The sequence below is a fragment of the Acinonyx jubatus genome, chromosome E2, assembly GCF_027475565.1.
Source record: "Acinonyx jubatus isolate Ajub_Pintada_27869175 chromosome E2, VMU_Ajub_asm_v1.0, whole genome shotgun sequence".
Classification (NCBI taxonomy): Eukaryota; Metazoa; Chordata; class Mammalia; order Carnivora; family Felidae; genus Acinonyx; species Acinonyx jubatus.
Genome location: NC_069396.1, coordinates 19,511,119 through 20,602,052, shown reverse-complemented (window position 1 = coordinate 20,602,052; position 1,090,934 = coordinate 19,511,119). Strand labels below are relative to the sequence as shown.

The 1,090,934-nt window shown below is 45.2% G+C and overlaps 3 protein-coding genes, 5 long non-coding RNA genes and 1 other non-coding gene across 13 annotated transcripts; 5 read left to right on the top strand and 4 right to left on the bottom strand.

The window, feature by feature from the left end:
* Positions 1 to 285,765: 285,765 nt before the first annotated feature.
* LOC113604322 (uncharacterized) lies at positions 285,766 to 1,018,189 on the bottom strand. 2 transcript variants are annotated; one of them, XR_008293730.1, is made up of 9 exons: positions 1,015,770 to 1,018,189; positions 1,011,704 to 1,011,872; positions 883,780 to 883,913; positions 796,231 to 796,385; positions 756,149 to 756,239; positions 608,222 to 608,303; positions 494,721 to 494,764; positions 479,956 to 480,056; positions 384,622 to 391,278 (listed from the first exon to the last, which is right to left on the bottom strand). It is a non-coding gene; the product is annotated as an uncharacterized LOC113604322 (long non-coding RNA). The 2 variants fall into 2 exon arrangements; XR_003426185.2 differs by lacking the exons at positions 384,622 to 391,278; positions 756,149 to 756,239 and adding an exon at positions 285,766 to 289,065 and having other exon boundaries at positions 1,015,770 to 1,018,181.
* On the top strand, positions 371,335 to 391,053 carry LOC113604321 (uncharacterized). Its single transcript, XR_003426182.2, has 5 exons — positions 371,335 to 371,509; positions 383,964 to 384,165; positions 385,366 to 385,427; positions 385,905 to 386,095; positions 390,288 to 391,053. It is a non-coding gene; the product is annotated as an uncharacterized LOC113604321 (long non-coding RNA).
* LOC113604438 (U6 spliceosomal RNA) lies at positions 397,838 to 397,943 on the bottom strand. The gene has a single exon (XR_003426381.1). It is a non-coding gene; the product is annotated as a U6 spliceosomal RNA (small nuclear RNA).
* On the top strand, positions 778,251 to 799,048 carry LOC113604323 (uncharacterized). Its single transcript, XR_003426186.2, has 3 exons — positions 778,251 to 780,140; positions 786,470 to 786,683; positions 795,593 to 799,048. It is a non-coding gene; the product is annotated as an uncharacterized LOC113604323 (long non-coding RNA).
* Positions 984,157 to 1,018,053, top strand: CDH5 (cadherin 5). Of its 2 annotated transcripts, XM_027075903.2 has the most exons (12): positions 984,157 to 984,320; positions 993,905 to 994,106; positions 999,030 to 999,318; positions 1,000,388 to 1,000,504; positions 1,001,464 to 1,001,628; positions 1,002,537 to 1,002,724; positions 1,004,339 to 1,004,589; positions 1,008,511 to 1,008,653; positions 1,010,675 to 1,010,799; positions 1,011,155 to 1,011,263; positions 1,013,590 to 1,013,835; positions 1,015,897 to 1,018,053. In XM_027075903.2, exons 2-12 carry the CDS (start codon positions 993,924 to 993,926, stop codon positions 1,016,409 to 1,016,411), a joined length of 2,331 nt encoding a protein of 776 aa, XP_026931704.1. In that variant the 5' UTR covers positions 984,157 to 984,320; positions 993,905 to 993,923; the 3' UTR covers positions 1,016,412 to 1,018,053. The 2 variants fall into 2 exon arrangements, with proteins under 2 accessions (XP_026931704.1, XP_053066808.1); XM_053210833.1 differs by lacking the exon at positions 984,157 to 984,320 and having other exon boundaries at positions 993,482 to 994,106.
* Positions 1,018,190 to 1,040,450: 22,261 nt separating the features above from the next.
* Positions 1,040,451 to 1,076,917, top strand: BEAN1 (brain expressed associated with NEDD4 1). 2 transcript variants are annotated; one of them, XM_027075905.2, is made up of 5 exons: positions 1,040,451 to 1,040,769; positions 1,050,499 to 1,050,605; positions 1,067,452 to 1,067,715; positions 1,074,132 to 1,074,279; positions 1,075,237 to 1,076,917. In XM_027075905.2, the coding sequence occupies exons 2-5, from the start codon at positions 1,050,581 to 1,050,583 to the stop codon at positions 1,075,562 to 1,075,564; spliced, it is 765 nt and encodes a 254-aa protein (XP_026931706.1). In that variant the 5' UTR covers positions 1,040,451 to 1,040,769; positions 1,050,499 to 1,050,580; the 3' UTR covers positions 1,075,565 to 1,076,917. The 2 variants fall into 2 exon arrangements, with proteins under 2 accessions (XP_026931706.1, XP_026931708.1); XM_027075907.2 differs by having other exon boundaries at positions 1,040,454 to 1,040,769; positions 1,067,455 to 1,067,715.
* LOC128313251 (uncharacterized) lies at positions 1,048,435 to 1,052,248 on the bottom strand. 2 transcript variants are annotated; one of them, XR_008293692.1, is made up of 3 exons: positions 1,050,477 to 1,052,222; positions 1,050,084 to 1,050,175; positions 1,048,435 to 1,049,222 (listed from the first exon to the last, which is right to left on the bottom strand). It is a non-coding gene; the product is annotated as an uncharacterized LOC128313251 (long non-coding RNA). The 2 variants fall into 2 exon arrangements; XR_008293691.1 differs by lacking the exon at positions 1,050,084 to 1,050,175 and having other exon boundaries at positions 1,052,137 to 1,052,248.
* LOC113604324 (uncharacterized) lies at positions 1,057,296 to 1,064,931 on the bottom strand. The gene is made up of 3 exons (XR_003426189.2): positions 1,064,720 to 1,064,931; positions 1,059,233 to 1,059,427; positions 1,057,296 to 1,057,427 (listed from the first exon to the last, which is right to left on the bottom strand). It is a non-coding gene; the product is annotated as an uncharacterized LOC113604324 (long non-coding RNA).
* Positions 1,076,918 to 1,083,660: 6,743 nt separating the features above from the next.
* LOC128310935 (spermatogenesis-associated protein 2-like) lies at positions 1,083,661 to 1,088,539 on the top strand. Its single transcript, XM_027075904.2, has 2 exons — positions 1,083,661 to 1,084,116; positions 1,084,730 to 1,088,539. Exons 1-2 carry the CDS (start codon positions 1,083,775 to 1,083,777, stop codon positions 1,085,828 to 1,085,830), a joined length of 1,443 nt encoding a protein of 480 aa, XP_026931705.2. The 5' UTR covers positions 1,083,661 to 1,083,774; the 3' UTR covers positions 1,085,831 to 1,088,539.
* The last annotated feature ends 2,395 nt before the right edge of the window (positions 1,088,540 to 1,090,934 follow it).

Genomic DNA, 1,090,934 nt, shown 5'->3' with positions numbered 1-1,090,934 from the left:
TACACACTATGTTATTTGACCATGATGGCAACTCTGTGAAGTTGGGATTACTATCTCAGGCTTTCCCAATGAGGATACTAAGGCTCAGGAAGATTGTGTAATGTTTCCAAAGTAACAAAGCTGGTAATTAGCAGAGCTGAAATAAGAACAGAAGTGTCCCTGCTTTTAAAAACTACACTGATAGAAGCAGCTGAGCCAGTCTTACATTTAGTGACTATATCTTCCTGATGGAACAGGCAGATGTCATAGGATTAAGAGACAGAGTACCTTTGATGACTTCCTAACTATAATTCAGACAAGATCTCATCATCTATCAAGGTCTTAAGGGGAGATTTTGCTTCCAAAGCCCTAGCAAGTACAACCTCAGACAACTGGGACTGTTTTCCATCATCATAAGCAAAATATTGACACAAGTTAGTACACATATGGCTCAGTCAACACTGGGTACTAACTGGACTGCACACTTTGGGATAGTTTCAAAGACCATTAGGCACACACTCACATCAGACATATAGCAATAGTATAACTGTCAGAAAATTGCCTCATTTAACACAAACAGCAAGTTACCAAGTATTTCTGGCAACAGTCGCATAGTTCTCTCTGACGTAGTCAGGATACTTTTATTTTTTGCATCCCTTTCTTCTTCTGTAAAAATAGGTATGCAGTTTAAGGAGGTCCTTGGAACATGTAGGTTTTTGGATTTTTTGTTTTATACCTTTTATCTAAAATAAGGGTTGCACTTGGGTGGCTTAGTCAGTTGAGCATCTGACTCTTGATTTAGGCTCAGGTCATGATCTCACAGTTGGTATGATCAAGCCCTGCATGGGGCTTTCTCTGTGCTGACAGCACGGAGCCTGCTTGGGATTCTCTCTCTTTCATGCTCTCTCCCCAAAAAATAAAGAAAAAAAATATATATATATATAATTTAATATAATTAAGATAAAAATATATATATTAAATAAGATTTATTCCCCTCACAATTTTAAAATATAAAACCAGTTGTAAAATTGTGTGTGGGTAAGTGTAGTTAAATTGAGGATATGAAGAAGAAATGTTAGAGGATTCTCAAAACCTGAAATATTTATAATAGTCATGTGCTGAGAGCTGAACACATTGTGTAAAGCATTTTGTATACATTATTTCTAATAAAAATGTGATAGGATTATATCCCCACTTTATAGTTGAGCAGACTGAGGCTTAGTGAGGCTGAGTAACTTGCTCAGATCCCCCTCTCTCAGAAGTCCACATTGGTCTGATGCTGAATGATTCCCTTTCCCCCTGGTGCACTGCAGTCCACCCTGCAGAGCATACATGTAGCTCACATGGTATGTCACTGTCTTTTGGTGATGTGATCCAATATCAAGCACATGTTCCCTCCAGCCTGAAGAAGCTGCTCTGAGTAGATAACCCTTACTTTCCAGTGAGGGGCATGAAGGAACTGCTCCTACTCTCAGAACCAGAGAAAGGGGCATGCTGGCATGCACTGAGTCCTTATACACATTAAATACATCTCAGAGCAGCTTAATACCACAAAAAGTCTCCCCATTTTACAGATGAGCAAAGTGAGGATTTTAGAGGTGGTAATGCTTCCATATGGTTCTAGGCTACATCTAATATTCTGAAGCTGCTCTGTCTGATTCCAAAGCCGGTATTCTCCCAACACCGTTCCTCACTGTTTCCTCTAAGCACTTAGTATCTTTTTGTTGTCTCAAACCAGTACAGAGTGGCTCTCCTCTGGCTAGGTAACCGTAAACTCAGAAGAGGTTATTTTTGCCCTCTGGGAGGAGTCCTGTCTTGGATCTCAGATGCAGAGTTTAGTTGCAAAGCTGGATCCATGTGTGACGAAGGCAATAACACTGCTGGGAGTGGTGGGGAGCTCACTGGTCAGACGCCAGCTGGCTCAGGAGACCGTCTCTGTTCCCTTTCCTGGAGCAAGCAACGATCCGTCTGGCCATGCTTGTCTGCTGTGGTGCCCAATTCCACAGCCATTTCAAGTTTTTCCTCTCCCCAAAATGAGCATTTACACTCCCATGGATCACCCCTTTGATATTTCTAACCACGTAGCTCCAGCTCAGAAAACAAATCAGGAGTGACATTCTGTTACAGTATTTTCAGCTATAGCTCATAATTTGGTGTAAGGCTTGTCATTGTCTAAGAAACATATCCCTGTGCAGAGAACCCATTGGACACCAGAATGAAATTGACTAAATAAAAGCAGTTTCACTGAACGATTCGCAAATATCACTGCTTCTTGCCAAGCCTTTTTGGCAAAACCATCTACAGTGACTTGAGAGCTTTTCCAGCCAGAAAGAGATTTGGGTTACCTTATGCTTTCCTCTCTCATTTTTCTGATATAAATACTTTCATTAAAGCCACATAAGTCACAGACAATAGAAATGTCATTCAGGGAAACATTTGCATTTATTTTTCAGGAAACATTATTCAGTTTTTCCTTTTTACAGGGAGGGGAGGGACCTTATTTTAGAGCCCAAAGTAATATTTGCTAGAGACAGTTCTGAATTATATGTTGAAGGAGTGTTGGGGGTGGGGGGTAAGGGGCAGGAAGCTGTTACTGGAGCTGTATTTCTTAGGGGGAAATGTATCAGGTTCTCTGTCTCTCATGAGCTTAAAATTGAGGAAAGGATGACTTTGGGATAGGAAAGAAGTATGGTCTGAGGGATAATTGTGAAAACCCTGGTGTAGACATCAATGGCTAACATGGATTCTAGTCCAAATCTAACCAGCAACTGGTAGCATGTTCTTATAAATTAAGTAAGTGTGTATATATACATATTTATATTATTTATATAATATATATATCGCATGCTTATATATATTATATATGTAATATATATTATATATATGGCAAAAATAAGGGGTTTTTTTTGCAAAATCAAGTTTAAAGATTGATTTAAGTTTAAAGATTCCTTTTAAAAAGAAAAGGAAAAATAGGCAAAATCACAACCCACTTTGATGCTTAGACATGTGATGTAGCTTCTTTAAGCCTTAGAGTTTTTGTCTATAAAATTGGGTAAAAAAAAAAAAAAAAGCAGCAACCCAAATTGATACTTATGCAATCATGTGCCAGACTCCACATGAAACTTAAGATAACATGTCATTAGCCCAATTTTCCACTTGGCAAAATCAATGCTATTCCAGTTAATCATTTTTTGAGACATATTTTAGGGGCACTTTCTAAAGGAAGATGTCATTATGAGTAGAACAAGCCCTTCCCCTTTCTTCATGGAGCTTATAGTCTAGTGACCAAGGTCACACAACCAAAATGTGAGTATCTGGACTAGGAAGCCAGGACCCCTGGACTGAAGCCTGGGTTCTTTCCAGTGTCCAGCTGCTCCCAGGATAACCCCCAGTGGATGGCTGATCTTCAAACATAATTATTAATGGCCAGTGTACTAGTTTGAATGTTAAATTAAATTATATGCTTGCACTATCAATGATGCCCAGGGTTCCTCTTAAGACTTCTAGCTGGACAATTTTTTTTTTTTCCCTGAAGATACACAGGTGAAACTAGGGCAGAGCAGCAGCCAAAAGTGTCAGTCCAACAGAGCCTCCAGAAGTTTCTGGAATAAGCAATTTGCTGAGACATGGAAGCTTTGAGCTTTTAAAGGGCTCTTAAGAGAAGATCTAAGCCAGGACAGTTTACAGAGAAGCAAGGCCCAGAAATGGAGACTGACTTAGAGAAGGTTCAACTCAACGTGAACAAAAACAGATCAAGGACAATAACCAAGTTTTCTGGACTCTGGTCCATTTTTCTCTCAGTCTCCGTACTGTCTCTGAGTATGGCCCTCAAAGCGATGTGATTGCATAATAAAGAAAGGAAGGAGAAGCCAGAGTAAGAGAGGCACTCTCCCCAGATGGAGCTGCTGGTGCCTTAAAGGTATCTGCAGGGACAGTAGAAACCAAACCTGCAGAGGAATAGGACACAGGACAGTTTGGCCTGTTTTTCTTCATTCTTTCAGGTGACTTTTAAATTTGTATTCTTTTTTCCCTTTTCAAAAGCACAGTAGGACATTTTGATAGTATGATATGTACAAAATGTAATTATATAAATATATAATACATAGCAAAGCCCTAATTCCACCACTAACAGATAAGCCTGATTAACTCCCAGGGATATATCCTTCGGACATTATCTATGCATATAATTATGTTACAATAATAAGATCATACTGTTCATGTTAGCTGGTGGTTTGTCTTATGGGGTTTTTTTGTTTTGTTTTGTTTTTTGTTTTTTAACCCACATAACCATATCTCTAACCTTGTTTTGGTAAAAGCCTTTGAGTCTTGAGAGGTCAGAAAAGCCTTTCTTCCCACCTCCATCCCTGGAATATCCCTCCCCAGTCTCCTATGATGCCAGGAACTTCATTAGAGAGCCACTGTGTTAGTGTTGATGCATGGATTACCATGTAGATACCCACAGGACAGGCATGGCATGAGGCGCATAGCAGTAATTGAAATCATAGCCCGAGCCAGCTGATTGCATCCTTCTCAGCCTGCTTCCAGAGTGGAGATTTCTGTCAGAGAAGAGAAAGGATTGGGGATGGTGAGTTGCAGGATCTGTGTCACAGGGAGGGAGGTGAGGAGCACAGAGCTCCAGACACCACTCCCCAGAAGGCCAAGCAGGGAAAGGCGAATGACTTGTAGGAAAGACTTGAGTTCAGAGATCTGAGAGGAGAGAAAACAGAAGACTGACCCTGCCAAAAATGCTACCTTCTAGAGAGTCCTTATCCTCAGTATTAAAGTATAGTGATAATATTGCCTCCCTCCCCTCCTCCCTCCCTTTCTTCCTTCCCTCCTTCCTCCCTTCTTTCCTCCCTCCCTTCCATCCTCTTTTTCTCCCTTCCTCCCATCCTCCTTTCCTTCCTTCCTCTCTCCCTTCCCTCCTTCCTTCCTTTCTCCCCTCTTTCCATCCTCCCCTCCTTCCTTTCTCCCTTCCTGCCTCCCTTCATTCCTCCCTCCCTTTCTTCTTTTTGCTTCCTTCCCTCCTCCCTCCCCCCTTCCCTCTCTCCTCCCTCCCCCCTTCCCTCCCTCCTCCCTCCCCCCTTCCCTCCCTCCTCCCTCCCCCCTTCCCTCCCTCCACCCTCTTTTCCTTTTCTCCCCTTCCTCCCTCCTTCCTCCCTCCTTTTCTCCCCTTCCTCCCTCCTTCCTCCCTCCTTTCCTTCCTTCCTCCCTCCCTCCCTTCCATAAAATCATTCTTTTTCCAGTATTTATCCAAAAGCCTGCCATGTGCCAGGCACTTCCCTGTGTGCTGGGTTGTGATGATGAGCACAACAGACATGGTCTTGCCCCCATGAAGTTGACAAACCAGTGGCAGAGTCAGGCTGTTAACACACGGATAATTACATAATTAAATCTTGTTATAAGTGCTAAGTGTAAAGGAGGAAAATGACAGTGTTCTATAAGAGAGAATAACAGAGCAGGATGAAAATTGGTCTACAGGGTCAGGGATGGCCCACTGACACTGTGGTATTTAAAGGAAATCTGAAGAATGAATAGGAATCTGGCAGTCAAGAGACAAGGAAAAGGCTCTCCAGGGGGGCAGGGGTGGGGGACAGCAGGAACAAAGGCCTGGAGGTTAGAAAGAGTAGAGTACTTTGGAAGATCAGAAAGTCTGGTCACTGTGGCTGCAGTTCCTCCCACAATTAGAGGGGTCTGCAGAGGTGAAGGCCCTTTACTATCTGCTAGGGATTTTAGATGTTCAAAGAATTTTATGCAGAAAAGTGACATTTTCATATTTATTTTTCAAATTATTCTGGCTACTCTGTGGAGAATGTTATTCAATATATTTTTAAACTTGTTTTCTTTATTACCATTCTGTAAGCAAGATAAGAAAATAAACACCCATTAAAAAAAAAAAAAGCCGAGACTATGAGTGTTGTCTCTCTGAGGTGAGAGGAGTCTGTGCTCATTGGAAATTTTCCTGAAGTTCTGAAAAGCTAGATCCATTCTTAGTTAGCCCAAAGCTGTGTTTCTGTCTAATAATGGCTCATGGTTTTTTGAGTACTTATTATGTTATGCATTTCATTAAGAAATTTGTATTAATATCTCTTTTTGCTAATAAAAAATCCTTATAGCAACTTTATGCAGGAAATGTTATTATTCCTACTCGAGACTCACTCGAAACCCCCAAATAAACTAGAATTGGATCTTTTTGCCTGGAATCTCTCCTGGTGCTGACTTCGTCGTCTAGGCCACTGCCCCAAGGGGTCTGTTGGCTATATAAGTCTCCTTCATTCCGTAAAATGGCTTACATATGGACCAAAATTTGTATTTGAGGATACAGATCAAATTGTGGACATTTAAATACAGCTTTTCTCTTATATTTAGAAAAAGTACTTCACTGTTGTAGGAGAAATTTTTGAGTGTCTAGAAAACATTATCAGGCTGAGGGGGAAAAAAAGGAACTCTTATCAGCTGCTTCTGACTACTGCTACCTGGGCTCTGGTGACAAGTGATGTCTTAAAAAGGGATAATGTCTGTTGGTGATTCTTACTGACAGCATCAAGATTGGCTGAGCTTGATCTCAACCCTTGAGCTGAAGAGCCCCTCGCAGAGTGTCTGGTCCAGCCCTTTGCCTTCACACTGGGGCAAACCTAATCAATCAACCCATCCATCAGTGTATGGGTCCCCTCTTAAGACTTGCAGGATTCCATTGTGAGGTAACATTTAAGTTCAAGAAACAATGTGAGAATGCTCTACCGTTTATTCAGTTGCAAACCAAAACATTCTTCTGAGTCCCCCAAGCACAAGAAACATAAATTTACCATTTTAAACTTTAGAATAATTAGGGAAAAAAAATATGGACTGCAAACAGTGAATTAAAAAGCAACATAAGAACTTACAGAAAGACAATTTTTAAGAAATAACTTTTTTTTTATGGCTCCCACAAGATCTTTTTCTATTCATTGTGTGTGTTCATGCTGATTTAAAGATGCGCTAACTGGATTTCAAGCTGACAGATGGCCATTTCTTTTCACTTCCATAAACTTTTCCCTTTTTTGTACACATCCGGGCTGGTGGACACATTAACCATATCAGTCCTTCAGGTGCTAACTTTTATGGATAATATTTCAATTATAGTGTAATATCTACTCACTAAAGAAAATAGGGAAACTGTAGATAAGCAGAATGAAACATCTCAAAGCCCTATGTGCCAAATACAACAGATTTTGCCACTATGGGAAATTGCAATTTCTTCTTTTAAGAAACAAAAATTTAACGGGTAAATTTGAAGATCCAATTGGCTTTATTTAATGCTTCATGAATCAGGCAGCATCCCATGTAGCCAGTAGAAAGGAACAATGCTTCAAGGAAACTTGGAAGACTTTTGTAGGCAAAAACGTGGTGGGACAAGGAAGTTATTAGTAAAAGAAAAGAAAGGATTATTTTGGGCATGGTCACCTTCCTTTGAGGGAACTCAGGGGGTCAATTATGCCAGTTATCTCAAGAGTGCTAATAGGAAAATTCCAGATTGACAGGGAAAATTCACATTGCTACAATTAAGTCTTGGTTTGCTGTTTGGAGGCAAGTGACTCCATTTTGGCCCTGTTGCTTCTTCTTTTCATTTCTTTTAACATTTCCTTATTTTTCTTTGTAATCTTTGTTTTGTTGTTCAAATAAAATACTTGTTCATAAACTGAAATTTAGGACAGTTAAAAATAAAAGCAGCAACTGGGTTCTAAAATGCAAATAAAGCTATGGTAAGTATTGATACATTTATCCTCTATGGCTGTGCATTGTTTAATGTAAGCATTAAAATACTTTATAGATAAACTTAATATTTGGCCACTTAACTTCTTTTTTTTTTCTTTTTTTTTTTTTTTTACAGAGACACTATTCTATCTCATTACATTGCTTTTTTAAATGTCATTTTAATTACCTCCTGTCTTTCCATCAGGCAGATGAAACTAAGGACTATTTAACCACTCTTATTGCTGAGAGTTAAGGCAGTTTCTAAGTTTGCATCTTTATAAATAATTCTGTAATGGTGATCTTGTAATGGCAAATATGCTACACATACATTACTTTCCAAGAGAAGTTAGCTGAAATGAGATTACCATGACAAAAAGAATAAGCATATTTATATTATGGAAAAAGTTTTTCAGATTAATTTGCAAGTAGATGTTACACCTTTGTGAAAGAGTGACTCATTAGACTTCCTAATAAGCACATGATATTATCATTTTTTTTAACGTTTATTTATTTTTGAGACAGAGAGAGACAGAGCATGAACAGGGGAGGGTCAGAGAGAGAGAGAGACACAGAATCCGAAACAGGCTCCAGGCTCTGAGCTGTCAGCACAGAGCCCGGCGCGGGGCTCGAACTCACAGACCACGAGATCATGACCTGAGCCAAAGTCGGCCGCCCAACCGACTGAGCCACCCAGGTGCCCCGATATTATCATTTTTAAAATAGTTTTTAGAAGGTTTAAAATGATTCACATTTCATTAACTATTTTTGATTGTTAGTTGTTAAACTTTGCTTTTCTTGTGCCTCTTTACTGTCATAAATTATCTGTGTTCCTTGCCCATTTGTGTATTAGGGTCCTATTGTTTACTATATCAGCTTGCTTTAAGATCTTTTTGTGCTAAAAATAATCAGCTTTTTGTCTTCTATCTCTATAGAAAAGGTTTACTAGCCTGTTTCTTGCTTTTTAAAAAATTATTAGTAAACCTTTTTCACAATAGTTTTAGATTTACAGAAAAATTACAAAAATTGTATGGAGTTTTTGTATTCAGAAGTCCCCCCTTATGTGTGGGAGATATATTCAAAGACCCCCAGTGGGTGCCTGAAACTGCAGATGGTACCGAACCATGGATAGACTACATTTTTTCCTACACATTACATACCTCTTATAAAGTTTAATCCATAAATTCATCAGAGTAAGAGATTAACAACAATAACTAGGGGCACCTGGGTGGCTCAGTGAAGCGTCCAACTTCAGCTCAGGTCATGATCTCACTGTTTGTGAGTTTGAGCCGTGTGCTGGGCTCTGAGCTGACAGCTCGGAGCCTGGAGCCTACTTCGGATTCTGTGTCTCCCTCTTTCTCTGCCCCTCCCCAACTTGTGCTCTCTCTATGTCTCTCAAAAAATAAGTAAACGTAAAAAAAAAAAAACACAATAACTAATAATAAACTAAAGTTATAACAATATGCTGTAATAAAATTTATGTGAATGTGGTTTTTCTCTCAAAATATCTTACTGGACTATACTCTCCCTTCTTCTTGTGATGATATGAAACGACAAAATGCCCGTGTGATTGTGAGGTGAGCTGAACGTGTAGGCGCTGTGACATAGCGTTAGGCTCCTATTGACCTTCTGACAGTACATCACAAGGGGAGGATCATCTGCTTCTGGACTGTGGTTGACGAAGAGTAACTGAAACAGTGGAAAGTGAAGTGCAGGCGATGGGGAACTATGGTATCCTTAAATAGGTTTTTAGCCCAATTCTAGTGTGTGGTGTGGCTTTGGGGATTTCCAAGCAATTCTCTGACCTGCTGAGTATCCTCTAGTTCAGCTCAATTCTGACGCTGTCTACCCAGAGATAGCATCAGATGCTGCAAGTTAAGTGCTGAATCCTATAGGAGTGCCCCCCTTCCCCTTAAGATGCCAATCATAAGACCAGGTTATCACCTGTGCTTCTGAATCTCCAGTTATAAATCAGAGGTTCTGACAGCCTTCCCCTTGGGTTGGAATTGCTAGAGCAGCTCATAGAGCTCAGAGAAATATTTTATTTAGTGGATCATTGGTTTGTGATAAAAAGATACAATTCAAGGAAAGCCAGATGGAAGCCATACATAGAGCAAGGTATAGGGAAGGGGCATAGACCTACCATGCTGTGTCTCTGAGTGGCTACTCTCCCCAGATCTCTTTGGGTCCATTAACGCAGAAGCTTTTTGAACCCTGTCCTTTGGGTTTTTGTGGAAGCTTCATTACATAGGCACAGTTAACTAAATCATTGGTCATTAGTGATTCATTCAACCTCCAGCCACTTTCCCCAAACCAGAAATCAGGGTGGGAATAAAAGTCCCCTGCTCTATTCAGGGTTGATTCCCCTGGTCACCAGTGCCCATCCTTAGGTATTTTCCAAATGTCACCTCATTAACATACGCCTAGTTGTGGTGGAAAGAGGTTTATTGTAAGTAACAAGACACCTATTTCACCTTAATGGCTCAAGTGATTTCCATAACTGAGGACAAGACCAAATATTATGTCAAAAGATGTTCCTATTGCTCTTTTTTGCTTAGGAAATTTCAAGGACTCTGGGAGATGTGATCCGGGAACTGTGGATAAATATATATATATATATATATGAGAACTATATTGTGGTCACCTGAATGACCAAATATATATTTCTTATAAATTATAATATCTATTATCTAGGGTTTCCTATAATTAATATCTTACATTAGTATGGTATACTTATTACACATAATGAATCAATATTGATATATTATTATTAACCAATGTCCATATTTTATTCAGAGTCCCTAAGTGTTTACTTAGGGAAAGACTAATGTTCTTTCTGTCTTCCACAGTCCCATCCAGGATACCACATTGCTGTAGGTCATGGTGGCTTCTTAGGTTCCTCTTGGCTATGATAATTGCTCAGACTTTCCTAGATTCTGATGAATTTGAGAATATTGAGAAGTACTTTCAGATATTTTTAACAATGTTACTCAATTGGGATTTGCCTGAGTTTTTTCCCATTATCCAACTGGAGTTATGGGTTGGGGAGGAAGAACACAGAGGAAAAGTGCCATTTTCATCATATCCTATTAAGGATACATACTGTTAACATGACAACTTATCACTGTTGATGCTAATCTTGGCATCGAACGAGGTGGTATTTGTCAGGTTTCTCCCTTACCCCTTTTATACTCCTTACAGTGAAGTCACTACTCAGCCCACACTTAAGATTTGGGGAGTTATGCTTCATTCATTGCCTTGAGAGTGGAGTATCTATATAAATCTATTTGGAATTTGTAAGCATGGGATATTTATCTCTTCTTTCCCACTTATTTGTGTATTCAATCATTTATTTATGTAAGTATGGACTCATGGATATTTATTTCATACTTTAGGTTATAATTTTTTTTTCTTCCAAATTCTCATTTAAATTATAGTTAGTTACATACAGTGCAATACTGGTTTTAGGAGTGGAATTCAGTGATTCATCAATAACATACAACACCCAGTGTTCATCATAACAAGTGACCTCCTTGATACTCATCACCCATCTAGCCCATCCTCCACTGACTTCCCTCCATCAACCTTCAGTTTGTTCTCTATCTTTGAGTGTCTCTCATGATTTGGGGCACATGGGTGGCTCTGTCAGTTAAGCATTCAACTTCAGCCCAGGTCATGATCTCTCAGTTTGCAGTTTGAGCTTCTTGTTGGGCTCTGCTTCAGATTCTCTCTCTCTCTGCCCCTCCCCTGATTGTACTCTCCCTCTCTCAAATATAAATAAACTTTAAAAAAAAGAGTCTGGGGCACCTGGGTGGCTCAGTCGGTTAAGCGCCCGACTTCGGCTTAGGTCATGATCTCACAGTTTGTGAGTTCGAGCCCCGCATCGGGCTCTGCGCTGACAGCTCAGAGCCTGCAGCCTGCTTCTGATTCTGTGTCTCATTCTGTCTCTGCTCCTCCCCACTTGTGCTCTGTCTCTCAAAAATAAATAAAAATGTAAAAAAAGTTATTAAAAAAAATTAAAAACAAGAGTCTCTCATGGTTCGTTTTCCTCTCCCCCCCATATGTTCATCTGTTTTGTTTCTTAAATTCCACATTTGGGTGAAATTATATGGTATTTGTCTTTATCTGAGTGAATTATTTCACCTAGCATAATATACTCTAGCTCGATCTACATCATTGCAAATGGCAAGATTCTTTTTGATGCCTGAGTAATATTCCATTGTATATATACGCTTTGGGTTATAATCTAATACTACTTTGTTTGTTTTGTTGATGAGATTCTTCCAGCTTTGGTAATTGGTAGCTCTTTCAGTTGGCTTCTGTATCCTTTTGACACATTCCCATTATTGTGAGTTTTCTTGCTTTTTAACTCTGGCTGTCTGTACATGCTTATGAATGCAACTGTTGTATATGGAAATTTTGTGTGTGGGTGTGTGGGTGTTTCAAGTTGTCATCCAACTAATGTTGATGATGGTTTAGACAGAAAAATCATATAAGAAAACTTGAAGCAATAAGTCCTCAACTTTATTTTATGGGCAGAGTCCTTCCCTGGAATCGGACAGACCTAGGTTTCAAAATCGCTATGAGAGATTATTACATGAACAGCCCTCAACAAATCTTGTTTCCTAAAATCTCTGCATTCTGATGATCACTCTTCTGCACAGATTGACTCTAGGATTGACAGCTGATTTTCTTTGGCTAATGGGGTATAAGCTAATTCGACACAAGAGAGGCTGGATAAGCACTTGCATACAAGCGTGCACTCTTGCAATTCTGTGACCATTACATAAGAAATGAGGGCCATCCTGCTATAAAGGACATATGGAAGACACCACCACCCCAGCTGACAGCCCTAACTAGGCATGTAAATGCACCCACCTTGCCACAGCTCCCCTCCCTTAGGCCACCTGATAACTGCACACATGTGCATGACCTGGGGAGAGTATCACAAGAACTGCTCAGCTAAGCTCACCCCAGAATGTAAAACCATGAACAAATAATCTGCTGTTTATAATCTAACATATTCTGGGTAGTTTTTTATGTTGTAAATAACAGATACAACATCTATACCAGAAGTGGGCTTCAAACTCACGTGGACAGTATTAAGGTTTATTTTTTTCCTAATTTTTTCTAGTTTTATTGAGAAATAATTGACATATATCATTGTATAAATTTAAGGTATACAACATGATAGTTTGATTTACATGATTACCACGATAGGTTCAGCTAACATGTATAATTTCATCTGGTACAGTAAAAAGAAAAGAAAAAAGAAAAAAAGTTTTTCTTATGATGAGATAAGGATTTACTCTCTTGACAACTTCCCCGTATATCACATAGCATCCCCATATATCACACAACAGTGTTAGCTTTAGTCATCATGTCATGTGTTACATCCCAACTACTTATTTATCTTATAAGTGGAAGTTTGACCTTTTGACCACCTGCATCCAGTTTTCCTCCCCTACCTTCTGTCTCTGGTAAACACAAATCAGATCTCATTTTCTATGAGTTTGTTTTCTGTTGTTGTTTGTTATTGGGTGTTTGTTTGTTTGTTTGTTTGTTTGTTTTAGACTCCACATATAAGTGAGATCATATAGTATTTGTGTTTCTTTTTTTTATTTTTTTAATGTTTTTATTTTTGAGAGACAGACAGAAGGTGAGTGGGGGAGGGGAAGAGAGAGAGGAGACACAGAATCTGAAGCAGACTCCAGGCTCCAACCTGTCAGCCCAGAGTCCAATGCTGGGCTTGAACTCGTAAACTGTGAGATCATGACCTGAGCCGAAGTTGGACACTTCACCAACTGAGCCATCAAGGTTCCCCTAGTATTTGTCTTTCTTTATCTTATTAATTTCATTCAGCATAATGCCTTCCAGGTCCATCTGTTTCCAAAAATGGTATGATTTACTCACTGTTTTAAGTTTATTATTTATTTTGAGAGTTTGGGTGAGGGACAGAGAGAAAGGAAATGAATCCTAAGCAGGCTCTGCACTATTAGTGCACGGCCCGACCTGGGGCTCGATCTCACAAATTGTGAGATCTAAAATCAAGAGTGTGTGAGCTAAAATCAAGAGTCAGACACTTAACCAACTGAGTCACCCAAGTGCCCCTGGATTTATTCATTTTTAACGGCTGAATAATATTCCACTTTGTGTGTATGCATGTGTGTGCATGTGTACATACATATGTGTGTGTTTGTATGTGTGTGTATACGTATCCTAACTTTTTTGTCTATTTATCCATTGATGGATGTTTAGGTTGTTCAGACAACCTAAGGTCTTGGATATTATAGGTAATACTGCTATGAACATGGGGGTGTAGGTGTTGATTCAAGTTAATGTTTTCATTTCCTTTGGATATACTTCCAGAAATGGAATGTTGGATCATATGGCGGTTCTACTTTTAATTTTTGGAGGATTCTCCATAGTCTTGTCGGTTCCCTTTTCTCCATATCCATGTCAACACTTATTACCTCTTGTCTCTTTGATAATATAACAGGTGTGAGGTGATATCTCATAGTGATTTAAATTTGCCTTTTCTAAAAACCAGTGGTGTTGAACAACTTTTTATGTTGGCTTTTGGAATATCTTCTTTGGAAAAAGGTCTATTCCAGTCCTTTGCCCATTTTTTAATTGGATTATTTATTTATTTATTTATTTATTTATTTATTTATTTATTTTGCTGTTGAGTTGTATGAGTTCTTTATATATTTTGGATATCAATCCTTTGCCAGATATATGGGTTAAAAATATTTTTTCCTGTTCTGTAGGCTGTCTTTTCACTATGTTTGATGGTTTCTTTTGCTGTGCAGAAATTTTTAGTTTGATAGAGTATCACCTATATATTTTTTATTTTGTTGCTACTCTTTCTGTGTCACATTCAAAATATCATTAACAAGGAGCTTTATTTCTCTGTTTTCTAGGAGTTTCATGGTTTCAGGCTTTACATTTAAGTCTGAATCCACTTTGAGTTAATTTTGTGAGTGGTGTAAGATAGGGGTCTTGTTTCATGAATATTAGTTTTTGTAATTTAAGCTTATTGTTTTAAGAGCCTGAACTTCAGTTATCCATCCCCAGATGGAAATAATAATAACACCTACACTCCTGCTCCCCAAATTGAGCATACACCAAATGAAATCCTGCTTATTGAATGTCCCATCCAGGGCTGGAATATAGAACTGGCTCTTGCCGAAGCTTCCTCTGCTGCAGCCATTTTACTAAAGCAGAGTCATTAGAATAGTCCTTCCTTTCTCAAACACAGTGTTATCTAAGTCAGAGTCTCTTTGCAATAAGGAACATTGCAAATCAGGCTCATTCAATGCAGCAAAATGGGGATTTTGAACTAATGCCTCATCCATAAAAACTGCAGCCTGAAGGTGAGCTCCCTGAGTGGTAGTTGGGACATTTTGACATAGTTTTCCAATGCCATTTATATTTGGACTAATAAAAGTATTTGATTCCAAAGATCTATATGAAGCCAAACACAGGTTTTCCTTCTTATTCCCCAGTACTTAGAAGAAATCCTGAGTGCTAGGCTGTGTTTTGTAGATTTAATGCCAGAATATAAGTATGTGCCTTGGAAACAGGGATCTGTGAGCATGGCATGGGAAGATCAGACATTCCAGAAGAGCACATATGGCTGGTAAATACAGACAGGACAGCACTCCTTTCTTTCTGGGGGGAGGACAAGTTGTGCAGAAACTGTCTGGTTTTGTTGTGGTTGAGTAAGAGCATTTAAGACTGGAGTGGTACACCGTCGTCATTGATTTACCTTAAATCCTTTCTCTCTATCACCTTGTTAGATGTAATTGTCTCTAAATTTATTAAGTGACTGCAATTGGTTATATATCATAACATGTTGGGAAAATGGCATTCAAGTTCTGACCCATTAACAAAGTGATTATGAATTATCTGCATTTCACTGTTTCTTCATCTGCCAAGTTGGGTTTAGGCAACTTCATTTCCATTCAAGGTCTTTTTTTTTTTTGGCTCAAACACTCACTTTATGGCTAATAAGCAATTACTAATACACAGGAGAATGGGCTGAAGTGCACATGAACTTGGGTGAAGTCTTGCAGACAAGCAGAATCGTTATCAGTATGCTTAATATACTTTAAGCAAGAGAAGAATTCTAAGTTCCAAAGTATGTGCCCATCTGCCCCATGCCCCATGACATCTGTCAGTGATGTTTACTGCCCAACAGAAATGACAAAATTGAAATGAAGTCTAGCAGGGATCACAAAGAACAAGTCAGTTTTAACCAAGCTCCATGTCTTGTCTAACAGACTGGTCTGCTGTGACAAGGATTCAATAGACAGTGCTGAATTCCAGTGAGGCTGTGTAGTAGTCCCTTGTGACAGTCTTATCTGTAACTGAAAGGTGGTTAGGTAGAATAGAATCCAATCCAATAACCATTCAAATGGTACTGGTTAACAGAACACTGTCAATCTGAGTGATATTTCTGAACTTTTGTCTCAGGGTTGCAACCTCCACCCTATCTTGTCCACGTCAATGATTTATTTATTTATTTGTGGGGGCATAATAGTATTTATTTATTTTTTAATATGAAATTTATTTTCAAATTGGTTTCCATACAACATCCCAACAGGTGCCCTCCTCAATGCCCATCACCCACTTTCCCCTCTGTCCCACCCCCCATCAACCCTCAGTTTATTCTCAGTTTTTTAAGAGTCTCTTATGGTTTGTCTCCCTCCCTCTCTAACTTTTTTTTTCCTTCCCCTCCTCCATGGTCTTCTGTTAAGTTTCTCAGGATCCACATAAGAGTGAAAACATATGGTATCTGCCTCTCTCTGTATGACTCATTTCACTTAGCATAACACTCTCCACTTCCATCCACGTAGCTACAAAAGGCCATATTTCATTCTTTCTCATTGCCACATAGTACTCCATTATGTATATAAACCACAATTTCTTTATCCGTTCATCACTTGATGGACATTTAGGCTCTTTCCATACTTTGGCTATTGTTGAAAGTGCTGCTATAAACATTGGGGTACAAGTGCCCCTATGCATCAGCACTCCTGTATCCCTTGAGTAAATTCCTAGCAGTGCTATTGCTGGGTCATAGGGTAGATCTATTTTTAGTTTTTTGAGGACCCTCCACACTATTTTCCAGAGTGGCTGCACCAGTTTGCATTCCCACCAACAGTGCAAGAGGGTTCCTGTTTCTCCACATCCTCGCCAGCATCTATAGTCTCCTGATTTGTTCATTTTAGCTACTCTGACCGGTGTGAGGTGGTATCTCAGTGTGGTTTTGATTTGTATTTCCCTGATGATGAGTGATGTTGAGCATTTTTTTCATGTGTCGGTTGGCCATCTGGATGTCTTCTTTAGAGAAATGTCTATTCATGTTTTCTGCCCATTTCTTCACTGGATTATTTGTTTTTCAGGTGTGGAGTCTGGTGAGTTCTTTATAGATTTTGGATACTAGCCCTCTGTCTGATACGTCATTTGCAAATATCTTTTCCCATTCTGTCGGTTGCCTTTTAGTTTTGCTGATTGTTTCCTTTGCAGTGCAGAAGCTTTTTATCTTCATGAGGTCCCAATAGTTCATTTTGCTTTTGATTCCCTTGCCTTTGGAGATGTGTCAAGTAAGAAATTGCTGCAGCTGAGGTCAGAGAGGTTTTTTCCTGTTTTCTCCTCTAGGGTTTTGATAGTTTCCTGTCTCACATTCAGGTCCTTTATCCATTTTGAGTTTATTTTTTGTGAATGGTGTAAGAAAATCGTCTAGTTTCATTCTTCTGCATGTTGCTGTCCAGTTCTCCCAGCACCATTTTTTAAAGAGACTGTCTTTTTTTCCATTGGGTATTCTTTCCTGCTTTGTCAAAGATTAGTTGGACCCCGAATAGCCAAAGTAATATTGAAGAAGAAGACCAAGGTGGGAGGCATCATAATTCCAGACTTTAACCTCTACTACAGAGCTGTAATCATCAAGACAGCATGGTATTGGCACAAAAACAGACACATAGATTGATGGAATAGAATAGAGACTCCAGAATTGGACCCACAAAATTATGGCCATTCAGGGTCTTTACATACACATGTGGCACACACACATATAAAGAAACATAAACGTGTATGTATAGATAACCACATACAAATATACACCCAGATACACATATAAACATGTATACATACATGCCCTTACATTTACAAACGCTTGTTCTCCACTATCAATATCAGTACTGTTATTGACTGAATGGGTGAGTTTTTATCTAACCTTCTCATATCATTTTTAGCAGGACTTAGCCCAGGGGTAAGGAAAGCTAATATGGTGCTGTCAGAGCACCCAGTGGGTACCCAGAATTAAGAGTGAGGGTGGGGAGCATCATAGGAAATCTTTGAGGAGGTGAGTTCCATATGCATTGAGACCCACATGTCTTTGCATTTTTCCTAAGTAAGCATTGCTACATTTACTCTCAGAAGGGGGTGTTCAAAAAGATTCAGAAGTGCTAGGTTCTGCTTCTGTGTCTTCCACTGTCTTCCTTTGTGACCTTGTGTGAATCACTTTCCTTCCTGGACTGGGTAGAAACTTCCAGTCTTAGCCAAGATGAAGTAAGCTCATTATATCCCCTCCAACTGATTATAACTGAAATTCAAAACCTGAATGCAAAAAGCAACTGCCTGAAGTCTCCGAAAAGTAAAACCTTGTAGGTTGATTGGGGAGGGAAGTGAGAATTTGAAGAATGAGCAGTATGGAAGAGGGATTCTCTTCTTCTTTTATCTCCCAGCATTGACCTAAGGACAGAAGAGTACAGCCAAGTATGGACAGCAAAAACTCAGATAAATTCTCTCTAGTTAGAAGAGAGACCACTATAAACCAGAGAGTATGGGGTCACACTGTAAGTCAGAGAGCCACCTTTTTTTTCTTTCTTATTGTAGTGGACATACAATGTTACATTAGTTTCAGATGTACAGTTCAGTGATTTGATGAGTCTTTATGTTATGAAGGCCACATTTTGCCCATCCTTTTTTCCTCAGTTTTTCAGAGATATCATTGACATATAATATAAATAAGTTTAAGGTATATACATTATATATATATATATATATATATATGTAATGTGATGATTCGATACATATATGTGTATGTATATATATATATAATATAAATAAGTTTAAGGTATATACATTATATATATATATATGTAATGTGATGATTCGATACATATGTGTGTATACATATATGTATACATACACACACACACACACACACACACACACACACATATATATATATGTATTGCAAAATAATAATTACCACAGTAAGGTTAAACACCTCCATCCCCTCACACAATTACCATTGTTATTGTGATGATACTATGTAAGATTTACTCTCTTAAAACTTGCAAGTATATACTTTTTCTCCCCCTTTTCTCTCTCCTAGCTGTGCCCAGAGGCCAGCTTGTGTGGCTACATGGTAGTAGCAGAAGTACAGAGGTGCGGGCAGTTAAACCCTGTGAGGAAAACCCATCTCTGTGGTCAGACAATGTGAGCTGTGAAGAGCATATGTGTGAGGGGAAGCCAAACTGTTTATTATTTTTCTCTCACTACTTTGTTGAAAGGGTACCCCCGGCTATGTGAAAATGGCCAAGAACAAATAAACTCTGAGAAAAAGCACTTGTTTTTTTCTTGGTCAGAGCATAGGAACAGGGAAAGGGGCTCTTGAGAGCTGGAGGGCATAGGGGAATCATGGAGAAAAGAGGGCTGGAAAAGGAGATCCCCTAACTCTGTGTATGTGCATCAGAAATTCCGAGCTCACCCTGAAAGGCACACGTACAGAAGAGACCCAAGAAAGCCTAGAAGAGGCTTTGAGAATTGAACTAGAATATCAACTACAATCCACATTTGGTGAGGGTATATGGCCACACTTACTTCTTAGTGGTGCATGTGTAGATGACATACATCCAAAGACCATAGCAAAGCCTGGAACCTCTGCACGCAGAAGACAGCACTTGTGACCTGTACCCCAGCCAAGTCTGCCACAAGCAAAATAACATCAATGTTCTCCAGAAGATTATAATTTCAGAGTCTCACAACATATTTAACTTGTCCAGAAAGGAACCAGAAAATTGTGACTACTTCTCAAAGTAGGCATTGGCGCACTATAGTCCATGGGCCAAATCTGCCCTGACACCCATTCTAGTATGACTTATAAAGTCAGAAGAGATTTTATATATATGTAAACATTTGAAAAAAGAATCAGAAGAATATTTGAAAACGTGAACATAGTATGTAATTCACATTTTAGTGTCCATCAATAAAGTTTTATTGGAATATAGCTGTACTAATTTCTCTATTGTCTATGCTGGCTTTCATGCTGCAGTGTTAGATGAGCCATTGCAACAGAAATCATATGGCTAAGCCACAAAAGCCTGAAATAATTAGTATCTGATCCTTACAGGAAAAAAAAAAAAAGTTGGCTCCTGCTAAGGGAAAACACAATCGAAACAAGTAGCATTTAAATTTTTTTTTAAATTTTTATTTATTTTTGAGAGAAGGAGACAGAGTATGGGCAGGGGAGGAGCAGAGAGAGACGGGGACACACAGTCTGAATCAGGTTCCAGGCTCTGAGCACAGAGCTAGACACGGGGCTTGAACTCACAAATCGCAAGATCATGACATGAACTGAAGTTTGATGCTTAACCAACTGAGCCACTGAGGTGCCCCCAATTTTTGATATAGTCTACATATTGGAATTATCAGGCAAAGGCTTTAATGAAGATATTACTATGGTCAAAAAGGTAAGGATTAGTACTCTCGAAATGAATTGAAAGAGAGAGAGAAGAGAGAGAAACTATAAAAACAAAACCAAATGGAAATCTTAGAACTGAAAAAAATACATCTGACATTAGAAATTCACTAGATGGACTCAATAGCACAACTGAGACAACAGAGGAAATGTCAGTGAACCTAAGGATATGTCAATAAAATTATGCAAATTGAAAAACATGGAGGAAAAGATTGGGAAGGGGGAAAACAGAGTTCCTGAAACCTATGAGACAATACAGAAAGATCTGATACTTATGCCATTGATGTCCCTGAAAAAAAGGAGAAAGAGATTGGGTACAGGAAAAAAATATTTGAGGGGCACCTGGGTTTCTCAGTCGGTTAAGTGTCCACCTCTTGATCTAGCTCAGGTCATGATCTCATGGTTTGTGAGATCGAGCCCCGCATCTGTCTCTAAACTGACAAGGTGGATGGAACCGTTTGGGATCCTCTGTCTCCCTCTCTCTCTACCCCTCCTGTGCTCTCTCTCCTTCTCTTTCTCTATTTTTCTCTGTCAAAATCTATAAATAAACTAAAAAATATTTGAAGATATAATGCTGAAAATTTCCCAATTTTGGTGAAAGATATAAATTTATAGGTTCAAGAAGCTCAGGAAAGTCCAAATGAGATAAAGTCAAAATTATGCCCAGATACATCATAATAAAACCCATGAAAACAAAAAGAAAAGGAAGGGGTAGTAGCAAATAGTTATAAAAAACCTCAGTAGAGTCTACATTAAACTGATAAAGAGGTCAGTTACAGAAAGATAAATATGAAATAAACATGGAACTTTGTGGTTATAAGAAACAGTAAGTACTGTGGCACTCTCAATGTTTTCTCACACATGCTGTTTTTATCTGATTAAAATGAAGGCCAAAGGATTGAACAACATGGCCAAAGTAACTCTTAAGCAAGTGTTTTCAAAAAAGTAAGACCAAAAGACCAAAATAAAGGAAGGAAAGAAGGGAGAGAGGGAGGGAGGGAGGGAAGGAGGAAGTAAATAAAGAAAAGAAAGAAAAAAATAGTGATCTGTGCTGAGTGGGTGGAGTTAATAAGGATCATAACAGTAACTCTGATTACCATATGTTTTTCCTTAGGGAAGAAAACAAAATGATGATTTTTTATGAAATGAAGTATTTTAGGGCACCTAGGTGGCTCAATAATTAAGCATCTGACTTTGGCTTATGTCATGATCTCACTGTTCATGAGTTCTAGTCCCTCATTGGGTAAGCTAGAGCCCTGCCTCAGGTGAACATGAGCCCTGCTTCTCTCTCTCTCTCTTTTCCTGTCTCTCTCTCTCTCTCTCTCTCTCTCTCTCTCTCACACACACACACACACACACACACACACACAAATGAAGTATTTTAGGAGACAGCAATGCTCACTGAAGAATCTCAGTTGGGAGTTTGGGACATCCAGGTTTCTATTGGGTGGTGGTAGAGATTACAGAGATGCAGCAAATGCTTGAACGTGAAGGTGGAAAGGAGCCAGGGAGATATTTTGCTTACTTGGAGATATTTGCTGAAGTCATGTTTAAAAGGTCAGGGGAGCAGGGGCAGTGCTTTATTTTACACAGGGCAAAACCTTGGAAAACTCAATCACAAAAGATAACTCATTTCTGTGCCAAAAAAAATTAGATGAATTATCTGTTGATATTATGTAGACAGAAAAAGAAAAGTGACACAGTAGATTCTTGGCTACACTCACAAATGCTTTGGCAGAGTGTAGACATGGCTTCTCTTTCTCCTGCTTCACTTCTTCCTTCTTCTCCTTCTCCTCTTCCTCCTCCTCATCTCTGTCCTACTTTCTTATGTCTCTTTCAAACCCCCACACACACACTCCTGAATGAGGATCCAAATTCCAACAGGACCTACTCCCTCATCTTGAAGATATATTGAAGAAGCTCTTAAAAGTACTGTTTAGGACCTAAACCTTTGAGCTTAAGATAATGAAACAAACAGAGAGGAGAAATTCTATTTGGAAAAAGTGTTCTGAGACCCTCAGATTCATTCTAACATGTAGAGGGTTGAAATCTTGTCAAAGTTTCTGGCTATGGGTCAAGATACAGAGACTCAATTAACTTCCAAATAACACCCAGAGTAATTTATCTAATTTCTAAGACATATCCAACAATACTGGCACTTATTGATAAGACGACCCTCCAATGCTAGTGAGGAACACTAGCAGCCAGATCAGCATTAAAAACCATGGGTGCAACAAGATGGGCATCATCAGCCACCAGAATCACATCTTCCACCTGAGATGTCAGGTGACCAACACCACTCTGAGCAGGGAGAGCAAAGGTAGAATGAATGGTAGCTAGAGGACATCTTTGAATTCGGCCTAATAGAGTGCCCCAGGATTCTGAGAATTCTTCCGGGACAGTGGACGAGACTTGAGATCCTTGAGACCCCTGAGATGGACGTCACACAAACTACCATTTGTAGCCCTGTTGTAAATCATAGACATATCCTTTATGCTGCTGGGGTCTAGAAAAGGAAGGATCATATCTATGTCAGTGTTCCTTGCGAAGAATAACTAAAACAATATACTTTATGGAACATGAAGATATTTTGCACAAGACCAGCATTTCAGAATAACCCCTGCAACCTCTGCTGCTTTCTGAGCCTAGGCTGATCTGGTCTAATCTTTCTGCATCTGACATTTTCCTTTGTTCTGTCTTTTTTGTCTGCAGACTCAATATTAAAAAAAATGTTGTTTTAAAAAATGAAATGGATGGCTGACATCTAAAGGAAAGACTCCAGGGGTTTTCTTGCAAAGGACGATAGAGGCCCAAGGATTGTTTTGAAAGCTCCGCTGCTTGGGCCCTTCAGGACACCAGTTGGGAAGGGGAGAGGTGATATAAACTGATTAGAATTCGGCAAGAGGAAAAAATTCCTGGCAGATAGTCAGATACATTCTATTTGTATAGACTTGGCTAAAAAGTACTGTTTCTCCAGTTTCATTCACATCTCCAATTTTGTTTTATTTATTATTATTATTACCTTTATTATTATTATTATTATTATTATTATCATCATTATCATTATTGCTGCAGAGAGTTGAGCTGCAAAGACTTGCCTTGAGTAATAGTTATAAGCCTATAACAAGACACTCCTCCAGGTGACTTCTAGTGAGAAGAGCCTGTATAATTGTTCTATTGACAGTATTTTGAGAGATGTGACTCTGAAAAATAAACAAATCTAAAAATTATTGGGCATGATTGCTTGCCAATTAGATGTTAATTCGTTCTAAATGGGGCGATCAGCTTCCAAGGAAGTTTGCACATGCACAGTGCCATTTCCTTGGCTTTGTGCTCAGTATTGATTAAGGAGGGCGGAGCTCTATGCCCTTAAGTGAAGACAGATTCAGGACTCTTGCAGCAGCAGTTGGGAATGAAGAGGTCCCAGTGGGAAGGGGAAAGGGAGGATTCTAGGAACCCATCGGTGAATCTGCAACATGTCCACAGGCGGCAAGGCTGGTGATGAGTGGAGGGGAAATAGGAATCCTGTGTTAAGTCCCAACTCATAAAAATGTGAACAGCAGTTCTTTTTGTAAAATAAATGAGGTGCCAGGGCTCTCATCTTAATAAATTATGAAATGCTTCCCTCTGTCCACCTCTCCTCATACCCTCCTTCCATTCTTTATTCCTGTTAACTTGCAAGCTTGTTTCTGCCAGAGGAATCAGGAGAGATGGGAATGTTAATTTGCAAAAGGCCACTCCGTGCACATTGTTTGTAAGCTCTGGTGTGTTGGTGAGCTGAACGGGTGTGCATAGCACAAGTAACCTTCTAGAGCCTGGTGGGCATCACTGGTGGGAATATTTCAGAGGCTTAATTCATCTCAGTAGCAGGTTTTTGTTTTTGTTTTTTTTACATTAATAATTGGAGTCACAAATCCTGACTTCTTTCTTTTCAATTTAAACCAATCTACTGAGTATTAATTAGCTACTACTCTGTGTCAAGTAATAGTTGCTGCTAAAAGACAAGCAAATAAAGCAGAGTGTGCTCTCAAGAAATGTAGTCTAAGAGAGAAGACAAACATACAGACAGATATTGTCAGACCAAGTGATAAGTATAGACCTGAAAGCATTGCTAGTCACAGAAAAGAGAAAAATTAACTATATAGAGTGATGAGATTACTCAGGGAAGGCTTTTTTAAATGTTTAAATTTGGGGGCTTCTGGGTGGCTAAGTCAGTTGAGCATCCAGCTTCAGCTCAGGTCATGATCTCCCAGTTCGTGGGTTCGAGCCCTGCATTGGGCTCTGTGACAGCTCAGAGCCTGGAGCCTGCTTTGGATTCTGTGTCTCCCTCTCTCTGCCCCTCCCCTGCTCATTTTCTCTCTCTCTGTCTCTCTCTCTCTGTCTCTCTCTCTCTCTCTTTCAAAAATAAATAGAACTTTAAAAATTTTTAAATGCTTAAATTTTGAGCTCATTTTTGAAGAAGCTAATAAAATGAGTTTACGTTTTGAACAAGGAGAACGGTATGGCATTCTAGGAAGCCACATTTGCAAGGCATGGTAGGAAATGTTTGGTGTTATAAAAATCTAAGTCATTTGGTATTGATGGAGCATCCTAGTTGTGTGTAAGCAAGTGAGGAAGCGCAGCTCCGCAGAAAGCCAGCAGCCAGCAGTGTCTTCTCCAAAGAGAGAAGAAACAGTGGTGGCGTTTGGTGAACTGCATCCTCAGCTAGCAGTGGGGGCAGAAGCTCAACACAGCCTCCAGCTCCATCTCGGAGATTATCAAAGGCTAAGAACCAAGGTGGGTAAAGAAATTGTCAAATGCCAGAACTTCTGTTACTTTCCCATGTATGTCAGTCCCTGTTTGTTTCCTTAAAACAGTCATCAGTGAAACCTTCAAAAGAATATGGGTCTTGGGGCACTTGGGTGGCTCAGACTTTAAGCGGCCAACTCTTGATTTCAGCTCAGGTCATGATCTCACGGTTGTGAGCCTTGCGGGAGGCTCCATGCTGAGTATGAAGCCTGCTTAAGATTCTCTCTCTCCCTCTCCTCCTGCCCCTCCTCCACTTGCTCTCTTTCTCTCAGTAAATAAATAAATAAATAAATAAAAGTAAAGTAAAGTAAAATAAAATAAAAAGAATATAGATCTCCAACCTTTTTTTTTCTTCAAAAGAAGGAAACAATAAAGGAATTGGGGAGAGACTACACAGATTGAGGTATAGATGTCCCTAGGGAAGAGTGGGTCAGTGCAGCTACAGAAAACAGTCTGCAGGCAGGCTCTAATGGTGAAACTAAATCAGAGAGAGAATAAAGGTTGGAGTGTAGGAAACATTTTATGAATCTGAGAAAAGGCCCGGTGTTGAGGGACTGAAGTGTTCTCAAGGAAGGGTATTTTCTCTCATATATAATTGGGCCAAAGCATGCCTCTTTTAGTTGGAAGAAGAGGTCTCCTACCCCCAGGAAAGGACATGAGGATGGAGCCAGTATTCCATCTCAAGGTCTGGAAGCATTAATGGGCATGTGATTCTCTGCTCTTGGTGATAAACATTCCTGACTTGGGAATCTTAGATTGTGTGCATCTGTTCATTTTGATAGCTAGGAAAATTAGCCATTTTGGAAGCAAAGTAAAATATACAACTTATTTTTTGGAAGGCAAAGTGAATCTCTCAGAAATGGAAAAAAAGGAACACCAAATACAACACCAAAACATATACTCAGAATCGCTGGATTGGATCCTGGAGACAAGATACAGTGCAGAAGTCAAAATCTAAATGATGCTCAAGGAATTGAATCCTCTCCAGCATCTCCCTCAAAAATGGAGTCAATAGAGTATGGCAGGTTCATGTAGAGGATGGAGAGATGGAATGCTTTGTCTGCAAATGGAGATAACAATACTGTATCACATGGGAATCTATTTACTGAAAATGTCTTCCTTCTCAAATACCTGACATCCAGTAACTTCTCCATATGTATACCCTCTGAGTAACAGCTGAACAATGTACAATGGCTAATGGGCTCCCTAGGGGTGTGAGATGGGAGTATCAGATTCATGAAATCGGTCTCTATTTAAACTCACAGTGTTGGAACTAATTATTTGATTTCAGTAACATGTTGTGGAGGTGTGGGATGTTGGATGTATGTTTAATGGTGACTACATGTAGGAGATTGTACAAAGGACCCAATATGGAGATTCAGATTCTTATCTCTTCTTCACATTAACATCGACATGTAGGCACATTACTAGACTGATAGATGAAGAAACAGGTTGAGCAATTTGTTCAAGTTCCCACTGCTGCTAAGTGGGAAAAGAAAAATAATAGTCAGTACTATGTCTTCTCAAAAATCATGCTCTTTTCAACAAATGGTGCTGGGGCAACTGGATATCCATATGCAAAAGAATCAAGTGAGACCCCTGCTTCACACCATGCACAAAAGTTAACCTAAAATGGATCATAGCTTTAATGTAAGAGCTAAAAGTATAAACATCTTAGAAGAAAACATAAAAGTTTCATTACCTTGAGTTTAGCCATGGTTTCCTAGATATGATACTAAAACACAAGTGACAAAAGAATAAAAAGTAAATAAATAGGATGACATCAAAGTAAATATTTTTTTGTACTGCAAAAGATACCATTGAGTGAAAAGACAACTATGACTCAATAATAAAAAGACAGCCCAATGAAAAGTTGGACAAAGGATTTGAATAGACATTTGTCCAAAAAGGTATATAAGTGACAAGCAAGCACATGAAAAGATGTTCCACATTCTTATTTATGAGGGAAATGGAAATCAAAATCACACTGAAACACCATTTTAGACCGCTAGGCTAGCTAAAACCATAAGGATAGACAGTAATAAGTTGGCAAAAATGTGGAAAAATTAGAACCCTCATAAAATCTTGGTGGGAATGCAAAATGGTGCAGTCACTTTGGGAAATAGTTTGAAAGTTCCTCAAAGTACCACACATAGAGTTGCCATATGACCCAGCAATTCCACTTTTAGGTGTATACCTAAAAGAACTGAGAACATATATCCGTACAATATAAGTAAAACCTTATGCATAGAGCAGTGTTATTTATAATTGTCAAAAAGTGTAAATAACTCCAATGTCTATCAATGGATGATGAAATAAATAAAATGTGGTATATCCATACAATGGACTATTATTTGACAATAAAAAGTAATGGAATACTGACACACGTGACAACAAGGATTAATCTTAAAAACATCCTAAGACCCCGTCACAGAATACCAAACATTGCATGATCCCATTTATCTGAAGTGTCTAGAATAGGCTACTCAATAGAGACAGAAAGTAGACTAGTGCTTGTCTAGCAATGGGGATTAGGAGCAGAATGGGGAGTACTGCTAATGGGTATGGGGTTTCCTTTCAGAGAATACAAATGCTTTAAGATTAGATTGTGGTCATTCACAGGATTGCACAACCCTTTGAATTTACTAAGAACATTAAATTTTATACTTTAAATGGTTCATGTATGACAAGCGAATTATACTTCAATAAAACTGTTTAAAAGTATAAGTAAGCAAAAATAAGCAAATAATAAAAAAAGGAAAACAAACACATAACACTCATGCTGTTTTGCTCTATAGCATTTAAACAGTACAGTGTGCTCCTGGAGGTGCTCAGGATTCACACACCTAGATCTTAGTTCTATTACTCATTATCTCTGTGGCTTTTGGAAGTTCATCTCTCTGCAAGCCTCAGTTTTTTTTTTTTCATGTGTAAAGTATAAATAGCAGTGACCATCTCATGAGATTGTCATGAGGATTACATGAGATAATGTATGTTAAGATGCTTAACACAGTGCCTGATATGCCTAAATTCTTTGTTACTTTTTTTTCCTGCATTCTTCTTCCATTTTGCAAAAGAGATCCAGGCTTAGTCACTAGGGCCATTTTCTAACACCTACCAACAAGGCTCCTACCTAAACGGCAGCCCGGGTGTTTTATGACTGTTTATTGGTACTTTGTATTGGCACAAGTGTGACCCTCGGTGAAACAGCTGAAAATAGTGGGAAGAGCATGGATCTACTCAGGATACAAATAGGTTCAAGATCTGATTCTACCCTGATAGCCCATCAACTGATCTCTTCAAGCTTCAGTTTTATTTGTTGATAAATGACTCAATAGTGTCTGCCTGGACAGGTTTTTGTGAGGGTTAAATGTCATGACCTGTGGTAATGCAGAGAACACCAAGCACAGTACCTGTCACTGAACAGATGCTCAAGCGATATGAGCTCCCTTCTCTTCCCTTTGCTTTCTTGCATTCAGCCTCAATAAAATGAAATGATCTAATAAGAGAACAAGAATGCACTTGATATGAAGGAGTGAAAAACACACCTTGGCTGATGGTTTTCTCTGCCAAAAAAGATCTTACCTGGAGCTTCCTAAATGACTCCAATTAAGAGGTATTTTTGAAGGCACACACATGTATGCTGTTTTTATTCCCTTTCTCTTCAGTGATCAGGTTAGAGAGAAAGAAATAGACAGACTACTTCAATTTCACATAGAATTTCATGAAAAATTTAAAACTCTAACCACTCCTGCTCCCCAAATTGGCATTTATTAGAGTTATGAAGAGAGTTTGCAAGCAAGAACTACATCAAAAAATATGCACAGGGCTCTTGGAGAGTTACTTTCTGCAAGTGATGATGTCTTACTGTCAGTCTTTGAAAGAAATATCAAAAAGGTAATGTGAGCTGAAGCTTAAGATTTCTCAATATGTCCATTTGAGTTACAAAGGATTTTTATGCTCCATTTCAGACATTATTTAAACATTGTTATTCCTGCAAACATGCCACACAGAGATAAGGTTTTGCTCTGAACCACATCGAAATGCAGATTGGTCTAGAAAGTCAGTTTCAAAGTGCCTTCTTGGAGGTAACTGTTTATTAAGCCTTGGAGGAATTTCAATTGCAAACCCTTAGTGGAAGAAGGGGGAGTAGTAAGATTTGTAATATTCTCCTTAATCATGTGATTTGCACAACACTGGTACAGTTATAATCTAAATAAAGTTCCTGGAGCCATCAGGGCATTATGCTGTAGCTGCTTCATTTAATCTAATGGTCCACATTTAGGTAATTTCCATGCATTTTAATCTATTTAATGATCACCTTTCTTGGGTGATTTACAGCAGCTGGATGTCTGGGGCTCTGGTACCCAGGAGCCATGCACTGCACAATAGACTGGGAGAAGTACTACTGGAAAATGCATGTTTTGTGTAAATCTGCCTTCACTAAACACCACGATAATATTTGCTGAGGATGTCTCCCTGCCTCTCAAGATTTGGCAATGGGCATTATATAGACACCCAAAGGACAGAGTTGGCTGTAGGTTACTTTGCCCAATAATATAGAATATATTGAAATACTGGACCTTTTAGTGGAACAGATGGACAAGTACTTACTGATCATTTCCCTAGAACTCAGTCTCCTAGGATGTCTTATGGAAGATGATTATGTATAGTAGCTCCCACACTGTGCCAGACTTGGGGTGTGCTGTATTTGCTTATTCAAGACTGAGAGAAGTCCATCCAAAGGAGGATATATTTTTATTTGTTTGTATAATCAATGGTTCCCAAACTGAACTACTCATAGAAATTATTGTACCTTGTTACCCCTTTTAACATCATGCAGAACATACTTCAGGAGAGAGAACCTCAGTCTATACTCAATATCCATTTTTCTTGGGAAAAATAAAACATAAATTTGCAGACAGAAACATCTGGGCTTTCATCTGGCCTGTACAAGCACTGAGATCTCACATCATAAGCTGTTTCAGCAATCAGAGCCTTTTGAAAAGTGAGGATGATAACAGCTACCTTGTAGGAGAACTGTGGAGTTTAAGTGGGAAGGTATATGGAAAATGATTAGAGAAGAATCCGGCGCATAGTAGGCCATAGTAGCTCCTTTCTTCTCTTCACTGTAGGTCTTGTAGTCTCTAAGAAGCTGAAATACAACCATTGGTTCCTGTTTTGTAGCATCTTAGAATTTTTTTCAAATGAAAGTCTGGTCTTTGTTTTAAATGACCCTCTGCACAGATATTTCAGGAAACCAATAATGGAGATTTTACCTTACATTAGCACTTACTACATGTTAAATATTGCACATTGTCATACATCATTTAATCATTGGAGCACTCCCATGAAGGGAGCATTTCAAATGAGAAAACTAAGTCTGCTGGATGATTGTGACTGTCTGAAATCAATCAGTGCTGGAGAAGAGGGAAATAAACCCAGTATTATTATCTCATTCAAAAGAACTTGTTATTGATAACCACTAGATTGTTAGTTATCACAAAGAACTTGTTCTTTGTCTTGCCATTAGGGAATCAATGACCGGTCATGAGGGTCTTGAAGAGAGAGAAGGAGGAAAGAAGACAAGTAGGTAGATAATTAAAAGGCACAATTCACAGAGCCAGAATGTGAATGAGACTCAGGATGGTTGGGCTGTGTTTGACAGCCAGAGAGGCCCTCAGGTGGTTCTGTTATGTCATTGGCAGAATTCTGCAAAATATCGTGAATTTGTCAGAGCCTGGCAGATGACATGCCTCATTAGCCCATGTAAAGTTCAAAGTGATTAATATAGATTAAAATACTGTTCCATTTGCCAAGATTTTGTCTATCAAGTATGTACAAGAAATGGTAGAGATTCCCCTAGACTTCCATCCCAATGACCTCAAATGGCCTTGTCATTTCTCTAGGAGTTCGTGGGCCATAGTTTAGACTTCTGGGAAGCACTATCAGTAAAGGTAAGAGAGTTACAAGAGCTTAATTAACTCTGAAGCTGTTGAAGGTGATGAAGACATAATGTTTTGGTGGCATAAGTTTGAAATTGAGAATGATTTTGAGTAGATAAAGAAAACCTTTCAGGACCCTGAGTTCAAATAATTTTGAAAAGTGATGAAGTAGTTATCTTTGAATATTTAGAGTTGTGTCTTATTAAATGGGCAAGAAATTTATACTTCTGAACATCTTTATCCATGTCTGTAACAGTTAGGAAACAATCTGGAGAACTTCTTTGCACAAATATAACTATGTTTATTTTATTTATTTAATTAATTAACTTATGTTCATTAAAGTTTTATCTGTCATGTACTTAATAATGCATGGAACTGGGATGGAAAAGGAGATATTGAGATGAAGGAGACCTGGACTTCTATGATCTAGAGCTCACTGAAAGAAAGAGATGAGCTCTAAGTATAGACTATTTGTGTTGGGAGACTAGAGAGGGCAAGAATTAATTTTCATAGAGGAAGACACTTTCGATTAAAAGAGTATTTCCTAAAGGAGGGGAAATTTAAGTTAAATGTTGAGGAAGGGTGGGGTTTTGACTGGGAGATGGTGGGCAAAAAGAACCCAAAGCAGAGGGAGCCTTGACAGCGAAGCCAAGAAGGTGTGAGGTAGCTTGATGTGCTCCTTGAAGTATAGCCAGCTTGGGATGCTCAAAGCCATACTCCAGATGGGCGCATAATGTGAGCTGAAACTGCTGGGTGAGGAGGGACCTGGTCCTCGAAGGCTTTGATGGCCATGTCTAGAACTTCAGACATTATCCAAGTGAGGACCAGAAAGCCACAGAACAACTTCAGCAAGGCAAGAAGGAATGCACAGTACACAGAAAACCACCTCAGTATCTCTATGGGGAAGCCTCTGTGATTAAGTAAACCATCTCATGAGGTTGATAGACATCACAGAATTGTCACAAAGCTTCCCTCAGGCATCCAGATAGATATGCAGCCATCCTCTCTGAAAACCTGTCCTGTAGGAAGGGCTTAGTCCCTCCATTCAGTAAGGGACAAAATCCTCCTGTGTAAGCTTCACTCAACATCTCATGTCCTTTAGTAGAGTTTTGAATCCCACTGCATAAAATAGCATGGTTTAGGCAAACTTTGATTTCTTCATATTTTACATGGTATATTTTATATAGTCAGAAGTTAAAGATTAAAAGAAGCATCAAAGATAATTTAATTTGTTCTTTCAGCTGATGCTTGAATCACTCTTGTCACAGGTTGTTCAGGCTCTGAATATGTATAGTGATAAGGAACTGACTATTGGACCCAGTAAAAGAACTAATCAGGCCAGTGGGGACAAAGGGAAGACTGGAACAGAGCAGGGGGCAAGTGGGTATTCAGCTCTTAGGTGGCTGGATGCAGGGCAAGTATGCCCAGGTAGTGAGTGACTATTGCACTTGGAGCTTGGGAAACTTGTGGAAATCTCAGTGTATCAGGGAGGGTTGTGTCTACACCACAGGAGACGCATTCTGAGAAGTCAGCGTCCACATCCCTGGGATTCAGGTGCAGAAGCTGGAAAGTAATGAAGTCAGATTAAGTATTAGGACAAATAGGCTGGTTGAATCAAGATATCTGAAGGTCCAGACTGAGAGTGGAGGACTATGGCTGCATGTTGATGGCAGGTGGAGATCGCAAGCACAGGATTGGTTTAGCAAAAGCCTAGGAGAAAGACCATCAAGTGTGAGAATCTGCAAGCCTGGTTTATGACAGAAGTCTGTAGAGTGAAGGTGTAAGACTTAAAGAAGCAGGTGAGCCTAGACAGAGCTTAGAGGAATCCAGCACAGGAAGGAGTATTTGGGACCAGGTAGAACTTCATTCCCATTTTCATATGTGGCCGATTGTGATGAGTGGCCAATTGTGCAATGCCGTGTGCCAGGTACTGCTGCCACAGCAGTGAGCAGGACCAGGCTTCACCTCCACGAGCTTGGGTGGGGGAGTACCTTGCCTACTAACAGCACCTATGGATGATATTGGCAACATGCAGTCTTGGTTTCACTTTAACCCCCCCTGGAGAATTCTTTCAATGTGGAGGGTCCCCTCATTTCCTGCTGCTGCTTCACTTTTGAACGTATTATATATGCTGGCCAAAACTAAGTTGTCTGACAACACGAAGAAATGGCATTTTAGCGGGGGTGGGCAGGTAGGCTTATGTGCGCTGCAGCGAGGGTAAGGGGCAAAGGATGTCCTTGAACTGATCTTTGTAGGAAATTGCAAAATGAAAAACAAAGGACAGATTTTCAAACTAGATTTCCTCTCTGAGAGAACATCCTGAGACATCGCTATTAGTCATAGATACATAATTTAAGGGTTCAAAAGAAGTGTCAGAAAACAATTTTCATGCCAATTTTTCAAACTCAAAATGGAGGGATGAAAAATATGGAAGGCACTGAGGTCGTGGACATGCATATTTTTCAGGCTTAATGCCCTGATGTAGCAATTATAAAAATCTGGTAATTGGGCAGTTACTTTGTCAAGATACCTGACTGGTTAAATCAATTTGGCAGGTGAGGGTCTGTGAGCTTGGTGTTGAGCATTAACTCATTAAATAAGATTTTTTAAGGCATATTTAACACAGGAACACCAGATTCTTGTGTCGCTTATAGGAAAACTTCATGAAAGAAAACCTCAGAGAAAACCAAGATTAATTTAAATCAACTTAAATTCTCTCTCTCTTCCCCCTCCTCTCCCCACCTCCACCCCCCACACGCACAATACATGAACACACATACTATTAGGAGAACTATTTTAGCTTTACTGGAATAGCTAGTCATTGAAATCAGGACCACGATGAAACACAAAGTGTAATAGCTTATTTGTAGGTAGAAGGAATCTAAAAAGACAATGAATATCCAGCTGTAGGTATCCACTTGAATAGTGAGCACTTTACCCTCAACACCTTTCAAACTAAGCCCACATTCTCCTAACACAACTCTTGTCACTTCATGTTTTCCCAAACTTGTAAATAGTACTAACATCCACATAGCAGATCAGAGATCTGGGTATCATCCTTTATACCTTTCCCTTTCTCCTCTCTTTTCAAAGCAATGTCTATGTTCTGTACAGTCCAGTTCCTGACATGGACTTCTGAGTCTGTCTACACCTGTCACCACTCATGACCAAGGTACCATTATCACTCAATCAGACTGTCACTACAATTATCAGCTACTGCGTTTCCTTCTTGTTCTCCCTTATTTTCAAATCCTCACACTATAGCTGCCCAATGAGCCTTCTTTTTTTTTAAATTTTTTTCAACATTTATTTATTTTTGGGACAGAGAGAGACAGAGCATGAACGGGGGAGGGGCAGAGAGAGAGGGAGACACAGAATCGGAAACAGGCTCCAGGCTCTGAGCTATCAGCCCAGAGGCCGACGCGGGGCTCGAACTCACGGACCGCGAGATCCTGACCTGGCTGAAGTCGGATGCTTAACCGACTGCGCCACCCAGGCGCCCCACCAATGAGCCTTTTTAAATGTAAACTTGATCATGTCCCCCACCTGGCCCTATTGCTTAAGAACACTTAGTAACTTCCCATTACTCTTAAGAAAACAACCAAAATACTTAATGGACCTACATATCCCTTCATAATAAGACATTAACTTATCTCTAGACTTAGTGAGGCCTCTCTTTTCTTCCTACCCGCATTAGTATCCATTCTCCCTGTAAATCCTTTGATTTCCGTGGTCCTCTGTCTTTAAGGCCGCCCCACGTGTCTTTCCCATTGCATGGAATGCTCCTATTCATTCCTTAAAGTTCAAAGTGATTTCTGTATACTTAGAAATCAAAACTATGTCTATAGGAAGTTTTCCCAGAAGCCCTAGTCTAAAGCAAGCTCCTATTATAAGCCTCCTTTTATCATTTTTGTTGAAATTATTTAATGACTGTTTACCATGCTATGACTGTAAGTTCCATTCATTCAAGAAAAGATGTGTCCTCTTAACCAGTGCATCCTCAGAGCCTGAAGCAGCATCTCAAACTGAGTACTAAAAAGGCATTTGTAAAATGGGCCAATGAATTCTTTGTGTGGCCTTTGATCTCTTGGAATCACAATGGATTGTACCCATAAATCAGATGGACTCAAGGTAAATGTGAGTTTCTGAGCCTGGATCCTAAAGATCAACTTTCCAATTGTAGATAGAAGAAAAGAAACTGAAGATTCTGGCTGAATATAGACATAATTAAAATGAATTGTTGCTGGTATAGCTGCTAAAGAAGTGATTTTTGTTCTTGGCATTTGTAAAGAGAAGTAGGCTATCCAGAACAAGAAATGTGGCACTTCTGTTCCATTCTGCACTGACTGAAATATTTCAGTCATATCTGAGATCTTACACATTTGAACAGTCCAGAGGTTGGAGAAGAGGATGCTGAGGGGGGCTGGAAACCATGGAAACCATGAGGTATTGTTGAAGTTGATGGGGAAATACTTGGGAACTCTGTTCAAAAATCTGGAGAATTCTCATGCTTGTAATGAAAGTGTCCTTAGTGTCCTAAAAGAGAAAAGGAGGCATGAGCCTCTGGGTGAATTTTGGATGGAGCCAGATGATGACTCTCTCTATAGGAGAAAAGTTTTGAGTAAACTTCCTGAAATGTTAAAATGGGCTGTGCCCAAAACCAAAAGAACACTCTAGGAATCAGTATTGTCAGGTGGTAGAGTGGGCAAACCTAGAAATTTGTGAGGTTTCTGCCACTTGGTCTAACCAATGTAGACTGCCTGTCCACATAATGCTCACATTCCAGGCTTGTTGGGGATCAGCAGTATGGGGGCACTAGTGTCCTATTTCACTGGCATTTATTTGGGAAGACAGTATGTTTCTGGACTTTTGCTGGACTCGTTCACAAATGTGGACTGATCTGTACCACACCACAGCTCCATAAAGTAGATATCTATCTCTATAGTCCCTATGTAGTAGAGGATGAAAGGGAGATTTAGCAAAGTTAGGGGACATCTTCAGAATAGCAGGGATGGCAAATGAGCATTCTCAGGTCCATTTTTTCTTTTTATTTCACGATCCTATGCCACTTTTTCAGAATGATACTTCAAGGCCCTTAGGACTTATCTTCTCCAATTCTACATACTGGGCTTGACAGCAAACATGGCCAGCACAACTGAGAAACCTAACCGCAGTGAAAATCCATTTTCACAATTGCACCAAAAAACAAGGGTCTTCAGACTGGGCCATTTCTAATCACCAAATGTAGCTGATATTGCAGAGAATGAAAAATAAGTAATAGTGGCAGAATATTTGTGATATACAGGATGACATTCTAATTTAATATTGTATTCATGTTTCTAAGAGGTAAAGGTACCAGATTTGGCAACTAGGGAGGTTGTGACTCAAGTCATTGAAGGGGAAACCTGGAAAATCATGATCAAACCTTCATTATGCTCATAATTAGGCTAAAAATAAGAGCATACGGCAGCTATGGGAACACGTGCACTGCAGATATTGGATTTCCAGTAGATAAAGTTGAAGCAGAATGAGTATGTGAAGTCATATTATTGTAGGTGGAAACAGGGAAGAAATAGATGGAGTTAATAACTTAATGCATCTGAAAAAGTAGGGAAGCTTTGCAGTGATAAATAGAAGTAGAAGTAGAAGAAAATAAATGAATAAATAAAGCAAAGAATAAATGGCCAATAATGCCAGATACTAAAATCCTAACCCGCCATCAAACATAATAAAAATACAGGAATGTATATGTAAGAAATAAAAAAGGCAGGAATGGAATGCATATGGCAAAAATGAGGATAAGAAATATCTCGGAACTGTGTAAGAAATCTCTAATTATTTGGTGAGAGACATGTAGCTCATAAAACCCTATGAAATTAGAGTGCAATAGGGTAGCCCCCAAGGCATTGATTAGACATTCAGAGCAACCTGAGAGAGTGCCATAATATAGCAGAAAAAGAATGGAGATGTTATAGTATAGAGAATTTTTTTCTTCCTGCAGGATGAGAAATGGAGAGGGGTATTTGAAAGAACAGAGATGGATTTTGGGACCATGCTATTGGGGTTAGAATCCTGGCACTCTGATGTGAGGAAGGTGTGTGCCTTTTGCCAATTTTCCTAACCTCTGTAACCTCAGGATTTCCTCTGCTGAGTGGGAATACTAATGCTCACTGTGGTGTCCTGTTGTGAGCATCAGATATGAAAACTGTGTCTAAATGGCCTGCCAAACAGCTCCCCACACGAAAGCTATTTTGATTGCAAAGTAGGGTGGTGTAATGGAAAGAGTCATTACAAAAGTGAACTTAAAGGGAAGGGAGGAAATTCACTTTGGTTGAGCCCTTGTGGTGTTCTGGACACAGGTACAAATGAATTCTTTTAAGCCTCGCAATAACTCTATGACAGTGACACTAATGTCCCCAAATTTCAGAAGAGCAGAAGGAAGTGTAGAACGCTTAAGTGAAATGTCTTTGGTCTCTCCACTAATAATTGGTAAATCTGGAAATCAAGCCCCAGTACCTGAACATGAAAGTCCTGTTCTTTGCGTCATGCCAGCCAATTAAAATGGACGAACCATTTTCATCTGTCTGGTTCAGATGTCTGAAGGCTGTGACCCAACTTTAACTATTTGGAGTCCCATGTTCTTCTCTTAAATTTGAAGAGCTTTGTTTTTACCTCCAGTCCGTTCAGTGGGGAAAGACCTTCAATTCATAAGGTGTCTTGGGGGTCTATGAAGTTGAAAAACGACCCCAGCTCCAGCTTCTCCATCCCACTAAATATGCCAGGGGCAGAAGGTACCAGGAGGAGTTATCAAGACTTCAGACACCATGTCAGCAGAGGAGGGAAGCAAAAGACTAGAATAAAGAGCCCTGAGCAGGCTCCAGTGCCCCGTAGTCTATCCCGTTCAGTGAAGAGATCTTTAATTTAGCTAGAGGACTTCTGCCCCAGAAGGACATGGGCGGCCCTTAGAAATGTATTCTCAGCAAGGGAGGTGTCAGAATGGATTCACGAGAGGCATTCATGCCTCACAAATCACCCTGAATATTTCATGTACATTAAAAAATTAGTAGACAAAACTGGAGCGGTGGTGTATAATTTACCTAGGCTTGTGAGATGTTTTGATATGGAGCAGGGCGGAAGATTTATCTGTGGGCGCATGAAGCTGCACTTGGAACAAAATGCATGGGTCCTGCGTTAGTGCCCATCAGAGAGGGTAGCAGAAAGAGCCGCATTGTGGTGAAGCAGTAAATACAGGCTCAGCAAAGGGAAATATTATCTTCATTTTTCTTTATTTTCTGCAGAGTGGATTGGTGAGTTTCTGCTCTCTGAAGGACGAGATAGCATTGCCCCTGTATGAATGAGTTTAAAAGGCATAAACAAGGGAGTCTGATGGCCTAATTTGGAGGGGTCCAGCGGGAATCTGCCTCCTTGTAGATAATGAGATCGTATTTGGAATAGATATGCCACCAAGTGAGAAAATGAATTTAATAGAAATATCACTGCAATTTACAACTAAAGGAACATTGGTGAAATATGCTGAAAGAGAATGAATTCGTGGCCTGGGACCTTTTTTATGTTTGGAAAAGCACATAATATGTGACCCTCATCCTTTGGATAAATGTAACATGAGTTTATAGTAATTCAAACCTCTGAGTTATATTTAGCTAAGGTTGAAAGAGTTTGAAAATTCAGCCTTGAGCTACATTTACTGGCAGTAGAATCAGTGTCTTGAGTTCACTTTCTACCTTTCTAGGTTCTAAAATTCTCAGAACTTGGCACCAGTCTCTTTTTCTCAACAGAGGATGTGCCCTAGAGTTGGTGCTACAAGGACACTGGTTTGTCTGCAACTCTAAACAGTGACTGTGTCTTGATCAGTGATGAACAGAAGTACTTTACTATGCCTTCTGCTAACAGAAAATCACACAACTATGTAGAACTTTAGTTTTTTTCTTCCTTTTGGCCCTTTGGCTTTCCTACACACGGCAGAGTCTTCCTGAGAGACCTCACGTTGATGATGAATTAAGAATTTATTGGCATATACTTGCAGCACACACAGATAAATGTCTACTCATGAACACTAAAGTAGGCGTGTTTATGGAACAGCGCTGAACTGGAGACTGTGTGCTCCCAGCTAAGTGAATGCTGGTCTCCCTGGAATCTATTTACTTTGTAAACTTTAGGAACCAGAATATATAGTAGCCAGTTATTTCTTATGATTGTAGATAGTAGAGAAAATAGACATAGTGGACCAGAAAGAAAAGTTGGATGGGAAAGACTGAAGATGGTCATTTGGGGCATGTAATGATCAATGCTCAAGAAATAGTCTGTGTTTTTGAGCTACCCACCTTCCTAGGGCACATTCCCTGCTGCTCCATTTGAGTCAAACAACATACCTATAACACTTATTTCCATCTTGCAGGTGAGCAAATGATTCTTGGTGTTTTAATGATTTCTCGAGGTCACAGTGTCATCAAAAAGTGGAATTAGGTTACGCATATAGAATTGACTAGCCCCAAGCCCAGAATGCTGAGGCTCAGCAGCCTCAAAGAGGTGGTACCCTAGGAAGAGTCACAACCAACCAACCAAACAGGCTTAGGAATTTGCCCCTCCATTTGAGGTACCTGATTTCCTCTCTCTTCCCCAGTGAGAACCCCAGCCTCCTTTTATGGATATAGGAAATAAAATGAGATGAATGAGCTGGAGATTTAAATTGTTATAAAACTATTAAAGAGAAATCTGTCTTAAGTTATCACCTAAGGGGCCCGTAAAAATTGGTCGTCATAGAGGTGGATTTTTAAATAAAGTTTGAACAAAATTACCCTCAGATCCCTAGGGATGCTGCTAAATAATCTTTTCAAACAGAGGGTTACACAGCGAGGTGACCTTCTTGCCTCACTGCCTGCAAGTTTTATACCAAGATATCCTGTGTCGAGCAAGGCTCTGAAGAATTCTCATTCCCTCTGTGGATACTTACGTCTCCTGGGTCTTCTATTATTTTGCCCAAAGCAACACATTAATCTTTGGGGAGGAGGAGTCAGTGCTTCCTGCAAATCTGGGGACTCACCTGAAATTTCCATCCTTGAAAATCCAGTATCCTTTGAAGAATCTTTACCTCAGCACATGTCTGCATAATAATCTCTTAACCTCACATCTCTAATATATCAGTCCCTTGCGTGAAAACCTGTCATGCTGGCCCTGGCATTCATACTACCCTGTCCTGTCTTCTGCACCATTTCCTGACTGTCTGTATTATTTTGTACTGGCCCCCCACGTACACCCATGGTAGAAACCGCCTCAAAATTTACCTCCTATGGTAAGATTTTCTTTTATTTTTTTTTTTATTTTCAGGGAGAGAGAGAGAGAGAGAGACAGGAGTATAAGTGGGGGGGGGGGGCTGTCAGAGAGAGGGGAAGAGAGAGAATCCCAAGCATGCTCTGGAATGCCAGCACGGAGCCCGATGTGGGGCCTCGATCTCACAAACTGTGAGATCATGACCTGAATGGAAATCAAGAGTTGAATGCTCAACCGCCTGAGCCACCCAGGTGCCCTTCTATGTTAAGATTTTCTAAACCTAGTGCAGAGACAGATTTTTGCCTCCTTAGGCCCTGTACCTGCCCTACCATCTACACAACGTGCAGGTCTGTAATTGCCCATGACTGAGTGTTTAAGTCTGGGAGAATCTTGAAGGCAGGCTGTGGCTGAAATATCATTCCCCCCTCCCATGCTTAGAGGAGCTTTGACGCACCATAAGGAGAAAGTAAATGTTTACTGAACAAAAAACAAAGGAGTGGCAGAATGGAAGGAAGGTTTATTCTGGAAAGGCACTTGGAGGCTTCCCTATCCCCAGAGCACACCTGGCAGTTCCCACTTTGCCAGGCTGTGGGACACACTTCTCCAGTGGTCCCAATCTTCCCAGCCCATCAAGACTCATCTGCAGTGTGCTTCCCTTCTGAGCCCATCTCGTCTATCGACTCTACCTTAGAGCATCTCAGTCACTGAGTCAACATGTATGGACTGTTGATGGGCGTGGACACTGACAGGAAAGAGAAGCTTCAGGAAGATTTGCATTAGGTGAGGCAGTTTAAATGGAAAACATCTCTCCTTCTTGACCTAATTTTTAGTCATCCTGAGCACAGTTATAAGATGGAATAGAGTGGGGATCTAATGATGTCAGCAAGAAAGTGCAGATTGGCAAGCATCATCTCCCAGGTGTGGCATGGGGTGGAATTGGTGGGTCCCAGCTAACTCCATAACAAATGTGTTTCCCTACTGAGGGGCCTGGAGCAGTAACCCCATGCGCCCATTTCAGAGAGTGCCTATTCTCAAGTATGTCTTTTTTCAAAGTGAGACATTCGAGATTTACCTGAAAGGTGAGATTTACATCCTCAGAGACAACCAGAGACAACCACAGAGATTAGCCCATCATCTGCCATTGTCCTTCTGGAAGGAGATATTTCACATCCTAGAGAGTTCACGCTGGATGAAAACCACTTTCCAAAGTAGTCAGTCCAGGTATGCAAAGATGAAGAATACCCAATGCATCATTCTGTCTACACTTGCCTAAGAAGAAAATTGTTTCTAGGCTGCAGGAAGCATAATTGTTCTTAGTCTCGATACCACATTCTATCAGGATGGGGCTTTTGTCAAGAGCTCTTTATGACCGTGATTCCATTAAGCTTCCCTCACACCCTGTTATAGAGGAAATATCTTGCTTCCGTCACAGATGGGCAAAATGAGGCTTAGAGAAATGTGATGCTTCTACAGAGGAAGTAGGGGGTGGGGGTTGATCATGACCTCTGATTACTAGCTTACCTGGCAACCCGAGCTCAGCTTCTCTCCCTGCATCGTTTAAAAATCTCCACAATCAGCCAAAAGATTTATATTTTCTTATTACCTTAGCAGCTTCTTCTGAATAAATCTTTTTTTCCCGGCACAAGGAATGAATTTAAAGGAATATATTAAATATAAAAAAAAAGGGCTTGCAAAGCAAGGTTCTACTTTGACCCTAATATCTCCCTCAGATTTCCTCTTGCACACACACGTCCTTATCAAACACAATTCACCCCTCTGGAAACAGGCTGAGATTGGAGTCATGGCCAAAGGCAGGAACAGAGGTGTGAGCATTATCATAGCAAATAACAAGCAACTGGATGATGGCTGTGAGGGATTTCAGATGCCAGACCACTAATTGCTGAGAGTTTTCCAAGAGTAGAGGAATTTGGGTAAATTATAATTTTTAATACAATTACATTAAGAAATACGTTTTGAAGAATGAATTTTAAAAATTGAGGTCACTGATGTTTTTGCATTTCTCTCCCATTAGAGGGAATAAAAACAAGCTTATTAATATCATAGCCTCATGCCAGATCATCCTCTTGGCTCCTGAGATTTCACACATAAGCTCATTGGACATCTGGAAATCAGCTCCATGAACAACTTTAAAATAAGTACCTACATATTTAAACACACACTTGTGATGGGCACACTGCTTTTCCTAAAAAGTGGAACACATTTCTTACACGAACTTAATCTCAAAAGAATGACATAGAAAAGCTAAAATAGTAGGCTTTTTTTTGTGTGTGTGATATTCTAATTTGATTTAAAATCACTTCCAATTCAAATGAAAAATAACTTCTTTGAAAAAAGTGCTTTTGTCCCCCTGATGAGAATACACAATCACTTTGAGGAATTTGAGAGCTGCTGCAAAAGTAAAGAAAACAAAAAGCACACATCATCTCACATCTTAGAAGTAGGTGTTAATCGTGTGGTAAATTCTCTCTTTCTGTCTTGACTTCATTTATCATTTTTCCCACTTAACAGGTATCATAGCGCACATAGAACTTCATATATTTTCTTATATTCCTTTTAAGATTCTCTGATACTGATTTCCCCATGTTGATAGAAATCTTCAAAAACGTTTCTAATAGCTAGTCAAAGCTTTATCATATAGATACTTCTGTTCCCTTACATTATCAGTTTAGGCTCTTAAAGAACATTTAAAATGCATTTCTTAATGACAGAAGGGTATGAGCAAAGTGGGTTTGAATTCCATTTGGAAGAAGAGCATATGGAATCACAGAATTTTCAAGCCAGAAGACGACCACCTGGCCTCATTCAGAGATCTGAAAATCCCAGCCTAGGGGAAGGAGACTTTTGTAGGGTTACACTGTGAAGGAGCAATGGAAGAATTGGAACTGGAAATCTGTTGATCTTTTTCCCAGCTCCTCATCCTCCCTGTGCAAGACATTTTCCTTCAAGAAGGATGATGGCTCATTCTGCTCTTTGAGAAAAATTGCTTATGAAACCAGCACCTGGGGCCCCACAGGACATAAAGAGACTGAATAACGAGTCTATATAGGAAGGACACCTGTTGTTATTTCAGGCTTAAACAAGGTCTTCCGCCAAACCAAATCGGAATGATGCTCAGAGAACACCTGGACTGATGGGCTTCAAAAAGTTTCCGGTGCCAGGAAAAAAAAAAAAGTTTCAGGTATCAACATCAGCAAGATTACTGACGATGCGATGTTCTGAAACTCCCCAAATCTCACATGCTTCATACCTAAATGTCTTCGTTACGATGTTTGGGCACACGTACTTAACAATCTTAGAACCTTTGTTGAGAGAGTAAGTGTGTATCTGTTGTACCTCGCAATTAGGTAAGCGGCGGACAGAAAGACCTATGGTCCTATGGTCCATCCTCCTGGTGCTATGGAATCAGAGAACAGGTAGGAGAGAGCTGCAAAGACCCTTCCCACTCAGAAGCCTGGGACAGGGAGAGGAAACACAAGAGCTGCAGGTTTGTGTTTTTCTTAAAGTTAATCGCTAAACACCCAAGAAAGAGATGGAATGGATGGAGTGAGGGAAAGAGAGAGGGGTGGATGAGAAAGAGAAAAGAAGGAAAGAGCCATGGAGGGGGAAAAGGATGAGAGGAAAAAAGATGGAATGTCTTTGTATGCTGATCATGCTAAGTACGTCAAATATACGTGCAAAGGAATGCTGGCTTTCTTAGCCTGTCGTTCCCTACGTTCCCTATGGGGCTTCCTGAAAGATCAGTTCAGAGCTTAGTCTACCACCAACCCCCGACCCAGCCCTATTCTCCCTGATTGTAGGAAAGGAAAACTAAATGCAGGTTTGAGGGGTAGGGGCTAGGTGGAGTGCAGTGTTCTTGGATGTTATTCTGTCCTCTTCGGTGGAAAAAGGGGAGAGGGTTCTACCTCTCTGTGAAGCCAGAGAAAAGATGGGGTGGACCAAGACAGTCACCTGTGAAGACTGGGAAGGCTGCAACAAAAATCTCCGTATTGAAGTCTTAGTAGATTTGCCGACCTGCCCTTCAGTTACCAAGGGAGGAAGGCAGGCAAACACAGAGGGTCCATGATGTGCTGATACTTTCAGGTAGATGAGTATGGATACCCATAAACCTCCTCCTAAGTTCTTTTGTCCTGAAAGTTTTAGCAGGTAGATTCTACATTTGGTTGCAGCCTGAGGGTTAATTGAAGTAGTTGAGACGGATGAGTGGCCAGGCACCGGGGGAATGTACCAAAAACATGTCAGTTTCCGCATCTGTAAAATAGGAATATTTTAGCCTTCTCTTAATGTGATTTAAGTATTCAATTGAGCTAAATAAAATATTTAGTTTAAATTTAATATTATGATAAGTGTATGTATTAGGCAGTGTTCTAAAGAGATTTATTATAGGGGACTGGCTAACATGATTATGGAGGAGGGCAGGTCCTAAGATCTGCAGGGTGATTCAGCAAGCTGGAGACCAAGGAGAGCTGATCGTTTAGTTCTAGTCCCAGTCTTAAGACCAAGACCAAGGAGAACCGATGGTGTAGTTCCCATTTAAGCCAGCAGACTTGAGATCTAGAAAGAGCTGATGTTTCAGCTCAAATCCCAGGCAAGAAAAAAAACCAGTGTCCCAGTACAAATCCAGTGAAGCATAAAGATTTTTCTTATTAAAGAGAGGGTCAACCTTTGCTTTAGGTGGCCTTCAACTGATTGGATAAGGCCCATCCTCATTAGGGAAAGTATCTGCTTTACTCAGTCAACTGATTTAAGTGTTAATTTTATTGAAAAGCATCCTCACAGACGCTGCCAGAATAATGTTTGATCAAATACTTGGGCACCTGGTAGCCCAGTCAAGCTGACATAAAATTAACCCTCACAATATAGTACCTGGCATATAATAAGAATTCCAAAATGGCAAATACTGATTATTTTTATTATTTTTAATATTTTGGATCATTTCATTTTGTCTTATACTTCCTTTAATGAAAATGCAAATATATACTAAGCAAATGGATGACGATAGAAAGGCATGGTTTTAATAGCACCTTAATTATAACCTACAGTCCGGCTAGATCAAGTTTTGCAGGTTACAACCATGAAAGTTTAAGCATTTTGTCTACTAAAATATCATACATGAAAGATTTAGAGAACTTTTATAATAAGTTTCATCCATGAGTCAGTCACCTGCAAAACATACTTTGGAAGGTGTTGGTGAACAACCTCTATGCATCTCTACTTACAGGTATATGAGTGTACATCTGGGTCTGCATAGATACTCATACACACATAATCCTAAAAGTTTTTGGTAAGTTTGGAATAATTCAACCAACTTATGAATGTAATTAAGCGTTTCTCCACATAGTGTGTTGGAAGAGACAGCGGTTTATACAAAGACCATAATCTAGAAAAAAAAATTATTTTTCAGAATGGAAACCAGGTCCTCAGGGCAAATGGGACATTTTGCTTGTCAGCAAAATAAATTTATTCTGAATTTATGAATCGATAATAAGCCACCTTCTCATAATGATTAATGGTAATTAACCTTTTAAGGTTCCATCACTTCCTGGCCATCTCTGGCTGACAGGCCTTGGAGACAGGACAGAATGCTGATGGTGGAAGAGACCTTTCTCTGGACTTCCAAGGTCCTGTGAGGTAGAAAACACCATTTCTATGTGGATTTGTGACAAAAGTAATGCAGCCTCAGAGAATTTCAAACATGGGGAAAATATACGCATGACCCATAAGGGTCAGTTGCTTTCTCCTGGAAGGGCTTGGAAGTTACAGTCAGCTGTACTGCTGAAACCTGTGTGTGAGACGTTGGTAAAGTATTTTCACCTGTGTGCAACCAACTTCATCTGTAAAGTGGATGAATACTGAATTCATTAACAATCAACCTCTGCTTTTTTTAAGAAAAAAAAGGTTTTATTTTGAGAGAAATAGAGATTGAGGGGCAGAGTGAGGGGGGGGGGAGAGAGAGAGAGAGAGAGAGAGAGAGAGAGAGAAAGAGAAAAAATCCCTAGCAAGCTCTGTGCCGTCAGCACAGAGCCCGATGCAGGGCTCAAAATCATGAACCGTGAGATCATGACCTGAGCTGAAATTAAGAGTTAGACGCTCAACCAACTGAGCCGCCCACGCACCCGACAGTTAACTTTTTAAATGAAGAGTCCAGGGGGCTCGCACGGGACCAAAGGCCAGCCCTCTTCTCAAGCAGGCAGCACCACATGAAATCTGTCTTCCAGCAAGTGAGCACTTGTCATACATGCAGACACTAACCTAGATCCACGACATGCTCCACATCTTTGCCTGTTCTAGGCTTTCCCACCGCGGACATTGGCAGTATGAACATCAAAGATAGCTGGGAAGTAGATTCTGGATTGGGGTTTAGCAGGTAAGAGGTTTATCAAGGGGAGCCCTGGAGAAGAGTGGAGAAGGAAGCAGGGTTCAGCAGAGTGAGAAAATCTGAGGCACGATGATAGATGTGGTTGAGTCCTGGAGCTTGAATGGCCCCATTGGAATTGTTATTATTTTTTACATTGAGGGATAACTAACATAGAGCATTATATTAGTTTTAGGTGTGCAATATAATGATTCGGTATTTGTGTCCAGCAGAGTCATTCTGAAACAGCATCAGTGGCCAAGACTGTATAGCCCTGCAACAATCAGTCATTGGATGCAGTCTGCCCCAGAAAGAGTTATGACCTTGATCAAGGTGGCACGCTCTACCTGACTGAATCCCTTTCGAGGGGCTGAGGGTTGAAGGTGATTTGCAGATAGCACTCCAAGCTTCTGCAGCCACCAGCCCTTCGTGGAAGGGGACACTGGGTGGCCTAGCACATTGCTCTCCACACCAGTATTCAATAAGCATTTACTATATCCCAGACAGACTCTTCTGGGCTGGTACCTGCTGTATCATATTTCACTCTTGCTGTAACCCTTTGAGGTAGGTATTAATGTGCACATTTGCCACATGATGAAATTGAGGCTAAAGGTCTAAGAGCCAGTAACTTTTGTGCACCTAGAATTCAAACCAGGTCATTAACTCTACTTAATATTAATTTGCATGAGTCCAAAGGTTTGCAGTAAGTTGAGAGTCACCTCACACTAATCACCAATTCTTACTAGTACTTCTGATTTTTACTTGGGGACTGGTTTCACTCCCCGCCCCTCCTTTTCAATTCCATATCTCTGTATAATTCATTCCAGACCATGATTCCATCTTTCCCAGTTAGCCAGAAAATCATTACCTGCTCTTTGTCCTCCAAGTATTTGGCTAGCTCTGTGAACTTGCAGAAGGTACTTGTCTCTCTGAGCCTGTTTTCCTCATCTGTAGTATGGGAATCATCATGGCCCTATCACGTCAAATTTCCAAGAAGATATTAAAAATAAATGCATAGGTATGACACTGACAAACATGCCTGGTGTAGTAAGGGCTATCTTAAGTATTTACTAGTGTTTTTATTTGCATTTTCCTCTAATAATGTATGTCGGTAATATCATCATTAATGGTCATGTGTTTATGGATTTTCTTGTTTATCAGCTTCTTTTTTATAAGGATAAAGTAGTGTGATATTTACCATTATATACTTAGGTCTTAGCATAATGCCTCCTAGCAGTAGGTGCCCAGTAAAAGGCTATTGCATTGAACTACATTTTAACAAAACACAACCAAGTTTTATCAATTATAAACCTTATCATCTTTCAAAACCGTCTACTTGGCTCCATGCATCACCCTGCCCAAGTCTGTATCATTTCTTCCTTCTGATTTGAAGTCAGTCAGATTTGGGGGATCAAAGTCTAGCTGAACATTTGTTACTTAGCCAGTTTAATCCTGTATTTCTACACTGTAAAATGGAAATGGAGTGCCGAGTCACGGGGTTTGTAAAGAGAATTAAATGAGATATGTAAACAGAGTGGTTAGTCCAGGACATGGCACATAGCAAACCCTCAGCAAATGCTTGTTCACTAACAGTAACAGCTCCAATTACCACGACAGTCTTTTGAACTCACTTAGTGCTTCTTAGCCTTCTGTGGGATAAAAGCACCAAATTAGAAGTACAGTAGAAAGAACATATCCATTGGAGTCTGGTTGCATCAGAAAGCATGTCTTTTTTTAATTTTTTTAATGGTTTTTTTTTTTTGAGAGAGAGAGAGAGAGAGACAGAGTATGATTGGGGAAGGGGCAGAGAGAGAGAGGGAGACAACAGAATCCAAAACAGGCTCTAGGCTCTAGGCTCTAAGCTCTCAGCACAGAGCCTGACACGGGGCTTGAACTTACAAACTGGGAGATCATGACCTGAGCCAAAGTCAGCCACCTAACCAACTGAGCCACCCAGGCGCCCCCAAAAAGTATTTCTTAACCTTTGAACAAATTAATTAGTCTGCCTTAGTCTTGGCCTGGTTTTTTTGGTTGTTTTTTTGTTTGTTTGTTTTATTTTGTTTTGTTTTGCTTTGTTTTTGTTTGTTTTTGTTTTTGCAGTTGGGAACAGTATAATGCCTATATCATAGAGTTTTTGGGGTTAAGTGGGGAAATACATCTGAAGCATTTTATTTAGCTACTGAGACCCAGTAAGCACACATGAAATGTTAGCTTTGTGTGTGACGTGACACACAGTAAATACTGCGGAGTTGCTCGGAGAGCACGGGAGATGCTGGCACAGAGTGGGTCCTCCACACACACGGAAGCCTTTCTGTTACAGATACCATTCTACGCCAGGGGAGACTGGCCACTCCCAGCCCGACATCCTGCACAGTGCCCAGGAGAATGTTAAATGGTGGGGAAATGTGACAAAGTCTGTTCTAATGAGATGTCCCGTTGACTCTGGCTGCTCCTAGGTCAAGCTGCCTGTGTCAGAGCAAGAACACTAATAGACTAGGTGGTCGTGTCTCTCCATCTGACTGAGCTCTGGGTTTTTAATGAAGCAAGTGGCCCACATGCCCAGACGGTTTTGGTATGTGTGTGTGTGCCTGTGTCTCCAATGACAAATGATTTTTGTCCTAAAAAGAGAATGGAGAAAAACGACAGGACATGAAGGCTCAGAATGTCCTCTTATTTGCATCCATCAGAGAAAAGCTGACCAAGACCTTCCCACACATGCAGATGACCCTTGCACCAGGCAGAAAGAAATAAAAAACACAGTGCTTTTCCAGAGGGGCCATAATACCTTCAATAGCTTTAACAAAGGCTAGTGTCAGCCGCTTGACTTCTTAATGATGAATAATTCATATACATCAAAGCAGCCCTCACAAAGTTTTTTTTTTTCTACAGGCTCAAAGACAATGAAACAACAGCAAAAAGGCCAGAAGGGGAAAGGTTTTTTTTTTTGAAATCACAGCATCTCTACTATCTGTCCTCCCTACTTTATACTATCCATGCTCTGGTCTTGATTGAAATCAACTGCAATATAATTTTACAAAAACATTTTTTAATACTCTGATGTGCTTCTTAGCTCACATAATGGCAAACTCCTCTGCAGCCTTCAAAGCCCAGTTTAAAAGTCACCATGTTTTGAGGTCAACTCTGCTACCCACCTTCCCAACAGGGTCCGTCTAACCTTTTCCAATTATATGAAACACAGTCCTACTGCAAGCATTATTAAGCTCTCATTCCTTTAAATCTCTGACTCAGACTTCGAAATTCTTAAGCTTAGACACCCAGTCTTAGGCATTTCAGAATCACAGCAACCAACACGGAGCTTAAGACACAACAGGAACTGAATGAATGCTCATGGATTTGAAATGATTGAATTCTTGAAATAAACAAAGAACATACTTCAAGTGTAGAATTGGAATGCTAATATACATTAAGTGTATAAAAACCAAAAGTAGATGGAAAAGTATTTTCAGAACCTCAAAAACATCATCGAGCATTATTTTTATCATTTAGAATTTACTAAGAACCCAGATCAAATGCTTAGAAAGGCAAGGAGTTGGGGGATCCATTTGGAAGGCTTATCAGCACTCTTTAAGGGGCAAGCATTTTAAAGTGAAATATTTGTCAGAGCTAAGATAAAATTAAAATGGCAGGCTCGCAATCTAGGTTATTTTTATAGTCTGTCTTAAAACATAAACTCCTTAAACTCCCTTTCTTTTTGATCATCGTAAATGAAAATTTACTACAGACGTACACACATCAAAATGCAGACATTACCCACTTTTCGTATTTCTCAAGTGGCTGCTGCTTCAACAAAATACCACTTCAATGTCAAGGGAGAACACATTTTTTTTTTTTGTGGGGTAAATGCTTGTTATCAAAGGGAAAAGATATATTTTTAAACTGAACTATTTATTCACTGAATGTATGATAATGCTTATTGTGTGCCAGATATTGGGCTAATCACCAAGGGGACATTCGGATGAGAAAATGTCATCTTCTCCTCATGGACATCATAATGTAGCAAAGGACAAAGATGCAATGAGATGATTGTTTTAAAATATGTTTTCCTACTTAATGTATGAACAGAGTTATGGATTTGCAGAAGGTGCAGTGACTGATTCTTTCTGGAGAGTTAGAAACGGTTTCAGAAAGAAGAGATGATTTTTAATCTAATTCTTCAGGGGTGAGTGAAGGGATATTTTCCAGTGGAAGAAAGGCAGCTGGAGCTTGTCAGAAGAAGCGAGCAGTGCTTTCAAAGATCTGGGGTTATGGAAGGTATTGATGGAAAGTTCCATATGGCTGGGTGCCTAATTTATGGCAAGAGATGAAGCAGACAAAGCTGGAGAAGCCAGAAGACACCTCTTGCTAAGAGCCTTAATTCTAGGTTCCTAAGCACAGTGTTTATGATTAAAGACGACCCTATCTGCCTCTTGGGTGGTAGAATGGGGAGAAAAGAGGATGGGAGCACCAATTAGCCGCTTCTTGGCAATGAGTAAAGTGATGACAGTTTGACCTGAAACTATGGAAGAGGATACAGAAAGAAAGCCTAGGCTATTAAAGGTTACTGAGATTTTCTGAAGATGCCAAATACATAAGAAGATCAGACATGCAAGTGAAGGTGAGGAGGAACAGAGAAGGACTGAGTGGGGGGAGGTTTACAGTCTGTCATGAAATTAGTTGAATGAAAGAAAGAAAGAGAAAGAGAAAATGAGAAAGAAAGAAAGAAAGAAAGAAAGAAAGAAAGAAAGAAAGAAAGAAAGAAAGAAAGAAAAAAGAAAAAGAAGAAAGAAAGAAAGGGGGAGGAAGGAAGGAAGAAAGGAAAGAAAGAGGCAGGGGGAAGGAGGAAAGAAAGAAAAAAAGAAAAGAAAAAGGAAGAAGGAAAGAGAAAGAAAGAAAAGTAAAAGAAGGAGGAAGGGAGGAAGGAGGAAAGAAAAAAGGAAGGAAGGAAGGAAGGAAGGAAGGAAGTTGTGTAACTTCCAGAAAGCTGGGAACGTAGCCCAGTTCATTTTAAATCGTTGGAACCAAAGATAAAATGACAATTGCAAATTGAGGCACACTGAGTTTTGGGTGAGGGGGTGATGGCTGGAGCTGCAGGGCCTGGGACCAAGAATTGAGGTGGTATTAGGAAAGGTTGCACTATGGCAGGACTGTCACCTGTTATGAGCTTCAGGATCATGCGTCTGGGTTTTCAGGGATGGTCCTTACAGGATCGTGGGTGCAGGTGTGAAGCAACCATCTCAGGTCTACTGGTGAAGACAGTAGGAGAGCACATCCTACTTCTCTTCTCCCGCCCTCCCCTGCAAACCTTGCTTCCTTACTCAGTACTGAAGATTTTGCCACTCATGATTCTTTTGTGACTGTCTAAGGTGTCCAAAGGATGACTCCAGGACCTGGGTCTCACCAGTCTGGATATCCCTTAAAATCAGGAAACATATGCCATTGTAAGCGGACAGCAGAGTGGGTATGGAAGGACAGATAGATTAGTATCATGCGTGGAGGAACCAGGGCTATGACCAGAAAAAAGACACAGACATAGTCAAACTATGATGCCTTACACCAAGGCATATCAGGAGAACCAACAAGCAATAAGTGGCCAAAAAGTTGTTGTTGTTGTTGTTGTTGTTGTTGTTGTTTAAAGAAAAAACAATAGATAAAATGCAAGGTGAAGTGGGCAGCTCAGAAACCAGTTTTCCATTAATCTGTATTTCTCTTAGGTAAAGGTTGGTCTGTCTCTGTTGCTAATTTAAGTCTTTCCCAGCGTTTGCAGGAAAGGTACAATACAGCTTCTTAATCCTTGAATGATGAGGAAGATAAAGCCCCGCCTTTTAATAGACATATATGAAAGGCAGCCATTTGGTTCAACCTAATTAATAAATAATTCTAGTTCCTTATCAGGCAACTAAAATTGTTTTGCATGTACTTCTGAAATGCAGGTTGCCAGATCTTCACTCATTGTTAGCCGATCTTTACTGAGTACCTCCTGTGAGGCCCTGTCTGTGAATGAGACAGTGCATGAATACGTGACAGAGAGCAAAATCGGGCATGATCCCTGTTCCCATGGAATTTTCAGTCTACTGAGGAGTGATAGACATTAATTACATAGTCACAAAACTAAATAATTGTAATTGAGATTAAATCTCAAAAGGGATAGAATAAATTTTTATAAGTGCAGGCATGACCTTGATTCAGGGGTAGGTTAAGAGTTCCCCAAAAGATGAGACTTGAGCAGTGATCTTAAGGATGAGTATGGTATACAAGCAGTTTAAACAGAGGGAGCAAGCAGCCTGTGCAAAGGTCCTGTGTCTAGGTTCTGAAAGATTTCTATTGTGGCTTGGGGTACAGAGAACCGGTAGAAGGGAAGAGGGTAAAGCATTCTGGAAAACAGCTAAAAGTCAAGGGAGGGCCACACAGATGCTTCACTAAGGTTTTGGATTCTTTTCTTACTGTTCTAAGAGCAGTGAGTTTCTGTGCACCAGTAAGTTCCATAATTTTGTTGCTTCAATATGCATGTGGCTTTCATTTCCTTCACTCTTCACAATAGTATAATCAGAGCTATGTACCTTGATGTAAGAAATAAACCAGAGATGAACCAAATTAGACAGGTTTGCAACTCTCAAGAAACCCACGGTTTACAAGAGAGAAAAGCAAACATAATTATGAACAGTGTAAACAGTGGTAGGAAAAGGATGAGCTGGGGGGGGGGGGCGGCTAATAGGGGTGGGCTCCTCACTAAACTTCCAGAGTAAGGACAGATTTCAGGTGGGTAACATTTGAGCCCAAAGAACAAGTAGAATTTTCCTAAAATATTTAGAGCAACAGCTAATATACATTAAATGCTTACTATGTGCCAGGCACTAAGTGGTTTTCACCTGTATTTAAGGTAGGAAAGACCATATGACATATGTTCTATTATTATCCTCCTTTTAAAGACGCAGAAACCGAGGATCAGAAACGCTAAGCAATTTGTTCAAGATCACACAGCTAGGACATGGGAGAGCCATGCTTTGAACAAAGATTATGTGTGCTTAACATAAGGGCCAGAGTGCAGGGAGATTAAATTGAAGATCTCACATCAAAATATTGAAAATTGAGATGTGTTGATTTAGAATGATTACAGCTTCTTTGAGATTGTAAGTGCAGCATCTTTGCCCAAATTTGTGAATAACAGCTTGAGCCAAAATAACACTAATCTCCACCCTTAAAATAGTGCAATCTTTTGTGCGATGGGCATATTAAAAACGAATAATGCATATGCATCAGAGAACACATCAGTACTTAGACAATCCAAAAGGACCTGTTTTTATTTCATTTGACTTTTCTTCTCTCCCCCTATAATTACTTCATTTCAGATAAATCACGCTGTATTATGATTTAACAATTGGAACAGTCACTTTAGCATTAATGTTTTGCAAGCACCTTTCCAGCATTCCCAGCAGCTATCCGGGTTTAAAAGGGACAACAACAAGGGATCAATCTCTTAGTGGCCCAGATAAACCATGTAGATGTGCCCAGTGTTCAGTTTTGCTGCTTGAATGCTGCCCTGCCTGGCCAACAGCTGCCAGAATTCTTATTATTAAACTCTCAGGTAGAATAATCATGGAGTAAAGCAGGAAAAAGATTGCAGCTCTTAGAGCAAAGTGAAGTTGGCAATGGGCGGGGAAAGGCAGGGATATTCTGACTATAGGTTGCAACTTTACCTACCTTTTCAAAATTCACCCCTCCCCTCTGTAGCCCACTCTAAAACACTGTAAATTTCTTTCTTTACCCAGTCACCTCCAAATGAAGAGGCAATATGCGTCCTGTAGCTCTAAGATGAAATGCAGAACCCTAATTGTTCCCATGCTTCCTGCAGATTTGAAATTCCAGCCTGTTTCATTCCCATGCATTTCTTGGTAACTCCACACATATGTGAATAATCAGACACATCTAGTGGTCAGGGGTTGTTTTCTCTGTAAAATGTGTATGGAGTAGGAGTAGGCAGAGCCCTCAGTACAAATAGTGACTTGTACTTGCAGATTTACGGACTTTTAGTCCTGAAAAGAATCTTGAAGACTGCCTTCCAGGCCTTGTGTGATAAATAAATAAGGGGCCTCGGGCACAGATGGGGAATGTGAACTGCCCAAGTTTGCAGGATGAAAACATTGGCTTCCTGATCTTAAGCGGCTGTTTTTCCAACTACCCTGCATGGACCTAAAATAGCTTTGCATTTCGTGCTAAGCTCTATGTCCCCTTACTTCCTAATCAAAGGCATAATCAATCATCATTTGTAAGGCACTCGTTTTAAAAAGTAGGAAATGAAATTTCCCAATGTAGTTACCTTTTAATTTGCAGAGAACCACCAACTCCGGAAGCAGAAGCTCTTAAGGGGAAGGTCACCAAAATGCATGCTGGTATCAGCCTTGCTACTCGGACTCATGTGAGTCACAAGCAGTGGTCGGCAAACTTTTTCTTGTACAGGTCCAGCTAGTCAATGTCTTTAGGCTTTGTGGGCCAGTATAGCAACTACTCAACTCTGCTCTTGTATCAAGAAAGAGGCCACAGATGATACATAAAGGAATAGGTTTGATTTAATTCCAATAAAATCTTAGTTATGGATGCTGAAATTGGAATTTGATATACATTTCACACAAACCAAAATCTTATTCTTATTTTTTTTTTATTTTTTGAAAACAATTTTAAAATGTAAGAACTATCCTTAGCTCACAGTTATACAAAACCAGATGGCAGGCTGGATGTGTCCCTCATGCCATAGCTTGCTGTTCCCTGGTGCAGAGTACAATACTTGTAGCTGCTTCTCAGTGTGGTTTGTACTATTAGCAAATATTCATTTGGCCGCAGAATTATTTTTCAGCACAGGTCCTATTTTCCATTGTATTCCAAAACACAGCTAGATATTTCCCTATAGAGAAGTCTGCAAAATACTTAAAGGTATATAAAGTAAATCTTCTTTCTCCCCTAGATTATAATCTTCTCCAAAAGAGACACACTATATTTTATTTGCCTTGAAATTATGGATATGTAGCAAACCACTAAGCCCATATAATAACACTTAATAAAGAATTATTTGGGTAGAATTAACCATATTAATGCCCTCATTAGAACGCTTCAAGGTTTCACTCTCACTGTAGACATCATGATTCCTAGTTTCAAGTTGTTTTTTTTTTTAACTTTATTTCATTCATTCGTTTTTGAGTATCTCATGAGCACCTACATGGTGGCATTCAAGTCTCCCTATGATGTGACACGGATGGAATTCTGACATCATCTCATGATAAGCCTCCATGCACATTCATTCATTTATTCAACCCATAGATGCTGACTATCGGTGTCCCAGCTACTGTTCGAGCTCTTGAGAGTAAGCAGTGACCAAGCCAGTCATAATTCTTGTTCTCACAGAGCTTTCAGTCTGGTAAGGGTCTTCAGCAGATAAGGGATACTGAACTGTATGAATAAATGATTAGAAACACGGATACATCATGGCGGCAGGCCAGGTTTGTGATGCATGGAGAGTTACTCGTGGGGACGGTTATCTGGCACTGAAAACAAGTCAGCCCTTTTCAGATACTTTCTGGTCCTCTGCCTCACCTCCACCCCCAACACACACACCTGAATTTCAAAGCAACATCATTTGCAATTGCTCTTTATTCCCCCCCCCCCAAAATCACCATTGGGGAGGAAGGTCATGTTGCTTTGCTGTTGTTTTTTTAAGGAATCTGTCACCCCACCCCCTTTCTTCAGTCTGACTCTGCATTCAGCAGTTCCAGAAGATAAGTCCCTTCTTGTTTGAATGGGGCTTGGAAAGCAGCCACATTTTACAGAGTCCAGTAGAAACAGCCAAAAACATTACTCTTCATCAAGAGGTGACACCATTTAATCCCAATTAACTCACATCTTACGTTCAAGGCTTCTGGTTTACTAACATGAATCAATACCTTACTTTATCAGTTATGTAAATGCAAACCAGTAACATTCCTTGGCAGTTTTTTGGAATTAGTATCAAAGTCCTGCCAAATGGGGCATCGCTGCAAGCCAGATTATGCTCCTGTCTGGAAGTGTTGCAAGTCAATCTTATTTTGCATTTTTGTTGTTGAACAAAATAACAAGAAGTATATGGGGGTAAACTTGGTGCCAGGAGCATAGTAAGTACTCAATAAATATTAGTTAACATTACTGTCACATCCCCAACTAGATATTCCAATGTTTCATAATTCTCAGTCCAATTTCAATGTTCTTTTGAATTTTCTTTTGTTCATTCATTCTTTTGTTCAGTAAATATCTATTAGGCATCTATGAGGTGTTTGTAGCTGTGTTACGTCTCTGGGGAGGAAATAATGAATGGGCAAGACACAGACCCGCTTCTCACGAAGCACATGGTGTTCCCTAACCTACCACAAATATGTCGCTTTTCTATCTAGACAGTGAATCAATGTCAAGCTTTCTCTTGCAGAAAGAGTTAGTCTGCCAAGAACTATCCTTCTGTGCTTGGCACATAGTAGTTGCTCAGTAAATCCCAGTGGAATGAATAAATGTGAGCTGAATGAATAGATGGCTAATGGCAATGAATGTCTCATATTCTTGAATACTGAGGCATGAGTGAGAGGATGTAGACTCTTTTTCAGTGTTTTCAGTCAGAGAGACTATGTTGTGTGTGCATGCACGTGGTTTGCTTAATTTACTCTCAAAGAGAGTATCCTGTGGAGGTTTTAGCATGTTTACATTAAAATTCTGGTATTAACTTTATATCCAGTTGTCATGACAACCGTGTTATTGAGATAATTAGATACTAACTTGAGTGTCTGGAAGGGCCAGTCATTTTTGGCATGGAATTTGGTTGGAGAAAGACAGCCCTGTTGAACTTCGGGTCCTGCCCTCACAGTCACTTCTCTCAGAAGACCTAGGATCTATCAGCCCTACTGTGTCAGTGTGTTAGCTCTGCCTTAACAAACTATCACCAACTGGGTTTATTAAGCAACAGAAATTCATCGTCTCCTTATTCTGGAGGCTCCATGTCTAAAATCAGGATATTGACAGGATTCCTTACCTTCAAGAGCTGTGAGGGAAGTTCTGTTCCAGGCCTCTTTCCTTGGTTTGTGGATGCTGTCTTCATATTCACATGGTGCTCTCCCTGTATCTTGATGTCTTCCCTCTATATGTCTCTGTCCAAATCTCCCCTTTTTATAAGGACACCCTAAGGACCTCCTCATAACTTGATGGCATCTGTAAAGATCCTGCCTCCAAATAAGATCACATTTCGAGGTACTGGCAGTTAGGACGTCAACATATGAATTTTAGGGGGACACAATCCAATCCGTAACACCTTCTCACTGGCAGTGACATTGGATCATGCTCTCTGTGACCTCCCAAGGTATTACAAAGATGCAGTTAACAGTCCCGTTTCATTTAGAGGAAAAGGGAGACCCAGGAGGGTGCAGCTACATGCATCAGATTATAGAGCTAAGAGAACTGGGACAGTTGCCTCATATATGATACTCCCAAATGCTAATACCCATTTTTTATCTGGTCATGTCCAGAAGTTTTATGTTTCCTTTATTAAACAGTCAGAAGCAGAAGGAGAGCTATTGTGATTTTTAGTGCTCAGCTCCATCAGAGGAAGGGCAGAGTCTTCTGGATCCTCCAATATTAACTCCTAATCAGTTTTGTGTGGCTCTGGCAGGCCTGGCAATTAAAGAGATCCAAGGTGCATTTACCTTCCAGGCAGTGAACCTAGATGGCCACCGAAGCTGTCATATTTTTGCCTTCCCCAAAATGAAATGTTAATTTACCCACTAGACCCTCCACAGATTTAGTTTGTAGGCTAGTAACACTTCACATAAAAACAAGGGAAATGCCACCCTTGCTTTGATGTATAGTCACAAAAAGGAATGATCTTTAAAATTCCCTTCAAAAGGGGCAATGTTTATGCATCCACTTTCAGTGGAGGATATAAAGGGATCTGTCTAGCCCTGGTGTGATTTTACTCATGCAGAACAGCAGCCCCGTTCACTGAGCCCGCCCAAGTAGGAGCTCACAAATGGGGCCAACTTTCTTCCACAACACCAGCCCCGGGGCTTGAAGCTGCCTCAGCCTCCTGGACCACTCAGGGCCTCTGGGGCATTATTTCTTTTTCTTCTTGCTTATTAATTAATGTGTTTCTTTTTCTTCCTGCTTATTAATTAATTTGTTTCTTTTTCTTCTTGCTTATTATTTATATTAATTTGTTTTTCCCTTGTGCTCTTGATGTGAGAAGTGAAGAATATAATGGAAGACTTTTTTTTTCTCTTAATGTTTATTTACTTTTTTATTTTGAGAGAGAGAGAGGCAGAGAGAGAGGGGGAGAGAGAGAATCCTAAGCAGTCTCCACGCCCCATGGAGAGTCTCAGTGTGGGATTCAATCCCACGACCATGAAATCATGACCTAAGCCAAAATCAACAGTTGGATGCTTAACCAACTGAGCCACCCAGGTGCCCCTATCATAGGAGACTTTTTACCCACACTGCCGAACACAGCCCTGGCTGGGCCTTGATAACAAAAATGCCAAAGATGTTGAGTCTCTTTGGTTGCTTTCCTTTCCAAGTTTATGCACCAAAGGTTGTGAGCAATGGATTTCCTAGTGAGATCATTCAAAGGCAGGAAGGTAATAAAATGTCTTTATTTTTATGTGCTGGTAACTGGTTACCTGATATGTAATGCCCATTGTTTCATATTGCATCCAAATTTTAAACTAAGTTTTATATACCCATTTTGCTGATGAGGAAAGTGAGGCCGAGGCAACTCAACTAATTTTGCCAAATTTATGCAGCTCATTTAGATTCCATAGGAGGTTGACCTGACTCTTCCTACTACACTATGATCCCATAAGCTTTAAAATGTCCATATTAACCATACATCTGCTCATTCATAGGCATGCTGGCTTGTTGCTGCCTTTATGGCTCTAAAAAAATTAATTTCATAAATGATGAAATAGATCAGTTCTCTCAAGAACACCATAAGAGATGTAGTCCTAGAAGTTTGTTAGATTGACCCTTGTTTAAGATGACTGTTATTCACTTTAGACTCTTCAGGAAGTTCTTGAAGACTCTTCAAGAAGGTAATTGTCTCATTGAAGAAAACTAGAAGAGCCAACATCCAGATTGTCATGGCCTTAGCTGCCATTTAGTTTCTGGAGGAGGGGACTAGGGTGGGAAAGCATAGTCCTGTCAGTCATGAACCTTAGCTCTTTGTTCTTATTCTGTCTCTGGCTGCTTGCATGACCTTTGTTAAATCACCCAAACCATAAGATGTCATCTGTGAAATGACTAAAAATGGGTATGTTGTTTAAATACACATACGTCTGTGCACACATAAACACACACACATGCGCACTGTATACATATGTTTAATTATAAATGCTCAATAATTATCGGAACCCTACCAAAAATCAGCTTTTGTACTAGAGCTCTTATATGCTCTTTAAGTATTAAAGTTATTCCTGTTTATCGGATGAGGTGATTGAGGGTCACAGAGATTGAAAGAATTTCTGTAGTCACACGGTGATGGAGTTGCAAGTCAAACTCAGGACTGTCTGGCTTCAAACCCATGTCTTTCTACAATATATATTTCCCTATCTAGGATTATCTGAAAGAGTTTACTGTAGTTTATATAGATGCAACTTTGAACATGATGTTGAATCTAAAGAAAGCTCAGTATATGATCTGACATTCTAATGGGGTGTCCGACAAGGACAACTAAATTTCAGAGGTGTTTCTCTGGGCTGCAGGAAACCATCGGTGTGCACAGCCAGGCAAATAACAGAGGGCTTAATCTACCAGAGATTCCCTGACCTTGAAGGTGCCCAAAGACAGGGGTGCAGGCAAATGCTAGATTCATGTATAGTATTTGTGTCTATTCTCATGAATACAAGATATTTCATCCCTAACCACCCCACCTGCTTTGAAAATTTGGCTTGTTAGCCATACACCTGCTACACAAATTTTCCAGTGCTCGTTTGACTACAGTTCCACTTTTCTGGCTATGATTTCCTGCCAAAGGAAATTTATGACCTGACCTAAACAAACAACTGCGACCACAGCCTACCTTTCCTCTGCAGCTGGGGAGAACCCATCTTTAAAGTGAGGAGGGGGCTGTTTTTGGCATCGTCACTCATTATCATTTTCTATTTCTGCTCCATTTTAGGCATGTCGTTTGTTGTAAAACAAAACCAAAACACCTCACATCCTTTCTGGCAAGAGAGGGGTTCAAATTGTTTAGGCCCACAAAAAATGTGGGTTAAAGATGGAGGGAGGTCCCATCACTAGACTGGAATTGCCAACACAAACCTCTTCAAATGGTATATTTCCACAATTCCAAGATTATTTCTCTATGAAATATTTCCAATGAAAATTTGTTCTAGACTTTGCCAGATGTATAGGCTCTCCTCACTTCACATGGCAACTGGAGTATTTATTCAATAATCATAAATTCAGCACCTATAAAGGGCTGGATAGAGTCATAAGGAGAATAGGGACCCTGCTAACCTCAGCTCATGGTGTGAGAGACAGACAGGAAAAAAGGGCGAATGCAATATATTATGAGTCCTGACCCCTTCTCTTGGTGGGATGGAGATATGAATCTTAGAAGTGCTTCATTTCACTTAATTTAACATTTTCTCATTTTTTTTATGTCACACTTAACATTTCAATTCATTCTGCAACTTAGACCATCACTCTTAAATACTATACCAAATATTTATTTTCTCCAACCTCTCCCAATCTACTAATTTGCAGTTGTCAAGGGCTTTCTTTTATTACCTATAGAATCAAGAGTAAATTCTAAACATGCCATTGATGCTACAGGCCCATGTTACACATCAAGACTTATCCTCTGGAATCCCCTCCGTGAACTTCACACTCCACACAAGCTGCTTTCATCCCCCTCCTTATGCTCATATGAAAACCCATTTGTAATGATAACCTTTTCTTTTCCTGCTCCTCTCACCTCTCATGTCCTCTACCTGTAAATCTCAAATCATCACAGAAGCCCCAGATCTGAACTCCACTCTCTCTCCAGATCTTCCCCAGCTAGGGCCATGGAATCTTTGAATTGACTGAATCATCTGTGGTCACACTTAAACCAAGTCAGTAATTCCTACTCAGTAGGAGTAGGTAACTCCTACCTCCAAGATGATGGCTGACACCATCCCTGCTCGACATTCAGTAAATAGAGTGATCCCAAGATTTTAAGGAAGATGTACTCATCATCGAATTGTTCTTATCTCTAGGAATTTCTTTTGATGCAGCCAGAATTTACTTCTCCGGAACAATCTTGACCTGGTTTCTGCTCTGCCTTTTGAAAGAAAAGAACAAGTCTGTCATCTTTTTCACATGCCTGCCCTTCACATGAGTGAAGGCCGTCATGTTTCTGACTTCATCATCCTGCTTAGATCTCTTCTGCTGCAGTCCAAATATCCTAATGGCCTCCCCTCTCCTGGGGGAATGCTGTGTTCTCTCAATGCCCCATTCAAATGCAGTACCCCAATGCAGCATATACCTCAGCTGCAGTCTTTTATAGAAGAAGATGGTTCACCTATTTCTTCTCTTCTCCATTGATTTTATTACTCAAAACTAAGTTCATAATTGTTTTTTTCCAGCACCTATTTCATGCTGGTAGTCATCGTGAGAACAAGGTCAACTGAAACAACCCACTTTGTCTGCAGACACTGCTATTTAGACAGGCCCTCTCCATCTGGTGCTTGGAGAGTGCAATTTAAAACTTGGTCTAGACAAGCCCATGCAGTTTCCACCCACCATGCTCTGCATCCACAGAACAGTTTGCCTGCCTCACCAGGGTTCTAAAGCTTGAAACCTTCAAAAGCATGAGCACAGTATCACGGGTATTGAGAGCTGGACTGAAATATTTCAACGTCCTCTCATTCCAGCAGACCAAACTGTCAGGAGTAATAGTTATGTTTTACATGTCAATGTAATAATAGTTAATAATGATGCTTTGTATTTATCCACTGCCTTTCCTCTGGAGACATTGGCAGAGTAAAGCAAATCTAACATCGATATTAAAAAATAAACCCCTGAATTAACACCAGCATGACACCCCCCCCCCCCATAAAAAAAACCAGAATGCATAATATATGGTTCTCTGACAGACTGGAAATGAATGGTTTTTCAAAGCCTGAAAATCTGGCCTGTAGGGTGACAAGAAAGTAACGTGTCACCTGTGACTAGTCCTAACTCCTACCTTTGGAGTGGGTGTTGGTTTAATTTCCACTCTGGAGAACAGCAGAGAGGTGAAAGGCAAAGAAAATGCAGCGAGGTTGGGGCAAGGCTACTACCTCGGAGAGAAGAAGCTGAACATAAAAGCTTGGCTGCCTGGACGGTGGAGAAGCGACCCATTGAGAGGGAAGTTTTGAAAGCTGCTCTGTGAGGGGCATGAAGCGGTCTCACACCCCTCCCTTCTAAGGGATGCTAAGTAAAACAGACATTAGTCTCCGAGGCTTTGAACATAAAGTAATGACTTCTGGGAAATGTAAACAGATGCCAAGTCCTCTAGGTATCAGTGGACTCACAGCAAAGACTGAGAGAAGGAGCAGGATTAAGAGAAGAGCTGACATCTGCATAAGAGAGTTATTAGGCATAAATTAGTATATGTAAACACCTCCTCGGAAACACTGCATCAATTATCATGAAAGTAATTTATACATGAGCCATTTTAAGCAGTAATAATGCCTTAAGCATAAGGAAGAAAGTTCTAATGGTAGAAACCTAAACATAAACTGTAGACCAAAAGGAGGGAAAATAAAGTATAGAAGTTAATTATAAGTCTTTCTATATCTGCAAGTAAGCCATGGAGTTATCAGTGCAAAAAATATTTAATAGATTAGCCAATACTCCTTAAACCAGGAAGTAAAATACAATTTAATTTTCTCTCTCACCCTCTCTTCCTGATCCCAGCTCCCAAATACCCATATTTATTGAGTATTTAGGTGTGGAGGGAAATAGAACATGATTCCTAAACATCCCTTTTTCTCAAGGAGCCTGTACAACCATCAGGGAGATGATGTATCAAAACAAATAGCCAAAATCTAAGGAAGAAGGTGCCAATTAACATACATGAAGATAAAGGGCTCTGTAGGGTCATTGGGAAGGTGATCTCACTGGGGAGTGGGAACAATCTGGAACAACACCTTAAAGTTGCAGAAAGGGCATCCTAAGCTATGTAAACACTCATAGCAAAGACATCTGAAAAGAACAAAAGATATAGTATTGATGGTCTAGAACACAGGGGCTATCAACTGCCATTATTTAATATGAACCTGTTCCATGGTAGATAATGTCAGTGTTCTCATGGTCATCTTTTGGGATTTTTAAGTAGTGAAACTATTGGGCAATATCCAATCTGTCATGACAGCTAACTTTTATTAAGCAGTTACTATATGACCAACTTTATGGTCAGTGCTTTGCATTTGGTGCTTGATTGATTGTACTGTTGGCCCTAATTATTGGCCTCCATGTACTCATGTCCCTGTCCCTTTTTGAAACTTTGAAACTCCTTTCTTTCTGGCTTTGAGTTTGCTTTGTGGCAGAACTGATGATATACTAGATCTGAGCCTAAGCCCCAATAGGGTTTAGGATCTCTCTCTCTCCCTCTCTCTCTCTCTCTCTCTCTCTCTCTCTCTCATTCTGTGTGTGTGTGTGTGTGTGTCTTTGTCTCAGTCTCTCTCTTTCTCAACTCTGCCCAAACCACAAGAACAAGTCCAGGATAGCCTGCTAGAGAATAAAACACCATCTAGTAGAGAATCTAGTTATTGTGGCCAAGACCATTTTAGACTAATGCTGAGCTATCCACCTCCCAAACATTTCAGAGAACACAGCCAAGATCAGCAAAGCTTTCTACCCATATTATAGTTAATCATACATACGTGAGTCCAGCTAAGACAGAACTGTCCAGCTAATACATAGATTCATGAGCAATAATAAATGTGTTTTTTATTTTGAGACATTGACTTAAACAATTGAGTTTTGTTAGTATGTCGTGCATGCTCGCTGATACATATATACTCCTCATAACAAACTGTGAAGTAGGCACTGCTATTCATCCCCATCTTACAGATAAGATAATTGAAGCTGAGAATATTACATCACTTTTGCTGTGTCACACGTAACAAGAAAGTATTAGAGCCAGTGTTTTAATTCAGACAGTCTTTTTCTAGAGCCAGAGCTCTTAGCCACTTTGCTGTACTGACCGCCCATTATGGTCCAAATATCGCGGTTAAATTTGAAATAGGCAGAGTCAGGCACGTACTAAGTAGCAGAATTGAGCTGCCAAACCAGGTCTACGCGACTTCAAACCCTCATGTGTTTTCTGCTGCTCTAGCCCCTCCCCCCCCACCCCCCGAAAGGAAGCACTAAGAACTGAATGCCATGGTAAAGCCACGTTGAGGTCAGAACATGTGGGCTTCTGGACACCAGGCTGAAAGAGCTGTGCCCATGTTTGTAGATGTCAGGCAGCCCTAAAATTATCTGAACAGGGGCAGTGAAAGAACAGGGATCTTCTCAGGAAGTTTACGAAGCAGCAGGGCACTTTGAAACAAGCCTTAACCCAAGACTGAATTTGGTACTTGTGTTTCCTGCCAAGAAAAATATCTCTCTGTAGAAAGTGTTCCTCTGTTTAGCTTAAAAATAAATTCAGGATGGATAAACCTCCAAAACTTCAGGGGCTGGGTCAGAAAGGTCTCTTCCACGCAGAACATAAACGCCAACTTTGTGGAAACTTGAAGTGTCCGTATTTTCTTAAATCATAAAATATGTTGGCAAACTTTACTTCCACAAGAACCCCTACCATGAGGATAATCTTAATCCAGCACAAAAGAAAAATAGTTACAGGAACTGAAGCCGGCAAGTTTCTCTCCCCTGTGCCATATGATATACTGACTACCCTGATTATGTGACAGTTTGATAGGCATGGTAGGGAAAAAAAATGCTCCAGAGTATAAATATTAATGCTTAGGCAGTGATTTGTGTAAACTGCATAGCAAAAACAAAAGTACAGATATAAGTTTTTTCACATATTTTGCCTTGTCCACAGCATGTACTATTCACCCCACATGCTTTCCATCTTTACAGCTCGTCTGTGTGACTGGGGGCCACATTTCTCAAATACTGAATTCTCATATAAGTTTTATTTTAATCAGAACAGAATCGAAGCCGGTTTGCAAACTGACATTTCAGACATTAAAATTGAGCTTTAAAAGTCTTCTGTGAGTATTATGTGGTATCAAAAGGAATTCGGTGTGGCAATATTACGCAGCATCAGTGTATTTCTAAAAATATTTTTAAATACCATTCCAGATGATGCAGTCTTCAAAGAAGAAAAATGTCCAAATACCCTGCTGGGCATCATCTGTCAGGGGACCAGGGGCCTTATTCTACTCTTTGAATCCTACAAAATGGCCCTCAGTGGTGACAGGAGAAAAGAAATTCCTTGATTCTTTGCTAGAGGTAGAAAAGAAGCTGAATTCTTCTGTACCCTGCATGCCACACTCTTCACTAATACTACCACAGCTCATACTTTTTGTTCTTGAGCAACACTGATGTACACATTCTCTCTGTCTTTCTACCAACTATTTATTCCTAAACTGCAACATGTAGCCAAACTGAGGACAAACGTACTGTGGCTCAATAGAGCCATCCCTTATCTGGATGGTTCTAGTTATCCCCTTAGGTCAGGTGGGAACACCTGACCAGGCTACAGCATTGACCTTGTAGGGTTAATGGCAAGTGAGGTCAGGGATGTCATGTTCTACCCTTAGAGTCTTCAGCCAACTAGTCAGCAGATAATTCTGGAGTACCTACTTACTGCCAGACCTTGTGCTTGGTGCTAGGCACGTAGCATTGTGGAGGGCAGCAAGATAGACATGCTCCTGGTGACCATGGGAAAGAGATCACAAACTGTAAAGAAATATGCAAACAAAGAGGTTTGGGGTTGTAATATGTGCTCTGAAGGGAATAAATGTGGTGATATAGTAGAGGATAAGTCTATAGTGGAGGGCATCTGTAAGGCGAAGGTGGAGTTCAGATCTGAGGGAGAAAGCAAAGCCAGTCATATGGGGATGCACAGAGGTACCTTCCAGTGAAAAGAAAAAAGGGAGTGCAAAGGCACCAAGGTGAGAGAGAGCTGGCATGTTTGAGGAACTGGAGCAGGTGGGAGAAGATAGGGCTGGGGAGTAGGCAGGATTCATATGATTTAGGCATTTACCAACTGTAGCAAGGAGTTGGGATTTCATATACATGCAGTGGAATGTTTTTGGAGTGTTTCAGTCAGAGGTGAAATATGCAAGCAGAGATTCATAAAGAATCTCATTCCGTACTCAAGATTGGGGTTTCCCTCCAACCTCTACTTTGTAGAGAAGTTCCCCATGGAGTAGACTTGTCTGCCTCCTTGCTGGAGCCGGAGTCTCATCCTGACCCCAGGGATTCTGCTTGCTGCCTGGCTCCCTAATTGGCTGCCGTCCTTCCCCTGATGACCATCACTGTCTAGATATCCCTTCTCCATTACCCTCCCATCCGTTTAACAAACTTACATAATTACCCTGGCTATGCCTGAATTTAGTGTTCTGTCTCTTTGTAACTAGTGGTTGAAGTACTGTGAGAGTCAGCCCCAGGATCTGTATGGGTCTCTATGCTCTTCTGACCTGTGCTACTAGCATGCCTTCTCAGAGGGAGACCCATGAGAGATATTCTGAAGCTTAAAATCCCCGAATAGAAAGAGCCCAAAGTAGAAAACTACACAAGAGATAGCTTGTATGCTTTGCCTTGTCAGGTCATCCAAATCTTAATTGGTAAATATTGACAGGATTGAATCCCAATCCTAATTAGATCATTAGTTCATTAGTTCCTTTCTCTCATTTCCTTCCATCTTTCTTCTTTTCCTTCCTTCCTCTCTTCTTTCCTTCCTTCCTTCTTTCCAGTTTTCCTTCTGTCCTTCCTTCCTTCTCTCCCACCATCACTCTTTCCATCCTTTCTAACTCAACATCTAGAAGAATGATAGAGTCCTTTAAGGTATTTATGAATATGATAATCCTGGTGATAATACTAATAATGATTATGATGATAATAAAATAATCATGGCTAGCATTTACTGAACATTTAAATGCTGCAGGAATGGAACCAACGCCCTTACATACATATAATCTCATAAATCTTCACAACTCTAATGGATAGTGTTACTATCTCTATTTTAAATGTGAAGAACTCAAAACCTTTTAAAGTGACAAGTGAAGACACTTGTCAAAGTTACGCAGAGGGCACACGACAGAACTGGATGGTCCAAATGCAGAGGCCATATTCTTCACCACACTATTTTGGATGGCTTGTGTTAAGCATGACTGAATCTATATTCTTTACTGAGAACTCTGTAAAATATACACATGTAGAGACAAAGCAACTTTAACTCTCATCTGGAACAAGATAGCTATACTTAAATAAAGGGAAATTGGATCCAGCAGACAAATTGTTCTAATCTTGGCCCTCTCGTAACTTTTCCCGGAAGTGCAGGTAGAAAGTCTTGACCATTGTGTCTGATGGGAAAGGTCTGGTCCATCTGGAAAGAGCCATAGTTGTGTATGTGTGTGTGTGTGTGTGTGTGTGTGTGTGTGTGTGTGTGAGAGAGAGAGAGAGAGAGAGAGAGAGAGAGAGACAAAGAGAGACAGAGAGAGACAGAGACAAAGAGAGACAGAGAGAGAGAGAGAGACATCTCTAGATGCCATGAGTACTGAACCAGCCCAGATTCTCAATCCCTCAGTCTGAAGTCAGTTTACATCAGTAAGGATGTATCTCCATCAATTTCTGCATCCCCTCAAGGTGTCTACCTACTGAGGGCTGTACTTGTTTGATAGTTCAGAGATTGCTGTCTTTTCTGCTAACCTGAACCCTCCATTGATGGTGGTGGTGGTGGTATAGGTGTCGGGGGGCGGGGGCCCTTTCATTCTGACCACTGTGGCTTATGTAGGAGTATTTTAGATTCTCTTCTGAGGGAAGAGTTAATCCAATGTGAGGCTTGTGCCAAAACCAGATTATCCATTGGACAAATACAGCCACCGTAACCCTTCTTTCCTCTTCAACCCCGTTAAATAACCCCTGTCATCAGGCTCAGCAGTACGTTGGGGGGTGTGACAGTATAATCACCGTATGCCCATTAGGGGGTTGGCTCAGCAGCAGCATTTACTTTCAGAGTAAGTACACCTTTGAGATGACTTCTTTATAAAAGAATGTAATTTAAAATAAAAAATCCAGCAGGTTTTGTATTTTAAGCTGTTGATCATTGAAGAAACCGGTCCTATTATCATTTACTTTGCTCTATCAAATAAGACATCATTGCACAGAGCTATTTATTTGACTAGGCAAAGTACACAGAAGCATACATACAAAATCATTATGCACAATGGTCTCTAGGAAATTAGGGTCTGTGATGAAATGTTATTATGCTTTAGGAAGCCTCTGTAGCCTAGAGAATTATTTCTAAAGATACCACACTAAATAGCTACCAAGTCATTTTAGGTTGTCCTGTGAGTTGTTATTTTTTGAATATATTTTTAATATGGAGATATCAATATGTTTGGCCACATATTTTCCACATAATTGAACTTTCCAGATAACTGAGACTCAGCATCCTCCCTGCTGAAAATTGCTTATTTTAACTATTCTAAAAAGGAAACCATTTTTTAATGTATCACATACATCTTAGCTTTTGGAATCAGAAAATACAGAAACCAGGTTAACCTTTTCTCAATGTCACAGGCTACCATTAACAACAGTTGTGGCAGATGGAAAGTACTGTATTTGAAGTTATTTGATACTATGTACATATTTATACTTTGCTTCTCTTCACCAAGAATTTGAAGCAGTTTACAAAATTATATGTAATGTAAAGGAAAAGGACAAATAATTGAAGGAATCAAGATAAGGCGAAAATACAAACTTGCAAATACAAAGGCCAGGGAAAATATCCATGAGCAGGGAACCTGCCTTAGTGTTCTGGCTGCAAGCGAAGGAAATCCAGCTTGGAATTGTCCAAGGACAACATGAGGAATTCATTGCTGTATCTAAAATAATGCATTAGTGAGGGATGGTGAAAATGGCCTTGTGGTTGACCAGGATTAGCTCCTGAACACTGTCAGGATCCTCTCTATAGGTTTCTTTTCTTTAAACATTTTTTAAAAGTTTATTTATTTTTGAGAAAGAAAGAGAGCATGAGCAGGGGAGGGGCAGAGAGAGAGAGAGAGAGAGAGAGAGAGAATCCCAAGCAGGCTTTGCACTGACAGCATGGAGCCCCATGTGGGGCTCAAACTCATGAACCACAAGATCATGAAACCAAGAGTCAGACACTTAACCCACTGAACCACCCAGGCGCCCTCTCTATAGGTTTCTAATCTCTGTTTCTTTGTGCCCTGGTTCCTTTTTCTTCCACTACATAAAGGGGGTGAGGTGGTTTGGCTCACAGGAAAGTGCATTTCTCTACCAGGTCTGGGGTGGGAATCTTGGAGTAGGATTCTAATTGGCCCAGCTTGGATCACATGGACATCCTTGGACAAATATTTCTTGGTAGAGAGGGATTTTTATTAGGATCAAACCAGTCTCATTCCCATGCTATCTCCAGAGCTGGGTAAGTGATTCTCTCATCCGAACAGGAGAAGGGATGAGAGTCACTCAAAAGCAATAACCATTATAAAAACATTCCACATGACCTTATAAAATACTCAGTGTTGGCTAGATTTTCATTTAAGCTTCCCAGTGGGCAAAACAAAATAGGAAACATGATTGCTAACATGATTCTCAATTTCTGTAATATGCCAGGAAAGAGGGTGGGGGGTGGGGAGACAGTAGCAAAGAAGGACCAGTTTTTTCAAGGGAAGCTCAGTATCCCTTGCGTTGATTCCAGAAGTACCTCTCACATGGTGGTGTCTGAGCTAGGGAACCATGGAAACCCAGAATTCAGAATGTAGGATAAGGAGCTCCAATCCCAAACTCTGGGGCTGGAATTGCATTCCCCTTTGCTGAGTGGTGACAAACAGTTGTGTTCCCTCACTTCTTGGTCTTCAGGATCCTGCTAGGGTCTGGACAGCCTGCCTTTGCCAGCATTCCCAACGATCCCTGTTGCAAATGGCAACCAAAATAAACAAATGCAACATCCTGGATCCCTTACCCATAGCAGGAAATAGACATCCACATCCTGGACACAGAAATTTGCACAGAAGGAGCCACTCTGGAATGCTCAGATGTACAATAAAGGCCCAAGTACCCAGAGATGTGAGTAACCCCAAGGAAGCCCTGGTCCCCGCCTCAAGGTGCTATTTTTAGATGTAACAAAACAGTTGCTATCAATCCAAGTGCAAGGATACTCTCCCATGTTCATGATCATGGAGATGTAGGTTAATTTGCATTCTTCTGCCAGGGAAAACTTTAAGTGGCCTTTTGTGAAGCCCACCTTTATTGTGCATGGAAGGCAGTCTGCACTTCTGTTCTTTAGTGGCTCATCTTCTCTCCTGGTAGTTCCATGCCAAGCCACAGCCTCACAGGAAGTAGATCTGAGTTAGAAATAATGCCCCAAGGTCCTGAGGGTACTGACTCAGCCAGGCTTGCATCCACTTAGCCCTCAGCCTGCCAGTTCTCTCTATTGCCAATACTAACACCAATTAGAGTTTTCCTACCCCAGACTGCCATTTGCTTGTTTCTTTATTGCTGGTCATTTCTGTGATTGTTTTGGAGGACAGGGGTTCCTAGTTCTCTGTATTTGGATTCTTCTTTCAACTGGTAGGTAATCTGTTTTATCACCTTCAGTGTGCCAAGCAGTAAATAGCAGTTTCTAATTGTTTTATAGGTTGGAAACCACATAAGAAGGTTTATTAGAATCACGTATAAAGTTACAGCCCATGAGTACTGAGTGAGTTCTAAAGTGTGTGTGTGTGTGTGTGTGTGTGTGTGTGTGTGTGTGTGTGCATTTAAAGGCTTTTGGAAAGCCATTATTTCTGCCTATCTCAGTCCCTTCTCACTTATTTCTAATTTCAAGAATTAATTTGGTTAAGCTACTACAAGTCTGACATCTAAGTAAGTGACACATAACTGTTCTTACACAGATATCAAATAGCCTATGAACCATACGTTCCACACCTCTTAGAATGACTAGTCGATGTGTTTTTGTGAATAGATTGGGGACCCAAATAAACTGTTCCTGTGTCCACAGTGAAGAACATCATTGCTCTTGTACAATATTATTTGCAAAAAGAAATATACCTGGAGCTTCTCTTTCAGAGGGCCAAGTGTGTTCTGCGTGGATTTAGATTTCCTTACATATTATTGCTTAGATGAGCCGCCAGAACGCTCACATTTTCTGAAGGAAGTAGAGAAGCAGGAGTGGTTGCAAAGGGAGATTCATGCCCCAACTGGGCTGGGACTCATCAAAGGGCAAAGCTTTCCTGGGGCTCCAGACAGCTTCTCATCAAGATGCCCTGGAACTCTCCCAGCTTTGCTTCAGATGTTCCAAGCTCATTTTGGTATGTGCATTTACATCTTCTCTGTCTTCCTCAGGGGACGTGGTTTAAAGTAAGGAGATTGTGAATTTGAAGTTTTGGAGCTCAGCTTGCCGACATTCCTCTAGAGGAAATCGTGGGGCAGAATGACAGGATCACTCCCTAGGGTTTAAGTACAAGGAAACAAACCTTCCTTCCCGCCCCACTTCCACCTCCAGTATCCATGCACTACGCGCGTGCACAAACACACACACACACACACACACACACACACACACACAACTTCAGGCAAATCGCTGAAATCATCCCAGACTTATTTATTCACTGTCAAAGGCGAATAGCAATGCCCAGACTCTATTGGGATGGGGGCGGGGGGGCACGACAATTAAGCACAAAATACCAAACGTGGTACCTGAGACATACTCAGCATTCAGTCCCTTTTTATTTTATTTTTTTATTTTTTTTTCAACGTTTATTTATTTTTGGGACAGAGAGAGACAGAGCATGAACGGGGGAGGGGCAGAGAGAGAGGGAGACACAGAATCGGAAACAGGCTCCAGGCTCTGAGCCATCAGCCCAGAGCCTGACACGGGGCTCGAACTCCCGGACCGCGAGATCGTGACCTGGCTGAAGTCGGACGCTTAACCGACTGCGCCACCCAGGCACCCCTCAATCCCTTTTTAAAAAAATAAGAACTATAATTGCATGACTGGGTACTTTAGGAACCTGCTGAGATTGTCCTCTCTCCATGAAGGTCTCTGTAATTTCTCCAGCTGAAAGTTTGTGTCCATTCTCCAAGGCTCACTTAGGACTCTGTTGGTTTCTGAGCAGACACAGTCACTTATTTATTTCACTATGTATTTGGGGTGTGTGTGTGTGTGTGTGTGTGTGTGTGTGTGTGTTTATGTCCCAGTGTCTGTGTGTGCATTGTATTTATGTCTGTGTTTCTTGTTGGACATTTCAGTCCTTAAATTTGCTAGTCCCAGACAGGAAATGTGGCTTTGTCTCTTGATCTCTGTGCTTGTCCACAGGAAGGATTAATAATGTCGTGACAAGTTTATTTATTTATCACCATGTGAGAGCTATTATTGTGTTCCAGGCTACTTACTGAGTTACTTTATACATAGTATTTTATTTAGTCTCCATAACATCTCTAGGAGATAGGTTTCATTAACTGCATCCTTGTAACCATGATTTATATAGTCAATCAGACTGTAATGACTTCCACCCCCCTACTGAGCAGATGAGGAAACCAAGGTTCCGAGGTCTTAAGTGGCTTACTGGGTTTCACACACCTGTGGAAGTGATGGATCTGGGACTTAAACCAGCTGTCTTGTAACTAACTCAGGCTCTGAAATCTAATTAACCAATTGCTCCCATGGTGAGGCCTCCAAACCAGCAGTATCAGCATCACAAGGGAAGGTGTTAGAAATGCAAATCCTTGGGCCCCTGGCCCCAGACCTGTGGAATCAGAAATTCTGGGGGTAGGTTCCAATAGTCTTTATGTAACAAGCCTTTCAGCTTAGGTTTGGGAAGTCCTGCCCTAAAGCATCAAACCAGGCCCAGGCCTAGAAGTCAGGGCCAGGAGGGTGCCACGGTGGGTCACAGCAGCTCTGGTTCTGGTTTGAATTCCAAGCCAAGCTTCTCTGCTTTCTAACTATGTGCCTCCAACTATGTTTTTCATCATTCCTGTGTTCCAGTTCCCTCCTGTGTAAAGTGCCATGATGACAACAAACCCAGGTCACTGTGAAGATGAAAAATGTTGGTAAAACATTTAACCCAATACCTGACACATAGTAGGGACTTGGTAAGCGCTATTTGTCGTGATTATAATTTAAAGACCTAAGATTACTTTTCCAACATAGTTCTTCAGGATCCAACTCAGAGTCTGAATTGTTTTGTTTGCTTTTTATTTTTTATTTTTGATAGAAGACAAAATGACTTGGGGTTCGCCTTGCTTGAGCTCCTAAATTTTCCTTCTTGTGCTGTGTCAGTCTTCTAAGGATTTCCAGTTGTTTACCCCTCTCCTGAATTGCCTACCCTTTCTTGAAGGGTGTGACTTAAGTGCTTTTCCTAGAGAAAGGTCTGCTGTAATATGATCTCAAAGTCAGCCTGGAATCTGTCTGCAAATTTGAGTCATGAACCTTAGGCATGCTTAACATGTGGAATCTTCTTTTACCTTATATGCAGAAAGAGGGGGAAATTATCATGGGAGGAGATGCTAACATTTATTGAGCACTTACTGTGTCCCAGACATTCTTCCAAATATTTTCTATGTTATCTCATGCAAGCCTCAGTTTACCTGTGAGGTAGGTAGTAATAATGTCTCCTGTCACAGAGAAGTCACACAAATAAGAGTGGAATCCACAAAGTCTGACTACCAAGTAAGAATTCTTTTTTTTTTTAAAGAGATCCCAGTATAATTAACATACAGTGTTATGTTAGTTTTGGATGTACATTAATTAAACAATTCTATACATTACTCAGTGCTCAACATGAGAAGTGCACTCTTGATCCCCATCACCTATTTCACCCATTCCCCCACCCACCTCCTCTCTGGTCTGGTAACCATCAGTTTGTTCTCTCTACTTAAGAGTATGTTTTGAGGTTTATCTCTTTTCTTCTTTGTTTGTTTTGTTTCTTAAATTCCACATATGAGTGAAATCATATAGTATTTGTCTTTCTCTCACTGACTTGTTTTACTTAGCATAATACCCTCTAGATCTATTAGTGTTATTGCAAATGGCAGGATTTCATGCTTTTTTAAAAAAGTTTATTTATTTATTTTGAGAGAGAGAGAGCACGCAAGCATGAGCAGGGGAGGGGCAGAGAGAGGGAGAAAGAGAGAATCCCAAGCAGGCTCTGCACCATCAGCACAGAGCCAAAAATGGGACTTGAATTCACAAACCATGAGATCATGACCTGAACAGAAACCAAGAGTCAGATATTTAACAAGCTGAGCCACCTTATCCTTTTTTATGACTGAGTAACATTCCATTGTGGGGTGTGTGTGTGTGTGTGTGTGTGTGTGTGTGTGTGTATGTGTGTGTGTGTCACATCTTCTTTATCCATTCATCTATTAATGGACACTTGAGTTGCTTCCATTTCTTGGCTGTTGTCAACAGTGCTGCAATAAACAACTCAATGAGTTGTTGAGTGAAATAAGTAAAACACAAAATGGTGCCTGGCACATGAAAGTGCTTACTAAATATTAGTTGAAGCAATGAATAATGATAATAGTAATAATATTAAAGACAATCATCAACAATGCTAGAGATTTTATCATTTGTTACAGGTGGGATTGAATCTCCTGAGAACCAGGTAAAGAGATCTCTGTCTTGCCTGTGAGTTCAGCCAGCACTTAGAGAAGACTTCTCTCTCTTCCCCCCTGGTGAACCACTGGTGTCATTAGGAAACAGTTAACACACATCATCTTTCTTAGCTATTTTTGCTGCCTGCCATCTGGAGTGCCTCAGCTCTCTTGGATGTGTTCACACTAAATCAGCAGATGAAAGCATTAACTAATTTCTTCATTTCAGATCTGCTCATTTGGGTTACGATGACCTTTAAAACTAGTGTCATCCACCTCATAACCATGTGCCATATGTTGGATGTCAGATAATAAAGCATATTTAAACTTAGCAGGCTCCATAACACCTTATGGCTGACTGACAAGTAATTAATGACTTCCTTACCAGCATCTTCTGGGCTAAGGCTGACAAGGCGTTTTGTTTGCCACTTAGTGTCCGTTTGCATTGGAACCTTTTCAAACATACTCCAGGGAGATTTCATTGTATACTGAGCTTCCCCATTCACTCTTGGCATTTGAGGCCAGGACACTTCCTCCCAAGACACTTATTGCCATGCAGAAGAATATACTAGATGTAGATCCCTAAGTGCTACATGTTTTACATGGGTTCTCATTCATTGCTTATGGTCATCTCACAGGACAAGGGTTTCTGTACCCATTTACACCCACTTAGCAGACAAAAAGAGTGAGGATCAAAGAGGCTGAGCAGTTTCCCCAGTTCATGGAAGGGCTTTGATATGAACCTACATTGCTGACTCCTAATGCTATGACTTCATTTTCATTTATTTTCCTTTTCACTGAAATGCAAGATATTATGTTGACTGTCTTCTTGTCCTGCTCAGAGAGTCAAGCTCTGCTCACATCCATTTCTGAATCCCAGTATCTCCAGCCTCCTTCCAGTTCAACACTTCCATCACCCCGAGGGTCCACGTAGAGACAAATGAGCAGGGATCCTAACAGTTATCTTGCCCAGGACTCATGTTTCTTCCAACAGCCATTCATTCGCAGCCTCAACCAGTAAGCCATGGCTAGACTCCTCTGTGCACCAGGAGATTTATCAGAAATCTTAAATCACACTATTTTATTAACTACATACGAGGAACAAATATTAATCAATTTACCCTTTGTGAACCTTAGATTTCTAGGGACTATCCTTGGTCCCAATGAAAGTAACTTCCAGTCTTTAGAAGAGGTATTTTGAAGTGATTACCTGGGAATGAAGGGGAACCAAGGGAAACCATGCATATACCCAACTGCCCAGATATTCAGATACTCCATAATGCAGGTGAGACCAATAGAATTTGAATGGGAGAAGAACTGAACAGCACCGTGTTCCCAGAACCTCCTACAAGTCCATGTCTTTAACTATAGAGTTAAGCAGGGTTAAAGGTAACAACCCAGGCCTCTAAGAGTCATAACTTATCTGAGTTCAGTTGTAACATAGTGGAGACCTCTCAAGATAAGAGAGCCAGTGGGGAGGCTAGGGATGAGCACACTAGCCAAGCAATAATGTGAGTAAGGTAGGTCCAGCAATCCAAGTCACCATATCCAAGGAGGTGGGACAACCTGGGATGTGGTTCCATTATTGTTAATGCTCCATAGATTCCCTCATTGGGGAGGGTGACACAGTACTAGTCTCAAATTTGTTCTCAGGTTAGAGCACATTATATGCCCACAGACACAAAGTAGTAGGGAAAATATGGCACATAGCCCTCTGTTCTGAACTTTCCTTGACCACTTTTAAAATAAATTATATGTTGAAATTAACAGGAATATAGAAAAGGAACAGTAACTGTGTGTGTGTGTGTGTGTGTGTGTGTGTGTGTGTGTGTGTATACACGTATATATATTTTAACCAAAAGTCTTCAAAATACTTTGGTCATTTCAATGGACTTTCAGGCTATGCCTCCAGACCTCCCAGGGTATGATTTTTCATTTAATCTGTAAGAGTGATAGAGAACTTTGATGAACCATGATGTTGCTTACCTGCCCTTACAAACCCACTTGAAATTCTGTACAAAAAAACCCTGTAGGGTTTTTTTTTTGTTTTAGAACTTCTCACAATTTTCATTTTTCTACCATACTGATCTCTTTAGTTGATGAGTTTTTTCCATCTAAAGTGTAAGCTACAGGTAAGCAGAGATCTTGTCTATCTTGTGCGTGGGAACACAAAGAGACCATTTTACCCAGAGTGTCAGCCGCATCCACCCATCCTGGAGTCCAGATAAAAAGGGTCTTCTGTAGGTAATCTTTTCACTCTAAAAGTGACATGGCCATGGCATGGTCAGCAGCAAAGACATTTGGTGAGCATCAGCCAGTGGCTGGGAGTAAAAAATAAAGATGAACTACCTATGGCAAAATGAAGACTCCCAGACTGTGGTGTATCAAGTTCACTTGCTTATAGTTCTTGATTGGCTTCTCTGAAGTTTGACATAGAGACTCAGTGGAGCAAGACTTACTTTAGAGAAGCTCCCTAATACCTTTAGGGAGTACCTGGGGACAGAAACAGACTGACACTAAGCATTAACCTAAGAACCTGCTGAGATGTGATAGGGTGTAGGGGAAGGGAACCTTGGTCCACAGGATTTGCCTATTCCACCCTAGACCACTTCATAAAAGAAAATGCCTACCCCACTTCCAGGGAGATCTTGCTTCCTCCTCCTAGTTCATATAAGTATTTAATTAAATCCAATCACATTGAAATGTTGCATTTCAGTTTCCACTTTTCACTTCTTCATTTACTTTCTGGTATAAAGACGCTCTGGGTTTTATTTAGTCAGACGTCTAACTAGAAATTGCACTTTTCAGAAAAGATAAAAAATAATGATCATCTAATTCCCTATTTTCTACAGAGCCACTTAACTTTCAAGTACTCAGTACTAATCAATAAAAGCCTTTCATCACAAAACCCAATAAGCAAGATCAAATTCAAGGGAAATGCTCAAAAGAGAGCATGGTTGGCACCCAAACCATTTTGTGAGGTCAGAATCACTTTTCCACAAGAAGCTATTTCCTACTTATGGCCCGAAGCCATGCCACCTCCTGCTCTCTGATCTCTCGCTTTCAGAAGCTGAGTCCACTGGGTGTCCTGCTGAGAACACAGGGTCTACTGTGATCAGCATCTGGTGAAAATCTAAAACTGGAACTGACACCAGATACATTGTGTTACCTGCTTGATGCCCAATTTAAGGGCTGCTTCTCATCCAGGAGAACTTGCACCCATTGGTTTAGAGAAGAAAGCAGATATGAAAAACGATGTTAAGATTCAGTCTCCGATGACGTTAAGGTGGCATTTGGACCAAGATTTTCTGAGCTCGTTCCCTATACCTCCTTCCTTTTCTCTACCCCCTCCAGGGAAGATGAAAATATGGGGAATAGGAGAAACAAAAGTGGAAGAGCCCTAATATTCAGCTGGGCTTGAACCCCAGATCTCAGTACAGAAAACTCTGGTAAGCTGGATTGCAGTTCAGGGTCAATATTAGCCTTTCCTCCCACCTTAAAATCTAGCCTTTGAATATTACCATCTACCATTCAGTCACATGGAAAGAAAGGACAGAAGAGTGAGAGAAAAATCTGCCAACAAATGTAGACCAATTAGTTAACTGAAATTTGCTCATTGATAGTAGGATTCAACTATTACCTCTATGAAATAGTAAACTGAAGTTTGGATTCAAGTCTTCTATGAAGAAAACTTTCCTGTAATATAGGTGAAACTTAATGAATACTTGTTAATTTATGTGTGAATATGTGAGAAAAAGAAAGAAATTATAGATATACAGATATATTCCTCTCATAAACTATTTTAACCCAAATTGGAAACACATTACCACAACTAAAACATTAATAATTCCTTGAAACATAGCCAAAGCACAATTTATTGTTAAATAGATTTTTTCTTTATTTACTTTCTGTGTTGTATTTAAAAAATACTAGCAAAGGTTGTAGAATTTTGCTCTAAGTAAAAATCCATGGGTATCAGCAAAAATATACATAGGTAGAAAACTGTTAAAATATAAGTAGTATCACCAAATGAACAACAGTCCACAGTTAAAGGTCAGATGTCAGTATAATATTAATAGCAATATAAATGCTTGCAGAATTGTTTTAATGTTTATTCCAAGAGAACTCAGAAATGGGTTATTGTAAATTGCAATACAAAATTCCTAAAAATTATTAGCTTCCAGGCTACTTGGAACATTTTTTTTTCTTCAGATCAAGTCTGGAAGTCAAAGTAAAAGAAATCACTCATGTCCAAAGACCTCAATCCCAAAGTCACTGCTTGTTTAAGAGAACAGGAACAACCAATGGCTTTGGATTGGACTTATCCATGTGAATCCACCCACCACTGAGTATCACAGCCCATGCCAAGTAGGCTGTGGGCAGTATTTCAGTGCACTTTGAAGATGACCAATATACTCCTGATTGAAATCTAATACAATAACTTCACTGCTTTCCTTCTAGAACCTGAATTTATGAAGCAAATAACCAACTTTTCTCTCCAAAATTGATACTTCATGAAGGAGAACTCTAGGAATCCCACCCACAAGAAGTCAAAATACTGATCCTTCTTACCTTATTAGCCTATTTACAATAGCGAGGTTATAAATTCTTTAATTATAAAACTTCACCTTGCCAGCCATCCTGCATCAACCCCAGAGGTCAACCAGAGGTTGCTCTTCCAAAAAATGGCCATTAAATTTGATCCACTTATTTGGAAAGAGCATCACTGTTGTCTAGATTTGGGGACGTTGCCTTGTTTGTTGAGTAGCCTCCAGGTCTTCCATGCGTCAAATGTTTATTAGTGAAAAATAAGTGAATGAACAAGTAAATTACCTTAAGTTTGGTGGGAAGGGTAGAAATCATGGAAACAAACAAAAAAGAACCTGTCCCTTTCTAAGAAAGATTTTGGCATTTTATTTTGAACAAGTTTAGAGCTGGATGCTTGGTTTTGTAACTGTGGGCTACATTTTCCATCATCCACTGTAGAGAACTCTCGTTTTACCAGATCTTATTTTGACTTGAAATGTTTCATGACAGGTTTATGGCATTCATTTCCTCCTCTTGGGTGCCTGGTCCTTATATGTGTTTTCTTCAGAGGGTAAATCAACTTGCTAGGGCCAGATAGAGTATCGGATACGTGACCATAAGAAATGGTCTTAAGCAAACAGACTATGAGGGATTGTGGCCCACCAGGAATACCCCCTCTGCCAGGTTTTAATGCTAAAAGCCACCAGAACACATAAGTAATCAGCTTTTAAAAATAAAGGAGTTTTAATTAAATGATTTCTCAGAGCCTGATTGCTGACACCGTCACTTCTATTTCTAATGGATTTTGAGACTTGTTGTTCAGAAGTTAATCCTGTTAATAAGATTCGATTTTCTTTTTGCCTTAATAGTGTACTTTGAAATACTTATGAGGAAGCCAGGGCATATGTGGTGTGCTGGACTGACGGGGCTCTGTGTGTAATCTTAGCAAATGAGACTAAGAGGAGAATGGAGATAAAAAGGGGAAAGATTGACTTCTTTGCAATTTAGAAAAGAAAATAGGCTGTTGTTTCCTTCTATGGGTCCAGTGAAATTCTGTTCAATCTGGGATGCAAGTGTTACAGTCAATGGCCTTTAACCTGAAAGGAACCAGCCAACTCCCTTCTAACAATCTAACTGCTTAATAACTGCATAAATGATTGTACATTTGATTAAAAAGAAAAAATTTCCTGGTGCAAAGCAGACCTGCCCGTTCTCCAGATTTTCTTCTGATGAGATTTCCCTGATGAGCTTTAATAGTCCTTTATGTTTAAAACCTTTTTTGACTACCTTAGAGATATAAAATCTATGACTGTAACATAGAATCCAGAAACACTTTTGTTTTATGTACCTCTTATTCATCATAGATATAGTATTATGAACCTGCTATGTGCAGGGTGCCTGGATGGCTCAGTTGGTTAAGCAACTGACTTTGACTCAGGTCATGATCTCATGGCTCATGAGTTCAAGCCCCATGTCAGGCTCAGTGCTGATAGCTCAGAGCCTGGAACCTGCTTCAGATTTTGTGTCTCCCCTCTTTCTGTCCCTCTCCCACTTGCTTGCTCTCTGTCTCAAAAAATAAACATTAATTTTTTTTTAAATAAAAGAACCTGCTATATGCAAGATAGTGGATGAAGAGTTCAAAAACCAACCAGAATTTCATTTGGATATTTGAGGATAATAGTGGAAAGGGAGGGCATGTCAGGTGAGGGCCTGCTCTAAGTAAGGACATTGTACTGTCATAGGGGAGGCAGGCTTTGAGGATGAGTCTGCATCCAGACTCCGTGTTCATGAAGGAGAGTATCTGGAAAGCAATCTGAAAGTTAATCTAGAGCAAGAAGGTAAAGATCTTGAATGCCAGGCTAAGAAAACATGGGCTTTATTCTGTAGACAGTGAGAAATGCTGCATTTTGGTAGGGAGGGGAGCAGGGGAAATTTATTGTTCAGGCTAGTGCTTGAAAACGCAGTGAAAGTTTTGAATTAGGGAATATTTTCTCACGCTTTAAAAACATTGTTTCCTAACTTTCCCAGAATTATAATATATCTGGTTATTGTTGATGCTCTACTGAACTGAAAACTTTTATTAGTATTTGTGTTTTCATTTTATGAAATTATCATAACTGATGGATTTACGGTTCTGAAACAGTAACCAAATTTTAATAATGAAGCCATTAATACATACCTTGGCTTGAGGGTATGATATTTGTGACAATGTAATATTTGCTCTGAAAGTAGGAATCCCCAAACTAATATATTTATATCTCCATGTAAGTTGCACAAATGTCTCCCCAGCTAGCAGCACATTGTGTTGTCTTGACAGAGTTCTTCCACTGATGTTGGTGCTTTCTCCCTCTTTGCAGGAAGAAAAAAGGGATGTTTAAAATATAAAAGAAATTAATTATCAAGGTAATCTTGAGAGACTTAAAAAATAATTTAAGAAGGAATTTCAATTTGAAAAGCTCACTGTTCCTGGTGCTTCTCTGCAAAGGCTTCAGAGTGTGTATGTGGGTTTCCTAAAACTCACTGCTGCATTTACATTTAAATGAAAATACAGACATACATGTTTGACAAAGACCATGTACTTATGCACCTTAAAACCATTCTTTCATAAAAGGAACAGAAAACATCCTGCTATGCCAATACACCAAGATACCAATTTATTCTTTGTGGAAAAAGATAGCATATTATACATCAGTCTGGAATATTTATTGTTTACTTTCCATGTATTTGTCTATATATCTATTTATATTTAGTTTATTCATTATTTTGCTGGACAGACATATATGTTAAGAATCAGCCTCCTGAAGAAACAAATGGCTGAGGTGTGTATTCTTTTAATTACTGATGGTGAAAACTGAGAAAACTTTGAGGTTTGTTTTGACTGCACTCTGCTCTCCTGACTGCCACCGTTCTTGTTTTCATGAAACTGAGACCCACGTGGTCACATGACTTACCCTGACTTGTGCCCCATGTGACGGTGCTGGGATTTGGAATTATGTCTCTTGACTCCTCACCAGTGCTCATTTTTGACATGTTTCTTGCACGCTCACCTAAGATACTTATTGGGAGAATGTCAATAGCATCTGAAAAGGATCTTCTTCAGAAAAGGATCTTACCCATCCAAGATCTTTCTGCTTGTCGTAAGCCAACCAGTGTCCTAGGTTGGGGATGACATGGACCGGGGGATGTGAGCAATTAGTACTGATAAAAGAGCTAATTCTGAAAAAGTCAGGGTGTGTAATTACTTCCCTAGCATGTGTTCTTTTGTTCTAAGTCTAATTATTCAATACAGGCAATACCATAGTATCTGTGTTACTGTCTGTATTTATACCATGTGAAACTTGGAGACATGAATTGCTTGTCTAATAGCACACAGCTAGTAAGGTTCCATGCCCAACTTTGAACCCAAGTAATTCTGAAATCGAAGTCCATCGTTATCTCTATGATGCTAGCTCTCACTGCCCAAAGGACTACAGCCAGAATCCATCTTAACAATTCTGCTAACCGCCTATCCCTTTGCACAGCTTGTCCTTTTGGCTTCTAAACTGCATATTGATAAAGTATAACAACTGATCAAAGTATAAGGACCACCTGTGATAGTTGAGATACTTATTTCCACATGGAGCCTCTGGGGTCTTCAATTTTAAGTATCAAAGCAAGACTTCCAGGCATGACACAATGATCTTCCTGAAATGACTAATGCTGCAATGTTGGTATAAACCACTTTGGGAAACTCCCAAAGCTAAATTACTCTCCTGAGTCAAAGGCCTAACTGCTCTTCTGGAGAGCCTTAATTATAGTCGAGCAACTACTTATTTTCAGTCCTTTGGGACCAAGTTCACCCAAACCCCTTATTTTTCTAAGATGCAGAAATGTTTCTATGAATGTCATTTTCTCAGTTTGGCTTATTTATTAAATTTAGTATTGTTTATTATTTCTCTATTTATTAAAAGAAATATAGCTGTGTACAAACCTGGTGAGGTAGTCATGTGGATGGGAGAAAGCTGTTGTTTGTACAGTATCTAGAACTGAGGTCGATGGGTAACTGTAAATTTGCTTCCTGCTCGATGTCCTAGGGAAGGCGCAGGACAGACATGGATTCCAAGGAACTGAGCTGGAATTCCAGTCCAGATGCTCATCAGCTGCTGAGTGTCCTCAAACCGAAACTAGAGACTTGGCAGAAGTTAGCTTCAAAGGAACAGATATCAAATGTTGCACCCCATGCACACTTAGGGATAGATACCTGATTGGCCCTTGGAGGTCAAGTTTTCCGTAGAAGAGGGGAAGCATATAATGTGAGTTCTGGGCAAATCCATGACGGGTTGAGGCCAAACAGGGAGAAGAAACGGTCCCACTCACAAAGTGGGGCCCCTGGTCCCACTCACAAAGTTTTCGCAAGCAGGTTCATCGTCACTGGTTCTGTTTCCTTTTGATCTGTCTTAAAGGCACCATTAAGCATTTAAAATTTACTAACTGGCAGCCATTTTTCAGCACTATTTCCCCCAAGGCTGTAAGCTCCACAGGGACAGAGAGTAAATCTGCTTTGTTCCTTGCCATACCCCAAACTTACTTCATGCTTGGCAGCTGGCAGGTATGTCCTAGAGGTAATGGTTATGGTTATTACTGAAGGCATTTCTATTTTCCATATTCATATTTCTATAATGGACTCAGATAATTTTCCAGAATCACTGCACTCTACCATCTTGGCTCCTTTGTTTGCATTTGTTTGCATCTTATTGCTGCTTTTCAGTTTTTACTCATTTTTGTCTCACGGTTCTTAATTTCTATGAGCACCTGATTCTCTTTTCCTATCCCATACTTCACATCACCCTCCTTGACTACCTTTATGTCCTTGCACAAGAAACACCATGTCTGAGCCTCATTTTCCGGATGCTGGGTTTCTGGGTGGCTGTCTAAGAAAATGCGTGTAAATTATCCAGCACGCTATTCGAGATGTGTTTATTCACTGCCGCACTAAAAACCTTCTGACTAATTGTGTGTTTGGTAAACTCTTCTGATGGGATAAGAGCTGTAGTTACCCTTCCCTCAGCCTGGAGAAATGGAGCTGGGAGAAATAAACCTGTGGGTTACGACTCGCTGTAGAATTTTCCTGGGCTGTTTATAATGGTGATTTCTAGAAATGAGGAGTTGCTCTGAGCACAAAGCAAAGTAGCGATGTGTACATCCTGAAGTCCACCTGTACTCATTTACAACTGAGCAATAAATGTCATTTGCACTTAAGAACATAAGAACAGTGCAAAGCTGAAATTTATTTCACTGAGAAAGAGTAAAAAAAAAAAAAAAAGATACTTGGACAGACGCAGGCATAAGCAAAACCTCATGTTCCCAGTGGCCATGACGCGATGTGATTCATAAGGTCAAATTTTACAATTACAAATTTTGCATAGGTCACTCCTTTGGCTTGGAAGATAATTCTTTCTGAGGTGTGTTCTCTCTTCTACCCTAGCTCTAGGTGGCCTGTCACACTCTTTAGGTGCAACATTGCAATTCAGCAGTGTAAGAGATTCTAAATTTGACCTAAGCTTTGGCAGAATTAAATGTGCCCTAGCTAACTCCAAATCAAAGTTGGTTTTCCATTGCCCCTTTCTGATATTTGCCACTTTATAGGGAAATGAATGTGTGAATGACTAAACTCATCTATATACTGCAAAATGGGCTAACCTCACCTACCTACGTATCTGAACATAAAAATAGATACCCTTAAGAGTCCATAACAACAAAAAAAGTAAGTGATATAAAAAGAAATGTATGGAATCAAATTATATGCGATATGCATGTATCAATTCAATCCATAGTTGAATAGCTGAATGTGCTTTCTGTAAAGTAGGATTTAGTCAAGCAATACAAACTTTCACTCTCAAAAGATTAGACTAGCCATATTGTTGAAACAGGGTCTGGCCCTGACGCTGAAAAGGAAGGAGAGAGATTAAGAAAAATAGGAGTAAGAGAAGATCCTAGTGGGGAGAAAAGGCAAGAGTATTCACAGGCAGTGGCTTATCAGTTTATTCTTAGTTCTGTGCTCGGAGTGACCTTCCATAGTACCTGGTGTCATCTCTTAAGGCTCCTGTTTAGTAACCTTCATTATTTCCCTATAGCCCAGAGGGAAAGGGCAACCTAATGACTTGGCAGTCAAGATGCTCCCCAGCCTGTCCCAGGCTCCCTGTCCGTGTTTTATTATTCCTCCTTTCCCTGTAAAATCCAGTACACATCCATTCTTTATCGTAGCTTAACTCCTATGGAGTTGAGTTATGGGTGTCCATTCAGCTTCCCCTTCTCATCCTGGTGCCTATCTTAGCCCCTCCTTAACCATCTAAATCCCACTCAACCTTCCTTGAATGTTCAGAATGGGTCCTCTCTTGAGACCTGTCTTGCCCTGGACCCTCCCATGTGAAAGCCTGGAACACCATAGGCTTTGCATGTTTAGGGAGGCATAATGGCTAAAAGTTTGACATGTGGAGTCAGCCACATCTTGATGAGTCTCCCTTTCTGAGTGACTTTAGAGTGCTGACTTATCCAGCTTAACCTCAGTTAGCACTGCTTGAATACAGAATGATAGTACTGTAAGTCTTACAACATATTTGTGAAAATTAAAAGATAGTGTAAACAAAGACTCATGGCATATGATCAATAACAAGGTTCATAACTCCTTATCCCAGCCTTACATACTGGTTCTAAACTGAGCCTCCTTGAAATCCACTGATAACTCTGATGAGCCCATCAGTGTTAGCAGGAAATACATTAGCAGTTCATGGAGCACTCTTTTAAATTACACTTTAGCAAGGATTTCTTTTTGGAGATAGGATCACATGGGAGGTTTAGCAAAAAGACAGATTTCTCCATCCTCCATTTCCACTAATCGTGTGTGTGTGTGTGTGAGGTCGACTAGGGGAAGTCCAGGAATCTGTACTTTTAACAAATAATCTTGCTGATTCTGATGCAGAAGTGTAGGGAACACATTCTAACAAACAGGACCTTGCAGAGGTAATCCTTATTCTAAGATTGGAAACTCAAGACACTATATTTAGGATTGTTTGACATTTATACTTTTTATTGGCGTACCAAACCTTTGCATGTGTGTCATTGTATTGATGTGTAATTCATATAGAGAGACACAAATGTAATATTTTACTTATGTATTCAATTATGTATGTGTACCTGTGTCTAACCACTATTCAGATCAAGACGTAGACCATTTCCATTCATCCAAGAATTTTCCATATGTGTCTTGCCAGCAATACCCACCTTAGAGCTAACCACTGTCTTTACATTTATCATCATAGCCTAGTTTTACCTGTTATTTAAGTTCATATAAGTGGAATAATACATTCTTTATTCTCAACATTTATCAGATTCACCCCTGATGTTGTGACATGATATACATTAAATCTCTCAAACATGCTCTCTCGCTTTACCCAATGAAAGCTACCTTCCTCAGCAGTATTGCAGTTGCCTAGAGGGACCGACCTTTCTGAGACTTGAAAACCACAGCACACAGCCCCCAAGTTCCAAGCTGACTCACTGAACAAGTTTCAGATGTGACCTTTTGGAAATGATGCCTCTTCTGACACAAGCACATGTTTTCCAATCCAGGCCAATACTTTACATTCAATCCTGAGAGTAGGCACGAAGGGGGATACATGTCCTGGGCACCATCTATAATTAAAGATGACATTTTTCTGAACTTGGAAAATAAACAAAAACCTGCTGAATGAATCAGGGCAGAGAGCACCACGGAAGAAATCAGCAAAAAAGGAGCAACTCCTTTTCAAATCATATACCCCTTGAATTACATTGGTAATTTAGTGTGTCATCTGTTATTCAGCCAATTTTATAGAAATTATAGAGAGGTTCATTCCTAATTAAGAATAATCTGATGGCTGGGCTTGACCCAGTTAAATTCTTATCTTTATGACATCAATCTTTTATAATGCTTCCAGAAGCCTTGGCAAAGACTCCAATTTTATAAGTAAAAATTAATTAATTGGGACATTAAATTTGAAAGATGCTTTTATCTTTTCCCTGGTTCATGCCTTCACAACAGAATGCAATAATTAACAGTTTTATTCAAATATATAAAATGATTCCTTGAAGATTTCTAACCACTTCAAGTACTCCAAATATCAAGTGTTTTAATGTCGAGATATCAAGAGACAAAGGAAAGTGAATCTTTTGGAGATATTTTATCAAGAGCGTTCTCTGTAGTAATCACTTACACTGGGGAAAAGACTGGGTGACCTGATGTGAAGTTGACTTGGGACCAAATTATACTGCCGAAAGAAAAACAAATCCAACATGATTTTTGGTTTTAAAAAAGTGATTTTTTTTTTAATTTTCTTTTAAAAAAAAGTTTTTACTTATAGAGAGAGAGAGAGAGAGAGAGCTAGGAGCAGAGAGAGAGGGAAAGAGAGAGTCCCAAGCAGGCTCTGTACTTTAAGAACAGAGCCTGACGTGGGGCTTGAACTCAAGAATCCTGAGATCATGACCTAAGCTGAAATCAGGAGTCGGATGCTTAACTGACTGTGCCACCCAGGTGCCCCTATTGTTTTTGTTTAGGATTTCAAAGCTTTGTCTCTGGAAAGTCTTCCTAGCTAAACTCACCTAATATGAGTACCCATAAAATAAAGTCTCAGCCTGCATGTTGAAATTATGATTTGAATCCATTGTCACAAAACTAGTATTTGCTTATCCACATAGGTGCCATGTGTTTATTTGCCTGCCATTCATCACTACTTCCTCAAGCATGGCACATTCGGAAGAGAACATTTAAGAAGACTATACAAACTCCAAAAGGCCAACAAGGACTCCTAGCAGGCCGAGTACTGCCTCTCAAGAGTTTGGTTGGCCAGCCTGAAAAGAAGCCTCAGGTGGTGTGCCCCAGCACTTTGACCTGGCTGAAAGTTTTATTACAAACTTGGGAGAAGCTGGAGAAAATGAACTGATCCTTTCAAATGAACTGACTTATTCTGATAACATGAAATGAATAAAAACAAGAAATTGAGTGGACCGGAGAGAACCAGCTTGCAAGTCTGAGAAGGGATGGTGGCAGGCACTGCAATACACTCGTTCACAGATTCTACTCCTTTTCTCACCCCAAAAAGGATTAAAAGTGGGGTGTGAGTAGGAAGATTACTTGCTCCAGATCACACAACAGTACATATTAGAGTTGATGGCTTTTTGAGGTAGGTCTGTGGGCCACAAATTCCTTGACGCACCTCTTATTGGGAAGTGGGATCTATGTCCTTGTCCCTTGAGTCTGAGTCAAGCTTTGTGACCTGTCATCGATGGAGAATCGTGGAAGTGGTGCAGACCTGGTTAGGAAAGGCCATGCAGCTTCTGGCTGGTTCCTGTGGGTTACTTGCTCTTGGAAGCCAACCACCACGTTGTGATGAAGTTAAAGCCCATGGAGAGACACATGTTGAGAGAAACCAGAGCCCCTGGCCTGACCCACAGTCCTAGCTGGCTTCTCAGCTAACAACACCATGTGAGCAAGCTATTTTGAAAGCAGACCCTCCAATCCCTCATTGAATGTACCCTGCTGAAGAAACTTAGAAATCCTTAATGTTCACTATCAACTGCATGAGGCTAAACTCTAGGCAAACAGGGTTTGGGCCATTAGCTTGTATTTGTCAGTTGAATCCACATTGTGATGGGTTAACTTGGGGGACCCAGTTTCTGCAGAGCATTTGTGACTGACATCAACTGAAGAACAAGCTCAGTAGAAAGTACATGTGGGTCTTTAAATGCAAAGAGGGCAAACCCCATTCCATCCTGACCACAGCCAGAAGGGTATGCTCAGCTTGGGGAGCTGTGGTCAGGAAAACCACTGAAGAAGCTGACCAGTATCCTGGAGAAGTCAATTAAATGATGAATGGTGTGCCGATTATGTCCTGTGTGGAAGAGATGGTGGTGCCATTGCCATCTAGCCAGCCAGAACAAGTGAAGTATGGAGCAAGAACCAGGACAAGGATGCAGTGACCATGCAAGGAAAGAACATTCACTTTGAAGCCAGATGGCCTGGCTAATCATCCTAGCTGTGTGGTTTCTGGAGAGTCCTACATACCCAACCATGAAATCAGTTACAAAAGGAAAGGATGGGGTGCCTGAGTGACTCAGTGGGTTGAGAATCTGACTTCAGCTCAGATCATGATCTCTTGGTTCATGAGTTCAAGCCCCACATTGGGCTCTGTGCTGAAAATTCGGAGTCTGGAGCCTGCTTCAAATTCTGTGTCTCCCTCTCTCTCTCTGCCCCTCCCCCACTCACACTCGGTCTCTCTCTCTCTCTCAAAAAAAATCTATTAAAATATACATATATATTATATGTAAATATAATACATATATAAATATATATATAAAGGAATGATCTCTACCTCTCTCATAGGCTTAGAGGTACAACATTAGGATTATTGAAGATAATGTATAGAAAGGCACCATGCATGGAAAACAGCAAGCCTCCTATGTTAATCTTCCTTTAAGGGCTGGATGCTTACTCATAAGGGGTATCAGAGAACATTTGGCTATGTGTGGGAGGCTGGCCATAGTGTCCTCTAACTTCCCTTTGGTCCCTCAGGGATTGCACTCACAGATGCCTTCAGAAGCTCCGACACTGTCTCCCGTACTTGCCCCTCCACCCATCCTAGAAGCCTGGAGTGGCCTAACTCTCAACAGGCATTAGCATTGCTTTAGCATGGGATGAGTCCTCCAGAGTTCCAAGTTCTGTGGCCAGCAGGCCACGCACATTCAGACTTTGAAGTCGTGCATTCAGCTCTCCTCTCCCCCTCCACCACGAGTATAGAGCATCTTGGTTGAGATTTAAAATATTTTCAGAATTCATGTATGCAGAAAATGTTGTCTATCAGACAAGTGTCTGTACTTGAAAGGAACTATGAACATTTAATATTCTACACCTAATGTTGAAACCAAAATTCAAGGGCATTTTGTTCTTTGAATCGGAGATGTTGTCATGCCTCTTCTTCCCTCTTCTACTTTTGTGTTGAGAGTTGCTATTAAACAGGGAGCAGCAGCTATTTGTAAGGGGATTCAGTTTAAATTTCAGCTTCATGACTTACCAGCTCTGCAACCTACAGCAAGTTATTTAACCTCTCGGAACTTGAGCCTCCATATACAAAATGAAAGTAATAGTATTTACCTCTGGGGGATGTTGCGAGAATTTAAATAAGATGAAATGTGTGCTGGTGCCTGCAGCAAGTAGGAAATTAATACATATTAATGTGTTAATTTTTTCTTGTTGATTTCGTTGGGCTGTCTCCATGAAACTGAAAAGGAGGCATCATTTTTTCCCATCTTTGTCTCTCTCCCCAAGACAGACATCTGAATTGTGCTTTGTCAGGAGAAATAGCTTTTAGGGTTTGAGTCTTCATAGAGGAGGGAAATGTAACTCCCTTCACTTGCATTGTTTTGTTTGTTTGTGTGTTTGTCTTAAATTTTTATCCTGGATGCTGTGGCTGTTAGTTGCCCAGCTCAAGGCACATTCTCTCCGAACTGCTTAATATCAGAACCCCAATTTTTGGCAGGGCACTTTGCCTTCTTAGGGAAAAAACGGGGCAGCCAAATGCTGCCATGCACTTAACGTTCTGGCCCAAGAGGTGTATACAGGAATGGTGTAGACTGATTCATACTTAAAGAAAGCCAACTTAGCTGAGGCGTGCCTCCAGTTTGCTCTTCTCGACTGTCCTCCTTCTTCCAGCTTGAACCTTGTCCTTGCCACCTACAGCACCAGTACGAATCCTGGATCATAAAGTAACCTTGAAGACATGATAGAGAATAAAGATAGGACCCTGAGTCTCTGTGGCCCCAAAGAAAGGAGCCACCATGACATTTTGACTGCTCAGTCTGACACTTCTTTCACTTGGGAGAGAAATAAGTCTGTATCTTGGGTTTAGCCACTGCTATTGATTTTCCTTCTTGTTTGTAGTCAACTCTAATGCTAACCAAGAAGCACAGTGTGTGGGGAGGTGGGGGGGAGGTGGGTGTTCCAGGGAGAAGAGTGTTGGAAACAAAGTTTCCTGATCCACTTTCCCTAAAAGGAGTCAGTCAGCTTTTCTCTTAGGAGGTGGCACAGGTGGTGACAGTATAGTTCTGTGTCATAGAGCAGAACAGTCTGGGAGAGGCATACAACTCATACATTCATCAAGAATTGTCACAGGGTATGGAGATCACTGTGGATGCCATCAGTATATAGATCTAGAGCAATTACTCTAGCTTGAGTTGAGGAAAGGAGGGTTCAGGAAGGCTTTGCCAGGAAGGTGTCTGTGCTCAGTAAGGCAGGATAATAGGCTTCAGCCACGTTGAAGAAAGGACCTGCATTCCAAGGTCTGCAGCCCTGACTGACACATCCCACACCCCATGGCGGAGCACTGTGTCATCACTAATAACTTCTCCCTAGTCTTGATGTTTGTTCACATCTGCCACAATTTAAATCTGGCTCAAAGGCCACTCAAAATCCCAGTCACTCAGTCAGTGTTGGATACAGACAAGTGAACACTCAGGGAAGTCTGCATGTGGTAATTACCAGTTTAATCTCAACAATTTGTGATTTGGGAAACACTCTTCCATGTAACTGTCAAATTAGCTGGAGAATTGCTCCCATACCTCCCATGGTGGGTAGGGGCAAATGCTTGGGGCATAGTGACCCAGCAGAGGATCCAAGAGCCCTCCCAAGATGGCAGCCCAGTGCTCAGCAGGCAAAGAACGTCTGAACCTCATTGCCAAGAGGGCCAGGGCCCTGAGAGGTGCAATAATGTAGGTAATCAGGCAAGATTGATCAGCTCTTTAAGACATAATAGATATATTTTTTTACTGCTTGCCTTTAGGGACGAACAGGAACATCAGAGGAAGAAAGAATTGAGGTTGACATTTATCCAGCATCTACTATATGTCAGACCATTATTTTATGCATTTAACATATATTGTCGTATTGAATCATCACATTAACACTTTAAAGGATATATTCGAACCCACATTATGTAAATGAGAATTACAATTACAAAAAGATTATGAGAATCCACGATTATGAAGGCTTCCCCGGGGTCACACAGGCAATCAAGGATTTGGGAATCCACTCCAGTCTACCTGCTTCCCCTACCCAAATCCCACACTGTCCCCTCACACCAAAGCACATTCCATACCAGGCTCCAATTCGAACTGACTCCATGAGGCAGAGAGACCACACTTTTATGAATGAAGACAGGATGGAGGGAAGGCTAATAATGATGATGGACTAGCTATGCTTCTTGGTGTTTGTGTACCAGGAGCTGTGGAGATTTTCCCTGGTGGAGAACAGCTACCTGACAAGATATATTTACTGGAGATGTTTTATATTCCTTTCCCAAGGGGATAAATGTAGCTTCTCGTCTCTAACTAGGAGAAATAATTATGTGTGTTTCCTGTTTGTCCTCTGCCCAATAACGTTTGCCAAGCTGTTTGCTAATTACCCCAGAAACAACAGGTCCCCAACAGAAACAAAAAAGTGATCTATTATCTAGGTACCTTTTCACTCTGGGTTAGAGAAGAAAAGAGAAACACACCGTATATCCTCAGTTAATGGGCAACCAAACAGATGACTTGGCAGAGAACAGGAGAAAGGACAAAAAATATCCTCTGTCTGCCACAGGAAATACATAAAGCAAAACAAAACTCAATATCACTGTCAAGTGCTCCTGGGTGCTCCCCTGAGGGGACAAACTCACAGTCCTGGTTTGGCTATGTTATAAACTTGAAAGCTATCTTTCCTTTGCCCCTAAATTATCCAGAGCTATTTCATCTCTCTTCCTCAGAAGAATCTTGACAACCCCTTTGGCACCTGGGAGATGGCCAGGTACAGCAGGAAGAACACGGAATTTGAAATCATTAGACCGGAGATTAGATCTGGCCCCACCACTTACTACCTGTGTAACCTCAGGCGACTCATCCTTAGGAGTCTTACCAGACTGTTGAGAGGAGCAAACAAGAAATAGGTATGTGTAAGCATTTTGCAAACTCACAGGCGCTCTATAATTTAAAAGGAAAAAAGTAAACATTGATGGGTCATACCATTAAGATATAGAAAGTACAAGTCACAGTCACAGGAGAATGTTAATGCTAAATAGAATCACATTCCCCTTTCAGTGAGCACCTACTAATTGCCAGGTATTATCTCCTTCCAGGGAGGTACTATTTGCATGCCCATTTCACAGATGAAGAGGCTGCCACTCAGATAAGGTGATTTATTCATGGTTACAGAGCTGGTAAATGGCAGTTTGAATTCAGATACTAGTTGGTCTGACCCCAAGGCCCACGTATGTTTCCAGGGTACCACCTTAGCATTTTCATCAAAATTCAAATAAAAACTTTGTGTCACCTGACACCAGTGACGTATCATGAAATACATATAGCTGGGTGCCACTGGCAATGCTCAACAGCTGGCTCATCTCCTGACTGGCACAACACCCAGATGGAGGTTGGGACTGATTGATTGATTGCTCTCAGTTTGTCTGTCTCCTATGTCAGTGCCACTCTTTGGAGTGAGGTCACCTCTGCTCAGTGGACACAGAAGGAAACTAATGAGCATATTGGAGAAAGAAGGCAACTTGTGATTGAATTCTGAACTTGTTTTCTTCCCACATGCCCTCCAAGTTGCTCCGTTAAAATTCTCGGGTTTAAAATCTATTCGTTTTAGGGCCGCCTGGGAGGCTCAGTTGGTTAGGTGTCCAACTTCGGCTCAGGTTATGATCTCGTGGTTTGTGAGTTCCAGCCCCGTGTCGGGATCTGTGCTGACAGCTCAGAGCCCGTAGCATCTGCTTCGGATTCTGTGTCTCCCTGTCTCTCTGCCCCTTCCCTATTCGCACTCTGTCCCTCCCTCTGAAAAAAATAAATAAACATCAAAAAATTTTTAAATCCATTCATTTTATACAAAGATAAAATGAGTGCATGTGAAAATTGGTGACTTTTGAGTCACGTCTGTGGACTTGTTATTGTAATGTGCCAATATCAATTTCCTGGTTTTGACAATGTAGAGTGGTTCTATAACATGCCACCATTGGAGGGGATTTGAGGGATGTGTACATGGGATCTTCTGTACTATTGTTGGAACCTAATACGTACTCTTTCAATTCATGTTACTTTCCCCCCTTGTTCTTTTTTTTTTTTTTAATGTCTGTTTTTGAGAGAGAGACATACAGACAGAGCTCCAGCAGGGGAGGGGCAGAGAGGGAGACACAGTCTGAAGCAGGCTTTAGGCTCTGAGCTGTCAGCACAGAGCCCAATGTGGGGCTCGAACTCACAAACCACGAGATCATGACTTGAGCTGAAGTCAAAGGCTTAACTGACTGAGCCACCCAGGCGCCCCTCCCCACCTTGTTCTTATGGGAGTGACCCAGCCCGGAGCGACCCAGCCCCCTTCACTACTCTCATAATACCCAACACTTACCTTGATCTTGGCACTTAAAGCCTGTTCCGATTTCTTCCATTATCTTTTATATCTTATTGCTAGACTCTGAACTCATAGAAGGCAGGGATATTTCCTGTATGCACTGTATCTCAGGTAACTGTATGGAGTCTGGTCCATAAATTTTTGCTGAATATATAGAAGAATAGATGAGTAAGCTATAATAAATATAGTGAGCTTGCTAGTAAGAAACCTGTGGATAACTCACCAGGGAGACCCAGGGTAATGTTGCTATAGTTTCAGGGGCTGCCGTACGATGCCCAGTCTGTTCCCAGAGGCCCTCTTCCGCAGGTCATTTCACTTACCTGGTATGTCAGGTGCATAATGGGAAGTACAAATGGTAGGAACTGAAAGTAAGTAAAAAGCCTTTCTCACACACATAGTTCCACCAGAGATTTGTGCAGCAATTTTCGAAGTGAAATAGAAAGGGAAAATTGATGAGATAAAATATAAAATCAGAGGGAAAAAAAGAAACTTTTCTTTTGTATCATATGAACTCTTGCAGTTACTGTTATTGGGAAATGAATGTTCCTATTTTCTTGGAAGAGTCATATGGCACTGGGCATGTCACCAAGGTGCAATTTGATCAGCATTAAGTGATGCTGTAGACTTTGGGGTTCAGAATGGAATTTTAACAGAAACAATAAAACAGTTGTGATGGACCTTTTCTAACTTCATGAAGTGAAATATTGGTCCTGGAGTTGAAAATGGGACTCCCGGCTTATCAGTGCACATTATACAGATGCCTAGTGAGCAAAATAAGCACCAGACCAGTTGGTGAGCCTCAGGTACATTCTACACCATACTTTTACTGTTTTTCAGGCATATTTGACTTACCTTTCTTTATTTCACATATTAACTTTAAAATTAGAATGCTGTTGGTTTGGTAGGTAGAAAGCTTGATGTAGTTGTCATTGCCTATCCATAGGTATTAAAAGTTGCAGAATGATGGGGGCGCTTGGGTGGCTCAGTTGGTTAAGCATCTGACTCTTGATTTCGGCTCAGGTCATGATCTCACGGTCCGTGAGTTCAAGCCCTGCATTAGGCTCTGCACTGAGAGCCTACAGCCTGCTTGAGATTCTGTCTCCCCATCTCTGCCCCTCCACTGCTGTCTCTTTCTATCTTTCTCTCTCAAAATAAATAAACATTAAAAAAATTTTGTTAAAAATTTGCAGAATTAGGATCAGTACCTCAGGAGATACCCGTTGCAATAATGCTCCCCTCTTTCAAGAAACGCTGTATCACCAGTGGCCTTGGTATGGGAAAGACCAGATATCAATAGCTTTGAATTGAATAGTGAACCTGAAAAGTTTTACTTTGAATGTGAAGAAGTTTTATTAGCACCTTAATCAATTAATTTCACTTTTAAAAAATAAATGCACAAGAATTACATGTGGCAAAAGCTTATGTCTAAATAAGTCTAAAGGAGCTCTTTTCGATGAGTTTTTTAAAGACTCAGAGTGATAAGAAATTACTGTGCCATAGTTTAATTGGAAGCAGTTTTTCTTTTCTAGTTGTCTATATAATAATGATACACCTTAAAATTGACGGTTCCTGGATACAATGAAATAAATTGTGTTCTGGGTACAAGTGTCAGAATTCAAGTTTATAAAACATATTCCCAAATCAATTATGTAAAACCAGTTAGAGGAGTGACCTAAAACCACTTTCTGCAAGCAATTACTGTCAATATCCAATAGTTGGAGAGAGAAAAGTTTTTAAAGTTTAATTTCATTGAAAATAGAAATTCAAATGATATATAGCAAAAATGGAAATTACCCATATTACATTGAAGAGCCCCCCCAAAAGTTAATAATAACATAGTAAATGTATCTCTTGAGTCCCCTGAGCATAGGGACACAGCCCTCCCCTGGAGGGAGTAGCACATGGCTCCATTAACTAGGATTGTCTTTGTTTTTTAATTACTGTTAGGTTTTTTATTTTAATTCCAGTATAGTTAACATACAGTGTTATATTAGTTTCAGGTGTAGAATATAGTGATTCAACAACTCCTTACGCTACTCGGTGCTTATAATTAGGATTGTCTTTGAATCAAAATCTTCAGGTTTCAAAAGTAGAAGGGTAGGGCACCTGGGTGGCTGAGTCAGTTAAACATCCAACTCTTGGTTTTGGCTCAGGTCATGATCACGCGGTTGATGAGTTTGAGCCCCACGTCAGGCTCTGTGCTGACAGCATGGAGCCTGCTTGGGATTCCCTGCCTCCTTCTCTCTCTGCCCCTCCCCAGCTTGCTCTCTCTCTCTCCCTCACTCCCTCAAAAACTAAATAAACATTTAACAAAATTCAAAAGTAAAAGAGCACCTAAACAGAGCTCTTCACTGTACAGATGAAGGAATTGTCACAGGGTTGATTCTGATGCTTAAGTCACTCACAAGGTTGTTCTCAATCTAAGACTGTACTTACACACCAGAAACATGAAAGAAAAATATACATTCAAAAATAACATAAATATCAGCTGAATCATGGATCATCAAAAGACTTTGGTCCACTTAGGGGAGCCTGGGTGGCTCAGTTGCTTAAGCGTCCGACTTCAGCTCAGGTCATGATCTCACGGTCCGTGAGTTCGAGCCCCACATTGGGTTCTGTGTTGTCAGTTCAGAGCCTGAGGCCTGCTTCGGATTCTGTGTTTCCCTCTCTCTGCGCCTCCCCCGCTTACGCTCTGGGTCTCTCTATCAAAAAATGAATAAATGTTTTAAAAAAATTAAAAGAAAAGACCTCAGTCTACTTCAACATCCATTGAATGTCTTGTTGTTGCTGCCTTACCTAGAGGATCTCATGTAAGAGAACACTCACAAACCCTATTGCCCAGCCTAAAATATGAGGAATCTGAAGCCTAAAGGTTACAGTGCTTTGTCCTAGGTCACATGGCTATTGGGAGCAGTGAGAAGCAAATCAAGTTCTGTGATATCCATGTCATTGCTCTCTTTCTGTCACGTGACACTGCCTCAAGGTACAACCATGGAAGAAATGCTGCACTCTTCTGAAACTGACACTCTCAAGGGAAAGAACAAATATGAAGATACATAGTTAAATGCATTTGATCTAGTGCCTCATAGAGGTCTGGACACCAGCGGTCTGTTCCTCTCTACCTTTGCTTATAGCTGGAGTGGTCCCCTCCCTCTCTATCTACCACAACATTTTCTGCGGTTAACTCCTACTCATGAATTAAGCTTTAACACAAACATCAGTTTTTAAAGAAGAACTCTTAATACCAATTACTGGCTTCTTACTCTCTGCTCCCCTAGACCCCATGTTTCCCTTTATCGTTGCATTTATGCCGTTACATATCAATATCACATAGGCCATTAGATAATGAGCTCCCCAAGGACAGGTAATAGCCTTTTCATCTTTAGATCCTCAAGGCTAGCCCTGATAACAGGACTGTTGAATGAATCCCATGCCCCATGTGGACTGCTAAAATTTACTTGTCCCTTCTATAAGCAGAGACCCTTTGCTTCTCTACACTAGTAACCGCAATCAAAATATTTTAAGTGGTGGGGCATATGAGGAAGAAAGCAGTCTAGCTCACTTTATTAAAAATTGGATGACTAATTCCCCCAAACACATAATAGAAACAAGGTTGGGGATAGTCTGTGGAAGGTGCTGACCGTGTGTCATGCAGCTTAGAGAAAAAAAGAAATCAGGATTTGATAAATCATTACACGTTCTTTTTCTAAGATGTCATATTCCTCTATCGTTTGGTCAGTGCCTGTACTTCTGTGCATCACACTTTCTTATAGAATGTTTTAGGATGGCAGCATCGAGGCAGCCTGAAGAGAAGTTAAGGCATGTCTAGGAATTGGTGAATGAATGGATGAGAGTGGGTTCAGGAATCCAGGATCCTCTCACATTCCTCTCCTGCTTCTTTCTTGTTTTCCTCAGTAGCCCAAGATGTCTTTTCAAAACAAGTCCCTCAGGAAACCTGGGTGGCTCAGTCAGTTAAGTGTCTGACAGTTGGATTTTGCTCAAGTTACAAGCTCACCGTTCATGGGCTCTGTGCTGTCAGCACAGAGCCTGCTTGGGATTCTCTCTCTCCTCTCTCTCTCTCTCTCTCTCTTTGCCCTTCCCCATTCACTCTCTCTCTCTCTCAAAAATAAATAAAATTTAAAAAAAATAAAAATTAAGGGGTGCCTGGGTGACTCAGTCAGTTAAGCGTCTGACTTCAGCTCAGGTCATGACCTCACAGTTCATGGGTTCAAGCCCCACTTCGAGCCCTGTGCTGACAGCTCAGATCCTGGATCCTGCTTCGGATTCTGCGTCCCCCTCTCTCTCTCTGCTCCTCCCCCACTCACGCTCTGTCTCTGTCTCATTCAAAAATTAATAAACATTAAAAAAATGAAAAAATAAATGAAAAAATAAATACAAATCCCTCAACATGTCACTCCTAATTATTAGAACCTATTAAATTAAATTATTAAACATCCCACCGGAAAATACCTACCAGGCCTTGCAAGATTGCCCCCAACCTATTGCTCTGACGTCTTCCCCCACAACTCACCTCTTCTCTCACTACACAACAGCTACATTGACTCTCTCCCCTCCGTGAACATGCCTAGAACCGTCGTGACCCACACTCCTCCTTCTGGAGCTTTACCCTTCTCTCTTCATCTGGCCAGCTCCTCCTCCTTCAAATCACTGCTAGATATCACTTCCTCTAGGAAGTCTCACCTGATCCCGTAAGCCTAAGTGGGATCTGTTATCTGTTATCTGTTGCATTCCATAGTTCTCCACTGGAGCACCTATTACAGATGAAATTAAATCATTATGAATACAATAATTAGTTGGATAACTCTCTCCCCTATTTGGCCTCCTCCCAGGGGCAGAGACTGCCTGTCTTTTTCACTACTCCCTCCTCAGCGCACAACACGGTGTCATTAATGTTCAATGCTATGTGTTGGAAAAAAATGTATATTTTTGGACAAAAGAAAAGGAATAAGTGAATGAATGAATAAATAACGATTCCTTTGGGGATGAAATGGGTACCATGTAATACAAAATAACATGTTCCTCCTTCTACCCTTCCCATCCTGCGAACCACTTTCCCACCCTGCAGCTGCCTTCTCAAAGAATCTCAGAATCTCTGCTCTTTAAATCGTGAAAGCTTGCTGCTGGGAACACCCACAGACGCTCTCTACAAACACACACAACTCACTCTGAGTAATCGTATTGATTCGGAATTAACGGCCATTCAGATACCTCATTGAAGATGCCATCTGGGATGTTATTGCTCTTCAGAGGTAGATCATATTCTGAGAAAATCTGTCAAAATGTAGAAATAACTCATCAAAATGGCCATTGCAGAACGTAGCCGCGCTTCAAAGAGAAGCAGACTCTGATGATTCAGGTTTCATTCCCCCTAAGGAAGACGCAGGAGGAGGAGAGGCTGTTTCTTTCCTCTGTTTCTAAGAGTCAAGAGAAATGGAAAGTTGAGACGTGCAGAAAATGATCTTGGACTCCTTTGCTCATTCAGAGACATCTCCCTGAAAAGAAATGTTTCTCAAGAGTATCGCTGATCCTGAGGGTATGTGTTTAGGCAGAACTCAGTTTCAGTTCTTTCCTGGCCACTTTACTGTAGAGTTTGCCTATTTTCCTCGTATAAGTACCCCCACCATGTTCTGATTCAAGCAATGACAGTTCATCAGCTAGCTCCCCAAAGCATAAAAATTAAACATTGCAAGCCAATACAAGCCAGCTTCGAAAAACCACAGGAGGATCATGTTCGTGTCCTACCTGCCCTCCTTCTGGGTTGCTGCCAGGCCTTGATTGTGCCTGGAGAAACCCAAAATACAGGCGTCTCAGTAGATGCCTGCCTCCTCCACCACTCATGGGGAGCACCTGGTGGTAGCCCAGGTGCTCCTGGCTTCCGCATCATCTTTTTCATCTCCACAGAAGACCCACCCTCCGTGGGCAGCACACCATTGTCATACTTGGGAAATCCAGTATTATTCACCAGGCACCTTTGAATTGAAAATAACATTTGAAAAGGATTATCGGGGGCAAAGTCATCAACTGCTGTGTACTCATTGAACTCAAAACAATACAAGATTGATTACTTTTGTAGTGTATGCAAATTACAGATGGCATTGGTATTACTAAACCCTTAGTATTTGACTTCACCTCCAAGTGCTTCACAATTATTGTTTTTAAATCAAGAAGCTGGATTTTTTTGTGTTTTGGATTTTTTTTTGTTTTGTTTTGTTTTTCTTTTTACAAAATCAGTTTATATATGTATGTATACCCTTCTTCAGAAAACAAAAGTGAGGAAACAAATCACATCTAAAGTATACTAATTAACCTTAAATGCTCATAGGAAAAAAGCACTTTATCAAAATGACCTCAATCCTCTGAGGTTTCTGACCTCCCGCATGGCACCTATAATAAAATGTCATGCCTTTGCGTGGGTGGTTCCTTTGACTCTAATTGAAGGTTTTACCTTTTCCCTTTACCTTTTCACAGCTTGGCCTAGTAGATTTATCATCTTCACTTCCAACATATCATGGGTATTAGCATTAATTTACCTAAGTGTCTTCCATATGCACAAACACTCTTTAAGGAGATTGAGCTGTAGGACCTTGGACACAGATAGGGGTATAAGAGGGAAGAATTCTTTAACATGGTCTAGGGGGGGTGGCAGGGAACAGGTGTGCTAATATTTGCATAGCACTTACTGAATACCCACACAAGATTCTGAGCATTACATAAATTATCACACTGTATTATCACAACATTTTAAGAAGACATATATTATTCCCCTCATTTAAAAAAATGCAAAAACAGATGCTGAGCACTTAAAGAAACTTTCCCAAAGTGGTACATCTGAAACTGGACAAGGCAGGATTGGAAACTAGGTCCTTCTAGTTGCAAAAACCATTGCTTTCTCTGTGGCATCACTCTGCCTTATAAATCTGTGCCCCAACAGCTGTCTGGAAGCTTGTCTCATTCCTTCCATCTATTTCAAGTCAAAAACAAAGGCACCTTCTGTTTCCACCTTGTCTAAAACTTGAACTTGAGATGATGTCATGGGATAGTCAAATTAAATCAGTACAGATTGATCAAGGTCTTACTTCATTGGAAATGCTATGCTGGGTGTAAAATAACTGCAGAGTCCTTCCCAGTGGGAAAGTTGGCTCTTCTGCAGAGAGAGATGTTGAGTATGATGAGACAGAACCTGATTACAGCCAGACCTGAGCTCTTCCCCTCATCCCTTGAACCCTGCTTGCTCTGCTCACATCAGAACCTTCTGGTTCTCCTCCCCCTCAGTTTCCAAGCCACCTAGAGCCTACCTGTGCCTCAGCTCTAAATCCGTATGTACCCCTGCCCCATGTAACCATAACCACTGCCATTACCCCAGCACTTGGTTGTATTATCTCTTTCCTGGACTATTTAAACAACTTTGAAGCTGACATCCTTCTTTGTTTCATACTACACGTACACCCAGATTAATCTTGTGTTTATAAATTCAGCCTTTATCATGACACTGCCTGTCTCCAAATGATTCACACACTTAAAAAGAATGTAAATAATATTTTCTCAAAACAAAGAATCTTGCTTAGAAGCTTAGAAACAAAACAGGTGAGAACAGATCATCTTTAGTTTAGACCTGAGAATTGGGGGCCCTTGCCCTTTGGCTTCCCCCTTCCTTAGGCCCCGAGCACATCCAAGGCACCTCCATGTAAACACTCAAACACGTTGCAGTTTGAGATCACTGGCCTGAAAAAAAAATCCCAGGTCATTAATACAATATTCACGGACTTTCAGCCCTTCTGTATAGTGGGCTTAAGAGCCACCCCATAGGGTTGCCGTAAGATTCGGAGTCAATACACTCAAGGACTTAGAACACTTCCAGTACATGGTAAGTGCTCAGTTAATCGAGTTTGCTTGTTTCCAATCCTTCACCCATTTCTGAACCCTAAGCTTCAGTTTACATGAGCTTCTCTGCCCAGTGTTTTCCTTCCTCATTTATCTGTCTCTAGTCATGCCCTTAAAACTATTTCCTCAGCCTAAAATCCCTTTGCCATCTCATTTCTGCATGTTCAACCAGGTCCCTCTTCCAGGACTCATGGCCTCCTGAATTATCATCTCAGTCAAGAGCCATCCCTCCTACCTCTGAGCATTTGTAGACTTGTACCTGGGCCTTTCCCAGAACCTGGTTGCAGCATTAATTGTGCTATTCTGTTCCATCTCTCCCACCCTAATGGGCATGCTGAATCTGAGCCATTTTTTTCCCTTGCCTCTATCCCTATGTACCATGGTAGGTTCCCAGTAAATGTTGAATAAGTTACAACTCACTTCATCCCTTGAAATGATGATGTGATGCCACCACTTTGGCATTGCCACTGCTGAGTTAATCAAGGATACCTATGACTGTGAGATACCAACAAATGTTATTTGAAAGCTAAAATGTCATGAAAGGTGAACAGGCCTTTCTCAAAATATTTTTGATTGAATCATACAGTGCTTGCATGTCAACCTCATTTTATTCCAGGTTATATTTCATTCCTGTTGTTGACCTGGAGTTTTTCTCCAGCAGGTTGTTGGCCGTCATGCTGCTCTGGCCCCAGCCTGTGGGTCACGAGTCTACTGAATGAAGAATCCCAGACACAGTAAGCTGCCCATAGCTCTGAGCTTGCCTCTGTGGTACCTCCCCCTCCTCAGCTCTGCCTAGGTTGGACCACTTGGCTCTCATACCTGGATTACTGGGGTCAGCCTTCTAAGCTAACCCTGCCTCATCTCTTCTCTACTTGGCCATCCTTCAAAGCCCCCTGAGTGGGGTTTTATAAAGCAGGGATGTGACCACATTATTTATTTTATCCTTTCTTAAAAGCCATCATTAGCCACATTTCCCAAAATTTGATCCACAGAATTATCAGAAGCACTTGGAGAGCTTGGTAAAACGCTGATTCCTGAGCTCTGTCCTGGACCCAATAAGTCCTGGCAGACAGCATTTTTCAATAGCTTCAAAGGTGATTTCTGTGCACACAAAGGGTTTTTTTTTTAACTTTATTTAATTTTGAGAGACAGAGAGACAGAGCATGAATGGGGGAGGGGCAGAGAGAGAGGGAGACACAGAATCTGAAGCAGGCTCCAGGCTTCCAGGTCCCAGCTGTCAACACAGAGTGCGACGCGGGGCCTGGACCCACAAACCTTGAGATCATGACCTGAGCCTAATTCAGATGCCCAGCCAGCTGAGCCGCCCAGGCACCCCTATGCACACAAAAGTTTAAGCAACCACAACTTAAATACGGGCCAGTTGTCCATGTCAGCATCCCCTGGAAGCAGCAGCGTCTTTCTCATCTTGGTCCCGTGGAACCTCCTCATTTCCCCCATGGGCACACTCTTGCCCTATGAAATACTTTTGCTTCCCTCTTGCTGTCTAGGAGATGTCACTGCTTCTAGAAAACTTAGTTTCCTATAGGCATGTTCAGTTTCCCCCACTCAAGGTGCCTTACCTTACCTCCTAAAGCACTGTTCTGTGAATGTTGATTTACATGCTTTTCCTCCAACCCCCATAAGTCACCCCCATAAGTCCACCATAAGTTGGAACCATGTGTGAATTTAAAGTCAGTATAATACTGTGGGTTTTGAGCCATGGGCTCATGTAGTATGCTTCTTCTCTGTGGCTTTCTCACTGAGTGACAATGGATATATCCATGTATCTCCCTGGGCCTTGGTTTTGTTATCTAAGATGACTACATCACTAATCACTACCCAACTTTCCTTTTTTGGGACTAAATGTGATAATACATGTGAAGGGCTTAGAAGGGTACTCAATAAATACTAGTCACACTTTTGTTGTTATCAATATTATCATTCCCTTATCTTGTTATCTCAAGGGTGAAACAAAATGCCTGCCACAAAGGGACATTAAATCACTATAGACCTTACCTCCTTGTAAGGCTCTTCGGGTAAGGTCTACATCCTTGGTAGAAAAAAAAATAAAGTAGCATTACTTTTCTTTTCTCCCTCTTACTTTATATAAGATAAATGTCCAGACTTTGCTGGCTTGTAAACCAGAACTCAATTCCATGTGAGGTTCCTGTGACTGCTGATGGTTCTCTCATGGTACAGGCAGAAGAGAGCCACAGGAGAGGTATCAGCACATTGTGCCTCAACCATGAAAAAGATTGCTCTGTATTGACCACTGAATACCAGAGACCAGGCTCAAATGTAAAAGACTTTAGTGGACATTCTGGGTGAGAAAGGAGAATAAAGAGCAATGATTATAACCATTTACATTGATTGAACAGCCTTCTACACTCTTTATCCAGTCAAGAAATATTTATTAAGCACCTACTGTGGGGAAGGCATCTACTATACATGATACAAAAAATGTTATACTAATGATTAGTCAAAAATCCCTGTACTTAGGTAGTTTACATTCCCATAGGGAGAAAGAGTAAATAAAAACAATAATAAGCAGGGCGCCTGGGTGGCTCAGTTGGTTGAGCTTCTGACTCTTGACTTAGGCTCAGGTCATGATCCCAGGGTTGTGGGATTGAGCCCTGCATTGTGCTCTGTGCTGAGCTTGGAGCCTGCTCAAGATTCTGTCTGTCTCTCCCTCTGCTCCTCTCCCGCCCATTCTCTCTCTAAAAAATAATTTAAAATAAAAACAATAAAAAGCATAAAAACCTACAGATTATGATATGTGCTAAAGAGCATAAAAGGAAATAGAGCACCATAAGGAGGGTGTTTTGTATTACCTCAGTAGCCCATCATTGAGTAGACAGATTCTATAGTGTTCTTAACTGAAAAAACTGAAGCACAGAGAGGGGAAGTAATTTGCCCAACTAGCAAAGAATCAAGTTAGAATTTGAATTCAGGCCATCTGACTTCAGAGTCCGTGCTGTCAACCACAGTGTACCCCCACAACCAATGTCAGTGGTCCGGGCAGGAGTGACAACTTGCCTTGTTTGTGGCTACCGTGTGCAGTTGGACAGTGGGACAGCTGGCCTCCTACATAAACAGCATCCTGAGCATGTCTGCTCTTCAGGGATCCAGGCCCTAAATGCAGTGAGGACCAGAGAGATGAAAATGATTTTCCTTCACTCCAGCCTAATGCCCTTATTCATTGGCTGTGGTCATACCTTCAGCCTCCTTCCAGGATGACTGACAATGTCCATGTCCAGTTCTTTCAGGGAAACCCAGTCCCTCCCTGCAATTAAAATACATTAGAAAAGAATTGTGCAACCTCAGTGTGATTTACTCTCTGCCTAAATCACCTGCACTCAAGTGGCTCAAGGTTTCCATTTTCTTTAGGGTCTTTGGGTGGGACGTTGTTTAATATTCTAGTGTAGTGTCTAAGAGACCCTTGCAGTGATTTCCATGGAAAAAGAGACAATCTGCTACAATGATAAATGCAAAGTTCAGACTGAGAGACAGAAAACAATTTAAAGGTTTGAAATGGCAATTTTCACGTTTCAGAACTCTTAGACACTGTCATATCCAGAGCTGTCTGTGATAAGTACTACAACTAGGACATCCCAGAACTGCTGAGATTGAGAGAATCTAAATGGCTGACCCATCCATCAATCCATGCCAGAACAGAGCGAGCTCTTCAGCAGTGGTGAAGCCCCCTCTGAGCAATGCTGTGGAGTAGTCCTATTGTCGTACATCTCTTTCCATCCACACTCTGCTTGCACCCACTTCTCTGTGTCCGCTCCTACTTATTCCTGCCGGACAAAGTTATCCTGATTCTTTTCTACTTCCTAAAAGCCCTCTCATTTTATCATGGTATCTGGTTCCCACCTCCTCTGTGAAGCCCTTCAATGAGAGCTTTGACCACCTCTGCATCTCCAAAATTGAGATGCCCCCAGATTGACATGAGCGGTTCTCACAGTGTTTTTGTGAATCTACCTTCTCCCTACTATTGTCACATACGCTTCATGCTCATACACATTCACTCTCTGCCCATATTTATTGAGCAGAAACTGCTTTCCATACCTGAGAACTATAGACATAGAACCAGACTGGTAACTGTTCCCATAGAACTTTTAATAGAATAATAAAGCATCTATATATTTCCCTTCTGTTCCACACACATGTGCATTATATGCACGCAGTAAATACCTGATGATTGACTGAATTATTGATTAATTAATGTTTTTCCTTACTCAAAAGCTATGATCCTGTGCTACACCAGGCAGTGTGCTAAGCACTGCGGTTTCTGGGCGGGCATAAAAGAAATAGTGTCCATGCTCCTGAAGCTTTGAACCAAGGTACCTATGTAAAGCCTAGGATTAAGTCATTAATTTTTAAAGAAATATAGTTTGTAGAAAGACTTCTAGACAAATGCATCCTTTCACCAAGAGCATCCATACTAACTTAACATCCAACTAACTGCTTTTACTTCAAAGATGTTACTTAATCCACACAATTGTATGTGGTTGGTACAGCTCTGAAGGTAAGAACACTGATGATCAGAGAGGTTAAGTGACTTCAGCCTGTGCCTGAGTGGTAGAGCTGGGAACCCCATGCGGGTCCCCTGAGTCCAAACTCCAAACACTGTGCCCAAACATCTGGGAATGATTCTCTTACTTTTAAGGATCAGAACTGTGCCACAGTCCCTTACACAATCAAATAATAGAGAGATGGAGTTGAGATTCTCATGCAGACTGTTAAGTATTATGGAAAAATAAATGAGAAATAATGATAGTTATGTCAGGAAGCAGGATTTTCAGTATGAAAGAAAGAACATGAAGATGTAAGACTGAAGGGATCAAGTAAAAACCTTGCAGTCAAATGAGATTTATTTTTATTTTTATCCCTGAAAAAATTATACCTCAGATTTTATCTTGAAAATATCTAGAAACATGGAGGATTACTCAGTTTTAATGTTCAAAATATTTTATTAGTTTAATCTGTATCCAAAGATTTTTTAAACATTGGATAAGATCGTTTGTTAGAGAATAGATGGAGACGGGATTTCGTTCAATTCTTAAATAATTCAGTTACTGTTCACAAAATACTTTGAGTAATGTAGGAGACTTTACAACATAATGGAGTATCCTCAACTTACATCTTCATTTTACAATAATATTAAGATCATATTTCCAAGATCCCTATAGAGTCATGATAAGGTAATCCAAGTAATTTTTCTTACAAACAAAAGAGATCTGTCTCTTACAGGCTAATTATGTACTATTCCAATAAAAGATCCAAGACTTCTCCAGGCTCTGCCTCCACACCATAAATAAGAGCATCAATAGTAAGTAATCCTTGTATTCTTGCTTCGGCCAAAAGAATATCTAGTTATTAGTTGTGGCTCCGTTAGGTTTTTCCTTGGATTTCTAACTCATTCCTGAGAAGAAGGGTGCATTGTATTTTACGTTAGCAATATTTCTTGTTGATTCTCATAACTCCACTTAATGAAAAATAGAACTTGGTCTGGATTCTTAGTGTCTTGTGGCTCTTTGTTGAGAACTAATGGATTTGAGACACAAATCCATTGCAGTAGTGTGGGAAACCATCAATATATTTTAAAGTCAGCTGGTCTGGTGGAAAAAAAATAATGAAAGGCTGGAGACTCAGCTTTGGGTTCTAGCTTCCTGACCTCTTGTGAGTAAACTTTGGAAAGTTATTTAACTGCGTGGAGTCTTTGTTTCATCAGCTATAAAATGGGCTAACCCTTATAGGATCTTTAGAAGGACGGAAATAAGATCATGTAAAATATTTTGCATAAGGTAGTATCCAATACATAGTATTTATTCCTTTATCTTCTGAGCTCGAATATTATAACTTTCTACTAGATTTTTAAAGAGTAATTCACCACATTTATGTATTTATTTACATACTAAATGTGTATTCATATCTATCTATATGTCTTATAAATGAAGATTTCTACTTTATATGGAATTTATAAGTCTGTCTCTTTCAAATTTAATGTTCTTTAAAATTCATCTCTTTCTGTCCACTTATAGCAGTTCAACCTGTGTAATATTCTTCTATAACTCACATGAGCAAAGATTCGATGAATCATTGGTTGTCCTCCCTTTCACCTTCCCAGGCTCGGCAAGGTCCTTCTCATAATTAATCCACTGCCAGAATCCTTGACAGACAAAGGGAGACAAACTTTCTCAAGAACAGATGGCTGTGTCCAATCTCAAATCCATATCCACTCCAATTTAAAAAGCAGTGATTCCTCCCTATGTTCTGTACTTCTGGACACCACCAGCATAAATATTTACCTTGATATAGTGTCTTATTAGGAATATCTTCACCGTGGACTTTCTTTGATGCTTTTTTCTTAGGGAAAGGATTCAGAGAGTTAGAAAATAAAATTCCTCTTTGCTACAGGCATCTTGGTGGAAAATGTCATGTTACATGAGAAAATGGGCCTGACTCTCTAGTTACTGTTCACTCCCCATTTATTTAGTCTTTCTCTTTTTCCTCTTTATTTTTCCCTTTTATGCTCTGCCTTTAAACATTTTTGAAGTATTGTGATGTGCCAAGACCTTTGAAACACATGGGCAAATAGACTATTCATTTTTAAAAGGTTAATTACCAAAAGTCAGTTTCCAGGTGTTTTAAATGTTAATGATTAAAAGACCTGAAAATAACGTATGGATTGTAAATCACTATATTTTTGATGGTATCCAAGCAAAATAGTGGTTGGGGAATCATAAAATTCTGCTTTCTCTATGCTCTTTGTCTTAGAAATACCTTGCAAATGGTAGAAAACTTAAATAATGTTTGAAATAATTTATCTGGCTTCAGGTGATGCAATAACCTCTATAGGAACCTCTTATTTTTCAAGGATTTAAGACGACTATGTTGTAGCCTTTCAACACATCAATATGAAATCTGTAACATAAACTTGGCTTAGAAATTGCAAGTGCCTGTATAGATTTGTTTTAAAAGATAGTCACAAATCAAATGACCAATTAGAAAAAAATATTTGCACCTGAAATCACACAAGCAGGATTGATGTCCCTTATAGAGAAACAATATTTTAAAAATAGAGAATAAAAATAGCAATTCTTTAGAAATATGGGCAAGAAATATAATGAGGCAGTTCACAAAGAAAAAAAAAAAGAAAAAGAAATGGAAAGTTCCATAAATATGTGAAAAGATGCTTAACCTTGATCACAGAAATGCAAATTAAAACTACAATGAGATACAATCTCTCACCTATCTGTTGGCAGAGTTCCGAATGATAACATTGTCTATTGGCATCTCTGTGGAGAAATAGGCATTCTTCTGTGTTGTTGGAGGAAATGCAGCAGTGTGTAACTGGTATGGAGGAGAACTTGGCAATGTCTGGCAGAATTACTAACCATTTAACATTAACCCAGCAACTCCGCTCCTGAGCATCTGTCTCCAAGATACACAGACAAAAATATAAGCCAAAAAATATGCAAAAGACCGATTATTTTAAGTTTATTTATTTATTTGGAGAGAGAGTGCACAAACAGGGGAAGGGCTGGGGGAGAGGGAGAGAGAGAGAATCTCAAGCAGGCTCCACAATGTCAGCACAGAGCCCAATGTGGGGCTCAAACTCACAAACTGTGAGATCATGACCTGAGCTGAAATCAAGAGTTGGACGCTTAACTGACTAAGCCACCCAGGTGCCTTAAAAAAATAACAATTTTTGCAGCATTATTTATAATAGAAAAGGATGGGGGTAAATCACAGTAAAAGTTGGACTTTGAACACTAATATGTATCCATATAATGCAGGTGTAATGCCAGTATAAGAAATATATGATATATAAAATGTACTTTAAACTGAAAAAGCAAGGTAACAAAAAGGTGCATAGTATATAAGAAAAGAAAGAGATACAAATACAGATACACACATAGTTTGATCAGATTTTTTGAAAAAGCTACACAAGGGGATAAAGAGGAGAGAAGACCCAGCAATAAATCTAAACTCTCTCTGGATTGAACATGCCTTGCTGTATAGCCTGACTCTTGAAGCATATCATTATCTTAATAATTATAAAACAAAATTAACTCTTAGAAAGGCCTTTCTAAAAGTGATATGAAAAGTAAAACAAATTAAAGTAAGACAACTTAATACTATTGGTGTATTAAGTTGTTAACATTAGCATAGACAGGAGTAATTTCAGTAACTTTAAAACACAGTGATTTAACTGTACATCTCTAATAAGACATATGAGGTTAACTCCAAAACATCTTTGGTTCTTTTTGGTAATCTTATTTTGTGGTAATGTTGGTAACCATATTATGAGACTCTTGCATATGGTGGGGAAATTAAGGATATAATGATACTTGGAACCAGGAGTTTCAACATAAAAGTAAGAAGATAAAGATGTATTGTTGAAGAAATTAAGTAAAAACTTTGCAGTCCTAAATTAAAATTCATGGTGTATTTCACCTATAAAGCAACATATATCTTAGTTATGTTATTTTCAAAGAAGTTGAAACAATGGTCAGCTACATACAATGATGTCGTTAGGTATACTGAGTGTGGTCTCTAAATACTATTTTCCATTAAAAAAAAAAAAAACAAGAAAGATTCTTGGTAAAAGATGAAGTCTGAATCACCTTATCATACCACAAAACAAGGTAGCTTTCAAAGACTTCTAGTCAGCCTGTCATGGCAAAACAACTCAGGAGTCAAATTGACTCCACTAGTCAAAGACAATAAGGATAATAACTGCAGTGGAGTGAAATATACCAAATACACTTAAGTTCGTCCTTGAGGTTGTAATTATATTTAAGATACACAACACTTTGATTACTTTTGGATGATGTTAGGGAGCCTATTGATTTATTCTGCATATTGGTAAATGAAGGAAAGGAATAAAGCCTTTCCTGTATAAACTGTATCTCAGTAGTCTATAAGGAACAATTTCTCTTTGTAGAATATTCCCTGTGAAGTTGTCTTGTAAAAAATATATATTTATATTATATATATAAAATAAGTAAAAACCAAATCTGAATCTCATCAAGCTTCTGGATCTAACTTCCAACTTAGAGAAATGTAGAAAATGTTCAATGACATCATAGAGATAAAATCAACAAAATCTAGAATGTGGCAAATTCTGTATGACAAAAGGATTTGGTTTCTTCATCAAAGAAATTGAAGAATTGGAGAAAGAGACAGAAATAGAAGAAGAAAGAAGGTAGTGAATGATGGAGGGAGAAAGAAAGAGGGAGGAGGGGAGAAGAGTTTGATAATGGTATTATGGTTGTGCTGAAGTCATAGTTCTTTACTTTTAGAGATACATAATAAGATATTTATACATGAAATAAATTGTCTGGAACCTGCTTCAAAGTTAATTAGGGTAGGGAAGGTGGGTAGGGATATAAATGAGGTAAAGATTGCTATGAGCTAATGTATTTTGAAACTAAGTGATGGATACGTGGGGGTTCATTATATTATTCCTCCTACTCTTATATATGCTTGATCTTTTCTATATTTAAAAACTCTTTATAAAAAAATAATCAGAGACTGCATGGTAGCATTTATGAATTTGAGAGTGACAGTTCTACGTTAAACCTCTCAGCGAGTTCTTCTGGTTGGTTTTCAGGTTGAATTCCAAACCATTTAACATGGGACGCAGACTTTCCACACTCAGACCATTGCATGTACTTTCTGTTGCCTGGAACATTCTTCATATTTTGTTCTGCCTGAAGAAATTCTGCTCATCTTTAAAGACACAACACAAATGTAGCCTTTTTCTTGACTGCATTTTCTGCCCCTTATTTAGCAGAATTAATTACTCTCGCCTCTCTTCTTTTTGCCATAACCTGTACATTCAACAGTTATGTCTTCACTTGATTATTCTAATTCTTTTTTTTTAAGTTTATTTATTTATTTTGAGACAGAGAGAGAGGGAGGGGGACAGAGAGAGAGAGACAGAGACAGAGAGAGAAAGACACAGAGAGAGAGAATCCCAAGCAGGCTCCGCACTGCCAGCGCAGAGCCCTTCGCGGGGCTTGATCCCACAGACCGTGAGATCATGACCTGAATGACCTGAGCTGAAATCAAGAGTCAGACATGCAACTGACTGAGCCACCCAGGTGCCCCATCACTTGATTATTCTAAAAAAATTTTTTTCAGTGCCTAATGTAAGCCAGACTTAGTGCCAGATACTAGAGATGTTGCAACAAGAGTCCTTGCCCTTGAAACCTCGAGTCTTGATGGAAAGTCACTTAAACTATTATGAGTGTAATGCTGAGAGAGGTACTGGGAGCTAGCTAAGGAAACATCTGCTGGGAAAAGGTAACCTAATCTGAAGCAGGGAAATCCTCAGACCCTCTCACCCAGAACGGCCTTTATGTTTATATATCTCTGTGTCCTTCCCATTCCACCTTGTAAACTCATTGGGATTACCCTAAAATTTCTTAAGGATTTTGCATACTTTGTTTTCTAATCCTATAATCCATCAAAGTTGCTATTTTTATTCTCATTTTGAGATGATAAAATTGAGGTTCAAAGAAGACTACTTCCACCTAGTAAATGCAAAAACATGGTTCACCTGATGCCAGGTTCCAAGTGCTGTGTAGTGTGCCATACTGTCTCTGAAGAATGAACCTAAAAGTGAGAAATTCCCATTAGGCTAAATGATCCATATAAATGTCAGGTGGTCAACTTTCATTAAGAAACAGAAATATCCTTGTTCTAAGGGTTATCTTTGTGTTAACTGATTGGATGTCCTCTTTTCAATAGGAAAACCACTCTAGTTAACTATACTGATATCAAAAGTCCATGTGGAGACCATAGAGGCTAAGTGAAAGGTAATGAATACCTAGGGCAGTGCTTCTCAGTCAGGGACAGTTTTGCCCCCAAGGAGACATTTGGCAAAGTCTGGAGGTATTTTTTGGTTGTTACAAATTGGAGGGAGCGTGCTACTGATATTTAATGGATAGAGGCTTGTGTGCTACTAGACATCCTACAAGTCACAGGCTAGGACACCCCCACAAATTGGAATTTTCCAATTCAAAATTTCATAATGTTGGGGTGCCTGGGTGGCTCAGTTTGTTAAGCATCCAACTTCAGTTCACTTAATGATCTTGCGATTCATGGGTTCAAGCCCCACATTGGGCTCTGTGCTGACAGCTCAGAGCCTGGAGCCTGCTTTGGATTCTGTGTCTCCCTCTCTCTCTGCCCTTCCCCCAGTCCCTTTCTTTCTTCCTTCCTTCCTTCCTTCCTTCCTTCCTTCCTTCCTTCCTTCCTTCCTTCCTTTCTCTCTCTCTCTCTCTCTCTCTCTCTCTCTCTCTCTCTCTCTCTCTCAAAAATGAATAAACTGTTTTTAAAACAAGGTCATAGTGCTGAAATTGAGATCCCTGCAGTAGGGTAGCTAGCTGCACATCCCTCTGCACTGTAACATATGGTTGAAACTGACTGCTAGAGTTTCTTTTCCCCCAACACTTGGGGAAGAATGAATGAGACCAAGATGCCATTTCCCTTCCTAATGTCCATTTAGTGCAATCATTTGGTTCCATCTTCTTTTCATCAGAAATATGGATTTTAAAGAATGATGTGTATTGCTAGAATGAAGATCTAATACCTAGGAAATTTGGGTGACAGTTCCACCAGTTGAATATAGTTATTTTAATTTTTTCATGTTCTTGTACGGTTCTTTCTTCTTTTCTCACAGAAAGTGATATGGAGTATTGGTTAAGAACTCCAGAGCTAAGACTAGAATACCTAAGTCTCCTTTCTCCCTCTGTCACCTTAGGCAAATTACTTAATCCCTCCAAGTCAAAGTTGGCTCCTCTGTAAATGGGATGCTAACAAACCTCATGGGGCTGTTATGAAGATTCAGTAGGATAGTCAATGCAAAGTGCTCAATAAAGTGGCTGGCAATAAAGAATACTGTATAAATCTTAGCTATTATTTTTTAAGTCTGTAATCACAGTATAGTTCCTATTAAATATTTTTATTTATTTTCTACCTAATTAGATATTATGAATACTTTTCATGTTGCTACAAAGTTGTCAGCATTAGAATGTTCAGTAATTTGTCTAGGCAATGGATATGTCACCATTTATTTAACCTGTTCTATGTTGGATATTAAGGCTGCCTCCAACTTTAAACTTTAAAAACAATAAACACACACATAAATTAGCAATTTTCATTCATGCACCTCCTCCTGCATTTTGGATTATTAAATCCAGGAAGGACTCCCAGATGTTGATTACCACATAGGAATGTATTTATAGCTCTTGACAAATTCCTCCCAAAAAGAGATTTATAAAAAGTAATTGCCATCAGCAATACAAAAGCATGGCCATTCCAACACACATTTTGTGTTATCATTTTCTATCAAAATAAAAGATGCAAACTGATAGCTCATGGTTGTTCTACTTAGCAGTCTTTGTTTATTACTCAGGCCAAACCTTTTAAATGTTTATTTAGTGGTGGATTTCCTCTTATATAGTGTTCGGTATTTCTGTCATTTCTTTATGTATCATTAGGATGTTTTCTTAATTATTTGTAAACACTCTTTACATGTAAATTATATTGACACTTTTTAATTAATTCCTCAGGTGTACTGTCTCCCTTTGAAACCATGGAACAGTTATTTCTCCTCTTACTATTAAAGGCAGATACATGTTGTCACATTCATGCCTGTGACCATGTGGAAAGTATCGTAGCTGACTTTTGTTTCTCATTTCTGAGGAATCTGTCACATCATTTCTGATCTTCTTTCAGAGTCAAAACCTTTTCATCTGAGTTCATTCTCTTCCAAACTCCATTCCCCTGAAATTGCACCAGAAACCCATGATCACATCATACCACCACCGATAAACCCTGTGCTGAGCGTTATTGTTCCTCCAGGCATCTGAAATGGTTCTAATGTTCAAGTTCCGAATGTCACTGGGGACTGCGCACCCTTCACTCTCAGTAGATGCTGAGTTTTATGCCCACCCATTACTTTCCGTTCACTGCCGCCAGTTCATATAGTGCATCAATTTTCTTTCATTTTTGTTTCTCAACTCCTACGGCAAAGTTTAGCACCGTAAAATATGTGACATGACTCGAAGCAGCAACTTCCTGCTAAAACTTCAGAACAAGAGGCACTTTTTTCATTTTAAAGAAAGAAAGCCATCGAGCTACCAGCTGTTCTCCTAAAAACAGATGTGGCAGCATTAGCCATGCAGATATTCTGCAGTTGTTCCCTGGCCACAATGAAAAGGGATCTTTTCTCTTTGTTTAAGGCTCAATTGCATGTGGCTTCCAGAAACTGGCCACAGTAAAGATCTGTTATCTTTGTGATGGCTAAACTGAGTCCAGGTGCCATACTCAGCCATCGTTAAGGTCAGTGTCTTCATTTCTTGATTCCATCTGCAATTACTGAAAGACGTATAAAAATATAGAAAATGGTGTTTTTAAAAGGTTACATGACATTAAAATGTGTCTCATTCTACTGTCAAATACCAGTAAATGCCACTTAAAAGAAGTGTTGCCCAGATTAAGGCAAGCAAGAATTCACTTGATCTTTCTCCCTCCCTGTGCCCTTCAACAATATTATCCAAGAGGAACTATCCACAACACGGATGGAGAAGTATACTGGGGGCAGGTTTGATGCTAGGGTGAGTTGTTATTCTCCAAATGACTTGAAGAGCAAAGACAAATGGAATCATTGCTCCAGATAGCACATAGTAGGAATGGCTACTTTGCACAGATAAAGCCATAATTTTGCATTTACGTGTCCAGTAAAGCTCCTACCACCTGGTTTAAGAGCACTTCATCCAAAATGATAGTCTACTCTCTCTCTCCCTACTCTCTCCTTAAAACCCACCCCTGCTATGGAGCTTGGAGTAGAGGCAGGATGGGGAAATGATTACAGAGGCAGGCTTTTTCTACTTCCTTTCCAAAGAGTTGAGCTACCAGGGTTTATCACAAAAATGTTGCGACAATTGGGGCGCCTGGGTGGCGCAGTCGGTTAAGCGTCCGACTTCAGCCAGGTCACGATCTCGCAGTCCGGGAGTCCGAGCCCCGCGTCAGGCTCTGGGCCGATGGCTCGGAGCCTGGAGCCTGTTTCCGATTCTGTGTCTCCCTCTCTCTCTGCCCCTCCCCCGTTCATGCTCTGTCTCTCTCTGTCCCAAAAATAAATAAACGTTGAAAAAAAATTTTAAAAAAATGTTGAGACAATTAAAATAATTAGGGGGAAGGAGAGAGAAAAAGGGAGAGACCATACAGAAGTCATCCAGTGCTCTGGGGATTGTCCTTGACTTACTCCTCTCTATTCCTCCTCTGCAACCAATCACTTACAAAGGCCTGTGATTTCTGTCTCCCAAAAAATACCTCCCCAGTGCTTCCCTATCCAAAGGACCTCTTACCCAGTTTTCACAAGTTGGCTGTTTTCCCTTCCTTCTGGGTCCACCTCACCTTCCAACCTTTCACCCCAGGCACCGGGTGCTGGCTCTAAAAGGCAAACATACTCATTTACTTTATAAGTTCATATATTTTATAAGGTTCCTTATTTTACACAGAAGACCCTTTGCTTTGTATTCTATAGAGAATAAAACTCAAATCTTATGCTGTCATGTAGGAGAGAAAGTTGACCAGCAGGGTGGGGGAAGCAATCTGGAAATCCAACTGTTTCTCAAGCACACGTTTAACAGTGGTCCTACTCCTTAAAAGCACTGTCTTCACCTTTACTTTCAAACATGTTGTCTAATCCTGATCCATTAGCTTGGTCTACTTGGTCGAACTTGGGTTGCCTCTCAATTTTCCCTATTACCAGCTTGATACTTTTCTCAGTACTACCAAGCCTATTGGTATTTATCCACCTGCTTTCCACCTTCCAAAATTTTGTGGAGGTTGTCACATATTTCTTTCTCTGTTTCTTATTTATGCCTTTTAAAGAAACCCCTTATTGTCATTTTAATTGGATTTGGAGAAGGAAAGAAAATCTATGTAAATCTTCAATCTCCCATCTTTATTGGAATCCACCTGTAACTTCTTATTCTTTATGTAAATACAATAAACTAGTCATAGTCACACAGATTCATAACCACATACATACAGTATTTATGTGAGGAGGTGAAAGGGATATTTTCAAAATTAAAAAACTGTGTTGAGTCACAGTACCATGCAAAAATGAAATTGTTAGAGATCATTTGTAGTTTAATATGGAACTTTAGAACATAGCCCTAAAAGAGATGATCAATTTTTATGCTCTTAAAGCAGTACAACACAATAATAAACATAAAACATATTAAAAATTCACCCATAGTGTGATATCCAAAATCAAACTGTTTCTGTCTTCTTTACCACTCTTGTGTATTATGAAATATACAGTTTCATAAACAGTTTCATGTGAGAATAGTCTTCATAACTATCATTTGTAATTGTTGTGGAGTTTTCTATTGAATTGATACACCACAATTCACTAATTCATTTCCAACTGCTTCCCTAGCATAAATAAAACTCTATACACATCATCATGCTACTGCAGTGGTGATCCACCCCAGTTTTACCACGAGTTCTACAGCATTTGGCATTTCCATTTTAGACCATGTTTATTTAGTAGTGATAAGTGTGTTTCCATTACAATTTTTATTAATAACTTTAAATATTGTATTTCCAATGTTTGCCATGATATTGTGTTATATATTGTGGGGAGTATTGATATCTTCTCTTCTTTTACAACTTAGTTATTAGTTTTCTAACCAAGCGGCGTGAAATCTTTCTTCATTAGACACACACCTACAGCAAGCATGTTGTGGGACAGAGAGCAGGGAAGGACCTGACCATTGCCTGTTTTGAATTCACAAGATATTACAGTGCAGGCTATAATGAGCTTGAGAAGACTGGTGTGGACATGGTGGGGGATGAGCTGAGGATGCCATGTGCCTGCCTCAGAAACAGTGTGGAGAGAGCAGTCTCGGTAGATGAAACAGGAGAATCAAAGTTAGGGAGGCAAATATTTAGAAAATATAAGAAATAAATATACTGTCTCATCTCTCACATTTGCTGTAAACAGCTTTTCTCATTTTTGCCTTGCAAAAACTTATTTAATATTTTGAAGTGCATATACATGACCAAATTTGTCAATCATATTTTTGCATTCTTTCTCTAAATATGATTCCAGCAGGATCTGGGTCATCACGGTTGACTTGGACAAAAGCATAATCAAGCTAACGGTGTTTGCCACGGCTAACACCTCACCTTAGGGGCAGTTATACAAACATCATTTTTTTTTAACCATAAGTAATCGATAAAGAAGTATTTGATTAAGACAACACTGCATTAAGGCAGTATTCTCAAAGTGCCTCTCAGAATGGTTTTGGCTGTCATGTGTTAGGATGGCAATCAACATCGCTGCTCATTATTCTGAGTAAAGAGTGTAGTTATTTGGCTATTAATGACAGATATGGAATGGGCCTGAAGGGACTGAGTCTGGCTCCATTCTTGATGCAGAAATACTTCTAAAATGCAGGACCTTATAAAATGCTATGGTCTTTGCTACATCTTGTTGCATTTAGACACAAAGGGAGTCACAGTTCTTACCACAAGCCCCTGAGGGTTTGATTATTATTTGGGCAACACTTCTTCACTAAGATATACATAAGTAAGAGAGATGTCAAAGATATGAGTGAGTTTTTTCTTCTAGGGTTTATAGAAAATTTGGGCTGATCGTAATACTTCGAAGACTATGTTCGGTTACTACTTGCCTATCTATTGCTTGCTAAAGTGTAAGCCCCTTGAGGGCAGGAATTATGTGCATCTTTCCTTATATCCATAGTGCCTGCTATATAATAGAAGCTCTAGAAGCTCAGTGAACATGTATTAACTGGCTGGAAGATGTGCATGAATGAGACGTGTGCATGTTACAGCTCTAATCCTGCTGCCCTGTGTGAGTGGTGGAGAGAGATGTGAGAATTTGTGGGCTGGAAAGAGGATGACCAACTGGGGAAGATGAAAACAGACTACTAGCAGAGTCGGTTTGTGGGCTCAGCCTATGGGTAAGCCAGGGGCATGCAGAGCGGGGAAGAAAGGTAACTAAGGCAGCAAAGGGAAAGGTGAGATTGAGAGGTACAGCATCAAATCCCAGCAACAGTGACCAGCTCAGACTGGCCACAATTATGGGTATATGGAGGAGAAAGGAGGACAGTCAGGTAGGCAATGCTATCAATGAAGCCAAGGGATATTAGGATACTCTCGGTAGGTGATGGGAAACCATACCCAATATATGCATAGTAGCATCATCAGATTTTTGCATTTGAGAGTGCATTCTAGTGGCACTGTGGGGAGAGAGAGAGAGAGAGAGAGAGAGAGAGAGAGAGAGAGAGAGAGAGAAGCCTGTGCAAAAGGAAGCAAATTACTAAGCTTCTGCAGTACTATATATATGCAATAATATATGTGAAGGTGAAATCGGGCAACTTTAGTTGAAACTATAGATTTCATGCATCTATTACGCAAACAATACATAGTAACACAGATGTGAGGGCCTCTGCCTGCCACACCTGTATTATGTACAGAAGATACAATCCTAAGCAGACAGATTGCCTCACCCGCATGAGAACACAATCACAGACTGCATGAAGGACAACAAAATCTGATCCTGCTTAGGGGTTTGAAGAAAGACTTCAATAAGACTTTCCAGATATCAAAACCTGAAGGACAAAGTTGTGCCCCTTAGATAAAGAGGGTTGGCAGAGGATGAGGGTCGTGGAGGAGGACGTTAGACAGAGGTGCGCAAACAGCTTCTCTTAGCAGGGACACGGGGCATTCTGTGAGCTACACACCACATTCTGTATGGCTGAAGGCATTGAATGAAGGGATGCTCGCTGAAGGTGACTCCAGGGCATGCCCAGATCAAGCATGGCCAGCCAACATGAAGAGGTATTGAATTTTGTTTTTAATCAGAGGAGATGACACAACTAGATTGTTATTTTGAAAAAAAAAAATCATTCTGGATTTTTTCTGGAAAATGGGTTGACAAGAGTGAGAGGTAGTGTGGAGGCACCATTTAGGTGGCCACCAAAGGTAACAGGTGAGGATTGCTGCTCAGACCAGGAGGGTGCTGAATAAGTGGAAGAATTCCACAATTATGTAGGAGGCAGATGGCCTATGAGAGATAAACATAACTGCCAGTGCCATTAACTGTGATAGGAGTCTTAGTAGGTCCCAGAAGGAGACCAGGTTGGGCAGGTAGTTTGGGAAGAATCATGAGTTTGATTTTGGACATGGCAATTTTGAGATTTTGGATAGGCAGAAGCCTAAATAAACCTTGATTTCAGGGTATGTGCAGATTTGAGTCATTGCGTCAGGGTAATCTAAATCCTCAATGTTATCCCTTCTCCAGGAAATTAGGGAGGGCATAAGGGTATATGCAGAAGTGTAGCGTCAGACTGGCCTATAGTCCAGGGAAGTTCACAGGAGAATGGAAGTCTCTTGACTGAGTGAGGAACTGCTTCATATTTTCTAGACTCCTTCTATACTAGGAGTTTTCCATAAGCAGGCTTATTACCCCACTCTAAGGAGGACTGGAGTGGTGCCATTCTTTGAGGTGTCACTCATGGAGTTGGGGCCATTCTTCTAAGGCCACACAGAAAGGAGTTTCAGATTTAAATCAAGTCCCTAATTTTTCTTCTATATAATTTAGTACTCCAGTGCATGAGATCTTAGGAGATCATGAGTCTTGCTCAGGTCTAAAACTTGATGACCTTACACCACGAATCTACCTTAAATATAGAATGCCTCTTTTTTCCTTCTTAATGGACTTCACCTCCTGTGGTAGTGTTACAGACTGAATGTTTGTGTCTCTCCAAAATTCACACATTGAAACCACACCCCACAATGTGATGGTATTGGGAGCTAGGGCTTTGGGGAGGTACTTAGGATTGGATGAAGTAATGGGGGTGGAACCCTCATGAATGGGATTAGTGCCCTCTAAAGGATCACTTGGAGCTTGCTGCTCCTCTCTCTCTGCTCTCTGTCATGTGAGGGTCTAAGGAGAAGTCAGCAATCTGCAACCCAGAAGAGGACCCTCAACAAAACCTGACCATACTGGCACCCTGATCTCGGACTTTCAGCCTCCAGAACTGTGAGAAGTAAATTTCCATTGTTTATAAGCCACCCAGTCTGTGGCATTTTGCCTGAACTAAGACCAGTAGGCAGAACAAAACATTCCTGCCCCACAAGATGTCCACATCCCAATTCCAGGAAACCGTGAATATGTTACGTTACATAGCAAAAGGGACTATGCAGATGTGGTTAAGGACTTCGAGAGAGCGAGATCATCCAATGTCATGCATGTGGGTCCAAACTATCACATGAGCTCTTATAAGTGGAAAGCCTTTGCTGGCTGTGCTCAGGGGGAGATGAGACTATGGAATTGTCAGAGGGATGTAACATAGCTGTCTTTGAAGATGCAGGAAGAGAGCCATGAGCCAAAGAATGTGAGAAGCTTCTAGAAGCTGGAAAAGTCAAATGAAACAAATTCTTTCTTACAGCCTCCAGAAGGACACTGCCTTGCTGACACCTTGCTTTTATACCAGCTAGATCTCTGTCAGACGTCTACCCTACAAAACTCTAGAATAATAAATTTGTGTTGTTTGAAGCCATCATGTTTGTCATAGTGTCTTACAGCAATAATAGAAAACTGTTACACCTTACAGGAAGAACTCTACATTTAAGTTGTATGGTGGGCATAGTAGGAATCATGTGACTCAGGGTAACATGAGTTTAGGTGGCTGTGTTCAGTGGCCCCAGCCTGCCACACTGCAACAGCCAATTACCCTCACAAGGGTCAGGATTCACTCCGTGGAAATATTGCAAAAATGTCATTTTGTTTCATCTAAATGATACCACACCTGGAGCATAAACACTCAAAGCACATACCTTCATAAATAGATCATGAACAAAACAGAATGACCTGTCCATAGCAGTCTGGGTCTGAAGGCCTGAGATCTAGGAGACCTGATGGTGTAAATTATAACTGAAGGGTTGAAGAAGGCCAATGTCCCAGCTTGAAGATAGGCTGAGAGAGCAAGTTCTCCCTTACTCAGACTTTTTGTTCTATTTAGGCCTTCAGGGATTGGATGAGACCCATCCATATTAGGGAGATCAACTTGGTTTACTCTGTCTACTTAATCAAATGGTAATCCCTTCTAGAAACCCCCTCAGAGACATATCCAGAACGATGTTTAAGCAGATATCTGGACCACATGGCCCAGTCAAGTTAGCACATAAAATTAGCTATCAAAGATAAACCAACAGATATATTGATAGGTTGACAGATAGACAGACAGACAGATAGGTATATAAAGGAAACCAGAGGAATCCTGACAACTGAGTTTACCTGTTAGTTAGACTCAGCTAAAGCCAACATTTCTGGAGATAGAAAGAAAAAAAGCAATCTACACTCAATGTTGTTCGCTTGATTTTGGACAAAAAGGAACCTGTATGGGCACCAAGGTTGGAAGGATAGTCTAGCTTTGCCTATTCCTGGAAAAAACACTGACTGCTGGTGGCTAGTCATTAAATGACTTAGTCTTTAAAAGACATGTTAATAGCTCTTAGATTATGTGTGTGTGTGTGTGTGTGTTTTGTTGACTATGTTTGCTTATTTGAATTCTTACTGCTTTTCATTGGTTTCGGAGAGGTACAGTTCCTGAGGCCATATTCTCTGGATCCTTGCAAGCCCTGGCCTCAACCCTAATAGTGCCCTCCAGATACCGGAGAGTGGGGGGAGTTCTTGGTGCTTGAGTCATTAACCACCAGCAGGTACCAGGTTCTTGACTTTGCCCAAGGAAGCATTCAAAGATGAGTCAGAGTAAAGTACAGCAGAGGGAGCTTTATTCCCAAGTGCAAAGTGCACACTCCAGAAGAGGAAGTGCACTCAGAGGTTCTGAGTCACCCAGGGCAGATGTGGGGGCTCCAGTTCTTAAGGGTGGTTATAATTTGGGCACAAAATATTCATGTGGGGTTCTGGGAATAAGTGGTGTTTCCTGTGAACTCTGCATGATATTATGCATGCTTGATGTTAGCTACTGTGCACAGGCGCAGTCTGATTTTCCTCTTGCGGATACTCCATATACAATCCAGATCTGCTGAGAGTCCTCTAGCACCCCCAGTGGAGGGGTCATTCTCAGTCATTTGCAAGCTAACTGGGTCATTGTGCACATACATGCCAAAATTAAGCAACAGCATCAGGATGCTTAGGAACCACAGGTATATCACAAGATCATTTAATCTCCAGAAACTCTGTGTCAGGTGTCAAACTCAGTTGCCTGGTTTTGTTCCTCCTGCAAATATCCGGTGCTTGTGTATTCCACCTGCCTCCCTCCATCGTCAGCGACGGAGAGGGTGTGCCCCAGAGCAGTGCAGTGTCGTCCTGGATCCCATCCTGGGATCCATGTCACATTACTGCATGTGCTTCCCTCCTGTTCTTGGTGGGATAGACTTTTAACTTTCAGAGTTTTTTAAAGAGTAGATTAATTTATTGAAAAAAATAAAACTTTCTCTTGCTTACATTGATCATTGTTATAGATATCAATGTGCCAGGGCATTTAAACATACTCCTCTTCACCAGGGGTGAGGCTAGGAAGGAAAAAGCCGGTAAATGAGAAAAGAACTCTGTGATGCCACATATATAAAGATTTCATATAAATAAATAAGGAAAGAAAAACTAAAACTAAGCCCCTAATAGAGAAGTAAAGGACATAAAGAAAACAATTCACAAAAGAGGAATTTGAAATCATTAACAGGCAATTGCGGGGTGAGGGGAGGATTTTCAAACTCTCTAATAAAAATTAAAAAAGGAGGCAATTGCAAAAATGAGAGGCGATTTTTCACCCATCTAATTAACACACATGAAAAATTTAAAAGACAGGAGAGAAGAGAAAATGATGCTTGAAAGTGTTTGGCTTAACTTCCTTTCTCCATTTCACTAGGGAGTGTTAATTAGCACAACCCTTTTAGGAACATTTTAGCAATATGTATCATGTGCCTTTAAAATACTCCCACCTTTTGACCCATTAATTCTACTTCCAGGATACACGTAAAAATGAACATAAGAAGTTCATGAATAAAGACGTTATGGAAATTATACTTATGATAGTGATCCACTGAAAAGACCTTACACTTCCAGAGAATTAAAGTTGTATCTATGAAAGATATCTTAAAAACAAATTTTGTTATTGTTAGATTCAAACTGATTTTTTTTAGAATCAAAACTTCCTTGCGCATATAAAGAATGCATCAGAATTCTAAAACTATTTTACAAAACCTTGATTGGGATCATAAGTGATCACGCTTCTTTTCAGTTTTTTTTTTAATTTTCTAGATTTTATATAGGCAGTCCATATCACTGAATTAATTAGGAAGAAACTATTTAAAACAAAAATGTAGAATCCATTGTGAAGTCCTTATATGATAGATCATCAGTGAGGCCCCAAATGAAGAGTCTTATGTGTGGCTTTAGCAGTTTGGGGGGGGAAGTGGAAGTTATTTGATGGTACCTCCCCAATCACACTCATAGAGGTGACCCTAACCTAGTAATCATTTGTAATATGACAGTGCCACATAAGCCTCTGAAATCCTCCCTCTACCTGCAAGAGAGAAGCAGTCATTTTGGAGGAAACTAAATTCATATTGGATGAGAGCAAGTCACAATCGTTGCCAAAGCCAATTGTGTCAGAATTGTAGCTGATGAAAGTTCTATACTCCAAAAACCAGTTCCTGAATGACTGGAAAGAGAAGGAATTCTTTGCAATTAGCCTATCAACTCCCCACTCAAGGGACATTAGCTCTGTAAGAACATGACACATTTGCTGTCAGGTCCACCTTCCTAATAGCCAACATGTGGCTTATCCTAAGTGCTCAAGGAATATGTGTTAAGTGAACAAATCAAGTCAGTTGCTCAAGCCAGATCCTAGGAGCCTTCTTGAGTCTTCTCTAGCCTCAGCCCCATATCTAGTCCATCCTTTTACTTCTCCTTAATGTGTCTCCAGTTGTCTCCTCCCCCCCCCCCCCCCACTTCCACGACCCATCCCTCACTCCAGGCTAGCATCTCTCTTGTCTGGAGAACTCAAACAACCTCCTGTCTGCTTCACCATCTCTGGCCCTCTTCCTGTGCATTCTCCACTGACATTTCAAGTCATTCTGTTGTTTAACTTCGAATTTCTCCAGCGATCCACCTCCTTTCATGCTCCCCAGTCACCTGTGTTGTCTGCCACTTTCTGTTTCCTCCCAATTCTCGACTGGTCCACCTTGCCCTTTCTCACCATGCCACCATCACCTTGTTCTTCCAGTTGACTGAGGTTTCTTCAAAAACCAAGCTCCTTTCTACCCCGAGGCCTCTGAACCATGTTCCTCCTGCCCCCCAGCACACTTTCTTCAACTTAAATCACCTGTCTTCAAACACCCCTTTCTTATCCACCTAATTAAAGAAGACCTCCTTGTTATTTTTCATATAGCTCTCACTTCTGGCCTTGTGTAGCACTTATGACAATTTATAATGACATATATTTATCCTTTCAGTCTGTTTCTCCCGCTCGGATGGCACCCCATGAGTACAGGAATGGTGATCAGCCTTATCTACTTCTGTATTCCAGTGTCTAGATGAACAGCTGAGCAGGGTAGTGACTTCATGTCTGTTTGCTAAATGAATGAATGAGCTCTGCAAGGGAGAAGTGAATGAAAACACAGATCCATTGAATGAGTGCAGGAGGGGGTAGACCAATATATAGTTGGGAAGCAGGTAAGAGCAAAGTACTAACAATAAAAGCAGCACTGATGTGTAATAGTCCATCCTGCCCAGAATTTCACCAGTGCCCCTGGAAGAAGTGAATGGCAGGGTGTCCTTATGAGGTCGTGAGTACTAATGGACAATGATGTACTCCTCAGTACCTCTGTATAAACTGTATGCAACTCATTAGTGTGAATTCTCTTTCTTTTTAAAATATATATAAAATAAAATATATAGAGTTTATACTTTTTGTTTTCAGTAATTCTCACCAATCTTTGTTTATTTATTGATCTTCATGTTATTGTTATTAACATAATATCCTGAGTTTAAGAAAACTGTTGGACCAACAAAATCAAAGTGAAGCCTGGTACCCAGAGTGATCAGAGCAGCCGACGTTCCTTATTACGGATTGGATCTGAAGAGAGCCTACTTACATGTACGGGGCAGAACCATCCCTTAAAAGAACACAGATGGTGGAGGACACACTTTGAAACTATGCGCCGAACATGTTGGGAAAGCAATTATGAAGGGATTTAAGTAGATGGCAAAAATTGAGAGGTTAAGTCTTGATCTCTTCTGTGGTATATTAAATGGTAAAATGAAAAAGCTTTGGAACATCAAACTAAACTCATCTGGCAAATTGTTTTGGGAAAGAGATGAGCTTGTGCATTTGGACTCCTGTCAGCTGTGTAAACACCCCATTATCTAGCTGGTTATCTCCGCGGTCCTGAAAGCCCCGTGCAGGCTCGCTGTACCTGCCCACGGATGCAGCCCCCCACCCTGAAAGCAAAACAAAACAAAAATGCCTGTTATGGTAAAGGTGCCTGTCTGGGTGGCCTTGGCAGTTGCTGTCTCTATGTTGGAACTCTTTGCCGCTGTTCACTTTAGGGTCACAATGACCCTTTTTGGTGGGAAGCCAGCTCTGGGAAGCACAATTTTCCGAAAGAACGAGGGGTTGGTTGACATCCCTGACTGAATGGCAGGATGCAAAAAAGATGGTCTGCTGGCTGGATAGTCATTTTGTTTTCTTTTTAGGTCCCCCAATTATGTTAATTTGGAAACTGTATCTATTAATTGCCCAATTAGACATCTGGTAATCGCTCTCTACAGAAATATCCCAAATCATAGTGGCAAGGGCTGGGTGCACTATTTTATTGTATCGCAAATAAAAATCTAATTTAGATTTAATAAAAACTAATTCCAGCTAATTTAATACCAATTGATCATTAACAGCTTGCATTTTGTGGTTTATCAAGAATATAAGAAGGGTATATAATTAACTGGAAATGGCGTCCGCAAGGTTATAATTAAATTCTTGGTAACTTTTAACTGTCAGCAAATGTTTTACCACTTAATTAACATTTCAGAAGATGATTTATAATATGACTTGTTAAACACCCATTGCAGAGTGCTGGACAAGCTAATCAGTGCAGTGATGGAGCTTCCTATTTACAAAGTGTTTTCTCTTTTCAAACTGTGTAAATATCCTGTTGCAGAATAAATCAGATATCTACATACCCTTTTAATAAAAATTAATAATCACTCATGGGCTAAAGTGATCGCATTTTGAAAACATTATGGTCATAGTGTTTAAGTCACACCTATTTAATTTCTATTCAGCGGAGACCCGGAGACTCAGATGGAATAACCAAGAGTAATGGTTTCTTTGCTTGATTTTTGTTCACCTCCTTCCCCAGAAGCTAGACACCATCTCTGTTAGCTTGTGAGGGGCAAGAGGGCCGGGACCAGTCAAGCAGTGGGAGGTCGCATCCCCAGCAACACATAGTCAGAATCAGCGAATCATGATTTGCACGTAGTGAGATTTGCTGCTGAGATACAGAGCAACTGTGAGGAGCACAGGAATGAAAGGCAACAATGTCTATGATGTCTGCAACACCTAGGTTGAAAGGTTGGCTGCAATGAATTCTGCATTTTGTACGGACTTACGGTGTGTATGAACACATCAAATGCAAGTGTCTTTGTGAGATTTAAGTAAGATGATGCCTATTAAGAGCGTGATGGAGTAAATACTAAACAAATGTTGGCCGCAATCCTCCTTATCTCTTTATCACAGTTGTAATGTCGCACTGAGTTGGATGATCACCTGATCACTCACTTTCTTCCCCACCGGACCACAAGGCCTGTGAAGGCAGCACCAGAGCTGGGTTTGCTCACCATCGGGTCTCCAGCACATGGTAGTAAAAGCAACCACAGTATTGGCTTTCGGTCAATATTTGTTTAAGCAATGAATGGATGAACGGAGTCGTTATTGTTCTTCCTTATTCAAAATGGCCAACATATTTGGCCCTCTAATTCTATGTTCTTCAAAAGAAGGAAAGAAAAGCAGAAACTCAGATGATGGTGTGTTACTCGTAAAGTGAACTGTGGTGTTGTAAAACCTGTGGCAGTTTGTTCTCTGTGGCAGGACAGGTCTTCACAGGACTCCAGCCACAGGATTTGTCTTTAACCTTCCAGCTGGCCTCCAGTGACTCTGACGTTATGAGCTGCCTGCATTCTGTGCCATCTTTGTTCTCCCAGGATGGCCATCGGAGCTTATTAGAGAATCATTTCCCCACAATATCTCAATATGCTCTTACACCAAGCCTGGTTCTGCAGGGGCTGTCTCATTTGCATCTGAAGGTATCAAAATCTTGCTGAGCTAGTCCCTTCCATCCCAGGCATCTTTTGAGATGTGAGCTCAGCGCCATTTTAACGTGATGCTTCTCGCTTTCCCTGAGGCCTGTTCCAGGAAGGTAAGCTATATTAAACTTGCTGCTGTAATGTTTGGGCTTATTGATTTTTTTTTTAACTTGGCACCAAACATCCAACAGGCAGTTTAAAAAAAAAAAATCAAAAGGGGAGAGAAACAAGAAGGGAAAAAAATGTACCCAACTGCAGCATTTAGCATTGTCCATCGTGCAAGGCATTTAAGGGCTTATGCTCCAAAATGTATCAAAGCCAGGGCTCTTCCCTTGACGGCCTTCATAAATGGAGGAGGCAGTTTAAGGCTAGAAGCAACACCAAAGGACAGGGATCTGAATCCATAGTTTTATACTGTCAGTGTTTGGCTCACTCCCAGAAGGTAGAAAACACTTAGGTGAGGCTCCTTGCAAGTGAGGATTCTCTTCTCCCATTAGTTCTGGCAACCTCTAAAATTTGACAGCCAGATTCATTATGGGAATCTTGAGGTCTGTAGTATTACCACAAATTCAAAGGCACTCTTCACACAGTTGCCTCTTGAGGGTTGTAGGATCAAGTTTGCTCATTGATTATATGTGGCCCTTTTGAGCAAAGTGCAGGAAGCCTTAGGAAGGGATGTTTAACCCAGTCTGAGGTACAAAAAAGTCATCTCAGATTTGTCTCCAGTAACCATCAATGAAAAGGAGGCTGAGGCCAGTGTAAAGTTCATCTATCCATCCATCCATCCATCCATCCATCCATCCCCCATTCATCTCTTCCTCCATCCCTCCACCTGCCCTTCCCTTCCCTCCATCTGTCCCTCCCTCCATCCATCCATTCATCCATCCAACAACTATATGTCAGACACTGGGCTACGCACCATGGATTAGTAAGATTATAAAATTATTTCAAATCATCAAGTGTCTGTATCTTCCAAATCTTTCATGATCTATCCTTCATTTTTTTGTTCCTGCTTATAACCAACCCCGAAATACCCTTTCCCATCAGGAAAATTGCTTCTCGTTGTTAAAATCCCAGTCCAAAGATACCATTACCTGAGAAATATTTCTCAAATGTTTGAGCCTGAATCAATTGTTTCTGCCTGTTAATTTGCTTGATTCTTTATGCATATGTATTCACTAGCTCTTGTCACATTTTATTTTAGTCATTTAGGATAATGATAGCAAAGAATAATAGCACTAATAAATAGATTTGATGTAACAAATACTCACTATGGGCACCTTTGCCAGGCACCTCACATGTATTACATATTTAGCCTTCACAATAATTTCAGGAAGAATCTACTATTATGACCCTTACTTTTGAAGAAACTGAGGCACAGACAAGTCATTTATGGGTCATTATAACTTGGCAGTGAGCTCTGCTTGGGAAGTATGAGGGACACTGTACCAAAAAGATGAGTTAATGCCTATCACAGAGGAACAAAAGAGATACTCAAAAAATGATTGGACGAACCAGGGAATAAAAGAGTAAGTATAATTCAGAAATTCCAGGTCTAATCTCACCTTCCTACAAGATTGGACCAATTATAATAATAACCGCAAAAAAAAAGCGCAAAATGTTATAGTGGTTCCTACTTGGCCACCTGCACTTGTCACGCATGTGTGGTTTTACTGTGAATTTTGGTGCAGTTCAAGGGACCGTCACTGGGTCCTGAATTTATGTCAGGCAAACCAATATACATTTTTAAATTTTTTTTAATGTTTATTTATTTTTGAGAGAGAGAGAGAAAGAGCATGAGTGGGGCAGAGAGAGAGGGGGAGACACAGAATCCGAAGCAGGCTCCAAGCTGTCAGCACAGAGCCTGACACGGGGCTTGAACTCACGAATCGTGAGATTATTACTTGAGCCAAAATCAGACGCTCAACCAATGAGCCATCCAGGTGCCCCAAACTTTTATGTACATTGTACATAGATTTAGTCCTTTAGGAGCTTACAACACCCTATGAGGTAAGAACACTTGTTATTTTATTTCACAGGTGCAGAAAAACCAAGGCTTAGAGGTATTAGAAGCTTACCCAATGTTACCTGGCTAGGAAGTAGTGAACTTGGTGTTCAGGGCCATGCAAGCTATCTCCAGGGCCTTCAGACTTCAACTGTGTGTCTTTGCTAAGAGGCACACAGAGAGAGATAAAGTGATGAATGGGAAGAGAAAAAGACCAGTACAGAAAAAATAAGACAGGGACATCATTACCTGAACAGTATACTTAAGCTGTTCTATCCATACTTTTCTTTCAAGCTCATTGTTTTCAATAATATCTATTCAAAGTGCCTTGAAATGCTAAGCACTTGATTAAAATTCCCCTGAGAAAAGGCTGGACTTCTCCTCAATGAGAAATTATGTATAATTTGTGGGGTTTTGTGTGTGTGTGCTTTTAGGTTCAAAATGATATTATTAATTGCATAGCCATGATGGCATGGCTGACCATTATGTCTCTTTCATCTCTATGGGATGTTTTCTGTTCAGGTTTATGAATAGATCCATATATACCACAGGCCTTGGCATTCAAAGTAGCCCTACTAATGCAATTATTTCTTACCCTACGAGGAGTTCAGCAAAGCTATGAGTACAGATGGTATGCAATCTTTCTGCAATCACTTGCAATTGTTTATCTTTTCCTACCACAACCTTGAAATACCTTTCTCAAAGATCACAGATGACCCTTTGCTCACCAAAATCAATGGCCTCTTCTCAGCCATCATGTTCCTGGAACTTGCTGAACCATTTGATATCCGTCATCACTCTCTCTGTGAAGCTTGTTACTGCCTTGAACTTCTTTGTCTTTGAATACTGGGCACCTTTTAATTTCACCATCTATTTATAATTTCACTTTATAACTTGCAGAGATCACCACATTATCTAGCCTTCAGGGTCAGCTTTTCTATTGATATCTCAAATAAAAATTGGCTCGAAGCCTGTTCCTGTGATATAATGGGAAAACAACATTTTACCGTCATCCCATAGATTTGGGCCATCCATTTAAGAACTCCTATTTTAAGATTGTCACCTGCCAGAGCCAGTGTCCAAAATTCATGTTTAAATAGCTCTACATAGAAAGGGGGCATAAACTGAGTTTTATGTAGGTGTGGACAACTTCATTTCTAATCATCAGACTCTTGTACTTGTGATTTATTTGGCTTCTACCTGTTGAGTATGACAAACCACAATTCATCACAACCCCAGACTTTGGGGCCTGAGAAATATGACAGACGGTAAGTGAGAAATGGAAATAACATGTGAGCCCTCTTTAACTTATAAGAAGTAAGCATTCTTTCAGACCCTGTCTACTAAACAATAGAGAGGAATGGATGTTTACAACTGGAAACCAACAAACACCTATAATTAATATATAATTGTAGAAAAGAGTAAAGGAACAAAAATTATGTTTTTCGAGAGGTCCATTTAGTCTTTGGGTTTTCAAGGAGTAAAAATTGAAGCAGAGCACACACACGTACACACAATTAATATTTGTACTGCTTCAGCACAACAAACCACCTGCTGTGATTTTGGTTGAACTGACATGAAAACACTATTAGAAATATCTTCACTCACTTTTGAGCTATTCACAAATATTTTGTGAAGATTCTTTCTAATTCTCCCTTAGGCATTTGGAAGGTAAGGGCAGCATGGAGCACCAAGTCTAAGCTTAACCTGGGCATCTGTTATACAGCTACACGTGGTATTCTAAGGGAGGTGTTCACGGGTCCAGGACTGGGCTAATTTTTTTTTGACCAGTCATGGCCAGAAAGGCCTAAGGTGTTTTCCCTGTCAAAAGGAACATCAGTTGTAAAATCAGATAACTCAAATGTAGACTTTGGTTGCAAGGAGATTCAGTGAGTAGTGAGTAATGAAAACAAGGCAAGGACTCAGGAGTTGCCTGGTTGTAGAAATCAGTAAGGGCTAGAGAAGTTGGGGACAGGGAATAAATAAAACACATGTGTCTTGGATGTGCACTTAGATGTCCTTAAGGGCCCATGTGCCATTGCACTGATGCTGACTGAGTGGGACGTGGGTGGGTTGGTCTTGTTTCAAACCACAGTGTTGGCAAGGACAGGAGCCAGCAGGGCAATAACACATACATATTTCTCAAAAAATATTGAATGAAAGACTGAAATGTCATTGGAAGGTTGTTAGGACCATTTCTTTGCGTAGGAGAGGATAAGTTCTACACAAATATATTTTTTTTCTTTTTATACTTTTTTAAGAGGAGATGTTATTACAAATATTTTATGTAATGTCTTGATAAACTAAAAACTATTTCTCCTACCCCTGTTTTCTTTGTGGATTTTTTACGTCCATTTACTTTGAGAGGGAGAGAGAGAGAGGAAGAGAGAGAGTGAGAGCATGCACATTCATTCGTGTGCGTGTGTGAGCATGGGGAGGGACAGAGAGAGAGGGAGAGAGAGAGGGAGAGGAGAGGAGAGGGAGAGAGAGAGAGAGAGAGAGAGAGAATGAATCCCAAGCAGAGACAGAATCCATACTATCAGTTTAGACCACGACACTGTTCTCCATCTCAGGAAGTGTGAGATCATGACCTGAGCTGAAATTAAAAGTCAGATGCTCAGACCAACTGAGCCACCCAGGTGCCCCTCTTTGTGGATTTTTAAATACTATTTACAGTGATATGACCACCTATTTTCCCTGTCAGTTGAACCAGTCGATATGGAAATATTTAATTTCTTGAAGAAGTACCTGTCAACCTTATGGTGACAAAAGTAATACTGGTACAACCAATATGAATCATCACCACCTTCAACAACAGCAATAATAATTATTACAATATTGATAATAATAGTATAAACCAACAACACTGACAGTACAATATTTGAAGTAGATAAAGCAGAGACTTGGCAGTCAAATATCTCAAGACTCAAATTTCTAACTCAGTAACTTTGGGTAAGAAACCCTTTAAGTGACAATTTCTTATTTAGAAAAGGAAGCTAATTATACATAACCAGTAGGGTTATATACAACTCACAGGGTTGGGGGAAAGTGAGTATGTTATAAAATTTAAAGAAAACATATATTCTAATGCATATTTGGCTTCTAATACATGATAGTTCTCACATGTATTTTCATGATCCCAAAGCCAGTTGAGTAACTTTTGCAGAGTTTGGAGGAGAGAAAGGTGGCATTACAGACAGATGAGCAAAGGTCGTCCAAGTTGTTTTTTCCCCCACCCAAAACAGCATTATCCCTGGAGTCATTTGGATATTATTACCCATAAATTATTGTTAACTCCACAGTGCCTACTTAAAAACCTCTCTCTCTCTCTCCAACCTTACACAAATTCTTTTATACCCATAAAGTGAGATACTTTGACAAGTCAAAGCTGAGAGTAAAAGACAATCTTTATCCAGAAAGATAATGGTCAAAACAATTATCAAAAAAGAGAGTAAGAATGAGTCTATAGACAGTAACATATACAAATTCAGTTCTTACGTGAGAAGCAGTGCACTAAGAATTTCACATATGAATCTTATTTAATCCTCAAAACATTGGAGGCAAGGAATATCTGACCTCCACTTTACAAGTGAGAAAACAGAGATTTTTATCAGCCATTAAACCAACTGTTCAAGGTCAAACAGCACCAGGTAGCTAGCTAAAATTCAAATATAAACAGGCTTTCTCCAGCCTATATGTTCCATGTTAAATTTATCCTACCCAGAAGAAAGGAAAAATATACTATAAACAAAGACAGGGAGAAAGGCAGGAAGGGACAGACAGAGGCATAATTTTTAAAAAGTGGGGTTTTTGGGGGGGTTTTTTGTTTGTTTTTAAGAACGGTACATAAAGTTTCCTATGGAACTCAAACAATTGAGTTGGTTCCAAAAAAAAAAAAAAAAATTCCCATGACCCTAACACTATGTTCTCACTAATAACCCATTTTGAAGCACATTGTAATGTTAAGACCTTGAATTAAAGGCTCAGAGGAAAAGTTAAACCTCAGAGCAGAGGCAGTGCATTTGTACACGTGAAGAGCACAATTTGTTTACATGTCTTCTAGAACTTTATTCTCAAAAGAATGGTCTTATTTCTATTCTTCAGCTTATTATTCAGTCTGGTTTGGCTGGACCTTATTTTTCTCCTCTGAGTCCCAGTGGTACAATGTTGTTTTCAGTTTGCATCTATGAATAGACCTACGAACACCACTGACCTTGGTGGAGGAAGCCCATGCCACTAATGGAATTATTTTCAGACTAGAATTACCCCCAGGAATTCAGCAAAATGTGGGGTAGTGATAGCACGTTATCACTCAACAACCGTTTCAATCTAGTGTGTGCTCTCTCTGTAATCTTTAAATTCTTTATCTCAAGGATTGCAAGTCACTGTCTCTTCCAAACGTAATGGTTTCTTCTCAGCCTTCAGTTATTTCACGATTTTTTTAACCATTTGATCCCACCTATCTCCTTGCAATGGGTCTTCTGAACTTTTATAATTTGTTGACTCTATGGCATGTTTTTAGCAGTAAAACTCTTTATAACATCCGAAAGACTGAATTCCCAGCTTTAAAAAGTCGACAACTTTCCTTTGAAACCACGCTACATCCCCATTGTGTTAAAGGCCGAAGTCTACGTGCTTTGGTTGACATTATCTACATCTCATCTCCAGTGTCACATGTGAACCCAGGTCTCCAGGATCAACCCAGGTGGACTCCTAGGCCACAGTGATGAATTCAAAAGTCAGCATGTAACTTTCTTTTCAATCCCAGGATTTCTAGGGTGAGATGTCCTCTTTAAGAACTTGAAAAGCACCAGTCAGAATGGCCAAAATGAACAAATCAGGAGACTATAGATGCTGGAGAGGATGCGGAGAAATGGGAACCCTCTTGCACTGTTGGTGGGAATGCAAATTGGTGCAGCCGCTCTGGAAAACAGTGTGGAGGTTCCTCAAAAAATTAAAAATAGACCTACCCTATGACCCAGCAATAGCACTGCTAGGAATTTACCCAAGGGATACAGGAGTACTGATGCATAGGGGCACTTGTACCCCAATGTTTATAACAGCACTCTCAACAATAGCCAAATTATGGAAAGAGCCTAAATGTCCATCAACTGATGAATGGATAAAAAACATTGTGGTTGATATACACAATGGAGTACTACGTGGCAATGAGAAAGAATGAAATATGGCCCTTTGTAGCAACATGGATGGAACTGGAGAGTGTGATGCTAAGTGAAATAAGCCATACAGAGAAAGACAGATACCATATGGTTTCACTCTTATGTGGATCCTGAGAAACTTAACAGAAACCCATGGGGGAGGGGAAGGAAAAAAAAAAGAGGTTAGAGTGGGAGAGAGCCAAAGCATAAGAAGAGACTCTTAAAAACTGAGAACAAACTGAGGGTTGATGGGGGGTGGGAGGGAGGGGAGGGTGGGTGATGGGTATTGAGGAGGGCACCTGTTGGGATGAGCACTGGGTGTTGTATGGAAACCAATTTGACAATAAATTAAAAAAAAAAAAGAACTTGAAAAGATGTGAGGCTTAAAGTGCTGGCAGCCATTCTGCCACCAGGTGTTGTATGAGAATAATCCATCATGGAGGAGAGCAGAATTAGATTTTCTATCAGAGACCTAATGGACACTCCAGTGTTTTCTGCTCAATCCTGCATCAGCTGACACTTTTCAGTCTCTTGTTTTGCTGTTTGCCTCAGCACTCCTGGACATCTGTTCTGTCCTGAGAGATCACCTGTTACCCACTTCTCACTGTTCCTTCATTCTGTGCTGCTCTGCCCATTCCTGTGAGCCTAAGGAGTAGATGTTGACTCTCTCTTAATCTGCTAAAGCACAGTTGAAACCAGACTGTTTGAAAATAAGCCTGTGACCTCAGGTCATAATGCAGACAATATCATAAAGGCATATAAAACTCAAAACTAGATTGTGTACTCTGGACTCCTTTAATTGAATTACTGGTCCCATGCTTCTACAGGGGAATACCCCCTCCCCATCTTTCCACCCAGCCTCTGGCCTGATGCCATATTGCAGAGGCCAGATTAGGGAATCACCCCCCCCCCACCCTGCCAACACCACTGGAAGAAACTATTTAATTATTTCCTTATCCCTCTCAGAATCTGTACCCACATTTTCCTGAAGCCCTTACAAAGGGAAATCTTGTCAGACTTACTTCTCCAGAGCAATAGAGAAAAAATTAAAAATTATGGTACTGATTTTTAACTTCAAGTCTGACCCCATTTTTAGCCATAAAAATTTTAGAAATACATCAGCAGTTTAGTCACAGGGCACCTAGTTACATGATACACCTTTTATTTCATATTTGTAATAACATTAAAGACACATACATTTCTGTTTCCAGTAATTCAATTAAAGGAGAAATGATAGGCTGATCTTACTCAATAATATAGGTGTAAAAATACTACATAACACGTTAACAGAAGGAATACAAGATTGTTATGACCAAATAGTATGTATTGAAGGATTAAACAATGGTTAAATGTTAGACAAGCTAATGTAATTCTCCATATTACATGATTCATGGAGAAAAATTATGTAATCTTTCCAAGAGATACAGAAAAAAATTAAATAAAATTTAACACCTATTCATGATTTAAACAATAAAAAATACTTTTAGGAAATTAGCAGTGGAAGGGGACTCCTTTAACCCAATAAAAAGTAAATGAAAATTTAGAAACTTTTCCGTTACACTCAACGCCAAGATGTGAATTCCCATTTTTACATCAACCTTGTTCTGCATATTTTAGCCAGCAAAAGAAGGAAGGAAGGAAGGAAAGAAAGGGAGGAATGGAAGTCACTGAAAGGGAAGAATCAAAAGTGTTCACAAATGATATTGCCTTTGTTGAAAATATGAATATTTACAGGCAATTTACTGGAACTAATGAGAGTGTTTATCAGTACTGTTAAGTAATCAATGTAAAAATGCACATTAAAAAACTAGTTTCTTATAACTAATAGAAACAAATTAGAAAATGTAATTTTTAAAGATTCACAGTAGAAGCAAAAATATAAAACACTATGTGAAATTTGTAAAAATTTATAGAAGGAGGTGAAGTAAGACCTAAGTAAAAGGTGAAACATACCATGGTAATATATGAAAAGATTTGATATTTTAAATATACCAATTTTTCTTAAATTAACCTGATGTGAGTCTTATGCTAAAACATATTCTTTACCCCCATCAAATACTACCAAAGGGTTTCTCTTGAGAAACTGGATAAGCTTAACCCAAAATAACCTACATATATATATATATATATATATATATATATATATATACACACATACACATACACAAACACACACATATATGTATATATATAGAGGACAGAGAAACAAAAAGAGGATTAAAAATTAACAACATTTAGTATGAATCTGTAATAATTATTTCATAGTGGCTGGTGCAGCAATGGACAAATAGATCAGTCTACCTATGTACGAATAATATACTGTTGTAATTACAGAGTCCCAAAGCATGGCCATGTATAAATGGGTATGTGCTATATTTCATATTTGGCTTTATAATGAGTGAGCATGGATATACAGTCTAATAAATGGTGTTGAGTTAGGGAGGGGAGTTCCAGATTGTCATCCATATACAAAATCAAATACATTTAGATACTTGCCTCACACTGAACACGCAAAAATAACTTCCAGAGGTACACAACGTCAAAGACTGATGGCACTACTCTCCATGTTAAAACAATCCTAAATATAGTTGTAAGGACATATATATGAAGTTGAAGTGTGAGAGCATTCATGGGAGGATTTTTCATCAATTTTAGGGCTGTGGAAGGAGAATGAAATGAGAGTGGGTAGGTCTTTAGCTGTATCTCTAATATTTTATCTCTTTTTAGAAAAGGTAAGGTAAACATGGCAGAATATTAACAGTTTAAAATGTGGCCCAGCGCCTGGGTGGCTCAGTTGGTTAAGTGCCCGACTCTTGATTTGGCTCAGGTCATGATCTCATGGTTGTGAGATCAAACCCCGTGTCAGGCTCTGCACTGAGCATGGAGTCTGCTTAAGATTCTCTTCCTCTGTGTGCGCTCGCTCTCTCTCTCTCTCTCTCTCTCTCTCTCAAAAAATAAATAAAAATAAATACTGCAAAAAAATTTTTAAAAGTGTGGTCAATAGGCATAGTAATATCTGATTGCTTTTTTAAATATTTGTATCTATGTTCAAATACCCTATAATTTAGAAGGAAAAATAAGCAATTATAATAGGTCAGTCACCATGTATTCAGTCAATTAAATTCACCATTTTAACAGAATAAAAGAAGAAAAAATAAACGAACATTTCAATAAATGCATAAAATACTTCTGTTAAAGTCAATACTCATTCATTATAAGGGAAAAAAATCTCTCAGAAGACTAGGAATGAGGTAAATCACTTAATCTGATAAAAGGCATTAGACAAACTACAGCTAACATAATACTTAATAGTAAATATTGAATGCTTTCTCCTCTACACAAGAAATAAAGCAAATATGTTCGCTGTTAACTCAACATTGTACTGGAGGCTCCAGTCAGTGAAAATAAGGTAAGAAAAATAAATATAAAACATACCATTATAAAAATAAGAGGTTGATCTTTTTATTTACAGATGACATGATTAGGTACACAGAAAAATCAAAAGGCAACAAATAAACTACTAGACTATAATAAGTGAAATTAGTAAGGTCACTGCATGGAAGGTCAAAATATAAAAACAAATTGTGTTCCTATGTAACAGGAACAAAAAATTGGGAAATTAAAATCTAAATTTATTGAGACACATTAAAGGAGACATAATTAAATGGACAGAGATATATCATGTTCAAGGATAGAATAACCTGATATTGAAAATATCATTTTCCCCAAATTGCTCTATAATTAATTGTTTCACTCAAAATTCAGTACATTTTTTATAGAAATTAACTATATACAAATGCAAAGAAATGCAAAGAACCTGGAATAGCCAATACAGTATTTAAAGTGAACACAATTAAGGATGCCTGGGTGGTTCAGTCAGTTGAACATCCGACTCTTGCTTTCAGCTCAGGTCCAGGTCATCATCCCAGGATCGTGAGATTGAGTCCCACATCAGGCTCCATGCTGAGCGTGGAGCCTGCCTAAGATTCTCTCTCTCTCTCCCTCTGCCCCTCTTCCCTGCTGTCTTTTTCTTTCTCTCTTAAAAAAGAAAAGGAACAAATTACTCTTTTAAATGTTAAAATGTACTGTTGACACTAAAATAATTAAGACAGTGCTCACTTAGTGTGAGAACAGACAAATGAATTAAGCTGGGAAGGAAGTTTAGAAATAAACCCACATACATGTAGGTTTACATATACAAATATACCAACCTGATTCAATATAGAAAGGAGATATTTTCAGTAAATGGTGCTGGAGTAACTGGGTATTCACATAGGAAAAAAATGTCTTAACCCTTACTTAACACCATACATATTTTTTTTTTTTGAGATAGAGAAGAGGCCTAAATGTAAAAGGAAAAAAAGAGAGAGAGAGATTGAGAGAGAAAAAGAATCAATAAGGATAGGAAAAGCAGTTCAATGCCATTAATCATCAGGGAAATATAAAATTAAACAATTAAATTAAGTTAAATTAATATTCAGAAATAAAACCAAAAGACAAAAGAAAATATTCAGCATTAAACCCACTATGGGGCAATAATACATGGTACCCCACAGCATGGCTAAAATTTTGAAGTCTGATAATACCAGGTATTGGTGAGGATGCAAACCAGCTAGAACTCTCATACATTGCTAATGGATGTACCACTTTGGAAACTGGCAGTTTCTGGCAAAATAACCTATGAGTCAGTCATTCCACTTCTAGGTAGTTAAGAGAAAAGAGTACATACGCCCTTAAAGAGACGTGTACAAGCATGCTCTATGGAATCTTTATTCATATTAGCCAAAAACTATAAACAACCAAGTGTTTCCATTAGTAGAAAGATGAATAAATAAATTTTGATATATTCATACAGTGGAAATCCTGGAATACTAGTTAGTCATGACAAAGAACAAGCTCTCTAATATGCTTAACAAGATGGGCAAATCTTTAAAATGTTATGTTAAGTGAAATAAACCCGACAGGCCAGTAAATACTGTATGGTTCTATTTGTGCCCAGATAAGGGAAGGGGAAGTCTAATAGGGTAGGAATGAGTCAGTCCATTAGGATAGGCTATGCTGTGTTGTGGTAATTAATAACCTCATAATCTCGGTGGCTTAGACAAGAATTTATTTCTTGCTCGTGTCGTGTGTCCATCATGAGTTAACAGGAGGGTTTTGCTTATAGTCAGGCTGTAGGAACAGCCACTATCAAGCAGGATAATTAGGAGGATCTCATACTGACATTTAAATGTTCAAGTCTGAGGGCACCTGGCTGGCTCAGTTGGAAGAGCATGCGACTCCTGATCCCAGGGTCATGAGTTCCAGCCCCACATTGGGCGTAGAATTTACTTAAAAAATACATACATACATACTCAGGTCTGGAAATGTCACAAGATACTTGGCCATTAAAACTCATTGGTAGGAACTTGCTCAAAGGAAGCTAAGAAGCATAGTCCTTTTATTTGCTCAGAAAGCAGAGTTAGAAATACATGTCCGGCAGCATGAATGACTACTGCAGCAAGATGAGGATGAGGAGCTGGAAAAGAGACATTAATAATCTAGGGAAAGGTCTTAGAAATACCAAGATGCTGTAGCCCATGGGAATTCTCTTGTAATGGCTATCCAAAAGGCTTTTGTAACAGGAATCTCTAACATTCAATTATAACTTGTTGGCTTTGGTTGGTTTTATATACTCCTCATCAAAACCTGCTACAGAAACACACATGTACCATTTTCTTGAATTTAGGTTTTGTTTTGCGAAAATCAAAGTATGCAATGACACAGTGTGTAACAAAGAATAGACCCAATATCAGTGCTCTGAGTCAAAGTTGGCAATGAAAGCATAGCTCTCAAGGAATCTATGAAAATCGTGAAGAGGCAATTGGGCTGTCCTAGAATCATGGATTGGGGTCACACCCGAATTTATCTAACTCTTTTTAAATGATTTATTTACTTATTTATTTTGACAGAGACAGATAGAGTGTGAGTGGGGGAGGGGCAGAGAGAGCAAATCCCCATCAGGCTCCATGCTGTCAGCACAGAGCCCAATGCGGAGCTCAAACTCAGGAACCATGAGATCCTGACCTGAGCCAAAATCAGGAGTCAGACACTTAACCAACTGAGACACCCAGCCACCACTGAATTTATCTAACTCTTAAGAAGAAGACACGCCTCAGTTAATGATGTTATCAGAAAGAAAAGCAATCAGCATTTTGTGAAATGGTCTCAGAGAGTGCTTAGCGCTGGGGCATTGCTCTGTAAATACTAGTTTTAATGTAAGGCCTGAGAGAATTATATAACTTCTGATAAGAAATGGTGTGTTAAAGAGTTACAGTGTGACAAAAATATGACACAGCAGCCTCAGTACAGTCCAGGGATCCATGGCTGGGTCTCTGGTCTTCATTGCAGAAGGACAGTGGCTTCTGTTACACTAATGGGAACTCTGCCTAGGTTGTGTTTCCTGCCTATTTGCAAGGGAGACCAAAAACCTAGAAGAAAATTTTTTCACTGCCTAGTAGGGTTAGAGCCACACTTTTTTTTTTCCCTCACAAATGTGGAAGCTGGAACTCGAGGCTATAAGCCAGACAGGGGCCCAGGGTGAGGTCAGCAGTTAAGAAATGTTCCATCCATTGAGGAGATGTCTTACGCCTGATCCCCAACCCTAATGAAACTTCAATGGGACTTCCTAATTTGGAATTTCCACTTGTCTTTCGTTTGTCAATTCCATTTTTGTGTCTTTCTACTTCTCAGAAACAAATGTTTTAATAAGAAAAAAAATCAGGGAGCAAGGCACGATGCATCTCCTCATCCCCTCAGCTCTGCTGACAAAGTGCTGCTAATTCTGGCTCAGAATGCACTCTTCTGCCAACACTCGCTGGCCTGCCTTAATTCTATCCCTAGACATCTCTACCCTGGATGTGCAAAGCAGCCTTCCTTGGGGTCACACTGCCTTCATTCTAATCCATTTCCGGGCTGTTCTTTGCACTGTCCACAATCAAAGCTCCAAAATGGAGTTGAGCTTGACATACTTGTTTGTAAAATCTTTAGTAGTCTCCATTATCTGAAGCAGAGTTTACAAGCAGGGTGCCTACAGGGGAGCTGATGGTACTCCCCTCAGGTTTTTGCATGTCTTTTTGCAGTTTCTGCTTGACCCTGTCTTGTCTTCCCTGTGCTTTTGCCCCTACAGCTGGGACTGGAGCCCCTTCACCTAGTAGCACAGGGAGCACCTAGAGGTTTCCATCCTGTGGGACAGCTCTAAGCCAGTAACTAATGGGCATGGAGTATGAAAGCCTAAAAGTGAGCCCCCTTGCCTCAGGTCAGGGCAACTCTGAAGTACCACTTCCACTCAGAGCTCCCCTGCAGGAACAGCCTGAAACTCCTGTTCACAGGCCTTCCCTGCAAACACACTCCTGCCTTTCCCACCCTGGCCTGTCCCACATCGTCCCCCATTCCCAGACTGGCTTCTCCTGGGAACACCTTCTTAATAACCCACTTGCATACGAATCCTCACCTCAGAATCCACCTCTAGAGCCCGACCTAAAGACACTCCACTTCTCATGGGCCAAATTTAGATTTTAAAACATTGTTTGTCATATTTAATTTTCAAGCTGAGTATTTTTAAACTTCATTCACTAACCGAGTTTACTTCTTACCTTCTATTTTATTTCAGTCCTATTGTTTACTGATCTTCTTTGCCCAGACTGTGAAGGCATTTGAGTTTTTAACCCCTGACTTACGGGCTTTTGACCAAGGTAGAGTGGTTTAAAGTCCTTAACAGTCTGACTGTATTATACTGTCTGGCTTCATCTCCACCTCCCTGCCCCAGGCATCCTGATTTCCTGCCACCACTGAATGCCTTTGTATCCCCCAGCCATGCAGACACTTGCTCAACTGTGTTCCTCTTTACACATGATTCTTGATCTGAATGAAAGACTCTCCCCTGCTTTAGGTTCATCTCACAAAATTCTATTCATCAAGGTGCTCATCAAATGTCTCTTCCTCTGGGAAAGCTACTTCTGCAATTTCCTATAGTTTCCCCTGAGACATTTTACACATGTCTGTGATTTGACATACCATACCAAAGTGAAATCTGAAGGACATCTGGGACTAACTTACTGGAAGGAGATGATGTAAATGTGTTTTAGGCAGAGAAACAGCAGAGGAAAGACCTCATGGTGGACTGGAAAAGGAAGGATGGGCTGGAGCATCATATGCTGGAAGAACTGAGTAAAGACCAGTGCTGGGGGCAGCTAGAAAGGCAGGGGCAAAGAGTGGACAGTAGTGGACAGTGGCAAAGAGTGACTGGGAGTCACAGCAGTTTCCAGTCTGGAATTCATGGATGAATGCTACAGGATGGGAAAACACCCTCAACTTTATATAATGTTGGCGTATTTCCATTTGTTTCTGGAGAGAGAGATTGTAGTTTTCATCTCATATCTCTACTAAGAGACAGGAAGGGAGGAGAAAGAGAGGGATGGAGAGAGAGAGAAAAGAGAAAGAGAGAAGGGAATAGGAATTTTTGAACATTCTACATGTCAGAACTCCACTCAGGCTCCTACTCTCCATAACAACATAATGAGGTCTATAGCTACCATTGTTCCCATTTTGCAGGTGGTAGAGCTGAGGTTCAGAAGGGCAAAAGATCTCCAAGGACACAGCCTGTCCATGTCAGAGCCAAGATGCCAACCCAATTTTAGGACATGCAAGATTATGCTCTCTGTTCTACTGGCTTCTGGACAAGAGAGATCAAGTTGAGGTATCTCCAGAAGGAAGGCTTTTGTGTGACATCATGGGGCTAGGACAGGGCAAGTTGCAGGCAGAGGCTGGCTGGTATTGTTCTATTATATGCTTCTCTGGCCTGTTAGCTTATAAAACTGAGATTGCTTGGGAACTGTGCTCACTGGGGCCAGAGCTTGCCTTGAAACTTCATTTGGAAAAAAAAAAAAGTCCCTAATAATCAAAAGCCAGAAAATATGAGGAAAGAGAGATAGAAAATTAAAGAGCCATCTGTTCTCTCATGACCCTGTAGCCTCCTTTAATTTAACATGTGTTCTTTATAATTATCTACACTTTAAATCTGTGTTTCTCAAAGCATGGTCTCGGGACTGGCAACATCAGCATCATGTGAGAACTTGTTAAAAATACAAGTTCTTAGGCTCCACTTCAACCTACCTGATCAGAAACACTGGGGGTGGGGCCCAGCAATCTGTTTTTTTTTTTCAACGTTTATTTATTTTTGGGACAGAGTAAGACAGAGCATGAACGGGGGAGGGGCAGAGAGAGAGGGAGACACAGAATCGGAAACAGGCTCCAGGCTCTGAGCCATCAGCCCAGAGCCTGACGCGGGGCTCGAACTACAGACCGCGAGATCGTGACCTGGCTGAAGTTGGGCACTTAACCGACTGCGCCACCCAGGCGCCCCCCAGCAATCTGTTTTTAACAAGCCTGCCAGTTGATTCAAATGCACGTCTAAGTCTGGGGACCCCTGATGTAATGTGTGCAAAGCCCTGTCAGATTTGTGATCTCAGTGGTTCTTCCTGGAAATGTTGAATACATTTTTCTTAGTTGCACTGTACATTTGAAGACACTGAGGATAAAAAGGGATGTGGTTTCCTGATCATAAATCCAGTTTGTTGGCTTTGTAGGATAGCCCACTTCTTTGAGTATAGTGTATCTCCCACCACATTCTCAAGGTATCCCTGTGAGACTCACAGCTCACCAGAAGTTAAGAAGGCAGCTTTGCCACCTTTCTCCTGAGTATTCATGTGCTTCATGACAAGCCGGTGGACAAATATCCAATTTGTATGCCTTGTAGAACCCTAACTGATGTTGGAAGATATACTCAGACCAATCCACTTGACTTATTTTCTAGGAAAATAATTTGGATGTCCAAGACTTTTGATCCATGAGAGATATATGTTTCCCCATAAAAAAAATTCTACAGACATCTGAAATAGCCAAGTTTTTAAAACAAAGTGCTATAAAAATTTTAAGAGTCATCACCCTTTTGATGAGCATATACTAAGCGACGTTACTTTCCACATGTCATCTTTTTCAGTCCTTATAACAAGGGTGCAGAGTTGGTCTCTTCTTGCTCATTTTATTAAAAGAGAAAAATTAAGTTCCTAATGTAATTGTGATCACTATCACTCTTCCTGCTCCAAACCTTTCAGTTAATTTCCATCCACCTACGGCAGTGGCTCTCAACTGTGGTTGCAGACTAGAACACCCGGGGAATTTAAAGTCTTGATATCCAGCCTTTATTCCAGACCGATTAAATTAGAACCCCTGAGAGAAGGACCTGGTATTTTTCAAAGTCTTCCAGAGGGTTCCAGTGCATAGCACAGCTTGAGAATCACAGATCTAGAAACCTCAGTCTCTTCAGTGTGGTCTACAAATGCCTAGATGCTCAGGCTCCTAGCTACCTATTTAAATTGCATCTTATCTCTTCTCCCCAGAGCTCAGCATCCTGGCTTTTTCTGTGCCTCAGCTGTATTTCAATGGCTTCTCAGGGTCTTGCATCTGTTCTTCCTTCTGCCAGGATGTTTGTTCTAGAAGCTCTTCATGTGTTTGACTCACTAGCATTCTTCAGGTCTCAGCACAAATGTCTCCTCTTCTTAGAGCACTACTTTGGCCACTTCATCTAAAGTCATGCTCAGTGTTGCCTACCTCCTGGTTCATTTCTTTGGAAACATGTTTTACAAAGTCTTGGTTATGTATTATTGACTTGTGTGTTGTTGGTCTTACCCACTTTAATAGAGGATCTAGAGAGCCCAGAGACCATTCTCTTCTTCTTCACTACCATATTCCCAGTGGCTGGAAGGGTGCCTGGTTCAATAAATATTGCTTGAATAAACAAATGAAGGAGAATGAATGAATTCAGAGCATTTAAGCGATTAATCTTCAGCCCTATAATTGTATTCAGTATTTGGACTCCAATGTTCTGAGTCCAGGTTCATTGATTTTTTTTCCCAACACAGTCTAACCATTTCTGCTTTCACTCTATTCACACATATTTAAACCAACAAGGTTAGAAAGACATACTGTAGCTAATAAGGAACCTGGGACGTGGTGACTTGGAGTTCACCTTCTGGGACGCAGCAAGGAGTAGGCGACCGGGTATGGCACAAAACCAGCTGTGTAAATAGCGTCACCTCCAGTCCAATTTAAATGAAGTCAGTAAATTATGCTTCCAGACCTTAAACCATTTATTTCACCATGCTGGAGAAAGAAGAAGGAGTGTTCAGAGAAGTAATTTCTCTGCCCAGGTATTTCATTAAAAACGGAATAGAAGGGGCTCCTGTGGGAGAACATGGCACCTGATATGATGATGGGCGACACTTTCTAACAAAATGGAATAATCAAATGGCAGTTCGCCTACCCCAGTCAGTTCTCACCATTATCAATAATGGAGGGCCACAAGCTGGAATGAACTCCAGCCCACAGTGTGCCCTGGCAGAGACACAGAGGTCCAGATCAGCCCTCCACCAGCAGAAGCAATAACACCAGTGTTAATAACAAGTCTCACCTTTGTCAGTTCTTTGGGGGATAGCTGTGTGTGTGTGTGTGTGTGTGTGTGTGTGTGTGTGTGTGTTGTGTAGGGAGGTGATCTTAATATTTTTCTCCCTCTCCATTGTTTCTGACAATGGAAATGCACCTGCAGATAATATTTTGTTGGCTTAACATGCACAATAGAGTCAGCTTTCGCTCCTTTGCCACCACAATAAAACAACCTCATTCAGTATCAGAGAAGGCTAAGTCTGGGCAGCTATGGCTGAGAGTTGGCTATCAATATTTACCTAACTAGCATTTGTTCTTAAAGGATGATTGAGGGACAAGTGTACAGAGATTTCAATAATTCATTTTCAAGAACTGTCATTTTCTTTGAGCCTTGTTATAGTTCCAAGAACAAAGCAAGAGTTCTTGTTCCCATTTGGGAGAAGAGGAACCTGAAAGGAAGGCCATGCAACTTGCTTGCAATCCTTTAGTTACTAAGCCACAGAGCTGGGATTCAAACCCAGACAGAACACATTTTGTAACACACTACAGACTTGAGGGGCCTCTGTGGGTGCTAATAATAATAAATATACTAATATGATTAATATTAACACTAACATTTATTATTAATATTAGCACCTAATAAATGTTAAGTACATGCCAACACTGTGAGTGTATTAGGCATCTAATTTTACTTAAATTTCATACACAATGTGATTTAATTCTTATCACAACCTTATCAAGTGAGACCTATTACTTTCTCTTTATAGATAAAAATACCAAGGCTCAGAAAGTTTAATGGCTTGCCTAGAATAGTCTAAAGGTGGCAGAGATTTAATTCAAACATACATCTTTGAACCTCTTTTTGCTCTTCCCTGGTACCCCATGCGGACCACACCAGATATCACCAGGCTTCTCACAGCAACAATAATGAACCCAGAGGTATGAAACCTGCTTTGGCCTTTAAGTCATGGTGCGAACTTTGGATGAGTCCTCTCTCCTCTCCAGTGGACCGCAGGGCTGGCCAGCATCTGTTGCATTTGTTGCCTCTTCCCATGTTCATTCCCGTAATGTAAAGACGAGGATAGAACACACAAAGCCACCATCTGGTAAGCATTCCAGTTGGACACTTTCAGATGCAAAATCACCAGGTTTAAACATTAACGGTAAAAGAAACTTTCCTCTCTGGACACGAGTCTCAGGAAGACAGAGGAGCAGGGGCTGCTGGTAGAGGATGGGCAGGAGACACTCCCATGTCCTTTTGCTGTCGCTCCAGGAAAAGGAGCAAGTGCCTCATGGCCTCACCTCATGCACTCTTCACAGGAGCTTTGGAAAAAAAAGAAAAAAACATACACACACAATCTGGAGCTGAGAACATAATTACATGAACTTGAAAATGAGGTAAAAACCAAATTAAAGCAGTAAGCCTTAGGCATAAATACAAATGGATGAAAATTGGCAAATCCCTTGTGGCAGCAAGTTAAAAAAAATGAGAGAGATCCTCTTGCTATTAAAGTATAAGTTGAAAGAAAGAAAATGTGGGAGGTAGCACAGAGGTGGAATCCAGCGGTTTTGCCTTCCTCACAGGGCTCCAAAGAGATATCATTGTCATAGCAATAGAGGCATCAGGCCCTGTGTTCAGCTTCATCTCTCTGAGTGTTCACACAGTCCCATGAGACAGGTGTCATCACTACTCCCAATCTCACAGACGGGCAAATGGACTCCAATGCTAAAATCTTGTCCAAAACATACAGCCAGTTAGTGATACCGCCAGGATTCAGAATCAAAATGTCCTCATCCTGAGATTTTCTCTTAACCAGTGTGATAGACTGGTTTGGGGCAGAGTTTAAGAGCAGCTCCCGTCACTGGCTCTATTCCTGACTAGGGAAACCCTCTTCATTCAAGGGATAAGACAATGTGTTCAATCCCAGCGGCCAAGTTTGCCACCAGGGCTCTCGGCTTCTTTTCTCAGCCCCATGCAATGTGCTGCTGTTGTCAGTTGCTTAATCTCCACACTCCCCCCTCAGCCCACTAAGTCATTGTTCTCTCTCCTCATATGTATGACATTCATTTCTTCTGCTGTACTTAAAACTTCTTTATTTGGTTACTGATAGCTTATTGATTGAATATTGGTTGATTCATGAGTCTTCAAATATCTCCAAGGTGTGTACTTCAGTGCCAAGCTCTGTCTGAGGTGCTGAGCACATAGAGAGATAAGGGTGTGAAGTGGGGTGCAGGAAAACTCCTCAGGGAGTGCACAGTGCAGTGAAGACAATGTTAGGCAAATGTACCCCCAGCTGACAGTGGAGGGGGTGCCACTGTGCTATGTGCAGGGTCTGAGAAAATGCACAGAAGGAGCCCAAAGCCCACCCAGGTGAGGACAGTAGGTTCCCTAGAAGTGACGCTGGAGGGAGGAGCTGTTCAGCCTTGCCTAGGATGGTGTGCACGGGAGGTCCGTGACACTCCAACTCTAGTGCATGAAAATCGCCAGAGGACTGGTAGGGAAAACAGAACATGGGCCTCATAACCTCATGAGCCACAGAGTCTTATATAGCCATCTGGGTGGTGTCAGGAACCTAAGTTGTTAACAAGTGATTTCATTTCAGGTGGTCTGAGCTACAGCAGGCAGTCAATTAGTATTTGCTAATGAATACATACAAACACACATACATGTATGCCACTGAAATAGACAAATACATGTTTATTAGGTACTCCTCGCGGACAACATTTCATAACACTTCCCCCCCTCCTCCACAATGTAGTTATTGCACAAAGTGTCATTGGACGAGAGAGTCCACTTTTCTGGAAGTCCTGGAATAGCTGAAATGAAGGATAAACACACTTAGGTCAAAATCATAGCACAAAGCTTAATGAACAACACCACCACAATAAATGTTCACTGTCAGGGAATGTGAAGTCATAGTCTTCACTCAGACTCAGTCGATAGAGCCAGTCCCTTCCTCTGCCCCACAGAGCTTCATTTCCCTCCCAGTGGCAAGGCCAGTGCCCACCTCTACCTTTATACCTCTGATGCTTCACTAGAATTCAGTCCACACTAAGTCTTAACGTGCCACAGTTTGAGCTTTCATTGCCCCTCAACACAGATGCTGGCTTTGCCTTCCCAGCTAACTAACCAGCCTCAAATCTCTTGATTTTTGATATCCTAGATGTCTACACATCACATAGTAGCTGTTGCCTAACTACTCACTCATCATCCAACAAAAAGTTACCTAAATTAATTATTCATGCATGCGGCGGGCATTTCTTGAGCACATACTAGGCACCTAGCTCTGTTCCAAGCACCATGTGCCCTGCAACGGAAAGGCAGACATAAATCTCCTGCTCAGAGGATCTTGGGAAGTCCATCATTAAAAAAAAAAAAATAAGCAAATGCTTAACCCTATTGAGTGTTTTAAGAAGAAACTTGCAGGTCATGAAAATAGGGAAACAACAGAGGTGATAGTGTACATGAGTCTGAAGAACTAGAAAATTCAGGACATAACATCTTCAAAAGGCTGAGTCAAGAAAGGGCTTGGCATCTTCATCAAGGTGAGGTGGTGAGAAAGAAGAGAAATAATATAAGACTAAGTTGGAAAGGCAAGATGGGCTGGATGTCCAAGCACCTTGTAGCCACAGATGGCGCCTTCAGTAGAATATGAAATGAAATGGAAAGCCATTTAAGGGTTTAAGCAAGAAGTGACATGATTTGTTAATAAGGATGCCTATTGTGTAGCTATAACACATTTTTTATGTATGTATTAGTATGTATTTGGTTGTATCTACCTGTTGGCCATTGTGAAATAGTGCTACTATGAATGTTCGTAGACAAGCTTTTGTTTGAATACCTATTTTCAGTTATTTTGGGTATACACCCAAGAGTGGCATTGCTGGGTTAACTAAATACTTAGCTTCTTGAAGAACTGACACAGTGCCTATAGCATTTTACATTCCCACAACTATGTGAGTGGGTTCAAAATTTTCCACACCTTCTCCATGTTACAAAATGGACAAAACTTGAACACACTATGCAAAGTGAAAAAAAGTCGGACACAAAATGCCGTGTGTTGTACAGCTCAGTTGATGTGAAATGTCTGTGACAGGCAAATCTATGGAGTCAGAAGGCAAATTAATACTTGCCAGGGGTGGAGGAGAGAAGAAATGGGGAGTGACTGGTGGCCGGTGCAACGTTTCCTTTTGGAGTGATGAACTTCTAAGTTCTAGAATTAGACAGAGGTGATAGTGGTTGCACAACACTGTGGATGCATCTAATGCCATTAAATTGTACACTTCAAAATGGTGAAAATGGTACATTTTATACTGTATGTATTTTACTGCAATTAAAAAAAATGGCTGCCTACCAATTGCATGGAGCATTAATTAGGAAGAGGACATGAGCAAGGCTGTGTCAAGATGGCTTCAGTAGTCTGCATAAGGGACAACAGAGGCTCTGAGTAGGAGGGAGGCCGTGGGACCTGCAAAGACAAATGGAATTCCTTTCACTTGATGCCTTGTTATTCCTTCTTAATGCAACCTCTTTTTCTGTTTCCCATCAATTTACTCCTTGTACCCACTGATTCATCCCTATGTCTCTCCTCCCATTGAATCCTCTGTTGTACCAGAGGCATCCGTGTCTTATTACATTTGTTAAATAAATAAAATAAATCAGTAGCATCAGATAGCTTGAGGTTGTGTGTGCAAACCTGCTGAGTGCCTCTCCTCATTACACCTTCCTCCCCATCTTCCTACCCCAGCCAACCTGGGGTCCTGGGTTGCATGGAAGGAAAAAGGCCCTGAAATCAATACAGTATTTAACGGGAAGGCGCTGAAGCGTGGCCAGCCCAGAAGCAATCTGCTGAGTCGAAGCATCGGGAGGGCTTCTCAGGCCTGGCTGCCACCTGCCCAAGCAGTGGTGGAAGCCCCAGAAAGACAAATTGCAGTCATCAATCCCAGGGAAGAAAGACTTGCATCCTACCTCCTGTATCAGCAGGAGGGAGAAAGAGTTGCAACCTGGTAGCTCTGTTTCTGAGATAGTAATGAGGATCCTTCCGACACTGGATGACAGTAGACTTGAAAGCAAGTCGGAAATCACCCGGTTTCCTGTTAGCAGTCTGACTTTATATGCTGCGGGGTCAGCATGGGCCAGTCCTGTTGGCGTGACTTTGAGAAGGTGCTCTGATCCCATTAATATGGACTCTGCCTCCTTCGACCCTAACACGAATAAGCATGCTGCCATCCCCTGTGCACAAAGATCAGGTACAAGGAAGAATGCTCAGAGCTTTGAAAAGTAAACACAACAGACTTATGCGAACATTGTTAACTATACTCTCTTCTCCTATAAAACAATCCTGTGTATCAATTATAATGGAGCCTAGTGCTGGGCATCATTACATTTCATTGTTGAAAAAAATAATAATTTTATAGGCATCCCTCGGTAGAAAGCAGAGTAACAAGGAGGGTAAGACAACATCCTCTGAATTCACACAAACCCAAGTTTAACTGTTGGCTGTACCACTTACAAGCTGAATGACCTTGGTGGGAAGATTACTTAGAGTCTTAAAGCCTCAGGCTCCTTCTCTGCAAAATGGACATAAAATGGAGATAATTATATTAACTTCACAAAGCTACTGGGGAGTATAGGACATGATAAATGCATGTTAAGATCTATGACGTGGCTTGGGTGCTGGTGAAGGACTCATATGATGATACATAATCTACGTAAAGCCAATGTTCAGGACTTTTCAGTGTCACTATTACTGGAATCACCATTTTATGCAAAAGCAGAAAATTCCTTTGCTATCCCGACCTCACTTAGGATGAGGACAGCAAATGTCCACAACTATAAATGACTAACTTACTTTTTCTTAACCTTCTCCTCACCAGAAGCTGTTTTCAATACCGATCAGGAGTCCTGGTTTGAATCTACACTATATTTACCCCAAGCTAGGGGGAAAGTATCTCCCTGAGCCCTGGAGAAAAACACCACCCAGGGGAGAGAGAAGGGAGGTCCACCTATGGAGCACTGTGGGAGCAGACAGGGGTGAGAATTTGGAGGGAAGCTCACTGCCCATCAGTCTGGGTGCCCTCTAGTATGAGTCCCTGGAGTTTTTGATCCATTACATATGTCTCCACCAAAGGGGGAAGGTGCTTTCCCAGGACTCTCCCCAAGGATGTGCCTAGTGAGATGTTCTCCCTCTCTTTGGAACTCTTTGCTCTAGAAACTCTGATGACTGCCACTGGGGTGATAACCTGTGGGTGGGTGCAGGGCTAGCAAGAGTTTGAAGACCACTTTACTAAGGTGAGGGGCTTTAAGGAAAGTGTTCACAGTTAGTAAAACCTAAAGGCTGGAAGAAGTGAAAGAATGTTTATACCAACCTGATTCATAACGAAATATCTGAATGTCCATCAACAGTAAAATGATTAATGTGTTCTAGGTTTCATTTTTTCAAGGTTCAAAAATAAGCCAAATGAGTTGATGGGTTTCAATAGGAGAATAGTGGTTGCTTTGTGAGGGGAGTGACAATAAAAGGATACTAGAACATTCTATGTCTTGACGCAAGGGTTGGTTACACAGGTGCTTTCATTTTGCAAAACTTCTTTGAGCTCTAAATGTATGATTCATGCACTTTTCTGTATATATGTGATTCCACTAAGAAAATAAAGTTCACTTAAGTAGAAAGCACTAGCTTCCCGAAGTCTCCAGGAGGCATTGGGTCAGTTCAGAACCCATGGCTTCAGCATACATGAGCAAAGGTGCCTCAGGACCAGGATCAACACCCTCAGCACCACCCACCTTTGCAGAGCAGGGCAGCAGCAGCAACCTAGGTCACAGAAACCAGGACACTGGAAGCTATTACATGCACTGAATACATCACTTGTTGGAGTCCACATATGTAGACATCCTTCATTTAAAGATTCTCAGGAAATATCTAGGGAGGGCTTGGAACATCCTGACTTTCCTACACAGGGGGTTAGTACATATAGAAAAAAAATACCATTTTAGAAAGTTGCTATGACTCTGCTTTCACCCTCAAGCAGGTGACAACTAAGAAACATATTTTGAAATGTTTTGTGAAGACTTCATCACCAAATGGATGGAAGGAACTCATGGGGAAAAAAATGCAGGCAATGTTCCTTCCCCTTTCCAAATATTTTTTAAAGTTTATTTATTTATTTGGGGGGGGGAGTAGGGGAGGGGCAGAGAGAGAGGGAGAGAGAGAATCTCAAGCAGACTGCACTGTCAGCAGGGAGCCCGACATGGGGCTCAAACCCACCAACCATGAGATCGTGACCTAAGCTGAAATCTGATGCTTAACCAACTGAGCCACCCAGGCACCCCATCCCCTTTCTATATTATGCAAATTGAAGTCATTTAAAAACAATAAAATAATTCCTCAACTTTAATATAATTAAATAATCTAAATTTCTGAACTATGGACACTTTTGCTTCTGTGAAAATTATGCAAGTTAAAATGTCCTCCCCTGCTCCAACAATATTAATATAATATTAATGAGAATGAAAAATTATTCACTCATGCACCACTGTGCCAATGAATAAACTATTGTCTTTAAACATCAATCAATGGGCAGATGTTAAATTTTGTAACCACTCCTACTTCACTGAATATGGATATTTTCCCCAACCTTTGATGTTATAAATATCACTACAAAGAAATGTTTGTGCATAGTTTGTTTTTTCCTCTCTGTTTGGATTATCTCCAATAAGTTATTGGAATTCATGCTATAAATAGCATTACTAGGTCTATAGACTTGGGCATGTTTATAAGGCCTATGACAAATACTTCCCAAGCTTTTTCTTATAAAAATTGTAAATTTTACTTCCTCAGTTTATTGTTTTATTTGTTTGTTTATTTTGTATTTGTATTGCAAGATTATTTGGGAAGAGGTCAGACGACTCTGGCCCTCATGTCCAACTCTGGCGTAACTGAGCACTTAAGATTCACAGAGAGAAGCAGTTCTATGGAAGGAAAACTTTATGGTTTTGAGCTTAGCCAGGCTCTTGAAATGAGAACAGCCACATGCAGGATCCTCTCAATATTTCTAAACCAACTGAAATCAGACTTCATATTCAAATCCTATCTGGCTGAATTACTTCCAATCTAAAGTGGCTTTGAAATTTTTCATATTAATGGATTTAGATATAAAAAGTAATAAGAGAAATCTATAGACCTATATAATTTTAAAGTTTTATGTGTGTGAACCTGGAAAATATTAGAAACGTATCTCAGGCTGGTGAATAATATTCGCAATCTAAGAAGATCTATGATGTGGTCTGGGTGCTGGGGAAGGATTTGTCCAATAGCACAACCATTTTTTTTTTGAAGGGCACAAGGAGTTTAAGGCAGGGAACATATTGCAGCAGAAAAAAAGAGAGGAAGAAAGGATACAATCATCTAATTGTCCCTATTTACCTCTAGTACAGTGCTTCAGACCTGTACTCTTCTTCCCACAGACATTGTACTGTGCCCTCTAACCCTCAGATTTTCATGTTTGGTTCCCCCAAAAGTTTTCAAATGGTTGCTTAAAATGACATTGAAAAATTGGAATTTAAAAAGAAAATAATTAAGAGTAAAAAGGGGGGAGGGAAGAGAGCAGCTGTAAGGGTTCCAATGTTTCTATGATTAAGTATAAAGTAGGGCTCTGAGCTCCCTGGTGTCCAAGATAAAGAAGGAAACATGGTCTCTTTCTAATGGCATAAGACATCCTCCCAGTTCTCTGAGTCAGAAAGAAACTTGGTTTCTGAGTGAAACTTCTTCTCTGGGCCATTTATGCAAGGGGCAGAGGGTAATGTGAAGGTCAATATTATCTGCCAAAATTTTACTGCAAATGCAGAAGTTGAATTCATTTTTTGAGCTTTTAGCACAACCTTCAATTAAAGTTAGAGGAGCTGGCTGCTGTCCAAGTCAGCGATGGCAATTGTGTGAGGACAAGGATGATATATTTCAGGTTTGTAATAGAAGTACCGCAAAGACCTAGATCACATTTGGGTTTCCAGAGAATGACCCTGTAGCTCAGAGTCCATCTAGACAAAGGTCGGGTGTCAACAGACAAGGTCAGCTTGACATTTAAGAAATCAGCGTTTCACAAAACGGATTAAACATCAGAATCACTTGGTGGGTTTTTGGGTGTTTTTTTTTTGCCTTTTCTATACATTGAATCAGAGGCAGTGGGGATAGCATTCAGGAATGTGCATGCGTTTTTATTTTTCTGTTTTTGTTTTTTCTTAATTCATTCTCCGGAGGAGTCAACATAAGACAGTTTGGGTCAAATTTGAAAACAAATGGTTTTGAAATGGCTTTTCCCAAAGGCTTCTTCTGCCTTCTGGCCTTTGGCAGGAGCCAAAGAGGAGCCAGGAGGCAAAGGACAGGAGACTGGGACCCCTGAAGAGCTTCTGCCGAGGGGGCCGCATCATGTGGAAGATTAAAGGTGAAGCCTGCATCTTAAAACTGCTTAGAGACCGTGGTGGTTTGGGGAAGAAAGAACAGGAGCCCAGACCATGAGTCCACCCTGGCGTGTCCACTTCTTGCATTCAGGGGGCCCAGATATTCCCTTCAAGGCACAAGGGCCCATTACAATCATTCTTCTAGCATGGCAATGCCTGTCTGCTCTGGCAAATTTTGATAAATGCAATGCCAAGTTGAGCAGTGTGCAACCACCGCAAGCATTATTAATCAAAGAAGGGGCTGGTAGATCTCTCGGGTACTTCTGTAGCAAGGGAAAAATAATCATATGTCTGATTTCTTCAAATGACCACATTCTTTGGTTCATTTTTTTTTAACCTAACGATCAGGCTGTCTGCCGTTTAATAGTTAGAATGGTATCACCAGCTAGTGTGTAAAAAGCTATCCCCTGGAGGCCCATTCCTGATTTGTACTCTCTCCAGGTCCCTGAAACACTAAATAAATAAAAGCGAATGGCTTTTAATGAAAGCCTTAGCCTCCTTGGTTTAGCTTTTAATTGTGTGACAGTCAAAGACACACATACACATCACATCCTGAGCTGTTTATTGGAATTACAAACCCTCAGCCTAAATGTCAAGCTATGCCACAGAGAAATGTGAACAGCTCAGTTTATTAATGGCAAGTTCGGTGGTTGGTCCCATCATTCACTGCGATGGGGACTCCAGCTTGCTCAAGCTCTTAGCTTCCAATACAGATCAACAGGATCACAGTGTTGACTTAGAGCAGACTAGAAACCCAAGGCAAAAGAAGAGATTGATGAGACCCCTTTGCCGGCTCTGAGTCATCTGCATACAGAAACTTGAAACATAAAGATAAGAGGCACTGGTGTTGGCTTGGATTAAAAGGCTTTCCGGGTTTGCCCAGTGTGAATCTGTTCACTACAGATTGAATAGTTATTGAGCAATGTGTAAGTCTTCTTTTTCTCATTGGAAATTGGCCATCGTATCACCTGCCTCGGTAGGGTTGCTGTGAGGTTTCCAGGCCATATATTTTAATATCTACTAAACATATAGTTGGTTGTCAAAACAATAGCTGCTAGTTCAATTGATAGAAAAAAAATTTAATGTATAGGGTATGGTCTAATTTCAGGTGAATAGTTACTTCTTTCAATTTGGAAATTCAAGACAGACATTTATAATAAAGATACATGCAGATGAAGACATGTGGTGTACATAACAATACAGTTGAAAGTTCAATACCAAGTCAGATGGGACACCTTATAGTGCTGACTCATTCTCCAACTGGTACCCTCAAGTCAGAACAGGTCTGCCGGGATCAAAAGCAGGAATCACTTTTCCAATTCTTGTTGTCATGTCATTAAGGTGACAAAATGCCAAAGGGACAGGAAGCCAGTGAAAGAACAGTGCCAGAAGCCAACAATGGGCCTTGCAATATCTTACCCTAATGCTACTACACTAGATATTATTAGTTTGTGACATGTTCTTCTCCAGATAAAGACAACAAAGAAAAAATCATCTAAGAAATCGTCTTAGGTCAATAAACAGTTCAACACTATAGGCATCTCAGTGCTTATAAATCCCTTAATATTTTCATCCCAAGGAATGGAATAATTAATACTGGAAAAACAAGCAGCTAGGTAAAGACGGGTAACTTCATGTTTTCTTAAGAAACTCCTCAAGGACAATTCATTTTCATTGATCTGGTATTTACAGACCCCAAAGCTTTGCTTTATATGGTTCTAGCACACATTGCCTATAGAGGTCATCTCCCCTTGAGTGCCACAGGGTGGGAACCCATTTATCATACTTGGCTGTTACTAGTAAATTAACAGCAGCTACTAAAAATGACTCAGTTAATGTCCTTGTCCAATAAATTTTATCAGTTTTGAAGCGGAAGCAGTGAAGGGTTATTTGGAAGCCTTGGGGTTCCAAATGTACTTTGGTGACCGACCTAAAGTTGACTTTCCTCTTATTATGGCAGGTGGGGGATAGGAAGTTCTTAAATTAAAGCATCATGTGCTAATATACCACCAAGAATGGTCCATCAGCTCTCAACCACAAATGCTTGCCCCAGACCTGGGCGTCACACCCTTGAGGGCCCAAAGACACATCTGTGAGCTACCATGTACTGGAAGCATAGCATCAGCCAGCTCTGTGTGTACTGCATGCATAGTTCAGGCCTCACAACGTTCTTCTCGCACCTTACAGATGAAAACACAGATTTAGACAAATTGAGTATTTTGCCTAAAGGCACACAGCCAGTGAGTGGCAAAACCAAGGCTCGAACCTAACTAAATCCCAACTTCGTTCTGCCTCCGTATGCACGACAAAACTTACATAAATGCCATTCAGGGAATGAGAAGTCTTCTCTATTCATTCCTATAACCTCATCCAGCACTGGACCTGGTTCAAAGCCTGTGTTCAGTAAATAGTATTCAATAAATATCAAATGAGGGGCTACTGTCAAGGACAGCTGATGTTGAGAAGATTGGCATCCTTCAACCCCACATCTCCTTGCCTCCATTTATTTTTTTTTAAGTGTTTATTTATTTACTTTGGGAGAGAAAATGGAAGCTGGGAAGGGGCAGAGAGAGAAGGAGAAAGAGACAATCCCAAGCAGGTTCTGCATTGTCAGGGCAGAGCCCTATGAGCAGCCCCATCTCACCAACTGTGAGATCATGACTTGAGCCAAAATCAAGAGTCAGATAGGGGGCACCTGGGTGGCTCAGTCGATTAAGCTTTTGACTCTGAGTTCAGCTCAGGCCATGTTTTCATGGTTTCTGAGATCGAGCCCCATGTTGGGCTGACAATGTGGAGCCTGCTTGGGATTCTCTCTCTGCCCCTACCCTGCTCGTGCACTTGCACCCTCTCTCTCTAAATAAACACTTTAAAAAAGGGGGGCAGTGGATGCTGGACTGACTGAGCCACCCAGGCACCTTGCCTTGCCTCTATTTATACCCAACACCGGACTGGGCGTTCTTCATACATTTTGTTTCCTTTGGTGCTTGTCACTATTTTACTGTATGATTTTGGCTTGGTTTACCCTCTGCCCCCAGGGTCTCTCATTTCTTGTAGGAACGTTCCTTGTTCTCATTCCCAGCATCATGCATTTTACAACCCTGCCTCCCACTTCTGTACCGCCAGCTCTGGCCCTTGACTGATGCTTGATCATGAACTCCATCTCCCCATGCATGAGAGGAAGAAGGAGTTCATTTAGCCCAGAAGAAAGATTTGATACGTCTAGGATAGGAGAATATACCAAGCATTCAAGACAAGCCTCTAATTGGCAAAATCTTTTGCCTTGTGCTTTTATACCAAGCATTAGTGTTAATAAGGCATTTCCAAAACAAAACTTACTTATTTTCATAAACCTGCAAAGCTCCAATATCTTGTGAGAGGGTTCACGTTGTCCTTTCTCAGTTTGTCTTCAGTGACCTCAGAAAAGGAGACAGAAGAGTCATCTAAGGGACACACAGCAACATATTAAATGCCTCATGTAATACTGAGTTATGACTTAGGCGTTCTTCATATATAGGCAAATATTTTATTATAAGTATATATCACCATGAAATACAATTGAATTGAATTCTAAATAAAGCTAAGTAGAGTAGGTGAGTTTGTAATTATATCAAGGCTGTTTAGATGCTGAGGGTTTCTTTTAGAACAGGAAGGTGCTTTTCAAGATGTTCCCAATGCCTTGTCCATGAAGAATCTATTTGGGGGTTGTGTAATATGCAGTGACCCTGTCTTCTTAAATTCAGTCTGGAAAGGGCATAAGACAAGAGCAGTCAATCTAAGTCAAACCATGGGCAAGGCTTCTTGTATACTCTTAGCTGCTCTGGACCCCCTGCAGCCTTTCTGTGATTGCTCTGTGCCTATTGATTGCTTTTCCTGGGAACCTGACTAATGGTTGCAAGTAAAATGTGACTTAGGAGAGCTTTCTGTTCCATCCGGATCTGGCTTGATGGTGATCAACCTTGACCTCACTGCGACCCAGGCAGTATAGGTAGAGAAGAGGAGTGTATGTGTGTGTGTGTGTGTGTGTGTGTGCGCGCGTGGGGAGGGTGGTGGTGGTGGTGGTGGTGGTGGTGATGGTGGTGTAAGGTGAGACTCAAAAACACAATAACTGGGGCCATTTGGTCTTGGCTGGCGCATACTACCAAGGAAAGATGGGGCCAGAAAAGCAAACTGAATGGGTTTCCTATGGGGTAGCTCCAGAGGACAGCCTCTTCCTGAAGTTAGACCTAACCACTCACCTGCATCCTGGCCCCAACATCTTAGCTCCATACCTCAGCTTCAGTTCCTTCCTTTAGCCTCTTCGGATTTGGACACTTCTCTGTCCTCTCCTCCTGGTCATCTGGAATTTGGGCAGATATTCCAACTGAAAAATCGACTTCTGCCCCCAAAATGTCCAAAGACTCCAACTAATCTCTATTTGCTTTTAAGCCTACAACAGCTAAAATCAAGCTGAAATGAGTCTGCACTAGTGAATTTGTAGGCAGCCCTAGGGACAGAGGTGACAGCCACATCCCTCCAGCACCTGTGGCCCCTGCCGGCTCCATTCGCTTCTCTGTCTTATGTCTCAGCAGCAGCTCAGTTATGTTTTCTGTTCACTCAGCTCCGACACTATTTTTACATCTTCGTCAAAGCTCTCCCTGATCCCCCTCCTTTGAAAAGGACCCTTCTAAATCCCATCATAATGGCAGGAATGCAAGAAAGTGCAAGGGTGGGTAGGGAATGGGCAGTGCATGGTCCTACAGCTGTTACCATTTTGGGATCAGAAAGCTGGTGACATTTTTTTAAAAGGCAGCCACACTGCTATATATCATACCATGTCTGTCTTTCACACATTTTAACTGTCTGTCTTCACAAGGCCTTCCATGGCTTTTACCTTAATAAATATATAAGTAAAATTTTTAAAATTCACTTCATTCTTTTTTAACCAAGCTCCACGACTTGAAATAAGCCAACTAGAATGCCTCATTTATTTACATGAGTCCTGTCCTCATGAGTTCACAGCTCATTTATGGGTATATGATGAGGGGAAGGGTGAGGTAGACTGCAGATAAGTAACCCATCAGTGACTTACAGGGTGACACATATCCTCGTTGATGAAGAACCAAAAGCTGGAGGAGTCCAGTGCCAGGGTCCTAACTCAAGTTTGCTGAATCTGATAGTACCTTCTGGAGGAAGTAGTGTCTAAGCTGAAACCTGAAAGATGAGTGAAGAGCCAGATATAGAAGGAACAGAGGGTATTACAATCACATGCTCCAGAATGTGCAAAGGCCCAGGGTCCAAAAATGGTGCAGTGAAAGAAATCTGGCACTGTTTTTGCTTGGACTCCAGAGAGACAATGGTGAGGAATAAAGCTATAGAGGTTACCAGGACCAAACCATGAAGACTATTGATATCAGCTTCTAAAGCCTTCCTAGTCCACTCCAGCCTTGAATCTAGAAGCCAGAGCCACAACATCTCCTGTCTTTCTGGGCAGTGCGGTGCTTGGCTACTTCTGGATGTTCTGGGCTCCCCATTACCTAGACAATAAAGTCTACCTTCTAAGACTTTTGTTAAATGTCTCTCACCCACTCATTCCAACTCTCCATTATCATTTTCCCATACAACTTGATACCGCCATCCCAAATTTCCCCTCATTTCATGACACTCCATACTCTTCCTAACACCATGTGTCTGCCCATGGCACCCCCTCTTCCCAGAACGGCCCCCTTGCACTTACTTTCTGCTTACACATCTCTGCCCAATCTTTTAAGGTCCACCTCCAGGTGCCCAATCTTTCAATGCCACCTCCAGGAAATCCCCTCAGAGATGATTAGCCATGCCTTTATTAACACTTTGCAGTGCAATCAGCTTTCTTCTCTAGACCTTTGTTCCTAAGACTCTATCACAAGCTGTCGATCTCTTTACATAAGGTCTTCTCGCACGTGCCTAGATAAATAGTGCAAAGTACTTTTTTAATATCGGAAATAACACGAGTAGTCATTTGATAAACTGTAAAGGACAATTCATAGTTACAGTCTATAATTATTTTATGTATATTCATGTTGGCTTATTTGTATAGTTCTGTGTCTCCAACTAGACTATAAGCTCTTTCAAAAAAGGAAACATAGTTTTCTTGTTTCTATATTCCCAGTGTTTAATTCCAGCACATGGGACATATTAAGTGCTCTCGTAAATATTTGTTGAGTAAAGAAATGGGAAAAATAATACAAGAAATGGACTCCCTTTATCCTCCCTGCTCCCCACTCCCCACCCCCAATACACACTGAAAAAAACCTTAATCCTCTTTAATTCTTTGCTAAGAATTTCTGGGTCAGTGACTGAGGACAGCAGTTAAGTGCCCAAAATGCCTTTTTTGGGATGTCCAAGAAAAATTTAAACTTTCTGTGCTGGATTATTCAGCCTACTGGAATTCAACAAGACAGAGAGCCACTGAGGTTTTACTCTTGACTTTATCACTGACCTTTGAAAGGCACTCAACATACCAATTAGAAACTGTACATTTGTACAACTCAGTAAATTAACAGATGACCAAAATCAAAAAAGAAAAAAGAAAAATTAAAGAAACTTTCCTTCAGTTCACCGTGAATTTTCCAATCTAGTACCCAAATTGCTACATACACCTTCCCTAGAAAAACAATGAAAGTCCATTTTTCATCATCAGCTACCGTCTGCTGTCTTCATTTTTTTTAACCCCAAGGTGTATGCAAAATTAACTGCCCTGAAGAAAGAAAATGGTTTCCACATAAGTCAACCAGCGAGCTCCTGCTTCAGCAACCCTGTGACATCTGAGACCGCATGCACTCACTCCCATGTTTGTTGAATTTGGGGCCTGTTCCACAGACTCTGCATCTGTTTCTAATCTGGCCATGGGTCTTGGGAGTTCTAATCTGAAGCTTGTTTGAGAGTAATTCCTGAAATCATCACTGGAGTAGACTCCTAAGAATAGAGGCCTCTCTGAAGGTAAAAGCTTAAAAGCTCAATCTGGGAGACCCTGTTCCTCTGCACAGTGGAGAAGGCCAGCAGGACAGCAGTAAGCTTTCTCCTAGTTACAGGAAATAGAAAATGAACTCACGATTTCATTCAGTTGAGTATCTGGTCATATTGACTTTAAAAAAAGTTACTTATACAAGGATATTAACATTACACCTGCTGGAAGCTTCCTTTTTCAGAGGCCTATTTGTAAACAGAAAACATTGCAGATTGATGGTAATTGTCACATTAAAATTATCCTGGTGGTTTATACAAATCTTGTAGCCAGTGCTGCTTACTCAATTCCAATTGCATTGTGCAAATTGGCCTAATAATGAAAAGCCATACATTTTCATTAGTGCAGTTGTCCTGTCTGCTGATGGCTGACATTCTAACTTTTGATAAACAGCAGGAGTCTCTAAACTGCTGATGTCGCAACTCAGAACTCTCTGCTAAGACAAAATGAAATTTGACTTCTGAATCTCACTGGTAAAAACTCCTCCTCAAAGATGTTCTGAAATTATAGGCATGTTTTTTAAGACCACCTGAAATGGTGACTTCTTATTTATAAGCTGTCTTCTCTCGTTTGTAAAATGTACACAGTAAGGCATTTTGGAGGCTCATTCATTCATTTCTTCATTTTTTGACAGATATTTGCTGATTGTCTACCAGATAACTCGTCCTACACTAGGGATTGTGTGCTTGAAATAATGTGAATACGCAGTGGCTGAGGGCAGGGCCTTCTCCCCTTTCTACAAGAGTCTAGGTAATAGGAATAATAATGAGAGATTTGTATCATAGTCATTTTGACCAAAGAATTGTCATCTGTCATGGGAAAGACTTAGATTTTGAGAATTAGAAACACTCTCTGATACCAAAAAGCTCTCTCCCTAACTCATGCTGGGATTCCCCCACCCCCACTGCACTGTTCATGTTTACATAATTTCAGCAAAAGTAACCTCGGAGCCACTAAGGCAGCCCATTCTATGAGTAGACAGTTTGAGCAACTGGATCTTAAAATATGCCTCAAATAGTGGCCCACCCATTCTTGGGCTTCTCTCAGAGGTAGAAAAAGTAAGTCATCTCAATTTTCTATATTTGAAGATAGTTGTTTTTTTTTTTAACTCCTAAGCCTTCTTTCAAAGCTGATCACCCATGTTTTTTCTAACATTTAAGTTGTTGATGTAGATTTTAGCCTCTTCTCCCTATTGTTCACTTACCTCTAGATGTCCGTCAGTCAGTGACCCTCTTAAAATAAAATATTTATATAGTTTTAACTCAAAGTAAATGAGAAGTAACATCAGCAGAATTTCCTATGGGCACAGTGCTCACGGACCACTCTGTATTCAACTACTTGGGTCTTCACAAGCAGCCCTACAAGGTTTCAGTTTTAGGGTAATGATTGGCCTGTGGTCTTACAAGACACTAAAGGGCAAAGTCAATGCTCAAAGCCTGGGGGCTCACTCCCCAAGTCATGTGATCTTTTCCCCTTGTTCCACAGATTCATTATAACTGGAGTCAGTTTATGAGTGATTCTCATCTACATTATTTACAGAAAATATTATCTTGCTAACACGGACCTAAAGAGAGAATACAGAGGCAAGATTTGTTAGGAGCAGCCGTTCTATATAACCCTCTGAATGAAACTGTGAAGTGAGAGACAAGGAAGCAGACAAAAGAGAATTATGTAGAATCAAGAAGGCTTTAGATGATATATGAAGGCATTAATAGAAAAGTGGCTATTCACAGGGTTATGATTGATTATGTATTTAAAGTAAACACAGTTGCCTTTCTTTACTTTGGCTCTGAGAGGGGCTGAACTTTAGCACCATAATGGCCCACTGTTGTCTACATGGCAGGTGGCTGGTACATAAATCCCCACAAGTGGCAGACTGAGGGGCCAATGTATGGATTCGATCTATGAATATTGCATACCCTGCATTTTTGCAGAGAAAGAAACCAGCTGTGTCTGTGTTCCCCAGTCTCTGCCTCAGCTTCATGGGAGAAGCAATGAGGACCTACCTCCCCTTTAGCTTAAAAATGGAAATTACTAACTGCAATTAAAAGTTAATTGTTGCAATCCCTCATGTAAAATATCTTTCCAGAGTATGGAAGGAGCATTTTCATGCACTCTGAGGTTATAAAAAGTCCTCTAGGGTTATCAAGTCCAATCCCTGAAGGGATACTTTAGACATCTGTACAAGAACTCAAAGGTATTATAATGCCTAGTGGAATATTTGGGGGGGGGAATGCAAACTAATTATTTCCCGAAGTAACCTACTTTTTCATATATAAATACACGTTACTTCAATATGGCAACTCAGTGGAACATCAAATACAGGACAGTAGTCCCCTTTAATAACTTATATTCACTGGGGTATAGAAGACAGGAGGGAAAATTTTAAAAAAACAAAAAACATCTTCATTGACAATCCATCCATGTGCCAAGGGAAGATTTGGGGGAAAAGAAGGAATTCTTAGGACTGGAATTATCTCTACAGGTCACCTGGCCCACCATCCTGATGTACAGATGAGAAAAACAAAGCCCATATAGAACCATGACCCACCATTGGAGAGCCATTTCTGTTCTACCAAACCAACAATAGTCTCTGGCTTGATGTCATGACCATCCCATTGCCCTCATCATCAGACACCTATTTAGGCAGTGTCTTACAGTGGTTAAAAATTTGTGTGTGTTTCTCTCTGATTTCACACACACGCGCGCGCACACACACACACACACACACACACACTGTCCTCTAATCGAATGACCAGACATTTGTTCAATTATTTTTAGAAACACGGGTCTTTTAACTGTGCCATCTTCTCCTTTTATCCTCCCGCAAACAAAGGACAACTAAAAAACACATTATGGAGGGGCTGACCTGATTTTACAGGGAATGAACATGAGATTTTGTTGTAAATTGCCATTTTCCTCTACTCGTAATAATGGCAATAATAAGATAGTTAACATTTACTGATACATTAGTATGTTCTGAGCATTACTCTTACAGTCTTCCACAATCATATTTTAAAAAATTGTAATAACACTAATATTTATCAAATACTAGTATCATACCCATTTTATAAAGGAAACTGAGGTTTCAGGAGGTTAAGTAACTTCGCTAACGCCACAGATCTGGAAAGTGATGGATCTGGGATTTTAACACAGATGGTTGAATACCAAAAACCTACATTTGGACATATGGCCCCATTCTTTGAGAAGGCAAGTGTGAAAAATATATAGCAACAAGACACTCACTCATACAGTGGAGAGGGTAACACAAGCATTTATCTTAAAACTTAAAAGAGCTAGGCGAAGTGAAAAATCAATAAATGATTTAAAAAGTGAGAAAAGCAAAATGTCTGATTGTGTGAGACTTGCCACCATAGTTATGAAAGAATGTACGTCTGTGCAGACAGGCACTGGAAAGATAAAATCATTAGTTTTTGGGTAGTGAGACTTGGAGCAGTTTATTTTTCTATTTAAAACATCCTTCAGCTGATTACTATTTTTATCAATATCAATTTTTAAAAATCAAATGGTAAGAATATGGACTTCTCCATGTTGTCCTTTGGTACATTCTCTAACGCACCCTAAAGGTTGGATGATAATACTGATGAAATGACCCACAGAATTCCCCATTCTGGCCCCAGCACATCCTCTCTGCAGCAGAGTGCAGCCATCTGCCTCGGTTTATATTGCATTCAGCAGATATTGTGGGGCAACCACTACATGCCAGCTGGCCAAGCCAAGACTTGCTCTGCTCTCAAAATATTCTAGGGAAGGTGAAATGACCCCCACACAGAGACCATAACAGAGCAGGAGAAGGGGACACATTACCTGAGTTCAGGGCTTCACAAAACAGGTTTTATCTGAGGGGAGCCTGTGAGGATGATTAAGAGTTTGCCAGAAGAGGAAGGCAATAACTGAGGGTAGGGGGGACTGTTTGTGCAAAGGCATGGAGCTGTAAAACCAACATAAGCAGATGGGTGTGGTTGGATGTGAATCGCAAGCGGGGTGGCCAGGAATGGAGGTAGGTAGGCACTGGGGACCATTTCTTAGAGGGTTTCCTGAGACGTGCTGAGAGTCTGGAGGATCCCTAGATTCATTTTGAGTAGACAAGTGCCAGAACAGAGTATAGACCTTCCTGTTCATAAAATTATAATGGCTCCCATCCCCTCATGCTACCACCTATGGATGTGGAGGAAAACTCAAAATAGAGAGCCACAGTGGAAATAGGCTGGCTGGCTGGAGGCTTAGGTCTCCAGTTTAGAGCCCCTTGGGGGTACCTCCTCCTCAGGTGACATGCTGTGCTCACATCAATAAACCACCTCACAGACAGATCAACTAACACACAATGTCTAGAGCCCGTGTATTCCTCTGTGGACCTCAAAAGCCCCTTAGTGCACAATCTTGTGTAACTAGCCCTTGGGACAGATGAAAACACATACAAGCCCCTATGTACAGGAGTTTTTTTTCTCCAGTTTGTGTTTTTCATTTTGTTTGTAAGAATAAGGAGCAAGGACCGTTCACAAATAATCAATTGAATGGTGTCCCAGTCTCCTGCTATGTTCTGCTTTCGTGTTTTAATAAGCTTAACAGTGAACACAACTCAATGTTATTAAAAAAGAAACAGCGTATGGCTGTTTCTTCCCAGTCATCCTATAAATGTGCTTCCCTCTGTTACTTCAAAAGTATTAAAAGGTAATTGTTTTATTTTTCAATTAAGACCCGCATTTGCGAGAGTTTGTGTCCATATGCATTCCCAGCACAATTGTGTTTTCACGGTGCCATGGCTCTCCCTTGGGTGACTGTTTTTCCATTTGGTGGTGAATGATGGCAACTCCAGCCCAGCTCTGGTGAGCGGTTGGCAGAGTCTGAGCTAAAACTCACCCAAGGATCGCACTGCCTGGGTTTTTGTCAGCAAAGGAATATGAATAATTGAAAGCAAGAAGAAGCAAGGATGCTGTTTCTGGAGCCTGGTTCGACTAACGGAGATAAAATGGCTTTGATTTAAGGGGAGAGAAAACCACACCATAATGAACTCCAGGATTTCATAGGCGAATTTTGCCATTTTATCAAGGGAACAGGCAAAACCGATGTAACTCAAAGTGCTGATTACCTTGCTCCCTGGATTATGCAAGGTAGTAACTTCTGGGAGCAGGAGACAAATTGGAGCAAGTTTTAGGAGAAAATGATTGGGCTGTTCTCATTTCGAACCATCTCCCTTTCCCCAGTCCTACCCCGGCAAAAATGCAAATGGAAATTGCCTGGCAGTTCTTTCTAATCAATCTGCCTCCAGAGGTAGTAAATTCTCCCTGGCCTTCTCTTAACTGAGCTCTGCTCCATCTAGAGCATGATAGATCCTCTGCCTTTTGCCGCCTCCATCTGTGACACTTCTGGGAATTAGAATCCGCAAATTTGCCACTAGGAGAGTGTGGGGTGCCCAAATACAATCTCACCAATCTTCAACTGGATTATTTCTCAGTGAAAAAGCAGCTGATTAAGAGCTATAGTATTTCATTCAATTGCAGCTCATCAGAAATTATTTAATAAAGGTATCCTATTCACCAACAGCTGCAGAAAGTCTCTGGCATTTAAGGACAGCCAAAGATGACATAGATTGTGAGGTCTGGGTTTCTTTCCCGAAGACAACATTATTATACTTTATCATATTTACCTGTTTGATATCAGCCTCACCTGTAGGATTATAAGTCACACACTGACAGAGTCCAAGTCAAACTTGTTCATCCCTCTCTTCCCCATGCCAGGTTAATGACAGGCATTGAGAGCGACCCAATCAGTGCTTCATTGATTCATTCATTCATTCATTCAACAAACCAAGTGGGGACCTTCTCTGAATGAGCAGGCACTGTGTTAAGCCCTTGGATTACAACAATAAACAAAACAGGCATGGCTTTTGGACTCACAGAGCTCACACTATATGGGGGAGGCTTGAATTAGCAGATAACTGTGGAGAGTGAGAAAGGAAACGGACAGACTCTGTGAGACACTAATGAGAGAAAGGAGCTTCATTCACTTTGGGGTCCGGGAAAGCGTTTATAGAAAGGTGACATTTCTGTTGACACTGGAGGAGGGAGAAGGACCCAGGCATACAGGGAGAGAGGGGAGAGAAAACTCCTGACATCAGAGAGGCCCTGCTGTGTCAAAACTTGGCATGTTTGGGAAACCCATGTGTTAGTCCGTTAGGGCCACCATAACAAAGTACCACAAACTGGACAGCTCAAACAACAGAAATTTGTTTTCTCGCAGTTCTGGAGGCTGCAAGTCTGAGATCAGGGTGTCAGCATGGTTAGTTTCTTCCGACACCTCCCTCTTTGGCTTCCAGATGGCTATGTCTTTCCCTTGTGTCTTCACATGGTCTTTCCTCTAGACCCATCTGTGTCCAAATTTCCTCTTTTTAGAAAGACACCAGTCGTGTTGGATTAGGACCTACTCAAATGAATGACCTCGTTCTAGCTGAATCACCTCTTTAAAGACCACATTTCCAAATACAGTCACATTCTAAGATCCTGGGGTTAAGGACTTTAACATAGGAATTTTGGGGGACACTGTTCAGCCCACAACTTGATGAAGGCCAGTTGGGTTGGCTCTTTCCATCTAACTGTGAAAGATCTATGAAAGGGTGATAAACAAAGAGTCCCAGGGCTGATTTGCTTTTATAGTCACTGCTTTGAGAGAAGTATGGAGAAATAATCATGGTGTGACAAAAGTAGATGTGGGTAAAACAGTAGCTATCACAGGTGCTCAGCAAGAGAGGATGATGGAAGTGAGGTTAGGGAGAGGAGAGGGCTTCAAGATGAAGCTGGGAAACAGAAAGTCATGTTTTGAATGAGTGAATGAATGAATGAATGAATGCATCATTTAATGAAATATACAGAATGAATAAATCAACCCCCATAGACATTATGAAAACCCTGTTTTTTCCTGTTGTCAATGAAATGAGACCTCTTGTCTTTCTGTGTCTGTCCCCCATATGGGGACTTCTCTGCATTGTGTGGTGCGTTTGTGTTGGGGAGCCTCTTATTCTGCATGCAAAAGGGTCAATTCTCTGTTCTTCCTCTCCCTGTCACACAGCAGGCATTGCACATGCATTGTTTGAGCGAGCAGAATGCAAAGAAAGGGCAACATCCACCTCACTAACACTTACTGGGGACACTGGTATTGGTAATTGTCATTCATCAGCCTTTCTGCTTTTTAGACAAGACCCTGTCTTTGAGAATGTCTTTCCAATGTCAATTGCAAAGCAGCTTTTTTTAAAGGAAAGTGGTTTTACTCAGTTGGGTTTGTGACATTAGCCAAGCACCATTTTCCACAGTATTTATAATGTGGGTTTTCTTCCTTCACCTCACATGTGCACACACAGAGCGAGGGAGCCATTCCTTGCAAGAGAGGTCCAAATGATTGATTAATTAGTGCAATCAGGGATTCACAGATCTGTTCAGTTGCAGCTCTGAACGGGCCCTCATGGCATGTGAGTCCACTAGCCCCTCCCACCTCCATCCTGACCAGAATTTCCTCTAGAAAAGTTGTGACAGGTACCCCAGCCTCTTCTTGTACCACCCATGGAACAAGCAGCTCACCATCTTACAACACTCTCTTCCATGCTACTGCCAATCTACTGTTCATTTTGACCTAAAGAAGAAAAATCAGGTAGTCTTTCCCATATTCACACAGCTCCACCCCTCCTTTCCTGTAGCAGCCATTCATGGGTTTGCAGCTCCTTGTTTAATGGCTCCATTTCCCTTAGTAGATGCACAGGGCAGATGATTTCAGTGCCTTCATCAACCTGATCGTTTATCTAACTGAGGCCCAGTTGGGTCATTGTCTCTCTTAAAATGAGGTGCAGACATTGAATAGTGTTCCAGGCATCTATTGGCAAAGAGTCTCCATCTTGGTTGATGGAAACACCATCCTCCCAGGCACTACTTTTCCTTACGTTCTTTTGTTTTAAAAAAAATGTTTATTTTTTATTTTGTGAGAGACCACATACGAGCAGGGGGAGGGCAGAGGGAGGAGACAAAGAATCCCAGGCAGGCCTCTGTGCTGTCAGCACAGAGCCCGATGGGGGGCTCAAACCCATGAATGTGAAATCATGCCCTGAGCAGAAACGATAAGTCGTACACTTAACTGACTGAGCCACTCAGGCACCCTTCCTTTTCTTTCTTATTAAAGACTGAATGTTTGTGTCTCCCCACCACACACAGCAAATTCCTGTGTTGAAATCCTAACCCCTGCTGTGATGGTATTAGAAGGCGGAGCATTTAGTAAGTGATTATGTCAAAGGGACAGAGCTCTCATGAATAGAATTGGTACCCTTATTTAAAAAAAAAAAAAAGACCCTAGAGAGCTCTCTCACTCTCCCTCTGCCATATGAGGCTACAATGAGAAGTTGGCAATCTGCATTCCAGAAGAAGGGCCCCACCAGATCACACCCACACTGGTGCCCAGATCCCAGACTGTCAGCCCCCAGAACTGAGAGAAATAATTGTCTGTTTTTTATAAGTCACCGGTCTATGGTATTCTGTGGTATTGTGTTACAGAGGCCTTAACTGACTAAGACCATTCTTTTTCTACATGCAAATCATGTAACCTTGTGATATTTGTCTCTTAATTTTTCCTTGTTTTTTTTTCTCTAATCTACTAACTGCTCTTCCTCTTGCCTAAAGAGTACAAAAATCTCCAATTAAACTATAATCCTGTCTCCAGTCTTTTTACTCTTGCCTTAATGTTATAACACTTCCCCAAGGACTACAAATTGTGCAATCTGAGCTTGCCCTCTCCTTCTTTAAAAGCTCTTTGATTTGTGTGTGTGTGTGTGTGTGTGTGTGTGTGTGTGTGCGTGTGTGTGCGTGTTTGCATGGTGAGGCAATAGGTTTCCGATGGCTTTAAAACACCTGAAAGTTCAAGTTCAAACTTCAAATTCATACACTGCCTTTCACAATCTACCCATCACCTGATTCCCTAGCTAGCCCCATCCCCCTTCCCCATCTCCATACTGTGCTTTTTGAATGCCACTTTAATCCTTGTCCTCATCATATTTGTCCACCTACTGCCAATAATGACCTTCCCCACTGCTTCGCTGGGCAACACCTACTTGTCTGTCAAGAATTAGAGTTCCATCCCTCAGGGGACCAGTCCCGGCTGCCCAGGTCAGGCTAGAGAACCACCCTTCTCTCACGAGGTTTTTTCCTGGCCCTGAAGGACAGACATATCACAGTGTGGTGACCTGTGTATCTCTCCCATTAAACCACAGACCCCAGTTCATCTGTATCCTTGGTGTCTGGGACTATACCTAGAATGGAGGAGACACTCAGTGCATGTTTACTGAGCTAAATTTTATCCCCAGTGAATGGAGGCCTGAAGATCAGGACTGCCTCAGTCTAACTGGGAGGCCATATCATGGTTCACATATTCATTTCCTGGTAGTATTGGGCACAGAGAATATACAATACCACCCCTACAGAGTCAGCCTGAAGCCCAAGAGTACGAGGGCTTGGCAGAAACCCTACATCTAAGCAGTTATATTTACACTGCAACTGGGAAACCAGATCAAAAACAGCTCAACAATGCCTCGCCTCAAGAGGTGGGAATGTTTCATGGACCAAACACAGCTCCAGCCATAGTCACTAGTAACCACTTATTACCTCAGCCCAACATGAAACATATATTAAATTGATTTGATAACTGCCCCACCCAAGTATTAAGGAAGAAAAATGCATTCACATTCTAATTAGTAATTTTAAAAAGTAATTTTATACATACTTTTATGATCAAACAATGCAATATAAAACAAATATTTAAAACTTATCTTAAAACATAGCTACCCCGATAAGCATAATTTAGAAAGCTTTAATGAATTCACCTCAATTAGCCTTTAATTAAATAGCTCATTAAAAGCTGATTTGAATACTGCTCATGGAGAAATCCTTGTTCAACTGTTGTGACAGAACAGGAAGTTAATGAAGTTAAAATTAAGTGCAATTTTGGGGGAACAGCCTGAAAGTCATAAAGCTCAAGAGGAAATAAAATCTCTGAACTTTGCCTGACACCTGAGACTTTTCATCATCACCAGAGGCTCAAGTAAAGGGTAGATTTGAGGCCCCAGGCAGGAAACGTGTCTTTCTACCCTTTGTTCTCCTCTTGGGGCTTAGGGCGTTGGAGGCAAACATAGTGTTTGATGAATGAACATATGAGTGAATGAATAGTCAAAACTGATCTGTACACATTCTAAATTCAAGCAAAAGAGAAAGTAATATAAAATAAAGTCATATTTTTGAAGCACCTACAGTGTGTCAAACATTTTGCAGGAATTTTTAAATATGTATTTCTCCTTATAGCTCTTCATGCTGGGGGGGCTAAAATATTTTTTACTTTTAGGTGAAAATATAGAACAAATTGGTTAACTAACATAGGTAGCAAATATCTGAGCTGAAGAGAACCCCAGCATTTTAAACCTTTCAAGGCCTCTTTATAGACTTACCTGGAAAAATATGTCTGCCATCAGCCTTCAACTTCTCATGACCCTCCCCACTGCCAACTCCTTCCAAAGAATATATCCCCAAGTTGCTGACTTTTGTTGCCATAGCTCTGACATTCTTGGGATGTCATCTATCAATTGATTATTCCTGTAAATGCTGCTCGATTGCCTCCCTCTGGGAAACCTGAGGTTTTCTAGCAGCTCCAGGTGGGCTACAGTGAAAAGACCGAGAATTTACGTTGAGGGGTATGGGATGCTGAGGTGCAGAGATCTGGTTCCCCACACCAGTATGGCCAGAACAGCTCTGTTGTTCTCTTTTATGTATCAGGTTGTTGCAAGGAAAGTCTTTAGGACACAAGTTTTCCTGGCTTAAGGATAAAGGACATTTAGAAGATGCTGATATGACCCAACTCCTTATGCCTACAAACCCCACTGATGCCTTTGCAATTTCTGTTCGATTACTTTCGGGCTGGGCTAGAAGTATCTCTGACCTCCAGGAGCTGCGTTTTCCATTCTCAGATAGGTATGACCTTGAGAACAACCTTCCTTGCCTCACACCAAGAGACCATTCTGAAGCTTATAGCCTCTAACCCTGTTTATTTATATTCTTTGTAGTCTCAAGGAAAATCCATTATCTACATAGACATTAATTAACATTTACTGAGCGCCAGCTATTGGGCCAGACAATCTCTTTCGTACAACTCCCCCCGCCCACCGCCGCCACACACAGTTTATGTCAGGTAGGGATTATCAATATTCCCATTTTGTAGAAATCAGTAAGGCTCCGTGGGTTAGGATAACTAGGTCACATTGATGGGGTATAGCAGGGATGAGATTCAAACTGTGTCTCTGAGTCAATATCCCATGTTGGCAAACATACAGAATAAAGAGGGTGGAGAAAACATGGCCTCTCTGATGGGCAAGTTCCCCTAAAAGCTCAGTCTGGGACACAAGAACCTCTGTGCTCTGTGGCCTCTGGACTCCGCATTCACCAGGCCATGCATCCTCTTCTTACCTCTGTCCCACCCAGGACCTAGTACATAAGGGGTACTCAGGAAATGTGTGCCACCGAAATAAATGAATGCAGAGGGCAAGGAGCTCCTTGAGGTGCCTTCAAGTTCTTTAAAACAAGTGTTTTCTGGACCTTGGTTGGTTAATCTAGAAAATCTATTTAATTCCTGCCCATGAGTAAGTTTTGAAATATGTAAAGCACTGTGTACAGGAAGCACTATGTATCCGTCCTCTGCCCACTTCTCCCGCCTTGCCTCCGGCCTAGTTCTCTCTGCCTTTCTGGATTCCTGTCTCCCCAGCATTTTTAATGGGCCATGATCCTTCACTTTGTCGTAGTGTTGGCATGGGCTCCTCCCCCTGGCTCCTGTTTTGTTCCACCTTTACATGCTACTCATCCTCCCTTTCTTCAAGGAGCCTGTCTTTTTCTTTCTGGTATCTATTAAGCGACCATATGTGTCATCCCATAGGACTCTCTATTTTCCCTCTTTAAAATATCATGATTCTATATACTGAACATCCCCAGTCCCCAGTAGGGACATCTCTGAGGAGGAGAGATGGTGCCTCCTGCTCACCATGAGATTGCCACCACCTGGTACCTAGTAGATGTTCATTAAGTATGTACTAAATGAATGAATAAGTGAATGCAGGGCTCTGTAGTATATGCATACAAACAATTGTAAGATGTCAAACAAATATTTAAATGCCCACATCTGTGTAAATAGCTCACCCTTCTGCCCTATCCAGAAAGACTCACTGCATTCCTCTCCCTACTTGCCAAGGTGCCTCTATCTATCTACAGGACTGGCCAGGCCATGTCAGCACTTCTGGGACTTCTAGGAAGGTTGAGTTAGAACCACAAATTCTGTCTCCAGACCATGAAGAGCATATGGGACACAGCATCATTAAACTGAAGGTAATTGGTTGTGAATAAGTTTGAAATTTTTTCAAAGGTCCACCTATGTGCATGAGAACACTCAGGCTGGGTTTGCATCTCCTTCCAGATGTTAGCACATGAATGAGCACATGCAGCTTTCAGTGCAGTGATACAGCGCAGGTGACAATCAGGCATTCCCTTGCATAGACCACTGAATTTCATCATGCACCCACCATTCCTTCCTTCCTCATTCAGTCCTTATTTGTTCATTGCCACCTTCAGTTCTTCATTTAGACCCTAGCATGCAGAATCCATCCATCCATCCATCCATCCATCCATCCATCCATCCATCTCCATTTCTAAGCACCTGATCTTTGGCTAAGATTGCTGTCTGGCCCACAGTGGCAATTCTCAGGCATGTAGCATACAGTCTCTCAGAGGCCCCCAGCAGAGCTGAGATGCAGTTGCCCACGGCATTAATCTGCTCCTTGCAATCACCTGTATTTGCTTTCTTCAATTCCTTATCTCATTTCTCCACTCTCTCACTGAACTCTCTAAAATCACTTCCCTAAATAAACATTTTGTGCCCAAATTGTTGTCTAAGGATCTGTTTGAGGGGAGACAAATTAACAGATCATCACAGAAACATGTTCCTTTCTTCCAGATCACCTAACTCATTGGTGATTATGCATGCATTAGAGCCAGTCTTTGCCAACTGTCAGTCTCCCTCTTCAGACTGTTAGCTCCTTGAGAAATGGCACCTTGCTAGCTCTTAGTTCTCCATTGACTACCTAGTGCCTGGCACAGAGCAGGTCCTCAATGAATCTTTCTTAAATGAATAAAAGGGCATGCCAGGCTGGAAATTAAACTATATTGACTCAATCCCTGATCACAGGCTGGGAGAAGCAAATTGGAATATTTATAATATACTCTCATTGAAATGATTGCCATTCATTAGCATCAGATGTTATGAGGTCTTAGGAAAGGATACTGAACCCAGCTAAAGAGTAATCCATGAAGCCTTTCCAGGGAAGTGATCCTGAAGCCTAATCATGCAGGACACATAACCCAAGGGAAGAAGGGCACATACACCAAGGATCTGTGGGATTATTGAGAAGAAGCAGAATACAACTTCATGGGCTTGATAGTTGGGAGAGTTATAATACCTGTAACTCAAAGGCTTAGAACCAGACTAATCATATTATAGTAAATATTAATAATGAAAATGAATACTGAAGACATCCATAACAACAGGCGCATCCAGTGTGTGCACTCAGATGTGGCTTTTTCTAGAAATTAGGCTGATCTAAAAATACTCTTGTGGAGGTGATCTCACTTTTTGGAAGTAGTGATTAGGGCAGCAGGGGGCTTGGCCCAGGGATGTTTCCTGTCTGCCAAAGCTTTTCACTCCCCAGGGACCAGGAGTCTTGTTCAGGGAGCAGATGCCTCCCCAGCAGAGCTTCTGAGTTCTTAACTCCAGTTCTGTCTTTAAAGAGCCATACCTGCAATTGTCAGCAACTCTGTTTTCATTTGCAAATGTACTTACTCTGGGAGGGATTTGCCAGATTGTCTATCAACTGTGATCATTGAGTAGGATCCAAATTTGTCTTCTGTATTATGGTGAGGCTGATTGCTGTAACGAACAATCCTAGAACCTCAGCTTAATATACTAAAAGTATATTTCTTGCTCACATGAAGTAGAATTGGGCATTAGGTGGGTGGTCTTCCAATACTGCTATGTAGAGACCTAAACCTCATTAGCTGCTGGTTCTGCCATCTCCTCTGGTCTCAGTGTTCACTCTGGATGCTCTACACCCTACCAGCAGCCTGGACAAGTGCCTCTCGGGTTGCACAGGAGGTTGTATTTCCTGAGCCTGGCGAGGTTTGCCATTTCTGCTCACATGTCATTGGTCATAACTCAGCTCCAAACTCCACTGAAATGCAAGGGAGCGTGAGAGTCATGGTCCAGCTGTGTTCCCAGGCAGAAAAGATAACAGGATTTTGTGGACCTAGAGTTCTCTCCCATACTTTCCAAGGTATATTTTGAAAAGATGAGGCCATGAGAAAATAACCAAATATGGCATTCCCTATCTGGTTAATGGAATGCAGTCTGCCCCTCTTTCTTGATAAGATCATTTTTTCTTCTTTTTAACTGATAATAAGGATGAAGAGCTGAGTCAGTTGGACCCACTGATCTAAAATCTTACTGATGATTGTGTTGATATGAAGACTTACTGGAGAATGTGTCCAAATCACCTTTTTCACTTTAGGAAATGCAAGGTCCAAAAATTAGTGATGTTCAAAGAATGGACTGCCTCTTGGCCAGATAAATGACTTTAGTTTTAGCTAAAAGTTTATAAGAACTGTGTGTGTGCATGTGTGTGTGTGCACGTGCGCACATGGATAGGTGCACATGTGCAGGTGTGCCCAAAAGGCCTTGGGAGAGGTGATGTAAAGATATACCAAGTGAGAATGTATCCCAAATATATGTGTCTTTGAAAAATCTCTCAATTAGAGCTGGAGGATCTGAAATTATTTTCTCCATATTAAGAACGGAGTTGAGGGGTGTCTGGGAGGCTCAGTTGGTTGAGTGACTGGGATTGAGCCCTGTGTCTGGCTCCATGCTGACAGTGTGGAGCCTACTTGGGATCCTCTTTCTCCCTTTCTCTCTGCCTCTCCCCTGCTCAAGCTCACTCTCTCTCTCTCTCTCTCTCTCTCTCTCTCTCAAAATAAATCAATAAAATAAAATTAAAAAAAGAATTGACTCTATAACATCTGCAACCATATTAGATTGTTATAATCATCTCCATTTAAAAGGTGAGTAAACCAAGGCTGAGAGGCATTAACAATTTGGCCTCCAAGGCTATACAGCTAGTAGAAGGTGGAGGTAGGATTAAAACCTCAAAAATCCTTTGTGAAAGCCCATCGTTAACAGTATGTTTTCCTAAGCCTCTTGGAGGTATCTACCCTCCAAGAGGGCAATATCTGCCCAATATTTTTGCAGGAAAAATATTGCTTTCTAACATGCATGTAACTCATTTGTGACTATTGTGTACTACAGTCTAAAAATTTGGACTGAAGTGGAATAAACAAAATTCCATAGTTCCTCTACCCAAACTGCAACCATGGCTAAAATTTTAGCAAAAATGAGAGCAAATATTTATTAACTACCCCACTCACCACATCTCACCTTCAGAAATCTTCTTTACTAAGTTATTAATTCTGTCCAGTCCTTCTTTATGCTTTTCATCACCCTTAATATCTTCCCCTCTAACCATGGACTTGGAGAAGCCAAAAAACCTCAGGGTCTTTTACTGAGAAGTCTGTTTTCCAAATCAAAGTAGGAATTGTGGCAATTCCAAACTCAGAGATGATGTTGTTCATAACAGATCCATTTCGGAAAAAAAGTGGTGTGGCCCATGACTGTGTCCTAATGACATTGCAGTTCCCAGGAATGCAATAAGTCATGATGACTGGATGCTGACTTCACGGTTTCTCACATGTGTGCATTGTCCCCAAGTATCGTGACATCTCTCCTTTCCATCTTACATGGAATAATAGAAATAATTGAAGAACATTGAAGTAGAGTTCAATGCACATAGCCATTCATTCTTCCGCTATTAATTGGGGTGTTCTTTGCACAAAGTGCCATGTCAGGTATGAAGGATACAACAAAGATAAAATTTTATATTATGGCACGTTTTCTACCTAGTCTGGGAAAAAAGCAATGAGAACTCAGCCCTGGGCCACCAGTGTGGTGTTTGTTCCTCTGAAGTATGGGAGGTAGAAGAGACACTTCAATATCACCATTTTGCTGAGGAGGAAACAGAGACCCATAAAGTGGGGGTCTTTATTTAGTGATTTACTGAGGGGGAAGCACAGGTAGATCATAGTCCATCCAGAGCTCAAACCTGTGTTGGTGATTTGTAATGTAAATGAGGACATCGTTGTGTGTAAATGAGGGCATTGTTAGGAGTTACAGGTCACCACTTAGACACATCTTATGTAAAAATCCACAAGACCCGTCCTACCCAATATTGCTTTCCTAACCACTTAATTTGGAGGATCATGATAGTAACCTGTCAGGATGTTCTAGTTACAAGTCCAGAAAAGAAAAGAAAGGAAAGGAAAGGAAAGGAAAGGAAAGGAAAGGAAAGGAAAAGAAGAAAGAGAAGAGAAAAGAAAAAAGAGAAGGGAAGGGAAGGGAAGGGAAGGGAAGGGAAGGGAAGGGAAGGGAAGGGAAAGGAAAAGAAAAGAAAAGAAAAGAAAAGAAAAGAAAAGAAAAGAAAAGAAAAGAAAAGAAAAGAAAAGAAAAGAAAAAAGAAAAGAAAAAGCCCATGTTTCCTGACTCTGAAATTGTGCATGGAAAGCCCTAGCACAGTACTCGGTGCTTGACAAGTGTTTGGCATGCATCATACATTCCTGCACTTGTCACATTTGAGATGATGAACACATTATTCCCAACTTACTTACTTTTCAAATGTGCACCTACTTCCCGGTCCCCCCCAAAATCAGGACTATGCTTTTTTTGGTCCCCGAGACATTTCCATAAATTACTGAGGAAAAAGTACCAATTTACTAGCAAAATAAAATTTAAATCTTAGCACAAATCTGCTATAACCTCAGCATGTTTAAAAAGGTGCCTTTGTCCATTGTTTCACGCCCTGAAGTCCTGGGCTGATGTTTTTTACAAGGAATTGATTTGAACTGGGTAGGAGTAGGCAACATGGCAAACAAGGTAAGCATTCAAAGGAGCTTTTCATTTGGGCCATATCATATGTGTATAAATTACCTTCAGCAGGGAGGTTTTATTATTAATCATTTGTGCCAATAAATGTCTCATTAAATCTAACTTTCACTTACGGAGTATGCAATTGCCATTATATAAATATTATTTAATTACATAATGGCTCAACTATTAAGAAATCTGTATTTAACTAATATTCAAACCATGTTCTTAAAATGCTCTATCCTAGTGACTATTTGAGAATTCCATAATCTTTTGATTAAAGACTGTAGTACTTTACTGATTGTATTTGGATAAGCCATGTTGTCTTTATAATAAGGTGTGTTGATATTAAAAATGATTAAACATTTTCCAGGGAAGAGCCACTTCATGTTCACCCAACTTTCATCTCCATATTATGAATTATATATTATTCTTTCACTTCTATATCCTAAATACTTTTTTTTCTCTTCCTTTGTAGGCAGTTATACAGTGACCCATCCATATAGCTCATGAGATTTCTCAATTTTTTATGAATGTCTGTAAATATGGAGGAAATGAGTACAAAATTTATGACCAGTTGGACCATATTAATTTTTTTTGGAGGGATATAGTCATCACACTGTCCTGTTTGAATGTAAGAGGAAATTATTATAGAATAGTAGAGGAAAGATGGATATTTAAATCCAGAAATTTCTTTTAGCCTAGGATGTGACCAAGTTCCACGTAAGCTGAAGCTTTGGGAGAGCTAACTTGGATGCTACTTTGATGCATTTTCTGGGACATGGCAGGAGATTCAGAGCGCAAGGCATGATGAGTGAGTTTTAGCTGCCTGCTACCTAGAAGAGGATGAATGGAGGTGGGACTGGATTGGGTCAAGTTTAGGGAACTAGTCTATGAACAGTGTCCATGTCCAAGGAGGCATGATAGACTTAAATTTGATCTTGGCCCAATGCTAATACTCACAATAACATAACAGAATGCTTCAGATGCACTTGAAATGTGGTTAGTGCCAAAGTGGCTTAAAGCCTAACCCAGAGAGGACAGGAGGGAGAGCATGCATCCCTCCCAGGAATTATGGCAGAGAATAACCCATGATATGGGGTAATCTCTATGAGGACAAGGCCCATAGCTTTTTCATTCATGGTTATATCCATAGCATCCGGTATATGGTCAGCACACTAGTTTTCTAGAAATATTTGCTGAATTATAGATAGAAGGAGAACGTGGCCATTGTCAAGGCTCAGACAGAATATCAGACTTGTGGGCTGGGATTTAGTACATGGTTGGACACCTAGGGCAGAGCCCTAAGAAAAAATCCAGGTGTGTGGACTAGTCCTAGAGTAAAAGGCCTCCTAGGATGGGGAAAGTACATGATGCTCAGATCTCACTCAAGGAGCAATGGGTACCCATCTGAAGTAGAATTTGTTTCTCTCCTTCTCACTTATTCATCCAACAGATATTTTTGGACACTGGCTTTAGTCCAAATATCATGTGAAACTTTGGGACACAGTAGTAAAATGTCATGATATCTGGCTTGGAAGAACTTGCGCCCTAGTGGGGGAAAGGCATTCAAACATCGTTACATGGTGAGCCAACATAGGCTATAAGAATGGTGTTTGCAGAGTTTCAGCTTGACTGCCTCCAGGGTGGTGCTCTGGATATCACATTTTGAGGAGGGGTTCAGAGAGCCCAAGTTCTCCTCCACAGCAGGACTTGAACATTCGAGACACCCCAAATTATGCTTAAGGTATCGGTTACTTCATTTCAGTAAGCACTTAGATAGGGTCAGGCACTATGCAAAGGGCTTCACAAAGTTTAATACACTTGATCGTCACAGTGATTCTGAGGAATAGGTACTAGCATTACTATTGTAGAGGTATTCAGGGGTTAAGTCATTTGCCCAAGATCCCACAAATAGTATTTGGGGAATCCTGGATTTGAAAATCCATAATCCATAATGGTAAACTCTACCTAACTCAACTCCGAGTGATGTACTATTTCTAGATCCGTGTGGGGTGAGGCTGGTAGAGCTGGGTGTGTGGAGGTGTCTGGTGGTGTCTCATGGAAAGTAGGGACTTGAGTTAAGTCCACACGTGGAGGAGAAAGGCCAGCCATTCTAGAATGAGTCTCCAGTAAAAGTGAAGGTGTGAGTGTATAAATCCTTTCATTTATTTGAGAGATATTTATTTAGGATCTGCAAAGGATTTGGGGCCTTATGCCAGGTGCTGGGCACACATTGGTAAGCAGGGTGGGCAAGCCTTCTTCCTCAAGGAGCTCCCAAGCTACTAAGGGAATCAGCAAGTCAACAGGTGATTCTAATAGCGGGGCAAGTTCAGCCTTGGGTGGGGACCCAGAAGAGGGGCTCCCGACTTATGAGAGGAGCCTGGTCAAGGGAAGATTTCTGGAAGAAGTGCAACATGGAGAGAACGGCATTGGAAGAGTCTAAATGAGATTTGAGGAGTATGCTGAGCAACTTAGCCAGGGGAGCCGAGGCAAGAGGCAGCAATGCCAGGTTCAGAGAGACCAGCTCTCTGCAGTCTCTGCTTCTGCTTCCCAGAATGGAGCCAATGAGGCCTCACCAAGGACAGTGTCTCAGTATCTCCGAGGAAAATATTATCGATCACCCTCGGTTCCTCAAACCCAAAACAACTTTTCCCCTGCATCAGCAATCCGGTAGATTTAACTAAATTATAAGACATTCCTGTTCCAATCTGCTTTGTGAAGCACTTGTGAAAAGGCCCTTTATAAATCTTTAAAATAATGAACTATGAACAACAAAAAACATGCTGCAGCATCCCCCTCCCCACCACCCTCCTTCTCCTCCGAAGGGGAAAGCTGAGTCTGATTCATATATCCTGCTTCGTCTGGCCTTGTTGTCTTTTGAAGACAAGAGAACATCATAACCTTGAGCTATCTGGTAGAAATAAAAGATTGATGCTAACTTTACTGTGTAAAATTTGGGGTCTTTTCATCCAGATGTAAAGACAGTTGAATATTACAAAAATGCACAACCCACTCGAGGAAAACTTATTTTATCCAAACACCGAGAACCTTCACCTTGAGAGAAACCTTTTTCTGTGAAAATAAATAAATACATGCCTCCATACATGTATCTGGCAATTTCAAATCTTGAAGCTAGAAAGTCCAACCACCTCATTTTAACAGTGCAGAAACTGATGACCCGGAAGGAGACATGACTCACTCAAGGTCACCAAACACAAATGGGCAAATTAAAATCCAGAGAGTTTGACCCCAGAGTTTCCTTTCACATCCACAACATGGTGTTAACCATCACCTTCCAGGCCATGACGCAAAGTCGGCTCTGCATGCTCAAAGCACATTAGAAAAGAGGAACCAGGAGAACCCTCACTGGCTGAGCCCACACCAAAGAGGGGGCCAGAAGGAGTTGGGAAGAACACCTGATATGAGGTTGTCCCGGGAACACCTTGTGCGAGTTGACATCTAATTGTCATGCTCATTATAAATGAGCACTGGTGTGTCTGACGAAGATGGCACGGGCAGGTGACTAGGCAGCCAACCTCCTGGGGCAGCATTAGTTCCAGCACCCAGTGTGGTCCAGTCTAGCCCTGCACCCCTGGCATGTAGACCCCAGTCCTGGCGCTGTTCACACATTCACTGAGAAAGCAGGAAGCAGAGGAGAGCTGATCCAGCAGGAGTTCATATGATAAAGACCTGATTTGACTCCACCTGAAAACAAATCAGTGGCATGATCCATGGGGGGAGACATGCATAATCATATTATAATTAAAATTGTTAAAATTTGAAAGGGCAAATCCACAAACAAGTAATACCCTAACATAATTTTAAAGTACATTAAGAAAAGCAGAATATCCAAAGTGTGGATATGTGGATAAACTATCAGCAGCAACATTATCATTAATATTAATAATAACATTATTATTATAATCATCTGCCATTTTTTTAGTGTCAAGCACTCTGCTAAGCATTTCAGATGGTTTAATTCATAATTCATCAATCTCCACAGCAACACTATGAGATGGGTGATTTTATCTTCACTTTATAAAGAAAGAAAAGGAGACTTAGTCGATATGCCCAAAGCCACTTGGCTACTGAGTGAAGTAGGGGGGTTCAGAGTTGGTTAATAGGGGTTTACCGACATCCTCAGTGACCCAGGTTCTTTCCACCTTTTTTTTTCCACCGTCTCCATTAAGTCAGTTGGTCTGCAGTTGGCTACTGAAGTCCCAGCCATTCAAAGCTGACAGCGTCTCTTGAGGCAGAAAGGGGCTTTGTCTTCACTCCATGGGTCTCTTATTAAGAATGAGAAAGCCCTTCAGTACATCTGCCATCATAGCTTATTGACCAAAAGTGGAACTCAAACAAATAATCCCAGTGGGGACATATTGTAAAAGCTCCTCAAATGATTTCCAAGAGTGGATGGTCAAGACTATGGTAGATTCACTCGTTCAGTCTCAAAGGGGTACAGACTCCCCTGAGACACAAGCTACCATACACTGACCAACTGGGATCATGTAGAAAAAAGAAGGGAGTGGGTATTAACAGTGTCTCCCCCAGTCTCCCACAGCCAGCCTGGGGAGGGGCAGTAATCTACATGCAGTGAGGTTGAACTTGAACTGAGGATTCCCAGTGGCTACCTGCTCTTGGCAAAAGTCCTCTTTCCATCACAAACCTCAGGATTCTGGGTTCTGTGCTAGCAAGGAGGTGCTTGTGAATGCTTTTATGAATCATAGGAAATCCTGTTGTATTGTAGAGAAATTTGCTGGGTGGCATGAGAATGATGGATTTTCCATCAAAGAAGAGTCACCAACTGGCTTTGCTTCTGAACCCTTTCTGAGGTGTTGATTTAAGGCAAATGTAAAAGATATTGATAAATTCTTTTAGGAACCAAAGTTTAGCCGTTTAGCCAAGTGTTTTCCTTCCTTCCTTCCTCCCTTCTTTCCTCCCTCCCTCCCTCTTTCCTTCCTCTCTTCCTTCCTTTCCTCCATCCCCCCTTCCTCCCTTCCTTCTTCCCTCCCTCCCTCTTTCCCATTCTCTCCCTTTCCTCTATATAAGGTGAACTGCCTCATGGTGAGCTAAGTCAGGTCTGGTCTTGTTGCTGTGCAGTCACCTTGCTCCCTCTCCTCCTCCATTAAGATGACAGCCTCACATAGCACAGGTTTACTATCTATCACTTTCAATAATATCTATTATTCCGGCCAGGCGCTTAGTTCCACAAAGGTGGGCACTACTGTCTTTCCTCTACTTCTCTAGAGGTTTAACACAATGCCTGGCCCATACAAGGGACTCGGTGTCCAGTTAACGATGGATCCTTGGGTCTTCTATATCAGAGCCTTGACAGGAGGGGTAACCCCCGCAGGCTGAGGGAGCTGAGGCTCAGCACTTCAGTGATGAGGTGAGCCTTGTGCAAATAGGATTGTGTGAGGCTCAGGTGGCCCTGCCTGTCTGAGGGGACCGCAGTGCAGGCAGGGGGTGCAGCAGAGTGCCTCCCCCCTGTTCACACCTTTCTGTAGCAGCAGTTCTGAAACACCAGAATCGCCTGGAAGGCTTGTTAAGACAGACTGCCCCTCTCTCCTGATGAAGCAGGTCCAGGATGGGGGCCTGAGAACTTGCATCTCTAACAAGTTCCCAGGTGAGGCTGATGGCTGTTGATCAGACACTGTGACAAGCACTCCACAGCCTGTCCTGGAGGAGTTCGTTCCTTATCTCGGGAATTCACAGACACTTCATGGGGTTGTTGTGGAGGACGGAGTCGGCCCACATTTGTGTCTGAAAGGAGGCAGTAGCTTTGCCGAGTCCCCGGGGTAGACATCGGAGTCTAGGGACAGAGGGGGACTCTCGGGGCCAGTGCTCCCCCAGGAGTGGGGCTGGCGAGAAAACCCTGACCTATGAGGCAGTGAGCCCTCTGTGAGCCCAGGGCTGCAGTGCGCCCACATAGGGGCCAGGGGACACTCAGAACTGGCGATGCTCACTTCCAACCCGGGGACTTCCGCAAAAGGTCCTTGTTGCCACAGTCACTCCACACGGAATCTTTATCAGTAAGAGCTTTTCAACACAATTCAGCTTCTCTGGCGTAATCTAGGGACCTGCTCACCACAGGGCCCCTTTCTCCGTCCTGGGCTGTCCGTGTTTGTGTTTGAGCTCTCCTTGGCCAGGTCAGGGTTTTCCTCTGTGTGTGGTAAAGGGGCATGCATGTGAAAAAAAAATTTTTTGGCAGGAATAATCACACCCTGCTTGATTTCCTAACTAAAAATAGTTTCTCTGTGTTGTGGAGAAACTTAGAGGCCAAAAAAGTACAAGGCGACATCAACCCTCTCTCCAGAAGCAGCAACACCTGGAATGGCTGCTTAATTATTTCCGAAGCAACGACAGGCAATTTAGAGGTTTCAGGAACCTCACGTGTGGTCTTGGCAGCTGCCAATCACAGCAGGATCCAGCCCCAGAGCTGGGGGTGCTTTCGGTCCATCATTTAAGAGTGATGTGACTTTGGGCATGTCGTCTCCTCACTGGGCCCCAGCTTCCTCACCAGTAAGTTGGGGGAAATTGAGCTTTGTTCTCAGGACCAATGTGGCGACACCGCAAGAGCATTTCTGAGAAGAGTCCTCCCTTCAGAGACAAGTACCACTGAGGGCTGAGGAGGACATCCCAGGGGGGAGACAGGAGCAATGCTGGCAAGCATGCGCCAAGAGGCGGGCACCCAGAAAGGAGGGGTGAGTGGGTTTTGCCGACCTAAACAAAGCAAGAGGCTGGGGAAAATGAGGCATACCCAGAGCTGGTGCAGGGCGGAGGGAAACAGAGATAAAATGCAGCTTGGGATCCGATAGAAACAGTTTTCTGTGGCTGATGGGGTGTCACTGGAAGCTTTTAAACAAGGAGGGACATCAGAGTTGTATTTTAGAAAGTGTGGGGAAGATAGGAATAGCCTGGAAGTGGAGTCCAGGGAGGAGGCTCTGGCCAAAAAAAAAAAAAAAAAAAAAGTCAAAACAGTACAGAGGCAGCGGGGATAGAAAGTAGGGACACACAAGATTTTTTGGAAGGCTGAAAAAACAGGCCTATTGACTGATTAGAAATAGCTTGAAATTAGCATATGCAAATGAAGACCTGCCTCCCATTCAAGCCACGCTGTGCCCCTGGCAAATCCCAGGGCTTTCACATCACACTGGCCTTCTCTCGCCACGTCCCCACTGTCCCCAGCTTGTCCTGCCCCAAGGTTTGGCCTATGGTCTCCTTCCAGGCCCGAGCTCCAAGTTCACCCTGCCGACTGCAGCCAAGGAAAAAGGACATCCAAATGGGAGGAAACCGCAGAGTTTTCTGTTTTCTTCTGCAGGAGAAAGCAAGGTTATTTTTGGCCCCTTTCAGTACAAATCAGATTTTTTTTTCTTTCTCAAAGCCTTGTGTCTGGCAGGCTTCAGGCAGGGGAGTGGAAATTAGCGCTTGCATTTTGAATACCTCTGCATTTTTTCTGGGTGTCGGTTTTGTTTGTCTTCCTCTGCCTGGCTGTCTCCCCTGTCTCCGGATTGTTGACTTCACTCAAACGCTGCTCTCAAGCCAAAGAAAGTAAAACTAAGTCCTCGTGCTCAAGGATGGGGCGCTTCGGTTGGAAAGAAAGGACAAGAGGGAAATGTCTACAGTCTGGATCTGGCTGTGCACCCGCCACTTGCACACTTGAGGCCAAGACCTTTAGGGTCCTTGAGTTAACTCTCCTGCGGGGAACCTGTGACTCCCCCTGGTTGTTGCACAGCTGGTGGGGCTCGGCCAGAATTGAAGCCGGGCTTTCAGACACGCGGGCCACCTTTGCTCCTATGTTTCACCTCTGCCTCCTTCGTGGATTGTAGTTGCTGCCGTTCCCCCCCCGCCCCCCCGGCCCACCTGATGGCGTCGGAACCAGGCGCCGTGAGCCCCAGCTTGCCCCAAACTGCTGGAAGGGTTGGAGCCCTGACTGAGCAAACCTCCATTTTCCTGGTTTGCGAAATGGGGATGTTAGCAGTGCATGTTGAGTTGATGTGAGGGTTAAATGGGATGAATCATATAGAGAACTTTGGGAGCCACCCGGGACACGTTTAGTGCTGACCAAGTGATTGTGCGTGAGTGTGTGAGTACTGTGTGCACGTGCGAAAACCACATGGCCATTTTCACCCAGCGGCCGCGCGATTTTGTTAAAACCCTGCTCGTGGTGTTCAGCAGAAGTTGCCAATGAGTTTTTGATCCTTTTCTGAGAAGATTCTTTTAATTTTTTCCTTCTTTCCCAATGGAATCTTACACTCAAGGCAGTGCAGGTTAATGTAAAGCTGTAAGGATGTGACAAACAAATTGGAAGGCATCGCTTTGTGCATTTTTAGCCTGTGCATTTTTAGCTCTTTTTTCTTCCATAAACAACACTGGCATGTGCACCATCACACACATCTACGCCATCCTGATGGCACTTTGTAAGCATCACCTTTTCTCATATCCAGTCCTTGCTCATCTTGAAAAGAGATTCCTCCACTTGCTAGACGTGAGGCCCTCCAAAAGTTCCTACCCTGGTTAATGCTAAATGACAGCCAAGACAATAATGCTGAATGCACCCCATTGAATGAGCACGTGTTATGTTTTGGCAACTTTGCTTATGTTAAGCCAATCTTTTGAACAGCCCTGAAATTTGTTCCCATTTTTTAGTTGAGTCACAGGGAGGATGTTGGATCAGGGATCCAGAGTTGTGAAGGATCAGCGTTGTTCAGGAAGGTAATGAAACAAGGCTGATAATGGAAAGCAGGCCCATCTGATTTCAACTTTTTAATGTTTATGTATTTTCAGAGAGAGACAGACAGGCACAGCCTGAGTGGGGGAGGGGCAGAGAGAGAGGAGAGGGGAAATCTCAGGCAGGCTCCTCACTGCCAGCACAGAGCCCGATGTGGGGCTCGAACCCACAAAACCGTGAGACCATGACCCAAGCTGAGATCAAGAGTGGGACGCGTAAGCAAAGGACTCACCCAGGCGCCCCATATCTGGTTTCAAACCCTGTGTTGTGGTTTATTAGCTTTGTACCAAGATGCCTCTCCTTAAGGACAAGAGGGGTGTTGGCCTTGCTCTCTCTTGTATTTCCAGTCTCTGGCACATATTTGTTCAGCATTTGCAAACATTTGTTGGATGCCTACAGAAACAAACAGGCACAAGCACGCACACACACACACTCACAAACACACAGATTGTGTTGTTGTTTTATTGTAACAAGATACATATGGCTTCAAACCAGGCTTCAGTGGCCATGGAGAAGAGAAGTGGAGGGTCCCCGTGGTTTTGGCAACTGCCAATCACAATGGGATCTCGCCCCAAAGCAGGAGGTACATCAGTCCATCACTGAGGAGTGACGTGACCTTGGGCATGTTATCTGTCCTCTCTGGGTCCCCTGTTCCTCATCGGTAAGTTGAGGAGAGATCTCAAAGAGCATGAGAGGGGGCAGTTCTCTGAGGGACCTGGCAGCACAGAGACCTCCTCATCCTGCCTGGTTTTCCAAATGTTGCAGAGACCACTGAGCATCCTGGAGCTGGTCTCCGTCTCTGAAAGGTAACCAGTTAATTCCTACTGATATGAACGCAGAGCTGGCACCTGGTCACCGGTGCCCCCAAGTCAAATATTCTCAATTTACCAGGTCTACAGAACAGCATGCCTCACGCCCCAGCTTTTCTCACCATCGCTGACACTCACCACGTTAATCCCATTAGCACTCAGGGTGCTGTTTGTCAGAAAAAGCATGGGAATCCAGCTCTTTGGGTTCAATTTAAGGGCTTCCCACCCTGACTAGTGGTGGTCATGTGAAGGCTTTTGACACCAACCCTGGGAAACCAGGTTAGGCTTCTCTGCAGAGGCAGCAAACACGGGGACATGCGAGGCTGTGTGTACATATCGAAGGGGCATTGCTATGAGCTGTTTGATTCATTCGTTCATTGACTGACGGACTATTCCTCCCAGGATAGAGTTCCGGCGTTTCTTCTGAGGAACGTTGTTTCTGTGTTCTGCTATTAAGTTAGACTTAATAGAGACCCAAAGAGGGAGGGAGGGCAAAGAAAGAGATGGAACATACCTTAGTCAAATAATTTTGGGAAATTTGGATTAAGCAAACTTAAGCATACTTTTTTTTTTAATGCAGGATTTCTCAGCATCTTTAGGAGGTTAATATGCATTATGAGTGCACAAGAGAAATATGGTGTCTTATAATTAACATGCTCTTCTGACAACAGAATCATTTCCTCCCTAAAAACATCCCAGGAAACTAATGTTCTGGACCACACTTTGGGAAAAAGAACTTCCACAGAAAAAGGAATTGGAGCCTGGCCTTTTACGCAATTTTTACACAGATGGAAGCAATTCCAGGTGATTCAAGTCAGGTCAGCATAAAAGGCCTCAGGCTGGGGAGAGTCTCCTTTTCAATGGCAGCTCCGTTTTCGATTTCCTCCTCAGCAGGCTTGTGGCCTCACATGCTCCGTGCAGGTAGGTCTGTGCTGAGCCTTGAGGGCGGGCCTTCCAGGCTTTGCAGAGCAGACGGTAGGACATCCTGAGCAAGATGGAGAAGGGAGCGGTAACACCGGGGACACATTCTGGCTTCCTTTCCTGGTCTTTTCTTCCGCACCCACATCAACTACACACACCATTCTCTGGGAGAGCCTTAGAAAAGGGATTTTCAAGTGTGTGAGCAGAGGTGTTACCTAGTAGGGGGGGGTAGCATGTGAAGCCCAGGTTCCTAGGCTGAACCTAAAGTGATTGTACCCCAAAAGGTCACCATTTGGGAAACCCTTGTGGAAGCTCTGTGGAAGCTGTGGTGGCACAGAGCTGTTGGCAGGGGATGGCTTTCTCTGGGTGGACAGTGGCCACTGATTTGGGTATGGCTGGGATGGTCCTCATGGATTTGGTGGTCTAGGTCATTTCCCTAAGAGGGGTGGTTGGTCACAGATCCATACAAGTGTCCCTATATTCGTGATTATTCTCAGTATCTTAATGCACAGGCTCATTTTTAACTTCAAGCAACCATCTAAAGTTGAGGTAAGATCAAATATTGACTTTAGGGGCGTCTGGAGTAGCTGGGTTCTGTGTCTCGCATGAGGTCTGCACACAGAGGTGCCCTGCCCCCACCCGAGAGGCTCTCTGTTAGAGGAGGTTCTCATTCAACACCCGCCCTGACACAGACTGGCTCTGGGCTGAGCTGATAAAGGGATTGTGATAAGAAGGAAGGGCAGGAATTTCAGAAATGCCATTGCCTCACTTCCAAAGATGAGCTTCCAAAGATCAAACCCTGAGCTCATACTACCCTTGCTTTTAGTGAGTGGAGAGTCGGGGAGCTTGCCTCGGATTGCAGCCTTGGTGCCTCCTTGACTGGCATTATGTGCCGGTGGTTTCTCAAAAAAGCATTTGGAGACACAAATTTTCTCTAGGATTTAGGGAAGAGGAGGCAGGTATTAGCATTCACTGAGTGATGACTATGCCTGGGGAAGACACTGGGTTAAATCTCCGGTTCACAGACTTGGCTACACATTGGGATCCTTGGGTGGTTGGCTGGTTTATAAATAGTGATTCCCAGGTCCCATTCCTGGATATTCGGATTTAATTGATCTGGAATGTAGCCTGGGCATCTGAGTTTGTGAAGCCCCTAGGTGAGTCAAATGTGCGATGAAGCTTGAGAACCACTGGTCTGGAAGCTTCTATCACTCCCATTTACTCACCAACAATCCTCCGAGGGGGACACTCATGACAGCTTCTTTTGGCAGTTGAAGAAACAGAGGCTCAGGGAGTTAAGGGCGTTCCCAAGCCCACACAGCTGTAGAGACTAGAACATGCTTCCACCGCCAGTGTTGTATCACACTGACTCACATGAGGCCAGTACTGGGCTTGAAGGAGTTGGCGTCTTACTGCAGCCGTAATGCTCACTCAGTGTGCTCTTCTGGGCTCCTTTCAAAGGGCAGGAAGTTGTAACCAGGCCCATGAGCTAAGTGACTTGAACCCCACAGCTATTAGGCCCACCCAGGAATCAAGACGGGCTAACACTAGGCAAAGTTTATTTTTCTTTTCCCTTCGAGAGTGGTAGCCAGAGGAGAAGACTGCAGGGGAAGTAATGCAGACACATGTGGGCCCCTGGGGGTGTGGGGTTCACAGTCCATCAGGAGCCAGCCAGGCTTGACGCATCATCCCTCCCTCTGCACTTCCTCAGACACAAGGATGTCTGCACTCCCACTGGTATTCAGGAACAGAGACTTGACTTGGAAAAGAAAAATGTGGCCAGAAAGGATGCTAGGGCTGGAAACCAAAAGGGTGTGGTTTGTACCAAGTTGTTGAAAGAAGGTGTAAAAAAGAGAAAAGGGGGGGGGGGGGGATAAAGGATAAAGGACTTCGAGTATCACTTCCCTAGATTTTGCATAAATCTCATCACCTCCAGGAACTTTAATTTCCTTATCTTCCTATCAGAGATTAAAAATTCAGGTCCTTCTCTACAAAGTAAGGATTACAATCACTCAGAGTTGTGATAATGAAATGTGATTATATATTACATATATGTGTTATATATAGGTATTACATGTTATATAATGTGTTGTTAAATGTATAAATAGTATTATAGATAACTGTTATATTATTTATATGTGTATTTGCTCTAGGCACAGCCACAGGGAACAGCATGTCGCGCTAAATCAGTGCTGATTCCGTCAGTAGCCAGTTGGCATGGTTATACAAATGATGGTACATCCATTGAACGGAGTTCTTTGTAGGTGTTGAAAATAAGATCTGTCCATATATCCCAGTAAGGAGAGCTGTGCAAGAAGGTCAGGAGGAGGAAAAAGCAGTGTGCAAGGCCTTCGGAAAGGATACTCATTTTCCTTGATGAAAGGCGTTTACGTATATATGTGTGCTTGTATAAAAATGTAAAACAAAACCACCAACAGATTCTTGTTGTGCTTATAAATGTGCATCTCCTCGAGAGGATGGGTGTGTTTTCTGGAGAAAGTACCTGTAAGAGTAGACTTTGGCAAAGGGAAAAGAGAAAGGGAATTCTCCATTTGATTTTATACTTTGCACCTTATTTCATGCTCACATGAATGGTTTGTATGTTTACAGTGTGTGTGTCTGTGTCTGTTTCAGTAACAGAAACAAAAGGGATTTGCATTAAAACATGAAAGAAAACAAAGACAGGTCTAACCCTGGGCCTTGAGCTCCTTCCCTGTGTTCTGGGCCAGCCCGGCAGACCTGGTTATTTTTCCAGCCGGGAATCGTTTCATTTTCTTGCCTCAAATCCTGGATGAGCCCGGGTCTAGCAGGAGGCTGACAGAGGCCTGGGCTGAGGGAGGCCAGCCACCCCCTCCCGCGGCAGGTGCTGTTGTTCGTATGTGTGAGCGTGCAGGGGGTGTAGGGGTGGGCATGTTTGGGGAGGGGTGGGGAGGAGCTGGACAAGCCTTCAGAGCAGTGCCGAATAAGGAAAGCCATGTGGTGTGGCACCAAAGTTTTAAATGCTTTAAAATAAAACTGGAAGTAAATTTAATTCAGAGGAAAATGCTGATAATCCATGCATGGATGCTGGAATCCTCTGGGTGAACAGATACCAGCTTTGGGGTTGGTCCTTCCCCTCACCGGCTCTATTTTTGACTGGTGACCCCAAAAAGTCCTGTCCATACCCCACGTGTCTGGTTTATCCCAGAATCTGTGAACACAAACGTACTTGGGAAGAGGTCTTTGCAGAGGTAATAAGTTAAGGATCCTGAGAGGAGATAATCCGGGAGTATTTAGATGGGCCTTAAATCCAATGACAAGTGTTCTTGTTAGGCACTTGGACGAGACAGAAGAAAAGACACGAGGACATGGGGAGAAAGCCATATGAAAGTGAAGGCAGAGATTGAAATGATGCAGACTAGCTAAGGCACACCCAGAGCCACCAGGAGCTGGGGAGGCTTGGAACGTTTTTCCCTGGGGCCTTCAGAGGGAGCAGGACTCTGCCGACACCTTGATTTCAGACTTCTGGCCTCTCAAACTGTGAAAGAATAAATTTCCATTCTGTAGCCACTGATATGGTAATAATTTAGTATAGCAGCCCTTAGGGGACTAATATACTTGCTGAAGAGACAAGGGTGGCCTTGGATCGACTTCCCAGCACAAGGGGCAGACTCCGAGGTTTGGGAAGAGAACAGGCAGCCCTCTGTACCTCACCCAGGACACCATGTCAAGCCCCTAATACCCTCTGTGGCCCTGCCCCTTCTTCTGACTCTATTGGCTTCTTCAGCCAAATTTTTTCTGCTTAGGGCCTCTCATGACCTGTTACTCTTATCTATTTGTTTGATTTAATTTTGCATAGTAACTGTCTCCCCCGGGAATGTGTGCTTCCTGAGGGCGGGGCTGTCATTTGGCTTCCCTCGGAATCTACCCCTGGAAGAGTGCTGGGCATATAAGGGTGCCCAGGTGACAAGGTGATCTTTGAGGAATGAGGAGAGGAGAAGGGAGGGCACTCTGACCAGGACCCTGGGATTAGCAGGGCATAGAGCTCAGAGGGAGGTGGAGAGCTCTGTCACTGAGCTCACAGTTGAGGAAGGTTAGGGCCAGCAAATGGGGGGGGGGGGGGTAGGGGGCGCTATATCCCAAGGACAGAGGGGAAAGAAGGAAACAGAAGTTGTAAGAAGGGGGCAGACAGTGCTGCGGGAGGAAGACAGGGATGGTGAGACTCAGCATCTGGGGAGTCTCACAGCTGTGACAGAATCCCCTGAACCCAAGAGACAAGGCCTTCTCCATGCCACCACCTTTGCGACAGGCAGTGAGGGAAAACAGAGATGAGGGGGCAGTCAGGAGAGGCCCTGCAGAGAAGGCCTGGTGGGACCAGGAAGACATGGTGTTGTGTGTCCAGGGATGAAAGGCCCAGAGGGGCTTCAAACCAGGAGCCTGCCCTCCTGCCCCTATCCCTGGACACCAGCTCCCCCACCTCCAGGAGGTTAGTCTGTCTGTCTTCCGTCCTTCCCAAAGCTCACAGTTGTTACGTTAGGAACTGCAACTGCTCCTTGAGTCCAGAAGCTTCCATAGGTAGAGTTTTAATCCTTTCGAAACATTCATATGATAGCATGATTATGCCCTTTCTGCAGATGGGCAACATTGAGGCCTGGAGTGGTAAAATGGCCTTGGAGCTGGAAATTTTGGGGTTCAACATTCAACCCCGTGTCTCCTGCCTCCTGGTGACAGGCATGTGCGTTCACCGGGGCCTGTACTCCTCCCTTACTGCAAATGGTGCCAGGATTTCTGGAGGAGTTCACACACGGGGCTCTCCTTTGACCTGAAAGCAGAAGTTTGGGACAGCCTAGGGCAGGGATTATTCACCCCATTTTACAGAAGAGAAAGCTGAAAATTCAAGGAATGGAGGGGTCTTTGCCAGTGAGCTGCATCAGAGGAGCTGCAGACCCAGGACGAAGGACATCAGTGTCTCGTGCTTAAAGTCCGTTGCTGGGGTGGCTTGTGATCAGTTGTGTTGATACAAAAATGCAAGATGCGTGCAGTGGAGACAAGAGTAGGGCAGGAAGTAGGTGAGGTTTGCTCCAGACCTCATGCCTGCTGAGAAGGACTGTTGTCCACGAGCCCGGATCAGTGGGCAGTGAGGCTGCCCATCCATCTCCGAAGGCCCTTCCAGGGAAAATAGTACTCCCTGGAAGGGGCTGGATGCATTCATCTTGTAGGACAATATGCTATTTTCATGAGAAAGCCACAAGGCATAAATATAGATTTCAGAACCTTTTTTATGAGCTGACATCATGGCCTCTGGTCATCTCTTCACTAAACCAGAGAAAGCCAGACAGCCCTTTCCAGAAACTGCACATCTACCTGTGTCCCAGGTAGAGCTGGGAGCCTACAGCCACATGGCAGAAAGGGACCCCCTTTGTGGGGAAAAAAAAAATCAGTGGCTGTTTGTGTCAGTACCTTACAGATGAATGAAGTAGTCACCAGAGGGCTCCCTCTGTCTCTCCTGCTGTGACATCTCTTTCCTCCTGCCCTATAACAAGGTCAAATCCTGGGATGCAGAACCAATCCTGAGTCCTGTGCTCAACCTCCCTCAGCCTCTATCTGCCTTCCCATGTTCCCAGTGCTGCTCCCGCGCTCGCTCGCGCTCTCTCTCTCTCTCTCTCTCTCTCTCTTTTGCTACCACAGGGCCTTTGCAGGTGCTCTTATTCTACCTGGAATGCTCATCTGTGCCTACTACCCTTTAGTTCTGACCTCCAGTCATACCTCCCCGAGCCTACCATCGGGGTTACACCCCTTTATGGTAACAATGCCTGGAACCATAGTCCTTTTATTCTGAGCACGTACCCCAGTTTGTAAGGCTGTGTATGAATATTTTATTAGAGTCTGTGTTCCCCACTCCACTGTAGTGCTTCTGTTGCATTCCCAGAGCCTAAAAAGATACCTGGTCCACACTCAGTTCTAAGTAAATAGGTCCTGAGTGTAAACAAATGGACCAGTGAATCAATACTTAGATGAATAAATACATGAGTGAACAAGTGAGCAACCTGTTTGTCCCAACTGGGCACGGTGGTGGTTCTACGGGGACAGGGTAGAAGCTAGGGGTGCTGTCAGCATCCAACAGTGCACAGAATAGTCCTTCCCACCTCCCAGCAAAGAACTGGTCTTGCCCTACATGTCAACAGTCCTGAGGGTGAGGAACCCTGAGATTTTATTCCCTAGGGCTACGTAACAAAACTGCACACATTGGGTGGCTTCAAACAGCAGAAATGTATTTGATTTTAGTTCTAGAAGCCAGAAGTCCAAAATCAGGGTGTTGGTAAGGTTGGTTCTTCGTGGAAGCTCTGAGGAAAGACGCCCCACGCCTCTCTGCTGGCATGTGTTGGTTGTTGGCCATCCTCCATCTTCCTGGCTCCCTCCCAGCTACCTCCCTCCAGTCTCTGCCCCTGTCACCTTCCCTATGTATCTGTTTGCATCTTCTCCACTTCTTATAAGGACATCAGTCATTGGATTTAGGTCCCACCCTAATGACCTCAACTAATTACACCACAAAGACCCTATTTCCAAATAAGGTTACATTCAGAAAGAGAGAGAGAGAGAGAGAGAGAGAGAGAGAGAGAGAGAGAATGAGCTGGGGAGGGGCAGAGAGAGAGGGAGACAGAGGATCTGAAGCGGGCTCTGCACTGACAGCAGCAAGCCCGATGCAGGGCTCGAACTCAGAGATCCTGAGCTGAAGTCAGACACTCAACTGACTGAGCCACCTAGGCGCCCCCATGAACATCTCTTTTTAGAAGATGCAATTCAACCCACGACACCTTGGTTTAACAGAAAGTTAATCTTTCTTACCCCTCTCCCCTCAAAAAAGAAACAGGAGGGAAAGGAAACCTGTCTTCTTCCTCCTCCTCTCCCCTACTCCCCTGAGGGTTTGCACTCACTCAGCCAGATGCCTGGTGGGCTTCTTGGCCTTCTCTCCCTAGCCCCCGCCCCCAACCACCACTCTGTCACTTGTATGTTGTCAGTTCTTTACCTGAGGAAACTGCCTCTGTGTTAGAAATGTCCTCTACACGAGGAGCACCAATCCTATAAGCAAGGCATTCCTACTGCCCCTGTTTACAGAAAAGGCAACCAGGGTTCAGAAGGATAAACTAGGTGCCCAAGATGACAGAGCTGGTAAGTGACAGAGTTTGGGCATCTGATTCGACAGCCCACACGTAACCCCTGTTCTAGGGAGTTTTGGCCTCCCTTCTCTTGGGCACTTTCCTGGCTGGAGCTCCTCCCTGTCCCCTTCTGATGTAAGAAATTTGCTTCTGCGACAGCCCTGTTCTCTTAGCTTCCTTCTTGTTTGTTTATATTCCTCTCTCCCTGCCAGACAATGAGAGCTTTCAGGGTGGATACAATGTTTATTTCATCTCAGTACCTACCCCAGGGCGGGGCACACACAACCAGGCCATGCTGGCTGAATCAATGAATGCATTCACGCTTCAACAGTCAAGTCTGAAGACATTCCCTTTGTTTCTACCAGAAATCCCCAAGTTACACTGCCATGAAGACACTACAACACTGCGGCTTTCTTAGAAGCCACCAGAAAGTGAATCAAATTATAACTAAAACAGAAAGGTTGTTCTGTAATCAAATTAGCCTGGGTAACTCTAGAGAAACCAACACTATACATGTTTCCTTACTGCTTGACATCACAATCCTCTCAGGTGCTTTTGGAATTTCAGATAGTCTTCTAGATATTGAGGATTCTTTTTTAACCAATAAAACTGGTTTTTATTTTTTGAAAAGTCTCACAGAATACTAACCATCCTACAAAACCCAGGAGGGCACGTTCGCCTTCCTGGAGAAAGACTCTTATTCCTCAGGATCTGGGAGCAGAATACTTCCTTCAGTACTGGAGATGCCATCACCTGAGGACTGGGATGATTCTTCTTTCCCTCTGGCCTCAGGTCTGCACCCACATTCTCTTGTGACCCTTTTCAGTCTTGTTTTGGGTTGATTTTTCTCCAACTCATCAGAGCCTGAGTTCCCAGAGCTGGAGATGAATGTGGGTGGCCCAAAGCTCCCTGTACCTCATTAACCTCTACATTATCTCAGGGAAATTACGGCCATTATCACACTGGGGCTCAGGATCGAAAAGCCACCAAGGCTGGGCAGACAGAGATGGATGCTACCAATTTAAGGAGAGGAGAGGCAGCTCCTTAGGTGGTGAGAGAATCCTTTGTTTTGCCAGAAGAAGCTTTGCCATGGCAGACCCCAAGTATGGCTCTCCCGGCACCTTTCTGTAGGCTGCACATTTCTGGAGGGGACTTTGTTTTAATAGCATGTACTGGTTAATCTTGTTTCCTCATTGACTTAATAGAAGTAAAGAGGAAAAAAAAAAACCCAAACATATAAGAAGGGCCCATAATCCACCTACCCAGTGATATCTATTGACCTTTAAAACCAATCAAAATGAAAGTAATAGAATATAGGTAGGTCTAGACAATTCAAGGACTTCAGTAAGTAACAAAGTTAAAGTGAAGGTCTTCGGCCACCTTTCCAAGTTCAGCCTCTCAACAGCTAATAGACTTTTGTGGTTCCTTTAGAAATAACATGAACTGGTGGAGTATCCCGGCTTACAGAGCGGTGGCTCTCTGACCTGCGTGGACATTGAATCACCTGGAAAGCTCATTCTGTCATAGGTTGCTGGACCCCAACCTTAGAGAGACTCTAGGCCCAGCAGGTCTGGGGAGGGGCCCCCAGACTTCCTTATTTAAAGTTGTTACAGGATGATGATATGTCTTGGGCCATTTCCAGCTGTGATTTTATTTTTTTTTTTTTTAATTTTTTTTTCAGCGTTTTTTATTTTATTTTTGGGACAGAGAGAGACAGAGCATGAACGGGGGAGGGGCAGAGAGAGAGGGAGACACAGAATTGGAAACAGGCTCCAGGCTCCGAGCTATCAGCCCAGAGCCTGACGCGGGGCTCAAACTCACGGACCGCGAGATCGTGACCTGGCTGAAGTCGGACGCTTAACCGACTGCGCCACCCAGGCGCCCCCAGCTGTGATTTTAAAGATCGCCTCTTTTTGCCTCAGGTTCTCCTTCTGTAAAATGGGGCTCATAGAGCTGATACGAGGATTAAATGGATCAAACTATTAAAAAGCTCCTCTATATTAAGAATGATGTAATTTTGCTACTATTCTGCATATACCAGCCTGTAAATGTGTCCCACTATCATCTATGGCTTTGTAATGTTAACAAAAGGAATAATTCTATATACACCTCAGTGCTGTGCTTTATTCATAATATTTTTCACATACTTATATACAGATATGTTTAGTTCTTTTGAATTATCTTCACATAAAATCATAGATGTACATTCTAGAGGATCTACTAGTCCCCTGGAAGTGACCACACCAGTTGTTTCCGGGTACCAGCTAATATCAACCTTGCAGCAAGGGACATTCTTGTACATGTCATGGCACACATTTTGTGAGCATGTTCATGGAGTCGATTCCTAGAAGGGGTTTCCTAGGCCAAAGTGAATGTGCACTTCACCTTTTGGTAGTTGGAAATAAAAATACACATTCTTGGCAAGGCTACATTTGTTTCTAAGCATAGGTCTGCCAGAAGCCCTGATGGAACCGGATGGTAAGTGGTGTTAACACCTCTCTACGGACTGTGTGGTGTTCATCTTCAACACGAGAATGGGAAACCAAGTGATGTTGCATATGGAGAGTCGGTTCACTCTGAGCTCTTTGTCTAGCACAGATCAAGAAGCTTAGGGTCCAGAATTGGTTAAAGCATATCTCTATGTTCTAGGAGTCCTGCTCCGGAAGGGTGAACCCTTAACAAAACAGTTGCATCATAGACTGGCATGAGAAATGCATTGAAAGCATAATGTGTACAGATCAAAGATTGCATGACCAGTGAATCAGGTAGGCTAAAGGGATCAGGAAAAGGTTCAGGAGGATAAGGCAGAGTTTTTTCAAAATGAGAGAGAGTGGGCAGGAGGGAAAGGCAGTTCCAAGATTAAACTTGGTATGTGTGAGAGCCCAGAGGTTGGGTAGCACCTTACCTGAGGTACACTAGGTGCTCAAGGACTGTTAGTTGAACACAGTCTCAGCCCTCCTGGGGTATACAGTGTACAGATCTGCTACATTCTAAATGTAATTTTAGCTTCGTGACTAGCTTAGTGAATTCCTAATGAATTCTCCTGATCGAGACAATATCTGCCCTTTTATACCTCTAATGACCAGGTTGGAATATAAGTATTTAAATAATCTTCAGATGAGCCCCGACCTTGCCGGCAATACCTACACCCTGGCTCGAAGTCCTAGGACTGAGTGTTGACTGGTCCTCGTCCCTCCCTTCCACAGAGATTCCATTCCCTGGTAGATGACCAGTGGACATTGCTCTGGCTCTATTGCCAGCCGAGACAGTCTCCTGACACAATCGGCTGAAACAGTGGACATACAAGCAACCTTGTAGTTACAACACTTTGGATTTTGCAAACTCTTAACCCAAGTGGTAAAGGGAACAAGGACATGAATCAGAACTGTAGGAGACATTTGCTATCGTTGCTTCAAGGGACAGTGTTCTGGTCCAGGCTGCTCTTCAAATATGTCCCAAGATGAATTGGAAAGCATACATCAGAAAGGTGCATTTCATTTTTACAGTCTGCAGGTGGTGCTGGACAAGGACACTGTGACTGCAGTGGGTAAGACAACATGGTCCACTGTCATGGAATAAAAGCAGCCGATGCAGTCTTCAAGTTGACCCCCAAATATTCTAAAGCCATCATCTCTTCCAAAAAGGTAGAAGAAGATCTTTGAGGTGCTCTGATTAACCTGCCCCATTATCAGACCCCTGATTGACAAGTAAGGTCTTCACCCCTGGTCCCTGCTCACTTCACCAGCTCTATGTCTGCCATGCTTCCCTGCCAGCCAGCCCTGCATAGGCGTTAAGTCTGACAGACTGACTTGAATCAAGCAACGCTGCTTTGCAGCTACACAAGCCAAAGAAAGTCTGCTAACCACTCTGAACTCCACAGTGTCCCTATCTGTATCATGGCGATAATGTTGGGAGGATTAAACAGTAACCATTTTTGGAAGGGTCCAGCTCAAAGCTTCAATCACACGCATTCGTTTTTTGCAGTGCCCTCTATGGCACTGAAAAAGAGGATTGCTATCACATATGGATATTCCTTATCCCCCTTTTAAGTTGGATGGCCTATTAGCGCATCCCTTAACTATAGGTTTCGTTGGTGATCTCACATGTGTGCTAATAAGAGTTAGGGAAAATGAAATGAATTAGTTAGGACTTTTTGTGCTTGCCAAGACTAAACCCAACTTGAGCCGGCTTAAGAAAAACACAGACGGCATATTAGCAATAGCGACGTTTCATGAAATGGTGGGATGGAAATGGCAACGGAGACTGACTAGGGAAGGGTCTCAAAACCGGGACTGGAAGATGTAAGTAAATCTGATAATTAGCTCCTTCCATTTGCTATTCCCGCTTCCCTTCAGGTGCTTGATTCATTGTTTCTTCTGTTTACTTATAGCCTCTCTCTGCTCCCAGTTCCATGGTAGAAATATATGGCCCCACAGATCCTCTGTTTACCTGAGGACTGATCAGGAACAGAGACCATCAATACTATTCCTGGTCTCAGTTTCAAATTGCTACAAGACAGAATCTGATTCTGCCTGTAGCCTACACTTGCTCTAATTAGCTCTGGGTGGTGAGTCATGAAATAACTAACGGCTATGGGAGCTCTTGGACATCATGGATAGAAGATGGGAGGCGTCTATCATAGAGGGACAAATCGATGGTTCTAGCAAGAGAGGAAAAGGAGAGAGGTTTAGAAAAAAGTAGTAGATTAAATGTTGCTCAGTCCTCACTTGCTATAAAGTACTATTGAATACCCAGGTGTGTATATCCGGCTTTGGAGAAGTATCTATTTTTCCATGAGAAAGTTGAAATAGATCGATGGGTTATCAGCCCTGGCTCATCATATGAATACCATGGGAGGTTTTAAAAATCTCAATATTTAGGCAGCATTCCCAGACCAAATAAATCGGATCTCTATGGGATCTGAATATCAATTGTTTTAAATGTTCTTTAGATAATTCCAATTTCAGCTAAGGTTCATAACCATTGGACAAGAAAAGTAACTCTCAAATGAGAATCTAGTGAAAATGAATATTGTGATCTAATGGGCTCAAAGTGAGGCAGTGGGGTTCTGCAGGGCTAAAAAGCTTCCCGGTATTGTCAGTAAAGACTGTCCATAGATTGTACTTAGAGCTGCAAAGCACTAAATTATCCCTGAGTTCTAGCGCAGCCCCAAGACTTTAAGAAAGAATATTTACTCCACAAATATTTATTTTCTGCTCTGTACTGGACCCTTGTGCTCAATGCTAGGGCACAGAAATATAAGTTCTAGCCCAGAGGGGGGGGGGGGTCACATGTAGCCCCATAGCTTGAGAGTGGCTAGAGAAAACATACTATGTATACCACTTTGTCTTTGTTGGAAGTCTGATTATCAGGGATTTTTGTTCGCTTTGTTTTAGTTTTCAAGAAAATGACCTCGTTGAAAAGTCAACTGGCTTCCCTGAAAGAGAAAAGCCAGTTCAAGTCTGGGGCTAAGATTATTTGATACAGAAGGAAGAGAGGTGTTAACATCGAGTAGTTGAGGGTAATATGAGCAAACCATGGAGTCTGTGATGGAGAGAGAAGCTTGGCCCTGGGCAACAATGGAAAATATAGAAGCTAATGCTGGGGAGTAAGAAAATGATCTGTGTGATGGGTACATACATAAATGCTCCATTAAAGAATCTTCTTGTTTTCCAGTGGATTCAATGATTAATGAGCCAAGGCCACTCTAAGAGATCATTAGAGGGATAAACATAAGATGTTGTAGGGCATAGTGAGAGTTCCTAGTAACAACAGAACTAAAGTCGTTCCAAGGCTTATGGTGTAAGTCTACTCACTTCTCAGTAAGCTACTTTGTGCCAGAAAGCCCAGAATGACACGAGTTGTGATGCCTCGTTTCCATATCATAGAGTGGGCATCTAAATAGTAGATGGAGAAAGGCCATAATAAATAGCCTGATTTTCATTCAGCAAATATTCCCAGAGTGCCTCCTGTGCGCCAGGCACTAAATTTGATCAAAGTTTCATGCATTTTGAAGGTTATTCCAATGCTATTAGCCTTTAATGGCAAGTGCAAGCTGTTTGTCTATACATGATTACATTTAATCCTTACTAAGACCAGGATGGAGGGGTCAGGCTGATGATGCTGTTGATATTGCTGCTGATGGTGATGGTAGTGATCAGGTGATAGTGGTGGTGTTACGATGCATTTCCTGTTTAAAGAAAATTTTTAATTGAGCTCCAAAATGGCAAAGGATTATAGAAAGCCCCACAGCTGGTGCATAGATAGCCAGGCTGGGGTAAGAATCCAGATGTCCAAACTCCAACTGTGGCTTGCTGTCCATTCAGCCATGCTGAGGAACTAGAACATGAGTCAGTTGCTGAAGTTTCGCTTTAGGGAGGGCCAGGCAAGAAGCACGAGGAAAGATGAACTAAAACTCCAGGATCCTCACAATATTATGGCTTCATGTACAAGAGAAGGAGAGTTTCACAAAGGCCACTCCGGAAGTCTCACTGATTTTTCATTTCCAGCTCACATTCTTCTCTCCTGGCAAGGAAGTCTGGAACAAACATCGGTCGTAAAGGAAACGTTTCTCTCTGCCTCACAGATGCATTTCTGTGCCAAAGTTAGCTTCCACCTTTACAGCTAATACACATAAAAAGAGAATATTTAGACAGGCACTTCACAAAAGTGCGGTTAGCTCAGGAAGTCAGAGGGCTATAACTGCCCCCAAGAAAATGCCGTGCTTTTCAAAGGGCTTCAATCTTGCCGGCCTTGCAGCACACACACCGTCTGGTTGTGTTCCAGTCCCACCCACCCCACAGCCAGAGCCAGTCTATCCAAAATGCAAATGTGATTGCCTCTCTGGGGGGCTAAACATTCTCAATGGCTCCCTCATCTGCGGAAGAAACTCAGGCTCCTCAGCTTAACACGCAATGCCTTTTGTGACGTGGCCACTGCTGACCGCTCCAGCCTTTTTTTCCTTGCCACCTTCCAGCCTTCTGTAATGTGCTTCAGCAAAAGCAAATCGCATGTAGCTGCGGCCCTGCTTATTAAACTCACAGCGTGATGTTCCTATGCCTTTGATTATGCTGGTTCCACGGCAGGAAGGCTGTCTCTGCTTTCCTCACCCGGCACACTGGCTCTCATCCTTAAGGACTCACCTTCTCCAAAAACCCATCTTGGACCAGTCTCAGCAGAGGGGCCACCTCGGGCATAATTCTGTCAGACTATGCCATATCTGTGAGTTGTTTTTTTTTTTTTGTTTTGTTTTGTTTCGTTTTGTTTTTACAGCAAACCCATTCACCATCGTGGTCGCCCCTCCTCCCAGCAATCATTGAGGTTCTACTAGGTTGTAATCACTTTACATGTATTCTTATTTTAAATATTCATCCAGCTCTACGGGATTTGAAAGTAACCAAAAACAAACAAACAAAAACAAAACCTGGAGCTTCCCAAATGCAACAGTGCCTGGAATACAGTAAGCATAGTATTGCGCAGTAATTTGTACAGCTGAACGGATAACTACTTATTCATTTTTAAAAATAGGCTTTATTTTTAGAGCAGTCTTGGATTTACAAAAACACTGAAAATACAGTGCAGAAAGCTACCATATACTCTGTATCCAGTTTTCCCTATTATTGACATCATACATTACTACAATAAATGAACCAATATTTGTATATGAATATTAACTAAAGTTTATAGCCTATTCAGATTACCTTAGTTTTTACCTATTGTCCTTTCTTCTCCAGGATCCTGTGCAAGACACCACAGTACATTTTGTTCTCACGTCTCCTTGGGCTCCTCTCAGCTGTGACAGTTTGTCAGACTTGCCTTGTTTTTTGATGACCTGGGCAGCTTTGAGGAGTACTACTCAAGTATTTCGTAGGATGCCCCTCTATAGGAATTTGATGTTTTACTCATGACTAGTCTAGAGTTGTGGGTTTTTTTTTTTAAGTTTTTATTTTAATTCCACTTAGGTAACTTCCAGTGTAATATTAGTTTCAGGTATACAATATAGTGATTCAACAATTCCGTACAACACCCACTGCTCATCACGGTAAGCGCACTCCTTAATCCTCATCACTTGTTCAACCCATCCCCCTCTCCTTGTTACCATCAGTTCTCTATAGTTAAGAGTCTCTTTCTTGCTTTGTCTCTTTTTCCCTTTTGTTTCTTAAATTCCACATATGAGTGAAATCATATAGTATTTATCTTTCTCTGACTGACTTCACTTAGCAATATACTCTCTAGCTCCATCCGTGTTGTTGCAAATGGCAAGATTTCATTTTTTATGGCTGAGTAATATTCCAATGCATATGTATATATGTACCACATCATCGTTACCCATTCATCTATCAATAGACACATGTGCAGCTTCCATATCTTGGCTGTTGTAAACAATGCTGCTATAAACATGTACCCTTTGAATTGTGTCTTTGGTTTCTTTTTTAATTTATTTATTTTGAGAGAGAGAGCGTGCGCACACACCCACGTGTGGGAGAGGGGCAGAGAAAGGGGAGAGAGAGAGAATCCCAAGCAGGTTCCAGGCTGTCAGCACTGAGCCTGACATGGGGCTCAACCTCATGAACTGGGAGATCATGACCTGAGGTGAAACCAAGAGTCAGATGCTTAACTGACTGAGCCCCTTGTATTCTTTGGGTAAATACCTAGTAGTGCAATTATTGGGTCATAGGGTAGTTCTATTTTTAACTTTTGGAGGAAGCTCCATACTGTTTTCCACAGTGGCTGCATCAATGTGCTTTCCCACCAACAGTGCAAGAGGGTTCCTTTTTCTCCATATCCTCACCAACACGTGTTGCTTCTTGTGTTGTTGATTTTAGACATTCTGGTAAGTGTGATATCTCATTGTAGTTCCAATTTGCATTTCCCTGATGATGAGTGATGTTGAGCATCTTTTCATGTGTCTGTTGCCCATCTGTATATCTTCTTTGAAGAAATGTCTGTTCTGGCTTCTACCTTTTTTTAATTGGATTTTTTTTAATTTTATAAGTTCTTTATATATTTTGGATACTAATCCTTTATCAGAGTTATGTCATTTGCAAATATCCTCCCCCCTTCTGTAGGTTGCCTTTTATTTTTGTTGATTGTTGGCTCCATTATTGTTTTGATGTAGTCCCAATAGTTCATTTCTGCTTTTGTCTCCCTTGTCTCAGGAGACCTATCTAGGAAAAAGTTGCTACTGCTGATGTCAGAGAAGTTACTGCCTGTGCTCTCTTCTAGGATTTTCATGGTTTCAGGTCTCATATTTAGGTTTTTAATCCATTTTGAATTTATTTTTGTATATGATATGAGAAAGTGGTCCAGTTTCATTCTTTTACATGTCGCTATTCAGTTTTCCCACACTATTTGTTGAAGAGACCGTCTTTTTTCCATTGGACATTCTTTCCTGCTTTGTCAAAGATTAATTGACCATATAATTATGGATTCATTTCTGGGTTTTCTGTTCTGTTCTATTGATCTATGTGTCTATTTTTGTGCCAGCACCATACTCTTGATTACTACAGCTTTGTAATATAACTTGAAGCCTGGAATTGTGATGCTTCCAGCTTTGCTTTTCTTTTTCAAGGTTTCTCTGCTTATGTGGGGTCTTTTGTGGTTCTATATAAATTTTAGGATTTTTTGTTGTAGCTCTGGGAAGGATGCTGGTGGTACTTTGATAGGGATTGCATTACATGTGTAGATTGCTTTGGGGAGTATAGACATTTTCACAATATTTGTCCTTATAATCCATGAGCATGGAATATCTTTCCATTTCTTTGTGTCATCTTTAATTTCTTTCATCATTGTTGTATAGTTTTCAGAGTTAATGTTGTGGAGTTTTGAGAGTAAGACCACAGTGGTCAAGTTTCACTTCTCTCCTATCATATCAAGGATTCTTAGTATCCACATGACTTACGTCTATGGATGTTTGACTTTCATCCCCTGGCTGAGGTAGTGTTGGTCAAGTTTCTCTACTGTTAAATTACTCATGTTTCTCCCTTTTTCATATTTTTTTGGAACAAAGTCACTGTGCAGAGACCAAACTTGAGGAGTCTGGAGTTATGCCTCCCCCTTCTTAAGGGCAAAGTGTCTACATAATTATTTGGAACTCCACACAGGATATATGTCTCTTTTCTCAATTACATTTATTTAATCACTTATTTAGACAAGTATAGACTCATAAATATTTATTCTCTATTTTGGTTTTAATACAGTACTACTTAATTTTGTTGTTTAAATTATACCAGCTTTGGCCATTGAAAAAGTTCTTTCAGCTGATTTCTGTGCCTCTTTGACTCCCCCCACTCCAATCAATGTAAGCCCTTTAATTTTTTGAGTACTTTCTTCCTTTTCTTTTAAAGTTTATATTTACTTTGAGAGAGAGAGTGGGATGAGAGCTGGGAAAGGGCAGAGAGAGAGAGAGGGAGAGAGAGAATCCCAAGTAGGCTGCATGCTATAACTGCAGTGCCTGACGTGGGGCTTGATCTCACAACCCATGGGATCGTGACCTGAGCTGAAACCAAGAGTCTGATGAGTCTTTCTGATCCAGGCTCATCTTGCTTACTTCCTACTGTGGCACTGAAGTCAGCAATTTCTTCTAGAAGCCCAGTTCACAAACCAAGATCTTGGTTCTAGCTGTGCACATTGCTATTGGGGTGTTGTTTCTTCTTGGTCTTCTCAGCTGAGAAAAAAAATTATAAGTATTATGTATGTATCTGTATACCAACTCCTGTATATATGCATCTATCTATCTATCTATCTACACACACACTCATGTATATACACACATGAATATTTCTGCCGTAACCATCTGTATCTATATCCAGCTAAACACGAGTTCATACTCCTATCTCCAGCTTTAATCCATTACATTAATCACTCTAGCCTCCTTACCTTGCTTATCTGTAAATTCCTGCTTAAACAGTGAGAAACCCAGCTCCCATCACCTGCCATCCATTTACTGAATCGTTTAGTTCCAGTATGCATGTCTAACTGCATCAGAATTATTAACCTGTAGCCCTCGGGGAAACAGCATTATCAGCCTGAGTACAGTGCTTATGTGTGGTTCTTTTTGCCGTTAATCTTACAGACTCCACTTACTTCCAAAGTTACCGCTATCAGCACCTTCTCCCGCTGCCTGCTTCAGTGAGATTGTCTTACACATTTGTAATACAGTTGGAGTCTCTTGTCACAGTCTACATTTCTTTCTGGGGTTCCCCTGATTTCCTAAATGATTTTTTTATGTGCATGCATTAAGGTGTATCCTTTTGTGCTGTACAGTTCAATTATTCATTCACTCTTCATTATCTATTCATTCCCTAGTCATTCATTGTTTACAGCACTCCTATCACATGCTCAAAAATAAGTTGAATTAACTGACATTTAGAAAATGTCTCTACTGGCCTTTAAAGTAGAAGAGAAAGATTAGAATCTACAGAGAGGAATAGAATAAACTCTACCAGAGCGTAGCATGAAAAAATTCCTGCAGTAGAGAATTAAAGCTGGCTAGGAGTCTCCTGGCCGCCACGCTGATGAAAAGAAACATAGCAGGGTCCGAGGACAGACAGATCCTCTCCTGGTCCGGAACACTGATGGTAGCTGTAAGGGGTCACTTTACAGTGCTGTGATACAACATCTGGGCCTGGCATGCCTGTGGGGAGTTGTAAAGTCCGTATATATGGACTAGTGGACTAGGGTTCACTTTCGATCTGCATGCAGACTCCCAGGTGGCAAGAGTTCAAATTCACCCTAAGGCCAGAGAAGCTTGCGTTTCAAATTCCTTCTGGTTGCTCCAGGGATCTCTCCCCTAGAAGCTCAGGAGAGCACGTGAGATTTGCTGCCACCACTGGTTAAGAGCCTTCATCATCACCATCATCAGGAGGAACATTTGAAGAGACATGTTACCCCTGTCTTTACAAAATGCTTGTACTTGTTCTTCCTCTTCGTATGTTCATGCCCACCTCGGAAGTCTTACCTGGTACCTGGTTATCCCCATCTTACAGATAAGTGCAAGGTCAGAGAGGGCTTGATTTCCTGGTGGGCCACAGTGAGGACAAGGTACTCAGCCCCAGGATCCAGCTTTCTCCTGACTCCCCAGAGTGTTTCTATTTCCATCACCCTTAATGACTTGGGGACAGAACCCCAAATAAAGGTCATCTGACCCTGAGACTGCATCCTCATTTGTGATTCCTGTGAGAATCTATATTAGAGGGACTGAGATTTCATATATACAGACTTTACAACTCCCCACAGGCATGCCAGGCCCAGATGTTGTATCACAGCACTGTAAAGTGGTCCATGGCCTTCTTTGACAAAGAAAGCAGATGTTCCCTTTTGTCTTTCCAGGTCCTTCTTAGGTACCAATATTTTCTCATACCTCACATCATTTTTTTAAATACTCAGAAACAAAGAAGAATGAAAACTTGTGAACAGTCGGAGAAGGTTGTGTTCATTCCATTCCCATTCTGTTTGCACACACATATTCAGAGATTTTTCACTCTGATTTTACACACAGAGTTCAAATGTCAGTAATTACTTGATACCTAGGCTTACAGAATATTCAAAACAGAAACTGGAAGAGAGGCAAGCAGGTATTAGAAGGATTAGGCATGAAGTATTTAAAATAGGAAACTGTCAGGGAATGCTTAGTTTGGGGTCACAGTGTCTCTGGGCACCTCCATTTCCCCTGAGAGCACTGGTTCATTGAAGCACAGTGCTATAATCTGTGCTCAGAAAAATGTTTCCAAAATATTTTTTTAGGTACAAATATTTTAAGTGGTGACAATTTAAAAAATTATTCAAAATGATTAAAATAAGTAAACATTTCTGTATTTAAACTAGGTAAGCCTTAAATCTGTGGAAATCAAGATTACCCAGTATTACACATAAACTCAATCAACATTTACTGTGTATAAACTGTGCAACAGGAATTGGGGATAGAGAAATAAATAATATTGATCCCTGTCTTCAGGAAGCTCAACATCTAATTTGAGAATCTGTCCCCAGGGGTCTGGATTGCTGATGTTTTGGGGCATAAAAGGCTGATGGCTAAACCTTTCCACTCTATGAGTCTTGAGGACTCCTGGAGGTGAGAACCACTGAATCAAACACTTAAAGTTTGAGAAGAAGCAACAAGGAAGGATGGAAAGAGGGAAAGAACCCTGTTACCTTATTTAATTTGGGCAGATGGAAAAAAAAGTCTTATCCAAAAATTTCCACTCTGTGGATCCATATCAATTTAGCCAAATGCCATAAGTAAAAGGGTAATTTTACAAACACCGTCCCCTCCATGATTTGTAAGTTAGCAATGTAGGTGTTATTATCCCGCTTTCATGGGGGTGCAAAACTGAGGCCTCAAGAGTCGGACCATCCTACCCAAGCTTAGGCTAGGGTAGCCAGGCATGGTTAGGGCTGGATGCGAATCCAGGCCTGTCCCATTTGGTGTGAAATCTCGGCCCTCTTCACGAGGCAACATCGCCTTCAGCCATCGGAGGTTGGACTGACAAGAGAAATGTCTACAATGATGTGCTACGAAAAGAAAAAAAGAAAAGAAAATGCATCCTTAGGATTCCCTTCACAAGAGAGGCAAGTGCTAACTCCTCATTCATGCGTGACTGAGTATCTAATCCATCCCCTTGTAACATGGCCACTTCACCAGTGAGGGTTATAGTGCATTCCAGTTGTGTGGCTTGAGAGTTTAATAAAAAGAATATTTACTAAAGACATAGTGCCATGTAGCAAACCCACAGGACATGTGTATAGTAGCCCAAGCTGAGTCAAGAAGCAAGGGGAGGGAAACAGTGACTGGGATCTGGAGAGGGAGACCTGAGAGCAGAAGGACTTCTAACAGGAGCTGTGCCCTTCCTTTTGAGGGGGATGAAGTCATCCATGGTACCCACAGTGAGGGAACCAGGGGAATAAATGATACCCTCTCAGTCTTTTTTTTTCCTCCCTCCTTTCAATCTCCTGATGGATTCCCCATTGGCCCAATCCATCTGGAAGCTGGGAGGTGAGGGACCCCATGAAGCCGAGCACAGAGCGGAACAAAAAGGGGAAAGTTCATCTGGGGAAGGAAATAATACACCCCTGCCCACCCCACCGATGCTTTCCAACACGGAATAAACTTAGCATCAAAAGATGTTTTTCCATTGGGATCAGAAGAAATCTCATGATCTGTGCTTGCTTTGGGAGCATATATACTTATGGTCTTTTTTAGTACAGCTTTCCAGGAGCTAAGAGTAATTGATTGGAAGTGGCATAGAGGTTGGGATACACTTGCCTAATCCCAGCCTTAACTTGTCCCTTATTTTTCTTTGATTGGTTTGATCATTTTGATACCAGTAATGGCTTATAATTTTTTTTGTGTGATTAGCTAGAAACCCAGCATAGGTAACACTTTATGGATTTAAAATATCCAGGGAGGAGTGCCTGAGTGGCTCAGTTGGTTAAGTGTCCAACTCCTGATTTTGGCTCAGATTATGATTTTGGCTCAGGTCATGAGATCAAGCCTGGTACTGGGTTCCATGCTGTGCGTGGAGCCTGCTGAAGATTCTCCCTCTCCCTCTTCCCCTCCCTGCCCCCCCCCCCCCGACTCTTACTCTCTCACTCTCTGACTCTTACTCTCAAAAAAAAAAAAAATCCAGGAGACAGTAATGTTGTCACGAAAGTAGCAATGGACTTGGTTTTAGAAATTTTCATATCTTACAAACTGGGTGACCTTGGGCAAGCCATGTGCCTTATCAGAGTCTCAGATCTTCTCAGGGAATGTCACCAAAAAGATGTGACTGTCACTTGACCCGTGAGCTAGACCTGGGCACTCAGAGGTCCCTCACCCCTTTCCTTGTCCTTGGAATGTGCCTTTTCTGTTCCCAGAGGCTGCTCCAAGGACATAGCCTTGAGATTGTGACATGGTATTGAAAACACTTGCATGGTATACGTGACTGAGGACATTGAAGGCCTCTTTATAAACTTTTAAGATTTGGCAGGTAAGGTGCAGGGATCCATTCATCTTGCTGCTGCCTAAGACAAGCTTGCATGTAAGTTCTCATTGCCTATTAAGTCCACCATCTACCAACTTGAAGCGTCCTCTTTCTTTGGCCTCTCCCTGCACTCCAATAGTCGGGGCTGGTTTCAGATTACACCTGGGAAGTTCTGGGAGGCTTACAAACCAACAGATCTCACTGGTGTGAAATAGGAATATGAAGTTATTTCTCAGGATGGTACAATTCTGAACAACAAAAATGTGGTTATATTACACACAAGAGGGATATGATTTTTCATATTACATTTTAGTGAGACATTATAGTAGTTTAAAAAATCAACCTCTAGGTTGATAAAGACTTCAAACCTGGGCTCGGGAACTTCCTAGCTGGGTGACAATGAGCAAATTCCATAATGTTTCTAAACCTTAGTTTTCTAATTTATAAAACAGTACTAACCAGAGCACCCAGCTCACGGGCCATTCTTTACCTGTTCATAATAAACAGTAACAGTAACCATGGGTGTTAGTTATTACTGCCTCATCCTAGATGCAAAGGATGCCTTCAAAGCAATGGTCAAGTCCATAGTCCAGGTCATTCTTTAATGAAACAGCACTCACGGTGCCCTGGTATTCTTTAGGATGCCTTATCTCTCTGGAGACAAACATCAACAGTTAACATCTACCACTCTTGAGACCATAGGTCATAAACAGAATTAAACTCCTGAGTGCTGCCTGCTTCTAGTGTTCCTCCTGGATTTTGTTTATCAAAGATATTTTTGCTTTAGTCTCGTGATTTGCCATATAAGCTGATTGAACTCACTCGCTTGGCAGTCAGATAGGCACATCTCCTGTTTCTGCTAATTTGCTAGTTGACCCTGTATAAACCACCTAATTTTCTAGGTCTCATCAAACTCGATAGATAGATAAGATATGTAGATAGATATACAGATAGATCGAATTCACACTAGTAAACCCACTCAATTTCCATTTCAAAAATTTTGTGATTCCATCAACCATTCTCTGAAAGTAAGTTCACTTATTCCTGAAGTTCCTTTATCACTCTTCACACGTAGAAAGTGTTCAACAGACTCAAAAGAACACACAAATATCAAGCACCTACTATGTGCCTGACACCAGATATGTACTTAATAAAGTCTGGATGTTTTCTGAAACAAACAGTGTCTTCCATATCAATTTCCCAAACCAAGACTTTCATCTGTCTCCAACGCAGTAGAAGCAACTCACATGAATCTCACCTTTGTTAAATTCTGCAGTGGACATAAAGGCTCCGAAATTCCATATGGATGCACGTTGCTGAGCTTTGATTCATACTTAATTTCCTAAAATGAGAAGGGAGGATTAGTTGAATAAAGGGCTGTGGTATAAAGAGCAATACATATGTCTTCTTGGCTAATGTCTGCTTTTTTTCCAGTTATTAGAGTTAATGCCATCACAGGAAGGGAGCAGAGTTGTTTTTCCCCAGTAGAACAACAGGGGGAATGTACTGCAGATAAGAAACATTTCTGGAAACGGAAACAGAATAGCTGTATACATGACAGCTTGATCTGGGAAGCCTGACAATCTTCCCCCTTTCCTCATCTTTTAATTCTGATTACTGCCAGACTGAGATCTATCTATCAGTTCTCAATGCTCTTTGCAAGAAAGGTTTCATTGTGAAGGAGGGGGGCTGGCCTTATTTTACCAGTAGAAGGCTATTATCTTGCAACAGCTGTTTATAGTTAACTGCAGCCCATACTTAAAGCCTGAATGCTAGAGCCTTATTTAGTGCCTGTGGATTTGCAGTGAACAGAGTCAGGCTTAACTCTTTGTTCTCCCTGGAGTTGATGGCTTCACTGGGGATTCGAGATGGAGAGGGTCTTTAACAAAGAGGGTGGAAATAGATGGAGGGTTGCAGCTCACAAGTGGAGCAAACAGTTCCACATAACGATGGTAAATATTGAGGTATTATGATCTCTTACGGATGTGCTGAGCACTTCGTAGGTATTATTTCAGTGAATTTTGACCAAAAGTGCTCTGATGTTGATATAGTTGTGCCCATTGCACAGGTGAATAAATGGAGGCTCAGGCAATGAATGCTGGGATTCAAATCCACATGAATCCAGTTACAGAGCCAGAGTGCTTAATTCCTACGTTATATTGTATTAAGTCTCCCATTATTCCAGAGGTGTTAGCTGAAGATACTCAGTGCTTTGCACTGTGGTGCTGTACTATCTATTAGAGAAAGAAAGTTTCCACCCAGAGGACTCTCAGGCTGGCCAGAAAGGTGAGTGAATACAGCTGATGCACTGCAAACAAAGAAAATCAGTAAAAAGTACAGAGACTTTTCAGGGTGGAGAGAGTAGATGAGGACCCAGAGGAATTTAGGGAAGGGGCAGAGTTTACTATATAACAAAACAAAACAAAACAACAAAAAAACCCCACTAATTTCAAGAAGGAAACCCAGCTGCAAAAAAAAAAAAAAAGGAACAGTGCAGACAGGCTGATTTAACCAGAGGATTATTGAGGGGGCCGAGGGATACAACCAGAATCCCGGAAGCATCTTGGCTGCCCAGCCAGGAACTTAGACTTGATTCTCCAGGATAGGAGCAACGAGGTGGTCAGATGCGCATTTCAGAAGGACCACTCCAGCTGCGGTAGGAAGATGTTTTGGAGGGAGTAAAGCAGAGGAGGTGAGAAGAGTTAGGATGTACTGTGATGATCCAGGAAGAGGAGAATGGTGCCAGGACAGTGGAAATGGGCAGCGGGAACTGGATCAAACAGATGCATCGCAGGTAAGAACAAATAAAATGGTGTTCAGCCTCCTTGCCTCACTCAAGACTAAAAAGAGGTTAAATTTTCCAGCAGGAAGTTGGAAGGAACATTGCTCTAACCACTAACTCAACCCCAAATGACATACATTCCTGAGGGTTACAATGCTAATCAGTGGCATTTGGCGGTGGTGGGTGAGACCATGCCAACAACACACACACACACACATACACACACACACACACACACACACACAGAGTTTCATTTTCTCAGCACGTCTGGAATTTTTGTTCTTTGTTTGACTCCAACATCTTTCCAGATGACAAAGAAAACCAAAGATCTCTCAGCCCATTGTTAAGCACAAAGAGAGGCGAAGTCAGGGGTTGTGGGGGAAAAGTTGGCGGACTCCGAATTTTTATTCTCTGCGAGGAGGTTCGCAACAATTCACAGTGGGAGAGAGAGTGGCTTGCCAGAGGGCTCCATGTGACTGGGCTAAACTAGAAGAATATGTCAAGTTCAAGATGAAAAGACAGCCCTTGCAGTTGAAAAAGGAGCTGGGAGCTAATGGAGCTGGGGAAGGGGGCCTTTACAAAGGAAAGTGCTTATTTGCAAACTTGCTTCTCTCTAGCAAATGCTCCCAGGACCTCTGGCAAAAGGAATTCCTGGACACAGGCCTTCCCGTTGAGCCGTTAGTGATCTGCGGTTAATTACCTCTCGCCAGGCTCCCCTTCTGCAGCCAGTCTGTGGGGTGGCTGCAGAGGTTTGGGGTGGAGGTTTTGCCCTTTTAATTCCAACATTCAACAAAGTTAAACTCCTACAACTGCAGAGCTAGAAGAAACCTTACTTCTTCTGCTCTAAGTTCCTAATTTTTATAGTGGCAGGAGTCCTGGGTCAGACAAAGCAGGGAGAAAGGCAAAGCCAGCATGGGAGGCCTGGGGGTCTGTGGGTGGTCCATGAGCAAGGTGGGGCCCTCATGCTGGGAGGGTATTCTAGGAGATCCTGACTGTCACTCAGCAAGAAGATCTGCCTTCATTGTAGGAAGTGGAGCGTTCCCATCATTTAGGCCCAGATTTGCTTACACTGGCCAGATGGGCTAAGGCCACTTCTACTGCCCTTTCATGCTCCCACTCTTTTACAGCAAAATAAAACCAGTCTTTCCTGAGAAGAAAGTGCATTAGATTAGTCAGGACTCTGCAAAGATAGATAAATAGGTAAGTGGAGATTTATTTTGAGGAATTAGCTGATGGGATTGTAGGCGCTGGCAAACCTGAAATAGAGCAGGCTCAAGGGCTAGAGGTTCAGGTCAGAGTTGATGTTGTGGTCTTGAGGAGAATTCTTTCATCATCAGGAAACCTCTCTTTGGTCTTCAGGTCTTCAACTGATTGGATGGGGCCCACTTACATTAGGGATGGTGATTTGCTTTATGCGAACCCCACTGATTTAAATGTTACGCTTTAAAAACATACCTGGGGCACCTGGGGGCTTAGGTTAAGTGTCAATCCAACTCTTGATCTCTGTCTCACAGTTTTGTGAATTCGAGCGCCACATTGGGCTCTGTGTGGACAGCTCAGAGCCCGCCTGGGATTCTCTCTCTCCCCTCTGTCTCTGTCCCTCCCCTGCTCACACGTACTCTCCCTCTCTCAAAGTAAAGAAATAAACATTAAAAAAAATAAAAAACAAAACAAAACAATATATTTGTGTTTGACAAAACAACTGAGGACCACAGCCTAGCTAAGTTGACCCATAAAATTAACCATCACAGAAGGAATTCCAACAGTGTCCAAAATGTGTCAGTAGTCTCTATTGGGAGATCCTGGGGATGAAGCCCTGTCTAGGGATTTTCATCCTTCCTCCCCTGACAAGAGTTTAACACATGCCATTTTAGATCTACCAGCACCCGACCCATCTCTTCATCCCTAATCGTAGCATTTCCTCATTCCAAAAGTAAACGTAAATCATAAGATGAGCAAAGCCAGGACTCTGCTTCTAGATCATAGATCTCATAACTGGCATGAGCCCTTGGCAGGGGTCTGTTGAGGAATCTAGAAACCCTAAGGTTATTTGGTGCCTTTTATCTCCATGATTTACTCATTCCATAACTGGAAGCTTTTTATCTCCCACTCCCGTTCACCCATTGTATGCAGCCTTCCCCACCCCTCCCCTGTAGCGGCCATCAGTTTGTTCTCTGCATTTATGGGTCTGTTTCTGCTTTTTGTTTGTTTATTCATTTGTTTTTTAGATTCCACGTATAAGTGAAATCATATGGCATTTGTCTTTGGCTTATTTCATGTAGCATAATACCTTCTGGGTCCATCCATGTTGTTGCAAATGGCAAGATCTCATCCTTTTTATGGCTAACACTTCATTGTGTATATACATCATCACATCTTCTTTATTCATTTATCAGTGGACACTTGGGTTGCTTCCATATCTTGACTGGTATGGTCTTCCATATCTTGACTTGACTGGTAAATGCCCAGTACTGGAATTACTGGGTCATATGGTATTTCTATTTCTAATTTTTCGAGAAAACCAACATTCTGTTTTCCATAGTGGCTACACCAGCTTGCATTCCCACCAAAAGTGCATGAGTGTTCCTTTTTCTCCACATCTTCATTAATGCCTGTTATTTCACGTCTTTTTAATTTTAGCCACTTTGATGGGTGTAACCTGATAATTCATTGTGATTTAGATTTAGGATTCCCTGATGATTAGTAATGTTGAGCATCTTTTCATATGTGTTAAACATCTACATGTCTTTTTTTGGGGGAAAAATGTCTGTTCAGGTCCTCTGCCCATTTTTAAATTAGATTGTTTGGAGTTTTTGGTGTTGAGTTGTGTAAGTTCTTTACGTATTTTGGATATTAACCCCTTGTTGAATATATAATTTATGACTATTTCTTCCATTCATCAGAATGCCTTTCATTTTGTTGATGGTTTCTTTTACTATGAAAAAGCTTTATATTTTCATGTAGTTCCATAGTTTATTTTTGCTTTCATTTCCCTTGCCTGGAGAGACGAATCTGGAAAAAATGTTGCTGAGGTCAGTGTCAAATAAGTTATTGCCTGTGTTTTCTTCTAGGAGTTTTATTATTTCATGTTTCACATTTAGGTCCTTAACCCATTTTGAATTTATTTTTGTGTATGCTGTAAGAAAGTGGTCTGGTTTTCCCAGCACCACTTATTGAAGAGACTGTCTTTTCCCCATTGTATATTCTTGCCTCCGTTGTCATAGATTAACTGACCATATAAACACGGTTTTATTTCTGCTGTCTACTCTGTCTGTTTTTGTACCAGTACCATACTATTTTGATTGCCACAGCTTTGTAGTGTATCTTGAAATTTGGGATTGTGAAACCTCCAGATTTGTTGTTCTTTCTCAAGATTACTTTTGCTTTCTGGGCTCTTTTGTAGTTCAATACAAATTTTAGTATTATTTTGTTCTAGGTCTCTGAAAAATGCTGTTGGAATTTTCATCAGGATTGCATTGGCTATGTAGAGTGCTTTTGGGTAGTGTGGACATTTTAACAATATTTTTCCAATTCATGAGAATGGACTATCTTTCTGTTTGTGTCATCTTCAATTTCTTTCAACAATGGTTTATAGTTTTCAGAGTACAGGTCTTTCACCTCCTAGGTTAAGTGTATTCCTAGATATTTTATTCTTTTTGGTGCAATTGTAAGTGGGACTGTTTTCTTAATTTGTCTTTCTGCTAATGTTTATTAGTGTATGAAAATTCAACAAATTTCTGTGTGTTAATTTTGTATCCTGAAACTTTACTGAATTCATTTATTACTTCTAATCGTTTTGGGTGGAGTCGTTAGGGTTTTCTATATATAGTGTCATGTTATCTGCAAATAATAATAGTTTTAATTCTTCCTTACCAATTTGGATGCATTTTATTTCTTTTTCTTGTCTGATTGTTGTGGCTACAACTTCCAGTACCATGTTGAATAAAAGCAGTGAGAGTGGACATTCTTGTCTTATTCCAGATCGTAATGGAAAAGTTCTCACTTTTTCACCATTGAGTAAGATGCTAGCTGTGGGCTTTTCATATATAGTCTTTTTTATTGTGTTGAGGTATGTTGTTTCTAAACCCACTTAGTAGAGAATTTTTATTCTGAATGTGTGTTGAATTTTGCATCTATTCTGCATCTATTTGAGATGTTCATATAGTTTTTATTCTTTTTTGATGTGGTGTATCACAATGATTGATTTGTGAATATTGAACCACCCTTGTATCCCCAGGATAAATCCCACTTGATTGTGGTGAGTGATCCTTTTAATGTATCATTACATTTGGTTTGCTTGTATTTGCTGAGGTATTTTGCATCTGTGCTCAGCAGGGAAATTGACCATAATTTTCCTTTTTTTGTAGTGTCCTTGTTTGGTTTTGCTGTCAAAGTAATGCTGGTCTTGTAGAATGTATTTGGAAACTTTTCTTCCTCCTCTATTTTTTGGAATAGTATGAGGAGAATAGGTGTAAACTCTTTAAATTTTTGGCAGAATTCACTTGTGAAGCCATCTGGTCCTGACTTTTGTTTGTTGGGAGTTTCTTTTTAATGAACTTAACATTTTTCTTGAGATTTTTTGCTCTTTATGTTCTTTGTTCTTTAAAAAAAAAAACACAAGAGACAACACAAGGGGAGAAACGGTCTGGGAGACACAAATTTAAAATAAAAATCAAAAAGTTAGAGCTAAAATATTACTCTCTTATTCTAAAAAAAAAAATGTATCACTGTCTCATATTGTTTCTTTATACTGCTTTTGGCCTGAAGGTCAGTTTATGTACAAGGAGGGGAAACCGACTCCTTAGATTGGGAATAAAGATTTATACTGGGGTTTTCCAGACTTTAAGTGAACATATTCTGAGAAGCCCCACTATTTTTCTCTCTGCATAAGAAGAGGTCATATTTATAAATACAGGTGGAAAGTCGTGGTATAGGTCTTTGATTTAGGTAAGGGGTATATCCTAAGAAGCTCCTTCAAAAAGTCCTTCATGAATGCCTCAGTAGCACCAATTAACCCCCACATAATCCAGTAAAACATAGCTAAAAACTTGGAGTGATACAACTCAATCTTTAATAAGAATCACTAATTATTATATGATGATAAATAAAAACAAGACCACCTGAAGTTTTGGGGGTGCCTGGGCAGCTCAGTTGGTGAAGCGTCTGACTTTGGCTCAGGTCATGATCTCACAGTTTGTGTGTTCAAGCCCTGCATCAGGCTCTGTGTTGACAGCGTGGAGCCTGCTTCAGATTCTTTGTCTCCCTTTCTCTCTGCCCCTCTCCCACTCATACTCTGTCTTTTTCTCTCTCAAAAATAAATAAACATTAACAAAAAACAAAGACCACTTGAAGTTTTGGGTGCTCGTAGGCAGGTTAAGGACCTTTGCAGGTTGAAGGGGGTCATATGATTATCCTGGTGTCACAGTAAATTTTTATGCACAGGCCTCACAGGAATGACATACTATAGACCTATGAGGCCTTAAAAGTATGACCAAATTCTAACTTTCCTTAGCCAATGCCAAAAACATGAGACTTTTCAGATGCCTTCTGATAGGCGTGACTGGCCAAGGCCCTCAAGTCTGTGCTTCTCCCTTTGTAGCACTCCTTGCCATCATGGTGAATAAATTGCTGGGTCGGTTGTTTATTTGATGGTCTTTCTCCTCTGCTGGATGGTGAATTCTGTAAGGGCAAGGATCTGAGCCTAGTGTAATGATTGACATAACACTGGGTAAACTATAGCTTGAGGAACACTCATCAAATGAATAAATATATTGACCAACTAACCAGTAGCCAAAGTACTACATTCTTCAAGTGTGATTAAGCAGATATTTTTATTCACATGGTCCTATCTACTTCCAGTTACCATAGACACAAAACTTTAGTTTTCCCTCTCTTTTTCCTTTCTTCTCTTGGGGTATAGACATGGATAACTCCATACTTGCAAGGATATTTAGAGGCTACCACATATTTGAGGCTGCCCCCATTTTCTGCTACCACCACTCCCATGGATTAATTCTTGGAAAACCAATATCAGTGTGTCAGTGTTTGCCAGCTACCCATCTTTTATCTTCCTTCTCTACAAGTTACTTCAAAGCTTGAAGAAAATCTGGTGTGTTTGTTACTTCCACATTGGCTTTTGGTTTTTCAAAATGAAGATGTCTGGGAGCATATATCAATTAAAGACGTTACTCAAGGCGCTCTATAATTTTATCTACATCTTTTAATTTGTTCTCATTCCTAGCCACTTTCCACCATGCCCTGAGTGCCCCAGCCCACCACAGCATAGGGATGCATATAGAGAAATGGTAACTAGGTATCAGGTCGTGAGGAAGGTACTGAGAATACATGGAGAACCAGACAGACATGGTCTCAGCCCTCATGAATTTACACTTGTTAAAAGACAGACTGAGGCATATTAGAAATTTCAAGAGTTTATTTGAGCAAAAACCATTTCAAGTCAGGCAGCCTCAAACTAGAAGAGTTTAGGAGCCCTGTGCTGACAGGAGTCAGGGCAAAGACTTATACAGAGAAAGTACAGAAGCAAAGAAAGGAAATTATGTCATTGGCCACACCGTAAAGCCTAGTTGGCTGTTTGTGATTGGTTGTCCTTAGCATTTCAATTTTGTAAATTTGAGGCATTTACAGGCTTAAATTTTGGTTTGCTTACTTAGTCCTCCATGGATTAGGGACTCGTCAGTTTCATGGCCTCATCGTTTAATTAATTTAACACACTGGATTGGGGAAAGTAGGCATTAAGCAAGTATGCTGAGAATAATGCAAGTTAACAGAGAGGATTTAAGAAGTGTGATGAGAGCATAAATCTAAGAATTTAACTGAGTCTCGTGTGTCAGGACAGGCCAACTTGAGAACGTGACATTTAAGAGGAGAATTGAAGGAATGGGTAGGATTTAATCAGGGACCAGAACTGGGCCTGGGACTCTGTTACAGGCAGAAGAAAGAGTGGTTAAGAAGACCCAGGTTTGAGAAAGAATATGCTGTGTTCAAGAAAATGAAAGAAGCCAGAACACTGGCATGAGAGGGAGAGTTCTTCTACTACAACATACATATAATTTGGTGTCCCTCTCTCTTCCTCACTCTTGCATTCCCTTCGTCTTGAATGTTATCCCCCTTCTCAACCTTGTGCATACTTGGTTCAATATTAATGTTCTAAAAGTTTGCCAAATATCTCCCCTGATGGAATCACTTCTTCCCTGACAACTCTGTATTCAAACTTCTTCCATGGTGCTCATTTATTCACGATTCTGCCATGCCATGTCACTATATCCTCCTCTACCTGGTGGTGGCCTCTATACACCTTATTCCCGGGACTTACACTGTAGCCAGTGCAGAGAGAAACCCAGTGCCTTTCCCAAAATGAATTATATTGTTTGATTCAGCCACATTCAGCGGAGAGAATACACCCCCCCCCCAGAAAGCATCTAGTTCATGGTTCCACCTAATACTGAAACACTTTCTTCAGCATTTCTAACTGACAACAGGCTTTCTAGCTAATTATTGCTTCAAGAAAGCCCACAGAGGGCAATGAATATAAGCTTCTGAGTTTGGAAATATCTATAAAAGAACAGATTGGGAGAAAGGTTTAATTTGGGTAAGAAGATTAATACTCTGAGCTTAAAAATCATTAAGGAGAGGTGAGGGAGGAGTGAACTTTGAATAAACAAAGCCCTATCTAATGAAACATTTCTTTGATATTAAAGGCAACTTAGGAGCCAAGGGACTAACACTGGGTTTATAAACATCATAGAGTCATGGATATTGTGAGCAGGAAAACCTGTCACAGTAAGATGTGGCCACGAAAATCAGGTCAGCACCAGAAGGTCTGAGAATATTCTAAGTGTTTCTGAGTGGAGGACTCAGGATCATTGAACTCCCTGCTTGGTCCTCAGACCCAGCTTGTACCTCTTCAGCTGTCCTGGTCTCTGAGGCCCTGTGTTCTTCTTTCAGTAGGTAGCCCACCCCCACAGTCCCTTCCGCACTTGTTTTTCTTTGGGCTTATAGTCCCTAGCATGTGACAAGTGCACATGCGTGCATGTGTGGCATCATTATGATAACAATAAAAGCAACAACAGCAACAACAATAATGATGTTGTAATATACGAAAACTCTCTTCACCTCTGTGAGCTGCCCTTTTTCCCTTTCTGAAATGCAGATCATAACATTCATCCTTAAGTCTGAGGGCGTCATCAGGAAGGGGCTTAAACTGTAGTGAGTACACATAAAGTCACTGGAAGTAAAAGCATCATGTCATGATAGGAAAGCATCCGTTTTTACATAGATCAATTTGGCAGACTTCCCTTCATGTGTATCCATTCATATATTCAATCATGTGTTCCTTCATCAGCAAATGTTTATTCCATGACTTAGAAAATCTGTCAATAATATACCATATTTGCTACTTACCACTAAACATACTATCTAGAGTTGGCAAGATGAGAAACTTTGATTGCAAGTCAAAGCATAGTCTTTTGATTTAGAGCTTGTATTTGAAATTGCAGTTTATTTGCTATTTCATAGGACCTTGCATGAAGGAATTTTCTTTTTCCATTTGGCTGTCCTGGGGCATCTTGTCGTATCTCAGTGTCTTCAACTCAGAAATGCAGCTGTCTATTTTTTTTTTTTTTTTACGTTGCCTCCTGGAGCCACCCAGTGGGAATTTTAACTTTGACAAATAGTTTATATTTTATCTTAGACCATCCCAAATATACCTTCTAAATTGTTGGTATTACATCCACAAATATTTGTGGAATGTGGTAAGAAACAATCAGAAATGTGGTTTTATTTATATGGACACCATACTAGACCTTAAGCGTGTAATCCTAAACAAGGAAGGCCCAGCACCTGCCCTCCTCGGGCTTAAACTCTGTAAGGGAAGACAAATGTTGTGCAAAAAAACACAGTAAAATCTGATGAGTGTTAAAGTAGGGAAAGAATAGAGGAACATGTAGACAAATGGCAGAGACCTAACTCAGTGTAGGGGTCCATGACATTTAATAAATATTTATGAGTGTGTAATCTTAAGTAATTCAAAGGCACAAGTAGGGTTAGGCTAGGAGGTAGTAGGGACAGAGAACCATGCTCTAGTTAGCACAACAAGTTGGTATTTGAAGTCTGGCAATGAAAGGATAGCGGTGAATACAGGATACTAGGGTTCAAATCCTACCTCTGTAACTTACTATGTGACTCTGGGTAGGTTACACAACCTTACTATGCCTCAATTTCCTTATTGTAAAGTGTAAAAATGCAATGCTCAATCTTGTGGCATTGTTTTGATACTCAAATTGATATATAAAAAGCTGTTAAAAGACTGCAAGGCTCATAGTGAGAGCTACATAAGTGTTAACGATTATGATTATGATTATTCTACTGTTACAAACTCTGCAATTTCAAAAGAGGCAAATAAGCACTCGGAACCTCATGCCCTGGATCCACAAAATGGGGATATTAATATCTTCACTGCAGGGGGCATTATTAACTGAAATGTTAAATGCAGAGCATATGTATCTGCTAGACATCCTGTAGATGTTTAGCAGATGCCCTTTGGTTTCATAGTAATAGCCCAAACTTCGTGGAATGCCTTGGCCTTGACCTTGGCCCTGGCTGCTGTTGACAGGCTGTCTTCCTGTGTATATCCTTATAGGTCTTCCTCCTCCAGGTTTTCCTAAAGCAATGAAGCTCATGCAGAGGACAGGTCAGGTGTCCCTCACCCAGACATAAAGATGGACCACCCATGCTTGGCAAGGACCATGTTAGTGAGCCCAACACTACCTGATGACCGCATGCTTCCTTTGTAAGTTGTTTAATGATGGTGCTTCAGACATCCTGGACCCTTGACAATTTTCCGTGTCTTGCTCTGAGTGTCACACTCAGTGGGGGAAAGGTCAGCAACAAAGAGGAGGTGGACACAATGGGGAAACTCTTGTGCCAACACCTGTCAAAGAGAGATGCAATGACCTTTCAATGGCTCCCCTTGGGCTCTCCTTGATGCAAATCTGGGAGGCATAAGACGGGGCTGCTCTCTGTAAAAAGAATCCATCACCCAGCCATTTCCCCAGGTCCCATTAAAATGCTGACACCATTAATCTGCACTACTTTACTCCTCATTATGCAGAAATGTGCTCCTGATCAAAAGTCCCCTTGTGTAGCAGCCTGATTCATCACCAATAGCTATGGGCCACACACCAGAAATTCATAATCGGTTGACATTATCCACCCAAATCATTCCCAGGATTTGAAAGCCTAAAATGATGTCTGTCATTGGGAAGAGGCAACCACACAGGATGCAATCTGTAAACATCTACAGATAGCACTGGTGGCTAATACAATGGATTCCCTTTTGAACATGGTTAAATTAAGGAATGAGCGATCTCCCTTGTACATGTTTGGGTCGTCTGTTTTCTGAGAACTCACCCACATTCCCATGTGGGAACTAAACAGTTTGGAGACTAAAGGGGTACCTAGGATAGGGAGATGCAGACTCCATGATACAAAAGTCCTAGCTTGGGGACACAAAGCCAGAGACATTTCTACTATGAGCTTACATACTTCTGAGTGCAGTGCCCTTTCCCCAACACCCACATTTGATGGTTGCCACTGAGTCTTTTGTGAGCTTGTTTCAGTCACTTGCATTCTGCCCTCGCTTCTTCATTCTGTCTTTCAGTGCCTCACACAGGAGTGACTTGGATTAAATAATGAACTGTGAGTTGTAAATGTGTTTTGACTCTGAGTCTGTTCTCTGGGTGATAACCTCTCAGTTGACTAGAACATTTTTTTGTAAGAAATGGAGCCCTAAATCAAGCTTGTTAATAAAACTAATAGCTACCTAATTCCCTGAGAGATGATCAGGTACCAGAGACTGTGGCATGTGCTTTGCAAGCATCATAGTAATTATTTTTACAAACTGCCACAACTTCATAGGATTGTTACGGGAATTTAAAAATTAATACACATAAAATACTTAAAGCATGGTAAGTACTCAGGAAATGATATTCATTAGTATTATGGATCCCTACTAAACATTCCACAAACAGGGCTGCTTTATCTCCATTTGAACATCTTCTGACAAGAAAATTGCTTCTGAACACTCTATCTCAATTCTAGACCCTTCTGGCCATTGGGTTGAACTGTCGTGACTTGGGCTAGACAGAATCTGCCTCTTCCCAGATCCCATCTACTGTTTCTATATTTGCCTCCTACCTAAATAGAAGAAGTCCAGTTCTTTCCCTTAAGAAAATATCCCTGGAATAATTTAAAAAGTAATCCTAATCTTGTTAAGTCTTATATTAGCTAGGCCTAAAAAAAAAGTCATTTCTTTCCACTGGCCCTTCTATGACTCGAGCTTCACTTCTTAACATTTAAAACCAACCATCCTCCACCTCATGGTGCTTCATGCTGAAGAACAGTGGTCAACGAGCCAAATGACTTCTCTACTTAAGCAAGAGAGGAAATAGGTACTAAACAGGCACCCAGCGACTTTCCTCAAGGATTAAACAGATGCTATCATTTTGCCATATTCACTTCAACTTTCTTTTAAGGAAGAAATAATACAGTATGGCTAAAACCTCACTACACATTCCTCCACCTATCTCTCCCTCCCTGGAGGTGACCAAGTTGGAAGTTGATTTGTAACTTTTTCTATGTGGATACAATTGGATGTTTCCACAAATAATATGTAGTGTTGTGAAAATTTTAAATTTAAATAAATGCTTCCATGCTGTGCCTATCATTTGATACCTTACTGTTTGTACTCCAGTTATACACATTTTTTAAATATTTGGGTTTTTTTTAAGTTTATGTATTTATTTTGAGGGAGAGAGAGAGAGAGGGAGAGAGCAGGGGAGGGGCAGGGAGACAGGGAGAGACAGAATCCCAGGCAGGCTCTGTGCTCATATAGTACCAAGCCCAACGTGGAGCTCAATCTCACAAACTGTGAGATCATGACCTGAGCCAAGATCAAGAGTCAGACACTTAACCAAGGTGGAGGCTCCTTACCAGTGGTATAGAATGTAGGCAACGCTTCCATATTACAATTTTTCATTTTAATTCTTTCTTGCTGTTGTATAGTGATCTACTGTGTGAGTTAGCCACAGTTTATTCAATCCCATTATATAGGACAATTACCTGTAGGTTAATTAGGTTGATTTCATTTTTTTAAAAAATACACACACACACACACATATATGTATATATACATGTATCTAAATATATACATAGATATGCACATATATACATACGCAATCTCCTCATATATATATATATATATATATATATATATATATATATATACCCGTGTGTGTGTGTGTGTGTGTGTGTGTGTGTGTGTAAGCACAGAGACCCACACACATACTCTCCCCTTGTATATGTGCCTGGGTGTATGTGTATGAATTTCATATAAATTACCAGTGGCATAGAATAGGCTGTCATAGAACATGCACACCTAACAGCATTATTGGATATTGAAAACTTGTTCCCCCAAATTGCTATGCCAATTTATTAACACCATTAATATATGGAATCATACACTTGATCTCAAAAACATAAAATTAGGAGAGATTATATAGGTCACATTTCCTACTCACCAATCTAATAAAATTAGAAATAATCACAGTAAAAGGCAAAAGCCAAAATCACTTGAAAATTGAAAAAAGTACAGGATAATTGAATTATGAACCTTGGAAGCAAGTGATGAGGTAAATTGTTGCATACGAAAACCTACAGAAGGTAACACAAAACTGTACTCAGTGGGAAATATAGAGCCACATATTAAATTCATAAATTTTAAAATGCATTCTTTTCAGAACCAAAGAATAAGAACAAATAAAGAAATGTGGTACTCAGTAAACCAGAAAGTAAGAAACAAAAGGAAGGAAGAATTAATAAAGTCTATAGTTAATAAAATTTTAGAAGTAGCAATGACAAGGAAACCCAAAATCTGTGTCCTTAAAAGACCAATGAAACATATCAGGAGTTTTGTTGAGGAGAGGGAGAGAGAGAGAGAAGAAATAGGCAAGATTATAAAAAAGAAGATATGACTGCAAACAGCAGATTAAAATAATGAAAAGGAATCATACCTATAATTTTATGGAATCAGTTGGAAAACTTACTGGAAATTCATGATTTCTTAGAAAAATATACATTGACTCAGGAAGGGAAAAATAGAATACTATATTACTCTAATATTAAATAATTAAAATTTATCACTGAAAAAGGCAACAAGACAGACTAGTTCAATGTTGACTTTTATCCATCATGTTTAAAGTCGCCAACTCAAATGTTATAGAAGCTAGTTCTGACCATAGAAAAAAAAATGAGAAATTGGTCAGTTTTACATGCAGCCAGAAAAACACTAAAATCTGATGAAGATAGTATAAAAAATACCAATCACTTTCACTTAGGAATATATAAACACAAATATTATATAAAATGTCAACAAATTGAAACAGTGATACACCAAAGAGTAACCCCTGTGAGAAGCAGCAAAGGTGCAAAGTCTCATTTCAACTCCTAGGGAAAGGATGGATTATTTCAAAATGGCACTGGCAAAAGTGACTGTCCATCTGGAAGAAAAACATCCAAGACCATATACAAAAATATATACTTAAAGTCTTAAAAGTAAAAATAAAATCCTCTATAAAAACCAATAAACATACATACAAAATATGCACTTCTTGACGAAATCTGGGAATCCAAATGTCTTTGCATTACATGACACAATTGCATACAACACATATAATATTAATTATTATAGTATTTAAAGTAACCATACATATTGACAAAGAAAAGAAACTGTAAAGGAAAAATCTGTGAGGATATGAATAATAACACACGAGAAAAATTAGAATGGCTCACAAACATTTAAACATGTCCAAGGTCAGAATCAGAGGCATACAAATTAAAGTAACAGTCAAATAATAATTTATACCCACAAAAGGTAACTTTTTAAATTTAAAAACAGCCATTGTTGTCAGGGATATAGGAAAATGGGTACTCCCATAGATTAATCATAGAAATCAGAATTTTTAACCTCTATTATGAACAACCTGACAACATTTGTTAAACCTAGAAATACACCTAACCCACAACCCAGCAATACCAATCTTGGGACTCTGTTCCATAGAAATAGAGCTCCAGTGTGGGAGGCTATTTGGGTACTGTTTTGAATATTATATCTGTATTTTTGGAATCAAAATGAATCAATTAATATATTTGAAATAAAAGTGAATAGATGGACACACTTATATATAAATGCATACACACATATTAAAATTATATGATTATCTCCAGAAAGGCAATCATATAGTACATATTTTTCTGCAATGTGCTTTTCTAGTTCAACAGTACCTCATGGATATCCTGTCAAGTCAAAAGGTATGCCTCTAACTAATTCTGTTAATTATGCAGATTATTTTTTGATGTGGTAAGATAATTTAGTCAAACATTCCTACAGACTTGGGTGGCTTCACTGGTAAACATTTAAAGAAGAATGAAGGTTAATCTGCATCAACTCTTCAAAAAAATGGAAAAGGAGTGAATGCTTCCCAAAAAATTCTGAGTCCAGTATTACCCTGATACCAAAATCAGGCAAAGACTTCATAAAAAATTATAGACCAATATCTCTGGTGAACATAGGTGAAAAACTCCTCAACAAAACACTAGCAGACCAAACCTACCAACATATATAAAGAATTATACACCATGACCAAGTGGAATTTATCCCCAAGTTTGATTTAACATTTGAACACAAATTAATGCAATACACTATATTAATGGAATAAAGGATAAAAAATATGATCATCACAACAGATGCAGAGAAAGCACTTAAAATCTTACATGCTTTAATGATGAAAACCCTGAACAAACTAGGAACAGGAGATAATTTCCTCAACCTTATCAGGCTAAATATTTACAAAAGAACACACAGCTAACATTTATACTTCATGGTGAAAGACAGGATGCTTTGTCTCCTAAGACCAAAAAGAAGGCAAGGATGACTCCTCTCATCACTTCTGTTCAACATTTCTAGTTCTAGTCAGAGTTCTAGCTAGGGTATTTACATAAGAAAAAGAAATAAAAAGCATCAGGATTGGGTAGGAAGAAGTAAAAGTACTTATTTTTGAAGGTATCATGACCTTGTACATAGAAAATCCTGAGGAATTCACTTTAGGTAAAAACCTGTTAGAACTAATAAGAGTTTAGCAAGGTTACAGGACACAAGAGCAATAGACAAAAGATCAATTATATATATATATATATATATATATATATATATATATATATATACACACACACACACACACACATACACACACACATATATATAAATTATTTCCATATATATATAAATAAATGTTTATTTTTGAGAGAGAACATGAGTGGGGGAGGGGCAGAGTGAGGACGACAGAGGATCTGAAGCAGGCTCTGCACTAATAGCAGCCTGGTGTGGGGCTTGAATTTATGAGATCATCACCTGAGCTGAAGTCAGACACTTAACCTACTGAGCCACCCAGGCGCCAAGATCAATTATATTTCTATACACTAGGAATGAAACATCTAAAAATGAAGTTAAGACAACAATTCCAATTATAGCATTATAAGGAATAAAATAGGAACAAATTTAACCAGAAAAAAGTACAAAGCTTATACTCTGAAAATTACAAACATTATGGATAGAAATAGAAAAACACACCAAAATAAATGGAGACTTATCCCATGATTATGAATGGGAAACCCTTAGTATTGTTAAGATGGCAGTACTCTCCAAATTGATCTATAAATTCAACAAAGTCTCTATCCAAATTTTAGCTGGCTTTTGTTGTTGTTGTTGTTGCAGAAATTGTCAAGGTAATCTCAAAATGTATACAGAATGCAAGGGACACAAAATAACCAAAACAATCTTGAGATGGGGGGAGAACCAAGTTGGAGGACTCAACACTTGTCCAATTTCAATACTTACTACAAAGGAACAGAAACCAAGACAGTATGGTATTGGTAGTAAAATAGCCATCTGTGGTATAGAATTGAGAATCCATACCTAAACCCTTACATTTACAATCAATTGATTTTTGGCAAGGTTGTCAAGACAATAAGGGGGGAAGGAAGAGTCTTTTCTATAAATAGTGCTGGGACAACTGGATAGCCACAGACCAGGGAATGAAGTTGGGCCACTTCCTTACACCATACAAGACAACCACAGTGGATCATGGACCTAGCCTTAGAAGCTAAGTTATAAAATTCTCACAAGAAAATGTAGGAGTAAAAATTCATGACCTCAGGCTAAGCCATGGTCTTCGTGATATAGGACCAAAAGCATAAGCAATAAAAGAACAACTACATAGATTGGACTTCATCAAAATTTAAAAACTTTTGTGTATCAGGGGCGCCTGGGTAGCTCAGCTGGTTAAGCGTCTGACTACGGCTCAAGTCATGATCTTATGGTTTTTGAATTCGAGCCCCATCTCAGGCTCTGTGCTGACAGCTCAGAGACTGGAGCCTTCTTCCGGATTTTGTGCCTCCCTCTGTCTGCCCCACCCTGCCCACACTCTGTGTGTCTCTCAAAAATAAATATCAAAAGAAAAAAAATTTTTTAAATAATAAAATTTAAAAAATTAAGAAAATCTCTTGTGTATCAAAGGATACTATCAAGAAAGTAAAATGACAAATGCAGAATGTGAGAAAATATTTGCAAATCATATATTTGATAAAGGACTTGTAGCCGGAATATTTAAATAACTCTTACAATTCAACAATAAAAAGATAACCCAAAGAAAAAAATGTGCCAAGTGTCTGAAGATATAGGTCTCCAGAGGAGATGCAGAAATGATCGATAATCACATGAAAAGGTATGCAATATTGTTAGTCACTAGGGAAATGCAAATCAAAACCACAATGAGATTCTGCTTCCTACCCAGTAGAATGATTATCATAGAAAAGCTCATAAGAAGTGTTGGCACAAAGGTGGAGAAATTGGAACTCTTATCCAATGCTGGTGGAGGGTGAAGTGATGCGGCTGCTTTAGAAAACAGTTTTGCCATATCCCTTACACCGGTAAACGTAGAGTTGTCCTATGACCCAACAAATTCATCCCTAGATGTACACGTAGGTGAATACATATACCCAGACAAAAATGTGCACACAAATGTTCATAATAACATATTCACAAAGCCAATAAGTGGAAACAATCAAAGGTTCAAACACGAATGAATAAATAAAATGTGATCAACTCATTTGATAAAAAAGCAGTAACAAGGAAGTTCTGATGCGTGCTACAGTCTGGATGAACATAAAAACATTATGCTAAGAGTAAACTCAGAATAGCCCACCCATTGTATGGTTCCGTTTATACAAAATGTCCACAATGGTGAACCCACGGAGACAGAAAATAGATGAATGGTGGTCGTAGGCTTGGAGAGATAATGGGGAGAGACTGCTAATGGCCATGGGGTTTCTTTAGGAAGGTGATAACTATGTTCTAAAATTAGACTGTACTAATGGTGCGCAGTTCTGTACTAAAACTTATTGAATTGTGCACTTTAAATGGGTGAACTACATAGTATGTAAATTATGTCTAAATAAAGCCTTAAAAAATGAAAGAATGGATCGAGAGTCCAGAGATGAATCAGACTGGCCTACATTTGGGGCCTTGTATTATGAAATGTCTCTTATCACCTGGGAGACTCCAGGTTCTTTACCTATTCCAATGTCTATTTTAAAATGAAATAAAGTATTAAGCCTTTTATTCTTCCGTGGAAATTTATATTACATGAAAATTGCCATTCTGTTCCAGAATGTAAAGAAATATCTCATTGTAAATGGTATGCCTATCCCAAATGGATAGCTAGAAGCAGCTGAAAAGCATGTTGTGAAATTTTGGAGACAGTGAAGTTAATGAAAAGACATATTTATAACATCAACAACTTTAATGCCAAACTGGGCAAATTAATTATAAAGTGATTTGAAGGGGTTGGACCAATGAAAGAATCTTAAAACCATCAATATAATATATGCTATAAAACCATAAATATAATTTTCATCTCTTAGTTTCTTCACATATCAAAACTGCAAGTTTTTATTCTGGAATGTGCTAGTTGCAAAGATGAATGTCAACTCATAGTATTTTTTTCAATAGCACTCATTTGGGAACAAATTATTGACTCAAACTTAACATATATAGACATTTCTAGAAGTATTCTAGGAAAGTTAACTAATAATTAAGTATGACTAATACCGGAAAAAAAAGGCATGTATCAGGGCTGGTTCACAAGTAAGATCTTTCTGGAGTTCATGATGGTCTGCATGTGTAGTCATCTAGAGTCTTCGCAGCCTCCACAAAACTTGTGGTTACCCTCCTTTAGCCTCTTTAAATGGGCACAATAGGCCACCCAAAATCTCGTAAAAGGCTGCTAGAATTTCTTGCTTTTGAAGAGTTTTCTCACCATCCTCTGTCAGTGTGTCCTGATCCTCGTCTTCAGCTTTACTAAGTTAGAAGCTCCATTCCAGGTCCATGTCTTGGTTTTTTAACATTTTGAGGGGAGACTCAGAACCCCATGCATTTCTGCTGTTACAGAGTATGGGAGTTTCCAAACGGTCAATGAGCATCATCTATACCCCACCTCCACCCTTCTCACTGAAGTGGAGGTGATAAAAGTAATTATTATGAAGCACACAATATAAATCAAGTTTGACACAGGTGGTTTATACCTTTCAATCTTCATGGCCATTGTCCGCCATTGGATTTCAATGGGAAATGCGTTAAGTGTTTCAGGAACTTTAATACAGTTAAGCAACTATTTAACAGGGTCAGAATCTGAGTATTTAGTCCAGCGCCAGTGTTTCCCTCAGCTTGGCCTAAGAACAGGTGTTAAGGTCACCTGGTTGTTTGTTAAGCACACTGATTCTCTGGGCCCAGCCCAACCCCCTGAATCAGACTGGGTGGATAGGAGGGATGGGTGGACATGTTAATACTTCACAATTTCCATTGGAGACTGTGATACACGCAAATGTGAAAAGGGACTACATTCTTCCTTGAGCGTTTAGTGCAACATTTCAGCAATTTCCTATGAAGACTCAGTCCCCTCATGGCTGAAGTACACATGAGCACCATCATTTCTACAGTGTATAGAAAAGGATTTTCTTCTCTTTACGATCCCCATTTGTTATACTGTTCATGATTCAGTATGTACCAGAAAATCCAAAAGGAAAAAAAACCACACACAACAAATTATTCATTGTGTCTGTGGCACCCCTTGACTAAAAAGATAAGCTCATGAACCTGATTTTTACTGTCATTGTTCAAACATATGTAGAGGACCCCCACCACACAATTCTCACGGCTCAGCTGCAGGCTTGTTCCAGAGCTACTAAACCCTCTTGCTTATGACTTAAAGTTGAGTTTCCAAACACAGTCAGTCTGCTCCTATTTCAGACACAAGATCACAGGCATGGAGAGATGTTAATAGACTTCATACTCTTGAGAACATGGCCCTCACAATGGCAGGGGGAAGGGTTTTTATTGGATGCTTGGTAGAAAAGTTTTGTTTAGGATTTAGACAACTGGTTCTATGCATTGTCCACAAATTTAAATAGAAATCCTCTCCAACACCCAACACAATGCCTCATTAATGGCAAATTGCATCACAAAGTTGGACCAGATGAATGTGTCAAGGTACTAACTGTGGGTGAATATCAGAACCTGAAGAGACCCTTCATGGGGCTGCTTTGGATGTGTGCATCTCTTTTCACAATTAAGAAAACATGATCATTGGGGCGCTTGGGTGGCTCAGTAGATTAGGTGTCTCACTTCAGCTCAGGTCATGATCTCGCCGTTCCCGAGTTTGAGCCTTGCATTGGGCTTTGTGCTGACAGCTTCCAGCCTGGAGTTTGTTTCAGATTCTGTCTCTCTTTCTCTGCCCCTCCCCCACTCACGCGAGCTCACTCTCTCTCAAAATTAACATTAAAAAAATGAAAGAAAAAGAAAAGAAAAGAAAAAAACCCATGATCCCTGGTCAAGACTCAGATCCTTTCCCCAGAGGATCAGGTCCCTCCATCTCCATCTGTTTCTCCAGAGTGTGGGGCACTTGGTTTAGAGTAGATTGTGCCATCTATGTGCCAGGCTCTGTGAGTCTCTGACTTTTATAGATTTCTCTGTTGTATTTTGTTTGCCCAAACCACTGTGACTTCAGACAGTGTTATTTTCCCACTCCTTCTTTATGTAATACCGATACCTGCCCTCTGCCTGACAAAGAGAAATAAAAGGCACACTTATTGAGAGAATAAAATGAACAAGAAAGAGAAGATGATGCTCCGAAGATGCTACTCATTACCAGACACAAGAAAAGGAGAGGAAGGTGCAGAAGATAATTTCAAAAACACAATCCCACTGAGCTGGCAGCGCTGAGGCCTTAGAATACCCCCTTTTAGGGTAAAGTTTCATTCGTGCTGACATGACAGCCATTTTCCCAGCAAAGGAAGTTTAACACATTATATAAATACCCCAACACACATACGCAGTGGTAGTAATAATTAGTTTTCTCCCTTTTCATCTCCATTGTGCCTGCCCACACATATTTCCTATTTCGAGCTTTGGTGTAACAAATGCATCTTTCAAACTGGAAGCCCACGCCTTGTTTGCACAAACACAGGTCTCTTTATCGCCCGGCGCAGTCTCTCCAGCTCGCAGAACTGAACAATGAGGCATTTTCTTTCCTCCCCGGCCCCGGGGCTCTGACAGAATTCGTTTAATTTCCTTGTAAAATGTAATCTGCAGATAATAATAGGTCACTCACAGCAATATCACTCCACTCGCCCCAATCGCCCATCACTGTGCTAATTGTGGGATAATGGAAGAGACAGCTAAGGCACGAGAATGGAATGGGACTTGGGCATTCTGTTTTTGTGATGCTGTGAAGGACGATGGAAGAGAAAGTGGGAGGGAATGCCATAGACACTGCCCCCCTCTCAACTGACTCATGAGAGAAACAAAGGTAAGGCTCCTCGTGTGCAGGACAGCCTTGATATGCTTGATGTCACCTGCAAAGCCCACAGGATTTTGGTGTTTTACTGGGCACAGGTGTTCTACTGGGCACAGGCTCTCCCACACCTGATGGAGAAGCTTCCTGGGAAGAAGCAGAGTAGCCACGTGATTGCTGGGCAGGTGACGATCACCCATTTAGTAGTTAATCTTGCTTTAACATATTTCTAATATGTTGGTCACAAACCTCTAAGCCCAAAAGAGAGGCACAGCCTGTTTCTGTATAGTGCGGCTTTCCTCGGGGTGACAGCCTTCATCCGCCCGCCAGGTGCTGCGTTCTCTTGTTTCTGAGTTGGCCAAATCAGGAACTAGCATGAAAGGTGGGTCCCAGGAGGACTATGCTCAACCCACTCACTTAACTGGTATTATAACACGGTTTCTTATTACACAGACAACACACAGTCGTTGTAAATTATTTGGAAAGAGGGAAGACAGCAGAAACAGGGCCCCTTCCAGAGAAGCCCTGGGTGCAGGCCGTGAGGGTGAAGCAAGCCGTTCTGTGTCAGGAGAGACAGCAGCAAAGGTGGGGCTTGTGCTTACAGTGAGGTTCGGAAAGCCATACCTGAAAAGAGCCTGCGTCTGTCCCTCTCAGCTGTCGATGTCACCCATGGGCTCCGTCTCACCCTCGCTTTCCGCCTGCTGGGTGAGGCAGAGGGGTGCTGCTCGGCAGGGCCTCGGGTGCCTCTCCTGCCAAAAAAGCAGAGGCTGCTGCGTCAGCTCGGCAGGCCGGCTCCAGGGCGTAGGGCCAGATGGTCAGGCTCTGAAAGAGGGAAGGAGCGGCCCATTTCCCGCACTCACTCTCCAGCCTGGTTTGGGTACGGGCAGCTGGGAAGTATGCCACACCCTGGAGACAGAGGGGAAAGTCAGAACGAGACAGAGTGAGCCTGAGGAAAAAAGTCTAGAAAGTGAAGGGAGTGAAGAGGACAGCACAGAGGAGGGAACAGGGGATGGGAGAGACAGGCACAGGGGACAGGGGCGAGCTGGGACCCAGGGGAAGAACATGGGGACAGGGGGATGGAGAGAGAGACAGAAACATACAGGCAAGAAGGACTGGATTGCAAGGAAGAAGCCTGAATACAATAGAAACCAACAGGAGCTCTGTGGAGCTCCCCAGGGCCTGAGGGGGCTGTGAAGCCACTGACCTGTGCCGGGCACTGGGGGCCAAGCGTGTGCCCAGTGTGCCCATGGTGGATGGATGTGTGTGAGGATGTGAGTGTGTGGTGGGGCAGTCAGAGCCCGAGGGGCCTTGACAGGCCTGGGTTTGAAAGCTTTCTCGGACTTTTCCAGTTCTCTCTGCCACATCTACCCCTAGATCCTTCCAGCACCTCTGTGAGTTTCAGAACTCTTCTTTTTGTTCTTCCTCTCTTCCTTAGAAAGAGTCAGTTCTTCCCCCATTCCAGTCATTCTGTGGACAACCTGGTGACTGGTTTGTAACTGCACACCCTGAGTTGTAGGAGGGGGTCACTTGGAGGGGGAGTCTTGGGGTCTGAAAGTGGTGTGGGGAAGGGAGCTGGGCCCCACAGGTGTGAGAGCTGTCCGATGGAGGGGTGAGACCCGCTTCTTGCGGGGCACTGAGGGCTAAGCCACATGCTAGCTCAAAGGTCTGATGCAGGAAGGCAGGCACAAGGGTCATTCCTGAGCAGTCAGGCGGGTGACTACTCTCTGTCCAGGAGGCCGGCTGTGGGTGCATTAATGGAGTGTTGCAGGCACCCGGATGGATGGACACCCGCTCCAGGGCACAAAGACCAGGATGGAATTCTGGAGGCCAATATGGGCTGGTGGGGGGGGGGGGGGGCGGGTGAAGAGAAAGCTCAGTCTGCAGGCAAGGAGAATGATTGGAAGTGGAGGAGATCCAAGGTAGAAAGTGGGGTTTCCCAGCAAATGCAGCTGGGCCTCTCTCTCCCAGGTCACAGCAGGTGACTTGATTCAAAGCCTCTCGAGGTGGAAGGAGGGAAGCAGCTAGAACCTTCTGCCTGCGAAAGTTGTTTCCAGTTCTGGACAAGGTGGATCCATTTGTGGGGAACGAGAAGAAGAGAGTCAGATGTGATGCCTGTCTTATAGGTATGCGCAGGTACACAGGACGGGCAAACACACATACATCCCCCACCCACCCCCCAGAAAGGAATGTTAACTTTATATCCTTGCTGCTCAAAGTGCAGGCTCTCGTGCCCCATTAAGGACATACTGAATCAGAATCTGTGCTTTAAGGAGAGCACACCAAAGTCTGGGAAGCAGTCCTGTACCAGGCAGGGGATCAGGGAAGGCTTCTCAAAGGGCTGGCAATTTCATGAGTTGGGCATTACTCTTTTTGTCATGCAAGTGAGGAAATGAAGTTTGAAAGATTCTGTATTAGTAGCCCAAGGTAGCATAGCTATTAAATAAAAGCTGGTCCTCAAACTTGGGTGTAATGACTCAAAATTAAATTTGTTAAACTAAGAGTACCACTTACTCATGGCTACTCTGTGCCAAGCCCAGAGCTGAGTATGATGAGGGAGTGTGGGGCAAGCTGAGGACAGAGTGCAAGCTAGCACAACCCTCCACCCCTCCAGGTGGGATGTGTGTGATATTCCTCAGGCTCTCCTGGCTGCCCAAGGACAAAGGGAAGGAAAGAAAACAGACGGCTGATAGAGATCACAGCCATACAGGACATAGGTCTCCATCAGTTTACAAATATCTTAGTAAATTACAAGAAAACGCCAATCTTTTTTTTTAATATTTATTTTTGAGAGAGAGAGAGGCAGAGTGTGAGTGGGGGAAGGGCAGAATGAGAGGGAGACACGGAATCCGAAGCAGGCTCCAGGCTCTGAGCTGTCAGCACAGAGCCCAACGCGGGGCTCAAACTCAAGAACCACGAGATCATGACCTGAGCCGAAGTCGGACGCTTAACCGACTGAGCCACCCAGGCGCCCCAAGAAAAAGTCAATCTTATCAATAGCCGACTCTCCAGAAACCTATGGACTCAGTTTCCTGGAGCCCTAACATCACCCCTCCACAGTGATATGGGGAACAAGGGCAAGACAGAAATGGCAGGTAAAATTAAGTTTCCTCATAACCTGTAGCTCATTGGCAAATACTTGAGGCAAATACAGAGTATACCATTTCTCCAGGAACCCCCTACAGTCCTAAGGTTAATGCCTTACTAGAGGGAAACAATCTTAGCTTGACAATAGCAAGGCCTCACGTGTCATAGGAGTCTTCTTTAGCATATCAAAGTCCCTCTGGAGGCCTCCCTTTGACTTTACCTCCCCCAAGTCCATACTATATAAGAAGCCACTCTTTACAACCCCAGTGCAGCTTTTTCTGCCCATAGGACCTGTCCTGTGCTTTAATAAAATCATCTTTTTGCACTAATGATGACTTCAAGAACACTTTCTTGGTTGTCAGCTCCAGACCCCCCACCATCACCCCAAAACCTCATCGAGTACTTTATTATATCCATTATCTACTTGGATTCTCACAACCACCAAGATATACTTTCTCCAATTCGCAGGGCAAGAACTAGTTGACTCAGAGAGGTCAACAATGTTTCTCACAGCTAGCAAGAAGCAGAGCTGGGATTCAGATGCACACCGTCTAACCTCTACACCTGCACTTTACTTTTGATATTGTTCTGTATTGCCCAATGGCTGGCCACAATGACTTCACGCTGCAATTCTGTAGATGGAAAATCTGTTCCCCTATTCTTTTCCCCTCTCTGGTTACAACCAGCCATGGCAGTGAGGCCTGTGGCCAGCAGGCAAGAACCACCAAAGCCACATGTTGAGGACAGGTCTGTGCACATGCTGGTCAATGACACTGAGCACAAGAACTACAGACCAGCTGAGCATTTGGAACTTGACTGTGGGGGCAGAAATAGCAATTTGTGTTCTTTATGCCTGAGCTACACAGTTAACGTCTTCCCGTGGCCACAGGCTGGACCCCCTGGAGCTGCCAGCCTGGGAAAAGTTCAAGGAAATCAGGTTCCCAGAATGTCTCTGGGTTTCCTGGTAGCAGAATGTCTGGGGGACACGTCTGCTCCACTGTTTCTCTAATTATAACAAGACATCTTTCAACTCCCCCTGCTCACTGTTCTTCCCATGCAAACTCCAGGTGGCATTTCCTGTCCTCACAACTCTTGCTTCAAATGCAGGCAGCTGCGAATCCCTGCCCTCTACACTGTTCTGCAGAGCTGACAAAGGGGATGCCAGTGGACCTTCTCACAACTTTGTTTTCTGAGTTCCCCACTCCCCCAGCCTATGCGTGAATGCATCTGCCTGTAGGAGGGAGCTCTCCAAAATGCAAACCACATGTGCCTGAAGCAAGACAGCTCCTTATATTCTATTATACAAAAACTAGCAAAATCCAAAAATACAATCAAATCAGGTGACTGAAAATATATATGGATCATAACGTACCCCTCAGGGACACAACCATTCAGAAGTCCCAGAGTCTCAATTCTGATTTTCTGAACTGCCTCTCTGAATGATCACTCTCTTGGGTTCAGATCGCCCCCAGGCAGGCTGGAGGCCATGGGCCCTGCTCAGGTGAGGCTGCTTAGTGGAGCAGGTTCTTAATAAGGCAGGTGTCAGTCGAGAGAGAAAATATCATTAGTGATTGTTTGTGAAGGAGGAAACGCTCACGGAGTGGCTGGGAAGGCAAGTGACTGCCTTAGCGGTCTATGATCAAAATATAGAGTCCTCATATCCACAGCGGGGCGGATCCCATCTCTGTGTTGGAAAGCAACGACCTCAGGACGACAAAGCCATCCTGTTACTAAGACTCCAGACCACTTAACAGGTACAGAAATATTTAAGGAAAATGGTGCCTGTTTGACTGTACTTATTGTAAAAGGATGTTGAGGCAGGCTTAGTGATTGTGGGAAAGTTACCTGGGAATAAAAACACAGCTTTTAGCTCTACAAATGCTTTTGAGATTAGAGGAGCCCCTTGGTGGCTTTGACTTTAAGTGAAGATTGTTCCCCTGAGAGAAATCAGCCTCAAATTTTCCGAGCGCTCATGGGCATAAGGAAGGAAATTGTTCCAGCAGGGAGGCTTTTATCAAAGAACCGGGTGTAAAGTCAGAAGTAGAGAAAGGCACTCACTACATGTCAGTGGGATAGGCTGCTGGAGCCCTCCAGTTAGAGAAAGGGCGGAGAAGATACGGGTACAAAGCCAAAGGTGACCCCTTCCCAAGGTGAGAGCTTCTCAGGAGACCACAGACGGGCAGCGGTTGCGGGGGGGGGTGGGGGGGGGGTGGGGGGAGGATATGAGCTTGGGCTATCGAACCAAGACTCCTGGCTTGGAGAACCTGACCCATCTTATCTCTTAGCCAGTCTGACCCCAGAGGGATAAACATGGCTTTTGGTTTTTAGCTTTTCTAATTAAGTTATCATTTATACGCAACAGGATTCTCAGATTTTAAGTGTGCAGCTGAGTTTTGATAAACGTATTACCCGCGCTCCTACCAAGCCAGTTAAAATATAAAACATTTCCATCACCCCAAAATGTTTCTTCCTTCTCTTTTCAGCCAATACGTACCCCACCCCACCTCCTTTCCTTCCATGGGCAATCACTGTTCTGAACTCTGTCATCACAGGTTTAGTTTTGCTTGTTTTAGAGCTTCATATAAATAAAAGTCACTAGTACGTATCCTTTTAGGTTTGGCTTATTTCACCCCAAAGAATGCTTTTAAGATTTGTCTCTGCTGTTGTGTGTAGAAGTTGGTTCTGGGGTGTCTGGGTGGCTCAGTCGGTGAAGCGTCTTTTTTTTTTTTCTCATGTGGCAAATTTCAGTTTATTTTTATTTTTTTTAAATATAATTTACTGTCAAACTGGTTTCCATACAACACCCAGTGCTCATCCCAACAAGTGGAAGCGTCTGACTCTTAATTTCAGCTCAAGTCATGATCTTGGATTCTGTGGCACAGGGCCCTGTGTCGGGCTCCATGCTGACAGCATGGAGCCTGCTTGGGATCCTTGCTCTGTCCCTCTACTGCTCGTGCTCTCTCCTTCTCTCTTTCTCAAAATAAATAAATAAACTATTAAAAAAAAAAAGAAGTTGGTTCCATTTTATTGCCTAGCAGTATTCAATTATAAGATTATATCACTGTCTGTTTACCTGTTCACCTGTAGATGGACTTTGAGGGTGATAACAGTTTTGGCTATTAAGAATAAAGCTATGAAGAACATTCCTGCACAGGAATTTTTCTGGAGATAGGTACTCATTTACTTGGATAAATACCCAAGAGTGGGATTTCTGAGTTGCAGGGTAGATGTATTTTTAGCTTTATAAGAATCTATCAAATTGTTTCTCAACATAGTTGAACCGTTTTACATTTCCAAAAGCAATGTAAGAGCATTCCAGCATGTTCCACATCCTTACTAACCCTTAATATTGTCTGTCTTTTAAAATTTAGCTGTACTGATGTCTGTCTGTAAAGTGGTGTCTCCTGTGATTTGATTTCCCTTCTCTGAGGACTGTGTGATGCCACTTCTTACAAACTTGTTGGCTGAGTATATCTCTTTTGCCAGTGATTTCTCCATTTTCTTCTTGGATTATTTGTTTTATTATTGAACTGTATGAGTTCTTTGCAGATTCTAGATAAAAGTCCTTTGCAAATTTTTTTTTCCAGTCTGCCGCTTTTCTGAAGGTGATTTTCTTCAAGAGCAGAAGATGTTAAAGTCTATTTTTTTGTATTTTATTATTAGTGCTATTGGAGTCTCATCTAAGAAATTTTCATCTATGTTATTGGCATGAAGATATTCTTTCATATTTTTATAGGAGTTGTCTAGTTTTAGCTTTTATGCTGAGCTATATGATCCATTTAAAATTAACTTTTGTGAATGATATGAGTAAGGATTGAGGTCTTTCCTGATTTTTTAATCTACCTGTCCAGTTGATCCAACACTATTTCTTAAGGACTTTCCTTTCCCCACTGAATTGCCTTGATACCTATAGATGTGAGTTTATTTATGGACTCTGATTTTTGTTGTAATTGAATTATTTGTCCTCACAATACAGCTGCACAAAATTTTCATTTGCTGAAGCTTTTCAAAATCAGGCACTGTAAGTCTTGTATTGTTTTTATTAAGATAGGTTTTGACTATTCTAGGTCCTTTGAATTTGCACATACATTTTAGAATGCACGTATCTATTAGCACAAATGGACCTGCTGGGAGTTTAATTAGAAACACAATGAATCTGTAGAACAATTTGAGGAGGAATTATATCTTAACAGTATTGAATTTTCCAATCCCTGAACATGGTAAACCTTTTGTTTATGTCTTTTTAATTTTCATCAGGACAGTGTTTTATAGTTTGCCGTGTAGAAGCCTGGCTTATATTTAAAAAAAAAAAAAAACTATCCTCAAATATTTTGTTGATGTTTGTTAATGTCGTTGTAGATGATAGTACTTTAAAGTTCATTTCCCAATCACTGTATTAGTTATCAACTGCTGTATAATAAACCACTCAACAATTCAGTGGCTTAATATAACAGTATTTTATATTCCTTCTGTATTGTTCCTTCTCTGTTTGGAGCCAATTAGATGGCAAATTCCAGGTCTCCTAAGGCTGCAGTGAAATATCAAACAAAACTGCAACCATCTGAAGGTTTGACCTGAGACTAGATGATCCCATCAAAATTAGCTCTCATGGGGTTGACAATTTGGTGTTGATCATATTCACTCTATGAGCCTCCCCATGGGGTTGCTTGAATATCTTTATATCAGGGTCACTGGCTTCCACCACACATCCAAAAGACCTAAGGAAAAGCTGAAATGCCTTTTATGTAATGCCTTGTTCCTTTTGACTTATTCTATTGGTCATTTAATGCAGCCCTGATTCAGTGTCTGGGGGGGAATAAATAGTGGGAGGCAAGGATCACTGGGGACCATTTTGGAGACTGACTACTAATCTAGTCTATAGAAATAGAATTGATTTCTGTAAGTTGATTTGTATGCCATGCAAATTGACAATAATTTTAGTAGGTTTTATTAGGTGCATTAATCCTATGTAAACAATCATGTCATCTGTGAATACAGTTATCTCTTCCTAATCTCATGCCTTCTACTTGAATGTATTGGCTAAAATGTGCAGTACAATGTTGAATAGAAATGGTAAGAGTAGACATCCTTGTATTCTCCGTCTCAGAACACATTTAATACTTAACCTAAAGCGAAATGTTGTCTGTATTTTTTTTCATGGATGTCCTTTATTAGCTTGAAAAACTTTCCTTCTATTCCTAGATTCCTGAGAGCTTTTCCCCCCTCTAGAATACCATGAGACTGAATTTTGTCAAATGCTTTTTTCCTGCATCTATTAAAGTAATTACATAATTTTTTTCTGTTTTATTTTGTTAATGTGGTAAATTACACTAGGTTAGCATGCCCAAATCAATCAATTTTGTGTTTTGGAATAAATCCCAATGATGCATTACCCCTTTTTTGTATTTCTGGATTAATTTTCCTAACACACTTTTAAGGACTTTTGCATTTGGACTATGAATTTATTTACTAATAATATGCTTGTTACGTTTTGATTATCAGAGTAATATTGACCTTAAACAGGTCAGAAGTGTTACCCAATTTTCTGTTTTCTAAAAGAAATTTTGTGAGATTAGTGTTCTCTCTTTCTTAAATGTTTCTTATAAGATTTTTTCCCTAAGTCAATTTCTCTAAAGATATATTACTATTCCATTTGTATATATCTTATTTATTCATCTGTTGATGGATACTTAGGTTGTTTCCATGTCTTAGATATTGTGAATAATGCTGCAACCAACATGGGAGTGTAGATATCTCTGGAAGATTCTGATTTCAATTTCTTTGGATATATACCCAGAAGTGGGATTGATGGATTATATGGTAGTTCTGTTTTTATTTTTTTATCAACAGTTGTGTACATTACTCAGTGCTTTGATAAGTGTAGTCACCATCTGTCACCAAACATCATTATTAGAATATTACTATGTTCTCTATGCTGTATCTTCCAACTGCATAACCTATTTATTTTACAACTGTAAATTTGTACCCCTTAATCCCCTTTATGTATTTCACCTATCCTTACACTCACTTCCCCTCTGGCAAACATCAGTTTGTTCTCTGTATTTAAAAGTCTATTATTTGCTCATTTGTTTTAGTGTATGTACTAAAACACACACACATATGTTTCATATATGTGTTTCACATATGTGTGTGTTTCACATATGTGTGTGTTTCACATATGTGTGTGTTTCATATGTATATATATGAAATGATATAGTCTTTCTTTCTGATTTATTTCACTGAGCATAATATCCTCTAGGTCCATCTGTGTTGTTACAAAGTGCAAGATGCCATTCTTTTTTTTTTTTTTTTTTTTTTTTACAGATGAGCAATATTCCATTGTGTGTGTGTGTGTGTGTGTGTGTGTGTGTATCTTCTTTATCCCTTTATCTATCACTGGACATTTGACTTGTTTCCATATCTTGGCCAATGTAAATAATGCTGCAATGAATATAGAAGTGTAAATATCTTTTTAAGTTAGTATTTTCACTTTCTCTGGGTGACCCAGTAGTGGAACTACTGGCTTATATGGCACTTTATTTTTAATTTTTTGAGGAACCTCCATACTGTTTTCCACAGGAGCTACACCAATTTACATTCCCACCAACAGTGCAGGAGAGTTCCTTTTACTCTACATCTTGCCAATGTTTATTTCTTGTTGTTGTTGTTGTTGTTGTTGTTGTTTGAGTCTAGCAATCCTGAGAGGTGTAAGGTGATAAGTCATTGTGGTTTGGATTTGCATTTCCCTAATGATGAGTGATGTTGAGCATCTTTTCATGTGTCTGTTTGCCATCTGTATGTATTCTTTGGAAAAATGTCTATTTATGTATTCTCATTCTGCTCCTTGTTTTGTTGATAGTTTCCTTCCTTGTGCAAAAGTTTATCGCAGTATAGTCTCAATATTTTTGCTTTTGTTTCCTTTGCTTCAGGAGACATATCTAGAAAAATGTTGCTAAGGTCAATGTCAAAGATATTACTGCCTATGTTTTCTTCTAGTTTTATGTTTTAATGTCTCACATTTAGATCTTTAACCCATTTTGAGTTTATTTTTCTGTGCCACGTAAGAAAGTGGTTCAGATTCATTCTTTTGCACATGGCTGTCTAGTTTTGCCAACATCATTTTTTAAAGAGTGTGTCTTTTCCCCATTGTATATTCTTGCCTCCTTTGTCATAGATTAATTGACCACATAAGCATGGGTTTATTTCCAGGTCATCTATTCTGTCCTATTGCTCTGTGTCCATTTTTGTACCAATACCATACTGTTTGACTGATATAGCTTTGTAATGTATCTTTTAATCTGGAATTGTGATACTTCTGGCTTTGTTCTTCTTTATCAAGATTCTTTTGGCATTTGGTGGTCTTTTGTAGTTCCATACAAATTTTAGGATCGCTTGTTCTAGTTTTGTAAAAAATGTTGGTATTTTGATAGGGATTGCATTGAGTCTCTAGAATGCTTTGGGTACTATGGACATTTTAACAATATTCTTCTGACCCATAAGCATTGATTATCTTTCCATTTCTGTCATCTTTAATGTCTTTCATCACTGTTTTATGGTTTCCAGAAGACAGGTCTTTTACCTCCTTGGTTACATTTATTCTTAGGTATTTTATTATCTTGGGTATAATTATATAAAAGGGATTGTTTGTTTTTTAAAAGTTTTTATTTAAATTCCAGTTAGCATACAGTGTTATATTATTTTCAGGGGTACAATATAGTAATTCAAAACTTCCATATATAACCCAGTTCTAATCAAAAGTGTACTCTTTAATCTCTTCCACCAATTTACCCATCCCTGCCCCCCCTCCCCCCGCTCTCTTCCCCTCTGGTAAATATCAGTTTGTTCTCTGTAGTTAAGAGTCTGTTTCTTGGTTTGCCTCTCTTTTTTTTGTCCCTTTACTCATTTGTTTCTTAAATTCCACGTATGAGTGAAATCATATGGTATTTCTCTTTTTCTTTCTTACTTTCCTTAGCATAATACTCTCTAATTTCATCCATGTCATTGCAAATGTCAAGATTTCATTCTTTATTTTATGGCTAAGTAACCTATTTTATGGCTAAGTTATGTGTATATGTACCACATCTTTATCCATCAGTTAAGGGACACTTGGGCTGCTTCCATATCTTGGCTATTGTAAACAATGCTGCTATAAACATCAGGATGCATGTATCCCTTTGAATGAGCATTTTTGTATTCTTTGGGTAAATACCTGGTAGTACAATGGGTGGATCATAGTGAGTTCTATTTTTAACTTTTTGAGGAAACTCCATGCTGTTTTTTAGAGTAGCTGCACCAGTTGGGATTCCCATCAACAATGCACGAGGGTTCCCCTTCCTCTACATCTTTGCCAACACCTGATGTTTCTTGTGTTATTTTTGTCATTCTGATAGGTGTTAAAATGATACCACATTATAGTTTTGATTTGCATTTCCCTGATAAGTGATGCTGAGAATCTTTTCATGTGTCAACCATCTGGGTGTCTTTTTTGGAAAATTGTCTATTGATGTCTTCAAATTTTTTAACTGGATTATTCATGTTTTGGGTGTTGAGTTTCATAAGTTCTTTATATACTGTGGATACTAACCCTTTATCAGATAAGTCACTTGCAAATACTTTGTCCCAATCAGTAGGTTGCCTTTTAGTTTTGTTGTTTCCTTTGCTGTACTTTGCCTCAGGAGACCAATCTACAAATAGGTCGCTTTGGCCTATGTCAAAGAAGTTACTGGCTGCGTTCTCTTCTAGGATTTTTATGGTTTCAGGTCTCACATTTAGGTCTTTAATCCATTTTTTAATTCATTTTTGCGTATGGTGTAAGAAAGTGGTCCAGTTTCTTCTTATTTGCATGCTACTGTCCAGTGTTACCAACACTATTTGTTGGAGAGACCCTCTTTTCCACATTGGATATTCCTTTCTACATTGTCAAAGATTAATTGACCACATAATTGTGGGTTAATTTCTGGGTTTTCTTTTCTTTTTTTTTTAAATTTACACTCAAATTAGCATATAGTGGAACAATGATTTCAGGAGTAGATTCCTTAATTCCCCTTACCCATTTATCCCATCCCCCTCCCACAACCCCTCCAATAACCCTCTGTTTGTTCTCCATATTTAAGAGTCTCTTATGTTTTGTCCCCCTCCCTGTTTTCATACTATTTTTGTTTCCCTTCCTGTAGGTTCATCTGTTTTGTATCTTAAAGTCCTCATATGAGTGAAGTCATATGATATTTGTCTTTCTGTGACTGGCCAATTTCGCTTGGCATAATACCCTCTATATTGTTAAGGTGTCAGTACTACCCGAAGCAATCTACATATTCAATGCAATCCCTATCAAAATAACACCAGCATTCTCCACAGAGCTAGAACAAATAATCCTAAAACTTGTATGGAACCAGAAAAGAGCCTGAATAGCCAAAGCAATCTTGAAAAAGAAAACCAAAGCAGGAGGCATCACATTTCTGGGTTTTCTATTCTGTTCTATTCATCTATGTGTCTGTTTTTGTGCCAGTACCATACTCTTTTGATTACGACAGCTTTCTAATATAACTTGAAGTCTAGAACTGTGATAATTCCAGCTTTGTTTTGCTTTGCCTTGCTTTTCCAAGATTGCTTTGGCTATTTGGGGTCTTTTGCGGTTCCATATAAATTTTAGGATTGTTTGTTCTAGCTCTATGAAAAATGCTGTTGGTATTTTGATAGCTTGCTTTGGATAGTATAGACATTTAGCAATATTTGTTCTTTTGATCCATGAACATGGAATGTTTCTTCTGTTTCTTTGTGTCACTTTTAATTTCTTTCATCAATGGTTTTATAGTTTTCATAGTACAGGTCTTTCACGTCTTTAGTTAGGTTTATCCTAAGGTATCTTATTGTTTTTGGTGCAATTATAAATGGGATTCATTCTAAAAGGAATTTTCTTCTTAATTTCTCTTACTTTGATATTAGTGTATAGAAATGCAGTGGATTTTTTGTATATTAATCTTGTATCGTGCAACCCCACTGAATTCATTTATCAGTTTTGATAGGTTTTGGTGGAGTCTTTAGGGTTTTCTATGTAGAATATCATGTCATCTGCAAATAATGATACTTTAACTTCTTCCTTACCAGTGTGGATGCTTTTTATTTCTTTTGTCTGATTGCTGTGGTTAGAACTTGCAGGACTATATTGAATAAAAATGGTCAGAGTGGAAATGCTTGGCTTATTCTTGACCTTAGAGGAAAAGCTCTCAATTTTTCACCATTGAGTTTGTTGTTAGCTGTGGGTTTTTCATAGATGGCATTTATTTTGTTGAGATATATTCCTTCTAAGCCCACTTTGTTGAGAATTTTGATCATGAATGGATGTTGTATTTATCCAAATTATTTTTCTGCATCTACTGAGATGACCATGTGCCTTTTATCCTTTCTCTTGTTAACATGATATATCTATCATGTTGTTGATTTTGCAACTGTTGTATCACTTACATTCCTCTAATAAATCCTGCTAGATTGAATTTTTTTTCTGTATTTTTGAATTTGTTTTGGTAATATTTCATCATGGATTTCTGCATCTATGTTCATTAGGGACATTGGCCTGTAGTTTTCATTTTGTTTGGTAGCATCTTTATCTGGTTTTGGTACCAGGATAATGCTGGCCTCATAGAATGAATTTAGAAGCTTTTCTTCCTTTTCTATTTCTTTGGAATGTTTTGAAAAGAATAGGTATTAAGTCATCTTTAACTGTTTCCACCTGTTCCACCTGTGAATCCATCTGGTCCTAGACTTTGAGAGGTTGTTTTTGGTTGTTCTTGTTGTTGTGTTGCTTTGGGTTGGCTTTGGGTTTGTTGTTGTTGTTGTTGTTGTTGTTGTTTTTAATATTACTGATTCAACTTCATTACTAGTAACTGGTCTCTTCACATTTTGTATTTCCTCCTGATTCACTTTTGAAAGAATATATGTTTCTAGGAATTTATCCATTTCTTGTTCTCCAATTTTGTATGAAATTTTTCCATGATATTCTCTTAAAATCCATTGTATTTCTGTGCTGTTATTTGTTAATCTCCTTTCAGGCTTTGAGTCTTCTCTCCTTTTCTTGATGTCTTACTAAAGGTTTATCATTTTTTTTTATTGTATCTTTTCTAAAAACCATCTTTTGGCTTCATTAATCTCTTCTATTAGGTTTTTAAGTCTATTTCACTATTTCTGCGTTAATCTTTATTATTTCCTTCCTTCTACTAGCTTTTGGGCTTTGATTATTTTTCTTTTTGTAGCCCCTTTAGATGTAAAGTTAGGTCATTTCTGTGAGATTTTTCTTGCTTCTTGAAGTATGCCTGTATTGCTGTAAACTTCCAAAAGTACGTTTGCTGCATCCCAAAGATTTTGGGCCAGTGTGTTTTCATTTTCACTTGTCTCCATATATTTATTTCCTCTTTGATGTCTTGTTTGACCCATTCTTTAGTAGCATGCTATTTCACTTCCATGTATTTGTATTCTTTCCAGATTTTTTTTCTCATAGATGATATCTAGGTTTACACCATTGCGGTTGGAAATGATGCTTGATAGAATTTCAGTCTTCTTGAATTCATCAAGATTTATTTATTTATTTTGTTTTTTGGGTTTTTTTTGTTTTTTTGTTTTTTTGGGTTTTTTTTGTTTGTTTTTTGTTTTTTTTTTTTTTTGCAGCTTAGTGTGGGAGGGCAGATATCTCTAGAGGATCCTCACTTCAATTTGTTTTGATAAATACCCAGAAGTAGGATTGCTGGATCATACGGTAGTTTTTAAATTTTTTTAACTTCATAATGTTTTCTATACTGGCTGTATCAGTTTGTATTCCCACCAACAGTACATAAGGATTCCCTTTTCTCCACAGCCTTGCCAATACTTACCTCTTGTCATTTTGATGACAGCCATTTTAACCTGTGTGGAGTGATGTTTTATTGTGGTTTTGATTTGCATTTTCCTGATGATGAGTGATGTTGAGCACTTTTTCATATACCTGTTGACCATGTATATGTTTTCTCTGGAAAACTGTCTATTTAGTTCCTCTGCCCATTTTTTAATTGAGTTTGTAGCTTTTTCTGCTATTGAATTGTAAGACTTCTTTATATATTTTGGATATTAACCTTTCATCAGATACAGAATTTACAAATACTTCTCCCATTCCTTATGTTGTCTTTTCATCTTGTTGATTCCTTTGCTGTGCACAGCCTTTTGTTTGATAGGATTCTATTTTTGCTTTTGTTGCCTGTGCTTTTGCTCCCACATGCAAGAAATCATTGTCAAGCAGTTTGTTTCCTATGTTTTCTTCTAGGAGTTTTATGGTTTCAGGTCTTCCGTTTCAAGTTCTTTTTTTTTTCTTTTTTTAGTGTTTTATTCTTCTGCATGTGACTCTATAGTTTTCCCACCAACATTTATTGAAGAGAAGATCATTTGAGTATCCCCAATGAGTATTACTGGATTCTTTGTCAAATATTAACTGACCATATATGTGAGAGTTTATTTCTGGACTCTCAGTCCTGTTTCATAGGTCTGTATGTTTATTTGTAAGCCAGTACCACACTATTTACATTACTACAGCTTTGTATTACACTTTGACATCTGGAAATGTGGTGCCTCTGGCTTTGTTCTTCTTTCTCAGGATTGCTTTTGGCTACTTGGGATCTTTAAAAGTAGGCCCCATAGGAATTCTAGCATGGCTTTTTCTATTTCTGTGAAAAATACAGTTGTGATTTTGATGGGGACTGCATTTAATCAATAGATGGATTTGGGTAATATGAGCATTCTTAACAGTATTAATTTTTCTAGTACATGAACACAGGCTATATTCTCATTTGTATCCTCATGTTTTTCATCCAAATCTTGTAGGGTTTTTTTTTTTGAACTTTTAAAAGTATTTACTAGCAATTGTTTTATTGACTGAAAAATTGGTTTCCTGGTACTAGTGGGCCTGAGTTACAGCTGTATTGAAAATATATTTTTTACTTTTATTTTTTATTTTTTAAGATTTACATCCAAATTAGTTAGCATATAGTGAAACAATGATTTCAGGAGTAGATTCCTTAATGCCCCTTACCCATTTAGACCATCCCCCCTCCACAACCCCTCCAGCAACCCTCAGTTTATTCTCCATATGTATGAGTCTCTTCTGTTTTGTCCCCATCTCTGTTTTTATATTATTTTTGTTTCCCTTCCCTTATGTTCATCTGTTTTGTCTCTTAAAGTCCTCAGATGAGTGAAGTCATATGATTTTTGTCTTTCTCTGACTAATTTCACTTTCATTGCCGAATAATACTCCATTGTATATATATGCCACTTCTTCTTTATCCATTCATCCATCGGTGGACATTTGGGCTCTTTCCATACTTTGGCTATTGTTGATAGTGCTGCTATAAACATGGGGGTGCATGTGTCTCTTCGAAACAGCACACCTGTATCCCATGGATAAATGCCTAGTAGTGCAATTGCTGGGTCGTAGGGTAGTTCTATTTTTAGTTTTTTGAGGAACCTCCATACTGTTTTCCAGAGTGACTGCACCAGCTTGCATTGCCACCAACAATGCAAAAGAGATCCTCTTTCTCCACATCCTCACCAACATCTGTTGTTACCTGAGTTGTTAATGTTAGTCATTCTGATAGGTGTGAGGTGGTATCTCATTGTGGTTTTGATCTGTATTTCCCTGATGATGAGTGATGTTGAGCATTTTTCATGTGTCAGTCGGCCATCTGGATGTCTTCCTTGGCAAAGATTCTTTCATGTCTTTCACCCATTTATTCACTGGATTATTTGTTTTTTGGGTGTTGAGTTTGATAAGTTCTTTGTAGATTTTGGATACTAACCCTTTATCTGATATGTCATTTGCAAATATCTTCTCCCATTCTGTTGGTTGCCTTTATTTTTGCTGATTGTTTCCTTCGCTGTGCAGAAGCTTTTTATTTTGATGAGGTCCCAATAGTTCATTTTTGCTTTTGTTTCCCTTGCCTCTGGAGATGTGTTGAGTAAGAAGTTGCTGTGGCCAGCACCAAAGAGGTTTTTGCCTGCTTTCTCCTCGAGGATTTTGATGGCTTCCTGACCTCAATGTAAGACCATGTAAAATCTTGTAGTTTTAAGTGTACAGAACTTTCGCCTTCTTGGTTAACTTATTACGTATTTTATTACTTTTGATACTATTGTGAATGGGATTGTTTTATTTCTTTAAGATGTTTTGTTATACTATAGAAGTGCAACTGTTTTCTGTATTTTGATTTTTGTATCCTGCAACTTTACTGAATTGGTTCGTTGGTTCTAGCAGTTTTTGTGGCGTTTTTAGGATTTTCTGTATACAATCATGTCATCTGCAAATAGACACGATTTTACTTCTTCCTTTTTTATTTGGATACCTTTTATTTTTTTGTCTTCTCTGATTGCTCTGCCTAGGATTTCGTCTTGTCTGATTGCTCTGCCTAGGATTTCCATTACTATGTGGAGTAGAAGTGGTGAGAATGGGCCTCTTTGTCTAGCTCCTGATATTAGAAAGCTTTTGATCTTTGAGCAAGTATGATATCTGTGAACTTGTATGGTCCTTATTGTGTTAGTTATGTTCCTCTTATACCCAATTCATTATGTATTTGAGCATCATAAAAGAATGTTGTACTTTGTCACGAGCTTTTTATGCATTTATTGGGATGAATATAGGATTTTTATTTTTCATTCTATTATGGTTATCACATTCCTTGATTTTTTTTTTTTCACATTTCTTGATTTGTATATGTTGAGCCTTCTTTGCATCCCAGGGATAAATCTCACTTGATCATAGTAAATGATCCTTGTAAGTTGTTGTTGGATTCAGTTTGCTAATATTTTGTTGAGAATTTTTTAATGTATATACATCAGGAATATTGGCCTGTAGTTTTTCTTTTCTTGTAGTATCCTTATCTGGCTTTGCCATCAGGGTATTCCCTTATAAAATGAGTTGGAGAGTGTTCCCTAGCCCCTTCAGTTTTGGGGAGAGTTTGAAAAGGATTGGCATTAATTCTTCAAGTGTTTGGCAGAATTCCCCAGTGAAATTAACTGGTTTTGATCTTTTCCATTTTGTGAGTTTTTTGATTATTGCCTCCATTTCCTTACTCCAATATTTGCCTTTTCAGATGTTCTATGTCTTCATCATCCAATCTTGGCAGGTTGGATGTTCTTAAGAGTTTATTTATTTCTTCTATGGTTATCCAGTTTGTTGGCATATAATTGCTCATATTAGTCTCACACAAACCTTTTGTATTGCTTTGATATCAGTTGCAATGTCTTTATTTTCTGATTTATATTTTGAGTCCTCTGTTTTTCTCAGTCTAGCTAAAGGTTTCTCTTTTTTTCACCCAAATAAACAGCTCTTAGTTTCATTGCTCTTTGCTATTATGTTAGGGTTTTTTTTTTTTTTGGTGTTTTTTTTTTTGTTTGTTTGTTTTTTCTAGTTTCTTGAGATGCAATAAGAGGTTGAGATCTTATTTTTTAACATAGGATTTATTGCTATAAATATGCCTATTGGAACTGCTTTTGCAGCATCCCATAGGTTTTGATATGTTGTGCTTCCATTTTCATTTCAGAAGATTTCTTGCTTGCTCTTTTGATTTCTTCTTTGACTAATTGGTTATTCTTGAGAATGTTGTTTAATCCCCACACATTTTTGAATTTTATTGCTTTCCTCATGTTACTGATTTCTACTTTCATAACCTTGTGATTGGAAAAGATACTTGGTATGACTTCAACCTTCTTAAATTTACTGAGACTTGTTTTGTGACCTAGCATGTGCTCTATCCTGGAGAACAGTTTTGTGCACATGAAGAGAATGCATTTTGCTGTTATTGGAGGAAGTGTTCTTGATGTTTGTTAGGTCCTTTTGGTCTAAACTATGGTACAAGTCTAACGTTGCAATGTTGAGTTTTTCTGTCTGAATAATCTGTCCATTGTTAAAAGTGGGACATCAAAGTTCCCTATTCTTATTGGTGTCTGTTTCTCCTTTCAGATCTGTTAATATTTACTTAATATAGTAAGATGCTGCATATATATTTATTTTCTATCTTCTTGATGATTTGACCACCTTATTATATAACAACCATTTTTTGTCTCTTGTTACCATTTTTGATTTAAGATTATTTTATCTGATATTAATGTAGCCACTCCTGCTTTTGTTTATGTGTTTGTTTGGTGTCCACTTGTATGGAATATTTTTTGCCATCCACTCACTTTAAATCTGCTCTGGTAGGTGGCATACAGTTGTGTTTTCCATTGTTGTTTTTGTTTTTTATATATATCCAGCCACTCTTTGTCTTTTGAGTGGAAAATTAAATCCAATGACATTGAGAGTAATTATCCATAGCTAAGGACTTATCAGTGCCCTCCTATTGTTTTTTGGCTATTTTGTAGTCGCATTTTTCTTCCTTTTCTATTAACTTCCTTTGTATATTGATAATTTCCCTTCTCTTTATTTTTGTGTACCTAAAGTTGATTTTTGCTTTGTGGCTCCCATGAAGTTTACATAAAACACTGTAAAGATATAAAAGTCTATTTTACACCAATCACAATTTAACTTTGATCATATACCTCTCTTTATCCCCTCATTATGTTTTTAATGTGCATTTACATTTTTGTGTGTATTATTAAAAATTTGTTGGGGTGCCTGGGTGGCTTATTGATTAAGTGTCTGACTTTGGCTCAGGTCATGATCTCACAACTTATGAGTTGCAGCCCCATGTCTGTGTTGATAGCTCAGAGCCAGGAGCCTACTTCAGATTCTGTGTCTCGGTCTCTCTCTGCCCCTTGCCATCTCAGGCACACATACATACATGCGCGCTCTCTCTCTCTCTCTTTCAAAAATAAACATTGATTTTTTTTTTTATATTGTTGAAGTTATATGGGGCGCCTGGGTGGCTAGTCGGTTGAGTGTCTGGCTTCAGCTCAGGTCATGATCTCCACAGTTTGTGGGCTCGAGTCCCACATCGGGCTCTGTGCTGACAGCTTGGAGCCTAGAGCCTGCTTTGGATTCTGGTCTGCCTCTCTCTCTGCCATTCCGTCGCTCACACACACTCTCTGTCTCTGTCTCTCTCTAAAATATAAATAAACATTAAAAAGTTTAAAAATAAATTGTTGAAGTTATAACCTTTTTCATTAGTGCTTTCATCCTTTGACCTTTATTCTAGAGTTTACTTAACACATCTTAGAGCATTAGGGTACCCTAACTATGTGTTTACCTATCAGACTTACGTTTACTTTTACTGGTATGGTGTATATTTTCATATGTTTTCATGTTACTAATTAGCATCTTTTTATTTCAGCTTGAAGGACTCCTTTCAGCTTTCCTTGTAAGGTGGGCTTAGTGGTGATGAATTTGCTCAGCTTTTGTTTATTAGGGAAAGTTGTTACTTTGCCTTCAGTCTGAGGAATACTTTTGCTAGGTAAGGTGTTCTGGCTGGCAGTTTCTTTTAGCACTTTGAATATATTCTCCCATTTTCTCCTGGCCTGTAAGATCTCTGCTGAAAGATCTGCTGATGGCCTTAGGGAGGTTCCCTTATAGAGGTTTTTTTGGTTTTTGTTTTTGTTTTTGTTTTTCTCTTTTACTTTTACAATTCATCTTTGGTTTTATACAATTTTATTATTCTGTGTCATGGAGAATAAGATTTCAGATTGAAATTTTCAGGTGACCTATTAGCTTCATGAACTTGGATGCCCAAAGCTCTCCTCATCTTTAGGAAGTTTTCTGTGGTTACTTATTTTAATAAGGTTTCTATTTTCTCCTTCTTTTCTCCTTCTGTGACTCCAGTAATGCAGACATTATTTTTGCTGATGGTGTCCCATACCTCCTGTGGGCTATCCTCATACCCTTTCATTCTTTTTTCTTTTTGTTCTTCTAATTTTCTAATTTCAATTGATCTGTCTTCCAGCTTATGGATTCTCTCTTCTCCTTCTTCAAGTCTGCTCCTGAAATCATCTATTGAATTCTTCAGTTCAGTCATTGTATCTTCAGCTTCAAATTTTCTGTTTTGGTTTTTTTCAATGTTTTTTTAATCTTAGAACTTCTCATTTTGTTTTAGTATTGTTTTCCTTGTATTGTTAAATTGCTTTTCTGTGTTTTATTTTAGCTATCTGAGATTCTGTAGAAAAATTATTTTGAAATCTTTATCAGGTAATTACTGGATATCCATTTCTGGCTAGGTCCTGGAGTTTACTTAATTTATATATATATATATAATTTATATTTATAGTTATATTCATATTCATACTTTTTTTGCTGCAGACATATTTCCTTGATTCTTCATGATCCATACAGCCTCGAATAGTTATGCATTTGAAGAAACACAGACTTTATGTACTAATTTTAGGGAAACCCTTCATCTCAGATGGGGCACACTGGATTGTGCTATGACCCTGGGTCTAGCGTTGTATGGTGGCAAGTGCTGGGGCACTTGGTAGTACCATCTCCAACTGGGGTGTGATGTTTCATTGGCCCAGGCCAGTGAGGTCTACAATATTGACAACTACATGGTCCTTGGCAAGCACTGCAAGGGTGTCCGCAGTGCTGCATGGGCTATTGGGCTCCTAAGCAGCACCCTCCATGACTGGTAACTAAGGACCAGTGCAGGCAGTGGTGGTGGTTGGAGCCAGTGGTATGCACACATTCAGCTGCAGGTGCCTATATAGTGGTAGAGGTAACCACAGACATACTTGAAGTGAAGGAGACCAGGGCCAATAATAGGCTCATTGGTGTCTGCAGAGGGCCTAGGTATCAACGTGCCCTTTTATGATTTTACACTGTGCTCCCAGGTATGCATACTGTCTTGGAGGCCAGTGACAGGGATGGACCCGGGGGACATATAGCCCCAAACTGGAGGGACTTGCTCTAGGTGGGCATGATGGTGCTGGCCATTGACAAAAGGCAAGATCTGACATGGATTTTCAAGCAGCTGTGGGGAGCCTGGATATTCACATGCTCACCTAATGGCTACAGTCTCTTTCCCTAGGTATGCACACTGTAGTAAGAATCAGTGACAGGGGTAGGGCTAAGGGTGAGGGGCATGCCAGAACAAAGCTATCTTACAGCTAGGAATGGTGTTGCTGACTGGTGACAGAAGGCAAAACTTGATCCATACCCACAAGTATCTGTGGGAAACCCTGTATATTAGTGTGTTTATTGGTGGCTGCACATTCTCCCCCCCATGCATAAGTGCTGCAGTAGGAGTCAATGATGGGCATCATGCCAGTAGCATGCAGATGCATTTCTGGAAGGGCTAACCACAAGTGCAAGCATGCTAGTGGGGGTCAGTCCAGGTTGCCTCCACTGGTATCCTGAACTCACATAGCTGTAGAAGCCTGGGCTGGCAGTGAGCATAGATCCCAGGCCCTGGTGGAGTTGGGAAGGGACCAAGGTGCTGATTTATTATACTTGCACTGCCACAAAGATCTTGAATGGCTACCGGTGTGGATCCAGGCTTTCGCAGAAGGGGCTTTTAAGGGAGGTAACAAGAAGGGAGAAGGGAGGGACTGAAGAATAGCTAATATTAGCAATAGTAAATACCTGTGGCAAAGCTGCTGAGTTTTTCTGCGGAGCATGTCTCTGTGAACCACAATCACTCCTGCTATGTGTTTGCTAATAATAGCCTCTGTTTTTCTTCCTGTTCCTACCTAGCTCTCTTTGCCAGTTTTGGTGGGGTAAAAACTGAAGCTTGACCTTCACATAGTGCCTGAAGAGGCTAGAGAAGCTCATCATTCACTCACACTGTTCTCTCTTTCCCAGTGAGAGGAATTCTCACTAGCTGTGAAGCTTCTTCTTGGACTGAACAATGCTGGCTTGGGAGATGGGATGATGTGATGAAAATAAAGTTGTCTTCTCTTCTTGTGTGATTTTTCTCAGGTTTTTTGTTCCATGTTGTTACTAAAATTTCCAAAGTGGAATCTAGAGCTTTCCTGGAGCTGTGTTTGTTCATGGATAGCTAATTATTGGTTTTTGTGAGGGTATAAGGAAGCTGGAATCTTCTATATCACCATTTTTTCCTAAAATGCTTTGGTCATCTTAAAGTGATTGCCTGCTAATGCCAACTCATGGTCATTTGGGAGGGGGAGTTACTTTTACTGACTGGTTTCCCCAAGAACAAGGGTCACATTGTCTTGTTCTTGCATATACCTATTTTTTATTGTGTGTTGGGCATCTTTGGTAATGTGTTGTAGAGACTGAATCTTGCTAGCTCATTTGGAAATGGGATGATTTTTTCTTCTATCAGTTGAGTATATTATTTACAGTTCACCTTGATCCTGTCGCTGCTTAGTTTTAGGCTTTGTTAGGCCAATTGGTATGTTAGCTTTGCCCTTAGTCCTAGGACAAATCGCTTAGTTCTTAGAGTCTTTACTTCCAAGATAGGGAAGTGAAAGCCCAGAGACTCACCAAGCACCTCTCCCATAGAGGGATTCTAACTCCAAACTCTTCCTCCTTTATGGTAGGTGGCAGATTAAATCTCTCTGCTTAGCTCTTTCATCTTTCAAGTTTCTAATATCGCCCCAGACTGTGTCATCTGAACATGCATAGTTAAGGATTCAGGATAAAACTTCTCAAAACTTTTCTTCTCAATATTCAAGGATTTCTGGAAATCCAAAAATTGTATTCTGATTCCATGGGGCCAAAAGACTTATTGTCAGCTCTCCCTATCATATGCCATGACTATTAGAGTATCCTCAAGAGAAAAATAAATGTGGCTATCCTGCAGTGTGGCTCCTTTTTGTTTTCCCAAGGATCAAGTCCTTACTGGTTTAAGCCTACATTTGGTCACTCTATGAGTACTCTAGTTTTGTTGTTGTTGTTGTTGTTGTTTAATTGTATCCATAACTTTTCAGTCCTTTCCTCTGGAATAATTGGTTCATTGCAAGCAGCCCTATTGCCTAAATTAAACTCTTTGAGTAATCTTAACCTATTCATTAATTCAGTAAGTGTTTGCTGAACCCCTACCATGTGACTTACACTGGGGTTAGACATGGGAGATATAATGGTGAATAAAAACATAAAGGGAGTGAGTAAGATAATTAAAAAGGCTATAATTCCCATCTTTATGAAACTTACAGTTTGACAGCAACACACACAAAGAAATCACACAAATATATGTATAATGATAGTATGTGATTATGAGAGCCTATAATAGGGCAATTTGAATTCATCAAGGAGATTCAGGAAGATGTCTCTGGGGAAGTAATAATGGAGCTACCATCTAAATTTGCTGTTGGCACCTGAGAAGTATTCATGTGATTATAGAAGCTGAATTCCCTTTGCTGAGATGGGTAGCCATAAGCTTGATATCAGTTGTCCAGTCAACCATGCATTACCAGCAGAGGAGTCCATGATGTGCTGGATACTAGATGCATGGATTTATCCTGGATACCACTTGTCTGAGAAAGCATCTGTGATAGACCCATGGATCAGGAAATGTGTGATGGGAGTAGGAAGAGAAAAAGGAAGCCCCAGCAGACCTATCGCTCCAGTGGAGGGACATAGGTGAAAATAAATGGCCACTTCCAGCACTTCTGGATAACTGTGAATAGATTTCAGTGACACAGATGGGGTAGGATCTGAGAATTGCTTTCTTTACTGAATTATAAAAGAACCAGAAAAGAAAATTTTCTTCATGGAATAAAAATTCTGTTGGTGGAAGGGAACTGGGAGACAGCCAGGATTTTGTCACTTCATTGGAAGCCTGGGAATCTACCCCTATGGATTCATGTTGTCACGACCTGAGGAATGGAAGGCAGGGGGCTACAGAATGAGCCTTGGGGAGCAGAGGGTGAGCACTTCCCCCATAAAGCAAGAAAGGGGGAAGGCACTCCTTCACTCCTGTCATAGCAACTGCTTAAAGTTCTTTTATTAAGATTTATTCTGAGTCCTGTCAGCCTTATGGTAATGTTTTCTCAACTTATTTTATAATTATGAAGTAATTATAAATGGGTGACACAAGATACTTAATTCTTCTCTTTCTTTCTGTGCAGTGGTGGACATTCTGCCTGAAATTCTATTCTGATTAGCCAACCCTTGTAAATCTTTGTAAATTTTCCTAGTTCTAGTTATTTTTAAACATTAAAAATAACTGTTACAAGGCATTCATTCTTTGAGTATCAATTGAATTTTCATTAATAGAGGTTCTGATGCTATGAAGAATATGTAAGAAAGCAAAACAGAATGGTAGGAAGAAAGACTTAAAAATATGCATATCCTATTACCTAGCCTTGGATGTTGGCAGCAATGAGCTTTAAGTGCTTTGTGCCTGTTAACAGAAACATCTGAACCAAAAGCAGGACTCTCTGTGGGCCCCAAAGTGGCTGCATAGATAAGGCAAAAATGATGAGGCAGGAAAGGTTTCCTTTGACCAAATCATATATATAGCCTTTTGAGATACATTAAACATTTTAGTACTTATTCTTGAATGAAAAGTCATTGAAGGGTTTTAAGAAAATTCTATATCAATATTCATATATCCCTCTGACTGCAGTGTAGAGAATGTATCGGATTGAAGCAAAGGTGCATGAGGAGAGGCTGCTAGGAGGTTGTTGATCTCATCCTGATGAGAGTCGCCAGTGGCCAGGAGGAAGATGGTAGTGATGGAGAAGTAGCGGTGTTCATAGATTTAGATCTTTAGGAAGACCAAATGAACAGGCTTGGTGATTGGACATGGAATTTGTTCCAAGCTTTTCTTTCTCATATACATGTTTCCCCTTAATAGTGTTGTCTTCTGTACAGAAATATTATACTCTGATTCTCTCATTAATGTCGTTATTACATACTGTCATTAGTGATATATAATAACCCATTGAGTTTACGCACCATAATTGAATCCCCTGGTCCCCACTGTGGGATGCACATGCTGTCCTCCAAGCTTTGCTAATCTATATAATTCTGGTTGATATCTTCGGGCATAAATAACATTCTCTATCGCTGATTATTTATTTAGAATAAATTCCCACCAAAGAATTCATTGGGCTAAGATATATGATCCTACTAAGATTCAGATGGCAACAAATGGATATACCATAACATTATAATTATATCATTTCTTTAGGGAAACAGTCTTATGTCAGGTTGATTACATCAGGATTCTTTGATCATGTAAGAGATAGTGATTTGTCTTCACTGTAATAGATACATATTCTGGATGTAGATCTTGCTTTCCTACCCACATTATATGTTATATCAGAACCACCATCCATAGAATAGCAGAACATTTTATTTTTCATCATGAAAGAACACACAAAATTGCTTCTGAATACAGAACTTATTTTACACTAAAATAACTGTGGTGATTGTTTTGTACTAATGGAATTAAATGGTCTTATAATATGCTGCATTTCCTTCAAAAGCATCTAGTATCCTGGAATGGTGGAATGACCTACTGAAAAGTTGGTTATAGTGCCTATTAGGAAACAGTACCCTGAGAGTTTGGAGTTAGAGCTTAAAATATGCAGTATCTGCTTTAAACAAGCAACTGATACATGGTTTATTTTGCCCACAGTCAGAAATATCGGTGTGAGAATCAAGAGGTACAAGCAGGAACAACTCTCCTGTCTATACCCATTAATAGGATATTTGTTCCTTGTCCCTACAACTCTGAGCTCTTGTGTTCTGAATGTTTTAGTTTTGATGGGGAAATGTTTTTTCCAGGAGACACAATGTTCCACTCAATTGGCAGTCTCAATGGCCATCTGCCCATTTCAGGCTTGTTACACCACTAAACGAGTAAGAGGAGAAGTTACTATCCTAACTACATGTTTGTTCTTAATCACAAAGAAGAAATTTGAGCTGCTGATGCACAATGGGTCAGAAAGGACTATGTCTGGAACCTAGTGGATTCTCTTGGGCAGGTTTTAGAATCCCCATGTACAATACTAAAAGTACCCAGAAAGCTGAAATAATCTAAATAGAAGGCAAAAAAAAACCCCACAAAAAACAAAGGATTTAGACCATATAGGAATGAATCCATAAAGAAGTAGAGATAGTGGATAAGGGGGAAGTTAACAATAGCAGCCACTACCTTATGAGAAGCTACATGCACACATACACACCATGATTTTCTTTTTTTTTTACTTTTTAATAAATCCTCTTCCTTTTCCTTTATTTTATATAAAACTTAGTAGCAGTGGTTGAGAGCATAGGTGGCATTCAGTGCTGTCGTTAGATTTAAAGAAAAATGTTCTTAACATGGTTTCACCACGTGTACCAGGGCAAAGAAAATGAAATGAAAATGTTCAGATAGTATACGGGTACACTGCCTTCTTGTAGGATTGGCATAGCCAGAAGGATATCCCTGTCATTAATGACCAATGGAGGACTGAGTTCAGCTTAGCATAAGAAATAAGTTTCTAATAACACTATGCAAGAATGAAACAAGCCTCTTTGTCAATGTAGTAAGTTCCCTGTCACTGGGAGCCTAAATGATCCTCAATGGGATTTATGTACTAAGTACAAGATTGTGAAACCAAATCGAGCACTATTGTTTTTGTTTTGCATTTGAGGAAAATAATTGTCAGAGAGGTGATAAAACTTGCTTATCCTCACACAGCTAACAGTGGCGCTGTCTAATTGCATCTAATAACAAAAAGTTGCTCTGCAGTTTGCTGGTAACCCAACAGAACAACGAGTAAAACTATTAGATTTTTTTCTTTGTTTCTAAGAGTTTCAGCTCTTCTTGGGAGCCAAGTTCTTTCTGTATATCAGCTTATGTGAGCCTTACTTATATATATTCGAAGTGCATCATTACATGATATTCAGACCAATTATTTATCCCATTAACCTCTAAAAAATGTATAGAAAACTGGCATAACAATACATAACCCAAAGGCAGTAACTGTTGTCAGTATATTTCTTATGCTCCTCTTACCTTACCACCCCCAGCCACATACAACATACAGGTATACAATATGCTTATACACACACACACATACACATATAACACACTGCACATATTTTCGTAAGCATGTGTGTTTGATTTTAAACATTTCTCATCGTGTGTACTGATGCATTTTTAAAAACTTAAGTCCAAGTTACTTAACATATCATGTAATGGTTTCAGGAGTAGAACTTAGTGATTCATCACTTACATATAACACCCAATGCTCATCCCAACAAGCACCCTCCTTAATTCCCATCACCCATTTAGCACACCCACCCCCCTCATACCCCTCCAGCAACCCTCAGTTTGTTCTCTGTATTAAGTGTCTTTCATGGTTTGCCTCCTTCTTTTTTTATCTTCTTTTTCCTTCCTTTCTCCTATGTTCATCTATTGTGTTTCTTAAATTACATATATGAGTGAAATCATATGATATTTATCTTTCTCTGTCTGACTTATTCACTTAGCATAATACACTCTAGTTCCATCCACATTGTTGCAAATGGCAAGATTTCATTCTTTTTGGTCGCTGAATGATATTACATTATATAATATGTTCTTTATCCATTCAACTGATGCATTTTTTTAAAGTAGAAGGTAGCTACATTGTTTATATACTTCGCTATCTATGTACAAAACAAAATGTTTTTTCCCAGTATTGAGATATACTTGACATACAGCACTGTATAATTTTAAGGTATACAACATGACTTACATATATTGTGAAACAGTAAGTTTAGTTAATATCCATCCATCTGATATAGATACAAAAAAATGGTTTTTCCTTGTAATGAGAACTTTGAGGATCTACTATCTTAGCAACCTTTAAACATACTATACAGCAGTGTTAACCATAGTCGTCATGTTTTACATTATATTCCCAGTCTTACTTACTCTTGTAACTGGAAGTTTGTACCTTTTTGAACAACTTCATCTAATTCCCCTAACTTCAGCCCTCACCTCTGGTAACAATTCTGACCCCTTTTTCTATGAATTTTTATTAGGATTCTACCTGTAAGTGAGATCATACAAAATTTGTCTTTCTCTATGAACTTAATTCACTGGCCATAATGCCCTCAACAATTCATTCTTGTTACAAATGGCAGTGTTTCCATTTTTATGGCTGAATAGTATTCTTGGGTGTGTATGTATAATACATATATGACATTTTTTTTATTCTTTGTTCATCCATCAGTGGACACTTAGGTTGTTTCCATGCCTTGGCTATTATAAATAATGCTGTAGTAAACATGGATGGGGATGCAGACATCTTTTAGACACAGTAATAACATTTCCTACGAATATATACCGAGAATTCGAATTCCTGGATCATAAGGTAATTCTAGTTTTAATTTTTGAAGGAACTCCCATACTGTCTTCCATGTGACTGCCCCAATTTATAATTCCACAACACAAGGGTTCCCTTTTCTCCACATCCTTATGGGCATTTGTAATCTCTTGCCTCTTTGATGATATCGATGCTAACAGGCATGAGGTCATGTCTCACTGAGATTTTGATTTGCATTTACCTAACAATGAGTGGTGATGAGTACCTTTTCAGGTAGCTGTTGGCTATTTGAAAATCTTCTTTGGGAAAATGTCTATTAGGCCCTTTGTCCATTTTAATTGTATAATTTGTTGTATTGCTATTGAATTACGACTTTATAAATTTTGCATATTAACTCTTTATCGGATATATGATTAGCAAATATTTTCTCCCATATTGTCGGTTGTCTTTTTAGTTTCTTGATTGCTTCTTTTGCTGTACAAAAGCTATTTAGTGTATGTATACTCATTTTTATTTTTATTTTGTTGCTTATGCAATGATCCAAAAGTCCATTGCAAAGATCCATCTCAAGGAGCTTATTTTCTGTTTCTTCCAAGAGTTTTGTGTTTTCAGGTCTTACATTTAAGTCTTTGCTCCATTTTGAGTTTAATTTGTGAGTGGTATTAGGTAAGGGTCTAGTTTTGTTCTTTTATGTGTCAAAATCCATTTTTCCAGCACTATTTATTGAAGAAACAGTCTTTTCTCCATTTGAGTATTCTTGACTCCCTTGTCAAATATCTGTATACCATATAAGCATGGGTTTACTTCTGGGCTCTCCATTCTGTTCCACTTGTAAATGTGTCTGTCTTTTTGAACATCTTTTTAAGTTTAATTATTTTGAGAGAGGGGGAGAGAAAGCATGAGGGGGTAGGGGCAGAGAGAGAAGGAGAGAGTATTGCAAGCAGACTCTGCTCTGTCAGTGCAGAGCCCTACATGGGGCTTGAATTCATGAACCGTGAGATCATGATCTGAGCGAAGATCAAGAGTCAGTTACTTAACCCACCAGCCCACACAGGCACCCCAATGTGTCTGTTTTGATTGCCATAGCATTATAATATTGCTTGGAATCAGGAGGTGTGATGCCTCCAGCTTTTTCTTTCTCATAATTGTTTTGGTTATTTGGGGTCTTTTGTAGTTCCATGTAAATTTTAGGCTTGTTTTTTCTACTTCTGTAAAAAAAAAAAAAATGCTAGTGGAATCTTGATAGGGATTACATTGAATCCATAGATGGCTCTTGCTAAGGATATTTTAACAGTAAACTATTCCAGTCCAGAACATAGGATATCTTTGCATTTATTTGTGATCTCCTCAATTTCTTTCATCAAAGTCTTATAGTTTTCTGTGTAGAGACTTTGACTCTCTTGGTTAAATTTATTCCTAAGCATTGTATTGGTTTTGATACTGTTGTAAATGGAATTGTTCTCTTCATTTCTCTTATAATCTTTGTATGTAGAAAAGCTACATACAAATTTCTGAATGTTTCTGAATGTTATTTTTGTATCCTGCAAATTTACTGAATTTGATCTAACAGATTAAACAGTATTTTGTTGAGTTCTTTGGATTTTCTATATATAAAATCATGTCATCTACAAATAAGGACAATTTTATTTCTTCCTTTCTAATTCCATTGCCCTTTATTTCTTGCCTGGTTGCTTTGGCTAGAAATTCTAGTATTATGTTGAACTGAGGGTTGATGGGGGGGGCGGGGGGGGGGTGATGGGTATTGAGGAGGGCACCTGTTGGGATGAGCACTGGGTGTTGTGTTGTATGGAAACCAATTTGACAATAAATTTCATATTAAAAAAAAAGGAGTAGTGAGAATGGGGACCCTTGTCTTGTTCATGATCTTAGAAGAAAAGGTTTCAACCTTTCACCACTGAGTATGTTAGATGTGGGCTCATCATATATGGCCTTTGTTATGTTGAGGTACAGTCCTTCTATACCTAGCTTGTTAGCAGTTATTTTTTTCGTGAATGGATATTGAATTTTATCAAATGCATTTTCTGTATCTGTTGAGATGATGATATGATTTTTATCTTTTATTCTGTTAATATGGTATATCACATTTATTTGCATATATTGAACCATCCTTGCATCCTAGGGATGAATCTTACTTGATCATGGTAAATGATCCTTTTAATGTGCTGGTGAATTTGGTTTATTAGTATTTTATTGATAATGTTTGCATGTATATATTTCAGAGATGTTGACCTATAGTTTTCTCTTCTTGCAGTATCCTTTTCTGGCTTTGGTATGAGGGTATTGCTCAAGTGAATTTCAGAGAGTTCCCTCCTGTTCAAATTTTTGGGAAGAGTTTGAAAAGGCTTGGCATGAATTCTTCTTTAAATGTTTGGTAAAACAAATGAAGCCACTGGTAAGCCACTGAACTTTTCTTCCTTAGAAGATTTTTGATAACGAATCATATCTCCTTACTAATAATTGGTCTGTTTAGATTTTCTGCATCTTTCTGAGTCAGTCTTGGTAAGTTGTATGTTTCTAAGACTTTATTCATGTCTTCTAGATGATCCATTTCTTTTAGTTCATCCAATGTGATGGCATATAGTTATTCATTGTAGCCTCCTATGGTTCTTGGTATTACTGTGGTATCAGTTGTACTGTTTCTCTTTCATGTGCACTTTTGATATGGGTCCTATCTCATTTTCCCTTGACTAGGCTAGCCAAAGGTTTGTCAGCTTTGTTCTTTTCAATGAACCAATTTTTTTTTGATTAATCTTTACTATTTTCTTGTTTTCTATTTCACTTATTTCTTTACTAATCTTTATTATTTCTTTCCATTTGGTAACATTTGGCTTAGTCTGTTCCTCTTTTTCCAGTTTGTTGAGCTATAGAGTTAGGTTGCTTATCTGATCTTGTTTCTTAATGTAGGCATTTATTGCTATGAGCTTCCCTCTTAGAACTGCTGTTGCTGCATCCCATGATTTATGGTAAGTTGTGTCTCCCTTTTCATTCATTTTGACAAGCTGTTTAATTTTCCCTTTAATTTCTTCTTTGGTTGTTCAGAAGTATATGCCTTAATTTCCACTTATTCATGAGTTTTCCAGTTTTTCTCCTGTTAATTATTTCTCTCTTCATATCATTGTGGTCAGAGAAAACACCTGGTATGATTTTGATCTTCTTCAATTTGCTTACCCTTGTTTTATGGACTAACATATTGTCTATCCTAGAAAATGTTTTACGTGTGCATGAAAAGACTGTATATTTTGCTGTTGTTTAGATACAGTACTCTATATATTTGTGTCAGGTCCCTTTGGTCTATGATATTGTTCAAATCCTGTTTCCTTACTGATTCTCTGTCTGGAATACATCCATTATTGAGACTACAGTAATTAAAGTCTTCAACCATAGTATTTTGCTATTTATTTCACCTTTTTTAGTTCTGTTTTGCTGTTGTTGTTGTTTATATATTTGGGTGCCTCAATGCTGGGTTTATAAGTATTTACAACTGTTATATCTTCTTGGTGGATTGGATTGACCCCTTCATTATTATATAATGACCTTCCTTCTCTCTTTTTACCGTTTTTAACTTCTGTTTTGTATGATATATGTATCTCCTGGTTTTGGGTGGGAGGAGTTACTCTTTGCATGAAATACGTTTTCCATATCTTCACTCAGTATATGTGTCTTTTAAAGTTAAAATAAGTCTCTGGTAGGCGGCATATCATTGTATCTTATTTCTTATCCATCAGGCATTCTATATCTTTAATCAGACTAGAGAGTTTAATCCACCTACATTTAAAGTTACTATTGATAAAGACTATTGCCATTAAAAAATATTTTCTGTTTTATAGATCCATTGTACTTATCCTTCTGTCTTATTTGTGTGATTTGATGATGTCTTTCAGTATCCGTATGTTTGGGCATCTTATTCTGTCTTTTTGTATATTTACCACTGGGTTTTCCCTTGTGGTTACCATTAGGCTTACATAAAATATCTTGAATTAAAACACCTAATTTCAAAAATTAGAACACTCTGTTTCAAACTGATAACACTTCACTTCATAGCATTCCTAAACTTTATGCTATTTTATTTCTCCTCTTCCTCCTCCTCACATATTAGGTTACTGACATTACAGTTTATGTATTTTTATATTGTGTATCCAATAGCAGATTATTGTAGTCATGGTTAATTTTACTTGATTTGTTTGGATTATAACTATAGTTTAAAAGTAAATCACACATCAGTATTACCATGCTGCAGAATCAAACTTTGATTATATGTTTACCATTACCAGTGAGTTTAATGAAACCATCCTGGTTTTTATGTCAATTAGCATCCTTTCCTTCACTGAAAGAACTCCCTCTAGTATTGCTTATAAAGTAGGTTTAATAGTAATGAACTGCCTCAGTTTGTTCAGGGAAGTTGTTATCTCTTCTTTTTTCATGAGCTTTGGCAGATATAGAATTCTTGGTTAACATTTTCTTGCTTTCAATATTTTGCATTTATCACCCCATTCTCTCTTGGACTATAAAGTTTCTGTTGAGAAACTGCACATAGCCTTACTAGGTTTCCTTGTATGTAACCTGTTTTCTCTTGCTGGTTTCAAAATTCTTTTGAGTTTTGATAATTTAATTATAATGTGTCTCAGTGTTTCCCTATTCAGATTCAGCCTATGTTGGGTCTTTTGAGCCTCATGCGTCTGGATGTCCATTTCTCTCCCTAGGCTTGGGAAGTTTTTTGTCCATTACTGTTTTGAATATACTTACTGTCCCTTTCCCTTTCTCTTCCCCTTAGGCCATTCTCATATGATGGTGTTCTATATTTACTTTAGCTTTCTTTACTCTTGTTTTCTTCCTTTTGTCCCTCTGGATAATTTCAAATGGACTGTCTTCTTTTTGAGTGGTTCTTTGTTTTGCAGGGTCAAAACTGATGTTGAAGCTCTCTTAAATTCAGTTCAATTAGTGTATTCTTCAGGTCTAGGAATTGTGTTTTGTGTTTTTGATGGTTTGTGTTTCTTTTAACTTTTTTTTGTTTATGCATTGTTGTCCTAATTTTATTGTCTGTCCGTATGTTCTTAAAGTTCACCAAACTTCTTTAAAAGAAATTATTCTGAACTTTTGTCTGAAAGTTCATAAATCTACATGTCTTAGGGTCATTTATTGGGGCTTTATTAGTTCCTTTGGGTAATGTCATGTTAACCTCGTGTGTGTGTGTGTGTGTGTGTGTGTGTGTGTGTGTGTGAGAGAGAGAGAGAGAGAGAGAGAGAGAGAGAGAGAGGGAGAGATCCTTGATTCCTTACATTGGTATCTGTGCATTTCAGTGAGTGGTCTCCTCTCTTCCAGTTTCTTCAGGTTCACATTGGCAGAAATGCTTCTTCACTAGTCAGCTTAGTTTTGGTTTCTCGATGTGTCAGTGATAATGTCCGGAGGGTGGACTCCTAAGTTGCCTGGAATCTCTGGTTAGGTTCCTGAGACAGTTGGAATTAGATACCATACTCAGCAGGTGGTGGGGCTATGAAATAGTGTCCTTGCCCTAGAAGGGCAGCAGAACAGGCCCCAAGTCCTCAGCTCATTCCATGAGGACCCTCAAATCAGGCCAGACTGTACTGAATAACTTGGCCAGATGGAGCCACTGGTTTTCTTTGCAGATGGGGAAAGCCATGAGCTGTGCTCTCCATTCAATTGACACTCTAAGCAGGGCTGAAGGATGGGCTATGCAGCTTCCCATCTACTCTGGTTAGATTTACCATTCAGGAGAGCTGAAAGCTGCATTCAACAGAGGGCGGGCTATGAATTAATGTTCCTACACAGGCCAGCCCCTAAGGTTGGCAAGCCTCCTATTTGGGGATCAAATTAGACCAACGTATACAGTAAATTTCCTGTCTTAGCTCTGTAGGTGAATAGATCCACCTACCTAGCTCTACTCATGTGTCTCTGTAATCTGAGTTTCAGGATGAGCTACACAGATCCCTGGGGATTCTCGTTAGATTTCTGCTTAGGCTTGGTTATATAGGCTGTATTCAGCAGCATCTGTGACTATAAATTAGCTTCCCAGCCTGGTTGGGTTGCAGAATGGGCCCCATTTCTGGAAAGTTTCTTTTTTGTGTGTGGACCAAATTAGAAATGTGTGCTAAAGTCTCTGAACAGAAGGGGCCACTGTCTTGGCTCTCCAGATACTGAATCACTGGCCAGGATTCCCATTCAAGTGCTGCTGTAACCAGGACTAGAGGGTGGACTACCAAGATTCCCAGGAGCTTTGGTTCCTGGTTGGCAGTGTGGAAGGCTGGATTTAGCAGCGGATGGGACTACAGATTACCTTTCCTGCTGTGGGGGGGAGAGCCACAGAGAAGGCCCCAAGTTTGGCAAGAATCTTGTTTGGGAAGCAAGTTAGGCAGAGCTGTGTATCAGGCTCTCTGGCCAGACTGGTCACTGGGTTGGTGTGCAGACAGGCAGACCTCCTGGCCAAGGTGATAGCTCGAGTGTTACTGGACCAAGCAGTTTCCCAGGTCTCAGGTCAGGCTTTCTGGCCAGGCAGGGTCAGGAGCTATACCCAGCAGGGAGTGGGACTATAAAATAGCTCCCCTGCCTAGGCAGACTGGCAGAACCTCCTCCAAAGCTGGCAGTGCTCTTTAGGGACTTAAGCTGAGCCATGCCTCAAGTTCCCTGTCAAACAGGGTCACTGACTTTGCTCTACAGATGGTCAGTGCTTCTTGCCAAGCTCTTAGCTCTAGTGTTGCTGGGCTAAGTAGCTTCCTAATTGCTCGAGCCAGACTTCCTGGTTGGGTGGGTCTAGGAGCTATACTCAACAATAGATAGGGTTATGACTTAGCTCCCCTGCCTGGGCAGAGGGATAGACCAGGCTGCAGTGATGGCAAAGATCTTTGTTGCAGATCCCAAACCTGTGCCCTGCCAAGTTCCCTGGTCAGTCTATGCCACCAGCTTGGCTCTGTAGATAAGCAAAATGACTAATTAGAATTTCTACTTGGGTGCTGCGAGTAGGAACTCATTCTGCCAACATGTGAACACTGGTTGCTACAAGCCCCTCCCTCCTCTTCCTCACAATCCAATTCTCAGTGGTCAGACCCTTGATATTTCCTCCATAATACCCATGGAGACCCAAGTAGGCCTACCAAAAAGCAACTCATAATGTTGGGGGTGGGGCTGGATGTCTACCTGGGCTCTCTTTCTCCTCCTGAAGAAAGTGTAGAGTCAGGGGGAGTCCTTGACCCTTCCAATGCAGTTCATCTCAGTTCATCTCAGTGTCAGTGGAACAGGAGATCTGCTTCTGCCTCACCCTGTGTTCTAGAGTTTTCACAGTGGTGCCTTGTCCATGAATAGTTGTTACTCTTATTGTGAATGAGAAGGAAGCCAGTGATGGTGACGTCACTCCTCACACACCAGAGTTTCTAGTTCTCCTATCCATCCAAAGACATGTAAGGATTATACTTGCCCATACCTTTGAAGTTCAATATGGCCATGTGACTTGCTTTATCTAATGAAATGGGACTATGAATTAAGAGTCATCCTGAAGCCTGGTATTGAGATGTTAATATCCTAAGATGGTGGAGTCCCCACTGGATCAGATCCTTGCAGGACTACAGATAGCAGAGCCCCCTCTCACACTTAATTAGCCATGTAGCATGCACAAGAAATAGTTCTTTGTTGTTTTAAGCCACTGAGAAGCAGGATTTGATTGTTACTACAGCAGATCCTAATCTTTTACATGTGACTGCCAGGCCCTATATTGGGGATTGAATCTGCAAACATGTCTGCAAGATAGACATTATTCCATTTCCTAAATGAGTAAATTTTGGTTCAGTTATTAACATGCTCTAAATCACATAGTGAGAGTCCAAAGAGTTGGGAGAGACAGTGGCCCATATTTCTAAGGTAAGATAAGGCTTTGGGTTTGACGCTGGAAAGAATCATTTGGTTTCTCCAAAGGGAAACCTTTCCATAAGCTTTGACAGTCCCTTCTCTTAACAACATTAATTTTTGTAAAGATAAGACCAGAAGAATATGGAACTAACTCCACACCGAACATCCCCAAGATGGGTTCTTGGATGAGGTCAAATGAAAGTGACTATGGTAGAGGCAGGTGGCTGGGAAGGGATTATATAGAAAAATGACAATGAATTGTACATTCAAAAGAAAGGTCTTCTCTGGAATCAAGACCCACAGGAAGATGCAAATATACTCCAGTAAGCTACAGCTGTTTCTAATCTGTCTGAAACAATACCTGTTCAAAGTGTAGGTGATAAAACATCACAGTAGTGGATGAAGTCATGCAGGTAAGTGTGCATGAGGTTGGGGGGAGGGGGGCGGGAAAAGAAAGGAAAAGGAAAGAATTCAAGGTATCAATTCTGGTAAGTTAGGTGTTGAAAAGCCACATCATAATATTGTGGGTTCCAACCAAGATATTATTGCACATTATCTGAATTGTCCAATGTGGAATCCAGTGAGGAATGACAAAATTTTTACTGTAGTAAGTGTACAAGCTTTCAGGCTGACTGGCCCATTAAAACCCTTTTTTATTTGACTGGCTGTGATCTACATAAGATGATGGAAATGCTTGCTTCTGTACATAGAAAGCAAGAAAAGGAAGATACCCAAGTTCATCTTCTTAAAATGTCTCATCTGTAAAAACAAACCAACAAACTAATTATCCCTTTACCTGGAATGTTCTCCCACAGATGGAGACATATGGTCCCTAAACAAAATTGCTGTCTAAAGTGAACTGCGTAAACATGTTGTTTTCTACTTTAGCAAAATAATGTTAAAAGAGGCAGAATGATTTGCTTGAGGTCAAAGCTTGATGTAGAGCAGAACAAAGAAGCCCTCTGCTCTCCCTTGACCCTGTATATAGCCCTTCATTTGGTCTTGTCTAATGTGCCACCACTGAAGCACTCAGATGCCCTCTGTCTCTTTCCTCCCTTTCTTGGTCTGCATCTTGGCCAGTGACCTTCACTAAGGACATTGCAACAGCCCCCAAATTGCTCTTCCTGCCTCTAGTCTCTCCCTTCCTATCCTATCTCCAGTAGATGACAGAATGATTTTTCAAATCAAAATAACAATTGAATCACATCACTACCCTGATTTTAAGGTCTTGTGTGGTTCCTTAGAATGAAATCAAAACACCTCATGACTGGGAAAACCCTTCCAAATGAGGCATCTCTCTCTGTATTCTTTGTCTTATTTACTAGCAGATGCTTACAAACACTTTTCCCTTTAATTTTATGGAAACATGAGAGGTTTTGTTGGCCTGAATTCTCACCCTTTCTTTCCTCCAAAATTCCTACTTACCCTTTAAAATCAAAAGTAGGCATTTCTTTCTCCAAGAAGCCTCCCTAGACATCTCACTTCACCCCAGCATCTTGGGGATGTATTTGATACTCTGTTTCAATTCCATTTCATCTTGATGACTTTGACCACCAGTAAATTGTGAAGTCCTTGACATGAGGGAATCAGTCTTATTTACTTTGTATCATGAGACATACCTTGGCCATGTAAACAGAAAGAAAGGAAGTGAGGGAGAGAGAAAAAAGTGAAGGGGAAAAAAAAGAAGAAGAAAAAAAGAATATGTCAATTCTCATGTTCCCTCTCTCTTGGTCCATAGCCTTTTCACCCATTTCGTTGCTATTTTGACTATAGCTATAAATGAAACATTACCATATAGATATTTTGATAGTTAATGAAAATTTTATTACTGTATAATTTTATTCAAATTCAAGAAGTTAATAGAAAAGTGACAGGATTTCTATAGTGAGGTATTATAGCAGAGATACTTTGCAAGCTCAAAAGCTGTTGGTTGTTGGATGTTGAAATAAGCATAAAAAGAAGACAATAAAATAGTTTATAGAGTTCTATAATCCTTAAATAGCATTCATGGGTAATCTCTTATGTGGTATTCAAAAATGTTATGTTAGGCAGATAGTACCATTTCCATTCTGCAGAAGAGGAAATGGAGGTTCAGAGAGGAAGTCATTCCTCAAGGCCACCTTCCAAGTCATTGGCAGAACAGGAGAACATATGCAAACCTCTGAACCTCACATCATTCAACTTCACTTTCCATACATCCTGCTGAGCCACTTTGCCTTAAATAAAAAGGGAAGGAAATTTCCTTGCCTTAAATGCTGCCCTGGGTTTGACTGCCCTTTGTTTAGGATTTTATATTCAGCTTTCTATGCAAGTTGTTACAACTCAGCACTTACCCAGTAATCTTCTCCAAGGGAAAGAATAGTTTTCTTGGGTTTGGGCTGTTTTTTCCTAAGATCTCAAAATTACTGTTTCCCAAATATCTTCCCTGAAGTTTAAAGTGTATAAAACAAGAGTATATAAAAGAGATGAAAGAAAGGCCATTGGTCCCGTGAAGCCAAGGACTCTTTTTATGACCAAAGACCAACTTAAAATGAAGATTTGATCCTTAACTTAAATCCATGGAAGAATCTTTGCATTAGTATAGGGAATTTATGCTTAACCATCAAGTATCCCTGGGCCTGGGGACTACAAAATTATTCTTTCATTGGTCCCTTTAATTAATTGATCATTTGGTAAACATTAAGCTCCTATACTCTACCAGGCATTGTTTATACATAGGATTTGTTTGTTTATAAGCTTAAAACCCCAATCTTGAAAGCACCTTAAATCTAGTGGAATCCTCTTCTCTCTTTCTGAATTTCATTCTTGAATTCTGTATTTCCATGCCAACAGGCTTTCTACCTGCCCGGGTTGAATTGCTCTGCTGATGTGAGTCTCATTACCTCTAGAGGTTCCTACAGTTGAATAGGTTGCTTTGGTCAGTTTTGGGACAGATAATTCTCTCACCCTCGGGGAACGACAGAAACACAGGGAGGCCAACTCATTAGGAGACTTTGTAAAGCTTCCCCTTGGTACTGCATTAGACTAGCAGACTGTAGTCTGCTTTAAGACAAAAGAGACCCAACCATAATTAAATAGTCACAGAAATTCTTCGTGGGTTTCTTTCTTTACACATTTAGAAGGACACTAATTAGGTAGGGGATCCTTGTATGCCAAGCTCTCCTGAGGCATGGAGGGGGTCTATCTTGGGGGAATCCTCTTTGACCAGCAGCAGTGTTTGGCCTCCTCATTGATTCTCTAAATTTTGTTTGCCCTGCTAATAAAGCCCTAACAGTGGGAGCCAGAAGGCTGCCTGCCTTTCTCCATCCAGGGGACTCAGCTTTCCTCCAGTGTGGGCTGCTAGCCATGAATGACCCCTTTGTCTTTATCGCAAATGTTTTGGCAGTGCTTCTGAAAACAGTGGTGAATGAAAAACCACATGGTTCTAATTGTTTTCTCTGGGATCAGACTGATTTCCTTAGGGTGTCTACCACACACACACACACACACACACACACACACACACACTCACACACAAACTCACACATGGTGCTTTGGGATCAACACTATCCTTACACTTCCCAACTAACACCCCAAACTGTAATGTATTTTAAAGTACCAACATATACACAATTATTTTCAGAGAGAACATCATCTCTTCCTGTTGGTTATCAACCAGGTGAAAACAACGGGGTGTGATTTTTTTTCTTTCCAATTTGAAGGTACACTAAGCCAAGAAGAGCCACCTGTTTGTATCAGAGAAGGTATTAAAACCTTGAGGAGAGGGTTACAATTTCTTGAATGAGGAAACAAATGAATAAACACTGAATGAAGAAAGGAAGGGATTGGAATAAACTCTTTTCATTCCAAAACTGTGTACATATTGTTGGGATATTTATCTTGCCCCAGTCACGGGGTCAGGGTATCTCAACTATTGAATTTTAGGCTGAATAATTCTTTCTTTTAGGGGCTGTTCTGTGCATTGTAAGGCGCTGAGTAGCATCACTGCCTCTACCTACTAGACAGCAGTAGCAACACCCGTCCCCTAGTTGTGGCAATCAAAAATGTCTCTGATCTTTCCAAATTTCCACTGTTGGGAAGGGGGGTGGGGGGCAGCGTGAAAAATCGTCACTGGTTGAAAACCACTGAGTTAGATGAATCAAAAGAACAAGAGTTGTGGAAAAGTTCATGAGAGTGAGTGCTAGAACTGGCAGCTGGGTAAGAACCCTAGCTCTGTCTATCCCTGACCTATTCCCCATCCTCCCTGAACCCACCTTATGAAGTCGTGGCAACTTAATGAGAAATCACATATAAAGTGCTTAGCACAATGCCACGTACATAGCAAAAGGGGAATATATATTAGCTGGTGTCAATATCATCCCTCGTGGTTACCTCTGCCATTTAACATGGATGACAGACCTCTTGTCTGAGAACATGATGCTCTCTCTGTTCATGCATCTGCTGTGCTCATTTCATGCTGTTTGTGTTCATCAGTTCTAGAGTTTCCCACCTCCATATTTCAGACTCAGGAACAACAAGGACTCTGGCATCACCATGACCCTTGGGCTCCCTCCTGGGGTACGCACATGCCAGGGGCTGAGAAAGAAAGATGTTTCCCATGGACGAAATGGCTGCTGACATTTTAACAAACACATTCTGCAGGCCTCTGACCAGCCAGGGCCATAGGTCAGATTCCTGGCTCTCCCATTTTCCTTCCTCCAAAAGAAAAGGTCCATGGTGCTAATAGATACCTTCAGCCTCTGATTACAGCCTGGGAAGGAGAAGGAATCCCTGCAATGTGGCTGTTACAGAGGTTTCCACACCTCACATAAATGCTGATACCAACAGTCCCCTACCCAGCATGGCCCAAATCCTGCTCTGTGGACCTGCCTCTTCTCTCGTCCTCAGGACTTCGCTTGATTTCCATCTCCCTGTCACTCCCTGAATTGGAGATTTACAGCAGCCTCTTCACCACCCCCTATCTCCAGTGCATCCTCCAAGCCACCAACCAGTATTATTTTTCTAAACTGCAACTATAGTTATCGCTCTCTGCTTCAAAAATCTTCCATGGCTGTTCTTTTCTTTTGGACCAAAGGTCTCAGTTTGACATACAATCCCCTGACTGTCCTGATCCTTGCCTACCTCCCTTCATCTTTCAAGAAATCGCCTTTTCCTTACCTTCACTAGCTGTCTCTTCTTTAGGCAAAGAACTCCATGCAACTCTCTGAAAATGTCCTATTTCTCTCTAGAGCAGATGTGTCCTCTCAGCACTATAGACAGGATGCTCAGGACCAATGATATTGTCAAGAGCCAGCAAAAGTGTTTGAGGTCTGGAAAACAGATGTATCAGATTGTATTTTTGAAAAGAAAAGTGAGAATGCAAAATGAATAAACACTTAATTAAAATCCACAAACTCAATCCATAAAACACAATCCATAACTCAATTCATACAATCTTATATAAATATGGATTAAATTACACAAATAAGTTATTGTGCCAAAACTGAAAATTAGATGTATAATGTGAACTGTGCATATGTATTTATGTCTGATACAAAAAAGGTTGGGGCTCCCGCCATCAGGAGAGGCTTGAATGTGAAAAGGTTTGAAAATGTTTCTTTCAACCAGGGATATTTGCATGTATCCCCCCCCACACCGTTTTATTGATATAATTTACATTCAGTACCATGTAAGTTAAAGGTGCATAGCCTAATGACTTGACATACATACGTATTGTGAAGTGATTACCAGAATAAGTTAACATTTATTACCTCATATACTTACAAAATCATTTTTTTCATTGTGATGAGAACTTTAAGGATTATTCTTAGTAACTTTCAAATAGACCATACAGCTTTGTGAACTATAGTTATTATATGGTACATCACCAACACTTACTCATCTTGTAAGTAGAAATTTCTATGTTTTGAACATATGTACCCTATTCCTCCATCCTGACCCCCTGCCTCTAACCACAAATGTGATTTTTTTCTATGATTTTTTTAACATTCCACTTATAATGAGGCCATACAGTATGTTTTTCTCTGTGTGACTTATGTAACTTAACACAATGCCCTCAAAATCTATCCAGATTGGACTGGATTGATTTGGATTCGATTCAATTTGATTTGATCAGCAGGATTTCCTTTTTTATGGCTGAATGGTATTCTATTGCATATATATGCCATATATATTTTATCCATTCACCTGTCAGTGGACACTTAGGTTATTTCCATGTCTTGACTATTGTAAATAATGTTGCAATAGATACAGCAGTGCAAATATCTCTTCAACATTGTGATTTTGTTCCCTTTGGCTATATACCCAGGAGTGGAATTGCTGACACTATTTTTATATTTTTAACTATTGGAGGAGCCTCCATACTATTTTCCATAGTGGCTATATCAATTTACATTCTCACCAACAGTGCACAATGGTTTCCTTTTCTCCAGAGCCTCACCAGTATTTGTTACTTGTTGTCTTTTTAATGATAGCCATTCTAACAGCCATGAGGTGGTATCTCATTGAGGTTTTGTTTTGCCTTTCCCTAATGATGACTGGTAACTTTTCAGGTACCTTTTGGCGATTCAAATATCTTCATTGGAAAAAGATCTGTTCAGATCCCTTGCCTGGTTTTAAATTGGATTTTGTTATTGTTGTTGCTGCTGATGTTTTTACTACTAAACTGTAGTTCTTTATATATTTTGGATACTAACCTCTTACCATGACAGATGATTGCAAATATTTTATCACATTGCCTTTTCATTTTGTTGACTCTTTCTTTTGCTGGGGAGAAGCTTTCAAGTTTGATGCAGTCCAACTTATTTTCTGTTGTTTCTTGTGCTTTTAGTAATCTATCCAAAAATCGTTGCCAAGATCCATGTCAAGAATTTTCCCCTACATTTTCTTTTAAGAGTTTTATGGTTTCACTTCTTACATTTAAGTCTTCACTCTATTTTGAGCTACTGTTTGTGAGTGGTGGAAGATGAGGATATAGTTTCATTATTCTACATGTGAATATCCAACTTTCCCAGCACCATTTAATGCAGAGATGGTCTTTTCTATTTAGAATACTTGTGACTCCCTTGTCCAATAGTAACTAACTGTATATGCAAAGGTTTATATCTAGGCTCTTGATTCTGGTCCATTGGTCTATGTGTTGATTTTTATGCCAGCACCATGCTATTTTGATTGCTTAGCTTTATAATATAGCTCTAAATCAAAAGTGTGATGCCTCCAGCATCCACAATTTTGACTTCTTTCTCAAGATGGATGTGGTTATTAAAGGTCCTTTGTGTGGTGGTTCAAATTTTTATTTTTTCCACTTCTGTGGGAAAAATAACAAACAGTGGAATCTTGTTAAGGATTACACTGAATCTATAGATGGATTTGGGTAGTATGGACATTTTAACAATATAATTTTTCCAATCCATGAACACCATATCTTTGCATGTATTCATGTCATTTTCAATTTCATTAATCACTGGTTCATAGTTTTCAGTGTAGAGATCTTTCGCTTCAAGATAATTTCTAAGTATTTTACTGTTTTAGATACTATTGTAAAAGAGATGTATTTCTCCTTCAGGTAGTTCACTATAAATGTGTAAAAACACTGATTTCTGTATGTTAACTTTGTATCCTGAAAATTTACTGAATTTGTTCATTACATTTAACAGTGGTCAGTATTTTCTATATATAAAACTATATAATGGAGACAATTTTACTTCTTTTTAATTCTGATGTCATTATTTCTTCAGTACTGTGTTGAATAGAAGTGTGCACCCTTGTTTTGTTTCTTTGGTTGTCATTGTTTTGTTTTTTAGTGTAGTCTTGTTCTTGATAATAGAGGAAAAACTCTAAAACTTTCACCACTGAGGTGTGCCTGAGTGGCTCATCAGTTGGTTGAGTGTCCGACTTGGGCTCAGATCATGATCTTGCTGTCCGTGAGTTTGAGCCCCACATTGAGCTCTGTGTTGGCATCTTGTAGCCTGGAGCCTGCTTTGAATTCTGTGTCTCCCTCTCTCTCTGCCCCTCCCCCACTCATGCACACACTCTCTCTCTCCTCTTTATCTCTCTCAAAAATAAATACAGATTAAAACAAATGAAATATAAAATTTTCAACACTGAGTAAATAAAGGAAAGGCTTTAAAACTTTGACCACTGAGTAGATTTTAGTTGTGGGCTTGTCATGTATGGCCTTTATTATGTAGAAGTATGTTATTTCTATGCCTAATTTGTTTAGAGTTTATCAGGAAAGAATGTTGTATTTTGTGAAATGCTTTTTCTTCACCTATTGACTTGATCCTATGATTTTTTGTCTTCAATTCCATTAATGTTAGTTATTCCATTTATTCCCATATGTTGAAACATCCTTTATTCCCAGGGATGAATCCTACTTGATCATGGGGTGTAATCCTTTTACTTATTTTTAAGTTTTATTTTACTTCCAGTATAGTTATCATACAATGTTTTATTGGTTTGGGGTGGACAATATAATGATTCAACATTTCTATATATTACCCAGCGCTCATCATATTAATTGTATGCTTAATCCCCTTCACTTACTTTACCCATGCCCCCACCCACCTCGCTGCTGGTAACCATCAGTCTGTTTTTTGGTTTGTCTCTTTTTTTATTCATTTGTTTTGTTCCTTACATTGCACCGATAAGTGAAATCATATGGTATTTGTCTTTCTCTAATTGACTTATTTCAGTTAGCATATTCTCTAAGTCCATCTATGTTGTTGTAAATGGCAAGATGTCATCCCTTATGGCTGAATAATCCATTGTGTGTGTGTGTGTGTGTGTGTACACATATACACACCATATCTTCTTTATCCATTCATCTATTGATGGACACTTGGGCTGCTTTCATAATTTGGCTATTGTAAATAATGCTGCAATCAACATAGGGATGTATATATCTTTTTGAACTGGTGTTTGTGTATTCTTTGGATAAATGCCCAGTAGTGAAATTACTGGATATGGTAATTCTATTTTAACTTGTTGGGGAACTTCCATACTGTTTACCACAGTGACTGCACCAGTTTGCTTTCTCACCAACAGTGCATAAGGTTTCCTTTTTCTCCACATCCTCACCAACACTTGTTTATCATTTTTAATTTTAGCCATTCTGACAGATGTGAGGTGATACCTCCACTGTAGTTTTTATTTGCATTTCCCTGATGATGAATGATATTGAGCATCTTTTCAGGTATCTGTTGGCCATCTGAATGTCTTTTTTTTTTTTTTTTGAGAAATGTCTGTTCATATCTTCTGCCCATTTTTTATTGGATTATTTGGGGGGGTTTTGTGTTGAGTTTTATAAGTTCTTTATGTATTTTGGATACTAACCGTTTACCAGATATGTCATTTACAAATATCTTCTCCTATTCAATAGGTTGTCTTTTGGATCTGTTGATTTTTCCTTTGCTGTACAGAATTCTATTTTGATTTAGTGCCAATAGTTTCTTTTGGCTTTTGTTTCACTTGCTTCTGGAGACACATCTAGAAAAACATTCCTATTGCTGATGTCAGAGAAATTACTGCCTGTGCTTTTTTTCAGGATTTATATAGTTTCAGGTCTCACATTTAGGTCCTTCATACATTTTGAATTTATTATTGTGTATGGTATGAGAAAGTGGTCCAATTTCATTCTTTTGCATGTTGCTGTCTAGTCTTCCCAACACCATTTGTTGAGCCAACTGTTTTTTTCCTATTGCATATTCTTGCTGCTTTTGTTGAAGATTAATTGACCATATAATGGTGGGTTTATTTGTGGGCTCTCTATTATGTTCCATTGATCTATGTGTCTATTTCTATACTAGGATCATACTGTTTTGATTAATACAGCTCTGTAGTATATCTTGTAATCTAAGATTATGATTACCTCCAGTTTTATTCTTTATCAATATTGCTTTGGCATTTGGGGGTCTTTTGTGGTTCCAAGCAAAATTCACCTATGAAGCCATCTAGTCCTAAAATTTTGTTAAGCTTTTTTTTAATGTTTATTTTGAGAAGAAGAAGAAGAGCATGAACAGGGGAGGGGCAGAAATGGAGAGAAAGAATCCCAAGCAGGCTCCACATGTCAGCACAGAGCCTGATACGGGGCTTGATCTCATGAACTGTGAGACGGTGACCTGAGCCAAACTCAAGAGTTGGATGCTTAACTGACTGAACAACCCAGGCACCCAAAGTATTTATAATCTCACTGATTCAATCTCCTTGATACTAATGGGTCTGTTAAGCTTCGTTATTTCTTTCTGATTCAGTCTTCATTATTTTGTAATCTCTAGGAATTGATGCATTTTTTTCTAGGATGTCTAGTTTGTTGTATAGATGTTCATAGTAGCCTCTTAGGATGTTTTGTGTTTGTGAGGTATCATTTGTAATGGCTCCTCTTATCATTTACAATTTTTTTTGCTATTAATTTTGTCCTCATTCTTTTTTCCTTGGTAAGTCTAGTTAAATATTTGTCAATTTTATTTATCTTCTCAAAGAACCAACTCTTAGTTTTGTTAGTCTTACCTATTATTTTCCTGTTCTCTCCATTTATTTCTGCTTTAATCTTTATATATATTTTTTCCTTCTGCTTGGATTTACTTTGTTCTTTTCTAGTTCCTGGATACGTAAAGTTAGGTTATTTGAAATCTATTCATTTGACAGTAGTATTTAGAGCTAAAAATATCTTTCTTAGAATGTTTTGCTGCATCCCATAAGTTTTGGTATGTTGTATTCCTATTTTCATTTGTCTTAAAATACTTTTTAATTTCTCTTTTAATTCTTTGATGTGTTGGTTCAGAAACAATATAGTTTAACTGCCATGTATTTATAAATTTTCCAGTTTCCCTCCTGTTACTGATTTCTAGTTTCTTGCCATTGTGTTCAGAGAAGATGGTATGGTTGGTATGGTTTCTATTGTCTTTCATTTGCTATGACTTGTTTGTAGTCTAACATATGATCTACCCTAGAAAATGTTCTGTGTATGCTTAAGAATGTATATTCTGCACTTGTTAGATAAAAGGGACCTAACAATTACACAGAGAAAATTCTGGCCATAGTGTTGTCCAAATTTACTGTTTCATTACTGATTTTTTTCTAGATGATTTATCCATTTTTGAGAGTAGGATACTAACATATCCAACTATTACTGTATTGGTGTTTATTTCATCTAGTTTTATTAGTACTTCATATACTTTGGTACTTGAATGTTGGATTCATGAAGATAAAACAATAGTACTTTTTTTAATGTTCATTATTTAGATAGAGCACAAGAGTGCATAAGCAGGCGAGAGACAGAGAGAGAGGGAGACAGAGGATCCAAACAGACTCTGTGCTGACAGCAGAGAGCCCAATGCAGGGCTTGAACCCACAAATTGGGAGATCATGACCTTAGCCAAAGTCTGACCCTTCACCAACTGCGCCACACAGGTGCCCAACAATAATAAATATTTTTGAAGGATTGACCATTTTATCATTAAATAGTGACCCACTTTGTCTCTTTTTTACCATTTTAGCTTAAAGTCTATTATGTCTGATACAAGGATAGCCATCGCTGCTTGTTTTTTGGTTACCCTTTGCTTGAAATGTCTTTTTGATTCCTTCACTGTTTATATGTGTCTTTAAAGTAAGTCTCTTGTTGGCAGCATATAATCACATCTTGTTTTTTAATCCATTAACCCATTCTGTATCTTTTGATGGAGAATTTAATCCATTTGTGTTTAAAGTAATTATTGATAGGCAAGGACTCACTATTAGCATTTTGTTAAGTGTTTTCTGTTTCTACATCCTTTTCTTCCTTGCTTCTTATCCTGTTTTGTTTTGTGATTTGATCATTTTTGTAATTGGTGTGCTTTGCCTTCTTGATCACAATCTTTTATGTGACTACTACAGGTTTCTGCTTTGAGGTTATCACGAGGATATATACAATATCTTAAATTGTAACACCCCATTTTAAACTGATAACAACTTTAACAGTGTTGTGAAATTTATATTTCACTCCCTCCCACATATTTAAATTTACTGATACTGCAATTAACATATTTTTATATTGTGTATCCAATAACAGATTGTAGTTATGGTTATTTTTAGTGTATTTTTTTAACTTTTAAAGTGAATTATGCACCAATATTACCATAACAAAGATTCTCAGTTTGACTATATATTTACCATTATCAGTGACTTTTATACTACCTTCATGTTTTTACTATGTTAGTTAGCATCCTTTTGACTCAAAGTACTCCCTTCAGCATTTCTTCTAAGGCTGGTCTAGTGGTGATGAATTCCCTCTGCTTTTGTTTGTCCAGGATTTTCTGTCCTCCATTTTTGAAGGACAGCTTTGCCAGATATATAATTTCGGTTGACAACTTGTTTTCTTTCAATATATTCACTATGTCATCCCATTGGCTTCTGGCATGAAAAATTCTATTGAGAAATATGATGATCTTCTGAGGTTACCTTCTATCTAACTTGTCTTTTTTTCTTGTGGCTTTCAAAATTCTTTCCTTGTCTTTGACTTTTGGCACTTTAATTATAGTGTGTCTCAGTGTTGCCCTATTCAGATTAAACCTATTTGGGATCTCTTGGGCCTCATGGATCTGCAGGTCTATTTCTCTCTCTGTGCTCTGAAAATTTTTAGTCATTATTGCTTTAAATATACATTCTGTTCATTTTTTCTTTAACTTCTGGAAGTCCCATTGTTTTGTCTTGTTTTTGTTTTTTTGTAAGTCTGTAGTTTTTCTTCTCTCGCATGTGCTTTTTTTATATACTATTTTCTTTTTGTGCCTCTGAAAAATTTCAAATGCCCTGTCTTCTAGATCTTTGATTTTCTTCTTCTATATAGTTAAGTCTGATGTTGAAGCTCTCCGATGAATTCTTCAGTTCAACCATTGCATTCTGCAGCTCTAGGGATTTGGTTTTTTTCTAATGGTTTCTATCTCTTTGTTGAGCTTCTTGTTCATTCATTGTTTTCCTCAATTCTTTTAGGAATTGTTTCTTAGACCTAAACTTCTTGAGGTCTGTGTTTTCTTAGACCTTAAACTTCTTAAAGAGGTTTTCAAAGAGATTTTCAAAATTCTTTGACAATTCACAGAGCTTCATTTTTTTTTTAGGGTCCGTTATTGCAGTTTTATTAATTTCCTTTGGTGGTATCATGCTAACCTGGTTTTTCACAATGCTTGATTCCCTACATTGGTATCTGCTCATTTGAGTAAGTTTTCTTCCCCTCCAAACTTCACAGGTTTGCTTTGACAGAGATAGCCCTTTGCTACTCAGCTCAGCTTGGGCTTCTGGACATGTAATCTGGTAGCATCCTTAATCAGTGGAGTTGCTATTGGGTCTTTCTGGGCAAGGCACTGCTGAAGATCTAGGTTGAGATGGGGGTGCCACTGGCAAAGAACATTTGGATAGGGCTATTGGCATAGTTCCACGTCCTAGTGCAGCTAGAGCATAGGTTCCACAGTTGCCCAGATTCTGCTGTCAGGCTTTCTAGATGGTCAGGATTGGGCATTATACCTGGCAGGAAGCAGAGCTATGAATTAGCTTTGATGCTTGGGTAGGGCAGCAGAAGGGGAACTAAGGTTAGAATAGCTTGTGTCAGGCAGGACTATGCACCTAATTCCCTGGTCCTAATGGGCCACTGGCTTTGATCTGCAGACAGGGGCAACTACTGGCTGTGTTCTTTGTTCAAGTGCTATTGGGTAGAGGGCTGAGGATTGGCTATACCACTTCCCACAGGTTCTGGTTAGGTTTACTGATTGGGAAGACTGAATGTTTTACTCTGCAATGTTGGGGCTTCAGATTAGTCTGCCTGGATCATTCAAACACCAAAGCTCTTATCTGGGGACAAAACTGGGCAGAAATACGCGCCACATTACCTGGGCAGACAGCTGGATTCTCTATTCAGGTGCCACTATAATCAGCATTGCAGGACAGACTACATGGATTCCCTGGAACTCTGAATAGACTTCCTGGTCAGGCAGGGTGGAGGCAGTACTCAAGAGTGGGAAAGGCTATAAACTAGATTTCCTACCCTAGTGGGGCCTCAGAATAGGCCCCTGCACTGGCAAGGCTCTTTGGAAACAAAATCAGGCCAAACTGTGTACCAAGCTCCCTGGGCAGATAGGGGCACTGGCAGAGCTCTACATATGGGCAGATGTTTCCTGGTAAGGCAGGGAAGGGATCTAAACTCAGAAGTAGCTGCAGCTATGAATTAGCCTCCCTGCCCAGGCAGAATCAACTGGCTTCAAGGCCAGCATTGCTTGTTAACTGGGGTCCTCAATCTGGCAGACCTGTGCCCTGCTGAGTTCTTTCATCTGACTGGGCCACTGTTGGCCCTGTAGATGAGCAATGCCTTAGGCTGGGATTTACAGTCGGGTGCCACTGCAGTTGGGGCTCAGTCAGCCAGGATCTGAGCATGGTTGCTGTAAGCCTTACCATCCTTTTCCAGTGCACGCTGATACCCAGTGCTCAAGTCCTACAGATTACCCCACAGTTCATATAAAGTGAGACCACAGTGGGCTTCCTGAAAAGCAACCCACAATGCTTGGGGAGCTGGATGTCCAGCTTAGGCTGTCTTGTCACTGGAGGAGCTGTAGGCTCAGAGGGGCCCTCTCAGTGGGGAAGGGCAGTGCTGTCAGTGTAGCCTCTTCTCTTATTCTTTTAATGGTGTCTGTCTCAGTCTCTGTGTTCCTGGTGAGTGCTTCAGTCTTACCCTGTGTTCTAAGATCTTTGCAGTAGGGTCTTGGCCATGGATAGTTGTCTCATGAGGGGGCCTAAAGTCAGGAACAACCTATGTCACCATCTTGATACTACTCTCTACAGGTATTCTCTTTCTGCAGAACATGTCCTCTAGTCTAGTAAACGAGTCTAGTCTAGTAAAGCATTATTTCTCATTAAGACTTAGTTATCTCCTTCTTGCTGTGTGCCCTGTGTTCTGAGCACTTCTCACACTAAGGGTCTATCTCTTCCCAATTTTGTTTTGGGAGGGGGGCGTATATGAGACCCAGGGCTACATTTTGTTGATGTTTAAGCTGTTCTCTAGTGCCCGGAAATTGCTGTGTAATGGGTAAGTGTTAACAATGATAGGATCTATGGTGATAGTTATCTAGATGCACTTAACTGGTAGACCCAGAAATTTAACTCTCAGACTATATGCAAAGTGGTCTTTCTGCTGTTGCTGTCGGCTGCATCAGAACACCCTGTGCTCTGAGCATGGGTTAGGTCATGTTACAACAAGTAGCTATTAGCTGGGCAGGTAAATCACTATTCATCAGCATGACCGGCTTTCTCTCTCCAGCCCACAACATGGTTATAAATGAGACTGGCACATCTCAAATCTGCTGCTCTCCATCATTAGTACCTCCAGGGCCTGGCATGGCCCTTCTCCCTGAGAAATAAGATACCGAGAGAATTTCTCAGGCTTAGAACAAGGGACCAGCTATATTGGGCCCGTGGTGGCAATGAATGGCTTTTGTGGCTGAGGAAATGAAATTCTGAGTACTTGAGGCATTGTGCATCTAGCCATGAAGCATTCCTGGCTGCTGTCCCTAAGGGAACTGTGGAAATTTCACAAGTCCCTGTTTCTCCCCTTTTAAGGGTTGGGGGTAAGGGTAAGGAGGGAGGTCCATAGAGGCATGTTCTTGGTTCATGAACCAGATGCTTTGTTTCTTTATCGTTGCTCAGAAAAACTAGAAAAGCAAGCAGAAGTAGCCTTGGGCAGTATTAAAAAGTGGCTTTTGGTGTAAGTCATGCTTGAATTTGGATCCTAGCTCTGCTACTTACAAGCTGTGTGATTGAGGAAAAGATCACATAACTCCACCAACCTTCAACATCCTCCTTTGTAACCAGGCATAACATACCTTGAGTTCATATATTAAATACCAAGCATGGGAGTATCCATGGTTCATGAGTAGTGACTGGTGCTATTGTAGCTCACATGCTGGGTGAGACTGATCCTGGCTCCAACACCACTATACCCTGCATTCCTTCTCCTAAAATGAATTTTCCATCCTTAGAAACAAAATCCTAAAAGCTAAAAATGCTTTCCTGAAGAATCCTGCTCTTAAGGACTCTAAGCCATGGCAATGGACCACACTGCAAACTGTGGGTATAAATTTCATTTTGAATCTTCCTCCCATTAACTGGGGACAATTATTCATGTGAGAGAGCCTTCCGGAGAGAGAGTGGGACATCAGAGAAAACTCTGGAGTAGGAATTTGAACACTTGAGTTACGATCTCAAATTTGCCACCTATCCATTGTATGGCCCTGGATAAAAAAATAGTAAAAATGAGTCTGTACAGTTTTAGGGAATAGTACTGTTTGTAAAGTGCTTTAACAGCACAGAAAGTTACTTTAACAGATGTGGCACTTGTATTATGCTCTGAGAGGTGTACTAAGAATATTGGCCTATGTTATTTCACCCTACCTTTTTAGTGACTCTGAGTGTCTTCATCTGTAATTATCCTGGTTAACATAAGGACTTTTTACCTCAGAGTGAAAGGTTATACAACCAATAAGTGACCGAATGAGGATTTGAACCCCCATATCTGATTTTAAAACTGATATTCCACCCCTAAGGAGCTCCCTGAACCTTAAGAGTAGGGCTATCAGACATAGCAAATGATAATATGATACCCAGTTATATTTGCATTACAGATAAACAACTAATGTTGGAAGTATATCCAACATATGTTATTTATACTTAACATGCAAGATGCCCAGTTACATATGCATTTAATACATATGCATTTATCTAGCAACTCTACTGGGGTGCCTCATGTCACATAAGCAGGTGAGAAGTGGTATCGTAGAGCCTTTCCAAAGGTACCTAAAGGCAGTTCTCATGAAAATGTGCCCTTCCAAAAAACTAAACACACTCTTCCATGATAGGAATTGTAAGAATTTTAGACAAACAGAGATAAAGGAAATCTCCAAAGGTAATGTAGGATGTGTCTTCTAGATGAACTTAACATGGGTCTAGATACTTACAAGCTGTGCAGAGCAAGAATTGCAAATCATGATTGATAGTGGCATGCATTATGGGCAGACCTTCTTGGCTGGGTAAACTCAGGTCTCACTTGTAACCCAAGGCACAGACCTTTTCTGGCAGCCAACACTTACTGAAACCCTCCTATAGACAGTCACTATGTTGTCACGTTATTTATGGCATCTCATTTAGAATCAAGGCAACACCGTGAGGTAGGATAACTGCATTTACTGACTGACTGCCTGTCAGAGAAGTGGAATCCACAGCTCATGAGCAGCAGAGCTGAACTTGAGGCAGATCCATCTGAACTCTACACCAGCATCATGCTGTGTGGTTGATGGGAAGTCAGGTTGGCCACAACCCAATGATTGAGAGGTTACTCAACAAATATCTGTAATAGAGTTTATTCTTTTTATAGGCCTGTTACCTGAATGTTTCCCTGTCTTTTCCCCTGTACCCATCTTAAACCCTACATCTAAAAACTGTGCTTGATGCTTTCATTGGGATGCAGGCCCTCCTGTATGCCCCAAAGCATTCCCTGGCTTGGCTTCCAGTGGCTTCCAGATTTGGACTCTCACTGTGGAACTGGGCACTTCCTCTCCCACTGTGGTCTTCTGTAACTACTAGAGGGTCCATACAGCATAGTAGTTATGATTATGGGCTGTGGAGTCCTACCACTGGATCCACCCTTAATGGCTGTGAGACCATCTGCGTACCTCCATTACTTCACCCTCACGCAAGAGATGATAATACCTACACCTCAAGGGGTGAGAGTGAGGACTGAATGAATTAATGTGCATAAGTCACTTAGGACAATTCCTGGAACATAAGTATTCAATACATAACACAATATAGGGATTACTGTTACACCTATTGTGATTTGACCTCTGGTAGGCACCAAGCACAGAGCTGAGCAGCTCACACACATAATGTCATTCTATTCTCACAGTCCTCTTACAAGTAGATGAAATTATCATTCAAACAGAAATCAAGGAGGAAAGAGGCAAACCCTGATTGACCATAGAGCCTATAATTGCAATCTCAACCCTTCTATTCTCATATTTCCCTCTTTATTTCTCATAGCTTCCTGAAGTTACTCCAAAATGGTGATTGACATGAAGTGTTATTTTCTCTATTTACATAACACGTGAAGAAATAGCATTGAATGCTACTGAGTCAAAACCTTCTTTGTAATATGTGCAACTAGAAGAACTTCTAACAGAAAGGGTTTAATGAGGCCATTTAAGTATAGATTTAACAGTTAGCCTGACCTAGTTTTCAATATGTGAGCTGCTTTTCATGGACCATGGCATGACCACTCCAGACCTCATATTCTCCCTTGGGCCATGAGGGTAATACAAGTTAGTTGTGAACGTATCTTAAATATTCAGATGCCTCATCTTTCCTTCATTCCTTAAAATGATACTTTTTTTTTTTTAACTTAGTATACCATTTTACTAACCCCACGCTGGGGTGGACTCGGGGGCAAAATCAAAGAAAATCTTGATCACCTAAATCATTCAGTGTATTATCCATGAATGTCCACATTTCTGCCATAACAACATACTACACCAAGCAAATCATTTGTCTTGAGCAAACAACTCTTCTGTTGATTGTTTAACCTCTAGAGAGATCTGCTTCCATCCCTAGCAAACAAAAGACTCTAGACAGATAACTTTGCTAATGAATAAGAAGGATTCTTTTCTAAAAGACCTGAGCAGGATTTTCACAGCCACAGTGACCAAATGAAACATTCCAGTCTAAAAGCCACAGTGGCAACTTCAGAAAGACACTGAATCTTCACAGATGAGTGAAGTTTGTGAAAATTTTCACATGGCATCGGCAGACATGAGGCTTACAATCCACCTTGGGATCGATCCAGGGATACCCTGTCTCAACTGTGGGACCATGGGCAAATGTGTCAGCTCTTGTGAACCTCAGCGTTCACATCTATGAATTTGTGGAAACCATCCTTCTCAGAATTGTGATAGGTACACAATGAAGTCACAGATGTCACAGCACTTGGTATGGTAGCTTCCTACCAATTACATTATTTTGTTAAAGAAGTTGATTTCCCAAGTATCAATCTTAACTTTATTCATAGTATACATATTTCTGGTTTCAGGAAACTGATTATTTTATCAAACTCATAATGGGCATGGCCACTGAAATTCAAAGGCTCTCTTCTTTTGCTACTTAACGGCATTGATTTGCTGGGTTTTCCCTTCTCACCCACTCATAGTTCAGTTATCTGAGTGAAAAGACCACGCTAGAGCTATAAAAATATGATTACATTGCGGTTCCAAGTTTCCAAACTCAGATGGTTATAACCTGATGCAGGGCATTCCAATTTTAACTATCTACTGCTGTTTTTATTTCATAAAGCCACTAAAAACATCCTGCACTGCTTTTATATACATCACTACTTTTATGGCTTTTGTGTCATAATAAAAGGCAGTTCATTGGAAGCTGATGGGGTTTTTTTCCAGCAGAAAAATAGCGAACTTAGAATGAGACATCTCTGTCTAGTTTCTTTCTTCTAACTCTGTCCCATGCAATCAGTCCATGTTCCTCCAGGCTTTCAGGCTTTTTTTTCCAAAAAGCTATTTGTAAAGCATTGCTCTGTTCAACCTTCAACCCCCCCCCCCCCCCCCCCGCAGTATGTTGATTGGGAGGCCCTACATCCTGAACCTGGCACTTTAAAGATGTCTAGTATCTTTGAGGCTCCTGGGTGGCTTGGTCAGTTAAGTGTACGACTTCAGCTGGGGTCATGATCTCGTGGTCTGTGCTGACAGCTCAGAGCCTGTTTGGAATTCTGGGTCTCCCTCTCTCTCTGCCCCTCCCCCACTTGTGCTCTGTCTCTGTCTCTCTCTCTCGAAGATGAAAAAAATCATTTTTAAAGGGTTTGAAAATGTCTAGTATCTTTATAACTTTTGTTTATATAAAATAAAACACCTATTTGCTCTTTACCTTCGTGCATACTCATGGCTTTATACACAGTATGCTGCCTCCACCATTTTGGGGAAACCCTCTGCCTTGATTCTTTCTGTCAATTTAACTGTTATCACTAGGAAGCCTGTTTTTTTACACAACTTTTCCAGGAACTCCTCCCTGTGACTCCTCCCTCTCATAACCCTTAGCAGAACTTACTGCCCCCTTTTCTTTCAACACAATCATATTCTGCCTAGTCATGTCACTTTGGTTGTTGCCTTATCACTTGTGTGACTCTCCAAATCCAGATCTAATGTTCCCTTGAATTAGAAAATAGGTTTTATATGTTCACTTTTCCTGTGCTGTGCCTATGATGCAAATGTTACATTTGGAATGGAAAGGACTCCAGGTGGAAACTCATCAGACCTTTGTTTTACAGAGGTTAAATGACTTGGCCACAGCCACATGGAATTTATGGGAGATCACCTGAAGCCCACTATAATGCACTTTCAAGGAACGAGGGAGAAAGGGATACATGGACAAGCAGGTAGGTGGATATATACGTGTGTGTAGTGTAAGTAGATACCTATTCAACTCTCGATTCAAGGAAGGAAAAAAGCCTGATGAGAGAAATGACAACTATCATGTCTAGTTGGTGGAGATGGGAGTCCTTCAGTCCTACCAGACTCAGTGAAAGATAACCCACCAAGACCTTGGCTGAGTAGCCAAACAGGTCCTGCGGGGGGCTGGGGCGGGGGGAAGATATCAAGTCTCTGGGAAATATTAGAACCAACTTGTTATAAAGCTACATTTTTTCATCAGGGATCTAGACTTCCCTACTATGTCCTCCCCAGCCAATGTTTTCCTTCATTCTTCAGGGTCCTTGCTACTCAGATACTAAACTTTCTTCAATAATATAATCAGCTTCAAGGATGATATACAATGAGTGATTTATACTCTGATGTATCCGTTAGTTACTAACAATATCACTGTGGAAACTCAGAAAAGTACCTATCTAGGCATCTTTCATGTGGACAGATCACCTGACAGGTGGCTATCCAGACTCTGATAATAAATATCTAGTGACATAAGGACTTCTTCGGTTGGTTATCAGCTCTAATTTTCAGACAATTCTGATTCCTATTAAGTCTCTTGCCTAATAGTCACTTTGTATAGTTCCTGTCAACAAACACTTGTTGACGTTGGATGAAATAGTTGCCATAATGCTACACGTGGCAATTATGACAAAGACATGGCTCTTTGTCCTCAAATCACTTTCAATCTAGGTAAAATCTCCATTTAATCCGCTTCTCCCATTAATCTTGTGTCAAGCTGAACATTTTAATTAGTGAATAATCAGCTCTGTAGGAATATTAAAAATAATTGTTTGAATCTGAAAAATAATTATTTTCTTCCCCATCAGTATCTCTCCTTCTAGCTAACCATCACAGTGCCTTCTAATTCTTGCCAATATGTCATTATCTGAGTTCGTCACATTCCTGGTCACCCCACCTGTGACCACCTCTCCCTCTTGATAATGAGTTATAAATGAAAAAAGCCATATGAACTCAACTCTTAATGTTGATGGAAACTCTTCAGTCCAATACTTCCTTATTATAGATCATATGGTAGGTTCGATGAATAGAACCAGAGCCAGATCAATAATCGCCAGCACTGGACTACCAATAAAGTCATCATTAACCTCTGAAATCCCACTTCCATAGTGGGTGGCTAACCATATTCAAGATAGCCTGTTGCTGAGAGCAACCTTCAGTCATTCTTGACCTGAAACCTAAGTCTCCCATATGCATCCTCAACATGAGTTTCACACATGCTCATCTGGCTTGGGCTGTTTAAAACATGTTCACAGTGCCCCACAAGGCCTCTGATAAATCAGAACTTTCTGGAGGGGATCTCGTTTTCGTCCAAATACAGGCTCTTCCTCAGCCACACACCTTAAGTTACAGTCTTCTTGTAATAGGTTACTGTAACCTTTAATGAGAAAATGTAATACTTAACCTCTCATCCATCCTCTTGAATTCTGCACATACAATACATCAATGATGCTTAGAGGAGATAAGCACATACAGACTGTTCTTCGGCCTTTATCTTATCTAATAGCAATATTAGGAGTCGGAATAATTCAGCATCCCACAAGTTCTATTCTTTCTGGTTGTGAGTTTGATTATGTATTACCACAAAGGATAAGGTGCATTCTATCAGATGGGATCTAGTAAGAGTGTAATGCAGTTATCTGTCCCCTGTTTAAGAAAAGCCATAGCATTTCAATGTTAACATCAGAGAAGAAATATCTAGGAGAGGTTGGTATGGTTGAGGCTCACATCACCTTGAGCTATCTCATGCCAGTGTTTTTGTCACCATTACATTAATCCCCTAGGAGTCCTATGATATGCCCATTGTGGACACTGGCTCCTTTTATGTATGCAGTGCCAGTAAAACAAGGTGAATCATTATGGTGAAATTTTATTAAAGATTCATAATTCACATGGAAGAAATCATCGCTTAGAACTTGAGCTGTACAGTCAGGCAGATCTTGGCCAACTTCTGTGATTGTGCACAAGTCAGTCAACCTTTATCAAGACTTCGTATTGAAACTAAGAATTTTAGTATTAACCCCATTGGCCTGTGGTAAGGATTTAGTGAGAATAGAACATACTAGATGCCAAAAGAATCGGCTATAATTAAACATAGAACAGTAATCTGGCTTACCTTTAAGGCACATTCTCTAGATCTCCCCATAATTTTTAGTCCATTTTTATATTACAAGCTTCATTCCAAGCACAGAACTTTGAAGAACACACCTCAAAATCCAGACCCAACAAAGAGTGATACCCTTGCTCTTCTCCTCTCTTAAAATGAGAACTTTATTTGCTTCACATTTTTTCTCCAAAGTATTAAAATATATGGTATTTCTTCTGTGTCCATAAAATTTTAAAACAGATACAGATGTTCTTCTCGACTAAGAGTCAAATTCAGAGTCAGAAGACCGGGTTGTGAATTCTGCCTCCTCTGCATATTAACAGTGGGATCTGAATCAACTGACTTCACCTCTGATTCTTGGTATCTCTAAATGCTAAGGAATAGCAGTAATGTCCTGATGGTGACAGTAAGGGCATCTACCTCACAAACTTGTTGAGAAGATTGGATGAGATATTATGTGATAATAGTTACAATGTTGAAATTAAAAAGCTCCCCCCGCCTTATGATTGGGGGGAACCAAAGCTCATGTTGTGGAAAAAAAACGCTCAAGGTTATGCACCATGTGAGGTACTTCCACCTATGTAAGTAGCCCTGTGACATGTTAAGTAGAGAGTTATTCCACCTTTACTTCCTACTTTGGGGGAATACCCATGGAGAAGAATAGGTCCAGAATCTTCACATCTGTATGGTTTTAATGTGATGGACAGAACTCCCTCTACAAAAGAACAGTATTTAAGCTTTCCATTAATGTAATCTCTTAATTAGGGCTCCTTTGGCTAGTTGAAATAAATTGGGGATTTATCAAAAAGCTCCTGGGGTATCTCATAAAATTGATGCAACAGCTAAAGAACCCTAAGTTGACAAAGGAGATACCCAAAGAGGCTCTGGAGATTTCCTTGGAAGCCAAAGGCCATAAAATTGAACTCTAGTGCTATGCTGTCCAATACAATGTATATATTATATTTTTTATTTTTTTTAATTTTTGTAAATGTTTGTTTATATTTTGAGAGAGAGGGAGACACAGAATCTGAAGCAGGCTCCAGGCTCTGAGCTATCAGCACAGAGCCCCATACACTATATTTAATTTTAAATGTAATTTTAAATTTAAATTTAATTGCTAATTTAAATTAAAATTAAGTAAAATTAAAAATTCCGTTTCTCAGTCATTGTAGCTGCCTTTCATATACTCATTATCCACGTGGCACTACTCTATTGGATAATACAAGGTATGGAACATTTCTATTACCTGAGAAGTTTCGATAGCAGAGCGCTGCTCTACACTGATGTCATTTAAGTACCTTTAAAACTCCCAGACTTTGTGTCCCCTTATTCCAATTTTCTAATTTTTCGGAGAGGGAATTAGCCAGGTTTATATGGTATCTACATTGTGAAACAACTATGACCAAGTTGGACAGTATCCTTTAATATAGTCCTTGCTTTGCTGGCCTCCTTGACTAGGGTGGGGGATGGTTCCCAGAAAAAAGGGTATGGTTTTGCCTCCCAGAGCTTTTTTCCTGCTGAACCCTTATAACCCTCACTGCAGCCTAGAAAGCAGAGAAAAAGCTCCACCCAAGACCTCAGAACAAGTGATTCAGGGTTACAGCCCACTTCCTGTGTCTTGTTTGGAAGACTTCTTTAAAATCTTATTAGGAGAGGTATTTATATTTATTTTCTCATTGTTCATTTTGGATAGCATTCTTGCAACATCCTAATAAATATCAACCTCTTAAAGAAGTCCCACTGGGCATGTTAATAGGAAAAAAAGACAAAACAAAACAGCACTTTTATGTCTCTTCATTCTCAAGGTATAACCCAACATATCTGGAGCTGTGTATGCTGAAAGGATGATTTATTTTAAATCTAGACAACCTTCTGAATGCATGATGCCCTTTTTTAGAACACAAGTTCAGAGGAGGGACAGAGCAGCCAAAAGAGGTTTAATTTACGATCTTTTGTCCCTTCTATGAAAAGCGCCTGAGCTAATAACAAAGAAACTAAACACACGAAACTAATTATCGGAGTCATTTTTAATTAACCTGGCCGGCTAACGTAATCCCTGAAACATTTTATCTTCAGGACAAAACATCACTGGTTTTTGGATTCCTGGATCTGCATCGAGTGAGCATCATCAAATCCTGATACCAAGTGGATGGGTTTGTGCATCTAGGGTGGGTAAGCAAGTGGAGGGTTTTGACTTCCCCCACAGCTTCTAGCTTCTTGAGTTTGCTTTCCTGTAGCCTTCATTTTCTGGGTGTTCTCAAAAAACACTCAGGTCTTGTGTCTCACGGTGCCTAAACCATAGGAATACCCTGGCCCGAACATGCCTTCAGACCAGGAATCAGAATGCCTCTCACCTGCCGCAGGCAGTGACACTCTGAAGAGGCACGTGCTGTTCCTGGAAGGCAGCAGTTCTCAGCCTCGCCTGCACATGAGCATCGCCAGAGGAGCTTTTCAAAGGACTCAGTCCAGCTGTACTCCAGACCAATTAAATTAGAATGTGGAAGGGCAGCACCAGCATCAGTACATTTTATAGCTCCCCAGATGACAGCAAAGATTCTTGGCAAGCCAGTGGATAGCAGCACGAGCGCCACCTGGAGTTCGTGAGAAATGGAGGCTCCCTGACCCCCAGCCACCCCTCCTGAACAAGAATCTGCATTCTGAGAAGACACCCCAGGTGACTTAATTGTGTATTGAAGATTGAGATACAGAGCCCAACCAGTTTGAACAGGTATCAGAAGCACCTGGAGAGTCGTAAAATGCAGACTGCTGGGCCTCACCCCCAGTGTTCCTGGTTCATAAGGTCTAGGGTAAGGCTTTGCCTTTCTAAGAATGATGAAATGCTCGTGATCCCCATTGATGCTGACACCATGCAGGAACCACAGTTTCAGACACACTCCTCCCTAATTCATTTATTAACTCTCTCCCCCAGTTCATTTATTCTGCCAATAATCTTGAGGCACAGGGGATTTTGCAGTGAACAAAGAATCCGTGCCTCATGGAACTTTAATTCTAGAGGAGGTTCAGACAATAAATAAGCAAACGAAATATAGAAACAAGTGTTACAGATTATGTTAAGTTTTTTATGAAAAAAATATACTGAATAAGATCCGGGGTGACTAGAAGATGCCAGTTTAGATTAAATGGTCAGGGAAGGACTTGCATTTGAGCAAAGACCGATGGATGAAGGTTTTAAAAGCACGTTATCGAACAGGAGAAGCTGGCTTCTAGGCAGAAGGAAAAGGAACCCTAAGTGCCCTGCGCCAAGGTGGGTTTAGTAAACTCCAAGACCAAAAAAGTGAGATTTTCCTCTTTATTTCTCAGATCTACAACCTTCCTGCTGAATGATGTTGGGAATGCTACCCTCCTTTCATGGCCTGTTTACTCATCAAGCTTCCCTGGTAACATTCTTTGGAAGATTAAAACTTCAGTGTGAACAGAGCATTAACTAAGTTTTTAATGAAGTTACACTTGCTTACTGGCACCTGGTCTCTGAGGGAGAAAGAAAACAACTTTCTAACAACAGTGAGTGAGCCATCTATCTTTCCAGAACCTTGTAATAGGAGACATGAAGAATGAGAAGACTGGACTGCCATCAGGAAACTCCCAGCCACACAGGATGGTAAACGGCAGGAAGAAATAGTGAATATGTAAAAAGAGCAGAAATGGCTGCATAGGTATGAATTACGGGGTAGGAGTGATGTCACCAGGAAGGTGACATAGGTAGCTCCTGACTGTACAAGAACTGAAAACCATTCATGATGAGACACCAATGAAAACATTCTAGAATGTGAAGCACCTCTGCACCAAAGACCTGGAGACAGACCTCACTGGAAGGATAAGAGGAGCAGTTACACACTGGTGTTATGCCAGCCGAGGGAGGGACACATAGGGAGGTCTCCCCAAAGCCTACAGCCGTCCAGTAGGAAAAGAGAGCCCATCACGGACAGTGGGTCCCTTTTGGGGAGTTTATACTTTGGTCTCACCTCAAGGAGATCATGGGAGAATCTGCAGGGCTTGCAACAACCAGCGTTCAGATCTTGGCCAAATGGCTCCTACCAGCAATGCCCAGGTGGAAGTCCCAAGGAGCAGCCTCACTCATCTGCACGGCCAAGACAGTGGCGCAGTTTGACCAGGAAATGAGGCAGGATGCAGGTCTGCCTGATCTGGGAACTCAGATGAAGATCCTTGCTGTACTCTGAGTCTGGTCTCCTCACCCTGGCAAGGAAGCTAATTCTTAGCCCAGACCAATACTGAATGCAGTTCCTGGCCCTGCCCAACCAGCAAGCCTGTTCTGATAACTGGGAAATGTCTCAGCACGGCAGCGCTCAAACAGCCCAGCCAGTGGCTCTGCCCATCTGTGGAGACAGACTAGTGAGCTTATCTGGCCAGAGAGTTTGAGGCACAGGTATGTCTGGTAAGACTCTCACTTGGGGAGCTAAGCAGACTTGGGACCTTTTCTTTGGCTGCCTACACCTCCTTATGCAGGAAAGCTCAGCTGCAGCTCTGCCCACTGCTGAATAGAGCCTCCAGTCCTGCTAGCTGAAACCCCTAATCTTGGTAGCGTGCCTGCCAGCCCTGATTATAATGGTACTTGAACAGAGAACATCACCAGCCACTTTGTATCTGTGGAGCCATTTGTCCAGACAGCTGAGTGTGCAGGTCTGACTTGATTCCTCCCACCCTCAAAAGACTAGTCCGCAGCCTGCCCAGGCAAAGGAATATAGAGCGGCCTCCAGACTGACACAACCCTAACCAGAGCTCTTTCCAACTTGTGACCTGTGAAGGGCCTCATCTAAGCAGAAACACTAATTCGAAGCCTCACCTAAACAGACCCTGATAGCAAGTGCCACCTGCTCAAAGATGTTACAAACTGATAAATGCAGAAAATCAAGTCAAGTGGTCTGGCCCAGTCTAGAAGAGGAGACCACTTACTCAAATGTGCAGATACTGACATAAATCACTAAAAAATGTAAACACGATACCACTGGGGCAACTAATGAAGCGCTAATAAATGACACTAAAAAATGGAGATCTTGTAGTTCACTAAACTTAAGAGGATTATTCTGAAGTGTCTGACAGTTAACAGAACACAGAAGACAACAAAATTAGGAAAACAATGCATGAACAAGTTCAACAAATAAAAATCATAAAAAATTAAATCCTAGAAGTGAAAAATATACTGAATGAACTGAACAATTAAATAGCTTCACCAGCAGACTTGACTATGCAAAAAAAAAAAAAAAAAAAGTATACAGGGCCAATAGGGCACAATCAAAAGAAAAATACCCACATAGGAATCCCAGGAGGAAGAAAGGGATAAAGTATATTTAAGGCACTAATGGCTGAAAATTCCCAAATTTTGGGAGAGATATGGACATCCAAATCCATGAGGCTGAAAGGATCCAAAATTGACTGAAGCCAACTAGGGCGCCAATAAGTCACATTCTAATTAAGTTGGCAAAAGTCAAAGACCAAGAAAGAATTTTGGAAGCAGCAAAAGAGAATTTACCTAAAGGGAACCCCCATAAGACTACTCAACAGAAAGTTTCAGGCTAAGAGAGAATGGAATAATATATTCAAAATCTCGAAAGAAATTATAAACCAGGAATTCTATACCAGGCCAAGAAATTACTCAAAAATGAAGGAGAGAGAGCTTTCTTAAACAAAAGCTGAGAGAGTTCTCAGACTAGACAGGTCTTAAATGTTAAAGGGAATTTTTTCACTGAAGAAAAAGGATGGTTTATATCATAAAAGCATAAGGTAGTATAAAACTCCCTGGTAATGGTAAATATATGATCAAATATATATTATGTAATATGGTAACTGTACATAATTTACTTACAACACTAGTTTAAAACTTAAAAACAAAGGCAATGAAAATAAGTATAATATTTTGAATTATTTTGGATAGATTAAAAATATATAAATTATAACATCAATAACCTACATGTGGTGAAAAGTATAATTTGAAAACATAGGGAGTGCTCTCAAAATTAAAATGAGAATAAATTGAAAACAACTTAAGATATTTCATATAAGCCTCATAGTAACCCCAAGAAAAAGCCTGTAGTGATTACAAAAAACATAATCAAGTCAAAGCAAACTGATACCAAAAGGCATCAAACACACAAAATTGGGTAGGATAAGAAGCAAGGAACAATGGATCTACAAAAAAGAAAACTATTAACAAAACAGCAATACTAAGTCCTTACCTATTAATAATTACTTTAAATGTAAATGGATTAAGTTCTCCAAAAAACATACAATGGCTGAATGTATAAAAAAAAAAAAATCAAGATTTAACGGTATTCTGCCTACAAAGACTCACTGTAACCTTAAAGACATGCAGACTGAGTGAAAGGATGGAAAAAGATATTTCAAGCAAAAGATAATTTTTTTAAAAAGCAGGGGTAGCTATAAATCTATGAGACAAGAAAGACTTTCTCTTTTGCCATTTTTAAAGAATGTCATTATATAAAGGCATCAGTCCTACAGGAGGATGTTACAATTGTAATGTGTATTTACCCTATATTAGAGCATCTCAATATATAAGGCAAAAGCAGAACTGAAAGAATCAAATAATATAAAAATTATTAATATCTTGTTCTTAATAATTAGATAATCCAGAGAATCAATAAGGAAAGAGTCAATGTGGGCAACACTATAGACCAAATGGACCTAACAGACATATGCAGAACATTTTCTCTGACAATAGTAGAATATACATTCTTCTCAATTATACATAGAACATCTTCTGAGACAGATTATATGTTAGGCAATAGAAACAAAGTCTTAGCAACTTCAGGAAGATAGAAATCACACTGAGTATCTCTCTGATCAAAATGGTATGCTTGTTAAAAAAAACAAAAAATAAATTTGAAAAATGGTATACATGCTAGAAATTAACAATAGGAGAACAAGTGGAGTATTTCCATGTATTTGTAAGTTAAACAGCACTCTCCTGAACCACCAATGGATCAAAGAAGAAATTAAAAGGGAAATAGAAAAGTATACTGAGAAACACAAAACAGGAAGCACAACATAGCAAAACTTAGGGGATGCAGCCAAACTAAGAACTTCTAAGAAGTTCATAACAATAAATGCCCACATTAATAAACAAAGACATCAACTACACAAGCTAACTCTATACCTCAATGAATTAGAAAATGTAAAATAAACTAAGCCCAAAGTTAGCAGAAGGAAAAAATGAAATAAATGAAATAGAAAACAGGAAAACAATTGAAAAGATTACCTTTTCAAAGAACCAACTCTTAGTTTTATTAAACAAAAAGGTAAACCTTTAGCTAGACTAAGGAAGGGAACAAAAGGAGTGAAGTCAAAATTGTGAATGGAAAAGGAGACAAACTATCTGCCGACAAACTGGACAAACTAAAATAAATTATTAGAATCATAACCTACCAAGACTGAATCAGGAAGAGATAGAAAATAAGAACAGACCCATTATTACTAAGGAGATTGAGTTAGTAATAAAAAATCTCCCAACAAAGAAAAGCTGGTAAATTTTGCCTCCCATTAAAGAAGGATTGTAAGAGTTACAATCAAGATAGCAGAGGAAGAATTATCCTGATCTCCCTTTACCCATTGGACACACCAAAACTATACATAGAGCACAACTCTCTTTGAGAATTAACTGAAAGCTAGCAGAACAGCTCTTCCACAACTAAAGATATAAAGAAAAGCCACATCAAGGGGTGGGGGAGGGTAGAGATGCGATCTAGGCAGGACCTTACACCCCTAGTGCAGCAGCCCATGAGTAGGACAGATATAAAAAATGCAGTGATCCTGCCTGAGGAGCAGATCATTCAAGATTCACATGAGGAACCCCTTCCCTGGGAAAACAAACTCCCATAATGCCTGGCTTTGAAAATCTGTTAGACTTAAACTCTAGGAGAGTCACAGGGCTATAGGATATCAAGATTTTGCTCTTTTTTTTTTTTTTTTTTTACATATTTATATTTGAGAGAGAGACATAGTGCCAGTAGGAGAGGGGCAGAGAGAGAGAGAGGGAGACACAGAATCCAAAGCAGGGGTCAGGCTCTGAGCTGTCAGCACAGAGCCAACGTGAGGCTCAAACTCAGACTGTGAGATGGTGACCTGAGTCAAAGATGGAGGCTTGACCAACTGAGCCACCCAGGTGCCCACAAGATTTTTCTCTTAAAGAGCCCAAAGTCACTCTGAGACCCAGCACAGAGGCAGCAGTTTGGAAATCACCTGAGTAGTATGTGAAGGAAATGTCTCCAGGGAGGGAAGGCCTGCTGGGTGCCTTTTTTCCTACTTCCCTTCTTATCTAGCCCAGCACTAGGGGGTGCTGTTTCTGACATTATCCATCTACTTTGCTAGCACCACTTGACCTACCCTCCCTGGCAGTTGCCTCTCCAAAGCAGGTCCTGTTGACCACTCCTACTGAGTGACCTCAGCCAGGACTGGTGCCCCCATAGCCATAGCAGAGGCCAGCTCTGTCCACCAGGGTGCCTGCAGCAGTCGTGGCTGAGCCACACAGGGACCAGCCCTGGAGTGCCTAGTTCTGATGGCTGGGTGAGGAAGGGATCGTGCTTCTTTGCCCCACAGGACACTCTTCCAAGACTAAGAGATGTAGCTGATCTACCTAATACATAGAAACACACACAGAGAGTCAGGCAAACTGAGGAGAGAGAGGAAAGTGTCCCAAACAAAAGAACGAAGAAAAAGGACTAAATCAAAGAGACATGTGCAATCTACCTGATAAAAATTTCAAAGTAATGATCGTAAAGATGCTCACCAAACCCAAAAGAAGAGTGGGTGAACACAGTGACAACTTTGAAAAAGAGATAGAAAATATAAAGAACCAATCAGAACTAAAGATTAAATAAAACGAAAAATACACTAAAGGGAATCAGATTAGAGGATGCAGAACAACAGATCAGCTATCTGGAAGATGGTAGTGGAGATCACTCAAGCTGATCAACAAAAACAAAAAAGAATTTAATATAGTAAGGATAGTTTAAGGGACTTCTGGGATAACATCTAGCATACTAACATTCATATTACAGGAGTACTAGAAGCAGAAGAGACTGAAAAGGAGGCAGAAAATTTATTTGAAGAAATAGCTGAAAATTTCCCTAACCTGGGGAAGGAAACATTCAGGTCCAGAAAGCACAGAGAACCACAAAGAGGTCTGCACCAAGATATATAATTAAAACGTGAAAACTAAGAGATAAAGAGAGAATCTTAAAATCAGCAAGAAGAAAGCAACTAGTCACATTTCTCCTAGAACCAACCCCACCCCCCCCCCCCGCCCCATCCCATGCACTGAGACTATCAGCTAAGTTTTCAGCAGAAACCTATAGGCCAGAGGTAATGACACAATAGATTCAAAGTGCTGACAGAGGGGTGCCTGGGTGGCTCTGTTGGTTAGGCGTCTGACTTTCTCTAAAGTCCTGATCTCATGGTCTGTGGGTTTGAGCCCCGCGTTGGACTCTGTGTTGACAGCATGGAGCCTGGAGCTCGCTTCTGTGTGTGTGTGTGTGTCTCTCTCTCTGCCTCTCCCCTCCTCACACTCTGTCTTTCTCTCTCAGAATATTAAAAAAAAAAAATCAAAATGCTGATAAGAAAAATCCTACAATTAAAAACATTCTACCCAGAAAGGTTATCCTTCAAAATTGAAGGAAAGATAAGTTGTTTTCCATATAAACAGGAGTTAAAGGAGCTCATCCCCACTAACCCGGCCTTAAAAGAGGTCCCTTTAGCATTTCTTTTAAGTGGAAAATAAAAGACCACAAGTAGAAGAAAATTATGAAAGAAAAAAAATCACTGGTAAAAACAAACCTATAATAAAGGCAGTGAATCAGCCACTTGCCAAGCTAGTATGAAGGTTAAAAGACAAAACTGGTAAAAATCAACTATATTTGCAGTAATTAAGGGATACACAAAATAAAAATATAGAAAATAGGACATCAAAAACAAAACATGGAGCTAAGGAATAAAAATATAATGCTTTTACAATGTATTTTAAGTCACCATTAACTTAAAATAGACTGTTCTATGCATAGGATGATCTATATGAACCTGATGGTAACCACAAACCAAAAACCTATAATAGATTCACTCAAATCCAAACAAAACACTACAAGTCTAACCCTAATCTAATCACAAGAGAAGAGAGGAACAGAGAATTACCAAAGCAACGAGAAAACAATTCACAAAATGGCAGTAATTTTATACCTGTCAATAATTACTTAAAACGTAATGGACTAAATGCTCCAATCAAAAGACAAAGGGTGGCTAGATCAATTAAGAAAGGAAAGAGACCCATTTAGAGGCTGCGACAAGAGACTGACTTCAGACATAAAGACACATACAGACTGAAAGTGAAGGGACAGAAGAAGGTACTCCATGCAAATGGAAACAGAAAGCTGAGGTAGCAATACTTAAGTAAGACAAAACAGATGTATTATAAAAATCTGAACAGGAGACAAAGGCATTACATAATTATGAAGAAATCAAGAAGAAAATCTAACTGCAAATATCTATGTGCCAAACGTAAAAGCACCTAAGCATATAAAGTAAACATTAACTGACATAAAAGGAGGAATTGACAGTAACACACTAATAGTAGGCAACTTTAACACCCTACTTACATCAATGAGTAGGTCATCCAGATAGAAAATCATGAAGAAAACAGTGGCACTAAATGACACATTAGACCCACTGAAGTTAATAGATATTTATAAAACATCCCATCCCCAAACAGTAGAATAAACATTCCTGACAAGGGCACATTGAACATTCTCCAGGATAGGTCACATGTTAGGCCACAAAACAAATCTCAGTAATTTAAGAAGACTGACATTAAGCATTTTTTTTTTGCCCATAATGGTATGAAACTAGAAATCAATAAGAAAAAATAAACTGGAGAAAAACTTGAACACATGGGAGCTAAACAACATGCTAACTAAACAAGTTGCTGAATAAATCACAAAGCAAGTAAAAAAATACCTGGGGACAAATGAAAGTGAAAGCACAACAATCCAAAAATATATGGGAAGCAGCCAAGGCAGCTCTAAAAGAGAAGTCTATAGCAATACAGTTTTATCTCAAGAAAAAAATAGGGGCGCCTGGGTGGCTCAGTCGGTTAAGCGGCCGACTTCGGCTCAGGTCATGATCTCGCGGTCCATGAATTCAAGCTCCGTGTCAGGCTCTGTGCTGACAGCTCAGAGCCTGGAGCCTCTTTCAGATTCTCTGTCTCCCTCTGTCTCTGACCCTCCCCCGTTCATGCTCTGTCTCTGTCTCAAAAATAAATAAACATTAAAAAAAAAAAAGAAACAAAAAATCAAACTATTTAACCTTGCACCTAAGTGGACTAGAAAAAGAAAAGGTCCAAAATTAGTAGAAGTAAAGAAATAATAAAGATGAGAGTGGAAATAAATGAAAGAGCCTTAAAAAAAATAAGCAATAGAGAAGATCAATGAAACATAGAACTGTTTCTTTGAAAGATAAACAAAATTGATAAACTTGATCCTGACTCACCAAGGAAAAAAAAAAAAAAACAGGGCCCAAATAAAATCACAAAGGGAAGTTACAACCAAGCACACACAAATACAAAGGCTTTTGTATTTGGGCATTATGAACATTATGAACATTATGAACAATTATGCACTAACAAATTGGCTAGAAGAAATAAATTCCTAGAAACCCATAATCTTCCAAGACTGAATCAGAAAGAAATACAAAATCCAAATAGACTGATCGCTAGTAACTAAACTGAATCATTAATAAAAACTACCAATAAACAAAGGTCCAAGACTAGATGCTTCCTAGGTGAATCCCACCAAATATTTTAAGGGTTAATACCTATTCTCCTCAAGTCATTCCAAAAAACTGAAGAGGAATGAATACTTCCAAATCCATTCTCTGAGGTCAGCATTACCCTGATACCAAAATCACAGACCCTACCAACATCCCTCCCGACGGGCGGCCTCCCTCCTGGTGCTGCAGGGCCCCTCCCGCAAGGGACCACCAACACAAAGCTAGCTAAGCCTGCGCCTCCCGCCCCTGTGCACCTTGTGGATCCACCCCATTTAATACGCCCTTGGCCAGATCCCACTGAAGCAGCACCACAAGCCTGGCATAGTGCAAGTAGCCCAGACAGGGGCCACACCACTCCACAGTGAGTCCTGCTTCTGGGAGAGGGGAAGATAAGGTACACACCAGTCTGACTGTGGCCCCAGTAGTGAACTGGGGGCAGACATCTGGTCTGATTGTGGCCCCACCCACCAACACAAGTTTCTCCGGACAGCACAGGGGAAGTGACCTGCAGTTTGGAGCTACCGCAGGGACTGGCCAAAAAGACGAAATGGAACAATTCTCCTCGAAAGAAACACAGATGCAAAAATCCTCAACAAAATATTAGCAAACCAAATTCAACCATACATTCACAATATCCCAGACCATGATAAAGTTGGATTTGTTCCAAGGATGCAAGGATGGCTCAATATCCACAAATTAATCAGTATGATATACCACATTAACAAAATGAAGGATAAGAATCCTATGATCATTTCAAACAGATGCAAAAAAACATTGGATAAAACTAAACATTCATTTATATTAAAAAAACTCTCAAGTGGGTAGAGACAGCATACCTCAACATAATAAAGGCCATTTTTGACGAACTCACAGCTAACATACTTAATGGTGAAAAACTTAAAGCTTTTCCTCTAAGGAACAAGACAAGGATGCATACTCTCCCCACTTTTATTCAGCATAGTACTGGAAGTTCTAACCACAGAATCAGACAAGATAAAAGGCATAGAAATTGGTAAAAAAGTAAAACTGCCACTATTTGCAGATGACATGACACCATACAGAGAAAATCCTAAAGACTCCACCAGAAGACTATTAGAATAAATTAATTCCATTCAGCTGTAGGATATAAAATCAATATATAGAAATTGGTTGTGTAAACTATACAAACTAGACAAATTTCTCAGAAAAATTAAGAAAGCAATCCCATTTACATTCTCATTAAAGACCTGTAGTCTGAAACCTATAAGACATTGGTGAAAGAAATTGAAGATAACACAAATAAATGGAAAGATATACAGTGCTCAGGATTGGAAGAATTAATACTATTAATATGTCCATATTAATGGACAAGATTGTCCAAAGAAATCTTGAGAAAGAAAAACAAATCTGGAGGTGTTATAATCCCTGATTTCAAACTATAATACAAATATACAGTAATCAAAACAGTATAATACTTGCATAGAAACAGACACAGATGAATGGTAAAAATGTAGAGCACAAAATAAACCCATATTTATAATAAACCCATATTTATATGGTCAGCTAATCTATGACAAAGGAGGCAAGAGAACACAATGATTTAAAGACATTTTTCAATAAATGGTGCTGGGAAACTGGACCATTTTGTTATACCATACACAAATAAAAACCCAAAATGGATTAAAGACCTAAATGTAATACCTGAAACCATACAACTCCTAAAAGAAGACATCGACTGTAAACTCTTGGACATCAGCCTTAGCATTATTTTTTTTATCCTTCTTCTCAGTCAAGGACAACTAAAGCAAAATAAACAAACGGAATACACCAAACAGCTTTTGCACAGCTAAGGAGATCATTAATAAAGCAAAAAAGGCAACCTGCTGAATGGGAGAAAATATTTGCAAACGATAGATCCAATAAGTAGTTATTATCATATATATATATATCTCCTATACAACTCAATTCAATTAAAAATTAAATTAAAAAGCAATTCAATTAAAAAGTGTACAGAGGACCTGATAAGACATTTTTTTCCAAAGAACACATATGGATAACCACTTGAAAGATACTCAACATTACTACTCATTAGGGAATTGCAAATCAAAATCACAATCAGATGTCACCTTACACCAGTCAGAATGGCTAGTATCAAAAAGACAAGAAAAAACAGGTTTTGGCAAGGATGTGGAGAAAAGGGAACCCCTTGTGCTATTGGTGGGAATGTAAATTGGTGCAGCCACTGTGGACAACAGTACGGAGGTTCTTCAAAATATTAAAAATAAAAATATCACATGATCCAGCAAATCCACTTCTAGGTTTTTATCCGAAGGAAATTAAAACATTAATTTGAAAAAATATATGCACCTCTCTGTTCACTGCAACTTTACAATAGCCAAGATAGGTAAGCAACCTATCTATTGACAGATAAATTGATAAAGAAGATGTGGTGTGTGTATGTGTGTGTGTTGTGTGTATGTATGTATGTATATATATGCAATAAAATATTACTCAGCCATAAATAAGAAAGAAATCTTGCCATTTGTAACAACATGGATGGACCTAAAGGGTATTATGGTAAGAAAATAAGTCAGAGGGGCGCCTGGGTGGCTCAGTAGGTTAAGTGGCTGACTTCGGCTCAGGTCATGATTTCGCGGTCCGTGGGTTCGAGCCCCACGTCGGGCTCTGTGCTGACAGCTCAGAGCCTAGAGCCTGTTTCGGATTCTGTGTCTCCCTCTCTGACCCTCCCCTACTCATGTTCTGTCTCTCTCTGTCTCAAAAATAAATAAACGTTAAAAAAAGAAAAGAAGTCAGAGAAAAACAAATACCATGTAATTTCATTTGTATGTGGAATCTACAGGGAAAAAAAAGAACAAAACAGAAACAAACTCATAAACACAAATAATAAGCTGATGGTTGCCAGTGGGGAGGACAGAAGGGAGGGACAAAATAGGTAAAAGGAATCAAGAGGTACGAACTTCCAGTTATAAAGTAAATAAGTCATGGGAATATAAAGTACAACCTAGGGAATATAGTCAATAATATTCTATTTACTTTGTATGCTGACAGATGATAGCTATACTTACTGAGGTAATCTTTTCAAAATGTATCTAAATGTAGAATCACTATCTTATACACCCAAAACTAATATAATGTTATAGGCCAACTTAAATTTTAAAAAATTAATGCTACATGTTCTACTTTTCAAACAAATTGAATAGGAGGGGACCCTCCCAAACTCATTTTACAAGTCCAGCTGTATTCTGCTATGAAAGCCAGTAAAGGTACCACAAGAAAACTGCAGGCCAATATCCCTTATAAATATAGATGGAAAATTCTCAATAAAATACTAGAGGAGTGAATTCAGCAGCACATAATAGGATCCTTTACCATGATCAAGTGGGACTTATCCCTGGGAGGCAAGGATGGTTCAACACATGCACATGAGTAATTGTGATATGTCACATTAATATAATGAAAGATAAAAATCATATTATCACCTTAATAGATACAGAAAAAGCATTTGACAGAATACAATATTCTTTAATAAAAACTCAACAAATTAAGTATAGAAGGAATGTAATGCAACATAATAAAGGCCATACATGACAAGCCCACAGTTAACATCACACTCAGTGGTGAAGGATTTAAAACGTTTCCTCTGAGATCAGGAAAAAGACAGTGTGTCTGGTCTTACCACCCCTATTCAACATTGCTCTAGGTAGGACTTCCACCACTGTCAGGCAAGTGAAAGAAATTAAAAGCATCAAAATTGGAAACAAAGAGAGAAAACTGTCCCCAAATACAATCAGATCTAATCAAGGAATTCAGTTAAGTTTGCAGGATTTACAAAATTAACATAGAAACCTCAGTAGTGTTTCTATGCACTGACAACAAAGTATCTAAAAAATAAACATTCTCACTTATAATATCATCAAAAACAATAAGATACTAAGGAAGTGAAAGATCTCTACACTAAAACCTATAAGACATTAACGTAAGAAATTGAAGAGAACACAAATAGAAAGGTACTGTGCATTCATGGATTGGAAAAAATTAGTATTGTTAAAATGTCCTTAGTACCCAAACCTATCTATACAGCTAAAGCAACCCCTAACAGTATTCCAAGTGACATTTCATACAGAAGTAGAAAAAACAGCCCTAAGATAAATGAAACCACAAAGGACAATGAATAGTCAAAGCAATCCTAAAAAAGAACAAAGTGGAAGGTATCATTTTCTGGTTTTAAGCTGTATTATCAATCTGTATAATCAGAACAGTATGGTGCATGAATAAAAACAGACACACAGAACAATGGAATAAATATGAGAGCCCAGAAATAAACTCATGTCTATATGGTCAACTAATATTGACCAGTGAGCCAGGGATACTCAACAGAGAAAAGACAGTTTCTTCAATAAAAGGTTCTAGGGAAATTGACCACTCACAAAAATCAACTTAAAATGGATTAAGATCTTAAATGTAAGACCTGAAATCATAAAACTCCTAGAAGAAAAAAGAAAAAGCTCCTGGAGATGGGTCTTAAAATTGATTTTCTTGCGTATTCAAAAATAAACAAATTGGACTATATCAAACTTAAAACGTCTGCACAGGAAAACAACCAACAATATGAAAGGATAACTTACAGAATGGGAAAGAGTATTTGCAAATTATGCATCTGATAATGAGTTAATACCCAAAATATGTAAAGAACTACTACAAATCAATAGCAAAAAACCCAACCCAAATAAAAAATGAGTGAAGGACCAAAATAGTCATTTTTCCAAAGAAAATAATTGGATGGCCGAGAGGTACATGAAAAGGTGCTCACCCTCTCAAGAATCATTAGGGACGTGTACATCAAAGCACAATGAGATATCACCTCACCCCTGTTAGAATGGCTATCATAAAAAGACAAGAGCTAACAATGCTGGCAAGGCTATGGAAAAAGGGGAACTATTTTGTACTGTTGGTGGGAATGTAAATTGGTACAGTCACAATGGACCAGAGTATGGATGTCCTTCAAAAAGTAAAAAATAGAACTACCATATGACCCTGAAATCCCACTTCTGGATATATATCCAAAGGAAATAAAAACATTATATCAAAGATACATCTGCAACCCCATGCTTTTTGCAGCTATACAATAGCCAGCACATGGGAAAAATGTAAGTTCCCATTGAAGGATGAATGGATAAAGAGTGTGTGTGTGTGTGTGTTCACGATTTAAAAATAAGGAAATCCTGCTATTTGCAACAACGATGGATGGAATCCGAGGGTATTAAACCAAGTGAAGTAAGTGAGAGAAAGAAAATTCCATATGATCTCACATACGGAATCTTAAAATTCATAGAAACAGAGATCAGAATTCTGGTTACCAGAACAGGGAGTGGGATGGGAATTGGATACAAGTGGTCAAAAGATACAAACTCCATTTATAAGATAAATAAGTACTGGGGATGTTATGTGTAACATGATTACTGTAGTTAACACTGCTGTATGTTATATTTTGAAGTTGCTAAGAGTATATCCTAAAAGTTCTCATCACAAGGAAAAACAAATTTTTATGTATCCATATGAGGTGACAGATGTTGACTAAACTTTTATGGTAATCATTTCACAAGGTATGTAAGTCAAGTCCTTATGCTGTACACCTTAAACATACACAGTGCTGTATGTCAATTATATCTTGATAAAACTGGAAAAAAGTTGTGAGGTGCATGACTAGGGGATAGTCCAAAGTCTTAAGCAATCAAAGAAAGCTACCTGGAAGAGGAGGAGTTTCAGGTAGCCCTTAAAGGAGGATTAGGGCTGGGGTAATTTTGTGTATATATATATATATATATATATATATATATATATATATACACACACACACACACGCAACACACACACACACACACACATATACACACACTATATATTAAATTATATGTTATATATAATATATATTATATATAGAATTATATATATTTAGAATTATATATTATATATCGAATTCTATATATAATATATATAGTTCTATATATAATATATATAATTCGATATATAATATATATACTATATATAATTTTGTCAGTTTGTTTTTTTAGAAGAGCTAGATGCACAAAGTATGATGATGATAATACTGGACCAGCTTTAAACACCTTGTCTTGGAGTTTATATACTTCCTTAATTCTTTAAAATATTTTCACTTCTCATTTCCCTCCTTGACTTCCCTTCTAGAAAACACAGGGCCAGAATTAATAGCCACTTAGAGAAAACATATTTGCATAAGTTTCAGATGTAATGATTTGCCTCCTTTATCCACAGCTTAATATTATAATGACAACATTTTAAAAATTATCCCCAATGGGAAGTTCTTGATCTTGGGTTCAACCAGGCCTAGATATGGAAGTTCCAGCACTTTGAAGCTTTGAAAGAATAAGTAAGTCTTAAGGTTACTGAGCACCCATTTCTTCATATAAAATAGAATGTTTGAAAAAATGACTTTTAGGAATTTGTTTCATCACACTAGGAAAAACAATATGTGGAAGTAAAGGGGGTTAGTTCCTGGCATATGTTCTGTAAATGCTGGTTCCCTTCCCTCCTACAATATGTGAGCTGCCATCACTCTTTTCCACCCTGTCTGAACAACACAGATCCTGTCCAATGTATGATTGGGAAATATTCCCAAATGCTTAGGCCTGACTGATGTTCTACCTTCGGCTCTCTTCCATCCCCAATCCTAGTTAAATGCTCCATAAACGATCCCCAGCCCACACACATTTCCCCTCTAACTTCCCCCTAGGTAAATAACAGATGCTATTGTCTTCCATTAGGTTCATTACAGATGTTTAATCATCCGAGCCCCTATGGTTGCTTGCCCACAAACAAGATAGCCTTACCAAAGTGTGGGGAATGCCAGAGCTCTCACATTATGAGTCCTAAAATTGATAAGGGAGTTGGCAGTGCCTGAGCCCCACAGCCCCGTGTCAGGGGAACCCCCCTTCCTGATTTGGATGTTCTTTGTTACTTATATTTGGAATGTCAAAGAATATTTCATAACCCTACTTCCTTTCCTTTTACTGTCTGTGATCCCAAAAGGGATATCTTTGGTCAACAGCTGTTCATAAATGAATAATGAAAAAAGATGCCTTTAGAGTGTTCCTTTAACAGCCTAAAAGATAGCAAGGCAGCCCCGAAGCTGGGATTATGCTTGAAACCCTGGCCAGTTAGCTCAATGTATAGGAATGAGGGTTATTTCAATACAATTCCATGAGGAGTCCTGAGTTTGCAAAATCCACCACTCCCACGCTCCAGCTCCACGTTGACCTTGTAGGTAAAAGCCCGTGCACATGCAGATGACTCAGTGACAAGGGTACAGACACCAAACCAACACCCGGTGCTGCTCTGAACACCTTCACTGGTCATCTTTACCCAGCTTTCATGGTGTCTACTTCTAAGCATCTGTTCATGGGTTTAATTTCTGGAGCTAGATCTTTTTCAAGGGATAGGTCCATGGATTCTTGATGCATCCAAAAGTTAACATTCATGTCTAGCCACTGTGGATGCCGTCTCCTCACACTCCTGTGTCCTAATGCAGTAAATGCTTTTGGTGCCTGACCTACCTCTGATTTGAGCCACAGCTGTGGTGGAAAGTTCCATTCCCACAGAGCAGAGGGTCTCTGCTGATGGGTAAGAATAGCTCAGCATAGCCCTAGCATTACACAGCAGCATAGTTCTTACTCTATCTGTGTATCTCCTTCTCCTTTCTTTCCTTCCTGTCCCTCCTCCCATGTAGACAGAGAAATATACACATGGCCATACAGAGAACTGAACGTGGGTAAGCAGCCTCATAAGTTTAACCTGAGAGATTGAAAGGTAGGATCTCAGAACTCATCCTAGACCTACTGGCTCATATTCTGCATTTTAAAGAAGATCTTCAGATTATTCAAATGAACACTACAATTTGAGAAGCACTGGTCTAGATTATTTTACGCATAGGAAAAATGACCCAAAGAAGCCCACCGACCCTCTGATCACCCTTCATTTCAGATATTGATGGCCGCTCTAATATCTAATGGAGAAGACCAGAGTCGTCTTTCAATAAAAGGGAAAACTGCCTCATGCTGTCCGTTATATTTCATTGTCAAATATCAAGAATCATTCAATTAATTAACTTGGAAAACAAAGCTACTTTAAATTACCGAATGCAGGTTCATTCTGGTGCTTAAACACCAGCAGTGCCAGAAAGAATAATTTCCTGAAAGCTTCCTATTGCCACACAAAGGAAGTCATTCTTGAGGGAAAAAAAATAAATAAATAACAGTCCTAATATAATCGCTTTTCATTTGTGCTCATGCAGGAAGTTGCCAAATGTTTGCACTCACCCATTCTATCAAAAAGTTGCTTTCTTGCCATAATTAAAATATATGAACTCTGCTCCAGCAACCATGTCATGACACTGGCACAGGCACAGAGAATCTCCCAGCTCACCCCCTGCCCCCCACCGTGTCATGAGTAGATCTGAGGTTGTTGAAGCTGTGCTAAGCCTTACACATGAATCTGGAGCAACTCCTTTATTTTACAGAAGACGCACACGCATGTGCACTAACAGGCCTGAGCACGCACACAGAGGCTTCAAGGAATTGTCCAAGCTGGAATTCTATTACAAACTCCTCAGCCCTGGCCACAAGGATCTTCTGATGTCTTTTCAAAAAATATTTGAGCATTCATTTGATCCAAAGGAAGACTGGAAGTTGAGAAAAACAGTTGCATTCTAGTCCTATTCACCTCTCCCCGCCTCTACCATATCTGCCTACCTACCTATCTAATCAGCGACCGTTTAAAACCAAAAAATATTCATTTGAGCAAACTCAGATACACTCAGCAAGGGACAGGTCTATTACTATGACTCTACATGTAAGTCCTGTAACAGCTAGTGGACGTTTGGCTCCGCACATCACAGCCCTGGGGATTATTCATTCCCTTGAGTTTTAACCAGCGTTGCTTCTTTGAATCACCTGGAATCATATATGAAGACCACTGGGCAACATTTGGTAGCTTTTCTCTGAATCCTGAGTGACTTCTGTTTCTGACCCAGAGTTCCTTTGGGTTCAGCGAGGGGAGAACCTCTAGTTCAGTCTGCAGAGGCCCCGGGAATTATCCTATAGACTTCTGGAGTTGGTTTGCCCTGACTCTTCTAAGTCACCCTTTGTTTCTGAAACAGAAACCTCTCTCTTGCTGTTTGCCAGGTTACAAGGGAAGAAGGAAATGCCTGGGATCACACAGAGAAAAAGTCTACAAATCAAAGGAGAAGTGAAGTCACACATCCTAATAAAAGTGACACCTCCTTGTAACAACCCAAATGTTCAGTTTTTACAGTACATGCATTGCCCAATTTGACCACCACAACTCCAGGAGGTGGCCAGGTCCAACACCTTTTATTTCATTTTACATGGGTGCAGAGAGACAGAGACTTTTTGCCCATATGGCACACTCTCAGTGCCTACTGAGAAGCTCCAGTTTGAATGTTCTATGGTTGGAAAAATGTCTGACCCTAAGAAGCATATCAAGCCCCTATGAACCTGTGTTCCAGCTCATTCCAGACTGGCCTTACTGGAGAAATGAGATGCTGTGTGTATACATATGGGCCAAGAAGGCAGATGTCAGTAAATGGTGTTTCTTGTGCTATCAACACCATACATGGAACATGACTGTTTATACTACTCAACTTTATTTTTTTGCCTGTGGGTTTCTCTCTTGCCTTTTAAGCTCACTCGCTCTCTCTCTCTCTCTCACACACACACACAGCCTTCTTGACCACTAACACACTGTGATAGTTTCAAAGCAAGCCCCCACAATTGGAAATTGCTCTTTAATTATTCATAAAGATGATCATCAATCCCCAGGTCTGAGTCACCCTGGGACCCCAGCAGTGGCTCAGGCATTTACTTCCAAACCATAGCCACTTGGACAAGAATAGCAGCAAATGCCCAGGCTTCCTTAGCCCCCGACCCAGGGCAAAACTCACCCCTCAGGTGTGTGTCCCTCTGTCTGTTGCATGTTGCAAAGACCAGGGTTTTCTTTCAATTAGTGCTATGAGGCAAAGGGAACACCCCCGACACAGACACACTCATCCTGATAGCGCAAATCCATCTGTTTAAGAAGCAGACTAGGGGTGCCTGGTGGCTCAGTCAGTTAAGTGTCTGACTTCAGCTCAGGTCATGATCTCACAGTTTGTGGGTTTGAGCCCCGTGTCAGGCTCTGTGCTGACAGCTCAGAGCCTGCAGCCTGCTTCGGATTCTGTGTCTCCCTCTCTCTCTGCCCCTCTCCCAGTCATACACACACACACACACACACACACACACACACACTCTCTCTCTCTTTAATCTTTACATAAAGATTAAAAAAAAGAAAGAAGCAGACTAAGAATGAAGATCCTTAAGCTACTATTCATACCAATACTATATAACTAAAAAGATAGGGGTCTGGGTGGCTCGGTTGGTTAAGCATCCAACTTCAGCTCAGATCATGATCTCACAGTTCATGAGTTTAAGCCCCACATCAGGCTCTGTGCTGACAGCTCAGAGCTTGGAGCCTACTTCGGATTCTGTGTCTCCCTCTCTCTCTGCCCCTCCCCTGCTTGTACTCTCTCTCAAAAATAAACATTTAAAAAAATTAAAAATATAAACCGGTTTGCCCCACTGCTTTCAGCCAATTACTGTAATTTTCATAGTGGTGGTTAGAGACCTTATGCCTCCTTACTGTCCCCTTCTTTATTCATGTCCTTTGCTTTGAGCACTTAGTTTCCACTAAGCCCTGTACTGGCCACTGGGGTTATAGAGATGAGCATGACCAGCCCCTTCTCTGAAATACAGACAAACTAATTTTTTGTAGAAGATGCAAAAAATAATATCTGGGGGTGGGTGGTCCAGCTTATTGGGGGTTGGGTACCATGTCAAGCCCATCTATCATTCACGTGCCTCACCTAGTCAAGGCCACACCCCCACCAAGAAATAGGCTGATGTCATCTTTGCCTCACAGATGAAGAAACGGGCTCTTCAAGGTGTTTATGGACTTTGCTCAAGCATAGCTAGAATGGCTGCTATGGACTCTCTATGTCCTCATAAAATTAATACATTGAAATCCCAATGCCAATATGATGGTATGGGAAGGTGGGGCTTTTGGGAAATGCTTAAGTCATGAGGATAGAGTCTGCATGAATGGGATTATAAAGGAGGCTCCAGAGAGATCCCTAGTCCCTTTCATCACACGAGCAAGAAGGCACCGGTTATGGGCCAGGAAGAGGACAGCCACCACAAGGTGACCATGCTAGAACCTTAGACTTCTCAGCCTCCAGAACTATGAGCATTAAATTTCAGTTGTTTATAAGCTACCCCGTCAGTGGAGATTTTTAAAGTTGTCTGAAAGGACGAAAACAGTGGCCCATGTTCTGTGAAGCCCATCCCAAATCTTACTATACGTAGACATCACCCCAGAGTTTATAGGACACGAGGAGGTCCCCAAACCGAGATGGGTAGAGGTGAAGCAGACCCTAAGTAGGCTCTTCCCCAAAGGTGATGCCTGAGGTCAGCAGTGAAAAGCGAGCAGGAATTACTCAAGGAAAGGACGGTGCAAACAGCATCACAGTACAGAAAGGAGCAGAGGCTGGACTACGGCATGGCAAGGTAGCGACGGGATACATCTTCAGGGTTTTACTGTGGCTGGAGAGACAGTGGATGGGAAGGGAAGGGAAGGGAAGGAGGGGAGCAAGAGAAGACGCAGCAGTCTCAGGGATTTTCTCAGCTATAGAAGGCAGGGATACGGGACAAGCTCCCTCAGGAGAGAAATGTGGGGCCACTTCCAGTATTCTGATGTAACATGACCCCACTACCCTGCCACACACACAGTACATACCCTGAGCAGGCAGTCATGGAGGGCTGGAGACCCAAGCAGAGCCACATGGTCGCAGGACAGGCCATGAGAGAGATGGTGCACAGGGCATAGTTTCAAGGGGAACTTCACAGGGTGGGAGAATTTTTCATTTTAAAGGAGCTAAAAGGCTCAGAAAGAACAGTTCAGGGAGGCATGAGGACCAAGAGGAAGAAACTCCTCTGCGGTATCAGGCTGAATCCGAGCTCTCAATGTCCGCTGGGTGTGGGAGCACGGGGGGATGATGAGGAGGTATTAAACAGGTGGATCCTGCCACCTGGTCCTGAGAGGGGACTTGGCTCCAGCAGTCATGAGTGGGGCACACACCTCATGGGGTTCAGCACGCAGCATTCTGTGGAGCTAGGGGACATCTGAAGCCTGCCTTCTCCTGGTCAATAAAAGACAGGAGTGCACTTTTCTCTCACAGACCAAACACTGCGCACTGAGCCTTCCGTAAATGGAAGCTCTTTGCACAATATGTCTGTAACATGCTCTGAGTGAGCGTGAAAGAGTAAGCTGACAGTTTTGGGTCACAGGTGCCATCCCCGAGGGTAGACGCAGGCAGTGTTACACAGGAAGACTGAGAAGGAAGTAGGGTCCTGAGGAGGGCTGGGGAAGAGGGGTGGTTCATCCCACAGGGACGAAGACCAGACCTTTCCCTTCGGGATGCAGGGAAGATGGTGACGAGAGAGAGGCAATAATGGGAGAGCAGGGAACTCAGCCTCCTCCTCTCTGCCGGGAAGGCTTTGGGTAAGTAAGCCAGCACCCACCATACCTGGAGTGAACCCCCTCCTACTCTTGCTGGGGGCTCCCCACATTTGTGCATTTGCACTTAGGGAACCTGGAGCCCAGAGGTGGGCTCTGACAACACTGAACCCTGTCAACCCCACCTCTTCCAGGATAGCAAGACTGTACTCTGCATCCCAGTATCCTGAGTCTCGTGCTGGTCCAGGGTGAGAGGGATAAAGAAACATGACAGGGCAATATCAATGTGCACCTGAAGCCATTTTGTGCTGACTCAACTCCCCTGATGCTGAGCCCACCCTGTATGTGAATGCTGGTCTAGATGGAGCCAATCTCTCCCACGGTCAGCAGGATGTATACCGTGGTGGCCGCCCCCATATCCTACCTGGGACCCCAAACTAGCACCCAGTCATACCATTGAGGGGGGAGAGAGCTTCCCCAGATCCTAGTCCTGACCAAACCTCCTCCCCTTTTTCCCCCACCAGCCTCTGTGGAGGCCCCCAGAGGCCCTCACAGTGATGTACAAGGTGTGAATAGTCCAAATCTGTCCACCACCCCACCTGGGCTCTCCCACTTCTGTCAATGGTATGTCACTCATAGACGAGAGCTTGCACCTTCTGTGTTCTCATCCTCACCACCCTTAGAACTATTAATCTGTCCATGCTAACACAGGTCAGGTTCACTTTCCATGTGGCCATTTTAGAGATGGCGTCCATCTCACACACTGTGGTTCTCTGCATAGAAGGTACTTCATGAGACCTGGAGACCAACACTATGCAGCTGTTTCACAAAGCTTGATGTGAAGAGAAGGAGCTAACAGAGGGGAGGAGAAAAGAGAATGGAAAGTACCCCACCCCTCTTCAGAGCAAGACACTGGTTTGAATTCTGCCTCTAACAGGTACTGTTGTAAGAGTGAACGGTTTTCCTAGGGATGATAACCTCAGGAGAGCTACTTAAACAAGTCCTTGTGATACGCAGTGACTTACTGTGCATATAGCCTGATGTGAACACTGTATAGACTTGACTCCCCCTCTATCCTTGTGTCATCCCTGAGGACTAGGGATTATTTCCATTTCAAAGATGAGGGGAGTCAGATTCTGAGGAAGAAGACCTGAGCAAGATCACATGGTAACTCAACACCAGAGCCAGTATTTGGACCTTGGGCTGGACATCCATCTTCAAAGCCCACATTCTTTCACTACCCTACATAGTGCCCTCCCCCTTTGCCTCTCTTGTCCATATTGGGAGGAAATGTCAAGTATAATTCCTGAATCTTGAGCTTGGAAAGTCAGGCCAAGAAGTGCAGCAAATATAGTACACATGACATATCTGGTGGGAAGCTAAAAAATGTCAAGTTTTGAAACCATGAATTATTTTCCTTCTGTTTCCTCAAATCAGCACAAGCCCATCTGCATGTGGTTTTCCTAAGGCAATATGTTGAGAACAAGTTCCATCCAGGTCTGTTCCACACCCTTAAACCTCCCATGACACTATCTGAAGAAGCATAGAGAACACAAGGGTTGGAAAAATGGTGACTGCCTTGTGGTGGATTTCATAAGCCCTGGCAAGACCTTGAGCTTCACCACTAAATACCCAGCCTGATTGCAGATATCTCTGCTTCATTTAATAAGAAAACATGCTTTCATTCTTTAATGAGAAAAAATGGAACTTGTTCAAACAAATTCCCCAGGACGACACTCTAAATTTCCTACAAAGGTACATATGGCTGACATTAGGAAGAAGAGGATGATGCATGTTTAGCATTTTATATACATTTCCCCATTAATCTTCATACTAACCATTAAGGAGACAGGCTGTTCTTGCTCCCACTTTACAGATGAGGCTCAACCAAACACAGACACATTAGTGGGAGAGCTAGAGTTTGAACTAAGGCACTTGAACTCCAGAGTCTGTGAATGTTGGAGCAATGAAATAGAAAATGTATCCAATTTTTCCACTTCACAGATACAGAAACTGAGTCACAGACAAACATATGTGCCCTATAATAGTTTACATAGTATGTTAAGAGTCTTTGCACTTAGACAGTTAGGCTCTTATTTACTCATACTTCCAATTACACATCTCTTCTCAAGCACTCTGAAAACCACCTACCTGTAGCAGACTCCTTCAGTATTCTGCCTCATCCTTCTTTCCAAGAGGGTGTACCCATTCCCTACCTGCAATGTATGTTGGTTGCTAATAGCCCACAGATGCAACTTTCTCTGGAGAATTGCCCTCGAATGACCAGAGTAGGCTAAGAGGTTATTTCCATGCTGGGACTCCCCACAGGAACAGCACAGAGTCAATGAATGACTGATTTATTGGACCCCCAAAATCACGACAGGATAACTTTCCAGAGCTCCCCATGAGATCAAGCTAAAACAAGTCTCCAGGTGAGAAAACATCCTTCCTTAGCTTATTTTCTTTTGCCTTATTCTACTTCCCTCAGTCTTCTTTTATAAACACTCCTTCAATAAGTCACTTGCATAAGAATCATTCCTGTCTCAGGCTCCACTTCTAGAGAACACATCCCAAGATACCATCTAAGGAAGGAGGGGGTACAGCACATAGGCTAAAGCCATTAAGAGTAGACACCGAAGTCTTTGCCTTGTACTCATTCCCTGGATACTACTGGAACTTTTTATAGGTTCCCAAAATAAAAGCTAAATATTTTTTAAACTCAAATGGGCTTTAGTAACATCTGGTCAACCCCTCCTTTTTAGTGGTGGGATGGCCAATGCCCACTGAGAGGAAGCAACTGACCCAGCTCACACAGAATTAGAACCCAGATCTATTCCTACAAATTATACATTGAGACCAAAGATAAAGCACATTCCCATTCCTACTGTGGAATGTTTATGATCTGCTCCAGTATAGGTGGGAGGACTTCTCTGTGGTGAAACAAGACAGAGTTTGTACTCAGACCTTGACTCAAAACTTGACAAGTTTTGATCTGACCACTCTCCTACTTATAAACCACTGCTCATAGAATTAGTACCATGCTCCCCAGCCCAACACTTAGGTACTTTCACATGGCAATGCCCTGGAGCCTTAGCACTTGACATCCATGCTCCCCAAGACACCCCAAATTCCATGTACCTCTCATCTTTCCCTAAGCCTAAGCATGCTGTGCTCTTACTGGTCCATGCTAGATATCTGTAGAGTTACTAGATCAAATACATTTCAATTAAATATGAAATTCAAGTAAACAACAAATACATTTAAGCATAGTAAGCATGTCCCACATACTACACGGAACATATTTATGCCTAAAAAGTATTTCTCGTTTACCTAATCTGGCATATTATTCATTCTCTCTGCCTGTAATTCTCACCCTAACAGTCTTAGCAAACTCCTCCTCATCCTCCAAAACAGCTCAACTTGAATTATTGATAAATAGCTTTCTCTAAATTCTGAAATAATCCCTCTTATCTCAGGGGCAGAGTGCCCTGGGCTTTGCTCAACTAGGGTAGCACTGTTACAACGTTATAATATGTTATCAGCAATGGCTTTAGCACTGGGTTCCTGGGAACCACATGGGACAGCAGGAGGGCTCTGTGCCCCATTCACACAGTTATTCATGCACACATACATATATTTATTCATTCAATATGTACTCAGCATCTTCACTGTGTCTATCCTATGTGGGGCGTAGGGTCTACATATCATTAAATAAAACAGGCATGTTGCCTGCCACAATAGGGCTTACCACTTAGGTGTTGGAATAAATAAATGATTTTAAATTATGTTCAGTTCTATAGAAGAAAGAAACAAGGTACTTTAATGAAACTAATATAATATTATGTGTCAATTATATTTTTATAAAAAAGATTTTAAAAAAATATAGATGAGTAATAGCTAGAGTGGTCGTGGAAGATCTTTTGTAGAGGTAGCCTTTTTAACTAGAAACTGAAGGATAAAAGTAACCAGTTGTATAAGAAAGAACAGCCTGTGAGGAGGGCCTGAGACCAGAAAAACTTGTCATGTTTGAACCCATTAGAAGAAAGGAGTAGACAAGAGGAACAGGAAGCCGAAAGAAGTATGATGCCATATGTAGGCGACAGATCATACAGGACCTTACCAACCATGTGAAGGAGCTTATCTGAAGTAAAGTGGGAAATTGTTGAAGTGTCACCATCTGATTAATGTGTTAGAAAGATCACACTTCCTGCTGTGAGCCTCTTACATCTCTGAACCCCCAATGTTCACACTGAGTGCACTCAATAAATATGTTTTGAATCAATTAGTCTGTTCCCTTATTTGACCCTTGCTTTTCTCATCTGTAACAGGACCAGTGGAACATCCATCCTGACAGTTTTTCATCCAGGCAAGATGGCATCCCATTATTTACATGTCCCAACTGTTAGGAAAGTTATCAGAAATGTATTTCAAATACTCAGACACCCATCTTTTTTGGAAGGAGCTTTGGTCTACAAGAGCTGAGATATAAGTTCGCAAACTTTACCAAGTAGCATCTTAGCTTTTAAATTAAATGTCAGCACTGGATTTCCACTGGGAAACTGGCCCAAGCTTCTGAAAGGCAAAATATGATCAACAACACAGGCCCAACCTCAGGATGGGACACAAAGAGAAACTGAGATGTGGGGGGATGACAGAGTACCCCTCCCAGTATGCTGATCCTGGGGCATAGTGACCCATTCCAGGAAAGTGTGCATGTCTACGTGTGTGTGTGTGTGTGTGTGTATGTGTGTGTGTGTCTGTGTCTGTGTGTGTCCAACAGGAAACAGAGGGAGACGTTTCTACTGTCTAGAAGAAAGGGAGGGAGGGGAGAATGATGCCTTCCTCAGTCCACTCTCTTCATCCAGTGAAGACCCACCATTGAAGATCTTACAGGCATCTTCTGTTGAAGATCTAACCCACAGTTACCAAGAAAATGGCTAACCCATAGTTACCCATATTCTCAAGACTAGAAGGAAAAAAAAACAGAAGGGATTCGGGGAGTCTCCTCCTTTTTCTTTCTTGGCTGGGATTTTTCCGGACCTCAGTCAAGTTTTTATCCCTTATCTCGGGACTCTAGGGTCCCCAAAATTACCCTCAATATCCTTGGAGTTTTATAGCCTACTGTTTCCCTTCTCTTCCCCAATCCACTTCACCTCCAAAATACCCTACACTGTAGTCAGACTTGAATACATTTTGCTCAAAAAGTTCCTTCCCTTTTTTTTTTGTTTTCAGCTCCCAAAAGTCAAAAGTCTTAGTACCCCCTCAAAACCCCAAGGTCTTCTGGCCCTGCCTCACCCTTCTATGCATGAGTGGGAATGTTGGACAGCGCCCTCCCCCCACACCAAGTACCCAACTGCCCTGTACCTAAACCTTCTTCACACTTTGGTTGTTACCCACCTAATGATACAGTCAATTACATACCACCAAGGAGATCAGCTCTTTTAAGAGGAAGGAATAGCAACTCTCCCTCTCTGAATGCCCCAAGGGTCAAGCCCCATTATTGAAGAATGGAGGGAAAAGAGTCATAGAGTAAGACCCAGTAACATCTCAGTTTACTTTCACACTGACTCTATATGATTCTATCAGATGAGAAAAAAGGCTTGTAGAAGTTAAGCAAAACCCCCAATCACCTAGGTATTAAGTAACAAAGTCTGAATTTAAGTCCAAGCCCATCTATCTCTAATACTGATTCCACTCAGCCCCCACTCAAGGCTACCCCAAACAAAACTACGTAACTTTTTAAGAATATTTGCCTCCTTTTCCCTTCTGCAACCAACTCTTCTCCTGCATTTACTGCAAAGATCATTTGTACCCACACCTCTCTCCTCCAGCCCTTCACTGAAATCTGGCATTTAATGGGAGTGAGCTCGCTAAGCCTCCTGCAAACACGATGGGAACGCAGGGACTGTTTGGATTCCAAGCGACCAGATTGGACCAGAGGCACCAGAACAGACTACATCTGCCACGCGTGTGAGGAGACATTTTAGTCTTCACTTGCTCGAAGATCTCATCTGGAACAGTTATAGTCTCAGAGAAACATCACAGCCAGCAGTGAGGATTTTTATTTTTTTATACTTTTCCACAGGTCAAAAGTGGTTAACTATAGCAAGAAGTCTCCTTCTGGTTGCCCACTGCCAAAAAGTAAAGTCTCCTTTGCAAGGTTAAGGGACTTAATTCCCACTGGGGATACAGCAGTGGACCAAAGGAACTAAATGCCTTCCTTCACGGGATTTATGTTTTGGTACATGGACTGCCCAGTCATGTGAGGCTAGGTGAAAATGCTTGGCCCCTCCAGCATTGTTTGTGCCTCCAGCAAAGAACACTTAAGTCTCATCTTTGTTTCTCCAGGACAAATTGAGTAGATTTGATAGCAGACACTCCATCATTTTTTTATATTAAATTGGGGAAGACATATGTCAAGACTGAGTGACACTCACCAGGAGTCCAGGATACCTGGCTCTGCACAAACAACCTATATGATCTAAGACCAAAGCCAGTTCCCATTCTCAGACGTAGCTTCCATATGCTTCAAATGAACTATGTAATTCACAGTATATTTTTCACAGGAGGAAAAAAAAATTAAAAGCTCTGGGTAGATCCTAACTGGATTTGGACTCAGTTACCAGGAAGTCCCTATGTCTCAGCCAGTTCCTTCTGATCCTAAGCCCAGGGCCCACCGGCAACCTGATAGCCCATCTTCAGATCAATCCCATTGATCTTGCTCTGTAACAAAGCCACTTCCCGACAGACTACAGCTTGGCAGAGGGGCTTGCTGGGATTTCTCGCCATCCTGTGTGGCCATGACTTTATTTCTATGCAGAGACCGAGGATGTATGAGGCATGCCTTAGTCACAAAGGTTTGACCCTTTTTGTGTTCATGTTGAGATAGTGGCCTTTCTTCCTGCCACAAAGTAATTCTATCCAGGGTGTGAAGGAAAACCTGAAATCTCACCAATACATCCTCCAGATGCATGGCCATCTCTCTCATGAATTAGGGGAGACAAGGGCATCTTGGAGGATATTATGAACAGGATGGGAGAACCCCTGAGGATTCTTTTTTCATCACCTAGATATGTTGATGGATTATAACCTAAAGATGGTTAATGACCAGAGGAATAGAATTATTTCATCAAACACCACCATCCCTTAGGTATTTGAATAGAAAACTTCTTTAAACGTTGAAAAGAGGAAGAGGCCCGCATGGGGAGAGAGTCTGGACCACCCAACCCAAATTTAAGCCCCTGATACCCACCTTCCTCAAGAGACTTCTAACCAACTCCCCCGACCCACTCTTCAGTGGCCTCAGGAGGTGCTGTTTCCCCTGTCAACTTGCTGTTTCTCTTAATCCTTTGGGGCACAACTGAAATAGAGCTGGGAACTCCAACTGAGATGGATTAAAAACCTAGGAATAACAAGAGGGAAATAATTGCAGAGTATCATGTTAAAGCTGAAAATCAGATCACCCGACTTAGAAAATTTGACTTGATCTCTGGACTTTTTACTACATCTCCATTCTAGCTCTGGGTTTGCCTCCATGAAATCACACCCCCAGGGGCCCACGGTTTGATGCTTGCCCACTCAGGAGTCCAGATGCCGGGAGTGAGTCTCTGAAAAAGACAAGAGTTTCCCTTCCCTGTGCTATTAAAGGCTCACTTTGTAAGATCCAGTTTCTTTTTTTTTTTTTTTTTTTTTTTCCGAGGGACACAATTTCCCACTGGGGATCAGTCTCCTCTAGAAGGGACCTCGATCGTACTTTATGGACTCAAAAGCTTGATTAGATGAAAATTTAGTCCAATAAAGCCAATACCCCCCTTTGTGACAAGTGATAGATTAGTGTAGTATCAGAAGACTTGTGTTTTGCAGTTTTGCACATGTGACTGCTTAATGGACGGATGTTTCTTCCAGATCCCCAAACTCAACTCACGATCACCCTCCTCCCAGACGCCACACCTGGAATCCTCTCTAGCATGCCTCGTTTCTTTTTTGTAACGTTTATTTCTAAGAGAGAGAGAACACGCAAGCGGGGAGGGACAAGAGAGAAGGAGTCACACAATCTGAAGCAGGCTCCAGGCTCTGAGCTGTCAGCACAGAGCCTGACTTGAGGCTCAAACCCACGAACCATGAGACCATGACCTGAGCCAAAGTTGGGTGCAAAACTGACTGAGCCACCCAGATGCCCCTAGCATGCCTCATTTCAAAGCAGCACCAGGTACCCCATAGCCAAACATACAAGCTCTTTGCATCCTTTTCCTCAATCTTTCTTTGCTCCCTCTTTTGCCAAGCCCTGGTAATATTATCCTTGTAAGTTACAGCCATCTTTGCTCTCTACCTCCCCAGTTTTGTCCTTTCAGACACTCCCACCTGTTCCCTGAACTTCTGGAACATCTTCCTAGCTGTTTCTCTTTGCCGCAGATCACTCCTTTCCCCACCATCAGGCTCTTGCTACACAGTTCCCTGAAAAATCACCTCAGGTCTTATTGCCTTAAAACTGCTAGAAGCTTCTCATTGACATAAAAAAAAATCAAGTATTTTATTCTCAAGGGTTTTACTAAGTGTCCCATGGGCTACATGTAATACAAAAAGAGATTTTCTGAAAAATATACCTGGGAAACTAGATTAATACTTTGAAAAAAATTTTAACTTCAGGACTTCTCAGTGCCTTTGATAAGATATAGATAAGCAAGTGTATTGAAGTCCCATGGTGTAATATATTAGGCAGAATTCCAAAAATTATTTTTTTCCAAAAATTATTTTATCAAAAAACTATTTTAACAGTATGATATGGTACTCATGTCACATGGAAAGTGCCTTTAAAAATTTGGTTTTGTAATATAAAACCCAAAGTCTATATTCTCCTATTTAATGTACTCCATAATTTAACTCCACTTTTGTTTCCTCCTCCAATTTTATCCATGAACAATGCTTAGTTTATTGGGTTCCAATTATAAAATGCATAATTTTTACGAAGTTAACTAAGAGTCTTTATAAAGAATTTAACATTTATTTTCCTTTAAGCCACTGCCCAAAGATGACAAATTCTACCATTTTTATCATTCGATTTCTCTCTTGCTATGCTTATAGTTACACAAAATGCAAATACAGGCTTCCTTATTCTTTCTCATCTTCCTCTTCTTTTCTCTCTCTCTCTCTCTCTCTCTCTCTCTCTCTCACACACACACACACACACACACACACACACACACACACAGAGAGACAATCAGAACACTACATACTTTAGTCTGCAGCTTTTTATTTTACTGACAGTATTTTGGACATCTCTCCATATTAATTCACACTGATCTTTCTCATTCACTTAAGTAGCTTCCTGATGTGTTACAGGGCAGATGCACCAAAATACCACAATTTATTCAATCATTTCTCCTATTGATGGATTGATGGCATTCTAGTTGAATGTGTGTGTGTGTGTGTGTGTGTGTGTGTGTGTTTAATACATGCAATGCTATAATAACCATTTATAGCGAAATCCATTCATTTTTAATTTCTGAAGTCTAGTCTCAAAAGTTGACCAAGCCAATTTTTACCAGAAACTCAGATTATTTACTTTTACTAGCTCTTGGGTGAGACAAACACCTACTGAATGGTCAAGTGTAGATGCCAACCCCCTGGCAGGAATTCTAAACAAATAGGTTAAAATGACGTTCTGCCCTTTTGAAGTCAACCCTTAGGATGCCTCTCTTGTCTCTAGCCATCCCCTTCCTGCCTTTACTCCTGCTGCATGCTGATGATCCCTCCTGAGGTGGTTCTCAATGACATCTTCATTTAAAGAAAAGCAAAAAGTAGCAGCCATGTGACAGAAGCAGGAAATAATGCAAAGAACATGTGACTCAGAGACTACTATGACCACAGAGGCTCATGATAAAGACACAGGAGCAGGGCTGACATAGGGACAGGAGATACCCCACTCTCTCTCATCCTGTAGAGTGACTACTCAGTGCACAAGCGGACTCTGCCCACAAACTGGCTCCCAGTAGGCTCTACTCATGGACACAGTCCGTTCTGGGAGATATCAAACTTTCCTTCCCTGCTCCTTTACTGCCTCTCCCCTTTGAAACCCATTCTGTTGAACAAGCTGCAAGTGATCCTACAGATTTAACTTTCATCAGAATCAAAATAACAGAGAGAATGTAAGCCCAGACTCTGGAACTAAACCGCCAGGCTCAAAGCAAGTTACTTAAACATTTTGTTCTTTTGGCCTCAGTTTCATTATCCATAAAATGGGAATAATAGTAACAACACATAGGGATTGAAGATTTAATAAGTATAAAATTATTTCCATTCAAATCATTGCCCAGATATATAGGTACATTATATATATGTATATATAATATATATATTAAATATATGTATATGTATATATGTATACATATGTATATGTATATACATAATGTGTAATATATATTATATATACGTATATAATATATGTAATATATGCAATACATTATATATATTTATATTTATATTACATATGTATATATATTACATTACATGTACATATTTATAGTTATACTTATATGTATATTTATATTTATATATACATATAAATTGCTTAGAACAGTGGCCCACAGTAATCTCCCAGGAACATTACTTAGCTTTTACTCTTGGACACATACCCAGTGTGAGGCCAGGTCTTCCTGTATCACACCAACTCTGTTCCCTGCACAGGGTATGAGGCCAAACCCCTACACCTTTGCCCATGCCCCTCCCTCCCTCAGATGGACTTCTCCCTAATCCAGGGTCTGCTTTCCCAAGTCCTTATCTTCAAAAGCTCAGTTCAATGGTACCCCCTTATAAAGCCTTCCAAGATTCCCACCTATCCTCCGCCACCTCCAAAGCTCTCTCTCTCACCTTGTTTTATAGCACCCCTGCTCTCCTTAGTTCAGTCCTTCCTTCCTTGCATTACAGTCAGGTATGCCCTTGACTTTCTCTCATTCAGACCACAAGCTCCTTGACAACATGGATAAATTCCTTCTGTCCCCTTCACTATCTACAGTGACTGACACATAGTGATACTAAATACTTACTGCCCAAGAGTATCATCTTAAGAATGCTCTGCAGTGACAATGTCTCTGCCCATCTTTGAATTCCATTCCATCCCTGCATAAAAATCAAGGCTTCCTCTCAATGGGCAGGTGGATGGACAGACTCACTGCAGTCTGGGGTCCACCACAGCGCCCGGGTGAAGACAGAATGGCCACGGTATCATGCAAAGTGTGGGGGTCAGGCTGGGTTGTGGTGCGAGCACAGGGATTGACCATGCTGGCTCAGGGCACCTGAAGCTCCAGCTTCAGTCATGTGCCCACACACCTTACCAGCTCATCACCTGTCTCAGAGCCCAAGTTTTAATTTAAAGTGCAGTGTCTGACCCAACTGAAATGGAATCTAGGGAAGGTCGAATCCTATTAAGTCACCAGACCATAAAGCAGAAAGGTATAAAGTTGACAAATTGCTTCTCCCCGAGGCAGCAGCTGTGAGGCACTCAGCAAGGCTGGGCTCTGACCCAGGAAAGGGCCAACAGATATTCCCTCCTTTTTCCCAGGGAGTGATCTAAACATCCTTTCCCAGTCAAGGGGGCCTAAGTGTTTTACAAGTAAGTGTTTAACATGGTTCCTTGTATTTTATTTTCCAATTTAAACAGAACCTGGGTGTACCAGGGTCATGCTAACCTGCAGAATAATAAGTCCACAGTAACCCTTTAAAAAGGGATTTCTGCTGGGTGTGCAGCAAGTTAAAATTGCCCAAGTCCCGGAACCCTGCCCTTTACCTCCCAGATGGCCCTGGGAGGAGCTGAGGGTGTCACTCATGCATTCCTGAAAAGAGTTCTCTTGGCTCCACTGGAGTATGCACTATGCTCCTTGTTAATGCTCTGTCAGCCAAGATGACTGCATCCAGAAGAGGGGAAGATGAGGAGGGAGGCAAATATTGTGTCCATTTTATCTGCATTATCCCACAGAAGTCTCCCTACAACCATGTAACGTCAGCATTATGATCCCCATTGTACAAATGGACAAAGAGAGGGCCTGCAAGGACAGTTACTTATCCAAGGTCAAATTGCTAATACAAGGTCAAGTTGGGACACAAGGTTTAGTCTTCCTGATTAAAATAATTTTTAATCCATCACACAACACCCATATTCTCGCTGCCTCCAAAGCCCTCTTCTGGTCCACGAGTGCCTCCCTGAAACGTAAAAAGCAGCATCCTTCATCTAACGTGTGCATTCTTTATTCTCACAATGAAATTATGCATTCCATGCTAGGACCTTTCAACAGACTTTACGGCTTCCCAGAAACACCTGCTAAGATTTTTGTAAACACGGCTATGATGTTGGTCTCTGGTTTCAGTATTTCTCCAGAGCACTTCCCATTAGACCTGGACAGTTCGTGGTCTTTGCCTTACGCTATGCTGGTCGCCCTTCCCCTACCCACCTTAGCTCCTAAACCTGGCCCCCAGAGCCCTTGTTCTGATGAGCTATTGGGGAAAAAAAGCTTCATCTTCTGAGCTTCAAATATTATTGCTCAAGTAAAACTTTTAAATGGGATCCATACACCCTAGCTAAGGGACACTTCTACTTAAGCACAGTAGTGAACCTCCGTTTCCTCGCATGTCAAAGGAATAATATTTATGCCTCTCTCCTTGGCAGATAAAATGTTGGTCCTGTCCTGTGTATATCAGGTGCTTAAAGTGGTAGCCAGCACAGAATGAAAGCCCAATACATGTTAGCCCCATCCTCTTCATCAGCCACTCTACCTAGTCCCAAGTCACCAATGTTGACAGGACCAGCATGCCCCAACCCTTGTTACTGCGGACACTAAAGGGTTGGTTGAGGAGGGGGGGGGGGGCTTACATGGAACAGAGTAGCCCAGGGTTTTCCACGTCTCTCTCAGAAGTTGTGATTTCCTTCTCGCCTGGACCAAAGAAAGGACTCAACATCAGCTGGCTAACTCACTGCTGCTCTCAGAAGTGCCCTATCAACTGACTTCAATCCATTTACCCTGAAGATTAATGTACCCAAAGCTCTTCCTTTGGGGTTTAAATCTTTCTGGGGAATGCCCACTTCTCATGTAGACGCTCTCAGGATGATCCATCCCTCTGGTCCTGCAGATGTTTGGATTCACTGGGAAAACCTTTTTGCTCAAAGAAAGTAGAGACAGAATTAGGGCCACTGCTCTACTGACCAGGTCTTCCTCCTTTCCTACTTCCTCGACCATGGCCAGCTGCATCCATTCTTTCATCCATACTTATCAACAGATTATTTAGCTCTGTCCAGAAGATCCAAATTCTGAGGTATGTTAGGACTCTTACTTTTTAAAGCAAAAACTTCAGAATAAAGAGTAATGTTACCAGTCTGATAGATATTTTGATAAAAGCTGATTTTTCTATCTTGTCTGCATTCTTTTTATTTCTTTAGGCCATAAAAATCTACCAAGGTCCTACTATATGCCAGGCACTCTGCTAGGTGCCAGGGATACAAACATTGGTACAAATAAATCCAGTGCAGATCCCAGAATTGTAATAGAAATATTTTCAGGGTGCAGTGGAAGCACGGGGAAGGGTGAGCTCAGTTCGACCTGAAAGAAGAGTAACCTGATGCCATTCTACTCTCGGAAAATGCCTTCTTCCTTCAAGTTATTGTTCAAACTTTACCTCCTTAGGAAAGCCTTTCCAATGAGCAACTTAAAGTTTCAGCAAAGTTCAGTGAATTTCAAAGACCGAAAACAGGGTTACGAGGTTCCATTCGGACTTCCCCTCGATAGGTCTGGGAACACAGTTTGACCTGGGAAGTAACTGGATTTGGAATCTGGCGAGCCATGCAAATACAGGTGTTTCCCCGAAGTTCTTCAGAGGATGAAGAAAAGGAGGAATCTAGGAAACTCTTCCAAAGGAATGTAAATGAGAAACTTCTCCACCCTGTGGGGATTTTAGCCCAATAATTTTGGGAATTTCCAAGCATATAACACTGTGACACACCCCCACTTCTACATTGGGTGTCTTCAGGTTGTATGTGGGAGGTGGGGAGGGCAGTGGGGTTCTTCAGCTCAAAAAAGGCTTGTCATTTGTAAGGTATGAAGTCAATTATCACATTCAACTCATGAGTGGATGTAAGAATCATTAGCGACCATTTGGCCCAAGGGGCTACTTTTCTTCTGTGAGCAACAAGTGCTTCTTAACTTTCCTATATGTTTCGCTATTCGTGTTTCATTTAATGCCAGAAGGCATCAAGAACAATCCCATTCCTGGGGCGCCTGGGTGGCTCAGTCGGTTGGGCATCTGACTTCGGCTCAGGTCGTGATCTCGCGGTCCATGAGTTCAAGCCCCGCGTCGGGCTCTGTGCTGACAGCTCAGAGCCTGGAGCCTGTTTCAGATTCTGTGTCTCCCTCTCTCTCTGACCCTCCCCCATTTGTGCTGTGTCTCTCTCTGTCTCAAAAATAAATAAAAACATTAAGAAAAAAAATTAAAAAAAAAAAAAAGAACAATCCCATTCCTATTCTCACCTACACCATTCCCATGACTGCACAGGCATAAGAATTCAGACCGGGATGAAGCAAGACACTGATCTTTGCTTAGTCAAGCTTCGGACAGTCCTAATTGGATTTAGGAAGACATGATTATTTTCATTCAGTGTTCTCTCTACTGAATGTAAAAGGAGAGAATTAGGACTCGTGCCAGAGTTTGAGCTTCTCATATGATAGATCTAAAGAATGTTTCCTCTTATGGGCATGTCCAGTTCTATAATGCAAGCTCTATTATGAACTCATGATGACTCCTTCCAACAGCAAGACAGTGGGCTCCAAGATTTGCCTGTCCAACCAAAATCTGTATCCCGAGATCTGATTGTCACTGAACATGCACCAAAGCCCAAGTGTATTGTCTCTCCTCTCCCTGTATCTCCCTCTCTGGGTTTTCCTATATTGGTGAAGGATGCCACGCATTCACTTGAGAAACCTGTGTGCCATCTTGCTGTTCTCCTCCCTTGTACCACCAAGTCTTATAGAGTTTATCTTCCATATTACCTACTATTCTTTCCCCACCCCACTATACAACGTGGTCCAGCTTCACGTCACCTCATGCATGAAGACAAATATCTCCTCAGTGCCGCCCACACACACTTGAGCTGTCTCCCAAGCTTTCCCAGCTGCCATAGTAATCTTTCTCCAGGGCAAATGTCACTAAGTCACTAAATTCTTTACATTACTGCTCATTTCCCTTCAGGATAAATTCCAAGCTTCTTACACTCCCTGAAGAGCCCTCCATAATCTGCGTGTGGTCCTACTCTCAGCCCCTTCTCTACATGCACTCTATTCTCTATCTGTGGGAACATTTATATCCCTTCATCATCAACTTCTTTTATAATGATTTAGTGTTCCTGTGGCAAATGGCATAGAGGATGATTGGGTTTTATCTCTCAATCTGGAATCACTGTCTTTTAACAAGTGACACTAATTCATTCATAGTGTTGTGATTACTAATGATTACTAATATACTTGGACATAAGTATATTAGTAATCACAATACTATGAATGAATTAATTTGTTCCCATTTGCTGCTCTTTCTGGTTTTTGTTATTTTCCTTACCTTTTGTTACTTCTCTGATGTCTGTTGGGTTGAGTTTCCTCTGCTCTGTTTCCCCTGACCTGAATATTTAGTGCTTTGAAGGATTGTACTCCAGGTCTATTTTTTGAATTGTTACCTCATGCTTTAGATAAACATACTTGAACATGGGTTACTCTGAACAATTTTAGAGATAATCAGCATCTATATTCTCCACATAACAAGAATCCCAGCATGCTCTAAATTCCATCTGCCTCCTCTCTCTACAGCCCAAGTACATTGCATTTGAAATTAGGCGAAATATTTTAGTTGGAAAATTAATTTTTAAACATCAAAATTAGTTTTTTTCTGGTTTATTTGCTCATAACTGTTTCTTTCATCCTACTTCATCTTGGATTTATTTTCCCCTGGCTTATAACTCTTTTCAAGGGATCTGCATATGGCAAATTTTCCCAGTTCTTTGCCTATCAGAAAATCTATGGATTTTATCCTCAAACTTGAATTAAACTTTATTGGATATAGCTATCCAGATTCAAAGTTAATTGTCTCCCTGACATTTGAAAATATCGCTCTATTATCTATTGCACCCATTGCTGCTAAGAATTCTGGTGTCAACCCTGATTCACACCCCTTTATGAGTAATCAGTTCACCCAAGCCCAGTGTACCTCACTCCAGATGCTTTTGGAATTTCTTTTAATGATCTAACATTTCACCACAGAGTGTCTTGTATGGATTTAATTTTTCATTTATTTATTCTGTTTGACATCTAAGAATGCCTTTCAATCTAAGAACTTATTGGATTCTTTAATCCTATGAAATCACCTTTTATTGTGTTTGAATTATTGCTGGGTTCATTCTGCCATTCAACTCTTTGTTCTTTCAACAATCTTTAATATCTGATTCTTCTCTAATATCTACTTCTTCTATCTGGAATTATTAAGACCTTACTAAACTGAGCTCAAAAAGTATTCTCATTAAGTAGGATAATTATGCTAAACTGAGCTGTTATCTGGAGTGAGTCAGTTTGAAACAAAAATGCCCAATTTAAAAATATATAGTTTTCATTACAGAAGTTTGTGAAAGGCCTGGACAATTTAGGATTTTACGTCCTCAGAGCAGGAAAAGATGAGGAAATCATAGCTCCGGATGAATGTCTGACCATGTCCTCATTGCTGGTCTTTCAAAGACTCTGCCCTAATCACATCTTTGAAGTCAAGGCACCCATGCCCCACCAGCCCTGCATCGGTACAGAAACCTCTGAGACAAGTGAATGACTTCAACACACCCTAACAAGCCAAAAAAGACAATGTCCCTATAGCAACCTTAATGCATCCACACTACATACATCTACCTGGAAACAGCACTTCCTACGGCCATGTGATGCATATGAACCAGGGAGAACACAAATAAATACATCTTCGCTTTTGCTATTCTGTGACCTTGGAGTATTTACATTCTCAACTAAACTGTTATATTGCCCTAGGGTTTGCATTTAATACCTAGTCTCATACTGAAGACATGTCGCTGGTGAATGACTTTGAACTGGTTGAAAAAGCAATGAGCTCCAAATAATAAAAGCAATGTGTTGAAGATGTTATTATTAACTCCCCAGCCATCCTTCAGAGTGTCAAAAATCACCCTCTCAAGGAGCAGGAAGTCTAATATTGGTACAAATTCCCTGAGTCTTGACATTCAGTTTCAGAGTTTTAATCGACTACAGACTCACACACCATGTGTCCCATGAAAGACAATACTCTTCAAGATCTCATCCCCACCCTCCCCACAAACTGTCTGAAACTCCAGATTCTTAAGGAAAGGTGGGGATATTGTCACATCATTAGCACCCTATTTTCAGAGGCCCTCTCTGCACCTGGTAGTGGCAGTATTTTCCTGAGTCTGTGATCAAGTCCCTCAGCTATCAAAAACATGCATCATGGAAAGTTTAGTCTTCAAAAAAATTTCCATGCGTTATAGTTCTGGCCTTCATAATCCTTTCCAGTCAAGGCATTACTCTTCCACTGACAAAACAGAGAAATGTAACAACAACAACAACAACAACAACAACAACAACAAAAAAGCACCAACAGACATAGTTTCCTAACATAGAAGAAAGGGAAAGGAACTGGTATTAATTTAGAAAATGAAATGTTTACCAGGGGATTTACCCACACAATATAGTAATAGACAGATATACAAAGACATAGACAAAGGCATAGATATGGATATACATTTCCCCCTCAACATAATCCTTTGAGATAGACTGAGTTACATCATTACTAGCTAGATGTGCAAACTCAGGTACAGAGTGATTAAACCCTAAAACTCCCTGCATTCATCCTTAGCCCTTGGCTAGGTAGCAATGTATTCTCAATTGTTATTTCTCCCATTTGATGGTCAGGACCTCTGTTACATTCATCCCAGGATCCCTCTGCCAGAGTCTGGAACATGGTAGGCAGTCAGTGAACTCTGACCCCCTGTCTACAAAGTCTGTCATTCTTCATTACAACTTGTATTATTGTCATATCAGCACCAACTCTTTTTTTTTTAAGTTTATTTATTTATTGAGAGAGAGAGCACGTGCATACATATGGGGGAGGGGCAGAGATAGAGGGAGAGAGAATCCCAAGTAGGCTCCACGCTGTCAGTGCAGAGCACAGCATCAGGTTCGATCCCACAAACCATGAAATTGTGACCTGAGTCGAAATCAAGAGTCTGAAGCTCAGCCGAATGAGCCACCCAGGTGCCCCAGCACAAATTGTTCATTTACTTGATGAAAATTCATTGGCCACCTACTATGTGCCACACCCTTTGTTAGGCAGAGTAATAAAGGAACGAATGGAACAGAAATAGTTCCTGACCATCTACTGGGATGAGTAACAACTAAGAATACATTATTACTTAGTGGAAGGCTAAGGAAGAATGGAAAAGATGATTGTGAAGGAGATGAATTCAGGAATGGGAAAAGAGGTGGGTACCCTCGCATCAGATATCAGGGTAGTGAAATCCTCTCTCTCAGAAGGTCATCATGACCTCTGTAACCCCCACATACCTCAAATGCTATGATCAAGATTCTGTTGCTTCGGAACACACACATACTTCAAATATTGAATTTCCTAGGACCTAGGGTTGTCACATTTAGTAAATTAAAACACAGGATTCCCAGTTGAATTTGAATTTCAGATGATCCATTTTTCTAACATAAGTATGGCTCAACTGTTAACTGGAACATACTAATACTAAAATACTAAAATGGTTCTCTTTGTTTATGTGAAATTCAAAATTAAGTAGGTGTCCTGTAGTTTCTCTCTCCAACTTACTAAAAAAAATATTCAACAACTTCAAAGTTAAATTGAAAACAATGTAGATTTTATTGAAATAGAGGTAGGAGACCTAAATTCCACTGATTATCAAAAACACACACACACACACACACACACACACACACACACACACACACACGAGTTAACTTTCAAAGAAGAAAGCGGTATCTGTGCAACCCGTTTTTCTGTCACGGTAAATGTAGCTCATGAAGACCACAGAACAGCAAGAGTCTGGTACACAGCAAAGAGTCAGTGCCAACTATGGTTGTTAGATTATTTTCATTGTTGCTGGTGGTGTGCTCATTATTACATCGTGATCATGTCTATTGAACCTTGTTATTTTCCAGGCACCTTACTGGGGTTTTTCACTAACACAATCTCATTCAACATTTCCAGCACACATATGAGAAAAAATATAATTAACTCGAGATTACAGATGGGGAAACTGAGGCTGAGTGATACAGTATCTTGCCCAAGGTGAGACAATCTGGGTTTCAACCTAATTCATCTTGATTCCAAGCCTTCAGCTTCTCCATCACAGAAAGTGAAAACATAGAGTGTTTGGGTTTTAATTTTAAACTTCACCATAAAGAAAGGAAAATGAATCCAAAATAGCTAATTCTAATTAAGCAGTGCTAAATATATCTAGTATGTTTTTGCAGCAAGGCTCTCTCTGCTCTGTGTGGTTACTTGTGACAGGTCACCCACCTGTTTCTCTGCAGACATAAATAACTCCAAGGAAGGAGTGTGTGGAAGGAGATGTGGAAAGACAAAGAACAAAAGAACTTTGGTGTAAAAATGTCACATTTGGTAGAATAAACATGGTCGACAATGAGTTGCAGGCCTTAGACTCTGCGCTAGTGACCCAAAACAAAGAGAGGCTCAGACAAGGGGAATGAGGGACAGTTTTTGTCCAATACCATACTCCTTAGGTATAATGAGTAGGCACCACTCTGAGGTGGAAACGGACTCAAGTCCTCTAGGACACTCTAAAGCTCTTGCCCTCCAGGATACTGTTGGTGCATCAGATAAACATTAAGGTACTGTAATGGGGGGCAAAGTCTGTGAAGTCCTGAGCTGTTCATTCAGTATCTGAAAGTCCCCAGACAGGGAGAAAGGGTTGCACAGAGTAGGGGACAGAGCTGCAGCAGCCTGCAAAGCTGTTCTCATGGCTCAATGTTAATAAAAATAACAACACAACATACATCCCTAGTGTATAATTTCCAAAGCTCCCTGTAGTGTAAGTATGATATCCATAATTATGCTCATTTTACAGCAGAGGTCCCAGAAGACCCGAGGGGTTGGTGATGCTACTCTCCCAGAGTTTCACAGCACATTCACAGGAGAGCTGGAAACAGAAGGCAGGTCCAGAGTGAGTGCTGGAGGTGCTGGATCTCACGCTATTAAAGGACATTCTCATGCATCAAATTGTCCATATTTTTTAACCAGCCTTTCATTACTGTAATGAACCCACCCATTGGTACATGTGATGCCCCAAAGCCCATACTCCTTTGCCTACCCAAATACATCATTCTATATATTAACTCCTCTAGCATCATCAGTTGTGACTTTGATCCTCGATCATCCTCATCAGCATAAGAATATATGCTGCATTGTGTACAATCGCTCACGTGTGTACACACATACAATTTCTGACCCCATCTCACTCCAATTCTGCATCATTTCTCTATCCCTTTGACATAAAAAAAGGCGGATTGCTAAATGGATGTAGGGTTAGAGAGATGGATAGACATGAGAAGGCAAATCTATAACAGGTTGATTATGAATCTGGGGGGTTTATATGGGCACCCACTGTACACTTCTTTCAACTCTTCTGCATATTTGAGAATTTTCAAAGTACAATATTGGGGGGGAAGTTGTCTCTATTTCCCTTCACCTCCTCTTCTGCTCCTCCTAAGGTCACTCCAATAAGGCTTTCACCACCACTGTCCACCAGTTCTTGTCAAAGTCACCAATGACATTTACATGCCTAAATGTGGTGGTTCCTCCCAATCCACTTACTTGATCTATGTACAGCACTTGACTCCTTCCTTCTTCCGATTCTCTTCCCTCAACTCGGCTTCTAGGAGATCAGTCTTCCCTAGTTTTCCTCATAGGTCACTGGCTTCCTCTTGTCAGTTTCTTCACATTTTCTTCTCACCTCCCCAACATCTGAGCAACAGTGAGCCGAAGAATTTATTCCTTAGGTATCTTTTCTGTTCACACTCGCATGCTGAGCTCGTATCTAGTCTCATGGCTGTAAATAATATCTTTACAGATGACTTCCAAATACATATCTTTAGCCTAGACCATGCCCCTGAACTCTGGACTCCAACTGTATATCTGTACTTGAAGGTCTAATAGACATTCCAATCATACAACATCCAAAGTCACACTCCTGGCTGTACCAACACCCCCAGTCTCACCAAAACTTGCTTACACCTTGTGAACAAGCCCAAGTTGGTCAGCTAGGGGATGAGAGGCTGTGGAGAAGAGAACCAAGGCCCTGCAGGTGACATCCCATCAACTGCAAGACATCTGAGTAAGGCCATCCTAGATCATCAGCAAGTCACCAGGCAACAAACCAGCTAATGACAGATACACGTGTGGGCTGAGCAGATCAGGTGAGTTGGCCCAGTCAACCCACAGAATTATGAGACCAGTAAAAGGTCATTTTCTTAAGCCATTAAGATTTAAGATGTTTTCTCTTTTCTTGATGAAAAACTTCAGAATACCTTGTTCTAGAAAGTATGTGTGATTTTAAGCAGAAAGAGTCACTCTTGAAGAAAAATAATTACCTAATTCTTTAAATACATGAATTGGGAGCTGGTCCGGTCATTTGCCCTTATTTCCTTGAATATTGTTTCTTAAACTTCATCAATTTCCTCACTGAGGAAAGTTTTCACTTTAGGACAGCTTCTTCCAACTATCTCTGAGATTTTTACACACTGTCTCCAGTTTGAGACCCCTGAGTCAATACACACTCCCTTCTCTCTGAACTGCAGACAAGGGAGAGACAGGTCTACACAATGTGTCCTCTGTTTCTTTTTATTTAATGCCAAGTGATATCCCCTGGATTTTAAATCTAATTAGTGTGGTTTACATGGTGAACACACCTCCATTTTGTATTGATTACCTTGTGAAATTGAATCAACCTATCTTGAATTATTAAAACCTTAATTTTTGACTCGCAGTCGAATGCAAATATGGTTTCAAAATTTGTTATATTTTTCAAATTCCTCCATAAACTGTCTTAGGAAGCTAGTGGGGTCTACCAGTTTTGGATTTGGTCTGTGAGAAAGATGCTCCAACAACTTAGCAACTACATAGGTCCCAAATCCTGACCCCGAGCAGTTGCATTTGACTTCACAAAATATTACTAATGAATCAGCAGTCTGATCAGATTGCTGTAGTAAAATAAAAGATTCCACAGGACCCAGTAACCCCTAAAGTTAACTACTTCTACTCCTTTTCTGTCTTCTCATTTGCTTGGCTCTATTCTAGTACACTCTGATCACACATTGGGAGCCAGGCCCATGAGATCCCCTGCCTGAGCTCCTCCCACCCAGCCTCATTTACACTGTTCTCAACTAGGGCCTCACACTTTACTTTATTACATCTGGTTAGCTCTTAATGCATGGCATCACCATTATGAGTTGGTTAGCCATCTGCCCTACTAGACTAGATAGTCCTTGAGCTCAAACACTGTCTTATTTATATCTGGATGCCTTGTGCCCAGCATGGGATTTGGGACTATGTTGGTGCCCCAAATAGGTTTATTGATTTAATGAAGTAAATAGCCTCACATCTTGTTGTCAAGTACAGATCTCCCCCAAGAAGGCTGGGAGCTGATGAAAACTATCCCAGTGTTCATTACCATCATCATCATCATCATCATCATCATCACTCATTTCATTTCAGTAGCTGTGTTCCCTAGACTTCATTTGTTTCCCCAAACTTTATTATCTAGTAAGCAGTGGGAGACTGGGCAAAACTCCAGGCCTCCTGGCTCTGAGTCAGTCCATCTTTCCTCACAACATGATTATCATTAGTCTGATGGAGACCCAGAGAGGTCAACATAGCAAGAGTGGCAGAGAGAAGTCTGGAACAGCACATTGGAGCCAATGGCCCAACAAACGAGAAGGAAGAAAGTTACCATTCAGAAAATAATAACTGTGCCCTGTCACTGTGCTTGTCATTCTATGTTTCACCTCTTATTTAAAAAAAACACACACAAAAACTCCACAAAAGACACATCTTCTCAGTACCAGTATATACAATGGAATACTACTTGGCAATGAGAAAGAATGGAATCTGGCCATTTGTAGCAACGTGGATGGAACTGGAGAGTATTATGTTAAGTGAAATAAGTCAGGCAGACAAAGACAGATACCATATGTTTTCACACTTATGGGGACCCTGAGAAACTTAACAGAAGACCAGGGGGGAGGGGAAAGGGAAAAAAAGTTACAGAGAGGGAGGGAGGCAAATCATAAGAGACTCTTAAATACTGAGAACAAACTGAGGGTTGATGGGGGGTGGGGGAGAGAGGAAAGTGGGTGATAAGCATTGAGGATGAGCACTGGGTGTTATATGGAAACCAATTTGACAATAAATTATATATATACATATATATATATATATATATACATATATATATATATATGTAATGAACATTACAAAAAATAAGAATAAATAAAAAAACAGACTTGGGTTTTTTGAGAAGTTTTAAGTTCATGGCAAAATTAAGAGGAAGGTACAGAGATTTCCCATATATCCCGTGGCCCCATATATGACTAACCTCCCCCACTATTAACATCCCCCACCACAATGGTCCACTTGTTATAACTGACAGATCTACAATGACACATCATCATCACCCAAAGTCCATAGTTTACATTAGGGTTTACTCTTGGCATTTTACATCCTGGGGGTTGATCAAATGTGTGATGACATGTATCTACCATTATAGCATCATACAGAGTTGTGTCATTGCCCTAAAAATCCACTATGCTCTGCCTACTCATCCCCTCCCTCCCTACCCATTGGAACCACTCATCTTTTCACTGTTCCGAGTTTTGCCTCTCCCAGAATGTCCTTTGTTGGAATCCTACAGCATGTAGCCTTTTCAGATCCCCTTCCTTTACTTCAGAACATGCATTTAAGGATCCTCCATGCCTTTTCATGGACTCATAGCTCATTTCTTTTTAGCACTGAATAGTAGCCCAGTGTCTAGATATATGACAGTTTACTTATCCATGCATGTATTGAAGAACATCTTGGTTGCTCCCGAGTTTTGGCAATTATGAATAAAGTAACTGTAAACATCTGTGCTCAGGTTTTGGATGGATCTAAGTTCTTTACTCCTTTGGGTAAATACCAAGAGTGCAATTGTTGATCATATGGTAAGAGTATTCTTAGTTTTGTAAGAAACTGTCTCACTGTCTTCCAAAGTGGCTGCACTGATTTGCATGTTTCCCCTCTTCTTAATTCTCATGACAAGGCTGTGAGGTCAGTAATAATATTACAGATGAGGAAGCTGAGTGACAGTTAATTTTCTAGGCAAGGCAGTGATTAAGTAACTGACCACTCACCACCCTTCAAGCCAACTTGCCATCCCAGATGTTCTACAAATGTTTCTACGTAGCTCCAAAAGGTTGCTCACAGCCCTACCCGAAGGTAAAATAAAAATCTATGACATCTATTAACATGGCCAACTTTACTGGAGGCTGGAAAAAGAGGAGAATGCTATTAGAAAAAACAAACCAACACACACACACACACACACACACACACACACACACACACACACACACTATGGTTCTTGAAGACCAAACAGCTCTTCAAGATAGAAGGGGCACTGAACCAAGCCTGTTTCATGAACAGGACTCTGTCATTTTCCAAAATGTCTGAGCCCCAGGAAGTATGAATCTGTTGTCTGTGACTCTGCTCCAAGATCATACATCTCATTAGCAAATATTCTGAGACCGTGGATGATTTTGGAGGAAGATACCTCACGAATGTCTCATGGGCATCTAAATATTGCATGGAACATACTTTCACTAAAAAAAAAAAAAAAAAAACTGTCATTTGTCTGAAATTCAGATGTAACTAGGTGTGCCGTATTTTTATTTGCCAAATCTGGCAACCCGACATGGGTCTCTTTTTGATAGTGAGGACACTACCAGAACACTGGTCCTGCCTGTGTCATTGGCCAGAATGATGACCCATGTCCATGTTTACATGGACTCGTAGCAAGGGGGTAGAACCTCCATACAGGATTTCAATCATTATGGATAATTCCAATGGGCCTCCAGCAACACACCGCCGTGGGTACTGAGTGGGGCCTCTGAGCCATAGGGAAGGGAGATGGGAGGTGGAGGAGCAACCCGCACTGTCAGCTCCATTACTATCATTATGGCACAGTCGCACGGCTGACACCCCCTTTTCTAGTCCCAGTCAAGCACACACGTTCTTAGGACCCAGTCTGCCACAGCTATGGAGGATGGAGGGAGCTGGATGCATAAAGGGAGGCAACCTGCAGCCTGCTTTACTCTTTACCTGCTTTACTCTTTACTTTTGCCATGTCCTTCAGTAGCTACTACTTCATGTTCATCACTTCCTTCAAGACCACGCCTCAGAGGTCATGCTGTGGAAAGAAAACTACCCTGCATGAGTAAGGAGACGCGCTGTAGTGCTGAGGCATAGACCCAGCTCTGTATCATGAGTGCTGCCCTCGGACAGGCAATGTCCTCCGCTGTAAAAGGGGCGGGGTATATACTGTAAAGAAGGAAAAGTCCTTTCTCATGGTATTGTTTTATTTTTTTTTATTTTATCTTCTTTTATCTTCTTTTATCTTATTTATTTTTTAGCAGAAATCTCCCCTGGCTTCTCTCACCCTAAACCAGCTTTGGCATCTCTTAGAGATCACTATTTTTTTTTTTCATTTGTTTCCCCATCAGAGTTCAAATGAGTGTCAAATATTTCCCGGACACTATCAGGCAGATACTGACAAAAGATGAATAAAATGTGCCCCCAACCCCAAGCTACCCTTGAGCTCACAGTCCTGGAAACAGACAAGCTAACAGCTAACTGCCATTCAGTGTGGGAAGTGCCACTGTCGAGTGATAAAGAAAGTACCAGAGGATGTCTGAGGACGAGGGGGCAAGAAGCCCTATGTGAGGGAATCTGGGAAAAGTTAGAGATGAAGGGACTTCCGAACCAGGTCTTGAAAGATGGGTAGGGTTTCACCATTCAGGTGAAGCGCCTAGTGTGTTTAGGGAGCAGTGAGAGGCTCCATTTGGACAAGAGAAAGTTCCAGGATGGTAAATGATAATGACAAGAGGTAGAAGGACCGCTTCCACAGCAATGGGGATAAAAGAACAGGAGGAATCCATCACGTTTGTGAGCACCGAGAAGACAATTATTTCTAATGCATCAATTCTCAAAATGCCTTTCCTGGCAACATTAATTCACTTAGGTGATATTGAAGCCTCTTTAAAAATAGGGTTGCTAGCAATGCATTTCAAGGCGATGTGATGCAGGATCCTAGAGCACTGCTTAAATGAGAATGTGTCACCCCACGAGGTATTTGCTTCATTCCCAACACGGATCCCATGAGAATGGACACATCCCACAAGCAGCATTTATACTGCCTTTCCATCTCATGGTATTTTATAACATCCTCAACCTAAATGAGGCTCCTAGAGAAGGACAAGTGGTGGTTTTCGGGTTGAAAATCAGTGTCTGTTCCTTTCAGCGGGAAGCTGACATCTCATTTTTTAAGGGTGACATGCCATTACAAAGATGCATTGAAAGGTTAAAATTCTAACACACTCTTGAACATTCTAAGTGGCACGCTGGCTAGAAAGGAGCTCTCATTAGGTGTAATGGCTCTTCTACCTTGAAATGCAGGAGAAGGACGTACGCTACAAGAAAATATAACAACACAGGTTGGGTAAATAAACACTCTCTCGAAGAAATCAGAACAGAACAGGTTTTCTCCAGTTTCAAAATGGCACAGCCCATTATGCTAAAGGGGGCCTAGCCCAAATACGTATTGTTAGAAGCCTCCTTTTACAAGAGCCCGTTGCGCTCTGCAAAGCACTGGGAGGGCGCCCTGATATTCAGCAAGCACTAGTCATCCCTATCATCATCGTGGGCATTTTCTGGAATGACATTCACCTGCCTTGAGTGAACTAAGAGCTGTCTTCCAAAAGTCTCCCCAGAGTGAGGGAGGCTCTCGCAATCTCCACTTTGAGATAAAGAGAGAGAGAAAGAGATGGCTAAACAGCATCCCAGAGGCTCCACAGCTAAAGAGCGATAGCACCTTGATAAATTCAGGCTTCCCTGAAACCCAATGGAACGTTGTTCTGCTAAAGCCCAGAGACAGGACACGATTTGCTCAAGTTCACTGAAAGGTCCTGAAGGAGGGTTGGAGTTTGAACCAAAAACCTTATTTTTCTGAGTTCAGATTATGCCCTTTCAGAGAAAGTCTTCCTCTCCCAAACCTCCTGACCAACTGAAAACTTTCAGTCAAGTTCCCTTCAACAACTGTAGTCTCCGGTATTTCTGCCCTCTATTTGAAAGGGAATAACTTGATAACCTTTAAAAATCCTTCTTTGGAGGAAAAAAAAAAATACCCATTTATATTCCTGCTGCAATCCTCATGGCTCTACCTGCCTCTGAGCTGGCTTTCTTGGCCTCTTCTGCACCTTAGGCTTTGTTAACAAACCCTCTTTGAGGTTAGGGTGAGAAATGGTAATTCAACTACTCACAGGGGCTACTGGGAGGCAAGCCTGAAAGGTTTCCAGATAGCCAGCAGGCACAGGTCACGTTTTCAATGGACAAGGGCAAAAGAGCAGGAGTCATTTTCCCTATGTGGCACATATGTGAGTATGTGCCTGAGAGAGGGCAGGGGGGAAGGAGGAAGAGAGTTACAGAGAAGGAGTGGGAGGGAGATAAGGGGAGAACAGAGAATGAGAGATTATACCAGTGGCAAGGAAAATCAGTCTAGATTCTTTCAAAATAAATTTAACTTTTGGGCAGAATCTTGGTTTCCAAATAGGCTTACAGAATCTCCATTTTTCTCATTTCAAAGCCCCCTATTGCATCCAGAATTTCTACAAATATTCCTTTGTAGAAAAGTAGCACTGTAAGAACAAAGAGGCATTATAAAATAGAAATTGGGACACAACACATTCTCTTCCAAACAGCAAGCTATCAAAGGCACGGTTCTGATCTAGGTGGAAAAGGGATCCCAAGGTAAGGTTTGCTTTGCGTTTCCCTTCCCACCTACATGCCCTGAGTGGAGCAGTGTCCAGCACTCTGCACGTGAAAGGAAGACCAAGCTATAACTACCAGAGTCGTCCCTGTGGGTGGGTGGGATGTTGGGGGCCTTGGCCCCATGCTCTGACTCCATTTTTCCATTTTTCCCTTGGGGTAACTGAAATTGTTTCCCATCACAGCAGACCCTGGGCATGTATCCTGCTTTGAACCCAAGACCTTAGTGAGTTCAGCACCCATCCCTTCCTTTGTTCCCTTTAGCATAATTAAAAGAGAAGACTTTCCTGAACCAAAAGGGAAAAAGAATTGAAAATCAACTCAGGCAACATAAAGGCTATAAAGATGGGTGTGGGTTTTTTGAGGGGGAAATCTACTCAAACCCACATGTTCCCTCCTGTAAAACTCCTTGAAGAGGTGGCACTCCCATTTAGAACACAAAAGAAGCCTCAAACCAATCCCTGCTTGAAGCTCATCAGTAAACTCCTGGGTGCCGGGTATACGTGTATCATGGACTATTAATCAGCCTAAAGAGGAAAGAGATTCCAACACGTGCTACAGCACAGATAAACCTTGAGGGCATTATGCTAAGTGAAAACGCCAATCGTAAAAAGACAAATACTGCCTGATTCCACTTCTCGGGAGTTACCTAGAGTGGTCAGATTCATAGGCACAGAAGGTAGACTGGCGGATGCCAGGGGCTGGGGGAAGGAAGCGCGGGAAGTTGGTGGATACAGAATTCCAGCTTTGCAAGATGAAAGATTTCTGGAGATGGATGGTAGTGTTTGTTACACAACCTGAACGCACTTAATCCAATGAAGTTTACATTTAAAAATGGTTAAGATAGTAAATTTTATATGTACTTTACCACAATGAAACATTTTTTGAACATGTTAAAACCTGGGGGCACTTCCACAATGATTGTGCCTTTTCGGCCTGGTTCTGCGACCTTCACAAACCTTGGAATCGTTAGACTCCGCCAATTGTGCTAATAAGCTGCAAGAAATGTTCTTGACTTTGTTGGAAACAAATGGGATTCTATATTAAACAGATTTTTTTTCCCAACTAACTGTAAAGTTCCAACATAACACACTTACAGATCCCATGACCTCAATTCCTCTCTGCTAATTACCTCATCCATTTCTTCACCTCATCATTTAATATATAATATTTTGCTCATCAACCTTTTTCAAAATCTTAGGACAGTTAGAGCTGTGCTCTCATCCCTTCCTCTAGGATTCAGGCAAATACCTCTAGGAAGTAGGCAAATAAAATTGTATGGCCACGAGGTTCTAATTTAATCCTGCTTCCTATCTAAACCGAATCACAAGGCTATTGTTTTGCCTACACTCTGAGCAACTCATTGAATTCCTGTGTCAATCTATCTTCCGGAAGCATCGCAATGGATGGTCCCTAATCCTGGCTCACCAAGACCTTACTCCTGCTTCTTTGCAGCCGCACATCATTGTGAAGTTCCATGTGGAGCTCCAGAGTAAGGTTCTGGGGTCATCAGCAGGTAAGTAGATGGTGGGTGAAGCCACGAGACTTCACGAGATGACTCAAGCAGAACTTAGACGGCGAGACAAGAGGAGTGAAGAAGAAATCTTGGAGACCATCAACATCCAAGTGATGAGTAGAGAAGTAAAATGACTGGAACAGAGAGGTGTCACCAAATCCAAAGGAAGAGGAGTCTTCAGCAGAAAGTAATGGTCAACAGAATCTTGTCAAATAGGATGGGAAGTGAGGGGTCATTAGGATGTGACACTTAGGAGGTTCCTGGTATTTTTAGAAAATCCTTTCCACAGACTTGGGGTGGCAAAAGCAATGGTAAAATGTAACACAACAGGGCAAATAATTGCAGATAGTTCTTATACAGTCATTGACCAGGAAGTTAAGGAAGCATCAGAGAGGAGTCTCAAAGGGAGGCAGGTGGACCCAAGGCTGGGAGGTGGTGGTATCTGTTGTTGAGTGCTTTTGCAGGTTGTACTGGAAATGATTTTGAGAGAGAGAGAGAGAGGGGGGGGGGGAGGGAGATTGATTCAAGACTCAAGAAGTAGAAGGGTGGGCAGGGTCAGTGGAGGAAAATCCTAGAGTGGTGATAGATAGGAGCCTGAATCAGGCAACAGGGCATGCCCTAGAGGGAAGGGAAAACACTTTTACAAAAGAAAAGCCAATGAGGTTCAATGGTACCTCTTCCACAGAGCCTCTCATACAGACCCCCGACTCACCTAATGCCAACCTCCCTTGCTGACCACGGCAGGGCCATGTGTGGGTTGGGCACAGAGCAATTATTTGTAGTGAATGAGGACAGAGACGTGGCTCAGAAATAGATTCAATGTGGAACCCTGGGTGTTGAGCAGCCCCTATGGCGTGGGCAGCAGGCGCTCTGGCTCCATCAATATCCGCCACTCACTTCCCTTCTTCTTCCCTGCGTCTCTCCTTCTCGTTTAACCCTCAATGTGTTTATTTCGGGTGCATTTCTCTTCCTAATGACAGAGACACTGGGTCATGCTGTAATGTGCTGGGGAAATCCAGAGCCTTTTATGAAAAGGCAGGCAGAGGCTTTCTTGTTCACAGCAGGAAATCTGAGCAGTGCTCAGCCCTGCATCCACAGGGAAGGGGAAGGGCTAGCTCATCCTGCCCCTTCCCTCCTCCCGTGGGGCGCTTACCTAGAAGCACTAATGGTGCTAAGTTCATGCAGTGCCTAACAGTGAAGTGAGGGCTGCGTCTACAAAGAAGTCGGCAGCCACCTGCTCTGCAGGAGAGGGGAAGACATCGAACTCTCCATAGAGAGATGGTGGGCGGCACTGCCCGCCACCCCTCCCCACTGCTGGGCTGAAGGACCCAACAGAGAGGCTCGGCCCAGCCCACAGAAGAAGAGCTGGCTGCTCACAGAGGGTCGACTTTCCTACTTATCCACACTTGGCTTCACTTCCTGCGGGTGGGCCCTGACCCCAGGCCTCCTCCTAAGAACACAGCGCCTTCCTCCTTCCCAAGGCAGCCCCACCCTGTGTCCCAGCCTGAGGCCTTGGATAACTGGTACCCGGAGCTGCAGCTGGCACTTCCTCCCCATCACTGTGCCCTTTGTAGGAAGTACATTCCGCTCCCACACACCAGCCAAGTCCCGGGTCCCATCCAACTCGCGACCCCATCCAACTCGCAGAGGGCAGTTGCCGCCTGCATTTGCCTCGCCCTGCAACCTGCCAGGACACCGTGGGGGAGTCCCCCCAGCACAGACTGCTCGCCTGAACCCCACCACCCATTACTCACTGACCAGCCTGTCTCATTCCATGCTGGCCTCAGTCTCCTGCTTTGTAAAACGGATGGGATGATAGCACCCCCTGCCCAGGGTCGGGGGGAGGCTTCAGTGAGACAGGGAGGGACGGCATGCCTCAGACCCCCCATGCGTGATCACTGGTGGGAACTACTGCTGAGCTCTATCCCTAGCCCGCAGTGACCGCTTCAATCCCAGCACACACAACGTGCCCACTAAGAAGTTACCCAGCTGGAACCAGGCAGACCGAGGTTTGAATCTAGACCCCTGTACTTACTACCTGTGCAGCTCAGAGCAAAATCATCAACACCCCTCCCCCCCTCCCCCCAAGCAGCTTGTTCATCTCTAAACCCTCCCTCGAAGCTTTTGGGAAAGACGAAGCGTGGTGGCCCGGAACACACCTGGTTATCCAGGGACCTGAAATAGATACCACATTCCTGCCTGGCATCCCATCTTTGGAAAATGCAGGGAGGGCCTCCCAGACTTTGATCCTGAACACCTTGGGATTTCCCTCGGAAGAGCCCTGGATCCTTTCCCTGAAGGACCAGTGTCACTTCCCCTGCAAGCATGAGATGTGTTTGATGTAACCAACGACCGCCCCTGCCTGTCTGCTGCGTCCCGGGGAGGCCTGTATCCCAGGTGCCCACATAGATTCCACCAAAGTAAATGCAAGCCTGGGGAGAGAGTGACTTTGTCAGGATGAGGGGTCAAGAAGGATTCCCGTTCTCCTACAATGGTTATCGTACACACCTGTGTGTTTCTCCCAGCACGACCTTTCAGCTGATAACAGCATCCTGTAACAGGACTGGGAGGTGCAGGAACAGGCCACGATCACCCCTGCCACTGAGCCAGCTGAGGAGGTCCTGGGCCCTGCAGGGAGGTGTCCAGAAGCAAGCACATTGGGGTCAAACTGCCAGGGTTGAAACCCAGCTTACTAGCTTAGGAATGTGGGCAAGTAACATCACCTCTTTGAGCATCTGTCTCTTCACCTGTGAAATGGGCATTATAACACAGCCAGAGGATGCAGTGCGGCAAACTCAAGGGCACAGTGCTGATGTTCTCTAAGTGTTGGTACTATAATTAGCTGGAGCTGAATGAGCAGCGTCTGAGTTCTAGGTTCTGTAATGGAAAGGAAGGGAAAGCAATGGCGGTGCAAAGTACCTACTATGTGCTCCTAGTACATAGGTGTTTAATCCTCAAAACAAGCCTAGGAAGGGGGTACACTATTCCCATTCTAAGGCAGAAGCTGGAAAGCCTGGAGAGGTTAAGTGACAGACTGACGTCTGCATCACTAGCTCGGGGATGCTCAGCCACATGTGCCTGCTTCTTAAGCACCCCACAGTGCCGGGATGCCTGGGGGGTCCAGGAGGGTTAGCAATTCACAGGTGCTCTGGGCTGCTGTCTGGACCACACTGGAGGAGGAGACAGGGAACGGGCAAGTGGGCCTGACTGAGTAGGATGGCCATCCCTCCAGGATACCCCGAAGCTGCATGAGCAGGCAGGCAGAGTGCTGACTGTGGTCAGCACCCCATCCCCCAGAGCAGATGGGCTTCCACTGGCTCTTTGGCACCAGACTAAGGCAACAGAAGGCTTCTGGAGGAAGAGCAGGTGCACCCAGGTCTGCTGTAACCATCCAGCTCAAAGGACCCTACACCCTCCAGCTGTGGCCTCCTCCAGAGTCACACCCAGGGTTCCATCCTTCCTGCATATGATCCGAAGCATGCAACAAACTTCTGCGAGAACTGTGTCTCACTACCCTGCTGCACACAGTTCCAAACCCCACCACACACAGGAGGGCACATGCATGTCATTACCAATGATGGCCTTACTGAAAGGACGTAGGTGGAATTCTGACTTCACCCCACAGGGATGCACCCGGGGGCAAGGGGCGCCAGTCGCCGTGGGCCGGCTACAGTCTGGACCGTGCAGGAGGCTCAGGGTTATTCATGGCAATGCTTCCAAGCCGATTCATTCATGTGCTCATTCATTCAGCATGTGTTTTGGGTGGCAGATAATACCACAAATGGAAGATCCCAAAGCTGATAAGACAGAAGGCGATGACAGCATCCGGCAGGTGAACAAGGGGCAGGTGCCGTGCTGGGGGATCAAAGACAGGGGGCAGAAAATTCTACCTGAGACCAGCAGGAAAAGCTTGTTTGGCAAACAAGAAGGCAAGACCTGCTGAGCAGCCAGTTAAAAGCAGTTCAGTTCAGAACCATGGAGCGTTGGGACATTTTACAAAATCCCCAAGAATACAGGCATGCTGACCACGGAGAGAGAGAGCGGAACAAGGATTCAAGGCTTCAGCTGGATGAACCAGCTGGCTCTATTTCCTTCTTGACTGGGTGTCTAGGCTGCACTGCACAGTAGCCTCTGCCTAATATTTGAGTCCTGAGCCCTGGGGACAGTCGATATTGTTATTAAACAATAACAGTCAATATTAACAATAATAGTTGCTGAGACATTGTGGGCTGCAGCCCTCAACTTCCAGACGTGGCTGAAATATGACAAATAGAGACTTTAGCCGGGAGGGGGTGACTTTACAGGACCCCTTCCAGGCTGCAACTGTCCTCATCGAACGACCCACCTCCCCACTCGCCCAAATGCCCTTCCTTCTAACTCAGGTGTGATTAGAAAAATGACCAGGCTTGAGCTAAAAATACAAATGCTTTATGTTCCTCCACAGGGGGAAAAAATAAGACAAGAGAATCTATGAAAGTAACAAGGAATTTCATCCTTCAGTGGGCTTTAGAATGGATATTTTAGACTCAGCCATCCATAAACATTGGGTAATATCATAGTCTTGTAGTGCAGAATGAATTCCAGGGAACGAGCCACAAATCTGCATTAGGCCCAGCAAGGGGAGGGGGGTGGTCCACCAGCATTTAAAAATCCTGTGGCTGGCAATGGCTGGCATCCTGTGTGTCCAGGTAAATAGATGCCCAGTCAAGGGTCAACCAACCAAATAGCAATGTGCTGCTGAGATGTGAAAAGAGGACACCTCGGGCCCCGGGCTTAGGCAGCAGGTCAGCTGAGACAGGGGCCTTCAGGCCTGAATCCCAATCACATCGGCCCCTGTGACTAGCTGGGCATCCCAGCGACTTCGGGGCTTACAAGGCACCGAGTGGTGTGGCCCCAACTTCTGGCCACACATTATCTCCCATCGTTCCCCACTTCCAGCATAATCCTTGACACGCAACTGAAAGAGTCAAGGCTGGCTGTCTGTCTGTCCTCCTCCCTGCCTCCTGCAATCCCCGGGGTTCTGTCCCCACTCTTCTTTCCACGTGGGGCAGCCATTCCCCAAGACTTCAGCTCCCAGCTTAAACATCACACACTCTGGAAGCCCTCCAGACCCCAGAGTGGATTAGCCAGCTGCCTCTTCTGCAGTGACTTGTTGATTTGAGGCAGTAAATACCAAGCCTGGCACATGCTTAATGCCACCTCGCCCAAGCCCCAGCCCCACCCAGGCTTCCTCCTCATCTTGCTGCATTAGCCAAGCTGTACACATGCGTGCACACACAGTACTTTGAGTCCCTGCCTTCCCTGAGCCTGCGAAGATCCTGCTCACATCTGAGCCACCGTCCATGCAATTTCCCCAGGGATTTTCCCATGGTTGTCAAACTGAATTAAAACCTCAGAACCTCCTCCTCATCCTTCAAGGATCAACTCAAATGTTACCTCCTCTCTGAAGCCCCTTACTCCAACCAGAACCTATAGACCTGCCCTCAGAGGGGTGCCCCTCAGCCCCAGGTACCATCCACATCCTCCCCTGCTCCCAGCAGTTTGCCCACACGTGTGGAAAAGGAGCATTCGTCTCAGCTGAGTCCAGAGCTTAATGCGCAGGTCTAAGCCACCTTCCATATCCCTGGGATCCACACAGCTCCTGACTCACAAGAACCTACCTCACCATGAAACCTGGAATAGGAAAAATAAAATACAGGGGTTTGCTTCCCTCATTGTATGAGCTAGTAACCTGAGTTGTAAGACGAAGGGGCAATCTGGGAGGAAAGGTGCATAGTCTCCACTCTCACCCCCAGCTCTGCTCAGAAGGACATGTCTGTGAGTATCCCACAGCAAAGCAAATGCTGTCCCAGGACCATGGTACAACCAGTTCTGTCCACTCTGGACTTGGAAAAAGAAAGTACAGTATTTGTAATAAAAGCCGGCATTATGGAGGACTCAGCGCATTTGCCTGGCCCCATGCTAAGTGTTTTCTATTCCTGATCTCCTCCTACCCTCTCAACCACCTGATGAGTTAAGTCCAACCACCCCCATTGCACAGAACTGGAAACCGAGACACGTAAGTATTTAAGTCTCCACCTGGCCGGGTCACGCAGAAATCCATGGTCAAACTGGCATTCAGGGTTTCGGCGCCAGTGGCTTGGCTCCAGAGCCAGAGCCGCCATGCTGTGTCCCTATCTTTGCATGTGGATTTCTTCAGCACATACTTGGATTCTGCCTGGTGCTGGGAGAGGCTGTACAGCTTGCGCACATTTAGATCAACTTGTCAACGGCAGGCTTGCTCACGACAGATCTTTTTCATCCCTCCTCCCCTGGCTCATGAGGCTGACAGAGTGGTGTATTGGATTTCCAAAGGAGTCTTTCATTAGAAAAATACATTCTTTTGATCACCCTCTGTCTCCCCAAAGTTGCAAAGGCTGAAGATCAAGTTGCCGACTGGAATCCCATTCATCATGGAGATAAACATCAGCCGCCTACCCCTCCACACACAGGCTGCCACCTTCAAAGAGCATATGTCAGCTGGTTGACAGCTGGTGGCAGGACCAGAAGACCTGGTCCTGGGAAGATCCTAGCTGGAACCCAAGCTCTGTTACTATGCATGCACCAGTGTGACCTTGGGCAACTCACTTCTTTCTGCATCTGTCCAGCAAGTCTGGACCCCTGTAGACTAGTAAATGACTGAATAAATGAACTGACGAATTAATGAATTAGGTAAGATACCCACCATCTTCCTGCTCAAAGATACTAGACTCTAAAGCATTTTTCTAAAGAACAGCCCAGCTTGGTTATTGGCCAAACCAGAATCCAGGCAATCAGAGACAGAAGCACCTCACATGTCCAAGTGAGCCTTATACTCATAGTCCCTAAAGCAACAGGGCTTTAAGCTGGCCCCGAAGCATGATGCGGGGCTTCTGAATGCAGGGCCTCTCCTTTGTGCCCACGGTTAAGCCCAGCCATCCATCCACAGGCAGCCAGCACAGGGCGAGGGACTGTACAGATTCGGGGGCAGCTGAGCTGAGCATGAGCTGACCTCTCAAGGTCGCTCCTAGCTCCAGATTCTCTGATTCAGTAATAGTCCCTGTGAATAATAGATCTGGTCTCTGACACTGTGCATGATAAAGTGACCCGGTGCAAAGTCCTATTAAGATAAATCACATTTAAGTTTAGGAAATTATATGTTTGAATCCTGTAATTTAATGTCACCGTGACGCCCGAGAGGAAGGAGAGGAAACTCAATTAGAGGCTAATTAGACCAGACTACTCACCAGGCCTGGGTTGCCTTTCTGCCTCTGCTCAAGGCAGTGAAGCAGAGCAACCCGTAACCCCAGCCCCTGTGCCTTAGTTTCCCCACCTGTAAAATGGGGACAGTCCTTGTGAAAAAGAGGGGGCAGAGGGCATTGGGTAAGCAGAGAAAGAGGTGAGGGCTCCCTAGCACCTGCCCTGACCCCTTTGGCTTCTGGGGCAGGGGAGGGGGGTCCTGGATAGGCTTCAGAGGATCTGTGAACTCTGTTCCATGAGCTGTATGTAGCCCCTGCACGTGGGTCAAGTTTGCAGAAGAGTGGGTCTCTTGTGGCTTCCAATGAATCTTCCAAAGGTGTGTGGAGGCCAAACCACCACAAATTACTCCTCTCACCATCCTTGCATCCACTGCTCCAACACTTTCCCATCTCACCAGCACCTTCACGCTTTACTGTGCCCTGCTATGACCCATCTTGCTGCAACAGTGGGCCATGGCTACCATGCTACTTCCCCACTCCTCAATGTCCTGCTGTCACCCCCGTTCCCTGAAACCGCTCTTCCAGGGTCTCCATGGTCTCCTAGAGAGCCACCCCATTAGTCCCTGTCCCTCCTGCCATCTCTCAAGCATCGTCCACTCTTTGCCCCTTCACTGAATCTCTGTCCCCTTCTGGCATCTGTGACCCCAGATGCTGTGCTTCTAGAATCTTTGCCAGGCAAGCACATCAGTTATTTCTCCTGGGCTCCAACCTCATTCCTTCTCCAACCGTGCTGCACAGCCTGCCAGAGAGTACCCCCCACCCCATCAGCACTTCTACACTGGGATGCCCAGATCTAATGCCACCTGAACTTCTTCTTGAAGATTCAGACCCCTGTATCCTCTCCTGGATTCCAGAGACTCCGGACATTCAACATTCAAGAACAAACTCATTCATTTCCCACACATTTCACAGAGATGAGATCATGACAAACTCAGTTGCTATAAGCAGAAAAATTTCTCCTCAACTTCCTGCATCTTCCAAACCTGATGTTCTGTGGACACCAAATTCTGGGACGTGTAAGATGTCCTGCTGACTGGAGGTCTTTGGTGGGGACGGGGGACATTCCACCAGGGGGATTGTGAGGGTCAAGGTTCCCAAGGAGAGGCTAATGCTTTGAGGGGGGCTCTACCTTGGAGTGGAAGTTCCAGAATGCCACCTCAGAATAAGCAGGTGTGAGAAGATGGGCAGGGCTGAGCTCGGGATGTAGAGGCCATAAGAAAGAAGGTGACAACATTCAGTCCAAGATGATGTGCCCTTTAAGTGGTAAGTAGGGTCAAAGGCAGAGTGGGATTCAGGGGAAGGCTATGGATGGAGGGAAGGAACATTTAGGTTCAAAATGGACTATGGGCACAAGTTTTCTGTAGCTCTGCTCTCACCCCATTTCCTGCCAGAGTCTGGGGTCCGGCATGTTTCACCTGCTCTTGGTAGGGGAGCTAGTTTGAGGTGAGGAGAAGAAACTTGGTAAGGGATACAAGCCCATAGGAGCAAGCTCCGTGGAGGGCAGGTGGAACATGGGCAGGGAGGCCTCTGGCCCCGGACCAGCACCAAAGGAGTGACAGAAACCAGGCTTGATTTCCTGGCCTCCCATAATGAATATCAGAGAACTTCCTCTATGACTACTTTGACCAAACGATGATGGGGAGAATGAGGACTATGTAGGAATAATGAAAGGAGAGCCTCTCTCTGTGCAGCACTTAAGTACCATTTAAGCTTTAATAACTTCAGATATAAATATATAAATACACACTCACTTGCAAATTTGTCTAAATGTCTTTTGCATTCATTCACTTCTGTACATTTAAAAAAAAAAAGTCTCTAAGTTTTTTTTTTTTTTCTTTCCAGCCCCTCTGGCTGAACATGGCAAATATTGACCGAAACAAAAAATTAAAATTAAACACATATAAATTCATAAAATTAGTATCTTAAAAAAATGGAAATACATCAACTTTTGAATGATGTGTTTCCTAAGCTTATAGCATCTATGCCTCTGAAGTTATTAAAGCTTAAAATTACGCTAAAGCTTTTGGACACTTTTTATTTAAGAGTCACCATCTTATAAAACAAAAAAATCACCATCTCAGCCAATCCTCATAATAATTCCCTGAAGGTAGGTACTGTTATCACCCCCATCTTTACAGACAAAAAGCAGAGGGTCAGGGAGGTTGAGAGACTCACCTGAGGTTACTCGGGGAGGGATTCTGGAGCTCAGGTTCCTGCCTCTTGTGACCAAAAGGAAATTTAACCTAAGGAGAGGTCTGAGGAGCAAACCCCCAGCTCAGGCAGCGGCATCTCTCGGCGGACCTGCCAGGCAAGTAGCCTTATAAAGTAGCAAGGAGCGGCTCCAAAAGACCACCGCGTGGACAGAATGCAAAGCAAGGAGAAGCAGAGAGTGAGCCTGAGGCCAGCTTATCTCAGGAGGAACACTCCAGAGTGCAATCAGAATCAGTGAGGGTCACGCCTGCAGGGGATAAGCTGGACACCGTTTCATCTCCATTCATCCTGGCCTTGAGGTTTATACAGACTGTGGGGAGCAATCTGGGCCTCCTTTTAACTGGGGGTATGGGGACCAGACGGGGAAAGATGAAGAGCAGGTAAAAAGAAATCCAGAGGGAGACTGGAGAGCAGCAGGGGGCAAAAATGGAAGAGACACATGGGATTTGGTGAATACAGGCTATGTATGTGCATGGATGCTCAAATATGAATCAACTATATTTTAATGGCGTAAAACACCAGTGAGCTTTGGAAGGATCATAAAGAACGTCGATATCCCGAATAACGGTATTGTCACTCTGAGTCCTTATAGCCTCACCTTTGGCAGGAAGCTCAGCAAAACCCTAAGCAAACAGTCCAGGTGTCGGACACCGGCTTTGCCACACGCGTCAGCCACGGGTCACCAGCACCCACACGTTGGTATCATGACCAAAGCTCTCCATTAGCCGCCCCTTCACCATCGAGCCACGTCTGCAAATCCCAAGGCTACACAGCTTTTCCTACCGAGAAAGCCTCATCCAGGAGCCACTGTGTGACCCAACACACAGGATGGACCTTCTGGAATTTGACTGTGACGGCACCAGGGGGACTTGAGGGTGGCGGTGAAGGTCAACAGGCACACCGTGTGACGGGACCAGCACGGGCCCAGGTGTGTGGTATGTGGGGACAAGCCAGCCCCAGACCCTCGTCTGGGGGCTCCTCGTCTTGGCTGCTTGGGGTCAAGGATACCAGAAGAGCAGCGAGGTATCCACCCTCACGCAGCGCGGCGAGCTGGGCCCTCGGCGCGGGGCTCCGAACTCCCGTTGCCTGCTGTCCTGGGCCGCACGCGGGCCTCTCCAGCAGGGCGAGGCCGCTGGTCGACAGGGAACTGCACTTACTCCTTGCACCTCCTTGCACCGTCTGGGGAGACCATCCCCCACCTTGTAAAGTTGCAAAGGCACGGAAGGCCGATTTTCTTAGACCCGCGGTGTAACCCACTCTGAACACTGACGTGAACAGCAAGAGGACTCAGCAGCGGTCTCTAAAAGCCGTGGCAGTCTGCCCGTTCCGGAGGGAGACACGAGATGGCAAGCACGGCCACCGACACGGGAAGCAAGAGAGAAACCACCCACATCCACCCAACACCTGCTCTCCTGAGGCCTTTCGCCTACAATGGCTCCGCCCTTCAGAGACAAAGCGGGTTGAGAAAGCCGAAGCCCGTCGTCGGGGTCACTCGGCTCCTGAGTGACACTAGTGAGCCAGAGTCCCACGCACCGGGCTCCAAAGACCCCTTAGGTGTTCTATGGAGCCACCTGTCCAAGGCAGCCGGCAGCTCAGGGAGATCAAAAGACCCCAACCTGGGACACCAGACAGCTCTTCACCGTCTACCCTTCCTGCTGGCACAAAGTGAGCAAGTGGGGAGCGCACCTGGGAGGAAAAGGCGGGCACCTGGGGAGGCTCCGGAGGACAACCTATCCGGAACAGGACGAAGGGAAGGGCAGGCTGAGGAGTCAGGCCCACCTGGCTGGGAATCCCGACTGCTCCTTCTGCCTCACCTTCTCAAGCCCAAGATGGGAGCCACAGTCCTACCCATCCACGTCACAGGACTCGGAGGATCAAAATGCCAAAACGCTTGTGATGTAGCAAATGGTGTACAAATGTTGTTCTCCTCTTTCCCTCCCTTACACAAGTTCAGGATCACTCTCCCCAACAGACCTTGGGGTTTCCCTCTTCTCAAAAGCTTCTGGCCTCAGTGTCTTGGCGTGCGTGTGATTTTTTTTTAATGTTTTATTTATTTCTGAGAGAGAGAGAGAGAGAGATCGTGGGCAGGGGAGGGGCAGAGAGAGAACGAGAATCCCAGGCAGGCTCAGCACTGTCAGCCCAGCGCCCGCTGTAGGTGCTCGAGCTCACAAAACAGTGAGATCATGACCTGAACTGAAACCAAGAGTGGGATGCTCAACCAACTAAGCCACCCAGGGGTCCCTGTGTGATTTTTTATAATTGAAGTACCATAGACACACAATGTTGCATTAGTTTCAGGTGTAGAACAGAGTAATTCCAACTTCTCTATCATTTTGCTGTGTTCACAAGTGCAGCTGCCATCTGTTACCATATATCGCTATTATAATAACATTGACTATATTCCATATGCTGTACCGTTTATCCCCCTGACGTATTCATTCCATGACTGGAAACCTAGACCTCCCACTCCTCTTCACCCATGTTGCCCAATGCCCCCTCACCTCTGGCAACCATCAGTCTGTTTCTATGTTTATGGGTTGTTCCTGCTTTTTTGTGTTTTTAGATTCCACATATCTGTGAAATCATATGGCACTTGTCTTCCTCTCTTTTCACTTAGTATGATACCCTCTAGGTCCATCCATGTTGTTGCAAATGGCAAGGTCTCATCCTTTTCTATGACCAAGTAATATTCCATTTACATATATACCACATCTTTACCATTCACCTGTTGATGGACACTTGTCTTGCTTCAGTATCTTACCTATTGTAAATAATGCTGCAATAAACTTAGGGTACATCTATCTTTGTGAATTCGTGTTTTGTTTTCTTTGGGTAAATACCTAATAGTGGGATTACTGGATCATGGGGTATTTTTAATTTTTTGAAGGACCTCCATACTGTGTTTCACAGTGGCTGCACCAATTTACATTCCCACCGACAGTGCATGGGGGTTCCTTTTTGTCCACATCCTGATCAACATCTGTTATTTGTCTTCTGAATTCTATCCATTCTGACAGGTGTAAGGAGGTATCTCATTGTGGTTTGGGTTTGCGCTTCCCTGATTAGTGATTTTCATGTGTCTGTCTGCTTCTGGTCTCAGTTTCCACATCACAAAACCTGAGACAGCAGATCTGCCTTCCAGGCAGGGCTGCTGTGGACAAATGCTCAGGCAGTGCACTGTACAATTCCAGGACACGCTTCCTGCAGAGCTGTAATCTTCACATAGAGAGGTTTGTGAGAATTTCATGAAATTTTGTGAGATCAGTTTGGAAAATGCCAAAGACTGTGTGAAGATTAGCCATCATGAAAACTGTTGCCACAATTAGGTTTACAGTTATCCTCTCTTCACTGATTCTCTGCAGACTCTAAACTTTTGTGGTACAGTAAAACCTTGAATTGCAAGAAACTTGTTCCGTGGGTCCTCTGCAAGACGAGCAGACATTTCTAATAGATTTTAACTTGATAGATGAGCAATGTCTTGCAACATGAGTAGGTCACGTGACCACAACTGAGCCAATGGTTCCTGACATTTGCTTGGAGAAGCAAGTGCTTTGGATTACAAGCATGTTTCCAGAACGAATTATGCCCACAAAACAAGGTTTTACTGAACTTTTTGTCCCTCAACTTTACTATCAGCGTGACAGCAGCAGCAATATGCCCACTATTTAAACACAAGTGTCCATCACTACCCCCAAGATCATGCTCTCTCCTAACACAGTACTTTGCAAACTTGAAATGTGTAGGTCAATCATTTGGAAAATTCTGTTAAAAGGCAGATTCTGATGGGGGAGGTAGGAGGTTTAGGGGGAAGAAGGGGAGGAGGTACTCAGCTTCTGTATTTCCGACAGTCCAAGGGGACCTCGTTGTGGTGAAGCTGATGCTGTTTCGCTGACCACCCTTCGAGGAGCACCTGGCCTTAGTGTAAATAGTGTAAGGGATGGACTTTTCTTGAAGACTAGCTAAAAAATGAAGGGGCATCCAACCAACACCTATAGGTCAAATCCAGCCCAGGTGCCTCTTTTGTAAATAAAATAGTAACCACATCCACTTATTTACCTATTGCCTACACTATGTATAACACAGCTACACCTATTTATTCGCAGATTGTAGAAGGCTGTTTTTGCAGGAAAGCAACAGAGTAGTTGTGGCAAAGACCACATAGCCCACCGTACTGGAAAAGAGATACACTCAACTTAAAATCAAACACATTTCTTTACGCGGGATATTTTGCCCTGGGGCCAGGCCCGCTGAATTACTTGAAGAAAGTTTTTGCCAATCCCTCTCCACAGGAGGACTGTAGATCAGGTCTCCCTGGGTTTCCCTGCTGGGGGAAGAGACCCCCTGGGCCCCATCCCTGAGGCCTCATGCAGCTGGCAGAAGCTGACAAGTGTGCAGGGTCCAAGGTATTCTAGAGTAACTCAGCTGGCCCAGGCTGTGTCCCGAGACGTGGCCAACCATCCCTCAGGGGGCCAGTTCATCTGAAGCTGGGCCACCAAGCAGAGGATCCACTGTTACAAGGCTGACCATAAGTAACTGAGTCAGCCCCTGTTCCTGAAACATTTTATGGTCCCATAGACTCTTAGAGCCAAGCTGTGTCTCAAGGTCCTCTGCTCTGATCCCACACAGGAGTTCAAGGTTCTGACCAGGGGACTCCAGCCTCTGCTTGAACACTTCTGATGGTGGAGAGCTCACTACCGCACATTTTCAGGAGAGTTATGTTAGCCAAGTTCACACCTGCTTCCACGTAGAACCCACCCACTGACTATTGTTAAGTCTTCTCCTAGATGATCTCCAAGAAGTCCCTTTGCCACAGCGAGCCTCAGTCCCTTGCGTTTCAAAAGGGGAGGACCTAACCGAACAGGCAGAATGGGTGTGAGGGTCGGTGGGCCAGTGCTTGTGAGGCCTTCATCTGCATTATGTCTTGATGTTCACACCAGCCGTGTGACAGGGAGATTCCTCACGCTCATTTTGAAAATAAGAAAGCAGGGGAGCCTGGGTGGCTCAGTCCCTCAAGTGTCTGACTGTGGCTTAGGTCATGATCTCATGGTTTGGGAGTTCAAGCCCCATGTTGGGCTCTGTGCTAACAGTGCAGAGCCTGCTTCAGATTCTCTCTCTCCCTCGCTCTCTGCCCCTCCCCCACTCATGCTGGCTCTCAAAAATAAATAAATATTTAAGAAATAAATAAAAATAAGGAAGTTGAAGCTCAGAAGGGTGCACTAAGGGGTGTGGAGGCGGGGGAGGGCTTCAAATCCAAGCACACCTGCCATAAACTCGGGGTTCTGTGGGGCTCCTCACTTGCCTCTCAGGAATGTAAGAAACACACTGGGGACAAGGACACCCTCAGGCCTCCCAGTTCTGGACTCAAGGATCCCTAAATGGGCCCCCAAAGGCTTGAAATCTATCAGGTCCATCTCAAACTCCCTTCGTTAAGAGAAATGAAATGTTTTATCAACTTCTTCGACAGACAATCTGATTTCCTTCCCTGTCGCCACTTATCATTTCCTCCCAGCTACTATTGAGGTCACAGCTTCAGAGACCGTTAGATGTCTGTCACGTGGAGTATTATTGCCCCCATTTTTCACCCAAGAGAAGCGGACTGACGCTTGCTGCAATCGCGGGGATGGAGTCACAGCTGTCTGTGCAACCGCGTGTGAGGGGGCAGCGTGCACACCGCCCACACTGTGGGGTGACGGAGCACGGGGCCGACTGACCCACTGGGCACCGCAGCGAGGCTGGGAAGCCAGGGAGAGCGACAGGAGGGAGGGGCGAGTCCTCAGGTGCGTCCATGCCCCCATGGTGCGCACAGCTGGCTGGCCGCCCTGCCCCCGCCCACCTCTTTTGAGGCAACAGCACCTACCTCTCACCGGAGTTCTGCAGTCCTTCCTTCCTGCCGGTGTCCGTGGCTCCAACCAGGTCCTCTGCAAGCCTTTTCCCACAGTGAGATTTTTCTCAGCTGCCCATCTGATGTCACACCCCTGCTCCAAATCCTTCAGTGCCTTCCCACTGGTCCAGGATAAAGTCCAGACTCTGCGACGTGTGGCAACAAGGTCTGTTCCACCGGACTTCTGCCTGTGGGGGATCCCCGCCCATGACCGTGGCCCTGGTGTGCTCAGGTCCGGCAGTCAGGGGTCCTGTTCGCTTCCCCCAGGTGGTCAGGCTCCCTCTGCTGGAACCCTCCTTCCAGCTCACCAAGATGACAGATTAAAGACGGCCACATATTCTTGGATGCTTCTTCATCAGCAAGTGGAGGGGGAGATCTTTGTCCTCTTCCCCTGAAGCTGGGGAGCCTTTGTGACCACCTTGACCAGTGGGGCTCAGGGGAAGCGACACCTTGCCAGCTCATGGCCCCCGGCCTTCAGAGACTGGCACTTGCCAAGTCCTCTCTTGTGGAGCCCTGAGGTGCCTTGTAAGAAGACTAACTACTTTTCTAGAGACACAAGACAGGACATGTGGACAGTCCTTGAGACCATATAGAGAGGCCGGCTCCCTCCTGTCCCCACCAAGGCACTAAGCACGTAAGGGAAGCCCTCTCAGACTCACCAAACCTGACTAATTTCCAGCTGAGTGTTATCAAACGGCCTCAGGACCCCATGGAGAACAACCACCCAAACAAGCCTTCTCCAAACTCTTGACTCACAGAATGGGGAAACAGAGGAAAATGGTGGTTGTGTGAAGCCACTGAGGTGTTGGGGCAGTTCATCATGCAGTAACGGCCCAGACATTTTCTCTCCCTTCCTTTTGTTGACTAATCTGCATGTATCCTCTAGCTCAGATGTCCCTTCCTCGGGAAAGCTTTCTCTGATGATGAATCTGTTTTAGGTGCCTCTACTTTGGGTGGGTGTTCCCATAGAAACCCACCCCCATCAGAACACACAGAGTTGCTGGCTTCCCACTCCCCCTACCTTACGAGGCCCCAGGAGGCAAGGATCCCCTGCTTGCCTGCCTCAGCACTCTATCTCCAGCAGGGAGCCCAGTAGCTGCTCAATAAAGATTTCACGAGTGAGTTAATGACCAAATAAATGGAGTCACCTGAGATAGCTACGAAGTTCCTAATTAGTGGTGAGAGGTGAGCTACAGACAGAACCAATTTTTTTAATTTTTTTGAAATGTTTCTTCATTCATGTTTTTTTCCTTTTGGGGGGGAGGGGAGAGAGAGAGAGAAAGAGCATGAACAGACAAGGGAGGGGCAGAGAGAGAGGAGGAGAGAATCCCAAGCAGGCTCCTTGCTGTCAGCACAAAGCCCGACATAGGGCTCGAACTTACAAACCGTGAGATCATGACCTGAGCTGAAAGCAAGAGTTGGATGCTTAACCAACTGCGCCACCCAGGCACCCCAAACCAAACTTGTCAAGTAGTCCCAGCAAGCAGGGTTAAATGACTCTATCAAGACTGTGAAGGAAGTAATGTATAAATTATGTCCAGCCCCAGGCAGTTGGGTAGATAGATATTCCAACAAAAATATAATGAGCTACTATGTGGCCATTAAATGTCTCCATATGTGAAAAGCAATTGCTAACAATATTATGTGATAAGACAGTTGACAAGTCCCCACCCAGACCCTTGCACTCAGCTGAATCCCAGACCTAGTTTATGCGTTCATTCATTCCCACGCATTCATTTGTTCAAGAAGCATTTATCAAGGGTCTCCTGTATATGGGACGCTCTGCCAGTCACTGGAGCTGTAAAACAGCAAAAAGCACAGGTTGTGGGACCATGAGAGCCCCGCACAGACTCGGCGCTGATCGGGGAAGGCTGTCTGTCCCCTTGCAAGCACCTGGAGGGAGGAAAGCGCGCCAGGGAGAAAAACCCCTTCTGCCCTTGCTCTGGAGTCGCCAAGGATTATATATTGCTCGTGGCTGTAATCATGAAATTAAAAGCAGCTGGGGAGTGGGGATTAAAAAGGGACGTATCCTCAGTGGTGGGGCAGGAGCAGATGCTTCTTAGGAGGGAGAGAAAGCCCCTGGGCAAAACCCAAGGCCTGCAGTGAGGGCGGAAAGCTGGGACCTGTTAACGAGGAAAAAATGAAAAGCTTGAGGCAAAACCCAGAGTTAAGGCTTAATTAAGAAAGCAGGCGTTTTAGGTTCACACAAATAAGCAAACAGAATCCCCTCAGCCCTTCCTGATCATCACCAAGTAATTGCTTTAAAGCTGTGGTTTGCTCTGCTTGGGCAATCCTTAAATACATGTGGATAAAAGTAAGGAAGGTAGAGTGAGTGGAGAGCAGGCTGCCTGTCCCTTGACGGCCGGGTCCTGGCGTGGCCCTCGCTGTGCGGGACCTGGACGCTGCCAGCCCGCGCGGGGCCTCTGTCTGCCTCCCCGCCCCGCACCGCCAGGGCACGGAGGGAATGAATAAAGGGATCCCGAGTCCTCTCTCGTTCTGGAAGTAGGCGGTGCGGTTTGATATAGGGGCACAAACTCTCGCTTTGAGAGCCCTCTGGGGTTCCCGTGGAATCTCCATCATGTACCACCTACGTGATGTTAGGCACAGCAGGTTAGGACTTGGAATGGTGTGTCTTTTCACCCTAAAATTGGGGTTTTTACTGCCTGCCTCCGACTTCTGGGAGAATTATGGGAACAAGGTCCACAGCATCAGTGCCCAGGGACACCTTGTTACTGCACGGGACGGCTGATGTCTGCCACGGGGTACTGCCCAAACCAACCACTACCAACGATGCTTGCTCAGAGGCAGAGTGGTGCCTTGCAGAAAGGGTGGGCATGGGACCGCCAGGTGTGGGTACTTGTGGTCCTGTGCGGAACTCTCTTCCTCCGAGCACTAAGCTTGTCTTAGGAGCAACCCCTTCTTCCTCTTCCGGCCCCGCTGTGGTGGAGCCTTCCTCTTGGATGCTGCCCCAGAGCCCCAACTTCAAGGTTGATTGTCCTGCTACCATCAGAGCCTTCAGGGTGCATCACAAGCACCTACCTCTTTGTCCCTCCACTGGCCCTCTCCTCTGTGAAGACAAGGTCCAAATATGTTTCAACGGACATCGTCTGGCACTTTGTCACAACTCCATGACTGTTACTTAAATCAATTTTTGAGTCAATCCAACCCACCTCCAGGACCGCCACTGGCTAACTGTGTGATTTTATGCCAAGCAAACCACATTACCTTTCTAGGCTCACCTGTGAAATGGCCCCACCTGTACCCAGTGCCCACGTATTGAATCACCATCAGGCACCATCAATTGTAGGATGCGTGTTGTCTTCTACGTCACTGAGAAAGAAAGGATACTTCCAAATCACTTGGACCTGATGTTTTAAGTCTCTTAAAAGTTATTTCTTGTTGCTAGTTTAAATGCTCTTCTCTATTTAATTGGCAGGTATTTTATCACTCTTGGGCTTATGTATAAAGGGAAAATTATGAGTGGATTAAATGGGTGAAAGTATCCCTAAACCTTCTTCAGATTCAGAGTCACTTTGTGATTCAAAATCATCAGGTAGGTAATGTTCCAAAAAGCGCTGCCCTCCGTGTCATCAAGATTATAGGTGATTCAGCAGTTCTTAAAAGAATCCTTAAAAAGAACCGAGACATGTTTGCTGAATGTTCCTTCTGCCTTTGCGGTGATGCAGCGCTGGCCTCCTGTTGATGCCTGCTTTCAGAGTATTGCTAAATACCTCTGATTTGGCAATTCTGTCACCCTTTCTGCACAACCATTTGATTCCTGGGGACTCAAAAAAATGATCTCCGCTTCTAGGATTTTCTTCCCAGCCACTGACACCCATCCTGGGAGTTGTGATGCTGGTACGTGCAAAGGCAACACTGTGTATGTCACGATGCTACATGGCCAACAGCAGTGATAAGGTGACATCAGTTATAAGGCACAGCCCAATTTTGAGTTATTAATGAATGAAAACCACATGCATCTTGAAACTGGTGAATTATAGTACTTCGTGGGATTGATCTCACAATGAAAGCATGACCTTTCTGAAAAGCCTCTAGCATAGAGCCTTGCACATGGTGGGACTGAACACCATGTTCCTTTCTTCACTCTTTCCAGCCCAGAGATGTTTCCTGTGACTATAGGTCTCCGGACTACGATGAGGGGTTGATGGATGGGGAACTAGTTTTAATACACAGAATGAACATCTGATGGGGGGTGGGGAAAATATGAGAGGCAATATGGGGTGTTTCTAAGCCTACATCTGTAGCGACCATATAATTTATCATCTAAACGAAGACACTTCTGAGAGTGGAAGAGGTCATTCGTGATAATTTCACTGAGACCATAAGCATAAACTGGGGCTGACCCAGAAGTGCTGGGATGTATAACAACCCACTATATCCCATCTTCCATCCAGAAAGGAAGGCGAAAATCAGATGCAAATTTCTCCGTGCTTGGGCTTTGGATGCCTTTGTCCAAAACCAGGAAGGCCGTGAGGTAATTGATGGGCATGCAAGTACTTTTGGCTCCCATCCCAAGAAGGCTTAACAATAAATTCCAAAACTGGTAAAAATCCGATGCTGCTGCGTTGTGGGAGAGGCTCCCCTTCCCCAACTGTTATTTATGGTGCAGAGAAAAGGCACCGCATTGATGATGGATCTGCTTTTATCGGATAAAAATGGGAGGAACAGTGAAAGATCATGGTGAGATATTGTGCAGAATTTCAGCAGGACACTTTAAAAACGTATATTAGAGAAAATGAATTTTTCACTGGCGAAAACGTATCCATTTACAGTCGGAGCATCCATATATTTATGAGTGTTTTTTAGCCCTTAAAATAGTAACCCAGGACAGAATAACAAAGAGTCTCTTAATAGCCCTAATTTATCAGGCTCAGCGGTTTAAGAAAAATAAATAAAAAGAAATAGAAATGAGAGAAAGACAGAGAGAGAATCTGAAATACTGGAAATGGTACCACTCAAAAGGTGACACCATGTCTGTCTTCTTAAGAGAATGAGTCTGAACCTGAGCAAGCCAAGAGTGGCTTTAAAAGTACCCAAGGTCGGGTCCCCAGGGGGTGAGGGAAGGTGGGGACGAGGACAGTGGTTTGGCCATGTAACCCCATCTCTTTTTGAATGGGCACCTTTGCCCTTGCTTCTTTGAATGCATTTATTTGAGGACTCCAATCGCAATTTCTTACTAGTTTTCTCCATTCTCCTGCCTCTTTCCTTGTCTGATGTTTTCTCTGGACTGTGACCCATTTATATCTGCAACATTGCTTTGGATGCTACGATGCCACACAGTAGACAGAACACAGAAGTTGGGTTCAAATCTCATTTCTGAGACTTTCTGCTGCATGACCTGTGGCAAGTTACTGGACCTCTCTGAGTCTTGATTTACCCCTTCATGAAATGGGGTTGTCACAAAGCCACCAATCCCTTCTTTGCATAACTTTCATCATCACTAGAAACTGTTTCTTAACCCTGGACTGAAGTCTGTCCCCTGCCCCCAAAAAAGGTTCCCTCATCAATTAAAAACACGACTCACAGGGACGCCTGGGTGACTCAGTCGGCTAAACATTGGACTCTTGATTTCGGCTCAGGTCATGATCTCACATAAGATCAAGCCCCACATCATGCAGTCAGCACAGAACCTGCTGGAGATTCTCTCCCTCTCTGTCTCTGTCTCTGTCTCTCTCTCTGCCTCTCCCCCACTCACACATGCATGCACTCTCACTCTCTCTCTCTCAAAATAAATAAACTTTAAAAACATGGCTCCTTGTGTTCAACTCTCTGTGACTTCAACCTAGGGAAAAAACATTTGCAACATAAATGTTAGTTCCCTTAATATATAAACATTTCTAAGAAATTAATAATAAAAGCATAACCCAGGTAAAACAAAAGTAGAAATAACAGGAAAAGGACATGCGCAGGAAATTTGCCAAAAAAAAAATTAAATAAAAATCATCCAAACTGGTAATTAAGGAAATAGAAATCAAAACAATACCTGTGAATTTTTAAAAGGTCAAAAAGAATTATAATACTAAGTGTTGAAAAACAGTTGCTCAGGGAGCTGTGGAACTAGTGAAACTTTTCTAGGTGGAAGTTAGAAATATCTAGCAAAGGTATAAAATATCTGGAACCCTTTTGACTCTAAAATTTCAGGAAATTCATCTCAAGGACAAAAGTTTTTGGGTTTTTTTTTTTTAAGTTTATTTCTTTTGAGAGTGAGAGAGCACAAGCAGGGAAGGGGCAGAGAGAGAGGGAGAGACAGAATCCCAAGCAGGCTCCTCACTGCCAGCACAGCCCCAGGCAGGGCTCGAGCTCACAAACCATGAGATCCTGACCTGAGCCGAAACCAAGAATCAGATGCCCCACCGACTGAGCCACCCAGGTGCCCCTCAAGGACAATAGTTTTTCATGTGTAGCGATATTTAGCACATTATTTAAATTATAGAAAATGTGAAAACATTCTATATTTCCAACAACAAAAGATGGGCTATGTAAAACTAAGATAAAGTGTAATTCTTTGCAGACATTTAAAATTATGCTTTGGAGAAAATTAAATAAGAGAAAATGTGCAGAAAACAATTACCAGAAGCAAATACACGGTGGTTATCTCTGGATGGTAGGATAAAGGATGATGGTTCTCTTTAAGTATTTCTGTATTTTGAAATTTTCATTTTGAAGGAAGGAGGAAAGAACAGAGTGGGAAGGAGGAAAGGAAGAGCAAGAGAAAGCTTTGTTTCTGCCATGTTCTCTATCGGATGTCAATCCGAATGTTAGAAATAGTCGGGAGAGAGGAGGTAGCATTGGATCACTGTCTTGCTGCTGACATGCTGTGTGAGTTTTTACTCTATCCTTAACCTCTCTCTGCACTGCTGCTTTCTTCCGTGTCAGATGAGGAAAAATGGCCAGGCTCGCTTATGCATCGGGTAGCTGCGATGATCAGAAAGGACGCCAAGCATGAAGGGGCTCATAAAATGGCCAAGTGCTGTACAAGTCCTGGATAGGGTAATTATTGCCTTTGTTAGTGCGATCATTCTCTCCTGTTCCATTATCCTTTGCTGGAGAGCTGCTTGTCGGGCTGTGAAGTGCACTCAGCATTTCCGCATTACACAAAGTGAAGTGCATGCGGCTGCCTGGACCTATTTCGACAGATCTGGCATCCAGAGATAACCAAGCAGACCCCAAAGGCCTCCGTGGCTGCCCGGTGGGAGTATGTGTGGTTCTAAGAGGACCAACTTGGCACCGGCAGACCTAGACTGGAGTCCAACTTGTCCATTGTAAGCCACGCGAACTGAGACACCTCGCTCCACCTGCCTGAGTCCCAGTCACCCACCTGTGAAATGGAGACAGTAATACCAGTCCTAATTCTATCACGTGATCATCGGGAGGCTGCCTCCCAAGCATGTGTGTGATTCTCCATGACCACCAACGCATGCAAGTGGATGTAACACCGAGAGTGCTCTGTAATCTGGGCCATCGTGTGTCAAGTTCACACGCTACAGACATAGTTCCTCTTGAAGTTAACAAGCAATACGTGAAACACAGGCTCTGTGAGCAAAGTTTGCAGAATCACTGGATTTTAAACAGTAATGACACTTATAATAGAACAGGTTTTTGTAAGACTTCTCAAAGGCTTTAATATGCTCTTGTCTGTGTGAATCTCCAAGAGCAGGTTAAATTTCCTAAAGACCTTTGACCATGGAATTCTGATTTTATGCAGCATCTAGCTTATGCTCCCTGACACAAACCTGGCAGAGGTTGACCTGAGACAAAATGAACTACAAAGGCCCCAGCTGGGTTCTAACCTTGTATCTTGGCTGCTTTTTACTCCTGAGTCCTTTCATCCCGACCCTAAGATGTAGCAGCATCTCAACTCTGGAAAGGAAATCTCTCTCTTACCCATTTATACACGTTAATGCCAACACAGCCTACCCTCTCACCCATCACCTTCTTATTAATTATTTGTTCTGGATTAACCAATCCATTGATTCCTCCATTCTTTCAACCACCCATCAATCCATGTCTGTCTGTATATTCATTCCCATTTAACAGACTGAAAATCAGAAACTCAGAAAGATGACGTAATTTGTCTCAGATATGTAGCGTTTAGATTCAAATCTAAATATATGTGTTTCTGAGGTCGACTAGAAAGTATGGCAGCCCCCCAGCTCCCCACTACTCCCAGAGGCCCCACAGCCCAGATAGTCAGGAAGCCCCATCAAGACTGACATCCAAGAGCACCAATGAGTCGTGGAGTAGTAGAGAGGAATCTGGTGAGGGGAAGGGAGTTGGAATGGGTGAGAAATGGTCTTCATCATTCTGGTGTACTGGGGTAATAATCAGATTGTGGACTTGGGGGCCAATGACATTTCAGTTAGAATCCATGATCCAAGTTTACTAGCAATATACCCTCACTGAGCCTTGGCTTTCTTCTCAATAGAGTATGATGCTACCTGTCTTGTGGGAAGGCTACAAGAAGCCAATGAGCTAATGTGTATAAAGGCACTGAAGCTCTTGGCCAAGTACATGGTGAGTAGCACCTGGCCTCATTTTATCCCCAGTTGATATGGCCTGGGTACCACTCATGGAGTCACCATTTACTGGATGCCAACCATATGTCAAGTGCAAAGGATAAGGGCAAGGACAAAACCCAGATTCATCCCTTGGAGGAGACCAGAGCCCGTTTGACCTCCTTCACATCTCTGCTTTTCTGGGCAGGGAGGGTTTGGTACATCAAGAGACTTCTTTACAAGCTCTGCAAAATCAGCTAAAATTTCCAAGTGTTTGTGTTTGATGAAAAGATTGTCAGAGAGAAGTTCATAAACCCCGAGGAAAGAACAACCAAGTTCTAAGAAAGTGTTACTATTATTAATAATAATAACAAGGGCAGCAACAACAACCTGACCAAAGCCATGTTATGTGCTTTTTAATGGTATCTTCCCCCAAATTCAGTTTTTATTCGGTAACCAATACCAAATAGGCAGCCTTTCTGAGGCATCCCTAAAAGACCCTGCATACGTTGTCCTTTTCTCTCTTTGTTCATTAAAAGAAAAGGAAGAAGAACGTGTTCCTTGTCGAGGACTGTCCTGTGCTGCAAAGGGCACTGGATACAAGGATTGTTCTAGTTGAGGACATGAGGAGCAGAAAAGCTTGACTAATTATGTTGCTAATTACTTGAAGCATCTTCCATTTGACAATATAATTATGCCAGTGTAAGGTGAGATGTCTCAATTACTGAATAAAAAGAAAGGAATGCCCCCTCCCCACTACTCTTCCCTTTTCTGTTATTCAGGGTGGATTTTAAAAACTCTCTCAACTCAGAGGTGATTTACCAAAAAATGAGGCCCCACCCCTTTCTCTTAAGCCATCACAGGACATGTAAGGTCTGATGAGCCGCCCCACACGCACAGCAGGACTTCTATAAATAAATGAGGTTCGCTCAAAGGAAATAGACCTTTCAGTGACTACCCAACCACTCCATTGCTCTAGGTTAAGGTTCAATTCTCAGCAGGGTGTGGCTTCCTGCAGGATCTTTAAGAGTGTTCCAGAAGGATCAGAAATGTGAAGACAAACAGTGCTTTCTTGTGGTCAGGGTCTGAACACACCACAGTGGAGGTGGACATCAGTTCTGAGATGCCCCCAGTGGACCAGGTTGGTAACCGCAAGATGGGTGCAGGGGTAGAGAGATAGAAAAAAGTCAGTAGAAATACAGAATGATGAGCAAAAGGTTATTGGAATTCCTGCACCAAGCAACTTGTCACGTTGATGGTGAAGCAGGCTTGACTCCTCTCTTCAGCCTCTTGAATCGGTTTCCTAAGTGGTAAAATAACCCATTGGGCGAACAGCTTGCTATTCAATGTGTGGTCTGTGGACCAGCTGCATCGGCATCACCTGGGGGCTTGTTAGAGCTGCAGAAATCCCAGGACTCTCCCCAGGTTTAACTGCATTTTAGAAAGATATCCTAGGTAATTCATGTACACAGTGAAGTTCGAGAAGCCCTGGAATAGCAAATACTTCTGACGTACTTCCTTTGATCATTTCTCAAAAAGACAATCCCAAATGAACACATATCCACAGGTCCTTGCTTCCACATACAGTCAACCCTTGAACAACACTGAGCTAGGGGTTCTGACACCCTCCTGCAGTCAAAAATCAGTGTATAACTTTTGATTCTCCAAAACTTAACTACTATATATATTTTTTTAAGGTTTATTCATTTATTTATTTTGAGAGGAAGAAATAGAGTGTGCATGCACAAGTGGGGGGGGGGGCGGGAGAGAGAGAGGGAGAGACAGAGAGAGAGACAGAGAGAGAGAGAATCCCAAGCAGTTTCCACACAGTCAGAGCAGAGCCCGGCGCAGGGCTCATACCCATGAACCACAAGATCATGACCTGAGCTGAAATCAAGAGTCAGAGGCTTAACCCACTGACTCACTCAGGCCCCCCCTTCAAAACTTAACTACTAATAGCTGGCTATGACCAGAAGCCATATTGATAACATAACAGTTCATTAACTGATATTTTATACTATATTCTTACAATAAAGTAAGCTAGAGATAAGAATACATTATTTTTTTTAATGTTTATTTTTGAGAGAGAGAGTCGGGGAAGGGCAGAGAGAGAGGGAGACACAGAATCAGAAGCAGACTCCAGGCTTTGAGCTGTCAGCACAGAGCCCGACACAGAGCTCGAACCCACGAACTGTGAGATCATGACCTGAGCCGAAGTCGAACGTTTAACTGACTGAGCCACCCAGGTGCCCCAGAGGAAAAAAAAAAACATAATTAAGGAAATTATGAGAAGAAAACACATTTGCAGTACTCTGCTGTATCTATGGAAAAAAATGGTCATATAAGAGGACCGGAGTAGTTCAAGGGTCAACTGTATCTCTAAAAAGACCCTGACAGACCAAATCACTGACAAATATGTCGTCTCTGATTGGTACTAGCTACCTAGACTGTGGTGTAGATAAAAGATCATGAGGTAGGATTAAGACCCAGGAAGAAAGAGTTCTGTGATCAGTTAGTAATGTCTGCCATAGGCACAGGCCACAAATGGCAGGTGTAGTCAGTTATATTTTAATGAGTTACGTCTTAAAAGAGGACTTGAGGTTTGGGTGTTTATGGGTAAAGACCATGGGAATTAACTGACCTGGATTCTATTTTTTGATTTCAGACCTCAGATGGAGATGCTGAACTCAGATCAGTGAAGGACCTTATTGCCCTGATGTTCTTTAATCCCAGTGATCTATGATCACATGTATAGAGTCCTATCACATATGCTCATGCTCTCACGAAAACAGATTTCATTCCTGTGTCACACAAACATAGCTTCCCTTAAAACCAGAGCCCTCCTCTTAAATAATCACCTGGTGGTGCCTGTGGGGGTGGGGGGGGAAGACAGCGGGGGTTGAGGGATATGGGGAGGAGAGCTGCCAAGCACGCTGGTCTGGAGCAGGCCCCAGCCCTCCACCTCCGCTAGGCATCTGTTTCCAATGAAGCTAAGGAAATGCCTAACCCCACTCCTGCATTCTCTCATCATTGCCCTGGTCTCGCCTCCACACCAGCCTCTCCCCTGTGCGGGCTCTGAGCCAAGCCCCAAATCCGCATGGGCTCTCAGGGGCCAGGAAGCAGAACAAGGCCTCACTCCCTGACTCCTCTGGAAGCAGAGGAGGGGCTGTGCTAAAGGTCCCTATGGGAAACACCCACCCTTCAGGGTGTCTGAGGTCTGCTGGAGGTGAGCCAGACCTCTCAACATGGTTGTGTGTCAGGGCAAGAGTTTTAAATTGAACTCTCAGTGATGTGGCTTTTCTAGAGATACCTGCCCACATGTATCAGAAAAACCACATGCTACTTTCCAACACTGCAAATGGGGGGGTGAAAGTGCACCTAGAAAGTCTTAGGAGAAATGCAGTGGCTTTCAACTAGGGGCAATCTTGCTCCTCTGGGGGCATCTGGCAACATCTGGAGACTTGGGGTTGTCATAAGGGGAGAGGGCAGTGTTACTGTCCGGGGGTGCTGGTAAACATTCTGTGATGCACACAAAGACATTATCCAGCGCAAAATGTCAATAGGGTTGAGAAATCCTGCTGTAAGACAACTTGGGGACTACCAAGCCTATCCCTCTGGTTCACAGATGGGACAACTGCAGGCCACAGAGGAATGCATACTTGCTCTGGATGGCAAGCTAGTAGTGGAACGAAAACAGGGGCTCTGATCCCCTTGTCTGCCCAGCTGCAAACTCAGGGAACCTGGAGAGTGAAGCAGAAAACTGGCCCTGAGGATAGGCCCTGCCCAGACTTGTAGAGAAGGAAGAAGAAAAAGAATAGTTATGGGAATGATGATCCTTAACATATGATCACCACACCCAGCAGCAAAACGTCAGTGGCTCTCCTGGACTTATTCAGATTAGCCAATCCTTCCTCCTTATTGGGAATTAAAAAGGAATGGAAAGAGGGCATGAGTGTGGTGGAAGGGAGCCAAGGAAACCACATCTAATCGATGCACACTGTGGGCCACAAAATACCCAAACAATAGGTAATTTGTTGTCTTAGTTATTTGCAGAGGAAGCCTCCAACTTTTCCCTCTAGAAAGTGGTTCGTAGGGCACTGTTGAGATGCATTCAGGTATATCACTAGTCTCAGGGAGTAAGTTCCACTATCATTCTGTGCCTCCAATGTAAAATCCCCATCGTGAATCAGGTAAGAGGAGAGCCATCCCATACCCATGATCCTGATTCAATATTGAAGTCTGAGTCAGACTATGTCAGAGCAACTGCTTGGTTGTCTTGCTTCAGAGTTATTCTAATTACTCCCCTATTGTGACAGCAGTGCCTTGAGAAGGAGTTGAAGCAGATGGGAGCATTGACATGAGCCCCCATCCCGTGAACTCCATCTGGTTAAGACTCTCCATTGTCAGTCTGTCCAACCCAACCAACTATCCCATGTCATCCAGAGATCTGTTTATTACAACTACCCTCAGTCTTACATACACAGATGTGCTTGGAATGTCCATTTTCAAGTGGCCCATTTCCAAATGTCAAAGTTGGAGTTCATTCTGGAAGGGGCTTTTTGAAGCCTGTAGACTCAAAATCTCTCCAGTGGCTCTGACAGCTAGCCCCCACTAATTGTCCTGGCTTCAGCATATCTGGAAACCAGTCCCATTTTTTTTAATCAACACATTTTCTGATTTTAAAAGCAATCCACAGACATTACAGCATACATGCACAAAACAAAATGTCACTTCACATAGCCTCATCAAGAAATAACCACTGTTAAGTAGTATGCATACCCTTCTACATTTCTTCCAATATGTGTGTGTGCCTACATCTATATCTATCACTATATTACATACACAAACACGTGCATATATTTAAATTTAATCTCACTGCCTGCAGAATTTCATCACCTGCTATGTTATCAAATTATGTATCATAAATTTCTTGCCCTGCCATTAAGTCCTTTTCTACATCACCACTGCATGGCATTCTATCATATCACCCTATCATAATTGACTGAAGTCACACTTTATAATCAGGTGGTATTTTTCTCCTGTGGCTACTGCAAATAATTCTGTAATGAACATACAATACACATTTGAGAGCATCTATAGCTTCCTAGGGTGTGTTCCTTTAAGAGAAAGTGTTGGCACGAGATCCATGTACCACTTTTATGACTTTTGAGGCACACCTTCAAATTGACAGGTCATACTTTTGAATATATTGGAAACTTTTGTTTCAAACATGCAGGTATATAAACTCCCATATTGGAAAAATGATTAGAATAACTCTTTTTGCCAAGATTTGGGAAGTTAGGGGGCACCCAGATGGCTCAGTCGGTTGAGTATCTGACTCTTCATTTCGGCTCAGGTCATGATTCCGGGGTCGTGGGATTGAGTCCTGTATCGGGCTCTGTGCTAAGCATACAGCCTGCTTAAGATTCTCTCTCTCTCTCTCTCTCTCTCTCTCTCTCTCTCCCCCCCTCTGCCCCTCTCCCCTACTCATGTGCATGCAGCTCTCACTTAAATAAGAAAAAAAGAAAAAAAGATTTAGCAAATTAAGATCTAATTCTAGTCCTGACGCCTTATAACTCACTCAGTGGTTCTACACCGGCCATTCAGTAATTGGCCACTAGTGGCCACTCTTTGGCTTTGGAGGATGAGGGTAAAACTTGCAAGATGACAGAGGTATCCAATACTATAAATCCACCAATATTATAGCATATATTATTCACAATTCTGTTTCTCCCCGTCAGATTTGACATCCTGAATGGAAGGGGCCACGTGTCTTTAATCTCAGAAATCCCCAACATAAGCAGTGTTTGCCACAGACTACACATGTATGTTATGGGTTGGAAAGCTGCCATCAACATCTAAACAAACACCTCCATACAATTTACATAGCAAGGACGCCAAGGTCCCCATGAGAGATTCTGCTTAATGAAAAAGGAGACACCATCTCCAGCATGGACCTTAGTGCCAGTCAAGGAAGAAGTGCATTTTTCCACTCTCCCAGACAGAGAAATATGTTTAAATAAAGATATTTCTAGAAAAGCATGATAATTTAAAATACAGAAAAGATAAGAAAATAAAAAGAAGGTAGCTTGTGGTATCTTAGGGTAACCAGCCAAAGGATGACATTTCTCTCCTGGTTTCTAGTACATATTTCTGGGAACAGATTAGGCTGCAAATGGAAATAAGAGTGTGTATCATTCCAGGTCCTACAAAACAGACGGTGAGAGGCAAGTTGGTTCATTTCAAAAACAGAGGGTCTGACTTTGAACTACTTTGTGGTGAATGAACCAACCTTCCTTGCAATGTCTGGCTAAGGCTTCTGTCTACACTGAGTGCCAAGGACATTTAAATGTGTGATATTTGATTTGCTGGGTGCAAAGCTCAGATGGGGCCTGGAAAATCCATCTGTACTCTCATAGCTTTTCAAAGGGAAACAAGGTTATTAGCATTTATGCAGGCTTTAATATCACGGATCAGTCACTGAGAGCGTGAGAAGTCATCAAGTCAATGGGATGGATCCCATGATAAGCTCTCAGGACAGTAGAGAGTATGGTGAATTTTGGCCAAGACTGGAAGGCACATTAGGATCATATTCTTTAAGATGGAGAAAGTAAGCCCCAAAGAAGGAAAGTGACTCACCTGAGATCACCCAGGTAGTTAGACACTTAGCCAAAGCAAACAAGTAAGCAGAAATACCTGGTCTATTAACTTGTAGGTTAATGCTTTGTCTCTCTTCTCATTTCTGTTTTAGTCTTTTGTTCTCCTTGTCTGTTTCATTTCATGGAAACGTGAAAACTGGTGATAAATTAAAGCACCCATGCCTGACCAAGCATCATTCTTTACTGGCAGAGTTACATAACAAAGGGGTCTTAAAAGACCAATGCTATTTGAGATCTAGGGGACAGTATCCCAAATGGTGGAATGTCATAATAGGAAAGGATACTTGTTTTTTAACGTTTCTTTTAATTGTTGTTAATGTGTATTTATTTCTGAGAGGGGAGAGACAGAAAGAGAGAGAGAATGAGCGTAGGAGGGGCAGAGAGTGAGGGAGACACAGAGTCCAAAGCAGGCTCCAGGCTCCGAGCTGTCAGCACAGAGCCCTATGCGGGGCTTGAACCCATGAACTGCTGGATCATGACCTGAGCTGAAGTCAGACGCTCAACCAACTGAGCCACCCAGGCGCGCCCCACAAAGGATACTCTTTAGGTAAAGAAGACAAAGAATTACAACTCTATGTAGGATTTTAATTAAGGCCATCTCTAAACCTTCCCCTCTCCTCCAGCCACTCTTATTTAGGCCTTCACATATTTACATGTATGACTTCAGTAGCCTGCTATCTCGGGGTCCAGACAGAAAAACCGAAACCACAGAAAGTATCTGAACAAGAGGAACTAAAAGCAGGAATTTGGTTATACCAGTGTTGGAAGAGCTGAGAATCCACAGAGGTGACAGAGATTCCCAGCAGCAGGAAGTTGCTACCTTCCTTAGATTTCAGGGGCAAATGGGGGGAGATAACATCATTCCGGGTCTGGAATCATGCGGGGGAAGCTGAAATCATGGAAGGCCTATATAGAAAGGAGAGAGAGAGAGAGACAGGAACAGAGGGAGACTGAGGGAGAGAGAGAGCGCGAAGGAGGAGAAGGAAAGGAACAAAGACACAGAGTATCCCGGCTTCCCTCTGAAGCTAGGGAACAGGAATAAAAAGACAGGTAAGGGATGGGTTTAGTACCAACAGACCCAACCAAGCCTGATTCAACTCCTAAATTATTTCACTGCCTCTCATCTCTCCCTTGCAGAATCTGTCCACCACAACACTGCCTGAGTGATCGAACACGCAAGCCTGATATTGTCAACCCCACTTTAAATTCTTCTTTGGCTTCTACTGCATTTTGGGGAAATGACCCTCACCTCCAGCCCAGCATACAAGGTTCATCTCCACCTGGATGCATTTAATAAAAGCAGACCAAAGCTACTGAAGTTCTCACTCTGCAAAGGCAGGTATGTTGGGCTGCAGGAAGGAGGTGGCAGGCCGTGAGCCACATGGGCCTGAAGTGATGACAGACGACATGAATGGAGGCCATTCTGGAAGAAGATGATCATGGGCAGAGAGGGAGGGCACACGAGGTTGGGGCTGGACTTCAAACCACAGTCCCCCGGGTTCTAGCACCCTTCAATAAGAAAATGGATGGAGAGGAAAAATATTCCTTCTTCACATCTCCCACGTGAATGTGCCCAGCCCCTCTCACATTCCCGGCCTGTGATAGATACAGTACGAGGACAAAGACAGAAGTACAACTTAGGTCAAAGAACTAGGCCTTGAGTGCCATACCCAACAGCCTAGACTTCATTCAGGGGGCAGGTGACATGAGCCCCGCTGTGGGAGGGAAAACCTCCCCTGATTTGGAAGCTTGGTCTGCGCGGGGAGACAGGAGCGTCCTGTGGCACAGGCTGCCCCCCCCCCACCAGCCTGATGGAGCAGGGCCTCTACCAGCCCCGATCCAAACCCCCTACCCCCACCCCCCGTACTGCTCTCTCAAGGCTGAAGAGTCAATAAACTCAGTTTCTCCCAGAAAGAGTATGTCTTCGGGAAGGCCCTGGGGAATACGTCTGCAAAGTTTAATTTCTGTTGAAGGATCCTGAGTAGGCAAAGAATATGGAAGGAGGGGGAGCGTGAAGAGGAGCAGAAGGAGCAGACATCTGTTTGCCGAGAATTTAACTTATACCAGGACTTTCTGGGTGCATGGTAACCTCATTCGATGCTTGCAACAGCCTTCTGAGGTGGGGAGATAATGAGGGCATGGGTGGAACTCAGAAGAGATCAAGGAGGCCCTGTGATCTCCGATATTTGATTCGTTCAGCAAATAATTATCAAGTGACTCTGGGTGCTGGGCATCGACCGAGGTGCTAGGGACCCAGCAGTGCACATGACATCATCCCTTTCCTCAAAGATCTTTCTGTCTCGTGTTGGAAACAGGCATATTGACAGGACTTTAGAGCGCTTTTTCCAGTGCGTTAACCTCCATTCATGTTTCTGCCTGATCACCTCCAGGAATCAAGAGACTTTACCTCTCAAGAAACTTATCAAACATCCTTAAGCATATGATAAATATTTCTTTTCCTTTTTCATTATGTCTTAAAAATACGAATGCATCTTACAAGTGACACAGGAATTCACGTAGCTGATTTTTTCATTAACAGCAAAAACAAAGAATACAATGTTATTCAATCAATGATGTGGATCGATAGAGCCTTAAATCTGGGTAAGCATGGAAAATGTTTATAACTGAGATGTGTTTGGGGTGGGGGAAGTTTTGGGGGATAAAATTTACAACCCCTCTCTCTGATGATGCATTGATGCATGACTGTTTTCATAAACATGATCTTAATCACTGTCCCATGTGAGTTAATTAAGGTCATCATGAAAAACAAGCAAAAAAGAAAATCTGCTCCTTAATGTTCTTTAATATGAACACGTAACTCTTGGAGGAGGAAGGTTGTAGATCAATCTAGACTCAAGTCTCTGACCAAAGGCCCAGTAAAGATGGGAATGTGGATACCCATGAGGAATTGCGACCATGGCATTTTCAACAAGAGAACAATGTAGACCATCACAAAATATCCTGTTTTTCCTTTTTCATTTGTTAAGCCACAATCACACTGAAAACATTTCAACTTCTTCCTTTGTTAAACCAAAAGTCAAATCCGTGTAACTTACACAAATTTCCCTAACTTCCTAGAGTCTGAAGACCGAGAACAATATCTAGGTTTCAAAAGGACACAGAATGTGTTCCAACTTCCCTCTGATACAGTTCTAAATTAAGCGCCGTGGAAGGAAATTTAGATGAAACTTCTTGGGTGCTTTTGCAAAAAAGTTACCCACAAGGCTGTATGCATGACTGGAAATGAGGTGGCTTCAGAAATGCAGCAGGTAGGTCCATCAGAAGGTAGAAACCCCCAGGTCAGGGAAACAGGGGAGACCTGAGCCAAGCAAGGTCATGACAGGCCTCCTCTCTCCTCTTCTAAATGGGAAAAGAGGGAATGTGATTTAAAAAAAAAAAAAAAAAAAATCTCAGCCCTGGGGATCTCCAGGGGACATTTGTTTTGATGAGATTTCAGGCCTGATTTTCAAGAATAAGGAGGTGCTAACTATTTGTAAAAGCTCCTAAAACAGCATGATCTCTGGCCCTTAGGAGATTTATCTTTTATTTATACAGAGTATTTTTAAAAACCTGTTACTGTAACAAAGAAGCAACTGAGAGGCTTCATGTAAAAGGCAACACAATGTTTCTAGAGCCTACATCTGAAGCAAATATGTGCATAATATTATAAAACAAATGAGCTGAAGGATAGGTAGAAGGTTTCAGGCAGTCACTTCAATACACATGTAATCTGGCGCTCTTAGGCCACAGGGAAGAAGAATCTGAACACAAGCCATTGTCACTGAGGAACGAGAGCGGTCTGGAGAAGGAAACTGACTTGTAAACATACATAGTTCAGCTCTGAGTGACATGAGATGGGGTAAAGGAACCATGACTCAGAGGAAAGAAAAGTAGGTACTTCCCTGATGGGATCAGTTAAGGCTCTCCTGAGAAGGTGGTTGGAGTTTGGGCTAGGAAAAAAAATGCATCCTCTTAACCTCCCATCTATACTAATATATTAGCTATTTATAGCTGCATAACAAATTACCATGAAATTTAGTGGCATAAAATAAAAAGAAACATTTATTATCTCACATATTTTCCATGAGGCAAGGGATCTGGGTGCAGCTTTACTGATTGATTCTGGTGCAGGAAGTTTGAGGACGTTACACTCGGGATCGGGCCAGGGTGCAGCTCTCCACGGGCTTGTCTGAGACCGCAGGATCTGCTTCCAAGGCGGTGCACTCACACGGCTGGCCAGCTAGTGCTGGGTGCTGTTGGAAGGCCTCAGTTCCTTATCATGTGGACCTCTCCATAAGGCTGCTAGAGTGTCCTCCAGCATGATGCTGGCTTCCCCAGAGCTAGGGATCCAAGAAAGAGCTAAGCAGAAAGTTCAGTATCTTTGGGGACTTAGCCTCCTCAAAAGGTATTGTCGATGATATCCATGATATTCTGTTGACCACACAGGCTGGCCCCATTCTTGTGAGAGGGAACTACGCAAGGGCATGGATACCACAGGTAGGAATGATTGGAAGCCATCTTGCAGGCTGGCTACCACAACCAACCATGATGCCTTAGATGGTGGCACTTGGTTGTTATATTTGGTCTGTAATGATTGGGGATGGAAGTAATGGAGGAAGTTGGGAGTTTTGTTTTGTTTTGTTTTTAGTTTAGTTTTGAGAGAGAGAGAGAGAGAGAGAGAGTGAGAGAGAGAGCGAACATGAGCTGGGGAGGGGCAGAGAGAGAGAGGGAGACACAGAATCCAAAGCAGGCTCCAGGTTCCAAGCTGTCAGTAAAGAGCCTGACACGGGGCTCAAACCCACAAACTGTGAGATCATGACCTGAGCTGAAGTGGGACATTCAACTGACTGAGCCACCCAGGTGCCCCAGTAACGTGGGAAGTTTGTCCAGTGGTCAGTTAACACCAGCCTTTCAAATCACATAAGCCTTGGTTCAAATCTGGGCCCCATCATTTACTGGCTATATGGCTTCTCTGATGTTGCGGAGGTGAAAGGATCTGGTAAAGCCATATTAGATACAGAGATAGAAGCCATAGTTTGGAATGAGCCCAGCCACACCCAGCTGCCCTGGGTCACTTTCCTGTGAACTATCATGTGAGGAAGAAGTAAATTCTACTGTACTTAAGACACTGTGTTTTAGGGTCTCTTTGTCATAAGAGCTTCACCCCTACCTTAATACATTAGTTGATACAAAAAGTTTAACCTCTGAATCTAATTTTCTTCATCTGTAAAGTAGGAATAGAAAAACAAACCTCACATTTTTCTTGTGAAGAAAAATAAAATAAGGCATGAAAGAGTTTGTCCAGTGTCTGGCCCGGAATCCACAGACTCATCGTTGTCACACTTGTCCTGTTTGAATTTATGATCAGTGTCAACACACTGATTCAACAACTGTGTGTCTCCATCCACAACAGTATCTCCCAGGGAATTTAGAACCATTTTCTTTGGAGACTCCTTTAATGGGAACTCAGCGGGATTTAAATAAACAAGGCAGTGGCTTCACAGAAAGATTATTCAGTGACTGGTTTGGGGCCAAGATCTGCCATGAACATCTTGTCCTCCCTCATCCTCCATTTCCAACTCTGGAAAATGAAAGGGAGAGAAGAAGGAAGAGAAGGGAGGGAGGGAGGGAAGGTATAAGATCAATAGTTCTCGAATCCCAAGGGTTCCAGAAAGCAACCACAGGAGCTATGCTATTTCCTGTGTTACGTATTTGGTTCTGCATAGCATTTTGCTGAGGAAAGTGTTTTACTCTAACGAATAAGTCTGGAAACCACAGATGGACACGATGATCTACAAGGTACTGCCGGGCTCTATGAATCTTTCCTAATCCAGTAGCAGGCACTTCTCCAGCAATAACTCCTGCTTCGAGAATCAAAGAATCCCCCGACTTCTTATACTCTTAGGGGCATGCTGTTTGTCCCAAATGAAATTAACAGAAATTTGACAGGAGTCCAGTGATGGCTTCCTGAGCCAGCTGAATCCGGGCAACGCAGAAAAGTAGTCTGAGCCACGCCACCTAGTGAACAAACCCGGGCAGCAAAACCTCCGCCACTTCCTGCAAGTTCAGGATGGGCTGAAAAGCCTCCTTCCAGATGCAGTGGCAATTTAAATAAAGAATGAAAATGAGGAAATGAATTAGAATGCTGAAATGTCGTCTCCATCCAATGCCCTGGGCCTGAAATGATCAAAACTGTCATTTTATTTTTCTCCTCTCTTAAAATTACTACTTTTCATTTAATTTCTCTGCTGAAGTTTCTCTGGCCAACTCATCAAATTTTCTATCAGAATTACCCACAGAATTAATTTGTATGCATGGGCATAAAAGAATGGGCTGACAAGATGGGTCACATCCAAATGAAAAGTAAAAAAAATAATAATAAAATAAAATACTATAAAATAAAACCTCCCTCCACCCACACAGTAGATAGAACAGAGGAGTGATGGATATGATGTCCCAAGAGTCCTGCACACGTTGGCTGAATCCTTGGCTTCCCTCTTGATGGTGAGTGTCTCATAGCCTCAGCATCAAGCCACGTCCAGTTTTCCTTGCAGAAGCTTTTCATTGGAGGACCAGAGTCTGATGCCAACACTTCTGTGTCCCCTGAACCCTCCTCTGCAGGTAGAATCTGCCTTATGAATGAACACCTAGGGAAGTTTTGAATGCATCTGGAAGTCCCAGAGTGCGTCATAAAAAAGAAGTATGGCATAAAAAATAGAGTTGAACCTGATGATGCCCTTTCACCAACAAGATATACATAGTTATGCACCTGTAGGGTCAATTAAATATGTTTGTTTATTATAAGGAACTTTGTTTGAGGCAGAGGTGGGAGTAGTAAACACAAGGTCGTCAGGGATCAGTGAAAGAAGTCTAGGCTTCAAAGTCGAGTTCTGGGTCTTTAGAGATTTCTAGACATATAATCAGTAGATGAATGATCTTAGGCCAATGACAATTTCTCTAAGCTTCCATTTCTTCATATGTAAAACAGAACTTATAACAGTCTCCTTCTTTGGATTCTTTCTGGAACGGTATGAGGTTTAAGAATGAAGTGACTGAGGCATGGGACCTTGTCCATGGTAATCATGTAATAAAACACTGGTCACCTTGCCCCTGGGGCTGACAGTCCCAGCCCTGTGAAATCTTTCCCCAGTGTGGCTCACTGGGCATGCTCAGGAGTCAGGAAGGAGCTGAGGAAAATGTCACGGAGAAGAGAGGAACCGGTGGATCCCAGCTATGGTGATGTCTGCACCTGTGTTATGGCAACATAAAACACCAACCCACGCTGTGCCCTGATAGCAGAAGCTGTCACCCAATGCCTGGATGTGCAGACGCTCAAAAAATGCTTGTAGAGTTCATTAGAAATTACTGTTATTTGTAAACTGGATCTTTATATAAAGTTTTATATTTATTAAGTGCTCCAATTCAATCAGAAAACATTTATTTTGCATTTACTTTGTGCAGGCATTGGGCAAGGACTGTGAGAAACAGAGATGAACCAGGGCGCCTAGCCTCAACAGGCTCACAAAATGGGATCCTCTTACAATGGGCCCAATGTCATATTCGCAGTGAGAAATAACAGGAAATCATTGTACGTGAAACCACTGAGAAGGCTTTCCAGGGAGCATGTGCTTTCAAGGGCGGATGGAGTGAGGGCACATGAGGAAACTCTCGCAGCCAGAGGGAACAGAGCATGCAAAGGGATTAAGAACTTGTCTGGTACGTTTGGGGAAGAGCCACAGAATCAGGGGGACTGGAATCAACCATGCAGGAAGAGAGTCTGTGGTAACCAAGATGAGAAAGTTGGCTGAGTCCGGAGCTGAAGGAAGGCCCTCAGGAACCAGGCTCAGTAGGAGAGCCCAGGTGAGCAGGGACCTGTCAACGCTTCCAAATGGTGAAGGTGGTTTGTTCTGACTGGAGGTTTGGTTTCCATAACCTGCCACATACACTGTCTCCAAACAATTGTACGGCCGTAAATTTCCAGGGTGGCCCAGTGAATGGAGTCCATGAAATAAACAATAGGAAATCTTTGTCAGCTGATTTGCACAAATTTACACAAATACGTTGTTGTGCTTTAGTTGAGTAGATGCTAGGAAACACGCAGAACAAAAATATGAGTTCCTGGGGCATTTTCTCATCACGTACAAAAAGAATCACCTGAAAGCTTATTTTCAGAGAAACCAAATGTGGGACCCAGGGCTCTGAATTTCTGGCTCCTAGAGAATCAGGAGAAACTTGAGGACTTTTAGCTCTCTCCCCGAATCCTGTGGGCCGCAGGCGCCAGGGCTCCATCCCCGGTGATGGATGGAGAGGTCACCCCTCGTGGCCAGCACACAGACATCCATCCCCAGGCAATAGACAGAGCTGCTTCCTGGATTCTGTCCATTTTCTACCATGTTAGGAAATTCATCTTGAGAAAGCACATTCCTTCTGAGTTCACCCCGTGATTAGCATTCTGAACAAAAAAAAAAAAAAAAGAAAGAAAAAATAACCTCGAAGATGAAATTTCTTCTTGTGCCTCTGCCCATTGCAACTCCAGTTGGTTTTCATTTATTTCAATGTGTACTTTGGAACCCGAGCCCCAAGCTTTCCCAGTTAACTCCCGCCACCTGGGGTACATTAAGTGTGGGGGGGCAGGGACTCTGGCTCGTCCCCTGCTCCCACCTCTTTCTCCACATTGTAAAAACAGATTGTTAAAAAGGTGGCCCCCGTGTGCACAGAGTGAGAGGGGAAGAGAGTGAGCCCTTGCTGCTGGGCTGTGTTAAGCAAAAGGCTTGGGGACCATGACCACCTTCAGCCAGGAATTGCAAACCCCAGGGCCAGGCAGGGTGATGGGTCCCTGAAACAACCCCCCTCTGTTTGGATCACTTTTGGGGGCGAGTCTAATCAAGATGGGATGTGTGACTCCAAAACAGCTGGGAAGCATTACAGGTCAAAAGTTTAAATCAAGTTAAGAACCGTCGGAATGTGCAAACCCTGCCGTTTCTAATCTCTGCCTCCTCCTCTAATCTGCACAATTGTGGATAAAATGTCTTGGTCGGGCTGGTGTTGACACATGGGCTCAGGGCTCAGTCCTCGTGAAGGAAGGACTGGGGAGGATGTCCGAGAGGTAGCTTATTTCCTTGCAAAGTGAAGATGGGCCAATCCCAGGTGCGAATGTAAACAAGGGACATGCAGAGTCAAGATACCGAAGCTGAAAAGATCATTGCAATTCACTCAAACCCATTTACTACTAGTGTGAAAATAGGCCCAGACAGGTTAATGTCCAGCTCAAAGTCACACAGCACTTTGTAGCTATGCACTGAAAAGGTGAACATTGTTAGATCACGCTACACCCCCTGCCCAAAACCCAGTGGCTTCTGCTTGCCAGGGAGATAAAATGAAATTTCTCTGGTCTATGAAGCTTTGGGTGGTCTGGCTCCTACCCACTGCTCTGTTTGCTGGGACCACACCCCACCTTTTCCACCATCCTTCTGGCATATTAGTTTCTTCTTGGTTCCATAGATTCACGAAGTCCTTTCCTACTTGAGAGTTTGGGGACTTGCTATTTCTTCTTTCTAGAGGATGAGCCCTCTGTTCCTCTGTCAACTGGTAGGTGAAACCCCACCTGTCAGCAAGGCCTCCCTGAAGAAGCTGTCCAGAGTCACCCCCCTAGAAGTCCTCAGCTGGCTCATGTCCATCCTGGCACCTGATGCCCCACGATCTTCCCTGTTTGTTACTCAGTGACGATTAGCCACTTTGTTCGAGTCTAAGTGCCTGAGGGTGGACACCTCGTCTGTTGTTTTGTTATATCCTGGTGTCGGACACATGATAGTTGTCCAATGTGCGTTTGATTAACAGATTAATCAATCAGCCAGCTAGACAATCCAGCAATTCAGACAGGCTCTCACTGTCTCCTCAGTGATTAAGTATTGAGATGTGCGGAGATTAAGGATGGCCACAGATGGTGTTGAAGAGCGATGATCTATGTCCGTCCCCTTGATTCCAGGTGGATTGTGACTGTTTGGTCAATAGAAGAATGTCAGCAGTGGCCTGTGCCACTTTCCAAGCTTTAAGACATCGGAAGCTTTTTATTTTTTTTTTTAAGTTTATGTATGCATTTTGAGAGAGAGATTGAGAACACAAGTGGGGGTGGGGGTGCAGAAAGAGACGGAGAAAGAGAGAATCCCAAGCAGGCTCTGCACTCAAAGTGCAGAGCCTGATGCAGGGCTGAAACCCACAAACTGCGAGATCATCACCTGAGCTGCAGTTGGAGGCTTAACCGACTGAGCCACCCAGGCACCCCGAAGGCAGCTTCTATTTGCGAGTGCCTTGGGGAGCCCTGAACTGCCATGTAAGTAGTCCAGATACCCTGAGATGACCACCATCCTGAAGAGGCCATTGCTTCAGTCAATAGTCCCAGCTACACCGGCCCTCCCAGCGATCCCGGACAAGGCACAAAGTAAGTGAGTGAAGTCATTTCGGACCTCCCTCCCCCCAAAAAGCCCAGCCACCAGGTGAATATCAGTAGGTGACCTTAGCCAGTGCCATAAGGAGAAGAAACACCCAGCCAAGCTGAGCCCTGCCTGGATTTCCAACTGCGATAAAATGGGTGTGGCTTTTGGCTGCTAAATTTCAGCTTGGTTTGTTAGACAACAATAGATAATTGCAGTGGGACTCTTGTAGCCAGATGGTTTGGGTTCAAATCCTAATCGCATCAATTGTGAGCTAGCTGGCTGACCTCCTGCATATGGATTTTCCTGAAGCATCAGTAGCTGAATCCTCTGCCAAAGGGGCACGGTGGGATCTCCCACCCAAAGCGTTGTTAGGGGAGGAAGTGAAATCCATGTCAAGCACTTAGCACAGAGCCTGGCTAGGGACACCAAATATTGTTTGTATCTTCTTTGACACACCCTTCCAGCCAGGTAGAGCTCCTCTTTCCTATAGGAGGCAGGAGAAAAGAGATTCCAGGCATTTAAAGTGCACCACTCCCTTGCCATTAATTCATCCATCTGTCCCATCACCAAAGGGAAAAGTCCAAACTCATTAGAAGTTGCAAAGCTCTCGCCCTGCTTTCATTTGGTTCGGTGTCTCCACCCCCCGCCCCACCTCAAACCCTGTTTTCAGCCAGCCCTGTACACGTGCCTGCACCACTCCCAGAAGTAACAGGAAGGAAATGGATAAACATTCCCACAGTGAATCCTTCTGAGTATGGAGATTTCAGGCCTATTTCTTCCTTCCTTGTGATTCCTTTTGTATTTACTAAATCTTTTACAGCAAACACTTTATTTTCATAAAACGTAGTCAATATCACCAAAAACAGGAAGTGACAATTCCTTCTACTTGAAGATTAAGACACTATTTTATTTCTGTCTTCCTCATGCGATCTGCCTGAATATCTCTTATGTGATTGAATGAACGAATGCATGAATGAGCTCAAAGTAGTGCAAAGTTCATTGCGTATATATTTAGGTGGAGTAACCTACATTTATATACTGAATATATTTGTAAGAATATAAAGTTGGAAAGTTTTCTCTTTTTTTTTTGATTTGGGTTTCTTTTTTTTTTTTTCAAAGATACTCATTGGTGAAGCTTTTTTTTTTTAAATGAAGAAACCCTTTTTGAAGTGACTAATCATACTGTAATTTATTCTTTTTAAGGCCAGAATGCCAGAGTTTCTTAAAAGGAGTTTCTTCTTCTGTACCTATGTTTATCAACTAATGACAGGCTCTTAAACATTCATTTAGCAGTGAGAAATTTCCAAGACAGCGTGCTATATTCTAGTTAGAAGAATTCAGCTTAGCCAAATATATATAAACTGCTCGCACGCCAAAGGGAGAGGACATCTCCGGGAACACTAAACTACAGAGTGCAGATTTGTAGCCACAAACATTTCTTCTCTTGGGACAGCCAGTGAGCTGACTCCCCGTGGCAACAGCCACAGGCAGGCAGGGCAGATAAGCACCCATTTTTCCAGAAGTCCTTCTCTCCCTCAGTGTTTCTTTCCGGTGGCTAACTGGATGGATTCAAAGTGTTCCGTTTCCAATTCTTTCACGAATTTTCTAAATAGGTTACTAGTTCATGCGCTGGTTTTTTGTGCAGTCTTCGATTTACAAGCTCAGTATAAACCAAATCAGGCCAGTCTGTGTGAGATGAATTCAATGAAGGTGGAAATTGCCTCCAAGTCCCTCCTGCCTCCAGTGCATACACAGCCTCTCCCAGAGCTCCTGTTTTGGATTCCTCATGCATTAGCCAGCTTCTTCCAACACGATAGCACAGCCGCCTTCCCCCTTCCTGAGCCTGTATGATCTCAGGAGATTTTTCGAATCTTTAAGTCAACCCAACAGGCTTCTTTTCTGGTCATTTCTCATCACTTAGAGCTATAAATATTAATCACAAGCCTCATATTTTAAAACCTCTTTGAGCATATTAACTATTTAGCCACATAAATCAATCCTCAACTAATCTTAGTGGTCCTTCATACTTTTTCGAGTTCCAGAACTTTCTATTTTAGCTGTCACTCTTCACTGCTTTGGCCACCACAGTTATTTCTTACATTTTCAATCTAGCATGCCCTTCTTTAAATAAAAAGGAAGTGAAAGGCAAGGAGGGAGAGAGAGAGAAGGAAATGGGGGAAGAAGGAGAAAGGACAGAGGACAAAGAGGTGAACCAGTGAGCGACATAAACCTCTCGTGGGTCTGAAAGGTCAGGGCCTTGCTTCTGATTCTCCAAGCAGCCTCAGGCATGCCAAGCAAGCCGCTTAACCTCTCTGGGGTTGGCTTGGTTTAGAAAGTATCTCTAGCATCCTCCCACTGCAGACCCTATCCTCCCCACAGTAAAATCGAGAGTTTTCTCTCTTCATAGCAGAACATCTTTCTAAAGGGACTGCCAGGTAATACAAAGGTTGCTTTGTACCTTTTTCTAAGTGCTCACCAGAGCAGGTCAAGGACTGCAAGAATACTGATCAAGATGGGCCCCAGTCCTTGTCCCAAGATTCACTAGTGGACACGAGCTCTGCGGGTGTAGTCTCTGCAGTGTGTTTCTGGGGAGCCCATTTACACACAAATTACCTTTCAGGGGTACCTCCTCGTTACACAGAAACCACATAGACAACCTAGGAGTACTTGGGGAAATCCTAATAGCATTGATCGCTTTGCACCAAGTATTTCCAAAAGGGATCGGCGGCAGGGGGAGGGAATAACACTGGCAACTAAGACAGCAGAGTCAGGTATGCCCGGTTCAAATACTGGCCCCTGCAGATGTTCGCCATTAAGCCAGGTGCCTCACATCCCTGAGAGGCATTTCTCTCACCTGTAAAGCACAGGGGCTTCTACATGACTCATCTGGTTGTTATCCAGAATAAAAGAGACAATGCTGCAGCATGTCCCGCTCTGCACCTGACTCATAGTTAGTGTTCAATAAATGTGAGCTTTTATCATTACCATATTTCGTCCATTCTGAGACACCATCGATCGGAAGTCAAAGCATCAATTTAATAACTTCTCAGGGGGAAAAACAATATATTAAACCCACATTCCCATTTTAAGACATCACAATTTCAACAATATTAAAAGGTGAAAAGAAATGTGTCTTAAAAATCAATGAAATGTGGCCTTATTATTGTCACATTCTGGAACCATTTTACGTCATTTGCTTGTTTACTTGCCTTTTTCCTGTTTGGTCTGGCTTCCCCTCAGGAGACACAGAAGTTTCATGAGAAAGAAGAAATAAATCCATGTTCGACACTGTGCTCCCAGTGTCCAGCACAGGTGTCGAAAAAATATTTGTTTGACGCGATGATTTAATGTTACCTTAATATGAGGGGCTATGGATTAAGGCCCCACTAAATGTCATTGCTTCATATAATGAAACTTTTCCTCATATCTTTGAGATCCATTCAACTTAGTTCCTTGGGAGAAAGGTTTGTTTGTCTGAACGTATATTTGTTAAAAACTGGCATTTTCCTTGAACTATACATGCAAAGAATGAGGATGAAAACAGACAAGTGCACAGTGTCCACCGTCACCCCTGACACAGAGGTGGGAGTCACAACTCGTACTTGAAATTGAATACAAAGTTGGGGCACCTGGGTGGCTCAGTCCAGTTAAGTGACCAACACTTGATTTCAACTCAGGTCATGATCTAATGGTCTTGAGATCGGGCTCAGTGCCAGGCATAGCGTCTGCTTAAGATTCATTCTCTCTCTCCCTCTCCCTCTCTCTCCCTCTCTCTCTCCGCTCCTGGGTGTCTCAGTCGGTTAAGTGACAGACTCTTGATTTCGCCTCAGGTTATGATCTCAAGGTTCGTGAGATCATGGGCTCTGAGCTGGCGCCACAGAGCTTGCTTGGGATTCTCTCTCTCCCTCTCTCTCTGTGCTCCTCCCCAACTGGCGCGCGCGCTCTCTCTCTCTCTCAAAAAATAAATTTAAAAAAAGGATCCTCCTCCTGCCCTTCCCCGCTTTCATGTGTACATGCTTGCTCTGTCTCTCTCAAAAGAAAAAAAATTAAATTAAAATAAATTAATTAATTGAAGAAATTCAACACAAAGCAATGGTAGGGTATAGGTTCCAGTCAGCCTAAAATACGCTGCCAGTTTGAATGTCTTTAGTTTCTGCAGATATGCATTAGACATTAATAAATATCAATTTATGGAATCAACTAAAATTTCCCCTTTCAATTTCCAAAAAAGAATAATAAACATTGAAGTAATCTCCCCAGGGCAAGTGACTTTTAATTGCACATTCAGAAATAAAAACATTCATTCAGTCAATCAGCAAGTTGTTTATTGAGGCCCTTCTATGTGCTGGGTGTGCCACGTGCTGGGGGTGAGAAGCCTTCTGGGATAGTATGGACAGAGAAGACAAATGAAGGTGACACCCGCATATACAGGCCATTGTTCCATGTCAGGGAGAAAGCAGCACTGTCTCAGGGCTGTAGGGCCCAGGGTAAGGGGCAGGAGTGATTCTTTTTTTTTTTTTTTTTTTTAATTCTCAAATTAGCTAACATACAGAGTAGTCTTGGCTTCCGGAGTAGATTAAAAATATGGAATGCTCAGGAATTTGCGTGTTATCCTCACACAGGGGCCGTGCTAATCTTCTCTGTGTCATTCCTATTTTAGTATATGTGCTGCCGTAGTGAGAACAGGAATGATTTTGAAGAGGAGAGAATGTCAGTCCCATCAGATGGCCTGGAAGTAGAAGGAACTTCCATCACCGATTCTGCATCCTTCCATCCCTTTCAGATTCCCTGCTGAAACCAAATCCCAGGTCCGGGGACCTGCCAGACTCCAAGGGATATTCTAGGGTCTTATTGAAAATGAAATGGTTTCTTACTGAGAGGAAGTAAAGTTTTCTCACTTGCCTTGCAAATGAGGTAATTACACAAAGAAAAGTTACTTTTAACTTACCATGAAACCGTAATTCTCTAATAATTAATATAAACAGGAAATTGGGTCCTCTTACCCCAATCATGAGGAACTTGTTTGACAAGAGCCTGTTCCAGGGTGGTTCTCTTCTTTAATGAGGATGAGGACAATTCCTTAGAGAGCCCAGGGAATAGCCACACTATCTGAACAAGGAAACAAAAGGAACTGACTGATGGAAAAAGCTGTAAGCCCAGCCCTCAATAGATCAGGGCTGGATTGATCAGATGGACAGGATGAGTTCTAGGATGTCAGACTAGAACATGTCTCTTCATGGAGACTGGGGCAGGAAGCGTTGTTGGAACACGATGGCACTGCATTAGTCTTTGACCATGAGAAGAAATTCAACATTGGCAGAAAGGAAGAAAGGCCTTGCCAGCCTGAGATAGCACTGGAGCAGCAAAGGAGCTAATCCAATATGGCATCCGTACACAGAGATGAAGGTGATGAAGAGGGAGATGCAGGCAGGAGCTCATTCAAAGTGGATCCTGATTCTACAAGGAGCTCAGAGTTGTGTTGTTTTGCTTTGCTTTGTTTCAATTGTATTGAGGATGAAAATTTTGAGGACAGTGACACAATCGGTTGTGCATTTCAGGAAGACTATTCTGGCAGTGTGGAAGTTCAGCTGGGAGAGATGGGAAAACATTGGAAGGAAACACAGTTATTGCAGTAATTCAGGCAATGGGTGGCAGGGTCAGACCTCAGAGACTGGGGAGATGGATGCCTGGGCCTCGGAGATCAACTGGATAAAGAGGAAGAGGTTGAGGAAAACCACCCCAGCCTGCTAGATTATTAGCATGAAGACCGTTACCCTCCTATGTTCACCAGAAGGAATGTCCTGGAACACTCACAGCAGCACTCTCCATGGTGGCCACTTGGAAGTTACCCAACACCCATGAAACACCGTACTACGTGGCTGTGAGACAGAAAGATCTCCAACAGAATGATCAACATGGGTGAATGCACAAACCAGACTGCGCATACGCTCACCAAACAGAAGAACCAGAGTGTATGCTGTATAATTCCATTGGTGATAAGTTCAAAACCAGGCAAAATGACTGTATGGTGTCCAAAGTTATGATATGCCTTATACTTTGGTAGGAGTTCATGGCAGGTACTAATCGAGGGAACATGGGTATCCATTGGGTGAGTTCTGGTGTTCTAGTTCCAAGTTCTGGTTATATAGGTGTGTTTGCCATGTGAATATCCACCCAATTGTATACATATTATCTGTGTGTACTTTTATGCAAATATATTATACTCAAATTAAAAATGTACACAAAAATGAAATGATTTTTATTTGCAGTGCCTCCCGTACAAGATTCAATTTCAGTACAACATGACAGCAATTTCAGTTACAACAACAGCACCTTCGATTTGGGAATGTTAATCCTATGTGCTAGAGACTGGTAGGTGCTGACAGCAACCTGGGGAGATCAGTTTTAAACTCCTATTTAAAGATAAGAAAATGGAGGCACTGAGATGCTAAATAATGCCTAAATCCACCATCTTTCTCTAGAGATAGCCCCTTACCTTGGGCTGTCATGATTCCACAAGTGTTTCTAGAAATGTGGCTGTGATTATTCTATTTTAGGCATTGGATCTGCTATGTCTACATGGCTTTACTTTTCCAGCATAAGCTAGATCTGTCACCCACGTACTTCCAAATATTTGGGTTATCAATGAACTATTTCAGTGCTCTGCATTGTGCTTACTTCCACAACCTCAGCCCTCTCCAGCATACACCTTCTTTTTGAAATTTTCAATCAAACAAATGAATTCAACCCAGAAAAGCAAACACATTTTGGATAGAACAGTCATCATTTTTAATCAGTTTTTGTGTTTCCCATATAAACCAGCAGCCCAGAGGTACTATTTCTGAAAGCATTTTGTAACAGAAGATTTTACCTGAGTGCTATTTAGTATTATCATTATTATCCCTGTTATTAATAATAATGATTTATAGAGCAGTTTGAGGAGGCATTGCTATTTATAAACCAGGAACACCAAGCCTGATTTGATACTTAAGTCAGCAAATAGGAAGAAAAGAGGCAAGAGGAGAAATTAAAACAGACGGCTGTATCTTGAGACATCTACCTTCCTTCAGGAACCAAGAAGCAGGTAATATGAAAGAAAAATTCAGCAGAAATGGAACCCAAGGACAAATATTTTCTCCACTAGGTCACCACCACAAGAGATGCTTTCTGTTGAAATTCACAGAGCCTAGCCAAAAGCCATAGTACCTTGAATGAATCAGCTTCACATGTCAATGACCCTGGAGAGTTTTCAAAGCAGTTCTACAAACAAGATTGCATGTGACCTTTGCAAGAATGCTGCGAAGTAGACAGGGGTGGCCTAACTTCACATCTCCACCCTGACCACACTAGTAAAAGCACTGAAATACAGGAGCACAACACCGTGTGGCAACATCACAAAAAAACACACTGGCCACGCTATCAGGTAAAAGCACCAGGACAGAAAGTAATCCCAAGGGCCATCTTATTGGGTGGTTCACAGACATTACTGACTAATAAAGCTTTGGGGGAATTTTGTGAAGGATCACAAAACTCCTGAGCCCTGTTCCAGAACTGAGGGGAACCCAAGAACTTATAATTCAAAGAATAAACTGTCCCAAAGAAATCATCATAGGAACAAAAGAACTTGGGTCTTCCGAATGATAGATTCCTTTGGACTATTGCCAAGAAGACAAAAAAACCATAAAGTCTCACATCGCATCCCTGTGAGTATCCAAACTAGCAAAGATAAAGAGAAAATCCTGAAAGCTCAAAGAGAAGAAAAGCGTTATCTTCAATGGGACAGTAATCAGATTCACATCAGTTCTCACCCTTCGAGGGAAAACGGATTTCAATTATACACCCAGACAACATACATACAAAGATACTAACATTTCTGCAAAGAATATTTTCTACAAAACAAGAATGAAATTGAGAATATACTTCAGCCAAATGAAAAAGAAATCCAAGAAAAATAGAAAGAGTCCAGGAAATCCAAGGAAAAATAGAAACTAATCCCAGAGGGGAATAAAATGAAATCTCAGAATGACAAGTGCACAGCAAAAAGCAATCAGTGCAAATGGAAACAGGAAGTTGGCAGGTGCCGGAAACAACATCTGCAAGAGGGAAGTAGATTCTGTCCTTTCATTGGTATAACAAAGAAGCTGCGAGTCCTTCATGGGAACACGAAGGCAGAGTTTTCTCTGTCAATAAGAAAAACTAAAGGAACCCCCGGAAAAACAAGAACATACAGTTGGCCCTTGAACAACATGGGGATTAGGAGCGCCAACAATGCACCATGCAGATGAAAGTCCCCATAAAACTTTTGACTCCCCCAAAGCATAATCTCTAATAGCTTACTGTTGACCGGAAGCCCTACCAATAATATAAACAGTCCATTAACACATACTCTGTATGTTATATGTATTATATACTGTATTCTTAATAAAGTAAGTTAGAGGAAAGGAAAGGTTATTAAGAAAACCTTAAGGAAGAGAGAATATATATCTAGTACTGTTCGGTACTTAATAAAAAATGTCTGCATAGAAGTGGACCCAACCCGCGCAGTTCAAACCCATGTTGTTCAAGGTCCAATTGTACACAAAAAGCCTGGGATGACTGTGAAAAACTAAAATGCAGGATGTCATTTTGAGGAATTCACTTGGTATAAGCAAAGAAAGAAAGTTACGTTTTCCCACATCCCTTCAAGTGGTGTGAGTTTACAGGCACAGTCTTGCGCTCCCTTCCTGAGCCCAGCTGGCCCACAGGATCATGGTGAGAGTACTGAGAGGCCACAGAACATACTGGCCCTGAGCAAGAGGTCTGAGGTGACAGCCTGGGATCAAACTCTTGCCTCTGCCACTTACTAGTTCTGTGACCTTAGAAAAGTTACTTAACCTCTCTGTGTCTTAGTTCTCTCATCTATCAATGTCACCTACCTCATAGGGCTGATATAGAGGCAAAATAAGCTAATATATGTAATCTATTTGGCATGGTAATTCCCTTCTAATAAACATGCAAATAGTAGCTGTCATTATTATTCTCACAGTATTAAAATATAGAGGGGTGCCTGGTGGCTCAGTCATTTAAACGTCCAACTCTTGGTTTTGGCTCAGGTCGCAATCTCATAGTTTGTGGGTTCGAGCCCCATGTCAGGCTCTGCGCTGGCAGTGTAGAGCCTGCTTGGGATTCTCTCACTCTACTTCTCTCTCCACCCGTTCCCCACTCTCTCTCTCAAAATAAACAAATAAACTTAAAAACATTTATAAAGAATGTTGGGTTTTGATGTAAAAGCTATTATTAAAATTAGCCTCAACAAAACATAGAAAACAAAAACAGAATTAAATATCACAAAACAAATATAAAAATTGAGAAGGGAGAATAAAGATATAGTTGACACAGCAGGAGGCAAGAGACAGAAGTTGCAGGAGGAGGAAGGGTGTTGTTAATTCCTTTACTTAAGATGGAAGGATCTAGACTGTACAAACTGAGCAGATGAATCCATAAAGAGTTTTAAGCATAAATATATAATTTAAAATCATTTAATTAATAAGTTAATTTTAATTCTCATAAATTTATTAATTCCTCATTGATTATAATTATACATTTTATCTACATGTTATATATTTTATATAATTTATATCATACTTATGGCTAATTATAATAAATTAATCCATTAATTTAAATGAAATTTAAAGTAACAAAGCAAACACTAAACGTGATGTTTAGAAATTCAGAAAAGCAGGTGGTAGAGAAGGAAGGTGAAGTGAGAGGTAAGTAATGACTGTTGACCTTTGCAGAGTGCTTACCATGTGCCAGGCACTGTGCTAATTGCTCTACATATATTATTTCAATTAATCCTCTAACAACCCTACAAGTTAAATACCATTCTTATGATGATGACTGTTTCACAGGAATTTGAGGCAGAGAGAGACTAGGTACCTTGCCGGGATCTCACGACTAGTAAGAGAAGAGTAGTCCTTAGCCTCTGCCTTTTACCACTTCTAACAGAGCAAATCCTCCTCCACAGTGGGGAGGGAGTAAGAGTGGTTTACAGATAGGATTGAGTGTTAGGGTGGCAAAGAAAAAATTAACCACTGCGGCGGCATGAATAGTGTACCAGGAAAATGTCATGTCTACCCAAGACCTCCTAGAGAGGCCTTATTTGGAAGTAGGGTCTCTGCAGAGGTAATTAAGATGAGGTGATACTAGAAATGGGCAGGTCCTAAATCCAAGGACTGGTTTGCTTGTAAGAAGGGGACAAGAAAACACAGGGAAGAAGTTCATGTGACAACACAGGCAGAGACTGGAGTGGAACAGCCAAAGACCGAGGAACAGAGATTGTCAAGAGCCACCAGAAGCTAGGAAGAGGCAAGGAAGTATTCTTCCCTAGAGCCTCAGAGAGAGTCAGGCCCTGCTGACACCTTGGTTTCATACTCACAGCCCCCAGAACTGTGAAAGAGTAAATTGCTGTTGTTTCATGGCCACCTGGTTTATGATAATCTGTTATGGCAGCCTTGGGAGACTGAGACAACCAACCAAAACCTTAAAGTACAAACGGTCAAAATCGATGGAAAAAAGGAGAATTGGACCCTACAGCTTTCTTTACTTTTTGCTTTTTAAAGAACTCTCACGTGCTACTCTTTGTGGCAGGCAGACTCGAAGGTGGACTCCACGACCCAGGTTCCCGGTAGTCACATGACTGTGTAACCCCCTTCTCCTGAGTGTAAGTGGAAACTGTGACTTGCTTCTAACCACTAGAATACAGCAAATACAGGATGCCACCTCCATGATAGTACTATTTAAGACTGTCATGTCAGTCTTGTAGAGTCTCTCCCTTGCTGGCTTTGATGGAGCAGATGGTTGTGTTGAGGAGACCCATGTAAAAAGGAACAGGGGCAAATCTCCAGCCAACAACTATCTAGGAACTGAGAGTGCTGGCCTCTCACCCACAGCCAGCAAGAAACTGAGGTCTCCAGTCCAATGGGCTGAAAGAAACTGAATTCTGCCAACAATCACATGAGTTTGGAACCGTAGCCTTCCCCAGTCCAGCCTCAGCAGAGACCACTGCCCTGTCGAACCCCTCCATTGTTGCCTTGTGAGGCTGGGGACTCAACCAAGCTGTGTGTAAACTCCTTACCCACAGAAACTGATATCGTAAAGGTAATAAAGGCATTTTTTTTAAGCCATTAGATTTGTGGTGATATTGTTATGCATCAATAGATAACTAATATTCTCCTATAAATAAAAATAGTAATACTAATACGCTAAGGTTTTTTAAACTAGCAATGGTTTGCTACAATTAAAAATAAACTTAAGACAAATTATTTGGATGATCAGTCAGGTTTGGGAACAATGCCCTCATGAAACAAAAAAGGAAACCAAAGCACAGAAAGATGGAGTGGCAGGGACAGATTCACCCAGGCCATTAATAAACTGAGATGTCACTGAAGCACATGTGTCCCCACCGATTCTGCACGTGCCATCTTGCTTCTGCCTGCAGAACGACAGCTAGAATACAGTCGGAGGATGGCGAAGGAGCAAAGAGTAAGATAATTGCTCAAATCAAGGGCAAAGCTTCAGTTTTGCCTTCGATTATATTCATGATGAGCTCTGTTCCCAACATTACCCCCAGTTCCTGGAAGGGTAAATGTGTGAAACAGGCCCTTATTAGACAATTTTTTGACAGTTGCTGCCTTTGCAATTACTGTGGTATAATTTTTTTTCTTCTGAATGGCTCCAGATTTGTTTTTGTCTGAGCCGAGGTGGAAAATTGGGAAATAACAGATTCAACAATAATTGACTTTATTAGGAATATGAATGTATTACACATGCTGTATATTAAAAACTCATTGCTTTTATATTGGCCTCGCACACTGTATGCTACTTTTATGGTTCCCTAGTCTCCGGTGTTCCCCCTTCTTTACTGTTCCCATCAGCTTTATGTTCCTCATTCCCTGTCATGCAGAGGAAATAAATGGTTAAAAATCTAAGTGCTCATCAGACACAAGCCAGAGTTCATAAATGAAAGCGGGCAGGCTTGGGTAATTTAAGATATTGCTGTGAGCTGGTGTTGCCAAAAAAGAGATGCACTTATTGAACCATAAACAAAAGCAATTAAGATGAGATGTTGATTAGTGTGGAGAAAAGCTCCCCAATAGCACAGAGAAGTGGACCACAGAGGGAACCTCATTTGCATAAGCATCTCTGGACTCCTGGGATGTCTAAGGAGGGGCTGCAGAGGTCCCTTTTGCAAAAGGTTTCTGATGTCTCATGGGAAGAATCCTGAAAAAGCCCCTGGAACATTCAGCATAAGGAATCACAATTCCTAGGCAAAGAAGGGAGAGGAAGGTTGACTACTTCCTTACAGCAGTGACAGGGAGGAAGGAAGTCCCTTGGAGGCAGTTTGAAGGCATAAGACACTGGGCTAAACACAGCTGGAATGTAATACTGTTGAATTCTACCTGGCAAAGCATTGCCTCCGTCCAACACTCCACATCTCCTTGGAGAAGGCTACCAGCTCAGGGAGAGGAAGAAGGCCTCCTGGTGCTACCTCTAATGGCTGGACACTCCCGGGTTGAATGAAATGCAGTTCTGGTGTGAAAGGCTGAGCAACGAGAGCCTGGATCAGTATTTGGCAGAGCACCTGCCGATGCCTGGCTGCAGAAGCTGCAAGAACCACAGAAGCAAGAATATATATGAGCTGTCACAAAGGAGGGGAAGATGCAGGAGTGGTTAGAAACCTGGAGACAAAACTAGGTAACTGGTCTGGACAAACCCGTAGCCATGGCCAGCCCACGACCCACCCGGCTCCAAGCCCTCAGCCATCCCCCACCACTGGGGCAGACTGCACAAGATCGCATTAGACATCCGTGGACACTCTGGTCGTGCTATCCTCTCTCTGAAGTAGAAAGACACTGATCATGGGGAATTGTGCCTAAAAATCCCCGAGAGCAAGGCACATGGTAGGTACTTGACAATTGTTGAAAGGGGAAAAAAGAGAAAGGGAACGAATGGATGAATGGATGGCATGCATGCATCCCTGGGATAGAAGTTAAGGCCAGGACTGACATTTAGAGTCGCCTTGAGGAGGCAGGGTGGGTGGAAGGAGCACACCAGGGCAAAGCGCCCCGAGACACATCTTAAGCAATGAGCAGGAGCTAGACAGGCAGGAGAAGAAAAATGAGCATCCAGCCAGACAGATGATGTTGGGTCAACTCAACCCTTCCCCTGCTGTCTGGAGAAACTCCGCAGGCACACAGTACGGCATGCCAATCAGTCACAGCGAGCGGTGATTGGCATCTGTGGGCCCGGCACCTATGAGAAGATTGACATTCAGGCAGACAGGTCCAAATGTCACCAGCCAAAGGCCAGAGCACCTGGCAGGCTGGCTGGGGCCACTCAGACAGGGGAGGTGACAGTCAGACCAATGCAATCACCCTGAGTAGTGGTTTGAAATTCACCTCCAGTGGCCGGTTCATTCGACCAGGAGACATATGTGCATGGGTGTATATGAGGTTATAAAGGTGCGGGAACCCAGGGAAAGGCAACTAATATGTGGAGACCACTTACTTAGTGCCAGTCTTTCCACTAAGGGCTTAACACCAGCTCGCTGAATGGTGGTGGTCATTAGCTCTATTTTTCTGATAAAGAACCTCAGGCTCCAATAAAGGCAGTGGTCTTTAAAAATTCCCACAGGTGATCAGAGACAGACCCAGGATCAGATCTCGATTGTCTGAGCCATGGAAGTCTTGTTCTTTCTACTAACTACACTTTTGACATTGGCACCGAGAGGCACGGATATCTGCAAGGTGAAATGTTTTCCAAGGCAAAGAGGCAGAGGTAGAGGAATTTTAAAAATGTTTTTCTGCATATTGCTGTTGCCATTCTGCAACTGCAAGAGAAATAATTCATGAGGCAGATGGAGAATAAGATGGTATGCAAAAGTAGCAAGAAGAGAAAGAAGTATTATTTCTGCATCGGGCTTGTATTCCAGCCCTGAATGCCATGAGAGATAAGACGGAGGCTGAGAGGGAGGCATCATTTCTGGCAGAAACAGGTTCCCAGAGCACACTCTACAGTGTCGCTGGGAAGGTAAAATAGGTTATGTACAGGAACATGGAAAACTGACACAATGTGCTGAGTGAGGAGAAAAATGGTAAAGGACTCAGTTACCCAGGATTCATTCAACAAACATTGCTGAGTGTTGCATTAGCTGCCTTCATCCCAGGCTACAAAAGCCCATGGGGGGGGGGGGGAAGTCCTGCCCATACAGCTGTCCGAATCCAGGAGGAGGGCGGACACAAGGTCATACGGTGATGCTCTCTTTAGGGAAATGTACTTCCCAGACTAAGTTGGTACGATTTTGTGAATTAATTCATTCAGTCGATAAACATCTATTGAATGGCTCCCTTGGGACAGACCATTGTTGGTTCTAGGGGTGGATGAGTGAAAAAAACAGACGAGAAAGTCTCTGGTCTCCTTTGCCTGTATTCTAGGAAAGTGTATTCTGTCTATATCCAGTCTTACCACATTTCTTCTCCATGGGTCTATTAGAACAGTCCTTGTACTTCCCTCCTCAGATAAGTGGGTGTTGGGGATTGAGAGTAGGATTATCATACACAGGAAGCCTTCAATTTTAGTCCCGGATTGTCACATCCTAACTAAGAGATCCTCTAAAACAACACGTTGCAAAGGCTTTTTCTCCCTTGTAATACTGGTGACAATAATCTTTTCCTTGAAGGGATTTTAGGAGACTTGATTTGAGTATGCTCACATCATCTAGCCTGATGCATAGACACTGAAAACAGAAGTTTCTATTCCCAAGTCGAGACCTCTCTCTCCCCAGGCCTGAGTTGTTGTATCAAACTGTTAACCACACATCCCTGCTTGTGGTTATAACTTTTAGTTATATACTTTTAGTTATAACTGTCCGCATAGCAGCTCCTGTGTACTGTGGACATCTGCGTAAGTTGGAAGCGTTACTTATGTTATACTATCACAGCATATAGAAAACCCCAAATAGTTAAGTGTGGAAAACAGGGACAAAGGAAGAGGGGAGGCAGAGGCAAAGAGACCAAAATAAGGTATTTCTCCAGTCAGAGACAATGATGAGCATCCTTCCCTTCACTGGGTGTATGATCCAGTAGAGCAGGAGGAAATGCTTTGGGGAGAACTTTAGGAAGTTCTTACCTATAAGTCATGTCGAGACATTAGGGCTCAGAAACAGGGAAGCCCCAACATTGTCCAGTTTCTGATCTGGGCTACAGGGTAGAGAACAGTGCTACCTAGAAAGACCCAACAGAAGGGAGGCAGAGTTACGAGCCGCGGCTTTGTTCAATTTGACGTGTCTAACGGGCAGTTGGGTGATAGCAACTAGGAGCTACCTAGAAGACTCTGCACTTTATGGACGCCTGGGCAGGAGATGCAGATGTGGGAGTCATCGGAATGTGGGCAATGTCTGTTGCCATGAGAGTAAATGAGATGATTTGAGGGGAGTTAGAGTGAGAGGACGGCATTGAGGGAAGAAGCACAGGGAGGTTGCTGTATAAACTCGAACGTGGAAGTAAAGTCAAGGAAGTGAATACAGAGAGGGAAGCAGAGCCGGAGGCTGAGTAACTCTGGAACCGAACTGGTCCGCCAAACGTGAATCGTTGTCCGCATCAGGACCAAGGGCAGAGACCCAGGACACATCCTCTTCCTTTCACCCACAATAGGCAGGGTGGGCACACCAGTAGCTCCCTGGAACACACCCTTCTCCAGGGCTGGAGAGAGAGGGCTCTGCACAATTACAAAAGCAGCCACTGGCTTTGCCAGAAGAAATGTTCCACTGGGGGGAGTCCCAGCCCCAGAAAGGCAGGTGACTAGGGCAGCAGTGACCAAAAGTGTACCTGAGATGGATGGCCCTGGAGAGTGTTCACTGGGTTTCCTGGGACCTTCTGGAGAGTTTGTCCTTCCCCTCCTCTGTGAGGTGGAAATGCTTTAGAAAGAAATCTACAGTTATAAATTCTCTGGGTTCCTTCTTACCCAGTCAGGCAAGATTGATGGGCTGAGCTTGTTGACACCGAAGCAATTGGGAATATCATTATTCGCCTTGTATTTATCTGCATTTATGTTAATGGTTTTGTTCTTGATCAGAGCGGCTACTAAACTAGGGGAAATGTTTATTGCACTCAAAGTTTTGCTATGATAAATTATGTGGGAGTCACAGAATAGCCAATGCACATAATGTGTAGAAGAATTTTCCTTTCTTTTCTTTTTTTTTTTTTTTTCCTGCTTCTGATCCCAACAGCACAGGCCTCCTGCATACTTGGGACCAAACCAACTCAATTTTTCATATTCTGCTTTGTCATCTGATTGATTTAATGCTTCTTGTGGTCAGACTTTGCAGAGAAAAAGAACACGCATACAATTTCTTTCTCTGGCATGCGCTCTTTCTTGCTCTTTTTTTGACGGGCAATTTCATAAAATCACAGGGCCGGGAAGGACCTTTATGTGCATTTTTTCCTAACTCCTCACTGTACAGAAGCATTTGGGAGAAAATAAGAGACAGAAAGAAGTAACTTTTTTGAGATCTTTCACAGGTCAGGCTGTATGCACAGATGCTTCACTTATATTAGCCTATTTTATCTTCCTGAATCTTTTTTTTTTCCCTCATGCTGAAGATGAGTACATTGAGGCTTGGAGAATTAGACCACAGGTAGGCAAACTACTGCCTGTGGCCCGAATCAAGTCCACCTTCTGTTTTTGCAAATAAAGTTTTCTTGGAACACAACCATAATCGTTCATTGATTTATGTATTGTCTATGGCTGGTTTCAAGCCACAATGTCAGAGGGGAGTGGTTGTAACCAAGACCATTCAGCCCACAAAGCCTAAAATATTTACCGTCTGGCCATTTACAGGAAAAGTTTGCTAATACCTGGTGCAGATAATGGCTCCGGTCACAGATAAACCACCTGTTTCTGTCTGACTCCAAACACTCTTTCTTCCATGTCACTGCTTTCCTGTTCACAATGTCTACCACATGGAGGACAGACCAATTTAGGCGGCCTCATCCGAAACCACACCCACCCACCCACTCACAAACCAGTAAGGCTTCCTGCAGCAAATTCAGGCAGCAGTAAGGGTATACACGTTTGGAAGGCATTTGATAAATAGGGATTTAGTTCTTCCTTACCCTTCATCCCATAGTGGGTTTCCTTTCCTGTTTTGCAAAGGAAAGCAGAACGGATATTACTTTAATGTCACTTAATGAGAATATTGCTATCCTTCATAACCGTGTTTATTAGGGAAGGCTTCCTGGAAGAGGTAGAATTTGATACAAGTTTTTCATGTCACAGTTCTTGTAAGTTTCTCAAGCAGCTTCCTGTAAGTTTCTCAAGCACCAGGAAGTGAGAAGAGGTAAAAAATAATTTTGAAGACTACCAGCCATTCAGAAAGGTGGTGCTGAGGCAGGTGGACGAAGATGAAACTGTCAGGAGCAGCCATGTCCTGAACATATATCACAGGGCATGGCATTTATGTCAAGTTCTTCCAGTCTGCACCACCCTTGAAAAACAACATAAATTTTTTTGAGATGAGGAAAGGGGTAATCCTAAAATGTGAAGGGACTCACCTAGGATCACATGGTTAGCAAGACAGGATTTGAATTTGGGTCTGGATGCAAAGCCCACTTGGGTTTCCCACGTACCACTTCTTAAATGAAGCTAGCCAGTCAAAGAAGCAACTTCCAGAATTGATCCCAAAGGTAGTGTTCACATTTTCTCAGGGTTAACTTTTCTTAAAGATGAAGTGAACTTAAGTGAACAGAAACCAACCAAAGTAGATATTTCTGGTCCTGGTGGCAACTAGAAATCTGGAGATGAGAGAAAAGAGGGGTGTAGCAGAGACAGGGTCTGGGGAGGGAAGTATGGAGGGGAAAGAAAATGGAAAAAGAAAACTTTAAGTGGAGGCTCTCTGGACTGGGAGACCTGTAGGATCCAGTCAAATCTAGGAGGAGACTCAAGAGAGACCAAATGAGCTCTACCCATGGAGGCCAAGTCTACAAGGCTTTGAAAGAGCAACACATATGACCTTGGGGATCTCATGTGAGATGTGATCCCTCTAGATAAAGGGTCTGATTAATCAGGGAATTTTAAAACATCAGGCAAAGAAAGGAGTTATGGGTCATCCGGTTGGTTCTTCCACCCATCCTGACACCTCTCTGCAACACCCGCTAGTGTGGATGCCCAGACCCCACGTGATTATCCCTAGTGACAAGGAACCTAATACCCACAGCACCAGAGAAACCTAGTAAGACAAATGATTTCCCTGCCAATCAATTTACATATGCCAATCAATCCCAACTCTCCCCTCAGGAGATGATCAGGACACATGTAACATCTTTCTCATGTAAAATTACTTAAAAAAATTTTTTTTAATAATTATTTTTAGAGATGGGGCACATAGGTGACTCATTCAGTTAAGCATCCGACTCTTGGTTTCGGCTCGGTCATGATCTCATGGTTCATGGGTTTGAGGAGCCCCACATCAGGCTCTGCACTGATGGTGAGCAGCCTACTTGGGATTCTCTCTCTCTCTCTCTCTCTCTCTCTCTCCCTCTGCCCCTTTTCCTTTTCCTCTCTCTCTCTCTCTCTTTCAAAATAAAAAATAAACTTAAAAAATATCTTGAGAGAGAGAGAGACAGAGAGAGAGAGAGAGAGAGAGAGAATATGCATGGGAAAGGGGCAAGGGGAGAGAGAATCTTAAGTAGGCTCCACACTCAGCGTGGAGCCTGATGTGAGGCTCAGTCCCACGACCCTGGGATCATGACCTGAGCTGAAATCAAGAGTTGGAACCTCAACTGACTGATCTACCCAGGTATGCCTGTCATGTAAAACTTCTTAAAGTATACAAACACAGCAGGTACCCTTATGGTTGTCTTCCCAAGATAAACACAAAAATCATCATATATGGATGCCTTCTATGTAGATACACATGCCTTCTATGTAGAGGCCTTCTATGTATAGATCCCTCACCAGAAGCTTTATATGTTACATCCAAAAGAAGTTTTTATGTCTACTTTTATAGGAGAGAAAACAGAGGCTCAGACCACAGAAGTAAGTTCCCCACGATAACGTCACTAGGGGGTACGAGAGACAGATTTCCAACACAAGTCATTCTTTAAATCCCACGCACTTCCTAACATGATGATTTTGAGCTCTCTCAGCATTATGGTAACTTCACTCAGGACTTTAAAAAGTAGAATAGTATAGGTGGGTATGTTTTTGTCTATTTTTTTTCTTCATTATATTGACATGGAGGAGAAAAAGTAGGTGATAAGTAGAATACAGTCAGAGCTCTAGAAGAAAGACAATTGACCAGTTGAAGAATATCTTCTTATAAAATACCGTTTTAGGTTGCTTCTGACTTTTAAAATAAAAACCAGTGGTACGTGTCTCTGTAAATTCAAGTCAGAAAATCACCAGTTTCCTAGGAAGAGTCAATAAAGTCATATTTTCTTACATTTATCAAACAGTTGGGAATATATATTTCATAATTAGATAAACTTCTTCTCTTTGTCATTTGAAAATCAATAACATCTTTAAAATGTATTTTCATGATAATCTCCTTTAATAAAAAGTGTCAGAAGAGGCTGTTTCATGGACTATAACTTCACAGACAAGGAGATTAATCAAGATGGATATGTTTGCACAAATGGCTAGGAGTTCTCAAGCCTCCAAGGTCGAAAGACAGACACCAACTCTATACAATTTTGGTTTTAAATGGTACCATAAATGCCAATGCCAGTTACAATTTCCAGGTTTTCTCTCTTCAATTATTTTGCCCCAACACCCTTCCAAATTAGGAACTGGCTTTCTGTGAGCACATTAATGAAGTTGTAGCTCCTGTGAATTCTGTGTCTGGAACAACTTCCTTACGTTGCAGATGAAACCATCCATAGCCACAGGGGCTGAAGTTTGATTCCAAAGGCCCAGGGCACCCACTGTCTGACACACACTTACTTTTTGAATATTTTAAAGACAAAGGGATTAGGCACTTCAAAAATAACAGATTCTGCTTTGCATGAAAATATAATATGTTTCCATCTTAATGATGTAAAAGAATAGCTTGTTATCACCGAGCTTCTGAAGAAAAAACAAATTACACATGCAAATGTTTTTTGGCTAATTAATTCAATTCTGAAGATAAAATTGGGACAGTACAGAATTTCAAGCAGATTCCTGATAAGTTCTAGAATCGAGCAATTTTCAACTAAGATACCAGATCATCTATTTCCAGGAGATGAGGCTTCTTGCAAACCCTTGCGTCGACATCGACTCACTCGAATTTTGCAAAAAAACTTTAATATATTGCTTGGTTATTGTCCCATCACTCCTGCACTGTCAAAATTTCAGGGTCAAAATTTAGACTAAAGGGATGGAAATTCTAGCTGTCTTGTACAAATTAAACTACGTCCCAGAAAAGGACTTCATGGATAGCAGTGATATAAAGATGACATTATAAAACCTATGTCAATTATACAATTAAACTGGTCTTTCAATCTGAAAGCCTGATTCCACTTGAAATTAGTGGGTAGAACATGGTGTTGGAGGCATACAGACCTGGATTTGAATAATGAATCTGCCAGCTATTTGCTACTTGAGAGAAGAAAACATAGTTATAATCCCTAATATGTTATTCAATTTTTTAATGTGTAATCTGGGATTAAAAATGTCCACCCTCAGGGCTTTTTTTTTTCTTTTAATGAGAATTAGAACCAAAAATGTATTTGCATTGGAGAAAAAACATCTTTATGATCCTTTATTTATTATTATTTTTAACTATTTTTTTAATGTTTATTTATTTTTGAGAAAGAGACAGAGCACAAGCAGGGGAGGGGCAGAGAGAGAGAGACACACAGAACCCGAAGCAGGCTCCAGGCTCAGAGTTGTGAGCACAGAACTTGACGCGGGGCTCAAACCCACGAACTGTGAAATCATGACATGAGCCAAAGTCAGACACTCAACTGACAGAGCCACCCCGGCGTCCCTACAACTTTTTTTTTCTTTTTTTAAATAAAAACTGCCTTTTGTATTTGTTTGCTCCTAATTTAAAAAAAAAATCTTTTTGCTCTGCTATGAGACCAAAATCTCTTGAAAACCACAGAAATCTTGCAGAACTCTTTGGATTTCCACAAGGCATAGATAAAGGAGGTGAGTAAGTTTGTCAAATCCAGAATTTAGGAATCAAGAAAGACTCTAGATTATACAGACTGTACAGAAATCATCTCAGAGCTTGGTATGTCATAGATGATCAAGAAACATTTCTTTCTTTCTCTTGTATAGGCATTGTTTCTGTGCGGTGACATCCCAGTTTTCTAGAAGTACCAAGAAATTCCCTATCTTCTTTTGGAGTACCAAATCTCTGCAGTCCAGCAGCAAAGAGAAAATCTTTACTCCCCACTTAATGGTGGGCTCCAGACAAGTGACTAGAATTCTAGAAGGAAGAGCATACATCCAAATGGGACAAAACGTATGTGACACACAGTTATGACACCCTACCCTGTGGCCAGGAAAGACATTGCTGGCCAAAGACAAAACTGCCCACAACTCCGGAACTTCACATGGCCAAAGAACTGGACTTGGCATGAGAGATTAAACAAATTTCCCATTATTCATGTGTTTCAGTAGAAGGGGGACTTCCTTGGTATCTTGCCTGAGGTTGACCACTCTGATCGACCCTGCCAGTGAGAAGAGGAAAATACCGAGGGTCACTGGGCAGGGAGACTTCTATGAAAAATCTTGTCCAGACCATAAAAATCAGAAATTTAGTCTAGAGTTGTAGGAGATAAGGACCACCTGTGCTGAGATCCAAGAGATGAGCTGACAACAAGAAAAAGAGATCACAGAGCCAAGTAATGGGTCAGGTCAAGAAGAACGAATGGAGTGAAACAGAATAGTGAGCCCAGAAAGGGCCTGGTAGGGGCACCAGGCCAGGACATGGAACATTTCTCATGTCTTGAGGACTTAGCCCAGGAAGGGGTTTGAGAGGAAGACATCCAGTGTAGGACAAGTAAGGGAAAGATGGGAATCTAAAATCTGTGAAGCAACCATAGGCATGAACAGCCAGCACTGGGAGCCCACCTAGGGGTAAGGGCCCATGGGACTCATGAAATAGCTGCACCTCCGAGTAGTTTCCATTTTCAAAGAATGTCTTAGATTGTGTACCTACCCAGGAACATCACAAGGACAAGTAAGAGCCATACTTCTAAATCAAATGCGTGGAGGTCCCTTTGATCTTTCTGTTGGTGGGAATGAACCACAAATTCTTGCAAGCCCAATGAATAAATCCAATGCAAGTACATTTTTTTCTCTTGCTAAAATACACCAGTATCTCTTCCCTGAATTGCTTCTGAAGTCCTCCGACCAACACTGATTTCTCAGACCTTCAGTTTTCCATCTACCAAGTGGTGTGAATAATGTTGACGTGGCGGCATGTCTTGAGATAGAATTTCAGCAGGAATGGGGAATTGTCCCGGCTCTCTGGTTAAGCATCTCTGAATTCTGGAGTTAAATTGGACTCCCTATTTTGGCCCCTGTTTCAGGACCTCTGAAATTCAACTCTGAAGCAGTCTTGTCTAGAAAATAAGGCCACCTTGGATGATCTGAGTCCTCTCTTGGACTTGAGCATTTCCTATATGGTAGGCATGGTAAAAAAAAAAAAAAAAAAAAAAAGTGCTAGATAAATTATCTCCTTATAACAACCCTATGATATGAGTACTACTGCTTAGCCTCATTTAACAATAAGGATACTGAGAGATGGCAGTAAAGTAACTTGGCCAAAGTCACCGAACTATAAAGTGGTAAAGCCAGTACAGAGGTTCCCTGACTTACAATAGTTTCAACTTAGGACTTTTTTTTTTTTTTTTTTTTTTACTTTACAATGGTGTGACAGAAACATGCATTCAGTAGAAACCATACTTCGTATTTTGATCTTTTCCTGGGCTAACAACATGTGGGACAATACTCTGTCGTGACACTGGGCAGTGGCAGTGAGCCAGAGCTCCGAGTCAGCCACACAATCACGAAGGTAAACAACTGAGACACTCACAACCGTTCTGTACCCACACAGCCATTCTGCTTCTCACCTTTGGTACAGTATTCAATAAAGTTCATGAGATATTCAACACTTCGTTATAAAACAGGCTTTATGTTAGATGATTTGCTCAACTGTAAGCTAACCTAAGTGTTCTGAGCACGTTTAAGGTAGGTGAGGCTAACCTATGATGTTCAATAGGTTAGGTGTATCAAATTAATTTCCAACTTAAGATATTTTCAACTTTACAGGATGTAACCCCATCTTAAGTCAAGTAAGATCTGTATCCGAATTCAGGCAGTGACTCCAGAACCAAAGCTTTAAGTCTCAGTGTATACCATATTCAGAGTTACGATAAGTGAATGATTTTGAGCTTTCCAGTAGAGAAGGGGAGAGCTGATTTCTATAAACACTGGTCACAGTGTTCTCCTTGATGCTGAGATTTCGGCACCGTCATGCAGGGGACACCATGAATTGATAGTGTGGACTATATGTGAGTCAGACCTGTTGTTGTCTTCTCCATAGGATTCCATCCCCTAAGTTACAGGAGAAGGGAAGGCCATATGACCAAGTCAGCACAGAACAGTTCAGGCTTTGGCCCATCTGATCTGCTCGCCTTGATTTGCAAATGCCCAAAGCCCCACCCATGCAGGATTGTGGGGGAAAGACAAACACGTCATCCTTGCTTTTTAATTCCTCTTTTCATCTTCTTATCTCAAGTTCTTTGGTAATTTTCCGATTTCAAAGGAAATATTTGGAAAGATATCTGAGGACCACGTTTTACACCAAATGCTTTCAACATGAGAAGCCGCCCAGTCGTATCTAATAAAAATATCCTTCCAGAGCTGGTACCAGGAGGTTTCATTAAAATAGCAGTCGATAAGCAGAACTGATTTGGCACCAAGAGGAAAAAAAATCATAGGCCTATCAGGCCTTTGGAATTCAAGAATACAGCTGAATCTAGGCCCTTTTTAATTGTCTTAGGACCATATCCTAAGTCTTGCCTCATCAGATATGGAGGAATGTACTAATCCAAACAATCCTGAACTGTCAGCATGAAAGAAGAATTGGATATCTTTTCTCTATCCATCATGCCTGAGGCAGAGAAACCGGAAATGCTTTCGCTGGGGTCCTGGGATATGGGACCCCTCCGGCCCATGAGTTAAAAGTTTCTGTGAGCTCCCAGAGAGGTTTCTTCCCAGGGCTTCATTTTCTTGGACTCAAATGCCTGATCAACAAAAAAGTCAGAATAGGGTCCAAATAAGTAACTCCAAATATGTGCATTATTATATTTTTAACTGCTTCTTGCATAACATCATGGGTTAGGTCTGCTAGGTGCTGGGGACTCTGAATTAAACAGAGATCTCAGCTGCAAGGGGCTTGCCACATAATGGGGAGATTAGGAAGCCATCATTGCCACAAGGAAATTGAAAAGAGGAAGGAATTATTCACAGCTAGTGGAAGCATGGAATGCTTCCTGGAGGAAGCAACATCAAAACCAGGCTTTGAGTATAGGTGAGACCTGGGAATCAGAGATAGGATAGAGTTTGGAGGGGCAAGTTAAGAGGATGAAAGACCAGGGCTGTGGCTGGACAAGGGGTATACTTACAAGTCCAGGTAAGGTAAAGGTACGTAGAGGCCCGAAGGTAAAGGTATGTAGAGGCCACGAATGGCAAAAAAGGTCAAACCCCAGTAACGGGCCTCTATTATCTGGATGTAAGTTTACTCATTAACCTGGTGCATATGCATGTGGAGGTCCCTGCCAGCAGTGATCATTTCTAACACCACCTTCCTGAAACAGCAGAAACCTTGGGGTTTCTATAAAGGTAAGGGGAATGCAGAGAGGCACGAGCTAAAACCCAGGCAAGCAAGAGCATCCTTAAATCTCACAAATATTTCTAGTCTAATCCTGGGCCTTTGCACATGGTGTTTCCCAGTCTGACATGACTTTCTCCTTTCTCCACCTGAAGTGGTTCTAGACACTCAGCTCAAATACTGCCTCTTCTGTGACTAAAGGCCGCTCTCTTCCCAGTCACCTGGCAACTCTGAACTTCAGGCTCTCTTCTGCTTTCCCAGGACCCTCTGCCCATCCATTGAGCCCTTGTCCCACTGTGCTGAGTTTATCTGTGTAAGCAACAACAGCCGGGGTGAGGACAGATTGTCACATCACTTACTCCGATGGACTGGAATTCACCACAAGGACAGGGACCTTATCCTACAGTAAAGAGCAGGGATGCTGGAGCCAGACTGCCAGGGTTAATACATCCTGGTTCTGCCACTTAAGTAGCTGTGTGACCTTGGGTGAGCTACCAGCCTCTATGTGCCTTGGTTTTCCTCATCTGAAATATGGGGATAACAAGAATACCAGCTCATAAGCACTATGAAAATCGCCATGAGTCGCATAAGAAAAACCATGGCCCTGGAGGCTGTGGCAGAGGTTCAGTGAGTCAGGATGTGTAACGTACCTAGTGCTGAGTGCACAGGAGGAGCTCTGTTTAGGAATGTTTATTTTATTATGTGTATTTTTAAACTCAGCCTTCTCTACATCTAGCAACTCTGCTGAACACATGAGCAAATTTTCTAAAGTCCCTCCCAGTCCCAGCTGCCACTTATTGGTGTTAGGGTAGAGCATAACCCCTGGGAAGACCATCTTATCCCAACACATCACGGTGCAGGAGGTGGGGGGAAGCCACCGCAGGGCTACAGCATCCAAGCCTGAGAGGGGCACCCAGGACACAGATGTCCTGGGTTGTACCTGAGACTTATAGTGCTATGGAAATATATCCTTCAAAACATTTTACTTTTTTGTTTCCAGTACATGAATTAGGTCTTTAAAAAAATAGAAAAAAAAAAAAAAAGAAAAAAGAAAGAAAGAAAAGTAAAGAAAGGAAAAGTAACTGATCTGTTTTGTGCCAGAGCTGTCTGGTCTCTCCAAACACTTAATCCAGTGGCTCTCATTGTCTGGGATCAAAGCGCCTTCCCCACACGCTGGCTTTGTTCTGTTTGGAGCAGAGGAACAGGCTGAAAGGAAAACTCCTCCAGGCTTCCTGTCCCTCCCTTCCCCTGAACTTTGAGAGAACAAAGAGATTTACAAGGCAAGAATCCCAACTACAAGGTGCTAATGATCTGAATCACATGCGTCCAGATCTGGACCAGTTTTCCTAAATCAGAAGGCTTCCGGGAGGGGGAGGAGCCACAGGGAGCAGGGAGGAGCCAGGAGCTGGGAGTCTGCAACCAAAAGCACTCTGGATTTGCCTATTGGAATGCACAGCACTCCCAGGCAAAAGTGTGGCTCCTCCAGGAAGCCTGCCCTCCCCTGGGGTTGCTCACTTGGGCCCTCAGCCCTCCAGAAATCAGGCTGGCTCCATCCCGTAATTAGGTCCTTTAGGGCACAGCACCTGAAAGTGCTGTTTAGTCTCAGTCTGTGCATACAATGGCAAAGGGTTTGCGGAGAATGACAAAGCATAAACTCTGGAAAGAGAGCTGTTTAGCATGAATCAGAACCACCTCTAGGGCTTGTTAAAATATAGATCACTGGGCCCCAGGCTCATAGTTTCTGATTCTGTAGATCTGGGCAGGGCAGGACATGAGAATTTGCATTTCTAACAGGTCCCAGATGCTGCTGGTTCAGGGATCTGCCTTTGAGAGTGCTGCCCTGTACAACTCCCTCCTGGCTGATACACAGTAAAGTGTATGGGGGCTGCTATGGTCCCTGCTCATGGTTTCTGGTTGCTTCTCCCTAAGGGTCTGGAGACCTCATAAGCCACCAAGCTGAATGCACAGTCACCTCCCAGGTTGGGCCTCTGTTCTCTTGTGTTTGCCCTGGGGTGGTTTGGTCAAGGTGGAAGCCTGTGTGTCCTGCTCTAAAACCCTTGATGCAAATCACAGAGATGCATTAACGCTGTTGTGAAAAGCCAACTGGGGTGCATGGTGGCAGAGCAGTGGGAGAGGAGGTTGCTAAGGCAGACTCTCTGGGTTCTGCAAATCTACTTAGTAGCTGGGTGATCATGGATAAGTCACCTAAACTCCATTAGCCTCTCTCTGCCCCCTGGAGAATGAGGTAAATAGACCGCTCCTCACTGAGTTGTTGGAAATAATATTACACAACCTCATATCAAGTTCTGTAATAAGTTAGTTTAAAAGCCACCCCACCCTGCCTAACCTGCCTCTCTGACCTAGACTCCAGCTGTCCTTTCCACGAGCTTAGCTTTTGCCTGCAACTGGTATCAGTGAAAGGAATGATTTTAACCTCAAAGAGCAAAATAAATGTCTTCCTGCCGGAAGTCCCAAGGGCAGAAACATGGACCCCAAGACTTGCGTATCCATGATCTGCAGCCACCACCACCCCCGTGGCAGGGGCACGTGGCAGGGGCACGGGGTGGCATGGCTGTTCAACTTGGCCATGTCCAGGTTGCTGACATTTATGTTTTGGCCTGCACTGCCAGGGATCTGTCCTTTCATGGGCAAGACCCTCCTACCGAAAGGGTCTCCTCTCTTTTGCAGCTAAGAGCTAAAGCTGGTGGGATTTCTGAGGGATTCTCCAAAGGCAACCTCAAGAAGGAGCGGCCAGCTCAGGTTGGCAGAACAGATAGATTCCCAAACATTTCTGACTTGAAACAGAAAAAATAAAAGTAAAGCAATGTGGTGACTTTCCTCATCTTGTGAACATTCATAGTAGATGCATCAGGCCTGACTCCCCAAGGACTCTGCTCAGGGGAAGCACCGAAGAGGGAGAACTTGAGCTTGAGTTTAGCTGCAAGCACTTTCTGTCCATGGGCTGGGTGTCTGAACCTCTCTGTGAGCCAGTTCAGACCTCTGTGTGACTTCATAAAAATCAAACCAGTGACCAGACACGTCTGATGTCATATTGCTGCAGCCTCTATGAGGAGCAAGGTGCCTCCCACAGGCCGCCAGCTGGGCTTACAGTGTCTAGGATCCTGAGCAAGGCGTGAAAGGCAGACTGTGGCCCCCAGTGCGCAGAGGACTGAAGGTGAGGCTGCCGTGTCAAGGTTAAAAGGGGAGAGGCCAACAGACGCACCAGCCCCTGAGTGAGAACTGCATGGCAAAATAGTGCAAAGCCACTAGGGGTTCCAATCCCACTTTCAAATGCCAGTGGAATGACTGGTGTTTTCCATACTATTTCCAAGAAAACACGTGGTCAGGTCAAGGTGTCTCCAGTCAGCCTCAGGTGTCCTTTTCTTGGTGAATCCATCTAAGTGCTGTTTTAGGTTCTCAGCTCCAGGGTTTGGGAGAATGAGGTTTTGCCAGCATCTGGAAGGGGAGGCTCATCTCTTTGTGCCAGACTCCCACATTCCAGCTGAACAGTGGCCCCCAAAGATATCCAGGCTCTTATCCCTGGCACTTGCAAGTATTACCTTAAATAGTGAAGGGGGGATGACGGGATTAAATGAAAGCTCTTGCTATAGGAAGACCAACTTGAATTATCCAGCTGGGCCCAAAACAGTCACAAGTGTTCCTATAAGAGGAGGGCACAGGAAATGTGACAGCATAGACAGAAGAGGCAGGCCACGTGGTGACAGAAGCAAGAAGCTACAGGCAGGCCACCCCCCAGTTCAGCGTCCTCTGCAACAGAATGTATATCAGATGCTGGGAAGCCAAAACAGACAAATGTGTACTGTGAGTGTCCATGCTCAGCTCAAGTCATGGGAAGGAATGGGGAGGACAGGGAAGGTCCAAGTACAGAAATCTGGAACCAGCACATCCAGCAGTTTGGATACTTCCCCACATCATGCCCCAGGAAAAGAGAAAGTGCTAGCACTGGCCATTCTGGAAGAGGTCAAGGAGAAGTTTTCATTAGCCCTCTACCATCATGGCGGCCATTTCTTGAGCACTTACTATGGGTGGCCCCCAGGGCCAGGCAGTAACCAATTCTCACAAAACTCATAATGATCTTACAAGGAGGACAGCATCACTCCCTTGGCCAGCCTTTATTTTTCCCCCAATAACATTTATCACTTCTACATACTACTTAAATTCACTTATTTCTCTTGTGTTATTACCCGTCTCTCCCCATTACCAGAAGGTAAACTCTGTAAGTGCAGGGCTTTTTGTCTGTTTTTGCTCACGCTTTCGATCCAGGGCAAACAAGAGGACCTGGCACATAGTAGGTACTTTGACGAAGTCCATGTTGAGTGAACAGATTTCTCCAGCAGACAGATGGAGGCACTGGCCAGTTATGCATATGACTGGTAAGCACAATGGGAAAGATTCTGAATTCAAATTCAGGCCTGTTGGAATTCAGAGCGTTGGAGAAGTGAATAAAGTAGGCCAAAGATGGCCGATGGGGCTAAAACAAACTCTGGTTTCTAGCTTAGAGACCCCTCCTCCGGGTTCTTCTTCCTTTGTTTGCTTCACGTGCGAAAACCCCCACAGATATGGAAGGTGACAACTATAAATTACCCTCCCCACTTGCATTCTGTGCTCAGATCTTTGGAGAAACAGTCTCCTCTGAGCCCACCGGTGTTAAATAAATCTCCAATCCACCAAGATTTCTGAGTGCCGCTTGGTTTTTCCGCCAGTGTTCCAGCCTCATTCCCTAACATGTTTGCTTCCCTGACCTGGAAACCCAACCGTGCTGGCCCTTTGTTGCCACCAGTTTGGAAGAACGGCGAGACGGTGACGGAGCAAGTGATTGCGAGGGAGAAGGCGGGCCCTGCCTGAATTTCGGCAGTCTCCTACTCGGTTGCCTTTGGCCGGCCCCACTTGGTTGTTCCCACCGGACTCAAAGAGACCTGGTAGGTAAGGACCTGAATGCGACGTTGGAACCGGTAAGGCTGGGGCCCCAAAGTAGTCAGGCCCACCCAAAAGGGTGGAAGGGGGACCTGATCAATCCCTGAAAGCCTCAATAGTCTCACAGGTAGAAAATTTTGCGGGAAGGAATGTAAACAACTCTGGGGTGTGTGTGTGTGTGTGTGTGTGTGTGTGTGTGTGTGTGTGTGTGTGTGTGAATGTGTGAATGTGTGGCTCAGCCAGGCTTGCCAATCGAGTTCGAGTTTGTGGCTCCATGGACAGGTACTCTTAAGGTCCCCAAAAGTCTACAGAGTCTGAATGGGCTCTCCTGTGTCATGGTGAGAGTATAAGGTCTAGGGTGGTATTGGATCAGATTCCGATCACAAGTACAAAGCTGAGTCAGTTACAGCCAAACTCACCTAAAGTTTCCCTCAGGAATGTAACCAGTGGAGTATCTGATTGGTCCTCTCATCTGAGGGGATACCCTCCCTTTGTGTGTCTTTGCAACACCAAACACGAGAAATAAATTAATAATGGGATCAAAATAGAGTAAGCCTACGATTTTAGAGGTCATGCTCAAAAATTTTAAAAGGGGATTTTCAGGCAATTACAGGGTGAAAATGACACCCAGGAAGTTAAGGACCTTTTGTGAACTGGAATGGCCCATATTCGATGCAGGATGGGCCCCAGAAGGGACGTTAGATGCTCAAATAGTGCAGCGGGTTTGGCTAATAGTCACTGGGAACCCAGGCCACCCTGATCAATTTCCATACATCGACTCCTGGCTTGAAATTGCCCCAAATCCCCCGCCTTGGGTGCGATTCATCCTTAGCAAACAGAGCCAGGCAAAAGTTTTATCCACTTTATCTGGAGGCTCACCCAGGGAGCCAAAGAAGCAACCCACTGCTCCTCTAATATTTAAAGGAGACACAGAGGAAGATATTGTCTTTCCACCTCCTTATGACTCATCCAGCTCGCTCATCCCGCCCCCTGAGCTTCAAACTCCTCCCCTGTCTGTCTCTCCAGCGCTGCCTCTGCTGCTGCAGTCACTGCCACCCATCTCCCTGCCCCTCCTGGACCTGGAGAACCCTCCCCCCACAGGGGCAGCAGCCAGACTGCACCCCAGACCCAGACCTAACGCTCTCCAAATGCCTGTAAGGGAGACAAAAGAGCCTGAAAGACAGAATGAGGATGGAAGAGTCCAGCCCAGCCGTCCCATGATGTATTATCACCTTTCTCTACAACCGACCTCCTCAATTGGAAACAAAACACTCCATCATACTCTGAAAAGCCACAAGCAATGGTCAACTTGATGGAGTCCCTCTTCCAGATCCACTGACCGACTTGGGAAGACTGTCAACAGTTACTCCATACTCTGTTTAATACAGAAGAAAGAAGAATAAGAATGAAAGAAACATGACAGTACCTAGAAGATCACTCACCTCCGGGGATTAATGACCCTGCTGTCTGGGCTCAAGCTGCTGTGCCTGAAGAATGCCCAACATGGGATTTCACCATAGAAGGACAAGCCCACATCCTATGATACTAGGAAGCCCTCCTTCGGGAAATCTGAGCTGGAGCCAAAAAGCCCATGAACATGACTAAAATATTGTCAGTTACACAGCACCCTGGGTAGTCTCCCGGAGACTGCTATGAAAGATTATGTGAAGCATACCATGTATACACCTTGTTTGACCCTGAGGCACCAGAAAGTCAACAAATGGTAAATACCTCTTTTGTGGGACAGGCTGCCCCAGATATCAGAAGAAAACTCCAAAAGTTGGAGGGCTTTGCTGGGATGAATATCACTCAGCTGATAGAGGTTGCCAATAAAGTTTTCATGAACAGAGAAGTCGCAGCCAACAGAGAAGCGGAGAGAAGACTAAAAAAGAAGGCCACCTTTCTCGCAGCAGCACTAAAAGAAACAGACGCTACAAAGATGGGAAGACCTCAACCACCAAAAGGGGGGAATCCCAGAGCCCTCTTAGCAAAGGACCAATGTGCATACTGCAAAGAGAAGGGACACTGGAAGAATGAATGTCCGAATTGGAAGGGGCCCTCAAAATCCAGCCGACATAGGGAAGAACCTCGAGGTGAGAACCTCATTGGTCTGGCCTGGATAGATTCGGACTGAGGGGAACCAGGCTCTTTCTCTCTTAGCCCTCATGAGCCCACGGTCGAAATGAAGGTTGGGGACTGAACAAGAACTTTCATGGTTGACACTGGGGCTGAATACTCCATTGTTACTTCCCCAGTGGCGCTCTTAAGCCAAAAGATGGCAACCATACTTGGGGTTACTGGGACATGGGCGATGCAACAGCCCTTCTGTCCAGCTCAACAATGTGAACTTGGGGGTCACAAGGTCCGGCATGAGTTCCTTTACTTACCTGACTTCCCGATTCCTCTCCTGAGCCAGGATCTGCTCTCCAAACTTGGGGCCCAGATAACTTTTGACCCCGCTGGACACGCTAGTCTCCAATTAAACCCAAGGCAGAAGGAAACCCTGGTCTTGGTGATTACCCTGCCAAGGGAAGAAGAATGGAGACTATTCTGTGCCCAGGCCCTACCCTGTAGCCCCTCAGAATTCAGGCTTACATTCCCCTCTGTATGGGCTGAAGATAACCCACCTGGACTAGCTTGGAGTCAGGCCTCCATCATTGTTGACCTGATCCCTGGAGCCCAACCTCAGAGACAAAGGCAGTACCCCCTTCCACTCGAGGCTAGAATGGGTATACAAGAGCACCTGACCAAGCTCAGAGAAGCAGATATTCTAATTGAGTGCCAATCGGCTTGGAATACCCCACTCTTGCCAGTCAAGAAGCCAGGAGGAGAATACCGACCAGTACAGGATTTGAGGGCCATTAACAAAGTAACTGTTTCCTTACACCCAGTGGTTCCAAACCCGTATACTCCCCTCAGCCAAATTCCGGGGTCAGCCAGATGGTTTAGCCTCGACTTAAAGGATGCTTCCTTCTGCCTCCGCCTGGCTCCTCAAAGTCAACCACTGTTTGCCTTTGAATGGATTGAGCCCGTTACAGGGCGCCAGGTGCAGCTGACCTGCACCCGACTTCTCCAAGGTTTTAAGAATTTGCCCACTCTTTTTGAGGAAGCACTAGCTGCAGACCTCGCCGACTTTCCAAGGGAAAACGACATGGTGTGTCCTCCTCCAATATGTAGGCAACCTCTTCCTTGCCAGCGACACCCAAGGAGACTGTATGAAAGGTATCAAGGCCTTCCTGCAGCTCCTATCCTACTTGGGGTCCCGGGCCTCTTGGAAAAAGGCACAGGTTTGTCAGCAGCAGGTCTGATACTTAGGCTTCAGGACCGGAAAGGAAGAAAGTTATCACCATGCTGCCACAGCCCCAAACAAAACGAGGCTTTCGTGAATTTTTAGGGGCCGAAGCATTCTTTTGCATTTGGATTCCTGTATGCTCAGCCATAGCGAGGCCCCTCTCTGACCTGTTGGGAGGGCAGGACCGGGAGCCCCTCACATGGGCTGAGGTGGCAAGGGCCACTTTCACAGAAATAAAGTCGGCTTTGGGACGAGCCCCAGCCCTGGGTTTGCCTGACACAGAAAGGCCCTTTAACCTCTTTGTACATGAAAAGGACAAAATAGCCCTTGGAGTGCTCACTCAGAGCATGGGGCCTTGGCAATGGCCAGTGACCTACCTGTCAAAAGAGCTTGATCCTGTGGCTGCAGGATGGCCACCGTGCCTCAGAGTGCTGGCAGCCACAGTCCTACTCATTAAGGAGGCAGACAAACTCACACTGGGACAAAGACTTAATGCTAAGGTCCCACACACGGTCATGTCCCTCACGAGCACCCAAGGATATCATTTCCTCTCCAATTCCCGGCTGACACAATACCAAGGCTATGAAAACTCATGGGTCGCTCTCATAACGGTAAGAACACTAAACCCGGCCACCTTCCTTCCCACGGAGGAGGGAGAAGCTGACCATGACTGTTCCAAAGTAGTGGATGAAGTCTACACCAGCCGCCCGGACCTCCAAGACCAGGCTATAACGAGCCCGGAGATCACCCTGTTCAGCGATGGGAGCAGCTATTTACAAGAGGGCAGCCGAAGAGCAGGGTATGCGGTAACCACAACCACCAAAGTTCTGGAAGCCAAGGCCTTGCCGGAAGGACGGTCGGCACAACGGGCTGAACTGTACGCCTTAACCCAAGCCCTCATCCTTAGCAAAGGTAAAGGAGTTAACGTCTACACTGATTCCAGGTATGCCTTTGCTACTGTGCATGTACACGGGGCCATCTATAAAGAAAGAGGCCTCCTTACTGATGCAGGCAAAACTATCAAAAACAAGGAAGAAATACTAAAGCTTCTTGAGGCCATAAGGCTGCCAGACAAGGTAGCTATCCTACACTGTAAGGGACATCAGAAAGGAGATGACCCCATAACTCGAGGAAATCGCCTGGCAGACAAACAGCCAGAGTGGCTGCCAATGGTGACCCAGGCAAAGCTCCTATCACACTATGACTCTTGCGCCCCAGAGGGAAGCCTCCCCACCCCAGTACACAAACAAAGAAAGAAGCTGGGCCTCGACAGAAGGGGGCACACTAAGCAAAGAAGGATAGTGGGTCATGCCAAATGGACACATCTTTGTCCCGTCGTCAATAGGAAAACACCTAATGAAGGAATATCACCAACTTACGCACCTACGGAAAACTGCACTAGAGGCCCTCCTCAAAAAGAACTACTATATCAGCCAGCTGCTGGCATTATGCTGAGCTGTCAGTGAACAATATGTAGCATGTGCCAAAAACAATGCTTGGTCTGCCCCACAGCCCCTGCCTGGCACACAAAGGATGGGGGCCATCCCTTTCGAAAACTTAGAGGTGGACTTTACCGACCTAAGACCAAATAAAGGGTTCAGGTACCTTCTTGTAATAATCTGCACATACTCGGGATGGGTCAAAGCGTTCCCAACCAGAACGGAATGAAGTCACGAGGTGGCCAAAGCTCTTGTATGGGAGATTGTGCCTCGGTTTGGTCTACCCTTAACTATACACAGTGATAACAGACCTGCATTTGTGGTGGACATTATACAAACCCTGACAAAGTCCCTCAACATTACCTGGAAACTGCACACTGCTTACCGACCCCAGAGCTCAGGGAAAGTAGAGCGGATGAATCGCACCCTCAAGGAAACCCTGGCTAAGTTCCACCAACAGACTAATCTCCCATGGCCAGATTTACTACCACTGGCCCTCCTGCGTGCCCGATGTGTTCCTGGGGCACTAGGATTCTCCCCTTTTGAGTTATTGTATGCACGACACCCCCCCCCCCATCATGTTTAGGAAAACTCCAAGGAGACCTACACCAGATTGGAGACAAGGGAATAAGAGAATAGCTCCAGACCTTGGGGGCAGTCCTAAACAAGTTACAGAGATACACCATAGAGAGGGCCCCAATTTCCTTAAGGACTCCTGTTCACCCCTTTCAGCCAGGAGACTGTGTTGGTCAAAGATTGGAAGAGGGAACATCTTAAACCACAGTGGACTGGGCCTCATACTGTTATTCTAACAACTCCTACAGCCCTTAAAGTCTCAGGTATCATTCCATGGGTCCATCACTCCAGAGTTAAGAAGGCCAACTCAGCAGAACCCACAACCTGGCAAAGTGATCCAGATCCAGTCAACCCACTTAAACTGACCTCAAAAGGGAAACTGGCCCCTGAGACCTCCAGCCCTGCTCCAGCCACACCCCAGAAGCTGGCTGGCCTGCGCACGGCAGAAGCTTGAGGAATCAACGTGTGAACCTAGCCCAGGGGTTTGGATGCAACTCTGCCAGCCCTTGCCCCTTACTGGTGTCATAGCCCTGATCTTACTTTTTTACTGTTGGGATGACAGAGACTGCACCAACAAGCTGGACATGGGACAAAATATGCATGCTGGGTCTCACATACCTCCTCTGGATGGGAGGATTATTAAGTATTGCCTGCATATTATGATAACCTCTCTCACCCTCAAAACTGCTGCTTACCCATTTTGCCCCCAGGATTGTTATATGACAATAAGGGTCAAGGGCATCCAGCACCTTCACCTCCTTCCACAAAGATTGCTACAAGGGAAAAACACCCACTCTCTTGTCAGTCACCGGTGCCCCAAGGACTAAGTATTGGATCATAGAGATAACCCAAAATGTCAGGAACCCATGTCACAACAAGGGCCTCCAGAGAGGGAAGCGAGCTTGCTACACTTACCTTCCTCAGTGGGGGATCTCGGGGGATCTCGGGGGATCTCGGACGGGGAAGAGATGCAAGACAGGGCCCTTCAAAAGGTTACAAAGGATACTCAGGACAGGGTAATACAAGCCATAAAGGCGACCACTCCCCCGGCAGCCTACCAGGGTTTGAGCCTTTCAGCCCTCAATCAAATGTTTACCAATTCCCTACTCGTTGGACTAACACTACTCTACAAGTCCTCCACTTGTAGATAATCACACCCAAACCTGCTGGATGTGTTTGCCCCTCAGCCGGAGGGCTTACTTAGCCACTCCTATCCCTTTGACCTGGGAAGTTCCTGAAAATCTCAAAACCAACACCTCTGTCTTAATTGGACCCTGGCCACTGGGATCTGTCTCACAAATGCTGACAATCTAATCTGTACAACCCCTGAAGACATGAATGGTACCTCTCTATACAGAAGAAATATAACCTTAGAGAGGAATGCAACCCTGTGTTCAACCCCTGGGGTGTTCCATCTGTGTTCTGATTCGGCCTACCGATGCTTAGAGGCCAAGCGGACTCAGGTATGTTATTCAATCTTCCTAACCCCAGAGATATCTGTATACACTGAAGATCAGCTCCTAACAGCCTTTAGCCCCAATCTCGGACTAAACAGGCAATCCTGCTACCCGTTCTGATAGGAGCAGGAATTGTGACAGGAATAGGAACCGGAATAGGGGGCATAGGTTCATCCATAGGACTGTACCATAGACTGTATCAAGAGCTAAATGAAGACATGGAACGGACAGCAGATTCTCTGGTAACCTCACAAAGCCAAATAAACTCTCTGGCAGCAGTGACCCTCCGAAACAGGCGAGCCCTTGGCCTCCTCACTTCAGAAAAAGGAGGGACTTGCATCTTTCTGGGGGAGGAACGTTTCTGTTTCATAAACCAGTCAGGAATAGTTACAACTAAGGTTAGGGAACTCAAGGAAAGAATTCAACGTAGACAACAGGAAAGTATCAATCAACGGAAAGGATGGGATCTTAACGGATTGGGCATCCTGGCTTCCTGCCCTGGGGGGGGCCCTCCTCTCCATAATTTTACTTGTATCCATAGGCCCCTGTATAATGAATGCTGTGGTACATTTTATTGAAAACACTGTTGCTCTCTAAACTACAGCACGTATCTTAGCCTTCCGAGAGTACCAACCTATAAAACTGAAAGGTGATGCCTACTGAAAGTTTTTTTTTTTTTAAAGGCATCAAAGGGGGGCAATGTTGGAAAAGTGAATAAATATGCCAAAGATGGCCGATGGGGCTAAAACAAACTCTGGTCTCTAGCATAGAGCCCCCTCCTCCGGGTTCTTCTTCCTTTGTTTGCTGTGTGCGCGAAAACCCCCACAGATATGGAAGGTGATGACCATAAATAACCCTCCCCATTTGCATTTGGTGCTCAGATCTTTGGAGAAACGGTCTCCTCTGAGCCCGCCAGATGTCAAATAAATCTCCGATCCACCAAGATCTCTGAGTCCCGCTTGGTTTTTCTGCCAGCGTTCCAGCCTGGTTCTGTAACAAGAGTCCATGACCTTTGCCTTCCCAAAAGGGGAAGGGAACTGGAGAGAGAGCTTCCTTTAAGAAGATGCAGAAGACATAAAACAGAGCCAGAGGTGAAAGAACAAGTGAATAAGTCAAGGAGAAGCCTTAGTTCAAACAAAAAGTCCCATGGGCTGGAAGTAAGTTCAGGTTGAGGAACCTCATGCAGGCCTATAATCAAGAGAGTAAGAGATGACAATGGCGGGGGGGGGGGGGGGGGGGGGAGGGGGGGGTGGAGAGAGCAAAAAGGGGACACTGACTTGGGCAGCATACCCTCATAGACCAGGTGGAGGTGGTGTTGAGCTGCCGAGAAGTATCCAAGTCATGGCAGACAAGAGCTCTGTGGCCTCGGCCATGACATTTAATCACTCTGGGCACAGACTACGAGATCTGCCTCAGCTTTTACTTGACATTCCGATTTTCAACTGCAGGCACTTTCCATTTTCTCAGTAAGGATGACAATAACTTTACAGGGCCTGTGAGAATCAAATGGAATACTGTGTGTGAATTATCTGTATTAATAACTAGCAATGGTTATTAACTGCTGGACCCCAGTTTTCCGTATGTCACAGACTCTATGACACAATATAAGGTTCACTCTAAGGAGTGCCCGATGCCACAGATACTCTTCCTGTGCCGACTTCATAGCTGAGAAAAGCGAGTTTTAGAAAGGTTGGGCACCTTGCACAAGGTCACAGAGCTGTGGGGAGGGCAAGTCGGGAGTGAAACCTATGAAGTGTGACTTCAGAGTCTGTGCCTTTAACCACCTCCGGCCAGGGCAGTGAATGTAGGTGTAGGCTCACTACAAGGTCATCACAGGCCCCTGGGAACCCAACAGTGCTGATCGTCATCCCTGTCTGGTGTGCCTTCACCCGGTGACACCCATGTCTTTCTGATTCGAGAGACGTTAACTGGAGCCACAGCTCAGTGCTGATGCTAATTGCCTCCAAGCCTCTATGCTCCACAAGGAGATCACCCAATAAGCCACGGGCTGCCTGGAGGCTGTGAAGACATGCGCAGCCCCTTTCCAAAGCTCATGATTGAGAAGATACAGTTCAGATGGCACCCCAGGGCCTGCTCTGAGCCTCAGTCTTGTTGACTGGAGCTGATGTTTTCTGGTGAAAAGTTACTGGCCGCCTGTGACTGACATTTACTAGCAGTTTAAACACGAGGCCCCTTGGGGAGAGAAGCTCAGAACATGCTTCACCATGTCTTACTCTGGTTTTCTATATTAATCCATTTAGGAAACATTTTTGAGCACCTACTACTCTCTATTGAGAGGGAAGGTCCAAGTACAGAAATCTGGAACCAGCACATCCAGCAGTCTGGATCCTTCCACATCATGCAGCAGGAAAAGACAAAGTGCTGGCACTGGCCATTCTGGAAGAGGTCAAGGAGAAGTTTTCATTAGCCCTCTACCATCGTGGTGGCCATTTCTTGAGCACTTACTATGGGCGGCCCTCAGCGCCAGGCAGTAACCAATATACTGAGCTGGAAGAATAAAGGAGGTAGTCCACTCTATAGCTTCTTAAACCTCAGAGTCCAGCATTAAAGACACACACAAGGTGGGACACAGACCGTTCCAGGCATGAGGATGTGGTGCTGGGGCCCAGGAACTAAGTGGCTCAGTTTGCCTGGAGGCACTGGGAAGTGTTGAGAAAAACAGTGCCATTCAGTGTAATCCTACTGCTTGCTCAGCAGAGAGGGGAGCCCTGCCAAGCAGGGAGAGCAGCTTATATGTACAAAGACTTAAGATACTAATGAAGGACCATGGAAGTGCAGCCCTATCACTGAGTGTATGGAGACAATGCGCGGGATGTAAAGGTGACAGAGGGAATGGCGGTTCAGCCCCCCGCCTGACGGGGATGGAGATTACACGTCAGGCTCTACAGCAAAATCTGGAATGGGCTGAGTCTCCAACCTTTTCTCCCTCTCTTGCCTCAAACTCTTGAACCCTGGCTCTAAAACGTGTCACTGCAATGCTCCCATGTTAATGAGGGAACGTCAAGGCATCTCATTCATATGCAAATGCTCTGACACAGACGCTCTAGGAAATGAATTCAGATGGAATGTGCCAGCATCTTTTTTTTAATCCTTCCAGAGAGTTATGATGTTGCTACATAAGTTAATGAGAGGAATAGAAGAGGAAACGCCGCTCCTGAAACCTGTCAACAGTATAACTATTTAGATGGGTATTAAAGCCAGACACTGTCATATAATTTGAGGGTATGGTTGAAGACATCTTAAGAATATTTTGTTTCTGACAATTGAATCATAATTTTAATAGACATCTCCAAAAAGAGAAGCAGTGGTAGCAGCCATGTAATGTTTATTTAGGAGCTGGTGAAGATCTCTGATTCAAAGTGCTGGCTGCAGTGACAGTACCCGGCTCTTAGAATGTCAGACCTGCCAGAGGGTTTGAATTTTGTTCTAACGGTAAGGGCCCAGGAAATATCAACTCGGTGCCCGGCACCATGCGAAATGCTTTACATTCATTTTCCATAAAATCCTTGCAGCGGCTTTGCGAGGTAGCCACTTTTATTACTCTCATTTTATAGGTGGGTAAACTGATGCCCAGAAAGGGCGAGGAACTTACCCAAGGTCACACAGCTCATGAGTGGAGGAGTAGGGACTCTAACCTTAGAGTCTGGCTCAAGTCTCACCCACTGCCCTGTACTCCTTACAGGCAATGAATTCTACTGCTTGATCCTTAAAGGCGGGGACGTGAAGTCCAGCCCAGGAGGGCCAAGCCTTTTAGAAACACTGTAGAATAAAACCGTTTTTCCTTAACTCCCAGTAAATGTGAGCTTTTCATCGAATCTTCTAAGGAGGTGGTACGATTTTGTGAAAGGAACAGAATCTTTACAGAAGCTAAAAGCAGGATTAGAATCTCGGCTTTGGCATTTGTTAGATCTGCTGCCTTGGGCATATATCAAAACTTTCTCAGCCATGGTGTGGTCATTCGCGCAATTGGGAGACTCTTACTATCGCACAGGGTTGTCAATGGGGACACCTGCAGTCCTGAATTAAAGTCCATGCAATAAGTCTCATGTCTGCAATTGCCCTGAAGTCCCACCCAATGGCTGCCAGGAGCTACTGGGGAAGTGAAGCAGGTGGCTTTTAGAGCAAAGGCTCCATGACTATCAAAAAAGTTGGCACTACTGGATTGTAAAGGAAACAACCCAAATGTCCATCCACAATAGAAAGGACATGTAATTTGTGGTATATTCACATATTTAATGGAATATTATACAGCAACGAGAATTGACAAGTTATAATTACACACAATAGAATGATGATTTTCACAAATGTAATGTCAGGTGAAAGAAGCCAAACAAAGAGTCCCTGTGGCAGGATCCCATTTACACAGAGAACACAGGTAGGCAAAAGTAGCCTACAGAGGTTACCCAGATTGGGGAGGGAGTTACCAGAAAGGGCAACGGGGAAGGTGATTTCTGGGGTACAGGTAACAATCTGCTTGGTAATCTGGGTACTAATGACATAGATCTGTTAATTTTGCAAAAATGCAACAAGTCATGTGCACTATTATATGTACTTTTGTTTTTTTAATTTTTTTAAAATTTATTTTTGAGAGAGAGAGAGAGAGAGAGAGAGACAGAGCATGAGTGAGGGAGCAGCAGAGAAAGAGAGAGAGAGAGACACAGAATCCAAAGAGGATCCAGGCTCTGAGCCGTCAGCACAGAGCCCAATACAGGGCTCAACTTCATGAAACATAAGATCATGACCTGAGCTGAAGTCGGACATTTAACCAACTGAGCCACCCAGGTGCCCTTGTATTCACTTTTCTATATGCTCTAATTATAAAAATTTAAGGACTCCAGTGGTCTAAAACTCCTCTTTTAAAGGCACCTGGGTGGCACGGTCAGTTAAGCACTTGACTCTTGATTTCAGCTCAGGTCATGGTCTCATGGTTTGTGAGTTCGAGCCCTGTGTCAGGCTGTGTGCTGACAGTGCAGAGCCTGCTTGGGATTCTCTGTCTCCCTCTCTCTCTGCCCCTCATCCACTGGCTTTCTCTCTCTCTCTCTCTCTCTCTTAAAAATACATAAACATTTAAAAAAAACCTCCTCTTATAAAGAACAAAGTCTTTGATCCCACAAAGCCAAAAGAGGCATAAGGCATACCCACCTGGGAAGAGAGAGACCACCCAGTGCAACCCACTAAGAAGGACAAGGGACATACCCATGGCCCTCCTGAGAGATTTTGGATGGCAGACATATAAGAAGGCAATCTTGGGGTGTGGAGTGCAGGTAGGGAGCACCTGGGAGAGAAGAAAAGCACTGAAAGATAGGCCGGTGACCATCTCAAACACATCCATTCCCTTTGAGGGAGCTGCTCTTATGCACGTGTCCACCACATGCCTATCGCTGCAGGACATAGGACAGGCATCATGTTATTGGGTCTCACAAGGGCTTTCTGAGATGGGTTTTATTGTCCCTCCTTACAGATGGCAGAAATAAGGCTTTATGCAAATAAGTTGCTTGCCTAAATGTAGCCAGCAAGCCGCAGATCTGGAATTTGAATCTGCATGTCTGGCTGCAAGAACTGTCCGTTGACCCAGGCCCTGTTCCTCCTCTACATGGAAAGAGAATTGTGCTGACCTCCCGATTCCGGGCAAGAGTTGAACGGATAGGATGAAAGCGAACCTTGCGGGTGAAAGCGAACCAGAGTGCCTCAAAACCAGTCTGCCTGACTGGTTTTTAATGACCAGACCTCTTGTTAGATCCTGATGATGTAGAGAAACCAAGAGAGACATTCAGGTGACAACACCCGATCAACGTATCCCCTGACAGCAGCGTGCCTCCGCGAGTCCACGAACAGAACGAGGAGAGCACATGGCCCTGGCCGTGCAGCTCTCTCACTGTAGCTCACCCTCACCATAAACACTGCAACGGTTTTTTATCCCCGCTGTACATACAGATGAGAAGGTGAGGACCAGAGACAGGAATAACTGGCTCAAGAAGGCCCAGGAAGGGAACAGCAGCGCCAGAAATAGCCAAGCCTATTAATGCGCACTTGAAAAACCTGTGCCAGGATGTCAACACTCCAGCCTACTGTTTAGACAGTGAATCCTCAAAACCATGCTAAAGAGAAGCCTCTCTTTACTTAATGAAGCCCAATGATCCTTTAAAAATAGTGCTGCTATTTATTGTATTTCTGGAGCACAGAGCAGCTGAGCAGAATATTTTAATTCTGAGCAGCTCTCACAACGACGCGGGTTTAGACCAGTGATGCAATCGGCAAACCTCGAGAATACAGTTGCCTGTGATATTTGCACAAACTCTCCTTCTTCTTCCTTCTCTGAGGTCTCTGAATGGCATACTATTCCTGTCTGAGGCCAAGGAGAGGAGAAGAGGGGTTTGCCTGAGTCCACACAGCCTGGTTAAAAGAATTTACCAATCACCCAACTCCAAGGAAATCTCACTCATCTGCAGCCTCTCAATCAATTAGTTCTGACATTAATAGGTGCGTGTCAGGGGGTGTCTCTGATGGATGCTTCCTCCTCTGCAATTCTCAAACAGTACTGCATGGCCAGCATGTAATTAGGGGCCATAAAAAAAAAAGAAGAGCAAGAGTTTGCCCCCTTCTTGTTCCTTGCTCTTAGTGGGGAGATTAAATCACAGGCCTGGGACAGAACTAATGAGGGAACAACTATAAGCCAAAGGGTATCTCTGTAGAATCCAGTGGAGACCATCTGAAATGGTTCCTTCTTACTCCATGACCTTCTCTGCGTAGAAACCAATTCCTCCTGTTCCCAGAAGACAACAAGCCAGGAATTTGAATGCCATGTGGAAAACAACTTATTTTATACTATTTTCCATTCTCATTACACTGCTGATTCATTTGTCACACTTCTTGTTCTTTTATGATCTTTGTGCAATAAAAAAAAAAAAATGTTTTCACTGGCTTTTCATCTGTATCGTCCAGCAAGAAACCTCACTCTGTCGGTGCTGGAGACGGTCCCCGCTCTCAGAGTCGATGCTCTCCTGAAGGCAGCTGCTCTTTCTACTGCCCGTTATGCTTCCTACCTTTCTCTGAGACCTTCTCTGCTCTCCCAAAGCTGCCTTATCCACATCTGTATCAGCCCCCACATTCAGACACCAGCTGAAGTCATTGAAAATTCCAACCTCACTCCTCCAAAGTGTCCAGCCCTTGCCTATCTCCCAGTGAATAGAAACTGCAAGGCTCATGGCTCCCCTTTTGTTAATTAGGATCAAATCTCACTCTCTGATAACCCAGAGAAAGGAAAAGGCAGCCAGTCATGCTAAGAGGCTATAAAAGGACTTCCTCGAATCCTCCCAAAGCACTCAAGAGAAGGCTTTCCGCCAAGTCAGGGTCACTTAATGTATTCTGCTCTAAAAAGATATTTAAAAATGATTGAGTTCATTAAAAAAGAAAGAAAAGAAACCTCATCTAAAGCAGTGACCTCTGCTCAGCAGCTTGTGTTAAAACAAGTACCTTTTCTCAGGATCCGATATGTGTCTGAAATTTCAACAAAACTGTATAGAAAGACAAGACACACCCACACCAGGGAGTGGGTCTTTCTGTCTAGCAAACCAGCAAAAGTGCCAAGGATCAGAAGCAAACATCACTCCAGACTCAGTGCTGAAGAGGGGCCAGAGCAGGTAATATACGGTTGCGGTCCATAAATACCTTACAGTCTGAAAAGAGAGACGACAAAAATACAGAAAAGAAAACTACGTGATGGGCACAAAATGAAAGGATCCCTGGAGAGAGAGCCTGTGTGCCAAATCTTGAACAAGGAGTTGAGTTGGGAAGGGCAGAAAGCACGTTGCAGGTAGAGAAGAAAATTTGAGCAAATAGAGGAAGTTTACAAAAAGAGAAATGCAACGTTGGCCCCAGGGGAGAGTGAGTAAAACAGATTTGAGTCTTTAAGAGCTTAGACACAAACCAATGGGCTGTGAGGTTGTTCAAAACATCGAGTGTGAGTGTATTTTTACATGAAAGGGGATGAGCAAGATCTCCTCTTAACCGGCTCAGAACTCCCAGTGTGCAGAATTCTCAAGTTGCTATTACATCTAACCTTCCCTATCTTTCTTCTCTGAATTACCTCAAGTTTTCAGCTGGGGACAGTACCGATCGACAGAGCATTTGGAAATGTATGCAGAGCACTGGATCACCACTAGGACTGGGAGATATGACTGGCCTTTAGAGTGGAGGGAAAGAATACAAAATGCCCTCCACCGTTCAGTGAAGAGCTGTCTTGACTAACTCGGCAACAGTCCCCCTTTGAGTTGGACCAGCTGTGAGGATGATGACACTAAAACAATAAAATCACAGATCTAATCAATATACAGCTGAGAGCTAAATTCAGGTGTATCCGAGTCAAAACCCTGTCCCTTGCCACCAGGATGACAGCCTCTAGTAGATCTTGACAGAGTATGTGTCTGCCCATCACTCATGCTGGAGAGGCAGCAACCATGGCCAACCGATTTCCTCTTTTTCCTGCAACTTTCGATGTGGGAGTCATCAATGTAAAAGAAAAATAGAGGCAAAGGGGGCATTTCCTTGTCTTCTTTCAGTAGTTCTGAAGCCAAATACGACTACAACAACCCTGTATTCCAAAGAACAAATCATGGTTTGCTGCCAAGGCACAACAAAGAATGAGTGTGCCCCCTATAAGTACGAGGATCAGGGTAGAAGATAGAGTGTGGGTGCCTACGTATTGGACATATTGGAACATCTCAATTAATAAAGATGTATGGGGACAATAGTAGAGAATACTTAAAACATGGTATCGGTCCATTGACCATTGTTCCTCTCACAACTTGGAATGGGCTCTGACTCAAGGTTTGCTCAACTTGCAGGTGGGGAGAGGAATTTCCAATTACTCAAAGGGGAAGATGAAATTTCTCGTGTTGTGTGATATTCACCAACAAAGTAGACTGAGCATCCTTAAAGAGTCTCAAAGAAGCAGAAAAGATTAGCAAGAGGATTCTGCAGTTGTGAATGGCCCGTCCATACTGGAGTATGACCCAAGTAGTGTGACTTGATCTTGTGAAGGGGAAGCTAATTGGATTTAAGCAGAACCGCAGGGCCCTAACCATGCATACTAAACTCCGGGCAAGATCTCCATTCAATACAAACTACTGTGCATCTTACTATGTACCAGGATTTTTCTCCATGATATACAGTGAACTAGACCACATCCATTACATTCTCAGCAGGAACCCAAGTATTAAGCTAAAGCTAAAGTTGTGGCCCTTTTGGACACCTCCCAGACATTGTGGTGGGAACAAGGAAAAGATGATGTCATGGTGGCAAGTGAGGGGGCAGTAAGAATCATCCCACAGCCACCTGGACAGGATTGGCCTACTGTTCCTGGGCTGCAGAATTTAGGTAAGAGGAGGTGACCGACCATCCTCGTTTCCCAGAAACTGAGGGGTTTCCAGCACAATGGAATTTCTGTTTGGTTTGGGGAAGGTCCTATGATGAACTGGTCACCGCAGGTGGGAGATGCCATCTTTTGCAGCTGAGCAGGGATAGGGTGGAGGAAAGCTGCAAGCCTGAGGCCAGCCTGGACTCTGCTTCACTCCTACTTGGGTCTCCTTCCCTCTTTCCAGTTTCACATGCCCCACCCCAGCTCTGTTCCATTTTAGGTCTTGAGGCTTCACCATGTGCCAAGAACTGGTTTGCCCAGCTTAAGACTCTGAGTCTTTTTTTTTTTAATTTTTTTTTAACGTTTTATTTATTTTTGAGACAGAGAGAGACAGAGCATGAACAGGGGAGGGTCAGAGAGAGGGAGACACAGAATCCGAAGCAGGCTCCAGGCTCTGAGCTGTCAGCACAGAGTCCAACGCAGGGCTCGAACTCACGGACTGTGAGATCACGACCTGAGCTGAAGTCGGCCGCTTAACCGACTGAGCCACCCAGGCGCCCCAAGACTCTGAGTCTTAAGTGGTACTACCACTACCACTGACATCAAGATAACTCCCATTCATTGGACACCTAATATCTGGTGGGTAGGTGTTTTGCACAATGTATGTAATGAATCTTCATATCTGTGAGATAAGAATTATTCTCATGGTAGAGACTGGAAATTGAGACTCAGGGCAACTGAGTGCCCAAGAGACTCTCCTCCAGATCCACTTGCAAGTAGGATGCCCCTGTTACACCAGACCTTGGAACCCTGCAGCACCTGCCCACCTAGCTCATTCTCCCACTCCAATAAAAAAAAAAAGGCATTTTGCAGCATCACCCACACTTGTATGTTTCTCTGATGACTCAAAATGCCCTTGGAAGCTAAACCAGGGAAAGCCACCATATGGTGAAATACTCCCATCTATAGTGGTAATATTCACTGGCTTATAACCTTCACTGTGAAAAATCTCCTTGAGGCCTTTATAAGTGATATATTCCCTTACAGCAGATTTTGAGAAATGCAACACTTTCCCAACACCTCAGACCCTTAGAAGCATGGAGAATTCCCATCATCAACTATGCTTTGTCACCAGGCATTAAATGTAACACAGTGCACCTAGTGTCTGGGACTTCCTTCTTGAGCAGACCCAGTAATGAATCTGCTAGTTTGTACCTTTCGTTTTCCTTTAAATAAAGAAAGGAAACTTAAGCTCTCCTATAAACTCCATGCCCTTCAGCTCAGCCTTTCCAACAACCATTTACAGATGAGGAAATGGAGCTTGAGAGAGGAGCAGTTCCTTGAACAAGGTCACAAGGCTAGTAAGGAAAGAAGCCGTGATTTGAGCCCAAATCTTGGTTCCAAACCCACTGCTCTCTTTCCTCTTGGCCTATTCACTCCTGCTCACGATGGAATGAGGGATGGGGGAACACGAGAACCACTAGGATGTTTTTCAAACTGTCCATGTCTCATTCCCCACTTCAGATCTCTCTTCCTGGAAAGTTGCAAAAATCCGCTGTCATACCACATGGGGAAATGTGTATTATGAAAAGTTTCAAAGATGGTTCTGCTAAGATGCCTCATATTTGCAAGTTGGAAACCTGTGCACCAAACTGTAGGGCATCCTATCATGACTAGAATCCAGAGAAGGTAATCTCAGAAATCTGTGAGCCCCTGAGAAACACGAAGTGGTCTGTGCATGTACCACACACATTGTTCTTGGAAAGATGCCCTAATTTTTACCAGATTCTCAAACTAGTTACCGACTCAAAAAAAGTTTAGAAAGCACTCCTTTGGAGAAAATGGGTTGCCCCTCAAGCAGGAATGTTAATTCGGTCCTTTCCAGCCTCAATAGGCCCTGGACATGTGTGATTTTAAGCCATTATTCAGGGCACTCATTCAGCTTGCATTTAAGGGAATGATGTTTCTTCAACTTAATGTAATATTGCTATTGGCAAATAGATCACTCTTAGAGTCATCGAACTGCCAACTTTTATATCCACCAAGGTAAAAAACGTTCATCAGATTTTGTCTTTTCATTCTCTCAACAGGCTTTAATAGATTTCTGTCTAGGATCAAAAGGTTGGCTGAATACTGGCCATGCATAAAGTTTTGTGGGTTAATTAAGATGATCATTAGCTGATAGAGCTCACCCTTAGCATCATGATTTGTAGGTAGAGAGATTGCTTCTATCAGACACAGCTTCTCCACTGGGATCAACGTGCGTGCGTGCGTGCGTGCGTGTGTGTGTGTGTGTGTGTGTGTGTGTGTGTGGAATGTTCAAGCCAACACAAGACCCTTACAGAAAACCTGGCTGGTTTCTCAACATCAGTCCTGATGCTGCTCATCCAGCAGGGTGCTTTTCTCCTGGTTTGGTCCATTAAGCCATTGCAGTGGGAACTTTTGTTTAAACATTTGTGGGGAATCCTATTGCTATTATAATTGCTTCCTTATATTCTCTGCTGGTGAGTTTCCATCTTTTTCACCAGTGGTTGTAGGAATACATCCACTGTATCTCTTTCGTTCTGTGTGGTGCACATCGTTATGTTCATTGATCCAAACCCTTATTGAGCACCTACAGTGAGACGGGCAAACTGCACTCAAGAATAAACGTATAAGTGGGACATGTGGTCTCCATCCTCAAAGAATTCCTCATAACCAGGTGGGACAGAGAGGGAATGAATGAACCCATCATAGAGCTTTGGTGGAGACAGGGTGCCAGAAGGAAACAACGTTGAGTCTTGAAGGGCCATTAGAAATTAGATGGGAGAAAAGGGAGTAGGTAGAGGCTCTCCAGGCGGAGGGAATGGTTTGTGCCAGAGCAGGGAGGCAGGCAACAATACACGTCTCATGGGCCACACCTATTTCACAATGGCCAGAAGAGAGATTGTAGATCACACAGGAATGCCCACCCCTCTTTTAGAAACGTGAACAGTCTCAGGTTAGTTGTCTGGCTCACAAGTAAAGACGCTTTATGGGCTAAATGTTTATGTCCTTCCAGATTCATATGCTGAAGCTATAAGCCTCAATGCAATAGTATTTTAGGTGCAGCCTTTGGGAGACAATTTGGTTTAGATGAGGTCATGAGGTGGGACCCTCATGATGGAATTATAAGAGGAAGACAGCTTTTAGGAAGCTGTGGTCACAGCCATAGAAAGTATGGGCAGTGAATCCTAACACTTGACTGTCTAGAGAGGGATAATAGGGGTTAAATGACAGTTTCTTGTTTATTGAATTTTCAACAAAATGAGGCAGCTCTTTCTGGAAACCCCAAGATGACCAATGATAGACAGTGATGTGATACGAGATTTAAACTCTGTATTTTATGCCCAGGGTGCATTTCTTACAATTCTCCAGGCAATCTGGTAGGAAGGCTAAGAACTTTGATCCCCTAAAAAGTTCGGTTGGTGGGTTGTGGGGACTTGTGGAGAAGATGAAGGATTCCATAGGGAAGCCTACTTGAGAGACACCCCTCATCCAAGGGCTTTTAGTATATTGAGTGTCCATGAGTGTAAGGCCTCCAGTTCAAAACTGTTCAACTTTTTAATTTTGGTCACTGTTAGTATTTTCCAAAGATTATGACCTTGTATCAGCCTCCGCCATCCACCTTTGTGTTGCTGTTGTCATTTCAGGTTTACTTGGGTTTGTTTTGCTATTTTGCTCCTAACCCTGCTTAACATCCATCTCAAGGATCCCCATTTGGGAAAACTGCACCAGACCGGTGCAAAGACCCGCGTACACACATTCGCTGGGCAAAAAGGGAGGGAGGCTAGCACGTTCACAGCTGTTATCTCTGTGTGATACCTTCCCATCTAATTGTATTTTTATTTTTATACTTTTCTGAATTTCAAAGCTTATAAACTGAGTATTTTACCTTCAGAATTCGGGGAAATTATTTTTTGGCTTGAAATCAAGTAAATGACTATTTATGGCACCCAGGGGCACTTTTTACTTACTGCCTGGCCAGTTGTACAAGTTGCAACTGTTTATTCTTACAACGATTGGGGAGTACCGTTGAGGAGTTTGAAGACGCGGGGCTATGGAAATGGAGGACCTGGAGATACTCTTTCTTTAATTTTTTCTATGTCACTGGTTCTCAAAGTGTGATTCCTCGACCTGCGGCATCGCCTGGGAATTTAAAAATGCAAAACTCCCACCACCGCAAGTACATATATCTCCACTGAATCAGAAGCTCCAGGGATGGGGTGTGTGTTTCCACAAAACCAAACAGTAGTTTCAGCACTCTCTCTCCTAGGCTCAGAGAGTCGTGGGTGGGCTGTCAGCGTTGGAGGTGACTTGATCCTGACTTCCCCCTTCCAGCCACCTCCTCCCCGCCAGCTTGTTCCCCGGGTCAGCAGCACGGGGGCGGGGGCAGCCCTGGCCTAGAAGATTCTTCCAGGTGTCTGTGAGGAGCAACAAGCTGCCTCATCGCCGTAATCAGCCTTCAGCTGCTGCCGCTTTCGTTAGTCAAACCGCACCAATCAGCGAGCGGGTCCTACAGCTGGAGAACATCAGGCGCCCGGGGAGGTAATGAGGGGCTTCCCCTAACTGGGGTCGATTCCCCAGCCCGCCCCCATCAAGGAGCCCAGCCCCTGCAGATGGCTGCGTAGCCTGAGGTGGGCCCCCTCCTCCCTGACTTCATCCGGGCACTTGAGCCCACCCGGGGCAGGTGGGATGGCTCAGCTGTGACACGACCCCGAGATCACCCCTCCCGAGTCCCTCATTTTGCAGATAAGAATCCGAGGTGCAATGAAGATAAGCATGGGGTATAACCAACAGTGGCTTTCAAAAGTTCCGTTCCTCACCTTAAATCCGTCTGCAGGACACGATAATGGGAGATGAAGATGTTCATGAAATAAATACATGTAGCAATGAATCAATCATCATCTTGTTATCGCAACAGATATAGTGTAGATGAGTAGATATCTATCATAGACTGGTCACCATTTAAAATAAGGCTACCATAGAGGACAGCTTGCAAATTACACCAACCGGCCCTGAATTACACTCTTTTCCAGGCCTTTTGTACCGGCTCCCAGTCTGCCCTTTGCTCAAATTGGAGCAATCAGGAACCATTTTGCCCCTGGTGCTTTGAGACACGGCCAATTCATGATTGAGGCAGTGGGAGGTGCCGGGAAAAGACTACTGGCTTCAAGCAGTCCCGGACCTGCTGCTCACTAATCAGTGTGACCTTGAACAAGTCACTTCAAACGCCTGGCCTCAGTCTCCCCGTCTTTGAAACCCAGGGGTTAGTTAATGCTCTTCAAACGCCTTCTCATTGACAATAATACACACTTCCCACACACTTCCAATTTGCCTGCTTGGGGCAAACAAAAACACCCTCTGCAAGCCCTCTGAGATAGGCCAACCTGTCTCTGCCTGGGTGTCCTTGTCCCCTCCACCCCTTCACAGCATCCCCTGTCACAAGGCTTGATCTTGTTTGAGGCTCTTGGGAGTCAGAAGTCCTGACTAATTTGCCTGCCTGCTCAGCCAGCAAGCCAGCCTTGGTGGGCTCATTTGGCATTCCAGAGACATTTGGCTCTGGCTCCAGCAGGAATTGTCCCTGTCCCTCCAAATGGCCATCTTGGAGACTATGAAATTAAAGATTAGACCACCGAACGCTGAAGCACACCCCACTCCATCCAGTGCCCGTTGGAGATGCTTCTGCCATTTACAGCCCCGAGAAGAGCTGGTCCCCACTTGGGCAGCTGGAGTCAGTCCTAAATTACCTAAAGAGCCACAGTGCCGGGCCTGGGCTCCATTTGTTTACAAAATAGGCACTTTCAAAGGCCCTTTACTAGGGACTGGCAATTCCCAGGTCCCCTGCTATAGGCTGATGCATAATGCATAAGATGCTGGGAAATGTGTATTCATGAGGGCGGCTTGGCTTTTGTCAAAAAGAACTGTGAAATATTATGATGGAACAATTTTCATTTCTGCCACATTGTTTTTATCGTGCATTCATGACTGGGGATTGAGGGCTTTTCGAGTTTTGTCTGGTGCAGATGTTGCGGTGCTGGGAGCTGCTTCAGACATCCTTATTTTCCAACTTTGTTGCTGACAATTACATGGGGGGGGGGGGCGGTTCTCACAGGAGACAAAGGATATATGTCCTCAAGTGATCTTGTCCTGAATTCATTCAGGAGGGTAGGGGTGAGGAGGGACGGAGGGAGGGAAGGATGAGAAGGAGGGAAGGATGAGAAGAAGGGAAGGAAGAAGGAGGAAGGGAAGGAGGGAAAGAAGGGGGCTGAAAGGGATGTTTGGAGACTAGCCTCCTTGAGTGCCAGGCCTTGGGCTATAGGGCATCCCACGTTGTTTCTCCCTTATTCCCACGAATTCCCATTATCTCCATTTACATATGAGGACACAGAGGTCCAGCAAGGCTGGGCCACTTGTCTGAAATCACGTAACCTATGAGTTGTGAAGCCTGGGTTTGAATCCACTCTGACGTACCCAAGCTTCTGTTCTTCTCCAGCCCCAGGCTATGAGAACTGGAGCCAAGGATGACTCTACTTCTACAACCCATCAAGAGACAAGGGGTGAGAGGAGCACAGGCGGCCACTGGGTGAGAAAAGACTTGAAGAGACTCAGGGCTAGAAACGGCGTTGGGCATCTGGGCGCCATGTTTGGGCAAGCACACATCTCGGGAGGCTGAGGAACTTGCTGAGATTCCATAACCCCTGCCTTCTGGTACCAGCACCGTGGCTCAGATCTTCCGCACCACGAATCCCAGCTTCGTCTCACTAAGCCATTGGCTGCCTCCTAGTCAGGGAAAATGCTGGACACTTCAAGTCCCTCAGCCAGGAGGCCATAAACTCCTGGGGGCAGGAATTGTGGCTTCATTTTACTTGGATCCCCAGGGCTGGCATAGCTCCAGGCAAGCTCAGAGGGCAGGCAGGCTCCTACACACACTTTAAATGTATCCAGCAAGAAAGAGAGGCCCCGGCTTCAAGCAAACTCTGAGGCAAAAGGGCAGCGGGACAGTCAGGGGAGCAGAGCAAAGAAAGGGAGCAGGGAGTGCCCTTGGCCTTGCCCCTGGAGAGCAGTGCGGTGGGCACAACACAGGGGGTCTCTTAAGACGAACACATATTCAGAGCGCTGAGCGGATGAACGGCAGAGAACAGAACAGGGAACGAAGGACTGCCATAGGCACAGGTGGGTCCCTCCCATAAGGCAGAGGCAGAACCCTAAGGCCAAGCTTCAGGGAAAAAAGGCAGGGCTTTTAGGTCGAGGAAACCCACAAACAGGAAATCCCTGGCTGCCACTGAAGACCCACTGCCCCTGCTCGTGGACATGACCCAAGTGAGTCTGAAAGTCGTGGGAAGTAACAGACACACATAGAGACACTGATGTGTCTCCTGATTGTCTATCAGGCTGGAGTTCATGAGGATCTCCAGACGTGCCCAGGCCCACTTCCCTCTCCACGCCAAAGTCTTCCTTGTTCCGGGAATCTTGTCCATGGAGCAATTCCAACTTTCGGTGGTCAAGAGCTAGTGTTACGGTGGTGGGTCTCAGAGCAAATGTATCCCCCACAAACCTCTCTCCCCGTTTCTAAAGCAGACCAGGCTCTTTCTTCCTTGTGGGTCTTGGCACTGGCCGTTCCTCCATCTCCAGCACCGCCCACCCCCTCTCTAGTCAGGGCTGGTGCCTGCCCACCCTACACCTCCGGTTATCTGGTTGGCTCTCTCATCCCAGTATTTCCATCCGAGCGGGCTGTCTGGGTTTGCTGTTGCCCGTGCGGTTGTTACTGTCTCGGTGTCTTTCTCCAGCGGTAATGCAAGTCTGTGATAGCAGGGATCAGGCCAGATCCCTTCACCCTTCTCTCCCCAGCAGCCAGCATCACGCCTAGGACATGGCCAGACCTCACTAAATGTTTGAGAATGAATGAATCAGCTCACAGCGTGTTACGCAAGAGCATTAATAAGGCGTATCTAAAGGGATTAAAATCCAACAATTCGCTCTCAAGCTGCACAGGGCGCTTCCGCCTATTTGGATAAGCAAAACCGGGCCAGGGGCAAGTACCAAAGCATGAAAAAACAGATCAAAGCTCACTGCAGTCAAGTCCAAAAGTTTGCCCTGACCCTTCTTCCCCTCAGCAGTCAGTCAGAGTCTTGCAAAAGATCGGAACGTGGTTTCAAAACCACACACTCCCAGGTATAAATGTTGTAACCATCAGCCTCAGTTTTTCTCCGTCAGCATAAAAGAGAGTAAAGCCCTCTGCCGGGGTTGCCATGAAGATTGAGTTAGAGCAGTGTTTCAACCAAGGGTGATTTTTGCCCCTCAGAGGACATTTGGCAAATGTCTGAAGACATCTCTGGTTGTCACAATAGGGGTAGCAGCTCGGGATACTGTTAAACATCTGACAAAGCGCAAGACAGCCCCCACAACAAAGAATTAGCCCCAAACGTCGGCAGTGCCGAGGGCCAGCAACACTGAGTCCAACAGGTTGCAGCTACAGGAAAAGTATTCATACCCCAACCCCTTTTCCACGACTGGGGCCGCCTGCAGGCACTCGTGAGGGGCCTGACCAGCCTTGTGTGAATCCGCCCTGACAGCTCCTCCCCCCACCATCTCTATAGGAGAGTCTCACCAGGAACACTGTTGCCTTAGTCTGTCTGAGCTGCCATAGCGGGATATAATAAACGGGGTGGCTTAAGCACAAACACTTCTTTCTCATACTTCTGGAAGCTGGGACGTCCAAGATCAAGGCACCAGCAGATTCGTATCTGGTGAGAGCCTACTCCCTGGTGCACGGACGGCCGTCTTTTCGCTGTGTCCCACCATGGGGTGGAGGGGATGGGAATGCTCTCTGGGGTCCCTTTCATAAGGGACACTAATGCCATCACAAGGTCTCTACCCGCATGACCTAATCACCTCCCCAAAGCCTCACCTCCAAATACCACCATAGTGGGTGTTTCCAATGCATGCAATGGGCAGGGGCAGTGGGGGTGCACTCAGTCTAGAGCACCTGTCTTCTAACTGCTATTCCTATTAAGGTCCTTCTTTCATATCTAAATTCAAATCTGCCCACCAAGAAGCCTCCACCTGGTCTCTTGGCTGCCAGTCCTGTTTGTTCCTGCTGCACTGAACGTCTCCAGCAGCACAAATTTCAGTCCGCCTGCAGCTGAGGCTTTCTGGCTCCACACCAGCACTTCCTCCAGCCATCCTTAGGCCTTCGCATAAAGCATTGCCTCCTAAGGAGAGAACTTGATTCATGAAAAAGGAGAGGGCTTCCCAGGTAAGCAAATCCAGTCTCCTAATTATGTGGTTTCTTCCTGTCTGGCCCTTCTCACTTGCAAAATGGGCACAAGCAAATCCAAGTATCAGGCTCCCCCTGAGCATTTGAGACACTGCATGTGACATGCTGCATGTCGGCAGTAAAAAGCCTTTTTTTATTTTTCAGATGCAGAGCTTGGTAAAGTCCTGACTGTTAAATCACTCTCTTGAATGGAATGGTTTTTGGTTTCTAATTCCTTGAGAGTCAAGCATATTGCCAGGTAGGATAGGAAGGCATCAGGCTTCAAGGTGTGTACTTGGGAGAGCATATTTTCCTTCTGGGATACCTTTCCATTCCATTGCTCTCCCTACACGAGGCCGAAAGGGCTCTCCTTTCTGTAGCAGAGGTCTGGCAGCGTGAATTCCCCAGCTCTCCTGATCCCGTCTCCCCTCCCGAGTATGAGCCGGCCACCTGTGATGAGCAGGAGGCTATGTGGGGACACCGTCATTGCCAGGTGTGTGCTTCATCTGTAGCTGCCCAAAATGATGCGTTCTGGGGGCCAGGAGTGTCTATAATAACCACTTCCTAAAAAAACAAAGGGACTCACAGCTCTTCGATTCCCAGACACTATTTCCAGGACACACAGTGATTCTAGAAGGAGAATGTCAAAGGAGGGACCGGTGGCTCATTTTAGCAGGCCAAACACTATTCACCTCCAGCCACTGAGGCAAGTCTGACAGAGTCAGGGACACAGATCCAGCCACTTGCCCCCATCCCCGGGGCCTCCTTCACCTCGTTCACAGCCCACTGTTTTATGAAGTTCATGCAGAAACACCACAAGGGGAAATAGTACTGGCAGATGGGCTGAGGATACACCCGTTTCCTTTACTGGAAGGCCATCCAGGATGGCACACACAGGTCCCTTGGTTCATAGTTCCAATCTTGATGGAGAACAGGGGACAATGATATCCTAGCCCTGAATGAACCATCTAACAATGCAGGTTTTAGAGCAGATTTCACGTGCTGGTTCTATTACTGTGCTGGGTTTCAGATGGTCCCAATTCCTTCCTCCCGGCCCCCACCAAGGACCTGAAGAGAGGTGGACCTCTGTCCTTGCATGCTTCTCCACCTCATCTCTGTTAAGTCTTGCTCCAGAATACATGGGACAAGCAGAAAACACTGTAAGAACTTTAGCAGCTTGCTCCGAAGATCTTGCTAAGATGTGCAGCTTTCTGTCCAAAGACAGGGAACCATCACAGGAGGCTTCCAAGCAGAGGGGAGCTAACGATTTGGGAGGAGGAAGCAGAAGGCTGCAGCAGACACTAATCCACAGACACAGGAATGGCCATTCGAAGAGGCCAGCTGACAGGAGCAGCTGCAAAATACTTTATTTCAGTGACTCAGAATTTTACCACTTCTGAGAGGCCAGGCACAGCTATGTCTGATCAGACTTAATATGTAAAACATAACCCAGAAACTGGCAGACGAAAACAGACACCATCTTCACAAGGCTGACTGATACCAGGGATGATGCAAAACCCCAGGGTGCACTGGGCTCTAGGGAGGGGGAGATCTGCTCTGGCCCCCTCTGTGCCTCACTGTCCCCATCTGGGACATGGGGACAATAACCCTGCTTGGCCTATCTATTGTCAGGATCAGAGCACAGGAGGATTCAGAAAAGATGAGATAAATCCTTAAACATTAAAGGACTAGGAATTGCCCTCCGCAGATGAAAGTTTTAGTATCATTTCTTCTGGAAGATTCCCAGGTCCTCCCTGATCCAATCAATTTTGCCATTAGCTCTCATAGTACCATGTCACCCTCCGGAAAAACACTTCTCATGGTTGTCATCTCACATTTTTCTGATTCTTTAGTGTTTGCTCGCACGTGAGAATGTAAACGCCAAGCAGGCAAGGAGCCGTGTCTTCTGTGACGGCCACTCTTTGTTCTTACTGTGGCCTCCTGGTCCAGGTCTTGATAGACATCACATGACCAAACAAATGAATGAGCACAAGTTCCATGGTGTTGGACAGAAACTGCAGCAAACGGCCCTCAATCACTGCCACTGCATCGTTACAAAGGTGTCCTCGGGCTTGATAACCTACCGTATGCCTCTCTCCGAGACCATTATCTCTTCCTGAGATTGAGCAGGTTAATGAAGGTGGCCGCTATTTAATCCATTTGGGGGGGGGGGGGGCATGGAATCTTTCCTTATCTACTAACCACTGAAACATATTGTGCAGGCATCCTGAAACATGGAGCGAGTTTATTTGATTTGCTTTTAAAGAGAAAGAGAGAAAGAGAGAGAGAGAGAAAGGAAGAAAGAGAGAGAAAGGAAGGAAGGAAGGAACTCGTTTTGCATTTATGGTTTCCAGCAACCACAAAAACCAAAAGGCTGAAATGGGAAGAAACAGGAAGTGTTGGGTGAGTTTTAAAAGAAACATGGAGAGTAAGTTAAATACTACTTTGTGCTAGTGGCACAATGCATGGCAATTATTAATCCTCAATTATGTAGAAATCTAAAGATCTGTGGCCCTCTAATTAAGAGTCCAATGGTCTCCGGCAAGCATGCACCACTGTTATCACGTCCGTTGGAGAGAAGCAGGAAACAGTGCTTTGCACTCTGTGGCCATTTGTTATGGCCAACTCATTTTCTCCAAGGTTTTGAGCAAAATAAGTTCCTGAAACAGTCCTTTTTTTTTCATCTTTTTTTGCTCCTTGTCCCAAGTTGAATTTCCCCTCTTTTGCAGTGAGCTTTGGATAATGGCATCATTAACTTGGTTACTACCCATTTGGCAGGGGAACAGGTGGGCAGTACAGAGGTAACCGTGCTAGAATGAAGAGAACAGCAAAAAGTAAATTGTTTAAAGGCTCCAGGCGATTAAACAATTACTCTCTTTGTAGTTCATATTTTAGAGTAAATAGCATTTATCCTAGACTGCGCTTTTTTTAAATTTTTTTGTCTCAGAAACTCATCTGCCTCTGCCGACCATCCGGGGGTCCCCTTTCTCCCCGATGAAATTTTATCCCTCCAGGAACTCTTTTGTGAGCAGAAAAGCAGAGTTGGCTGATCTCTGGCCAAATGAAAAAGGCCTGTGCTTTCTGCTCCTCATCCCGCATCAGGCTCTAATTTCCAAACACGATATCGTTTCCCTGATAGCCGGCTGCACTCCATTGCTTCTCTCTGCACACTAATTCAGAGGTTATAACTCCTTCTCTCAATAGTGTTTACCAAGGATGCCAGCGACACGGCCTCCCATTTTCAATGGATTTCTGACTTCCAGAGGCCGTTCGTTATTCAGGCCCCCACCCTGATGCCCGCAGCCTCTGTGTGTTAGTTTTGATGAAGTATCAACGGAGCACGTTTGTGAAGCTGAGCCTCCCTAAGCTGGACGTCTGGGAAGCTTAAACCCCCAGCATCTAAGTGGGAGTTTGGGGGGCTAGGAACTAACTGTGGCCCACGTGTTGCTGTGATGTGAACCAATCTGACAATTTTAACCAGAAACAATGAAGAGTGTATATGTATGTCTGTAATAAAAGAGACACTCATGACCTGGGTGGGTGGGAGGGAGGGAAACAGATAGATGCAGAGGGAGAGAGAGAGGGAAGCGAATTACAAATTGAGGGCTGCTCCTAAAAGCACAAAGTAATAGGAGTGTCATAAATTTGGACCAAGTTCAAGTTCCACACAATTAGGGGCAGCCCTGGAAATCTAGCAAAAGTGGGATATCAAACTGCAGTAAGACCTGTTCCTGCAATCTGTGCCATCCAGGCAGAAGAGTCTCAACTCCAAGACTCGGATGACTGTACCTCCTCGAGGTCTCTATCTGAGCTAAGAGGGGAACTTTATCTCCAGCCTCTTCCTCAAGATGATAAATGGATTTATTGAGTATGCTGAAGTTCATGCTCTGGAAGGAGAACTTGATTCATGTGAGCCCACACACTGAAATAAATAGACCACATAGAACACAGTGGGCTTTGAGCCCAGGCTTCACTATCAACACTGAGATGGGAAAGCGGCAGCGGCACCTGGGACTTGGTAGACATGCAGATTCTCGGGCCCCCGGCCCAGACTTTCTGAATCAAAATCTGCATTCTCAGAAGCCCCCCATTTGGAAAGTGCTGCTCTAGAGAGTTTCTGATAATCTGCAACCAGTGTGTGTGGGGGTTTTGCAGTTCATTTCCAACCCAGATCACCAGCCCCTAGAATGTGGGCTCTAAGGGCCATGGTTCATCTACCCCCTCCCTAGAAGGCCCCCACTAAATGAATGACTCTTGTTCTCTGTGCTCTGTATGCACTGGACTGGCCACTCCGGGCTTCAGGAACCATGTTCCTAAGTTTTAGAGTTTGCTTATGAGTTGTCAGCCTGTTCTAAGCCCAACCTGTGAGGTCCTAGTGTTTGTAAGCTAACCCCGTGATTAGCAGCATTGTGCAGCAACCATACATCCAATGTGAGCCCTGGGACAAAACTTCCACTTTCACCTCAGCCTGGGAATGGTTCAATCTCTTCTACTAGCAGCAATCACTTTCTGGTTGCTGGGGAAAGCCCAGAGGGCAGAGCCTGGGCACATCCTGTGCCACACTATGAAACTTCCCCCAGCAGAGCTCTGACCCGGCCTGTGCAACACCATTAAACTTCCCTGTTCCTTTACTGACTGCAATCTAGACTGCGATCATTTTGTCCCAAATATCAATTATAAGAGGACAAAAAGCAGACTCTCCTATGTCCTCAGTCTCTCTTTTCAAAGTGTAGTGGCTGTGCCTCTTTCTAACCAGACTTGGCTTTACAGCTGGCCATCATAAACGAAACAAAACAAAAATAAATACCACCACCTGTCTCAAGATATTGGAAGGGAGGCAGAGAATGTGAAATAAGGAGAGTGTCTAGGGCAGATATGGCGGTTGTTTCATCTTTTCTTATTTCACGGATGGGGTACGTGAGAATCTGAAAAAGGACACCCATTACCTTCAGTTCCATCTTTTCTAACCTCACATACAGAAGGTGAGAAGCCCTCATTACATTCTCTTCAAGTCTGGACTTGGCCTGCCCTGCACACTGAGCCACTGAGAGGGTTTGCTTTACCACAGACTGGCTCAGCCACAGCCAGCTCTGCCCTCCCTGAAGGCCCCTTCCTGTGCCCACTCCCCTCCCACAAGATGGCCTCTTCCACCTGCTGCTCTCCGCCCAAATAGAGCTGCTCATATACTGTCACTTTCACTTATTCACATTCCCTGGGAATGTTTCTTTACTTTCCCATTCACCCCCAAGTGGGAGACACAGTGACCTATGGATTTTGGAGTTAGATGCCCATGCCTTAAAATCCCTGTCCTGTCTCCTCGTTGTCAAATGACCCTGGCAACTCATTTATCACCTTTACGTCTCTGTTTCACCCTCTGTAGAACAGAAGTAATAGTATATACCACATAGGGTTGTTCTGCCAATTAAAAAAGTGAGCCTATATCAGGTACATAGGTTAATGGTCAATACGTACTACTGACCATACTACCATACTACCCACCAGGCTCTGCTACCGGGGTTCCTGAGGATGCTCTAAATCAGGTCTGCCTAGAGACGGGGAGGAAAGGCTTATGGAAACCCACTTCACCTCATATGTGAGATCAGACCCAACTCCTTCTCAACCCTTGATCTTCCCCAACTGTCACAGAAAATACACAAAAGCCAGAGCCATCTTGAAAATCAGTGAGTGGAATCCTAAGGCCGAAGAGGGGAAATGTATTACAGGAAAAGAGACGCCAATTTTCCAACCAGACAAATCGAAACCAGACAAGCTGTGTGGCCTCAGGCAAGTCACTTGAGCTCTCTGAGCTTCCATTTCCTCATTTGTAGAACGGAGATAACCACGGCTCCTTGCAGAGGTTGCAAGGTGGGATTAAATAAATGTGTTTAAACATCTAAAACAGCAGATCCATAATTGGGGATAAACAAGTGAGAGTCTGTCGTCTCTCTTGCCTTTTCATCAAAGGTCAGGGAACATTGACATTGAGGAGGCTGACATCACAACCTGCTCCTCAAGAAGTGACAGCTCCTCGTGAGCCATCAGCACAGGAGTGATCACTTGAGCTATTCATTAGCATAAATATTCCACAACAATGTCATTTTAATGCTCCCAAAAGAGCACCTGTTATCTATCCCACAAATTGGGCCTTCCATGGCATAAATCAAGAAGCACTTCCCATGTGTCTTAAATGAAGGAGTGCCATTCCAACCAATAAAGCAAATAGTAAACAAAACAAAAAACAGACAAAGCACAGAAACACCCCACGCTGTGACTTTAATAGTTGATCAATTGCAGATCAAGAGATTTAATTTCTCCTTAGCACTGGGTTGACAGCAGGAGCTGAGTTCCCACTCATTTAGAGATGATTACTTTCCTGAAAAACAAAGGCTCCATTCATCAGAACTTGGCCAATAAACACCTCCAAAGTTGGGACCGGCTCCCAGAGAAAGATCCAGAAAATAGACAACACCACAGAACTGCTAAATGACCCCCACAGAACAGGGCTGTAGACTGACCATCATCCTACCACATAGCCGAGTTGCGAAGCTGATTCTGTTTCCCTGAGTAGATCATGGGTCATCGGCGGTTACAGGACATGCTTGCTCTACCACTGGATCCAGACCCAACCAAGTGTGCTTAATTAATTTCCTCAGGCAAACAAGTGGTGGTCAAGCCAAACTTTGCCTCTCTTGCAGGACTATTCAAGTTCCTTTGCTGATTTTTTTTTAAGAGAGAGAGAATGCAGGAGTAGGGAGGAGCTGAGGAAGAAAGAGACAAAGGGAAAGGGGGGGGGGAGAGAGAGAGAGAGAGAGAGAGAGAGAGAGAGAGAGAGAGAGAGAGAGGGAGAGAATCCAAAGCAGGCTCCATGCTCAGTGCAGAGCCCAATGCGGCACTCAATCCCACAACCCTGGGATCATGACCTGAGCCAAAAATCAAGATTCAGATGCTCAGTGGACTGAGCCACCCAGCTCAGTGGTTATGAACCTCTAATTCTACCAGGCCCAGCTATTTACCACCTTCTCTTTGAGTCCTCCTCTGATATTTTGCTGAAAAACATAACAGTAATTATAATAATAATAACCCACACTTCTTCCAGTCCACCTAGAACTCCTTCTGGTTCACACTCGTGGCCCATTTCATATGACAGCATCTTTGCCCTTACTTGAGGACAATGGAGTCATCATACAAGACTGGGGGAGGATGAGGACATGGAGATACCACATCCACTGGAGTCAAACAGACCAGATCTGAATCATGGCTTTGCCAGGCAATTGTGCAATACTATTTATATCACAGTTTACCCATTCATTTTTTTCTACAAATACTCTGGAGTGCTTCATTTACCAGCCACGGATCTAAGCATTGGGGATTGAGCAGTGAACAAGACAGACATGATCTCCGATCCTGTTGAGTGAGGTGTAGACATAGCCTCTTTGGAAGTTGCTAGTCCATAAGGTTCCTCAAAACATTAAAAATAGAACTACTCTATAACCCAGCAATTGTACTACTACTTATTTATCCAAAAGATACAAAAATGCTGATTCGAAGGGGCACATGCACCCCCATGTTGACAGCAGCACTATCCACAATAGCCAAAGTATGGAAAGAGCCCAAATGTCCATCGACTGATGAATGGATAAAGACGTGGTATATATACACAATGGAGTATTACTTGGCAATCAAAAAAGAATGAAATCTTGCCATTTGCACCAACACAGTTGGAACTAGAATGTATTATGCTAGGTGAAATAAGTCAGTCAAAGAAAGACAAATATCATATGATTTCACTCATATGTGGAACTTAAGAAAAAAAAAGATGAACATAGGGGAAGGGTAGGAAAGATAAGAACAGTGAGGGAAGCAAACTGTAAGAGACACTGAAATACAGAGAATACACTGAGGGTTCCTAGAGGGGAGGTAGGTAGGGGGAATAGGCTAAATGAAACAGGTGATGGGCATTAAGGAGGGCACTTGTTGGGATGAGCACTAGGTATTATATGTAAGAGAGGAATCACTGGGTTCTACTCCAGAAGCCAATATTACACTGCATGTTAACTAACTTGAAGTTAAATAAATAAATTTCCATGCTGGTCCATGGAAGTAACTCAACAAATACACAGTTATTTCATTTGTAAAGCCCAGGACCATGCCTTGACATATAACACTTGCTCTATAAATAATGAGAGAATAAAGTAAGTAATTGCTTCTAAATTAGCCAGAACCAGATCCAGCATACTTTAAGCAACATGATCATTTCTCTGCCTAGTTAAGTGTCGTTCAGGTCAACTATCTTGTCATGGGGCTGCACTTAGCTCAAGTTTCAGGGAATACCTAGCAGAATGGATCATATTCTGCTAGGCTGGGGGGAGAATGAGATGTAAACAGCTCAATATAATTACCATATGGAAATGCACATCAAGTTAGACAAATGTGCAAGACTCTGCAGAGGAAGGAGTGAACTCTCCCAAGTTAGAGGTGGCCCCCCTCCAAAGCAGTCACACCTGAGTGGGTGTGACAGAGGGAGGAGCTTTGTTATTGGATGTTCCTTTCAATCTGCTCATTTTACGCGCTCAGTGTGTGCCCAGCTCCATGCTGGGTTCTGAAGGTCAGGTTCAAAGTCAGAGGCTCTGTCCCAAAGAGTGCATAGGATAAACAGGTCTTTCCCAGAGGGCTGTGAGGAACTCTGTAGTGCTCAGAAAGTGGTGTGCCTAGAGTAGTCAAGGAGGCCCTCTTGGAAGAGGGAGATGCGGATCTTAAGGGGAGAGCCATATTGAAGCCAGGTGAGAGGGAGACACACTGCAAGAGAGTTGCGTTTCCTACTTTCCTTGGCCTAGACTTTTTCTCTTAAGCATGACCTCACACGGGAAACATCACATCTGTGGAAGAACAGAACCAAAGAGGGAAGTTACCACTGAGAACAGCTATTTGGGGCCTCAAAGGGTGAGGAGGCACATGCTGAGTGGCCTTCAGAAGCAGGACATTGCTTAAAACTGGCCAGAACCAGACGCCAGACAGACTGGTCTCAGGATGCTGGAGAAGCAGGCTATGTGGGAGGGTGGCCGTCCCCAGGCCTTCCCAGCAGAGAAGGGATAGGCCGTGGCATGGGTCCGGAGCTGGTAGGGGATGCAGGCGTTGGGTCCTGGCCCTTCCTTCTCGACCAGAGCCCACGAATTACAAGCTGCCTGGCAAGAGCCAAGGGCAGTGCTGAGCTGAGCTGAGCAGAGAAGAGCAAGGGACGTGGGTCCAGGCCGAGAAAGGCCTGCTGCCTTTCTACCCTTCTCTACTTGTCAGAGGCCTTTCGGCTTCCAGCAGCTCACCTTTACGAGAGGACAGGGCACAGACAGAAGGGGTGATGGATCAAGGATCAAAATCACAAAATGAGAGGCTGGTGAGCTCCAACTTTCTCCTGGAGTCTCTGCATTTTTCACCTCCATCTCCATGTATCTATCATCAGCAATAAAATCTTGATAATAAAATCAATCAAAGAGTAAAATTCAGCAACAGAGAGAGGCCCTCTGTTGTCCGGGAGCATGTGTTCTGGCAGGAGAGGAGCAGGAAAAAGCCCAGGCTCGTGGAGGCTGCAGCCTTCTCACGACAGGCCATGAGGGCACTGCACCCACAGGAGAAGCGATGAGGGGCCGCAGTGATTTGGGAAAGAAAGGATCCTATCTCCATCCTTCTCCCCAAGAACATCTTTGCCCCAGGCTCTTCAACTGCCTTCAATTAATCTCCAACCTCAAACAATCTGCACTTGTTAATATGGAGGGAGTGACATGATCATTGTTATGAGCTGAAATATGTCCCCCCAAATTTAGATGTTGAAGCACTAGACAGGGCTTTCAAAGGCAAGCAAGTCCACATAAGACCACTTGGGTGGGCCCTAAACAAGATGACTGGTATTCTTACAAGAGGAGATAATGACACAGAACAGACACCAGAGATGCACGCGCGCGCGCGCACACACACACACACACACACACACACACACACACACAGGGCCATGTGAGGACACAGCAAGAAGGCACCCATCTGCAAATCAAAGGGAGAGGCCTCAGAAATCAACCCTGCTCATTGGTGTCCTTTTTCCAGCCTCCAGAACAGTGACAAAGTATATTTCTATTGCTTAAGACCCCCCGGTCTGTATTTGGGGAAGGCAGCCCTGGCCCACAGTTTCCCGTGAGGCAGCATATCCGAAGCACGGAGCACTCAGACAGCAAGATATGTACGAAGCAACAACCCGCCGAGCCCACCGACACGCACATGCGCACACACAGCCATGTGACAATATTTACTCATCCACGTCTGTGGTTGACATGATGGAATACTGAGAGCTTCCAAATGTCCAGTCCTTCCTTTTGAAAGAAACAATTCATTTTTCAGTAACTGTGGTGTGGTGGGGGGAGCGTGCCTTTCTATAGTTCATTTGGATGGTTTAGTATTAAAAACAAAATTTAACTCCTACAAAAATCCTCTCCCCATTTGACCTAACTAGTCACACTGGTGGGTCTGAAGGCCTCATTCCTTTTGGGGGCAATGGCTGTTGCAGCTCTAAGCTGGAAAGTTTGCTCTTCAGGGCACGGGGGAGCCCCATAAACATGACACCGCCTCAAAGCCACATTTCCTATCATTGAGCTCAGCTGTCTCTGAGAGCTTGGGACATGTGTGACATCTGTGATACTGCTAGGACAATTCCCCACATCCCTTTGTAACCTGATGCCTTTGTCAGACTGAAGGGCTCCAGCCTGGAGGAAAGGAGCTAATTGAAGGCAGGTGGTTTCCACTCCTTCAGGGAGGAAACTCATTTGATGGCTTCCTACCTCTCTGTCAGTCAATCAACAGGCAAGTATTGGCAGCTCGCTGAGTGCAGGGCACCAAAGTGGCTGTGGAAAAATAGAGAAATTTGAGGAAACAAATATCCCACTGGCAACATCATGAATCACCAATGGAAAGATCAGGGCAAACAATGACCACCCCTTCCAGGCAATTTTAAGACGCAGCTCAGCCTGCGTAGAGAGAGCCCCTCACTCCGTGATGGGTTGATGACTTCTCTTAATTTAGACTGTAATACTTTGGCCTCTATTTCCTGCCCACTCGCTGCTAGGAAGTTCATTCTGGCGGGCAATACCGGGCGTTCAGCACAGGCTCCCACCACCCCATGCAGGAGCCTGCACCTACCTAAGCTCACTTCCCGCAGAGGCTGCGGTCTCAGATGGCTTCTCCATTCTTCCTTCCCATCCTCTCTACAACTGCCACAAAGCAGATAGCGGAGTGCTTGACATTTCCTTTGAATTAAGGCTGCAAGTTAAGTGGACATTTTCCAGTAGAGAGATGGCGACTCCAGACCTCCCCACAGCGAATGACGCCTGCCCGGGATTGCAGATTTCACCTGTTTCTTTCATAGGCCCACAAGCTGCTTGAAATTTGCAAGTCCTCAATGAAGAAATAGCCCTGATTGCTCATTAAAAGGAGAGAAAGCAATTAAAATACAAAAGACAGAGCAAAGCTTAACACTTGGAAGTTGAGCAAGCATTGTCAGAAGGTGGGGAAGCAATTTTGGAGGGCGGCAGGAGAGAGAATCGAGGGCCCTAGTCAGTGACACCGCAAATGCGGACAGATGCAGGGTGGAGCGCAGAGCCACAGGCTGTGGCAGGCCTAGAGCTGAGCATTCTTTTCCTTTTTTCCATTTCTTTTATATTCATTTAAATTCATTTAATTCACTAAAATGAGCTTGGCATGAAATCTAATTTCCTTAAAAAAAAAAAGTCCCCTTCCTTTTTGTCTAGAAAGCTCATGTTCAGCAGACATGGAAGCAGGCTTCATGGACACATAAGCTGCACCCTGCTTTGAGGGGCCACCTTGCACGGACTCACTTCTGAACAAGGGATCCTGCCTTTTCATTTGGCCCTGGGCCCGGCAAATTATGTAGCCAGTTCTGCCGCTGGAATAAATGACTGTCCAACCCAGATTGTTGTTTCCAAACCCTTTTCCAGAACCCTGGGTGGGACGGGCCCAGCCCCTCCCAGCCCCACACTGCACTTGTCTGGGCTGTCCGCACACATGTTGGCCTCATTTACCAACAGGATCATGGTTAACTTGAAAGAGGATCCATGGTGTATTACAAATTAAAATAAGACTCCTAGATGGCAGTTCCTGGGAGGATTTTTGGTTGGCCTGAAGTATTTGTGGGGAAGTGAGTCTTCCTTCAAATTGTTTTGCCCCTGGGTAAGCAGCAGAGAACTACTATCACTGTAGAACCATTGTCCCAGGCAATGAAAATTTATCCTAGGTGTTAATTAGCTCAATATTTATCTCATCTAATATGCAAATTAAGACACTGCGGTCTCATTAGCGTCATCTGTGTTTCCTTTAAGCAAAAACTAAATCTCTTGCCAATGCAAGAAAAAGAAAAAAAAAAACATCAGTATTTCTCTTTGAAGCTAATGAGGGTGTGATTTGGCTCTTTCTTTGTTATGAGGTAGCAAGTTAGGAAAACCACATTTTAAATATGCCAAGTGGAGCCTGACCTCATCTATCAGAAGCAAGAACATGGCCTTGACTGGTTTATCAGGCTTTCTGCGTCTAGCATGTGCAAAGCACCGGGGCCTAAGAAGCCAGCCGGTGAGTCGGCCACGAACCACCATGAGGAGCTGGACCAAGAAAAGAGATGCAGCCTGAGGGAGAAGCCTGCATAGCACACAGATGTACCTCACTGAGAAGAGAGGGAAGAAATAACTTTAATGCCACAAATCTTAAAACGAGAAAATAGTTCTCAAATTGAAAAAGAACAAAGGGATTTTAGCTCAAAATTTCTACCCCTTCCGGCTACCCATTTTGAGGTTTTAGAGTTTATACAGAAAATAAGCAAACAGGCATCAGATACCCACATTGTGCCCCAAAAGCTAGGCTTCGTGTGCCCGTGACAACAAATGCTACATACAGAACAGCGCAAACATCAGGAGCAACCTGAATGTTCTGGGCCCGCGGCAGGCTGCTGGGAAGTCCAACCGCATCAGCTCTAACCTTGGCGGTCCCTCAGCAGAAGACTATCTCTCCTTCTCACCTTCTCCTTCTCATATCTCTCCTTCACGCGGTGCTTCAGGGTGGTTAGGTCACCAGATCATGCAGCTAAAATGTAGCCAAGGTGGAATGAAAAGGCAAAAGGACCATGACAGGCCACAGGGTATGCGGCCTAATTAGCGAGGTGTCCTATGCACAGTGATCGGAGGGTGGCGGGGGTGCGTGGCTCTCTCACCCCAGAGGCCAGTGCACGTTGTGGATCCCTGAATCCCGAGACCACAGGCTCCAGTGTGGCTCCTCGCCCTCCCCCCTTTCCTAATTTAACAAGCTATTCAAAATCTGTTTCGTGAACACCATCTGCTCCTTGGGGCAGGAGAGAGACGGGTCTGCATCCCAACACCTTCTGGCTGGAGCCTGAAAACTGAAAACCACCGCACACGCGGATGGAGGCTGATTTCCATACTTTGCAAATCGCATCAAGTGTCGCCGCTGTGGAGCAGGGAGAGCTCCCTGCCTGCAGTCGACCAGGGACAGGGGTGGAAGGCGGAGGAGCTGTTTCCCAGGGGAAACAGGAGAAAGAGCCATGACCTCCCCGTGACGCGTGGCCCAAGGATGACAGATTCCCGCAGAGCGACTTAGTCTTGTCAGATTCCATGCCTGTGAGTCTGGCCTTCACCTTGAAGCCAAGCAGCTGAGCAGAAGGCAAATGAATGTGGCTGGGCTGTGGGAGAGCTGCGTGAAAGTGCTGCCATTTCCAAGAGCATCTCCACTGGGCTGTCAGACAACCGCATGGACAGATGCCTCGAGTCTCTGGAGACACTTACACTCTTGTACTGGAACTTCCGGAGGATGCTTCTGATCTGTGCTTTTCCTTCCATCACTGTCTCTGAGCCACACACACAGGCAGACAGGGACAGCCCCACTTGACAGATAGGAATACTGAGGCCCCAAAAGGCAAAGTGGCCTGCTCAGGCAGGAGAGCCAAATAGCTTGGAAAAGAACCTGTTTCTGAACTGTCGCCTCTATTCTAGTTCCCACACTGGGGAAGGGTGGGGAGGGGGCGACCAAAATGGGCTTTCTCCTAGCACTGGCACAATGTCCAACTGAAGTAGGTATTGCTATCTCCATTTTAGGGATGGAGAAATTGAGCACATCAAGGAATGGGAGAAGGAAACAAGTATTTGTTGAATGCCTAATGCTGGCGGTGTTGTATAAAATAGGAACAGGTAATAGAGGGATGGCACCAGAGTTCCAAGTGCAGAACGCCCCTCAAGGACAAGGCAGAAAAAGTGAGAGGGGGATAAAAAGCTAGTTATGTACTTCCTGTGACCAAATAGCACCCTTCACCTCCTGCCCCAGGGCAAGAGTTACAGGCAGCACACAGAGAACAGAGCAGAAAGCAGATCAGCAGCCTATTGCAAAGTGAGGAGGTGTGGACACAGGCATTCCAGCCCATGGCCTGCCTTGCCTGAGCGGGGGGAAAAAAAAAACCCAGAGGAAGAAAGCCACACCTGCTGAGGGTAAACAATGCATCTGGAAGCTTAGGGTCACATGGAGTCTCAGTGTGTTTTTGCTACTGTCTCTACATCTGGTGACAAATAATGTGTTTTTGATTTCTTTTTTCCATTTGATAAACCTCTTCACATAAACTTGCTTTCAGGGTGGTTGCTCTGGGTTTCTTTAGGTTATGTAATATTTGATACATAATGAAACGTACATCAGGTTGGTGCAAGATATAAAGCAAAATCATAAAGCCCACCCCCACAGACTAAGCACTGTTGACCTGAGAAATAATGTTACTAAAGCACTGAGGTTTCTGAGGGTCCTTTTCTTATTCTGTCTCCACCTTCTGCCTGTCAGAAACAAGGTTTAACCTGAATTGTGTACTCATCCATCATCAGATTGCTTATATATTAATATATATCTATACATACTACATATATATGTATAGATACACATATCATATATACACATCCCTTCATGGTCCGTTGTTTAGATTTTCTTGTTGGTGAGCTCTACAAAAATGGCATCATAGTATGTGGACAGCTGCATCTCTCTTTTCTCACATTATGCCCTGTTTCTCAAAGTCTCAGTAAAAGGGGAATTTGACATAGCAGTAAATTCTATACAACTAATTTTACTAAGAGTTCATGAAAAAAAAAAAAAAAGATGGTATTGCAGTGGGTGTTACGGATCCTAGTGATTTATTTCATCCTGTCCCCATTTTATAGACAGATGTCGAGTCTAGGGGGATCGGGTCATTTCACCTCCCCAGGGGCCTCAGGGAGCCAGGACTTGGCCCTGGGACTGCCCAGTGCCCCCTGGAGATGACATGCAGCACCAACTCCAGTTTGCCAGCAGGGTCTGGTAACGGTGCCTTCCTTCTCCTGGGATGCGTGATGGGGGCCCTGCCAAAGCTCCCACTTCCATCTCTTTGCTTTGCGCCCAGAACGGGGCTTTTAGTCAAACCTCTGCCAGTACGACATGCCTGCTTTTTGGGAAATTTCACACTGCCAGTGTACTGACTGAGTCTTATTTGTTTTATTTCCTGTTATCCGATTTGTGACAGTGAGCCTACTAAAAATTCCTTTCAACTCCAATGTCCTCCCCATGCTATATAATCCCGGAAAAAAATCACATTTTGCGTTACCGAGAAAGCGTCTCGCCCGCCTGATTGTCCCCGACACCCAGGAAGAAATGCCACCGCTGAGAGATAAGACAGCCTAGAAGGGAACGTGAGGATCTCTAAATGAGATTTCAGCTGTTAACCACGGTTCTTTCAGAGCTGTCTTACCTGAAGGGAGAGAAAATGCTGCAAGGGTGAGAGAAGGAAGCAAGGGAACCTCATTCCTGGGGCCCCACAACACACCAGGTATGTTTCCCATATGCATGACCACAAGCAGCTGTCATGGACGTCCTGGCAGGCAGTGGGGTTGTAAATCCCATTTTACAGATGAGCAAGCCGAGGCTCTGAGAATTTAACTGCCATGCCAAAGGACAAGAGCTGGTCAGTTTGTTGACCTTCAATCCAAATGATTTTCTTCCCACGAGAGCTTTGTGCTTCTTTCAGCATGACAAGATGATGTCTTATGCCTGCTTGGACACAAATCTCATTAGGCATCTCTTGAGTGTGAAATTTGCAGACGGGTCAAGAATTGTGGGTGACAGACTTCCAAATAGAGCAAACAACCCTACTTCCAAAATGTGGAAGGGGGTCCAGAGATCATCTCACACCTTTCTCCTGTTCTACAAGTGGCAACAATGAGAACCAAATCTGAAATCAGTGAAGCATCTTTCAGAAGCCACACAACATCAAAGGCGCCCCCTTCTGGATCACATTCACTGATTGCCAGAGAAGAGCTCATAAGTGCATATCCATTGTTGCATTAACTTTGCCTGCTAATTTTTTTTTTTTTAAAGTTTAAATAAGCCTTTTACTCTTGAATAACTTTGGACTTACAGAAAAGTTACAAAGGTGATCTGGGGAGTTCCCATATACCCTTTACCCAGCTTCCCCTAATGTTAATATCCTCCATGATTATGGTCCCTTTGTCAACATTAGGAAATTAACATTGGCATATACCGTAACTAGCCAAAGGTTTCATTTGGATATCAGCAATTTTTTACTAATGTCTTTTTCTGTTCCAGGATCCAATCCAGGATTTTAAACGCCAGTTTAATTATTTATAAGTCTCTCAGCCTTGAAAACATGTCCAATATCTGCCCACCCAGTAGGCCATGGAGTTTCCAGAAAGCAAGGGCCCCAGGAAATGTAGTTCTTAGCGTGCAGCCACAAGATATGCATTTGTTAAATGTGTACTAAGCAATATAGACTTAACAAAGATTTGTTATACTGGCTGTTGATCAATGCAAAGACCTCAAAAATGGCCCCAGGACCACAGTGCCTCCTTCACTCTCCTCCATATTGCCATTAAAAATATGAATGTAGGGAATTAGGGTATATAGACCTATGTGTGTATGCTATGCACACCAGCACGTGTGTATATAGAAACACAAATGCATAGGAACATGCTCCACAAAAGACACATTTCAAATCCACTGAGAAATGGCATGAGAACAATTAACCCATTGTTCATGGAACTCTTGGCTATTCATAAGCATATTCATGTGTGAGTAGATTCCTACCTACCCCTTATGTAATACCATTCATAAAAACAAGTTAGAGAATGATTAAAGTGTCAAATATTGAACAAGTAAAAATATCAAATAATTAGAGGAAAAAACAATTGAGGTGAGGCTGGCCTTCTAAACGCAAATGCTGTGAAGGGAAAGAACAAAACGAACCCTGAATTAAATATATAACAAAATATATAACAGAAAACACTAATGAGGAGAGAAAGATTAAGGTGAGAACATATAAAAATGTCTACAGATCAATAGGTAAAAGATTAAAGAAACCGACAGAAAATGACCTACATTTGAACTGGCAATCCCCAGAAACAGAAGGATAAACCCCCAAAGCACAACCAAGAGGAGCCACCCTCCCTGGAAACTGGGAAGCAAACATGAAAGCAACAAGATGACCCTTTCACCCAAAGGTTACCACGGGTTAAGCAAATGTGCGTCAGTCTGGGGGGTTGGGTGACGGTAAGGGGAACAAGCCTGGCTTGAGCTGAGCTGGGAGAGGGCTGTGGCTGTAAGGCACCTTACCCATTGTCATTAACCGTCTAATGCAAATTCCACACCTGCAACAACTGTTGCCTTTACAGCTTCTAACCTGGGCCCGGGCAGCTTAACCAAGAGTCCCGCACCTGAGAGAGAGGTGTGAACCAGGACTGAAGTCTCAGGCCAGTGCACCAGGCCCTAGCATCAAGGCTTTGGGGCAGTTTGACCTTTCTCTGGGGCAGTAATGTTGGTTCGGGACGAATGTACAAAATACTGCTGTAGGTGGGGCTGTGTCCCAGGTGCGGCTGTGTCCCTGTGTCAGGTGCTGGATCCAGGTGCCCCTGGCCCATCCTCAGCCCACCACCAACCCCGCCCCAAACTCAGATCCCCAGTGTCTGCTCATGAACACTGAAGAAAGAAAGGCAAGAGAACAACAGCAGCAAGAACTGTTGGGCACGCTGCTGGCTGCTCAGATCATCCTGAGCTTGGGCAATTTATAGCTGGGCCTTAGAGCCCTGTCTGAGAAGAGACTTGATCCCTGCCCTCCCCGGGGCCAGCTGCCAGGTTCTGCCGTCCCAGGAGGTGGTTCTGAAGATCCGTCCTATGAGGATTGCCTACAGTGGCTCTCCTAGTCCCACGCCATTCGTTACAGAGCTTTATTTAGAGCCTTAATACCAAGGGGCCCTGACCCAGCACCCACCATGAGTAATATTTTGTATGTTCCCTGTGAACCATTGTTGCTGCCCACAGAGAAAGGCCAACATTTCAGGCTCCTTCGGGGAACATTTGCATGACTTACGAGGTTTATTTAGGGCCTTAGGAGTGCCTTCCCAGAGGAAGGGCAGGGCTGGGCCTCCTCCTGGCTGGAGGCCCCGGTCAGTAATATGCCCGAAGATTTGCTGGCAGGAAGCTCTGAAGCTCTCCCCGCACTGCCAGGCAATTTGTTCTGGAGTCTAGCGACTGGAGAGGGGGAGTGTTATAAGAGGATAGTGAAGACTTCAAAAATACTGAGGAAGGAGCTCAAAAGCCCTCAAATCCAGACTCAGTAGCCTGCCAAATGGAGCCATTTCCAGGGCTTCCACTGGTAAAGTGTGAGGCCCTCTGAATGACATCAGCTTCAAAATGAACAGCTCAGGAAATAACAGATGTTGGCAAGGATGTGGAGAAAGGGGAACCCTGCTGCATTTTGGTGGGAATGCAAACTGGTGCAGCCATTCTGGAGAACAGTGTGGAGGTTCCTCAAAAAGGTAAAAACAGAAGTACCCTACAACCCAGCAATAGCACTGCTAGGAATTTATCCAAAGAATACAGGAATGCTGATGCATAGGGGCACTTGTACCCCAATGTTTATAGCAGCACTTTCAACAATAGCCAAATTATGGAAAGAGCCCAAATGTCCATCAACTGCATCAACTGATGAATGGATAAAGAAGATATGATATGTGTGTGTGTGTGTGTGTGTGTGTGTGTGTGTGTGTGTGTGTGTTTACACAACGGAATACTACTCGGCAATGAAAAAGAATGAAATCTTGCCATTTGCGACAACAATGATGGAACGGGATGGTATTATGCTAAGTGAAATAAGTCAGTCAGAGAAAGACAGATATCCTATGTTTTCACTCATATGTGGAATTTGAGAAACTTAACAGAAGACCATGGGGAAAGGGAAGGGGGAAAAATAGTTACAAATAGAGAGGGAAGCAAATCATAAGAGACTCTTAAATACAGAAAACAAACTGAGGGTGGAAGGGGGTGGGGGGACAGGAGGTGGAGAAAATGGGTGACGGGCACTGAGGAGGGCACTTGTTGGGATATGCACTGGGTGTTGTGTGTAAATGATGAATCACGGGAATCTACTCCCTAAGCCAGGAGCACACTGTATACACTGAATGTTAACTAACTTGATAATAAATTATATTTAAAAAACGACATTAGCTTAAATTAGCCAATAAGTTTGGTGGCTGAGTGTTCAAACCCCAAACTTGACGCCAGTCAGTGCTGGGAGAAGTCCACCAGGCAGTGAGGTGTATCTCATCCCTGACATTGTTCAGAATTGCCAGTGCAAGGCGATAACAGAAAGTTGGCTGATTTTTACTGAACTCTCTGCCGACAAGGCCCTCCCTTCTTGCCTACACCCAGTGTGGACTGTCCCACCATCCTGCCCTTGGTGTGCTAGTGTGTGAGACCTGGCCTAAAGCAATGACCGAACGGTGACTTATATATGGGAAAAGACTTCAAAGGTCAAGCTATCAATTCATATTTCGTAGGTAATTGATGATTCATTCATTCTTACTAGAAAGAATAAAATCACGCAGACTTGAGACTATGGTCTGCTTCTGCAGTCGAGCCGGTGACAGACTTGGAAGTTGACCTGGACCCTCCTGCCTCACCTCGCACGTGAGCAGACCCACCCTCCCATGACAGCCTCTGGGCCACTCCACTGTCCAGGCATCACCTGGTTCTCACTCATTCCCTGGGGATGCGGAGGGGAACTTTTCTGAATGTGCATTATTCGTGTCATTCCGTGACCTCCGAGGAGTCTCCATCTACCCTTGTCCACTACGCAGGCTGCACAAATCCACCCTGATCCCGGGATGCTGTTCTGCTACGCTCCACATATGCTGTGTAGCAGCCCCATCGCTTCAGCCAAGCTGTTCCCAGTGGAAAAAGAGGCAAACCTCTTGCCTCCATGGTATTAAGCCTGTGTCATCCTTCAATATGCATCCCAGCTGCCCTGCACCTGGGACTTAGCATTATCAGTGCCCCAACTTCTGGGAACTGTTTATATGTCCATCCCCAGCTAGATGTCTTACTACGTTTGAATTCCTGTCTGGATGGCTCGTGGCCTCTGGGTTCATGCTCAGTGAAAGACAAAAATAAAAAAAAATCAATGAGTGTGTGGTTTGGGGATTTCTAATCCCCGCAGGCAGCTATGAGGGTTGAGAATCCAAAGTTAGTGGTCACTGATGGTTTCACGGAAGATGGGGAGTAGGTTCTGGGGCCTGAGCTCTCGGCCTGTGAAAACACCACCCGGTCATCTCTGGAGGGAGGAAGATCTGGGGGCGACTGCCTGCCCCCAGGACCTCAGGCAGACTGAGGGAGCCCTGACAAAGCACAGGGCACAGAGCCAGGCCTCCCAGGAGCCCCCAGAACAAGCTGAGTCTCTGCCGTGGCCCAACCTGCAGTGCTGTGGAGAACATGGGGGCTTCCAGGAGTGCGGGGCAGAAGCAGCACCCCATGCTGCAGGGCCCGAAGGGATTTCTGCTACGTGGCAAAAAGCAAGACCCAGCCAGGCAGTGAGAGGCAGTGAGGTGAACTTCTGGTGCCGAAGTGAGAGTTTGTGAATACATTCTGCTGGAGACACAAGCCACACGGGCCCGGCCTCCATCAGAACCCAGCCTGGGCACAGGCATCTACTAGGAGCCGGGTCCTGCTCGTGGGGCCCGGGTTCAAATGCCAATCCTGTCACCGACCTTCTGCCTTACACTGGATGAGCCACTCCCCTTTCCCTTCCTCAGTTTCCTCTTTTGTTAAAGACAAATGGGTCAGCCACTAGGATTCCCACTGTTCCTCCTAGCAGTGACTGTAGGGGGTCACTTCTCCCTTGAGGCCTCGGTGGGGTCCCTATCTGCCCACACAGACTGCAAAGACTTGAGTGGAAGGAGGAGATTGGATGGGCAGAGGCAAGAAGGAGCACGCATTTTCCAAAACTGGTCTGCTGACCTGTAGATTCTGTGGGAGGTGTACAGGGGTTGGGAGGGGTGAGGGTTCTTTGTTCATAAGTTTGCAGGACTTCTCAGAGCCTTTAATAAGCAAATAAACACTAAGAAAATTGACTGTGAGCCATCACTTATTAGACGCAGAACCCACCCTATCCCAGTCTGGTCTGGGCATGGAGCCTGTCTTTCCTCTAGCAGACACTCTCCTAGGACCAAGAATCAGGTAAAAATCACTTTCAAGAAACAACTTTCTGGGTCTCAGAAATCCTAGTCAGATGAAAACCACTATCAAATTTGAACCAAATCTTCCTCATCATTTATTTGTGTGAACTTGGGTACATTTGAGGCTTAGTTTACTTGGATGAAAATGGAAACATGAACCATATCTAACAGGCAGCATATAATTCTGTCCTACATTTCTGTATTTTCCAAATTTTCCATAAGAGGCATTTAGAGTAGCTACTTCTTAAACTTAGAATAATATGAGTAGCATGTGAAGTGAAAATTCAAGGCCTTCTCCCAACCCACTAGTCCCATACCTCAAAAAGAAAAAAAAAAAAATCAGCACCTTGTTTGCATAACCTTTTAGAACCTCCATGTGAACACTTTAAAATGCGAAAGAAAACGCTTTATTTTCAAACCAGAGTGCCCATGATCTCCAGCTCTGGTGACTGCTGTAAAAAATGTGAAGTTGGCTCTGCGTATGAATGAGCCCAACACAGAGCTTGGCATAGGACGGGCACATCAGAAATATTAGCTCAAAGCAAACTCCTACTTCTGGATCCAAACACTCGCTCAGGGGATCCTATGCCAGTTGCTGTCAGGCTTGATGACTTCCAGAAGTTGCTGCCCTGTGCATACTCAGGAAGAAATGTATCCCTTCCTAGCTCCAGCCCCTGGAGCCTCTAAAAGCAAACAACTGTGGCAGAGATGTGTGCCCCACCTCTTGGAGGGGCCACAGGGCTCGAAAGCAGTGCCTCCGCCAGCCCGGGGCCAAACCGCTTTCCTGACAGTGGTGCCAGGAGAAATCCCTCCGTCTGGGGAGCCGGGGGTCAGAGCAGGAAGGAGGAGGAGGGCTGGAAGGGGTCTGCACCTCACTACGGGCCAGGAGCTCCACTCTTCACCACAGGGTTCTCTCCAAGTCCTTCCCCGGCCAAGCTTGGAAAAACTCCTCCTGGATTTTTATCATGGTCAAATTACTCATTTACAAAAAACACTGCTGCAGATGGGCAAGTCCCCACGAAACCATGCCAAGGACTCTTTAGGGCAGATCCCGCTGCTTGGCATAATAAGCCCTTATTACCGTAGCACTGAGGGGTGTCGGCTTGCCAGAGGCCTGCTTTTAATGAACTTTACCATCCAAAATTGGCCGAGGGAACACAAGTCAGATTTTGCCAATCAATTGGAATTGATTACTTCTCGAAAGCCAGGCCTCAGCTTGCAGGAAACACACACACAAACACACCCAACATTTGGGGGTTAGTTTGATTTCTTGGAGAAAAAGGAGTTCTTGGCAGCCTGAGATAATGATGGATCAGCCTTTTCAAAATTCCCAGGACACTGGAAGGAAATGGTGTTTCTTGAAGGAGCCCAGGCAGATGGGGGAAGCTTGGCAATCTCATATCAGATCAGGCTCTTTCGTTTTGGTTGGTTTTTTCTTTTGTTTTGTTTTGTTTTAAATTCATCTACCCATCTATCCATTCACATGTCTGACCTCAGCAATGCTGAGAATTGACTCTGTCGCAGGTCTGGTACCAGGATCCGGGCTGTCAGAGAAGACATCTGTCCATTGAGGGCACTGGGCTCACTGTTGGGTGGTGACACGGGTTCTCTGGAAGGTATGGGGAAGGGGCTATGGGAAGTCAGAGCAAGGAGATTCTAGGCTGGGCTGAATCCTGGAGCATAAGGTGCATTCTCCTGGGGACCAAGGTGAGGTGAGAAATGTTCTCGACACCCAAGCCTTCACAGCGGCTGTTCCTTCTACCTGGACAACTGCCAATTGCCAAACCCTGCCACAAATACCAACCGCTTTACCAGTGAAAGTGAATACATCCTTCAGTCTTGGCTTGAGGGAGCATCTGCTCAGGGCAGGCTTCCTGAAACCCTACTGACTTGGCTGGGCACCGTGACTGCACCCCAGGGTGCTCAAGGGCCTCGTGCGGCCCCCATCAGAGCCCTCGGCCCTAGGCATCATCAGTTCTTACTTGCCTATCTGATACGCCCATGGAGCACGAGCCCTGTGATGGAAGGGGTCATGCCTAGCTTGTTCCCCACTTTATAGGTGCTAGAACATAACCGGCACAATACTAGGTGTTTGAGCATAGTAGGTGCTCAAAAAATGCTTACCGTGTGCAGAGTGGGTGGACCGTCTCAGGAGGTAGCAGGAGACACAGGGGAGTGGCATCTGTTCAGGACCCTGGGAGCAGATCACTGGCTGCCACCGCCCCTCACATACACTGTGAGACATAGAACAGGTGGAGTCCTCCAGAAGGGGAGGCCTGCAGGCCCAAGGCAGCTGTACTGGCCCAGGTGGAGGGCAGAGTCAGGCTTGAGCCCTCACGTCTTTTTCTTTTTTTTTTTTAAGTTTATTTATTCATTTTGAGAGAGAAAGGGAGAACATGAGCAGGGAAAGGGCACAGAGAGAGAGACAGAGAATCCCGAGCAGGCTCCACACTATCAGCGTGGACCGTGAAGCAGGGCTCGAATTCACCAACCACAAGATTACAACCTGAGCCAAAATCAAAAGTCAGATGCTTAACTGGCTGAGCCACCCAGGCGCCCCTTGAGCCCTCACATCTTAGCTACTTGCTTCTTTAGCCTCCCCATTCTCCAGAAAGCCAGGCCTGTCTAGGGGCAGGGGGGCTCTTCATCCACATGGCCAGGCCGAGAGGGCATCAGAGGGGTTAGGGACAAGTAGTCGGGCCCAGAGGGGGCAGTTCCCCATCAGGGCCAGGCCTGGGCCGCCAGCTGATGGAATGCTTAGCAATGGAGGGTGAGACAGGCCAGAGTGGGGGTGGGGGGCGTGCGGGGGCAGCGGCTGGGCTCTGTCTGGAGAGGCCCAGCCATGCAAGAGAAGACACCAGTGGGGTGGGGGCAGGAGCCAGTGCTGGCAGCAGAGGGAGGGAGAGAGCTGCATACGTGTGGAGGGAGAGAGCGAGCCAAGAAAAGACAACGGGGTGGGGGCAAGTGGGAGAGGAATAAGCGGTGGCAGGCAGAGTAGGACTGCAGAGCACATGGCACCACAAGGGATTAATGAACCCAAGGGAAGCACGTCAGAGCGGCAGGCAAAGGTTTGAAGACGACCAGAGGCAAAGACAAGAGTCAGAAAGGCTGGCTGGAGAAGGCCAATCCGGGTCTCCAGGCCTGCAGGCCAGGGCCCGGGGCCTCCTGTTCCCCTCTGGGCCACGGCTCTGTTCCACGGCCTCCCCCGGAGGGTATGGCTCTCCGGTGGCATTGTGAGTCCCGTGCGCGGTGTGCTAGGTGGTAGGACGGCAGGAAGAAGGAGGGGTGAGGGAAGGAGAGGCGGGGCTCCAGCCCTCTGCACCTCAGACAACAACCCACCCCTGCAGGCCGGTGCGGGCGGCCGCCCGGCCCTCAGCTCACCCTCGTCGGGCCTTGAACACTGACTGGCTGGCACGGCTCTCCATGTGAGGGTCACCTTGTCCCTGACCTAAAGCCACCACACGGCATGTACTGCTCAGATCCTCCGTGGAGTCCAAGGACTCCCTGACCCCAGTCCTGGGCGGGCGACAAGGCCAAGTTCCTTCACTTCTCTGACCTGTTTCCCCCCATTCAATGGAATACTGAGTAATCACCCACAAACTGTGTCTATTCCTAAGAACGGTAGCAAATGCGTGCTTTCCCTGTTCCTATGGCTCAGCCCATCCTTCCTGCCGACAGGCTGACCCTCCCTTAGTCATTGGGCAGAACATCTCTTCCTGTCTGTGGTCTTCCCTGAAGAGAGCACAGCACTGTCCCAAATAGGGAGGCTAGTCTTACTTATTCTTCATCTTCCAAATTACTCTTCCCCCTAAGCCAGGGAAAGCGTGTCATTACCCTCTCTTCTACTTAACCTATAGATATCTATACGGTTTTCTCCAGAGCCTGCTGCAAAAGCCCTGTTTCAATTAACTTAAAATTCTTTCTTAATGAGGAGCATGAGATAATAGACATGTAAATTTGGAAGGGGCCTTGGAGATCTCCTAATCCAACCAGAAAATTCTATAGTCCAGGACACCAGGCCCTGAGAAGCAGCTCTAAACGTACCAAGTCACTCAAATTAACTGAGGCGTGCAGACTTAACTCCATTTGCCCTATTCCCAGGCCAGGGCTCTTTGTAAAAAAAAAAAAAAAACCCACCTTTCATTTGTTTGTCTATTAATTCAGTTATTAAGCAGTGTTTGGTCATGCAATATACATCTGTTGGTTTGGACTTCCCAAGGATCCTTCCCTTTTCCTGGTGCCCCGGGTCCTTTCTGTTGGATGACTGTCCTTGCCCTTGGTCCCATGGGCTTGGGGGAACTGGCATCCATACTTCTCACTCCACTACATACTGCTGGGGCAGCAGGAGTTAAGAGTCTGACATGTACTATCCACTCTCCCCCATGTGATCCAGGGGTGGAAATGGGACCCAAGCATGCCAGCCAGCCCACCTGGAGACTAACAGATGGCTCTCAGGGGAGGAAGAGCCCTGCATCCCACCCAGCGTGTCCCCACGGAATGCTAACCCGTGAGGGCGTGACTCTGCTTCAGGCTTGTCTCCTTCCACCTTCCCAACCCACAGAGACAGACAGCCTGCCTGCAGAGAGAAGCCAACGCACAGATGTCGGCGGCACCACACAATCAGAAGAAAGTGGGGGCCTAGCAGCACCGTGAGTGCCGTGGACCCCCCCCTTGGTTCCTCGAGGAGCCCCATCTTCTGAGGAAGACAGCCACCAAAAATCACCCATGACGAAAGCCATACAAATACAAATGATATCCGTCTTTCATGCTGATGCTAACTTGATCTCCTTCAATCCACAAAACAATTCCACGAAACAAATATCACTAAGTGCATTTGGTGAAGTAAGGAAGGCTTTGAGAGGTTAAACGTCTTGCCCTAAATCTTAAGTCCAAGATGGGAGTCGAGACTGACTTCAAAGCCAGAATGTTTCCCTTGTCCACACTTGCTTAGCTGTGATGGGGAGAAGGAAGAGGGTGGTGAGCCCAGAGGGAGCCTGGGACAGGAGGGAGGAAGTGAAGGATGCCTTCATTATGAATATGGACAGGGAATTACATCTTGAAGAAAAAGCCAAAGTGGATGTGGCCCCTGAACAGGGAGGGGAATGCCTTCAAAGGATAAGCCTACAGGTTGTATCTGACATGCACATCCTGTTTTATCATTTCCATTCCAAACTGCAAACAGGCTTCTCCATGTTCAGACAGTGGTAATGATCAAAACTGTGTAGAAGTTACTTTTCAAAGAGACCCGCCCCACCTCTCTCTCTCTCTCTCTCTCTCTCTCTTTCTCTCTCTCTCTGCCTGTCTGCAATTCCTGCCAAAGGCACTGGAAGTTTGGAGTCTGAATTCCAGGGTGATCTGAGGTGACAGGAAGGCCCAGGCAGGCATCTATCTGTATTCCAGAGAGCCTCGCTGCAGCATTACTTAAAAGGCGTTCTGCAACCTTTTGCTGCTGCTTTCTTTAAAGGCTCGAGCAATTTCGATATTTTGGTTCAGTGTCACTATAGAAAAGCTTTACAATTCTAGCTCGGGAATTAGAAGATATATTTGTAATAAGAATTGCTAACCACTGTCAGCTGGCAGGCCCGTGTCCATGCATGAAAATGATGCCATTAGCTTTCACAAGGGTGGGCGAAACGTAAAGATTATGGATCATATAAGAGACTGAAGAGGAAAAAAACCCCTCCACACTCCGGGGATTTCTGGACGTCAGGGTGATAGGGCTAATATGCATGCATTTAGCCCCTTGATGAGGTAGAAAGCTCGATACTACTTGTCTCTGCAAATACTCATTTTTTCCCTGTATTTTATCTAACTGCTTTCTCCTATAATGTTGATGAATCACACAATTGCATTTTAATGAGGCAATTGCAAAATCTGAGAGACAGTGAGGGGGAAGGAGAAGAGAAGAGCCAAGGGAGACGGGAGCCGTTCCTGAGCACACAGGTCCCCACAGATCTGCGTAGGTCCAGGGCATGGAAGCGACACCCCATGTGTCCCCGGCAGGAGAGCTGGCTCACCCACTGCATGAGCATGAAAGGGTTGGGCTTCTGAACCAGGCAGGCTGGGTTTCGGTTCTTGCTAAGCCACATGCAGGCCACGCGGCCTTTGGCAGATTGCACATATTCCCATTTCTGGTAGAATGTACTCCCTTGCAAATGGAGAGGGCATGGCTGTCTCTTGGCCATGTCCCGGGTGCTAGTGAATGCAAGCGTCAACCATTCTTGCATTCTTGACACTTGGCTCAAGTGGGACGAGGACAGTAACAACCCAACAGCACTGGCCTGGGAGAAGATCATATGGAATCACGGGGCCGAAGGGCCAGGCACACAGCAGGTGCTTTATTAATGCCTGTTCCTTTCATTCCTTACTCTCATTTATTGATCACTTTGATGAAGACAGGAGCTTATCTTTAACACCATCTCCTAGACAAGGATGAGAGTGAGGGGCAGAGGCTAGAAGACACATCAAGGACAGAAGCTTACTGGGCACAGTGTGCCCTTAAGTCTGTCTGGCTCAGAGCTGTGTTGACTTTCCCTTCACCAGCTCTTTGCAAGTCAAAGACAGTAGCCAGGGTCAGAGTTGTGGAAATATGGGTTATCCTCATTATGAGAAACATGCAGGTGGCAACAGGAAAGGTGTGGCCTGCTCCTTGACCCCACCTGTGGAGTACAGGAGAGGACAAGAGAGGTGTATAGATGGAGAGTGGAGTGTGGGGGACAAGGGAGGGGACCAGACCCGAGGCCTCAGTAGAGACAGGAGAAGGAGGCCTGGGCAGTGCCACAAGCAGGACCTCACTTCGGCCTACCCTGTTCTGGGGACATGGGGGCAGGTCACACCGCTCTGTCCCCACTCCAAACCTGCACCTGACGGATCAGGCCAGTCAGTCCCTGTCCCCTTTCAGCACTGCCTTTGTGGATTACAAGTGGTCCCCTGGGCTGACTTAATTGCAATTCACCTTGTAAACGATTCTTTATTTTTGAAAAATAATTTCTTATTTAGGATTAAGAATATGGATTTGGAGACTCATCATAAAATAAAATGAACCCATAAATTTAAAAATAATTAACATTTGAAAGGTATTTTATGGTTTACGAAGCACTTTTCTCATATAATATCTCATGTGATACCCTTAAAAGGTTCCCTTCAAATCTGTACGGGCAGGTGAGAAGAAAAATGACACCCCCAAAAGTTAGCAATGGGTCTCAACTTTCACAGCTGTTTTTGGCGGGTCTGAAGTTTAAGCCCAAACATCATGACCTAAAACCCAGAAGACATCCTACCAGCAAGGATCTCCTAATCAACGAAGGGAGATGATGTGCACCAACCAGGTGCAAGTCTATTTACAGCTGCACCGAGACCTCACAATGACCCCACAATGCAATATCCCTCGAGTGTCGTCCTCAGGGCACCCACATGGCACCCCAGTTTCCTCAGGAGCTTGTTGTGATATAACCATCAGAGCCCATCCCAGACCTAGCGATTCAGCATCTCTCGGGACAGGGTTGAGGATCTGCATCTTATTTGATGAGCTTCCCAGGGATTCTCATTGGAGAACCACTTTAGTAAGATCAGTGTGTATTGTCTGTGGTTATCTAGAATCTTGTCAAGTCCATGGAGTGTTAGATTGTGGGTCCAGTCTCTACTCTTCATGACACCTAAAGCCTGGGGCCTACCAATAGACTCGTTCGTTCAGTGAGCATGTACAAAGCCCAACAAAGGGCCAGCCACTGTCATTGATCACGCTGACACACAAAGATGGCATCCATCCACTTCCTTGTTTCACTGGGTAGTTGCTGGAAGAAATAAGCCTAAAAGTTGGGGTTGGGGCAGAAAGAGGGGTCTCAGGGCTGAAAAAATTGTTGGGTCCGGATCTGTTTACAGAAGCAGTGAGGCTATTGGTGATAGCTCTGGAGAAAGCTCTGTTATCTAATCTGCCAATAATCTCTGAGGAGGTGTTATTATTATTATGCTTCTCCCTCGTTCAGAGCTGGGAACTCAGAGAACAGGAAAGCTGAGTGAGCCCACAGTGAACGGGAGGTGGAATCGAGCTATCTGATTTCAGAGAACACACTCTTGAGCCCAACATTGGAAAAGCCCCCAGTCTCCCTTTGAGCTCATGAAGCAAGCACGCCCCAAACACCAAGTTCATGGGCTTAGTATCTTCTGTTCTTGTGACTGGTTCATTAGCAGTTTCCCATAAAAGCGACAATGTTAATAGCTATAACCTAATACGACAATGTAATAATCATTATAACAGCAATCAACATCGCCAAACACTTTAATGAATCACGGATGACTTTCCATCACCTTAAAGAAAAACACATTTGAGCAGCCATTTCCACGAGAAAACAAGAGACCCATCATGCTTAACCAGCTAATCTGTGGAAACGGGTTATCCTGCTTGGGGGCAGCCCCATGCACGGAGGGTTCTGGTTTCTGGTCAGAGGCAGGGTGCAAGCCAGCCAGCCCTGGACTTGACTGGCAGCTGAGGGTTCCGGGGGTGAGCACAAGATGTGGATTTAGAAGACAGATGGCTTCTGTCCTTCCTTCTAGCTCTTCCCTTCCTTCCTTCCTGCCATTCTTCCTTCTGTCCACTATCAGCCAGGGTCTAGTCAGGAGACAGAAGTCAACCCAGTTATGGGAACGGAAACCACTTAACGTTAAGAATTGTTCACTGGGAATCTAGTTGATAACTAGGCAGCCGAAAGGGTAAGAAAACCCCCGGGCGTCACGGTTCAACCAACTGCAGGAGAGAGAGCCACCACTAGGGCTGGGAAGATGAAGACAGTTGGAATTAGGAGGCTCCGGGGACCATGGACAGGGACTCGGGCCCCTGCAGGGGGATGCCCGCAGGCCAGGGCAGGTATCGCCAAGGGGCGCATCGAGACCAGCGCTACAACTGTTGCAAAAACTGCCAAGTGTGGTCAGCTGCTGCCCCTGGGAGGCCCTGCTGCTGCCCGGTGCACAAGCCAGGCTGTGGCAGCACCACAGGGTCAGGAACCTGAGGGCAGGCCTCGGAGGGAAGAGCCAGGGGGGAGGACAGGAGCTGCTGTATCCCCGCCCTAGAAGTACTTCCACACTGCCTGCTGTCTGGCTCTCTGAAAGAGGAAAGGATTTGGGGCATCAGGGAATTTGGGGTTTCCCGTACTTTGCCCACTGTGCCAAGACTCAAACCGCACACGATATTGTCCTGACACACCCAGCAGTGGCTCTAGGCCAGTGCGTCTGTTATCTCGTTCACCTTTCCTCCAAGTTCCTGGGAATCAGATATCATCATGCCCACTGCAGGGTAAGCAGAATGCCACCCAGGGAAGCTGAAAAGATTCTCTAGAGCCACACAGCTCATCAATCCCAGGCCTGAAAACTTGCAAACAGCGCTCTCCCGGGAGGCCCTATCCCAATTCCACACATTTATTCTGATAGTCCCCAACATTTAGCAGGGATCACAGGACTTCTACTATACGCAGTGCCCTGTATGTGCTAGATACACACAGAGCATAAGGACATGAGACGCGGAACGGTCTGGAAAAAAAAGCATGTGACAGCTGTCAAACGGCAGCTTGATTGCACGCACCAAAACCAAATGCCCTAAAGTCTCTTCCAAGCCGAGGTGAGCTTAAGAGACGCTCTAGGAAAAAAGTCCCATCTTGCCAGATACATTTGGGAAATAGAACCCCTCTTGGAGGGTCATCATGCATGGTGACAGAGCAAAGACTCAGAGGGAAAAAAAAGGCCTACAGTAAGAAAATTCAAGTGTTTGGCAAGCTTATATCATGAATCTTGTTTGCCCACAACATTTATTAATGTCCCACGGACGGTGTTTTGCCTTGCATGCCTCGCAATGCTTAATTCGAGGGAGGCAGGCTTGCAAGGGGCACAGGTGTGTACTTACCTTGGACCCACCGTTCAAGGTGGCCTCTGACCCCAGAGGCAGGGAGGTGAGGGTCTGCTGGGGATACAGGAGATCCAGAAGTTCGTGGGGGACACTTGCAGCTGAGGAGAGACAAAATCAGGGAGTGTAACTGAGAGCAGATGCCCCGGGACCAGAGATGGGGATACATCACTGCTCGGAAAATGCGCTGATCATCTCAGACTGCAGCTAAAACCTAATGCCCTTTGAAACACTTACTGTGGAGCATCTCAGTCTCTTCCTGTGCAATGTGTATAACAAAGAATACACAGAACATATATAAAAAAAACACATAACAAACCTATAAGAAAAAGACAAACACCCCAATACAGAGTAAGCACAAGAAAGGAAGACACAAGTATCAAAAGAAAAAAAAAAAAAAGAATGGCCCACAAACATAAGAAAATACACTCATTTTGACAGTAATCAGTGGAATGCAAATTAAAACAAGACATCTGTTTGGTGATTTTTTTTTTCCATCAGATTGGGAAAAAATTGGATTTGCTACTACTGAGAATGTTGGTAATACAAAATGGTCGGGCCATTTGGGAGGGCAACCTGGCATTTTCTGTTAAAATTTAAAATGCGCATACTCTGTCTCAGCAATTTCACTTCTTAGCATCTACTATAGATAAATGCACAAGGAGTTGTGAGTCCGTTCACTGCAGCGTTGTTAGTGAGAGCCACAAACTTCAAACAGCCCAAGGTCTCACACCATGCCAACATACAATGCCAAAGGGAGCTAGGTCTGAATATACTGACATGTGCATTGAAAAGGTAACACCTCAGTCTGTACAAGATAAAGATGTGCACATTTACACATGCAAAATGATAATGGTATAAAAATTCGAGAAAAGGCCCGGAAGGACACATCTCAATCTGATGCCAGTGGCTACCTCTGGAGATGGGGGGAGGCCTTGGGGTAAAAAGGGCAAAGGAGGCTTCGGCCTCCTTTATCTGTGGTGTCTGAAGTTTTGCAATGACAGTGTGTTTGCGTGTTGCTTACATACTTTTTGAAGAAAAGCAAGTTTATGGGAAATGAAAAACTAGTATATGACATGAAACAAGGACAGACATCTCTTGCAGGGGACACAGAGCAGAGAATAGAAACATCTTTCAGTGAATGCAATGACTCTTCTGCTTCCAGCAGCTATCAGTCCATTTAGTACTGATGGCTTCTGCACGTGGGGAAGAAATAGCTTTCCTGGAGCACCTCCTGGGTACCAGACCCAGGGCTCGCCACTCTGTACACACTCGCTCATCTATTGTTACCAAAACCTTAGGAGGGCAGCCTCTAGAGAGGAGGAAGTACCCCGGAGGTTGTCTCGACAAAGCCTGGACTGAAATCCAGATGCGCCTGAAGACACATCACAAGGTGTGATGGTTCATCTTATGGGTCAACGCAGCTGGGCTCAGGGATGCCGGGAGTAGGTGAAACACTATTCCTGGGTATGTCTGTGAGCTTCCCAAAAGAGATTGGCGTATGAATCAGCAGACTAAAGAAGAACTCCCCACAGAAGTGGGTGGGCTTCATCCAATCTGCTGAGGGCCTGAGTCAAAGAAATAGGTAGAAGAAGGGAAAATCTACTCTCTGCTTGAACTGGGACATCCCTCTCTTCTTGCCCTCAGACACTGGTGGTCCTCTTTCTCAGGCTTCTGGAGAACTAGATGTCAGACTGTGGGACTTCTCAGCTTCCAAAGTCACATGAGCCAATTCCTATAATCTCCATATACAGTTGACCCTTGAACAGCACAAGGGCCAGAACTGTATAGATCCACTTACAAGTGGATTGTTTTTTGATAAATACAGTACAATAAATCCATTTTCTCTTCCTTATGATTTCCTTAACTTTTTTTCTCCAGCTTACTTTATTGTAAGAATATAGTATGCATATGACATACAAAATATGTTAATTGACAATTTATGTTATCAGTAAAGCTTCTGGCTCAACAGTAGGTATTAAAAGTTTGGGGGGAGCCAAAAGTACATGAGGATTCTCGACTGTGCAGGGTGACAGGGCCCCTAATCCCTGTATTGTGCAAAGGGCAACTGTGTGTGTGTGTGTGTGTGTGTGTGTGTGTGTGTGTGTATGGATGGATGTGTATGTAGGTTTATATATGTATTGTGCACATATGTATATATTTCCTACTGGTTCTGTTCCTTTGGAGAACACTGATTCACAGTCTTTCCAAAAACAACCTTTATTATTGAGCTATGTATACATATGTCCATGTATATTTACCTATAGTCTTTCAATCTATCTCTGTAATCGTAAATAGTTGTATTTATACCAGTGGTTCTCAATTAAGGATGATTTTGCCCCTCAGGGGACACTTCGCACTATCTGGAGACATTTTTGATCATCGCAACTGAGGGGAGAGGGCTCCTCCTGGCATCTGGTGGGTAGAGGCCAGGGATGCGGTTAAACATTCGACGATGTATAATACAGCTCTCACAACAAAGAACTACCCAGCCCCAAATGTTAAAAGTGCTGAGGTTGAGAAACCATGGGCTTTACCTATAAGAATTGCTTGAAATCAGACACCCTCAGAAAAGTCTGGCAAGGTCAGCATGAAATGCCCAACTTATATTTAGTCCCTAAACCCAGGTTTGGCCAGTTCCCACGGCCAGATAATATACGGCAGTGAAAAACTATTGCTCACTGCCCTCTGGACCAAAGCCAGTCAAGTTCTCTGTGGCTTCCTATGAAACCAAATAGGAGGGCAGCAGGGTCCAACCCAGTTAAAGATAATGCAGCTGAGGCTGAGGTAAAAGGTCAAGGAACAGGTGAAAATAGTCCCTTTGATATTTCTCACCCAGAAAAAAAGCTTATGGAATTCGTAACCAATTAGACCAGAAAAGTACAAAGAATATTAGTAAGTAAACAGAAATGTCCCATTTTATATTTGGATTTTTTTTTCTTATCAGATGGCATTTCAACTTGAAGATGTGTTTAGATAAATAGGCTTTCAGAGTATTTATCAACTCTCCTTTTGGTGTAAATTCTTCCGTCTTGTTTTCAAGTCATTTCCAGTAGTGAAAAGGTGCCAGTGATAATTAAAACCTAATTCTATCCCCACAGTCCTTAAAAAAATAAAAAAAGAATATGATCTCCTATAAAGCTCTCAGAAATAATCAAGTCTCCACATCCGCCCATGATAACGTGATTTCAAATGGATAAGGTTTGCAGAAGAACTACCCAGAAATGTAGTGAAATTAATTGCTGTTTTTCACGAAGCAGCTTTAAAATGCAGTAATTAATTGACCTACTGCTGGAGACAGTTTCCTCATAGTTAATAACCACTCTTCCCAAACATGAGAAAGACAGATTGCTTCCATTTGAAAACAGTCTCCACTAAAACCAAATGATGGAAGAGATGGCCACATTTTCTGGTACGTGCACCATAGCCAGATGGGGTTTCACGAGCTGCTGTTAGTCTTTTAGCCCAGTGAGGGGAACCTGCATCATTGGTCCTGCAAGACGTGTTTCTGTGATTCCTGAGTCTGAGACACCTGACCGGTGTGTATCCAGAGAGAGCCTGCTCTTGGAAATCGGTGTCTTGTCCCATGGGAGGCAGCGTGGGGTTGCGGCCAAGCCTTGCTTTTCCTCATCTGTCTAAAGGGCAGAGCAGAGATGGGAAATGGGTTCCCACCTCTTCCCTCTCACACTGACGATCACTGTGATGTATAAGGGCAATGAAGCTGGGAGGGAGCAGTCAGGTCAAAGTCACAGAACTTCTGCAGCTTTCCCCATGCCTCCATTTGTGAGCAACTCTGAACCCCCACCCACACAGTGCTGTACCGCCCTCGCCCTCCTCTCTGCTTCTGGTGTCCTGTGGGGCTGACCTGTTTGGACTGCACCAAGGGACTCACTTGGCTTCTGGCAATCCCTTTGGGTGTGGCCAGCGAGGAGCCCCGCAGGAAAGACTCGGCAGGGGTAGGCGAGTGAGGTCACGGTACCTTTTCTTCTATCATTCACCCCCCTTCTCCGTCCCCCTTGTGCAGATCTTCCTCAAGTTGGCTCCAACTGCCACGGCTCCTGTCTTGGCACCCCTCTTCTTGCCAACCTCTCCTTCCAGATACTGTCCACCTTCCCTCTCTTTGCCTTTATAGGCCCAGGGTGACAAGGATAACAACCCCTCCCCACACCGTTACTAGTCCCAGGGCACTGCACTCCCCCTTGGGGTTTCTGTACACCCAGGCACATGTTTATAAAGAAGGCCTTTATCAAACCCCCCTCCAGATGCACGACTTGAGTATGCTCTCCTTTCCTGCTCTGGACTGACCTTCTCATGTCTCTCTCAACCTGACCTCAGCTGGGGCATTTGCTTTTCTCTAACCTTCCAGGGCCTCGCAAGCAATTGCTCTTCATGAATCTGTCTACACCCAAAGTGCCCTCAGGACCATACAGGATTTAAAGTCTGCCCCAGCCCCCAGGAGTGACAGGGAGAACCGGAAGCTAGAACCAGAAGTAAGCTAGAGCATAACTAACCACTATCGCTCACTTTGGGGGTGGAGGAGTCAGAACCCCCTCCCCCCATCCTGGAGGCCAGAGGCAGGCAGTGAATTCTGACTCCGTGCACACGTGGGGTCAAATTGAGATAAATTCACCCAGAGGCAGACAGACGTGCTTGTCAAGGGGTTTGGATGCATCTTTCTCCTGAGTGAGGAGTTGAACTCAAAGTTTTCCAAAATCCCTCTTAAAACCCTAGCTCCATGTATCACATTCCTTGAGTCAGGATTCACGGCTCAGGGTTTAAGGTGACTTTCCACTCCTCACAGTCTGGAGGGAGAAACACTAACTAGTTCTGTTTGTTCATCAGTTGTTCTGTTTTATTTTCTCTTCCGTCTTTGGCTGGAGCATGAAAACAAAAGTTCCTTCTCTCTTACTCAGGGTGAATGCTGAATCGTGGTGGCTCCTTTATCCAAATTTCCCTCAAGAGAAAAGTAGCACACCTATTTGGGTCCTGATCCTACTCCTGACCCTCCCCCCACCCCTTCTCCTTCCTTTTCTTTCTTATTCATTTTGCAAAGAAAGAAAGTCCATGATATCACCCCCACAACAACACCCAGTAAAGCACTCAACAGAAGAGCTAAGACGTATGGCTCCCAGAACAACTAGAGCCCTCCTGCCGTCCATCAGGTGTGGCTATTGTATTTAAAATTTAGGGCTCTCACATATCTCAGTATAACTACAAAAACTGTCCATAAAAGTCTCTTCTTGTCCTTGAGTGGTCAGAGCGACAAATGACTGATTACCCTGCAAGCAGATTCTCAGCCCATCCTGTGCAGTTGGAGAGAGAAGACGATGGAAGCATGCAGTCAGGAAGCCCTGCATGCAAACAGAGTCCGGCAGCCTGGCTGGAGGAGGTGGTCCCACTGCAGTAACCTGCTTGCCTACACAGAGGCATCCTGTGTCTCCTTGCCCCATGACTGTCTAAACTAAATTTCAAGGCAAGGAAACAGCTGAGAGAGACCATGCCATCAGCATCCCTGAAGCTATGGTTGGCTCTGGGAAGGAAGCTTCGAAGAAGGTACAAGCCCAGGTGTTTACTGAATTTGAGAACAACTGGGGCTGCGGCAGAGGGGCCATCCCAGGAATCTTAGAGGAAATGTCCTATGTTAATCCTCACGTCTAGTCCTTCCAACTATTCCTACAACTGAGACAAGAGGTACCAGGTCTGTTAAAACAACAGTTACCCCATCTTTGTGAATGGATCCAGAAAAAGCCCAATGACCTTAGCACACTGGCACTCTACAGATACTTCCGAGGCTTTTGTGCAAATGTGTACCTCGATCAACACGTTAGGATGACTTTACACACAGAAACACCTGAATAACTACATTAATGTACTATACAGAATGAGCATAAATAATGATAGAGGACCCAGGAGTACATGTATGTACTGTATGTGCATAGGAATACACATGTGGAAAAGAGAGCAAGATAGGTAGATAGAGTTGATTGATAGATGACTTGGTGGATTCAGAGACTGGTTTTCCCAAAGATTCTTTGAGCAATAGAATCTGTTTGATTTTGAAAATGTACTTTTCAATCCATATCATTAGCCCAACAATATATGGTCCTACACTCTTCAATGTATGCTGTTTTGCTAGTTTGTCTTTTTGTATTTTGATTGAAAGTTGTATCAAATAGGGGCTCCTGGGTGGCTCAGTCAGTTAAGCATCTGACTTCAGGTCATGATCTCATGGTCTGTGAGACAGAGCCCTGCGTCAGGCTCTGTGCTGATTCACAGGGATTCTGTGTCTCCCTCTCTCTCTGCCCCTGCCCCCACTCATGCTCTGTCTCCCTTCATCTTTCAAAAATGAATAAATGTTAAAAATGTTTAAAAAAGAAAGTTATATCAAATATAGTCTGTGATATTACTAACTTAGAAGTACATATTCATATTTTGCCTGTGCTTTAAGGTGATTTATGACTCACAGAAACGATCTGATCTTCAATGGTATGACAGAAGCCATCAATGGAATTGCCTGCCACGTTAGACAGGATGTTTTCATTTTCTTCCATGGTAATTGGTCTCTTCAATTAATTATTGGGTTGTGGGGGTTTTTTTTAGCCAATTTCAGTTATTTCTATTTCTTCCCTAATAAACTGTATCAATAATTTTATTAAAGTACTGACCTAGAGTTTGTACATTTTAATTGCATTCTCTTATTTTTAAGCCTTCTCTATATTTGGAGTGATCTAGTCTCTAATTTTCCTTAAGGATAAATGGTGATTCTTATTTTTTAATAAGATGATAAGAAATTGATCTAGTTGATTGGTTTATTCATTTTTGATAGAGGGCGGAGAGACAGACAGACCTAGACAATGGGCTAACTTAGTTCTTTTATTTTCTAATTATTTCCTATTTCGGTTTATTTCTATTCTTATCTTCATCATTTGTATTTGCCTAGTATCCCCAGGGGTTTTGGGTTCTCAGTCTAACATCTGAAAGAGACTGATTAATTTACTTTTATTACTTCTTATTGACTAAAGAATTGACTTCTGTTATGACTTTGCCTTGGAGTAAAGCTTTGGAACTATAACTTGTGTTTACAATAAAATATTCTTACTTTAAAAATATTTCTAAATAATTACTAACTTAGGTCCCATTACTCTTTAACCAAAAATTAGAGGGGAATTTTAATTGTTATTATTGTTTTGACTTTTATTTTTCATCTGTATTTATCTGACATTAAATTTGGAGAGTTGATCTTATAAAATACCCCCTATAAGGAATGTATCATGCTTATTCTTATGGCTTAGCATAAGAGCAACTGTTATCAATCTTCCATGAAAGCCTAAGGAAACATTTTTATTTTAAAATATGAATGTTATTATTTTATTTAAATTTGTCTATGTACTTATGTATTTTGAGTCTCTTCCCTGCCAAGGATAAGAGCGATATGTCTCAGCCTCCCAAAACAAACATGTGTCTGTAAATTTCCCATTTTATTTCGAACATTTTTAGCCTTATATATTTTGATGCTATGTAATTCAGCATATAAATTTTCATGACTATTTTATCTTCACTGTGGATTGTAAAATGACATTCTTTGTCTCCTTTAATATTATTCGGCCTGGAATAAAGTTTGTTGGAAACCAATGTTGTCAGCGCTGGTTTCTCTGTTTTTGCATTTCCTCGGTAATGTGTTTTATCCAGTTTTTCCAACGTCCTTTGTCTTTGAGTTGTATGTAACACCAGGTGGGAATTTACTGTTGAACATAATAAGAGAAGTTTGGTCTTCTCATTGTTGGAGAATATTGTTAATTATATAGAATCTTTTAAAAGGGTCTAAAAACATCAACAGAAGCCTCTCCCGGGCCGTCCAGGAACCTCTCTCTGTGTGGTTTCCTCTGGGATGCAGAGCTGTGAACTATCAGCCCTTCACATCATTTTACTCCTGCCTGCTGGTGAGAATGTGCTGCTTAAGCAAGCATGCCTCTAGGCTATAGAAGCCATTGGGCACTCTGAAAACATAGGCAAAATGACAGAGGTACGTAAGACGTGACTCCTAGGGAAAATCCCAGTGTTTACAATAACAATATTATCAATCAGGTACTTCTTCGTGTATTTTTCTTCCCACGGCCCTCTTCTCCTGTACTCTCAATATTAACAGTGGAGCTGTAACAGTGTTGAGTTGGCAGGGGGATAAGATCGCAGGAAACTATCTATAAGATCTTCTAGATTTTAGGTAGCATCCTCTCTGCCCAAGGCAGGCTTAGATAAAAACGTTGCCTGTCTGCAATGCCAGATGTCAGGGTCAATACTAACTGCCAAGAAATCTGCTCTAAGCACTGTCGATGTACTTAAACACCTGTGCCTCAGTTTACTCATCTATTAAAAAGGATTCAATGAGGTGCATAAAAAGTGCCGACAGCAGATTCTTGGCATATAATAACTAAGAGACGAGAATCAGTTAATGTTATTATTGACTGACTTGATCATCTTGTTTTATATCAGCTTTTCATATTGCTTGACCATTTCCTTCTTTAACCACATTTTTATTTTTTTGGTCTACATTTTGTTTTTGCTTATTTTTTTCCCAGCAGTTTGGAAGGAGCTGTTTTACAAATTTTGCTTTGCTCCGCATTGCTTTTATATATTTGTGTCATTTTTTTCTCTGATTCACAAGATTTCACATCAACTCTCACCTCCTTGTAAGATGAGCAACGTAGTGAGTTTGTGTTTTTCACCTCCCTTTCATAAGCCCATTTCCTATTAGATTAGTACTGGACGATTGAGAATCATCTCTTTGAAGAATTATATTTGCATTCAACTTAGAAGGATATTTACAGTTTTTGACTTTATATTCATTCTTTTCTTTGCTTGTAACCATCCTTTTCATACCTTGGCTTCACATTCTTGAGTCTCTAATTTCAAGTCAGTATCAGTGTGTGTAACTCATATTCACATTCTTTCCCCCCACTGAATAAGATTTTAGGGGAAACCTATTTTAAAAGTTTTTCAACCTGTTTTTTGTTTGTTTGTTTGTTCATTTTGTGTTTGTGTAGGTTTTCTGGAGATTTTTGTTCTGTTTGTGTTTTGCTTTTGGCCCTTACCGGCGAATGGGCATTTGGCTGTTTTCCCATTCTTGAGTCACATGTTTTTCTCTGAAAACACTGTACCAGTCACTCTATTTTCTGGAATTTGCTATGGTATTCTAGGTGTAAATCTTCTTTTCATTATCTCTTCTTATAATACAGTGGGGATGTTTGATCTCCGTATTTGGATCCTTTCAGCTTTAGAAAATTGTATCTAATTATACCCTTGATGATTGTTTTCTTTCCATTGCTCTTTTAATCTTCAGAAATATCGAAAATTTATGTGTATTATATCCATTCTCTGCCTCTCTATCCTTTTCTCATCTTTTTATTTGTATTCCTGTGACACATATTGAATGCTCAGTAAATACGTAAGAAAGAGAGCAAGAAGGGAAAACGGGAAGGAGGGATCTATTTAGCGGACATGTTTTGAATTTATCCTAATCAGCTTGGATTTGACTTTCTGATCATTTCTGTCTTAACTGTGGGTAGGGAGCCATTTACCTCCTATTACTCTCGCAATCTTTTCTTGTATCCTGAGCTTCATATTTTCATATGTTTGTGTTATTTTTGAAATAGCTTCCAAAGACCGTTTTAGGACCCGTCTTCCCGTATTTTACCAAACACTCTCTATGTTTCCTCCACACCTAACTTTTACAACAAATGATTTTCGGGGTGATGTTATTTTTCTTTCGTACTGTAGTACTTCCCACTCACTACCACTGACTTGTTTTGTGATAAACGTTCTTGAATGATTCCACACGGATTTGCTCGTCCGCAGGAGTGTTCTTCCATTCAGGTACTGCGGGACCAAGGTGAGATCCTCTCCTAATCCATCTGTTTGGTTCTCTGACACGTGAAACCAACGAATCAATGAAACACAGAAGTCACGGTTATTGTCAGCACTGCTGCCAGGGACTTTCCTGTCTCCCACACAGCCCTTTCCATATAGGAGTTATGGTCCCTGAGATGTAAGGGGGCCCTGTTCACCCTCATTGCTTGTCTGAATTTCCTTTGACTAGGCACCAGTGGGATGGAGCAAGATATGGGGGAGTCAACTGGCCCTTCCAGAAGAATAAGTGCTTTAAATAAATGACTATTTTTATGATTGGTATAAATCCTGAGTCTCTGAGCCAGATAGAGAGAGTGTGAAAGTGTGTGTGGGGGGGGGAGGGGAAGGGTGTATGTGTGTGCAGTGGGTGAAGTGGAGAATAAAATTTCATCCTCCATACTTTATACATGCAAAATACACTTCTGCAAACTACTGCTTTTTCTCTCCACTCACTTTAGTTTAGTATCTGTTAAATCCAAGGATATATTTTTTCATATAGGAAATTAACATAGACAACAAACCCCCTGAGGACAGGGACTATGTACTTACTTCCCCAGTGAATCCCATGGCCTAGCCCATATATAAGACTGAATGAATAAATGAGGGATTAAATAAAGGTTGGGATGGAGTGAAACAGCCCCACATTTTTTTTATTATGGACAATCTTCTCTGTATCTTTCTATTTATATTGGTTTACAAATATATTTTTCAAATTATTAGATTAGAAAATTATTCCTACCAGCATCCAGCATATGGTAATGATTGTAAGGGGAATTTTTTATTAGTCCTCTTTGTAAATTTCAATTTCAATTATTTCAATTCCTTATATGTGAGAAGTGTTGAAATTAACAGAATTTAGTTCATATAATGTCAAGGAGTTTGGTATGCACATGAAAATTATCGTGACTGTTACAGGTTTTTTTGTTTTGTTTTGTTTGGTCAAAGTCCCTAAAAGACAGTTGGAGAACAAGGGAACAAAAAAGCCCCCAAATCCCAGGACCGAATGCAGCCATTATTTAACATCTCCATATGTTTCCTTCCAGGCCCTTTTCTCAATGTTGAGCCTTGTGGCTGTGGGTGGAAAGGGATTCATCAGCCAAATCCTACTGGGAGGGTCAAATCATGGTATTTAGGAAGAGGCGTGAAAACTATACCCCTGTAGCTGAGACACTCCTTTTATTATTTGTATTTTCCCATTTTGAAAAAATAATTGCTGCTACCAAACACCCTCCACAGCACTACACCCCATGGTAATCAAAGGAACTGAACCATATCTGGGTGCAGAAAACAGAGCAGGTGCACAGACAAACCAGAGAAGTAGCTGGATATGGTGGAACACGATGGAGGAAAGCAGAATGCCCTTAGAACATGACTTATAATAAGTTGTGTTGTTCACATTCTATGAATTTAACTATTTCTAGTTGCAGGAACCTAGGAAATCCTGCATCCCATAGTCCTCGGCCTGCCCCACAGAAATGTGACCTTGGGACAAGTCTACATGTGTCCAGAATGGCATGGGAAGAAGAGAGCTTGGATAGCGAAAATGAACAAACTGAGAAAAAACAGATAAATGTCTTGGAGGAAATTGGAAGTTTTTATCCAGGCCCTGCTTTGTAACATTCAAAGGTTATGTGAATCATGGGTATGCCAACCGTCTAAATATCTCCATAAAATTTTCATTTCAGATTGAGTTCAACCATGCTGACCTGCCTTCTGACTCCTTTATGATATCCTCAGTTCAACCACACCCTCTACCCTCCAAGTCCCATACAACACGCTCTGTCCATCACAGAAATCCAAATCAGGCTCAGACTAATGGGAGACAGATTCTGATACTCAATGAGGACAGAGCAGATGAAAGGCCGACTCCCCACCTCACGGAAGAGGGCTCTTTCCAGATGCATTCCTGTGTGATTGTGCTAAGTTTCAGACGTTACTGGATATTTATTAGATGGGTTCCTTTTTTACCATTAAGCATTTTAACATGCATTATAGAACATACTTTGCTTCTTATTTTCACTTACAATGATATAATCAAGTATCTCTATTTTATTAAATGGCTGTTGTAACTACCATTTTAAGAACTGCCTGATGCCCCGGGCACTATGCACACCACCGTCTATTTCTCCCACGGTCAAAGATCTAGACGGAAGAAGTTACTTTGTAAAATCCCAATGTGGACTATTCACTGGAAGGACTTAATGATTTACACCAAGGGTTCAGACGTTTTGATACTTTGTGAAGACAGATGTCTCCCACCCAAACCAGGAAATGTACCATTCAGAGTCCTGTGTTTTATTGTCGCTTTTTTTTTTTTTTTTTTTTTTGGTTTTTAGCACTACTAACCAACTCTCTGTTTTTCTGTTTATAGACAACAGCTCATTAAGTAATATAGTAATTAAGTAAGTAGCTACTTTATATAAAGCTGCCAGGGGTTTGGGGTATCACTTCAGAAAGGGGCATGGAAAAATAAAAACTATGAGCCCAGCCACACACACTTCTTCTGGGGTCAGTTGTTGGATATTTTGATTTTAATTCATAGCAAGAGGTCCTCTGGCAGGGCCTGATCCTGGAAGCTGACTGACGGAATTGAGGGGATTTAACCAAGAGAAGGAAGGCTGTAACCAGAGCCCAGAACACCTTCTCTTTTTTAAAACAACAATAAATGATGACTCTTCTCTCTCATGTATATATAAGGCTTGGCAATTTCTGAGTAAAATAAATTCAAAATAAGATGTGCAGCCATGTGAAATACCTTTGGTTAAGCTGTCCTGTGAATGACTAAATTCAACACACAGATGTGAGTGTGTATGTATGTGTGTGTGTGTGTGTGTGTGTGTGTGAGAGAGAGAGAGAGAGAGAGAGAGAGAGAGAGAGTGTGTGTATATGTGTGAGAGAGTGAGTGTTTGTGGGAGACAGAGAGAAAAAAAAAACACATGTATTTAATATGAAATAGGTAGAAATAAAGATAGTGCCCTTCTGTTCCATACAAGGGAGGATGGGTTGGAAGTGGAAGCCATCTGTCCCCAATGAAGGGTATTTTATCAGTGACATTGTTTAAGAAGTCGGTTGTGTCGGGGCCCCTGGGCAGCTCAGTCAGTTAAGTGTCCAACTCTTGATCTTGGCTCAGGCTGTGATCTCATGGTTCATGGGTTTGAGCCCCGCATCATGGAGGCTGTTTGGGATTCTCTCTCTTTCTCCCTCTGTCTCTGCCTGTGTGCTCTCTTGCTCTCTCTCTCTCAAAATAAATAAATAGACATTAAAAAGAAAAGTCAGTTGTGTTATTACTTTTAAATCTCTATTGCAACACACTCACCACTGTCTGTACTCGGGACAGAACATTCGCACTTGCCAAACCTTGTGTGCCACTGGTCCCCTCAGAAGCACCTTATCACCCTTACAAAACAAAATCAGCTGGGGTAGTGGTTATAATTCCACTTTAAAGATGAGGAACCTAAGACTCAAAGAACTGAAGCAACCTGACCCCGGCCATGTGGCTCATAAGAGGTCAAGTCAGGATTTGAACTGCATACATTCGGAGTCAAAAGACTACATCCTGTGAGACACGCTGACTGAATAGAGATGGTGGCTAGAGCTTTTATTCACAGAGAGAGAAAGGGGAAAAGCAAGAAGAGTAAGAGCGGAAAAAGAGAGAAACACACACACACAGCAAGAGTGGAGAGAGAGAGAGAGAGAGAGAAGTTAGTTACAGACTGGCCATTTTTACATTTTTGGGCCTAAGATCTTTCCCTTCTTGCCTAATAATATTTAAAAAAAAAAAAATTTTAGGGGCGCCTGGGTGGCTCAGTCGGTTAAGCGTCCAACTTCGGCTCAGGTCACGATCTCACGGTCCGTGAGTTCGAGCCCCGCGTCGGGCTCTGTGCTGACAGCTCAGAGCCTGGAACCTGTTTCAGATTCTGTGTCTCCCTCTCTCTGCCCCTCCCCTGTTCATGCTCTGTCTCTCTCTGTCTCAAAAATAAATAAATATTAAAAAAAAATAAAAAATAAATAAATTTTAAGCCAGAAGTGTTATGTTGAAGTCCTACCCCTAGTGCATCAGGATGTGACTGTATTTGGACATGGGGTCTTTAAAGACATCACGAAGTTAAAATGAGGTGATTATGGTGGGCCCTAATCCAATGTGACCAGGGATCTTGTAAAGAGGAAATTCTGACACAGAGAAGATACAGGCACTGAGGGAAGATGATGTGCAGACCCAGGGAGAAGATGATCATCGACCACCTGAGAGCCAAGGAGAGAGACCTCAGGAGAAACTAACTGCTCCAGACGTCACCAAGCTCCTGGACGGTCCGCCTCCAGGAGAAAAGAAGCGTCTGTTCTTCGAGCCACACGGCCTGTGGTATTCTGTTATTATGGCAGCCCCAGCACGCGCACACTCTGTCAGACTCACGTGGAGGCAGCACGTCTGGGGGGCGGTCCCATGCTGACACTGACAAAGCCGCTCTCCCCATGTGACCAGTTAGTGGGGCCCTGCTACCTCCGCAGGAACAGGGTTCCAGGATCAGGCCAGGACCCACTGCAGAGACGGGACTGGCTCCAAATTAACGTTTCTGCTAGGGCACGACCCCACCTTTCTCTTTTTTTCTGTGTCAAGCCGACGTTTCCCAGGAAGTTGGATTAAACGTGCACTGGCAGCCTTTGGCAGAGATGGGCCCTCGTACGGGCGCTGGTGAATCGGGGCCTTAACCAAACACGAAATGACAGAACCGTTTCCAGCGGAGGACTAACTGAGCCAACTCAAGACAAACACAACGTATTTTGGATTGCTTTTGACAGATGGAAACAAAACAAACATTAGCAACCGGACTGCAGCTAACAATATGCAAAATTAAAGAAGACACCTTTTTAACTTTGTCTCGGAGCCCACCGGCTTTTCTTATAAAATCTGCCAAAGAAAAAAGAAGACAGAGCTGTTAATCTCGTTACACAACCAGTTAGCACATGCAAACAAGGGAAATTAAAAGTCTTTGCATTCAGGGGAGGAAATAGATATTTGACACATATATTTATTAAGGAGACTGGACTGGAAAATAGCACTGCTGTATTAATCAGAAATGGTGTAGGAAATACTTAAATAATATAACAGAATATGCACAGACAGCATAAGCTGCTTACAGATGGAAGCCTAAGGTCCAAGTATTTTTATTTGAAGGTTAAATCTTCAATTAATTTTTTTCAGCTTGTTGCCATCTCTTCCAAGCATCACTGTTAATTGCCATAAAACAATACCTCTCCCTGTTTAAATTCTGGACATGGAGGCCAGAAGCCGTCAGCCATCTAATGAGCATCAGAGTATTGTGGCAGAAATGAAAACCACTCTGTAAGAGCTGAACCAAAACATCAGGCCCCGAGAAGTCAACTGATCGGTTAAAGCCCCTTTTTCCATTTGCTCAGTTTTCCAGAAGTTACATTTATAAGTTCCAGCCTGTCACTGGAAAGTACAAATAGAAGCCTTCTTTTATTGGAATTCCCATGCATCCCAACTTCGGGGATTTGTGGCAGCCAACGGTCTGTATGCCCACTTACTTGCTGGCTCACCAGAGAAGGAACCTGACGCTTTCTTTTTCTTTAGGATGGAACAATATACATGTCCCGGCCGTAAATGGGCTTATTCACTTCTGCTCGGTTAACCAACCGGCACTGCAGGGCTCTCTTCCAGGCTGAGATCCAGCCCACATCATGTGGGATGACACGAAAACAGACTTTAGAAAGCACTGGTTGGAGAACTGAGGTTGGAAATACGGTTTCATCTTGACTTGAAGACAGGATTGGAGTGAAGGTTTGGAGCATAAATACATTCACATAGGTTTGGGCTGGAAGACCTCTGTGTGGAGAGTCAGAGTTAACTTTGGAAATGATTTTAGGTTGAGAATAAAGGAGAAAAATGGCATTGATGATAAAACGCATAACACTGCATTTAATTTAAAATGGCCTAGCATCCTAGAAAAAAAATGGCCTTTTCTAATAAGGCAACTTTACTTCGTAACCCAGCACCACCACTTACTGCTTATATAACTTTGTGTAAGTCACCTAAACCCTCAACCTCAGTTTCTTTAGCTGTAAAATGGGAGTGATAATGTCTACTCCATACCTTCTTGAAAAAAGCAATAGAGAGAAATGAATAGATAATAGGTCAATCTTGTTCTCCCTTCCTCCTAGGGGGCGTGTGGCATTGTTTGGGGAAATTTTTGATACCAGAGGCTTGGGTAGTGAGTGCTACTAAAATCTAGCGGACAGAGGTTCAGTATTACGCTATATACCCCATAACAATAGGACAGACCCCCAAGAATTGTCTTTCCCAAAATGCCAGTAGTGCTGATACTAAAAAACCCTGAATTAGATATAAATAGGCAGATGACAGAACACAGATAAAAAGCTAATTTTTTAGCCTTTGGGGAGGAATGTATAGAGCATCTATAAATTTACAGGTAGATCAACGAATACAATGATGAGAAATATTCTGACATGGGATACTCTAGACATTCAACAAATGTAAATAAGTTTTTATTAAATCCGAAGAGAAGATTAACAACATCATGGTTGGGATGAGGTTACAGATGGTGCTAAGCATGAAACAGTAATGTTACTGATGGAAAAATGCCACCATCATGCCGGGTGCTTGGTATTTTTATCACATTTAAGAAGGGGGTCATCTGAGTCTAGGGCTGGGGCTCGTGTTAGAGCTACGGGTCCAGGGAAGGTTGGGATCAGGGCTGGCAGACCCTTCCCAACAAGCAGCCAAAGCTCGCTAATTATTTTGGCAACATGCAGACAGTCTCTCCAGTGCCAAGCATCTAAGTCCCTATTCGGAGTCCCTGCAGTTCCATAGGAGAGGGGCAGACCCGATGTGGCCTATACATGTCAGGGCGGCCCACCCCATAGTTGCCCACTTTCTCAGGCAATGGTATTAAGATTATCTGGAGTATGTTGATGACCCAGTTCTATCCCAGCCTTTGTATCCAACTCCATGAGGAAGGAGCAGCAGTGGCTTAAGAGATCGGGATTTCATGTTAAGAGGAGATGCTAGGAACATTCCAATATTAAACCCGCTTTGAGAAAAGGCAACTGTTTGTTCAACTCATATTTAAGAGAATAAGAAGTGTATGAGGTTCAAGCCAATGTCTATACCCTGTGTCCAATCTACAGGAGTATTGGGCATCTCCAGAATCTAGGAGAGCAGGGCCTTTGAGAGATAATAGGAGGGCTGGCCACCTGCAGTCACACCTTCACATCTTCCTGTCAGGAAAGTGGGTCAGCATAATCACACCACAGTGTGAGAAGATAAATCTGTAACGTCATCATACATATGAACAAAGAAACAGTGTTCTGGCTGGAGAAAGTCTGCTTGAACAGAAGTGAGTTTTCTGATTGGAGTAGGCTAAAGGGGAGAAAAAAAATAGACTGGAGCACTTGGGTGGCTCAGTAGGTCAAGCATCGGACTTTGGGTCAGGTCATGATCTCACAGTTCGTGAGTTCGAGTCCCACATTGGGTGAGCTTGAGCCCCACTTCGGGTGAACATAAGCCCTGCTTCTCTCTCTCTCTCTCTCTCTCTCTCTCTCTCTCTCTCTCTCTCTCTCTCTCTCTCTTTCTCTCTGCCCCTCACTCACTTGCGCCCTCTCTCTGAAAGAAAGAAAGAAAGAAAGAAAGAAAAAGAAAGAAAGAGACCTGACAATGATTCACCTGCAATGTCCTGGCTGAGAGTCACTGAATCTGGGAAACAGTAGCAAACTGGACCATAAATGGGCATCTGCAATAAGTGGCTGGTTTGGTACGTGGGCCCCTTCAGTGGCCAGTGTGAGCCATCCGTGATACTATTGATCACCCCAGGTTCTTACACCATGCCCAGAGAGTGGGCTCCAGATGGCCAACAACCTGCCAGATATTCAGTGCAGAAGGTGTGAGCTCTCGTAGGGCGATGTAAACCTTCTTGTTCCTGGGAAGGTCAGTTTCTTCATTATAAATTCAGAATGGACTTTGGTTCCAACATGTCTCCCCAATCTGGATTCCCGTGCAATTCCATGGGCTAGAGGTCTGACGTTCTGCCAGCAAGTTTTAGTGAGTAAAGGAGAAGTTAAATTTTGAACCACCGTAACCTTGCCGTCTTACTTCCGGCAGGCTCCTAACGCGTGCACGCACACATGCGTGCTCACACTTAGACAAAATCTACACACCATAACATTTACCCATTTGAAGTGAGAAATTCAATGATTTCTTTCATGGTAAACTTTCACTGAGGTGCAACCATGACCACAATTGCATTTTAGAACATTTCTAACAGCTCGCAAAGATCCTCCTTGTACTCTTTTGTAACTAACCCATTCCCACCTTCTAGTCTCAAATGACCACTGGTCCATTTTTTTGACCTCCAGGACTTGCCTTTTAGGGGCATCTCACATAAACAGAATGATACATCAGGCACTTCTCTGCATCTGGCTGTATCCGCTTAGCACAATGTCCCCTGAGATGTGTCCATGCTACAGCATGTATGGGTACTTCACTCCTTGTTAAGTCTAAAAACGGTGTTTGATTGTGTGGATACACCACATTTTGTTTACCTGTCCATCTGTTGAAGGACGTTTGTGTTGTTTCTACTTGTTAGCTATAGTGAATAACGTGGCTATGAAGTTGGTTTGGTTTTCATTTTCGTTTTTTGCTTGGGGCAGCTATGAAGTTTTGTGTACAAGCTTTCGTTTGGACGGATGTTTCCATTTATTTCTTTTGGGTAGGTACCCAGGAGTGGAAAAGCTAGGTCACTTCGTAAATTTATGTTTCCCATGGTGGGATCTTGAGCAGCCCCTAACCCAGCCTCCTCCTCAGCGTGGTGCAGGCTATGGGATAGCCTGAGAACCTAGCTACTAGGAGTTGATAGCATTCATTTCCTGGGAGATTTTGAAGTTTTTGAAACCGTACCCAGCTTTAAATGGAGGACGACCTTGTAGCAGCCACCTGAGATTGCTATTTCAATCAGAGGATTCTCTGAAACAAGTGAAAGCGTCTTGAAGAGTTGATAATACGATATTACTGCCGTCATTAGTGTTACCCATTTGTCGTCTGCGATTTGAAACGGTGGGATTTTAAGCTCCATGGTAGGATCAGGAAGCAGCTAAAATCTAATGCAATGAACCCTTGACTCTGATGTTTGGTCTCAACACTCCCACTTCCCAGTTACGGGACCTTCCCTACAGTGATGTGCCTTCCCAAGCTTTAATTGCTTCGCTTAAAAAATGGGGCCACCAACCTCATCTCTCAGGGTTTCCATAGGATTAAACAAATTGGCAGCACATTTAATCTGGTCCTGTGGGGCTGTTGGGTGGTTAAATTACCTGACCCTAATTTTAATCTAGAAAGTCTGTATATCTCAAGGGAAACCTCCAAGAACTAAAATATGCAGCAGGACAGGCCACATATGATTCTGAGAGCAATTCCAATGGGGGTGGGGGGCTTTCCTGCACCAACCAATTCTCGGACACCACCTGGGTGTCCTGCAATTCAACTAAATTCTGACACTATCGACCTAGAGATAGCATCAGATCCCCCAGGTTAAGGGTTAGTCCTACAAGACTCCTCCTATCCCCTTTAGACACCAGTCACAAATCCAGATTGTCACCTATACTTCCGATCTACTAGCTATAAATCAGACATTCCAATGAACCCCTCCTAGGGTTTGATTAATTTGCTAGAGTGGTTCACAGAACTCAGAGAAATATGTTATTCACCAGATTACCAGTTTATTGTAAAAAGATACAACTTAGGAACAGCTAGATAGAAGAGGTGCACAAGGCAAGGTATGTGGGAAGGGGCTCCGAGCCTCCATCCACTCTATGGCAGGCCCCCTTCCCCAAATGTCCACTTGTTCACCAACCTGGAAGCTCTATGAATCCTGTCCTTTGGGGTTTTTATAGAGGTTTCATTCCACAGGCATGAATGATTAAATCACTGACTACCTATTAAATCATAGGTACTTGAACTCAGTCTCCTCCAGGGAGGTGGGACTGAAAATTCCAACTCTCTAATCATATGGCTGGTCCCCCAGCAACAAGCTTTGGGTGGCCAGTCATCACCCCCATCCCCAGCTTTAGGGATTCCTAAAGTCACCTCATTAACCTAACTCAGTTATTGTTGAAAAGGCTTGATGTAAACAAGACACCCATTTCATTTTTATACCTCTGAGGAGATTTCAAGAAAAAAGGACAAGAGACCAAATTAAACAAAAGATATTCCCCTGCTCTTATGGCTCTGGAAATTTAAAGGGCTAGAGGAGCTGTGAGCCAGAAACAGGAAAAAACCAAATATCTATTTCTTATTATAAATCACAGTATCACATTTTATTCATGTATTCACTTTATTTCACTTGAGATTTATTTGTACAGAATGTTAGTATACAACATTCAGTACTAAGTGAAATAATGACAAAAATAACAGTACCCCACACCGATAAGGCCTTTTTATTATTTAAAAAAAAAATTTTTAACGCTTTATTTATTTTTGAAACAATGCGAGAGACAGAGTGCAAGTGGCGGAGGGGCAGACAGAGGGAGACACAGAATCTGAAGCAGGTTCCAGGCTCCGTCTGAGCTGTCAGTACAGAGCCCGACGCAGGGCTCGAACCCACAAACCGTGAGATCATGACCTGAGCTGAAGTCGGACGCTTAACCTACTGAGCCACCCAGGGATCCCAATAAACCCCTTTTAAAAGGGGATTTAATATCAATATGATTTAGGCCATTAAAACCTGTGACTTGAGAGCCTGGTTGCTCATTAGTATGACCTGGAGAGAATTCAGTCATGCTCAGTGCTTGAGCCCCAGCCTCAGGGATCCTGATTCAGGATCCAGCAGGAGGCAGGACCAGGAAGGCTCAGAAATTTGGAGGGTTTTTTGTTTTGTTTTGTTTGGTTTGGTTTGGTTTGGTTTGGTTTCTTTTGTTTTGTTTTTACTTCCCAGGTGATGTCAACGCAGAACCAGAGTACAGACCCATCGCATGGACAGTGAAGAATTAGGCAAAGGTTACCTTCTCTACGATTTCGTTGGGGAGCTTGGAGAGAACTTACAGGACTTGACCTAGAGGATCATAGGTTGTGATGCCATTGGCGTTTTAGCCCAGGTCTCCAGATTCAGTCCAGGACTCTGTTTCCTACACGATATTTTCAAGGAAGAAAATGTAACTAGACTTTAGCTAAAAGGAATTGAAATGGATGGGAGTCCTGGAGTGGAGAAAGGACAATTGGAGTCCTTGGCAAAAATATACAAACGAGTGGCAATAACACACTCACCTAGAACAAGTCCACAGGAGGGCCTCGTCGTGCCTCGCATGTGCCGAAATCAGGGCATGGTTGGTTATAAAACTGCTTACTGTGAAGAAGTTCAGTGAGGGGTAGAGGTTCTAAAGGGATAGATAAATCTATAAGCAAGATTACTGAGTTGGTAAAATGCCCAGCTCAGCAGTTCGGAGCCAGAAACAGAAAGGCTTTGTGAGCAGGTGGGTACCTTTATTATGGTAATCAACTCTGGGCCCAAGAAGCAATGAGGTCATCAGGTTCCCGGGATGCTCTGAAGGAAGTGAGTGGGCCTGGCGAACACAGAAATATGTAACTGGAGGTCATCCTGCTGGGGCGACCAATTTAGGGCCTCTCTGCAGCCAAGGCCTGAGCAAGTTTTAGGCAACTTGTGAATCGTTGCGGATTGATGGGGGAAAGGCTGAACTGGAAGGAATGCGCTTGAAGGACCATTTGAGAATGAAATGGGAGTCCAAATTCATGACACCAAACCCCTCATTTTACAGTTGAAAGAAAATGAAGCCCAGAGAGGGGCAGTGACTTGCTTCAAGGACACAGAGCTGGGGGAGTGGAAGATCTAAGCCTTCCTTCCCAGTGATTCTGCCCCCATTAAAAACCAAGCAAACATGAAAACATGGTCAAAACACAGACAAGCTCCAATTACTGTCAGGAAAAAGAGATTTGGGGTGGGGGTGGGGGTGGATCACTGCATGCATTGTCACTCTCTGTTCTACTTTTCTATCCTCTCCTCTGCCTGTGGAGTTAAGCTGCCACTTTGGCTTCCACTCTGTGTTATAGGGATCAAGAGAACATCGTGGACATCTGGATTCTGGTTCTGGCTTTGCTGTGTGTCTTAGACTAAATCACTTCACTTCTCTGGATCTCAGGTTCTCCTTTAGCAACATGAGTGTGAAAAGACAATGCGAACGATACACTGCTTCATCTATTCTCCAGGGATTGGCAAACTTTGGCCAGTTCTGGCCCACCACCTGTTTTTGTGAATAAAGTTTTATTAGAATACAACCACATCCGATCGTTAATGTATTGTCTATGGATGCTTTTCTGCTATCGTGGCAGACTTGAGTAGATACAACAGAGACCACCATATGGCCTGCCAAGCTGAAGGTATTTACCAGCTGGGCCTTTACAGAAAAGTTTGCTGATCCTTATACAACATCTATCATCTATTACCTGAGAGATACACACACACACACACGCCTACCATACATTTACGTATGTCTTGGTCCAGATAATTTCTCTGCTATGTGTTTCTGGTGGGAAAACATTTCAAATATATACCCACGCACAGAAAAAAAGTCAATAAGTGATCCTCATAGCCCCCTCATTTTAACAGATGTTTGTATTCAGTTAGAATTTATGTTTTCAGAATTCTGTATCATAGTAATCTACATTTATAAATAACACCGAATTCTCTGAGAAGGAGGAGAAGAAGACATACACACATGTACGTAGAGCTAAATGACCCAAAGAGTTCAGCCCTACTCTACCATGATTACTGCCAGTTTGGAAGGGGGAGGTTTTCAGATGAGTAGCAGGGTCTTACTTACGAGATCCATGGTCGAAATCACTAGATTGACATTTTACCAGAAATTCAAAAAATAATCTTGAGGACTTTTGTCAGTCAAGTATATAGTTTAATATGAAAGTCAAATTGTGATTTTGTTCATGACACGTCATCAGAGCTATCTTAACCAGCAGCGTTAGAGGCAGTGTTCAAATGCTCGTACAAATAGGGCAAGATTTAAAGGAAATAAAGCCTGAGATTGCGTTGAAGACCCTTTTCCATCTTTTTCATTTCCTTATCTTAATCCACTTGGTGAGATCTCAATCTTAGGTATCACTCTTAATCAGAATGTCCTTTTATAGCCACTCTAGCTTTTGTTAGGAGAACTAAAACCTTGGAGACTTCTCTGGACTCCAAGGTTTACACAACTTCATTTGAACTCACAGTCCCTATAGCCATTCAGCTCCCCCGTGACCTGGCCCCAGCTCACATGAAAACAAGGACAGATTTTTGTTTCATTTTCTGCAGACACAAGAGACAGAAGAGGAAGTCCCCGCCTCTCTCATTGGACTTCATCAGCATCAATATTTGCCTTCTGTAACCTGGTAGTATTTCTTCACTGTATTAATTATTTGCCATTGTGAGGATCTCTCACGGTGTGTGCGCGCGTGTGTGTGTGTGTATGTACGTGTGAGTATGCGCATGCGTGTCTGCCTTCTAATCCTCTTTCGCTCCTTCCAATCGATAACTGGCCTGGAAATGAGGTGCACAAACACTGGCGTTGAGGGCTCACCTTTGAAAAATCTCCCTAACCAATATCCTTCTAATACAGAACTTGAAGTTCAAACTGTTTCTGATAGAGCCAGAAAAACATGTTCTTCAAGAGATCAGAAAGTCTGCTGTGTTAGCTCATGGTTAAATAGTCACAGAAGTCAGCTCTTGAGGCAGAAATATATATTAGTTTTATGACAGTTATTTTAGCTGTGCTAATGACTCCACAAGGCAAGGAGGGGGTGACATGGTCAAAAGATAATGTTTCCGCCTGTCTTCCCTATTCCACTCTGAAGTATGCCTGTCTCGCACGTGTGGTTCCCCTCTGCAGATTAAGGCCACAGTGTTTTTAAACTTTGGGAATGAATATCTCTGTTTCGACATGCAGAAAAGCTCTCCCTAAAGCCAGGGACAGATCTCCAACCACCTATCAGCCATCTCAACCTCCCAAGCCGGGAACCAGAAGCGTGCTCCATGCAGAACCCAAGGCGATTTTGGGATGGCTAATAATGGGCGATTCTTATACACATCATAAATATCTATTACCAGGACGATTAATAATGATAAGAATGACCTTTCCTTAGTGTAAGGCTTTTCTCTCTTGATATTTAACCCACCTACATAGATGAGGTTAAGCTATGTACTTAATGGGGGACTATTAAGACACCTGAAATTAAAATGACTTTTCTCTGGAGTGCTCAAGGAAAATTATAATTTTTTTCACCTAAAAATTATGAAAACATAAAAAAACTTACAGCAAATTTGAAAAAGATAATATCTCTCCTAATTCTATACCCCTCAAAAAGGCATAAGGGAACGGTCTTGATATAGGACCATCACGCTTGGGAGATACAAGGACACCTGCAGAATCTACTCAAAATGCATGACCCCAGGCCCAACTCACATCAACTCTGCTTGTTGAGATTGGGGTCAGGCTCAGGACTGCACCTATCAGTAATGCCCTAGGCGCTTTGGATTATTGACAGTCAGAAGAGCAAGCTTTGAGAAATACTGTAAATATTCAAGACTGCTCTTTTTTCTTATACAACATATACCCTCCCAATACTCCAACTCTACATTCTAGCTTCTGGTTATCCACTACATATTTATTTACTCACAGGTATGTTTTTCAGGCTAGTAAAAATTTAGGAGATCAGAGTTTAAATCCCAAATCTTCTGTTACACAAATTTGAGCAGACACATCCATATTAACAGGCCAGAGGGCAGAGACACATTTACAGCTTCGACTTGTGTTGCCATAGTGCTTTCTTCCAGCATTAAGAAACTTCTGTTTCAACTGGCAGATTAAGAGAACCCCATATTCACCATAATGTCACCAGCAATGTATATTTGAATTTATTTTTACTTTGTTCTGCTAATTTAGTCGGTGTAAAATGGTATCTCAAGGTGGATTTAATTTGCACTTCTTGCATTTCTAGTAAAGATTAATATGTTTCCCTGTATTTCTCTGCTATTTATATGTTTCCCAGAGTTACAGTTAAACTTTTGAATCTCTCTTTGGGTTCAGGGCAAGGATTCTTGCTTATTTATCGTTGAGGCAACTGAGCCTTAAGAGAGAGCACAAACCAGTAATGGAGCGGAAGCCATGGCTTGAGTCTGCGTCCAAGGGTGGTGCTCTCGGCTAAATTACCCTGTGTCCTGCAAGTCTGAAGACAAAAACTTCGAGAAGGGAGGAAGGAAGGCATTCCAGGTCAGGTTCCCCAGGAAACAGACTCTGAGACGGAGATTTGCATGCGGAAGATTCTTGACCAGTTTCCTCAAGGTGAAGACCTGCAGGGGGTGAAGGAAGCTGGGGCTAGTGGAGGGACATGTTTAACAGGCAGAGTCTCGCAGCAGCCCTGGGGACCTCTAGAGCCGGGATGACCCTTCGTTGTTGTTCTGCTGTAAAGCAGAGGCACCAGGACTTTCTTCCTGTGCATGGACTAGCCATGTCCTGCGGGCTGCCCCAGGGAAGGGACTGTGAGTTCAGGTGAGGTGACTCTCTGCAGGGGAAGGCTAGTTCTGGAGAGGTGCTCAGCAGAGAACTGTCAGCCAGCAAGGCTACCAGCAGCTGGGGGGTGAGAGCCCGAGACCTGAAGAGGCACCACGGCATCCCCTACTGATTTGATGTTGGTTGAGATGCTATAGTTTCTCTAATGGATTCTGATGTTTCCCTTATCTACTGACATATAACAAACCATTCTAAAACTTAGTGACCCCAGAACAAACAAAAACATTTTAATTTTGCTCATGGTTTTATAACTTGGGTTGGGTTCAGCTGGGCATTTTTTCTGCCAATCTTGATAGTGATTTGCTCATTGGGAGTTGTGGGCTGGGCTCAGCTGGGGTGATAGGTTGACTGGGCTTTTCTGGCTCTCTCCAGGGATTTTAAGGCTTCTTCTCAATGTGGTCTTCTCAAGTCACCTCCAGATAGCCTCTTTTCATGGTCATTGCAGCAAGATAACTGCTTTTCTTATATGGAGACTTAGAGCCAATTCCCAGTTGAGTTTCCCAACCTCCATGCTGTTGACACTTGGGGTTGGATCATTCTTTTTTTTTTCAATGCTTATCTATTTGTTTTGAGAGAGAGAGAAAGAGAGAGAGACAAAGACTGGGGGATGGGCAGGGAGAGAGGGAGAGAGAGAGAATCCCCCTCTGTGTTGACAGCACAGAGCCTGATGCAGGGCTTGAACTCACAAACCATGAGATCATGACCTGAGCTGAAATCAAGAGCTGGACACTTAACCAACTGAGCCACCAAGTGCCCCTGAATAATTCTTTGTTACCATTAATATCCCCATATTATAATGTGAAACCAAGGCTCATTCTTTCAGAACCACACAGTTAGAAAATCACAGCACTGAGACCCAAGCCCTAGAACTGCCTGACACCAAAGCCCACACTATCCCCACAACCCTGAGCTGCCCACAGCAGGTTTCAAAGTGTTACTTTTAGAAATGAATGACCCTCAATCTCCTAAGAAGACGTTTTAGAGAAAAGATCGAGGTCTTACTTGGGTTTAGTTACAGTTCATGAAGAAAACATTAATCACTTGAAGTGCTATTTTGGAGCTCATGAAACTGAAATGAAGCGCAATATAAAATGTTAATTTATTTCTGAGGTGTTTATTTTGTTAACATTCCATCTTTCAACCCTCTGCCTTATTTATAAAGTTTGAGGGAAAGAACACTATTTTTTTTTTTAAAAAGTAAAATTCTGAATGGTACAAGTAACAGCCTCCTTCTCTCAAGGATGCAGAAGTCAGGGGCTGGAGGCAGAGCAAGGACATGCCATCGGAGGCCATGCCCACCAGGCAGAGTTCCCTGGAGGCTGGCGCTCCACACTGAGAGCCGGGGCCTTTGCAAAACCCCAGCTTCTGCCAGGGTATGAGATGCCTGGACTTTAGGCTTGGCCTCACCACCCACAGGATTCTTGGCTTTTGATGAGTCATTTAAATTTCCAGAGCCCCAGTTTCCTTATCTAGACGTTGGGTGAAATAACTCCTAGCCTGGGGGTTCTGTGTTGAGTCAATGAAGTGATACATGGGCATATAATCCCTTCGCTGTTCCTTCCTGGGAAAGGAGGGAACTGGCAGTGGACGTAACAGACACAAACAAGAGAAGATCTTTCGACTCATGGATGGATGAACTCAAGCCTCCTCCTTATCAAGCAAGAAGCCCAATGTAGGAGAGGAGGTTACCAGTGGGTTAGGGCTCCTTCTACTGCCACAGTGACTCATGCATCAGTGCGAACAGAAGACCGGAAGTCAACCGTCACCCATCATCAGGAACTAGTCATCACTACGTTCCCAGCGGCTCTCAAAACACAGTCTGTGAGCTCTTCTCCGTCTCATGTTCCCCATATTCATCACAGAGAAAACTCTTTTGTCTGGAATGCCCAGGACCTTAATGCTCGTCTCTACTGAATGCTCTTATTTGATGGGAAGGCACCAGCTATTCTAGGAATTCTAGCTTTCAATGTTGGAACATGGCAATGGGTTTTTTTTTTTTTTTGAACAAAGTTTTAATCAAACTCAATTTAATATTCATCTGAGGACTTGTAAAGCACAGCAGGATTTTATACTGCCTCCAGGGCATAATAGGAAACATCCATTTTCTAAGTCTTATCTTATAAGGGTAAAAATGTGCATTATTGGAGGTTTCTCCTTTATATAGTGAAAATGACATGGATTTCTTTCAAAGTCAAACTGATCGGGGTTGAATCCTGGCTCTAGATTTACTAGCTGCCTATACTCAAGCAGGGTAATCTCCACAAGCTTTAGTCTCCTATCTGTAAACTTGATATAATGGCATTGCCTGTAGGAAACAATCAGATGATGATAGAGCCCTCGGTGCAATGCCTCACTGATAGCAAGTGCTTAGTCAAGTCAACTTTATTTTGCCCATTCTGTTCTTTGGAAGTCTGTGTCAGCTGCGTGAAAAATAAACATGCAGAGAAGGATCCAGGGAAAACTACAGAACACCTAACTGTCCTCGTGGAGGAGACGCTGACAAGGCATGCAATGGAGGGTGAGGGTATGGAGAAACTTCCCAAGTGGGTGCACACACCCCATCTTATGTAATCATCACGGCCACCCTGCCGGTGTGAACAAAGGCTCATTAGAGACATCAATTCAGGATGCCATCCTAACTTAGGAGTGGACTTCCCCAAGCCCGTGCCGGGGAAACCTCTACTTGGATGAGAGTTCCTGCAGTGGTGAAGTCACAGGTATATTTCTAGTGCTTTGGTTAAAGTGCTATCGGTCAGCTCCAAATGGCTTTCCCACAGTGACTTAGGAAAGGAGAGGGCATCACAAAGCCCTTGCTACGCCTCCTTGTGTGATCCCAGAGACACACAGTGGCTCTCTTCTGTCGTCAGTCACCCTTGGGCATCTGTAAGCACAACTATTTCTAAGAGATTTTGCTTCAGATACTGAGCCTAATCATTAAACTAGTGTTTATTTAATTATTTCTAAATGATAGCTAAAGTCTCCCTTTTATGTGCTGGCCCATTGTTTATCTTATTATTAATGTGCCTCAATTTCAATTAGGTCAACTGATGACAGGTCTAGGCTGAGACAGGCAGACTTTCCAGTGAGGACCCCCTGTCTATGTCTCAGCCACCCCAAGCGTTGTTCTGTGACAGTTTACTCGTACAGGATGGGGTTAGCTGTCCATGGGGCACCAAGGAAGCAAGAAGTTGTCTTGAAGTGTGACGTGTGAACAGAAAAGCTCAACAGGCATCAATGATGCAAGAAACGCTTTGGCAAGAGGAAACAGATTGAGCGAGGTGGTGCTGTGGGCAGTCCCCTGCAGCCCAGAGAAGCAGCAAAGGAAAGGTTAGCAGGACATGCAGTTTCTCAAGAGACACAGATGAAGAAAAATGTGTTTTTTCAAAGACTTGCTCCAATGGTGACTGCTGTGTTTGCGTTTGCTCTGCACATGAAGCCTCCCATTGGCTGCACCAGTCCGGGGACCGGGATGATGTGGGGGCTAAAGGCAACACTATTCCCATAGCACTGAAAGGGAGGTGTTGGAAAGGCCAGATGAAACCAGCCAGTGTCTTCTCGAGGGAAAACTCTCCTTTCTCACTCAAGCCAGAGGATCAACACATGGGGAGAAGTGAGGTTTTCAGTCTTCTGGATTTCAATCTGCAACACCCCATATTGAAGACAAGGCCGTGGAAGATGGAAGGGGTATGGACTTGAAATCCAATGTCCACTGGTTCACTTTTTCTTTGCCTCTTGTAAGTAATTTGATCTTGGGTCTCTGTTTTACCAAATTGAAATAGGGATAAGCCTAGGACGTCGTAGGGCGGCCATGGGGTTACATGGAAGAACACATTTAAAAGATACGGTACATATGATCCTCCCATGTGTATCCTTCCTTCCTTTGCTTCCAAAGCCTTGACCAACTGTGGGTAATTTCCTACTAAAATCCAATGTCCCATCTCCCTAATAACCGGACCCTGATTCCACGTAAGGGCAGCCATGAGCCTAAGTAAAAGACCACATCTGGCAGCTGTCTTGTAGGTAGAGATGGCAGCAGTCACTGAGTGGCGCTTCGAGGAAACCCCCTTCAACACTTGTCCAACCCTTTCCCCCACCCCGACACCATCCAGGAACCTGGCGCGGTTTACCTGGTGCCCAGGTTACACTATCCGACTGCATGGCAGGAAAAGAAATAATAATGATGATAGAGACAGCTGACATTATGAGTGCTGCACTACGCCCATCAATGTGCCAAGCCTTGTATTTGTTTCATTTAATGTCATCTTTAAAAAGACTCTAGAAAATAGTTTCTACTATTAACAACCATTTACAAAAATTAGGAACTTAAGGTTTAGGCATACACGAGTAAATACGTGTAGGCAGGAGTGAACGAATGTTTGCATGAAAGTGGAAACACATGAGTGACAGGCCCGCTGGAGTTCAGGCAGGAAAATTAGAGGTGGTAGGTAGGTTGAGTTTTCTATTGCTGCTGCAACACGTTGTCACAAATCTGGTAGTTTCAAACAACGCAAATGTATCCTTTTACAGTTCTGTGGATTAGTCTAACACAGGTCTCACCGGGCTGACATCAAGGTGTCAGCAGGGCTATGTTCCTTTCTGGAGGCTCTAGGGCAGATGCTGTTTCCTCACCTTTTCCAGCTTCTAGAAGTCACACAAATGGATCATGGCTCCCTTCTTCCATCTTCAAAGCCAGCAAAATTGGGTCAAGTTCTTCTCATGTGCTACATAGCTCTCTCTGTTCCCTCTGCTGTTTTAGGGACCCTGATGCTTACACTGGGCCCACCTAGATGATCCAACATCATCTCCCTGTCAAAGAGCTGACTAGCAACCCTAATGCCGTCTGCAACTCGAATTCCCCTTTGCCACATAAGGCAGCATATCTACCATTTCCAAGAATGAGGACGTAGACGGACCTCTTCGGGGACCATTATTCTGCCTATGACAGGAGGGTTTTCAGAGGATTTCTCCTTGTTTATAAGGAACCGTTTGCGACGGGAGCAGCTGAGGCTTGTACCTACCTTCGTGGCAGGATGTCAGATCTCAGTTTGAAGATTACAGGAAGACGAAAGCTGTTTGGCTCATTTTTCCCGGCAGACAGTCTCATGCTGTCACCGTCTGATGCAGACTCGCAGTCAGTCCTCCGTGTGGAGGGTAAGGACAGCAGCAGCCACTCACACCTGTGGGCCACAGGGCTTCCTTATTTTATATCCAGAGGCCACTGGCCATGTGAGATGATTTTCAAGAAATAGGGAAAAAGGGAGACACTGAAATGACAATGGAGCCAGGGTCAATCTCTTCATGTTCATTTTCAAGATTTAGGCTTCAGTATAAGACACTAAGGCCTTAAGAGGGAGAGCAACCAGCTCCAGGTGGCCCAAGTACAAAATGACAAGGCAGAAACTGGGGTGCGGGGCCTTCTGTCCAGCCTGTCTCTGAGCCAGCCTGTGTATCCACCAGTCCCCACAGCCAGACCATTCCTTGGATCTCTGAGCCCAGAGCCTTTGATGGCAGAACCACCTCTCTATGCGCCTATGTGCTTATAGCTTTCTATCAGAATCCATGCTGCTTCCAGAAAGTAACCTCCCACCACCCTGCCGAAGTAGGCCATTTGGCTTCTGGTCCTTCCTTTGTCCATGTCTGACATCTCTGTTACGTCCAAGATGGGTCCCTCTCACTTGCCCTTGGGTTCCATTAGTTCCCCACCACCTTGGCTCCTGCCACACCTTTCCCACCACTGACCATCTCTAAATCTTTGCTGCTTAAAAGACACCTGGATGCTTTGAATCGACTCTAGTCAACAAATATTTTCCTTGTACTTTTTCACCTTAACACAGAAGCCTCAAAGCAAATCAGCTACCTTTTCTCTAAACTTCAACGACAAAAAAAAAAAAAAAAAAAAAAAAAAAAAAAAAAAAAGAAAAGCCTTAACATTTTCTTAGGACCTACTGGGTCCTCCACATAAGTCCCTGTCCATGCTTTGGAAGAAATTCCTCCCCACTCTTCACCCAAAAAGCAGAAGACAGACTATTTGGTCCTTGAGCCACCTTGAAGTTTCTGCAAAGTGAAACAAGGTGACAACATAGCAAAGTCCATTTGTGAGGCTGAGAGAGCAGCGGCCCTCCCCCAGCCTCAGTCCATTGAAACCCAAGAAGCAGATGGTGGTTTCTTGCCTAACTGAGCACTGCTAAACACTACTGTTTGAAGAGAAACACTCCTAGGTCAGATCTCACAGATAAACACGTAATCACAATTAATCCCTCCTAATTGCCATCCTCCTTCTGCCCGGCACACTGGAAACAAATCCTCACTCATTCTTTCCAGGGTCCTGAGAGGTGGGTGAAAGCTTCCATGCTGCCTGTGGAACCCTCTATGTGAAAGACCTGTGTCCCCATTTCATGGATAAGAAAGCTGAGAATACATAAGGCACATGGTTTCTGGAATTGCTGGGGTGGTGGAAATATCTGAAACTGCATCTCTCCGTTTCCAGGAGGGTTCAGTTAGGGGGATAAAAGGGGTACCTGGTTGGCTCAGTTGGTTAAGCGTCTGACTTCAGCTCAGGTCATGGTCTCACGGTTTGTGAGTTCAAGCCCTGTGTCAGGCTCTGTGCTGACAGCTCAGAGCCGTGAGCCTGCTTCAGATTCTGTGTCTCCCTCTCTCTCGCTGCCCCTCCCTTGCTCGCACTATCTCTCTCTCTCTCTCTCTCTCTCTTTCTCTCTCTCTCTCTCTCTCTGCCCCTCCCACACTCACGCTCTGTCTCTGTCTCTGTCTCTCTCAAAAATAAACAAATATTTTTTAAAAATTGGGGCTCCTGGGTGACTCAGTCGGTTAAGCATCTGACTTTGGCTCAGGTCACGATATCTCAGTTTGTGAGATAGAGCCCCGTGTCCGGCTCTATGCTGACAGCTTAGAGCCTGGAGCCTGCTTTGGATTCTCTGTCTCCCTCTCTCTCTGCCCCTCCCCTACTCATGTTCTGTCTCTTTGTCTCTCTCTGTCAAAAATAAATAAATGTTAAAAAAATTAAAACAAAACAAAACAAAAAAACTAAGGGAATAAGATGCCCGAGGACTGATGATCACACAACTAATCTGAAAGACCGTCCATCTTTGAACCTCACTGTGGGGGGAGGGGTGGGCTAACTTTGGGGAAGCACCTACTCTCCACCAAAAACTGAGCCAGACATTTCTACCTTATTTCACCTAATCTTTATAACAACCCTGTATACGTTATAAATTCCATTTGATAGCTGACAAATCACTTCACTCAAGGAAGTGAAGTGACTTGCCCAAGCCCCCTGGCCCTGGCCCCCGGTTGCAAGAGAGACAAAACCAAATCCTGAATACAGTTTATCCATTCATTTTGATTTCTTCTTGAACAAGTATTTATTATAGCATTATAGGCACTGCATCCATAGACAAACCAGGCCAGCGGGAGAAGCCAGAGTCCCTGCAGGGCTGCGCTTTAATCTGAAACTGGCCTGGCATATCCCAATAGGCAGGACATGCTGAGTAGCTGGGGCAGGTCCAAGGGAGAATTTGTGTCCTAGAAAAATCTGTCTCATTCGGCATTATCTTCCTTCCCAGGGCAAAGGTAATTATGGGATCACTAAACGCAGTTTTACAAGAGCTTCTGTTTTTCCCAATCCTGGGAGAAACACCCCCAGCACAACCCAGTAGTTCACAGCCATTTCACCAGCAGCAGGGCAGACCAGAGAGAGACGGCAGGAAGTGAGTGGCCAAGCTGGGTAGGCTGGGCCCTGGACTTGAAGTGCAATTACTGGGTTCGGGCACCAACCCAGACACCTCCTAGCTCTGCAGATGTCACTCTGCCTCTTGGTGCCTCCATTTCCCACACAGTCAAATAAATAGTAAGTCCTTCTTGCAGACTATGGTGGAAATCGGAGGAGGTAACATATTTAGCACATGGGAGACACCTTAAACAAACATGAGAGAGAAAAAAACCCACCCAGTTTGGCCGGGCAATGTAGGAAGGTTGTAGAGGGAGTCAAACCTAAGCAGAGCTCCCAGGTGGAAGAGAGTAAGGCCCATGAAGCCAGGAGCCACATCTGTGCCCCAGTGTCTAGAAGACAGTCTAGAATACAACAAGCATTAAAAACAAAACAAAACAAAACAAAACAACACTGTGAATTTAGAATGAATGGAAGTTAATTACTGTCATGATGGTACAAGAAAAAGCCAATAATGCACACCCTGGTGGGCAAAACTTAAATCCTAAGACCATGGGTCTAGGGCCAAGACATGGTGACAGAATGAGAGAAAGGCCAGCATCCTTTGAGACCAATTCTAGGAGGTGGGCAGAGCCTTGATCTCAAACAGGAGGAGCGTGCCTGAGATCTAGCTATGGAGCACTTGACTTGGCAAGACTGGCTGCTGTGACGAGTAGACGAGGCCCCCTGGGGCTCCTCCCTGTCCCAGCCAAGCCCATTAGAACTAGCACCATTTCCGACATGCCCCATGTTTGGAACCATTCCTCCGGAACTTCTGCGCCAATTTAGCAGAAAGAGGCATCCAAAGCCAATCCCATGCCCCCCAAATACAACCAGAAATGTACAGAGAAACATGGTGGGTCTGTGTTGTGGATGTCAGGGGCTGAGGCTGCTGGCCTGCTCCTCACCTCTGCCAGGCCTGGGTGGCCTCAGAACTTGGCACGGCAGGGCTGAGGGAGGCCAGCCTGCCCCTCACCCCACTTTTCATTCAGGCCAGGGCCCCGTGACCCATGTCCACCACCACCTGCCTCTGCCGGAGTTCCCATCAGGGTCTGAAATAGTGTCACAATCCAGGATGCACCACAGCAGTCTACAATTAATTAATTAATCAGTCATACTCTATCAGCAAGTGCAGACCAGGAATGTTAAATAAACAAATTAAAGGCTATGTTTCACTAAAGCTCAGCCCAATGAAATAATAATGAGGCAAAGTTAACTGCTCTGAACAGAAGAAGGGAGAATATTATAATGGAATAGACCAGCGCAGTAATATCCTAGAAAAATGCCAAGAGGATCCTGCTGTGGAACCCTGTCACCCCGTGCTGTCCTTGGGGAAAGTGGTGAGATGACAGAAGTGCTGTGTGCCCTGTTCTGCAGTCACACGGAGCTGCACTTGAGTCCCAGGCTGGCCACTTACCAGCAAAAATCCATCCCAGCATGGCTGCTTATCAGCAAGTCCCTGAACTCCTTTGAGCCTCAGTTTCCTAACTTATTAAGAGGAGGAGGAAGAGAACAGAGGTCAGTGCCCACCTGCATCCCCTCTAGGCACTCACTTCTGCAGACACTACAGCAGAACTTTCTCATGCTGCAGGAGTGTGGCTCTGCTCTGGTCAGGCCAGTGCAGTGGGGAGTTGACCCCTGGGGGAAAGCTCTCCACCCACGTGAGTGTGGGTGCGTGAATCCCTACCTCAGCTCTGAACCCTGGATAGGACAACTCCAGCGTCTCCCAGAGACCCCATGGGGGTGGAGTGCCCGTGCTCAGAGCCTGCTCGCTCTTCACAGACAGGAATTGTCTTCCTTCTTGCCCTGTCATGCTTCTCTCGCCTTCTGGTGCTTCCCTGATCACCTCCAAGGTCAACCACTTGCAATCAGAATCTGCTGCTAGGAGACCCCTGCCTGAGACTTGTTCTTTGAACAGCTTTTGTGAGTTATATTCACATGTTCTGCCTCTTTCCCTTCAGCTACTCTGTAGTCCTTGGTCATAGAAGCCACAGAGATTTAACCCTCTTCAAGGACGGTGGGCCCATCCATTCCACTGGTTGTATTGCCCAGGAGAACTTGCCTTTATGGCTGTTCAGTCATTGAGTAATTATTTGCTGAGAGTCCCACATGCCAAGACCTGTCTAAGGGCCAGAGGGATGGCTATAAGAAGCACAGTCAGACATCACTTGGAACGCTGAGCAGACAGACACCCAGGGCATGCCTCAGGGGCAGGGAGAAGCCACTGTCACAGCACAGGACTAGGTGGGTGGCTTCTGGTTCTGGGCCTGGGATAGAAAGCCACACACCATTTGGCATGACCCTCAGCCTCTGCCGCTACAAAGGGAACGAATTCAGACCCTGGCTGAAAATAAGCTGAATGCTTTAGAATCTTCAAGAAGCTGGCTCAATCATTCTCGCAGAATCTGTGCTTACTCATCCAGGAATTGATATCTGGGCAATTTTCCAGCATCACTGTTGGATGATAATGTTCTTTCCCAAGGCTTTATCTATACAGATCAGCATCTGTGGCCGTCAGGAAAGGTCTCTATTTTTCCTCTTCCAGGCCTTCTGTTTGGAACCTGCACGTGGCCCCAGGGAAGGTCCCTCACGTGTACCGGGGACAGCAGCATCTCTGCTCCCCGCTAATGACATCATCATGCAAGCATCTTGTGTGCATTTTCTGAGCTCCTCCACAGGGAAGCCCCCAGCTCTAGGATTCTGGCACAAATAGGTATACAGTGCATCTGAAAGCCAAGGAGAAAAGTTCCCAGAGAGTGTTCTAGAACTTGGATAAGAGGGATCCAGAGGACCAAAGTTACACTATGGGCCAGTCACAGAGGCGTTCTGCTCTCTCCCCAACTGGGGTGTCTGAGACGTTGCAGGAAGGTTGTCAGTGACGCTCAAACCAAAGAGACGGTAATTATCTCAGGGAAGTGCTTCCAGTCAGGGCCCTTCTAGTGGTGGTAGGTTTTCTGTGCCTGCCAGTTACACGTAAAAAATGCAGGTGATGACTGGTGATAGGGAGTTCCATTATACCTGGACACAGATCTGTCTGCCAGAGAATTTTACTCTGCTTCTCTCGTGCCCTCCCCATTACACACACACACACACACACACACACACACACACACACACACACACACAGGTTTACCTTGCTTTGCACCAACACTCCCTTCTATCTCACCCAGTAATCGTAGAACATCAGAGCGCTCTATAATGTCACATAACGGTTGTGGGATGGTCTCTGTATCATCTGACAGACTCTCCTGGATTTCTACCACCCTCATGCACACCATTCCTGCTGGGACCTGGATACCGTGCTCTGTTCTGCCCAAATATGACTGGTGGTAAAAAATAATATTAATGATACTAACAACCAATATACTACTTATCATGGCTTACACTGTGCCAGGCCCTATGCTAAGTGCTTTACATGCATCAATTTAGGGATTAGCAAATGACAGAGTGAGGCTGAATCCACACCCCCTTTCCCACATGCTAATGTGAATAAAGTTTTACTAGAATAGCCACACCCATTTATTTATATAAGGTCTGTGGCTGCATTAGCAATGCGATGGCAGAGGTGAGTAATTGAGACTGAGACCGCATGGCCCTCAAAGCCTAAAATATGTCCCTCCTAGCCCTTGATGAAAAAACGTTGCCAACCCATCCATTCATTCATCTTGATTTACAATCATGATTGTAAAAGTATTTCACACAGAGGCAAAGGAAGTAACAGCACTTTGGGTCCTGGAAGCATGCATCAGGAACAGGTGTTGAAACCTCAGGATATTGGGGGACCTTGAGAAGAGGAATTTGCCCAAATCTACAGAGAGACTCATTCCTTAGGTCCAACAGAACACAGTAAAAAGGCATCTATGCCAGAGGCTTAGGAGGAAATGCTACCAGCACCAGATGACAACAAATATTTCTGTGGGTCACTCACTGATGGGAAACTTCTGTTCTACAGACACAGGCAAGTGAAGCCTCATTAAATAGGGGTTCTCAAATTTACAAGTCATCCTCTCTGTGACTGTCCGGTAATAAATGTCACAGCTTATTGTCAGTATGTGGCAAAATAGATAATGTTCTAGTTCTGTCTACCCTGGTCTGGTTTTAAAGTGAACACCCTCCTGAGGTTAGTTAGTCCTGGTCACAATGACCCTAGAAATGCAAAAAGTTATAAAGACACTAAAGCATCCTTGGAAAGCAAATCCGCCAGCACACGTCAGCAGGATCACAGCAACGGGAAGCAAGGGAAAGACTGCCCTTCCTACTGACAGGACCTCACATGCTAACTGTTTGCTACAATTTGTATCCAAATAAACGGAGGCCACAAAGTTAGAAACGGCAGTAACACAAGGATAAGAACAGCTTGGGGTTAAGTCTGGTGACCTCCACACACATCTAAAACGAGCTGAGAGAGAGACTCTGCTCCTCTAACAGTCCCTATGACTGTGCCCAGACACCCACATCCGGCAGGAAGTAGCTACAGAAGATGGACCTTCACCCCATCCCCCTCAAGAACGAGGAGCAGAATAGAACCAGAGGACAGATTTGTCACCAGCTAGACCCCAAGACCTGGCCTTTATGGCCCACCTGCTTGTCCTCACTAACCTTTGTCTTACATTCTCCCCTAAACTCTTCTTTCCCACTTTCCTTTTAACTCAGATGAAACTGGAATACACCCCCAGATGATGGGGGCTTCCCTGACAAAATCTCCTGCCAGCCCAGACCACCCAGACCTTTGAGCCAAACCAGACTCGCGCCTGCATAGATGGACCACGGAGTGACCCTCTGGAATGACCTGCAATTACCTTTACCTCATTATAATCCTAAAACCTCTGCCCAAGGAGGAACCTCAGCCTCCTTTACGTAACACACAACGTATGTCTCGGTATGTTTCCTTAAGGCGCACCTGCCTCGACACAGGATGACAAGGCTCCCCTACCTAAATATTCATCCTAACTCTAAGCGGAAGGAACCCACCCATCCTCTCTCGGGGGAGTCACAGCTTGGGAAGCCACTCCCTGTGACCTCCTTATTTGCTGCAAGTAAAAGTTTTCTTTGGAAGACAACTCAATAAAGTGTATCTCACATAAAAATAAAGGAATTCAAAGAGGTTAAGCACTTATCTCTGGGACACAGAGTTTGTGAGTAGGAGAACAAGGACTGAAACCCAGGACTGCCTTTGAAAGTGAATCCAAGACAAGGAACACGTTGAAGCTGTGGTCCACAGGAGGACCAGGCTGGGCCGGGGCGGGGGCTGGGGCACTGATTAAGGAATAACCAGAAGCCCCAGGGTGGTAGGAGGGTCAGGAGTCTCACAGGTGTTCTGAAATCTGCAAAGGATTTGTGTCCCTTCTTCTCCCCATCTCTGTGAACACTTAGTGGTTTGTGTCTGCCAGACTTATAATAAGATTCAGTATCATACGGAGCAATTTGTCACCTGACATCATGAATTTGCAGAGCCTGGTGAATAGCAGATGCTTGACTGCGTTTGCAAAGGTTTGACTCTTTTTAAGTCTCCTTCCCACAGTGTATGGAGAGTGGGGCAACGTTGTCTCAGTTTTAGAATTTCAGAATTTCAAAAGTGCCTGAGGACCTAAGAAGTTATCCCCTCCTCTGGAATGCCCAGCGTGTCCAGAGCACCCCCTAATTTGTTGGTCTCCTAGACCCTTCAAGGACCCCTGGGCTGAGCTTCCCCACGTGTTTCCACTGCCCTCATAGGATAAGGTAGGATAAGGTGGCCACACGTGGGTCCTCCCAGCTGGGTCCAGTGACTCCCGACTCCAGCTGCCTTCAAAGCCTTCAGAGCTTTGTCCGAACACAATCGAGAGTCTGCTCGGAGCGGGCTCTCCACGTGTCCAAACATACCAGGTCTTCCGCGGAGCTCAGGGTCTGTTAAAGTCCCACCAGGACCAGTGTGCAGTGTGGCCTAAGGACTGGTGTCCTGGTCCGTTATGTCTCAGAACATTCCCGGGGAACTGAGGATGGTTTTGCAAACTCTGGTTTGCTCAGAAGGGCCCCTTAGGGCTGCTGGTGCCCTCCCTCCAACAGACATCAGCTTGTCACACACCTCCCGGGCCAGGAAGGCTTCTGATTGGAAATCTCCTCTAGTCAGAAAAGTTGGAGCAGGTTGGTTGCACATATGAAAAGGAGAACTTCTAAGGATCTCTCCATCCACACAGGGTGTTGTTATTTAGCACCTGCATCTACAACAACTGCAAGGAGACTGATAATGATATTTATTTTTTTAATGTCTAGTTATTTTGAGAGAGAGAGAGAGAGAGAAGGAAAGGGAGAGGGAAAGGGAGAGAGAGCATGCATGTGTGTGAGCAGGGGAGAGGCAGAGAGAGAATCCCAGGCAGGCTCCTCACCGCCAGCTCAGAGCCCAACACAGGGCTACATCTCACCATCGTGAGATCACGACCTGAACCGAAATCAAGAGTTGGATGCTTAACTGACCAAGCCTCCCAGGTGCCCCAAGCCTGATAACGACATTTAAACAGGAAATGAAGTTGAATTTTCCTTACTGCAAAGGAATGATTTGGAAAAGTAGTGACAGGTTTTTTGGTGAAGTTCTATTTCAGAAAAGAGGAACCGATGATTCGAAGCTTGCAGTTAGATTGAGGGCCCAACTCAGACCGTGACACGTCCAAAATATCACTATCTTCGACGTACCCTTCAGTATCTCCAACCCCAGCATCTTCATCAATCAAATGAAGACAGTGACCTTCCTCTCCCCCAGAGTAGTTGGAAGACAAAACACTGGTATCAATTCCCGGGGCCAGGTGGTCCTCCAAAGACATTTAGAAAACCCCTAAGGCCCAGTAGGAGAGAAAACATCATGCATAGAGCTCATGACCAAAGGCGGGGGGAGCCACAAGATGGTGGGGAAGGTCAGCAGAAGCAGGAAGGGAGACTTCAGGATAAAGGAAGTCTGTGATCTTGGTCTGAGAGGGCCATTTGGCTGGGTTGCAATATTTAAGACCGGGGAGAAAAGGCCAGCCTGGCAGAGGGACGGCAGAGGTGCACAGGGGCAGCCGTGGGCATGGACTGACTGCCTGTACGGGCCCTGCGCTTTCAGCAATAAATGCGGAGACCGTGTGATGGGGCAAGTGGCCCAGGGTGCATTTGTTCCCCTCCCCCCTCCTGCTGGGGGACGGGGAAGGGGCCAAAGGAGATTTTATCCCCAAGGTCAGCTTGGAATTGAAGAGCTCCAACATCTGTGCCCTCTCTGCAAGCAGCCAGGGGGAGACACCCCAGAATCTAGACACAGAAAAGGCCAGGACAAGGAGGCTCAGAGCACCCAGGAACTGCCCAAGGCAATGAGTATGGCCCAGACAAATGGGAGCTTTACCAACACCTGGCAGGAAAACGCCAGCAGAGAGGGAGCTGGCCAATCAGCCGGACACATCAGTCACCTATGCTATATTTATGCCACCTATGCTATATTTATCTGCTTATGGAAAGGGAAACTCTAGGGGCATGAAGAATGGGTTTTGATATAGTCTGGGGTTGTTCAATGTTTTCTAAGATGAATTGCCTCAGCCTTTGCATGAAAAGGCGCCTATGGCCCAGGAGGATGCAGTGACAGGTGCACACCTGGCTCAGTGTCCCCAACAAGTGCCCAGAAAGCCTCGGGATACCAGCATGGTGTAGGAAAAAAGGTCTCTGAGGTCAGAAGTCTTCGCAAAGGGCTCGGTCACACCTTCTTTGTGGCACTGGGTCTTCAGAGAGGGCGAGATGCTGATAACACACTAAGAACCTGCAGAGGAGGAAAGAGCACGTGGGGCTGTCAAGTTCATACCACCATCGTGCCCCGGCCCCGCTTTTTTCTAAGAGGCCCTTGAACAGCTTTGCTGCCCTGGGGGCCCACAGAGCATTTTAGGATGGACGGAGATCGCAATATAGAGTAATGTAGCTTCCTGTGACCAGTGGCCATCCTGGCAGGTGCATACACCTGTGCTCAGGAGGTGGCACGAGCCTCGGCTTCCTCCTGTCTGCCCCCCTCGCCCACCTAATCCTAGCTGCCTGGATGCCCCTAGGGGGATGATGTGCATGACAGCTGGGTCTGTGCCCAGCCCTCTGCTTCCTTATTTAATTCTCCTGGAACTCATTTTCATGTTAACCGTATAAGGTAGCTACTGTCAATGCCATTTTATAAAAGAGGAAACCAAGAGAGACAACCCGGGGACAGTAGGAATCCTGCCAAGGTCCCACAGGAAGAGCTGGGAGTTGGATCACACCTAACTGGGTGGGCATTTCAACCCTGTGACGAGGAGAGATGCAAGGATAAATGCTCACGGCTTCTCTGAAGTTGAGGAGAAGAGAAAATGTGGGGCGTAGAAGGTAGAGCTGTGTAGCAGAAAGCCAGAACTCAAACTCCAGCAGCCACTGTCTCTCTGGCCACCAGCTGACTGCATCTCAGCAGATCAGGTGGGCTTGGGGGTAGATGGATCTGCAAAGCCAGCGGGTTTGACATTCCATAGTTGTATCGTTGGGTGTCTCGCTTCCGTGGAGGCTGTTAGGCCTGCAGGTGAGCCCTGGTGGGATCCTGGGGCTCAGTCGCAGTTATCAGATATGATTATGTCCACAAATGTAAAACCAAGGAAGCCGAGCTGCTATCCATCAACAGAACAGCAGAAAGTAATGTGGGTTTATTTTCCTTGGACTTTATCATTTCATATTCTCCTGCTCCCTCCTTTTTCTCTACTTATGAAGCAAACTCTGGAACCTTCTATCCCGGAAATGAGTGTGCGGAGCCGGATGGCATTATCTTCATCTTTGATTCCTTCCCCCTGCCTCCACCACCTCACACCCCAGATCAGAGCCGAGCGTCAAGTTCTGACACCTCCACCAGCTGCTGTGTGGTCCTGGTCAAATCTCTGCCTTCTCTGAGCCTGTGTCCTCACTTGTTGTAGGCTGAATAATGGTCTCCCAAAGATGTCCACATCCTAATCCTCAAAACCTATGAATGTGTCAATCTACACATCTAAAACGACTTTGCAGATGTGGTTAAGTTAGAATCTTTGAGGTCAGGAGATTATCCTGGGTTACCTGGACAGGCTCAATATAATCACAAGGGAGCAGGAAACAGAACCTTAAAGACGGCAGCAGTATGAGATCTCAGCCAAGAGTTGCTGACTGTAAGATGGAGGAAGGAGCTGTGAGTGAAAGGGTATGAGCTGTCTCCAGAAGCTGGAAAAGGCAAGAAAACAGACTCTCCCCTGGACCCTCCAGAGGGGACACTGCTCTGCCAACACCATGATGTCAGCCCAGTGAGATCCAGGTCAGACCTCAAACCTACGGAACCGTTGGATAACAAACTTGCATTACTTCAAGCCACTGAGTTTGTGGTAAGTTGTTATAGCAGCAACTGGAAGCTAATACACACGGATAAGGAGGAGAACAGTGTTCATCACCTCCAGTGAGAAAAGGCCAAGTGATTTTTGCCCCTGTTGGTGGGATGATCTATGCAGCAAGAGCTGTTAACTATAGCTGTTTCCCGAACTCCCTGCCAGGGGTGACACCTTCCATGTAGCTCTGTGATCTCAAGATCTATATAGACCCTCGGGAGTCACAGCACCTGGAAGCAGGCTCATTGGTTGTCCTGGGTCTGAGGTCACAAAAAACTGGATTCCATTGACTAAAAATCATGTTTTGTAATATTTTCTTGAGTATCTACTGGTGTCTAGCATTTTGTCAGGCAATTTCACAAGCTTTATTTCATTATTTTTCCCATTTCCTAGGGAATACCTAATTATTATGCTTCTCATGTGACATATGAAGAATAAAATAAAGACACTTGACACATGTTTCCGAAAGTTACCCACGTAGCAAATGGCACAACTGGAACTTGAGCCAAGTTTCTCCAGCTGCAAATCCCAGGGTCTGACCTAGTGAAAAGGGGGGATGGTATGCAAGTACATGTGGGGCTGACATAAACAAATAACACAGTCAGATAAGAAGATAGGTGTAAACCACTTCCAATTCCTTTAAAAGCCACAAGTGAAATAGTAAAGTGCCTGGCATATAGTGGGTGATCGATGAAAATGAATTGACTTTTTAATAAAAGAGTAAATGTGTTTGGATCAAATGGAACATTTACTTTTTCCTGTTATTCATTTCAAAGATGAGGAAACTTGCAGAGAAGAGTCAAGTTCAAAAAATGCATGACAGGAACCTGGCTTACAAGAGCGCCACTGATTAGCAGTGGGGGGGGGGGGGCGGGGGGTGGCTGTACGCATCATCTTAAGTTAGAGGTTGAGGGAGAGGGGAAATAAGACTCTTCAAAACTCAAACAAGAGAGAAAGACCATATGAAGACGCAGAGGAGGTTTCCAACAAGTGAATTACAAGGAGATTGACAAGGCCATCGAAAAGGGCACCGAGAGTGTCATGGCAATGTGCTTTTAGATGTCAGTGACCAGAGCTCCCACTGCTTCTAGGAAACTGGCAATCAGGGAGTGAGGGGTGCATGCTACCCCCACACCCTCCTTCCAGGGGTCTCAGCGGGAGACTCAGCCAACTCCACGAGGAATGCCAAAGATAAGAGCATCCTTCAGAGCTGTCCTGAGTTGGGACAGTGAGAGGGCCAGGCCCTTAGACCCCCACAGCAGTCAGCCACAGGAGGTGGGCCACCCTAGAAGGAGGGCAAGCCTTGGGGAGAGATCTTTCTTCAGCTGAGGAAATCCCTGGGGCAGGGAGCTCTGCGTGGTACAGGAGACAGTCTTCCACGGACAAAGTCTAGGTTGCACAACGTTTTGCCAGAATCCATCCCTGGATTATGTCAAGGCCACCCATCCGAGGGCACCTTCAGCCATCCATTTCCTGTTGATCCTGTGCCCAGACCAGTGCCTGATTAGGCACTAAATTTCAATTCTACCATCAGATGCATGCCTGCTCTCAGAAGCTCTACTCTGTTGTTTAATTTCCCAGAGTGGTAGGATCCCAGGAGCTGGAGGTGGAGAGATAGACAGAAGCACTAATCAGGATCTCGTCTGGGTTTTCCTTCCCCAGAGTCAGGTTTCTGAGATGAGCACATCTCTAACCACACCTTGGTGATGAATCCATTTCACAGTTTGATGCCACTGTGCAGAGCAATGGCTTTCAGTAATAGGGCACACCTAAGCACACAGCTCCTCACCTTAGTATCTCTGGGAAGACCCCCAACCCAGCTGGGCCGGGAGCCCATGCTTGGGGGCCTCTCAGCAACAGCAGGAAACCTAAGCCAGGCCTGCTGGAGGAGGCACAAGTGGGCATGGAACATGACTCTCTTAATGAGTATTTACTGGCATAGAAATCCACACTGTATTAGCTTTGATCCAAAGCTCAGGAGTCCTGAGTTCAGGCCAAACAGTGGCATTCACTCATGTGGGAAAGTTGCTGGACATCTCTAGGCATGGATTCTCATGGTAAAATGTGTTTTCCTTGCCTCCAACCTTTCGCACATGCTGTTCCTCTGCCTGGAATGCCTACTCTCCCTTCTTCTCTTTTACTGTCCTTATTCTTCAAGATCCAGCCTCAGCATCTCCCCCAGGGTGATTCCCCGACCACTCAAAGGCAATCAGATGGTTCCTCTTCTGTGCCCATTGGAACCACATACATCTTTCTCACAGAACTCCCCCCCTGCTTTCCCCACCATCCTGAGGTTTCCCTGAGGACTGGCACGACATCAGCCTCCAATCAGTGTTCCCAACACTCCACTCACAGCCTGCAGTAGAGCAAACATTCAAGAAGAATTTGCTTAATGAATCAATGGACCAACGCTGGGATCAGGGAAACACTAATATCTAGAAATCTGTGACTGCTATGTTGGGTGAACATATTTTCCTTTGTGAGACTGAATGAGGCAATTTGAACAGACACTTCTTCAAAGAAGATATACAGATGGTCAGTAAGCACTTGAAAAGATGCTCACCTATGCTAATCATTAGGGAAATGCAAATCAAAACCAAAATGAATTACTACTTCACATCCATTGGGATGGCCATTGAAAGAAAGAAAGAAAGAAAGAAAGAAAGAAAGAAAGAAAGAAAGAAAGAAAGAAAGAAAGAAAAAGAAAGAAAGAAAAAACAATAAATGTTGGTGAGGATGTGGAGAAACTGGAACCCTTGGGCACTGTTGGTGGGGATATAAAATAAGGCAGCTATTACAGAAAACAGTATGGTGGCTCCTCAAAACATTAAACACAGAATTATCATTGGATCTAGAAGTTCTACGTCTGGATATATATCCCAAATAATTGAAATCGGGGATTCAAACAGTTATTTGTACACCCATGTTATAGCAGTATTATTCACAACAGCCAAAAGGTAGACACAACCCAAACATCCGCTGATGGATGAACAGATAAACAAAATGTAGCCTACACAGATAATAGAATATCACTGAACCTTAAGAATGAAGCATTCAGGGGCGCCTGGGTGGCTCAGTTGGTTAAACTTCTGACTTTGGTTCAGGTCACGATTTCACGGTTTGTGAGTTCAAGTCCCACATCGGGCTCTGTGCTGACAGCTCAGAGCCTGGAGCCTGCTTCGGATTCTGTGTCTCCCTCTCTCTCTGTCCCTCTCTCACTTATGATCTCTCTCTCTCTCTCTCTCTCTCTCTCTCTCTCTCTCTCTCTCTCTCTCTCTCAAAATAAATAAACATTAAAAATTTTTTCTATAAAAAAAAGGAATGACATTCTGACACATGCTTCAACACGAATGAACCTTGAAGACATTAACCTAAGTGAAATAACCCAGACAGAAAAAGACAAAAGATTGTATGATTCCACTTATAAAAGGTACCTAGAAAAGTCAAATATATAGGACAGAAAGTAGCACAGTGATTACCAGGGGCTGAGAGGGGAGTTCATGTTTAATGGGTACAGAGTTACAGTCTGGGAAGATGAAAACGTCCTGATGGTAGTGGTTGCACAAAAATGCAGAACACTTAATGCCGCTGAACCTTAAAATGCCATTTAAAAATGGTTAAAATGGTAAATTTTACGGTATGTATACCTTATCACAATAAAAAAAAACAACTAAGTGGAACATTTTTCTGGAGGTAACAATTACAGTCCAGCCACCCTTTACCTAGCGCTTATGCACATGTGACTGCCCTATGACAGAGGCATCATTATCCCGACTTACAGATGAGGAGAAGGGGACAAGCAAGTATGTAGTAATTTGCCAAAGTCACACATCAATTAAGACAATGAACTCAGAAAGAATCCATCTCTTTCCGACTCCAAACCTATAAGGCTCCATGTTGCTGACATCTGCATGGATTAGGTCACCCCCACCCCCTTCCTGGGGAAGGCTCTGAGGCAGGTTCTGGGGCAATGTCAAGTCACCTGCCTCAAAGCAGAGGGCTCTGATGACAAAACTTGTCCATCCACATGGTACCAGATCCTGTGGTGGCATCCTGTCTTTTTGATCAAATCTAATATGGGCTTTCCCAGTCCATACTTAGCAAGAGAAAGAAAATAATTCATTCTCCCAAGTATTAAATGTTGGTGAAGCAGGGTAATTTGTGTACACAGAATGGCATTTGTTAGCCACTGAAGACAAAGAAAGTCCAGAGATGCTCATTAGAGACTGTGTCCCAAACTTTGGTGGAAACTTTCCTCCAACTCAATGTCCAATGGAAAGTTAGGCAGTACCTGTGAGCCCTTCCATGCTAGGGACCTTTCAGGAAGCACAAGCCTAGGAGACTCCACAGACCAGGCCTTCACGGCTGCCTGCCTGCCCTGAGGCATCTGGGAAGCCTGAGGGTCGCCAGCAGCTGACTGGGCTGCCAGTGTTGCTGGCACCTCTGCTCATCAGGGATCAAAGAAAGCTGCTATCACAGCATCTTCTTAGGACAAGAACAAGATGTTCCTGCTCCTCCTATATCCCAGAATCTAAGCAAGGCCCAGGGGTGAGGGTTTGAACAGTCTTCTTAAAATGAAAACAGTAATAACAGTGGGTAAGCTTCCTTGAGGTCTTACTACGTGCTGTGCACGGGCTATGCCTTAGTCCTCACCCAAATGCCCACAATAGTGTGAGCAGGGTTCTTGGATCCATTTGCCTTTGGAATTTGAGGACTGAGGCTGGGAGAGGTTGAGGACGTCATGCAAGGCCATATAATTTGTGAGAACAGGATGAGAAAGGAAACTCAGGTCTCCCAGCTGCTAAAGGCAACTCTCTTATCATGGTGGCTGGACTTGAACTCTGACCAGGAAGATTCAGGCCAAATGCCAGCTCTGGTACCTACTAACCATGGAATTTGGGGCAAGTTGCCCTAATTTTCTACTCCTCTTGCTCTGTAAATGGGCATAAAGACTTTGCTCTTTTAAAATGATTGCAAGGTGGGGGCGCCTGGGTGGCGCAGTCGGTTAGGCGTCCAACTTCAGCCAGGTCACGATCTCGCGGTCCGGGAGTTCGAGCCCCGCGTCGGGCTCTGGGCTGATGGCTCAGAGCCTGGAGCCTGTTTCCGATTCTGTGTCTCCCTCTCTCTCTGCCCCTCCCCCGTTCATGCTCTGTCTCTCTCTGTCCCAAAAATAAATAAACGTTGAAAAAAAAAATTTAAAATGATTGCAAGGTGGTAGTGGGGATTGGGGCAGAAGAAGGATATATATATATATATATATATATATATATATATATATATATACACACACACACACACACACACACACACACACACACACACACACACATATGGAAAGGACCCAGACCAGGATGTGATCTGGCCATAGAAGGATCTTGTAGAAGAGCCCCATCTTTGTAGGTATAATGGGCATGTGACTCTTCATTCTTGCCTGTCTGTAATCCGAACCTCCATTCCCTTCCTGGGCATCACAGAACTCAGTGGACATCCCTGTTCTCCACAAGGTAGAAACGGACTGAAATTTCAAGTCCTCGGGGAGGACCTTGTGTCTGGGGTAGATTCAGGACTCACTGGTGCATTATGTGGTTGCAAAGAGGTTATGAAGGGACAGAACCTAGGAAATGGCTGGCACCTAGCAGGTGTATGATACAAATGGCATGAAAATGCAGGTAAACCAAGGACTGGTGTGAGCCTATGTTTCTAAGAAGACAGCTATCTGGGCTGTTCTGTCTCTCTTTGCCAAGACTTTTTAGTGAAGGATCTAGAACTGATGTTGGAGCCTGATTAGTATTTCACTGGATGCACTCACCTCTCTTGGCAGGCTTCCTCTACCTGCATAGTCATATGAGCCAAGCACCCAGAATCTTTATGCTCATGAAACTCTTCCCTGGAAGATCTGGCAACCAGAGGCCAAGAGTCACCTTCTCAACTAGAATTGGCCAAGAATCGTCTATTATCTCAATCCTTCAGAGTAAGTTTCCTTTAGACCCCTCGTTCCTAGAGATGCAACTGAAAAGCCCCAGAGTCTCCCCTAATCCCTGCCTCATGGCACAGTGGTGCTGAGAGAAGCCAGAGGTCTGGGGGACTCTTTTGATGGCCTGGGGGAAGGTGTGGCTCCTGTTGGGAAAACTGAAGCTAAGGCTACCATTTGCTCACATGGTCATTGTGCTGACCTCTGGCAGTTCAAGGTGACACATAAGCTTCCTGCCTCCAGAGCCGTGGGGCTGCTGAGCAAATGCAACGAAGAGCCAGCTGAGCAGCAGAATGAGGAGCTCTGGGTTGGACATGGAGAGAATTGAGAACAAAAAAGCCCCTGACAGAGTAAGGAGAGATGGTGTGGTGGGGACATAAGCTGATGTAGAACAGCCAGCATGGCTTGGTGGGAGCCCTGAGTTATGGGACGTGAGGCCACATTGGTAGGAACCCACCATTCCACACTAAAACTTGGCTTTTGTTCTAAAGACAATAGCCACCTCTGAAGAAACTGGACCCAACGATGACATGATTGGATTCTTTTGACAATCCGACAGGTTATTTGGTTTGAAGACAGGGCAAGAATTCCAGAGAAGGTGTTGGAAGGACCAGTATTTTTACTACTAAGTGTAAACCCCTGAGTTTTTTTTACATGTTTATATGCACCCCTGTGCTTGTGATACCCTGTTACCTTTATGCAGACAAATGTCCTCTGGGCTGGACGGTGGCCTAACATGCCCCGGTCTGTGGTCCATTCTACTCTAGCAGCCTGGAGTGCGGCTCTTACCACACCACTTCTCTCCCTCCTCAAGGAGCCTCTATGGTTTTCCATCGCCTAAAGAAAAAATTCCAGCCTCCATCTCTGCCAAATTCTCACAAGTTCCCTTGACCTGATTCCCTACTTCCTTTTCAGTCTTGGTCAGAGAACCTCTGTCCCATGTGGTCAAAATATGTTCCTCACTCTTCCCATGACCTGGCCCTGGGTTCTCATGTCTCAAGGCTGTTTAGCACCCTTCCCTCTGCCTGTGAGCCTTTCCTTCCGTACCCACCTTCTGCTCACATCCAAATTCCAGCACCCTAGGCTTGGCTCAAATGACACCCCTTCCAGGAAGTCTGTTCCGATCCTCCCAGTCAAATGGTGAGGTCGTCCAGTCTCCACCCCTCCCTAAAATTACTATATTATATTAAAACTGCTGATGATGGGATGCCTGGGTTGGCTTAGTCGGTGAAGTGTCTGACTTTGGCTTGGGTCATGATCTCATGGTTCATGAGTTCAAGCCCTGCATCGGGCTCTGAGCTGACGGATCAGAGCCTGGAGCCTGCTTCAGATTCTTTGTCTCCCTCTCTCTCTGTTCCTCCCCTGTTCGCTCTCTGTCTCTATCAAAAATAAACATTAAAAAAAATTTTAATTGCTGATTAACTGGTTATCAGTTCACTATTAGCCTGTGAATGGCTAGTGGACAATAAGCCAAACTTATCATTCCTGCTTCCTGAACAGAGCCTTTTGCATACAAGATTTTTAATAAATGGGTCTTCTTTGAGTGCTACACATTCAGGCTTCAGCTTCGTTTCGCTCCTAACTCTGTTCTCCTACAGTGTCTTATAGTGGGACACCTAGTCTGTCTTCTAAATGTAAGTCCCATGACTGCTCATGGGCCACAACAGACACCAAGGGTAACTAGAAACCACAGGTGGGACCAAAATCCACATTTATTTCCAGGCTGAGGACACAGGTGATTTCCTTAAAGGTAGTTTCTCTAATATCTAGCTGCAAGTGATTTAACGTAGCCTTCTTTCACTTATCATATAATTAAAATCTCACCCTGAAATTAGGTTCTTGGGCAGATCATGTGTCTTGATCTTGGTTTTAGGAAAGAAAGCGTACACTCCCATTTCTCTCTATCAGGCTGGACACAGGTACAGTTTTATAAATGTTTTCCAAATTGAGCTGGTCTGGACAGAAGTCAAAGAAGAGGGAATTAAACAGCATTCTGAGCACCACATTTCAGAGTCGCATCCTGTAGGCAGAAGAGTGGGAAGGCGTGTGGGAACCCTGAGAAGAATCGGAGAGTTCTGGGGGCATGCATGGTGATGGTGATTCTTATGATAATTCTGATTTAAGGCAAGGAACAGAGACCTACTCACACGGGGTAAGTTCCCATTCGAAATCTTCTACTGTCTTCAGCTGGGGACAAAATGAGGCATAGAAGAGTGTACACTGCTTTGATGGATGTAGCCTTTATAAATTATAAATGAATTTATAATTCAGTTATAAAACCCACAGTTACATCTAGCTTAAAGGCCCCAGCATGGGTGACTTGCTCTGAATGTCACCCCTGCCCCAGGCTCAGCAGTGGTGATAATCTGGACTCAGCCTCATGCCAGCCAGTTGACGATGAGTGAGTTACTGAAGGACGCTGATTCCGAGGCTAGCCCAAATGTTCATCGCTCTCTTTCCCTGAACTGTTCTACCCTTCAATTCACCAACTCTGTAACTGACGTTTCCACATGACTTTCAAAGTTTATTTATTTATTCTGAAAGAGGGGGGTGGAATCCCAAGCAGGCTCTGCACTGTCAGCACAGAGCTGGACATGGGGCTGGTTCCCACAAACCGTGAAATCGTGATCTGAGCCAAAACCAAGAGTCCAACGGTTAACTGACTGAGCCACTCAGGTGCCCCTCCACTTGAAATTCAAATAGTTGTCTCAAATTAAATAATTCCTATACCAACCTTGTGATCCTTACCCCGAAGCAAAACCCTTGACCACACGCTACAGAGTAACATCACCCACCTTATACCCAGGTCCAATCCCAGGGTTTAATGTTTCTCTTTCTCTTGCTCTCACCCTTCCAGCCAATCCACCTTCCTCTTTGAGATGTTACTCCAGGGGCCCCTAGGTGGTGCAGTCGGTTAAGCATCCAACTCTTGTGTTTGGCTCAGGTCATGATCTCAAGATTCGTGAGACTGAGCCCCAAGTCAGGCTCTGTGTTGAGCATGGAGCCTGCCTGGGATTCTCTCTCCCTCTCTTTCTGCCCCTCCCCTGCTCGCTTGCTCTCTCCTCTCTCTCTCTCTCAATATAAATAAACAATTTTTTTAAAAAGATGTTGTTCCATAACCAGTTAAGTGGGGATAATCTCTCCCTTCCTCAGATGATATGAGGATTAGATGCAATGTACGTAAAGCTCCAGGCACACAGAAAGTGCTCAGATGATACCTATTTTCATTACTGTGCCCCCATTCACTGAACAAAAGCCCCCACGCTCCTACATATTCACATAGGCTCTGAAAACGTGCATTACAAAATGAAAGGGAAGAAGGTATGTCCTAGAGTCCAGACTTGGGGGGGCAAATGCTAATGGCTTTGGGTAGGTGAGCAGGAGCTCAGAGTGAGAGCTGTTTGGCATTAAATGAGGGCCCTCTCACACTACAGCTCCAAAGCAGCCCTCTAATAAACCATGACCATAACAGATAAATGGAGATTTAACAAAAAGAAGAAGAAAAAAAGGAAAGGAAAACAAATGTGCTCTTCAATCGAAAGCCATTTTGCTGCAGTTATGCAATTTCAAGTTCAGAATCAGGCATTATGCTTATTTTCATCTCTGATAACTAATACATTAGTCTGCTGCTAGATGCAACTATTATGGGGAAAACAAAATTCAATTCACCTGCATTTGTCACCAGAGTATTGTGTTTGCTACACAAAGGCAGAGATTGAAATGAAAGATGCCTCTTATTGAATTTTAATTTCGAGAAAATGTGACCAATTTCTGGGTTTTGCACACACGGCCAGCCAGATGGTTTGAAGAAGGCTCAGTGTTCAGCATACAATCCACATCTAAGGCACCCAAACACGTTCTGTTTAGGCACATCTGCACCCTGGCCCCACCCTGTTTCATATTTATACCGAAGACCTTTAGTCTTTCTTATTTGTAGACTGTTGAGGCAGATGTTTGCCCCTAATGAATCTGAAGAGCCCCTGAAGTCTCAAATAAGACATTTCCCCTCACTGGTACAGCTCCTGGAAACCCCCATCATAGCTGGCTCTGGGAAAATGTCTGCCCCTCCACAGGTCTCTATCCAATGCAATATCTGGGGTTGTCTGTTACCACTTTATCAAAATCAAATTCTCTATCAAATTATTTTGCTGTAGCACAACAAAGAAAAAGATCACCTTTCCATTGACCTTTCCCTCACGGCAAGGATAAAGCACACACTAGAAGGAGCCATAATCTGTTGATCGTGATAAAACAACAGGGAGGAGGTAAAAGCTCATAAGGAAAATGTCTCCGTTAATTTTGCCTGAAAATGTCAGAAACAAGAACTTAGAGTCAAGGAGACCTGAATTTTGGTCTTTGCTTTGCCTCTGCCTTACCTTGGGACATGGAGCAAGTCCAATTCTTTGTGGTCCACAAAGACTGGCGTAAGGAAATTCACCTGGGGGTGAGGCTGGGATGGAGGGAAGTATTACAGGTACAGGACCCAGGCCAGGGTCAGGCCCAGGATCTTGCAAAAGCAGCTCAATCTTCTTAGGTGTGTTTGGCACCAGGCTCTTGATTTTTGTCTGTTATTTGAACTTCTGTCTCCTCACTGTGCTTGAGAAGCTCTCCACTTTATGAGTCAGGGACAGCCTCTCAATATAAAGGGCAAAAATGCAAGATACCTTTTTTTTTTTTTTTTTTTTTTTTTTTTTTTTACCACCACCATCCCCTTGCATCTAGAGTGATATATGGAACCTAAGTTGTGCCTGAACAGACTCAGGATGTGGTAACTCAAAGATTCAGAACTGCAGAGATTCTATTCTGGCAGGGGGAGGCCATAGTATTGGGGCCAGCACTGAGCCTCCAGGGAGAGTGGCAGCAGAGGGAGAACCAAAGGGTCCAGTCACCCAGTTGTGGTAGGGCGTCCTCCCAACTGGCTCTGTGGTCTTGATTTTGGCCATCATTCTAGGAGCTGCCTGGCAGCCACTGTTCTTATCCCGTTCTTGGTTCCTTCCTTATTTCCACCCTTCCTTCCTTTTCCCACTTATAAAGTTATTTTCAACACACCATAAAATATTGAGATAATATGAGAGACACCTGTTTCACAACCACAAGCTTGATAAAATCTTAGCGTTTTTCTAAGAACTAAAATATTGCAGATAAACTTGAAGCCTCTGTGTATCCCTCTCTAATCCCATTTCCTTTTCTGCCTTCCAGAGATAAACTCTATCCTGAATATAATAATTTTCGTGCAAAGATACATTTTCATTATGTGAAATTTACTAATTTAATAAAATTTATAAATGTCACATATGAATGTGTACACCCACACCCACAGTGACACACGCTAGATATACATGGGTGACTTCTGCTCCAGACAATTTGGCAAACAGATATCCTGAGAAACCCTCTCATTACCAAATATGTAGAACAAGGACGTTTTTTAGTGGATAGATAACTTCATAAAAAAGTGAGGGAAATCAGTAGACTGAGTAAAGCAGGCTGTTGCATCTAATGTGGGTAGGTCTCATCCAATCGTTGAAGACCTGAATAGAACAAAAAGGCTGAGTGAAAGGAAACTGCCTGTGTGATACTTGAGCTGGGACATCAGTCTTCTCCTGCTCTTGGCCTGGGACTTACACTGTCAGCTCACCCGGTTGTCAGGCCTTTGGACTTAGACTGGAACTAACCACCAGCCTCCTGGGTCTCCAACTTGCCCAATGAGATCTTGGGACTCCTCAGATTCCATAATCACATGAATCAATTCCTCATAATAAATCTCTTGAGGGGGCGCCTGGGTGGCTCAGTCGGTTAAGCGTCTGACTCTTGATTTCGGCTCAGGTCATGATCTCACAGTTCATGAGTTTGAGCCCCACATCAGGCTCTGCTCTGACAGCGCAGACCTTGCTTGGGACTCCTCTCTCTCTTTCTCTCTCTCTCTCTCTCTCTCTCTCTCTCTCTCTCTCTCTCTCCCACATGTCCTCGCTGTCTCCCAAAATAAATAAAAATAAACTTTAAAAAATCTCTTGATAAATAGAGACAGGTAGACAGATGGAGCCTACTGGTTTTGTTTTTCTGGAGAACACTGACTAATACAGATTCTGGTACTAAGAGTGGTTCTAGAGGAATAGAATTTTAAGGATGAGTTTTCTTTTCTTTTAGGTTTATTTACTTATTTTGAGACAGAAAGAGAGAATCCCAAGCAGGCTCTGTGCTGTCAGCACAGAGCCCCATGCAGGGTCTCCATCTTATGAACCACAAGATGATGACCCGAGTCAAAACCAAGAGTCAGACACTTAACCAAGTGAGCCATCCGGGAACCCCAAAGATGAGTTTTCTGGGTTTTTTTGTGGGATTTCTGGAATTGACAGTCCATCTGATTAGATTTAAGGACAAGAATGACTATTTCCAGTAGTAAAGAGAGCACTGGTAGTCCACAGCCTGATCTGGCAGCAGAGAAGCACAACATTATCAGCCATGCATATTCCTAATGAACTACTTCTAAGAAGCACAGGGCTGGCTGGCTGTGGATATGATACTTTCAAAAGTTTCTGGCAAAATAATGAACATCATGAGATCGGCTGGTTGCTCCTAATGTCGCTAGACAAAGTGGAGAAAGAAAAAAGATGAGTTCAGAGATTCGAATGCCCAGCGTGAGTGCCACCTAAATGAGGATTTGGACTCATACAAGCTGTAAGAGGGGAGGACAGACAGTCGTCACAGGAAATGTCCAGTGGAGGCTTGGGGTTGTGGTGCGGTGGAGGAACAGCAGTGACAGAACGGGTGGGAGATGAGAGCAATATGGCGGCAGAACAAACACTGGCCAAGTATCTCTTTATTGATGTTGGGTCCAAAGACCCAGGATCACAGGGTTCTCTTCTTCCCTTTTATTACCTACTTATTTCTTGCTTTAGTTTTTATTATTAAATGAAATAAAGCATGTAAAGCCCCCAGTTTTAAGAGAACAGCATTATCCCCCCTGAGGAAGAAGAAACAGAGAGCAAAAAGTAGAATGAAGTACTTAGGGATATGGGTCTGTGGCAGATTCAGAAACGGTCATCTTTGCTCAAGGAGATAATGTGCTCCATGGAAGTCATATCTTGCCTTCTGGGCAGAAGGAGAAAAAAAAAAACACAACCAAAAACTTTGTTCAAATATTATTGTTATAAAGTAATATAGGCTCAGTGGAGACAATGTTCAGAGTAAAGAAAAGAAAATTAGAGATAGAAAAATCATCCATAGACTCAGCACCCAAAGACTTTACTGTTGGTAACATTTCAGGGTGTTTCTTTTCAGATAAAAAATGTAATTTTTAGGGATGTGAAAGACTGTCAATCAACAGAGAGCTGTGGCCACAGGGGACATGAGGGAGAAGAGCCCACGCTGCTTCCTAACTGCCTTCGCACTAAAGTCCTTCTCATCCCCTAGGTGGGGGGTGGGCCAGCTGGGGAGCCTAGTCCCACCCCTCAAGCCCCTGAGGTACAGCCTCTAGTAAGCCCCCCAGGATTAGTTTCCCAGACACCTGTGGGCTTGGAGGAGCTCTGGCCTGTTGCTTGCCGGGGCTCCCTGACTTCTCAGATCCTGCAACAGGGCTGAGCCTTTCCTCCACCTCATATTTCTGCCTAAACATTCGGGCCTGGAATGCATCAATGTGAAGTGTGTGACACAGCTTGGTTTCCCAGGATGGAGGCCAAGCACGGGACAGGGCCCAGAGGGCAGGGAGATATGTATATAAACAGCACGTGGGAGGTCTTGTCACCAGGGCAAGTCTTATCTCTTCCTGATTGGCTCACAGCCCTGAATCCTGGGCAAGATCACCAGTGGCCAGTACCTCTCTCTGTGTGTCACTGAGAGCCAGCGCTATCCCCACTTAGCCCTCATTCACCGCCAGCAGCAGCTGCCAGTCTCCCTGGTAGGAGGAAAAAGCCAAGTATGCAGCCCCCACCTCCAGGAAGTTCAGGAATGAGAAGCTCACTCCTAACCGGGCCATCATCACCTTAATAGCACTGTCCCAATTGACATCAATGCTCAATAAATCTTGGTTTTATTGTTCCACACTAGTGGGCTGGGAGAAGAGTGGTGCACTTCCCCTGGGCCCCCAGGGGTGTAGACTATGTTCCTTTCCATGGAATTCCATTTATAAGGGACCTGCGGCAGATAAAGACAGTGGGCATCAGGACCCTGGACTAGTCTCTGTCTCTCTCTATGTCTCAGTTTCCCATCCGGGAAATAGGGAGGGGCTGCTATGCTAGTGAGCAAGGTATCTTTAGCACTATTATCAAGGGTTCAATGACTGCATAAGGGATGAGGATTTGCTCATGATCAGGTTCGAATCTTGGCTGCCCGGTATGACTAGAGGCCAAGATCTCACTTCCCACATGCATGTAATGTACAAAATTAGGACAAGAGTTTCAACTTCACCAGAGCAACGTGATACTGAAGAAAGGCTCTCAGTAAAGAGAAATATGGACACATCTGACCAAGGAACCACTTTCTCTCTTCTGAGAGGGCTTGAGCTGCTCCTGTCCCACTGAAACGGTGATTCCAACAGCTTACATCTACTTGTAACAAGTCATGGGGGTTTGTGGAAGCCTTGACCTCTGGGCCCATATCAAGACCCTCACTGAGAGGAGATGTGGGCGAGGCCCTAAGTAGGGCAGCCATCGTTTGCAATTTAAATTTTTCTAGTAGTGGGGTACCTGAGTGGCTCCATCAGTTAAACATCTGACTCTTGATCTCAGCTCAGGTCTCGATCTCAGAGTAATGAATTCAAGCCCTGCACGGGGATCTGTGCTGGATGTAAAGCCTACTTAAAAGAAAAAGTTAAAAATAAAATTTTCCAGTAGTTACATTTTTGTAAAAAGTAAAAAGAAACTAGTGAAATTAATGTTAATACAACCTATTCAACCCAATGTATCCAAAATATTACTTCAACATTTAATGACTATAAGAAATACTAATTTGAGTTTTGTGCCTCATTTTCTCACCCTCAACTTTCAAACTCTTGAATCCTTGTGTAATTACAGAATATCTCAATTCAGATGGTAAATTTTTATTATCAATGCTCAATCTGTACTTAGCCCTCCTTTCTCTCTGAGTCTGTTTATTTAGTGACTTCTCAGGACTCAGAAGATCAGAGCTGCTGCCTGGGTTGCAGAGGACAGAGTGGAACAGCACATTTTCCTGTCTTTCCAGGAGCATCCTTAGTCTTGGCCACCAGGTCCCATCTCAGAACTTTTGCTTGTCCCTTGCCTCCTGCCCGGAACACCCTTCCCCGTTCGTCTCCACCTACTTCAAGTTCAAACGTGCTTCACACCCAAGCGCTACATGGTCTTTTCCAGTCATTTGGTCTTCACGTGTCCAGAATGCCAACCGTGTTCCAACACGTGTCCTTTGTTCATCCTTGGAAACACCATGTCTTTTATTTGCACCACTGTATTTTTCCCTTTCCAGTTAAACTGGATGAAAGCTGGAACCTGTTGAGGGCTTCATGTCCCAAGAGGCCCTCCCACGTCTGCCATCCTCGCCAACACCCGATGCGGCAGACAACTCGTGGTATGAAATGTTGACTGAGCTCAGTCTCTATTCTCAAGGGGATCATATTCCAGCCCAATGCCTTGCTCCTAAGAACACAGATATTAGCAGTAACTCACTTTGTGAACACTCAAAGGCTTAAAAGGCACCTCTGTGTGACACTTTGATAATAATCCTCAAACAGTTCTAACTCCTTGCCTCTGAAACTCACCTAACATCCCCTTCCCAACAGGCTCTTTCTAAGACCCCCTACTTCTTTTCTCCACACCCCATGCCACAATTTGGCATTACTTTATTTTTTCTTTTGTCTCTCTCCCCTACTAGAATAGAAGTCCCACAAGGGCAGGAAGCACTTGTATCTCCCTCTGCCAGCACTATGCTTCATCCCTAGAGAGCACCCCCTACATTTGTGGTGAATGAATGAATCAGCTCATTAATGTGTGACAAGCTTCGCATAAGGCTTTCTCGACATCAGCTTTCTCCAATAGAAATAGAACGTGAGCCATGTTTGTCATTTTATTTTATAATTTTTTTAACGTTTATTTTTGAGAGAGGGAGAGTGCGTGTGGGGGAGGAGCAGACAGAGGATCTGAAGCAGGCTCTGTGCTGACAGCAGGGACCCCAATGTGGGGCCCAAACTCACAAACCACGAGATCATGGCCTGAGCCGAAGTCGAATGCTTAACTGACTGAGTCACCCAGGCATCCCAATGCTTGTCACTTTAAATTTTGCAGTAGTTACATTTCAAAAATGTAAAAACAAGCAGGTGAAATTAATGATACTATATTTTATTTAACCCGATATATTCAAACTATTATTGTAACACAAAATGAATATAAATCATACGGTTGAATTTTTTTAGCCTTAACTTTGTTTTGGAAATCCGGGGTTTCTTTTACAATGAATTTCGGTTGGCGATACCTGATCTATATTTAGATCTCATAACTGTGCAGTTGAAAAAGCAGATTCATACACCCAAGTTGCTCCAAACACACTTAAAAGTTTTCCAATCACTGAATCAAGTAATGATTTTTTAATTTAAATTTAAATCAATTCGAATGAAATAAAATGGAAAATCCAGTCCTTCTGTCTCCTCAGTCACAGTTCCAGGGATCCATGGCTTCCATGTGGGGAAGCAGAGGCCTAAACGGTACCGCTAAGACTGAGCTGAATTGTGTTGTTGCTGTGATTATCATTCTCCAGTAGTGCCCGTCACGTCTGGGGTAACAGTCAAAATCCTGACAGTGGCCCTCAAGGCCGCCAGCTGCACCACCTACACGTCCATCCTCATTCTTGCTTCTCTCCCCCTTGAGGACCCTACACCCCCACCTCACCTCCTCACGGTTCCTCACACTCCCCAGACCTCCTCTCAGTTCAGGCCCTCCGCCATGATGCTCCCACGCCCTTCCCCAGTAGCATCCTGAGCTACCCTCACTCCCTTCCGATCGCTCTTCAAAAGCCACCTTCTCAGGAAGTCCTTGCCTGGCCAGTCTGTTCTGAAGTGATGACTCCACCCCTACTGATGCTTCAGTTCCTTCTTCCCTGGACATCTGACTCCTTGGCAGTCAGTTAGGTGACAAACTCTGTATTTTACTTTTTTGAGATGTTTATTATCTTACCTCCTCGCCCCATAGAATGTCAGCTCTATGGGGGTAACATTTTGTCTGTTTTGTTCACTGCTGGATCCCTAGCCCTTAGGACTTCATTTGTGGAAGGAAGGAAGGGAGGAAGGAAGGAAATGTATAAACATACATTTATGTCATCTGGTGACATTATTATCTCCATTTTACAGATACAGAAACAGGATCCAGATGTCACAATGATGAGCCCAAACATAAAATGGTCAAAATAACTATAATGCAGGTTTTACTCCAAATTCCATGTCATTCCCATCATTCAAGCTGCCTTCAAAAATTGCTGCTTGTCAGATACCTTCAGAAAGGGGATTAGAATCTTATAGAACACTTGAGAAATACAAATCCTTCAAAGAGCATGTCAACAAGCCAATTAATAACTGTAAGATACCCACACGTGGGCCAAATCCATTCCCTTTGTTTTGTACATTCCAAACATGCACTGTGCTGTCACAAGTGGAAATCTGAGACAGCTTCCCTTTGGATGAAATTGATACATGCCCACCACTGCCCCTAGTGGATGCTACCTGTAACAGATGTGGTGGTAGGTAACTGGCCCCTCCGCCCTTCCTTTCAACCATGTCTAGCCCAAATCTCAAACTTGAAGTCACACAGTTACATTTGTAAATATTTATGTGGATGGCAAATTTCCTTTAGGAGCAATATCGTTCCCAACAGGAACAATCAAAACACAGCTTACAATGAAATAACTACCAAGTATCAGATGCTAATTTTTTAACACACATGATCAGATGCAGTCCCCTAATAACCCCATACGCACCGTCGTGCCCATTTGGCAGATGAGGAAAACTGAAGCTCAGGGAAGTAACTGCATCATGGTCCCACTATTAGGAAGTGATGGAGTCAGAATTTAAATCTAAACCTATCTGTCTGTTATTGTGTCCATAGCAAACTGTTTCACCACCCTGAGAGCTCTGAGAAACCCATAATCAAAACTTCTGGAAATAAGATAGAATTAGTCCAACAAGCCAACTTAAGACCCATTCATTTCTCAGATAAATTCACAAATTCATTTGCAAATATGTAGAATCTTGTAGCAATTACGTTGCTTCAAATTTGCTTAATGAATGACAACTCAGCAAAGCAGAAATTCAGCTCAAAGACCCTTTTATTAATATGTTTCTCTCTATAAATCTACCAATGCGTCAAGACAGCGATAACAAATCATTAGTAAGACAACACCTTCCTGAATCTGCACATTTAGGTCCCGACCTTGGGATCCACAGAGTCTGGCACAAACACATTGCCTTAGCTTCCCTTCGCATCAGCAGTGACAACCAGGGCGAGACTAATTCAGCCCAGGCGCTATGTTGACGATCATTTGTTTTTAAGTGACACACATATTTCATATTCTCAATGCACGATCGACCTGTGTGAGTGTCGCCATTAATATTCACAACGTGGCTGTGACAAACAGAAGCACGTTCACAGGGCTATTCACATTTTTAGTTTTTCAAGGAAAAAGAACAGGCTGTTGCTAAGACCCTATTGGTAACACAACAAAAGCCCCCTGCAAATAAGCTTAAGCAGAAAAAAGGAAATACATAGGCATGATACCCTCATAACTCAAAAACAGGCAACAAAGGCAGGCCTCAAGGAGTGCTGGAAGGAGAAACAGAAGACCAGTCAGCAACACAGGCCACTGTATCTCCCCACCTTCGCTTCTTTCCAGATAATCCCTATACCTTCTCTTTCCCCTCTCTCTCCCTTTACAGGGCAGCACCCATCTGTTCATGCACAGAACGGCCACCAGGGCTCCATGGTTTATGTGCCTGCAGTTTGAACAACATTCTAACAACTGCTAAGTACAAATCTTCAGGGAATACATTGAGAAGAACCAGTTTTGTTCATGTGATCTTCCGTGGTCCCAGGAGATCACACCCTAGAGAATATCTGTGGGGTAAGGTCAATATGAGAGACATGTTTGGTCTCTGGGTAGATGAACCCCCGAAAAGTTATCACCCACCAGTGTGACTAGTCTCAGGAAGTTCTTAGTCAACAGTAATTTTCTCAAAATTGCTTCTTCTTCCCAGTACTCACTTATTCAATAAACACTTATTAAATGCCCACTAAGTGCCAAGCAATCAGCCCTACCCAAAGGGCGTGCAATCTGGAAGGAAACACTATCAGGCATTTTAAGGCTGTGTGGAAGTTAATATAATCGGACAAATCATGGGATATAATGGGCGAACATATATAATTCAGCCCAAGATGGGGAGGGTGGGTGAGTGGGGTTGTGGGTGGGGGTCGAGCAGGAATAGGATGTCTCCCAGAGGAGGAAAGAATGACCTGACATTTGGAAGATGAATAAAAATTAATGAGGCTATAAAAGAACAGAGTGGGTGATTCTGGATAAAAGGAATGTGGAGGTAGAGACGCCAAGTTGTCAGGAAGCAAGAAGCTGGGAGAAATCTAGGGATTCGGGCTGGAAAGCTAAAATGAGGTCAGCACATGAAGAAACTTGCGTGCCAAACTACAGACCTTGCAAATGTTTCAACAGTTCTAAACATTAACTTAATAGAACCAAAGACAGCCTGCCAAGAAGGTAAATTTAGTAAATGTTGCCCTTTATAAGTTCCTTTTGGAGAGTCACAATTCACATCGGCATATTAAAGGCTCTGAGAAGCTTTGTAACAAACACACAACAAAAGCACCCGGTTAACTTTGTTTAACCCGGGGTTTCCCAAATGTATCAGACTATGAATGTCATTCCTAGCTCATCCCCTGTGAAACACTCACCAATCCAGTTGGAGAGAGGCAGCTCTGAGGCAATGGGGAGACTCCTGGAGGGTTTTAAAAAGCAGAGTGAAATGATACCTCTATGCTTTAGAAATGGCCTACAGCCTGCTGCAGAGAATGGAACCAAGAAGTGTAAGCCAAGATGCTGGGAGACTTGTTAGGGGCTGCTCTAATGATCTAATGGAGAGAGGATGGGGACCTAAAGTGAGGTAGGGGCAGTAGAGATGCTATAGCTGGGAACAATCATGGTTGTCTAAGATCCTAAAGCAAATGGCTGCTCCGTGACAGGCTACATTTAGGAAAATAAAAAATGAGCACGAGACGGAACTTTATTATGGGAGCCAAGAATGGAAACACTAGCAGGGGGCAGGACAATTACCAAGCAGTGACCGTAACTCTCCAGCTTATAAAGGATCTGACATTTCAAAAAGGACAATGTCCCTCTGCTGTGGAACTGTACAGCCTGCCCCCTAGGAAGGACCGCCCCGAGCAGTCCTGACTGCTGGCCTGGTTTACAGACCAATCCAGTTCAACAGAGGTTTGCTCGTCAAAGAGCAAGTCTGCAGTGGACAACCAAAAGAGAAACTGAATGGCAGGCTGCAGAATTTACCCCTTCTTCCTCATGCACATTTTAATTAAGCACTTATTATGTGCTAAGTTTATCCAGATACTTTGAAATTTTCTTTTTCGGTGTGTCCGTCAGATGTCGCTAGATTACAAGCTGTCCCCAAACTTAGTAGCTTCAAACAACAAAGATTTATTATCGCTAGTGATTATATGGGTTAGCTGGACTCACCGGGTGGTTGTTCTATCCATGTGATATCAACAAGAGTCACTGTCATCTGAAGGCTTAATGGGGGCTAGACCAGCCATGACGGTCTCTCCACGTAGCCATGCCACTGGCAGGTGGTGCTGGCTGTGAGCTGGGAGTTCAGCTGGGGCTCTTTTCTAGGATATTTGCATTCTCTTCTACACAGCCTCTCCTGTGGCTAGGCCTGGACTTCCTCAAAACATGGTGGATGGGTTCCAAGCCCCAACTCACATGTGGTTACCAAGATCTGCTGTCACACATGCCAAAGGCCCATTGGCCAAGACATGTCCCATAGCCAAGTCTAGTATCTATGTGAGAGGGACCATGAATACTGGGAAATGGTTCCTAACAACATGTATAATACGTAGTATATGTAAAAATATACCACACTTTACAAATTATACACGGTACATACAATAAACCCTAGGATGAATTCCTGTATCTGTCTACATTATTTTAGGATGAAATAAGGTCTAACTAAAAAAGAGTTCTCAAGAGAAACCAACACCAAATGCACAGATATAGAAAAATAATGTGAGTAATTAATTTAAAAAGCAGAGATTTGGGGGGCAGTGGGGCAAGGTTCATTCCAAGGCCTGTTTCATCTTTTCTTAGATGTGTGTTTTAGTAAGCTATTTGTGCCCGATTCCTCATCTGAGAAGTGGAAGTAGTAAAAGCTGCCTCGCAGGGCGATCAGGGGGATTTAAAATAGCGATACGCCTGTATGTAAAATAAATTTAGTGTCACCAGTGTAACAAAGCAGACATATTCATGTCTTTCTGTTCCTTTTGAACCTTTATGCCTCCATGTAAATATATCAATCTGCATCATTTTAATCAAAGTGTGCACAAAATTATATTTTGATATTATACGTATTTTAAATCAGTCCGTGTTTCTACATTGGCTTTGTGTTTAGCCTTTTTAGTTGATGCGAAGTATTCTGTATGTCGATGTACGATAGCGTAACCCATCTCCTATATTTGTGCATTTGTGTTACTTCTTGTTTTCACTCCTGTATATTACACGAATGAATCCCGTTTAAACTGTTCCTCTTTTGAGATTATTCTCTTGGGGTGCCTGGGTGGCTCAGTCGGTAGCATCTGACTCTTGATTTCAGCTCAGGTCATGATCTCACGGCTCGTGAGTTGGGAGTCGCATATCAGGCTCCACACTGACAGCACGGAGCCTGCTTGGGATTTTCTCTCTGCCCCCCACCCCCCGCTCATGCTCCCTACCAAAATCAATAAATAAAACTTTAAAAAAGAGATTATTCTCTTGTAGTAATTCTTAGAACTCATATTCTAAGGTAAAAAACATGCGAAAATATTTAGAATTTGATATGCACTGCTAAATAGTCCTCCAAAGCGGGTGTGCCTGTACCAACACAATGTCATCAACCGTGGGCTTTTATAATTTCCTTTGTTTTATTCTGTTTTGATTCTTGTTTGACAGAGATAAAGTATATGCTCTACCTTCTGTCCCAATCTCAGGGTGTCTCTGTCATATCGTGCAGTTACAATATGAGAGTGTGCTAATGTGTGTACTGTGAAATTCTTCCAGAGATTTTTTAAAGATGTATGAAGTAACTATTATTACTTCCATTTTTTTAATGAAAAAGAAACTGATGTAGACACTTTGAGTACTGAAAGAGTCTGGTCAAGTCTGGAGTAGCTTTACTGATTTTTTTTTTTTTTAATAGAGAAGCACACATTTTCTCCTTCATCAGTTTTCACCCTGAGAAGTAAATAACCATTCATTCAGAAGAAAACAAATGCTTAATAGAAGGCAATCATGTGAACGTACTGGACTGGATGCTGGAGGGAGCTGGCAGCAGGAAGTGACAATACTATACACGTGCAACCCACCTTTGTTCACGTGCATTGCAACAACACTCAGAAACTGTAATTTCTCTTTTTTTATGTTTTTTAATTTATTGTTGAGACAGAGATAGACAGAGCATGAGCAGAGGAGGGGCAGAGAGGGGGAGACACAGACTCCCAAGCAGGCTCCAGGCTCTGAGCTGTCAGCACAGAGCCCAAGGCAGGGCTCGAACTCACAAACCGAGATCGTGACCTGAGCCAAAGTCGGACGGTTAACCGACTGAGTTACCCAGGCGCCCCCAGAAATTGTAATTTCTGAGACTCATGTAGGAATCCAAAATATTAATTGAACACATGCTATGTGCAAGCCAAGGCTCCCCGTGCTGGGGATGTTCAAGGTGGGTGAGATGCCTTCCCTGGAAGAGGATGTGGAAGGGAAGTGCAGATGTTAGGGGCACCTACTACGTGCCTAACACAGTGTCAGGTCAGGAACTGTCCTGATGCTCTCCCGGGGACAGCGCTAATCCCATGAAAATTCACATAAGAAGGATTAAAAGGCTCAGGGGCATGAGGTTGGCCCTTTGCTGGAGGTAATCAAGTCTGTTGTGGAATGAAAGGGCCTGAGCAGGTCCTTAAGCGACAGAAAGGACTCAGCCTTGCAGGGGTGAGAGGCAAGAGCAAGAGGCAAGCCGGGGAGGGGTAGGCGCTCACACATCAGCTTGGCAGGAAGCTTTTCCCCCTTCCATTCCTGAAATGCCTCTCTTCTGAATACACACGGGGTGACACCAGTCACTGGACCAGGACCACACCCATTCAGGGGCAATTCTGAGTTAAGGGCTGTGGTCTGGACCTCCTCCAAGCCGAGCTGCTGTAGAACAATTCGGAGAAGATAAAGCAGGATACAATTTCCTGCTAGTTTTGCACGCTTGGCTCTCCATGAGCTCTCCCACACCTGCCAGACGATACAACCAACTGGGGCACTCTGTGGGTCCTTGGCCCACTCACCCTAGAGACTTCGATTTGGTGGGTCTGGGGAGGGAGCAGAATCCCAGGGGTCCCCATGACCCACATCTGCACTGACACCACGATGCGCACCTCTTAAGGTAGCAGTTCTCAAAGCCACAAGGACCCAGGGCCCTGGCAAACCAAGCACAAACGCTGGCTCTTCACCCCAGAATGTCTGCTTCTGCAGCTCCGCCATCATACCGTGAGTCCCCGTGCCAGTGGTCATGCCTCCCGAAGTTTGGGAGCCACCGCTCTGAATGCCCGGTGATCTTCCAGAAAAGTGAGGACATCAAAGCAAAGCACAGTGGACACAGTCACAGGGGCCCTAACTCTTTCTCCCTGGGGCAATGTCAGGCCTCTCTGAGCCTCAATTTCTCCACCTGTAAAAGGGACGAAATGATCCCGGCCTCACAGGGTTGCTGGGATGCAGAATGAAATGACGGCTGTTTAAGGTCTGATGCCATGCCAGGTACTCAGGTACCAGAAGGCATGTGCAGAATGGTCAGAGCTTCCTCAAAGAGGGGGCCTGAGATAGACTTAAGGGGTCTAATTAATAAGAAAAGGGGAGTTCATGGGGCATTCTGAGGATGGGGGTGTAGAGAGCTAGAACAGAAGCTGAAGATCAGGATCAGAAGTGAGCACAGGACATTCCAGCCACGGGACAGGGAGGGAGAGAAGAGGAGACTAGAAAACAGTCGTGTTACACTGGGTCTTGCCAAGACCTGCACTGCACACGTGCAGACACGCTGCAGACCCCACAGCGGGAAGCTTCCCCTACATGCAGCTAGTATCTCCGGGCAGCCGAGATCAGAACAAGAAAGCTGTGTGCCTGGCTGCACACAAGATTACCTTCACCTTCCTGGTTTCAGTTCACGTTGGTCACATTAATTCACCCTTCTTGAGCTGAGTGTCATTCTTCAGGCTCAGTGGCAGCCCAAGGGAGCACTATAGCACACAGTTTGGCATGTCCGGGCCCCTAACAGATGGCCACCTTTCAGCTTCCTCGGGACTCCATCCACCTAACCTGGAAATTTCTTGCTCAGGTGATCTCATATCAGACATGATGCTGTCACTTACATGGCACCTAATCTGCTGACCGATAGAAGTTTCCTCACTGTGGCATCTTCTCTGTCAGCCTGGGATCCTCAGGTGGGAATAGGATGGGGGCTATTTTGTCCCCCTCTCGATGGTGGCGGAGGCGGGAAGAAGCTGTTTGGAGGGAGTGGCTCTGAGAGAAGCCGGATCCCAGAAATGTTGCCAAGCACTCAAGTCTCTCATTCTGAGGGGCTCCAAAGCCAGCTGCCCCTTCCATGGCTTGGTTATTTAAGGTCCACTATACTCTGAGCTCTGCCATGACTGGGATTTCCATCGGTTTTGATAACCACTGTGTCCCTAGCAGGTAAAATAATTTCAGGCCTATCATGGACACTCAACAGGTACTCAATAGGTTGGCTTCATTCTCTAATACTGTCAGCTAAAGCAACCCGATAGTCCCTCCCCATCAGCAGTACTCGCCAAATCCCGTGCCGGGAGAATCTTCTATCAGTTCCAAGGGTTGGCGTCAATGTTTCTCTCCCAACCAGACACCTGGCGTGACTTGGAGGCATTCTGCACATTGACGTAGCCAGGAAGTCCCCTTCTTCCGCCTTGCCTCCGTGTGACGCTAGTCTCAACTGCCGGAAGTAAGACCCTGTGAGGGCTGCGTGCTGCCCTTCACATCACCACTGCCGTCCCTGGGCTTCAAAGGGGCTCCGACAGAACTGACCGGGGCACTGGGTGTGCTCTGACATGTAATCAGGAACTGAGCTACTGCTCAAGGACCCTGATTCTGGCTTCAGATTTTGTTTTGTTTTTACGGAGTTTTTGTAGGTCTGGCTTTTTTTTTTTAAATAAAGTTTATTATAAATGGGTTTGGGTTTGACACGGAACCTAATCCCTGTGGAAGAACTTAGGGATGCCTGCAGGCCAGGGGAGAGAGAAGGATGAGGCTGTTCCTGTAGAGGATCCCCCCACTCCCACTTCCTTACTGCCCCAGTGTGGACAGGAAGACAAGAGCCTGAAAGGTCCAGATCCTGCCTCTGCTGTCCAGAGGTGGAGAGAAGGTGGAGCCACGTCCCTGCCTCAGGCATGGCGTTCAGGACTGATAGAGGTGGCTTGGCATTGAAAGAGAGGCAGGTCAGTCCTTCCCCAGCACAGCAGCCCTAGTAGCACTGGAGAGCCCAGGGCTCTACTTCAACATGGCCCGGCTCCTATGGCCACCCCATACCCCACACCAAAGTCGGTAGCCTCTTCCCAGACCCAGTAAGGTTGGTACTTAGCACTCATCAAAGGAATTCTGGATAGAACCCAAAGCACTTACAGAACATTGATTTGAGGAGGGACAACCTGCATGGAGAGGTAAGGGGGTCTCCCCAAGGGCCCACGGCCCCCACCTGACCTCACAGGGCCAGCAGTACAGTGCCAGTGTCTCTTTCTACCAAACATTGTTATCTTTTTAATGTTTATTTATTGGAGAGGGAAAGAGAGAAAGAGGGGGCGCATGTAAGCAGGGGAGGTGCAGAGACGTGGGGACAGAGGATCCAAAGTGGGCTCTGTACTGACAACAGAGAGGCTGATGAGGGGCTCGAACTCACAAACTAAGAGATCATGACCTGGGCAGAAGCTGGATGCTCAACCATCTGAACCACCCAGGGGCCCCCCACCCCACCCCAGCTGAACTCTGTTATTAAAAGCTACTATTAAGGTGCTATTAGGGAAATGGGACACAATGATGTTGCAAATAGGCATATATTTCATATTTTGAAAAGGGTGTGTGAACTCTTCCAGCCTGCCTGGAACACACGTGTCCTCCCAGCCGGGAGAAGGCAGCATCCCAGCCACAGGAGCCTGGCCCTCCATGAAGGGAAGGCCATTTCCTGGACCATGTTTCTCCCAGAGCTGAGTTTTGATGAGGCGCTCCCCCAGACCTGATACTCCTACAGCATTGAGGGACTGCCTGAAGAAGGGGGTTTACTGTTTAACAGAGGCAGTGCACAGAATACAAGAGGCTGTGGGTCTGAAGGGTCCCCCTGTGTCCGCAGAAGCAGCAGGTGTCCTGGTGATGGAAAGTGAGAGAGGGAGGGAGGGAGGAAGAGAGGGAGAGAGAGAGAGAGAAGTAGGAGGAGGAGGGAGAGAGACAGAGAGAGGAGAGGGGGACAGGAGGGTAGGACAGGGGACAGAAGGGAAGGAAGAAGCTTTCAGGCGACATATTTCTTCCTGAGCCCCAGTCCCCTTTCAGACTTTTACTTCCTGACAAAGATATGGAACAACCATAGAAGAAGAAATCTCCTTTTCCAGAGTCACTGACTTATTTACTACCTACCTACTGAACTCCGCCTGCGGGGCAGGCCCCATGGCAGACTCCGGGCTTGGGCCGATGAGGGTCAGGGCCACCATGCAGCTGCCTGGAGCACCGCCCGCCTGCACTGTAACTCTTGCTGTCAGGCAGAAGCCAGAAGTCTAACATCTTTTCCAGACTTCCTCACAGCTGGAGATCCAGATGTGGCTTCTTTTTCCCCTGTTCGTCCCACGCATCAGAATCAAGTCACATCGAGAACAGACAGGCTACCGGCATTTTGCTGGTGTGGATCAGGGCAGCGGGGCGGCTGCGGGGCCTCCATCAAAAGGTGGCTTCCCGAGTCCCTCAGCAGCTCCCCAAGCTGACCATTTCCTGCCTGTGACAGAGATGGCAGTGGCCTTGCGGCCCCAACTCTGCCGTGATGCTTTGGGAATGGCCCCCAGAAGCCCAGTCTGTTGTCTGTTTCTTCAGACCTATTAATGATTTTGTAGGAAATTTAATACCTGACTGCTGGGGCGCCTGGGTGGCTTAGTCGGTTGAGCGTCTGACTCTTGGTTTCAGCTCGGGTCATGATCTCACAGTTCATGAGTTCAAGCCCCGTATTGGACTCTAGTGTAGAGCCTGCTTGGGATTCTCTCTCTCTGCCTCTCCTCTGCTTGCACTGTCTCTGTCTCTCCCAAAATAAATAAATAAACTTTAAAAACATACCCTGACTGCTAAGATATATAATAAGCTACAATGAAGTACATAGAAGACACAGTCAGTGTCCCTACCAATAGCAACCCAACCAGGGATGTTGGTAAATGCTTGAGCACCTGTTCTTTGGAGGGAAAAAAAGTCCTGAGATCATTGACCAATTTCCACGGTGCGAATATTCCGAGTGGCTGATGTACATACACATCATCGTATTCTATTTTCACCATATGAATATGATAACCTCAAGAGCGTAGAGAATTGAAAAATGTAGTTAAATAATTAGATAAGATGTATTTGTTACCTTTGCCTTTCATATAATTTATTTAATTATGGGTTTGTAAAATGCAATTTTTAATAATGGCTGTGTTTCACGACCAGCTAGCAAAAATTCTTAAAGACTCGACACTGGGCTCTCAGACAGTGGCATAAGCTGACTCCAGCATGTCAGGGATCCCCACCCTCCCCAGAGGTCCCTGGCAGGTAGTTCCTGGTCTTCCAGTGGCCTTCTGTGTCTCTCCCAGAAGGGTTTTCCCTGGCAAAGGCAGCATGATTGGCCCAGTCCAGAGGCACGAAGTGCCAGAGAATTCGTACCCAGAAGAGGCTGTCCACCGGCCAAGAATGAGGGTGATGCATAAACACCCAGTTTCTCCCCAGCACTAGTACAATTTTGACATACGCACCTGGGTTCTCAGAGTTCCCTGGGGAGAGTGCCCACGTGCCCACAGCAGCAGCAATTCATTAATGCACCCTAAATGGTTTTCCTCCTTCCCCGCCTCACCTCCCCGCTCATGCCACATGATTCCTGTGATCACTCCCCAACTACACGACTCGCACCAAAATTCTTGTTCCAGAGTCTGCTGTGGGGGAATTCACACTAATAGAAGGTGGGATTCATGCTACAATATAAGCAAAACAGCTAGTATAGGCTAGGCACAAAAAAGGATAACCACATATGCTCTATATCTTTCTGTGAACACTTACAGGGCATGACAATCACTGAGAACCCTGTGAAGTGGGTCCGCTGGGGTACACTGAATCTGACATCAGCATCACGACAAGGTGCGGGCAGCTGGAAGAACGGGACCAGGCCACTCCCTAATAAGAACCACACAGTGTAAGTGTTTCAGGGGACCTTAGAGATCTCTTGGTCTCTGGAGGTCCCTGTCCACTGTGGCCAGCGTGGCCTCCTGGCCAGAAGCGCCGTCAATAGAAAGATGTGGAAAAACTGCACGTGTGCTCCCCACAGGCCCCTCACCCCCTTCCTCCAGGGCCCTGGCATCAACTCAGCTTAGGAGGTTGCTAGGTGACAGTGCCCCGGGCAGCATTGGGAGAAATTTTGAAGCTGGAACCACAACATGTAAAAGGAATGGATACAGTGGGGCCCCAGGACCATCAGAATGTATCTCCGGATCAGCAGCCACCATGTGGCCGCAGAGGAGTGTGACTTACTTCAAGGAGCAGTGAAGCCTTGGGCCCATCCACGCGGGGGGAATCACGCCTACACTGCGGTTGAGGCACCATAAGCAACTTTTCCTAACCGTCAGCAAGCCTGTGATGGGGCAGAGAAGGAGCGTTATGCTCTCACGCTGCGGGGCTGGAGGCACATACCAGGTACGGTGTCACCCAGAACCTGCTACAACAAAGTGGGGGTATTATTCTCATTTTCAAATGAGTCCACTGCTGAGGCTCGGTATGGTTCACTGATATGCCCGAGGTCACATAGACTGGTAGTAGTGCTGGCCTTTGAACCCAATTCTGGTTGTGCAATCTGAATTTGAGGATTCTCCTACTCCACAGAAGCCTGCTAAAAATCACTGGAATACCACAGTAAGGCAAAGACATGTCAAGTTCATGGTGTGCTCAAGAACTGCAACTGATACAGAAGGGCACAGGGCAAGGATGGCCTGGATTAGTGGGAGGGCAGGAGGTGAAGAGCCCTGAGGGCCAGACTAATAGGTTTTGTGTTGGTTCAGTGAGCAATAGGGAGTCATAGCTTGACAGAGGGTGAGTCCCTTCGCTGAGCTGAAGCAAACCCAGAGCCTACGCCTGCCACTGATTAACAGATAGTATTCAAGGCAGGCAGAGCAGAGAGAATTACTCTGGAGAACCCAGGTTCTAGGAGGTCAAAGCCAAGAGCCAAAAGTTAGAACCAGAGATTCAAATCAAGATTTGAGGGTGAAGGATAGATGCCACACCATAGACAGAAGACAAGACCAGAGAACACACAGGGACAGAGGGGCAGGGACATTGTGAAAATGAGGTGCAAAGTGGGAAAAGGGGGAATGGAGATGAAAGTTGTGGATGTTGGCCATCAGCGAGCCAAGGGTGTGACCAGCCTCTTTTTGTTGGCTATTGGACACAGTTATTGGACACAGGTTCACTGGCCAAGAGACCCAGATTGGACTGGAGGTACATAAGCCAAGAGTGGTTTCTCTGCTATTTATGGGTTTTTCTGTAGGAGTCACATGGTCAGAGGGCTATGAATATAGGAAAGTGTGGAAACGTGGGGAGGAAATTCAGCACAGATTGTCAAAAGTGTGCACGCAGGACTCAGAATGGGAACCTGGTATGGCCTAAGCCCCAACAGGTCATATATCTGTGTGGATACATGGATGGGGTAAACCAGCTTGAGACTTCTCAGTGGCACAATACTCAAAGCCTAAGGCAGGACTCAAGCTGGAGTGGGCATTGGTGTCATCTAGAACCATGACCATATGTCCTTAGATAAGCACCCTCTTTCTGGGTGAAATTTCTCTTTCTTCACCTGCAAACGGGGCTCTTCCTGATCTGGCATCTGCCCGGTGCATCTTACCACCAGACAATCTAGGGAATGTTGCAGCCTCCCCTGTTGCTTCTGGAAAGTTCTAGAGGCTTCCTAGAGGCTGCCCATGCCTCTTGACCGGGCTTTGAAGGATGTGGAGAATCAGAACAGTAGAGCATTGATGGCAGGAGTGGGTCTGCGGGAGGCTGGAGAAAAAGCAGAAGCAAAGCAAGGTGATGAGAAAACACCTGATGGCTTGTGGGACAAGGACACTGACAGGTGAGCCTGGAAAATGAAGCCTGGTGGGGCACGTCCATGTGGGACGATGACAAAGAAGAACATGACTTAGAGAGGTAGGCATGTGTGGACAGATTGCCGAAGGCCTTGAGGATTACATCAAAGAATTAAATTATGTGCGTAATGAGGCATCCATGGGCGGGGGTGCCGGGCAGGTCGCCATTTGCACTGGAAGAGCAGTCCTGAGGGAGTTTGCTGAGAGGTCATGGGGGCTGGGAAGAGATGGACCAGAAGTAGCCCCCGAGGCCGTGTGTTGTCCAGTGGGTGGGGGGCAGGGGGTGCTGCTGCAATCACCTAATTAACAAAGTGCCCACGGCAACAAGAATGGCCTGGCCCTAGAAGAAAATTCAGGAGACGCCCTTTCTTGTTGTTGTCTATATATTCTGGGCCCACATATTAAACTCTGGTAGTCATTCCACAGAAGTCACGCAGAGCCACATCCTAGAAAATCCTTGGCCAGATAAAGACTTCAGGTCAAAAAAGAATTTAAACCTCTTTTCTGCCTGTGTCGCCTGGTGAAAAGGAGCCTGTCCGGCCCAAACTCAGCGCCTTGTCTTTTTAATTCAAGCGCAAATGGACTGAAGGCTTAGATAACAACATGAAATTTGTTAATCAACTTTCATCCCATGTTTATATTGCAACGGGGGGATTTTACAGTTTTCTGCAGCTCAGCCCAGTGTCCTGTGAAAGCCAGCCGGCATTTTATGTCCCCTTAAAACTGCAAACGAAAGGCCCCTCTGCTGTCAGTGACCCACCACCCCTCCCGCTAACCAGCTCTCCCGTCCGTCTGCACAGAGCAGTCGGTTTAGTTTTCATTCTGAGCGCGCAAGGCCCTGCAGGAATAGGTTTTATGTTTTACTCGAGAAAGAAAAATCGCTTTTTGTTCCCATCATCACATCACCACGGAGGGATGCCAGTGAAGTCATGGAATGAGTAAAATGGCTGAAAATATTTTAAACTTAATTTTCTGGGTCAGGCAGACCCATACCATGGTTGTTGCAGGCCTGGTTAAATGTCTCTCTTGGCTTCCTGCCGTTCACAGGATAAGGTCTGGAGCTCATAGCCTGGCACACGAGGCCCTCTGGAATCTGGCCCCTTCATCTCTTTGCTCAAGAAGTAATTTTTTAGGACACAGGAGGAGCATGTCACAACGCCAGGCACTGGGTGTAGAGCTGTGAGCAACACAGAGCAATCCTCCGGTCCCGGGTTGGTATTCTAATGAGGAGGACAGTCCAAAACACTATAGGCATCTAAATGAAAGAACTAATTACAGACTGTATACAAGCTCTACAATAAAAGAAACAACGGACTCAGAGAATAGGTTGGAGGAGGATGGGAGAAGGAAAGGGGAGATGCTTATTGTAGAAAATGGTGAGTTTGACAGGCAGTGGGAACAGCATGCGCAAAGGCTCAGAGGAGAGAACAAAGCTGGCAGGTTTACAGACAAAGAAGACCCTGTGGTGGGAGCTTATGGAGAGAGAAGGTGATTGACAGGACCTGAGGTCTGAGGGGTTGGCAGAGGCCAGCAGATCTGGACTTCGTCCCAGGGGCAAAAGAGAATGACCTACGATTTACATTTCAAATGTGCATCCCTAAGGAGCACTTGGGTGGCTCAGTCTGTACAGGTAAAGCCTCTGATTCTTGATTTTGGCTCAGGTCATGAGTTCAAGCCTTGAATAGGGCTCTGTACTGATGGTGCAGAGCCTGCTTGGGATTCTCTCTCTCCTTCTCTCTCTGCCCCTGTCTCTCTCTCTCTCTCTCTCCCTATCTCTCTCTCTCTCTCTCTCCCTATTTCTCTCTCTCTCTCTCTCTCTCAAAATAAATACAGTGTTTTAAAAAAAAGATGCAACGTGGCAGAGAGATGAGAGAAAGGACGAGTAGAAGGGAGAGCCTTGCTGAAGCTTCTGTTCTGGTTAAGATGAGAAAAGATAATGGGGAACAGAGGAGGTAATCAAGATGGGTGAGTGAAGGAGCAGACAAGAATTTTGCCTCTCCAGCCTTACTCCCCTGCTAACCTTGCACTCCAACCTTCTGAGCTTCACTCTGCCCTCTGAATGCCTTACACCCTTTTCTGACTCAAGCCATTTCTCCCTTCTCCATCTAGTGAACTTCTATTTATCTGTCAAAACCCTATGCAAAGTTTCCCTTTCCATGCCTTCACCCCTGGAAGGGCTTACTTTCCCTCTTCTGTGTGTTCCTATTACCATATATCATCACTGACCTTAATATACGAGGTTGTCAGATATCTCAGGACAGTTTAATTACTTAAAATCATTTTCGGGGCACCTGGGTGGCTCAGTCAGTTAAGTGTCCGACTTTGCTCAGGTCACGATGTCACAGTTTGTGAGTTCGAGCCCTGTGTCCAGTTCTATGCTGACAGGTTGGACCCTGGAGCCTGCTTCAAATCCTGTGTCTCCCTCTCCCTCTGCCCCCGCCCTGCTCAGGCTCTGTCTCTCTCTCCTGAGAATAAATAAACATTAAAAAAATTTTTTTAAATAGTTTTCATATATATTTCCCTTGCTTCATTTTAATACAAAGACAAAGACTTTTAAATTTCTGAGTTCCTGACACACTCACACTTAAGGAAGTGTCCCTAATTAATGGTGAACGAATAAACTGTAGCCAACAAAATGAAGCAAATGACCTGGCTTCAGAAAGCATCTGGAATTAGCATATTAACAAATGACCATCTTTGTGTGGCTTTTTCCTCCCTGCACAGATTGCCCTGATATTTGGGGAAATAAATGTTCAAATGCTTAAAAGGAAAAAAAAAAAAAAAGGCTTCCAACTCTAGTATCCATTCTTGTGGCTTAAGAGTCGTTTATGGAAATTATGACCGACAGTGCCGTGATAATTAAAACCAAACTGAATACCTATTCACTAGTGCTCCGGCTTAGTGGGAACAGAGGAAACTCCATGCTTATTCGAGCTGCCCTAATTATGTGTTCCTTGTAATCAACATTACTTTTCCTGGTTACATTTCACAGTTAATTTGTTTTTCCCACACAAATCGAATTCTGTACCAGAGATGCAAAGTTTATTGTATTGCTGCCTGCTTTTTTTTAGATTCTAGTTTAAAAAGAATACAATCCCACAAGTACAATTAGTCTTAAAAAATGAAATTCTCCCCACGTGGGTTTAAGATTAATGATATTTGTTTATTATTGGATGATCTGCCTTCAATAAGTGGCATGAATAAGAATTGGCTCTGTATCTTAATGTATTTATTTTCATAAGCCAAATAGCTATAAACAACATCAAATGTAATTCTCCAGAATGGTAACAGGTTATTAACTTCTTAAGCCATTCCCTAATGGGCTTTAAATCTCTAAAAAACAGTGAGTTCTAAAGCAAAGGAGACATGGTAGCATTCCTGTCTGCTTTGGAAAACCAGCCGGCCCTGGGTCTCCCAGCACCCAGAGTAGGGCCTGGCAGAGGTTGCTTTCTACATCTCCTCCAGGATTTCAGTCTGAATTACTTTTTCCTCACACCTCTGCCTGTTTTCACTACATTTCCCCACTCCTTTTCCACAGAGAAGACAGAGTTGGGTTCCATTTAGTCTTGGGTCATTATGAGCATGAGCCAGAGCAGGGTGGGACAGCGAGTCAGGGGTCTGTGCCTCCAGACCCAATCATCAGTGTCCAAGAGCAACTCCTTAACATCTTCCGGAGCAATCAAGATTGGATCTGCAAGGACCCAACACCTTCTGGGTGACATCATTCTGAATGCAGAATGGGCCATCAGGACATTGCCCATGAAGGTGAGAGGGGGCGAATGAAGAGTAAGAGAGGAAGAACTAAGGTGGCTGATGGAGAAAGGGGACAGGGTGGCTCAGGAAGCACCAGCTGTTTTTAGTCAGATGGGAGTTATCTTAAAGCAAAACATCTGCTCTCTGCCAGCCCATCTGTCTCTGTATTCTGTGCAATTTTCTTGCCCTTTCTCTGTCTCTTTATCCCTAAGGCATTAGGGGGAGCAAATTCTGTCTCTGTTCAATGCAAGGGCAATGGGCTTGGTCTCTTGCTGGTTCAGGAGAAAGGGAAGCACAAAACATTCCTGGTTTTGCACAAATGCTACCTGTTCCAGCTTCTTAGAACAAAGGACTCAGTCCCCAACCTCACAATGGCTGATCTTCCTGCTCCCTCACCCCCTGGGTCTGAACACTCTTCTCCGGGACCTGCTCTTCCCTCCAGCCCAAGCTCAGTACCCTCCTCCAGGAGTGGGTCTCACATCAGGTAAGCGTGAGGTCCAGAGGCAGAAGTGAAGCATGGAGATCCCGGGAGGACCAGGGCAGAGATGAAATCCTGAGACAGGGAGACCAGGGCAGAGAGGGTAGAATTAAGTATGATATTCAGGGATAGCTATTTAATGGTCACTTTCTATCTGAAGTGACCTTTGATCCTCTCTGGGCTCCCCTCTTCAGGAGGGTTTTACAGGGTCTTCGATTTCCTTACGTCATCCAAGGAGCTTGATAAGCATGCATGTTTCTGCGTACCATGATGGAACCACTGAACATATGTATGGAAGGTGAGGTCCAGGAAGATGCTGTCTCATGAGCTCCTCAGAGGATTCTGAGATACTCTCGGGGATAAGACTCCTGTTCCATAGGAGAAATTGCATAGGACCAAGAACTGATCGCCTGGGCTTAAAAGCATACCAACGTCTTTCTAGTTCTTGGCCTTGGTCCCTACTGAGCTTCTGTCTCCTAATCTACAAAGTGCAAACAATGAATTTACTTACAGGGCTACTCCATTCATGCTCTTAAGTAAGTCAGCAGATGTAAAATCAGTGACCCCTAGGCCTGGCACAAACAGATATCCAACTAATATGAGCCACTCTTAAAGACACGGGAGCTAGCCTTCAACTTAAATCTCTAGGCAGTATCTAGCAGGGGCTCAAAAGCCAATTTAACAAATATTCCACAGTGGGCGAGAGAAAAAAAAAAACCCACAACATTCTGTAGTAATGATCAATTATTTCTAAATAGCAACATTGGTCTGAAGGTAAGGGCCAACGCGACTCCCAGGTTTAACTGCCATAGTTTTTTCTTCTTTTCCACATTTAAATAATTGTTTTAAATGTTGCCGGTTCAAAGTCCCTAAACAATAAGATCATTTGCTGATGTGGAAACCATCAGAGGATCAATGATCTCTCAGCACCATGTTCAATTTTGGGCAGTGACAAGGGAGGCTTGCCTCGTCTGTCTCCCTAGTAGGATACTGCAGGGGACTTTGTAGTTAGCTCAGGCTTCTTATTTTCAACCTGAGAGGCAGGAAGGACAGATAAAATCCCACCTCTAACCCAACTCTCTTCCCCAATCTTCATAACTGGCAGTTGAGACCTGATTCAAAGCTAGAAAGACCATTCAATCTGAGGGACTAAGATATTACATCACAGCTATAATACAATTTAAACCTTTTTAAAGGGAAGCCACGCTGAGATTCTTATATTTGGGAAGGAAAGGAAAAAAATATAGCTCAGCCTTAGTCTTTGTTGATTAAGCACACATATTAAACATTTAAGGAGAATGTATCCACCAAAGGAATAAGATAGAATATATAACTTATAATCCCAAAGGGTAAAAATAAACAGAACTTGAGCAGTTCAATATGAACCAGGAAAAGAGAGAAAAAAAACCCAAACCAAAAAAGCAGGGTAGATGTAAAATTTGAAATTAAATGGTGGAAATAAGTCAATATATAACAGCGCTCAGAACAGATTTACTCTTATTTAAAAAGGCAGATGTTGTCAGATTCAGTTGGAAAAAATCCAGCTCTACATTTTTCTGAGTCACTGAAAAAATTTAAAAGTAAAGAGACAGGAAAAGGAATGCCAATCAAATACAGTCACATCTCATTATTTCCAGTAGTTATGTTTGGTAACTATGTTTATGTTTGATAAATTCAGTGAACACTGAATTAGCGAATACTGAAGCCGGTCCCAGGGGACATGCAGAATCAAGTTCCTGCAAACATCTAGTCACAACATTTTCATCAACTGATCAATCTATAAATTTGTTTTCTGTGTGTGTTGCCTTACAATACCTTATTTAATATGTATGCTGTTGATTCATTAACATTGAACCCATGACCACCAGCACTAAAATTTCAGGCTTGAAGGAAGTTAATCTAACATGCATATTTTCCCCATAAAGCACATCACAACCTTGTGAACCCAAGAACACTAGCCAGTACTTCAAAACTATGCCTGGGGACCATTCAAACAGCAAAATCGCTAACAAAAATCACAAAAATGCAAAAAATGTGGCACAACAAAGACAGAAAGGATAGTTGTTTATAGTATAAGAAGGGCAGAAAGAAAGCTGAGCATTGCCTTGTTTGACCTCAGCTGGGATCACACACGTTGGATGAGCCAACTCCTTGGGCACTCTGTGAATGTCTCTGTGTGACCATGAAAACACCATGCGTACTGATTTGGGGGTGACAAATTTTGAAGAATGGGCATATTCCCAGATACAGAACCCATGTATAATGGGAATCAACTGCATCGGTAAAAACAAAGGTGGTGTAACTATACCGACATGCCAACGAGGAAAGGGTGACAACTGACAAATGAGGCTGGGACCGTTGGCCATCCCTGCAAGAATAAAATTAGAATCAAATAAAATTAGATACCAATTTACTACACACACGAAACCAAATCCAGATGGTTTCCAATCAAAAACCCAAAAGGTATGCATGTGTGTGTATGTGTGTGTGTCTTGATAAGTTTATTATAAACTGGAAATACAGAGATCCAGAAAGAAGGAAGACACCTCTGAAGAAGAATACAAGGTAGAATGTGCTCTGCTAGGTCTCAAGACTGACCACAAGCTTAACGAATTCAGGCGGTATGGTAATGACGCAAGAAGAGACCAGTGTAACAAAACAAAAACCGGAAAAGGGCCCGTGTGTATACACACACTTGGTTTATGATAAAGATGCTACCCGGGGGTACTGGGGAAGGGCCAATCTTTTCAATTAATGGTTGTGGGAGAAGCGGACACCCCCAGGGAGAGAAATGAGGCTGAGCCCCATCTTACACCATATCTCAAACTGGAAACAATCCAAGTGCCCCACAAGAGCAGAATGGATAAATGCATTGTGGTTTACACACCCAACGGCCTGACACACCATCAGGAAAATGCATGAACTGGAGCATACCTCGTGTGGACTAGACTCACAGCCTGGCTATTGAGGAAGAGAAGCCACACATGAAAGATTGCATGCTATACCATTCCATTGAGATGGAGCTTTTAAAATATAGGGGCGCCTGGGTGGCGCAGTCGGTTAAGCATCCGACTTCAGCCAGGTCACGATCTCGCGGTCCGTGAGTTCGAGCCCCGCGTCAGGCTCTGGGCTGATGGCTCAGAGCCTGGAGCCTGTTTCCGATTCTGTGTCTCCCTCTCTCTCTGCCCCTCCCCCGTTCATGTTCTGTCTCTCTCTGTCCCAAAAATAAATAAAAAATGTTGAAAAAAAAATTTTAAATACAAGCAAAACTGCGAAGTTTAAGGTGCACACTTTGACCGTGAAACTTTAATGAAAAGCAACAGTATGACTGCTATCACAGTTAGGATGCTGATTACTTTGGGCAAGGTGAAGGTGGTGTAATGAACACGGGGCTTATGAAGGGTTTCTCTGACCCTGATGTTTTATTTCTTGACTTAAACCATGGTTACATCATGTTTGCCTTATAAAATTTTTTTAATGTTTATTTATTTTTGAGCGAGAAAGAGAGACAGAGTGTGAGCGGGAGAGGTGCAGAGAGAGAGGGAGACACAGGATCTGAAGCAGGCTCCAGGCTCTGAGCTGTCAGCACAGAGCCCTATGCGGGGCTCAAACCCATGAGCCATGAGATCATGACCTGAGCCGAAGTCAGAAGCTCAACCGAATGAGCCACCCAGGTGTCCCACATTGTGTTTGCTTTATAATAATTAAGCCATACAATTTAATTTCATGAAATTTTCACAGTTAAAAGAAAAGCTTGGAGTTTTTACTCCATTTGAGTTAGGGATTTAAGTGTAGAAATAAAACCTTAAATCTTCTGCAGGAAAATATCGGAGAATATATTTATGGCCCCAGGACAGGGAGGATTCCTTAAAATATAAATGCACACCACCACCAAAGGAAAGATTTACAAATATCTGTAAGGGAGAAGTCTCTGAAAACAGTATTAAATGATAAACCAGAGATTTCTCTGGGAGAAAGTATTTTCAATACATATAGGCAACAAAAGGCTAGGATGCAGAAAATATGAAAAACTTAGACATATTAACATATGAAAACGAAATAATCTTCTCTATTAATCAGAGACGTAAATAAAAATCTCAATGAGATATTGCTTCATGCTCAGAAAATTGTCAGAAAATTGCAATGTGCAATAATACCAATGTTGGAAAAGGGAGTCTGTTATGTTGCTGATGTACGTGAAAATACATACTAACTCTTGGGAGAGCAATTTGGAAATATGTCATGAAACTCACAATGAAACTCCAAACTTCCAAAGACCCAGGTAATCTGTCTCTGAGAGATGAGGAAGAAAAGTTCTCCCACAAATGTGGAAGGAAATATACAGAAGGATGTTTTCTGCAACAACTCAAAAGTATCTATTCAAAGGAGCATGAATACATCATGGTATTTTCAAACAATGGAATACACTCTATAGCAGTTCCAATGAAACAACCAGATTCCACATGATCCATATGGATAAACCTCAAAAACTTAGTACTGAGAGATAGGGAAAAAGTAAGTTGCAAAATACATGTATCATATGATAGGTAGGTGGTTGGGTGGATGGATGGATAGGTAGATGAGAAACAGATGATAGATAGATAGATGATAGACAGATAGACAGATATAGATATGCATACATACACGTACATACTTTAAGGAGAGAGGGAGGGAAATGTAATCCATAAGAGTTACAAAGATGACTTCACAGTGTAATGTTTTATTTCCTTTAAAGAAAATACGAACCAAATGTGGCACAATAATTTCTTTGTTTAAATCTGTCTTGTGTATATGTGTGTAGGAGGTTTTTTTTTTCAGTTTCTTTCAATTTCTGTATATTTTAAATATTTCAGAATTCCAGTGAAAATACAATAAAATAAAAAAGGGAAAATTACATCATTCCCTGCAGAGCAATGACACAGCCCCAAACGACATCTTACACACATCAGAGGTTCACTATTTTATTTTTGTAAAGTCCCTTGGCTCCACTGGGAACAAGTCTGGGGCAAGCAAGACCCCCCATATGGGTCTATACCCACACCCAGCCCGCACTGTTATCCGCTGTTCCTGAAACGCAGCCCCGTGGAGGCACTGTCGAGGTGTGCTTAGGAGTACCCACCTGCCATTAACCTCCCATCCCCCTTCTCTGGCCCGGTCAGCCCGTGGCTGTGCTTCTGTCTCCAGGGTCCCACTTTGCATCACCAGACCGGTGCACTCCAGAGTGACAGGTATTTCACGATGTGGTAACTGCTGTTTATGGCTCGGCCGACCCCTCCCTGAGCCTGGCAGCCCCTGGTGGAGCCCGGTCCTGGGTGATTCGGCATCTCCTCCTCTGGGAGCCTGCTCTGGGTCTCTCTTAAGGGTGCCTCTCCCCAAGTCCGGTGGGCTATATGTCCTCCAAAGAGGAGGCGGCCCAGAGCAGCGTCTGTGTCCCTGGCCTCTTCTAACCGTACATCACACCAAATGGTGTGCAGACTAACACTGATGATGTTCATGTGTATGAATACTTCCGTGCAGAGGCCCAAGGGGACCATACTGACATGAAAATAGTCGTTGCATCAAATTGGGGAAATTATACTTTTCTCCCTGGTTTTCCAAGCTTTCTGCAATGTGATTTTATTGTCCTAATAAAGATGTATAAAAAATACAAAAACCCTATTTTATCTAAGGATGGCAAGTGTTAGAATGTTTCAAAAGATTTAATCCCTCACCCTTTAAATTTTCCCTGCAAAATGACCAACAAATATATAACTAGAATATATATAAAATTAGAATATATATACATACATATCATTAAAATAAGAATACCTAAATAATACAGGCAAGAGTACCTGAATGAGCCCAAATTAAGTGCCATTTCTGCAAGAAATCCTGCCGACAGGATTAAAAATGTGGATTTGAAGTTTTCAGGCTCAGGGTGGAGGGAGCTGCATGTCTATGCCAGGTGATTCTGATTCAGAGCACAGTTTTGGAAGACACTGAGACGGAAGAAGAAATTAGTCGGGGAGGTCAATGCCGACTTAGGAATAGTGCTGTTGATGTAAGTGCATGGAATGTGAAAACCAGAGAGATGGGTGGAGATCATTAGAGGGGGTTAAAAGCGTTGGTGGCCAAGCGTGACTGGGAAGGGTCAGGCTTCCTTGACGCAGAGGGAGCTACAGGGTAAGTGGAGACACTCAGGGGAATGGGAAGGGGTCTGTCTATGTAGAGTGGGAAGGACAAGAGAGGAGAGCAGTGCCCCAGGCCACCTTCACAAGCCCGGGAAAGCCACCAGCACCTCTATCCCAAGATGCTGCTGGTCCCGTCATGTGTACAGAGGGCAGGTTCCCACACAAGTCAAAATTACCCTCAAGAGATGCAGGTTTCCATTTTTCTGGGACCTAAGTATTTGAACAAGGACCTATCCAAACTCTGCCAGAATCCATTCTTCCCCCAACAATGGGCAAATAGAACCTTCTCTCCAAGAATCAGAAGTAAGAACATAATCACTGGACTTCTGAGAATACTCAGTAGTTTACAAGACAAGGATCATTCTGAGACATAATCACAAGAACACAGAGTATCAAGAGAGAATTCAAGAAATCCTCTAATTTATATCCTCAATAAGTTCATTAGCAATTCCATAGCTCATGTGAAAAAGGACAAAAAAGGACTGCTTTTACGTGAAAACACATTTTTGAAATAAAATATAAAAGATTTGCAGCAGATAGGAGACTGTAAATGCTGAAGATTCAATTGGTCAAATTTACCCACGTGAGACATGATCTTTGGAGCTTTCTGCCCTTGCCCCGTCAATCTACCCCCTGTAACAAATTTGATTAATCGGACTAAACCCAGCTCTAGCTAAGCCACTCTCCTGCTTGAAAATACTAATTGCCTCCCAAAAGCCATCGAGGTCCTAACACCTGTAGGTGACACTCACAAGCGTCCTAGCACAACTTAGTAAAGCATGCTCAAAAGTCAACAGAACTTCCTCTTTCCTATAACTAAGCCCTATTTCCCGATTTCTGTGAATTGGCTTATACTGGTGCTTCCCCATAAGAAAGTTCTTCCCTCTCGGGGAGCCTGGGTGGCTCAGTCGGTTAAGCGTCCAACTTCAGCTCAGGTCGTGATCTCACAGTTTGCAAGTTTGAGCCCCGCATCGGGCTCTGTGCTGACAGCTCAGAGCCTGAAGCCTGCTTCGGATTCTGTGTCTCCCTCTCTCTGTTCCTCCCCCACTCGCACTCCATCTCTCTCTCTCTCTCTCTCAAAACAAGTAAAGATTTAAAAAAATTAAAAAAAAAAGAAAGATCTTCCCTCTCTTCACCATCTAATAATTAGGACATTCAGTGACCATTTCATGGTCCAGATATTTACTAAGTACTGTAAGTAGGTAAGTGTCACTACACACAGCACTTCCATATATAAAACAAAAGAAAAACCATCAGAGCCATCAGAACCATCAGAACAAAAGAAAAACCATATGCAGAACACCTAACATGTTGGGACATTTTTCTAAGTACTCATGAAATAGCAGGGAATAAAATAGAACAACTCTCTTCTAAGAGGGGACAGTGCATAAATAACAGCAAATTTATATATAATTATATATATTAAGTATATACATTATATATATAATTCATATATTGAAAGCCTAATAATCCCCAACGTGACTTATATCCCCATGTGGAAACAGGACCTTTAGAAGATTGTTAAGGTTAAATGGGGTAATAAGGATGTGGCCCTAATGGGATATTGGTGGCCTTATAAAAAGAGAAGGGGAGATCTTTCTTTCTCTCTCCCTCTCCTCTCCCTCCGTATGAACACACAGAGAAAAGGCCATGTGATGACTTAGGGAGAAGACAGCTGTCCACAAGCCAAGGAAACAGAAACTAAACCTCCTTGATCTTGGACACCCCAGCCCCCAGAACTGTATGAAATAAATTTCTGTTATGTAAGCCACCCAGTCTATGGCATTCTATTATGTCAGCCCCAGCAGACTAAAAAATAAAATACATTTAAAAAATTAAAAATATATGTACACACATATATGTATAATTAGAATATGTATCTATTTATAGTCAGCTGACTAGTCAAATAAATACATAAAAATAATAAATGTATAGAAATCAAATAAAATACGTATCAATGTGTCAGGGGCTTGTAAGTGCTCTAGGGAACCCTGGAAGGGTGATGGGGTGAGACAGGGTAGGGTGGTCACAGAAGGTTCTTTGCTGAGGTCACACAAGGGCAGAGACCCGAGGGAAGTGAAGGACCAAAGCTTGCATATTTCTGGGGGGAGGAGTCACAGCTACTGCAAGTGCAAACCCCTTGAGGTGGGGTGTGCTCGGTGGAGCTGAGGAACTCCAAAGAAGCCAACGTGGCCAGAGCAGAGCAAGTGGGGGAAGGAGATGAGGAAGAAGGTCAGAAGGAGGGAGGAGGGGAAGGGGAGGGGGCAGATGGTGGGGTCTCATCAGCCACGGCAAGACTTTGGCTTTTTACTCCGAGAGCACTGAGAAGCCGGGGGAAGCACGTGTTATGAAGGATGGTTGTGGCCGGGGAGGCAGTTGTGGGAGAAGGGTGGCATTCAGGAAACTTCCGCAGTCCACGTGAGGAAAGGTGGTAGCTTAGACCAGGGCGGGAGCAGGGGTAATGCAAAACGGCCATGCTCTGCCTGTATTTCAAACGCAGAGCCTGTGAAACGGGCTGTGGATTTCCTGTGGGCTGAGAAAGACAGAAGAGTCGAGAACAACTGCAAAGTCTTCCCTCATCTTTAACACATAAGATGGAATTGTCCAAAACTGAGATGAGAGAAACTTCTGAAGGCATGTGAGCAGGTGGGGAGGAGGGGGCTTCAGTTTGGGAGACGTCGGAGGCTTGTGAGACTGCCTGCATGGGACGGCCAGGAGACGGCTGAGTGTCTGAGTCTGGAGTTCAGGGGAGCATTGGGGACAGAGATGGAAGCTGGGAAAACATCAAGGGGGTTTTCAAATGAGATCACAAAGATGACCAATTGTGAGAGTAGACAGACAGGAGGTTTCAGAGTTGACCTCTGGGCTGGTCCTGCATCTAAAAAGAGATCAGGGAAATGATGAGGAGACAGCAAGGCAGGCTCAGAAGGCATAACCTGGCAGCGGGGAGGAAACCAACAGCGTGGCATCCTGGAAGCCACTTGAAGGAGGCGAAACTGATCACTTGTGTCAACGATGCTAAGTAAGATCTGGGCAAAGAACTGACCTTTGGGTTTGGCATCATGTATGCGACTGGTGACCACGACCCAAGCAATTACACGGGGATGACAGGGACAACAGCCTGGCTGGAGTTGGTGCAAGGAAGAATGGGAGCAGAGGACAAAGAGACAAGGAGACAAACTGTAGGTGGAGACTGTTCTAAAGAAAGGCAGTGAATTGGGTGGTAGCTGAAAGGGGAATGTGGTTTCAAGAGGAGGCTTTTCTTTTGTTTTAATTGGAGACATTATACTGTATGTGTGTTAAAATAGCCAGCTAATTAGAGGAGAAAGAACAATTACAGGAGAATATTTTAACCAATTTTACAGGGGAAGAAGTTAAGGTTCAGAGAGGTGAAGTGATTTCACGAAGGCCACACAGCTAGTTGGCTATGGCTCAGCATTCAGAGCAGATCTGCCTGGATAAAGGCTGCATTCTTAATGATTTCCCCTTTTTGATTCAAATCCTCCCCCACTTCAAGTTCACCTCTTCCTTCATGTAGCTCTCTTCAAATATCCAAGCCAGAAGTGATCTCTGCTTCCTCCCCTGACCTCTCCTATAACCTAATCCTGATTTTTTTATTACAGCTATTCATTTTCTGTCTCCTACCATATTGTAAGTGTCTAGAAGGCATAGAATATGCATTATAAACCTCTTTATCCTTCCCATCCCCTAACACAGAGCTGAGCGCGTGATAGGACCTCGATCAATATGGCTCCAGGCAGGCAGGCAGGAGGCAGAAAGGCTGGTGGGGAAGGAGAGAAGGGAGACAGGCCTTTTCCCCACAGATTCTTCACAGGTTTGACACCTCATATATTATGGTCTGTTTTTTCTGCCCCCGGCTGAGGGACTATATTTACTTTAACTTTCCTCCTAGGAGCTGTTGACTCTTTAGTCATGTCTCTGACTGTTTTCTGGATCTGCTCCAGACCCACCGCTTCCTGTTAATAATCAATCAGACATGCAAATGCTCTGCAAAGGGGAAGGCCATCCACGTGTGCACCTGTCAGGTCAGGAAGCACCTGGAGAGGACTTGTACCGTCTGCTGATTATGGCTGGGAAGAAGCTGCAGACGGAGTCTGTGCCTTTCAACTCCCAAGCCCCTGTAGGTCTCCTGCTCAGAGCCAGATCCTGTGCTGGAAAGAAGGGACAATAACAGGGATAAGGCATTGTCCCTGCCTTCACCAGGCTCATGATCCCATGGCGAGGTGACTGGTAACAGCAGAGCTGCTCCGATGGGGGAATTTTGGCCCCTGGAAGTAAAGACAGGAGCAGTGACTCACCCCTCTGGTGGAGGGTGGCCAGGGGAGCCCCCTGGGTGAAGATGAGCTTCTTCCCCTGGCCAGAGAGCCCTCCCTACAGTGTGGGCTCCCAGAGCCCTACCTGCTATAGCTCTGAGTATGGTCTTCCAGCCACAGTCAACCACGGATACCAACTGCCACAAAGCATCAGGCTGGCCAGGACCACTGTCAGGCCCAGAACAAGTCTGTGCCACATGAATGCCAACCCCACATCTCAGTGAGGATGAAGGCACATTCTGCCATAACCCTGAGGGATAACAGTGTACTCGTCATTCAAAAATAGGAGGCACAGGGAGAGGAGAAAGTCACTCTTTGGAGTTTCTCAGTGTTTCTTGCCCAACGTAGGGAAGGACACAGTAGCAGAGGGGGAAAATATCCCTGAGAAGAACCCTATTATCTTTCTGGAAATGCTGCAAACAGAAGGCACTGAGAAACAAAGCTGGAGAATGCCAGGGCTGTGAAGAAGTCCATCCAGAAAGACAGTCATCAAATTGTGTGGGTGTTGCAGGGAGGGTGCCTACAGGGCAAGGCGTGGGGTTCCTCCAGATTTAATTTTTCTCTTTTACATGCAAGACTTCATAGGATTGCCTCTGAGAAACCTTCCCATGGCTTATTTAAAACCATTTTCTTTTTTTTTCACAAATTTGGCAACTAAGACTCAGAAAAGATAAGATAGGAGACTCGCTTAAGGTTGCACAGCAAATTACTGATGGAAAGAATAAGGCTTTCTGATTCCAGCACAGAGTTTCTGGATCTAGCCTCTAAGGCTGGATAAACTAAATGAGAACAGCCCTTGAAGGGGACCAGTCTGGTGGTCTGAGATTCCAAAAACCAAGTAGACAAGCTGAGGGAGATATTGTATCCAAGGAGGGAATCAATTGCCCTGACTAGAGAAGTGAGGGCAAGGGTCTCATCTACCTACAGAAGGAGGCAGGAATATTCATACATTTCGGTTGGGTTGAGGTTAGGTGCTGTCCAGGCCAGTGAGCTCATACATAAGGCAGGGACATAGTCAGCTACTGAGGTCACCAGGATCCCTTTCCCACTTTCCTCTCTCCTTACAAAGCTTTCAAAGCCCAGATCCCGTATCTCCTTCTTGAAGCCTGATAGACCGACACCATCTCCTCCATTCTATCCCGCATCCTGCTGGGGGAAGAAAAAATGAATCAGACACAGCCTCATTCTGGATGCCCGCCGGCAGTAAGGGGAGGTGATGTACAGAGAAACAAGCACAGTACAGGACATCACACATTGTAACAGAGCTTGAAGAGCCCGGAGATTGAAGATGCCTCAAGAGATGAACCCAGGAATTACACAGCCAAACAGTTTCCCTGATGTCCTCTCAAACTCTGGTATTGAATAAGCCTCAAACACCATTCTTCTGTGTATGGGTTTTTTGTTTGTTTGTTTCATTTTGTTTTGTTTTTGAGAGAGAGAGAGAGAAGGGGGGGGGGGGGGGACAGAGAGAGGGAGAGACAATCTGAAGTAGGCTCCACACTGTCAGCACACAGCCCAATGCAGGGCTCAAACTCACAAACCATGAGATCATGACCTGAGCCGAAATCAGGAGTCTGCTTATCCAACTAAGCAACCCAGGCACCACCCCCCCCCCCATCCTTCCGTTTAAAACCCTTCAATGGAGGATACTTTAGGTCTCTAGTAAGTTTCTTTGAAGTCTACTGTAGCTGATATTAACATAGCCATGCCTGCTTTTCTTTGATTAATGATACATTTTTTTTTCTGTCTTTGACTCTCAGCCTGGCTATACCGTTATATTTGAATTGAGTTTCTTATAGACAACATATAGTTGAGACATGACTTTTAATCCACTCTACCAATCTCTTTTAATTGGCATATTTACAAAATTGACACATAAGGTAATCACTGATATTTCTTTGCTGGAAATTTGTGTATTCATTATTTCATGTGCTTTTGTAATTGTCGACTAAACGATTTTGTTGAAGGTGGCTAATACATAGGCCTTGGAATCTAACGTTCCTGCTTTCAACACTAGCTTCAACCATGTACTTTATGCTTGAGTTTGGACAAGTTAATTAACCTCACTAAGCCACCGTGTCTCATCTGTAAAACGTGTGTTAAGAGTCTTGCACAATGCCAGGCACATGGTGCAAGAGGCCTTTGATGATGATGGCGCCATCCCTGGCTGCGGCGCAAGTGGAGTCTTGACCAGAGGCAAGGATGTCCACAGCTTCCAGGGTGTTCCCAACAGAAGGGGACTGTTTTCTTTGTTAAGTTTTAACTTGCAACTGACAGAACCCTTGCTGCAAAGTAATTTATTTGTTGCCTCCAGGCTCATGTTTAGAAGGGCTCCCTGTTCTGTCCCAGGCTGATTTTCCAAACATTAACATATGTCAAGAGCTCACACAAAGCCAAGGATGTAAAACGGCTCTTCAGGAGAAGAAAGAGCGAGGGCGGTTCAGGGAGGCAGGGGGGAGACAGGAGGCAAAGACTTGTGAGCAAGTAGGGTGAAACCGGGGACTGGAGGTAACCTGAAAACAGAGCCCGGGGTGGGGCTGCCAAGGAGGAGGCTTGGATTTGCACAATGAGGGTGGCAGCAGCTATTTTTCAGAACCCACCTACTAGGAGCTGCCTTGTGTATACACACCCCATTTAGTCCTCTCGAATCCCTCAAACCCCATGTAAAGTCGTTATCACCCATTTTACAGAACACAGAACTGAAACTCACAGACGTCAGGCAACTGGTCCAAAGTTCACCCGGGCAGCATGGGGCAGAGTGGGGATTCACATGTGGATCTGCCTGATGCCAGGCATCAAGGCTTTTCTCCCAGATCTCTCTTTGCTGGAGAAATCTACAGTGTCAGAGGAGGAAGCATCTTTACTCTTTGATGTGCGTCAACTCTCTTTTAACAGATTGGGAAACTGAGGCTCATAAAGATGAAGTGAGGTTCCCAGCTCACAGAGCTATAGGAGGAGAGACATGACTGGGATATGGGTCAAAGGGCCCCCATACGCCCAGATCTTCAAGTTGGTCTTCAGGGAAGCTCCCAGCTGCCTCTCTGCCCATCTGTCTGTCCATCACGTTGCCAAGTCGGACAGATCTTCGCCATGTTACCTCCCTCAGCATTCCTGTCACTCGCCTAGACCCTTAGCCTCCTGGGCTCTGACAGCCTGTCTCTAGTCTGTTTCCCCAGGTTCAGACCTAAGAGGAGGTGACATCTTTTGTCTGCCTCCTATGATCCCAATCTGATAGGTTCCTCTTCACAGGCTTCACACATTGCCCCTCATTCATTCACAATCACAGGTCCAGATACAACCTCTATAGCAGACACCGTGCAGGTTGCTGGGCACACAAAGATAAATAACACAGAATCCCTGCCCTCAATGAGTTTGTATTCTATGGAGAGGCAAAAGCATGGGGAGATGACTGCAGGGCAATGGGCTCCAACTGATCGCCTCCCCACACTTCTGCCACTTCAAGGAATCCCTGAAGAGGTGGGACGTTTGCACATACAAAAAATCTTGCTGCCAGCACCGTAAACAATGGATTAGAGCAGACACAGGAAGTGTCCGGCTGCCAGGCCAGTTAGGATGCCGAGAGAATGTGCCAGCTGAAAGCAGATGAGGGACCTAACAAAGGAGGCACAGCAATGACAGAGTGGGGACAATGGAGGCAGAAGTAAGTCAGAAGCTCGTGTGACGGGTGAATAGCACTTGGTGACTGGTTGCCAGGGGTGAGAAGGTACAGAAAGATCTGTGGGGGTGACAGGCTTAGTGGCTGCACTCAGGTCTGGCCCGGGGGCATGGAAGGTGAGCTGAATTAAATGCTGAGAGCAGAGACCTGTGCAAATGCACATCTTTAACCAGCTAAGAGGAATCTACTGAAAAGAAAAAGGACTAATTACCACCAAGCTGCAGTTGAATACATCCCGGGCTCATTGCTCTGATTGGCCTGACCTCTGAGATGTAAGACATCGCCATTGCAAGGGAGGAGGTGGAGGTTACTCTAGGATTAAGATTCATCTGATCTGAATGCTCTGGGCTTTTGTCAAAGACAAAGAAGAGTGTTTAACCAGAATTTTCTTAAACTTCTCTTTTAAACATGAAAGCTATGCATCTCAAAATATAATGGCATCTAAGGAAGAGAACCTCCCCAAAGTGCACAGAGGCCAAGAAGTTACCAATGCTTTTGCACAAATGGAGCATCATGAGGAACTTCAAAAGCTTGCAAAAGAGAAATTTATACCCAGCAGTGACAGACGGGGAAACTAAGGTCCAGATGGCAAGGGCTGCTCAAGGTCTCATTCCTCACTGCTGGAGACAGACTCCCAGTCGGAGTCTTTCTGAAAAGCAGGATAGCAGAGAGGCCAAGTAGGAGACCTATGTGAGTTGAAAGCGACACCTGGATGACTCTGAGAGGTCTGTGTCTAGCCTGTTTCTCCCAGTTTGGACTAAGGGGAGGGTCCATCTCCTATGGATTCACCTCCTGCAACCCCAGTCTGAACGGTTCTTCTTCACAGCCTTGCACACTTTGTTCAAAATTAAACATCCAGATACACCCTCTGTAGCAGATAGCAGGCACTCGATATTCTAAGCCTCCCCTTCCACATCTGTTAAATGGGAACAGAGCAGCACCTGCCTCTTTCACAGGTGGGCTGTGGCAAGTCAGTGAGGTGAAGCACTTTCTACAGCATCTCAAGTGTAGTAAAACACAGTGTGTGTTGCCTCTCGTCATTTCCAGCGCCCCCCCCCCCACCCACCCATCACAGTTGTGATGGACACAACCATGTCCATCATGAATGAAGGCTGATGGAAAGCCCAGCCTTTGTTCATGATGAACATAGTTTTGACAGGATGGGCAAGGAGGGTCTCTGCTTGAAGGGACCTCCTGTACAGACACTACTGTGATCTGCTGAGCACCACGTGCACAGGGGCCTGGGTGAATTTATGCACAAGGAGAAAAACGGCAGAGAAGAGAAGGTGTCAGCAAAAGAAGGAAGAGTACTCCATTTTTAATTAGTGACTTGTTGGATCTCTTCAGACACTAACCCTTCCAGGGAAGGAAAGGCATAAGCTCCCTATGCACTTTGATACAGACACATGGGCAGATTAGAGGCCGGGCTCTACCAACAACCCTTGAAAGAAAGCTTCATCTCAAAAGGCCAGCCAGATGTCATTCTGAGGGTGTCTGTTTATCTACTGCTGTGTCATAAGTCATCCCCAAACTTAGTAGCATAACTAAGGTTCTGAGCAGGGGGTAGGAAGGAGTTCAGGCAGGGCACAGAGGGGAAGGCTTATCTCTGTGCCACAAGGTCTGCAACTTCAGCTGGAAGACTCAAATTGCAAAGAATGACTCAGAATCATCTGAGGCTTCTGTGTTCACATGTCTGCACCTTAACAGGGATGATCAGAAGGCTAGGCTCAGCTGGGATGGTCTACTGGGTTGATGGCATTTCCAGCATGGTGGTGCCAGAGTTCCCAGATCTGGTGTTCGAGAAAAGAAAAGGGAAGCTATATGGCCATTATGATCTAGTTTCAAAAGTCACATAGTATCACTTCTGCCATGTTTATTGGTTGAAGGAGTCACAAACTCATCTAGGTTCAAGGGTCAAGGACAAAGACCCCATCTCTGGATGGGAGAAATGTTAAAGAACTTTCGTCCATGTTTTAAAACCTATATGGGGAGGGGGGGAGCACCTAGCTGGCTCAGTCAGTAGAGCACACGACTCTTGATCTTGAGGTCATGAGTTCAAGCCCCACGCTGGGCCTGGAGCCTACATAAGGAAAGGGAAGGAAAGGGACGGGACGGGACGGGACGGGACAGGACGGGACGGGACAGGACGGGACGGGACGGGGAGGGGAGGGGAGGGGAGGGAAGGGAAGGGAAGGGAAGGGAAGGGAAGGGAAGGGGAGGGAAGGGAAGGGAAGGGAAGGAAAGAAAAGGGGAGGGGAGGGGAGGGGAGGGGAGGGGAGGGGAGGGAAGGGGAGGGGAGGGAAGGGAAGGGAAGGGAAGGAAAGAAAAGGGGAGGGGAGGGGAGGGGAGGGGAGGGGAGGGGAGGGAGGGGAGGGGAGGGGAGGGGAGGGGAGGGAAGGGAAGGGAAGGGAAGGGAAGGGAAGGGAAGGGAAGGGAAGGGAAGGGAAGGGAAGGGAAGGAAGGGAAGGGAAGGAAAACCTACATAGAGGGGATGTTCTAGATGTCTCTCAAAGGAATTCAATAATCTAAGGTAGCGTTGGCTGAATCTTCCAAAATGGTGTGGCATTTCAGAACTCAGAGGATGTTCAGGGAACTTCTACCCCTACACTTTAGAGACGAGGGCTCTAAGGCCATGGGAGGGAGTTGAAGAATGGAGCACACTGTGACATGGGTGGGGATACTGAAGCCAAGAAAAAAGAACTGGCTTACCCCATAGATGATGGCACACTTGGGTTTTCAAACAGTGATGATACTAAGGAGAAACTGGGTACCTGAAACTCACAGATAAAATGTAAACCCCATTTTGCTTTTTGTTCTACCTTTCCAACTATTTCTTGCCATTAGTTGTAGGATACAGTCAGGGGCCAACAGACAACAAAGAACCATGTGATGAGATAAGGATGTGGATGATCTTGAGACGTGGACATTTTCATTGTTACCTTGTGTAACATGACCTAGGGTCCGAAGAGAAGGGATTTCTCGTGAATCCAGACCCACATTCAGGCTGTGTGTAGTGACCTGATCAGACAGACCTAGAGATATGTTTAAGTTAATTTAGGGTACATTTCATAAGTGAATTGAATGTATTCAACTGACATCTGTATTTCTTTTAGAAGATTCTAATTAATAAACTCCTCTAGGGGCAGCTGGGTGGCTCAGTCGGTTAAGTGTCAGACTTCGGCTCAGGTCATGATCTCACGGTTTGTGTGTTCGAGTCCCGCATCAGGCTCTGTGCTGACAGCTCAGAGCCTGAAGCCTGCTTCAGATTCTGTGTTCCCTCTCTCTCTGTTCCTCCCCCATTCATTCTCTCTCTCTCAAAAATAAATAAAAAAGTTAAAATTTGTTTATAAATAAATAAATAAATAAATAACCCCTCTAGATATTGCTGAAGGAGGCAGACTGCTTGGACATTTGAAGTCAAGATGCTGGTGACCTTGGTTTGCAATCAAAGCAAGGTATCCTAGATGGGTCCTATTTAGGACCTTTCCTTATTCAAATGGGTTATTCCTAAATACCACAAACAAAAGAGGGGCCAAGAAAAGTCTTTATAAACAATTTGGTGTTGTTAGTTCTTACAAACACAGTGAGGTTTCATTTTCCTTAAAGGTGAGGATCCTGGCTCATTCTAAAAGTTATATAAGAGGGCATTGCACATTTAACACTCTTGCAACATCTCCTTGGCCTTCACCAATCCAAGAAGACCCTACCCACTGCCTTTCTTAAGGGCTGATTCCAGGCCATTCATTCACGCCTGACAAAGGAGCTGGATTGAATAAAATTCCTTTGCTGGGTGACTAAATGCAAAAAGTCCTGGCATACAGCGTGGGTCATCAGTGACTGGGGGCTGAACTTGACTAGTGTTCATTTGCTGATGGAATCCTTGTATTTTGCATTATAAAAGGCTTTATAAATTTCGAATTATAAAAGGCTTTACTTTAAGGGAGAACGTGGACAAAAACGGGGTGGGCCAGAAGAGGTCAGAATGATGTGCCCAACCTTGGGGGTGCCTGGGTGGCTCAGTTGGTGGAGCATCCAACCAGCTCAGGTCATGATCTTGTGTTCATGGGCTCAATCCTCGCATTGGGCTCTGTGCTGACAGCTCAGAGCCTGGAGCCTGCTTTGGATTCTGTGTCTCCCCCTCTCTCTGCCCCTCCTCCCTTGCTCATACCCTGTCTCTCTCTGTCTCTCAAAAAATAAAATAAGATCTTAAAAAAAAAAAAATGATGTACCCAACCTTGATATTCTCTCCTTACTACGGCAGAGGCCCCAGGAAGCAGGCAGAGTAGTGAAAAGAGCTTGCCTTAGTGTTTTAGGAGGGAAAAGCTTATACTTATTCACTGCATTCTGGCAATGGCTATATTTATAATATTCCTTAGGGTGGGGATAGGCATTTTTGCATTCATGTAGCGCTTCGGTAGATTTTGTTAGGCACCTACTATATGTCAGATGTTACATTATCTGTTAGGGCTTCAGACATGAAAAGGACACAGTACTTTACCCACAGGAAGTTTCATATTAGAAGTGAAAATAAAATGGCAGACTGGAAAAAAAGACAATGTGTGGAGGTTAATACTGGGAAGAAAATCCTTGAGTATTTCCAGAGGTCACAAAGCTCACTCTTTCTTATGTCCCAAGAGCTAAGGAATGTTGTCATAAGGGTGAGGTTGTTCTCCTTCCGGCAATTTTGTGAGTACCCAGGGTGCTGTATAACCTAAAACTCAATAGAAATACTAGGTTTTTTGCTTTTTTGTTTGTTATCTTTCAACTTAGTTCTAGAACCTGGTTAGAGGACTCTTGGTACATGTGTAGAGGAAAGAACTAGGTTTGTAGCCACATGGGCTTTCCTTCATGTGATTCTAGCCATGGGACTTCAGCAGAGTAACTTGAACCTGAATCTCCGAGTCAACAACCAGAAAATACCCACCTCATGTGGTTGTTGCATTTGATGGCAAACATGTGAATGTGCCTGAGGCACAGTGGGTATCTCGTCATGTTAATTCATTATTTCCCATTTATAAATGTTTCTTTGATGTTATTACCACAATTTTTTTTTACACTGAGTATCTGATGCCAAAAATGTAAATGAGTTGGAAATAAAAGGCATTTGCCTAAACAGACAGCAGAAAACGTAGAAAAGTAAGGTTCATCCTGAAACCCCAAAGGCATCTTAGTCTCTGTTCTGTGGGTAAAGAGATCAGCTATCAATAGTCATTAGTGATTTAAAATTGAATCACTTGCAAAACAATTGGTAAAAGGGTGATAATTTTTCATGCTCAGGAAAGATGACCCATTCGGGGCTTCAAAATTAACAGCAAGAAATATGTTGGCAATATGACACCGACACAGACCATAATTAATCAGATCCCAGTCCCTCTGTCTGCTGGGAAATCTCCCGAGCCTGTTCCAAGCACCTTAAAAGATAAAAGTTGACCTTGCCCCACTTGCCTAATAATAATTTATAGATGTGTAAACATTTACCACAACAATTACAGCCTGGCCTAATGAAATTCCAGGGGCACAAGTCACAAAAGACCTGAATGTGCATCATAAATTCAGATCAGTCCCGCAGGTTGGGATCTGCAGATCAATTATAAGTCAAGGCAGATCCTTTCAAGAGCATACCTTTTCCAGTCGATGGGGGGCTGGGGGCTTTGTGGCCTGTCAGGACCCCTTAAGGGATCCAGACATATATGTGCCAGATCCTGAATGCTAACCCTGTGATATTCTTCACTTAGAAGTCAGTGAACTTTTATGAGCCTTTACTTCCTCATCTGTGAAATGGGTAGGTGACGGTGGGCTTCCTTGCACAGTAGTTGTGAACACGATCACTTCATCCATTCATTTGATAAGTACTTCATAATTATCTTCTATAATCCAGAAATCTAGTGATGACACAGTACCTGGCTCTTGGCAGATATGAAATAAATGGTGGCTATGACATGTTTATCATAATAACCAGCATCATTACTGTTGGAAGTTTATTCCTTAGGCATTTTATTATGATGATGTAACAAATTTACTCCTTGGGAAGTTAGAGGACTAGCAGAAAAACAGGAAACTGGGAAAAGCTACCAGGTTACTAGTACCTCTTCCAAGCCCCTCGGAGACAGGTGTTGGGGCTTAAGCAAGGGGAAAAATGAAGGAAACTTCTCCCTTGCATCACACAGACAGAACTGTTAAAGGAGAGGAGACCGACATGACCTGGGGTTGTGCCTGAGACACATCATTCACTCCTTACGGTAATTCTGTTGAGTTCGCTCTTGCTATCCCCACTGAACTATAAAATAATTGAGATTTCAGGAGGTGAATCCGAGAGAAAGACAAATAAGTGACAAAGACCTTTGATTATAGACTAACGAATTTGGGAGGAACCTGTGAGGACAAATGACTCCCAGAGCCCTGGGAGAAAATGGTTACCCAGCCCGGGGAAGGACATCCCCATTCAGGGAGCAGGAAAGAGCCAGCACCTGCCAACCTGCCCTAGGCAGCTCGTGAAATGGGAGACAGACAGGAAACACACAAGTGCCACCTGCCTGTTTCTCCCTCCAGCCATGCATTCAGATGTCATCCTACACGGTGAATGGGAATATTCAGGAAAATGATGGTCTCATCTAACATTTCACGGGCTGCCATTGCTGTCTGCTTTTAGCAAAACTTGATCCTATTAAAACAAATGCAAATGCAAGACAAGTGCCCTGAATGGCACACTCGGAAAGCACTCTGTCTCTGATTAATCCTAAATGTGACCGTTCGATGTGTGCACTTTTCTTTTCCTTAAGTATACAGCCCATTCGTGAAGAAAGATTTGTTCCAACTGATTGCTTGACTACAAATCTCAGCACTGACATCTTTTTTTTTCTCCTTCGTTACTAAAAGAATCAACTTCAGACCTCTGATTTTTTTAAGAGTATTTGGGAGTAGAGAACCTAGGCTTTGATTAGTTGATCAGTTGATCCAGTTTGACCCTATGTCAAACTACCCAGATGTGGGGGTGCTTTAAAGGAAATGTCTCCCAGCGGAGCCCAGTGGTAAAAAGTCAAGTTTGTGAGGCAAACCTCCTGAGATAGAACCCTAGCCAGGATTTAAAATACTTACACAAAGTACTTAAAAATGCGCCTGACACAGGGGCCCCTGGGTGACTCAGTCGGTTGAGCGTCCGACTTCGGCTCAGGTCATGATCTCGCGGTTTGTGGGTTTGAGCCCCGCGTCGAGCTCTGTGCTGACAGCTCAGAGCCTGGATCCTGCTTCAGATTCTGTCTCCCTCTCTCTGCCCGCCCCCCCCCCCCACTCACACTCTGTCTCTCTCTCCTTCAAAAATCAATAAACATTAAAAAAAAATTTTTTTAATGCCCCTGACACAGGGGCACCTGGGTGGCTCAGTAAAGTGAGCATCCAACTTTGGCTCAGGTCATGATCTCACAGTCTGTGAGTTCGAGCCCTGCGTTGGGCTCTGTGCTGATAGCTCAGACCCTGGAGCCTGTTTCCGATTCTGTGTCTCCCTCTCTCTCTCTCTCAAAAATAAACAAACATTGATAAAAATGTGTCTGACACATATTAATCCCCAGCAGACTTTAGCTAGAATGACTGTTGTCCTTGCAGAAGGGGAGAGGGCAGCTCACGTGCTCTCATCTCCAGGTGAGATTTCTTACTCCAGGGCTCACCTCTACGTTCTCTCTGCCTGTTACACTACAATGAAGGCCAAGAACTTGCTAAGTGCCAGCCACCCTGCCAGGGATTTTGCAAGCATCATTTCACTATAGCTCCTAGAAGGAGGCACAACTTGTGATTCCCTTTATACAGGGGGTGAAGGGGGGCAGGGCACAGAGAGGTGACAGCGATGAGGTAGGTCCAGAGCCTGAGCCATTCGGGCTCAGGCCCTGCAGTCTCTGACCTGTCGCATCCAGTAGCCCTCTGACCTGGGTCAGGCAGGATGTTGATGTAAGGGGGAACCATAGAGAAGTGACATGCTCCCACTGGGCATGACAGATCCCAAGGAAACCTCTAGGAATTGGAAAACAATCCTGGGGGGCCTCCCTGCTTCCTCCAGGGCAAAGGGGGAACAAAGGATAGGAGACGGTAACAAAACCAAAGGGTGAGACCCCAAAGAGACAGAGTGGGTGACTCAATTATAAGAGGTTCATAAGCAGAGCAAACATCATCAGAACAGTGGGAGCCAGTGGGGAACATGGACTGAATGGAAAGGGATGGAGAGAAACGTATATCTTATTGGGGTTTGGGCTATGTGGTGATACAGTTGTCAAAAATAACAGCATTGCATTTCAGTGAGTGTGAAGTTTATCCTCAATTGGTACTAAGTTTGCAAAGGACACAGAGCTGAGAAGGGTGGAGCAGAGCAGGAGATGGGATGGCCGGAGGCCACAGGGGTGACACTCTAGGGCACGGGATGGAGGCATGCTGGGGGCACAGGAGGAGCTACCTGAGTCACAGACCTGGAGTCACAGCTACTCAGCCCCGCTGCCTGTCCCTCCTGTGGGCCTGATCTGAGCCTTGGGGGCCCTCCGTCGCTCATGCTACCTTGTCAGCACCCCACCTTCTGCTCCGTGGTCCAGGCTCCATGCACATCACATCGGCAGAAGGTGAAGGGAGACACCGATAAGTAAAAATGCTTTCTTAGCCCCCACGAAAGAGGCCCAGCACGTGGACTCCCTGCAAATGTCTCCACCTGTTAGCTGCTGCCCCATCTCCCCGGGAGCCGAGGCAGGGTGCAGCCCAGGAACCAAGAAGTCCTCCCTCCTGGGTGGGTGCCTTGGCCACACTGGGATAAGGTGATGTGGAAATCAGTTCGTGTCCTCCATCATTATTTGAGCAATGAAAAGGTCTCACAGAGGCCTGACCCCCATTCTTTGCCAAGCCCAGGATCTTGAACGCTCAACGTATTCTCATTGTAATTTGAAAAAAATGATTTGATCTGTATTATTCTCTACCCTCCAAACCAGACCCCCAGCCACCTGTGTCCTAGCACCACTTGCCCCTGGGAGTTGGCAACGTGCATGAAGCCCTGTCTCCCCTCCATTCACGCTTCCACATCTGCACCTCCCTCTGCCTAGGACGTTTCTTCCTATGTCATCTTTCTAGCAGTTTGCTAATTCCTCTCAAGACCCAGCTCATGTCCCGATGTCTGCAAACATGCCCAGTGCTGCTGACTCTGCTCCTACCCCTGTGTTCACAGCGTTTACGGCACCCCGCTGGCGCCTGCTCTCCCTCAAGACCCAACAGCTACTTACCAGGGGGGGCTAGGACTCCATTGTTCTATCCTTCCAGCGTGGTACCACGTAATGGGCAAATGCTTGTTATGGATCGAGAACACACACACAATAAAGAGAACAGTACTCTGCCAAGATCTTCCTTCTTCTGGGTCCGGGGCTCCCTGCTAGGGATATGCCTCGGGGCCGCAGTGGGACCAGTGGACATTCTCCCACCGCACATCTTCCATGGCCCAGGCCTTCCGTGTTCTGCTGAAGGCAGGACTTCCTGCACCCACAGGGTCTGGAGCAGGGGAGCCTCTTGTACCAACCACAAAAACAGAATTGAAAAGCATAATGATTTCCCCGTGTGTGAGGGGAGAAAAGGCCATTTGTCTCCAGTATGCAGTTGACATATGCGTTCAGGCCTTTTTCTTCTTTCCTTCTTTTAATTATTATTATTAATTCTAAACTCCTCAACATAGAGGGGATCTAAGTGACCAGTAGGAAAAGGACAGTCTTGTTATGCACTGAAATTCTGGGCCTGTGCTGGGAATCGTCAAGCAAAGAAATAGGCTAACCCAGAGGGTAAGCGGCCCCACCTCCAGAGTCCAGAGCAGCTGCTGCCTGGGATCCAGGGAAGGCCTTGATGCAGGGTTGCCATGGCGACAGAGCTGTCACTGGCCCAGGGCCTTGCTGGGTAAGCACAAACGGATGGCATGCAGGATCCCTCTTTTCAACTGAAGATTACCACTAATTTGCAATTAGTTGGAGGAAAATTGGAGATGGAGAAAAAGGAATTGCTCCTTGCAGCAAACAGCCACAACTACTGAAAACTGACTTTTCCCCTGAGTCACGGTGGACAGGGAAGAAAACTTGTATCTCTAAAGAACACAGGCGATGGTGCTGGATAGAAGGACCGAATCCTGGTTCTCTCATGTCGGGGCTGTGTGACCTTGAAGAAGTCTTAGCCTCTCTGGCTTTACTTGCTTCAGCTATCAAACCAACACATGGTTAACATGAAGGTTAAATGAAATAACAGTAGTTAAGTGCCCAGCTAACGCTGAGTCTCACTGTCACTCTTGAGATTTTTCACTCATTCACAAAGTCTTCTCCCCTTTCCTTGCCATTCTCTCTATCCAATTTGTTCATTTTACTAATACTCATTAAGCATCTTTCTGCCCTGGCGTAGTCTAGAAACTGCCGCTCATCAGGTCCACAGGCAGCCGTCCGTCAGAATCACATCCTACTTATAGCCCTATAGGGCGTTTCACGTTCGCCACCTTCTCCATGATGTCTTCCAGGGCCCATCAGCCCCTTCTCTTCTGCATTCCTGCCAACTGGGAGAGTCAAGACTCTCCCTTGACCCTCAGCACAAGATCTTCGTAGGTCCTTTAGGAGCTGGAAAGATTCCAGGAGCTGAGGTTCATAGGGCTGATAGCCCAAGGCAACAATAAAGGCAGGGACTGTGAGAAAAGGAGAGTCAGGACTTGCTAAGTCTGAGATCTGAGATCTTCCGGAACAGGGACTGGGCTCTGCTCATCTCTGAGGTCTGACCCCCAGGATGACCATGCAGAGTGGGCACCAGATCGCTGGCTGGCTGGGGAAATCCCGCTGGAACAGCTAGAACAAACTGAGTTGTTCCCTCTGCCTAGAGGGCCCTTCTCCTCGGTGCCTTACAGAAACCCACACTTCTGGCTTCAAGTCCAAGGACCCAGAGTATACATGGGAAAGAGTCTCTTGCTCTCTCTGTGCATCCAACCACCCACCCCTACATTGTCAGGAGGAGCTGAGAGCTAGTCCAGAGGGGAGAAGTGCTCGACATTTGTCAAACAAGCCCCTGTTATCCCTCCTCCCAAAGGCCATGCGGCACGGGGGCTAGAGGTACAGACTGTGCCCAAGTCCTGCCTCTCCCTAACTGTGTGACCTTGCACAAGTTACTTCTTGAGGCTACATTTCATTCTTTGCAAAAATGAGTAATGATGATTTGGTATTTCCAGGGAACAGCCCTGCTGTCCAAGTCTGAATCGCAGGGCCAGGAGTAAAAGCTGTTCTCGTTCAAAAATCGGGACACGAACCAGTGAGTGCAGCAGGAGCTTCGCGGTGGCGGAAGTGAAGAACTCAGGCCCCTGGCCTGCAAGAGCCGGGCAGTAAACCAGAAGGAAACCAAGGCTGCCATGCTGTGCACAAAGCTGGCATCCAGAGCAGCACTGGCACTGGCGTTTCCAGCTCACCTTCTTCCTGCTAGAAGGGATGACATTGACTAACGGAGGATCATCCACCCACACAGTAAGCCACAAGGAATTATGAATTCCATTACCCAGCAACTCGTCCGAGGTGCCTCTCGGCTCACCCTCAGACGGGAAGTCTCACCCAGCAAATGGAGGGCCCTGGGAAGCAGAATGGTTCACGGGGATGGAAGGCTGGCTAATTAAGTCCTTGACCAACACCAAGCTGTTCTCCCCTCATGAGGCCTTTCCCCTTTCTGGTAGAGGTGGAAAGAGGGCAGAAAGGGTCAGAACAACCATGTTCTGACAACTGCTCCACTGTGGGAGCCTGGAGAAGGGATCTGATCTCTTTGAGTTCCATGTGCCTTCTCTAACAAATGAGAATACTACCGCTTCCCATGAGGGAAGAAATGTGTGCAGCCCTCGGAAAAGCCCTCGGAAGCCCAAGATCACCGATGAGGGACACTGGCCATCATTGGTGACAGTGACCTGCAGAAGGTTTTATCGTCATCCCCATAAAGACAGCTTTCATTTTTCAAAAGTGGGGTCCACCGATCTTGGGGGCTTACCATTCATTATTTCATATACTCTCAAAATAACGGACAGGGGTGTTCTTATTATACCCCTCATGACAGCAGGGTGATTGAAACTCAGGATTAATGACTCGCCAGTGGTCACACCACTTCTTAAAAGCTCAAGACAAAATGTGCACCTATCCCTCTGACTCCACAGCCTGTGTCTCCAACCCCATCCCATCCTGACACCATTAATGTAGACCACTTACTGAATCCGAGAAACCCTGAGGGGCTTTGGGTCTGCGTTTTACAGTAGTAATTTAATAGCATCACAGCTATTAGGTAATGCAAGTCCTACTTCAGAGTTTGTTTTTTTCTTAATAAGGATCACAGGGTACAGGGCATGTGAAGGAGTATTTTCTGGCCCATCTCTGATTAATGCTGGGTGTTAGGGTAAGGCGGACTCTTGTAAATAATTCAGCTGCCACTGAAACACTTTCATCAATACCTCTCACCACTGAGCACCAGCTAATACTGGTACTGCTATCTGGGTGTGGCTTCCTAAAGGGAAAACAACCAGCAATCAAAAGAGCTGGGCCTGGGAATGTGGTCCCTTGCTCGTGGCTCATGAGCAGACTTTCTCTACCGTGACACATCAACTCAGCCTGCCAGCAAAGACTCAAATTTTGCTGGCCAGGATGGTTGATGATCAAAGCACGGTCTTTAAGATTTACCACGCGTCCCAGAAGAACCCTAAACTGTGCATTGTTTACCCGTTAGCGAACACACACTTATTAAACACCTGCCACAACCACTGTTCCTACATCCTGGCTGAACGAGCATCACCTAGCAAGGAGATGATAGATAGAAGTGGATACCTAGATGCCACTCCTGCTGTGTTGAACCAGAACCTCGTAGATGAAGTCCAAGCACGCATTCACAGAGTAGGTGCTCAATAATTTCTATGAATTTACAGCAACGACAAGAACTGTGGCTTCTCGGGGTAATACTGTCTGATGCTGCACAGATACTGGCTCCACTACTTACCAGTGCTACATGACCATGAACAGGTTTCTTGGTCTTTCTGGAACCTTAGTTTGCTCCTCCACAAAATAGGCAAATTAATAGGGAACTTTAGCAGCTTTTTTGAGACGTAATTCAGATGCCCTACAATCCATCTATTTAAAATGTACAGTTCAATGGCTTTGAACATATCGGGCATCCATTCCACAATCAATTTTAGAGTATTTTCATTTCCCCCAAAAGAAACTCAACCCCCTCTCATCCCCCCCAGTCCTAAGCGACCATTAATCTACTTTTTTCACTATAGACTTCCCTAATCTGAACATTTCTTATCAGTGGAATCATGTTATACACACACACATTGTTCTTTGTGACAGGCTTCTTTCACCCATGTTGAATCACACATTAGTACTTCATTCCCTTTTATTACCAAATATATTCCATTAAATAGATATGTCACATTTTGTTTATACGTTCATTAGTTGATGGATATTTGGTATTTTTTTCATATACTTTTTGGCCATACATAGACCTTCTTTGGAGAATCTCTATTCAGATCCTTTACTCATTTTCAATTGGTTTGCCTTTTTATTATTGAGTTGCAATATATTTTATATATTCCAAATAAAGTCCTTTTTTGTTTTGATGTCAGTTCATACACATATTTTTTCTTTTGTTGCTTGTATTTTATGTGTCATATCTAAGAAGCCATTGCTGAATCCAAGGTCACAAAGATTTGTACCTATGTATTCACCACAGAATTTTAGTTTTTATTCTTACATTCGCATACTTTTTACAAATTTGCTAAATGTTTATTTATTTTTTGAGAGAGAGAGAGAGAGAGAGAGAGAGAGAACAAGTGGGGAAGGGACAGAGAGAGATAGAGACACAGAATCCGAAGCAGGTTGTAGGCTCTGAGCTGTCAGCAAAGAGTCCGGTGCAGGGCCTGAACTCACAAACCATGAGATCATGACCTGAGCTGAAGCCGGACCTTTAACCAACTGAGCCACCCGGGTGCCCCTACATTTGCATACTTAATCGGAGCTCATTTGTGTATATGATATGTAAACTAGCGGTGTCCACCTTCATTCTTTTGCATGTGGATGTCCAGTTTTCCCTGAACCATTTGTTGAAAACACTATTCTTTCCCTCACAGAACGGTCTTGGAATCCCTTTTAAATATCAAGTGACCAAAATGTGAGAATTTCAATTCAATTTCTGTAATTTTAATTCTTATACCATTGATCTATATGTCCACTCTTACGCTAGTTCTGCAGGGTCTTAATTACCATAGCTTTGTAGTAAGATTTGAACTCAGGAAGTACAAGTCCTTTTAACTTTTTTTTTTTTTTTTTTAAGATCCTTTTGGCTGCTCTGTATGTCTTGAATTTCCATATGAACTTTAGATCAATTTGCCACTTTCCGCAGAGGAGTCAGCTGGGATTTTGATAGAAAGTGCACTGAATCTGTAGATTACTTTGAGTAGTATTGCCGCCTTAAAAATAATAGGTCTTCTGATCTTTGAACACAGGAGGTCTTTCCATTTATTTAGGTCTGTAATTTCTTCCCACAGTGTTTTCCAGTTTTCACTAGTCTTGCATTTCTTTTGTTCAATCTATTACTATTTTATTCTTTTTGATGTTATATTAAATGGACTCTGTTGCTTAAGCACAATGTTACAATGGTAAGAGCAGACATCCTTGTCTTATTTCTGCTCTTGTGGGCAAGCATTAAGTCTTTTACCACTAGGTATAATGTTAGCTGTGGGTTTTTTATAAATGCCCTTTATTAGGTTGAATAGGTTCCCTTCTATTCCTAGTTTGTTGAGTATTTTTATCATGAAAGGGTGTTGAATTTTATCAAATGCTTTTTTCTGCATCCTTTAAGATGATTGTTTGGTTTTTGTTCCTTATTCTACTGATCTGGTGTATTAAGGTAATTGACTTTGGATGTTAAAGCAACCTTGCATCCCTGGGAGAAATCCAACTTGGTCATAGTGTATAATCCTTTTTATATTGTTAGATTTGATATGATACTATTTTGATAAAGATTTTTGCATCTATACTCATAAAGGGTACTAGTTTATGGTTTTCTTTTCCTGTAATATCTTTGCTCAGTTTCACTATCCAGGTAATACTGGCCTCCAGAATGAATTGGAAAGTGTTCCCTCTTCTAATATTTGAAAAATTTTGTGAATAACTGGTATTAATCTTCTATAAATGTCTGATAGAATTTACCAGTGAAGGATTTACCATCTAATACTGAGCTTTTTCTTTTGGGGAAAGTTTTTGATTACTAATTAAATCTCTTTATCTCTTAAAGGTCAATTCAGACCTTTCTATTTCTTTTTGAGTCAGTTTTAATAGTTTGTGTCTCTATAAGAATTTTCCTTTTAATCTAAGTAATCTAATTTATTGGCATGCAATTGTTCATAGTATTGCCTTATACTTTATCTTTATATTTCCATAAGGTCATAGTAATATCCCTTCATTCATTTTTTATTTTAGTATTTTCAGTAGTTTTTTCTTAGATAGCCTAGTTAAATCAACTTGTCAATTTTGTTGATCTTTTTGAAAAGCCAATGTTTGGTTTCACTGATTTTCTCAACTGTCTTTTCTATTCTCTGTTCAATTAATTTCTACTCTAATCCTTATGAATCCTGTCTTTCTGCTTGTGTTTAGTTTCCTTTTCTTTTTTCAGCATTTTAAGATGGAAGGTTAAATTTTTAATTTGAGATCTTTCCCTTAAATTATAGGCACTGACAGCTATACATTTTGCTCTAAGCACTGATTTAGCTGTTTCCCAGAAGTTCTGGTATGGTGTATCTTCGTTTTCATTTATTTCAAAGTATTTTCTAATTCCCCCTGTGACTTCTTTGAGCTATTGGTTATTTAGTAGTCTTTTGTTTAACTTCTACATGTTTGTGACTTTTCCAAATTGCTTTCTATTAATTAATTTCCAGTTTCATTTCATTGTGGCCAAAGACCATACTTTGTACGATATTAATCCCTTTTACACTATTGAAGATCATTTATGGTTTATAATATGGTACATCCTGGATATCAATGCATTCTTGAGAAGACTATTCTGTTGTTGGATGGAGTGTTCTATAAATGTTAGATCTAATTTATATACAGTATTTTTCAAATCTTCAGTTTCCTGCTTTGTTGGCATAGAGTTGTTCATAGTATTCCTTGATACATTTTTAAAAAATTTCTGTAGGGTCAGTAGTAATATCCCCTCTTTCATTTCTGATTTTAGTAATTTGAATAGTCCTGATTTTCCCTTAGTGGAATATTGCCATCTACAACTTTCATTTTTGAAATGTCTGTTTCTCCCCTCAATTCTCTCAGCCTTTGCTTCACGTATTTTGGGGCTCTGTTGTTAGATGCATACATGTTTATAGTTGTGGCTTTCTGATGGATTGATACTTTCTCATCAAAAAATGTTCCTCTTTAATTTTAGTAACATGTTTTTTGTTGTTAAAGTATACTTCGTCTGATATTAATATCCTGACCACAGTCACCAGGGTTCTGTGAGGGATTAAAAGAGCTAATCCATATAAATCACATAGAAAAGCATGTGGCACAGGGCAAATGTTTGATAAATACTAGCTAATACTGTTACCCATGTGACACTGTTGCAGTGGCCTTACATGCCTGAGCTCAGGTAAGTCTCGCCACATCCAACCCTGTGGTACACACAGTTCTCTATATTTTATAGAAGACATTGAGGAACAGAGTTCACCTAGATTGTCCAAGATCCTCAAATCAAGACACTGGTCCAGTTGGATCCTTCCTACTCCAAAGCCCAACCTCTGTTCTGTATGCTCTGCCTGCATGGAATGGCCAAAGTAGTTAACTTTGTAGTAAAACCGAAGGCAAATTGTAGTGGCCAATGGACTTGGAGGTCATAAGAGCTTGGAATAAATCTTGGAGCCACTAATCACTGGCTTGAGGGCTTTGAACAAATTCTTAACCTCTGCAGGTCTCAGTTTCCTCATCTGTGACATGGTGGTGGTGATGGTGCTTCCACCAAAGGTCATTACGAGGATTAACCGTGACAAACCGCGAAATTTACAAACCATAAATTTCCTGGCACCTACAGATCAGTCAGTAAAAGGTGGCTGCTATTGACATTATAATTCTCATTATTGCTCAGAATATGTGCGTTAACATATCTACCAGAGTATCTAAGAACTGCCACAAGGTAGACGAAAGGAAGATACGTTGTGTTTAAAGAAAGGAGCAGTCTCCCCTGACTCAAGGACCATCAGAGGATTCCTGGGAAATGTGACATTTCTGTAGGACCTTGAAAAAGGTAGAATGAGGGTAGATGAGCAAGGTATGACTGGCCTGGTGAACAGCAGAGCCAAGGCACCAAGGTAGACAAGCACTTAAATGGCAGGGAATGTGAAACATGCTGGAATTCCTGTGTCCACACAGCTCTGGCCTCCTTTGAGAGTGCCATCCTAAATTCATGGTGCCATAAAAGTTAAAGCACACCAATAAAGGAAGAACAGGTGGCTGAAGATACAAAAGGAGTGATATCATAAAGCAAGAATCTACATTCTCTCTTTACCCCACCACTGTTCTCCCCCTCCTGCTTGCCTTTATCTCATATGAGTTTATTCAGAGCCCATCTGTCTGGTGCTAAAAGCTCTGTAGGGTGCAGAGGACTGGTTTGGAGAAGTAGCATCCTGGAAAGCTCAAAGCTCCCCTCAGTTCTGTGCTCAGCCCAGGTATCCTCAGCCCAGGACCTCTATGGCATCCCTAGAATCTGGACAGTGGTGAAGGAGTGAATGACCCAGCTGAATCCGGGGGGAAGAGGTAGGAGAAGACGCTGGGATCTTGCATCCTTCAGCACCACTCTGGAGAACACTGGACTATGGGCATGGTTCCCTAATCCTACCTTATCAATTCTGCCACTGTGATCTCCTTCACACAGCACCCTGACCTCCAAGGTGCAGGAAACGAGGGATATCTGCATGAGGGGCATTGGCACGTGCTGCCACTTTCTGGGACAAGCCCTCCCTCTAATCTGCTCTGAACTGGGCTTTGTGCTCATCAATTTCACAAGCATGACTCAACGATGACTTCGCTTTTCCCTAACAGTCTGTGTGTCGGTATTCTTTTTATAGGCTTCCTATAGCTCAAGTGAGGCTCAAAGAGGCAAGGTCATTTGCCCAAGGTCCCAAAGTAATAAGTAAAGTAAGTCAAGAGCTATACAACTTCACTCACAATGCTATCAATTTTGTTTAGGGGCATGAGACACCAGACAGCTCAAGGGTGCTCCTGAAATATACCAGATGTGGCAAAGCTGAAGCGAAGGAACCATGTATTACGTGTTGGGCTCAAATCACAGGCCCACCTCAGGGTAACGAGGGAAGTAAATGGAAGGAGGCAGGGACAGGAGAGAAGGGCCAGCAGGCAGGTGGAAAGTCTCACTGACAGCGTCCAGTGAGCTGGGCAAACAAGACAAGGCCATCTTCAATGCCAGGTCAGAATTTAGAAAGTATCTCATCTTTATCCCACCAAAGGACACAGCCCAGCCACCAGGAGTCTAGCACCTTGCAATTAGGGGGGAGGGGAGGCTCAGACTTGGGTTCGAGTCTCCAGTCCATGAGAGCAGGGACTGGCAAAACCAAAGGAGTAGGAATGACATTAATTTATCACCCATTATTCGTCAGAAGCTCTTACACCTTTCATTTCCTTATAGTCCCCACCGTGCCCCAATAAGGGGTTAGTCTGTACACCTATTTTAATAAATGAGGATGCTGCAGCCATGATAAGCTAGTGGCTTACACGCTCCATGTCCCCTCCTTCTGTGGCACACAGGTGGATGACACTTCCCAGCACATGTGGCTCCAGAACGCAGTCCGATGAAATTGGGAAAGACGCATATAGGTCTCATACATACTGCTTGGTCCTCATATTTCCCCACAAGGTCCTCCACACCCCCCTTCACTTGTCTGCTGGCTGGACTCAGAAGTCCCCAAAAGAAGGAGCCCGGGTCCCTTAGTGACAGCTTGGAACAAGCTGAGGTAGAGTCTTCAGCAAAAGCCCAGGAGATGCAGCCCTCTAGATGACCAGTCGTGAGCCCCACTGCTCTGTCATTTCATCCCTGTGACCTTGGTGTCCCTTTCTGCACAAGATAAGGATGAGACTGGGTGATGCCCAAGGCGCCTCGAAGACTGCGACAAGGAGATGTGTACGCTTCTTTAAGGGGAGGAAGAAGAAAGATAGCGAGGACTCCTCCTCCTTCCCAGCAGCTCTGCGGCCTTTCTTTGGGGCCGTCTGTGGGTCCTGTGCAGCAACTCCATCAGAACGCAGGACACGTGCAAGGGTGGCGCCCGTACCCTTGACACCCTTCCCGGCATTGTCACTGATGCGTCGGTTCATTTTCACCCACGACCGGTGTGACCTACTTACGGCCACCTCCCCGGGGAGCGGTCACCACGATGACATCAACCCCCACTCAAGCCGCCCTGTCCCCTTTGGTCTGAAGGTCCAGCACCTCCCAGAGGCACAAGCCTAAGGGATACTTGTCTTCCTTCCTTCTTGCCTGGACACTCCCTACAGGGCAGTGACATTTCATTTTCCACGGAGCCTCGCAGCCGGCTCCACCGTGCTTGGTCCCGGGAGACCTGCGGAGAAGGCGACAGCTGCCTGCTCAGGGCCATGAAGGCCATTTCTGCCACCAGAGTCCTAAACAGGGGACATGCCTGGCTTCCTAAAACCCTCCCTAGGTTATTTGCTGGCGGTGTTGTTCCTCTCCCCGTCTCGCTTCTCCATCTCCCTCCCGTGAATATCTGTCCTCACCAGTCACTCTCCAGAGGCATTTGTCTGCTGGGAAAATAGCAGTTGGCAGCAAAGGTCACGGCGGCCAGTTCTGGCTCGCCGCATACAAATGTGCCTTTTAGCTGTGGGCCCTGCAAAGAGGGACCCAGTCCTATTATTGATAAATCCTTGAAAAGACTCTAATGTATCTTCATTTCAGGGAAAACAACTGCCTTCAAGGTTGCACCAAGAAAATAAAGCAGGCGGCCTGGTGACTGATTCGAGAACTTGGCATTTTCCCGAAGATTAAAAGATTATAACACTTCTATTAGGATCACTCCGCCACGCTGTATTGATCTCATCAGGGAAGCCACTGCAGGTCTAATATGAACAGAGCGCGTTCGGGAATTAATCACGGGGGGTTTTATTACGGTTCATAGGGCGTTTCGTTCAAGCCGCATCGTTTGCAATATTTATGGCCCCGCTCCCCGGCCGTTATTAAGTGCGCGGAGCTGGGCCTGCTGGGTTAGAACACAAAGTCATTCTTCAAAAGTAAATCTTATCTAAACTGTGCACACAAAGCCAATTATCTTTTGATTTACATTTTAATTCTGCGGCAGAAGCCCCATGTGGGAATGGGAGGGGCCAGAGATGCAGATCTGGAAGGACCCGGTTCCCATCCCACACCAGCCCCCTTCCAGCAGAGGCAGGACCTCAGACAAACCTCCAAGCCTCCGGAGCCTATAGGAATCCTTCCAGATCTGTAGGAGGAGGGCCTCAGCATTTCCCTCCCAGCATGAGAACTAGGGAGAGGGGATCCCCGAGCATCTGTCCTAGGGGGCGGGCACATAAAACTCAGCAAAGTCCTGCTACCTGATGGGAGCATTGTTTCTTCTTTTAGGAGACCCCACCTGACTTGAATTCTGGAGAGACCAATCTAAGTGGAAAATCCAGTAAAAACAGGATGAACACAGGAGTGTGCTTTATGACCCACGGAAGCTAGTTCCTAGTTCACCGGTTTCCACCTCCTGTTCTTTTCTTGGGGATCAGGGATGCCTGTATTTAGCCCACAACGCGGGGCAAACCATTAGCTTTTAGGTAAAGGCCATCTTCAATCTCAGTGAATTGTTGTGAAGAAGTAAACAAGATAGAAGGGAAGAGGCTTAGTCCAGGATCTTACACGAGTACACACCCAGTAACTGAAGACTTTATCACTGGAAGGCAGAGAAGCAAATAGCCTGAGGTACTGGTAATACCAGTAATCACAGCAGTGGGCCTAGTAACCATGGCAGTAAGCCTAGCAGAGTGGAAGCGACTGCAGCAGCAAACAGGACAACAGTGGTAATGGCAGTAGCACCCGTACTGGTGGCAACAGTGACACCAGCAGTGGTTGTGGTAACGGTGGTGAAGAAGTGTCCAGGCCCCAGCGCTCGCTCCCTGTGTGACAGTAACCGAGTCACTTAACCTCTCTGAGCCAAAGTCTTAACGTTTATAAAACGGCAGTGAAAACACCTCACTCTCACGGATCCTGTCCATACCGAATCCGATGTCATGCAGAAAGCTCTGCCTGGCCTACAGCGGCTCAGAAAGCGTTTGTTTCCTTCCCGATCAGCCTCCACCTACCCCTTATCTCTTGTTTTCTCCCTGTCCTGAGCTTCCGAGTCTCCAGCACTCGATGCCCACACATCCGCAGTTGGTGTCTGTGAACTGGGATAACGGGAAGAGACTAGATCAGGAGGACGGTGGGCGGGGTTGATACTGGATGGAAGCCCTCATGCTTGTATCCTCGTGCCAGGATGATGTGTAGACGGAAGGAGAAGAGGCAAGTAAGCCCTTCGCATGGGCCTGGCCACCAAGGGCATTCAATGCCGGGTGTCCCCAGAGAAAGGCTCTTCACCTTCCTGACCTCAGTTTCCCCAGCTACACAACAGGCATCATGGATATCTTTTCTATTTAACAGTGATGCCCAGACTAAGGAACCTGCTAGAGCTTCTTGGGCTCCAGAAGGGCTTCACCGTCTCTCCATTCACAGAGCCTGATACAGTCCCTGCATACAATAGGTGTCCAATTAGTAATGACTGCATCACTCTGGCTGCAAAAGAATTCTCTGCCACATATCACTGTCAGGAAGTCACGTGGTATCTTTCACTTGGACATGTCTAGTCTCAAGAAGTTCATCATTCCAAGACTCAGTCCATCTCCCCATCAAATAACTGTAGCTTCCTGATACGGAACTGAAATCTACATCCCCGTTGCTGCCCCTCCCCCTTATCCCAGCTCATGCCCTTGGGATCACAGGAAACACATCGATAGGACAGTGCTTCCAGTACTACGAAACATGCCCTCAGCCCTTCTTTCTCACAGGCTGAGTGATACCAGTCCTTCCACCATTTATCTCATGACATGGCTCTTTTGCTTCCCAGCCCAGCAAGCACCGACTGCACGTGCAGCTCAACAGGCCTGCGCTGTCATCTAGAACACAGCCACGGGAAACAGCTGCCTGCCTCTGCTTACAAGTGTCTCCCATGACGTGGCCACCCTCTCGGCCGCTCCGTTCAGGCCCTCGAGCCGAGCCCAACTCCAGGCACAGTCTGACCAGTTCAGAGAGACACCCCAGCCCCTAGCCCAGCACAGGCATGTAGTAAATACCCAGGAAGGTATGTTCAGTCAATGTTCCCCAACTGGATATCACCTTCCTCCTTCTAAAGGTACACGGTTACTAACCTCCTTGTCTTGTAGGGAAAGCTAAGGGAGCGGCCGACCCGGCAGGGGTCCCATAGGACAGAAGCCAAGAGTTTGAGCATCTGGACCAGTGAATAAGCTGGACCTGCTGGTGTGCACAGAACACAAGAGAGCAACAGCGAGCTCTGCTAGCCAGAGAGAGGACCGACAGGTGTCTCGCCTAGAAGGACAGCTTGAGACAAAGTCCCTCACCAGCAGGCGGATGCCAGAATCCTAGGATGGAGGGGCTTGGGGGGTGGCATGCCCGCGGATTAAGTTAGGGACAGGCCCAAAGAGGTAGAACAGAGAGCAGACGGTGAAAGTTAAGTGTGCTGGCTAGAGAGAAATTCTAAACCCATAATGGGGCCAGGGCTTCTGACGGACGTGTGTGACCCTGCGGCCAGACATCAGCCAGAGGCACGTAAGCTTGGTCTGTGGCAGCCAGCACCACTGCTTCCTGAGACAAAAGAGGGAGCAGCAGGAGAGAAGAACAAGTGAGGGAAGGAAGAGGAAGAGCAAGAGAGCGAGCAGAAGGGTGAGAGTGGACGGAAGTGGGTGGGCGAGAGGGTCGGCCGGAAGGAGGAGATCCATGGCGTATTCCAACATTAAACCCCAACCCCGTGAGCACTTCACAAACTTGGCTTAGCGAGCAAGGCATCTTCACCGTAAAAGGGACTTGCGCTTCCCTCCACCCCCAGTGTCCCGCCTCCTCCACAGCAGGAGATGCACAGCAGTGTTACCACCACACGTCACGCACCTCATAAGCCCGCTGGCTCCGCTGGCTTCCTAGGAAACCCAGGTAGCACTTCCAGGAGGCCTGTAGCTGGGAGCCCTGGCTGCTCCCTCAGGGTCCCCGGCCCTGCCCAGAAATAGACGCAAACGTCCGTGTAAGAAAAGAGCGCCTGTCACGTGTTCGGTTTTTAGCTGAGAAAACCCACCGCTTCCGGAAGTGACAGAAATACAGCCTTGTGGATTTGGAACAAACAGGCAAGAGCACATCAGTTAAACAGCATGGCCCTGGTTCTTGCCCTTTCATCGGACAGGGAGTGGGCTGCCTGAGGGCACAGATACCGAAGGTTTCCAGCACACAATTAGAAGGACACCACGGGCTACCACTAAAGACCAGTGCATTTTGTTATCCTGAATCCGGAGGCTAATTTTCAGGGGTTTATAAAGCAACTGTAAAAATAGCTCTCATACTGGCTCAATTTGAGAATACTCGTGCTAAAGCTATAGCTCCTAATCTTCCCCATTAAAGTTTGACACACACTTTAAATTGAATATATACATGTAGATATATGTGTGTATGAATACATGCATATGCATGAATGAAATAATAGACGGTACCCCATCTGCACACTCCTGGTGAGCTCTCAGTGCGGGATGAATTCTGTACATGCTGAATGAGAAGAGAACAGTATGCAGTTGCCACGCAGCACAAATACACAAACACGAGTCTGACTGTTGGCCAGTTAGGCTTATGAAATCGTCTAGGAAAACAAAAGCCATCAATTCAAAGAGGTTAAAGACAAATCCCAAAGGCAGGAATGCAAACCACCAATCAACATATAAAAAGTTGCTCAGTCCTTCAGACAACAGAAGAAACAGAACAGAACCAGTAATGATTATCTTTTAATTTGGCAAAAACTAATTAAAAATACTAATATTCAAAGCCAGCAAGGCTGTGGGAAGACAGTTACTCCCATTCATCAGTGAGGCAAATAGACAGGTACAACACTGCCTTTTGAGGTGTCTACTAATAGCCTTGAAGTTGTTTATTGGACACAGTAAAGATAGACGTTCTGTTTGTTTTGGTTGTTGGTGGGTTTTTTTTTTCTTTTGTTTGTGTAATCACAAACAGAAAATCTAGCCAAGATAAGAAAAGTGATGTTCCAACATGAACGTAGGGAAGAGGAGAATCATGGGATGAAAAGAGGCTTGAACAATGAAGAGGACATGAGCAGTCTGGACAAGAGCTTTCCTCCAGAACCATAACTGCCTAAAGGTTTTACCAATTGCCTTGTGAAGAAGGATCAGAAGGGAGATCAGAACTACTCTGCAGTCACCGGTCACTGTGGGCTTACGGTGACCTAGAAACCTCTATTAAGAACATGCCTGGGGCTGGGGCAGGGGGCGGCCAGTCCCTGTGTTTTCACAAGTAAAGGAAAATCTTCAGAGAATACTAGAAAGCACCAAGTGAGGCTGGTTCCATGGAGACTCTGGGGCCTGAGTGGGAAGAGCAAGATAGCATTCCCCGAAAGCTCTCGAAGAGCCCCAAACCCAAGGGGGCTCATTTCTATCTGAGATGGACAGCAGCTCCTTGCTCATGGCTATTGAATGCCTTTCCTGCTGCCTGTGTTCTCAACACTGCTCCCCACCAGCAAGGATGAGCAACATCGAGGTACCTCACGTGCCACTGGACTTAACACTTTTCCCACAAAAACCGTCTTCTCCAAAACAGACACAAATGCAATTTTGGAAAGGGAAGACAAGCCAGGAGTGATTTCAGGATGTCAAGTGACTCATGTGGCTGTGTAAGTCTCTGGTCCTGTGTCTCTACAGGTTGCAAGGCTTTCTCACCTTCTCTTTGTATTAAAAAAAAAAAAAAGTTCAGATTTATAAACAAAGTTCCTCATGATGGCCGCCTAGTTAGTATTCACACTCAACATGCATTATTTGGAGGGTTTTCTATTATTATCTGGCCAGAGACTGTTCAGGAACGTCCTCGTTGAAGAAGCCATGAGCCTCGCCTTCATTCCTGGTACTTACTTCAGTGACTTTCCAGGATCAAAGGGCTCAAATAGAAAACCTTCAACTAAATAGAAATTAACCATCCAAAAAGTTCAAGTTGTGGGCATTCACTTCTATATTTGAATCTGCTGGGAATTTATTTTATCAATTCAATACACTGATTCTGCAAATGCTTATTGTGTCCTCATCAGGCACTGTTCCTGGTGCCCCAGAACACGCAGTGAAGCAAAGGAAACTTCCTTGTCTGCATAGACTCTGCACTCTGAGGGGGGACACATACAGTGAAGAAGTCAAGGTTCAGAGCTTGCTGGTTTGCAAGCTCTCCCTCCACCTCTTCTCCCTGCCCGGTGGCCTGCAGCTCCAACTCCTCGGGGCCATGGGAGTCACCACAGGCTCTGTCTACCCCACGTGAAGCTCTATTTCTGCACGGAGGCAGCCTACCGTCTGCCTTGCTCTGACACGGTGGGGCCAGTAACACGGCTCTGGCATGGTGAAGGGATTTGGTAGTAAAACGGAGATACATGTCATAGACCTGGCCCCAGAAACCAGGTGAAAGCCGTTTCATGCCCTAACAAAAGTAGCCTCATGAGAGAATTCAAAGAGTTTCGTTTCAAACATACTGTAGTCGAGGTGCATCTGGACGTGTAGGTCAGGATGCTTGGTGGACTGTGAGACCCCTGGTTCTAAAGGTGAGGGCCCGCCATGGAGATGGCAGGACCAGCCGCATGGAGGTTTTCCTTGAAACCCAGAGATGTGATCATCCATGGAAACGCCGCAGAGAAAGAGAAGAAGAGGACCAAAGATGCTCGGAGGGAATGAACTTTTAAGTTAGTGAAGGAGCAAGGCAGCCAGAGCTCAGGTGTGGTGCACCATCGGAAGCGTTCATGAGTACCGCAGAGGAGAAAGCTTGGGGGACAGAGGGAAAGTGAAGGGCCCCAGGTTAGGGGGGCTGAAATGGGTTCACGGGGCTTGGCAACTTGGACATTTCTAATGACTTTCAAGAGAGGTTCCAGTGGTGGGATGGGAGTCCCATTCCACAAGAAGAGAGGACAAGGTACTAGGAAGTCAGGGATACAAGCATGCAGGTCAACTTGACAAGTTTGGGGGAAAAGGGGAGGTGTGGTGGCTTGGGAGGAGGTGGGATGACAAAGAGTTTAAGTGGGCTCTCAGGCTGAGACCTTGAACAAGAAAGGAAAGATCTGCTGAGAAGAAGGGCCCACAAAAGGCAGGAACTGCCTGGAAAGGCACGGATGCTCTCTGCTATAAGTGACAAAACGCCCCGCAAAAGTGGCTGAAACAATACAGCCTTATTTTTCACATATAAAGTACAAAGTGTCAGCCACATGTCTCAGGAAGTGATGGAAGTGCTAGAACAAGAAGTATTTTTCATGCAATCAAGATCCAAGTGACACCAAACATACACAGTTGGCATGGGAACCAGAAAGCTTGAGGGACCCAATTTTCAAAATTCATTTTACAACTGTATCTGCATTTTGTGTGGGTGTGGATGCTAATTGTGATGCTTAGGCCAATAGAGGCACAAAAACATAGTTCTTAATGAGCTTCCTAATACTTTCTTCACGGAATAATCAGTGCTTGTGTTTTTAGACATTAAATATATTTATGTCAATCATTTTTCCACACAAGTATAACCTATAAATGTTGCTCGGTGACAGCTTCGCTGCTGAGTGGCCCAATTTTCATGTGCAGGGGCAGCAGAAGAACTAAGCTGAAGTCCCACATTCATTCCCATTCTCCCCCTCCCCAGGCAACCGCATCCCTCTGTTGAAGGATCTGATTCCAATATCTGGGGCCAATGGCACTTTGCTTGAAGTGATGGATCACTCTCATTAAATTAGGATTGGTCACCTTCATGTGACTATTTATTTTGCCTTGTGCCTATTGACCGTAGATTTTATTGATTACTAATTTCAGCTAAAATAGGCCTCAAGCATCACAGATTCTGGCTCATTCCACCAATGCTGAGGGATAGAACAGGAACCAATGAGCGGAAGGCATGGGATGGGGAACGACTTTCTAAGAGTCACAATGACCCCAGAATGGGACCAGTGATTTCTGGAGGAAGTGATTCCTCATTACTAGGTCTGTTTAAAAATTTGAATGTTCTTCTCGTTTGGCCTAGTACCCCCAGAGCCAAGGCAATGTAAAGACTTGGGAATGATGCTGGCCTCTCATGAAAAGTCTGTATTCCTACTTGGCTTCAAGGAGTCTCCATCACCAGCAACCTTAGTCTACCTGATTCCAACGGACTCGGCAGGCTAGTGTGTGACATCCAAACCCAACATTCTCCGGAGTCTGCACACTAGAATTGAAGAGCCCAGAGCCCTGACTCTCCTGTGGCCCTGCCAACCATTTCTTACTGCCCCCTACCCAACTGAGAACCACTGTCCAGACACTAGACCATGGAGCCGCCTCTTTTAAAGCTCCCCTGGTCATTTTGATGAACGTGCAAGTTCAGACCACTCATTCTCAGGACAAGTAAGAAACTACAGATATCACTGTGGTCCTTAGTGACCTGGGACCTACCCAGGATTTCAGTCGCCTGTCCCAAGGCTCTGCTTTCTTCAACGTCTGGCAGCCATAGCTGGTTTGTAATTCTCTCTATGCACCTTGTGTCCAGAGAGGGAGAAATCTGAGAACTTGGCTTTGGGCATGGGAGACCCTGGGACAATGGAGACTTCCAGACTTGCTTTTATGTGAATCCTTGGTATGTGAGGAAATGGGGGAACTCAATAGGGCTCAGTCTGCCTTCCTAGGTCTTCTCTACCCAGTGAACATAACTGTGTTATCTGGGGCCTTTTGTTTGCTTCCCTTACCGGGAAGCAAACCCCTTACCGGGACCTTCATGGGGAAGGGGTGGCTGTGCGCCTAAGCCTTCCACACACATTCTTCAGTTACCTAATCATAAACCATTTCTGGGTCTGCCCCCCACAGGAAACTGAGAGCTATTCAAGGGTTGGCCCATGTTTTTCTGTTTTCTATTTTTCCACTTCGCAGCAGAGTACGTGGCAAAAAGGGCATGCTCAAAGAATTACTTATTCATAAGAAATTAATACATAAGGAATATAACTTTCCAAAGGCTGTGTGGGATAGAGGCAAGAGAAGGGAGATTTTTTTTTTCAGTTTCCATGACAAATATGAGAAATAGGGATTTTTCTTTCCATTACACAGATTCGTGAACTCAGAGGAATGGAATTTACCCAAGACAGAGCCAGGCAATGAGACTTCAAGTAGGACTCACAGAATTTTCTCCGGTCTGCCTCCCTCCTTTCCAGGGGCTCTTTGATTCAAATCCACACTTGGCACATTTGAGGCTCCATAATGGGTATAATCATGACAATTACATTTTCAATTTTCAGAATCAGTTGTATACTTTCCAAACTTCATCAAAGAAGCATTCTCAAAATATCTGTTAACTCATGGGCAATCTTATTGTTTCCTGAGATCAAGCCCAGGGTCCCCCAGTTCTCTCTGTCCAGATAACGTCAGCCATCTGCTTCTGGGTAACCACCATCGCCCTTTTCCACATAAGAGCATCTCTTGTGAACATTACCAGTATAGGCTGTCACTGGCACCATCAACCAGGCCTTCAATACATTCTGTTGAGGGTCTCTAGATCCAATGTTGTGTAAACCTGGGCCCTTTTCTCCTACCACTCCCACACCTGCCCTTTTGTGCTCAACCTAAACTCACTCCTGGCTCTTCCCAAACCATATCAGAGAGAACAATACAGAGGGAAGAGTCACAGGCCTAATCGCCCAGGAATAAAGTGTTGAGATGTTGAGCATGTCAGATATTTGTTAGGAGTGCCCTGCAGATCAAAACCTGGGGAAGGGATGAGAACCGAGGTCAGTAGCAGAGCGAGACATTCAGTCGTACTGCCAACCCAATGGTGGCTTGGACTAACCTTGCAGAAAGCTCTAGAGTTAGAATTGACCCTTCCGCATTGTTTCTAGTGGAGCTAAAATACTTTACACTTCCACATCAACTATTTAATTAGATTGGCCACCTGACAGAGGGGGATCGATCTTAGGTGGGTGGCTTTCTGCACCAAAAGAGGGGACAGATGTCAAGGTTGTCTGCCAACAGTCCTCCAGCACCCAGGGAAGTAAACCCTCATTGAAGGGAACTTCAGAAGCACATGATAGCACCTACCGCAGTGTAGTAAAGAGCTAGTCTAGCTCCGCCAAGGTGTAGAACCAGCACATGCTTCACACCCAAGTAAGCAACTCAGAGTAACCAACATATGAACTGGCCACATAATGTGGATTCCAAGAAGGGACACTGCCTGCCAACAGCCCGCTCCTAATCACTGTGTGCATGGGTCAACTCTTCCCGTGTCAGGAGCATGTGGGGCACTGCCCCCACTTCCCTGTCCAGCACTTCTAGGTCTCAACTGAGACTAGAGTTTGGTCCTGAATCCTCAGCTGCTTTTAGGGGGCCATATTCCCTGGTCAGTCTCTTCCCAGTCCTTACTCAGGAGATTCATTCTGTTTCCATTCTGCCATAAGTGGATGGAACATAGGCAGCCATGCCTCTGCACCCACCTACCATTGATTTCCATCTATTCCCTATATTCACCTTCTCTACTGTGTCAATCCTTGTCAGATAACAAGGACTTCTTGGCCCCAAAGAGAGTTCCCTCCATCACACTGACAAGGAGCTCCTAACTGCCTGTGATAGCAGCAGGGTCAGGCTTCTAGTTCCCACTTCTGGCCATTTCCAATTGCCCACATGGCAGGAACTCATTTTAAGTAACAAACATCTTCATGACATATGTGACTAAAGATGAGGTTGCAAGAGATTCTGAGGGGGAACTCAGAGACAAGCCTGCAAAGTTAAGAATGAGCTACATTTATAATACCACTCAGGCCAAGGACATTAATTAGGGACTTAGAGAAATGGGGAAAGATGCATAGCCACAAATCTGTCAGCGACTGTCACTTCTTAGGCATTCTCCCATTCTGTCCATAAGCATTAACAGATATCTGCTTTGGGCCACACTCGTACTGGTTTCTGGGGACACAAAGGTCAAGATGCTTGGATGAAAGTCTTATGTATACTTTCCCCCATGTTTCCACTTCACCTCGTAAAGGCTACATTTCCATCCACCTTCCTCACGTAGGGAAATGCCTCAGAGGGAACTCTGGTCCTCCTACCTTCTCACTCCTCCCTTCCTGTGCAAGGAGAATGTCTAATCCAACTGGCCAGCTTGGATTCAATGAGCTGCATTTGCCTAGTGGGCAGGGATACTGTCCCAAAGGCAGGCAACCCTTCTTTCATTTCCCTTTGCCATCCAGGCTCTAGTGCCATACATTCTCCTTCTCCTTCCTACCACTCTATTGTGAACCCAGCAGGGCAGGACCCCTCTCAGGGGACAGACTCGCCATTTTCCTTCTCTCTCTCCTTTACCCCACTCTTCACTTTTATGGTTGATGCAGGCAGGCATGTAGTTCTAGTTCACAAAGTTGAGAGTTTGGAGTCTATAAGTCATGCTTTTTTTTCTTGGGATTTGTTCAAGTTTTCAGGTCCTCAAGTTTAAACATAGGGTAGCACGTAGGAGATACCACTTGGCCCCAGGTTTAAGCCACAAGCTCCTACATAGTTTACTAGAGTCTCTAGGTTTGATGACTACTGGGTGTTGTACAACCGCTATTGAAGTACATAAAGGGATCCCCATTCAGCAATCAGTACCTTGTGTATATATTTTTAATGGTCAAATTTTGGGAAGAAGAGTGCAGGGCTTCTTTTGCTCCAAATCCCTAAGAAGACATAGTTTCTATTGTCCTGGAGTTGACTATCTAGTGGTTGAATAAAAAGAAATATTAGAAAAATACAGTAAAAAGATACCTAACCCAGCCTAAGGGAGTCATCAGTAAAGGTTCCTTTCAGAGTAGATGCAGAACAGAGACTTTAGTGATGAATAAAGTAAATAAAGGTCACGGAGCAAGAGCGAATCTAGTTCAGTCAGAAGAAACTGCATTAGCAACTGTTCGGGGTCAGGTCGTGGCACGGTGTGAGGCAAGAGCCACAGGTAGCTAGCGCTGGTGTGTGAGAGCTTACGTCCAGTCAGACTGAGCTCATGAGACCCTTGCAGCTTGTAAGGAGAACATGCGTATCTTATCCTCCGATTCATCTCTACATCCCTGAGGACATGCCAAAACATTAAGCCCATCTTGATTGACTCTCACATCTTGGAAAACAGACCAGACTTGAGCTTCCTTCAAAGTTCTGAGCAAGAAATAAATGCCAGTCAAGCCAGGACAATGCAATCCATATACTGGAATGGCTTTGAGCCTCCCACTTCCAGGAGAAGCTTCTATCTGTCTAACTGGTCTACCTGCATCCGTTTGACCCTCATTACTTTAGCCTTCAAACCAGCCACACTACAAATCCAAATGTAATGCCTCAATAACTCCCCAATGCTTTCAGGAGAAAGTCCAATTTCTTTATTATGATGTCACAGGTTGAATTCTTCAAGAAGAAGACCCTGAGACAAAGGTTAGCATACAGGAATGTATTAAGAAGCAGTCTTGGGATCAATCCATATGGAAGGGAAGGGATGGAAAGGGAGCAAGACTGAAAAGAAGCCTCTAATTCAGCCCTTCATTCAACCCCAAGAGAAGTTCTGAACCCAGAGGACCTTTCAGAGGTGAACCAAGTAGGGCAAAGTGACCAAGCCTTAAAACACAAACGTCAACAAGTCTTGGATGCAGACTACCCTGGGGAAAGGGTCATGTCCTCGGACAAGGCAACTCAATCCAAGGCACATTCCTAAAACAAGCTGATAGCTGAGGGCTGTCTTGCCCACAGCATTTGCAGCAACTGGAGGAATAAGGCCATCGGACTTGAAAGGAGATCTAAGTGATACATCACAGCATCCAGTACGTATGGCATCCAATGATTTTTATATTCTTTTATGACCTACTATATTAGTTTTCTAGGGCTGCCATAACAAAGCACCACAGACTGGTGCCCTAAACAATAGAAATGTATTTTCTCACAGTTCTGGAGGCTTGAAAGTCTGAGATCAAGGTGCCAGAAGGACTGGTGTCCTTTTTTAGTTTGTAGATGGTCACCTTCTCCCTGTATCCTCACATGGTCTTCCTTGTGTGCCGGCGTCTGTGTCCTGCCCTCCTCTTACAAGGACAGGAGTCACGTTGGATTTAGGGCCTATCCCAATGACCTTATTTATTATTGTTTTAAGTTTATTTTATTTTGAGAGAGAGAGAATGTGTGTGGAAGGGGCTGAGAGAGAGAGAGAGAGGAAGAGAGAGAGAATCCCAAGTAGGTTCCACGCTGACAGTGCAGGGCTCAAACTCACGAACCATAAGATCATGATCTGAGCCAAAATCAAGAGTCAGAAGCTCAACTGACTCAGTCACCCAGGTGCCCCCCTAATGACCTTATTTTAACTCCATTATCTCTTCCAAAAACTTATCTTCAAATACACTCACATTCTGAGATACTGGGAGTTACAACTTTGACATGAATTTTGAGGAGGCGCAATTTGCCTGTAACACCTTATCATTTCCCCACTATCAGCCATTCTCCCCACCATCTCTAGTCAAGTCACATCAAACAGCTGCTTTTTTTTTCCCCTGAATCTTATTCACTTGCTTTCAAACAAGTTAAATCCCTAAGAGATACAACATCACATGGATTCGGTGTCTAATGGCCTCAGGGGGAAGGTTGCTTCAGAATTTAGCAGAAACCATGCTGCTGTTCCATGGAAGCAAGTTACCTTTCCCTGGATTGCTTGGACTTTAGTTTGCTGCCCGGGGTCGCTTTTCCTGTACATGGAAATACATGTCTTGCCTACATAAAATTCAGTTTTATCTCAGGCATAAACACTTTCATTTTTGAGAAGAGCTACATGCTCCCTCTGGTTTAGAAGATCTTGCTTACAATCAGAAAAAAAAAAAAAAATGGCCTTGGGCCACAGCCTTGGAGACAAAATTGGCATTTTAGAAGTCATGATCCCAGTAGGCCTCCACAAGCTCCAAGATGAAAAAAAAAATTTTTTTTTTTTTAAAAGAGCTACTGGCTGACTCTGGAACATGCCATGCTGGTCTAAACCTCTATGCTTTGCACAGACTGTGCCTTCTGCCAGAAAAGCTCTCCCTACTTTGCCCCATGGACACCTTTATATGACCTGTGTCTCCTTCAAGAGTCAGCTAATGTGCTCACCCCTCTCTGAAGCCTTCCTCACAGTGACCTGCCTCATTAGGACCTTATCTCCCTTGCCCCGCGATGAGAGACAGTTGTCTCAGGATCTAGTGGGTGTGTAGCATGATCTGTAAATGTGTGTCGTTTGAGTGTCTGGCTGATAGTTGGTGCGTTGAGTGATTTGGCAAGGATTGTGTAATGACCACGGCTTCTATTTTTCTCAGTAGATCAGACACCAGTGTGGGTGTGGAGGAAGACGGAAGGATGGTCAGAGAGTGCAACGTTGCTGACTCTGAAGCTGGAGGAAGGGGTCCGTGGGCTGAGGAAAGTGGACAGTCTTTAGAAGCCGGAAAAAGCAGGGAAAAGGACTACCCACTAGAGCTTCCCGAAATGAATGCAGCCCTCCTGATTTTAGCCCAGTGGGCCTTCTTGCCTCCTGAACTGTAAGATAATAAATGTGTTGTTTTGAGCCACTCACTTTGTAGTAACTTGGTACAGCAGGGGAACACTGGCACACCACTCCAAACAGGCCTTTCCCACCCTTTGCCCTCATGCTCTAGACCTACTTCATGTATGCTGGGGAGGGTAATCTAGGTGACCAACACTGGGGAATTTTCCTGACTCAACACCAGGGCTTCTGAAGAACAAGGAGAGCCCAATATTAATGCATTTGGTGAACTCTGTGAAGGTATGTTCTGTGTGGACACCATGGTAGGAGCTATGTGATTATACGGGGTCAAATCTGCTCCAGCTTGCTCACAAACTACAGGATAGATACGGTGATGCGTGCAGTGACCAAAAGCAGGTTCATAAGAGGGGGCAGAAAGTGGGGCTAGCACTAAGGTTCCAGGAGAACAGTCACGGAACATCACAATGGTACCACTCTGCCCCCTCTCCACCCTCAGGTGTGCTCTTACAAAAATTAACAATCAAGGTGACAGTAAATCTTGGAAACACTGGAACACAGATTACAAATGGGAAAAAGCAGGCCAGTATTGTCAGAGATGGCACAATCAGGACTCTGAAGGACCCATCAGGCAATAGGGAGCCATGACAGATTCTGGAGAAGAGGATACAGTAAGGGTAGAGTGTGCAGGATAAGCATTGTGGGTGGCACAGACACAAAGCAGAAGGGGAACCTGGGGTGATTATCATGTTCAGCTCCGAAGCCAGATCACTGACTTTTCTTACCATTTCTAACACAATGAGTCTGACAGATCTGAAGTTGTTTTTTTAATTACCATTGACAATATTGTGAACTTCGTTCACTTAATCTCCATTAAAGTCATTGAGGATGATGCATGGACCTTTTAAGCTACTAAAAAAAAAGAAAAAAAAACCCTGAAAATAGATTCTCAAAACTTCCCTATCCATAGCCCAACAGGCCAGACCAACAAATACTGCTTAACATTAAAGGTAAATAACTAATGCATAAACAGGGAGTAAATTGTACTCCCATTCTCTATTAATTGCCTGACATATTAATGATATTTTAACAAACCATCTGTGACATTCTTGCAGCCCAGCCTCAAAAGGTAGGTGTTGGTATATAAATTAAAGGATAATAATAAATAAAACTGTAACGAATCTCCATCTAGCTTTTCACATTTTTCATGGAATTTTCACATGCCTTATGTCACTGGACTTCATAAGCACTGTGTGGAGTTGCTCTTAATAGACACTTAGAAAGGTTGAAAGCCAGGAGCCAACCCCAGGTGGCAAAGCTCGAAATGCTTTGCTCTTTTCACAGAATCACAGCGTTTCTTATGTTTGAACAAATGGCACAACATGTGTGAGAAGAGACAGGACGTGAAGCCGGATGACAGAATATCCAAGCTGAAACACCCAGCAAGGCTAAGGCAGAACAGCGACTTCCCACAAAGCCAAAGCGAGAATGGGCCCCACCAGACCCGATGACCTTATTCCAGGTCCAGAAGTCCTGAAATGGAAGCTGTCAGCGCAGAACAGGCCTGGATGATTCAGACATACTGGTTGCAGAGCAGTGGCCAGTAGGGAATGCGGGTTTTGTTTTGTTTTGTTTTGTTTTTTTATATCCAGGGAAATGGCATTTCTCTGTCACTTAAAATAAGTATGTGATTTGAAGGAGGAGGAATCAACAGATTGGGATGAACCATATGCCAGGCACTGCACTGGACTCTCAACAATATTCTCTTACTGATTTCTCATAAACACTGGGCCAAGTTGATACAAAAGCCCCATTGTACAGAAAAACAAACTGAGCATTGGATCCAAGAGCATAATACATTCCCCCATGGTCACAGAATGCCCCTATCATTTACAGGTTAAAAACCACTCATTTGTGACATCCAAAATATGATCTGATGTGCCACCTGCCTGCACAGATAGCACACAACGAGGATTAAATCCAAGCCAACCTGTCTCCCAAACACATGTTTCTGTGTCTGTTGAAGAATCCAATTAATAGGGGCTGAATACACAGGCAAATATAGACATTTCTACCATGCCATGCTATCCTCTTTGTGATGGGATAGAGAGGAAAAAGGATGTAAATTACAAGATTTTTAAAGCAACCAAGAGGCATAAATGGACAAACTTAGTGAACAACAAGAGTATTCACAAAGAACACTCGCCTGGATCCAGACCGGGAGTGCATCTAGGATGGTTATTCTGAGGAAAGCAACCACATAATTTGAAAGGTGCCTGTGGCACTAACACCCCCTTGAAAACATGGCCCCACGGACACTATACGTCGGGGTCTGATGAAGGAATGTGGTGAGGAACACAGAGGCCACTCACTCTCCCCCATCAATGCACAATCCTGCTTAACAGCACTTTTCTTGTGGGTGACTCTCCCTCCTGGGACAATAGTGACGTTCCAAGGTTGATCCCTCCAATTCTCCAGTTTCCACCACTAATGGCTGGGACTTGAATCCACTGCCAAGACCAGCTTCCAGTAGCCAGCCATGGAGCCAGTGCATCAGGAACCTGAGCATCGGCCACAAACGTGACAAATGTGCCCAGGATGAAGCTTATCAGCCTTTGGGGCACAGAGCTAGCTGACTTGGCCCATATGGGAAGGTGGTGAATCCAATGAGGGCAGAGAGATACTACAGCTATCATGTGGGTATAGGCCAATGTTTCGTGGAAGATTCAATTCCTGTTTCATCCTCTTCCTCTCCACCCCAACCACCGCCATCATCCTGAGGGACATTAACGTGCAGAGCTGACTCAGCCAACTGCTATCATGGTGTTGTGAAAAGCGGCTGAGAATGGAAAAGACCCCCTACCTTCACGTCCCAGCCTCGAACGATGACTCATTTGTGGCTCCTTCATCAATCTGTTTCTTCCCTCTCTGCCTCAGTCTGTTCCCTGTAAAATAAGAATTTCCATGAGATTAAAGGGGAAAAGCCATCTAAAGCACTTAGGGTTGTATTTAGTGTAATGTTAGTGACCATTTTTACCTCCCCATCAGCTGCCAGACCCTGGATCTTATGGTCACCACCCAGAAAGTTTCTGGCTTTGAAATCTTAAAAATCTAACATCTGACCACAGCCTAGGTATTCTCAGCTCTTTTAACCATCTACCATCTTTTGTCTGACCTTATCATGGTATCCCACTCTTTGAGTTCTCTATGCATATCAGCTCCCTGTTCCAGGCTTCTCTTAATCCCATGGCTCTAAACCATCATTTCATTAATTCTCTGGCTCCTTGCTCTATAGCTCCCCAGCCATACTTCCCATAAGTAGAACCACGGGACAAAGCAGCCATCTGCTGCTGCTGCTGCCCTATCAGTTCCCATTTTATGCCGGGGATACTGACCCAGTGACGCCTTATGCCAGGCCCCATCCCAGCTGCAGCATTAACACCCCTTGGGCCTCAGGCAGCTCACCTCCATTGTTCTAAGTTGACCTGCTACATTCTCCCAAGCCCCAGCCCCACTTCGTCCCCCTGTCTCACAGAAGAGCACCTTGTTTCCTACTTCAGACTGATCAGAGAGGGATTACATACAAACTCTCTGTTTTGTTTCATTACCCACAAATTTGGAATGCTTTCCATTTCTTCCTACCACATCCTCCTCCTCAGAGGAAGATGAGTGTGCTTCTTCCTTCCTCTGTACCATGTACCGCTCAGGAGTCTTGCCCATCAGTTATCACTTCTGTGTTCTGCCCTGCCAGGTGACCCCCAGCAAAGACCCTTCCATCAGCATATAAATATGCTTGGACTTCCCATACCTCAAAAACAAAAGGAAAATCTCCCTTGAGCCTCTACCTCCCTCCAGCTCCCTCACACAGATATGCTCCTTCAAAGCACTGTCTATACTTGTACTCTCTGCTCCTTTACCTTCCACTAGCTGTACAGACCAATTTTCCAAGATATTTCTCTAAGAAGGTCAATAACAAACACGGAGCTTCACTTGACTCCCTTCTCTTCCTCACTTCTCCTACCTAAGAATCCAAAAGTTCCATCAACTCTGATGCTTCATGCATAGCAGCTTTTAATTCTGTTCCATCTCTCCATTCAACGTACCCCAACCTTCCAAACTCATCCAAAGACATCTAAATCACACTTCTCTGCGATCTGGCCTCTACTCCATGCCAAAGAGGGAAAAGAGGCAAAGGAGGAATGTTTCTCTCCTTGCTCAGCATCCTGAAGTGGTTCCCACTATATTGCAGGCAGATCTGCTCCCTTCTGCATGATGTACAAGGAAGGTTCTTAAGATCTGGGTGTAGTGCATGTGGCCACCATAAGGGCTAACTGAAGTATGGAGACTATAGATCTAAGTGTACTTCTTCTACAAAATGCTTTCAGTAGGACATTAAAAGTGTTTCAAAACTTTCAGAGGAAACTCATCTAATGTTGGCATTTCACAGAAAATTCATCAAATATTGGAATGCTTTTATGACCTAATGTCCTTAAGAACAGATTTTATATGGTTATTTCTTGAGATGTTTCTCAATGCAGAAGGTACCACTCAACAAAGATGCTGTGAGAGGGGACTTTCATATGACCCAGATGTGATCTCACGTGACATCTGCAAATGCAAGATCAAAACGTCCTTCCTCCTGACCACAGCAAATCCAACTATTCACTCCGCCGTCAACCCTAAGATTCCAGCATTCTGACTGAGGCAGCTATTTCTATGCTTCTTCCCCGATGAGGACCCTGAAATTCCAAAATGAAAGGGAACTCTCTTCAAGTCCCACTTCCAGTGTCCATAGCTGAGTTGGGACCAAAACCTGGTGGTCTCTTGCCACTGTGGTGTGGGGGTGTCTGCCCACAGGTGCCGAAAGCCCACATGGTCCAGTGTGAGAGGCCCCTTAGTTGTTAACAGTGTGTTGTTAGCACAGAGGCTGTGATCAGTAAGAAGGTCTAGGGGCCACAAGCAACCACACAGACAGAGGAGGAGGAGGAGGAGGAGGAGGAGGAGGAGGAGGAGGAGGAGGAAGAGGAGGAGGAGGAGGAGGAGGAGGAGGAGGAGGGAAAGGAAGAGGGGAGGACTCCAAGGGGAAGAGTAGGGATGGCATACATGCAGCCACAATGGATGAAGCATGAGATGAAGGGGAAAGAGGACACACTGAGCCTGAGCTTGGCCCCACAGGAGACCCCCTCGGGAGACTGAGTACTGTGTTGCCTGCTCTGACTTAAGAAGCACTGAGTTCCCTCTCTGAGTCAGACCATATTTTCATCAAGGCCTTCAGTCCAGCCCTAGAAAACCAAGCAGAAGACAGTCAGATAATCACTCTGCTGTTTGATTTTTTTCCCTCCCACCAGTAGACAATTATGCATCACTCCAGGCTTCTGGTAGCACAGTCAGTTCCACACTAAATGGCTCCCAACATCCAAGTCAGATGCACAGTGCCATTGACATGGCTGGTACAGCCTGCAACCCAGCATAGACCAGCCTCCCTTGAGTATGCACACACACACACACACACACACACACACACCCCTGCACGCACAAACACACAAGCATTGGTCTCAGAGTCAGTGAATGACCAGCTTCTCCACCCAGTTGGCCAACTTCAAACCAAGGAATCAGCTTCAGTCCTGCTTTCAAAGCAGCCCATGGAGCCAAGTCTGTCTAATCTCCATGATATGTCTCCCTCTTCCTAGTCCCCACACTCCTCACCTGGCTCCAAACCTCTTGATCCTAAACTTGGATTAGGTCTCCCTAATCCCTATCTTCCCTTCCACATAACCTACGTAAAATATAAACACATAACCCCTCTGATTAACTTCCTTCAGTTCCATTGTCCCTAATAAAGTTCAACCTCCCCATTGTTCACAACAATGAATCCCAGCCCTTCACCTTGCTAAGCATTGAACACCAATCATTCATTAATTCATCTACTCAACAACTATTTATTGAGTATCTACGCCGTGCCAGGCATTGTTCTAGGCACTTTGGATAAATCCAAAGCAATGACTCCGGTCTTCACAGAGCTTACATTCTAGTTGATGAAGAAAGCAGTAAGTAATATCCATAATAAGTATGTAAATTACATAGTATGTTAGAAGGTGGTAAATGCTATGGAAAAAATAAGACGGAAGACAGAGAGAGGAGGTTGGGCATGCTGGGGGTAGGGTGGAAGGCTTTTAAGTATAAACTTGGTGGTCAGAATCATCCTGAGAAAATGACATTGGAGTAAAGACTTGAAGGAGGTAGTGTTGTAAGTCTATTCTATTCTAGGAAAGACTATTCGGTGTTGTAAGTCTATTCTATTCTAGGAAAGATTATTCTAGGCAATGGGAGGAGCCAGTGCAAAGGCCCTGAGGTTCCTGGGAAATAGCATGGAGGCCAGCGTGGACAAAAGAAAGTTAACAAGAGGGAGAGGCATGGGAAATGCCATCAGAGGGGATAAGGAGGCCAGATCATGCTCCTCTCTCACTCCCTACCCTGCGACTCATGAGTCTCCCCCCTAACACTTGTCACTGTTGCAATTCCCCAGCAGGTTGGGTGTCCTCATGCCCTAGCACCTGTGCTTATGTTCTGACAACATGTTGCCTGATCACCAACTCTTCTGCCCACCACAGAGCTCTGATCATCCGTTTCCCAATCCTCCCATTTTCCTTGACCATAAAGCTATTATAGCATTAAAAACTGCAATGCAGTTACCCAGCTCCTGGTCTCTATCACCCCCTGGACTGAGCTACTTCAGGAAATGAATCCCATAATCCCTATCCTCTCTTTTTCCCTAAGAATCACATGGCTACAGAGATGCTGGATAAAAAGAGAATACGCAGTAAAGCATAGGAATGGGAAGAAAGGGAAGAAAGGGAAATGGGAGAAAGGGAAGTTGGAAAATAGTGCTGAGGATTGAGATTATCTTGGTCAAATACACACTAACCTCAGTAAAACTCAGTTTCCCTGTCTGTAAAATGAACATAACAATTGTGGCTCCGCCTACCTTCCAGAGTTATTCCATAGGTAAAAGGAGACTAGACAGGGACACAGCTTATGGAGAGGGGCTAACCAACTGCAAAGGGTTATCATTATTGTTCCATTGCTGTTACCTAGCAAATCCTTTGTGCTAGATAAAAAGATGCCTCTGGTTCCAAACATGTCCCAGTTATGTGCTTTGGTTCCAGGAGAGGCAATGTTGGAGGAAAGATTATCTTGTGTCACATGTGATTTCTTCACAAAATGGGGCACAGGGAGCCTGACTCCCTGTGGAGAAGAGCCTCCCGGGTAATGAATTAGGAGGGTCCTCCGAATGATCCATCCACACTCTGTCCAGCAGGTCCAGCAGGCACTGACTGTCTGAACCACACCTGCCGTGGGAACGCCAGCTGCCCCTCCCCCAACCCATCCCCACCCCCACAAATTGTCAAAAAGGCACCGTGATAGATAGAGCTCCCACATGCCACAAGGTAAGTGTTTAAATCTTTTATAAGATAGTCAATGGCCTTTATAAACCCTCAGACAAGAATTACACTGTGTCTGAGATGGGGCTGAAAGTCAATGGGAAATTGATTCTGTCTAGCTGGTGCTGTTTCAAGGAGAAGGCTTGCTGGGTGCCTTTGGGACCAAACGTGCCATCTCCCATGTGCCCTGGGGTGTAGCGTGTCACATGCTGTGAATACAGAGATACTGGGGCCCATTTCCTGGCAGAGGCCCCAGGGAGCTGTGAGTTCCAACCACAGGAAGACCCTGGAGGGCATCGACCAGCACCAGGGATAGTTATGAACTGTGTTTACCTTCCCAAGAATTGATGCCAGACCAATCATGCCACTGCCTGCATCCCAGGTGGAGAAGCCAGAAGATGATAAACGGCCATTGATCTGGAGGCAACCAGGGGGGTGAGGCATACCTACAATTACTCTCCTTTGCTAATGACCCCATTAGCCATTGGATCAAACACAGTAAGAGGCTGTGATGACGCTGGGGTTATTTTTCTGCCAATACCCATTGGCCTGATGCATACTGTCCTTCCAGGTGTGCCAGAGGGGGCAACAGGACCCCCAGTTTGGGACTTGGGAGCCCCAGGGTCCCAGTGTGCCTACTTTCTCTGCAGCACAGGCCTGGTCATGACAAGGATGGCTCTGGGTCACAAGTGAGTGGATAGACCTTGGCAGGTAAACCAAACAACCCCCATCCTGGCAGGCAGCGGCGGGGGGGTGGGGGGTGGGGGGAGCGGGGGCGGGCAGTGGGAAAAGCACCCACTGTGGAATCAGGCAAAGGTGGACAGTGAAACCTGGCCATGTGATTAACTAACCAAGTGACCTCATGGAAACCCCTTTCCTGCCCGGGGCCAGGCCAAGTATAACTCAGGGATGATACTTAGTCTGTCTCCCAGGACTGCTCGGAGAATAAAATGTGACAGCACAGGCCACATGCAGGGCACAGAGCAGGCACTCAGTGCTTCTCAGCTCTGCTCACCATCCAGTGCTGAACCCAAAACTCGAGGAGCAGGTGGAGCTCTCCCCTGGAAGTGGATGGACCGGAATCACACAATAAAAATGGTAACGTGATCCCAAGTACTGACCACATGTAAACACTGGAACCAGCGCTTGCTGTACATCACCTTGACCCTTCTTTGTCCCCATTTTATAGATAAGGACACTGGGGCCCAAGGAGTTTCAGGAGGTCAGTTCATCCAACAAGAGCAAATGTTGAGGATGTGATTACTAAGGGCCTACTCTGCACCAGGCAGCCTCCAGGGGACCCGGTGATGACGCTGAGCGAGACAGAGGCTGCTCTGAGGTCAGGCGTCGGCAAAGCCCAGGCTAGAATGAAGGTCTCCTGCCATCAAGTGCTGGATCCTTCTCTGTCCCCTGCCATTTCTCCCACTAGAAGGGACTCCTCAGAGGATCACTGTGCGCCCCAGCTCAAAGTGTCCCTGACATTTGTCCCGACTCCCCAGCCTGCTTTACAAACGAGGTCGTGTTTTGCAAGGCCACACAGCGAGGGGGAGAGGAGCTGTGATCTTGAAATGGGACTGGTGCAACTCCGCGTCAGGGCTTCCCTCTTCACCGGCTGCCTGTTTCCTAGAATGCAGCACTTCCTGTCTGTAGGAAGCCAGCAGTCCACAGTGTGCCATGGACCCTGGGAGGTGGGCAGAAGGAGAGGGCCTCTGTGCGCATGAACCATTCACAAATATTTACATAGCCTGCAAGAGAAACCACCCTGTCGGGCTGAGAATAAGGGGCGGAATGAAACGGCATCCTAGCATCCCTGCTCCTCTGTCTCTGGTTAAGTCATACCATTGGTACTAGATGGTCAGGTATCTTTGAACTGAAAGGAGTTTTATTTGAAAACTCTTCAGGGTGCCAGAGCAACAGTCTTTTTCCACATCAGTAGTCTCCCCAAGGCAGGCTCGGCAAAGAAGAACAAATATGACCGTCTGCTGCGGAGGGGCGGGGCGGGGGGCAGAGTGGTGGTGGGATTAGTAAGGATGAGGTCAGCCAGGAAAGGACGGCAAAGAACAGCCCCCCTGTTGTCAGACAGACTCACAAATAAACACTTGCTGGCAGCTGGAAATTCAGCTCTTAAACCCTGCAAAATGAGAAAAACCAGTCATGGTCAGAAAGGGTATATTGTCTGATGGGGTGAGACAGCACAGAGTGGGATTCAGACCAAGAGCCACTGAGCCATTCCGATGAGGCTCGGCCTTTCCTACCTAGAAAGTGGGCAGGAAGCAAACACCCAAGTGCTTAGAGGTGATGTTTCCATGCTGCCATACAATTGAGAAATCCAGCATAGATATGTCTATTCATCTATCAGGCAGCTGTCGAACACAAACTGCATGCTAGCACCATGCCAGGCTCTGGGGACTCAGCTATCAGTCTTCCTCTCCACCTTTATGGAATTTAAAATTTAGCAAGGAACACCAACACAGGAAAATGCAATTACGTGAGGGATGTTAGTGGTGGCCTGTGTGCCCAAGAGGCCAAGGAAGGAGGGAGTGGGGAGCTGTGGAGATGGCAGTGGAGGGTCGAAGGGGCTGGAGAAGTGACTAGCACGGCAGGGAAACTGATTACATAGAGAGGAGTTAGACAAATAAATAACTAAACCGAGGATAATGGGAGCCAGGTCTCTGATGGTCAGGGAAGGATTTACAAAGATGGAAATGGAGGTTAAAATGGGAGGTATTGAGGCAGTGGATTAGAAATAAAGGCACTGGGGGCGCCTGGGTGGCTCAGTCGGTTGAGCGTCCGACTTCGGCTCAGGTCATGATCTCACAGTTCGTGGGTTCGAGCCCCGCATCAGGCTTTGTGCTGACCGCTTGCTCAGAGCCTGGAGCCTGCCTCAGATTCTGTGTCTCCTACTCTCTCTGCCCCTCCCCCGCTCATGCTTTGTCCCACTCTGTTTCTCAAAAGTAAATGAATGTAAAAAAAAAAAAATTAAAAAAAAAGAAATAAAGGTACTGGTATGAACTGAATTTTTAAAATTATATATGGAAGTAGATATGGAAATCTATATAGATAAGCGACTATCAACCAGGAGTGATTTTGTCCCTTATGGACAATGGCAATGTCAGGAGATACTTGGGGTTGTAACAACCGGAGGAAGGGGTGCCTACGGGCATGTAATAGGCACAGACATCCTACAATACACAGAACACTGTCCCCAACCAAGAATTCTCCAACACCAAATTTCAATAGTGCTGTGGCCCAGAAACCCTAATATAGATGTGTGTGTGGGCATGTACGCACATGTGGATGGATGAATGGACAGACAGACAGATAGTTCGAGACAGATAAAAATAGATGTATTTGTATGTGTATGTATTATATATATGTATATAATAATATAATATATATCACACACATATATGCATACATAGATTTCCTAGCTAAGTTGCCTAAGTGGACCAGGAGCAATGACACTCCAGTGGCTATGAACACATCCATTACCCAGAGCTTGATTTCTAAATACCATTGTCTACTAAAAGGAACCAAATTTCCCCTGGAGAAATAGCTAATTTCAGAGCTGGCACAGAAAAAGTGTAACGGGAGCTTGGAAAATGTTTCTGTGCCAGAAAGTAGAGAAGTGCCCAAAGAATTATGGGAATATGTTCAAAAGGGCAAAAGGAGACAGATTCAAGAACCTCCCACCAGCTAAACCTGAGACAATGTGAACATCAGAATAAATCAGAATAAAATATGAATAAAATATGAATCTATGCATTCATATGAATAACTAGTTAAAGAACAGATAAATGAGGGAGAAAGGGAAACTCTTCCTTACAGTAGAATAACTAAAAAATGTAGGAAAATTGTGAAAATAGAAAATCACCATTTGACAACCATCATAGTGGTGGCTAACTCAGCAGGAAGCATCAATAGAAGCCAAGGCTAGCGGGCAGAGGTTTGATGAGGTAAAGAATATTGACAGCCTTTCAGAGAATCTCCCCACAAAAATGCCTTTAAATTATACATAGAAACTGGTGACTTTATGGTAGAGAAACTTGGCATATACCAACTTGACCAGGTGATCAAAATTACCATGAAAGGACAGGATAGATTGGCATCGGTGTGGTCCATTGAGAAAACACAGCATCATTTCCATGGCATTAAGGACAAGATATGGAATGGTTCCAGATTGAAGAAGACTAACGTATACGAACAATTCACCACGGTGGACTGAACCAGAAAGGAGGATGATATACTGATGGGGAAGTTGGGGAAATCTGAATAGAGGTGGGTAACAGCCCTCTTTCAGTGTTGATTTCCTGAATTAAATGGTTGTCCTGGGGTGATTAGACAGTTTTCTTGTTTTAAGGAAACATATACTGGCGTTTTGGGGGAAGGTGGACAATTGTATATACAATTGTATATTGCTCTCAAATGATTCAGAAATGAATAAATTGGTATTAAATATCCACATACATGTACACAAATACAGAGGGAGAACAACAGCAAGGGAGAGAAAAGGTGAGGAATGGAACAAATGAGGTAAAAGGTTAAAAATTCATGACTTATAGGGAATTCGAAATTATTTTTTAAAAGAATATAAAAATATGTAAACTATTGTTTACATATATTGCTATATGCGTACTATATAAACTATTGTGCCAATTACAAAATTATAGTCATACAGTAGGATATTCACATAATATACATGCAACCCACCATGCACACACACATATGAAAAATATGAAGGAAATGTACAAATGTTACTGATGGTTATCTCTGAATGATTAAATTGTCAGAAATTTTTATCTTTTTTAAATGTCTCTCCATATGGTCCAAAATTTCTCCTGTGAACATACACTGTCTACTGCTTTACGATTGGAAAATAGCATTGTGTGTGTCATCAAATAATTTGACAAAAAGAAATAACGAACTTGATTTCTGAGGGCATTTTTCCTCCATTCAAAACTGGCCACCCAGTCAGCCACTCGCGGAACTACCTGGAGGCTGCTCAGTGAACACCCTGGGGTTGAATGAGGCAGAAAGAGCACAAAAAAGAAGTCTGGCATCTCTGGACTGTGCTGTGGTCCTGCCCATCGGTCAGGCCTCCCTCATCTGGGTAATAGGATTCATGGTCTATCCCTTGAAGCATCATCAAGACTCAGAGACTTGAGATGTAGACATTTTTCACCCGTAAGGTGCTTACGCATGGAGGTAATATGAAGACACAGGTAAAGAGATCATCATCACTCTAGTAGTTAATTACTACCGTCACTGGGGCAAGCTCTCTCCCACCTTTAACTTCATTCTCAATACCACTATCAGTAAGCATCCCATTCTACAGATGAAGAAACGAATGCACAAAAACATTAACACTCATTTGTCTAACATCATCCTTGCAAGGGACAGAATCAGGATTCATACTTGGCGCTGACTGTAAAATACACGAGCCATCCACCTCCACTACCCCCACGATGCCTGCCTTCCCTTGGCACAAGAACGGTCACCTAACCCTAAGATGCCCTCGAGGCAGAAAAACAGAAAGCAACTTTAAGTAGATTGGATATTTCTGAAACTCTCCAGTCTTGGTGACAGTTGCCATACCAGGCTTTTCTCTCACCAGGAAGACAGCTTCTGGGCACCTCTTTATATGCCCTTCATGTGTTCCAGCATGCTGTTCCGGGTCCAACAGTGGCATTTAGTAAAGGCCCCTCCACTTCAAGGCTGCCTTTCTTGGTCATGACAACCCACAATTAATTAAAAAGAAATACCGAAGCAGATGAGGAAACATCCCAGTGACAGTTCCCTGAGTCTGGCATCCCACCTGATAACTCCTGGGTCACATGGAGGAAGTCACATTGCGTCCGGGAAGCCAGCTGTGTGAGTGGTCACTTCTTTCAGGACCGGCAACACACAGGTTATTCCCGGGGACCACTGACTCCGTAGTTTCCTTATCTTATTTGATGTTTTTAATTGTCCTTATTTCCACAACAAACAAACCTTCAGAGACTACATACGAAATGAAAAGCCATTTGTTTCCACCCGTTAAGCTGCTTAATTTCTTCCAGGAGGAAATCTTCCCTTTGACTTTTGCAACTATGGAAATATTGTGAAGACCCAAAGTATATGAAAAAGATCAATAGGTCTTCTAAAATGAAGGATTCTACTTCAGAGCGTGACTGTCCTAGCTGAGCCTCAGCTGTTTTTATTCTATTGTGTCTTCTCTTAAAATTGATGTGAGAGGCAAACAAAAATACTGCAAGAATTAGAATCAGATAACATCGGCACTTCTGGGGACATGAAAGGCAACAGAATCCAACAAGGTCATTTGAAAAAGGAGAAACCAAGTCCTACACAGTCGATGCACCTTACTCAGTGTCACAGAGCCACTCTGTGGTCCAGCTGGGATTCTAAGTCATAAGCCCCGAACAATCAGTATTCAGAATGTCTCAGACTGAAATTATCTACATTAAAGGGTTTGCAGCCACTAGCCTATAAGCTCACCGAGGGCAGGCACTGTGCCTCATCCGGGGGCTTAGCCAGCAGATGGCACTTATAGGTATCCAGCAGGCATTTTTTACGCAAAGAAATGAATGATTTCTAATATCGTTTTAGCGGAATTCTAAGAACACTTACAAAAGCATCTATTTTAAAACATTTTTATTTGCATTTAAAATGAAGTTCTATATGGCCAAGCCCAGACGGGTCTCATGCTCATGTTTACTAAACAAAAGATGACTGGTGCTGTGATCATTAATCAGTTGGCATTGACTGAAGCTCTTAATGAAATGAGGCATGAACTGTTTGAGAAAGCAATTGAAAGCCATCATACATGCCATGAATCATCTCTCGAATGCACATTTATTAAATCAGAATTCATAACTTTGATATTTTATCTAACAGGTTTGTTACCCTTTCGAGACTCTATTGGTGAATAAAAAGACAGATGTTTCCAGAGCTAAATTGGAGGAGGGATGAGGGAGGGAGAAACCAGCCAGACATCAATTAAAGGGAACAGGCAGCAAAATACCATTACCCAATGTCTGGGTTTTGCGCTATCGTCTTGAAAGAAAGTTCAAAGAAACCTTGGCAAATGAACAGATACGGAAGCAGGATGCAACACTGAAGGTTTCAGGGGTCTGCCTGGTAGCAGGCAGATGTTGTGATGGATCCAGAGGTGGTGACTGTTTGGGGTTGCGGAGTTGACTGTCATCAAGGGAAACGTCAGTGAAACAAAAGTCAGACTAAAGCAAAACCCTATTTTTACTTCCTGAGGGTGCCAGGGAGCTGGAGGGGAATCAGAATCCTCTCCCATTTCCAGGATCTTCAAAGACACCTGCTTCTTTTAGTTGAAGCAAATATATATCACATCAGTGTCACATCCCACGACTATTGTCCCAGGCACCTCTTTTGGATGATCCAATAAAAGTGGATTGAGAGGCGTGTGAAGATGTTTAGCTCTTTTGACTGCTGTCGGCAGTAAATTGGTGGATCAAGGTGACATGGTCCCCCATGGCTCACAATTGCCACACTTCTTAGAGTCTCCTCTTCATGAAAGCAGACCTGGAATCCTTATAGGCAGCGCTCTGGCGCTTTTGTGTAAAGGAGACCTTCCTTTTTAACTGCTTTGACACAACATGGCCATTCTCCTTCAAAGCCTCTCAGACCCACCCTTTCGCCAGCCAGAATCATGGTCCAGCCACTGAGTTACATGCCCCAGGAACGTTCTGGTACTTTCTTCGCACAGAACAACGCACATCTAAATAACAGCTTTTCTCCACTGTAATCTGATTAGATGGCCGTAAGTAGGACGATCCCAGGGATAAACTTGAACATTGACACATCGACCAAAAATAACCACCTGGGTCATCATATGCAGTGGCAGTGGCTTCTCCCTTTTATCTATGTTAAGCAAAGGACATTCAGTTCTAAAACCAAAAGCGTGGAGAACATGTACCCTATTTGAGGAAGGCAAAAGCCACCAATGAGTGCAACAGACACATGCTGCCAACCTCTCCTCCGTCTCTTTTTAAGAACACCAGAGAACTAGGTGTTTGTTCTGTGGGACATAGGCATTCAAGATCGATAGCTGCTCCTTGTGCCCCTCCGGATTGGGGCTGGAAAGTAGCTACAAGCCACAGCCACATTTCCCTGGGTCAGTGGCTCTCAAACCGAAGGGTGCATCACAGCCACGGGGAGGGCTTGTTAAACCACACACTGTGGAACCCCACCCCAAGACTTTCCAACTCAGCAAGTGTGGGGTGGGGCCCAGGAATTTGCATTTCTGGCAACTTCTCGGGGGATGCTGCTGTTACTAGCTAGCGCAGGAGCCACAGTTTGAGAACAAGCCCCGTAAGCAAAGTCTCATCAGCAAAACCCCACCACTTTCTACAAGGCAAGATGGAGGAGATGAAATTCACCAGCCTTCGGACCTATGTTCTCATCTTGTTTTAGTGCCTCTGAAGAGACCTATTGGCTGTATTTTTTTTTAACTTCTCTGTTAATCTGCAGTACTATGCTAGCCCTTCAACTTAAGACAGCGAGAGTGAGACAGAGATTCACCATCATGTCCTCAACAGAGGAAGGGAAAGCTTAGGATCATTAACATAGGAAGGGGAAAGGCACTCAGGGATCCTCCAAACCCCAACAGCACTGGGTCCCAGGGGAAACTGAGATCAGAGAGGCCGAGACACTTGCCAGAAGCCACAAAGCAGAGATGGAACTAAAACCCAGGGTTGCTGACACCCACTTCAAACCCTTCCCTCTAGCTCAGCCCAGCCACTTGCCTGAGGCAGCTGTTTGAAATATGCACCCGATCCCAGCAGACAGGTTTTCTGTTTACAAGACTGCACCTCCCTGGACCAGTGGTTCTCAACCCTGGCTGGCTACACTTTAGAATCCTCTGGAGAGCTAACAAATGTAATGACAGCGGGCCCCACTTCAGAGATTTTGATTCAATTGCTCTGGGTGGAGTCCAGGCACGGAATATTTTTAAAGCTCCCCAGGTAATTCTAAAGTGTAGTTGAGCTTGAGGACTGCTACCGAGACTGTGGGGTTCTCAAAAGCAGAATGTTTCTTCCCTAGGACAATGACTCTCAAACATCAACGAGCATGAGAATGCACTGCTCCCTTAGTAGCAAGGCCCTGGGAGATTCTTAGCAAATACATGTTGAGCGAAAGACCAGGCCAGCGCTTTCTAAAAATCTCAGACCAGCATCACTTGGAAACATGTTAGAAATGCAAAACTCTAGGTCCCATCCCACATGCAGTGATTCAGAGACCCTGAGGGGGAACCCATCAATCTGTGTTTTAGCAAGCCAACGAGAACTCTATTAGATCTGGACTTATGCTGGCACTGAGGACTTCTAGAAGAGAGGAATGGAGAAATGGATGAAAAGATTTAGTTAGAAACATAAAACTAAAATTAGAGTCTAGAAACAAATAACGACACACTGCCCAGAAAGGAGGTGATGGGTAATAACTGGGAGGAGTTGAGGGCTTGTGGGGAAAAGGGAGAGTCCAGCCCCATTAGAACGGAGGATGTGTGAAAGGACGGGTAGAGAGAGAATGGAGAAGTCACTGAGACCCTGATAGCAGACTCAGGGATGGCAGTTACCCGTTCATCTAAGAGAGAAGGGGTTGGGGACAACAGACATCTCACTGGAGAGCAGGAGGCCATCACCAAGCATGCAGGACAAGGGTAGTCCCCTCGATCCTCGCGAGAATGCTATAGGTGAAATTCTGCAGGCAGGTGAAGCAGACAACCACCACGGGGTCCTGGAAAACATAAGGCCTTGGAGACCCCTAAACTCCTGGCTTTGCAGCATAGTAGCCAGGAGCCCGTGAAAGAAGGTACTGAAGCTTCCTGGACTTCAGGGTCATCATCTCTGACATGCACACCATAGCTACTTACCAAGGTTGTTACAAAGTTCTAAAGTTACATTAGCAGCCAGCACAGCGCCTGGAAGGTGAGTGCTGCTCAAGCATGATAGCTGCCATCAATGCTCCAGATGAGGAGAAACAGCTCAAACTCACCGTGCTCGGCGCGCAGGAAAGGGAACTGGAGAGCAACTCACTAAATCACAAGGAGGAAGTAGCCATTCAGTGAGGAACGCAGGTGAAAGGTGTTTCATCCTAGAAGCCTTGCAATACCAGGTTGTTGGGTCCCCGGGCTAATCCACACCCACCACCTGGAGAGGAGGGAGCGCTGGCCAGGAGGGATGAGGGCATCACACCTGCTCCGTAGCCCTTCGGGCCCCTATCCTGGCCCGGAGCCACTGCCACCAGCCCTGAGGTGGTGAGAGAGTCAGAAGGTATTGGAGGATTGTTTTCAAAAAAAGATACAAAAGAGAAAGAACTCCACCTAAAGAAATTAACTTAAAAGCATACGGAAGCCACCAAAAGCCCTCTGCCTTCATTTCAGGACTCAAAGGGCACAGTCTGGCTTTGAAAATGAGCACACGCAGCAGGCACGCACGTTTCAATGGAATGTGAACATAGTCCCAGCTCCACCATTAACTGATCACGTACCTTGGGAAAGTAAGACTCAGTGAGTGCACTCCACACGCCAGGCAGGGGTAGAAGCTTCCCCAGTTTTATCCAATGATTCTTTATTCAATGATTCATTGAATCATTGAACACAAGAGGTCCTTTGTGCCAAGCACTGTGCTGAATACCGAGGAGCAAAGACAGATAACGGGCGGGGGGGCGAGGAGCAAAGACAGATAAATGGGCGCTAGAGACAACTGCTCCCATATCAATGACACCATTCCTTGCATAGGTCTTTCCCATTTTACAGGTAAGAAAACTAAAACTTAGAAAAAAAAAACTTTGATGATTAAGTGGTAGCTGGGATTTGAACTCAAGATTTTGTGTCTCCAATGACAAGGCTAGTTCCATGTATACCAGGGGATGGGGGCAAATCCCTCCTTTCCAACCTTCAGAAAGACAAATGACATGAAGAAATAAGCTCTTGGGTCCCCTCTGTCTCCATCTCTGCTTCTAGCTGGGTCACACCCTGGGATTCAAAGCAAATACATACCCATTCATAGCCCATCGGACGTTAAAGCCAATTTATCCAATCCTGTCATTTGAGACCCAGAGAGGAGAAGGGAACTGCCTGAGGTCACACAGCACAATGACAGAGCAAAGACTTGGAGGCCAGCTCTCCTCATGTTTGGGATTTTGCCATTTTTAAACACAGACATATACATACATCTAAACAACTCAAATAATGTCCTTCGTCATAGTTGTTTTTTATTGCTAAGAAACACCAAAGGAAAAAGCGACTCTGTCTTCCCCTTCAAGCTTGGGTGCTAAGCATGCTCTCTTCTTCGGGGAAGGGCTGGGGGAGGGGGTGGCAGGGAACCTCTAGAAAGCTTCACCCAGGTGACAGGAATCTCAGCTCCCCCAAGGCAGGCAAACGGACCCGCAGCAGACTAACAGATACAGCCTGGCCCTTTCATTCCCCAGCCACAGACAGAGGAAAGGGTAAAGAAAAATGCTGTAAATCAGCCACCACATAATCATGCATTTTTAGAGTTTGCTTGTAATTAGTCTGTATTCATAGTGCTGTGTGGGTAGAGAAATCTGTACCCAAGGAAACTCTGAAAACCAACATGTTTGTTTCGAGTGATTGATCTACAGGAACCATATGCCAAGTGACAGACAGCTGAGTTCCTCCACTGTCTGAGAGTAGTGAGAGAACCTGAGGTCATAAGTATGCATGCACAACCTTGATACAGCCTTTCCTGCTTCCCCCAGGCCCGCACCACCTCGTTTGGCTCCAGATTTACTAAGGTTTCCTCTTAAAAGAGCAAAATTTTTTTATCATCATGGCTTACTTCTCAGGGGTAGTCACTAACAGGAATCACCATGTTGGGGATGGGGAGAAATGGCTGCTGGCCTGTATGGAAACTCTATTTCACACCAAAAGCTATGCCAGGTATCTACTTGTACTCAGTCCTCCAGGCGACCCTGTGGAAGAATCACTGCATTACCTGAGCCACCTGTGTCTTCTGCTGGGTCTACACACTGGGTAGGTTAGGTTGTTCCACAAAGATTACATTCACGGAACCACGTGCTTTTGACCAGTAACAATAATAAAATCCAGGACTTGCAGTTTCCAAACTATGTGCATGTTAGACAGTGCATTTGAGCCATGTGAAAACTTCACCTAGCGATTTGGGCCTCCTATTGACATATGATGCACCCTCTAGGAAAAGTCAAAAACAGCACTAATCTTACCTGGCTGTATTTCCATGGATGACAAATCCCAAACGGCCCTCCTTTCCTTTCTGGAAAGCCTTAGCAAAGCAGTGAGGGTGGTGGCTAGGGCAATTTACAAGTCTCAGGTACGTACTGAGAAGAGGTGGGTTCTCCCAGCTTGAAGGACAATTGTGGACCTCATCGGCCTTCCCAGGCATCCACACCTAGCCTGCAGACCCAGCTCCATAGTGCTGGTTCTCGAGACCCCAAAAGACCCTGTGCACCTAGGACATTATGCAAAGAGCAGAAAGGTGAGTTGAGAGTGGATGGAATCACATTATGTGACAATCTACACAAGCATATGAGACACTGAACCTAATTCTGTATCTCCTGCATCTGAAAACAGCACCCCAGCTGAGCACAACAGACCTCTGTTGTCTCTTGTTTACCACCACAGCAGACTTGGTTTTTTACCACCCCTGCTCAGCCAATTCCTGGCAGGTAGCACACATTCGATAAGTATTTGTTGGCTGACTCAACGAATCGGACAAAAGGATTGGTAGATCTCTATCGGTTTTGTGGGTTTATTTTGTTGGGTTCTCCTCTCAACACACACGCTATGGTCTAAGACAATAATTCTCACTTCTGACATCAAGATCACAATCAGGTTATTTGATGAGTGGGGACGCCGAGTTGGGGTGTTTGTGGTTCATACAGCGGAATCAGCCATAGAGCTTTGAACATGTACCGATGTCTGATGCCATGCTTCATTTGGTCTGGGACAAGCCTCTGGCTTCAGTATATTCTAAAGACGTTTTGGTGATTCTTACTATTCCAATAGGAGAGGGGGAGAAATCTATAGCAGTGGTTCTCAAAGTGTGGCTCCTCAAACGAAGAGCCTCACTGGGGCGCCTGGGTGGCTTAGTCGGTTAAGCACCCGACTTTGGCTCAGGTCGTGATCTCATGGTTTATGGGTTCGAGCCTCGCATCTGGCTCTGTGCTGACAGCTCGGGGCCTGGAGCCTACTTTGGATTCTGTGGCTCCTTCTCTCCCTCTCTCTGCCCCTCCCCTGCTCATGCTCTCTCAAAAATAAATGTTAAAAAAAATTTTTTTTAATTAAAAAAAAAAAAAGGATAGCCTCAGCACCACCTGAATGCTTACTGAAATGTGACTATTTGGGTCCCTTTCCAGATTTCCTGGGAGGAGGTTAAAAAAAAGTCACTGGCGGCAATGGTGTTTTGATTTTACAAGCCCTTCAGGTGAGTCTGTTGCACTAGGATGTACCACCGAACTGTACCAATGGAGGCCAAATGCCTGTTCCCTGCAGCTCCAAGCTCCAGTGTGGGGAGACGGGGTAAGACTCCTTCCTGGGGCTCAGAGCCTGAGATACACAATCTACCACTCAGGACGGCAGGAGCCGCAGCAGCTCCAGGGCATATGTCACCATTCTCCTGTTCTAAAAATTGCTACATCTGTACATGCACGAGCTAATAAAAACGTCTTCGCCACAGGGTTGAGAGCTTTATTATGCACTGTCACGTGCCCCGATTCTTCCCAGCTTTCTCCAGCCAGCCGACTGCATGCTCACCAAGGGCAGGTAGATAACCTGGCTCCTGGCTCCTCCTGCCCTGAGCCCATCAGGACATCCTGTGCAGCCTCCATCATCTTCCATTGGCTCTCTGGTCTCCTCCCTCATTCTCAGGGGTCCTGCCTGCTTCACTTGTCCTCTTCATTCATGGTTTCCCCCACTCCTCCAGCAAGACTCAGGCTCATGCAGCCTTCGCGTGGAACTTTCCAAAGACCAGCCCTCACAAAGGGACAAGATCCTACCTGCTCCACCTCCGGCAGAAGCCCCAAGATTGTTTAAGGACTTACAGTAAGGACAAAGGGGAGAGCAGGGCTCCTTCAGAAAGACCAAACAGGAAAGCAGGACCAGCCAGAGGAGACGTAATTTACCAATCTGGCGAGAAGGAGGAAGTGGAGTTTCAGGGTCAGACCGCTGCCAGCCCCCACTCCACTCTGATGAGCCAAATGACCTAATCACATTCTGTATCTGCGATGCAGTTTGCACATCAGTACAACTGGGGAAAAGAACCATCAGCCCACTGGGGAAGTACTCAGTGATCTGTGAAAATATCTGATGGTATGTTGTTGTTTTCCCAGGCCCTTGCACAACACCTATCAGAAAGGGAGGAGGGGAAAGGAGGAGGGGGAAGGGAGGAGGGAGGGAGGCCACCCCTTGACATTAATCAAGTGCACACACATCTCTCCACCCATCTCCTGGGATCTTATTCGAAGCCTGGTGTGGGCTGGTCAGGAAGAATGTGAGCAGGATACACACCTAACAGACCTGGTGTGACCCGGGGAGTCTTTTTAAGACACTTGTGCTTGGGGGGAGCTCCCAAGCTGGTGATAGAGGCCCTCGGGCTGGTAAAGAGTAAGGAGAAGACAAGGAGAGGAAGAAGAAGAAGAAAAAAGACAAAAAGATGGAGTGACAAGGTAATTAAAGCAACAACATACAACAGCTTACGTTTGTCCAGGGCTGCTATGTGCATGTCCTAGACTACAGGCTTCTTGTGGACCATCTCATTCACCCCCAAACAGCCACATGGGGATGTGCTAATAGCGGGGAGCTGGGGCGTAAAGAAATTTGACCAAAGACTCACATCATACAGGAACGTCTATGTGTAGCCCTGTGCCTGGCACTGCTCCTACCCCGGACTGTGCTCACCCCTTCTCTGGTATCTGTCACCACACCACAAGTCCCTCTGTGCCCATGTCCCTCTGAGGAAAAGGGTAGTGATAACACCCACCCTGCTATGTTGTTACAAGGATTAAATGCATTAATTGACATGTAGAACTTAATGCAAAGCCTGAAACCTAACAAAAGTTCAATAAATGGTGGTCGTGATGAGAAGGCAGATGATGATGATGATGATGATGATGATGATGATGATGATGATGATGGGAGGAGGAGGGGGAGGAGGAGGGAGGCAGCGTAGGGACCTTTGAAGCCTGAACATCCAGCCAGACTTGGCACCTCGCTGGCATTCAGAAGGTGTGCGTGGTGGAAGGCATGCATGCAGGAATGTGGGTCTGAAGGTCTGCCCAGCCCTGAGTCAGCCCCAGCCTTCCCTACTTGGGGGTCCCCAGTCTGAACATGAGAGACCCATGTTAATGCTCGCCCTGCCCTCAGGGAAAGGTTTTCCTCTCAATCAGGAGTCCTCAAGGAGCTGCTGCTTCCTACCCAGAACACTGAGATCACAGCACTGAGGCAAATCATCCTGTAGGCGCTCCAGGGGAGGGTCAGACCCCCGTCCCCACTGGAGACACTGACAGACTCTGCAACTGGCCAACAAGGCTGATTCCATCCAGCTGTCAATCTCTCCAGCCTCAGTTTCCTCTCCTGAAACACAGGTTATAAAGGCTACCCCACCAGGTGTCCTGAGAAGTGAGCAGATATATGGAAATGCAGTAAAATGGAGCCCTACCCCCATTCCTTAACCACACCAGCACCTGCACAGACATGGCTTCACTCCATTACTGCACCAGTCTTACCCAGTGAGCTACCTGTGCTCATTCGCCCTCCAGCCCCTCCCTCCACCCTGCTCTGGGCACTGGGATGCTGACCTGTGTGAATGACAACTCTCAGGTCCATCTGGAAGAAGGTGCTGACTAGAGATCGGAGGGTGGAAGGAAAGTAGGGTGAGGATGTGGACTCCAGCTCACCCTTGCGGGTGCATTTGTGAATGGCTGCACTCTGGTCCTGAAAGCCGCAGTTCCTGTCCTAGTCCCCTCTACAGTGACAGCTGGGTTCCAGCGAGCCCTCCTGACCCCGCCCCTTCCCCTTGAGGTCTAGGGTGGTAGGTAAAGGCTCGCCAGCATTCCTAGCCCAAAAGTGCTTCCCTGCCCCTTGCTGATTTTCCCTTCATCCTCCTGAGCCATTATAAATAGTCCATCTATTGAACTCAACTCCATTTGAGAGCATCATCTGTCTCCTCCCAGGACCCAGAAAGCCCAGGCTCCTCTTTGGGTCCATAATGTTCACCATCACTTGAGCACGTTCTTCAAGTCCTATCTTTTCCAAGAAACCTCCCCGGATCAGCTGAAAGTAGATCTCGAGCAGACTTTCCGCCCACCATTTAGCCTGTGTCTCCTTGTCAGAGTGCACTCCACACCCACAACCTGCCCACCAGCCCAGAGTGGCACGGGCTCTCCTTAGCCCCTCCACACTTCCCACTGCACCCAGCCCAAGCAGGATGTTCTCTGAGAGGTTTTAGGAAACATTTCCTCCCTCATTCACACCCAGGGAGCATCGCTTCAGCGCTTCTGGTTTAAACACCAACGATTTTTCACACTGACCTTTTCTCAGTCCATGACTCACAGAAGGGCTCGCTTGGAAAAGTGCCTCCCACAGTCTCCATCCCCCACTGGCCTTCAGAGACCCACAGACTACCAAACCTTCATAAAGGTCATCTGTCCCCATCCCCTCATTGTGCTGATGGGGAAGTGGAGCCCAGGCTGCTTAAGCCACAGATGAGCCTGTAACGGGAGGAAGACCTCCCAGCCCATTGCCTTCCCAGACCCCTGTGCACCTGGCCTTGTATAGACAACCTCACGTATCTCCAGGCTTCTTTACTGAAGGTTCCCAGACCCACAGGAGCAGGCAGAAATGTGCTCCGGGGTTTCGGGAAGCCTGAGGAATAACACGCTGCCTCTTCTTGGAGGTTGCTTCTCTTTTGAGTTTCAGGGGAGGAGACTGAAGCAGGTTAAGTACACTCAGGGCCAGGACTAGGGTAAGGCAAGTGAGGCATTTGCTTTTTGGAGAGCGGGGTGGGGGGGGGGGGGTGCGGAAAATTGAAGAGGGCACCAAAAAACTCAGTAAACAAAATATTAAAATAATATTTTAATGCAACATCTTTTAACTCAAAATTAATGCCACAAGATCCATGCCAAACAAAGTATCACAATTTTAAGTAAAGGTAGACCCCAATTCTGCATGTGGATAATCCCACCCGCCTGCCCCACCCTAATCCTGTAACCAGTTCTGATAAAACTTTATTCACCAAAAGGGGTGGTCAGTTGTGCAGACTGAGTTTTTTTCAACATTGCATTAAAATGTTATTCATCTTGACGACTAGAGTTGTTTGGTGTCTTCTTAAATTTGAGGCCTAAAGCAAGCACCTCACTCTCCTCCGGTCCCAGCCCACTTGCTGTAAGTCACTTAAACTATACAAAGATCAAGCAAGCAGAGTTAAAATGCCGAGTGGAGGGCGCCTGGGTGGCTCAGTCAGTTGAGCGTCCGACTTCGGCCCAGGTCACGATCTCGCGGTTCGGGAGTTCGAGCCCCGCATCGGGCTCTGTGCTGATGGCTCAGAGCCTGGAGCCCGCTTCGGATTCTGTGTTTCCCTCTCTCTCTGCCCCTCCCCTGTTCATGCTCTGTCTCTCTCTGTCTCAAAATAAATAAAAACATTAAGAAAAAAAAAAATTTTTTTTTAAAAATGCCGAGTGGAATACAAGACCTAGGGATTTTCAAAGTAAAAAAACAGATTTCAAATGCATTTCGTGGGTGATGCTGTCAACCTCCTGGGGGGGGGGCTACGCTCATCCTCCCTGGATTTAGGGGCCCTTCCCGGAAACAGCACTGAACACGATTTTTCCCGGTAAATCAGGTGAATGGTTTGGGTCCACTTTGGAGATGAGGAAGCTGACGTTGAAAGAGGTTTGGTGAATCGTCACATGTGACCACGTGAGTACAAGATGGGACCCGGGCCAACAGCTGGCCACTTGGCAGAGTAAAGGCACATTTGCATCTGAACCCCATTCCTGGTGTCGCAAAAAGAGACAAGTGACCCGAATATGCCTCCGCTAACTTGTCAACCCACTTCTTCCCACACCAGGTGCGCAGAGCTTCTGAAATAACAGGTTAGTCACCATAATTGTCACTTGGGTGAGAAATTTCAGGGGTATGGCAGAAATCAAACAGCACCTCGGTTACAGGCAGGCAGCTTTTCGGAAGGACACATTGCTCCACGTGAGTTCCACATCGGGTCAAATTAGGCCCTACGGGTGACCACCTGAACCTGAAGGTTGGGCCTTGGTGCCCTCTGTGTCAAATGCGTCACCCTCCCCCTCCTCTATGGAACAATCACTCTCCCTCCCCACAACCCTGGCCAATTCTGCATGAATTTCAAGGCTCAGTTCACACATCAGCCCTTTGCAGAAGCCGCTTGCAACACCTCGCCTGCATTTATTCATCCGCTAACTCATTCATCCGTTCCATAAATACCTGCTGAATTTATTCAGCCCAGCACAGCAAGAGGCTCTGAGGGTCCAGTGGGGAACAAAGGGGGACATGGTTGGGACCCTAGTCTATTGTCCCCATGCCATGTGGTCTCTCCCACGCTCCGGTGTTAGAATGGTCTCACACTGAACTTCACTGGTACAATTCTCCCCAACTCGACTGGAGCTTCTCGAAGCCTTTTTTCTCCATCTAAATGCTCAGGACATAACAGGCCATGGCCTAGAATAGGTGCTCAATAAAAACGGGACTGAGAGACCAGACTGGTGTTTATCTTGCTTTGGTGTTTCAGGTGGTACATCTGGGCCTTGTGGCCATGCACCATGCCCTGCAGCCATTGTTGTCTTGGCCCACATTCCCATTTGGGACGTGAGCGGCGGACAGAGCTGCCTGTTCATCCAAGAGGCAGCATCAACAGGCCTGGGCAGGAGTGTGTCCTATAGCTCTAATAGGTACACATTCTTGAGCCAGCGATCCACGGGCTGTTGAAAGGTTTCAACGGCAGCACGACTAATGTCAAGTTTTTGATTGGAAAGTGGGGAAAGAGCTCTCAGCGAACCACTCTCCTTAATTACGTGAGGCCAACACCGCCTCAAGTAAAGCCGTGGAAGCCTGTTTCTGTCTCTGGCCCCAGCCCTCCTCCTATCCCGCCTGCTGACCAGCACAGACAGGTGAAAAGCCAAGGCCTGCTGGACAAATCAGCAAAAGGACCTGGGTGTTGTATGTAAGCCAATTTGACAATAAATTATATTAAAAAGAAAAAAAAAAAAAAAGGACCTCTAAGACCATCTGCTTGGGACAGTGGGACTGTGCGTGATTCTCCGTGGCATCAATTCCTAACATACACTCCCGTCCCCAGCTCCCTCATACGAATCTGTAGACAGTGTTCACCTGGACATCCCTGTATGCAGCCAAATTATGGATCGGCCCAGGAGGGGCCAGGCGACACCAGGGAGCCCCTAGACAAGCGCAGGGGGCCTCAAGCCCACAAAGTCACTGATCTCACAACGGAGGCCCAAGGGGGTAGTGGCCCAGGCCACTGGATTATCATACGCTCAGGGCATGGCACCCATTTCTTTCTCTCACCGGCCTCCTCCCTGGCCTCCCAACTCGAGTCTGCACAATTTCCTTTCCACAGCTCAGCCTTTGCCACGCACTTCCAAGACCCACCTGTACACATTGGCTGACCTTGGTTTGGGAGGCCTTCCCCAATCTCGTTTCCCCACCTCCCAGACAGCTGTGTTTCCGAACGTCCCCCAAATTGAAACCCCTGCATAGATTCAAGGGCACATGCAAGCGGACCTGTCTCTTTTCTAAACCTCATCCACACCCTGGGCCCACATCCACTTCCACATGCACACTTCCACACACATAAGCATTTCTCATTTTCCTCCCCGCCCCCGCCCCCCGCCTCTCTCATATCCAGGTTTATCCAGCATCAGTTGAATGCCTACCATGTGCCAGGGGAAGGGGATCAATAGTTTTCTTGAGTACCACCATAGGCCAGGCCTTTAGACTCCCCCCACTTTGAACCTGTGTCCCATGTAGATATTATTAGGACTGCCATTTTACAGTTTACAGACTGAGCCAAGAGCCCACAGATACGTGGTGGTCAGCACGACCTGCTGTCCCACCTTTCTACTACAGCCTCCAGTCCCCTGCCCACCTGTCCAAATTCTGCCCATCCCGGTCGGACCCCACATCTGTGAGGTTGCTATATGCCTTAAGGCCTGAGTGGGGAAAAAAGACGATGGCACGTTCAAGTGGGTTATTTAGGGAGAGTCTGATGAAGGGTCTATTCCCATAGGTGTGGCAGGATACAGGGAAAGCCACCAGAAATGGTTCAGGGCAGGGCCCAAGGGCTCATGACAGCAGGGAGCTATCCCCACCACAGGCCTGAAGAGAGGAGGGTGTGGGGAGAAGGGCCAGAACCCAAAGCCAGAACTAGACAGACAGTCGTGTGCTAAGGGGTCTGTGACTTTAGGTCACTAGATGCATCCAGCCCTTGAGCACCCACGGAAGGACCCCCCCCCCCACACCACCACTCCGCATTCCCTTGGGACACTCACCACTGACCCAAACCGACAGGAAGCCAGAGGCCAAGAGGGCAAATGATGTTTCAAAACAATCAACAAAAAGCCAGGGACACCCACCGCTTTCCGGGGGAGAGTTCCTGTCCCCAGTCTCTGAGATGCACAGAGTCTCATCGGCTACTACATCACTCCAGGCTGACGCCAATTTCGTGGGCCTCCCAACCAAGCCCTCGGCTCAAGTGCCAGTTTATAATCATCGTTCCTTCTTCCACTGCCCATTCAGCATCCCCTCACGCTCTGCCAGGAAGAACCCTGGCCCCTGGCGGTGAATCAGGCCTCATTCTTTGCGGTGCGAGTCCCCAGTGGTCTCATCTTTTTATTGGGTTGCCGTGGCCGGATTGGCCAGGACTTTGAGAAGGGAGCATTAAGAGGTGACCCAGCCGAGCCTCCTGCGGGTTTCAAGCATAATCCTCCCCATGCACCGCCTGTGGGATAGCAGTGGCAATTGGGATCATTTTCCTTGGGTCAGTTCAGCGACCTCCACCCCCCTTCTTTGCCTGTGGTTTAGCAGCACAAAGAACCCAAAATGTCCAGGACGTGTTTTAAGTTTCCGATTTCGAAAATCCATGCTTGTGTTCCCTCCCATGATTCCTCCTATGGGCACCAGGGCCTCTCAGTTTAGAATATTAAGAGTAACCTCTGCTTACAGTGACACGGTGTCATTTGCATAAATTACCACATTTCACTCTCCCGTGTGCCCCTGTGAGGTGAATGGCCCTCATCTGGTCTATAGGTGAGGAAACGGAGGCTCAGAGCAGTGGATTCATTTTCCTGTTGAAACACAGAATCCGGTTTGAGCACTGGTACGGGACTCTAAAGCTGGGGTCCTTTCTCCCGCCCCAGGCTCTGCCTCCAGAACTATACTGGCCACCAGCACCCCGTGAGTGCTACAGGTTTGTGCCCAGACAGACACACAGACAGTCTTTTGGACTCCTAGGGGCCATAATCCATTTCCCTCCATGTCCTTTGCTCCACAGGCTCCCAACACTGCAGAACCGGGGGAGCAAAACATCCTCTTCACCCCTCACGGGGGGCCGGAGCCCCAGGCCTCCTCCTCCAGACCGACCGGGTTCCAGCATCACCTGGAAGCACCTTCTGTGAAAAGAGTGACAGCCCTGTCAGCTCTGCTGGAAGGCTGACACTGGTAAGAGAAGGGACCTCGCTGGGGTCGGCAGGTTTAACTGGAAATGGATCCTCCAGACAAATCACCTTCACAAAACCCCAAAGCCTCCTTCCCGTCATGCCCCTTCAAATTAAAAGAGTTCCCTCTACTAATATATTAATTAAAATGAAATATTAATAGCCGACCTCTATTATTTATTGGCTGTTTTTGGAGAATAAAATATTGAGATCCAAAGAGGAATCAATTTTGATGAAAACTCCCTCTCCTGAGCAGGCTGGATTCGTGTCACATAATAAAGAGATAAGCTTATCAGCTGCATCAGTTCAAAGACGTCTGCTGTAAATGTTGATTTTAAACCAATAAGAAGATTATAAGCACTGTCATAAAATATCTTTCCAGGATGTAAATTATTCAAAGCTCTCCGTGGGCAGACACAGTATCTCATGCCTCAGTGATCCCCATTCTGTGCAACACATTTCATTTATTAAAGCCAGAGAGGGCCTCTGTTGATAAAGCCCCCTAAATAAATGATAACCTTCATCTCCTTCTTCCGAATTATTTCCACGATTAGAATTCAAAATGTTTGTGCCAGAGGTGTCGAGAGGCACGGCTTCTATAAGTGATGCGTATGTCTTCATGGGGGAGCTCAGCACCACGGCCGCCAAGCCCCCTTCTTTGGAGGAGGGCAGTGGGTCCAGCCCCGGAAACGAGTTCTGAGTGCTCGTCTTGACAACGTTTGAGCTGCAAGATGTCATGAACCAGCTTGGAGCCCAAACCTTCTCTGCCACTCAGGTTGACCCTGACCCTGGACATGTGACTTAACCTCTGTACGTCGGAGTCTTCACACGGTGGGGGAAGGGAATAATATGCGCACCCACTGGGCACGGAGTCTGGTTCATTGTGCCTTCTCAGTCAGTACTAAGCAGGTAGATGGCCATGGCACACACCCCGTGGGGCATGCCGCATCTGGTCCTTTCCCAGTGTCCTGGAGCCTCCTAGAGTGTCCTGGGCAGTTTCGCCTGCCCCAGAGGGTAAGTGAGAGGGCCCTTCCTGCACCCATCTCCGGCCTTTGTTCACACAAAAGCCAGATAATCCCTACCCATCTTTTAAGACCCAATTCCAATGCCGTGTCCTCCTCGAAGAATTCCACGATTTCTTCTTCCCTTGGATTTTTTCTTACCCTTTCGTCCTTTCTCAAGTGCATCCATCCTCCGCCAAGCGTTGATCTGGTAGCTTTTCAGGAAACGTCTCATGCCATCTTCATCACAGCCTTCACTGCAAGGTAAGCCCTGTGGTCCGTATTTTGTAGAAGAAGGAATCAGGCTCAGGGAGGTTCAGCATGTCGCTCAAATCACACACTGAGTAAGTGAGGAGGTTGGTCCTCCAACCAGCTTTGGCCCGATACCAAAGCCCATGCTCTTTCTTTTCTACTCCCAGTCCTGCTGCTGGACTCATAGTTCAGGGCTTCCTATCAGGGCTTCACTTATTCTGCTGAGTGTGCCTGGGTTTTGCTGGGAATGGGCCTCTATCCCCAGAGAATCATTCAGTCCCCCACACGGAGCCCTCAGGGCCTCCGGGAGCACTAGGCCTAGAGTTCATCACGGACACTACATCCCAGCTCGCCCAGGCCTGCTCTGCTCATGGTGCCCAGAGTCTCCGAAGAGTCTCCTCCCCCGGCCCAGCCCAGGATGACGACGGTAATGGCCACTATTTCTCTTCCCTCTCCATTCACCATTCTGTCCCTCAGTTTCCCCAAGTAGAAAATGGTAATGAACAACGGTACTTCTCCCAGGCAGCAGCTGTGATGATTAGATGGGATCAGGAAAGTAGAGGATGTTGGACAAGCCTGGCACACAGTCAGAGCCCAATGAGACCAGCTACTATTATCTTGAAGGTTTCTGACTACTTCCTTCTTTTTTAATTTTTTTAATACTAAAAAAAATATTTTTATGTTTATTTATTTTTGAGAGAAAGACAGAGTGTGAGCGGGGAGGAGGAGAGAAAGAGGGAGACGCAGAATCTGAAGCACGTTCCAGGCTCCGAGCTGTCGGCACAGAGTCCAATGCAGGGCTTGAACTCAGGAACAGCAAAATTATGACCTGAGCTGAAGCCGGATGCTCAACCGAATGAGCCACCCAGGCGCCCCTTTAACATTTACTTATTTTTGAGAGACGGAGACAGAGCATGAATGGAAGAGGAACAGAGAGAGAGGGAGACACAGAATCCAAAGCAGGCTCCAGGCTCTGAGCTGTCAGCACAGAGACCGACGCGGGGCTTGAACCCACAAACTGTGAGATCATGACCTGAGCAGAAGTCAGATACCTAACTGACTGAGCCACCCAGGCGCCCCTGACTATTTCCTTCTGACTTCAAATCCATGCCTGCCCCATGCTGCCCTGAGCACGTGCGTCCCCACAGCAGGAGCCTGGCAGAGGGTGCCTGGTCAACCGGCTGTGAACTGCTAGTAAACTCTTTCATGTTCTCCAAAGCCTATGCCAATCAGCTCCAGGTACAGCCTCCCGAGACAGCAGGGGGCGCACAGGCTCTGGAATCAGGCTGGGGCAGGAAGCTTGCTGTGACACCTTCTGGTGGACAGTTCCGGATGAGTCACTCGGTCCTCCCCCAGCCTCTGCTTCCACATCTCTAGAGTGGGGCTGGGAGACAGAGCTAGATGCCAAAGCTGCAGGGTCACCGTAGCTGGAAAGAGAATGTGGTCTACAGCGCATTTGACCGGGACACCGTAAAAACTCACTTCCTTCTTCCCTTCCACCTTTGCCTCTTGCTTGTCCTCTCTCCTCTCCCAACTCCCTACCTGCTGGTCTTCAGCCTCTGCACCATCCGTTACGAACACCATCAATAGGGCACTCTATCCCACTGGCAGCCTGCTCCTACGCATTTGGGGTATCTTGTGCTCACCCACCAATCATTTTGACCTCAACTCCCCAGGGCCGCAATTAATGCTTCAGAGACAAGGATCGAAGTCGGCCTTACCTTGAGTGACAGGAGCTACTGGGACATGTTCCACAAACATCCATGGAAGGAATTATTCTCATCAACTAGGAAAGGGGACATTTGGCAATAAGGAGGGCCCCCCCCCCAACCAAGCTGTAACGCTCTCGATCTCCCTCCATGCTACATAGTTAAATCCATTATTCTAAGCCAATACTAGGAAAACAAAACAGTGTCTTGCTGTGAGGATGATGCCAAACAAAGCTGATTAACCGTCCAACAAAGTGTTTTAATATTTCCATATGCCCAATAAAATAACACACATAGACACAATAAAACAACGCACGAATCACTGGCAGTGTGCATGGAGATCGCAAGTTTCCTACCAATTCATCGGAAAGAATGGGTGCTTGGAATTCTCTCCCACCCAGGACACAGACGCCGTCTAATACATTTTGTTCCCACAGCATCCTGCCTCGCCAAAGGCTGACGATCAGACAAGCGAAGCCAGTGCTACCTATGAATGTTGCACAAGTATCACCTTGGGAAAACAGAACCAAAACAAATTGAGAAATCATACAAATAATTACTCTGAGCTTCAACTCCAACATGAAAAAGGAAGGCACGCGGGCATAAATGCTAATTAATATGACTGTTCAATTACAGGGGCACAAATTAATAAACCGGAATTACTCCAGATTTCCAGCAGGCATCCCATCTCTGCATGTGATCTCGGAGGTGTGGGCACAGGGAGACAAATGCTTAGCTTTCCTTTGCCAGGTGCCCAGCTGGAATGGCATCAGGAACGGGGAGGGTGAAGCCCCTGTGCAAAAGACCAGATCCTCCTAGCCCCGCCTCTCTGTCAGACACGTTGAGGCCTCAGGGACACCAGCAGATGCAACCTTCCGCCATGGTACCCTCCCTAATTAGGAAATCATTCCTCACACAGCTTCGAGGTCCCCACCACCCCATGCTCAGGACAAAATGAAACCCAACACAACCAAGCTGCAGGATTTATTAAGTAGCTACTATATATGTCAGGCACTCTGTCTCTCTCTGTCTCTCTCTCTGTCTCTCTCTCTCTCTCTCTCTCACTTTATTTTGGTTTTTGATTTCCCAAAGTAATACTTTGGAAAAATTCATACACATCACTTGTTTCGCATGCCTGATTGTCAGCTCTTGACAAGGCAGGATGCTGTGACAGCAAAATGCATATCAGACCTCGTCTTGTAGGTGGTGTCATCTACATGGGAGTAATCATCCCATTATACTGCCTTGAAAACTGAGGCTCCAGAGGTCAGCTGATCTGATTTTGCCAAAGCCAGATCACTAGAAAACAAAGGGTTCTGGGACGCCTGAGAGGCTCAGTCGGTTAAGCATCCGACTTCAGCTCAGATCATGATCTCGTGGTTCGTGGGTTTGTGCCCCATGTCGAGCTCTGTGCTGACAGCTCAGAGACTGGAGCCTGCTTTGGATGCTGTGTCTCCCTTTTTCTCTCTGTTCCTCCTCTGCTCAAGCTCTCTCTCTCTCTCTCTCAAAAATAAACATTTTTAAAAGTTTTAGAAAACAGAAGGTTCTGGATTCAGAACTCTGGGTGCCTGAGCTCAAAGTCTGTGCACATTTCAATACACCCAGCCTCTTTCTAGAAATCAGAATGCAGCTACAGCACTCATTCAATCATCTTCTCATTCACTAAAGTCATAGACCTACAATGTGCCAGCTTTAGACTATGTTCTGGAAATACAATGGTGAGCAAAAACTGACCCACAACCCACTTTCAAGGAACTTACGTGGGAAGCAGGAGAGGATGCCACAGATGAAATAATCACACAGATATGTTTATTTCAACAGCCTTTGGTCAGGGCTTCATAAGGGAGAGATAGGGGCTACGAGAGCTTGTAAAAGTAAGGGCCGAGTGGTCTGGAAAATCTCCCCTGAAAAAGTAATGCTTGAAGTGTGAAAGATGAATATGAATGTATAACATACAGAAGAATATGTATGAATATAGAGTTTTCTATACTTGCTCTGTTTTCTTCCCACCCATTCACCCTCCACTTGCTCCAAACTAATGTGCCTTCGGCATTCCCGTCACTTTGCCTCAGGAGTTCGTGTGATGAATCTCATGGACATTTTCAATCCTCTGTTTACTTGAGCCTTCAGGCATTTTGGACAGAGTTGATCACTCCCTTCTCCTTGAAATCATCCCCCCCTTGACTTATGAGCCAGAAATTTACTTGTTTTCCTCTTGCCTCTATGGATCCTCTCTGAAAATTGCCACATCATCATTCTGTAAGTGTTCTTACATCCTTTCCCTGGACAACTTCATTCCTTCCAACAGCATTATTGAGCACTCCACTGTGGTGATTCCCCCATTTGTATCTCCAGCCCAGACCTTTCTTCTGGACTCCAGGTCTGTATTTCCCAATTGCCCGATGGACAGCTGCTTCTGGAGGTCTCACAGGCACCTCAAATTCAGTATGACTAAAACTGAGTTTGTCTTGTGACTCTGACTCTATCTCAGAGCCATCTATCCCACTGACAAGACAGACCCCAAGCAACACGTGTGATCTCTTTTTCCCCTTGCCTATGTGATATCCTGAACAATAGCTCCCAAAGACATCCAGGTCCTTATCCCTGGAACCTTATTTGCAAAAGGGACATTGAAGACATGATTAAATTAAGGGATTTTAAATATCTTCAGCCTCAGAGTGGAGGGATCATCCTGGATTATCAGGCTGGGCCCTAAATGTAATCACAGGGGTCCTTAGGAGAGGGAGGCAGAGGGCAATGAGATAATGGAAGCAGAGAGTGAAGTCATGCAGCCATAAACCAAGGAGTGCCAGCAGCTGCTAGAATATGCAAGAGGCACGGGAACGGAATCCCCTCCCTGGGGCCTCAAGGAAAACCCAGCACTGCAAATACTTTGACTTTTAACCCTTTAAGACTCCTTTCTGACTTCTGGCCACCAGGATTGTAAGAGAATAAATTGCTGTTGTTTTAAGCCATAAGCTTCTGATATTTGTTACAGCAGCAATGGGAAACTACTACACCTTACTGTAACATATATGCTACCAAATTGCCTTTATTTTGCTGTCAAAGTAATTCTCAAATGCATCTACTTTTCCCCATCTCCACAGCCCCTTCCCTGGGACCATCTTCTGTCATCTCTCAATCTGTGTGCAGATGCCACAGCCTCTGGCTTCCCATGGATCCTTCGACAAAAAGCAAAATCACTGGCACAGCCCCCTACTAACTTGATTGTCCTGGTCCCTGCCTCCCTTCCCAGGCTTATCTTGTACCCAGACACGCACCGGCCTTCTTTTAATTCGTGCAGGGTACTAATCCCCTATCCACCACAGCGCCTTTGCACAACCTTCTCCCTTGGCTTGGGATGCCTGTTGATTTTAGATAATAGCTAAATGTCATGTCCTCATCCTGTTCTCTCTGATCTCCCAGAACTGGGTTTGTCCAGCACATACACTTGCAATTTCACATTAATTTCTAGAACTGTATCGTGTATGTCTAACTCCCAAGCTAGTTAGTAAGGCCTCAGAGGACAGGCTAGTTAGGGCTGGGTGTGCCCACCACTGTATCCTCAGCATCTAATACAACACCTGGCAGAGAGCAAGTGCTTAACAAATATGTTGGGATGACTCCCAAAGCCTAACAGACTGCCTTTGGGCATCTTTGTGGATAAGGTGAGTGATCTCAGTAGTTGGCTTTGTCCCACCCCTTCTAGACACACAGTTAGAGAAAGGGGGGAGGGGTATAATGACACGGACTTGATTGCACTCAGCAATGGCCAAGGAAACTCCAGAATGAGAACTTCACCTTCCCCGGTGCCATCTTCTAAAGACAGGCATGGGGCGGGGTTCTCATTAATTTAGTATTCATAGGAGAGAAAGTGATGAGCTGTGGGAGTTTTTACCATTGGCCTACCCTCTCTCCATTTCCAGCCCTGTAAAGGTTCCTTGGCCATTTTCCCTTCAGTTTCTTAGATGAAAGCACTTTGGAAATTATCTAATTATAGACCAGAGTCTTTAAATAGTATTCTGTGCCAGGGCTTACGTGAAGGCACGTCATAGGCCACTTGGGGTCGGAGGTGGCTCTGCATTAGCCAAAGCCCCTCTTTATCAATTTTAGGTACTGCGATTTCACATAGGAACTTTTTATTAAAGGTTTTTGTGCCCAGAAAGAAAAATTTATAAAAGGTATGACTTATGTTATTTGTGCCACACTTCATAGTTTTCAAAATATTTGATTTTTTTTTCCATTCAGTTTCCTGTAAACCCACCAAACTAGAAGGAGATTATTTACTCCAGGGGATAGGTCAGAAAATGGCTCAAGGAGCTTAGGTAACTCACCCCAGATCACAGATCTGGTACAGGAAAGAACTTGGACTCCAGTCCAGGACACTGGCCTTTATATAAGCCATGGAATAGTGATTTGATCCCATTTTATGGGCTTATTTATTCATTAAGGAGATGACTTCAATGAACATTTAGGTTTCTTATGTACAGAGAAAGTAGTGTACCATTTTAGATGTGGCAAGGTTAGGTGGAAAGATTATGAGTAAATTTACTGCCTTTTTGTGCTTCTCTGTAACTTCTACAATGTACTTGCATTAATTTCATATTTAGAAACAGTAGAAAATAAAGAAGTATTAATTTGAAGTAGATCAGTGGGTAAATAGAGGAAGGTCTCTAACTCACCTTGGGAGGGCGAGGGAGGTGACTGATTATTTGGAAATGGCTCTGAGCCTTGATGATAAAAGCAGATGTTATTCAAGCAAGGAAGTGGGCAGTGACATGATACTGGGTTAAACCAACTCTTTAGCTTCTGAGACAGACAGACCTGCTTCACCAATTACCATTTGTGTGAGTCTCAAGTCTCTGGAGGAATGGAGGAAATAAACCAACCGACCTATATTGGTCAAGGGCCTTGATCAGAAGTCGCAGAAACACAATTTAAACTAGCTTAGAGTGCGGAAGGAATTCGCTGAGTTCCATAAATGAGGAACTAAGGAATCTCATTGCAGAAATGGCTCTCGTTCCATCTATGAACTCTGCCTTCCCATCCTCAGCTCTTAAGCACACTCTCCCCATGTGACTGGAAATGTGGGCACCAGCAGGCTTGTTGCTATTTTCCCAGATTGGCAACCCTGATGGGAATAAAACCTCTCTCTGAGCCCACATATTAAGCCCAAGGGTGATTCTGATAGGCCACGCTTGAATCCCGTGGCCACACCCCCTTTCTCAGAACGAATCACTGTGACCAGGTAATAGGGAGTAGGATGGGCCCAGCCAATCCCATGTGCCCACCTCTGTGCCCAGTGGCCTTCTTCCTGGGGACACAGCTCTCTTGTCATGAATGCTGAACCAGGCCAACTCCTGACTAAGACAGATGAGGTGAGCATTTCCACTGGCCAGAGGGTCCAATTTACGTGTGCTGTTAGAAAGTTTAATTAGCTCGTGAAATGCATTAAATGATAAGTAAGTTTTGCTAAGCAGCATTCCAATACTTAGCAGAAGGGGGTAGGGGAAGAGAAAAACTTTAAAATCAAGGTGACAATACAAAAATAAGGGAATTTCATTAGGAAAAAAAATAAGATCATAAAAAGTTAGGTTCTGGAGAAAATCGTCACGGCACAAGGTTCAGAGAAAACAGGTATGGGGCCCCTTACATGGACTAAACCTTGGATGACCACCAAGTTCTTCCCTGTGATGTTTGCTCCTTAACTACTCTTTGCAAATTGCAGACAAGAATTGCAGAAGATGTTCCTCCCTCAATAAAACTCCAAATAAATTAGATATTGAACAAGACACTGAGATCCTGGCAAGATGCACACAAAAAATCGGGCCTCGAGCTGTTGAGAGGTGACAAATTGTCAGTTTCTCTTTAATAAGATTGCGTCTCATCGCCATCTCCTGTAAGGGATTTGATGGCTTTTGTGTTTAACCTGTGAAGATTAAAATCAATTCCCAGCTAGAGCTGGAAGCTCCAAGCCATACAGCTGCAAATATATCAATTAATCAATCAATCAGTCAGTCAATAGATCAGCAAGACTGTACTGAAGATCAGTTAATTCTTGCTGGGCATCTGGGGCAGGGAAAAGAATTAGAAAAGCTGCCCCTGCAGATGCTAGATGAAGGAAGCCCTGATTCAGAAGACATTAAGTCCAACTTTAAAGGCAACAGCAAACCTCTTTCTATTAGAATTACGCTGGGTCAGGGGTGCCTGGGTGGCTCAGTCAGTTAAGCGTCTAACTCCTGATTTCAGCTCAGGTCATGAACTCGCGGTTGTGGGTTCAAGCCCTGCATCAGGCTGTGCACTGACAGCACAGAGCCTGCTTGGGATGGAATTCTCATATTCATCCTCTCTGTCTCTCTCTCCCTCCCTCCCTCCCTTAAAAAATAAGCTTAAAAAATAAACTTAAAAATATTTTTAAAAAGAAAAAAAGACTCATGTTGTGTCAGCACGTCCCACCTTCCCATTTGTCCCATCTTATAAATATGTTTGATTTTAACCCTGGGTCAGTCCACAGACTGACTTATACGTGTGCCCTACTCAGGTGTCCACACTGGCAACAACATTACTCTTTATGTATCAGCTGCGTTCATGGATCCTACCTGTGCTCCCCGGGCATCTCATAAGAGACAGAAATGAGGAAGAGGACTTGGGAACAAGCTCAAATTCCACCCCTACCCTTAAGTTATTCAGCCATTCTTGGCTCTGGTATCTTTAACCACCAAAGCAGAAATAATATGTGCCTTGTAGCTGTGTAAGGATTAAATGAGATCACAAATGTAGACGGGTTAAAATAAGACCCGTTCAGAGTTAATGGCATTTGTTAACATCACAATCACCATTGGTGGTGGTGGTATTATTTCCACCATCAGGTGTGTTGCTTCTAGGTCAGATTTTTTTTCTGGGCGGGGGGAATCCATAAAAATGAGTGTAGGCATGGTTTGCTCCTCTGCTTTTCCCCCCCTCTCTAAATGGACTTCCTCACCCTACAATAATCCTATTAAATTCTACAGACTTTGACTTACATGACAAATATCCCACCGGCTTCAGCCCAAACAAAAAACTAATTGTCTCCTTGTTTGTCTGTGTGTGAGTTTGTTTTTCCAGATGAAACGTTTCAGACTCTATTTTCTTGTCCCTTGGCATTTTTTAACAACCAACACTGTATGAGTTAACCACAAAGATAGGGTTTCTTGGAGCAAGGAAGTGAGAGTGTGTGAAGCCAGTGGCTCTATTTGAAGCCACAGTTCTTTATTTCGGCTAAGAAACGGCTGAAGGAGTGTGATATAGAGGAGAGAACATAAACTTGAAGGTCAGGAAAGGCAGTGTCTTAATTAATCCTGCTTTCTCCCTTCTACCTCCTATAAGCGACATGACACCGGGTATGTTTCTAAACCAGTGCAAAAACCAACTACTGTTCTTGCCCTTACAAGAATGAATTTGGCATGATTTATGGACATGATTTCCTTACCTATTCCTCACAATGACATTAACAAGTCAGAGTCATCGTGACCCTTCGGGGGAGGAAATCAGTGGGTGTATTTCCATGGGAGGCTCTGAAGAAAGAGGCTTAAGGCAGAAAAGGAGGAGATTCAAGTTCAAGTCCTTGTCCTACCGTCAAGATCTGGGGGAACTTCAAGAAGCCCCCTCTCCATGCTGGCCTCCTTCTGCTCATTGAGAATGGGGAGATTTAGACCAAAGGATCCATTCAATGTCCTTCCAACTCGGGCCCTTGGTCACACTCTGTCCTAAGACTTTCCATGGCATAAAATCTTACTGCTCTTCTCTCCCAGCTGCCTTAACAACCACACCTGCTACCTCTTGCTTGTCAACAATAACCAATTATGGGTCAGACTGTGCCAGGTGCCTTATCCTAGTCTCACCCCAACCCTCTGAAGCAGATGCTGTCATCATCCTAGCTGATAGTTAAGGAATCCAGGGCTGTGAAATGTTGAAATACTTCTTACTTAAGAAACATTTCTGGGGCTTGAGATGCATTCTCCACATTGCTGCACTGCTTCTCAACCCTATGACCTAGGCTTGCAAGATACAGAACTTACCAAGGTCACCTCTTATCTTCCCTGGGGTCTCGAAGTCATCTGCCTTTGTTCAGCAGGTCTTCCTGCCCCCCTTCCCCCTAGTCTGGGCTTTGACTCAGGTCTTTGATGCAGGGGAGAGGAGTTAGGGGGGTAACAAATGGTTCAGAGATCTTGGAGGTGGGCTGAACAGGAATCCCTTGTCTGCCAGGAAGGAAAGTGTGCTCTCTGAGGACCCGCCCAAGCCTGTGGTCCTCCTCTGGAGCACTCCTGCCAATGAGGCTCTTGGGAAAGTCAAGTGGGACTCTATAGATTACACTCCAAGGACAGCTGCTGACACACCACTGAGCCAGGACCCTACCCCACCCCCACCCCGCCCCCACTCTGCTTTCCCTTAAGACACGACCCTTGAAAAGCTGCTTTTCTATTTTTGGAAGAGATCCACCCCTCCTTGAATCAATCCAGGTCCCGACAAGGAAGAGATTGCATACTGAAAACAGTGACTCAGGTGAGCTTACTGCTGAAGGGGCAATGGACAAAGGTGTGGGTGAAGGGCGCTAAAGTGACAGGACAGTACCCTGAGTCCTGGTAGAATGTCACCACCCCCAGGACCAAAAGGCTGAGGTGAGGGGAGTAGTTTCAGAGACAGAGAAAGAGAGAGGAAGGTACAATCATCTTTCTTGGGAGGAGCAATCTCTAGTCCTAGTCCAAGGACAAAGCCAGCCAAGAGGTAACCTCAGAGGGAGGCACTTAGAGGATAAATACTCCAACCTCACTCTTGGCTCTGAGAGTTCATTCCAGAAACATATAATTGGCCTGAGCTATTTTGCAAAAACACCTGTCCAACACAGCACTGACCCTCGGTCAGAGCATGAAATGTACTGATTAACAGTGTTGCTTTTAACTGTGGGGACAAGGCATTTGGGGCTGGTTTACACCAGCTTGTCAGCGTGGTTTCCTGGCAATGGTGACTTGGATGATTTGCACTCTGACCTCCCTCCAAACACTTTTGGGGACTCCTCCTTGGCTGGGCCCCATGGGAAGTAACAGGCAGAGGAAGTCCTTGATATCACGCACGTAGTTCAGACTCGGGGGTGGAGTGCAGGCTGGAAACGGGCAGAGAGCGGTCTCCTGCTTGTTCCTCCAGCGGGGAGGCTGTGTCCGTGCATCACAGCTACTGAGTTCTTTTTTTTTTTTTTCATTTTCATTTTAATGTTTATTTATTTTTGAAGGAGAAAGAGTGAGCGGGGAGGTGCAGAGAGAGAGAGAGGGAGACACAGAATCGGAAGCAGGCTCCAGGCTCTGAGCACAGGGCCCGACGCAGGGCTCGAACCCACGAACTGTGAGATCATGACCTGAGCTGAAGTCAGATGCTTAACCGACTGAGCCACCCGGGCGCCCTCGATGGGTTCTCTTTTATGTCAGAAAATCATGCATGTGGGTGTGCTGACCCCACCCTCCTGACCATGAGCCCCCTAAGAGCAAATATCCCCTCCCCGCCATGGGCATCTCCCCACCAACCATCTCAGTGCCCGGCGTCGAGCGGCTGCATGGTAAGTGTGGCAGCATCCCTGGGGCCCGCAAGCATCATGGAGAGCCAGCCAGGTGCCGTTCCCCAAGGTCTGTCCTTCTTGTGTTGTCGTTGCCACCCAAGAGCCCTGCCAGCTGCCCGGCAGCTACAGAGACACTTTGGAAGGTGGGGAGAGACACGGATGAGGGGAGAGGGGAGTGGCAGGTGGGGGTCTAACGATAGCAGCTCTCCACTGGCCTCCCCTGGCAACATTAGATAAACAGAGACGGGACTCACATTTCAGCGTGACAGCTTAAAAGGCACGTCAAGGAACAGTTAAAGAGATCTCGCGCAACCGGGTCCTGAGAGACTTTTGTCGGATGAGGCTGCTTCCCATCCCGCGATGTGGGGGTGACATGGCCCACGAACATATGTTCAGGGCCTTGAATTCTCAAAGGCAGGATCCTCTGAGACCTGGGGCTGGAGGGTAAGTGAGCCTGGAGAATCTGACCCTCTATTGCTTTCCACTGTTCAAGAAGTCACCTGCAATGAGCAGCACAGAACACCTGTCCCGGCAAGTCTCCACCCCAGCATGCCACCCTCCAAACCTTGTCAAAACCCCGACTGTGAGGAATAACACTTGCAGGGTATTGCTTGCAGGAAGTTCCCTCTGTCACTCCTCTAGATCAAGTTCTTCTGATTATCTTCCCCAGAGCCCTAGAATTCCTGGGGGTGTCCCTGAGGCTCCCTAGAAACCTGCCCCGACCCAGAGATTGCCAGGTTTTGTCTGTTACGCATGGGATACTGGGGTTGCAGATAAGAAATCGCCTTTTTAAAAACGCATGCCGAGGCCTTAAAAGAGCAAAAGCCATCACATTAGCCTGAATCTTATTCTGTGATCAAGCCAGATGAAGCCTGGGTCGTGTTCCTTTGCTCCTCTGCCCTTAGAATTTCTGGTGCTAAATTGAGCTTCAGAGAAACCCCATCAGCCCACTTTGTGGGAGCCCATAAAAAACAGCTTATTGAAATTCCTGAAATGTCTCTTGAAGGACTTATTTTGGTGAATTCATGAGAGCCCTGCCTCTTTTGTATCAGGACAAGTTGATTCTATTCTGGTTTGATGCTGGAATGTGATTCCAGTTTGATGTGTCACGCAACCTCTATGGGCTGGGAATTTGACTCTGTTTCCATCTCAGCCTTGGCCTCTGGGAATCTCAGAGCTATCCCTGCGGCCCACTTCCAAATGTGCGGGACCTTTGCTTTTAGAGATTCTAATCCCTGCCCCAGCTTCCTCGGTGAGTTATTTGATCATTTGTTTGTGTGAGTTAATGTGGACTATGTGTATCAGTATCCTCCCTCCCTTGTGAAAAAAGAGGGAGAATAGACTGTATAAAGAAATACAAGTACATGGCCCTTAAAGAGAAAAGCAGAAACCCAGTTCATTGGTAGGGCTTCTGCCACCTCACAGACATGTTCTCATTCTGATATCCTAGGAAATATACTGCTTTTCCTATTCTCTGCTTACAAATCTATTGGCTCCCAGCCTGCTGGCTATAGGAGGACATCCAGACTCCCGTGGACGGATGGAATTCTAAGGCGTTCTCAGTTCTGGTCCACCAGCTCAGCCCTGTCCTGCCCCTGCTTTCCACACCCCTATGAGGCTGAAGTGCTCACCAGTCCCCAAATCCATGCAGCCTTTTCCTACCCCAGTATTTGGCACACATGGTTCCTAAGCTTGTAATGTCTTTCCCCATTTTCCCCTTGGAAAGTTCAAGACCAGGAGTGTTTCCATCCTTGGTCATGCCTACTCTGGCTTCTGGTGCAGACTTCTGCACCTACTCCCAAGTTTTTCAGTCTGAGTCACGTCTCTGTTGGTCACTCACAATACTGCATTGCCAGGCTTCTGTCTGTTAGTCTCTCCCACTGCACTCCAAGCTCTCTAGGCACGGGGGGCCCACTTAACCAGAGAGTCTACACCGGGGATAGACCTCAAAGAGGGCTTGGCGTAGAAGAGTTAGGTACTCTCTTTATGCCATGACAGACAGGCAGACAGACCTCCCAGGCATCATTCCATTGCTCACTACCAACAAAGGTTTTGTAAATGTGGATGGCCATGGTCACTCAGTCTCCCCCAATCCTGCCTTCCCCTGCACTCCCTGAGATCTTCACCTCTAATCTCAATACACCTGCAGGTGCCAGCAATGACTACTGACTTCATCTCAGGCTTTTGATATTCTTAATTCCTGACACGAAGCATCCTTGTTGGTTTTGCTAAGAAGAGAAGAACATAATCTGAGTCCCCATGGAAGCCTCATTTGCTTCCATGATTCTGCTATCCTGACTGATGAGGCACAGTGAGCCTCCCACGACAGCATGGCAGACCAACCGTGCCTTTGTTGGGTTTGCACGTCCATGGCACCCTCACCCACCCCACAAATGCCCAGAACCCTACCCCACCCCATGCTGAGATTGCATGTCAAGTGAGAAAGGCTGGAGCCAAAATACTGGTTCAGCTACTTACCCAGTGTGTGTGTCCTTGGGCAGGTCTAACCTGTACAAACCAGACTTTTCTCTGTACGGTAGGGATATCATGTATTATTTTATTTCCCCTACAAGCCAAAGAGATGGCAAGCCAATGATGGGTATGAGGAATAGCTCCAGTTTATTAAGTCACTTAATCTCTGCATGCTTCAGTTTCCTTCTCTACAGAGCAGGGATATGCCTACTTCACTGAGTACTAGGAGAATTGGTTAAGAAAATGCACGTATAGAACTCTGTACAAACTCTAGATATGAACGTTTGTTTATTGTCTATGGCCACATCCCCAGAGTATGAAAATGTTCAGTCTTTTGATGATTTTCTACCAATTCAGGGAGAATATCACCTATGGCTCTGATATGTGTCGTGCCTGCTGGCTATAAGGATATTCCTTGGGAAGGAATCTCACTGCCAATTTGAACAGATCACTCTGATCCTTACCTATGCACTAAAGTCACTCTCATTGGCTGTCAATGAGCCCCTTGCTGTCTGTGTACCTCGGAAGCTTTCTTGCAGGTAGTACCCCCCTTGCTAAGCTCCAAGTTGCTGTTGGATGCAGGCCCCTTACTCATCCCCTGTGCTCCCACCTAAGGTTTCACTGGCATCCTTCCACTCATAGTGCTGGTCACCACGCTTCAGATACCGTGCGGTCAACCTGCCAACAGTAGCCCCTCCATCCCCGTCTCCTGCAGCTACAAACACCTGCTCTAACACCCCCACTCCAGTAAGGGTCTCTAGATTCAGGGCTGGTCCCTCTCAGTCAGCTCCACTCCAAGGCAACCAAATGCTGCGTGCACAGCCACCCTTGGGAAGTGACAGGTAAGCAAGGAGCACTGACATGTTGAGAAGAACCTTCACTGTTCCCGTGCTCAGAGAAAGAAGGAATTTGCCTGAGGCCAAGCCTGGGGAGGCTGCCATTTTTCTTCCTGAACTCTCCCCATTCCCAAAGGGCCGTCTGTGTGTGTGTGTGTGTGTGTGTGTGTGTGTGTGTGTGTACAAAATTCATGATGCTGGGGCTGGCACCATTGCCAGATAGATTTCCTTGACGATTAAACATTAAACACACAAGTATTTCAAAGCATTTGAAATAACTCAGAACTAATGAAGGACTAATTGCTTCACTCTGTGTATTCAAATAGTGATGTTATTTTTTAAAAAAAATGCATTCTTATGTCAACTGCTGCATCAATTAATTGCACATTTTCTAACAGTTAGCTGTAGTGTGATTAAAGCATATGAAAATAATCTTTTAATTAGCTTTCATTTCGAAACAAATAGACAATTAAACCAAAGAAGTAAGTGTGAAAATTCTGTTGGTCTGTTTTGGGCGGGGGGGATGCTTGTACAAATAATGACTATATCACTGGAAATTATTTCCTTGGCTGGTCTAATGGCTGTTATAGTAATTTCATCTTTTCCCTATTACATCCCTTCTATTTCTTATAATCCATAGCCCTACTGTTTTCCCCAGAAGCCTAATATATGTAACTAGATGAATAATAGTCTTTTTCAAGAAAGTCTTTTTGAGTGGAACTATTCAAAGCACCAGCCCATTCTTATTAAAAATATCACTGTACACATCACCGGTGTTTAAAAAGACAGAAAAAAATCTGTTTTGGCTCCAAGGCATTAATACTTTCTCCCACCCAGCAGGAGTGGGGCCAGGTTGAGACAAGAGGTGCCAAGGGCACAAGACTTAAGGAGGCATGCACTCCCCCATGCCAGCCCTGTGCTTGCACAGCCCGCAGAGTGTGTGCCTCCTTAAATTTTGTGACCTGGGGGCCTCCCTTGCCTCGTGCCAGTCCCAGCCTCTTTAGGAAGAGTCACAGGGTACCCACCATGTGCTCAGTGCCATTCAGGAGCCAGGTAACAATGAGAAATGGACTGTAGGGTCTATTGGGTCCAAACCCTCTTACATTACCTGTAAGGAGACTGGGGGCCCAAAGAAGAGGAAGGAACATTCTCAATCTGCTACAAAGAAAAGAAAGATGGAGATGACAAGGTCCTTGTCCTTGGCCATTCAGCCAAGAAGCATTTGCTGGGCATCTCTCTGCGTGTGGCATGTGGAGGAGATCACCAGCCTCAAATGGGCAATGTTACCACACAAGGCACACTGGGTAGGGCAGAGCAAGAGAGCTGACCCTGAGGAATTATTAAAGGCCATTCTCTGAGCTGAGTGACCTTGGGCTAGTGGCTTCACCTCTCTGAGCCTGTGAATCGTTTCTTTAAATGAAGGTAATATTTACATAACTGTGAGCACCAGGGAAAATATCCAGAAGTGTGTTGCATAGTGACTGACGTGGAGTAAAGCATAATAATGATGTGTCGAGAACTAGGCTAAATGCTTCACTGCATTATGTCATTCTATCTGCCTGGCAATCCATCACACACTTCCTTTTACAGGTGAGGAGATGGGCTCAGAGAAATGCAATGACTTGCCCAAGTTCACATAGCTGGTAAGTGGCAAAGGGAGGATTTGAACCATTTCCATCAATTTCTGATATTCAAGCTCTTTTCTTTCTTAAGAAAATGGAGCTCAAATTTGGGGACATACCCATGGTTGGCAAATTCTTAAGGAAAGCCCTACAGATTTTAAATACAACACCCAATCCCCTCCGCCACCATCACAAACTCAACTAATGGGACCCGGTAACACCATCAGCAACAAGAGTAGTGTAACCTCATCGCGATGGAAATTATGTATAAGATATGAAAAACTCTGTTCCCACATGATGGTACAGTTGCACCTAGGTACCTGGGGAGCTTGAGAATAGAACCACAGCATGTAAGAGACTCACAGAATTTAAGACTTAGAAGGAATCCTGGGGCACCGGGTGGCTCAGTCGGTTGAACATCCAACTCTGGATTTCTGCTCAGGTCATGACCTCATGGTTCTTGGGACCAGCCCCACATCAGGCTCTGCGTTGACAGCACGGAGCCTGCTTGGGATTCCCTCTCTCCCTCTCTCTCCGCCCCTCCTCTGCTTGCGCTCTCTCTCCCTCTCAAAATAAATGAATAAACATTAACAAGAAAAGAGAAGGAATCCTAGCTTCTTTGTTAGCCGACCTCCTTGGCATCTCTGGCACGAGGTGGCACGGCCCCTTGTTCACCTCCATGAAAGGGGCCCATTCATTTCACCAGAAAAATCCTTCATTACATTGAACTGAAATCTGATCTTCAGTCCCCTGGGGCCAAGCAGACACAGCACTGCTGGGGCAGCCCTCACACAGCCTCTTTCCCAAGGCGGCCCACCCCAGGCTCCACCCATCCTCCTCAGGGCGCACTTTCTACATGCCCCGTCTCAACAAGGCTTCCCATAGCCTCCTAGGTTTTGACAGATGTGGGGTTAAATTCGAGCTCCACCACCACAGCTGACCTCAAGGAAGCCAATTAAGCTCTCAGAACTTTAGTTTCCTCTTCTAGAAAGTAAAAGCCATACCAGCTACCTATTGTAGAGCTGTATTAAATGAGATGAAGCATCCAAGCACATTACCTGCTCTATATAAGCACTCAATAAATGCTCTTCCCTGCCATCATTACTGTGATTACTTCAGAGGGAAGCAGGAGAGCACTGGGGGACGGGAGGCAGTGGAGAACAGGTGATTAAGGAGGGTCCTGCAGGCCGACCTGAGAGGGACCCAGCAGAGGTGAGATTAGCCCCTTCTCCCCAACTTCCCAAAAGGTAATTGGTAAACAAACAGTTGTATTGAATGGATCCCCTGTGGGGGCTCTCTGGAGCTAGAGGGTCTGCAGCTCCATTCAGCTACGGTTTGGGTTCTGCTAAATTATCACCAGAATGTGTTATCACAAATCATTCTGTGACTTGGCAGAATTGAGTGAAATGTGATCCCGAATCATACATTAAAGGAGTAGGGCATTTGCAATGGCACATTCATTTACACCATTTCATTTCGCTCTTTCAACTGCTAAGACACTCAAAACTCCCAGCAGGGAGCGTTGGCCACAGCACAAGGAAGACACTGAGTTATGACACATTCTTGTCAGTCTTCCCCGTGAAAGCAGGAGTGAGCACGTACTGCTGATGTGCTGTGATTCGCTGAGGATCAGAGGGAGGTGAGGGCGGCTCAGCCTTGAGCTTTCGGAGGTCAAACCACGAACAGCAAATTATAAGGACCCCAGGATGCCTCCTTCTTTTCGCCATCAAGTATCAGTGAGTACATGGATTAAAAGGCGAATGCGATTTGGAACTGTCCACTTCATCCTCCCTCCCGTTCCTACCCCAGCTGCTGGGATAGAATCTCTAACCCTCCCAGACTTGGAGACAGCAAAAGCCAGGTGTGCTGGTAACATAACAGGAACATCTTGAAAAACCCAACACAGAGATCTGAAAGGGGTTCTGCCTTTTTGTGGTTGCCCAAGGATAAGGAAAGTCCTGGGTACCTGGTGACCTGAATCTCAGACGTTGAAACCCTCACATCAGTTAAGGCCTTGACCCTTCCAGATTCAGCGTTCCCTATCCCATCACCAGGGCTCTGACTGAGATAGTGCCCCAGGCTCATCTACTGACAGCATGAACACAGGGCACTGTGCCAGTGAACAATAAGGGAAACTGATCTAATCTGAGGATCAGTAAAAGATTTACATAAGAAAGAAAATAATTATTGAGGTCTGAAAAATGAGTTGGCATGAAATAGACAAAGGGAGGTTGGAGGGCTGGGGGCAGGACAGCGGCTTGTGACAAAGCTCTCTAGCAGGATAGACCCTGGCAAATATGGAGGACAGAAGGACACCATGGGCTGGAATGGACAATAGGGTGGGGACTGGAGGGTTAGGGGGCCAGAGATTGGGGTAGCACAGACACAGAGGGCCCAGTCCATGGTGAGGATTTTGATTGCGGTAACAGGTCAACAAGATTAGATTTGAATTTTGGAGAAAAATAAATTTTTTAATCGGTCTGCTGTATGGGGACTGGACTGTAGGTTTTATCAAGAAGGGAGGGAGAGAGGGGCATCTGGGTGGCTCAGAAGGTTAAGCATCTGATTCTTGATTTCAGGTCAGGTCAGGATCTCACGGTTCGTGGGATCAAGCCCTGTGTCAGGCTCTATGGTAACAGTGCAGAGCCTGCTTAGGATTCTCTCTCTCTCTCTCTCTCTCTCTCTCTCTCTCTTTCTCTCTCTCTCTCTCTCCTCCCCCTCTCTGCCCTTCCCCTGCTTGCAAGCTCACTCTCTCTCTCTTAAAATAAATAAACTTTAAAGAGTTGTAAAAAGAAGAAGAAGGAGAAGGAGAAGGAGAAGAAGAAGAAGAAGGCGGAGGGAGAAAGGGAGATTGAATAAGGGGTGATTACAATTGTCCCCATAAGGGTGAAGAACTGGGCTTGGGGCAGGGCAGCTGCTGGAGGTGGAGTGGGGAGGAGATAGCCCAGAGAGATCTAGGAGGTAAAGTCAGCACAATTTGGCAACAGCTGGTCTGTGGGGAGTAAGAAAGACTGGGACCAGGTTTGGTGTTAGTGTTCGTCCAAGGGCTCCCCGCCCCCTCCCCCATGCAAGGTCATTTGAAGCCAATAAAACAGCTTTCATCAAATTAGAGTTGGTCAAAAGTCACGTGGTAGGCTGCTCACTTGAACAATATTGAAAACTACAGTGCACGGTAGCCATATTGCTCTTTCTAGAATTTTCATTGTCGTGAACTGGAGCACTGTTCTTGACATGATCAGACATATTTTCTCTTTAGATCTGTTCTAGAATCTTTTTGAGGCAGTTATCCTAACGTTAGTCTATAGAGAAAGAACTGTTGAATATTCTGTGAAACAGAAATTCAGAAACAACATTTTTTTCCCTTTCCTTTCATCAAACTCTACATCAGGATACCTAAACCCCTTCCAACTTTGCCACTGACTTGCAGTGTGACCTCAGGCAATTTTCCTCCCTCTCTGTGCTTTTATTTCAATTTTGGGAACACTGAAATAAGTAATCTGTAAAGCAACTTCGAGCACTAAAATTCTTTCCATTTGGGACACCCTCTATACACACATGGAGAAGAACATACTCATAATCGCAGGTAACTGAACTTCTGTCTCACACTGAGTATTGCACACTTGGATCCTGACTTTAACTCAGACAGTTCTTTCAAACAAAACACAATATAATTCACATTCAATTTTGAAACAAATTTGCTCTAATGAAAAATGTTCCAAGCAACAACATCGTTTTTATAAGAGTTACATTTTCCTAATGGGCACCAGCCAAAGGGAAACATCAAAATATGTTCCAAATCTGCAAACCCCGAGAAGACACAACACTTAAACATCGCTGCATGTTCCCAGTAAAATTAACTACACGTTACCTGCACAGTCGGACTCCTCAGGTGATTTTTCGGAGTAGTGCCGATTTGTATCTCGGGCCTCCCTGGCACAGCACACCTGAATGCCCCCTCTGCCGCATCGTGCAAAGGAACATCTGCTCTTAATGTCTCAGAGCTGTTTCCATGAATACACTTGTACCCTGTGCACAGAGCTGTGGATTCAAATGCCTACCCCCCACCTTCTACTTCTGCTGCCAATATCTTACTTTAGATTAGATCATCCCCATCCACTTGTGCAGAGCACGGCAACAGGAGAGCGGCCGGGCTACCTGATTCCAGCTGCATCCATGTTCTGTGTCAGCTTCCAGTATGTTTTCTTTTAAGTTTATTAACTTATTTTTAGAGAGAGAGAGAGAGCTCAAGCAGGAGACGGGCAGAGAGAGAGGGAGAAAAAGAATCCCAAGCAGGCTCTGCACCAGCAGCACGGAGCCCATCGTGGGGCCCAAACCCACAAACCATGAGATCACGATCTGAGCTGAAATCAGGAGTCAAATGCTTAACTGACTGAGCCTTCCAGTATGTTCTCTATAATAGAGAAGCCTGTCTTTCTCATCCCCTTGGTCCAAGATGAAGCCCAAACCCCCAGAGAAGACATTCCAAGTCCTTCTGGAATCTACTCCAAGCCATGTTTGCAGTCTTGCCTCCCCAGACTTGGCTCTGTGCACCCTCTCCCAGACACATTGGTGGTTTTGCTTTCCTCACGACGTGACATCATTCTCCAAACTGGCTTATTTTTCCTTATAGTATTGCCTTCCTCTGGAATGTGGTTTCTCTTCCTCAGCTTGGTGTAAACCTGCTTATTAATTCAATAAATGTTTGAGCATCTATCATATGGCTAGGAATGGCAGAGTATTTAGGTCAAACTCTACCAGAAGAAAGATGAATCAAAATGGAATACTCTGGAAGCAGCAGCATTCTGAAGGATGCTTGGGAAGGGCTCTTCTAGAACAAAGGAGTTCAGACGCAAGCAAGTGCACGGGACACCTGGTGATCCTGCTAAGATGCACTTTCTGATTCAGCAGGGCTTCGATGGAGTCCGAGAACCTGAAATTTCTAACAAGCCACCCATTCTGCTGGTCCAAGGCCTTTGAGTAGCCAGGGCATCACCCGTAGATTTAGACACAACTGGGTCCAAATTCCAGCTCCACTTCTTTCTAGCTGGGGGCAGTTGGGCAAGTCACTTAACTTGTGTGAGCCTCAGTTCTTCTACACTGATTTGATAACTGGCAGGTGCTGATCATTCAATGAATTGTTCCTGACCAACTTCGAGGTGAGCGGGAGAGACAAGTATTTGGACAAATGGGGTAGAGCTAGATGTGTGCTATTATGGGGATATTGCCCCAGGAAGTGCTCAAAAGACTTTCTCAAGAACGCTGTTCCCAATTTGAACATTATAAAAATAGGAGTGAGGGGCACCTGGGTGGCTCAGTCGGTTAAGCTTCCAACTTCGGCTCAGGACATGATCTCGCGTTTGTGAGTTCAAGCCCTGCATCGGGCCCTATGCGGACAGCTCAGAGCCTGGAGCCTGCTTCGGGGTGTCTCCCTCTCTCTCTGCCTGTCCCCTGCTCATGCTCTCTCAAAAACAAATAAACGTTAAATTAAAAAAAAAAAACAAAAAACAGGAGTCAGTAAAAGGTCAAGTAAGCAGGGTGGAAAGAGTAATCTCTCCAGGGAAAAGAGAGAATGGGGGTGAGGGTACAGTAAACCGGAGACATCCTCAGGATAGGGTGCTGGTCTGAGGGTCGGGAGAAGTGGGTCTGGAAAGGAGTGATGACTAAGTCACGTCAGGCGTGCTTCTAGGTCAGGTGTGGAGCCTGGAGTTCCCCCAGAGGACAAGATGGAGCCACAGGGAACTTAAAGCAGGGGAGTGACCTGGGCAGATCTACCTGCTGGTTTGACATCCTGAGTGGCCACGTGGTGGGAGTCAGACTGAAGGAAACGAGGTAGGGAAGGTTTGTTGCAGAAAGGGGCTTGTCATATGCCTCAGAAACGTTAGTTGAATAAACAAGTGAATGCGTGATTTAGGCATCCCCTTTTTTGGATCCACAGGCTTTGTTCCTAATGTTATAAATAATTCAATAATAGAAGTAAGCCCATCTTACTGCTCCAGGTCTCAACAAGCAAACTGTAAAAATACCAAGATTCAGTTACAGTCTAAATTTCTACTAACATGGGGCAGGGTTCTTGAATTTGGCTGGTCTAGCTGGATAGAAATCAGCAACAGTGAAAAAAAAAATGGCTACAAATGGCAACACTGTCAAACTTTGTAAAACTCTTTACCCCGCTGAAAGCATCCACCGAGGCACCCCTTACTTGCTCATCTATGTAGCCTTGCGAAGTAGGACATATGGATTTGGAATCGCTGGCCATAGCCAATGGCCCCAGAATGCTGAAAGCTTGTTGCCGAACAAGTCTACGGACTGTAGGCTGGTCTAAGACAAAATTTGCATTGGGATACACAAATGAGAAAAAAAATGAGGAGTTATTAATTCACTTTAATGGAGTTGCCTTTATTCTGAGATTATATATTTGGTATTTACAGGGTGATATCAAAATGTCCTTTAATGAAATATTACGATGTTACAAGGTGGGAGATATTTTGTTATTGTTTTGCTTTGTCTTATATCTTTACTTAGCCAAATAAGAAGGTGGTTATTACCATGTGCTCAAAAAATATTCTTGGGGGCGCCTGGGTGGCGCAGTCGGTTAAGCGTCCGACTTCAGCCAGGTCACGATCTCGCGGTCCGTGAGTTCGAGCCCCGTGTCAGGCCCTGGGCTGATGGCTCGGAGCCTGGAGCCTGTTTCTGATTCTGTGTCTCCCTCTCTCTCTGCCCCTCCCCCGTTCATGCTCTGTCTCTCTCTGTCCCAAAAATAAATTAAAAACGTTGAAAAAAAATTTTTAAAAATATACATATATTCTTGGACATTTTAAAGGTTTAAAAAATCTAGGGGAGCCTGGATGACTCAGTCAGTTGAGTGTCTGACTTCGGCTCAGGTCATGATCTCACAGTTCGTGAGTTGGAGCCCTGCGTTGGGCTCTGGGCTGACAGCTCGGAGCCTGGAACCTGCTTCAGATTCTGTGTCTCCCTCTCTCTCTGCCCCTCCCCTGCTCATGCTCTGTCTCTACCTCTCCACAATAAATAAATGTTAAAAAAAAATTAAAATCTCAAAGTTTGGGGTCTACTATTCTACACAATTTAGAGGCCCTGTTGCAGGGCACACTGAACTGAGGTTTAGTAGATTTTATTGAGTGAGTTTTATCCCCTGAGAAGACACCAACTCATCGATAATTGTGGCCTGGAAAATGTACTGGAAAAGATTCTGAGCCTCATCGGTGCTCAAAAGGGGAAGACGTTCCAGAATGCATCGGTAAGACCTGCCATGGATGGGCGGGGGGGGGGGGGGGGGGGGTGATCCATTCACGGTGCGGCGCTACTAAATATTTAACAACTGTTCTCTAAAAGGAAGAAAAGCCCTATCTGTGTCATTGACCGGTGTCCATGTAGCAGTGCTCCCACCACGGCCAATTTCCAGCCGCTGACACGACGTCACTGAAAGCAGAGTGGGGAAGGAGCACACACAGCCATCGGGAGATGGGACGAGCTAGCTTCAGGGCGTCGTGCCACACTAGCCCCGTGTTTGCTTTTGCAGCTCTACACGGCAGGAAGCCGTTGCTCCTGTGTGGTTCAGCGTTTCACTCCCGACCACAACTCTCCTTCCCCTATTCACTGAAGAGAAGCTATTCCTTTGGCTGGAAAAGAATCGTACATTGCTGTTTCTTATAGTAAATGGGGCGAATTTGTCATTTGTCATTTATGTGGCTCCAGCATGAAATGAAACCAGTGACTGGGGCACCTGGGTAGCTCAGTCGGTTGAGCGCCCAACTCTCGATTTCGGCTCAGATCATGACCCAGGGTCGTGGGATCGCCCCACATGAGGCTCCATGCTGAGCATACAGCGTGCTTAAGATTCTCTCTCCCTCGGCCCCTCTCGCCCACTCCCACTCTCTCTCTCTCTCTCTAAAATAAAAAGAAGAAGAGGAGGAGGAGGACGAAGAGAAAGAGGAGGAAGATGAAGAGGAAGAAGAGGAGGAAAAGGAAATAATAAAATGGGTGATTCTGTTGTACTCCTTGCTGGCAAAAACAATGACATTGAAATGTGAATACTGAAACATGAACATCAAAATATGGAAAGTGTCCTTGAAGCACAGCTACAGAAGTGAACTCCATCAAGGGGACCTGGCATTAGGCACTGTGGCTAATGGAAGCCTCACTGCTGTTTGCACCCTTGCTATGGATACAACACAGACAAATACAACAACCAGAGCTTGTTATCTAGTGACCAAAATAAGTTGATTCAAGATGGTATTTCTAGGCTGAGTAAGACAGCTTTCTGAAGAGCATTAAATCCTAATATTTACGAAAATACTGAGTCCTAACATTAAGCCTGAGGTGTAGGGCCCAAGAAAGGTTACAGTACTGAGTGCTGGTTTTGTCACTGGGCTTAATGCACACGAAAATTGCACCCTACCTCTTTAGCCCAGCCTCCCCCAGGTTTACTCTGCAGCTCAAGTCTCTAGGTTGAGGGAAAGCCAGGAGCTTAGTCCATACGGGGGAGGTAGGGGGGTGGGGGGTAGGATCTGGGAGTGAGTGAGGGCTGAATTTGGAACCTAGAGCATGGGGTACTGTGTTTTGGAGCAGTAAGTTCATGCAAGGTTTCAAAATACATCTGTGTAGGCTGTGCACTGCACAACTCCAAGGGTCACCATTTTATGTGAATATGGCAATTCTGCATCTATAGGACCTGGAAGTGAGGCAGGATCTGGAGCAAGAACCAGGATCTTCACTGTCAGGGATGAAGAACAAGGAAAACTGATGAAAGTAGTTCAGAGAACAAAACAAAACAAAACAAAACAGAACTGCCGTAGCCATTGATGGGGAAAGAGCTATTATGTATGTAGGTCTTGCTTGAAGTACACTAGCATTGTACAGATGGGGAAACTGAGACAAAGAGAGGGTAGTGCTCATTTCCCAGAAAATGAGAGGATTGACAGAAAGAAAGAAGGTTGTTGCTTGAGTTAGAACCTCTGGAGGATAAGCGATCCTTGCAACTTAAGCCCAGGAGTGTCATAAACTAAGTGAGTCAGTAGGCATGGGGTATGGGACCAGGTACAGAATCAGCAGTCAGGTGAGAGACAGGAAATGGGTTCCAGAGGATGTCGCCGGAGCAGGACAAGGGGCGGGGGGCGGGTGGAGGGGGAGATGACCAGATCTCCACTTGATCACTTTCCCGTTTCTTAAATGCAGCCACAAGGGGCGCCTGGGTGGCGCAGTCGGTTAAGCGTCCGACTTCAGCCAGGTCACGATCTCGCGGTCCGTGAGTTCGAGCCCCGCGTCGGGCTCTGGGCTGATGGCTCAGAGCCTGGAGCCTGTTTCCGATTCTGTGTCTCCCTCTCTCTCTGCCCCTCCCCCGTTCATGCTCTGTCTCTCTCTGTCCCAAAAATAAATAAATGTTGAAAAAAAAATTTAAAAATTAAATGCAGCCACACTTGCCTTCTTGCCCACAGGGACAATCACAGCCTGCACAAGAGCCCCCTAAAAGTCTGCTTTTTATCAAAGTTACAGAATGACCCATGCCCCAGGCTAGGCTGCAATCAGTATCCTCCTGGATATTCACGGCACTTGGCAGATATCACTGGCCAGGGTGGAGAGGTGACCACAGGAAGAAGGGAACGAATGTCAGATGAGAGGATGACAATGTAATTACGGTGTAGGATGTCACACGTGTGGCCACTGGCACAGACTATCCCCTCACATCCTCACAGAAACCCCGAGGGCTAAGAATTTCACTCCACATTCTCAATGCCAAAGAAATGAAATGCACACAAGTAACTTGCCCAACTTCCTCCAGCTAGAAAGAAGCAGAGCTCGAATCAGAATCCACTTATGTCTAAAGCTACAGGTGAGGCCCTTGCTACTCAGTCTTTGGAGCGGCAGCATGGGCACTACCTTGAAGTTTATTAGAAATTTCCGACTCCCTGGCTGCATCTAAGACTGGCCACATCAGAATCTGCACCTTAGCAAGATCACCAGCTGACCTGTGTGCTCATTTACATTTGAACACCTTTGTTGTAGAAGAGCCCCTTCCAAGAATCCTTCAAAACGCTTCTGCTTCCAGAGTATTACATCTTGATTCATTTTTCTTCCAGTGGAGTTTGGCCGAAACATTCTGCCATTCTTAGCTGAAATTTACCCTGGGGCAAATGGAAGCTGTTACTTCGTCTTCCATTTCTTTGCAAAGGAGAGAGAAAACAGCACAGCCACGTGTGACTTCTCTCATGGTGACAACGCAGCCAAGATGAGGCCTGTTATAAGGTGAAACAATGGGTCTGGACTAGCCATTGTCCCCAGGGCTTCATCTGGATTGATGTGAGTTTTCATCACCACACCTCGTGGGCAGGGAGGAACTCCGTGTAAGCTCATGATGCAGATGCTAGGAAAAGCAGGCATAGGACTAAGACCACCTGCTTCCACCTCTCTTCTCCTCAAGTTGTCAGAACACACCCACTTTTATTATCAGAGCTCACCTACCCACCCCTCCTTTATTCTCCAAGTACTCCTTACTGTTTCTCCCCTCCCACACCCCATAGCTGGAATCATGAAACACAGAAGTTGTCCGTTAGCAGTGAGGGCTCACAGCAGGTGCCATGGATGTCCCCCTCCCATGCCCTCCAGGCCCCCATGTCTACATGCTGAAAGCCACTTCCCACATACACCTGCCTCTCTCTGCAAAGACAAAAGCTCGGCCAACACCTAGAGGAAGCTGGGAGTGATGATGAGATGATACCCCACAGTGGCCCAGAAAAATGACTGGTGACACTTGGTATATAAATACCCCAACTCTCTGGCCCCTCGTGTAGACTTGCCCTGGAGGTGTATGTTCAGCACTGATGACCCGAGTTCCCCAAAGGATGAGGCGCAGATGCCCAAAGTGGTAACTCGCTTGATCACACAGCCTTTCCTGCCTCGCTTGTCCCTCCCTCACATCCTCCCCCCGACCCCTACTCTTTCCGCCATTTTCCTGGAATCACTTCCCAAATCACCCCTCCTACTTGAATTTTCATTTCAGGATCGGCTTTTGAAATCCATCTCAAGGAGCTCTCCAAGCTGAAGGAGGAGGTCACGGAGAGACAGGGAAACCGAGGTCTGCAAGAGGCCGAGGCCTCGACAGTGGGCCCTGGACCCGACTCAGGCCCAGAGAAAGTCCTCTTCTTTACAGAGGCTGGAGGGAAGACTCGACCCTTGACCCCCAGACAGCCTAGGTAGATCCACAGGCCAAATGAAGATGAAGAGGCACAGGCAGATGATGTGATTAGGACAACAGTGACACTTCCTGTGTTCCCGGCGCTGCCTTAAGTACGCCATGTGTGTTGACTTACCAACCCTCACAACAACCCTATAAGGTAAGTGATAGTGATGAGGGAGCATAAGAAGCTGAGACCCACAAAAACCCCCCACCCTCAGTCTCTCCTGGCCGCCCAAGAATGAAAGAAAGGGGAAAATGAATGGTTAACTGACGGAGACTCAAGTCTGTAAATTGCAAGAAGCAATCTTATCAATAGCCTAATCTCCAGAAACCCATAGACTCAGTTTCCTGGAGCCCCAACATCACCCTCCACCCCATCGTGACATGGGGATGAAAGGCAAGAAGAAAATGGTAAATAAATTAAGTTTCCTCATAACCTGTAGCTCATTGGCAAATACTTGAGGCAAATACAGAGTATACCATTTCTCCAGGAACCCCCTACAGTCCTAAGGTTAATGCCTTACTAGAGGGAAACAACCTTAGCCAGACAACAGCAAGGCCTCAAGTGACAGAGGAGTCTTCTTTAGCCTATCAAAGTCCCTCTGGAGGCCTCCCTTTGACTTTGCCTCCCCCAAGTCCATAGTATATAAGGAGCCACTCTTCACAACCCCAGGGCAGCTCTTTCTGCCCAAGGATCCTGTCCCTGTGCTTTAATAAATCACCTTTTTTGCACCGTAGACATTTCAAGAATTCTTTCTTGGCCATCAGCTCTGGACCCCCACCACTCCAAAACCCCATCATCAGCATTACCATCAGGAATGAACCAAGAAATGACAAGGAAAGTGAGTCACAGAGAGGCTGAGGTGTGTGATTCACCACAGGATCAGCTGTGGGCTGGAATTCACATGGTTTATCCCCTAAACACCACGTGGGGACTGGTCCATATGCCACTTACTGTGGCACTGCCCTCCTTTTAGAGGATGGGTTTTCTCATTTCCAGAGCCTATTTCTCATATAAAAAGTTATTATAACCTCCAAAATCTTCTGGTTCTGGACCTCATCGTTTCTTGCCAGGATTTAGTCCCAAGCTATGCTGGGGCCTGAAGAAGGCAAGGTCCACGTGCTGAGCGCAGAGCCGGGAGCTTTATCTGCTTAAGGATTTAATGTGGTCTCTACTCCCATTGAGTATGTGGTACCATCCGGATTTAGCATCTGAGGAAATCCAAGTTTAGACAGGAACTAGAGCTTCCTGGAGCCCCCAGGTCTTTGGGGCTCCTGAAGCTGGTGTCCTTGCCCAGAGAAATCTGGATGGACACTGGCCTGGCTCCAGTCACCCAAGGTGCCCTATCAAGTAGCCGGGCCATGTGGGCAAGGGCTCTCCAGACAGTGGTGGTTGGTGGCCAGCCATCAGCACTGGAAGGACACTGGGCCCAGGCCCACGGCACACAGGTGTGAGAGCCCCCGTTTGCATGGAGACCCGAGACTTTTCTCAGAGACCCATCAGCATCTCTGTCCACACCACATCCCTACCACGTCTGGCCTCCTGGCCCTTCCAATTCGAGAACAGGAATCCCTTCTCGGGGTCACCATGAATTCTCTCAAATCTATGGCCGGGTGTGAGTTCCTCTGTTTCCTGCAGGGCCTGCATGTTTTAAATACAAAAGCCAGTACGGAAATGGATGCCAGGAGACACAGCAGGAAAGGAAAGGCTGGGAACACTGATTAATGCTCCAAAACTATATTGCTCCCAAAAATATACCACCTCAGGTGTGAAATGTCACTTCATCCAGCATTTAGGAGAAGTCCGAACTTCAATATTTTTTTCTTTTCTTTCTTTCTTTCTTTTTTTTTTTTTGGATACATTCCTCACTTTTCCTTTCCTTTAGACTTTAAAGGTTTGTGCTAGTTTCCTTTTTCTTATTTTTTTTCCCCCAGAGATCGAAGGAGTCAAGAAGAAACCCAAAGCAGACAAATTCTGATTAGAAGGTGCCCCCAAAGGAAGGGCTGAAAAGAAGCTTTTTAAGAAAATAAAAATAGAAAAAGCAATGCGGGCATTTTTGCCACTAAGAATAGCAGCAGTGGGCCCCAGGCGCTCTGGACCTGACTCCTGAAGCTCGTTGTTTCGGGGCTAGAATCCATTTTCTGTTTCAACTGACGTTAATTTCATCCCAGCATATTTCAGGCCTCTCATCATAGGATGATTCATTGCTGTGTGTAAGTGAGTACAATCAGCTCAAATGTTTGTAGTCTTCATGCAATTGCTGTACAGAAACGGGGCCACACGTCCCGGATCACCCCTCCCCGGCCACCGTGTCCGCTGGAATGACAGGCGGCGGCTGCCGGGCGCGTCCTCTTCTGCTATGCTGACTTCCAACCGCACAAAGCATTCATCTCTCTGGAGACCAGCAGCTTCTGGCAAGGAACTATTTTCGTGGAGAGGGTTATGGTCCTGGCAGCCTGGCCAGGAACGTTTCCAAGGGCAATTCGGAGGAAATCTTGGCAGATCTTGTCCTCACACAGCTTTCTAACCTTTGTGCCCAAGCAACTCTCAAGGTGCGTTTTCTTGTTGATAATCTTAGCATCCAAGAACCACGGGGCAGGAGGCAGCCTCCGACCTCTTCCTTGCCATCCCAGTAATTGTGCTGCAGGGAGTGAGGGGCAGTCGAGAAATAGTAGACAAGACTGATCAAGGGCCATGAGGTAAGAGAATCCAGATAAGAATCCAGATCTCTTGCTTCATGGTCCAGAGTACACATAGCTGCTCTTAATTCCATTGGCTTTTAGAGTAACTCTCTTTCCTGTTTTTTTTGGGGGGGTGTTTTGTTTTGTTTTGTTTTGTTTTAAGGTATCTTCCTATATGGATAGGCATATGTAGATCATTATTTTTTTAATATAATTTATTGTCAAATTGGTTTCCATACAACACCCAGTGCTCATCCCAACAGGTGCCCTCCTCAATGCCCATCACCCACTTTCCCCTCTCCCCCACCCCCCATCAATCCTCAGTTTGTTCTTAGTATTTAAGAGTCTCTTCTGGTTTGTCTCTCTCTCTCTTTTTTTCCCCTTCCCCTCCCCCATGGTCTTCTGTTAAGTTTCTCAAGACCCACATATGAGTGAAAAAATATGGTATCTGTCTTTCTATGTATGACTTAGTTCACTTAGCATAATACCCTCCAGTTCCATCCATCCATGTTGCTACAAATGGCCAGATTTCATTCCTTCTCATTACCAAGTAGTATTCCATTGTATATATAAACCACATCTTCTCTATCCATGTCAGTTGATGGACATTTGGATTTTTTCCATAATTTGGCTATTGTTGAAAGTGTTGCTATAAACATTGGGGTCCAAGTGCCCCTATGCATCAGCACTCCTGTATCCCTTGGGTAAATTCCTAGCAGTGCTATTGCTGGGTCATAGGGTAGATCTAATTTTAATGTTTTGAGGAACCTCCACACGGTTTTCCAGGGCAGCTGCAGCAGTCTGCATTCCCAGCAACAGTGCAAGAGGGTTCCTGTTTCTCTGCACGCTCTCCAGCGTTTATTATAGAGATCTTTCTACATATGGAATATGTTACTCCATTATCCCACTCCTCAAAGATAATCACCATCAAGACCAGTTGAATGGATAGTCAACCTGTGCAGTCACAAAGGGCTTCATGTTGAGAAGGGTCCTGTGCTTGATTTAACGCTCTGCTGTTGCCATTCTGAATCTCTTAATAATTTACTAATAAGGAGCCATGAATTTTCATTTTGCCCTGTGCCTCATTAATGATGTCGGTGGTCCTAACTGCCATTAATATTTTAGTGCCTTCCTCTCCAGCATCTAGCACCTTGTTTTAGCCCATTCATTTGCTCTTTCGTTCATTTGTTCATTTCGCAAATGTTTATTGAGCACCTACTACAATGCAAAATATAGAATCCTATGAAAAGACCATTGAAAGGAAGCCTTCCTTGATGGCTATACTCCATGAACAGAAACTAATATGCTGGAACTGTTGCTCTAGGGAGATTCAACTGGCTGTCCATAGGGAAAAGACTAACTAAAGCTCATAGGACTCTAAAAAATAAAATAAGGGAGAGAATAGGCAGAGGAAAGGTCATGGTCCTTAGGCATCTGTGGCCATATACTCTGCAGGTCTACATGGATGAAGTGCTCTGATAGAGGCACTGAAGGCAGACAGGCATTAGTTACATGCAACTGATAACTCGGGCAACACACCTATAATTGTAGATCCTTTTACAACCTAGCTGCAGGACTAGGACTAAACTCTCTTCAGTTCCCACAGAGGTCAACTCCATAGTCATGGCCCAAGTGCTTCCAGTGAGAAGCATACATTTAGTGATTGCTCTGCAGACCCTGTTGTGTCCTGAGTTTCCTAGCATTTGGGGGGCGGGGGGCAGAGCATGGCAAGAAATCTCTGCCCTGAAGTCAAAGGAAAGATACTTTTCAAAGAAGAAACGAGCTTTTTCCTCCAAGCAGCAGGTAGAAAATATAAAAGAAAGATAAGAATTACCCCAATTACATGGCAGACCCTGGAAAAGGAAAAGCCAAAGCTCTGTATGATCTAAATGTTATTTCTCCACAAGGAAAAAAAATAATGTAACCTTTCTTTTTCTGGACCAAAGGCATCTGATACGGGTGTTCTGCATTTATAGCAATATACCCCACAGGATATTTGAAAACTCTGATTTAATCTTTAATTTCTCCCCAACAAGGTGAGTGCCTGAATTGAACCACTGCAATAAGATAAAAGTTTCAATTCTATAACTGGGAGTTGCCCTAGGTCCATAAATATTTACCTGCCTTCTAGGGGTTCTGGAAATGGGGAATGGTCAAAACTTCAAGTGCCTCCTTGGTATCTGACCATTTATCTTTCTGCTGATCACCTCCAGGGATAAAAGTTTCAAGACCCAGTGAGTTGAGAGACAAATAACCTTTAATATAGACCGGGATAACGTTGCCTCCTCACCCTCAATACTCCTCTTGCAGGGAACCACTCCCACCATTTCCCCAGGGTTTCTCCTAGAGAAGAAACTCAACACCGACAACATTCAAGTCACATAGCTTTGACTGAACTTGAGGTAACTACTACAGAATTTTCTCCCATAAAATATGTCTGCTACTGCCAGTCTTTCTCCCTCCAATCCATACTCCTTACTGAGACCAAAGTGACGTTCTAAAAAGCAGATCACACCATGTACATAGTAGATATCCCCCATCCCTGAAGCTCACCTGAGTTAAGGGTAGCTATGGTGCACAGCCTCATACACAGATTCAATATCCCAACTCAAGTGTACTGTTTTTTTTTTTTTTTACATTTATTCATTTTTGAGAAACAGAGTGAGACAAAGCGTGAGCGGGGGAGGGACAGAAAGAAAAGGAGACACAGAATCTGAAGCAGACTCCAGGCTCTGAACAAGCAGTCAGCACAGAGCCTGATGTGGGGCTCGAACCCACAAAGTGTGAGATCATGACCTGAGCCGAAGTCGACTGCTCAACCGACTGAGCCACCCAGGCACCCCAAGTGCACTGTTTTCTTACCTCTGGGCTTGCTCTCTGAAGCTGCAAAACTAGTGGAACCCATCGTCAACTAAAACTCATTTGACTCTAAAAAAGAGTACCGCAAAAGGCAGAGGTGAGGCAGAGGGAAGATCAGGCACGGTCCTTTGGGGTCTATGGTGATCTGCTCCCCGTGGCCACAAGGGGGGAGTGCTCTGACAGACACAGTCAGGGCTGGGCACGAAATGCAGACAGACCTATTTCTGTGTAAGCAGCCTGAAGCGCAAAGAACCATTGCCACTGAGGGCAACCTTCAACCAATGGAGGACGGCAGTCAGCGCATCAAGGCCCCCGGCTCCCATTCTTCAGTAGAACAACTGAAGAAATTCTACATGGTTCTTTTTTTTTTTTAAGATATTTTTATTTATTTTTGTCTGTGTGTGTGTGTGAGAGAGAGAGAGAGAGAGAGAGAGTATGGGCAGGGGAGGGGCCGAGAGACGGGGAGACACAGAATGTGAAGCAGGTTCCAGGCTCCTAGCTGGCTCAGCACAGAGCCCGACGAGGGGCTCGAACCCACGAACCGTGAGATCATGACCTAAGCCGAAGTCAGACGCCCAACTGACTAACCAACCCCGGCGCCCCTACATGGTTCTTTACAAGAGCCCCAGCAAGGTTGAGGTCTGCCTTGACCATTGTGGTTACCGGCTCAATCGCACGCGTGGTTTCTGCATTCTTCCTTCCCCGCATCCCTTTTCCACACTCCTTCAGGTTCCTGGGTTCGCCTTCCCAACAAACCACATGCCTCCAGGTCATCTTAGGCTCTGCTTTCAGGGGAACCCAAACTAAGACACCATCTCATCCCCTTCTTAAAACCCCTCAAAATCTCTTTACATTCAAGACAAAACTGAAGTTCCTTCGCTTCATGTTCAAGGCCTTTATGAAATTGGCTCTTGACTGCTAGGTCTTCATTTGAGCCCCAAAGGCCAACAGCACCCACCTACCTGCGAAGAAAACTTCCACTCCATAGCTTTCCTATCTTCCTCTGTGCAGAGTCCACACTTCCCTATTTCCTTGTACTGATCTTACTAGTCATGTCTCAAACTCCGGCTTAACAGTGTCTCAGCTGGGAGCCCTTCCCTGCTCTGTCTTCTGCATCTGGATGCATTTCCATGGAGCCTCTTCCACAGCATTGGTACTTGCGCCCGACTCCCTGGTAGAATGTGTGTTCCTCAAGGGCAGGGCTGGGTCTTACCCAGTCAGTAGAGGCCAGGGCCTCATACCAAGGTTGGCATACTGTAGGAACACTTAGATGCTTTTAAAGGGCCATATGGTTTTTCCTTCTCTTCTCAGCTAGATTTGGTGTCCTCTAAGCATGCTGGGTACCACTGGCCTTTTATGTGGGCAACAAAGGGACATATCTTTTTTAAGGAAGTAGCATGAAGCAACTCATTCAAATATTTGCCGACTTATCTACCACGCAAAACTCTGTCTCCTGGAGGGAGGGGTGTGGAGATTGATGCTCCACAGGTATCAACACAAGGCCAAGGAAAACAGAGACACTAAGGGGAAGAATCTTGGGATGGGCAAAGCTGAGAACGGTATAGCCCAGCACAGAGAGGGAAAGTGACTGCTCAAAGGGACAGTGTAAGGACTCAAAGCCCAGGCTCCAAAGTCCCAGGCAAGCATTCATCCATTTACTCACGTCACCTCTCATCAATGGTGAGTCAGGACGAGGCTGGCCGGGTCTTAGTCTTTTCTAGCAGGTCCAGATGCAGTATTTTTTGAAGGGTAAGGAAGTAGCAGGGAAGCAATACTTCAGGGAGAATAACTGTTCTGAACTCCCCAATTCAAGGTAAATCTGGCAAATTTCCCCAGAAAAATCAAACACCATTTGTAGAACAAAGCTCATGGAAAAGAAAAAATTAAGCAAAGGTAACTGAGTTGATGGATCAGGTTTTCTAGTATGTGCTGTGTATTCTAAATATTTTTCCTTGTTTTCTTATTTAAGTATGGTCTTTTCTCCACTGCATATTGTGCAAAATATCTGATTGTGAACTGGGTGAAGTATAAAAAGCCCTGTCCAATTCATTTCCATTTCTCCAGCATGGACTAGTTAACCCTTTCCTCACCTTAGACCAATAGACGTGAATTATGTAGGAGGCAAGGTGGGTAGACAAGAGGATGGATGAATGGATGGTTGACAGATGAAGGGACAGAGGAATGTGCGGGGTGAAGGAATGGGCTCTCTCTTTAGTGCTTCCCTCCCTACCCAGCTCTTTCATGACCTCTTTTCTGTCTTAGCACTCTAAACCCATTACCTTGCCTTTTTTAAAGCCTACTTTAAAGACGATCTGATTATTTCCCCAGCATGTAGTGTCTATGTGACCCCAAAGTTTCCCAAACTCTCCTCATCTCCTTGAAAGAAGAGTTTCTTCCATTCTCAAAGACCTTTCTTCATATCATTATTACTCAGCCTGACCAGTCTGCACAAGTCCATCAAGTGTTGAAGGCCATCGCCTAGATATCCTGCAAGACACCACACCAGAGACCCTTCTGAATACAGACCTCCACTCCGGACCACATACAAGCCCTTCAGTGCTTGAGACCCATGGTCAGAGGTCAGCCTCCTGAGGCACTTTCCCCAGAAGATACAGATTCCTCCCTTCACCATCCCCTCCAAATTCAGTTCAGCAGTTTGTATAATGTTCATTTCCCTAGACAGTTTCCATCATGTTTATTTCAGGAACTTCAGCAGTCACTATTAGTGTGACCTACATATTTTTTTGATGTCCTAGGTGTTCTCCAATTATCATTAACCCAGTATGTTTTAAAACCAGTCTTAGAAGTAATTATAGCAGGGAACTAGTTTTGCTTCTTTCCAATCAACAGGAGGAAATAATAAGAGAAGGATTTCAATCATGAGCAGAGAAATCTGCTTCTTAAGCAAAAATCCAGGAGAAAAATTGGCCACTTGGGAAAGAAAAGAAGCAAAAATTTCTTGATCCCCTCTTGTGCACTAGATATTTTCACCTGTTATTTCCCACAATCCATATACCATCTTACAAAATAAGTATCAAAATTTCCTCTTTTATAGATGGGGGAACTGAGGTTTAGAGAAGTTAGAAATATTCTTGAGATTAAAAAAGACAAGTACATATGAAAGCAGAAGTTTGAGCTATGCAAGCAAGCTTGGCAGGTCCACAAGGTGGTCCAGAAGTTGCCTCTACCTAGGTGGGACTACCACATCCGACCACCACCTTCTCTGCACAACAGCATCCTGTGGCTTCAGAGAAGGCAGCCATGCTCTTCCTTGGCCTCAGCCCCATCCCACCTCCATTGGAAACAGTTGATTGGTCCAGAGTTAGACATTCAAACCAAGTCTGACCAATAAAACTGGTCCATGGTTGAACATTCAACCCAAGGCCAACCAATCACAGACCCTCTCTGGGATTTTTTTTCCACACTGGAACTGGAAATCAGAGCCAAATTCTCTCTGCTATCTGGTGACAGAAGAAAAGAGACTAAGTCATGAAAAGCAGGAGCAGTGGGAAACCATTCACAGGAGAAAGCGGAGCTGAGAGAGGAACAGAGAAATGGCAGAGCCCCTGACATACGTAGTGCCCAAAGCCTAGCCTCATCTTTGTCCTTCCTATGGTTTGGTTGTCCAATCCTACCTTGTCACCCATAAGCCAACAAATATCCCTCTGCCTCTGCTGGCTCTAGAGAGATTTTAGTCTTGAACAACCAAAAAGAGTTCAGCCTAATACAAAGGTCCTGAGTGCACATTTCCTATTTCTTGGTTGGAGACCAGATAAGTAAGGCTGGGCTGAGGCTGAGCCAAGGATGTTCTTTAATTCTCTAACATGAGTGAGATCCAACTGAAAAGCTTTCCATGCCTGAAGATTGAGTATTGGTTCCTAAAGAACCCAAACGGCCGGCCCCAACTCAAAACAGCGCAGTAAGTGAGCAGGGGCGCTGGGCAGGGAGTAGAGAGCTGAATCTGCCTCAGAGCCACACCCAGCCCACCCCCAACACTTTTTAGAAAGAGGCTCGATTTTATTGTCCTTTATCTGTGAATAACAGATCTGATTATCCAGCCCTATTTTCCCAGCACACATTAAAATGCATAACTACTCACGTAAAACATGTTTGACTGTGTACCACTCAAATCCCCCTGGGTTCCACACCCTGGAAAAGAACAGAGCAGATGATCTCTAAGAAGCCAACGACGGTGTCCTGGAAGGTCCACTCGGCGTTCATCCAGCAGACATTGATGGTGTCCCTGCTCCAGGCCGACCACTTTAAGAAACTACAGCAATACTTGTAGCTTCAGCGGACAGTAAGTGAGCACTTATGATGGGCTGGGCACTGGACTAAGTGCTTTACAGCTGTTCTCTCATTTTTTATCCACTGAAAAATCCCATGAGGTAGATATAACTGATTTCTGAATCTCAGGGAGGTGAATTATTCATCACTTAATCCCAAAGCTACTGTATTAGTTTTCTATTGCTGCCATAACAAATTATCACAAATTTCGTGGCTTAAAACACACATTTATTATCTTATAGTTCTGTAGGTCAGAAGTCCAACGTGAGTCTCAGTGGGCTAAAGTCAGGCCGCATTCCTTTCTGGTAGCTCTAAGGGAAATTCTGTCTCCTCACTTTTGCCAGTTTACAGAGGCCACCATGTTCCTTGGCTCATGGCTTTGTCCTCCATCATGAAAGCCAGCAATACATACTCTGTCTTTTCCACGATGCCAGCTCTCTGGTCCTCTGCACCCAGGAGAAGTGTTCTGCTTTAAATAGTCGTGTGATTAGATTGGGCCATCCTGGATAATCCAGAATAATCTCCCCCATCTCACAGTCTTTAGCCTTAATTACATCTTCCAAGGCCCTTTTCTCACTTAAGGTCCCAGGGACTAGGACAGGGACACCACTGGGCTGTCACTCTATCACAGATAGTAAGGGGCTGATGAGCTTCAGTCCTTCATCACGTGGTCTTAGCCAGCACCGGATACAGAGGCAGAGTCCCAGGGGCTTAGAGCTTAGTGAATGGTGGGTAGAGTGACACAGAAAACAGACCCACCCCAAATCATAGGCCATACTGCTTTGTTTTCTATTGTTTCTTTCCCTAACTGGAATGTCCAGTCTGTGAAGGCAGGGACTCTAATACCCTGCTAACTGCTGGATCTCATCTCCTAGAGCTGTACTATACAGCGGGCACTATACACAGCACTGGAAATGTGGCCAATCCTAGCTGAGATGTCCTCTTTGTATAATCTATACCCTGGATTTCCAAGACTTAATATGATCAACAGATTTTTAAATATCATTAATATTTTTGTGGCTTAGTCGATTAAGCAGCCAACTCTTGGTTTCAGCTCAGGTCATGATCTCACGGTTCATGAGTTGAAGCCTGGCATCAGACTCCTCAGTGACAGTGCAGAACCTGCTTGGGATTCTCTCTCCCTCTCTCTCTGCCCCTCCCCTGTTTGCACTATCTCAAAATAAATAAACTTAAAAAAAATGTAGAAATCATTGAGACATATCAAGTTAAAATAAATTAAAATTACTTTCATAATGAGATATTGCCCTATACATGTCCGAATGGCTAAAATAAAGATAAGAAATAACAAGTGCTGATGAGGATGTGGAGAAAAAGGAACTCTCAGGCACCGTGGGGAACATAAACTGGTGCAGCCACTGTGGAAAACAGTATGGAGGTTCCTCAAAAAGCAGAAATACCATATGATCCAATAATTCCACCCAAAGGGAAAAAAACCATTAATTCAAAAAGACAGATGCATCCCCATGTTTACTGCAGCATTATTTATAATAGCCAAGAAATGGAAGCAACTTGCATGTCCATCATTAGAAAAATGGATAAAGAAGATGTGATAGACACACACACATCCATGTGCACAGGTGCGTGCATACACACACACACACACACACACACACACACACCCCTTTAATTGGAATATTACACAACCATTAAAAAGGATGAGACAAGCCCATTTGAGAATACATGGATGGACCTAGAAGGTGTTACGCTAAGTGATGCGAGTCAGGCTGAGGAAGACAAATATATGATTTCACTCATAAGTAGAATCTAAAACAAAAACAAAAACAGAACCAAAGAAGCAGAAAGCAGAATCAGACCTATAAATAATGAGAACAAACTGATGGCTGCTGGAGAAGAGGGGGATGCAGCATGGGCAAAATGGGTGGAAAGGAGAGGGAGGGACAGGCATGCAGAAAGGATAAGTCACAGAATGAAAAGACAGCGTAAGAAATACAGCCAAGAATATCATGATGCCGTGGATGGGGACACAGTCAGCTACACTGGTGAACACAGCATAAGGCATAAACTTGTGCAGTCACTATGGTGTCCACCTGAAACTAATGTAATATTGTGGGTCAACGATGCGGCCCCCCAACTTAATTTCACCTTTTTCTTTTTACCTGTTTTAACGTAGCCAATGTAGCCATCAGAGCATTTAATATCACATGCTGTGTGCGGCTCTCCTATCTCCGCTGGACAGTCCTGACCTAGGATACTTGATGCACGGCAGTCACCCGATACATGCCAGTGAACAGAGGGGTGGAACAGCATGAGATGTTGGGGAACAGAACAGAGTCTGGCACTTGCAAACGTATAGTATGAGTCAGCGAGGCACGGGCTGTCAGCTGGGAAAGGCAGGCAGTGGACGCAACATGGATTCGCACAGGGAACCGATGTCTCCTGAACACCTGGCGTGGGTTAAGCTGGACCTGATTCTATTCCTTGTGGTAGAACCAGTGAAGCGTTTTAAGCTAGGAAGGGACAGGGCTGAATCCTGTTTGAGAAAAGGGCCCCTTATCCACCTCCTAGCAGGCTGGATCAGGAAGGGGGCTGGGTCCTCCTGCAAAATGAAGCTTGGGAGGATGGTGAACACGAACACGTCCCTTTGAAGAGAAACTAGCTAAGAAACAACACAAAGGGGCCTGTAGAAAAAAGGATGGGGGCTGCTCTATGTATGTCAGAACCAAATTGGGTAAGAAGCAATTAAACGGAATAGGGGAAAACGGTAAAAGCAAGTTCCCATCACAGGGAGCCCCTCTGTTCTGCCCTCTGAGGGTGAAAGCACAAAGGTTCTCCAGTGCAAAGCTGGGTAAATCCAGAGCAGACAGCAGGAAGGAAGGTTTCATTCTGGAGATCACAAACCCAGAGACGCTTCCGCAGAGAGGATGTGGATGCCTGCGAGCGGGGTCAGCGCAGCACTGGGCCACGGGTTCTGGAAAGGTCAGCGTCCACCTGACCGAGAAGGAGAGAACACACCACCTCGGGGCCCTGAAGCGCCAGCCAGCGCTCCCAGCGCATCTGGGCTCTTTGTTACGGAACCGGGGAGCAGGACACTTGAGAAGGGAGGCCAGTAGACGCTGAGCCCTCCTCAAGCCCCATCAGCAACACACCTTCATTAAATATTTCACAGAGCAGAAAGCCCACTTCAAAAGAGGAAAGCCTCCGCAGCCAGCCACAGATGGAGTTTCCCTGTCAGAGACGGAGCAAGGCACTGCATCAGAGGCTCTCCGGTCCGGCTTCGTGTCACCCCCTGGCCGTGCCAGTTAATTTCAAAACAGACGCGTGACTCACAAGCAAGGATCCATTCAAGTGGGGCAAAGGAGGCAGGGTGCGGGCTGAAGTGGGGAGAGACGAAGACATGCTCCGAGCGCAGGAGTGGAAGAGCTGGTGATGGGGACCAAGCGGGGGGTTCCTGGGTGTGAGGCGGGCTCACTCCCTCTGCAGGTGGGGGATTTTAAAAATAAGGATTTAAGGATTTTAAAAATAAAAGCGCCCCCCCAAGAGGGAACACTGATATAAGCTATAATGATGCGTTGATGCAGGATCATCAGTTGTAACAAACAAACCACTGACTGGGGGCATTGACAGTAGGCGGGGTACAGCAGGGGGCCCATGGAACCCTACTTTTCCCGCAAACCTATGACTGCTCAAAAAGTAAAGCTTTTCGAAGAATTAAAAAACAGCAAACATGAGGAGAAGGAGCAAGGAGAAAGGAATGGCAACATCGGAAGGAAGAAAACAAGTGGATGGGAACTGGCTGACGTAGAGCCCTGGACACGAACTCCTAAGCCTGCAGAAAAAGGAGAAGCAAACCCACTTATGAAACAAGGTCCCCGAAGGCTCTAAACCAGGAGCCTCAGGAGCATTCCATAAGCTCCCTCCCTGGCTGGTGGAATAAGGAAGAATGAAGAGGGGAGGGAGGAGGAAAAGGAGGGGCCCCGCACTCAGAGTGCCATCCCGCCCGCCCCAGGTTCACCCCCTGAACTGGCAAGACACATCTGCTCTCCTCGCACAGCACGAACGACCGGTCGCCTTACCCCCACTTCATTTTCTCCAAGCTTTTCTTTGAAAATATTCAATCCTACTGAAAAATTGAATAGTACAATGAACTCTCACAGCCCCTTCATTTGATCATGAGCACTGAATGTTTTATACCTCTTCTTTGCTCACGTGTGTGTATGTGTGGTGTAAACCATTTGAAAGTAAGTATTTAAGCCTGCATCTCCTAAGAATTAGGACGTTCTCCTATAAAATAATTTAAGAAATTTAACACTCAATTTATAATTTCATCTAATAAATAGCCTGCATTCAAATTTCCCCAAATATTCCTTTTGAAAAACTACGAAGTATCGTTTGCAGTGTTTGAGTCTAAGACCGTTGAAGGTTCATGCATCATATGTGGTGGTCGTGTTCTTGAATCTCTCTTAATCTCGACTTCTTCTACTCAGCGTGCAGCTGTGAGACCAGCTGGTGTGGCATCACCTTAGGTAGTGTTAGAAATACAGAGTCTCAGGCCTCTCCCCGACATTCCGAATCAGAATCTGCACTTTAACAAGGTCTCCAGGTACTTTGTGGCCATGTTTAAGTCTGAAAAGCACTTCCCTGAAATACATACACGAGTACATACATATAAACACACACATTCACACACATGTATGTATATACACATGTCCACACGTATGCATATCTGGGCGATACATGCATAAATCTATGTATACACATACTTGTATATTCTCTACACATACATATAGACCTGCCTGTATATACACCCACACATGCCTATATACACACACATATATACACATATGCCTATTTATACATACATGCATGTATACACAGACACATGCTTATACACACATACACATATGCACATACATATATAAATACACCTAAATACACATCAGCATACATATAGACATACGTATCTATATACACACACTCACACACATACACATACGAGTATACACACTATGCACGCACTCTCTCCCACCAATAGCTTTTTCGTTTCTTTCGCATGGACAATGACTTTCTTTGTGTTTGTAAAATCCAGGCCAGCAATCTTGCAGAAGGCCCCACATTACAGATTTGTCTACTTGTTTTTTTCACAATTCAATGCAGAGTAAACTTTGTTGGCAAGAACATCACACATGGCACTTCTTACTGCCTCACACAGTAGGCACATAATGTCATGTCTGCGCATTCTTGGTGATGCTAAGTTGGATCACTGAGTTATTGTGATGACTGCCAGACATCTCCACCATAAAGGTCCACTTCCCCACTGCATATGTAGTTCATCTGTGGGATGATTCTTTGGAATCCTGTTAATATCCTGTTCCACACCTTTGACCCAATGGTTTCAGGCACCTGTGGTCCCTAGTAGGCATTCTTCTGTAAAGAAGAACGTCTCTCTCCTCGCTCCTGGACTACTATCAATCACGAACTCACAATGTACTGTTTGATGCTCAGATTATCCCTGCACGCAGCCACGTAAGCTGGATCCAGGTGTCTAATTCCTTTCGACATGACCAGTAGCTGTGTGACTTTGGACAAATGACCCAACCTCTCTGTTTCTCAGTTTTTTCACCTATAAAACAGAAAACTTAATTGACAGCAACAGTTTTGGTATAAAGATTAACGAGTGAACGCATGCGGAACACGTGCAACTGTGCCTGCCACATAATCAGCTATGTGACTGCCTGTTATTACTTCCTATCGTTCTACTGGTCATCCTCACTGCCCGCACACGCCATCCAGCCCAGCCTTTAGCACAGAGCCAGAGCTCCACAGACAGTTAGGAAGGAAGTAATGGGGGAAGGGAGGAAGCGAAGAAGGGTGGAGTAAAAATTTTTAAGAGAAGATATATCAGAAAATGTTAGAACCAATTTCTTTCCTACCCTGTCCTCACACACCCACCCATGACCTCTTCCTTGCTAATATCCAGCTCCCCATGGAGGCGTGGAGTCAAGCCCAGCCAACACTCCGGAGACACATTTGGGGAACTAACACCGGGCTACTGGATAAACCCAAGTACTGGCTGAGGGGACGTGAGCTCCTTCCCATCTGCCGTCTCCCAAACAACGCCGGTCTTATTACTTCCAATGACACGCAGTTCTCTCTGTAAATTTGTATGTCGTGCCAATTCAGCTTTTATGTGAGTGCATTTCTCATTTCATTTTCGTCTGCATACAAGTCACTGATGCCAGGCAGCTACACCCCAGGGCTGCCATGCTCTCTGAAGGATGACCTTGGTCAAGTCTCCAGGTTCTTGACCTCAGTGGGCACCTTGGTCCCCTCTGCAGAGACCGTAGAGAGCCTTTGAAAGTTGTGTGGCAGAGGCAGTAAATGACAAAGTGAGAACAACCGGAAGTTGGTGCCTTGTGAAGCCGGTGATGAATGTGAGTTGGTCATATTATTCTAACTGCATGTATTTGGAATTTTCCATAATAAGAAGTAGAAGGAAAAAGCCTCTGACAGGTGGGTATCTGCTCTGAGTTGGGTAACTCAACCTCCAAGCTTTCTTCACTCCCCAAGGGTCAGGCGGGTTCAAAGCCCCAAACATCCAATCACAGTTGTTCTTTCTGGCCAACGGCCCCCACCCTGAGTCATCTAATCACGTTAGCATAAATTCAGGTGTGATCCAAGAGGCTCAAGAATTACCAGGATACTCTATCACTTGGACAACTCCAAGGGTTCTAGAAGCTCTGTGCCGACAACCCACAACGATGACCAAATTCTTTATCATGCAACAAGGGGACAGGGCAGTGAAGTCCCCACGGCAATGGGCACTCATGGAGCTCCCTGCCACACCCTCGCTGCTCCCAGTGCTCTGACCTGCACTAGACGCTGCCCCCTGTTCACTGCAAGGTGTGTGTGCAGGGCAGGGAGAGACGGAGGACAGAGGGAGGGAGAGACGAGAGAGAGAAGAGAAAGAGGGAAGGACAAAGATTTTAACTCCATTTTATAAGAGGCTGAGCCTCAGGCACGATGAACATCAAGTCCAAAATCACATGGGTAATAAAGGCATCAAAAAGACCCAAATCCAGGGCACCTGGGTGGCTCAGTTGGTTGAGTGTCCGACTTTGGCTCAGGTCATGATCTCACTATTCCTGAGTTTGAGCCCCACATCGGGCTCTGTGCTGACAGTTTCAGATTCTGTGTCTCCCTCTCTGTCTCTGCCCCTCTTTGATTCATGTGTGCGCACTCTCTCTCTCTCTCTAACATAAACATTAAAAAAAAAAAAAAAAAAAGACCCGGGGCACCTGGGTGGCTCAGTCGGTTGAGCGTGTGACGTAGCTCAGGTCACAATCTCACAGCTCGTGAGTTCAAGCCCCGCGTCTGGCTCTGCTGACAGCTCGGAGCCTGGAACCTGCTTTGGATTCTGTGTCTCCCTCGCTCTCTGCTCCCAACCGACTCACATTCTGTCTCTGTCTCTCTCAAAAATAAATAACCAATAAAAAAAAAAAGACTCAAATCCAGGCCAATCGCACTCCTACTTGTGCCATTTCTGTCTGGAACAGACAGCAAAAGTGAGCTCATTAGGGGTCGTGCATAACCAAACTAAGTTGCTGAGACATTGTGTTGTGTAACAGGAACAGGCAGAAGTTTGTAGGCGGCGGCCCGAAGCCCTGCACCTGCGGGTCTGTGGGCAGGACAGAGGCAGCAGGTGGTGGTAGGCCCAGGTAGTCCAGACAGGTGAAGATGTGACCTAAGCCAGAGGAGTCACAGAGGGGGTGGAGTAGGGACAGACCAGAGGCAAGGAACGTGCTGCCAGATGACTCCCATTTGGGGGTGGGGGGGAGGCTTTCCCTACCACCTGAACATAGGGGGCCTTTATGTTACACACTACCCAGGCCTCTGCTTTCTATACGTGTGTGTCAGATTATTCTGCATTCATGCAAATACGTGCATAATTCTCTCATCATCCCAGGGGTCACTGGTGCTGTGAATCCTGTGGCAATGTATGTTAGCCATCCCTGCAATAAAGAGCCCCCCTGGCATCTCGCCTCACCCAGAGTTGTCCTATGGACTCTATGAAGAACCAAGATGAGTGACTTGAGGCATTTGCACAATGACCTGGACGGGACAGCCAGAGCATTCGTGGGCATCCCAGCTCGTCCTCAGAGAGCCCCACCCCTACCCTGCTGTAGGGTTCTAGAGGAAATGCTGGGGACAATACGCCTCACACACACACATGTCGCAGTGATGGGCTTACAGCCAGGCCCAGTCCCACCCAGCTCTTTGTCCCTCCAGCAAAAGTGACCCGTGTAAGGGCAGCCAATCAGAGTCCTTCCTTGGAAGGGAAGGGCTGTGTTGTTCCAGTTTTGGTCACTGCCAATCTCATTCCACAAAGGCACGGAGGATATCCTTCAGACACCAAGAAGGGATGGGGATGGAAGAACAGGGAGGGACACAGATGGGGATGTCTACGAGGCCCTGGCTCAACCCTTGACCTTCCAAATATGTACTACCTGTCCTGGCCTAGGAAGGGAGACACGGGTGGGGTGCTACAGTTTCGAAGCTTACATGAGCACCACATTGGCAGAGGGAGGGGTCCCTCCTCTGTTTCGGCAGGAAACCCCTTACAGAAGAGCATCCTGCAGGTGGGAGATCAAGGAGAACCTTCTGCCATCAGACAAACTGTCAAAGGCACAAGCTCCAGGCTGGGTGTGGAAAACAAGCGTGCAAAGTGGCCGTGAACAAAGAAATCACAAGAACGAATCTAGTGGGGGGCACAAGGGGTTGGCGGGGAATGAAAGGATGTAGTGGGATGCCAGGTAGCACACGGAGGAAATCTGAGCACCGTGCATTTGTGCTAGAATTAGGACGGTGGCCCCAGATCTCTATATGCCAATTCTTGTCCCCAGATCCTGGTAGAGAATCCCAGGCCACATTTTTCATTTATTATTATTGTTGTTAATACTTATCAACAGCAGGAGCCACAGTGAACATCCAGTGGACTCTGTGTGCCAGGCAGCACGCTAACGGCTTCAGTTATTACCATTCAATTCTAGGTAAACTCCGTCAGGTGAGCAGCGATGTCCCATTTTAGATGAGGATGCTAATGCACAGAGAGGTGAGGGAATTTATTCCCAGCTTCTCAATGTATAAGTGATAGAGTCATTATACAGATGGGCAAACCAAGGGCCAGAGAGAGAAAGTGACTCACTCAATGTCACACAGGAAGTCAAGCGAGGAACAGGATCCAAAGTCAAACTCACAACTCCGATTCTCCATCTAGTGCTCTTGGTTAGATCTCAACTACTTCAATAGCACCAAAGGACCACTGGCCAGGGAACAAACAGGAGACACCATTAGACTGACTGCTATTCTGCATTCTTAGATCCTCCGATGAGAATTTTAGTCAATGCCAAGGGCTTGGAGAAGGGGTCCATTCAAGGTAGACCAACCAGAGGCTGCTGATCTGTGGGATAGTCAGAGTATGTGGTTTTGTTTTGCCTGTGGAGCAGTATACAAACTTTATTCACTACTTTCAAATTGAGAGATGGCACACACAATTCTAGGCTACAACTTGCCAGTAGATTCTGCTGGATTGGGAATGGATTAGTGGGAGTCTGGTCTCCACATTGGGAATGGAGGGCCAGCCAGGCGTGGCGAGTCCACTGGAGTTTACCTTCTCTGTTCCCATTTCCATTAAACAAACTGTTGCTAGTGTGCCTACTGTGCTCCCACCAAGCATCCAATGAAGCTGGTAAAGAAAATGACACAGGCCCCGCACCAAATTGATCCCTCACAGTCACAACTTTTGGGTTTGGGTTTGGATTCTTTCCAATACTGCTGTGTAACGAAGAACTCCAAGCCCTCAGTTGTGGAACAACGTTTTCTGCTCTTAGGTCCGTAGATTACTGGGAAAGCCCTACTCCTGGCTTTGGGGAGCGGGGAAAGTTTGGGTCTGCTCCATCTCTCCCCAGGACCGGCAAGCAGCTACTCTGACCTTCTCTCCTCATAGCAAATGGCAGAAGGGCAAGAGTCTCAGCAAAATGATACAAGTACAATTAAAGAGTCTGCTTTTGTCACACTGCTAGCTTTTTAGTGGCTAATGGCAGTCCCGTGGCCATACCCAAAGCCAATGGAGCACAGATAAATATTCTAGCTTTTCCATAGAAAGACGCCACAAGATCCTATGGCGAGGGGTGTAGATGTACCATCCTAGGACAAGGAGGGCATGAAGACTTGGCAATAGTCAGTCTGCTATACTCATTATGGACCGGTGTTTTAAGTCATGATCTGCTACTCTGCTGGGCCCGGTGGGAAAGGCAGGCGGAGAAGCAGTGGGGTACATGGGAGTTTGTCTCTGCACTAAAGCGAAAGCACCTGCTCAGAGTTAGAGAATGTGAAGCTGCAGCAGAAAAGGCACTGGGCGGAGTGGGGCAGGTCACACGCTTGGGCTTCGGAAGAGAGGGAGAACAGCTGGGCTCGGTGGTCCTGCAACCCGCGGCCAGAGGCAAATGTCAGAGCGTCAAAGTGCCACATCTCCCACTACGCGATAACAAGTCAAGGCTAGCAAGGAGGAGGTCTGAGAAATGGGTCCCGGTGGGCAGGCACGGCCACTCCACCAGAGGCAGTTCTCACTACCTGGCCTGCTTCGGCCAATGCCTCACCAAACACAGGACCGGATCCCAAGCCCGGCGAGGGTCCCACAGCCTGCAGGTCAGGGCTCAGAGGCAGGCAAGCACTGGGTGGCTAGCCACACCAGATTCTGCCTGAGTCACTGAGGCTCTGAAAATTCTGCTTTAACCCACTTCAAGCCTCAGGTTTGAGAAAATTTGTAGGAGAAGGAAGAGGAAGAAAGAAAACATGGTGAATGGAAATTATTTTTACAAAGATTGGGTCTTTAAGGGATTGGAACCCTTGGTGGGCATGGTTCTCCTGGGCTAGACAGGCAGCCTACCAGCCTCTCTGTCCACCCCCAACTCCAGCTCCTTGGAGAAGCCTGCCAGGAGCTTTTGTAGCACCATCCAGACTTCTTTGGTGACACTGGCCAACAAGAAGTGAATTATGTCCCATCAGCAGCCAAGACTCATCCACATGCTTCATTTGGGGCCGTGGGGACAAACCTGGGGTGGACAAGATGCTTCTCTCCACCCAACTGGCCCATGCAACCAGGATAGGCCACCAACCTCAAGCTTCAGCACTCAATTCAGCTTGAGCACATGCTCGGGGAAAAAATGCATAACAGATTTCAAAGATGAGCTGAGGTTCTCTGCCCTGGATCACATAGATGGTCTGCTATGAGAATAGCAGAGATATACAAGTTTACTTTCATAACTTTACAGACAGAGAAACTGAGACTTGGGGTTTAAAGAGATCCTCAAACATTAGCTTTCCTCCTAAGAAGAGCAAACAGGGGCACCTGGGTGGCTCAGTGGGTTAAGCATCCGACGTCGGCTCAGGTCATGATCTTGCGGTTCGTGAGTTCAAGCCCCACATCGGTCTCTGTGCTGACAGCTTGGAGCCTGGACCCTCTTTCGATTCTCTCTCTCTCTCTCTCTCTCTCTCTCTCTCTCAAAAATAAATAAACATTAAACAAATTTTTAAAAAGAAGAAGAAGAGCAAATAAATGAAGACTAATTAAAGACCAGAGCAGCTGCCGGCCCCTACTGTACCTTTGTAAGAGCAGAAGGGATCATATACATGCAAACATGAGGCAGATCTCAAGGTCTGGGGAGTTGAGCATGGGTTCAGTGTCAGCCTCCATTTCCCCCCCAGCCAGGTGCTCTCAAGCAGTGTGCAATGAGCATAACCACACACGGAAGCCCTGCTCAGCACTAGCCACAAGGCAGATGTTATTTGTAGCATCAATTACCAGGAAAAATTAGGGTTAGAGAAAGTGAGTAACTTGCCCAATTTTGTGTAACTAATAACACAGAAGTCTATGCAGTTTGGGGTCTTAGAAGACAAGACACAGTCATTACCTCCCTTGCCCTAGTTTTGCTTTCAGGGTGGTCAAATATTTTATTGGCTTGTCATTTTACTTGCCAAAATGTGGGTTCCTGGGAATTAACAATGCATTAAACTAGTATAATAATGAAGATCGAGTCATCTGTTTAGAAGCGTAACATCATGGGTGGGCAGATTCAGGGGAGGCATTCTATCTAGGTTCATCTCCCACCTCGGGAAGTGAAGTGATTTCCCTAAGGTCTCACCTGACAGCAGAGGCTGAGCCAACCCTGGAGCCCAGGTCTTGGTATTCAGGCCAGTGGCCCTCATCTCACCAGGCCAAATGCAAACACAGATGCCCACCCCCCCCCAGCTTTGTGCCTGACAAGAGACACGGCAGAATGCAGAAAGGTGGCGGGGGGCGGGGGGCAGGGCAGGACAACAATCTCTGGAGCCCAAGCCCTTGAGCAGCTCAGGAACAGGGCTGGGAAGGAGAAAGGGCAGAAGTGAGCACCAATATATTGGCCACTGTCAACTGAGGGTCCTGCTCAGTCTTTTGGATGAAAAGGCCACCCCATCCCACAGATGTGTTCTAGGTTTTATACCTAAGAACCCACCCACAGCCTTCTGAAAATGCATGTGTTCTTATTGGCAGGTAAGAGAAGGAGCCTCCTGTCAAGGGAAGCCAGCCTACTGTCCTCTCCTGACACACCCTGGATATACCTGCTGCCCCCAGAGAAATCAGACGCCCCGTGTACCCCCCCATGTCCCACGCCTCCATGCCTCTGCGTGTGCTGCCCCCTCCCCCTGCTCATGTCTCCTGCCATCCTCCCTTCCTTTGCCATCCTCTGCCGGACTAGATCTCTGCATCCTTCAAGCCTCACCCTAAGAAGGACCCCTCTGCAAAGCCTACCTGATATCCTGGCCTTACCCTCCAGCTCCTGCCCTGCCAAACTAAATGTCTCTCCTTATGGACTTCCCAAATGCCTTCACTTCTCATTCACAGAGATAATGCATCCATGTCTTTTCCCCCATAAGCCGTTAAGAGGCAAGAACTGTCTTATATTTTATGAAGCACATAGCCCTTTGTGCATTCCATGCTGTAGAGTAGGTGCTCAATAAATGTGTTGAATGAGCGAATAGGAAATGTTTGTTACACATACAATAAAGAACAGATTTGGTACGTTGTAAAGTTCAGACCTACTGCCAAGAATAGCTACAGCCAGCAGTGGGTGTCGTTTGAAACTTAGTTTGAGTCCAACTAAGAGGCCATCCGAGACCCTCAGATGGCAGAGGACATCCTGATGGCACCTCTGGCCATCTGGACTGTGAACACCGTTAAGCACATTCATTAATCCAGCCGCTTGTCTGGGCCTCCGCCCACAGGAGTTCATGCACCCACGGCTCATGGACCTGCAGAATAATGATGGGGGATGAAGAGCCATCGGGAGCAGAGGGTGGAATAATCAAGCAGCCATCAGGCCATTACCAGGGCCACAGGGAGGCCTTGGCCCTTCAGACAGAGCCAGGAGAAAAGCGTCTGCAGAAATCACAAGGGCTTGTCAGAAGCCACGGGCATGTGGAGAAGTCCAAGTTTGGAAGAAAAGGCGGGTTTTCTCCTGATGACTTCCAGGTGCTCCTGAGAAGGGCTATTACAATGATGCATAGCCAGAGGGGCCCTCGGGAACACTGCCTCCTCTTGAGGACAAAATATTGAGCCATCGGTCAAATTTAAACACTCTTTCATCAGGAGCCTCGTTGAGGATAAAGGACTGTGATTCTACATCATCCGCAGCTTAAGTAGCCCAGGAGGCAATGCCCAGGGGAAGGACGACGGTGGAGGCGCTCAAGCGAAATGTAGGATTTGGGGAGGGATGGTGATGGGAGCACCTGCTGTCCCATCATCAGGCGCCACTGGGTTACAGCCCATGCCAGGGAAAGGCAACGAAAAAGCAGGACTTATTAATTCTCAAATGCTCTGAATGCCAGCTGGCCCCGGGGGCTGATCCAGATCTCCGTAGCACGAGCTACTGTGTATTCAGTCACTCTGAAAAACTTTGAAACTTTCTGGACCCCCATCCTATCTTCACACAAGAAAGAGGCCAGTACTTCTGCTTTACATAGACTAAGACACTGGAGCACAAGTTGGCTAATCACACCTCTAGGAACTGCTGGAGTCCAGGATTGAACCCATGTGTCTGTGCCCAAAGTTAACCTCTCCCCCCGCCCTGCCCACCTGGGGTGTTAGCTCTCATCAGCCTTGTGCTCCAGAGGGAGAGGCTAAACCTGGCTCAGGGTGGGGAGCGCCTCCCATCCACCAGCACCTGACTCGTCCTCCTATTCTTCGCTCAGTTGTTAAACCGGACACGTATCTGCTGCCCCACAATGTCCCAACCTCTGTGCGGGGCAGGAGGTAGGGGACACGCAAGGAGGGCAACCCCAAGGCAACTCCGGCTTGCTTTAAGTGTTTGTGCACCTTCTCTCCTCTGATTAGCAGAGCAGCTCTTTAAGGTGAAGATGGCCACATGCGTGTTGCCAACTGAGAAGCAGAGGATCCTAGAGGAGAGGGGAACAGCTCTGTGCTCCCCTCACGCCTGCCTGGTGCACAGAACTCACGCCCATGTAGCAAGTGGGTGGAGCCCCGGAGCCCTCAAGGTGACATGAACGACAGGAACTGCCAAACTGGGGCTTCAAACCTGCTTTCCTGCCTCCTCCACCATCACTCCAATGTAGCATATTTTTATTTACTGCTGTGGACTCAGTGGTACCCCTGCCCACATTCACATACAGAGGCCCTAACCTCCAGCATGACTGCGTTTAGAGGCAGGGCTTTTGAGAAGGTAAATAAAATTAACTGAGGCCCAAAGAGCAGGGCCCTGATCCAGCAGGACTGGTGTCCTTATAAAGAGACAGCACAGTGTGTGCTCCCTCTCTATATACGCACACAGAGAAAGGCCACGTGAGGACACAGCAAGAAGATGGCCATCTGCAAGCCAGGAAGAGAGACCTCACAGACACCATCCCTACTGGCACCGTGATGTCAAACTTCCGGCCTCCAGAGCTGTAAGAAAATCGATTTCTGTTGTTTAAGCCACCCAGTCTATCAAGGCCTGTTATGGCAGCCTCAACTAATAAACCTACATTCAAGGATGGATCTTTCTTTGGCCTGTTAGGTTCTTTGATACGCCTCACATCCTCTTTTTACCCTCAGATCAGGGCTGGCTTATGTGGCTCCATCTTGCTGATGAGGCCATTCCCAATATCAGGTCTGCACATGCCATAAGCACCTTCCCTATTCTTGGGGCTGAGGGAAGGAGCTGACGGAAGCCTTTGGCAAGCCTGGCTTCTTAAGGGAACAGTGGGCAAACCCCTTGTGAAGAGCACACACGTTAAATGGGACCAAGGGTATTGGGGCTAGAGTGGTTGAAACGACCCTGGTCACAGAGGTTGGTGTCACCGTCACCAAGGTGGGACCACCCCCACTCCAAGAGTCAGAGTCACCAGACCCTGGAACACTGAGCCTCCTGCCACCTCTCAGGCCACATGATACAGTGGAAACAGCACGGACTTGGGAGCCCGGCCTGTGTTTGAATTTGAACTTGTCACTTGCTGAGAGGCTGGTGGTGAGTAGAGCTAGTCGCCAGCATGCCAGCACCCTCCTTCTGGGCATGTGGTTTTCCCACCTCCTGGAAGTTGGATGTGCCGTGCGGCCTGCTTTGGCCAATGTGCGAGAACTTCCAGAGCCCAGGCTTGCTCCTCCACATTTTCTTCTCCCTCTGGCATTGTCAAAAGGAAGGTTCCAGGTGGTGCCTGCTCCAGCAGACTGTGTTCCTAAACAAGGGAGGCAACGAGGAACAGAACCCACAGCGTCTCATGGTGGATGTGGAGAGTGAGCGAGAAATAAACCTTGGTGGGGCTGGCCAGCCCCAGCCAGCCTGGCTGGCTCAGTCGGGAGAGCATTCGACTCCCGATGTCATCATGTGTTCAAGCCCCACACTGGGTGGGAAGCCTACTTTTAAAGATTAGTAAAAGAGGGGAGAATACCTAGGAGGCTCAGTCGGTTAAGCTTCTGACTCTCGATCTCAGCTTAGGTCCTGAGCTCGCGTTTACTGAGACCAAGCAGCACTCTCAGGGTGGAGCCCATTTGGGATTTTCTCTCTCCTTCTCTCTCTGCCTCTCCCCCACCCACATTCATGAGTACTCTCTCTCTCTCAGAATAAATAAAACATGAAAGAACGAACGAACGAAAGAAAGAAAGAAAGAAAGAAAGAAAGAAAGAAAGAAAAGAAAAGAAAAGAAAAGAAAAGAAAAGAAAAGAAAAGAAAAGAAAAGAAAAGAAAAGAAAAGAAATAAAACTTTGCTTTCAGCTGTGAAGCTCCTGGAGCTGTTTGTTGCTGCACCATAACACAGTTCATCAGTTCTGACTGATACAGAAAAATTGCTGAATCACAGGCTCCTTGAGATTTCATTTTACCACCTGTAGAATGTAGATAGTATCTCACTCACCGAGTTTTGGGGTCATAATACATATTCTGCTTGGCACACAGCAGGTCTCTGACAAATGGTAACTCTCTCTTTCTTGTCTCTGCACCGTTTTACCCCAAATCCTTCATGATGGGGATTAGACATTTTGGGAGCCAGTTCCTTAGGGCAGATTTCAGACACGGCCCATCTGTGTTTCCCTGGCACGGTGTACTGGGTGGGCATCAAAGCAAGTTCTAAGTACATGTAAGTGAGCACCTCGACCCAACTGGTAAGCCCTGAACAGGTTTCTTACACTGCACCAGGTGGCAGAGCCCAAGGTCTCTGATAACACCTGTGGCCACCACCTTCCGGGATACACACATTTCTTCCTTCCTACATCAAGAGAGCACACGATCCTGGACTCTCAGGGCTCCATAAGCAACTCCCCTTCTCCCTTCGGTAGTGCAACCCCTTCAGCAAGATCCTTGTTCATCAATCCCTCCATCTCTGCCGGAACACTTGCAGCAACAGAGAACTCCTGCCCACAAAATGTTCTTCTATGTCTAGAATTACAAGAGGTGGGTTTGGCTCCAGGCCCGGTCCATGAGCCCTTCAGGCAATTCTGCAAGGCATGTACCATCATCATCGCCCCATTCTCAAGATAGGAAAGTAGGGCTCGAGTGATGAAGCAATTTCCCAAGGTCACACAACCAGTGAGCTACGACCATATTCCTGAAGGCCCACCATAATGCCCACGTGATAAATTTGAGTAGACTGATGGCTCCATTCCCTGGAGGGGCATTCCTGGTGACTCCAAATGTCCACATAAGCCCCGCCCCACAACTGCCAGCTTGGCTTGTGGGAACCTTACTACAAACAGCCCCTCAGCTCTGTTAAGACCTAAATCTCGATAAATGCTTTCCAATAACACAGTCCTTGCCAGGAAAGGAAACATTTGCACTATTGCTATGCATAATATAGGTTAATATTTCAGGACGCATTAAATGTGTAAACGTTTATAGTGAAGCGAGGTGCCAGTTGTGAGCCAGGCCACTGTGCAGAGAAGACAAGATGCTGAAGGGAAGTTGGGTACAACTTGACACTGCCCCTAAGTACTTTGTGTCAGAGAGCACAGTACTCGGCCCCACTCCTGGTTTGCCAGGCAGGAAAATAATATGTTGCTTTCAAATGGATGCTCCCAAACCCTTAATGGAAGTTGATGACTTCAAGATGCGCTGGTTGCTTTGTGGCTTCTTCGGAGACAGTGGAAATTAGGATGGGATTTGGGGCATGACCAAGGGCCAAAATCTGCCAAAGATGTGCCTAACTAACTGAAGAATGGAGGTGGGTCAGATTGGCCATGTGCTAAAATCAAAGGCACATGCAGGAAACTGGAATATGAACTTGGCATTTGGAGGAAGCGGAGGATGAAGGCAAGCTGGGGGGAGGGGTGAGTAGGGGGGAGGAGAATACTCTGCTTTAAATAAATAGGAGATTGAACCATATGAAATTGCCAATATTTGATGGCGGTTGACGAAAAATATGGCACTTTGTTTAGACTAATCTAATAAAAGATATATTATTATCTATTAACATACTATCCTAACCATGCATCCCAAGCAGCACCACCACATCAAGGGTGGGACAGCAGTCATGCAACCATCCACAAAGCAAGACAAAGTCCACAGCAAAGAACACCAGCCATGTCACCTCTGGAGTTTATGTGGCGGAGGGCCAAGCACGAGGTTTCTACCAAGAATGGAGGGTAAAAAAAAAAAACACAGGATACGCTATGATCTGAATGCTATGTCCCCCCAAATTCCTATGTTGAAATCCTAAATCTCAGGGATGATAGTATTAGGAGGTGGTGTTTTTGAGAGGTGCTTAGGTCATGGGAATGGAACTTTCATGAATGAATTAATTATTGCCCTTATAAAAGAGACCCCAGAGGGGTGCCTGGGTGATTCAGTTGGTTAAGCATCCAACTTTGGCTCAGGTCATGATCTCACAGTTTGTGGGTTCGAGCTCTGTGTTGGGCTCTGTGCTAACAGCTCGGATCCTGGAGCCTGCTTCGGATTCTGTGCCTCCCTCTCTCTCTGCCTCTCTCTCTCTCTCTCTCTCTTTCTCTCAAAAATATTTTTTTATTAACTTGTTTTATTTTTTATTTTTTTAAATTTACCCAAATTAGTTAGCATATAGTGCCACAATGATTTCAGGAGTAGATTCCTTACCCATTTAGCCCATCCCCCCTCCCACAACACCTCCAGTAACCCTCTGTTTGTTCTCCATATTTAAGAGTCTCTTCTGTTTTGTCCCCCTCCCCATTTTTATATTATTTTTGTTTCCCTTCCCCTATGTTCATCTGTTTTGTCTCTTAAAGTCCTCATGTGAGTGAAGTCATATGATTTTTGTCTTTCTCTGACTGACTAATTTCACTTAGCATAATACCCTCCAGTTGCATTGACGTAGTTACAAATGGCAAGATTTCATTCTTTTTGATTGCCAAGTAATACTCCATTGTGTGTGTGTGTGTGTATACATATATATATATATATACACACACACACACATACCACATGTTCTTTATCCATTCATCCATCGATGGACATTTGGGCTCTTTCCATACTTTGGAATAAAAAAAAAAGAACACAAAGGAAAAAAATAGATACTTAAAAAAATGTTTTAAAAATAAAAAAATAAATAAAATAAAATAAAATAAAATAAAATAAAATAAAATAAAAGAGACCCCAGAATGTTCCCTCGCTCCTTCCGCAATGTGAGGACACAGAGAGAAGGTGCCGGCCATAAGCCTGGAAGAGGGCCTTTCCCTACAAGGCTACCATGCTGACACCTTGACATTGGTCTTCCCAGCCTCCAGAACTAAACAATAAGTTTCTGTTGTTTATAAAGCACCCAGTGAGTGGCGTTTTGTTAAAGCTGCCCAGATGGACTCAGACAGGCTCTGAGGACCCTCAGGAGACAGACCAATTAAAACCCCAGCCAAGCTGCCTGAGGCTGGCATCACTGACATCCGTGCTGCCGTTGCACCAGCACATTAGCAGAGGAGCAGAGAGCACAGAGCAGGGCCAGAGAGTCCCAGTTCTGCAGCCACACTGCCGGGCTCGAGTCCTGCTGGGCTCCTTATGAGCTGTAGTGGACTGAAGGGTGGCCCCCCGAAAAGACAGGCTTGTGTCTTCACTCCCCGAACCTGTGAACATTACCTTAAAAGGCAACAGAGTGAAAAGTATACCTTGTAGAACACCTCAGTTAAGATAAGGACCTTTAGAGGAGGCGTTTATACTGGATTATCCAGAAGGCCAGAAATCTGACGACAAATGTCCTTATAGGAGACAGACAGAGAAGACCCCACGCAGGAAGAGGGGGAGATGATGTGACCACAGAGGCAGAGATTCGAGTGACGTGACCACAGCCAAAGAATGCTGGGGCCACCAGAAGCTTGAAGAAGCAGGGAATAGATTCTCCCCCAGAGTCCTACGAAGCACAGCGCCGCCACCACCTTGGTTTCAGACTTCTGGCCTCCGGACCTGTGATAGGATACATTTCTATTAAATTACAAAGTTTGAGGTCCTTTGTCACAGCCACCCCAGGGAACTACTACAGGAACTCTCTGCCTCGGGTCTTTCAACTGTAAAATGGGCTCCTAACCTCCCGAGAAGATGCCTATGAGGGGTTTCACACGACACCTAGTATACACTAAGCACTCAATAAATGTAAGATGTCATAGACGAACTGCAGAAGGGACAGAGAATCCCATAAGACCCAAGAATATGGAAATACCGGCCTGCCATGTACGCCTCTGGTACATAAGCCAGGATACCCCCTGCTGTGAGGTGCAAGGTGTTCTGGGCAAAAGCCCGACTCCTCTGCCCCAGTGGCCATCTCAACTCACCACTGGGAGCTAAAAGCCCTTCTTGGGTAACTCTTGAACAAACACCAGCAAAAGCAGCTTTGGTTAAATATAGATGTATGGGACAGTATTCTGGAAGAGTCCATTTTCCTTACAGAATTGCACATTGCACCCAATTTAAGCAACTGGGAATCTGGCAATTTGAGCTTGTTCAACCACTGGAAAAAGTGTCTTTCAAAAAAGATAGTTAAAAAAAATAGGACACAAGTGAAGAAAATGGTTATTAAAAATGCTTAAGAGCCTTCCTGAACTTCAAATGGGCTCTTCACAACAATAATACTGATGATTTAAGGGAAAAATGAATCAAGACTCTATTGATTAAATGTTCCTTAAATTATGTGTGGGTTTTAAAATGTGTGGCAGTAGGCAAAACACGTTGGAGATAAAACATTTGAAAAATCATCCAAGACATTTAAAGAACAGGCAATGTAGCTGCAGCCTCTGTCCTGGGGGTGAGCAGTCTAGGCAAGAGAGTAAAAAGTCAACCCAGAACCCTCAAGACCATCTGTGACTCGGGCCGGTAACGCCCAACCCCACAGCCATGACAGCCATCAGTGGTGTCGATTTCTGCTGACACAGCCCTGATCTCCCTAACGCCCCAGTGGTCTTGGCTCAGCACCAGTAACCTGAACACATCATTCATTCCAGGAACATTTACTGAGCCCCGACCAGGCGCCAAGCCCTGTGCTCACAGCCAGGGGATACACCGCACAAGGCTTCACGTAGCCGCAGATATGAAAACAGACCATTACGGTTCAAGGGTTGAGAACCAGGACAGGAAAGATATAGGGTGGGGGTTGTGAATACCCACTGGGGCAGCCCCATCCAGCAGGGGACCAGGGGAGCTTCTCAGGGAAAGAAAATCTAACATGGGACCGAAAAGGTGAGCCAGCATTGACCAAATGTAGAGAGAATGCAGAGACGGAGAGAAATTCAGAAAGGAAGGGGCAGAATGGTAACTGTAAGGTGCCAGAGGCTCAGGATGTTTAAGAACAAAAGAAGTGCATCCCAGCTGCTTGTGGGCCCTCCACCAGGACCACCTGCTCAGTCTCCCCTCCACAGCCACTAGACTCCATTCCCTGCAGGCCCCTGGCTCTGTTCGTCCAGTGTCTTCAGAATCCCTTGAATTTTTAAGGGAGAGGCTCCTTCTCCCCCAGAATTTCACTGGCCCTGCCCAGCCCAGCCCAGCCTTCACTGGGGGAGGACAGCCAGGCGGCTTGCAAGGAGGCCCCAAAAGATGTAACATTCTGGGATTTATGTGGAAACTCAGCATACAGGGAAAATCCTCTCCCAAGCAACCTGGCCTCACCCGGTGACCAATCACCTCCCCAGGCTGGCATATCCCTTCTCCTTAGTCAAAGCCAGGCCCAGTGGCAGGCTCCATCCATCTTCTCTACCTCCCTGTCTTACAGATTTATGCTAAGTTGGGATCCTTCCTCTGTCTAACCCACCAATGAGAAGACAGGCTGAGCATAGAACTTTCAGGAACTGCTCAAGGGGCAGGCAGAGGCTTGGGGACCAGGGCCCTCCCTGATCAGTCTTCACTGAAGATAGGACCCATTCCCTTGCTGTCCCCAGAAGCAGCAGCTAGAGGTCCAGGCATGTCCTAGTACAAAAGCAGGAGACGCCCCATTTGCCATGCAACTTTCAGATCCCAATTCAATCCGCCCCACTATGAGCTGCTCAAGAGCAGGGACCAGTCCCCTTTGCTAAAGGTTGTCTGCATGTGGCCCACTGCCTGGTACAAGATGGTGCTTAATAAATGTAGTGAAGATATGCTTGTAGATGCCTTGGTTACTAAGCACTGGCCCATTCATTATTCCTTTGAAGCTCACCTCGACCTGGTGAGACACAAAGGGCAGTGTGACAAGCCTCATCAGAGATTTATCCAAAGTGGATTGGTCCACACAGCCCCGAAAGGCAAAAGCAGGACATGAGCCCAGGCCTCTGGACCCTCACACCCCCCACCATGCCAGCCTCACCTTTTCTATCATGCTTCTGGCAGTCTAAATATCATCATTCTTTGCATGGGCCAATCTGAGCACCCAGCGGGGCACATGAGACAAAGAGGAGGAGAGAGGAGTAACCCGTACTTCCTAAGCCCTGGAGAAGCTGGCTGTTTGCACTCAAAAATTACGTATTTGATTTAAAGATATTGTTTCCCCCTTTTCTCCTTCCACAAAGTGGTACATGGCCCACTTATATATTTAATTAGAATGGATTAAAATTAATAACATCTTGAGTAGTTCCTGACCCTTCTTGAGATAATTGGAGACACCCCGGGGTGATAGGAAACTGAGAGGAAGAATTGCTGATCTAACCAATAGAGGCTGAACTTTCTCATGTGCATGTAATTTAGTGCATCCCCTAATTGCCCTCTGTGTGTATGTATATGTGTGTTTGTATGTGTGTATATATATATCTTATCTATTATTAAAAAAAAACAAAGATAGGTACCCTTGTGATTTGGAATCATGTTCTGTCCCTTGGGCTACAGAGCTCAAGGCACGCCTGTGGCAGGCAGACCAGCTGAACTCTGTCCTGTCCGTGTCTGCAGACTGATACACAGCTCTCATAGATATTTTAACAGGTGTGTGTGTGTGCGGGCGTGTTAACAGATTTTTATTGCACTGTCTCCATAAGTATAAATATAAAAAGACATTTCTGAGCACCCACTGTGTGCCAAGGACCATGTTAAGTATGCTCCCATCCGTTCACCTGTCCACTCTTTACAACAACCCCATGGAAGCAGAGAGGGTAGAGAGCAGGGTGACTCTCTCCCGTTTGACAGCTGGGAGGACAGAGGTGAAAGATGGCACAAGAGTTAGATTCAGGATGGAAACCTGGACCCTGGGGGTCAACTACCATGTAAGACCTTGCTCTAATGAGCGCTTTCTTCCCACCCTGTAGATGTGTCTCAAGAAATCACTAGTGCCCCCAGCTCAGTTTCTGTTAGTACAGCCACATGCAGGCATTGACACGGCACAGCTGGACCTCACTGGTTGTCTGAACATCTCACACTTTCTCAGACTCCAGGAAAGAGAAGTGCGAACAACAGTGAGTAAGCTAGAGCCCGAGAATAAGCCACAACCATCCCTAAGGGAAAGGGTCAGAGAGCAGTGAACTGAGTCCACCAGGCCCCCTGCCTCCTGGGCTCCCAGGGCACAGGAAGATGAGAGGAAGGAGAACCAAAGACCTCATCAGACAGGGCTGGGTTCAGATCCTGCTCTGCCACTTACTGTGTGAGACAGAGATAGGACCCCAGATGAGCCAGCTAAGCACACCAAGGGTCAGCCTTTGCACTTGTGAAATGAGTGGGTTCATGCCCGTCCATCAGAGCCGTAATGACAACAAATCCGTCACTGGGCGAGCGCCTAACAGGACAGTCCCTGTTTTTGTAGATGAGATTCAGGGTGACATGGTCATGCAGAGATACCCACCTGTTTCCCTGACACCTCCTGGCTTCTCACAACCCAGGAGCACCAGATTTCTTGGCCCGCGATGACAGCAATGAGCTTTAAACAGTAATTGAGAGGGGCGCCTGGGTGGCTCAGTCAGTTGAGCGTCCGACTTTGGCTCAGGTCATGATCTCACACTCCGTGAGTTCGAGCCCCGAGTTCGAGTCGGGCTCTGTGCTGACCGCTCAGAGCCTGGAGCCTGTTTCCGATTCTGTGTCTCCCTCTCTCTCTGCCCCTCCCCCATTCATGCTCTGTCTCTCTCGGTCTCAAAAATAAATAAACATTAAAAAACAAATAAACAAATAAATAAACAAACAAACAAACAGTAATTGAGAGAGGCAAGCATTTGCTTATCTTTTTGGGGTCACTCCAAGCTTCAGAGGCAAGTAACTGACATCCCCTCCCCTGGTTCGTCCCCACACCCATTTGGCAACTGCCCTCACCACTTCCAAGCATCCCTGTCCCCCGCTATCCCCTGGACAGGTTAAACCCTACCTTTTTCCACAATGAGGACCATGCCTGTGAGTGGGACAGCATTTCTGGGTCAAATTAGGTCAAGGCCGATCAGTGGCGCTGGAACTGCTACGGCATTAGGTAATCAACTCAAGGCTGGTTCCGCCCGGAGCCATAATTTTGGGGAGGCAAGATTTAGCTGACTTGAAAGAAGGGGGAAGCAAGCTTGCAGAAAGAGATTGATTTCAGTGAAATACAAATTCATACTCACTAACTGCCCTACCACTTCGGAATCAATTAAAATGAGATGGAGAAAAAGGCACAGAGAAATAGAGAATGACAGAAAGCCCAACTGGAAAAAAGGAGGGGGTGGGGGAGAAGGCTTCCTGGAAAGCAGAGCAGAAAAAGCCCAATCCAAGGAAACCCCCTCTCGGGTAGGAGGGGGAAGTCTGGGGGCTGTGAGGCATTTTCTTTTCCAGTCCTGGGCAACTGGTAAGCAGCAGACCCACAACATGAGCCAGGGGTTCTCAAAACCCAGTAAGCATCGGAAGCAACTTTTGATGAAAGGAGGTAGGGCTTACACATGTCCAGTCCTGAGGCCACCTCCCGAGGTTCTGATTCATTAGGTCCGTGCAGGAGCTGGCAATCTACCTAACAGAACCCGTCTCCTGGACAGGTGCCCTCGGACCACACTCCGAGGAGCAAGGCCTAGACTAGAGATTTCATGATGTGCCCCTCTTCTCTGGTCACCATAGTAACAGCAATGACCACACGTGTTGCTTATCTCTAGGACTGCTGCACAAAGCCTCGAGAGAGACTGTGGAAAGACCCCCACGTTAGCCCGTCCAGAGAAGATGAAGACTTTGGAAATACAGTACTTGGAAGGTGTGGACAGTGGGACAAAGATAACCTGTCCAGATCCTGGCTTGGACAGCCCACCTCAGAGAGGACTAGACAGGACCCAAGAATAGTGCTGGACCACTCTGGAAGACAGTTTGGCAACTATCTTTTTTTAAAAGCAAAATAAACATACTCCTACCTTATGGTCCAGTAGTGATGCTCCTTTTGACATTTACCTCAAGAATTCAAACCTTAGGTCCACGCAGAAGCCTGTACAGTTTTATTCACAAGTGCCCAAACTTTGAAGCAACCAAAATGTCCTTTAGTAGGTTAATGGACCAACTATGATAGATCCAGACAATGAAATATTATTCGGTGCTGAAAAGAAATGAGCTATCAAGTCATGGAAAGACATAGAGGAAACTTAAATGCATATTTCTAAGTGATAGAAGCCAATCTGAAAAGCCTACATGCTATATGATTCCAAGTGTATGATATTCTGGAAAAGAAAAAGCTTCGGTGACAGTCAAAAGCTGAGTGGCTACAAGGAGGATGGCAGGGAGAGGAAGGACTGGGCAGAGCACAGAGGATTTTTAGGACAGGGGAACTATTCTATATGATGCTGAAATGCTTGATACTTGCCATCATACATTTGTCCAAACCCACAGAATGTGCCACACTCAGAATGAACAGTAAACCATGGATGGCGTGGGGCAGAGGGGGGATAATGACGTACCAATGTAGGCACATGGATTGTAATGAACAGACCACTCTGGTGAGGAGTGTGATAGTCGGGATGGCTGTGCATGTGGGGGGCCAGGGGTATACAATAACTCTCCTTTCTGTCCAATTTTACTGTGAACCTAAAACTGCTCTAAAAAGTAAATTCTATTAAAAGAAAAAATACACAGGACTAGAGATTGCCTCTGGTTCCATGAAATACGAGATGACATGGGAAGGCAGAGTAGTGAAGCATGCAACGGGGACTGGAGCCACTGGGGACACGGCAGGAGTAAATCCAGGCTGCCAGCCAGGTGCCAATTCCTGAATGGGTGGGGGCTGGGGCTGTAAAATCAGGACAAGAAGTACAGGGCTCCTCTCTTCCCACCCTTCCTGCCAGAGAGGGGGATATTGCAAAGGGCATCAAGATCTCAACAAGAGAGCAGTCTCTCTGTGGTGTTTGAAATTCTCAAAGATCCCTTAATCCTCCCAAAGAAAACAGTTCAAACAGGTGAATAAACTAGCGAGTCGAACAGGGAGCCTCAGCATCATTATCCAGGCCTCCTAACGCCCCTTAATGCAGAATCTCCCTGCCTGCACCTAATAAGGGCTGCTCTCCTTCATGAGAGTCCTATAAAATGCATAAATATTCCTCAAGGAACCGAGAGAGCTCCTAACAGTCTTTAATAGCGATCATAAAATGAAGGATAAAATGTGTGAAAGGAGATTGGTCATGATAATAGTGCAAGGCTGGAGAGCAGTGAATTTCCTAACCCCTCCCTGGCTGGGTTTCACAGCACAAAGATACTGTCCCGAGTCAGAAGCATGCCCAGAGGAGGCAAACTGGGGAGAGGACATCCAGACTCCTGTCAGAGAATCCCAGACAGTTGAACTGGAAAAGCTGAGGGCCAAAGACAGGAGGAGACTTGCCTAAGGTCATACAGCAAACAGCAGACTCCCATCAAATCTGCCAAGATTCTGTGTGGCCCAGATGGAATGGGTCCTAGGAATTTGCATTGTTCATTTATCCTCTGGGTGATGGAGATAAAAACTAGTCTATACCAAATAAGCTCGTGACTGATACAATTTGGCCCTGGCTACATAGCTCCTCCAGCCTTTGTGGGAGCCAGAGATTGGTCTGTTAGTAGAACTTGCAGCCTGAGCTCTGCTCCAAAACTGGACAAGGACTCTAGAGCATGCCAACAAGGTGGGTATTAACAGCAGAGGTCATCATTGAGAATCTGCAGACCAGGGAAACAAGAGTATGCTCTAAAGGACTGTTTGCTTCAATGGGTGCTATGATGGGCTTTCCGTGAGCACCTCAGGGCCATGGCACGTGGGTGTGGGGTGTGGGGTGGGGAAAGACCCAGTTGGCAGGAAAGCCCACATCTGACAGACAGCCAGTCCCCTAGCTCATGTCCTGGGATGCAACAGAGCTCAATAAACAGCAGTTATTGGCAGGTACAGCACTAAACACCTAGAGGTGCACCCACCAAGAACCGCTGTTTGTTGAGCTCTATTGCATGCCAGGACATGAGCTGGGGGCTTGCATTTATGATCTCATTGAGCCCTCCCAGTGCTACACCTGACTGTAATCGCACGGACCCACAGGTCCATGCACGACCAAAGGTTGGCCAAATAACATCCAGGCAACACAGGTCTGGGCATTTGTTCCTGCTCCCACCATAGTCTGGGGCCTACTGGGTCTCCCCATACTTTGGCTTGGGCTTCTAGTTTACAGCTTCCTTTATCTGGATGGCAGTGGAATGGCCTCTTACATCTGACCCTCAAGACCTTCGAGATGTTGACTCCCTGCTCCTCAGGCTCACCCCCCTCACTTGTCTCAGCTCTGGTTTAGGAATCCCCGTCCCAGGGCTTTCCTGACTCCCTGGGGTCTCAGCCCAGCCCATCCTGCTCCGAATGACAGGAGGTCCAAGAAGCCACATTTCCCTCTGCCCATGCAGGCTGACTAAGCAAAGTTACCAGAAACTTCATGGCGAAAGTCAACCAGCAGAACCTCAGGTGAAGTTCTTCAATGCATAGAAGTCAAATCCCAATACAGATGGGGTACGGACAAGTTGAAAAGAACAAACCTTTTCTTCTAAGTTAAACTCCCTGGCCACATGGGGGACAGTCCTCAGAGTCGATAACCTAAGATTCTGGTGTCGTCCACTATTACCCTGATGGCATTCAGCAGCCAAGAAGACATCAAGAGGTCAAATGTAGGAGGACTGAAATAGAACAATAAAACTATCGGCATTCCCAGATAATGGGCTTCGTGGAAAATCTAAAAGCATCAACAGTTAGAATTTTTAGAAAAGCTAGCGAAATCACTTGGAAATAAGAGCAATGTACAAAAATCTATTATATTTATTTCACCGTCAAGTAGATATAAATGCAATTTTAAAGATACAAAATGCACGAAGGGTCTAAGATTCTAACAAAAGATGCTCGAGACCTTTGAGGAAGAGATTAGAAAAATTTATTGGAAGACACTGAAGAAGACCAAAATACGTGAAGAAACAGACCGAGTTCATGGGCAGAAAGATTCAATATCATAAAAATAGCAAGTTGAAGGGAATTGGCCTACAGATTCCATGAAGCTCTAAGAAGAAACTCCCAACAAGGTTTTATGTGGAACTTGACAAGTAACTTATTTATAAGCAAACAGGTAAAATGTATATATGTGTGTGCAGTTTGTGTATGTACAAACACACAAACACATGCATTCATATGTAATTTTTAGCTTGCTCAAAAGACCACAAATGTAAATTGAAACTGCACTGTGATACCAATTCTCATCTAAAAGTTTTCCAAAAATACATGGGGAAAAAAGGGCCCTTGTACACGGTTGTGAAGAACTGAAAATGGTGTTAACACCATGTAGGGGAAATCTTACAGACATTAAGGTTGATGAAATTAAATAGAGACCATGTAATCACAAATTCGAGAACCCATGCTGTATCTTTAATACATATGCATCTAATGTAAGTATTTGCTAACTCTGTCCACTGAAACAGCCTAGAAACAACGACTAAGCCAACAGCAATAAAGACTCCTAATGCTCACACTGTAATTTTCTTCAATAGCATTTTGCACTAATAGGAACCAAGCCTTCTTGGATAAATGCTCATTCTGGGTCTGGGGGAGAAAATGCCCAAAATGAGCCTAGAACATCTTGTAATTTTACATTTCAAAATTTCAGAATTCTTCAGCTAACCCGAAGAAGCTCCCAGTGACCACAGATGGGGCAATTTGGACATCAACGAGGATGATGACCAGAATGGATTAAAGCATATGGATTTAATCCATGAATTCATGATGTTATTTTTAAAAGGTATTTGTTATCTTTGAAGAATACTTGGGCTCCAAGTCATTATTTTGAAAACTGTTAAATTAAAGAACCACCTGACAGTGCTCAGTATAGATAACTGATTGTGGCATTATCCAATTTGTCCTGTTTTTCCTCCATAAAGTGTACCTTGAGGTAATTAATAGCTAATTAGGGGTAATTCATCTTTATAAAATAATTCCAGCTAGTAAGTGGGAAGGAATTATAGAATTAGCATGCCGCCATTTTGTAGTCCCTAGTGAATTCATGAATCTAGACCATAACGATCAGTGGCTACTATTAACACAGAAAAGTCAACTAAATATTATGTGTCTCCTGATGGAAGTGCATGCCACCACCTATGAGGTAGCCTTGCCTTTCCCACTCTAAAAAATGAACTTGAAGCTGATCAAGTTTCAAATCGCCTATTATACAAGACATACAGAGAACAGATGTTCAAAGGCCTCTATAGTGATATAATAACCAAGCCAAGACCATGGTCAACTCTTGGGATGGACTTTTTTGAATCCTGATTCAAAACAACAGTATTTTAAAATGTTGGAGAGTTTGGGAAATTTGCTTTGTTAACTGAATATGTGAGGTTTTAAGTTGTAGATGTGATAATGGTATTATGCACATTTGTAAAGAGTCCTTAAACACACATACAAGAACAAAAATGGTTGAGACACCACAGGAGCCTTTGCCCCACCAGCCATCAAGAATTATGAGAAAGCTATATGACCAAGGTAGATACGATGACATTCATGCAGGGATAGACAAAATGACTCAGGGAGCAGAATAGAGATACAAAAATTAATTTTTACATGTATATTTTATTTTGTTTACATAGCTCATTTTTCAGGTGAATGGGAAATGGCAAAACTCATTAGTAAGTGGTATTTGGACAGCTGCATTGATGATCCACATGGAAAATAAGCAATTTAGAAAAGACTGATAATGAAAGATACACTAAAATTTAAAACTTCTCTTTATCAAGAGACACCTCAAAGGAAGTGAAAAGATGGCTCCAACTGGGAATGACATTGACCACATATATATGATGCCAAATGATTAGAATTCAGAATAGATATTTAACTCCTAAAAATCAGAGAGACTCACAATCCAATTTAAAACTATGGAAAAGACTTAAACAGGTATTCTCAAAAAAGGAAACTAGAGTAGCTCATAAACTTTGGCAAGATACTTCATTATATAATCAAGAAAATTTACACTTTTAGAAAACAAGAGTATGTTTCCACACCCAATTCAGGAACCTGACAATAGAAAGGGCTGGTAAAGAAGTACATTAATGATGGGGCGCCTGGGTGGCTCAGCCAGTCAAGCGTCCGTCTTCAGCTCAGGTCACGATCTCACGGTCTGTGAGTTCGAGCCCCGCGTCCAGCTCTGTGCTGTCAGTTCAGAGCCTGGAGCCTTCTTTGGATTCTGTGTCTCCCTCTCTCTCTCTGCCCCTCCCCCACTTACGCTCTGTCTCTCGAAATATGAATAAACGTTAAAAATAAAAAAAAAAGAAGGACGTTAATGAAATATTTCCTATGCTACCAGACAGCAGTATGGACTCCAGCATTTTTTAAAGCAATTTGACATCAGCTTGAATTTAGTTTGAGCATTCCATATGGGTTAATAATTCTGTTCTTAGATATAAACCACTGGTGCACCCTATATATTTACAATAATGTTTACGGCATTTTCTAGAAAAGACTAAAAACATTCCAAATATTCATTAGAGAAATAAGTTGCAGTGTGGCCACACAATGAGACCATATATGGCAGTGAGAATTAACCAAGAACAAGTATACACTTCACGATGAATGAACTTCGCGACCCTAATGGCAAGAGAAAAAGGCAAGTCGCCTAAGGATACTTCTAGCATGACACACTTTTTATACATCTCAACTAAAAAAGAAACCACAGTAATGTATCGTTTAGGGGTATATACCCATATAGTGACATTCTAAAGAAAGGCAGGTGAGTGATCAATACCAAATCCAGAAAGGTGATTATGTACATGGGAGGGAAGCCAAGCTTTGGCAGTGTTGATCTTTTAACATTTTTCAAATCAAGTTTTGGGCTCACAGATGTTTCATTATGGAACTCACACATTTTATACATTTATTTTTGAAGAAATGGTCTAGCTGAAACGGTGAGGCCGGCACGGGACTGACCTGGGTCTGGTTTCTGCACAGAAGAGACAGAACCGGCTCTGGGAGGAGACAAAAGATGCCTTTTCTAGGGCTGGCAGTACGACCGGTATGCAGTATGGCAGCATACCACGTGCATCTTGCCAAGACCAACAGACCTTCCCAAACATGCAAGATTAAGGAGGGAGAATTTTCCCTGAGCAAAGGGAAATAACAGAGATCAAGTTTGCATTCATTCCTAAAGCACTGTGCCACCTTTGAGAGGCAAACAGCCTCCCTGCTCGTGGCAGCCAGGCCCCGTTCACGGCTGGATGACCTACTTCAGATTTATGAGCCATATCTGTTTTCAGAGACCCTCCACCCTGCCTGCTTCGAAGGGTGGTGCCTCCAGGTATACAAATCCCTGGAGGAATATAGGACAGACTTCCAGTCACCCAATTCTACAAATATTGGGGACTCTGCACCCATCCCAAGCACTTCTGTGGGTGCTGGGGCTAAGAGATGAGCCAGAGAACATCTTTGCCCTTTATCACACCTCCCAGGGAAGGAAGAAGAGGAGAAGGAGCCCACGTGGGAAAAAAGCCGCCCACCCCACTGACAAGGGTCCTGTCGTTGGGCCTGAGATCACAATGAGACACAGAAATGCAGTTCAGGGAAATAGCATGCACTCACAGCACCAGCTGATCTGTATACTAAGAGGTTTTTAACCTCAGAAACAAGAATAATGCCCAGAGATTTTTCCCTGAAGCTCCTCCTAGTTTTCCTACGACTTCTTGCAAAATAAATTATCCTTAAGTCATCAATGTCCACATAATGTCTGAAGGCAAGAGGGAGGATGGGAGGCTTTTCACAAAGCTAGAGAAAGGATGAGCCGCCAGGGGCTTGAGGGGGACCCAGGGACAAGGTGTGCATGTCAGTAGGTGTCAGTGAGTTCCCATCCACCTGACATTCTGCAGTGGATTCATTTATCTCACATTCAACCCGGCAGATGAAATCAAGAGGAAGTTGGTATCATTTCTTTATACGGAAACCCATGTCTTTCTCCTGGCTGCATCAGTTCAGGGGCCAGGTGGGGGTACAAGAACCCCACTGAAGTGAGGAAGTAATAGAAAAATGTAGGGCATTCAGCTGGCCAGCCTCTGGCAGCCCAACTGCCCAGGATCAACAGGGTAAGTCACTAAGTCACTGCCACCATAACAGAGGCCCAGGGTGTGGCCAAGGTCCCTGCAGGCAGAGAAGGCTGGAAGAATTGGAGGAGGCACATTAGATTCACTTGAAGCAACCATAGAGCCCAGGAGAGTTTCCAGAGTTGGAGTCAACAGGAAGCACTCAAGCTAGAACGTGATGAGGAAAGAAAGAACAAGCTGGAAATGTGTACAAAGTGTCGCTGTGTCCCCCGTGCAGTCAGGCAGTGGTCCTTTCCCCCATCTGGCAGAAAACTCTGGTATTACTGCTCTCTGGGGATAGTCAGACAGAGGTCAACTCACCATTGACCGGGACAACAGAGGGCTGTACAGAGGCACCACAATGAGAGCAGAAGGAAGGAACAAAAGTTGGCATGGGAAGCAAAGAGACCAGGACCACGTCCAGCCCAGCCTGAACCAACCCCCTGGGCCAAAGCCAACTCCTCCAGGAGCAGGGTGACCAGATATGGACATTTGGGCCCCCAGGTAATAGCAGAAGTGTGTGGACAGGTGACAAAATTGCCAGGTTGGGACTCTGTGTCTGGACAATGATGCTCCCAGCTGACAAGCTCTGTCCCCCACGCCAATATTCCCCATCAACAGTTTGACATTTCCCTCAGCCATGTGTGGACAGCCAAGAACTGCCAAGCATTTAAGAAAAGTCTCCAACAACAAAGCAAACAGACATACTAAAGGAACTAAAACACCGATACAAGAAAAACCATCATAATGTTAATATCCTTAGAGAGGTAACCAAGTAGGAGATCCTTAAGACAGAAGTTTCACTTTGTTAAAAACTAGTAACAAAAATAAACTTGTAAAAAAGAAAAAAAAAATGAAAATGAAGGAGAAAAAGTACAACTTTAGGGAATTAATCCAGGAAAATATTTGAAAGCCAGAAGTTCTAAGAAGTAACAATAGAAGAAAACGAGAGAAAACTATCAAAGGAATAACAGAATTCCCCCAAAGAACATGCATCTCCAGATTGAAAGAGTCCATTGAGAGCTCAGAGCTAACAAAAAGATCAATACAAGTCACATCATTGTGAAATATCACAACACCAGAGAGAGAAAGAGAAAATATCAAAAGCTTTCAAAAAGAAAAAGCAGATTATAGACAAAAGATAATTAAAGTGCCATTAACAGCAATGCTGGAACCTGGAAGATAATTCAAAATTGTGAACAAAAATATGTACTTGCAGCCTAGTATTCTATACCCAACTAATCATCAATCCAATGCTCAGGTAGGAAAGATCTTGTATGGTCTTTCAAAATGCATCCTCTGTGCACTTTGAGAGGAAGCCATCTATCCACTTGAGGAAGTAATCAAAACTTAGGAAGAGGGTGGAATTCAAGAAACAGAAGATACAGGGGCACCTGGGTGGCTCAGTCGATGAAGCGTCTGACTGGCTCAGGTCATGATCTCATGGTTCATGGGCTCAAGCCCCTCATCGGGCTCTGTGCTGACAGCGCAGGGCCTAGAACCTGCTTCCAATTCTGTGTGTGTGTGTGTGTGTGTGTGTGTGTGTGTGTGTGTGTGTGTGTATCTCCCTCCCTCCCTCCCTCAAAAATATACATTAAAAATTTTTTTAAAAAGCAAAAAGAAACAGAAGATATAGCACAGTCGACTGGGAGGGAGGAGGGAGGGGATCTCCCAGGCAGATGGAAAGGAAATCCCAGGGTAAGAAAGACACAGCAGCCCCAGAGAACAACTCCTATAGACTGAGCTACAGGGCAGTGGCTCCCAGAGCTGAGAGACCATCTGGGGGTTCAGCCTCCCTGATGGGCTTGGCCAGTCTGGGATGCACAGACACCCAGCAGATGAACAAACAAAGCCATCATTTTAGCTCTGGACAAAATAATTGTCGTAGAAGAAAGAGGAGACATAATCATGAGACACCACATGTCTCAACTGTGAATACTATTTACACGTTCATAACAACACTGAGTGTTGATGTAACTAAAACGGGTGATAAATACACTTGGAGAAGGGGAGGGCACACATGTGGGAGGGGGGGAGGCAGCAAAGCAGTGTTAAACCCTCCTCTTCCTCGGCACAGAGTCGATAGATAACATCCAACAGGAAAGCATTCAAGATTACATTTCTGAAGATCACCCGTATATTGTTACAATGAGTCTAAGACACAGCTCGGAGTTGAAAACTGCCACCGCCTCTGAGGAACAGGAAGCAGGTGAGGAGGGACTGGGCAGGAATTTGCTGTTTTTCATTGAGATCCTAGTAACACGCTTTGACATTTTAATCTACGCCTTTGATACAAAATTAAATTATACTTAAGTTTCACATGCACACCCCCACCTACCTCCACCTCCACTCCCCACCCCCCACCCCCCACGGGTGAATCTACCTGCATCTACACACACTTCCCCACTGTGTGAAGGGCTAGGACTAGTCCTGAATGTGGTGAAATTGTAAGGAGTGAATCCCAGGAAAATCAGAGGCAAGGGTCTTGGAAGAAGGAAAAGGAAGTCCACAGGCTTTCAGGAACAAAATCTTGGCTGGTCCTTTGGGCACCTGGGTGGCTCAGTCAGTTGAGCATCTGACTTTGGCTCAGGTCATGATCTTACCATTTGTGAGTTCAAGCCCCACGTCTGGCACTGTGCTGACACTCAGAGCCTGGGGCCTGCTTTGGATTCTGTCTCCCTCTCTCTCTGCCCTTCCCCTGCTCATGCTCATGCGCGCTCTCTCTCTCTCTCTCTCTCTCTCTCTCAAAAGTAAATAAACATTAAAAACAATTTTTTTTAAAGCTTGGTGGTCCTTTGCCGATGATCTAGCCAGAGAAGCCCTGGGAGATTCAACTCTTATCTGGCTTCAGTATCTCCTCGGGGGCCTACAAGAGCCCCTTCGGATCTCACCATTGTCACTTCTGAATGTTTCTCCTAATAAATGAAGGTTTTAGACCATAAAATCCAGCATTCTTTTACAATGCACAACATCAGTCTCGCCCAAGTGGAATGCTGTAAAATGGTAATGAGGTACGATAAATCTGCTTTCTGTGAAGATCGGGAGTATAGAATCCCTCTATTTATTTAACACGCCTGACACAGTGCAAAGCCACCTGGTTTTAACCCAGTTCTGCTCAAGTCCACCCCATCCCTCTCTCTGCTCACAGCCCACCCCCAGCGCTTTCAGACAGCAGGTCCAGGAAGAGAAGCCAGCAGCAACTGCCCTCTGCCCACTCTAGGTTTAGGCCATGCAAAGTCCCAGGACTTAGGAGCCTTGGCACCGAAGAATGAAAACCTGGACGCTGCATGTCCCCCAAACCAAGGCAGAGTTCTGAGGATGCTTGGCTTCATCTCTTTGAAGGCCCTCTCCATTTGAAATTGTGAGTTTCGTCTCTTTGGGAGAAGGTTATTAGGGATCCATTATCTGCTCTTAAGCCATAGAAGTTCTGGTTTTCCTGGCTCTCTCAATGCAGGGCCCCACCCCTGCCCCCCAGAGAGGAAGGAGATGCCGCACAGGGGAGGCAGACTGGAGCTCCCCTTGGCGTTGGTTGGAGACCAGCCCTGAGCCCTTCTACTTTTCTTCTCACTGCCTTGCTCCAGGCCTCTGCAGCCCTCTGGTTGGATCTCTTTCCCCTTAATGGTGTCTGGTCACTGAAGGGACATCTGGTCACAGATGGAACATCATGCTCTCCATTGCACGTCCCAGGGTATGACTGAGAGGGTGGAAGGTGGGGGTCACTGGTCAACCAGAAGCAGATTCCTACAGGAACATGGCAGGTTAGGAACAAGGGCCGGGAGGAAAAACAAGGGGAAGACAGTTGGGAAGACGTGGAGAGAACTAGCAAGGCACCTGAATGTCCCCTCTGGTGATCGTCACCAGCCCCAACTACAGTTCTCTGCACCGTAAGGCAGAGAAACTTAGATTCAGTGTTTGGGTTTTGTGGAGTTTTGTGTTTTGTTTTTTGTTTTTTGTTTTGTAAAGCAGAATGGCATTTAATTTTTTTAAGGGAGAAAGTATGCTCTAGTATCTGGTGCGACTGGGATCTGGGATCCTCTGGACCTTGTCCCAGCTGCACAGAGGATGTGGGCTTCTGCCCATTTCCATCTATTGGCAAGGACAGAAAAGCACACTCGTTCTCTGGTCTCCTGCCAGGCTGAGAGGAGCAGGCAGTCTCCTCCGCGGTGCATCCCGAGCTGAAAGGCAGTGGCCCAAGCTCCGGATCCGGGGGAGAGACAGAGCCCCAGCTTCCCATGTCCAGGCCTCTAGAGCCACTCAGGCTAAGTTCACGGCCCGGCCTTCACATCTCGAGGGGAACAAAGACTTCAGAACCAATCCTACACTTTGCCCACTCTGGCTGTGTGATATGGTCACGTCACTTCACTCCTGTTTCTTCTATAAAACATTCTGTATGTTTTTAATGGAAGGCCAAGCAACACTGCCTGAGGGCAGGGTCCAGTTCTTGATGTGTGATTCTCTGCCCCTTTGCCGACCTGCTCCTGAAGGGCGTATTCGAAACATCTTCAGTGTTGTGGACTCTTCATCCCCTGCAGATGCATTTTATCTTGGTAAATAAAAGTCACTTATTTGATGATGAATTAAGGAGAGTCTGACATTGGTTCTGATACTAGATTGTCAAGCCACTTCTACTCTCTGGGCCTCAGTTTCCACATCTGTGAAATGGGGGTGCTTGGCTTCATCTCTTTGAAGGCTCCTTCCGTTTGAAATTGTGATTTTAGGGGTGACTGGGTGGCTCAGTTGGTTGAGTGTCTAACTTTGGCTCAGGTCATGAATTCGCTTTCCTGAGTTCAAGCCCCACGTCGGGCTCTGTGCTGACAGCTCAGAGCCTGGAGCCTGCTTCAGATTCTGTGTCTCCCTCTCTATCTGCCCCTCCCCTGCTCGTACTCTGTCTCTCTCTCTCAAAAATAAATAAAGATTAAGAACAAAAAGAAGAAATTGTGATTTTATGTCTCTTTGTGGGGGGAGGTTATTAGGGATCCATTATCTGCTCTTAAGTGCACAGAATTTGGACAAACTAGTTTTGAGGTTATCTTGAGATGAGAATCGCCCCACTTACCTGCTCACAGATGTTTCAACGGACTAGGGACGAGGGCCCAGAGGGGCAGCACACACACAAGGCTGTGTTTTTTACCACAGGCAGGCTCGTCCAGAATTCAAACCAGAACTTGACAGGAACAGCATGAACATGGCACTGTCCTATTTTAGCTTAAGACACCAAGGGGCCTGCACAGCTCACGCGGCGGGTTAGGGCAGAGCCACCCATGCCAGGAAGAGCCGAGCCTCTGCCCTGCCTGGGTTCCGACAACAGCCCTCACTCACAATGAACCACGTTTCGGTGCTTTGATCCCAATCTCAAATAATTAAGGAGGTTTCTGTGGTATCGCCCTAAATGGCTTAGCGTCTCCATCAGAAAGGCGGCTGGGAGGCATGCCAGTTTGGGGGAGGGTCGGATAATTAAGGAAATCATGGTGAATTAAGCTTTCTGCAACGAGGCACAAACATCTTTTCATGAACGGCAACATCATGTTAGCTTATGTTTTGCCAAAGAGAAAGGCAGGGCCTCTCCTTGGGGTTTTCAGCCTGGTAAAACACATCTGGCAAGTGAGCCAAATATTTAAGGGTCATTAAAATCCCAAACTCCCCGCGCCAAGAACTTTTCTCCTTTGTTATTCAAGTGCGGAGCAGTTACGGAAAATGCGTTCCATATGGTTTGTGCTGCTGCATATTTCTATTTACTTCATCAAATCACTGCTTTGAAAGAGCTATTTGATGTCAAAGATGCGTTAAGATTTTATAGACTTTCCCAATCCAGCTTTTCAAGATTCTCCCTTTGAACCAGAAATGCTTGCCAAGAGTAAACAGAACTGAAACCACGAGGGGTCAAGGGCTTTGTTGGAAACAAAGACCCCAGCCTGATCAAGGGCTTTCAAAGGTTGGGGGGGCAAATATGCATTTCCAACTGATTGCCAAAAGTTCCCAAAGATCATGTTTCCCACATAAGTTACATTAAAATGAGTGTTTTCATGTATTCATATTTTATTAATAATGTAACACTGTCACCCACCAGCTCCCACCAAGAAGCAGGACACAAGATAGTCAGGCACTTAAAATATGAACACAACTTTAAAAAACTGGAAAGTTTATCTTTAAGTCGTACATCAAAATTCTCCCCAGGGAGACTTTGTCAGCCTTGAGAGAAAAAGCAAACCGACACAGACCTTGGAAAAGCTCTCAGGGCTACAGTCAGACTCTCCCAGACACACGGAGCTGGGAGGACATGGGAGAATAACCCTCATTTTACAAATAGGGAAACTGAGGACCAGATCCCGGCACCAGAGACAAATCCTAGAAGCTCCCAAATTGTTCCCTTCTTTTCCTCCAGCCTTTTCTTCATCATTGCTCCTTCCCGAACCTCCCCACAGCCTCCTCCCATTCCCACACATCCTGGACACCCAGACACAGCAACGGTGGGGCAGGGGCTTCTGTAAAACTAACTCAGGTCATAGCCCCTCCCTGCTCAAAACCACTCAGCACCCTGATTATCCAACCTACCGCCCCTCTTGCCTGGGGCGACTGCCCCTACTCATTTGCCCACACCTGCCCAGCTCCAAGAACCCCCTGGTCGCCCTGCTCCACCCACACGACTGCCTTCCAGCCCCTGGAGACCACAAAGCTCATTTCTGCCCCAGGACCTTTGCATGTGTGGTCCCTTCTTCCCTCCTGTGCACAGTTCTTCTTTCAATCCTCAGCTTCAACTGTGCTGCTCTGAAGAGCTCGTTCCTAGCATTCAAGGTGATGAGCCCACACGACCTTTGTTGACTCCTCTCTCTGCACATTTATCATCTGAACCCCCACACTGAGCAGTGAGCTTCGTGAGGCCACGAAAAGAAGGTTTTCTTATTATCTCTCCCCTGTAACTCCAGCACCCAGCACACTGCCTGGAATTTAACAAGCACACTCAGTACGTGTAATCTGATGTCTTCTATTACCCAGCCTGGGCTCCCTCCATTAACAAGAAAAGATTTTTTAAAAAGAATCCAGGGCTTTATGTTTCGAGCCCAACTCTGCAACCCCCTCCTTTTTTTTTTTTTTAAATCTCTCCCTAGTGCTGTCCTGTCACCCCATTTGGGAACTCTGCCTCTGCTCTCTCCCCATCTGTTCTTGGGCACCCCCCCCCCGCTACTCTGAGAGCTCAGAGTCCCCCAACACTTCAGAATGCAAGCCCTCAGAGGAAACCCTGCAATTTAAAGGAGATCTGTCAATTCAAAACATGCATCACTTCCAGTGGTGAGAGCTGAGGCAGAAACAAGCTGGGGAGTTGCAGGGCGGCCACTCAAGGAAGGTGGAGATTCGAGCCTTTCCTCCGAGATTCCAGACTCTTGCCCTCCCCGCACCTGGGAGAACTCCCTCTCATTCGGTTCCCTCCTGATCATGAATGCAGCCCCTCACAGCACCTGGAACTGGTGTCTCCATTTCCCCTGTAGCTTTCTTGATACACAAAAATTCCACCTAAGTATTTTTCACTTGTATTTTTTGTGGAGTAAAATAAAGCTGGCTTGGGATAAAATGTACTGAATCACAATGATTATCCAGTCTCTCTCTCTTTGCCAGGAGGTCCTGAGGTAGGTAGATGAGTATTTAGGACCAAAAGCTTATAAAGAAGATCAGAAATCTATAGATCATTCCACCAACTTCTAATAAGCTAGTATGTTCCAGACATTTCACGAAGATCCCGAGGTGAACAAGACCAAAGTGGTCCCCACCAGGAAAGCAGACATGAGGCCAATTATCTGTGTCCTCACCCAAGCACTCACTGAGGGGTCATCACTGGTCTCATGAAGGTCATGTGACAAAGAACATGGTGCAGGGAACCAGTTCCAAGCTGGTGGGGTGAAGACATCTACTCTAGGGAAGCAGCAGCTGGGGAGAGGTTGGTGGCTGGGAGACAGATGAGTGTAGTTGAATGGGCACTGGCCAGAGTCAAGAGGACCCAGTCTCCAAGCCCAGGTCCGGCAACTTCTAGCTGAATGACTGCACACCCTTCTTCCTCCTCGGCTGCACCCCATGAGGTCTTCAAATCCTTCTAGCCATCCCCCGCCCTCCACTCCCACCACCACTTCCCCGTTGCGATTCTGCTGATCATAGAATTGTTGATATTCCAAACATCCCCACCCAGTGTCGCTGGCCCCAGATCCTCTGTTCCCAATCTTCTCCCAGGAGCACCGCCCCAGGCATTGGGAGGGAGGAGGGGTTGGAGCTGGGTAGTGCCCAAAGGAACCCATTCATCTCTAGAAAGATCTTGCAGAAAGGCTCAACTTAGTGTCACGATGACTAGTGAAAAAGGGGCAGTGGAGCAGGTTGGGGTTACAGAGGGGGAGGACTCCAGCCAGACGGGCTGTTCAGAGGGCCAGAGGAGACATGGGAGAAGGGCAGCCTGGCACCACAGGGAGGGGTGAGCAGACCCACCACCAGGCACAGTACCTGCACCAAGACGCTCCATACCCCTCTGTTCTCACGGGTAGGATGACATTCTTCCTCTGGATCCATCAGGACCCCCAAGTGGGTTTACACTCAAGTGAACAGAGAAGAACATATTCAAATGGCTTGAGTTCTGGCTTAAACATTCCTCTAGGAATAGCTCTGGCAAGTGATCTGTTCTGGATCCATGGTGTGCTAGGGGCAAAGAGGAGAGAGAATGAAGATAAGAGGAGTCTCTTGAAAGGAGCTTTGACCCCAGGCCTCAGAAACAGAATCTGTCTTTAAGCCTTTGGATGCTCTGGTAAAAAGAGATTGTAAATAATTTAGCACCCAAGAGATAGATTGTAAACGGCCAATGCAGCCTGCTAAGAGGAGGGCCGTGGAGGCTCAGACAAAAAGAGGGCTTTAGACCATGAGCCACACAAGGGCAGGGGTTACAGCTACTGGCCTCCACCAGACCTCCAGCACCCGCAGAGTCCCTGTGCCATACCAGGTCCTCAGGGCTTATTGGAGTGAACACCTAAGGGGACAGACAGATGACCAAGTGACTTCTCCTTGGGGAAAAAACACACACATGCCAAAGCCAAACCGACCATCACACACAGCCAGAATCCTGTCTACTTTTGCACAGCGGACTCCTCCCCAGCCTGTCACTCACAGGTAGAGGAAACTGCTTCCCAGACTCTGGGCTTCTGCCAACATATGCTAGGAAGCATCTTGTGTTAGTCAATTACAAATGACAGACAAAACTCAAAAACAAAACAGTGGGGATGGGGGTGATTTGTTGAGTAGTATTTCTAGGCTCTCTCACTCCTCAGCTTCCCTCTTCCCATTCTCTCTGGCTTCCCATGATGCCACCTGCCTGGAAGGGAGGATGGCTGTATCCAAGACCTTTATTTAACATCCCAGAGGCAGAAAAGAAAAGCTCTTCCTTCTCCAGTATAGGTAAGACCTAGGGAAGAAGCTGACTGGCTGGTTTCGGTCACATGTCCACTCCTTGGTCCAAGCCTTTGTGGCCAGAGGAAGTAAGTGCACTCTGATCAGCGAGGCTTGGGTCAGCGGAAAGCCCCCGTGGCCCAAGGACCAAGGACCTGCTTGCGTAACTGACATCCCCACAAGAATTTTAGAATGGGCTAATGGCACGTGCCTTACAAAGCAAAAAGTCTGCCACCATCACCACCAGAACACAGAAGAGGAGAAAGAAGAAAGGCACGCTAGACAGAAAAGATCAAACCCATAACGCCGTATCCCCACCCACAACCTCCATGCTCATGAAATGCTTCGTTACTGCTGCAGACATTTGGATGGAATAAAAAACGGACCATCACTCATTGGCATCTTAGATAAAATTTGCTTCCAGCTCTTCTTCCCCTAGCAGGGAGGCCAAATGCAAATGTAAGTTTTGGAGCTGGATAGACACAAGTGGAAACCTTGGCCTCAGAACATGCTTGCTATATAATCTTGGGCAAGTTACTTAAATTCCATAAGCTCCACTTCTTCATTTGCAAAGCAAGCAGCAAGACCCAACACACACTATGTACTGAGGATTAAAGGAGAAAAACATGTGACAGACTTGGCACACGTCTGATAGAAAGACGTCCATAAACATTTACTCAATGCGTGAATTAATTAATTTGAACTTCACAGGTCAGAGAGGACCTGGCTGGATTGTCCTACTTCCACTGCTAAGCAGCAGAATGTTTTTTTTTTTTTTTTCCTTTCTAAAAATAGATAGTGGCATAGATTATAACTCTAGGATAGAAAGAGTCTAACTGGCCAAGTATAGAACTTCGATACTAAACTTTCCCCATTTTAGAGATGAAGAACTGAAGGTCATAGGAGAACAAAATTTCCCAAGAGGAAATGGGATTGCCCTGACCACAAATAGGGGAGGTAAATGCTAGAACGGGAGCCCATCTTGAAAGATGGTTCAGCTGCCAGGAATTAGCTAATTACTGCTCTCCCACACACCAGCAGGAAGACAAAACTGCCTTTTATCTGCATGGAGATTATGTCTCTTCCAGCGCTTGACCGGAGCCTCACCTGAGCATCCTAGGTATGGCACCAGCAGTGCTTTTCACAGACGGGAAATAAACTCGGAACGTTTAAGTCACTCGCTTATGGCCACATAACCATCTAATGGCCAGATCCAGGGTCCAACTCAGCTCAGTCTCACAGAGGACAAGTAGAACAGTAATGACTACAATCCTTTAATTGCATATTGATATTTATTATATATTGATATGAGCCATTAGTTTTAATTTAGGCATGGACTCTGAGCACGGGATTGATCTTGAAGGTCAGGAGGCAAACCCCCTTCCAGCTTGGGAATCTTCCTTCAGCCTCAGGTGGGGTAGAGGCAGAACCTGTGTAGAGGCACGCGCTATTTCCATCCCCCACACAGCCGAGAGCACAAAATGGATCACCAAGTATTGACCAACGTATCAACCCAGGTATAATTTTGAAGATGAAAAAGTCTTGGTCTACAATACACCTCACGTTGTAGCAAAGAACTTACGGTTCTAGTATGTCATACCAAGACATAAGAATTATGACAAATCCATCTGTCATTGATGAGAAGGGCTAGACTCAGGATCCTGACCTCTAAGTTTTAAGACGTCCTATGTGAAAAGGATTTGTCTACATCACCACGTTCCGCACGTTCTGGGAGATTGGAGTTTTCTCTGCATATGTAGCCAGTGACCATATAATCTACTGTCCATATTGGAACACCTTCAAGAACCAAGGTGTGGGGGAAGGGGGGTGGGAGGTACTCATCATTATGCCACGACCATGGAGAAAAACCAGGACTGTCTTGAGTAAGCCCAAGACAGCCAGCCTAGTTAGAGGAAACAATCGAAAATTAGTCAGTCACACAGAGCTAATATCAAATGTTGGATATCTCGCTCAAAACATCTTCCCTCTGTACCAGTCTTTTTTGACCTCAATTTTTCATGTAATTCCTTGACAGAAATTGTTCAGGGGAAAGTGCAGATAAACATATATTCTGAGGGAAGGTTTTACATGATTGCTAATTTAGTTAAAATGGCTTTTAAACATTGTCTTTGGATAATCTAAGTTGGCTACAGAACAACAGCACAGTGGGAGGCTAATGGAGATTTAGCAACCTGCAGCTAATTGTAATTTCTTTTGGTTTCCTTGCTAAATCATTTTCCTTTTTGTCTTTGAATCCCCCTCGTCCTCATTTATGTCAGGTTTGGCCGATTCACAGCTCCAACCCCCTCCCTCTGAGGCTAAGAAGGGTCCAGGTGGACAGTACAGCAAAAGGATCCAGACAAGGCTACACTGAGAAACCTGTCAGCCATCCAGAGCTGGAAAGAGTACATTGTACAGAACCCTATACAAGGAGTTCTTCTGTGGCATGGAATATTCAGGCATGGTGCTAGAAAGTCTGAGTTCCTAACACCCTCCCCTGATTTCCCACAGGACAGCTTTTCAACCTGCAGGTCTTTCTATCCCAGGAACCCCCTTCCACTGATGGACAAAATTCTGTTCTCTTCCCCCCACAATCCTCACCTTGTGAGGACCAGGGGATGGGAGGGTGCTTATCGATAGAGAAAAGGAAACCTAAAGCCAAGGAGCTCAGTAACATTGTAGCCACTTCCTTAAAGGGTGAGTTCAGTGATTCAAAAAGTGCCAGGAGTGTTCCCAGCACTGGGGATGATGCTTCCTCCAGGGAGAGCCCCACCAGAAGCACACTGACTTTTGCTGGTTGGAAGGTGGATCTTCCTATGGTCTTACGTGTGGGGAGGAAAGGTTCATTTAAACAAGGGTATCTGAAAGCCATAGTGAGATGCTTCTGAAATCAGTGGAGGTCCCATAATTTTTCTATAAGACGTCAGTTAGTTAGACGAACCCTAGAAGGAGACATCTGGAGTAGAGCCATGGGGGGTAAGTAATGAGTCCAGGAGGTAGGCATGAAGATTGCAAAGAATGCAAAATCAATGAGGAAAAGAGACTCAAGAGGAGTATGTAAGAACCAATTCAAGAAAAGTCTCTTCCAGGGGTGCCTCGTGCCTCAGTTGGCTTAGCATCGCACTCGTGATTTCAGCTCAGGTCATGATCTCATAATTCATGGGTTTGAACCCTGCATCGGGCTCTTTGGAGCCTGCTTGGAATTCTCTCTCCCTCTCTCTCTGCCACCCACTTTCCCTTTCTCTAAATAAACTTTTTTTTTTCAAAAGAAGCGTCAATAATTTGGGGGGTGTCTGATGGCAGAAGAGTAGGTAAGACCAAAGAGCCATATACACTTCAGCCGTCTTTCCCCTATGCTGCCTGGAGCCCTAAATTCCAGCAGAGATGCTTCTAGGACCCCCCAGTGTGGGTGAGGTTGAGTGCTAGGACAAAGGGGCTCTGGTGCGTCAGCCCCCTTCATTCCATATGTATTTGGATTCCAGGTAAGACTTCATCTGCATAGGAGCCAGTCACTGAAAGATGTGGTGACCAAAGATTCTAGTTTATTATTTGACAGACCTGAACTAGGGAATGAAAGGACTTGCCAAGGTCAAACACAAAAGTAGGAATACAACCAAAATAGCAATCAGATCCCCTGGCTCTGGTCCAGTACTTTTTCCATTACACAATTTGATATGAGGATCTTTCCAGAATTTAGTGAGCAAGTGAAAAAAAGCCAAAATAAACCTGAACCTTAGTTTTTCCCATTATTGGCCAAGAGAATTCTGGTCCCAAGAATTAAATACACTCACTCATGCCCACACACAATCCCTTACCTAGGAACCTGGAAAACCAGTCACACTAAATCTAGGGCTCAGTGGTACCCAAAACATGTGTCTTATAGGCAGTGTGGCCCAAGAATCCCTTTGAGCTGTTTAAAACAACAGGTGATGGAGAAAATATTAATGGTTATTTACAAAACCCCACTAACCTTCCTGGTCCTCCAAATATAGATACATCCATGACAAAATCCTCAGTTTCGCTGGGTGGAGTAATACAAAGAAATATCAATTGATAAAGATTAAAAAAAAAAGTCTTAAGTTGCTTGAAATCAGCAGTCTGCAAATTAAAACCTGTGGCCAAATCTGGTCCACTTCCTGTTTCTGTAAACAAAGTTTTATTGGAACACAGTCATGCCCATTCCTTTCCTTACTGCCTGTGGCTGCTTCCAAGTTAGAGCTATTCAACTCTGCCCTTGTAACGGAGAACACAGAGCTCACACAACCTCAAATATTTGCTATCTGGCCCTTTTCAGAAAAAGTTTGACTATCCCTCCTCTAAATACAAGTCTACAGAAATCAGAAGATCCCAGGAAAGGGAAGGAAGCTGGAACAACACAGCCTGAGAGGGGAGGGAAAAGAAACTTGGGGGAGAGACGGAAATGGGGGTGGGGTGATTTGGCAACTGCTGTGAAGATAAACTTAGAGATCTTATTTTCCAAAGATAGATTTGTACTTTTTCTGTGCATCAATGTGCATAAAATGAATCCCCCTGGTCCCTTAAGAAGAAGAGTTTCCATTTTTTTTAAAAAAAGGCATCATTGGGGGGTGGCTCAGTCCGTTGAGCTTCTGACTTCAGCTCAGGTCTTGATCTCGCAGTTCACGGGTTCAAGCCCCACATCGGCCTCTGTGCTAACAGCTCAGAGCCTGGAGCCTGCCTCAGATTCTGTGTCTCCCTCTCTCTGCCCTTCCTCACTCGCACACTCTCTCTTTTTCAAAAATAAACAAACACTAAAAAATTTTGCTTAATAAAATAAAATTAAAAAGGCATTATTTTTCCTTTTTTTTTTTTCCTTTGGCAAGTTATTTTTGACTGTCACTGATGGCAAGTTCTATGAGATTCACCTACAGATAGAAGATGGTGGGTGAAGGCAGGGACAACCTGAGGAAAGCCAGTTATGTTTGGGGTTATAACAAAAACAAAAAACCAAAAAAAAAAAAAAAACCAAAAAAAACAAAAACACAAACTTTCCACAAAGGCCTGATAGCAAATGTAGGAAAATTGAGACTTTATCCCCCTTTCTCACTTTCCAAAGCCACTGCAGCCTGGCCAGGAGATGACCATAGATGCAGGAGGAATCCATGGTGAGGTCAGTGCAGTGACAACAATGACTGACATCTGGGCACTGGACAAGTCATTGGACACTTCCTATTCACTACCTCACTGGCCCTTGAAGGGAACCCTGGAAGGGTGCGTCGTTTTTAGCCTCATTTTACAGACAGGAAACTCAGGCTCAGAGAGGGCAGGTGGCCACTCGGAGGGCCAAAGTGGAGATGCAAACTTGATTCTAGAAGACACTCCCAGGGTTATGCCTCCTTGCCCATTCTCAGAGGGCCCCAGGCCACCAGTTCACCCAGACATGCCAGCCACAGGCCCATCCTGTTGTCAAAGCCAAACAGTCCCCACAGGCTACCTCCTGAGAGGTCCTGAAGGCTTTACAGGGGATCCCAGCTCTGCTCGTCACCATCTAAACCTCCCCCCTCCCCCCACGTCCCCCCTTTTTCATGGAACCCCTCCGCTCCTTCACCACACCCATGCTCCCCTTCCAACTGCTCCTTGAACTCCCACCCGCCCGCATGGCATTCTTTATGCACTCCCCAGAACGGACCAGCACGTACAAAGACACACGCCACACTGCAGTCACGACAGTCAGGAGCCAGTGAGAAATGTATGCTTCTAAAGGCACACAGGCCTGGCACTGATAAAAGAAAGCATTCCCTAAAATCTTAGGCAATCACAAGAGGTCAATCCAACAAAGAGTCTGAGTTTCCTAGCAGGCAGCCCAAGGAGGAAACCTGTGTCTACACAACTGAAGCAAAGGGAGCCTACTCCCCAACCCGGGAAGGCATTCTTCATTCTAAAATCAAAAAGTTCACGCTCCAAAGAGTCCTTCTTAAGGGACACCATGGTATGTTGTATACATGCTCTTCAGCAATATTTTAGAGTAAATCCTCTGATAATTCTTCAGGCCCTTTCTTTTTTTGTTTTTTTTGTTTTTTTTAATGCTTATTTATTTTTGAGAGACAGAGCGTAAGCGAGGGAGAGGCAAAGAGAGAGGGAGACACAGAATCCAAAGAAGGCTCCAGGTTCTGAGATGTCAGCACAGAGCCCGATGTGGGGCTAGAACTCACAGACCGTGAGATCATGACCCGAGCCGAGGTTGGACGTTTAACTGACTGAGCCACCCAGGCACCCCAGGCCCTTTATTTTCTATTCAACATTTAACAATTATCTATTGCAGGTCTACTATGAGTCGGCCACTATTCTAAGCACCAAGGGCACACTGATGAACGAGACAGGCGTGGACCTGGTCCCATGAGGTGGATGGTAGTACAGCCAGATGGCATCAAACTAAAGATCCGCTAACGGCATGTAAACCGGTAGGGGGGCGGGAGGTGGCGAAGATGTAAACATCGCTTTCCAGATATCCAGCTTTCAAAGATGTAATGACATTGGATGTGAAACGCTAGAGAGAAGTCTCTGGGCCACATCTGGCTTACAGCCTCAGTGTCCAGTATATAAAAATATGTGTATACACAGAAACACACACACATACACACTCAGACACACGCACACACACACACATACACTTGGACACACACACCAAAAACCTGCCCCTCTCCCTACTGCCTTTCACCAAGCCTTCCTGGAACATTTATAAGCCTGCTGGCCCCTGCATGGTTCTCAGTGCTGACTTAGAGGAATGTACAGATGGACCATGTCCTTCAAGCAATTTCCTACCACAATGTAATATATTCTGCAACCTTGATCACGTTATATAAAGGGCATTTTTTTAAGGGTGAAATTGCTCCTCAGCCCTTGGAAGAGGTGCCAGGGACCAGCAAATACCTAGTGGAGGTTTTTTTTCCCCCATTTGAGATTTCATAAGGGGAAAAAAAAAAAAAAAGAAAGTAGGTGACCAATCTCCGGTCATCTCACTTGAGATCTAAGACTGACTTTCTTCAATTCCCAGAGAAAGCAAATGAAATTCATTCTGGCAGGCAGACCCCAGAAATTCCACAAGTGTCTGCATCACCAAGGGATGGGCATTATATCAAATGAACAATACCCTGAAGACCTGAGGCATCTGTCTGCGAGCTGTTGATTCATAACTTGGAAAAGCGGGGGAAATTTGAAAGCTGAGACCTTCTATCTGAGAAGGGATAAAAGTTCCAAGTGACCCCGAGGGAAGAGACTTACTTTCACAGTCAGCCAGAGAATGTAAGAGAAGGAAAAGCAAACACACGCACACACGCGCACACACACACACACACACCACATTCCTAACATCCTTTCACTGGTAGCCATGCAGGATCACCTTCCAGCGGTAGGCTGCAATACGAACCATGACTTCTCAGTGACTCCCTTTCTCGCAACTCCAAGTAGTTGCCTTGTCTGATTCCGGGCAGAACTTGAGGCTAAGAGAAATGAGAATGTACATTTCACTTCTCACCACACCCAAACCAAATACTTCTCAGAGAAAAGAAAGGAGAACTAGGAAAGCTTGCAGGGGAGAGTCCTGCTTCGGGTCAGGCCAGAGTCCAGGGCGGGCACCATCCCTGCAGAGCAACAGTCTGGCCACCACAAAAGTCACCATTCCTGGAGGATCCAAGTGGAGGAGAGCAAGGGAGAGAGTGAATGGTTACTGACAGAGCTTTAGCTATGTCCCAGATGCTTCCTGTTATTTTTGTCTATTGCTAATAACAAATTACCCCAAGTTCATCAGCTTAGTCACATTTAGGTTTCAGTTTCTGAAGCTCGGGAAACCAGGTGTGGCTTCACTGGGTGCCTCTGGCTCAGGGTCTCTTACAAACTGCCATCAAGCATGGGTGAGGTCTCAGTCATTGCAAGGCTCAAATGGGGATGTGGGAGGGGGTGCAAGATCTGGTTCCAAGGTCACTATCATGGCTGTTGGCCAGCCTCCAGTGCTCCCTGGCTGTCTGCTGGAGACATCAGTCTCTTGCCACATGGGCCTCTTCATAGGACAGATTATAACATGGTGGTTGGCTTCCCTTAGAGCCACCAAGTCAGAAAGCATAAGAGGGTCCCCAAGATGGAAGCCATAGTCTTTCTGTAACCTTATCCTGAAGTGACATTCCATCACATTTGCCATATTCATTCGAAGGAAATCTGTATGTCCGGCCCAAGTCCAAAATGAGGGGATCACACCAGGGCACAAACAGCAGAAGGAGGGGAGATGGTTGGGGCCATTTAGAGGTTGCCAATCACACAGGCCCAGGCCTTTGACATTTGCTTCTTGGAAACACAACGGTGGAAACTATTCTTCTCCTAATTGTACAGACTTTGCAGCTGAGGCCATCGATGTTAGGCTTTGTGAGACAGGATTCAAACTGAATGAACATACTTCCCGCGACATCACAGAATGGGAAGCAGAAAACTACAGAGGGGGATATTCTTACCCTCTCCTCCTTAGTTTCCTCCTCATCTTAGAAGACACTAGTATTTGACCAGAGCAAATTCATGCCTAGAGTGGCCTAATAGTTTCCCAGAGATTTGTGTGTTTAGCTTGCTGCAAAAATTCTTTTAAGATATTTTGGATGGGGAAAAAAAAAGATATTTTGGATGGGACTCTCATAATGTCAACCTTTAAAAGTATCTGCTCTCTTCTTCAAACGTCACAGATGGATGGGTGAGGTCAGGTGAGGATGGGACAGGTCTCCATCCACCCAACCTCACTCCCTCGCTCTTTTTTTTTAATGTCTTATTTTTGAGAGGGAGAGAGAGAAAGAGAGAGAGACAGAGCATGTGCGGAGGAGGGGCACAGACAGAGAGGGAAACATAGAATCCGAAGCAGGCTCCAGGCTCCGAACCGACAGCTCAGAGCCCGACGCCAGCCTCGAACTCGTGAACTGCAAGATCATGACCTGAGCCGAAGTCAGATGCTCAACCGGCGCCCCTCTCCCTCTCTCACTCTTAAGAGCCCTGAGAAGTTGGCTTGAAAATGTACAACAGAAACTACAGTCAACCTTAGCAGAGCCTCACAGTCAGAAAGTCACCCCCTGCCAACAGGGAGGTGCCAGGCAACTCCCTTCTCCAATCTCAGCCACCCTTTCCTCACTTCCCAGTGGGATAATGGCAAGGCCTACTCCACAATGGGGGACAGAAATTCCAAACAGAGCCCTGGGTGTGTGCTAGTTAATGCTAGCTAACAAGTGCTAGTTTATAATTTTAGACTAGAGAATTAAGTACCAAGATATTATTCAGGTATCTGGAATTTGGGGGGCAGGTACTGGAGACAAAGTATCTAAAGATAGGAGCTCCAGAAATTTGCATGCGAGTCCTCTTTAGTCTTCAGCTTAGTACTAAGCTCTAACTGAACAGGGCAAGACTCCTGGAAGCCGGGAAATGCACAAACAGTGGGAAGAAAATAATTTCTGGGCAACTGTGAGCTGAACTCCCAGAGCTCTCCCAGGGCCAAGAGAGGCCGAGTCCCAACCAGTGAGGGCGGAGAGACTTTGTTGAACACCATGGGCATTCAATAGAGGGACTAGAAGGGCCACGCCTTACAAATGAGCTCATCTAGTCCTAGACCCACCAAATAAAGCTTTTTAAAAAGCTTTAATGAGTTAAGAGATCTACAACTCAATTAGCTTTCTGCCGGAGCAAGAGAGAACACTGTGAACAAAGAAGACCTCAAAATCTGGATATCCAAGAAGTCCACACCTATAAATTCAGCATACAATAAAAAGGTATACGTCTAGACATGCAAAGGAGACAATGAGATGCACAGCAGGAGAAAAAAAGCCAGGAGATACAGACTCAGAAAAGATGGGATAAAATTAGCAGGCAAGGCTTTTAAAAAACCTCAAGTTCAAGAACTCAAAGAGAATAAGAACATAGAACAAGTAGAAAGTTTCAACTGGATAATGAAAGCTGTGAAGAAAATAACACCGCACATTTATTAGCATGGCGAGGATTCGAACATTGAGAATACCAAATGCTAATGAAGAGGGTAGAGCAGCAGGAACTTTCATTCATTACTGGTGAGAATGCAAAATGGTACAGACACCTTAAGAAACAGTTGGGTGTTTTCTTACAGAGCTAAACATAGGCTTCCCATAGGATCCAGAAGTCAGGTTCCGTGGTATTTACCCAAAGGAGTTGAAAACAGGTCTACATCAAAACCTGCACCTGAGTCTTTTTTTTTTTTTTTTAACGTTTATTTATTTTTGGGACAGAGAGAGCATAAGCAGGGGAGGGTCAGAGAGAGAGGGAGATACAGAATCTGAAGCAGGCTCCAGGCTCTAACCTGTCAGCACAGAGCCCGACACAGGGCTCAAACCCATGAACCGTGAAATCATGACCTGAGCTGAAGTTGGATGCTTAACCAACGGAGCCACCCAGGCGCCCCTGCGTGTTTATGGTAGCTTTATTCATAGTTGCCCAAACTCGGAAGCAACCAAGATGTCCTTCAATTGATGAATGAATAAGCCAATTGTGATACATCCATATAATGGAGTATCTTTCATCAGTAAGCAGATATCAGCTATCAGCCACAAAAAGCAACATGCATTTAAGATTCCTCCATGTCTAAGTGAAAGTAACCAGTCTGAAAAGGCTACATCTGTATGATTCCAACTAGTTGACATTCTGGAAACGATAAAACTACAGAGACAGTGAAAAGATCAATGGTTGTCAGGTGTTTGGAGGATGGGAGAAAGGAAACGATGAGTATGTGAGGCACAGAGATTTTAGGGTGGTGAAACTACTCTGTATGATACTATAGTAGTGGATACATACCATTATGCATTTGTTACAAACCACAGAACTGCATAAATTGTGGACTTGATAATAAATTATCAATACTGATGCATCAACTTTAACAACTGTACCACATTAATGCAAGGTAAAAGATATTGGCGGGGGGGAGAAGGGGTATATGAGGACTCTATACTTTCTATATCCTTTTTCTGTTGAACTTCTCCACAAAAAAATTTTTAAAAATCAAATGGAAATGCTAAAACTAAAAATTACAGTTTTAAAATCTGAAAATTTTAAAATCCACGGAATGGGCTAAGCAGCAGATTAGATCTTGCAGAAGCAGAGATAAATAAAACTGTAGCTGAGGCCGTATAAAGTATCCGAACTGGAGCACAAAGGGATAAAAGGGCTAAAGCAGATGACAAGAGTCTCAACCATGAGACAGTAGCCAATAGTCTAACACAGGTGAAATTAAGGGACCCAAAAGGAGAAGAGAGAGACTGGGGTAGGGGAAAAATTTGGAGGGAAAAAAAAAATGGACGGAAATTTCCCAGATTCGATGATACACAAGAACTCAGATTCCAGGAAGCACATCAACCCCAACAACGATAGAGAAAAACACAGTAAGATTTATGATAATTAAATTGTGATAAACTAAAGACAAAAATCTTCAAAGCAGCCAGAAAAGGGAATATAACATACAGGGGGGAAAAAAACAGTAATCATTTCCCTGGACTTTTCGCCAGAAATAATGCCACCCAGAAAAGAGAACAATATCTTTAAAGTGCTGAAAATAAAACACTGTCTACCTATAATTCTATATTGAGGACAAATACCCTTTTTGATTAAGGCAAAACAAAGAGATTTTAAGACAGACAAAACCGAAAAAAAATCCTAGAAAACCTGTACCACAAGCAATGTTGAAGGAGCTTATTCAGAGAGAAGGCACACGATACCAGACAGAAATTCACATTTCCACAAAGGAATGAAGAGTATCATAACAGCAGAGTTCTGAGTAAATAAAGATTTTCCTCTCATTTCTTAATTTTTATTTTATTTTTTAAAGTCTATTTATTTATTTTTGAGAGAGACAGAGACAGCATGATCAGGGGAGGGGCAGAGAGAAAGGGAGGGAGAGAATCCCAAGCAGGCTTTGAGCTGTCAGCACAGAGCCAGCTCCAGGGCTCAAACCCACAAAACTGTGGGATTAAGACCTGAGCCAAAGACAGAGGCTTAACCAACGGAGCCACCCAGGCATCCCTCATTTCTTACTTTTTAGGGACTATTTTGATAAAAATAGTAACAATGTTGCTAACACATAGAAGTAAAAGGTGAGAACACAGGAACACAAGGGCATAATAGCTCTACACTGCTACATGGTTCTTACATTAAATGTGAAGTTGTGAAATATTAAGAGTACATTCTTATAAGGATGTTTATTGTAAAACCCAGAGAAACCACTAAAAACACAGGACACAGAGTTGTAGCTACTCAGCCAATTGAGAAGATATAATAGATTACTGAAATATGTTCAGTTAATACAAAGGGAGGCAAGAAAATTAACAAGATAGACCTAAATCCAACTACATTAATAGTTAAATGTAAATGAACTAAACATGCCACTTAAAAGACACTACTTGTTAGACTGCATTAAAAACATCAAGCCCCAACTTTATCATGTGCACAAGTGCACAGATTGGAAATAAAAAGATGAGTAAAGATATACCATGCAAACATTAATTGTAAGAAATACGAGGTAGCTATGTTAGTATCAGACAATGTAGACGTCAAGATAAGTATTCCCAAATATAAAGAGGAACATTCCATGACAAAGTGTCAATTCATCACGAGGACATAATAATACTTGCATGTAACTGAGGCAAAAACTGACAGAATAGGAAAACCCATCAATTCACAATTAGAGTTGCGGATGTTAATGCTTGTCTCAGTTCTTGACAGACCCAGCTCTTTAGCCCAATTAGGCAGCTGTAACAGACCTAAACTTCGAGACTTGGAAACAACAGAAATGTATTTCTCCTAGTTTGAGGCTACGAAGACAAATTAAAAGCGCCCAAAGATTTGGTGTATGATGAGGATCACTTCCCGGTTTGCGGTGATCAGTCTTTTTGCTGTGTCTTCACCCGGCAGGAGGGAAAGGGAATTCTCTGAAGTCTTTTTTTGTGTTTTTTAATAAGGGCACTAATGCCATCACAAGGCCCCAGGCTCCTGACCTAATCACCGCCCAAAGGCCCTACCTCCTAATCCCAGCATACAGAGGATTAAGGTTTCAACATACAAATTTGGTGGGGGGAGGACACAAACATTTCGTCTATAGCAACAAATAAATCAATTAAAAAAAATCAAGAATATATAGTGTGAAAGATTCCACTATCAACTCAGCCTGACTGATAGTCCACCAAGCACACATGGAATGTTGCCCAAGATACACCATATTCTGAGTCATGAAAGAAATATCAACTTTAAAAGAATTTGACTCTTACAGAGTTTTCTGGTTAGACTGAATTGAATTAGTAATGAATAATGAGCTACCAGGAAAATCCACAAATACGGGAAAGTAAGCAATACGCTACTTAAATAGCCCATAAATCAAAGGAGAAATTACAAAGGGAATTAGAAAATATTTTAAACCAGGAAAAATAAAAACACAACATACCAAGAGTTGTGGGACGCAGTTAAAGCTGTGCTTAGAAACAAGCTCATAGCTCTACAAGTTTATATTAAAAGAAAAAATAAATACATAATTCAGCTTCAGCTTGAAATTAAAAGTGAAGAAATTAAACTTGAAGTATGAAGAAGGAATAAAGGGCAAAAATGAAAGAACAGTCTAAAATCATTTAGGGGTGCCTGGGTGGCTCAGTCGGTTAAGTGTCCGACATTGGCTCAGGTCATGATCTTGTGGTTCATGAGTTTGAGCCTTGCATCAGGCTCTGTGCTGGCAGCTCAGAACCTGAGTCTGCTTCAGATTCTGTGTTACACTCTCTCTCTCTCTCTCTCTCTCTCTCTCTGCCCCTCCCTCATTCGCGCACTCTCTCTCTCTCTCTCTCTCTCAAAACTAAATAAACATTAAAAAATTAAAAAATAAAAACATAAAAATCACTTCAAAAAATGACAAAGTTAGTTTCTTTGAAAAGTTTAGTAAAATTGATAAAACCCAGGCTAGACTGGTCAAGAAATAAGAAAGAAACACAAGAGATCACTATCAAGAATGCAATTTCCACAGATCCTACATATATTAAAATAATGACAAAACAAGTGTATTTCCATAATTTGAAAACTTAGGTGAAATGAACAAATTCCTTAGAACACACAAATTATCAATATTAACTCAAAAAGTAGAAAATCTCAATGGCCACACATCAATTAAAGGAAGTGAATTTGTAATTAACAAGATTCCCACAGAGAACACTCCAGGCCTAGAGGATTTTCCTGGAGAGTTTCAGCAGATAATTAAGGAAGATGTAATACCAGTCCCACACAAAATCTGGGAAAAGTTGTGGCAGTTTACTCAAGAGTTAAACATACATTTGGTTTAGAACCAGCAGTTGCACTCCGGGATATTTGCCTAAGATGAAAGCACATTATCCACACAAGGTCTTTTACAAAGATATTCATAGCCGCTCCATTCATAACAGCCCAAACCTGGTAGCAGCCCGAGTGTCTATCAGGAGGTAAAAGGATGAACAAACTGCAGTGTTTTTATACAACGGAAAAATGCTCCACAATTAACAATGAACAAACCACTGACTGACAGATCGAGCCCAAGTATTATGCTGACAGAAAAGCCATTCACACAAGAGTAGACCCAGCTTGGTTTCGTTTACGTGAAGTTCTAGAACAGGCCAAATGAATGTTAGGGGACAGAAATTGGGATGGTAGTTCTTTCGGGGCGGGGGGCAGAATGCCTGGGAAGGGGCACAATGACACTTTCTGGGGTTACTGAAATGTCTTGAAAAGAACGTTATTTATACCAGTATATACATTTGTCAAAACTTGTTGAACTATCTCCTCAAGATCTGTGCATTTCACTGTATTTAAAGCTCGATTTTAGAAAATCTTAGGTTTTATTGGCAGCAATTGGTAAGAAAATGTTAAAATGGAAATGCAGAAAACAAAGAAAAGCCCAACAATTGTGAAAAAGATAAAGACAGCAAGGACTTACCCCACCAGCTTTCAGGACTGACTATAAAGCTATGGTAACCAAGACAATGTGGTATTAGTAATAAAAGGCACATACATCAGTAGAACAGAAGAATCCAGAAAGATCCATGCTTATATAACCAATTGATTTTTTTTTGGTCAAAGTACCTAAGCAATTCAATAAGGGAAAGGACAGTTGGTTCAGTAAGTTGTACTGGAATAAACAGCTCTCTAGAAAGGGAAGAAATGAACTTCACCTCATGCCTCACACCACACACAAAAATCAAGTCAACGTGTATCGTACAGATCCACATAAAAGCTTGTTAACAATAAAGCTGTCATAAGAAACCACAGGAGATTATCTCTTTGCAACCTTGAAGAAGACAGATTTCTTAAACAGGAATGAGATAGAACTAATCATAAGGGGAAAATTTGCTACATTAGACTGTCAAAATTTTTAAAAACAATTTATAAAAAGCCATCATTAGAAAAAAAAAAATAAGTCAGACTCCAACTAGGTGAAAACATTCACAGAACATATCTGACAATCCTCTGGATCCACAATGTATCAAAAACTCCTCAAACCTCAATCGTAAAAAGACAACCCCATTTCTAAAATGAGTAAAAAGACTTGAACAAGCAGTTCACAAAAGAATACATGTGAATGGCTGATAAGCACATGGAAAAGGGGTTCGATAATATTAGTCATCAGGGAAATGCAAATGAAAACCAACACAAGATATAATTATATACACACACTGTAACTGATCTGACTATAATTAAGCAGACATTTGAAAGGCAGACAACACCAAATGCTGATAAAGATGTGGAGCAACGGGAAATCTCACACATCATAGTCTCAGGACTGCAAAATGGGATGGACACTTTGGAAGTCTGTCTGGCAGTTTCCCATAAAGCCAAACATTCAGAAAGTCCACTTCTATGTATTTGCCCAAAAGAAATGAAAACATGTGCACAGCAAGCCTTGTATGAGAATATTCCATTCCTATTTTCTCAGCAGTGACAGGCTTGGTTTCATCTCCCGCCATCCCCCTTTCCGGGGGGGGGGGGGGGGGTTGTCAATTATCAGCGCAGGATCACAAAAGGAGAAGAGCCCAAAGCTCTATTCACAATAGCTCCAAACTGGAAATGACCCAAAATGTCCTTCAACAAGTGAATGGATAAAAATTAGGTTCTAATCCTACAACAGAATGCTACTCAGCAAAAGAGAAGAATGAATTACTGACACACCCAGCAATACAAATGAGCCTCAAAGACATTCTGCTATAAAAAAGCCAGATACCAAAGAATACAACCCGCACAATTCGATTTATCTGGAGTTATAGAACAGGCAAAATTAACCTCTGTTGAAGGAAATCAGAGCAGTGTTTTCCTGAGGGCCATGGGGAGAGGGAAGGGGGAGGATGAGCTGGAAAGAGCAGGAGGAATGTTTTAGGGTGATGGAAACATTCTGTGTCTTGACAGAGATGTGGGTTACGTGGCCATATGCATTTTCGAAAACTCATTAAAAGTGTATCTTAAGATTTGTGCATTACACTGTATATTAATTGTATATCAATTAAAAAGATAAGGAGCTAACGCTTTTTTCTAAATGAGGAGAAGAAACAGGAAAAAGGCATATAGAAGAGCCTGAGAAAATATCAGGCCCAACTAAAGCAGTGATGAGTCACAGGTAGGCATCAGTGAAAAGCACCAAATCACAGTGAAATCATTTGTTTTCTGTAAAAATTTGTTTTGCTAATGATTGTGGGTTTTTAGTGTTATTTATGATTGCTTTAACTAATTCCTCCTTTTTAAGCATGCTCATGTGGAGAAACACGCTCATTTTTTAGTAGGTTTACAACACTCTTAAGTAGGTACAACTGGTTGGTCAAACCCTCAGGCTATAATCTGTCTTTCCCACCTACCGAGTAGGCACAGTCACCTACCTGAGGCCCAGGTAACCGAGAACAGACGGGACAACACCGGAACGCTGAGCTAGCACATGTGACAGGAAGCAATAAGCAACCATAGCACAGAATCATCCTCTGATTCACCCTGAGCCCTTACATTCTTTATCTCAAAAACCTGGCCTTTTGTAGGCTTTGGGCTCTAGTTTTCCTGAAACCATTTTCAGACGCTTTAAATCGATGTAATGTACAAAGAGGCAATTAAGGAAACTTACCAACTTATTTGGTAGACGGCAAACTAAGATAACTGTAGAACACGCTTTCAAAAAATAACCGGTGGGGTGCCGGGTTGGCTCAGTTGGTGGAGCGTCTGACTCTTGGTTTTGGCTCAGGTCATGATGTCACAGTTTCGTGGGTTTGAGCCCCACATCCGGCTCTGTGCTGGCAGTGAGGAGCCTGCTTGGGATTCTCTTTCTCTCTTTCTCTCTCTCTCTCTCTCTCTGCCCCTCCCCCACTGTCTCTGTCTCCCTCAAAAATAAATACTTTTTTTTAATAAAAAAAATAATAACTGGGACATCAGGCATGTTTAGCCCGGCATCAGGGAGTAAACATTTTTTCTCAGTGGCGAGAGCTGGGGCTACACCTTTCCCCCACGTCCCTTCCCTGAGGGCTTGCATATTATCAAAGGAGGATCATAAAAGGAGCTTTTGCTTTAGCAGTCAGGCCAATGCTGAGACACACCATTTTTGCAAAGCAACGGGGGAAAAATTTACCCTAGAAAGGCCCATATCCGCAGTGGGAGAGACTAGTCTGTAAGACGCTCCATTAGTGGGTCCTAAACCCCCACCCCTCACCCTTCTCTCTTATTCAGAGTAAGAGAAGCCAGTTGATTGGATGCCATTGGTGATTAGCAGTCCCCCGGTCCTGGAGTAACCAGCAGGAGCGTTAAGGGGTTAGGAAGAGCATTAAGTGAGCATTAAGGTCTAGATAGTCTCATACCAACTGCAAGAGGTTGGTCCCGAGAGTTTACCTTCAAACACTCACAGCTGTGAGGGAGCTGAGGCAAGTTAGGCAAGGCAGATGAATCACTCCTGAACCCTTCCCACACTCCTCCAGCAAAGGCTATAGACCCCTCAGTACCCAAAGCAGGGCAATGAGTCAGCAGCAGCAGCAGCATTCCCAGGAGCTTGTTAGAAATACAGAAGCTTGGGTCCCACCCCAGACCTACTGAAGTAGAGTCTGCCTTTCCACAGGATCCCCATGTGATTCATATGCACACTGAAATTTGAGAAATACTGGAGGGAACTTCATTTGTTTTTATTTAACAAACACACATATAGCATTTATTATGTGCCGGGCACCGTTCTGTGTTTTACAAATACTAATAGATCTAAATCTCAGAGCAACATTCTGGTTGTAGGCACCGCTGTCATCTCCATTGCAGTAAACACAAATATGGGGCAGAGAGAAGTTAAGTGATTTGACCAAGGTCAGCCAGGAAGTGGGGAAGCTGGAATTTAAACTCTAGAAACCTGCCTCCGGTGTCCATGCTGTTAACCACTCTGTGATGGTTGAAATGCCTCCAAGGAGAAATCAAGGGTATTTTTACATTTTTCTGGGACCAATTTGTATGTCTGGCCAGTTAATTCTTTTGTGATTTAATAATGGACTTTGACACACTGGTTTTTCCACCCTAACGGCTGACAGATTGGGGTACACTTATTTTAGGGGTTCTCCACAAGAGAACCTAAACATATCCCTCCTCTATTCTGTAAAATGGCCCTGTTTGCCTAGTTTTTCCACTGAGGGTTGGAGAACTTGAACGTATATGTAGCTGGGCTTACTGTTCTTAACCATCCATCTTTACAAACCTGGAGGAAATCCTTCAGTAACATAATGACAGGAAACGGCTGAATCCACAATATGGAAAGCATTAAAATAGTTCCATCTATGATTTAAGTAAACAAATATGCATCAACCAAACTACAACTAATAGCCACCATCACTATCACACATTTCTGGCATTAATTCCCATTCTTCCCCTACCAAAGAACTAGTAGAACCCGCAGGCACGTGTGGCTCAGGGAAATGATCCTGAAACAAAGTCAAGATTGTCCGTGTCTCATAGGAGTGCATAATAGACCAATTACTTCTTATAAGAAGGTCGTTCTAGTCATGTCAGCACAGGAATTTGTTAAACGTTTTAGTGTAGGACCTGCAAATGTACACAACGTCTTCCTGGATTGAATTTTCCACCTCTGCAGTGGTGGGTCTTACGTGCAGATCTTCAGAGGCCACGCCGACTTTGGGGCACCAGTGAACACAACTCTTAGGACATCCGCCACAGGAAGAACTCTCCCTAATGTGGGAAAGCCATTCCTGTCAGACTTCCCTCCTGTGCCACCATATGCAATGTCCCCTGGGTATTGCCGCTGTTAGCACTTCACGTTCCTTACGTTTGGGCAAAAGGCTCAGATACTATTTTTGACTGACTAGATTAGTCCCTAGAGAACCTGTTTGTTCTCGAACAAAGCTATGCCCACAATCAATGGCCTCACTCCAAGTACCCCACCCATCCTCAAATCGGTATTTGTATTGATGGCTCCTAATGTTCTCTGAAACATGCTTTCTGAGAGGCAGCCAGGTTTAAGGCAGTGATTTCAAACGTTGTCTGCATATTAGAATTGCTTGGAGCACTTTTTAGGGGCACCTGGGTGGCACAGTCGGTTAACTGTCTGACTCCTGATTTCGGCTCAGGTCACAATCTCACGGTCTGTGACTTTGAGCCCCACATCGGCTCTGTGCTGACAGCACAGACCCAGCTTCAGATTCTCTCTCTCCCTCTCTCTCTTTGCAAAATAAATACTTAAAAAATTTTTATTTAAAAAAAAATGGCTTGGAGCCCTTTTTAAAAATACCAATATCTAGGCCGCATGCCTGAGATTCTGATTTAATGGGCCCACCGTGAAGACTGAACTTTGAATTTCTTTAACACCCACAGTCACCATGAGGATTAAATGCGATGCCTCGGGTGGGACTCCAGCCACAGTGATTGGCACAGCCGTTTATTGATAAATGCCGATCGTCCTCTGCCACCTGTGCCCTCCCAGTTCCCGCTGAGGCGAAGGCAAGGCCTGAAATATGGTTCTGCTTCGGCGGCTACCAGGGGCGGCGGAGCTCACAGGAGACACTCATTAGGGGAGAAAATGAGAGCACGCAGAGGAGTAGCCAGCCACTGACAAGGGACCACGCCACAAAAAGATTTTGTTTTAATGCAGGGCGAGAGGTCAGGAGAATGAAGAAAAAGTCAGATTCAGTAAAATCTGATCACCTAGCCATTTTAAAAAGGGTTATCGCCCACAAGTGTGCTGCTGCATGGAGTACGTTCTCCTCAGAAAAATGTGAGGGGACAGGAGGTGACCAACAGGCTCCATTTCGCTTACAATCTATATTTAACTAGAAAGGTCAAGGCTGAAGTCCGGGGCGAGAAAGAGGAACAAATGCAAGTCAGAGAGTCTTCTTGGGAGGGACCAGATGAACCACAGTTCCTCTCAAGTTTGAGCCAACGTCCTGTCCTCGCTCTACATCTCTTAGGGAAGAAGAAAAAAACGTAACAGCAAGATGGGGGACTAACACATGACAAGCAACTTCATCACTTTGAACACTTTTCTATAGGAAACACTGTTAGCTCGGTATTCATTCATTTGTTCCACATGTATTTATGGAAGATTATTATGTGCCAATCCCTGATTTCACGACTTGTGCCCTGAAGCTAAGTCACGTACCTGAGGGTGAATCACAGAGCTGGGACTTGATCTGAGGTCTGACCCAAATAACATTTAGTGATGATAAGGTCCCACTCATAGCTGGGGAGTATTTATTTTTTAAATGTTTATTTATTTATTTTGAGAGAGAGAGGCAGAGAGAGAATCCCAAGCAGGCTCCATGCTGTCAGCACAGAGCCTGACATGAGATTCAATCCCATGAACACTGTGATCATGATCTGAGCCCAAACCAAGAATCAGAGCCCAATGTGGGGCACTTACCTGACTAAGCCACCCAGGCGCCCCCATAGCTGGGGGATTTAAAAGACATGAAATCCTCGGTTTGCAGATCCTACTCGCGTCTGATACTCCTCTCCTCTGTGCCAACCCCAGCAAGTTTTCTCCTGTCTTACTTCCTTTTATGCTTCAAGGATCACCTCGTAAATTTCCTTCTCGAGGCCTTTCCTGACCAACATGAGTTGACTATTCAGAGACCTTGGCAGCTCATGCATACTTCTGCCATGGCAAAGTTACATTGCATTGTAATTATTTACTTGCCTGTCTTCTCCACTGGACCATGAGATCCTCGAAGACAGGGGTTACTCATGATTCTTGTATTCATAGGACCTGGCATAATGCCTAATGAAGAATGGGGAGAGAAGGAAGGAAGGAAGGGAGGGAGGGAGGGAGGGAGGGAGGGAGGAAAAAGGATTTCAGTGAAGTCTTCCTACAAGAGGTGAGAAATTGAGCTGGATATGAGATCTGAATCAACATGGGAGTGTTGAACACTTGGATTTCCTTGCTGGGGAATCAGTTCAAGGAAAGTCACAAGGAAAGGAGTGCGGGGTTGTGTGGAGAGCCCACAGATGCTACCACCTGGCCTGGAGGGAAGTTTTCAGGCTGAGCAGAGGAGTTAAGAGTGTAAGGGCTAAGGATGTCTCACAAACAGACAAGCATTCAGCCAAGGGACGGCTATCTACTGAGCATCTACTATGAGTCAGGCGTCCGCTCAGCACAGTGAATGAGACCAGCACAGGACCTACTGTCATGGACCTCACAGTCCCACAGACTATACCTGTTCTGAGAGACAAAAGGGAATCAGTTAGGGTCCTCACCCAGGGAGTGATACAATTAAGGGGAGTTTGAGGGCCATTTATCTTGCTCAGAGTGAAGGATGATCTGGAGTGAGGGAGAGGAAGAGGAAAGAGAGGAGGGAGAGAGAGAAGAGAGAGAGAAGAAGAAAATGATAAGAACTATAAATTAGGTTCAGCTGTGGGAGGGCAAAATCATAATTTGTATCGCTCAGGCTTGTGTCTGTCTGGTTTGCCAGTGTCCCCACAGCACCCAGAACAGCTCCTGGGTATGGCAGGTGCTCGAGAAATACTCATGGGACAGATGGGATGGGATGGAATAGGATGGGCTAGGACAGGTAGGATGGGATGGAGTAGGATGGCATGGGGTGGGGCGGTGGAATTTTACTGAAATGAAGTGAATTGAGGGAGGACAGGGGCAGAGACCAGAACTGACCATGGTCCCCAGTATCCAGTCCTTCCTGGCTCTGCCATTAACCAGCCAAGTGATCAAGCACTTTGAGTAGCTTCTCTGCTCTTTGTTTCCTCATCTATTGAAAGGGGATAGATTTCAATTTGTACACTAATTTTCCATAGAATCTGAATAATTTATATGGTCAAATTAAAGGCTGCATGGTCAGCTAATTTTGGTCTCTTGACCATAATTCAGGTCTCTTGACCATAGGACATCTGAGTCCTGAACATGCCTTTGTCAACTAGGAAGCTCACACAGAGGAAGAGGAAGGTAGTGTATGCTGCAGTTCCCAAACCTATTTGACTGCAGAACCCCAACCCTGACCCTTTTTTTTCAGAACCTCTCCAGCACTAGTTGTCTGTGATGTCACCCAAGTTCACAGAGACAAAGCTGGCCATGTGGACTTGGGCATCCGTGACTAGGGTTTAGATGGTGCAGAGTCTAGGTGGGATAAGAGGAGGGTCTTGTGAAAAGGGACAAAGGGTGTCACAGGGAGACTTGAAGGTCCAGTAGAAAAGTCTGCTATTGCTATTCAAGATGGAACCTGGAATCTCACTCAAGAAAAGTGAGCCTTCCTCTGTGTGAGTCATTGATATTCTGGCGTGGTTTTTAATTTCCCATCCCTGGGATTAGGTATGTCAGGGAGGAATCCTTTGGCCGCCTTCTCTCAATACATCCCGGAGCTTTTATTTTGTTACCAATTTCCCTACATTGTGTGCTTTCTTTGAGAATCATAACTGTGTGAATATTTGACAACTGAATGGTACAAACATCTTGAAACATACAGTTTTCCCCAGAGCTGCATTTCATACTATAATCCGAGGTGATCTCGGTTGCCAGAAACACTCACGCTGTTAATGGATTTGGAGGGAAGATGCTGGTAATGAGATTTTCAAATGTGAATTGTTTTGCTTTCAAATTCAGGGTGAAATCCAACGAAATATTACCTTAGACACACTGGTGTAGTAAGTCCAGCTGATCTAATGAATGTCTGGTGTGTGTTTTGTGTGGGCCTTTTTCTGTTTCAAACAAAAGCTAGAAGGGGATTGGTCTTCCTATTGCTGGTGGGTGGGCTCAAGTAACTCCTTTGTATTCTGGGGCACATGCTTGGCCTCTTCATGTCCATATTGTTGAGAGGTTGATTTATTTCATTCATTCATTCAAAAAATATTTATCACGTGCCTACTATGTGCCAGGCACTGTTCTGTGCACTGAGTGGTACAACAGTGAACAAAACAGTGAGGTTTCTGTCATCATAAGGGCTACGAACTGATGAGACATATCTACACAATAAACAAATAAACACATTTAAATGTCAGGTGGCAGGGAGCCTGGGTGGCTCAGTCGGTTGAGCGTCTGACATCGGTTCAGGTCATGATGTCATGGTTCATGAGTTCGAGCCCCGCATCGGGCTCTGTGCTGACAGCTCAGAGCCCGGAGCCTGTCTCCCTCTCTCTGCACCTCTCCCCCTCAGGAAGAGAAGAAGCTGGAAGCCAGTGACTGAACTCTTGAATGATAGAGCCAGGCTTTGAGTCTAGCTTTATCTGATTCCAGAATGGACGCCCCTTCCACAACATCACACAGCCTCACAAGAAACCGAACAGAATTATCAGGGAAAGGCAGGAAGCTGGGGTTAATGCCAGTTCTGGAAGAGAGAGCTGCTAGGACTCAATGAAAGAAACTCCATCAGGGCCAGGCAGACATGGCACAAAGAAGATGGGCAGTTGTTCTGGACCCCATCAGCCCAGCCGGCCTGCCCCTCGCAACTCACACGCAGCAAGTCAGAGCTGAACTCCTCCTCCCGGCCCCAGAGCCACTGCCTCTACCCGACTTCTCCAGCTCCATGGATGGCACCCAACACCTGCCTAGTCACTCAAGTGTGATTTACCACATCTCCCCCCCCCCCCACCCAGTTCCCTGCTCTTCACTTGTCACACCCTCAGGACTTTCTTGAGAGCACATGTGAGTGTGATCAACTTCACCTGCAAGCAAGTCTTCCCTTGGGGAAAACAGCCTTCCTTGAGGAACACTAAGCCCATTCTCCGGGAGCTGCTGCAGAGGAATTGATTGCCAATGAGCAAATAATCTCGCGACGGGGAAGACTTCTCTCATCCACACATACACCACCCCTCCTACACCAAGATGGGACAGCAGAGCCCTGTCCAGAGAACCATCTCTAAATCACTTTTCCAAGTGTGTACGGTGACGATGGAGGGCCCTGTGGCCTGATCTCACCAGCCGGATTCCCTCCCCACAGGAGATGGGTTTGTGGTTCTAGGTACTTTGAAATTATGTGCGTTTCTTTGCCTTCCCCTCTAACTCTGAGCGGCCAGAGAGACAGGAGTATGAGAATTCACCACTCTCTCCCCAACTTTCAGCATTGATGGCACAATGTAGATGCTCAAATATGCATATGATGGATAAGAAGCATGAACTGTAATTCTCCACACTAAGAGTCTGTAGCGAGGGCGTGTGATGTGCTTAGCTCCCTGGTTCAGCAGAGTAGCAGTGGACAGTTCCCTACAGGGACCAGTGTCCCACATCAAGCGGGCCCCAGAGAAGGCCACTTAGTTGCCCTACAGGCGACGAGAAGTGAAGGGGAGTCAATGTGCCAGGGACACATGTCAATTACTAGGGGACAGGAGTTGTTGGATAAATTCTTAGCCTCCCCATCCCCCTCTGTGGAACAATTCTAAAGTGTGTTCTACACTGCTTTTCATCAAGTCCCCAGTGGGACTGGGCCCAGCACACTCACCAATAACCTGTGAATTAATGTACCCTTTCCTCCCACCCCATCTTGCTTTCTCTGCTCCCTCACCATGCTTCCTAGAATCACCTCACACATAAACCACCTGCACCCAGATTCTTGTCTCCATCTCTGATTTAGGGAAACCTGAATTAAGGGTCTGACAGGGGCTCTACTTGGAGGGCCTGTTCAACCCCCTAGTGGTCAGAGTTTGCTTTTTTGTTCTGGTATTTGGCCCCACCTCTGAAAACTCCCAACTAGGAATCTCTCTTCCCCACCATCCAGCGGTCCCCTGAACAGTGCCCCTGAAGGTTGGCCCTCCGCATCAGAACTTTGACCATCATCTCTGACATGTTGAAGACTGAAAGGACTTAATACTTGAAACAAATGGCATTTGGGATACTTCCCTCACGCCCCAAATCTGGAATTTTAGAGGCCATATCAAAACATTTATGGAGCCGTTCAGGGAGCACTATCTTCTTGAAATTATATCACAATCTCTTTTTAAAGGGACCAGTGGAATAGAACCCAGAAGGGTGCCACTTTCAAATGCAGCCATTTGAGAAATGATAGCTGTAGCTCCAGAAAAACTTCCCCACCCTGCTGCTGTGCTGCCTGGCTAACCCAGGATTCGCTGAAGCAACGGGATGCAGAGATCCGCTGGATGAAGCCCTCCTTTCCATAGAAAGGAAAACTAGCAGAAGAATCCTTTCATCCTGGTTTCTGCGAGACTCCGCCTTTCATCTAGCTGAGTGGTGAGTCCGAAGAAACAGAAGTGGCTCTTTTGAAGTGTCATGTCTGAAACAGGTGCTGGGTGTTAGCGGAGCAAATGCCTCTTGGAAAGGAGTTGAAAACTCAGCCAGAGAAGAGAGGAAAAGTGCTTTGCATTTTGGGTGGGCTCAGTGCAGAAATGCAGGAGCCCATGGAGGGAGCGGTCTGGAGAGGAAGGGGCCTGGGGTAGCTGGCAGGATGGTGCCGCCCCAGAGCCCACCCTAGAGGTCACTGGCTTTTGTTCCCATACACACCAACATCTTCCTGCCTCTGCCTGAGGGTCTTCATTGGCTGGAAGAGCACGCTTGGCCCATATGACAGGCCCAGGGCAGAGGAGCCATTGCCTCCAACAAGACCTTCCGCCAAAGGAGCACAGGAGTTGGTGCATAAATGCCTCAGCTTCCTTGCCCCTTGGGGGACAATCCAGGTGTATCCCACATACTCTATGTTGGGTCCCCGTTGGCAACAGCCCCAGCTGTAAAGTACTTATCACCCTGCTTATCAGCTGTGCTCCTCTCCCTGTCTCACTCCCCTGCCCCTCACATGGCTTCTTGGGGATCACAGTCCCAATGAACCTCATGTACCCAGTCTTTGACTTGGGATCTGCTTTTTGGAGGAAGCAAGCTAAGACGATGGGGAAACTGGCCCATATGTAAGGTGGCCCCCGATAGTCTGAGGTGTTCAAACGGTCGTGTTTCTGGCAGGTGTCAGAATCAAAGCACAGCCAATTGCCGGGCTGTGGGGCAGACATAACAGGCCTTTAGGAGAAAGAATTCAGCGACCCCCTGGGAAGGTGCCTTGCCAGTGTAACCTCACCAAAAAGTCTGGATGTACAAAAGCATCCCAGGCATTTGAGAACCACATGTTGCTCTGCTACAGCCACCATAACAAAGCACAACTAAGAGGCTTAAACAACAGAAATGGGGGGGGGGGGGGCCTGGGTGGCGCAGTCGGTTAAGCATCCGACTTCAGCCAGGTCACGATCTCGCGGTCCGGGAGCTCGAGCCCCGCGTCAGGCTCTGGGCTGATGGCTCAGAGCCTGGAGCCTGTTTCCGATTCTGTGTCTCCCTCTCTCTCTGCCCCTCCCCCGTTCATGCTCTGTCTCTCTCTGTCCCAAAAAAAATAAACGTTGGGGGGGAAAAAAAAAACCAGAAATGTATTTTCTCACAGCTCTGGACATAAGAAGTCCGAGGTCAAAGTGCTGGTAGAGTTGATTTCTTCTGAGACCTCTCTCTGTGTCTTCACATGGTCTTTCCTCTTGATGTGTCCGCGTTCTAACACCCTCTTCTTCTAAGGACACCAGCCATATTGGATTAGGGCCCACCCATATGGCTTTGTTTTACCTTAATTACCTCTTAAGAGGCCCCATCTCAAACACAGCACACTCTGAGTTACCAAGGGTTAGGACTTTAACATATGAACTCTACATGGAAGGGGACACAGTTCAGCCCACAGCAGACCCCAAGAGATGCCCATCTCCAACCTGATCAAAGAAAGACTCTAATTCCGCCATTTGCAAGGTTCCTGGATGTGGCTGCTCTTGGTTAGGGAGCAAAGTGATGAAAGATAATGAGGCCTGAAATGAGCCTGTCAGAAATGAGGAGGTGGCAGGATGGGAGGGCATGAAGCCTAAGCCACAGCAACTATTTGACCCACCAGTGGGTCTGGTCCTATTTCTATGGAAATGAGCTCATTATGGTTAAATCTTTTCCAGCTCCTGGTTGATTCATGAAGTGGTTTCAAATGTTGATAATCACTTCATGAATCACTGACAAACACGAGAGCCAAATATCTAGCACTTGTGATGCTGCCTCTCCTGATGAGCATTCCCGCCATGATTTGGGGTGTCCCCATCTCAGCGAACAGGTGTGCAGACTAGAAAAGTCCTCATTCATGTGCCAAAGTCTCCTGCCTCAGTAATTCCATGCTGGCCATTTTGTCAGGCATTGAATCCCACCCCCCCCCCCCAAAAAAAATTTAATGACTATTAATGAGTTAACTCTGAAAGATCACTTTGAAACCCTGATGACTTCGGGCATGAAGAGACCAGCCATCAAGTTCTACAGCACTGCTCCTGGGGAGAGGAAGACGGTGTTGCTCAAGTCTGTGATGGCATCCGTGTCTCTGCCCCAAGGAGAACCTGCTTCAGCCCAGACTATAAACAAGATGTGGCCATTCCCTCCAGGCCAAGAGAGAATACATATCTCTCAGGCCAACCACAATGCCCAAAGAAAACAAAAAGGATCCCATTGGAGAGATGCAGAAAGCTGCCACACTGCATCTGGAGAGTAGAGAGACACAAAGGATGCAGCCTCCAGTGCTAAAGGCTTCTTGAGCACTTGAGACACAGAGACCAGCAACTTGGAAGCAGGGACCCCTCAAAACCAGAGGCAGACAGATGCCCCTTCCAGATACATGCCCAGATCTTGCTTCATTCACTCCACTTGCGTGGCCACCCCCACCCCAGAGGTGCTCCCATGAGCACTTCTGCTGTCCTCCCCTGCTGTATTGTCCTCCATGGCACCTATCACCACCCATCAACTGATAGATCCATCTACTGGCTTCCTTTCGGTCTCTCCCCCATGAGTAAGCAAGGCCTGAAAGGCAGACATCTCTGTCTGCTTTGTCCTCTGCTGTAGCCTCACAGCCTAAACAGTGCTTAGCAAACACAGTAGGTGCTTAGCAAATATTTGCGGAATAAATAAATGATTTAAGTGTGCCAAGAACTATGTTCAACATAAAGAAGACAATCTGTGGAACTTTAAAGAAGAGGAATGTTGTCTGAGTGATCACTTCTTTCTCTACCCCAGGTGCACATTTATGGGTCTCTCAAATCCTTGGTGAGAAGGAATGGGTTCTTCACACTCAAGTTTGCATCCGGTTCTCATGTCTGTGTGGACTTGGGCGCCCTCAACATAGCATGTCAAAGCCTTCACTAAGTCTGAAGGAAAGATCTCTCTGCAGACGCTGTAACAGAACCAAGCCACGTTTGGGTAGACCCTGAATAATTCAAGTCTGGACCCAGCTGTCCAGAATGGGCACAATCAGGCATGGGTCTCTCTTCTCACAAGGCTGCCTCTGCAGGGTTTATTTGTGTTCGGCCATGTTGTGGTAGAATCTCTATATGCTATCGAAAATCACACACCAGTTTAGCTGAAAGAGCCCTTCCTGAGTATCTACTTCCTCTTCATTGGCAATGGAGCTCCTAAAACTCAGAGAGGGAAGGTATTTAGCCCACGGTCACACAGCAGGTTGCAGTAGAGTCGGGACAGAAACCAAAGCCTTCTCATTCCCACTAGAGAGTGTTTTTTTCAATGCTAAGCTATCTACCTGCATTTCAAAGTTGAAGAATCTAATTCTGAGGAAGAAAATGACTGGTCATCCACCCGGCTTTCTGTAGACCAGAAGAAATCAGGTGGATTACAGCAAGGATTTCTGGGGTGTCTGGGTTGCCTTGAAGCCCAATATCTCTACTACAGAAAATGCCTTAGCGTCTATCTCACCCAAGCGCCCCATTTTCAATAGGCACACGAGAGTTCAGAAGGTCACACAGGGAGCAAGTTGGAAGACTAAGACTAGACCACCAACCCCAGCCCTCAGTTAAGGCCCTTTTCTACCACATCCTGCCAACCTGATCACCAACCATAGATGTGAGAAAGAGCCTTAAGTGTTGTCTTGTCCAAATGCCTGTTTTTCAGTGGAGGAGAGAGGCTGAAAGGTACAAGCAAGCATCAGAGTCCAGGGCCTAGGTCTACACACCTTCTCCTGCAGCCCCTTTTCTGTGCCCTCCTTTTCCTTGCTCCTCTTTTTATAGGACCTCCTCAAGAGAAAACAGGTACCCTCACCCCACCCCTATCCCCACACTCCAGGACATCAGCATCCCAGGAATGGACTTTCCACAGCTCTCCCAATTCTGCCCCCTAGCGGCAGAGCCCAGCAGACCCACGCACTCTGCCATTTTCACTCCCTGGGAAGGCACTGAGTATCTACTATGTACCCCGCAAGGATGAGGCCAAACAGCTTGGTTCTGTCATAAACATGGAGTCTGAAGGATGTGCTGACTGTCCTGTGCCAGGCACGGAGGAGGGCCTACCGGTAAAGCTCAAGATAGCAGCACTCGCTGCTCAGCAGGAGGACCGGGATTGAACAAAGCACTCCTCCAATTCACTTCCAAATGGAACTCCCGATTCTGCCATGGAGGAGACCAACAGGGTGTACGAGGGGGGTCCAAGGTCACAAAAGTGTTCCCCAAGCTCATGCCTGAAGAAGAGGTGAGAGCCATCCAGGCAAGAATAGGAGAGGAAGTGTGACGACCTCCAAGGACAGGACATGCTGTTTCATTCCTGGGCTGAAGGTCCAGGAGGCCACCTTTACCCAGAGCAACCACATGGCTCCAGTGTCAGAAGCTTCTGGCTGCCTGACATCCGATCTAGAAACGTGTCCTCTCCCAACCCGAAAAGTAGGAATGTTTTGCTAAAATAGCTCTGCCTTTTAAGTAGACTAACAGCTTCTCACGATACTGAGGGTGATTCAGGACTTTTTAGGGGCTCAGGCTCCTCATCTCCAGCCCGTGGCAGACAGGACCATCCTCCCCGGAGGAATAAACAGTGCCTCCAAACCATAGTTTCACGGCTGAGGATGTGCCTCGGAGTCAGGAAGCTGTGCTCCAGTCCCGGCTCTGCCCCATGCTAGCTGGGTGACCTCAATCAGGTCACTTTACCACTCTGGGCCCATAGTTTCCTCTATTTCTTAGCGTCCTTTAAATGTCCAAATATGATCAGGTCTCTGAATTGCCTAGCACATAATGGACATCTATGTCCACTTCGGGGTTTTTTATCTGCCTCAACAAAGTTCTCTCCAAACTTTTATCCCACTGGCAGTTAGATCTTCATCTCTTTAAATAACTATTTCCATTCTTATTAAAATGGGAACAAAGAAGTGTTCCTTAAGCAGGGGGCATTTGAACCAGGCCTTGATGGATGGTTGGGAATTTTCCAGGTAGGCTGAGGGGTGGGGGGCAGGAGAATGGGGAAGGGGGGTTCCAGAATGATAGACTCACTTCTACAAAAGCGTGTAAATCTGAGAAAAGGAAACCTTCACAGGCGCCTGAAGGGGAGGAGGCAGTGGCGGAGTAATGGGGCTGAGGGTGAGAAAAAGCAGGATGTCTGCAGAACGGCTGTGGAAGGCCTTGAAGGCCACACCGAAGAGACTTCCTGGAAGGGATGGGGAAGAATTGGAGGTGTTCCAATGGAGAAAGGATGAAGTCACAGGAATTTCTTTGAAAGGCCACTTACCTGGGCAGCAGCTGGAAAGATGGAGTGTTGGGAAGGGAGAAGGAGGTGAAGCAACTGCTTAAGAGGTCTTGGCAGAAGTCCAGCTGGTCCACGAAGAGCCCAGGGCTTTGGACTGAAGGATGGAAGATGGCGACGAGAGCTGGTAACGGCTAAGGCTACGGATGGTGCTAGGAGGCACTGCCCCGACCCCCTGCCAGGCCGCCTCTCCCTCTGCACAGCCCCCCCAGGGGTGACCTCAGACAAAATGTCTCCAAGAGAAGACTGTACCCGACTTCCCCACCCAGCAGGAGATGCGCCTTAAGCACCTTCCTCTCCTCCCGTTTCCTGGTGTCAGGCAGCTGGTCTTCCCTAGCTTTATTGTTTTTCTTTCCCTGGGACTTCCCAATCACCTCTCCTTTGTCATTTCAGAATATTCTCCAGCAGAGCCCTGACCGACCCCACCCATCCTCCCACCAGCCTCCCCCTCCTTACCAGCCTCCCAAGCTCCTCCGATGCCCTCCCAGAGCCACGGCACCTGCATCATTTACACACACCTTCCTCATCAACAGAGTGCATATCTCAGTCTGGTTTTCAGCTTCAAATAGGTTTCTAAAAATCTTCCTGTGAAAACAGACTCCCTCACTGCAATAATATCCAGGTTGTATTTTCAGCCATTGTCTCTTTAAACCAGGGACTGCCTTGGACTAACGCAGGTGGTACATGTGTAGCCAACACCTCCAGCCCACATTGGTGTGCCTTTGATGGCAACTATCTTTTTTTTTTTTCTTTAAGTAGGTTTCTTGACCTGCGCGGAGCCCAACTCAGAGCCTGAACTCACGACCCTGATATCAAGATCTCAGCTGAGATCAAGAATCAGACGCTCAACCAACTGAGCCACCCAGGTGCCCCTTGAAGGGACCTATCTTAGCTGTAATCAGTTTACTGGGTTATGGGCCCAAATTCCCTCTGCAAAACATCAGCTTAAGAGGCTTCACCTGCCCCTCCTCTAGGAAAAGAGCTGCACTTTGACAAACCCAGAGATGCCGTTTCCTAGAATTCTGCAGAACCCAACAGAGCCTTGGTTCAAATCCAGCGCACACCATCCCAGGGCAAAACCAAATCTAAGTTTTCTTTCAGACACTGTAGGGTGACCACTGTGTTTAGCAAGGTAAAAGAGATGATTCCACCAAACAATTATTGCAAACATACTATGTTCCAGCTGTGAAAGACGACCGTCAACTGTCTTCGTGTGGCTCACATCTGGGTGGGGTGGGGGGCTGGGAGAAATATTGAAAATGAAACCGCTTACCATCTAATGTGATCGGTGCAATACTGTGAAGGTGTGAAAGGTCCTCGGCTGAGCCGTGGGTTTTTTGCTTGCCAAGGTAGGTGTTGTTTTTAATCTTTAAATGAAAAAACCCAATGCTAGTGAAGTTACGGTAAATGTTGCACAATGTTACAAGCGGGCAGTATGAAAATGCACTCAAAGGATCAAGACAGTGTGCACATATTCCCTCTTCCCCCGACAATTACTCTGCTAGAAATTTATCCGAAGTTATGAGTCAGAGGAGCAGAGATGTGTAAGCATGTTCAGTATATCATTTTCTAATAGAAATGGCTCCAGTAATTGAAACACATCAGCCCAACGATATAGTGTGCAGTTATTTAAAATAATTATGGAGACAAGTAATTTGAACTTGATTTGGGATCTAATTTTAGGTAGAAGAAAGAACACACAATGCTATGTTCAGTAACTGCATATGGTCCCTGCACTCAACGTCCTCATCTTCTAGTGGCTTATGCTTAGAACATCAACAGGCTGGAAGGTCTTCCTCTCTCTGCTCCCATTCACCTCTCAGGACAACCCTGTGAGGTTGATATTATGGTCCCCATTTTACAGATGAGGTAAGTGAGGCTCAGAGAGACTGAATGACATGCATATAACATGTACGTCAAGGAGCAGGCGCTCTGACCCAGGTCTCCCAACTCCCAACCCAGAGTTCTTTCCTTACGTTCACCAGCTAACCAGGTGCAGTGACCACGGACAAGTGCCAGAAGCACCGTGGGTGGGCAGCAAGATGCTTGGACCATCAGTCTGCTACTGCCTTTCCATGAAGAAGGCCACAATTCCTCACAGAAAACCTGGGTGCATCTTTGTTCCAAGACATCCAAGCCAGCCAGCGGGGATGAAAAAGGCGCCCCCGTTCCAGTCAAACCACAGCACCTAAAAGCAAGCCTACCAGCAGGAAAAAATATGAAACCAACATGTGTCCATTCATGCAACCCTATAATTGGGCTGGGCACTGGTAAGCGGGAAACGGGGGACGGAAATAACCACCTTACTGCCCCACTGCTAAGGGACCACCAAATGTGGGCATTTACTTGTCCATGCATGTACCCATCCGTTCATCCGTTGTTTCTCCATCTTGGCTATTGTGAATAATGCTGCGATGGACAGAGGAGTGCAAATACCTCTTTGAGATCCTGACTTCAATTCTTGTAGTTAAATACCCAGAAGTGAGATTGCTAGATCATATGGTATTTCTATTTTTAACTTTTTGAGGAAACTCCATATTGGTTCCCATAGTGTCTGCACCATTTGACACTCTGACCAACGGCCTTCAAGGGTTCCAATTTCCAACCACATAGAATGGTTGGAAACCAACCACTATTCAGCCTTGAAAACAAAGGAAATCCTGCCATAGGTGATAACAGAGATGAACCCTGAGGACACTGTGCTAAGTGAAATAAGCCAGTCACAGGTGGACAAATATTGTGTGACTCCACTTACATGAGGTAGGTAACACAGCCAAACTCATAGAAGCAGAGAGTAGAATGGTGGTTTCCGGGGACAGGGGGATTAAGGGGGTGCGGAGTTGCTATTCATCAGGCATAAGGTTTTGGTTAGACAAGATGAGTAAGTCCTAGAGATCTGCCATACAACACGGTGCCTATAGTTAATACTGTATCGTACACTTAAAAAATGTATGGAGGGCAGATCTCATGTTAAGCGTTCTTATCACACACACACACACACACACACACACACACACACACACACACACACACACGAACCTGTAGGTACAAGTTAAATACCAGAGCTTACCTCTGGTTTCCTCATCACTTACTACTGTGGCCTTGGGCAAGTCAGTTGACCTCTCTGTATCTGTCTCCTCATCTATAAAATAAGGAGAATAATATAGTACTTACCTCATAGAATTATCATGAGGCTCAACGTTTTTCTGATATTAATAGGCCAGAAAAGTTCCTAGAATATATTATGCAGATATTCCCCTAAGTACTTTATATATATTTCTCAATTTAGCCTCAAGATTCCCTGTGAAGAAGGAACTATGATTTCCATTTTACAGGTGAGAAAACTGAGGCTTTGGGAGTTTGGGTTATTCACACCATAAAGGACCAGTGAATTGCACAGACAATAGGCCCCGCCAAAGTGTGCAGAAGGAAGAAATTCTGCTGGCTGGTATATTCTCGGAAGGCTTCCTGGAGGAGAGAGCATGGCATCTGGGCTTTAAAGAATAGGGAAAACATGAGTCAATCTTTTCAGAGTTCCTAAGGGAGGAGATAAAGGCATAATGTGGAGAGGATGTTTGGGTGCTCAAGAATAAAGAGACCAATTGCGAAGGTGCATTCTGCACTGCGCCTTGAATGCCTGGTCGAGGTGTCTGAAGATGCTTCCTTGGCAGTGGTGAGTCAGAAAGGCTGGGGAGCAGGAGCAGAGGCAGTGTGTAAAGACCTTCATCTATTTACCTGATCAACAAGGCTGCATCAGAAACCCACATCAAGTGCCAGTTTTTACCCTGACCATTGCCACCAGCCCCTTCTCTGAACATGCTCTGAGCGAGGCTGGGAAAGCAGAAACAAATGAGCCACATTCCCAGTGGTCAAGCCCAGTGCCTCTTAGACTTTAACGTGCCTTAGAATCACCTAGAGGGCTTATTACAAACAGTTTCTGATTCAGTAAGTCTGGGGGGGGGGGGGACCTGAGAGTCTGAATTTCTAACAAGCTCCCAGGTGATGCGGATCCTTGGGCCACACTTTGAATAGTGAGGGTCTAACGTGTTTGTGTTCTTTTTGGTCAAATAATTGTTATCGCGGCAAGCAGCAAATGCCTGGTCCAGAGTGGATGCTTCATAAAACATTTGTTGAATCAGAAAAGTTTCACCATTTTCTCTGCTGTTATCACTGAGTCCGATTAAGGAGACCTGTATACACCTGGCAGGGACCAGATCTTCCCCCTCAGTACAACTGCCCACAACCTAGAAGTAGAATTCAGCTTCCCTATCCTCTCTCACACCATCTCTGAGTGGCTTTCAACCCTCAGGGTCTTTTCTTTTTATTACACAAATTATGCATGTTCATTGAAAAAAATAGGGGTAAAAGGTCAGCAAAAAGAGCAAGAAACCACAATATGATACACAACCCTTCAGACTCTGTGTGCGTGTCACAGAATAAAAACATACTCCATGTTCTGTTGGTGTCTTCATTTTCTTAAATTATGAAGAATGTTTTCCCATGTCAAAAATATCCTTTTAATGGTTGTTTAATGTTTCAATATTTAAAAGCTTCACAGAGTACGCATGTCACTGACATATAAAATATAGTGATCTTAAAAAAAATCGAGGTCCCTACTGTAGAATTTATGAACAAAATGTTACATCTGCTTTAAAATGGTTTAGTGAATGACGAAGTGTGAGCCAGCAGACAGAACAGGACAATCCCTGTGGTGGTCCCTGTTGAACTCGCACCGGCTGTATGTGGGGTGCATTATAGGACTCTAACATTTCTGTTTGTTGGTAACTTCCCATAATAAAAAGGATTCTGAGACCGGGATAGAAAGTGCTGGAAGTTAGTTTTTCACTGCCGCCCCCCCCCCCCCCCCCCCCCCCGCCTTCCACACACACCAGAAAGAACAGTGTTTCATTCAGGACCATTCAGTCTGTCACTTCAAAATTCCAAGGTCCTTGAGCTACTAAATTGCACTGGAATAATCTGCCTGTATTATTTCCTGTCCTGTCAGAATGGATTTGCATTTTAAGTGCATGCTCAATGTTATGTCTAAATTGGAACTAATTGAGACAGGCAGGAACGTGGAAGTGCACTCTGGCCTCACTGGGGCTGACGTGGGGCTTGCCCATTTAGAGCCCTGCAGACAGATGGAGGGTCCTGGGGAGCAGGGGGCACAGCCCTGCCCTATCTGTAGTCTGGTTGAACCTTGGCCAGGTCAGTTCTCCTCTCTGAGCCCCGGCTTCCTAATCTGTAAGGGGAAAGAATTCAAACCAGATGAACTTTACAACTTCTCTCTGCTCAGAAATCACCAGGTTCTACCTTGGGAACCCCTTTCACCGCTTTGTTTCGCAATATGCAAATCAGCTGAATTTGGTAATTGGACAAAGCTGACGGGAGCAATTTAATAAACTTTGATAACATTGCACAAAGTAATTGTTCAATTATTTCAAATGGTTCAGTTCGGAAAGTACAGCAGGTGTGGGGGGGGTGGTCCTTAGAAATTACTTTTGCTTTATTAATCATCTCGTCCGGTAGAAGCCAAATGAGAAAGAAGACTGTGTGGGGGTGTCTTTGTTTTAATTCTGATTAACTGTACTTTCATCTGAACATTTTTAAGCTGTGCTTTGGTCTTCCTCATATGGATGTTGACTGAGTTCTGTTATCAGGATTTTAATTAACACCAGGTTGAGAAGGGGAAGCCAGATGACATGTTATTACTTCTGTTTGATTTAAAGTCAACGCTGGGGACTCTTCTTCGAGGAGCTGTTGAAATTGTCTTATCTCATGCATTCCAAGGATGGCTGTTTCATGTAAATGTCATTTCTGCTGTCCAAAATGTTACAACACACGCCAGCACAATAGAACTACTGTCTTGTTCTAAGAGACACGAGGGAGCCAGCAAGCTTTTGATCAAAGGCACGATGCGAACATCAAAGTAATACCTCTTCTGTTAAATTCAGGAATCGAGACTCTGAATAAAGGAATGGAGACTCGGGCTTTATGATCACCTAGCCTACTATGCTGGGAAGTGCCTGACTTTCCAAGGCTTACTCCCTCTGCCAAAAACTGGCTGAAAGAGAGCACTTGGTGGTACAGGTACATTTATTGCCTCCTGTAGTCAGCGTGCATGTATCAGTGGGTATACCTTCATCTGCTCCTGCGTACGCTTCTCTTCTGGGACTAGAAAACAGAGGTAGCAGCTGAGAGCCTTTGGAGTAGGACAAAGCTTCGTGCAAATCTATACTTGCCCCCCTGCCCAGACCACCATTTCTTCACATTTTCTCATCTATAAAATGAAAAAAATATCTTATGCACAGTATATATATATATATATATATATATATATATATATACACACACACACATATATATGTGCATTATGATATGTTCATACAGTGGGATAATTCACAGCAACAAGAAATGAAATATTGCTAAATACAACAAAGGAAATGAATGTCAAAAACATTATGTTGTGGGGCGCCTGGGTGGCTCAGTCGGTTGAGTGTCCGACTCTTGATTTCGGCTCAGGTCATGATCTCCGCATCCGCCGTTCACGAGATCGAGCCCTTTGTCAGGCAAAGAGGCTGCTTGGGATCCTCTCTCTCTCTCCCCCCTCTCTGTCCCTCCCCTGCTCGTTTGCTTGCTCTCTCTCTCTTGCTCTCTCTCAAAAATAAATAAATAAACTTTTAAAAAACATTATGTTGTGAGAAAGAAGCCAGACACTGAAAAGTATATACTGTAGTATTCTACTTATATGAAGTCCTAGAATAGAAGGTCAAAAACTACAGTCTAAGAAGTCAGAATAATGGCCACCTCATCAGGAGAACAGTGTTGGCCAGCAAGGGGTGTGGGAGAAACTGCTGAGGGGATATGGCAATGTCCTGTATCTTGATCAGGGCACTGGTTACACGAGAAGGTACATGTGAAAAGAGTAAACAAAATATACTCCATGAAATGTATACCTCATGTAAAAGACTGCACCAAAACTATCATAATATGGGATGTACAGAATTTGGGGGAAGGGAAAACACAGAGAGTCCATGAAATGTAGCCATCGCCATGGCTGAGTTAAGTAACGAATGACGGCTACCGTTTATGTTGTTCTCATCATTAGTGTTAGCATTTTGGCGAAGTTACATCTGACCCAGAAATTGGGGTCTAAAGTTCAGCACATAAGGCAAAAAAAATCTATTAAAATTGTCCCCTGAGAATCCTGTAAATTGTCCATAAACTACAGCTTGCCTCATTTGGTACAAACAGCCCTGCTCGGTCAAAGATGTTACTGTGTATAATGGATTCGGTAATGGGAGGGCGGCAACAAAGAGGGCTGGGTATAAGAAGCGCACCTCTGTAGACAGCAGGATCACAACCAGGGGCCCGACCTGTAAGAGACACACAGGTACCAAGACCAGTGGCAGCATCATCACCACCTCTTGCTCGTGCCTAGAAATGGGCTCATCGAGAATGGCAGGTGTAATCACCAGACCAAGCAAACTGTTAATCACTCTTCTCTGTCCTCTGTCTCTCTGTCTGTCTGTGTGTGTGTCTCTCTCTCTATGTCTCTTTCTCTCACTCCCTGAATTTGCATTAGCTAAGCAAGCATAAATGCAACTTCACTGTACTGTATCTCCATAATACTGAAGCACTGAATGTTCTGTCTGGCTCAAGGGGTCTCACCCGTCCCCAAATGGGAAGAGACAGGAAGTTAACATCATAACCACCTGTGTATTATGTTACTTGCAAGTATAATAGTATAATAACGAATCATCTTACAAGCTTTACAAAGCCTCGGATACCCCTTTATAATAATAGATGCCTAAATCTGAGCAACCACGCTGACAAATGCATCTCGGATTCCAGCGCTCGCAGCAGACAGACCCGGTGAACAGCTGCCCACCACCACGCCCTTGAGCACTGCCCTACACGACGGAGCCCAAAGGGAACTAGAGAGAAGGAGCGTGATTACCGGAGAAATCTGGCTCTGGAGTGCCTCCAGCGCAGGCTGCCCTATGAATAAGAAGCGAGTTGGGGGCAGGGCCTGGTGCCGGAAGTGCTTATACTTTGTAAAGCTGGTGGGTTCTGACTCTGCTCTTAAGCTGTGCCCGACATCCCATTAACCCACTTGGAGAGCCTCAAGGGAGGTCCGGACAGGTGTTAAATTACCTTTTGTCACCCCACAGGTGTGGGAGATGTGCTGCAAAAGCACCTGTCACATCTCCCAAGGCAGGTGGCTCTGCCGGGGATTTTCTCTAAGCACGAGGATCCGGAAACTGTATCACTTTTGACTTAGAAATGACCTGGATCAAGGACCCAGGTTTCTAAGCAGGACACAATGATAAAAATAAGCTCTGACAGCGTAGCCATGTGAGAGAGAAGACTCTGAGGTGAGCTGTGGAGCTGGAAGAATGAATGCCATCCATTCTCTTACCCAATGGCCACTTATCACGCACGATCACATGCCCAGGCTGGCAGACAGCTGGGAGAATCAGAAAGTAATAATGATTATAAAAAAGAATCTGAAATAAATCACACCTATTCTCTAGGTGTTTAAGGCCTAGGTGAAAAGAAGGAAAATGTGAACATGACAAAGTAAAGTTCAAGGCCATCTAATTATTTTCCACAAGCCTACACTAGGTGTCCATCATGGACCAGGCACGGAGGACCCTCCGGAGAATCAGAATGAGTCTGACATAGGGACACCTGCAGGGAGCCACATCCCAAAAGAGGACGTGGATGATTAAACAAGGCACAACGCAAAGTAACGGGGAATAAGAGAGGTGTATCGAGAGCCTCCAGAAGCATGGAGACGTGAGCTCTAATTTAGGTGTGCCGGTGTGCAGGAAACATTCACGTTCCGCCCTGTAGAATAAGTAGGACTTAGCCAGGGAGGCAAAGTAAGGAACAGGGAACCACATTCCAGGTACAGGGAACCACATACGCAAGGGCACAGCGACTGCAGAGTCCCCTGCAGAGCTGTGGGGGAAAGGCTGGAGTAGGAGGGCAGTGGGGCTGAAGGGGCAGGAGGGATGGGGAGAAGGGAGAGGTCAGCCCTGGCATCGGTGGGAGGTGTGGGCGGGAGGGTGAGAGGCAGGGGGTGAGGGCTCTGCAGCTGGAGAGGAAGAGCCATGCTCCAGGGAGCTTCCGGGAAGCATTGGGAGCAGAGGAATCCTCCAACCCATTCCGTGATGGATTTCCAGTTCCCTGCAGAGCTCTGGGCACTGACTTCCTGGGAACCTCAAGGAAAGTGTAGAATCCTTTCCCTGCATCCCGGCAAGCTCCCTGCTTCCTTTCCTCCCAGGTCACAAGCTGAAGACAAACGAACGACCTTTCGTCGCACACTTTCTGATTTTCCTGCGTAATTTTCCAACCACAGAAAATGTTCCTCATTGATGGGCCTGCTTTGTTCTTAAAAGAGTCAGGTCACCTTTTTCTTCAGAATCTTCAGAACAATTACAAACACATGAAAATCTATGTTTTTCCAATGAGGGGATAAAAAAGAAGGGGAAGATATGGCTCTTGTCCTGGGGAAACGAACAAGCGGCTTTCTGTTCATCCCACAGAGAGGAGCAAAGTCTCTGGGCTGCACCAAACGAGGCCTGGAACAAATCCAGGGGCTCCCCCGTCTTCCTCAGGTGACTGGGGCTTGGGACTAATTTTCAAAATCATCAATCTCTAACCCAACAGAATTACTGGAAGTAGTTTCCCTTTCTTGTTACCTCTTCTGATGACATTTGTCACTCACCACAGAAGATGAAATGTCACTTGCATGGCTCCCCAGTGTCTCCCTCTGCTAATCAAAAGGCCAAGGTGGCCAGAATGTGTCTTGTCCTCTTCCCAAAGGGCCTTAGTTTGGGTTCCTCCAGAAGCAGATCTTGAGGAAAAGACTCAAGTTCAAGAGGTGTCATTTATGTACCACGTGATACATGTGCACATGGAAACCTGGAGCAGGTAAATGACTCCACAAAGGTCATACCCAATATAAGAGCTAATACTCCTGTTTCTTATAGAAAAACTCAGTTGGATGGGATGCTATGAAACACATTTCCCACGGGAGGATTCTTCCTGTATAACACACACACCACAGTCACCACCACCACTACCAACAACAAAAACAACGAATCACACGTGGAGAAGAAACAACCTCTCTGTTGCGAGGTCCACAAACCTACACTAATGACAAATGTCACAGTACCAAGCACCTCAATGTCGCGGAGATCGGAAGAGAGGGAGGACCACTCAGTCCAGTTCTTGACAGAGTATAGTGTTCCTGGGATGGCTTGGGATCCATCTGGAAGTCAAGCCCACAACCCACCTGGTTCCTCACAGCCTCTTCCACCCGTCACTGCACACCTAGCACGTGTTGGGCACTTCAAGTGTTATGCTGCTCAGCCGTGATGAAAGCCCTGGAAAGAAGAAAATGCTGTCTGTATTTGAAAAACAATGTGACTCATCAGCTAGCTGTGGAGTTGTGATGTGAGCCGAGACCCATGGGAGTCCATCCAAAGTGCCCGCTCTCAAACATTCACATTATTCCTCATTTATAAGGAGCTGTTCTGGTGTTAGCCCTAACTGCCTTCTTCATGCTAGAAATATGTACAGAGCATCTCCTTTGTGCTGGCCTCCAAAAGGCACATCCTTTGAAGAGGTTACCAGTGGGCAAATTATAAATAAGCTGTAAAACTCATGTAGAGTCCCTATGGAACCAGAACTGGACTTAGTTAGGTCCAGATGATCATCGAGCCTTAAAGTAGACATCACACAGGGCTGCCATTACTGTTCAAGTGTCTGTCTTTCTCACTCCGGGTGACAATCATATGAAAGTATTTTAAATTTGGGAAATATTGAGGTCAATCAATCCTCTTATTTGAGAGAGGAGAAAACTGTAGGTCACCAAATGGATATGATCTGCCTACAGCCTCACACTGAGTCAATGACAGAGCCCAGAAGGTACTCAGGCCCACTGACTCCCACTACAGTGCTCTTTCTGAAACCAGGATCTGGGCCACCTCAGGTAGCTCTTGACAGCTGCCTCGTCATGTCTACTTCCAAATGTGCTGCTCTGACCCATCCTTCAGATTTGCTTCCCCTCTCTCTGTCTGACCCACAGATACCCTCTCTTCTCCAGGCCTCCCACGCAGCCCCTTCCGCAGCCTATCCCTTGATTTGGCTCATGGGTGGGTCTCATCCTGCTCAGTGACAACCAGGAAAACTAATGCCCATCAAGCATACATGGTGTCCAGACCCTCTCAGTGGCCTGGCCAACAATCTCACTTCATGGGCCAAACAAGTCTCACACCTATGAGACAGACTGACGGGGGGCAATGTATGCATAAGGAGCCACTTGGGAGACGTGTCACTTTCTAGGACTCTGCTGTGACAACTCTGGAATACACTTGGGCCATTTGATAAAAGGCAGATCTGTGGTGGGCTCGCCTGTCCTCTGGAATGAGAGACCATCCAAGCTCACCAGAGGTTCTCTTAAAATAAGAACAAACCTTCAACACTCAGTTGATGGTGGTAGTTAGCGGGAAAGGAAGGGCAGGGCAAGGAAGGGTGGGAAGAGAACAGAAGGGAGTTTTGCTCAAGACCTGTTGATTTTTAAAATCTTAATGACAAAAAGGTTTTAAGGATATTTTTGGAATCTAAATGCTATGCACCAATTAACTTTTTTTCTTTGACGCTAACCAGGGGATTGGAGACTTTGAAGAGTTCTGGGGTTACTTTCCCCTAGACTTGTTGCAATGGGGCCCAGAGGGGGTGGAAAGACTGAATTTCGATGGCTCTCCACAATGGGGCAGCATTGGATGGTGAGCTGTACACACGATAGGTGAGAGGAAGGATCTAGCATCAAGGATTCAATCGCTGAGTGCTACATCAGTGCTAGTCTTCTTGGGGAGAAATACAGGATCATAGACAGATGGAGGGAGGGCTTTTGGCCAGGAGGACAAGGAATTTGAACTTCACCCTGAAAGCAAAGGCAGGAGATGACTGTTTAACCAAGGGAATGTCATGGGCAAACGTGTTTTGGAAGGATTGCAATGTGGAGTGTATACAGGGACAAAATAGCCCAATGGTTAAGAACACTGGCTTTAAGGTCAGACCCAGCATGCATCAGTGCCATGACTCTGGGCAAGTTATTTAACCTCTCTAGACCTTTGGGTCTCATAAGTGAAATGAGCATATCAACACTATACCTGTCTCAGTGGCTTGAACTAAGTGGGACAATCTGTTTAAAGACCTGTAATGTGTGTGTGTGTGTGTGTGTGTGTGTGTGTGTGTGTGTGTCTTTAATAAATGGCCCCTATAATTTTCTGTGTTTTCTTCTAAGTCATACATGTAGAAACAGAAACTGGGAGAGGCTGCCTCTCAACCACTGTCCCCAAGGCCAAAACTGTGTTAGTCACACTTCTTTTGGAAGCCACTCCCCTGCCTACAGCTTAGCTCTGTGTTCTGAGTGGAAACTGTTGTCTTCCCAACCCTACCTCTCTAGACAGTGATTGGTCCAGAGCTTGAGCATGTGATCCAAGTCTGACCAATCAGAGTCCTGTCCCCAGGAAAAGTAAACTGATGCTGACAGAAGATCCCCTTTTCTTCTCACTACTGAAACTGTTGAGATATGCATCTGGAATCTACAGGTGACCCTGCAGGTATGGAGGGAATTTACAGGGAGAGAACTAGGCTAAAAACAAAGATGAGATATAGAGGGATAGTCCTTGGGGCGTCTGAAGACCTACTGCCCATTCCTGGGCTCCATGGACTTGTCCTGGCTTTGTGTAGTCTGATTCTTCATCTTGTTCTTGATTCTATGAGCTATCTTAATTTGCCTTCCAAAGAACACCTTCCAAAAAACAGTATTTTTGGCCTAAGCCAGTTCAAGTATGGCATCCATGATGTGTTACCAAGCCCCCTGATTTAATGTGACCATTGACTGATCTTGGTTTCAGCACATTGTCTTAGAGCTCTAGAATTACCCAAATTTTTCCCCAACCCATCTCCAACAAATATTTTGTTTCTTCATGATTTGGGGTACATTAATCTATAAAGACAAAAACATATTTTAAAAAGTCAAGTTTCATTGTACATTTAGTGAACCACCTTTATTAAAAAGACTAACATGACACAAAATTAACTCTGTCCCAGGAAACTCAGGACACATTGTCAGAACCCCCATCCTCCCTGTTGATCAACCCACTTGAGTGCAGTAAATCTCCAGAGGTTGATAAACATCGAATATTCTACACTTGTATTTATTGTCCATTCTAAAATTGACATTTCCCATTGCACATTTAATCACAGATTGCTTTGTTAAGCATTTTCCCTGTTCAGAGGAGCACATCAGAAATTGATTCCCTGATAGAACGAGGTAGGGGATGAAGCACAAATTCAACTACAAGCATTTGGACTTCTCCTGTCCTGTCGCCTTTGTGGTTTGGACACTTCATTCCCCAAAGTGAAAGGTAAGGGTTTTAAGACAGAAAACCAATTGGGTTGCTGGAATCCAATCAACGGCCATGTCCCAGGGCAAAGGACCAGTCCAAAGTGGCCACCATCCATCTCTCAGTACCTCCCAAATGCTACAGCCCACCCAGGTCAGATTCAAGGAGGCTAATTCTCTTTGTTCCCAATGAGCGTGAGGCTGACGGGTAAAAAAAAAAAAAAAAAAAAAAAAAAAGTTGCACCAGGGGCAGAGGAAATGAAATTGAATTCAAGTTGGAGGTTATCTGTCTTCCCTGTGACCTGCAGTGGTCTCAAGTGATAGCCCAAGTGGCAATGCTCAAACTCACATGTGTGAGTCAATTACTGGGTACTTGCGTTTAAAAACTGTTCTGATGTGTTAAGTTTAAAACAGCTCAAATATATCGAACAGAAAGAAAAAGAAGAGGGAACCAAGCCCCTTTAGGGATTTTGTTTGAATCTACAAAAAGGCTGGACTGAAACCTGCAGAGTATTTATAAAGAAGCTGTAAAATCTTTTATTCATTTGAAAGGAGTTGGAAAGAGACACAGGAAGTAGGCAGGAGAGGCCAAGCAGCAGCGTGGCAGAATGGGGAGCCAGCAGAGACAACTTTGTGATGTTGGCAAAAAAGCTTTTCCTAAAATTGGGAGGAAGTTCCCATTGCCATCGTTCATGTCCTGGACAGAAGATTTGGGTGAGAATCCCACGTCCACCACTAGCTAGTTCTAGAAAATGTCACTTCCACTCTGTGAACCTCAGTTTTCTTACCTATGAAACGGAAATAAATTCCATATACAGGGTTTTGTAAGGACTCTAATGCTATAATAGATGTGGAAGTCCTTTATAAGCTGTTGAAAGCCACACAGATGCTTGTTGTACTTACAAATGGTTTAATTTTTTTTAAGTTTATTTATTTATTTTGAGAGAGAGAGAGAGAGAGAGCACAAGCAGGTGAGGGACAGAGAGAAAGGGAGAGACAGAGAATCCCAAACAGGCTCTGCACTGTCAGCACGGAGCCCGATGCGGGGCTTGAACTCACAGACCGTGAGATCATGACCTGAGCCAAAATCAAGAGCCGGACGCTTAACCATCTAAGCCACCCAGGCGCCCCATACTTAACATTGATTTAATCTGAGCCAGAGTATACCACACATGAAAGGGAAATCCTGACAAAGAGTCCAAGGGCAAAATTCAGATCAGAACAGCCAAGACTAGAAAAGATAAGGTCCAGTCAAAAAGCAATTTCCATTAAAGAGCCATTTGTAAAAGGCCTAAAGCGGTTAGTCTTGTTTTCAATTCTTAAGCCTACAAGCCCACCCATAAGTTTGCCTTAGCTGAATAGGGAAAGTGGTTTACATGAGCTGACCAACTAAGAGTGATTTCTCAGTTTTAATGCAAGTTCTAATTATGCTAGGAGATCTCTGTAGCTAGAGCCAGTGGGAGCTCTCCAGAGAGCCATCCCCAATTGTTCTGCCTCTTGTGCATCTCCTCACTAGCGCTTCCTAGTGACATGTTCCTGAATTGCAGGCATAACGTGAATCAGCCATGGCAGCCTCACGAGCAGTGCTTCTTAATCTTAGCTGCATGCTGGGATCACCTGCAAATCTTAAAAATTATGGATGCCTTAAATCCACCTCCAGAGATCACTATGTAATCAGTTTGGTGTCTCTTGGCCATCGGAATGTTTATAGTCAGGTTCAAGAACCACTGCTCTAGAGCAGACATAAGCAAAATTCTTCTGTAAAGAACCAGATAGTAAATTTTTAAGGCTTTTCAGGTCATATGGTGGTCTCTGTCACAACTACTCAACTGCGCTCTTTTAGCTTGAGAGCACCAGAGACAATATATAAACAAATGGGCATGGCTGTGTTCCAAAAAAACTTTACTTAGAAAATAAGTAGCAGACCATAGTTTGCCAACTCTTATTCTGGAGATTTGTTGCATAAAGTGAGGTCTGAGGACCGGAAGCACGGACAGTACCTGGGAACTTATTAGAAATGCAGAAGCAGGACACCTGAGTGGCTCGGTCGGTTAAGCATCTGACCTCGGCTCAGGTCATGATCTCACAGTTCATGGGTTCGAGCCCCAAGTCGGGCTCTGTGCTGACAGTTCAGAGCCTGGAGCCTGCTTCAGATTCTGTGTCTCCCTCTCTCTCTGCCCCTCCCCTGATTGTGCTCTATCTCTCTCTCTCAAACATAAATAAATATTAAAAAAAGAAGAAGAAATGCAAATGCCCAGGCCTCAACAAGATCCCTCTGGTGATGTGAAAGCACGTTCAAGTTTGTGAGGCACCACTCCGGAGGTGACACTTTGTGAATCCAGCCCCGCCAGCATCACAGAACCAAGGTGGAGGGTTCCCATCGCTGTCAGCGTCTCCTGTGCCTGTCACCTCTATCAGCCCGGCTGTCTCCCAGCTGCCACATTTCTGTAGCTTCTTCTCCTTGGTGATTCAGACAACCTGAGCAGCTGTCTGGGTTTGATTATGGTGTTTCCAAAGGGTCAGTGGAACCACACACTGAGTTTCTATTTTTCATAATAATATATGGAGAGGATGTGGCTGTGGAGCCATAGCAGGTGATATACCTCTGCTCTCAGGAACTATCCATTTAAACTTGTCAAATGTCTCAGAACTCCCCAAATGCCCCGTGCTGCTCCAAGTCTTTGTGTCTTATATATGGTACTGTGCTTGCTACAAGACTCTTGTGGGTCATCTTGCCACCAGGCAAATTTATCTAACCTGAAAACAACTGACATGGGTGAGACCTTCTGCCCCCACTCCCATTCCGATTTAATCACTTCTTCCCCAGGCCAGCCCCATGCCCTGTACCCACCTTTGCTCTTACCCTTAGCACACAGACGGTAATAATGAGCTCGCCAGTCTGTCTCTGCAACCGATGCTGAGCCCCTCTGGGCCGAGCAGCACTCCCTTCTGCATGCACGTGCCTAGCTCTGGGCTTTCGTGTGATAAACGACATTCGTTTCAATCTAATTGAGCTGAAAGTGAGTCAACATTTCTTTTGTTAACTGGCAGGCTAACCTAATCACCACAAAACCCGTTTAATGATTAAATACTTAATAATAGCTCACAAAAAAATACTGCTCTCCAGAACAAACTTTGGGAAACATTGCCTCTTCTGGCCCAGATCAGATCCAAGCTTGTAAAACTCCCTCGAATATGAATTCTGGCTCTGGCTCTTGCCTAGCAAAGAGGAGGAGGTGGGAGAGGGACTGAGAGGATAAATTTGGTTCCTATCCTCCTGAGCCATCTTTCCTGAAAGATGGTTGCAGGACTGTCTCAGGGGCAATTATTAAGGAATTAGAATTCCCACCTGACAGAGGAGAAAGTTGGATTCATGTATTTAGGATTTGCCATCAACTTAGTGGCACAGCCAGGGCCAGAATCCAAGTCTCTCGGCATTGGTCCCAGATGCTGTCCAACAGAGCAAGGCAGACTCCTTTACGAGGACTTTCTCAGGAGGTCACCCTTTGTCACCATGTCCTTTCTCCCACCTGGCCCACCTACACCATAACCGGGTGGGAGGGTAGAGACAGAAGGCACCAGTTTGGACCCTCAGGAGAACCTCACATCTAGATCCAGAACCCCAGACTGTTGAACAATGAGATGTCTTTCCATTACAGACTTGAATCCAACGTTCAGCTCAATCAGAGATCGGTCCAAAATGCTCATCTGTCTCATCCCTGGGTCTGTTTGGAGCTGACATTTTGATGAGGATTCCACCCAAGAATCCTGCCATTTGGACAAAGCTGCCCAGTCTGAACAGAATCTTGGCAGGAAATGTGGCATCGAGGCCCATACCCCTGACTCCCTGCCCAGTCTTCTCTCTGGCCAGTACCCCCACTCTTGTGTATGCAATGCCCCCATAGGATAGTCAAGATCTGTGCACAAGCACATGAACACCTGGATGCATTCCCGCATGTGTGTACAAAGGCAAGTCCTGACTATTTTTCCCACCACATCCTATCATGAAACCACTTGAGGTAAGTGAGGAAGGAGCCAGATCGTGCTCTGCCTGCCTTTGGCATCACCTTCCCCGGACTTCGCCAAAAATGAGAAGCCCACGCTAAGCCATGAAGTGGCACTGAGAAAGCCCCCTCTCCACTCTGGGCTCCGGTTACCATGTCTCTAAAAGGAGTGCGTTGGACTTGAAAGCAGTAACGGCTGATATCGATTTGCACTTGCTGTGTGCTCGGTGCTTCATGCGTATTATCTCACTTGACCACGACAACGAGGCCATCCTACAAAATGGGAACCCCTGAGTGGATCAGGTTGCGGTTGCCCCAGGGGCAGATCCTGAGACAAAAGTTGAAGGGCACATAGTTGGCTTGGGAGGTGATCCTAGGAAATACTAGTCAGACAGTGGGGAAGTGACACAGGAAATGGGCCGGCGGCAATAAAGGGTGTGCGGTTAAGCCAGCTCCACAGTGGTGACTGGATCAATCTGACAGGAAAACTCTGGGAAGTGGGCAGACCGTCCCTGGCAAATGAGCCCACCTGAGAGACTAGATTCGATTGAACTGTATGAAATTGACACCATTCAATCATTTTTGACCTGTAGAAATGGCAATGTCATTGGTTCAACATAACATTAATTCCAAGAGTTGTTGGTTGAAGGCTGCCAGACAGGGGAAGGGAAGTATTCGTCTCATGGCACTTCCGTCCTTCCCTACACCCCACAGCAGCTTTCCCAACCTCTGGGGGGAATCTGTTGGGCCGAGAGATGCAGTTACTGGAAGTGGGGAGGGAACACACTGAACACTGTTGGCCCCTGAGTGGGTCCGATAGCCCATGCCGTACTGACCTGGAGAACCAGGATACAAACAGGATTCAAAGCCAGGCAGTCTGTCTCTCCAGCTCCTGTATCTAACCCACACACTGCCTCCACTCAATTTCTAAAGCTTCAGCATTTCCCTGAATTACACAGTCCTATGCTTCTAAAATTCCAGAAGTCTTCAACTCCAAAAGCTACAACTCAAAGAAAAAAACGTCTTCAACAGCAGGAAAAGACGAGCCAGTTGGCCATGAAGTTCCACGGGCACTGGTCAAGTGCACATGATGTTCCAGATTCCTCACTGGGCTCAAAGGATACATGCTGAGGAACACTGCCCAGAGAAGATGGAGTAATCCCAGTACATGAGAGCAGTGCTAAGAGGGTGCTGGAGGCCAGGGGACCACGTGGCCTTCAGGGGCTGGGAAGTGGGAGACCTCCCACATTAGCGTGCATAGCCTGAGCTAGAAACCGCAAAGCCGGGCTCATGCCCATGCACCTCCCTCTGAACAGCCATTCCAAGGGTACAACAAATGTGCTTTGTAGAACAGGTGATTTACAGAGTTGCTCAAGACCCCAATTCTTTAAATGTTGTCCATGAACTTATGTTTCAAACTGTTAGGAATGAGTTATGACATACCACCCTGAAAATTCAATTACCTCAGCAAGGCATTTGGCATAAATCAAAGATATATAGAGCTTGGTGAGGCATTAGAGATTATCCACAGATTGGAAGCGACTTGCCCAAGGTCATACTGCAGACGCTAGGGTCCACTGAGATAGATCAGCAAGCCATAACTTTTGCCCATATTGGCATTGTTGGGAAACAGAACACTGCCTTTCCAATGGATGCCCTCCATCTCTATCAGAACAGAGTACAGAAAAGCCCTGGACAGGGAATCAGAAAACCTGACCTACACTCTTGAGTTCCCCCCGACACTGGGTCATTGTGACCACCCCGACAATTACATGAGCTCCTGTCTGAAGACGTCAGCTTAGTAAGTGGTACACAGTCCTACAGACGCAGGGTGATTAATCATGTTTACTATTCATTATTCGGGGATATCCTTGTTTATTGTGCCTGGACCGGTGACAGCTAACTTGTTTCCTGTTTGTAACATTTTTGTTAAATTTAGTAACATTTAACAAATTTTGTTCTACTTAATAAAGTATATTTTAAAAATTCAAACACCACAGAGAGTATAAAATGAAAACTAAAAGATCCCCCAAAGCAACCTCTGTTAATATAACAGTTTCTTATAGACCCTTGCAGATGTCTATTTCTGCATCTAAGTTGCGGGGGGGGGGGGGGGGGGGAGGTGTGTGTGTATATGTGTTTTCCATTGTCCCGCACCTTGCTTTTTCATCTTCATGTAACATACACCTCAGACAGGGTCACACAGCAGTATGTGTAGATTCAATTCATTCTTTTTTTGGGTGGAAAGAGTTCCATTAACGGATACACCAGAAATTATTTAACCAGACCTCTGTTGATGGTCATTTGTGGTCCTGTTGGGGATTCTCTCCTGTTACAACAGAATGGCCAGGAGTACCTCATTCAAGCCGTTAACAGCATGGCCGGGAAAACCGCCCCAGGACGTGCTCTTAGACCTGAAATTGCTGGATCAGGTGCCACGTGCATCGGAAGGCTTTAACGATGTGGCTGGAGGTCCCCCTGGGAGCCCCCCACATGCCTTCCTCTCATTCACTTATATCCCAGTGGCCCTTTGTCCCAGGCTCTAGTCAACCCTGGAAAAGAGAAAACTTTTTTAGTATTTGCCAATCAGAAAAGGGAAAAATGGGATCTTGTTACTATTTTGACTTGTATCTCATTTATTATGACTGATGGTTGATGTCTTCTCACATGCTCATTGGCAATTTATTGCGTGATTGTTTTCTTTAGAAGAAGATGGGGGGAGGGACGCCCAGGTGGCTCAGTGGGTCAAGTGTCCGACTTTGGCTCAGGTCATGATCTCGCGGTTCATGGATTCAAACCCCATATCGGGCTCTCTGCTGTCAGCAAAGAGCCGGCTTCATATCCTCTGTCTCCCCCACCTCCACCCCTCTCGTTCTCTGTCTCTGTCTCTCTCTCAAAATAAATTAATAAACCTTAAAACGAAGAAGAAGATGAGATCGTGCACATTTGCTGGATGGAGATAGAGACTGAGATGAACCAGAAGTTCCCTCATTAACTGACTGTTTAGAGCCCCTACCCATATTTTAAACTTTTTAAAATTCCATATCAATCTCACAACCCTATTATAAATTCAGAAAAGCCATCTTGGGTGGAATGCCGCAAACTTTTTTTGTTGTTGTTCTGATTCACTTTTCATTTTATCCCTTGGTTGTGTTGTGCTATGGATTTTTTTTTAATCTATAAAATAACCTTCTAACTGATCCTCCCATTTCTACTCTTGCCGCAGCTGTGACCTTTTAAAAAACTGAGGTGAGCACGTCGCTTCCTTGCTTGAAACCCTCTTGGTGTTTTCCATCGTCCTTAGAACACATCCACAGTTTGTGGTGACCTAAGGCACCATTGCCCATCTGGAAGCTGCCTGCTGCTCCTGCCTCACACCACACCCTCCCCCTCACTCCACGCACACCTGAGCTCCTTCCCATAAGCTTTCTTGCTGTCTGGGATGTTCTTTCCTCCTGTCTCCAGCTAGCTAGCTGACGAAGTCATTCCCATTCTCCAAGGCCACAGTTTAAACGTCACATGCTCAGAAAGACTTCTGTGACCCCTGACTGAAGGGGGGCCCTTCCTCTGCTATTCTAGATCTCAGCTTCTTGTCTGCCTCTGCGGTTATATCTAGCACAATGTATCAGTACGTATTTATCAGCTTCTGTCTGTTCTCCCCATCCAGAATACAAGCTCCATGAAGGCAGGACCTTGTCTGTCTTATTCACCATTGCATGCCCAGCGTCTCCATCAGTGCCTGAAACACTGTGGGTCCTCACCAGATATTTATTTAATGCATGAATTAATGTGTACTCAGATTTATCATTCCCTTCTTGAACAGGTTTTCATTTTTCTGGGCAGCTTGGAAAGGTACTTAACCATTGTTTCATTTTCAAGGTTAAAGTCGTTCATTGAGACTCATATATATCCAGGACCTCCTCTGTTCCGGGCCCTGTCTGTAGGTACAGTGAACAAGAAGAGAACAAGACGACAAGACAGCAACTCTTCCAAGAGCTCAAATCCCAGTGTGGGACTGATGGGCCCATCCCAAAACTCAGATGAATAAATGATGTTAGAAGATGGCAAGAGCTAAGCAGGAAAAAAAAAGCAGGATTATGTAAAGAGGATGGAGGTGGGGGGAGGGGTGTCTCGTGAGAAAGGTGGAAGCCGGAGAAGAGTGTGCAGGCAGGAGGACAGCAGGTGCGGTCTCTGAGCAGGAAGGAGCTTCTGAGCCCCCAGCACGGAGATTCGGAGATTCGATCAGGGCCTCCTGAGAGAAGTGGGCAGGGCCTTGCCGGTGGGGCGCGTCCTAGAAGTGGGCGGGCCCCCCCTGCAGGGCATCCGCGGTACAGCATGGGGCGCTCTTCCTGAGAAGGGCAGCCACTGTCCGGCTCTAAACCAGGGAGCGGCACCATCTCACTTCAGTGTCTTGAAAGACTACCCTCTGATCCATCTAGAAGCTTTTTTAGTGAAGGAAACAAGGAAACAGGAACATCGCTTTGTAACTTTTTTTTTTTTTTCAAAATGACCAGTCAGTTGTCTCATTTATTAAATGATCCACTCTCCCTTCCCTAAAATTTAAATTAAAATGCTTCTTTTAACATATACTAAAACTCCCTTGGGTATTTGGGGTGGAGGGCACTTCATTCTGTTCATTTGTTTCCTGAAACCAAACATTTTGAATTTTGTAGCTTCATGATACATTTTAAGATCCGCTGGTATCAGTCTCCCTGTATTACTTTTTATTGAATATTCCTTGTATTTTTTTTACAGAATTTCCCTATTTTTGCACACTTCTTCTTTCCTAGGTGACTTTTGAATCCTTTTGTCAAATTGTGAAAACGCAACCCTCTTAGTGTCTTAATTGAGATTCATTAGGCTTGTGGATTAACTTATTAATTATATCAAAGAGAAGTTACATCTTTCCAATATTGCAATTTTCTAATAAACATAATGTATATCTACTTGTTCCCATAGTGTTTTCAGCTTTTTATATACCAATTTAACAGCTATTGATTAATTAAAATAACTTCTATAATTTGCTTGCCAAAAAACTCATTAAAGAAATTTGGAAAACAGAAACACGAAAGAAAATACAGAGGCAAATAAAAATCCCATATAATTGCATCTCACATAGAATCCACTGTAACAGTCTGTTGTATGTGCCTGGCACACGTTGACACGTGTGCTGGCCATTACTCTGCAGCATATTTAGTGTTACATTGTTTACAAATGAAGCTTCACATGTCATCCCATGATAGTAGGAATTCTCTAAAGTACAATGATAACTGCCAACATTATATCACATAAACGTACTACAATTCATTCAACCTATCTTCAAATGTTAAACATTTCAGGAATCTTTCTTTCTTTCTTTCTTTCTTTCTTTCTTTCTTTCTTTCTTTCTTTTTTGTAACATTTTCTTCTAAGTGGCACTAAATGAACAAACACACTACAATGAACAAACACACTTTTAAAGAGGTATTTGTTCTCGTTGTTTCTTTTCTTTTTTAATGTTTATTTTTGAGAGAGAAACAGAGTGTGAGCGGGGGAGGGGCAGAGAGAGGGGGAGACACAGAATCCGAAGCAGGCTCCAGGGTCCGAGCTGTCAGCACAGAGCCCGACGCGGGGTTCGAACTCATGAGCCACAAGATCATGAACCTGTGCCAAAGTCGGACACTTAGACTAAGTGTCCCAGGCGCCCCTCTCCTGGTTATTTCTTAAAGATGGTTTCTCTGACTTGACCTGTGGGGTCACATCCTTTGCTAGCTTTTCCTCTGACATGGAAGACATTTTTTTATAATAAAAGATTTTGTCTGCCAAAGGTATGGTAAGTTTACTTAGTTTGTCGTTGGCTTTTTAATTGTATAGAATATATTGAATGGGGGGAGGGTTGAATTTCTTTAATATTTGGGGGACTTGGTAAAAGACAAGGAGCTATCTAACTTGATTTTCCTTCCAAATAGCCAATTGAATGTGTTGAACTGTGAGCTCTTATCGTCTTCATTCTATGGCCTCAGTCTGTACCCGGTTCTGGTTTACATAGGACTATCTATTCTACTGCAGTGATCTGCCAGCTGTTTCTTACACCAGGGCCCAACTCTTCAATCACTAGTTTCATAATGCATTCCCACCACCCCAAGGTAAGAATCCCCTTGTTCTTCTCCCTTTTTTAAAATGCTCTACTTCTGAACCAGAATAAGAAGCAGCCTCAGATGAAGAGCAAGAAGCCCGTACATGTTGGCTGATATGCTCACACGAGAATTAATTCCATGCTGAGGGCACGCTACCTGGGCGGAAATGGAAGAGCTGAGAAGGAACGCCTGTATCCTGACTGCTCACCTCCCCGAACCACAGGAGCTCGGTGAAAACTACAGTTCCCGAAATGCACTACTCCAGGCCTCTGCTGGATCCCCCGCCTCCTACTACACTGTGATCTGTGATTGGGGGCCACGTTTACCAGGACAGGAGCCCCTCCATCAGGCCCCAGACAGCAGCCGGGGGAAGTGCTGGGGGCATGGCCGAGAGAACGGAGTGAGCAGAAAGGTGCTCTGAGGCCTCAAATGCAGAAGCCCTGTGTAGTGAGTTGGATGTCCAGTTCTTGGGGTCGCTGGGACCCTGGCCCTCTGCCTCAAGAATCCTGCAGAGGAGAGACCCCAGATCTACCTCCCTTCCTTTAAACTGATGAATATATTCAGATTAGAAAGGCAGGACACACTTGGGCCTCCCACAGCAAGCTGCACGCTGCCCCTGTGGGGACCACCCCCAGATGCCTCAGACAATGGCCACCAGCTGGGGCTCCCGGTCCGGATGCACCACTTTGCCCACTCTACCACTTCAGACGTATTTCTGAAGGACCTTGGAAGACACCAGCGAGAATTGCTTGCAAGATCCACTTGGGATGAGAAGTCACCAAGTATTCATTTAATAGGTAAATGTAATAAATATAAAATACTATCTTTTGACACTGAGTTTTATTAGAAATAGCCACAATTTGGGGCACCTGGGTGGCTCAGTCGGTTAAGCATCCGACTTCAGCTCAGGTCATGATCTCACGGTCCGTGAGTTCGAGCCCCGCGTCGGGCTCTGGGCTGATGGCTCAGAGCCTGGAGCCTGCTTCCAATTCTGTCTCCCTCTCTCTCTGCCCCTCCCCCGTTCATGCTCTGTCTCTCTCTGTCTCAAAAATAAATAAATGTTAAAAAAAAAAATTTTTTTTTAAAAAAAGAAAGAAATAGCCACAATTTTCTCTGTGTGCTGTTGAAAGCTCTTGCTTGGTGCTACAAAACCCACGGAAGAGAGAAAGGGGATGGCAGTGGCTACGAGGCTTAGGATAGATTCTGTAGCCCATGATCTCAAAGCCACATCACCTGGTCCCCAGAGGTCTCCCTGGGGGGTGACCACAGAGGCCCTGCTGAGAATAAGAAGCTGGTAGTTTTGTTCCCATTCGCCAGGCTTCCCTGGGAGCCTTCCTCCCTCCCGTGGGGACCTTACAGGGATGAGGGAGGCTCTTCATGACTATCTGGGGTCCTCTGGCCGTAACCACATGACAATCATAGGCAGGATCTCCAGCCCAGCCCCCCCAAAATCCCATTCCCTTAGTTATTTAAACACTAACCTAGAAACTTCTTTTTGTGAAGCATTTGGCAGCTGTAATTAAAGTCTCAAGTCAATTGACCTTACAAAACAGAGATTATCCAAGTGAGCCTGACCCAAATAGCTGAGCATTTAAAGGCAGGGAGTTTTCTCTGGCTGGTGACACAAGAAGAAGTCAAATCGGTTCAAAGCACAAAGCGGGATTTGATGTGCCTTTGCTGGTTCGAAGGAGGAGGTGGGCACATGAGAAGAAATGCCAACAGCCTGAAGTTGTTCTGAGAGGGCCCTCGAGTGATGGCCAGCATGGAAACAGGACCCCAATCCCCACCCACAAGGAACCGAGTTCTGCCAATACCCTATTTGCACTTGCCAGCAGCTTTCTCCCCAGAGATCCTGGGCTCCACCCAGCCATCACCTTGAAATAAGCCTTGTAGAACCCTGAGTAGAGAGCCAGCCACACTGGGCCAAACTTTTAACCTCCACACCATGAGCTAATAAATGGGTGTCATTTCAAGCCACAGAAAACTAATACAGCATCCAGTGGCAATAAAATGCACCTCCCACCCCAGCCCTCGCTGTGCTAAGCTGGGCAGCCAGGATTAGAGCCCCACCCTGTATGCATCTTTGCAGGAAATTCCCTGTCAAAGATCAAAAGTTGGCTCAGCAGCGTTCATGAAAGGAAAACCAATTGCTCCCTGCCTGGCTCTGTGCCCCCCCTCCCCGATCTGAGGGGAAAGGGAGAAAGATCTGCCCATATAATAGTGTCCCTGGCAGCAGGGACGGCAGGGCAGCAAGCGTGACCCATTAACACATCAAGAGGATGCCAGGGGACAGCATCACTAAAGCCCCACTTTGATTTTTCCAGGCATGAGGGGGTGGAAGCCGGCAACAGAGGCTGTGTTCTGAATCCAAAGCCATCTATTTCTATGCCTTCAAAAGGGAAAATCATCTGAGCCCTCACAAGGGGAAGAAAAGAGAAGATGGATGGAATGAAAGTCTGCGCAGCCAGGCAGCCGCAAAGAGGAAGCGTGGGACCGGGGATGTGGGTCAGGGGACCCCAAGGACCGCCACCAGAATGTTAAATGTTCGCCCCCACCACCACCACCGCAGACCCCACAACTGGAGATTTAGGCATATTCAAGTTTTGTAAGCCTCAATTAGCCCTTGTAAGAGCTTATCTTCTTTCCCCCCAATTGACTTTAATCAAGAGCTTCAGAAGCTGGGAAATATTTTAAGTTAATCAGGCCCTTAATGCGGGCCCCTGGGGAATGCTGCAGACCTGTTCCTCCTCCCGTTTGCCACACTGGGCCCCTGTCTTTCCCTCCTCTCCCTTCCCCCCAGGGTGTCTGTGAAATGCTTGGCAAACTTGTCTCTCAAATGAAAGGGAGACTGAGGGAGAAGGGAACCGTTGACAGGACACAGGACGGCAGAATCCTAACGTCGTCTTCCGCCAGGGTCAGGCAAGTGGTCTTTTCAACAGCAGACTTTTTCACACGCCCTACCAAAAAAGTTGAAAATGTTCACTGAACACCCAGCTCGGTTCCAAGGACGCCCAGCACCGTGACCTCGTGTCTGAACCTCAACTAGGAACCCGAGGTCTGATGAGATGATAAATATTTGAATGCCAATAATAATCACTAACGCTGATGGCGCTCACCATGCGCCCAGTGCTTTTCTGCATATGCAAATTCACTGGCTGCTCAACCAATCCTTTACTATCAACATGATTATCGCTCCCATTTTACAGACAATGAAACTGTGCCCTGCAGAGGCTAAGGAACCCACCCCTAGGAGATCTTTCTGGCACATGTTCTACTGTGCTGTGAATCTGGGGCCACGCAGAAATCCCAAGCGGACGTTTCACACGCCGGCAGTCCACGCAGGGAGCTGAGCTAGTCGCGTGAGATGAGGGACGAGGCTGTCGGGCTCCAGAAAAGGGCAGGCAGGGGTCAAACACACCTCCATATCTTAGGTCAGGGTGCCCACAAGCAGACCCGGAGATGGGAATTTATGTGCAAGAGATTTATTAAGGGAAAAGGAAAAGAAACGGCTGAGCCAGAGGAGAAAGAAGAACAGAGAAAGGGAAGAAGCCAAGCAAAGGTATGAGTTCAGGGTTCTCTGGAGCACAAATCACACCTCAGGGTCTGTCCTGCCTCCAGGCAGGGAGCTGGCCCTTCAGACTCCAGCCCTGGTTGCCCATCAACTGCAGGCTGCCCAGGAGGCAGTGGGATTTCCAGGCCACTGTAGTCCAGGGGAAGACCTCCTGGGACAGTCACCGATACAACAGTTAGAGACACAACACGTGGAGCTGGGCACCAGACATGCAAATCCCACCCCCCTCCCCCCCCCCCCGTAAGGGGGATCTGAGGGGCTCTGGGCAAGCCCCATCCACTACAATCTATCTGAATCTTGAGGCTTCTAACTGTGCTGCTTCAGGAAAGTTGCTTGACCTCTCTGAGTCCCAGATCTACATCCGTGAAATAGGAATAAAGATTCTATTTCCTCTCTCACAGAGTTACCATGGGGATTCGATTCAATACAATGAGCACGCCCGGTCTAAAATCAGCATGGCTGCTCTGGGATGCAGCGTCACACCAATTGAAATAAAATTACCACAAAGACACAGGAAGAGACAGAAATCCACTGAAGAGTCATGAGTAACTCACAAAGCCCTGCAAATGCTCTCCTGAGGACCAGCCCCCATCCTCCTCTGCCAATGAAGAGGATGTTTGGTACCAAGCCCTTGGGCTGTGACCACAGAGCCGGCCACAAACCCACCCACTTCTGCCCTGAAAACAAGCTCCTTGGAAAGAGTCGGGAGCTGTCCCCGAGCAAAGCCAACTACCCCACTGCACATCAAGCATCGGGGACCTGCGTCTCTGTTACCATCCAGAGGACAGCCCTGGCAAAGTTTGAGAGAGGGCGCCATCTGAAAGGGGGTTGCAGAGAAGTAGGTCCGGGGGCATCTGCTGGAGCTCTCTAATCTAGCTCCATTCTTCTAGCTAGCTTTCTGATCAAGTGGCTCTGCTCACACTTCAGCTCACCTTCCAGAAACCCAGCTCTATCGAGCAGACATGTAAAAGCTGACAACTGAGTAGTCTTATCAAATTTTCACAGCTAAGTTGCTCAGTTGCATGGGAAATTGTTCGTGTCTGTAAATAGAAGAAGAAAGTGTCCGGCCCAGAGGCCTCAGGTGGGCTGGGGGAGCTGAAGGCAGTCCCCCAGGATGGCTGGGGAGTGCAGGCCTGGCTGAACTCCAAGTTGGGGTCTCCTTGAGTCCTCAAAGGGCCCAGCAGGTCTTGTCTTGACGAAACATCCAGGAAGCAAGGAGCAGCAGACATTAGCTGACTTCTCCGAGGTCCCTTAGGGGGCCCTGCACTTGCAGACAGCAGGCAGAGTGCCTGAGCACAAGGCCCCACCGCTGAGCAGCCGGAGGAAATGGGGGAAGTCACGCACATGACCCGAGCCTCAGTTTACCTATTCCACCTAGCCAGAACAAGGACAGAAACCTGACACCTGGGGCCTCTCCTCAGTGCTTTCTTGAGCACCACTTCTCAGACAGAATTCTCCACTGCAGCTGCGTTTGAACACAGCTTCTACTCTGGACTGCTGAGCAGTCTGGCTTAGAGACCCGACCCTGACAGGGACGCCTTCCTTCCTGCCCAGGATGGCAGGCCCTGCTGGCCGTTACAGAGGTTCTCATGCTAAGCCTCCGAGTCAGCACGTGACCATCGGAAGCCGTAGCCCTGTTGCAATAAAACATTCTTGTGGTTGCTGGAAGAATTGTTTTTTTCCATTTCGGATATTAAAGGAGAAAGCTTAACGTGTCTCATTTTCCTGGAATGGCTCATTTAGATGAACTGTTTGTATGTAGATGGTCCAGCTTCCACCCCAAACACACACAAAAAAATCTACAAATTATACAGTTCTGTGAACAAAACGCTCAGCCACATTTTGACCCTTGGCATGGATTTTGACAACTATCACTCCCTTCGTATGAGATTTCTTCCTTCTGGTTATTAAAAAGAAAAAAAAATCCAGTATTTGTTTTAGCTCGGCTCCCTGGAAGTTAGAGAGGAGCTGGAGAACCCTCCTGGGGTTGGGGGCAGGAACCTGGGACAAAGGCATCGGGTGGAGGCAAGAGAGAGGGTTCCTTTCTCTCTTTTGGATCAAGATATGCTTATGGGATAAAACCTGAGGAAGCAGAATTTAGAAGTATCCTTGCTCAGGCCCAGCCAGGCAAAGAGAGCCAGCGGCCGAGGCCAGACTTACTCAGCACATGATCGGATGGCCCAAAACAGATCTCCCGGGATGGACTTGCCCTGGACGGTGCCCATCAGTGTGGAAATGAGGTCAGCCTCTGTCCAGCCAGAGTCCAAGTCCCAGGAAGCGGCGGCAACCCCATCACTGGCCAGCCAGCTGGAGGGGCCACAGCGCATCACACACAGAACCGCCGTGAAGATACACAGGTGTGCACGGACTTCTTCATGACTTTAGGATGTGGTCACGCTCACCATACCTGGTAAGCCCGTAAGGCCCCTGAGAGGCAGGCAGTGGACCTTCTCACCACTTCTGTTTGGTCTCATAGGAAATGTCCAAGTTCAGAAAGTCTACTACTGTCTAGTCCCTTCTTCAGATAGAACATCCAAGTCTCGGTGGGCTTAATTGACCCATCCGAGGTTAGAAAAGCCTCTAGATGGTCCAGGACTGAAATTCAGGGTTTCTAACTCTGAATACAGTCTTTTGCTCCATTTCGGGACACGTTGGGGAAAGACCCAGTCACAGACCATAAAACTCACAGACCACCAAAAATCCGTTACCCCCAGGTCAGGAACTTGGGAACAGACTCTGAGCACGTGTGTCCTGGAGAAGAGCCAAGAGCGTGGGTGTTTTCCTTTCTCCCTTTCCCGTGGCCATTGAGTTTCTCCTATGTGTAAAGATTCCCCTCCCCTTTGTCCAGCGCTGATAAAGTGAGGCACTGTTGCTTGTATTTTGGTGAAGTTCCAAATGCTGCGCTCACACGTCCCTCCCTCCGTTTGCACGTATTTCCCTTCCATGTCACCGCCACCCGTATGCAGGACGATAGGCACCACGTCAGGGAAGGCAGCACGGGGAGGAGAGGGGGGGAAACGTCATCTTCTTCTAAACATACAAAAACTGACAATGTGAGAATTTTCTAGATAAAATTAGTCACGTGTATGCCACAAAATGAGTCGGCTAAGTTAGAAAGATTAATGTGGTGACTGAACACGCAGCAGCCTTGAGGACACAGGCCAGGCCCCCATGCTGCTGTGGGCGGGTCACCAAAGCAGCGGCATCCTATGCACTGAGTGGGACTCAGACACGAACAGGAGCACATGACCAGGGTCTCGAGGAGATTTGCATAGAGGCAAGAAAACCCACCAAAGACAATACACAAGACTCAAGCTCAAAGCTAATGGAAACCCTAGCATTTTATCAAGCAGACATCTTCTCCCTCGGCAATTCTAAGGTAGCAGACTGGGAGTCTCCTGGGAGGTCACGGGTGAATCAGAAAGAAGACTGATCAGAGAGAACGGAAGCAAGAGGTGGAGTGTGCGGGAGGAGACTGGAAGCACCAGAGCAGGGAAGACCCCTTCCCAAAACCAACATGGTGCAGCATGGCCTTGTCAACTAAAGGGAAAGACATCATGGGCATAAGGTCAGGTAGGGCACGCAGGGCTGCTCGGTGACATGCATCCCAGGGACGGGAATTTCCCACCCTTGATCCCAGATCCCCTCACTTCCTATCCGTGGGGCCCTGGCTGAGCTCCAGACACCTCATCCACCTCCCAGATTCCCTGTGCATATCGTGGGCTCACACAGGAAAGCACCCGCCATGCGTGGGTCCTGAGACACGACAGGCATCCCTGATCCTCACCATGACCCTGCACGGTGGAGTTGCTGGGGAAGCGCCTGACCTGGCTCCACGGCGCTCACATTCCTTCCGCTTTGCCACCAGCTGCTGATATGCTCTAGAGCAGCAACCCCTTTTGTCAGGTTAAATATGGTATGGAACCCTCGGGACGCCTGGGTGGCTCAGGCGGTTAAGCGTCTGACTTCTGCTCAGGTCATGATCTCGTGGTTTGTGGGTTTGAGCTCTGCGTCAGGCTCTGTGCTGACAGCTCAGAGCCTGGAGCCTGCTTCCTCTGATTCTGTGTCTCCCTCTCTCTCTGCCCCTCCCCTGCTCTCTCTCTCTCTCTCTCTCAAAAATAAACGTTAAAATAAAGTGTTTTAAAACATGATATGGAACCCCGATGAGAAAACCCCTGTGAGCAGAGCTCCACTGGCTGAAATCAGAAGACTGAGCTCAGCCTCTCACTGAAGCCCTCCCCATCCCACATCCCGACCCCAGGCGGGGCAGGCACTCAGAGAGTCCAGGGCTCCACATGCCCAGCTTGGGAACTATGAATTTAAGATATAACTTTTCACAAAGGAATGGCTCCACCAAAAATGACCACGACTTCAATAACGTGTGTGGTTACTTTTCAGACACAACATTGTCAGGTAGGTTATACTGTCAGGTCCATCTTACAGACGGCAAGACTGAGGCTCAAAGCAGCTAATCAGCTCATCCAAGGACACACACGTGATGGGTGACAGGACCGGGATTCGACCTCAGATGCCCGCACTGTGAATCTACTATTTATTCTCTCTGATGGCAAAATTCCTTATTAGCCGTCCTTAGCCTGAAGACAAAGTGGAGCTGAGACAACAGAGTGGCCCTTCTTCCAGGCTCCCCGACCCCTTCGCCTCCAACTGACGCCACCACCTGGTCTCCTTCAGCACTGGAGACTGGAACCCACAGGAGGCTGGCATACTAGGCACACAGAACCTCCCCGGGGGCCCTCGGCCCCAACCCAGGCAGAGGCCCTCGGGCTCCAGCTGCTAGTCTCCGCGGGGGCTCACCTCGCTCATCCAGCTCTCTGGGCACCCCTCCCTCCACCCACCCCAGAAAGCAGAGCCAGGTTGGAAATGCTCTCACCAGGCCATCCAACATAGTCAGCCGTTCCCAAGCTACTGCTCCTTTGGAGACAAATCTCCCCGACCTGGTCTGCATCATAAACATGCCTTTCCCAACCCAGGGCTTGGCCCAGGACTTAAGGATTCTGAGAAATGCCCCAGAATTTGGTTCTTGGAGGGTCCCAGCAAAAAGAGATATTGGGGAAGAAGCAGACTCATTTGCATACAGTGAAGGAAAGCCACTGGGTGGTAGGCGCCCACCCTGTGCTAGGTTCTGGGGATACAGAAAGGAAAAGACACGTCTCTCTCATGACCCAGTGAGTCTTTAGAGATCATTCAGTCCCTCTTATTCATTCAAGATAGGAGAAAACGGAGACCCAGAGATGATGGATTGACCCGAGATGTTCATATGATTCAAGCCAACAGGGGCCTTTCCTGAGACTTCTCAAGCTGGAGCTGGAGGAAAAGGCTGTGTAGCTGGGGCTTTCCAGCCAGGCTGGGACCACCACACAGTGAGGGAGACGCCTGGCACAGAACGCCAGGAGAGATCAAATCCGTGGCCACGTCAATGCTTTCCAATATGTCCCCTCTAACACTTAAACCAGAGGCAGCTGAGTTTCTGTCACTTGCCACCAGAGAGTTTGAATTATGAGACCTTGCTGTGCCCATCCCCCCAACATCTGCCTCTGCTTTGTGACTCAACTGTCCTCTCTCTTGCCTGCCCAAGGCACCAGGCTTTCTCCCATGCTGTAGGGCCAATGTCCCCTCCTCCAACACCCATCTCTACCAGGCTCTCCGGAGCTGCTGGGTAGAGCCTCCCAAAATCTCAGTGCCCAGCCCCCATCACCCGGGGGCTGGGTGGCCAAGCTGAGTTAAGCTAGAAAGAACAGGAGAGTTCAGGAAGGAACATGTGTCTCAGCTAACAGGGCAGGGTAGACTGTGCTGGAATGGTGGAATAAGCTGAATGCTGTCTGAACAGGGGCATGGTGTGACTCCTTCCGAGAGATCAGAAATGCCACAGAAAGGACAATGAGGTAGAAGGTACTAAGAACCAGGAGGCAAGGCTCCAGGCTTCATTCTGTCATGACCAATAAACTCAAGACCTCTGCCAGTCCTCCCAGATCCCACATTCCAAAACATCATGGTCTCTTCTCCTGTCTGCCCGGATCCAATGGACGCCGGTCTTCCTTCCTCTGGCAAGCTCCTGCCAGCTCAGGATCCTGCCAGGATGCCCAATGCCCACAGCCTCATCTCCAGATCTAGTCTTGCTATGAGCCCAGCTGCAGCGGCCCTGAGCCGTCACTAAACTGAGCAGACCCCACCCTGCCTTCTCTGCATCAGGATTAGAGGTTAGGGAAGGGACATGAGAGCAGATTTCCTGCTGTCGCTTCCATCGGACCAGACTGAGACGAGATGAGATGGAAGGCGTGTGGTGGCAGCCATGGGCGCAGTGGGGGAAGCAGGACTGGCCACCAAACAGATTATTGTGGACGCATGCGGGTCTGGGCAAGCTATTTGCCAACACGGCTTGCATCTCAGGCTGATGCTGGCAGAAGCCCAGGGTCTCGGCCTGCAAGACGCTGGGGAAGAACATCTACCAACCCTGTTCTCCTTAAAAGGAGAGCTCCTCCTCAAACAGGCACACAGGACACAGCCGTGGGGGTGGAGAACCAGCCAGCAGCTACCAACAAGCAGGACATAGCTTCCAGCCCAGGAGGAGTTTAGTGTTTCAAACCACACATCACAAATCATTTCCTCTGCACATTCCTTGGAAGTTTGGGGGCATTAACTTTCCATCTTATCTTTCCTAGGGTGGATGCCAGGAGCTGGCCCTAGTGATGTTTGCATTTGAACAACAGTGAGATTGGGTGTCAGCTGCCCCAGGGGCGCCGAGGAAGATGAAGAAATGGAGCAGGCTGTCTCCAGGCAAAGGAGGAGAGAAGGGCAGAATCCGGATGGTATGGAATGAACAGCAAGGGAGGGAAGCGGAAAGGGGAACTGGGATTTGCTACTGCTCTATCAAATTACAGCGTGCAAAGCTAGCTCCAGGTGGTGGGCTCCTGAGGGTCACCGCCAGGGTACAAACCTCAGTTGTGCCCTCTACTTACTGTGTGACCATGTGTGAATGGGCAAACTCTCTGAACTTGAGTTTGCCTCTCAGCAAAACAGTACCTACTTCCTGGGACTGTCAGGGGCACTGAATGAGATGACAAGCGACCCTTAGCCCAGCACCTGGTACACAGCAAACACTCCATCCAATTTGGACACGATTATCATTCTGCCAGAACTTCTGTGAAATTTGGTTACAGGTAGGTGGCAAAGCCTGGGTTCTGGTCTTTCTGCTGATCTCAACAGATGGGTTTTGAATAGGCAGGCTTTCCTGAGTCACAGATGACCCCTCTACCTTGACCTATGAAATCCAGAGCTCTAGAAAGGCAGACAAAAGTGCAGCATTAACATTTCACCTGCTATTGCCAAAGTGATAAATAATTAGAATATTACTTAAAGATATGCAGATATCTACGTTGGCTAACCTTAAACCATTGGAAATCAGTGTTAAATTTGTCCTAGTTTTTCCTCGGGCTTGCGTCTTCTGTAAAGGGGATCTGTGCCTGCGTTATATATATCATTTGAAAAAAAAAGAAAAAGAAAAAGGTTCTGCTGCTTTAAAAAAGAAAAAAGTTTGAAATCCACCATCCTAAATAAGAGCACCTCCAGATACAGGTCTGCACCTCTGAGACCTAGTTCAAGTCATTTGTCTCCGGAGGAGATGCCTCTTTGAGAGTCCTGAGCGTCCAGTGGGTTGAGACCAAACCCAGGGAATTATCGCTAAAGAAACCCAAGCCCCGCTTCGGATACGTGTTGGCGGTAAACACTGACCGTACGATGTAACTATTTCTTTTGTTTTAAGAGACACTCCTTTCCTACCACTGAGGCATTGCTGTCAATTTAACAAAGCCAAAATTGAGTTCATGGAGAGAAAAGGGCCTCTTCCACTTCAAGGACTACAACCTTTGAAAATGCATTTAAAAGAGAGTAAAGTTTTTTTTAGATGTGAATAGCCAGAGACCCAGCGAGGTGTAGGAAAGGTGACCCTGCCAGAGGGCCTTCCCGAGACAAGGTTCACTCAGGTCAGCCGGCAGTCTGTCGCAGGTAAGAGGCAAGGGTCACCCTCTGCCCTCCTCCGCCCTGGCCCTGGCACCCTGGAGCCCTGACAGGTGACAACTTACTTGCAGGACTAAGCAGCCCCCTCCTCGGGCGAGGGAGTGAGGAGGGGTTGGAGAGGCCAGTCGGTAAGAAGCAAAAGAAGAAACCTTCCTTAAGAAAATTACAATCTCCACTTAGGGGCTAGGCTTGCCATCCAGCCAGAGGGCTAACTTTTTTTTTTTAAAGGAATTTATTGGGGCACCTGGGTGGCTAGTCAGTCGTGCATCCGACTCCGGCTCAGGTCATGATCTCATAGCTCATGAGTTCGAGCCCTGCGTCAGGCTCTGTGCTGACAGGTCAGAGCCTGGAGCCTGCTTTGGATTCTGTGTCTCCTTCTCTCTCTGCCCCTCCCCTGCTTGTGCTCTGTCTCTCTCTGTCTCTCAAAAATGAATAAATGTAAAAAAAAATTTTTTTTTAAAAAGGAATTTGTTGGAAGGATACAGGGTCGCTCACTGAATCAAAGGCAAAAACCAAAATGTATTATGCCTTGGGAAGGACGGAACTAGGTGGCTCCTGGAAATGCTAACTGGTGGCTTATCTTTCTAGAATGTGGGGAGATGGAGGTGCCCTCCCTCACCTTCCCCTGCCCCAGCTTTGGGCAGAGTGATTGACAGGTTCTCCCAACCATATCAAAGGAAGAGGGTGTAATTCAATTCCCCCATGGGAAAAATCACACTTCGGTTTTGACAATTTATCGTTTATGTGTCTTTTTCTTGTGAGAAAATAGCTTTTAGTCAAACTCCCAAACCAGTGAGAAAAGTTGGGCACTCTATCAAAATAACAGCGGAGGGGGTGGAGGAGAAGGTTCTTTTTATCTCCTTCCATCTTAATACATACTCTGGATTAGATGCTGATTTATTTGGCACTAAGGGTTGCTGTTAATCAGTTATATGTCAGCAATCATTTCCAGCGACATTTAAATTATAAAGCGCGGTGGGATTAACTGCACTTTTGCAAATTACCTCTTTATAAAAGTATGAGTAAACCTGATGTGCACCCTGGGGGTGTCATCACCCCCTGTCTACATTTGCTGTGATTCTGGGGATTATGACAAGGCTTGGTTTGAGCTGATGAATTCGGTAGGATGTGTTTAACAAAGCATCTTGAGAGACCTGGGATAGCCCAAGCCAGTTTCCAAAGTGACAACCAAAGACTTGTTAGGGTCACACCTAGCAGGAACCCCAGCTGAACTTGGGGATGGTGCCTGTCCTCCTGCCTAGCTGGTCCGGGCATGCAGCTGACCCTTTGCAGAGCACACACTGCTGAAGGCCTCCCTTGTCTGGAAGGTCTCCGGCCATCTGTCCCTTCAGTGAGGATTAGAAAGTTCAGAGCAGCAGGAAGGGGAATTATCAGTCCTTAGGGTCCTAACAGGCTCCAGGAATTGTTTTTGGTTTTTCTGGGACTTCCCTCTTGATTATATAAACATTACTAGAAAACAACAAAACAAAAATTAGGAAAATACTGAAGAAAATACTGAAGAATACTGAAGCAAATCCAAAAAATGAAATTACCCACAACCTTACAGCCCAGGACCACCAATAGCATTTTCAGACCCTGGCTTTAGGCTTCCCCTGAGGACACGGGGGAGGGCATGCTCATGTGTGTTCACCTATACTGTTGTCAGTGCTTTCCAGGAAACAAATAGGGAATAAATAACTAAACATATGTGGATAATTAGGGTCATAATATATGCCTATTTTCACATCCTGCATTTTTCACTTAACTGGATATTGTGTTTTCCCTGTGCCGTTCTAGTCTTCAAAAATAACATTTTGGGGCGCCTGGGTGGCTCAGTCTGTTAAGCATCTGACTCTTGGTTTTCGCTCATAATCTCACAGTTCGTGAGTTCAAACCCTGCATCTGGCTCTGTGCTGACAGTGCAGAGCCTGCTTGGGTTTCTCTCTCTCCCTCTCTCTCTCTCTCTCTCTCTGCCCCTTCCCCACTTGTGCTTGCTCTCTCTCTCTCTCTCTCAGAATAAATAAATAAACATTTAAAAAGTTTAAATAACATTGTGATAACATGTGCTTTGGTTTTAAACGTGACTTGGTGGGTCTTGGTGAGGACCTCTGCGGCATACATCACGGTATGTGGCCCTGGTTAGCTCACCACTAGACCCTAATCATGGCTTACATCTTGTCCTTGTGTCTCCACTTCACTTTTTCCTGTTCCTGAGTCAATTTCCACGTGTGTGTGCATATTTCTGCATTTTTACTTCTGTGCATTTATACAACTTTTCATACTCCCATTTCCCCACATTACTCATGTGGTGAGTTTTTTCTTTTTTTTTTTTAGTTTATCTCTTTTAAGAGAGAGTGCGTACGAGTGGGGGAGGGACAGAGAGAGAGAGGGAGGGAGGGAGGGAGGGAGAGAGAGAGAGAGAGAGAGAAAGAGAGAGAAAGAATCCCACGCAGGCTCCACACCATCAGTGCAGAGCCCCATGCAGGGCTAGAACTCACGATCTGTGAGATTATGGCCTGAGCCAAAACCAAGAGCCAGACGCTTAACCAACTGAGCCACCCAGGCACCTCTTAAATTCTGTTTTTAAACCTCACCTGAATGACAAACGAATATTACATTATACGGTGGTACCATATTTTGCCTTTCCAACACCCAATTCGGGGACACTGGGTTGTTTCTAATGTCTAATATGATAAATAGTGCCGGAAAGAACATCTTGTCCCATGAAACTTTATGTTTGTCTCTAATGTTTTCTGGAATCTTTGGGAAATTAATTAAAACTTTGGCTCAGTTCTATGTTAGGCTAAAAGGCTGTCACTGCTGCCCGCCCCCAGCCCACTTAGTGAATACTGAAATTCTCACTGAAGTGACAAGGGGTTTCTGTTTTGATAGGATGCTTCCAGTGACAGAGCACTCACTACCAACTGCTCACATTTGAGCATCACAAACAAGGTCCTTCCATCGATCAAAACAGAATTTAGTGCTACAAATCAGGGACATGGAGAACTAGTTAGTTCTTTCCCATGGGTTCTTCACATAGTCAGACATGTCTCTACCCCTTCCTCCTCCTTCTAATAAACTTGAGTCATTAGAGTTTCCTTCTGGGGGCACCTGGGTGGCTCAGTTTTTTGAGCATCTGACTCTTGACCTTGACTCGGGTCATGATCTCACAGTCGTGAGATCAAGCCCCATGTTGGGCTCTGCGCTGGACATGGAGCCTGGGTGGGATTCTCCCTCTCCCTCTCTCTCTCTCCCTCTCTCTCTGGCCCTCCCCCACTCTCCCTTTCTCAGAAAACAAAACAAAGAATTTAAGAGTTTTCTTCTTCTGAAGAAGGGGGGGACCCCTCCCCATCATGGGCTCTTCCCTCTGGCTCCCCCCTGGTGCCTTCATCCCTCCTAGCCTTTGCAGGCATTCTGCAATTCATATGTATTTAGGAGAATAAGTCTTGAATGCACTCTAACTGATAAGGTGTAGATGTACCACAGCTACACCCTGGGGACAGCTGTTGCATCAGGGTTGAGCTCCCCTACCACCTTTGCAGCCCGACCGTCCTGGTCCTTGGCCCTGCTCCAGCCCTCAGTGGCTGTGTGACTTTGGGCACGTTCCTGAACTTCTCTGGGCCACCTATGTTGTAGGAGGAATGAGGTGAGATGACACACGTGCAGAACTCACAGGGGGCAGCACAGGGTCTGCCCTAGGTGCTGCGTAGACCACCCCGGTGGTCGGATTCCAGCAGCGAATTCTCCACCTGGCAACTGCGAGACAACACAGAAGACACATGCCATTCAATGCCCCCCTTAGATCCTACAGGAACAAACTCTCTGGTCCCAGCGGGACGAAGCACCCAGGGTTTTCGAGTGTGCCCACAGGTTGCCATATGGTGGGGAGGAGCGTGATGAGGAGCTCACCAGACAGTACCGGTGTGCTTGGACCTGTTTATCTGGAGCGTCCCTGACAGGGACACAGGGGCTGTAAGTCAGACATGCCCAGTAAGTAGGAAGGCTTCAGGCATGGCTGGTTTCAGATCACCTGCTCAGCTCTGCTGCTGAGATGCTGACCAGACACACACACACACACACACACACACACACACACACACACACACACACCCTTTTCAGCAGGCAACTCCCAGATCCAGGACCTCAAGACCTGGGATCAGCTCTGGAAATGGAACAAATAAAAGCCCAAAAACAAAAGAAAATAAAGAAGACAGGTCTTGGTTTAGCCTTCCGAAGTACATGGCATTTTGTATGCTGCTGTGATCTGGTCAGAAATGAAGATGTTTGCAGGCTGGTTACAATAAGATTTGGGGAAGGGAATGAAAGAATGGCTGGAATTACTCTGCAGCTCTGATGAGGAGACCTACTGCTCCCATCATCCCCAGTTCTGATCCAGCGGCACCTAAGAGCTGTACAAGAGGCAGCTTAGAGGGAGAACCGAGGGCCTGGGGCTTCCCTGTTCTCCAGGAAGCCCCCAGGCCCACAGCTCGGGTGACAAGGGGACGAGCAAGTCAGGAGGGTGGAGAGCTGCCTAAATTTCATTAACTCAGAGCCTCTGGATGGAGCTCGTAAGATGTCTGTGAATGAAGCGTTGAAATACCTTTCATTGTTTCAAGCACTGATGATCATTTTCTCTCCCTGCTGCATTTATAGTCATCACTGCTGCTAAGATGCCTGTTTCGTTATGGTCCGTGCCTCACCAGGGTAACTAGAGTCCAAGAGAGGCCTTGTGCTGCACGCCCCAGTACATCCAGTACATCCAGCACATCCCAGTACGATGTGCCTTCGCACGGCCATTCCTTCTGGGCAGAAGACCTGTCTCTGTCCTGTCCATTGTGTAAACTCCTATTCATCTTTTGAAACCCTTTTCAAAGGCGTTGAAACCGAGAAACCTAGGAGTCATCCGTTTCTGACAGCTCTCCTTCTGAGCCTACTCCCAGCTCCCACTGCCTCTACCTCGGGGATCACTCCCCTCCCCTTCCACCCTCACCGCACTGCCGACAGGCCTCAGCACCTGTCCCCCAACACGGCCTGCCTCTAAGTACCAAGTACTGGACCAGGTATGTCACAAACACTTCATCCCTCAGCAGCCCTGTGGCACCCACCCGAGATACGGGCAAACTGCGAGTGTGTGGATCCACCACTAACTTGTTCCGCGACCTTGGGCAGTTTGCTCCCTCCCTCCTTGGCCTCAGTTTTCTCATGTATAAATGGGGAGCTTACATGACACTGTCTTTAAGACTGCTTATAGGTCTAAAACTGGATACTTCAGTTTCTTCCTTAAAAAAAGAAATCCCTGTAGTGGGCTGGTGTTTTCAGTTTTATATTTGGAACTGTGAACGTTTTAAGGGGAACATTGATCAAATGGACTCCATGATGCATGCCAGCAGGGCCTCCAGAAAGCAGATTTGAACTAAACACAGAACCTCTTCGAGGGGCGTGTTGCAACTGAATTTACAAAATAATTTCCTAGGTCTGCACTCCTGAGAGATGAAAGGGCACAGGCCTTAGAAATAAGAAGACCCAGGTTGAAAACTGGCTCTGCCACCTATGATGACCACCTTCTTGAGTTTTCTGGGCCTCAGGCTCCCCCTGGAAAATGGAGATAAAGTAAACAACCGCAGAGGACTGCGGTGAGAAATGAAGCACACGGTGTTTGTAAAGTGCTTGGAGCAGCACTGGCCTGTGTAAGTAGCTGCAGTTATTACCATTATCATTATCACTGTCACTTTTAGCAGAACGACAAGGTCAGGGGTCAGTGGGAGGGTGCCCCTGCCCACGGAAAGCCTCTTGGCTGATGAAACCACCTCCGCACAGACCACGAAAGGTATCTGCCAGCATGGGCAGACCTTAACACCAAAGGCCAGACCCACCTTGAGGCTTAAGTCAAGTAAGTCACCCAAGGCGCTCACCCACTTTTCAGAACCACAACTTGAAGGAATCGCCTGATCCTGGGGGCCGTCAATGGCCTTCCCTCCTTGAAGGTGTCTACACGGAGACAACACGACCCTCTCTGAGAAACAGGGAAAGGTCTCCACCCATGGTGGCCAGGCTGTGTCCTGAGCTACTGAGGCAGAGAAGCCCGGTGGGTGTGGGAAAGCAGGGCAGGTATTAGCTCTGCCGCACTGGGTGCCACAGAGGCTGGGCCACCACACGGAGACCGGGGCCCTGTACGAACTCAGAAGAGCACTTGCCCCAAGAGACAGAACGCAGTAGCAAGGTGAATTTCCACGTTACACATTATCTTCGAAACTCATCTCCTTAATTCGGAAGGATTGAAAGTCAAATCTCCTTTTCCAGTGTCTCTGAGAGCCCTCGGACAGGGGTTCTTTCCTCAAAGGGGAGAAATAAAATTAAAACCTTGCCTTCTCCTGCCAAAGCCCATACTTTCTTCCATTCAGGAGCCCCGCTGACCATATTCCCCCAAATACCCTTAGAAAATCAAGTCGGCTGTGCCAGCAGGCGATGACAGACACCTGGCAGGTGAGGTCAAGGCTACTTCACCCGGGGCACTTTGTGACCCAACCGGGTATCTCCATGTTTGGAAGAGCTTCTCTCCCTCTGCACTTTTCTTAAAGACAATAACAGTAACAGCACAATCCAAACTTTGTTTTGTTGGAGGTCAGTCTGTTTACTGAACAAAGGTCTAGGTTTGGGAATACCTGGGCACTGTGGATAAAGAAGGATGTGGAGTTCTGTGGGCTTTTATTTATTTACTTGTTTAGACAGAGAGAGAGAGAGAGAGAGAGAGCTCAAAAGCAGGGGAGGGGCTGAAAGAGAGGGAGAGAGAGAATCCCAAGCAGGCTCCGAGATATCAGCACAGAGCCTGACTCAGGGCTTGAACTCATGAACCGTGAGATCATGAGCTGAGCCAAAATCAAGAATTAGACACTTAACTGAATGAGTCACCCAGGTGCCCCTGGAGTTTTTGGTTTTTTAAAGTCTTGGGAGCTTTGCTACCAGGCCAGGGGGCTCACAGCACCAGGATCACGTCAGAATCACCTGAGCAGCCTTAAGAAATACCAATGCCTGACTCCATGCCAGGCAATGAAATTGGAATCTCTGGGCATGTGATGGAGGGCAGATAAATCAACCAAACCCTGGCTCTCCCGATATCAGGTGACAGGAACAGCCTTCCCCACCCATATAATGGGGGAAGCAATGTGCCAATCTCATAGGGCCATTGCAAAGATTAAATAAGTCAGCTCGTGGGAAATGCTTAATAGCATGCGCCCAGCTCTTCCCAAGACCATGAGGGGGATGAGTGCTAATACTGGGCTGTGTGCAACACCTTGACATCATCGCATAGGTGGGAAGCTCTCTCAAGCTCAGCAGTGTAAAGCGGGGGCCCGTGCCTGAGTTCCAGTGTCCTCACCTGTGAAATGGGGTAATGACCCCCAGAAAGTCATTCCGAAGATTAGGTGACACGAGTTATGGAAAGTTTAAGACACGCACGGCCCAGTGCATACCAACACACGTTGGCTCTCACTGTTGCAAAAGGTGATGTACCACCTGGAAGTGCCCCATTATGGAGATGCTGGGTTGAGGGACTGGCCAAAGGTCACCAACTGAGAAACAGAACACCCAAGATTTGAACCTCAGACTGTCTTTTCTCCAAAGTCCACATTTCCCCTCCTTGTCAATCTCCGCTCTTACAGTGGGTTGGTCGCTTCTTGCACAAGAGCTTCAGCTCTCAGGCTGGCATTCGAGGCCTTTGAGGTTGGCTCCAACCAGCCTTCCCAATCCTACCTGCACTCACATCCGCTGTTCCTGGAATGTGCACTGCGCACCGTCGCCCTGGGGCTTCAAGTCCTACTTCTGTGCATGCCTCTTCCAGAGCCTGGTCCAGACGCCTGCCCCCCAGTGATCTGCCTGCCAGCATGTGCTTCTCCCTCCGCTGAGGTCCCTTGTCAATTATTTTAGTGCTTCGGATACACTGCATGTCGCTTACAGGCATATCTGTCCTGCTGCACTGTGGGCTCTCAGGACTGGAATTTGTCCTTATTTCTGTTCTGGCCGCTGCCTCCAGTAATCCAACCTAATGCCTTCGGTTTTCAAATGGGGGTTGAGGGAAACATGTTGTCATAAACTGACCCATCTGATTCACAAGAGATGTCAAAGACATACTTAACACTATTAATTTTCCGTGAGGTTTGGCTGTGAGGCGTTTGGCAAACTGTCCATGATGAGTATTTGACAGCCAGTCATGCTGGGAATTCGGGGCGGCAGATGGGTGTGGTTGGCAGCATATGGCTGAGTGTAGGTTCGGTGTTTATGCATTTTTACAAACTATGACTTTATATTTAAGCGTAAAGAAGGGAAAGAATTCAAAATTAAGTTGTGCATTTTGAGGAGTTGTGTTCATGCTTTTAAATGAGAAGAAAGTTTAGGGATACAGACAGGATCACTCTCTGGGACCATCATGGAGGGGAAAAGCTTTGAACGTTCTTGCCCTAGAATGACCTCTGGTGCTGATAAGGGGCCTACCTGATTGACTGAGTCCCTATATTTTCTGGATTCATTTGACAGACAGGTTCTAAACTCTTGCCAACAAGGAACACATTGCCCCATAGGATCTGGGCTTTGGGGGGAAAAGATTAGATTCCATTTGTTTTACAGAAATACATCCAGACCTCAGCTACCTTGTAACTCCAAGAGGGATTATTAAATCTTGGCTTTTGGAGATCACCCTATCCAACAACTGCCTTGTTCTATGGATTGGGAGAGTGAGCCCAGGAAGGGCAGTGACTTACCCAAGGTCACTACCCAAGGTGGGTAGAGCTGGGGCAAGGATCCTCTTCTTTTAGTTCAGGGACCACCTCCCTGCACACACTGTGCTGTGTAACTGAACGTAGGCATGGCTGGGGTTGGGAAAGACCCTGAGCCATCTTGGGAGGAGGGGTTTGGATACAGAGCCACATGAACCCTTCGTCCCATCTCTCCTGGGTCAAGCAGGTCAGAGCTGGAGGGGCATTGGAGAATGTCTAGCCCTGTGTGTGTGTTCCCAGGCTGGAAGGAGGAGGCAGTGAGCCAGGAGCAAGAAAATCCCAAGCCCAATAATGTTGAAGGTGCTAATGACATTTTGGGGGGGGGGAGCCTTTGGGAAGTAATTAGGGTCAGATGAGGTCACGAGGTAGGATCCTCAGGATGAGAGCCATGCCTGGATTAAAAGAGGAGGAGACATGGAATGTTGCTCAATGCTCTCTACCATATGAGGACACAACAGGAAGACGGCCATCTGCAGGCCAAGAAAAGTGCTCTCTCCAGGTCCTTGATCTGCTAGGGCCCTGATTTTGGACTTCCAGCTGCCAGAACTGTGAGCAGTCAATATTTGCTATTTAAGCCACCCAGGATATGGTAACTTGTTATAGAAGCCTGAGCTGAAACACTAATCTCATACAACCTCTTCATTTTATAAATGAATAGACTGAAGCCAGACAGGGTAAGTGACTTTTTCAAAGCCACACAAGACCCAGGACATTCAGCCAAACCACACGTTTGTCTTTCTGCCCCACACCCTTGCTAAAGGGTCAGAAAATTCTCCACCCTTATGGGTACATCCAGAAAAGGCTAGAACCATTCCACACATCCTCTGAGGCGTTAGAATGCTCAAGTCAGGAGGACTTGAAAGATTTCCTGTTTTTAAAAAACTCAAATCGAAAAGTGCTGTCATTTTCCTTAAATACATTCTTTTGAATAAAACATCTATTCTTGATGCCAGCAGCAGGCTTCGAAACATGTTCAAGATGACATGATTGATAACAAGAAGGCTTTTTCAAGATGTTTCTAATTTCATCTTCCTGGTTAAAGAATGCGAACTTTCTCACATGATGTATGGTCTAATAAGAAGGTGTGCTTGAACCAAAGTTATTTATTTATGCTTCCATCTTTGACAGATGAATATTAACTACTGAGAAAATTGTAAAGCCAATTAGTAAAAGCTGAATAACGTCCATATGAGAATGTGAGCACAGAAACACCGGTTACTTGGCTTCCAAATGCGGAGCCACAGACATTCCCTGCCTTCCTCTGGGAGGCAGTAGCCCTGCAGGGCACGGTGGCCCCTCCCCCCCCACCCCACCCCCCAGTGCCCTTGGGTTGGCCTTGATGACGCCCAGTCCCAGAGCTCATTCTGGGATGCACAAGGGAGGGGCACCCGTGCCGCTGAAGTTCCTCCACGCAGGAGCTGCAGAAAAATCACACTGCTCAGCCACTGACCCCCAGCACCGCAGGCAGATGAGCAAAAACAAAGAGAAGCTCCAGAGATGAGCTCTGCTCTTCTCTGCCTCCCGGAGGGAGTCTGCAGTGGGGGAAATGGGGGTCACAAGCTGTCTCACCCACTCACCTCCTCCTAGTCTGGTCTGGTCTGCTCTTCACGAAGAGCTTGCTCACAGGAGCTGGGCGTGCTACAAGTATTTACTGAGCACCCACGATGTGCCAGGCACCAGAAACACAAAACAGACACAGTCCCTGCTCTCATGGGGCTTCCAGTCCAGAAGGCAGTGAGACAGCAGTATTGCAATACCCGGGGACCCCGTGAGAGAGCTCTGAGGCAGGCGGGGACAGGGTCGTTCCGCACCCCCTTGCACACCCCTCTCATGGCTGAAGCTGAGAAAGGGAGGGGGAGGGGCTGACAGCAGCTTCCAACATTAACAAAAGGTTAATTTATCCAACACGTGCTGCAAATGTTGTGTTGGGCTTCCAGAAGTGCAGAACAAACAACCTGAGATTTCACTTGAAGGCTGTAAATTATTCTTTCCCCCAGCACCCTGGGCACCAATCTGTCATCCTGCGTTTCCTCCATCCATTGCTAATTTTTAATAATTTCTTGACAACTGCTTGCTCCGTATTAACATCACAATACCACGTTGCAGTTCAAGAAAGCAGTGTAGCAGGACACCCCCCCTTCAGTCATCCCCTCAATGCCCCGCCTATTTAGCCAATGATCAGATCTGCCCACAGACTGACCTGCATGCTTTTTTCCATTACAAGCACCCTGTCTTTAAAGGAAAAGGCCTTTCTCCAACCTGAACCACCAGTGGTAATTAAAAACCCAGCAGAGCTACCATTTCGCTCCGTCCCCTGACTCTCCTTGTCTTGTCTGGGGCCCTCACTAAAGTATGGGAATGAATTTTCCATTAAGGATCCCTTGCCTGCTTGATGAGTCCCAGATGATACAGTGGACTCTGCAAGAAGGAACAGAGATCAGACCTAGGGTTGTAGACTCCTAGCCTATCTGAACGGAGAGGAACCTTGGGGCTATTCCCATCCTAACCCTTGATTTTTTTTTCCCTTGTCCAGAGAAGGACAGTGCCTCCATCCACAGAGGAATGTCACACACACAAGAATGTCAGGCCTGGGGCAGGAACACCGCTCTTGGCCATGATTAGATCACTCTGACCAAAGCACACTGCTACTCCCCATTCAGCCATGTCCACCTCCTCGTCCCAATTCATCTTCCTGGGATTTGACACCCTAAATAAACTACATGAAATTCCCAGCAGCTCGTTAAGAATCCAGTCCCATGTGTGTGATGGAAAACACTAGCAATTGTGAACAAGGCGTTTGCACGTTTGATTATGTATAGCAGTTTCTAAGCCCCCTCTGGACTAAAATCTCTGGTGTTCCAGAGGAGAGTACATGGAATTTCAATTTCTCCCTGGGCTTAAGTACAGAATGTGCAAAGTCACAAACTGCTTTTCATGGCCAAATTGATTAGCTTCTCTGCATCCTCACCTAAGGAAATGCAAGGGGTCCAAGCGCTCAGTTTCAGCACAGAATCTATCCTTAAGTTAAATGCAAGCGTTGTTCGTCATTACTCAGCTGGCTCTTCTTTGAGAGGAATTTCATTGTAATACGATTGGACAAACCCGTGGAATAATATTAAAACCATAAACTATATAGAAGTACATATGATGGCAGGCAGAGGGGATAAGTCAGGAACTCTGAAAAGTTATTATCATGCTCCAAATTGAGTGTCACAGCATCTAACTACAACTCATAATGTTAACTCTCAGACTCTTTAGACATCTTTATTTCTTGTCAGGGAAGTTATCATTTGTCATGTTGGACCGCCTGAGTATCCATTTTATATCAAAGACAACAAAAATATGTAATTTTATATGTTCCTGTACCCATCATTTTAGCACAAAAGGACTTTATACTCAAATTAATACACTTGTGCAGAATGCTAGTTTTGAAAACCATAGCACAGCAGTAAATGAAGAACATTACATGACACATGCAACTCCTTCTGCCATTTTTTTTAGATAAGACAGAAGGAGAGGAAAAGGGAGTGTGTATCATTATAAGTCACTTCCTAAAGTGTAGAAATCTCCTTTTCATCACTGTCATTTGGTGATCAGCTTCATTAACATGTAATTATCTGTTAGTGGGAGGTGAGACTTTTTTTTTTTCTGTCATGGAATTTGCAAAGAAATATACCAGCCCCACCCAAGTTCCTGGTGCCCTGCGCGTCTTCTGCATTTGGGCTTTGGTGGTGCATCAGGACCAGAGAAATGGGGTAATGAGGAAATAAGACAGAGAAAGACAAATACTGTATGTTGTCACCCACATGTGGAATCTTAAAAAGCCGAACTCATAGAAACAGAGACTAGAATGGTGGTTTCCAGGGGCTGCGGAGTTGGGGGAAGTGGGGAGATGTCAGTCCAAAGGTACAAACTTCAGTTATAAGATGAGTCGGTTCTGGGGATCTATCATACAGCATAATGATTAGAGTTCGCAATACTGTATTGTACACTTGAAAGCTTCTAAGAGAGTAGCTTTTAAATGCTTTCATCACAAAAAGAAATGGTAATTATGTGAGGTGATGGAGATGTTAACTAACCCTATTGTGGTGATGATTTCACAACATAAACATGTATCAAATCATTATGTACACCTTAAATTTACACCACGTTGCGTGCCAATTATATCTCGGTAAAGCTGGGGGGGGTGGGTAGCTTGTTTTTTTAAGAATATACAGAGGTGAGAGTCACATGATAAGGCTAAGTGAAGAAATGAGGTCGAGATAGGCACTGACCTTAGAGAACTTACTTCTACTAGTTCCACCACAGTCCTATAACTTGTGGTAGCTTACCTAATACCTTCCTGAGCCTCTTATTCCTCATTTGTAAACCCAGGATAATCATATCACCTCCTTCATAGCAGTGCGGAAGTAAATGACTGGAAAACCTTCATCGACAGCCGGGATCATAGTAAGTGCTCAATAAATGTTAGCTGTTTATCTCTTGCTAACACCTGAGAAATTCTTTCCTTATGTCTCTTAATCTCTCTTTAATACCTTCTCCTTTTGCCTTCCAAGCATGAAAGTACCCGAATTTCATGAAATTGTTGGGTCGAAATCTACATGCCTTGTTGATTTCACTAACGGTTCCAAATTGCCCCTTCAAAAACACTAGTATATTTTGCATTTGGCATTCACACGATGCTGACAAGAGAAACCAATAAGTAATTTCAAGACCATGAGAAAGTTACTAAGTGTGTAGAAGCTTCTGAGGTGTATTTATTTTCGATCAAAGAAAATAGTCATCTTGATAGCTAAGAGAGGTGTTTCTGTATAAATGGAAATAAACTATTCTTGCTCACATAACTCAAAAACATAGAATAAATGGGGTGACAATGCCAATGCCCCCCCCCACCTCTCTCCATTCACTCCTTTGTCCTGACCTTGCCTATATCTCCCTGAAAAACTAAAGGCATTAACCAAGCTCATGAATCATCCCTTACCATCCCCTTGAGCTGGTCCCACCTCCCCTCCCTCCCTCATTTCACAGCTCAAAAGAGGCTCTCAACTTCCCACAGACCAGTCACTCCGTGTGTGTCTGGACTCTAGCCTCTAATCTGTCTTCAAATTTTCACACGTCCAATCTTCCCTCCCTGGATCATCCATTCTGCACCACCCACCACCGCCTCACCCCCTGAGCGTTCCCATCAGTGCAAAAGCACGCTCCTAAGTCTCCCATCTGGGGACAAGAACGCTGTCTCCTGACCCCAGGCTCCCACCTGCTTCACTCAGGAGATGTCCTCATGTCAGTTCCGCTCCTATTGCTTGTCTGTCAGCAACTCCCTCCACTGGGGCTTCTGCGCCCACCCCTCCACGGAAACTGCCCCCTCTGAAGTCACCCGGACCTCCTCCCCTCCACTCAGATCTGAGAGCTGGCATGCCCTGGGGTCCCACCTTCTCTCCCTATTCCCTCAGCACGTACCACACCTGAGCAAGCAGACCCAATGCCTTCAACTACAAGCACCTGCTATGCTGCGTGGTGGCCTTTTCTGGTCACTGGAGCATTCTCAGCTCACACAGGAGACCAGAAGCCCCGGGGAGTTAGCACTTCCTCGAAGCAGCCCTTCACCCATGACTGCTAGGATCCAGGGGATAAATAGCCCAGCTCCCTCACCTTTTGTGGGGGATAACCTTGAGGCATATTTTACAGTATCTACTAGAATTCCCAGGCTAGGTTGAGCCACAGTGTGATTGATTATTCGTCAGAGGTTGCTATGGACAGAATTGTGCCCTCCCAAAATTCCTATGCCAAAGCCCTAATCCTCTCTCACTCTCTTTCACTCTCCCCAGCCCCCACTAGGTGAGGCCACAGCAAGGAGATAGTCATCTGCAACACAGGAAGAGGAGCTCCACCATAACCTGCTCGTGCTGGCCCCTTGATCTCAGGTGTCCAGCCCCCAGAACTACGAGAAATAAATGACTGATGAGCAAGCTTCCCCCTCCCCGCCCCGCCATCTGTGGCATTTTATTATGGGAGCCTGGACTCATACAGGCGTTATATGATTAGAAATGACAGAAACCGAAGCCGGCTGATTCAAGGGCGAGGTCCAGGCTGGAGATACAAACCCAGGAGGCCTCAGCACGCGGACAAGTTAGTACAACAAAAGAGGGGTAATATACTTCCTACCTCACAGGTGGCTGTGAGGACTGAAATAGATACTTCACATGGTCTGCTTAGCACTGTGGTAGGGCACGTATGAAAGCTTGGTAAATGGGACTGTTACCTGCAGAAGATCACACAAAGATATGCTCTTGGAATCACAGAATTTTGGATAGATTCTCTAGCTCAAAAACCTTAATTTGTAGCTAGGGAAACTAAGCTAAGCCAAGATTATTGACTTGCCTGGCATTTTTCTACCATTAACGATTGGTTTTTTTTAAGATTTATAGACCCAGCCATAAAGGAGGAAGGTGAAGTTTAACCGTACCTTGATATTCAATTAGACAGAAGGGTACCAATAAACCTTGGAAATGCCAACGCCAAAGAGCACTCTTTAGTCCTGATTTTGTGACTCCTTCTTCATCCAATGCTGCTGGCCAGTCTCCTAATTTGGTTTCCATGAAATGATGCTCTCTCAATTTCCTGAAGAGAAAGAGAGGGAAAGAGGAAACATTAAAAGCCAAAAGGGAAAGTGACTGGGGTTGCATCCCCTGGAAGCAGAGCCCATGACAGGATTGTAGGGTCCTGAGTCAGTGAAGGAAGCAGCATGGGGCAGGGCGGGTACCAAGAAGGATGTGACCTCAAGTGGAGACGAGCCTCATCTCCCGGGCAGCTCCAGAGCAGGAACTGCACCAGAAGTGGGTCCCACCTGGCGGAAGGAGAGCAGCTGCGCGTGCTCGCATTGGTCAGTCAATGGAATGGGCAGTCAGGGCAGCGAGGGCGCATTCCAGGGCGGGTTGTTCATAGGCAGCCCCTGTCTCACTGAGGGCAATTCTGCAAGAAGGGGGCGGCTGTGAATTAGCCCCCAACACTCACAGCAGCTAGAAGGTGGGTGCACCTGCTCCCCAGAAAGGGGATCTGGGTAGAGACCCCATTATGCCCACCACGGAGACAGGGAGGGCGGAAGCAAGGACCGCTGTATTCACCAATCATCAGAGAAGTGCCCTAGAGGCTTCATTCTCATGACTGCCATCTTCCTAAAAACCCAACAAGGTCAGTGGGTAGGCGTTACTAATTCCAGCTTATTGATGAGGAAAAAGGGAGCGTTTGTCCAAAATTTCGAAGGAACAATGAAGTGACCCCCCACCCCCAGAAAACAACCAACCAATGTGAGAAAGTGTCAAATTATTCACTTTTAAAGACCAGCCCACAGGTCCCAGAAGGACCTCAAAACCTCAATTCTAGGATTAGGGAGAAGGCTTCAGACATCGATTTCCTATACTGCTTAAATTTTCCAGGCCCCAAGTTCCAAGTCTATCAAATGGGCATGGCATTAATGGACTGTGGTAGGCTGAGTAATCGTCTCCAAAGATTCCTACAGCCTACTTTTGGGAACCTGTGAATGTTACCTTACATGGCACAGGGGATTTTACAGATGTGATTAAAGTAAGGGTCTTAAGGTGGAAATTATCCTGGATTATCTGGTGAATTCTAAATGTAGTCACAAATGTCCTTAGAGAGAGAAGCAGAGAGAGACTGGCAACAGAAAAGAAGAAGGCCATGTGACAACAGAAGCAGATTCAGAGAAAGAAGATGCCAAGCCTCTGGCTTTGAAGATGAAGAAGGGGCCCACGAGCCAAGGAATACTCTAGAAGCAACAAACGTAAGGAAACTGGACTCTCCTGGAGCCTCCAGAAGGAACTAGCCAATACTTTTATTTTAGCCCCGTAAGACTCTCTTTGAACTTCTGACTTCCAGAATTGAGAATAAATCTGAATTATTCCAAGCCACTGAGTCTGTGATCATCTGTAACAGCAGCAAGAAGAAAACAAATACACTGGATGTCAGTTCACTCTTAGGAAAATCATGCACCTGGCTCACAGACTAGTGCTCTCAAGGCCTGGGGCAGGGCCAGGGGGAGACAGGGAAAGGGGTTGTAGATCCAGTTCCCCTGATCCACAGCTGCTGGACTCCCCTGCCTCGCTTGGGGGCTCCCTGGGTGTTCCCACTGCACAGCCTCCCCTCAGCCAGAAGCCGGGCAGGAGAAGGACTTTAGGGCACGTCTGCTGAGTGACTGAGTTCTGGGTGTTTGCAGCTCAGGCAGCCTGGGCACGAATAAGGCCAGGTTCGAGCTGGACCAGCAGCAGGAGTTGTGCACCTACAGAAAGGCGTGCAGGCCTGCAGAATGAATGAGCGCAGCCCCGATGAACAAGGCCAGCAACACTCAGGCTCCCTCAGGGCCCTCAGAGACCCAGCTGAGAGCAGGACACGGAGCCGGAGCCGAAGGAGGGGAACTGTCCACCCACCTCTGCCACCGATGTGCCCTGTGACTTCAGACAAGTCTCCCCCGACCCTGCTCGCTGGGCCCCCATCTCCCAGTCTGTGGGCAGCGTGTGAGCTGGGTGACGCCCAAGGAGCCAGCCCGCTCTGATGCTGGGTAGCCCCAGACTCCAGCCAGGCTGACCCCAGTGGACACTCAGCACTTGGAGGTTCACAGAGTCAAAGGCTCGGGGAGAGCGCATCCCAGGACCTGCAAAAGCCAGGTGAAAGAGGCAATGCCAGGAATGCACCGTCAAAATGTTCTGTCTAAAAACGGGCCGACGCAGCCTGCAAAATGCCTATTGTACATGGATCCTAAACCAACAGAGACTGAACGGAGCATGCCAGATAAATGTACAGAAAATGGGAGCGGCCCACTGTGGGCAGAAAACACATGAACCGGTTCCTAGGAGAGAAAGGTGGCTGAAAAGGGGCCCAGGGCTCTGGGGTCTTCTCAGTGACAGCACTGACCAAGAATCTTCCAAGACTCCCTCTCAACTGCCTGGGAAGAGAGAGGCCTCTTAACCAGCACGGAGTGAGCTGGTGTGTTGTTTGCATTTATGGTAATCCCCTGTGGCCGGTTAGGGAGCTGAACTTGGAGAGGAAAAGCACCTGCTCAAGGTCAGAAGGCTACAAAGTGGCTGAATTAGGATTCAACACCACGGCTGTTGAACCCCAAACCCCAAAGCTTTTAGCCACTAGGCAAACTACAGAGATGAAGTAAGACAATGTTTCCCATAGTAGACCATCCCGGGTCAATAACAGAAAGTTCTGGAGGTTACAGCACATGCCTAAGCTTTGGAGTGGTCATGGTAAAAGGAAGTGATCACGCTTGTCCAACAAACAAATGTCCATCACTCTATCAAGGACACAAACAAGGACGAAAGGACTGAGCATGGTATGGGATTGTCCCTCAGGATCCCCCGAGGCCAACAGCGGGCACTGGCTTGCTCTCAGAAAGGACTTTACTATGGATCAGAGCTGAAGGTGGAATGGGCCCCAGAGGTAGTGAGCTTCCCATCACAAGGGATGTTCACAGAAAACCTTTCCGGGGTGTCCGGGTGGCTCAGTCGGTTAAGCGTCCGACTTCGGCTCAGGTCATGAGTTCCAGCCCTGCATCGGTCTCTGTGCTGACAGCTCAGAGCCTGGAGCCTCCTTCAGATTCTATGTCTGCCTCTCTCTCTGCCCCTCCCCAGCTTGCTCTCTCTCCCTCTCCCTCTCTGTCTCTCTCTCTCTCTCCCAAAAATAAACATTTAAAAAAAACCTTTTTTTTTTAAAGAAAACCTTTCCAAAACACAGACTTGACACTATCTGCCTCATCCTCGGTGTTACAGGCTCTTCCCAGTCTCACACACATCTCTTTGCCACCAGCCTATTCTCTACACACTGGAACCTCTTACCAAGTTCAGGCCTCTCAGCCCTCAACCACACTGCCCCTCTGCTGAAACATCCATGAGCCCTTCCGACTCCTCCAGACTCCACAGTTTTTATGGATCTGCTCAAACACCGCTCCTTGGCCAGCCACACCGCAAGCAGGTCTGGGGACACGATGTCTACGCTCCCGTGCAATCAACTTCCTATTTGCCTCCTTCCCCACCTCTCTGGTGGTCATCCAACAGCAGTAACTTTGCTCCCATTACCTACCACCACGCCTAACTCTAAGTCGGCCCCTATTAATGTTTTTGCGTGACAGTAACTGGCTTATGGTTTGCACCCCTAAGCCAGGCTTGCTGCCTTCCCGTCTTCCTGGAGAGAAAAGCCAGCACGCCCACAGCGCTGCTCCTGAAAGCTCTGAACTCAGAGTGAAAGCCGGCCCTGCTCTGCCGGGAAGCCTCCGGCTGGGTAGCTAATCAGGTCATCTTTGAAGCTGAGACCACAACAATTTTATTTAAAATAATTAAAAAGCTCAAGGAAGAAATAATCAAGGAGCTCAATTAGGGACATCTGGGCTCAGAAATCATAAAAGTCAGTGATATTTTACAAAGAAGAAGGCTTTCCCGATTCTCAAGGGACACACCAAGGTTCGTCGGTGTCCAACCATTTGCACCTCCTCCCTCATGGAGATTAAGACACATCTCCCCAGCCTCCCTCTGCATCTCTGCTGTTTCAACACTGAAGACAATCCTCTGGCACATGGCCGCATGGGCCAGATGGTTAGCACTTCTTCAGGCAGGATACAGTTCCATTCCTTCCTCACGACGGGAATGTGGGGGCTGGCTCTTGGTGGAACCCACTGACAGATGGAAGCAACAGTCCCCTCTCTTCCGAGGAAATGTGCGTGGAGAGCCACCCAGGGCCCTGACATCAGCCAATTCCAATTCAATGTCTCTGACCAAGTCATCCCATGGAATACCCCAGTAAGCTCTCATGGGAACACATGGGCACAATCAGGGGTGACCTTCTAGCAGACAGCATCGGACTCAATAATATTTCAAACCCCCCATGCTTGTACAGACCTTTGTTATTTGCAAATGGCTTGTGCACACCCCCTTTCATTCAGCAGCCCCAGAATGTTCAGAGAAGATGCCATTGGTCTCTCCCTGTTGCACATACAGAGCCCAAGTCCCAGAGAAGGGAAGAGACTTTCCCAGACTGTTTCCTGATTTCTAACTCCAAGGTCTCCTTATGGTGCCTTCACCATCTCTGCAGCACAGAGTAAGAGATCAGTAAGTGCTTTCAGTTTAATTGTATTTCTGCACTGAAACAACGAAAAGATGGCTCTTGGTGTTGGTGTGGATCTATTTTAGGGAGCACAGGATAAGGTGTTCAAATGGTGGGGGTGCATCCTGAGTGCCCCACTCACGACCCAGCAGAGACATTCACACATCTCATGAACCGAGCCAATGCACTCTCGTGGCCCAGAACGATCCACCCTCCCCCTGGGGATCACACGGCTGCCAGGGGGCAGGAGCAAGTTTTGAACCCAAGCTGCCCGACCACAAAGTCCCTGCATCACCTCCCAGAGGAGGCTTGACTTATTGCCCATCCCGGCCACCAATCTCCTCTTTCAGTGTCCCTTTTGACTCCTGAGGCTCCGTCTCTCAGATTTTTGGCATTTGTATCTTGGGGCTCACCTCCACTGACATAGTGGGGTGTTGAATGACTCTATATTTGTCACCTATACCTCAAGAGAAACGACTGTGGGTCACACATCAGCTCCTTCAGGAGGACCAGGGTTTTCTACCGTCTTCTCCGGTGATCCCTTGCATAGGGAACCAGAGAGTCGCCAGGGAGGGGTGTTCGGGTCAGGGCCCTTCTCTGGCAGCCCTGCCCCGGAAGCACACCTGTGGATTTGGCAGGGAGCAGGTGCAGAGGAGTTTCTGCCAGGCCACCTGGAGGGAGTGCAGTTTCAAATTCCTCATGAACACTGATCCTCGGGAGTCACTTGGAAGTTCACACTGCAAGATGCATGAACAGCCCACTCTTTGCAGAGAACTAGGTGGGGGCAGTTCAGGCAGAGGACCAACTGGTTCCAAAGAGGTGGTGCACAGCTGCAATCTGGGCCCTGGTCTGTGCAGCCTCCCACACATCCCAATCCTTCCAGTCGGAGGGAGGAGGGTGCTGGGTCTGCCTGCTCTCATCACTCCACTGGACAAAATCTTCCTCCTTTGCCCTCTCTTCTCCCTCTCCAGGTGACAAGGCAGAAGGCCATATACCACCCACAGTGTCGCCACGCCGGGGCCGGCCCACGCGTAGCAGTCAGGAGAAGCCAGGTTGTGTCACTGCGACAACTGACCCCCACTCAGTGGCTTCTCCCCACGCACGGTTTGTCACTTGCACGTATGCGCAGGGTAGAGTTTGTCCTCACCCCTCTCGTGGCAGGAGAAGCAAACGTAGCAAATCATACTCCAGCCCTGAGAACTTCTCTCCAGGGTGATACACACATTTTTCCTTATGTTTCATTGGCCCCAAGCAAGTCGGAGGCGTTGCCTAATTTTAATGGATCAGAAGTATGGTTCTACCACTTGCCCAGAGGCGAACGGCAAATATTGGGTGAACAGCATGAAGGACTACCACACCGTGATAGCAGAAACAATAACAATGATAAAATATTAAAAGAAGCTGACATTTATTGGTATTTACCATACACCAGGCATTGGGCTAAGTGCTTTGTATCCTTTATTTCATTTAATATTTACAACAAGGTGGATGTTAATATAAAGCCTGAATTTATAGGTGAAGAAATGGAGGCTCGTGACTCCAAGGGACTTGCCCAAGGTCAGCTGGTACGTGATGGCCTGGGACTTAAACCCAGGACCCTAAGGCACTAAGACCATGATGTTAATCTCTCCACCACCCCTGCACCCACACATATTTAGGGACACTTGGAATGGGAAAAAGACAACCACACTGACTTTGAGGGAATAGTCAGAAACACTGCTTTTTCATCTTACTCTCAAGCCACGGAGCCCTGTCACATGTAGCAGGTGGCTTCAAGGCCCAGGAGGAAAGCACCTTTCTTGAATCAAAGCAGTTCAGATTTGCTGATCATCCAATCAGCTTGCCATGGTGTGCCAGGACCCACACCCGGCAGCTATGTGACTCCTCGCTCATCGAATTCTCATGCCTCTGACAGGTAAGTCTCACTGGCCCCATTTTGCAACTGAGAAATCCAAGGCCCACAGCTAATCAGAACAGGGCCGTGAACCCAGATCTGCTGGCTCTAAGGCTTGTGATGACCAAGGAAGATCTTTTTGTGGGGAGGCCAGCCCAGGGGTGTGTGTGGCTGGAGAGGACCAGCTCAGGGAAGGAGTCCCTGAGTCCGTACAAATGTGGGTATGCTTCTCCAAGCCAGCCCCTTCCTTTCTCAGGCTCGGAGGAGGGCCTGAGGAAGAAGGTGGCCCTGGACAGGGCAGCCTCTGAGTGATTGGTAAGCCCCCACTGGAGACACCTTCCTCTTAGTGAAAGGCACCTGTGCCTCTGGGAGTCCTCCTGGGAAGGCAAACAGGAAGTCCCTGCCAGGCAGTTCAGTGCAATGAAAGCAGATGGCTTTGGAGTCCAGGGCAGATACCATCTCTACCGCTTGAAAGCTGTGTGACTCCGGGCAAGTCACTTAACCTCTCTGAGCCCTGGTTTCCACAAAACAACAGAGTGGGGCAGGATCTTCCTGAGGGTTTCATCCTTGGTCTTGTTTCAGGAACTAACTATTCTCTGATGAACTCAAGCAAAGGCCCTGGGGCAACAAAAGGTAAGTGGGAGAGTCAGTGAATGGAACTCCACGGGATGGCGGGAGGTAGCTAACACTTATGAGCCACTTCAGCGTGCAAGGGGTGGCCCTGAGCACACTCCCCACATTAGCACCTACGACTCTCTCTACCGCCCTGTGAGAAGAGCTCTTGTGATCCAGCGTGCCAGGCAGGAATCACTAGAAGCAGGACGAGTCCCCAGACCTGCAAAGGCCAGAGTGTGTGTGTTGGGGGTATTAACAGCGCGTATGAGAGTGTGATTGCAGGGGCGCCTGGGTGGCTCAGTTGGTTGAGTGTCTGGCTTTTGGTTTCAGCTCAGGTCATAATCTCACGGTTTTGTGGGTTTGAGCCCCATGTCGAGCTCTGCGCTGGCAGAGAGAAGCCTGCTTGGAATTCTCTGTCTCCTCTCTCTTTAATGCTCTACCACTCATGCTGTCTCTGTCTCTCTCAAAATAAACAAATACACTTAAAAAAAAAAAGTGTGATTGTAGGGGAAGAGTATGAAGGGATATTTTTTTCCAATTATTTTGGTTTTTAGTCTGATCACAAAAATAATTTAAACCCATGACAAATTCAAACAATACAGAAACGTACAAAATACCACTGGGTGTCTCATCCCTTCTCAGCCACTTCTACCCCAAACAGGCAGTCACTCTGTTAACATTTTCATGAAGTTCCTTCCAAATATTCTCTATGCTTCTATATGATATCTTACAAAGTAGGATTCATTCATCATTTCTTTATGGCCTGCTGACAACAGTAAGAGTAGCCACATTTATAGAGCACTTCCTGGGGCCAGGTTCCATCCCAGGTGCTGGGGACAGCTGTGAACAAGGGGCATGGCCCCTGCTCTGCTGGGACATCAGCAACACTGTGCCACTCACTTCACCCCCCACCTACGAACACATCACGGACTATCACCCAAATCATCACCAATAAATCCACTATGCTTTTCTAAAATGGAAAATTTTGTTGCATTTTGTAAGTATATCGCCTTTGATTCGATCAATCCCCTACTGATGGTTATTTCCGATTTTTTGCTCTTACCAAAAAAGAGTGCATCTTTCACGCACACGTGCTAGTATTTACATAAATTTTACAGATTCCTCAGATGTAAATTTTTATTTTATCTAGACAATGCCAACCTCCTTTCCAAAAAGAAGTGTGGCCCAATGCACTCTCCCACAGATAGTAGACAAGAATGTCATTTTGTAGCAGCCTTGACAGCACTGGGTTTTATTAATTTTGGATTTTGCCAATCATTTAGGGGAAAAAACAAATCTCATTTTTGTTTTAATGTTAAGAGTTCCTTAATACCAAACTCAGTCCTTTCATAGAGAGAAGCAGGATGTGGTGAAGGTTTGTGGTGAGGATGACAGGTTCCAGGCAGGATTTGGGGGACATCCTACCCCTCTGTGTACTAGGCAGGAAAAGCAGCTGTGGTTCTCTCTTTCCTTCTCTACAGAACTGAACTCTTAATAGAAAGGGCACATATTGACCTTGCAAATCCCCCTTTCTGCTTTCCCATTAAGGGACACATCATCTGCTAATCAGGATTAATGGCCTCCATCCATCACAATGATGAGGAAAGCATAACGAAGGAGAATCAGGCTGAGGTGCAAGACAAACAACAGGGGCTCCTCACCACAAAGTGCTGGAGCTCTGACCTGGGGGCCCCACCTCCTGAGGCTCATGACACCCAAAGCCAGCTCCTGGGTCCCTGAGGGCAAGGCTCAAGGCTGGCATGTGTGTTGCCCCCACGAGCCATTACCCTGAGACGGACCACACTGTTGGCGCTCAATCAATATTCGCTGCAACAGCCCGGTTCCTGGCAAGCGTTACTAACACCTCAAATTCACAAATGGCGGCTGGGCCCCTGAAATGGACCACTCTCCCCAAGGAAAGGACAGGGGATCCTGCTAGACAGAGAGAGCAAATCGGGGGTTGATGGGAGAACCTCCCACTGTTGGAGCGGTCTGGGGAGGCATTCTGGAACAAGTGAGACCGGAGGTGAGACTGGGGAAGGGGGAAGATTTGAATAAACACAGACCAGAGGAGAGAGCACGCCGGGCAGGGGAGGACTCAGACAAAGACGGAAGTCTTCAAGCGGTGCCAGGCGCCCTGTGAGAGCTACGCAGCGATGGGCCAGAGTCACTGCTGCCACTCATCGACAGCCATTGCTGAGTGTTCTGAGTGCCGCCAGCAGAAGGCTGCAGCCTGAAACAGTAGGAATCTTTACACCACAGCAATCAGCAAATACAATAAAATTGGGACTTTTCTTTTTCCACTGGTTTGCCAGCACATGACAGTTTATAGATAGATGTACGCTATTATTATGGGGAAGCACAAGAGGGTTTAAGTGAGAGGATGACTCGGGTCAGGTCTGCATTTGTGGAAGGGTCACTCCGGGCCCAGCGTGGGAGGGACAGTTGGGGACAGGAGGAGAAGCAGAGAAACAGCCAGAAGTCTCCCGTTATCCAGGCGAGTGATGCGGAAAGGAGCCAAGGGATAGATTCTATTGAAGGAGGAGGATTGATGCCTTGGAGACTGGAGGGGCGTGGGGGAGGGGAAAAGGGAAGAGCAAAGGCTATTTGAGCTTTTAAAGGATAAAAAGCCTTTCTCAACTTGGCAAACGTCTGACCTCCTCTATCTGATCTCCCGTCTACCCAAAGAAGAAAGGAGACATGTAGAATGGGTTCTAGAAAACCCAGAGGGGCTGGTCCCGTGCGGGCTAGCAAGAGAAAGGAAGCAATCCCCCTCTATCTCCTCTTTTCCTCCCTCCTCCTCCACTTCCTCCCTACTCCTACTCCGCTAACAAAGCCCTCTCATCTGAAGGATAAATATCGCAGCTGCCTTAGCTCTTGTGGTCCACCCCCACCATTTGCGTCTCCACTGGAAACCCTGAGTCTCAGACACAAACGCCCAAGGTTTACGATCAGTGCCTGCCATTAAAAATACATTCCTGAAATACTCCTCTCCCTGTGCTGTCTGCTTTGGGACATAAAAGAGGAAAGTTTAGGAAAAGGGAATACGCTGGCTATCCAGATAGACTGGATACAGAGTCACAGCGACCTAGGGCCAGAGCTTGGATCTGTCCCTGGAACCTCTCAGAACCTCAATCTCCTCATCTGAAAAGGGAAACTGCATTCTCCAGCTTAGAGGATCTTTGTGAGAACAAAATGCAGAGGGGAGGGGAGGGGAGGGGAGGGGAGGGGAGGGGAGGGATGCCCCACTGTCACTACCACCACCACCACCACTGCACACAGAGCCTGACAACAGCAGGCACCCACTACAGGTAGTTGGCCAGGGGAGAGAACATGGATTCAACAGAAAGATAAGCCTGGGGTCTGGCTGACCCTCTCCTGCTGGCTCTGTGCCATGCGCCTCTGGGCCATTTACCTAACTTCTCTGTACTACAATCTCCACCTTCATGGTTATTGTCTCGGGCCAGCCAACTTGCCTCAGTGATCTTGTCTGTAAAATGGGGCCGTGCTGTCTGCTCATTGCAGAGTTTAGGTGAGACCCAGATCCACATAAGAGCGCTTTGGGAGGCGCTCACCCTATGCAAAGGCAAGATATTATTCGAGAAATTCTTTTATATATTTTGTTTGGCCAAGGAAGGAAAAATCTGTAAAACACAAAAAACACTATTTGCTGCTGTTTCTAAGCCCCAAACGCTAATGCTTGCAAGGGTCCATCATGTCGGCACCCTAAACGAGTGTCTGCTGAACCCCTACTATGGGCTGGCGCTGTGCCAGCCACCGGATACGCAGACGTGAACGAACCGCCCCCGGATGCCGAGGGAACCCACTCCCCGGAACCACACTGACAAGCTGAGAGATTATACCAAGCAGCAAGTCCGCCAGAGGACAGAGCCAGATGCCATGGGAGCACAGAGCAAGGCAGCCTCTGTCGGGGAAGGCTGGGCAGGAAAGCCTGAGCTGAGAACCAGGTGGGAGAAGTTAGTGCTCCAGACAGAAGGAAGGAGCAGATGTGGCACGGTTTGGGATCCCCCCAGAGCAGACCCGAGATTAGAATGTGGGTGCGAAGGAGCACTTAGGGGGTGATCCCAGGAAGCTGGTGGGCGGTTGGGGCAGTAAGACGGATGTTCTACAGATGTGAGCTCAGACTGCTATAACAAAATAGCATAGGCTGAGTGACTTAAAAACAACAGAAATGGAGTCCTCACAGCTCTGGGGGCTGGAGGTCCGAGATCGGGGTCAACAGAGCCGGTGGTGGTGGGAGCCTCCAGGTGGCCCACTGCTGCAGAGAACAGAAAGGGGAAGCAAGCTCCTTTAGAAACCTTAAAAGAGCACCAATCTCATCATGAGGGGGCCACCCTGCTCACTCGATCACCTCCTAAACGCGCTGCCTCCCAGTCCCATCACGTGGCAGGTTAGAGGTTCACCATATGAATTCTGGGAGACACAAACATTCAGCCCAAACCAACAGGGAGAAGAGGAAAGCATGCGTTTATGAACAAATGGGACACTGTAAAGGCAACTGGGGCCCAATCCCCCCGGAAACGCTCTGAGAGGCTTTGAAGGACGTGCCTCAGAGTCGTCCCATCCAGGCCCTCGAAAGCTGGATATTTCGCCTCCAATTCCTGCTCCTCATTCACTGATTGTGGGTGGCTCCTGAGTCATCCCAATCACTCCGCCCTGCACCCTCCCAAGGCTATCCTACTTGGTAAGCAGGCAGGGCATCTTCCCGAGACCAGACCAAGTCTTCAGGCAGAGACTTGCAAGTTCTTGAGGTCTGAAGCCATCTGAGACACAGAACCATCCATCACAGATGGCGGTATCTTGGGGGTAAATGGAGGCAATCAGGGCGGGGCATTGACAGTGGCTGTAACAACATGCAGACAGGCAGTGTGTGGTAGTGTGTGCCCGCAAGCTGTGTACCCCGCACCCCAGGGTGGAAGGGCTGAGGGAACAGAGAGTACAAGAGGGGCTGCAGAAGGTCTATATAACACCTTACAGAGTTTACAGAACTCTTTCCCAGAAGTAACTGGGAACCATGGGAGAGATTCAGGGGAGAGTCAGTGGCACGGTCCGATCTGTGATTACATGGGCCACTCTGGCTGCCTTCTGGAAAAGAGACTGCGGCCAAAAAGACTAGAGACACGAAACCAGGTAGGGGAGAGAAGAGAGAACTGGAAGACTTGAAGCCAGAGGGGACAGCACGTGTCCCCTACTGACCACCCTCCAAACCTGAAGGAAGGCCTCCCCAGCCCCTCTCTCCCTGCACCGCCCCTCCCAGGAAGCCAGGTGCTGTGCTACCTTGGGAAGTCAGGGCTCCCACTTCCGTGCCCTGTTACATGGAGTCACAACGCATCTTGCGTGGACACCCAGAGTTGTGGGGTGAGGGGCTGCCCTCGCAGGGGGCTGACCTAGCAAAGACCTAACATGCCGCACCAGCTGGGAGTCCCCTCCTGCTCTCCCTACTGCCCCTGCCCCTGCCCCTACCCAGGGCCTCGCCTCCCCTCCCCATCCCCCTCCCCCAGGAGCCTTTTGTGGGAAGCGGGGGATCCCACCTTCTGCGCATGTTCCTAGAACCCCTCTTGGCTCCAGGAAGGCACCTCGCCTTGCCGGTCCTTTCTTACCATAAAAGTCCTGCCTTTCTTTTTATCCTTTAATAAGGTTACAGCAGGACTGGGGGAGGCAAATTGAGGCCTCAGGCTACATCTGCCTTCATTTAAAACTACCCGACTCCTGAAAGGCCGGAAAAAAAGTCTCTGAACCTCTCTTTTATAGTCTTTGTTAGATCCAAGTCCAGAGTTAGTCTCGCCAGCAGATTGTATCAGCCTGGATGGGGCCCATATGCCTCCAGGAACTGACCCTCTTACAGCTTCCCCCCTACACTCCCAGGTACCCCAATTCCTGCCCGTCCCTGGCCCCTGGGAGTGGCCTCAACTTCTGAATGTCATTTAAGAAAACCTAGAAGCTTTTTCTCTCCTCCTGGAAGCTCCAGGATTCCTCCACTGCCCCCAAAACCCTGCATCAGCCGCGTCCTCTGAATTCTCCTGTGGTGTGCAGTTCCGGATGAGAAAATGTGTTTTTATTTTCCACTAAAAATATATAGAAGGGGGAGTTTATTGTTGTTCGTAATTACACTGGGCTATTTGACAAAGAGCATCTGGACAAAGGCAATGCGTGCACACTTAAAGGGGGAAACTCTGTCATTTACAACAGAATAAAGGGAAAAAGTAAGACAGCACCTCCAACTGCTAAGCGCTCAGAGGCAGCAGCTCCTCCCCTCTCCTGGAGCTGGAGGGGCCCTCACAGTCTTCTGCTGTTACTAATTGACCAGACTGGGCCCAGACCCCAAGGCCAGGCCTGCCTGCAGGAGAGGCAGAGCTAAAAACAGCTACAGCCTCCAGGAGGGGCCGGTGAGTTGTCTAATCGCTCAGCTTTCTCCTTGCCCTCCCCGCCAACTCTGCTCTGAGGCAGGCGGCAGAGAGCGAAGGCATGCTTTGATTTGGCAAGGAGGGAAAAAAGAAGACTGTGTGCAGGTGTAGAGACAAAATTGTCCGGGCAACCTGGGGGAAAATGCCTCTGGGCTGCCACTGGTGCGCGAGAAGCGATCGATCAGAGGAGTTGTTTGTGGGCGCAGTGAGGGGTGCGGCTTCCCGGAGCCCAGAAGCAGGGTGGGGTGTTACTAATGCATCCACATGCCCCGGTCACAAGGGGGCTGTGGCTGGGAGGTTTCTTGTTATGAAAGTTAGCCACAGTTAATGGGTTTTCTTAGATCCTTTGTATATTTTATTGGGGCCAGGATGGGGAGTGAGCATTCATTACGCACGTTTGGCTGAAAGTTGCCCAGACACTCACTCATCTAGGCAACCCCTCAGCCTACATTTATTATTAATAATAATAGCTACCATTCAGTGACATCCATTGCGGGCCAGGTGCTGCACTAAGCACTTTACCTTTGGTATCTGATTCAGGCCTCACAGCTTCCCCGTAAGACAGACGTTATCGTCCCCATTTTGTCAATAATAAAGCAGGCTCAGGAAAGGACAGTGACCTGCCCCAAAGCCCGTAGTCTGTAAGAGCAGAGATTCAAAGCCAGGCCCGTCTGATTTCAAAGTCCAAGCTGTTAACTGGTACAGTATCCAAGCTCCCTGCGTGGGTCTCTATGCCTGGCCTTGGGCTGGGTGCTAGAATAAATGTTTGATGCGAGTAATGTTTCTGGAATGACAGATTACAGGTCTACCCTGAATGTATAAGTACTAAAAGCTGGGTTCTGCCTTCACCTCTCACAGCAAGACTACCCCCGGACAGAGAGGACAGCAAAGAACAGCGGGGAACTTCTCCGCCCAGGCCAAAAGACGGGTGGGCTGTGTATAGGCTGTCAGCACAAGTGGCCCCAGTTCTCTGCCTCTCCTGTGACCACGCCCCATGCCATGTGACCTTGCAGCTCCCCATCCTGACACTGTCTACTGGCCCATCCCTCGATTCCGGGCTACTCTAGGGCCTTGCTCTGGTCAAAAGAGTGCAAAGGAAGTGATGGCCTCAAAAGGCCTGTCGCTTCGGCTTTGGAGCCCTGCCATCGTCATGTGACAGCCCCCCTTCACTGGCCTACTATAGGATTAGAGACATCTAATCACGACTCTCAGTCAGCCCAATGACCCTAAGCCACAGCCAGCCAACCACCACCCAAGGAGGCCACGGTAGATCAGTCCACCTCCAGGCAAGCTGGCACACGGCCACACATGGGTGAGTGAGCCCAGACAACACCGGAACTGCCTGACAGGCCCCAAAGTGCTGACTGCAGAATCATGAGGTTCGTAAATGTTGCTGTTTAAGGGACCAGGTCTGGGGGTGGCTTGTTATGCAGCAAATGCTAACTGATACGTTGCTCATCTGTTAGCTGAGAAGCCACGTGAAGTGTGGTCATGGCCTGGAACAGCCCTGGTGCCCCAGGACCTGCCAGAATCCATCCAGGCTGCTAAAGCAAGGATATTTCTGGACAACCAGGTTTGCCCTTTGCCTGTTGTTTGTTTCTTTGCTGCCTCCTCCCTCACTGGATATAATGTGAAGGAAAGAAAATATCACAGACTGGGAGGCAGAGAGCAGAGGCAAAGATCTATCAGCGGATTCAGTGAGTTGAGTGTCCCAACCCCTGTAACACCCACACATGTCACATTGTGTGTAACAGTTTTTTTCATGTGTGAAACATTGGCTTTTTGTAGCATATGCGTATGAGAGAAGATGCTGTGTGAGGAAGCTTTGGGAGCACAGGGAGGACAAGGAAGGTCAGTGACCCCAAACACCCCGCACGTGTATCCTGCAGCCACTGTAACAAATTACCACAAGATTGCTGGCTTAAAACATAAATATGCACTCTCACACTTCTGAGGCCAGACATCCGAAATCAAGGTGTCTATGGGAGCGGTTCCTTCTAGAGACTTTGCAGGAGGACCTCTTCCATGCCTCTTCCTAGCTTCTGGAGGCACCTGGCAATCCTCGGCGCTCTTTGGCTTATAATCGCATCACTCCACCTCTGTCTTCACATGGTCTTCCTCCTGTGCTTCCGTGGGTCCGCTCTTGGTCTTAGAAGGGCACCAGTGATTGGGGTTGGCACCCACCCTAAACCCAGGATGACTTCATCTTAAGATCCTTAACTAATTGTAATTGCAAAGATCCTATTTCCAAATAAGGTCACATTTGGAGGTTCTGGGTGGACACGAATTTGGGGGAATGCTGTTCCTTCCGCCTACAACAGGCCCCTTATTGTTCCTGGAGCAGCGGCCTGTAGGGACGTTGCCAGAGGAGCTCCGCCCTCACCAGGCCGGCCTGTGTCTGCTCCTGAGGTGTGCTCCAGGCTCCAGGTTTTGTCTTCGGCCAACACAAGCCTGAGGTACTAGGGATGCAATCCCACCCCAGGTTTTCCCTCCTGCCCATTTTACTTGAGAAGGTGGGGGTCCAAGCCAGGCCTCTCCACCCCAGGCTTGCAAAGGGCAGAAATGGAGGCTTATAACCAGGTGTTGTATGTAAGTGATGAATCACTAAATTCTATTCCTGAAATCACTGTTACATTATATGTTAACTAACTTGGACATAAATTAAAAAAAAGAAAAAAAGAAAAAGAAATGGAGGCTTACCTATTAGCTCTCTCATTTCTAAGGAAAATGGAAACCAAGATGAAAGCTTACAACAGGGCCTGGGGTCCCCAAATACAAGAATGGTCTAGTGGACCAGCTGGAGGAGCCACAGGAAAAACCTGCCTGCTCTCCAGGGGAGGAGCGCCCCAGCACCTCCATGGTACGCACAGGCCCTCGGCCACACGCACACGTACCTATCCTTCCACTCAGCCCCCATCGTGTGTGCGTGGGCTGGCGCTGGGACGTGGTTCCTGCCCTCCCGGGACCTAAGGTCCCCAGCAGCAGAGACACACGGGACCACTGAGCATAGGGGTCGGCGGAGGGCAGCCCAGGAGGGAGAGTAAGGCTTCTCACGGAGCCGGCACCTGAGCTGGGGTGGACAGGTCTGGGAGTATACGTGGCGGGCAGCGAGGACAGGGCAGTCCTGGCAGAAGGAACAGCTTGTACTCAGACACGGCAGGGCAGACGAACCCGGTGTCCCTGAACAGCGTGTTCTCACAGCAGAGGGTGTGAACGCTCACGAGCAGAGCAAGAGACCATAGTGGGCGGGAAGCTTGGTAGAAGCATCATCACAGACTGGACGCCCAGGGAAATAGGTGGTGGAGAGTGACAGTAATCAGGACCCATGCATGCCTTGTTCAGCCCTGCCCCTGGAGTCCTAAGTCCTAGCGGGATGTGGACTCAGCTAGAGGCTGTAAGGAGATGACACTAAGTGGTGTGGCACACCATGTAAGAGCCAGGTAACTGATTCCTTGGTTCAAACCTGAGCCTGAGAAAGACAACTTCAGAAAACAGAAGCACCGACATGGCTTCTCAAGTGCTTCTCGCTGGGTCCGTGTGTCTCCCAACCCAACACTGTGAGCACCCACTTCCAGGATGGAAGGCAGAGAGGACGGGGAGAGAAGTTGCTGGAAGCCTCATCTCTGATTCTGCCCATTCTTATTTCACGTCTTGACCATCACCAGACATTTGGTGTGTGACACAAACCTCAAGAATTCTGAATTCTGCACTGAATTCCCACACCTGAAGTCCAACAGGCTTCTCTGCCTGCTTTCCCCACCTTGACTTCTGCTCCCAGACTTACATCTCCAAGGCCTGAGGCCTGTTTTCTTGGAGGCTGTAAGATTAGCTAGGAAAGGAAGATCCCACCTACCCTAAGAAAACAGCAGCGCCTGGAGAGATAAAAAGAACGTGAAGAAAAATCTGGAAGCCTTCTGCCCAGGTTCTTTTTAACGCTATGCTTGCTTGAGATTAATCGTGCCATACCCCAGCTGCCTGATCCTTGTCTGAGGTTTGCTCCTACTTGGCATCATTCGCTCCAAGCTCCAGGATTCAGTTCAGCTCCAGACCTTGAACACAAGCCTGAACTATTGATGTACAAGTCAGTCACTCACCGGGCCTGAACTGCGGGGCTTGGGGGTCTTCTGGATGGAGGGGGAGCCACAGAAGAGGCAGGGCTCCTAGAGGAAGGTTAAAGTTGCACCAGAACAGGAAAAAAAGGATGACGGGATGCCCCAATTCTGTCACCACGACCAGCCTTGGTGAGGAACACAGAAAATGGTCTTATTCATCCAGTCTGTCCTCTCCCTTTGAACATTCCAGACCCTCTGCCCAGCACTCTATACCCTCTCTACTTGAAAACCCCTCCCATCAAGTTGCAGCTTCATGGGTCCTCTAAGAAGCTGTCTTTACTCCCCCAGACCCAGTTATCTGTCCCCTCCTCTGCATTCACACCCCACACACAGCCTCCTCTATAGGAGACAACATCATTCATGTATCTGACTTTCACCCCCTGTGCTCAAGGCTGTAGACTCCTTCCTACAGGGCCTAAGACTTACTCGACTCACTCACTGTTGCATCCCGGAGATTTGTCAGGGAATCTTGCCCTTAGTAGGTGCTCAGCAAATCTGGGGAAAGGGGGAAGGAAGGAAGGAAGGAAGGAAGGAAGGAAGGAAGGAAGGAAGGAAGGAAGGAAGGAAGGAAGGAAGGAAGGAAGGGGGGAAGGGGGGAAGGAAGGAAGGAAAAGGAAGGGAAACAAAGGCAGGTAGGTAGGTGGAGAGGGGCAGGAGCAGGGAGGGAGGGACGATAGATGCATTCAAATGATGAATATCTGTACTTGGAAAGGAAAGGCACATGTGCTTGTGGATGAGGAAGAATAGGAGTTCTGCAGCTTTGACCCCTTGTTAATATTTCATAGGAAGTAATATCCCCATCACTGCTGACCTGACTCTTCAGCATCTAATAGACACCCAAGGGTTCCCCTGACAGCTGCTTCCCAAGAGCATGGGCCCTGGTGAAGGGCAAGATCTCTGTAGTGTTGGCAGAGAGGTTGTCTGAGTACAAGGAGAGAAGTTAAGCCCTTGGAGGAGGCTCCCCTTGCCCCTTAGAAAGCAAGGGGGAGGCCGGGGGTGGGGGGGCATTGGACAGAACAGGCCACCCCCAGCTGCCTCTGTTCTCAGCAAAACAAGTCCGCCACACTCACGCAGGTCCCACCTCCAAGACTTTGAGGCCAGGGCCCAATATCACTATGATAGGGGATCCCCTCCTTCATCTGTGGTCCCTGAGGTCACCAGGGTAACGTAATGAAACAAAGACATGTCAGGCTCCCAGCACTGGGAAGCCTTTCTTAGTCCCACACTGACCACCTGTCAAACCAGGATCACCAAGGTGTTGCCTAAAGCCCAGCTCTAAGAGAAACTGGGGCAATGGCTGCATTATGTCAAAATTCTATATCCCTGTTGTAACTTTACTCCCTAGGTTTTCTCCCAGATTAGGCCCCTTTCCATCAGCAGAGCAACCCACCTCCCTAACAAGGTTCAAGGGTGTAAGTAGGGGTGATGGGATGGGGAGAACATGTAGCCTCCACAAGCAGTGCTCGTGTCCATTCAGAGGACCCCCCTGGGGATCTGGACATCCCCTGTGAGTTCTTGGCACCTTGGACCACATAGCAGCCACCCCAGGAACTGAGAAAACATCCCCCCTCCTTATCCGCAAATCATCTGTTGAGTGTGATTTTACTGGACCATAGTATGCTGTTCAGGATCCCCTGCATAAAGACGTACTAGAAATCTGGAATTAAACTTTCTCTAATTAATACTTCTTCTCCGTCTCTCCTGTCCCATAAATCAAGGCTTCACTTCTCTGCCAAATGTACTCCCTGATTCATCAAGCAGTGAGACCAGATGATAACCAACTCTCCCACGGTATCTTAGCACACATTCCCTGGTTGGCGTGGAGCGTCCGCATAGTTCCAGTATATATATCTCTGACTTATTGACCCTGGACACGGAGAAATTCCCTACAAGTAATCCTCCGCTGAGATTTTAGGAAAAACCCGGATGCTTTCAAGGGGCCCCTCAAGTGACAAATTCACACCAGGAGGCAAGTTCCGAGGCTCGGCATCAGAAGATGACAAGTCTGTCCCAGTGATAAACCGACCTGGGTTTGCCCTGGGCTGCCCTGGTGATGTGAAGGACCCACACAGGACCAGGTCCACGATATACTGCAGTGGCTCAAGAGGTTTCTGGGATAAACTTGAGCAAGACATCCACAGCTGATCTTTTATGCTGCTGCAATAACCTGAGACAGCCTTTTTCCTGGCGCTGTGAGACCACCCCTCCCAGGGCTCTTTCTTCTGCATTTCACTCAAAGCCTACAGGAGACATTGTCTCACTATAAAAGGGGCCCTGGCACACATGCAAGATCCACAGTGGGTCCTTTGACAGGCATCCGTAGATAAGACAAATACCACGATTCTGGAAGTATCCTCGAAGATTTAGAAAAAACTGCAGGAAGCCTGTTCTATGGCTGCAAAATTTCTAAGACAAACTGGGCTTTAGGCGATTGTGGCAGGCCATGGTGTCTGTCAGCAGCAAGGAAGCAGGTCCGTGCCTGACCTGGAGAACAAAGGCCGGTGGTAGGGCACGGGTCATGAGATCGGCCGGGGGGTCAGACCCCACTCTTGAGCGGGTGCCCGGTGCGGCCTCTGCGTTTCTGCTAGAGTGAGCCTCAGCAGGCCACAGCTCCCTCAGGCACCAGTGACAGAGAACATCACAGAGGACTACTCAGGGATCAGGGGCCAGGTCATCTCTTCTCTTTCCATCCAAGACGGGACCTAGGGTCACTTCAACTGCTGTGCTACTGAAAAGTTGCCCGGGTTGAGGATTCAGGGCCTCGAGGCGGGCTCCTGGGGAAAGCAGGCTGGCTTTATTCTCAGGTCAACGGTTTTCAGATTGTGCTCTCAAGATTTCCTAAAGTGCCCCTCACCCAGACACGCTGAAGGGGGGAGAAGGGCTGGGTGAGCAGAACTGACAGCCCCCATCCCCCTTCCACTGGTCTCCTCACTTTTCTGCATTTTACACAATTACAAACATGAATGTGTCTACAGAAGGTTTTTGTTTCAAAACTGGGTTCTACTGCCTTAAAGAAAGTTTGGAGGCCACTCTTCGATTTTCAAAGCAAAACAATGAGCTGGCTCTGTCTGTTCCTTGCGCATTCGCATTTTATAATCGCACTGTCATTTTTCTAAGTATGAAACAAGATTTTATGAAAGCTGGGCCATCGGGCCAGGCTCTGCAAACTGTTCCAAACACAGGACTAGACTCCACAGGCTGATTTATGGTCTCGTGGTTACTTGTAACAGAACACCAGCACTGAGCTGTAGTGGCTCAGCTCTCCAGGTGCCAGGGCTGTGCAGACTGGGAGACATCTCTAACCACGTGTGTGTGTGTGTGTGTGTGTGTGTGTGTGTGTGTGTGTACCTGTGTGTGCATGCATGCAGGCACACATACGTGCATAGCGTCAGGCAGGGAGTCAGTACTGTGGGGGCATCGACTTGGATGTCTCCCCTGCACGTCTCTGGGCTGTTCCTGAGCTCCAGCTCTCTGCATTTCAGGAAATCTGCCTTCACAATTCACGGAGCCAGTCCTGGTTTGGGAAAGTATGGTGAGGGTCCCCTGTCCACCGTCCTTGAGGGCCCATAAGACAGAACTAGGGCCACCTAGAAGCTTATGGAGGGATCCACTGAGTGTCAATGGAAGCAAGACCCTGTGACGACAGGAGTTGTTAGGGAAACAAAGGCAAGCAAGGTTCATTTGCAGAGGTCAGAGGACTCGATTACTCTCTGCTGTTGACCCAGGGCTCTACTCCATCCTCTGTGCCTGGCTGGAGGCAGAGACCGGGCTTAGGGCACACTGCTGACAGTTTAGTGAAGGGATGGGTTTGAGGGGACTCGTGTCTTTTTTCAGAGCATAGGGAGGTCTGACTCTCCAGCTCAGGCTCCTGCAGACAAGAGAGCTGGGGCTAGCCTCCCCCAAGAAACAAAGGGAATGCAAGCAGATAGAGCTTCCCCCCATGCTGTCTTGAACCCAGTGTTGATGAGACTGCTCAGCACAGATCCCTTGGCCCAGGCTCCCTGCCCCAAAGTCCAATCCAGAGGCAGGCGCTGGCTCTCCAAGAGCATCAGCCTTCAAGGGAAAATCCTGCAAAAAACAGGAGGTGTGAATTTTGGCAACACTGTTGTTGTGTGTGTATATATATCTGTTGTTTTCCAGAACACACAGGGTAAATGAGCCAGGATAAAAATAGATGGCAGCAAAGAAACAGAAATGATGCAGCCTCGCTTACAGGTGCAAGTGACTATCGTGCAGGTTCCTTCTCAGAAAACAGAACACAACACTTCCCAGGAGGGAACAGCACTGCCACACCCAGCCTCTGACTCTAGGGAAGCCCCTCTAGGTGGAGGAACGGGGCCAGGGTGGATGCAAGACAAGAGTGGCCATGCCCTTGGTCACCAAGAAATCTGTCCCCACCTGGGGCCTGACACCAGGCAGCATAGGCTGGATTCTGCAATTCCCCAGTGCAGGCTGGCATCTCCTTTTCCTCCGTGAACTGGTGAAGTGGCCTTTTTGGTTCCTAGTCTAGAGCAGAAGCCCTTTGCTAAATCCGAGACTATGGAAATAGTCATGAAATGGAGTGTTCCTGCTTGGAAATGTGGACTCTTTCCCAAACAGGAGTCCTGAAGAGCTACTACCTGAATCGAGGTCAGTGGGTCAGCGTCAGCCTCAATCCTTGCTGAGATCATTAGGAAAAATGGTCTCCAGCAAACACGCTCTCATTCATTAAGTGAGACAACAGGTCCTCTTGGGAAAGGAAGTAAAGGGAGTCATCCATCCACCTATGAAATACATTTACTGAAGGTCTGCTCTACCCCAGGTTCTGTGCCAGGCCTGGGTCCTTGCCCCTGGGGAGAAGGGGCAGGAGTCTAGATCCTTGGTGGATATTGGTACCATTATTCTTCTAAAGAAGAAGCCATCTTGGGAGGGGAGAGGTTGGGTCTCATCATGGACACACTGAGTTCGAAGGGCTTGTACGATGTCAAGACTAGTAAACCGTTAGGATTTGTGGTCTGGAGCAGGGTGGGAAGGACTGAGCCAGCAAGGCCTATGGAAGTCATGAGCGAGGCTGGTGGAGTCTCTGAGGTGGGTGAACATCCCTGGGGGGAACAGAGGTAAACACCAACACTCACGGGATAAAAGGGGAAGAAAAGAGTCTGAGAAGGAGCGTCCAAAGGCCAAGAGGAAATGAGAGAGGGTTCAGAGGGGGAGGAAAGGGGCATCTGAGTCCATCAGTACCAAGAGGTCAAATACGATAGATTCACTGGAAATCCTAATGAGAAGAATGTGAGTGTCAGGCCAGGGACATGGCCATGTACTGGTGGACTGAGCTGTGAGTAGGGGAGACCGTGTAAGCTACAACAGTGAGGAGAGGCAACAGAGAGTGGCTGGAGGGGAAAGTGGGGTCAAGCAAGGTTTATGATTTGGTTCTGTTAGGATGGAAGGACTTAGCATGGTTCAAGGCTGTTGAGAAGGAGAGAGCAAGTTAAGAAGCAAGAGGGTCTAGCAAGAACATGATTACGAAGCCCAGGCAGGCAGGAACACGAAGTTGAGCCCAGGGAGACTGGCCCATGGCAGGAAAAGATGCTGTTTGGCCCATACGGGAAAGAAGGAAGGGAGAGACCGCTGGGAAAGCTTCCAGATGTGCAGGCAGATCTCGCCTGTGGTCAGGAAGCATTTATCAGAAGACCTAGGACAGAGGAGCAACTGGAAGGAAAGGTCTTTAGGAGGGCAGGTGACCTGCCCACATTCGCAGAGCTAGTGAGCCACAGAGTCAGGACTCAAACTCAGATCCAGGTGTCTCCAAAATCTACACTCTTAATCCCACAGGCCCAGTGAGAGGATAAAAGTAGCTTAATTTCCCCTCTGGGTCCCTTTTCTGAGTTTCCTTCTAAAAGTTACCTCTTGCTGGGGGAGAAGAAGAAGAAAAGAGAGCAAGGCTGGCTTTGTCATTTTGCTCTGGCGCTGAGGAGGGTATGAGCCCGGGGAGTGAGGGCAGTGCTTGGCCCTTCATTGCGACAGGCGGGAGTCTTCCCGGCCTTCCCGTGAAATGATAAAGCAATTCATAAACACAAGACTTTCAGGGGAGGGCAATGAATCTCGGGGGCCCTGCTAATTAAAAAGCCCGTATTACATTACTTCCTCAAGGGCTCATCCTCTAATTTTTAGGATTATGGTACATTGATTAATTTATACAAGTTTTTAATCCCTCTGTGCTTAATGAAGTCCAGGAACATGGGAACAGGAGCATAATTGAGCTTCATATTATTTTATTAGGGAGAATTATGGCCCAACGTGTCGTGAAGAAGTTTGTGAGGGTGGGGAGGCAGTGCTCATGCTGTTAACCAGTTGCTTTCCAAATGCCAGTGGGGACATTCCCGCGGGGGCAGGCACAGAGGGAGTTCATCTGTCTAAGCCCTGCTGTTCTGTGGCTCCTGGTGGCCATAAGGAAAAACACCCCATCTTTGGTATGGGGCACCGTACCCACAATGGCAGGGCCACCTTCTCATAACTGTTCCCTCACCACCCCCCCAGCACTCTGTCACCAGTTGCACAAAACCACCCCTCCCCCAAGCCCTCCCTCTGCCCCAAATGCTCTTCTGTTCTCATCTCTTTATCTCTCTGTCTTTTAATGTATGTTTATTTTTGAGAGAGAGAGAGAGAGAGAGAGAGAGAGAGCGAGCGAGCAGGGGAGGGGCAGAGAGAGAAGGAGACACAGAATCCAAAGCAGGCTCCAGGCTCTGACCTGTCAGCACAGAGCCTGACGCGGGACTCAAACTCATGAGCTATGAGATCATAACCTGAGCCTAAGTCGGACGCTTAACTGACTGAGCCACCCAGGCACCCCCCTGTTCTCATCTCTTGATTCAGGCTCACGCACTGTCTGGGGAGCCCTCCTCGAACCAGTCCCCTTCCAGGCAGAACCCATCTGCAGCAGAAGGCCTTGTCTCCCCCAGGCTCCCCAAGTTTTTCAAAATCAAGAGAGCTTGGGCTGAAAGACCTCCTATGTTTCCTGCAGGCCTAAGAGCCTGTGTCTCCGTCTTGGGAGCTTGCATTCCGAGGGAATTTACTTAGTTACTTAGAATGACTCAAAAGGCTAGAACACGTCATGATAAACAAGGTGGATGAGCCAAAAGGGTAGACAGGTGGGGGAGACCTCCTCCCCAGAGCCGCGTCTCCCCGTCACCCAGGGTTTGCAAAAGGCCTGAACTGGGGGCCTTCTGACTTGGGCTCCATCCCTGGCATCCCTGCCTTCTAAGTCTCCATGTGACCTTAGTCAGTTCCCTTCTCTAAGCCTCAATTTCCCCAGCTGTGACCTCAGGGCAAGAGACCTAATGATGCCTCCTGGGGCCCTCTTCTACAGGTACTTTCAAGAATTCCAGAACTCCCCACAAATCTGCAGGATTCTGGTCCAGGGGCTCTGGAGTTTGGGTCCCACACCCTCTAGAGGCCAGAACTGGAGTTGCAGGTGTGGAACCAATGGAGAGGCTGGCCAGTTTTTCTGACTCTGGTAGATTCCAGGATAAATCCTTCACCCCAGAGAGCTGGCCCATCTCTGGTTCCTAAGGAAGCAAAGCTCAGAATCTGTGTTGCATTTTGATTCTTTCTGCCTCCATCAATTCATCGCTGCTCAAAAGCTCTCTCTCTGTGTCACGCTCCTCCCCATGGAAAGAAAGGAAGGTCCATCAAACTAGAGAGAAGGTAAAAAGGATTTTCTGGAGCTCTTGATGCCCCTAAAATCACAGCCCAGAAGAAGCTCCTTGTTCATTAGGGAGACTGAGAGTGGCGCTGGTGGCCCAGCATCTCTCTCACCTCTTCTCCAAGCAAGCAATGCTGCTCTAATAGAAGTGTCCCCAGGGGATGTTTTTCAAGTAAACTGATCACTGACTAAAATTATTCTGCCATGGGATAGATAGAAAAGGGAACTTGCGCTTGAGAACGAATCCAAATCTTGGACCATGATTCAAGGTCATATAATTCTCTACCTCTGTTGTACAGATGAGGAAACTGAGGCAGTCAGAGAGAGTCATTGTACTGGAACAGATCGAGATTCCTGACCCTCAATCCCATGCTAGACCCCCAAAACCCTGCTACCTCCCACTTCAGAAAACTTTCTAAATGGACCTTGAAATAAATCAGGCCTCCATCCACAGCATACTCCGTCCAAAGTGAAACAGAAAGGGCCAAGCAAAAGCTAGAGGGAGCATTTGTCCAGATGACCATTTTATAATCAGGGATTCAAAGTTCCCCAGGGTTCACAACGCATTCCAGGGTTTCCTGTCATCAAAACAGTAAAACCGTCTGTTTTGATTTTATTCTTAAAAAAACAATAAAGAGATTATTAGTGTCCTGTTTTTTTTCTCTTTCAAGCAGAATGGTTCATGAGTCTTCCAGGGCTGGCCAAGGGAGCCCACGCCAGGGTCAGTGGGGGTCAGCTGGCCAAGGGACTCAAAGCTCAAACACTGGGTCCTTTTGCCATGGGAAGTGGGAATTCACAGGGAAGGTACAGTGATGATGATCCTGCAAATTCCTCAGCAGACAATCTCAACAAGACCTAGAAACTGCATTCAGCTGCACAGAATTCTAAAGGAGCACCTCAAGATGCCTCCAGAGCATCAAGTCACTTTCTAAAGAGAAAAGAGCAACCATTCTGTCTGATTGACGCTTTATTATAAATGGAAGACACCTATGGCCCATGATGTGTTATTAGTGGGGACCGGCTCACCGTGACCTGAAACCCTCTCTCTTATGTCATCTGGAAGCAAAACACTAAATTTACTTTTAAAAGAACAGTTTTCATTTTAAGTCAAGTTTCAGACATGACAAATGTCAGGTCATGAAAACAATGCACATCTGTTTCTGCTGCTGTAATATATAGTCGAATTCTGGATCCCATTAAATATACATTTGGTCCAAAATCCAAACATGATGTCAAATGTCAATTTTTAATCTACATGCCAAAAATCACACTTTTTCCTACTTCAGGAAGCATCATTTGTCACTTATTAATTGGAGAAAGATCAACATTTGCCTGTTTCAATATTATAAATATTTATAATTTTATTTAAAATGGATTTTAAGTCCAACATCAATAATATACTGATTTAATATCATTTCTTACTGAAAATCATGTTTTTAGCTTTTACCACATGAAAATATTGTTTTCAAAAATTCTTAAGGGGTTTTCTGATTTAATTTTTTTTTAATGTTTATTCAGTTTTGAGAGAGCACAAGTGGGGCAAGGGCAGAGAGAGAGGGAGACACGGAATGTGCAGCAGGCTCCAGGCTCTGAGCTGTCAGCACAGAACCCGATGCGGAGCTCGAACTCACAAACCGTGAGATCATAACCTGAGCCGAAGTCGAACACTTCACCAACTGAGCCACCCAGGCACCCCAGGGGTTTTCTGATTTAAGTACACCATTGTGAAGAAAATCTTCAAGCCAACAAATGTTAGGAAGCACAGGTCTGATAACCACATATAGGTGAAACCACGAAGCTGGCTTCTCTAAATGGCCTCAAAGTTCTCCATGACGTGGGGTACACCAGCCTGAAATGTAAATGGCACGCGGTGAAGTCACCTGTTGTCCACTGGGTGCGGCCTTCCCAGGAAACGTAGGACAGGGAAGGGCTTCTTCCCAACATGAGAGCTAAAGGCAACGTGTAGGGAGTCTAGAACCCCACATCTGACCACAGACTTCAACCTTTGGGTGCCTTTGTCTGCAACCTCACTAAGTTTCCCAAACATTCAGCTGCCTGGCTGGTAGGAGCCCAAGTTGGTAGAGCCTTAAAAGCACCAAAAGCATGAACCCAATTACTATCCATCTGGGACTCTCCTAGGGAAATGACCAGATGCAGACAAATCTTCAAGCACAAAGAGTCACTGCAAGGTTTTGACAATAATACCAAATCCACAAAGAACCTATAAACATTCAAAATCAGGGGATCACTTAAGAGCATCATTGGTGCAGGCATTCACTGGACTACAGCACAGTCACATAGTGTGCAAGCCGTGTGCACACCCATTCACACTGCCAGTGACAGAATCCAAGAGCCTGTGAGCACCTTGCTTACCAATGTTCGTTTCACAAGGTAAAATGCAAGGGCATGATGTTTTGAAAACATAGGCTCAAAATTCCATCTGTAAGTTGACATGGTGATCAAGGGCACAAACTACTGACCATGTGGCCAGAGAGCGTGGCATCTCAGGTCCCCTCATCTACAAAACGGAGCTCATGTAAGCAGGGCCATTGTGAGCACTAATGAGATAAAGATATTTAAAATGTTTAGGCAAAGGCTTGGTTTCGGCTGCTATTAATGCTTCCTTGTGGCATTATTATTGTTACTATCCTGCCTTGATTGCTTTTATTAAGATAACTAGATCCTTTACAGCCTATGCTGTGAATAGATGTTCTCTCTGGTTTATAAGAATCAGGACAATTTTCACTTTCTGCCTCACACTCTTCGGTAATTTTGTAACTTTTTTATTTTACGAGGAACACATTTACTTCTATAACCAGGAAAAAGATGAATTTTAACTAAAAGTAGAAAGTAAGTTATTTCCCAGAGGAAAGCTCCCAAGTTTGCCTGGTCTTAGGGGAGGGCTGGTGCTCAATTTGTGACTTGGGCACTTTGATATCTCAGTTGGAATGATCCCATTTTGCAGATGAGAAACTGGAAGGCAGAAAAGCGACAATTTTGGCCCAGGGTTACTCAGCCAATGAGTGATGGAGCCAGCACTAAAACCAGGACTCCTGACTCCCCAGCTCTGTGAACAATGAAATCAAAGATCTGCTTCCTCTATAGGTGGTGAGATCCCCATCACCTGTCAGAGACGAATGCTCATCTCTGAGAACAGCTACAGGAAAGATTCCTTCCACCTGAGTGAAGTGACCACTAAAGATTTCTCTAGTACTGTGATTCTGTAATAGAATTCTAGACAGACCAAACTTTAAAAAGCCAATCATGAGGACAATGCCTTCTGACAAAAGAGTAGAAGTTCAGAAGAGAAGAAAAAGATCTCATTTACAGTGGAGGGAAAAAGGACAGAACTGTAATACTGGCAGAGATAAACAACCTTCCCAATATGAAAAGCTCAGAAAGAAACGTGATTAAATTTTGTGCTTCCTGCCCCACCCTCCTTCCTTCATTGTGTGTGTGTGTGTGTGTGTGTGTGTGTAAAGAATACTTAACATGAGATCTACCCTCTCAACAAATTTTTAAGTGTACAATATACTGTTGTTGACTATAGGTACAATGTTGTACAGCAGATCTCAAGAGCTTATTCACCTCGCTTGACTGAAACAGCACTGTTCACGATAGGCAAGATGTGGAAACTACATAAATGTCCCTGCATTGCTATTGGTGTGTATGTTTTTTAAGGAAATGTAAGTTGCACCCTCATCTCTTCAGAACCTTGGGGGCAGGAATGGCTGCCGGCTTTTTACATGGAGGGTCCCTCTTCATGGCCACAAAAAGCAATGTAAGCAGAGCTTTAGCATTCGTAATTTTCAGATAAGGAAGGGAGCTCAGAGAGGTCAAACGACTCGCCTCAAGTCGAAAGGATTTGGATCTCCAGTTACCAGGCGGTCCACTCCACGGCAATGTTAAGGGGCAGCCAGAGGGCTGACACACAGCATCCAGGGATGTGGCGCCTTCACCTCAGAGAGGCCAGACACCTCTCAAATCCAGTCATCCTCAAACGTGCCTTGGCTTTCCAAGCCCACCTCATCCCACTGACACTTGTATGGGCAAATGGGAGCATCTGGTCCCAGGAAATTACAACAGAAACCATCTACGGCAAGCTCTTTCTCTGCTTCCTGCCTCCTGGTCTTCTGGGAGCAAAAGAGACAAGAAAAGAAGGACCATTTTAGAAAGAGGCTCTCAGTCCTGGAGGCCTGGAGCAGGGTTTCATGAGTGTCAACAGTGTAGTGATTTGAGGTGGACACCTAGACGCATCATCAAATTACACAGAATCACACAAGAGGCCCTCTCCTTTTTAAAAAAAAAAATTTTAATCTTTATTCATTTTTGAGAGACAGAGCATGAGCGGGAGGGGCATAGAAAGAGGGAGACACAGAACCCTAAGCAGGCCCCAGGCTCTGAGCGCTCATCACAGAGCCCGACGTGGGGCTGGAACCCACGAATCGTGAGATCATGACCTGAGCCGAAGTTGGACGCTCAACCAACTGAGCCTCCCAGGCGCCCCGGCCCTCTCCTCTCTTGAAGTCTCTTTTATTTTGTGTTAGTTTCAAGTATATTATGAGATATTTAGATACACTAAAAGGTATATGAAATACTACCATAGTCATTCAGGTACCTACTATTCTGCTTAAAAAATGAAACCTTATTGGGGCACCTGGGTGGCTCAGTGGGTTAGGTGTCCAACTTCAGCTCAGATCATAATCTCATGGGTTATGAGTTCGAGCCCTGCATTGGGCTCTGTGCTGACAACGCAGAGCCTCGAGCCTGCTTACGATTCTGTGTCTCCCTCTCTCTCTGCCCCTGCCCTGCTTGTGCTCTAATTCTCTCTCAAAAATAAATGAGCATTGTAAAAAAGAAATAAAACCTTATAAATAGAGCTGAAGTCCCCAGAACACCCTCCCAGCTGCATCACGCTGACCTTACCCCCACCCCCAAGATGGAACTACCTTGAATTTGAGTGTTTATCATTCCCATGCGTTTTTTCATATTGTACTGTATACACTTGTGCCCCAAGCAATATGTATTTCTTGGGGTTCTCCAGAGAAACAAAACCAATAGACATACAGAAAGAGACTTATTTTGAAGAATTGGCTCATGTGGTCATGCAAGCTGGAGGCCCTAGAAAGCCAGTGGTATATAGTTCCAGTCCAAATCTGAAGGCCTAAGAACTAGGGAAGCCAATGGTATTCCCAGTCCAAGTCCAAAGGTCCAAGAGGTCATGACCTGAGGAGGTCCAAGGGCAGGAGAAAATGGATGTCTCAGCTCTAACCAAGACAGCAAACTACCCTGTTCTATTTGTTCTATTCAGACCCTCAATGGATTAGATGATGCCCATCCACAGTGATGAGGGTCTTTCTTTACTACATCTACCCATTCAAATGCTTTTCTGAAAACATCCCCACAGTCACACCCAGTAATTTTATACCAGCTATTTGGGCATCCCTGAGTCCAGTCGGGTTGACACATAAAATTAACCATCAGACACTATTTGGTAGTTTTTGCATGTTTTTAAAGAACTTTATTAAGCGGTATCATACATATATTTTACTCTGCAACTTTTTTTGCCACTTAACCTCAAACTAACAGGATTCATCCATCTTGATATATGTCATTCTAGTGGATTCATTCTTCTCTCTGGCCAAATCCAGCTGGCCACCTGTTTTTTGTAAGCAAAGTTATGAGAACACATCCACACTTGTTCATTTAAGTATTGTCTATGACTTCATTACCATTAAAATGGCAAAAATGAATAGTTATGTTAGAGACTGCATGGCCTGCAAAGCCTAAAATATTTTCTATCTGGCCCTTTCTTGATGCCTTACCATAGAGTATTCCATTATTACTATTATCCAGCTAATTCATTCATTCTTCTCTTGATAGATATTTAGGTTGTTTCTATTTGATGGGATTACAAACTGTGGTTGTAAACTTCCTCATACACATCTGTTTGTGAAGTCACGTGAGAGTTTCTCTAGGGTTTATGTCTATTGGCAGAAGCACTGGGCCTTAGGGTTTATGCCTGTTAAACTTTTATGGAAATTCAAAAAATGTTTTCCTAATTGATTTTACTAATTTACATTCCCAAAAAGAATGTAAAATAGTTTTGTGGCACCAAATTCTCACCAACATGTGAGAATAGTACTGTGGCACGTTTTGTTGTTGTCGTTAGTCTGATGAGTATGAAATATCTTATCATAGGTTTTCATTTGCATTCTTCCAGGTTACGTGTGAGCTAGAATTATATTTGCTTATTAGCCATTTGTGCTCTTCCATCGTTTGCCCATTCACACCTTGGGCCCCCTTTCCATGATGGTGTTTGTCTTCTTCTCGTTGATTTATGTCAATTATTTCCATGTTCTGGATACTGATCTTTTGTCGGTAATATTGCTAATATCTTCTCCCAGGCAGTTTGCTCTTCACTTTCAATGGTGTCTTTGGTTAACAGAGGTTTAAAATAAATAGTTAGGAGTAGAAATTACTGAGCTTTTTTTATGGTTTGTGCTTCTTTGTCTCAGGGAGTAAGTATATATGAAGTTTAACTTCAGGCAGTAAAGATGAAATGTTTTCCAGTCTTACACCAATAGGGAGGTGTCTCAGAAAACTTGTGGCCCCAGATTCATCCAATGCTAGGTATTTTCATCCTTTTAATTTGTGCCAATTGAGTGGATGAAAATGATCTCACTGTGACCTTAATTTGCATTTCCCAGACCACAGATGTTAAAGAAATGTTAAATATCTCTTTGTGTGTTTATTGGCCTTCTATACAGTATTGCATGCCAAATGTTGATTCACATCTTGTACCCATTTTTAATTTTGTTTTTGGAGTTTTCTTTTGATCTGTAAGAGCTATTTTATATTCTTAATAGTAATCCATTTCAGGCTGTGCATATTGTAAATATCTCCCCCCCAGTTCATAATTTGTCTGTTGAATAACAAAAGTTCTTAATTTTAATAAAGCCAAACTTACCAATCTTTGTTATAATGAATACATTTTATATCTTTAAGAAATCTTTTCCTGCACCTAAGGTTACCCAAGATAAACTCTTGCAAATGTACAGCAGGAGACTATACAAAACTGTTCTTAACAGCATGGTTCAAAGAAGCAAACATCCTGGAAACAACCAAATGCCCATCACCGGGACAGTGAATCAACAAACCGGTATACTCACACATGGAATATTATAAAACAGTCAAACAAATTAACCACAGTGAGACATAATAATACAGAAAAATCTTAGCAATATAAAGTGAATAAAGTAATTCTCAGAAGATCGAAAACACCATGACACCCTTTTTAAAAAGTTAAGAACAATTCCATTAAAAACACACAGTTTTAGGAAATTTTAAGTAGAATAAAACTGTATACAAAATAAACCAGAATAATGAGCATTTAGTACAGGGAGATGGTTTCCTTGTGCTGCAGAGACAAAGGGATGGGATGTAGGGAGACCACACTGTTAGATATAGGCTATTATATCAAGGTCCTAGTTTTTATTTTAGGTGGTATGTTCATAAGTGCTCGCTGCATTATTAATAATAGCTGAATATAACAAAAGCAAGCCAAAATTATGGTGAGAGTGTTCCACAAACCTATGATTATAATTAATCCAATTCTGTGTACCTAAAATTAAAAAAAATAAATAACTATGGGGCTGGCTGGGTGGCTCAGCTGGTTAAGCACCCAACTTTGGCTGAAGTCATGATCTCATGGTTTGGGAGTTCAAGCCCTGCATTGGGCTCTCTGTTGTCAGCACAGAGCCTGCTTTGGATCCTCTGTCTCTTTCTTTCTGCTCCTCCCTTACTCACTCTCCCTCTCTCTCTCAAAAATAAATAAATAAATAAATAAATAAATAAATAAATAAATAAATAAATAAATAAATAAATAAATTTCCTACACTGAAGTTGTGATAATATCCTTATAAATCTTCATCTAAAGATTTTCTTAGTTTTGCCTTTTAGGTGTTTAATTCACATGGAATTTATTTTTGTGTGTGAGTGAGTGAGCTGATTGTTTTCCATACAAATAATTAATTGTCCCCAAACCATTCATTAATCTGTTACATCATCTCTGTCACTAGGAGGCTTGCATAGGTGTGTGCCTGGCTTCTCAATTCTGTTCTGTTCATCTATTTGTCTAGCCCCACAATAATAGTACAGCTTCTTAATAACTATAGCTTTATAACAAGTCTTGATGCCTGAGTCTACACCTTATTCATCTCCAAAAGTGTCCTAGCTATTCTTAGCCCTTTGTTATTCTATATCCTATATTAGGATATATCCTATATTCTATATCCTATATATAGAATATATATATATTCTATATCTATATCTATATTTAGAATAAGCCTATCATTCTCTACCAATAACCTGTTAGGATTTTTATTGAAATTGTATTAAATTGATTAATTTGGGAAGAACCAACATCTTTTAAATATAAGGTCTACATATCCTTGAACATGGTATATCTCTGTGTTTATTTAGGTTTTCTTTTAGTATTATAATTTTCTTTCAAAGAAATCATATACAGCCTGCATTATATTTATTCCTAAGCAAGTTACTTTTGTGCTGCTATCATAAATAGTGGTTTTAATGGCTTAATGCTGATGTACAGAATACAACTGATTTATGTAGATAGATCTTATATCTAGCTAACTTAATGAGTTCTTAGTAACCCTAATTATTATTTTTAGAGTCTCTTGGATTTTCTCTGTAGATAATCATAGTTGTCCATGAAGAATAGAAGCCTTACTTCTTCTTTACAGTTCTTACCTTCTCCTGTTTTATACACTTCTTGTACTATGCTGGCCAACACTGCCAATGTAATATTGAAAAGAAAAGGTAAGAATAGACATCCTTGTCTCCTTCTCAACTTTAAGAGAAATGTATATTTCCTCCCTGAGTGTGAGGGGTTTTTAATATATGTTTGCCACATATACTTTGTCAGGTTAAGGAAGTTTCCCATCACAAGGATTGTACAAGTACAGAAGGTAGCATGCCTATATGTCCCAATTTGCCAAATTTATACCTGTCATCCCACGATAATTATTAACAGCGCTCCTTTCATTCTCTGAAGGGGTTTAGTTTGGACAATAAATTACATGTTCCCTCTAACAGAAGGGTAATGTTACATGGCAATGATAGTGAGGCAATGTGATCTATGATTATGAGATGAATGAGAGGACCTTGGAGGTTTTTGTCAGCCTAGAGGCTCCAGCATGTTTTCTGCCTAACTGGGAAATTTCCAACCTCAAGTAACCAAGCGGTAACTACCTACTCCTTCCCTGTGCAAATTCATCAGGAGAAATGCTCTGGAGACAGCCCCAGTATTGCCCAAGTTGCCATAAGAGAAGCAAGAAACACACAAAATGGAGTGATTATCTTATCAAAAAACCAGCACGATCGGCAATCTGAGAATGAAGCTGACAACAACCTGGCTTGTCACATGCTCTATTTTGTCACTTACATGCCCAATATAAATGCAAAAATGTGAAAACCAAGGGCGAGATTGAATGGCAATGGATCCATTCTGACGCTGGGCATGAGCCACTTATTGAAGACATAAATTATAGTGCTGTCACCATCTCCCTTCCTATTTGCAAATAAATGTTGTCATCTAATTGTACAAGACTTGGAGATTGTTTAACAAATTTCTCTGAGGAAGGGCTCACAGCAGCTCGGATTCCCTGGACACCCAGATTCTATCTTTCTACTTTGGCTGTCTCTCTGCTCGTGGTTCTTTTTGTTTTGCATGACAGGCACCGTTATCCTCTCTTCTCAGCCTTTTATGGAGATACAGTTACAAAGATCTGATGTGTTTCTTGACTGATTCCATTAAGGAATCATTAAGGATGAGAGATGGAGAGAGGCAGGCTCTAAAAAAGTAGTGAAGGGAAGGTCTTCCTTGATGCAAGAGGTGATTCACCAAGCACAATCACCAAGTATGGGGACTCTGCAGAAGAAAACCTCTTCTTGCCCTCTTTATCATGACAGAAAAACAAGGAACACAAAGACAATCAAAGGCTGAGGATGAGGCCTGGAGTTCTAGGACTTGGGGTATGTTTCTGAGTCTGTAGACTCCCCACTTGCTACCTATGCACAAAAGGCTTCAGGAATGACAGGACAAGGGATAAGAGCAGTGACATTGGCTGGCTCCAACTCATACATTTATTCACTACCCAAAAATGGACCATTGAGCACTGGCTGGTTTGGATTCTCCCAGGAGCAGACCCTCAGGTAAGAATTCAAGTGCTAGCAGTCTGGGAGACAAAAAACAAAAACCAAAAAAACAAAACAAACAAACAAAAAACATCAGAAGAGGAGTGTGACAGTTAGAAAAAGAAAGTTCGTAATAGGGGGGCATCTGGGTGGCTCAGCTGGTTAAGTGTCCAACTCGGTTTGGCTCCTGGTTTGTGGGTCCAAGCCCCACATTCAGTTTCGCACTGACAGTGCAGAGCCTGAGTGGGATTCTCTCTCTCCTTCTCTCTCTGCCCCTCCCCTGCTCATTCTCTCTCTAACAAACAAACAAACAAACAAACACTGAAAAAAAAGAAAAAGGAATGTCGCCAATAAGGATGCATTATCAAGTTCCTCCTACGGTGACCTCTGAGATTCAGTGTGTGGCCTGTGTCTTAGACTTACCCCTTCGCGGAGGGGAGAGAGCTGGGGTATTTACACACTCTGGCATTAGCTGAAGGCTGCTTTTCCAGGGGTGTTAATTTCCCCATTTCTGGTCTTCCACACAAAAGTCTACTCTGCCTCACACCTTCAGCGGGGCGGAGCAGGCTTCAGTAACCTAAGAGAATCCGCTGGCAAAGAAGCATCGAAACTGGCAGTTGGAAGACAGGCCGAGGAACCATAAAATGGTAAGGGTTAGGAGATATGGACAGGGCATCAAGGTCTGCTACCAGATCCTACTATTCCCAAGAACTGTGCTACATGACCTGGCTATACCCATCAACAAGTGAGAAATGGTCTCTGATCATGTGGAGCTTGCTGGAGAGAGAGAGAGCAGGTTATGTGTCGCTGCACCTCTTCTTTCCTCTTCCCAGGGCAGACAGGAGGCTGCCACAAACCTGTGCCTTGTGTGTGCTCTACGGTCATCTCTAAATTGCCTGAGTCTTTTACTTCTGCCCCGTCCTATGTCTTCATCTCCATCCCTCCCTGTCTCAGTCCCTCTAACTGAGGCTCTGAAATGTCTCCTTTCCCTTCATCCACATTATCTGATAATAACAGTGATGTTATGGTTACACCAAAAATAACAAAATACCAGGGCACGTGGGTGGCTCACTCAGTTAAGCTCTGACCCTTGATTTCAGCTCAGGTCATGATCCCACGGTTTGTGAGATCAAGCACTGTGTCAAGATTCTGTGCTGGCAGTACAGAGCCTGCTTGGGATTCTCGTTCTCTCCCCTTCTTTCTCTGCCCCTCCCCTGCTCATTCATTCTCTCTCTCTCTCTCTCTCTCTCAAAATAAATAAACTTTAATAATAATAATAAAATACCTAGGAATAAACTTAACCAAGAAGATGAAAGACCTGTATACTGAAAACTATACAAATAAATGGTAAGATACTCCATGCTCATGAACTGGAAGAATTAATACTGTTGAAATGAACATACTACCCAAAGCAATCTACCGACTCAATGCAATCCTTATCAAAATTCCAATGGCATTTTCCACAGATATAGAATGAAAAATCCTAAGATTCGTATAAAACCATAAAAGACCATTAATAGCCAAAGCAATCCTGTGAAAGAACAAAGCTGGAGGCATCATACTCCCTGCTTTCAAACAATATTAAAAAGCTATAGTGAATAAGACAGAATGGTATTGGCATAAAAACACATACGTCAGTGCAAGAGAACAGAGAACCCAGAAATAAACCCACATAAAGAAGATCAATTAATTTATGACAAACGAGCAAGAATATACAAAGGAGAAAGGTCAGTCTCTTCAATAAATAGTACTGGGAAAACTGGAAAAACACATGCAAAAGAATGAAATTGGACCACTCTCTTACACCATACACAGAAATTAACTGAAAATGGATTAAGGACATAATTGTGAGACCTGAAAGTGTTAAACTTCTAGAAGAACACAGGCAGTAAGCTCTTTAACATTGGTCTTGGTGATGGCACTTTTTTAAATTTTTAAAAATGTTTTATTTATTATTTTTGAGAGACAGAGATAGAGTATGAGCAGGGGAGGGGCACAGAGAAGGGGAGACACAGAATCCAAAGCAGGGTCCAAGCTCTGAGCTGTCAGCACAGAGCCCAATGAAGGGCTCAAACTCACAAATGTGAGATCATGACCTAGCCAAAGTCAGATGTTTAACCAACTGAGCCACCCAGATGTCCCTTGAGTGATGGTGTTTTGAATCTTACACCAAAAGCAAAAGCAACAGAAGCAAAAATAAATATGGAGGACTACAACAAACTAAAAAGTTTCTGCACAGCAAAGGAATACACTAACAAAATGAAAAGACAACCTACTGAATAGGAGAAAATATTTGCAAATCATATATCTAATAAGGGGCTAATATGCAAAATGTATTAAGAACTTATATAACTCAATAGCAAAAAAATTTCAATTAAAAATGGGCAGAAGCTCTAAATAGACATTCTTTTCAAAGAAGACACAAAGTATGTGTCTACACATAAAGATGCTCTACATCATTAATCATCAGGGAAAGGCAAAGCAAAACCACAATGAGATATCCCTGTTAGAATGGCTATTATCAAAAAAACAAAAAAAAAACCTAGAAATAACAAGTGTTGGCAAGGATGCAGAGAAAGGGAAACCCTCATGCACTGTTCATGGGAATATAAATTGGTGCAACCACTATGGAGAACAGTGTGGAGATTCTTCACCAAAGTAAAAATACAGCTACCATATGATACAGTAATTCCACTCCTGGGTATTTAGCCAAAGAAAACAAAAACACTAACTCAAAATGGCATATGTACCCTAATATTCATTGTAGCATTATTTACAGTAGCCAAGATATGGAAACAACCCAAGTGTCCATCAATGGATGAACAGATAAAGGAATTGTGACATATATATATACAATGGAATGTTATTCAGTCGTAAAAAAGAATGAAATCTTGCTATTTGCAAGAACACAGATGGATCTCAAGGGCATTATGCTAAGTGAAATAAGTCAAACAGAGAAAGACAAATACCATGTGATTTGTCTCATGTGGGGTTTAAAATAAAATTTTAAAAATTAAAAAAAAAAAAAGCTCATAGATACAAAGGCAGTTGCCAGAGGTGGGGGTAGAGAGGTGAGAGAAATGGGTGAACTGTTTTAAGTTTGTTTGTTTGTTTAATTTAAAACAAATTGATAAATAAATAACAGTGATGAATGATAGCATTTATTGAGCACATGCTATATACTAGTTAATGGGTTAACCCAAGGTTATTATCTCATTTAAATCCCCTAAACAACCAGAGCCTCATGCTGATGCTCCCAACCCTGCTCCTGTCTTATTCCACCTGCTAGATGGGACCTCGTTGGAAAACAGGCATGTCCCAAATTAAGTGCAAGGTGCCCCAGGCCAACTGGTCACTCCCTTACACGGGCGAGCCATGCAGGGCCTGCCAAGCACTGCCTCTGTGGTCTCATGCAGCTGGAGTCCCAGCATGCCCTGCATCCTCCAGAAGGGACCTTCTGCTCCTTTCCAGTGACTCCCCACCTCCCAAGGGTAGACCATGCCCCGCATCCCCCGTGTTAGGAACTCCAGAGGCAGGAGAACGGACAAAATGGCTTCTGCAGTCCTTCTTAGTTGCTTTAGGCAGATGTCACATTTTGCCTCCCTCTCCTCTATGCTTCTATCTTTGCAGCCTGAAAATGGGGGACTTGACTAAATCAGTAATTCTCAGACCCTACTCCCATACGACATGATTCCACTTCTCATGGATTAATGCATTACCTTGTCCCCAATGATGCATTTTCATGGTGCTTTCTAGACACGGTGCCCTTATGATGGTTTTCATGGTAGGGATCCAGGCACAGTGGCAAGGTAGTTAGGAGACTATCAGGAAGGGGGGTGGGAATGGGGGGGGGGGTATAGTTGGGTGTCCCCTTGTCTGCTGGTGCAGCAAAAGAGCTCAAAGTCAGAGCCTGGGAAATTCAGGCCAAGAAGGGTCAATGACAACGAAAGGAAAGATAATCACTCTCTACTGGGGAAAAAAGCAAAAGAGGGCAGCCCTGCTTATCTTGAATTCTGGCAGAACTGCAGACCACCAGCTCAGATACTTCAAAAGACCCCTGGCTCAGGTCCCCAGCCCCTCCCCTGAGGTTCCTGCAGCGAGAACATCATAATACATCTCCTCATTTTCTTCTGCACTTTTGAAGTCAAAGTGTGGTCTGGTTAATTAGATGTTAGTGGGGGCCTGGGGACACTGGAATCCAAACTCAATAAATTTCATTTCTGAAAGACAAAGAGGTCAAGAGCATATTAAATTTGAGCACCCACTGAGCTCTGCCGGGGCATTTATTTAGCCGGGCTCCTTACAGTTTAGGCAGAGAGAGAGCACCGGGCGGCTTTTGGAGGCTGGCTGGGTGCGGGGGCAGGCCTGGAAGTGTGCCTGTCTTACATTGTGGAAAAGAGGGGGGCAAGTCATTCAAATGTTTTCAATATAAATAGCTCAGTCCCACAGTCAGAATTTGAAATTTCTGCCAATATCCGACTCCCTTCAAGAGTCTAGCCGGGTAAACAGCCTGGCCCTTCCTTTCACTTCCTGCTGAAATTAAACCCACCAGCTCCGCTGTCTCTCCGGGGGAGGCCAGCACCTAGCAGAGCCCACTCGGAGCCACTTCGAGCCCAGTGGGCCAGACACCCCCTCTTCCCACGCTCTGCTATTTCTCAAATTATCTCAGAGCCATAGCCACAGAACGGGAAGTTCTGCCGCTTAAACTCCATCCCCCCATTTCCTTGACCCCCACAACAAGGAAACATAAACACACAACTCCCCAGCTCTGTGGCTGCAAGCCTCCATGGCTCTGGGAAAACCAATTCATGCCAGATGTCCACAGGGCAAGAGACCTTGGTCCCAGCAGGAAAGTGTGGTGTGGCGCAGGCCCAGGGGCGAGACAGCGAGGTCACTCCTGGCCCCTCCACTTGTCAACTTCTAAGCTCAGGGCGTTTCTCTAGGACTCTCCCACCTCCCTTCATGAGTGAGCACTGCCTGCTATCTTTGCCAGGATTCTGATCCGCATTCTGCCAACCTCATAAAATGCAATGGGCGACTTTCTCCGCGCTTTCTAACTCAGCCACAAGTTTATAATAAAATGTGCGGAGTTTGAGGCTAAATCTTAAGGGTGCATTTTGAAATATCCCTGTTGCTTCGCTTTGTTTTGTTTGTTTTCTTCTTTCCTTTAGTGTGTTTTGATTGGGGAGCGAAGGTGTTAGTCACGCATGAGGTGTCTACATTTAGAAAATTACTGATTCGGCAGTTTAATTACATTTGGAGGCCACTGAATAGGACTGTTTCCCTTTATTTAGACAGCCTGAATCTTCTTAGTCATGATTTAGGAATGTGATAATCCAAGTGTAGCTTTATCTTGAAAACTTACCAAACCACCAGAGCACTCTCTCCAAGCAAACAAAATGTCACGGTGAGACACTCGAGTTTGGACATCCCTAAAACCCGCTACTTAAGACTTCTCGTCTGGCAAAATCCACCAGTGCCTGCTGCAGCGCTGGGTGGGTGGTAACCGTCTCTGACTGTGGCTCTCCTCTCTATTTCTGTAGCACAGAGTCACGCAGCTACAATTATTCCTTACTTCTGCACCCCGGGCTTTCTGCTGTTTTGAGAGAGGCCCTTTTTGGTTTTAAACTTTAGCAAGAGGCAGTCTGTCGTAGTTGGAAGAGTTCCGCTGAACCTCAAGGTCTGGACCCAAGGTCTGCATTTATCACCATCTTTAAAAATCAGAGACCCTTGGGGCGCCTGGGTGGCTCAGTGGGTGAAGCGTCCAACTTCAGCTCAGGTCATGATCTCACGGTTCATGGGTTTGAGCCCCACGTCAGGCTCTGTGCTGACAGCTGGGAGCCTGGAGCCTGCTTCACATTCTCTGTCTCCCTCTCTCTCTCTGCCCCTCCCCCACTCATGCTCGCTCGCTCTCTCTCTCTCTCTCTCTCTCTCTCTCTCTCCGTCCCTCCCTCCCTCAAAAATAAATAAGAAATTTTTTTTTAAATCAGAGATCCAGGGTAGGAAATCCCCAAGAGCTCTTTCCAGGTGAACCACCTAATATTCTTAACCAAGAAATCTGAAGAAACCATTCAGTGATGAACTTGGTGGCCTCCATCTGCCTACTTTTTGCTTCCTGAAAATAGTTTGCTAGAAATTTCAGAGCTGTGTCTGAGAGGGAGGAATATTATGAAGAAGGCTTTCGGTCAAAGAAAGTATTCCCTCCCCTGGGGGAAGTGCCAGTGATCTGGAGAAGCAGGGGCCCAGAACCTTGGGAGCCAAGAGAGCCTCAAAGAACTGTCTTCTCAATGCAGTCGAACCCTTCTCAATGCAAGCCCAGTGGGAAGTGACTCACAGCCCAGACTGAGCCTCTCCTGACACTGGGTAGGCTCCTCCCACCAAGACAGAGACTTCTCTCAGGGTAAGGCTGGGAATTCTGTAGGGTGGTACACCCCACCCAGAAGGGGAGATTCTGATCTATCCACAGCCTGTCCCGGGAAGTTTGAATAAATTTAACTTCTTATATTAGAATTGGGAGGAGTCAGTTTCAATGTAATTAATACCCTATCCCGAAGCAGAATTCCCAGGTAGAAAGTCTGCTCTGGGCCTGTGTTCCACAGTCATGTTCAGCTACTAGCAGTAAGTGTCAGAGTCCCAAACCTCTTCTCATAAGAGCCTTGGGCGCCCACCATCGGCTGTCACCTCGCCCCTCACCTCTCCAGTTTCCTCATCTATCAAGCCCTGACCCTCTGGATTTTTTGCCTATGTCTGTGGGTTACAGGCGGTTGTGTGTGATGGCTAGGGTCTAGAAACCTGACCTCTAAATCCTCTACAGTTGGGACACCTGGGTGACTCAGTCATTTGAGTGTCTGACTCTTGATTTCAGCTCAGGTCATGATGCCAGGGTTGTGGGGTCGAGCATGGAGCCTGCTTAAGATTCTCTCTCCCTCCCCACCTCGGCCCCTCTCCCCTGCTCATACTCTCGCACTTTCTCTCTCTAAAATAAAGAAACAAAAATTTAAAAATAAATCATAAATCCTCTATAGTCACAGCCCCCACCCACCTCACTGAGGTCCCCTGAGGGAGATGTGTGCTCAGTGGTCAGAGATCACAAAGATGATGTATGCTTCCTACAGACTCCTGATGAACCAGGCTGAGCCACGAGGATAGCAATTCTACTATGTGAATTGTGAGAGGCAGCAAGGTAGTCACTTTTCCCTTTCCCCTTCCCTGCTCACATATCAGCCCCCTACGTCTCCGTGGCTGGGAAAAGGGAGATCAAGGAGAGCAGGAGAAAGAAGGCATTTTCTGGGGCGCCTGGGTGGCTCAGTCAGTTAAGCGTCCGACTTCGGCTCAGGTCATGATCTCACGGTCCGTGAGTTCAAGTCCCACATCGGGCTCTGTGCTGACAGCTCAGAGCCTGGAGCCTGCTTCGGATTCTGTGTCTCCCTCTCTCTCTGACCCTCCCCCGTTCATGCTCTGTCTCTCTCTGTCTCAAAAATACACAAACATTAAAAAAAAAAAGAAGGCATTTTCCTGTAGTGTGCCCCAAACCAACAAGTTCTATCTGCAAACCTTATCCCATTCAGTGAACCTATGCAGTGTGCTTTTGGCTAGATAATGTGTTGAGATGTATTTCTCTTTTGAAAAAAAAATATTTTCTTAAATTGTTCTTCAAAAAGTTTAAAAATTAGAGTTCTTCTGCCAGCCATAACTAAGTAAATGGACAAAACATATGAAACAACTGTTTCTCCATTATTAGATAAGAGGCAATGCAGGTCTGTGATCCATGAGAGAGGGAAACACGAGCTTCACAATGCCCTGGCTTTCTGTTTGAACTTTCTGTCCAGACCATGCAAGGTGATGGAGCCCTTATAGACCAGAGTGGTTTCTGCGAGCTGAGAAGGCAAAGATCAGAGTTCTGTTGAGGTAGCTGGAATCTGTGGGTGAAATCCTGGACAGAAAGGAGCAGAACCAAAAATGAAGCTTCAGAAACATGTATAAAGGTCCCCTTAAGTCTTTGGTCAAATGCTAACCTACATGTGCACAGGGTAAGACACCAAGAGGCTTGGCCAAAAACAACTACTGAGTAGTTGTGAGCTGAATGCTGATCCCACAGTACTGGGAGACACAGTGGTTCCAGCCACCAAGAGTTGAGATAAATCCCCGAACACCCTCGCCATCCAGCAGAGACTGCAGAGAGAACACACCTCACACTCTAACTCAGTGTACTACTTTAAAACCACCTCAAAAAAGTCTTTTTTTTAAACCTAAGATGATTAAGTTATTTTTAAACATAAATTAATTGACTACCAGAAAACAAATCTACATTCCTTAAAGGAAAATAACAAGATCCAAAAGCTCAACAGTGTGCTATCCATAATCTCCAGCCTATGATCAAAAATCACTAGCCATGTGATGTAACATGTGACCCATAATCAAGAGAAAAAGAAGTCAAAAGAAACAGACCAATGGGAGTAGGGAGATGGGCAAAATGGACAAAGGGGAGAAGGAGGTACAGGCTTCCAGTTACAGAATGAGTAAGTCACAGGGATAAAAGGTGCAGCACAGGGAATATAATTAATGGTATTGTAATGGCATTGTATGGTGACAGGTGGCAGCTACACTTGTGGTACACACAGCATGACACAGAGCTATCGAATCATTATGTTGTACACCTGAAACTCATGTAACATTGTATGTTAACTGTACTTCAATTTTAAAAACAGAAAACAGACTAAGAAATAATAGATATGTTGAAATTAGCACACAAGGGCTTTAAAATAACTATCATAAATACTTGCAAAGATTTAAAGGAAAATATAATGAGGCAACAGAAATGCAGAATTTTAATAGAGGTATGGAGACTATAAAAAAGAACCAAAGAGAAATTTAAGAACCCCAAAATAAAATATCTGAATTGAAAAATTCAGTAGATTGGCATAAAAACAGATCAAACACTATAGCAGAAAAGATCAGTGCAAAAGACAGAGTAACAGAAAACTATCCAAACGAAACACAGACACCTAAAAACAAAACAAAACAAAACACAACACAACACAACAAAATGGCAGACACAAATACAATCAACTAATCTTCAACAAAGGAACAAAGGCAATTCAATGGAGAAGAAGTACTCTTCTCAACAAATGTAGCTAAAACAACTGGACATCTACATGCAAAGATTTAATCTAGACACACACATTACATCTTCCACAAAAATAAACTCAAAACCATAAAAGTCCTAGACCAACGACCGGAGGAGAGAATGTTGGCAACCTTAGGTTTGGCAATGACTTTTTAAATATAATACCGAAAGCATGATCTGTGAAAGAAAAAATTGCTAAGTTGGGTTTCATTATAATTAAAAACTTCTGCTCTGTGAAAGATAATGTTAAGAGTATGAAAATACAAAACACATACTAGGAGAAAATCACTGCAAAACCCATATCTAATAAAGAATCTGTTTCTAAAATATACAAAAAACTCTTACAACTCAACAATAAGGAAACAACCCAACTTATAAATGGGTAAAAGATCTGAACAGACACTTCACCAACAAAGAGATACAGATGATGGATAAACATATGGAAAGATGCTCAACATCAGGCCATTGAAGAATTACAAATTAAAACAACAAGATACCACATCATACCTATTAGAATGGCTAAAATATAAAACACTGATAATGCCAAGGTTCTAGATCAAAAGGAACACCTATTCATTGCTGGTAGGAATGCAAAATGGTACAACCACTCTGGAAGACAGTTCGGCAGTTTCTTACAAAACTAAACATGCTTTTACCATAGGATCTACCAACCAGACTCACTGGTGTTTACCCAAAAGAGTTGAAAACTTACGTTCACAAAAAGGCTACACTTTAATGTCTACAGCAGCTTTATTCATAATTGTCGAAACCTGAAGGCAACAAAAATGTCCTTCAATAGGTGAATGGATAAATAAATCATTGTATATCCACACAATGGAATATTAGTGCTGAAAAGAGACAAACTATCAAGCCACATGGAAGAAACATAAATATGTATTGCCAAGTGAAAGAAGCCAATCTGAAAAAGTTACATACTGTATGATTCCAACTTCAAAACATTCTCAAAGGGCAAAACCATAGAGACAGTAAAAAGATCAGTGTTCGCCATAGTTTGTGGGGAGAGAGGGAGAGATGAATAGGTGGAACACAGGAATTTCTAGGATGGTGAACTATTCCGTATGACACTATAATAGTGGACACATTATTATACATTTGTCAAAATCCATAGAATGTACAACAATGTACAGCCTAATGTAAACTGTGGACTTAGGATGACATTGGCACATCAACGTAGAGTCATCAGTTGTAACAAATGTACCATTCTAATGCAAGATGTTAAAAAAAGCAGAAACAGGCAAATGTGGTGGGCTATATGACAGCTCTCTGTACTTTCCATTCAATATTTCTTTAAATCTAAAACTGCTCCAGGGGCACCTGGGTGGCTCATTTGGTTAAATGTCTGACTTTAGCTCAGGTCATGATCTCGCAGCTCGTGAGTTCGAGCCCTGCTTCGGGCCCTCTGCTGTCAGAGCAGAGCCCACTTCAGATCCTCTGTCTTCTTCTCTCTCTGCTCCTCCCCTGCATGCTTGCATACTCGCTCTCTCCCTCTCTCTCTCTCAAAAATAAAATAATCTTTTAAAAACAAATAAACAAATCCAAAACTGCTCCCCAAAAAAGTCTATTAATTTTTTAAATGGACAAAGCTTCAGTGTCCTATGGGGCAAAAAACTAGAGGGCCAAAATAAGAGAGAGAGTTGGATAGAAGGAAGGAAGGAAGGAAGGAAGGAAGGAAGGAAGGAAGGAAGGAAGGAAGGAAATGAAAGGAAGGAAAGGAAAGGAAGGAAAGGAAAGGAAGGAGGGAAAGAAAGAAAGAAAGAAAGAAAGAAAGAAAGAAAGAAAGAAAGAAAGAAAGAAAGAAAGAAAGAAAGGAAGAAAGATGGAGGAAGGAAGGAAGGAAGGAAGGAAGGAAGGAAGGAAGGAAGGAAGGAAGGAAGATGGATGGAGGAAGGAAGGAAGGAAGGAAGAGGGAGGAAGGAAGGAAGGAAAGAAAAGAAAGAGAGGAAGGAAGGAAGGAAGGAAGGAAGGAAGGAAGAGGGAGGGAGGGAGGGAGGGAGGGAAAGAAACTAACAAAACATTAACGCCAAAGATTGTCCAAAATTGATGAAAAATACCAACCCACAGATACAAGATGTTCAACAAAATCCAAGCAGGATAAACTTAAAGAAAACCATACCTAAACACATCATAATCAAATAGGTGAAAACCAAAGATAAAGAGAAAATCTTCAAAGGAGTCAGGTGTGGGGGAGGGTCACATGATGGTGAAGGAAACAGGACCAATCATTGACTCCTAATCAGCAACAATGCAAACCAGAAAATAATGGAACATTTTTAAAGTGGAAAAAAAAAATTGTAAAGCCCTGCCAATTGCAAATTCTAAATCCAGTAAAAACATCTTTCACAATGAAAGTAAAATAAGCATTTTAAAATAAAAACTAAGAAATTTTGTCACTAGCAGACTGAACTCCAAAAGATTTTTTTTTTCTTTAGGAAGTTATTCAGACTGAAGGAAAATGATACCAGATGAAAACTCACATCTGCACCGCAGGAAGAAAGTATGCACTGCAAACAGTAAATATGTGGTTAAATAGAAAAGACTTTTTTCTCACTTCTTAATTTCTTTAAAATTCAATTGACTATTTATAAAACTAACAACAGTGTATTTCAGGAAACATAACTTATATAAAAGTAAAATGTACGTGCACAGTAGCATAAAGAACAGGAGGGGCATATGACTATACCACTGCAAGGTTATTAAATCATTCAGTAATTGTTCCATATGACATTAACAAATAAGTCTAGGTAAAAATCCAATCCAATACACAAAATGTAACATCAAAAACAAATGCCCAATTAATTCAAAAGAAGCAAGAAAGGAGAAAAAAAACAGGAAGACAAAGAAAAAATAAATGGAAAGATGGTAGGGTTAAATATAGTCATACAAATAATTATGTTAAATGTAAAGGCAGAGTTTTTCAGATTAAATTTTTGATTGATTGATTGATTGATTGATTGATTTTAGAGAGAGCATGAACAGGGGAGGGGGCAGTGGAAGAGAGAAAGAATCTTAAGCAGGCTCTACTCTCAGCACAGAGCCCGACATGGGACTCGATCCCACGCCCCTGGGATCATGACCCGAGCCGAAATCAAGAGTTGGAATGTTTGACTGAGCCACCCAGGCGCCCCCAGAATAAATTTTTAAAAGTAAACTCCAAACATATGCTGCTTACAAGGGATTCACTTTAAATATAAAGTGACAAAAAAGATGAGGAAAACGTATGCCATGCAACAACATAAATCTCCCAGTATCAGAAACAAAAGAGAGGCCATCCCTAACTATACTCCAGACATTGAAAGGAAAAGGAGAGAATATTCTAAATGATTTTATGCCACAAAATTTGGTAATCTGATGAAACTGACAAATTTCTTGTAAAACACAAATTACCAAAATGGATACAAGAAGAAACAGGAAATATAAACAGCCCTATATCTATTTAAAAATTTAATTTAGTATAGAAAACCTTCCCACCAAGAAAACATCAGGTCCCGAACGCTTTACTATTCAATTTTATAAAACATTTAGGAAAAAATAATGCCAATTCTACATAAACTCTTCCAGAAAATAGGAGTAAAAAAACACTTCCAAACTCCTTCTTTGAGACCAACATGACTGAAACAAAACCATACGAAAGGGGAATTATAAGAAAAGAAAACCACAGACCAACATGAATACAGATATAAATGAATATAGATATAATAGATGAATATAGATATAAATGAATATAGATATAAAATCCTTAATAAAATGTTAACAAATTACATAAGTATATACTAATATATATTTATAATAACTATATAAATATATATATAATATAGCATGACAAAGTAGAGTTTATTTCAGGATTCCAAGATTAGTATAACATTCAAATACTCACCAATGTAATTTAACATATTAATAGATTAACAAGAAAATGTATGTGAGCATCTCAATAGATGCAAAAAAGGTACTTGACAAAATTAAGCAAAAAAAAAGAAGAAAGAAAGAAATGAACCTTCGTCAACCTGATAAAGGTTATCAATAGAAAATTTACAGCTGATGTCATCAATAGAAAACTTACAGATGATGAAATGAATACTGAATTCTTTCTCCCTAAGACAGAGAACAAGGCAGGGATTCCTACTCTCAATACTTCAGCATTTTACTAGATGTATTAACCAGTGCATCAGAGCAAGGAAAAGAAATAAAAGGTAGACAGATTGGAAAGGAAGAAGTAAAATGGTCTTTATTTGCAGGTAACATACTCCTTTATGTAGAAAATCCTAAGAAAGCTACAAAAAAAAAAAAAAAGCAGTAGAGCTACAAAGTGAGTTTAGTACAGCTGCAGGATACAGGCTCAACTTACAATAATTAATTGTGTTTCCATACTCTAGCAACAAACAATTGGAAATTGTAATTTTAACCATGTTTATGATAGCATGAAATATTTATGAAATATATTTTCATGAAAACATGAAATATTTAGGGATAAATTTAACAAAATATATGCAAGAATTGCAAACAAAACTTCAAAAATATAAGGTTACCACCTAAATAAAGGGAGAGATACACCATGCACATGGATTGCAAACTCACTATTGTAAAGATGGCAATTTTACCTAGAGCTGCACTGTCCGATACAGTAGGCACAAGGGGATTGGGCACTTGAAATATGGATACTTTGATTTGAGATGTGCTATAAGTGTAAAATGCATACCATATTTCAAAGCCAATATAAACAATAATGCAAAATACCTCATAAAACATTTTTAATATCTACATTGTACATTGAAATGACAATAATCTGGATATATTGGTTAGATAAAATTAGCATTAAAATAAATTTCAACTTGTATTTTTTTTACTTCTTTTAAAGTGATTACAGGAAATTTTAAAATTATATATGAGGCTCACATTATGTTTCTAGTGGAGCACTGATCCATGGTTTTAGGGCATACAACAGGCTTTTTGTAGAAATTACAAGGTTAATTCTAAACTTTATGTAGACACTCAAAAGACCCAGAGCAGAGCAACTTTGAAAAAGAAGAAAAGAACTGAAGGACTTACACTACCTGATTTTAAAACTTACAAGGCTACAGTAATCAAGAAAGTGTGATATTGATGTAAAATTAAACCCATAGCTGGAATCATGCAATCTGGCTTTAAATAAGGACATGAAAAAGTGCTAGACATGATGAATCACGATGAAACAGTAAGTTAACCCCAAATAACCAAATTAATGTTGAAAAAGAAAACCAAAGCTGGAGGCATCACAAGTCTGGACTTCAAGCTGTATTACAAAGCTGTAATCATCATGACAGTATGGAACTGGCACAATAACAGACACACAGATCAATGGAACAGAATAGAGAGCCCAGAAATGGACCCAAAAATGCATGGCCAACTAATCAACAAAGAAGGAAGAATATCCAAAGGCAAAAAGTCTCTTCACCAAAAGGTATTGGGAAAACTGGACAGCGACATGCAGGAGAATGAACCTGGACCACTTTCTTACACCATACACAAAAACAAACACAAAATGGATGAAAGACCTAAATGTAAGACAGGAAACCATCAAAATCCTAGAGGAGAAAACAGGCAACAACCTCTTTGACCTTGGCTGCAGTAACTTCTTACTAGATTTGTCTCCAGAGACAAGGGAAGCAAAAGCAAAAATGAACTATTGGGATCTCATCAAGACACAAAGCTTCTGCACAATGAAGGAAACAATGAACAAAACTAAAAGACAACCAATGGAATGGGAGAAGATATTTGCAAATGACATATCAGATAAAGGGTTAATATCCAAAATCTATAAAGAACTTATCAAACTCAACACCCAAAAACAAATAATCCAGTGAAGAAATGGGCAAAAGACAGAACAGAAACTTTTCCAAAGAAGACATCAGATGGCTAACAGACACATGAAAAAGATGTTCAACATCACTCACCATCAGGGAAATACAAATCAAAACCACAGTGAGATACCACATCATGCCTGTCAGAATGGCTAAAATGGACAACTCAGGAAACAACATATGTTGGCTAGGATGCAGAGAAAGGGAAACCCTTTTGCACTGCTGGTGTGGATGCAAACTGGTGCAGCCACTCTGCAGAATAGTATGACGGTTCCTCAGAAAATTAAAAATAGAACTACCCTACAACCCAGCAATTGTACTATTAGGTATTTATCCAAGGGATACAAAAGTGCTGATTCAAAGGGGCACAAGCACATCAATGTTTATAGCAGCACTATCAACAATAGCCAAATTACGGAAAGAGCCCAAATGTCCGTCGACTGATGAACAGGTAAAGAAGACATGGTGTATAAATACAATGGAAAATTACTCAGCGATCAAAAAGATGAAATCTTGCCGTTTGTAACAACATGGATGGAACTAGAGTGTATTATGCTAAGCGAAATAAGTCAGGCAGAGAAAGACAAATATCATATGATTTCACTCATATGTGAAATTGAAGAAACACAACAGATGAACATAGGGGGAGGGAAGGAAAAATAAAATAAAAACAGAGAGAAAGGCAAACCACAAGAGACAGAGAGAACAAATACAGAGAGAACAAACTGAGAGTTGCTGAGGGGGAGGTGGGGAGGATGGCTAAATGGGCAATGGGTATTAAGGAAGGCACTTGCTAGAATGAACACGGAGTGTTATATGTAAGTGATGAATCACTAAATTCTACTCTTGAAACCATTATCACACTCTATGTTAAGTAATTTGGATTTAAATTTTTAAAAAAGGATGTGGGGATGGGGCGCCTGGGTGACTCAGTTGGTTAAGCGTCCAACTTTGGCTCACATCATGATCTCACGGTTCAAGTACAACGCTGAGCGCTGTGCTGACAGCTCAGAGCCTGGAGCCTGCTTCCGATTCTGTGTCTCCCTCTCTCTCTGCCCCTCCCCCAGCCATGCTCTGTCTCTCTTTCTCTCAAAATTAAACATAAAAAAATTTTTTTAAAGAACGTGGGGATAAAGAATATGTATATTTTGTATATATGTATGAATAAAATACCTCTGGAAATATTTTTAAATACCAAAAAATAAACTGCCTGAAAATTTCAAATAAATAAATAGATAAGTTAAACCTATAATAAAATACTATTATATACCCAATAGACTGGCTAATATGAAGCTAATCGTGTCAAAGTGCCAGGCAAGGCTGTGGCACAATCTCGAGTTTAGAAAGTAAACTGGTTGTAAAATGTTACAACCAGTTTGGGAAACTTAGAGAACTAAGCATATGTCTACTCTTCAACCCAGCAATTCTGCTTCTACTTCTAGGTATTTATCCGAAAGAAGTAGAAGTACATGTACCAAAAAAAAAAAAAAAGAAAAGAAAAAAAACTTGTATAAGAATCTTCATAAAAACTTGCTCATAAGAGCCAAAAACTGGTAACAACCCAAATGTCCGTCAACAGGATAATGGATAAACATATTTTGGAATATTCATACAACAGAATGTACTCAGCATTAAAAAAGAATGGCCTACTGATGCATGTTGCAAAGTGGATGAATCTCAGAAACATTGTGTTGAGCAAAAGAAACCACACACAAAAAAGTACGCACTGTATCATACCATTTACATGAAGTTCTAAAACAGGAAAAGCTAACCTATAGTGAAAGAAATCAGAATAGTGGTTGCTTCTGGTAGAAGGAGTGACAGGGACTGCCTGAGAGGGGCGCAAAGCAGCTTTCTGGGGTGTTGGAAGTGTCCTACGTCTTGATAGGGATGTGGGTTACGTGGATGTAAGCATTTGTCAAAACCAATGGAGCTATCCAGTTAAGATGATATTGCACACGCCCATACTGAACTGAGCACTCAGTGAACTACACTTCAATTGCTTTAAGTTTCTTTAAAAGCTTCAAAAGTACTACATGTGTGAACAACACAGAGAATTAATAGTGCGCTCCAACTTCATTCTTCCCCCTGCATTACCCTCACCTCCCGTGTAATAAACATTAACAGCCTGGAGTTCTTCCACACTCTTCTTCTTGCTTCTAAGACTCAGAGTCAAATCCACATTAGGTAGGAAAGGGTGCTGGCGCTTGTTTGGGTTGTTTGTTTGTTTGTTTGTGTAATGAGTGTTCCCTATGCATGGGTTTCTGCTACCTGCTCCTGTCACTCACCATACTGCAGGCCAGAGCTACACAACATTCTATTGTATGGGCAAACCACAATTTCTCGATCTTTTCACTTATCTCTACTCCCTCCATCCCAGGGATGGGCTGTCAGCCTCACCCCACTTTTGGTCATAATAAGCAACGTTGCAAAAACTTCCCCAATCATATACCTAATCTCCCTGGTGCTTTTGTTTCTATAGGAGAATTTCCTAAAGTGGGACTGGTGAATGAAAAAGACAAGTGGGTTATTTGCTTTAATAGATATTGCAGATTACATTGTGCAAAGGGTTGTAGAAACCTCATTCAGCGTTCAGTCTGATATATTTTAAGTTTCTGCAGACTGCCTCCAGAAATGGAAATAAATTATGTACATAGCACAATAATCATTGTAGGCAACTCATCTATGCTTTGAAGGGGAAAAATTCAGCAACATATATAAGTCCACAAATAACCGAGTTATTCTATCAAAATACATTCTGGGACAGGGTGCCTGGGTGGCTCAGTCGGTGAGCGTCCGACTTTGACTCAGGTCATGATCTCATGGTTCCTGGCTTCAAGCTTCACATCAGGCTCTGTGCTAACAGTCAGCTCAGAGCCTGGGGCCTGCTTCAGATTCTGTGTCTCCCTCTCTCTCTGACCTTCTCCCCGCCCCCACCTTCTGTCTCTCACTCTCAAAAAATGAATAAACATTAAAAAAATATTTTGTTACTACATCATGAGAGGTAGGATAGCATGATGGTTGAGAACTGAGTCAACCTTAGCTAAGGAACTGTCCAAACCTGTCATACATCATTTCCATGACCTTGAATAAGTTACTTGACCTGCTCGCACCTGAGTTTCCTCATAAACAGAAATGTAAATAATAATAGTGCCTATATCATGGAAGATGAAGTAAAGATAATATGAAGAACCCTGTACATGGAGAGTGGAAAATGTCTAATACATGGAATGAGCTTTAGAAGTGTTAGTTATTGGGGTGCCTGGGTGACTTAGTTAAGCATCCGACTTCAGCTCAGGTCATAATCTCATGGTTCGTGAGTTTGAGTCGGGCTCTGTGCTGACAGCTCAGAGCCTGGAGCCTGCTTCAGATCCTGTCTCTCTCTCTCTCTCTCTCTCTCTCTCTCTCTCTCTCTCTCTCTCTTCCCCGTTCACACTCTATCTCTCAAAAAGAAGTAAACATTAAAAAACTTTTTTAAGAAAGTGTTAGAAATTATTGGGCAATTTGCTTAACTTCTCTAGATGTCTGTTTTCTCTTGCCTGTAAAATGGGGACAAATAGCACTATCCATCTCAAGGGCACATTAGAACAATGTATATGGCAGGTTAAGCTTTCAACACAATTATTGAATATTAAAATACAATACAAACATGAAGGAGCCAGGTTTAGGCAGAAGTATAAATGATGTGGTTGGCACGCAAACCTTCCAAAATTCAGAAGAAAGCTAAGTTCCTGCCAGGCCTGTTGATGATACTGAATTCTTGGAAGGCCATGCAAATCTTCCAGAACGCAGAAAGAAATGGATAGGCACCCCTGGAAGACCTGTAACTGTGGCCTTCATGAGGCACATGTGCCCAGGTGAACAACGTGGCACCTGAGGCTAGCAGGTGGCTCAGTGTGCAGGTGACCTGGAGCATCAGGAGAAAGCGCATCATTCACATTACCTACACTGACTGAGCACTCGCTGTGCCACAGGGCCCAGACTCTGGACTAAAAGCAGGGACCGGAGGGGGGATGCAGAGTCCCTTCCCTATGTGATGAAGCCAAGAGCCCCCCATTGGGCCACATCCACTATGGGCTGCCATTCAGTAGAGGTGCCTGTATTGTCAACTTGGGGGGTTTCAACTCTATTTATTAATTGCAGATTTTATCTATTCAAAAAAAAAAAAAAAGCCCTAAGTCAAGTCAATGTTTGTATTTGGGAAGAGCAACCATATACAAGCCCATTTTATCTCCTTCCAGGGTCAAACAAACAAATAAACTTGGCTTTGATTTACTAAAGGCTCCTAATGATGCTTTTTGCTGAAAATTAAATGTCCCTTAGCTTGGGGACAGAAATATCAGGCCAGGCAGCCAATTGGACTGCTGGTTGTTGACATGAGCCTGGTGCCTGATGCCCCTCGATGAGAGGGGTAGACGAGCTATCAGCAATGGGGTGCAGGGAAAGAGCTGTGGCTGCACAGGGCTGGACATTCAGGTTTGTCCAGGTGCCCTGAGGTGATCAGATCCCATGAAGCTCCTCAAACAGATCCCACTCACATTTCCCTGATCCCCACTGCGGAGCGGACTATCCCCACAATTGCAACACTCGTGCCTATTCCCAGAGAGCTTTGGTCCCACTATCAAGGGACCAGGGAAGCCCAGCTTGTGGCCAGCAAGTAAAGTGTGGGATCTCAACAAAGGATGATGGCTGCTCTTGGATGATATTGGACCCAGCCTGGTGATTACACCCAGGTTCATGCTCTTCTAGCATCTAATCCTTCCCCGATGGCAGGGAGGGGCCAGGTCCACTGAAGGAAAAGCATATCTGCACCCTAGGATATGGCTTTCTGCCCATGCCTGGGGCCTACAGGCCACAGGAACAGAGCTACATTTTGATTGTAGAGCTCACAGGAAACAAAATGTGATGTTTTTTCATATTTGATGCCCATAAAATTCAGTCACATTTCAATAAGCTATCTCCACGACATGTGTTTCAAGGCTATCTCCATGACATGTGCATGATGGGGGAAGGGGCCTAGAAAAATACATCGACCATGTAGGTCCTTGATTGTACTAGGAAGAAAATAGGATAAAATAAAGCCCACCAGGCAACATAAACAAGTTAAAATTAAATTGAATTAAATTAAACAAAACAAAATACGTTCTCAGGTGTTTCACATGACATCAAACCTGGATCATGGCCCAGATTATCTGGCTAAAGGCTCATGAAACACAAGTGAATTGCTTATTAATTAGAAACTGAATGATTAAAAGTCTTTTAAACAATATCCCCATCTCCTCCCTCCACCACCCTCACCAATTTGTCCTCTACACCCACTGCCAGAGTGACCTTTTAAAAATATAGTCACTCACCTGCTCGAACGACTTCTCTAGTTTATCAGGACTACAGGGTAAAATCCAAATGTCTGAGGCACACAATTCAAGACACTACCAGTCCAATCTCTTTCCCAGGAATCCCTGCCTTACACCCTCTGCCCTAGCTTCCCCAAAGATACCTCTGTGTCTCTGAAAAGCAAGTTCACCCACCTGGTTCCACTTTCTCCATCTTGTCTACCTATCACTTAATCCCAATGTCATCCCATCCCTTGATTCTTCTACTATGCCTTTCAGAGTTTGTTCCTGTATTTCTCACGTTACAATTCCTTGTCCTCCTGTGCTTCCTGTTTTTCTTTATTCCATCTCCCTGAAAAGAGCCTGGAGTAAGTGCTAGTAAACACTGGTGGGTGGGTAGATGAGATGGATAGTTGAATGAATAGCAAACAGAGAAGGTCTAGCTAATGATAGAAAAAGACAGAGATAGATAAATAGACGGATGGATGGATGGATGGATAAGTAGGTAGGTAGGTAGACAGACAAGACAGACAGACAGAACAGAATAAATAGATAACGCAGATTTCCTAGGCCTTTGCTACTCCTCCTCTGATCTCCAAATGATTCATATATTCTATTACCTAGAAAGGAAAAAAAATGTTATTTTTGTCTCAGGTAAAAATTGGTAGGATTTTTTTTGGCAAAAGAAATGGGGCACAGATAGCTGACCTAATTTCTTTTCTCTGAGTGAAACCTACTTTGGGCAAATTTCAGTTTGCAGGGAAGCTCCAGAAGACAGAAGGACCTCAGAAGAAGCCAGGCCTAGGCCTGGAGAAACACAAAAGGATTTTATGATGGAAGCCAGCATTGCCTTCGAAAAGTCTCTCACACTCCCACATAATGCATCTCAGGGACAAATCCATCAAGAGTCTTTGAATATTTCTGGAGGTTTGAGTCGAGCCACACTCACTGTCCCCAGCTCTGGCCAAGCTCTGCGTTGAAGTCTGGGCTGCAAACTGAGTCAGTCTCCTACATCTGTGTGCCATTCTTCACCTGCTACTTCTCAATCATACCCCAGAAGTGGACATTTCAGTGGCCAAAGGCTATGCAGATGTCCTCATTGACAGGTTTCCATTCCTACAGGAGGCCAATAAAGTTACTGCTATTGATAACAGGCTGAGCCAGGGACCCTGTTTCATGTGCTATCATGTGAGCACAAGAGCATCATCAGGAAGATACTAGGTGTTAGTATCTCCCCATTTTACTGATGATGACACCAAAGCATGAGAGGTTAAGTAATTTAGTCAAGGTCCACAACTAGTTAGCAGTGAGGCCGGGATGCCAACCTACACAGGCCCAGCCTACAGTCTGCTCTTAAGCACTACACTGAGTAATCGAGGTAGAATGCATTTTCTCTCATGGGACTAAACTCATTTACTTTTATTTCCTACCTTTTAGAAATTCAACTCACAGATTTGTTTATTTTTCCTGATGTGTCCCTAATGCCAAGCCTCCACTGCTCGAGGCAATCCAAGAAGAGAAGTGGGCATTTAAAGGCCTCCGCAGGGTCCCCAACACACCACACCCCACCCCCAACCTTAACCTGCCTTTGAGGAGAAGAAGTATCAATGCCCATCATGTTTAAGAAAGTTGTGGTCAAAAATGAAGTATAGAAGTGCCTGGGTGGCTCAGTCGGTTAAACGTCCAGCCTCGGCTCAGGTCATGATCTCATGGCTTGTGGGTTCAAGTCCCACTCTGGGCTCTGTGCTGACAGTTCAGAGCCTGGAGCCTGCCTTAGATTCTGTGTCTCCCTCTCTCCCTGCCCCTCTCCTGCTTATTCATTCTCTCTCTCTCCCTCTCTCTCTCGCTCTAAAATAAACATTTAAAAAATTTTTAAGATAATTAAAAATTATCCTATAACACAGCAATTGCACTGCAATGCATCTTCCCAACAGAGATGAAAACACCTGCCCACAAAAAAAAAAATTTACATGAATGTTTATAGCAGCATTACTCACAATGGCCAAGATATGGAAATAACCCAAATGTCCATCAATTTATGGATTAACAAAATGTGGTATATCCATATGATGGAGTACTAGCTCTATAAAGGAATATAGACTAAAACATGCTTCAAAATGGATGAAACTTGACATCATTACACTAAATGGAAGAAGTCAACCAACAAAGGTCACATACTGTATGACTCCTTTTATCCAAAATGTTTAGAATAGGTAGATCCATAGGGACAGAAAGTAGAGCAGTGGTTGCCAGGGACTGAGACACAGAAAAATGAGAAGCAACTGCTAATGAGTACGGAGCTTCTTTTGGGGGTGATGTAAATGGTCTGGAATTACACAGTATTGGTGCTTATACAATTTTGCCAATCAGACACTTTAAAGGGATGAATTTTACGATATGTGAATTATATCTCAATAAAAAATAAATATTTTTGAACAATTAGCAAGTGCATAAAAAATGTGAATGCCCCTCAATTGTTCAGTGATCCCATGTGTAAGAAACTTGATAGATGCTTTCCTAAATTTGGTGACCTTCCTAAAAATGCACATACTATTACCAATAAAAAGTAGTAAGGCAAAAAATAAACCTGTTCTAAAGCATTAATAATAAATACATTTCGATCAGTCATGCTAGAGGAAGGACTGGATTATCATCCTCTCTAGGGAAATTACTAGAAATTCCTTGTCATATGAAGAGGCAATGACAGGATACAGCCAAAGATTATAGGAGAAAAATATTAGAGATTGCCAAAAAATAATAAAATTATCTTATTTTTCTGAGTTTCCATCATGGTTTTTTTTGCATTTGGAAGTTGTTTAAATGAGTGATTTGTTACATCTCTTCTTTTCCTAAATAAAAAACTTTTGTACCTAAAAAAGGAGGCTGGGGGTGAGGAATCTAGTCTCTCTGGGCTGGGAGTGGCATCACCTCCCTATGCATATGGCCCCTTCTCTCTCTCTTCCTTCCATGCAACCACAGAGGCAAGACCTCCAGCAGAGCCATGGCTGGCTGTCCCTTTTGTCTGTTTTCCCTTCTCCATCAGAGCCCCGGCTCAGGTGCCACCCTAGACCAACAAGCCAGGTGTTGACAACCTGGGACAGCTCTGCCCCAGGAATGGGGCCCTCCTTCTGGTGCTGATGCTCTCAGACCATCCCTTGAGGGCCCGTGGGTGGATTCCTTTCCCTCGACAAGGGGGGCCTGCTAATCCTGGGTCTGGTCTTAAGGCGTATGGATGGACATACTACTCTGATGTCCACTTGGACCATTGAAGAAGAGTCCTTCACAGTGCCTAGCCTGGTGCACCAGAAACCCACTTTAGTTCTTGGGGTTCAACCCATATTAACAACACTTTTTTTCATTGTCCTGGGAACAGCTTCCTCTCCTGGACATTGTAGAAGGGAGAAGAGATGGAGAACAGGATTTAGCGACCCCTGGGTCCTCTAGCTGTGGTAGAATCTTAGACTTGGCACAACTTCTCTCTCGGATAAAAGAAGAGTGTGATCCAAGATAGAGGGAAAGGATCAGACTAAATGGGTTCCTGGAAGGATGAGAACTTATCTCGATACTGTGGACGGGTAAGTCTAGACAAGACAAAAATGTGGTTGTAAAAATGGCAAGAGGAGAAGGGGTGCTGCTAGAAGGCTTTGAATGCCAGTAATTCTCTCCTCACAGGACTAATGAGCTTCATAGTCTAACAGCGCCCCTTAGCAATCTATACACACACACCCAGCCAGAAATGCTAAAACCATGTCAATTTTGCACCTGCCCACCCCTCCTTACATCCGAGAGACTCAGACACAGTACTTGTGAAGAGACAGACGTCTGGGGATAAATGTCATTGGTCCCATTAATTCTCCAGGTCTCTCTGCAGATCTCCTCTGTTCTGAAATGGATGGTTGGTGCTGTGTTCACAATAATGACCATCAAACCTTAGCATTTGCTTAACATTTTACAATTTATATGAACTTATTTGATCCCCCACAGCTCCACGAAGCAAGTAGGACAGTATAATTCTAACATGTGTACAGACAAGAAAACTCAGACCCAGGCAAGTAAAGTGATGGCCTGGCCAAAGATTGCCAAGTTTGTAAGTATTTTAATGGCTAAAAAGTTATCTCAGTCTCTCTAATATGAATAAAAACCTCCCAGGTTTGAGAGATCAGATTGACTAACATGAGGTTTTCTTTGGGTGTCTTTTATACATGGAGGGTGAGAGTTGCCTCCAATTTACAATTACTCCTTGGGGAAAAGGCCACCTCCTTGCCCTTCAGACAAAAGTACATACGTGTCTTGCATAAAATGGATCTTCAGGACCCCTGAATCAACAGAGCTCTCTCCTTTAAGGGCCATGGATTCTATAAAACCTGTTGATGGTCAGCTCTCTTTCCAGACAATAGAGTAAAATTCAGCCTTCCTCTTCAGCCTCAATCCAGCCTCAATAGATGAAAGAGAGGAGGAATACGTAAAGCACGTCACACAGGGGTGTCCGTCTGAAAGCCGGTGTGCGCTTAGCAGCAACCGATCAATACCTTCCAAGCATCCCAGCCGGTGGGCAAGGCAGGCCGTCTGGCTCTGAACTCACGCCCCTTCTCTGGCCCTGCACGAGTAGGAACTGTCCACAGGGCCGTGCCCTCCTCTGATGCTGCCATTCCCGAGCTCACCCAAACCTGGGAGGTCCTGCAGAGGCTCATCCAGGTCAAATCAGAAAAACAAAAACAAAAAAAAAAACCACTCAGATCCTATCAGGAGACCACAGCAGGGAAGAGAGATGAGGCCACAGGAGGTGAGCAGTCCAGCCCCAGAGCAGGAAGTGGAGGCAGGTGAGTGAACTCTGAAGCTCTGAAAGAAGCAGGACAAAGGGGCACTGTCCTCTACATGTGGTCCTCAAAAATATTTCCCAGACAGTCCACCTAGTTGGGGTTAATAAATTCTATTTATGAAATGTATCACAGAAGATTATGGGCTCCCAGTTGCTCACCCATTAGTATCTCCTTCTCTGTCTCTGTCTCTCTCTCCCTCTCTTTCTTTCTTTCCTTTTCTATCTGTCTGTCTATCTATCATCTGCCCCATTCATGCCACATGTGAGCCCTGTATCCACAGGTGTTGAGCATTCAAAGACAACACAAACCCGGAGGTGGACAGCCTCTCTGACTAAAGCAAGAGGCAGAGATGCTCAATTATTCTACAAACTCATCCATCCATCTCTCCCTGCCTTTCTCCATCCATTTGTCCACTCACTTGTCTGCCAATTATCAATAATCCCCACTACATGTCAGGGCAGTTGAATCAGATCAGTACTCTTTCCCAAGGACTGGACAATCTACAGGGAGAGACAGATACATGAGCAATACAACATGACAAGCACACAGTAGGGATAAGGAGCAGCACGGAAGGCTTCTAAGAGGAGGCTACAGGTGAGCAGGGCCCTCAACGACAAGTAGGAGTCAGCCAGGAGGTCAAGGTAATCAAAAGACATTCCAGATAGAGAAAACAGCAGGCGAAAAGTCAGAGAGTCTGGGAATATCAGGGCCAAATGCAGAGTTAACCTTGGGAAGAATTCTCTTTTATTGCTGGTTTGAGCCAATAACTGAAATAAAGTTTCCCTCATTTTCCAGTCATGGGTCCTGTTTGGATTGTGGTCAGTTAAAGTTAAAATGGTAATACTAGGAGAAAGAAAAGGCATAGGAAACAACGCCACAGAGGTAGGAATGAGTAGATCAAGTTCCAGGAATACTGAATGAGCAAGCCAAGTTGCTTTGGTTAATTCAACCGACCCTCCTGTCCTGTAAAGAAGATGGGAAACTTTGTCAAGTCAGTGGCTTGGCATGGGAGAGACCACAGTGGCAGCCTTTCAAAATTAAAGTGTTACATTACTGACACATTATCCCTCTTTCTGGGGTTCACTTAGAAGAAAGGGATACTGTCTTAGTCTGTTTGGGCTGCGATAACAAAATACCATAGACTGAGTGGCTTATAAACAACAGAAAGCTATTTTTGCACAGTTGTGGAGGCTGGAGAATCCACGATCGAGGTGCCAGCAGATTCAGTGTCTTGTGAGAGCCTGCCTCCTGGTGCACAGATGGCCATCTTTCCTCTGTGTCCTCATGCGGCAGAAGGGATGACGGAGCTCAGTCGAGGGTCTTTAATCAGGGCACCAATCCTGTCCATGAGGGTTCACAATCCCCTCCCAACAGCCCCATCGCCAACTACCATGAAATTAGGTTTCAACATATGAATTTGGGGTGGGAGACACAAACATTCAGCCACAGCAGGTACTGTCCCCCAGATCCAGACCACAGAAAGTACTTCCCACATCCACACCATCAAGCAGAACTTCTCTAAAGTTAACAAACTCTACTTTTAAAAATGGTAAGACCTCAGGGAACATTATGAACTATCATCTGGTTGCACCTTTGGGTAAGTTTTTAAAATCATATTGCTTTCTGGGGCACCTGGGTGGCTCAGTCGGTTAAGGGTCCGACTTTGGCTCAGGTCATGATCTCACGGTTTGTGAGTTCGAGCCCCGCATCGGGCTCTGTGCTGACAGCTCAGAGCCTGGAGTCTGCTTCGGATTCTGTGTCTCCCTCTCTCTGCTCCTCCTCCCCTCACACTCTATTTCAAAAATAAATAAAAACGTTAAAAAAATTTTTAATAAATAAATAAAATCATATTCCTTTCCTAGCATAGGCATCCCTTGTAGATGAACTAGAAACCTGAGCGTGTCTGTAGGAAAAGAGGGGAAGACAATTATGAGAAAGAGGTCCTCAACACAGAGCAAGCACAGTTCAGAGTGCAGAGGTTAGGAAGAGCCCGGAAGCTGCGAAAAATAGCCAGCCCTTGGGTCAGGCAAGAGGATGATGGAGCAGGCCAATGGCAAGCTTGTCCATTCTCCACGTGCTAAGTTTCAGCCACGGGAGATCAACTTTGGTGCCACTGAGTATCTTCTCCCACAATCTGTCATCAGCAAGCCATTAAATGCCTGCAGCTGAAGAAGACAGCTGTTGGATAGGATAATATTAATCATAATCGATCATGGCTGATCAGTGCTAAGCACTTCAGATGCATGTTCTCACGTCTCCACAGCGTCCCGGGAGGGAGGTGTTCTAATCCTCACTTTACAGACATGGAAATCAAGGATGTTGCCCGTCCTGGCTCACATAGCTTGCAGAGCCGGCATTCAGTCCAGGCCTGCTTTTCTGTGAGGAATCTGCTCTTCTTCACCGGTGGGGAGTGTGCCACTTTTCCCGGGACCTGGACAGAGCAGGCACATATGCAGGCTGGCCTAACTGCTATACACTAAATATCTGAATGAGTAGGCATCACTCTTGAGAGAGTGACTGCCTCCCCCATGTGTGTGCCAAAGATAAGGAGCGCCTGGGTGGCTCAGTCGGTTGGGCGTCCAACTTCAGCTCAGGTCATGATCTCACAGCTCGTGAGTTCAAGCCCCATGTCGGGCTCTGTGCTGACCACTCGGAGCCCGGAGCCTGCTTCGGATTCTGTGTCTTCCTCTCTCTCTGCCTCTAACCCACTCCCATTCTGTCTCTGTCTCTCTCAAAAGTAAATAAACATTTTTAAAAATTTAAAAAAAAAATAGCATGCCTTTGTCTTAATGGGGAGATTTGAGAAGCCAAGTGCTCCTCACTGAAAGCACCTTCAATTAGTTTCCTAAGGCTGTTGTAACAAAGTACCAAAAACTGCTGGCTTTAAACAACAGAAACTCACTATCTTGTGGTTCTGGAGGCTAAGAACCAAGAAGTCCAAACTTGTATTGTTGCAGGGCGATGTGCGAAGCGATGCGCTCTCTCTCTCTCTGACAAATCTGGGGAAGAATCCCTCCTTGTCTCTTCTAGCTTCTGCTGTTTGCCAGCAAGCCTGGGGGGGGGGGGTCCCCTGGCTTGTAGACGCATCACCCTGGTCATATAGGGGACCGTCTTCCCCATCTGTGTCTTCACACCATTTCCCTCTGTGCGCCTCTGTCTCTGTGTTCAAAGTTCTCCTTTTTATGGGGACAGCAGTCATACTGGATTAAGATCCACTCTAATGATCTCACTTTAACTTGATCCCCTCTGGAAAGGGAATCACATCCTGAAATAAGATCACATCCCCAAATAAGATCACATCCTGAAGTACTGAGAGGTAGGACTTCAACACCTCTCTTTGGGGAACCTAAGTCAACCCATAACATACCTCAACTGCTAATCCTCAGAGTTGAACTTTGATTCGTTTAACTGCCTGCCACTGGCTCCCACCTGTGCCCGACCTGACATGATGATGTCCTCCAGCCCCCCCACGTGCTGGAGGTCATCTACGGTCAAGACACCCCACCCCATCCAAGCTCCATCTCTCTTGAGCTTCCCCCAGGATTTCTGTGAGGTGCAAAGAGGCTCTTTTTTTCTGGCAATTCACTAATTTCACTTTTGTTTCCAGTTGCTAACAGCATCTGGCAGCTCAGTGCTAACGGCCCGGTGCCACTCTGTCATAATCAGCTCTTTGTCTGCTGCTTCCGGTTGGGTATTTACATGCAGCTGGGGACAGTCAGCTGTTTCCCTAAACACTATTGTGTGCTTAGGAAGAAAAACTTAAGTCTTTTTCATTAACCACCATCTTTCAACATGGAAGCCAAAAGCATATCCACTTTACCTCACTTCACCCCACAGATGTATTCCTGAGGTAATGACAATATGGTAGAGGCCGTACTGTACTATTTTTTCTAAGCACTTTCCCACCCACAATGTCTTGGAGATAAGCAGGAGGGCAGGAATCCCCACTGGGCAGATGCACTAATGGAGGCCCATCTCTGGTTAAATAACCGGCAGGTGGTCTCTTAGGCCAGGCCTCATTCTATTTTGTCACATCCCTCCTGTCCACAAAGCTGATAAAAAATCCATTATTTAAACAAACACTGAGCAAGGATGACATCTGATTTCCAAGAAGTCCCAGGCTCTTCTAGCTACACTAAGCTTTCATTTGGAGGAATTCACTAAGTTCCATTGTGCCCCTGGGCCATTGCTGTTGCTGCTACCTGGAATGCTTTTCCCTCCAGTACTACTCCTTCGAGGGTCAGCTCATGAGTCATAGCCTAAAAGAAGCATTTCTTCCTTTTTAACTTTATTGAGGAATGACTGACAAACATAATCACATATATTTAAAGTATACAATGTTATGATTTGATACACACATATATATAGAATAATTACCAAGATCGAGGTTATGGACACAACCATGACCTCAAATGATTAATATGGTTATGTCTTTTTGTATATGTCTGGTGAGAATGCTTAATATCTACCACCAGCAGCTTTCAAGGATGTAGTACCATATTATCAATTACACTCACCATGCTATACATGAGCTCCTCAGAACTTTTTCTTCTTGTAACTAAAAATTTGTATGCCCTTTGACCTATGGCTGACTGGATAAAGAAAATGTGGTGGGTGTACATATATACAATGGAATATTATTCATCCATAAAAAGATAAGGAAACCACGGCATTTGTGACAACATGGATGAATCTGGAGGACATTTATGCTGAGTAAGCTAGACAGTGAAAGATAAATACTGTATGGTATCATTTATATGTGGAATCCAAAAACAAGACACTGATTTCACAGAAACAGAGAATACAATGGTGGTTGCCGGGGGTTGGGGGCAGGGAAAATAAGTAATATGGGTCAAAAGGTACAAATTTTCAGTTATAAGAGAAGCATTTCTTGATGTTTCAGGCAGAGTCACCCCTCTCATCACTTACTCTCATAAAACTCTCCACCTCTCCAAACATTTGTCATGAATGAAATTGGTTGACTTGTGTGATTATATATTTAACAGCATCTTCCCTTGTACACAAAGGGCAGGAACCAAGGATGTCCTGTTGATTCCTAATCCCCAATTCTGTAATCCCCCTCATCCTGTGCCTGGCATGTGGTGAGCTCAATAAATATCTGTCAGATGAATGAATGAAGGTTATCATCCCCATGAATTGTCCCCCTGCCAAACAGAGTCATCCCTTCCTTTGTAGCACTCTCCTATCCCCAAGCACTTTGTTGATAACTAGAATATGATGAACATGATAATACACTTCAGATAAAAAAAACTTGACACTCGCATGATACATGGTCTGTGCACTGAACAAAATGCTTGAAACTGGGACCAGCAGAAAAGCCTGGGACCAGCAGAAAATTCTGTGTCACAGAAGGACTGTAATTTACCACATACTGAATTGGGTTATAAGTTGGGTTATAATTTACCTCATACTAAGTTGGGTTTATTTGTCTCCTCTTTCAGACCTCCTTCAGAACTCCTGACTCCTGATAGTGACCATGCCTTACTCCTCTGTGCTCTCAGGACATAACATAGGCAACAAATGATTGTGGAAAGAGCGCATTGCTGAATGAATAAGCACACCCAGTAGTTAAAAAAGAAAATACTTTGCAACGCCAGCAAACATTACCTGATAAATTGGCTTGGTAATTTGGGTTGCTTTTCAACATTAGAATTTTCGGTAATAAGAGACCACTAGAAAACATGTTAGAATGAAGAATTTTCTATTCTACTTGCTGTGAGGACTTTCTCATAGCCTTACAAGTTTGGGAGCCTCATATGCTATTTTCCATTCCAATCGGTCACAAAGCATATCAGCACATTAAACCCAGAACTTACATCATAAGAGGAAATATGCACCCACTTAATATCCTTGGCCAAAACTGCTCATGACATTTGGGAATAAACCCAGTAGCCAGAGAGTGGAGGCAACATGGGGTCTTAGAAAGAGAAGAAACTTGATCTGGCTTTAGGGGCCAAAGCTTCTCATATCTTTATTAATCATGGAATCACCCCAGGAGAAGAATACCTTGTTAATGTGCAGACTGGTTCCCTAGTTCTAAGGTGGGGCCTGGGAATCTGCATTTGCAACAAGCTCCAATGTGATGCTAATGATGCTGACCGTCTATCACTCTTTAAGTAGCAAGAATCTAAAATCTATTGCTTAATGGGCCCAAACCTCAAAGCCCTCACCTCTAAGATGGTATTGGTAACCCATCTATGTTAAGAGGCTGTTGTGAAATGGCATTGTGATCAATTGTGAACACCACCCTAATTTCCTCTCCCTCCACTTTGGTGGGGTGAGGGCTCAGGTTCATAAATTCTGGAAAGGAACCCATGGGGGACTCTATTTCCTCACCATTTTATAGAGTGATGAAATAGATGGAGCTCTGGTGCAGGTAACTGGTCCACCTCCTGGAAGCCCACACTATCTGAAGGCAGCAAGGAGTTTCCTTTGCATAAATGACATTATTTCCATTCAGGGCCTCTCTTAACTGTTTTATGTTCAATAGTAGATGTTGTCTACACTAAAATATAGCAAACATGTGAACAGATAAGTAAGCCGAAAAATGCATAAACAAGCGATCAAACTTAATTCAAAGTTTTTATGTCACGTGTATGTCATTCTCAAGCCTGAGACTTTACATTGTGTTTTATAGTATGTAAACAAGGCTGAAATTTCTAAAAGGGGGAAGAAGAGCAAAGCTGGACCTGGATTGAGCTTTTGGGAAAACATTAAGCTCCTTGTCTGGGCATTTAAGACCATCCGTAATACGACCCCACCTGATTCTCTGGCCTCCCTTCTCACCACAGGCCCCTCCCACCATGTTCAGTCTATGCTATACTACTTTCTAGTCCTGAACAATCTGTTCTCTCAATTCCCCACCCCCACATGGGCCTTTGCACTCTATTCCCACCACTGAATGTTTTTTCCTGCCTCCTGCCCAGGATGGTATGTGCCGATCTTTTAAGACTCAGCTCAAGCACCACTTCACCAATGAAGACTTTCCTGATTCTCCTACATGAGGTGACCTCTCCCTGCTCTGGCCTGACTCACCATATCCCCTACAGATTGCCATAGCTTATATTTAATTATAATCTGTTTATATGTCTGTTTTCTGCTCCTAGACTGAGCTCCCTAAAGTAGGCACTGTGTCCTGTATCTGCAGAGGCCATACCTTTATCTTCGCAAATCTCAGTCTTCCTTGAATGAGAGAATGAATGAATCTTAGTGGCAACACTACATCAATGCTTGCTTAACTCTATCACTGCCCTGGTCACATTAAATTGCAACTTTTTGTTTAGACGTCTATCAGACTGTGAGCTCCTTGAAGACGGGTTCTGGGCCCTGCATTTTTAGCACCTATCAATGCTCATATTTATTTAATGAATGTGAGTTGCTCTGGATTGAAGTCAGATGAGTCTCCTTCGGAACACAAAGGATAAATGCCTGATGATAAAGATTTTAAAGGGCTGTCAAGTTCATCTGTTGATTTATGAAGCAAATTAATACAACAGCATCAACACTTCCAGCCATCCCCAATCAGTTTCAGCAATTATGTGTACCCGGGGCAGGGCACAGCTGTTTGTGAGGCATGACACGACAAAGGTCTCCCTTGGTTTACTCAAAGGTCTTCAAGATATTTTTAGTTGACAAACAACCATGTGTCACTCATCAGATATCCCATTAAACCAAATTGTACAACTTGTTAGACAGTTTCCTATATTAGCTGTGAAGGCTCTGTATGTGATTTTAATCCTGCTGGGTGCAGGGCCTCCCACAAAGCAGGGATGATGGTGTGTATGTATGTGTGTATATACACTCCCCCCGCCTCCTCTCTCTCTCTCTCTCACTCACACACACACACACACATATATATACACATACATACACAAACAACTATATATATACATATGTGTATACATATGTGTGGAGAGAGAGAGAGAGAGAGCAATAGAGAGTATATGCCCTGAAAAATACTGACCCCATGGCTTCTCTTACCACCTATGGTCTTGTCCCACCCATGTCAGTATAATTTTGCAACAATTTCCACATGTAATTAGCAACATGGAATATAATCAGCTGGCAAATTCTCTGACCCAGAACTCCTGGTAATATCTAATGTTACAGGGACTGGCTAAACTTTCTTGCCCTAAGTAGATTTAGAAGTTTTATCACAACAAGAGAGACTATATAACACATATTAAATGTCGAGTTGTGTGATGCATATAGACACTGCTAATTCTGGGCCACCGGTAATGTCATGGAGACCCCATCTCTGAGTATGGGAGGAGAGGTTTGGGAAAGGGAGGTGTAGCATTTTGGTACAAATCTCACAGGTGCCTGAAGATTCCAGAAGGCCCCTGAGCAAACTGGTGTGCTGACTTCGTGGTATCCAAGCACCGAGGTAAAAATTCATCTTGGAATGAGGCTCACCTTGTCACAGAGCCAGCCCTCAAATGTGGGAGAAGAGCAAAAAGTCACCCTCCCAACAAAGCTGCCCCCCCACCAACTCCAACTGTCTCCCGCATCAAGGTTTCCGTGAGAATGGACTCTCCCTCCTGCCTTCTGGAGGTAAATATTTTTAAGTGTTATAGCTTAACTTCATATACGCACAAATCAGTTGTAAAATATAGTGGGAAAAACACAGTGAAAAGCAGAACCACATTCAAAATATCTACAGCAATTACAACGCATCTAAAAAATGTGTTTAACAAGAAACATGCAAGCACTTCCTATGAAAATGTACCAAATGGCATTTTTGAAAGACCTAGGATGAGAGATACGCTTGTTTGTGAAGATACACAATGTACATTTCTTTACCTTTTCCCACATCAATTCATTAATACAATGCTATTTTGATGAGAATCTAATAGCTATTTTAATTTAACAAATTGGTAATTAAAGTCACCTAGAAAACAAATACGCAAGCATAGCGAAGACATATGTAAGAGAATAATACTGAGGGGAACTTGAAAACAAGTTCCAAATGCTGAAATTTATATTAATCTAAAACAACTCAAAGAGTCCAGTATGGATCCAGTCAGAGGGCAGCCATACCAGAGACCACAGGGACCCAGGAGGAGGACCCAGGAAGTCAGAAGGATGAGCTGAAATGGCAGCCTAGGATTTACAGAGAAGATTGCCCTTACAATAAGGTCCATTTGCTGAGTCTTTTCACAGGTCTCTCATCCTATTTACATGTGTAATGGAGAAAAGGAAGGAAGGAAGGAAGGAAGGAAGGAAGGAAGGAAGGAAGGAAGGAAGGAAGGAAGGAAAAAGAAAAGAAAAGAAAGAAAGAAAGAAAGAAAGAGGGAGAGAAAGAGAGAGAGAAAGAAAGGAAGAAAGAGAGAGAGAGAGAGAGAGAAAAGGAAGGAAGGAAAGGAAGAAAGAAAGAAGAAAAGAAATTCACAATCTCTCCCTGTCCCTTTTTGCGGGGGGGGGGGGGGGGGGCGGGCGGGAAGATGGTAACAGCAAGGAGACAGGCATAGATCACTATAACAGAATGTAATACAAAGAACACTTATTACATATGATAATTTAATTTTTTTGAGTGCAAAGTGGCTGTTCAAATCAATGAGGAATAGACTAACACAGGGTGTTAGAAAAATTGGCTATTGGTTGGAAAGACTGATGAAAGATAGAAACAATTCATAGATAGGGTTCATACATACATATATACATACATTCCTATTTTACTTCACACATAAATGTTCAGTGGGTTAAAAATCTAAATGTAAAATAAAGAACTCTAAAACCACCAGAAAGAAATATAAGAGAATGATAATGACTTGGAGATAAAGAAGACCTTTTTTTAAAAAATGTTACAGAAAGCCCAAGAGCCATTAAAAGGGGAACGAGAATTGACAAATCTGGCTATAAAGAAATGTAAAGCTTCTCCATGTTAAAGTAAGTGCCAGATTAATGAAAAATATTTATAAAATGTATAACCGGAAAAGGATAAACATCCGTAATACGCTGAAAGTGTCTACAGATAAACAATAAAAAGATAAGCACTCAACTTTAAAGGAGTCAAATTTTAAGTAGGCAATTCGCAAAAGAAAAAATAGAAATGGCCTATAAACTTGTAAAAAAGATTCTCTTTTTTGGCCAAATCTTTTTATGGTAGAATAAATATGTATCAAAACAATATTTTCACTGAAAATAGGTTGGTGTGTTTGTGGAAACAGTGCTCTCATCCTTTCATGGTAGAAATTGAAACTGATTAAACCTTTTTGGAAGGCAATTATCTAATATCTATTGAAAAGCATATCCTTGAGCCTGCATTTTATTTCTAGGAATTTCCCATTCAAAAATATTTCCTCATATACTCAGGGATACGCTGCCACATGATTTGTAATGGTGAAATTTTGGGAGCAAATATATATTTATGTACATGAAAAATATAATAAATATTAAATATTAAATTATACATACTTCCACAAACAATATTATAAATATTAAATATTAAATTATATATATTATACATGAACAAATTGTGGTAGAACCATATCATGGACTATTCTTCAGCCAACAGAAAGCATTAGTTACATCTAAGTAAAAATTTATACACACACACACACACACACACACACATATATATCATGTGTATGGTATGGGCATAAACCATGTGTATCCCATGGGCATGCGTATATATGCATGTACATTGCCTGACGCTTCCAATTTGAACTCAAGACTGGGATTTGCACACAACCATTTTTAGATTACATCTGTGTCTTCTCTCTTCCATGCGAAGAATAATTCTCAAGATCTGGGAGGTGATAAGACACGAGCAACTCGTAAGTATTCATTTGCATTGTTGCATGTGACATACAACAATTTCAGGGTATCAGTATCAATACTGCCATCATCCATATTGAAAGTTAAAAAGAAACTGGTTTTTTGTAGTTTAGCTACTCATTCTTCTCCCATTTTTATAGCTGGACTTTTATTTACGCTGTCAGAGGATGTAGCTGCTACAGACTATTCTCTTTCCCATTAATTTTGTTATTTTTGTTAGTTCCGCAAGTAACTATATACTTAACGCCTACCACCATTTCTTATGTTAATGTCTTGCATGTAATGTGGGCAGCCTGAAGCTCATTTGTCAGTAGAGTCCTCTCTTATGGTCTCAAAGGAGCTATATTCTCTGAGTTCTTACACACATAACAGTCCATTCTCTTTTATACTTTGAACGTCACTGTTGACGGACATAAAATCCTTGGCTCACGTGTGTTTCCTCAAGTATACTAAACACACCACTCCATTTTGTCCTGGAATGAAGAAGCACTTTCTAGAACTCTGACGATGATCTAATTGTATTTCCTTTTAAAGTTATTAGCCCTTTGGACCTAGCTACCTAAAGGATTTTTCTCTTTTTATGACACGGTAATTTTATTAGAATGTGTCTTGTGGTTGGTTGTTTTGTGCCGATATTCTCAGGAACAGGGTGTGCTCTTTCAATTTGTAGTCTTAAATGATAGTTTATTTCAGAAAAGTTGTATTGAATTATAGCTGGGGTGTTTGTTCTTTCATTCTGTTCTCTTTCTTTGTTTTTCAGCTCCAGGGCCTCCTATTGCCCCTATGTTGGATTGTCTTTCTTATCTTCACATCTGCCTCTCTCTCCTGAACGCTTTTTCTTTTTATGTTTCCATTTGTCTTTGATTTTTAATTTCTTCTTTTCACCCTCTATTTCTAATTAAGATACATGTGGTGTTTTTATTCTCTTCTGCTCCTTACAGTTTAGTCTTTATTTCTATTTCTCATCCTTTCCTAGCTCCAATGCTGTGTTTCCGTTTTTCTAATTCTGACATATAGATTTCTTTTTTTTTTTTTTAATTTTGAGAGAGGGAGAGAGAGAGTGTGTGGGGGAGGGGAGCAGAAGGAGAGAGAGAGCTCCAGGCTCAGAGCGGAGCCCGACACAGGGCTCAATCCCACCTGGGATCATCACCTGAGCCAAAATCAAGAGTCAGATGTTCAACCGAACGAGTTAGAAACATTAACCTCCTAGGGATCCTCCTTCTATTGTTTCTGCAATGTTTGTGGCTTGCTTTCTGACATCTCCTGGCCCATTCTCTCCTGCCACAGTCATCCAGACTTTCTCTGTCTCTGTCTTTACTGTCCTCATCTTGCTCAATTTTGATTCCATAATCAACACCTTCTCAAGGGCATGGGCCCTGTTCTGGAAAAGAGTGTTGGATGGGTAGTGTTAAGAGGGATAGAAATCTAATCCTTAGGGCTTCCCTTGTGCTCTCCCACTATTGGATTGAGCATAATCTTTGCACAGCAGCTGGGTTCTCGAATCTGTCTGCTGTGTTCTCCAGTCAATACAGGAGAAAGGAGTAGCAACCCAGAGTCTTCTGAGGTTTTAGCTATGTTTGGCTTATTTCCCCCTCTTTAACTGTATCCTCTATGCATATAATCCCTGCTGTTGTTCAGAGTCTCAAGATTTGCTGGCAACTTTGTCAGAAGGGTCAGCAGTGAGACCATGAAGACAGCTGAGATCTCATCGCTCACTAGGGAAAACCACAGGGCCACCAGCATCGTATCGGCTCTGCAGCTCATTACTTAATGGCATCCCTTGGTAAGGTGCAGATGGCTGACATAAATCAGTTTGCACATTCTGAGGGCACCCGGGTGGCTCAAGGGGTGACTGGGTGGCTCAGTCAGTTGAGCATCCGACTTCGGCTCTGGTCATGATCTCACAGTTCGTGGCTTTGAGCCCCGCATCTGTGCTCAGAGCCTGGAGCCTGCTTTGGTTTCTGTGTCTCCCTCTCTCTGCCCCTCCCCAACTCACATGCATTCATTCATTCATTCATTCTCTCTCAAAACTAAACATTAAAAAACTTTTTAATAAAAAATTTTAAATAAAGAACTTGGTTTGCATATTAAGAAACACCACACCTTCAACCAAACAAGTGACTTTCTAACAGCAGGGTCTCAGGCACCATGGCAGGTCAATAAAGAGATGGATGCCACGTCTGCCATCTTCTGACACTCACTGACTAAAGCCCAGGTATCCAAGCCAGATGAGGGGGTGGGGGCTGGTCTGGGCAGGAACCCCCACAGAAAGAGGGTGGAGGTTGCACATTGGGAGCAGCGAGGACCGATGACTTGGGTGGGGGTGAAGAGTCCCGGATCCTCAACTATGGAGACAAGCAGACCATCTCTGACCTTCCAGACCAGGACAGAGATGCCTTGAAGATGGAAAAATTTGGAAAATGTCATAAAGTAAAACCAGAATCCAGCGCAGGGAGCTATGTCCACACTCTTCCGTAACCAGCTACAGGAGACTGGCCAGCAGAGGCAAGGCACAGGTCCGTTCCCAGCTGTGACTGACTCACAGGGAAATAAAAGGCAGCCAGAATTCCCTTCCTGGAGGGCAGGGGTGGGGGTGGGAAGGTTGAGAGTGGAGAGGCCCTGGGAGAGAAGGGCCTGGAAAGTAGCATATCATTACAGGGATACACTGAGCATTCTCTACCTGCCTAACACTATGTTAACAGCTACTCACCCAGATCCAAAGGAACATCCTAAATGATGTCATCCTCACATTTAAGCTGAAGAAATAAGACTCAAAGAGGCCAAGTGACCTGCCAAGGGTCATATGATGACAACTCAGTTGGTGACAGGTTCAAATCCAAGGTGTCCTCCCGCTCCAAAGATTTCACTTCTCACAACTGGACTTGGGTTAACTTCTAGCTCTATCACCAAGTGGCTGTGTGACCTTGTTTGATTGCTTGGCTTCTTTGAACCTCAATTTCTTCGTCTCGGAAATGGAGAGAATTCACAGAATTATTTCAGAAATGAAAGGATTCATTCATGTCCCATGTAGGTCACGCCTAGGACGGTGTCTGGTGCAGGGTAAGCCCTTGGCCTCTATGTGCCAGCTCTCCGTCCATCATCAGCTGCCATCTGCGCATCATCTTTCAAGAGACCATTAATATGCTGCCATTTTCCACCTTACCTGCTTCATCCTCTTCATTAAATCTATAGAAACTGTCTCGCAGAAAGAGTTATATGGCATTCGGGGAAAATACATGGGGAAGGATTACAGTCTCATCAATGAATTCCAATGATTTCCCCCCATGACATTTCAGAGCAGGCAAGAAATTTGCTTTTCCTAGAGAGTCAAATGACATTTAGAGAATTATGTTTTCTGTCTTATCGCAGGGAGATAATCCATCTAACCCTTCAACGTCTGATAGTCAATAAACCTCAGGAAGAAACCAAGTGAAAGGTAAACCCTCCAGAACAGCCCCCAAAGCCTTGTCTAGAAATCGCACCGGAGACCTGGCTGTACTGTGGAAGGGAGAGTGTAGGAGGGACCCATGAGGACTGTCACCAATGAATTCTCAGCCTCGGTTTGAGAGCCAGAGGGGCTCTCAGAGATGTTCTAACCCATTCTTTTGTTTTTCTGTTTTTAATTTTACTATTTATTTTGAGTGAGACAGGGACAGCGCCAGTGGCGGAGGGGCGGAGAGGGGGTGGGGAGAGAGACAGAGAATCGCAAGCAGGCTCCGCACTGCCAGCACAGAGCCCAGTGCAGGGCTCAGACCCATGAAGCCACAAGATCATGACCTGAGCCAACACCAAGAGTTGGACACTTAATGCGCCCCTGTTCTAACCCATTTCTATACACTTCACAGATAGGGAAATTGGGACTCAGGGAGGGGAAGTAACTTGTCCAATTAATTGTGATGTCTGAAACTTGTACCCAGGTCTCCTGACTCCCAGTCTGAGGCTCATCCTGGCACATTCAGCAACCTGGCCTTTGGGAACTGGGATTGGCCCCAAATCATAAGTCCTGGCTCCACCACTTAATGGGAGAAGGAGGGGGCCCTTAGCAGGTGGTCTGGCCTTCATTCCCTCACACGGTCAAAGGGGAATGCTAAAGTCAGCCTCACAGGCTGACTGTGAACAGAGTCCTGAGGTGAGGATGTGAACAGCCTGGCACAGACAGCTACAGCGGAAAGACCAGGTGAAGAAATGGAGAAAAGACGGCCACCGAGAAGCCCTTAAAAGAAAGCCAACCTGCAGATACCTTCATCTTGCCTCCAGAACTGTGAGAACAAACTTCTCTTGTCGAAACCCCGGTGCCACACCCACTTTGTGGTTATCTCTAGGTTTGGAAGCTCCAAGAGGTGCCCCAGTGCATCCCCTGAATTCCAGTTGTATTCTTTCCTGCCCCCATTATACAGCAACAACCCCACCTCCCTGTGGTAACCAGTCATTCCCCTGCCGGGATTACAACTCCTTTCTCTGGCAGCTGGGGTACCTATGTGAGCCCAGTGTGACCAGGCAAAGGCTGTCACTTTAGGGGAGTCCTCACTGTGCCCTGAGTCCAGGAGGGCATTAAGTTATAGGGATGGAAAGCGCACAATCCCCAGACGGCCCACTGGGAGTGATGGGGAAAGAATCCACCCCTGCTTCCACCTCCTGTCCCCAGTCCAAGAAGCCATATCATCCCCGGCTGCAACCCAGCCACCCTCTACTTATTGGTGGGTCTCACAGGCTTTGTGTCAGTGACTGAGAGCAGTTCCACGATCCATCAGCCCCCACCTTCTTCTGTTAGCATGCCATGGGTTGGGTTCGGGGAGGGAGTCAACAGCCTGAGCTGCCATCTGATCCAAAGCAGTGTTTGATGCCTTAAATAAAATATACCCTGGGGGCACCCAGGTGGCCCAGTCGGTCAGGCATCCAACTTGATTTCAGCTCAGGTCATGATCTCACGGTTTGTGGGCTCAAGCCCCACATCGGGCTCTGTGCTGACGGTGTCGAATCAGCTTGGGATTCTCTCTCTCCCTCTCTCTCTGCCCCTCCCCTGTAGCGCCCTCTCTCAAAAATAAATACAAACATTTAAAACTTTGAAAAAAATACATACTGAGAATACAAACATGGTGGAATGGTGGACGCCCGGCGACGGACGGATGTGCTTTACAGAAGGAAGCGCCCCCACCCCATTCCCTGGGGGGCTCTGACCCACCACCCGCCCAGCTCTGCCAACTCTCTCCTCCCCGAGGCCGTCCTGACCTGGAAACTAGACAGTGATAGTCACACACTGATTGCAAGAGTAACATAAAATTACTCAGGTCTTACTCTTCTATCCAACGTGAAGCGGACGCATTTTCTCCTTTACCTGTGTGAGCTGAGCCCCTGTAGGCGAGGAAACAGTGACTTGCGGATGTGAGGTCACCTGGCCCTCAGGGGCAGACCTGAGATTGGAATGAAAGCCGTTTCCTCAGAGCCCCTGCTCCTCACATAAAAAGAGGTGATGCACAGGCTGCCTCCCCCTCCCCCACCCTGCTGGGTCCCCTTCCCCTTTCACTGCACCCAATGCCGTCCTACCTGTTCTTGCCGGCAAAATCTATGTTCAGTTTGTCTAAACAACTAAGTTGACCCCAAAACAGCCCCCACCCTGCAGAAGAACCCCTCCCTGAGCAACCAGCTTTATGAAATCTGGTGCTGAAATCTGGCTTGGGGTGGGGGGCAGCCAAACTCCCCACAAATGCTCTTTCAATGTATAAACTTAAAAGTAGCTTTTAGGAAACGGGTGTTTACTCCAAACCAGAAACTAAACATTTGTTCCCCCCCCCTTCTTTTTATATTTTTGAGACGGTAATGGCTGTGAAGGCAATTGGGGTGGCATTTACAATTATAAGCAGGTTGATGCTGTTCATCCACTGAGGGAGCACATCGGGGAACAGAAAAGAGATGTTTCGGGGGTGACAGAATGTCACACAGCCCCGTGTGGTTCCCCAGCCACTGGGTGGTGGGGGCTGCGGGAGCTCTTCGAGAACCCGAACATTGCTTCAGCACGACGCGTGACCTCTGCTCTAGCTTCACGTGGATAAAAGGATAGAGGAGATTCTGACATTCTGCCGTGTTTAATGGCTTCCATAGAACCCACTGCTTAGCTGTCTTATGACCAAAATAAAAAAGAAACAGTGTCCTGAGAGGTGCTTAGGTGTCAGGTGAAGGACTGGAATCCTGGGGCTGGCATGGCAATTAGATCCTCGAGCATTTTACTGCACAAACAAAGGGCTCCAGGCCTAGAGACTTTGACTGAGAAAGGGTAGGTGGGGTGGTCTAGAACTGCCCCCACCTGGTTCCCACACTTGAAGGGGCTGGGGCTGCCTGAGGATCCCGCCACTCCCCCACCCCCGGCTTCAGGGCAGCCCTTCCTCAAGGACGGCTCTTGCCTGCTGGGGCATCACCCTGAGGATCTGGTGAAAATGCAGATTCTGATTCAGTAGTTCTAGAGTGGGCCTCAAAATTGCCTGGGAAGGAGAGAACACGATGAAACAAGACGCTGGGCCCAGCCAAGGTGACTGAGCACAGGTGGAGGACCACCTGACAAATGGCGGAATGAGGGGAGCTGGGGTCTGGGGGACGAGCAGATCTACATGGAGGCCGCTCTCTGCCACTTACTGGCTGTGTGACCTTGTACAAGTTACTTTCCTTCTCTGAGCTTCAGTTTCCTCTTCTGTAAACTGGGAATGGCATTACCTACCTCACAGGATCTATAAATGCCTTAGATCAGGTTCCCGAAAAGCAGACCATGAGAGGAGGCTATGGATCAGTGATTTTGCAGAGAACGTCCTCAGGAAAAAGAAAGAGAGAGGGAAAGGGGAATCCGAAAGAAAGGTGAAGCAAGGATGCCGTAGCAAGGTCTTTGCTACCTGAAGTTCAGCCCAGGGATCTGCAGCAACAATCACACCTGGAGTTTGTTAGAAGTGCAGAATTCCAAGGTCCACTCTAGAACTACTAAATCAGAATCCGCATTAACAAGATCCCCAGGGAATATGAAGAGCATTGGTAGAGGACAAGACCAGAGATGCCCCAGCAGGGAAGAGCCGTCCTTGAGGAAGGACTACCCTGAGGCTGGGGGTGGGGGAGTGGCAGGAACCTCACACAGCCCCCCTGGGCACCTCCCACCCTGGCAGCCCCTGGGCAGCCCTCTGAGGACAGGGATGCAGGTGCTGGAAGTGAAAGCAGAGGAGCAAGGGCATAGAAACAGCCACTGTGAACCAGAGGGGACAAAGTGGGACACTGACAATACCTTCCATAAGTGACCACTAAAGAGAGCAATGAATCCTTTAGGACTTCACCTCACATCTGTTCCCTGCCCTTTGTGTCCCAGCTCCTTGATGCCTTCTCTCCTTCTCTTCAGGCCATGAGCACCCACTGGGTCAGACAGAGCCATACCGAGTACCTATTTGTCCTGGCTTCCTCCCTATGGGAGAAAGGACCACGACTGGGCTTGGCAAGTGAGGGCAAGTGGACCTCTGTTTAGGGATCATCCATTTGCTTTGGGGTCTTATCACCCTCCTCAGCTGCCTCTGCTGATGGCACCCAGACCTCAGCCCACACTTGCAGTCTCAGGGGCTTGGAGCAGGCACCCTTCAGCTCCTTCCAGCAGGTGGCACTGGCTCCAGTAACATGGCCATGAGACAAGTCACCTGCTTCTCCCTCTCACCGGGCTTGCCAGGGCCTCTTGCCTTCACTCCTACCTCAGTTTCCCTTTCTTTCACACCATGTCGCCCTGGTGTGAAGCTCAGTCTACTGACTCAGGACCTAAATACAGTCTGCCTGGCTCTCCTAACACGCCCTGTCCACTCTGGGCTAGATCCTGTTCTCCAGACACACACGCTGGTCAGAGCTTTCCTCCACAGAAGAACATGGTCTGAAATACCCTGCTACCTGCCCCACTTGCTCCCCAGCAGACACTGATGCTCTATTCCCTGAGCATGACCGTGGCCATGACACTTCCTTCCACCCAGGAGAAAGCTTACCACTAGGTTGCTTCCCTAATCTCAGCCCCATCTGGACGTGGCGCCCCATCCCTTCTAAGTCCTGGGGGCCTATGAAACTCCAAAGCAACAGGCAGGTCTGGCTCACGGGTACAGAACTGACCTGTCTGGTCACACGGGGCCCTGCATTTTGGGTTGGATGCCCTGCTGTCCCCATCTTGCAAGTGTTAATTTTTATAGGGGTTTCCCATTTCCATTTTGCACTGGGCCCCCCAAATTAGCCAGCCGATCCTGATAACACATGATACCTTGCCAGACACTCCTCCAAGTGATCTAACGGACATGCTGACCCCTGGCCCAAAGCACTAGGGAGGGTGAGCATTGTGCCCCCACACTCCACACTCCCCCAGCCCTCCTCACCCCTTTGTGGCCCTGCCCCAAGAGCCCAGTAGATGACCCCTTAGCTAGGATGGCAAGATTGTCACAGGTCAAGAGTGGCCCGTGTTGGGTAGAAGAATCCATTCTGGTCCCAGTAATCTTCATCTAGAATCCCATGCATCAGAACAACTCCTTGAGATGTTTTATCCTGAAGTTTTCCCCTTTCCTACTCCCGTTTGGATGGAGAGCACTGGCTTTTAATTCCAAAGCCAAAGATGAGGGTTGCAGAGAGTTAAGAAGAGAAGCAGGGAACAGGGGCAGGGAGGCCTATGTTCTGCCCCCACCTGCTCCATGTGCCTGACACTTATGCTCACTAAACTCAGGTCCCATTAATCAGACTAAGATTCAGGGACTCTGGCAGCCACCCGCAAAGAAAATCTTGAGCAACCTAAGATTCTCAGCCAACATTTACAGCTGCATTATTGTACCCTAGAGACAGAATTCCCAGCCCTGGCTGTATGTGCACGTCACAAGGGAGCTTTCAAGCATCCACCTCCACCAGGTACCCTAACTCTGTTGGGTGGAACCCAGGGATGGGGGAGTCTGAAAAGTCCCCCAGGTGATACTCAAGTGCAGCTGAAGTTAAGCGATGCTGATCCAAGGGCCGCATTGGAGGCGTTCTGAGTCTATGCCCTCCTGCCTACCCTTTCCTCCCAGCACAATTGGATCTACTTAGCTGCACTGAGCAGCCAAGCCCCATCCACACTGGGTCAGAGGTCATCCAAAGTCAGCAGACCAAGGAGCAGTCGGGGTTCTGGATGTTCTCAGGCAGCTAGTCTGTTCTGGCCACTGGTTCTACTGGGACCCTGTGGCTCAGCCCCTGCTCTGCCCCAACTCTGGTCACTGGATCCCCTGCCCTGGGTACTTCCTTCTGGAGTAGCCACTGAGTGTGGATGGAAGAACCCAGAGGGTTGGGACAGAAGCTCTACATTCAAGCTCCTGGCCCTGCCACTTACCATGGACACTCAGCAATGGGTAAGAAGATGGTGTGAGACAGCTGTTGCTTTTGCCTGGGCAGCATCCCATATGGTCTTGGTGGGACTACAGGTCAATGAGCCCCCTCTCCAGGCAGGAGGTGGACCCTTGACCCAAATGAGGCCAATCAGACTCTCTCTCCCAAGAATGTATATGTTGGGCAGAGTGACCCAATCATTTAAGACAAATTATTCTGCCTGTTCCTTCCAGCAGAGGTCTGCTGGCTAAATCCGGGGTGCCACAGCTTCTGTCCTTTCAGGGAAGTTCCTCAGGTTAGGATGGCTATCATCAAATAACATCAAGGGAACATCAGATAAGAAACAAGTGTCGGCAAGGATGTGAAGAAAAGAGAACCCTTGTGCACAGTTGGTGGGAATGTAAACTGGTGCAGCCACTGTGGAAAACAGAATGGAGGTTCCTCAAAAAATTAAAAATACAACTACCCTATGATCCAGCAATCCCACTTCTGGGAATATATCCAAAGGAAACAAAATCAGGATCTCAAAGAGATATATGCACTGCCATGTTCATTGCAGCGTTAGTCACAATAGCCAAGGTATGGAGACGGCCTAGGCATTCATCTGCAGATGAATGGCTTCACACACACACATGCACGCACATAAATACATGGAAATATTATTCAGGGGCGCCTCAGTGCATCAGTCGGTTAAGCATCTGACTCTTGATTTCGGCTCAGATCATGATCTTACGATTCATGAGTTTGAGCCCTTTGCCAAGCTCCATGCTGACAGTGTTGAGCCTTCTTGGGATTCTCTCTCTCTCCCCCTCTCACTGCCCCTCCCCTGCTTGCTCACTCTCTTTCTCAAAATGAATAAATAAACATTAAAAAAGAAAAGAAGTATTATTCAGCCATGAGAAATAAAGGAATCCTGCCATTTGCAACAACATAGATGGACTCTGAGGGCATTATGCTAGGTGAAATGAGTCAGACAGAGAAAGACAAATACCGTATTACTACTTACATGTGGAATCTAAAAACATAAAACACATAGAAACAGAGGAGGATGGTGGTTTTCCACATGCTGGGGAAGAGAGGAAATGGAGAGAAGTTAGTAAAAGGGTACAAACTTTCAGCTGTAAGATGAATAAGGTCTGGGGATCTAATGTACAACATGGTGATTATAGTTAACAATACTGTATTATATACTTGAAAGTTACTAAGAGAGTAGATCTTAAATGTTCCCACCACAAAAAAAGAAATGGTAAATTTGTGAGGTGATGGAGGTATTAACGAACCCTGGCAATCATTTTGCAATATAGGTGTATGTATCAAATCATCACATTGTATCCCTTGAACTTACACAATGTTATAGGTCAATTATATCTCAATAAAGCAGAAAAAAACAAATTAGGGCAATAGTAAAAAAAAAAAACAAACAAAAAAATAGAGGAAACACAAAACTGGAGATCATCCTTTTTTTAAAAGAAATATCTGTGACAACTGTATATAATTTTCAAGGTTAATGGCATCTTGATTCACAATAATGAAAGTCTTGTTTATCTACATATTAGTGTCCTGAAGCTAGCTTAATTTACATAATCATAAACTGCATTTCAACTGTCCTCATCAGCTTGTTCCCCATTTGATGAAAATGTAAATGGTAATTTTATTTGGGCTCAATTGCATATATACTGCATTTATGCAGCATCAGAAAATAGCATTTTAATTTAACCAGCAAGTTGGGCTCATTACCAAAAAAAAAGAATATTGGTTAAAACACCAAGTCAGTTCCCCAAATGTCTTTGAAGGCTCTAGTCATTATTGTATTATTGCCCAGTGGGTTTTAATTGTATTTGCTCAATGCTAGAAAAAGCTAGGACTTCACAATGAAAATGTCCTGTAGACTCCAAGCTACAGGTAGCCAGTGGACCCCAGGATTCCAAGATGGCTGGCTGGAAGGAGGCCACAATCGTGCAGGTACTATAGCCGGGTACTATAGCTCAGAAGAGTGAAGCCACTGGCCTAGGTCCATTTGCGCAGCTCTAACAGAACAGCACAGACTGCCAGGTGTCTTAGCCCATTTGGGAAACTCTAACAGAACAGTACAGACTTGGTGGCTTATCACAAAAGAAATCTACTTCTCACAGTTCAGGATGCTGAGAAGTCCAAGATCAAGGCACTGACAGGTTCAGGGTCTGGTGAGAGCCCATCCCTGGTTGACAGACAGCCATCCGCACTCTGTGTCCTTACTTGGCAGAAGAAACAAAGGACCCCTCCAGGATGTCTTTTTTATAAGGACACTAATCCCATTCATGAGAGCATCACCCTTCGGACCTAACCACCTTCCAAAGGCCTCACCTCAAACGCCATCTCAGTGGGGTTGGGATTTCAACATACATATCTTGGGGAGAACGCAAACATTCAGTCCATAACACCCGACCAAGGCCAGAGTGACGATGCAAGTTCAGAGGGACAGGCAGAAAGTCTTTAACGTTCACTAGGAATGTCGAGCTCGGGTTCCCAGGGAAGCAGAGGCAAAAGCAAGTTGAAAGGGTGGCCGGGGGCAGAGCTGAAGCAGGGTTCCCTGTGACACTACCCTTCACCACTGCCACTGCAGCGGGCGTTAGCCCACACGTCAGTACCTACAGCTCCCACCTCAGCTGGGGGCTTTGGCACTGCTCTCTGCCAGACGTGGTAAAAGCGTGAGAAAGGCAGAGCTCACAGGCATATCTTCAGAGCCCCCTGAGTTCACACCATCCCTGCACTCCACGGAAGTGGGACACATTTCTTGCTAATCAAAGTTCTGCCTGACAGCTGTGTCCGACACACTGGCCACCACAACCGTATGACCCACAGCCGGGAGCAGATTGCACTACAGAGAAAACGGCCAAACGCCTGTTGGGGGCAAGGAAGCTGTTCTCGGCTGTGGACCAGCATGTGTTCCTAAGGCACAGTGGGCAAGACCAGAGGTTTCTCTAAGCACAGAGCGGGTCAAAGTGGAGAGGAGGGATGCATTTACTTACGGTGACTGTGAACAGCGCGTCGAGCCCTTTAGAGAGGATTCTCAGACTCTACGGTTCTCGGTAGACCAGAGACGAGACAGAGGCTGCAAGCCCTCACAGCTCCCACGCCTCTCCGCACACGTGAGACAGTTTTCCCGTTTCACAGCGCTTTTGTGACCTGCGCACACCTATGCCTTGTTAGCACTCCACAAGGCAGGCTTTCTCAAACATGCATCTCCTGGGGAGCCTGTTAAAACTGCAGAGGCCCAGGCCCCATCCAACACCTTCTGAATCTCTGCTGCATTAACAGGCATCACAGGTGGCTCTGGGGACCCTGATGAGAAAACAGCTCTTTATCCCTTATGGCCGGCTCAGGACCCAGGACCCCAGGCCCCAACCAAATTCCTAGTCCCCTTGGTGCAGAAAGCCTTTGTAATACCTTCCAAGGGCAGCTTTCTCTCCTGACTTTAAAATGACAGCAAAAAGTTCTGGTGAGCAAGATCGAGGCCACATTCTCTAAGAACTCTTTGCTGTAATTTACTCTCTCAGATTTGCAGGCAAATATCTGATGAGTGAATGGGACTGGGCACTCAGTGATTTCCAAGCTCCAGCTTTTCCCTTCTAAGGACTGGTAATGACCTTAACTAGCACAGCAGGGGAGTTAGCCTCCACCTTGATCTGGTCTGCAAATGTCTGCATGAACCACATTGTTCTTGCAACAAACCCTGAGCTGGGACACTTGCCTCTTGTTCCTGGACCCCCGGATCCTGTGTGTTTACACATCTATTGCTTAGGGCAGACTGCAGAGACCTTCTAGTCACTATTCAGGTGCTTGGGGGCAGCCACGTTTCCCTGCATCTGATCTGTATTCTCTCGGCACAATCAACAGCTTCCTGGGTGCCATGGCTCAGGGCTGTGTCATCTTAACCCTGGATCCCAAACTGAAACACACGGAGGCTGTGATACTTCCCGTGTGACACCATTAAACATACCCACTAGCAATAACTCAGGGCTAACGTTACGGTAGTGAGTTCCCTGTCACCGGAGGTATCCAAGCAATAATCAATCTACCATAGATCCGGAATGCCAGCAGCCACCAGCTAAAGCATTAGACCTCTTAACCAGTGGAGTCCTTCTGACTCCAGGTGTGTTTGATTCTGTGAATTTCAAATTTGACTTCTGCCAATGCATCATTAAAAACATCCCAATTCTGCCCACACAGCTCTCTGATACTGAGACTGGTTTTGCACAAAGTGGTAAAATACAATTTAAATATCTTCTAAGTGTCAGAAGCAGGAGAAAGAAAAACAAATTAATCCACAAAGAATTCCTTTTCAGTGGTTTTCAAGCCAGCTTGTGTCTGTCACCAAACCACAGGTGAAATGCTAATAAAACTCAGCCTGCAACAACAGCATAACAATTTAAATATGGCCTATTTTTCCAAAGAAATAGAGAGAATGTATTTCCAAACATGGCCTTTTTAATGAGTGCCAACTTTCTTATAAGAAGATGATTACAAAAGAGCAAAGGTCTCCTCAAGACTGAGATGAGGTGGAGTCCACAGTGAATGGCAGAGGGGATGACCCAAGAGGCCTGCGGGTGGGATGGAAGACCCCCCTTTAGGGGATCTAGCAGGAGGGGTCCTGAGAGAAGAGGCAACTGGCAAAACATGGTGATGAAGCCGCTACACCTTTCAGCCTAATTTGAAGAGACAGGGCCGCGGGGACCTCCCACTTTGCACACTGAGCGCTCACAGCAGCACGGGAAGGGGTGTGCTGGCTGTCCCCGTCACAGGGTCAGAGCACGCATGCGGGGTCCCGCAGCACAGACGTTGGCCGCCTGCTGCCCACATCAGCCTCCCCTATGCCCTGCACCGCCTACCCCGCCTTTCTCAAACACACAGATCTTTCTCCACTTCCCCGCTGTCGCGCCTTCTCTTCTTATCTACCTCGGCCTTGCTCCAAACGCAGTTTCAAAAATCACCTCCTCTGTGTTGTCTTCCGTGATTTGCTGTGTAATGTTGAATACTGCCTGCTGGGGACTTAGGAGCCTCCAAATTTGTCCTCTGCCCGCCCCTTCCTGAGGGTTCCCACTGGGATGAGGCTATTAAAAAATATGCCCAAGCAATCCAGCCATTTTCCGAAACTTGCAGAGACGTGGATACTATGCTCATGGCCTGGAAGGCAAGGACCTGGGCCTGTGCTCTGGAGTCAGGCAGGGTCACAATCACAGTCCAGTGGGCACCCTGCTGTGTGATCTCCGAGTCTCAATTCCCTCAGCCGAGACACAGAGATAACAGTTCCTCCATTGAGTTGCTGAAAGGTCGTAATGAAATAAAATCGGCGGGAGCACCCAGCAGCACGGTTCTCAGTAAATGCCATTGTCTTCCCCTTCGTGCAGAGCTACCTACTGTGCGATTTTAGATCACACGGTACCTCAATCTTATCATCTGTAGAAAAGGCAGGCATGCTCTCAGCTTCTTATTTCACTGCTCAAGAGAGAAGCTTATGTAAAAAAAAAAATTATAATGGACTTCATTTATTCCAATATTTACTGAATATTCCATTTATTCACACTATCATGTCAGTGTGAAATAGTCATCCATTCTTCCTAAACAACGCAGGAATTACCGGCTGTCATTTCTAAGAGGATTAAGAGATCGTCACCCATTAAGGACACGCTGTTAGCAGGGAAAAGCAAGGCCCCTGGAAGAGGCCTGGTTCCTGGGTGTGGGAGGAGGAAGGGCCCACACTCCTTCTGCTGCCCAGGGGTCCCCCCAGCTGTGTGTGTAAAAGGGTCTCACGTAATCCCCACCACATATGAGGCTGGTTGCATACTCCATTTTACAGATGAGGAAACTGAGGCTCAGAAAGGTTTTCTGGGTTCAGGCTCAGAGCTCTCGGCTCACCTCTGCCCGAGCCACTGCAGAGGGATAGCTGCACTGTAGAGAAGGTGGAGGCGCATGTGAGATTCTCCAGCGCCACACAAGGGATATGGAAGGACAGGAGTTCCTGGAGCACCTACCTCCCTCCACTTTCAGAGGGGGCAAGGGAGATGCATACAAGGAGAAAAGCGGGGCTGTTGCAAACAGCAGGACTCAAGATCAGATTCATGACACTCTCCTATAATCCTCTGCAATACTGTAGAAGCGCCAGTGTTTGAATCCACATAGGAAAGAAAAGCAAAATTCGAGTATCTTCATGCACTCATAGAAGACAATTCTCAAGGGTGTCTCAAGGTTAAACTAGAACAGTCCCAGTTTATGCAAAATAACGGTTTACTGTTGCCCCACTTGCTCTCAAGAGTATCCAGATATATAAGATCATCCCACATCTGTGGTTCTCAACCTTGGTGACACATTACAATCACCTGGGAAGCTTTGTAAACAAGATTAAGTCAAAATCTATGGAGGTGAGATCCAGTCATTGGTCATTCTTTTTAAGCTTTTTCCAGCGATTTTAATTGTGCTGCTAAGACTGAAGGCCGCTGTCCCGGGTAGAAGAAACGACTCCCTTCTTATGCAAAGGGGACTCAGGTGCAACAATGGCAGTTCACAGGTGGGACCCCAAGGAGCTCGGAGCTGCTCTGCCCACAGGAGAATCAGGCAGCTGAGCAGGGAGCACGTGGCTGGGTCCAGCTGACCCCAATCAGGCTACACCTGCTGTTCATCTGCCTGATTGAATTTACTTACCTGCCTACTTCTGGAAAGATCGGAAGCTCTGTGGCGGTTCCTGTTGGGCACCAGCAGATCATTAGTGCTCACCCGGCTCCCACAGAGGCAATGCGGGAAGTCACTGGTTTCACCTTGAAGTGAAGAAGGAGGACCTGGAGAGACAGATTTTCCACACATTTTGGAGAGGTTCTGCCAGAGAATTCCATCGAGGCATGTGAAGTCAGGCTACTACTGGCAAGAGCAGCACCAGAGCCCAGGGTACAAATGTGTCCTGCACAGGGTCTCCGGAACAGATTGTCTCCAAAACTGCATCTATCCTAATTAAGGCTGCCAGGCAAGTCTCTGGCCCCTCATCCAACTCCAGGGAGGTTCTTGGGGAGAGAAGGGCTGCCCTCTCCTTGTCCCCGCCACAGAGAGCAGAGTCTGTCCTCAGGCGGCTCCCCTGGGTTTTGAATCATTTTTACAGCTCTGGCATTTGCATTCCGGACTACAAGACGTTTCCAAGAGCAGAACATAACAGGGGAGGTTTGAGAGATTTCCTCTTTCTAAAGAGGGGCAGCAAACATCACTGCAGCTAGACCCGGACGGATACATTCCAGCTACATAACACATTACACTTCTCAGTGTTTTTCAGACTGTATCCCTAACAAACTCTCTGAGAGTGTATTAGGAGGTTGTGTTCATGAAATACTATTTGGGAAGCTTCAGAGTATATGGGAAACCCTTGTCATTCATGGATGTAACACTCACAATTTTGACTCAGGAGTGAGAAACGTTACCAAATTACTTCCTCATAAAAGTAAAACAATTTATCACACACACACACACACACACACACACACACACACACACACACACATCTGTCTTGTGATTTTCAAACTTTCTGATCTTTGCCAATCTGGAAAATGAAAACGATTACCTCCACGTCATTATAACTCTCCTCTTTTATTAGCGAGACTGAGTAATTTTTCACATGCCTAAAGAAACAGTTTTACTTCCTTCTCCATGGATTCCATTTATATCCTTTGCCCACTTTTCTACTGGGCTCATAATTCTTGCTTATTTATTTGTAGACTCTCTTTCTATATGAGAGAAACCAGCCCTTCCTCTGCAGTATGCAAACAACTTTGCAGTTTGATGTCTTATTTTGATTTCATTTACGGTCCAAATAGCTGAGTCCATTTTAATGTAACTGAATGTATTAATATTTTCCTTTGTGGTTTCCGGGTTTTGAAACTTTAGAAAGTCTTATAAGGAAAACAACTTTCATTGTTTCTTTAGTATGAGATTTTGATGGGACTAAGCCAGGCCCAAAAGCATTCAGTTGAAAAATATTCAAAGAAAATCATGACCAAATGTCACTCTTTCTGTGTGTCAAGATCATGGCACCCAAAGAGAAAGCCGACAAAATACATCATCCATTATCAGATTTGGTCCACGGTGGAGCTTCCCATCTGAGGGACTATTTCCCATGAGATATCGTGATCTAGAATTCCCAGCTCCTGGGCAATTAAATGCCCCTCCATACCGAGGTCCTGGTTACATTACTCTTATTTATTTGTAAGCCATTCTAGAAATTCTTCTAAGATTAGGGGGGGGTCTCTTTCTATCAAACCCACAACTGCCATGTCAGTTGGGGTCTCCCAGAAGACATCAAATGGTAATAACTGCATGCCACAAGTGAGACAGGGTCAACATATATACCAGGGAGACTTCTTCTGTAGGCATTTAGATGTGCTCATCTGTTTCTAGGGATTCCACTGCTCTCCTGAGTCACCAAACCCTTCAACGGGGCTTCTGCCTCAGTTGCCTATTTGGTCTTCAAATACACCCCTGGACATGGATGCCTGCCCTGAGCATCCGCACGGCAGCTGGTGGTCTGACGTCAACCTGCCCCAGCCCACGCCACCCTGTCAGTCCTGCCTTCTCCTTCCAGCCAGTCCAGACTCTGGGTCAAAGAACCCCTCCTGGAGGCGTGTGAAGAAACACCCACATGTGGGGACAGGCTTTGCCCAACTGACTCTTACACTGTCATGCAGATGCTGGGGAAACTGAGGCACAGGACAGGGATGAATCTCCTGGTGGTAAGGGAGCCTAGAGCCTCTCTTCAGCATTAAAACAGAGACTCCTAGGAATGGAAACCTGGCTTTACCCTCATCACAGCACCTGTTTTCCCTTCCAAGTCCCCAAAGCCTCTGGACTTCAACCTGGGACCCAAGCATGTGACTGGGTATCCTGAACCCTTTCAAGGTCCTGCAAACAGAGCTGGTCCGTTTGCTCAGACTTTCTCACTTGGGTCTCCAGGACACCTCCTTGCTCTTCTGAGCCCTCTCCTCAAAAGTCCCTGGCCATTTCTCAAGTTTTCATGGGGTATAGAAACATCCCCACCAATTGATCTTGTGGTTTGGATAGCATAGTTCCTAAATGAGTGTACTCCTAGCCCGAGTGATCATTTATTAGTGCAGAAGAAAGTCAAAGCTTCAGAGAGGGTGAGCCTTGCCCAAGGTCAAAATCTTGTTGGCTTCCAAGCCAGAATCAGAGCCCAAGCCTGCTGATTCCCAGCCCAGTGCCACTCCACAACCCGCTGTGGCTCCCAGACCAACTGTCTCCCACTTTCTTGAGGGACTCTCCTGGTGAGAACTCTGGGGGTTTTTTTGTTTGTTTGTTTGTTTTTAATTCTATCTGGGACGAAAAGAGAACAGGTTGACTTTGTAATGTCGTCAAATATTAAGCTTGATTTCCCAGCTACTGACATCCAAATTGCCAGTGAGCTTGAAAGTCCCGATGGAGGCTGCTGGCTGTGCTGATAGAATGAGGCTTGCAGTTAGGGAGGAGGGGAAGCATCCCTCAGCTTCAAGGGGAGACGAGCACAAGTGAGGGGCGGGGGGTGGGGACTGCAGAGCAGGTGGCCGCCAGGAAGCCAGGGACAGGGCAGCAGCCCATTAAAACAGATCAGGGTAAGGGTCCTCCATTAAAATTTTAAGCCACAGGCACTCCATGACCACGCACACTTGAAATGCCGTCCCTGGGAGACGGAAGCCAAGAGGCTGTTAAGGGTATTGTGTGAAGTTGCCAAAAATTGAAACCATAACACATCCCTTGTCCTTCGGAAATTTTTCGAAAGAAAAGTTCTCCACGACATGGAACACACTGTGCAAGTGGAGGAAGGAAAAGAAAGTTTTTCTGAGAGTCACACCAATGTGTACTCATTATTTGAGAGGGCAGAGTCAGAAAAATGCCTGGAGTTAGAAAAATGGGCTCTCGACACTAGAAAACTCTGGATTTGGTCTCTGGCCTCACACATTTGTTTACTGGGCAGGGAACAACCCCTTGGAACCTTGGTTGCCCCATTTGTAAAATGAGGCTAATAGCGCTTTCCTCCAAGGGTTGTATTGAGGCATAAATGGACTGTGTTACAAAGCACCTGGAATGGGAGCCCACCTCATGAGCTGGTCATGCCTCCTCTCCTTTTAGAGCTTGAAATGGCCTTTATGATGTGCTTATCTCAATGCATTCATTTTTCATACGGGGAAACTGAGTCCCAGATGCGAAGTGACTTACCCGTGGCCCTCAGCAAGCTCCAGGCAGAATCGAAGTCAATTCTTCTGATTCTCCCGCATCAAGAAACACCTCCTCTCAAACTACCCCCTCCCTGCTTCTCCCCAGAAGTTCACCATCTCTTAAATAGTCAGCAGGAGGGAGGGGGAGACAGGTGGCTGGGTGCCACTGCCGTCTACCTTCAGCAACTGCTTTCTAAGGCAAGGCTGATAGTTAACCCTGCAACCCAAGCGATCCCTGTGTGACCGCCTCCGAGAAATCTGAGTCCAGTGAGAGGAGGCATAGAAGGAAAAGAGACAGAGGGGCAGAGGGAGGAGAGACAACGAACAGCGGGGAGCGCAAGAGGGATCCCTCGTGAGATGAAGATTCGCTCTGACATTGTTTTCAAACGAGTGCAGGGGAGAAAACCACAGACAGCGATGGCCAGATACACAGAACCAATGAGGGAGATTACAAATGCCCCTGAACTGAGAACACATCTTCGGAGAGGAGTCCCTGTGAGCAAACGGTGCTTGCTGACGTACAAAGGGATTGGAGGCCCGGCCAGGCTTCCGACAGTGAGTGACGTCACGGTGGAGGCATTATCTGGAGTTGAGTAAGGCAAAGAGCTCTTGTTTTTGTTTCTTTCTGTCCTCTGTCTTGATGGAATGTTCTGATCTTTGCACTGCCATATACAAGTAGAATTTAGCTCTTTCCACATATTTTTGTGTAGCATTGGGGGTATTTCCGATAACTAAAACATTTTCTCCTCTAAGAAGCTGAGGGATGGAGTGGAGCCATGTGTCCACCACCCACCCACACCCCGATTTTACTGCCCTGCAACCTAAGTTGGCAAAACACTCCCAAATGTGTCCTCAACTACTCTCTATTACCACATTCATGACACGTCTGACACCACGTGGGGCTTTTATATACATCAAGTGTCACAGACTATGAGTCTGGAGTTCTCTCTTGTCCAGCAAGAGAACAGAGGCAGAACTGAATATGAGAGAGGCTAATGTCTGGGAGGAGACAAAAACCCTGAACAAGGGTTTCGTCTCCATATTTATAGAGCTCTCAGGATATTAGCCATGTGGTGAACGTGAAGAAAACAAGATCTCACACATGTGAACATGGAGAAGACGATCGGTCATCATCAACTTGTGTGTATAAGAAGCAAAGGGTCGGGGGGCACCTAGGTGGCTCAGTCGGTTAGGCGGCCGACTTTGGCTCAGGTCATGATCTCGCAGTTTGTGGGTTCGAGCCCCGTGTCGGGCTCTGTGCTGACAGCTCGGAGCCTGGAGTCTGCTTCTGTGTCTCCCTCTCTCTCTGCCCCTCCCCCATTTGCTCTCTGTCTGTCTCTGCCTTTCAAAAATGAATAAATGTTAAAAAAGAAAAAAAGAAGAATAAGCAAAGGGTCGGGACACCTGGGTGGCTCAATGGGTTGAGCACCTGACTTCAGCTCAGGCCATGATCTCCGAGTTCAGGAGTTCAAGCCCCGCATCCGGCTCCACACTGACAGTGCGGAGCCTGCTTGGGATTCTCTCTCTCTGCCCCCACCCTGCTTGCTTGCTCTCTCTCTCTGTCTCTTTCTCTCTCACAATAAGTAAACCTAAAAAATTTTTTAAGAAAAGAATCAAAGGGTCTGGGGGGAGAGTGGAGTTTGTGATCAAAGTATAATAGTATATTGGCATCAGATGGAAAGAAATTTTACCCATGATCCCATTAAATATCTCACCAGCTAACCTCGGGCGTTTTCACCCCGTGATGGCGGCTTCTCACCCTAAGTTTTTTCTAACCCATTTATGTAAGTAGAGCCTATCCCCCCCCCAATCGAGCACTTCTCCGACCCCAGCTGTGTATCCTGCAATTCACGTGTCCTGTGTGTCTCCCCAGAGACAGCATCAGGTCCCACAGATTAAGGACTCAGTCCCACAAGACCGACCCCACCTCAGATGCCAACTGCCAAGTCCAGGTTGCCTCCTAGACTTCTGACCAACTGGCTATAAATGGGGCTTTCTGTGACACCCCTCCCCCACCTTGGGTTCCATCATGTATTAGAACAGCTTGCAGAACTCAGAGAAACACTCACCTATGTTTATGATAAAGGATACAGATGAACATCCAGATGAAAAGATGTATCTGAGGTACCTTTTTGACCCTTTCTGGGTCCAGAGGGTCCCGAGCATGGGAGCTTCTGTCCCCATGGAGTTGGGGTGTGCCTCCCTCTCAGCATATGGATGTGGTCACCAACCCAGAAGCTCTCTGAACGCCTTTCTTGGGATTTTTATGACAGCTTCATCACATACACACGATCAGTCATTAACTCAATCTCCAGCCCCTCTCCCCTCCCTAGAGGATGGGAGGTAAAGCTGAAAGTTCTAAGTTTCTAATCGTGCTTAGTCTTTCTGGCAACCAGTCCCCATCCTGAAGCTATCCTAGAGCCCACCGAGAGTTTCCTCATTAGATAAAACACACTCTTGGGGTGCCTGGGTGGCTCAGTTGGTTAAGCATCTGACTCTTGATTTCAGCTCAGGTCATGATCTCACAGGTTCATAAGACCGAGCCTGATGCGCAGAACCTGCTTGGGATTCTCTCTCTCCCTCTCTCTCTGACCTTCCCACTTGTATGTGCTCGCTCATTCTCTCTGTCTCTCTCTCTCTCTCTCTCTCTCTCTCTCAAAATAAACATTAAAAAAAGAATACTCTTATCACCTAGGAAATGCCAAAGGATTTAAGAGCTCTGTGCCAGGAATCAGGGGCAGAGATAAGATATTAGATCCAAAGATGTTCCTGGTGCTCTTATCACTTAGGAAATTATAAGGCTTTTAAGAGCTCTGTGTCAGGAATCAGGGCAGAGACCAATATGTCTATTTTCTATTATTTCATGCAACCCAGACCCTGATTCCACATGTGTGAGGTATCTACTAGACCCTTCTAGGGAGGATGCTTGGCCTCACAGAAGGTACGTTTTAGCTAGAAGGCAACAATGAGATTTGGAATAAGATTGTTTATGAATAAGAAAGAGATGATACCTAGAAAATCACGGAATGAGGGGAAAATGAGAGATCTTAGGAATAATTCAATCCAATTCTCCAATATTACAACAGACACTTAGTGGACCAGAGAGGAGAAGTGACTTTCCCGAGGTCACACAGCTAGTTTGTGATATAATGGAGACTAGAACCTGCGTGCCTCACCCAGCTTGTTCTCATTGGTGACTAAAAGGACTAGAGGGGGTTTCATCCATCTTCTTGTGCAGATAAGACTCTCCTCCTGAGCCCAGACCACCGCTCAATCAGAAAGAACCAGAACTTGCATGTGGGTTTGTCCTTGTCTGTCACAGTGAGCTAAAAAACCCTGGGTTACTCACTCTGCCTCCTCTGGTCTCTGTTTCTGCAACTGGACACCTAGGAGACTGCCACTTGGGCCACAACATGGGCAGAGCCTAGCAAGAGCTAGCACCGACCACCTCATTGTCCAATCCGAGGCACGGACTTGATTTTACTGTGTATTGCGCGCTATTCTCAATGCTTGAACTTGCATGTCTTTCCATCCTTAGTACAACACTATGCAGCCGGTGCTTCTCTGACCCCCATTGTACAGTTAAAGAAACTGAGACCCAGAGAAGCCAAAAAGTCTTCCCAAGACCATGCAGCTGGCAAAGGGCAGACCCATACTTAACCCTAGTCTCACGTGCATACTTGCTATTGACAAACTCCTAATCCTCTCCCTTATACCATGTCCCATCCATTCATCACCATGACCCACCTGGGTAGTTACTGACCCCATTTTCCAGTCACAGAAACCAGCCTCAGAAAGACTGAGTGACTCACGCAAGAACAGGAAGCTCATGTCAGGCACAGTTGGGTCCAGGAATCCATAGGTATGACTCTGTGTCCTTGTTTTGAAGACGGCTGCCAATTCCAATGTGTTTTGATGCTGTGGCTTACTTCTGGCTACGGGGAGTGGGGGAGGTGGAGGGGATGGGTCAGTAAAAGTCTGAAGCTGGAGGTGAGTGTAGGATCTGCCCGGCAGAAGCGGGCAGAAGAAAACAAGGATTTGGGGACTGCAGCTCTCGACTTCCTGGTTTTGCAGCAGACATGGTATTAAGCGATAAGAGTCTGGTTGGCACATACGACAGGGTGACAAGACTCTAAATGACGCCCACGAAGTAATTACCACCATGTCCCGTGTAATGTATAACTGGGTCTCACTGTGTCCGCTAAAGTGCCACAATGGAGACACTGCCCACTGGACCTCACCCTGCCCCATAAGACTGTTTGGAGGAGGGCTGGCGCTGCCCAGGCCACCTATGCTTTCATAAACCAGAGCTCCCCGATGTCGTATAAACATACGTGTTCTTGTGACCCGGCTTCATGGCTCTCACCTTTTACCTTCAACCAACGGAACCACCCCAGCCCCACTTCTGGTCTGCTGGACACTGGCCATAATAATGTCTACTGGCAATTGCAATAAGAAATATATTTTCTACATCAACTGAAATTTTGTGGTGAACCCACAAAGCATTTCTGGCATGCTGGGTCCAGGGACCTGCAAGGAATACCCTTCATCCACAGGTCCATGACAGAGGGTGTTTTTAACAGCTGGCATTAGCACATGGGCTGGCTGGGGACTGAGGGTCCCTTCCCCTGGCGGGGGCCTTAGGACACGGATCATGCTGAAGTGGCCATGGCAGGCTGAAACCCTCCAGAAAAGACTGTCCACCAGGGGACTCTGATGATTTGTAATCAAATTGTGTTTTATTAAAGAGAAAGTATCCAGAGGTTTCCCGTGGCCGCATTCTTGCAAATTAAAGATAATGGAGTTAACAAAGAACAACTGGAAGTCAGATACCAACATGTGAAATGAGCCCAAGGCAGCTTCATCTCCTTGGATGCTCACGTGTGGAATGTGGGTCCTGCTCAGACAGGAGCCAGGCGGGATTCTATCTTTGTCCAAAATCACAGGCACCCATTAAAAGCAACTCTGGTGCCAGCTGCCTTTGACCACAGCCGTCTCTGACTCTGAGCCAGTCTCTGACCCTGCCTCTCATCTTTAAAAGATGGAAAGTTTGTAGGGTGACCAATGTCCCATTTTGCCTAGCACTTGGGGGATGAGGAGGATTGGTTCTGGGGCACAGGATTCCATTGCAAGAATCAGGAAACTTCTGGACAAAATAGGACAAGTTGGCCACCCTATTGGGCCTCCCACAATCCCTGACTGTGTCGACATTCTGGGATTATTATATTATGACTGACTCTAATATCCTTACATTACAGATCTGTAAGAACCCTTGAGCCTATAACAAATGTGTCATGAGCCCAGTAGAGTTTCCAGTACACAGCAGGGACTCTCAAGTGCTGTCCCCTCCTGTGTTCCTGGCCAAGCACAGTGGCCTCTGGCTATTCTGAAACCTTGGAGTCCTGTGATGGTAAAGTGTCCAGAATGTTACCACCTGCAACCCTCACCCCAACCCCAAAGGCTGGCAAATGTCTCTGTTCCAGGTGAAGAAACAGATGCCCAAAGCAGGTGTGTGATTTGCTCGAAGCCAAATGAGCTCTGACTCCATCCTATGTCCTGTATTCTAAGCCCAGTGGCCCCTTGGCCAAACCAGGCTGCTGTGTGCCCCCTCCGCCACACACACACTCAGGTGTGAGCCCAGGGGGCTGCAGACTGGTGAGCCCTTGCCTCTACTGTGTCTGGGTTTCCCCCTACCTAGAAGCACCTGCTTACTGCCTGCTTCTTTCCTCCAGAGCACCCCACTTCCTCTGTGCCCACTCGCAACCACACGGGCACCTTGTTACCCCATGGAGGGAGGGGTGGTCAGAGTCCCAGCAGCCCTGTGTCCAGGGATCAGCCTCACCCCACAGCAGGAAATCCAGGCCCTCCTTATGTCACCAGGAACTCAGTTCTCGCTCCCCACTCATCACCCCCCAAAACCACCCCGGAGAAAGGGAAGGGCCTGGAAGGGTAGGCAGGCAGAGGGCAGGGCAAGCAACACCCTGCCATAGACAGGGGCTCCAGGAGCAGAACCGCTGCAGCTACGCATCCGCTGAGGCCCAACTGGGCTAGAGAAACCTGCAATCCCAGCCAAGAGGGATGGAGACCCAGGAGGAGCCGGGCCGGGGAGAAGGCGGCAGTGTGTGATTTTTAATTTACTTTTTCTTGCCCTGAGACAAAAATTAATTTGACTTGGGAAAAAAAAAGGTAACTTTTTACTTGACTTTTGAAAGTAAAATTTCTGCAACTCTTTTTCCACTTAACAGAACATTTCCTCAACTTCTGAGGCATAATGTTAATATGCGCCAAAGATGGGGAATTCCCTGAGCTCAGCTCACATATCACTGAACTGATTTTTTTCTTAATTTCCCAGTAATACTGGCTGGGTTATGCTAACAGGAGAGTTAACAGCTAATTTTGCTACAGGGAAGATAATAACAGGAAATGATCTTTAATAATGAATTAAACAGACTCCTTGGATCCCGATTCCTTTTATTAGATAAGGTCAATGGCATCTTAAATGAGCAAATCTATCCTAGGCTGGCAACAAGATACAGAGAAAATTGTCAAGCTGACTTACAGGGGAGGGCGTGAGCTCTGGAAGAGAATCTGATGCAGCAGTCAGAGCACGAGCTTCAGACACAAAACTGGACGCCAACACACACTAGCTGTGTGACTGCCCCCACCTCTCTGAAGCTCTCTCAGCTGTTCCTGGGGACAATAATCCCCACCTTCCGGGGCTTCGTGATCATTACACACTGCGTAAAGTGTGTAAAGCCCAGCACAGTGCCCGGTGTGAACAACACCACTGTATTTGCCAGCGGGTAGAGAATGTAGTTTACAAAACCATTTCGTATGCATTCTGTAGTTCAGCCTTCAGAAAAAAATGGACCATCCGGACACAATGAACCTCATTTCAGGACAAGGAAGGTCCAACATTGCCAGAGGGAGGATCAGGATCCTAAGGCAAGTCTTCTGATTCCAGTTTATGTCCTCTATGTGGTTCTCAGTCTGCCAACTAGTCATCTCCATTTTTTTTTAATCATGCAGATTTCTTAGTAAAAATTTTTTTCAGGACACAGCACCAACCAGTATTTATTTATTAGGTGTATACATGTTCTGCTCTATTGATATCACACACACTCCTCCATTCTAGAATACTCTGTTCTACTCTATTAAAATTTTACGTATACACACACACACACACACACACACACACACACACACACACACCCCTATGTATAGGCAAGCACACACAAAATTAGAAGAAACAGACACAAACTATGAACTGAAGGTCTGGTGTGTTCTTGCAGGAGAGTGAAACCACTGAAAAGGATAAAGTTGAACAAAAATCAAAATGGCTGCACTAAAGCCTCAGGGAAGCTTGATTTTAAAGGAACCTTTTTCCTCCCTTCCACAAACCTCCCTCCTCCCTTCTTACACTTTTGTTTCAGGAACCTGGCACCACCCTAAGGACAGAACGAAGGCAGCTGGTACCACATACACAGTTTCAGTCAAAACCAGTTAAATCCTGTATGTCCCTATAAAACCCCCCAGCCCCTTCCTCCAGGAGGGTTTGCAGGTTTTGAAGACCTTACCCTGCTGCAGCCTCCTTTGCCCTGCAAAGCAATGAAGCTATTGTTCCTCTTTATCCCAAACTCTGTCTTTGCATTACATTTCGCCTCTGAAGAACAGAGGTCGGTTTTCAACAAGAGGGAGCTGTGCATAAGCTGGAGGGAAGAAGACAGCCAGTCTAAGGTCATGGAAAGTGGCACTGCCTCGGGGCTGGGGATAGCTAGTCCTGCCTCCTTGCTGCAACAAAGAGGAAGCAGGGGTGTGGAGATTTATTAAGGGTTCGCTCAAGGTCACACAGATCTCACCTCTCCAGGCTCCCTGCCCAGTCCCCTTTCCACTGAAGACAGTGCAGTTGCTACTGATGCCAGCAAGCCCTAGGGGAGCCACTGAAGGTGTCTGAGTGAGGGGAGGGCAAGACACATCCTGCTGCTGAATGCTTACCCCAGGAACTTCCACAGGCCGGTAGTTTCGTGCCAGCCAAAGCACTGGCTCACTCTTAGCCAAAACCCACGTGTGGAGGTTCCGGTTCCCAGAAGTTTCCAAAGCAAGGGATGTAATTACAATGTTTCAAAACAAACAAATACACACCCAAGTGGGAGAACAGCATATTTATTTGACTAATTAGAGGGAATTCACTGAAAGGATGTACGATAACATCAGCTTCTTTTTTTTAGTAATACTAATTGACATTTTCTTTTGACATTTTACTAGTAGCTCATCTTTATTTTTATTGCGCTCTCGATAAGGTACCAAGGTGAAGCGTCATACTCTGGCAGTGAGCAAGTGTGAATCATGCACCACATAAACAGCAGGGGCTCGGGAGCTGAAGAGGCGCACGGAGCGCCAGCTATCAGCCTGCCGCAGGGAGGGGAGGGCAGCGCTCTGATCATCGTGCCCGGCCGGGAGCCCTGCCAATTTGCTGCCTGGCTGCCGAGGGCGCTGGTTCTGCCCGACCCAGCTCCCAAAGGGGCCGCCGTCAGCCCTCCTGGGCTCCAAGCTGGTATCGCACCCCGATGACCAGGAAGGACATGTGAGTGTGTAGACAGCCGGCACCTCCTAGCGCTGCCCCGTGCCGCTGTTCATCCCAAGAAAGAGCTGGGAAACTGAGGTCTCAGTTCAACACAGTTAACTCGTGTTCTCTGAGAACGTAGAGCACGCCCAGCTAAGGGGCTGGACGCAGTATGGCTGAAGGGGTGATTTGGAATCCAACAGATCTGGGAGCAGGTCAGTCTCTCTGAGTTCCCATTTTCCATCCATAAGTGGGGATTAAATGCCTACCTCATGGGTTGTACTGAGAACTAAGTCAGAAAATTACACAAAGCATTTTACACAATGCCTAATGCATTCATGTGTCCCAGGAAGATTTGCTGAGGGCCGATGGAAAATACAATTATCATAGCTCAGGGAACTTCTCATCAGGACACACAAGTGCCCTGTCGGACCCCATAAAAACTCAGTGTTGGAGAGAGAGGCAGAAACAGAAATCACTGTAATATAGGGATGGCTCCAACAGGTTGGGCAATGGGGAGCCACTGAAGTTCTTTGAGTACAGGAAGGTGATCAGAGCTGTACTAGACAGAGAACCAATGGCTACTGAGCACTTAAATATGGCTCGCCTGAACTGAGATGTGCCCCATGTGTAAAATACACCCTGGATTTCCACTTGATACAGTAAAAAGAATATAAAATTACTCATTAATACTTTTCATATGGATTACTCGTTGAAATGATAGTATTTTGAATATGGTAGGTTAAATGAAATGTTATTAAAATAGAGTTTACCAACTTCCTTTGTGGCTACTAGAAAATTTAAGACTGTATACATGACTCAGATTATGTTTCTATTGGACAGCACTGCCCAGGAGCATTTGCCGGACGTATCAGAGCAAAGAGCAGCTGGAGGCAGCAACATCTGGGCCATTTCATTCCAGCCAAAGTGCTGATGTCCTCTCAGCCTGGCCCTGCCTCTCCAGCTGCCAGTTCATGGAGTAATTAAAATGCCTTGAAGCAAAGAGCCCAGCCCTTGAGTGTGCTTGACAATGCTCAGAGTTTTGCAAAGCTGTTTCGGCAGGGAACATCCGAGCAGTGTTCTCAAACACCCCACATTATCTGGAGCAGGAATCAGGTGCCAAAGTGCCTGGCTCTCAGCCCCGGTGATCTGGTGGCCAGAGCTCACACCCAGAAGCAGCCGTTTGACAGGTAAATTAAAAAGCAACCAGCATTTTCCTCTCTAACTGGCACAAAGTGGAGTGTTTTTCTGAGAGTATTCCTCTTGTGGAGAGATCTCCAAAACCTGCAAGATTTATCCCAACAGATCCCATGCACGGTGCTCCCAGGGACAGAGAATGGACAAAGTAGATATTGCTGCCCTGCATTCGGCCTTGGTCCGTAAGCTCCAGGCTCAGACGTAAAATTAAACCAATAATGCCACTGACCTTCTGGGTGGGGACTTTGAACCTATGCCTCCACTTTTCTGCCTCAGCAAAATCTGGAAGCTGGATTGCATGGTCTAGAACATTTGGGAGGGGAGACAAAGGAAGGGGTGGGGGAGGGAGGGCCTGCCACCACAGTGGTTAAGTACCTGTGCTTTGCAGTGGGCAGGTCTCCGTTTAAGCACCTGCCCTGACACCTGCGGGGGGGCATACTGTCTGGGGAAAATTATTTAGCCAGCCTGAGCCTCTTGTTTCTGTTTTGTAAAACAGGGATATGTATAGTGGCAACCTCATGGGTTGTTGGGTTGGTTAAATTAGGGATGGGGGAAAGATGCACAGTGCAATAATTGGCACCTAGGAAGCACCAAATAAAGTCATCTAGGAAACAGACCACACAGTTTGCTGTGGAAACATTAGTCCAGGCCTCAGGAGGCCTTGGTCAGCACCGGAGTTTGACATCTCTTCCAACTGCTAACTCAGCAGAGGGATTCTGATGCTTCTTCCAGTACAAAGGGTCTGCACCCAGTAGAGGCAGGGGCAGAACAGGTAAAAGTGACTCTCTTTGGAAACCGCTGTCCCAGGCAGGCACAACTGGGGCTGGAGATCAGGAAATGTGGATAAGATATGAAGTACGATCAAGATGTAGGGGGCGCTGTTGCTCATTCACTGTGGTAGGCAGAATCCAGGGGGCTCTACGATTCCCACCCCCCTGTGCGTACTCCCCCTTCTTAAATATGGGCAGAATCTGTGAATATGGTGGGGTATCACTCCCCTGACTACATTACATTATATGGCAAAGGTGAAGAGATGTTGCAGATATAAATAGGGTCCCTAGGGCACCTGGGTGGCTCAGTTGATTAAGTGGCCAACTTTGGCTCAGGTCATGACCTCACAGTTCAAGAGTTCAAGCCCCACATGGGCCCTGTGCTGACACCTCAGAGTCTGGAGGCTGCTTCAGATTCTGTCTCTCCCTCTCACTCTCTGCCCCTCTCCCACTCACGCGTGCTCGCTCTCTCTCTCTCTCTCTCTGTCTCAAAAAATGAATAAATATTTTTAAAAAGTTTTAATAAATAAATAAATAAATAAAGTCCCTAATATGTTGACTTTTGAGTTAATCACAAGAGAGATTTTTTTTTTGGTGGGCCTGACCTAATCAGGTGAGTGGTGAGGGTGTAGAGTCAGAGATGGGAGAAGTCCGAAGGCTGTACCCTGCTGGCCTGGAGGAAGCACACAGCTATGCTTCTGTTATGGTGCAAGGACTCGAGGACAGTCTCTCGGAGATAAGAGCAGTCTCTTGCCACAGCCAGCAAGGTAGCAGGGACCTCGGTCCTACGGCACGAGGAAATGGATTCTGCCAACCACCAGTACACTTGCAAAAGGTCCACAGGCTTAGATGAGAACATATCCCCTGCTGACACCTTGGGTTCGGCTCTGTGAGCCCCTGAGCAGAAAACCCACCTAACCCAAACCCAGACTCCTGACCCATGGAAACTGTGAGATAGTAAATGTGTGTTGTTTCAAGCCACTAACCGTGATGATTTGTTACGAAGAAATCGAAGATGAATACTCCCAACCGGCCCATGCTGGACTCCATTCCACCTATCCCTCTTGGGTCACAGAGAACCCGTTTGGTCAACCTGATTTGCCTAAACCACTCAGCTGAATCACATCCTGGGCGCAGGACCCAATGGGATCCCTGTGCAGCCCAGGACATCAGTTTGGTGGCTGGAGGAAGAGAATCTCTCTCCTGGCTCTGAGTGGTAGAGTGGGAGGGAATGAACAGCTACGGCCCATGAGGAAGCGGGCTGGGATAGAAACAGGCATGTGGGGAGGGCGACCGCATCACCTCCCAGACTTGGACGCACACTGCATGTAATCCCCCCCCAATTTTGGTCTCTCTGGACACGTGAGCCCATGAACCCCCTTAATTCCCCGTATCACTTAAGCCATTTTATGTTGATTTTTTCTATTCCTCACATCCTGCAACTAAAAACCTTCTCACTGGTACAAGAGCTGTGGGAGCATGCTCTATGCAGGCCCTGACTGGACCCAGCAGCTTCCTCACTCGCCCTTGGGTCCTAACAAGAATAATAATGCCTCACGCTCTACTTTGTTCATTCAACAAGAATTGGTTGAGGGCTTATTACATGCACCGGAACGCAGAGCAGTGATGCGGCACCACAGTCCCGGCCCCATGCATGTCGGGGTCCAGTGGGGCTACAAATAAGCAAGCCAGCAATTGCACAAAGCCCGTGACTTTGGCCGAACGGCTGGATGTCAAAACTAGCACCTAGTCCCTGCTGAGGCCAAATGACACCATCATGGAACTTACTTCTGGGATAAAAGAACAATTCTGGCATCTTATTTTAAAAATTCACTGTTTTACAGGAGCACCTGTGTGGCTCAGTCAGTTAAGCATCCGACCCTTGATTTCGGCTCGGGTCATGATGTCATGGTCGTGGCATCAAGTCCCATGTCGGGCTCTGCACTGACAGTAGAGCAGCAGAGCCTGCTTGGGATTGATTCTCTTTCTTCCCCCCACCCCTCAAAATAAATAAACATTTAAAAAATAAAAAGCCATTATTTTACAATTTTCTCATTTCTGTTTTTGTAGTCACATTTTGAACATTAGGAACAACAATTCCTCGGACTATTGGAGGTCAGGTGGCCCTGTGACCTCTTAGCTCACATCTGTGGTATTAACTAAGTGCTCCCTCCCAGCAGAAGTCGGGGGAGAAGCCAGATCTTTGAGGGCTGAGAGAGAGAGTGTGTGTGAGTGGGGTAGAGGGGCAGAGGGAGAGACAGAGAAACTAGGTCACACCCTGGATCCCCCACACATCTCCCAACCCAGGAGAAGGATGGTCAAGACCCTGGAGGCCCAGCCCGACACGTCCCTGTGCCCTCCCATTCTCACTTTCTCCGATTTATTATAAAGTAATATGGCAATTATCACAAAGAATTTAGAAAATACCACGCAGAGACAACCAGGGCTACAGACTTTTTCCTTTCATGTCTTTTTTCGATACATCATAGCCATCTTCCCCTGTGAACGCGGGATCGGGCTGGACTTGTAGTTCTGGGTCTTGATTTTTCCATCTCCACGGTTAAAGTGACTGGCAGAGTGGCACATGGTGAGAAGCAGTTGAGGTTCAAAACCCCTCAGTGCACATGGGCAAGTAAGTTTGGCTTTCCATCTTACAGGGCTGCTACATCCCGATCTGTGACGTGGTCATTATTCTGATATGGCACCTGCGTTCTAGGGTTGCTGTAAGGATTGAGTCACTCCCTGCAAAGCCTTAGAGCAGTACCAGGCCCACTGTAAATTATGATGATTATTATGTTTCCATAGCAGCAAAAATGCACCTGAGCATCGTTTTAATAGATGCATACCACCATTCCATTAAACGGATGCACGGATGGGTGACGTAAGTTACGTAACTACTTCTCTGTTGTTGGATACTTAGGGTCTTTCCAAAGTTCTGCTACTCCCCCCAGTCTTAAACTCACACATAAATCTTTTTGCATCTGTTGATTTAGCTGACTTCTACCCTAGAAGAAAAACTGCCAGATCAAAGGGTAGGAGCTTGCTGAAATCTCAATGCACGATGCTGAATTACTCTTTAGAGAAATTGTGTCATTTTTATTCCGCGGTGGTGGGGTGAGACCATGCAGCCTGGGCATTATCAAGTACTTGTTTCATTGTTGTTAGTTTTGAATCAGTGCCAAGCAGATGGGCAACAAATGATATGCTGTCATCTTATAGCTGTCATCTTATAGACATAGCTGTTGCTATGTCTTCGCCTCGGCTACCTCAGTGAAGCCCTTCTGCCCCATTTCTTGGCACCCCCACCACTACCCGTGTCTTTTCTTCCCACACACCCAGCACAAACAAAACATCAGTCTCCCACTCATTGGTTGACATGTTTAAGAACAGCTGCTCCCAGGGGCCCGAGGTCACTGAAGACGACCATCCTTGTTGCTCCTGGGATTGGTCAACAAGAGTGGCAGAAATCAGAAAGAAGACGATGAACAACTTTCTAAAGCACCTGGAAGAGAATCTCCTGGGATCAAAGCTCGTGATAAAACAGGACCAGTAGCCATGAGGCATGTGCTTTCACTCAGGAAAGGGGCAAATGTCACCAGGAAGATATGGGTGGACAGGCAGCCCCCTCCAGGGCTCAAAGGCCACAGGAGAACAGGAATTAGGGGCGTGACTCCTGGCCGAGAGGGGAGGTTTCCAGCTGTGGCTGCTGGGCTCCCTTGAGGCCACTTCAGAGGCTACTCTATTTTTACCCAAACACCAATAAAAAACTACCTTTTCAAAACCATGGATATAATTAGAGTCTATTCCTGATAAGACTGAGAAAATAACCCTGCTGCATGTCCTAGGTAACAGGGACTCTCAGCAAATGTTTACAGAATAAATAAATCAACAGACTAGGGAAAATTGGTTTGGGATTTGTCAAAAGTTCTGATTGAACTGAACTCTCTTGTCAAGACTTAAGAGATCATTAACGGATGCAAAAATCATTATGTTTTCACTGGCTGTTCCGTGCAAGGCACTCAAGACACAGACACAACAGAGAAAAGAAGTGGGTCCGGCCCTCATAACTGCTCCTGGACACGGTTGTGGTAACAACGTGCCCTTGGGTTTGAGTCTCAGCTCCCCAACTCAGTGGCTTTGGGGGTATGGACTGAAGTCTGTAAGCCTCAGCTTTCTCATCTGTGAAATGGGGCGCTAACAATGACCACCTTACAGGGCCACGTGAGATCAAGGAGCCTGGCAGTGAACACACAGCAAATGTCAGGTGCTGTTAGTCTACTTTTATGAGGAAGGAAGAGAAGGGGCTACTGCTCTGCTCTGTCAACCAGCCCCAGGTAAAGTCATGCCAGGCTCCATCAGTGACTGCACCTAGGGCCCATCCTCTTGTCTTTCATTTCACTTTCATCTGCAAAGATCCTACCTCCAGTAAGGTCTTATCAGCAGGTGCCAAGGGACGGGATTTGAATGTATCTTTGGGGGGGAAACAAACAACAACAACTAGGAACACCCCTTCCTGTGGTATCTGCGTGGTTCACTTACTCTTTTGCTTCATTCCAGGATCGGCTCAAACGTCACCCCCTCACAGAAGCTTCTGGACCCACCTTAGCTGAGGCAGCCCTCCCCACGCCCTGCTCTGCTTCACTTTTCTCCATAGAACTTGTCACTTTCTTTTCTGTACATATTTTAATGTGTGTTGTTGGTCTCTCCCACTAGGACGCAAGCTCCCTGAGAGTAGGGCTTAGTCTAGCATATAGTTGGCACTCAATAAATGTTTCTGGAATGACTCAGACAGTGAGTGATGGCTGTTTAGTCACTCTGCTGGGACACTGGGGGACACCCATGCTATGGCCAAAGACTCTTCATTTGTTTTTAAAGTTTATTTATTTATTTTGAGGTTTGGGGGAGAAGAGAAGAGAGGGGGAGACAGAGAACCTGAAGCATGCTCTGCACTGTCAGTGCAGAGCCCAATGCGGGGCTTGAACTCACGAAGGGTAAGATTATGACCTGAGCCAAGATCAAGGGTCAGATGCTTAACCAACTGAGCCACCCAGGTACCCCAAAGAGTCTTCATTTTAAGCTGGGTAATGCCCCCCAAAGATGTCCACATCCTAATCCCCAGAACCTGTGAAGTCCTGGAAAAAGGACTTTGCAGATGTAATTAAATTAATGCTAGCGATGGGAGATTGTCCTGGATTATCAGGCTCACAAGAGTCTGTAGAAAGGGGAGCTGTGAGGGCCAGGGACAGAGGAGACATGACAGGGGAGGCACAGGTTGGAGTCATATGCTTTGAGGATGGAGGAAGGGCTCACAAGCCAAGGAATGCAGGCCCCTCTACAAGTTACAAAAAGCAAAGAAAACAGATTCTCCCCTGGAGCCTCCAGAAAGAACACAGGTCTGCCAAAATCTCAATTTTTAGCCCAGGGAGAGCTGTGTCAGACTTCTGACCTCCAGACCTATGAGAAAGTAGTAATTTTCTATTGTTTTAAGCCACTCAGTGTGTGCTGAGTTGTTACAGCAGCAAGAGGAAACTAATACTGACACCTTGTCCTAACTCCCCAGAACAGCTCCTCCTGAGCCACGCAGGTCAGCCAGTAAGCAAGGATCTGCAGGTGAAGAACGGAGGCCCAGAAAGGTCAAGGAGCTTGCCCCAGGTCACACAGCTGGGGTGGCCAACCCAGGATTTGAGTCCAGTTTATCTGCCTCTGAAGTCCTTGCTTTTGCCTCAGCACCAGTGTGGAGGGTATGCACGGATCTGCAGTTTCCCGTGGCCTCTCGGCCCTGCCCCAGCTCCCAACAGCCACCCCGTGGTCCACTCAGAGACAGCCATGTGAGTAGGGTTCTGTTTCTAAATGGCTTTTCCTGCTAGAGATACATTTTGAGTGTATTTGTGGACACATCTGGTCACCGTGCAGTCCAGGCTATAGCCTGATTGTTCAGGGAGCAAGGAGAGCAGCTGGTGGGATGTGCCCAGTGTCTTCACATGTGACACTCCACAGAGCCAGCCTCCAAGAACACCCTGAGCCCGGGAAGGGCTAGAACAGGGAGGGAACGACAGGAAGCCCCCAGGGCTCATGCACCACAGAGTATCCTCCTGCCCACAGCTCCTCTGGGTCTCACAACAACCTGCAGGGGTTCTTATTACCCCATTTTACAGATCAGGAAACAGAAGCTTGAGGAGACTGCTAATCTGCCCAAGGTTACTCAGGCTTTGCCTCCAGAGCCTGAGTAACTCTCTTAGAAATAAGAGAGTTTTGGGGGACCTGGCTGGCTCGGTCGGTTAAGCATCTGCTTCCTGATTTCAGCTCAGGTCATGATGTCATGGTTCATGAGATCGAGCTCCACATTGGGCTCTGTACGGACAGTGTGGAGCCTGCTTGGAATTCTCTCTCTCCCTCTCTCTCTGCCTCTTCCTTGCTTGTGCACACATGTTCTCTCGCTCTCTCAATAAAATAAATAAAAACTTTAATAAAAAAAAAGAGCCCTGGAAAGAAACAATCCCAGCTTCATATACCCACCATCCCTCTCTCTCTCTCTCTCTCTCTCTCTCTCACACACACACACACACTTACCCACACACAAATGCACACACTTATATACACACATATATACACCCTAACACAAACATATTTACACTCACAGACACATACACACCCACTTACACAGACACGTCCATACATACACTTACCAAGATAACCGTATGCAAACGCATACACACACGTACACCTGCACACATGTACACATACACATGCACATACGTACACGTACACCCACGTACACCTGCACACACTTACACCTGCACACATGAATACCTGCACACACGTGCACGTACACCCACGAACACCTGCACACACGTACACATACACCCACGTACACCTGCACACACGAACACCTGCACCCACACACACCTGCACACACGAACACCTGCACACACGTGCACGTACACCCACGAACACCTGCACACATGTACACTTGCACACACGAACACCTGCACACACGTACACATACACCCACAAACACCTGCACACACGAACACCTGCACACACATACACCTGCACACACGTACACCTGCACACACATACACATACACCCACGTACACCTGCACACACGAACACCTGCACACACGTGCATGTACACCCATGAACACCTGCACACATGTACACATGCACACACGAACACCTGCACACACGTACACGTACACCCACGTATACCTGCACACACGAACACCTGCACACACGTACACCTGCACCCACGTACACCTGCACACATGAACACCTGCACACATGTACACATACACCAACGTACACCTGCACACACGAACACCTGCACACACGTGCATGTACACCCACGAACACCTGCACACACGAACACCTGCACACATGTACACGTACACACACGTACATGTGCACACCCATACGCATACACCCATGTACACCTGCATACATGTACACATACATGCATACATATGTGTATTACACGTACACTCATGTACACATACACATGTACACCTGCACACACCTACATGCCTACATTCAAAACACCACGTGCACACATGCACCTGTACATTCATAAATGACACGTATGTGTAAACACAGAGACACATGCTTACATTCTCCCCCTCACAGACACACAGACACACACATGTGCACATTCATGCATGCACACGCACACTCCCCAACACAAGCACGCACATACACAGTGGGGCCACAGCTGCTCTTCCTGATACTCACCTGCCTGTTTATTCAGGAAGATGAAACAACCCTGGCCCACTGCTCACTCTCCTGGCAGAAAGACAGACTCATAAAATCCTCGGCTTAACATCATTTAATCCGGCCTCCCCACCCATCGATTCCCCTCTGATGCTGCCGTCAAGCTGTCTATTTCTGCGGGATGTGCATCTGATCTTGGAGAAATCACAAGATTAGTCACCTGGCCTTACACGCACCCCGCTTACCCCAAATGGGGCTCTCCTGGGCCCGACACCATCTCTCTGAGCCATTCTCTAGTACAGCAGGTTTTTTCCTTCTTCAGCAGGATGAGGAACAGAGGGATGTATGCACCAAGGCCAGGAGGGGGTCCACCGCTCTCTCTCCAGCTGCGACTATGGTGGGCACAGATGCCCCAGGGTCCTTGGTTTCCCTTCTGTGACTTGGAGATAAAGATCCCTCCCCTCGGGATGGAGAGGAGGGATGAGGCAGAGATCTACTGGAGTCCAGAGAGCAGGACAGAAAATGCCAAAAAGCAGGTGGAGGAGGTTCCAGGAAAAGTGTGGATGCAGCAGAAGTAAGAGTGATGGCTGAATTTAATCCTGCATCTGGTCAGCTTTTCCAGAGCTGAGCATTTCCTGGGCAGTTCTAAAGACTTATCAAAGAGCCCTTTCACCGCCCTGGTTTCAGCCACTCTGGGGTTGACTGTCGCCACTTTGCAGCACTTGTTTCCAGGACCCACCAATACAAATTCCGGACATACACAGAAACTCGTATTTTTAAGTTAAACCATGCAAGACCTATCTGCCAATGAGGTGCAATTCTGAAGCCATGCACCCTCCTGAGATGCAGTACCATGATGGCGCTTAAAATAAATGTTCTACAACCAACCCCTAGAGCACTAGGAAGACATCCCTGGCTCCTGGAAGGATCTGGGGGCGGAGGCAGATGGATCTGAGTTCAGAGCCCAGATCTGCCACCCACCTGCCAAGTGAGTGGCCTTAAACAAGTTTTTGCACTCTCAGTGTATCTGGCTTTCTCATCTACTAAATGGGAGCACCACCCGTTCCTACCTCACAGGGTCTTGAGAGGACATGATGACGTGCCCTACACAAAGCACCAGCACAGGGTCTGGCACACAGTGGGTGCACGTAAAGGGGAGACCCTCTCCTCTCCTCTCCTCTGAGCACTTACCAGCCAGTCCTGGTACAGGGCTGGAGTAAAGGCCAGCTCTGAAGTCAGACACTCTCTGGGCTGGGAGCTTGGCTCTGCCCCTGGACAAGTCACTTTGCCCTATCATGCCTGGGATCCCAGGAGAGATGCTCTGTCTGTGATGCAGAACATGCCTCCCGGTCCACCCCAGCTCAGTGCCAGGACCACAGACTCTCCTGTCCTCCCTTCAGTATTATTCATCTGGTCTCTTCCTGTCTGCTATGGCAGGGATGGAGAGAACAGAAGCTCCAACATAAGTGCCTCTAGGAAACTGTCACCGCACCTCAGCATTGCCCCCCCCCCGGAGAGATTCCCTCACTTATTACTAACTAAGGCTTGGTTGCTCCTGGAGACAGTAGTCCCAGCACCTCTAACAGCTGGAGAACAGACACCCTCAAGAACAGAGAGCCGGGTGCTCCAGGTGGGAGGTCCCCGCTGTGTTCAGGAACTGTCCACCGAGGCTGCAGGTGACATCCAGCGGGCCAAGAAGATTAAGTGCAGAGCTGGGAGACCTGGGGTTATGGAGCTAGGCACTCCGCCGGCCCTCAGGTATCTTCTCAGGGATGCCCCTCTCTATCAGCCTGCGTCCTGACACCTGAATGGGGAGACTGAGGAATGTGTAATGAAGGGCCTTGTGTGTATTCATTTCCTAGGGCTGCCGCTAAAACAGCAGCAATTCATTAGCCCACAGCTCTGGACAGAGGCCAAAACTCCAAAATCGAGGTGTGGGCAGGACCGCAATCCCTCTGAAGGCTCCAGGTTGAAGCCTGTATGCCTCTCCAGCTTCTGGAGCACCGGGCGCTCCGCTCAGCCTCCACTGCCACCTTCACACGGCCTCTCCCTGTGTCTCTGTGTCTCCTCCTCGTCTGTTTCTTATAAGGGGTCTTGTCACTGGGGGCTCAGCTGGACCATCCAGGATGATCTCACCTTGAGATCTTTAACTTAATTACATTTATGAAGACCCCTTTTCCAAATCAGGTCACACTCATAAGTTCCAGGGCTTAGGACACAGGCATATCTTTTGGGGGCCACTAGTCAACCCATTACAGGACAATTTACAGAGGTGCAGGCAGCCTGAAGGTGGACCAACAAGGGAGGGCAGACTTGGTAGCAGCCCTAGAGGGTGAGGGGAGGGGAAAGGACGGGGCTGTGGAAAGCATGTGAGCTGGCTGCCTGGCTCAGCCACCGCTAACCCTCAGCTTAGCAGGGAGAAGCCAGGGTTCTCCCTGGCCCCCTGCAGCTGCCCCCCGCTGGCGACACTGAGCCTGAAGCCAGAGGGCGGGGGAGCCCAAGTGATGCAGGCAGATCCCCGGCACATAGCAGCGTGAAGAATTCTCTAGAAAGGCAAATGTGAATATCCTGCACACCCCAGTCTCTTGCTTCAAAGTCCTCTGGTGCAAAGTCTCCTGAATGAGCATCTCATTACAGGAGAAACATAAAAACTGGGTATCCGTTGAATTTGCATTTTCTTCAAGTTGCTCCAGACGTTACGCTCTTGTGTCAAACTCCTGAAACCCCTTCCCATGCCTGTCCTAAGTCCATGATGTCCCAGACCGGGGACCTCTCCGGGCGAGGGCAGGCCCCACCCACATCCCTGCCACACCAGACAGGGAGACCAAATGAGTAATACTGAGGGGAGGACCGGAGAGTCTGTGGTCCTAGGACTGAGTTGGGGTGGAGCCGGAGATACGTTCTGCATCACAGACAGAGCAAGGAGGCTGGAGCCAGTGGAGCCCGGCAAAGCCGCTGCCAATACCACGCACCAAGCCCATCTCTGCCCACCCTCGGGTGCCAGGGCAGCGAGGGGCTGCCAAAGATGAAGTCAATGGCCCAGGATCCGCCAGAAGTGCCACCTTCTCACCCGATGCGGTGGCACAGAATCCTAGCCCCTGGGCCACTGGGCCCTGCTCCGCTGAGCAAAACTCAACCTTGCAAATCACCTCCGCTGCTATTTTGTCAAGCGCCATGAACAAAATACACTGCAGAAATCACAGGGAGCCTCTGTGGAGGGGCCGAACAGCCCTCCAATTACTGTCACATAACCTTCTCCAACTTGATCTCCCTTATCTTATCTATAATAGATAAATGCCCAGCCCCAGGGAAGGCCAATATTTTTAAAAGCTGAGGATACTAAACCGGAAAAGTGCCAGCTGTCACCGGCAGGAAGCAGTGCCCATCAGTGGGCTCAGAGCAGTCTTCACGGCCTCCACCAAGCCCCTGGCCCAGGGAGAGTGTGCTCTGGAGGCCCCCTGCTCGCCAGGAAGAGCTCACTCCCAGCCAGGCCGAAGGAGAAGCGAGCGCCATGCCTGCTGTCTGCCCGCAGCTCACAGTACGGGGGAAGACTGTGTCTGAGCTGCAAGCAGCCAGCCCACAGAAGATGTCCTTGTCGCCCCGAATGTCGTGGACACAGACCCTGCACTCTTTCTCCCCGACCTCCTGTCAGTGGCTTGGAAGGGCGCGGGCAGGCCGGCCAGCGGAAGCTTGGCTAAATCCACCCTCTCTGCGGGAGCTGCACAGTCTAATTTCGCCTTGGCAGAGATGGGGGCAGCCAACAGGCCTGGCCACCAAGAGGGACGACAGCACAGAGCCAGCCGCCAAGGGGGGAACGGGAGAAAAGGTGGCCAGTGAGCACGCACCCATCCTGCAGGCGCCTGCTCCGAGCCACCTCCTGAGCCCCTCTGTGAGGCCGGGGACTCGGGGAGTGCAGGGAGGCCTGCCAGAAGGACCGCAAGCTTGGGGGCTTCTGCCCCGAGTCCATTCTGGGCCCCCATCACCACCAGAGCTCTGCTGCTCCAATGGTGAGCGTGGGCCTTTACACGTAGCCTATCCAAGGTCCCTGTAAACCTTCCCCTCAGGCTTGGGGACACAGGAAAGAGCTGCCAGCAAGAGGGTGGCCACCTCTGGTGGCCTGGGTCCCACTCCTGACTCCATGTCTTGGACAGGTCACCTAACCTGTCTGAGCCTCAGTTGCCTTATGTGCAGAGAAGGGCAGCTAACAGGATCCACCTGAAAGAGATGGGGGGTAAAGGGAAAAGAGCTGCGGGAAGGGCACACAGTAGGTGTTAATTAAATGGCAAATGGTAGTATCATTACTTCTGTTTTATGACTTTCAAACGGGGAGGCAGGCGAACGATAGCCAACAACACACAGCAGGGAAGTGAGGTGCGGACCCCAACCCAGGGTGCAGAGCCAAGACCACTCCCTGCTGGCCCCAGCCGGTGCCTCCCACGATAAGGCCTCCGCACTCTGCACAGACGCAGCTCAGTCACAAAGAAGATGCATTTCCGGTCATTCTGGGGAAGCTGTCAAACAGCTTACTGGACACAGCTGAGCCCAGAGCCCTCCTGCACGGTGTCATTTCAGGGAGAATCCTGGCTGTGTGACCGCACCTCTCCAGGCTGGTTCTCCAGCTACAAGGTGAGGGGGCAGAACTAGATGGCTCTGTCACTCTCTGTGACCTAACAACCAACCATCTCAATCCCAGACCCCCGTCCCCTACCGTCCCACACCTCCCGATCCCCAGTGAACGTGGACACCCTGGCACCATTGAATGAGGCCCTTTGCTGCCTGAGGGCAGTGCAAGAGATGTCTAGTTGCTGGAAATTTTTAAGTCATGGAAACAAATATTTCTGGGAGAGGGTGGAACACGAGCCGTTTTCAATATGTATTTTTAGGACCCTGAACAGGCCTGAAGTCCCTTTGATTAGTTTAGAACCAAAAACACGTGTGTCAGTTTTGCCTGATTTGGACGTGGGCGTGACCGGAGTAAAAACAGCTTCCCCCGCCGCGTTTTCTGATTTGTTGGGAAAAGCCAAAAGGTTCTTCAGAACAAAAAGACAGGCTTTGCCCCCCTCCTTCAGCCCATATCCCATTCTTCTCTTTCTCCTGGCCTTCCCTGCTCTGAGGGGGTGTCTGAGGGCCCCGGGGAGGTCTCCAAAGCTGGGGTGTCCAGTCCCGCCCACAGCCCGAGCCCCGCCCGGCAGCTGGAGACCAACTGCTTCCAGATGTTGTGCGTGGGCCAGCAGCTGCCCCGCGCAGGCTGGAGAGTCTAGGGGTGAGGGCCCCCACCCGCCTGCCTCCCTGAGACATTCCTCTCAAACCCTGTCAGGAAACCTCCAGAAAGATCAGGGTATTGACCCCAGACTGTGCCGCGCCGCCCCGGAGCCCACGCCCCATCCGGCACCCTGCCCCAGGCACACTGGATCTGATCCCCACAGGGAGGACTCCAGCCAGCTGCAGGCCTGCTCCCCTGATCTGTCGGGAAGCACGTGCATCCACATCGTGTGCGTGTCCACTTCATGGTGAAGCGAGGACTGTGGGTCTGTCCAGACGGAGGCCACTAAGGCCTCCCGATCCCCACAAGGCAGCCTGGCACAGAGCCCCTTACCCGCCTTCTCTCCTTGGAACCTTACAACTGTCCTATTCAGACATTTTTAGACCACTTCCAGATAAGCCCAGGGAGCTCAGAAATACGAAGGGGCTAGAGGGCAAGAGAGCCGGGGGGCGACCCAAGTCTGTGTCCCCCAGCTAAGTCCCTCAGCTATATCTCCCTCAAAGGCACACGTCCTGCAGGCAGATGCTGGGGCGGAGCAAGGCTAGCTGGCCACCTATGGGGTGGGCAGAGAGGGAGCCTGGGTGCCGAAGGCCCCTCCCACGCACACAGCTGGGGCCGTGGCTGAGGGAGGTCAGGACTCAGGGACCTACCACCCCCACGCACACACGACCACACATGTGCACAAACATCCTCCCACCCTCTTCTGCTTCCCGTCCTTCAAAGCATCCCGTGGATGCTTTTGAAACTTCCTGCCTGCTCCTTTACTCTAAAGGACTCTCAGCCTTTCTGGAACTGGACAGCACATAAATGATGACTATTAACATGTATTCATACCCCCAGGCAGCACGTATATGGAGACCCAGATGCAGGAAGGACACAATCGCACACATACAGTTCTCACACAGGTGGACCCACAGACGCACACATTCTCCCCTGCAGGGCCACCCTCCTACACCTGGGGGTAGTTCAGTCTGTGCCCCCTGGAAGGCACCAGACATCAGTCCAAAAGTACAAGGTCTAGATAAAGGGAGGGGGAACATAAGGAAAGAGACTTAGAAGGGAACAAAAGGAAAAGGAGAAGAAAAAAAAGGAAGGAGGAGAGGGAAGGGAGGGAAGAAGGAAAGAGGGAGAGGGAGGAGACAGAGTGCTGGAGCAGGCCCCCTTTTGTGCCCCAGGGAGTACACAGGGTGTACCCCATTAACCTTGAGGTCTGGAATCAGATATACAATAAATCACATTTTTTTTTTAGCTGTGTGATCTTATGCAACTTACTTAACATCTTTGAGTCTCAGCTTGTTTTTCTGTAAAATGAGGATAATACAGTAGCTGTATCAGAGAACAGCACAGAACACAGAACAGCGCCAGGCACGTAGAAGGTACTTCATGAAGTTGAAAGAAAGACCAGACATGGTTCCTAGAAGTGCAGTGAGGCCATACACGCCCCATGCCAGGAACATGCTCACTGCTCAGAGGATATTAACTGCTGTTGTTTCTATATTATCATCACCTTTATCACATGCCAGGCACTGTTCCAGGTGCCTTTGTAGCCATTATCTCAACTGACCCTCCAACAACCTTGCAAGGTATTATATCATCATCCCTGTATTGCAGATGGGTTAGGCAGAGGCCCAAAAAGGTTGAAAAATCCTTTGTTCAAAGACACATTGCTAGCTGGCAAGTAACAAAGCCAGGACGTAAGGAGGACCCTGGACCCTGTCTCTCTTCCACAACACCACCACGGGGCAGGGCATCGTGAATTTAAATTGTGCTTTTAAAAATTTAAAGTAGGAGCACCGGGGTGGCTCAGTGGGCTAAGCATCTGACTTCAGCTAAGGTCATTATCTTGTGGTTTGTGAGTTCAAGCCTCACGTCGGGCTCTGTGCTGACAGCTCAGAGCCTGGAGCCTGCTTTGGATTCTGTATGTGTGTGTCTCTCTCTCTGCCCCTCCCCTGCTCATACACTGTCTCTCTCTCCTTCTCTTTCTCTCTCAAGAATAAGTAAACATTTTTAAAAAATAAAAGCTCTGATTTAAAAAAAAAAAAAAGTTTTTTAAGGAGGGGCTCCTGGGTGGTTCAGTCAGTTGAGCATCTGACTTTGGCTCAGGTCATGATCTTGTGGTTCATTGGTTCAGGCCCCACATCAGGATCTATGCTGACAGCTCAGAACCTGGAGTCTGCTTCAAATTCTGTCTCCCTCTCTCTCTGCACCTCCCCTGCTTGTGCTCCATGTCTCTCTCAAAAAAAAATAAACATTAAACAATAAATAAATAAATAAATAAATAAATAAATAAATAAATAAAGGAATGATTTGATACCTAACATTTATTGAGCATTTACTGCACACAGAAGCCTATGTGGAATGTTTTTGCCCTTGAGTCTTCACAATGACCTCATGAAATAAGTATTATTATGCTTATTTTTTAAATGAGGAAACTGGAGCCCAGAATGGTTAAATAATTTGCCCAGGGTCACCAGCTAGTAAGTGAGGACCCTGATTCAAGTACAAGAAGGGTCCCCAGAGATGAGCTCCTAACTACTCAGCTGGACACAGATCAACCTCACCTAGTGATACAGAAAAGTCTCTAAAACCTTTTTTTAAATATATTTTAAGTCAAAAGCAGGGTGCAGAACAGCCTGTCTAACGTGCTGTATGTTTAAAAGGCGACAGAAGGATGTAGACACTTTCATCTGTGCAGAGTATCTGGGAAGCCTTGTAGGAAGCTGGCCACAATTGTTGCCTCCAGAAAGAGGAACCAGGAAGCTGGGGTTGAGGATGGGGGAGATTCACACTTTTGTACCCTCTACATTTTTATAGATGCCTTTAAAAGTATGAACGTGTCATTCCCCCGTTCAGAAAAAAATTTTTTATTACTTAGTCAGCTTAATGGAAATATGGTGTTAGCATGTACCTCAAGGTGGCTTGGGAAGGAGTCCCAGGCAGGGATAGAGGTGATGCCCCTGACTGGAGGCCCCCACAAAGATGAGCAGTAAAGGTGTGGCACATTCACATCCGTGTCCACAACCTCCAAATAAGACTAACCACAGCTCCAGGGTCCTTCCCTGTTACCTCTGCTCCAGCCCAGGACTCAGATTACAGAGAGAGGCCCACAGACTCTCCAGTTGGAGAAATGATTTCTTCATCCTGGAAAGTACTCTAGAACTTTCTGTGGCTCACTATTGCCTTTCCCATACAAGTGGGCAGTGGGAAGACCTCTGACCAGGGGCTGCCTGCCCTTCCTCACTGTTGACCTTCACAGGACAGTTTTCCCCTCTGGGCCAGCGTCCCCACCAACAGAGTGATGACAGCCTAGGATGAGAGCTCCCTCCCAGCTGTAAAGACATTAAGGCCCAAGGACTCCAGTGCCCCCCTGCCAGCCCCAGACCCCCACAAACACTTACTGGGGTCCACACAGACTCACACCTGATGGGCTTCCATTTAGATGTGGTTACAAGTAGCCTAGTACATATTTTCAGCCTAACCCTTCAACAGTACATTCACACACCTGTTTCAGAGGCTCATACTCTGAGTGGCCACAGGGAACTTTGAGCAGCAGCTCTCAGAGCTCAGTGTCACGGGGTCCCTTGTTCAAACTGCACATTCAGGACCCACCAGGGAGACTCAGCTTCAACCAGCGGTCTGGAGCGGGGCCCCCAAAGTCCACATTTTAACAACGCCCTCCATTCTGATGCAGGTGGTCCATGGGCTTCAGGACAGGGCAGATCCACCCCGTTGGCTCTCAGAAGCCCCAAGGTTCTGTCCCTTCTCAGGGCTGTGGGGCTGAAACAGTCCCTGGAAGGGGGGCAGCCTTCTGGGGAAGAGTGCCAAGTCCGGCTCTGGACCCACCAAATCAAAGGCGCCTGTGGGGAGAGGGTATGGGGGCGCCAGGACGGATGCTCCAGGGCACAGGTGAGCATCTCCTCTAAAGAGAAGAAACTTCAAATCAAATCCATATTCTTCTGCGGAACCCACAGCAAGAAAGAAAGAAGAAAAGGGAGGGAGGCCAACTGCAGGGAGGAAGAAGAAGCTAGCTCTGACGGGGCGAGGGAAGGGACCAGTGTATGGTGAGCGCAGCCAGTTCCAGGGCGCAGTGACCCTCAGAACACAAACCAGAAACTAGAAGGCCTGAAGCGGAGCAGGGGCCGCCAGGGGAGCAAGCGGCGCCACCTCCAAGATGAGCAAACTGAGACCGCAGGAAGAGCGGAGGCTCTCCCGCGGGCCCCACTTGGGGCCAGGGGCTGACGGCGGTGACGGCGGCGTTGTGGACACGGGGCTGCAGCGGGCGGCCCGCGTAGAGCTGAGCAGGCTGCGCTCCGCTGGGCTGCGGTTCATAAGGGCTCGGCAGCAGCACCACGGGGAGGTGGGTGTCCGGGCAGCCATGTGGCCACAGCGCCCCCTGGCGGCCATGGGGAGCAAGCAGCAGCCCCGTCTCCGTGCCGCCGCTTGGGGACAGAAGGTCGCCCGCCGCCTGTGCCCGCAGATACCCCACCCACCCCATGAGCACTGAAGTGGCTGCCTTCTGACATCAGCCCCGGGGAAAACAAAGTCCTCTCCTCTCTGTACACATATTTTTTTAAGGGAAAGAAGATGCCCACTGCTAACACACACACACACACACACACACACACACACACACACACACACACAATGAGAAACACACAGCAAACACCTCATCCTTCCTCAAGTGCCAGGGCTATGTAAGCACTTTCCAGGTATACTTTTTCACATCAACCTATTATTATTCCCATATGGATGAGGCAGCTGAGGCACAGAGAGGTTAAGGAACTTGCCCGAAGTCACACAGGTAGAGGGGAAGATAGGATTTTTAACTCCAGCAGTCTTGATTCCAAAAGAGAAAGGGAAATATTAGGTGGGGGCGGTGGGTGGGGGTGAGAAAAAAGTCACTTCTAAAACAGGGCAATGCACGAATGCTTGGGGCCCCCGTTTTGTGTGTGAGTCCAGGGTGCCTCATTGAAAGTTCTCTGTCTTCAGGGATGCCCCCGGAGTGGGCTCACCCACAGTGAACTGCCCAGCCCAAGTTCTGGACAGCTAGATGGAGGGAAGGAGAGGGAGTGGAGTTCTGCCTCGCCCCCCAACCCCAGGCCTCTCTGTCCATCTCCACTAGCTGGGATGGTGCCTGAGGATGGAGAAGGAAAGAGGCTGCAGGGAAGAAGGGGACAAGGAGACTTTGCCTGTCAAAACAGTTTCTCTGAGCTCTTTCAAATGCCTGCAACACAATGGCTCACTGTGGCTTCACATTCAGCCATAGGCCTCCTCTCCCCTTCCCCAGGCCCAGGCTAGAGATGCTGGAACAGAATTCTCACTAGGCACCTGATTTCTCTGTCTGGCCTCAAGCACAGAGGGCTGAGGTCTATAACTTCCAGAGCTGCTTCCTCCCTGACTGAGGTCTGAAGTCTCAAAGTTCCCCATCCAGCTGCTGTAAACCCACTCAGGTCTCCGCACGCCTCTCCCCATGGCCTGTTGTCGGCAGGCTGAAGAGCTGAGCCCAGTGGAATAGACAGGCCAGCAGGGGAGGAAGGGGGAGCTAGAGCAAGGAAGAAGGGGCCACTACAAGACTGGATCTGCTAAACTAACCAGAACCATCTCTGAGGTTGAAAAACTAACACAGGACCCACTTTCCCCTTTGTGGGTGAGTTGGAAACCAAGCAAGACCTCATGGTGCCAGCTGGGCCCCTCAGCCCCAGGAGCAAGAGATGGGAAGTTTTGGAAGGGAGGAAGACAAGCTGAGGGGGTGGGACTAGGGTACCACTTATCCATACCATCTGTCTGATGGTTCCCTACTATTAACACTACCCTGGAGAAAGAGGCCAAATTGCACTGCTTATTCAAACAAATCACCTGAGTTTCTCTGGCCTTCTCCCTTATGGGAACTCACCCAGCAATTCCCCCCCAGAACACCCCAAAATCGAAGCAGGAATTGTCACACTCAGGTATACTCTCCCCTTTGTTCTAAATAGCTAAACCTTGGTGCAAGGCATGCTGGGATCTTGATTCTGTGGAGCAGTGGGGACAAACAATGTGGAACCAGCAGGACTAGAGGCCGGGGGGCCCCTTTGATGTCTTCTTAGAACAGGCCATACTCCCCCTGCCAGCCTCAGAACCTCTGCACATGCAGCTTTCCTGTGCCTGGACTGCTTTCCACCCACCCTTCTCACCCATTAAATGATGAGTTTTTCTTCACCTGTAGGAAAAATGTCACTTTCTCAAAGAAGCTTTCCTGATACATGTCTCCCCTGAGTGCAGTGTAAACCCTCTGGGCAGCAGAAGTCAGGTGGCCTATGGGGGTTTCCAGAAGGCACAGCCTAAGACCAGGACGGGGATTCAGGTAGTTTATTTGGAAGAAGTCCCTAAGGAGCGGGTGGGAGGGAGGGAGGATGAAGAGTGACACCAAGAAGAAGGAAAAGACCAACAGGGGCTCTGTTGGGACCTCCAGAGAAGCAGTGAGGAGACCCCAGAATTGCCCCCTGAAGGACAGGCGCATTTACCCTCTGGTGCACTCATGAAGTGGATGCTGTAAGAGCAAAGTGACAGGGAAATGGCCGCCAGCCACCGTCACAGAGCTGAACTCCTAGCTGGCCAAGGAATGTGAGGAGCAGGTACCATGCCTTGTGCCTATCTGCTTGTTTTCCTCGCCACTGAACCCCCAGGGGCTAGCAGAATGCTGGCATCGTGTGCAGATGTAATGATTACCTTCTGAATTAATGGACTGGGTGACTGGATGAATGAACGCTATAAGACTGAACCCCAAAAGAGAAAGACTAACAGTCCAATATAAGTCATTCCAAGGCTCCCAGTCAGTACATCAGAGGATACTATCAACAGAATGAAAGGCAACCAACATAATGAGAGAAAATATTTGTAAATCATGTGTCTGTGGCAGGGTTGTTATCCAGAATATAGGAAGAACCCCTACACCCCAACAAACAAAAATCAAATAACTTGTTTTAAAAATGGGCAAAGGACTTGAATAGAGATTTCTCCAAAGATGACATACAAACCACCAACAAGCATATGAAAAGATGCTCAATGTTACTAATCATTACAGAAATGCAAATCAAAAACCACACTGAGTGGGCACCTGGGTGGCTTAGTCGGTTGAACGTCTGACTTTGGCTCAGGTTATAATCTCATGATACATAAGCTCGAGACCCATGTCGGGCTCTGTGCTGACAACTCGGAGCTTGGAGCCTGCTTCGGATTCTGTGTCTCCCTGACTCTCTCTGCCCTTCCCCCGCTTGTGCTCTGTTTCTCTCACTCTCAAAAATAAATAAACATTAAACATTTAAAAAAAACACACTGAGATATCACCTCACACTTATTAGGATGGCTAGCTACTATCAGAAAAAAAAATATCAAGGATACTGAGAAATGGAAACCCTTGTACAAACTGGAATGTAAAATGGTGCAACCACTATGGAAAACAGTATGACAGTTCTTCAAAAAAAAAATAAATATTGCCATATGATTACCAGAAAACCCATTTCAGGGTAAATTTTCAAAAACAAATGAAAGCAAGGTGTTGAAGAGATATTTGCACCCTCGTGTTCATAGCACCACCATTCACAATAGCCAAGGGTTGGAAGGAGCCCACTGACATATAAGTGGATAAATAAAGTGAGATACACACACACACACACACACACACACACACACACACACACACACACATATACACAGGGGTATATTCAATCTTAAAAAGGCAGGAAATCGTGTCATTGGCTAAAACATGGGTGGACCTTAGGACATTATGCTAAGTGAAATAAACCAGTCACAAAAGGTCACATGCTATACGATTCCACTTATAACAAGGTATCTAATATTGTCAAATTCATAGAGACCAAAGTACAAGGGTGGTTGCCAGGAACTGGGGGGAGGGGAGTGTGGGGAGGTGTTGTTTAATGAGTGTAAAGTTTCAGTTTTGCAAGATGAAAGAGTTCTGGAGGCCTATTACACAACAATGTGAATGTATGTTACACTCCCGAACTGATACTTGAGAATGCTTAAGACGTTAAATTTTCTGTTATGCGTTTTTACCACAACTTAACTAGAGAAAGGGACCCTTGAATTATTATCCATAGACCCAGGTGAGAGGGGTTCCTGCCTCAGATCAGCTTTATAGAATGCCCCACGTTATACAAACATCAAAATATTTGTATTTGTTTTGGTCCCTTAGGACAATTTTTTTTTTTTTGAAAGTTCAGTGACCAACCATCAAATGGAGAAGAGAATAAGAGCCAAAAGGGCCACCACAGCAGAGGGTGCCGGGCTGAGGGTGTGGGTGGGATGGCGGTGTGGGGGGCCGGGGAGGGTGTTAGATAGACATGGGGATGGCATCTAGTGGGGGGGTGTAGGGTGGGGGTGGACACAGGGACGGTGTGAGGAGGACGGCTCGGCTTGAGGGGCTGGCAGACACCGAGTAAAGGGGCCAAGGTGGGGAAGCATGTGACATGTTCAACACCAGGCAGTCTGACCCCTGCCCCGCGCCATGTGGCAGCACCTCAAGGGCACCAGGGGAGATGCTGCTGGAAAGGAGGGTGAGGGTCAGGTGGAGAAAGACATGAGCATCAGGCTAAGGGGTGGCTGAGGTAGCCATCGCAGGTTTGGACCCTGGCGTGTGAAGCAAAGAAATGTATGCTTAGGTGAGCACCGCCCCCTGCTCATCTCATTTGGGGAACAGAGACATTGAAGACAGCACGAAGCTCAACTTTTGGTGTCTCACTCACTAGCTGGACTAGTCACCCCAGCCTTGCCCCATGTGATAAGCAGAGGGTGGACAAATCACTTAAACCCCGACTTTGTATCTGGGCCTCTCCCTCTAACCCTGAGCCCCCCCCCCAACACACACACAGCAATATCACTCACATCATTGTATGTGATGGGCATGGAAGGCTACACAGCCAAACCCCCAGATAAGGTGGGAAAAGGGGACATCACATGAGAAGAGCCATGGAGTCAAGGACTCCTGCATAGCAGAGAAGGCTTTTTCAGGTACCACTCAATTCTAGAGGCTATTTTGCCCTGAGAGAGAGAAGTGGGAGGGGAGTTGACAAATCAGGCAATGGACAATTTGCAATGTGTGCACTGACTATTGCAGTCACCAATTAGGAACAGCAGTAGCCAGACCTATGAGGATACTGTTGCTACACGCTCTGTACTTGAAGGGTTTTCCATCAAGAAATTGCAGGAGAGACTGAGCATCCCTTGTAGTTGACAGTAAAGGTTCGGACTCAGGAAAGCCAGCACTGCAATGCACCTGAGTGCGGAAATGGATGGTGACCAACCAGCCCAACTCTTTCAAAGGCTCCAGCTCACATGTACTCCACCCAGCATCCCTTCGTGCCTCAGCTCTGCCCCTGGGACCCGCCCCCAAGCCCCTCTCATTTCCATCACCACCCCTTCACTCTGACCTTTCCTGTCCACTGATTCTGAATAACTCCAAGTTTCAGTTGCCAGAGCGTTTCTTCTGTGACCCCGGCTGTAATAGCCACCCAGACATGGCTCCCGAGATACCTGTACAGGCTCCGTTTCCAGGCTCTGTTCATCTAGGCGATGAGGGGAGGCAAATGGTGTGAGGAACCAAGAGAAACATCTCCCTTAGCCTCCCCACAGGTCCCTGAGACGAAGATGAGAGACAAAACTCAGGACTGTAGAGAAATCGCTCCTATACTCAGTCCCCAGTCTTTCAGGCAGGTCCACACATTACTAATAAATCTTCCTGTCATCTTTGTCAGAACCCGAGTTCAGAAGGCCCCTTTGGATACTGTGATGATGGCAGGTGTATTAGTTAGCCACTGCTACATAACAAATTACCCCCAAACTCGATGACTTACAAGAAGAATCAACATTCATTACCTCTCACAGTTTGTGAGTCAGGAATTCGGGAGCGGCTAAGCTGGGAGTTCTGGCAAGAGGTCTCTGCAAGGTTGCGGTCAGGATTTCATCAGGGCCTCCCCCGTCTGAAGGCCTAGAAGAGCCATTCATATGCCTGACGGGCTGGTATTGGCTGCTGGTGGGAGGCCTCAGCACCTTGCCCTGTGGGCTCCTCCACAGGGCTTCTCAGGGCTTCCCCCTGAGCGAGCCATGCATGTCCCCACCCCTACACAAGCCACCCGAGAGAAGAAAGCAGATGCTGCAACACCCATTTGAGCCTAACATCAGAAGTCATACGTCGTCACCTGCCCCATAACCTACCAGTCATGCAGACCAGCCCAGACTCAGTTTGGAGGAGACTACGCGGGACGTGGATGCCCGGAGGACATTGGGGCCACCTTGGAGACAGGCTACCACAACAGCAGAGCAGAGCAGGAGAAGAGGTCCCTCCCAGGCCTGCCTGTCTAGGAAGGCTGCGGGTCATGGGTCCACAGCATGGGTCTTCCCCAGGCCTATTGTCTGCCTCTGGGGCATGTGTCTTGTTGGGGAGAATCTGCCCAATATTTGGGGGTTGTCAGGAGAAATCAGGAGAGACATCGTGGGCCAGGAGCCCTGAGACAAGAAAAATGGAGGTGAGCACCTAAACTGTCCTGCTTCTCATTCCAGAATTATGCAGAAATACAGCCCATAGTCCACTATTTGGTCACATGGGACACAGCATGTGGGACCACCCAGGGGCAGAGACCACATCTCAAAGTCTTTTTATCCCTCTAACCCAGTGGTTCTCAGCTGGGAAAAGTTTTATCCCCCAGGGGGCATTTAGCAATGTCTGGAGACATTTGTGTCACAGCTTGTGGGAAGGGAACGTTCTACTGGCATCTAGCGGGTAGAAGCCAGGGATGCTACTGAACAGTCTGTAAAGCACAGGACAGCCCCCACAACGAAGAACTATCTGGCCTAAAATGGGCCAAGATTCACAACCCCTCACTAACCCTGCTTATAAATAAGGGCACCTGGGTGGCTCAGTCAGTTGAGCATCCAGTTTCGTCTCAGGTCATGATCTCACGGTCTGTGAGTTCGAGCCCCACGTTGGGCTCTGTGCTGACAGTTCGGAGCCTGGAGCCTGCTTCTGATTCTGTGTCTCCCTCTCTCTCTGACCCTCCCCTGGTCATGCTCTGTCTCTGTCTCAAAAATAAATAAACATTAAAAAAAATTTATAAATAAAGGCTGTGACCAGGTGTGGGAAAGACACTGTGGCTGGTGTACAATGAGATCTGTCCAAACACAACCAAAGCCGCCATCAGGCTCGGCTGGCCACCTGGTATGGAGGGAAGTTTCTGTGGGCAGGCAGCCCTGCAGAGCCCCCAATACAACTTTTTTTTTAAGTCTTCTCACTGAAGTACGGTTGACACACAAGGTTATACTGGTTCCAGGTGTGCGACATAGGTGATTTGACAATTCTGTCCATTATACAGCGCTCGCCGTTAAGTGTGGCCACCATCTGCCACCATATAATGTTATCACAATATGGTTGACTATGTTCCCTATGCTCTGCCTTTCATCCTTGTGACTTATTTATTTCCTAACTGGAAGTCTGTACCTCTTCACCCTTCACCTTTCCCTCAGAAATGAGGGGAATGACCCTATGCCAGGAGATGAAGACGGCCATAAGGACGGGTTCTTGGGGGTACTGCCCAAAAAGCCCTTAAAAGCCACCATCCGGGACCCGTCTCCCCACAGGATCCCAAAGTGCGAAGCCCTAAGGAGCCAAAATATCCATGCCCATGTGATCGTTGACCTGGTTAAAGCGGGGAGAGCGTCACACCCACACGCCTACACCCGTACGGTCACAAGCGCACGGGCACATGCAGGCATACGCAGTCTCCAGGGGCAGGCCGCAGCTCCCTGCACTATTTTTATGAAGGGAACGGAGACCCAAAGGAATTACATTCCTGCGCCATTCTAAGCTGTGAAATTTGTCCAGGTGGGAAAAGGGACGCTGGTACCAAGCTTCTCAGACCGACCCCCTCTCCCCAAGACCCCAGTGCTTTCCGGGCAAAGCTCCATCTGTGGCCACAGCAGGCTGAGGGCATGACTGGCCCCAGCTACTGATGCACCCAGTTCCTTCCTTCCTTTGAGAAATACTTACTGAGCTCCTGCCTCATGTCAAGCACAGTGCAGTGAACAAGGCAGAGACTGTCCCTGCTCTCAGGGGGAGCACGCCTCATGATGGGGACAGAACTTCACAACTGGCCACACACACGAAAATGTCACTATCGTTGTCCTAACGGTAGCCGCCACCTGCCAGTGGGCAGCTGCTCTGTGCCCAGAACTGTGCCAGGTGAGTTACCATCCCGTTCAACCTCGTCAACGAGCCAGGTAGACCAAGGTCTCGCCCTCAGCTCCTTCCCCTCCATCAAGTCAACTGTCCTGCTGGTTTGGCTCCCACTCCTCCCCTCCCCCATCTCTCCTTCCCTCTGCCTCCCCCAGGTGCCCTGTCTCTGGTCCCACCCCCTCTAATCCAGCATCCACGCTTCAGTCAGAGGGAGCCTTTGACCATGTCACTGTCCCCCTCAATGTCTCGGTGGCTCCTGACTATCTTCTAGCCTCAGCTTGTCCTGTGCTCCACATCTCAGCCCCTACCTCCACCACGCTGAGCTCCCGGCAGCTCCCCAACCTGCTCCACCTTCCCCCCGACACCCCCAGTGCGGCTGCAAAGCAACGGGGCTGTGCCGCATGCACGGAGCCACAGTCCTGCAAGCAAAATGGATTTAATGGTGATTCAAATCTTCACCCGCCCCTCCCAAAGACCCAGAAGAGGCTCGAAGTCACAACTGGCCCTCCTGAGGCTTCCTCAGCTCTTCTTTCTGCTTTCCCCCTTCTCTCCAAGCCTGCAGCTGCTCAGGACTTGTGACCCCGGACCCTCAGCTCTCCCCGACGCCCTGGGGCCCTGGTCATTCCAGATCTTGTAAGGCCTCCATCCATTTTTCTTTCTGTTCTGTCCGGTCTTCATAATAAAAGCTGAGGACCCACGGGAAAGGCCCACCTGTCCTTGGAGCACACGCCACAGGGACAGGGTGAGGTCTCTCTAGCAGGGAGGAGGCAAGCTCACACCATCCATCCCACCCTATTTCACCAACGTCAACCCACAAGCCCTCGCTGTTGCTGCTTCCAGCTCAGGGGGTCCCTCTGAGCTCCAGGCAGGCAAGTGCCCCTCCTCCACACCCACAGCTGCTCCGTCACAGACCTCACCTCCCCCTCCTCAGACGGCCTGTGGGCTGTGTCCTCCTGGCCCCAGGTGAGGGCTGGGCAGGCCGTGCTCCTCCCTCCACTCCCCCCACCCCATAACCTCCCCTGGGTGGACTCCACTGAAACCAACAAAAAGCCCGGCAGCACCGTGAAAGCCAAGGGAAGTGTGGGGCAGGGAGGAAGCCCCCCAGGAACACACAAGTGGCTGTCAGATGAAAGGCATCCTCATGGGTTCCCACCATGTGGGGCCACCCATGCTACAGGCCAAGAAGGGTCATTTTCTGGCTCAGTGGAAGGAGCTTCCAAGTGATATCTGGCACCAACAGGTGTCAAAGCAAGCAAACTGGTGCATTTCTTCCCCTCTGATCTGATCTGATAAGGAAATACCTTCCTGCCTCTTCTGGTAACGAATCAGGACGTTGGTGATAGCTAAAAAATTATTATAATAAATCTTAAAAGCGTATAAAAGACCTTTTCCTTATGAGGTAGGATTTTTTTTTCCTCTCTCCCCCACAGCCATCCCCTTCTTAGGATGTGGCCCCTCCCCAGGGCTGCAGTAACAGAAGGAGGCATTTGATCAAGGCAGCAAAGGGAACCCATGTGCCTTCAGTATCATCACATGGAGATATAAGGGAAGGCCAGTGTTGGCCAACTGAGCCCCTGCTCCCTGCACAGAAGAACCAGAGGCGGCTGCAAGCTTCAGGCCCACAGCAGAGACTGGGTTCACAAAGAGAAGAACACCAGGGACAGACGGTCAAGGAACCACAGAGCATGAGAGACAAGGAAGAAAATCCAAAGGAAAAGGGTGCCGTGGTCACATGTGGAGGTGGCCCCAAGAGCCGAGACCAGAAGACCCACACCGGCAGATGGGGAACAAGAACGGAACAATTCTGTGCTCCTCTGGGCTCTGCGTATGCCCGAGCCGCTTGCGAAAAAGACGACTGGTAACGAAGCGTCCCACCCTTCTTGTCCCCAGGTAAGACTCCACTACAGGGGCCGCGTTTATACTTCTATTGATAGACAGGGGGCTGGCTCATTCTCACTGGGCTTAGTAGAGAGACAGCCTGTTTCCCAACGGCCACAGCAATATCCCTCTTCTGCAACATGGCCTTGGCAGTTCCGCCACTGGGAAGTGGGGTCGACTTTACCTCTCTTGGAAGGAGGTTGGCAGGCAACAATGTCGACAGTGGAATACACGGAAAGGATGCTGTGCGACTTCCAAGGCTGAGTCACTATGGCCAGCAGGCTTTCCCCATATTCCCTAAGACATCCACCTTGGAGCCTTGGAGCTCTGAGCCACCATGTGAGGAGTTTTGCTACTCTGAGGTTGCATGGCTGGAAGGCAGCCAAGCTACACGGAGAGGCCACGGCCAGGCGGTCTGGGTGCCAATCCTAGTCTTCTGCTCATGCCGGCCCGGCTAGTGGGCAAATGAGTGAGTGAGTGAGTGAATGAATGATCCTCCAGGTCATTCCAGACCTTGCCATCAAGTCACCCTTCACTTGGGAGTGTCCCCAGCTGACGAGCAAGCCCCGTTACTCTATCTCAACTCCAACCCAGAGAAGCTATGAATGAAATCGAAGTACTGTTTTCCACTGCTTTGTGTTGCTGTGATTTGTCACACAGCAATACTGACTGGAACAGGTTAGGTCCGGGGATGTGCCACGTAAATCAAGAGGCTGGAAAAAACCCTTGCTATTAGAACAATCACACCTACGCTCAAATTTAAGTTCACTCAGGCCAGTTGCTTTACCTCCCTGCCCTGGTTTCCTCCTCTGTCAAGTGGGAACAGCACCGTCCTTGTTGTTAGGATTTAAGTAGCTGTGAAAATTATCCCTGTGAACTCTGAGGGAGGTGGAGCCGGTGCAGATGTGAGGGCTGTTTGGATTAGGACACTCAACATCAATTTGTGGGTGACAGAGCCTGTTCTGACATTTACACTGAATTGACCCAGTTCTGTGGGTAATCAAGATTCCATGGCTTCTCAGACGAAATGAAGAACCCGGGGCATTGCCCTCATGGCAAAAATCAGCAAGATTTAATTTATCTCCTGTATGCGCTCTGCTTTAATTCTGCTGAAAATTTTTTTTAATGTGTGGAGAAATTCACTGTCAAAATACAGAAAAACCGTGCACAAATAAGCTGAAGAAGCAATCATGAGATAAACTCTCCAATACAATTTTTCCAAAATGGCAACTGAACTGGTGTCGCAGTTCAGCAAAGGGGCTGCTGGAATCTTGAGACTTTGAAAATAGCATGGCCGGTGTCTCAAACTGGGGAGGGAGAGAAGGTCCCAGCCCTTGGAATGGACCTGGCAGAATGCTTGGAGCCTGTCTTTATTCCCGCCGCAGGGGGCGCCCACCACATGGAATCCCAAGTCCAGGTAGGAGAGGTGAGCCGGCACGGGAGCCCCCCAGGGAACAAATTCCAACACCAGGTAAGAGAGGCACTCTGCTGATTTCTGCATGCTTCACAGCATAGCGCATGGAGGACTCAGGGAATGGAGACCTTGAGGGGAGACAGCCTGATAAGCCTCAGCAGAGAGCTGTGAGCACGACACCACATTCCTGGGTGATTCCCCCAAGATGTTACGATCCATAGATGCCAACAAGGTGGGCAGGAGCAGGAAGGAATTAAAGAGTGCCGTGACAGGGCAGAGAGGGACTCACATGACATATCGGGGCACTGAGAATCCCCAGGTGAGGTTTGAAGGTCCTACTATAGTGGATGGAGCCAAAAAGTCAGAGAAATAGAAGGTGGCTGCAATCACACAAACAAACACGCCCAGGAGTCTGGGACGAGACGAGACAGTCCAGGATTTTATAGAAGGATATTAGTGGCTGCCAGAGAAGCCAGTTGGGGGACTGAACGAGAGCATTCATTCATCTGTTCACAAAATAGCTACTGAGCACCTGCAAAGTGCCAGACACAGAGCACAGCACACACATGGCCCGGCCCTCGGGGGATGGAACGATCAGGAATAGAGTAGGCTGGTTTCCTCCCCCTCCCCCAAGACCACATTCTCATCTCCTGGGACTCAGTCATTCCTCGGGATATCTGCTCCTGAAGCCGAGAAACAGGTGGAAAACGTGTTTCCTTTAATAAATAAAATAAAATCTCCTTCGCCTCACCCTTGCCTCCAGGCAGATGCTGGTAATACTAAGTCAAGCGGGTTCTGTCGTGTATGTATGTTTTAATAAATAGAAACCATCTCCCCAGCCTCATGTTAAACAAAAATCTTCTTCAGCACGATTCCATGGTGTGTTTTTGAAAACAAAAATCCACACATTTTAAGGGCCTCTGCCATCACCCAGAAGACAGAACAGTCCCTCCTGAAGCAGGGCTGATGGACGGGGTGGGGAAAATGAAGTGACCCCCACCCCACATCACCCTAGAGTGCCTCACACCTGGCCAGATGACCCAGACTCACCTCCAACTGACGGCATCCACAGTGGCTTCCTCAAAGCCGTGTCCGCAGCCCTGGTGGGTCACCAAGGGCCCCTCCGTCATCTGTGTCCTTGGCACTCTCCGGCCTCCACTTCTCCCCTGGTGCCTCTGAGACTTGCAAACAATGGAGCCAGGGCTGCACCCAGTGTTTGTTGTGATTCTTCTTTAACTAGGTAAATAATATCTCAGAGGCAGACATCTATAAAATGAGCTGTTCCGCCCCACTGAGGCTTGTCGCGAATATGAGGGCTTGTTCTTTTCAAAATACTCCAACATCCCGCGGGTATGAAAAATATAATCCCCTCTTGACTGACTGACTCAGAGCGGTGTTTGAGCAGGAGCCACAGCAGCTGACTGGCGGAGCACTTCATAAAGGACACGGTCCCGGGGCCAGTCCTCCTGAAGGCCCCGCACCACGCTCCCGCTCACCCGGTGTCAACAGGCCAGCTCACTCGCACGAGGAGGCTCTGGGGGCCAGTGTCCGGGATCTCACAGCCCCAGACAGGAAGCCGCGCTGGTTGCGGGATGTGGGCTTGACCTCCTGATGCAGCCGGACACAGGTTTCCTGTCCCAGGCTGCCTGCACACCCATTAGAGAGAACGAGGGGCCTGTTTTGCAGTGGAGAAAGCATTTAATCAGCTAGCGAGTGCCCGGCCATAGCAAGGGCTGTGATAAGGAAAGTCTCCCTTAGGACAGAAAAGGAGTGATCCTGAGGGAAAGGTCCAGAATGTGCTCCACGCCGGTGAGGACTAGAAGACTATTCGTTAGCAACCACGTCACTATTGAGGAAAACCTCCACCAAAAGGAAAAAGAATTTTCAGTTCTCGTAGTGATGGAGACTAATCAAAACCAGCTTCAAGTCTGAAGTGTATTAAGGATCCAATAAATAATCTTGATTCAAGCAATTACTTAAAATTGAAATTTGCTAAGTGAGGAGAATGAGTCATTCATTAGCACCGTGACACCTGTTACGCGGCAGGAGCAGGGAGCCCGGGGGGGCCGAAAGAGACAAATGGGTGGAGGTTGGAGACTGCACGGACCTCAGTGTTTCCTTCTGCAGGACCGGACCCAGGGGCACTGATGGGAACCAGGCCCGTAACAACTCACTGCTCTCAGTCTTGCCTCTTTAGAGCCCCTGGTCACTTTTACCCTTGCACTGGGCTTTTAATCTGAAAGCTTTGCGGAGTGTATTAGTTTGATTCCCCCATCCCAGAAGAAGACCCTGAGACAAGGTTTCAGGTGCAAATGGTGTGCATGGTGGGAAGGTGACACTGAGAGAAAAGAAGAGAGCCAGTAAAGGATGTGCCGGTAACCAGTGACCACAGGGATGATGACATGGGAGGCAGAGTAATGGCCCCCAAAGATGCCTGCCTCCTAATCCACAGAACCTGAGAATATACTACGCTTCCTGGGAACAGACATTTAAAGTCAGATCGGAGGTGGATTAGGCTGCTCATGAGCTTGATGTTGAGACAGGGAAATTAGCCTGGAGCAGCCAGGTGGGACCAACGGAATCGTAAGCGTCCTTACAACGTGGAAGGAGAATGGTTAGCTGAGGGGCCACTTGATATGAACAAGACGCAACTGACCGTTGCCGGCCTTGAAGATGGAAAGGGAGGCCACCAGCCAAGGAATGCAGGAGGCTCCAAAAGCCAGAAAAGACAAGGAAATGGATTCCCCACCCAACCCCAGTGCCTCCTGAAAGGTCCTGCCGGCACCACGATTTTGACGCAGCAAGACCGATTTCATATTTCTGGTCTCAAGATAGTAAATCTGTGTGGTTAAGCCACTAAGTTTGTCATGATTTGTTACAGCAGCAGTGGCAAACACAAGTGACGTTAGGAAACCCTCCTGTGCTTCCTGCATCCGCGAGTGTCCTAGTAAGATCGGGCTGCTACAACAAAGGTACCGGGGACCGGGTGGCTCATAAACGTAATTGGAATTTCTTCCTCATGGTGCTGAAGTCCAAGATCAAGGCACTAGAAGACTCAGTGTCTGCTAAGACCCGCTTCTTGGTCCTTAGACGGTTCTCTCTGTGTCCTCGTGTGGGGGGAAGGGGTGAGGGAGTTCTGGGGGGTCTCTTTGGTAAGGACACCAATCCCATGCATGACCTCTACCCTCACAACCCAGTCACCTCCCAAAGTCCCCACCTCCAAATACCCACCCCCCACCTTGGGGATTAGGTTCAACCCAGGACTCTGGAGAGGACACAAACATTCAGTCTGTGGCATTGTGAGAACAGGAAGACACAGGATGGCCATTCCCATCTATGTGGCCATCCTGGATTCATTGGTGGGATCTAGGAACTTCCTGCAGGCCTGATGGCCAAGCTGAGTCCCCCAACCAGCTTTTACCGAAGGCCATCACATGCTCACCCAGCTCATTAACAAGCCTTGCATGTGACCCTCTCTCAGGCAAAATCCCAAGCCAGAGACAAACTCAGAGCTCGTGGGGTCAGGCCTGTGGCCAGGCTGCGGTGGAGCCTACAGGAACCAGGTCCAGGGCAAGGAGAGGGAGGCAAGACTCTACTAACAGCTTGTCAGAGATGTCCTTTCTGTGCCGTCTCATGATCCACACCCTCTTGATTGCTCCTCCCTAGCTGGCAGCCAGGCCACTCTTAACTAACAGATGAGGGAGTATCTAAGACTGGATTTCCCGGACACGGGAAAGAATGTTTATTGCCAAGTGGGCCCGGGAGACACGCGAGGGTAGCTAGAAAGGTGGGGCTGGGCAGAGGGAGAAGGTGACCGCAATGTGGGGGGTTACACTGTGGCCACTGAGGCCTCAGCTGATTCCAGGGGAACCTTAGAGCCAGAATGGACCCTTGGAGCTATCCCAGTGAGAGGCCAGAGGGACCAGCCCTTCAGAATTGCACCCCCTCCTCCGTCAGCCAGGCATTAGCTAATGGGATGAGCACCTGGGGTGAGGCAGGTTCCCATGACCGAGGGCAATTTCCAGTGAAGGGTGCAGCTGGAAGATAATCCCAGCATCTGGGGAATGGGTGTGAGGGCGCTGAAGATGCAGGGGTCTGTGCAGAAGTCCCAGGATCCACTTGAGAGGAGACAGCACGCTGGCCAAGGCAGGCAGTGGATGGGGCCTGGATGGAAGGGGTGTCCCCTTGTCACCTCCACTCCTGGCAGAGGGCCCCACAGCCCTCCACTCCTGCCAGGATCCCACAGGGGCGCTGCCTCCCCTGTCCTCGGTCCCAGGCAACCCCAGCGAGCCAGTCTGTCTCCCCCACGGAGGTGCTAACAGAGACATCAAAGCTGCAGCATTTCATTTTCAAGAAGCTTTGAACAACACTTCTGAAATGGCTGTGCCCAGGAAGATTAAAAGTCTTCCTATTGAAGAATCAGAGGGTCTCTAGCATCAGAACAGAGTGGGTGGGTGGGCTCACGGATATAGAGTGCTTTGTGCACCAGACAGTGGAACAGAAAAGCCAGAATAAGAATATGTGGAGAACCTAAGCAATAAAGTCTTAGTTCCAAAATCTCTAAAGCAGTGATCTAAGCTGGCAGGACCCCAGGTCGGGAAAGTGAGCACCGTGCCAGGAAAGAAGCAAAGCCCTGTATTAATTCACTCAATCATTCATTCATGCAGAAATGATTAATGAGCACCTACTAAGTACCAGGCACTATGCTAGGGCCTAGGGGTACAGAAGGAATTGTAGAGACCTGACCCAGCTAAATTGCTGACAGCCTAGTGGGGGAGCCAGACAGACAGTCAAGTGTGAAATATGCTGAGATGGGGAAGCACAGGGGCCATGGGACTCCAAAGGAATCAGGGAGGGCTTCCAGGAGGCGTCAAAGCCTGAGTGGAGCCCTAAAGGATGCATAAGAGTGAATCAGGTGAAGGGCAGTGGGGAGAAGAGAGTAGAAGTGAGGCAGGAAGGAAGGTTTGAAAGAGATGTGTGGCTGGGGTGGGGGTGGGGGTGTGCGTGATCAGAACACAGAAGGCCACGAAGAACAGACAAAAAGTGTGGAATTTTCAAGAGGGCAGTGAGGAGCCATGGAAGGGCCTTCAGCAGCAGTGACAGGATTCCATCTGGGATTAAGGCAATGAAAACAGCCGTGCCAGCCCCTGAAGACACCTCTGGGTCCATAACCCATAGCTCTGACCCAGGATTGGAGAGGCCTGGACTCATGGGGGCAGTGGGAGCTCAGAGGATATGGATCGAAGCCCTTTATAATCTTGCTCTTGTCTACAAATCCAGCCCCTCTCACACAGCTCCCTGATTTAAAAATGTCATGCTCCCCATACCTAAGTCCTCGAACCCTCCCTCAAACCGTGTTGTTCTACTACTGTTCTACTCCTCCAGGCCTTTGCTCTGCCTCAGAGCCCCTCTCCCGACCTGCCTCCCCTGGCTGACTCCTCCATGTCCTTAACCACCTGCCACAGGTAGGCCAGGCCCTTCCTCTCAGAGCCCACCCAGGCCCAGTGTGTCCCCGGGCACAATTCCCTGCTACAGCCACCTGTTTACATGTCTGTGAGTCTACCGGTCTACCTGTGTATCTACCTGTAAGAGCTGAACTCCCCAAGGGCAGGGACCTCATCAGTGCAGACCCCCTAAAACACACCAGGCCCAGCTCTGCCTGGTTCTTGCAGCCCTGGAACAGGAGGAGTCGTCAAAGAACGTCGTGTCCACACCACCCTTCCAAGTGAGCAGACATAGGAAGAGAACAGTGGTGCTGGGTTCCTACTGGTGCCAGGCCTTTTGTGGACACCATCTCTTGTCATCCTCAAATATGTCTGCCAGCAGGTGCTATGAGTCCTGCTCCGGGTGCTCAGGGGACAGGTAGCAGCCAAAGCCACAGAGCTGGTCAAGAACAGACCAGTCACACTTGGCCCTTTGCAAATCCCGTCCTTCATCACTGTCCAACCCAGTTCTCATGGAATGGCGGGCCACATAGCCAGCAAGTAGCCTTCTGTGTATTCACATAGACTGGTCCCACGGACTCAACAGGGCTACAGATCTTTCAATGCAACTGATTCGGGAAAGAAAGGAAAAGCCTCCCTTGGGCCATGACTGTGGTGTCCTGGGAGCGCACACGCCTCATGGCCTCCCAGCAAGGAGAACTCAGCATCCTCACAAAAACCTTCCCCTATCCTTCAAGGCCTGAGGCTCACAAACCCAACCCATGACAATGTTTCCTCAAAACAAGGAAAGCGGGGCGCCTGGGTGGCTCAGTCAGTTGAGAGTCCAACTTCGGCTCAGGTCATGATCTCAGGGTTTGTGAGTTCAAGCCCCGTGTTGGGCTCTGTGCTGACAGTTGGGAGCCTAGAGCCTGCTTCGGATTCTGAGTCTCCTTCTCTCTCTGCCCTTTCCCTACTTTCTCTCTCTCTCTCTCTCTCTCTCTCTCTCAAAAAAAATAATAAATAAACATTGAAAAAAAAAAAGACACGGAAAGCAAATGGAGCACTGGATAGTTCTCCGTGGTCTGTGGGACCCAGGATGGACCAGCACCCACGTGACCCAGCAGACCAGTACAGCTGTGCCTGGGCCAGGGCCCTCCTTGGGGCAGCCTCTGGGCCCAAGCGAATTCTCTGCAAGAGGAGAGACATTGCCCCTTTCCATAACATTTTCCTCACGCCTGGAAAGCCACTGGGTTACAGCCAGAGGGCAAGGCCACCTCATTGGCCTAAGAAGGCCGATCAAGAACAAGAGATGAGCACTAAGAAGGCTGATGGTGACCCACGTCTTTCAAATCAGCTAACTCTGGGAACTGAAATCTGCTAACAGTCATAACCTGGGGGGAGCCTGGGAAAAGTCTTGAATCTTTACATTTAAACCCAGAGGTCACAAATCACGGTGTGTTTTTACTCAAATTATGTAAGGGGCCTGGCCTTTCTGAACAGAAAGAGTGGGAAAGTGAGGCCAGTCTGGTCCATGAAGGCCAATCAGATGCAAGAAATATCATGTTGCGATGTGGACAGCGCATGTTGTTCTTAATTGTATTTTATTATGACTTCACGGAATGTTTTCTTACAGGTCACCTCAAATCCTTCAGGGAATAAAGCAAAGCAAACATAAATAAATACTTTAAATTAAAGCGTAGGCAAGCCAGCATTCCAGTGACAGAAGCGGGTGTTCAGGTAATCAGGGAGGGGCTTCGCATGGAGACACCGGCCCCCGAAACAGGCAGAAGCAGCTAGTCTAGATGTGGTAATACTTGCTTAAGCCTACCAGGCATTTCCACATTAAGTCCGTCCCCAGCACCGAAACCCGACATCCAGGCAGCCTGGGCGTACAGACACCCCCTCCATCCGTCCTCAGCTCCCTCCAGGCCTGCACCATGCAGAAGGAGGGCCAGGAGGGTAGAGGAGCGTTTTGGAGCATGGGGTGGGGCCCTGGAGCCCTCTGTCCCAACCCTGGCTCCATTTCTTCCAGGCTCCATGACTTTGAACACACCTCTTACCCTTCTGCTCCTGAAATGGGGTCAGTAGAACACCTGTCTCAACAGGAGGGTTTTGAGCTCGTACACAGAAAGCGTGGAGCTGGACATATAATGAGTGCTCAACAAATCTCATTTTTTTTTATTTTTTTATGTTTATTTATTTTTGAGAGAGAGAGAGAGAGACAGAATCCAAGTGGGGGAGGGGCAGAGAGAGAGGGAGACACAGAACCCAAAGCAGGTTCTAGGCTCCGAGCTGTCAACACAGAGCCTGATGCGGGGCTGGAACCCACAAACAGCGAGATCATGACCTGAGCTGAAGTCAGACGCTCAACCGACTGAGCCACCCAGGCACCCCAACAAATCTCAGTTCTAAGACCAGGGCCTGGCTGCTGGGAGTCAGCGTCCCCACTGGGGAATAAAGCTATTCACAGCCTGAGACAGTGGGGGAACTCAGATGACTCAGGGCCACCGGGCCTGTGGTGGGGCCTAGACGCTAGGTTTGGTGGGGTCTCAGAGCAGGAAAGGACTGGAAAGTCTCAGGAGGGTTTCACAGAGATAGGAGGGCCTGGGGTGTTTCAGAAAGTGAAGAGGAGGAAAGCAGCACCCCAGAGCATGCACAAAGGCTTGGAAACCAGAGGGCAGAGTAGGCGTAGAAGACAGTAAGGAGCCAGCCTGGCTGGGCGGTCAGGCTCAAGGCTGCCCAGGGGAAGATGGGAAGCTGGCTATCCTGCCTGAAGGTTGAAAACTAAGCAAACAGACCAACAAGATTAAGATTAATGCACACAGGCAGACAACTCAAAGCAGTGTGTGTGTGTGTGTGTGTGTGTGTGTGTGTGTGTGTGTGTGTGTGACCGGGATGTTGTGTAAATACTGGAAGAAGATGAACAAGAGAAGAATTCTTTGATTGATCCAGCTGACACGGATTCTAGAATTTCTGCCTTTTGCTTGTGTTTAAAGAACTGAAATTAGGCCTTTGCCAGAGAAGGAGGCACTCCTGGTTTTGGCAAAGATGAAAATATTAGTACTCAGTATGCCCTCAATAAATACTTGTGGAAGGAAGAGAAGGAGAGAGGAGGCTGGGGGGGGGGGGGGGGGGCGGGGAGGGGCAGGAAGGAAGGAACTGAAAGCTCATTAAAATTTTTCAGGTGCCCCCCTCCTCCGGCAAGTTGGAAACCAATTGTAATTCTCATCAGCTGGAGCCCCCTGGCTCCCAGCGGAGACTGAGACTGTTCTCACTGGTGTGTTAATATTGAACTTCAGCATAAAATGGGGCCTCCCAGGCTAGGAACCTCCAAGGTTAACATTGCCAGGATCTTATTAGGAACACTTGTAATTGTGAATTAAAATCTTGAAAGAAGGGAAACTGGAGTGGCAGGGCAGGGGTAGAAAGGCTCTCCAGCCGGAAGGAGAAACAGTATGGAGCCCCCAGCTCCCTGTTCAAAACCAGCTCAGAGTACGATGTACTCGCCACCTGCCTTGATCTACGGGTTGGGTCATGCCGTCTGGGTTCCCTGGTCCCTCCATGACCATTCCTCAGGCATCCCACTGCCTTCTCCCTCCACCCCCAAGGGGCATGCTCCCCTGGGCTCTGGCTTGAACTCTACGGTCCCCACCCCACCACCACCCCCCCCCCCGCCCCGCTGGAAAACAAATCATTGAGGAATGCAGTTACCAAGTTTCTACTGCGTGCCTAGCCCTGTGCTAAGTACTTTCCGTGCATTATCTCATTTGCTCCTCAGAGCAACCCTCCCAACGGGGTATTTTGAGGCCTGTTTTACAGATAAGGAAACTGAGGCGCAGAGGTCCAAGTTCACACCACTGCAAGAGTCTGAGCCAGTGCTCCCAACCCCATGAAGTGGTTCGTGTACAAGCATCGGGATGTTTGCTGTATTCACGCACCACCTGCACTATTGTTTACTTAACATTTTTCTTTAAACAGACTCCCTTTATGTTTAACTGAAATGAACATATTCAAGGAAAACAACATATCACTGTGATACGTGTAAAAATAGTATCCCTCCCTCGTCAAAAATGACCGGGAAAGAAGACAGTGGGTATGAATGGCCGCTGGATCCTGGGACCTGCTGAAAACACCCACCTCAGCCCTCTCACTCTTCATTCAAAAGGGAGATTCAGCAAAACTCAGAGGATTCACTGGCACCAAACTGTCTCCTTCACCGAGACGAGATGGACAGAGATCAAAGGGGTCCCCTTCTCATCCTGTGACCCAGCACTGTAAATACTGTGTCTGGGCCCTGATGACATCCCCCTAGGACCCACCTGGGGTAAAAGCTCTTCCCTCCTGTCCTAGAACCCACCGATTCCCATGGCTCTGACCCCCAACACGTGTGGACAGCCCAGACTCAGACTCCTGTGGCCAACTTCTCAACAGTCAGGTTCTGAACCCTCCCAGGGAGCACCTGAGAACCAAGCCCACAGACAGTGAGTACTGACACGTACCTGACCACCCACACACCCAGATGACATCACCCTCAGCCCAGAGGCCCAAACTAGAAAGGAGGGGGGGTAATGTTCACCTCCTTGCTCACCCCAACATCTTACCCCCAACATCTATCCTGTCCCTACAGAGTGCTAGGCTGTTGTGAGCTGGGTGGGGATGGGTTAGACATACCCATCCCTGCTTGGATGGGGTTCTCCGTTCAGCGACAGGTAAGTAAGAGCAGTGCATCCCAGACAGCTCTAACTGGGCAAGGAGAAGGTTTGGGAAGACAGACAAGAGAATCATTGTTTAACTTGGGCGGAGGTGGGGAGGGGGTTGAGGAAGCTCACAAAAGAGGTGATGCTCACTTAGCAGTTAAGAAAGCCTCCCTTGGAGTGCCTGGGTGGCTCAGTCAGTTGAGCACCAACTTTGGCTCAGATCATGATCTCACAGTTCATGAGTTCAAGCCCCATATCGGGCTCACTGCTGGGCTCACTACCATCGGCACAGAGCCTGCTTCAGATCCTCTGTGTCCCTCTCTCCTCTGCCCCTTCCCTGCTCACACCTTCTCTCTCTCTCTAAAAAAAAAAAACAAAAAACAAAACAAAACCATGAAAGAAAGAAAGAAAGAAAGAGAAAGAAAGAAAGAAAGAAAGCAAGCAAGCCTCTCTTTTCTATGACCGTATGTGATTCTCAGAATAGGGCTGTGGCAGTGGGTAGTTTTATAGATGACTAAATAAAGACCCAGCAGGCTTAAGTAACAGTGTCATGCCCCTGACTGAAAGTCAGCCACCAACCTGGTCTCTCTTCCCCAGACTCCACTGTTTCTCAAATGGGCACTCAGGAAACATTCAGTGACTCGAATCCAATTCCTGTATCTCCAAACCGAGTGGCAAGCCCCTGAATACAAGAGCCACTCCTTATACTCTGTCTCCTCCACCATCCTCCAGTTCCCAATGCCGTCCTCACAGCACCAAGCACACAGCTAGTTCCCTGCAGATTAGAGGTGCTCTATCAAGTGGGAGTGGGGAGTGCTAAGAACAGGAAGAGAAGAGGAGGAAGCAACAGAGCACGGTCTGTGGCTTCCTTCTTGCCGTGGAACACAATGCCCAGGGACCCGGAGCAGTTCACAAGGCAGGTGCCTCTGGAAGGCCTCCCCAGAAAGGTCATTTTGAAATTGGCCGAGGGCCGTCCAAAAATGTAACTGTGCTTTTCACATTTAAGGCGGAGGCAGATTGGTGACGATGGATGGGGACATGGCTTAGAGACGACAGGGGCTCCTTCAAATACTGCCAAATATTGTACACCTCTGCCAGGCAGGTCAGCAGCCACACGGTCCCCATTCCATCCCCGCTTTGGGAATCCCGGATGGAAAAGCCAGTGATGGAGAACACCTCCTCTGGCTTCGTGGTGTGGGAGAGCGGCCCTTTGCAGAGAACCTGGGCTCCCTCTAGTGGCCACGTGCGGCAGCGGCGCCGGGGAGGGCGCGGCTGAACTAGGATCTGAGACCTCTGGCCGGAGAAAATAGAAGGTCAGGCCCAGCCTGAGACACCTCACACCAGAGGGTGAAGTCAGGGACTGAACAGCGCCCTGGATGCCCACGGAAGTTTCATTAGCCCAGCTTCTGCAAGTTGTGAAGGTTCCCCTCCTCCAAAGCGCTTTCATAACCCATGGTTTGAATACTATCTTTGAGCAGGATATTAATAACACTACTATTGACACTAAGCGGGCTTTCAAAATGCCTCCAAGAGCTTTTCCCCCAGTTTCCCATATCTAAATAACTGAAAGTTTTTAGCAGCTATTGTTGAACCAATAGCAGCCACTTATTAAGGCACTTATCAGAGTTAGATTCTGCCTCCTTTTGCCCTGGAGGTAAGGGAGAAAGTTTTCTGGTTTTCCCTAATAACAGTGTTTTTCCAGGCAGTCTTTGCACTATTCGTGGGCCTGAGCCTCCCACCACCCCGCAGGCGGGGAGAGACAATCACAACCTGGCACAGACCTTCCCCATCGTCCACCGAGCCAAGCCGGCTCCATCATCCCTGGTCGAGAGAGCCACGCGGGTGGCCCAGTCGGTCGGGTCCTGGTGACTGCAGGCATCGCACAGGGAGGGGCAGGAAGGGCACCTCCTGGCAGGGAGGCAGCACAAATGACCCATAAAACAGCCCTCAGGGAGAAACTGCTTTTAGAATTTCAGTTCCTTAACTGCCTAGTGGGCACAGCCCGGAAAACCTGCCAGGGGGTGATGTTTATTTAACTAGAACAGGGACAGAGAGGCCTTCATCTAAAGAGGTACAAACAACTCTTGCCAAGGCCCTACAGGTTATGGCTGTGGGTTGAGGGAGGAGGGGCCGGCGCCGTGGTGATGCATTTTCCTGGGAAACTGCTCCCACGCCTGTGCCTTGCACCAGCTGGGCACCGGAGAGCCGGCAGGGCAGGCAGCAGCACAGGGCAGCTATAGCGGTGCCCTCTGAAGACGTCCCGGAGCCTGGCGCACACAGAGAGTAACTGCAGGCCAGATGCTTTCCTTACGCCTTAACGTGCATTTTCGCACTTAATCCCAAATCCAAAGCAGAGGGTGTTACTAATCCTCTTTCAGAGATGAGGAGACTGTGACTTAGAGGTTAAGGGATTTATTCAAAGAGCACGGTTCCAGAGGCGGGAGGCAAACCCACGTCTGACCACACAAAACTTCCAGATGTCAGGTGCCTGGGAGGCTCAGTCAGTTTAGCATCTGACTCTTGGTTTCGGCTCAGATCATCTCACAGTTGTGAGATGGAGCCCCACGTTGGGCTCTGTGCTGACAGCGCAGAGATTCTTGGGATTTTTCTCTCTCCCTCTCCCCCTCCCGGCTCACGTGCACTCTCTCTCTCAAAATAAATAAACTTTAGGGGCTCCTGGGTGGCTCGGTCAGTTAAGCGTCCGACTTCGGCTCAGGTTATGATCTCGTGGTCCATGAGTTCGAGCCCCGTGTCAGGCTCTGTGCTGACAGCTCAGGGCCTGGAGCCTGCTTCAGATTCTGTGTCTCCCTCTCTCTCTGCCCCTCCCCCTTCATGCTCTGTCTCTGTCTCAAAAATAAACAAACATTAAAAAACAAACAAACAGGGGCGCCTGGGTGGCTCAGTCAGTTAAGCGTCCGACTTCAGCTCAGGTCATGATCTCGTGGTCCATGAGTTAGAGCCCCGCATCGGGCTCTGGGCTGACAGCTCAGAGCCTGGAGCCCGCTTCGCATTCTGTGTCTCCCTCTCTCTCTGCCCCTCCCCTGTTCATGCTCTGTCTCTCTAAACAAACGTAAAAAAAAAATTAATTAAAAAAAATAAACTTTAAAAATAAAAAGCTTCCAGATGCCAACCAGGCCCCGCCCACTCCTCCCCCACCCCCAGGCTCTCTGACACACTACACACACACACACACACACACACACACACACACACACGTCTCATGCCTATGCACCCAAACTCACCACTGGCTCATCCAAAGCCACCTCTGGGGCCAACATACAGACACACCTGTTCCTAATCAGATACTCAGATACCCACGGTCCTACTTGTCACCATCAAAAGGGCATGATGTTTCTCACCATTAAACTTAATAATCTGCCCTCTGTGGATGGTGATCGTATTGTGTTACGGTGACTATAACTGTGTCCTGCTTACATCATGCCAGCAGCTCACCAGGGTGGGGGAGATCTCACCCATGCTCTCTGCCCTGGGTCAGCCCTTGTCACCTCTGCCTGCACCAGCTGTGGGAAGTGTCCCGCAGGCCTCATGTTAAAGCAGTCTGCCCCGTCCACTGGCTTAACGACCACCACCAACCACCACCGATGGGCTCCCGGCATTTAATCCCATGCCCCCCACATCTTCAAATCCTCCAAAAGCTCCCCATTGCTTTCAGGATAACACCCAAGTGCTTGACACTCGAAGAATCTGTGGTGAGTTAGCAGGTAGGGAGATGGCACCACCAAGGTCCACGCAGGGTGTGAGGAGGCCCAGGATGGAGTCCGTGGGGTGGGGGGAGCAGGTGAGAGTGCCCGGGCACTTGAAGACTCCCTCACCATCGTGGCTGTACCAGTAACTACAGATGAACCACATGACCTTTCTTCTTCTAGCCCTCAGTGTCTTCATCAGCAAAACAGGCTCTAACAACACAGTGCCAATCTCTCACATCCTCCCAGAAGCTGATGAGAAACACGCGGCCCTTAGTAGGACTCACTGCTACTGGATCCAGCTTTGGGGTTGCTTCTGTGGACTGAGGCATTCTAAGGAGCTTGGTGCCAGAGGCCCGTGTTAAACTAGGCTTTCAGGGATGAGTAAAAGGTGGGAAGATGGATGGGGAGGAGAAGAAATCTGTTCTAGTCAGGGCAAGTAATCTAGGGAGACCGTGGCAGGAAGGAGAAGGGGAAAAAAGGAAGTAAGTCCCTTCTGAGCACCTACTATATTCCTGGTTCGTTACATTCTTATTTCACACTCCCCAGATTCATCTACAATCAAAGGCAGTCAATTTCTGGTCACCAATGCTGCCTTTACAATGAATGAATAAACCAGCCACCAACTGGGAAAAAATATCCATATGCAGAATACATAAAAGAACTCCTACACATCAACCATAAAAAGACAACCAACCCAATGTTTTAAGTGGGCAAATGACTGGAACAGACACATCACAAAACAAAATACAGGAATGGCCAAGAGGCACATGAATAATGAGAATTATTATCCATCACGGAAATGTAGATTAGAACCAGATGAGACGCCACCACACGTCCACTAAAGTGGCTAAAATAAAAAACCAGCATCACCAAATGTTGGCGAGAATGTGGAGCAACTAGAACTCCCTTGCATTGTGAGCAGGAGTTAAAATGGTCCAGCCCCTTTAGAACGTGCCTGGCGATTAAAAAGTTAAACATACACCTACCTGTAACCCAGCAATGCTACTCCAGTATCTACTCAAGAGAAATGAAGACAGACGTCCATACAAAGCTTTGTGTGTGAATGTTCTCAGCAGCTTTGGCCATCATAGCTCCAAACGGGAAATAACCCCCAAATGTCCATTAGTAAGGAAAAGGACTAAACATCTTGTGGTGTGTCAGTACAAATGCAATGCTACTTGGCAATAAAAGCAATTGACTTTTGATATGTGTGACAATATGGATAAATCTCAAAACCCTTGAGCTGACTGAAAGAAGCAGTTATATAAAAGTATAGACAGTAAATATGAGGAGTGTGTGGTGTATACTTCCATTCCTACAAAATCCAAGAACAAAGTTGGCCTTGACAAAGTTTACCACCCAGAACAATGGGTGCCTCCACACGGGGGTGGGCAGGGATTGACAGAGAAGAGGCATGAAGAGTGACGGAAGTATTGTATATCTCTCTTAGAGAACTAGTTACATGGGTGAATACATTGGTCAACAATCATTGAGCTGAATGCCTGAGATCTATGCATTGTGTTGTATTGTAAGTATCCCTCCATTAAAAAAAAAAAAAAAAAGACTGTGTAGTCAGACCATCTAGGTTCAGATCCTAATTCCAACCCTTACAAGCTTTGTGACCCAGGCTAATCTCTGAGACTCCATTTCTCATCTATAAAATGGGGATGGTAATAGCTCTTACCTGGGCGCATCTCAGCTATTAAGTGAGATAATGAATGTGTGTGAAGGGTCTGCCTCAGCGCCCTGGGACTTGGAAAAGCATGCAATACATGGGAAGTGAGTGAAAGCGGCTTGCACAAGGTCCTGCAGTGGTGCAAAGAGACGCACAGGTGAGGATGACCCCGACGGGGGGGGGGGGGGGGGGAGAACAGTCGCAGGGACGAGGACCAGGAATAAGCCAGGTAGGTTGCCCCCAGCCCATGCATTGCCTCAGGAGGATGAGGTGAGGCCAGAAACTTTGGGGGAAAACACACAGTGCCGGGAGCCCTATGGGCACCATGGCCCCAGACATAGAGGTTGGCATTATTGTCTGTGAGTGGGTCGTGATTTCTGGGTTGTTGGAAGCTGCAAGGAGAAGACAGATAGGTGCTGTCCAATGATTTGTTGTGGGAGCTCTTGGCAGGAAGAGCAGGCAGCCCAGCCCTGAAAATGGACTAGGCCACGGGACACACAGACTCGGAAAGCAGATTGGAATGCAGTGTAGGGAAACTGAGGCAGATGCACTGCCTATACATCAGGGTGAGGGCGGGGAAGTTTTCTTGCCTCGGCTTCCGTGAGCCCATGGGGTGTGACTGAGCCCAGACCCACCTGCCAAACATGCAGGGGTACCCTGTGTGACCCTAAGAGCACCCACCTCCTGCTGATGTTAATGGGGCTCACCCCTCTGCACAGCTATGAGTGCTAAGGTCAGATGCCCGTGGGCCTGGCTTGTCCTCATCAAGCCTGTCGAAGGGTCCCTCTCCGCAAAGGACACTAATTAATGTGTGATCCCCGGCAGGGGTCTGCCGCATCCTGCATCTGCCAACCTAATTATAAGATAGCTCTTCCAGGCTGGCTCACGGCCCCGGGTGATTCCAGCGCAGGCACCAACAGCTGGAGGGAACAACAATGACTACGAAAAGAAAGGATTAAAAATCAGGGCTGCTAATGATGATAACGATCATCATACTAACTTGTTTATCAAGCGCCTGTTAGGTGCCCTGTACTTTACAGATATTATCCCCAATATTCCCAGTGACCCTAAAGGTATCATCAGCGTTGTTTTCCAAACCCAGAAACTAAGATTCAGAAAGGCTACGGAATTTGTCCGAGTTCACAAAGCCAGTTAGCACCAGACCTAAGATTTGAACGCAAGGATGTCTTACTCCAGAGCTCTTGTTCTCACAGGGCAGCAGACCTCCAGAGGAGTCCCTTCCCCTATTGCTGGGGGGGGCTTTAGTCTCCCCACAAGTACATGGGGTTGAGCCTGGTTCCTCAGCCCCAGCTGCAGAAACACAGCCGGGTTTACCTTCCATATCAATGGTCAGATGGGCCCCAGTGGCAACTCAGTACGACTCCACTTCCTAGAGACAAGATTTGGGGTCAGCACCACGGAGAACATTTTATTTCACTGGCTGAGGCCATGAGGCCTCTGTCCTGCAGCCAAATGCCAGGTCTTGAAAGTTACGTGTGTTCTACACCATGATCTGTGCAGCTGTGAGTAACTAAGCACCTAGTGCGCACCGGTCAGCCCCCGGGGTGCCAGGCACCACACAGACTCGTGGAAGCGAACAGTATGGAAAAACAAACGTGGGAATGCACAAAGGTAAAAGAGGGTAGACTGAAAAGTTGCTCAGGATTCAGGACAAACTGTAGTGGGAGCATGAAAGGAGAAGGGGTTTCTTCCAGCTCGGGAAGCTGACGGCTGAAGCACGTGCACTGTGCACCTAGGACAGGGAGGAAGCACATAATCAGGGCAGGGCAAAGAGCAGAAGCAAAGGTCCAAAGAAGATGGGTCTATTCCACACAAGTGCAGGAATGATTCATTCACATGGTCAACAAATAACTGACCCAGGAAACTGAGGGCACGTGAAGGGAGAGTGAATGCCAGCCCACATGCAATCTAACCCCGGGGCCATGCAGAGTACAGAAGGGTACTGAGCAGGCGACTAGGACCGTGTAGATGTTGCATACAAGGACAAGACAGGTGGTTAGAGAAGCTGCTGGAGGGCGCAGAGGACTGGTCTAGTTAGGGTGAAGCTGAGCTTGTCATCCTGCACCCCGTCAGCCCCTGAGCACCCCCTTCTCCTTGACTACTCCCAGGCAGCGGCCCGGCCCTCGAGGCAATGGGATGGCCTACAAGCCACAGCCCCGTGGCCTACACCAGGTTTGAAGTCTTCACTTCTTAATTCCTGTAAATTATCGATTTTTTTTTCTCTCCACTCATTTACTTGATGTCTCTGACACCTGTTCAATGGAGAGAAAAAGAATCTGCAAACAGAATGGCACAGCAGCATATCATATTTGAGCATTACAAGAATAAAACTGACGCACAAAGAAAAGCTGCTTTGAAGCCAGCATGAGCACACACACTCCCTGTTTGCAGAGCCGCATTCCTCCCCTGGGAAAATAGGGGTGTCCAAGGGGGACCAACAGGAGGCTCAGAGAGTAGGAAGGAGTGTGGAAAGTGCTCTAGGGGAACAAGGTGGGTTCCGTGGCCAGAGACTGGGGGGGGGGGGGGGGCCGGCTAGTTAGGAGACACAGTGAGGGAGTCTGGGATGCTCCACATTTACTGGGCACAGCCTGGCTCCTGCCTTCTCAACCCCCTGACTCTCAGATTTCAGTGACCCTCACAATCGCCTGGGCAGCTTACTGACAATGTATATTCCCAGGTTCCCAGACCTCCTCTATCCAAATCTGAGGTGGGGCCTGAGAACTGTATTTTTAACAAATTCCCCAGTTCATCCTGAATGCCCATATTGATTTGGGAAGCACACTCCAGCCCTGCCTCCCAATCAGGTTTTGCTTTCTCCTTCCTCCCTGGGCCACTTCCAGGGCCCTTGGGGGTCCCTAACTATAGCCTCCAATGCCTTATGCTGAAAGCCCTGCTTTAGGGATGAGATCCTGCCCCACAAGGTTATGGAAAATTCCATCTCTGTTTCTTAGGGTGGAGATGGGAGTGGCCTTGTGTAGGCTGGGTGGCAAGAGCCCCCTGGCCCTCAGAGCATTCTTACTACCTTGAGTTCACAGCCTGTTGTTCAACACGGGGAAGTGGGGGTAAGCTGCCTCAGGTATCCCACAAAACCCATTTCTCTTAGGTCCAGCTACCTCTCCCTTCCCCCAAAATTCTATGAGCGGTGCACTAAAAACACGATGCCCTGCCCAGTCCAAGAAATCTCCTCCCATGGGCTACACCAGTCTACTCCACTTCTACCTACCAGAATATTCTTCCCTCCATCTTCTCCTCCTCTTTCCTGGACACAGGGGTGGGCAAAGAAGACACCAAAACTGGCCAATTTTTCCTTACTGACTTACCTTTTACATGGGCATGTTTCTATCTCTTTCTCTTATTAAGGATTTCTTTTATTATTAATGAAGCTCTTCTTAATCCACCAGTTTCAAGTGAGTGACTTAAAATTCTATGCCATTGGAAAAATGAACCTGGACCACTTTCTTACACCATACACAAAAATAAACTCAAAATGGATGAAAGACCTAAATGTAAGACAGGAAGTCATCAAAATCCTCAAGGAGAAAGCAGGCAAAAACCTCTCTGACCTTGGCCACAGCAACTTCTTACTCAACACGTCTCTAGAGGCAAAGGAAACAAAAGCAAAAATGAACTACTGGGACCTCATCAAAATAAAAAGCTTCTGCACAGCGAAGGAAACAACCAGCAAAACTAAAAGGCAACCGATGGAATGGAAGAAGATATTTGCAAACAACATACCAGATAAAGGGTTAGTATCCAAAATCTGTAAAGAACTTATCCAACTCAACACCCAAAAAACAAATAATCCACTGAAGAAATGGGCAAAAGACATGAACAGACACTTTTCCAAAGAAGACATCCAGATGGCCAATCGACACGAGAAGATGTTCAACATCACTCATCACAGGGAAATAAAAATCAAAACCAGAATGAGATACCACCTCACACCTGTCAGAATGGCTAACATTAACAACTCAGGCAACAACAGATGTTGGTGAGGATGCGGAGAAAGAGGATCTCTTTTGCACTGCTGGTGGGATTGCAAACTGGTGCGGTCACTCTGGAAAACAGTATAGAGGCTCTTCAAAAAATTAAAAAGAGAACTACCCAGCAACTGCACTACTAGGTATTTATCCAAAGGACACAGGTATGCTGTTTTGAAGGGGCACATGCACCCCAAGATTTATAGCAGCACTACCCACAATAGCCAAAGTATGGAAAGAGCCTAAATGTCCACCGATGGATGAATAGTTAAAGAAGATGTGGAGTATATATACAATGGAGTATTACTTGGCAATGAAAAAGAATGAAATCTTGCCATTTGCAACTACATGGATAGAACTAGAGGGTATTATGCTAAGCAAAATTAGTCACTCAGAGAAAGACAAATATGAGTTCACTCATATGAGTCCTCATATGAGGACTTTAAGAGACAAAACAGATGAACACAAGGGAAGGGAAGCAAAAATAATATAAAAACAGGGAGGGGGATAAAACATAAGAGACTCTTAAATACGGAGAACAAACAGGGCTGCTGGAGGGGTTGTGGGAGGGGGGATGGGCTAAATGGGTAAGGGGCGTTAAGGAATCTACTCCTGAAATCACTGTTGCACTATATGCTAACTTGGATGTAAATTAAAAAAATAAATTTTAAATAAATTTTAAAAATGCAATGCCATTGAACACTCGTAACACAATAAGCAATAATGAAACAAGGACTCTCATTTGTGGAAGGTCTGCCATGTGCCAAACTCTGTAACAGAAGCTTCCCATAGGAAGGAAGGACTAGTGCTTGTTCTTAGCTGCACAGTGGAATCACCTGGCAGCTTTTTTTTTAAATGCTTCTGTCCAGATCCCATTCCCAGAAATCCTGATGAAATTGGTCCAGGTGGGACTCAGGGTGGACCCCAGTATTTGGTACTTGTTTTAATCACCCTGGTGATTCTAAATACACAACAAGGATTGAGGACCACTGGCTTGATTCTGGCCAGGGCCCTTGTTGGTGGTGTCTCCATTATGCAGATGGAGAAACTGAGGTCTTAGGAAGAGCTGGAGGTGGCAGGAGGGGATATGGAGCCAGGGGGTAACAGCCTGGGTAATTGGTCCGGTGGTGGGGGTTGGGGCCGGGCATGGGGGAGCTCTGCCCCCACTCTGGCACTGTCTAAGCAGATCCTGTCTGGGGGTGAGGATGCCCTTGGACCACTCACAGCAAGTCAGTAGTAGGTGGCTGCAGGTAGGGGAAATGGGCTCCAGCCAGCAAGAAAGCAGGAAGCCTAGACAGGTGCTCCTGACTGCTTATGCATCAACCTCCCCATGGGAATGACTGGAAGTCCCCCCAGACAAGGACCAAGTGGGTTCCTCTCCTTCCCCCAGGGCCAGGCTACCACAAGAGATCACAGCTGGCTGGGTGGGGCTGGCTGAGGCGGAAAAGAAGAACAAATCTCAGATAGGAGTGAATCTTGCAATAACCAAAAAAGAAAGCAGCCCTGTGAATAAAATAACATTTGGGGACTGGGGCGGCGGGGGGAGGTGGTAGTTTTCCTGGCCCCAAAACCATCCTGCTTCAGTCCCCACAACCAGCAGCATGGCAATAGCAGGGATATAGAATTAGCAGCTGTTATTACATTAGCTTGTGGGATGCATGCTGATGAGATGCCTCATCCGGGAGGGGGCTTCAGGCCAGGAAGGCGGTCGGAAGATGGGGGGTGGGTTGGAGGATTCCCCTGGCTCGGCCCCCAGGCCTCTCACAGTGGCCAAATCACACCCGGGACATCCCGCCCACCCCCTCCCGCTGGCCTCCGCCTCTGGGGACTGATCTTTCTCCGCGAGGATGAAGCGTGCCCTCCTGCCCCTCAGCCTGGCAGATCGACATCCGCTTCCCCCCAGAGCATCACTGCGGGGCCGACAAGGACACTTAATATTCCCCATCAAGCTCTTGCAAGACGTTCCGCGTGTTAATAAATTCAGGACACTTTGGGATTCTGAGCAGCTGGTTATTTCAAAGCAGCACTAAACACGGTCTAACGGCAAACCCTGCCCAGAGCTGAGACCAGACGGGTCTGGGCATCGGAGCAACTTCTCCTGGTGTCTACTGGGCTGGGGCAGGCTCTTTCTCAAAGCTACCACTCCACCAGTTAGTAGAGTTGAGCCCCAGAGGTTGAGAGAGGATCCTGGGTCTCCCTTGGGGGTGTCTAAGCCATGATTCTCAAAGTGTCTTCCATGAGCCACCCGTGTCACCCACGATGCCTGTCATCAGGCAGATTCCGGGGTCGAGCCCTGCTGAAATACTTGGGAGGACCTGGGAATCTGTATTTTTAGCAAGTTCCCCAGATGATTTTGATTCACATAGAGATTTGGGAAGCCCTAAACTGAGGATGTGGTAACAGGCCACAGGGTTGGTCACCAGTGAGGACAAGCAGATGCTGAGAGGAGACTTGTCCGAGGCCCAGGGGCCAAGCTGCTGCAACATGCCAGCCCCTTTACATACATAGTCTTGCTTATGCACATACAACATGAAGGAGGGGGCTCCATCACCATTTTACAGACTAGGAAACTGACTGTCACAAAGGTTCAGGCCTCAGCTCAAAGGTGTCACTTCCTTCCAGAGGCCGTGACCTCCCAGGTTAGCATAGCCCCCAGTCATTCCCTCTCACCGGATTTGACCACAACACTTTAAACTGTTCAAAATTATTTTGTTTGGCAGTGTGTCTGTGCCTACAGTGACCTTGACAATAGCGTTTGTCATTATGACCCCAGTACCCAGCACCAAGCCTGGCAACCAGCTGACATGCACTGGATGATGGAGGCAAAGAGGTCAGGGGTCACGCCCAGGTTTGATGACTCCAGAGGCATCCTGAGACGGTGGCCCAGAGCAAGGTCATGGGTAGAATGGGGTGGGGGGAGGGGCGGCAGGGCAGGCACCCAGACCCTACTCTGAGCCAGGCACAAGTCAGCAGGCATCTCCTCTACCTTCATGGTGCTGCCAGTCAAGAAGCAGGTTTAAAAGCACAAAGAAGGGTAGGGTCAGCTCCGGTATGCAGATGAGGAGCCTGATACTAGAAGGTGAAGTGAGGGACCCAGGGCTTCCCAGCACAATCTCATTAGGCATGCCCCCCTACCCCCCACACACTGTCCTCCTCTCTCTTCTGCCTGGGGGCAGAGTGCTCCTCCAGGGGGGTTTTGAGGGCCCAATCCCAAGTTGGACAGAGGTCAGCCAACACCTAGCCTTGCAGGGTCCTGAAGGGTCTGCTGAGCCAGGGCGGGGTGGAGAAGAATGTGGGCAAACAGCCCGATCACGTCCATGGGCCAAAGACAATTGCAGCAGAGCCTCTTTGTCGGAGAGACCGGTATTTATGCTGCATGTTAAGCAGCTGGTCCACAGCGAGGCCTTCAAACCCGCCCCGCCGGCGCCTGCTCGGGCCAGAAAATGGACTTTGAACACGCAGCAAATGAACATGTCAAGCCCAATCATTCCACAGCCGGGGACCAGGACTGTTGGGGGTGGGGGACAGCTGAGGGACGCTGACCTCACGGCCCAGCTGTTCCCGCTAGTGCTGGCTCCCCCCTGAGCTTGGCAATCTGCTGAGCCCACAGGCCCTTCAGCTCCATCCCCACACCTCTCAGCCTGGGCTGAGGGGCATCTGTCAGGGGAGATCTGGGTGGTGACACAGGCAGGGAAGGGGACAGGCTGGTGTGGGGGGAAGGGGCGGGAGGCTCTGGGGGCGGGCAGGGTGGAACAAGGCCTACCCAAGGCTTAACTGGGCAAGCCTATAGCCCAAAGGCAGGGAGGTATTAGCCCTCTCCACCCCACTCCAGGTCAGTAGGGGCCTGTGCTCTCTAGGCCGTCCAGAAAGGCTTCGAGGGAAAAGCCCTGCTTCAAAGTAAACCATCAGAGCTCTTAATGACTGTTTATAAATGACCCAAACCCTCCTGAGAGGCTCCCCTTAGCCCCACTCTGCAGGCTCAGCATCAGTTACTGAAGGTGCCAGGGAGCCACCCCCATCCCAGTCCCACATCTGCCCTAAGGACTCCAACATCCCCTGCAGCCTCCCCCCAGCCCCAGTCCCACCTCCTCCTGCAGCCCTGACCTCATGGGCCGGCATGGGGTTGCCTCTCTGTTTAGATCAGAACTTCCTGAAGGGAGGATGGAATGTCTCTCCTACCCCCACAACGCATCCCTAGGCCTAACCCCAGCCAAGTCTCTCCTGAATGAAGGCAGGAAAAGGCACCAATTGCGTGGCAGGGATCAGGCTGGGTGCTTTACCTCTGCTGAGCTCTTTAGATGCTACACTGACCTGGACAGGAGCTCCCCAGCATGACCACTTTATCAGAAAAACTGAGGTCATGGGGGCCTAGGAGACTCACTGAAGTCACACACCACATACACATGGCATACACAGGATACCCCAGGATACCCCAGAAGCAAGCAGCAGCCCCAGGACACCCCAGGGCACCCCAGGAGTAGGCAATACCCCCCAGGACACCCAGGGACACCCCAGGAGTATGCAACACCCCCAGGACACCCAGGGGCACCCCAGGAGCATGCAGCACCCCCATGACACCCTGGGGGCACCCCAGGACCAAGCAGAATCCCCAGGACACCCAAGGGCACCCCAGGAGCATGCAGCAACCCCCGGACAACAGGACTAGAAGCCAGGTGTCCTTTCACCCACCACAAGGTTCTTCCCACCAGGGAGTCTGGCCTCACCTCACCACCAAGGGCTCATTCAGGCATTTTGTCTTTAAGATTTCAGCAGAGGACAGCTTCCATTCCTTTCATATAGAGGCGTAGTCCCTTTTTAAACCAACCATCAGAAACCAGCCCCATTTGTGCAGGCTTTTATTCCTCACCTGCTCAGATTCCACAGTGACAAACCCATCCACCCCACCCACCTGCCTTGTCACCCCTCACCCAAGCCTTGACCTACAGCCACAGACCTCAGCCAGATGCTGTCCCACAGGCAAAGGCAGCAACTGGCTGGGAGGATGTTGCCCCCATCTGGATCTCCTGCCAGATGGCCACCAGATGGTCCTTCTGAGACCTCATTCAGGGACAACAGCCCTCGGTCTGCCTGGAGATGTGGCCTGCCCCTCGGCTCCATTCTGAAGGAGAGAGGAGAACCCCATGGACCGGGATCAGGCATGAAGCAGGCCTGGGACACTCCAGCACAGATGGACAAGGAAGGGTATGTCTCTAGGTCCCATCGATTTCTGGGGGCTATATGGGGTGCAGGCGATGTTGGAGACCTCTAGAACCCCTAGAGTGGAGCCAGCTCTCTCTTTTACGGACTGGGAAACTAAGGAGAGAAAGGGAGGAAGAGGGCCCATCCAAAGTCACACAGTAATTTAGTGGCCCTGGCAGAACTACAAACAGCACACTGAGACACAGCTCACAAGCACCCACACACTATCCCACCGACCGGCTCTGAATAGGGGGCCTGGGCTCTACCGCCCACCCCAGCCCACACAGCCCGGGCTGCAGCCAGCTCTGGCTCTCCCAGAGTTACTAAGGGGTTTTAAGATAAGTACTTTCAGGGCACCTGGGTGGTTCAGTTGGCTAAGCATCTGACCTCAGCTCAAGTCATGATCTCACAGTCCATGAGTTCAAGCCCCACATCGGGCTCTGGGCTGACAGCTTAGAGCCTTCTTTGGATTCTGTATCTCCCTCTCTCTTTGCCCCTCTGGTACTCATGTTCTCTCTCTGTCTTTCAAAAATAATAAGTATTAAAAAATGTTAAAGATGAGTACTTTCATCTTTTTAAATTGAGACAGAACTGACATATAACATTAGATTTGTTTCAGGAGTTCAATGTAATGATTCAACATTTGTATATATGGCAAAATGATCACCACAATAAGTCTAGGTGACATCCATGACCACACAGTAACAAATTTTTTCTCGTGATAAGAACTTTTAAAAATCTACTCTCTTAGCAAGTTTCAAATATACAATACAGCATTATTAACCATGCTGTATTATATATTTGAAACTATTATTACGTTATTAACTATAGTCACCACACTGTACATGACATCCCCAGGACTTATTCACCTTATAATTGGGAGTTTGTACCTTCTCACCCCCTTCACCCATTTCACCCACCCCCCCCCCTCTGTTTTCTGTATCTACGAGTTTGGGGTTTGTTCATTTTTTAGATTCCACGTATAAGTGAGATCATACAGCACTTGTCTTTCTCGGTCTTATTTCACTTAGCAAATGCCTTCAAGGGCCATCTGTGTTGTTGCCAATGGCAAGATTTCCTTCTTTTTCTTTCATCTTTAATGAAGAAAGAAATTGAGGTGCTAGGCCGGACTATAGAACTCAGCGAGGGTTCCGAAAAAAGGACAGACAGCGCTCTGCCTCACAGCCAGGCGCCAGTCACTCCCGGGGCCTCAGTGATGCTCACACCAATCCTCAGGGAGGCAGGCAGCACGTCTTTGACAACCTCATACAGGAAAAAAAGTGGCATTACCTGACTAGGGGTGTCAGATTCAGTATATAAAAATATAGGATGCCCCATTACATTTGAACTTCAGATAAACAGTGAGTAATTTTTATAAATGTATTAGCTTCCTAGGACTGTTGTGACAAAAAGCACAAACCGGGTGGCTTTATTTATTCTCTTACAGTTCTTGAGGCTGAAAGTCTGAAATCAAGGTGTCACGCTCCCTCAGAAGGCTCTAGGGGAGAATCTATTCTATGCCTTTCTTGTAGCTTCTGGTGTTACCATCGATCCCTGGCTTATAGACACATCACTCCAACCTCTGCCTCTGTCATCACATGACATTCTGCCCATGTGTGTCTTCCTGTGGCCATCTTCCCTTTCTGTGGCTCTTTGCCTCTTAGTATAAGAACAGTCATATTGGATTTAGGGCCCACCCTACTCCAGCATGACCTCACCTTGACTTCATCACTCCTGCAAAGATCCTATTTCCAAATAAGGTCACCTTCATAGTTATCAAAGGGTAGGACTGGAACCTATTTTTTTAGGATACACAATTCAACCCACAACAGTAAGTTTGCCTCAAAAACCACACGGGACATACTTATTTCTGTTGCAGTCCATTCCGGGCTGCCGTGACAAAATACCATAGACTGGTGGGCTTACACAACAAATGTTTATTTCTCACAGCTGTGGAGGCTGGGAAGTCCAAGGCCAAGGTGCCAGCAGATCTCTCTGGTGAAAGCCTGTTTCCTGGTTCACAGATGGCTCTCACTGGGTCCTCATGTGGCAGAAGTGGCAAGGTCGCTCCCTGTTTTAAGGGCACTAGACCCGTTCATGAGGGCTCCACCCTCATGACCTAATCACCTCCCAAATGACCCACCTCCAAATACTATCATCTTGGGAGTTCAGATTTCAACGAACTGGGGTGGGGGGAGGACACAAATATTCAGTCTATTGTAGCAACTAAAAACCTATTTGTAATTTATCTGAAATTCAAATGTAACAGAGCATCCTATATGTAATCTGGCAACCTTATACCTGAGTCCTATGATCTTGCCCAAATTCCCACAACCTGGTCCTGGTTCTGCCCTCTAGAAAGTAAACTACTATAAAATAGGGAGGAATGGGGATGAACAAAAGGTTAGTGTCCAACTTTTTCATGAACAAAAGGTTAGTGTCCAAAATCACTTAAAAATGGTGGAAGCAGGGCTGGGGGGCAGATATTCATGCCTGCTCCACATCCCAGATCTGTGCTGGGTGCTCAAGACAAAGATGGGGGAGCAGGGCAGGGTGGGCACTGGGTCTCAAATGGCCAGAGGCCATGCAGAATCAGAAGGGTGCTCCAGGCACTGCACTGGCCTGGGACCTGAGCACGTGCTTGGACAGAGCATCTCCAGTCCTGACATCGGGGTCATTAACACCTTAGACCCTCAACTCTGCCCCGATAGAACATCCCTGAGCCCTGTTCCTCAGTCTGTGCCTTTCTCACTGTGATGCATGTCCTGGAAAACGCACCCAGAAGTCCTCAGTTCCACGTGGTCCTCAAATCCAGCTGAGCAGGATCATTGAGCCACACTCATTAGGCTGGAACCTGCCTAGGTCTCCCCTTTGGGTCTCTGTGAGGAGTGAGGACTGGAAGACAGCAGGGGGGACAGACCTGGATCCCTACCTTGGAGGATGGACACTTCTAAGTGATGCAAGGCTCAGCACATGATTCAAGTTGATTAAAACCTGCCTGAGCCACCCCACTCTAGGTGAGGGTAAGGCTGACCTCGCCGGTAGGGGTATTGGGGGCTGGCTGCAGTTTCTCATCTACTCAGGAGGTGAAACTTAAGCCAGTGGGAAGAGTAGAGCCCTGGGCCCAGAACGAAGAGCTGAAAGCTATAAAGGAAAGCAGTAAGCTCGCTGACCTCCCGCACCAACAACCTGTACTAGGGACCCAATAAGCAGGTTGGCGCCATGATAACTCTGAGCATTCCTTCTCCCTCTAAACTGGAAGAGCTGGGAGAGTCAGGAGTGCCCAGAATATTGCTTTGCTACATTAAAGGGCAATTATCAGAGTGACCAGGTAACATGGGGCCGGTCTTGAGCCATGTCCAGAATAGACCCAGGTGACAGGTGGGCACAGCCTGGATGGTGTGAGTGGGGCTCCAGTGCCCCCACCTCTCAGAATGGAATGTGCAGAGCAGTGGGGGCCTTTGCAGCCAGGCTCCTTGGCAGAGGGACGCTGCTTGTGTTTCCAAGCTCTGGGTGAAAACAGCGTGCTTGAGACCAGACAAGCAGGACAGACGCGGGAAGTTGGCACTTCTGCCTCTAAACACGGACCTGGCAGCCTGTAGCAGAAAGAGCTGACTGTTCATCCTGCAGCGTACCTCCCCCAGGGTCTTGCATCTAACCAGGCACACTCTGACCGCTTCCCCCGCCCGCCAAAGACCCAGCGTCATGGGCCACGGACCCACACACGCACACACACTCACGTACGCCGTCCCACCTATCTGTGCGTGCATGCACAGATCCACACTGAGGCACACACACACACTTGCCACAGATAGATGCAGGCGCATGTGCGTGCACACCCTAGCCCACTACCATAGTTGGAAGCTATGGGCTCCAAACTACGGATTTACACACACACACACACACACACACACACACACACGGGGCTCTCACACCATGCCCAACTTCACAACCACACCCACGGCGTATATTTAAAGCGTTTCCTTGGCTCACCAGTGGAAAATACAGATTTTCAATCCTCAACCTGGTGCCAATTTCCATTTGTGAGATGACACCCAAGAAAGACCAAGAACCTAGAAAGGGAAATGAATCTGAGCGCAACAGGTGCTGGCTTCCTGACAATGCGGCTGATGCTGTTACAGCCCCTCTTTGTGGCTGAGACTAAAGGGCACCGGCCAAGGGGAATATCTGAACGGGAGTACCAAACTGCTGCTGAGGCCAGTCACCAGTGGAAATGAAAGGGGTGGGGCTGACAGGAGGCGGTATCGGGGCAGTAAAGCCAGCAGGGTAGAGGGAGGAGAAGGAAGAGGGCAGGGTGGCAGGAGAGCCCGTGAACAAGCACAAGGCTAACTTGAGCACAGCCACACAGGTGGTGCCACTGCTGAACTACTTAAGACAGTGGGGCTGGGGGGGGGGGGGGGCAGGGGGATGCCGAACAGTTTTCCAGAAAGTAGTGTGACAGGCTGGACTCAAATCAAGAAGTAACTTCTACCCCTGTGTGGCAGTGCAGGCAGGATGAAAAGAATGACGTGGCTTGCCCAAACTCAGAGCACTGAAATGAGAGTAACAACGTCCTGATAAAGTATTAGAGTTCTAGGGCTGCCAAACAGAATCACCCCACACTGGGAGGCTTATCCAACAGAAGTGGACTGTCTCACAGCTCGGGAGGCTAGAAGCTGGAGATCAAGGTGCTGGCAGGGCTGATTCCTTCTGAGGGCTGGGAAGGAAGGACCTGTCCCAGACCTCTCTCCTTGACCTGTACACCACCATCTTCTCCCTGCCTCTTCACACCGTTTTCTTTCCATGTGTCTCTGTGTCCAAATTTCCCCTTCTTATAAGGAATCTGGGCACACTGGAGGGGGGGCCCACCCTAAATAGCTTCACTTTAACCTCACTTCCTCTACGATCACATTCTTCTGACAGACAGGGTGGTGGGGGAGGAGCTGGTTAGGACACTAACTTATCTTTGGGGCAGGTGGGACACAATTCAGCCAATATCAAGTTGAGACTGAACCACCATAATAACCGAACTAACAAAGACCCTGGGGTTCAACTTAACACTGAGGGTCACGACTGAGTGGGTCGGCAATCAGAAACATGGACCCCAATTATAGGGGACCTCTAATGGCAGAAAGCCAGGACTCTGCACCATGTTTTAAAGACTGCTTTCAGTCACTTCCTTATTTTTCTTGCAGAATAACCTTTCTACGAGAATGAATGGCTTTATCTGTGTTTGCAACTGGGCTCATTAGAAGTAGATGTGCAAGGTCCACATACCGGCTCATCTTCACAAAGTTGGTCAGTAAAGCATCCTCTTACCAAAATCATAGTTTACAACTATGTAAAAGTAAATAAGTAAATAAACACAGTTTTCTATAAGCATTCTAACAAGTTTCGTTTTCTATGATAAATATTCAGTCTCAAATGTTAACAGTCCACAGCCCTTGGAACTATTAAAATAAACCTCTCAATGTTTCAGGAACACTCTTTGTCCCCTTAGGAAACACACTTGGACAGAAAATCAACTTTATGATGACAAGATACTGGACAAATACAGATTTCGCTTGAATTTCATAGTAACTGTGTGTAAATATTTGTTGCACTTCTCTATTTCAAAAAAGGCTAACGCTCAATCCAGGGTCTGGCATTCTCAAAAGTGCTCTACCCTCTCAGGGCACCTGCTACGGAAGCTTGAAGCCTCTGGCCTCAAGTTAATTTTTTTTTAAGTTTATTTGTTTATTTTGAGAGGGAGAGCATGAACGGGGCAGAGGCAGACAGAGGGGGAAAGAGACAGAGAATCCCAAGCAGGTTCCATGTTCACAGCGTGGAGCTCGATGCAGGACTCGACCCCAAGAACCGCGACACCACAACCTGAGCCGAATTCAAGAGTCGGATGCTTAACCAACTCAGCCACTCAGGCGCCCCTCAACTTAATTTTAATCAAGTCTGATTTTAAAGTGTTTGGAGTTTATAATTTTTAACTCTGTATAGCTCCTAGGAAACACTTTCAGGGCCCCTTTTTCAAAAATCATGACCTTGAAGTGGTCTTGGGGGCAACGTAAGTAAGACAATGCCTGGTTCATGAGCAAAGACTTTGGGGCTGGTCTGCTTGGGCTGGACTCCCAGCTCTGCCATGCACTAGCCACATGGCCTTGAGCAAAGTGTTAACTTCTCTGAGCCTTGCTTTCCATTTGTAAAACTGGGACAATAATACCAAGTTCTCCCAGTCACTGTGAAAATTGAACGAGATCACATATGGGCGGTGGCTGCTGTGGTGTGCCTCTGCTCAGAAACACAAGCCTCATTCCCCAGCTGCCAGGCACACTGCCAGAACACAGCCTTCAGCTGTCAGCCCTCTTGGGGGGTTGCCTCAGCTGCAGAAAACTGCCCGAGGTCACACCTCCTTCCAGGGGAAACCTGCGTGAATAACTGATCGATGTAGGGCTGTAAAGACTTGGCATCCTTGTCTCCACTCAGGCAACTCTGCAGCACCATCCCAGTTCCAGGGCTTCCCATGGAGCTGCCTGACCCTGCCCAACCCTGCATTCTGTCCCCTCCCTTCCCTGTCCCGGTGTTGACCCCAAGACCCTCCCTCCAACTTCATAAACATCCTGAGCTCTAATCTTTGACTCAGAGTCTGCTTCCCCAATAAGAACAGTATGTGACCATATGTGAGGCCCTCAGAAAAGTTCCTGGCACATAGTAAGCATGACTTAAGGGCCTGTCAAATAAAAAGCTAGAAGAACATAGTGACCAGAAGGTGTTCCCCATGCCTTGGAAGTCAAGTGGTATCTGGATCCAAATCTGCCTTAGAGGCAGAGGTCTGGGGATAACCTTGTGATGGGACACAGGGGACATCATCGGACTGCACACCTCTGGGCCAGGGGAGGTGGGGGCCTGGGGGCTTTGACACAATACCCTGGGAAGAAGAGAAGGTAGGTAAGATTTGAGGATGCTCTATATCTCCCTGCCTTGATGCTGTCTGCCAGAAAGGTGAGAGATGTGGAACTTTCTTCCTGAACTTTTCAAATTCTATTTTAATACAAGATCTCTGGATGCTTTCTACTATTTATACAATATTGTAGCTCAATATTGTCCCAGAGCAAGAACATCTGGGACAACCAGAAGAGCAGAATTCAGACCAGAGCAGAATAGACATCTGGGATGGCCGTTAGCCAAAGATGCCTGGGACAGTGTGAATTTTTCATTTAAAAGTTAGAAACGCCCAGCTTTGAAAGAGGGCATCTCTCTCCACTGTGATATAGGGCCAAATCCTGCCAAGGGATAAACAGATGACCATGTAGACCCTCTTAACCACTGGTTGACTTAGACAAATGTCCATTAACCTCCACTGAAAGCAGATATCAAGGGCATGAGACTGGTGTTATGCCAAGAAAGGGCTTTACATGCAGTGGAAGCCCAGTGGAAGACAGAGATTAATTCTGTCTAGAGCAGGAAAGGTGGGCTTCCTAAAGGAGGTGATGTTTGAAGTGGCTTTTGAGAGATGAATAGAAGTTCTCCAATCACACAAAGTACAGAGGGGTTTCTAGGCAGAAGGAAACAGCACAAACAAGCAGGGAATGCTCAAGAAAGGTTTAGGTGATTTGGTTTGGCTGGAACTTGGAATGCTTGGGAAGAACTGGCTGGAGTGGGGATTAAGGAATCACACAGTAAGCTGAGGAATCACAGGATCATGGCTGGCCCGGGATCCCAGATCAGAGAACTTGGATTTTATTCTGAATATGGTGAGGCACCCACAGGAGCTCCTGAGCAGGGGACTTTCCAGCCCAGACATGGTTTCTGGAAATATAATTCTTGTGGTTAGCCTGGGGAAATGGAATGAAGGGTGCACCCGGCCACAGGGCACATCTTTCCAGTTTGCACTGCTCAAGCAGGAGGAAGCAACCTGGGTTTTGCATTTCCAAGTGAAAACCAGAAGACAAACACGGGTCTGGAAAAGACAGAAGGCCCACAGTTGGAGACAACCAGGGAGCTGGAGCAGTTTCCTTCTAAACAGCTGTGGTGTACAAGCGTTTGGATTTGGCTTATTTAAATGGAATGTACTTCTCACTGCCTCTCCTTGTTTTATATCAACATCTGAGGTGGCCGCAACAGTATCCAAATGATCCGGGGACTTGCTCAGCACATAGCAGACGCTCAGCCACAAGCCACAGCTGGAGAGCCCATCTTTCTATGGAATTTCCAGTCATAAAAAGACCCAGATGTTCTAAGATGATTATCTTGGTGCTGAAAAGATGCCAGGTCTTAGCAAAGACCTGCCAAGAAGATGGGTGTCTTAGAGTCGGTTCCCTGGAAACAAATTCTCGGATGGATACTTGCGTACAAGAGGTTTAGCGGGGAGTGTTTCGGGGAGATACACCCTTTAGGAAGGCAAGGTTGAGTGCAGGGAGAGCCCCACTTGCAATGCAGCGGCAGTGGAGGCCTCAGCCAATCTTGTGAGAGCTCTGGGGCTGAGAGGGCCCCGAGGTGAGGCAAGGAGGCAGGACTTGATTTCACTACCACAGGCTTTTATCTAGGAGGAGCATAATGTTGTGTAAGAAGTTTCCACAAGCCAAGGGTAAGTCTCAGTGACTGATAGAGCTATTAAGTGATGTACTCAGCAGCTGAGGGATGGGGGTATGAGCCCTGAGGTGGGGAACTGGGCCAAGCACTCCAATACCCTGCACGGGGGGGATCTAAGTCGGCCTCCCAGCCCATAAGCCTCCAAACGATAGACTGTGCAGCTAGAGCTGGATTCAGGAACAAGCCACATTCAAAAGAGGGGACCCTCTGCCCAATTCAATCCACAAACTATGGCCTCTGCAGTCCTCTGGGTCAACAAAGTGACATCCAGACTCAGGGGCTGCCCTGTTGGGCACTGATGCCAGGAACCTATGGGTAGCCACAAAGCCAGGCTGAACATCCAAGATTATTCCCAAGAGCCAATCCTACTGTGAACAATCCACATGGGGTAGTGCGTCTAGACAAATGTCACCAAGTTTCTGATACTGATTACATGTCTATCAGGGTACCACCAGACTCAAGTGTGAAACTTTTTTAATATGCACATGCTCCCCCACCCTGTTCCTGCTTCAGAAAGTCTGAGTCTGGGATGAGCCCAGGAATCCATACATCTCAGAAGCGCATGGTTGATTCTAACGTGCAGACCTCTTTGATACCTCTCTCCTAGACCGCCTTGTGCACAGACCTGTGTCAACCTGGGGTCACAGACTCAAAATCTGCCCCCCCCCCGAGGGCATACGCAGGTATCCCTATTGTGTGAAAGGAGCTGAATGAAGCCATCATAAATGCAAAGTGGAGAGAGCACATGCCCCACACAAGAAGAAATCAGGACCCAGTCCCAACTGATAGTTGCTAAATGGGAATGGAGTCTCACAAAGGCCATGCGCCTTCCAGATTAAAAAAATAATAATAAAATAAATCCAGATTTTTATGAAAATCTTCTGATTTTAAAATGCTAGCAATTAGCTCAAATATTCTTAAACATTTTGTAAGCCACATAATACCAATCTGTAGGTCTGGTTTTGTTCTTGGGGCACCAATTCATGATTTCTGCTGTAGATCTTCCCAGATCAAGCAGGGTGAGGAGTCCTATATATAGAACAGTATAGACCAGGGGGTGACCAATATGGACAGTCATGAACCAGACAGGCTAGCTATCCTGGATTTGACAGCGAGGGTAGTTTTGGATTAAACTGTGTAGACCAATGAATGTGAAAACACAGTAGTATTGGATTGGAGAGTGTAGACTATCTTGGATTTGACAGCAGTGACAGCCCTAAGTTAGACAGTATAGACCAGTGGTTCTCAAACGGGGGTTATTTTATCCTGCAGGGGATACTGTCAATGTCTGAAGACATTTTCACTGTCACAACTCAGTGGGGAGAGGCACATGGGCATCTAGTGGGTAGAAGGCAAAGATGCTGCTAAATATCCTGCAATGTATGGAACAGCCACCCTCAACCCCAGCAAAGAAGTACCCATTCAAAACGTCAACAGTTCCAGGGGCTCCTGAGTGGCTCAGTTGGTTAAGCGTCCGACTTCGGCTAAAGTCATGATCTCGTGGTTTGTGGGCTCAAGCCCCACATCACGCTCTGTGCTGACAGCTCGGAGCCTGGAGACTGCTTCTGATTCTGTGTCTCCCTCTCTCTCTGCCCCTCCCCCACTCATGTGCGCATGCGCGCGCTCTCTCTCTCTCTCTCTCTCAATAATAAATGTTAAAAATTTAAAAGAAAAAAAAGTCAACAGTGCCACCATTGAGAAACAGACAATCAGACCATCCTGGATAAAAGCATGGATAGTGCTGGGTAGAACAGTGTGGAACCATGCAATCCAAAATGGTAGCCATAGTCACATATGACAATTGATCATTTGCAATGTACCTAGTGAAACTAAGGAAGTCAATATTCATTTTATTTTAATTCAATTTATATTTTATAAAATCTCAATACTAATCAAGGATTTCCAATGAAGCATGAACACCTGAATTAAGATGGGCTATAAATATGAAATACGCACCAAATTTCAAAGATACAATCCAAAAAAAAAGGTAAAATTATCTCACTGATAATTTTATATTCATTATATGTTGCTAATAGTTTTGATCTACTCAGTTAAATATTATTAAAATTGATTTCACCTGTTTCTTTTTACCTTTTTGAATGTGGCTACTAGAAAACTGTGAGTATGTGCACACATTGTGTTTCTATTGGACAGAGTGGGAATACAACATCTTGAATTCTCTAGAACAGATGGCCCTGGGTTGGACAGAACAGACCACCCTGAATTTATTAACATGGATTTGCTCTGGGTAGGACGATGCAGACCATCCTGAATGGGGAGAGGGGGAGGGGAGGAGGAGGAGATGTACGGAGATGACATAAGGAGGTCACGAGAGGGTAGGTCACACAGGGTAAGGCAGGCTCTGATGAGAAGTTTGTATTCCCTGTGACCTAAGTGAACAGGGAGGCCCCAAAGGGTTGAAGTGCCTGATGTAATTGGATTTGTGTTTTAGGACAATCCCTCTGGCAACAGAGTGAAAAGTGGATTAGAAAAAGACAAGTCTGGCTCTTACATAGAAGATGCCCCAGCAGATTCTATGACTGCATTTTGCTCCCCCATTGCATCCCTCATGCCACCTAGCACATGGGTGACACCAAATAAATTCCCGAAGGAATCAATTGATCAGTCGATACCTTTGGTATGCTATTCCCTAGTTCAAGATCAAGCAGGTAGTGGATGGAGCCTTTTTCTTACCTTCTCTGAATACAAATTAATTCCCAGCTCCCACACTCCTATATGAAAAAAGAGGAGAGTAAAGAAGAATATCGTTTCTTGGAAAGAAAAACCTCTCTGTGGCTGTTTTCCTTCTTCAAATTCTAAAGCGAGAATATATTATTCAGAGAGAGAGATAAAAGGCATAAAACCCAGCCTCCAAGTCCCCTAAACAATTTGCTTCTTTTCTGTACACAGGGAAGAGAGAGGATAGTGTGGGCAGCCGGAATCTCCAGCAGCCGGGGAATGGGTAACTGGAGAGACACAGGGAGAGGGAAGGGCCCCCCAGCCAGGGTTGGGGGTGGAAACAGATGCTACCTGAGGGTGATGCCAGGGATGGGGTAGAGCACTGTCCCAGGACCCTAACACCAAGCCCAGAGCAGATACTTTCTAGGCTGTGTGACCCTGGGCAAGTCTGCACAACCTCTCTGGGCTTGCCTTGCTCTCCAGGGGAGTTGCCTTAGCACAGGTGGCAGCACTGAGGCTGCTCTGACAGAAGTCACTAGAGCCCATAAATGCACTGATGGCAAGGCAGTGGGCACAGGGATGGCAGACAGAAGCCCTGGCTCTATCCTAGCTCAGGTGTGCACTGTGTGGGCCCCTGACTCACTGGGTCACATTTTCCCCAGAAGGAGGGGGTGACTGGGATTGTCCCTAAGTCCCCAGCGAGGCTGAGCAGGCACCAAGATCTCTGTGAGTGCCAGACGTCTGAAGCCCAGGAGAGACCAGCAAGCCGTAGCTGCCTCTCCCGGAGGGGACATGGGCTCCTCTGGAGGCCCAGAGGGACCCCACTTCCCACAGGCAGTCAGACAAGGCCTCCACCCCACCCTCCATTAGGTGGTTGACAGCCAGGTCTGGTGGCAGGAGTCTCCATTCCACTTCCTGCAGCCCGGCACTGCCCACCCTACCCTCCACCCATGAGCTTCGCTTAACAGCAGGCAGGACACTTTTTACTATAACTCAAGGGCAAGGGGGAGCAGACCCTCCTCCACATAACAAGGTCTGTGAGAAATGCCAGCAACGGCGTGAGAGCTCTGTTGGTTTTCAGATACTATGCCCTGAAGTGGGCACCCGTTGAGGGGTTCTCCCCACCACATCCCACCTCCAACTTCAGAATCCAGCCCCCCCACAACACTGCCATCCAGCAGGGGGACAACAAGAAACCCTACGTGGGGCCCAACTCAGGAGAAAATGGGATCTTAGGAAGAGGGGATGAAAGGGAAAATATGATGGACGGACAGGGGAGGCCAGAAACATTGTGCCCACACTTAGAAGAAGAGGACGGAATCCCCACACCCAACACCAGAGCCTGGGAGATGCTGAAGGGACCAGAGAAGTCACCCTAGCAGCGTGTGTGATCATCAGGTGGTTGGATAAAAGTGATGTTCATTCTCTGCGACTTTTTTTTTCCCTTCCACAATAAGAGACAGGCCTAGAGAACACACACCAAAATATTTACTGACTGCTTCCCGTGTGTGCCCCACCCGGCCTCCTCTAGGACGGTCCTCTGCCATATTCCAGAGACGGCTCCCGGGCCTGCAGTCTCCTCCACTGGCCTCTCTGCTACATTCCCCGGGGTCCTTCGAGGCTTTCACAGGCGGCTGGACCACCTTTCCCACGGTGCTTCCCCCAGCTCACAGGACTCCTTTATCTGAATGCTTATTGCTTTTTAGACATTTACCAATTGTTCACTTTGTAAGACATGTGCACAATGAAAATCCTGTTTTAATCATCATAGCAAGGTTTTGAGGCTGACTGCACCGTTAGTCCCACTTTTCAGATAAGGACACCGAGACTCAAGGTGGCAACAGCAAGCAGTTCATGGTGGCTAGAAGAGACTCGGGCTGTGTGTTCCTCCTCACTGTCACCAGAATTGCCATCCCCACCGTCTGAGCAGGAAAGAGCCCACGCAGGCTGGCGTGCTAAAGAGAAAACGTACAGACTTTGGAGTTAGACCTGGGTTCAACTCCTCTCTCTGCCGCGCACCAGCTCTGTGATCTGGGTAACTTGTCCCATCTGCCAGGGACTCAGAAGTGTTATCTGCAAACTGGGATCCTGTCATCCCAATGCCATCAGGTACCCAAAAGGAGAAGATGAGGCTGTGTGGACAAGCTCCTTGCCGGGACTGGTAAAGACGGCATTTTGTCATCACCACTTCGACGGCATGCCACAGGTGAGGAAAGGGAGGCCCAGAGATGCCAAGCCATTTGCCTAAAATACGAGGAAAGATAGCAAGCATCTGAGCAGGGTGGCAGCCTTGAGTCTCCTGACTCCAGATTCAGGGCTGTTCTTCTTCATTTTCTCACTGAGCATGGTTTCAGAACAAAGCAGACTGAGTACCCAGAGCCCAACTTCTGCAGAGACCAATAAACAGGGATTTTCAAATGTCTTGGACTTGGATTTGGCTACAGAGCAGCCATGTGCCCCCCTTCCCCTCAGCTCAGGCAAAGCTCAGTAGAGATGGTTCTTCTGCTCACCCCCACCCCCCACACACACTCCCCCCCCACCCCTCCACCCCTCCACCCCCCTCACCGCCCCCCCCCCCCCACCCAAGGCTGGCAGGGCATGGGCCACAAGGGGAACTTTGGTAAGAGATTCAGGAAGTCACCATGCAGGGAGCATTTAGGAAGTGCTGGGCATTTTGTACACATTGCTGCCCTCTAGTGTCCTTGTGAAGAAGGTTAGTAGCTTCCAGGCTTGGTGGTCATGGGCCAAAAGAGAAAATAAAAAATGAAGGGAGAGCCAAAGAAGAGCTGCTAATGCTTTATTATTTGGAAGAAACAGGATTGTACTACTTCCACTGCTTGAAATCCTCTAGTGCTGCCCTCTGGTGGTAGATCCAATACGGTGGCCATTAGTCGCAGGTAGCGATCTGAATTCAGATTTAATTAAAACAAAACTAAAATTTCAGTTCCTCTGTTGCATTAATCACATTCCAAGTGCTCAGTAAGCACATATAGAAGTGGCTACCATACGGCACCTGGGTGGCTCAGTCAGTTGAGCATCTGACTTTGGCTCAGGTCATGATCTCAAGGTTCATGGGTCCAAGCCCCAAGTAGGGCTCTGTGCTGATGGCTCAGAGCCTGGAGCCTGCTTCCCATTCTGTGTCTCCCTCTCTCTCTGACCCTCCCCCCTCATGCTCTGTCTCTGTCTTCCTCTCTCTCAAAAATAAACATTTAAAAAAATTTTTTAATAAAACAAATAAGTGCCCACTGTATTGGACAGCTCAGATATACAATGTTTCCATCATCACAGAAATTTCTGTTAGTGCTGCTCCAGCAGCTCCCCACTGTTGTACTTGAGATGAAATTCCTTCTCCCACAGTGGCCTACAGGTGCCTTTCTCTCCAGCTTCATCTTGGGCCACTGTCTGCCTCTTTCACTCTCTGCCTAATGATGTACGTCTCATTACCTCCATTTGGCAGATGAGAAAGTGAAGCTCAGACAGGTTCAATGATATTCCCAAATCAGCGCAGCTAATAAATGCTTCAAGTCCAGACTTGAAACCATGTCCGGCCCATAAGCCTTTACCATCTCTCAGGTTCCTTATCACCCCACAAGATAGGGAAGAGCCCTTCATTCTGCTCTTCCAGGCATAGCTCGACCCCCTTCAGGCTCCTGTCCCAACAGCATCTACATGGCAGGAGCTGAGATTCTGCCCATGACCGCGCCAAGGTCAAAGGCAGAATATCCAGGGTGTGGCCAAAAAGAGATTTGCCCTAGTTCCCGGCTTTTATTGGCCAAGAGCCCAGAGTGGACAGAGGAGTGACAGGGGGAATTCTTTTCAGACAAGAAAACAGCTTTGAAGACATTTCCCGATGACAATACATGTAAGCACATGTTCACAGGCAGGAACACACAGAGTGGCCGGCACAAACTCACACACGTACACACACACACCAGCTGGCACACTCTCACATGCGTACACAGATGAGCATATCCAAGGATGCACGAGCTTCTTAATACAGAAGGCAGGGTCCACACCTGAAGCAGTTCAGAAAGACAGCCGGGAAAGTGTGCCCCAACTTAATGCTGAGCTGTGTCTCTGAAGCAGTGGCCTTCCAGTTTTGTCTCTGATGAATCTCCACACTCCAGAGACAAGCACCTACAAAGGCTGTTCAGAAGCACACAAACGGCCATAAAGATTGACTGACAACCAGAAATGCAGGGGACAGTGACAGTGACAGGGCAGGAACACCCTGGTGCTGAAAGGGGGCCCACAGGTGACAGTCCGGGTGGGGGATGGCAATGACAGCACACAGGGAAGCAAACACACCAGTCTGTCCAGTGTTCTGGCCACAAAGCAGATGCCAGAGTCCCCTCTAGGCCCCCCTGGGTTAGGCGCCAGTGCCCACGGTATGGTTATGAGCACGATTAAAGCCTCCTAAACGACAGCAGCCAAACAGGGGCCACAGGGCGAAGAAGGGGAGTTGGTCAGGTTGGGTGTGCAACAGGAAGTTTCCAAAGCTGATGAACGGTTGCAAAAATACCCAGACCAAGGAAATGCTGTGACCTTCCATAATAGTCCCAAACAGGAAAGACCCAAAGTATCCATCCGTGAAAGAATGGACGTGGTATATTCCATGTGGAATACAATGGAATGTTACTCAGTGATTAAATAAGCAGGTACTGACACACACAACAACATGAACGAAGCTCACAGGCACAACACAGAGGCAGAGAAGCTAGCCAGAGAGGGAAGCAGACTGCATGACTCCCTTTTATAAAAGTCCATAATTTTATGGACAGCAACACTAACCTGTGCTATTAAAAGCCAAAAGCGTAGTGACCTCTGGTGGGGAAGGAGTTAGATACACACTTAGAAGGATCATGAAAGAAATTTCTGGGCTGCTGGAATTCTTTTTTTTTTTTTCCCCCCACTGAGCTGTTCATTTCAGATGTGTAGCCATAAGTATACATGGTATATACTTCAACAATTTTTCTAAGGGAGAGGGAAGGAACATGCTGGCCATCCAGGGAGTGTGTCAGAGCCAAGGCCCTGGGGCGTCCCCACAAGTGAGGGCTGTTATACCTGTTGGACGGACCCCTTCAGGGGGTGCTCTTCCTGCCCACTTGGTCCTGCCATGCCCTCGTCCCCAGAGGCATGTGAACCTTAGCCCCAGCAGAACTCACAAAGGGGGTCTTGTAGGAACTATTCCAAGTGAGGATGGACCCCACCCCAGCCCAGAGGTGTTCTCAGTCACTCACACACACACACACACACACAGCACCCTGCTGGGGCTGAACTGCAGGGCCCACATACGGCCCACATAGGGGAATGCAGTCTTGAGGAGGGACAGGGTGGGTTCAGTCACACGGAACTTCAGGACATCAGGGTCAGGAAGAGAAACCGAGCCTCCGCCTCCACCTCAAGGCAGGGTCCCTGCAGTGCGGCCCCACTTCCTGGTGCAGCTCTCAGCTCCAGGACCCTGTACGCTACCTGCCCCTGCCTCAGCCTCCAGGGCTTCAGTTCTCCTCCTGCCTCTTGGGGCCTCAGTTTTTCCCATCTCTAAAATGGGGTCCTTACCCCCTTGAAAAATGGCTGTGAGGACACAGTGTGGCCCAGCACCTGGCACACAGAACATGCCCAGTCCACATGTCTGTCCCCTTCGGTCTTCCCCCTTCCCTTGCAAACTGACCAGTGTGACAGGGTCTCCTGGGCTGAGAACAGAATCACCTGGATCCATATTACCCACGAAGTGGCCTCCCAGGCCCTCCCAAGAGGTTGGGGCTCCGTGGAACTAGGGAACTGTGTTTTTCATGAGTTCCCTGGTGACTCTCACATTGGAAACATCCGGGAAACTCTGCTGGGCCGGACAGAGTGACGAGACTCGGGACAGAATGCTGGATTGGTATGACTGTACCTATCTTACCTGGCGGTTTCAAGGACTCAAAGATGTTACTATTCTGAGGGGTGTGCTAATGAGTTTTCAGACCCCCAACCTCAAATGCAAGCACAGAGCAGGGGATCACAGTCAACTGTACTGTTGCTGGAGACCCAGCAATGGATCTAGGCACTGGGGGACCAGGAGAAAGGGTCCCCCATTAGCTATATGGCAAGCCAGGGTTGGGCCCCAACAGACCTCTTAGGGTCAGTGAGGTGCCAGACAGAAGATGAGGGGGCCCAGCAGAAGGATGCAAAGGTGCGGGACAGTACAGTCCCCCAATGGGGATCCTGGACGCTAGGAGAGGAAACTGACCACGACCAGAAAAACCACCCTCACCATTTCTGACTCCCCCTAAGTGAGCTGCTGACTCTAGGGGATGCTTGCCCACATCCTCTGACTTTAAGCCCATTGCACGCTGTGAGGCAATAAGCATCGGGGCTGCATTCTGACCTCCACAGGTCCTCAGGGCTTTTCCTTCTGTGGGTACCTTCCTCCAGAAAACAAATTGTTTAAACCATAGTTTACAACTGCCTTGGTACAAAGATGAATATAATCCAGTCTGGGTTACATTGACTTTTCTTCTGATTTAAAAAGAAATTAGAGGGGCACATGGGTGGTTCAGTCAGCTGAGCATTTGACTCTTCATTTAGGCTCAGGTCGCAATCTCATCGTTGATGAGACTGAGCCCCGCGTCATCAGGCTCTGTGCTGACAGCACAGAACCTGCTTGGGATTCTCTTTCCCTCCCTTTATGCCCCTCCCCCACTCATTCTCATTCTCTCTCTCTCTCTCTCTCTCTCTCTCAAAATAAATCAATAAACATTTTTTTTTAATTTTTAAAAAGAAATTAGAACATGTCTGTGGGCTCATTTATTCATTTCCTATTGCTGCTATAACCAGCTACCACAAACGTAGTGGCTTAAAACAACACAGATTTATTATTTTACAGTGCTGGAGGTCAGAAGACCAAAATGGGTCTCAGTGGGCTAAAATCAAGGTGTGGTCAGGCTGCAATCTTTGCCAGGGGGTCTAGGGGAGAATACCCTCCCCTGCCTCTCCCAGCCTCTAGAGGCAGCCACACTCCTGGCTACGGCCCCTCCCCCATCTTCAAGTCCACCTACACTCCCGCCCATCTAAGGACCCTTGGGATGACACTGGGCCCCCCAGGATAATCTAAACTAATCTCTCTACTTCGAGGTCAGCTGACCACCATCCCTAATTCCTCTGCAATGTTAGTTTCCCTTTGCCACGTAGTATAATCACAGTTTCCAGGGATTAAGACATGAGACTCTTTGGAAGGCCATTTTTCTGCCTACAGCCCCTGCTTTAGTATCTTGGGTTCCAGCCGCTGTCCCTACTAAGCCTGATGGGAAAATCGGCCCTGAGCATCAGTGTTCCCACTCTGTAGCTGAGAAAGCTGAAGCTCAGAGAGCACAAGAAATTCACTAGCAGTCGCACAGTGTAGAGCTGAGAGGCCAGCTCACACATGCCTGCCTCTGAGTCCGGGAATGGGGTCAGGATCTGGGGGAAGTCCATGCTGGGCCACTAAAGTCGTCTGTACCAACAGCACCTGGAAGGGCCTGGCTTTGGTGGGGAAGGGGCCTGGATACGAAGGCAGACCTAACTCTTTGAAGCTCCCAGTTCTGAAGCAGGAAGGCAATGCCTGCAGGCACTGACAATGTCGGGGAGTGGGGGGCGGGGGGCGGGGGTACCAGGGGCTCCATGATTCACGGTCCAGCAGATGCCTCCCTGTATCAATGTGCTGATTCTTCATAAAACAGATTCATTTATCTCTGACATTTATGACCAGAGACAGAAATCATGTTGGGGGAAATGTATTACTTTTCAAATACACGTTTGTTTTTTCCTCATCACCTAGCAGTAAGCAGGTGTGGGTAAGAGTTATTTATTTGAGGTTCCTATTAACCGGTATTATAGTTACTAACACACTACGAAAAATGCAGTTGTGCAGGTGAGAGTATCCTCTTCAGGACAGACAAGCCAGGCTGCAGAACTGGATGGAGACCCTGCCACATTCCTGCAACATGGGGACTGTGACCCAGTGAGCCCAGAGAGGCCAGCAGCAGGTGGGGAGTTGTCCAGCGGAAGTCAAGGACCCTGAGCTCCGAGAAGGAACTGAGAAATGCTGGATCATACTGGGGCCACAGCAGGGCTGGAAGCAGGACACGAGTGTGGTGAAGAAGAAGGGTCCAGGACGTGAGGGTGGGGTGCCAAAAAGCCCATTAGTGCACACCCCAGAATAGTAACACCTGCTGTTCACAGAGTGCCTGCTGTGTGTTGGGTACTTGGCAGACGGCCGCGGGGTGCCTGGGTGGATCAATCGGTTAGGCGTCCCACTTCTGCCCAGGTCATGATCTCGCAGCTCGTGAGGTCGAGCCCCGCGTCGGGCTCTGTGCTGACAGCTCGGAGCCTGGAGCCTGCTTCGGATTCTGTGTCTCCCTCTCTCTCTGCCCCTCCCTCACTCACACTCACACTCTTTCTCTCTCTGTCAGAAATAAATAAACTTCAAAAAAAAAAAAAAACGCAGACAGCCACTTTAACCTCCACAGTGTGATTGCCACAGCTGACAGGTACTGGTGTGCTAACTGTGGTGGTCCCATCCCTGTGTCTCATATGATGCCTGCCAGAAGCTCCCCCAATTTTCCAGGTGAGAAAACCAAGGTGCAGAGAAATTAATTCACCTGCCCACGCTGCCAAGCTCAGGGGCTGAGATTCATACTTAAGTGGGTGGGCACCAAAGGCAAAAGGGGCAGGCCTCTCCCTGCTCTGCCCGGCTGCTCTGAGCACCCAAGAGTCTCAAGGAGGCCCCACACCCTCCCCACTTCTCCAAACCGACCACACACATCAGGCAGCCCAGCCTAGGTCCTGTTGCTGCCGTCACCCGACTGCTGACAAGGGACTCAGGCAAGGAACAGAAGGGAGGCAGGGGAGGGAGGCAGGAATCTCCCCCCACCCAGATGCCTGCCCCAAACCCCTCACAGATAATTTTCTCTGATGTTTATTGCCTTTCCCTTATTTATTAGCCAGGCTGTCTCAAAATTTATGCCAAATCAATGTCGTAGCAACAGCTCAGCTGCAAAGATTGATTTCTTGTATGTAGGGTGAAACTAGTTTAGTGTGGAGGCCCCAGCAAAATCCTAAGTCTGCTGAAAAGAAGCTGTTTGGCAAGAGAATTCCTGGAAGGAACCCCAAACCTGGTGCCCCCTGGGAAAGCTGCCAGCCTTCAAGGCTAGTGTTTTCCAAGGCAATACCATCAATGCCAAGAAGGACCAAAGAGCAGGAACCAGGGCCACTGAGGAGGACAGTACCACACGCACCACCTCAGAATGCCGGGAAGGGCGTGCCTCCTCCCCTCCAATTCCTAAATGAGGAAACGGAGGCACAGAAAAGTGGAGAAACTCAACCAAGCCACCTAGCGCTACGTCTAAATATATGGTCCTTTTGTGAACCTGGTGACTGAGGGAAGCTTCCCCCAAAGTAAATTCTCTGAGTTTCTGAAACCACATCATAAAATGAATTGTCATAAAGCAGGACATGCTTTCCCATAGAAATGCTGTAAGATATTCAGCTTGGGTTTCTGATCAATGACTGGGCATCCAGTGCATCATAAATATGACAAAACCTGTATCATAAATATAAATGTACAATAACTATAAATGTCTCAATAATCAACTGAAATGTAAAACCTAAACGGTCATGTAAAATTTGTCACAAGCCCTAAAACTTGGAAATAAACACAGTGTACATGTTTGTCATAGGAGAAACCCTGAAGGATTATAAATAATGCATACAGGCAGTGCGTAAAAAACAGAGTTCTCCCATATCATACACTTGGTTTTAAAGTAATAAGTTGCTTTGGCAGAATTACAGAATTGCAGAGGAAGGGGAGACCTTGAATTGTATTTATCCTAGTCCTCATCTGATGCTGGGATCCTCACCACAACAGCACTGCCAGGGTCTTCTGGCCTCTGCGTGAACATCCCAGGTACAGGGAACCCACTACTTCCATGGGTTCCTAGTCCACTTTAGGTTAAACTTCCCTGTAGCCATCCCCCATACATCCTACAGTTACTTGAAAGGAATGAACACAAGCACACTCCAATCAGAGTCTGGCCAGGGTGGAGCCAGCAGACCTCAGGGGGAGGTCCTGTCCTTGATTAAAGCTCTGTCACCTACCAGCTATGTGACCCTAGGTAAGTTACTTCACCTCTATGAGCCTCAATTTCTCCATCTGTTGAATGGGCACTGATAGTAGTATCTACATCATACATTGTTGTAAGGGCACAATAAGGTCATCCATGTTAGCTATCATTATTTTTCATATTGTTATTATTATCCCAAACATTGACCAAGAGCCCTCAATTTCTCTCATGTGTCTCCCTATCTTTGGGCAATGGTTCCTGATCTGTTTTTTAAATGTCAGTGCAAGCAAGGCCTTCAACACATACTTGTAATGTTACATAGTGTTATTCTGAAATACTTCTTCACCCTGTTAAGACATCCTGACCCTGCCACCCAATGCACTCCCCAGTCTTTCCAAGTTGGAATCACTCATTGGGTTGATTAGCAGACAATCAATGTCTTCCTCTAAGTCATTGATGAAAAATGCTGATCTCGATGGACTTGCGATGGAGCCCTCTGACCACTGGAGATCTGCCTCTGGCATGATATCTACCATTTCGAGGCTAGATGGTTTATCTTACAACAGCATGAACCCTTAGATCTCATTTGTCCACTAAGATTTAATTCTACATGAGTTGTACATGACATGAAAAGATGCTCAACATCACTAGCCATTACATATATCTAAATCAAAACCACAGTGAAATCCCATTTCGCACCCATCAAGATGACTACTAAGAAATTAAAATTAAAATTAAAAAAAAACACAGGAAATAACTAATGTTGGTGAAGACATGGAGAAATTAGAAGCCAGGTGCACTGCTGGCAGGAATGGAAAAAGGAAAATAGTATGGTGGTTCCTTTAAAAAAGTACAAATATGATTACCATATGATCCAGCAATTCCACTTCTGGGTATACACCCAAAGAACTGAGGGTAGAGACTCAAACAGATATGTTATACACTGTATTTGTAGCAGCATTATTCACAACAGCCAAAAGGTAGAAGCAACCCAAGTGTCTACGGACAAATGAATGGATAAGCCAGATGTGGTATACATATATACAACAGAACATTACTCAGTCTTCAAAAGGCAGGAAGTTCTGACCCATGCTATAACATGGATGAACCCCAAGGTCATTCTGCTGGGCAAAATAAGCCAGACACAAAACGATGAACACCGTATGATTCCACTTCTAGAAGGTACCTAGAGTAGTCAGATTCCTAGAGACAGAAAGCAGAATGGTGGTTGCCAGGGGCTGAGGTGAGGGGAAGGAAGAAAGGGAAGTTAGTGTTTAATTGGTATAGACTTTCCATTTTGCAAGATGGAAAGAGTTCTGGAGATGGATGATGGTAATGGTTGCCCAACAATTGTGAATATACTTAACGCCACCAAACTACACACTTCAAAATGCCCTGCCTGTAGCCAGTCACCCCCACCTTCCTCAGATGCTTTATTTCTCTCAATGCCCCTACCCCTGGTGAAAAGCCCTGCCACTCCAGCACCTGAGAGGTTTCAAGCATTTCCTGGGATGATCCCACTGGAGCCAGCAGGACAGGCAGCAGCCATCGATTCTGACTCACCTCTGTGCTCACCTCTTCAGATCCTGGACACCAACTCCAAGAGGCTGCCCCCTCCCCAGCCACTTCAGCTCCCCCAACTGGGGGCACCACCCCCTCCCCACCTCACCTGCCTCTGCTAAAGCCTCTCCCAGGGCTGACAACAGAACTGCTTAGACCAAAAGAAACTGAGTACCCCAAATATGCTTCTCCCACTGATGTCTGAGACCCAGTACCCCTTTCAGACCTGACGCACTGTAGATACCTATCAAATGAACCAGTGCCCACAGGTCTGACAGCCCCGAGGGTGGCTCAGCTTTCTTGCCCCAGTGCATCTCCATCATTTCAGATTCCTCTCTGCTTCCCCTTCCAGGCCTGCCTGGGACCCAGATTCTCCAGTATTAAATATATATACAGGGGCGTCTGAGTGGCTCAGTTGATTAAGCGTCTGACTCTTGATTTCAGCTCAGGTAACGGTCTCACGGTTTGTGGGTTTGAGCCCTGTGTGGGGCTCTGTGCTGACAGCATAGAGCCTGCTTGGGATTCTCTCTCTCCCTCTCTGTGTCTCCCCTGCACGTGCACTCTCTCTCTCACACACGTAATAAACACTGTATGTGTGTGTGTATGTGTGTGTGTGTGTATATATGTGTGTGTGTGTGTGTGTGTGTGTGTATATATATATATATATATTTCTGACACTTGCTAAAAATGGTAAAGCAGACTCTATGTAGGACCATCATGATAGTTATAGGGACCACTGCAGTGGAGTTCTGGAGGAGAGCAGGCTCAAATTCAAACACAGCAAGGACGAGAGAGGACTTACAGCCAAGGAGCAAGCTGAGTGGGAGGCAATGGATGGGAACTTGCTAAGAGAAACATCAGGGGTAATAGGGATTCTGGCTAAAATGATCTAAACAGGACTCTTGCTGAAGGCAGGCCAGGGAGAGGGGGGATTGAGGGGGAGGAGGGGGAGGGACCTGACCGGATATCCAGGGTCAGGGGTTCTGGCTAAGCTAAATTGGCAGGGCTCTTGCTAAAACTAGATTTCACAGAGAAGTACACAGATGGGCCTGGGAGAAAGTCATGGAACCTGCCCACAGTGCAATCAAGAAGACAGTCTCCTCCCCAGCCTCTCTCCGGCTTTGTGAATAGACTTTCATCAACAGTGTTTAAACACGAAGCCTGCCATCATTCCACTATTCTTTTCTCAAAAGATGTCTTTTAGAAAGATGGGCCCAAGTCTCCCAAACACATCTGTCTTAAGTAACTGTAAATGGCGGCCTTTCCTCTTCCCTATGTGTCCCCTGAGAACTGTTAGAAGTCCTGAAGATGCTCACTAGTTCTCATCAATGGCCACTAGATGGCAACATTATGCACCAGTTAAAATTTCCCAAAGCGCACAGCTAGAGAAACCAACAGAGGCTCTAAATTCAGCAAAAAGTAATGAATGGGAGTTAGAAGGGGAAGTGGAAAACAGGGACTTTAAATTCCGGCTCCCCCTCCTTCTACATGGCTATATAACCTTGGACATGTCCTTTATCCTCCCAGAGCTTCTGCACCTATAAAATGGAGTTGTGGGGGCACCTACTCCTAAGGAAGTGATTAATGCCCCTTTAGGTGCATCTCAGGACCTTCTGGGGAACTTTTAAAAACTGTGAAGTCCAGCCTCTACCAAATCCATTTAAATCAGAATCTCTAGGTGTGCCTCCCCCCGCCATGTGGTACTTAGAAAAACAAACAAACAAGAAAAGCCTCCCCAGACAAATGCAGTGAGGGCCTTTAGGGCAGTAGTTCTCTAAGCTTGAGCACATCAAAATCACTTGAAACTCTTAAATAACACAGATTGCTGGGCCCACCCAAGTTTCTGATGTAGCAGGAGTAGGGTAGGGCCCAAGAACTGGCCGATGCTGCTGGTCAGGGCCACCCTTTGAGAACCACGGCCACGGAGGGAGAAAGTGAGATAATGCATATACAGCACTGAGCCCTGCATCTGGCACAAAGTAAGTCCTCCATGAATGTCGGTTTACTCTTTTCCTTAACCCACTGCTGGGGTTCCAGTGGTGTGTGTGGGTCACCTTGGCACCCACCTAAGCCCAGCTTGACACTAGACACTCTGCCATATACTAGCTATATGCCTCAATTTCACATCTGTAAAATGGGAGTGAAAACTATCTTGTCAGGATGTGATGTGAGGAAATAATATATGTAAAGTACCTGACACAGGATAGGTCTCAAGAAGTGATAGCTAATCTTCATGACCATGGATTAGGGAATAGTTTCTTCAGTTTGATACCACAGGTACAAAAGACAAAAGAAAAAAACATATATAAACTGGACTTCACTAAAATAAAAAGCTTTTGTGTTTCAAAGCACACAATCAAGAAAGTAACGACAACTCAAAGAATAGGAGGAAACATTTGCAAGCCACATATTTGCTAAGGGACTTATTTCTTGACATGGAAAAAAAACTTCCAATACAACAACAAAAAAAGACAACCCAATTAAAAATGGGCAAGTGACTTGAACAGACATTCTTCAAGAACAAAAGATACACAAACAGCAATAAGTATGAAAAGATGCTTAACGGCATTAGTCATTTGGGAAATGTGAATTAAAACCGTGTTGAGATAGCACTTCATACCCACCGGGACAGATATTAACAAATGTTGGTGAGGGTGTGGAGAAACTGGAGACCCTATATATTTCTGGTGCAAGTATAAAGCAGAAATACCTCGACGACTAAATTTAGAGGTTACCATATGACCGAGCAATCCCACTCCTAAATATATGCTCCAAGAGAATTAAAAAAAATCCTCATGCAAAAATCTGTACACAAGTGTTCATAGCAGTCTTATTCATAACAACCAAAAAGGGGCAGCATCCCAGATGTCCACCAAGTGATGAAAGAATACACAGACATGGTCTATCCACACATGAGAATATGATTCAGCCGTGAAAAGAAATGGCAGTTCTGATACATGTTAAGTGAAAGAAGCCAGTCACAAAAGGTCACATGTTATATGATTCCATCTGTATGAAATGTCCAGAATAGGCAAATCCACAGAGACAGAAAAGTAGATTAGTGGTGGCCAGAGGCTGTGGGGAAGAGGAATGGGGAGACACTGCTAATGGGTACTGGGTTTCTTCTGGGGTGATGCAAATGTTCTAGAATTAGATGATAGTGACTGATGTACAACTCTGTGAATATACAAAAAAGACCAAAAAAAACATTGAACTGTTTACAGTTCAATTTACAAGATGAACTTTATGATCTATTAATTGTATCTCAATAAAGCTCTTATTTTTTTTATTATTTTAAATGTTTTTATTATTTGAGAGAGAGACAGAGAGCAAGCAGGAGAGGGGCAGAGAGAGGGGGAGACACAGAATCAGATGCAGGCTCCAGGCTCTAAGCTGCCAGCACAGAGCCCGACACAGGGCTCGAACCCACAGACCACAAGATCGTGACCTGAGCTGAAGTCGGTTGCCCAACCGACTGAGCCACCTAGGGGCCCCTAAACCTCTTATTTTTAAAAGGGAAGTATCTATGGGTACCTGGGTGCTAAGTTCATTGAGCATCCTACTCTTGATTTCAGCTCAGGTCACGATCCCAGAGTTGTGAGATCAAGCTCCACACTGAGCTCTGAACTGACCATGGAGCCTGCTTAAGATCCTCTCTCTCTCCCACTGTCCCTTTCCCCCACTCGTGCACTCACACACTCTCTCTCTCTAAAATAATACATAAATAAATAAATAAATAAATAAATAAATAAATAAATAAAATGGGAAGTATCTATATTCTTTATTGGTATTGTTTGTCATGGAGAGAATGACATTTGGATTGAATTTCAGGGAGTTGGGAGGGCCTGGAGGTTCTTGGGGAGATGGAATCCAGGCAGTGGAGATGTCATGTGCAAAGGTCCTGTGGCCCAACAGAGCACTGTGCTTGTAGAGAACTCAATCCTCCAGCATGGTTGGAGCTGAGAAGTAGGGAGTGGGGCTACACGGGCATCAGGGTACTGAATGCCAGGCCCAGAAGCTTGGACTTTGTCCCAAGGAGTAAAAGATGGTGGCTGTCATGCAGGAACTGGCACCAAACAGCAGACCAATGGGAATAGAGGGGGAATGGGTTAGAGGGATAAGGTGAGGGACAGTAGGGGTCCCAGATATGAAGGCATTTCAGGGCTGGTCTTTGGGGCAGAAGTGGAGACAAACCATCCCCCATCAAACCTTCCTAGTCCCCAAGAGTCTAGACACTACCCCCCCAACCCACTGCCCTGACCCCAGCCTCCCTCACCCAGGCTAAGGACCACCATGTTTCCCCACAAGTGCCCCCAGCCAGGACTCAGAACTGGAAAGAAACTTTCCCAGAATCACAAACAGTCCGGAGGGAGCTGTTCTCAGGATGATCCCTCAGCCCGAGGCAGAGGCAGAGGAACCCCTAATGGCAACCAGATTCTCAGACACAAGGAGGTGCAAAAACAGCCAAAGGTTTTGAAGAGCTGTCCACATAGACAAAAGACCCCCAGGTTCCTCATCTCCATAGGTTTGGCTGCCCCTGCCCCCCAGAGTGGCCCAGTTTGAGTGCCACAGCCCCATCCTGTCCCTTCCATGCCACCAGGCTTGTGAAAACAGTACATAAACACAGAGGCAATAGGTCAGAGACACCCTGTGAGTATGAGCTTCAGCGCAGGGGCTGGGGAGGATTTCTTTCGGCTGGTTAGTCTCTCTTGTTTCCCTCCTGGTTCTCAGTGGCATGACAGGTGGGTGAAGCCAGGGGATCTCCAAGATCTCTGCCAGCCTGAGTGATTAGTCCCGTCCAATCCGCCCTGAGTTCTCTCCAGCAGCCTCCTTCTCCAGGACGAGCTGGACTGTGCCCAGAAGACCTGACTCGGGCCATAGGGGATGGGGAGGGGAGCAGGGGGCAGTGTGTGCTGAGGGGTGTGGAGGTGGCCTGAATAAGGGATGGACCTGCACAGGCAGGAGGCAGACGTCCCAGGTCGGCCAGGTTCCGGCTCCGCTGTCACACTGCTGGGCCCAGAACTGGGGCCGGAGCCCTGTTGGCCCCATCGAGAGGCAAGACTGACCTGCCCCTGACCCACCTTCCTGCCCCACAGATGGCAAAGACTCTGACCCATTGTTCTCCAAGACACTTTGACAGAGGACACAAGGAATGTGCGGCCTGGAGACAGGAAGTCCTGGCTTTCAAGGGGCCAGTGCTCTGCCAGACTCAGGGCTGCCCCCGAGACAGGGAAGCGGGGGCTTTAGTCTCCACCTTTGAGCCAGGCTTTGACTTCTCTGGCCTCCGCAGGAGACAGGGGTGCAGAAGGACTGGTCAATGGGATAACGTGGCAGATGATTCCAGATGATGGGGGAGGAAGGTGCTGCTCCAAGGCCTGGCCCTCCCCTGGGCAGCTGTACCCACTCACACACCCATCAACACCTACACAGTCAATCCAGATGGGTGCCTTACATGCTCTATGTGCGCTCTTACACATACACCTGCAGCCACCCGGCTGCCCAGCAAACGCTATGCTCATGTGGTGCCCTGCCCACACCCTCAAGTGTGTCCCACTATCAACTTCTATGGACATCATTGTCACGACTAATGTTTATCAAGCACTTACTGATGCCAGGGACTGCTCCGTGCACTTTCCACCAACCCCATGAGAAAGGCATGCGATCACCCTCATTTTACAGAAGGAGAAACTGAGGCACCAAAGGCTGTATGGCTCAGCCGGGATCGGCAGGACGGTAAGTGGCAGGCATTCTCAGGACATAACCACGGGGACCCTTCGGAACCCTCACCGACTGCTCCTTGGTCCCCTCAGCCCCAAAGCACGGGAGCGTGGCTTCCTACCAGCGTCCCCCGGATGTTGTGGGAGAAAAGTGAGAAACATCTGGGAAAGTGCTCGGCGGATAAGGTATTGTTCTCACTGTCGGGAATTCAATTCCTGCTCAGCTAGTCCTTTCCTGGCTGAGGAGAGGCCTCAGTCGGGCTCCAGCAACGGCACCTGCATGGCAGCGGTGGCCTGAGGTTCCCCAGCCTGCAGCCTCTCCCTGGCCTGACCGCAGGATGCTACCCTGGACCGGGCAATTCTCCTAAAATTCAGGGCTCTGCAGGTCCCTGACAAGTGGGAGGCCTCAGGTGTGCCCCTGCCCGAGCTCCTCAGGGAGGCAGGAGCGGCTCTCCGCCACTGGCCTCATCCAGTCCCCGATTCACCCTCACAGAACCTCAGTGCTTCCCTCCACAGGATGGCTTCTTGCCAAGGAGGCCTCCGCACCTTCGGCCTTAACCATGCCCTCTGCCTGGCCAGTCCTTCCTCCTGCTCTGTGCTTGGGCAGCTCGTGCCTATCCTTTCAACATCTTGGGGACTCCCATCCTCTGCAGCTCCCCAGGGCCACCTCCAGGCACCCTCGGCATGGGGCACACACCTCTGTTCCCACCCCGGCCCCACCCAATGCAGCTCACACTAATGTGAAACATCAAAGGCAGGGACCAAGCCTGGGTCATGTCTGCATCCCCCATGCCCAGCACAAAGCTAGGCAAAGACTGGACACCATTAACAGTATATTTTAATAATAGATGAGCATAAAACATTGTTACCCAATGACAATTCGTCAGGAGTAGGATGGTATAAAGTGAGCACTAAACTGGGAACCAGAAGATGAGCACTGGAATCCTGGCTCTGCTACTTGAGAGCTGTGTGACCTTGGGCAAGTTCCTCAGCCTCTCTGAGCCTTGGCTCCCTCTTAAGAAAAATGGGCATATGAACAGCATTGACACTTCTCAGGGCTATAGTGAGGAATCATTACACAAGAAAACAGGCAAGGGGCCCTATAGGTTTTGGAACGGAACAAGTGGGGGGCAGGTGGAGTGGAAGCTTCCCAGGGGGCATGACGCTCCCAGAATGGGAATCTAGGCAGGCTGGATGGAGGGGCAGTATGTCTGAGCTGGGCACTGAAGCGCTGGGCGGGAGGTTTGGGCAGGCAGAGCTGGGAAGCGAAGAGCATCCTCGGAGGCAGTGGCTGGAGCAGCTCAGCCTGAGATGGGATGGAGGCAGTGGGGCAGGGCTGGCACGCTCACGGGAGCCCTGGTCTGAGCCAGGCGCTGCCATGCTGGGCCACGTACATGATGCTGCAGCAGGGGCAAAGCCATACCCCCCTCACAAGGCCACCGGGAATACTGAAAAGAAAGCACAGGGCCTGGAGCGGAGGTGGCACATAACTGGTGCTGAGTTCACAGCAGTGTCGGTGACCGCAACGGCTCCACCCCAGACTCAGAGTTTATCACGGGCTGGCCTCTTTTCTTCCCTGGGCGCCCACCCAGAGCCAGACACAGAGCTGTGCGCCCAGCGGGGCTGAGAGTTGGATGGATGGATTGAGTCAGCGCCTCTTTGAAGGCTTCAAGAAGAGGCCCCGCCGTGTGCCGGGATATACCACAGAACACAGGTGTATACCCAACCCCGCGCCTTGTGTCTGCCTCAACATGCCAGTGGTCGTTGACCCATTCCGTCCCTCACTCATGCATTCTTTCATTCAATGAAATGGGCAGGAAAGCCTGGGCATGGGAGAGGGGTGGGCAGCGAGGACATGACCTCAGGAAACAGAGGCCATGGGTCAGAATTTCCATTCTACCACTGACAAGCTCTGATCGTGGAAAGCAGTTCATTCCCAGTCTCTGTTTCCCCCTCTGCATAATGGGGATGACGACAGTCCTGCCCCTCAGGGTTGCTCTGAGGACTGAAAGAGGAGTCTCTGGAAAGCGAGCTCAGGGCTCTGAGGACACGCATGCCGTGACTCCCAAACCTGAGCATCCAGAGAGCTACAAATGCATCGCAGGCCTCAGGGCTCCACTGCCAGCCATTCTGACTCCATCAGTCTGCATGTGAGGGCCAGGAATCTGCATTTTCAACAAGCGCCGCCCCCCCGCCCCCAAGTGGCTGGGAGGCAGCTGGCCTGAGGACCACACTGTAAGAAATTTTACCTGCTTGGTAAAATGCTTGTCCCTGCAGTCATTTATTTATGCTGTCTTATTTGATCCTCTGGACGGCCCTGCCAAGTGTGGACTGCAACCCATTTCACAGGTAAAGAAACAGGCTCAGAGCAGCATGTCAACCACCCTGGGTCACACAGCCAGTGAGAGGCCAGGGTAGGATCTGCACCAGGTCGGCCGACACCCAAGTCTGAACCTCTCCAAGCAGGACACCACAGGGCCGAGTCTCCAGTCAGCTTTCGTCCTGGCAGAGGCTAGGTGGGTGTCCTCAGGCCTCACTGCCACACTCCCAGTCCACCCCACCATCCTGATTGTCGCTTCCTCCTCCACTGCTAATCAGGTCTCACAGACCATCCCGTTTCCTGCCAGCCCACCGGCTGCCTCCTTTGCTCCTGATGGCACTTCCCGGCCTTGTGCCTTCCCAGTGCCTCTTGTGCCTCCAGAGGGGTTGGAGCAGGGGCTGGGTGGTGGCAGAAATCGGACACGAGCTCCCCAGGAGCACCAAGGGCACTAGCCTTCCTCCCATGGCCTGGACTACCTCTTCGGGGTGACCACATCCCTGCCCCAGGGCACATGCCTGGATAGCCATCCCTTTGTTCACAGATGACAGGAACAGCAGGCTTCGGGGCAGAGTCAACTTTCCTGTGGACTGGGAGTACAAAGGGAATCAGCAGATGGTGCCAACACAGACCCTGTCCCCATCTGCCACCAGCGACAAGTCTGAGACCCCACAGGAAGTGAGGCCAGGCCCAGCCCGGTCCCACAGGCACGTACACCACAGAGCAGGCAGAGAGCCCGGGCTGGGGCGTGCAGAGCCAGGAGCATGGGGCTGAGGGACCAGCTGGCCTGGGGCCACATCCACCCTCTGGCTGGGGAAGACAGAGTTAAGCCTGTTGGGGAAGAAAATAAGAAAACGCTGCGCCTTTGTTTGTTCATTCCACCAAAAGTGATGGAATGTGCTGGATCCTGTGCAGAGGCCCGCCTCAGGACCGTCCTCCCTCCACAGGTCGCTCTTCTCCCTCCAGCATCATCTAGAAGTCCCCTCCACACAAACATAACTTTAAACACACACACACACACACACACACACACACACACACACACACACACACACAGAATCTCTCTCCCATTTCTTGCTCCTGTTCACTGTGAAGCTGTGATCACACTCATCTCCCCCTCTTCATCCCTGTTCACCAGCCCCTCTAATCTGCCTTGTCTACCCCATTCCACTTAACCTGCTCTGTCCACAGCTATCTGTGACTTCCAGCTTCCAAATCTGCCCTCCCCTTACCCAGCTGACACCCTGTCCTCGTCTTTGCCTGCTCTCCACAGCCCTGCCCTCTCCCGGCTTTCCCTTTTCCCCGCCAGGCTCTCCTAGAAGATATACAAATCTCAGATGCCAGGGGCCTCCCTCCCTCTAAGTTCATCCACTCCCACAGCCTCATGGAAATAAGCTATAAGATCAGGGCTTCTAAACCTCATCCCTAAGCCACCTGTATGCACCCGTCTCCAACTGCAAACCTGGCATCACCACCTGGGTGTCCAAAAGCCATCTCCAACTCAACATGCCCCAAAAAGACAGATCTTTATCTCACCTTCCCAAAAATCATTTTCCCACCCCGTTCCCCAGCTCCATACCCATGTCCTCAGACTTACTGAGTGCTTCTGGGCAAGACGTTCTCCCTCTCAGGTCTCTGTCTGCCCAGTCCCGTAAAGGAGCACATTTGGGACTTCCCAACCGCTCGCTCAGGAGAAAATAAGAGCAACCATTCAAAGGACACACTCCCACCACCCTGGGAGATTCCCAGTCAGTTGAGCTGATCAGGTCTGTTCAGTTTATAAAAGCTCCTCCTAGGACTCTCCAGGTTCACAGAATCTGTGCCCCTCCCGCCCCCAGCTGCTTGGTTCTGACGGACCGGATCCCGCCTTCAGTTTCATTTTGACTCTCGCTGATCCCAACACCCATGTGAGTTTGAGGTCTGATTATCCCCATTTACAGATGAGGAAACTGAGCATCGGGCCAGGGAGGGAGATGTGTCTGGCTCCAGGTCCCATCAGGAGCAGAGCTGAGGCCTGGGACTGGGATCTGACCTGAGCGTGCCAGGCCCGGTCCAGGCCCAGGCCTCTACGAGCACAGCCCGGCTGGGCCGAGGCAGCCGCCCACCACAGAGCCTGCCTATCTGCAGCCAGCCCGGCCCTCACAAAGGAACAATAACAGGAAACCATCCCAGGGGGAAGTGGGCCAGGGCCAGCTGGAAAACCTGAAGGGGCGGCAGCCAGGCCTCCCTCATTGACCGGGTGTGGCTCCCCTCGAGAGGCTATCGGCTGAGCTCCACGGAGCTCCACAGCAGCTCAGCCAAACGGACAGACGGAACCAAGACACCTCTCGGTCCGCGAGCTCGGTGAGTGAGGAATCCCCGCCCCTACTCCACCCCAGACGCCTCGCCAAGCACCCGAGCTGAGAGGGCTCTTGGCTGCCCCATCTGTAGAGCGGTCGTTGTTGGGGTCCCGGGGAAGAGCCATTGCTTGGGGGCGGACCGAGTCTCCTCCTGGCTCAGAGCGGTGAGCTAGTGGTGGTGTCGTGGGCACAAGCGGGCATTCTCAGGACTTGGTGGGGGAAGTTCTTCCACGTGTAGACCCTCCAACTCCATGAGCCTTGAAGGCCCACTGGCTTCCATCCACGCCATGTTTCAGAGAGCACAGGGGTCTGAGTTGCCAGCACTCAGAGGCAGAAGAGTGGCACCCGGGCCTAGTCTCCTCTTGGGTGGCCCTCCCCCACGGGAGAGGATTTACCAAAGCCTCACATCATCCCTCCTACCAATGTTCTGTTATGGCATTGGGAGAGGAGCCCTGGAAGGGGAGCTCTGAGCCGCGGCCCCTCTCTGTCAGCCAGCACCACCATTTTTAGAAAAGGCAAGCTGAGGCTTGGCTCTGGGCACCTGAGGCCCTGCCTATGGATCCCTCCCCTCCCTGCCCCGGACACTTCAGGGACCAGGTACAAGCCACGGGAGCTGTGGTCGGCAAAGCGGCCCACCCTTTCTCCCCAGACGCCCCAAGTTTGGGACCCCACAGCCCTCATGTTTTGCGGAAGTTCCCCCAAAACGAATCGAAGGCAGGCAGTTTAGGGTGGGATGCCCAGCTCTATCACTCCTTCCCATGTTACTCCGGGAAAATTACTCAGCACCTCCAAACCTCCATGTTCTCCAAACCTCTGTGTGTTTGTCTGAACAAGAGACAGTGACTCTACAAGCCGTTGTGGGAACTGCAGGTGATACAGACAAAAGGTTCTCTTTTTTTATGTTTATCTTTATTTTGAGAGAGAGAGAGAGAGAGAGAGAGAGTGAGTGGGGGAGGGACAGGAAGAGAGGGAGAGGGAGAATCCCAAGCAGGCTCCGCGCTGACACAGGGCTCAATCTCACAAACCATGAGATCGTGTCCTGAGCTGAGATCAAAAGTCAGATGCTCAAGCAAATGAGCCACCCACATGCCCCAGGATAAAAGGTTCTAACTGACGGAGCTCTCGATTCTACTACTGCGAGAGTTAGATGAGTCCTTTCTCCATTCCGCAGGGGGTACGACTGAGATGGGTGAGACTGGGCAAAGTAAGAGCAGGAGTGGGGATGAGAAGCAGGATCTGCACCCCAAAGCCCAGACTCTTTCCAGCACCATGCCTCAGCTTTCTCATCTGTACAATGGAGGAAGCAGTCTTCTGGTGAGCCTAGTGAAGAAGGCAATGTACACACCCAGCACTGGCTCCAGGAACGGCTCAGGGGAGGGGTGCCTTCAAGAAATCACAGCTGAATTTACCCACCACACCAGAGCTGTGAATGTCCTCAAGGTTTTGACCCCCCCAAGGTCAGCCATTCCATGGCAGGTGGTTGTGAAGAGGGCGTAGGTGAGAGGATGTTGACTCAGCAATTCCTCTGGCAAGCACTCTGGGCCCCGGGCTTACTCCCCACCCCAAGGACGGTGCTGCTGTGTGAAGGGGGCAGACAGGATCCCCCAAGATGTGAAGGGTCTGCTGGGGGAGGCAGGAAGCCTAGGCAGCTTGGAGGATTTGGGGAGGCTGGCTGGCCACAGGGTTTTTTAGAGCAGGCAGCGCCAGAAAGGCTAGTGACACTGGAGGCCATGAATGCCAGGACCAGGAGCTCTGGCTGCTAGGTGGTAGGGAGCAGCAGAGTCCGGCCACCTTGGGAGCCCAGCCCAGAGGGCAGCAGGTGGCCTCCAAGGGGCCCAGGAGCTGCTGAGCCCCCAGGCAGCCCTACCAATTCCCACTGACTGTTGCAAGGCAGTAGGGAAGGCGTGCACTGGCCTCGCAGGGGTTAAGCTGCCCACCCTGCAGTCTCAACCTGACCAATTGTGCTGCTAAACAAGGGCCGGACATGAGGGCAGGAAACCAGAGGGGCCACACTTATTTTCTTCCAAAGTTGGCTGACTCACAGTTCTGCTGCTGCCTCGGGGACAAGAGGTGAACACAGTGGCCACTCGCTCTGGAAAAATCTTGGGCCCCTCCCCTACGGGGATCCATCCCTGCTACTTCTGGCCATCTCTGCACCCCCTCGGCATCCTTGAAGCTACTAAAAGAAATCCCATTTGACAGAGGAGACCATAGATGCTGAGAGAGACCAAGCAGCCAGTCCCAGGCTACACAGCAAGCATGAGATGGAAGCAAAAATATGAGTGAGGCCAGCCCCTTCTGACCCCACAGCCCCACCACACTCCACCGTGAAGCTTAGAGAGGAGAAAAGTCAGAGAGGATTGAACCTGACAGTTCAAGCCACAGAAGCAGGCACGAGGACAAGCTAGGAACCCAATGATCCTGGGAGGAATGTTGTAGGAGACAGGTCCTACCCTGAGGAGCTTGGTTTCTGGCTAGAAATACTAAAAAGCCCATCCTGACACAAGCCCAAGCAGATAATGGGTGGAAAAATCCCAGCAGGCTTCCTGGAGGAAGAGCAGGAGCCCAGAGGATATTGAGAGGTATTTCTGGGCTTCAGTCTTCTAATCTCTCTGGGCAGGGGATGGATCAAATGGTCCCTAAACTCATTCAGAGACCTCCAGATTATCTGTCTTGGGACACAGTAACAGTCAGATCCTGGCAGGAAGGAAAAAAAGGGACCCCAGGGACAGGTAGGCAAAGAAAAAGATTTCCTTCTGGAGAACAGAGGGGTGTAGGAGGTGGGCCCAGGGCACAAAGAGGAAATGCAGTCAGGTATGAGTTGGCCAGTCAAGCCCACAGTCACCAGGCTGGAGTGGGTGGGCACATAAAGGTCAAGACACCTGCATACTTACTGAGCACCTACTGTATACCAATTTCTCACCCATGACCTCATTTAATCCTCCCCAATAGGCAGCTATTGTTGCCTCCATTATAGCTGAGTGAGCTGAGGCTCAGAGGGCAAGGAATGGGCCTGAGGCCACGCAACTTTTGAGAAGCTGGGCCATTACAAATAGGCAGGTGTGTGGGCCTCATTCTGTTGCTCCCATTGACAGCCTCAGAGCCCCAGTCAAAGTCACAAAGCCCACAGAAGGCTGGAAAAGTCTCCCTGGTGTGGGTAAGGGGTGTTCTATACTTGAAGCTTGAAGCTGCCCCATTAGAAGACAGGGGTATAGACTGGATGGCCCTAGAACTCAGAAACCCAGCAGGAAATTGTTTCAGTTTCAACATTTGGTGAATCGCTAGTATCTACTTGAAAGATTGTATTGAGAATTCAGGGGCTGAGTTCAAATTCAGTGGGGATGAATACTGTAATACTGTGATCAGTGATGTCTCACAGGTATGGAAAGGGGTGAGTGGCAACTGATGAGTTTGTCTTGCCAGCCATATGTAAGAGGTCCTCTGCTCAGGGATACGTGTGTGTTCATGTGTCCCCATGCAGGGGAACAGCCTGTGCAAAAAGCCTGCTGGAGAGAGGAAGAGCAATGTGCCTTCCAGAAATGTCTACTCTCCTCATGGTTGGAAGGAGCAGGGAGATGAGGGAGAGAAAAGCCAGAGAGGTGGGCAGGGGACATGCTATGCTGGGCCTTGAACACAGGCTCAGGAGCTAGGCTTCATCCTGCAAGGATGGGGAGCCAGGGAGGAGAGGTCAGCAGGGGAGCAGCATGGTCACCTCGAAGGGAAGTAGAGACAGGGAAGCTACTGGCAGGACCCCAGGGAAGGGGCTCAGGTCTGGGACCCACAGGATCAGGTCCCTAGGCCGAACTGGGCTGCAAACCAGGAGAAAGCCCCAAGAGGCCAGCTCATAGCTGCCTAATTGCCCCAATACACCCCATGCCCAAGGCTCACAGGGCCTCACCCTTCATCCTCCCAGTGCCCGTGGCTGCGATGACCCAGCTGTAAATGCTGAGGATCAGGCAGACAATGAGGGCGTCCCTGAAGGAGTCTGTTCTAGACTGAGGCTCAAGGTGGTGGCGTAGGAAGGCAATGAGGAGAGCCATCCACGGCCACACAGGGAGCGCGGGGGGGGGGGGGGGGGGGAGGTCCAGCACTTGCCCCTCCCACAGGCACAGCCCCCACGTGTTCTGGGCCTTCCTCCCAAAGTCCAGCCCCTGACCCCTGACCCCGGGCCTCTGGGCTAGAGTCCAGAGCCTGTGGGAGGTTGGGCTGGAACTGATCGTCCTGTCCACCCTGAGGCTTTGCCTGGGGCTGGGTTCAGCTGCCAGATCTTGTCCCAGCTGATGGGGGTATACTGCACGGGTACAGAGGGGCCGCTCTGCATAGCAGAGACTCTTCAGGAGCCGGCGTGGGCAGATGAGTGGACACAGGGTGTGTACTTATGTGGACGTAGGTCAGGGTGTTGTGTGTCCATGCAGCGTGAAGATGTCATGTGTGTATCCCTGACCTGCAAGCTTCCTCTACCCCACTCCAAAGGGCCCTCCAGCTTGCCTGATTACACCCTCAAGCCCAGACTCAGCCCCTGAGCCTCAAGCTTGAGCAGAGCTCTGGTCAGGTCAAGAAGCAGGGGTCTGCCACTGGTTGGGGGCAAGACGAGCCCAGGGACACCTGCCAGGCTGGCTCACTGAGGGGCTACCAGCTAGATCCAGGCTTCCTAAGATCTATTTCGCTTAAAAAGGACCAGCCCCAGCCCCTCCCCTCCCTTTGTCTCCCTCTGTGTCCCCCTAGCCCTTTTCCAAATCACAGAGCTGAGCGGACTTCACAGCCCCTTCAAGACCAAATCCCAGCGACAGATGGGCCCACAAACAGAAAGGGACCAAAGGGATGTTTGCCTAATGTCTCACAGCAGCTCAGAGAGAGGTAGGACTCACTCTTGGACTGAGACACTCAGCCCAGTCTGGACCCTGCTGGCCCCCACCTCCAGCTTCCTACTCTTCTCCATCAGCACACCTCACAATTTTAAACTGTATGTTTTTTATCAAGCGGTTAGTATACTCCCCCATGGGAGTACAACCTGTGTTTGCTCCCCGCATGTAGTTCAGTGCCTGGCACACAGTAGGTGTTCAATAAATGTTTGTTGTGTGGCTATGTATGCCCAGGGCTCCAGAGAAAGCTTCAGAGAGGCGGTGACATGTAACTAAATCCAGGCAGAGGAGACAGAATGTCAAGTGCAGAGGCCGGAAGGGTGTGACCAAGCCCAGTGGGTGTTTGTTATTTTAAACGTTTATTTATTTTTGAGAGAGAGAAAGAGAGGGGGTGGGGAGATGGACAGAGGATCTGAAGCAGGCTCTGAGCTGACAGCAGTGAGCCTGATGCAGGGCTCAAACTTGCAAACCACGTGATCGTGACCTGGCCAAAGTTGGACATCCAACCGACTGACCCACCCAGGTGCCCCAAACCTGGTGGGTGTTAATGTCCTACAGGCTGGGGCTGCTCCTAGAAGCTCACCAAGTACCCTCAAGACCCAGACAGGTAACTGAAGAGGAGCAGACAGAGGCACAGGCACCCGCACTTGGCGCAACCTTCAGAGCCACCCCTCAGTCCTCAGACTCAGTCCAGGCATCAAGGTTCTGACATCAGCAGTCCCACCCACTGTGGACAAAAAGCGGGATCTGAGAGCTCTCTGAGGCCCCAACCTCCCATCCGGGCATAGGTGAGCCGGCTGTCCCCCCAGATTCTCCGAGGCTCCTCTGCCCCTTCTCCTGGGTTCCATGACTGTTCAACCACACACTCTGTCCTCTCATTTTGGGTCTCTAAGACCTTCCCAGACCAAGTGAGAGTCCAGTGGGCCCACTCATACCCAGGAGTGCATTTGGAGCTGCCCCCAAAAGCCTCTAGAAAAGCTCCAGGGATGGGGCATGGTCACAAATCTTGGATGACAGGGACATGGGCAGGCACCTGGCCTCCGTGTGCCCACCACACACATCTGAGCTGCCAAGTAGATCCCCTTTCCCCTCAAGGCTGTCGTCAGGCAAGTTCCTGGGGCTGCTCAGCTGGGAATTTCTGAGCACAGAAATCACCTCCAAAATCCTCAGACCCTCTGCTCATCTGTCATACCCAAATCCACCTGGCAGCATTATGACCACTCCAAAAACTTAGTGAAAGTAAAGGGCTTGTGGGGAGGTAAAGAGCTAAAATAAACCTGCCCCCAGTTGTGGCTCTGACCACACCTCCAGAGGTGCGGCCAAGGGAAATTCTGTTTCCAGCTGTGGGCATGAAAAATCCTGCCAACTGACTTCCTCTCCATGAGCAGCGGGAAGAGAAGCAATTGTCTGGTAAAACCCTCCTTCTCAGCCCCCATTTTGGAGGCCAAATTCCTAACACAAAATGCAAAAGACATAAATAAATGTGGCTTTTCAGTTGGAAAAGTCCCTCAGGTCCCTCTGAGTTTGGGTGTAGAAGGAGCCCAGGATTCAGAGAAAGAGCTGGGTGAGGGTTCTAGATCCATCAATTGTTTGGGTCTGTGCCTCAGTTTCTCCCTCTGTGAAATGGGGGCGATAATTCCTATAGCCTGGGGTAACATGAAAGCCAAGCGTGGAGAACAGTATTTTATTATCATGCATGTGAATGTCCCCACAGAGACACAGAGGGGAGGCATGGTAGGGAAAAGCAGTATTTGGGGTGAAAGGCAGACTAAGTTCAAATGCTGGCTCCGTCTCTTGCCGCTATATGACCTGGGATGACTCACTCCACCTCTCTGAGTCTCACCTGTAGAGTGGGGTTACTGCCAACTACCTTGCAGTTTGCAAGGTTTAAATGAGATAACATAAGCCACTGAGGAGGTGCTCAGGGATGTCAGCCCCCCTCCACCACCCCAGGCAAGAAGGAACGTCTTGAGAGGGCACTCCAGGGTCACGCATGGAGACATCCTATCTGCTAAAAGTCCTTTTGCCATAAAGAGTAAAACGTTCGCACATTCCAGGGATTCAGACATGGACATCTTTGGCAGGGGGCGGGCATCACTCAGCCTACCACACTGACCTGGTCACCTCTTCCTGTCCCCCGCCACCTAATGCTCATTTCTACCTGACCCGGGGGCACACCAACCATTTTTCCACCCCAGGGCCTTTGCACATGCTGGTCCTTCTGCCTGGAATGCCCTTCTTTCCCCTGGCATTCCTACGACTAACATTCAGATGCTGGTTGAAATGTCCTCTATCTGAAAGGCCTCCCTGATCTCACAGTCTCAGTCAGCAACACCCTCCCTCTGTCGCACCCAATGTATCACTAACTGGTACTTTCCCAATTCACTTATTTTCATGGTGTTCCCACCACAGTGTGCACTCCCTGAGGACAGGCCCCATGTGCCTGTTAGCTCAGTGCATGGGCTCTCACTCCATCCTGCCAAAAAGCCTGAGAACTCTCTCTCTCTCCCTATTTCTTGGTTTCACTTCTGTTTGTATTACTTTTTCATTTTTGAGTCACTTCTCACTTGGGAGGAAGAAAGAACCAGGATTCGCAGTTCCTTTGTAGGCAAAGAAGGAAATGACCCACCAGGCCTGGGCCCTGCAAGGCTAGAGCAGGGGCATGCCGGCCACCTCCCCTGAGTCAGGAGCAGCTTCCCGGCCAGGATGCCCAACCTCCCCAAAGCCTTTGTTCACTGCCTTCCTTCCCTCCTGCAGTGGCCACCCTCTCCACATCCTACCTCAAAGGACACCAAGCCTCCTCCAGTTCCACCACCTCACAACTGAGGAAACTGAGACCCAGAGCCTCTCTCCAGACACATGGCACGTGCATTGTGGGGACTTCCTCGGAGCCCTGTCCCACCCAACCCTGGGAGCCCACTTCCTCCCACACCAGCAGCAGGGCCCACAGGGTGGGGATCTCAAACGCTAAGATCAGCAGACCCAGAGGCCAGGCTAGCCCAGCGCAGACACCCTGGGCCCTCACTGAGGACTGCCTGGCGCCAACGTCTCAGAGGAAATGTTACTAGAGTTTAGAGACCTCCTGTAATGTGCAGAATCCAGGCTCTCCCATGGGCCAAGGTGGGGGATGACCAGGTGGTGGCCTCCCATCCAGCATCTCGTGGTCCTTGTCTCTCTCTAGGCAGGCGCCCGGGTTCCCATTCCCATCCACCTGCCCTTTGCCCCTGAACCATCCCAGGAGCCACAGATCAGTGACACAGGGACCCAGCATGAGTAGACTGATGGGGTCAGGGTTGAGAGGGCACAGGCCAGCAAAGTCACAGCCTGCACCCACCATGGGGCAGTGGGGAAAATCCCTCTTCCTGGAATTCAGGAGGAAGCCAGGCCCTCATTTCTGGGTGACCCAAGATCCTGGTTCAGGCTGATCCCTGTCCTAAGAGCTCCCTTCCAGAGCGAGCAAGCACACTGGGCCTGGCGCATGATGCCTGCTTTCATGGTCTTCTGTCTCCACCTTGATTGACATTCTTTTTTTTTTTTTAAGTTTTTTAACGTTTATTTATTTTTGAGAGAGAGGGAGACAGAGTGTGGGCAGGGGAGAGGCAGAGAGAGAGGGAGACACTGAATCCCAAGCAGGCTCCAAGCTCTGAGCTGTCAGCGCAGAACCCGATGCAGGGCTCAAACTCACAAACCACAAGATCATGACCTGAGCTGAAGTCGGACGCTTAACCAATTGAGCCACCCGGGCGCCCCCATCTTGAAATTCTTAATACTCTTTGAACAGAGGGCCCCACATTTCCATTTTGCACTGGGCCCCTTCAATTATGAAGCCAGTCCCGTGAGACCAGCCTTTCAATCCTCCACCCTCCCCCACCCCTGCTCTTGTGATAGTTCCTCAGCTGATCACCAACTGTGAGCTCTGGGCCTAGTGAGGGCCTGACCCTCTGGGTTAAGACATTTGGGTTTCCCAAGCACTTTCTGAAGACAGCATCAAAGCATCTTGCCACAGGGGCTCTCGTGCTGGCCAGGGGGCATGTTTGTTCAGAGGCGTCTTGAAGTCCCACCCCACAGCAGCTGCGAGGACAAGAGAGGCCAGTGGGAAAAAGCTTGAACTTTGGGGCCAGGCAGACTGGGTTCAAGTCTGGCTCTGCCGCTCCCTGCCTAGGTGATCTCAGGAATGTGAACTGAACTCTTCTGTTCCTCGGCTTCTTGGCAAAAGAAGCATTATAATTATATCCACCTGAAGGGTTACTAGGAAAATTAAATGAGATAACACATGTGAAGTGCTTGGAATGGTGTCATGCTTGTCATAAGTACTTGATAAGTGATAGCTGTTGAGGTCAGACACCAAGGCTCCATTCCCAGCCCCACCACTCGCTCCAACGTGAACTTAACCTCATGTGTAACATGGGGATAACTGGGGTCCCCACTGCACAGGACTTCGGGAGCCACCATCAGCATCAGCCTCACCCTCTCCTCTAGAAAACCTTCCCCGTCGGGAGCCCTCCTTGGGGCTTCCACGCCAGCACATACGACACTTTGGGAGGAGTTTCTGCATCTGCCTTCCTCTTCCAGACCGAAGCAATCTGGGGGCAGGAAGAGTATCTGGTTCTGCTGGTATCAGCAGAGAGGGAAGGATGACAGGAGGAAGTTCAGTTGTCCCTGGGAGCTGCTCAGACCCCAGGGTGGTGACTACCATGCCCTCATGGTGTCCCCTCTCTTTACCCAGATTGGTGCCTCTCGGGAAGATGCAGGTGCTGACGGTGCTGCTCGCCTCGGCAGGCATGTGCCTGGGCCTACTGGTGGCACCCGAGGAAGGCACTGACCTTGCCCAACCGGCCGCCCCCCGGCGCCAGAAGAGGGACTGGATTTGGAACCAGATGCACATCGATGAAGAGAAAAACACCTCGCTGCCCCATTATGTGGGCAAGGTAAGGCTCAGGCCCCCGAGCAGGAGTGGCATCAGCGGTGACAGTGGTGGTAAAGACGGTGGCAGATATTGTGGTGGGTGCAGGGGTGGGGACGACGGCTGTGAGGGGGAATGGTGGCAGAGCTGGGAGAGGCAGGAGAGGCGGTGGCAGTGGTCACGGTCACAACGATGAAGGGAGAGGCGGTGGGAAAGTAAAGGGAAAGGTGAGGGGGCCGTGGTGGTGATGGCAGTAGAGGTCATGACGATTAGGGCAATCATGATGGTGAAGGGGAAGGGGAAGGTGCTGGCGGTGGTGAATGCTCTGGTTCATTTTCTCCCGGGCCTTGGTCTGTGGACTAAAAATCACCAGGGGAAGGGCCCACCTGCACACAGGGGGCCCACCTGGCCTGGGGGTTCAGGGCCTAGGGCAGAAGCAGCCAAGACTGCCATTAAATTCTCCCATCGGAAAGTCCGGAAGCCCTGAGAAGCCTTCTACAAAAATGTGCTGGTGACAGAATTCATCATCCAGGCCGCAGGTTGCCAGCCTGGTCTAGCTCTTTAAACCCGAAAAACCCCCTTCTCTCCGACTATCCCTCCCTGGCTCCCTGTCACTCTACACAAGTCCTCAGATTCTAGGACACCCATAACATGGTGCCTGACCCAAGCCTGCCCTCCAAGGCAGCACCTAAGGCTCTAACCCACACTTCCTCCCCCTTCAAAACCTGTTCATCTCCAGCCAATGTTCTAGGGCTTGGAGCTAATGTGAGTGGCCACTGAACGGTCTTACTGGGTCAAAGTACTACTGATGTCAAATCCATCCATTCTGATTCAAACCAGTGGCTCTGCTGGAGGAGTTCCACACACAGTGGCAGACAGCTGGCCCAGGTATTTTGAGAGTTTTTGACAGGGAGAAAAACTCCTTACAGGTGTATAAATTCTCACCGTGTCAGTTTCTTGGAATCTGAACGTGATCCACTAAAGAAAAAAATACATCAATGTGCCAGTAAGAGGAAGCATGGTGTCAAGCATGGGAAAGACAGCAGTGGGCAAAGACAGACAGGGTCCCTACCTTTGTGGAGCTCATGGTCTAAAAGCAAAACTGGCAGAACCAGTTCACTGCCTGGTTTTGTAAAGTTTCACTGGAACCAGAGGCAAGGCCATGTACAACAAATCGCCAAAGCTGCTCTGATGGCAGAGTTGAACAGCTGCGACAAACACCACATGACCCACAAAGCTGGAAGTGTTTACTTCCTGGCCCTAATCTATAGGGGCAGCATACGTCAGACAAAGAACCCCACAAAAAGTAGGGTTGGGGGATCCCTCTGGTCACAGAGAAACAGGCTGGAAATACCCTTTGATGGGGGAGGGTGCAGCCTGGCCTTGGCACCAGAAAAGCCACAGCAGCTGGGGGCAGGGCCAGCTGGGGAATCTCCACTCACAGACTGCCCACAACCGACTGTGCCCACAGGCTCCTCTGGCTCCCTAGAATGGCTGGGAACTTTAAATGCCTCACTATGGCTGCTCAGAGAGAAAGATGTTTGACCAGGGTCACACAGGGAGACCAGGACAGAGCCCGAGGAGAACCTAGTCCTAGGAAGGCATAGGGTTCCTGACTCCCAACACAAATGTGAACTGTGTCAGAGAGGAAAATGTCGTCAATCCACCTACATCTTTCCCAATGGGATAACTGTGCCATGAATCAGCCACTGATGAGAAGGGCCGGCCCCGAGAAAAATCTGCAGGGTGAGTCAGGAAGAGTCAGCAGAAAGCAGAGGCCACCTGCATCGTGCGCAGCCCCGACACGGAAACCTTTAGAGGGCTCTCCCAAGGGTCTTCGAGCAGCAGGAAGAGCGTCAGGCCTGCCATCATCTGCCAACAGCATTTACTTTGCAACTGGCATGGGGCCAGGGGACAGAGGAGCTACACGCAGTCCCCACCCCGAGAAGGAACAGAGTGCTGGGGAGAGCCAAGGACAGGGCTCCAAGGATTACCTCCTCACTCCCAAAGACGTAATCTGAGGGAAGGAAATCCCTGTTTATCAAGGCCACAGTCCGGAGCCTTTGTTTACAGACTGGTTGGACAATGGGAGGGAGCCCTTGTAGCCTTTTGAATCCACAAATATGGGTCACTATGGTTTGCGGCATTAAGACGTTATGCCCAAATATAGTGATAATTTAAAAAAACACTGCTCCCCAAAACCTATAATCTCAGTCTGATCAGACAAATTTCAGTAGAGAAGCATCCTACAAAATACCTGACCAGTACTTGTCAAAATGGCCAAGGTCATCAAGTCTGAGAAACATTGAAAGTCTGAGAAACTGTGACAGCCAAGAGGAGCCAAAGAAACGTGGTGACTAGATGTAATATGGTGTCCTGGCCAGGCTCCAAGAGCAGAAGAAGGAAATGAAGCAAACACTGAGGACATCGGTATGAACTATGGCCCCCAGTGACTACTAATTGGTCCACTAATTGTAATAAAGGCACCATACTAACATAACATTAACATAAGATGGTGATAACAGTGGAAACTGGGACAAGATATATGAGAACTCTCGGTACTATCTTCTCAATTTGTCTATAAATCTAAAACTATTCTAAAAAATGTAAGTTGGAGGGAAGGAGCTTATACTCAAATGGAATCGTATACAGAATTCCAATACAATAGATCAAAGCTCCATTGGTCCCCATCACTACCCTTGCCCATGTGGGTCCTAACACACCCACCCAGAACCAAGTTTGGAACTACCATCTAACCCTGAGCGACTCACACAGAGTCCCAGACTGTCCCTTCTCCTTAAACCCCCACTGTCCCCCCACACCGCAGGCTGCAGAGCTCGGGCATTTGCTTCTCACCTCCTGACCCACTATTCGTCATACATCCTGGCCCATGGGTCCTGGGAACTCCTTATGAAACCACCTGGCCCCTGCACACCACACCTCTGCTCCACCCAAGGCAGAGGGTCCTCACTCCTTGTCTCTACTTCCTCACCTTGTGGCCTGTTCTCCAAGCTCTGTCATCTGGCTTCTCACCCTACTCCCCACCCCGGCCCGGATGCTGCTCCCACCAAGGGCTCCAATGTCTACACTACTGCTAAACCCTAGGGATGTTTTCCAGACTCATGGGATTTTTTTTAATGTTTATTTATTTATTTTTGAGAGAGAGAGAGATAGACAGCAAGCAGGGGAGGGGCAGAGAGAGAGGGAGACAGAGAATCCCAAGCAGGCTCCTCGCTGTCAGCACAGAGCCCAACGCAGGGCTCAAACCCATGAACCATGAGATCATGAGTTGAAATCAAGAGTCAGATACTGAACTGACTGAGCCACCCAGGCACCCCCAGACTCACGGGATTTGACCACACCCTTCTTGCTGCTCCCTCTCCTGTCTTGAGACCCGCTCTCTCTTGATTCTCCTCATCGGATACCTTCACTCAAGGCTCTTATCCCTGAACCCATAAATACTGCCCATCCTAAGAGTCTCAGCTTCTGGGGCTTGGGCCCAAGCCCTGAGAGCAAGAATGGGGTCTGGGTTACCTCTGTGCTTCCAGGGTGCTGCTTGGCACCTTATAGGTGTCCAATTTATATATTTTTAATTGAATTGAACTACATTTTTTGAACATTCTAACCATCTGTGAGAGTACCACTGCATGAAATATGATTCTCTGAAGTTCCTAAGAGTCTCTGCTTCTAAGATTCTATAAATGAAATGTTCAGCACTTTTAACCTAATATCTTTTAACATGGATCTATCATAATAGCCTGTGCAAGCTGCTTTATGTATATTAGTTTCCAAATCTTTTTCTAAATCTTGTTCCTTAGGGCACTAATAGTATGTGTTACAAAGAAAATGGGGTCAGTGGTCTAAAAAGCATGGGAAATCCTGAGTTAAAGCTCATTAGAGTTTTTTTCTACAGGACTATACACTATAAATCTCCAAGAAGAGAACATTTTACGTGTCATTCCAAAACTAAATTGACCAGAACCAGTGGTGTGCTGATAAATATTTATCAACCTGTTCTCCAGGAGAAAAACTCCTGATTCATAGCATTTGCTCATTTCCATGGTGTAAATACTTTCACCGTGCCTGTTTTAAGCTCCCAATTTGATGTCAATGAAGGCAGCGTTGTGAAAAGATATGCATTAACCCAGCACTGTGTGGTATTTCCATCATTCAACATAGTAAACATAACCTCAAGAACACAGAAAAATGCAGTATGATAACGAGGAAGCAATGAATTTTGGGTATGCTACCTCTGTTTTTTATAGAATTCATTTAATTTATAAGTTTACATAATTGGATTTTTAATAATGGCTGTGTTTAACAAACAGCTCACAAACATCCCTAAATATGTAAGTTGGTTCTAGAGATCCAAGCCAGTGGAAGCCAACTCCCAGTTCCCTGGGACCCGATTTTCATGTGGAGCAGCAGAAGAGACTAGCGTGTCCTGGAATTCACTTTCCGAAGCGCCGTTCTGCTCATGAGAGCAGCTCAACATCCAAAGCAATATTATCTCCATTTTACAGATGAGGTTACCACAACTCAGAGAGGTTAAGAGACTTCCCAGGGGCAAAATGCCCCTTGCCTTCCACTGGCACCAAGTACACTCCTTCACACACAAAAAAAACGTTTTATAAGCACCTACAATGTCCCAAGCAGTGGTGGAGGCATATTAGGGCAGTGCGCCGAGCAAGTCATATTGGTGTGGTGTTCGCAGCAACCTGGCTGAGAACAACGTGCTAATGACCAGTCAGAGATTCCTGTAAAAACTGCAGTGTCGCGTTCAGGACCCCTGGCCAGCACCGCACGTAAGTGCACATACACACACACACATGTACATACACACCGACATAACCTACACGCTTGCACGCTCACATGTGTGTGCACACATTCACACACGCACACAGCCACCCCTGCCCATCCGCAGCTCATGGCACCTCTTCTTTCCTAGATCAAATCAAGTGTGAACCGCAAGAACGCCAAGTACCTGCTCAGAGGAGAGTCTGCCGGCAAGGTCTTCCGGGTCAATGAGGACTCAGGGGACGTGTATGCCTTTGAGAGGCTGGACAGGGAGAAGATCCCAGAGTACCACCTTACTGCCCTCGTGGTAGACAAGGACACCAATAATGACTTAGAGTCTCCTTCCAGCTTCACCATCAAAGTTCATGATGTGAATGACAACTGGCCTGTGTTCACGCACCGGTTGTTCAACGCCTCTGTGCCAGAGATGTCAGCCGTGGGTATGTGCCCTGCTTGTCCCTCTCACTCCTCCCCTGCTCATCTCCAGCCTGAAGGTGCCTCTCCTATCAGCAGCTTCACTGTCGGGGATCAGGATTCAGTGAGTTCAGGGCGCTTGAAAGAAACTCTGATCCCTAAAGACTAAACTCTGACCTGGCCCCACACCAAGCCCTGACTTAGTCATAGACTAAGCCCTGACCCCAGTCATGGACTGAATCCTGATCCTCATCATGGACTGAGTTCTGACCCCAATCATGGACTGAGCCCTGATGCTCATCATGGACTAAGCCCTGACCCTGATCATGGACTGAGCACTAACCATCAGAAACATATACATAATAATGTTCTCATTATTCTTCGGAGCAAACCCCACCCACTTCTCTGACTCAGGACTGGCACTCTAAGAGTGCCTTTGCACACGAAGAATACCAACTCTGCCACCACAGCAAAAAGACTCCTCTCTAGGACCCATGCAGGAGTGGAGGGAGGAGACTAGAGCCCTCACCCCAAGATGTGACACCAGCCTGAACCCCAGGCTTCTTGAAATTACTACTTCCTCAATTCTACCCCCAGCCTCTAGGAGGTAACAGAAAAAGGATTCCCTTCCCCACCCCTTGGTCCAGGGTTCCTGGCTAAGAACCTGGGAGATCTTAACAGACCTCTCTGTTAAGTATGGGGATGGGGGTCCCAGAGTTCAACAGAAACAGAGATGTGACACTCACCCCTGTGGGGCACCTTCCCATTCTTTTGTTCTCATCTTCCAGAAGAAGGAAGAAGCAGCCCTTTCCTCTCCTCTCTCTCTCTCCTCATGACCCTAGCCTTCTGCCTCCTGCCTCACTTCTCCTGTGACTAAAAACCACCTGTTCTCTTTACCTCTTTCCAAGATGACCAGGCTGAACCTTCAGCACTTTGCCCCCTTGCAGGCTCCTCAGAAAACAAAGCAGTCTTTTCTCCCCCAGGGCCTAAGGAAAGTGGGTTGAGGGAACAGCCTGAGCCCCATCTGTCTTCATCTGGAAATGGGGCACAGGGCCGACAGTCACAAGGCAGTAACCCTGGATTCTCTCTCCTCAGGGACCTCAGTCATCCGTGTGACAGCCGTTGATGCAGATGACCCCACCGTGGCAGACCACGCCAGTGTCATGTACCAAATCCTGAAGGGAGAAGAATATTTTGCTATTGATGGTTCTGGTGTGTGTCACTAACCCTCTTGGGCAGGCGCTGGCTTGGAGCCGGGTAGGGACAGATATTCAAGGTGCAGGCACTGAGGGAAGTCCAGTCTGACAGGTGTCAGCTACCATCCAACCACACGATCCCGTGGAAATGGTTCTTATACATATGAAAACAAGGTGGCTGGCGAGGGGAGAAGGAAGCAGACAGCTGCCAAGACATGGACTCCAGTCCAGGGAACAAAATCAGGACCCAAGCAGTGACCCAAGAGGCAGAAGAGAATGCTGGTTAGCAGCTCTGGGTGTAGAGTCGGACAGATCTAGTCTCCAAACCCAGTTCTGCTACTCACTCCCTCTAACAACCTGAGGCAAGTCAACTAGCCTCTGCGAGCCTTAGTTCTCTCACCCTGAAAACAGGAAAATGTATGTTCGTTTTGCATAGCAGCTGTGAAGTTTGAATTACATAATGTATAGAGAATACATGGCCCGCAGTAATTATCCACTCAGTGTGACTTCACAAAAACTGTAAGGACAGAGTCTGGGGAGCAAGACAGAAGTCCAGGTGGTCAGACCTGGGACACACTGTCTTTCAGGGGGTGGCAGGTGCAAAATACAGGTACCACCACAACCAATGATGTGCCAAGGTAGGCATCGCTAATGAGTCACAGCACTCTCTCCACGCTGAGCCCGGATGTGGCCTTGCACTCTTTCTCAACACCATGCTCCCAGCAGCCAGGACCAATCTTGGACCAAACCGTTTGGGCAGCTTTGGTCTAGCAGTGCAGGGTGTGAAGGTGGGTGGTGGCTGGCCGGTGGTTCTCAGCTCTGGCTGCACAGTGGAATCACCTGGGGAGCCTTTAAGTCACATGTTAAGTCACCTTATTTGCATCAGCTTTTACGTTAACTCTGGATAGGGCCCAGGCACCAGTATGTTCTAAAAGCCCTCCAAGTAACATGGCTCCTGCTGGACACTTTTTGCAGGACTCATTTTCACTACAACCAAAAACTTGGACCGAGAGACGCAGGCCAAGTATGAGATCGTGGTGGAAGCACGAGATGCCCAGGGACTCCGAGGGGACTCAGGCACAGCCACGGTGCTGGTCACTCTGCAGGACGTCAATGACAATTTCCCCATCTTCACCCAAAGTGAGCTCCTCTTCCAGGGCCCTGGGGAGGATGGGGGTTGGGATACTCCAGACTCAGTGGCCTGGGGGATCTTGTGGAGAAGCCCAGAGTTCCTCTACCTCTCCCTAAAGCCCAGAAAAGTCATTTTGGTGCAAGGAGGGGGTCTTCTCCCCATCCCTGCACACATTCCCAAGGCTTTCCAAATACCACCTGCCATGGTGCCTTCACAGGCCACAGGGAAATCGCACTCCCTGCTGTGTGCCACCACTTTGCCCAGAGTCCCACTACCAGATAGGAACAGTTTCACCCAGTTTCTATGGGCTTGGAAAAATCCAGGCCCTAGCTAGAAAATCCCTGTGAGCTGGTGAACAGGGATACAGCAAAGTTCCATATCCAGAGCTGAGGCTGAGCCCTGAGCCCACACACAGACTGATTCTCTCCCCACAAAAAAATGTCTGACAAGAGTTTTTCACACGCCTCGGTTAAGGGTGGGAAGGAAAGTCAGACGGTTCATCACTTGTACCCTCTGATGCTGAGGTGTAATTCAGAGGCTCAGCCATCCCAATGACAGTGGCCTCACTCTATGTGGCAGAAGCTCCCTCACAACAGGACTTGTCTCTCTTGTCAAATCATAGGTTCCCTAGCAAAAGACCCAGCATACAGTAGGTGTTCAATAACTATTTGTTAAATGGACGGAGGGATGGAAGGATAGATGGAGCAGAATCTCTTTGCCTTGAGACCCAAAATTCCTGTGGTGGTATTACTACTACTACTATTGTTGTTATTATTATTATTATTATTATTATTATTATTATTATTATTTTGTCATGCTGATTTCCTGTATAAAAATGCATTAGGATAGCATGAGGGACAATCACCTTGTCTATCTCATTAATCCAATGCCCTCGGGGGCGCCTTATTTGCATCAGCCAAGTACACATTTGCGGTGCCTGAAGACATCCGTGTGGGCAGCTCCTTGGGCTCTCTGTTTGTTGAGGACCCAGATGAGCCCCAGAACCGGATGACCAAGTACAGCATCGTGCAAGGCGAATACAGGGACACCTTCACCATCGAGACGGACCCCAACCACAACGAGGGAATCATCAAGCCCATGAAGGTTTGTAGGCATGCAGCAACGACATCACATGTGGGGCTTAGGGCTCCTGGCATTTTCAGGACTCACCCAGGGGCTGCTCCAAGGTCAGAAGCCATTGAAGGTGCACATTCTGGGTCAGCTTAGAGCTGGCCACGTGCTCATGAGCTTGTGACCCTGGAGCTGGGAAAGGGAAGCCAGGAGAGAAGGGTCAGTGCCTTAGGCTGAGTTATCCCAGAAGCAGACCTTAAAGCAAGGATTTGAGTGTAAATAATTTACTTGGGAAGTGATCCCAGGAAGTCTCAGGAGCAGTGACACATAAGAAAAAGAATACAGGGGTGCCTGGATGGCTCAGTTGGTTGAGCACCTGACTCTTAATTTCTGCTCAGGTCATGATCTCATCACTCATGAGATCAAGCCCCACATGGGGCTCTACACTCGCAGTGCAGAGCCTGCTTGGGATTCTCACTCTCACTTTTGCTCTCCTCTCTGTCCCTCCCCTATTCGTTCTCTCTCTCAGAATAAATAAATAAGCTTTAAAAAAAAAAAAAGGGAATGATACAGGTTCCTTAACTGTCAGGTTAATAGTGCAGGCAAGTGGGGCACAGTCCCACTGGTAACACCCAGGGCACAGTGTGAAATATGCCTCAGAGTTGCAGGGGCTGAGAGTGAGGGAGCTGCAGGGTCGTGTGAGGGCCCCAGAGGGCGTTCACTCTCACACTTTCTGGCCTGCCCTGGGCACCCACCAAAGTAGAGCCCTGGTAGTGATACAGGCGCTTGGAGCAGACAGCCACAGCATGTAAGGAAGCAGGGAGTACTACAGGGGTGGGGGTGGGAGCGGCTACTGGCAGTGGCTGCTGCATACAGACAGAGCAGTCAGGCCAACTGAATCTGGAAGAGGAGGCAAGAGACATAAAATGCCTCTAGAATGGTCATGCAGAGGACTGGGGGCCCTGGACCAGGGATGACCCACCTCAAATGGGACATTCTAGAACCCCTCTGCCTGAGCTGGGCCATTCCTGCAGGAGAACTCTCCTGAGGCTATCCCCGGTCCGGCCCCCACACTGGGGACCAGAGGCACCTAGGTGAGTCCCATGGCCTCCACGGCACCAAAGCTGTCAGAGAGCGGGGCAGACAAGCATAGATGAACAGGGTAGCCGCATGTAAGTGCTACAGCAACCCACGCAAGAAGCAATTACCTGTGTCAGGGAGGCAAGATGGGTTCTGAGAAGACATTTGGCCTCTTGAGTAGGGATTGTGAAGTGGGCAAAGGCAGGAGAAGCATCTTGAGCAAAACCACAAAGGAAAGGCACATACTTAAGGACCTGTGGCTAGAACTAGTAGTTGTGATCTCCTAGAGAGCAGGACTGTGGCTCGCCCACTGTGTGGCCTCAATGCTCAGAACAGGGCCAGTCACAGAGTTAGGGCTGGGGGTGCCCTAAGGTTGTCGAGATGCAGTGGAGGGAAGCTGAGGACAGACAGAGAGCCCTAGCCACTCTCTTGATGACCATGGAAACATCACTTCCCCCATCCGTGAAACTGGTGTCATCCCAGTGCAACCTTGCAAGGTTGCCGTGAAGACCACATGTCACGTACTTGGCTCAGAGCAGGCGTTCACTGCACTTTTCCCTTCCACAGCCCCTGGACTATGAATACATTCAGCAATACATCTTCACCATCGAGGCCACGGATCCCACCATCAACCTCCACCACCTAAGCAGCGCCTCCACCAGAAAAACTGCCCGAGTCATCATCAACGTCACAGATGTGGATGAGCCCCCCAGCTTCCAGCAGCCCTTCTACCACTTCCAGCTGTGGGAGAACCAGAAGAAACCTCTGATTGGCTCAGTGAGGGCCAAAGACCCTGACGCAGCTCGGCGGAGCATTGGGTAAGGGGGTAGAGGGTGTAAGGAAAATGATGATCACAATGATCCTGGCACCTGCAGGATTGACAATAGGGCCCAGATGGGGAGAATGGCTTCTCCTGGCACACACACGGGACGTGACAGAGGCAGGACTAGAAGCCCAAGCTCTTCCACTGACCCCCATGACCAGGCGGGACCCTGTCTTGCCCAGGCACCTCTGCCCAGCTCAATCCTGGCCATCAGAGCTGTCCGCTGGCTGTGCTACCTTGGAGGGGCTATTCTTTGGAATAACTGGCTCTCACAGGTCCATCTAGGCAGATCTGATGGTCAAGAGGGTAACCAACTAGATGACATCTGTGAACATGTTTTATGAAGTTTGTCTTCCCAAAACCAAAAAGGAAAAAGTGTTCATTTCACACAGTAAAACAACACAAAGATCTGCAAAGAAAACATCAGTAACCCCCACTTCCAGGTAACACTCATGTTTGTGGCTTGATGCTGTTCCGTCACCCCTCTTCTTCATGCCCACACAAACATCCACTTACGTTTACAATAGATTTGATGGTTGCCTGTCTGTCTGTCTGCCTGTCTCTTTGTTCGGGGGTTTTGATTGTTTTCAAATTTTTGGGGGTCATACCATGCCCATTTCATCACCACCTGTTCTTCATCTCCACTAGACTCCCAGCCTCTACCCTCTGGGACCAAAAATATGGTTCTAACCCATGCATTCTAGAGCCATGTAACATTTGATTTTAACACAATCTCATTTTATTCCAGAGGGCTAGCCAATTGTGGCAGCACCATTTATTAAATAAGTCATCACTTTCCCACCTTTGTTATACACCTGAACCCATTTCTGAATCCTCTGTTCTAGCCACTGTTCTGTGGCAAAGCCATTCTGTTTTATTGTAGCAGCTTTACAAAAACCTAGTAGATACAAGCCAAGTCCCTCCCTCATTGCTTTTTTACTTCCTGTAACTTTTATGTGTTCTCAAACATTCACTCTTTCACATGAACTATAAAATTAATTTATCTGTTGTTTAAAAAACATTGGAATTCTTTTTTTTTTAATTGTTTTAATGTTTATTTATTTTTGAGAGAGAGAGAGACAGACAGTGTGAGTGGGGGAGGAGCAGAGAGAGAGGGAGACACAGAATCTGAAGCAGACTCCAGGCTCTGAGCTGTCATGAGACAGAGCCTGACATGGAGCTTGAACCCACAAACAGTGAGATCATGACCTGAGCCAAAATCAGACACTTAACCGACTGAGCCACCCAGGCACCCCAAAAACATTGGAATTCTAAGGAGAATTGTTCTATATTGATTTTGGGAGAATTAATGTTTCTAAGAAATCAGGTCTTCTTACTAAGGTAAAAAAATATGTCCCCAAAAATGGAGATTTGGGCCACACTGCACAAGTTTTGGGACTACTGTTTTCATAGCCACACTATTCTAAATAAGCTATAATGATAGTTTTTATTTCTTTATTGAGCCAAGAATTTATTTTTTTTAAGTGTATTTATTTATTCTGAGAGAGAGGGAGAGCACAAGCAGGGGAGGGACAGAGAAAGAGAGAGAGAGAGAAAGAGAGAGAGAGAGAGAGAGAGAGAGAATCTCAAGTAGGCTCTGCACTGACAGTGCATAGCCCAATGTGGGGCTCAAACTCACAAACCTGTGAGATCATGACCTGAGCCAAGATCAAGAGCTGGACACTGAACCGACTGAGCCACCCAGGCACTCTGATCCAAGAATTTATTTAAGAGATTGATTTGATTTTTTTCTTTTCATTTACAAGTGGTAGAGTATTTTTTGTTTTTGCTTTAACTTGCTCTGTGATATAATGCAACTGTATTTGCATCCATTTTTTCTAGAATATTTAAGATTTTGCTTTATATATTTCAATTTTTCTGTTTATAAAGGTTCATAACTATTTTACCTTCATTACAACTTATAGCTTTTATCCTTATGAAATTACCCAACTTGTTCTGCTAAATACTTTGCCTTCGGTTCCACGTTGCCTGATGTTAAGTTTGCCAGTCCTGTTTTCATATTAGTCTTTGCCTGATAGAAGTCTTCCAACCTTTACTTTTAACTTTTCTAACTTCTGCTTTTCACTTGGCATTAAGTTGTCTCTCAAAATTAGAATGTAATTGGCTTTGCTTTTTAATCTAAACTGAGATGCTTTGGGTTTAACTTATTTATATTTGTCATCAAAAATCATAGGTTTGGGGACGCGTGGGTGGCTCAGTTGGTTAATCACCTGACTTTGGCTCCGGCCATTACCTTGTGGTTCCTGGGTTCAAACCCCACATCGGGCTCTGTGCTGAGAGCTCAGAGCCTGGAGCCTGCTTCAGACTCTGTGTCTCCCTCTCTCTCTGCCCCCCCCCCCCACTCACATACTCTCTCAAAAATAAATAAACAGTTTTAAAAAATGATAGGTTTGAGCTTCCTGTTTTAAACCTTGTTACACATTTCTCATTTCTCAAACTTAATGGCTTTTTCCTTTCCTCCCATATATGCTAGAGTCTTTTTTTTTTTTTCCTTTTTTTTCTCCTAGAGATTGGAATGTGAACATCCATTTTTACTTCTCCCAGTGAAACTTACTTCTACATGTAAAATTAAAAGTGTTTTCCTGGACATTTTCTACTTTGAAATCTCTCTCTCTCTCTCTCTCTCTCTCTCTCTCTCTCACACACACACACACACACACACACACACACACACACACACATGCACACATGATTGCTTTCCTATGTACCATAAAGAAATCAATAATTTCATTTAATTCTTCTGAAAGCAGGCTTTTTTTGGTGGGGGACGGCGGGGATTAGCAGAGAGAGAGGGAAAAAGAGAATCTCAAGCAGGCTCAGCACTGTCAGCACAGAGACTGATACAAGGCTCAAACCCACAAACCATGAGATCATGACCTGAGCCAAAATCAAGAGTCAGACACTTAACTGACTGAGCTACCCGGGTACCCCATCAGGCTTTTATTTTCTATTGAGACATTTCTTAGTTAGATGAAATTAAGTTTTCATAAAAATTTTTCAAGACCCTATTTCTGTGTATGATATACTACCTGAGTTCTTGTATACTTACAAATACCTTAGTTCTTTTGCCTTATGTTAATAATACCAGATATGCTCCTATAATTTTCAGTCTATAGACACTTCCTTTAAAAATACTGTCAATGTGTTCTAGAATTTAATTTTGTGGGGATATCTGAGATAAGTCTGATTTTCTTCACAAGAACATATTTTTCAGTCTGAACTCTGTTTAGTTCCTTCATATAGCCTTAAAATTCAAAAGTGTCATCAGGATATACATAAACATTGATCTCTTTTAGAAATTATGCCTCATATTAATGACCTCTTTTAATCTTTTAATCTTAGACTTGTGTCTTTCTTTAGATCAGGAATGTTTTCTCTTATTATATCTTTTGTTATGACTTCTATTCTATTTGTTCTAGAATTTTCCTAAGTAGTAGCAGATATATACTATATATCTCATATATATATATCTCATTTCTTCATACCTTTTTATTGACTTCTGGAAGAACTTTTCAATTTTTTACTTCATAAATTTAATTTCTTTTCAATCATTTCCTATCTATTCCAGCTCCTTTTTTTTACTTCTTCCTGGCTCTTGCCCAACCACCTTTTCATTAATGACAAAAACCAACCCCAGCTCTGGTGCACCTGATTAAAACTCCTCCTGCCACAGCTCTCAGGTGCCACTGATGGAGTCTCGAGGCACCACCTCCAGCCCAGTCAGGGCAGCACTGCCAAAATCAAAGGGGTTATCTCACCTCCCTGATTCCCTCTAGGTGGTAGAACACAATGAGATGAGCAGTGAGAGGAGGATGGAGAGGACACAAGGGTTAGACCATGAGGGGTCTCCCCAGCAAAGAACAACAGAAAGTCATGAATTTCTCTCCCCTGGCAGATACTCCATCCGCACGACCAGTGACAAGGGCCAGTTCTTCCGAATAACCAAACAAGGGGACATTTACAATGAGAAAGAGCTGGACAGAGAAGTCTACCCCTGGTATAACCTGACAGTGGAGGCCAAAGAACTGGATTCCAGCGGTGAGTGGTCCCAGATGCTAGGGGACCTGGGCTTTTCTCCTTTCCCTCATTCCTTCAAAACAGGCATAATCTGTCATTTTGGGGCTCTGGGGGTATCATAAGCTCCCGCTGAAGCACTACTTGGCTGGGATACTATAGAGCCTCTATCCCCAAGGTGTGGATGGACCAGCAGCACCCACATCACCAGCAACCTGGTTGGAAGGGTAGAATCTTGGGCAACCCCCAGACCGAATCAGAACCTCTTGCACATTACAGCTGAAGAAGCACTGTCATAAAAGAGCCTGCTAGATGTCCCTGTGATGAGAATCACCTAAGGCACCTTTTAAACACAGAGCCTTTCCTAGAGGATCACTGGTGCAGTGATCCAGAAATGGGGCCAAGGAATGTGTATCGAACAAGTACCACATGATTCTTATTATCATGGATGTTTGGAAAAGACTGTTTGGGGGGAAAGGAGGGGGACAATTTATATGCCAGTCAGTGGGTTGAATTCAAAATCTGAAGCAGCTTCCAACTTCAAGATTATTAGGTTCTCCAGATTAGTGTAACTTTTGCCAGAGGGAAAGGCAAGTGTTGGGATTTAAAATTTTTTTTTAATGTTTTATTTTATTTTTGAGACAGAGAGAGACAGAGAATGGATGGGGGAAGGTCAGAGAGAGAGGGAGACACAGAATCTGAAGCAGGGTCCAGGCTCTGAGCTGTCAGCATAGAGCCCGACACGGGGATCGAATTCACAGACCGTGAGGTCATGACCTGAGCCGAAGTTGGAAGCTCAACCAACTGAGCCACCCAGCCACCCCAAGTGTTGGGATTTTATATCCTTTACTTACATGAGAAAAATCACAGCTCCAGGAGATAGATTAATATCCTCGCCTTACCCAGGAAACCACCAGGGCCTGGGCGGGGGCGGTGACTTGACCAAGGCCCCACTGGTGCTACCCTAGAGTGTCCCCTGCCTCCTTCTGGGCTTCCCAGACTTGGTCATCACCCCTGCCATGGCACACAAGCTCCAACTGTGATGGACTCTTGCAGGTTTTCCAGATCAGTCTTTACCCCTTTCTTCCCCATCTAATCTCATTCGCACATTTTTAAACGTTAAAGTAATGGTTTGTTGTTCATTTTAAAATATGGGATGGGGCACCTGGATGGCTCAGTCAGTTAAGCGTCTGACTTCGGCTCAGGTCATGATCTCGCAGTCGGTGAGTTCAAGCCCCATGTCAGGCTCTATGCTGACAGTTCAGAGCCTAGAGCCTGCTTTGGATTCTGTGTCTCCCTCTCTCTCTGCACCCCCCACCCCACCGCTCGCATTCTGCCTCTCTCTCCCTTAAAAAATAAATAAACGTTAAAAAATGTTTTAAATATGGGAAAAACTGAAAAGAAGAAAATCATTCCCCTATAACCCCACCATACAGAGATAATTACTGTTGACACTTCAGTGTACTTTCTCTGGTCTTTTTTTTCTCTATACATATTTTCATGTAAGTGAGACCATAATATTTATATAAAAAACATATCCTGCATTTTCACTTAGCCTTATTTCACAGCCATTTTCATATAATACTAAAATATCTTTATTACATTTTTAAATGTAATTTACATGGGCATTGTAAATAGCCACATGTTCCATTCTTTGAAAGTGGTTTAATATGTTAACCCCAACTCACTTAGGTTGTTTACCTTTTAAGTATTTTGTAATAAATTAATTTTATTTATTTAAATAAATTATATTTGTTTAATTTAATTTAATTAAAACTTTCTTTAATTTGCTTGCATTGTTTACCTTCTTGATTCTTACAAGTAACTGTTTAGTAAAAATCCCTGTGCATGAAGCTTGACGCCCTTCCCTTCCTCTCCCAGCCCTTTCATCCAGAACACCAACCCTGGCCTCTCTTCCAGAGGTCCATAGACCCCTCTTCCTGCAAAAAGGGCACCCCTCCAGGACTCCCCATCCACATACTTTCTACCCCTGGGACTGGCATCAATCTGAGTCAATGGCAGTCAGGAGCCCTTTCTCCCTGCAGGGTACTCCACAGGCAAAGAATCCATTGTTCAAGTCCACATTGAAGTTATGGATGAAAATGACAACGCTCCAGAGTTCGCCCAGCCCTATGAGCCCAGAGTGTGTGAGAATGCTGCCCAGGGCAAGGTGAGTCCGGCTCAGCTGGGAGGGCGAGGCACGCTCACTGAAGATGGGCTGAGAGGCAGCACCTCCCACCCACGGTCAGCTGGCATTTCACTGAGCTTAATGTAACCTGCACAACAGCCTTGAGGAAAGGTGATGTTATCCCCACTTTATAGACGGAGAAACTGAGGCTCAGGGAGAACGTATGAAGAATACACTGGTGGGGAGGTTGGTCCAAAGGGTGGCTTTGTGGAGACTATTTAGGTTAGTGTTGCAGAAAAGATGCAGCCATGGTCAGATCTGATACCAAAGTCACCATCACTGATCCCCCAGCCTCCCCAACACCACCACTGACTATCCCCCATTTTCCACATTCCAGCTGGTCGTGCAAATCTCGGCAATAGATAAGGACATAACGCCACGAGATGTGAAATTCAAATTCTCTCTGAGCACTGAGGACAGCAACTTCACCCTGACAGATAATCACGGTATGCATCAAAGTAGTCAGCTTGGCTACTGGCAAGGGCAGGGGCACAGTTATTTGAGTCTTGAAGCACCAGGGTCAAGAACCAAGCCAACCAAGTGGGGGCAAGCCCTCACTGGGGTCTTCGAGTTACAGGATATTTTGTACAACTCCTTACGGGGCTGTGCAATGATCAGAGCTAATCTGGCCAAACTGCCAAGTCCACATTCTCCATAAGATGCTCAGGTCAGCAAGGAATATAGAATAGATATGGGGTGCAGACGCTTGCTCAGTTCACGATCTAGCCAGTGGAGTCCTTCCCACACTGGATCTCTATGCTCAGCACAGCTGCAAATTCTCTATGAATTCTGAGGTCACTACCAAAGAGTCAAAACTGGAAACGTGAAATCCAAATGCCAAGAATACAGTGAACTTTGTCTTATTTCAGCTACAATGACTACTTACCACCAGGTGGCCCCAGGACAGGATCTGGTCCACTCCTCACAGCCCAAAGTCTGTGATATCAGCAGTGCCAGTCAGAGCTTCTGATGAGCATACGCTTACAAGAGTGACGATGCTGAGCTGACTGAATTCCAGGCAAAAGTAGGCATGCTTCCGTGGCCTCAGTGGCTTCCTGAGGAAAACAGAAAATCCCTCTTGGGTCTAATAGAGCAATCCTTCACCCAGCACAGAGTAGCGTTCCTGCCTTTCTCTGATGGCAAAACTGTGGCGGATGAGGATTCATTCCTGTATCGAAGAGCCAGTGCCACCTGTGAGGAAGGTCAGGGTCCCTGAAGGCGGAAGGCAGACCCAGGGGGATCAGCCACAGACTCAACCTTAAGGAGCCATTCTTAGAGAAAAGGTGGCCACGATGTGTTGACGGTCAATTACAAACCATTCAAACGTTCAGCTGTCTTTAGTAGTAAGCAATGTGGCAAAAATACTTGTCACCCCACCCCCCATCTCCACCTCAATCCCACCTCAGAGGGGGTCTGCATTGGGATAGAAAACTTAAGTGCCACCCCAAAGACACCCCATGTACAACCAGGAGGGAAGCCTGCTGGTGCCAGATTCACTTATAGCATGAATGTCCTGTTATGATATTAAGTGAATGTAGTGAGAAAGCTCTAATTTCTCTCAAAGTATCAATGGCCATATAGCTATTATTTTTAATTATAATAGACGTGGTTACTTAATAGCAAAATGTAATCAGCTTTCATTTGAAATCTAAAAGACAGACCCCTTTGCTTTGGGAGCTGACCCAAAGGGAGTCAGCTTCCTGAGGGAGCTGACCCTGCAGGGCTAGATAAATCCTGGAGCAGGGAATCCCTAGACCCTCTGGCCACCAGCATCATAACCTCCCAGAAGCCTACAAAAGGCAGATTATCTGGCGTCTGATAATGAAATGTGGGTGTGGGAGATGGGGGGAGGGGTAGGAAAATGGCAGCGAAGGGGGAACAGGGCTCTGAAAATCTGTTTAAAAAGCTCCCTGGGGGATTCTTCAGTACATGGAACCACTGACCGGAGCTGGGAGGGGCAGCCAATATTTGGGCCAAAGCGTATGTGCAGTTCCAGCCTGCCTAGGACATCCTCAGTTACGGTGTCATCATTCCTTTGGTGCCCCAGGGAACATGTGCATTGTTTTCACTTTCTAATGGATTTTCAGGAATAGCAGAAACAGCCTTCAAAGTTAGCCCAGTGCTGAAAGACTTTGAAAAACTTTATTTTTCCCCATTGTCAAAGCTTGCAAAAATGCATTAATTGAGCCAAAAGAGAACCACCTGTTATTGCAGTAGGGTTAGGAAAGAGGAGGTGGGGGTCAGACGTATCAGTTGCCCACAGAAACAGAAGGCAAGGACTTTACATTTTGGCCAAGCCATTCTTTTCTTTTTTTAATTCTTTTTTAACATTTATTTATTTCTGAGACACAGAGAGAGACAGAGCATGAGCATGGGAGGGGCAGAGAGAGAGGGAGACACAGAACTCGAAGCAGGCTCCAAGCTGTCAACACAGAGCCTGATGCGGGGCTCAAACTCACAAACTGTGAGTTCGTGACCTGAGCCAAAGTCAGATGCTTAACCAACTGAGCCACCCAGGCGCCCCCTGGGCAGGCCATTCTTAAAGGCTATGTCAAGGCAGCTGCCCAAAATATCCCCTCTCTGGAGGAACAGACCTGCACTCAAATGGCTGAAACATGAGGCAGGGGATACAAACGGCAGAGAAGCAGACTGCACATGGGCTGGTGCAGTCGTGGAGGGTCCCCTGGAGGAGGCAAGCCACATCATCAGTGTGCACAAGGGGACAGGCACTCTGGAAGCCAGAGCCTGACTCTGCAGCCCCGGTATTTCCAGATAACACGGCCAACATCACAGTCAAGTACGGACAGTTTGACCGGGAGCGTGCCAAGGTCCACTATCTGCCTGTGCTCATCTCAGACAACGGGAGGCCGAGCCTCACAGGCACCAGCACACTGGTCGTGACTGTCTGCAAGTGCAATGAGCATGGCGAGTTCACCTACTGTGAGGAGATGGCTGCCCAAGCAGGTGTCAGCATCCAGGCGCTGGTAGCCATCTTCCTCTGCATCCTCACCATCACAGGTCAGTGCCTAAGATGGGGGAGGGAACGATGGTGGGGAACGCTTCACAGGAGGAGGAAGAGACCGGGGATTCAGGCGCAAGCCTGCTTCCAGCCCATATCCCACCCTGGGCCTCAGGGTTCCGTAGCAGGACAGAGGAATAAAAGCTCTAGCTCCCTGGATGCCAAAAGGTGGGGGTAGATGTGGGGGGAAAGGGAGAGTTCAAGGCCTTTCACTTACTTTAAAATACCTCATATATGACATCCATTCATTCGTTCATTCAATTTATACGTTTTGAGCACTTACAGCATTCTAGGCACTGTTCTAGGCATTTATTTCCATGAAACCTATTTTGAAAAAAAAATCCTCTTTGGGAGGAAAAAAATAGAAAATTTAAAAAATTCCAGCTTAGATAGCCGCTAGTGGCTTCCTTTCCTTTTTTAGGATTCCTCCAGGCTTGATACTTTTTTTTTTTTTTTTTCTTGTTTGGGCCTCAGAAATTTTAGGATCATTTTAGGCCTTGCCTTGGTTTGGGTTACTCAGGAAGCAGACCCTGGGACAAGGACTGGCATACAAGTGGTTTATTTGGGAAGTGCTCCCAGGAAGCCCTAGAAGGAAGAGAGGGGAGTGAAACAGGGAAGGGAGGCAGCTGATGAAGGAAGCATTGTCTCGCAAGTTACTAGTGAGGGTCACTGGCACTCCCTGTCACTGGGGATGGAGAAGCAGCGGGGCACTGTCAGCAAGAGTTTATCCACCAGTTCCCCTCAGTTGACGGTGGGGGGTTCCTCCCAGTGGAATACATTCTCCTGCACCAGCCCTGAGATGGGGCAGGGGCCGGCCCTCTAGAGGAAAGTTAGAGATCTCCCTGTCACTGAAATGATAGGCCCTGGGGGTGAGGTGGGGTTCCCACGTTATCTCCTCCAGGCTCTTCCTGCCAGTGGCTCTCCTTAGAGGCCCCCTGGGTGTGCCACCTTCCTGAGGCTTCTCTGGCAAAGAGTCTAGACTCAGAACCCCTTTTAATAATAATTAGTAATAATAATGACAATGACATCACCACCACACGTAGAATACACTTAATCTCACAACTACCTTGCCAAATATAAACAAAGCAGGAAAGTCATCACTTTCATCTTATAGACAAGGAAACTAGAGCTCAGACAGGGTGTCCCAGCTTCTCTTACATATGTAACAGTTTGTTAAGTAACTCAAGGCCAGAAGGACAGAGTCTGGGGGATGCTCTGGCCTAATTTTAGGAGCTCTCTGTGCCACATGGACCACCTATCCTCAGGGGTTGGTGACTCTCACAGTCACACCCCTCAGAGCTCTGAGCAGGGTCAATATCTACACCACTGCCCAACCACGGGACCCCAGGCAAGCCACTCAGCCTCCCTGAGGTCAGTTTGCTTAAGGGTAAAATGGGGAGAATAATACCTGCCCTGAGTGAAATAACACGAGAACGTGTCCAGTATGGAGCCAGCACATATCCAATAGGTGTCCAACAACAGCTGCCGTGAGAGCCATGGGCAGCATGCCTGCCAGCACCACCGTTATCCAGCAGCAGCAGCAGCACGGCCATCAACAAAACAATGGTTCGGAATCTCCGCACTCCGAATTTCAACTCCATTCCCTTCCCCATTTCTTCTCCAACCTCTGGCCTCCCCACCTTTGCACACAACATAGAAGGATTTGCCACAGTGGTAGGGGGAGACAGGAAATGTGGACGTAGGTAGATGGGGTTGAGACTGGCAGGAGAGAATGAACTTAAGGGAGTCCCACTCTGTTCCTCTTCCCCCATCTCCACCAGTGGCTATGACAGCCAGTCAGGACCAAATCCCCAGGGAAGGAGGGTCTGTCCCAAGGGGGTGGGAGGCACGACTGTGACCCACGGAGGGCGGAGGTTGCGGGGGGGAGGGGAGGGCCGGGCGGGTACCCACAAGGTGTCTAGACCAAACCAACCTCCGCCTTGGCCCAGGTGTCGCTGGGATGCTGGGCTGGCCCGGGAATTTCCAGGGAGGAGGGGAGGACGCAGGTGAGCCCCACAGGGCCAGGTGGGCCGGGTCTGACTAGCTCTGGCTCGCTGCAGTGATCACCCTCCTCATCTTCCTGCGGCGGCGGCTCCGGAAGCAGGCCCGCGCCCACGGCAAGAGCGTGCCCGAGATCCACGAGCAGCTGGTCACCTATGACGAGGAGGGCGGAGGCGAGATGGACACCACCAGCTACGACGTGTCGGTGCTCAACTCGGTGCGGCAGGGCGGGGCCAAGCCCCCGCGGCCCACGCTGGAGGCGCGGCCGTCCGTCTACGCGCAGGTGCAGAAGCCTCCGCGGCACGGCGCGGTGCACGGCGGGCCGGGGGAGATGGCCGCCATGATCGAGGTGAAGAAGGACGAGGCCGACCACGACGGCGCAGGCCCGCCCTACGACACGCTGCACATCTACGGCTACGAGGGCTCCGAGTCCATCGCCGAGTCCCTCAGCTCTCTGGGCACCGATTCATCCGACTCGGACGTCGATTACGACTTCCTCAACGACTGGGGCCCCAGGTTCAAGATGCTGGCGGAGCTGTACCGCTCAGACCCCCAGGTGGAGCTGGTGTACTAGGGAGATGTGGGCCTCCAGGTCTGGGGACCCAAACCTCTGCAGCGCGGGCCAGTCGGACAACAGGCACTGAGCCCGCAAATTGTAGCACTGACACCCTAGCCCAGCAGCCCTTCCTCGTGGGTCCCAGAGATTTCACCACCTCGGGTAGCAAACTCCAGGTCCCTGAAATGTCCAGGAACATACTTCAAGTGATAGCTACCCCCTAAACTCTGGAAGATCCAGGCTGGTGTTCTGTCTCGGCTTGGACATCCATAACCCTGTCACCTGGGACCACGGGTCCTACTCAAAGACTTGCTGTGGCTCCTTAAAGCAGCTTATGGTTCAAAAGCCAAGGGGAGATCTTCCCCAACCCCCCCCCCTCCCCCCGGTAAGGTTGGTGAGATCCTGGTGCCTGTCTGCCTGGAGCAAAGGGCATGGCCTGTGGGGCAAGAGTCTCTGCAGCCCAGTCCCACCAGAGACTGGAACCATCCATCATGCCAGCCCTGCTTCAACTTCGTCATGCTCTCCCAAGTCCCCACCACTCCCAGCCTCTCCCCAGGTCTGTCAAGAAGGATGAGTGGGTCCCTTGACAGCTACCAAACTTGGGTCCTGAGGTGACCTCGCTGGCTACTACACCTGTAACTGCTGTACTGAGCACTGAAAATTCAACCAAAGTCAGGAAAACGGCTTGTTGAACTTTGAAGCAACTGTGAATCCATCCTGGAGGGACAGTGGAGACCAAGTGTGACAGATCATATGCTGAGGGCCACCTGCACACCCACACCCTCGGGAGAGGGCCTGGAGTAGCTGTGACCCCAATTTGAGTCTCATCGACACCCCATCAGTTTTGCCTGGGAAGTGGAGCAGATGTTCCCCAGAGCAGAAGACCTCTCCCCTTATCTTCCTTGCCCAGTCACTCCTTCACGCTCTTTCTCTCTCTCTCTCTTTCTCCATCTACTCCTTATCTCTTGACTTGAAGGCCCTCAAGATGTGACCCTCAGCAACTCTGGTCAAAGTCCAAACCCAAACATGACTGCACAAAAGAACTGTGTCATTTGCCTTTACGCACCTCGTTTGTTGCCACATCTCAGGAAACCCTGGCAAGGCCTCATCCCTCGGGCACACCCTGCCTTGCCCATGCCCTGTGGTCATCTGTGCATCTCCCACTTTCAGCCAAATCTGGAACATTCCACTGCAAACACACCCTGGGGAAGTGGCATCACTCAACGGGAGAGGGCAGGAAAGGAGGCAAACTCTCCAATTCACTCTTGGTCATGGACTGAGGTTCCCCTCAGGGCAAGGGCCCTCACACTTCAGGAGACTGTAGATAACACTTGACTTTTTTTTTAAACCAATAACTACTATATATATATATACATATATATATATATATGTATATATATATTTTACTAATAATACTTACATATTTCTAGCTCTCACAAACATATAGAATAAAGGTTTTTGCATAATAAGTGAGTTGCTATTTAGGTTAACAATTTTAATTCAGATTTTTTAGTTGGATGAACAAATTCCTATAACCTTCTTTTTCCTATCATTGTAGTTAACTGCTCTAGTGATAATAACTATATATTGGCCACACTGGTGCATGGGACGTACTGTATTTTTTTATACCTAAATAAAGAAAATTCTTGAAATCCTTTTATTTCTAGAGCTGAATAAGCTCATGTGAAACACATACACACATACACATTATCACACCACCACCATCATCAAAAAAGGAACCCAGGGTGCAAGGGGATATTTGCAATTAGGATTTCAGAGACACTCACTCTGTATTGCAGCAAAGAATAATAACAGACACCTAATCCAACCCCCTTTCCTCCCAGAGCCCAATGCCTTCACTTGGCGTCTGTACATGCCCCCCAGTCCCACCTCCACCCTACACAGTAGGCAGGGCCTGTGGAAGCTGGAGCTGCCACACCATTTCCATGATGGGGTTAGTGAGAGTCATCAGCAGTGAGGGAGGAAGTCAACCTCTAATTGGCTGATTGACAGGAGTGAACAGGTGGCACTTTATTGGGGGTGTCTGGGCCCAATATTGGGGTCCTGCCTTGAAAACCTCACGATCAAAATGAGAAGAAACGTCCTTGTCAGACTCAGGTCTTGAATTGAGGAAGTGGGGGTTGAAGTTCACTTCATCAAGGCCTCTGCTCCTTGACCCCTACCAGCGGGGATTCCTGGGGATTATTTCTTCCAGGGATGGTATTTTGTAAACTGTGCTCTGGATAAACGCTAGTTCCTGGAGCTCTCAGGGGTCAAGTTGTCCTAATTCCAATTTTGCTCTAACTTCCTTTGTGATTGCCTTTTTGATCCACTGGTTATTTGGAATGCATTATTTAATTTTCACATATTTGTGAATTTTTCAAATTTCCTGCTATTATTGATTTCTAATTTCATTCCCTCATGTTAAGAGAACATAATTTTCATGATTTCAGTCCTTATAAATTTATTGAGGCTTGTTTTATGCCTTAACATGTTTCATCCTGTGCAATATTCTGTGCACCTGAGAGGAATGTGTATTCTGCTGCTGGTAGTGGAGTATTCTGTAGCTGTTAGATGTACCAGTTTATAGTGTTGTTCAAGTCTTTTACCCCCTCACTGATCTTCTGTCTAGTTATATATAGTCTATCCATTACTGAAAGTGGAGTGCTGAAATCGCCCAACTATTATTGTTGAGTTGTCTGTTTCTCCCTTCAATTCTGTCAGTTTTTGCTCCATGTATTTTGAGTCTCTATTGTTAGGAATGTAAAGGTTTCTAGTTGTTATATCATCCTGAAGGATTGATGCATTTAGCGTTGTAAAACGTACTTTTGTATCTGGTAACAATTTTTATCAGTCTATTTTGTCTAATATTAGTATAGTCACTCCAGCTCTCTTTGGTTAGTTTACATAGGATATCTTTTTCCATCCTTTTACTTTCAACCAATATGTGTCTTTTAATACAAAGTGTGTCTTCTGTGGACAAAGTATAATTGGATCATGGCAATTTATCCATCTTACCAATCTCTGCTTTTTGGTTGGCATGTTTAATCCTTTACATTTAATGTAATTACTGATAAGGTAGGATATATGCCTGCTATTTCCTTTTTTTTTTTCTATGTCTTACATCTTTTTTGTTTCTCTGTTGCCCCATTACTGCCTTCTGTCATGTTAAAGAGGTATTTTCTAGTGTACCATTTTAATTCTCTTGTCATTTTTTTACCTTTTTAAAAATTTCTTTAGTGGTTCCCCCTGAGGATTATATTTAAAATCTTAAAACAATTCAGTTAGAATTTTTACCAACTTCAATACTGTACAAAACTTTGCTCCTATATAGCTCCGCTCCCTCTCCCCTCCTTTGCACTGTCCATTGTTATACATATTACATTTTTATGCATCATATGCCCATCAACATAGATTTATAGTTCTTGCTTTAGGCAGTTGTCTTTTAGATCATAGAGGAGGGGGAAAGTTACAAACAAAAATATATATATTTAAATTTTTATATCTACCTATACAGTTACCTTTACTGGTGATCTTTATTTCTTCATATGGTTTCAAGTTACTGTCTGTGTCTTTTCATTTCAGTGTGAATGACTCTCCTTAATAATTTTTTTCTTAATAAATTTTTTAATGTTTATTTATTTTGAGAGACAGCATAAGCAGGGGAGGGGCAGAGAGAGAGAGAGAGAGAGAGAGAGAGAGAGAGAGAGAGAGAGAATCCCAAGCAGGCTCCATACTCAGAGCAGGGCTCAATCCCACAAACTGCAAGGTCATGATCTGAGCCAAAACCAAGAGTCAGACATTCAACTGACTGAGTCATCTAGGTGCCCCTCTCCTTAGTAATTCTTGTGGGGAAAGTCTGGTAGTGAGAAATTCTCTCTTATTTTGTTTATCTGGGAATTAACTTGTCCTTTATTTTTCCAAAATATAGAATTCTTGACTGATAGCCTTTTTCTTTCAGCACTGTGAATGTCACCCCACTGCCTTCTGGCCTCCCTGGCTTGATGAAAAATTGGCTGTTAATCTTATTAAGGAAACTCTGCATCTGATAAATCAAATCATTTCTCTCTTACTTAAGGCTTTCAATAGTCCCTCTGTCTTTAATCTTCCATAGTTCCATTATGATATGTCTAGGATAAACCCTAGGACTGTATCTTACTTGGAGTTCCTTGAACTTATTGGATGTGTAGATTAATATTTTTATCAAATTTGAAAGTTTGGGGCCATTATCTCTTCAGATATTCTTTCTGCCTCTTTCTTTCTTCTCTGGGACTCTCATTATGCATATAGAGTATGTTTACTGATGTCCAATAGCTATCTAAGGCTCTATTGATTTTCTTCATTCTTTTTGTTGTTGTTGTTTCTCAGACTAGATCATCTCAATTGACCTATATTCAAGTTTACTGATCTTTCTTTAACTCACATCTGCTCTTGAGCTCTTCTCAATTTTTCATTTGTTTATTATATTTGCAACTCCAGAGTTTCTATTTGTTTGTTGTTTTTTTTTAATTTATTTTTGAGAGGAGGGGAGGGGCAGAGAGAGAGGGAGACAGAATCCAAAGCAGGCTCCAGGCTCTGAGCTGTCAGCACAGAGCCCGATGTGGGGCTTGAACTCACCAAGGTAAGATCATGACCTGAACCAAAGTCAGGCGCTTAACTGACTGAGCCACCCAGGTGCCCCTTGGTTTTTTGTTTGTTTGTTTTAATAATTTCTACCTCTTTACTGATTATTCTCTCTTTGGTGAGACCTAATCTTCACATTTTTCTTTAGTCTTTAGACATGGTTTCCTTCAGTTCTTTGAATATATTTTAAATAACTGGATTAAACTCTCTCTAGTAAGTCCAACATCTGGGTTTCTTCAGGGATAGTTTCTATCAATTACTATTTTTCCTATGACTGGGCGATACTTTATGGTTTCCTTGTATGTCTCATATTTTTTTTTCTAAAGTTGGATTTTTTTTTAAATTTTAACACTTATTTTATTTATTTTTGAGAGACAGAGTGCAAGATGGGGAGGGGCAGAGAGAGAGGGAGACAGAACTTGAAGCAGGCTCCAGGCTCTGAGCTGTCATCCCAGAGCTCGATGCAGGACTTAAACCCACTAACTGCAAGATTATGAACTGAGCCAAAGTCGGATGCTTAAGTGACTGAGCCATCCAGGTGCCCCAGAAAGTTGGATAGTTTAAATAATACAGTGTGGCAACTGTGGAAACCACACCCCCTTGACCTCCAAGGTTTCTTGTTTTTGGTTTTTGTTGGTGCTGCAGTTTGGTTAGTGGCTTTCCTAAACTAATGCTCTAAAAGTTCTACTGTTTGTTGTGTGTGGTCACTGAAGCCTCTGCTTAATGGTAGTCAGGCAGTGAGTGGTCAGATACCCTCCTTAAATGCCTGGAACCAATAAATTTCTCAGCACTTGCTAAAAGCCTCTGTGTTTATGTTGTAAAACTCCTTCAAAGTTCAGGCAGGCAGTTTACAACTCAGCCTTAGCCTTCCCTTTCTGATTGCACAGAGCCTTAAAGTCAGCCAGAAGTGAGAACTTAGGGTTCCCCCGGTCTTTCCTGGGCATGTGCAGAGCCCTACACAAGTGAGTGGCCTTTTAGATTTCCAGGAACATGCCAAAGTTTTTCAGAGCATTCTGTGGATAGCTCATTCCCCAACTTTTCCTTTTAAGATTTTTGGTCAGTTGCTTGTTTGTCCCAGCTGTTATCACCACCTCAGGCAGCTGTGATGTTAAAAGATTATCGCTGATTGTTTTCAACAAATGCCCTCAGGAAGAAAAAAGCTGTTTGCACTGAGCAAATTTCAAGTCAGGTGAAATAAAAGCAAGCTTTCAAATGAGGCCTTCTAGGGACCACCAGACAGGTCAAATAATGACAGTTACCTGAGAATTGGGCTTTGGAGGAGCTCTAACACTGTTCTGCCCCTTCCAGCTGCTATGCTGCTGATTTTCACTCTGATTGTGGAGCTATTGGGTTTCAACGCCACCATAGGGCTGAGGAGAGGGGAATGGAGCTAGGGTAAGTTAAAACACCACAAAGATAGTTGTTTTTACCAAGACTGAGCTGCTTCTCTTGAATAAATACTCCCAGAATTGTTGAAAGACTTTGGTTAATTTTCAGAGTTCCTAAAAAGTTGATTTTGGCAATTTTTTCCAGTGTTCTCATCACTTTTATGGAAGACAGGATTCCTTATTCTGTCATTGCTGTCAGTGTCAACCACCACCACCACCACCACCCCAGCTGGTTTTTGAGCTCAGTTTTCTTACCTGTCTGCTATCCAAATTCAGGGGCCTGCCCTTTGAACTCACAGTTGCCCAACCCCTGGAGCTCATGAGATCTGTACACTACCTTTTCCTCTAAGAAGACTCCCAGGCTTCAAGTTACCTCCAGATCAGGCAGTTCCTATTCCTCCAACCCTCCAGTGGTGGGGCCTGGCTCTGAGCTCTCAGCCACTCTAGCCACCTCCTCTCTTTGGTCCCTGTTTACCCTGAGGTTGGAGGAGTGATCTTTGTGAAGGCAGGAGGCTTGCCTCTGAATTTGCAACCTCTGGTGGACACCGCAGTAGGGCAAAAACCCAGTACTCCCGGGATTCTGCTAACCACACTACACATACTTGCTCCTGCCAACCCTAGGCCTCGGACCTAGCAAAAGTGGGCAGAAGCAAGAAAGGCTCAGAGCCCTTCCCTTACCCCAGGTTGAATCTGAGGCTGACATGGCCTTCCTCATTTCACAGAAGACTAAAGTGAGGCCCAGAAAGGGGTGCAATGTGACCAAGCCACACAGCAAGTTAGAAACTAGAGCTAGAACCCGCCTCCTGACTCCTCCAAAACTGTGAACCTGCAGACTTCCCCAGTCCTGGGCGCTGAAGGCTGGACCAGGAAGCACTATCCAGGTCTATTGAGCTGGTCATGGAAAAAAATGACCACTTAGGGGCACACGACACAAACAAATGTTCAGCAGCAACCCCAGTACAGCACACCCAGGTATCTTGATGTGAACCATAGGGTCTGAGAGTTCTGGCCCTTGACAGAGAACCTGGATCACAGAGACAGCCAAAAAGTACAGTCCCACAACCCATGTTAGGCTCCCACTCCGTCCCTCCCCTCAAGCCAGGCTCTGATGTGGGAGAGTCAAGGACCTAGTTCTCCACCTTCCGAAGGAAATAGGACATGTACAGCTTCCAGCAGTCCTATTGCACAGAGAATCTCAACCCACAGGAAGATGCTAGCCCTGGCTGAAACAGCCTTGGGCTTGTAAGGGTCACAGTACACTGCATAATCCCTCCGGGGCACCAGGGACCCCTCCGTCAGGGTCCACACCCAGCCCTCCTGCTCTGCCCTGACCTTTCACTAAACCAATCCTGGAGCACAGACTCTGGGCCACAAACAGCGGCCATCCCTGAGTGCCCTGGTTCCAGATACCTCCCAGGTCAAGAATACTTACAACAAATCCTACTGTCCTCAAGGTGTTGAACTGAGTCTCTGATCCTCACAGCCAAAACCCGAGTCCACCCAGCAATCTCCCTTCCAAATATTAGCCAAGATGCACACATAGGGTGCCACGGTGTTAATTTCTGGTTATATACAAGGCAAAAAATTGGAAACAATGGAAATATCCAACAAGAGATTAGTTAGGTAAATTATGTAAGATCCAGTATTAAAAAAAATACTGGACAGCCATTAAGAGTCATGTGATCTTGAGCTGAACTCAAAGTCAAGCAAAAAGGCAGAATCCAATGCATTACTTATAGTCAGGTCCCAATTTTTTTTTTTTTTTTACTAGTAGATATTCACCTCCAGGTTTTGGAATTATGAGTAATTTTTTTTCTTCTTAATTCTTTGTTTTACTAATTTTCTATATCAGCATGCAATATGCTTATAATCAGAAAAGATGTTACTTTAATGTTAATTTGCAAACACTTTCTTCTAATTGCAGATATAATAAGCAGTTTATCTCCAAATATCATTATTTACCATTGAGTTTTTGTTTTAAAAAAATGTTTGAGTTTACTACTATTAAAGCAACACTTTTTGTTTTTTAAATTAGCCAAACTGCTTTAAAAACCATTGCTTTTGAACCAGACAAAACTATTGCTGGAAGGTTTATTAATTTTCTTGGATTTTTTTTTTTTTTTTTGGAAGCATTTATTTGAACTTGGCCATGTGGGACCTGCACCTCTTAGCTTTTGGAGTTTTTTAACACCAAATTTCTAGCAACTTTCTGGATCAGAGCAAGTACAGTCCATAAATGAGGAAAACCTGGTTTTCCAGTCAGGTGATCCTCGTGATTCTGCAATGCATAGAAATACCCTACAATACTCTTTCTCAGAGATATAAGAAAAAAAGTTGGGACCAACTTTCCACAGCCCATCCAGAAACCACCTGGGGATGTCTGGGAGAGCTGAGTGTGCACCAACACCCAAGAATTTCACACGACTTTGCAATGTGCTTTTCTGGCTTGGGGTGTTTAAAGCGCAATTAACTTATTGCGCTCCTGAGTAATGGTTGCTGGAGGGATGTTTAATGATGTTGCGCAGGAAGCTGTGCAAGGGAGTTTTGTTTACTGATGGGACTCTGAGCAGGAAGTGAGTCTTCCTATCAAAGGGAAAAAAACAGAAGTCTACCTTTGAATTCAAGGAAATAGGGAAGGCTTTTTCTGACTGAGCATAAGGAGACCTTCAGGCATAGAGTGCTCTGCAGGGGAAAGAAAAGCCCCACCTGGGGCATCATATAAAGCAGCTAACATTTTGCAGAGCACACAGAAGAATGAAAAGTGATCTGGGGCTTTTCTCTCTCTCTCTCTCTCTCTCTCTCTCTCTCTCTCTCTCTCTCTTAAACCAATTCTGGTACAGACATATAACGAATACTACCAAGTAACAAAAAGGAAGGAAAAATTGATACGTACAACAACTTGAACAGATCTCAGATGCATTATGCTAACTAGAAGAGGATAGACTCCAAAGACTACATATTGTATGATTTCATTTATACGACATCTGACAAAGGCAAAACTAGAGCAAGAGAGAACAGATCAGGATTTCCAGGAGTTGGCAAGGGAGGAGGATTTGACTAATAAAGAGAGGTTGCATGAGGGACACTTTTGGGGTAATGGGACGGTATCTTATTTGTGGCAGTGGCTAAACAAGTCTATGTATCTGTCAAAATCTTAGAATTCTACTCTCCCCAAAAAGTGAATGTTATTGTACGTAAATAGAAATTAAAAAAAAAAAAAAACAAAACAGGGGAGGTTGGGTGGCTCAGTCAGTTAAGCATCCAACTTTGGCTCGGGTCACGATCTCGCAGTCCGTGAGTTCAAGCCCCACATTGGGCTCTGTGCTGACAGTACAGAACCTGGAGCCTGCTTCAAGTTCTGTGTCTCCCTCTCTCTGCCACTCCCCCATTTACTCTCTCTCTCTCTCTTTCTCTCTCTCTCTCTCTCAAAAATAATCATTAAAAAAATTAACAATTTTTTTAAATGGAGAGATTTTCCATCAGGATCTCATTTTAAAAGTGATTGGTTATTGGTCATGTCATTGGTACACAAGGCCCAAGTGCGTGTACTTACTGACTTGTTCATTCTCTCTTTCAAAAGGATCTGTTGAACACTGTGCTAATGGACAAATTCCCTTGATTCTATTCCTGATGTCTCCTGAAGTCCTCTCCTCTAAACTGTCCCAGGCTTAGTTGGGGCCCTCTTCATTCTGTACTATAGTACTCCCAAATTTTCCAATTGCTCTCCCTATCTCTAGCCTCAGCCCCTACCAGCCATTCTCCTGCCATCACTGAAATTATTTTTCTAAAATGCAACTAATATCTTGCACTTCTTTATTTTAAACTCCTCAACAGAATTTTTCAAATTTTCCATGGCTCTCCGCTGTCAGATCACAGAGTCCAAACTCTTCAGCCTGGTACCCAAGGCCCTGAATGATCTAGCTTCTCCTTAACATTTTAATCTCTTTATTGTCATATCTGCCCTCATGCCAAACACTGTCATTTTTTTATAATGTTATTTATTTATTTATTTATTTATGAGATTGAGAGAGAGAATCAGAGTGTGATCAGGGAAGGGAAGGAGAGAGAGGGAGACACAGAATCTGAAGCAGGCTCCAGGCTCCAGGCTCTGAGCCTGTTTTATTGTTTTATTGGTCAAAATATGCACTGCCCCTCTCTGTGGGAGGATTACACATCCCTAACCCCCTGATGTCAAGCTTGGCCAGGTGATTTTTTTTTTTTAATTTATTGTCAAAAAAAAATGAAATGTATTGTCAAATTGGTTTCCATATGGCCAGGTGACTTAATTTGTTAAATAAAATACGGGTCAAAGAGACCCTTGCCACTTTGGAGCACAACTCTGAGAACCAGTTCATGGTTCCACCATTCTGTTCTCTCTGCCATAAGCAATGAACATAGAGCATCAGTGAAAAATAAACCTTCATTTTGGCAAGCTGCTGAGATTTGTTACCACAGCATAACTTAGCCTAAGCTGACTAAAGCACTTCATTAAAACATAACTTAACTTAAGCTGAGGCACTCCATAACTGTTCATTTTGTAACCCCTATTTATAGTACAGACACATGGCTGGCGTTTGGTACATATTTGCTGAATGAATGGATATGGTCAGTGAAGGAATGAACACATGACCTCTGGGCCTTTGCACATGTTGCTCTCTCAGTAAAGAGTAGACCACCTCTGCTTCTTCACTTGCCCAACTCCTCCCCAAGTCAAACCTCAAAGATACCCTCTTCCAAGAAGACTTCCCTACCCATCACTCTCCCCTCCCTAAGAAATATGTGTATATTTCTGCTTTCATAATAACTGTCCATCTTCTTGCCCTGATTTAAGACCCTTAAGCAAGGCCAGATACCCCTCACTTTGGTGGCCCTGTGCCCAGCACACAGCCTGTCCCACAGCAAACGGGTGGATGAATGAAGAAAGGAGTAAAGGAGTAGGGAGCTTTCTACTCCTTCAGTCAGTCACAGGCTTTCTCCACTTCAGGACTTTTGCACATGCTGTTACCCTTCCTGGAAGATCAGTCCCGTCCCTATTTGCTAGCCTAACCCTTCTAAAACCTTTAGGGTCACCTGCCCCATCCATTGCACATCCCTATCACAGTTAAGTCATTCACTCCCCTTGTTCCCACAAACTCAATACATCCCTTCAACACAGCCCTTATCGCACGGCACTGAGATCTCCTGCGGTCTGTCTGTCCCTATGAGCGGTGTGAGGGCAGGGCCTGGGTTTGATTCAACCCTATGTCTCCAAACCTACACAGACTTAGTAACAATGACAGCGACATGAAAAACAATAATAAAGATAACCAGCCAAGGTGTATTCTGGTCAGATAAACAGATGAATGAATATTTGAGTGAATTAATTAATTAACATGAATAGGTCCAGGCATGTTCTCCCATTGTCCCTCAGAAAGCCCAGGCTCATAACTAGAGGAGAACTCTGAATGTGATGAGGGCTAAGTTAACTGATGCTTTGTTATCCTAGCTGACTGCTCTCCCAGGCCCCTGTTCCTGTCCGCAACCCCATGGGCCACACGATCCCATCAGTGCAGGACACTGTAAGGATCAGCACACGGTCCCATTTTCCAGTCCACCACTGACTGCCTCCTGCGACCTAGCAGAGGTGTCCCAGAGTGTGACTCCAGGGAAGTGTGTACACCAGGTCTGCCAGCCCTGGATCCTCCTCTAATCTGTCACCAAGAGGGGACAGATGGAAGAGGGGAGGAATGGAGAACAAGTTTCAGAAAAGGAGGAACAAGAGGGAATCTGCATCCATTCCGAAGTCAATATGCATGGCAAATTGCATGATTGACTGTAGATGTGACCAGGAACTCTGAATATGACGATGAAAACCCAAGGTCAGGAAACACTGATCACCTCCACATAATGTTTGCTCTCCTCTAACTGACTCTTGCTCCAGAGAATCCCAAGGGAACCAAGAAGACTGAGAGGGGAAAAAGAAAAAGCAGCACCTATCCAGAACTCATCCTAAAAGCAGACCTTTAGGAACTTCAATCTTCCGGAAACCGACCAGGAACCAGAAACAAATAAAAAGCTTCTATGTAACTGATCAGTACTCATCAGAAATGCCAAGGTCATGAAAGTAAAGAAAGGAGAGATTCTTACAGACTGGAGGAATGTGAGGAGACACAACAACCAGGAGCAAGGTGGGATTCTAAAGCAGATCCTGAAACAGAAGAACATTTGAGAAAAATGGGTGCAATTCATATAAGGTACAATAATTGCATTGTTGGATTGTACTACTGTTAATTTCCTGGTTTTGATCACTGGACTGTGGTTATCATGAGGGGAAACTGGATGAAGAATATACATGAATTCTATTTTGCAACATTTTCATAAGTCTAAAAGCATCTTAAAATAAAAACTGTGCTTTGTTTTGCTTTCCAAAGGACTTGTACACAGGCATCAATCTCCTGATAAGTCATTCTCATCAAAACTAGTTTTGCTGAATTGTCTGTGAATATAGCTTATTTACTTAGCAGTCACGGATATTGTTCTCTTAAGACACCTACAGTTCTCCTGTGAAGCTTTCAAGTATCAAATGGGAGGAGAAGGAAAGCTAGAAATGACACACTGAGACTAGGCAGGGAGACAGAAAGAGCTACAATGATGCCGTTTGGAGCCATTTAGCGCCAGGGCAGATCTGCCTGTGCACCTGAAGGACCTCTGGAGGCAGCTCCTTATCCCAGTTCAGTGGCTGGTGTCTTCATGATTTGACTCCATTTGTGCAGCAAGTGTGTATGGAGCCCTGAGACAGACCCGGAGCCGTGGACACAGTAGTCAACAAAGCTGGGTCCTGCCCTCCAAAGGCTCGCAAACAGGGCCTGTTAGGGAACCCCAGATCCCTAACACAAAGCAATTGATTCAACCTCAGAGAAGACACTGAAGAAGAGGGTGTTTGGATGTTAGAGGCAGCTGGAGCCCAGGAGTTGAGGTGGAAAATGGTTGGAACAGAACCTAGCAAGGCGGGCAGAAACCAGATCAGAAAGAATCTTCACCATCATTTCCAGTGTGGATTTGACCCTGAATGACAGGAAGCTATTGAAGGTCTGAAGCAAGGCCATGGATTGATTTCAGGAAGCTCCATGGTGGCAGTGGGGAGGGGCATCCTTCCTTCAAGACTGAATTGAGAAGTTACATCAAGGCCACTGTGTGCCCTGCTTTAGGAGGCGGAATGCCTGTGTGAGGGTGAAAATGAACGAGGCAAGAGTCCAGAGATGCTGAGAAACAGCTCCTTCCCCCACAGGGCTGAATTCATAAGGCTCTGCTGTCCACCAGGCTGCCCTGCCTTTCCCCATGTGTAAAGGCTCAGCTGCTCCAGGCTGGGGTGTGAACGGTTCATGCTCTGTGCTGCATTCGGATGGCATGGTTACTGTACCGCTAGGGGACAAGTTCTCCCGGCAGCATTTCAAGTCCACTCTAGTCAGCTCAAAATGAATAGCAGCCAGAATGCCTCCCAAGGGAGGGAGAAAGAGGGGCCCTACCTCTCTCTGCCCATCCAGGCTTCCAGCTGTCTCAGCAATCCTAAGTCCCCAAGCTACTGTGCCCGCTTAAGAGGGGGCAGATGCAGGGGGGCAGCAAAGACCCCAGAACGGTCGAATTGGGTTCTAGGATTCCCTGAGTCTTGTGGATGTGTGTGGGTGATATGGAGGTGTTCCTGAGTCCCCAAGAGTCACCAGAAACTCTGGGAGAGAGGACTAGGACAGAAAAGAGAGGCAGGGTTAAGAATCCCCTTCACACTTGCTAGCTGCCCCAGCAGAGGGGGCCATAAGGTGAAGATGCTAGAAACCCAGATCCCAGGCAGGGCCTGCGTAAGACCCTTCCGCTAGACCAAGTTTCCGAAGAGTAAGTGATTTGCCACAGGAAGCACAGCAGGTAAAGGGCAGAACAGGAACAGAACTCAGGTTTTCTGGCTCTAAACCCAGTCCAGAGTGAACTTCTCTGTGCTTTCCGGAACTTAGAGAAAGCAAAGACCTCACGCAATCCCCTGTGTTCCAGCCCTATCTCCCACTGGCAAATGCCTCACAAATGCATTGGGCACCTACTAAGTGCCAGGCCAGCCCCTCCTGAACCACGCCTCCTCCCTGTAACTATCCTCTAAAAAGGATGGTAGAAATGCCTGACACGTACACAGGTTTTCTATAAATGTTTTCTGCACCACTGGTTTATTCATACACCATCTTCTCCCAAAGAGAATCAAAGCCACTTAAAACACACACACACATACTACGTATAATGTTTTCTCTAACAAGTGAGTAACTAGGAGTAAAGGAAACATACACACATCTCAATTTTTTAAAATATGTAAATGAATCAAGACAAGAGAAACACACGCATTACAATATATTTTTTTAAAATAAGTGAGTGAATTGGGGCAAAGGAAAAATAAGGATAAGAAATAAAAGAAAAAACTGAGGATGTCACTGAAAGACAATTCCTGCACTTGCCAGAGGTGGACCCCAAAAACTGACTGTAAGCAACAGCCACCGTAGAGTGAGACACCCTCTGTTGTAAGATTTACAATATTCAAGAGATTATTTTTAAAATATACAAAATGAAAAAAATTTCGTTTAGAAGTGAAACTACTTCTGTGACTAGGCATGGAAAGAAAGTTCACTCATGGACTGAATAAATATTAGCTCCTTCCCTTTGCCCCTCTGCCTGGAATCCCAATTTCTTTTCCACCTTCCAGCTGGGAACCAGCCTAGACCGCCTCAGATGGGCAGATGCACAAAAATGGGGCACTCTTTTGCTTTTTTAAAGACTTTTTCTCAAAGCATAATATACGTACATTGAAACACACATCAGTGTACTGTTCCATGAATTTTCACAAACAAAATATACCTGAGTACCCAGCACCCAGATCAAGAAACAGCATTACCAGCACACCTAAAGCCCCCTCCCAGCCAATACCTCGCCAACGGCAAACTGCCCAGACTCCAACACGGTAGATGTGCTTTTCTTATTTTGGAACATTATATAAATAGAATCATTCAGTGTCTGGCTTCTCTCGCTCAGCCCTGTTTGTGAGTTGCCCATACATTTCTTGTGGCTATAGTATGTTTATTCTCATTGCTATAGTCCGTATGTGGCTATCCACAATTTATTCTCCTATAGATGGACAGGTTCATCCATTCTTGGTCAGAAAAATAAAGACAATCACAGGTTCTCCATGGGTATTTTTAACTAAGTTAACTCTGTTAATAATAATTTAAGTACTTGAGTTCAGAAGATGCCAATGTTATTTTTCTAAACTTTTAAATTAGACTCAAATGCACCATCTGAAAACTGTCAGTCTGGCAGCTGACATTATTTTGATCACTGAATTCTATTTTTGTAACCAAAGATGTCTCAGTCCAATGGCCAGGGAACCAAAAAACATATAGAAAAGCCATATAATTTTTTTTTTTGCTCTTTTGCAATTAGACATTTAGCATTTGTAGGCAACACTTATTGAGACTTCACTATGTGTCAGGAACTGTACTAAACATTTTTCTTGTATTATTCCTTTCAATTCTGACAATGCTGTGAGATAGTTTCACTTTTATTACTCTCATTTTTCAAGCTTTGTCCTCAGCACCTAGTGGAGGATCTAGGGCACACCAGGTACTCAATAAGTGCTTATTCTACAAGGCAATGAATGGATAATCACAGCTACCATTTATACAGCTTATACTTTATACCAGAAATCGTGCCAAAAGCTTACATTCATTATCCTATTAAATCTTCCCCCAAAACCGAGATAACATAGGCAACACCTTTGGAAGTCTTGTCCAACTCACAAAACCCCATTTTCTTTGCAAACTACCCCCTGCTTATGCATACGCCCACAAGCTGGGGTGATTGTGCTAGATGACCCCACCCCTTTGGTCACAGGTGATTGGACCAGAGGTAGACACCTAATGCAGCTCAGCCAATCAGATTCTCTCTCAGGATTCGGACTTGTGATTGAAAGAAGGTCAGTTAGTTTTGCTTGTGGCCAGAATTTAGGTGCTAGGAACTCACCCCCAAGCCACAGTGTGGACTTTTTATGGAATAACGGAGAAAGAGGAGAGGGGTACAGAGATGAGAGGTGGGTTCCCACCTGTTTCTCTATTCTCCACTCCAGGACCTCAAAAAGCCCAGACTTGGATCCTAGTAAATGTTCCTCTTTTTTGCTTAAAATAGTTCAAGTTCACTTCCATTAACTGCTACTAAAATATAAATTCTAAACTAAAATAGATAAATATTATTTCTCCTTCCACATATGAATAAACTGAAGCTCAGAGGAAGTAACGTGACTTGCCCAGAGTCACAATCCAGTGAGCAGAGAGCAAAGATTTGAACCCAGGTCTGCCCAAGTCTGCAACCTGAGCTATTTCCCTTTCCACACACTGGTGTTCCTTGGTCCAGATCACTGGGACCCTCCAGATCAATCTTTAATACCTGTTGCAAGGGTGGGGTCATGCTGCAAGTTTTTTGAAGGCTGGGGTACATCTGACTCACTGTAGCATCTCCACCTGGACTGAATACTGTCAGGTGTCATCGGCCAGTCACCAGGATGGAGATTTCACGGGGCCAAAGGAAACATCGTGGTGTGACTGATGGGAAGTTAATGGATTTTGTGAATACAAATTATAGAGGCAGAAAAGTGGGGCATGGAACTGAGATACTTGCTAATGACCTTGACAGATAAGCCAGTGAGCAACTGATGAAAGTCCACAGAAGCCATAAGCTGGAGAGGGACTACCACAAAACTAAAGACCATGGTGTGGGGATATGGTATGCCACCCTGAAAAATAGAGAATACCTAAATCTTCCTCATGCCACAACCCTCAGCCTGGCTCCTTTGGCAAAATAGGTGAAGTGAAAATTGGGTTTGGGTCCAGGCCAAATGTGGGGGCCTGGCCAACCCCAGGGGCTGAACCAAAAGCACATCACTGGCCCAAGTCCTCATTCTGCAGAGACTGGACCATCTGATCCCCTCTGCACACACATATTCCACCCCATCTTCCACAAGGTAGCCAGAAAGATCTCCTAAAACACCAACCTGATCAGGTCATCCCCTCCATAAAACCCTTATGTGGCCCCCAAGGCCCTCAGTCTGTCATTCAAGGCCTTTACGACCTGCTGTGGTACAGTGAGAAATATATTAGGTCTTTGGCTGGGTTCCTGGCATAAAGCTCCTAAAATCCTTGTAATCTCAGGGTGTTAAGAGCGATAGGAGCATCTTTTGTTATACTGGGTTTTGTACAGAGCTCCCAGGATTCTTGGAATTTCCTAAGTGGTAGGAGTGTCTTTTGCTAGTATTCATTACAAGCCCTTTTGATCACACCTAAGTATATGCTAATGAGGTGATTTCAAATGAGGCCTCTACAGAGCCTCAGAATGAGTATGGTCACCAGAAAGACCAAATGATTACAGTATTGGAACTTTGAGCTCCACCCAAGGACCTATGGGAATAGGAGTGGGGTGGGGGTGGGGAGGTGGGAAGGAAGAAGACCGAGAAATTAAGCTATGTAAAAACTCTTGAACAATGAGATTGGATGAGCTTCCTGGTAGGTGAACATGTCAACATGTCAACATGTCCTGGCTGGGAAGGTGATGTTCCCAGAGAGGTCATGGAAATCACACACTAATCCCCCAAATACCTTGCCCTCTGCATCTCTCCTGTCAGGCTGTTCTTAAGTTGTATTCTTTATAATAAACTGATAAACATAAGTAAAATGTCTCCCTGAGTTCTGCGAGCTATTCTAGCAAATTATTGAACCCAAGGAGGGAATCAAAGGAAACCTGTAATTAGAGCCAGAAGTATAGCCTTGTGATTGGGATCTAAAGTGGTGAGCAGTGTTGTGCTATTGAGCCATTAAGTTATAGAGTATCTATGCTAATACCAGGTAGTTAGTGTTAGAATTGAATTGAATTGTTGGACTAACCCAGTTGGTATCTAGGAAGTTGGAGAATTCGTTGTTGGTGTTGGAAAACACTATGGACCTGCCATTTCAGTCCTCTCATAACATGCCACTCACTCACCCTCAACTTTGCTCCCAATATTCCAAGTTGCTCCATCCCTGACAGTTTAATGGAACTTTAAACTCAACTCAAGGAGCACAACCTCAAAACAGCCTCTTATAACCTCCTCACATTGGGTGAAGTATCCTTCCTTTGTGCACATCTGGCACAGAAAATATACTGCTCTGTGACCATTGGTTCACACATCTGCCTCTCCTAACAGATTGCAGGCTCCTTAAGAACAGGGACTTGGTTTTCTACATCATTTTCTTTTTCTTTTCTTTTCTTTTCTTTTCTTTTCTTTTCTTTTCTTTTCTCTTTTCTTTCTTCCTTCCTTCCTCTCTTTCTTTCTTTCTTTCTTTCTTTCTTTCTTTCTTTCTTTCTTTCTTTCTTTCTTTCTTCCTTTCTTTCTTTCTTTCACCAGTACACAGCAGAGTGCCGGACCTAGAGTAGGAATCAATAAGTACGTATGGTTAAAGGGATAGGAGGGAGAATAAGTGGATGTGTGGGAGAATAGGCAGGGGGATAAATGAGAGGAAGGTTAGATGGATGATGGATGGATGGGTGGATGGGAAGGTAGAAGAAGGGATAGGTAGATAAGGAGAGCATAGAGGGGTGAATGAGTGGATAAATGGGTAGATAATCGAAGATGGGAGAAAGGACACATGGATTCATGGGAAGATAGATGGATACATGAGTAAATAGACGGTACATCAGTCAATCCCACGCCTGAGTATCCAAGCCTGGGGTTCGGTCCTCAGGTTATCTTTGTGGCCTAGACTGCTCTCAGAGTTCTGCTACCTACCAGTGATTCCTAAAATTCAACATGTATAAAATCAAATCCATATTCATCTTCCCCAAACTTCCAGCACTCTGCTCATCAGTGAATGGCAACACCATCCATCCAGCTTCACCAACTAGAAATCCAGGGATGATCCTTAACTCTATCCCCTCCTTCAACCCCCATACTCAAGACATCACCAAGTCCTGTTGACCTTAACCTCTGACAACTCTTGCCAACTGGTCCATTTCCTTCCATCTCCAGGGCCACCATCGCTTCTCTCCTGCGCCAAGGTGATCATCACCTCACCAGCCTTCCTGCTTCCATTCTGTCTTGCCCTCAACCATCTCCACACTGCCAATAAAGCTGCCTTTTCAAAACTCAGGTCTGATTATGCCACCACCACTCCTCCAATATTGTTTAAAACATTCTAATGCCTTCCATTGCTCTTAGGACCAAAAGCAATCCTGACTCCTGCCCATTTCTTCTGTCTCATCCCACACCCTTACAGGGTCATGCCTCCTATAACACTCTCTCACGGGCTTCTTGTGGCATGTCCCATCATTGCAACTTTACCTCTATCTCTGTGACTCAGTGGTTAATCTCTGTCACACCCTCTAGGCAGTGAGCCCTACAGAGGAGGGACCATGTTAATTTTGGCTTTACTTGTTTTGGGGGTCAGGCAGGCTTGGGTGCAAATCTGAGTTCTGTCCCTAATTAGCCAGATATTGAACAAGTTATTTGACCTCCATAAGCCTCTTTGCTGTACATGAAAAATCAGAAAATATTGTCCCCCTCTACAAGACACTGGAGGATGAAATTAAATAATGCATGTAGTGTGGCTAACAGAAGCTCTGGTCTCTATGAGAACATGTTATGACTGTATTGGGAGCAGCAGCAGAAAGGTCTCTTTGCAGATCCTGCTTGCTCCTCAGCCAGTTTGCCCTTATCAAGCTCTACCGTGAATACAAACTTTCAAGCAGGCCTAGAATTAAGTCCCCCAGAGGAGGGGCTGGCTGCCTTTTATCCTTCATCAGCTGGAGACCTCTCTCAGGGCTCTGGAAGGGCAGCCTTCATCCTACAGGGGAGACAGAGAGGGACAGCCAGTCCCAGCGCCTCCAGTCAGGAGAAAGGGTGGTCAAGGCTTATGAAATCCCCAGAAGAGTTTAGGAACCCAGAAACCAACCTTCTTAACAGTCCATTTCATTAAGCCCCTTCCTCCCACAGGAGCCTATGGTGGCTCTGTTGCCTACAGCATCAGGTGCAGCTTCCTTTACCTAGGCTCTCCCTGCCATCCCCCCGCCCCCTGCTGGCACCTGGCGCCCAGAGCCCAGCCTTCATTCAGACAGGCCTCTTTACCAGCCCACAAAGTCCTTCTTTACCCTGGGCTCTGCCCTTCCTCTCTAAATCCTTTCCCCTCTTCCAGAAAGCCCTCTAGGATTGATTGAGCCCACACTAATTTCTTTCTCTTCTGAGGACCCAAGTCCCTGATGCCTCCAATTAAAGACAAAGCTCTGGTGTAAGACCCATCTGGAAGCAATTCCAAGCTCGCTATCCATAAAGGATACATTTTTTTGAAGGATAAAATCATGACTGTTATACCAACATAAATGAACACTCATCAAAGACTTTAACTCATTCATTAATGAGGGAACCAATAAGATGTTATACACAATTCAAAGGCCAATCCAAAGCACGGCCATATGTATAGCTTTTAGCCCATCCCTAAGATACCAATTGACCTTACCTGATGACATTCATGTGCCTCTCAATAGACAAGAATATTGTGCATTACAATCCGTTTTCTTCAACTTAAGAAATAGGAAAATAGCTCAGAGACAGTGAAAGGCACAAACTCCTATAGAAACAGATAACCACGTGTGAGGTAACACCTAATGTTCAATTTAAAAGACACCTGATCATCTTTTTTGCCTATTTTTGCATCACCTTACTGGGTGCAGCTTAAAGAACCGTGCAACTCTAGGAAGTTGAATTCAGAGGACCTCAGTCTCCTCATCTGTAAAGTGAGGTGACAGTGCAGACTCCTCTGAGCTCCCAGCAGGGAGCAGCTCCAGAAGTACATGCTTCAGGTTTGGCACATAGCTCTGACCCCTGAGCTTCCTCCCTCTACCTCAGCACCTGAATCTGAACTTGTCGGCTCATGGACCCTAAAAGGGCCCTGCTCCTGGACCCCACCCCCATGGAGCAGGAACCCAAGCCTCTTCCTTCATCTCTCCTAACACCAGCAAGACACAGTCAAGGGGGCCTTTAACAAGAGTCAAAGGAAAAGAGGAAAAGTCTTTGAAAATCTGGTGGGATAGGTTTCCCTCCCTTACCTCCTTTCTATTAAAAAAAAATTTTTTTTACATTTATTTATTTTTGATAGACAGAGAGAGACAGAGCACAAGTGGGGGAGGGGCAGAGAGAGAAGAAGACACAGTAACCGAAGCAGGCTCCAGGCTCCGAGCTGTCAGCACATAGCCCGACGCGGGGCTCGAACTCAAAAACCGCGAGATCATGACCTGAGCTGGAGCCAGACGTCCAACCCACTGAGCCACTCAAGCACCCCCTCCTCTCCATTTTAGAGCATGGTGTGCTCTCCACCCCACATAGCCAAGGCAATCCAGGGAGCAGGGCCCTTTGTAATGTAATTCAAGGCTGGGAAGATGCTTTTGACATAATTCTGTATAAAGGATACACCAGCAAGAGAACTTTCCCGAAAGGGGTAATGGATTTTTAGACAGATACCCACACACGAGCCAGACCATTCTGACAAGTTTTCCCCCTCCCCTGCAGAACACTAGTATCAAAAGATTTCCCCCAATAATAGAATCAATAAGTTAACCATAGTCTATGAGTGACAGGGGTAATACAGAGCACACTCTAGGGCAAATCCCCTTAGCCTGGCTCTTGAGGACTCTCTGGGTACTTCACTGTCACTGTGTGACTTCTGTAAGCTTCCTCCCTCCAGCCTCCCTCCCCCTCCCCCTTGGTCAAGCAGACTCTAAACACCACTGTGTTTCTTTGGTGCCCAGGAGATGCCCCTCTTGCAAGTCTGACCCCATCTAGGAGAAAGCCTCAAAAATCTATGGATATATCCATTGAAATAAAGAAATGCACAAACTTACCCATGAGGATGTACATCGCAGTATTGTCTTGACATGCAAAAAACTAGAAACAAACTAAGCACCCAGCAATAGAGGATTGGCTAAATAAGGTATAATACAACCATTTGATGCTAAGGAGCCATTACATGTGTGATCATGGGATAAGAGAGGAGAGATAGTGAGCAAGCTCACTCCATTTAAAGACACTTCTAGAGTTCTACAATGACAAGGAAAGAAAAAGAAACCTCAGTATTAACAGTGACCACTTCTTATGTTCTTCCTTTGCCTTTTGATGTTTCACAAATGTCCCACACTAACATGTATTTGCGGATGCAAAGCTAGACTCAACACCACTAAGCCCAGGGGAAACCAGTTCTGGATTCCAATGTGAAGAATAAGCCAGATTTGTCGGACCACGTGTTCAAATGGAGGGTGGAGGGGAACGAACTCTTAAAGGTTAGAGCCTTCCACAAGTTCTAATTCAAAGTGCCACCCCACAAGACACATACACATAGTCTTGCCATTGGACAGCTCACAGGTAAAACCACTAACAACCAGAATATCCATCCTGCAAAGATCATCTGCAAGGTGTCTGCTCAGGAAGGTCAAGGTCACCTTTATCAGGTTGTGCAGTGGGCACAGTCCTGGCCTGGAAGTCCTAGAACCTCCAATCCTAGCTCTCAGCCCTGGCCTGTCCCCTCCTTTCTCTAGTCCTTTATTTATTCATCCATTCCCCCATCCATGGGGGCACATATGCCCCCATAACAACCCCAGAGAAGCTGGAATCCCCCAGCCTGGGTCCTACCCTCTCCTTGTTGGGGGTGGAGGGGTAGAGTAGGCAGAGCCCAGAGTAAACAATTACCAAAGAAGACTGGGAACTGTCCTCATAAGGGAAGGCACTAGATCATATAGGTCCCTCTGCCCCTCCACCCAGGGATGCGCAAGACATGATGGGTAGCAGAACTGGGAGTGAGGTTTGTTTTCTCCCCCAGAGCCTGCTCTGTCCCCACCCTTCTGCAGTACCAGTGGGGCTTGGCTTCTCTTCAGAGCTATCCCATGGCTTCTTCACTTCTCCAAGTTTGATCATAAACATGTATAGTTCTTTTGTCCTCATGTTGTCCTTTTGAGAACCACTTTCAAGCTACCATCAACAAAATGGGAGTTTGTTGAGAGTTATCAACAAGGTATTTCATTAATTCATTCATCAAATTTAGAGTGCAGGCTCTGTGCAAGGACCCCAGGGGTTTCCCTCCTGGGGCTCCCAGTCAAGCAGGGGAGATGTAAATAACTAGAAAGCACCACAAGGTAGCAGGGGTGCAGTAAACAGGGGCTCTATTGTAATGAAATCAGGAGGATGACCCGGACTTGTCCAAGGCCCCAGAATACGGTGTGGACAGAGCAGGTCCATCTGCCAGGACCAAGCTCTGTGCCTGGGTTTGCAGGGAGGAGGGTACAGAGGGCACGGAGTGGGGCGAGGGGCGAAGGAAATGGGCAAGCTGATGGCTCAGGAGAGGAAGGCTTCAGCAGGCCCTACCTGACATCCCAACATGCCATGCCTCAGAACTCATCTGCCCTCAACTGGGAGCAGAGGCCCTTCCAGTCTAGGCTGCCCCTCCCACTGGCTGTGACAGGGTTCCCCACCACCACCACCAAGTGCCCAGTTTCTCCTCTGACCAAACTGTTTGGCCGTCCTTCCCTGCACATGCCATTGTCTACCCTTCTCTGCACATGTCTGTGTGTCTGTCCTTCTCTGCTCCCACCTGTCTGTATGTCATTCTCTACACACGCCTGTCCGTCTGACAGGCTGGTCTCCCAGCCGCGCCCGTCCCGCCTGCAGCTGCGTGGGTGGCGGGGTGGCTGCGCACAGAGGGGCGCGGCTCGGCCCTTCCCCCTCCCGCGTCCCCCCATCACAGGGATGACCCGGGCCGCGGCCCAGAGCTGCTGAAGCCCCGAAGCCGCCACACAGCGCTGCTGAGGCCAGGGAGGCGCGCCGCCTAGGGGGCCCGGGAGCGGACGGCTCTGGCTTGGGCGGCGGCGCAGGGCCGACGGGCAAGCGGGCGGGGCTGCGGCAGGGCAGGGCTGGGACTGGGGCTGAGAAGCCGCCGCCGCCGCCTCCGCTGGGGATCGCGGGCAGCAGGTCCGCTCGGCCCGGCCCCGCCCCACCCGCCCCGCCCCTGCGCGACGAGCAAGCAGAGGCGGAGCGGCGCGCCCCCCGCGACGCCCGAGCTCGAGCCCGAGCCCGAGCCCGAGCCCGAGCTCGAGCCCGAGCCAGAGCGCAGAGGCATCCGAGCGGGAACCAGAGCAGGAGCGGGAGCGGGAGTGGGAGCGGGAGCCGGAGCCGGAGTCAGAGCCGGAGCCCGAGCCGGAGCCCGAGCCCGAGCCGGAGCCAGAGCGGGAAACCGAGCTGGAGCCGAAGCTGGAGCCGGCACTGCGGCGCGCGGAGCTGAGCGAGGCGGCTAAGCCGAGTAAGGGGCGTTGGGTCGGGGGCGGTGCTGGGGAGGGGCGGGTAGGGGGTCCTGGCCCCCTTCCCCAAGCTCTGTGGCGGCCCCGGCGCACGCACACAGCTGGGGCGCCCCGCGCGGAGCCTTGGCGCGCCAGGAGGGCGGACCGGCGGTCCGAAGACGAACCGCAGCGCGCTCCGAATGGGATCCCCAGACTCCCGCCCCCGGCCCGCGCGTCTCCGGCCGGGCCAAGGCTACCCCTTGAGCACGCCCGATAGCCACAGGGAAGGGAGGGTCTCTTGGAGCATCCACCTCCTGTGGGGGGGGGGGGGGCACAAGAGAGCCTCCCCCGTCCCGCACCCTCGGTTTCAGGACCCCTGAGAAACCCACCCAAGAAGGGGAAACTAGGACGCACTTTTGGACGGGGTGGAAGAGGGAAGGGGCTCCCGGCTTTGCGGAGTTTGAAGCTAGAACCAACCCCCACCCCTGAGCCAGGAAGTTTGACCCTCCGACGGGCGGGTCACCCTGGCCAAGCCCCCTCTTCGACGCCTATCTCAGCACCAAAGGTGGGAGAGGGGGCGGCCCCGCCGCACCTTCTCTAGCTTTGGGGCAGACTTTCGCTTGCGCGGTAAATGGGACTCGAGGCTGAGTCCGAGGCGGCTGCTCTGGCTGGCTGCGCAGCTCGAAGGGCCACAGTCGCCCCTCCCCAAGAGCCCTCGGAAGCTGGGTAGTACCCACCCCACCCCCTGGCTGGCTCGCGCAGCCTTTCCTACCCCCCTCCCCACTCCCCCCCCCCCATCGGCTCTGCGGTCTGGAGGCTGGCGCAGAAGACCTAGGGCTGCCCTCTTGATCCCACGCGGGTGTCAGTGGGGGTGGCCAAGCGGGGGTGGCAGGGAAGGCGACGGCATAAGTGACAGGTGTGAGGCAGGGGCTCCAGGAGACTGATCCTTGGTCTAGACCCACACAGTCCCATGGGCACCTGTCTTGAGGATGCCCCTCTAGACCCTCTCCTCAAACACCCTGACTTCACCTCCTGTGCCTCAGTTTCCTCCGCTGACTAGTAGGCAAGATTCTGTTGTGAGCAGAATGTTTAAGGGCTTTGGTACTACAGTATGGTCTTGACTGACTTCCTATTCCTAGCTGTGTGACCTGAGACAAGACACTTAACCTCTCTTGAGCCTTAGTTTCCCCATCTGAAACACGGGGAATGCGCGTTGAAAAGATTAAATGAGATGCTGCTGGCGGGGGTGGGAGGGTGGGGGTGGGGGCAGCGGCTACCATGGTGCTTGGCACACAGCCAGGACTCAAATCAGGTTGGCTACAGGTGTCATTTGATGAAGTGTCCAGCACCAGTAGATGCTGAAAACAGTGAATTCGCCTGAGATGGCGGGGACTAGACCCCCGCCAACCCCCCTTTGCGGAGGGCTTTGAATCCCCTCAAGGCCTTGTTGACATCTAATTGTGATGCAAAACTTGGGGCCTGCCCTTTCTCAGACATTCCCTCCTCCCCAAAGGTTTCTACTTCCTGGCCGGGCTTTCTCCTCCCTACCACACCATATCCATCCAGGATGGAAAAGACTGTATCTGACTGGCTTTTCTTTTGCCCTTGGCTGATGTCTGCTGCCCCGGTGGAGGGCTTCTCACGCATCTCTCACAGTGGGTGCAAGGGAATTCTGCACACCTCTCTCCACTCTGCGGTTTGGGAGGGGGTGGGGCAGGGAGGATTGCTTTCCCTGAGGAGCCATCAGGCTGTCAGGTGGCATGGATGTTCCAGTAGTGATGGTTCAGACAGGCAGCAGAAAGCAGCAGGGGGAGCAGCCGCCAGGGCAAGGAGACAGCAGGTCTGAGGGGTCCCAACCCTGTTTCCATGCTGACCATCCAGCCCATTGAGCCAGGAGGCACCAGAAATGATGAACCTTGGGGAGGAAATGGAGCCAGTGGCTGACCAAGAGGTTAGAACTTCAGAGCTGGAAGGTCCCCAGGAAGAGATCTGCCTGTCTGTGCAGCTGGGGTCTCGGGTTCAGAGTAGAGCAGGCGAGGCCCAGGATCTAGGGGAGGATGCTGGGATCTTTCAGGTGGCATGGAGGGTGTAGGTGCCAGGAGCACTGTTGAGAAGAAAACAGAGGTCCAGCTTGTGGACATCCATGCTTGTCCTGGCCACCTGTGGCCCATCTGCCCAGAACAGGGCAGCGGAGGGGTGAGTCTGTCCACACGTTGCCTGATGGGGACTTGGTAATATAGGGAGAATGGGCTCCTTCTATACAGAAACCCCCTTACTCTTCTTCCTATGTACCCCGCCCCCATTCGCCCACTTGGGTGTCACATCTCTGCATCTTCCATAATTCTCACTCCTCTTCTTCCCAAAAGAGTTAATCAGGAACTGATTAGGAGGTGAGTATCTCCTGGTCCACCTCAGTTTTTGGATCACAGCCCACAGGGAACATGATGGAGATATGGACATTATCTTAAGTCTTTGGGAATAAACAGACACATTCTGGCCTATTACCTGAGCCTTTGCCCTGGAAGTGCTCAGAGCACAAGGTAAGGGGTGGGAAAGTCTAAATCTGCTCTCAGCCTCCTAAATGTAGAAACTGAGGCCAGGAGGGCTTCTGGAGCCCCTGGGCAAGTGAGCACAAAATGGAGCTATGGCTGAGAACATGGCTACTTGGAGCCAACTGCCTAGGCTTAGAGCATAGGATTCTGGGCAGAAGATTTACCTTTCAGAGCCTCAATTTCCTCTTGAAAGTGGGAACACATATTATGTACCTCCCATTACATTTGTGGGGACTAAAGAAGTAATATACAGGAAACACGTGGCAGTGTCAGATGGACCATTCCCAGTGGCCTTGCTGCATCTGCATTATGAACATATCCTGAACACATACTGTTTTCCATGCATAAGCACTTCTCTTTGGATTCCGACAACAGTCCTCTGATTTAGGTACTGAAATTGTCCCCATTTTATAGATGAGAACACTGAGGCTGGGAAAGGTTAAGGGCTATCTAACGTTGCTAAGTATAGAATACTTAAAACATCCCTATGACTCATCATAATTTTATGAGTTTATAAAATTGATAATTAGCACATTGTATCTTAGATGATGTGTAATTAGTTATTGGAATGCTTCCTCCAGGGATATCATCAATCATTTTATACCTCATGTTAACTGTCCACGGGCCAGAGAATTTTTAGAGACACCTTCATGTTTTGTATTCTAACAGTAATCAAACTGATTTAAAAGAGCAACCCCCCCCAATTTATTCCCTATCACTCCTCTCCATTTTTTTCCCATAGCACTATCACCTCTAACACCTCTATATCATATTCATTTGTTTATTGTCTACTCTCATCAATATAAATTCCCCAAAGGCAGGGACTTTTAACCATTTTGTTCATGATGATATCTCCTATATTCAGAGCCTAGAATAGTACCCAGCACTTAGTATGCTTTGCAAATTATAAAGTGTTTTACAAACATAAGGTCTATTGTTATTATTTTTGCCAAGTGTATAGCTTGCCTGAAAATAAAACATTAAGGTTTGTGGCAGAAACCATTCCCTCAAAAATTTGGCAAATAGGACTTGCTCAAGAGCCAGGGAAATTTTGATGAGGGTTAAAAAAAATGGAAATTATTTACCTAACATTTTAATAAAGCTCCTTACCAGTAAGTTCAAAGACAAGTTATTTTTTTTTAATCTTTACAATAACAAATGGCATGGTCAAAGGCAATTAAGTTAGCTTTAAAATTTTTCAATTAACTATCACTGACTTATCACTTAATTATTCTTTGTTAGCATGAAAGGTTTTTTCAAATCTTCATTTTAATGATTTTTCAGATTATAAAATACATGTTCATTGTAGAAAATTTGGAAAATCATAAAAAATGTAAAACACAAAAATCCTCAACCCCACCACTGCCCAGAGAGCCCAATGACGGTGAATATTTGCATCTATTTCCTCCCCAAATTTTTCTATATATGAATATTTTCTTTAGGTTTTTTTTCTTTTACAAAATAAGGATCATGTTGTATGCAGAGTTCTGTAACCTGCCTTTTTATATATAACCTGGGTCTTTTTTCCTTCTTAACATTCCACTAAAAGTCTTTACCTATGTTATTAAAATGTCTTTAAAACTATTATTTCATGGCTATATATTATTCCATTATAATTTTCTCAGCCTATCCTCTTATTGGACAGTGAGGTTATCCCTCGTGTTTCACTGCCATAAATAATGCTTTGTGGTGCCCTCTGTGTGGTTTTTCCTGAGCCTTAAATCATGCTTCTCTACCCACTTGGCCAGACCTATTTGCCAGTTTGTAGATGGACTGGTTTATGCAGGTAGACAGTACATCAACCCTTAGAGGTTGTACCTTGGTGGCAGTGAGGAAGGAGGTAGCAGTTGATTCTACAGAAGGCTACTTGCCAAGTAATGTTCTTCTCCATTGGGAAAGACACCAGCTGGGTACCAGCCTCATATAAAGACCTTCCTGCAGAGGAGGAAGGTTTTCTGCCACCTGGGGACCCCCCTCCCCCCGCAGCCCCAGAAATTAACCCCCTGCCTGGTGAGGTAGATGCAACCCTTTTAAGATCAGTGTGTCTCACCACAGTCCAGAATCTCTGACTTTCTTCTGGCTCTGGGCAATCACCTGCACACCCACAGGTTCATGGAATCTCTGTTATGGCATCATTCATTCATTCAGTAAACAGTCCCTGAGCGTGTACTGTGGTTAGGACAGAAAGAACCAGTACTTATCTGGCCTGTCTAGATCTGGAGTCTCCACCTCACCCACCTTTGGAAGGGCCTCCATTTCTCCACCATCCCCCCTCCCCCCACACCTACAGACACCCAAGCAGACACAGGGAACCATCTTTAAGGCTCCCTCTTCCTCACCCTCTACATCTGATCCATCTGTCCTGCTTCTTAAATATCCCCTACACAAACCGCCCTATTTCTCAAACCCACCCAGCATGCTCCTGCCCAGGGGCCTTCTGTCTGGTCCCTCTACCTGGGATACCCTTCTCCCACATATCCACCCAGCTGTTCACCCAGCTAGCTCCCTTGCTCCAGTCTTCGCTTACAGATCACCCTCTCACCAAGGCCTTCTGCAGCCACTGTATCTAAATGTTCAGTCTCCACGTACACACTGCCTCTGTTCCTCCTCTTACTGCTATCTAACAAACACCACCATTATGTGTGTCTCCTCCACTAGCAGGAAGCTTGGTGAGGACAGGCAGTCTGTGTTTGCTTCACTTCTCTATTCTCAGCGCCCACAACGTGGTTCACAAGGGGCTCTGAATAAATACTGTCAAACCAAAGAATGTAGCCTCTCACTTTGCTCCATTTACCATCGCCTTCATTTAAGCCCATCATCTCCTACCACAGCTTCCCTGCTCCCCTGTCACCTGCCCCCAACCCCTGGTCCCCCCTCCTCACTGAGCCCAGGGAGACCTTCTTAAAAGGTGACCGTGCAATTCCCCTGCTTAAAATCTTCCAAAGGGTAGTCTTGGGGCCGGGAGCTCATGATCTCACCCAACCCCCTTCGTTTCTCTGAATCTCAGTGTTGACATCTGCAAAATGGGGGGTTTGTTTTGCGATCCCCTGGGCTGACGACACGTGACTGCGGTAGAGCCAGTGCCGCATCAGCGTCACGGAGTCACGTGGCCTCTTCCACAGGCCAGCCCACTCCTGCGGCCCCTCTCTGTCCGCGGTCTACCGCGGTGCCGCAGAACCCTCCCGGGTCCGACTGCCGCGCATGCGCCGTGCCGCCCCTGCACACTGCGCCAGCCGGCTCCGCCAGCCCAGCTCTGCCCGCCAGGGGCGCGGCGCCGCCCCCCCTCAACCACATACGCATTTGCCCAGGTCTGAGTGTCGCAGTGGGCCCCAGACGAGGTATTCTGGGAGCGGGGACGTGAGGCGGAATGGGAGTGACGTGGACTTGCCGCACACCATTAAGCCACTTCAGAGCCTGGAGTGCCGCCGCCGCCCGCCCTCCGATTTCTAGCCAGACAATACAGTCGCAGATGAGTCACAGGCAGGAACGCGCCTCGCCTCGGATGCTGGGCTCCGAGACAGGCGGGCAGGGGGGAGACGTGACCTGAGAGTGGGTCCAAGCCCAACCCCCACTCCTGCAGTCCCTGCTCCGGAACACCTCGCCCAGCAAAGCACAATCTCAGACCATTCGTGACGAACCTGGCTGTCCACTACCCCCATCACTGTGTCCTCACAGCAGCTCTGGTCACATGTGGGGAGAGTGGGGTGGGTACTTGCACACATAGATACCTGACATCCAGTTCCTTTGTCTTGATAACCCAACCAAAGCTCCACCCAAGCAGAGGGTCTGATGCCACCATGAAATGGTTTTCCTGTAGGTCCTCATGTTGAAATCCACAAGTGGGGGAGGGGAGGAGGAAACAGTAAGGTTGAGATTGCTGTTTTAGGACCCTAAAAGCCCCTCCTTTTGTTTTCCAAGGGTTTTGTGGGACACACCCTAGGTGCTTGGTAAATATTTGAATAAACTGATGCAATCCAGGAATGCTGGGAGAATGCAGCAAGAAGATGTATGTGAAGTGCAGACTGAGTTACGTGATGCAGGGAATGGTACCCTAACTAACGTCAGCATCATTGTCACCCACGATGTCGGGGAGCATCTCAGTTCCTTACATGGGCGTCCTTTTCCTCAGGAAGTTGAGCATCATTAAAAGGCAGCTTCAACACTGCAGTCCTATGCTGACATCAGGCCAAGGTGGATTTGTTCTAGAATCCACATACTTTTAAATGTGCCCAGCCCCGAGTGAGTTCCCAGAGGCCACAGTGGCCCTCCATACCCACAAGAAGCTAACAATCTGGAACAAGTTAGAACCAAAGTCATCCTGGAAGGATGTCCATGTGCTGTGGAGGCATAGCCAGAATGGCTATTCTGTCTCCAGCAGTCAAAGAGGACTTCACTGAAGAGGTTTCTTCAGCCGTGTGATGACAGCCACATGGGAGTTTGCCAGGTGGAGAGGAAAGGAAAGGCATGCCAAGGAAATGGCATGAGAGACCCAGTGTGTCCAAGAAGCTGGCCAGCCAGAGCCCTGGGTGGGGTGACACCCAGGGTGTCAGATCTCTGTAGGGTGTCCCTGCTGTAACTGAGGAACACTGGGGGACAAGATCCCTCCCGCATAGCCCTTCCACCATCTTTTCTCTGTGACAATGGGTGGATCAAATCACTGAGCCTCAGTTTTCTCATCTGCAAAATGAAAATGGTATTACCCACATCAGGTAACATTGCAATAATGTTGATGATGTCATCTGGCGCAAGCAGGTGTTTGGTGAGTGTGGGTCACACCTGAAAAGCTGGAGTGCCCAGAATGCTTCCATATACACAAATGTCTATCTGACCCAGCCCCTTGCCAGCCTCTTGAGCCATTTGGAAACTTACACATAGTCTGCCAAACATCCAAACTGACCACAAAATATACAATGCGAGGGTTCTTGGCCCCTGCCCTAGGCAGCCCATCTCCCACCTCCCCCACACCCCATGCTGTCTCAACCTTCACCTCAGAATCACAGGGCCCACAAGGAGGAAAGAGAGGGTACAGGGGGCCTCTAGGAGAAGCAAGACCTTGGAGACAGCCCCTTGGAGTTTAGAGGGTGGGCAGCACCCTCTACAGCGTCAGGAGCCACCACGGTGACCCTATAGGAAGTGTACATGCAGCATATTTTTATTAAGCACTCACATTACACCAGTTCACTAGAGAGGCAGGCAGAGCACCAGGGCGGTGGAAGTAGTGGTAGAAGCCAGTTCATTTTCCTAGGGACACTGAGGATTTATGGAAGGGTTTTCGGCAAAAGAATGACATGATCCATTGTGCCTTTAAGAAAGACCTCTCTGGAAGCAGCATGAAAGATGGCCTGTCAGCCTGCTTAAGTCTCCCTCCAGACACACACGTGGCCACAGTGCACACGGGCATACCCACAAACGTGAACACAGATACATGTACACACATGTATTTTAGAAAGTATAGATCCCAGGCCCTGAGACTCTTCAGAATTTTCTGGTGTGAAATCACAGTTCCCCAAGCAGCCTGCCATGCCAGAGAGACTTCTCTACTGGGCCAAGGGAGATCACATCCTACCCTCCATTCCCCCATCAAAACTCTTGTTGGTTTCTCTAGGGATGGGGAATATGCATCAGGCCACCTGGGGTTCACACCCAGAAGACTGAGCCGCAAGGAGCCATCTGGAGAGAGGGACCCCAGGGTCAGTGGCAGCAATGGCTCCCTCCCCCTGACCCCCTCGGACAACAGAATGAACATGACATACGTACCCACCCCCCCCCCCATCCTCAAAGCCAGTGAAGTGCCCTACCCTGATTTCCTCCTGAGGACACTGCAGCTCAGACAGGTGAAGTACTGTGCCTAGAGGCACACTCCAGGAAGTGACAGGACTTGGACTTCTGAGTTCAGGCTCTCCAAAGATAGGTCTTGGATTCATCTATTAAATAGAAAAAGTGTTATTAATCAGTGCAATTTGGCCAATGGTCTCCATCAAAACATGGAACCCATTTGGAGGAAAAACTGTATATAATGAAAAGGGTTCCTGAGGGAAACAAGGGTGGGAATCTTGGGACCTGAGTCCTAGACAAAAGCTCTGTCCACAGTGTCACCCCCAGGATCAGGGAGGTCAACTGCCTCCTGGGACCCAGAGGGGCCAGGCTGTTTTCCTGTTGGTTCCTGGCTGCAAGCTCTCCCCTACAGGAACCCACCAAACTCCACATCCACAGTTCCCGCTCAGCAACCCCCAAAGGTGCAGTTTGGTTTCTGCAAGTCTAGTGACCACACTCCCTACAAAATAACTGTATCTCCCTGCTGTTCATACAGCCCCATGTCACTTGGAGCTTGGGAGAGACAGAACCAGCACAGGAGGCTGGGGCATTTTTTGAAAATGTTTCCTCTCTTGCAAATGAGTGTTAGAGTGACCCTTGCTGCTCACTCAGGTGTCACACCAAGTTTAAGGTTGAAGGGGAGGGGAGGCAGGGAGATTGGGGAAGAGACATTTTCATTCTCTTGGCCTTTATTAGGTGCCTTCCAAGTGATATGCTTGCTGACAATGGATGGAGGCTTTGGGGTAAAAAAGACCTGGGTTCTAGTCCCAGCCTGTAATTAGAAGTTGTGTGACCTTGGACAAGCTACATAACCTCTGAGCTTCAACTTCCTTTTTTTTATAAAATGGGAATGAAAAGAGCATCATCCCCTTAAAAGTGTTGGGATAATAGTAATAATAATAAGGTTTCAGTTAGGCAAACTCTGAATACCCTTCCAAAGCCAGCTCTAGGACCTTGAACTGGCACCTTACCCTTTCTACGTCTGTTCCCCTTCTGTGATATGAGGACATTGGGCTGGTCTTTAAGGGTCCTTCCAGGTATAAAATGCTCAGAATGCCATGATCTATTGCAATTGTCCCAAGCAGGTTCATGAGACAGGAGAACACCAGGGTATCTCTCATTCCTGTTTAAGGGTCCACCCAGAGGAGATATTCCCCCCTCCACCCACCACTGACACCCCAGCATGCATTTGCCCCACCCCTGCCCCAGAACCCCCACACTCCGCCACCCAGAGCTCCCTCAGACCCCTGCCCAGACTGGGCACATGCTGTCACAGTCACCACCCTTTCCCCAGAAGTTAACAGCCCAGGGACCTGAATGCCAAGCTCACAGGGTCAGTGGGTACCATGTGGGCGCCCCATCACCTGTCTGTTTGTGTTTCTGCAGGTGAGCGGAGGATCCTTTTCTACAAGAAGTTGGAACTGTACAAGTGGGCAGGCTGGCTCCGCTATTTTGCTCCAAGGATTACATGTCCTTCAAACGCCCCTGCCCCTGTAAGTCTTCTCTTCACATCCTTCATGGCTCGGGGCCAGGCAAGGGCCGGACTTAGAGTCAAGTTTGCAGAGAATGTTTCTAGGATGTTTAGCCAAAGAGCCCCAAGGGTCTGATCAGGGGCTGATGTGATATGATGGGTGGGGGGAGGGCAACACAGAAGACCCCTGACACAGAAGAGACATCCCACTTTTACCAATCCCTCTGTATCAGCACTTGACAAAGTGTGGGTCGGGATTCCTCTGAGGGATATTAATGGGATTGTTTTTTGTTTTTTTTTTTTAATTTTGTGGCCAAATGAATGTGGGAAATGCTGAGTGAGACAAGTTAAGTAGCTTTTGTTACCACAGGACTTTTCAGAGCCTTTAATGTGGTGATGTGTGTTGTGAGGCTGCCATAGGAAAGCGAAAGCCCAGTGGCCTTCCCAAATTTGACCACAAGGAGGGTCTCACAGGATGGGCGCTCCAGAACACACTCCTTGGAGTTCACTGTCCTAAGGAAACCTTTCCTGAAGCCCCTCATTTACTAATTAATTCATTTAATCTGCTGGAGCCTTAAGATGATTTTGTCCATAACATTCATGTCTTGGCTCCCTGATGTCCATGAGTCCAGGCGATGGGCTCAGTCAGGTGTACCACTGGGGCTCGAAGCTGCAGCTCCCTTAGTCTCCACCAGCCCCACCTTCACTGACTCATGCTCCCACCCTTACTGTGGCGTCCCCTTTACCTGTCCCCATGGCAGCCACCTGCTTTCTCTTGTGATATCCCGTGCCTCCCCAAAATCGTCATCACTTGGTGCCACTTGGGAGGACTTGCATAACACCCCCCCCCCATCCCTTCTCCTTGATGAGTCAGGACTGTGAGTCTGTGTGAAATCAAGGGCCTCGCCCTAGCCCTCTATCTATTTGTCATCTCCCCCTCTACCGTGCTCACTCTAGCTAATCCCTCACCCCCACTCACCAATGTCTGTTCTAATGTGCACCACTGGTTACATGTCACTGCTTCGGGTTGGGGTCCTCTCTTCTAAATGGTAGAAACCTCAGTTGTTAAACCTTTGAACCTCAAGGGACTGCTGCTGGGGGCGGGCAGAGGAAGCTGGTGTATCCCGTTGGGGTGGGGCCATCACCAGGTATGCCCTGGGGAAGAAGGGGCTGGTGGGATTCATTGTCCCAGGAGCGGTGTTGGGGGGGGGGGGGGGGGTGGTACTAGTACAAGCTCAGTAAGTTACTGTTACTGTTGTCACTGCTGCTGCGGCATAATCAGGAAATCGGAGCCCAAGTTCAGGCCAGGTAAGAAGGCTACCCATTCAGGGACACGTTGGAGCCCAGGGACACCTGCCCCACAGAGGGCTAGAATGGCCACATCCTCACCCCCTTGAGCAGCTGGGAATGGAGAAGGCTGGTAAAGAGTAAAACTGGGTTGCTGAGTGTAGAGCGCATTCCAGAACTTTCTGGGGTCAAGCCAGACCCTGCAAAGCCCTGCCTGTCTGCATAAACAGAGGCCATCGGCACAGGACAGCCCTCTGCATACTCACCTCCTGAGGTTAACAGGGTGTGGTCATCGATATTCGGGGCTGTTCAGAAGCAGTTCCTACACATCCCTACAGGCCCAGTGCCTGGCATGCAGTAAGCACTCAATAAATGTCTATTGAATGAATAAATGTATAGTTAAACACTCTGGATGAGGAGCTGAAAGCAGTGGATGGGGGAGGAGCTGAAGCTCCTAAATGTGCCATCGGATTCTCCCCATGGCTTTGGCTGGCCAGTCCTCCTTTGTAAGATGAAGGGGTGGTCTGAGGCCAGTGGGCTCTGGGAGCTCAGGGCTGCTGTGAGGCTCCACAGAAAGCAAGGGGCACATGTGCAGGCAGAACCCTCGCCCCTCCACCCCACCCCACCCCACCCCACCCCACTGCTTCAGCCAGTGCAGCTCTACTCACATCTATATATAGGTTGGGATCTGTTCAGATTTTACGGAGAAGGGGTCCCTGGCAATGGCAGGCCCAGCACTGTGGGGCTGTCCAGACCTACCCCTTCCTCCATCATCCCTCTCCTTCTCTGCCAGATTTTTCTTACGTCTTCCAGTCTGACTCCTTCCCTTTCCTCTGGAAAGTGTTCACTGCCCCTCCTTTCAGCAACCCCAGCCCACTTCAGTCTGGCTTCTGCACCCCCACCACACATCCCATTGACTTCTGTGTCACTAAACCCATTCTGTAGCTTCCGGTTCTCCCTGTTGGTCACTTCAGCTTTCTTGAAGACTTCTCCCTTTCATTCCCTGACCCTGAGCCCTCTGGGTTCTCTTCTGGCCCCTCTAGCCATCTGGTCCTCCTCTCACTGTCCACTGGTGGTGTCCTTTGGCAGTGGGGGAGGGTGGATTCTTGCCGTGCCTGCCCCGGGATGCTGGGGCCCAAACCTCGCCCCTGGCCTTCCCCCTGCACACACTCTAGACCTTCTCATCCCCTCTCTGCTTTCAGCTGAAGCTTCTAGGCCAGCAGCTTCCAAGGCTCTTTCCCAGCCCAGTTTCTGCCCACCTTCAGATTCCTTCTTCTGCCTTTTGCTGCCTGTCTCCCCTGGGCAGCCCATACTTCTTTTTTAAGTTTTTTTTATTTATTTATTTATTATTTATTTATTTTTTAATTTATTTTTGACAGAGACAGAGTGCGAGCATGAGCTGGGGAGGGGCAGAGAGAGAGGGAGACACAGAATCAGAAGCAGGCTCCAGGCTCTGAGCTGTCAGCACAGAGCCTGACTTGGGGCTCGAACTCACAGACTGTGAGATCATGACCTGGGCCGAAGTCAGACGCTCAACCGACTGAGCCACCCAGGCGCCCCAGGGCAGCCCCTACCTCTACACCTCGGATTCAGCCTGTCCCAGACACAGTTCTTCACTCCAACTGGCTTGGCTTGGTTACTGTGTTGGTTTAGGGCACCACCATGTACTCAGTCCCTCAGGCCAGAAATCTGTGAGGGACCTTCAGTTCCCCTCCAACACACCCATCAGCACCAACTGCCTGAAGAGACCGGGAGGGGAGTGGGGTGGGGGTCCAAATTGGGTCATCAGGTTCCATTGAGACTCTGCCTCCGTCTGGGCCACACTTCAGATTCAACCTGGAAATTGCTGCCTCAGTAAATGTTTATCGCACAACCAGACATATAAACAAATCAAGATGAAGCAGATGCCTTGTGGGCAGCCCCCTCAGCTCAGACAAGAGACCCTCACACAAGTTCTGGAAGGGACGCAGAACCACAGAACTCCAGACATCCTAAAAACACTTGACACAGGAACATTCTAAGGGATGGAACCCGAAGTACCAGGAGGGCCCTGACATGAACACACACACTCTTTTGTAACACCTCCTTTCCTGTACTGTGAATTTAGACATCTAATGGAATTTATTTAACTTTCTTAGCTCATAAAATTATCTTTCCCAGTACATGTGAAGATACCAAAGCCCATTAAAACCTGGAAAAGTTAGGGGAGGAGCCACAGCTTGTTCCCATTTGGGTTTCCCTACACCTAATCCCCTGCCAATGGGGAAAAGTCCCCAGAAGGAAAAACAAACCCTAAAGGTTCCTAAGCAAGACCCCACTCCTAGCAGGGGGGTCCGGAGACTGAGGAGAGTGAGCGGGGAAAGGTAACCAGTGTAGGGGGAGCCAGGCAACAGACATGGGTCTGCCCAGTTTCCACAGCTTCAGACACTGGGCAAAGCAGGACCGTCCATTGGCCTCTTGGGAGATGAGCAGGAGTTAACCAGACCAGGCTGGGTCAACTCCTCTCAGGCACTGCCCACACCGCACACTTCCCACTCCCTCCACCCCATCTCACCCACCTTGTGGGCACTGCAGCTCATCCCTGGCTTCCAGAGACAGCCCCCTCCCCCAAGTTCTGCAGGTAAGAAGACTTAAGGCAGAGGGTGGACGCAAGAACAGGAAGGGGAAGCTCAGTAGGCTTCGACCACTGTGAGAGAGAAGTCAGTTCTTCTGTCTGTGACTGCCAGGCCAGTGAGCCATTTTCTAGCCTTAAGCCACTCTGAGGTGGAGGAGGACCAGCCTGGCTCCTCAGGAAAACTAGAGACATGGGAGTCTTATCCATCTGCCTCCAGCTGGGCAGCGTGGCCCAGGATTCACCCGGGACCCAGGTTCCAAGAACAGATGCTTCACAACCTCTTCTTAGCCCCTGGCAGAGTCCTGTGGAGCTCCCTGTGACATGGGGGTGGCCTGCTTCCCACTGGCCTTGGGAGATAGATCTGGGGAAGGAGGGGCTTTGGGGACCCCGGAGAGACTGAGCCTGTACCAAAGCAGGAAGGAGGGGGTTAGGGTTGCATCCACTGATCCACGGAGAAGTCAGCTGGGACTTGTCTCTGCTAAGCTCTTGGGCTGCCGACAGGCTGGCAGGAACTGCAGTCTGGCAGAGCCTCTGAGTGGGTTTGGGTCTCTCGCAGAATCAGTGTTACGTGGTAGACAGTGCTTGGGTTCGTGTACAACCTAGTGCTGACACTTACCAGCTATCACATCCAGAGCAAGCTATTTAACAACTACAAGTCCCAATTTGCTCCTCTATAACATGGAAATAGTCCTACCAGACTTTTGGTTTGATGTTCAGATTTAACCTGCTCCACGAGGAGAATCTAGCTTGATGCCAGACACTGAGAAGATGCTCAAGAAGCTTGAAAGTCCTGTCCTTTTGACCACCTCCTCCCTACACAGCTTAGTGTTACCCAAGCCTTTAGTGATAGAGCAGGGAAAACAGAGACACATGGGAATTTTGGAGGTAAATTTGGGATTCGGACCAGATACTACTATTTTCTGCTCTGCTCATTATAATAAGAGTTACCTCTGCAGAGACTTAGCTATCAATAGAAGGAAGGACTTGAGGACAAGGAACACAAATGACAGGACACGTTCACAGTTTGCCACTACTGTTCCTAGAGCAGACATTGCCTATCAATTGCAGCACTCCTTCCTACTGAGCCTGGATGCAACATGAGACTCCCTTAAACACACACAAGCACCACACAATGATCATTGGCCTGTGGGATGAAACCCCTATTCATTCCTTGCTGTGGCCTGACTTTGGAGTGGGCAAGAGAATAGCAGAAGTGACTTCAGGTAGACATTTCTCTCTGAGTCTCAGTTTTTTCATCTGTAAGATGGAAGTTAATTAAAGGCTCCACCTCAGAGGGTTGCTGTAAGGATCAAATGAGATATTGTAGATAAAGGGCTCACAAGGCCTATGATCATTTCTTCACATGGCTTCCTTGAAGCAGTCCTGCAAGGGAAGGATGAGTGTGCTCATTCCACACATGAAAAAGCTGAGCCTCGAGGACAGGGGGAGACTACGCTAGGTGACACAGCTAGAAAATGATGGGGCCAGGGATACAACCCAGGTGGGTCTTTCCAGGGCTCAATTGTAGCTAAACCACAGATGGACAAAAGGACAAGGGCAGAGTCCAGTCCAGTCCTTCATCCCCACCCCTTGGATGGAGAGTCCACTCTGCAGCAGGACCATGAATGCCCTGGCTACCTGTCCTCAGAGTTCTCTGGTCTGGCAGGGTCTGACTACAGCAAGTGCTCAGCCTCTGATAGCTAATCTTAATTTGAAATGCACATTTTATATTAGAATCCCTGGCAGGAAGGCATCAACTTCAGCTTGAACACCTAATGTGTTCTGTACTACAGGTATTCCCCAGTGTTTGAAAGTTTGAGTTATGCCACTTCACTTTTACAAAAGAGCCAAGCTAGTACCTGTTTTCACTAACCGAAAGAAATCAGAAGACAATTTCGCTTTTGTGAAAAAAGGCGAGAAGTGAAAACTGTTCAGCATTTCTTTCAAAAGCAAGCCATGATAGAAGCAGCGCACATCCCAAACAGCAAGAGTGGGCCCACCAAGCTCCTTCCCCAGAACCACACCCAGCATCTCCTCATCCAGCCGCCATAGCTTTGAACTCTGTCTGGGAGCACCTGTGCCCTATCTTGATTTTGTGCATCCGTTAGCAAGATGTGTCCTAAGTTATCAGAAAAGCCTAAAAGAGGTTATTTTGGGGGTCTGGGGACACTAAAACCTTTTTTTCCAAATAAATTAATGATAATTTCTTCTTCACTTTACGCCATTTTGGCTATGAAAGGTTTCATGGGAACCCTTTACTTTCAGAGAGCGGCACAGCTGGCAACGTTCTTGCATTTCACTGTCCCCCACCCCCCTTGGCAGCGAGCTCCCTAGGTGATATCATCCAGCCTCATGGCATTGAGCAGCACCCATACACTGACAGCCCCCAAATTTACATCTCTGGCTCCAGACTCTCCCTGAGCTCCAGACTCCTATATCCGACGGTCTGGCCCACTCAGATGTATCTCCACTCAGATGTCTGTTCAGTGTCTCTCCAGAGCATCTCAGATGTAACATGTCAAAACCTTAAATCTTGACTCCCAGTCCCCCACCAAACCTGCCCGTCATCCTCCCCATCTCCGTAAATGGCAGCTCAGTCCTTTCTTGTGTTCAGGCTCCAAACTTGGTCAATTCTTAGTGCTCTCTTTCTCATCCACCACCACTCCGTTTAATCTGCAGATCCTAATGGTTTTACCTTCAAATCGGACTCCATCTTTCCTCCTGGACCCAGGCACCATTGCCATCACTTGGACCACTGTCCAGACTCTTCTGCCACAACCAGGGAGTATTGGAAAAGGAAAAATCTAAAAACTGAGCCCTAGGTTAGTGGAGGGAAAAATGGCTTCTGTATCTAGAAATCTTGTCAAGGGAAGCATGATCGTCAGAGTCGTCACCTGTGGCATCACAGGGCCAAGTGCACTGGGAGAGAGGAGATGGATTTTCCTGCAAATAGAAATGTGTAAGGACACTGCCATTTCTCTGCCAAGAGCTACCCTAGATTAGCTACCTGAAACTCAGCTCTGCCTGCACCTGGAACTGTGCCCAGGGTGACTGGGAAAAACTGGTTGTCCTCTGTGATGTCACTGCAGAAGCGTGCAGGCCTGCTTGCTTTCCAGAGAGAAGAAAGAGGCCCCAAGAGAGACAAGTCACATGCCCAGGGACCCGCCAGGGGAGGAGATAGGATTCAAAAGCAGGGCTTCTGGATCTAAGCCCAGGGCACTGGCCACACTGATCCCTCTGGGAGCTTGAGTACATTTCACCTCCCAGAGTCCTCTCTCTTCGCTTCTCTCTACATGTAAACACCACGTCCCCCATCAGCCCCCTGACGGTCAGCTTCTCGGGGCTGCTCCCTCTGCCCCTGTGCCACAACTGGACTCCATGTCTGTAGGTAATCTCTAGGCCTTGCCAGAGACAGTCATTCCAGAGCTATTCTCTGCCCATCCCCGGGCCCTTCATCCCCTGGATGATACTTGTCTCCCCTAGGAATGGGGGTAAATGTGAGGAATGGGGAAGGGGTGTTGCAAGAAAAACAGCGAGAATAAAATTTTATCAATGTAAAAGCCAAGGTGGGCCCCTTTTAAGATGGATAGCAGCCTTATTAAGAGTTTTTGTCTATTTTTGAAAGTTCAGGTTTTTGATTCAATGAAATTTAAAGGATTGCTCATGAAATAGTTTAAATTTTTTCAAAAATCTCATTTCTTCGAGATAAAAAGCGACCTCCAACATTTTAAAGTATTGACAGTGATCCCAACAGTTTAAGTACTGTCCTTACCATACATGTGGCTATTGTGCGTGCAGCGTGTCACTGACACTTCCTAAACAATGGGAGTCATGGCACCGTGGCACTCTCCTGTGTTCCCCTCACAATGGGGCAGGGTGATCAATTATACCTGCATGAAACCAGTGCACTGGCGTATCTACCAAGCGTAAAATCCAATTATCTAAAACAACATGACTCTCAAATTCTCAGACACTATGTAATTTATAACTGGATTTGTATATTCAGAAACCTGTGGAGTGTTCTTTGAATTCTTTTCAAATATAAATTATATTGAGTATTAACTAAAAACACTGAACTAAATAGCTTAACCACAAGAGGGGCTGAAGTTTGGCGTATGATTCAATGAATGTTTACCCATCATTTCAGTCTCAATTTTGGCTCAGTCCTAGCACATCCACCCATTTCTCTCACAGTAGAATTTGTTTTTAAGTGCACAAGAGTGAGAGGCCAGCTATACACCATTGTCTTGTTACGAGGGCCACAGGGACGGCCAGCTGACAAAAGGCGCGTGAGAGGGGAAAGGTGCACACGGTATTTTCCCCTTGTTCAGCAGCAGCTTTGACTTAGAACAGAACGCAAAAACATATTATAAAAACAGAACGAGGGTCTGTTTCTAGGCTTGATTGAGTCACCAAGGACTGCACTTCTGCTGCAGAAGCCATTGCAGGAGGGAGGTACCAAAGGGACGCTAATACTAAAACATAGGTGATCAGAGGTACCGAAGGCACTGGTTACGTGAGGCATCATCAAAAGACAGCCCTGGGTAAATATCGCACGTTTCCGGTCAGCTGCTAAGACTTGCATTTTTCCAACCGAAAAGCAATCCTGCAGGACTTTTTACTTATCACTTGTTTGGAGAAAGGCTGTCTTAGGTCCCTTCATTGAACATGAAGCCTAGATTCCCAAGTTAGTTTTCCTGTATCACCACAAGACGTACTACACTCTGTTAACACTGTTTGACACTGACCTGTTGTAATTGACGGTGTCGCTATTCTCTTGGGTATCACGCAAAGAACAAACCCATTAGAGGGAAACAGCTCATTGTGAAACAGTGGATTGTTCCACAAAGATGTGAAGAAGGACTCTTGCATCTTGGCATCTATTAACCACTTCCAGGCATCCATACAGACAGGAACCTCCATGGGAAGCATTCTCCAGTGTCCTGCGCAGGTTGCAAATGATGAATGTATTTAGAAAGTCTTTCACAACTTTCTTCCTGCTCCAGCCATGGCCTTGATCCTGTTCCCATCTCAGTCCTGGGCAGCTCCTTGGCCCCCTGCCCACCTCCCATGAAGCTCAAACTCCTACCAAAGATCTTTAATATAGCCCAACTTATCCATTTTTTTTATGGTTAGTACCTGTGTATCTATTTAAGAAACCCAAGGTCATGAAGATATACTGCAGTGTTTTCCTCTTGAAGCTTTACTGTTTTGCCTTTCATATTGAGATCTATGTCTAGGGGATATTCTTAAGATTTTAAGGTTTAAAATCTTGAGTCTTGAAGTAATAGAGGTTCCAAGGGGTGAACTGCTCAGAGGGTACTGCCTGCAAGAAGCAGGGCCAGGATTTGAACCCAGGACTATGTGTCTTACTTAGCTAGAGCCTAGGACAAGATGCGCTGGCAGGGGAGCTCTAGGCTTTCCCCCAAGGAAGGTGGCTGAGGAGTCATCCCTTCTCCCAAAGGACCATAGGCCACTCACATCAGGATACAGAATACTGGTGAATAAAGGGCCTGATACTGGGGCTGGTTTGGCTCCTAAGACGGCTCAGGGCTGCAAAGCAATCTTGGGGGGCAAACATCCCATAATGTTCTTAGGAGTTCATGTTCCATGAACCACCTGCTGAGAAACTCTTCCAAAGCTCTGTGGTTCAATGTGATGTTGACATGCAATTAAGATCACTGGATTTATCATGGCCAAGAGGTCTCTGGCTTTGCCTAGTCTATTAGTTTTTCTCATCCTACTTACTGAAGTGACATATTAATAGATTTCCTGGTCTTAAACCATTCTTGCATTCCTAGAATAAGCCCTCTCTACATATGGGATACTATTTTTTTTTTTCATTTAAAGGTGTTTTTTTTTTTTTTTTTTTTTTTTTTGAGAGAGAGAGAGAGAGAGAGAGAGAGAAAGAATCCCAAGCAGGCTCAGCACTGTGAGTGCAGAGCCTGACGTGGGGCTCGATCTCACAAACCACAAGATTATGACCTGAGCCAAAATCAAGAGTCAGATGCTTAACTGATTCAACCACCCAGGCGCCCCTGGGATATTATTTTCCACATGCTGCTGCCCTCGTGCTGGTTTCCCAGGTGCCCTTGTAAATTCTGGGAGGTGAGGGAACCTCTGTGGAGCAGGGGACAAAATCCCATCACCTGTAACGTTTTCCAGGATCAGAACCCACAAAAGCAAAAGGCCAAAGCAAAACTTGAGGAAGATGATACTGTGGCCCAAGTACACAGCCCTAGCCTGGCCCAGCTATGGTGGGAAAGCCGAGGATAATTTGCAGCATTCATAAATTTAACATTTTATCTATCAATTATTCATTGAACTTCCTGGAAAGTCCATGTTGTAGTAAATGGTCGTTTTTCCAAGCTATGATTTTGAGTCTTGTAATGCAAGCTGATGAGTGGGCCAAGCCAGCCCCCCAGCATCTGCTTCTCAACACAGTTCCATGATTTCCTACTCATCGAGCATGACAGTGACTCACCTGGTGTTACATAACCCTGTGTTCTTTGTGGAAAATAGCCTAAGAGCCAACTCTAGGTGTGGACAAAAGAGGAAGGAAAATGAGGAGATCAGGGCCAGTGATGATTCTAGCAAGAAAATGAGAGTTTGGTGTGGGTTCAAGTGGAAAGCCTAATTCTGTCATGGCTTTGGTTCTGTAACATAGGCCAGTTCACCATTTCCTCTGCAGAAATAGGGAAAAGTGGTTTGTGATGCTGTTACAGTGAGTTTGCCAGCCATTAAATAATCCATCAAACCAGAGATAAAACCTTAGTGAATGATGACAAGACAGTAAACTTGCAGAATTTAGATATGTAGAAGTACATGTGAGTTAATTTTGGTGAGTTTAAGTGGCATCTTAATAATATCTTACATGGTCTCTTAATAGAGGAATAAATCACTTTCATCTTATATTTATGTAACCATGAAAGGCCTGTGGGTAGTCACTTATATTTTCCAGTTATTTTTTAATGCAGTGGTTGAAAATCTTCTAGGCAGTGGAGCACTCTCCTATTACCCCTGATATGGAAATCAGATGGAAGCAGGGCTCTTCCGTGTGGAGGGAGAGCAGTGAGCTCCATCCTGTACCAGCCTTTCCCCCTCAGCACCAGGGCACCTGTGTGGGACCTCTTGCCTTCCACAGTTTGAGAGGTTCATTTTCATCTGACTCATATCATGTCTCCACTGTCTAGAACATGTCCAGGCATGGACTATGCACTTAGTATTGGTGAGTGGATGGATGGATGGATGGATGGATGGATGGATGGATGGATGGATATATGGATGGATGAATGATCAAGTGAATGGTGAGTGGATGCCTAGGTAAGGTAAATACATAGGAGGATGGATGATTGGTTGGCTGAGTGAATTTATAGAGGATTGATGGTAGATGACTTTATATTCCAATCTTTCTATCTACTATAATCTGCCCCACTTGTAATGCCACAAATGGCCAAATAAAAGGTTTCAGGACCCTGACATGACATTAGCTGACTTCTTATAGAGACGTATCCTCATTATAAGAAGAATCCTGTACACCAAGTAGCCTTTTCCTCACCCCCATAATCCCAACATTCAGCTGCCATCAAGATGACATCCTACAGCCTCGCCCCAGGAGCACCTCCTCCTTTCCTGAGCTCTGTTGGCACCTCACCCCTCTGTGCACCTTCCTCTCTCCTCTGATGTTGTCCTGCTGGTTTGTCCCCCAAGACCCAGCACCCCTGCATGGATGTCCCTGACCGGTCCCTGGCACTCTGACATCTCTCCATCACAGTTGCCTGGCAACCAGAGGATAGGGATCAGGAAGTGGGCTGAGAGGCCACCCTAAAAAGCAGAGAAGGAGACCCAGAAATGCCTAAGCAAGTGGGCCTCCCTTGCCGTGTCTCCTGCCCCAGCCCCTCTCCACATCCCTGCTGGGAGGCTGGGACCAGCCAAAGGCGAGCAGAGAGAAGATAGTGCCTGAATCCTCTTCTCCATATTCTGTGCAGTGACCGCACGGCCTCACCCTGGTGGTGTTAGCAGTATAGGAAGAAGTACACTGCCAAGGCCAGACTTGCCAGGGAAGTGGGCCTGTGACAAATGTCTTCAGACTTTTCTGTGACAGGAGTCATCAGTCAGATTTGAGTCTGTGGCCCCCCTTTCTCTTCTAGCCAGCCTCTCAGAGGGGGCGGGCAGGACTCTAGGTCCAAAGATGTTAGCTTAGCACCTCCAGTGTCTCAGTGCCCTTTCTTTGTCACTGCTCCTTAGGTGGCTTCAGTCTGCAAAGACCGCCTCCCTGTACAGTCCCCAGACAGAGGGACTGTAGAGCTGCCTGTACACTATACTCAGCAAGGACTTGATAATGATCATCAGCCTCATTTTCCCTACCCCGCATGTTCCCCAGACTGAAGCCAGCCCTGACCCCATTCCCCTGACACAGGACTGGATCTTCCTGCCCCTCCTCATACCCTCTGTGCTCACCTGGCTGCCACCACCCTCTCCACCCCTCTCAGACCCATTCACCCGCCCTGGAGGGAGGACCGTTTGAGAATAAGTGTCTCTTTGGACAGCTGGCAAGCAAGTCCAGAGAGGGCAGAGGCATGCCAAAGGTCACACAGCAAGCGAGTGATAGAACCAGGAACAGAATCCAGTTCTTCCACCTCTACCCCTACCACGTCCTGCTCTCTTCCCCTGCTCTGTGCCACTGTTTGATGAATTATTAGACACGCCTGGGTTCAAATCCCAGATCTTCCATAAAACTAGGGCAAATCTTCAGCTTACCAAGACCCAGTGTCCTCCTCTATAAATGAGGGGAACAAAGGCATCTGCACAGAGGAGAAGCAAGCCCTAGACTCAGCTCCACATCCAGGCCTGGGTCATGTAGAACCTTCTGACTCAGTTGTGGTTCCCAGTCCCAGCCCTGGACTAGAAGTCTGGAGGCAGAGGCTTCTGCCTGGCACAGCAGTGGCCATTGGACCCAGGCACCACCCCAGCCCCAGAGAGGGCTTTGGGACCCCATCTGCAGACAGGGGGAAGCATCAGGCCTGTCTCTGAGGCCTGCTCTGGGCACATCAACTCGGAGAGGCAAAGGAACTCTCTGCAGTGGCCTTATGCCCATCAAGTGAGATCAGCTGAGCCCTGCTCCATGCTCAGCTCTGCACAGTATGGGGCCACGGGCCTCAGCCTCCTCCACCCCAGCTCTGTGCTCACGTGGACCCTGACTGCAGCCTCCTCACTGGTCTCCCACTTCCCACCCTGCCCCCCTTCTGCAGCCAGAGGGCTCTCCTAAAACACTCTGAACATGCTCCTTCATCCATGTCTCTTCTTTGCCCTTCGGATAAAGGATAACTCTTGATTCGACATTCAAGATCCCTCATGGTCTGGCCAATGTCAGCCCCTCTAACCTCAGCCTCTACCTCTCTCATGATTCCTCAAATGCACCGAGCCCTCCTTGGGGGCCCCACAGTTCTTCTATGGTGGAATTTGTCAGACTGACTTACCATTGATCTGGAGCCCACCCCAGACCCAGACTCCTCAGTTAAGCCCTGATTTACTCCCCTATATGATAGCACCTCCTCCATTCCAACAATCTTCCAGTGCTTGTAAACAGCTGTAGATCCCGTGTCTGGGCTGGACAATTGGGTGAGTGATGGAAAGAAGGAAGGGCCAGTGGGTGAGTGAGAATGACTGAGAGCAGCTCACGTGGTCCACCCCCACACACTCAAGCACACAGAGCAAGCCAACTCTGACTTCCCTCCATGCCATTCAAATGGTTCCTGGGCTCCCTTTCTGTGCTGGCCTTGCCCAAAGCACTGGAGAAACCTGGTGACAAGACAGATAGGACTCACGTCCTGCCCTCCAGGGGCCCTCAGCCTACCAGGAACCAGAGCGAGTATGAGTGGAGGCTTGGGAATTGCATTGAACAGGCTGGATCTAAGTTCTGGCTCCACTTTGACTAGATCTGTGCCTCAGCTTCCCCATCTATAAACTGGGGGGAAAGACAACACCTACCTCTCAGGTTGCTGTGATGGTAAATGAGATAATGGTGCTTATAAAGGGTGTAGAGCCTGACCAGTCCTGATAGATCCTCAGTGAGAGCTACCATATCATTCACATTGTTCCTTGGTGGGGAAATTGCCCCAGGGCCCCTCATCACAGTCCCAAGCACACCTCTGGAACAGATGCAGAGATGGAAGATATACAGAATAGGGGGCCCCTCCCCCAGCCCTCGATTGTTTGCTCCTCTTCCTGAATACCTGCTTGCTGTGATCTGTCTCTTCCCAACACTTACTGGCTCCCTTCTCTGGAATCCCAGTGTCTTATCAGCAACGTTCAGCTGTTGATATGCCTTCACGCTGGATAAGCCATAGGTCATAGCCTGCTTTGACTATAATAAAGTGATCCAGAAGCAGCAAAGCATCATTTTAGAGATAGGAACATTTTCATTTATCAAGATCAAAAAAAAAAAAAAAAAGAAGAAGAAGAAGAAGAAGAAGAAAAGAAAAGAAAAGAAACGAGCTCTCAGAGCCTAGTACCTGATAATCACAGAATAGCACCTTGGCTAAGAGCATGGGGCTTAGGCTGCCCACTGCCCCATGTCCCTCTGTGGGCTATGTGACTTTGGGCAAGTTACTTAACTTGCCTGGGGCTCAGTTTCTGCACCTATTAAATTGGGGATCCCATCACAGTCCATCATGAGAATTGAGGTAATCTAGTGTGTGACACCTACCGAGCATGGTGGGAGACACACAGTAAATGTTCCAGAGACAGTACCTACTCCTGCTGGTATGTTGAGCGGGGTGGGGGGAGGCAGCCTCTCAGGGAAGAGATGGTATTTTGAGGTACAATTTCCTTTTGATCATGGGCACTTGTAGAAGGAGCTTGGGAAGAAAGTTCAAGATAGAGGCAAAGCTTGCTTTATCCTCTGTCCTTGTGCAGCTGGTGTGCGGTGGGCAGAGAGGCAGAGGGGTGGGGCACAGGGGCTGTCAGAGAGGTCATATATATCTCGTTGATAAAATGGACGCTGTGTTTAGAAATTGGGAGACTTTCCCTCATAATTTAAAGCAGCACCTACCTCTGCTGGTCGCGGTGACTGGAAGATTAATTTCTCAACTGGCCATGCAGGCAGGCACCTGTGCCAACTGGCTCCATCTGCAGGCACGGGTGATGCCATCTCTGTGCCCAACTGGTAATGAGACAGGCACTGCCGGGGGGGGGGGGGGGGTTGAGGCTCTCATCTGATGCCAAGGCCGTGGAGGGAGGAGCATCCTCAAGGTGACCCTGAGGGGCCAGCACCTTGCTGCATGCTAAGGAGGACAGGCACGTGTGCACACATCCAACACTAGGGGTTCACGCTGGGCACCTGCAGCCTTGATGGGCCAGCTCTCTGGTGCCATGTCTGCCTTGAGTCATGGGTGACCAGTGTGTCCCAAGTCATGCACACACTGCACAGGACACACTGAACAGGACAGTGTGTGGACCCCATACACTTCTACCTTCTCCAAGGAGAGCTGATACTGTGGACACTCCTAAGTCCTGCTCTTGGCTTCGGATGTGAGAGGCCACATGGTGAGGAGGAAGAGGGTGACATTGGTTGGACAGCTGGCTGGCCTGTACTTTAATGGAGAGAATATGGTAGCAGGTGGCCACTGGCTTAGCTCTAGTCCAAGCCAAAGCCCTAGCCCCCAGCTCAGGAGTGGTAGCATGGGGCACTGAGGTCACACTAGATGAGTGGGGCCAAAAGCTCCATTTCATGCCCAGGTATAATCACTGTGTGGAGTGCTGTGTTGAAAAAGATGCTGAGGCTGCCTCCTGGACCAAACAGGAAACAGAGCCACCGTCAGTAGCTTCTGCCACTGGCCCAGCTTGAGGGAAGAGTGGTGGGCTTGTTCCATGTCCACAGCCAAAGACTGATTCCTCCTAAACTGAGGTCACACTGGACGACTGAAGCAGATCTCTTTTGCCTGAGACACGGACAAGGCGGGGAGCCTCATTTTGCCACCTTTCATCTCTGGGTCTTGAAGAAAAATGGAAAACTTTAGCTTAGGGTAGCTAGCTGACAGCCAAGGGAATAAAAATAAGAAGCTGGAACTTCATCAAAACCTTAAGCCATCACAACCAGTCAAGAGCAGACACAAAACCAAATTCTGTACCTTGTTGAAAGTGGGGTACTGAAGTCTCCAACTCTTACTGTTGCATCGTGGGTTTCTCCCTTCAGCCTTTGTTCCATGTATCTTAGGACTGTGTTCGTAGGTGCATATATGTTTATAATTGCTATAGCTTTCTGATGGGTTGACCCTTTGTCATAAAATGTCCCTCTCATCTCTAATGGCATTTTTTGTTTTAGATTAAAGTCTATTTTTTTCTAATATTAGTATAGCCACTCTGGGAGGCCTCCTCTGATCTGATCTGATCTGACCCCCTGACACATCTGGGTCAGTTACCACTTGATCTCCCTAGAGTGCCCCGGGTAAGGTTTCACCCCGGAGCAGGAGGCCAGCGTTAGAGGCCAACAGAGTTGGTCCTTATACTTTGACCTTCTGTGCATTCCCCACCCCTTGCCAAGACCTTGGTAAGGTTATGCTGACCTTCCAACTTCATGTCTTGGTGGAGTGGAGTCCCTGTCTAGTACTGAGTCTTGGGTTCCAGCCTCAACTCTGCCACTCATTTGCTGTGTGGCTTGGGCAAGTTCATTGCCCTCTCTGAGCTTCTCTTTTGCTATCTGTGAGTTAGCTGCGCTCTCAGGACAGAGGCTGGAGAGGAGAGGAGGGGAGGTCAGCCGCCATTGGCAGAGGCTCCCGCAGGCCACAGGACACAGCGCTGCTCCCTTCCTCCCTGGCACGAGAACAGCTAGGACACAGTCCATGGGGCGGACCCCAGACAGTCCTCCATTTATTTAGGGACAAATAACTCACAGGGCAGCATGTATGGAGGAGAAATTGTGGCAGGTTCTGTGCCTTAGTCCAGTGTCCTCTCTCTTTGTTCCCAGTAGCTCGCTACAACCGTACCAGCTATTTCTACCCCACGTTCTCAGAAAGTTCGGAGCACAGCCACCTGCTCGTGTCTCCTGTGCTGGTGGCAAGTGCAGTCATAGGTGTGGTCATCATCCTCTCCTGCATTACCATCATCGTTGGCAGCATCCGCAGGGACCGGCAGGCCCGGCTCCAGCGTCACCGCCACCGCCACCGCCGCCACCATCACCACCACCATCACCACCGCCGCCGCCGCCATCGAGAGTATGAGCAAGGCTATGGTGAGCTGCCGTCCACCCCGGGCCCAGCCTCCCATCCAGCTGTGACAACCCGTGGGGGAGGGGGCAGCCCTGTCATGGTGGGGGCGGGCAGGGTGGTTGGCAGGGCATCCAGGAGGTGGTCGGCAGGGCATCCAGGAGGTGGCCAGGAAGAGACCAGAGGCACTCACCAGAATGTTCTTGGGGGCCTGAGAAGTCCAGTAGTCTGCCAAGGGTGAGGCTGAAGGTCAAAGAGAGGATGTGGTGCTACTCCCCAGCCTTGGCCACTATTGGTCCAGGCTTTACTGTCAGCTGGTCCAGCTGGTGCCTGGATGGAGAGACAGATGGAGAGAGGGATGGGGGAGCAGGATGACAGGAAAGATCAGTAGGGGGTAAGGACATGGATAGGTGGGGGCACTGGGTGGGATGAGTGAGTGGATGGACCAGAAGCTGGATGGAAAGACAGATGCGTGGGTGGGATGGGGGATGGATGGCTAAATGGGAGGGTGAAAGGTGGATGAATGAAGAGATGGATGGATGGTTGGATGGGGGGTGGACAGAGGTGTGGACTGGGTGGGATGCGCGAGTGCATGGATAGAGGCGATAGGTGTGGATGGACGGAAGATGGGTAGATAGGAAGGTAGAGGGATGGATAGTGGGGGGGTTGGATGGGTACATGAATAAGTGGATGGATGAATGATGGCATGAATTACGAGTGAATGAATCTATCCCCAGAGAACTGGCAAAATGCAAACAGAACTGGTCTGAGAGTTTCTCCATTAGGGGAATTACCCTTACACAGATTTGGTTGCAATTCTTTGGCTGACCCGTTCCAGAAGTGTCCATCTGGCCAGAAGGCCTGAACTTTTTACAGATTACAGCCACCTGACTCTGCCTTACACTTGGAAGGGGCCAGTTATCTAAAAGCCGCAGGAAGGAACTCAATCCATTCAATTCTCAGACCATTGTCAATGGCAGGAAAAAGCCTGCCCTGAGGCCTGATGGGACCTCTGCCGGACTTTGGGGGTGGTATATCCCCAGAGGCCACCATCACACTATACAGTAGGCAGTCTGGAGGCTCCAGAGCCGTAGCAGGGCCCAAGAGCCTTCCCTCCTACAGGGCAGACAGAGCTTGAGAGAAAGAAAGAAAGGAAAAATTTAAAAACAGGTTAGATGGGATCTCATCAGTCTGGACCTTGGGAGGCCTGAAATCCACAGCCCCCTCCCAACACGCCCTGATTAGCCGCAAGCTTTGGGCCACTTCCTGTCCCTTTCCACACAGTTAACTGATTGAGGAAGGTGACACCTTTTAGGGATTAAGGATACCCACAGCTGGTGTGCTAAAGCAGGTAGGAACAGGGAGGTGGGCGCTCACTGCAGGTCTGGCCCTTCTCACGCAGAATCTCATTTAATCCTCACAGCAGTCCTGGAGGCAGCTGCTATTTATTGCCTTCCCAACTCACAGATAAGGAAGTTGAGGTTGGGGTATTCAGGCTATTGTAACAAAAATACCATAAACTGAAAGGCTTGTACACAAGAGAAATTTATTCCTCAGCTCTGGAGGCTGGGGACTCCCAAGATCAAAGCACCTGCAGATTTGGTATCTTGTGAGGGTCTGCCTCTGACTCATAGGGGAGCCTTCTCCCTGTGTCCTCACATGGTAGAAGGGACAAGCTAGCTCTCTGTGGTCTCAGGACACTGATCCCAACTATAAGGGGTCCACCCTCATGATGTAATCACCTCCCAAAGGCCCCACCCCCAATTAGTAGCACCTTGGAGGTTCAGATTTCAATATACAAATGGGTGAGGGGGTGGAAAGAAACATTCAGACCAAAGCAGGGTGGCTAAGTAACCTACCTAGGGTCACACAGCCAGGTGGACCCCAGATTTGAGCCCAGGTGGCCTGATCTGGATTCCTGCAGGATAATCACTGCACAGCACTGCCTTGGAGGGGCCGGTGCTCACGCTCCTGAGGGAGATGGCTGGTGTGGGGGCAATGCCAGCAGGGGCCCTGCATGAGCTCAGGGCACTGTCTGGCAGACACACTCAAGACCTAGGGGCCCTTCAGACCTAGATGTTGCTCCTGCGGCAATGCCGTCAGGAGAAGTCAAAGAGCAGGAAGCTGGGCCTCCGGACAAGACACGGAGAGACATCACCGTGGCAGGGATGGCGCAATGGAAGAAAGATGCGGCAGGTCAATGGTTCACCCTCACTGCCCAACAATGGAGACTAAACAGAAAAGTCAGCATTAATAAAGCAGATGTCGAAAGCTCAGCCAGCCCAGTGTCCTCTAGAGTCCCCAGAAGCCAAGGACTCCCCAAGAAGCCAAGCCAGGAGCATTGCCCAGACCAGCCTGACCCTCAGGGAGGGCAGGACTCCTGCCCAGAGAATGCCCACCCCTGGCAAGGAGCCCAGGTCCCACTCTCAGCCTCCCACTATGCTGCTGGTCAGGCCCAGGATGGCCACCCTACCAGCCTCCCATGGCCCCACTCTTGCCGTCCCTTCCTCCGGCTTGTCCCCAAGCACTTCTTTTGTGCTCCTTCCCAACTCCACTCCTTTGCACATGCCCTTCCTAGGCCAAGAATGCCATTCCCTGTACTTCTCCCACTGACAAAAGCCTGCTTGTCCTTCCAGACACAATTCAAATGTCATTTCCTTTTGGGAGCTGCTCTGGCCCCCTCATCCCTTCCAGGCAGGGTTGAATCACCCTTCCCTGCACTTCCTTGACTTACCCACACTTCTCCCAATGCTCCTGTCATGGGATGACAGGGAAAGCAGGGCTGTGTTACATCAGGGAGGGCAGGGCCTGTGAGTAGCTCTCACCCAGCTGGGCCCATAGCCCCACACAGGATCTGGCCCAGAGAACATGCTCCACAGGCAAGGGTAAGAACGACCTCATTTCCTCCTCACGGCAAGAGCTGTGTTAGCCCATTTTAAAGACTGGGCAACCAAAGCAGCTTGTTGAACAGCCTGAAAGCACCAGGCCTGGGCCTGGTACTTAGAGCATAGGAGAGGGGCCCATGGTAGATCCCAAGCTGAAGTTTGAGAGGTCAACCTTGGCCTCGAGGAGGCAAATGGCCCTGGGGGTCACAGGGCCAGTGCCACACAAGCAAGGCCCTGGCCCTGATCTCTGGAGTAGGTGGGTTGACGGCAGGTCAGAGCCAGGCCAAGTCTGGGGACAGGCCTCTGCTGCCGTGTGCTGACAGACAGCAGCCCAGCGTCCCTGTCACGATGGGTACCCATTTTGGGGGCTCCCACCTCCCTGCCCCACTTCTCTTTTCATCTCTTGCCTTGGCACCTCCCTGGGGCCCCAGTGGGGAGCCCAGAGGCACTGATGTCCCCCACAGCTTCCTCCGGCCTTCTAGAGGGAACACAGAGGCAGCCAGGAGCCTTGGAAAAATGCCAAGGAGGAGAAGGAAGCCTGCTGTGGTGCGCAGCTGTGGGGAGAACAAAATAGCAGAGCACCCACAAGCATCCACCTGTTGGCACTGGGGGCCCCTCTGTCCTACAGACACCCCCTCCCCCTGGTGCTAGTGATCGAGGCTCTCCTGGTCTCACTCCTGCCCGCTGCCTGCTCCTTCTCAGACTTTTTTGTAGATTCCCATTCTCTGAGGAGAGAGCCCAACCCTTGGCCCTGGGCCCTCTAGAGAGGGCCCTCCCCCCTCCATCTCAGCCACCTGCCAGCTTCTAGCACCACCCATCAGCCTCGGCCAGGCCCCCCCCAGGTATCTCTCCTTGAGGGCTTATGGGCCCCTCAGACCCCAGATTCCAAAATGGCCTCCAACTTCCACATCCCACTGTACAACCTCGGGGCAGTTGTTCAACCACTCACTGTGCACCACAGGTGAGTCATCTATATGATGGGTGGGTACACAGGGATCCTGAACTGTGGACACTTCCATCCTCCGCTCGACACCTCTCAGTGGCTCCCCACTGCCCTCAGGACCAAGCTGGCCCTCCTCTGCCTATCCACAGGACCCTCCTGCAGTCTGGCCAGGCACAGAAAGAGGAGCCAATAAATGACTGAGAATGAATGAATGAATGAATGAATGAATGAATGAATGAATGAAACCCTATTTCCATAAGATGGAAAGATCTTGCATTTTAGGAGACAGATCTGCTCTCCTCTTACTTGCTGGGGTTTGGAGAAAGTGGCCCCACCTCTCAGTTTCTACGTCTGAGAGCAGGAGATGGCCACCGTGCCCCCACGGTTGTGAGGGTGAGTGTGGTCATGAGGATAGCACACAGGAGGTGCCCATGGATGTAAATTCCTGCTCCCCACTCCCAGGCTTGTCAAGGGATGTGCACTGGGGTTTGGGCTAAATCATGAACCAAGGTGTTTCTTACTTTTGGTAAAGAAAGGGATAAGGGGTGTCACTTTCCATGAGGGGGTTAGGGGGGCTTCTGGAGGCCTGGACCATCTGAATCTGTGCTGACATGGAAGATGGGGAAGGAGAAATTACTAAGAAAGTAATTTGGGGAGTTCAAATGAGGGGTCAGGGGAGTCTTTCCAACTGTTCCTCAGGAGCTCTGTTGGGAGTGAGCTGGGTCATTTTGGGATTTGGGGTCTGAGCTAGGTGAGCGCCTCAGAGCAGTCCCAGTCTCCCTAAGTTGCTGAGCCCCCAGGATGCCCAAGAAAAGCAGCCAAGGAGAGAGGCGAACGAACGGCAGTGTGGCTTGGCCTTATCAGCTCTTAGGCCTACCTACCAGGGCCACTCCCACTTGGTTCCAGGGACCGGCCTCTGCCTTCCTAGGTTTGGACAGCCACAACCCCCTGCATGGTGGAGGGGGTCCTCCCCGGCACCGGAGCCCCAAGGCCTAGGCTCCACTTCAGTCTTCACCTTGTTTCATGCTTCCTTCTTTCCCGAGTTTCTTCCTCAAATTCTTCCAGAAATTCTCACCCTTCAGCTGCTGCCCTAAAGGGAAACAAATCTCATTTCAGCTCCTTTTTATAGCATGTGTTATTGGGTACCTTTTCCCTAGTACAAAAGTAATATGTGTTCACCATGGAAAATTTTAAAATACATAAAATCTAAAGAAAATAAGGGTCACAATCTTGTCATCAAGACAGAGCCACTGTTAATGTGTTTGGAATATTCTCTTCTGAGAGCTTTCTCAATGTCAGTAGATAACCTTGGGATTACATCTGCAGATAGAGTTTCACGTCCAGATTTTTCTACTCAACATGGTATCACGAGTGGGAAAAAGAAATTAGGGAAGAAAGAGCAGTCTTTATGGTTATACAGACTGCGCGGGAATTCCAGCTCCATGACCCTGAGCCTCAGCTTTTTAGTCTGCCTGTAGAATGGGGACGGATAGTGCTGCTGATCCAAAAGAAAGGTCATGAGCCCCACCCCGGACAGATAAGCCCCGCCCCTGGTGTTGAGTCCTGCTCTCTGAGGGGAGGAGCCATCTGAGAGCCCACTGTGGGCAGGGGACTTCATGCCTCAGTCGTCTTTGCAGCTCCCACTGTCCCATAGCCCCTGCTAGAACTGTCAGAAACGGGGCGATGGAGAGCTGAGAGTGAGGAGACAGCATATCCAGCTGCCCTCTGGCCCTACCAATAATTTGCTTTGTGGCCTCTGGCAAGTCACTGAGCCTCTCTGAACCACACTGGTAGAATGAGAAGATTGTGCTCTATCAGCACTTCCTAAGCAGTGTTACTAGATCTAAGAAAAGAAGATTCTGTCGTCAGATGTTGCATAAGCACAGTCAAATGTGTTTCTCAGCTGCAGGACTTCTCAGAGCCTTTGATGTGCTGATATATGTGATGTGTACACACACACGCACGCACGCACAGAAGAGAATGCAGTATATGGAGTCATTAGAAATCACAGAAGCACCTTTTCTCTTGGATAATTGCAGTGAATGATGTGTGCAGGGAGTAGGGAGGCCTGACCCCAGAGACCTCTGTAGCCCTCACTCCCTAACTCTCTAGTTTCATGCCCAGCCTTTCTCCATAGTTCAAAGCTTCTGTTTCACACCACACTCTTCTTTCTAATCTCCTTCCTTGGCTCAAGCTGGTCTGTTCCCTCTGCCTTGCTTGTCCCCCTTCTCTTGTCTAATTCCTAGATAAGACTCAGCTTTAGGAGCCCCTCCTCCAGGAAGCCCTCCCCAACCTCCAGGCTGGGTCGGCCCATCTCTGCCACAGGACTGGTACTGCATCTATCAAATCTCATGACACACTGCTCAGTACGGAGCTGTCCCCAGGCCAGGCTGCTTACCACCCTGGGAGCCCCACTTTCTCTCTGAGACCCCAAGCCCAGTGCAGCATCAGTGCTCACATTCTGGGGCTATCTCTGAGAGGATGGTAGGCAGCTGTGGTTGGTGAGGGACCAGGCAGTGAGCTGGAGAAAACAGAGTCTCAGTGGCCTCAGGTAGACACATAAGGACCTCCCTGGCCCGGCCTAAAGCCCAGGCTGACTGTCTGTCCTCTGCAGTGTCTGATGGGACCTACAGCCGCTCGAGCCACAGGATTCGCTACAGCTGCAGCCCTGTCGAAGACTGGTCCCCGCCCTTAGATCTCAGCTCTGATGGGGACGTGGATGTCACAGTGCTTCGAGACCTGTACCCAGATTCTCCCCCAGGGTAAGCAGGCCACTTGAAGGAGGAGGCCATGAGAGGGAGGGCCATTGGGTGTGAATCCCAGCCACCAAGGGAAATAGCACACTTCCCCCAAATGGTGTAAATGCAGAAAATATCTTCTCAGTGGGTGTGGCCATCTCCTGACCAAGCAGGTCCCAGTGGGGCAGATAGACTCAACAGATGTCACCACAAGACACTAGAGAAGAAAGAGAAAAGTTCAGCTCCTTCAGACTGGGGTCGAGAGTAGAGGGTCCAGGCCCCAGCTCCTTACTATGCACCCAAAGCCCAAATCACACCCACTGGGTCAGGGGTCATTATGTCTAAACTGCACCTGTGGCCATGAGGTGGGACTGTCCCATTGGGGGATTCTTCTCTGGAGGGGGGCGGGGGGGCTTTGGATTCTCCCTGCCCCCCTCGGGCAGATCACCCACAGGTTAGTATTTGAAAAAAGAAGAGAGGTCAGGGCCTCCATCACCTCCCTACCAGGAGACCCCTCAGGCCCCAGAAACAGCCATATACCCCCATCACCCTTTACCCCCTGGGGGGCAGTGGATGCTTTTGTGGCCCTGCAGCTTCGGGTCTGGAAGGGCCACTTTGGGGTGACTTGAGACCCAAGAGGGTCAGGTAGCCCGAGGTTGCTCCCACTAGCACTGCTCACACTGGAAGATGCTCCATCAGCAGGGGCCATGGTTGTTCTGAGCCGTCTGAGACCCAGGGTTCGGTGACAGGCCCCCCCCATATCCATACAAGTTCAGGACCAGAATCCGGCCTCAGTGGTTCTGGGGTGCCTTTCCTGGGGGAGTTGAGGGTTTCATTACAGCCGGCATGGCAGAGGCCTGGCTTGGTCCACACCAGGGCAGCTGTCCCTGCTGATGGGCTCCCGGCCCTTGGGGAAAGACATCTGCACCTGCCCCTAAGGCCAGGTTCCGCAGGGCCCTGAGGGAACCTCTTCTCTTGTAGTTATGAGGAGTGTATGGGGCCAGGTGCCACCCAGCTGTACATCCCCACGGATGCACCACCACCCTACTCGCTGACCGACTCCTACCCCGTGCTGGATGGCATCATCGATGTGGGCGGTGGCCGTCACCAGCAGGCACAGAGGATCCTGGGCCAGGGTGGCCTCCGCACCGTCTCCATGGATACCCTGCCCCCTTATGAGGCTGTGTGTGGGGTCAACCCCCCATCAGGTCTGCTGCCGCTGCCAGGACCAGAACCAGGGCCAAGGAGCCCCCAGGTCTCACCCATCACAACCTGGGCCCTGGTCTCTGGCCCAGAAAGGATTCTGTGAGTGACCCAGCTAGCTAGGTCCTCCCGGTCCCTCGGGCTGAGCCACAAAGGGCGTGCACACACACACACACACACACACACACACACACACACACACACAAGGGCATGCACACACACACATACACTGATATGCACACACAGCACTCCCACATGCACACACATATACACAATCGTACACACACATACACACTGACACACCCATGTGCGCACACACACATCCAGATATGCACCACACATGTACAGACATGTGCATACACACAGCCCCCCCCCCCATATCCACACAAAACCATCTGCTAAGGTTTCATTAAAAATGAAGCTTTCTTGACCTCCCGTCTCCTTCCCAGCCTGTTGGCCATGCCTCTGCAGACAATGCTGGGAGAAGACAGGTGGAGAAGGGACAAGAGCTTGCTCTTCCCTCTCCCTGGTCTGTTTGCCTCTGCCCTCACCTGGCAGGCTGTGCCCAAATTCTGATTCTGCCTCCAGAAACTGCTCGACCATCCCAGGTCAGCTGCTTGCCCCCTCCACCCCGGGGCAGCGTGCCCTCCTGGCTGGTGGGACAGGCTTCAGTGAGGTTCAGCTATACACTGTACCTCTCCCTCAATTCCAGGGCAGCCACAACATCACCACCCTGCCACTTATGGGGCAAGGGACACGGGTCTGGGGGCTCAGGCACAACCTGGAGGTCCTCACCACCCACCTTGCCCCCTCCCTAACCCAGCGCCCGCAGCCTGGTTGTGCTGGCGGAGTTATTTAGGAGGCCCCCACCCCAAGCGGCAGGTGATAAGCAGGGTCCTTGGTGGGCGTGTGACGATGGTGGTGGTGGGTCAGAGCTGTCCCCATGTCAGTCCAAACACTGCCCAGGGCTGAGGGTCTTCGAAGAGGAAGGCGGCCTAGGCACAGCTCTGAGGCAAAGAAGTGGCCCCTTGCGAAGTGTGCATGCCCAGCTGACCATTATGACCCAAGTGTGGGCTGTCCTCCTGGGTGGCCGCTCCTGGTTGAGAATTATGAGCCGATGTGTTCTGGTCCTGCCCTCCAGGGTGTGTGCAGACGTACAAGAAAGGGGAAGCGGGGCCCCCTAAATACTAGCATGCCACCACGAGAGGCCGCATCTGGGCCTCACTGCCAGGGGCTCCACAGAAGGAGATATATGGGCATGACTGCTCATAGAGTGGCCCACAAATCCCAGCAAATCCCATCCGAGACCACGCAAGTAACAGAGCTGATTTCTGAAGACCCAGCCTGCCAGAGAGGGGCAGCCGAACATCTTCACGGAATGTCCCGCCAGCATTGCCGACGGCAGGAAGTGGAGCCTGGAGCCCACCCTGCCCCCCACCCCCATCCATCCCCTACCCACATTCCAATTCCTCTATTGAAGGGCTAAGATATTTCAGTAATCCCTTTCTTGAGAAGGAGGGTATCCAGGATGGCAATCGTGAATTTTATTTTCTGTAGAAATAGGATTTCTTCTGGTGCAGAACTGAAAGAAATCCGTCCAGAGGTTCTGTGGCATTCTGGCACGCCCGACTCCCACCAGGAAAGGGACCTTGTTTACAAGCAGTTCTGTCCGCCTCTGTGGTGTACTGTTTTCTAGGCAAAAAATATCTGTCTGTTGTACTGTATAGCCTTTAAATGCACTCCAGGGATGAGACTTTTAAGAAATGCATCCTGCTTCTGCAACCCTAGAGAGTACTGGGGGGAAAAAAAGATTAAAATCCCTAAGTACTCATCAGTGTTTGAGGGGTGGAGCTAAACAGCTTTTCTTGTTCCTGGATTAGGCGCTACATAAGCAACAATGTATCTTTTCTGTGTTCAAAATAAATATATCGTATCAATAAAAATGTTGCAAGAAATAACATTCTCACAGAGTGCATGGACTGCAGGGGGGGGTGGTGCAGGGCAGCGGGTGGGCTCGCACCATCTGACAAAACAAACAGCAGCAAACTGAAATATCTTATTTCCCCCAAGATGGGCAGCCCTGGAAGTGTCACTTTCCTATTGACATGGATATTTGGCAAGTCGGTGCCTTACACGAGTTCCTTTTTTTTTCTTAACCTCACTGAAACCCGACATCCTCTCTCAGAGACTTGTCCAGCGTAAACATCACCAAGACAGGCCATAAGTTTTGGACTTGACTCCGGGAACACCAGGGACTGCACATCTTCCTTTCACAGCGGTTGACTCTCAGCACCCTGATGGCTTCTTCAACTCCGAGAAAGGGGGGGTGGGAGAATTTGTAATTGGACTGAAGTGAGTTGTTTCCTTTTCCTTGAAGATTCTTTCCCGTGCTCTCAGCTTTGGTGGTTGGTCCCTTGGCTGACAGAGGCTGGTTCCCTTCCACTGTCATCCTGCCCTCCCACTCAGACTCAAGCGGCCTCCACCAGCATAGTCCTAGACCCCTGAACGCCCTGAAAGCGGGTCGATCCTGAGGAAAGGCCAGGTCCTAGCCGTCCTGCATCCAGTCCAAGCCCACACTGCCACCTGCTGGCTGCCTGCTGTCAGTGCTCAAAGCAAACACGTCGGGCCCCTGGAGAGGAGCACTTCCCTTCTCCCACTTCCAAATCTACTGACCGCGGACATTAGCAGTTGGAGACAGGACTTGGTTGGGTTTTGAGCTGGTCTGCCACCTTTGCAATGTTCCATGAGGTTTAACCATTCAAGCATTCCATTTTCAGGAGTCCCTCCTGCTCATCAGTTTCTCTCTCTGGGCACAACAGCCTGATGCCCTAAGTAAGCCCATCTCCCCGTATGCAAAATAATTATTCCTCGGTCTGAAACACCACTGTGGTGGCTCGGGTGCCACCTCCGTGCTCTGGGGCCCTCTCCCTGGGAACGAATGTAGCGGCCCTCATGGTGATGGTGTCCAGTCCCGTGCTGACTCCAACCTGAACCACCCCACACCAACACCCGGTTCCAACAACACACAGGATCCCCCTGGATGGGGTGGGCTTGGCATTTCCTGCCTCCCCCCATCCATGACACAGCCCATGTGCACATACAGTGCCACATGCAATGTCCTTCTGCACACTCCTACAAGGAAACTAGCCCCCTCTCTCTGCCAGGGCCTGAGAGAGCCAAAGAGCACACCCCAGGCAGTGGGCTCAGCCTGGGGCTCATTAGGGCCCCAGTGAGATCGGAGGTGACAATTCTCAGGATGGCAGGAACAGGAGGGGGCAGCACCAGACCCTGGGACAGGAGGAGGGTGCAAGGGATTGATGAGGAAGGTGACCCGGGAAGCACCAAAAGCGAGGGGGGCAGTGAAACAAGGAAGGGAAGGAAGCCAATTCAGGGTGTTGTAGTCACGCGGGTCCCCTTCCGAGGGGCACGAAGTGGAGAGCACACCTCACAGCCCCCTGCCAGGAAGAGGGGGTGGATTTCTCCCACTGGCTCTCAGACTCTCAAGGGTCACTGTTTGAGGCCACCCTTCAGAGAACATTAGCCCTGCCCCCCTGTGCAGCTGAGCAGACTTCTCTGGCCAGAGAAAGTCTTCAGACAGGGGGGTTGCAGCTGCTGGCAGATAAAGTCCTCTCCATGGTCAGCATGGTCTGCCACTGTGCCAGTACCTATGGGCACGGTGCGTTCCAGGGTCTCGGACAGGGCGTCAACAACATCTGCCTCACGCGCGCAGCAGAAACCTCCAGACAGAGGAAGGACCATTGATACAACCTATGGCTGCCCGCAGCTGCTCCTTGGGACACCGACCGGCTCCACCTGGCCAAGCCCACCCGCACATATACACCCAGGGCTCTCTCACACCAAGTTCCTCGCGACACCCTCAGACACACGCCCACGTGGAGCATCACTCAGCTCCCACTACGCTTGCGCAGGTGGCTTTGGGGCACACACACTAGTGCCCCCACACTCAGAGCTCACACCCTCCGGGGTCCCACATGCACACTCCAAGGCCACCCACTCAATTCAGGCGTCACCGCTGGTGTCCACCTGATGATGACTGACCAGGTTGTGGGCCACGAACCATGGAAGGACAGGCAGCTTCGATGCGTGAGACGGCAAATCTTCTGTCGTGGGCTCTGCTCTGCTTGACCTCACGCTGAACCTCTCAGGCCAGGTGAACTCTCTCAGTCAGAGCCAATTACCGGGGTCAGGCCGGTATTTCCGGGCTGCAGCAGGCTGGGCACGCCCTTGCCCCCAGGGTCACAGCCCAGCTGCGCCTGCTCAGCATCTCTCCTAGGAATCCCGGGGCTCCAGGCGCCCAGGCCCAACGGTCACAGCCCCAGCCATGCCACACTGACTCCCCACCCGTCTGACCCCTGTGGTCCTGGGGCCGCCCAGCCTTCTGCTCCTTAGCTTGTGGCTGCCTGATCCATGACCCACCACAAAACTGGCACTACTTGGATTACAGGGTAAAAGAAGGTGGCTTTGGGGGAACCCTCCACCCCCCCGGCAAGCTCTGAGCACCGTCGGCGGCTTTGGGGGAACCCTCCACCCCCCCGGCAAGCTCTGAGCACCGTCACCCACCCCCGTGACTCACTGCAAGAGACAGAAACCCAATTTGAAACTTCTTAAGCAAGAAAAGATATTTATTGGCTCACAGAACGAAATTGTCTAAGTGACAATTCTGACTTCAGGCATGGCCAGATCCAGGCAGTCAAAGAATACGGGCAGGTGTATTGTCTCTCTTGGTTCTGCTGCCCACCTTCATCCTCCCACAGGAGCAGTGGCTGTGGGCACCCCAAGTCTATGTTGGCAGGCTCATGATCCAGCCTCAAGGGTTATCTTACTGCCGGGCTCCGACATCTCCCCCTCCCCAGCCCTTCCCTTGCTGGACTGTTCCTGTGTGTCTGAACCATCCTTGCCAGACTGGGGGCCCAGGGTCAGGATTCAAGCTGGTTCTTCTCTGGGTGGTGGGCCCCGGGTGGGGGTAGGTGGCGGTTTGTGGAGTGGACAACTAGCGAGAATATTCAGTTCAATTCTGATGGAAACAGATTCCTCCCTGTGTTTCACGGCCTTGAGGACAGTAAGTAAAGCGGTCCAGACCTGGGAGCCCCAGACCAGACAGCACCCACCCCTGTTCTCCCCGTGGCCTCTGAGCTGTTAGGCTTGGCAGGGGATTTGGGAGGCTCTGGGCAGCAGGGACAGCTCTGAGGGAAGGCTAGGTGCTAGGACCCAGGATGCTTGGCTGCCCCCTCTTCTGTCATCAGCTCACCGTGTGACCTTTGGCCAGATCCTTTCCTTCTCTGGGCCTCAGGACCAGCCCCCCAACATATCCCCAGTGCTCCCCTCACCTCCCTCTGCCCCCTGCATTGTCACCAAAGTTAGTCACCCTGGCAGGCAGAGAAAGCAGGTTCTCACTAAGCCAGTTACTCTCCGAGGGCCCAGAAAGTGTGAACACAAAGCCCCACAGTTCAAGAGGCTACAGAGGCCCAGTGGGGAGGAAGCAGGCACTGGAGGAGCTGAGCTGACCCCAGCACCGAGAGCACAAGGAGGGGAATGGTTCCAGGCACCCTGCCCGGCTTCCCCCATCGTGATCTCGGTCCACCCTGGAGAGACAGTTCACAGGCACGATGGGTTCCCTGAGAACCGAGGAGCAAGATGTCCAGAAAGTGTGAAGTAGTTACATCAATAAGTAACTAACACACGGTGTAGGTGTGGTGGCGGAGATTAAATTGTGTGTACCAAGTTGTTACACTTTGGCTATGAATAGGAAAAAAGATACAAACTGTTTTATACACACACACACACCACCACCACCACCACCACCACCACCACCTTCCTTGGCCTGGTGACTGCCTCTTCAGCACAACTCGGTGGCCTGCAACTCTGTATATCCCCCTCCCCCAAATCTTCCATTTCCATTCAGTGTTCTTACAAATCTTTGGTATCAAGGAAAAAGCATGGCCTTGGGTTTCAGATAGTTTGGGTGTGGTAAACTATGTCCTCCAAAGGTGTCCAGGCCTGAATCCCCAGAACCTGGGAATATGTTACCTTCCGTGGCAAAGACACTTCGCAGGTGTGATTAAGGACCTTGAAATGAGGCGATTAGCCTGGGGCATCCAGGTGGGCCCAATGTGATCACAAGGGTCCTCACCAGAGAGAGGCCACAGGGTCAAAGTCAGAGAAGATATGATGAACTGAAGCAGCAGGAAGAGAGAAATGAGAGCTTTACACCCACTACATTCCAGAATGGAATGTAGCGGGGTCCATTTTCAAGCAGTACTCCAATTGGGAAATGACTTCCCAACCACAGGGACAGGAATCGCCCTGGCCACTGAGCTCAGCAAAGACTGCAGGAGGCAGGGGAGCTAGAGACAGGAAGCAGAGAGCTCCCAGATGTGGTGAGCCCAGGTCTCAGGCAGGTCCAAGGCCAAGAACAAGGCAGATGCCCTTCCCGGTGACTGGAGGGCCAGGAGGCCAGCAGAGTCACAAAGCAACCTGAGGATCAAGAATGCTCGGCTGTGTAGAGAGCGTGGGTGGCTCAGTCGGTTGAACATCCAACTGCGGCTCAGGTCATGATCTCGCACGCAGTTCATGAGTTTGAGCCCCTGTGCTGACAGCTCGGAGCCTGGAGCCTGCTTCAGATTCTGTGTCTCCCTCTCTCTCTGTACCTACCCCCGCTTACATTCTGTCTCTCTCTCTCAAAAATGAATGACCGTTAAAACATTTTTTTAAAGAATGCTCGGTGGTGTCACTACAAGGTCATAACGCCCCCCCAGTGGGGCTCTCCAGGCTGCGAGCCACCCAAGGGCAGGGACTTTATCTCCTTTGCTCCTGAAGCCCCCAGGCTGGCATGGACCGGGGACACGGGCTGGCTGCTCAAAGGATAGCACTTCCCCTAATAGCACAGGAGAACATGGAAAGGGACCCCGCATCTAAGAAGTTGGGAGATAGAACGCATGCCGCTCCCTCCCAGCAACTCACACCTGCTCTGTGAGAAGTCCTAAAGCCGAGAAGCCGAGGGACCATAATTAAACCAGCAGAATCTATTTGGCCACAGGAAACTGTTACTCCCATAAGACTGATTACAAACCCCACCAAGTGCTCCTTATGGAGCACACTTTGAGAAATGCTGACCCACATGGAAGGAGTGAGTCACCGAGCGGCTGAGTGAGTGAATGATGACTTAATTAAGTATTGGGTGAATGAATGGAAGGAAGGAAGGGAGGGAAGAAAGCTGAAGGGAAGGAAGGAAGGAAAGCAGGTAGGGAGGGGGGAGGGAGGAAGCCTGGCTCTAAATATTGCTCCCTACTCCTATCTCCCCAAATTCACTTTGCCCTGCCTGGTGGTAAGGGGCTCAGACAGTGGGGGTGAATCAGGATCCTAATGGGTGCTGCCCTATTTATACCTGGGTCTGTTTTAAAGGGAAAATCCTGTTGTTTATTTAATGTGCTTCCTCCTTAGGCAAGGCTGGGGTATGATGAAAGACATTCTAGCATGATCATGACTCCTCCAGGGCCATAGGGCATAAATGGGATCTCAGGTCTGAGAATAAGCCAGTGAACTGTAAAAGGACAAAAAAAAAAAAAAAAAGGTGGAAAAAGCAGGGAGGGAGGGAGATTGTTCCCCCAAAGCAGTCCCAGGATTTGCGTACGGATCATCTGGGAGGCAACCCTGGGAAGCACAACAGGAATCGGGAATTAAAACAAGGGTGGGAGAAGAGCCACTCATGAGCAGGTTACTGCAGGGGACAACCGGGGATGATCCCACTGGGGACCCCCTAAGAGAGTGGAGAACACACCCCAGAACTGTCCTGCCTGGGGCAAGAAGCTGGGAGTTCTGTCCACCCACCCTCCTTGGCTGGTGCTAACACCCTGGGACTTGGAGCCTGTCCCACACACACCTGCAGCCCGAGAACATTCTCAAGCATGAGGCATAAGGAGCCTTAGCTGGTGGCATCCAAAGTGGGCTGGGGGGTATGGGCTGGCACGCAGTGTCGGCTGCAGAGGGGTGTAAACGGCTGTGGGCACCGCTGTCTCTGTTTCCCCATTTGTTTAGGGGACGGGACAAGGACCGAGCCCGACCTCAGCTCTGCTCCACTGGAAGGAGGTGGCACAGCCCCAGCAACCCTCGGGTCTGAGCCCCTCAGAGCGACAAGCAAAGGCAGAGCCGGGCTGTGTGTGGCTTTCTCTTTTGCTAGCACAACTTCCTCTTCAGCTTCCTGACTGAGCAGTGGGGCAGGACGGAGGTGGGCCAGCCTGGGCCTGGCCTAGAAAGGCCCACACAGCTCTCCTCGGCACCCAGCCCCTCGGAGCCACCATGAGCCAGCCCCAACACCCTGGGCCGGGTGAGGCTGCTCCAACGACCCTCCTGGGTGACCTCATCAGCTACTACCAAGAGGAGGCAGGGGCCGGCCGGCTCCGGGTCTGCAGGCAAGCAGCCCTCACCCACAGGGCCCGGCGGTTCTCCGACATGGGGCCCCCCCTTCAGCTCTATCCGCCTGAACTTGTGGCCTCCAATCTGCGGGCCACTCACTCCCAGGGGGCACCCAGCCCTACCCAGCCTGTCTGCCATGAACTGGTGCAGGCACTAGAGTTCCTGGAGCTAATATCTGTCAACCTACTTCTGTTTCCCTGGAGGAAGGAAATCAGGTCCCTGAAGGTAGGCACCACCATGCCTCTGAGCAAGGGGGTCTCGGGTTGGAGATGGAGCTCTGCCTCTGGGGGAAACAGCGGGTCCATCATGCCCACTGACTTTGGTCCCATTTTATAGTTGGATAAACTGAGAGCCAAAGAGGTTAATGCAACTTACCTATGGTCACCAGCTAATAAGTAGAAGAGATAGACCTCAAACTCAGGCAGCACACCTTCCAACCGCTAAACTCTACGGCCTCTCTAAAGACAAGGAACCAAGGAGCTCATAATAAACAGGGGAAGGGGTCTAGCTTTGCAAAGCTTTAATCTCTTCTGACTCCAGGCCAGGACTCCTGGGTTGGGAGCCAGGATATCGGAGCCTCACCCCAGCTCAATCTCTTGCTATGTGACTTGCGACAGGTCCTGTCCTGTCTCTGGGCCTCAGTGTGCCCTTCTATAAAATGGGACAGAGGATAACATGATCATGGGCCAGATGTCCCTTTGGCCAAATGCCCCAGCCCAACGGCTTCTCAGGAGCCTCCAGTGCCCCCCTGGGCATCGGCCCTTGGTCCTGCCTGGCCATTCACAGCCACTTTGCTGGGCTGCGTCCCACCTCTAATAAACATCCCTGTTTGTTCCAGACATACACTGGAAACTTTGCCTACCGGGTGCAGCCTGCGCTTTCTGAACAAACACTGCACACCATTCTGGGCAGGCTGGGCTATGTGGCCACCTCTGAGGCAGAGTTTTCGCTGGTCCAGGCCATCAGCAAGGAGGACGCCGAGCAGATGGTGTTTGAAATCTTCCTGGCGAGAGTTACGTGTGAGGCCATTCTGGGGACCTCGAGCAGGCAGGTCCTGGGACTGGGCAGAGAGAAACCCTACCGCAGGCGCAGCTCCAAGAGAAAGCTGGCGAAGGCCCACAACTGCCCCGAGGGGGCCCAGCCAGGCCCCCAAGAAGGGCTGGGATCTGAGAGGGCCCTGGCTGAGGGCCCTGACCATCAGAGCACTGTGCCAATGGCCCCGAGCCTGTCTGAGGTCTCAACATCCCCCCGCACCCTCTGTGCCGGCCCCCAGCTCCCCCTGGACTCCCAGCGCCGTGCCAGCACACGCTCGGACAGTGAGGAGTTCTTGACCTGCTACAGTGACCTTGTTCTGCACCGGACACCCCTGTTCCCCAGGGACTTTCCCCTGCGTGGCCTGAAGGGAGACCAAACCCAGGGCCCAGCCCTGGCTCCCAGCCCACCTGCAGGTGAAGCGCTCACCTCCTTGGGCAGCAGCGGTGAGTGGTCCCTGGTCCCCAGTGCAGCTCCTGAGAGCAGAGTGGTCACCATCCCCAGGCAGCCCCGGCTGACACCAGGCCCCCAGTTGTCAGGGAAACCCTTGGACCCAAAGCCAGAAGCACAGCCGGAGCCGACCGCCCCTGACGCAGACACTGTTCCTCCAAACACTTCCTCTGAGTTGGACGAGCTCTGTGAATACCTCTCCCACCTCCTCGGACCCCCAACTCTAGCAGACCATCCTGGGGGCCTCCCAGGCCCTGGGGTTGAGGACACTAGACAATCAGAACCTCTCACGGGGCCAGAGCCAGCCGCTGAGGCCGGGGGCCCAGACAGTAGGATCACCCAACTCTGGAGGCCTACTCAGAACCCCCTCATGTATGAGGGCCCCCGACACCATGTTCCCCCAGGGGAGCTGGAGGGGCCAGTTCTGACCCAAGAACACCACCCAGGCAATAGCTAAAAAATGTCACCCCTGGATAATACAGGGACAGAGACCCAGACTGCTCTTCCACCAGGGAAGCGACCCCTTGGAGAGGTGGCAGATCTGGAACCCACAGCTTGTCAGGGGTAGGGATCAATCTGCTAAGCAATCCATCTGGTCTCAAGTCCCACCTACTGACTGTGTGACTTTGGGCCACTCGCTCCGGCTCTCTGAGCCTTGTTTCCTCACCTGTGTGGTCGGACCTGCTCACAGGAGGCTGGGAAGTGTCCGTGAGGTGAGGTGAGGTGTGCGCAGTGCCCCTTGGTGCTTCCCTTGGCGGGGGGTGCTTCCTGTCCCTTCCCATCCCCACTAAGTGTGTGACCCTGGGCATCTCTGAGGGGCAGTTTCCTCCAGCATCCTCAAGGGAACTGTCACGGGACAGGTGAAGAAAGCTGTGTAGATAACTACACCCTTAATGCGCTTAGACTACTCTGTCAGCCTCCCTGCTCTGTCTGCTAACTTCTGGTTAATAGAGAACAAAACCATTTCCGGGAGCACAGGATCACACGCGGGCTCTGCATCCATGGGTTGGGGGCTCCACTCATCTGGGCTGCGGCGCCCCCTCCCCCAGCCATCTCTTGCCCCCACACATGCACACGCACCTCACAAGTGGGCACATCCAGAGGTGCTGCTCTTCCCACAGTATTCCCACCCGCTCGCTCCAAGCAAATGACCCCATCTCTTTGTGAGCTAAAGCCAGAGAGGATCCTGTCTGAACCAAGTCCTGTGACTTTCTTGCTCAATTCTCCCCAGGGGCTCCCAAGGCCACACCAAGCCCCACAGGCCCCTCACTATCCTTTTGATCTCATTTCCTGCCTCTTTCCCCCCAGCCTACTGCAGACAAGACAAACTGGCCTCTTAAGGGTTCTCAAACAAGCTAAGCCCACCCCTACCTCCCAGCCTCTGTGCAAACTGTTTCCTTTCCCCACTTCGCATCCCGTCTCTATCTTTCCTGTTGTTCACAACTCACCTTAAATGTCACCTCCTGGAGAGGCCTTCCATGGCCACCCATCTATCACATCAACTTAATTTTCTGCACAGACATTTTAAATGTACTTATTCATTTTCCATCCCCCCCCCCCCCGGCCCTCCTAGAATATAAGCTCTTCAAGAAACTTCATCTTGTCTCATTCACCTCTGTTTCCAGGGATCCATCAAGTGAGTAGAAAACTTAGAAAATACAGATGGCCATAAAAACAAAAGCAGCAGTTACCATAATATCCACACTGGGAGACACCCAATGTTAGGATGTTAACGCAATTCCTTCTGGTCTTTTTTTTCTAAATTTGGGATTGTAGTATTTACAGTGTTGTGTTCTGCTTTTCTTTACCACGAAGGGAGTTATTGTAACTAATTTTAGATTTAAAGAAAAGTTGTGAAATAAGGCAAGGAATTCCTTTGGAACCCTCACCTTGTGTCCCCTGAAAATGACATCTTATATAACTAGAGTATGATGATCAAGAACAGGCAATTAACACGAAGACAGTATGATTAACTAAACTACAAACCTTTTTTAAATGTGACCAGTTTTCCCATGACTACCCTTTCTCCATTCCAGGATCCTTTCCAGGACCCCATAGGGCATTTGTCCTTTTTCCTTCATCCCCGCCGGTCTCTGCCCCAGTCTGTTACAGTTCCTTAGCCTTAGTTTTGTCTTTCCTCATCTTGATGCTTTTGGTCAAAACTTAATACTGATTTTGTTGAATGTCCCTCAGTTTGAGTTTGTCTGATTTTTTTTTTTTTATAGTTGAAGTGAGGTTATGCATTTTTGGCAAGAATACCATTAAAAATGATGCTGTGTCCTCGGTGCATCTTACCAAAGGGTTCATCTTATTACTGGTGATACTAACGTGCTGCATCCCTGGAATAAACCGCTTGTCCTAGGAGCCCTGGTGCCTCTTACTGGAAAATGATGTTTAGACACCAAGACCCAGGTGCCAGGTGTGCTGTTACTGGGTGTCATTGCTTCCAAGCCCACTCGGGGGGCAGTCAGGAAACATATGGATGTGTACTAACCCAGGCATATACATATGTGAGTTTATTTCCAAATCTATATAGAATTTTAAAACCATGAGTGCTTATGGATTCCTCTGATTTTAAGCCAATGACACAGGGTTGCTTCTACCTCACCCCTTTTACTTTTAAGTTCTTTCTGTAGAAGAGAATGAAACCTGGCTCTCTTAATCTACGGTCTACTTGTTTGTTCAGGTCCAATACTATAGTTTTAGAATTGTTGACCACACCTCCGTGAGAAACACTTTTAAAACTCTATCATAGCATTTATGAAGACTAATTTTCACCTTCACTCTCGCCGCATCAAGGTACTGTTTTCCACAGTTACTCAGGCAACTTCCTTACTTCCCCACCCCTCTGGTGTGGTCGTTTTTCACTTGTGATGCTCTTAGGGTCAGCTGTGTCTGTATTCCGTTTTCCATTCCCCCTACATCCTAGTTGATCTTGTTTGTTTATTTCGGGGGTAATGGGACACTTTTCCATGGTTCTAAGAGTCAGTTATACAAAAAGACACATTCACACAAGTGTCATTCCCTTCTCCTCCCTGCAACCACACCTCATCCTTCCCTCTCTACAGCCTCTGCCCACCAACCTATTTAGTTTCTGGATCATCCTTCATTTCCTTTGCATCTGTGTATTTTTTTAAAGTTTTTATTTATTTTTGAGAGAGAGACAGAGCACCAGCAGAGGACGGGCAGAGAGAGAGGGAGACACAGAATCCGAAGCAGGCTCCAGGCTCTGAGCTGTCAGCAAAGAGCCCGACATGGAACTCGAACTCACAAACAGTGAGACGTGACCTGAGCCACAGTCAGATGTCTAACCGACTGAGCCACCCAGGCGCCCCTGCATCTGTGTATTTTCTTGGGTCTCTTCTTATACAAAGGGTAGTGTACCAGAGATACTCATTTGGACGTTGTTTTTCACTCAAGATTGCTTTATGTCCTGGAAATCATATCTGTTCAGAAAGAGCTTCTTCATTCTTTTTTCCACTCCACTGTGTGGCTGTGCCATAGTTTATTTGACCACTCTGTTACGTACAGGTCTTTAGGCTGTTTCCAGTTATTTTGCAGTTAAAACCAATGCTGCAATAAATAACCGTGTGCATAGATATTTTTATATTGTAGAAAGTATATATTCGATACCACGAGTGGGATCCCTGGGTCGCAGTGTAAGTGCATATGTACTTTGTCGGATGTTGTCAAACTTCTCTCCAAAAGGGTTGTACAAAGTTACACTCCCACCAGCGATGTACGTGAGTACTTGTTCCCCACAGCCTCACCAAAAGAATGTGGTTTGTTTCCCCCCACACACCCCTGTCTGGTAGGTGAGTCAGTGTTCTTTCAGTCCGTCTGGGCTTTTATAACAAAATACTACACACCAGTGGCTTATACACAACAGAAATTTATTTCTCACATTTCTGGAGGCTACAAGTCCAACATCATGGTGCCAGTATGGTGGTGTTCTGGCGAAGGTCCTCTGCCGGGCTGCAGACTGCCGACTTCTTGCTGTGTCCCCACACGGTGGAAGAGGCACGGGAGCTCTGTGGGGTTCTTTTACAACAGCACTGAATCTATTCATGAGGTTCCATTCTCACGCCTAATCTCTTCCTCTTGAAGGTCCCCTCCTAATACCATGGCCTTAAGCATTAAGTTTTCAACATATGAATGGGGGGTGGGGGGACTACAAATATTCAGATCATAGCATCTGCTTTTCTCTGAATGAGAGTGTTTTTCACATGTTTAAGGGCCATTTTTATATCTTTTTTGTAAATTGTCTTTCACATCTTTTCCTCAGTTTTCTATTTGGTTTTTGGTCCTTTGTCCTTCAATTTTAAAGAATTCTTCATGGATATTTAGGAATATTAGCCCTTTGTTACATATGTTGCATTTTTCTCCCAGTTTGTTAACTGTCTTTTGATTTTGTTCATGCTAGGTTTTATCACACAAGTTTTAAAATTTTTACTTAGCCAGAATGATTAACATTTGGTTGCCCCTGGATTTTGAATCATCATTAGGAAGCTTTCCCTATCTCAAGGTTTTAGAGATGAATTCATCCACATTTTCTTCTGGTACTTGAATGGTTCCAATTTCTACATTTAGATCCCTAACCCCTTGGGAGTTTATATGGCATTAAAATACGGATCTTTTATCTTTTTCCAAATGGTGACCTTAGCCACCATTTTTGTTAAAAAGGCCATCTTTACCCCAATGATTTGAGATGGCATCTTTATCACGTAAATTTCTATATGTACTTACGTCTATTTCTGGGCTATTTTATTTCACTCTTCTACTTATCTATTCATGCATCAGTTCCACACTGTTTTAATGATACAGGTTTTACAGTATGTTTTACTGTCTAGTAAGGCTCGTTCTCCATCACAGTTTTTCTTTTTCCAGTGGTTTCCTGGTTATTCCTTAATGTTTGTGTTTCTATATAAAATTTAGAATAATATGTATAATTCCACAAAATAGACCGTGGTGTTTCTACTGAGATTGTATTAAATTTGGAATTTAATTTAAGGGAGAACAGACATCTTTATGTTGAGTCCCCCTATCCAAGAATGGGATGTCTTCACATTTGTTCGTCTTATTTGGTGTCTTTGAGGAGTGCTTTAGCATACTTCTTGTATGTTTTTGTATGTATCTTGTTAAATTTATTCCAAAGTATTTAATCTTCTTTGTTACCACTGTAAATGGGATTTTCACTACCGTTATAACCTGTTTATCATTTGCATATGCTAGTGTTGTATCCTGCTACTTCAGTAAAATTCTATAGTTGGTGTTGGTTTTATCACTGAGTCTTTGGTGTTAATTCTCTACCCCAACAGAAGGGAGTGCTGAGGCTGCAGGTGCCTTCCTGCCTTAGTGTGGGTTTTCTCAGGGATTATTTCAGGATGGGGGGTAGCTATGAGGAGCTAAACTACATGCTTCATGAGTGGAGGGAGGTGTCTGTCCTGGCCACCAGTGTGCACCTGTCAGCCAGCACAGGGCCTGGCATACGGCTGATGCAGGGGAAGTGCTGTCAAAAGACAGGGAGAGGATAGAGGCCTGCTGACAGACTGCCTGGGGAC

Excerpts from the sequence above, each read along its gene's own strand:
- CDH5 (XM_053210833.1), top strand. The coding sequence starts at position 993,813 with ATGACAGGAGGAAGTTCAGTTGTCCCTGGGAGCTGCTCAGACCCCAGG. Across the intron at positions 1,001,629-1,002,536 it reads TTTCCCCATCTTCACCCAAA|CCAAGTACACATTTGCGGTG; the intron begins GTGAGCTCCTCT and ends TATTTGCATCAG. Across the intron at positions 1,010,800-1,011,154 it reads AGAATGCTGCCCAGGGCAAG|CTGGTCGTGCAAATCTCGGC; the intron begins GTGAGTCCGGCT and ends TCCACATTCCAG.
- BEAN1 (XM_027075905.2), top strand. The coding sequence starts at position 1,050,581 with ATGTCCTTCAAACGCCCCTGCCCCT. Across the intron at positions 1,067,716-1,074,131 it reads AGAGTATGAGCAAGGCTATG|TGTCTGATGGGACCTACAGC; the intron begins GTGAGCTGCCGT and ends TGTCCTCTGCAG. Across the intron at positions 1,074,280-1,075,236 it reads TACCCAGATTCTCCCCCAGG|TTATGAGGAGTGTATGGGGC; the intron begins GTAAGCAGGCCA and ends CTTCTCTTGTAG.
- LOC128310935 (XM_027075904.2), top strand. The coding sequence starts at position 1,083,775 with ATGAGCCAGCCCCAACACCCTGGGCCGGGTGAGGCTGCTCCAACGACC. Across the intron at positions 1,084,117-1,084,729 it reads AGGAAATCAGGTCCCTGAAG|ACATACACTGGAAACTTTGC; the intron begins GTAGGCACCACC and ends TGTTTGTTCCAG.